The following is a 1153433-nucleotide window of genomic DNA, read 5'->3' as shown; positions in this document are numbered from 1 at the left end:
GAGACCCCTCACATCTAGGCCTTCTTTGTCCGATGTATGGAAGCATGAAACAAACCCCAACAACAGAGCTATTCACAGTAATGTGACTCAGGACACTTTCAGGAAGGCACAATTGGTTTGGGCAGAAAAATGCCAAATTTCTAAAGGTGGCATTTTCAGAATAGCTACTTTATATACAACTTTACAATTAAAGAAGATTTTAAATTGCAATTCATTTGAGACCAAACAGCATACCTCCATCTGCTCCCAATCCAAAGTTTGCACTTATTAATTGTAATAAGGTAGCCCAGCGTTAGCCCATAGGAGAAATAGGCCTTGCAACATTGAAAAACTCCTTAAAGAGTTTTTCATTGTTAGGACATGTAAAACCTAAACACACACATCCTACTTTTTAAATACCATGCACAATGCTGTAGGAGTGGTTAGGGGCTACATTAGGGGTGACATATGTTTTAAAAAGGAAGGTTTAGGCCTTGTAAAAGGTTTATTTTGCCAGGTTGAAATGGCAATTTAAAACTGCACTCCAGGAGGGGCTTGGTCTAGCCACAAGAATGGTGGCTGCCTGAAACTGAGCTCCACGGCCCGGTGTGTCCTTAGGGGTGGCTGCAGAGCCCGCTGGACGTCGGGGGAGCCCATACCCTGCCCTCCCCCCTTTTGACTGACGGAGGTGGGCCCAGTTGACCGGCGAGCCCTACCAGGGGAGCGAGAAGAGACGTCGGAGCCCGCGGCCTGCAGTGTAGGAGGCAGACACAGGCTCAATTAGTTTAGTCCCCGGACAGAGCCACAGTGGTGCGCGGTGGGTGGAGCCGGCACTGGAAGACCGCCACGTGGACAGCAACTATTTTTTCTGGTGGCTTCACTAAGAGCAAAATGGAGCCTTGGCAGCAAGCAGCAGCGACCCAAGAGAGGGGCCCCGTGTGCAGCTGCTACCCCATTCAAGATGAGAGCAGAGCCCGCGGTCCACACCAAGAACGAAAACAGAAGCCAAAGGCCTCAGTGAATCCGTGAATAAATGACTGTATAAATTAAAAATAGAAAGCAAAATAAAAAAAAGAACAACAAAAGAGCATAGAACTGCGGCAGGGGGCAGAGGTGACTTGACAGCGGGGTTCTGTGTGAGGTTGCCACACCCTCCAGAAAGCAGGAGGAACCCAAAGTCTACAATAGGTGCAACTACTGTGGGCCCGCTTAAGGACAGTACAGAGCCTCAAGGGTGCGCAAAGGTGACCTGTGCTGTGGGAACACCATTCAAGCCGAGGGTGGTGCCATGATTGACAACAGGGTGAACAGACATAGGCCAACTTTGGCTTACTTACATCCCGCTTTCACCTCAGACCAAATGGCACCCTGGTGACACTCAACACCGGTGACCCGGTGACGAAGTCTTAAGTCGTACGATCGCAATATCCGAATTTGGGATCAAGGACAGGCCCGCGACTTCCATGGTAAGGAATAACAGTGGAACCATCCTCTTTTACTCATTCCCGCCAGAACCGACAGCATAGACTGTGTGATGTCATGCTGACCTTCTTGGTCAGATATGTTTTCTGCCCCTCTCACACCTTGCCACGACCAGAGCCAGTTGGGACCACCCCCCAGGGCCCTGCAACCCGACGGCAACAGCAAACACGAGGTGAGTCACCCTGGAAAGATCCAGAACGTGGCTTCAAGGGCAATGGGGCTAGCCTCCTTCCCCTCCACCACATCCCTCCTGTATTCCCGGTAACCTATATGGAGGCCTCTGCTGCTCTCCTTGTTCACCATCACCATGATTCTCTAGGCACATCCCCACTGTCTGGGGTGTACTCTTTAATATCCGTCCTCTTTCTCTTATCACCAAGGCCAATTGGCACGCCTATGCATGATTCTGATCCCTCACTTAGCCCCATCCCCCCCTCACAACATGGTTATGATGTGCCCTAGTATCTTCCAGCCAGCTCTCTGCCCTCCTGCCTCCCCTCGGATGTGGCCGGCTGTGGGTTTCGCAGGATTAGACCCATGGTTTAACAGTGCCAAGCTCCCATGAGATATCTCACTAGATCCTGTGACGAACCTGGACCACTTTCTCATCTCTCTCTGATACTTGTATCTCTCTTCCATTTTTTTCTCTCTCCCACTACTTTCCTTTGTCTCCTTCTTCCCTCCTTACCCATCACCCACCTTCCCCCTCTTCATATACTCCTCTCTATCTCTTTGCTTGGTTCTACCCTCTGGAGTGCGATTGTGGTCCCCCATCTCACCTCCCCTTCCGCTCTTTCCATCTTATATTCCACCCCAACATAGATAGGTTGAATATTTACAGCATACTTCAACGACCTGAAAGTACCAGCCCTCCCCCATCGGACCCAAGTGGCACTACAAGGCACTGGGAGTACCCTCCCCCTGACTAAAGTGTAGTGGAACGTTCATGGCCTCATGCATTATATCAAAAGAAAGAAGGACCTATGCTACTTACAAACTAAGCGTACAGATATTGCCCTCCTGCAACAAGCACAACTGTCTCTCTCAGAATCAGAAAAACTATGCCGGGATTGGGTGGGCTGGGTGTTAACAAGCAGTAGCCCACTGTCCACACCGGGAGGCTCTGGCACCACTCGTAAATGTGGAGTTGCGATACTAATCCACCGCTCCTTACAGTTCAAGGTGCTCAAATTATGGTCCGACCCGGAGGGATGCTACATCCTCACCAAACTCAAACTCGGAGGCTATACGCTCTGTGTAGGGTCCGCATATCTTCCCACGGGTTCTAAACATTAATTTTTTCTGCATTTTAATCGTCTGCTAGTGGAGATTGGAGCCACTCATTACCTTTTGGGAGGATAATGGAACCTGGTTCACATCACGGTTCTAGATGGAACAGGCAGATTAGATATTGGCAACAATGCAGACAGAGCCCTATTGGGGGCTGTACTGGAAGATCATGGGCTGGTGGACCACTGGCACCTGTCCCACCACTCGATCGGGAGTACACATTTAAATCGCCAGTCCACAGAACTCAGTCCCGGCTGGACTATTTCCTCATTTCTCATAAACTGGTCCCCATGACTAGGGACTCTCGGATCCTGGAAGCGCCACTATCCGACCATGCCCTGGTGCTCTTAGCACTAGAACTGCACCTTATATCTCCAGGTCGCAAGTCATGGTGTCTGAACACTTCTCAATATCGTACACCACAGGTTAAGGATCAACTTCGAGCCCACGTCACTACTTATATAACTGATAACAGAGGTTTGATTTCTTCCCCTCAGGTTTTCTGGACAGCAGCAAAAGCAACAATCAGAGAACAGTTTATGAAAAATGCTGCCCTCGCTAACACCAGGAGCTGCGCCAGTCGACGAGATATAGAGGAAATGATAATATCTTGCAATCGCGAATACACTGCAACTCCCTCCCCAGCCACACGGTGTCGCCTTGAAAAGGCAAAAATGGAGCATAATGCCCTCTATACCTCCCAGGCGGAGTACGCACTACAAAGGATGAAGGACAGACATTATGAGCAGGGGGAAAAGGCAGGGCGATTGTTAGCAGCACAACTATGCCAGCAAGAGGCAGTGCTGGCCATCCCTGAAATACAAGATAATGATGGTACTCTCCTCACACACCCACATGACACAGCTGGTTTATTCGGGCGCTTCTACCAGAATCGCTACACCCCAGAAACTGCAGAGGACCATGACCGTCTAGCTACATTCTTTGAGGAGGCCTGAATACCCAGCCTCACAGAAGAAGGTAGACAGCTATTAGAAGGTGAGATCAGCAAAGAGGAAACTAAGCAGGCCATCTCTAACTTACCATACCATAAGGCCCCTGGGGAAGAGGGGTTTCCGGCAGAATTCCACAAATGGATGGACCTGAAACAGTGGATTCCCTGTATGAAGCCTTCCAGGGCGAGGAAAGGACAGGTTCTTTGAACCCTCTTTCCAATACAGCATCCATAGCGGTCCTCCCAAAGCCTGGGAAAGACCCATTATTATGCACCAGCTACCAACCCATTTCCCTCCTCAATGGAGATGTCAAGATGTTGGCTGGTGTCCTGGTGTCCCGTCTCAAATTCCATCCCTTATTCATCATACTCAAGCAGGATTTGTACCCGAGACATCATCGAAACATCACCTCCGCACACTAGCACATACACTTTGGTCTACTAGAAGGCCATGGCTATCTCCCTTGATGCCGAAAAAGCCTTTGATAGAATAGAATGGTGGTACCTCTCCGAAACCTTAAAATGTTTCAGCCTCGGGATAGCTGTATCAAAAAAGTCAGCTGGTTGTATGACTCACCCACAGCGCAGGTCTATTGTGGGGGTTTCCTCTCTAAGGCGTTCCCCGTTAACCGGGGATGCAGCAGGGATGTCCACTATTGCCGCTGCTATTTCTCCTAGCTTTTGAACCCTTAGCAGCTTTCATACGCAGAATCCCCTCCATAGCCGGCATCGCCATCCCGGGTGGTCACTCCGTGATTTACTTATATGCGGATGACATATTACTTACATTCACAGATCTCATTCACTCCCTCCCAGCTCTATGAGCTATTCTGATGGAATTTGAAACAATATCGGGATATGAAATCAACTGGACACAAATATCTAGGAATTCTCATCAACAGGGGCTTGGATTAAATGGCACAGGATGACCTAGAGCCCCTGCTCACTCTCACCCAACAAAAGTTTTCTAAATGGTCGCAACTGGGACTCTCCCTTTGGGGGAGGGTGCAGAACATCTGAATGGTAACTCTACCCGCTACACATAATGTACTTGGGATGTTACCACTACAGGTACTGTTACCAATGCTAAGGAAAGTAAACATCTGCATACATAAATTTGTATGGAGCTCCATGTGGCCACGGCTTTCCAAAGCCACTCTCCTTGCGTGATGGGAATGAGGAGGCCTGGGTTTGCCCTTCGTGGAACATTATGCGCTGTCTGCAATAATCCATCTGTCTCAGTTGACCTTCCTGCTCCCAGGCAAGACAGATTCATCCCTTTGGGTACAGGCAGAATGCACACTGTCAGGTAAAGCAAGAGGCCAGGATGTACTTTACGGCATCAAAGCCTCCACGTTCCAACCCGCTCACTCAGTGGTGCAGGCCATGCTAAATTAATGGCACCGATCACACCGTCTTTTAGGAGTGAACCCTCAAATTCACACTCAGTCTCCACTCTGGGGCAATACCGACTTACTGATAGGTGGGGAAATGGTTGACTAGGAAGGTGGTGGACTAAGGGTATTCTAACTATCGACCAACTTCTTGAAAACGGGCTACTAAAAATGTTTCCAGTGCTGCTGGCTGAATTTGGACTCCCTAGTCACTATTCATGGCAATATCAATAGCTATCACATTGTCTTTATATCTGCATGGGTACTTGCCCGTGGACTCTGCACCACTCACCGGTGCTTGATTATCTGCGAACCTGGGTCTCTTTTTGTGGAGTGATGTCGGGCAAGCATAAACGAATGAACCAGCACCTATTCTCTCTCCCCCTTCTAATATCCCTCAAGGCTAAATGGCAAACATATTTACGGGTAGACTACAATATGGAAGAGTGGACTGCTCTGATGGAGATTTCTGAACGAGGAGTCCGAGAAGCACAAATGAAATTTAGGGGGTCATTCCAAGTTTGGCGGGCAGCAGTTGCCGCCCGCCAAACTTCCCCCGTCGAAAGACCGCTCCGCGGTCAAAAGACCGCCGGGGCCATTTCGACTTTCCCGCTGGGCCGGCGGGCGACCGCCAAAAGAGCGCCCACCAGCCCAGCGGGAAAGGCCCTGCAATATTGAAGCCGGCTCCGAATGGAGCCGGCGGTGTTGCAGGGGTGCGACGGGTGCAGCCGCGGTCGGAATAGCAAAGGAAGCACCGCCAGCCTGTTGGCGGTGCTTCCGTGGTCGTCGACAATGACCCCCTTAGTCTCTTTAAAACCCTACACGACTGATACTGGATACCCCAGAAGCTCAGATCAGCCGGGCTCTTGCCCCATTCGCAATGCTGGTGCTGCCACACCCCCGCTGTGACCTAATGCATATACTATGTGATTGTCCAACCATACAACTGTAATGGGAGGCAGCTGGAGCCACGCTGAGATATGTATTGCCGTTACTGCCCTCTCTCCCAGCATCCTTGCTTTTGCTGCACGATACTGGCAGTGCCAGGGATATGTCCCGCATGCAACTTCGCCTCCTATATACGCACTGGCCACGGCTAAACTTTGTACCCTGCGACACTGGCGAACAGCACCCTCCCCCATGATAAATGGCTATCATCAATGTTTCAAACTGCTGCCCATGAATGCATTATTTATGCCATGCGAGGACCGGACAGAGGTGTTCGTACAAACTTGGGCCCCCTTCTTCTGACTTGTGCATCGCTGAACCTCACATCCTCCCACTACACCCCCTTCCCCTTCCCCCCCCATTGCAACCCAGTCACGGTCGCTCTCGTTCTACCTCTCTCTCTCTCGTTCTACCTCCCTTTCTTACTCCCTCCCTTTTCTTTCCCTCCACCCCACTCGCTTATCTCACTCCCACCTTTTTTTCTCCTCCCTCTCTTTTGCTCTCTATCCTCTCTCTCCATGTATTCTGATTTTCATTCTTCAGCTCACTCCCTCTTCCCTTTCCCCCCAACCTTCTCAATATGTGCCCCCTCATTTCCCCTCCTCTCTACATTTATTTTTCTCTTTTTAGAAACCTTTCCATCTTCTACTTTCCTCTCCCTTCCTTTCTTTTTTTTCTTTCTTCTCCAAATCGGATTATAATCCTTACCATTATCCACTCTGCATCTTGTACATGATAGTTTACTCTCCCGCTGCCACAAGATGAGAGCGCTCAACAATAACTGCTGTCCTTTTGACGCCCCTGCTCCCTTCTCCATACTGTTGCAGTTTGCTGTGATCCTTACTCATCAGAGGTCCTAGTATTACCCGGCTCATCCTCTTATAATGTAAAGGTATACCAGATCCGTACCCTCAAGACTATTATAGTAGTGAGCCGTGGCACTGAGCCCCACCTTATATCCCTGTTTATGGCCGGTACTGATGTTAAATGGTGCCCTCCACTTTCTTTTTATAGATGGTAATGTACAGGGAGTGGACTTGTATTGTATTGTATTGTAATCGTATTTATATAGCACTTACTACCCCTGACTAGGCGTCAAAGCGCTTTTCGATGAGTAGCACGCTACTCCGGAACCCAACAAGAATTAGTGATGGATTAGCCAAGAATTAGTGATGGATTAGTATCGTTAAATAATGAGTACAGTTTTAGTATTATGAGTTAATTTGAGCTGCGGATATGAGAGTTTGTTAGTTAGATTGACTGGAGTAATGGAGGAGTGGAGGAGGAAAGAAATCCAGAAGTGTTCATTGGGAGTATATCCTTCATTTACTCAACCCAAAGGCTTGGGAGGAGTAAAGGGGGGCGGAGGGGGAAGAGTATGTGGAAGGGTTAGGGAGAGCATAGTAGCAGGGTGAGATGAATGCAGGAGAATTTAGTAGGGTTGTGTGGGAGGTCACAGAGGTAGAGTGAGGTTTGGTGAGTTAGATGTGGAAGTGGAGGGAAGAGCTTAGGCAGAGATATTTAGGAGATGAAAGTAGTAGAAGGGATTTGGGATGAGTCAGAGTGAGAATGGAGGATAGTTTGATAGAGACATGACATAAGAGTGATGAGTAGAGAAGTGTGATAAGATGAGAGCAGGAATTCATAGATATCTAGTATAACAACCCACCCAGGAGCCATGCAATGATCCACGAACATGCCAAGCACAGAAACAACATATACACATACATACATATGTATATATATATATATATATATATATATATATATATATATATATATATACACACACACACACACACACACATGAATACACACACATATACACATACAATACATAATTAGAATCATGGGTAAAAATACTTTACTTAGTCAGACAGGTTTAAAGAGTGTGTGTGTATTTTATTGTTATGACATAATAGCAATATATATTTTATTTTCCAAAGAAACTATAAATAAATAGAAATATACATATAATCTGAAAAAAAATATTTATCCACATAGGCATATGCAGTTCATAGTTGTTTGGAAAAGGTGGTTATGAAGGAAAGAGCCAACTCTTGAGAAGTTTTCTGAAGACAAGAAAGTTATCTGTGGCTCTTATAGTTGGGGGTAATGAATTCCATAGTTTGGCTGCTTGGACGGAGAAGTATGTACCACCTATAGTCTTTTTCTTGTATGGTGGTGTTCTAAGGCGGGGTGCCAATCTTGAGCGGAGGGTTCTTTGTTGGATGTATTTGGTAATTTTCTTTCTGATAAAAAGCGGTCCTGTTCCATGTATAGCTTTGTGGGTGATACAAAGCAGCTTGAAAGTGCATCTTCTGGCAACGGGTAACCAGTGTAGTGCTCTCAAGGCAGGGGAGATGTGGGCTTGCGGCTTTATATGTAGTAGTAGCCTGGCTGCGGAATTCTGGATACGTTGTAGTTTTTTCATAACAGATAGAGATGATCCATGGTAGAGGCTATTGGCATAATCCAGTTTGGATAGTACAAGCGAGATAGTAGCTTGCACCTTGTGTGGAAATCCGAGGTGGGGGAAGATGCGTCGTAAAGTCTTCAAGGTGATGAAGCTTGTGCGTGCTAATTTGTCTACTTGGGCATTCATGGTGATTCCTAGGTTTTTAACTTCCTTGGATAATTGAGGAGGTGGTCCGAGATCGTCAGGCCAGACGCACAGAGGGTCATAATTTTTCCAGTCACCACATATGAGTATTTCTGTTTTGGAGGTATTTAGTTTGAGATGGCTCCAGGTCATCCACTGATCAATGGCTCTGAGGCAACTGAAGATTTGTGAGTTTTCAATGTTTTTGGGGCCTTCTAATTTAAGTAGTATTTGTGTGTCATCTGCATAGTTGTAGCATGTGAGATGGAAATCATTGATCAGTTCTGGTAAAAATATCATGTAGATGTTGAAAATCAAAGGTGAGATGATTGACCCTTGGGGGACCCCTGCTTTTGTGAGGTAGGGTTCGGACGAGAAGGGGGGCGAGTGGATGATATTCGCTCTTTTTTGAAGATAGGAAGTAATCCTGTCGAGAGCAATCCCTTGTATGCCGGCTTCGTGGAGTCTTTGAGTTAGGGTGTCATGGTCAATCGTATCAAAGGCAGCTGAAAGGTCCAAGAGAAGTAGTGCAGCAACTCAATTTTGGTCAACTGTGTTTTTAAGATCATCCCAGATTGCCATGAGTGTCGATTCAGTGCTTCTTCCTGGGCGGAATCCAGTTTGGAAGTCTGAAAGTATAGAATTGTCTTCAATGAATTGTGACATCTGGGCGAATGCTGCTCTTTCTATCAATTTGCCCAGGAAAGGTCCATTTGTGATTGGTCTGTAGTTGTTGGGGTCTTGCGGGTCCAGGTTTGTTTTCTTTAATAAAGGTCGTATGTATGCCTTTTTCAGGTCTGCAGTAAAAGTTCCTGAAGTTAAAGAGTTATTTATGATTCTTCTTACAGGTGTGGCAGCAGAAGTAGATAGCAGGATGTTCTTGAAGATTTGTGGTGGGCAAGGGTCAGAAGGGCAACCAGAAGGTCTGCTTGCTTTGACCAAATCCATAAATTCATCCTGGGATATTTGTTTGAAGGACTGTAGAGGCTGGGATGGTTTATTCTTAAATTGTATTTTAGGAAAGGGGTTGGTGCTGATGGTTTTCTTCTGTTTTAAATAGGAGTCCAATGTGTCTGCCTTGGTTGTGTAGTGAGTTGCCAATTTGTTTGTGAAATCTTGAGTGGTGGGATGACTTCCTTCCATGCATGTAGGTTTTCGAAATTCATTGAGAATTTTATAAAATTCCTTGGTTATAGATTGAGCATTTTGAATTCTGTCTGAGTAGTATCTTTTTTTAGCTTTTTTGATTGATGATTTGTATATCCTGTTAAGTTTGTGTAGCTGCAGTTTGTCTTGACTGTTGTTTGTTTTGAGCCAGGTCTGCTGCAACTTTCTGATTTGTTGCTATATATTTTTAAGTTCTGTGTTTCTCCAAGGTGTTGGTTTTCTTTTGTTGTGTTTAGTTTTTCTGAGTGGTATTAGGACATCAAAAGCTTCCTGTAGCCACTCATAAAGTTTTGGTACAGAATTAATTGTATCTAGATCTGTGTTTGCTGTTAGTTGTGTTTCTAAGTGATCCAAATTGAGTTTGCTCTATGGTCGATAGGTGTATGTATGTAAGTAGTTGTGGGGTGTGTTGATTTCTGGAGTTGTATGTCGGAAAGTTATCATATGGTGGTCTGACCAGGTGGTTGGTGTGATGCTATGAATAGTAACGAGTTCAGGCTTAGCAAAAATGACATCTAGGATGTGACCAGCGATGTGTGTGGGATTGTGTACAATCTGATGTAGGTTCAATGCGAGTAGGCCAGTGGTGATAGCTTTTATATGCGGCATATTGGGTTTGTCAAACCAAATGTTTAGATCCCCAAGAATGCATAGATTGGAGTATAGTGTAATAAGGTTTGAGACTGTGTCAAGAAAAGCATCTGGGAAAGTGGAGTTGTTAGGTGGAGGTCTGTAAAGGAGGAGAAAGTTACAGGAGGAAGTTGTAGTAGGGTGGCATCTGGTAAGGAGGGCTTCACAACCTTGTATGGAGGGCTTCACAACCTTGTATGGAGATGTTGTCTGTTTTACTGAGGTTAATTGCTTGTTTGAATATAACAGCTAGTCCACCTCCTCTCTTGCCTATACGGTTTTGTGTGATGGTTTGATAGCCTGGAGGAACGGCTTTGTGCAACACTGGTGCCATGTCATCTCCCAACCAGGATTCAGTAATGAATAGTAAGTCAGGTTGTGTGTCTGTGAGCAGGTCGTAGATGTGGTGCTTGTTTTTTGAGAGTGATCGAGCATTTATGAGCTGGCAGTTTAGAAAAGGTGTGTTAGTGGTAGTGTTGTTTTGTTTAGTAGAAGGGTAAGTAGTGTAATGTGAGCTTGAAGCAGGATTGCTGCTAGTTGTGAAAACTGTTTGAGGCTCACAATAGTCTTGCTTTTCAATATAGTGTTCCTCGTCCAGCAGGTTAAGGAGGCATTTTGTTGGGTCTGTGTGTGTGGGTGGTGGACTTGGTGGCTGAGAGAGCCATGAGGAGTGTAGCGTTTTTTGTAGGGTAGTTTTATTAAGTAACAGCCAAGGGGATGCGAGGCTGCTATGAGTGGCATGTTTATTATTTTGTTTGCGTTTGTTTAGTGTGGATGGAGTATGGGTTAGGGGTGGTGGAGCAGCATGTGGATCTTGATGCAAGGCTCTAAATTGTGCAATGGAGGAGAGGCGAGTGAATGAAAGTTGCTGGGTTGGGGTGTTTGTGGTAGGTGTTTGTGAAGAGTGGGGGGTTAGGGGTGAAGATAGGATGGAATTTGTATTCTTTGTGTAGTCCTGGGGGTGGGAGTGGGTATGACGATGAGTGTAATGTAAGTTTGTGTTGCTTTGATGTGCTGATGTTTGTGGTCGGTATTGTTTTTGTGGAATAATGAGAGGGGATATTGGTGTAGTTGTTTTTGGTGAGGGATTTGTATGTGAGTTAGTGCTGCTAAGCGGAATTTGAGTGTTAGATGGGGTGTTGATGTGTTTTGGAGATGAATGTATGAGGTGTGTAAGAGGTGATGGGTGTGTGTCAGGGAAGTAAGTATTAGTTGTGATGACCAGAAGAGGTAATATGTGTGGTGGAGTGAAATGTGGGGATTGTGTGGTTGTGTGTAATTGGTGAAGAGAGGGGAAGCGTGTTTGTAGATGATGTGTTTGAAGGCAGGGTTTGGGCATTGTTATGATGACAGGTGGTCTGTGTGGAGCGAACAGCGGATAGTGTTGTTGGTTAGTATCAGCAGAGAGTGTGTATCTGCGAAACTGAAACTGAGAGAAATGTATGGTGTAGTTTTGTATTGTGTGGGTGGTGGCAGGTTGTGTTAGTGGGAATGGACAGAGTAGTGTTTGCTGTGAGAATGAAGGTGTTTGACTGTAGTAGTTGTGGGGGGTATGTGTATATGTGTTGTATGTAGGGTATTGTATTGGGTGATCGGGCAATGCAAACTGTCTGTGGTCAGTTTGTGATGCATGGTTTGGATGACTTTGTAGAATATGTGTTTGCATGTTGAGGGATGTGTAGGGGCTGACACCATTCATGGTAACATGTGAATTGGGCAGCATTTCTGGCTCTAGTCCCTAGTCCCTACCTGTTCTGAACAGGCCCAAACAGACAACTGCCCTTGTCCTCTCCGCCCTTTGCCTCGACGCCCGGGCGGAGACGCCTGAATCCTACCCTTTTATAGCCCTACTGACCAATAAGAAGCTGGTTCTAACCCTATCCAATCCAATTTCAAACCCTGATTTAGCCAACTAATGCGAGACCCAGCCATAATCACCAGTCATAGCCCTATTCCTGACCACCAATCACAGCCCCAGCCCTAAAACCATCAACCAATCCGAATCCCAGCCCTATCCACCAATCACAGCCCTAGAACCAACAGCCAATCAGAATCTCAGCCCTATCCACCAATCACAGCCCTAGAACCAACAGCCAATCAGAATCTCAGCCCTATCCACCAATCACAGCCCTAGAACCAACAGCCAATCAGAATCTCAGCCCTATCCACCAATCACAGCCCTAGAACCAACAGCCAATCAGAATCTTAGCCCTATCCACCAATCACAGCCCTAGATCCAACAGCCAATCAGAATCTCAGCCCTATCCACCAATCATAACTGCATCTCTGGAGCTAGCAACCAATGAAACACTGTCTCCCAACAACCTATCACAACAGCATATGCAACAACCAAAAGGAACTTATATAAGGAGCAGGTTAACTAAACTCCAGTCCCTGTGGGCAGGGGGAAAGGCAACTGCTGCTCTATTCATAATCTCCTTGGATACAGACAGGCTGAATCCACACTTCCAAGCTAGCAGAGTCAACTTTCCAGGTAAGGGCGAGATTGTTTAAGAGACAAACACTGCAATAGTGCTGGGCGCACACTCTAAAATTGGGCTTTTTTAAAGGCAAAAATACAGGGGGGCAGACAGTTTTTAAGCACAATTTTAATCACACAAACAGATTAAAACAGTCTCCTAAAACCACACTCTGCAAGATGTATGTAGCCTTTTTACTTAGAAGAGGGGGGAAAAAGGAGGGGGGGGTGGGGGGGGGGGGGTAAGGGGGTGCCACAAACTAGCAAGGGAATTCACACAGTCACGGCAAAAACGATTTGTAGAAAAACACCACTTTAAAAGAGGCCAGGCTGCCTGAAACACAGAGTCCACAGTAAAAACAAACACTTTTGAACAAATAATACTATTTACCCAGAAAAATCTTTGGGCTCCTAACCTAGGTCTTCTTGCAATCCTTGAACACTGGGCTGTATCAGGACACCGGGGAGATGCACAGAAGAACACAAAATGGAGGTGCCTGTCTTGGCCTTCACTCCACAAACTTAAGGAGCCAGAGCAGGTGGGGGGGGGCGGGTCTCAGGTGCAGCAGAGACTCAGGGAGCCAATCAGCTAAGTCCAGTCCATGTGGGCAGGGGGAAAGGCAACTGCTGCTCTATTCAGAATCTCCTTGGATACAGACAGGCTGAATCCACACTTCCAAGCTAGCAGATTCTACTTTCCAGGTAAGGGGGAGATTGTTTAAGAGACAAACACTGCAATAGTGCTGGGTGCACACTCTAAAATGTGGCTTTTTTAAAGGCAAAAATACAGGGGGGGCAGGCAGTTTTTAAGCACAATTTTAATCACACAAACAGATTAAAACAGTCTCCTAAAACCACACTCTGCAAGATGTATGTAGCCTTTTTACTTAGAAGAGGGGGGGAAAAAGGGGGGGGGGCGGAAGGGGGGTGCCACAAACTAGCAAGGGAATTCACACAGTCACGGTAAAAACGATTTTTAGAAAAACACCACTTTAAAAGAGGCCAGGCTGCCTGAAACACAGAGAGGCCACAGTAAAAACAAACACTTTTAAACAAACAATACTATTTACCCAGAAAAATCTTTGGGCTCCTTACCTACGTATTTTTGCAATCCTTGAACACTGGGCTGTATCAGGACACAGGGGAGATGTACAGAGGAACACAAAATGGAGGTGCCTGTCTTGGCCTTCCCTCCACAAACTTAAGGAGCCAGAGCAGGTGGGGGGGGCGGGTCTCAGGTGCAGCAGAAACTCAGGGAGCCAATCAGCTAAGTCCAGTCCCTGTGGGCAGGGGGAAAGGCAACTGCTGCTCTATTCAGAATCTCCTTGGATACAGACAGGCTGAATCCACACTTCCAAGCTAGCAGATTCTACTTTCCAGGTAAGGGGGAGATTGTTTAAGAGACGAACACTGCAATAGTGCTGGGCGCACACACTCAAAAATCTGGCATTTTTAAAGGCAAAAATACAGGGGGGCAGACAGTTTTTAAGCACAATTTTAATCACACAAATAGATTAAAACAGTGTCCTAAAACCACACTCTGCAAGATGTATGTAGCCTTTCTACTTAGAAGAGGGGGCAAAAAGAGGGGGGGGGTGGAGGTGGGGAGGGGGGGGGGGTGCCACAAACTTGCAAGGGAATTCACACAGTCACGGCAAAAACGATTTTTTAGAAAAACACCACTTTAAAAGAGGCCAGGCTGCCTGAAACACAGAGAGTCCACAGTAAAAACAAACACTTTTGAACAAATAATACTATTTACCCAGAAAAATCTTTGGGCTCCTTACCTAGGTCTTTTTGCAATCCTTGAACACTGGGCTGTATCAGGACACAGGGGAGATGCACAGAGGAACACAAAATGGAGGTGCCTGTCTTGGCCTTCCCTCCACAAACTTAAGGTGCCAGAGCAGGTGGTGGGGGCGGGTCTCAGGTGCAGCAGAGACTCAGGGAGCCAATCAGCTAAGTCCAGTCCCTGTGGGTAGGGGGAAAGGCAACTGCTGCTCTATTCAGAATCTCCTTGGATACAGACAGGCTGAATCCACACTTCCAAGCTAGCAGATTCTACTTTCCAGGTAAGGGGGAGATTGTTTAAGAGACAAACACTGCAATACTGCTGGGCGCACACTCTAAAATCGGGCTTTTTTAAAGGCCAAAAATACAAGTGGCAGACAGTTTTTAAGCACAATTTTAATCACACAAACAGATTAAAAGAGTCTCCTAAAACCACACTCTGCAAGATGTATGTAGCCTTTTTACTTAGAAGAGGGGGGAAAAAGGGGGGGGTGGAGGGGGGAGGGGGGAGGTGCCGCAAACTAGCAAGGGAATTCACACAGTCACAGCAAAAACGATTTTTAGAAAAACACCACTTTAAAAGAGGCCAGGCTGCCTGAAACAGAGAGTCCACAGTAAAAACAAACACTTTTGAACAAATAATACTAATTACCCAGAAAAATCTTTGGGCTCCTTACCTAGGTCTTTTTGCAATCCTTGAACACTGGGCTGTATCAGGACACAGGGGAGATGCACAGAGGAACACAAAATGGAGGTGCCTGTCTTGGCCTTTCCTCCACAAACTTAAGGAGCCAGAGCAGATGGGGGGGGGGGGGAGTCTCAGGAGCAGCAGAGACTCAGGGAGCCAATCAGCTAAGTCCAGTCCCTGTGGGCAGGGGGAAAGGCAACTGCTGCTCTATTCAGAATCTCCTTGGATACAGACAGGCTGAATGCACACTTCCAAGCTAGCAGATTCTACTTTCAAGGTAAGGGGGACATTGTTTAAGAGACAAACACTTAGATAGTGCTGGGCGCACACTCTAAAATCTTGCTTTTTTTAAAGGCAAAAATACAGGGGGGCCGACAGTTTTTAAGCACAATTTTAATCACACAAACAGATTAAAACAGTCTCCTAAAACCACATTCTGAAAGATGTATGTAGCCTTTTTACTTAGAAGAGGGGGAAAAAACGGGAGGGCGGAGAGGGGGTGCCACAAACTAGCAAGGGAATTCACACAGTCACGGCAAAACTGATTTTTAGAAAAACACCACTTTAAAAGAGGCCAGGCTGCCTGAAACAGAGAGAGTCCACAGTAAAAACAAACACTTTTGAAAAAATAATACTATTTACCCAGAAAAATCTTTGGGCTCCTTACCTAGGTCTTTTTGCAATCCTTGAACACTGGGCTGTATCAGGACACAGGGGAGATGCACAGAGGAACACATAATGGAGGTGCCTGTCTTGGCCATCCCTCCACAAACTTAAGGAGCCAGAGCAGGTGGGGGGGCGGGACCCAGGTGCAGCAGAGACTCAGGGAGCCAATCAGCTAAGTCCAGTCCCTGTGGGCAGGGGGAAAGGCAACTGCTGCTCTATTCAGAATCTCCTTGGATACAGACAGGCTGAATCCACACTTCCAAGCTAGCCGAGTCTACTTTCCAGGTAAGGGGGAGATTGTTTAAGAGACAAACACTGCAATAGTGCTGGGCGCACACTCTAAAATCGGGCTTTTTTAAAGGCAAAAATACAGGGGGGCAGACAGTTTTTAAGCACAATTTTAATCACACAAACAGATTAAAACAGTCTCCTGAAACCACACTCTGCAAGATGTATGTAGCCTTTTTACTTAGAAGAGAGGGAAAAAAGGGGGGGGGCAAAGGGGGGGTGCCACAATCTAGCAAGGGAATTCACACAGTCACAGCAAAAATGATTTTTAGAAAAACACCACTTTAAAAGAGGCCAGGCTGCCTGAAACAGAGAATACACAGTAAAAACAAACTCTTTTGAACAAATAATACTAATTACCCAGAAAAATCTTTGGGCCCCTTACCTAGGTCTTTTTGCAATCCTTGAACACTGGGCTGTATCAGGACACAGGGGAGATGCACAGAGGAACACAAAATGGAGGTGCCTGTCTTGGCCTTCCCTCCACAAACTTAAGGAGCCAAAGCAGGTGGGGGGGGGGCGGGTCTCAGGTGCAGCAGAGACTCAGGGAGGCAATCAGCCAAGTCCAGTCCCGGTGGGCAGGGGGAAAGGCAACTGCTATTCTATTCAGAATCTCCTTGGATACAGACAGGCTGAATCCACACTTCCAAGCTAGCAGAGTCTACTTTCCAGGTAAGGGGGAGATTTTTTAAGAGACAAACACTGCAATAGTGCTGGGTGCACACTCTAAAATCGGGGGGGGGGGGCAGACAGTTTTTAAGCACAATTTTAATCACACAAACAGATTAAAAAATTTCCTAAAATCACACCCTGCAAGATGTATGTAGCCTTTTTACTTAGAATAGGGGGAAAAAAGGGGGTGGGGGGTGCCACAAACTAGCAAGGGAATTCACACAGTCACGGCAAAAACGATTTTTAGAAAAACACCACTTTAAAAGAGGCCAGGCTGCCTGAAACAGAGAGTCCACAGTAAAAACAAACACTTTTGAACAAATAATACTAATTACCCAGAAAAATCTTTGGGCTCCTTACCTAGGTCTTTTTGCAATAATTGAACACTGGGCTGTATCAGGACACAGGGGAGATGCACAGAGGAACAAAAAATGGAGGTGCCTGTCTTGGCCTTCCCTCCACAAACTTAAGGAGCCAGAGCAGGTGGGGGGAGGTGGGTCTCAGGTGCAGCAGAGACTCAGGGAACAAATCAGCTAAGTCCAGTCCCTGTGGGCAGGGGGAAAGGCAACTGCTGCTCTATTCAGAATCTCCTTGGATACAGACAGGCTGAATCCACACTTCCAAGCTAGCAGATTCTACTTTCAAGGTAAGGGGGACATTGTTTAAGAGACAAACACTGAGATAGTGCTGGGCGCACACTCTAAAATCTGGCTTTTTTTAAAGGCAAACATATTCAAGTGGGGCAGACAGTTTTTAAGCACAATTTGAATCACACAAACAGATTAAAACAGTGTCCTAAAACCACATTCTGCAAGATGTATGTAGCCTTTTTACTTAGAAGAGGGGAAAAAAAGGGGGGGGCAGGGGGGGGTGCCACAAACTAGCAAGGGAATTCACACAGTCACGGCAAAAACAATTTTTAGAAAAACACCACTTTAAAAGAGGCCAGGCTGCCTGAAACACAGAGAGTCCACAGTAAAAACAAACACTTTTGAACAAATAATACTATTTACCCAGAAAAATCTTTGGGCTCCTTACCTACGTCTTTTTGCAATCCTTGAACACTGGGCTGTATCAGGACACAGGGGAGATGCACAGAGGAACACAAAATGGAGGTGCCTGTCTTGGCCTTCCCTCCACAAACTTAAGGAGCCAGAGCAGGTGGGGGGGGGCTGGTCTCAGGTGCAGCAGAGACTTAGGAGCCAATCAGCTAAGTCCAGTCCCTGTGGGCAGGGGGAAAGGCAACTGCTGCTCTATTCAGAATCTCCTTGGATACAGACAGGCTGAATCCACACTTCCAAGCTAGCAGATTCTACTTTCCAGGTAAGGGGGAGATTGTTTAAGAGACAAACACCTGCAATAGTGCTGGGCGCACACTCTAAAATCGGGCTTTTTTAAAGGCAAAAATACAGGGGGGCAGACAGTTTTAAGCACAATTGTAATCACACAAACAGATTAAAACAGTCTCCTAAAACCACACTCTGCAAGATGTATGTAGCCTTTTTACTTAGAAGAGGGGGAAAAAAGGGGAGGGCGGAGGGTGGGGGTGCCACAAACTAGCAAGGGAATTCACACAGTCACGGCAAAAACGATTTTTAGAAAAAAACCACTTTAAAAGAGGCCAGGCTGCCTGAAACAGAGAGTCCACAGTAAAAACAAACACTTTAGAACAAATAATACTAATTACCCAGAAAAATCTTTGGGCTCCTTACCTAGGTCTTTTTGCAATCCTTGAACACTGGGCTGTATCAGGACACAGGGGAGATGCACAGAGGAACACAAAATGGAGGTGCCTGTCTTGGCCTTCCCTCCACAAACTTAAGGAGCCAGAGCAGGTGGGGGGGCGGGTCTCAGGTGCAGCAGAGACTCAGGTAGGCAATCAGCCAAGTCCAGTCCCGGTGGGCAGGGGGAAAGGCAACTGCTGTTCTATTCAGAATCTCCTTGGATACAGACAGGCTGAATCCACACTTCCAAGCTAGCAGATTCTACCTTCCAGGTAAGGGGGAGATTGTTTAAGAGACAAACACTGCAATACTGCTGGGCGCACACTCTAAAATCGGGCTTTTTTAAAGGCAAAAATACAGGGGGCAGACAGTTTTTAAGCACAATTTTAATCACACAAACAGATTAAAAGAGTCTCCTAAAACCACACTCTGCAAGATGTATGTAGCCTTTTTACGTAGAAGAGGGGGGAAAAAGGGGGGGTGGAGGGGGGAGGGTGCCGCAAACTAGCAAGGGAATTCACACAGTCACAGCAAAAACGATTTTTAGAAAAAAAACCACTTTAAAAGAGGCCAGGCTGCCTGAAACAGAGAGTCCACAGTAAAAACAAACACTTTTGAACAAATAATACTAATTACCCAGAAAAATCTTTGGGCTCCTTACCTAGGTCTTTTTGCAATCCTTGAACACTGGGCTGTATCAGGACACAGGGGAGATGCACAGAGGAACACAAAATGGAGGTGCCTGTCTTGGCCTTCCCTCCACAAACTTAAGGAGCCAGAGCAGATGGGGGGGGGGGGGTCTCAGGAGCAGCAGTGACTCAGGGAGCCAATCAGCTAAGTCCAGTCCCTGTGGGCAGGGGGAAAGGCAACTGCTGCTCTATTCAAAATCTCCTTGGATACAGACAGGCTGAATCCACACTTCCAAGCTAGCAGAGTCTACTTTCCAGGTAAGGGGGAGATTGTTTAAGAGACAAACACTGCAATAGTGCTGGGCGCACACTCTAAAATCGGGCTTTTTTAAAGGCAAAAATACAGGGGGGCAGACAGTTTTTAAGCACAATTTTAATCACACAAACAGATTAAAACAGTCTCCTAAAACCACTCTCTGCAAGATGTATTTAGCCTTTTTACTTAGAAGAGAGGGAAAAATTGGGGGGGGGGTGAAGGGGGGGTGCCACAATCTAGCAAGGGAATTCACACAGTCACGGCAAAAACGATTTTTAGAAAAACACCACTTTAAAAGAGGCCAGGCTGCCTGAAACACAGAGAGTCCACAGTAAAAACAAACACTTTTGAACAAATAATACTATTTACCCAGAAAAATCCTTGGGCTCCTTACCTAGGTCTTTTTGCAATCCTTGAACACTGGGCTGTATCAGGACACAGGGGAGATGCACAGAGGAACACAAAATGGAGGTGCCTGTCTTGGCCTTCCCTCCACAAACTTAAGGTGCCAGAGCAGGTGGTGGGGGCGGGTCTCAGGTGCAGCAGAGACTCAGGGAGCCAATCAGCTAAGTCCAGTCCCTGTGGGTAGGGGGAAAGGCAACTGCTGCTCTATTCAGAATCTCCTTGGATACAGACAGGCTGAATCCACACTTCCAAGCTAGCAGATTCTACTTTCCAGGTAAGGGGGAGATTGTTTAAGAGACAAACACTGCAATACTGCTGGGCGCACACTCTAAAATCGGGCTTTTTTAAAGGCCAAAAATACAGGGGGCAGACAGTTTTTAAGCACAATTTTAATCACACAAACAGATTAAAAGAGTCTCCTAAAACCACACTCTGCAAGATGTATGTAGCCTTTTTACTTAGAAGAGGGGGGGAAAAGGGGGGGGTGGAGGGAGGAGGGGGTAGGTGCCGCAAACTAGCAAGGGAATTCACACAGTCACAGCAAAAACGATTTTTAGAAAAACACCACTTTAAAAGAGGCCAGGCTGCCTGAAACAGAGAGTCCACAGTAAAAACAAACACTTTTGAACAAATAATACTAATTACCCAGAAAAATCTTTGGGCTCCTTACCTAGGTCTTTTTGCAATCCTTGAACACTGGGCTGTATCAGGACACAGGGGAGATGCACAGAGGAACACAAAATGGAGGTGCCTGTCTTGGCCTTTCCTCCACAAACTTAAGGAGCCAGAGCAGATGGGGGGGGGGGGGGAGTCTCAGGAGCAGCAGAGACTCAGGGAGCCAATCAGCTAAGTCCAGTCCCTGTGGGCAGGGGGAAAGGCAACTGCTGCTCTATTCAGAATCTCCTTGGATACAGACAGGCTGAATGCACACTTCCAAGCTAGCAGAGTCTACTTTCCATGTAAGGGGGAGATTGTTTAAGAGACAAACACTGCAATAGTGCTGGGCGCACACTCTAAAATCAGGTTTTTTTAAAGGCAAAAATACAGGGGGGCCGACAGTTTTTAAGCACAATTTTAATCACACAAACAGATTAAAACAGTCTCCTAAAACCACATTCTGAAAGATGTATGTAGCCTTTTTACTTAGAAGAGGGGGAAAAAACGGGAGGGCGGAGAGGGGGTGCCACAAACTAGCAAGGGAATTCACACAGTCACGGCAAAAATGATTTTTAGAAAAACACCACTTTAAAAGAGGCCAGGCTGCCTGAAACAGAGAGAGTCCACAGTAAAAACAAACACTTTTGAAAAAATAATACTATTTACCCAGAAAAATCTTTGGGCTCCTTACCTAGGTCTTTTTGCAATCCTTGAACACTGGGCTGTATCAGGACACAGGGGAGATGCACAGAGGAACACATAATGGAGGTGCCTGTCTTGGCCATCCCTCCACAAACTTAAGGAGCCAGAGCAGGTGGGGGGGCGGGACCCAGGTGCAGCAGAGACTCAGGGAGCCAATCAGCTAAGTCCAGTCCCTGTGGGCATGGGGAAAGGCAACTGCTGCTCTATTCAGAATCTCCTTGGATACAGACAGGCTGAATCCACACTTCCAAGCTAGCCGAGTCTACTTTCCAGGTAAGGGGGAGATTGTTTAAGAGACAAACACTGCAATAGTGCTGGGCGCACACTCTAAAATCGGGCTTTTTTAAAGGCAAAAATACAGGGGGGCAGACAGTTTTTAAGCACAATTTTAATCACACAAACAGATTAAAACAGTCTCCTGAAACCACACTCTGCAAGATGTATGTAGCCTTTTTACTTAGAAGAGAGGGAAAAAAGGGGGGGGGGGCAAAGGGGGGGTGCCACAATCTAGCAAGGGAATTCACACAGTCACAGCAAAAATGATTTTTAGAAAAACACCACTTAATAAGAGGCCAGGCTGCCTGAAACAGAGTCCACTGTAAAAACAAACACTTTTGATCAAATAATACTAATTACCCAGAAAAATCTTTGGGCTCCTTACCTAGGTCTTTTTGCAATCCTTGAACACTGGGCTGTATCAGGGCACAGGGGAGATGCACAGAGGAACACAAAATGGAGGTGCCTGTCTTGGCCTTCCCTCCACAAACTTAAGGAGCCAGAGCAGGTGGGGGGGGCGGGTCTCAGGTGCAGCAGATACTCAGGCAGCCAATCAGCCACGTCCAGTCCCTGTGGGCAGGGGGAAAGGCAGCTGCTGCTCTATTCAGAATCTCCTTGGATACAGACAGGCTGAATCCACACTTCCAAGCTAGCAGATTCTACTTTCCAGGTAAGGGGGAGATTGTTTAAGAGACAAACACTGCAATAGTGCTGGGCGCACACTCTTAAATCTGGCTTTTTTAAAGGCAAAAATACAGGGGGGCAGACAGTTTTTAAGCATAATTTTAATCACACAAACAGATTAAAACAGTCTCCTAAAACCACACTCTGAAAGATGTATGTAGCTTTTTACTTAGAAGAGGGGGAAAAAAGGGGGGGGGGGGCAGAGGGGGGGTGCCACAAACTAGCAAGGGAATTCACACAGTCACAGCAAAAATGATTTTTAGAAAAACACCACTTTAAAAGAGGCCAGGCTGCCTGAAACAGAGAATACACAGTAAAAACAAACTCTTTTGAACAAATAATACTAATTACCCAGAAAAATCTTTGGGCCCCTTACCTAGGTCTTTTTGCAATCCTTGAACACTGGGCTGTATCAGGAAACAGGGGAGATGCACAGAGGAACACAAAATGGAGGTGCCTGTCTTGGCCTTCCCTCCACAAACTTAAGGAGCCAAAGCAGGTGGGGGGGGGGGCGGGTCTCAGGTGCAGCAGAGACTCAGGGAGGCAATCAGCCAAGTCCAGTCCCGGTGGGCAGGGGGAAAGGCAACTGCTATTCTATTCAGAATCTCCTTGGATACAGACAGGCTGAATCCCCACTTCCAAGCTAGCAGAGTCTACTTTCCAGGTAAGGGGGAGATTTTTTAAGAGACAAACACTGCAATAGTGCTGGGTGCACACTCTAAAATCGGGGGGGGGGGGGCAGACAGTTTTTAAGCACAATTTTAATCACACAAACAGATTAAAACAATTTCCTAAAATCACACCCTGCAAGATGTATGTAGCCTTTTTACTTAGAATAGGGGGAAAAAAGGGGGTGGGGGGTGCTACAAACTAGCAAGGGAATTCACACAGTCACGGCAAAAACGATTTTTAGAAAAACACCACTTTAAAAGAGGCCAGGCTGCCTGAAACAGAGAGTCCACAGTAAAAACAAACACTTTTGAACAAATAATACTAATTACCCAGAAAAATCTTTGGGCTCCTTACCTAGGTCTTTTTGCAATAATTGAACACTGGGCTGTATCAGGACACAGGGGAGATGCACAGAGGAACACAAAATGGAGGTGCCTGTCTTGGCCTTCCCTCCACAAACTTAAGGAGCCAGAGCAGGTGGGGGGAGGTGGGTCTCAGGTGCAGCAGAGACTCAGGGAACAAATCAGCTAAGTCCAGTCCCTGTGGGCAGGGGGAAAGGCAACTGCTGCTCTATTCAGAATCTCCTTGGATACAGACAGGCTGAATCCACACTTCCAAGCTAGCAGATTCTACTTTCAAGGTAAGGGGGACATTGTTTAAGAGACAAACACTGAGATAGTGCTGGGCGCACACTCTAAAATCTGGCTTTTTTTAAAGGCAAAAATATTCAAGTGGGGCAGACAGTTTTTAAGCACAATTTGAATCACACAAACAGATTAAAACAGTGTCCTAAAACCACATTCTGCAAGATGTATGTAGCCTTTTTACTTAGAAGAGGGGAAAAAAAGGGGGGGGCAGGGGGGGGGCACAAACTAGCAAGGGAATTCACACAGTCACGGCAAAAACAATTTTTAGAAAAACACCACTTTAAAAGAGGCCAGGCTGCCTGAAACACAGAGAGTCCACAGTAAAAACAAACACTTTTGAACAAATAATACTATTTACCCAGAAAAATCTTTGGGCTCCTTACCTAGGTCTTTATGCAATCCTTGAACACTGGGCTGTATCAGGACACAGGGGAGATGCACAGAGGAACACAAAATGGAGGTGCCTGTCTTGGCCTTCCCTCCACAAACTTAAGGAGCCAGAGCAGATGGGGGGGGGGGTCTCAGGAGCAGCAGTGACTCAGGGAGCCAATCAGCTAAGTCCAGTCCCTGTGGGCAGGGGGAAAGGCAACTGCTGCTCTATTCAAAATCTCCTTGGATACAGACAGGCTGAATCCACACTTCCAAGCTAGCAGAGTCTACTTTCCAGGTAAGGGGGAGATTGTTTAAGAGACAAACACTGCAATAGTGCTGGGCGCACACTCTAAAATCGGGCTTTTTTAAAGGCAAAAATACAGGGGGCAGACAGTTTTTAAGCACAATTTTAATCACACAAACAGATTAAAACAGTCTCCTAAAACCACACTCTGCAAGATGTATGTAGCCTTTTTACTTAGAAGAAGGGGAAAAAGGAGGGGGGGGTAGAGGGGGGGGAGGGGGGGTGCCACAAGCTAGCAAGGGAATTCACACTTTCACGGCAAAAACAATTTTTAGAAAAACACCACTTTAAAAGAGGCCAGGCTGCCTGAAACACAGAGAGTCCACAGTAAAAACAAACACTTTTGAACAAATAATACTATTTACCCAGAAAAATCTTTGGGCTCCTTACCTAGGTCTTTTTGCAATCCTTGAACACTGGGCTGTATCAGGACACAGGGGAGATGCACAGAGGAACACAAAATGGAGGTGCCTGTCTTGGCCTTCCCTCCACAAACTTAAGGTGCCAGAGCAGGTGGTGGGGGCGGGTCTCAGGTGCAGCAGAGACTCAGGGAGCTAATCAGCTAAGTCCAGTCCATGTGGGCAGGGGGAAAGGCAACTGCTGCTATATTCAGAATCTCCTTGGATACAGACAGGCTGAATCCACACTTCCAAGCTAGCAGATTCTACTTTCCAGGTAAGGGGGAGATTGTTTAAGAGACAAACACTGCAATAGTGCTAGACGCACACTCTAAAATCTGGCTTTTTTAAAGGCAAAAATACAGGGGGGCAGACAGTTTTTAAGCACAATTTTAATCACACAAACAGATTAAAACAGTCTCCTGAAACCACACTCTGCAAGATGTATGTAGCCTTTTTACTTAGAAGAGACGGAAAAAAGGGGGGGGCAAAAGGGGGGGTGCCACAATCTAGCAAGGGAATTCACACAGTCACAGCAAAAATGATTTTTAGAAAAACACCACTTTAAAAGAAGCCAGGCTGCCTGAAACAGAGAGTCCACAGTAAAAACAAACACTTTTGAACAAATAATACTAATTACCCAGAAAAATCTTTGGGCTCCTTACCTAGGTCTTTTTGCAATCCTTGAACACAGGGCTGTATCAGGACACAGGGGAGATGCACAGAGGAACACAAAATGGAGGTGCCTGTCTTGGCCTTCCCTCCACAAACTTAAGGAGCCAGAGCAGGTGGGGGGGCGGGTCTCAGGTGCAGCAGAGACTCAGGTAGGCAATCAGCCAAGTCCAGTCCCGGTGGGCAGGGGGAAAGGCAACTGCTGTTCTATTCAGAATCTCCTTGGATACAGACAGGCTGAATCCACACTTCCAAGCTAGCAGATTCTACTTTCCAGGTAAGGGGGAGATTGTTTAAGAGACAAACACTGCAATACTGCTGGGCGCACACTCTAAAATCGGGCTTTTTTAAAGGCAAAAATACAGGGGGCAGACAGTTTTTAAGCACAATTTTAATCACACAAACAGATTAAAAGAGTCTCCTAAAACCACACTCTGCAAGATGTATGTAGCCTTTTTACGTAGAAGAGGGGGGAAAAAGGGGGGGTGGAGGGGGGAGGTGCCGCAAACTAGCAAGGGAATTCACACAGTCACAGCAAAAACGATTTTTAGAAAAACACCACTTTAAAAGAGGCCAGGCTGCCTGAAACAGAGAGTCCACAGTAAAAACAAACACTTTTGAACAAATAATACTAATTACCCAGAAAAATCTTTGGGCTCCTTACCTAGGTCTTTTTGCAATCCTTGAACACTGGGCTGTATCAGGACACAGGGGAGATGCACAGAGGAACACAAAATGGAGGTGCCTGTCTTGGCCTTCCCTCCACAAACTTAAGGAGCCAGAGCAGATGGGGGGGGGGGGTCTCAGGAGCAGCAGTGACTCAGGGAGCCAATCAGCTAAGTCCAGTCCCTGTGGGCAGGGGGAAAGGCAACTGCTGCTCTATTCAAAATCTCCTTGGATACAGACAGGCTGAATCCACACTTCCAAGCTAGCAGAGTCTACTTTCCAGGTAAGGGGGAGATTGTTTAAGAGACAAACACTGCAATAGTGCTGGGCGCACACTCTAAAATCGGGCTTTTTTAAAGGCAAAAATACAGGGGGGCAGACAGTTTTTAAGCACAATTTTAATCACACAAACAGATTAAAACAGTCTCCTAAAAACACACTCTGCAAGATGTATTTAGCCTTTTTACTTAGAAGAGAGGGAAAAATTGGGGGGGGGTGAAGGGGGGGTGCCACAATCTAGCAAGGGAATTCACACAGTCACAGCAAAAATGATTTTTAGAAAAACACCACTTTAAAAGAGGCCAGGCTGCCTGAAACAGAGAGTCAACTGTAAAAACAAACACTTTTGAACAAATAATACTAATTACCCAGAAAAATCTTTGGGCTCCTTACCTAGGTCTTTTTGCAATCCTTGAACACTGGGCTGTATCAGGACACAGGGGAGATGCACAGAGGAACACAAAATGGAGGTGCCTGTCTTGGCCTTCCCTCCACAAACTTTAGGAGCCAGAGCTCGCGGGTCTCAGGTGCAGCAGAGACTCAGGGAGCCAATCAGCTAAGTCCAGTCCCTGTGGGCAGGGGGAAAAGCAACTGCTGTTCTATTCAGAATCTCCTTGGATACAGACAGGCTCAATCCACACTTCCAAGCTAGCAGAGTCTACTTTCCAGGTAAGGGGGAGATTGTTTAAGAGACAAACACTGCAATAGTGCTGGGCGCACACTCTAAAATCGGGGTTTTTTAAAGGCAAAAATACAGGGGGGCAGACAGTTTTTAAGCACAATTTTAATAACACGAACAGATTAAAAGAGTCTCCTAAAACCACACTCTGCAAGATGTATGTAGCCTTTTTACGTAGAAGAGGGGGGAAAAAGGGGGGGTGGAGGGGGGAGGTGCCGCAAACTAGCAAGGGAATTCACACAGTCACAGCAAAAACGATTTTTAGAAAAACACCACTTTAAAAGAGGCCAGGCTGCCTGAAACAGAGAGTCCACAGTAAAAACAAACACTTTTGAACAAATAATACTAATTACCCAGAAAAATCTTTGGGCTCCTTACCTAGGTCTTTTTGCAATCCTTGAACACTGGGCTGTATCAGGACACAGGGGAGATGCACAGAGGAACACAAAATGGAGGTGCCTGTCTTGGCCTTCCCTCCACAAACTTAAGGAGCCAGAGCAGATGGGGGGGGGGGGTCTCAGGAGCAGCAGTGACTCAGGGAGCCAATCAGCTAAGTCCAGTCCCTGTGGGCAGGGGGAAAGGCAACTGCTGCTCTATTCAAAATCTCCTTGGATACAGACAGGCTGAATCCACACTTCCAAGCTAGCAGAGTCTACTTTCCAGGTAAGGGGGAGATTGTTTAAGAGACAAACACTGCAATAGTGCTGGGCGCACACTCTAAAATCGGGCTTTTTTAAAGGCAAAAATACAGGGGGGCAGACAGTTTTTAAGCACAATTTTAATCACACAAACAGATTAAAACAGTCTCCTAAAACCACACTCTGCAAGATGTATGTAGCCTTTTTACTTAGAAGAGAGGGAAAAATTGGGGGGGGGTGAAGGGGGGGTGCCACAATCTAGCAAGGGAATTCACACAGTCACAGCAAAAATGATTTTTAGAAAAACACCACTTTAAAAGAGGCCAGGCTGCCTGAAACAGAGAGTCAACTGTAAAAACAAACACTTTTGAACAAATAATACTAATTACCCAGAAAAATCTTTGGGCTCCTTACCTAGGTCTTTTTGCAATCCTTGAACACTGGGCTGTATCAGGACACAGGGGAGATGCACAGAGGAACACAAAATGGAGGTGCCTGTCTTGGCCTTCCCTCCACAAACTTTAGGAGCCAGAGCTCGCAGGTCTCAGGTGCAGCAGAGACTCAGGGAGCCAATCAGCTAAGTCCAGTCCCTGTGGGCAGGGGGAAAAGCAACTGCTGTTCTATTCAGAATCTCCTTGGATACAGACAGGCTCAATCCACACTTCCAAGCTAGCAGAGTCTATTTTCCAGGTAAGGGGGAGATTGTTTAAGAGACAAACACTGCAATAGTGCTGGGCGCACACTCTAAAATCGGGCTTTTTTAAAGGCAAAAATACAGGGGGGCAGACAGTTTTTAAGCACAATTTTAATCACACAAACAGATTAAAACAGTGTCCTAAAACCACATTCTGCAAGATGTATGTAGCCTTTTTACTTAGAAGAGGGGAAAAAAAGGGGGGGGCAGGGGGGGGTGCCACAAACTAGCAAGGGAATTCACACAGTCACGGCAAAAACGATTTTTAGAAAAACACCACTTTAAAAGAGGCCAGGCTGCCTGAAACACAGAGAGTCCACAGTAAAAACAAACACTTTTGAACAAATAATACTATTTACCCAGAAAAGTCTTTGGCCTCCTTACATAGGTCTTTTTGCAATCCTTGAACACTGGGCTGTATCAGGACACAGGGGAGATGCACAGAGGAACACAAAATGGAGGTGCCTGTCTTGGCCTTCCCTCCACAAACTTAAGGAGCCAGAGCAGGTGGGGGGGCGGGTCCCAGGTGCAGCAGAGACTCAGGGAGCCAATCAGCTAAGTCCAGTCCCTGTGGGCAGGGGGAAAGGCAACTGCTGCTCTATTCAGAATCTCCTTGGAATCAGACAGACTGAATCCACACTTCCAAGCTAGCAGAGTCTACTTTCCAGGTAAGGGGGAGATTGTTTAAGAGATAAACAATGCAATAGTGCTGGGTGCACACTCTAAAATCGGGCTTTTTTAAATGCAAAAATACAGGGGGGCAGACAGTTTTTAAGCACAATTTTAATCACACAAACAGATTAAAACAGTCTCCTAAAACCACACTCTGCAAGATGTATGTAGCCTTTTTACTTAGAAGAGGGGAAAAAAGGGGAGGGCGGAGGGTGGGGGTGCCACAAACTAGCAAGGGAATTCACACAGTCACGGCAAAAACGATTTTTAGAAAAACACCACTTTAAAATAGGCCAGGCTGCCTTAAACACAGAGAGTCCACAGTAAAAACAAACACTTTTGAACAAATAATACTAATTACCCAGAAAAATCTTTGGGCTCCTTACCTAGGTCTTTTTGCAATCCTTGAACACTGGGCTGTATCAGCACACAGGGGTATTGCACAGAGGAACACAAAATGGAGGTGCCTGTCTTGGCCTTCCCTCCACAAACTTAAGGAGCCAGAGCAGGTGGGGGGGGCGGGTCTCAGGTGCAGCAGAGACTCAGGGAGCCAATCAGCTAAGTCCAGTCCCTGTGGGCAGGGGGAAAGGCAGCTGCTGCTCTATTCAGAATCTCCTTGGATACAGACAGGCTGAATCCACACTTCCAAGCTAGCAGATTCTACTTTCCAGGTAAGGGGGAGATTGTTTAAGAGACAAACACTGCAATAGTGCTGGGCGCACACTCTTAAATCTGGCTTTTTTAAAGGCAAAAATACAGGGGGGCAGACAGTTTTAAAGCATAATTTTAATCACACAAACAGATTAAAACAGTCTCCTAAAACCACACTCTGCAAGATGTATGTAGATTTTTTACTTAGAAGAGGGGGAAAAAAGGGGGGGGCGGAGGGGGGGTGCCACAAACTAGCAAGGGAATTCACACAGTCACGGCAAAAACGATTTTTAGAAAAACACCACTTTAAAAGAGGCCAGGCTGCCTGAAACAGAGCGTACACTGTAAAAACAAACACTTTTGAACAAATAATACTAATTACCCAGAAAAATCTTTGGGCTCCTTACCTAGGTCTTTTTGCAATCCTTGAACACTGTGCTGTATCAGGACACAGGGGAGATGCACAGAGGAACACAAAACGGAGGTGCCTGTCTTGGCCTTCCCTCCACAAACTTAAGGAGCCAGAGCAGGTAGGGGGGGCGGGTCTCAGGTGCAGCAGAAACTCAGGGACCAATCAGCTAAGTCCAGTCCCTGTGGGCAGGGGGAAAGGCAGCTGCTGCTCTATTCAGAATCTCCTTGGATACAGACAGGCTGAATCCACACTTCCAAGCTAGCAGATTCTACTTTCCAGGTAAGGGGGAGATTGTTTAAGAGACAAACACTGCAATACTGCTGGGCGCACACTCTAAAATTGGGCTTTTTTAAAGGCAAAAATACAGGGGGGCAGACAGTTTTTAAGCACAATTTTAATCAGAAACAGATTAAAAGAGTCTCCTAAAACCACACTCTGCAAGATGTATGTAGCCTTTTTACTTAGAAGAGGGGGAAAAAAGGGGAGGGCGGAGGGGGGGGGGGGTGCCACAAACTAGCAAGGGAATTCACACAGTCACGGCAAAAACGATTTTTAGAAAAACACCACTTTAAAAGAGGCCAGGCTGCCTGAAACACAGAGAGTCCACAGTAAAAACAAACACTTTCGAACAAATAATACTAATTACCCAGAAAAATCTTTGGGCTCCTTACCTAGGTCTTTTTGCAATCCTTGAACACTGGGCTGTATCAGAACACAGGGGAGATGCACAGAGGAACACAAAATGGAGGTGCCTGTCTTGGCCTTCCCTCCACAAACTTAAGGAGCCAAAGCAGGTGGGGGGGCGGGTCTCAGGTGCAGCAGAGACTCAGGGAGCCAATCAGCTAAGTCCAGTCCCTGTGGGCAGGGGGAAAGGCAACTGCTGTTCTATTCAGAATCTCCTTGGATACAGACAGGCTGAATCCACACTTCCAAGCTATCAGAGTCTACTTTCTCAGGTAAGGGGGAGATTGTTTAAGAGACAAACACTGCAATAGTGCTGGGCGCACACCCTAAAATCGGGGGGTAGACAGTTTTTAAGCACAATTTTAATCACACAAACAGATTAAAACAATTTCCTAAAATCACAGCCTGCAAGATGTATGTAGCCTTTTTACTTAGAAGAGGGGGGAAAAAGGGGGGGGGGCAGAGGGGGGTGCCACAAACTAGCAAGGGAATTCACACAGTCACGGCAAAAACAATTTTTGGAAAAACACCACTTTAAAAGAGGCCAGGCTGCCTGAAACAGAGAGTTCACAGTAAAAACAAACACTTTTGAACAAATAATACTAATTACCCAGAAAAACCTTTGGGCTCCTTACCTAGGTCTTTTTGCAATGCTTGAACACTGGGCTGTATCAGGACACAGGGAAGATGCACAGAGGAACACAAAATGGAGGTTCCTGTCTTGGCCTTCCCTCCACAAACTTAAGGAGCCAGAGCAGGTGGGGGGGCGGATCCCAGGTGCAGCAGAGACTCAGGGAGCCAATCAGCTAATTCCAGTCCCTGTGGGCAGGGGGAAAGGCAACTGCTGCTCTATTCAGAATCTCCTTGGATACAGACAGGCTGAATCCACACTTCCAAGCTAGCAGATTCTACTTTCCAGGTAAGGGGGATATTGTTTAAGAGACAAACACTGCAATAGTGCTGGGCGCACACTCTAAAATCGGGCTTTTTTAAAGGCAAAAATACAGGGGGGCAGACAGTTTTTAAGCATAATTTTAATCACACAAACAGATTAAAACAGTCTCCTAAAACCACACTCTGCAAGATGTATGTAGCTTTTTTACTTAGAAAAGGGGGAAAAAAGGGGGGGCAGAGGGGGGTGCCACAAACTAGCAAGGGAATTCACACAGTCATGGCAAAAATGATTTTTAGAAAAACACCACTTTAAAAGAGGCCAGGCTGCCTGAAACAGAGAGTACACAGTAAAAACAAACTCTTTTGAACAAATAATACTAATTACCCAGAAAAATCTTTGGGCTCCTTACCTAGGTCTTTTTGCAATCCTTGAACACTGGGCTGTATCAGGACACAGGGGAGATGCACAGAGGAAAACAAAATGGAGGTGCCTGTCTTGGCCCAGGGAATTCACACTTTCACGGCAAAAACAATTTTTAGAAAAACACCACGTTAAAAGAGGCCAGGCTGCCTGAAACACAGAGAGTCCACAGTAAAAACAAACACTTTTGAAAAAATAATACTATTTACCCAGAAAAATCTTTGGGCTCCTTACCTAGGTCTTTTTGCAATCCTTGAACACTGGGCTGTATCAGGACACAGGGGAGATGCACAGAGGAACACAAAATGGAGGTGCCTGTCTTGGCCTTCCCTCCACAAACTTAAGGTGCCAGAGCAGGTGGTGGGGGCGGGTCTCAGGTGCAGCAGAGACTCAGGGAGCCAATCAGCTAAGTCCAGTCCCTGTGGGCAGGGGGAAAGGCAACTGCTGCTCTATTCAGAGTCTCCTTGGATACAGACAGGCTGAATCCACACTTCCAAGCTATCAGATTCTACTTTCCAGGTAAGTGGGAGATTGTTTAAGAGACAAATACTGCAATAGTGCTGGACGCACTCTCTAAAATCTGGCTTTTTTAAAGCAAAAATACAGGGGGGCAGACAGTTTTTAAGCACAATTTTAATCACACAAACAGATTAAAAAAGTCTCCTAAAACCACACTCTGCAAGATGTATGTAGCCTTTTTACTTAGAAGAGGGGGGAAAAAGGGGGGGGGGCAGGGGGAGGGTGCCACAAACTAGCAAGGGAATTCACACAGTCACGGCAAAAACGATTTTTAGAAAAACACCACTTTAAAAGAGGCCAGGCTGCCTGAAACACAGAGAGTCCACAGTAAAAACAAACACTTTTGAACTTGAATCCACATGTCCTAAAGCTCTCATTACTCAAACTTTTGTACACGTATGGCACGGAATTTTGTCACTGTAGTTCAGGCGCTTACGATTGTCGAAATGTCGGGTGTACTGTATTGAATGAGGAAGCTCATGCTGTTCCTCTGTACTGTAACTGCCATGCATGATGTTACTTTCCTGTGTATAATCCTTAATAAAGAATTGTGAAACAAAAAAAAAGTAAACAAAACTGCACTCCAGGCTGCAGTGGCTGGCCTGAGACATGTTTTAAAAGGCTACTTTAGTGGGTGACACAATGAGTGCTACAACGGTAGCATTTAGTTTACAGGTTCTGGGAACATGTAGTACCATATAGTAGGGCATTTTGAGTAAACTAAACATTCCAATCATGTGTAGGCTGATTTTACCATGTTTTAAAGGGAGAACACAAGCACCTTACCACTAGTTTGCAGGGAAAATGGCATAGAGCCATTAAAGCAGACACAAAAACGAATTCGGCAAAGAAAGGCAGAGAAAGGCAAAATCTGGGGTGACCCTGAAGAAAGGCCAAGGTCCAACAACAAGATCTCCCCATCATGCCCACCGCTGCAATATATACTGCAAACCACGTTTTGCACAACTTTGTGTAATTTCTCAGACTGTTACATAAAAAGATGCATGATTTCATACAAAAGGCTCAGAAAGGAATTTTAGGTTGCACTTCCCAGCTTAGCCTTCATATTAAAGAAAAACGTTGCAACAAACAGCTGTCACAAGAGAACTATAAAAAAAGTAGCCTTTGCACCAATACCTTTCCTCATAATATTCTTGCTACCATTGTCCAGTACGCTGCCCAGTTCATCTATTTGTAAAACATTTGATAACAAAGACTGGTGGATGAATGTAAAGTAACCATGTTATCACAGACAAGATTTGAAAAAAAGCTGCATCAAAGCATAACAATCAAACACATCTTATTTGTTGAAAGCCTGCTTCATATGGCCGTGTTACAGAAGTGCCCAGGGAGGCTCAACGGGCTTTTGTGCCTGCTTTGGTATTACAAAAGGGGCCACAAACACTTGTGCAGCCCCTTCTGTGGTGCAGATAGTGGTGGCGCACATGTAGAGCAAGAGCTATCTTTAGAGGGCATTTCCTACTTTGCATGGGGATGTGGCCCTAATAAAAATGAGAGAATCTATTTGCCTCTGCAGCTGCCCATATTTCCAACATGGGCATTGAGGCAAACATGCCCTTAGAGGGTGCACTGAAAGTCTGTCACAAAAATGTGGTGCACTTTCCATGTATCTCCTAAAGTCAACCCTTTGGAGAATTGAAAGGGGGTTTCATGGACCCACCCAGACAACCCCTTGAAGGCAGATCTCTGTTCCCTCTTAAGGGTAGGCAGGTGCACAAGGAAACACAGAGCAGCTTTTATACATCTGCTCAGTATTTCTTTTGAATGTGCTGCCCTGGGGGCAGTGCAAGTTTGGGCTTCTCTCTAGGATAGCCCATTCAAAATATAGGGCACACTTTCCCTGTTTGCACCTGCAGCACTCATTTAAAAGTGTTCTGTGGCACAAACAGGAAAAGTGTGCCCCATCTGCAATAGGGCCCCAGGAGCACCGCGCTGGTTGTGAATTAATTAGCAGCAACTTGCACTTTAGACTGGGTTGAGACATAGTGGGGATCGAACCCTACACAACAGCACTGTGGTGAGGCAGGTGCAGGACAGAGTATCTGGGCAAATGGCACAGCTGGATAGGCAGTTTAAAATTTTATCTCTCCTCCCACCATTACTCTAAAGAGAAACCAATGTGGAGCATCATTACATGCGTTATTTGTTGAAAGGCTGCTATCTGGTGCATTGTGCATGATGTTTATTCATTGGCACGGAAATACACTGTGGACTAAGCAGTGATAGAACATGACTTGCCATACAACAGGTCTTTAGTGAGGCACTTGATGGGCAGATTGTCTGCAATCAACACAACAGTATTGACTATTTTAAATGTACCTCCCCATTCATATATGGAGACACCCACATGGAGTGTCAGTGCCCCAAGCTCAACCCTTTGTCAAGTTATATAGTTTCCGTACTACCACCACATTTGGAAACATATTGAAACAAACAAGGTTGGGAGCTAGGGCATCAGCACTAAAGTTTCCAAAGTTTGAAGGACAAGGGGTCATGATGGAGAGGTTTTTCAAGAGTGGCATCCCTTGTAAGCACCTCAAAGAAAGAGAAAGGGAAGGCACATTTCTGTGCCTTTCTCCCGCATGAACATTTAAAAATCAGAAAAGGTGGGCTTACTAAATTGATATAACTTCCTGATCCAGCTCAAAACTGCTTAGAAGTGGGTCAATCCAAATTGTGGCACATTTCTCAAAGCTGAGTGAAACTATAGTGGGGCTCTCATTTGTGCTGAAGTGGAAATTAAAACAATAACTATAACTCAGGACTTGATCCTCTCCAAATTCTATATCCATTCTATGTTACTGGTATCTATTTTTTGAAACAACAATCTTTCAACAAATAGTGTAGTACTACCCAAGATGATAAGCAATAAAGTATAAGAATATTTTAAGAGGAGCCCACAAGATCATCCATATGTATGTTGTGTAGTGAATCCATTTTGGTATCCCACTGGGCACAGGAGTAAACTTAGACTTTGGCTTGCAGGCCTGTTGCCCCGGTCACATAGTTACCAACTTAGCATTTTCTGTTTTCCATTTATTTTATTATTTCTTTTAGCACTTCACAGCTGCCTACATTTAATAAGAAATGTTTTGCATTTGCTTATCAGTACCATTCATGTCCCTTTCTCACTTACATTTGACAAGAACATAATACACATTGTTAGAGATTGTTTATGTAATTGCTGACACAAGTCTGGCACATTATCAGTTGTTTAGAAACATACCTGTGTCAGGGATCCTACATGATCAGTATAAATACATCACATACAGACAATGTCATTGGAGGGGTTCCTTCCAGATGCCATCCATGCTGCATGTCACCTTGGTGCAGAACTCAGGCTTTGTGTCTTAATGGACTCTGATCTAGAGACCTTATTCCAAGGTAACGATGGATGGGGGCACTTTTCATGGACATAGTACTGGTAGATTAGAGTTAATCACACCTTGCTCTTGGTAAGGTAGAGATTAGGTATTCTTTGTTAGGAATTTCATGTCTTATATTTATCTTCTTCACTATTTTGTTTTTGTTATTGCTCATTATCTCAGTCACTGCATTCATGCAATTCATGCATTTTACCAATGCAGTCTTTTCATAAATATATTGAAAACTCCCCTGCATCTCCTTCATTGCCTATGTGTGTATGAGACTTATTGCTAACAAGTGAAAAGGGTAACTTCCTTTCCACCACAACTCCCCTGACAATCGCATCTAGAGTCCATGCGTAAGGCTGCCAGAAATCACCTTTACTGTCTGAGTTTGGTGAGGCACTGCTTGTGAGCCGGTGGGTTGGGCCTACAGCTGTGACTTGTTGTAGGAGTGACTCAATCGCCAACAAACAGAGGTGGTATCACTCCTAAACCAGCCGTCTTGCTAAGGAGCGAGGGTCCAGCTACATGGCGCCACCAACGATAGTCTTTTGGCACTAATTTGCGGATATCCTGAGTATCTCTGTCTCGCACACAGCAGGTACCCTAAGTACCATTATACAGAGATGTCCATGGTTTTAGGAGTAATCCTCTTCAGCTGAATAGGGAGCAACTATCTGGGCTGTAGGTTGTTCAAGCTTGAACTCTAAAAAGTATATTCCCCATTTGGTGTTCCTTCTCTGTACCCATTATTCAACATGGCTAATGCCATATACATTTTAGATAATGTCAGACACACATTAACACATCATCTAGTAGCCCATGGCTTAAGAGATGATTGTGGGGATGTCACATTTATAGAAGAAGCTCATGAAGCTTACCAAACATAAACCGTCTATTCCAGTGTCACCTTTCCTGAGAAAGACACTACAACATACACATTTCACACATATGAAATAGCGAACCTACTGCAGCAGTACCAGGCTTACCGGTATCTAGAGAAACCACTATCTTATCAAGAACATCAAAACTGGTTCAATGGCGCCGTACCACATGTAATACAACCCTTGAGATTAGGTCCCTTAAGTAATGACAGACCAACGTGGCCCATGTTTGCCATGTGTACACCACATCCTGGCATATAGGCAATGCAAACAGCTGATGTACACATACTTTGTAATGAGCTAGTAGCACTTTATAGGTGGCTATTACAATTCGTTATGTGAACCATAAATACCACCCCAGCACAGGCTGCACCAGCTGGACACCAATTGCCCGTTATTGGGATTAACCCACAAATAGTACATTCTTTCATGGGCAAGGCACCCACGGAATGCAAGAAGATTCTGTTCTGGACAGCACAAAAAACTACCAAGCTGGAAGCAGTGTTTCCTCATACGGGACCCCAAGATAAACATAGAATTCTCACAATGTGCTTGCCATTTGGAACGGTTCCCTCAGTGGACTAATGCACCACATGGGGTACAATCTTCGTTGCAATTTATACTACCATGCATGGTACCCCAAAACTTGTCAAATGAACGGAAGTGTTCAAACAAATTCAAAGTGAATGTGAGGCTGCTCCAGCCCTGAATTTGGGGATAAAACTAATATGCAACTTCAACACAATCTCCTCAATAATACTCAGTAACATTAAAGGAAAACAATAGTGCTGGCTATATGCCAGCAGCTCTGGGAGATTTCATAGTTGGAACAGGAGAGTCAACATCCCTTGCAGATTGTCTGCTGACAACATGTACGACTGCCATATTGTCTACTCTGAAAAGGACTTTCTTGTGTGCCTAGTCTTTTCTCCATAAGGTCACTGTTACAAAATGCTGGGATAAACAAAAACAAAATAAAAACAGAAGTCAGAGAGCAGACTCTGCATCCGGAGATCTCTGAAAGGAGATATAATCTAAGAAGTGGGGAAACTTTAAAGACTCCTGACAGAATTACTGATTCACGTCCCTCACGCACCAGAAAAGTGAAAGTGAGAGAGCAGGTTGAGCAGAGCAACGCACTGACTATGTGAAGCTGAAAAAAGATCACATTCCTCAGACAAGGAAGAGGACAAATCTCCCTAAGAGAAGCCTGAATTTAAAAAGAAAAAAGGTGGCTGCAATAACAGAAAAACATGCCATCAGCGTTGAGGACGCTGTTGAGGAACAAGATGTAAGCAGAGACTCTACTAGGCAGTGCAGCAGAGGTCACGATTTGTCTCCAGTGTCTGGAAGATCATCTGGGAGTGACAGCAACTATCGACTTTTTTGTATTTGAGGCTGTGGACAGGTGCATCTTCCCACCTGAAAGGGTTAATGATTTAAATATCCAAATTGAGGGAGGCATAGAGTGCACTACTATCATGTAATACCTATCAGGTATACAACTCAGCGTCAACTCCAATAACAATTCACACATGAGGCTAAAGCCGCAGTGAGGGAGATCCTCACTAAACTTGAGTACCGGGGAGTAATAGAACCATGTGTCTGCAATGAATGATCCGTTATTCCCAGTTGCAAAACCAGACCATTCATATAAAACAGTTAAATTATAGACATTTAAACAACTACACATGCATATATGCAATACAAAATGTACACAGCACCACACTAATCAACAATATAGTAGGCAAGAAACACAAAATAACCTTGGATATTTCCAACGTTTTTCTCCCCAAAACTTAGCACAGGAAAGTTGAGACATGAATGCATTCTCAATTGGCTCACAGAAACGCTTTTGTCGTTTGCACCAGGGCTATAAGAACAGCCCATGGTTCTTTTCTGCCTGTGTAACATCAATATTGCATGACAATTCATCCACAGGCTGAATTCCTAAAGTTGGGGATCTGGCTGGAATTAATATTACTATTTTAGAAATGCCACTTTTAGAAAGTGGGCATTTCTTTGCAGTTACTGCCATTTGTGCCTTACATCCTGTATCCAATCCACATCTGGTCTGTGCTGGTTGACAGCTCCCCGTGTGCATTCCACCCGACAGCCATCAACATAGGACATTCAGTCACATCTGCATTCATCTGCAAACAGAATGGGTCTCCCTGGGCAGGAAGTGTGGAGGGGCTCTCTCTTACACTTCAAAGGCTAGTGGCCTGCCCCCACATAAAGGACTGATAACCTCGAACAGGGATCCTGGCAGATATGACTGGGCTGAAAGTGGAACTTGTGCACTTCAAAACCACTCTTTGAAGTTTCCCTGTGATGGGCTGGAACCTGTTTGCCCGCACTCGGCTCCCACTTGTGCTTACACTGCCCCTGTTGCTATGCGGGTCCCTGCCCGTGATTGGTGGGAAGACCGGCAGTGGCGGGACGCTGGGAGGTCAAAAGTGCAGCAGACAGAACCTACGGCGTTCAGAGCTTTGGTGGAGCAAGCAGGAGGCAAGGGAACAGCCCTGAACCATTTCTTGGAGGAGGAGAAACCCAGCGAAAGAGAGGTGAACGCGGAAGCCGAGGAGCGGAGCCCGCCCGAGAGTCGGAGACAGCGGTCCCATCCGAGCCCCGGAGGTGAAGGCGGAAGACGAGCGTCGGAAGACCCTGTTCCAGGCAACCGGGAGGACGAGTTGCAGCATCCCGCCACGTTTCAGGAGAAGCGTGGCCATTCATGTGCGTGGGACCACGTCCCTGACCAAGAGTGAGAGTGAGAGAAAGAGAGCGGAGTGGAAAAGGGGGGGTGTGGGGGAAGGAAAACACGGAAAGAAGGGAGGAGAAGGATAAAACAAGGAAACATAACAAGCACAAGCACTGGGGGGGGGGGGTTGGAAAAGAGGAACAGACAAGGACGAAGGAAAAACCCAAGAGGGAGTGATAATATACGTACCACCAGGCACCGTAGAGCACCGTCACCAAAAATAGACCAGCTAAGCCATGCACAGGAACGGTTGAGCACTGAAGGAAATTAAAAAAACAGAAAGGACAGGAGTTAAAGCACTAAGAAACAGACAGAAGAAAGCACATACTCGCCTGAATCAGTCTGAGAAATAACCTTGACAAGAACAGTGAGACAGGGAAAACAAAGAAAGCATAAGGAGACAAAATAGATACAAGTATCAAGTACACTTACCGCTATTATTCTCTTCTCCCCACATGCGCTTCCCGGGGGACGACCTGTGAACCAGGGAGACAGAAAGAGAAGAGTGAAGACCAAACCTCAAGAACATCCCACCACCCTAAAACCCAGCAACAAAAGACTGAAGAATACACACCTGTTTCATACCACATCTTATATCACTAATAAAAGTCATTTTCCCACACTAACGCGGTCTAGAGTGATTCATCCACTCCCACACGGTTACAAGTGGTGTCAGAAGTGGGATTTGAAGAAGAATCCACCACCATGGAAGAGAAGGCAACAATGGCAGATGTAATAGCCCAGTTGGCAGAAGGGCAACGGCATCTCCAGTTGATATGGGAACAACAAATGAAAGAAGCCAAAGAGGAACGGGAGGCATTGCAAACAGCGCTCAAGAGCCAGGCAACGATTATGGCCAATATCCAACTGGTACATGAAACAGCACTGGGGAAGCTTACCGACACCATCGCCCATACAAAATTACACCCCACTGTACCAAGTAGTGTGTTGCAACGTTATCAGGAGCAGGAAGACCTAGACTCTTTTTTCACAAACTTTGAAAGAGTGGCCAGTACTGCTAATTGGCCTGAGGATAAATGGGGTCAGTAGATCGCCCCCCTACTCACCGGCCACCTGCAAACAACATACCAAGCTATTCATCCGAGTGGGAACCTTCCATATAACGACATTAAGAAAACCATTTTAGAAAGAGTGGGTTTGGAAAGTGAGAGTTATCGCACCAGGTTTAGGCAAATGAAATGGCAGCATCAGGAGAATCCCCGTACCTTGTATTATAGAGTCCAACATGCAGCCGGGAGGTGGTTACATCCCACGGAGAAGACAAGAGAAGACATGTTTGACATAATAGTCTTAGAACAGTACTTGGATGCTTTACCACCTACCACCAGGAACTGGGTACAACACATCCCGGACTCACAAATGAGACGGCTGTAGATCTTGCCTGTGCCTATCATAGAGGCTCTGACTTCCGGGCTACCGTTAGTCGGGCTCGCCCACCTCCGGTCAGACCGGCCATACCTAGAATACAACTGCCGCGGCCGGTAGTAAATCACGGGGCGGACCGATCTCAACCAGTGGGTCCGGGTCCCTCTGGATACTCAGGCCCTGGTCCTCAGTGCTATAACTGAACTGTTCAGAGTGGGGCCATATTGCCCGATATTACCCACATAAGAAAGACGCAGAGGAGCCCATGGAGATAAGTCTGACCAAGGGAAGAGTGTTCTGGACCGGAGGAGAGAAACCTAAATATACCCTCCCTATCATCGTCAATGAAGTAGAAAGAATGGCCCTAATCGACTCCGGATGTAGCCAGAGCGTGATCAGGGGAGATTTAGTATTGCCAGGGCAGGAGGATACAGAGACCCAAGTTCTCATCACCTGTGTACATGGTGATCAACGGTATTATCCCATTGCCACTATGAGGTTGAAATAGAGAGAACAAAACGAGAACCTCCGGGTAGGGGTACTCTCTACCCTCGATGAGGACATAATCCTCGGGACTGATTACAAGGATTTTCCCTCCTTATTGGAGAAAGCCGGGCAAGAGCACCTTTTGAGGGATTGGTGGACGGAGGCACCTAGTGCAATGATTACAGAGGAAACCAAACGGGTACGCATTACCCTCAGCAGGAGACAAAAAAGAGAGCAACGACGGTCCTATATACAGAACTGCCTATCCCAAGGCGGTCCTATTGCTAATGGGAAGGTTTGCACAATCACAGGGGATTTCCGGCAGAATCAGAATGAGGACCCAACCTTAAAACACGCATGGCAGCAGGCCGAGTCCAGGGCAGCACCAGGGGTAGGTCCAAGATTCCTGATTCGTAATAATCTATTATACAGAAATCCCACGCCCACAAGAGGAAACAATCTGCAGATAGTAGTGCCTAAAAGTCACCACCAACAAGTGTTACAATTAGCACATGGGAATAACAGGGAAAGGCACTTGGGAAGGGAAAAACCGAAGAAGCAGTCCTTAGACGATTTTATTGGCCAGGGGTTTATGGCGAAATATGTAAGCATTGCTCAGAGTGTCCCAAATGCCAGTTGTGGAACCCCTCTCCACAAAAACCCATTCCCCTTCAACCTCTTCCGATTAGCGATATTCCCTTTACCAGGATTGGAATGGAACTTATCGGTCCCCCCTCCCCTTCCACTCGGGGTAGACAATATGTGTTAGTCTTGGTGGACTATGACACACGATATCCCGAGGCCATTCCCCTTCCCAGTATACACACTAAAGCTATTTCCCAGGCAATGATAGAGTTCTTTTCAAGGGTGGGTTTCCCGAAAGAAATATTGACTGACCAAGGGACTCCTTTTATGTCTAGATTAATGGCTGAAGTATGTCGATTGCTAGGGGTGAAACAAATCCGTACCTCAGTATATAATCCGCAAACAGATGGGCTGGTGGAAAGATACAACAAAACCATTAAATCCTTACTAAGAAAGAGCATATCTGAGGCCGGTAAGGATTGCGAAAAGAAACTACCGTTGGTTCTATATGCTATTCGTACCCATGTACAAGCTTCCTTAGGCCAAAGCCCTTTTGAGATGTTGTTCGGTCGACAACCACGCACACTGTTAGATATGTTAGCTGAACAGTGGGAGGACACTGAGGAGGAAGTAAAATACCTCTTAACATGTACCAGAGATTTAAGAGAGAATATTCATACAGTATGGGAAGAAGCCCATACTGCCTTACAGGAAGCTCAGAATAAGCAGAAGCAAATATATGATACCCGAAGTGCAGTTCGCACCCTAACAGTAGGAGATAAAGCTCTAGTCTCACTCCCTAGCACTGAAAATAAGTGTTTGGCCAAATGGCAGGGACCATTTGAAGAGATAGCCCAGATCAATCCCACCACTAATAAGTTGGCCACTCCCCAAGGAAGTGGCAGGGAACAGATATATCACATCAATCTTCTTAAAAAATGGCTAGAACCCACAGGGGGCTCTTCCATTCATTTTAGCAACTCCGATGTTATGGAAGACATCCCGTACCCCATGTTACCTCCCCATGACCTGTCCAACGAGGTACAACCATGGATCAATCCAGATCTTAAGAGATTGTATCACAATCAACTAACTCGCCTAGTACATCACAATCAAGATGTCTTCTCTAAATATCCGGGCAGAACCACCCTAGTCCAACATCCCATTCGCCTGAAAATTAATACTGTCTCACGACAGCAACCATACCGCATTCCTGAAGCAAAACAAAAGATTATTGAAGATGAAGTCCAAGCCATGTTGGCAGCCGGTATCATAGAACCGTCAGCCAGTCCGTGGTGCTCGCCAGTCGTGTTGGTACCCAAGCCAGTTGGCAGTACCCAGTTTTGTGTAGATTACAGGGGTGTCAACAACTTAACCTATTTTGAGGCATATCCCATGCCTAGAATAGACAAGCTTATTGAGAGATTAGGCCAAGCCAAGTACTTATCCACCCTAGATCTCACGAAGGGATATTGGCAAATACCCTTAAGAAGGGAAGACAAAGAAAAAACAGCCTTTGCCCCCCCTTCGGGATTATATCATTTTACTGTCCTCCCTTTTGGGCTTCATGGGGCCCCCGCCACCTTCCAAAGACTCATGGATGAAATCCTACGACCTTTTAAGCAGTATGCTGTTGCCTATCTCAATGACATTGTTATCTATAGAAAACCTGGGAGGAGCACGTGGCACACCTAGATACCATATTACAAGCTCCACGAAAGGCCCAGTTAACCGCCAATCCTGAGAAATGTAGACTTGGACAGACTAGTATCAAATACCTGGGCTATATTGTCGGGAGCGGTCGGATTAGACTCCAAGTAGAAAAAGTAGAAGCCATCTCAAAAATGACGTTCCCCAAGAAAAAAAAAGACATTAGGGCCTTCCTGGGATTGATTGGCTATTATAGGCAATTTATTCCCCATTTCTCTACGGTGGCAGAACCCCTTACTGATATGCTAAAAAACACCTATCCCAACACCCTTGGTCATCTCTCTGTAACTGCCTTACATAGCTTTGACAAGTTAAAAACCGCTCTCACGTCCGAACCTGTGCTTTGCTGTCCTGATTTTGGTAAACCCTTTGTGTTACTAACTGATGCCTCCGACGTGGTTCTTGGGGCTCTGTTATCCCAACCACAAGATGATGATACCCTCCACCCTATATTGTACATCAGCAGGAAGCTTCTACCTCGGGAATTACATTATCCTGCTATAAAGAAGGAGTGTTTGGCGATTAAATGGGCGATTGAGTCTCTCAGATATTACCTGTCCGGCAGGACCTTTACCCTGATTACTGATCACGCTCCTCTTACCTGGCTCGCCCATCATAAGGACACTAATTACCGTATTCACCGCTGGTTCCTTTCCTTACAGCCTTTCTCCTTTCGGATACAGCATCTTCCGGGTAAACAGATGGTGACCGCGGATTTTCTTTCCCATTATCCGGTCTTGGAGCGTCTCGACAGGCCGCTCTCTAGGGGGAGTGTATGTGACGGGCTGGAACCTGTTCGCCCGCACTCGGCTCCCACTTGTGCTGACACTGCCCCTGTTGCTCCGCGGCTCCCTGCCCGTGATTGGTGGGAAGATCGGCAGTGGCGGTACGCTGGGAGGTCAAAAGTGCTGCGGACAGAACCTACGGCGTTCAGAGCTTTGGAGGAGCAAGCGGGAGGCAAGGGAACAGCCCTGAACCATTTCTTGGAGGAGGAGAAACCCAGTGAAAGAGAGGTGAACGCGGAAGCCGAGGAGCGGAGCCCGCCCGAGAGTCGGAGACAGTGGTCCCATCCGAGCCCCGGAGGTGAAGGCGGAAGACGAGCGTCGGAAGACCCTGTTCCAGGCAACCGGGAGGACGAGTTGCAGCATCCCGCCACGCTTCAGGAGAAGCGTGGCCATTCAGGTGCGTGGGACCACGTCCCTGACCAAGAGTGAGAGTGAGAGTGAGAGTGAGAGAAAGAGAGCGGAGTGGAAAAGTGGGGGTGAGGGAAGGAAAACACGGAAAGAAGGGAGGGGAAGGATAAAACAAGGAAACATAACAAGCACGAGCACTGGGGGAGGGGGGGTTGGAAAAGAGAAACGGACAAAGACGAAGGAAAAACCCAAAGAGGGAGTGATAATATACGTACCACCAGGCACCGTAGAGCACCGTCCCCAAAAATAGACCAGCTAAGCCACGCACAGGAACGGTTGAGCACTGAAGGAAATTAAAAAGAAAGAAAGGACAGGAGTTAAAGCACTAAGAAACAGACGGAAGAAAGCACATACTAACCTGAATCAGTCTGAGAAATAACCTTGACAAGAACAGTGAGACAGGGAAAACAAAGAAAGCCTAAGGAGACAAAATAGATACAAGTATCAAGTACACTTACCGCTATTATTCTCTTCCCTCCACATGCGCTTCCCGGGGGACGACCTGTGAACCAGGGAGACAGAAAGAGAAGAGTGAAGACCAAACCTCAAGAACATCCCACCACCCTAAAACCCAGCAACCAAAGACTGAAGACGACTCACCTGTTTCATACCACATCTTATATCACCAATAAAAGTCCTTTTCCCAGACTAACGTGGTCTAGAGTGATTCAACCACACCCACACGGTTACATTCCCCCACTTCAAAGGGATTTTTGGGTATATAAACTGGGTCTGCGACCCTACCAAATCAGACACTTCTGGACCTACACCTGGACTCTGTCAGAGAGACTGCCTGGCTGCCCAAATGATTCATCTGGACTGCTTTGCTGAGAAGGGGTGCTACCATGCTTTTGCCCTGCTGCCCTGCTGGCCTCTGACTTTGATGAGAACGACTCTGCCTTCCCCAAACGTGCTCTCCAAAGGCTTGGATTGAGCTTGCCTCCTGTTTTCTGAAGTCTCAGGGCCAAAAAGACTTAGGGGGTCATTACAACATTGGCGGTACAAGGCGCTTACCGCCGTGCAGAAGACCGCCAACACACCGCTGCGGCCGCGGAATTCCGTCACAGCTATTATGACACACACCACGGAATCCGCTGAAATTCAGACACCCACACAATCCCGCCACACCAAAGGTCAGCGATAAACATGCGGAAACAAATCCTCCACCTCCACGCCAACAGAAACACGCCCATGCTATTACGACACACGAATCCACGCGGCGGTCTTACAACCGCGGTATTCCATTGGCGGTACACACCGCCGCGCTCAAAATACACACACTCTTACAAAACACAGCCACATTGGACAATTCCAAATACACACACCTGATACACATACACATACCACTCCCACACACCCAACTCAATATAAAACACACACCCACATCACCCACAAACCCCTACGACCTGAAATTAGAGAGAAGGCCAGAGAGAGACAGCAGAGAAAAGAGAACCCCATCACACAGGCACACTACACCATTACCCACACAACATCCACGCACAAAACACCACATACCACTACACTCACCACAACCATCAACACATACACCACCGCACACATCAGACACACCACCCGATGGCACGCCAAAGACACCCCCGCTTTTCCGAAGAGGAGCTCAGGGTCATGGTGGAGGAAATGGTACGGGTACAGCCACAGCTATTTGGCTCACAGGTACAGCACACATCCATAGCCAGGAAGATGGAGCTATGGCAAAGAATAGTCGACAGGGTCAACGCTGTGGGACAGCATCCAAGAAATAGGGAGGACATCAGGAAGAGGTGGAACGACCTACGGGGGAAGGTGCGTTCCACGGAATCCAGGCACCACATCGCGGTTCAGCGGACTGGCAGCGGACCCCCACCTCCTCCCCCACAACTAACAACATGGGAGGAGCAAGTCTTGTCCATCTTGCATCCTGAGGGCCTCGCAGGAGTCATTGGAGGAACGGACACTAGTAAGTCAAATCTTAACTATCATATCCCCCACCTTACCTGCATGCTATCACACACCCCCATCCTCACACCCTCCGCTATCACCCTAACTCCTCACTAATGTACCCATAACACCAACCACCCATCCCAACACCAAGACCTGTATGACACAACTAAGCATGGATACCCATCACTAAAGCATGCCCACTTCACATACCCAGAACACCCCCCAACCATCACCACACAAGCCCCCACACAGGAATGCCTGCACTGGTGTACATGCACACCCAACCATTGCACACCATGAAACACACACATGCAATAATCATGTACTTATATCCCCGCAGGAACCTGAAGGACCGTCACCACACCAGAGGGTCCAGACAACACCACTCCACCCCCAGAAGAGGCCCACAGTGATGACCGCAGCTCTGCCCTACTGGATCTTGATGACCAGCCCGGACCATCGTGGGCCTCAGGACAGTCGGTTCCCCTTGCCCAGCCACAGCCCAACACTGACCTTCCACCCTCTGGTAACACCAGCACAGCACCCACCTAGCGGGCCCATACCTCCCTACCCAGGACAGGTCAATCAGCGGTGTGTCCACAACTACAGGGCACCCAGGCTAACCCACCACCCCAACAACAACAGGGACCTGGGGGCAGTGGTGGTGGGCACACGGTCCAGGGGATGGAGGCACAGAAACACAGGACAACTGGGAGGGCTGCTGTGCGACAGAGGGAGGACAGGCCAAGGGAACCTACTCTCAACGAGGCCCTCTCCTCCATCATGGGAGCATACCACCACTCCCAGGAGACGATGGCAACGGTCCTGGACAAGTTGCAGGAGACCCTGCGTCTGCAGGAGGAGCAGTATTTGGGGTTCAGGGAGTAGCTCAGGACCATCGGCTCCGCCCTGGGCACCATCATAGGGGTGCTGACGGACATTCAAAAGACCTTGAGGGACACCGTGGCCCTCCAAGGGGCCCCTGACACTAGCCACGGCGATGAAATGCCCACCACCTCTGCCGGCGCTTGTGGACAGAACGCCCCGTCATAGGACCAACACACCAGCACCCCACCCCCTGCAGACGGACAACCACCACGAAAGCGGTCCCTGAGATCCAGGAACAGGACAGAGCAAGATGGCAAGACCCCCGCGAGGAAATAAGAGCAACCTGAGTGTCCCCCCCCGTCCCACTTTGTTACCCTGTCTAAATCAGAACTTCCCCAGCTCCACTTCCAATGGCCAGATGTGCAATGTACCTGTGAGACTAATAGACTGGACTCTGCCATGGACATTCTTCCACCATAACTCATCCCCATTTCACAACCCCCCCTTCATGTTTATGCACTTAAATAAACACCCTTGAAACACTGATAAAACTGGAGTCAGTCAATGAATTTGAACTTTGTATAATCAATTACAGTGTCAAAAATGGTTACCCATTGGAAGGCCAACATACCATTGTCACACATCACAAGCCTTTCAAGGGTGCAAGCTGTTGACACGTAGGTTACCACATTTGTGAAACTGAAATGGAAGGGGACAACTCAGTTAACAAATAGTGAGTGAAATGTAGGTACAGGATAGAGGTAGACGTGTGAAAGTTAATGTAATGTTAAACCAGAAAACATTCTCACCTGTGTCTCACTGGAAATATTGCTGTATGACTGACTCCCTGTTGTCGTTTTCTTCTTCATCAGCTTCATCCTCATCACTGTCCACAGGCTCCACAGGCTCCACTGCTGCTACAACACCGTCATCTGGATCATCCTCCTGCAGAAAAGGCACCTGGCGTCGCAATGCCAAGTTATGGAGCAGGCGATGATGATGTCGCACACCTTCTTCGGTGAGTAGAATAGGGACCCACCTGTCATATGAAGGCACCTGAACCTGGCCTTAAGGAGGCCGAAGGTGCGTTCGATAACCCTCCTAGTCCGCCCATGGGCCTCATTGTAGCGTTCCTCTGCCCTGGTCCTGGGATTCCTCACTGGGGTCAATAGCCAGGAAAGGTTGGGGTAACCAGAGTCCCCCAATAGCCATACACGGTGCCTCTGGAGTTGAGCCATCATATCAGGGATGCTGCTATTGCGCAGGATGTAGGCGTCATGCACAGAGCCAGGGAACATAGCATTTACCTGCGAAATGTACTGGTCTGCCAAACAGACCATCTGGACATTCATCAAATGATAACTCTTCCTGTTCCTGTACACCTGTTCACTCCTGCGGGGGGGACCAGAGCTACATGGGTCCCATCAATGGCAACTATGACGTTCCGGATATGTCCAAGGGCATAGAAGTCACCTTTCACTGTAGGCAAATCCTCCACCTCAGGGAAAATGATGTATCTCCTTACGTTTTCCAGCAGGGCAGACAACACTCTGGACAACAAGTTGGAAAACATAGGCTGGGACATCCCTGATGCCATGGCCACTGTTGTCTGAAATGACCCACTCGCAAGGAAATGGAGCACTGACAGCACCTGCACGTCAGGGGGGATTCCTGTTGGATTGCGGATTGGTGACATCAGCTCTGGCTCCAACTGGGTACATAGTTCCTGGATTGTGGCACGGTCGAACCGGTAGGTCACAATCAAATGTCTCTCTTCCATTGTCAATAGGTCCACCAGCGGTCGGTACACCGGCGGATTCCGCCATCTTCCAATATGTCTCAACTGACGGTGCCTAAGAAGGACAACAGCGAAGAAACTGTCACCATTCCTTCAGGTATGTACCCACAGTCACACACAAGACTACAACAGACAATTAACCCATCCGGGAAACGTTTTGAGTGTAAGCCTTGGTATGTGTGACGCAGTAGTAAATGAAGCCATGTGGACCCCTGAAATGGCGGCTGCCTGACCTCTAAACTGGGACAATGGAATTGTGGGTAACTGCGCTGGCGTTGGACACCGTCGCGGTAGGCGGTCGTAGAGCGCGGCGCAATGCTGCATTGGTTAACATTGGACCCCATGGGTCCCAGGAGCCAATGAACAGGTGCGCTGGCGGTGATGATGCGCCCTGCCACGGACGTCACCGCCGCGGACGTCACTACCATTTTCTATCTGTTCACTCACTAGATACCTGACCTTCGACAGGAGAGGACCTACACTGCTAGTGCTGCTGTGACCTCGGTCTGGAAGCGACGATGGCTGCTGCGTCTGGGGAAAGGGCCCCTGCCTTCACTGCACAGGAGTTGGAGAAACTTGTGGATGGGGTCCTCCCCCAGTACACGCTACTCTACGGTCCTCCAGACCAACAGGTTAGTACACAGGGAGCACGTTGGATGGGCTAGGCCTGGGTGGACAGGGCTGGGTGGGAGAGCAAAGGGGGCACAGTTCTTACAACAGAAAAGCATGGGGATGAATGGGCCACATGGACAGAGTTGGGAGGGGCCCACTCACATTGACGGTGCAGTAGGTAATGACTGTTCCTCTTTCCTTGTGCATGTCATGTAGGTCAGCGCCCACCAGAAGAGGGACATTTGGCGTGCCATCGCCAAGGAAGTCCAGACCCTGGGGGCCCACCAGAGACGGGGCACCCACTGCCGTAAGAGATGGGAAGACATTCGCCGCTGCAGCAAGAAGACGGCGGAGGCTCAGCTGGGGATGGCCTCCCAACATGGGAGGGGTGCCCGTCGCACCATGACCCCCCTGATGTTCCAGATCCTGGCGGTGGCCTACCCGGAGTTGGATGGGCGCTTATGGACATCACAGCAGACACAAGGGGGTGAGTACAACCTCATTCTTTGGACTTTGCGTGCAGTGGAGGTGTCTGGGTGGGGGAGGTGGGCTGTGGGTGTCCCTAGGCCAGGGCAAGTTAGGTAGGCAAGGCCCCTTCATATTGTAGGCCATGTGGGACTCTACCCCAGCTCAGAACAGAGGCAAGTTGATGTATACTTGCCCCTTTGCCATCCATGTGCGCAGATTTCTACCATTGCCATGTAGGCCATATCCCAGAAATTGCATGTGCAGAGGTCAGGAGCACGGCGTAATGCATGGGGCTGTTGCGTCTGTCTTGTCCGCCAACGGTAGCGGTATGCCATGCACTAAAACTCTTTCTTCTGTCTCCCCCCCTTTTCCTGCTCTCCCTGTCCTTTTGTACACCAGCATCATCAGGCGGTGGTACAGTGGCACCGAAGCACGAGGGAGCTGCATCCCACATGGCCATGGAGGGCCACACCACAGACTCTGAATGCACCAGTGGGACGGAGGGCGAGGGGAGCTTCACGTCGGCCACATGATCACCAACCAGCGACACGGACTCGTCCGCTGATGTGAGCTCCCCTGTGGTGGCGGCACCATCTGTGCGCCCCACTTCTACAGGTACAGCCGCCACCTCCCTTACCAGCACCGCCCTCCCAGCAGCCCCTCAGCCTTCGCCCCGTGCCCGCTCACCCAGGAGGGTGGGCATCACCTTCGCCCCAGGCACCTCAGGCCCTGCCCCTGTCACCCCTGCTGCCCTCAGTGAGGAGGCCATTGACCTCCTCAGGTCACTCACTGTTCGGCAGTCTACCATTGTGAATGCCATCCAGGGTGTAGAACGAGAGTTGCAACACGGTAATGCATTCCTGGAAGGCATTCATTCTGGTCAGGCTGTCCTTCAGCGAACCCTGCAATCTCTGGCCTCAGCACTGATGGCAGCCATTGTCCCTGTGTCCAGCCTCCCCCCTCCAACTTCCTCCACCCAGACCCAATCCCCTGTACCCCAGCCCATCCCAAGCACACATACAGACCAGCAGGCACACAAGTCAACACCCAAAAGTAGCTCAAGCAAACATAGGCACCACACACACCACAGGCACTCACAAAAGCATCACACCCATACAGACACAGCAACATCCACTGTCTCCACTGTGTCCCCCTCCTCCTCTTCTCCCTCCTCCCTCCCAGTCTCGTCTACACACACACCTGCATGCACCACATCGACAGGCACTAGGACTCGCACCAGGACACCCAGCACCCCAAGCCGCTCACCTGCACTCACCACCTACACTGCCATTTACACGTCCCCTGTGTCCTCTCCCAGTGTCTGTGACGCCCCCTCCCAAAGTACACAAACGCCGGCAATCACTCACCCAACATCCATCCACCTCACGACAGCCTCCAGTACCTGCACCTGCACCCAAAACACCTAAAGTGACACCTCCTACAACCACCTCCTCTACCTCCACTCCCAGACCCCCTCCAGCTACCCATCCCAGTGTCCGTCAGAAACTGTCCCTATGTCAAATTGACCTGTTTGCCCCCACCCCTCCCCCCTCCAGTTCATAAGTCCCGTTGTAGCGCCTCAGCCAAATAGCCTCCAGTGCCAGTGGTGCGTGTTCCAGGTTTTTGGAGTGCACCGTCCACCAGGGCAGGCAGTAGGACCCGGAGCCAAGGCACTGGCAGCCCACCCCCTGTAAAGGCTCCAAAATTGGAGAGTGGACGACGGGACCGTGTCAAGACTCCTGGTGGGACAACAACTGAAATGGGATCGAAGGCGATTGGTGAGTCAGCTTTAACTCCAAAGAAGGTGGGGAAGGTCCCGAGGAAGTCTGCCCAGCCTGTTGTGAGTGTCACGGTGGAGAAGTGCGCCATCATTTCCGGCGGTCGAGACACAACCGGCAGCACCGTCGTTACTGGTCAGGAGACCACCGCCAGAGTCACAGCCCAGGAGGGCCCAAGTATCGTCACTGGTCCAGAGACCACCGCCAGAGTCACAGCCCAGGAGGGCTCAAGTATCGTTACTGGTCAGGAGACCACCGCCAGAGTCACAGCCCAGGAGGGCCCAAGTATCGTCACTGGTCAGGAGACCACCGCCAGAGTCACAGCCCAGGAGGGCCCAAGTATCGTCACTGGTCAGGAGACCACCGCCAGAGTCACAGCCCAGGAGGGCCCAAGTATCGTCACTGGTCCAGAGACCACCGCCAGAGTCACAGCCCAGGAGGGCTCAAGTATCGTTACTGGTCAGGAGACCACCGCCAGAGTCACAGCCCAGGAGGGCCCAAGTATCGTCACTGGTCAGGAGACCACCGCCGGAGTCACAGCCCAGGAGGGCCCAAGTATCGTTACTGGTCAGGAGACCACCGCCGGAGTCACAACCAGGATCCCACAGCCCCGCTGGGCAATGATGGAACTTTAAGCCACACACCAATGTCCAGTGTGGAGATCGTCATGCCACACACCAATGTCAGTATCCGAACCGCCATGTCAGAGCACCGCTGAACAGGGCAAAGACTGCCATGGCCAAGCATCGCTGAACAGGGCAAAGACCGCCATGTCAAAGCACCGCTGAACAGGGCCAAGACCGCCATGGTGAAGACCGCTGAACAGGGCAAAGACTGCCATGGCTAAGCATCGCTGAACAGGGCAAAGACCGCCATGTCAAAGCACCGCTGAACAGGGCCAAGACCGCCATGTCAGAGCACCGCTGAACAGGGCAAAGACTGCCATGGATAAGCATCGCTGAACAGGGCAAAGACCGCCATGTCAAAGCACCGCTGAAAAGGGCCAAGACAGCCATGTCAGAGCACCGCTGAACATGGCAAAGACTGCCATGGCTAAGCATCGCTGAACAGGGCAAAGACCTCCATGTCAAAGCACCGCTGAACAGGGCCAAGACCGCCATGGTGAAGACCGCTGAACAGGGCAAAGACTGCCATGGCTAAGCATCGCTGAACAGGGCAAAGACCGCCATGTCAAAGCACTGCTGAACAGGGCCAAGACCGCCATTGTGAAGACCGCTGAACAGGGCAAAGACTGCCATGGCTAAGCATCGCTGAACAGGGCAAAGACCGCCATGTCAAAGCACCGCTGAACAGGGCCAAGACCGCCATGGTGGAGACCGCTGAACAGGGCAAAGACTGCCATGGCTAAGCATCGCTGAACAGGGCAAAGACCGCCATGTCAAAGCACCGCTGAACAGGGCCAAGACCACCATGTCAGAGCACCGCTGAACAGGGCAAAGACTGCCATGGCTAAGCATCACTGAACAGGGCAAAGACCGCCATGTCAAAGCACCGCTGAACAGGGCCAAGACCGCCATGTCAGAGCACCGCTGAACAGGGCAAAGACTGCCATGGCTAAGCATCGCTGAACAGGGCAAAGACCGCCATGTCAAAGCACCGCTGAACAGGGCCAAGACCACCATGGTGAAGACCGCTGAACAGGGCAAAGACTGCCATGACTAAGCATCGCTGAACAGGGCAAAGACTGCCATGTCAAAGCACCGCTGAACAGGGCCAAGACCGCCATGGTGAAGACCGCTGAACAGGGCAAAGACTGCCATGGCTAAGCATCGCTGAACAGGACAAAGACCGCCATGTCAAAGCACCTCTGAACAGGGCCAAGACCGCCATGGTGAAGACCGCTGAACAGGGCAAATACTGGCATGGTGAAGACCGCTGAACAAGGCAAACACCGTGTGGGTATGAATAGTCCGCCACATCAGGCATCCTTATCCCATGTGCAGCTGGGACAGTGACAGGACATGAACTTTCACGGGGAAACTCATCCTGTCTGGGCACCAGTCCCACCCAGTACCAGTAGAGAACTGCAGATACTTGCGAAAATGTAGCTTTGCTTTCCCCAGGATGGTCTAGTGGGCAACCCACCCACTGTAGAGACTTGTGAGACTGTGGCTTTGCACTCCCCAGGATGTAACAGTGGGCAACCCACCCACTGTAAAGACTTGTGAGACTGTGGCTTTGCACTCCCCAGGATGTAACAGTGGGCAACCCACCCACTGTAAAGACTTGTGAGACTGTGGCTTTGCACTCCCCAGGATACATCAATGGGCATGGAGCCCCGTCGTGGATCTGGCTTCGCATTCATCTGGCTGAGGTGCCCCCCCCTTCCCTTCCCCCTGAGGTGCCTGTAGTGTTTCTATCTGATGCCCCGGCAGTGTTCTCTCGGATTTTGGTCAGGTATCTATTGTGGGCCTCGCCCATGCATTTTTGGACTGTTGGTGCACGGACATTGTTGTGTACATATCTGCACTACTTCTTGTATTGTATATTTAAATATGACAGATTTCGAGATATATATCAGTATTTTTTTGTATGACATGTATATTGGCACATTACAATGTTTGACCGCAATTTGCTTTGTCTTAGCATTCTTCCTGGGGGATTGTGGGTTGTTAATGTGATATTTTTGACTGCATTGGTGAGTATGTTGTGATATGCGAGGGTGGGGGTGGGGGTGTTTGGTGGGTATCCCCCTAACTTTTGCCTCCCCCCCTCCCCCGTGTCGTAGATGCAGTACTCACCGGTATCTTCTGTGCCTACGTCGCTGTTGGTCGTAGAGGAGAAGAAAGACAAAGGCAGGTAGGATTTGGAGTTCCGGCTCCATGGAGTCGTCGTTCCTCGTGGAGTGTGTTAAGGTGAGCGTTTTCCCATAGCAAAAGCTGTTTCCACCGTGTTTTTATCCACGGAGAATCCGCCCCGGAAAAGGTGGCGGATTGGCAGGTCATAATAGTGTGGGCGGTACATTGTCTCCCGTCTGTCTGTTGGCGGTGACCGCCGCGCTGTTTGTCTGTACCGCCGTGGCGGGCGATGTGTTAAAGTGGCTGTCTTTGTTGGCGGTTTCCGCCAGGGTCGTGATTCCCTTTTTTTGTCCGCCGGCCTCTTTGCGGTATTTACGCAGCTTTAACACCGTCCGCCAGGGTTGTAATGACCACCTTAATCTCTTCAGGAAGCTCCTTGTGTGTCAAAAATCGATGCACCGCCTGCATTGCGACCGAGAAATTGCCACACAGCTGACAGGAACGACACAGCCCCGACTTCCCGGCTGGAAATTCGATGCACCACCTACCGGATCGACGCATCACCAGTGCCTTCTTCCAGTGCATCAACCATATTCTCCGCATTGTCCCTGGACATCAAAATATCCCCACACCGCAGTGAGGAATCAAGAATGAGCACCGAAAAATTACGCAAACCCCTTGCAGTGTGAAAAGAAATAACACATTGTTTGTGCTGCATCGGAAATTCGATGCAACACCCTATTTTTCCAAGTATCTACCCCACTGCGGTCTCCGTCCATTGTTATTTTTGATGCATACCAGGTATTGTGTGAAACAAAGAGACAACTTTTTATTTCTAAGCATTAAGACGCTTTTGAACATTTTAAAAGTGATATTCCAATTTGTTCTTATAGGATCTTTAGCATTTTGACCTTATTTTATTCAGATAAACAGTATCTATTTTTTTAAACCTGTGTGATGTATTTTTTGTGGTGTTTTCACTGTGTTACTGTATGATTTTTTGCACAAATACTTTACACATTGCCTTCTAAGTTAAGCCTGACTGCTAAGTACCAAGCTACCAGAGGGTGGGCACAGGGTAATTTGGACTGTGTGTTACTTACCCTGACTAGGATTGTGGTCCCTACTTGGACAAAGGTGTATACCTCTGCCAACTAGAGATCCCTTTTCTAACAATTGTCATTCAACCAATCAGCTGATCGGAGAATGTCCTCAAGACAGGAACCAGCCTAAAAAGCTTTTGAACCCATAGCACTTTTAGTGGAATGGGCACCATAGATGGAAGTACTAATACCCACTTGTGACATGATCCATTTGACCCAGCTGTCAAAAGTAGGGGAATAAACTAGTCTATAAGGTTTTCGGAAATAAATAGGGAGTTGGGAATCTGAGGATGTTCTTTGATCAGCAGCTTTTTGTGAGCATTGTCTAACACAATGTTTGGGGTGGTCAGGAAAGTAAGGGTAAAACACCAAGGTCAAACTGGTTTTCGTACGTCTATGCACTGTGAACAAAACACCTGTAGGAATAAACTGACAAGATGAAATGTCTAAAGCTCTAATATCTGAAAGGTGTTTAATAGAAATTAAGCATAACAACATGGTAAGTTTAGCTGATAACATAATTAGAGAAAGAAGAGCATTATCAGGCCATGACAGAAACAACTTTAAAACAACATTTATATCCCATAAGAAGCTGTATTTTGGAACAAGAGGATTACAAAATGTTACTCCCTTCAATAGTTGACAAATGAGCGTTGACGTAAGAGTAGTTGATGGAGATAACCGATCTGTACAAATTGTGCGATAGGTTTTTCCGCTGCTGGCCTCTGCTGCTAGGAAATTGACAATATATGTTACATTTGCAGAAAAGGGATCTATAGCTTTTCCCACACACCAGCTTATCCATAAAGACCAAGCTGATTTGTAAGCTTTTGTAGTTCCTGGAGCGCATGACTGGTTGATAAGTTTGAAGCCTCTGGTGAATTAAGCGGGGAAGATTGGGAATTCCTGTTATCTTCCAGGCTGACAGGTTAAGGACATTGTCTATGACTAGATTGTATGGAAGACCAAGAGAGTCCAGGAGAAGATTGGGGAAAGAAGGAAGAAGAACAGGGAAATCCATGGTAGATTCCAAAAGAGGATGAACCCACACCTGAGATTGCCAGAATGGTTCTATCAGGACAAAAGCCGCTTGTTAGCATCTTACCTGGGCTAAACCTCTGTTTATCATGTGAAAAAGAGGGAAGGCGTAATGTTTTGAAGCAGACCAGTCCTGCGAAAAAGCATCTGAGGCTAGTACCAAGGAATCTGGGTGCAACTGAAGAATTGAGGTAGTTGGGAGTTGAGACAGGAGGCAAAAAGATCTATCTGAAATGGACCCCATTTGTGCTGAAGGGCATAGAAAACTGAGGGATGAAGCTTCCAATAGCTGGAATCACAAAGGTGTCGGGAATGCCAGACTTCTATGGAGTTTAGATTTCCTGGTAAATATTCTGCATGTACAGAAATTTGGTTTATTAGGCATAAGGCCTTTGGCTAGTTCTGCTAAGGGTTTGGAATTGGTGCTGCCTAGATGGTTGATATAGGGGACTGCTGAAATGTTGTCCATCCAGAGTAGGATCGAACAGCAAACTATGTTCTTTGCAAGACGTTTGCTTGCAAAGGAGCCTGCAAGCATCTCTAAACAATTGATGTGCAATTTGGACTCTTCTAGAGACCATGTACCCCCAGTTGAGACGGGTCCACAACGGGCACCCCATCCTGTTCGACTTGCACCTGATTCTAATACAAGATCTGGGGCTGATGCAAAGATGGTCTTGCCATTCCAGGCATCTAAATGGTCTATACAAGACTCTTGATCTCGAGAAATGTCTGGCTAAGCAAAGCCTTTGTGTATGTGACGAACTTTTAAGCTCTGAACAGCCCGATACTGCAGGGGACCTGGAAACATGGCTTGGATAGAAGAAGAGAGGAGACCTAGTATCCTTGCCAGAGATCTGAGGGAGATTACAGAGCAGCAGAGGGTCTGAAGGATCCAGGATTTTTTAAAGCTGAGTTTATATAGAAACCTACAAATTCTATTTGTTGAGTGGGAAGTAGTCATTTTTCCTTGCTGATTAGAAAGTCTAGATCTGACAGCAGGGAGAAGAAGGTTAGAAGGATCTGGATTTGTAAAGAAGGAAGACTTTGGCTCATGAGGAGGATGTCACCCAGATAAATAATCAGCCTGACTCCCTGTTCTCTGAGAAAAGCTACTACCGGTTTCATGGGTTTGGTGAAGCACCATGGTGCTGATGAAAGATAGAAAAGTAGAGAGGAAAAGTGAAAGGCTTGGCCTAACCTTTGAAATTGTAGATACTTCTTGTAGTATGGATGGATGGGGACAGTGAGGAAGCGTCCTGCAGGACCTGACGAACCATCTAGTCATGCTGGAGCAGTGTATCCCTGAGATGGATAATGGTTTCTATTTTGAAGTGACGATAAACTACAAAATGGTTGAAATGTTTGAGGTTGGTGACAGGCCTGAACTTCTTGTTTTTCTTGTGAACTAGAAAGATAGAACTGAAGAAACCAGAATAGCTGGGATGGTTTTGGAGTATTGCTTGCTTTTATAACAGAGACTGAATCGCTAGAGAAAGAAGGGTGGACATTTCTGTCAAGAATTGAGGAGGGTGAGGGAAAACAGTTTGAAAAGGTTCTGAGTAAAGCTCAATGGCATAACCTTGGATGGTGTTTAATTACCAAAAGTCTGTGGCTATGGAACACCACTTTGGGAGAAACAAATAAAGGCGGATCCCTACAGGAGGATGGCTAGAAGGTAGACTCACCTGTTTGGGAAGCATATCTGGAACTCTTGTTTCCCATGCTTTGAAAACCTCGACCTCTTTGAAGGTAAAATTGGTGTCCATATTCCAGATAAAGAGGAGTTGAAGGAACCTAAGAAACCTTGGTTGTTGTAATCACAGCAGGCAAAGTGGATCCTGCCTCTGCCAGCCCTGGGGAAAACCCACTGTGACAACATGTTTTCCAAGGACTGCTGGGCCTTGTCCAATGAAGCCACGGTAAAACCATATTTGCTAAGTTCCATAAAAGAACAAATCACCACAGAGAAGACCCTCTGCTTTTATGCCTGGATCTACTACCCCCAGGTTAACTAGTTTAGGGTCTAACTTTAACAGAAGACATTTTCTGCGTTCATGAGCGACTGCTGAATTAGCGTTATCAAATATCGGGCCATGACAAGATAAAATCTGAAACCACACTAACGTCCCATAAAATTCTTATTTAGGTAATGGAGGATTAGAAAATTTTACTCCCTTTAAAAGCCGGCAAATAAGTGAGTGTTCCCCTACTGGTTTTCCGTTTAAAAACACATCATTGGAAGAGATGGCTGATCTGTACAAATTAATGGTACGGAAAGCTTTGCCTCAATGGCTAGAAAATTCATGATGGAGGTCACATCTGCTGAAAGGGAATCAAAGTGTTTTCCTAGACACCAGCTGTGCCATAAAGACCAAGCTGACTTGTAAGCTTTTCTGGTCCCAGGGGTCCAGGATTGTCTGATATATTCCAAAGCTTCCGACGAAATGACAGGGAAAGGCTGGGAATTCCCAAGATCTTCCATGCCAAAAGAGAGAGAAGATTGTCCAAAACAAGGTTGCGAGGACGATGTAAAGGATCCAAGAGGAGGTCTGGAAATGAAGGAATGAGGAAAGGAAATTTTATTGAAAGTTCCAAGAGAGTTGGGAACCAAATCTGGGATTGCCAGAATGGAGCTATGAGCACTAAAGTGGCCTGCTGTCATCTCGCTTGGGCTACTACCCTGCTGATCATGAGAAAGGGGGAAAGGCATAATTGAGGGACTTGGACCAATCCTGAAGAAATGCATCTGAAGCCAAAGCCAAAGGATCTGGACACCAGCTGTAAAATTGAGGAAGCTGAGAATTGAGGCGAGACACGAACAAGTCGATTGTCAAAGGGCCCCATTTGTTCTGCACTGATTGAAAGATCAATGGGTGAAGTTTCCAGTTGCTTGAATCACGGAGATGACGAGAATGCCAATAGGCATATAGAGTTGAGAGCTCCTGGAAGATACTCTGCATGAACCGAAATTTGGTTTGAAAGGCAAAATTCCCAAAAACCCTTTGCTAGTTCTGCTAACGGTTTGGATTTTGTGCTTCCGAGATGATTTATGTAACAGACCGCCAAAATATTGTCTATTCTGAGAAGGATAGCACAACGAACTTTGTTCTTTGCAAGGCTTATGATTGCAAAGGAACCAGCAAGCATCTCTGAACAATTGATATGCAATCTGGACTCCTCTGAAGACCATGTACCTTCAGTCGAGATTGGTCCACATCGGGTCCCCCAGACTGTTTGGCTTGCATTTGACTCTAATACAAGATCTGGGGCTGATGTAAAGATAGTTCTTCTATTGGAGATCTGTTCAAGAATCGAGGTCGAGAGGAATAATGTCTGCGTACGAAATACCTTTCTTAAATGTTGAACCTTTAGCCCCTGGAGAGCCCGGTAATGTAAAGGACTTGGAAATATCGCCTGTATGGAAGAGGAAAGAGGACTAACTACGCGGGCAAGAGGTCTTAGAGAAATCGAAGAGTGGCGTAAAATCTGGAGGATCTCTGATTTTATAGATTTTATCTTCGCTGAGGGAAGAAGGAGAATAGCAGAGACTGAATTTATTTGGAAACCTAAGAATTCTATAATTTGGGTAGGAAGAAGACAATATTTTTCTTTGTTGAAGTTTTACACCCTGAGCTTTGAGGAACGCTACCACCGGTTTCATGAGCTTGGTGAAACACCATGGAGCTGATGAGAGACCGGAAGGTAGAGATGTAAAGTGGAAGTATTAGTCGAGCCACTGGAATTGGAGAAACTTCCTGTGTTCTGGATGATTTGGGACAACAAGGTATGCGACCTGTAAATTCAACCGAACCATCCAGTCGTGCCGGAGAAGAGAGTTCCTGAGGTGGAGGATCGCTTCCATTTTGAAATGACGGTAAACTACAAACTGATAGAAGAACTTGAGGTTGATAACCAGTCGCATCCTCTTGTTCTTCTTTTGAACCAAATGGTTCCTGCCTCTGCCGGCCCTGGCAAAAACCCATTGGTTGAGCATTTTCTTTAAAGACTGTTGAGCCTTATCTAATGAAGTAAATGTGGCTACATATTTGCCTAATTCTTTGATAAAGGTGTCGCCGAAAAGTAAACCTTCTGTTTTGATTTGGGGTTGAATCGTTGCTAGATTAATTAGTTTTGGGTCCAGTTTGAGAAGCAGACCTTTACGCTTTTCATGTGAAAGAGTGGCGTTAGCATTTCCAAGGAGACACACAGTCCTTTGAACCCATAACGAAAGTTCTTCTGGGTCAATAAATAAACCATCTATTCTGGCTGTCTCGGCCATATCAAAAATTCGAGTAAGAGGAGCGATGACATCTAAAAGTTTGTCCTGGCAAGAGGACCAAGCTTTGTCAACCCCTTTTCGAAGATCCTTGCCAAATTTCGTGAAAATTTTTATAATTGGTTGGTTGATAGAAGGAGTAATGGTAGCTTTGTGAGAAAGAGAAGGACGTGGACATTCAGATTTTAGCTTGGCTCGTGTTTGTTTATCCAAAGGACAATTTAGTTTGGCAGCCACATAATCACTGACATGAGAGGACGGAAACCACTCAGTTGAATTAGGGTGAAGTATCAAGGACGGATCAAACATTGGTAGACCCTCGCAATCCAATAGTGGCTTGGGATTGGAAGACTCAAATGACGATAATTTAAGTTTTTTTGGGATAGGAGAAGAAGTTAAGTCGTCCTGGTCAGAAGCATAAACATCTGAATCCACATCAGGCATATCATCATCAGTGTCTGGAATTGAAGTAATAATCATAGGAGACATAAAGTGTTTGGTGTTAAATTTACTTTTTTGAGACGATTTTAAATTGTCTTGATTTTCATTCTCCTTAGATGGAGCTTTGTGAGGAACCGCGTCCTCTGCCATAAGTGAGGGAGCCTCACAAACCTTTAGCGCCAATTTCTGAGAATTTTTGGATTGAGACATAGGGGAAAGGTGCTGTCTGCATTCCCCCGCAGACTGGGCCGAAATTGTCTTGTTAAACATCTTTAAAACTGAGGATTCCAAATTTTTTGTCAATTTTTGTAGAGAACTGTTAACAGCCTGCTGAACAGAATTCTGTATGAAGACATGAATGTCTTGTTTTATTGCAGATACTTCCTCAGGATCCATCTGAAATGAAGCAGAGCTGCTAGATTCCATGTTACCACTAATAAAGTATAAGCAAATGCACCAGAGAGGAAAAACTGGCAAACACAGGGTTAACGTTGAAGAAAACCCAAAGCTCTGCCTCTGGGCGGGGTCAAAACCGGAATGTAAACGAAGGCGGAAAGTAGGACAGTAAAATTCCGGCAACCAGAGATTACTCGGTGAGTGAAATGGAAAGTGAAAACGAGCGTGACAGAACAAAAAATCAACATTCCCGAAGCGCGGGCTAAAATGGCACCTGCAGCTTGAGGAACGGTTGAAACCGTTCGGTAAACAGAGCGCGCGCGAGGTAATGCGTGCGAAGAGGACAAAATGAAATGAGCGTGCGGAAACTTGCCGGCTGTCAATTGAGCACAATAACAATATAGCGTTAAGCAAACAGCGTGGTAGCGCGATAGAAATATATTCAAATACAGACAATAAACACAGTGTAAATAAGCATTAACAGTGATACGAAATAAAGATACTTAACTTGGCTGCGAGCAGCAAGAAAAAAAGACTGTTCGCAGTCAAGTTACGTAATAATAGCATACATGTGTCCTGATTGGCTGTTATGTCTGAACTACACTTTGTTTCCCATAGGCTCGTTCCTTCTTCGCTTCTGGGATTTGTAGTTTTTTCTTCACTTGCTGCTGTTAGTAAAGCAAGAAAAGAAACGCATAATAGGAGCCTCTGGTCTTGTCATCAAATTTTGTCACCATAACTAGTCTCTGTTACTGTTAAATAAAAATCAGCTTGCACGCCTACCTAAAAGTCTGAACACATTTCTGAAGTAAAAACAAGCAGTGATATCACAAAGCAAAGTGAGTAGGGTTTGCCCTAGTAGCAGGTAGTGTATAATGCTAAAACCCTTCCCCAAGGAGTTATTGTACACTTTGACTTAGAGGCATGGAATACATGTTACAAGAACTGAAAATCGGATATCATCGCAGGTCTACAACGCTTTCATGACAGAGGCACAAAAGGACTTTGAACAAAGATACAAATAATATAAACGTTCTGAGCTATCGATTTGAGAATAATTCTCGTTTTGTGCTGGCAAGCATGAGAGACAGGCTAAATGTGTCAGAAGTCGTGCAGTCAGTACGAATTCAGTTAACATGGGCAAACAAGATGGCGTTAGCTAAAGCAACATGGTAGGCCACCACGGTAATGGAAGGTAAAGTAGGCAACTCTTCACTACTCAGCGTGTATTTACATTAATCCGATTTGGGTCAGTTGATCTAGCAGCTGACCAAAAGAGCATACCATTGGTTTCAGGCAAGTCTGAAATTATCAGCGCTTTCATGATGATCAAGTCAGTTTAGCTTCTATTTAAACACATAAAACAACTCTGACAGCTGCTCTTGTAGGTTGAATATCACACAGTATTAAAGATGAGAGTTTTCAATAACACAAAATCGTGATTGAAACTGTAGATCAAGAAGGAAAGATTTCACTCCTGTCACTCAGCATGTCAGGTCTAATCTGCACACAGTTCAGTCATTATACGTCAGTAAATGTTGGAAGTAAGTTTTAAATACCGGAGGCACGCGGGACGAAACCGTGTTTTTATAAATGTATTTGCTGATAGAGAGGGTATGAAATGCAAAAATTACATACCATTAAATACATTTGTAGACGATGAAGTAAAAGGAAAATGAACATCGCTTGCTCATCAAATAAGCAGGTTGGATTTTGTTTTTAAATCTGAAATGTGTGATTAACATGGGGAGCTGACGGATAACGCTTTTTCCCTCACGCGAGAGCAGCCTCAGGGGTATTTAAATGGTAATAAGGATTGAAGGCTCTTTTGAGAAACAGCTGCAGGTGCTTTTCACATATCTCCTCCAAGGCACTTTTTTACATTTTGCTAGAAATGGCTAATGTTGCAAATTTCTTGGCGTGAAACAAATTGGGAGTTTAGGGGGATGTTCTATTATGATCTAGCACTGACTGTGCTTTATTTTTTAATCAGGTCCCTTAGGTACCTTGGGGGCGTAGTTTACACTGTAATAACTGAAACACTCGGGACACACATACGTGACACTCTTGCTGGTGTAAAAGGTCATTTATTAGAACAGGATTTAAACACAAACAATACTTCAAAACATTAACTGTATATCTTTTAAAGCAAACTTTAACTTTTACAACTCCCTCGCCTTCATTTTCTCCACAAATGTCTCCCTTCAATTTTCCTGCCGTATATGCTCCCCTATTCCGCCCATGCCTTCCTTGCCTGTAGCCTACCCCTCCCCGCTCTGATGCTTCACCTCCTTGTTTTCCCCCTGGAAGGGTGGACAAACCCGCACCTGGCTCTCCACCCTCCCCCATCTCCTGCTACCTCTTCACAACTCACCTGTCCTAAATGACTGTTGACCCCCCCTACCTGACCTAACTACCCTACCTAACTAAAACCTTTCCTCCCCCTGTCTTCCTAAGCTGGGTGGGTGGGTGGTCACTTAATTAAACCTTCCCCCTACTAAGTCGGCGCGCAAAAAGGGCCGACCCCACCCTCCACCCCCCTTATAAACCTACTCTAATCCCCACCCCCACTTACCAACTATCCAATCAGGCGCCTTGCGTGCCACTTCCCCCGTCCCGAATCCACCCGCGGAGAGACTAGACTGCGTCTCTCTCTCCGCGGGTCCCTTCATTGGCCTGAAGCTGGGTAATCGCGAACAAGGGCCCTGATAATATTCCTACGTGAGCGAATATTGAACTATTATTTTACAAGTAACTAATGCCTTAGCCGAGGTGTACGCTCCACAAAGCAACTTATCAACTGTTTTTCCTCACTTTCGGCTTAATTCCCAGCTTGTCAGTATTTTGGGTGGCAATACCGCTCCAGGAAAGTAAAGATACTTCAGGACACTATTACCCACCAATTCCGATTTCCACAAGTTGGAATGACGCAAATTGCGTTGTTTTGAAGTTTGCACATCTGATTACCGGATGTTTTGCCTTTTTGCGACCGTTGTTTCCTTGGACAAATTTCACACAATTATTCTTAGCAAAATTGTGCAGTGAAAACTGTGTGTGCAGTAACTACGCCAAGGCTTGGAATATTGATGCGGATGCTAACGCCTGATTGCGACCAAATCAGGATTCCCACAGGGCTCAGGTGAGGCCCTTACACTATAAAAAAAAGTAGTGAAAATGTATTTATCCACACTGTTACTTGGTGTGGTACTACCATACCCGGTAAATACTGTCACCGCTAGGCGAGATTGTTACAGGTGAGGTATTACAGCATCATTCAGAGGTCTCTCTCTCACCACACAAACTCTATACAGTTTTACATGGCATAATTGACTAAGGGTGAAGTGTGTTATTACCGCACTGGTTGCAATCCAGCTTTCAATGCAAAGACCTGTCTGCACCTGGTTCTGAATTCTGAATTATCACAGGATACGCAATCAGGCTCAAAGTCGGCACATGCTATCCTTGTGCCAGTACCTGGCCTTAGACCTCAGCCTCTATATCTCAGATCTTTCCTCTACGTGAGTCTCTCTCCCACACGTGACACTTTGTATGTTTTCATTTTTCCAAAGCTCTGACAAAAGACATGGCACTTTAGGTGTCAGAGGGTGGCTGTTTAAGACTAACTACATCAAGACAGTGCGAGGATTTTAAGCACTCTAGGCAAAAAAGTATTTTGCCACTGCAGTACTGTCCGGGCACTGAAAAAAAGGTACTTTGGGCCTTTTTTTGTGAAACCACTAAGTGAGCCCTAGGCTTGCTGCCTTGCCTTGATTTATACAAGTGCCGGTATTCGCTGAGGCTCAGTTCCGTGGTCTGTCGTGGGGCCGACGGGCCTGTCAGTTTCTGGCTGGAGAGTGACCACCACTTCCTGTGTCTGTAATTACTGAAAGATGTAACAATATTAAGGAAGGAGAAAGGGGAGGACTGTGCTGCAACAAGAGAATGTGCCCAGGATCAGGAAATCTTGACCTGGGAAAGATGTTGTGAAACCTGCTTTCAAGCTTTACCACAGACAAAGATTTCCAGACTTAAATTTTTTTTTTTCTGTTTCAGCTCCCTACCATATTTACATTTTGGATTCCCATAATGTCAGTAGTTTTCATCTAAAAAACAGAGTTCCTTTAATTTACTTTAATGGTTTTCAGGTGTGCCCTCTACGTGTGGTGGTAGAATATAGTTGTCAGAATATAGCGTAACAAAAATGCTGTGTCCTAAGTTTTGTTGGAGCAAATGTCCTTTGCAAGCAAAAACACTTTTTTATTGAAAATATGAAAAAGTTTATGTTTAGATAGCACACATAATAAATGCAAATTTTGTAGTAGGTAATCATACTTAAATGTTATAAGCCTGCAAGTGAACTAAGTAAGTGCAGATTTAAGTTAGCTTTACTGTTGATGGCATTTTAACTGAAAGTAATGCATTAACATTGAAAGGTCTGTTTTCCATGTGGAACCGTTACTTTCCACAAGATGTTTTCTCTTTTCTCTTTTGATGCAGAAGTTTTAACTTTCCAGAAGTCTTCTGTTAGTTATGAAATATCCATTTGATTTGTATTAGACAACTGATACTGAGGCTCTCACCAGCAGAAGAGCAGGCAACAGGAAGGATGACCCATGAGAAGAGCTGTCCGGACTGCAAAATGTGGATGATGTATCTTTTCAAGGACTGATGTCTTTTGCACGGACATGAGAAAATTAGGAATTTGCGTATTCCCAGGAGTTTACTGAAATTCTATTGGAAGATAGAGGAGAAAAAAGAAACATGTTGCCTCCTAGATTGTTTTATTATATTTATTCAAAGTATTAATAAAATGTATTTATAAAGTGCTCCATCACCCCCAAGGGATATCCTGGAATATTATCATAGAATATTATCCTAGAATCCTAGAATATTATGTGTTGATATTAGTGTGTGTTCATGGAGCAGGGCAGGACTTTCCTTTGACCTTTCCCTTAGGAGGACATTTTTCCTTTGAGCCTCTCTCACTTACACTGTCTGGGGACTAATCTCTGAGTTTCTTTTATCTCTCTACAGGAGATGTTGTTTAGCCTATTTTTTTACGTCTGCTGATATAAAGCTAAGAATACTTTCCTACTTTCCAGCTTGGCATGCAAAGGATTTACACGTATGCATTGACACTCTCATCAGAACTCTTTTTTGAGTATCTGACCTGATACCTTATTCTATCTTATTTCAACCTAATTTAGATTAAAGAACATCCTTTATGGAACACACTTGCTGTATTATTATTATATTAACTGTAATTGTAACTAATGCTGTATTTTTCCTTCTACTGAAATATCGATTATTGGATTATATCAACTTTTAATGCTAATACTGGTGAGATTAATAATCATTGACTAAATAATACAAAGCTAAAGAATTGGAAATAAAACCCTTTCACTCACACAAAACTTTCTCTTTATTGACTGTACTAAAAGCCATTTTATGATGTATTACAACAAGTTTAATGTAGATGACTGCTTTGTTTACTTTTCCTGCACAAAATGGAATTATATTGTTACACCTTCCGCTTCTTGTGCAGTATGTATCACACTGGTCATTGCCTTCTGAACAAATTGGTGTAATGCTCTAAGTGACCCTCATAGGCCTGAGCCCTCCTCCCCCACAGGCCCAGTTGTAGCCAACGTTAGATTAGTGGGGTAACTGTACATTCATTCCAATCAACCCTCAAAGCCTATATGTCTCTGCTCTTGATCCCTCGCACTGTGCTGACCTTCGGTGAGGCTTGAGGGAGTATGAGGGACCTGTAGGAGGGTTGGAGTGGGAGCAGCAGCTCTGTACTTAAGCCACGCTCATGCTCTTAGTACTCCTTGGATTTGAGTTTCCTGTTTACCTTGACCCTGCCTCCTTGGTTTCGAGAATGTTGTTCCATCTGCTTTGCTTTGTATTCCCATACCGGCAGTGTAGCCCCGCGTTTATCAGCTCTTCGAGATTCCCTCCAGGTGCCTTCATTGCTGGACAAGCGGTATCACATAGGTGGCTTTTCCTGGCTCCAGTTCTGTTTTTCACACTTTTGGCCACACTTCCCTGTTAACAGTCTCCTGGACAATCGGATTGAAATTTCTAGCTGTCTTGTGGTGGATCTCCTATTTTTTACAGACAAAATTTACTGGCCCCTGTGAGGCACATGTCTACTTTGTTTTCCTGGTCTTCACTTCAATTGGGACAAATTCCTTCATTTGAATTGTGGTTTGCAATCAACTAAGGTCAGTGCACTGAGCCTGTTTAAATGGACTATCAGGGCCATATTTATACTTTGTGACGCAAAACTGCGCTAACGCAGTTTTGCGTCAAAAAAATTAGCGCCGGCTAACGCCATTCCGAAGCACCATGCGGGCGCCCTATTTAATCAATGACGTTAGCCGGCGTTAGCCGCCGGCGCTGCCTGGTGTGCGTGGAAAAAAACGACCCCGTCTAAAAAATTGACTCCGAGGCATGTGCGCCGTATTTACACTCCCGGGCAAAAATCACGCCTGGGAGTGGGCGGGTAAAAAAAAATGACGTACGGCCGCTTTTGCGCCGTTTTTTAGCGCCTGGAAAAGGCAGGCATTAAGGGACCTGTGGGCTCTGAAGGAGCCCAGAGGTGCCCTCCCATGCCCCCAGCCTGAGATGTGTCATTTTTACACTGATTCTTGGTTCACTGCCAATGGATTAGCCATTTGGTTTTCCACATGGCTTGTACATAACTGGTTCAATTCCCTTGCAGATGTTAAAGCCAAAATTTCATAGACAGAAGTGTCAACCCAGAATTCTGACTTGGTGGGGATGGCTAAGTGGGTGCGCCAGAAATGTGGACAGCTGGGAGAGAAAGCCACTTACAGGTGGGCAGAGATTAGAGAGATGCACATTCCCCTAGATTTGATAAAAACTGTGATTTTGCAATGTCCTATTTGTCAGCACACACAACAGAGATCTGTCCCACAAACAGTCAAAGACCAGTTGGGAAGAGGAAAGTTACCAGGACAGATATGGCAAATTGATCAGGTTTTGGGGGAAGTGATTGCTGCAGATTACCAAGCAGAAATCAAAGTTATTCTGATAACTAGAAGAGAATATGATTCATTCATACAGATTGGAGGCAGAATTGCCCAACTTGTCATAAGTGCAGTGAATGGAGGTTTGGTAAAAAAAGGAGTCTGCCTCAGCCCTTCTGACAGTGCAAGGAAAGGGAAGCTGTGGTGCAGCAGATAAAAACCTCAGTGCTAAGGTGTGGGTTGAATCCCCAAATGACCCTACAGAACCTGCAGAAATTATAACAAAGGGCCCCAATAACGTCCTGCTGATTATAAAACAAGGAAAGGAAGAAGAAGGGTACATTTCAGATGACAAATGTTATTTGCAAGAAAAGTCATACTTTTTTCTTTTGCAGATCCTACCACGACTCGCCACTGACCATGACTGTGCTGTGTGGTCTCCATTCGGGTGTTTGCCTGTGGGGTTGGGGGAGGGACCGCATCCCCAACCTGAACCTGATTGATTAAAGTACAAACCCCATGGATCCATTTTGCACAACTGGCGCTTTCAGTTCAAGTTCTACATGGGATCAATATAAAGTTTGTCAACTTGTTTGATTACATTCTTCCACTGGAACTCAGCAACATTGCCAGTTAATTGTCTGTTTTTTCATGTGGAACCCTTACTTTCACTTGCGTTCCAGACCTATACATGAGTAGAACTCATACTACATCAACTTGCTGTTTTAGAGACACCATTCAATCACTTATTATCCCAATCAGAGTATATAAGCTTCAGTCTTTTCATTGTAGGTGTATCTGATGTGAAAGGTTATGAGATCAATATGTTAATCCACTTCCATTGCTTTACAGTGATTGCTTTTATTATTCAAATCTGATTTGCTTATAATGTTTTTTTGTGTTTTTTTTGTTTTTGTTTGAAATAAGAGGAATGTAAACAAAAGTCGTTGGTCATAGGGTGGAAATATTATGACGTTAATTGTGTTTGACCAATGACTTTTTGTTTCACCACTGCGCATATTAGTTGTTCAATGTTCATCAGTAGCACATTACATTCTGTATTCAGTTTAGCTGCCTATTGGCTTTAACGTGGCATTAGACATTACATTTGGTATTCAGTTTAGCTGCCTATTTGCTTTATTGTGGAGTTAGACATTGCATTTGAGATATTGCAGATGAGCTGTGGTTTTCCACATGGTTGACCAAGCTGTGTTTTTCGTATTGAATTCACACCAAACCCTAGCTGATAAGAGAGCGTATATTTTGTGTTTACCTCTCTATCCAGCCTGGGAACCAGCGAAGTTTGGAGACTTGGCCACTCTCCAAGCTCTTGTTTGGTTCCCCCACTGACCCAGCATGCTTAGACTAAGGGGCCTGTTAGCAGGCTTTTTACTGTGGCCCTGGGCAGCAGCGAGGGGAAATTTTCCAGGACTTCAGTCAGGAGCGTACGTCAGCTGCCTTACCTCCCGTTTGGGTGGAAAATCTATTTCTCGCAGTTGAACAGGAGTCATCAACTTGCTGGCATGAGATAGGTGACAAGCAGTGATAGGACCTACGGTGATGAATTTTGACTTGAAGTTATGGTATAATATAATCACAGGTATTTGCTGTGTACATTGCAATTGAGAAGTGCTTTGATATATTTTGCTTTCATTGCTGCAACTACTTTTAAACGTGTGCTTCCAACCTACTAATCTCGTCTTTCAGGAACCTCGTGGTGAAGTGATAATAATAAATGTCTTCTTTAAACTAAGAAGTGCATTCCAGAGAAGTTTTGTCATCTCGGTCATAAGATAAGGAAAGCAAAACACATCTCACAGAAAACAAACTGAAGTTCAATCAACCACAAACACCACACATTCTCTGCCCACATTTGGATAGCTCTACAAAAACTGAGGGCCTCATTTATGAGGTTTTGGAGCTGGCCAGTGCCACAAGGATTCCTGCTGTGCTGTCCTGCATTAAAAGAAAAGGGCAGGAATGCACTGTAACTATGAGATGAGGTGCATTCCTGTCCTTCCCCCAGAGCTGGCGCACAATGGGCTGCCATGTGCCAAAGCAGGCACCTTTGCACCATGGTGCAAGGATGTCTGTGTTGTAGGGATGATTGCTTCTGTGTAGGAAACAAAACCTTCCTCCTCAAAAACAATCAATGGAGGCGTTTCCCTCCGTCTATATGTGGTGCAGAATGCAGCACCACAGAAAGAGGAAAAACAGGGAAAAATAAAGTTATTTCTCCTCATTGCACCCCCTTACACCTGCCCTGGGAGACGTAGGCTTTTGATGCATTCTCAGGTTTACAAAATATTGGAAATCTGGGAATGTGTCAAAATCCATGGGTGTTTTGTGTGGGAACACTCACAGCAGCACCCATGGAACGCCTCTTTGACGCAAAGTAAGGCAACACAGCGACTTGCACTATGTTGCCTTCCTCCATATCTACAAGGACTTGAAAAGCCACGCAAAATGGCTTTGTGTGGCCTTGTAGACATGGGCCTGAAACCTCACCACTGGTGTATCACAAAATGTGACCTACCGGTGGCACCAGCCGCATGTAAATAATCCCCTAAATTTGGGTGAGCTCAAGTTACACATGCTCCACAGGCCTCTCACAGTTCATTCAGTTTTTCTTGCTGTCATTTTTTTCCTCTACAAGAATGTGTATAATGCTCCAATGCCTTAAATTACCCACTTTACTTGCTATACTCTTCAGGGCTGACCCCAGATCACAGATTGTTACATTCACTAAAATTAGCTACACTATCTGTTATACTCCACAAGGACAATATTATGTAACAGCACCAAATGCCTAACATTTTATTTTTTCACAAAATTATACAGTCCTGCAATGCAATGCTAATATGTTTCAAAAACCTGGATGAGCCTGGCTTCTACAACCTCTTCCTCTGACCTTTCTGTTTTCTTTGAAAACACAGGAGGACATTTTTAGGTGGAACCTGCAACAGAGTATGTGCTGTATGTGCTCTCACTTACTTGGTGTATATTATTTACAATAAAGGGCTTAGAGCCTGCTCATTGTTTACCATTTAATGGCTTCATTGTCTCTCTTCTTTGCTGACTCTTAAATGGCAAGTGCATGCCAAACGTCATTTCCATTTCTTTCAGTGGAACATGGACCAAGCACAGATGTATTCAACTTAATTAGTGTCCATCTGCAGTTAGCACTGTGATTCAGGTGATATCTTCTCCCTTCCTGCTCCCTTTCCCCATACCATCCTCCTTCCACTTTCCATTATTATTGCTCCCTCTCCTTTATTATGTTGCTTTCCCCTCCTATTGTTGCTGCTCCCACCATCCTCCTCTACACCTCTCTTGTGTTGCTTGCCCTCCTCATGCTTTTTTTAACATATTGCACAGCAGGAAGGCTGATGCTCTGCATGGCTTAAAAAAGCATCATAACATAGTCAACGCTGGCCATATAATTTTTTCTTTACTTTAAACAACATGCAACATGTCTAATACAAACTTTGACAAAGCCATCAGATCTGAAATATGCAAGATCTATTGGCTTTGCCAGTGTTTGTTATTAAACTCATTGTATTGTACAAAATGTACTTATGAGCTAAATGGAGTGGGAAAAGTGGCTCCTCTGCCCATGCTAGCAGTTGACCAACCAAAGGGAAGGGGAAATGAGATTTTAAAAGAGACTAGAAAACTACAATCCCTAATTAATGGTCACTTTTGTTTCATGAAAGATCTGTTTCAATAATGTAAACAGGGAATGAGTAGTTGTGGTTTTCTCTTACACTCACAAAAGTTTTACCTATCCTGTTCCGACTTTCAAGACAAGATTTAAATGCAGATATTTTTGTGGATCCAGTGACTGCAACAGCTCCTGATTATGTGATGAAATGTGCAATAAATGCTCAATCCAAACTCTTTCATGAGAAATCCACTGGATTGTTAAAACCTATTTTGACACAGGTAAATTGCTCCAGAAGAATCTGAAAAGACTTTATTGTAGAATTTTCTGGATCTCACAGATGTCAGACTGTGAGACATTAAGGCCCATATTTATACTTTTTTAGCGCAGCATTTGTGCCGCTTGCTGATGCAAAAGTGGCACAAACTTGCAGACTACAATTGTATTGCTGAGCTAAAAAAATGTATAAATATGGGCCTAAGTTTTTGGTTGACTGGAGTGTGAGCCCTGGTCAAGCAGCAGTCACAATCCTGGTCAGGGTGAGGCAGAAGGCAACCCTAAATTAGCCTGTGCAGTAACACAGTGAAAACCCACCACAAAATAATCCCACACCAGATTAGAAGAATAGAGTAATTTGTTAATAAATAAAACAAGACCAACACAACAAAAATCCAATCAGTAGAACAGGAGATATGCAGGTTTAAGATTTCACTAAAAATACAATCAAAAAGCACAAATCGCTAACTGTGGATATCTGGACGAGCTGGACCGGGTCAAAGTCACAGGTTCAGGCCAACCGTGATGAAATGCGGTCTGGCTGCAGCTGCCCCTTTAGGGTCGCTGCACAAAGTACCATAAATACTGGTTGAAGATGCGTCACACAGCCAAGGAGAAGCATTGGTTCTGAGGTTCTGTGAATGTTTAATGCGGGCCCTGCATTGTTCTCAAGGATCCCAATTACGAGGGCTTGCCTCTATCAAGGATGTGCAAAGTCCTGTATCAAGGATGTGTTGCCCAGTTGGGGCAATGCGCCAGTTCGTAGGAGCATGGAGGCTATGATGTGGAGTCCAGTGTCAGTGTCGAGGCTGTCATCAATGAGGGAAGTGAAGGCCTGCGACAAGGACGTGTCGCATTGCGGTGATTCTGAAGAGGCCACTGGCTGCAAAGGTGATGTGAATCTTTCTGACGGGTCAGACCCACAGAGCAGAGGCAATATGTCAGTTCTGCTCGGGTTTGTGCTATGCAGCAGAAGTGATGGGTCAGTTCTGTTGGGTCCACATAGGCTGGCAGAGTACCTTAGGCCCACTTCTAACAGTTCAGGAATGAGATGGCAACACATCACAGGTTAAACTCACAGATGACAGAGTTTAGGTGCTGGGTTCACGGTTGATAGAGCCTCTAGTCCCTGAGGTTCAAATCAGGACTAGGGCCAACTAGCCCTTGGAGTCACTTTGATGGCCTTAGCTCAAAAGATCCAGGTCTAATCCTTGTCACCCAGGCACCATGGCAGGAGGCAGCAGGTCAGCCCTGCAGGGCAGCAGTCCTTCAGAGCAGCAGTCCAACAGAGTGGCTGTCCCTTCAGTAGCACAGCAGTCCTTCTTCCATATCCACAGGTCCAGAAGTGTACGGAAGAGGTGGTGTCTGAGGTTCAATATTTATACCTGGTGCCCTTCCTCTGGAAGGTTGAAGAAACTTCCAGAAATTTCCTTTGAAGTGCACAGGCTTCCTGTCTTCCCTGTCCTAGCTCCAGAAACTACAGGAGGCATGCAGCCCTTTGTATTGAAGCAGGACACAGCCTAGTTAAATGTAAGTGGGGCTCTGTCTAGCTCGTCCCTCCCATCCTGCATCCAATTGTGTGTAGCTGTCTAAGAGAAACACAGAAAGCCCATCTGTCAACTACATCCAGTCACCTGATCCAGAGGCAGGCTACAGGCATGAACTGGCTAAGGCAGGAAAATGCCAACTTTCTCAAAGTGACATTCTCAAAATTGTAACCTAAAATCTGACTTCACCACAAGTTAAGATTTTTTATTACAGTTCCAAAGACACCAAAAATGAACTGGTTATTTGCTTCCATATGGAAATTAGAGCTTATTAAATGTAATAAGGTAACCACAATGTTATCCTATGGGAGAGGTGGGCCTTGCAGTTGTGAGAAATTAATTTAAGAGTTTTTCACTACGAGGACATGTGAACTGAAAAGTACATGTGCTACTTTCTAAATATATTGCACCCTACATGTTCTGCTGTCCATGAGCTACCCTAGGGGGGACATTTGTATTAAAAAGGAAGGTTTGGACCTGGCAAAAAAAACTTATTTTGCCAGGTTGAAATGGCAGTTTAAAACTGCACACACAGGCTGCAATGGAAAGGATGAGACATGTTTGAAGTGCTACTGAAGTGGGTGGCACAATCCGTGCTGCAGGCCCACTAGTGACATTTAATTTACAGGCCCTGGGCACAGGTACCACCACTTTCCTAGGGACTCACAAGTAAATTAAATATGCCAATTGGGAATAAGCCAATGTTGCCATGTTTTAAGGACTGAGCACATGCAGTTAAGCACTGGTTAGCAGTGGTTAAACATCCACAGTACTAAGGCCAGAAAGGACGAAATCAGAAAAAATAAGGGGAGGAATGCAAAAGGTTCAAGAGAAGACTACTCTAAATCAGACAGGTATAACACAAACATTTTGGTGGTGGTGAACATCTAATCAACCAAGCACATTTTTCACCATTCCAAGTTTACCATCAGCCCCAAAACTAGTACACATCTTCTTAAAGAGGAAATTCAGATTCCATGGACTGCCTGAGGTTATTATGAAAATTAGGATGTCCCAATTTATAGCACTCATCTTGCTATCGCCAAGGGCTGGACTGGGGAACCACAAGCAGCTGAAACAAAATTCTCAAATCAGCCACATTTCTTGCTCTCCTCCCTGTATCTCTCTCTTTCACCCATCATTCTCTATTTTCTATTCCATTCTCTCCCTCTGATTCATTTCTCTCCATCTCCTTCCTCCCTCTCTCGCTTTCTCTCTCTCTATATCTCTTGAACATCCCTTTGCCTGATGCAGTTACCATGTGAAGTTGAAGAAGGTTTCAAAGGCACGAGCATTAGCCATAGGCTTTCAAAACTGGCCTCTGATGGCTCAAGCACACTGGGAAGATGCCAAATGGAATAAAAGGCCCGCCAGGCCCTGGCAATCCCTCATGAAAACCCTATGGAGCCCCCTTTTTAAATCTACTAGCTTTCATCCTGAGATATTAGGAAGACAGAATAGATGAATCAGACCATTGAGCAAGATCTGAGGTGTTTCCTCATCAATCATTCTGAAAACTTTTGTATGTCTCCACTGTTGCAGGCTTAGCCAGCTGTTTACGTTGTCAAAGAAACTGTTCCAGGATCACAATGGTGAAGAGCAGTGAAAGCATGGACAAAGAAAATGGAAGTTAGATTATATGTTCATCAAAGACAACTTTTTAATACTGCAGGTCCCAGAATGCACTGTATTTGTAATCAAATGTGACATAGAATTGCAAAATTCCACGAGAATAACAAATCTTGTCATCTATATTGATGTCTTTGGACTAAATAAAATCCATTCACCCAAATACATTTGTAAGTAATGGAGACATGAACCAGGGAAAATATTCATAGTAGATTTATGTGGCATTCCAGTATCCTGCATTTGTAAAAGCTTCTGCCGCACTTGGGATTCCCTTAGCCTTCAGCCCATAGGAATATGAAAAAGAAGGTTAGCATATACTTGCTTTGTGGTATCAGGCCAGACAAACCAAATGAAATTTCAAAAAACATTTTTCTGGTGCGAGCAAATTTAAAGCAAACTAAAACAGAAATTCAAGAAATCAGTTCATGACTCTGAAACCAATTAAAGGATTACATAAATTCAAGGGTGGCTCCTTCACAATGGCAAAGAAGCTTCCTCCCACTGTCTGAGCCACCATCTGAAAAATAAAACGATATTTTACTTTTGTTTTATTTTTCAGCTACTGGCTCAGCCAGCATGTGCAGGGAGGGGCAGTGCCAGGGCCAGGGGTAGGAGGAGTGGAGTGAGTGCTCTAAGTTTGCCCGTCAGTTGGGCAAGCTGTCTTAGGCCGGCCACGCTGAGATGCACACTTAGGCTTCTCCAACCTGGCTGTGTTGCAGAGCTTAGTTGGAGAAACATCACAGACTCCAGTGCACTGTCTGAGGGGCAGACCAAGGTGCTCAGACTAATCCTGACACTGCTCCCATGCTTGGTATAGCAAAAGAACAGCACCAGGATTGCATGGGGAGCCCGTGCTGCTGTTCCCAGGACTGCTGGGACACCATCGGAAGAGGAGCGAGGCAATCGGCGGTGGCAGGAACAGATACGTTTAAAAAAATATATATTATTTTATTTCCACCCTAACCCCTAAATTCCTCGCTCATCCCCACCCGGCCCTCCTCGTGAGATTTGAAGCGGACACCACTGCATAAATTAAGCGAATTATTTAGATGAATTAATAATTGAATGCAGAATTGTTTAACTAACAATGAACCTTACACACCTTGAAAAGACTTTTCTTAATTGAAAGATGAAGCTTCCCTGTCACGTAATAGGATTTTTATGTTTTTAATTGGACTTCAAACATATTTGACGTCAAATATTTTTGAAGTAAAGATATGTATGGTGAGATCTAATTTTGTAAAACATACTTTTCACTGCAAAAACTCCTGCAGATTAACATGTTTTGTTAATGTTTTCAGCAGATGTGCAGGTTATTACATCCAAGTGAAAGATAGAAAAATATGATTCTTTACATCACCATGAGAAATGTAAAAGCAGCAGGTTAATACGGGTGCTAAATTAGATAGGAAAACAAAGTAACATAGATTGTTTAAAATAGATATTTTTGTATTATGGTTTAAAGGATTAAGGGCCAGATGTAGGTATGTCCTGAATTGTGACTCGCAAATTACAAGTCAGAGCGACTCGCAATATGAGGTCGCAATTCAGGATGCAGGATGGTGTCCCTGGCACCATCTGCGACTCGGAAGGGGGTCGCAAAGGCCCACCTCATAAATATTAATGAGGTGGGTCGCAATTCGCGACCCCCTTGCAACTCCCAGCACTCACAGGTGGCCTGCTGGAGACAGCAGACCACCATGTCTGTGACTGCTTTTAAATAAAGCAGTTTTTTTTTGTGTGTAATGCAGCCCGTTTTCCTTGAAGGAAAAGGAGATGCATTACAAAATGAAAAAATGAAATGTTTCAGTTTCATTTTTTCAGAGCAGGCAGTGGTCCATAGGACCACTGCCTGCTCTGAAAAATGTTTTCCAGGCCATTCACAAAGGGGAAGGGGTCCCATGGGGACCCCTTCCCTTTTGCGAATGGGTTACCACCAGTGTGACACTGGTGGTAACTGCGATTGCTTTACGACCGCGTTCGCGGTCACAAAGCAATCTTACATTGCGCTGCAACTCGCAAATAGGAAGGGGAACACCCCTTCCTATTTGCAAGTCGCAGTCCTGTTTTGCAAGTCGGTACCGACTCGCAAAACGGTAATTGGGCACTGCAATGTGGGTTTTGCACGTCGCAAACAGCTAAATTCGCTGTTTGCGAAGTTCAAAACCTTTGCTACGTCTGGCCTTAAATGTGTTGTTCAATATTTTACTGAATCCTTATTCAACCGAAAGGAGACTGGACTACATGAAGTCAGATACTCTTTGCTGGAGGACTGTTACTTTTCTTTCTCTGTTTTCCCAATTCCTCTGCTTGCTTTATCTGGGTTATACAATCGACCCTTCGTCCAGGTCAAGAGGTTGTAGGGTGAATACAGTCGTGTTTGTAAAATCCTGTTCTTCTCTCCAGCTGAAATCAGGATAAACAGGTTAGTCACAACTGTCTCCTTCAGTTGTCAATAGCCAATTTTCCATAAAATTCCCTACATAGCTCTCTAAGGTTCTCTCTATTTGAATGCAACTATGGCCATCATCTCAGGGTTTGGCTCAACACTGTAACTACAGTTCACACTATTTTGCAATCCTTTCATGGCACTCCTCTCTCTCCAGTACATTTGATCAAAGCCAAAGCAGACTACAATAAGAATGCAGATAGGAAAATTGTTTTCTCAGCAGACTACAAGATGTATGCAGATAGGAAAATGGTCTCCTCACCTAAATACCGGGTCCATCATAAAGTCTGGGCCTAGATGCAGTCCCTCACCATTCCGGATCCCCACTCAAGTTTACATCTTGGCTTATGGGGATTTTTTTATATTTTAAAAAGTGGGTATTTCTGTTAGACACTGAAAGCTTTGCGAGAAATGGACAATAAAATCTTTGGTTGGCATATCTAGGGTTTTGCAAATGAAAGTATATTTTCGACTCACCATGTTTTCCGTGATTGTATATCACGCATTGGCAGCACTAACAAAAAAAGCTTGTGCTATCACACACGCCAATTTGGGTTTCAGGTGTCGCTCAGCAGACAGCTCAAGATATCTGGTTTCCAAAGCAGGAACGGCTTGCAGGAGAGAAAAGGGGCAGGGCGGGGTGGCGCATGGGAACCAAAAAAATAAATAAATAAAACGTACCTTTTTTCCTCACCACCGCACCGCTCCTTCCGCTCCATCTAGCATTGCATGAAGAGGCTCACAGCCTGCCCTGTGGCCAATCATGACACTGCTCAGAGTAGCATTGTGATTGGCTGGGTGCGCCCAGTCTGTCCCTGCTCTCTCCAGCCCTGCAACACATTGCTGGAGAGAGAAAAGTGTGCATTTGTGTTTGTCCAGCCCAAGACAGCCGGTCAAACATACATGTGCATTGAGAGGGAGTCCTGTGCTCTCCCCCTCTGTCCCTGTTACGCCCGTGCCCCACCCCTTTTATAGTAAAATCATAATAAACAGAGTTTATTATGTTTTTACTATAAATTATTTGCAGCAGCTGCTGTTGGTGGTGGGGGGGGACAAAGTTCCTCTGCCACAGCGGAGGAGCCTCCCCTGTGCGAAAGACCTTTTGTGAATTTACCAAGAACTTCGGGTTTCAGCACTCCATCCATCCTGGATTGGTAAATTTAAAAAATGGGGCCAGCGTCCTTTCACAGGTGCTTGCAAGTGCCAATGAAATTATTAATCTGCAGTATTGTGCCCATTTTTTCTTATTTTTCTTTTGGCCAATGCAGCACAGCGTTTTCAAAACATACTTTTTTCCAATGCTGCAAAGCAGTGCCAGAAGGTATTGGCAAAGCCAATAGGTTCCAAAAGTTAAAACATGTTAGCTTTGCCATTACTTGTTGGAATTACCACACTAAATGCCAGAGTAAGCCTCTGGAAGGATTGTGTATGGTTACCAGATCACTAGGGGCCAGATGCAGGAAACACTTTGCGAGTCGCAAACGGCAAAATCTGCCGTTTGCGACTCGCAAATGCGTGTTTCCAATGCAGAAATGCATTTTGCGAGTCGGGACCGACTCGCAAAATGCATTTCAGAATCGCAAATAGGAAGGGGTGTTCCCTTCCTATTTGCGATTCGTAGTGGTATGCAATACCATTTGCGACCGCATATGCGGTCGCAAATGGTGTCGCAGTTACCATCCACTTGAAGTGGATGGTAACCCACTCGCAAATTTGATGGGGACCCCTTCCCCATTGTGAATGGACCCAAAACTATTTTTTCAGGGCAGGTAGTGGTCCAACGGACCACTACCTGCCCTGAAAAAATACCGAAACTAAAGGTTTCTTTTTTTTTTTTAAGTGCAGTTCGTTTTCCTTTAAGGAAAACGGGCTACACTTAAAAAAAAAAAAAGGCTTTATTTAAAAGCAGTCACGAACATGGAGGTCTGCTGACTACAGCAGGCCTCCATGTTTGCGAGTGCCTATAGTCGGTATGGGGCCGCAATTTGCGACCCACCTCATTATTATTAATGAGGTGGGTCTCTGCGACCCCATACCGACTCGCAGACGGTGTCTGAGACACCGTTATGCATTGCAAATTGCGACTTGCAATTTGCGAGACGGGAGGACTCGCAAATTGCAAGTCGCAGTTTGCAATTTTCCTACATCTGTCCCTAGGTCATTTTATTTGCACTTCCTTAAAGTGACTTGTTTCCTAGGTTTAATAATAGACAGTTGCATCAAGCTGGAAGAGTGGTGTTCCTCCATCAGGACTACAGTTCCCGGACTAACTGATCTCAATAGGCAGGTAGTTGGCACAGCTAGATCTGGGAGCATCAGTGACGCCATGGTCTGCAAATGGGAGGCTGGCGTTCACTGGTTGGCTTTTGGGACCGCTATAAAAACTGCAGTTTATTTATATTGAAATGTTTCATGTTCAGCTGTTTCCTGTATACTTTCATTAAAGGATGCTTCACCTCATCAAAGAAGTCTGGCCTGGGATAATAAGCACTCTGATACCTTGTCTATTCCTCCTCTCCCACATCAATGGAGTTAATGGTTGTTGACATGCAGATTTGTAGAGAGCGCGAGCACCTGGAAGGGTATTCTGGTGCTGAGCAGGTGTGAGTCTAGCCGAACCTAGGGCCTAGTGAGACTACTCAAAACGCCAGGTCTTCAGCTGCTTGTGGAATTCAAAAAGTGAAGAGGAGGCTCTTATGTGTAGCTGCATGCTGCTGCATGCCATTGGAGTGATGTAGAAGACTTGGCTGATGTATCTGGTTTTCTGTATATGTGGGATTTGTGCAAGTAGAAGTCTGTATGACCTGAAGTGTCAGGAAGGTTTTTGAAAGAAGATGAGCTTGTTAGGGTGTATGCTGGACCTCTCTTAAGTAGTACCATGACAGTGTGAGAACTTGGAATTGAATTGTTCTAGTTTGTGTATGTGTAAGTGTGGTGTGATGTCAGTGCTGCATTGGAGGCTGAGAGTGATTCTGGCCACCCAATTCTGAATGGTTTGTAGACCTCTGGTGAGTTTTTTGTTGATTCTGGCACAGATGCTCTATGCGTAGTCTAGCTTACTTGTGGTGAGTGTGTGTGTGTGTGACAGTTTCTGACTGCTGATTATAAGTCATTTGAAAATCATCCTCAGCAGCTTCAGGATATGGAAGCATGAGGTGGTGATGGTGTTGATTTGGGCTGTCATGTTGAGTTTGCTGTTGATGACGATCTTGTGGTTCTTGGAATTTGTCAGTTCTATCTCTGTTGGCCCCCAGGTGGAGTCCCATGGTGAAGAGATCTTCCCAAAGATCACAATTTCATTCTTGTTAGTGTTCAGCTCCAGAGATGCATATGGTGAGATACGAAGACAGATCAGCTCTATATCTTGTGACATAAAACCATGAAAAGATACTTTTTATATAACAGGGTTTTCTTAGATGTAGCATTGCTTGCTGTCTGATCGAGTGCCTACCTAGACTAAACCTGTGGGACAACTCAAGCTTAGTGTTTACAATCTGGTCACAATGTGCCTCTGCCATAAACACACAATAAGAAGAGTACCTCTTAAAACCATCTAGGAACAAAGCTAGACCTTTTAACCAGGTCAACTCTTGATCATTATTGAGCTGCATATCCTCTGTATTGGACTATGACAAAGTAGGTTGGACTTTCACAAAATTCGACCTTTTGATTAATTTAATGGCAAGTGTTAGGTTGGTGAGAGAAACCTAGGCAAGACTTTTGTTAACAGTATTTTGATGATAAGGGGAGTAGGGAGGGCTAAGTAGAAACTTAGGCTAACATTTTTTTAAATAGTTTTCCCTGGCTTCTCCTCAAATAGCAGCATTTGGCACTTTAATGAGTCAATCATTCATGCTATCAAAATCACATTTTACAAAATGTGCAAGAACAATCCAGCATATGTGATTCAGAGTTTGTCTCTGGGTGGCGATATATACACAAAACAAAAGTAAGGGGCTTTTCATGTTTTTTTTTAATGGGGCAAAAAATATTTTGCAATATTTCTGGTTAAGTTTATGGACTTTGAGCACCTTTCCATCCTTGTTAAGTAGTTGTAAAGCTGTGAGCTGTGCAAAGTGGAAAAGATTGATGTTTTGTAATTTTCTACAATATTTTTAGGTCTAGCCTAGGCAGCGCGCATGCGCTGTCTGCAAGTCATGGTCTATTCCCTCCATTGGCTTTTAACTACGCCCAGTATTGGCATTCGTTCTTTGTTGTACCATTCAGAAATGCTGGTTCTTTATTGGTGCATTGGTTCTGATTCTCCTACCTTTGGGTGCTTGGTTCATGCCCAGGCGATTTCACTCATTGTTCTTTTTTGTAGTCCATCCCAACATGTCCATTGTTCCTCCTGGCTAGCCATCGCAATACATGGCTACCAGATGGCTCCACGGCTTTGTATATGACTTACTTTCTCCCACAACACTGCTTGCGACTTAGTGATTGATAGCCATATCTTTTCAGTAGGGTACAATGTGCTAACATTTGTCAATTGCTGTAAGTGCTTGCCCAGAAGAGAACTGGTGTGGTTACTTTTTTTTTCATTACAATATGCATTTCAAACGTTTTTGTTTAGTGGCGCAAATCCTTAGCTCTTTGTTTGCCTTTTCCGTCTGCTGAATATTTGTAGTTGTTTTTCTTAGCTTCAATTTGTCTGCTTTAATTATATCACTTTGTACTAGAGTAAGTGTGCGCTTGTTGACGCTGTTTACCACATATGCTTGTTGGCGCTGTTAGCTTTTTCTGATGAAGTCGGGTGTAAATTCTGGTGTACAATTCTGAAATGCCACTGCTGTTTGTGTTCTACGAAGTGTTAGCATAATTAACCGCCTAGTCATGGTGTATTTGCTAAGAGGTGTGTATGATGTTTTTTTTTATTTCTTTATTTTCAGTGGTTTACTTTGAATTTGAAGTAATGTGTTACTATTTTTCATAGCATAATCTCGAAAAATAGCTTGGTTCCCTATTTTTGCACTCCTATTACAAATGAATAACATAAACCAATAATGAAGAGGCTGCTCACTGCAGAAACATGTTTTTTTAGTTTGGCATGTGTGCTTTTTTGAAAATGTCTTTATTGGCAATTGATTATAGACAACAGCACTGCAACATGAAAAAATGGGGGAAGGAAGAATGGGGAGGGGATGGCTCAGCACAAAGTGATTACAAGTACAGTGCTTCAGTTATTTGCAGGGCCACTGGAATTATGTGGCAGAGAGGACCAAATTATACAGCAGGGTTGATTAATTTATGTGGCAAGAAAGTACAGTTATTCATTTACAACGGCAATTACGCTAACTCAAGCAAAAGTGAGACCTATTGCATTGTAAATGTTTATTTTCAAATGTTTGCTAGGTTCCAAGAGGGCAATCTGACCTCTGTTGGCGCTAGGAGCTTGTAAATATGCCCATTTGTTTTCTTCAAAAAGATTAAATTGTCTGACTTAGCCTGACTACGCCTACGAAATAAAAACATTGCAGACCACCTTAAGGTTTGCAAAACACAATTTGTTGAAACGCTGTGAAACAACTAGCTCTGTATACATTTGCACATTTGGTATAACACACAACGGGTGTTCTCCAAAATAAAGGGAGTGGCTAAGCATCAAGTTAATTATTTTTCAGTCTCCATTACAACAAAATAAAGGAAGCGTCTCCTATGTAGACGAAACAAATGAAAACGGTACTCACAACCGACTAGAGCACATTTTTCAGCTGGAGTCGCAGAGGCAACTATTTTTGTGGCCGGGGGAGGGGTGCATCTTAAATACTTTATAGTTTAATGTTTTTGTATTTATGGCTGCTGTGTTTTCATTAAAAAGCCGCACTACCTGCTTGACTTCTGTTTTTTTTTTTATATTAAATTGTTAAGAATTACAAAGATTATGCATTTTTTTATAAGACAGAGAAGAAGCATATAATTAAAGAAGGTAGATTATTTTAACAATATTATGAAAATGGTACAGTGACTCTGCAAATTGTTTTTACTCGCTACGGATGCTCATTAAACCATACATTACACCTTTTCACATTATCTTTTCATTGATCCATGTGGATGACTTGTAAAAACTAAGGGGCATATTTATACTCCGTTTGCGCCGAATTAGCGTTGTTTTTTTCGACGCAAATTCGGCGCAAAACTAACGCCATATTTATACTTTGGCGTTAGACGCGTCTAGCGCCAAAGTATGGGCAAATAGCATCATTTTTTTGCGTGAACGCCTTCCTTGCGTTAATGAGATGCAAGGAAGGCGTTCCCGTCTAAAAAAATGACGGCGACGCAAATGCGTCGTATTTATACTCCCGGGCAAAAATCACGCCCGGGAGTGGTCGGGTCAAAAAAACCCGCATTTGCGCCACTTTTTAACGCCTGGGTCAGGGTAGGCGTTAAGGGGCCTGTGGGCTCAAAATGAGCCCACAGGTGCCCTCCCCTGCCCCCAGGGACCCCCCCTGCCACCCTTGCCCACCCCAGGAGGACACCCAAGGATGGAGGGACCCATCCCAGGGACATTCAGGTAAGTTCAGGTAAGTATAAATTTCTTTTTTTTTTTTTTTTTTGGGTGGCATAGGGGGGGCCTTATTTGTGCCCCCCTACATGCCACTATGCCCAATGACCATGCCCAGGGGACATAAGTCCCCTGGGCATGGCCATTGGGCAAGGGGGCATGACTCCTGTCTTTACTAAGACAGGAGTCATGTAAATGGCGTCTGGGCGTCGTTAAAAATGGCGCAAATCGGGTGGAGGCGATTTTTTGCATCAACCTGACTTGCACCATTTTTAAGACGCCCTAGCGCCACTTTTCCCAACGCCGGCGCTGCCTGGTGTACGTGTTTTTTTCCCACGCACACCAGGCAGCGCCGGTCTGCTTGCGCCGGCTAACGCCATTCAATAAATACGGCGCCCGCATGGCGCTTCAGAATGACGTTAGCCGGCGCAAAATTTTTTGGCCTAAACTCGTCGTCGGACACACACAGGATGACCATAGAAAGCATGTTTTAAAATGGATGGAGCAGTACTTAATGCTCATGCATTCCCGTGTAATTGTTATTGTCGTTTGTATGAAAATACAGGACGAAATCTGGTCAAAATGACGAAAAGGCAACTGACCCTATTGGATGTGTCCCTCCGCGGTTTCTAATAAGAAGAGTGCTTCCCGTCTGCAAAGCGCTAAACGCATCTTCCGGGATAGTAAGCGCTATATAGAAATCATCATACCATATAATGTTTGCACCGTTATCCAGCACTGGATGTTATAGGAGATCCTAAATAGCTACACACTGGAAACATTACCCACACTTTCAATAGTATCCACTTGGTGGCGCTTTGTGACTTTTAATACACATCCCAGTTAAATGCGATTCTGTGAGAAAGCTATTTGGGCGTATTAATGAAAAACGCTGATGATTACAGTCAGTTCTCAATCAAACATTGTCTGTGATGAAACAAAATAACTCATGCTTGGGCTAGCAATTATGTTTTGGAGCATCCGCTCTCTGAATGTTTAGCTTTTCAGTGGAGGCTGTCCAGAAACAAGCACGAGTAAAAAATGACCTGGCAGTTGGAATACAAAAATCGGTAACCAATACGGGGCCCAAATAGATACAGCACTGTACGATCTCGAACATACCGTTCTGTAGAAAGAGCTTTCTAATTATGGACAAAACGTCGTCTGATAATCCAGTGGCCTAATGCACCTCCTGCAGAGATCCGTCTATTTCCCCAGCTTACGTTTAATTAATCTATCAGCCTTCCATGTTGTGAAAGTGAGTTTTATGGAACTGGGTTTAGAAACAACGGTTGATAATACCAACTTCTTTTCGCATGTTAAATCAATTGTTTGTACTACTATAAAACATCGAAGCATTTCATCCAGTTTCATTTATGTCAAAACAAAATAGATCAAATGGGGTCAGCAAGACGATACAGTACAAAAGATACATATTTTGCAAGTTTAAATACCGATGTACACAAAATACAGAAATCAAAGTTATGTTTTGTTGAGTACCCAACAAAAAAGCCTTTCTGCTCTTGGAAGCAGGGTTTTGGCGTTTCAGCGGATTAAAATTGGTCCATGTTTGCACATAAGCTCCTGCTTTATATTTATCCAAGTCTGTGCTAACAGGGTCTCGTACCAGTAAAATCTCTGGGCACTTAAGAAAGAAAAATCTATTAAAGAAGAGCCAAACTAATCCCCCCTCTTTTTGCATGTTTCGTAGATTACTCCGCTGCATTTGATGCTGTTAACAGGGATCTACTATAGATCAAGCTAAAAACGGGGGCATCTCAAATAACCTCCTAAGGGCAGTAACATTGATATATACATCTACCTGGGTGAGGGTCAAGCTGTCACCCTCCACAGTCACCATGGAGATTCCTATCACCAACGGGCTAAAACAAGGCTGCGTTTTGGCACCACTTCTATTCAACCTCTACACTGCGGATATGCCACAGGCATTGAAACAAGCCAACCTAATATCACAGAAAATTGGCAATCAAAAGATCACCTTGCCACAATATGCAGATGATATCGTTCTGTTGGACCATTCCAAAGTAAGCTTGCAAAAAGCCCTAAGAACACTGCACAGTTACAATACAGCAAACAAAATGACAGCAAATGCTACTAAAACTAAAGGAGTAATTTTCAGTGGGTCACTGAAATCCCAGCATTTTGCTGGAAATTGGAGCCACTTATCGTAGGACTACCGACATGTACAACTATCTTGGATTTTGTCTCTCAGCCAAGGGAACGCCCAAAGCCAACCTTCAACATCGGAAGGCAAAGGCTGATTATATAACAACTAGAATATGCCAACTCAACAATTCAATAGAAAGCCCCTCCGCTAACTTAGTCCTTCAAACTCTTAAAGCCACTTTTCTCCCGGCAATGAATTATGGTCACAAACCATTCCCCGGCCAATCCGCCGCACTGATAGAAAAGCTACAGGTTAAAATCTACAAAAGAGTTTTTAAGCTGCCACAATATATAAGGAGTCATCTAACAAGGCTGGAATTTGTTTTGGAGGGCCAGCATTGGGCCATGATGGGGGCCTTCCTGAAATCCTACCACAGGATATTCATGGCCCCACCTAACACTCTGAAGTCAGTCCTCTGCTACATTTTCGACACAAATATGAACCCTTGGTCACAATATCTAGCTGCAGCTTTAAACAGTCTCCAAATTGACCGAGTAGAACTGATCAGGTTGGCCCAGTTCCACATTGCAATCAAACCTGTGATTAAAAAACAGAATAAATCCCTTTCCCAGGCATATGATCTTGGAAGAACGAACAAGACTCCTGTGCAAGAAGCATTAATTGCTTCTTACAAAAACTCCACACAGCTTTTGGCACTACAGCCATATTCTACTCATCCCATCAGGAAAACCTGCATGACACAAATTGCCTTTGCAAGACTGTTCAGCCCGACGACAAAAGAGCTAAACCCGAAATGGAGCTCCGTTACCACCTATGGGGGTTGCAGGCAATGTGACTATAAATCTGAAACCTTTATCCACCTGTTGTGCTGCTGTCCGGCCCTAATGAATGCACGTCGCTCCCTCCTAAGACCTCTCTTTCTCCATCATTATATAAGAACTTGCACAGAGGCAATATCACTGGTGTTCGCTTTAGAGGAACCTACCGACCTGGCAAAATTTGGGAAGTTTATTAAGCTGTCTCAAGCTGAACTGACGGCCCACACAAAGGGCCCTTAGGTTTTAACTCAGTGTCTGTGAAAGGCAATCAGTCTAGGTTTTATTCTTAAAAAAAAATATATGTATATATACATATATATATATATTTATTGTACCTAACGTAACCTATATGTGGTCGACTGACTTTTCCGGGAGCACATTTCTTTTTGTTTCCTGAATAATTTTCTTTGTTTGCAAAGATTTTAAGTAATCAAGCAATAAAAATAATCATGATGATGAGCCAAACTGCTGGCAAAGTTTCTTAAAACAAGGCCAGAATTACAAAGCAAAATGTGACGCTAATGGGCCACTACCATAGCGCCATGTGTACAAGGTGGCGCAAGCTATGTTTGGGTCACCTTCTAATCTCTTTGTGCCACATCATGCATAATATATGATGCATGGTGTATGCAAAGAGTGCGTTCCCTCATTAGAGGGTCGCTAAAAATGGAGCAATGGAATCCACAAGATTCCATTGAGCCATTTCTAGCCTCATTTTTAACGCCCGCTTAAAGCAGGCATTAAAATGAGGTTCCCATTGATTTCAATGGACCTCTGAACACTAAACTGGATTAGCGTAATTTTTTTATGCTAATCCAGTATAGCCTTACAATAGCGTCAAAAAAATGATGCTATTTCCCCTAACATGCGCCATGGTGCACCGTCTTGTAAATATGGTGCTACTATGGCAGCGTTAGGGGACGCAAAGGGGGGAGCAAGAAAAAGGGAGCATCACTTGTGATGCACCACTTTCTTGTAAATATGGCCCATAGTTTCTTTCTCAATAAACAGAAACAAACAAAGGAAACCAGGACAAAATAAAAGAAGAGGGTAAAAGTTCACAGATATTTGGCCTTGCATCAAAAAGATGAGAAACCAAATCACCTGAAAACCTATGCATTCATTGACCAATTCATATTGCTCTGAGCATGACCTACAGTGATCTGGCCAAAACATGGTGACAGTCAGTTTTACAGCATCCATTTTAGGACATCCTTTTCTTCACTCCTCATCCCTACTTCTCATCCCTGATTTTCATCCATCATCTCTACTTCTCATCCATCATACATCACCCCTACTTCTCATTCATCATCCCTGCATCTCTTCCATCATCCCTACTTCTCATCCATCATCCCTACTTCTCATCCATCATGCATCATCCTAACTTCTCATCTATCAACCCTGATTCTCTTCCATCATCTGTACTTCTCATCCATCATCCCTACTTCTCATCCATCATACATCATCCTTACATCTCATCCATCATCCCTACTTCTCATCATTATACATCCTCCCTCCTTCTCATCCATCATCCCTACTTCTCAACCAACATCACTGCTTCTCTTCCATCATCCCTACTTCTCATCTAACATCCCCACTTCTCATCCATCATACATCATCCCTACTTCTCATACCTACATCTCATCCCTACTTTTCATCCATCATCCCTACTTCTCATCCATCATCCCTACTTCTCTTCCATTATCCCTACTTCTCATCCCTACTTCTCATCCATCATCCCTACTTCTCATCCATCATAAATCATCCCTACTTCTCATCCATCATCCTTACTTCTCTTCCATTATTCCTTCTTCTCATCCCTGCTTCTCATCCATACTTCTCTTCCATCATCCCTACTTCTCTTCCATCATCCCTACTTCTCTTTCCTCATCCCTGCTTCTCATCCATACTTCTCATCCATCTTCCATCATTCCTACTTCTCATACCTCATCCATTATTCCTACTCCTCATCCATCATCCCTACTCCTCATTCCTCATCCCTCAGTCACACAAACACATTTTCAGTTTTGTGAGAAACACATCTTCACATTGATTGGTTAGCAACAGCCGATCGGAGTTATGAGAGACTCCTGCATTCTGTTTCACTGAAAAGCAGCCTTTTTATTCAATGTCCTGGGTGAAAACAGAGGAGAGGAAATGCAACTGTGTGTTTGTTTCCAGTGAATTCAAGGATGTACAACATTTCATTTTATTTGACTAAGTTTGGGAAATACAAGGAGCCCACAGCTTGGGCCATAAATCAGCTCTTGGAGAAAGGGTTATACAGTTCATCTACAGTTCAATGAAAACCTTTCTGAAGCAGTAGACACTGACCAATGAGAAGCAAAGAAATGAGAGTGACTTCGAAGCCAACCATTAGTAGTTAAGGGGTGGCTTTAAACCTGTTTTAAGCTTTTTTTTTGTTTACAAAAACTTTTACATCAACAGTGCATACACTGTCTAAGGCAAAACCTAAAAAGAACAGTCACATTAATTCTCTTAATAATGGAATACTGCCACCACCTCTTCATGTTGTACACTCATGTATTGCACAGTGGTCCACTGCCAGTATGCTAGTGCATCCCACCAGGATACAGGACCAGTTCAGGACTTCTCGTTGTCAGGGGCAGGCCCGTCCTCTGTGCACACGGTTAGACTCTGGAGAGTGCATCCAGAAGAAGGAGAGGGGCTTCAAAATGTTTCTGTAGGCATTTTAAAAAAGAGACTGGAGGGGTAAAATCCACACAGTATTTGTTCTCTGTTGCATGGGATTAAGGTTCATACATGGAGGGGGATCAAAATCCCCAAATAGGGGAGGAGTTAATGGAAGAACATTATAAGAAGCACCATCAATAAAAAAGAGTTATAAATGGCTGCTTGCCGTAAAAGGTATTCTAAAAAAGGCAAATACACCCATAAATACTAACACATAAAAAACTCAAAAAAATCAAAAAAGGTTCTTTTTAGAAACAGAACCACAGGCCAAACCAAAGAGCTTGTCTCTAATAAGCCTTGTATGTCTGCCTGTGGTGGGTTGGGTGCAGGTCTTGGCTGCAGGCCAGTCCTGCTGTCATCCCACCCAGCGCAAGGCCAAAGGCCATGAGCAGCAGGGGTTGGTCACCAACCTAGCGTTGTGGCCAGTCCCCTGTGGACATCCCCTCTGGGTACAGCTGATGGTTGTAGGCAGTGCAGTTTAGCTGCCTTTGGAGGGTTGGGCACAGAGTCTGGCTGTGTGTGGTCAACTCACCTTGCACATGGCTGGTCACCTGTGGCACCTTGCGGTCAGACCAGTTGCAAACCAGGTAATGCACAACCAAAGGTTGTGGGTAGTGGGGGTTGTGAATATAGTGAATCATAGGAAAAACCTAGAAAGTCTTTGAAAAAATCATACTTACAAACTGAATTATGGTTGTGGCTCATATGCACAAAACCACTGAAATACACCAGTTAACATTTGCAATACACACCAGGCATGTCATAACACACATCACCCACCATGCACAAAACATCACTTTGGAAATGGCACCGAAAGAAGATACCTAAGCAAGAGTTAAACAAGGTTGGTGATGCTAGTTATGGCATTCCCTGTGTGCATTGCACACAGTAGGAAATTGGGTTATTAGTGTTGTGGCCTGCACATGTAATAGGTCCACAATTCCCCTTATTGGGAACCAAGCACCCCATTGTAGTGTTTGCCTCTTTCAGGGCAGTGCGTCAGAACACTCTAAGGCCTAATCAGGGGTAGTGATGTGGGTTAATAATCACCATTCACTGACCCACAATAATAACACTCAATAAATGATTTTTGTTGGACTTTTTTGCTTATGCAGGGTCATCCCCAATCTTTTTGCCCCCTGCCTCCTATTTTTTCTGCCCTGTTGCTGTTGGCTTTTGAACTCTGAGCACTTTACCACTGCTAACCAGTGCTAAACTGCATATGCTCTCTGTGTAAGATTGGTGCCCTACTTGAAGGAGGGAGTTAACACACACCAGGAGGTTAAGGGGTATGAGGTAGCTACAGTGATGCACAGGGTCCCTGAGGTGGATTGGAGAACTGGCTTGGGGAATCATATTCCTACTGCTGGGAGGGACACTTTACTGACTCTAGGTGAGAGTGACAGGGAGAGGGGTTCCCCCCAGGTAGAAGTCCTGGTTATGGAGTGTGAAGACATCCCAAAAGAGTGTGGGTTGAGTGTCAGGGACATTCAGGTACTGTCTCACCAGTCCCAGGAGGGTGATGTGGGGTGCTTTTTCGAAGCAGAGTCACTGGATGGTTGGGTGAAGGGTAGTTTGGTTAATTCATGTGAGGGGCTGTATGATGTACTTGCTGGAGAGCATATATCTAGTCCTTATTTTCCAGAGCTACGCCAACACCAGGTGGAGTGTGAGTTCTCTGACCACAGGGAGCTTACAATGGAGGCAGACTTCTGGGTGAGTACCAGAAAGTCTGAAGAGGCATTTGGGGGTGCTCCTGAGAGGAGTGGTCTAGGTATTTCCCAACCCGGTGAGGTAGGGAAGGATTGTAGTGTCCCAGGTAGGTCCCAGTGTAGTGGGATTGGTGTGGGACCCCATGTCCAGTCTCAAAGGAGAGGGAATGGGGATGGGTTGAGGCCCAAGGTTCCAGAAATCCGGTCCCAGGTCCTCGAGGGTTCCATGAGGGAACACCAGGAGGGGAGCCTAGCCTGTACCGTAGGGCCATCTGTTGGGGGAGACCCCACAGTGTCAGGAAAACTTGAAAGGGCGACTGTAGTTCTGGTGTCTGGCAGTACCACTCCTAGTGAGGGGGTGCAGAAGTCCAGACAGAGGGTTGAGAGGGGGTTGCGGACCCCAGTGGAGGACCTGGAGGGTCAGTGGTCAGCTCTGAGATCAGAGCCCCCCAGGAATGACCTTGGTGAGACCATTTCTGGGTTGGGGGAATCCAGACTCTGTCAGATGGGCAGAGGTCAGGAGACCTGCGTCAGCCAGACTCTTGTGTGGCCCGTGGGGACGGTGTGTCCCTTGAGGGGGGTAAGTGTGCCCCCCTGGAAATCCTGGTGTGACAGGCAATTGTTCAACTGCAGGGTGGTGACTCTGGGTTGAATGATCAGGTCCAGGGGGGTAAACTCTGACCTGGTGGGGTGTAGGTATGCCCCCAGGAAGCCCTTGGTTGCCAGGCGGTGGTCCAGTCTGTGGGTACAGATCCTTGACTGGAAGAGCAGGTGCAGGGGGTAAACCCTGACCTGAAAGGGGGGGCGGTTTGTCCAATCACCCCCCGGTGTGATTTCAAGGGGTTCTCCTCCTGAGGAGGGGTGCAGAACCCTGAGAGTAGGGGCAGGGGAGAGAGAGACTCACCCCTGACCCCAGTGCAATCTAAGGGTAAAGACCCTAGATTGGAAGGCCAGGTTCAGGGTGTCCCCCCTGACCGGGAAGAAGGGGCTACTGCTAACAGTGCCCCTACAATGTTGTCTTCTGCCATCTAAAGCCGCTGTATTTTCTGTGCTGCACAGCCTTGAAGCGTTTATGTTCCGATTTGAGGGTGCTCAGTCCCACCCGTGCACCCTCATGCTCCCAAATGTTGGGAGTACCTGAGGGAGCCCATCCCTTTCTGTCCTGCCAGCTCCCATGCAGCACACACCTCTGAGTGGGGCTACGGGAACCAGCAGCTTGCTTCTCCCTGCCTGCGTCTGCAGGCAGCATGTAATCTTCATCAGTGGATGCCTCAGTCCCCCCAGCCACAGGCACACTAGCAGTAGTGAGACCACCACCACTGTGGGGGGGCACAACAGCGCTCTCCCATCCTCTTTTGCTTTGGGGGGCTGAGGATGGGGTCTAGACCCTATCTGTAGTGAAAACGGACTTGGTTTTTAGGTGCAAAAGTCTAGGGCCTTACCCCAACTGGTCCTCAGGGGGAGTAAAAGTGCCATCCTCACTAGCCCCTGGGGAGAGACAGTGGTCCTGGGGTCAACTGGCAGAATCCTTACTCTTTTGTGGACGTCATGGGGTTCATCCTACCAGTTCTCCATGGAGGTCCCAGGATCCAGCAGTGAAGTGCAAAATCATCCACCAGGCAAGACAGAGTCTCTCCCTTGTGCAAGAGTTTTTAAAGGTGAGAGGAAGGTTTGAGATGTCAGGCACCACTGGCCAATACTAGGGTGCCACGTCACCTCCCCACCCCTGTCCCCAACCCTCTTGCACAGCATGCTGGGTCAGTTCAAAATGGCATCATCCAAGAGTCATTACTCTTGAGGTCATCTGCTCTTGAGGTCTCAGCTCCACCCCCTCACTGATATCACTGCCAGTGTCTCGCACATCAAATTTTCAAAGAGTCCCCTTCTGGGTTGGCTCCCCTTGGCTGGGTCTCCTCCTTTGTTCATTGGCGTTGGGCAGGTCCATCCCTGATCCAGTGTGACAGCTGAGTAATTGATGCAGATCATTCCACTCCACCTCTTTCCTCTTCAGGAGCTGGGTAAAGTACTGTTCCAGGAGAGAAAAATAATTAACTGAGCACATCAAGCTGACGAAATGCCTGGCCTCAGATCCTGAGCTGAGCCAGAGAACTATGACAATTCTGGATGACCCATAAAGTGTACAGATATAATTTTAGAAATTGCAAAATTGATTTCCCCGCACACATTACTCCCCAGTTTGAGATATTAGTGGTCTCTGTAAGCCAAAGAGAAGCAAAACTGCTCTCTAAGGAAGTTTTCTCCCTGGGTTTATAATAAAGTGTCACTACAGATGAGACAGTAAGTCCCATATTTATACTTTTTTGCATCGCATTTGCATAATTTTTTGACGTAAAAGCGGCACAAACTTAGAAAATACAATTAAATTTTGCAAGTTTGCTCTGCTTTTAAGCAGTTGCTAAAAGGACACCACGCGCTTGGTTACACTTAATAAAGAAGAGTATTGGTGACGGGTTGCAGCCATGTCTAAGATACGAACCTATGAGCTGCATTCTGTCCTTTATGAAGAAACGTCCATCCATATTTGTAAACGCTTGAGAAGAAGCATGAGGAGACCTTTGATTGCGATGTCTTGTCACAGTAGAGGCAGTACAGATTAGAAGCATTTTGCAACTTGGGGCAAGTCAACAAGTGAGGGCCTGTCTGTGATTCTCTGGCCCGGCATGCTATTCAGCAGTTTGCATCCACGCGATCCAGGCCTGTCTTCAACAGTACGACCGGGTATCATTGGTACTCCATTCCCCATTCCCCATTTGCCAGTAATGTCCTTACGAGTGTGGGTGTCCTGGGTTTAAATGGTGCACGATCCTCTGCTTGCCTGTGCTCTTTGTCCACTTTTGGTGCATGACAGCCAGAGAGTCTAGGGGAGTAGTGTGCATCTTCAACTTGCGTGTCTTCAACGGGATCAACTTCAGACAGCTGCCCTTTTGAAATGTGCCATAATCTTCAACAGCAACTGTGATTAATCAGCGTTGAGCAGTGATCCGCTCATCTTTACTATTAAGTGTGGAGAACCTTCGGTGATTCTCACACCTTACATGTAATTCTGCATTTCTTTTTAACTATACCAGTAAATGAAGTGTGAAGAACCTACAGTGATTTGCACATCTTTCAGCTATTTCTACATTTTCTTTAACTTTAGCAGCAATTTAGAGGTTCCAAGAACATTTGGTGTTTCGCACACTTTTAATGTCTTTCTTAACATTTTAAGTTTACCAGTATTGGCAAAAAATGGACAGTGATTCATACACTTATGATTCTAAAATGGTTATAAATTAGTTATGGTAATAGTTTAATAGTTTGAATAAATTGTGAGGAGTGCTAAGAAGTGAGATTGTATAGTAGGGTATGTATACATTTTTGTCACCCCATGTTAGGGTATGTACACATTGGTTTTACCCCATAATAGCATACCTATGTATTTGTATGTTGTTTTACTTTACTTTGTAAGTACAGATAACAGAAGAGATGTGTGGGACCTAGTATTTTCCCCCTACAACATGTCATACCTTACTGCAAAACCTCCAAAAGGTGAACCACCTCCACCATTGTTACAATGGAAGGAGCATTTCTGAAATTACATAGTAACTATAGAATTTGTGAACAAATTGACACTAGAAAGGAACAAAAGTTTATTGTTGCATTTGTTGGGCCCAGAAGGATTAATTATATATAGTCAATAGCAGAGGGAAATGATGGGCAGAGATAGTAATGTGTTTGGGGAAGCCATTCCACAACTGGAAAAGTATTTCTCTCTGAAAGTGTGCATAGGGGTAACTAGATATCATTTCTTTCATAGGACACAACAAAAGGAAGAAATCATTGAGGAATATATGTCACACCTTGAGAAAACTATCATTGAATTGTAGATTTGGTGGTCTGATTGAAGACCTATAAGAGATCAGGTGATATGATTCAACAGTACAGACAAGAGTGTGGACGAATTGAGATGCAGAGTTAAAAGATATTTTGTCCATCGTGTGCAAAGTGGAAATGTCTGAAAAGTGTGCTAAAGTGTTAAAGAAAACAACTGAATGTGAGTCGGAGGTGGTAGCCAATATTTCCTTTGACAAAACCGGGAACAAAACGTATTTAAAACAATGAAGGGGACAAACCTAGGGTAGTTCATGAAAAATTTAAATGTTACCGGTGTGATACTGTGCCCCATTTAGTGAATAGTAAAAACTGTCACACCTAAACACAAAAGTGTATGTAGGAAAATATATCACAATTTACTTATTTGCAAGATGAAAAAGAGAAGCGTGACAAAGTAAAATGGGTTGAAATAGAACATACTAATTCATCGAGTGGAGATGAAAATGAAGATGTGTTGAACATGACAGAAAAAATAGTCCTAAATATCTCTGATGAGAACTGTAAAAACAAACCTATATGTTTCATCAAGCTATGTGCTGTAGGTCTACCTTTAACAGCAGATTCTGGCTCCCCCTACACAGTTGCCAATGAAAAAGTGTGGAAGCATAATGTTGAAATTATATTTGGATTTTTTTTGATAGTTTAGACACTGGGCCAGAAATTTTCACAGGTGGGACAATTTACATGATTGGGTATAGAAGCTTGATTTTCAGATTTAAGAGCAGAAAAGCTTATAGAAAGTTTTATTTCGGAAGGAAAGGTAATCAGTCCTTGGGTGGTTGGACCAAAAGAATTTGCATGTACTATTAGATCCCAACAGTAAAAAACAGGTTTTAATAGTGGATGAAGGAAAAATTATAGGAAAGGTGTTGTTGAAGAAGTTTCCCAGTGTTTTCAATTGGAAAATTGAGAAGGTAAAACATTTTGAGCACAAAATTATTCTCACGGACAAGGCTAAACCAAAAGCCACAAAGCTAGGAATTTACCTATGTCAGTCAGAGATTAAGTTAATGCAGAATTAACACGATTAGTGGAGGCAGGAAATATAGAGCCAATTGAAGCAGCAGAATGATCAGTCCTATTAGTGCTTGCACACAAAACCAATGGCAAAGTAAGACTGTGTACTGATCTAAAAGATCTAAATAACAGAACTGTAGTAGATCAAGTCCCCTTACCTAGGGTTAGTGAAATGTTGACTATAAGAAAAGGGATGGAAGTGTTTTCCTCTCTGCATTCATCTGCTGCCTACCACCAGAAACACCATCATCAAGATAGTAAGAAATACACAGCATTTATCACTTAAGTGAGATATTTTCAGTTTAGAAGGATGCCATTTAGCTTAACGTCAATGGTGGCAGTGTTTCAAGGCCTAATGTTCTACTTACATGTAAAAATGAAATACATTTTATTTTGTCAATATGACACAGTAGCTATGAGGAGAGATAAGGAGGACCATGACAACAAACTGGAGAAAGTATTAGAAGTGTTGGAAACCCAAGGCCTTACAGTTGAATATGCCAAATGTAAAATTGCTAAGGAACATGTGACTTACCTGGGTCATGCGATTAGTGGAAGTTGAATTAAACCAAATAAAGTGTGCCATAAGAGAGGCCCTGTACCTGCAGAGTAAAGAGGAATTAAGGTAATTTTGGGAGTTGCTGGAATTCTTTTTAAAATTTGTAAGACATTTTTCCATGAAAACTTTCCAAGTAAAGAAATTGTTAAAAACAAATGCAAAATTTGTAATGTCCGATGAATGTAAACAAGAATTTGATTACATCAAAGAAGCAATTTGTTCAGCACCGACACTACAAGGGTTTAATTCCCAATGTACTAACATTGTGACTACTGATGCCAGTAGTAAAGTTCTGGGAGCAGTGTTATGTCAAAGAAATAGTGCAGAAGATGAGGTTATAGTTGTGTTTGTTTCACAGGCATTATCAATTTCAGAAGAGAGCAACGCAGACAGAGAGAGAGAGAGCGAGAGAGAGAGAGAGCAGCTCTAGCCTGTATATGGGCATTAGAATATTTATGATCTTTTGTTTGGGGAAAGGAGGTGATTGTTATAAGTGACCATAAACTACTTGGATTTTTTTTTACCACTGTGAGAATGTCAAGACTATAATCTAAGTTAGCCTGCTTATCTATGCATCTATTAAATTTTGTGTATGAAGTTGAATACTTACCTGGAAAGAAAAATGCAGTAGCAGATTTTTATTCAGAATGCCCACAACATAGCTTTAAAATCTAGATGATCTGTTGGAGAATGAAAAAATTGCATAGGTAATAGAAACAGGAGAACACTCGCTAAATCTGAAGGAATGTTAAGAAGAGAGTGAGAAAGATCAAGATTTAAGAAAAGTCATCAGTTTTGTGAAGGAAGAATAGCCCAATAAAAGTGATTTGGGAGAACTCAGAGCATTCTGGCAGGTCCATACTGAACTGGAAATCATTGAATGATTTCTTGTTGGGTGAATTATTCCTCCTTCTGCACTGAGAAAAAAAAAACATGCCTGGGGGCCATGAGAGGCATTTCAGAATAATAAAAACAAAATCTGCAATGAAAAGTTCATATTGTTGGCCAGGTATTGATGATGATGTAGAGAGGGTGGTTAGCGAATGCCATGATTGTATCTCTGCAGATCAATCTTTGAAAACTTTGAGACCTCCAATGAGTAATACTTTCAAGTGTCCGAAAGTTCCTTGGCAGAAAGTTGAGGTTGACGTTATGGAACCAATTGGGAATTCTCAAAAATATATTGTAGTATTGATAGATGTATGTTCCTAGTGGCCTTATATCAACATTGTTAGAAACAAAATACACACAGATATTATACTGGGATTCACTGATGATATTTTCCAAAATGAAGGGATACCAATGACTTTGCTCAGTGATAATGGAGGACAATTTGTCTCAGAGAAAGCCAAAGATTATTTTAAAAAATGCATTATTTGCCATAGAACAACATTTCTTTACAATCCAAGTGGAAATGGAATGTTTGACCATTTTAAAAGGGTTCTAAAAGGGACAGTCAGCAATGAAAAATTATTTGTGTTGGGTGATGCAAGTGTATAAAACTCTTTAGTCATATTGGACAATGGAAGTGACAAGCACAATATTTTCCCCATTTGAGTCGATTGGAGGAAGGAAACCAAGATCTGAATTTAACCCAGAATGGTTGCCCACTCCCATGAACTAATGTGGTCTTTGAGAGAAGTCAGAGAAAAAATTGTAAACAAACAAAAAGAATACAAAACATGTGTAGTCCATTTGCCATGTATTTACCGTGGGTGAGACACATGTAGTGAGACTCACCCACAGTATAAGGTCCAAAAATGGTTGGTCCCAAGAGAAAACAATCCAGGTGTACTGAATGGGCAGAACCCAATTGCAACACATACCACAGCTGGTGGAGTGGAATTGCATTCATGAGCCAGAACCATAAATCAGTTTTAGCATTGTTCTTTCCAGTGAATTTATAGATGCATACGGAGGATACATGAAGGGTAAAACGTATATTTCTTTGGGATTAATTTATATTGATATACTACTACATTCCCACTGAGGCTAATGTTGCAACATACAGGTCAACTGATAAAGGTCAAATGAATTTTTTTTTTTTTAGTATAACACTGTTCAGTTACTTTGGTGGGATGTAAAAGCATAAAACATCAGAATATGTCATTTTTATGTATCTGAGAAGTGAAAAATCTTGGAATACAGAAGACGTCATCTAAATTCCTACACATGCTTTGCTTGTCAGGGCTGGTTCAGGTACTCACCACAACAACAGAGACCTCCCAAGGTCACAATCGCCAGCTCGTCATCAGTGCCATAAAACAACTTAATCTGTTATAAAAGGGTTAGCATTTATGGATTCCTAACCATCAGCCTTGTTCCCTGAGTCATATATCAATTGTCTGTTATATTATGAAACACCAGGCATCCAGATATATGAGAGACAAAGGGCTAGGTGCTTGCATCAACTGCCAGGTTTTTCAGCTGAGAAACCCTTCACATATTTAACCTATCTCATGTTGAATCTCAGCTCCACATTGTCCAGTAAACAAGTGAAATTCTACTGACATTTCTTTTCTAGGTTATCCTATGGTACTTTTCCTTTAGAAATAACTTAGTCACCCATAAGATGTTGGGGCACTGTAAGAGAAAACAAACAAACGCCAGGTACAGACTGACATCAGTTAGTGAAGACTTAAAAAGTGAATGAGTGGTGAGAGAAGGGATCTATCTGCCAGCTTTGTTACCATTGCTAGTTCTCATATATAAGGCCAGTATCATAGCCTATTTCTTGGCCCGTGTTGCTCCATACAGTACACTCTCAGAGAGACTTCCAGTCAATATAAATAACATTTTGCAGAAGAAATATAGCCAAACATACATGTGCAGCTGTACCCTATCTATAGGTTATAAATCAAACAGCTTTTTCATGGCATTCATTGCAAGACTTTGGCAGATGGCATTATCCTAATTTGACTTAGAGGGCAGAAACAAATTGACCATCTCACTGCTATTCTTACAATGAAAAGGGTGGTAGCTGCTTTCTCTTCAGTGACATTTAAATAACCTTGGTGACCAGAGAGTGGTGTGAGATAGAGTGAACAAAATTTTGATTTCAGTAGGATTGGGTTTACAAAACAGATTACATTCAACAGCTTTTTGGAGAGAGAGAGATGAGAGTTAAATTGAGAGAGAGAGAGAGAGAGAGAGAGAGAGAGTCACATGCTGATCATTACTGAGCTAAAATTAAGGAGTGTTTTAGGGTCAATGGAAGATTGTAAGAAAGTGGGTTAGTAGCTGTGATGGAGTAGTTCTTCAGAAGTAATACATCCATAATTGTCTCCTTACTGAGAACCAGGTACTCTGTTGTAACACTTGGCTCTCCCAGGGCTGTGAAACAGAGCAGCCCAAGGCCTACTGGGGAAAGGTGGTGTTGGCTAGTAAACCCCATTGAATGGAACACAACCAACAAACACTCAGCAAATAAGTGTCCAGTCAGTGCTTTTTCCTTGAAAAAAGATAAGTAAATTCGTTACATAACACTACTAAATGCTACATGTTAATTTACTAATATGTACACCAGATAAATGTAAATACTTTAGTTCCCCAATAGCACATTTGACTCAGAGTGGGCCCTGAACCACACAATCACAATATACCCCACCTAGCCCAGATGCAACATGATATTACAAGAGGGTGTCTTCAGGCAAGCCTATTTTCTTTGTCAAGCGGTCATCATATTAATATACAAGGCAAGCCTTTTGGCTTTGTCAAGGGGCATCACATCAAAATAAAAGCAAAGTCTATTAAGAGAAGTCCACTAGCTTGTCAAGGGGCAGATTAATTAAAACAGTAAGCACATGTTCAGATTAATTATTAAAACCAATGTGATGAGTAATGATATTCAAATGCATTCATTACTAACCCCTCCGGTGCTGGGACGAGGTGGTTATGTCCGCTGCCGTCGCACTCAGGCACAAGGGACGAAACCACTTCATCCTGCTATGGGCCCTTGGGGGAGTGCTACCGCATTCCCCCGAGGGCCTGGCACCACCCTCCCCTCCCCTGGAATGGGAATCGCTTCCCCTTTCACCTCTGCTCCCCACCCCTCTGTGGCGTCTAATGACATCAGCGCACGATTGCACGCTGACTTCATCAAAGGCTGCCCCCTCCGTGCTGAAAGCTCAGCTTCCAACGCGGATCGGAAGATAAATGCTTTAGCATTTCTCCTCCGATCACGGGAGGGGGCAAGGGAGGCATGAAAGAAGAGGAAAGTCCTTTCCTTTCATGTCCCGCTCAGCATTTCTGCTGCCTGATCGCGATGCGATTGGGCAGCAGAAATATCCACTAGACACCTGGCCTTTTTTTATTTTTGGGTAAGGGCCGCTCCCCATGGGGGCAATTTATTTTTAGGCCTTTTCTGCCCCCTGGGGGAAGATCAGCCTTTTCTATGAGGCCGATCTGCCCCCGGAGGGCAGAAACCACAAGACAACAGGGAATGTTTATTTTTCTTTCATTTTTTTATATGTGGGGAGCGACCCCTTAGGCAAGGGTCGCTCCCAGGGGGAAAAATTTACTTTAGGCCATTTCTGCCCCCCTTTGGGGCAGATTGGCCTATTTGTATTAGGCCAGTGTGCCCCAAAGGGGGGCAGAAATCACTAGACCCCAGAGATTTTCTTTTTGTCAGTTTCACGCGAGGGGAGTGACCCCTTAGGAAAGGGTCACTCCCCTGGGAGGCAAATTTGTTTGAGGCCATTTCTGCCCCCCACCCCCCCGGGGTCAGATCGGCCTTTTCTAATTAGGCCGATCTGCCCCCAGGGGGGCAGAAACCACTAGGCACCAGGGAATATTTTTTTTCTTTCTTTTTTCTTATATGTGTGGGGCGACCCCTTAGGCAAGGGTCGCTCCCAGGGGGAAAAATGACCTTTAGGCCATTTCTGCCCCCCCTTGGGGCAGATCCGCCTATTTGTATTAGGCCAATATGCCCCTAAGGGGGGCAGAAACCACTAGACACAAGGGATTTTTTTTTTCCAGTTTCACACAAGGGGCCGACCCCTTAGGCAAGGGCCGCTCCCCCAGGGGGCAAATTTGTTTTAGACAATTTCTGCCCCCTTGGAATCAGATCGGAGAAACCTCTATGCACCAGGGATCATTTTGTTGTTGTTTAATTTTTTTAGACATGGGGAGCGACCCCTTAGGCAAAAGTCACTCCCCTGGGGGGGGGGGTGTATTTTTAGGCCATTTCTGCCCCCATTGGGGACAGATCGGCCTATTTTTATTAGGCTAATCTGCCCACAAGGGGGGCAGAAACCACAACACCATGGATTTTCATTTTTTTGTGTCAATTTCACGCAAGTGCAGCGACCCCTTAGGCAAGGGTCACTCCCCTGTGGGGGCAAATTTATTTTAGGCCATTTCTGTCACCCTATTTCTATAAGGCCAATCTGCCCCCAGGGTGGGCAGAAACTACTTAGGCATTGGTGTGTGTGTGAGCGTGTTTTGTTTGAGGGGGCAGCCACTTGCCCAAGGGTCTCTCCCAATGGCGGCACATTACTGTTGGCCATATCTGCCTCTCTTGGGGCAGATCAGCCTATTTTTGGAAGGCCCAAGTGTGGCAGAAGTCCACCAGAAACCAAGGAAGTTTTTTTTTTTCTTCAAAAAAAGAGGATGGGGGTATGGCCACTAGACACCAGGGATTGTTTTTGTTTTGCACCTATTTCACACAAGGGGAGATGTGCAAATAACCACTGCTTCTCAACATCTTATCTTGTGGTCATTTTGGAAATAGAATGTTTTCTTGATACCTATTTTTCACTCTTTATATTTCACCAAAGGATTTGCTGTGTACCCGGTATAGAATGAAAACCCATTGCAAGGTGCAGCTCATTTATTGGCTCTGGGTACATAGGGTTCTTGATGAACCTACAAGCCCTATACATTCCCACAACCAGAAGAGTTCAGCAGATGTAGCAGTATATTTCTTTATAAAATCTGACATATCAGGAAAAAGGTGCAGAGTAAATTTCAATATTTTTTTATTTCAGCTGTTATTTTCCGTAGGAAAACCTTGTAGTATCTACACAAATGACCCTTGGTAAATTCAGAATGTTGTTTACTTTTCAGAAATGTTTAGCTTTCCAGGATCCAGCATTGGTTTCAGACCCATTACTTTCACTAACTGGAAGGAGGCTAAAAGCACAAAAAAATAGTAAAAATGGGGTATGTCCCAGTAAAATGCCAACATTGTGTTGAAAAATGTGGATTTCTGATTCAAATCTGCCTGTTCCTGAAAGCTGGGAAGATGGTGATTTTAGCACCGCAAACGCTTTGTTGATGCCATTCTCAGGGAAAAAAACAGAAGCCTTCTTCTGCAGCCCTTTTTCCCATTAAAAAAAAAAAACAAATTGCCGTATTTTGGCTAATTTCTTGGTCTCCTCCAGGGGTACCACTACTCTGTGTACCTCTAGAATCCCAAAGACGTTGGAAAAAAAAGGACGCAAATTTGGCATGGGTAGTGTATGTGGGCAAAACATTATGAGGGTCTAAGCGTGAACTGCCCCAAATAGCCAAAAAAAGGCCAGGCACCTGAGGGGGAAAAGGCCTGGCAACAAAGGGGTTAATAAGAAAAATCATTGTATTGTTCAAAAATAAAATTGTCAATAAGGCATTTTCAATTTTTAAATCACAGTGTCAAAGTCTTTCTTTTACACCTTTTGCCCACACAATGTAACCATCAAACCAACCCCAATGGGTCCCTGCATTCCTGGGCTAAAGAGCCCTGTACGAAATTGGGTTGGTTGAATGGAATGCAAGCCATGGTCAAGCAGCAACCACAATTCTTGTCAGGGTAAGATACAAGCAACCCAATTTAACCTGTGATGAACCCCTGGTAGCTTGACAGAGAGCAGTCAGGATTATCTTAAAGACAATGTGTAAAGTATTTGTGCAATACTTCAAACAGTAAAACAGTGAAAACACCACACAAAAGTTAGAAAAACAGAGCTGAATTTAATAAATAAAACCAAAATGGCAAAAATCCAATCAGGCGAACCGGGGATGTTTGAATTTAAGGTTTTAGTAAAAATCGCTCCAAAAGGCATAAAGAACCAACTGCGCATATCTGGTCATACCAGACTGGGACAAAGGGCATGATTCAGATCTTGGCCGTAATGGTCCTGCCAATGATTTTCCATTGGGTTTCCTACCTGCCGCCTTGACGTTCCGCCCATTCAATTTAGATTCTGGTGGTCCCATAGATGACCAACCACCGACCAACCACCATCACCGACATGAATCTTCACCCCTGTTGACAGCGCCATAGGCAAAAGCCACTGGCAGCGGGACTCCAGCCACTTTTACCGCTGAGACAATCACGGTAAGGCTTCCTTTTGACGTAACTGTGGCGGCCAAACCTCCACACCTGAGTTGGCAGATTGGGAGGTATATAAGTACAAAACATACCTTTTGTCAAGTTTTCCCATTTCCTGCCGCCATGAACCCGATCATACAAGTTCTGCCACTGCAGCTGCTCATGGAGCAAAACGAAAATCAACCCTGTTGTCGCCAGAACAAAAGGTAAGTCACTGTATTACCTGTCATCCTCAGAATTGTTGGTGTACATTAGCACTGGAATTGTGCATGTTTAAAAAGTATTTTCAAGCAATAGTACAATGATGTGCAATGCATGTGTGTAATGTTGTTGTTTGATACAAATAAAAAGGCACACCTCAATATATATAAACACCAACCAATCTGGTACTAACTGCCTTCATAGCAATGGACACCTACACAAAAAGTCACATCAATCCCAAATCGAAATGTGCCCACACAGGTGTGTGCAAAAATGTACCCACAACTACCAAAACCTTTACATCAACAGGACACCTATTTTGAACTAGATAAACCCAATATAAAGTAACACTTTCACTACAAAATGCTAGAAGTGAGTGTACACAGAATGTACAGCCAATGCGAGCTTTAAACTCCAAATGTGTCAGAGATGTATGAAGGTCGCATGTCACCTCGGAGTGTGTAATTTCTGTCAAACAACAGATGTGATTTAAACTTAAAGTGTCATTTCCCTGTGTAATGCATATGTGCATATGAGTAACACATCATATTAAAATACACAAGCACTCCCCAGGCAAAATAAGAGAAACATTTACAAATTTGGTGTAAGTGCCCAGCAACATGATCAATGCTAGCACCAAAAATACCATATCTATGACAAATGTACAACACAAATGTATGCATCAGAACAAATATCTCAAAAATAAAACCTGTGCTTGTCACTGTCAGAAATGAGGGTACGTTCATGGAACATATATGAGCAGAAATTATATTATCAGCAAACAATTAGTAAAAATTACCAAAATAGTGCCAGGACAAAGGTATTGTGTAGATAATAAACTTTTTATAAAAAATTGAGATACTTCTCTCAAAACATATTTTTAATAAAATAAATTAGCCAGAAGGCCTCATAAATGTAATGAATTCCAATCCTTGGTTGTATGCTCAAAGCTTGCCTCCCTATTTGCACTGCCAAATACATCCTCCTCAGGAAGGGGCATCTGGGCATTTGGGCAGAGAGCAACCACCTCTATGATCTTTCTGGGGGGGCTTCAGGAGGAGTGGTTTTGGTTTTGAGAGGGGTTTGTTTAGATTTGGAAGGGGTGGCTTTAGATTTGGGAGGGGTAGGTTGGAGTATGGGAGGAGTGGGTTTACATTTGGGAGGGGTGGTTTGGGATGTGGAAGGGGTCAGTGCAAGGGCAAATAAAAGGTCTTCCATGTGAAAATGGATAGAGTGTTTGGCAGGGAGTTTGGTCTAGGAGGTAGAGGGAGTGGCAGTAGGTGATGTGCTTGTGTCTTTTGATGATGCAGTTGCCTGTGGGTCTGGTGTATGTGGTGTAAATTTGGTTTGTGTTTCTTTTGGAGTGTCTGTTGTTCAGGTGAGTGTGGGCGTTTGTGTACAGTGTGTGTAATATCTAATGCATGTGTCTGTGTGATGGATGGGTGTGCTATGGAGGTGTGGTGCCCGCAGATGTGCCGAATCATGTGTGTGTGTGTGTTTGTGGTGGTGGTTGTGCATGTTTGTGTGGTGGTGGGTGTGGTGTCTGCGGATGTGGTGGCTGTGAATGTAGGTGCAGTGGTGATGGCTGTAAATGTGGGTGAGGTTATGTGTATGGTGTCTGTGGGCTTGTGGTGATGGTGAAGGGTGTGGTGTCTGTATGTTTGTGTGTGTGTCTGTGTTTTTTAATGTATCTGTGTATATGTGTGGTTGTGCTGCTTGTGTGTATTGGAGTGGGTGCATGCAAAAGTGTGAGTGTGCTTTGCAAAGGGCTGAGAACAGGGATTTGGGATAGGGAACAAATTCAAGTTGGCACATGAGGTTGGAATGGGTAGGAGTCTGTGAAGGCCAGAACTTGGAATGACCTTCGTAGGCCAGACATGGCACTGAGAATGCCATCCAGTTAAGCTTGCATTTGTGTCGTCTGGCCACTAAGACCCTGGACAGCATTCAGTAGTGCAGTATGGCCTACAGAGATAGCCCGCAAGAGGTCAATAGCCCTCTCACTGAATACAGCCTGAGCAACAGTAGCATGGGCTAGGTGCCTGCAGCGAAGGTGATGTCACCTCTTTTAGGGGGTGGGTGCACCAATTGAGGGGGGAAGAAGGAGGGTAGGGATGGGAACGTGGTTGGGGGACTATGATGCAGGTGGTAATGTTACAGTTGGGCCCACCACCACTAGGGACTGGTCTTCTATGGAGGCCTTCAAAGATGATGACATATTGCTGGGGACCTCCATGCCAGTCCTCTCGCCCTCCAAGCCACCGGGCCCATCAGTGTCAGTGGTATCTGCACCAGAATCACAATGGTCAGCTTCTTCCCCGCCAACATGGCCAATGTCACGCTCAGCTTGCCCAGATGATGCTGAACACACAGATACAACAATGTGAGTGTATCTGTGCAAACAGAATAAAACATGAACTTTGCTCACAAAACATTTGCCAAGTCTACATGTTTAACCAGCTTAAAGGCTGCCAAACTTCTTTATCATCAGTATCTCATGCATGTAGGGAAGAATTCCACAAACCATTTGCTCACGTTCTTGAAATTCCCCATGCTAGCTCCCATTTCATGTATGCCCTTGTTTCTTATCCACTTTTATTTCCCTGCATGAACTGTGTCATGCCTCTGATAGTAGGGTTTTTGTTGTTTAGAACACAGAACGTATGTCCCCAAAACTCAGAGTAAACAGAAATACATATGTACAGTGTGTTTACAAGGTCAAATATTCTGCATCATGTACATTCAACAAAGGTTACATAGGTATCAATGTGTGCCCACAAATAATGCAATGTTGTACCAAAATGTCTGTGAACTAAAAACCAGTTTCCTTCATCCGATCATTTTACAAAGGTAACATTTACTTCAAGTAACTAAAGTTTATCTCAATTGTACCACCTATCATGTGGAATTTGTAGTGAACTAACTTAGCAATGTATTATGCACTATGTACATACCCATGCTATTGAAGATATTGACTAAAATATTTCTGTGGTAGATTGACAAATGCCTTCCACAGCATGAGAAAGTATGTAGGTCTTGATGCATTATAACTCACTTCAGTACAGAGTGTATTGAAAAAAAACTAATATTTCCAAGAGAATCATGTTTTGGGCCTGATATTGACTTTTCAAGATGAGATACTCCAACAACTGTGTGATGTAACCTTCCATCTGCAAATGTCTCTTTAAGTATCACATTTCTCACCATCATTGATTTCTCATCTGGATATCATTAAGGACAATAAAATGTTGTTTGGGGTATGTGCAACCAATGTGGACACATGGCTGTCTGTTTCAATCAATAAAGTTTGGCGTAATAATGTTGGTTGACACAGACTCGCTTACATGCACATTTTTTAAGGACTAAGGCTCCATGCCAATCTGCTACTGTCTACATGAACTAACCTGAATCTTGCTGTGAAAACATATTCCTAACATGTTTCAGATAAGGAATGATGCCATTGTACGCATGTTTCCAGCCCTCTTGGCCCAGATGCTCATTATCATTTGGTCATTGTACCAACTTACCAATGTAAAGTCTAAAACATTAACTGTATCATAAGTGCTTAGTATGCCATGTCACCAGTAATGGGGCCTACATTACCTATTTTCATTTGTGATGGAGCATCACACCTGAACCAATCCTCAAATCGAGCATGTCTGGTATAACTGTCCCTCATAACAAAGAAGAATTGCAGGTACCTCTTTTTTCTCATGCAGCCATGTATTTTCTCAAAACAGTACTTGGCTTGTGATGTGGAATCTAGTGATAGCCTTTAACACAAATCAATACACCAAACATAGCATCAGACACCGTCTGAAAAATGAAAACCTCCAGAAATCCTTGTGTGCGCTGGATTTGTTTCATCTGTCATGTTGATGTCATGCAACATTGTTGTAAATAAAGAAGATTAAACAACAAAAATAGCTACAAACAATAACTCACCCCATTGATGCTTATGTTAGGTGCGCAACTGGCCATCACGCTCCAGGTAGGCCACCACAAGGATGTGGGCCAGTAGGGGGATAAGGGTGTGACAGACACACTTGCCTCGTTGCGAGGACTAGCCAAGCTGGACTTCTGCTGACTTCCTGGTCCAGCGTTGAAGGTCCTCCCACCTCTTCCTGCAATGCAGGCTGCGTTGCCTATGGACCCCGAGGGTCTGTACTTTCTTTGCAATGGCCTTCCAGATGTCATGCCTTTGATCGGTTTTGACCTGTATGGGTGAGAACAAGTAACAACAAAAGAGGTATTGAGTGATTCTGTTTGTCTGTAGTAGTGTGACACAATTTTGTTGCATCTCTCACATTTTTCACCAAAATAGTCAACACAAATTATTTTCAAACATTTAGAAGTTCATAGGAAATACCCATTTTCAGTGGTCTTGTGAGTACCCCCAACACTTTCGATCTCCTCATTTTACCAATCAAAGCCACCACCATCGTCTAGGCCAGGGCTATGAAACCTTTCCTGTGAGACCCACCCCTGATGAATCCAAATCATTGTGAGCTAATAAATGCCAAACAACCTGTACATTATTTGCACATAACCCCATCCATATCTACATTGGCTTCATGCCTAATCTTCTAAGCGTCAGATACTATGGTTTGCACCACATATAGTGAATAAGGGCAAAATGGAAGTGCTGCCATGCATTAGTGAGATAATGGTTTTTGGTGATGTATGAACAAGTGTGTGTAGTAATGGGACATACTTGTATGGATGATTGAGAACCTGTATCATTTAGACTTGCAGCACAAAAACACCTTTCCCCAAATGTGGCACAAATAGATGTTTAAAACATACAGATACTCTTATTTGAAAATAAGTGCTATAATTTCACTTGACAGAACAGCATCGGATAACCTTCAATCTTCTTCTTGCACTTTACATGGCACTCATTTCAACATGGGATGTATGTTTTCACTTATACTAGTGCTATATTATCTACTGGCCACTGGCGGTAAGGGTCCTGCAGCTTTCCTAATGAAATCTGGAATTGTGAACAACATGAGCTGAAAATTCAGCTTATTCTTTCAGGTAACTTTTCATTTCAATGTGCAGACATATCTAACATTGTCAAACAGCGTTATGTACCAGGCTAAATCATTCAGTTCAGTACACTCCACTCACAACACTTTACCCATGAACAAAAAGGGACCAATTAGCCTGTGTACTAAGGAGGAACAAGTTACTTTGAAAAACATTTCCCTTTCAAACATGTACCTATTCCTCTGGGATCTCATAGAGCTGAGTGTACAGGGACATAACTTCTCTGCTGAGAAGTTCCAATTCCTCAGGGGAGAAGGCAAGGTCCTGTCACCTGCTTTGCCTGGCATCCTGCCTCCCAAAGGTCAGTAACGGCAGCAAAAGTTGATAAGGTGTTGTTGGCTGCAGTGTTAGGAGGCAAGTGAGTTTTTTTTCAATACACCACGTACAAGTACACGGTGTAAGCGATCCATGATGGAGACGGACACAGCCATTGGCTTTTGTACGTAGCAATCACATACATTACCCTATGAGTGCGTCCATTGTGGAGAGTTACACCTAATATATACATGGTCAACTTCTGCCAACGACTGTCAGAGACCCGATATCCTGATGTCAAGGTCAAGCACCAGCCATTTTAGGATGCAAAGCAGTGTATTTTTAAATTGTCTGTGAGTCACCAGCACTCAAAATGGTGTATAGCATGTCAGATATGAACAATGCTGTTTTTAACAAAATAAGGCATATTAAAAAGTGAACGATGACTGTGTTTAACATCGATAGTGGCACAGTGTATTTTAAACCTCGGTCTTTTGAAAAAAAAATATATATAATAATGTGCAAATAATACATTTCAAATGTATTATTTGCACAGTATTAAAAAATAATCTGATGTCAAAAATTGAGATTTTAAGTTGAAGCATTTTGAAACAATTATGTTTACACATATGACACTGTGAGATTACTAATCTTACCAACACAGAAGATGTGTGTTGATTATGAAAGTATAATGTCATAATTTAAAGTGATAGTTTGTTTTTCATACATGCAGACATATGAACCCAGGGATGAGTAGAAGAAGACGGCCTCAAGTCTTTAGACCATTTCCAGACCCTGCCACCATGGAGGAAAGGTACATCATATAAAAATCAGCTTAAAGAGGTAAACTTAACTGGATTTATGTCAGCAGCTGGAGCCTGCCTCACAATAGGAATACAACAGTAATAACACCAATAGTGAATCTCAGGTCAGTACTTCATTTGTGGCTACTGGATCTTTTCAACACACTGTGGCAGTCTCTGGACACATGTCACAGCCAACCTTCAGTGGTGTGTGACAAGAAGTTCTTGCTTCATTGATGAGACACATCAATAGCTTCATCTAGTTTTTAAGGCACCGAAAGTTGGCCAATGTGAAGGGAAATTGTTATGCTTTGGGTGGCTTATTATATCTGGTTGGAGAAATTCATGGCACACATATTGCCTTGGTGCCTCCACATGCCACGGAACAGGTCTACTACAATCAGAAGAACTTCCATTCCATCAATGTGCAATTTGTCCGCTTAACAGACTTATACATCTCAAGTGTGTGTGTTCACTTTCCAGGGTCGATACATGACTTCTTTTTAACTACGGAATAGTATCATATCCCTGCAAATGTCAAAACATTAACCTGAGAGGACCTGGCTTGTTGGTAAGTACAATATAACATGTGGACATTTGCTATACTAGTTTAGGAATGTACAATGGCTTGATATTATTTTAATCTATCAATTTATTGCTTCCATGTAGGAGACTCAGCATATCCTAGCCAACTATGGTTGTTGGCACCTCTGAGGAATCCAACAATGTCAGGGGAAGTCCGCTTCAGTGAGGCCCATGGAAGACCACGGAGGCCAATGGAACAAGCTTTTGGGCTCCTGAAGGCCAGATTTCAGTGTCTGGACAAGACCGGCAGAGCCCTCTTCTACTGACCTGATAAGGTGTGCCAAATCAAGGTTGCCTGCTGCATGCTGCATAACATTGCTCTGCAATGTAACATCCCAATCATCACAGAGAATGGAGACCATGAAGAGCCACCGGGTGAGGATATTGAAATGCCCAATGAAGATGAAGGTGGTGAAGATGAAGGAATTGGTCTACGTCAAGATGTTATTGAAAACTTCATCAGAGTCTAAATGAACCTTTACATACTGTAACATCCAGTGTCAGAACAATTTGTGACATAATGAACATATCAGTCTGTGAAGGCACTTTAGTAGGAACGGTCAGTTCAGGAAAGTTAAAGGCAAAGATGTAGATCAAAGTTTCCCTAATTGACTACTGTGTTTATTGACATTGATTATCTTTGCTTGTGTGAAGTGTATGTGTCCTTCTCACTTATCAGTGAGTAAATTTTTTATGTCAAATAATTGATTTTCCCTTATTATTCTGTTTTAGGATCTTTCACCATGGTACCTTCATTTGTACATTTAAAGGTTGTGACATTTGCACTGATATGTTGCGATTAGAAAGTGCAAAGGGAGTATGGGGGTCATTACGACCCCGGCGGTCGGTGCAATAGTGGAGGTATTACGCCGAACAGGCTGGAGGTACCTCCCTCCACTATTATGACATTGGTGGTTTGGCCAAAGCCAAACCGTCAAGTCCACACACCGACCGCCACGGCGTCACTAGGCTGCCTATGGTATTTTGACCCCGCCCACCACCATGGTTTCCATGGTTTCTGTACCACCAAGGAAACCATGGCAATAGGCACTATCAGTGCAGGGGTGTCCTCCGCCCTCTCCTCCTCCCCACAGTCCTCCCCCACTCTACCCCCGCCCCTCTCGACCCTTCCCCCACATATTCATACATACACACCCATACACACACGCATACACACATTCACCCACCCATGCATACATTCATACACACGCATGCATGCATTCAAACACAGTCACATACACCCCCACACACACACACACAACACCCCGACCACCTTCTCCAGTTGGAGAACCCAACTTACCTGCTTGCAGGGGTTCCTCTGGCAGGAGAAGGGACGCAGTGATGCTGCCAGCAGCAGCGTCCGCCAGCAAAACACCGCCAGGCCATATCATAAACCATGATACGGTAGACAGTGTGGCGCTGGTGTGGCGCTGCTGTTTGCAGCAGTGCCACCTTACCGGCGTCCGTCGCCATGACCATAGACAGAATTCTGACAGCCTTCTGGTGGAATTATGCCTGCGGTCATAATTAGGTGGAAAGTAGGTAGCCACAGCGACAGTATGTTGGCGGCCGTCGCCGTGGTGGTAAGCGGCATTTGCCGCCAATGTCATAATGAGGCCCTATGAGTTGATTCTGGGACAAGCACCCACTTTGTACAGAGACAACTTGCACTGTGATTGAATAGAAGTTCTTGACATTTTATCAGACATGTTTTCTGTTGAATGTTGCCACCATAGCAATATGTGCTGCTTAACTTACTCTAACTACATGTGTATGCCAAGCCATAAATACTTAGCTCCCTAACACATTGGCTAAATCTTCAACTTGTGTTCAGTGTATGAAGCTGTTGATGTGTCTCCTCATAGTGGAAAAATGTTTTGTGGCACACCATTGAATCGTGGCTCTGACATTGCAGCAGATACTGCCACAGTGTACTGAAATGGTCATGTGGACTCAAAAATTGTTACTGCCATGATGTAGACTATTGGTGCTATTGATGTAGGATTCCTATTGTAAGGGGAGTATTTCTGGCCCCAGCTGAGGTCGTGAATTAATAATAGTTTGCATATTTAATTTAGTTTTTATGAAATATTCCCTTTCTTCCATGGTATCAAGATTGTGGAGTTTCAACATCTAAATGGCACAGATTGTTTGGGTTATGCACGGTTTGTGAAAATCATCTTTAATTTTGTCAAAGACTTGTTAAACACAAAAGTATGACACCATTAGATTGTGATTTCAAATCTTCCCCTTTTTTAATGGAAAAGACATACCAAGTTGGCATCTATTATTTGTTTTTTATTTATATTGGTTGACAGGTTTAAAAAATGATGGTGTACGGAAGACATATAAAAGGAATTACCACACTAAATACTACACCGGTCTTTAACTTTGTTTTATGAGCATTAATGAAAAAGAATATGAATCAAAAACTAAAGTAAATTGGATGAAACTGGTGAGCATAAATTGTATGGAGTCCAATGTACAAAATACAACTTTCCTCAAAAAAGGTAAATGTGTCAAAGAAGCTGTCCACAGAGTGGATGGTAAACACACACTGGAGGAATTTAGGTTTGGCGTCTCTTGGATGTGGTGGTGGAGGTCTTGTCATCCTCTCCTACTGGTCCAGATGAACATCCCCTCCTGGGGGAGGGAGGGTACAGGTGCAAGGACTGGGGTGGGTAGAGCAGTTTCCTGTTGTGACATGGCCTCCCTGTCAGTGGCTGAGGAAGGTGTATTTTGTCCTGATGTTGAAGAACCACAGACAGGGGTAGATCGTAGAGGAAAGCCCTGCACATATGCTGATATATGTCAAACATCACTCCAGTCAAGGAGCAAAAACTGGAGTTTGTATTCTGCATCTAAAGAATGTGTTCCCTTTCCACCTGCTTAATGTCTCAGATCTCTGTTAGGATCTGGCCCACCACATCTTGGGTCTGTTGAAGTGCTCTAAAGACTTAGTCAATGGTGGTCTGGGTGACAATGATGCAATTGACCAAAGGGTAGGTCGCTCCCCCTGCCGCTGCAGCTCCACCAGCCCAGGCTCCTGAACCCTCCAAGCAAGTCCTGCGAAACCACAGTAAGTACTCCCCCCCGCCCAGCCCCTCGCCCTGCCCCGCGCTACTCACCTCTTCTCCTGCTTCCCTCTTCATCTTTGATCTTCCTCTTTGCTCTCCATCTGTATTCTTCATCTGTGTTCTTCTTTCTTCCCTGCACCCCGTCCTGCGTGTTCTTTCTTCTGTCTTCATCTGTGTTCTCCTTCTGTGCTCGTCTTTCTTCCCTGCACCCTGTCCTGCGTGTTCTTTCTTCTGTCTTCATCTGTGTTCTTCTTCTGTGCTCTTCTTTCTTCCCTGCACCCCGTCCTGCGTGTTCTCTCTTCTTCTTTGTCCTTCTTCTGTGATCTTCATCTGTATTCTTTATCTGTGTTCTTCTTCTGTGCTCTCCTTCTGTGTATTTCATCTGTGTTTCTTCCCTCTCTTCTGCACCGCGACCTGCGTGTGCTTTCTTCTGTCTTCATCTGTATTCTTCTTCTTTGTACTTCATCTGTGTTTCTTCCTTCTCTTCTGCACCGCGACCTGCGTGTGCTTTCTTCTTCTTTGTCCTTCTTCTGTGTTCTTCATCTGTATTCTTCTTCTGTGTTTTTCTTTACCTTCTCATTGGCTCTTCTCTCTTCTGCTCCTCGCTCCTCTTCTTCTTTACCTTCTTCTGGGCTCTTCTCTCTTCTGTTCTTCTGCTCCTCGCTCCTCTTCTTCTTTACCTTCTTCCTGGCTCTATTCTCCTCTCTCTTCTGCTCTTCTGCTCCTGACTCCTCTCTCTGACCTTCCTCACTCCCCTCCACCTCTGTAACCCCCCCTCCCCTATCTTCCTATCTTTTCTCCTCTCTACCTGACCCCCCCACCCTCCGCTTTCCCGCCGCCACCACCTGCTCGCCCCGGCCCCCCTGCTCCCATTCGTCGCCCCACTCCCGCCCCCTGCCCCCAGCTGACCCCTCCCCCCCTCCCTCTTATGGCGGCCGCTATGCGGCCGCCCTGCTGGCGCGCCAAAGGCAACCCCGTCTGCGCCCGTCCGCGCCTGGACCGCGCCCAGCGCCACGATCCCTGGCCCCCAGCACTCCAAAACCCCGCAGCATCGCTACGACCCCGTCACCCTCCACGCCCTCAACCCGGGGCACTCCAGCACCTGCTTCCAAGCCAACCCGAAACGCACCCACGGACCCTTCGTATGTCACACCTGTAAACTCACCTTCCACCGCGAAAACCCCACGCCCGCCAGCCCACGCGCCAACAACCACCTCAAATGCATCCTGATCAGCGCACGCTCCGTCCACAAGCACGCCGTTGAACTATGGGACCTCCTGGACTTCACCGCACCGGACGTCGCCTTCATCACTGAGACCTGGATGAACGCCTCCTCGGCCCCCGACATCGCCATAGCTATCCCCGACGGCTACAAGATTTCAAGGAGAGACCGCACCAACCAAGTAGGTGGAGGAATCGCCATCGTCTTCAAGGACTCCATCAACGTCACCACCTCCACCGAAGACACCCGCCTCGCCGCCGAACACCTGCACTTCCAGATCCACACCAACCCCAGGACCACACTCAGAGGAACTCTCATCTACCGACCCCCTGGACCACGCACCCTCTTCAGCGACTCCATCACTGACTTCATCTCCCTGCACGCCCTTGCCTCGCCGGACTACATCCTCCTCGGTGACCTCAACTTCCACCTGGAACAGAACAACAACCCCAACACCACCGCCCTGCTCGACAACCTCGCCAACCTCGGCCTCAAGCAACTGGTGAACACCCCCACCACACACGCTAGACCCCATCTTCTCCGCCAGCAACCACATATCCTTCATCCACTCCTCAGCTATACACTGGACCGACCACAGATGTGTCCACTTCACCTTTCGACGCGAGACTCGCCACCTCCGCACACAACCCATCCCACATCGACAGTGGAACAAAATCCCCGAGGAATAGCTTCTCTCCACTCTCAACGACAACCAACCCACCTTCTCCTCCGACCCCAACGACGCAGCCCTCAGCCTCACGAATTGGATCACCAACTGCGCAGACAACCTCGCTCCCCTCAGACGCCTCCCAAGACAGACCAACACCAAAAAACCTCTCTGGTTCACCGACACCCTTAAGGAATGAAAGAAAACCTGCCGCACCCTCGAGAAAGCCTGGCGCAAGGACCACACTGCCGACAACATGACTGCCCTCAAGAACGCTACCCGCGAACACCACCAACTGATCCGCGCCGCCAAAAGCAATTTCTTCACAGAAAGACTGGACAAAAACAGCCACAACAGCAGAGAACTCTTCAACATTGTCAAAGAGCTCTCCAACCCTAACGCCAACGCCATCACGCCCTCACAAGACCTCGGCAACTCCCTCGCCACCTTCTTCCATCATAAGATCACCGACCTACACGACAGCTTCGGACACCAGACCCAGCCAACCACCACAGAACCTACAACCCCAGCCATCACCCTCAACGCCTGGACTCACATCAACACGGAAGAGACCAAAGCCACCATGAACTCCATCCACTCCGGTGCCCCCTCGGACCCCGGCCCACACTTCATCTTCAACAAAGCCGACGACATCATCGCCCCGCACCTCCAGACCATCATCAACAGCTCGTTTTCGTCTGCTACCTTTCCCGAGAGCTGGAAACACGCTGAAGTCAAAGCCCTACTGAAAAAACCTACGGCGGACCCAAGCGACCTGAAGAACTTCCGCCCCATCTCGCTCCTCCCATTCCCCGCCAAAGTCATAGAGAAGACCGTCAACAAGCAACTTACCAACTTCCTTGAAGACAACAGCCTACTCGACCCCTCTCAGTCCGGATTCCGAGCCAATCGCAGCACAGAAACCGCCCTCATCTCAGTCACAGACGACATCAAAACCCTGATGGACAACGGAGAAACAGTCGCCCTGATCCTCCTCGACCTCTCGGCTGCCTTCGACACCGTCTGCCACCGAACCCTAATATCCCGCCTCCGCTCCACCGGGATCCAAGGACAGGCCCTGGACTGGATCACCTCCTTCCTCTCCAACCGCTCCCAAAGAGTCTACCTCCCACCTTTTCGCTCAGACCCCACCGAGATCATCTGCGGCGTCCAACAAGTTATGCACAAGGCTCCTCGCTCAGCCCGACACTCTTCAATGTCTACATGAGCCCCCTCACCGACATTGTACGCAAACACAGCATCATCATCACCTCCTATGCCGACAACACTCAACTGATACTTTCCCTCACCAAGGACCCCACCAGCGCCAAGACCAACCTGCAAGATGGAATGAAAGACGTCGCAGTTTGGATGAAACTCAGCTGTCTGAAACTGAACTCAGACAAAACAGAAGTCCTCATCCTCGGAAACACCCCGACCGCCTGGGACGACTCCTGGTGGCCCACGGCCCTTGGCACCGCACCGACCCCCTCAGACCACGCACGCAACCTCGGTTTCATCTTGGACCCACTTCTCACCATGACCAAACAAGTCAACACCGTATCATCCTCCTGCTTCCTCACCCTCCGCATGCTCCGAAAGATCTTCCGTTGGATCCCCGCCAACACCAGAAAGACCGTGACCCACGCCCTCGTCACGAGCCGCCTGGACTATGGCAACACACTATAAGCAGGAACCACCGTTAAACTCCAGAAACGTCTGCAACGAATTCAAAACGCCTCCGCCCGCCTCATCCTCAACATACCCCGCAACAGCCACATCTCCGCCCACCTGAGACACCTGCACTGGCTTCCCATCAGCAAAAGGATCACCTTCCGACTCCTCACCCACGCACACAAAGCCCTCCACAACAAGGGACCCGAACTCCTCAACCGCCGCCTCAGCTTCTACACTCCCACCCGTCCTCTTCGCTCCGCCAACCTCGCTCTCGCCACCGTCCCTCGCATCCGCCGCACCACGGCGGATGGGAGGTCCTTCTCCTACCTGGCGGCCAAGACATGGAACTCCCTCCCCACCATCCTCAGGACCACCCAGGACCACTCCGCTTTCCGGAGACTACTCAAGACCTGGCTCTTCGAGCAGCAGTAACCCCTTCCCCCTAGCGCCTTGAGACCCGCACGGGTGAGTAGCGCGCTTTATAAATATTTATGATTTGATTTGATTTGAATTGGCCTCACTTTGCTGACACACATATTCCCTCCTAGACCCCTGCCCCCATTACCCTCTGCCCTTGAGGGAGATTTACCCATCCCACATGGTCCTGGGACAACTAGTGGTGGTGGTGCTGGTTGCTCAACAGTAACCAGGACTAGGGGACACAAGATTGGAGTTGTGCTCCTCTGGACACAGGAAGTGGAGATATCCATAGGCTGAGTTACGGTAGCAGCAGGGATGGGAGGTGTAAGTGTGGGCTGAGTATGACTCACTGGGGCTGTCTGCAGAGCCAGACCAGATGGAGCAGGCAGCTCCTCATCCATCAGCACACCTCCTTAAAAAGACTCCAGACAATACTGAAATCAGCAGAAAGACTTGTACTCAACATCCCTAGAAGGACCCACATCACACCCCATCTCAAAAACTACACTGGCTCCGGATTCAGAAGAGATGCCAGTTCAAGATGCTGACCCATGCCTACAAGACCCCACACAACAAAGAACCAGCATACATCAACAAATGCCTGACCTTCCATTAACCGACCAGACACCTCCAAACAGCTTCCCTCTACCTCACAGGCACCCCATGGATTTGTTAAGCCAACATTAGAGGGTGCTCCTTCTCAGACCTGGCATCCAAGGCTTGGAACAACCTATTTCAACTGTTGATTTTAATGGCACTGGTCATCATATAAACAGTGCAAAACAAATTGTGTAACAATACTTCTTATAATCAGGATGCCACAGAACATGATTGGAAGCCTTTCAATCCACAAATTATGATTTAAGGAAGCGAGTAGATCAATTCAGTTTACTGACAAGAAGGTGACAACATACTGAATCAATACAGCAGATGACATTTTAATACAAGCCATGAAATAGTGAATGACAACTTCATGAATCCTTGACTTTTGTGAATATGTGGAAGGAAAGGGAAGTCGAGTTACATCACATTTCACTATTGTTTTGCAGAGACAAAATCAGGGCATCATGGTATTTGTAGTCATTTGTAAACACTATTGACAATACTTGTGGAAAAGTGAGTAACATACCTCTATAAATTACTACAGTGAAAATTAACACACATGTAAGATATGTACACACACACATATGCGTATAATGTGAATAGGTTAAGATGCCACTTACAAGCACTATACATTCATGTGCATATGGATGGAGTTTCAAGCCAGTTTTTTGAAGTACAACTCCCTACATTGAGATAAAGCAAGGCACTAGGCAAATGCAGGGGGTGATCCATCGAGAACAACATACAATCTGACAATACATATTGTTCATTGTAAAATAGAGAGAAACAAGCATTATGCTACTAATTTGGATAACACAAGATATTTGTGAAACTGAAGTTTGAATATACATGCTTGATAGGTGTCTAGAAACATTCTAAACAGCTACATTAAGGGCAAGGACTTCCCTTGTGTAGGACTTTATGAGTGTGGGTGGGAAGTTCTAGATACCAAGCACCCCTGACCAATCCTAGGATGCCAGATCATCCCTCCAGATCTGTCCCAACCCACTTGCATATAATTCTGGGGCAATCCAATATGGCAGAACCTTTCTTTCCCTGCGCAGAGCTCTTGTGCCCCCACCCCCGGTGGGGCTCTGGAAATTAGCAGCCCTTCCTCTGTGATCACTCTAAATCCGTTCTGAGGCAATTCAGTCTCCCACTAGAATTGGAGCCATGTTGGCTAGAACAACAAAAGAGAGGCCAGGCCCAAGTGCTAGCTACAGCTCCCTGTGACAGGGAAGGCACCTTGAAAGTTGATCAAGGTACTGGGCACAGCCACAGGCCATCCTGTCAAGGAAACACCTCCTGAAATCTAGGCCCTTTGCCAGTGTCCTGAGAGAAGTTCACACCTCACAACAGGGGTACCATCCAGCTGCCAGATGACAGATGAATACTTACAGAACAGCCTCTTGGGGCTTTAGACAGGAAAATGGTAACTTTTTAAAAGTGCCTTTTGCTTAATAATTGGGCAAAATTCCTTGCATTATTTCTCTTGCTGCTACCAATCCTAATGTACTTGTTATTGAAGGTAACAATCTAGCCCAGGGTTTCTCCATAGAAGCAGCCAGCACTGCTACAGTGAAAATAGCTTTTGGAGCTATTACGCTGTAAGGACATGTGGAACATTAAACTTTTACTTTTAAATGCTATGCACCCTGCCTCTATGGGTGATAATACCTGCTTAGGGAAACTTACTAACATTTAAAAGGAAGGTTTAGGCCTGTAAAAAGGGCATGCTACCAGTGCACAACTACCGGACTGCACACAACAGTAGTCTCTCATGTGATATTCACAAATGTGTGCATAAGTGTGTAGACACACATTCACGTGTAACCAGCTCAGTACCCTTTTCCCTTTGCCAGGCTTTAGCAGCCTTATCTCAAAAGCTGGACACTGGTGGCAAACATGTTCAGTCCAATTATCTTGAACTTACTGTGAGTGAGATAAAATGGAGCATTTACTGTGAGTAAGACTCAGGTAGTGAGTGGATAAATTCAGCCAAACTGATTTGCAGAAAATATAACGTGTATATCTTTCATTTTCCTAATCAGATAGGCCAGTCGTGAATGAAAATGCCGAAAGTGGAATACAGGTTAGAGCCTGGAGTACTTTCCTTTCCACCTAAGACTGATATTAAGTCAAGGCATACTTATTTTAAGATATCCCTCCACTGCACTCCATTAGACAAACAAATGATATCAGAAATGATGTCTCTAAGAAAAGCTCTTTCAGACAGTTTATCATCACATTTGTATGCATTCATTTGGGTCTTTCACCTCACTCCAGGCAATTATAGCAAAGACTAAAGGCCTGATTTAGGTCTTGGCAGAGGGAATACTCTGTTACAAACATAACAGATATCTCGTCAGCTGTATTATGATCCCCATAAGAGATAAGGGAGTTGTGATACGGGATATCAGTTACGTTTGTGATAGTGGTATTTCCTTCCACCAAGAACTAAATCAGGCCCTATTTCCACTAAGTACTGTTGTACTCCCAAAAAATACACTAAAAGGTCACAAATTGTTGTAGTGCTCTTTTTCTTATTGCCTTTTTTGGTAACTTTCTCCACTTTAATCCCAGAAGTTTTGCTGCTGTAAGATACCATCCAATCATTAACAAATGAATACTTACCACCCTGTACTTAAAAGGGAATTCATATACCAATGTACAAAATCTTGTTGTTAGCCAAATAACACTGCCTACCTAAGACAGGCTTTTTAAACATATCTGCTGTGTTGCTTTGCTAAACTCTACTCCCTTGAGGCACTTTAGTTTGCAACAGCTTTTACGCTGTTGGACGGAACATTGTCTTTTATGACCTCTATTTTCATATCTTTTTACAAGCATAGGCTCACATGGAGGTGGCTGGCTCCTCTTTTACTTACATGCTCTCCAGTATTAAAGGTCTTTGAAGCAATTTTAATAATTTTATATGATACATTTCTCATGTTTTTGTTATAGTTTCTCTCGTAGACCTTCTCATTGGAAGGAAAGCCTCTCAGTGAGTTGGGAGCTGCTGAGTTTCAGTTTCAGTTTTATCCCACCCCCTTTCATTCTTAAGATGCAAATGTGTCAGGCCTTAGACCACCCCTCCGTACCTGTAGATGGCTTTTTAAACACAACTGGATGTGCCTGTACAGCAGACATGCGCAGCGGGTGCATGTTGGCATGTCGAAGGAAAGCCCGTTTGTGCCCGTTCGCACCCAGACTGCGCCATGCACCTACAATGCTCGAATCCCACCAAAGCTCAACTTCCAGTCTCAACTACTCTTTGGAGCAACTCCACTGCCGCAAGACCTCTCATCAGTCTTCCTCACTCTGTTCTCCTTTAATCTTAAGCCTTAACTGTGCCAAGCACATTGTATACTGTGACTAAGGGCCAGATGTAGGTAGGTAGATTTTTGTGACTTGCAATTTGCGAATCATAGCGACTCGCAAATTGCAACTTGCAAAACGAAATCCAGAAAGGTGTCTCGGACATCTTCAGCGACTCGCTATGGTGTCGCAAAGACCCACCTAATGAATATTAATGAGTTGGGTCGCAGTTTGCGACCCCATAGCGAGTCAATGCACTCACAGGGATGGTGGCCTGCTGGAGACAGCACACCACCATGTCTGTGACTGCTTTGTTAATAAAGCAGTTTTTTTTTTTCTTTTTGCAGCCCGTTTTCCTTAAAGGAAAACGAGCTACAAAAAGAAAAACTTCCGAAACCATTTGGTTTCGGTTTCTTCAGAGTAGGCAGTGGTCCATAGGACCACTGCCTGCTCTGAAAAAATATTTTTGGGGGCATTCACTTCAAGTTGATGGTAACTGCGAGTTGGTTTGCGACCGCATTCGCGGTCACAAAGCAACTCAGCATGGCGATGCGGTCGCAAATAGGAAGGAAACACCCCTTCCTATTTGCGAGTCGCAGCCTCAAATTGCGAGTCGATACCGACTTGCAATTTGAGGTTGTGCATCGCGTTAGGCCTTTTGCGCGTCGCAAACTGCGTTTTTCGCAGTTTGCGACCCGCAAAAGGCTTCCTACATCTGGCCCTTAAACCTTCTTGTTAAGACACCCAACTCTATCCCTAATACGACTGTCTCTCCCTCTTCTGACAATCACTTCTCATCCCTGTTCTCATCCTCATGTGCATATCTTGTTAACCCTAGATCACTAACCAAAGACAAATTTGAAATATTTAACTTGATCACAGATTATAAACCCAGTCTACTCTGTCCCAAAGAAACATGTATTAGAGTCTCTTTGGCTTCCGTGATTGCTGATGCCATTCCCAAGAACTCACCATGACCACCAGGATAAACGTGGTGGTGGTCTGCTAATATTTACCATAACACTTTCACGTGGACCATTCTCAACACCAATTAACCTCATAATGGGGGGGATAATATTTACACTAAAACTATCGCATACCTTCTTCTTAGGGGGTGTTCTCTTCTACAGGTCTCCATCAACTCATTCAACTTTTATAAATACCTTCTCTACGCTTACTGAACCATTCATTCTAAGAGCATCCAATTTTATTATCCTGTGGATTAAAACAATTAATTAATGTAATACAGTATTCACAAGACTGGCCACATCCTTGATCCCATATTTACAAATAACAAATCCATCACAGTGAAAAATCCTCCTTCAGTCATTTGGTCCAACCATGCTGCTCTTCCTTTTGAATTTGTGATTCCTCACCCACTTACAAAAATGACTATATTAAAACCTATCCTTGCATACACCTGTAATAAAATCATCCATGGTATCTTTAATGCTGCCTTAAAAAACACAGCTATGAACATTATGCCAAAATGGACACCTGGGCCATCAACTTTAACAGGTGAGCTACAAACCAATGAATACTAAGAATCTGCATAGGACTAAGCCTTGTGCTCCTTGGTTCTCTGAGACTCTCAGGTCTTTCAAACACAAATGTATGTGGTTTGAGGCAGTTTGGTGGCAAACAGTATGAATCCAAACCAACTTGAATATAAGATGGTGATCGGATGCTACAAAGAATTTATAAAACTTGATAAAGCTGACCACTATGCATAAAAAATTAACAAAGTTCAGAACCCCACATGTGAACTGTTCTCCATCATGTGAGACTCTACACCTCAGAGGTAATCCACACCTTCAAACCTTCCATATAATCACTCAGCGATGAACTTGCCGGATTCATCGCGGGAAAAAACTTGGAAATTAACATACTTTTTCCTAATAGTGTAAGGTTAAAACCATCCTTAACAGACAATCGTATTGTTTCTAACCCCAAATACACGCTGTTATAATGTTCTCCTCTACTGAAGGGCCAGGTCCATTTGCTACTCAATAACGTCAAATCTGTCTAGCATTTGAACCCTTGGCGTCCTAAAACTCTGCAGCTAGAAGCTCACCAGGAATCACTGCCTGATGACTATCAGTACTAAATCGCTTGCCATTGCCATCTTTCACAGTATCTGGAAATAAGTCAAGCGATCCATTTGCTAAAGAAACTTCTTATCCCCTTCCATGCCATCATCAAAATCATTGAAAATGATGTAAACATTCAGCTATCTGAATACATCGAAAACACCAACCTTTTTTCATAGCTTCCAGTTTGGCTTTAGGCCATCAAATGACACTGAAACAGCTCTGCTAACCATGGGCCAGATGTCTGAAATATTTTTGCACTCGCAAACGGTGCGAATTGCAAAATTCTGCGTTTGCGAGTGCAAAAACGTGGTCTGCAATGCATGAAAGGCATTCACAAACCAAAAATAAGAAATCTCAAAAATTTTAATTTTTTGCGTTGCGACCTGGTTTTGCGAGTCGCATTTTGCGATTTAGTATTTCCAGTAGGAAATAGCGAGGCGCAAATTGCGATTCGCAAAATCCAATTCGCAAAGAGATGCATCAAAAAATCGCAAATTGCGATTTTTCGCAGAATGGCATCTTGCACATGCAAAATACCATGAACTGAAACCAGGTGGTAACCAGGTGCAACCTATATAAAGAGGCCCAGAATGCCTCAGCCTCTTTTCCACAATGGCTGCACTCTACGTCATGGCGAGGAGAATGAGGATCTTGGCAGGTCTGGGGAGAGGGAGGAGACAGGTGTGCATTTTCAGAGTGCGCATTACACTTTTTGACCAGACTATTGAGGAAATATTTGAGAGGTATAGGTTGAACTCAGCCATGATACTTGATCTGATAGCTGAACTACAACCCATACTGCAGCGCAGAACACTAAGAAGTCACAGCATACCCACCCATGTGCAGGTATTATGCTCCCTCCACCTACTCACCTCAGGGAGATATCAAGGGGTCATAGCAGCAGCTGGAGGGGTCACACAGAGTACCCTCTCCAGATTTTTCAATGCATTCATCAACGCCACGCTGAGCAAACTACACCAGTACATCAGATTCCCCCACACCCCACAGGAATTACAGCAGATAAAAGTAGAGTTTTACCAGATAGCACAGTTCCCCCACGTCCTAGGTGCCATAGATGGCACACATGTGCCAATCTGTCCACCATCAGCCACAGAGTATGTGTACTGCAACCGGAAATACCAACATTCCATGAATATACAGGTGATTTGCAAAGCCTCCTACATCATTACTGATCTCAAGGCCAGGTACCCAGGGAGCACACATGTTTCTTACATCTTTCGCCATAGCGGCATTCACACAAGACTGCTAGCTGGGGAGTTTGGAGAAGGATATCTACTAGGTAATGTGCCTCTGTACAGTGCTGCATTGATGGCGTACCGATGTCAGATGGCTCAGTTACTCATCACACCCTCTGTCCCTTCCGGGAGACAGTGCTTACGCAGTGCGCACCTACATGATGACGCCCTACCTCAATCCAATAACACCAGCTGAACGGAGATACAATGCAGCACACAGGGCAACCCGCAACGTCGTGGAGCGCACATTTGGACTGCTGAAGAGTCGCTTCCAGTGCCTCCACAAAAGTGGAGGGGCACTACAGTACAGTCCAGAGACAACATGTAGAATAGTGGCAACTTGTGCAATCCTGCACAATATAGCTACCGCCAGGGGGATACCTGTAGAAATCAGTGATACTGAATCAGATGAGGATGACGATCCCATACAACCTCTACAGCCAGCAGACAGGACCAGTGCAGCAGAGGGACGGCAAAGGCGTGCCGACATCACACACAACTATTTCAGACGTGAGTATTAATGACACAAATCCCCTGACAACTGTACCTATAGTGAAAAAATTTATTACCTTAAGTCAGGTGATGTACGTGTGAGTAATAAAAAAAACAGGTAATGTGACAAACGCAAACCAATGAAGAACCAGAGTTATGCACTATTACTTCATAGTGTCAACAGCAGTCCAATTGCAGCAAGAGTCATTTTTTTCACCCACGCACACCACTCGGGTGCCCAGTTACGTCACTGGCACCCCTATTGTCACCCTCAGTGGCAGTGCTGTGCCTGGCACTGCGCCGTCAGGTGTCCGCTGCTGGTACGGCAACACTGCTGAGGCTGGAACTGTCCTCAGTGTCCCCCAGTGCTAGCTCACTCGGAGTGGCTGATCTTGGTCCAATAATGTGTTCGATCACATTTGTGATCTGCACAAGTCCATTGACAACGTACCTGCTGCTGTGTGCTGCCTCCACTTGCGCAGCCACTGCACAACGGGCAATCAGTGCTGTAGAATTTGCCATCCTGTTAGAGGAACGACAGAAGTTGCCAAACATGGTACGGAATCTGTGCTCCTGTCTGCGCTGGCTCACCCTCTCATGGCGCAGCTCCTGGCAGAGTTCACGGACAGCACTTGTAAGGTCCCTGGTGTCCTGTGATGCCTGCACTTGTCCCTCACGCAGCTGTACAATGTTACTATTGAGGGAGTCAAGTTGGCGATGCAGGCCCATCATGTAGCGGTTATGTTTGCGCAGGTTTTTGTCTAATGCAAGGATCTGCTTATTTTGCAGATGCTGCTGCTGTAACATAGCAGCTTCCAGGCCACCAAATAAGGAGGGACCCTCACCTGCCTCATGCTGCTGTGCCCAGGACTCTGTTGCAATCCTGCGTGGTGCTGTGATTGGATGACACCTGTCCTCCTGAATCTGTCTGCGCCTGTCTGGTGCTGATGGGGTACTTGGCACTTCCTGCTGCTCATCGGAGTCGCTGCTGAGCTCTGGCAGTGGCAGTGCCCTGGGCCTGCGTCGTACATTCGCTATGTTGAGGGACCCACTGGTGTTCGAATCTGAGGGCAGGTGGATGTCTGTGTCGCCTACCCTTGCAGATGCTGTGGCTGCTGGGCCTGGCCCACCTGCAACAACAATATGCAGCATGTCAGTTCTGTATGTTACATTTTCGGTCAGACAATGGCAATAAAGGTACAGGTACTGCTGTACGCGGTGTTATGTGTGTTGTGTTCCTCTGGGTGTCACTCTACTTAAATACATTGTTGTGCTACTTTCAGTTCTGGGTTGTGGACTGCCACTTCCATAATGCATTGTAGTGCTGCTTCTAAGATGTGGACTGAACTACTTCTCACACTGTTTCACATTACTTGCTAATTCCTAAGGGGCTTTTGTGCATACACATATAGGGTTACAAATCAATATTGCACTTACCTTGGCTGGTACTTGGTGTGCCGGAGGTGTCGATGTCTGTGACCCCAGTCACAGCTTCAGGGAGGAGTGTGAACTCCACTAGGTCCTCCAATGGTGTTGATGGTGCCTCTATGGGTGGACCACCTCCTGTGCCCCTGGCCTCCGCAAGTCTCATTGCCACCCTCTCCTTTGCACGGGACCGCAGGTCATACCACCTTTTTTTGATCTCTTCAATGGAGCGCTGTGCCACTCCAGTTGTGCAGATTTTGGACTGTATGTCCAACCATAGTCTCCTCTTTTCACTCTCAGGCACCTGGAGTGAGCTTTTTCCAAACAGGCGGTCATGGCTCCTCACCACCTCCTCAGTTAGTATCTCAAGCTCCTGCTCGCTGAATTTCAGCTTGCGCTTCCTTTCACCCTTCTCCTGTGCTTGGCCTGGGGTATCCATCCTTGCTCAGGTGTTCATGATCCTTCTGAGTGCTGCTCTGTGTGGCTGGGCTGCTCTCTCTCAGGATGCTGGTTTGGGTGTGGCACCTGAAACTGCCTGGGATGACTCATTTCCTGCTGGTAATGTCATCAGGCTCCTCCAGGTGTGCATTCTCGAACTTTCTTGCAATTTGCGATTTTTTACCGAATCGCAAAAAAAACGCAATTTGCGATAATGCAAATTGCGATTCAGTAAATGGGCCTCGCAAATCACAAATAGCAATTTTTAAGAAATCGCTATTTCCGAATCGCAATATTGTTACATGGCGAATTGCGACTCAGAAATAGCGATTTCTTAATAATCGCTATTTGCGATTCGCAAGCTCCTGTTTTTATACATATGGCCCTATGTCACCAGGAGTATCCTGGACAGTAGAGGGGCAGCAGCGCTTGCCTCACTGGCCCTGTCCATAAGTTTGACACGATCTCCAATGTGGCACTCTATCCAGACTTGCAGAGTTAGGTGTTGGAAAAACAGCACTCAATAGGTTTCAACCCTTTCTTAGCAAAAGATGGTCAGGCCGTTATCTGCCCTTCCTTCCAGTGTCCTGATTCCTCATATCAATGCAAAATGACTCAAGGCTCATCCCTTAGCCCTAATCTGTTTAATTTATGTGTAACCGCAGTAGCTGACCTTGTCTGATCTCATGGCATTCGCATAATGTCCTTATGACAATATACAAATCATCCTCACTAACATATCACTACTACCCAATTACATTTTTACCACTGTGTGCCTTCTGTCCTCTCAAATTAAAATGTGACAAGATAGAGGTTTTGAGTTTTCATAAGTAGGCTTCATTCTGGTTCCCCACCTGCTGGCCCACAGATCTGGGACCAGCACCTGTGCCAGTGTAAAGCCGGCCATGCTCCATAGGTAAAGGAGTTTAGAATAAGGATTGAAAAAAGGTTTAAATGCACCATACCTTTCTGTGCATTGGACAAGAAAACTTAGGGCCTTATTTACACTCTGGAGGAGGGGCGTGCATAACAGTTTGAAATTATAAAAAGCTCATCTATTCGTAAAAACAACCTTAGTGTGAAGAACCTGTCTAATAAAACATGAAAAACCCCTGTCAAACTCATGGACCTGAACAGAGTCAATTAGAAAGTGTCAGGGATAAGTTCAGATCCTTACCATGATGCTGGTCCAAACACACTCCACTATCACGAGCAAGACCCAAAGCAGGAGCCAAATGCCAGCCAGGAATCCTCAAGCACTTATTTAGGGTTAATCACCTTATGAGTGTAATGCAGTTAAATCAGTCGACTTATATATTAGAAAATATAACAAACTACTGATATTAGAAAAGCCGAGACCATACCTTATTGAAATTATTGTGGCACTTAATCAGTCTCCGAAATGCTCTGACAAGCTGGCATCTAGCCGAACACTGCTCACAAGATTCAAATAGATGACATCCCCATCATAATAATTACTAGGCCACCGCCTTGTGGTGGCCATATTGGGTGAACACCACAGAAAGGCCAACATACTAGCGGCTGGACTGTGGAATCATGAAGGCCATACTCAGCATGTGCAAAAAAGTACAACATGGATCTGTGATAGCAGAAAACATTACCTGGATTACCTGGTATAAACGGTATTTGCGGACATTTGAATTGGCTTTTATCAGTGTGATACAGTCCTGGTGCCTCATCTATGAACAGTGGCTAACTTAACAAGAAGGATAATAAAGTCATATTAGTAAAAAAAAGAAGGAAGTATATTGCAGCATGATGTCACTTTTTACTAAATAAAAAGGAGGTGGAAAAGGTTAGATGCGAACTGAAGTGAAAATGTCAAAACCACCATGAAGAAAGGAGATAGTGGAAAGAGTCAAACAGTATACCTAGTCACTATCCGTGGTTAAAGTATCTAGTTCAAAGAAATAAATGCATATTTTATATATATATATATATATATATATATATATATATATATATAGCGAGAGAGAGAGAGAGATAGAGAGAGAGAGAGAGAGAGAGAGTCAATTTACATTCATGATGGTTGCTAAAAATTACATCAAGACATACACAGCTAGTGTAAACCGAGGGAAACATAATTAAAGCTGATAACTCAGAAGAAACATGATGTGTCTTTATGTGCCTTGCATACAATAAAACTTCCTTGGAGGATCATACAACCGTAAATGTGTTAATGACAAGAGGGTTAATATAATGAGCATACTTCCAAGATACTGTGAAAGTTGAAAAAAACTCATATGATGCAGTCACTGAAATACATTAACAGAACAATAAGCAATCAAGACCACAATATATCTGAGAGAAAATGGGTTGGCATTTTGCTATGATTTGTCATTCAATGGAAATATTTAAACCTTTTTGACACTGTCATCTTTCCAAATCCATCTATTCTCCCAGATTGTCAGAAAGCAAACAACATTGTGATATCCCATTGTGGGTTTAATGACATCAATACAGACCATTTGATGTCCTTGTCTGTGTGCCCATATTGTGTATAATGATCAACTGGGGGGGATGTTTTATTCTACATCTCACTGGTGATTGAAGTTGAAGTATGTGTTTCTGGACAGGCTGTGTTGCTTTACGTATATATCATAGGCCGCATGGGCATTTAATACAATAAATTACATTTGATGTGTTGCAGTTCAAGAAATGTTTAACTGTAAAGTTAAGTTCATTGATGGTGAAATGTTTGGTCTTATTTGTGGTAGTGCAAGGTGTGCAATTAATGCGTTTGAAATTACCAGTAATAGGTGGTAAGTTTAAACAGTGTTGGATGGTGCGTTGAGTCAATTCTATATCAGGACCGGAGGCGAGGATTATGCAGATCTTTCTTCACTTTTTATTAATTAGCAAGTTCAAAGTTAAACACAATATGAACAGAAAAACTACAAGTTCCATGAAGCCGCCGCCATGGTAACCAGCATCCAATGAGGACCCTCCAATCACGTCCATATAAATATTCCCAGGTGCGTCAACCGTCCTCTTTCTTCACTGCTACGAAGTCAGATAAGTGCCGTTTTTTCTGCCTCCGAGTAGAGTTTGGTTTGAAGTTAATGTTTGTTTGCTAGCGCGTTAGCCTATTTGCTTTCAGGGCTTCGCACGTTGTTTTCCTTCGTTTCTATTATTATTTATAAATACACGTCGGGCCCACTAGAGGGCGCCAGAGGTGTATTTTTGCAGCGTTTTTTCGGGATTCGAGTGTTTTAAACTCGACGCTCGAAATTACAAAGGTTTTTCCAATTTTATTCACAGTTGTTTGTAACAAAGTTGTAATTGCTTGGTTTTCCCTGCCCTGTGACATCTCATTGGTAGGATATTACCCCGAAGGGAAGTAATTTTGTTTTTTTCTTGTGAAAATAATTTATAATACGACAGAGGGGGTAGGGAATTACCCTTTCTAAAATCTATAGGGTGTTTTCTCTGTCATTATTTTGTTTTCGTCTGAACCTCAGTATGCACTCCTCTCAGGAACATGAACCTTTCACCAACATGTCCCCAGGGGAGGGTCCCTCGCACAGTGCCCTTCCCCCTGGGATGGACGCTTTGTTTTCACAGGCAATTTCACATGCGTTGGCACCCCTTAGGGACACCGTCGCTAAACTGACGGAACAAGTCTCCAAGGGGACAGGCATGTTTGGTATGACGGGAGTGGAAGGTACTACCTCTACCCTTCCGGCTCCCAAGAAACAGCGCAAGCGCGACGCGGGGCACCTGGAGGATAGTGAATTTCTATCTCACTCCAAGAGTGCGCGCGCGCATAAGCGTTTACCCTCCCGGGAGGGCCGTTTGCCCGGAGCAATGGGTGATTTCAGTCACCACCTATGGAACCCTGATAGCGGGTCACCTAGAGGCATCTTAGAAGGTTCAGACGACGGGTCCTCTGAGGATGATGACTCAGGCCGTCCTTGGCGTCCTGGCGCTTCGCTACCAGATCCTTCGGAGCTGGGGGATTCGGACTCTGATATGTTTGAACCGGAGGGTATCTATCATCCGCGTTCATCAGAGTGGCATCCTGACCACAGGGTGGCCGACTATGTGGCCAGCAAGATTAGGCAACCTTTGGACAAGGAAGTGCGTGCCCGTTTACGGGCAGAATGCCCACGCCCTTTTCTTTCCGATAAGGTTGCTTTTACTCCGGAAATAGACCCGAAAATGTGTACATTTTTTGCCAAGTACACTAAAGATCCCAAGAAGGGAATCGACCGCTCCTGGAGGGCATGCCAGGATAAACTTCTTGATATACTGGGCCCCCTCACTCAGATTATGCAATTGGCGGAACGCGCCAAGCAATCAAACACTACCCTTCAAACAGACATTATCGCAGGGTGGGCCCAGAGAGCAGTCTGTCTTCTGGGCAATGCGAACTGTGCCATTTCGGCAGAAAGACGCAGGTCTTTATTAATCAAGATAGACCCCAAATTAGGGGAACTTTCTCACTCGGAGGCAGGGGCTGTTGCCCAGGGCAATTTATTTGGTGACCCTTTTGTTAAGGAGTTGGGCAAATTCGTGGCTACGTTTTCGGCTCTCGATAAGGCCCAATCATCCATAAAAAAGATTTTTCCGAAGAAGGTTTTTGGCGGGGCCGGGCGAGGCAGGGGTCGCTCTTCCGGCCGTCCTTACCAACAAGACCCCGGTGCCTCCCGAAACAACGGCTGGCGTGACGGCAGACAGGGAACTTTCTTCCCCAACAGGGGAAGAGGGAGAGGCAGATCCTCTAGGATCGCACGTGGAGCAGCCAATGCCCCAGGAGGTCCCTCTGGTAAGGATTATCCCTTTTTCCCCTCGCGATTTCGGAGGGAGATTGCGTTTTTTCAAGAACAATTGGAGGCGCATTACATCAGATGCATGGATTCTACAGACAGTATCAGGGTTCCAGATAGAATTCTGGGGTTCCCCGTGTCAGGATTCTCTGCCAACACCGATAGTGTTCTCAGCAGAAAACTCCAGGCTTATAGACTTGGAAGTTCAAGATCTTCTGCACAAGGGCGCCATATCCTTAGCGTCCCTTCACCCCACAGGTTTCGTAAGCAACATCTTCTTGGTAGAAAAGAAAGACAAGGGGTTTCGGCCTGTTATCAATCTTCGGGCCTTCAACGATTGGGTCATTTACAGACATTTCAAAATAAAGGGTATTCATATGCTCCGAGACCTCCTCCTGCAAGGGGACTGGATGGTGCGTCTAGACCTCAAGGACGCATACCTCACAGTCCCTATATTTCCCCCTCATCGCAGGTTCCTGCAATTTTTCTGGAACGATCAGGTCTTCGAATTCACCACTCTCCCTTTCGGGCTATCCTCAGCACCGTGGTGCTTTACCAAACTCCTCAAACCGGTCGTGGAAACCCTGAGATCACAAGGCATACGTCTCATCATTTACCTGGACGACATCCTTTTAATGGACCAATCCAGGTCTCAACTGTTATTCAATCTGAACACAACTATTGCTCTGTTCCAGGATCTGGGTTTCGTCATCAATCAGCAAAAATCGGAGCTCTCTCCGACCCAGTCATTAATCTTTCTCGGTTTCCGCATAGATTCTCGGTCAGCGTCCCTCAGTCTTCCGACGACCAAGATATCCAAAATAAAAAAGGAAATCAGGAAAGTCCTTCGTCGCGACAGCATCTCGCTACGGCAATTAGCCAGAGTGGTCGGTCTGCTTTCTTCCTCAATTCAGGCCATTTTTCCAGGTCCCCTGCATTACCGGGCCCTACAGCGCCTGAAGGCCTTTCACCTTCATCGAGGGGTAACGTATTCCGAGCTCATCTCCCTGTCTCAGGAGGCAAGCACGGAACTACGTTGGTGGCTGGATCACATGGAGGCATGGAATGGCAGAGCCATTTTCGGGGCCGCCCCAGACCTGGTAATAGAGTCGGACGCCAGTCGCCAGGGATGGGGAGCTCGATGCGGGGACATCTCGTTTGGGGGACGCTGGACCCCGCAAGAACTGACCATGCATATCAATTGTCTGGAGCTCCTTGCGGGATCGTTTGCGATCAGGTCTCTGACGAGGGACAGGGTCTCATGTGTAGTGCTACTACGGATGGACAATATATCGGCGGTACAATACATAAATCGCTTAGGGGGCACACGATCGAGAGCCTTAGCGGAATTGGCAAAGGATTTTTGGCATTTTTGCCTTCAACATCAAGTCTCGGTGACAGCGGAATATCTCCCAGGAGCCCAGAATGTTCGGGCGGACTGGAATTCCCGGTTTCTCACGGACTCCAGCGATTGGCAACTACATCTTTGGATTTTTTCAGGCGATCATGGCCCGTTGGGGTCCTTGCTCAGTAGACCTCTTTGCTTCCAGATGGAATGCTCATCTTCCCCTATACTTCAGCTGGCGCCCGGATCCGGGAGCAGCGGCAGTAGATGCGTTTCTCCAGCACTGGGGGACGCTTCAGGGTTATGCTTTCCCACCTTTTCTTCTTATCCCGCGGGTCGCAGCTCAGGTGCGGCGTCAGGAGGCGACAGTGATTCTAATAACCCCCTGGTGGAGATCTCAGGCGTGGTTCCCAACTCTACTGGAACTCTCTTGCGAGTGCCCTCTTCGTCTCCCAGTTTTTCCATCGATCCTCAGGGATCCGTCGGAACTTTATCACCCCCTGGTCCTTCAGGGTCATCTTTTCCTCATGGCCTGGAAGATTTCAGGCATCGTTGGCAAGACTACCGACTTTCGCAAGCAGCTAAAAACTTCATTGCGCAGGCATGGGCCCCTGGGACATGCAAGCGCTATAGATCTGCATGGAACAGATGGGCCAGTTGGTGTGTGGGCAAACACTGTGATCCCGTGGGGGCCAGTATTACAGACATCATGAATTTCCTAGCAGAATTAGCGGAGTCTGGTCTAGCTTATTGTACGATCAACTCTTTTCGTTCAGCCATCTCTGCGGGCCACCCCCCTCTGAACAATCACCCTATTGGGGAACACCCCTGGATTTGTAAACTTCTCAAGGGTATTAGACTCTCTAGGCCTCCTCAACCCAGATACGCAGAACTATGGGATGTCAACACAGTTCTTAATCTGTTAACCTCTTGGCAGGATAATCACCTTCTGTCGAGAAAGGAATTGTCCGCCAAATTAGCCATACTTTTGTGCCTCATCTCATGTAAGCGGGTATCAGATATCAGAGCTCTGGATGTTTCATCTCGAATCTTTACCCCAGAGGGAGTCACTTTTACTATCTCACGGAGAACGAAGAATCTTACCAGGTCAGTATCCTACCCAGCTTTCCCTGATTCACCAAAATTATGCGTCGTTAGATGTCTTAAAGTGTATGAAGAAGTGACCGTGAATCTTAGGCCTGCAGGAGAAAATCAATTATTGATTTTCTTTAAAGAAACCATTTAAGGCGGTTTCTTCTCCTTCCATTGCCAGATGGGTCAGATGGATCCTGTCTGAGGCAGGTATTAATATTCAGGTGTTTGGCGCCCATTCGACTCGAGGAGCCATGGCTTCAAAGGCTGTACAGGTGGGTGGTAGATTAGAAGACATTATGCATGCGGCTGATTGGTCTTCTGAATCTACTTTTAAACGTCTTTACTTTAAACCAATTCATGATGCAGCCTCTCTGGTGGTGAGTAAGCTTTGAACCTGCATAATCCTCGCCTCCGGTCCTGATATAGAATACGAAATTTCCTAGCTATCGTGAAGGAAAGTTTCAATTCTATTAAGGACACGGAGGCGAGGATTATCCCACCCACATACTACTCACGAGTCTGTTCCCACCCGATCTGGTCTTCGTACTGAGGTGGTATATATCTTTGCAAAACATTTCTCTTATATTTGCTCTTATGTTTACTTTCATTAAAGGGAATTGATAACTATTATGCTTGTACTTTGGCATTACAGTTTCAGAACGTGTATGTTTCCATTCTTTCATAACTAGGCATTGTGACATTATTTATCAGTATAGCCCCTAATATCATCATCTTTTGTAGGTTCCGAGGCTACAACCAATTGATTCTACCAGGATTCTTTCCGCAGTGAAGTCAAGGACGGTTGACGCACCTGGGAATATTTATATGGACGTGATTGGAGGGTCCTCATTGGATGCTGGTTACCATGGCGGCGGCTTCATGGAACTTGTAGTTTTTCTGTTCATATTGTGTTTAACTTTGAACTTGCTAATTAATAAAAAGTGAAGAAAGATCTGCATAATCCTCGCCTCCGTGTCCTTAATAGAATTGAAACTTTCCTTCACGATAGCTAGGAAATTTCGTATTCTGCACAGGTCTTAACAAGCCAATCTCTCAACTTGGAGCTTCTCTTAATGGCAAAGAAGAGTTTCTTCAGGAGTTGCAGAATCTCCTCTCAGGAGATTCCAATGTTTGCAGACAATTTTCTAAATTTTGTTAGAAGGTGAGCCTAAAGTGAAAAAACAGACTATCCCAGACTATCTAGGACATTCTGTAATTTGTGAAAAGGACCCTGTGTTGTTGTACCATTTTGGAAAATGGCCCTCTCTGAAGGGTCACCCCAAACCTTTTGCCTTCCTCCTCCTCTTTTTCTGACCTCATTTCTGTTGGCTTTAGGACTCTGGGCACTTTACCACTGCAAACCAGTGCTAAAATGCATGTGCTATCTCCCCAAAACATGGTAACATTGGCTAATACCCAATTGGTATATTTACTTCTAAGTCCCTAATAAAGTGCACTACATGTTCCCATGGCCGTAAATTAATTGCTTCTAGTGGCCCTGCAGCACTGATTGTGCCACCCACATAAGTAGCCCCTTAACCATGTCTCAGGCCTGCCATTGCAAGGCCTGTGTGCAGTTTCACTGCCACTTCAACTTGCCATTTAAAACTACTTGCCAAGCCTTAAACTCCCCTTTTTCTACATATACGACACTCCTAAAGTAGGCCCCAGGTAACCCATAGGGCCGGGTACTATGTAAGTAAAAGGCAGGACATGTACTTATGTGTTTTACATGTCCTCGTAGCGAAAAGCTCACAAATTAATTTTCCAATATTGTGAGGCCTGCTCCTAATACAGACTAGCATTAGAACTGCCCTCATATACTTTTAAGTTGTAGATTCTGATCTGGAAGGAGTAGCCCTGTCACATTTAGTATGGCCAGAATGGTAATAGAAATCCCTGCTTATTGGTGAAGTTGGATTTAATATTACTATTTTAGACATGCCACTATTAGAAAGTGGACATTTCTCTGCACTGACTGCCATCTGTGCCTTACAGCCTGACTCCAATCCATGTCTGCTGTGCTGGTTGACACCCCCCTTTCTGCATTCTACCCACACACCCAATAAACACAGGATACTCAGTCACACCTGCATTCATCTGCATACTGAATGGGCTTCCCTGGGCAGGAAGGGTGGAGGAGTTCTCTCTTACACTTCAAAGTTCACAGACGCCACACCAGCTTCCCTTGGAACTGGACAGAATCGACCCCTCGCCTCCCCTGCCTTACAGTACAAAACACACGCATCACCTCGCCGGACGCCATAAAGGACTGAAGCTGCACCAGCTCCAGTGACGTATCACCTCCACGACTCCGTGCAATGTCCTTGTTTCTTTCTTTACAAAGGTACTGAACCTGGGGGTCTGTGTGACTCTGTGACCGGTGCCTGTGGTGTCGGACTATTGGGAACGACTCCGTTAACAACACCGTGATAGCCCCAGTTGGAGCTATTGTGCTTCTAAGCACTTTAGTGGGATTTCATCTTATAAAATCATAACTCCGCTTGTGTACATTGGGTCTTTGTCAGTTTTACCTTATTTTATTCAAATAAATATTATCTATTTTTCTAAACCTTTGTGGTGTATGTTTGTGGTGTTTTCACTGTGTTACTGTATGAGTTATTGCACAAATACTTTACACATTGCCTTCCACCAAGGATGTGTGCCTACCTCTTTCCTATTCAACCAATATATAAATGAACTTGATGAAGAATTCAATCGGACGTATCTTATACTGCTAAAAATAATGGGTAATAATATAGTTGTGACTTATTATGGAGATGATACCTTCAATGTTGATAAAAAAACAGCGGAACTTTAACACAACTTGGATATACTTTCAGTTTTGTGTTCGCGAATACATTAACAAGCATTGGCATTGCCAATATGTTTGGCTTTAAAATAATGTTTTATGGTAAAGTGAAGCATTACAAGTGAAATGCACGGGAATGGATACGTTTTTGTGTAGATCAAAAGAACTATATAATATTGGTGTAGATTAAAAGGTCAACTGACTGTTGCACTGTCAAACCAGTTGTAAAAATCTGTTTAGGTTAGCGACTGCCCTTCTTCTGTCTGTGCTACTGCAAGTGAAAAATATCATAGATTATCTGTCTCTCTAGGACACTTTAATAGCATTATAACGTCATCTCTGTGCCCCTGAAATTTCAAGTACAGGCTGCTGGATAAATAAACAAAAGGATCACAGCTGTATTGAAGCCATGCACTTTTTCGTGGAAGCACACAGCTTATGCCCAATCAAAACATGTTCTCCTGGTTCCCAACATGTGGGTGGAGCCAAAGACCCTCTCCTGGTGCTTCTCATGTAATTGTCTGGCGACAGCTGTGCTGTCAAGTCAGACCATATAAGTGAATGACATTCAGAGGCAGGTTAAGACTTTTGGCCAATGAGGGTCTACATCTAATCAGTTTGGGCAGGGTAAGAAACTGGCACTTACAAAGGTATAAAAATATCTGGAAATCATGTTGGACCGTAAAATGACATGGTAGGAGTAAATAAATGGCAAATTAATGGTAATAATGGGCAGTGGGTTATTGGTTTTGTTAAATCTAATGGGGCCCACAAGGTTGTACCATTATTGATGTATAAAGATAAACTGCTTCCTTGCTCTGGTACCATATCTGTATCTGGCTGCTCTCAGTGGGTAACACTATAAATGCCCTCAATGCAATTATGTGGAGAAAGGCCCTCACTGTGTGAAAGGCTACCTCTAGAAAGAGGTTCAATTGGAAGTAAGTATGATGCCACACTGCACTACAACAGTATTAAGATTTTATTGCTTATAATCGCATGGTACTTTGCCTTGTTTATATATAAATCAGGTAGCCTCCACATATGGTGGCTTAGGAACATTGTTAGCCAAACCCAGAGAGGTGAGTGAGGTTTTGAAAATGTAGGCAACATATGAATACAAAATCTGAACTTAAGTTAGATTTTTACCAGCAATTTTATTTCAATGTACTATTTCAATTTTCACGTATTGGTGATTACCTTTCTCTATGCTTGAAAAGTCCCTTTTTGCAGTATATTAATTCGACTGAAGACCCACATATAACAGTAAAGCTCCATGGTGCAGATTTCAGCAGATTAACATTTTGTGATATGGGAAATCCTAGAAGCAAATGGAAATCAGGCAGCACTTAGAAGCTTCAGGCGATTTACAGTTAGAATTTTTTTTGTTAAAATCTGTGGCGTTTATAAACCTATATCAGTTACCTTATGACAGGGGGAAATGCGAAGAGAAAATGTTAAATATATTTGTATATGAATCTTCTGAAAATGTAACTTTTCTCATACAATTAAGGTGGTTACAAAAGTCTGAGTTTATAAGGTTTGTAAAAATTAACATGGACTATTTTTCTGCATAAAAAGGAGAGTAACTTCTCCAGAATGGATCGTCTTCTTCTGAGTGTAAGGTTGAAGTTTCAAATAATCAAAGTCGTGTCTGATGACGTGGTTTGACCACTGGGTGAAGGTGAGAGCCTCAAGTGAGTCATGTGCAACTAGTGCACACTTTAAGCAAGTGGTGTGGTCGGCAGTGGGAGGGGAAGGAATAAATGGAACAGAATCTGAGTGCAACATTCTGAATTCTCTGTAGTTTTTGCGATAGAGTGCGGCCCCAAGTTCTGAACTTTTGGCGTGGTCCAGATATGAGTAGGACCTCTGGGGGAATGAGACACTTGGCCCCATATTTATACTTTTTTAGCACCGCATTTTGACGCAAAAACGTCACAAACTTTCAAAATACAATTGTATTTTGCAAGTTTGAGCAGCTTTTGTGTAAAAAAAATGACGCAAATACAGCGCTAATAAAGTATAAATATGGGCCTTACTTCATTCAACACACACTGATGACATGGTGCCTCCTGGTATGCAATGCACTGGTCGTAAGTTCACATCCCATCATTTCCCAAATGTTTTGTGTAAAAAGAGATAATCCAAAGTGTTATTTCAGATTGGTTACAATAATTTATTTTTTCATTATTTTATTTATTAGTTTTCAGAGAACATGCAAAACTACAACAATGGCAACAAAGGCAGAGCACAAAACTCAGGTATGGTGCAGCACGACCCTAATTACAGTAAGACACCATAGACACTTCCACAGGCTCCACAGCCAGTAATGTTTAACGTAGTAGGACAATCACAGGTTAAAATAGAACTCAACCAGGATCCCTTTGCGGTATAGTAGGAAGAGGAAATATATATAAACCATTTCTGGCAAAAAAATAAATTGGAACTTCCAAGGTCCTCTGATACTGAAAATAGGGAAGTTAAACATCAATGCTGCAAATTTGTATGCAAACAGTATATATGTGAAGAATAATGGCTTCAACATGGCTAAAATTGAAAACTTAGATTATGAGGATGGGCCGATCAATGTGGAGTATTGACCATAACACAAGAAATATTAAAGCACCAAGCTCGAGAAATGTAAGCAAGGGATTGATAATTACTAGGATCTGATTAAACTGGCTTGTTCTGGTGACACTCTAAGAGGCTATAAGAAAACAGAGTGCTCCAAGGCACAGCCCAGAAAGCACTAATCAGTTTACTACTATAAATCGAATCATAATTCAAATAAGCTTGGTAGAGGCTACTGTTGGTTAATAATTCAGAGATACAAGCAAAATAGGTGGTTACATTTGTTCATGTCAACAAGTATATGCTTAAATAAGAACAGATTTCTTCTCAAAAGTTGTATCAAATACAATGTTAGCTTCATCAGATTGTTTAGAAGAGATGTTTGCAATGTTCCCCTTGAATGGTTCAGTGTGGCCTGTGTTGGTGGCCACACGCAGCATAGAAAAAGTCTTTAACTCCTTGAAGCAGGCTTCCCTCTTTAAGACTTCTAGATATGTGTGGATCGGAAATTATTATCCATCGAATGCAGGACTCCACAGATGTTCTCTTATCTTTTAATTTAACATATGGAACATGTATGCCCACGAGCTCCACTATTAATTAAACGATTCAGGTTCTCACTGAAGACCAGAGTCCAACTAGGTCCATGCATCCAGAGCACAGACATCATGGCTAAGCGTAAGTACACATGACATTCTCCAGTTCATTTTCCAGTGAGAAATTTGTGCAAAATCCAATAGAGCCTTCATTACTGCTAGCAAGTGTTTTTTTAGGTCTCCCAAGAATAACAAGGCATCCCGCATACAGGGAAACTATGTGAACCCCGCCTACAAGTTGTATACCTCTTTCTTAAGCCCTAATGAACATTGATGCTGCCAGGGGCTCCATCACCAAAGAAAAAAACACTGAGGACAAGGCACACCCCATCTAGTATCTCTAGACGTTTGGCCCATGTAGACCTGGTATAGAACTGGCATCTCTAATGTGGAGAACATGCTTGTCCCAGGTCTTGGTGGTGATGCGGAAGAAGGCGCAGCCTACCATTTTCATGTGCTGGATTAAGGGGATGTGGCTCAGGAATGATCCAGATGACCTGAGATGCCTGTTAGGGGTGTGGAAGTGGATGCGATTGTTGACGTATACAGTTATGGAATGCATTGCAGGTGAGGGAGAGGAGTTTGAAAGTGGCACGTTCCTCGATGGAAAGCCTGTGGAGGTGTCTGAAGTGTTTGGAATTATGTGCTCATGAAGGGAAGTTGAGTGTGACTCTGGCAGCCAAGATTTGAACCACTTGAAGTCTATTGGTGAGCTTGGAGTCAATGCCTACATAGAGGCTGTTGATGTAGTTAACTCTCCTCATAATGAATGCTTGTCTGGCTGTCCTGTGGGTGTCACATAGGAGCTATTTGAAGATTATAATACTCAGCTTTCTGATGGCTTGGGTTATGATGGGTGAAGATCTTAGGGTGTTGGGCCACTAGCCTTGGATCCTTAGAGCGGTGTTATGCTTGCTGAACAGTAACACTTCAGTTTTGTTACTATTTAGCTTGAAGCAGCTTTTTCAGCCAGTCTGCTATGTCGCACATGCACAATAGTAAATTGGATTGTTTGGTTGGTGCATCTCCTGAGAGAGAGACTGGACAGCAGGGTTGGGCAAAACAGATTTGATCCTGAAGAAGGAACAAAGGGTATCCCCCTGTGAAAGAGAAGTAAAGCTTTCTGAAACAGGACCAGACCAAATTGACATAGAACGATAAAGGTGGGTCTTCAGGTGAATGCAGAAGCTTAAAGCTCTCATAAATCCCCCCTACATTTTCTGCAAAGTAAGAATGAAGTCTCTCGGAGAAGGCCTGTGGTCTGGAACTGAAGATGAATATCAGACCAATAAACAATTTTAAAATAGCGAAAAGTCGCAGTGGAGAAGAGTTGTTGTTTTGCGCCTTCTTTGTAACCAATTCCTCTTTTTATGCTTTAGTCTTCAAAAAACTGTAAATTTCCTACTCCGGACTAACATTGCACGGATTTAGGAATGTTAACCGTTTCCTTGGCCTACTTCTGTTAATACTCTTTCATCTTTTATATCCCAAAAATGAAATTTTCTTCTTTTTAACATGCATTGATAACTGAGCTCCTATTATTGTAACTCTGCAAATGCCGTTAACGTGTGCACATTTAAGAAAATAAATCTACACCGAAGTGATGACAATCTGTGTCGAGCATGGGAATGTAGAATGAGAATGTAGATAGAGCTCTACCCTTAACGTCTGTGCATGGTTTACAAATAAAGTGGCCAATTTAACTGAGTCCCATGCGTTTTCACTGATTTTCTTAGTGTAGATTCACTGGCTATGAAGGGAAGAGAATCGTGATCTCTATAATCTTTCCAGTGTCAATATTCCAGGTTCTAGCACCTCTAATCATGGAGCAGATTATCAGATAATGCAGAACTAGGTAATCAGCCTTTAAAAGTAACTTGACCAGGGTCTTGTCTAACGATTAAGATATGTTTGGTACAGAGAGTGTTTCATTACAAAGCATTTCTGTCAAGAAAGAAAAGATCCGGTTCAAGCCTCTCTTGTACATCATGTATACATGATGCATCTACAAGACTATAAATGCCTTTGCGAGCATCAAATTAGGGCACACGCAATCTGGCAATGCTCGCCTGCACCTCGTTAGTAAAAATAGCTATTTGCCTCAGGGGACATACTCGTTACCAATTTACTTATGGTGAGACACTTAGCATAGAGAAAGACTCAAGAAACTGCGTTTTTTCATTTATTTATAATTCAATTGTAATTGTAAATGGCGAAACGTACTCTGTAACGTAATATATTTACAATGGCAAAGTTCAGCTTTTTGTAAAAATAAAAAATAAAAAAGACCAACACATTAGAGCACAGCATAAATTAAAAACAGCGGCAGCAATCACAGCACATGGCACTTAAAATATTTGACTGCCCCGGGGCACCGCGCTCTGGACCTCCCTGCGAACCAGTCAGCGCAGCTACTGGGACAAGAGATACCGCGACTCACGTTTTCTGGGAGCAAATCCAATGCAGTATGGATATTAATTAAATTTATTAAACAAATAAGATAGCGACTAGGGGAGGCGGGGGGCCATCTGCCAGCTCCGCAGACTGATCTCTGCAGAGACGCGAGCGGAAGGTAGTTACAGCTCAGTTGCGGAGCTCAGCAGATGGGCTCTTGTCTCTAGCGGAGGAAATTTGGTGGCGGTCCAACAGCTTTTTCTCCCCTCCAGGTTTTTTTGTTTCTTCTAACTGTGATTGAAGAAGCTCGCCTATGTCTTTTCTCCGCCTGCCTCCCCCCTTTTGTTTATCTGAGCAGTGTTGTTGTCTGAGTGATTTGTTATAGAGGCAAGTCCCGGCTGATCCCATTCTGTGTATATGCTGTAAAGCTCAAGCAGAAAATAATTAGGAAAATGTAATCCTATTGACTTTACACCCCACTTGTGTACATTGCGACGCCTCCGCCTAGAGCTTGGGGAGACAGCGTTAGAAGAACATAAGTTGTCAAACATCAACAGTTTGTTTGAGTAATATCCTGCTCTGTGGTGTCAGGCACAGAATATCAAGCAGCTGTTCTTGCAAGTTTTCTTCTCTTGCTGTCTCTACATTCTTTCATGCTGCCTCCACTTGGTAACAACAGATATCTACTGATTTATTTCCTTAGATGGTTTCCTCAATAACACAATAGTTGCAAATATATTTTTTTACTGCACCACTTTCTGATTATTAGCCTCATCTTAAAAAAGATGTGAAGACATTTTTGACTCGGACTCTTTTACAGACTAGGAGGTAAATTAAGCCAGTGCTTAGTGCAAAGACCTTTTGCCATCGTAATATGAAAGCGCCAATTTGGAAGTGCATATGACTAATATGTTTGTGCATATTGCTTGTGCAGCACCGAGAGTGAAATTTGAATTAACAAGTGAAGTGTGTTTAGTTAATATAAGTAGTTTTCAAATAACATAATGAACTGTACTTGACATAATAAAAGGTTTTAAAGTTGGCATAACTAGGCCTCAGATGAACTGTCATTTGTAATATATTTTACACATTTAAAGTTGACATTTTCCATTCTCTCGCTCAGCATTGTGTTCTGATGTGTCTTTAAAATGTATTCTTTTTCATGTTTGTGATGTTCCTGGGGGGAAGGAGCATACCTCAACTCAGTCTTTACGAGGCAATTTGCTCTTGCCTAACGGCATTTGCATACAGTTTTAAAAGTGGCTTTGTTTTTCTCTTCTGTACATAATACACGATTATTGGTTAGTAGTAGAGCAAAAATCAATTTCCAAGTGGAGTGTTTTCTGTTTTACCACTGGATATTGTGTTGTAACCCGTGTTTCAAACCAGTTGACGGTATGTTTTCTCTGTTTGAAAAGGTCAATAGCACAGTGTTTCTGGGAAGTGAGCCATACGTTTCTGGGACTTCTAGGGTGCATGTCCCTATGACAGACAGTTCTTTAACCTTGTACTTAGAATTATTTTAGAACATTTTGCTTCTTCTTTTGTAACTGTCCTTACTTTTTATTTCACATTTTATCATTGATTAAGGCTCAATTAAATTGGCAACCACTTGCCTCCTACAGACCCTTTCAGTCCCCCACAGACCGCCAGCAGCCCTGGAGACTACCACCTCCAGCGACCTTTTTGTTGGAGGGGGTTACATGGCCCCCTCGAGGAACCACAGATGGCTCTAGGTACAGAATTGTGGTCTGCTCTGTGCCACTCCCAGCTGCAAAATGAGGCGTTCCAAGTTATTGATGAGGTTACCAGACTGTTCTGTCTAAGTTCTCTTTAGGTTCCAATGCCAGTGCATCATTTCCTGCACCTGGATTAAAGATGTGCAGGATTTTTTACACCTTTTTTCACTTGCGCCAAACTCCCATCTAATGCGTTACTTTTCAGTTTCCTTGTAGATATCCATGCATCGTTTTTCTGGGAAAACGTATGCAGGAATGCCTACCTTGCATACATTAATACTTATTTGACACAGCTGGATCAAGCGCAGGAAACTTTTGACGTAGGTTGACTAAAAGTGGTGTATCAGCCTAGATGCATCATCTTGTAAATATGGAGTACTGACAGTCAATATATCAACATTTCTAATGAATTGCCAGTTCAAGCTCCTCGTAGATAAGCCCCTGAGTCGCTCCATCTGTCTATCATTCTGAGAGTGGTAACGCAGATTTAAAGTGAACAGTTCCTTTCTGTTTCATCAATTTGCTCCAGAAACGGGCCACTAACCACATACTTCAGTCTATAGTGATAAGAGTGACAGTGAGTTCAATGAAGCCTGAAAAACATTTCTAGAAATATCTCAGATAATTCTCAAGTCATAGGTAGCTTCCCAAGAGAGATGCAATGACCTAATTTGGTAAAATAATCTGCCACTTCCAACAAAGCAGTAAATCTGTAGGAATCATTTCTAATATGAAGTCCATTGAAATCATGGTCCAAGGTTTCTGAGGAATGGGTAACAGTTGCAAAAGGCTTATAGGTTTTACGTGGGCACTCTTTGCCTGGGCACAGGTGGTACATTGCAGTATGAAGGTCTTGAAAGTTGCCGTAATGTTAGGTCATCAAAAATATCAGATCATGAGATCCTTCGTCTACCTTTTCCTGGGTACCCTGCTCCAAATGTTTCATGGCACCAGCTAAATGTCTATTATTGTAAATCCTTCCTTGGAACATAAAAAGGATTTCCATGAAGCAACAAAGTGCCAAAGCAGCTTCCCTGAATCAAATTTCAAGCACTTTATGTGATCTTGGTGAGGAATGTATTGAGCTTTTTATCCATTGAATCACAAATGATCTGGATGCTAAGAGGGTTTTCAAGTGTGATATGACCTTCTATGAGACAATGCATCTGCCGTGCCATGGTAGATTCCTGGTCAATCTGTGATATTTTAATGAAAGAAAAACAGCGGTCTTTGCACGTCTGGCATTGTCACACTTCTGTGATGTGAGGTAAAGTATATTGTTGCGCTCTATGCAAACAGTTATTTAATGTACTGCTCCTTCAAGATAATTCTGCCAATGCTTGAATTGCTCCTTAATGGCCAGGAGCTCTAAGGGCCAGATGTAGCAAAGTTTTGCGAGTCGCAAATGGCCCGAATCGCTATTTGTGACTGTGCAAAATCGGAAATGGGATGCAAAAACCCCATTTCCGACTTGCAAAAAGCGATGCGAGCCGTTAGCGACTCGCAAAATGTGCAGCCCCATTTTGCGACCCGCAAATAGCAAGTCGCTATTTGCGAGTCGCAATCCTTATGCAATTGCAACTCGCAAATTGAGACTACTCCCAAAAAGCCCAGTTTGCACTTGCAATTTACCACTAACTCAGAGCAGGTGGTAACCATAACCAAAGTATAAAAGGAGACCCAGAAGGCATCTGGGTTACTCAACATGGCGGAGATATACTTGATAGCAGTGAGGAGGAGAGTCCACGCCGCCCAGCAGAGGAGGAGGAGGGGCCACAGACAGGAGAAGATATATAGAACAAGGCAGACTCTTTTTCAGCAAACTGAGGAAGAGATCTATGACAAATACCGCCTTAGCAGCGCAGCCATACTAGAATTAATTGATTTACTAAAACCACAGCTAGAACACCAGACTCTGCGCGGCTGCGCCATCCCTACGCATGTGCAAGTGCTATGCTCACTGCACCTCTTGGCCTCAGGGAGCTATTAGGGGGTCATTGCTGTGGCAGGTGGGGTATCCCAAAGTGCAGTGTCAAGGTTCCTCAGGGCCTTCCTAGATGCCTTAGTCACACACATGTCTCACTTCATATACCTACCAAGGAATGAGGCAGAAATTAACAGCACCAAGCTGGACTTTTACCGGATTGCCAACTCTCCCCATGTCATAGGATGTGTAGATGGGACACATATTCAAATATGCCCCCCTGCAAACCTGGAACATCTTTTCCGCAACAGAAAGTGTACCCACTCACTGAATATACAGGTTGTTTGTGACGCCCATTATGTCATCACTGACATTGTAGCTAAGTATCCAGGCAGTACCCATGACTCCTACATTTTTAGGCACAGTGGGATACACCAATGCCTGGAACGTGGGGAATTTGGAGACGGATACCTCCTAGGTAGAGCTGCATACACCTTGTAGACATACAGACAGGTCACTGTGCACACCAACCAGGACTTTCTAACAGTGTAATGTTTGTGCCCAACAGGTGACAGTGCATATGCTCTACGGCCATGGATTATGACTCTGTTCTTAACACCCAGCAATGAATGTGAGAGGCGATACAACAATGCACATAAGAGGACCAGGAACCTTATCGAACGCACTTTTGGATTACTGAAAGCAAGATTCAGATGCCTCCACCGCAGTGGAGGTGCCCTCCAGTATTTCCCCATTACAGCATTCAAAATTGTGGTCGCATGCGCCATCCTTCACAATATAGCCACCAGACGTGGGCTACCTCTCACCCCTGCAGACCCAGATCCTGAGGATGAAGAGCAAGAGCAACCACATCGCCATCATGGGGATCGGAGTATAGCTAATCAAGGCAGACTGAGACGGGAACACATCGCAAGCCAATACTTTGGAAGGTACGTGTCAACTCCAACCATACTCACCTATTGACCAAAAAAAACTCCATTTGTTAAGTGGAACCAAAAAACTATTTAATTCGTGCAGAAATACAACTATTTACAAATATTAACTGTTCATGGTCATCTAAATGCAAACCATGCATGGGGCACATTGATGTCATGTGCCACATCAACAGGGACAGGGTAATGTCTATGTCCTTTGGCGGCCCCTGCCAGCCTGGCTGGTCCCTGGTGCTTCTGCAGTGCTCTGCCTGGTACTGGTACTCCGGAGCACCCTGGTGTCAGTGGCAGAGACACTGCTCAGTGTAGAGCACTCCTCGCTGTCCTGGGGTGTTTCCCCTGTGCCCCTGGACAGATGCCGTGCCTCCATTAAGTCTATCACGTGTGTGATACAGCCCAGGCCCCTAGCCACATCTCCAGCAAAATGGCCCATTTCGACCTGGAGGCCAACTGTCCTCCTCGACAGGCCAGTGGTGTTCACAGCCAGTCTGACGATTGATGTGGCCATCCTATCTAGTCTTTGGAGGAGCTGACTGTCCCTGCGCCGCCCACCCTCTGCCTGTGCCAGTAGTCCTGCCGCCAGATCCCTCCTGGACAGGGCTAGGTCCCCAGTGTTTGTGGCAATAATGTCAATTCTGGAATTCAGATGCTGCATGCTGGCCTCGTTATTTCCAACAAAGCGGTGCAGCACACCACTAATCCACCCTAATATGTTATTTTGCAGGCACTGACCACGCAGCAGCTGTGCCTCACTGCTGCTGGTAGGTTGACGGCCGGACGCAGCCTGCAGCCCTGATCTCCTGTACCTGCGTCGCCTGCGCAGCAGTGGCTGCCCTGTGTGCTCAACTGGATCACTCCTGCCTGTTGCTGGCGCAGCCTCCTGGAACACAGTTGCAGCAGGTGTGGACATAACAGGGATGGTGTTGGCCGTGCAGGTATAAGTGCTGGCGGCTCCTGCGCTGTCCTCATGGGGCTGGATGCTGTGGGTTGTGGTGGTGTCTTGTGGGATACCTGTGGGACATGGGGAACAGACTGTCAGTGTCTACTATCTGTTGCACACTTCCTAATAAACATTTGCCTATTTACAGCCTAATTGACTACATTTCCCATAATGCATCATTCTGGTGTTTGCTACCCTGAAATGGAGCTATCTTGGTTGAGCATGCCCCTGTGTACATGGTGGGTGGGGGTATGGCATTGATAGGGGTACAGGCATGTCACATGGTACTCACCGGTTGATGTGGTGGGCTCTGAGGTGTCCAGGTCTCCAAATCCAGACACTGCCTCCTGCTCCAGGGTCTCCTCCACCCTTTCTTCCAGGGGTGTGGGTGGTGGTACTGAAGATGGTCCCCCTCCTGTGCCTCTCATCTCCCAGAGCCTTTCAGCCACCCTCTCCTTGGTCCGGGAGCAGAGGTCATACCACCTTTTTTTTATTTCTTCAACACTCCTGTGGCTCACCCCCAGGGAGTTGATTTTTTCCTGGATCTCCTGCCACAGTTGTCTTTTGGTGGCTTCAGGCACATTGAGGGCTGCCTTTCCAAATAATTCATCATAGTGCTGACAGCATTCATCTGTCAGCACCTCCAGCTCCTTCTCTGAGAATTTAAGTTTTCTTTTTCTAGGAGTTCCTTCCATTGCAGCTGCTGTTTCTCCTGTGTGCAGTGCAGCAGTTAAAAAGGGTGTGGTCCTCCCTCCTCCCAGGTGTATTTGTAAACTTCCTGGCTGTGATGTCATCATCATGTGCCAGGAAGTGTTTCCAGAGTGTTCTGGAGTGGTTTCTGGAGTGTTCTGCAGCACCTGCAACCAATTTACAAGCAACTCGCAATTTGCAACACCCACTCGCAAATTGCGAGTTCGTTTTTTGCACGGTCGCAAAAAGCAACCTCGCAAGCAGCGGACTCGCTCTCTGCGTTGCGACTCCGGGTGCGAGTCGTTATTTGAACACTGACATTGTACCTGCATTTACATTAGCGACTCGCAATTTGCGAGTTGCACCTACTCGCAAATTGCGAGTCGCTAAATTTTTGTTTCCTACATCTGGCCCTTAGTCTCATAATTTTCTTCTGTGTTTGCCTGAGTAGAAGGCAACTAGAAGGAGAAAGCTTAAAGTTCTGGATGTTTTTAGAGCACTGCTCATATTGCATATACGTAATCCCAGTAGAGTAAACTCCACCTGCACACATGGGTGTCTTAAGATAGGCGCTGATGTAAATGTGGCTTTAAGCATCTGAAATACATTTCTTGTTCATTGCCTCACAGAAAAGGTCATCCTTTTTTAGTCAGAAAGTGATAAGAGCCCCTAGGGAAAAAGGTCAATGAAATGCCAGTAGAAATTGGTGAAACCATGTAATCTCTGAATGTCTTTTGTGTTGGAAGGCTTCAGCCAATCCAGTACTGCACTGACTTTGTTGTTGTCTATGATAATACCTTCCCCAGTGATTTGAAAACCCAAGAAAGTGACTTGAGGCACTCAAAAACACATTTCTATCTTTTTGACTGCAAAGAATACTTTCTTATATATTTGTTAATAAATCTCATACATGCTCTTAATGCTGTATTTTCTGAAAAGATCAGAATGGCATCTAGATACTCTATGGCAAACATACTCAGTAGATCTCTAAAATTGTTAGTAATGAAATACTTAAATGCAGTAGGAGCATCACATACGTCCAAAGGACTTACCAGGTATTCATAATACCTATATCCTGAGTTAAATTCTGTGTTCCACTCATCTCCCCTAGGATGTGGACCAGACTGTAGGGTCATTGAAGGTCTTGTTTTGTTAAAACCTTGACTGTTTGATTCTGGTCCAACAAAACCAAAATGAGGAAGAGACATAGGGCCTCATTATGACCCTGGCGGGCGGCAGAGGCCGCCCGCCAGGATGCCGCCCTCCATAATACCGCTCCGCGGTCAGGACACCGCGGAGGGTATTATGAGTTTTTCCCTGGGCTGGCGGGCGGTCTCCAAAAGACCGCCCGCCAGCCCAGGGAAAAACTCCCTTCCCACAAGGATGCCGGCTCGTAATCGAGCCGGCGGAGTGGGAAGGTGCGACGGGTGCTACTGCACCCGTCGCGTATTTCACTGTCTGCTACGCAGACAGTGAAATACTAGCGGGGCCCTCTTACGGGGCCCCTGCAGTGCCCATGCCATTGGCATGGGCACTGCAGGGGCCCCCAGGGGCCCCACGACAATCCTTACCGCCATCCTGTTCCTGGCGGGCGAGCCGCCAGGAACAGGATGGCGGTACGCCAGGAACAGGATGGCGGTAAGGATTGTCAGAATCCCCTCGGCGGCGCAGCGAGCTGCGCCGCCTTGGAGGATTCTTAGGGGCAGTGGAAAACCGGCGGGAGACCGCCGGTTTTCCCGTTCTGACCGCGGCCAAAGCGCCGCGGTCAGAATGCCCAAGGGAGCACCGCCGGCCTGTCGGCGGTGCTCCCGCCCCCGTTGGCCCTGGCGGTTCTCTACCGCCAGGGTCATAATGAGGCCCATAGTGATTTCTAAATTATGATTTTTTTCCACTCCTGATAATCAATACATGGGTGACATTCATTCTTGGCCTTTGATAATAAAAAGTTTGGAGGCCCCTGCAGATGAGGTGGAATGTCGTACTGTCTAAGCACTTTGTCTTCCTGATCTGTCAAACAGCACATTCAACCTTACGGAACAGTGGCAATTTAAATTGGAACTATGGCACGGTCACACTACCGATGAGGAGGCAAAGTATTTGCTTCACTTTTACTAGATACGCCAGTTAGTTCTCTATAGGCTGATGGAAGATCATTTATTTTACTTGTTTTCTCTTCTGTTGGAACTTAATAGGATTTGGTTACAGGATGTGGATTATCCAAACACATTAGGGGCTGACTTCTATAAGATATCTCAGAGCATTAGCCTGACACAAGCATAAAAGAGGGAATTCCCCAATCATTTGTGAGATTTTGCCTCCTTAACCAGGGCATTTTGGGCACAATGAGCAATGTGAGGCTGCAGTGATGTTGAATTGGATCTCTTCTAAATGGTTCATCTCAGTGAGCATTACTAACAACTTGGTTTCCCATTTTAATAAGCCCAAAAATAATGGTGTCTCATCAATCCCTTCAATGATATCTGGTTTGTCTTTAGTTCAAAATAGAAACTGTAGATCTTCCATAAGGCATCTTGATGTCCCAGAGCGATTATATGTTGAATAAAAATGCTATGTCCATGACAACTGTGGAAATCATAGATGGATCCACTCATCTGTGAGTCATGAGCAGGTTACCCTGTTTCCCAGCTTCTCTGGACAGTACTTGTTGCAGTAACCTTTCATGCCACAATAAAGACAAGGACCTCTTTGCCTCATCATTCCTTTTCTAACACAGACTTCCCCCACCTGTTTGTCCTTCAGTGGGTTTGCTTTGGTTCACCATTGAAGGGGAGGAAGAGATGGTATGCAGCACCTTGTCTTTCTAACCATCTTGCTTGTTGAACATCAATCTGCAAGGTAAAATCAATTAATGCATGGGCGATTGTTGGTCAGTTTATGACCAGGGATAAATTGTCCTTCAATTCCTCTCTTAAGCTTAAGATAAAAAGCTGCTGGGAAACTTTATTGATTCACTCTGCCTCTGAACCAATTGTTGAAAATGACTAATATATGCAGGAAGGTCTTGTTGCCCCTATATTAGGTGAGCAATTCCAAATGGCATTCTGGGATTTTTGCCTTTTGCCAAAATAGCTTTAAACTGGGTGATCACTTGAGCATATTGGAAAGCCATGGGCCCTGATTAAATTATAAGAAACATAGCCCAAGTTAATGCATCCTTTGTCAAGTGGGAGAGCACAAATGTTTACTGTTGAGTTCAAGGTAGAAAATGTAACAGATGTTGCATGATAAATGTTTGAAACAGTAAAGTATCTACTGTGTATTTTTCAGGTGGCAGCATTCCTGCACTCACCTGGGATTTACCCATTTTAAACATGCACCACTCTGACCTCTATTCAGATTTCATCAGAGAGTTAATGATTCAACCCAACTCAAAAATAAAGTTAGAGAGCAAAATAAACAAAACCAGAAGGAGTATGGTGTGACCCAATCACACTGGCCTCACCATACTCTTCATCCTTTTTGCCTTGCGGGAATTTGGATTATTTCTGCTCTGTTGTTTGTCTGCTCATCTGCACTCTGCCATCCTCTCTCTGTTCCCTTATCACTTTTCCCTCCTCCTCCTCGTGCCCTTGCTGTCTTTTGTCTTGGTGTCTTGGCCCCTTTCCTGTGTATGCAAGTCCTTCTTCAATTTCCACTTTTCTCTTTCTCCTCCCTCTCTCCTCCTGTCTGACTGATTCATTCCCTTTTTATTTTTCTAGGCTTTCTACCCACTGAGGAACTGCCGCTGTGTGACCTACAATCTGTGGGCCAGGTAAGTGCCCACTACCACCAGTGACCCCTTCACACACCTCTCCCACTGGGTCTTCAGCTCTATTACACTGTCTGTAAATTGTAATGCGTTTACTGACTCTTTAGGCTGTTATCTTGCTCTCATAATTCTTTACCAATATATTTCTGTCTGTGGAACTTTAGTCTTCAGATGTTAAATCTCTAGTTTACTTTTATCCATTATAATGGTGGTAAGTCCTCTTTTGTGAAGACCAGAAAGAAATTCACACTTGATTCTTGTGGTTTTTATTTCAAATCAGAATTCTCATCCTGTCTTTCCATTGTTACACCTTCAGGTGCACAATAAATTGCACAGTTTATTTTACAAAGGAGGTAATGAAACAACAAGCTCACAGCACTGATGTCACATATTATGAGTTGATGATCATTTTCAGTTGTACTAATTATTGCATGCCAATTTACTGACACCAAAGTAGTCATTGCTTGCTGTAAACGCCTGGAATTTGGACTTCTTTTCCCATGAGGGGTATGTGGGGAAACTCTATCTGTCTAACAGTGGAGTGGGTGGCCATTCAACTCACCATCTAAATATGGTCCACTTTGGTCTACTCCAAGGAGTGCACCAAGCATTCAATTCCTCTCCCCCTCTGGCATGATTGTTGTGTCAAGTTAGGCACATAACTCAGTCCTGTAGACACTATGACTATATCAGCGATTTATGGAAAATTATTACAAATTACTGAAGATTTGTGTTTGAAACCATAATTCTGTTTACAATTCTACTTCTTATTCTGTATATTAAGAAGAATTACTGGGGTTGAAGACAGGTTTCCATTGAACAGCCTTTGATTCTGGATATTTTGCACATAGGCCAGTTGAGCTTGGGCTGTTAACTGTCTAACCCCATTCTGTGCATCAGATTGAAGTTCTGTGGCATTTGAAGAACATTTGTGACTCACTTTGTGCTCTATCTGGATTATATCTACAGTCTCGCTTCCAGTGCACAAGCTTTTCACAGATGTTGCAAAGTAAATTCCTTTTCTGCATGCCAATATCAGCATTGCCGGTTTTCGCATTATTGACTGATCATTTAGCTTGCTCCTTGAAACAACATTTCCAGATTGGCTATAATGAAATTCACTACCCTACACACCAACTCCTTACTTGAATTTGTACCTGCAACAAAACCAGGATCTGACATGTGAGAGCCTTTCTTACCACATTTCCAAAATGCTTTGTGCTACCACCAAATTGTCATTAATTTTCCCCTACTTAGCATGAGCACCATCACTACAGTACCTCACATATTTCAATATCTTGTCCAAAGTCTTTGCGTTCTGGATGCAAACACAACTCAGATGCTGAGACAAATTCACAAACACCCTGTGGAGGGAGGGGCAGAAATAAGGCTTGGGAGGCTTGTCCATTTTTGCTAATGATGGATTTATTAGCAAACTAAGATATATGTGAAAGTAAAGTACAGTTATAGTGGCTGTCACCGAAGTGGAAAAAGACTATCTATGGAAGTCTCCTTAGTGTAGGACTTAGGGGAAGGTCCAGTGATATGAATCGGAATTCTTGTAATGACTCCACAGTGTTCTTCTGTTTCCTGGTTCAGCAGTATGATGCCTCCTGTGCCCCAGAAAAGAGAAGAATACCCGGTAAGTATTACACTATTGATATATATATATATATAGTTTGGTACTTCACATACTGTGCCAGTGCTAGACTGGTTACCTAGCCACAAGGCAACCAAACTTAAACCAGCACCGGGGAAAATGACAGGAATGTGCCATATCTCTTAGCTATGGCACATTCCTGCACTTTTCTTCTGATGCAGTGCAGCGCAACAAGAATCTTTGCGGCTCTGCCCTGCTCCAAAACCTCGTAAATCCAGCCCTTCGTCTGTTATGCAGACAGAAAGTAAGATCTTCTTATATGGCCACAGTCATGTATGGCAATAAGGAGACCATTTGCACCAATTTATTGTCACATCAGGGTCGATTTTGGGCTAGTATCCTTTAATATCTCCACTACCTGGGCAGTCAGGTAATTTGGTCTGACCAGTGACAAATTGTTGATTGTAGAACTTCATGCATGTGACCTTGGGCAACTACTAGTAATTCAGATGCATATATAATTCATATATACTGTTATATATGACTACATACTGGCCCTTGCCCTGTGCTATGTGCTAATTTTGTAATGGATCTATTGCTCACAATTCCATTTTGAGAATATGTAGAGTCTATGGGGCCAACACATCCAACATGGTCTACTCCATCTGATCATTAACAGACGTACACCAAGCCGTATGAGGGTAGTAATTTTATTTATAAGTGAACATTGAGCAAGTTGCAAGTGGCAGTCCTTGGTTCAACAACACTAACATTTTATTACAGCCATAGAATGTCCAGGCAGAGTCCATGGAGGATACATTGCATTGTATATATGTGGGAGAAAAGTGTTTAAGTGAGGAAGAAAATTAATACATTGCCAATAGGGAAGTTTGGCCACATTGACAGTCAAAAATGTGTTGAGATCAACAGGTGAGACAGCAAATTGAGGACTGTAGCAGTTGTCAAGTACACTTGAATGGATCTGCACTGGGCAAAGGAAAAACAGACAGTTTGACACAGAGAGATGCTATTGGGCAGCTTTACATTTAAAAGAGGTGAAGTCCACATCTTCCTTCTCTGAAATGTCTGGTGCTTCCCGTGAGGGGGATGTTGTAGGTACTGGATGTGATGGAGGCACACACACATCAGGGGCTGAAGATGTGGATCCCCATTCAGCAACAGCATTTCTCTGTGCCAACAAATAAGACAGCACTGCACTGAGAAGGGCCTCCTAGTTTGCCAGCACAGCACCAAGTTTGCAGTGGTAGGCACCCATTGTGGCAACATATGTGTCCTGCTTTGCTCCAAGGACTCCGGGATGTTGTGTATTTCCCCCAGCTGTATGGCAACCTCGCTGGTGCCACTTTGGCAGGGCAGTTGTTCATGCCTCTGCCTCATGACACCAGCGATATCAGCTAGGGACTGTTGGAGTCCACAGAGCGGAGTGTAGGTGCCTCGTATAGTGGACGAGGTGTCCTCATTTGGACTGAGGCAAACCTGTGTCCACCATGTTCTCCATCCCCACCTGCACCACATCTAGCATCTTCCACTGGACTCCTACTGCACAATGTTGAAAATCTACTTGTGGACCCTCAGGGTCTAGGGATGGGAGTGGTGTGGCAGGTGGTTTTTGTTGTGTGATGAGCAGAACCTCTGGAGACCCCCCACAACGCTGCTGGCCCTTCCCACAGCTGGAGATGGTGTGTCAAAGGAGGCCAGGATTTCCTGGAGGGTGTCCTGATCAAGGGTAGGCAGGCTGTCATCCTCAGACATATCATCATCCGGGACAGGCAGCTGCTTAGGAGTTAGGTACATCCTCTGCAATGTAGGAGACCAATGTTAATTGTGTCCTAGGTGAGATGCTGACATGAGTAATCTGATTGTCATTCAGGCTTGCTAATGTTTGACTTTCTATACAAAATTGATGCATAGGCTGTCTGTTACTCAGATGTATAGAGTCCAATTTGCACTATATTTGCCTTTCAGATGGCAGTATCTCTACATTCTTAATACAACCACTGTATGACTGACAAGACTGACTTGTTGTGTCATGAGACATATAAATATTGCCGCACAGTTACACAGACCAGCAGTACTACCATTCCTGCAGGTATGAGAAGAGATCAGGTCCACATCTGACAATGTTTTTTGTATTCTTTTTCATGATGCATATAGTGATTGTGTCTTAACATGTTGACACCATTACTGTTCAGATTGTACCTAATCCCCAGGGGGTGCCTGCATTCCCTGTGGCCATTATACTGCCCCCTGCTCCTGTGCTGGTGATGTGGCTTTGGTCATAGATTTGTAACTATTCCATCACCTGGGTTACATGCAGTACAGTATACTATGGCACTCTTCCGTGTTGGGCTGTCTTGCATGGCAGTTAATATACATGTGGTTCTTGGCATGTTTCTATGTTTTGACGCTTTACATATCACACACCTGACCCCCTACCCTCAGGTGAGCTCTTTCTCCTTTGACAGGCACATGCCCTTGACTTCCATTACAGTGCATGTTTATGTTTAGGGGCCCATGTAAGGCACAGTGGCTTCATGATGCAAGGTAGCCTGCATTGTCCCCATCAAGTTGTATAAGGTTCAGGTGTCCATGGCATAATGTGTTGTTTGTTGCTGTCCATGGAGCATATGTTCATGCAGCTTCCTCCACCAGCACATCATTTTTCATGACACACCAGTGGGGTAAGCTGCAGACCCATTTTTACAAGTCCACAAAAGTCAATTTTGCGTGTTTTTTTCTGGTCTTGTAGATTTTGAGTGAGGCAAGACTTGGCAAGTGGCTGCATTGCATCAGGATACCATACTATGGCCTTTACATTGTGTTTTAAATAACATTCCCTGATTTGTGTGGTATTACCCTGATTTAAAAGGTTCTGTGAAGCGGGGAATGCAAACATTTCTTACACCTCCCCACGGGAGCCCTAACAAAGAGTGCTGGTGTTTATTCTCCTTGGTATTTTTCATTTTTCTGTGTGCTGCATTCGTTATCATACATAGGAAGTGAACAAAGCCCGACCTGATTGTTTTTGTGCATCATGGTGGCCCTTCCTGCACAGGGCCAATATGGTCTGCCACGCAGGCATCCTTGCAACGTGTTGCAATGGGTCTGGCCATTTGGTACTGTTCTACATAGTGTGCATCAGTGCAGGGGCAAAGGACAGGAATGCATGTCATGTAATTACTAAAGGGCGTTCCTCCTCTTTCCATGTGGCAAGGTGACTTGCATTGCTGCCCTGTACCACTTAGCTTGTGATTGGCAGTCCATGTTTTTGAATGTGTTGTATGACTTATGGTTCTGGTGACTCATGTTGTGTATTGCACTACACATGCCAGTATACACAGGTTGAACTGGACTGGTGCTGCACTTCACACATGTAATTGCTAAACGTGACAGAGCCTGGCTGAGGTCTGCAACAAATTACTAGTTAGTGTGAATGACATTTCCATGGCATTTAATGGGACATTTTCCAACGGGCCGTTTGGAATCGCAAAAATGCATTTTGGTATATATCAAGTCCAATTTGTGATTTGGTAACTTGTTAGGAATCACAAATTGGATTTGCAACTACATACCGATTTGGTTTTAGGAAGGGGCGTGTCAAGGGCATCCCTTCCTAATATCTGAATCGCAGAGGTATGTATGAATGTTTTGTGACCCAAATTTAGTCACAAAACATTTGCATTTTACCACCCATTGAAAGTAGGTGGTAACCCTTTCGCAAAGGGGAAGGGATCTCCAAGGGACCCCCTTCCCTTTTGTGAATGAATGCGAAAACATATTGTAAGAGAAGGCAGTGGTCCCACGGACCTTTTTTAAACGCATCCGGTTCTCCTTTAAAGAAAACGCGATGCAGTTAAAATAAGAAACTATTGCTTTATTTAAAAGCAATCACAGACATGGTGGTCTGCTGAGCTGAGCAGGCCACCATCTCTGTGATTGTAGCCATTTGCAATGGATCGCAAATTGCGACCTACCTCATGAATATTAATGAGGGAGGTCCATTTGTGTGAGCCCTTGTGAATCGCTATATGAAACTCCTGGAGTTTCATACATTCCAACAAGAGATTACTTAATTGCGATTCGCCAAAAATTGCAATTTGGTAATCGCTATTGGTAATAATGATACATGTGGCCCAACATGATTAAAATTAGAGCAGGAATTGAAAATGAAAGTAATAGTCGTCCAAACTTCTTAGAGACACTCAAGCAGGCCAAGCCTAGCATTCCACAAAACAGAGAAAGTAAAAAATGAAACTGAAAAGGTCTACCCCCATTTTAGAAACTGATGTTTTTTTATTGATTTTACTGAGTCTACCTTCGGGCTCACCATTAGACCCTGTCAGATATTTTAAAAAACTCACTTCTTACCTGAGCTCAGCTGTGAAATACCCCCTTCATTAGCTAATAAAATAATAAAGATTTGAATTTCTCAGGGTTTAGGTTTTTTCCTCAGTCCTCTTTATCATTTATATGTGTCCTCTAGTGCAGGAATTAAATATTATGGCTGCTGCGTTTTTCACATATGTAAGTGACACCCATCTCATCTTTGGAGTCACTCCTGACCAAAACTCCCATACAGACTGCATTGTACCTCTAGCTGCTGGAAATTAAACCCAGGTAACACCAAGCTTTTTCTCTTTTCTTCAAACATTAGCATGAGGGACTTCCACTAGTCTAGCTGTATGGGTACATGTCAACTCCCAGAAAGTTCTGTATGGAACTTGGACATCTACATTGCTTAAGGTCAGAGATGCATATGTGAAACACAAAAGCCTACTTCTTCTTACCCTGCAAAATCATTTTTTTTAACACTAATTAGTGAGTGGCGGTAGTCACAGCTACTATACAATCATAAATTGACTAAGGTAACTGTGACAGGGCACGAGGAACAGGGACGGATGTCCCATACTCTGGGGGCACTGATCAGGGTGCCACAGGGGAATTATGGCCCATACCCCAGGATGACGGAACCCCGGAGGAGGAGCCTGAAATACCCAGAAGATGCCGGGAAGAGGGAGAGACGACAAGGAGGAGGATGCACGAAGACGAGGAAGAGGACAAAGGAATCCTGAGCACTGCAGCTGAGGAGGAGACATAGGATGACACACCCAAGGAGAAGAGACCCGAAAACGGACATCGCAGGCAACTGACGAGGAAACCGCCTCAAGACGACCAAGAGGGAAAGCAAGATGTGCAGAAGCCGGCCATGTTCCAGGAGGAGCGTGGCCCAACCAGGTATGTGAACTGCACCGGGTAAGGGGACATAATTAGTAGCGGTGAGGGAAAAGAGGATCACGGAAGCAGGGAGGGTTGTTTTGGCACCACAGAGACGTGCACCTGACAGAGCACTAAAGAATAAAGAAAAATAGAGCACTAGGTGAACAGGAGCCGGGTGTGCACTATTGGAGCAGACATTGTATAACAGAAAGGAGGAAAAATCTAAAGAATTAAGAGAAAAAGAAAAGAAACCACTGAAAGAGAGCCACAGTACTAACAGAAAAGAAAGGAAAGGAAATATATCTAGGAATTAACCGAGGCACTAATCACTAATAGGAAAAGAGGCAAAGAGAAGGACAAAGAAAATCATAAGAGAAAGAAATAGTCTGAAAGAGAAGAAATAGAAAGAAGATTTCCCTTATACTTACCTACTAAAAAAGGGCTTCTTATTTTCTATCCCTCTCCTGGTGTGGATGACGTTCTGGAGCACTGGAATACCTCAACCTGAAACACAAGCGAGAAGATATATGAGGAACTGGGAAGAAGGAAAAGAAGGAAATGTCCTAAAAACATAAAACAAGAGGAGACAAGAATTAAAAGAGAAATTAATTAAGAAAATAAAAAGTCTTAAACAAGTGTTCTGCCTACTAACTTGCGTAACCATTTTCACTTACCTGTCACAGTGGTGTCAGAATTGGGATATAGATCATCCTCCGAGGCAGGAAAAAGAAAATGGAGGAGAAGCCAAGCCTGGCAGACATGATAGCCCAATCGGCGGAAGGACAGAGACACTTACAACTTGTGTGGGAGGAACAGATAAAAGAGGCCAGGGAAGACCGTGATGCTCTAAAGATGGCCCTGAAAAGCCAGGCTACAATCAAAACCAATAATCAACTCATACACGAAACCGCATTAGGGAAACTCACAGAGACAATTGCTACAACTAGAGTACACCCGATTGTTCCTAGCACTGTTTTGCAGAAGTATCAGGAAAGTGATGACCCTGATGCATTTTTCACAACCTTCAAAAGGGTAGCGAGTTTGGCTAACTGGCCACAAGTGCGCTGGGCTCAGTATATTGCCCCTTTGCTTACTGGTCCACTACAGGCTGCCTATCAAGCTGTAAACCCGGGTGGCGTAACCCCCTATATAGACATTAAAAAGGCTATCCTAGAATGAGTAGGGTTAGACCAAGAAATTTAGAGGTAGCGCTTTAAGCGTACTAAGTGGATGAGTCCAGAGAATCCACGTACTCTTTATTGTCGAGTTCAATATGAAGCTTGTAAATGGCTGTGCCCTACAGACACTACAAAAGAAGAAATGTTCCAAGCCATACTTAGAAGCCCTACCTACCACCACTCGGAATTTTATCAGACAGCATCCTGGCTTGGACAACTCCTCTGCTATCAAACTAGCCCGTGCTTATCACAAAGCTCCAGATCAAATTCCCCATTCCTAAACCATCTCCTCAGTCCTTTGCTGTAAAGCCTCCAACTGGACTAAACATGGATAAAAACCCTTCTTATCGAGCCCCACTAAAAGAACCCATGTCTAACCCCCAATGTTATCACTGTGCTAAATGGGGCAACATTGCACGATATTGTCCACAAAAACGGAACCAGGTAGTACCCATGGAAATGGGGATGGCCAAAGGAAGAGTGTTGTGGTTAGGTAATACCACTACTCAGTGTACCACATCTCTACTAGTAAACCAACAAATAAGAAGGACCTTGGTAGACTCGGGCTGTAATCCAATCAAGCATGTATTATCTGTTGCAGGAGATTTCCGACAGTCCCAACGAGACGATCTTACTCAAAAACAGGCCTGGCATAATGCCCTCAGCAATATCAATCCTACGGTAGGTCCTTATTTCAACATCGAAAAGGACTCGCTGTATCGAGTGGTCACACAACAAGGGAAAACAAAAACACAGTTGTTAGTCCCCAAAGATTACCGAGCCCAGGTACTACACTTAGCACATGGGGACACAGGGGAAAGACACCTAGGAAGGGAAAAGACTGAAGAATACATAACAAGGCAATTTTATTGGCCAGGTATATATGGACAAATTCGGAAACATTGCCAACAATGTCCAAAATGTCAATTGATTAATCCCTCCCAGGAACCCAAGGTTCCCTTCCTTCCTTTACCTATTATAGAAACACTGTTCACGCAGGTAGGATTGGACTTGGTGGGCCCTTTGGTCGCTTCATCTAAAGGTCACCAATACATCTTAGTCCTAGTTGACTACTCAACTCTGATATCCTGAGGCCATGCCTTTACCGAGCATGACGACTAAAAGTGTGGCTCACGCCATGATAGAATTTATTCCCGTGTAGGATTTCCTAAGGAACTCCTGACCAACCAGGGAACGCCTTTCATGTCTCGATTAATTATGGAAATATGTCATAATCTTGCCGTCCAGCAAATACGGACGTCAGTTTACTATCCACAAACAGATGGCCTTGTAGAACGTTACAACAAAACTATCAAGAATCTCTTACGGAACACCATAAATGATACCGGTAGGAATTCGGATAAACAACTACCCTTAGTGTTGTATGCTATACGTACACATATACAATCTTCCACTGGACACAGTCCTTTTGAACTTCTCTTCGGAAGACAACCTAGGACTATTTTAGACATGTTGGCTGAACAGTGGTAAGAAACAGAGGAGGAGACAAAATACATTCTCACCTACACTAGGGATTTAAAGGAAACATTACATTCAATGTGGGAGGACGTACACACCCAACTAACAGAGACCCAGAAGAGACAGAAGACCCAATTTGAGATTGGAAGTAAAAAACCGGAACTAACCATAGACCAAAAACTATTAATGCTCCTACCTACGACTGAGAACAAATTGTTAGCCCCATGGCAGGGACCCTATACTGTCCTAGAAAAAGTAACCCTGGTAACATACAGGATTGAAGTACCGAAGGGTCCAATAAAAGTAAAATTTATCACATTAATTTGCTGAATACGTGGAATGAGAATGATGAAAATGACTTGAATCTCTATATTACTACAATCAAGAGGTAGAGATTCCTGTATTCCCTACCCCTCTCGAATCCAATCAAGTAGGTGAGCCTCATTTTAATACTGAACTTACAACCTCCCAACGCCATCAATTAGAGGAACTAATACATAGCCACAATATGGTATTTTCGAAAACACCTGGTAGAACTCAGCTCATAAAGCACCACATATGCACCATAGATGGAAAAGTCTCCTGACAAAGACCATACTGCATAGCTGAAGCTATAAAGCAAGTAGTAGAGAAAGAAGTCATGGAAATGCTAAGAGCAGGCATTATTGAACCTTCCTCCAGCCACTGGTGTTCTCCTGTAGTATTGGTTCCCAAACCAGATGGCTTTATACGTTTCTGTATAGACTTCCGACAACTTAATTCTTTATCACACTTTGACACTTATCACATGCCACACATAGATGATCTAACAGAGCGACTAGGACAAGCCAAAAACCTCGCTACATTGGATTTAATGAAAGGCTATTGGCAGATCCCCCTACAGGAATCAGACAGGGGAAAAACAGTGTTTGCAACCCCCTCAGGGTTATACCAGTTCACGGTTTTGCCCTTTGGGATACATGGGGCACCAGCTACCTTTTAGAGGTTAATCGATATCGTGTTACACCCTCATCAGGAGTATGCAGTGGCATACCTAGATGATATTGTGATATACAGTGCTACCTGGGAGAAACATTTAGAACACTTTTCAGAAATACTTCACACCCTCCAAAAGGCCGGACTAACCGCTAATCTGGAAAAGTGTAATATAGCTCTGAATTCGATTAAGTACGTGGGTTATGTGATAGAAAATGGAAAAATCAAACCACAGGTAGAGAAAGTGGAGGCCATCACACAGCTACCCATCCCAAAGAATAAGAAAGATATAAGGGATTTCCTGGGTATGGTTGGTTACTATAGGTGATTCATTCCACATTTTTCTGACATAGCCGCTCCTCTTACAGCTTTACTGGAGAAAAGACAACCACACCATATATCCCAATTGTCTGAACTAGAATATCAATGGTTTCTCTATCTAAAGTCTCTACTAACCACCAAACCGATCTTACATTGTCCGGACTTTCAGAAACCTTTTCAGTTACAAACCGATGCTTCACATCAGAGATTGGGAGCGGTGTTATCTCAGGGAGGGGAGGATGCACAGTTCCATGCTATTGTATACATCAGTAGGAAGCTACTACCTAGAGAAAAGCATTACCCTACGATCGAAAAGGAATGTCTTGTTCTAAAATGGGCCATTGAATCCCTTCAATATTATCTCTTAGGAAGGTCATTTACACTCCTCATGGACCACGCTCCGCTAACCTGCCTGTCTAAACATATTGACATAAATTCCCGAGTGCTACAGTTGTTCTTATCGTTACAACCTTTTCTGTTTCAGGTGAAACATTCCCCAGGTTCCTTACTTTCCAAAGCTGACTTTCTGTCTTGTTACCCTTCCAATTCGTGGCTCCAACAGCCACTCACATGGGGGAGTGAATGTGACAGGGCACGAGGAATGGGGACAGACATCCCATACCCCGGGGGCACTGATCATGGTGCCGTAGGGGAATTACGGCCCATACTTCCGGATGTCCGACTGCCGGAGTAGGAGCCTGAAGTACCCGGAAGATGCCGGGAAGAGGGAGAGATGACAAGGAAGTGGATGGGCGAAGACGAGGACAAAGGAATCCCTTACGCCGCAGCTGAGGAGGAGACGCGGGACAACACACCCAAGGAGAAGAGACCAGAAAACGGACATCGTAGGCAGCCGACGAGGAAACCGCCTCAAGACGACCGAGAGGGAGAGCGAGATGTGCAGAAGCCGCCACGCTCCAGGAGGAGCATGGCCCAGCCAGGTATGTGAACTGCACCGGGTAAGGGGATATAATTAGTAGCGGGGAGGGAAAATAGGATCACAGAAGCGGGGAGGGTTGTTTTGGCACCACTGAGATGTGCACCTGACAGAACACTAAAGAATTAAGAAAAATAGAGCACTAGGTGAATGGGAGCCGGGTGGTGCACTATTGGAGCAGACATTGTATAATGGAAAGGAGGAAAAATCTAAAGAATTAAAAGAAAAAGAAAATAAACCACTGAAAGAGAGCCACAGTACTAACAGAAAAGAAAGGAAAGGAAATATATCTAGGAATTAACCAAGGCACTAATCACTAACAGGAAAAGGGGCACAGAGAAGGACAAAGAAAATCATAAGAGAAAAAAATTGTCTGAAAGAGAAGAAATAAAAAGTAGATTTCCCCTATACTTACGTACTAAAAAAGGGCTTCTTATTTTCTCTCCCTCACCTGGTGTGGATGACCTTCTGGAACACTAGAATACCTCAACCTGAAACACAAAACAGAAGATATATGAGGAACTGGGAAGAAGGAAAAGAAAGAAACATCTTAAAAACATACAACAAGAGTAGAGAAGAATTAAAAGAGAAATTAATTAAAGAAGAAAATAAAAAGTCTTAAACAAGTGTTCTGCCTATTAACTTGCGTAACCATTTTCACTTACCTGTCACAGTAACCCACTCTTTTTGGGGCTCCTACGACACACCTGGTCCATCTTCATATTAATCCAGAAAGCTGCTGTGTACTGAATACATGGGCTAAAGAAATATGACTTAATAAAAAAGGCTGCAAAACACTTGTAGTTTCCACTACACTTGTGTGTGATGTTTGAGATCATGTGTATTGTTTACAAAATTGTCTACTCTGAAAAGCCTGCCTTTTTGACAAGAACATTTAAATGTGATATCATGCAAAGAAACTTCAGATCTAATCATCAATTCCTCCTCCAGGATTTTCCTCCCTAAAATCAAGATACTGACATACAGCAATAGAGCTTTCTCTGTCACTGTCACTAAAATCTAGAATTCACTACCAAAACAAGTCCATAAGCAGCCTTCCCATGCTATATTCTCTTTGATCAATAACTTAGCCTTTCCATAATCCATATGGTATAGCATCAAGAAACGTTCTATAGGTGAACATCACACTCTATAAGTGCCACTGCTATTGCTATTCTGTGAGCCTCAGTGGCTTGTAAGGTGTTCCAAGTGCAGAGTGGTCAGTGGACAAGCATAAAGAAGATTTCTGACCTTCCTCCCAAGTTGAGCTGATGGTGAGAATCTGGCAGACCCTTCATTTGCCTTCTATCCTAAAGCCCTCCTCCAATCTTCCACCATGGGACTGTACTGAAAAGAAAAAGTGAAAGATCAATAGGGAATAAGAACCAACCTGTCCTGCCCAAATCATAGACAAACGTTATGGTGGAAACTCAGCCAGCTTTATTAAGGTCTGGGTCAGGTATATTAATGGTGATAAAAATAAATATTGTCCTGAAGGAGTCACCTTAGATGTTGAATGCCTAAAAAACCTTAAAAGAAGAACATCTTTTTGCCCAGATGACTAATGATATCCAGTAGGAGACAGATTAGAGAGAGGGTGATCTGTTGGATAGTCTGAGTTTGCTGAGTCTGGCTGGTAGTTGCTGGGGGTGTACCAGTGGTCACACCCAGAAACAGTGCTGCACAGGTCCATAAGTATACAAATGGGGTGCAAGCAAGGGCAGCGCAAGTAGGGGAAGGGAAGGGAATTCGGTGAATGGCAGCACAACAGGCAATAGCATGAATGGGCGAGGCTGACATAATAATACCCTTTTTACTGTTTGTGCCACAGTCTCAGTCAGTACCTCACCATTCCAATAAGTCTGCTTTTAGCGGTCAGGCACAAAGTCTGACTACCACCCATGACAGCCTTAGAATGACTGAATGAAGGGCTAGAGGTCCTAAACTGGAACTCAGACTCAGTAGGCAAACTATGTCCCTTATGAGATTATAACTGTGAGTAATCGATTGTCTTTTATCTTATCCAGCCTCTTTGTTAACCTTACAACATTGTCCAGGTCCTGGAAAAAATGAGGGGAAATTACCAATGATGCTGCTGGTATCCATCCAATCTTCCAAACATTACCAGACAGTTCCCTCAGGTCAGAGAAAACCCCAATAGTTCAGGTAAGAATTACAGACTGTTTTAGACTATTAGAACTAACTGGACTGATGTAAATCAATTGCTAGATGCTTCAGGTATAAAGAAAAGCAAGGGTGGAGATGCCACAATGCTCGCACATCAACAGAAGTTACAAATAAATGTCCATACAATTAATCATGAGAAAAAACAAAATAGAAGTCCAGTGGGTGCCAAAACCAGCCGGGCACCTCCCACCACAGGTGTCCAGAATCACTGACTATGGGGTAGTCAGTGAGGATATGAGATATATAAGCAACAAGCCAGGGCACACCAACAGAATCCAAGTCATAAATCCAAGTGGTCAGTCAATGAAGATAGGAGTCCAGAAAATAGATAACAGCCAGACATTTATTGAAGTATACACCAGTGTGGTCAATATTCAAATCAAAGACCACATGTAAGGCACAAAATCTAACACAAACAGCCGACACGTGTTTCGTCTTCTAGACTTTGTCAAGGCTGCAAAAAAATATATACAATATGTGCTTGTTGGTGACATGTATCTCAACCTACTTTTATAGTGATATATACACTGAATAGAAGGTAAACAAAACTAGATCCAATCATCCCAAGTGCCAAGAAACGAACATCAAAGTAGTGCATAGCATAGGAGATGCGCATCATGCTCCTGTGGTAATTAGTGCTAGAAACAACGTACGTCGGTGTTAAAGTAAAGAAAAAGGAAAAAGAGATAAAGGCATCAAAACAAGTCACTCTTGTGGCCCAAACGTGAATCAGTTAAGCAAAACTTAGACTTAGAGCGGTCGAAGAAGGCATTAATATTGATAAAGACTTATATACATTTTTATAAAATTCAAGCTTACTGCAAATTTCTTTATATGTGCCATGTCATCGCCAACTCATAACTGTGTTCTGCCCTTCTAATACGGGAACATGATACTTTTACTGTTTGTTTCAATTTTGTTATTTGTATTAAGACCCTGTTATGTATTGTACTATTTCTTACATACCATAGGGTATTGACCACACTGGTGTATACTTCAATAAACGTCTGGCTGCTACCTATTTTCTGGACTCCTATCTTCATTGACTGACCACTTGGATTTACGACTTGGATTCTGTTGGTGTGCCCTGGCTTGTTGCTTATATATCTCAATTGCTAGATGCTATTATGGCTTGAGTGATCAAAGACCAATTGGTTTACCAATGCTACCATGCCACCTAGAAACATCTAGAGACAATGCCACTTTAAATGCTACTAGGGATGTTTTACTGAATGTAAATGCTTAAGTCTGTCCATTTGACCATCACTCTGGTATTGTGAATGTATCTTAAACTGCTGAAGAGGCAGTGGAAGATGCTTCTGTTTAGAGACTCTTGTACAATAACCATTTGGTGTGGGTTTGCAAAACAAAGATGTGCCTGAATTAATTTATTTAGCAAGAACGAAAGAAAGATTCTCCTCAATTGAAACTAATTTATGCACAAATGTAGGGGCAAAGGGCGGGGAAGAGGATAATGTGTCCTGCCTGGTAACTGCTAGTGTTTCAATTAAGGCCAGTTGGGACACTGAAAACAAGGTTGTCTGAATGTCTGCCATGTCTCCCATGAACAGTCTGAACAATCAGATTTAACTCCTCATCCTTTTAGTAGGTATTTAGATTTTTTTTTAGGCAGGCAAGGGCCGCTGACCTCTGTAAACGTGTTGATCCCTAAAAACCAGAGAGGGAGGTATATGCGATGTATCATCAACAGAAAGCCCTTCCCCATGTCTCACTGACACTTATGTGTCATGTTCTGAGAATAAGTTAAACATCCCTAACGCATACAGCTACCATTCCCAAGTATCCACCTGTTCCAACTAAAGTACTAAATGCTATTACTTCAAATAAGAGCCCAGGGAAAAGTGAGAAAGGGATACCAGAGACACAGGCTCAGAATGGTGCTAATAGCAGATGGGATGGTCTTAGAATCACTGCTTGGTAATCTTGACAAACACACAGAGAAACAAACTATTAGAATCTGATAAACCAGTTGTGAAGGTCATGAAGGTCACAGCAACAGAATCTGGCTTACTTCTAGGAAGAATACTGTGACTGGCTCCTATTCTACCAGGATAAAGGCCCAGTCCATATAGGCTGACAAGCATAACGACATACACAATCAAAATGGGACCGGTTGCACAGAACCAGCAGTTCCTGGAGATAATAATGCCTTTAAGCAAGGCTAAATCTAGATTTAACAGATGAGGGTGAAGATAGAAGCACAACATATATATGTATATAACAACAGGACATGGACTTGAGGAACCAAAATGGGGAGAAAATAAAAGTGTGTATGGACAAAATATCAGGTGACAAACTGAGTGCAAGAAGAAAGAGCCTGAAACAACTGGGAGCTGTTGCTAGACATCTTGCCATAATCTACTTGTGTTTTATATAGCAGCTCCACCACTCTTGCGCCAGAAGTCTCACTTCTAACCTAGAAGTAAGCATTGTGAGTTTCCATACTAGTTTCGACCTCCCCATCTCCCCATTCTCCATATCTTCTACACGGGCTATCTTCTGATTTTAAAAGAAGAACAACAACTGGAGCAATTTGATGGATGCACCTGAATTTCCTGATCTTCATTCTTAATGCAGCGGTAGTCTATCTTCTCCAGACAAAATATGTCTGATGCTTTAGCACTATCCACTTGAGCATTGTGATCTGCCATAGGGGTGCCAAGACTCAACAGAACTAAATGAAAAGACTTCCCAACATATAACAATACCCTTTACACTCGAGGTAGATGCATAGATCTGCCCAGTGTTTGCGTCTCTGTTAAAGAATAAGGGCCAGATGTAGCACACGTTTGCGACTCGCAAACGGGCCGATTCGCAATTTGCGACAGTGCAAAATCGGAAATGGGATGCAAAAAGCCCATTTCCGACTCGCAAAAAGCGATGGGACCCGTTTGCGAGTCGCATCCGTTGCGACCCCATTTTGCGACCCGCAAATTGCAAGTCGCAATTTGCGAGTCGCAAACCTTATGCAATTGCAACTCGCAAATTGCGACTAGTCGCAAAAAGCCCAGTTTGCATGTCCCATTTACCACTAACTCAGAGCAGGTGGTAACCATTACCAAAGTATAAAAGGAGACCCAGAAGGCATCTGGGTCACTCAAGATGGCGGACATATACCTGATAGCAGTGAGGAGGAGAGTCTACGCAGCCCAGCAGAGGAGGAGGAGGGGCCACAGTCAGGAGAAGATATATAGAACAAGGCAGACCTTTTTCCAGCAAACTGAAGAGGAGATCTATGATAAATACCGCCTTAGCAGCGCTGCCATTCTAGAATTAATAGATTTACTAAAACCACAGCTAGAACACAAGACTCTGCGTGGCTGCGCCATCCCTACGCATGTGCAAGTACTATGCGCACTGCACCTCATGGCCTCAGGGAGCTATCAGGGGGTCATTGCCGTGGCAGGTGGGGTATCCCAAAGTGCAGTGTCAAGGTTCCTCAGGGCATACCTAGATGCCTTAGTAGCGCACATGTCTCAGTTCATATACTTACCAAGGAATGAGGCAGAAATTAACAGCACGAAGCTGGACTTTTACCGCATTGCCCACTTCCCCCATGTCATTGGATGTGTAGATGGGACACACATTCAAATATGCCCCCCGCTAATCTGGAACATATTTTCCGCAACAGAAAGTGTACCCACTCACTCAACATACAGGTTGTTTGTGATGCCCATTACGTCATCACGGACATCGTAGCTAAGTTTCCAGGCAGTACCCATGACTCATACATTTTTAGACATAGTGGGATACATCAACGCCTGGAACGTGGGGAGTTTGGAGACGGATACCTCCTAGGTAGAGCTACATACACCTTGCAGACATACACACAGGTCACTGTGCACGACTATCTGGACTTACTAACAGTGTACTTTTGTGCCCAACAGGTGACAGTGCATATGCTCTAAGGCCATGGATCATGACTCCATTTTTAACACCAAGCAATGATTCAGAGAGGCAATACAACAGTGCGCATAAGAGGACCAGGAACCTCATAGAGCGCACCTTCGGACTCCTGAAGGCAAGATTTCGATGCCTCCACCGCAGCGGAGGCACCCTCCAATACACCCCCATTACCGCTTTCAAAATTGTGGTCGCATGCGCCATCCTCCACAACATAGCCACCCGACGTGGGCTACCTCTCACCCCTGCAGACCCAGATCCTGATGATGAAGAGCAAGAACAACCACATCGCCATCATGGGGATTGGAGTCTAGCTAATCAAGGCAGACTGAGACGGGACCACATTGCAACGCAATATTCTGGACGGTACGTGTCAACTCCCACCATACTCACCTATTAACCATTTGTTAAGTGGAACAAAAAGACTGTTTTATTAATGTCATGAAGAAACTATATACAAGTTGAAATTGTCCATGGGCAGGAAAATGCCAACCAGTCATGTGGCACATTAACGCCATGTGCCACATGAATCTGTCCTGGCTGTTATCTATGATCTCCTGCCCCTCCTGCCAGCCTGGCTGGTCCCTGCTGCGTCCATGGTGCTGTGCCTACCACTCCTCAGCACCCTACTGTGATTGGCAGAGACACTGCTCACTGTTGAGCCCTCCTCCCAGGTGTATTTGTTAACTTCCTGGCTGTGATGTCATCATCATGTGCCAGGAAGTGTTTCCAGGGTGTTCTGGTATGCTTTCTGGAGTGTTCTGCTGCATCTGCAAGCAATTTTGAAGGTATTCGCAATTTGCGACACCCACTCGCTAATTGCGAGTTCGTTTTTGCACACTAGCAAACAGCGACCTCGCAAACTGCGGACTCGCACACAGCGTTGCGAGTCCGGCTGCGAGTCGCAAAATCGGATCGCTTTTTTTTCTGTCATTCCAATTTGCGACTCGCATTTTGCGAGTCGCATCAACTCGCAAAATGCGACTCGCAATTTTTATTTTTGCTACATCTGGCCCTTGATTTCTGGTCCCCCCTGTTAGCATATGTAATTACCCATTTAATTCCATTAAGAAACCAGGCAAAGAAACAATTTGTTTTGTGCAATTTTGCTCCAATCATGCCTTTGTATTGCCTAGTTTTCCTACTGTGCCAAACCCAGTTATAATTATATCATGTATTACCTCAAACTGTCTGTAAGCTACGCTAACCTGTTATTTTTCATCAGGAGTGGACTCTTTTGGGAAATGTTGGTAACGTCAATCAAATAATTTTAGCCTATGCAAATATTCTGAAACTGTGACAAGTTCTTGTGAAAAAGGATACTGCTGAACCTTTGCCCTAATCCATGGAAACAGTTCTGCCCATGCTCTGAGTTTGCCTGAATACACAAACCCTTTCGCTTTGTATTGAAACAAGAGATATGTCATATTTTGTGTTCTGTGCTTGCCTATTTGTCCTGGTCCGGTGCAGAGTTGCATGCCTATGAACGTCAGATGTGCTTGAATCTTTCACTACAGAAAAAGACAATAGTGAGTTCAGAGTGTCCGTGCCACATGGTGTGAGACTTGGCAGCAGCAACTATTAAACTATGTGAAGCAAGCAAATGGAACCAAGAACAACTACATTTCCAGAGCACCACAGGACTCTCTCAAGACTTGCAATAGTGGGAGCTATTTTGGATCCACTGAGCACAATTTCATCATGTTTTACAGCATTTCCATAATGGCCAATCATTTTACTTAGTTGTTCCTGACCGAAACTTCTTGCTAGGAGCTCGGAATTAATTTTGGTTCATCAAGAGTTATTGAGGACTTTGGTTTCAGAGACGTTTTCTGGATAAACATTATACTAAGGATTTAGACTTGGATTTGCACTTAGTATTGGAGTCATTCTGCCAGGTATTATGAATTTTACACCTGGAGTCATCCTTTCAAGATTATGAAATCTTTTGCACCTACTCACAAAAGATCTATTGCTGAGGTCTTCAACCTGGGGCATGTCCCGTGGGGTCCATTACTGTATTCCTACAAGGGCGGAAAAGCCTTAGTAAGCACTTCTAAGTTAAGATGGTAATGAAATGCAACTTTGTTTATTTGGCACTTTTCTCTGCTGTCTAGTTACAGGCAATAATTGAAGTGCATACAAAAGATTTTTGAGAATGCTAGCGCAGGTGTTTTAATAAGAATTATTAATGAGTGTTTATGTATTTTGAATAATGAGTTATGTTGAAAATGTAATAAAGTAGAAAAATCATACACCCATTTGAAAATGTGATCTCAAAGAATGGCCACCAATGTTAACGACGTGTACTAATCAATGATTAATACTTATGAAATATTGAATACGTGTTAGACTAATGTAGTAATATGTTGTATTAAGGGCTATGAATTAAGCCTTATTAATTATAGGCCTTAACGTAGCGAGTGTCTTGGCCTATTTTGCCAGGCCTCATGTAAAAGCTGAATTTCTTAGCGTTTAATAAAATGCTGATCAACTGAATCAAACTGTGAAATGTCTATCTTATTGTTTAAATGTGCTCTTAACGGAAGCTTTTCATGTGAACCGACTGCTAGGAGGTTATGTTCTTGCTAATGCAACATGTTATGTGTAATATGTGTGAGACTGACTTTCCCAGGACAAGAACAATGAAGATATTGACTAGAGTGGAAGCTGCAATAATATTGTTACCTGACAAGCCGGATGATGAGGACATCGCAAGACGAACCAATCAACAATATGAGAATGGAGAAATATTAGAATTCATAGATTTCGAATAGTAGTTTTATTGGACAAAGTGTGGACATATGATTAATTGGCCAATAGGGAATTAGGGGATAGTTTAAGTTACTTTTATATAACAACACTCATTCTGAGAGAAGATAGCCATTGCCCTTATTTTTCCTGACAAAAGGTTATTATCTTCTTGTGCGTCTTTACTAGAGACGTGCTTATCTTTAATGTTTAGATGACTTTGCCCATATTTTCCTGACTGAGAGCCTGATGCCTTGCTAATCGACTGATGTCCTGAGGACGAAGATTGATTCTGCTTTGCTGATCCATACTGAGGATAGGTATATCCTGAAATTTGATTATTATGCATATTTGCATTTCCTTTCTACACACCATCTGCGCTGTTTTGTCTATGTCTCTATCATAGTTAGATGATTTTCCAAATTTGTGTTACTAAATTGTTTTGAATGAAGCCCAACATGCTGATGCTAATCTGATGTTAGTAAGGATCCTGTCTTATGACAATAGGGACTAATGCTTGATGAATTTCTCTGCTCAACTTCATATATTTCATCTCATTGACGCAGCTGACTTTGCTATTGATTTGCACCGTAACTTTAGAATGTGTTGTAGTTCAAGCTTTCATTAGATTGCATTTCATCCGCCGCTTTGGACAACCAGTGTTGTTTCTGTATGTGCTTGATTTGATTTTGAGATTAATCTACATGGCCTCAGCATTGTTGATATAGGGAAATAAACAGTCTAAACTTTTACTAAAGGTGTGGTTATTCATGACTGAAAGGTCATGGTGCGTGACAATTACTGACTCCATTGATTATTGATTTTATTGATTACTAATGATTGTTGATTATAGTGTATGGACTATTTATTATGTACTGGAGCTATGGTAAAAACCTAATTGCGAGTCAAAAGGTTCATCGACCTATTTGCATCCCCTTGTAAGTTTACTTATTAAGGTCAGGCGCGCTAACAAGAACTATGATCCTGCATGCTGTGTCAGTGTCACAGACATGACTAAAAACAACCAAATATTCTGTAACTATTTTGTAGGGCTTCTTATTTTTACCTGCAGGTAACTGAAGATAAAATATCATACCCACCTTAAATGAAAGATATCCGCACGTTAAATTAATCAGTGGGAAATCCACTCTTTTATGTTTTGAAACCGCCATTGGTTACTGCAATCACTGCAAACGTCTGTATTTAAGGCCAGAGAGTTAAGGAATTGAATCCTGGCTGGTATAATGGGAGGAGGAGCTTGTGCATTTATAGTGTTAAGAGGTACCAGGTTGTAATAGAAAGCACTGTGAAAATATAAGTCATTATTTTAAAACCTTTGGGCTGACACAATACGATTTAGTGTTCAAAATAAAACAAATGATTTTAAAGTATATATTTTCATAATAGGTAATCGTGCTGTACCAAGTGCAAGCATTCTCATACGTTTTCATTAAAAGGACACATTCCAGAGCTCAAAACCCTCATGTCATCTTTAAAAGACAGAATAAATCTTTGACATTGTGAAACTTCAAGTGACCCCATCAATTAAAGCCTATACTAGCTCCCAAGCAGCCTTTACATTTGGTGATTATCCAATTGCACAGATTTACATTTCTTTCAGGCAACTGACAAGTTGGTGAGAAGGCTGATTTCTTCTTTAGCTTTCTGTCCTTCTCTGTTCACAGCACATAAGACTCTCCACTGACCTTCTATTTTCAACCAGAGGCTCCTCAAGATCCACATTAACCATTCAGGGATGGTTGTCTTTTAACAAAAAGTATAGATCTGCCTGCTTTTGTAAAATAAAGAAAGAATGGGCACACCACACCGTTCCCTATAGATATCACCCACTTTAACATGCAGATGTGTTTTCAGGCGAATTGAGAGGTGACAGGAGGTCAACAGGGTCACATTCAGAAGCAGAGCCCTGATCATCCGGACTCCTGGGTCCTCAGAGTAATGGCCCAGGAAAAAGAAGAAAGACGTGAGATCCATGGATAGCACCAAGTACATTGCCTATAGGAGGTAGTGCTATCTGGGTGAAATGTTTTCATTTACAATTGAATAGAGACAGCTTTCTCAGAAAAAAAAACAAGGAAAGGTGGGGCTTATTTGTTTTCTTATAAGAAAGGAACATCACTGCCATTAATGCAGCAGGTGCAGTGACATTCGAACCAAAGGTGTGAACATTCCACTGCATCTCAATTACAGCTGTCTTACTAGCAAAACGTGGAGGAGGGCCCATTTTCTGCGCTCATATTAGGGTCCAAATCACCTTCTTTTGCACTGAGAACAAGGCCCAAGCAACAGAGGGGGCAATATGTTGGGCTTTTGCTTTTAATTATTACACAAAGTGGCACACTGACAACTTTGTAACCCCTTGTGCCACATTATACCTGTGCCAGGGATAATGTATGTAAGAGGGGCATTCCCCCTTTAGGGGGACGAAAAAATGGCGCAAAAAAATCGAAAACTTTTCTTTGCACCAGTTTTTGCTGCATTTTTAACGCATGCACAGAGCAGACGTTAAAAGGAGACACACCATTGTATTCAACGGGCCTCAATGTGCTGTGCAGGATTAGCATCAATATTTTTGACGTTAATAATGCAAAGCGCCAAACTAGCATAAAAAATGTGACGCTTGTTCCCTAACTACTGCCATGGTGCTCCTTATTTTAATTACAAAACACAAATGGTGGCATTAGGGGGGCACTAAGGGGTGCAAGAAAAGTGGCGCTGCATTGTATGCAGCGCCACTTTTCTTAAATCAGGCCCCTAGTTCCTTCCAGGATGGTACTAAGGCTTACATCATTCTCTACTCTATAGAAAAGAAGACTGATTACAAACCTCGCTGTCAGGAATAAGGCTGTGCGCGGTCCAGGTCCCGCCCGAAACTCCACTGCGAGTATTTGCGGCGCTTCATGCACACCACTTGTCATACTCTCTTGTTCTAGAAGTGGTTATCAGCATCGCCTGCCTTGTGGTAAAGCTCATGTAGCTGCAGGGTCAGAACATTGGTGGACAAGATGCACTTATCAGTGCTATTCTATGAATTGACTACAATTCCCAGGTTTCTAGAGGCAGCGGCCATCCTGGGGTGTGGCAGGCCTATAAAGTGCAGCCACACCCAAGCACATTGCTCACTATTTTGAAGACTTCAATGAAGTCAGACCTCGTGGGGTTCCTCTGAAGAAGAGCAGATTTCCTGCATGGCAGATTGACAGCAAATCGGAGTATCCTTGTTTCCATGGTGAATTCAGATGAGGTAAGGTCTTGAGGAGCCCAATCTCGAAGGGAGTTGTTACTTCAAAAAGTAAAGCCCCCCTTAGCACAACCAGCAAAGCGCTTCAGGCCACACGTGTAAAGCGCCCTTGGCACAATAATCAAAATGCTTCAGTCCACACGAGTAAAGCGTCCTTGGCAAGATAATCAAAGTGCTTCAGTCCACATGAGTAAAGCGCCCTTGGCAAGACAATCAAAGGCGCTTCAGGCCACACGAGTAAAACACCCTTGGCATGACAATCAAAAGTGTTTTCTAGCCACACAAGTAAAGCGACCTTGGCACGACGGTCAAAGCTCTTCATGCCACATGAGTAAAGCGCCCCCTTAGCACAACGAGCAAAGCGCTTCAGGTCACAAGAGTAAAGCGCCCTTGGCACGACAATCAAAGCGTTTCAGGCCACATGAGTAAAGCGGTCTTTTCACGAGGATCAAAACGCTTCAGGCCACATGAGTAAAGCGCCCCTTAGCACAACGAGCATAGCACTTCAGGCAAAGCAAGTAAAAGCGCTCTCTGGCATAATGAACAAAGCAATTCATGTTTGATGATCAAAGCGCTTCATGAACAATAAACAAGGCACTTCTGCCCAACGAACAAAGCGCTTCAAGTTCAATGAGTAAAACTTTCAGACCTTAGTAGTAAATGTGAAAACGTTTTGGAGATAAGGAAATTATGGTTTCATTGATTTTTTGGAAGCATAGTATGTGAGATACATATTTAAGTCTTTGAGAATTTCTAGGCTGAGATCAAACATTTATGTTATGAATGCATAATTGTTACATGATTGATATTCAGAGTATGATCATAGTCCAAAGCTCCTGCCATCTCTAGGTTCAGGGGTTGCAGTTTGTTCTGTTCCATGATTCAAAGAAGGGGCTACGCCCAAATCACAAAGGGTCTCAATCTGATACCACGGAGATGCCTTTATTCAAGGCTCTATTGGTGAGTTTATACTGTTATGAATGAGTATATGCATATTTGTTCTAACCATTTCTTTTCAGATCTCTCTCCCTGCAGTTCCCTACCCTAAATCCCTTCCCCCCGCCTGGCTTGATCATAACTCTGTGCTCTGATAGCTTTCTGAGTTGGTGACGCCGGGAGGTGGGCCTTTTGTTCAGCAGCGTGCAGATCCCGAGGAAAGGGCACTGTGACAGAATAGTGAGCCGACAAGTTTATACTTTCCTCTTGGTCTGTACCTGAGCTGCGCAAAATGGCCACCTTAGACACCCTTATGCAAGTAGTTACTCAAATGCAAAGAGATTTGACAGACTCAATTTTTTTTACAGCCGATTTAGTTAACAAAGTAACCCAGTTACAGAGTTAAGTGGATGGTTCTGAATCTGAGTCTCGTCCTACGCTTTCCACACCTACTAACATAGCTGTGAACGTGCCGACATAGATTCCTCTAGCTGCGCCAGAAAGGTTTTCTGGGGACCCCAATAAGGTTCAAGAGGTGGAATTACATTTTACGTGTCGTCCCATTGCCTTTCCGGACGCACAATCTAGAATTGCATTCCTTATATCCTATCTGAATGGTGATGCAGCTACTTGGGCAGTGCCTTTAGTCCGATTAGACAGTCCCCTTCTGTATAATTGCTGTTGTTTTGTAGAAGAATTTGAAAAGGTATTTGACAGGCGTGCAATAACTAAGTCTTCAGACAAAGAGTTACTAGAATTATGCCAAGGAAACAAAGACTTGATAGCGTATTTGTCACACTTCAACCGGTTAGTAGTGGAAACCGCTAGGCCAGAGGAAAAAAAGGTCAGCAATATTTTATCAAGGGCTAAAAGATGAACTGAAAGACGTATTGGCCCAAGTTGAACCTCAACCGGAAACTTGTACTGATTTAATTAATCTAACCCTGCGGCTAGATCATAGACTCTCAGAAAGAAAAGGAGTAAGGAAAAAATGGGAAAAACCCAAATTGTGAGTGGAAAGGTCCAGACACCTTCAGTTGTCCTCAGACCCTATTATAAAACCGATGGATATTAGAACTGTTCACCCATCATTGACCAAAGAGGAGAAAGACATGCGGCGAAGAAATGGACAGTGTCTGTATTGTGGAAAAAAGGGTCATTTCGTAAAGGAAGGTCAAAAGAAACCCAAATGTGAAATTGATCCAACATTTGTGACAAAGAAAAAGATAGCGATTGCTTTGGAAAATTCACAGAAAAACTAAAGTGCCCAAGAAAAAACAAAGGGGACCTCTTGGGTAAATTGACAATCCCTTCACTGTGTTCTTGCACAAATCGTTATGTCAATCATTTTCGAATTTTAGCACAACTGACTGTGCAGGCAAAAATACATAATGTACAAGTTCTAATCGATTCAGGGGCAACAGGAAATTTTGTGGACCAACAAACTGCATTAGACTTGCATATACCCAGTGTCAAGAAAAAGGTTCCTGAAGTTGTTTATGCAGTTGATGGTAGTGAATTGGCAGGAGGCCCCTTTACTAAACAAACCTCACAAATGCAAATGATTTGCAAAGATGATGGGGATCTGAACCACTGTGAGATCATTTGCTTCGATATAATCCAAGCACCCCAATATGGTTTTATCTTCGGAATGCCATGGTTAATGTTACACAATCCGTGCATAGACTGGCGCAACCAGGTTTTGCATTTTTATTCTTCCTCTTGTTTAAAAAAATATCTTCAACCAAGACGAGACAAAGAAGGAAATCTTCAACACTCTATTGCTACTGCAGTTGAGAAGGAAATTGATCTGCCACCACAGTATTCAGAATATACTGACGTTTTCTGTGAAAAGAAAGCGAGCTCCTTACCACCTCACAGGCCATACAACTGTCAGATCGACCTTGTACCCGGTGCAAATATACCAAATTGTAGAATCTATGCATTATCAGAGAAAGAAAATCAAGTGCTATGAGAATACCATGATCAATGTTTAGCCAACGAGCTAATTCGGCCATCACGATCTCCAGCGGCTTCTCCGCTGTTTTTCGTACCCAAGCTAATGAATTGAGACCTTGTATTGACTTTAGAGCGATAAACAAGATCACTGTTAAAAATAAATATCCACTACCTCTCATACCAGTTTTGTTAGACCAGGTAAAATCCGCCATTATTTACACCTAACTTGACTTACGAGGTGCTTATCACCTGGTTCGAATTCGAGAGGGAGATGAGTGGAAAACGGCTTTTAACACTCGTTATGGTCTCTTTGAGTATCTAGTGATGCCGTTTGGTCTATGTAATGCCCCAGCAGCTTTCCAATATTTCCTAAACGATGTTCTGAGAGAATACCTAGACATCTTTGTCATCATTTATATCGATGATTTATTGATCTATTCAAACTCTGAAGAAATACATGAAGAACGTGTAAAAAAGGTATTACAAACTCTACGAAACCATAATTTGTTTTGCAAATTAAGTAAATGTGAATTCCATACCAAAGAGGTTGAATTTTTGGGAGTCATTTAAACACCTGATGGCATGCAAATGACTGAAAGAAAAATTCACGCTGTATCAGAATGGTCCACACCAAAATCAGTACGGACATCCAATGTTTTTTGGGTTTTGCGAATTTTTATCAACGCTTCATCCATCACTTCTCCCAAAAGGTAGCACCAATTACCAAATTGCTAAGGAAAAAGGCCGTCTTCAACTGGTCCCAAGAGAGAGAGGAAGCATTTCAAGACTTAAAAAAGGCCTTTACTTCAGCTCCCATTCTAGCTCATCCCAATGTGGAGGAACCATTAATTGTTGAAGCAAATGCATCCGATGTCGCTGTTGGGGCCATCCTGTCCCAACGTCACAGAGAAACTGGACAATTGCACCCCATAGCATATGTGTCAAGAAAACTGAATGATGCAGAACAGAATTATACCATAGCAGAGAAAGAATTACTAGCAATTCGCAATGCTTTCAAAGAATGGAGACATTATCTATTGGGAGCAAAACTCACCATAATTGCATATGCTGACCATAGAAACTTGCAATTTATGAGCTCTGCCAGGCTACTAACTCCTAGGCAACTGAGATGGATGTTATTCTTTGCAGAATTTGTTTTCATAGTGACTTTTAGACCAGGAGTAGATAATCATAACGCCGATGCATTGCCTAGACAAGATTCTTCGATCACACATACTGAACAAAAACCCATGCCTACTATAACGCCTTCAAAAGTGTTGTGTTTAATAGCAGCCGAGAAGTTCTTTGATCTCATTCGTAATCATTTTCACATCACCAAGTGGCAAGAGTGGTTACAACAAGACACCAAAAGGTCCATTCAGCAAGGTCTACCTCTACAGAAATTTTAAGTATTCCTGCCTACTGAGGCGTTAAGAGAGACAGCTTTTCATTGGTTGCATAGTCATCCTCTGGCAGCTCATCTAGGTCCTCCAAAAACACTGGAACTCATGAAAAGGTATTTTTGGTGGCCTACATTTGTTCATGACTTAAAGCAAATGCTACAATCATGTGAAGTATGTGCAAGATGCAAAAGTGAACATAGCAAGCCTAAAGTTCTATTGATACCTCTACCCGTTCCCAATCATCCATGGGAACATATCTCTATGCATTGTATTACTGGTCTACCTCCAGTAAAGCAATTTTCAACCATTTTAGTGGTGGTGGAAAGTCTTACCAAAAATGCTCATTTCATTATATGTAAAGGTCTCCCAACATCCGACACCTTAGCAACTATCATCTTAGAAAACATTGTTCGCCTTCATGGACTCCCAAGAGTCATCCTCTCTGATAGAGAAACACAATTTTCTGCACATTTTTGGCAGCAATGGTCCACGGCTTTACGAATTGATTCGCCTTTATCCACTAGTTATCATCTACAAACGGATGGTCAAACAGAGAGACTGAACCAAACTCTAAAACAATACTTACAATGTTATGCAGCAAAGTTCCCTAAAACCTGGCTGGCAGAACTGGCTTATAACAACTCTCACCACTCTTCAATAAACTCAACTCCTTTCTATGGTTTATATGGTGTCATCTGCACATTTTGCCAGTTACGCTACCTGCTTCTACTCAAACCACTCCAGCAGTCATGGACATGTTAACACACATGAAAAAAGTACATTCACAATTGCAAACAAATCTACACCAAGCAAAGACAAAATATAAAATGCAATATGACAAAAACACCAGCCTGGCCCTCAGTATACAGACAAAGATAGAGTTTGGTTATCCATGAAAAACACTGGGGGTCATTACGACCTCAGCGGTCTTTTTTCAAGACCGCCGAGGGACCGCCGTGCATAAGACCGCCTGTGCAGGCGGTTTGCCGCTCGGCCTATTATGACCGTTGGCAGCTCTCCGTCCCTTTACGGACGGAGAGCTGCCAACAGCCATACTGGGGGGAGGCGGGGAAGTGGAGGTTGCTCCACCTCCACCGCCACGCCAACAGAACATCGCCCAGCGAATCACATCCTGTGATTCGCTGTGGCAGTGTTCTGTTGGCGGTGTGGTGTCGGCAGAGCTGCCCACATGGCTCCCGTCCCCTCCCGGAGGATCGACGGGCCAGGTAAGTTGATCCTCCGTTAGGGGAGGGCGGGGGTGTTGTGTGTTGTGTGCGTGCATGGGGGTGTGCATCTGAGTATGTAGAGGAGGTGTGTGAGTGCTTGTATGCTTGTGGGGGTGATGCATGTTTGGGAATGAGTGCGTGTATGTCTGTGGGTATGTCTGTATGGATGTGTGCGTGTATGTTTGAATGTGGGTGTGCGTGTCTGACTGTGTGTGTGTGGATGTTGGCATGTCTGTCGGGGTGTGTGCGTGTGTGTGTCAGTGGTGCCTGCATGCGTGTCGGGTGTGTGTGAGTTATGTGATGTTGGGGGTCCGGTGGGGAGGGGGGCCCTGCCACCTTTGGGGGGTGACAAGGATGGTGGGGGGTGTAGGGGAGGGAGTCGGGGGTGAGGGGTGGGGGAGACCCTAATCAGTGCCAGGGAAGGAATTCCCTGGCACTGATAGTGCTTACCGCCATGGATTTCATGGCGGTTAAAACCGCTGGAAATCCACAGCGGTAAGCCGGGTCCAAATACCGCCGGCGGTATAGTGACGGCCGCCGGGCTGGAGACCTAGGTCTCCAGCCCGGCGGTCATCTCCGCCCTGGCGGGCGGAACAGAGAACCGGCGAATGACCATGGCAGTTACCGCCATGGTCATAATTCCACAAGGTAAGACCGCCAGCCTGTTGGCGGTCTTACCGCCGGTTCTCCACCTTCCGCCAGGGTCGTAATGACCCCCATTGTATTCAAAACTAAAAATATGTTTCATCCAAGATTCATAGGGCCCTATGAAGTTCTGCGACAAGTGAACCCTGTAACATATAAACTAAAATTGCCATTGTCCTTGAAAATTCATCTGGTGCTTCACACTTCACTTCTTAAACCTGCTTCGACCTCAAGTGTCACACAACCTGCTCCTCTATTAGTCCAAGGTCATTGGGAGTATGAGGTGCGATCTGTCTTTGAATCCAAATATCGTGGGTCGTCCCTTTGGTACTTACTGTCCTTGAAGGGATACAGACCGGAAAATGACTCATGGGAACCTGCAAGACATGTCCCTGCACCACGTTTGGTTTGCCGCTTTCATCTCCTCCATCCTGATAGGCCGGGCCCTGGACCGCGCTTGGGAGAGGGGTGTAATGTCAGGAATAAGGCTGTGCGCGGTCCAGGTCCCGCCCAAAACTCCGCTGCGTGTATTTGCGGCGCTTCATGCGCATCACTTGTCATACCCTCTTGTTCTAGAAGTGGTCATCAGCGTCGCCTGCCCTGTGGTAAAGCTCATGTAGCTGCAGGGTTAGGACATTGGTGGACAAGATGCACTTATCAGTGCTATTCTATGAATGGACTACAATTCCCAGGTTTCTAGAGGAAGAGGCCATCTTGGTGTGTGGCAGGCCTATAAAGCCCAGCCACACCGAAGCACATTGCTTACTATTTTGAAGACTTCGATGCATTCAGACCTCGTGGGGTTCCTCTGAAGAAGAGCAGATTTCCTGCATGGCAGATTGACAGCAAATCAGAGTATCCTTGTTTCCATGGTGAATTCAGATACGAGTAGGTCGTACTTGTAGCAGTAAGGTCTTGATGAGCCTAATCTTGAAGGGAGTTGTTACTTCCAAAAGTAAAGTGCCCCTTAGCACAACAAGCAAAGTGCTTCAGGCCACACGTGTAAAGCGCCCTTGGCAAGATAATCAAAGCGCTTCAGTCCACACGAGTAAACCGCCCTTGGCAAGACAATCAAAGGCGCTTCAGGCCACACGAGTAAACCGCCCTTGGCCCGACAATCAAAAGAGTTTCAGGCCACACGAGTAAAGCGGTCTTGGCACGAGGATCAAAACGCTTCAGGCCACATGAGTAAAGCGCTCCTTAGCACAACGAGGGTAGCGCTTCAGAAAAAGCAAGTAAAAGCGCTCTCTGGCATAATGAACAAAGCGCTTCATGTATGATGACCAAAGCGCTTCATGAACAAAAACAGGGCGCTTCTGACCAACGAACAAAGCGCTTCAAGTTCAATGAGTAAAACTTTCAGACCTTAGTAGTAAATGTGAAAACGTTTTGGAGATAAGCAAATTATAGTTTCATTGTTTTTTGGGAAGCATAATATATGAGATACATGTTTAAGTCTTTGAGAATTTCTAGGCTGAGATCAAACTTTTATGTTATGAATGCATAATTGTTACATGATTGATATTCAGAGTATGACCATAGTCCAAAGCTCTTGCCATCTCCAGGTTCAGAGGTTGAAGTTTGTTCTTGTTCCATGATTAAAGAAGGGGTTACGCCCAATTCACAAAGGGTCTTAATCTGATACCACGGAGACGCCTTTATTCAAGAGTCTATTGTTGAGTTTATACTGTTATGAATGAGTATATGCATATTTGTTCTAACCGTTTCTTTTCAGATCTCTCTTCCTGCAGTTCCCTACCCTAATTCCCTTCCCCCTACCTGTCTTCATCATAACTCTGTGCTCTGATAGCTTTCTGAGTTGGTGACGCCGGGAGGTGGGCCTTTTGTTCAGCAGCATGCAGATCCTGAGAAAGGGCACTGTGACACTCTCATTGCACACAGGAGAAGGGAAAGACACAGATTTTGTTTCAGACCCAGGTCTCCTATTTCAGACATCTCCTTCCAGACCCAGGTCTCCTATTTCAGACACAGATGGTACCCATTCAGCTTATACACCAGTGTCACCAGCCACATCTCCCTCACTTGTCTCTTGCATCAATAATATTACAACCTTTCACGAGACCTTAGCCAGGGGTATGGTTAAGATGAATACTCTTGTAGCGAGACAACAAAAGGTGGTTGTTTCAGTGATTGCCAATGGCAGCTCCAAAATCCTTGCTGCCTTCATTACCTGGCCAAATTGACATAACGGTTTAACAGTGACTTATCCCAGCCACTATAAAAGCTGCTAATACACACCTCTTGAAAAATATATAAGGTTCTGCAGAAGGCTCATGATGTTTTGAAGCTGAACTAATCTAGTTATAGAAACTTCATTGAGATGCAGCTATTCCTCAGCTCTGGAGACTACCAGTTCACAAGAGTGCAAAAGCCAGTGACTGGATGCCAATCGAAGAAATGTATGTGGTTTGGCTGCTTCCCATCCACAAAATGCCTGTGCAAAAGCTCTCTTAGGAAGATATCAGAGGGAAATCTATAAGAGCATGAGAAGTTTTGTTGAATATCTTCCTGATCATTGGCAAAAAGATTTTGCCGAAATGCTGCATGAAAATTCACTGGACTCCAACCGTATCTGTGTAGCAGTAGATTAGGTGGGATTGACAGCTACAGGATATTACAATGGGGTATCCATCTGTAGATCCTCCTGGCTCTGTCTTACCTCCTTAAAGCTGAAGGCACAATTAAAAATAGCATATACCTCCCGTTTTAGGATCCACTTTGTTGGGACAGTAAACAGAGGAAGAAATGCTGAAGATATAAAACAAGGTAGAGGCCTGAAGAAAGTGAATATTTAAATGCAGAAGAAACCTTTCATGCAGCAATAAAAAACAAAGGACCTAATGTATTTCCAAAGCAGTGTTCAATGGCATTTTCAACTCCAACAACAGCAGTATCCTCAAGAACAAGGATAACCTTACCAAAGAAGATTGTAAAAACCTTCAGTTCCAGAGGAAGTCATTCCTTTTGCAATGGACCATGCTAATCTTATTACCCCTGCCTTTCCCAATGCAGCAAGAGTGTACCATCTTTGCATATGACAGACTGGGCTTCAATCACAAGAGACATATTAGTGACAAATGTTGTACGTTATGGATACTTCCCATTTTCCACTGCAATTTCACCACCTGTTCCTCCAAAACTAAAATTGAAGCATTACATTACATTCCCAGGAAAGAAACATATGTACAATTGAGTCCGTTCCATCTCAGCAAATGGATGTGTGCAGTAGTTCTGCAAGATGGGTATTTTCACATCCCAATAGTGAAGCATCACAGAAAATTCCTCAAATTTGATGTAGGGAACAATCACTATCAATATTAAACCATCCTCTTGTTAGTCTTTAGTTGGGTCTGTTTATCTTTGAGGTCTGGGATACCTCACTCCTGAATTGTGACTAGGACGCATGGAAGTTGTGATGACATTGTGCAGAGCTTCTTGTGGGACTAGTGTTATTAATAGTAGACTTGCACTTTGAAATCGAGAGAACTGAACAGAAGATTATGAACAACAGAAGACTCACTTTCTTGAGGGTAGGAATTATTCTTATTGGGTAGTTTACCTAATACCTCATTTTGTTCGTAGGTACACATGAAAATGGCAATTTTGTTAACAAAATTGAGTCAATTGCAATTCATGCATTTACTGGGAAACATGATGCAGTCGGACTATGCTCCCCCTCAAGTCTCTCCTATGCAATCTATCAGCCTTCAGGTAATTCTGCAGCATTCATATTCCCTTAACTTCTATGGAAGGCCTAACATATTCTAAGATAATGTGGTTGGTTCCTGTTAGAATTTCTATAGAAACTACCCAACTCCCCTCTTAGGAGAATGGATAGTTTGTTTATTTTTTGGATGGTATATATGTGTATGATAGTTATCGCAGGAGAAAAAATACCTAACGTGTTGATCACATAATATTTGCTAATTTAGGCTGTTGTTCAAAACATCTAAAAGGTACTCAACTCAGACTGTTAAGCAGCAAATAAACAGATAAGGCTGATGCAGAAGATACTCTCCGCAATTAGACATTGTTGCACATGTGCCTTTTGCAGTTGCTTTGGTACAGTTCTCTGGATAATATTGAAGTTGCTGTAGTTATCTGTTACAAAGGTCTAGACATAATGCTGGTATCTGGTCTTGACATATAACTTCTAGCGGATAGTACACAACCAGAGCATACTAAAATAGAAGGTTGATTGAAAAGCCTGACTAAACGGTAGGGGCAATACTCCAAGATTTTACACTTCATTTTAATACAGAAAATGCAGAAATTGAAATTGGTGACAGTAACATCAAACTCGTTATTGTTAATTCTGAAATATTTTTAAATTGAAATGTTAGCATTCACTCTTAGTCACATAAGCGTCTCAGCCCAGGAGTTGGCGCTAAGGGAAACAAGTATAAGAGCATTTGCCTGTTTGTGTCGGGATGGGCAGAGTGCCAGAAATCCTGCCCATTTTCGTAATCTAAATGCACTCTCCAGGAACAAACCACAAACACAGCCATGAACACAAGCTCACAACAAACACACGCCTCTCTCTGCAAATAAACAAATTAAATCCACCCACAACTGACTCACTAAACACTATCTACTTGAATAACACGCTCCTACATGCCCTTAACGCCTACATAAAACACAACTTTATACTACAACGCAAACAAAAAATAAAAAAAACTCTTTTTAAATCTGTACCAATAACCCAAAAAGCACATACTTCAAACTCACAAACACCCATCCTAATCACATAAAATGAATCCACTATCCCCTGCTTACTCCTTACAGTGCCCTTGCCACCCCTCTCAACCCTTTCTTCAACCCTCTATCATACTCCTTCGCCACACAAGCCTCCTCTTTTGTCACACAAGGCCAATGAAAACACTCTATCAATACTCCCTTCCACTAATAAAGCAAAATACTCTCCTACTCAGCTAACAGTCATCACTCCATGCACCAATTTACCCACTCTTATGTTACACTGAGACTCTCCTCTAACACTCAATCCCATCCCTTCTCCTTCAACATACACAACTCACTAGTCCTTTCACATTCAAATCCTACACCTCAAGTCACTTCCAAAATACCAGATCATTCTACCCACATAAACAAACTAAACACCCATACAAAATGTACCTGAACATAATCTCACACATTCAAAAACACCCAACCATCCTAAATGCTTACATGTATCTACTCTGCTCTGAATACCAACATAAAAAACATATATTTTAACCTATCTCTACCTCACACTTTTCAAGCAAACATATACACCAACCGCTGAATCCACAAACACATGGCAACATTCAATCACACACCTATCATCCATTGCTGAATCAAGAGCCATAAAACATGACCCTAATGCTCCACAACCACCCCCCACCAATACGCCTTCCACCGTCAACATAAGAAACAGAAAGCAACTCCACAACTTTCTTCATAACCTCACATCCCATTGTCTACCTTTCAGATACAACTTCAAATATCAATTCCAACCAGTCTCACTACCACCCACATACCCAGACCATAAACAATACCTTCTAAGTCTTGTGGAGGAGATAAAACCAAAAACAACACTTTCTCTGTCTTGCAACAGTTAACACCACAACCAATAGAACACCACCTACAACTTCAAAGTACAATACACATTCTTCTTCTAAACATTCTTTAGACTGCCTACTAATACATATCAATTCCATTTAAAAAATCAAATACTACATTTGACCTATGGTCAGATACAGGACCTAACTTACTTTTCATAACTGAATTATGGCTGGGGGAAGATATGGTACAAGTATTGCATAAAGCAGTTCCATCAGGCTATTGTGACACAAAATCACGGAGGCAAAATCTTACCAAAGCTGAGGAACTTTTTTTTCAAGATTGTGGAGCCCTCCTTATTAGATGCAGCTCCAAACCCAACCTTTTCACATAACCCTCTCCTTCTTTACAGACCACCACCTAGCAATGGGATATTCCTAGGTGCATTTCTATACACAGTTTCAAACCTTCTTACAATATATTCAAACCTATCCATGCTTGATGATCTGAACTTATGGTTCAACCTACCATGCCACACCCCAGAACCATCCTCAGTGTCCTAGATATACACAGCCTATAAGAGTTGATTCCCAATCCCTCATACATCGCAGGACACACCTTAGATGTCATTTTTGGCAACCCAAATCTGGTCACATTCCAAAGGATTACTTTAGTTACGTGGTAAAACCACTTCCTGGTTGTCTTCCATCATAAGACACCACAACCCACCCCAGATGAACTCATCTTACCAGTAACTACATATCAAGGCGTGGCCCGTCCTTTAGGGCAGAGGGGCCACACCCCCCCACCATTTGCCCCTCATTCAGAGGGCCTGTCAGGCTGAGCAAAGGTCAGCCAGACAGACACTCTTTATCTTCAGTTCAGGCAGCCAGGAGCGAGACATGCGTGATTTGCACAGACTCCTGGCTGCCTGAGCTGAACTTTGCTGAGCTGAAGAGGTCACAGCTCCTATGGGCGTGACCTCCTCGGCTCAGCAAAGGTGCCTTGAGGCCCTCCCCCTCGGTGACGAGGGGAAGCATCACTCATTGACTCAGACCTGGGTGCTTCAGGTTTAAGCCCTGAAGCACCCACGGCGAGTGTCAATCAGTGACACCTCGTCACAAAGTGGGGTGGGGTCAGAAGTCTCACTGACCCCATCCCACTCTGTGACGAAGCTGGGACTGCTGCCTTCCCTCACTGGCTGACAAGGCAGCAGTCCCAACCCTCCTGGGACCTCCGAGCTGAAGGTAAGTGTGTATGTGTGTTTTATTTTAAATTAATGTTTGATGTGTGCGCGTATGTTTGAATGTTGTTGAGTGTTGTGAATGGATGTGCCTGCGTGTGTGAATGAATGAGTGTGTGTGCTTCATGCTCGCCCCCTCCCTCCTAAAATTGACGGTCACCACAAGATCAATATGTACTTCCAACATAGATCTGGCCACAAGACATTCTATAAAAACAATGTATGGATGGCTCCATGATCTCTTAATTCCAATGAAAATATCTACGTATAACAAAAGAAAACACACCGCTTGGATGAATACAGAATGAAAAAAGATCAAAAACAAATTGATAATCTTCAACACAACTGCCTCAAACCAAACAACTTTCAAGCCAAAATGTACCTACACAGACATAACAGAATATATGTCAACAATAAAAAAAGCTAAAAAACTATACTATCCCAACCATAGTCACAATGCAAAAAGTACTAATAATTTGTTTTATAAAATACTCACAGGATTCCAAAGATCAGAATGCAATCCTGCAGCAGCACAAGCAGGAAAACCTGTGTTAGCTCTCACTTGATGGGAGCATTTTCAAAACTCCCGCCAAGCAGGAGCAAACACTAGGTCCACTCCCAGCAGACAGGAGTTTAAAAAATGCTCCTGCTTGCTAGGATCGGACTTTCGATCTGTTTCCAGGGAAACAGATCTACATTGCTTCCATCCGCAGGGAGCAGCATTAGGAGCTGCTCCCTGTGGTAGGAGCAATCCCAACTCCCCCTGGATGCAAGGAGCCTTAGGGTTCCCCTAATTTGCAGGGCGCGGAAAATATTCAATGAAGGAATAGTTGTCAAGCTAGGTCAACATTTTTCTTTGCACAGTACCATTTTACTATCACTTATATTACTGATTAAAAAAACATGCTAATTAAAAATCCAATTCAGTGGTGAAGTCAGATTTTTAACAAATATGTAGGAAAAGTAACTTTAAAAAAAGTCAGATTTTGCCTACTTGAACCTACAGTTGGCTAACCAGCATCAGCTTGCCAGAAGCTGGCCTTATCAGTGCTTCCCCTGAGGTGTGAGTAGGACAAAAGTGAAGTATATACCACATGTAAATAAATTCCTCTTTTTCCATGACCAGCCTTGAGCCCCAGGTGACACTGTGGTGGGTGCCCTGGGTATGTGCTGCATGCCCCCAAACTCTAAAAAGCATGCTGGGCCCCAGGCGATGGCGTCCCTGGGGCTGAAACAGGCCTGGGGAGGGGGCAATGAACCCTCTGATAATAACACTAGGCCCTGGGGATGAGTTCCCTGGGGCTGTAATTGGCCCAGGGAGGAGGGCCAAGTACCTCCCTTCCCCTGATAATCACTCCAGCCCCCAGGGGATAGAGTTCCTGGGGATGAAATTGGCCCAGGAAGGGGGGGGGTGCACCCCCCCTCTCCTGATAATCATGCTGGGGCCTCGGGATGGGGTCCTATGGCCTGAATTTGGTTTTGTGGTACAGATGCCCCCTCCTATTCATTTAAAGAGTGGCCCTTGGGGAATGGGTTTACCCCGGGCCTAACAAGGCTCAAGGAGGGGGGCACGTGGCCCCCTCCCCTTTAATAAAAAGGCCCTGGGTGATGGGGTACCCAGGGCCTAATGAGGCTTAGGGAGGTGGGCTATGTGGCCCCTCCTTCCCTTTGAAAAAAAAGACCCTGGGGGTTGTGGTCCCCAGGGCCAGGCCCTGTGCCTAACCTCCACTGTGCACGGCCGAAGGCCACGGGCAGCATTGGGTTGACCGCATGTGGGGGTTGGGTGCAAGGCCTGTCCATAGGCAAGGCCTTGCAGCCAACCCCCGTCAGGCACAGCCTCTGGTTGTGTGGAGCGGAGGTTTGGATTTATGTATCATAATTGATTATGCTCGCTCACCAGCTCACATCGAAGGGGGGCCACGCACTTCCAGGCCCAGACTCCATTGCGGCAGGACGCCCCTAGCACAGACATTCGTGCACGGAGGTGCAAAAAACTTTGCAGAACATCCTGCAGCGTGGGACACTGACCAGCTCTCATCTAAGGGGGGCCACGCAATTCCAGGCCCAGACTCCATCGCGGCAGCACACCACTAGCACTCACATTCACGCCCGGAGATGCATAAAACTTGCCCACACTTCCCGCAGTGCGGGACGCTCACCTGCTTGCATCGAAGGGGGGACCACTCACTTCCAGGCCCTTTCTCCATCGCGGCAGGACGCCGCTAGCACGGACATTCACACCCGTAGGGACATAAAACTTGGTTGCACTTCCCGCAGTGCGGGACGTGTGCGGAATGCACCCGGGAGCATGCCCGGGTGAAGACTGGGCCAAGACGAGCCCGTCTTAGCCGTCAGAGACTGTCAGAGGCTGGCCTAGGCCCATGCTCATTAGATTTTATTTTTCATGTTTAATTCTGGGTTATTTGTGCTGTAGGTATCTTCAGCTCACCCCCCCTTCTTTTGAGGAAGTTGAGGCATAATGGGGAAAAGGAAGGTGACCATGGGCTCTGCACCGCAATCTCAACCCCGGTCCTTGAATGACAATTTTTTATTACGTGCAGTTGATTTGGTGTCAAATGCGGCTCCTGTCATTCAAACCCCTTGTTTGGATCTAGGTGGAGCCGATATGGGCAACTTAGTGGGGGATGTAGGATGTAGGGGGATGTTGGCGTGAATGCTGCTGATTAACCTGGTGCTCTAGATGCCTTGAGTTGCTCCCTTGACTCTCGCTAAGTTAAAATCTAAACCAGCCTCAAAATTACAGCCCCTGAATCTTGACATCTGTTTTAGCCCTGTGCCTTCACACCCTCTAAATGCTGATTTGGTTTAATGACTTACTGGACTCTAAGCTACAACAAATCCATAGCCAACTAGCTTCGCTATAATCCAGTTTTGGCAATATAATCTCCATGGCAGAGAAGGGCCCAGTGCAAACACGATCCAGTCTACGGCCTATGATTGCACCCCCTAGGGTGACGACCCCGGGACCTAATCGCCCTCTTAGAGTAGTCGCTCAGAGTTCCCCTCCAGGCCTACAGAATAGGGGCAGAGAAAGTGGTGCAGCTAATCAGCCAATTCCAACACACAGGAACTTAATTCCCAACCCACAAATAAAATGTCACATTCTGGCAGCCAGCGTAGACAACAACGGGCTGAGCACTCCCCACCCCAACTCCCGGCCATAGATCTGCCACCAGCTTCATACCCACTTGTGGTTATCTTGGACAATGTGCCCAGGCTTCAAGGCACCTTAATGGAATCTACCTCAGCTCATAAAAACAAAGTAATTTTCTGGCTAAACACAAATGTAAGTTGTAAATGGGACCTTTTTAAGAGATCTTGTTTGTCTTCCTGGTGGGAGGCATAGGCCCATTAAGGAGGCAATCACCTGGTGACCTCATAATAATCAACTTTTGTGATCCCAATGTTGCTAGGGAAGTTCTAGCGCTTGCAGAAGCCAGTATGGTGAGGCTTAAGCAGATCAGAATCTTACCATTGGGCTTTTTTTTACAAACACCTAGCCCCTATGGGAGATGCTGATAACACTCAAACTTCTCACCATGTTCCCCTATGGGGCATAGCGAGTCGTTCCCATTTTACCCATCTTCCACTTAGCAACCACTATTTAGTCTTGAATGAATTGGAAGACTTGGGCTGACAATGACCTGCAATTTCAAATGTGCCCAGTGGAGCCGCTTGGGGGGGAACTAGTGGAGGAGGGATATATTATTGCCACACCGACTGGGTCTAAGACTAGTCCACCTGTAAATGCCTCTGGGGAATTGGCAATTTTGCCATCAGATCCACTTTCACCAACTAGCAAGATACTGCATTGGACATTTCTTAGCTGGAATGTGGCTTGTTTGGCCTCATAGTTAGAGGTTGAGGGTTGGCGTACGTTTATATCAAATTTTGATATTAATTTTTATGCAGGAAACCTGTTTCATAACTGGTTCTTGATGGATATACCAGTTTTAGTAACTTTACCACCCCTTCACCCTCAGGTCATGCTAAAAGGGGTTTGGTGGCGTGGTTTGAGGTTAACATTGGGTACAAGGTCCTACCAATAGTGACAGATGTGGGTGGGATTCAGGCATTTGAAGTGAGTTAGGGTGGCAAGTTAAGAATTTTTATGGTGAACTACTATAATAATGATTTCATATCTACTAACAATTCCACCTTTCAAGATCTGTGTTTAGGTAATCGCTCTTTGGCTGATGTAGCTCAGGTGAAAGGTGGGCCTTTTAATATACTCCTGGCAGAGGATTTTAGTGTCAAACTGGGAGACACATCTTTTCTAGTGGACTCCCCTTTTGATCCTGTTAGTTGCAAAGTAGAACAAATGGGGTTGAACTCGAAGGGGCAGTACTTATATGCCTTCCTCTTGGCACATGACTTCGTTAGACCTATATTTAGCTCAGATACCATAGTGCCACCGACCTTTACTGGGCAGGCTGTAGCTCTTCTATTGACTGCGTATTCATCTCTCTTAACCTTTTAGCCTTGACTTATGGGATAGAAGTGATCCCTTCAGTCTATAGTGATCACAACCCCCTGGCTCTACACCTCAAAGCACCTTCCCAGATAGGGCCGAGAGAGTCTGGTCCCAGACAAAAATTAGGGCTAAAGGATAATGGCAGGAAGGTTGTCTGGCGCTCTACAAATCTGGCGTCTATTATGGATCAGGTGCAAAGTGCCTGTCCATTCCTGCCAATATTTCGTCAAGTAAACAGTGGTGATCCTGCCAATTCTTTGGCAGGTTTTGTTGAGCTTATGTCTTGTATTAGGGACCTCATGAGCAGACTGATAAAAAATGGCTCCATGACTGGCGGCTCGTGGTTTGACAGAACATGTAGGATAGTAAATGCCTCCCTGCATCAGGCGCTTAGTCAAACTCCTAGAGATCAGGCTACAGTCATTGCCTGTAGGAAGGCAAATGCCCAGGCCCTGAAACAGCAGAAGGCAGAAGTCAAGGTAGAGCAGTGGGAAAATATGGTGACAACCTGCCAAAAGAATGACTCCTAGGTGGGTAGTCTGGGCTGGTCTTTCAAATGGCAAATCCCCAGAAGTTGCCACATCCAATTTTTCCCCCGAAATTTGGCTCCACCATTTCTCTGGTATCTATGGGGCTGATGAGGTAAGGGGCGATTCTGTGCAGGTGCCTTTGCCTCTGAACTTCAGTCCCACTTTTTTAGAGATTGACGTTTTTAAGGCCATTCGTGATAGCCTACCCAATAAAGGCCCTGGCCCGGATGGGATGCTGATGGACCTTTTTATAAAATATCCAGAATTCTGGGCCTCTCTTTTAACCAAGATTTTTAATATGGTGTGTAGGGTTGGGCCCCCTACATCCTGGCGAACTTCTGTAGTGGTCCCAATTTTAAAAAAGGGCAATATTGTGGATCCTAGGTGTTATCGACCAATCTCGCTGCTTGACTCCTCTTCAAAATGAATGGGGTGGGCGGTGTTGGAATGCTTGATCTCTTGGGAGCAGGAGAATAAAATTCTATCTCAGGTCCAGTACGGATTTAGGAAAGATCTGGGCACTATTGAACAGTGCCTTAGCCTCTACATCCTCAAGGCCAAGTATAAGTACGTGAAGGGTGGGTCCATTCACTTAGCCTTCATGACTTGTCAAGCATGTTTGACTGCCACAATAGGGAAAAGCTCTGGGCAATTTTATCGTACATGGGTCTTGATGGTGGTCTAGTAGATCTCCTGAGACTCCTCCATCAGGGGCAGAGGACAAAAGTAGGTATGGGCCAAATGGTGAGACAACCTCTCTTTTTGGTGTCAGTCGGGGAGTACGCCAGGGGTGTGTTCTCGCCCCCATCTTATTTCTCCTATATATTAATGATATAGAGAAAACCTTGGTCTCCACAGGAGCTGATGTTCTCCGCATCAATAATAATGCTATCCCAGCCCTATTATACGCAGATGATGCAGTCTTACAGACGAGAACAGCAAATGGGCTCAAAAAGCTAGTTGACAGTTTTGTTGAGTTCATGAAAAACATGTCAAAACAACTGTTCGAAGACCTTTGTAATGGTCTGTGGCCCTAAAAATTCTAATACACACCTTATGCACAGAGAAGGGTGTACCCTGACAAAAGTAAGCTCCTTTCCATGCTTGGGGTTAGAATTTGATGAAGCATGTAGCTGTCACCCCTGCCTGAAAAATAGGGTCTCATGCTTTTTGCACACAGTAGGTATTTCCTACTCCTTAGCCGCTAATATAGGGAGGAAGCCATTTGCCCCCATACTGGAGGTCTTTAAGAGAAAATGTTTGCCGGCTGTGGCCTATGGTACGGGGCTGTGGGGCTATAAAGATATTGGGAGCCTTCAGGTAGAGGAAAATTGATTTTGTCGCCGGCTGCTGGGCACCTCGCCCTCCACAGCGCACTTTTCTGTTCACCAGGAATCAGGGCCTAAATACTTACAAGACAGAATTAGAGCCTTTCACAGGACCTCCAAAGCCGCTGCAGGCAAAAGACCGCCAGTAATAGAGGTCTTTTGCCCACCCTATTAGAGGTTTTCAGCTGGGCCAGCGGGCGAAAACTCACCACAACATTGACGCCAGCTCATAATCGAGCCGGCGGCATTGTTGTGGTGCGTTGGGTGCGACAGCACCCGTCGGGCATTTCACTGCCCATAATTTGGGCAGTGAAATGTGCGATGGGTCTGTCCATGGGGGCCCCTGCACTGCCCATGCCAAGTGCATGGGCAGTGCAGGGGCCCCCATGGGGCTCCTGACACCCCATTTTCGGCAGCCTTTGCATGGTGGTGAGACCACCATGCAAAGGCTGGCAGAAAGAGGACTCATAATCCCCAGGGCAGTGCTGCTTGCAGCTCTGCCCTAGTGGATTGTGACCGCTGAGACCGCCAGGCTGTCGACAGGCGGCGACCTGGCGGTGCCGGGGGTCGGACCGTGGCACATCAGCCACGGTCATAATAGGGCTGCTCGGCTCGGTGGTCCACTTCCTGAAAGGAGCGGTGGCCTGGCATAAGAAGATGCAGGTTTAATTTTTTATGATAATAAGAGGGGCTTTGGTAGTTTTTTATGGATGATGTTTTGTATATTTTATATGTTTTTATATTTTGTATTGTATGTAACTCTTTTATGATCTATTTATATGATTGAATAAAGACTATTCAATATTACTTGACGTTAAAAATCCCTAGAACTTCACTGAATCAAATGTTAAAGTAATGTTATAGTTAGGTGTGATAAAAAGATCTATTTTTAATAAAAAAAGAAACCTTAGAAATTCACCGGAAAAAAACAAAGGTTAGAGTAATGTTATAGTTAGGTGAATTTGTCAGTGACCACATTAACGTTTTGAACTAGAAAAACACGGAAAACTTGTGCCCCCATTATGCGCTTCCTATAATCTCACATGGCATTACTCATGACATTACTTATGACATTATTGATGGCATCCTTGATGACATCACTGATGACATCATACAAGCTTCTTTTGTACTCATTGCTTTTTAAACTGGTATACCATTAGAGCTATGAATGTAAGTGCAGAATAGCTTAGAATAGTATGAATCACCTTTACTGCTATCATACGTACAACTCCCATAGGCAAAGCAAGCATGTGTCATTTGCAATATTGACCCTATACCGTACACTTCATGGGTAGCTGAGTGCATGTTGACCATGAACCAGAAATGAAAGGGCAACCTATCCTATACACGAAATACATAAAAAATGATGTTTCATTCAGCATTTGTCATATCCTTCCTCTTACGAAATGAACTCTCATACATCTTTTTAAAATCCCCAATCCGTTGTAGCCAATTCACACAACAGGGGCACATGTACACTTTTCACTTTTCTCATTGACAACTTACAACTTCCCTTTTCTAACCATTCCCAGTATTCTATCCCTACACACTACTAAGCGCACTGAAACTCTAGACCTCAGACTTAACAAAGTTACCACAACTAATCCACAAGGAAAAATGGACGCACCTATTACTAATCTACTAAATATTTAACTCTAATATATGAGCTACAGTGCAGGGTGCCACTTGCTGCAAAGTGCATAATGCCTCATCCGGGGTAGTGAGCTCTATATAAATTCAATTTGCTTGTCAGACCACACCATTGATTATAGGACGTATTAGTCTCACACTGAGGCCCACTTGACTAATGATGGCCACATATTTAGTAGAGGGACACCGGGCACATCCCATGGAGAGAACGTCAATGCAGTCACTAGTAGGCAAATACACAAGAATACTGGCATACACAAGCAGCCACTGCAGCATATCTGCTGAACATGCAGGCCACTGAAGTACAAGAATGACCAGAGTGACAAAGCAGAGTGAAGCCTTCCCCCTCTGGTGCCACACGTTGCTGCAGGAGTTGTTGAGAAGTCCACATTGCTTACAGAGCAAATGCAACAACTAGGATAACTATTCAGCCAAGCTTTTAGTATTCAACAAACAAGCACTGGCAAAGCCAATATGCCTGCCCTTGGAAAGCTGGTGTAATATTTACATGTTTTTAATAATGTATGGCAAGTATAAGCAGCAAACTAAATAGAATAACAAAAATAAAAAAATCTTTCCACATTGTGTGGTGGCTATATCCTTGCTGTAAAGTGTTAAATTAAAAAAACTGTTGCATATTACTTTAAAAGATATGTAATTTTGCTTCCTATCGAGCACGTGTACTGAGGCCGGATAGAGACATGTTTTTTAGGTTTAATGCATATCATAGAAAAACATGAAGCTTACTGGCGCAAAGAAAATGTACGACTGGTTTTGAATTGCTGTAACCAGAAGAAATAGTTTAAAAAACAAGGATGGCTAAAAAGAAGTAACCTGGTAATGACTGGAAAGAAAACAGTAATGGTAATTTAAATTATTAGTGTAACACTAGCACTGAAGTAAATTTCTTTTAAGTGAAAGTGGCTGACCCATTGTCCCATGCTATTTGCTGTGGTGATCATAGGCAAAATGTTAATGACAGTTGAAGGTGTGGAGGGCTGACCGTAAGCTACTCTATGTATACATTCTTTATGATTTTTTTATTCCACGAGGCTGGGGAAAGTGCTAATGCTGTCTTTATGCCAAAACTAAAAAGAGGGGTGAGCAGGTCCCGATGACTGTGTATCGTCCAATCTATAGTAACTCAAATGTCGACTAAAAGAAAACATCTTCTTAGTGATTGTGAAATAAGGCACATTTTGCTGGGTACCCGAGAGTTAAAGGAGATCTGTTCCCCCCAGCAATTTGCCATGCTCGTGTTAACAGCGACTATAACCCGACCTTGCCCTTGGGCCTCTGTGCCTGTTACAGTTTTGTTTGCTGTTATTGCGTCTTTGGTTTATACTTCTTACTACATTCAAACACCCTCATTCTTCAATTTAAGAACTATTTTTGATGTCACAGCAATTGACCTCTAGCTCTGATGCCACACTGCCAGTGTCTTTTTAAGTTAAACACTACACTATCTAATCATCAAAAACTCCAAAGAAATCAAATGCTAACTCACACTTGACTGGGAGAACGATACACACATTAGCACGTTCTTCACATCCTGAAGCACCTGTGCCCACATGTAGTTGGCCCATCATATCCTGGGCAGCTGACAGAAAATCTTCTAGAGTGACAGTGCAATCTCCTCTGAAGTGGCAGGAGAGGTGTGAGTGATGTCTATTATATGGTGGGCATTTTTTTTCTAGTGTAGTTCGTTTGTAATGCAGTTTGAAGATTTACTGGTTCTTTCAATTTATGTGCCAAAATTAGGAGGATTCGAAAAATAAATCATAAGAAAATAATTTTTTAATTAATTTCATGAAGCGGAGAAAATTTTAACAGAAGAAAATCTAAACTATCAACAAGCAATGAAAATCAAGGAGTCTTCATCACAGCCTTAAAGTGCTTACATATATGCTATACCCACCATCCCATCGAGTGCCTGCAACTCCTGCAGCTGGATGTAGTGCATTTTGTCCATCACAAAGATGGTGGCCTATGGCTGGGCTTAATTGGGGTCAAGCATCTCAGGGACGTGGGGTCGGCCATGTTTGCCTAGGAGGTCTCATGCTCTACCTCGAGCATAAGGCAGTTGATCCCAAGAAACCAGTTAGTGAAGGAAGGTGACCCAAAGCCCTACTCTGTGTTAAAAGTATTCATGACAACAATTCTGGGAGAAAGCTAAAACTGCGTTTCGCCGGACCAAAAAAGGCATGCCTGTAACATTTGTGAAAGCCACAATCTACATGTTCAGTTCTATCCAAGGTTTTAGAGTGGTTGTTTTTTTTAGCCAACAATCAACATTAGAAACGAACATAACTGTGTAGTAATAAGAGGTGCATGCCATCAATAATGTTATATCGTTTGGGGTACAGCTTTTCAATAAATACACGAAGATTATGGCTATTTGATTTAGTATCTTTAAGAGAGTTAAATAAGAGAGTCTCAAAAACAACAATCTGACAGCTGAGTATTATCACTGAAGACCTGACAAATTCTTTCAAATGGGTGCGACATCCATATCTAGAATCTTTCTTCAGATGTTTCGAATTATTTCTTTAGCAATGTAATGGAAAAAACAAAATAGATTAAAAATTATAAGCGAGGAAAAAGTGTTTCTGTTATTCATCAGATTGACACTTGAAGGTACACAGTATGCTTTTAACCACGTGTTCTGTCAAAATGGCCTTCAAAGTGGCATGCTATCCTCCTCCAGGCCCACACCGTTCCTTTCTCTATAATGCGGTGGTTATGCCTGCATGGGCAGACAGCTCTGCACAAAATGGAACCGATGATGAGGACAAATGACATATGTAAATCAGCTCATAGTGGGCATGGTAGATAGGCTAATTGACATAGGCCACATCACGTTTCTTTAAAGCTCAGTAGGAGCACAGATTTGAAGTCTATTTAAAAACAAAAAATGTTATCATATCACAGAATTCAATGTGTTTGATTAAAGAATAGACGGAACATGAAAAATGGACAATGCGGAACTAAAGTGAGAAATGGCCTGCTTATTGAGCTGTGGGCATCATTCAGAATAAATAACTGGAGATGGATTTGCTACACTATCTATTATTGTACGATATCATGCTGCTCCCATTGTTAGATGACTACATTTAGCCTCAGATTCCAATAATGCATGATCCCTCTCTGGCCAAACCACACTAAAACGTATTTTCTATCATATAATCAAATTACTTTTGTAACAAATGGGGGCTTAGTGGTGTTGACATAAACACGAAGTAAACCATATTAAAATAAAATAACAGGTAAAAACTGATAATTATTTTAGGAAAGGCGATTTTAATATAGTTTTGTCAAAAGTATTCTTTTTAAAATGTTTAATTCCTCGCCTGGCAAGAAAGTTTCTGCACCGTAAAAATACAACTTAATTTAGCAAAGAGTTAAGGTTGAACTGTTCAGGATTATAATTCATACTTTATAGCTATTATTGAAATTAGCTATGTTAAACCGTCGCTCTGTTGAGCCACTTTGACCATATTAGAATGCGGGGGCCACACAATGCTTTTGACCATCCTGAGGCAACTTCTTACTAAGACGAAGGCTGGTTACTAGAAGTCTCATCCGTGAGGCCTTCAATAGCTATATGGCTCTTTCTAAAACCACTAAGCACTTGGTGAGTTCAAACACACCCATTCCAATGAGATAAATATAGGTGCCGACTACGCCTTTAAAGAGGAGATCAGCAGTTTCTGACAATAAAGACAATACACCCACTTGCAAAGTAGCTATGACATTTACACTACTTACGGTACCAAAGTGAACCTCCCCCAAGACCTGCTCACCTACTGCAGTCCCTAATGGCCACGTACTTTGAGGAAAAACACTCTAAAATAAAAATCTTGAAATAGATATCCATACATTGTTAATATGAAGCATCTAGAAGGCATCTTTCCAAATGCTCTTGTTAACGCGTCCCTTTATGATAATTTATTACACATCAGGACTTGCTTCAGGCCAGTGAATCTTTTGACCCAGTTGAGAGACACCTTAGGACGAGATAACTAATTAATATGTCAATCTATACGTATATAATGTCATCAATATTATCACAACAATACATTTCACTTTAGTCAAAGTCATTAATCAATTCAAAGCTACTACCATGATCTTGCAGTCATGAATAACCACACCAGTTTAGTAGAATTTTATGAGTTTTATTCCCTATTGGTTACAATTCTAAAAGCAGATGTGTTAATCTCAAAACCAAGAAACATAATAGCATAGTCACAATATGGCAACTTTGATAAGATTTAATTAAGGCGCGAATCACAAACATCAAAACATAACAAGGCGTAAACATAGATCAATTTAGCAGAGTGTTAATAACGCATCAGTTCAACAAACCATAGATTTGGTCGTTTGTCTATTTGCGTCAGTTTAGTGAACACCTGTCCTAACCACTGATTAGTATTAGCATGCAAAACAATTTAGAACACCAATTTGGAAAACATCTAACTATGGTCTCTGTCAAAAATAAGTAGTTGGTACCTAGAAAGGAAAAGCAAACAGACAAATCACAAATGCATTGTCATAATTACCCTCCAAAGTTTTGGTTAGCGCACAGGTTCAGTCTTCGTCTTTAGGACATCAGTTAAATCGCCATCAGTCAGAACTCAAAGCTGGGGCAAAATGGGGGCACTTCCCTCATAAGGAGGTGAAGTGTAAATGGGCAATCTAAGGACGAGGATGGTTCTAAGCAAACCAATAAGTCACCAAACAGAGTGACAAAGTTTCTGGATAAAATCAATAGCATTCCCTAACCCACCTAAATGGCTCCCCGTGTCATGGGTTTTTATCCCTTTTTCGTTGTACATTCCCCCAAAATTCTATTGGACCTTTGCTGTACCCCACTATCTTTACCCTATTGGAAAACAAATTATGTCATTATTCTTTCACCCCATATTATTTTACAGGCTTCTCATTGGTCCTCATATTCAATATGTTCAGAGGTAGCATGACCGGTATGATTTCATCTTTCTGTAATTCTTTGCACATCTTTTGGTCAGTAGCTCCATTGTCTTCACCGGTTTGAACGACCTTGTACATTACATTAATCTACACTGTTGCATTTTGTCTTAATAATTTCTACAAGCAATGTGAATTTCGTGTGAGCGGATCTGCTATGGTTACATTCAGCTTCTAGTTTGAAGAAAACAAGGGGTCATGTCCTTTTGCGAGTCAGCACACTGCAAGATAGGAAAAATAAGTTTAAATGAAAGCCAAGCAGCTAAGCCTCGGCTCATGCTAACTTAAGGCCTACAAGGATTTCAGCACAAATTCAATAACGCAATCATTAAGAATTAGTGTAAAACTTATTCAGTATAACAATGTATAAACATTTTAGTCATCATTATTAGTCCACATATACATTGGCGGCCACTCCCCGTGTTCACATTTCAAGTGCATGTTTAAGCAAAATTCACTACTTCTGTTTCTATGCGGCATTATCACACATTAATTCATAAACATTTCATGTTAATATAGATTATATAAGCTACGCCTCTCACTCTCAAGATCAGAGACACACCCTTTCTGTTGTTAAAAGCGAAAACTGGAGCCTGCTGACCTCATAAACTACTGTCCAAGCATACCCATGCCATTGTTGGGAAGGATGATCGAGAATGTTGCTGTGATCCAGCTCTTGTAGGATCTCAACTGCAGCTTCTTTCTGCAGGGCAAACAGTTGGGCTAAAGACTATGCTGCAGCAAATTGACAGTGACCCTGTAAGTGGTTGACACCACTCTTCAGATTACTAGCAATGATGACCCCTGCCTCCTAATCCAACTTAAGCTTTCAATACCATCCACCATGAAGCTGCTGTCAAGACTCACTGTGGAAGGACAAGGGGCACTAAGGTGGGCTGTGTTATATTTGCGTGACATTGGTCTCTCCACTAATGGAGAGAGGTAAGAGGGAATAAAGTTTGGCAGAATAACATAAAGTTCGGCTGTGTGATTATGGATGTCTGGGAGTGCATGACGAATAGGAGGTGTGCTGGACCCGACCCTCTCTGCAGGGTCAACCCAGACATTTGCCTTCTTCTGCCTTCCTTTGGGGGACTTGTTTTTGTTGGTTTTTAGGACTCTGTGCAATTTGTCCCTGCTAACCAGTGGTAAAGTGTTTGTATGCTTTCCTCAAAATATGGTAAAATTGGTACACCATCATGGTACAGTTCATTACATGGAAGTCTCTAATATATGGTACTATATGTACACAGGGCCTGTAAATTAAATGCTGCTAGTGGGTGCAGCAATCATTGAGCCAACCAGTAAAGTAGCCTTTTAAAACATGTTTCAGGCCTGCCAATGCAGCCTGTAGCACCGTTTTTAAATTGCCATTTCGACCTGGCAAACAACCCTTTTGCTAGGCCTGAATCTTCCTTTTTGAAACTTTTAAGTCATCCCCAAGGTAGGCCCTAACCACTTCTAGGGCAGGATGTGTGATATTTAAAAAGTAAGGGCACGTGTGTTTGAGTTTTACATGCCCTGACAGTGAAAAACTCCTAGAGTCAGTTTTAGATCTAGCCTAGGCAGTGTGCATGCGCTGTGTGCAAGACCTGCTATCTTCAGTAAAAGCACTTTGATCCTGCCTGAATTTTACCATAGGCTCACTGCAGTGTCACACTTCTTTGCTGCCTCCTAACTGTTTGGCTCAGCAGATGATCACTTTCGTTACTGGCTGAGGAGCACCAACCAAGTACAATTTCCTTACACTTTCAGTGCTTATCAGATGTTTGGGAGAGTCTCTTTTTATAATTGTTTCCTGCCTGCCCTCTGGGTCGTGTTCTGATGTCATGCTCCGATGTAAGTGTTGCTTTACTTTCACTTCCTCTACACATCATCAGTGTTCATCTGATGGGAGTTGGTTTGCATGCATTCTGACTTTGTTATTTTGCTTCCATTTCATTTTTTTTCTATTGAGATGCATTTAATTTTTTTGGGTGCAGGAGAATACCATGACTCGAACATGGCTCTCCAGGTCCAAAGTCAGCAGCTCTGGATTTTACACCACATCTCACTCAAAATATTGCTGGTTTAATTTGTTTTGAGGTTATGGGCTCAGCTGGCGGCATTAGGAACATGGGTCCATGCACTTTGAACCGCCTGCTGCTTGTTTTAATTCTTCCTCTTGGTTCTGCTGTGATTGGGATGGGAGAGAGAGGATCTGCTCCTAAAGGCTATAAAATGCAATGGATTCCTTCTGTGAGGGCATCAAATGTACCAATCGATGTTAGCAGCTGCTCATAAATGAAGACGCGCTTTCCAAGATGTGTGACTACTTTCATGTCGTTTTCCCCTACTGCCAGGGGTCTCCATCCAGTGTTGGGCTTTACATTTCCTATACTTTCATGTTGTGTACACTTCTGTTGTTTTAAGTGAGTCACGCTACTCCCTAGCACCGTTACTGATTTCAGGGAGGGGCTTCATTGGTGCCGTAGTCGTCAGTCAGGAAAATGATCACTTGAAAACTAAATAAGTCAATTAATTGGGCAGCCATGGTGTGTGCGCTTCTGTTCAAGGTACGCATGTGCTTTTAATTAGCGATAGCTTTATATTTGTTCCTTAACTTTGTAATGTTCATCAGTAATGATATATTATTAGATATGCATCATATGTTGAGCAGGATAGTAAAAGGAGTTTCTTGCGTGCAGCCGATCGAAAGAACTATGTTTTAGAAAAGATAAGGTTAGTGTACAATAAAGCACCTACATATTATTACGTTTTTTGCTGTTCAGCTTCTTCCTCCTTTAACAAAGCCTATATTTTGCCACAACACCCACGTGGTCAAAAAAACATCAGAAGCATTCTTCTACAGCCGTTATAGTGGGATATATAGATGCTTTATGTATACATTTAGAGTACTTATATAATATGCGCACTTCAAACTTGATTGTCGCAAAGCATTTTATTCAGCAAAATAAGCAGATATGAGATCATGTCCTTCTATACTGGACCAATAGAGGGGGTGTTCTATCCACATCGAAATGTTTTAAAACATATAACCAAATAAATGAGCATAAAGTGCATTTTTTAAACCATATGCTGATTAAAGAGCGCCTGTTTAGAACTGCGAGGAAAATCTAGTGAAATATTCCATAATTCAAAATCTGGGGCTGTACTTACTTACAATTATTTCTCTGCAAAGTCATATCAAGTGTATGCTTATAATAAAACTGCCTGCTGCACTCTCGCTGCTCTCTGCACTGGAGGAACTAAAGGGGACATTTTCAAAACTCATGTAGAGGGCAAACTTGAAAGAATGACCTTTGACCCAAGTGACCTTACAGTCAGAACCATCACAGGAATTGATATTACTGGATAGGTTAGACTGGTCGTGGGGTGCAAGTACGAGGGATGTGAGGGATGAACTCATGCAGATAGTCATACGTATGTGCGGAGCGGGTTCATTTAAACTCACATTGGGGGGAGGAATGGTAGATATATTAGGGTGTACTTATTCCTCGAAATTCGAGGACTAGAGTTGGTGTGTGGGGAAGGATTGAAAGAGGCCTGTCCATCATTTTTTCACTATCTCTTTTTCTCAGACATCGGGTCATCTTTTATTCCTTCCCTCTTTTTTATCCTCATTTTTGTCTCTCATATCTTTCCCTCCCTATTCTTTCCCTATTCTTTCAACTGCAATGTGTCCCTTCCAGAAATATACCCTTCTATGCCTCACCCTCTACCGTCTTTTATTTTCCTTTTTTTTCTGCCGAACAGCCCCCTTTTACCAATCCCTCAATTATCCTTTCTCCCTGTCCTTCTCCAACATCCTTGTCTGCCTTCCTTTCCATTGGAGATTTTAGTTTTTTTTACTGTCGTTTAGCATTCCGTTTGGTCCATGCCAGTTATTCCTTCCATCACTATCCATCCTTTGTCTTGTCTACGTTTCCTCTTCGTTCTTTGAACTCTCTCAATTGTCCTTTTCTTTTCTCCCTTTCAAGGTTTTCCTCCCTTAATTCCTGCCTCTTGCTTCTTTTCCAGTCATCTCACCCTTTTTTCTTAAATTCCGTTTAACCTCACCCCATCATCTTCCCCCAACTTCCTAAGGTCCTTCCCACTTTCCTTCTTCCCTCCACGACTTTAAATTGCACCATTCCAATGGGGCACTATTGTGTTTTTAATTCTCCAATAGTACATTGTACTTTAAATCTCGTACACATATCTAGCATACTCGTACAGTGTGACCTCTTTCCCTTTTTGGTATGCTATTATAGGTTATTCCTCTCTCATTTTCTTCTAAGTTTATGGCATATCCGATATTGTTTTTCCCCTTCTCCGCCCCCCTTACCACTTCGTTGGCCCCAGTAGAATGTGAAGATTTATCTTTTCATCTGTTTGACAGCTGTGCTACTGGCCAGCTTGGTGATGACTCTTACCTGAATAAACTTACGTCAGCACTCATACTTCATTTGAATTTTCATTTTATCATGGGTGATCAGTCTTAGGGGTTTGCACGGGCCAGATATTGTCAACATCACTTGTGTCATGCCATCTGATGTTCTCTGTCTATCATTGGCCGAGGTGTGCCTCTTGGTTCTCTTCCCTCTTATGCCTCTCAGTAGGTTCTCCACAACAAATGGGCATATCATGAGAGCAGTTGACCTGCTTGCTTTGCCATTTCATCATACTCTACCTCAGGTTGTGTCTGGCTGTTTCCCGGGACCTTCAATGGATTGCGTTTGCAGACCCCCTTTATTGCCATGCCCAGAAGCCATCCCGGTATCTGCTGATGTTAACAAAATTTGTTCAGGTTTTGTGGCAGTACCAAAGTATGTAGGGGCTGCTGATCCCCGTGTCTGATAATTTGAGAGATGTAATAGTAAATCTTTGGTGCTGGTTTGAACCCTTTTGCAATAAATATTTTCAGTTTGAGGTTCAAGGTGCTGTAAAGTTTTCGACATGCACCTGAGATTTTTAAGTTTGTTAGTTCATTATCAAAACAAAGGAAACACATCCTTCTTTGAGGCCCGTAACATCTTTTTGCAATGTTGTTCAGTCCTGTTAATCACAATAATAATTCTTTAAATACATTCAGCCAGTCTCTGAAGGAATCTCCAAATATTAATTATGTGGCAGGAAAAGACCAAATTATGAGTCAGGGTAGACCAATTTGTGTGGCAAGAAAAGCCCAGTTATGAATTTACAACACCAATAGCTCTAACTCAAAAAAATGCGAGACCTATGTAATTACAAATGCTTGTTCATTGTTTTAAGGCCTATCTCTTCGATAGGCTATCACTAGGTTACCTTATTTCAATAATTAAGTGCTAACCTCAGATTGGGAGCAGATAGAGAAATTATGTTTGCACTGTAATGAATTGTCATTTACAAACCTCTTTAAAGGTAAATCGGATCTTCGATTACAATTTTGAAAAGGCCACTTTTAGAAAGTTGAGGTTTTCCTCCCCAAAGTTTCTGAGGCCTTTCAAGGAGTTTCCAGCTGCCTGGGCCTATTAATGGTTCCTCCATTGTTGACATAGAAAAGTCCCTCTCAGAGAGACAAACGCGCGCCCTTGTGCAAAGTGCTGCAATGATGTCTGGATCCCAGATATGTATTTTTGTTGTCATAGACTAGCACAGATCATAGGTGTGTGCCATGACATAGGTCCACCTCACTGGTTGCGGTCTTGTTAGACTGGAAGGGGAGTCCAAAGCCCTTCCCTCATAGCGGTGAAAGGATATCGTTCTTGCCAGCTGCTAAGTAACACAAGTATAGTGGTGGCAGCATACCATATAGTGATCTGTAGATGTGAACAGGCCTTTTTACCTGTGTCACTAGAGTGAGGCCTATTGACTCACTCATGTAATGTTCAGCCACTGTGTGTTTAACTCACCCTTGGCCTTCATCTAGTTAGTATGTAGTGCTGTGCAGCACATGTGTTGTATGATTGTGCTGGGTATATGTGTGCTTGTGAATGGTACAATACATGAAAGATTATGGATTCCATTTTTGGAGACCTAGGGCTGACTGGAGGACCATAACAGGGTTGAGGAATATCTCCAGACAGATTTGTGGAGTGCTACATTCCTTTGAGCTGGGTAGGATACACACTGGGCGAAGAAGAGCCAGGCTCTCTAGCACCCTTGAAAGTTTGCTCTTTGATTGAGAGAGAAAGAGAGATTATTGGAAAGGTGCCTGGGCACATCTCATACAGGAGATGGGACTCATAAGTGATTCATATGGAGTAGGGCTTGGGGTACCGGGGTATCCTTTTGATGCACATGTCACTGTGGCTGACATCCAGGTGTGAACCTCTAGTCACTCCCATAGCATGTGTGGTGGGGCTGTCAGATTTTAAGCCACTCCTGCTGTGACAGACTACTTTCTGATGGAAGGCAGGGAAGAAGAGTGGGAGCTAGAAACTGAGGCAGACCCTGACATAAACTTCTGAGACTCAGACCCTAGCTCACATTTGGTGTCTGTGACTATTAGAAAGGAAACTTGCGGTCCCGAAAATTCAAGTGTCAAGCAGCCAGTCGGACTGTGTGAGGAGGAAAAGCACTGCAAGATTTCTGTCTGTGACCAGGGCTGGAGGCTAATGCCTGCCAGTCTTGCAGCTGGGTGCACTCAGAGACAACTAAGACCACCTGCTACTGGAATCTGGAGCACCAATGCCTTCCTGCTTGTTATGACCAGTGTGGCCCGTGAGAAATAGGAGTGCACTAGAGAGAACAAGGTCCAGTGGGAGATCCTGGTGAGTGGATCCCTATAGGAAGGTGCAAAGAGGCAGCCATTGCACAGATGTGCAGGTTCAAATTGGTGACCCCATGTGCCAGAGGGGGCCACTGGGAAGTTAGCTCAGGTCAGAATCACTGCAGGGCTTATTGGGCTGAGGCCCATGTGTGAAGTGAAGTCCGCGATCCTGTATGCCAGGTGAGGCTGTCATGAACATTACTGCTGTGATGATCGGGCAATAGCCCATGTACAGAAGAAAGTCATCAATCCTAAATCCAGGTGGGGCTGCTGGGAAGATTACTGCAGGGCAGATTGAGTCATAGCCCTTGTAAAAAGGAAAGTCAATGACCCCATATAACAGTTGGGGTTGTTGCGAAGATTACTGTTGTGCCGATCAGGTCATAGCCCATGTGCTGTGCAAGGGCCATGACACAGAATGTCAGGTGGAGTCTCCTGAAAGGACAGGGATCTTTGCTGAGCCATCATGGTGATGAAAGGCCACTGTAGTGCCCATGCAGTCCCGAGCCCTGACTGAGGATCAGAACAGGAGCAAACCACCCCTTCACCCATGGGAAGGATCAAAGGAACTTGCCTTCTCACTGGAGGAAGAGCTGTGGACGCTCAGCCGCTGCCCCAGCCAAGCTGTGTGTGCTACTTAGCAACAGCAGTTGCTACTGCTCCTGGCAGAAACTCCAGTTGCACCATCTTCACATTAGTGGGTAACACTGATCACAGGACTGGAAGGCCAGGGGAATATAGAGCTTTGGGTGCTGGAACACTTTTGACTTTTATCAGAGTCGGACTGGGACTCCTGACACTCGGACTACTAGTGTGGCCTAACCTGAATGTCACCTAAAGTGAATGGAGAATAGCCAGTACCACTAGTTAGATGGAAGTGGGATTCGGGGACCTTCATATTGAACACTATGCCGTATTTCTCTTTGAGATCGTGTAAAATCATTTATTCTTGCTATTGACTGTACTTTGAGTTGTAAGCCTGCGTTCATCCGCCCTGTATCTACCTCCATCTGCCTATCGAGAAGCCTTGGACTGCTCAAACCCACACTGCCACTAAAAGTCAAGTGCTGAAGCAGCACTTGGCCAAGGTGCTCAGGATCCATAGTAGGTCAGGCCTGATGTCACAGGAATTGAAAGGCCACAGGTTTGCCTAGTAGCTCCTGCTTGCCTCATGACCCTCTGATAGCAGTTCTGACACCCATCAAGAATGTGTATTGGGCCCAGACAGTAGAAAATAGGACCCGAATGTAGCTTTGAGAGGGTCTTACTGACAGGATAACTGTGGATGAGCTGTACCCTGCTCTGATTACATTTCAAAGGTTTTTAAAGGAGGAGATAAGGGTCATGGTGGAGGAAATCATCCGGGTTGAGCCACAGCTATTCGGATCACAAGTGCAGCAGACATCCATTGCAAGGAAGATGGAGCTATGGCAGAGAGTCGTCGACAGGGTCAATGCCGTGGGACAGCACCCCAAAACAAGGGATGACATCAGGAAGAGGTGGAACGACCTACGGGGGAAGGTGTGTTCCGTGGTTGCAAGACACCAGGTAGCCGTACAGATGATTGGTGGTGGACCCCTTCCTCCTCCCCCACAACTAACAACATGGGAGGAGCAAGTCTTGGCAATAATGCATCCAGAGGGCCTCAAAGGAGTAGCAGGAGGACTGGACTCTGGTAAGTCAAATCTTTACTACTATATCCTCCACCTTCCCTGCATGTCACACAAACTCATACCCCGACCCTCACCCCCATCACTCCACCACCTCACAAATACCCCACTATCACAGCCCACCCATCCCAATACAAAGCCCTGCATGCAACATCTATACATGGACTCCCATCACAGACCTGCATGGACACCCATCACAAAAGCATGCCCATTAGAGAGAATCACCTAGCCCACAAAATCACCACGCAAAGCTGACAGGGCTATCACAACCATACAGGGAAACACACCCATGCACAAGATGGCACACACAGATACAATAACACTGCATTTACATCCCCACAGGACCTCCACTCAATGTCACCGGAGAGGAGGTGCCACCAACATCCAGTCCCCCCACAGAAGAGGCCCACAGTGATGACAGCAGCTCTGCATGTCTGGATCAGGATGACCAACCTGGCCCATCAGGGACCTCTGGACAGTCGATTACCCAGGCACAGTCCCATACCACCACAGACCCTCCTCCCTCAGGAAACACCAGCACAGCACCTACTCAGCGGACCCATACCACTGTCCCTAGGACATGTCAATCAGCAGTGTGTCCAAGACTACAGGGACCCCAGGCAACCCCACAAACCTAAGACAATCAGGGACCTGGGGTCAGTGGGCACATGGTTCAGGGAACAGAGGCACAGGACAACAGGGAAGCTGGGAGGACTGCTGTGCGACAGGGGGAGGAGAGGCCCAGGGAACCCACTCTCCACAAGGCACTTGCAGGGATCCTGGGAGCATACCAACATTCCCTGGAGACCTTGGGCCAGATACTGGCCAAGTTGCAGGCGACCCAGTGGCTGTAGGAGGGACAGTACCTGGGGATCAGGGAGCACCTGAAGGACATCCACACCATCCTGGTCACCATTGCAGGGGTGCTGGATGACATGGCCAACACCATGATGGAGGGAGTGGCACACCAACGGGCCCCTGACACTATCCACACCGAAGAACAGCCCTCCACCTCCGCCGGAGCTAGTGGACAGGAGGCCCGCCACTGGAACAACAGGCCACCAGCACCTCACCCCCTACAGAAGGAGAACCACCCTGCAAACGGCCCCCTGCGATCCAGGCAGAAGCCAGAGAACATTGCCAAGACCCCTGGCAGGTAATAAGACTCTCCTGATTGTCACCCTTGTGTCCCACTCTGTTACCCTGTCCAGCTTGAACTGTCATTGCTCTCCTTCCTATGCCCCATTGGACAATACACCTGTGATACAAAGAGACTGGACTCTAAATGGACATTCCTTCACCATCACCCAAGCCCATTGCACACCCCCCTCAACCTCTTAGCACTTAAATGAAATCCCTTTGAACAAATACAAGTCTGGAGTCTGACAATTGATTGAAATATGTATTAGTTCAACAATCTGTAAACATTGCAATTCATATGTACAGTTATATATACATTGGTATGACCTGTAGTGGGCAGCAGTAAACACACCAGGAGCCAGAGTGGGGCACAGAGATCTGAAAATAGAGATGCCAAAGGGGACAGTAAGTGGCCATAGACATAGGGAAATCATGCAGCCATGTCCAATGTCTCTGGAGTTGAGCCATCACATATGGGATGCTGCTATTCCTCAAGATAAAGGCGTCATGCACAGAGCCAGGATACTTGGCATCCACATGGGAGATGTACTGGTCTGCCAAACACACCATCTGCACATTCAGAGAGTGATAGTTTTTTCTATTTGTAAACACATGTTTGTTTCTCCGGGTTGGGGGACAAATGCTACATGGGTACCATCAATGGCATCAATGATGTTGGGGATATGTCCCAGGGCATAAAAGTCAGACTTCACTGTGGCCAAACCCTCCACCTGGGGGAATACAATGTAGCTGCGCATGTGTATCAGCAGGGCAGGCAACACTCTGGTCAACAAGTTGGAGAACATTGGCTGAGACATCCCGAATGCCATGGCCACTGTTTTTGGAAGGAACCACTTGCCAGGAAATGGAGCACTGACAGGACCTGCACTAGAGGGGGGATACCTGTGGGCTGGCGGATAGCTGAAATCAGGTTTGGCTCCAATTGGGCACACAGTTCTTGGATCGTGGGCCGATCAAGTCTGTAGGATAGGATAATGTGTCTGTCCTCCATTGGTGCCAGGTCCACCAGGGGTCTGTACACTGGAGGATGTCTCCATCTCATATTCATCCTCAGCAGTTGAAGTCTAGGGAGGAAAACGGTGAGCAGATCTATTATAACAATGATGCATATCTTCATTTACAGAACCAGTATGTGAATCCAAGAGTTAGTTGGTGTGCCAATGTCTGCTGTGATGCAGTTAGGTGCCATGGCCTGTGCCCTCCTGAAATGGCGGCTGCCTGACCTGTGAGGAGGGAAAAGTGGAAATGAGGTAATTCCGCTGCCGTTGAGCACCATTGCGGTCGGCGGTCGACGTCCGCTGCACAACTTCGCATTGGTTAACATTAGGCCCAAGGGGTTCCAGGAGCCAATGACAATGCACGCCGGCGGTGACAGTACGCACCGCCACAGACGTGACCGCCATTTTATATCTGTTCACTCAGTTGCTACCTGACCTTCAACAGGAGAGGACCTACACTGCAAGTGCTGCTGTGACCTGTGTCTGGAAGCGACAATGGCTCATGTGTCTGGGGAAAGGGCCCCTGCCTTCACTTCAGAGGAGTTGGAGAGAATGGTGGATGGGATCCTTCCCTAGTACACTTTACTCTATGGTCCTCCAGACAAACAGGTGAGTACACTGTGGGCATGATGAGTGGGCCATGAATGTATGGAGTGCTGTGTGTGTAAGCCACATGTATGGGGGGACTGAGGTGAATGTAGGCTGAATCCACCGACGGTGAAGGCACCAGTGGGACGGAGGACGAGGGGAGCACCACGATGGAGACAGGAGGGGACACTACAGACAGCGACTCCTCCTCAGATGAAAGCTCCCTGGTGGTGGCGGACACCTCTGTGCCCACCCCAACAACAGGTACAGCCGCCACCCCCTGTGCCAGCACCCCCCTCCCAGCAGCCCCTCAGCATGTTTCCCGTGCCCGCTCACCCAGGAGGGTGGACATCTCCTTTGCTCCAGGCACCTCAGGCCCTGCCCCAGTCAGCCCTGCTGCCCTCAGTGAGGAGGCTATTGACCTCCTGAGATCTCTCACTGTTAGGCAGTCAACCATACTGAACACCATCCAGGGTGTTGAGAGACATTTGCAGCAAACAAATGCATACCTGGAGGGCATTCACTCTGGCATGGCGGCCCAACAGACAGCATTTCAGGCTCTGGCCTCAGCACTGATAGCAGCCATTGTCCCTGTATCCAGCCTCCCCCCTCCAACTTCCTGTACCCAGTCCCAATCCCCTCAACCTCGACCCCTCAACCTCTTCCCTACCACTCCACCCCCTGTCCTTCACCTCAAGACAGGGTGGCCAAAACCCAGCCCAGCACCTCAGCCACCAAATCGACATCCACTGTGGTGTCTGCACCTGCCAGAGGCTCAAAGGGGGCACCCGTCAGCCCAGCCAGTGTGCCACCAACCCTGCCAAGGGCAAGAACATTCCACCACCTGGCTAGGTGAAGAAGGGGACAGCATCCAGCAAGGGGAAGGAGCCACAACCACCCAGCAAGGCCACCGCAAAGACTCAAGCTGCCAGACCCAAGGTGACACCACCATCTGGCAAGGGCAGGAAGGGGCACAAAACATCAGCCAAACCATGTCAGCCATCCGAGCCTGCAGCTGAAGGCCTGGTGGCTACCAGCACAACCGCCAGCACCGGCACCTGCACCGCGGGCAGCACCGCCGCAAGCACTGCCGCAAGCACCACTACTGTCAGCAGCAGCGGCCCCAGTGGGCAACCGTCCAAGGCTGCAGCAGAAGGGCTGGAGCCTCTCCCTACCACTGGCAGCACTGGCACCTGAACTGCGGCCAGCACCGGCACCTGCACCGCCGCAAGCACCACCGTAAGCACTGCCACCTGCACCGCTGACAGTAGCACTACTGCCAGCAGCAGCAGCCTCAGTGGGCAGCCGTCCGAGGCTGCAGGAGAAGGGCTTGAGCCTCCCCCCACCACTGGTAGCACTGGCACCTGCACCGCAGCCAGCACCGCCACCTGCACCGCTGACAGTAGCATCACTGCCAGCAGCAGCAGCCCCAGTGGGCAGCCATCTGAGGCTCAGGAGAAGGGCTTGAGCCTCCCCTCACCACTAGCAGCACCAGCATCGGCCCTACCAACACTGTCCAGCTATAGCCACCGGGGGATGGACTGTAGCCCTCCCTCCATGGGCTATCATGCATCCTGGCCACTGCAAATCTCATGGCTCTGACACCCAGGTGAGGGACTGTGACCTGGCACCCCCAATGTGCTGCATCACTGGGCACAAAGCCCCCTCCAGAACCAGTGGAGAAAGGCATCCACTCACCCTATCCTTGGCAGGATGAAGCACACTGGGCACCAAGCCCCCTCCAGAACCAGTGGAAGAAGGCATCAACTTGAGAGACTGTGGCGTTGCACTCCCCAGGACCAAACAGTGGGCAAACTACCCACTTGAGAGACTTGAGAGACTGTGGCTTTGCACTCCCCAGGACCAAGCAGTGGGCAAACCACCCACTTGAGAGACTTGAGAGACTATGGCTTTGTACTCCCCAGGACCAAGCAGTGGGCAAACCACCCACTTGAGAGACTTGAGAGACTGTGGCTTTGCACTCCCCAGGACCAAGCAGTGGGCAAACCACCCACTTGGGAGACTTGAGAGACTGTGGCTTTGCACTCCCCAGGACCAAACAGAGGGTATGGAGCCCCCTCCAGGAGCAGTGGAGTACTACCATCTTCCAGCTGAGGTGCCCCCCTTCCCTTTCCCCCTGAGGTGCCTGTGTGTTTTTGACCTGATGCCCCTGCAGTGTTCTCTCCGTTTTGAGGCAGGAGTCAAGTGTGGTCTTGGCCTATATGTTATAACCCAGTGGGCCACGGACTATTTTCGTGTGGATATTGTGCCTCATTTTGTATATAGTGTATATATTGGAAATACTGTTTATTTATTTATGAATGTTTTTCTCTAAATTTCTAATATTACACTAATTTGACTCCATTCATATTGTCCTTGCGTTATTTCAGAGGGTTACGGGGTATATATGTAATGTTGTTGCATGTATTTGTGTGTATGGTGTTTGGGGTGAGGGTGAGGGTGGGGGTGTTGCGTGTTGCGTGTGTGCGTCACTCTCTTTTTCCTCCCCCCTGCCCTGTGTACTAGGTGCAGTACTCACCGTGGTCGTCGTCGCTGGCGTTGATACTCCTGGTAGATGAGAAGATACACCAGCATGGGTAACACATGTAGTTCGGGCTCCATGGCGTCCTGGTTCTTCCTTGAGTGTCGAGAGGTGAGTGGTTTCCCTTCAAAGTACTGTTTCCGCTGTGCTTTTGATGGCGTTGGTACCGCCCCGGAAAAGGTGGCGGATGGGCGGGTTGTAATGAGGTGGGTGGTACATTGTCTTTCGCCTGGCTGTTGGCGGTTAACGCCGTGGCGGTCGGAGTGTTAAAGTGGCTGTCTGTGTTGGCGGTTTCCGCCATGGTCATAATTCCTTTTTTGTTACCACAAGCCTGTTGGTGGTATTACTGCCGCTTTAACACCGACCACCAGGGTTGTAATGAGGGCCTAAGTGTGGCATGCAATCCTTTCCAAGATGACCTCACTACCATTGTGACTGAATGAGGAATTCAAAACTCAGCTGCAACAGAAACTGATAGTAAGGCTCTCTTCCTGGTGCACTTAGAACCTGCAGTCATTGTCTCGCAACATTGAGGGCCATATTTATGACAACGTTTGCGTCGCTCTTGCACCACACAATGTAGTACAAGAGCGACGCAAACCTTACGTCAGAATTTTAAAACCACTTTGTGTGGCTTTGATTGGCTTCAAAAATCTGGAGTGATGCAACGCAGCACAAATCACTGCTTTGCATTACTCTGCACAGGGGAAGCATTCCATGGGCATTGCGTGGGTGTTCCCAATCAACTACCATGGTTTTAAATGCATTTCCAGATTTACCAAACCTGATGAACCTGGGAATGCTCCAAAAAGATACGCATCCCAAGGAGAGGAGTGGAAAGGAGAAATATTTTTATTTCACCTAATTTTTTCCCCAATCTAGACCTTCATTCTGCAGCACATATAGAAAGAGGAATGAAGTACTCAATCCTGTCTACACTACAGGCACCCTTGCACCATGGCGCAAGGGTGCTTCCATTGGTGCTACGCTGCCAAAATGCTGGCAGCACAAGGTAAAGGACAAGAAGGCACCATATTGGATAAATACAGTGCATTCCTGCCCTTTCCCTGTGATGCAGGGCAGCGCAGAAAGGTGACATAAATATGCTCCTGAATGTTCGTGGGTTTCTCATTTGCCATTGAATCTGTCAACAGTTCTTTCCCTTCATTTGCACCTCAGGTCCCTTTCTCTGGTATTAGACCTGAAATACCTGGAACAGTTTTAGTTGTTTTCCTTTTGGATCCCTTTATTTGAAGAGTATCCCAGAGTCTATGATCTGTGTGTACCTCTTCAATTCTCCTCCAGTTAACCATCCAAAGGCTGGAGGGTAGATAGTCATTATTTGATTTTTATCTAATGTTTGTTGCCAAAATGGTTTAAAAAGAAGTTGGCTGGGTCTCCATAGGTACAGACGTAGAATCTCTCTCCCTCTATCCTTCCCTTTCCCATAACGCTTTCCTTTTGATGGGTCTAGCCAGACCTACCTTTCATTTAGAGATACAGGGTAATTACCCGAACAAACACATCTTTCCTAACATTATGATGTCTTTCTTATGTTGTATGTAGCCAGAGTGGTTTAGTAGCTTACACTTGTGTAAGTGTAGTTAGCCAGAGCTGCCTCCCAGTTCCATTCCTCATACTTTGGCTTGGCACAAACACATTTGCTCAATGTTACTCAGAAATAAAATGCATGTGCATGATAATGTTGCCAATTGTAACCAGTATGGGAGACAAACTGGTCTGTAACACTCATTGTGTCAATGATGGGAGAAAAATGGCTGAAGTTGAGCATGTAAACATTATGGTGTCTGCTTTATCAGCACAATGACCACATTGCCTAGTGAATGAGATGACTTAATGACAGTGATAACTACTGCAACTCTGTTGCTCTCAGCTGGCTATTGCTCAGGGACAATTGCTTGTTATCCACAGTGCACATCAGAAATGCCCCTTCTTTTTTCTGTTACTACTTTCTGCAGGAGGTAATCAGAGGTTGGAGTAGAGCAGTGAAAAGTTCCCCATGACTTTTTTCTGTACAAGTTAATGTATGAAATTGGGTTACAGGTTGAGGGGGGTGAAACCCTACTCAAGTAGAATCCACAATCTCTTTCAGGGTGAAACACAAGCAAACCCCAAATAACTTGTGCTTAACCTTGTGGCAGCCTGGCACAAAAAGCAGTCAGGGTTAACTTAGAGGCAATAGGTAAAGTATTTATGCAGCACTTCAAACATTAATAAAGTAAAAACACAACAGAAAACATTCTCACACTAATTTGAGGAACATACACTAATGTTTAACAAATTATTTGAGGCCAAAATGACAAAAATCCAATCAATAGAACTAGAGATGTGAAATGTCAAAGTTTTATGTAAAAACAGTGCTTAAAACCACAAAGCACCAACTGTACTTATATGGTCATGCTGGACCAGAACAAAGTCACAAGTTCAGGCTGATCACGATGGAGCGTGCGCTAGCTATAGGGACCAAGCTAGGCCCATTGAACAAAAGTACCTTATTTCCTGGTTTGTGGACCGTTGCAAGATCCCATGTCAAGCATGCATCACACAGAGGTGATTCCAAGGAGCTGCAAAGTTGCGATGTGGAGTCCTACTTTGTCCTCGAAGAGGTAATCAACAAGGGCCTTGGGGTGCAGAGGCCTGCGTTGAAGATGTGTCATGCACAGGTGGTTCCAATGAGCTGTGGGATTGCGCTGGGAAGTCCTGGATTGCCATTGAGGAGGCAGTTGACAGGGAGCTTGCACTGGGAAGGCCTGCTTTGAGGATCCGTGGTGCTGTGTGGTTCTGAGATTGCGAGCTGCAATGTGAGGCTGGCGGTTCCAATGCAGCTACAAGGAAATGCATCATGCTGCATCAGTTCTGCTTCATAGGTCCACAGCTGGGCTGTCAGAGCAGTTCAGGCCCACTTTCAAGGGACCAGAACGTGGGGCACCACTTGGGGGCAGGATTAACAGCAGGCAGAGCCCAGGTGCTGGGTTCAAAGTGATTGGAGTCTTTTCTGTCCTTGATTAGGAGGCCCGCCAAATAGCCCTTGGAGTCACTTTGGTGGTCAAGGGTTATAGATTCAGGTCCAGTCCTGCACTCAGATAGCGTGGCAGCAAGGCAGCAGAGTAGCATTCCTTTTTTCAGAGCAGCACAGCAGTTCTTCTGAGTCTTCCACAGGCCCAGAGGCGTACTGAAGAGTTGTGTCTAAGGGCCCATTATTTATGTCTGGTGTCCACTTTGAAGTGGGAGAAGGTTCTGGAGGTTTCACACCCAGAGGTTTTTGGAATTTCCAGGCTCACGGGGTCACATAAGAATAGGGTCACACCCTTTGTGAGTGCACCCATGCAGGGCCTTTGTGATTTGCAAATGTGATAGGTAACAATTTCTCATCAAGTCAGAGATGGCCCATTCTGCCAACACCTATGCTATTTTGTCTCACTGCCTGGGAGCAAAACGCAAAGAACAACTGTCACATACACCTGGTCATGTGACCTAGGATGCAGAATTTAGGCACCTAGGGCCAGATGTAGGTACTTTGGGTTTTGCGACTCGCAAATTACGAGTCAGAGCGACTCGCAATTTGCGACTCGCAAAACCTTACGCACAACAGTGTCCCTGACACTGTTTGCAACTCGCAAGGGTGTCGCAAATGCCCACCCCATAAATATTCATGAGGTGGGTCGCAATTTGCGACCCCCTTGAGAATCGCGGCACTCTCAGGGATGGTGGCCTGCTGGAGACAGCAGACCACCATGTCTGTGACTGCTTTTAAATAAAGCAGTTTTTTTTTTGTAATGCAGCCTGTTTTCCTTAAAGGAAAACGAGATGCATTACAAAACTAAAAAATGAAACGTTTTTGTTTCATTTTTTCAGAGCAGGCAGTGGTCCATAGGACCACTGCCTGCTCTGGAAAAATGTTTTTAATGCCATTCACAAAGGGCCCTTTTGCGAATGGGTAGCACCCATTTGAAAGGGGTGCTAACTGCGATTGGTTTGCGACCGCGTTCGCGGTCACAAAGCAATCCTGCATTGCACTGCGACTCGTTATTGGGAAGGGGACACCCCTTCCTAATTGCGACTCGCACACCTGTTTTGCGATGCAGTACCCAGTTTACCGAATCGCAAAACGGGTTTTGTGCATTGCAAAGTGCAGTTTGCGACGTGCAAACTGCTTCCTACATCTGGCCCCAAACGATTAGAACAAGATAATGTAAACTTCGTAAAACTGGCATTTTCAGAATTGTAACTTAAAATCTGACTTTACCATTAAGGAGGGTTTCAAATAACAATTCCTTAGACAACAATTTCAACCTTCCTATGTGCTCTCATTTGAAAGTTACCACTTAATAAATGTAACAAGGGAACCCAATGTTATCCTGTGGGTGGTGTAGGCTTCACAGTAGTGAAATAAATGTAGGAATTGTTCACTAGCACGGCATGTAAAAGTCAAACGTACATGTCCAACTTTTTAAATACACTGCACCCTGCTCTGTAGGCTGTTTAGGGCCTACCAAGGGGTGATATATATGTGTTAAAAAGAGAGGTTTGGGCCTGGCAAGAGGTTTACCTTGCCACATTAAAATGGCAGTATAAAACTGTGCACCCATGCTGCTAAAGGCAGAACTGAGACGTGTTAAAAGGGCTACATAAGTGGGTGGCACAATGAGTGTTACAGGTCTACTAGCGGCATTTCATTTACAGGTCCTGGGCACATGTGGTACCACTTTACTAGGGACTTACAAGTACATTATATAGGACAATTTGGTGTAAGCTAATGTTACCATGTTTAAAGGAAAGAGTGCAAGCACTTTAACACTGGTTAACAGGTCTATAGTGTGCAGCTTCCTAAAGCCAGCAAAAATTAAGTCATCAAAAACAGGAGGCTGCAGCCAAAACTTTGGGGGAAAACCATGCCACAGATGTCAGGTCCAACACTTTTTATCAAAAGTTTCTCACTAGAATAGTTTGACTGGAAGTTGACAGGGTCTCCAGAGGTACGGACGTAGCCTCAGTCTCTCTCTCTCTCCTTCCCCATAACCCTGTCTTTCCCAAGGATCTAGTCAGACTTACCATTAATGTCAAAGTACATGGTAGCTACCCGAATAACCACATTTTTCCTATCATTATTATGTCTTTGTGATGGTGGATATAGCCAGAGTGATTTAGTAGCCTATATTTGTGTAAGTGTAGTTACCTAGAGCTGCCTCTCAGTTCCACTCCTCATACCTTGGCGTGGCAGAAGATTCCTGTGCATGATATGGTTGTGAATATTGAACAGTATGGAGGAATACAAAGTGGTCTGTAACACTCACAGTGTTGATGATGGGAGTAAAAAAGACACTGGAGTTGGGCATATCAACATAATGGTGTCTGCTTAATCATCAAAATTACCACCTTACCTAGTGAATGAGCTGCCTTAATGGTAGTTACAACTATTGCAACTCTACTGCACTCAACTGACTTTTTCTCAGGAACAATTGCTGTTTAACTATAGAGCAGAACAAAATTACCCCTTCTGTTTTTCTAGGCTTACCTTCTGTGGGAGGTAAGTAGGGGTGGGATTAGACGACTGAAGTGTTTCCCAGTGCTTTTGCATCATACATGTTTGCTTCTCTTTGTACATATTTGTATTGAGAGCTTTGTACGTTTCCAGGGCATTGCACACCATCTGAGGTACAAAAAGGCCAGGGATTCTTTTTTTAAATATCTTTATTACATTTTCTGAAGTGAGTAAAGTAAACAACAATATGGAGGATCCAGAATAACACTGTTAAAGGAGACATATTACATAGTAGTGAGCATGCAGCGTCATAAACATCACTATGAATGAAACAGCACATGAAGGGAGAACCCTGCTCTTGTATGTTACTCGATCGTCCATATATATGTCCATGCCCTTTATCCATTCACCTAAAGTGGGGACCTCCGGCACCCTCCAGTGTTTCGCCGCATCCATCTTCGCTACAATCAAACCCATGCATTATCCCTCGGAGTCATTCCTCGACACCGACGCTGCACCACAGTAAGGAATCGATACATCGCTAGTCCAGTGGGAAAAGAATCCATGCATCACCGGCCGGGCAGGAAAAGCAGCCATGCATAGCCAGCCGGGCTGGAAAAGAATCCATGCATTGCCTGTCCAGCATTAAAAAATAAGCAACGCATCTCTTGCTTTTCTGAGGCATCAACCTCCTTTACGGCCCGCATCGTCTTTGTTTTTTACGCACCCAAGATACTCTGTGTTATAAGTAAACAACCCCTGTTTTCTCAGGATTATGACTCTTTTAAACCTTTAAAAAGTGATAACTTTATTTGTGTTTGTTGAATTTTTGACATTTTGGACTTGTTTGATTTAAATAAATATCGGTTATTTTTCTAAACTGATGTGAGGTCCTTTTGTGGTGTTTTCACTGGGTTACTGTGTGTGTTTGTACAAATACTTTACACATTGCCCCTGAGATAAGCCTGGCTGCTTGTGCCAAGCTAAAGGGGGTGAGCAGTGGTTATCTGAGTTGTATATCTCTCTTACCCTGACTAGAGTGAGGTTTCCTACTTGGAGAGGGAGTAAACTGATTGCCAACTAGAGACCCCATTTCTAATAATACGTGCATTAAATGGCCTTAGTCCCCAACTCCTCCATAGTCAATCTACCCTCAAGCAAGCATATTCGGGTATACCAGCCCCTGACAGCCCTCAGCCAGCCAGGCTTGCTGAAGTTGCACATATTTAAGATATTGGTTCTGATAAAGATGATAATCCCATTGCAGGGAGATGGAGGGTATTAAATCTACATCTTCCAGCACATTCCTTGTATTGGAGATGCCAGACAGATCCCAAGACTCAAACCCTCTCACTCTGCTTCCTTCCCACAGAAGAGTTTCCCTAGTAACCTTGAACACCCAATAAGAATCCTGGAAGCACACCTCAACACTCCCAACCCATTTCACCGGGAGCAACCTGTCTGCACAGGTCTCATCAGAAATATAATGGAAAGGAGAGCATGACTATATTCGGGCCCCCTCCAGCACATAAGCTGGGTGGTCTTTTGATGCAAACAGCCAGTCGTTAGTAGGTATGAGGTGTGCTGCCTAATTGTAGGCCCATACATCCAGAAGGGAGATACCCCATTATAGGAGTTCCTCTGGAGTGAATGTAATGCTGCTCTGGGGTGCTCCCAGTGGCCAGGGATTCTTGATCTATAAGTTGGTATGACAAGATGAGGAAATGCTACCGTTGCACTATTTTTGTGCTATTTTAGTTTAATGGAGGCAATAGACTATATACCTTTTTAGCAGAGCCCTATTCCAATCAAGCTAGTTTAGTGGAAAACAACAGAAGTGCTCTCACACTTTATCCAGGTTGGAACGGAGGCAGTGGCTCAGCTTGGCTGCACCAGAGATAGGATGCTGTACATGCTGAATTGCAACAGAGGAATAAGACACAGTAAAAAGCAAACTCTTGTCATTTTGTAACAAATAGTTATGATAACTCATGATCTGACTGTGAGGAAGAAAGTCCCCACCAACCTGTGCAGCTGTAACATCGCCTTCATTTTTCTTCTATCCCGGACAGTTACCGACATTTTGATTTTGTGAGTGGTTTTTGGGGGTCTCTCATCCAGAGTGATCTGGTACCACCATAAAAGGGAACATTTCAGGACACCAATTTGGGGGACTGGTGGCAGCATTTTTTTGTTTTTGGGGTGGGGTAACTAAACAGAAGAATGCTGCCTATCAAGCGCTGGATGCCTGTGGTGTTCCTGATAACTTGGTTAAGGTTGCCCGAGGTAAACACTTACTTAGCCATTCTGCCAGTCCACAATAATGTTCATGTGTGAAGTGTCTGTTGTCTCCATAAACAGGTAACAAAAGGAGGAAAAAGCCTACTTAACAAAATCCTCCCAGTAAGGATTCAAGATGTTGGATCATGCAGAAAATGGAATTTCTCAAGCCGCCATGTTGATTGGGCTGCGATAAGGAGAAAAATACAAAATAGCCACCACATGAGGGGCTGGAACAGGGTATGACTCCACCTTCCTTTTCAGTAATCAGGAAGGCTTACCAAAATGTGTCCCAATGTAGTCCAGCTCCTCACCTGATGTGGCCCGAGATTTCCATCCATAGACGCAGGAGAGCCTTGTGCTGCAATTCCAGCACTCACCTGCAGGCAGAGAGGACTACGCCATAAGCCAAGGAACGACACACCACTGCACCAGAATATAGCAATTTAGCTGTTGTCTCCTATGAATAAGAGTCCAATTAAGACATGCTAAATGGGCAGCCTGGAATGTGAGCTAAGTCACAGAAATGACATATAACTGCAACCCGCTCTCCACAGGCAGACACAAGCTGCAAGCTTCTCTGACTGCCTGAGCACCAGAGCCTATTAGAGGATGAAGCCTGCAGATCCAACTCTCCTACTGAACAACCTAGATTAAATTTTCCCAGAGGCTTGGGACAGATGGGGACACCTAAGTGTTTATTATTTTTCGTGTATATAGGATGTTTGAAAAAAGTATGAGCACAACACTTGATTGGGATCAGTGAAATGTTGGCACACAATATGTTGTGATTACCCTTAGCTTTTTTTGTACGTAGTTTCAACACTGAAGATAGATGCTGCCCACAGACAACATCCCCACTAACAACCACATCTTACAATTCTTGTTCTTTATTACAGGACACTCTGGAGGAAATACGAATGCATTCCCACATAAGCACCACACTGGACATTACTGGAGTGCATAGAGAGGAGAAGACCTTTCCAGACTCCAATTTGAAGAAGGAACCTTTGTCCCAGCCTGACTAGCTTGATCATTTTAATCTTTGGAAAGTCCTGACTCCAACTCCTTTGGTTGATAACCCAACTAACTAAGCTTGGATGCATAACTTGGAACTTTCCTTTGTTTATTTAACACCTTTAGGGCTGGGAAGTGCAAATGCTTTACTGTAGTTTGTGCTTGCAAAACATGGAGCTAAGTTCTGCCTGTTCCTCCTGGCTACAAAACATTCCTTAAGCACCTCCTGAAGCTCTGCTGTCTCACCTTGTCTTGCTGGTGCAGTACTTTGAATTTCCTCCTATCCCCCCTCCTTCTAGAACCCGAAGCAGAGTTGCCTAAGAAAATTACTGTTACAAGTGCACATAAGCAAAGTGGCACTCTGCCTGTTGAGCAGACTTAATTTGTGGACCAACTTTCATTATATTACTTTCTTCACTGACCAACCAATTGGTGCTGTTGTCTACCATTCTGTTGGCTTGCCAGGTATCCAGGTCAACAGGGTCCTGCATTAATTTGTCTGTGTCATACAGTGGTCTGACATCCATCATTAAATACATTATTCACCCCTTGGTGAGAAACAGCTTTTCCATACTGTAGGAAGACAGATTACCTGGTGAGTCAAATTATCCAACCACCATGCACAACTAGCTCCTATTCAGGCAAACAGTATCCCTTAGTTGTACAGAACTGAGCTGGAAGGTTACTTCAGAGAAATGTGTATTTGGAATCAGCAGTATCTATGTAACACGTTCACAAGATGGGGGCAAGGAGCCTCCTAACTTTGAGTACTATTATGCAGCTGCCCAATTAAAGTGGCCCGTGCATTGGTTGGGGTAGGATTCACCCAGTAGGGCTCTGGGATTCTACACTATGTGCTAGGAGGAAAAACTATTATTGAGTGGCTTATGTTCCCAATGCACTCTTCCCCATGAATGGGTAGATTGGCCATAACAGCCACATTTGCTGGAGAAAATATGTACCCTATGCCCCACAGATGCCGTTTTCCTTGGTCTCGGCCCTTATGGAAGTTGGAGTAAGGTTCAACAAGCATCCCTGGGTCAATGCAGGATTTCTAGAGCTGGGTGAGTGTTGGAAATGGGGTTTCTGGTTGGCTAGGGTGTTAGAAATGGGGTCTCTAGTTGGCAGTGGTTTGCATTCTGTCCAAGTAGGGACTCTCTCTCTTGTCAGGGTAATGGAGCCACACAGCTAAGATAACCCCTGCTCACCCCCTTAGTAGCTTGGTACGAGCAGTTAGGCTTATCTCAGAGGCAATAGATAAAGTATTTGTACACACACACAGTAACACAGTGAAAACACCACAATATCACTCAACTCCAATTTAGAAAATTAGCCAATATTTATCTGAGTTAAACAAGACCAAAACTACACAAATCCAACATACACAATTAAATATATCACTTTTTAATGTTTAAAAGAGTCTTAATCTTGAAGAATCAATTTTTGCATCCTAATAACACACAGTACCTTGGGTGCGTCAAAACAAAGATGATGCGGGCAGCAAAGGAGGTGATGCCTCGGAAAAGCAAGCTTTGCGTCAATTCTTTTGCAGCTGGACGGGTGATGCGTTGATTCTTTTCCCGCTGGGTTGGCGATGAGTTGATTCTTTTCTTTGTAGGAAAGGTGCCGAGTGGAATGCTTACTGTGGTGCTGCATTGAGGAAGAGAAATGATTCCCAAGTGTGATGCGTGGAGAAACCAGATGCACAGCAAAGATGAATCAATGCCAAAGCAGAAGATGCATCACATCCGCAGCCGCAAGACATGTGCTGTGTCAATTATTTGGCTGCGGTACAGGCGCTGTGTCGATTTTTCAGTTACAATGGCCCGGTGCGTGGATTTTTCTTCAGGTCACCAGCTTCCATTTTCAGGGGCCCAGGGACTAGATTTGGCACCACCTGGCAAATCAGGACTCTCAGCAGAAGAGCCCAAGCAGTGGCAGATGAAGCCTTTGATGTCCCTGAGACTTCGTAACAGTGGGCAAGCTCAGTTCAAGTCCTTGGAGAACCTCGGAAAGCAGGTGGTAGAAAGCAGAGTCCAGTCTTTTCAATCCCACGACAGACGCAGCAGGCCAGCACAGCAGAGTAGCAGGCAGAGTGGCAGTTCCTCCTACAGCATCCATCTCTTCTTCCTGGCAGAATGTCCTCAGTCCGCAATTGTTCTAAAGTTGTGGGGTCAGCAGTCCAATACTTATACCCATTTCTTCCTTTTAAGTAGGCAAACTTTAATGGAAAGTCTTTGTAGTGCACAAGACCTTACCTCTCCCTGTCATGGCCCCAGACACATTCTAGGGTGTTGGAGACTGCTTTGTGCGAGGACAGGCACAGCCCTTTTCAAGTGCAGGTGTCAGCTCCTCCCACCGTTCTAGACCAGGAAGACCTATCAGGATATGCAGGACACACCTCAGCTCCCTTTGTATGACCATCTAGAGTGAATTCACAAACAGCCCATCCTGATCCAGGCGTATTTTCAGCAGCCAGGCAGAGGTACAGAATGGTTAAACAAGACAACGCCCACTTTCTAAAACTGGCATTTTCAAACTTACAACTGAAAAACAAACTTCACCAAAAGGTGTGCATCTAACTTACCCTGACTAGGATTGTGGTTCATAATTGGACAGGGTGCACATCTCTACCCACTAGAGACCCAATTTCTAACACAAACCATGATGGTTTATTAATGGAATATCAAAGTTACAAACTCAAATCAACAAATCAGTTATAATTAAGTGGCAAACACATGTATGCCTTAGTCAATATGTTTCAAAGCAGTTCAAAATCAGAAATGGAAAGAGGAACTGTTATAAAGTTGTCATAGATTACACAAAAAGTGGAAGCCAAGTCAGGAAGAAGGTGTCAGCATAGAGAGCTTCCGAAAGACAGTGGCTATAAATCAAGTAAAGCTTCTTACAGCTAGTGGGGAAGGTATCTCTGAACTAATTGTACAATGCAGTTGTTTAAATCATTCTTTTTCTGCATTGTGCAACATCAACCCACGTTTCCCATGAAGGATTAAAGTGCATGTTGGTAAGGCAGTTTAATTAATTTCACAAGCTAGTGCACAATGAAATCTTTTTAAGTGGCCTTCAAACTTTAGTTATCTGCAGCATAAGAACATACATTTGTTCCAAAAAGTTGTCTCGCAGGTGCTCATTACTACATGCTCCGAGGACTGCATAAAGTTAAACATTCATGTGAGAAAAAATAACAAATGATCCATTGTTAGAAGCTGCTGGTGCAGTCAGTTAAACGTGTAAAATGAACAGTAGATACATTTGTGTGCTGCATGTTAATATTCTTGTGTGTGAGAAAGGTAATTAAGAAGATTTGTTTCAGCCTTAAACACTTAACAGCCATAGTCCTAATCGGCTTCTTTTCAGCAAGGTGTGCCTGGCCCTTGCTTAAAGTACAGGAGCCAAGCTCAGTCTCAAGGACCGTAGACAGAGCATTGAGGTTACTAGGCCAGCCCAATCAGTCTAGCGAGGGGGGACCATGGCTTAGCTAGTGCCAGTTGTACATTCTCTCACCTATATCTCACCAATGTAGCCAACATTTCCAGAGCTGTGCGATGGCCTCAGTTCAGGAACAGGTTGTGACTTCACACAAAACAAGAGAATCCATGTGTGGGCTGCAGTGCCATCCTCCAAATAATGATCATCCAATTGTGCAGTTGTTTATTCAGCAACCTGGACCCATCGTGCTTTGCTGACCACGTGGTCTGTCAAGAGAGACTGAGGCCAGGCTTGATGATCAGAAGTCAAAGCCCAGCCTTTTGTCATACTGTAAAAAAACACAACAGAGGAGCACTCACAGACCTCCCCAGCCCGGGTGTGTGAGTACTCTTAGCAGCAACAGCAGTACAGGCACTGCCAGAGCAAGTCCTTTTAAAGAACACTGGCTGCTTCTGTTATGAAGCCTTATTAGCGCCTCAAACACCTGAGTCCAGAAACTATAATGTGTAACTCATGCATTTTAGTGTGGTAATACGGACACCAACACTGGAATAGGTTAGTCTAACCTCTGATGCATGGTAATTGGCAGGGTTAAGTATGTGTGCTGTACAAAACCTTGTGATTTGTAATAGCCTATAATGTTGCTCCATTTACTATATAGGGCCTCATTACAACCCTGGCTGTCAAAGGACCGCCAGGGTTGTTTTGGTGATTGTACCGCCAACAGGATGGCGGTACAATCTGCCTCATTACGACTGTGGCAGAAGTGCCGCGGTTGCACCGCTGGGACCGGTGGTTTACCGCCATGGTTGTCCCGGTGGTTTTAATCCTCCGCTGCCCAGGGGATTACGAGTCCTCTTCCCGCCAACCTGTCCATGGTGGTAGAGACTGCCATGAAATGGCTGGCGGGAAGGGGAGTTGCTGGGCCCCTGGGGGCCCCTTCACTGCCCATGCACTTGGCATGGGCAGTGCAGGGGCCCCCAGGCACAGCCCCACCCTGCTTTTCACTGTCTGCACAGCACAGCAGACAGTGAAAAGCGTGACGGGTGCAGCTGCACCCGTCGCACGGCCACAACACCACCGGCTCCATTAGGAGCTGGCTCCCATGTTACGGCCGACATCCCCGCTGGGCTGGCGGGTGGAAACTCTATTACCGCCCACCGGCCCAGCGGGGATGTCAAAATGGGGCCGACGGGAGTGTGCCGCATTGGCGGCCGCTCGGCGGTTAAACCTTGGCGGGCGGCCTCCACCGCTTACCAAGGTTGTAATGAGGGCCATAGTCTCTAGATCACATATACAGTATACAGTACAGTATACAGTCTTCCCTCATTGATCGCTAATGGCATTGTTGTCAGCGTGGTTGAGAAGGGAAGGAATGTTTGTATGGTCATATTTAGAAAACGTTTAACAAATGCTTCTCAAAGCCAGTGATATAATCTGATGTACTAAGATGAAATATGTTCCTATTTTAAATAACTATACTGTTTGAATTTTGAAGAGACTTTATGTATTCGTACCTGATTTTGTTGCATAATTTACTTGCCATTATTGAAGAAACAATGGTCCCTCATTCAAAGATGAAAAAATATATATCTCCGCATACGGCAGAAAAATCATACCATGTCACAAATTTGCCTGAGTCTTTTCTTATTGAACATGTTTTTGAACTTACATTTCTTTCCGTAACTCAATTGCTAATAAAATATATCTTGTGTTGATTGGACTGTGCATATTGGTATGATTGTTCTCCCAAATGTGTATATATATTTTTTCAGCTTTTAATTAGGGACCATTGTTTCTTTAATAATTATAAGGGAACACCTGGTGCCTTGTTATCCATGGGTTTCCGTTGTTATTTATAAAATAATGTACTTGTCAAACATTTCTCTGGCTTGGCTCGTGCATTGGTTAATGTACCAATGTTAATGTGTCAAGCCACGCTTCTGTATGGTTCCCATATATATATATATATATATATATATAAAAGTGTCAAACTCATTGTAGACGCAAAAAGCTTGCACTTCCAGGTGGAATTCCAAATTAATTTTATTGACAATGCGCTTTGATCTCAAGGAGATCTTCCTCTCGGGCACATACAAATAATGCACACTATCACCCTTAAAAAAATTGCTGCCACAAACAAAGCAAAAATAAGGAACATAAAGAAAATACTTTCTGCAAGTCCTGCTGAACCAGGATGTAAACAGAAGAAAGACTCCATAGGTATGCACATTAATCGAATTTTGATGTCCTACTTGTATCCTCATCATACATACATTCTATTGTTGAATCACAGCGCATTTAAGAAAATTAACAGGAATCATAATTTTGGGCAGACCATTAAGACTTATGTATGCAATCTCAATAGTGGCCAAGTGGCCACTCTGAACATTCATATTACACAAAAGAAGTGGCAGAACATACTGCAGAAGGCAGAAAAAAGCCTATAAACCCAAAAATTTCATTTATGTCAATCCTCAAACACAATTGAAGTGCACAAATTAAATCTCCAGTACAAGAGCATAATGGGACTCCTTAAAGAAGAGATCCCTAGGTTAAAAGGATTTCTTGATCAATATCCAGAGCAGAAGTTTTTTACTCAAATGGAAAAGAGACTCAACAAATATAAAGAGGAAAATCTAGCCAAGAAATGGCGTACATTTTTACGGGACAAGCAAGATTACGTGAATGGTCGTAGTCTGACCTTTGGAAGGAGATGTGATAGCACAGTAAGGGAATATAAACAGTTAGGGGCCGCGAGCTGGTCACGTCAGAGTTGGGCTCAGAAATTTACTCAGATTTGGAGGAACAGCCTGGAACGAACAGCAAAGATGCACCATCCCTGACCACCATGGATGAATATAATTCATTGCAGCAGAGCAGGGGGTCACGCAAGAGACTCCCAGCATGAAAAGAAAAAGGCATAGACAGCAGAGGAGAAAGAGAACACTCAGGAGAGAACAAAAAGGAGCAAAACACTGTGCGGCATGGGAGATCAACATGGCAGACAAGGAAAAAATGATGGGTAAGTTATTTTTAACTGTTACTAATTTATCCTCACATACATTGATTAAAGGGGAGCAGTCCCTTCTTGAATTTGGGTTAACCTTTTGTCCAGTGGCTAACATGCACTATAGTGGGACCTGCATTGACATATTTTTGTTTATTCGCAAACTGAAGCTTATGAAGGTATTTCTGCAGCAGAAGGACAAATGTGGCCATGTCCCTTCTGGCTTAGCCAGTAAGAAGCATACTTTTGATAACCTTTGTCTAAGTGATATTGAGGGGTTGGTGGCGTTAGATGAATTGGAGAGTGGAGACGTTGATTGGGCTACAGAAAGGGATTTGCTGAGTTAATTTGGGCTTGAATTGGATAGAACGTGTGCTAATCGTTTTAAACCTAAATCCAAGTGTAACCCTTCCATGTCCCATGATAACATTGATGCCGTTCATGAAGTGGTTAACAGAGACCTTTTAAAAAATTTGGGAGAATAGTAAGAATCATTATGCAGAGAACCTAATCCCCAGAACAAAGGGAAGCTTTGAATTTCCTGCCACTGGACCCAAACATTGTGATCAAGCGATCTACTAAAGGGGGCAATGTAGTGCTGTGGGATGTTCAAAAATATATGTGAGAGGCAGAGAGACAGCTTCTGAGGACGGGTGATTATGAACTCACCACGCATGAGGCTTATAAACAGGCTATCTTTGGGTATCATTTCCTGTTGGGAGAATGGATAGAGAAAGGCCTTGTAAGTATGGAAAAAATTCAATTTCTCTTTGTCCAAAAACATGTAGTGCCATGTTTTTACATGTCTTTGAAAATATATATTAGAATAAAGTAAATCAAATCAAATCAAATCATTAGCATTTATAAAGCGCGCTACTCACCCGTGCGGGTCTCAAGGCGCTAGGGACAAAGGGGGTGGTTATCGCTGCTCGAACAGCCAGGTCTGTAGGAGTCTCCGGAAAGCGGAGTGGTCCTGGGTGGTCCTGAGGCTGGTGGGGAGGGAGTTCCAGGTCTTGGCCGCCAGGAAGGAGAAAGATCTCCCACCCGCCGTGGAGCGTCGGATGCGAGGGACGGCGGCGAGTGCGAGGCCAGAGGAGCGGAGGGGGCGGGTGGGGACGTAGAAGTTGAGGCGTCTGTTGAGGTATTCCGGTCCCTTGTCGTGGAGGGCTTTGTGTGCGTGGGTGAGAATTCGGAAGGTGATCCTTTTGCTGACTGGGAGCCAATGCAGGTGTCTCAGGTGTGCAGAGATGTGGCTGTTGCGGGGTACATCGAGGATGAGGCGGGCTGAGGCGTTTTGAATGCGTTGCAGGCGATTTTGGAGTTTGGCGGTGGTCCCAGCGTAGAGGGTGTTGCCGTAGTCCAGGCGGCTCGTGACGAGGGCGTGGGTCACGGTTTTTCTGGTGTCGGCGGGGATCCAGCGGAAGATCTTGCGGAGCATGCGGAGGGTGAGGAAGCAGGCGGAGGACACGGCGTTGACTTGCTTGGTCATGGTGAGAAGGGGGTCCAAGATGAAGCCGAGGTTGCGGGCGTGGTCTGCGGGGGTCAGTGCGATGCCGAGGGCCGTGGGCCACCAGGAGTCGTCCCAGGCAGACGGGGTGTTGCCGAGGATGAGGACTTCAGTTTTTTCAGAGTTCAGCTTTAGGCGGCCGAGCCTCATCCAATCTGCGACGTCCTTCATACCCTCTTGTAGGTTGGTCTTGGCGCTGGCGGGGTCCTTGGTGAGGGAGAGTATAAGTTGGGTGTCGTCGGCGTAGGAGGTGATGATGATGTCATGCTTGCGTACGATGTTAGCTAGGGGGCTCATGTAGACATTGAAGAGTGTCGGGCTGAGTGATGAGCCTTGAGGTACGCCGCAGATGATCTCAGTGGGTTCTGAGCGAAACGGAGGGAGGTAGACTCTTTGGGAGCGGTTTACGAGGAAGGGCCTGGTCTTGGATCCCGGTGGAGCGGAGGTGGGTGATTAGGGTGCGGTGACAGACGGTGTCAAAGGCAGCCGAGAGGTCGAGAAGAATGAGGGCGACTGTTTCACCGTTGTCCATCAGGGTTCTGATGTCGTCTGTGACTGAGATGAGGGCGGTTTCAGTGCTGTGGTTGGTTCATAATCCGGTCTGTGAGGGGTCGAGCAGGTTGTTGTCTTCCAGGAAGGTGGTCAGCTGTTTGTTGACGGTCTTCTCTATTACTTTGGCTGGGAAAGGCAGAAGGGAGATGGGGCGGAAGTTTTTCAGGTCGCTCGGGTCAGCCGTAGGTTTCTTTAGTAGGGCGTTGACTTCGGCGTGTTTCCAGCATTCGGGGAAGGTAGCATAAGAAAAAGAAGAGTTGATGACAGTCTGGAGGTGCGGGGCGATGATGTTGTCGGCTTTGTTAAAGATGAAGTGCGGGCAGGGGTCCGAAGGGGCGCCGGAGTGGATAGAGTTCATGATGGATTTGGTTTCTTCCGTGCTGATGTGGGTCCAGTTGTTGAGGGTGATGGTCGGGATGTGGGTTCGGTGGTGTTAGGTTGGGTCTGGTGTCCGAAGCTGTCGTGGAGGTCGCTGATCTTGCGATGGAAGAAAGTGGCGAGGGATTCGCATAGATCCTGTGAGGGCGTGACGGCGTTGGCGTTGGCGCTGGGGTTGGAGAACTCCTTGACGATGCTGAAGAGTTCTCTGCTGTTGTGGCTGTTTTTGTCCAGTCTGTCGGTGAAAAAATTCCTTTTGGCAGTGCGGATCAGGTGGTGGTGTTTGCGGGTAGCGTTCTTGAGGGCGGTCATGTTGTCAGCGGTGCGGTCCTTGCGCCAGGCTTTCTCAAGTGCGCGACAAGTTTTCTTTGATTCTTTGAGTGTGTCAGAGAACCAGAGGGCTTTCTTGGTGTTGTTCTGTCGGTGCGAGCGTTTGAGGGGAGCAAGGTTGTCTGCGCAGTTGGAGATCCAGTTTGTGAGGTTGAGGGCTGCGACGTTGGGGTCGGTGGTGAGGGTGGGTTGGTTGGCGGCGAGTGCGGCGAAGAGTTGCTCTTCAGGGATCTTGTTCCACTGTCGGCGAGGGATGGGTTGAGTGCGGAGGTGGCGGGTCTCGCGTCGGAATGTGAAGTGGACGCAGCTGTGGTCGGTCCAATGAAGGGCGGAGGCGTGGCTGAAGAAGACGTGTTTGCTGGCGGAGAAGATAGGGTCGAGTGTGTGTCCGGCGATGTGGGTGGCAGTGTTCACCAGTTGTTTGAGGCCGAGGTTGGCGAGGTTGTCGAGCAGGGTGGTGGTGTTGGGGTCGTTGTTTTGTTCCAGATGGAAGTTGACCCACCAGGGACATCGATAATATCAGCCAATGGTAGTCTTTTAGAAACCACCTCCATCGATCTTGTTTTTTTCATGTTATGTGCTTAACCTCCCTCATATAATTAGGGACAGTACAAATTTTCTTACCAAGATAGGGGAGATACCTTGGCAACCCACATATTTGTTGGTTACCATTGATACTTGTATAGACCACTCGTTAGAAATTCAGGCCTGCAGGCACTTTTTTCAGAAACAAGCCTATTAATTTATATGATCATTCCATGATGCTGCTAGATATGCTCAGGTTTTGTCTGGAGAATAATTTTTTCTTATTTAATGAGTCCTGGAATAGACAATTACTCGGAATAGCAATGGACAGTTGCTTTGCCCCACGTTTTGCTGGTATTTTTATGGGTTGTTGAGAGGAGCAATTTGTTTGGACAGATTAGAATGACAGATGGACTAAGCACATTATTTGTTGTACAAGATACATTGATGATCTCTTCCTGGTTTGGGGTGGCTGGAGAAATCTCCTACATGAATTTCTGGCATACATCAACAGTAATAACCTTAATCTGGCTTTCACACACAGAATTCATGACAGGGAAAAGGATTTCCTTGAGGTACATGTTGAGATCAAGGAAGGGGTGATACATCCCTACCTGTTTCGAAAGGAGGCAGCTGGTAATTGCATTCTACATGCCTGTAGCTATCATCAGGATAAGTTGAAATGGAGCATCCCCTAAGAGAAATTTCTTATGGCCAAATGGAATTGCAGTGATGCTCAGTCGGATCTAGCTAAACAAGATAGGATGAATAGGCTTCTAAGGGCTATAGGTTATCCCCACCAAGTCCTAGATGGTGCTAAAAATAAAGCTGCTTTCAAGTCCAGGGATACTCTCCTGATGAAGAAAGTCCAATCACAGGGTGATGTATGGCCTGCGGCCAGACCCTGCAGACAACCCCAATAACAACCCAATCCCACATGGACCCCCTCTACCCAGTCTGATTTCAATCCCGGGGACCCCTTCCCCCAGGGCCCAGCCTAAATATATTTATTTTTGTTTTGTGAAAGAGGGACAGCATGAACCCCCCGTCTCTTGGCCGATCTCAGCCCCTGGGAACGCATCTCCTGGAGCCTGTTCTTAATATATAATTTTTGGGGAGCAAGAGGGTCCACGCCCCCACTTCTCCATGCTCATCTTGGCCCCGTGGATCTTATCGGCCAGGAACCGGCCTAAACATTTAGGCCCTCATTATGACATTGGCGGCAAGTCCCGCTGACCGCCATGCCAACTGCCGCCAACACACCGCGACCGCGGCGGTATACCGCTACCCATATTATGACCCACACATTGCAATCCGTTACTATACGGACACAAACACAAGTCCACCAGCCCAAAAGTCAGTAATAAAATGGCAGTAGCAAAACCCACACCGTTACGCCAACAGAACTACGCCCACAGCATTATAACCCACGAATCACGACAGCAGACATTCAATCGTTGTAAACCATTGGCGGTGCATACCGCTGCGCTCAAAATACACGCACACATACAAAACAACACCACATTGGACACACCTGACACTCATACATACACCACACCCACACCACTATAAAACACACACCAACACTACCCACATACCTTTACAACGCAAAGAAATTGACAACTGAGACACCAAGAGCACCCACAGTACCAGAGCCACAGAACACCATCACCCATACACCATCCATGCACCTCAGAGCACACACCTCAACACATCACCCCACACACCCTCACACACACTACACCCTTGGCACCACATAGACACCCCAGGTTCTCTGAGGAGGAGCTAAGGGTCATGGTGGAGAAAATCATCCAGGTAGAGCCACAGCTATTCGGATCACAGGTGCAGCAGACATCCATTACAAGGAAGATGGAGTTATGGCAGAGAATCGCGGCAGGGTCAACACCGTGGAACAGCACCCCAGAACAAGGGATGACATCAGGAAGAGGTGGAACGACCTATGGGGGAAGACATGTTCCGTGGAAGCAAGACACCAGATAGCAGTACGGAGGACTGGTGGTGGACCCCCACCTCCTCCCCCACAACTAACAACATGGGAGGAGCATGTCTTGGCAGTACTGCATCCTGAGGGCCTGGCTGGAATAGCAGGAGGACAGGCCTCTGGTAAGTCAAATCTTTATTACTTTCACACCCCTACCTTTATGCCATCACATACCCCCACCCTCACCTTCACTCCCATCACTCCACCACCTCCCACATACCCCACCATCACAACACCCCATCCCAGTACTAGGCACTGCATGCACCACCAATGCATAAACACCACTCACAGTGGACACCCATCACCACAGCATGCACACTAGAAAGAATCACCTAGCCCACAAAATAACAACTCACACAAGGCAAAGCTAACAGGGCACTCACAACCATAGAGGCCAACACACCCATGCACAAGAGGTCACACGCACAAACAATAACATTGCATTTACATCCCCACCGGTCCCCCACACAACGTCACTGGACAGGAGGTGCCATCAACATCCAGCCCCCCACAGAAGAGGCCCACAGTGATGACAGCAGCTCTGGACACCTGGATCAGGATGACCAACATGGCCCATCAGGGATCTCCGGACAGTTGGTTACACAGGCACAGTCCCATAACACCACAGAGCCTCCCCACTCAGGAAATACCAGCATAGCACCCACCCAGCGGGCCCATACCTCTGTCCCCAGGACACATCAATCAGCAGTGTATCCACCACTAAAGGGACCCCAGGCAACCCCACAAACACAGGATGACAAGGAACCTGGGATCAGTGGCAGTGGGCACACGGTTCAGGGGACAGAGGCACAGGACAATAGGGAAGCTGGGAGGACTGCTGTGCGACAGGGGGAGGACAGGCCCAGGGAACCGACTCTCCACAAAGCACTCACCAACATCCTGGGAGCATACCACCAGTCCCAGGAGACGATGGGCCAGATACTGGACAAGTTGCAGGAGACCCAGCAGCTGCAGGAGGGACAGTACCTGGGGATCAGGGAGGACCTGAGGGACATCCACACCACCCTGCTCACATTGCAGGGGTGCTGGATGACATGGCCAACACCATGAGGGAAGCAGTGGCACACCAACGGGCCCCTGACACTATCCACACCGAAGAACAGCCCTCCACCTCCGCCGGCGCTAGTGGACAGGAGGCCCGCCACTGGAACAACAGGCCACCAGCACCTCACCCTCTGCAGAAGGAGAACCACCATGCAAAAGGTCCCTGCAATCCAGGCAGAAGCCAGAGAACATTGCCAAGACCCCTGGCAGGTAATAAGACTCTCCTGATTGTCACCCTTGTGTCCCACCCTGTCACCCTGTCCACCTTGAACTGCCATTGCTCCACTTCCTATGCCCCCTTGGACAATGCACCTGTGATACAAAGAGACTAGACTCTATCCTGGACTCTCCTCCACCATCACCCAAGCCCACTGCACAGCCCCATGAAATTTTCAGCAGTTAAATAAACTCCCTTTTAACAAATACAAGTATGTAGTATGTCAAATGCTTTAAGTATGTATTCCTTTAACAATCTGTAGACATTGCAAGTCAACTGTACAGTAATGTATACATAGGTGTGACCTGTATTGTGCTGCAGTCAATACACCAGGAGCCAGAGTAGGGCACAAATAACTGTGAATAGACATGTCAAAGGGTACAGTAAGTGCCCATAGTAGTGGGGACATCAGCCTGCCAGTGAAAATTTACAACACAAAACTGCAATGGAAGGTGAAGCTACAGTGTCTTACCTGTGTGTCACTGGAAGTACTGTTGAATGATAGATGTTCTGTTGTCCACATCCTCATCCTCTGCTTCCTCTTCGTCACTGTCCACAGGCGACACAACTGCCACACGCCCATCTCCAGCTTCATCCTCCTGCAGAAAAGGCACATGGCATCTCAAGGCAAGGTTGTGCAACATGCAACATGCCATAATGATCTGGCACTCCTTCTTTGGTGAGTAGCACAGGGATCCACCTGTCAAATGGCAGCACCGAAACCTGGCAACACAAAAGGATGATGGACGGAGTGCTGAACAATGCAAACACTCACCCCAGTCACAGATCTGGGTTTAATCCATCATTCTTTTGCTCACCATGCCACCCTAGTTTGGACCCAGCCAAAGGCAAATCTGGCTTGACCCTGTTCCTCATGGGAAGAGTCCAGCACGAACTGCCAGGACAGGTCCTCCCTGGACCGAAATCAAGCATTCTGGGACCGGTTTCAGGGTATTACCCTTCATCATCCAGGCTAGATTGAATCCATTGGAACAGTAGCAAGGGACCCAGTCTGGGCATACCCTTCCCACTTAGGGCAACTTTGGCAACACAAAAGGATGAGGGACGGAGTGCTGAACAATGCAAACATTCACCCCCAGTCATAGATCTGCGTTTAATCCATCATTCTTTTGCTCACCATGCCACCCCAGTTTGGATCCAGCCATATGAAAATCAGTCTTGACCCTGTTCCTCTTGGGAACAGTCCAGCACAAACTGCCAGGCCAGGTCCTCTCTGGACCGGAAACAAGTATCCAGAGACCGGTTTCAGGGTATCACCCTTCATCAGCCAGGCTAGCTTGAATCCAGTGTCACAGTGAGCAAGGGACCCACGCCTGGGCATACCCTTCCCACTTAGGGCAACTTTTGCAACAGGATGATGGATGGAGTGCTGAACAATGCAAACACTCAACCTTCAGGAGGCCAAAGGTTCGTTCTATAATTCGTCTTGTTCGCCCATGTGCCTCATTGTATTGTTCCTCTGCCCTTGTCCAGGGATTCCTCACAGGGGTCAGTAGCCATGAGAGGTTTTGGTAACCAGAGTCACCTGTAAATATCGAGGGATACCTGTTAGCCAGACACTCACCCTTAGGGCCAACCCTACACCCATATACCAACATACACTGGGTGGGGACCATGGGCTCACCTATTAGCCACACCCTGTGCCTCTGGAGTTGAGCCATCACATATGGGATGCTGCTGTTCCTCTGGATATAGGCATCATGCACAGAACCAGGATACTTTGCATTGTCATGGGAGATGTACTGGTCCACCAGGCACACTATCTTCACATTCATGGAGTGAAAGCTCTTTCAATTTCTGAACACCTGTTCATTTCTCCGGAGGGGGACAAAGGCAATATGTGTACCATCAATTGCCCAAACAATGTTGGGGATATGTCCCATTGCATAGAAGTCAGCTTTCACTGTGGGGAAATCCTCCACCTGGGGTAAAACAATGTAGCTGCGCATTTGTTTCATCAGGGCAGACAACATTTTGGTCAGCACGTTTGAGAACATTGGCTGGGACATTCCTGCTGCCGGGGCCACTGTCAGTTGGAAGGAGCCACTTGCCAAGGAATGGAGCACAGATAGGACTTGCACAAGAGGGGGGATCCCAGTGGGCTGACGGATAGCTGAGATCAGGTCTGGCTCCAATTGGGCACACAGCTCTTGGATTGTGGCCCTATCAAGTCTGTAGGTGAGGATAAAGTGCCTGTCTTCCATTGTTGCCAAGTCCATCAGGGGCCTGTACAGGGAGGGATGTCTTCATCTCCTATTCATCTGCAGCAGTTGTACTCTAGGGGGGCAAAATGGTGAGCATTTGGTCAGTTTTCAACATTTCCTCAATGTACAATGCATTGCATGTTGTGACAGAAACAGTATGTTCATGTTAATTCCCAAAATGTGCTTATGTCGGCTGTAATGCAGTTAGGTGCCATGGCCTGGCTCCCCTGAAATGGCGGACGCCTGTCCTGTGTGGAGGGACAGGTGGAAATGAGGTAATGCCGCTGACGTTGTGCGCTGTTCCGTGAGGCGGTCGAGTACCGCTGTGCAACTCCTTATTGGTTATCATTGGGCCATATGGGTTACAGTAGCCAATGGTGATGTACGACGGCGGTGACGGTAACCACCGCCGCAGACGTGACTGCCATTTTCTATCTGTTCAGACACTTGCTACCTGACCTTCAACAGTAGTGGACTTACACTGCAAGTGCTGCTGTGACCTGTGTCTGGAAGCGACTATGGCTCGAGTCACTGGGGAAAGGGCCCCTGCCTTCACCACTGTGGATTTAGCAAAAATGGTGGATGGGTTGTGTGAAGGCCTCGTGTAAGGAGGGGCGGTAGAGGGGTCCTGGGCAGCATGCAGCATGTCTGGTGGGCATGTGCATAAGGGGATGGAGGGATATGGTGGGCCATTGGTGTAACAGGCCGGACAGTATGTCTGATCCGGTGGAAGGACATGAGACGCTGGGCAAGGAAGACAGCAGAGGCCCAGCTGGGGATGGCCTCCTAACGAGGAAGGGGTACCCGTTGAACCCTGACTCCCCTGATGTTCAGCATCCTGGCGGTGGCCTATCCAGAGCTGGATGGGCGCTTGAGGGCATCACAGCAGCCACAAGTGGGTGAGTGCAGGTTCCAAATCTGCAAATTGCGTGTGGTGGGGTGGTCACTGTGTGGAGGAAGTAGGCCTGTGGGTGTCCCTAGGCCAGGCAGGACATTGCAGGGTAGGTTCCATGTTGGGTCTGGGTTGAGGCACTGCACCCCAAACATGCTAGTGGGCATCTACTACTGGGCAGGGATCTATGGGTCTCAGGTATGCTGCAACTGGTGTTGGGCATTACTGTCGATGGCCTGGTGACTAGGATGTGACTTGTAGTGCATCGCCTAGTGCGTAGGGCTGTCCCCTGTGTGCTGTGTACGCCAACGGTGGTGGTGTTGCTGGTATTGCCCAAGTGTATCCTCTGTCTTTTCACCCCCTTTTTGTTTTGTCACCCTGTCCTTATGTGCATTAGCATCATCTGGCGGAGGAGCAGAGGCACAGGCGAGTGAGGGAGCTGCATCCCACATGGCCCTGGAGGTCGAATACATTGACCGTGAGGGCACCAGTGGGACGTAGGGTGAGGGGAACACCACAGCGGAGACAGGAAGGGACAGTTCTGACAGTGATACCTCCTCCGATGGAAGCTCCCAGGTGGTGGCAGACATCTCTGAGGCTACCCCAACTACAGGTACAGCCGCCACCCCATGTACCAACACCGCCCTCCCAGCAGCCCCTCAGTGAGTTTCCCGTGCCCGCTCACCCAGGAGGGTGGGCATCTCCTTCGCCCTAGGCACCTCAGGCCCTGCCCCAGTGACCCTGCTGCCCTGAGTGAGGAGGCTATTGACCTCATGCGATCCATCTCTGTTGGGCAGTCAACCATTGTGAATGCCATCCAGGGGCTGGCAGGGCATTTGCAACATACAAATGCATTCCTGGAGGGCATTCACTCTGGTGTGGCGGCACAACATAGACCATTCCAGGCTTTGGCCTCCTCCCTGATGGCAGCCATTGTCCCTGTCTCTAGCCTCCCTCCTTCAACTTCCTCTACCCAGTCCAATTCCCCTGAACCCCAACCTATCCCAGGTACACAATCAGACCAGCATGCACCCAAGACAACACACTGGAGTGGCTCAGGCAAACACAAGCACCACACATCATCCCACAGGCACTCACACAAACACCATCCAGATGCAGTCCCACCAACATCCACTGCCTCCACTGTGTTCCCCTCCTCGTCCACCTCCCTCCCAGTAGCGTCTACACTCATACCTGCATGTACTACATCCTCATCCACTACCTCCATCACCAGCACGCCTATCACTACACACCCCTCACTGGCAGTCACCACCCCCCACATCCATGCACACGTCCCCTGTATCCTCTCCCACTGTATCTGTGCCCCCTTCTCCCAAGGTACACAAACGCAAGCACTCAGACACCCAACAGCCATCCACCTCACAACAGCATCCTGCATCTAAACACAGCATACAGACACCTCATACAACCACACCCTCTTCCTCCACTCCCAAACCTTCACCCTCTTCCTGTCCCAGTTTCCCTAAGAAGCTTTTCCTCTCCAACCCTGACCTCTTTCCTGCCCCTCCCCGTCCTTCACTTCGGACCAGGGTGGGCAGGTGGGCAGAACCCAGGCCATCACCTCAGCCACCCAGTCCATGGCCACTGTAGTTTTGGCAGCTACCGCAGGTGTCAAAGGCTCCAAGAAGACACCCATCAGCACTGGCAGGGTGCCTGCACCAGCTGCCAAGGGCAAGGCCAAGGAACAACCACCAGCTGCCAAGGGCAAGAAGTGACCACTAGCTGCCAAGGCCAAGGATGCACCATCCTCTGCCAAGGGCAAGAAGGGACCACCAGCTGCCAAGGCCAAGGATGCACCACCATCTGCCAAGGGCAAGAAGGGACCACCAGCTGCCAAGGGCAAGGAGGCACCACCAGCTGCCAAGGGCAAGGGCAAAGGGCCTGCTCCTGCAGGCAGCAGGGACAGGAGTCCTTGGTCTGTGACAGGATCTGAGCCCCCACCACCAACCATGCAGCTTCAGTCGTCCGAGGCTGCAGGGGACGGGCTGGAGCCTCCCCCCCACCACTGCCATCACCGCCACCAGCACCACTGCCAGCAGCCCCAGTGGGCAGCTGTCCGAGGCTGCAGGGGAAGGGCTGGAGCCTTCCCCCACCTCTGCCAGCACTGCTACTGGTACCGCCACCAGCACCACCCGCAACAGCCCCAGTGGACAGCCTTCCGAGGCTTCAGGGGATGGGCTGGAGCCTCCCCCCACCACTGCCAGAACCACTACCAGCATCTCCACCAGCACCACTGGCAGCAGCCCCAGTGGGCAGCTCTCTGAGGCTGCAGGGGAAGGCTGGAGCCTCCCCCCACCACTGGCAGCACTGACACCAGCACCGGCACTGCCACCACTGTACAGCAGTCGCCGCCCGCGGATGGACTATAGTCCTGCCTCCATGGAGTGTCATGCAACCTACCCACAGCAAATCTCGTGGATCTGACACCCAGGTGAGAGACTGTGACCTTGCACCCCCCATGTGCTGCATCACAGGGCACAAAGCCCCCTCCAGAACCAGTGGATGAAGGCATCCACTTCTCCCCTCCCTGCCAGGATGAAGCACACTGGGCACAAAGCCTCCTACAGAACCAGTGAAAGAAGGCATCCACTCACCCCCTCCTTGCCAGGATGAAGCACACTGGGCACATAACCCCCTCAAGTACCAGTCGAAGAAGGAATCCACTTGAGAGACTGTGGCCTTGCACTCCCCAGGACCAAGCAGTGGGCAGACTACCCACTTGAGAGACTGTGGCTTTGCACTCCCCAGGGCCAAGCAGTGGGCAAACCACCCACTTGAGAGACTGTGGATTTGAAATCCCCAGGACCAAGAATTGGGCAAACCACCCACTTGAGAGACTGTGGCTTTGCACTCCCCAGGAAAAAGCAGTGGGCAAACCACCCACTTGAGAGACTGTGGCTTTGCACTCCCCAGGACCAAGCAGTGGGCAGACCACCCACTTGGGAGACTGCAGCTTTGCACTCCCCAGGACATCGCAGAGGGCATGTAGCCCCCTCCAGGAGCAGTGGCATAGTACCATCTTCCAGCTGAGGTGCCCCCTCTTCCCCTTCCCCCTGAGGTGCCTGTGTGTTTTTGACCTGATGACCCAGCAGTGTTCTCTCCACATTGAGGCAGGAGTCAAGTGGGGCCCTGGCCTATGTGACATGGCCCTGTGGCCCACGGACATTATGGACTGGGCAGTGTCCCTTCATTTGTATATCTGTAAATACTGTTTTGATTTTTGAGGACATCTTTCTAGTTATTTATCTTATTACACTCACTTTCTTCAAATCATTTTGTACTTGCATTATTCCTGAGGGGTAGGGTGTGAATATGTAAAGTTGCATCTATTTGTGTGTATGCTATTGGGGGTGAAGTGGGGGTGGGGGTGTTGGTGTTGCGTGTGTGTCACTCTCTATTTCCTCCCCCCTCCCCTGTGTGCTAGGCAGCAGTACTCACTGTGGTCGTTGTAGCCGGCATTGGTATTCCTGGTGTAGGAGGAGGTAGACCAGAATGGGGAACACCTGCAGTTCGGGCTCCATGGGGTTTTGATCCTTCCTTGAGTCTTCAGAAGTGAGTTGTTTCCCTTCTGTGTACTTCTTCCACCGTGCTTTTGATGGCGTTGGTACTGCCCCGGAAAAGGTGGCAGATAGGCTGGTCATAATGCAGTGGGCAGTACATTGTCTTCCGCCTGGCTGTTGGCGGTTACCGCCGCGGTGCTTGTTGCTACCGCCATGGCAGTCGGTGTGTTAAAGTGGCTGTATGTGTTGGCGTTTTCTGCCGTGGTCATAATTCTATTTTACCGCCGGCCTGTTGGTGGTATTACCGCCGCTTCATCACCCACCGCCAGGATTGTAACAAGGGCCTTAATTTATTTGGGATTGGGGGTCTCATCTTGGCCCCAGGGACCCCAGCCCCTGGGGCGTGGACCAAATATTATTTTTTGGGCGAGGAGAGCCACTGGGCCTCCCTCCCCAGACCCTACGGAGCCCATCACAATGGTCCTGGCCTAATTATTTTGTTTGGGGGAGGGGGCCGCATGCCCCCCTCCCAAGGGCCAATCTTGACTCTGGGGACGCCATCGCTGAGGGCCTGGCCATGTCACCTGGGTGTCCCCGCACGGTCCCTGCTTGCTCCCTTCCTGCTGTGGGAGCCAGCATTGCTGTCACAGAGAGGGAGCTGATGAAAGCCCCAGAGAGGTGGTGGTTCCCGGGGCTGTGGGGGAGGCTGATAGGCCTCCCCTTCAAAAATAAACATTTGCTCTCCTGGGGCCGTAAAAAAGATGAAACTTGGGTCAACCACAACTCACAGCGTAAATTCAAAAAGAAAACACTTTTGAGCCCTGGAGGGTCCCTCTGGGACCCTTCCACCATCAAAGCTAAGTGGTCAAGGTGTCTGTACCCTGGACCCTTTTCTTTTGTTTTACATTGTTGTCTTGGACTCGGCTCAAACCGAGTCCCAACATGGCTGCCAACACTTCCTTGTTGGAATGTTGACATCCAATCAAATCACAGCACGAGATCGGGAGGGATCGCAAATCCTTCGCATCCATTTATATACTAATTTGGCTTTTTTAAATTTCTCAAAAACTATTAAACGGATTCACATCAAATAAGAAAAAGGGTTCCTCCTAGACAAAAAGCTCCCTTTCTGCCAAATTTGGTGTGATTCCCTACAGTGATTTTGGCGCTACCCCTGTCCAATTTTTCCTAAGGGGAATTAACATTGGAAATGGTCTAAATTTCACCCCCCTTCGTCTCAGCCCCCGCTTGACAGATCACCTCGAAACATTCCAGACAGCAACTCATGTGACTTTCACATTTTTGGGGACATTTTTGTGAAGATTCGTCAATCGGCGCCAAAGACATAGGCAAGTAAAAAACAGCTTTTTCTATAGAAACTGGGTCCTAACTATACCTATTTAGTGATGACCGCCACTGTGTGTTTTATATATATAAATATAGATATATATATATAGATATATATATAGATATAGATATAGATATATCTACCCTCACATACTACATCACTTATAACATGTACAATGACCCCATTGATAACATCACTGATGACATCTGAAATTACATCATGTATGACAGCACTGTGCATGGTGGTGCTGCAAGTTATAGTTACTACAGGGCTCGTAATATAGTCTCTTCACTTAACTATAACTGGTGAATTTCAGTGTTTTTTTTTTTTAGTTTAAAATCTAATGTTGCAACTGGAACTGTCACCTAACTACAACATCCCTTCCCACTTGCCCTAAATTCTCCTTTTGTGCATGTCCCTGCCCCCTCTACCTGCCTTCCACCCTCCATGGTCTGTCATGTTGCCACTGCCCATGCCACCCAGCCTGCCCTTCATGGTAAGCTGTCCCTCCTGCCCTCTGCAGTCTATTGTGCTGTGTGCAGCAACTGCCCCTGCCACCTGTTTGCCCTCATTTAAACTTTCTTGAGCACTAACAATAATTTCTGTGACAAAAATAACCCACTCATTATATTCAATTCTAAAGGAAATGCTTTAGGATTTACAGCTTTGATTCCTTCAAGATGGCTTCAGGAGCAGCACTATTTTGTTATAATTCAAATGCTAGCGCTCTGATTGTTTATCAGAGCACTGTGGGAAGCTGCAGCAGCACACTGGGGAGTTAAATGACAGACTGCTGGTGGTGATGAAAGCACATGTTTCAGTCTTCATCTCAGAATATTTTACTGACATAGATGAGAAATACATTTGAGAACTCAAAGATAATATCTTCACTTACCTTGCTAAAGGACAAACCATTTCAACCACACTAGCTATTACAAAACAAACCCCCTTATATTGTTTGTTTTTAAAGGAAATTATTTAAGTTTTACTTCTTTCAGTCCTTCAATATGGCTTCAGGTGTGCCACACTTAATTACAGAATGTTAGTGCTCTAGTTGTTCTTTATAACACTGTTGGAGGCTGCTGTAGAACACCAGTGAATCAACTGATAGGCCATTGCTGCTGATGGAAGTAGATGTTTTGTTTAGAATGCAGGATTTTATTTTCACATGGCTGAGGAAGATAGTGTGAATTTATAGAAAATATATTCTGTGTTTATCTTCTGGAGCACCTTTCCATAATCTCTGTGAGACAATTATGACAGAGAACAATTTTCCATCAAATATTGTTCATCAACACCCAGCACAGGATGAGAACTTTTCACTGGGTGAAATTACCTTAGAAGACACAACAATTCCTAAAATTAGAATGGTTCTACCAACAAATGATTTATATTGTAGCTAAAAGCACCCTTTACCTGTTGTCAAACAGGTGAGATCCCAAAGAAAAAAATAGAAAGCAAGTACTTACCAGAACTCCTTTACTGGTTCTGACACCTGAAATAAAAAGAGAAGAAGGACAGGTTAAAATAGAAAAAGAACAGCAGAAACTGAAAGCAAGGGAAGTAAAAATCAAAAAATGTGCTCTTTTTTATTTCAGTAGCTGAAGATGGCAGAAAACAAGAGGAAGGTCAAACAGCATATAAGAATGAGGTGTTTGAAACAGGGAAACCAGAAGGAATCAAGATGGGGAGACAAGAGGGTTGCGCTGAGCGAGGAAGTGTGTGACATTGACCCAACACATCCGGAGTGCCGATATCCAGAGCAGGAGCATGAGGGAACATTGGAGGAAAGTGCGCTATAGCTAGAACCCAACCAGGAAAGAGACCACCCGTCGGTAAGGTTGTAAGCCGCCAACGGTGCATGCAGCAACAAAAAGAACCCAGAAGAAATTTTCAGCCCAGCAGCGGATTCCTCCACTGCAATGAAAGACGACCCACACCGGAGAGGCTACCCAACCTGCCATGCTCCAGGAGAAGCACAGCTTACTTAGGTGCATGAAAGGTTGCAGGATAGGTGGGCAACAAGTGGGAGGGGTGGGTAAATGCATGCTAAAAGGAAAAGGTAATTCTGAGGTACCAATTTGATAAGGAGACTTTCCTATGGGCAGCTATGTAACATATATTTTTTGTTGTTTTGTTATTTGATTAATTTCTTCTTGCTTTAAAATAAGAATGCTTGGAGGGGCTATTAAAAACACATGCATAACAAAGAAAAGAAGGTGAAAAGAAAGCCAAACCCCCAAGAAAGAATTATTATTGCAATAGAGGGAGTGTCAAGACAGTCAGAAACCCTCCCAGGAAGGAGGGAGATAAACAGAATAGAAAGAGAGATTAAGAATAGAAATAGAGTACCAAGGAGAGAGTACAAACTTGCCTGCGGTTTTCTCTTCTGAGGATTCCAGTCAAGATGAACTAGTAACGCCTTAAGAAAAATGAGAAGAGTCAGAATTAATCAATCAGAGGAACTAGATAAATTCTAACAATGGTTAAAGAAAACTTAGACAGAGAGAAAGAAGGGAATTAACTGTGTACTAACTAATACATAGAGGCAAAAGAAATACAATAAACCAGTAAAGAACACATATTTTTTCATTGTTTTATTGAACTAAAACAGTAAAAAGTGACACGTGATGGAGAATACGGGCAAAGTAACATCTGGCACAAGCATGGAGAATGTGATCCAACAATTGGCAGAGGGTCAAATCAAGCTAGAGTGGGCCCTAGAATGCTATATGTCCATTGCTGAGACAGAACGCAGTGTCTTTTCAGACACTTTGAAGACACGGGCAGAGAAGTCTCTGATAATCAACCTCAATTAGTGACTGGCATGGCACAAAGTAAAGGAATGATACTGGTAAGACCTAGTTTGTCACTACTCGGGAAGACCCTGAGGATTACCTTCTAAACTTCTAGAGAGACGCTTGTGCCAGTGGAAAGATGGCCTCATTATTTGGCGCCTCTATTGGAAGGGAAGGCCTAGGCCACCTATCAGACAGCAAATGCTACAGGGAACACTTCCTATTCAGACATAAAAATAATAATCGATCGATTGGGTGTAGATGAAGATACCTATGTGCTATGCTTTAGAATAAGAAAGTAGGAGATTAACCTATGGAAGATAATTACATATCTCATTCTTTTTATTTCACCCAGGAAATAGGACCCAATATTATGTGGTTTTGAAAATTAATCAGAAGAGGGTGACTGCTTTATTAGTCAGTAATTAAAGGCAATTTAGTATTCCCCCACCAAATCATTCTGAACAAACAAATCTTGAACAGGCACATGCATGGAGATACTAAGACCTAGCCCTTAGTAAAAATATAGGTGAGGGTTCTGGATGGGAATTAAGCCCTTCTTGAAGTGGAAGTGCTGAGGAATCTTCCTGAGGATGTAATCCTTGGTGGTGACAATCCACAATTTATTTCCTTACTACAGGAAACCCTACAAGGAAAAGCTGTAGGTAGACAAGACGTTTTGGAGAGTTTCCAAAATAGGAAGAATAGGTAGGAAAGACAACCCAAGCAAACATCCAAGGCTTCAGAAAATGCATTAGTTACTCAAGAACCCTGGACATTGGATTGCAACTTTAAAAGGGCTCATATAAATGATTCCTCTCTCCAAGCTGCTTGGAACAGGGGCTGACAAGAAGAAGGTAACACCCATCCTCAAAACCCTAATTTAAAAATAAAGAATAGGCTATTATACAGAATTTGAAAATTCAGTGAGTCAACCCAACTGTTAATACACAGTGAGTTCTAGGAGCACACACTGTTGCATACCCACATTCACCTCTTGGCAGGACCTGGCGCGGCTTAGAAAACTATCCAAGCTATCCTGAATCATTTTTATTGGCCACGAATTATAGCACACATAAAAAAATACTGTCAGGAATGTGAGGTGTGCCAGTGAAGAAACCCACACCAATCCCCCAAGGTTCCATTACAACCCATGTCCATTATTGGAACACTCCTGGAAAGAGTCAGGATAGCTATGATAGGACACCTACTTTGCTCCACTAAGGGATATAAATATGTACTGGTCTTAGTTGATTATAAAACTTGACATCCCAAGGCAGTTCTTCTGAGGGAAACCACCATTAAAATGCCTGCTCAAATTTTAATTGACATTCTTTCTTGCATGGTCTTTCCAAAGGAAATCTTAACTGACAAGGGAACTGCTTTTGTATTTTGACTCAAGAAAATTTTTATAGACAGCTCGATATCAACACCTAAAAACACCTGTTTACCACCCGTAGACTGATGGGTTGGTGGAAAGATACATCAGAACTCTCAAATTCACCCTCCAACAAATAATTATCTGGGAAAGGGAAGAACTGGGATCAACTACTCCCCTTATCCCTATTTGTGATTAGATGCCAGGTCCAAACATTTGGGGGTATTCCCCATTTGATCGTCTTTTTGGGGATAAACCCTGTGCCCTGTTAGAAATCACCAAAGAAGCATGGGAAAAAGATGAACCTGGAGAGGCAGGAAATCTACTAGACAATACCTCTCAGTTGAGAGCTCAAGTGGCAAAACCTAGGGAATTAGCTCACACAAATCTAGAAAAGGCCCAAAGATGCCAAAGGCACTGCTATGATAAAGGAAAAAAATGGAGAGAATTACTAATTGGAGACTGGGTCCTGGTGTTGTTACCTACTTCCGATAATAAGATGAAGTCCGAACGGCAGGGACCCTATAAGACCCTTGAGAGGATTAGGGAAGTCACCTATAAACTGTAATTAGCTGGAAATCAGAAGCAGATCTATCATATCAACCTATTAAAGAAGTGGCTAGGACCCCTTCAAACCAGAGTTCATGCTACTAACCCTATGGATTTGATGGAAAGTATGCTGGGAGTCGCCCAATGAATGACTCTCATTCAGTCCCACAAAAGGAAAAACTTCTCCACTGTCTGTTACTTTTTGCTCATATATTTTCATCTCTCCCTGGGAAAACTTGATTAGCCACATATGCTATACATACAAAGGGGAGGTGGTGAAACAACATCCTTACTGCATTCCAGCAGCCCAAACAAATGTTGAAACTAGGGTTAATTGAACCCTTAAATAGTGAGTGGTGCTCCCCTGTTGTACCAGTCCTAAAACCCGACAGAAGTCTTTGATTCTCTATCAATTTCAAGGCTGTAACAATAATTCAAAATGTGATGACTACCCCTTACCAGAAATTGATGAGTTAATTGATCGATTAGGGGAGGCCCACTTTATATCAACCATCAATCTAAGAAAGGGATATTGGCAAATTCCTTTAAGACCTGAAATTAAAGCGAAAACAGCCTTCTCTACCTCTTATGGATTATTTCAGTTTATGGTCCTACCTTTTTATGGAGCTTCGGCTACTTTCAATGTCGAATGAACCTACTTTTAAAGCATCTTCAACACTATTCCTCAAGATACCTTGCTGACATAGCTATATTTACTGTCATCTGGGAGAAACACCTTAAACACCTTAAGCCTTCTCTACCTCTTATGGATTATTTCAGTTTACGGTCCTACCTTTTGGACAACATGGATCTCCAGCTGCTTTCCAACGTCAAATGAACCTCCTTTCAAACATCATCAACAGTATTCCTCAGGATACCTTGCTGACATAGCTATATTTAGTGACATTGGGGAGAAACACCTTAAACAACTTCTGTACTTATAGAATTACAGAATTATAGATCTCCGGACTTCATGTGAATGCAAAGAAATCTAGTTTTGCCTATACCTAAGTCAGGTACCTTGGGGATGTATTGGGAGAGGGATTGATAGAACCACAAGCAGAAAAGTCAAAGCCATTACTGGGAAACCATTTCCCTCGCCACAAATAAAAGAGGGATGAGAGCTTTTATAGGCTTCCTAGGTTAATATTGAAGGTCCGTTCTACAATACTCACATTTATCTTCTCCTATAACAGACCGCCCTAAAAAATGCAAACAACAGAAAATTTAAGACCCCTTTCCAGTCGACTCTTGATGCTTTTAATCAATTAAAAAATGAACTTGCCTCCAAACCAGTTCTACAATCCCCAAATGTCTTTAAACCTTCCATATTACAAACAGATGCCTCCAATATTGGTATTGGGGCTATCCTATCCCACAAGAGGAATTCAGGTGAAAAGAAACCCTTTCTATTTGTTAGCCGTAAGTTGTTCCCAAGAGAATTGTCGTACCCTATAATCGGAAAAGAATGTTAGGCCATAAAATGGGCAATTGAAAAGCTCCATTATTATTTAGAGAGACAACCTGTTGCTTTATATACTTATCATGCCCCTCCTAACCTAGATGAGCAGGAATAAGGGAAATAACCCTAGAGTGCTTTGGTGGTTTCTGCCACACCAGCCCTTTCAATCTGAGGTACATCATTGGAAGGGATGATATCAGGGGAATGTAGATTTTCTCTTTAAAGTCCCCCTTTTCTCCGATTGGGGAAAATCTAAGGGGGGAGGGGTATCACACAGGTGAGATCCTAAACAAAGAACTAGAAAGCAAGGACTTACCAGAAGTCCTCCAGTGGTCCGCAGCGACACCGGCAATAAAAAGAGAAGAAGAACCAGTTGAAATATAAACAGGACAGCAGAAACTGAAAGAAAGGGAAGTAAAAACAAAAGATAACCTCCTTTTTTATTTCAGACAGTCAAAGACGGCAGAAGAAAGGAGGTAGGACTAACAGCATACAAGAAGAAGGGGTTTAAAACAGAGAATCCAGAAGGAATCAAGGTTGTGCAGGGAGATAAGAGTGGCTAAGTGATTAGGTGTGTGACATCGAACCACCACATGAGGAGTGCCAATGCGCAGAGCAGGGATGTGAGGGAACATTAGAAGAAAATGCGTCAAAGCTAGAACCCGACCAGGAAATAGATCACCAGGTGGAAAGGTTGGCTGAGGTTGCGTTCAGCAGATAAAGAACCTGAAAGCAACTGCCAGGCCAGCAGCCGATGCCTTTGTCACAATTATAGATGATTCTCACCACAGAGGCTACCGAACCCACATGCATGGCCTACCCAGGTTCGTGAAAGGTTGCAGGATTTGGGAAAACAAAGAGGAGGGCTGATGAAGATGAAGGCTAAAAGTAAAAGGGATTTCTGAGGTACCAATTTGACAAGTAGACTTTCCTTTGGACGATTATGGAGTATATTTTTTGGTGGTTGTTCTGTTTTCCAATCAATCAATCAAGGATTTGTGAAGCGCAGCTAATCACCCATAGGGTCTCAAGGCGCTGAATATAGGCATGCTGCTGAAGCCAGGTCTTGAAGTCCTTCCTGAACTGCTTCAATGATGCAATCTGCCTGAGCTTGAGGGGAAGTGTGTTCCATGTTTGGGCTACTAGGTAGGAGAAGGATCTTCCTCCTGTTGTACTTTTCCCGATCTTTGGGATGGCTGGAAGGGTGAGCTGGGAGGAATGGAGACGTCTGTAGGGTACGTAGAAAGTGAGGTGGTGGTTGAGGTATACTGTTCCTATGTTGTGCAGCGCCTTGATGTTAGGACACCCTCATCATGCGTTGTCTGTGTCCCTTTGTACAATATGCTCTATCAAAAGGTGTAGGAAAATATAGGACATTGTACAGTTCTTATGGTTAGGACTTGTCCCTTCTAGTACACCCCCTGGAGTATAGGGAATCCTTCTTTGTTATTGTTTTGGTGTGAGTGTGTTGATGATTATACAAAAGCATGCTGCTCAGTGCACAAACCATGCTAAATTCTTCCCCACAAACAAAGTCTTCAAACGTGATACTGGTGACTCATCATCCTTGGCACGTGTTTGCACCTGCTTGGCTCCTGTGTCCAACAACGTGAGTGCAACATGAGTAAAACACAATTTAAGCCAAAGCAATCATCATTTCCTTGCTTGGCTTCGAGAGTTCTGGCTCTTGTGTCAGAATGTTCCTGTGACAATCCTTGCTGTGAGTGAGCAGATTTCCTGCAAGAAAGGATTTTGGTTCATCTATTCTTTCAATCCAGTAAAGACAAAGCCCAGCAGCTTTATTGGTGAGATTCTTATTGTGTCCCCTGTGCCCCTGGGTGCTTCAAGGTCAGTGTTATCAGGTTTCTTTTACAGAGAAAAAGAGAGAAATTAATGTGACTTTTTCAGGGAAAGACTGTTTATAAAGATAAACACTTATTTCAAAGAAACTGCTGTCCTTTATTTTTGAATTGACTATGCAGTAATAGTATTTTTTTTTACTTTCCCCGGTTGTTGGTAACTTATAAAAGATCTTGGAATTCTGTTGAAAGAATAGAGAGAAATGGAAAGACAATAGTGCTTACGTCAATGAAAATAAGTGAACATTAATACAACTTTAATTGTACCTGTCATCACTCAGTGCCAGCATTGTCCACAGCATTGACTACGGTGTGTGTTTTGATTTATGTTACATTGTTTTCCACACACTAAGGGGCTATACATTTTTTTGTTCTTTGTCTCGCATATAGGCATTGCGATATACTATATAATAGGTGGGTTCCTTTGGATTGGATGTCATAGGAGCTTCTGATACCAGTTTATCTCTTCCCTCTCCCATCTTCCCTATCCCTACACCTCCCCCCTGGACTTATTCCCTCAGTAGCTGTTACTCTTGGCTTTGAGGGAATAATTGATAGGGGTGTGGGTTACCTCTTTGCTCCCGTGGATACCTGGATTTCAGGTGAGTGGTCCTGGCATTGTCACTTGAAGGTGTGGATCAGGAGTTTGTATGTGTTGCGCCTATTGACTGGGAGTCAGTGTAGGTCTCTGAGGTGGGAGGAGATTCGGCTGTGTCGGGGGTTGTCTAGGATGATTCTGGCTGCTGCATTATGGACTCGTTGTAGTCTTGATGAGGGTTGTTGGTAATGCCGGCATATAGTGCATTGCCGTAGTCCAGTTTGCTGGTGATGAGTGTGTGGGTGACTTCCTCGTGTCGGGGGAATCCATTTTAAAATCTTCTGCAGGAGATGGAGGGTGTGGAAGCTTGATGAGGAAACGGTGTTAACTTGGCAGGTCATCAATAGAATGAGTCCAGGATGATGCCCAGGTTGGGTGCATGGTCCGTGGGGGCTGGGGCGTAACCCATAGTGGTGGGCCACCAGAAGTCATTCCAGTAAGAAGGGGTGGAGGCGATCATGAAGATCTCTGTCTTGTTTAAGTTGAACTTGAGGCAACTGGCCTCCATCCAGGCGGCGACTGCTCTCATCCTGTTGTGGAAATTCCTCTTGGCTTGCAGAGTCCTCGGACAGGGAGAGGATCAGTTGGGTGTCGTCAGCATAGGAGACTGTGTTTACCTCCTGTTATCTGGTGATCTTAGCTAGTGGGGCTATGTAGAAGCGGAAAAGCGTCAGGCTGAGTGATGATCCTTGTGGCATTCCCCAGCAAGTGTCTTTAGGTTCTGATGTGAATGGTGGTAGTTTGACCCTCTGTGTTCTTCCGGTGAGGAAGGACTTGATCCAGTTCAGGGCTTTGTCTTGGATGCCGGTGTTGTGCAGTCTGTCGCAGATTGTGGAGTGGAAAGCGGTGTCAAAAGCAGCAGATAGGTCAAGGCGGATGAGTGCAGCAGTGCCTCCGTGGTCCAGTATGATGCGTATGTCATAGGTGGCTGCTAAGAGTGTAGTTTCGGTGCTGTGGTTGTTCCTGAAACCGGATTGGGAAGGGTCCAGGATGTGGTGTGTCTCAAGGAACTCAGTGAGTAGCTGGTTGAGGGCCTTCTCCATTACCTTGGCTGGGAAAGTGAGCAGAGATATGGGTCTGTAGTTCTTCAGCTCCCTATGATCGGCAGTGGGTTTCTTGCGTAGCAGGCTGATTTTGGCGTGTTTCCAGTCTGAGGGGAATGTGGCATTCTTGAAGGATCGGTTGATGGTTCAGCAGAGCTCAGGTGCTATGGAGGCACTGGCCAAGTTGAGGATGTGATGAGGGCATGGATGCGAGTGTGCTCCTGAGTGGATGAAGTTTATCAGTCTTTGGGTGTCATCTCTGGTGATGGGGGTCCAGGAGTTCAGTATCTGGTGGGGTGCAAAGTCCATGTGTTGAGTGGTGCTGGTGGGCTTTGGTTCCTGAAGCCTTCGTAGATGTCCTGGATCTTACGGTGAAAGAAGGTGGCGAGGTTGTTTCAGAGATCTTGGGAGGGAGGGATGGATGAGGTGTCTGCCCTGGGGTTTGTGAACTCTTTGATGATGGCCAAGAGCTCTTTGCTGTTGTGAGTGCTGGTGTTGATGCATGCTTGAAAGGTGGCTTTTTGGGAGTTTCTGATGTTCTGGTGGTGTGTGGTGACTGCTATTTTGTAACCTGTGTGGTCTTCGGTGGATTTGCTGAGCCTCCATGTATGTTCCAGTTGTCTGCAAGTGCGCTTGGGTTCCTGTAGGCCTGGTGTAAACCACTTGAGTGTTTTGATCTGTCGATTCCCTGCTGATTTCCTTGGGGGGGGCTACATTGTCAGGGCAGCTTGAGAGCCATCTGTCTGCGGTTTCATTAGCGTCCGTTGTATCCGGTGGGTGGGAGTGGTCAAGAGCGTTGATGAGCTGTACTTCTGTGACTTTGTGCCAGCATCTGCCGGGTGGACAGGGGGTGTGGTGGCGTGTGATGTTCTTTGTGTAGGTAAAGTGGATGCACTTGTGGTCGGTGCAATGATGATCAGAAGTGTGGGAGATGGTGATTTTGTGCCCTGCTGAGAAGGCGGGGTCAAGAATGTGTACGGCTCTGTGGATGGGGACGTTGACAAATTGCTTGAGGCTGAGAGTTGTTCGGTTGTCCATGAGGTTTGAGGTGATGGGTCATGGAGGGTATCAAAGTGGAAATTTAGGTCGCCGAGTAGTATGTAGTCGGAGGAGGTGAGTGACTGGGGGGCGATGAGGTGAGCGGTGTCTGCGCAGAACTGGAGTCTGGGTGGTCTGTAGATGAGGGTGCCATGAAAGGACATGTTTGGGTTGGTCTGGATCTGGAAGTGTAGGTGCTTGTGTGTTGGCTGAAACTGAGACTGGAAGTCAGACGGAGGTTGTTCTTGTAGATCATGGCAATGCCTCCTCCGGGCCGGTTGCTCTGTCCTTGTGGATGATTTTGTAGTTGTCTAGGAGGGCCATGGCAATGTCTGGGGCAGCGGTGAGGGTGATCCAGATCTCCGTGAAGAAGGTGATGTCCAGGGTTGTTGAGTCGAGGAGGTCCCATACGTCTACTGCATGTTTGACGAGGGAGCATGTGCTGAGGAGTATGCATTTGATGTGGCTGTCCGTGCTTGGTGTGGGAACATAGGGTGGTCCTGGGAGGGTGCTGGAGCAGGCGCAGCAAGGTCCATGCGTGTTCCTGGGGTTAGCTTGGTGACAGGCTGATCTTCCTTGGTTGAGGGCACGTAGAGTGCTAGCGTTGAACCGGTGGACAGGGCGAGAGCCAGGGTCCTTGGTGCTGGGTGCGGTCCAGGGGCAGACGGTCGCAGATGGACTTGCCTTTGGTATGCCTTCGGCATGACAGCAATGCGCCCTCCGTGCAGGGCCGTGCTGCGGCCATCATTAGGAGGGGTTGGGTCAGTTGGAAGGTGGGAGGGTGGGAAAAGCACTTAGTGAGGGGGACGGGGCTGCACAGGCAGCAGTGGTCCAGGGAGAGCTTGGGAGGGAGAGGAGGCAAGCAGGTAAGAAGAAAGAGACAGAAAAATAAAAAGGATGTAACAACAGAGGTAGACAGAAGTAAAAAAGAAAGAGTAAAGAGAGACAGAGAGAGACTGAAGATACTTGCAGATGGCCACTTGGCCAACAGGAATGAGGTGGAGGCAGGAGCCTGTGGGTGGAGGAGTGCCTCGAACTGAGAGTCAGACAGGCTCTCAGTTCGTTCCCAAGGCAGAGGCAGCAGCAGCAGCAGGAGGACCTGGAGAGGGCAACAGACGCTGACCAGGAGGTCAGTGGAGTTGCCCTCTCACAGCGCTGTGGCCGCCATTAAGAAGAGGAGGGAGGCAGGGGGGTGGGAAAAGTGTTTCACAGGAGAGGGGGTGGGCCCTCAGGGGCAGCAGCAGGGCAGGGAGAGCGCTGGAGGGAGAGGAGGCAAGAGGGTAACAAGAAATGGACAGAAAAATAAAAACAATGTAAAAACAGAGGTAAAGAGACAGAAATAAAAAAGCAAGAGTAAAGAGAGACAGAGAGAGATTGAAGATACTGGCTTGCAGATGGCCACTGGGCCACCAGGGATGAGGTGCCAGGAGGAGCATGTGGGTGGAGAAGGACCTTGAACTGAGAGTCAGGCAGGCTCTCAGTTCGTTCCCAAGGAAGAGCAGCAGCAGCAGGAGGAGCTGGGGAGGTTACCAGACGCAGACCAGGTGGTCAGTGGAGTCGCCCTATCACATCGTTGTGGCCACCATTAAGAAGAGGAGCGAGGCTGGGGATCCGGTCAGCTGGGTGGCAGAAGGGCAGGAAAAGCCCTTCGCAGGAGGTGGGGGTTGGGCCGCAGGGGCAGCAGAGGTGTGGGGAGAGCGCAGGATGGAGAGGAGGCAAGATGGTAACTAGAAAGAGACAGAAAAATAAAAACGATGCAATAACAGAGGTAAAGATAGAAGTAAAAAAGCAGAAGTAAAGAGAGACAGAGAGAGACAGAAGATACTTACTTGCAGCTGGCCACTAGGCCACCAGGAATGAGGCGCAGGTAGGAGCCTGCGAGTGGAGGAGGGCCTCGAAATGAGAGTCAGGCAGACTCTCAGTTCATTCCCAAGGCAGAGGCAGCAGGATGAGGAGCTGGGGAGGGTAATAGACGCTGGCCAGGATTGAAGCCTGTTTGATTGATTTCTTCTTGTTTTATGACTAGAATGTATAGGGAGAGATTAAAAACACATGCATAACAAACAAAAGAAGGGGGAAAGAAAGCCAAACCCCAAGTAAGAATTAATATTACACCAGAGAGAGTGTCAAGACAGTCTTACACCCTTAAAGGAAGGAGGGCGCTAAGCAGAGTAGAAGAGAAAGATCAAAAGAGAAATAAAGTAACTAAGAGAGAGTAAGAGCTTACCTGTGGTTCTCTCTTCCGCGGGCTCCGGTCAGACACTTTTGTGGTCCCACTATTTTTGGTCTTTGCTAATTTGTGACAAGGTGTTATCTAGCTTAATGGTATTTGTTGTACTATTTTCATGTATGCAACAATAACTGCTAATTGGTATGAATGGGTTTCTATCATTTACACTAGGCAACAAATGAACACTACTAGCTGTTTCAAAACAGCAATGTTTATCGTAAAACAAATGTGGTGCAAAATAGCATGATCATTACAAGCATGTAAATGATGCCAAATAGCATTTGTGGTCTCTAGTATTACATGTTATTTATTTATTTATGATGTATTCAATATGTATTGTATAGTGCCTTCCAGTTGCATTTTTGATGACAGGTAATGAGAAAGTAGCTGATGTATTCCACCAATTTTGTTCTAATCTATTATGCAGAAACATCATGTACATCTTAAAAAACAGAATTGTATTTCTTTGATCTGGATAAGGCTCAGGCATGAACACGCTAATTTGTTGCACATTTCGGTGAAGAGTTGATAGAGGGAATCAAAAATTGTTGTAAAGCAAAGACTGGGACTGAATGGATGTTGATCGGAGATTTACTTGAAAGTCTTAGAGGCTTTTGTCCCTCATCTTTATAAATTACATACCTTTATTTTGAATATTGGGATGTCTCCTGAGTCTTTTAAAATATGTTTGCTACCTGTTTTTGTAAACACCTAAAAATCTATTACATTGCTACTCATATCCCTCATACTCTGAAAGACAAACTAAAGTTTTTTGATTGAGATATTAGCCTCAAGATTGGCATCCGTGGTTGGGGGCAAGGTGAATCAAGTCCAGCTTTATTTCAGGTAGAACCATAACGACTCACGCACACTTTCTTCTTGAAGCAATATCATGTCTGACGGAAAATTACAAATCCGGATCAACAACGTTCTTAGAAGCTGGAAAATGATTGAATCTAGTAAACACTATCTTTGGACAACCTTGGAAAAAATATGCATGTCTACCTAATTTGTTTAATGAATATCTCAATTGCACAAGAGTGCATGGGCATGTTTAACACTCAGTGATAAAGTGGGAGGGTGGAATTAATATTCAAAAATGTACTAGGACTATTGTCCTCTGTCACCCTAATATGCTTTGATTATTGAGCCTTTTGCTATCGAAATAAGGTGTGAAAAATTGTTATAAAGCTGCCTACTTGAAAACAAGAGGATTAAATTGTATGCAGACGACGTGTTCTCTTACATTTGTCACCTGGCAGCAATACATAAACCTCACTTTTCACATATTTGTTAAGGTTTGTACTCATACAATTAATTCAGCCAAAATATGCTTTTGGATACCTTTCCCAATAATTTTTGAATACTAAGCCATGACTAAGCATAATTCTGTTTCCTGTTTGGGGATCCATACTACTGCTGATATTATTCATTAAATATAAGTACATTTCCTTGTTATCTAAAATACACCAGTTCAGTTATTGGGAAAAGCTGCCATAGACTTTAGGACGAACATGGTTAAAATTAGTATTATGCCACAATAATTGTTCTAATTTCAAGACATTTATTGTATTTTCTCACATGTTTTCTTTCATGAAGTAAACATCTCATGTTGTGAATTTATATAAGAAAGCAAAAAGAATAGAATCAGCTGAAAAAAGCCAAACGTTGTTGAACAAGTGAGACTGGGCTCAGCCTGCAATGGCTGATACTAATGCCCACCCCCCAAGGTTGCCAGGCTCCAAAATATGAGCCTGGATGGATAAGTGTTTAATGACCAATATAGTCGAGGCTATTGAGATAACCTGTTTATTCAAATCCGCTCGACCAAATTGTTTTCAAAAGGCAGATTTGGAATTTTCGTTACTTATCTAAAACGTTTAGTTTTATCTCCAAGAAATTGAATATACTAATGCCACACAAACTCATACCTAAGTGTAGTAACCATCATATCCCTAAAGACATAACCAGCAATGGCCAAGGTCGGCAATATGAAAACTTTCAAGACTTTAACTGATCTTATCATGGAAAGTTGAGCAAAATCATTCTCATATATTCAGGCTGAATGTAGAATGGTTTACACAGGTGATAGTTGTCAAATACCAAGATGATTTTACAGACAAATCTTACGAATCACAAAAGATATAGGGTGGACAGACCAATCTCACTAGGGTGTCAGGTAGATGTGATAATTTACTACTTACTATATTGGGGAGAATACAATTGATGAGATACGGGGAGATGTGTTGAGGTGGGAATTGAGCTGACCACAGTATGAAAAGAGCTGCTGTGTTCTGAAACACATTCATTAGTTTTGGCAATACAATCAGACGTGAGTTTTATACTTTAAATGTTTTGGGTTGTACTGGACATCGTCAAAAATTCCTCAGGAGTTACCTATCTCAGATCCACATTGCTTGGGTTGTGAAAATCATATCAGCACCAGGGAACACATTTTCTTTGAGTGACTCAAAGTGTAACATTTATGGTCTCGGATTCAAATCAATTTAAATAAGCTAAAGGGGCAGACTTTAGTTTATTGAGGCCTCATATGCTCTGACATGGACATCAAGGCCAAGATTCACAAAAGTGTCAGGTAGCTCAGCAGCCAAAAATACTGTGCTGCATTGTGTGACAAGGAAAGAGCAGGAGTGCGCCATATCTACAGGGATATGGCTCTCTCCGATCCTCTTCCTAGCGCCGGAGCTGATTTTAGCTGCCGGATGCCATGCATATACCTTTGTGCCATAGTGCAAAGGTATGTGCATGAGTCTAGGATGGGCTTTGCACTGGAAGGATTCCATTCCAGAACAAAATACTATGCTTGGACTTAATCTAACATTTTTCCCACTTTTTATGTGTGCTGTACAGTGCAGCACACATGCAAAGTTAGAAAAAAGGAGAAATGAAATTAAAACATTTCTCCTTTCAATGACTGGTTTCAAAAGGCATTGTGTTTTTGCCACAAAACCCTGCTAATGTTTGTAGATACGGTTTTCCATCAAAAAGCAAGGGTGGTAGCATTGGAATGCCAGTGTACCACCCATGCAACACCGCTTTGACGCTAAGTAACGCAACACAGTGCTTTACACTGGTTTGAATTACCTTTCCTTACAAACCAAAGCAAATACCAATTTGCATTGGTTTGTAAATCCCAATAAAGGTCTTGCATCGGGTTTGCATTACAAAAGTAACACAAACCCAGTGCAAAAGCTTTGTAAATCTTGGCCCAGGTCTCTCACAAGCCATTTGTTCACAGGTAGATCGTGTAATGTTTTTAGGAACAATCACTCTTTGAAGTTAAATCACAAAGAAATTGAAAGAATAACAGCCCCATGTGATATATATATGGAGTACCAAATTGCAAAGCATTCCATGGTGTTATTATATGCGTAGTGGTATCACACAAAAATGCTTACATTCTGGGGGTAATTGCAGGTCAAATGTATATCATTGAAATGGATTTTGTATGTTCTCACTCCACTGGGGACAATGCTGTGTTGTACTGTTTGGACTGGATATTCTATCAATTTGATAGTAGCATATTATTGTGCTCATCTACACTTTTTGACTCAATAAAAAAAAGATGCTGAATGCAGTGCACAACATGTTTTTGCCACCTTAAAACTAATGATTCACATATGGTCATGCATGTTGGACACCTCTGTTTTTTATATACAGCAGTGGTTCTTAACCTGTGTTCTAAGGATCCTTTAGGGTCCACACTGTTTTACGAAAGTACGTATTATTAAAATTGATAAATTAAAATCAATAAAGAAGAAAAACTTTAAATGTTAAAATGTTTTTCCATATTTCATAATGAATTAAACAAAATATATATATTTTAGGGGTGGGTGGAGTGCACGGAGTCAATCTACACAGAACTCCCCGAAGTAGCCATAAAACTGCACTACACGGAGTTCTGCGAGCGGGCAGAGTTCTTTGTAGTATACGTTGCATTTGATGTCAAACGTAATGCAACATACATAATCGCATTGAAAATTGCACGTGAATGGCACCACATGGTTCGCAATAGCACGGCCATCTTGTTTTTCACTCTGCTTATGGTGCTGGGCCTGTTTTCCCATCCCTTCTTTATCCACTTAATCCTTCACTCTCCTAAAGTCTCTACCTCCATTTTTATTTATTGTATTAACCTCTCTTATATTGAATCTGTATTTTTACTTTCTTTAAATCCTGTTTTTTTGTAACTTTTTGTCTTTTTGTTTATTTTTCCTATTTTTTTCATGCTTCATTCTCTTTTTCTTCTCTTATCTCTTCACATCACCCCACCCCACCCAGTACCATGACAGATCATAGAATAGCAGCCCCCACCTTATGGGCGTCAGAGCCGTCAAGGGGTGCAGCCTCTCCCCATCTTCAGAGAGAAGGAGGTGGCAGCACTAATTTTTTTTGTACAGTGCCACCTCCCCTCCATGCTGACAGCAGGTGTAGTTCGGGTTATCCCCTTCAGGAGCGTCAGCTGCTGTGGGGGATGGTGTGCCGGCTGGTTCATCAGCATACTGGGAGCCAGCACACCCAGCAGCAGTTGATGCACCATTGGGCTGACATAATTGACCGCAAACAGGACCTGCTCGACCTGCTGGGAGTCGAGGTGTTGAGGCTTGGTGAGTAATAGTTAATTATTTTTATTGTTGTGTGTTTTTGTTTCGCAACGCAAGTTGCTGCATTGACTCACCCTGCGACTCCTCATGTAATTAACATTTTGCAGGAAGGTGTCCCTTCCTGTACAGAAACAATCATCCCCTCAACGCAGGCACCCTTACAGCATAGTGCAAACATGCCTGCATTGGCTCATGGAAGCCCATTATGCGCCAACGCAGGGGAAATGGAGGACAGGAATGTGCCATATCTGTTGTATATAGAGCACAAATTTCTGACTCTCCTATTGATGTCAGGAAGCGCTGCAAAGAGGCGTGTGGCACCGCCCTGTGTCAAAAGTTTGTAAATAATAATATGGCTTGTAGTTTAGGAAATTTTGAGTAGGGTTTAGGTGTAGGAATTAGGAAAGTAAAAGTAATAGGTCAGCTTGAGTTGAGTCCATTATACTAGTCAATCTGATAGAGAAAAATACAACATTACTGTGTTTGCACCCTGCTTGCCACAATAATAATTTTGGGAAATTAACAGTAGCACTAATCTTTTATTTTTATCTTCTTTATTTCTTACCTCTGCACCCAAGGGGAAGAAGGGGGCAACAGTGTCCACAGGTCCAGAAGGAGAGGATGCCAGTTTTCCAGTGCAGATGCTGGTGGATCAGCCGGCCCCACTAAGTACTCCTGATTTCAAATAAGGTTTTCTTTTACTTTTATTGTAATGTCTACTTTTGTGTGCTTATTTTTGCTCTATGCAAGCTTTGTTAAATTCTTGTTACCCTGCATTTATCTATTTATTTACACATTTCTTCTGTACCTGACAGCTTTTCTACAAGTTTGTGAAGGTTTTCTTTGCCTTGCTCATGCCCATTTCATTTAACAACCAAGACCTCATCATTGGTTTTCCTGGATTGACCAAAGTATTTCACCCCTTTATTGCTCTTCAGTGACTTAGCAGAGCTCTGCTCCTCCATTAGGAAACATTTGCGGTTGACGATTTGTCTACCTTGCTTTTCTAACAACCAACAAAATTCTTATAGTGAATGATATAGGAAGATAGAAGTGTAATGATCCATTGTGGTTGTAATTATTTTGTTGGAACTAAATTGTGCAATGTTTTTTCCAGCTGCACCGATGACCAGTGTCGGGGCCATTGGCATCACCAGTGCGCCAGACATGGAATCAGTCAGAAGGGGGGAGCCAGCAGCAGCAGGGACAGGCACTGGTAAGTCATATTGCTCTTGCTCATTGACAATTACTAATATACTCACTGCAAGGGTGTTGCTTGTAAAGCACCTGGTTGATCAGCTGCAGTAAGGATTGAGTTCTTCATCTTAATGGCCTCTTCTCTCTGCAAATCCGTAGACAAAAACTAATCATAATGATTGAATGGAGGCTAAAATGATGGCTTGATGGAAAAGCAAAGGATGGATGGCTAAAAGAAAAAATGGGTGAAATGGTATATGAGTGAAAGGATGTGTGGGTGAAAAGAAAACAAAGATGCGTAGGTGAATGATAGGAGATGCATGGGTGGGTGAAGATAGATAAAAGGGGTGAAAGGGACAATGCCTCAGTGGGTAAATGAGTGTGCTCAGGTGAGGAATGGATGGATGATAATGAACGATACATGGGTAAATACCAGACAGATAGGTGAAAGCAGGGTGTTCGAAAGGATGGCTACTGGATAGGTGATTCTATGGATGGACGGGTGGATAAATATGGATGGCTGGATTGGAATAGTGAAAGGCTAGATGAGAGGGTGTAAGCTTAAATCAAAAGGTGGATATCACAGGGAGAATTAATTAGATGAATGAAAAGATGATTGTATAATTGCTCGGATCAAGATGAAATAAGGGAACTGTTGTGGAGAGGGGTGTGTCTACTGTTCACCTAATTTGCTTGCTTGTTTTGCATGGTTATCAAGGTTCTGCTTCAAAGTAGGAATATTTTAATTTTCTCCCTTAACTACCAATAGTTGAAGCATGGCAGATATGTCATCCTCCCACCCATCATGGTCATACCTCCCTAACCAGTAGTTATCAATGCTACTATAAGTACATAACAGCACTGTGGCAGTGTAAAATAGTGTTTTATGTGTTATGTGTCCATTTGCAGCATTTACAAAGCTGTCAATGCATTCAAACTTAAAAAGGTGTTTCACTTTCACCCCAGTGTCCCCTCTGTCACCCCCTAGTACTTCAGTCCTTTATTTGTTTCCAAAATTCTGTCCCAGGCAATGCAAAAAAAAAAAAAAAAACCTTTTGGCATGCGCCACATTTATGTATAAGTTAACAATATGTCATGGCTTCCATGCTGGATTCATGGCAGTTAAAATTTTACCCTTTTGACATTCAAACGTCAACTGAACTACAGTGGGCCATGTGTGGATACAAAATGGCCCTGTAGCTCGACGTAAATAGTCAGCAACATCAAATTCCAGTGGCCTTAAGGGACAAGCAATGTAATGCTATGGTGGCACTGTACTTTAAAATAATTTTTTGAACAGAGCATAGTTTATAATTTGTCATTTCCATTTTTCTTTCCTGCTATAGCTACTCCTGGTGGACATCATCATATAACTTGCGAGGAGATTGCAGCACGGCTCTGACAGCAGAGGCTGGAGGGCATCAGTAACGAATATCGAATGCTGGTCGATCTCTAGTAGGAGGAGGAGGCCGGACAGCACTTATGGCCGCTGGCCTTACCTCCTCCAGCCAGCCGCCAGAGTCTCAGCCTCCCAGTGGTGCCGGCAACACCATCACAGCAGGCAGGCAACGTGTCCCAGTTCCACCACTTCTTCACCCATCACGCCAGGCCCAGGACCATGTATTCCAACACAGCATCCTACAATACCTTGCACGACTGGACCGCCGAGTGGCATGCATTGAGGAGGCCCTCAATAATATCCAGGTTCTACTCTAGTCTGAACTTGGACCCGTCCTCTTCTGACCCTTTTTAAATTTTTTGTTCAGGTGGGAGGGACACTTGTGGGTGGACAGGGTGCGGAAGGAGTAGTGACGGGTTTGAAAGTTACTTGGACTTTTTGGCGAAGGGGCTATTTGTTTGGGAAGAGAGGTGGGCCTTTTGTGGGTGGAAATGGTGGGTGTTCTGTTTGTAAAAATAAAAGGGATCATTTATTTTACTTTAGTTATGACTCAGTCAAATGTTTATTTTGGTATTTTAGTTTGCATTGCTGTCTTTTATTGTAGCCTGTTTTTTTTAATCTGCTAAAAAATATGTATGTCATTTACTTATATGGTTACCCGTGCTCTAGTGCCCTCTGTCACTGAACTATAGTGATCACTAGAGGATGATAGCCTTTTGACTGTTTTGCCTAAAAGAACCTAGATACAGATAGATAAGTAAGACAGCATCTTCTTTAATAGGAGTTAAATTACTAACTAAACATGTTAATTACTTCAATCCATAGTTCTTTTCTCACCTGGCTAGATGAAGCCAGGGAATTGTCTTCTTCTTATTGCAGGGTTTTTCTCAAGATGGCATCGTAATTCTTAAGGGGGTGGTAGAAGGAAGTAGTAGCAGGCAAGTACGCTAACAGGGAAGACAGAACTTCATAGAAGTTGCCACTCCAACTACAGGATTAATCAAAAGGTTAAGCATCACTGTCAACTTGATTGAAAGAAAGTAAAACAGATTTAGTGGGTCATCATATCATAACTTTAGTACGACTGAGACCAGACTACCACAAGAATAGTATTTGACACACAGAAGGTATGCTAGCAATATTAATTTCTTCTGAGCAGTGGTGGGGAGCTATAAAAACGAAACATAGGAAATTAAATCATGGAGTCATGAGAAGTGGGCTCAGACTCGAGTGGTTGGACCAGGTTAAGCGTTTACAGAACACAAACACAAGGCAAGCATGATGATAATTTGATTGGGCTGGTGTGGAATATTGCTCAGGTCGAAGTAGGCAGAAGATTATGCAGTGAGTTGGTGTTGCTTTCACTGCACCTGCCTCAGCAAGTGTGTGATTCATTCATAGATTCATTTTAAGTCACACCTCAATAAATCACACAGCCCGGGGGAAGAGGATTAGGGGCTCTATGAATGGATGGGAAAGGGGATTTGGGGAAAGGTGTGACAAAGACAAACGCTACACAAAAGAAACCCCAGTAATATTCATTGGTCACCTGAGCAGCACACCATTATCAATCTGTTGTGTAAGGAAAGTGGAAACAAAGAGATAAGTACGACAGTTCAGTTAACTGCATGCAACAAACTGCCCTCCTGCCCGAGAGATGCCCCAGATAGTATATCCTAAATGTTACGTCTTTTATTTTTGAAAAATAGAAAGTCTGGAAGATTGAAGATAACCCACATAGTTCTAAAATTATTAGTGTTAAAAGGAAAATGATACTGTATTGCCAAACTTTTCAGTAGGTAAATTGGAGTCTTGAGTTTTACCTAAGTTTTGTTCGTGCAGGAGATGACTAGGAGAAGGCCTGCATATTGAGAGAAAACAGTGGCTGTATTGAAGAGTAAAGGTGAAGGACAAAAGAAAGGAAGATAAGCGTCATGAGGAGTCAAGAGTGTACCAAGAGGACTCAGGGGCAGAGCAAGAACATAAGTGGCTGGTCTGTTCTTAGGAACCAGAAAAACACTAAGGAGTCGACCCTCCAGGTAAATTTTCACTAAGTTTTAAAGGCCAATCACTTTCAGGAAAAAATTATCACCCATCAATAAATCAATCAATCAGGAATTTGTAAAGTGCACTCCTCACCTGTGAGGGTCTCAAGGCGCTGAGGTGGGGGGATGTGCTGCTACTGCTCGAACAGCTAGGTCTTGAGAAGTTTCCTGAAGGTAAGGAGGTCTCTGGTCTGACGCAGGTGGTTGGGAAGAGTGTTCCACGTCTTGGCTGTGAGGTGTGAGAATGATCTGCCACCAGTTGTAGTTCTGCGGACGCGTGGGACAGTTGCGAGGGCGAGGTTGGCAGAGCAGAGATGCTGGGACGGGGTGTAGAAGGAGAGCCATCTGTTGAGGTATTCTGGTCCGGTGTTGTGAAGTGCTTTGTGAGCCTGGGTTAGGAGTTTGAATGTGATTCTCTTGTTGACTGGGAGCCAGTGCAGGTCTCTCAGATGGCCTGTGATATGGCAGTGGCGGGGGATGTCCAGGATGAGGCGTGCAGAGGAGTTCTGGATGCGTTGCAGCCTCTTCTTGAGTTTGGCCGTGTTTCCTGCATAGAGTCCATTTCCGTAGTCCAGTTGGCTGCTTACGAGGGCTTGGGTGACTGTTCTGGTTTTGATGGGGATCCATTTATAAATCTTTCCTAGCATGCAGAGGGCGTTGAAGCAGGAGGAGGAGATGTCGTTGACTTGCTGGGTCATGGATAATGAGGATTCGAAGATGAATCCTAGGTTGCATGCGTGGTCGGTGGGAGTTGGAGCAACTCCTAGAGTGGCAGGCCACTAGGAGTCATCCCATGCGGGGTAGTGGAGCCGAAGATGAGGACTTCCGTCTTGTCAGAACTGAGTTTGAGGCAGCTTTTCTTCATCCATTCGGCTATGGCCTTCATTCCTTTGTGAAGGTTGGTCTTGGTGGAGTCCTAGGTGAGGGAGAGGATCAGCTGGGTGTCAGCGGCGTATGAGATGATGTTGAGGTTGTGGGATCGAGCAGTGTTAGCAAGCATGGCCATCTAGACGTTGAAGAGGGTCGGGCTGAGAGACAAACCCTGGGGTATGCCACAGATTTTGGTGGCGTCCGAGCGGAATGGCGGGAGGCAGACTCTCTGGGTTCTGCGGTGAGAAAGGAGGTGACCCAGTCCTGGGCTATGTCATTGATTCCTGCATTGCTGAGGCGTGAGTGTAGGGTGTGGTGGCAGACAGTGTTGAATGCAGCTGAGAGGTCCAGGAGGATGAGGGCCGCGGTGTTGCCGTTGTCTAGTATGGTTCTGATGTCGCCAGTAGCAGTGATGAGGGCAGTTTCAGTACTGTGGTTGCTGAAGAATCCAAATTGGGAAGGGTCCAGGGTGCAGTTCTCCTCAAGGAAGTGGGTTAATTGTCTGTTAACAGCCTTCTTGGTGACTTTTGCCGGGAAGGGGAGCAGGGAGATAGGCCGGAAATTCTTGAGGTCCTTTGGGACCGCCTTGGGTTTTTGAGGAGGGAGTTGATCTCAGCATGTTCCAGCTTTCTGGGAAGGTGGCGGACTCGAAGGAGCTGTTGATGATCTTTCGTAGTTGGGGAGCGATGACAGAGCTTGCTTTGTTGAGGATATGGTGAGGACAGGGGTCAGATGGAGAGCCAGAATGGATGGTGTTCATGATTTTGAGGGTCGTTGTCATTGACAGGGGTCCGGGAGAGCAGGAGGTTGGTCGGAGGTTAATCTGTGTTGTTGGTGGTTGCCGGAGGGTCTGGGTGCTGAAGCTGTCATGGATTTCTGCAATCTTGTGGTGGAAGTAGGAGGCTAGGGAGTCGCAGAGGTCTTGAGATGGCAGGATGTTGTTGGCATTGGAGCTGGGCTTGGAGAGTTCCTCTCATCAGCCTCAAACACACAGCCTCCCATCAGTTCCTCCCATCAGGCCCCATACATTGCAAACCCTCTGAAACAAGTTTACAAATTTCTTGAACTCCCTCAATGTCAGCCACCATATACATCAGTCATCACTCACAAATTCATAAACACTCAATATATCACAACTCATTGGTGCAAAAAGAGTTACTTTAGTACTAGTAGTAGTTACCTCTCCCAATCCAAGCACGGTGGTTGAACAAAATATCTCCTCTTTGATGCAACTCAACACATTGTTGACATTTGCACTGGCAGTCTTTTGTTTTCATCAGCGATCTTCCAGAGTAGCCCTTGATTCTAAAAATGGAGGTTGTTGCTTGACAGAAAGCTCTGGCTCCTGTTCTGCTCCAACTTCTGCAAGATCTGGCTGTGGCTGCTGTCCACTTTGCTCTGTTTCCTGAAACAATTTGGTACTACTTTGCACAAGAGACAAATCCAATTCAACATCACAGCTCATCAGCATCACCATGATTGCAGTGGCTGCCTCATTGAAAGACATGGTCTTGGGTTTGGGGTAGTGCTGTTGCTGTAGAAGTGCTCCCGGTTCCTCCCTGGAGGCCGGTGTGGCAGCAGGCACACGTCTCCCCAAAAAGGTTGCGGTTGTCACGCCACTGGCAGAAAGCTTCTTCTTCTCACTGCCCACTTTCTTGGGAGCAACTTTCTTTAGGGCCATCTTAAAAAGCTCTAGGTTGGCAGTGTCACTAAGATGCACAAGCCAAAGAGTTTGGTGCCTGTGGACAGAAATAACTATAAGGCCTTCTCTTTGGCAGTACTGCGGGTGATGTGGGGTCTCTTCTCTCGTACACCTAAAAACAACCTTGCAAGAAAAACATGTAGTGAATGAAACATGGCTTTGCTGCATCAGGTTAAAATTAGTGCAGATAAATGCAATCTTAGTGTGGTTGGTTACTTATGTAATATACCAAGTATTTAATCAAATGTTGCAAAGGTAAACCATAGCACCACACCATAAAAAATTGCATTTCAAAACAGATAGCATAACAGGCCGATCTAGGGCTTTGCTATAGTTCCATCTGTTTTAGGAGACATCTGAGGTAGTCAGAGAGAGGTGCATAGGTAAATGGAAAAATCTTTTAAATAATATAACATATGGCGGCAAGGTGGTCCAGAGGAAATGGAATAATCACAAACTAAATTAATTATGCTGTTGATTTCCCTGAAATTCTCCACAGCCAGGGTGTCCTGCAGGAAATGGAACTTTACCTAAGAAACTGAATTAAGGCCTCAAGATATAAAATTGATAGTACTGATTCATCCCTATTGCTACAGCGCCACGGAATCCTAGCTATTGTCTGTACTGTGTAGTGGATTCTGCGCTAGAGGTCAATGGATCGAAGCGACATAGGTTTGAGGGGATGTCATCACTGTGAAATGTAAGCATCAACAATAATCGGCATAATCAAAAGATTTGAAACCTCAAACAATAACCACACCAGTTTATTAAGAAGAATTATAAAATTCATTTCTCTAGATTAACAATGCTAATGTCACGAAAATAATTCTCAAACACAAATGGTAAGCATATAGAATTAATAGTGGTTCATTAGAATGTCTCATATATCTAAGTTTAATCAAAACAACTAGACAAATAATTTCCAAAATAATTACACCTATTAGTAATACCAGAACTGGTGCTAATGGCAAAGTATACATTAGTATAACACTCAAAAGATGTCAATGTAAACCATTACTATTTCAAGTTAATAACCTCTCTAACCACAAATTAGCATTAACATGTTGGGATTCATGTAAAAAGAATTCAGAAACACAAATATAGAAAAACTCTTCAACTCGGGTTGTTAATAAAAAATATTGTTAATAGGCAGCAATCAAATTGTAAGTTGCAGCTGGTACCTGGAAAGCAAAGGAGACATATAACATTACAATGACATACATTACCAAATTGACAGTAACAAGCAGTCTACTTCAGCAAGGAGGCACCATCAGATATGTCTTCAGAAGAATCAGGCCTAACAACAGCTAAACCCACACTGCTAATATGACTCAAACCATCAGCAGGAACACTGGAATCTAACGACTTCAATCTCTCCCTCTAAATCTGCATCTGCCTCATAGAATATGAATCTGCATCATCTGCCTCTAGAAACTCCTACCTAGGTTGTTATACTAATCTTTAAAAAACTTATGATTGGTAGGTTCATGGGGTGGTTAAGTTTCAGCCAACAGAAAATTTAATTAATAACCTAAAATACAACAACATTACATTAGCTTAAATATTCTCTCTACAGTAACTTTTCCTCTTCTGTCTTGTCTGTAGGTCCATTGTTCCCTCTCGTCTAAACTTCTCTTCTCAGGAAGAAACTTTTACACTTGCAACATTCTCTTCCATACACGAGGAAGAAACCACGTGTTAGTAACATTCTCAAACAATAGAACATTCAACTTATGCAATGTTCAGTTAAAACATGGCCTTGTAAGACATAATGCAGCAACCCACTAGGGGTAGCTGTGGACACATCTATTAAAGCACTGAATACACTTTTATGTAAGCATTGAATTATGGAAAATAACCACAACAATTAGTTCGAATTTTGCTCAGTTAGGAACAGAAATGAACTGTGGCGATCATTTTCAAAAGTCACTCTTTTTACACGTTAATTCATTATACATTTCGTATACCAAAATCATTATTAAACATGTTCAAAAATTCACACTCTCACAATCCCTTCTCTGATGACTATTTATGTCATCACATCAATCTATAATAAATTAATTTATTATCATACATTTTTCAAAATTTGGTCTCATTTAATTTGGCATTATTTCTCTTTCTTCTTTTATTATCGCTATAGAATTTAGTCATTTGAATTTTGAAATTCCTTCTAATCTTTTCCAACTGTCTTCTTTTTAAACATTTTATCATTTTATATATTCTCCGAATTCCAATTATACAAAATACAATTATTGACACCCATTTTGCCATTGTCAAAATAATACCTCTTCCCACATTTCTAAACCAATTTCCTACAGCTTTAATTCCCTTGCCAGCTTTTTCCCAAACGGTAGTTTCTGTTGGTTCTTTTAAATCTTCTTTGTTAATTGTTACATTTTTAATCAATTCTTTAACTTTTCCTGAATTATCAGATATAAATGAACAACAATGTTTCGAACCAAGTAATTTACAAACTCGGCCATCTTTTGCTAAAAGAATGTCTAACGCAAGGCGGTTCTTCAGTGCCATAGCCTCAGAATATCTTGTCAACATGTTATCCACTATTGTAGATAACTTCTGTATTTTGATTAAATTCAAGACTACTCCCACTGAAGGAATTATAGCCCCAAAAATGTCTCCCACAATGCTAGAAATTGATTCCCGCTTGTGTCTCGTTTGAAATTTCATAGTTTCAGAAATCTTACTCAAGTCTTCCAACTGATAGATTTTCTAAAGACTATTCCCAAGTAACATGTTCAGTACCATCCTCCAGGAAGATGGTAATATGCATTTCTCCCACAAATATAGTAAATTCCAGGTACTGGTGGGTCCTGTCCATTCATCATAAAATCCCACTTACTCCTAAACATAAAAACATGTACACACTCACTCTTTCCTACAAACACTCTATCATTCTTACTCCAAGGTCTGTATATACAAAGTCTTCCCACATGTTCAGCATCTATTGTTAGTTTTCCTTGTTTAGTAATATCAGTATAAGCATAATCAACTCCAGGTTTTCTACTTATTATTCCCTTATCTATATTTGCATTTATTTCTCTTGTTCTATCTTCTGTGTTATCTAAAAATTTATTTTCTACAGGGGTTAGTAAACATGGTAAATTATTTTGGTGAGAAAATGCAGTACCGAAGGTTAGAGTAGGCTCATAGAAATCTCTCATAATAACTATGGTATTATCTTTGGCTATTCTATTCAAATAACTTATGACAGGAACAAATGATAATACCATGTCATAATTTGAATAGAAATACTGGATATATTCTTGCTTATAGAAATGCATTAGCAAAAGACTGCAACTTATAGCGTAAGTAACAGGCAAACTTTGGTAAGTAGTTCCTTCTTCCACTGAAGTCGGAAGCTGTGTAGATGCATAACAATCTTTCACGTCCATCACTTCAACATACTCATGTAACAAGCAATGGAAAACATTAGAAGAAAGCTCCTTCTCTTCATGTAAGGATTTAACATCTATTCAAAATTTATCTCTTGTTAGTGATGTATCAGTTATATCTAAAGAACTATAAATTTTCATAGTCTGGTTGGCTCCATTTATCTCATAAACAGTCACCCCTACAAACAACAATAAACACATTAACACACTCTCTACCGCCAATTCAATATTTAAAACTTTACAACGAATTCTACTGTTTTGGTTATGTAAGTTTTGCATATTTTCCATAGTTTAAAACAATTTTAAAAAAAGAAATCAAAATTCAAAACAAACAATCAAAAAATCCCTTTAAAAAATTCATTCACTCTGGACAGTCTCCTTGTCAATTTCAGTATAGCAGCTTGTCAATTCTAGTTATTAATTTGTCAACTCCAGTAAGTATTAATGTCTCATTTAAGCACGACTTCCATATAATTTTCCAATATCTTTTCCGAAAGTCTTTTTCTCACAATTTTCACATGCCAAAGTACAAATTTTCAATGTCTCTGTCAAAACAATAGCTCAAAAATTCTTCTTGCCAGTCATTTGTAATTAAATACACCCATTCTGGTCCTACATATCTCTTGCTTGCAACTCTTTTTCTTCTTGGTTTTCTGCTACTTTCACCTTCTTCTCCACTAGTATTTTCTCCTTCATGCAATTCCTTTTCCCCTTGAATTGGTGCAACTACATTAATCCTTCCACTCTTTGAGCTTTTCTCTGGCCAATTGTCTTCTTTCAATGTCTTTTTCGTCAACAGTTTTCTCAAGATTGAGTCTTCACTTGCTTTTGAACCTTTTTCTTCTGACGTTCCTACTATTGGTTCAGGAAGAGTATAATCCACTTGGGCGGGACTACCCTCAATTCCTTTCCCAATGGGGTCTGTCCTTTCTTCAGTTTGGTATGTCAAACCACCTGCTTCTGAGGATACCCTCCTCTGAACAGATCTTCTCTCAGTTGATTCTTTCTGATCACTCTCATTCGAGGACATACTCCTCGGGTCTGAATCAGTCTTTTCACTTTCTTCACAGACTGACTCTTCTACTCCTTTTACAGGTCATTCATCTTCTGTATTTTGTTCTTTTTCATCTGTTATAGGAATAGGCACATCTCTGTCATTTTCAATGTTCAGTTCACTTTCTTTCCCTTTGCTCCCAATGTTGTCAACTGTCGGTAATCTCAACAGTTCTTCACCCCTTTCTGTTGGATCATGCACTTTTCTCGTGTGGCTTGCATGCACCCAATTCAGTAAACCAGCACACTTTACAGCTGTCGTTGTAGTGAGTACGTTTTGATAAGGATCCTTCCACCGTGGTTCCAGGCAAGACTTTCTCACATGCTTCCGTATGAGCACCAGTCACCAGCTCTCAAGCTGTGGCCTTGACCGTGCGTTCGTTGTACTGTTGTTGCATCCGCCTGATGAGAAAAAGACCAAACCACATCAGCTAGGCTTTTGAAATAATCTAGTACCATATTATCTGTAATATTCACAAATGCATTTGCAGGTATTGCTGGCAATCTCATTGCTCTCCCCATTAAAATCTTATGTGGAGGCAACCTAGTCTTCTTATCAGTAGTGCTTCTCATTGAAATTAGCACTAGTGGCAAAGCATCTGGCCATTTTAAATTTGTTGATGCACATACTTTTGTCAATCGTGATTTTAATGTTCCATTCATTTGCTCTACGAGTCCTGAAGCTACTGGGCGATAACTACAATGTAGTCTCTGCTGAAAGTTTACTGCTGAAAAAAAGCAATTTTATCACTTCATTATTGAATTGGGTTCCCCTCTCTGATTCTATAGAAACCGGGAAACCAAAACGTGGAATTAGTTCTTGCAAAAGTAACTTAGGTACTGTAAGACTGTCATTTTCCCCTGTTGGATATGCCTCAATCTATTGACTGGAAATGCACACAATCACCAACACGTATTTCAAATCAGCACACCCAGGCATCTCAATAAAATCCATTTGCATACAGCTGAATGGACCTCCTGCCATATCTATATGTCCCATGTTGACAATTTTTCCTTTGCCGACATTCATTTGCTGACAAATTACATACCTATGGCAAACCAGTTCAGCTACTTGCCTGAATTTTGGATTGTATCAAAATTGTTTAAAACTTCTGATCATCACATCTCTCCCTATGTGTGTCTAACCATGGTAGTATCTAGCCATTTGTGTCAACAAACTGTTTGGTAAGACTACTTTCCCTCTACTGTCATCCAAATTTCAGCTTCCCTTTGAATGCATCAGTGTTTTATCCAATCCCTATGCTGTTCTTCTGGAACATTGTTCTGTATGGCTTTTAACTCCTCTAATGTCTCAACAATCTGCATTGTAAAATTTGCATACACTGCATCATTTTCAGACATTAATTCCCAATTTTCTTTGAATGAAATCCCTTTCAGAGTACAAAATTTTGCAACCTGGTTTGCATAAGCATTATCCAATTTTACATATTGTTGTACTCTCTGGTGTGCACTGCATTTAACCACGGCAATTTTCTCTGGTTTCTGTACAGCTTGTAATAAATCATGTATTCTTTCTCCATTTCTCACAGGTGAGCCTGATGAAGTCAGGAACCCTCTTTGTGACCAAATTTGCCCAAAATCGTGTACAATACTAAATCCATACTGACTATCAGTGTAGATTGTTACTTTGATCTGGTCTGACAATAGGCATACTCTAGTAAGAGCCACCAATTCTGCAACTTGCACAGAAATTACTAATTCAAGCCATGAAGCTTGTAGTATTCCAGTAACTGTTCCCATTCGGCTTTTTCAAACGCATTTTGGTGAATTACATGGACTGCTCATCACTTCTTTCAAAACTCCCTGTTCCAAAAACTGTTCTATCAAAGGTCTTATCCCTTCAATTGCCTCATTCGCCATTGGATATTGTGCAGTCTGCGGACACTCTACATTCTCCTTCACTATTACTTTGATTCCTTCGACTTCTTTAATCAAACCAATGTCTTTTCCTGATAAGTCCCAAACTTTTAACTTAACTCTTTCCTGTAAATCGATCGGCAGTCAAAAACTGGACAGAAATTAATTCAATCTACCGAATTGTGATCCTCATGTGCCTGCTCATTTTTTTCTGTCTGATCATCGAGATCTAGCAAAGCATATTCTAGAGACACCATCCATCTTTCGCCATCAACTGACACATTTTCTTCTCCATCACTGTCTCAATTTCAATCCCTTTCGTCACACACAACAAAGCTATGGTAATACCTAAAATTTCCAATTTTCCCAAGAACTGGTTCCGTAAGAGTATTGACCAAATGTTTGTTTGCAACTCCTAGTGCACTGTCTTTTCTGAAATCTGTATGTCTGGAACTTCTACAGTTCTTACTGTTGAGAGTGTTGCTCCTATATCGACCAGAAAATTATCCTCATGGCATGTACTTCACCTTTCACATAAGGACCTCTCTGATCCACTTCTAATGATGCAGCCATCATACACGCCTCCTCATCTGAGCTATCGAACGACCGTTCAGCTTTTATTTCATCCTCACTGTGTAAAGGAAACTGTTCAGCTGTTTTTACACTTTTGTTTTTACTCTGATTCGTGACTACTTGAGTAAGCATTACTGTTAGAAATGGGGTCTTTGGTTGGGAGTCACGTTACCCCCGTCCAAGGAGGGACCCTCCCTATAGTCAGGGTAAAAGAAAATCACCTTCTGCTAACCCCCTCTCACCCCCTTGGTAGCTTGGCATGAGCAGGCAGGCTTAACTTCAGAGTGCTAAGTGTAAAGTAGTTGTAACAACACACACAATAACTCAATGAAAACACTACAAAATGACACAACACAGGTTTAGAAAAATAGAAAATATTTATCTAAACAAAACAAGACCAAAATGACACAAATCCACAATCCACAAGTCAAGTTATCAATTAAAAACCAAAAAGAGTCTTCATGTAGTTTTAAACACAACTCTACCATTGTTAGCGTAAAAATGTACCTGGGTACATCAAAAATAACCCCGCACGGGTGAGTGTGCATCAAAAAGAGCCTGAGATGCATCGATATCCCTCACGAGTGAGACCTTGCATCGTTTCTCCTTCAGTCAAGTCGGCGTGCATTGTTTCTTCTCTCTGCAGGAGAGTGATGCGTCGATTTGAACCGCACTCTATGGGTCCGCAGGCCTTGCATCATTTTTGCACGCCCAGCAATGTTTGCATCAGAAATCCTGCCGCACAATGATCCAAAAACCATGCATGCTGGGCGTCGTTTCTCCAGATCTGGCATCGATTTTCTGGTCGCGTTGCAGGCAAGCGTCGATTTTCAGCCACAAAGCCGACGGTGCATCGATTTATCAGCTGCAGATCGGAGTTGCATTGATCTTTTCCCTACACAGCAGTCAGTGCATGGATGTCTAACTCTTGGGCTGCCAGCTTCTCCTTTCAGGGTCCCAGGCACTGGATGGGCACCACTTGGCAGAGTAGGAGTCTCAGCAGAGGCTCCAGGTGCTGGCAGAGAGAATTCTTAGCTGTCCCTGAGACTTCAGATAACAGGAGGCAAGCTCTAAATAATGCCCTTGGAGAGTTCTTCACAAGAAGGAAGGCAACACAAAGTCCAATCTTTGTCTTCTAGCACAGGCAGAAGCAGCAACTGCAGGATAGCTCCACAAAGCAGGGCAGCTCTTCTTCCTCAGCTCTTCAGCTCTTCTCCAGGCAGAGGTTCCTCTTGGTTTCCAGAAGTGTTCTAAAGTCTGTGGTTTTGGGTGCCCTTCTTATACCCATTTTGCCCTTTGAAGTAGGCTTACTTCAAAGAAAAGTCTCTCTTGTTTGTGAAATCCTGCCTTGCCCAGGCCAGGCCCCAGACACACACCAGGGGGTTGGAGGCTGCATTTTGTAGGGGCAGGCACAGCCCTTTCAGGTGTGAGTGGCCACTCCCCCCCCTAGCACAGATGCCTCATCAGGGTATTCAGACTACACCCCAACTCCCTTTGTGTCACCGTCTAGTGAGCGGTGCAACCAGCCCAACTGTCAAACTGACCCAAACTGGTTTAAGCAAGCTCCCTTTCTAAAAGTTGCATTTTCAAACATACGATCTCAAAATCAACTTTACTAAAGGATGTATTTTTAAATTGTGAGCTCAGAGACCCCACCTCCACATGTCTATCCGCTCCCAAAGGGAACCTACACTTTAATCATATTTAAAGGTAGCCCCCATGTTAACCTTTGAGAGGGACAGGCCTTTCAACAGTGAAAAACAAATTAAGCAGTATTTCACTGTCAGGACATAAAAAACACATTTCTATATGTCCTACCTTGACCATACACTGCACCCTGACCTTGGGGCTACCTAGGGCATATGTTAGGGGTGCCTTACATGTAAGAAAAGGGAAGGTTTAGGCCTGGCAAGAAGGTACACTTGCCAAGTCGAATTTACAGTTTAAAACTGCACATACAGACACTGCAGTGGTAGGTCTGAGCCATGTTTACAGAGCTACTAATGTGTGTGTCACAACCAGTGCTGCAGGCCCACTAGTAGCATTTAATTTACAGGCCCTGAGCACCTCTAGTGCACTGTAATAGGGACTTTCTAGTAACTCAAATATGCCAATCATGGATGAACCAATTACATACACATTTTGTATAGGAGCACTTGCACTTTAGCACTAGTTAGCAGTGGTAAAGTGCCCAGAGTAACAAAACAGCAAAAACAGAGTCCAGCACACATCAGCAACCTGGGAAACAGAGGCAAAAAGTTAAGGGAGACCATGCCATGGATGAAAATTCTAACACTTACCTGTTGCTGATCCACAGGGCTCTATATCATTTGACCCTGTCTCGCCACATGCATGTGCTGTACAGGAACCATCTACACCTGTGGCTGCATTTGTTGCATTTGTGGCATTTGTACCTGGTATACCTGATGTTGTGCATTCTGTACCTGCTGTATTGGCTGTAAAGGCCGAAAACCTTGCATATTATTCACATTGTTCTGGAAATTTGGGTTTTTACCCCCCCCCCATCCTAGGTCCTGTCATGCTCTGATATGAATTGACACCATTTGTCTGTTGTACAATTTCTCCTTGATTTAACATTGGGCACTGTCTCTTCCAATGTCCAATTACTCCGCAAATATGACAAGGTAACACCTTTCACCTTTGCTGCTCATCCTGCATCACCACCGAACTGAAATCCACATATTTATGAACTACCGGAAGCATCATTCCACCTCGACCTTGACTTGGAAACTGACCTTTTCCCTGTGGCAGCTGTTGAAAATTTCCTGGTAATCCTGTCTGTGTAGCCTTGATCTGCATCACCATCACTTTCTCTTTCAGCTTTTTCTGCTTCATCTCAATTTCATTACCACAGTATTTAGCATACTGCAACACCTCATCAATTGGCTTTGCCTGCCAGCAAATTAAATGATTCTTAATCATCTGATTCATTTCTGATTTAAACCCATCAACAAACCTGAACACCAAATGATTTATGCTCTCTTTCTCAATTGTTTCCACACAACTGAATTGTTTGAACGCCTTCAACAACCTTTCATAATATGCATGATTCCTTTCCTTCCTGTGATGTTCTATTCATACGCTGCCAATCAACATTTTTCAGCGAAACTTCAGTTTTCAGAAACTCAATGACCTTACAGTAATATTTCATTACTTCAGGAGATGGCGCACCTGTTTTCAAATCTATTTGCAGTTCGTTCGTTAGCCTTTTGCATTCAATCCACAAATCTGCTGGAACAACAATATCAAAAAGTGTATTCAGGTCTTCCCACAGACACTTTGCAAGTTTCACAAACCTATCTGTTTGCTGATACCACTCCACTGGTTTCTCTCTCAACCTTGGGTAATCATTTGTAAAACTTAAAATATCACTCCTTTTCCAAGGTACATCTATAAAATTCCCTCCTGGTGTTTCTCTCTTTGCCAGGATTTTCACTGACTCTCCTGCCTGTGTTACATCATCTTTCTTTGCTCTTTCTCTTTTTCTTGACCCATCTGCCTTCCCATGTATCTAATGCTCTCTAAACCTGTACTCTCTCAAGTAATTCTCTAAGAAGTGTTGTCATCTCTGCAGATCTCATTTGTATAAAATCTTCCTCCTCAATGTTTAATCTGTAACTTCTTTTCAAAGTTTTCATTTTTTGACAAATCAATGTCATAATCGTCTGCTACTTCTTGTAACTGCTGGTAAACTCACTCTGTTCCTCTAGTAAATATTTTACATAAATATCTCAATTGAGCTTCAGTACAGGACTCAAGTCTGTTCACTCACATGGTCCCTTCCATGTTCAATCTCACTCTGTTTATTGTTTCTACCTCTATATCTTTTCTCTCTTGCATTTTTGAATTACCTTTTAAAGAAACTCCATTAGCTTGTGCACCTAAATCTCGCTCTTGTCCTGAACTCGCACATTGTTGTGGATCCATTACTCTCTGTCCCTGACTATGATAGAATATAGTCCCAGAATTGTCAACAGGAGACAAATCTATGAAAGAATTAGTCTCATTCAATCTTTGTCCTTGTCTAGTAATTGATTTTTCCAAAACTCCATACTGAATATTAATCAATGAACTCACTCCACTAATGTCTACTCATGCATATAATGGAGTTACCGGGCCCATTGTAATAGGTACCGTAATTGCATCTGGATTAGCTAAAGATCCAGCCCTCTGCATCTGTTTTACACCCATACTCTGCATTTGTGGAATCTGTATTTGAACAGGCTCTCTTTTGTTCATTCCTTGCTGCACATGAGACAACACTAAATTAGTAGTCATCCTTACAATCTGAGCCTCTAGCTGTATTTCAGGAATGTTTATTTCAAACTGCTGTCTGTTGTTCAATGAATCATTGAAACTACTCTGCATTTGAACTCTTTCATTGTTCAGGATACCCTTTGATAATTCTGATGTGAATGGTGGAGTGGGGATTGTATTACTAATTCCGCAACCCATTTGTTCCGTTATCACTTCTCTGATTCGCATTTGGTGGAAGATAAGTCTCTAAAATCTGAGAAACTATCTCATCTTCATCCATCTCATCGTCATCATTAAACATGACTCATTTCAAGTCTTTCAATTTTTGTTCTTTAGTTTCGGTCGAACCATTCCCATCTTTTGTTTCATCCTCATACTCCTTTGTTCTTGCAAGAAATAATCTAATCCCTGTAATGTTTCTACTCTCCACCTTTTCTGCTCTTCATCCCATCTAGCTTCCGCTAACGTCTTTTCCACTCTTTTCATTTTCTTTTCAAATTTTAATGCCTGTTGCTGTCTGGCTACCAGTTCCCAAGTCGCTAAAGCTTCGTATTGTGCTGGCCTCGGTGGAGGTTTTTAAGCTGTATTTTTTACCTCAAATTATCCAAAATTCTTAAATTTGAACGTTCCATTTTCTGGAAAAGCCAAACAACCTTCTTTTCTCGTAATTTTGACCCAGTGTTTCAACCAAAGACATGCTCCTGCTCCCTTCTCCTCAAATACAATATATGCCAGAGTATTCTCTGGCGGACAAACCTCTCCTTCAAGTGCCAGAATATACTCATCACCTCTCAGCGCGCTACTCAATGCGTTGAAAAATTTCATTTTCGACTGAAATTTATTTAAACCTGAGGTCCACAACAAAAATTATTTACAAACTTAATTAAACTAAGCAAGTCCAAAAATAAAAGTGAATGGAAAAAGAACAAGAAAAGTTACTACAATCTCATAATTCTCTTCAAACCTCTCACCTTCCAATCACGTTACTCCATTGTTGGACTGATTGACGAATCCGTTCGTGACCCTTCTCACTAATTAACCAATCCCATCACGGCACTACTTACGTCACACTAACACATACACCCCTCCTCAGCTCGCTTGCTGAGACACTGATAAAGCCTATTGTACTGATTCCTTTCACAACCCACACATAAAATCAATGCAATATTAATTTGCAAACTAACTTAATCAAGAAAATAAGAAAATACATTTGTTCATTTACTACAGGTACTGTAATACAATCGCTTCAGAACCTTCCAAAGTAACCTTCAGCTTTCGCCTACTGTTTTTCACAGTTCCCCCAATCGTGAGTAAAATTCGACCTGCAAACTTCACTTCTCAACTGATCCTTGGGCTGTGGTCCTAGTGCACTTAATACTCACCAAGTCTTCAGTATAGTTCCAATCACACCAATTATTTCACAAACTTGACTTGCCAATCACGCCGGATCGGTCTATTAAATGAACGAATTACAACATATACCAAGTGTCTCACTACACCTGTCAATATACTCCAGAGTCTCAGACCTCTCTCCTTAGGTCTGTCATCAACAACCACGTGGATAATTTTTCCTACATTAAGCGCCATACTCAAATGAAGAACGCTGCTTCCCTACTCTCATGCCTTTAGGAGTACGCCCACCCCATCTACAATCTATTTGAGTATCTCCATTCCTCTAAACTCATACTCACCTCAATCATCTGCAAATTAGCTAAAGATGTGCAAGCGCATATCAGTTCACTCAATCCAACCAACACTGCTAGGAACATACCCTTCAACCTGGAGGATCTCCAAGAACCGGGGAAAGTCACTTAAGTCAACTGACAACTCATCTTGTGAAATCCGTACAACATTTTAGAAAAGAGAAAAGCTAACAAATTTTATTTTCACAAGGAGAACCTTACATTGACCACATTATGACATCAAAACACACTGAGAGAGAGAATGTGGGAGTAGGGGGCAAACAGGGAACACACCCGTACTCTACTCCCAAAATACACAAACACAACTGGGAGTACGGGGTTCTTGTAAGGGGGGCGAATCACTATTATGTCAATTATTACACTAGGCCCCTCGTAATCCTCCACTAGAGGCGAGAAATGGCTGGACTGTGGTGTAAGGTCTGGGAGGGGAATTTCCTTTAAGGACTAGGTGGTCTCACACACTCTATGGTGTCATGCTTCATCATATGACCACCTAGCCCCACCCAGGTTGGACAGTGAGACTCCTGAACAGAACACAGGACTGCGGCCAAAATCGACTTTCTGCCCCACAGCAGGGCAAATGCCCCCAGAGGTGTTGGGATTCGAGAAGCCAATATCCCTTAAGATCAACGGGCTCACTGAGACATCCAACAAAGTATTTCACAACATGAGCAAGGAGGAGTTAGAGGCACTTAAGAGCCTGACAGCCGACCCAGGCATTATTATCAAACCAGCGGCCAAAGGTGGGGCCACGGTGATTCTTCCCCCAAAAATGTACAAAGATGAATGTGAGCGACTTTTGGGTAACTCCAAACATTATAAGCGTCTGGCCCGTGACCCGACAACGGACATCCAAGAAGAAATTACCTTCCTAGTGACCAAAGGGACGGAGAATAACTGGCTCACAGAACACGAGGCAGCCTTTCTAATACAAACTAACCCGAAAATCCCGTACTTTTATATCTTGCCAAAAGTACATAAAGAGAAGATTCCACCTCCCGGGAGACCTATAGTATCTGGAATAGGCTCAGTGTTAGAGCCCTTGTCTAAGTTTGTGGATTTCTTCTTACAACCTTTAGTTAAAAAAATCCCGACTTACCTCAAGGACACCACCCATGTCCTACTGTTACTGCAATCTATATCCTTTGACAAGACAAAGGAACTCCTTATCACTCTCGACGTGGAATCACTGTATACAAACATCCCCCAAGAGGCCAATCTGGAAGTAACAAGCAACCTCCTAGAAGAAAATATGGATGAATCCAAAACCCCCCCTGGGTTCATACTGGACCTAGCGCACCTTGCGCTCACAAGAAACTACTTCAAATTTGAAGAGAGTTTCTTCTTACAGACACAAGGGACATCTATGGGCAGCACCTTTGCCCCGAGTCTGCCGTGTCTATACGTCGACAATTTTGAGAGACTTGTGGTCCTGAATGATGATAACCCTTACCGTGACAAGATAAAACTCTGGAAGCGATACATTGATGACGTATTGCTGATATGGACTGGTAATAAGGAAGAGGCCCTCGCGTTTGCTGTCTGTCTCAACGGGGCTAATCCCTTCCTCACTTTCACTATGAACATAGGTGAGAACAAACTACCGTTCCTTGACCTACTCATCTATGAACACGATGGTGGTTTGGCCACAGAAGTGTACTACAAACCGACTGACTGTAACAACTTTCTACAGTATCAGAGCTTCCACCCACGAGCCCTGAGGGATAACCTCCCAGTGGGCCAGTTTCTCCGGCTGAGACGTAATTGTTCGTCCGTGACTGACTATCGTAAACATGCCGAAAAACTGACCACCAAGTTACACACTAAGGACTATCCCCCACATCTGGTCAGTAGAGCTCGCAAGAGAGCACGCAATAATAACAGGGACCAGTTATTGCAACCCCGAGCATCGAAACCAGACATCGAGTAGATTGTGTGTGTCACCACGTTTAATCCCCTATCCAACACAATTCAGAAAATCATAAAAGACAATTGGAAGATTTTTACATCAGGTGGCTTACCCTTTGAACTGCCATTGCATGCGTACAAAAGAGCAACTAATATACGCGACATGGTGGTCCACACAAGACCCAAAGATAAGCCTCGTATCATACAGACTACACTCTGGCAGACCGCACCCCCCACAGGCCACTATCCGTGTGGCAACTGTAGCGTATGCTGCCTCACACGTAGATCCACCACCATCAACCTTGACCTCAAAACCCCATGGGTCCAGAAATCGCTGACGAACTGCAACAGCAAGAACGTAGTCTACTTAATCACCTGCCCGTGCCCACTCAAATATGTGGGTATGACCACTCGAAAGGTCAGCACGAGAATTTGTGAGCATAGAAGCACTATTCGGTGTAAACGTGATGCTACAAAACTTACCAGCCACTTCCTATCAAAAGATCACTCTCCAGATGACATGTCATGGACAGTTCTCGAACAATTTTCTCCTACAACCCCCAACATGTCAAACAGACTATTTCGGGCTGAACAACGCTGGATCTGGAGACTACATACTGACACAGCAGGGTTAAACGATGAGATACCCTGGTTCTCTCTCCATTACTAAACTCCTTATATGACCTACTTACTCCTTGAGTCCTTCGCCCCTCTCCGCCCCTCCCCCTAGTCTATGCTGTCTCAACTCTCCTCTTCTCCTTCTAAATAATTTTTTCCCCCCTACCTTCCCCCTTTCTCAAGCACTGTCACTCATTCTCCTGTCTCTTGATCCCGCACTTCTTGCGCCCCCACACCCCTTCCCCATCCCCTCTCTCCCCATCCCTGCCTCCCCCTTCTTTACAATTCCCCTTGCTCCCCCCCCTCGTTTCTTTCTTCTCTGTCTTCCTTCTTTTTCTCCTCCACCCTCTTCCCCGGTCTCTCAGATTGCCCCACCTTTCCTTTTTCTTCTTTCTCTCCTCCCACCCTCTCTGTCCCACTCTACCTTTTTCCTTTTTCTTTTTTCCTCTTTTCCTGTTTTTTCCCCTGCTCACTCTACTTTCTCCCCTTTTTTCCCCCCTCCTTATATCCTCTTCTTTTCCCTTTTCCCCCCTCTTCCCCCCCTCGTATCATCTCCCCATTCCCCCCTTTTTAAAAAAAATTCTTCCCCTTCCTTTACCTCCTGCCTGCACTGCCGGCGGAGGTTCACGAGGGACATTTCCCTCCTCGCGCCGGGGAAACTACATTTCCCGGCACGCCCCGCGGGAACGGCGCCTGTCTATGACGCTGTCCCCGCACGAGGGCGTTTTCTCCAACCCTTTCGGCCGCCTCGAATAGGAGCTCCACCGGGGCCGGCCCACACATCATACAGGCGCCCGTCCTCACATTATTGAGGCACGGGGCCGCCGGACGCACTTCCGCTAGCCACATCCAATCAGGCCCGGACCTCGGGCCACGACGGTGAGCACCATCAGCTGTATCTCATTTCCAATCATGGCCCTGACCTCGGGCCGCGACGGTGAGCACTACCAGCTGTATCTCATTTCCGCCCATTAAGATTACTATATTTACCGTCTCACTCAGGCCACTTTATTCAAGCGGTCCTGAGAGAGGTCGGTCTAGGCGCAAAGAGAGCACCCGCCTTTGATGCAGTGAGTGAGCCGGACATCATTGGACGCACAGATAAGCACTCTCCCTCATTCCCCTCTCCTTTCTTCACCTCTTTCTTCCTCTCCCTGTCATAATCAATCAATCAATCAATCAAGAAATTTGTAAAGTGCGCTACTCACCCGGAGGGTCTCAAGGCGCTGGGGGAGGGGGAACCGCTACTGCTCGAACAGCCAGGTCTTGAGTTGCTTCCTGAAGGAGAGGTAGTCTTGGGTCAGACGGAGGTGGATGGGGAGGGAGTTCCAAGTCTTGGCTGCCAGGTAGGAGAAGGATCTTCCTCCCATGGTGGCTTTTCTAATGCGTGGCACAGCGGCGAGGGCGTGGCTGGTCGATCGTAGCTGGCGAATGGGAGTGTAGAATGTCAGGCGGTTGTTGAGGTACCTGGGGCCCAGGTCATGGAGGGCCTTGTGTGCGTGGGTGAGGAGACGGAACGTGATTCTCTTGCTGACGGGGAGCCAGTGCAGGTCTCTCAGGTGTCCGGAGATGTGGCTGTGTCGGGGGATGTCAAGGATGAGGCGTGCGGAGGCGTTCTGGATGCGTTGGAGTCTTTTCTGTAGTTTGGCCGTGGTTCCGGTGTAGAGGGTGTTACCGTAGTCCAGTCGGCTGGTGACGGGTGTCATATATATTCACTATTTCTTTTCTCTCTAGCTTTTTCTCTCTAGCTTCTTCTAATTATTGTCTTCTGTTTATGTTGCTCTTACTGCTTCTTGTCAATTTTTTTCCCCTTCTTTTCCTTTCCTCTCCCATGTTTTTCTACTAGCTAACTTTTACTATTACCTTGCTTGTGCTTTCTTGCCTCAACTTTCACTCTAGGTATATGGACCCTACCGGTGTCATATTCTGCTGGGCCCTGCCCTCGTCCCTTCAGGGGTCTCCACCCCTTCTCGCCCCTGCCTTTCTCTTATGTGGCTTTTTCCCTTGTTGTCTTTTTCTCCCTGAACCTTAGAGTCTGACTATAAGGGAACGCTCCCTCTCCTGGACACCGGAGGCCAGTAGCCTCCTATGATAGGGTAAGAAACTCTCCTCTTCCCTAGTGTCCTCTATGCAATGACGCATTTTTTATGTTTTTTTTATGTGATTTATGCCCTATGTACCCAGAACTGCTGCGTCTTGCATGAATTTGCGCACGTGTGTTGTGGATTGCTGTGTATTGCTGTGCCACCTTGTCACTCTCAGTATCGGTCTGATTTGTTTTATTTCCTTTAGGTCCTCCCCAGGTAATTCCTTGGTAAGGTAGGCCCCCCGCCCACTTGGGTATTACTAATTACTATTTCCTATTATTTTATGATTCAGCGCTCATTGAGCATGAATAGGAGGGATCCTTCGCCCTGATGAATGCCCCGAGACCTTCCTAGGCTCACTTTTTGAGGGCAGAAACATGTTGGCGTCGTTCTTTTAGATAGGCGACCCAGTGAGTCATTGCTCTCACATTGGTGTCCCAGTCTTCCTTTTAATCACACCAAACAGAACCTTGCATTAAATAACTCACATGGGTATCTGCTTAGGTGTTTTTATTTCTTAGTCTAGCTGGATCCCTTTTCCAGAACCAGAAATTATTTATGCACTCCCTCCTGTTCTTTTAACAGTGAGGTTGAGTCCGCCCAGGTGGCACTGTCCTACCTGTGTGGGGCTAGGTGGTCATATGATGAAGCATGACACCATAGAGTGTGTGAGACCACGTAGTCCGTAAAGGAAATTCCCCTCCCAGACCTTACACCACAGTCCAGCCATTTCTCGCCTCTAGTGGAGGATTACGAGGGGCCTAGTGTTATAATTGACATACTAGTGATTCGCCCCCCTTACAAGAACCCCGTACTCCCAGTTGTGTTTGCACATTATGACATCATCAAACAATGACGTAACCATCCTCTGCTACCAAAAACTGCTGCAGTGCCACGGAATCCTAGCTATTAACTATACTGCATAGTGGATTCTGCACTAGAGGCCAATGGATCAAAGTGACATAGGTTTGAGAGGATGTCATCAATGTGAAATGTAAGCATCAACAATAATCGGCATAATCAAAGATTTTAAACCTCAACCAAAAACCACACCAGTTTATTAAGAAACATTATAGCATTTATTTCCCTAGATTAACAACGCTAATGTCATGAAAATAACTCTCAAACACAAATGGTAAGCATATAGAATTAATAGTGGTTGATTAGAACATCCTATATATCTAAGTTTCATCAAAACAAATAGTCAAATAATCTCCAAAAGAACTACACTTATTAGTAATACCAGAGCTGGTAATAATGGCAAAGTATACATTAGTACAACACTCAAAAGATGTCAATGTAAACCATTAGCATTTCTAGTTAATACTGTCTTTAACCACAAATTAGCATTAACATGTTGGGGTTCATGTAAAAAGAATTTAGAAACACAAATTTAGGAAAACTCTTCAATTCGGGTTGTTAATAAAAAAATATTATTAATATGCAGCAATCAAATTATAAGTTGCAGCTGGTACCTGGAAAGCAAAAGAGACACATATAACATTACAATGACATACATTACCAAATTGATAGTAACAAGGAGTCTACTTCAGCAAGGGGACACCATCAGATATGTCTTCAGAAGAATCGGGCCTAACAACAGCTAAAGCCACACTGCTAATATGACTCGAACCATCATCATGAACACTGGAATCTAACGACTTCAATCTCTCCCGCTAAATCTGCATCTGCCTCATAGAATATGAATCTGCATCATCTGCCCCTAGAAAATCCTACCTGCGTTGTTATACTAATCTTTAAAAAACTTATGATTGGTTAGTTCATGGGGTGGTTACGATTCAGCCAACAGAAAATGTAATTGATAGCCTAAAATACGAGAACAGCAACATTTCCTCTTCCATCTCGTCTATAGCTCCATTGTTCCATCTCGTCTAAACTTCTCTTCTCAGGAAGAAACTTTTACACTTACAACATTCTCTTCCATCCTTGAGGAAGAAACCACATATTAGTAACATTCTCAAACGTTCAACTTATGCAATGCTCAGTTAAAACATGGCCTTGTAAGACATAATGCAGCAACCCACTAGGGGTAGCTGTGGACACATCTATTAAAACATCAAATACAATTTTATTTAAGACCTGAATTATGGAAAATAATCACAGCATTTAGTTAGAATTTTGCTCAGTTAGGAGCAGAAATGAACTGTGGCGATCATTTCAAAAGTCACTCATTTAACATGTTAATTCATTATACATTTAGTATACCAAAATCACTAATAAACATGTTAGAAAATTCACACTCTCACACTCTCAATAGGGCATAGGCACAGAGAGAATTTAACCATGTCTGAATACGACAGGAAGGCTCTAAGTGGGTTTGGGGCTTAGCAATCAATAGTATAATCCTTTCCTCTGCAGAAACCATTTGTTGTGTGTTTTTCAAAGATTGGCTCAGCTCTTAAAAAATATTGAGAGAAAGGTCTGCTCGTACTTCATGTTATTAAGCTATGCTTCCTGATTTAAGGCCCTGGCTCTGTTATTAAGCTTCATTAGCTTTTTCCTACTCTTAATTGTGATGGAAGGAGGCCGTCATCATCTTTATCTATGGCATTACTTCATGACTGGGTTTAAACATGGCAGCCTCCTCTAATATTTTTTCTTTGACGATACCATCTTGCTTTGCAGCAGCATTTGGTAATTGAGTCCATTTGCATTCCCTTAATTCAGGGACCAATTCCCGAAGCATTGACAAAGGGTGGTGAACTTATCTAAATTTGAAGGACAGATACAAGTGAATTTTTATGTGTCAACTTCTGCTTGCATAATCAAGCATTTTATATTCAGCATTTTAGTTCCAATCTCTAAATTGCAGCTGTCCATATATTGCAATAATGCAACCTATAGTTTGATGAATTTTAATGTTTAACTGACAGGAGCAGTACTTAATTTGTAAAACAATAAGTGCCAGGGCCCTTGTAAGGAGACCACTGCAGCTTGAACCACCCATTGCTCCCACTAGCACAGCCAATGACAGAACCATCCCAACTAACCACCACAATCATACAAGTATGACAATTCAGACTTTAAAAATACTTTAAAAAGAATAATATTTATATAGCCCTGGTTGGAAGGTACTAGTGATTCTAATGTATATTTAATAATTAAACAACTGCTGCTGTGTTTCTCACAAATTAGACAAACAGCATCACCATATTGCAAGCTGTTATAAGAGCCTGTGTCAACAATAAAGTGTCTGTGCCGAGCACTGGAAACCACCGGCTCACATTCAGCACTTGACAGGAGAGAGCTGTGACCAGAGAATTTAGGGGAAGACCTGTAGCACAATCCCTATATCCTTAGAAGTGTTCTCCTGTGGTTGATTGGTACTTAAAAGACTAAAGACCAGTTTACATTTTTGGCAGAAGGAGTTTTCACCGTTGGCCTGGTGGAAGACTTGGGCCCACATTTTGACAATGGCGGTAAAAACTGACTACTGCTGCGGCGACGGCCACCAAAAGACCGATGCTGCGGCTACAAGCTGTCTGCCGTATTATGACCAGAGCTGCATTTCCACCAGAAGAATGGCGGAAATCCAGCTGTGGCCATGCCAGCAGATGACTGTAACGTGGCGCTGCTGATATGACCCATCATACGACCTGGCGGTGTTCTGCTGGCGGGCGCTGCTGGAGGACCCCCTGAACACATGTAAGTTGGGTCTCCGACAGGGGAGAGGGGTGGGGGCTGATGTGTGTGTGAGGGTGTGTGAATGTTTGTGTATGCATGGATGCCGGTGTGTGTTGTGTGTTGAATGCGTGTGTGCATGTATGGATGTGTGAGTACGTGTATGTTGTGTAATGTGAATGCGTGTCTGCGTGTCTGCGTGTCTGTATGAAAGTGTGTGCGGTGTGTATGTGAATGGATGTATGCATGCATGGATGCATGTGGGAATGGGTGTGTTTATGCATGTGTGTGTGTGAAGGGGGTGTGAAAGTAGGGGGGTGGGCGGGGCTTTGGAGAAGTAAGGGGGTGAGGGGGCTAACTGGAGAGGGAGGGGGAGACCCCTATCAGTGACAGGGAAGTAATTCCCTGTCACTGATAGTGCCTACCGCCATGGTTTTCGTGGTGTTAAGAAAGCCACAAAAACCATGGCAGTAGGTGGGGTCATAATCCCGCAGGCGGAACAGTGACGGCCACCGAGCTGGAGATGGATATCTCCAGCCCGGCGGCTGTTACCGCTGGGTGGTCAGAGTGGTACATTGACGGTTTGGCTTCAGCCAACCCGCCAATGTCATAATATGGCAGTGAGTACCGCCAGCCTGTTGGTAGTACTTACCGCCATATTAACGCCGACCACCGGGATCGTAGTGAACCCCTTAATGTCTACCAGGCAAAGGTACTCCGCCCACCAAATTAAGAAATGACCACCAAGCTGGCAATCATTCCTAAAGCACTGGCAGAAATTGCCATCCCAGCAGTTCGTGACAATGTTTTTTTGAGTCTGATGCACAGCTCCCTCAAACGTAACTTTTTTATTTTCAAAAAGAAAATCCCAAAATGGGATATTCTTTTTGAAAAAAATACCCTCTTCACTGTGGGAGTTCTCTTCACTGGAGAGGCAAAAAGTTTTTACTTCCTCATATTGTCAGGATTTTTCTGCAGTGACAGGCAGTGAAAACTGACCTATATGTCCACCCATCTAAATTAGGTGGGCGGACATAGAGTTCAGTCTCCGGCAGCCCTTACTCTGTCAGGACACTAGAGGCGTGTACCTATTCCAGAGATGGAATATTCTCTGCTGGAGGGTCGACCATTTTCTTAGTGTTAAGGATACTCTGTTGCCTCTTCAACCTTAGCACCCTTAGGGCCAAGATATGATGCTTGGCCTAAGTCAGAGGGTAGAATATTTAACCAGGATCCACCTAGTTGGTGTATCTGACCTGCGCTCCATCAATGTCAGCCTAAAATTTCAGGTTCTGCCTATCATGAACATAGACTATCATTGGCACCATTTCTACTTAAAAATGTTTAAACTCACATGTCCTATTTCCCTCAATTGATTTTTGTCATGTTTGTATCATTTTGTTTATTAAATATTGCTCTATTTTCCTAATTTCATTTGGGATTTTTATTGTTTGGCCTTTTGACTTTATTACTGTTTTGGCATTGCATAAATACTTTACACATTGCCATATGTTAAGCCTGTCTGCGTTGAGCCACAGCTATTGGGGAAATTTGGTGACTGAGAGTGTTCACACTGACAAGGTTGTGATTATTACTTGAAGTGGGCAGTTGCCCATCCCAAATTCTTACAGTGTGGTATTGTGGTGGAACCATTTATTAAACCATTGTCAATTTACATTCACCAGACACCACACAGAAACCTGCTGGCAGAGACAAATCCAACACTGCAGAATACCTTAATCCAGTAGAGCTGCTGATCCACCAGTGCAATCTTTCTTCATGCAGAGTAAAGCTCAGTGTTGGAAATGACTGAACCTCTATGTAGACAAGAGTTACAGCATGCATAGAAAGAACTAGGAGCCAGTTGTTGGTATATATGATTTTGCGACTCAGAAATTGCGAGTCGGAGCTACTCGCAATTTGCGATTCGCAAAATCATATGCAGAATGGTGTCCATGACACCATCTGCGAATTGCAAGGGGGTCGCAAAGACCCACCTCATTAATATTAATGAGGTGGGTCACAATTTGCGACCCCCTTGTGATTCCCTGCACTCACAGGGATGGTGGCCTGCTGGAGACAGCAGACCTCCAAGTCTGTGACTGCTTTTTTAATGAAGCAGTTTTTTTTTTGTATTGCAGTCCATTTTCCTTAAAGGAAAACGAGCTGCAACACAAAAGAAAAAATGAGACCATTTGGTTTCATTTCTTCAGAAAAAATATTTTTGGCTACATTCACAAAGGGGAAGGGGTCCCCTGGGGACCCCTTCCCTTTTCCGAATGAGTTACCAACCACTTGACATGGGTGCTAACAGCGAATTGCTTTGCGACCGCGGTCACCCCTTCCTATTTGAGAGTCGCATTCCCATTTTGCGAGTCGATGCACGTTTTGCATGGCACAAACTGAGAATTTCGCAGTGTGTGCCATGCAAAACACTTTGTACATCTGGCCCCAAGAGAACTGTTTATCTTGAAGTGGTGTCAAGCTTGCAATGTTTGAAAATACAGAATATAAAATAGATAATTACACAATTAATGAAAATATTAAGCCAAGTAACAATCAAAACATTTTTGGATTATGTAATAACAAGAAATGTATAGAGTTGATACAATTGTGAATGTAAATTTTTCTGTTATTAACATAGGTAATGATTCTTAATATGGGTAGCTTTGGGACTAGTTATGAGGTACTGATTGACTTATTCCATTGGGGTGCTGGGTTTTATTTTCATTGTGATATTGTTCATAATTTTGTCTTGACTATGACCAATTAAATGTTAAATGATTTTTTCATAAAGGGTTCATCATTGAGGGTTCGTCTTCAATATTTAATTTTCCTTTACTGATCTTTGTAGCTCAAATGCATGGCTATCTTTGTTGCTGACATATGCCTCAGAAGATGAAGGAATGAAAGAGGTCAAGAAGAAAACGGGACAGCAGGGTTCAATGCTGATTAAGAAGGAATATTCCTCTTCAGGTCATTGTTTGGGCAGAAGGTGTGAGTCATTAGTCCTCCACGAAATTTGAGAAAATCTCCCTGAAGTCTGAGATATTGTGAATGTCTCTACAGTATCAGCGCAATGTGTTAAATCCCTTTTACATGGTGGAGCTGCCACCAACAGGTACTGCAATGTTGGCCTCAAGTGCATGGATGGATTGTAGTATTGAAGATGCAGAAATATATCCAGCACAGACTCTTTATTTGACAGCTGTCTTTCACCAAAAACCTGTGTAGACTATTTAAGAGCAAAGTGACGTGGTTTTGCACTGTTTGGCCAAACATGAGCCTGACAGCATGATTATATGCTCTCTACAGCAGAGAGAGATGCTTTTCAGTAACCCTGTGTTGAATGAATTACAGTGATCCAGCCAAGACGTTGGTCGTATCATATAAATAAAGAACAAAAGTAAGGTCTTTATGAAAGAGCAAGCTCACGTCGTGTGCTGTCTGCAGCGGCCTCAGAAGGTTTCTATTGGGTTAGTCCATGTGAATGGGAGGAGTCCAGGGGCCCAGGTTTCCATCAGACAGAGTGCTCGTGATTTTTGACAACAGATCCCTCTTGGAGCTGGAGATGGATCGGGGTATTGTCTTCCTACATATTGTGACAAATATTGTAGGTTATCACCTAGTGGATTGGCTGTTAAAGAGGTTTGACCCCTGTAGGACTCCACAGGTGATGTATGTCATTTCATAGACGAAGCACGGCAATAGGATCTGCTGTGTCCAAAGAAGGGCTGACCTTCCTCTCTTTTGCCAATAGCACCCATTGACTTATAACATTGCATGCTTCAGAGAGGTTTGTTACTTTGTGAGTGCATGTTTGCCCTTTGCCGCAGGCCTAGAGAAGCACTTCAGTTCTGATCAGAACACATTTTCAATCTCTCTGCTTGGGCGAAACCTGACAGACACACAACAGATGGATGACTTTCATTCATGTGAATACTTGGCAGTTGTCTTTATCTCCAACATATTTGCACCACAGTGCAGTTTTGATTGGTCTATAGATAAAAAGAATGTTGAGTCAGCGACAGATTCTTTATTTATCAGTTGGGATCATTACATATTATTGACACGAGTGGGTGTGTCCAGTGGAGAATGAAGCATTGATAAGACTGGCAATAAAGGGAGATTTTAGGAGGAGGAAATATTTCTGATCTCCCCATTGCAGATTTCAAAGAGCAGATTTATTCAAGGCGATTGGTTTTTGGCAGTTCCATGTGTCTTAATCATGCTGAATTTCCAAAGCCTTTCTTATTGTGTCAGCTCAGTGGCTTGGTTCTTGCTGGTTGAATGACTACTACTAAACTGCCCCAGTTGAGTAACATTTATTTACATGGTCAAATAGGTGAAAACGTGGCTCGAACTGTTTGAGCGTAAAATTTCAGTAATGCTTTTAGTAATCCAGACCTCAGCAGAAGGTTTCATATCTATAAGCTTATGGTAGAGAAAAGCTGCACTGACACGTATTTAAAAGTGCTAACGTTTTATTTTGTGGCAGACACCATTGTGCCTACCAGGATTGACAATGTGCTAACAAGATTAAAATAATGTTGAAGTATATTTTATACATTAGAGTAACTGCTCGTTGTGAAGTGTATTTGATTTATGATGATTAATGTAATTTATTAGTATAAAGTCACATTGGTAGAAAAATAATGCACTTCTCTGTCATAGTTAATGTGATGCTTTAACAAAGATTGCAATTATTAATGAAATGTTTTTGCATATTCTGATGATATATTTTTTTTATTATTGTTGGAAGCTGGCTCTGTATATACCATATCAAAATGAGATTTAGCACAAAGATTCCAGGGGTTCCCCAAAGGCTTGACAGAGACTAAAGTAGATAATACTAATGTTCTCTTTTGTGGTAGTGTGGTCGAGCAGTTAGGGTTATCAGAGGGTAGTGCAAAGCATTTGTTGTACACACACAGATAATAAGGGTAACACACACAATGACTAACTCCAGATCAATGGTTTTTATATAGCAAAAATAGATTTTGTTAATTTATTTCTAGAACCACAAAATTCAAGTTCCAGGTAAGTACATGAATAAATAAATATTCAACATATTTATCAATACCACTTTGGTTAGAATTAGCAAGTTATACAGTTTTTGAATAAATGGCAATAATCTGTTTTAAAAGTTGACACACTGCAATTTTCAGAAACAGTTCCCGGGGGGTAAGAAAAGTTAGTATGATTTGAGGGTAAGTACAGTACTTACAGTTCCAGTCTCCAGGGGTTAGGATGTTCACAGATTGGGGTTCAAATTAACCCCAACACCCACCACCAGCAACATGGGGCTGGCCGGGTGCAGAGGTCAAAGATGTGGCAAGTTTAACATGAGCTCCTATGGAGACTGGAGGCACTCAGAATCAGGCCTGCTTGCAGGTAAGTACCCGCATCTTCGGAGGGGATGACCTGGAAGGTTTAGAGAAGCAACGAGGGAGCCACTGGTCAGCAGCAAACACATAACTCAGCAGATCGAGGGCAGCCAGGTGCAAACACAGCGTTGGGCTTCCAATGCTTTCCTATAGAGGGATCCCGGGGGCCACAAAGATGCTGCAGGTGAAATCCATGGGGTTGGTTCCGGGAAAACAAAGGCTGGACAAGGAGGGGGGCCACATGCTGGATGTTGCTGCACTGAAGGTTGGATTCCCCAAGGCCAGGGGGCTGCGGGTGCAGGGGTACCTTTTGGAGACAGGAATCTTCATCCGCTTCTGTCGTGGGCAGGGGGTTCTCCAGATTCAGGCTGCAGGCGTCATTGTGGTGGTCAAACCAGGGTGGGTATTTGCTCAGAATCATCTGGGGACCAGCTCTAGTCAGTTGGGCCACTTGGACTCGGGCCGTGGGCATCAGGTGTAAAGTAGGCAGGATTTGTGGATCTGGGACGGTTCTAGGGTCCTGAGATGGAGCCTCTTCTTGGACAGGGCTGCTGTCAACAGGAGTTCTTGGTCCTCTCTGATGCAGGAAGTCTTCTGGAGGCTTTTCAGAGGTTCATGGACCTGCAGGATGTGTCACTTTCTTTTGCAGGGCTTTTGAAGCTGGAGACAGGCAGGTAGGGCTAGGGCCAAGTCAGTTTTCATCTTTTGTCTTCTCTGCTGGGGTTTCAGCTTAGCAGTCCTTCTTCTTTCTTCTTGTGAAGTCACCAGGAATCTGATGAACTGGGTTCAGGGGAGCCCTTAAATCCTGGATTTAGGGGCTTTACAAGGGTCAGAGGGCAGTAGCCAGTGGCTACTATCCCTAAGGGTGGCTACACCCTTTCTGTGTCTACTCCCTTTGGGGAGGGGGACACAGACCTAACCCTATCGGTCCCTGCCCTCCAAACTAAGAAGGAGGATTTTACAAGGAGGGGGGTCACCTCAGCTCTGGACACCTTGGGGGTTGGTCCCAGCTGAGGTGGTCATTCCTCCCTGCTTTCCATAACTTTCCCACTGGACTTCTGGCCAAAAATTAGGCTTTCTTCCAGGGGTAGGCAACACCACTTGCTGGAGTGCCCTGGGGCACTGTAACAAGAGGCTTGAGCCTTTGAGGCTCCCCACCAGGTGTTACAGTTCCTGTAGGGGGGAGGTGCGAAGGACCTCCACCCAGGACAGGATTTGTTTATGGCCACAGAGAGCACAAAGGCTGTCAGCCCATGTGGTCAGAAACTCATCTGAAAATGGCAGGCTGGCACAGACTGGTCAGTCCTGCACTAGCAGTTTGGCTAACATACAGGTGGCATCTCTAAGATGCCCTCTGGGTGCCAATTGTGGGAACAATGGTACAGTTTTTGGGAAAGAACACTGGGGCTGGGACCTGGTGAGCAGGATCCCAGCACACTCTCAGTCAGGTGAGAACTAGGGCACTTTCCTACAATGATGAATTTATAAATTTGCATATTATGTGTGTTTTACTAACAACAATATTAATGCATTATATTTCTTGTGTTAGCATAACTAGGCCTGAAGACTTTGTATTTGCAGTCATGTAAAAGTCCATTACGTTGTTTCTCATGAATAGTCAAGGGTCCCATTGTTCAATGTACAAGACTTGTTTCCCAATGACCTTGATTATGGAACATTTAGGCGTGTGAAACAAACATGAAATAAAATAGTTTCTTTCAACCAAAATTTACATGGGAACAGTGGAAATCGTCTTACACCCTTGGAAGAACTTCCATTGTATCAAGTGATGTACAAAATTGTTATTGGCTATTAGATTTAATTCCAATTGGATGTTGCCCCTTTTGCATAATGTGGGACCACTGAACTGTCGAATCAGAGACATTCATGAAAATTATGATGGGGAAGGACTTTGTAAGGTTTCAGTCAGTCCCCCTTAGAGTATTCTTCTGGTCTTTGCCCTTTGGATGTTTCCTGATTTTTTTCCTTGTGTAGCCCGTGTCCTGCACATCCCCCAATTGTGTTCCTAACTGACTTTGCTGATGATATACATGCTTTGTTGATGAAATTGAATTGAATGCCAACCCTAGGAGTGGTATATTCTTTTGCAAATTTTATTTTCCCCTGCGTTTCTTTAGTAGAAGTTAGCATGCTGGCACCTGTCTATTTTATTTTCCAGTTGGTCTAATATAGTCCGAGACAGATGATCTTCCAAATTATTTTTGTCTCTCTTTTTGACTTTTGCCTGAATATGTAAGTGCGTTCCCACACATGTTTGTTTTAATGTGGTTACATGTAGGGACAACCTATGTTTAAATCTTTCTAATTTGATGTGACTGATATGTTTACAGTCTGATCTAAAGCATATTTCTGCCTCACAAGTTATTTCCTTATTAGTATTTGTTATTCTTCTTGAATGTTTCATGGTTTTCAGTTACCTTTATGATTTGATTTTACACACTATTTATGTGACTTTGGCTTTGTGGTTATGAGATAAAGCTTTGAAACTTTTATTGATTGGAGAATTCCTCCATAGCCACACAAGTCACAGTGTTTAAATTTGTTGTTGGATTTGAAATGATCGTGTAAGGTTAACCACACACTTCACTGGGTACAAACATCCCTCAACATCAGTGAGGCATTTCTGAATCCTGTGAAGGACGAGAAAAATGAATTAGCAAATCTGGTAGCAGAGTGACGGTTCTGCTCCATGAGGAGGGGAACCATATATTTTGTTTAGTGGTAAGGATGAAAAATGTCATAGTATATTAATGGTTGTGCCCCTTGGGAGAGTTAACCATATTTTGGTTCTGTCTTAGGGTTGACAAGTTCTACAGTGTATATATAAGTCTCGATTTGCACTTGCGGTGCTTTTTGCTACAAATTGCAATGAAGTGTGATGCCATGAGGTGTTTGTGGAGTTGTCATACTCAAAGTGATTGTGGGGCTTTGTGCTCAAAAATATCCGCGGGCGGTGGTGTTGTTTACCTGTCCTTCGAGGTCTAAGCCCCTGGGGTAACACACAAGTGTAGGAAGACTCTTGGTTAATTTAGTGTTTGTTGTGAGGTACTGGTCATGAGGTGCCATTGACAGTACCAGTAGTGTTCCTTGAGTGAATGTGAGTTATTGGTTGGTATTAGGTGAATCCTGAGTGCACATGGAGGATCCATATCAACCAGGGTAAGATTTGCTGGTCAGGTTTTACTCAAATAATTGTGGAAACCACAGTCTCAAGTGTCACCCATACAGCTTCAAAGTGTTTGAATTCATACCTGTAGTGAGTGGAAAGGTTTTTTGGTATTTTTAGTACTTGCAATATCTTGCATTTAGAATATGTGTGAGAAAATGTGAAAGAGACAATTGTGAAGCGACTGCAGCTGCTGAGTGAAGTGAGTGTGACGTCAGTGTTACCACACTGGGATAGGTCGGTTAGTGAGAAAGCTACGCACGTATTGGTGGACAATACTGCATTGCCATTGGGTGGGAGCAGCTTGCAAAAAGAATTGTGGGATTTAGTTTAGTTCCTGGTTTTGTTGAAAGTTGTATTATTGATTGAAAATTAGTGCAAACATTTTTTTTAAAGTTTAATAAGTGCACTGAGAGATGTGTTTATTCCAGTTAGAGAGGGTTAACATACTGCACCCAAAGGAACACCAGCATATGAAGAGGCAGAGGCACGAGGAGTTTCAGCATGCATTTGGGTTAAACAGTGGTCTAAGATCACCAAGAAAGGAGGCTTATTGGCATTTTCATGTTATAAAACCTTTAATTTGAGGATTTCAGAACATTTGAGGAAATTATTGTGCAAATTAAAACCTCCTCCAAGACCCGCACAAGTTGAAGCTCTTGCTATTTGGGAACTTGTTGCTAGGCAAATGAAACGGCCAAATTTTAGAATAGTATGAGGAGAACAGAGTACGCACTAGCAGAAGCTAGATTGGATGAACAACAGAAAAAGTGGAGAACAGAAATATTAGATGAAGTGGGAATGTTTCCAGCACTCACAGAAGAAGGTAATGAGAATATAAAACCTAAAACGAAAAAGAAGCAGACAGAAAGGACCGAGCAGACAGCAGAAGAGGTTAAAAAGACAGTTACACATGAAAGTGACTCAGAAGATGAGTTTATAAGTCAGCTTTTAATGATTTGTCCACCTCATATCATTTATTTGAGAGAGCAGTTCAGAATGTAGCCCCAAGTGTGTCAACAGCTCTAGTTTCACAAAGCCCGATTCAGGTACACCTGTCAGTTCTGTGACACAGGTGCCCACAATTTATCCAGCCAGTTTCTGTTGTTAGTACAAAATGATTCAGATGGAATCCACACTTAATGTGACAGCATCCAAGCAAAATTTTAATCAGAACCAGACTAAGCCCATGTATGCTTCAGTTCAGACAACCACGAATATTACCCCGAATCAATCAGGACAGACTTTCAGTACAGTATTAAAAGGTCAAAGTGTTGGGATGGCAATTCCTCAAAGTCAAACAAATTTGAAAGGATCTGATGCACTGACGTCCCTGTAACCATAGGTCCAGTTGTTCCATTGTATGCTTCAGGTAATTCTGGAAGTAACCTCCAGATTCCTAATCCCGTATTTGCAGGGGTGTCTCCATGTGATATGCAGAGATCAATACATTCAAGTAATTTGGAAATTGAGAAATTGGCTTAATTTGCCCTGACTTTAACCCCTACACCAGTGGGTTTCAAACTTTTTAATGCTGCACTCCACTCCCCCCTTGGGGGAAAAAAAATCATCGCCACCTCTTCAGATTTTTTCACAATTATTTTATTAAATTGGCAATGTTCAAATATGTCTAGACTTATTTAAGCATTGTCGTTAAGTTCTATTACCTTTTGAAATTTTATAAATGCAATAAATGTTTTTCTGCTTAACCCCTTTGCTTACAGGCCTTTTCCCACACAGGTGCCAGGCCTTTTGTTGGCTATTTAGGGCACTTCGTGCTTAGGCCTCATAACTTTTTGGCCACATGCTACCCAAGCCAAATTGTGTCCTTTTTTTCCAGCATCCAAGGGATTCTAGAGGTTAATTTGTGGGTTCACCTGGAGGAGGCCAAGAAATTAGCCAAAATGCAGCAAAAATTTCATATTTTGTTTTTTAAATGGTACAAAAAGGCTGCAGAAGAAAGCTTGTGGTTTTTCCCTGAAAATGGCATCAACAAAGGGTTTTCTGTGCTGAAATCACCATCTTCCCAGCTTTCAGGAACAGGCAGACTTGAATCGGAAAATCATACTTTTCAACACAATTTTGGCATTTTACCGGGACATACCTCATTTTACTAATTTTTGCGCTTTCAGCCTCGTTCCTGTTAGTGACAGAAATGGGTGTAAAAACAATGCTGGATCCCAGACAGCTAAACATTTCCGAAAAGTAGACAAAATTCTGAATTCAGCAAGGGGACAGAAATTAACAGCTAAAATAAAAATATATTGAATTTGAGGTGAGAAAAGAACCATTTTTGCCCATGGTTGTCTTCTATAACTTTTTCCAGCTATGGCAGATTTTTTAAAGCAATATACCGTTACGTCTGCTGGACTCTTCTGGTTGCAGGGATATATGTATATAGGGCTTGTAGGTTCATCAAGAACCCAAGGTACCCAGAACCAATAAAGGAGCTGCACCATGCAATGGGTTTTCATTGTAAACTGGTATACAGCAATTCTTTTGGTGTAATATAAAGAGAGAAAAATAGGTATCAAGGAATCCTTTGTATTTCCAAAATGGGCTCAAGATAAGGTGTTGAGAAGCAGTGGTTATTTGCACATTTCTGAATTCTGTGGTCCCCCTAATAGCATGTGAATTACATGGCATTTCTCAAATAGTCGGCTTTTTTACACACTGTCTTATATTTGGAAGGAAAAAATGTAGAGAAAAACAAGGGGCAATAATACTTGTGCTTCTATTCTGTGTTCCCCCAAGTCACTTGATAGAAATGGCACCTCACTTGCATGGGTAGGCCTAATGCTCGCAACAGGAAACACAACATGGACACAGCACATTTTTACATTGACAACTGACGTGTTTTTTGGAAAGTGGCTAGCTGTGGATTTTGGTCTCTAGCTCAGCCATCACCTAAAAAGACCTACCACACCTGTGCATTTTTTAAAACTAGACACCTATGGGAACCCAGGATGGGGTATCTTGTTGCGCTCTCACCAGGTTATGTTACCCAGAATCCTTTGCAAATCTCTAAATGTGGTAAAAAAAACACGTTTTCCTCACATTTCTGTGATAGAAATTTCTGGAATCTGAAAGGAGCTAAAAATATCCTTACATCCAGCATTCTCCCAAGTCTCTCAATAAAAATGGTACCTCACTTGTGTGGGTAGGCCTAGTGACATAGATACATCACATTTTCCTAAAGGAAACTGACCTGTTTTTTGCAAAGTGCCTAGCTGTGGATTTTGGCCTCTAGCTCATCCGGCACCTAGGAAAACCTAGCAAACCTGGACATTTCTGAAAACTAGACACCTAGGGTTACCCAGAACCCTTAGCAAACCTCTGAATTTGTAAAAAAAAACACTTTTTCCTCACATTTTGGTGCTGCAAAGTTCTGGAATCTGAGGGGAGCCACAAATTTCCTTCCACCTAGCGTTCTCCAGGTCTGCTGATAAAAATTGTACCTCACTTGTGTGGGTAGGCCTAGGGCCCGTGACAGGAAATGCCCTAAAACACTATAAGGACACATCAAAATTATCAAATATAAAACTACCTGTTTTTGTCGGGGGGCACCTGCGTTTTTGATCCTGGGCTTAGTAGACATCTAGAGAAACCTACCAAACACAGACATTTCTGAAAACTATACACCCAAAGGAGTCCAGGGAGGTGTGACTTGCATGGATCTCCCAGTCATTTCTTACCCAGAATTCTCAGCAAACCTTAAATTTAGCTAAAAAAAATAAAAAATTTCACACATTTCTGTGTGGGATCACCACACCGGCATAAACTTCCTACCACCCAACGTTTCCCTCAGTCTCCCGATAAAAATGACACCTCACTTATGTAGGTGGGCTAAGTGCTTGTGATAGAGAAGAGCAAAAAACATGTCAAAATTGAGGGGGAAACAAAGCAGGTCCAAAAGGGCAGTTTGAAGAAGAAAAAAAATTTAGGCTGACAAGTGGGGCAGAAAGCCCAAAAAGTGCAGCCCTCACCTTTCCAAGTGGGACGATTTTTAGAGTTAGCCAAGCTCTCATGGCCCAAATGTGAAACCAAAACCCAAAATATTCAAATGTCCTCTTGCATGATGTTGCGATAGGAACTTTTAGTGTGCGGGGGGAAGAGCTGAAAAACTATTACCCTCTTCAGATGGGGTGGGGGCATAAGCATGCCCATACCGATTGGTAGCCACCAGCCCACTATTTTTTAAAATTCCCTGGCATCTAGTAGGCTTTCTGCCCCCCTAGGGAGTGGATCGGGGGTAATTGCCCCATCTGGCCACTAGTGGGCAGAACAACTTTGTCCCCATTTATGTGGGGTGGGGTTATGGCCATACTCCCACCCTCTTTTTTTGAAAAAAAATCTTCCCTGGTCTCTAGTGAGCTTTCTGTCCCCCTTGGGAGAAGATGGGCCTTATAAAAATAAGCTGATGGCCAACAGTAATGTGCTCCCATGCGGAGCCACCCTTGCCCAAGGGCCTACCCCCCAAACAAAACACACACACACCCCAATCCATAGTGCCTAAGTGGTTTCTGCCCCCCCGGGGGCAGATTGGCCTAATAGAAATAGGCTGATCTGCTCCCAAGGGGGACAGAACTGGACTAAAATAAATGTAACCCCCAGGGGAGCGACCCTTGCCTAAGGGGTCACTCCCCATCAGTAAAAAACTTTTTTTTAGATCCTTGGTGCCTAGTGGTTTTTGGCTAAAGAAAAATAGCCCAATACACCCCCACGGTGGGCATACATGGCCTAAAATAAAATTGCCCCCCCAGGGGAGCGACCCTTGCCTAAGCGGTTGCTCCCCATCTGTAAAAAAAAAAAGAAAAGTTTAAAAAAATCCATGGGGCCCCCGTCTTGGGGTCAGATTGGCCTAATTAAAATAGGCTGATCTACCCCCAAGGGTGGCAGAAATGGCCTAAAATAAATTTGCCCCCAGGGGGGCGACCCTTGCCTAAGGGGTCACTCCTCTCCAGTAAAAACAAAAAAAAGGTAAATAATCCCTGGTGTCTACGGATTTCTGCCTAATTAATGTAGGCCGATCTGCCCCCAAGGGGGACAGAAATCGCCTAAAACATAATTGCCCACCTGGAGAGAGGCCCTTGCCCAAGGGGACGCTCGCCTTATGTCCATTTAAAAAAAAGAAAATGTTGTCTAGTGGGCATTCCTGCTGCCCGATCGCTATGCGATTGGGCAGCTGGAATGCTCAGAGAGACATTTCATGCCTCCCTGACCTTCCCTGCCCCCGTACTGAGGAGAAACTAATCTGTTTCTCCTAGGTCGAACTGGAAACTCAGCTTCCAGTGTGATGTGAGGCGACCTCTGATGAAGTCAGCGTGCGATCGCTCGCTGATGTCATCAGACATCACTGGAGGGGGTTGGGGGGTGGGGGTGGAAGGGGAAGCGATTTCCCTTCCATCCCTGCCCTGGGGGTATGTGGTATGGGTGGGAGGCCCAAAGGGGGAGCGCTAGCACTCCCCCCATGGGTCTGATGCAGGGCGTAACAGTTACGTCCTGGACACCAGAGCGGTGCTGTCCAGGAAGGAACCGTTACATCCCCGGGATTAAAACAAAGTAGTGTTGTCTGTATAATGCTTCTTTTGGCAGAGCCTTGTGCCCTTCCTGGCATCACTTGAAGCCCCCATACGGGGCCCTGACCCCCAGTTTGAAGACCTCTGCCCTACACAAACTCAAAATTCTAACCAGATAATAAATCAAGCAGGACCGATGGTAGATGTGAGATATCCACAGAGAATTCCAATTCCACACATGCCCACACCTGATCAGATTGCCAGTATGCACTGCAATACCCCACAAAATATGACACAGAGGAATATTATTAGTTTGCAATAGTTAGTATTCAGCACAACAGTTAAAGGAGTGTTTAGATAGACTGACTGAGAGAGGAGCAACAGGTACAATAACCAACACTGTCAGAACAGAAGAGACCCCAGAAAGAGACAGGGCAGTGAATGTGTCCAGATTAAAATTAGAATTAAATTAATTAATTGAGGGAACACTTGAGCTGGAAAGATTGGATACATGCAATGAAGAAGAATTGCACTTCATTTGTAAATATGTCACACACCATGCAGGACTGACTTATGAGAAATTAGTAGATTTGGCTGAAAATATGACGTGAGTTTAGAAAAATCAAAGCATTTAAGACTGATTTACAGGTTAGACTTTAGTTCAAAAGACATTGCAAGCATGAGATCACCCGGCATGAGAATGGACAACAAAGACTTAATTATGAACATTCAAACATGGGGAGCATTAGATAAATGTGAAGGCAGATGGGCAAAGAAAAGAGACCAGAGGAAAGCAAAGCAGAATTTGTCTGGAGCAAATCAAGCTGATGAGAGTGTAAAAATGCTGCTGATGAGGAAGATTCCAGGTGGAGGTTATGTACATGTCCCATGGAGCAGAAGTGACATATTGTCATTCACAAATGACTACCAAAGATTGGGGGAGAAACCAGTAGAGTGGCATAAGCAAACAGAGATTTGTGAAACTTTCAAAATGCCTGTGGGAAGATTTGAACACTTTACTTGACAGTGTGCTTCCAGTCGAGTCATGATTTGAGTGAAAGTGAAGTGTTGATTTGCCAACTTGTGAACCGCCAAGAGAGCCACTAACAGGTGCGCCATATGAAGAGGTGATTAAAGGGCATTATAAAGTGATTGAGTTTCTAAAAAATGAAGTTTACCCAAAATATGTTGATTGACGAATGATTGACAGGACAGCACAGGAAACAAAGAAGTTGATTCATGCCTATTATGAAGGATTGCTGCAGGCTTTCAAACCACAAATTTGGTCTGAAACTATTGAGCTGAAAGAGATGGGTCATTTTGTGTTTAGATTTGTGAAAGGATTGAAACCAGAAATTAGCACCATAATTCAACAGCATTTGATTTGTTGGCAAAATAAGCCGATTGATGAAGTACTGCAGTATGCTAGGTGTAGTGATGAAATTGAATTGAAGCAGGAAAATTTGAAGGAGAAATTGATGGTGATGAAAATTAAATCTGCTCAGACAGGAACACAGAGTTCATTTAAGATGGTGAACACTAGTGGAATGCACAGTATGCAACAGCAGGTTAACAGTGTCCCTCTGTTTAGGGGTAGAGGACATGGCACTTGGATAGATCAGTTATGTGGTTGATGTTCAGTCAATGAAGAAACTGAATCCATGTCATGCGTGCAGCAGTTTCTGGCACTGGAAGTGGGAGTGTCTGTACAGTAATGTGAATAATTTGGTGGAGAACTGTGGTGTTGTTCAGACAGTTGACAGTAGTCAAAGACCCAAAGAATCCAAAGACCCCTGAATTCAAAATGTGACTGTTTCTACAGGATTACAGCACATGTAGGTTCCACAGCAGATTCATGTCCCTCAGCAAATGCAGATTCCTCATTCCACAAACCCTAGTGCAACAGAAGCAAGTGATAGTTCCACAGCAAAATATAAAGCAGAGAGCAAACACAAATGTAAATCAGTTGGTAACACCATACCACTTAATTGATTTCAGTGATGGGAAACCTCCAGAAACATATAACAGTGACAGTTCTGATGAGGAGGATTGTGTGTTGGCAGCATCTTTGGAGGTGGATCAACGTGGTCCGCATGTAAATGCTAACATTATTGGACACAATTTGTCATTACTGGTTGACACTGGAGCAACACATCCACTGTCAGAACTGCAGAAGGACCAAATGTGCCCCTATCAGGAAGAAAGGTTCAGTTTGTTAGGTTGTGACCTTTTCGGCAAGCTAAATTGTTCGATTAGATGCACCCACAAAGGAATAGACATTCAGACAATTAGTGCTGATGAAACGCCCAGCAACTTTGATGAAATATACCCTCTCATTTCATTGTTCTCAATGATGACAGTCAATGATTTACCCAAAGAGTTGCAAGGGACACTTTTGGTAAAGGTTTGGGATTTTCAGGGAAAAATATTGGACTCATAAGTTGAGCCAGTTAAAATCACAATGAAGCCAAATGCACTGTTTCCAATAATGGAAGTTGTGTTTATTCATGGTGTTGTACGACTCAAGGGTATACTGAATCACCATTTATTTTTAATCAGATCTTGAAAAATAATTTATAGTCCCTATAGTGTAGTGTATTGATGAATTGATGGTTGCATTAAACTCACATGAAGCCTGTAGAAGAGATACCGTTGCTCTGCTAAATCACCTAAAGAGAACGGCCAGTAAGTGTCCACTGCAAAAGTACAGTATTGTCAAAGAGAGGTGAAATACCTAGGTCACTGTTAGTAATGGGGTCTTTGGTTGACAGTCAGGTTACCACCTGTTCAAGCAAGGACCCTCTCTCTAGTCAGGGTAAAAGAGAATCACCCTCTGCTAACCCCTGCTTACCCCCTTGGTAGCTTGGCAGAGCAGTACGCTTAACTTCAGAGTGCTAGGTGTAAAGTATTTGTACCAACACACACAGTAACTTAATGAAAACACTACAAAATGACACAACACAGGTTTAGAACAAATAGGAAATATTTATCTAAACAAAACAAGACCAAAACGACAAAAATCCACAATACACAAGTAAAGTTATCAAAAAAGTGCAAAAAGAGTCTTCAAGTAGTTTTAAACACACACTGGCACTGTTAGCGTGAAAATGTACCTTGGGTGCATCAAAAATAGCCCCACACGGGTGACTGTGCATCAAAAAGGGCTTGCGATGCGTTGATTCCACTCACGAGCTGGATCTTGCATTGTTTCTTCTTTCATCGGGTCGGGCGCATCATTTTTTCTCTCCACAGGACAGTGATGCATTGATCCGGTCAGCACTCTCGGGTCCGGATAGGCCTTGCATTGTTTTTAAACACCCAGCAGTACTTGCATCGGTAATCCAGCTGCAGGATGATCTGAAAACCATGCAGCGCGGGTTGCGATCTCCCAGCCTTCGCCAGCGATGCTGTACATCGTTTCTCCTGCTCCATGCATCGGTTCTTCCGGTGCGTTTCCGGCGAGTGTCGTTCTTTTCCCCGCACGGCGCTCTGTGTGTGGATTTCCTTTTCTTTGGGATGCCAGCTTCTCCTTTCTGGGTCCCAGGAACTGGATGGGTACCACAGGGCAGAGTCGGAGTCTCTTCAGAGACTCCAGGTGCTGGCCGAGAGAGGTATTTGCTGTCCCTGATACTTCAAACAACAGGAGGCGAGCTCTAAATCAAGCCCTTGGAGATTTCTTCTCAAGATGGAAGGCGCACAAAGTCCAGTCTTTGCCCTCTTACTCTGGCAGAAGCAGCAACTGCAGGATAGCTCCACAAAGCACAGTCATCGGCAGGGCAGCTCTTCTTTCTCAGCTCTTCAGCTCTTCTCCAGACAGAAGTTCCTCTTGTTTCCAGAAGTGTTCCTCAAGTCTGTGGTTTTGGGTGCCCTTCTTATACCCAATTTCTCCTTTGAAGTAGGCCTACTTCAAAGTAAAGTCTCTTTTGAAAGTGAAATCCTGCCTTGCCCAGGACAGGCCCCAGACACTCACCAGGGGTTGGAGACTGCATTGTGTGAGGGCAGGCACAGCCCTTTCAGGTGTAAGTGACCACTCCTCCCCTCCCTCCTAGCACAGATGGCTCATCAGGAAATGCAGACTACACCCCAGTTCCCTGTGTGTCACTGTCTAGTGTGAGGGGCAACCAGCCCAACTGTCAAACTGACCCAGACAGAGAATCCACAAACAGGCAGAGTCACAGAAATGGTATAAGCAAGGAAATGCTCACTTTCTAAAAGTGGAATTTTCAAACACACAATCTTAAACTCAACTTTAGTAAAAAATGTATTTTTAAATTGTGAGCTCAGAGACCCCAAACTCCACATGTCCATCTGCTCCCAAAGGGAATCTACACTTTAATCAGATTTAAAGGTAGCCCCCATGTTAACCTATAAGAGGGACAGGCCTTGCAACAGTGAAAAACGACTGTAGCAATATTTCAATGTTAGGACATATAAAACACATTACTATATGTCCTACCTTAACCATACACTGCACCCTTCCCTTGGGGCTACCTAGGACCTACCTTAGGGGTGTTTGACATGTAAGAAAATGGAAGGTTTAGGCCAGGCAAGTGGATATACTTGCAAGTCGAAGTTACAGTTAAAACTGCACACACAGACACTGCAATGTCAGGTCTGAGACATGAATACAGAGCTACTTATGATGGTGGCACAACCAGTGCTTCAGGCCCACTAGTAGCATTTGATATACAGGCCCTGGCACCTCTAGTGCACTTTACTAGGGCCTTACTAGTAAATCAAATACGCTAATCATGGATAAGCCAATTACATACACAGTTTGTAAAGGAGCACTTGCACTTTAGCACAGGTTAGCAGTGGTAAAGTGCCCAGAGTAACAAAAACAGTAAAATCAGAGCCCAGCACACATCAACAGCCTGGGGAACAGAGGGAAAAAGTTAAGGGAGATCACGCCAAGGATGAAAAGTCTAACAGTCACCAAATAGAAAAAGGTGCAAGGAAGGTGTCCCAAAAGAGAATTTCAGCAATCATGCAAATGAATTCACCTGTAACACAAAGAGATGTCAGAATGTACCTGGGAGTGGTTGGCCACTACCTCCAGTGGATCCTGAATTTTTCATTATCGTCAAAACCTTTATTGAAATTGACACACATGGAGGTGTCTGACCCGTTACTATTTGTTGACACATGCATGAAAGCCTTCTCCGAGCTAAGACAAAGCCTATGCCACGCCCCATCTCTGGGAATGTCTGATTACAACAAATGTTTTTCTTTGTTTTGCTGTGAAAGAGATGTTTGTGCACTTTCTGTTTTGACGCAGTTACATGGAGGGGTCAACAGACCAGTGGCTTATTTTTCTGCCACACTGGACCCTGTAGCTGCTCCTTTGCCTGACAGTTTAAAGTTTGTTTCAGCCATCGGTGTCAGCATAGTACAGTGTGAAAGCATTGTCAAGAGCCTCTCCCTGAATGTTTTTGAGATCCTTTTAGAAATGGGGTCTCTGGTTGGCAATCAGTGTGCACTCTGTCCAAGACGGGACCCTTACTCTAGTCAGGGTAAGGGAGGAACACACCCTTGTTAGCTTGGCACAAGCAGTCAGGAGTTCAAGAATTTTATGATAGCGAAGAACTCTGTAAGTTTTCACTCAGTCCACTTTAGAGACTTCCTCTAGTCTTTGCCTTTTAGAAGTTTCCTGATTGTTTCTCTGTGCAGACAGTGCTCTGCACTTTCCCCTGATGGTGCACCCAATGGACTTTGCTGATGATTTACTGAAAAAGCAAATTGAATGCAGACCCTAGAAGGGATATATCCTATTGCAAATGTTATTTTCCCCTGATCTGAATTTTGTTAGTAAAAGTTAGCATGCTGACACCTGTCTATTTTCTTTTCTTGTTAGTCTAATATAGCCCGAGATAGATGACTTTCCAAATTATTTTTGTCTCTCTTTTTTAATTTTCCCTGCATGTGTTAGCCCGTTCTCACACGTGCTTGTCATAATGTGGTTAGAAGTAGGGACAACCTATGTCCAAATCCTGATTTCTATATCTTTATAATTTGAGTTGACTGATGTGTTTACAATCTGATTTAAAGCATATTTCTGTCTCACAACTTATTTCATTATTAATATGTCATTCTTCTTGAATGATTAATGGTGTTGATGTTGAGTAGATTAAACTTCTTCTGCTGATTTGGTCAACCCAAGGTTTTTATTCACCTTTACAATTTGATTTTGCACACTATTTACATGACTTTGACTTTGTGGTTTTAAAATAAAGCTTTACAACTTTTCTTGATTGGAGTTTTCCTCTGTGGCCACATGTGTCATGGTGTTTACATTTGCTGTTGGGTTTGAAATGATTGAGTATGGTTAACAACACTCTTCAATGGGTCCAAAGATCCCTTGACCTCAGTAAGACGTTTTCAAATCCTGTGAAGGAGCTGCGTAGATCTGGTGGGCGATGCATGGAAATTTCTGCTACACGGCTGGTGCTTGCAATTCCTCTCAGGAAGTCAGGGTTCGTCATTCTGGCTCGGCTTTGGCTCTATTCCATGGGCCATTCGTAGAAGTTCCGGTTGCAACGCTGCCGCTGCATCGATCTCCACACGGGGAGCCGGGCTGCATCGTTTCAGTTCAGGGTGTGGTAATTTTGTCACCGCGATGCAGGCTGTGCATCATTTCTTGCAGGCTGTGCATCAAATTGTTGCCGCACAATGAGTTCTTTTGCAGGATGAAGTCTTTTTGGTCCTGAGACTTCAAGGAACAGGAGACAAGCTCTATCCAAACTCTTGGAGAGCACTTCTCAGCAGAGCCAGAGGGCAGCAAGGCAGCAGGGCAACAGCAGGGCAACAGCAGGGCAGCAGTCCTTTGCAGAAAAGCAGTCAGGTGAGTCCTTTGGGCAGCCAGGCAGTTCCCCTTGGCAGGTTGCAGGTTCTGGTTCAGGGATTCTTCTCCAGTGGTATCTTGTCCAGAAGTGTCTGAGACGGTAGTGCCAGAGGCCCTGTTTAAATACCCAAATGGGCCTTTCAAGTGAGGGAGAGTTCAAAGAGTGGCTTAGAAGTGCACAAGGTGCCCTTTCAGTTCCATCCTGTCTGACAGGGTCCTAGTAGGGGGTGTGGCAGTCCATTGTTTGAGGGCATGCTACTGTCCTTTGACATGTAAGTGTCAGGCCTTCCACTCTCCCAGCCCAGGAAGACCCATTCAGTATGCAGATGTGTGCAGGTGTGACTGAGTATCCTGTGTTTGGGGTTTGTCTGAGTGGAATGCACAAGGGAGCGGTCAACTAACCCAGCCAGACGTGGATTGCAAGGCACAGAAGGATTTAAGTGCAGAGAAATGCTCACTTTCTAAAAGTGACATTTCTAAAATAGTAATATTAACCCCTTCTGTGCCGAGGACGTAGTGGTTACGTACTTCGGCACAGTGCTGCTGTGCCGAGGACGTAACCACTACGTCCTCGGCACACAGCCCAGAGGGAGCGCTCTCATTCCCTCTGTGTGCTTCCCTCCACCCCCTCAAAGTCAGGGATGGAAGGGGAAGCCCTTCCCCTTCCACCCCCGACCCCCCCGTGACATCAGCGCGCGAGCTCGCGCTGATTAGTCACAGGGTCTCCCCCATCGCGCTGGAAGCAGAGCTTCCAGCACGATTGAAAGAGAAATGCTCAGCATTTCTCTTTCAATCACGTGGGGGAGGCCCCGAGAGGCTTCAAGGGGAAGGAAATTTAGGGCCAGATGTAGGAAACTCCCAAATTGCGACTTGCAATTTGCGAGTCCCTGCGACAGTCAAATTGCAAGTCGCAATTTGGGATGCAGAAAGGTGTCTCAGACACCTTCTGCGAGTCGCTATGGGGTCGCAAAGACCCACCTCATTAATATTAATGAGGTGGGTCGCAATTTGCGACCCCATAGCGACTCAGGGCACTCACGGGGATGGAGGCCTGCTGGGAACACTTTTGTTTCGGTATTTTTCAGGGCAGGTAGTGGTCCATGGGACCACTGCCTGCTCTGAAAAGTTATTTTTTGGTCCAGTCACAAAGGGGAAGGTGTCCCATGGGGACCCCTTCCCGTTTGCGAGTGGGTTACCATCCACTTCAAGTGGATGGTAACTGCGAGTCCATTTGCGACCGCTTTCGCGGTCGCAAATGGAATTGCATACCACTGCGACTCGCAAATAGGAACGGAACACCCCTTCCTATTTGCGACTCTGAAATGCATTTTGTGAGTCGGTCCCGACTCGCAAAATGCATTTCTGCATAGCAAACTCAGGTTTGTGACTCGCAAACGGCGATTTTCACCGTTTGCGACTCGCAAACCATTTGCTACATCTGGCCCTTATTTCCTTCCCTTTGAAGTCTCTCCCACTAGACACCAGGGATTTTTTGTTTAGTTTTGGAAATTGACATAAGGGAGCGACCCCTTGGGCAAGGGTCGCTCCCAGGGGGGGGGGCATTTTTGGGGGAAGGCCTATTTTGCAGAAACCACTAGGCACCAGGGATTTTGTGTTTTTTTGTTTTACAGATGGAAAGCGGCCCCTTGGACAAGGGTCGCTCCCCTGATGGGGCAAATTGTATTTAGGCCATTTCTGCCCACTTTGGGGGCAGATCGGCCGATTTTTGGTCAATCTGCCCCAAAGGGGGGCGGAAACCACTAGGCACCAGGGATCTTTTTTTTGCGCCTTCACGCAAGGGGAGCAACCTTGTAGGCAAGGGTCGCTCCCCGGGGGGGCAAATTTATTTCAGGCCATTTCTGCCCCCCCGGGTGCAGATCGGCCTATTGTTATTAGGCCGATCTGCCCCCAGGGGGTGCAGAAACCTCTAGGCACCAGGGCAATTTTTTTTTTTTGTCTCTTTGTTTTTTTAGAGATGGGGAGCGACCCCTTAGGCAAGGGTCGCTCCCCTGGAGGGGCAAATTGTATTTAGGCCATTTCTGCCCACTTTGGGGGCAGATCGGCCGATTGTAGGTCAATCTGCCCCCAAGGGGGGCAGAAACCACTAGGCACCAGAGAACTTTTTTTTTGCGTCGTCACGCAAGGGGAGCGACCTTGTATGCAAGGGTCGCTCCACGGAGGGGGGTGGGGAGGCAAATTTATTTTAGGCCATTTCTGCCCCCCCTGGGGGCAGATCGGCCTATTGGTATTAGGCCGATCTGCCCCCAGGGGGGGCAGAAACCTCTAGGCGCCAGGGCAATTTTTTTTTTGTGTTTTTTTTTTTTTTGTTTGTTTTTTTAGATATTGGGAGCGGCCCATTAGGCAAGAGTCGCTCCCCTGAGGGGCAAATTGTATTTAGACCATTTCTGCCCCCCTTGGGGGCAGATTGGCCGATTGTAGGTCAATCTGCCCCCAAGGGGGGCAGAAACCACTAGGCACCAGGGATCTTTTTTTTTGCGCCGTCACGCAAGGGGAGCGACCTTGTAGGCAAGGGTCGCTCCCCAGGGGGGTGGGGGGGCAAATTTATTTTAGGCCATTTCTGCCCCCCTGGGGGCAGATCGGCCTATTGGTATTAGGTCGATCTGCCCCCAGGGGGGGCAGAAACCTCTAGGCGCCGGGGCAAATTTTTTGTTTGTGTTTTTTTTTTTGTTTGTTTGTTTTTTTAGAGATTGGGAGTGACCCATTAGGCAAGAGTCGCTCCCCTGAGGGGCAAATTGTATTTAGACCATTTCTGCCCCCCTTGGGGGCAGATTGGCCGATTGTAGGTCAATCTGCCCCAAAGGGGGGCAGAAACCACTAGGCACCAGAGATCTTTTTTTTGCGCCGTCACGCAAGGGGAGCGACCTTGTAGGCAAGGGTCGCTCCCCGGGGGGGTGGGGGAGCAAATTTATTTTAGGCCATTTCTGCCCCCCTGGGGGCAGATCGGCCTATTGGTATTAGGCCGAAACCTCTAGGCGCCAGGGCAAATAGTTTTTTTGTGTTTTTTTTTTGTTTGTTTGTTTTTTTAGAGATGGGGAGCGACCCCTTAGGCAAGGGTCGCTCCCCTGGAGGGGGAAATAGTATTTAGGCCATTTCTGCCCGCTTTGGGGGCAGATCGGACGATTTTAGGTCAATCTGCCCCCAAGGGGAGCAAAAACCACTAGGCACCAGGGATCTTTTTTTTTGCGTCGTCACGCAAGGGGAGCGACCTTGTAGGCAAGGGTCGCTCCCCGGGGTGGGGTCGGGGGGAAAATTTATTTTAGGCCATTTCTGCCCCCTCTGGGGGCAGATCGGCCTATTGGTATTAGGCTGATCTGCCCCCAGGGGTTGCAGAAACCTCTAGGTGCCAGGGCAAATAGTTTTTTTGTGTTTTATTTTTTGTTTGTTTGTTTTTTTAGAGATGGGGAGCGACCCATTAGGCAAGGGTTGCTCCCCGGGGGGGTGGGGGAGCAAATTTATTTTAGGCCATTTCTGCCCCCCTGGGGGCAGATCGGCCTATTGGTATTAGGCCGAAACCTCTAGGCGCCAGGGCAAATAGTTTTTTTGTGGTTTTTTTTTTGTTTGTTTGTTTTTTTAGAGATGGGGAGCGACCCCTTAGGCAAGGGTCGCTCCCCTGGAGGGGGAAATAGTATTTAGGCCATTTCTGCCCGCTTTGGGGGCAGATCGGACGATTTTAGGTCAATCTGCCCCCAAGGGGAGCAAAAACCACTAGGCACCAGGGATCTTTTTTTTTGCGTCGTCACGCAGTGGGAGCGACCTTGTAGGCAAGGGTCGCTCCCCGGGGTGGGGTCGGGGGGAAAATTTATTTTAGGCCATTTCTGCCCCCCCTGGGGGCAGATCGGCCTATTGGTATTAGGCTGATCTGCCCCCAGGGGTTGCAGAAACCTCTAGGCGCCAGGGCAAATAGTTTTTTTGTGTTTTATTTTTTGTTTGTTTGTTTTTTTAGAGATGGGGAGCGACCCATTAGGCAAGGGTCGCTCCCCTGGGGGCCAAATTGTATTTAGACCATTTCTGCCCCCTTTGGGGGCAGATTGGCCGATTGTAGGTCAATCTGCCCCCAAGGGGGGCAGAAACCACTAGGCACCAGGGATCTTTTTTTTGCGCCGTCACGCAAGGGGAGTGACCTTGCAGGCAAGGGTCGCTCCCCGGGGTGGGTGGAGGGGGGGGCAAATTTATTTTAGGCCATTTCTGCCCCCAGGGAGGGCAGAAACCCCTAGGCGCCAGGGCACATTTTTTTGTGTGTTTTTTTTGTTTTTTTAGAGATGGGGTGCGACCCGTTAGGCAAGGGTCGCTCCCCTGGGGGGGCAAATTGTATTTAGACCATTTCTGCCCCCCTTGGGGGCAGATTGGCCGATTTTAGGTCAATCTGCCCCCAAGGGGGCAGAAACCACTAGGCACAGGGGATTTTTTTTTTTGCACCAATGTCACGTAGGTGGAGCGACCCCATAGGCAAGGGTCGCTCCCGGGGGGGGTTTGGGGGGGCAAATAAATTTTAGGCCATTTCTGCCCCCCCTGGGGACGGCTGAGCTAGAGGCCAAAATCCACAGGTAGGCACTGCTTTCTATGAAAAAATGTGATGTGTCCACGTTGTGTTTTGGGCCATTTCCTGTAACGGGCGCTAGGCCTACCCACACAAGTGAGGTATCATTTTTATCGGGAGACTTGGGGGAACGCTGGGTGGAAGGAAATTTGTGGCTCCTCTCAGATTCCAGAACCTTCTGTCACCGAAATGTGAGGAAAATGTGTTTTTTTAGCCAAATTTTGAGGTTTGCAAATGATTCTTGGTAACAGAACCTGGTCAGAGCCCCACAAGTCACCCCATCTTGGATTTCCCTGGGTTTCTAGTTTTCAAAAATGCGCTGGTTTGCTAGGTTTCCCCAGGTGCCGGCTGAGCTAGAGGCCAAAATCCACAGGTAGGCACTGTTTTCTATGAAGAAATTTGATGTGTCCACGTTGTGTTTTGGGCCATTTCCTGTTGTGGGTGCTAGGCCTACCCACACAAGTGAGGTATCATTTTTATCGGGAGACTTGGGGGAAGGCTGGGTGGAAGGAAGTTTGTGGCTCCTCTCAGATTCCAGAACTTTCAGTCACCGAAATGTGAGGAAAATGTGTTTTTTTTAGCCAAATTTTGAGGTTTGCAAAGGATTCTGGGTAACAGAACCTGGTCAGAGCCCCACAAGTCACTCCATCTTGGATTCCCCTAGGTCTCTAGTTTTAAAAAATGCACAGGTTTGGTAGGTTTCCCTCTGTGCCGGCTGAGCTAGAGGCCAAAATCTACAGGTAGGCACTTTGCAAAAAACACCTCTGTTTAATTTAAAAAAATGTGATGTGTCCACGTTGTGTTTTGGGGTGTTTCCTGTCACGGGCGCTAGGCTTACCCACACAAGTGAGGTATCGTTTTTATCGGGAGACTTGGGGGAACGCTGGGTGGAAGGAAATTTGTGGCTCCTCTCAGATTCCAGAACTTTCTGTCACCGAAATGTGAGGAAAATGTGTTTTTTTAGCCAAATTGTGAGGTTTGCAAAAGATTCTGGGTAACAGAACCTGGTCAGAGCCCCACAAGTCACCCCATCTTGGATTCCCCTAGGTCTCTAGTTTTCAAAAATGCACAGGTTTGGTAGATTTCCCTAGGTGCCGGCTGAGCTAGAGGCCAAAATCTACAGGTAGGCACTTTGCAAAAAACACCTCTGTTTTCTTTAAAAAAATGTGATGTGTCCACGTTGCGTTTTGGGGCATTTCCTGTCGCGGGTGCTAGGCCTACCCACACAAGTGAGGTATCATTTTTATCGGGAGATTTGGGGGAACGCTAGGTGGAAGGAAATTTGTGGCTCCTCTCTGATTCCAGAACTTTCTGTCACCAAAATTTGAGGAAAATGTGTCTATTTAGCCAAATTTTGAGGTTTGCAAAGGATTATGGGTAACAGAACCTGGTCAGAGCCCCACAAGTCACCCTACTTGGATTCCCCTAGGTCTCCAGTTTTAAAAAATGCACAGGTTTGGTAGGTTTCCCTAGGTGCCGGCTGAGCTAGAGGCCAACATCTACAGGTAGGCACTTTGCAAAAAACACCTCTGTTTTCTTTAAAAAAATGTGATGTGTCCATGTTGCGTTTTGGGGCGTTTCCTGTCGCGGGCGCTAGGCCTACCCACACAAGTGAGGTATCATTTTAATTGGGAGACTTGGGGGAACATAGATTAGCAAAACAAGTGTTATTGCCCCTTGTCTTCCTCTACATTTTTTCCTTCCAAATATAAGAGAGTGTGTAAAAAAGACATCTATTTGAGAAATGCCCTGTAATTCACATGCTAGTATGGTCACCCCGGAATTCAGAGATGTGCAAATAACCACTGCTCCTCAACACCTTATCTTGTGCCCTTTTTGGAAATACAAAGGTTTTCTTGATAGCTATTTTTCACTCTTTATATTTCAGCAAATGAATTGCTGTATACCCGGTATAGAATGAAAACGCACTGCAGGGTGCAGCTCATTTATTGGCTCTGGGTACCTAGGGTTTTTGATGAACCTACAAGCCCTATATATCCCCGCAACCAGAGGAGTCCAGCAGACAAAACAGTATATTGCTTTTGAAAATATGACATTGCAGGAAAAAGTTACAGAGTAAAACGTAGAGAAAAATTGATGTTTTTTTACCTCAATTTCAATATTTTTCTTTTTCAGTTGTTATTTTCTGTAGGAAACCCTTATAGGATCTACACAAATTACCCCTTGCTGAATTCAGAATTTTGTCTACTTTTCAGAAATGTTGCGGTATCTGGGATCCAGCATTGGTTTCATGCCCATTTCTGTCACTGACTGGAAGGAGGCTAAAAGCACATAAAATCGTAAAAATGGGGTATGTTCCCAGTAAAATGCAAAATTGTGTGGAAAAAGTGGGTTTTCTGATTCAAGTCTGCCTGTTCCTGAAAGCTGGGAAGCTGGTGATTTTAGCACCACAACCCCTTTCTTGATGCCATTTTCAGGGAAAAAACCACAAGCCTTTGTCTGCAGCCCCTTTTTCCAATTTTTTTGAAAAAAACTAAATTTTCACTGTATTTTGGCTAATTTCTTGGCCTCCTTCTGGGGAACCCACAAAGTCTGGGTACCTCTATAATCCCTAGGATGTTGGAAAAAAAGGACGCAAATTTGGCTTGGCTAGCTTATGTGGACAAAAAGTTATGAGGGCCTAAGCGCGAACTGCCCCAAATAGCCAAAAAAAGGCTTGGCACAGGAGGGGGAAAAGGCCTGGCAGCGAAGGGGTTAAATCCAACTTCACCAGTCAGCGAGATTTTGTATTACAATTCTGTTCATACTAAATATGTCCTTGTTACTCCTTTCAGATCATAATCTACCACTCAAACAGTATATGAGGGTAGCCCCAATGTTAGCCCATGAAAGAAGCAGGCCTCACAGAAGTGTAAAAATGAATTTAGGAGTTTTACACTACCAGGACATATCCTGCCTTTTATCTACATAGCACCCTGCCCTATGGGTTACCTAGGGCCTACCTTGGGGGTGATTTCTATGTAGAAAAAGGGGAGTTTAAGGATTGACATGTACTTTTAAATGCCAAGTCCAAGTGTCAGTGAAACTGCACACACAGGCCTTTCAATGGCAGGCCTGAGGCATGGTTAAGAGGCTACTTATGTGGGTGGCACAATCAGTGCTGCAGGCCCACTAGTAGCATTTAATCTACAGGCCCAGGGAACATATAGTGCAGTTTACTGGGGTCTAATAAGTAGATTACATAAGCCAATTGGGTATGAACCGATGTCACCATGTTTTAAGAGAGAGAGCATATGCACTTTTGCACTGGTTAGCAGTGGTAAAGTGCGCAGAGTCCTAAAACCAGCAAAAACAATGTCCAAAAAGTGGAGGGAGGCAGGCAAAACGTTAGGCGTGACTACCCTAAGGCTGTCAGGTCTAATATATATATAAATAAATAAATATATATACCAAAACTGCTGAACTCAAAGCAGGTGCTACCACAGTGTGAGGATAGAACGTAGAACTCACGCACAATCAATAAGCAGAACAGGTTGTAGCACTCACGGGATGTCCTTTAATGATGATCCACGCAGACGCGTTTCGGCTCAACCCCTTCTCAATGCATGTTCTTTTTTACAGACACATTTCTCCGTTTAAAAATGACATAATTTACTCCCATTGGAGGATGTAAAACTACGACACTAAAAAAGGTCTCACAACCCTTTGAGTTTATGGCTGATGCTCTGTTTAATACTCGTTGATATTGATACCCAATGTCCCATTTTATCCTGATAGATGCAAAACAAACAAACACTAATTTTATCATTGTTAGAGTCCTTTGATGATTCATCCTGCATAAGTGCGCCATTTCCAATAGCTTCAAAGTGTATCTGTTCATGTAAACATTCCTCTCATGCCGCTAATATGTTGATTTACCACAGGTTCAATGCGAATTACTGTACAGCCTTTAATCTTGAATAGTTTACAACTTGTAGTCAGCGGAGTGACACACATTGTGACGGGTCTGGCAGTTTTAATTAAGTAGTTTCACACAAACTCACCAAAGCTCCCGAACAGAAAGCAGGTGCTACCACAGTATGAGGGTAGGACTCAGGTACAATCAATAAACAGAACAGGCTGGAGCACTCACTGCTCTTTAATGATGAACCACATAGACGCGTTTCAGCCTAATGCGTTTCTTAATGCGTGTTAATTTCAACTGACACAGGCACATTTCTGTTTAAAAATGACATAATTAACTCCCATTTGAGGATGTAAAACTACGACAGAAAATAGCTCACATCCCTTTGAGTTTATGTCTATTCAGAGTTGCAATGCTTACGTAACAATTCCCATTATTCTTAATTGTGCTTGCTCATGCTCTGCCTAATGCTCATTATTGATGATAGTGATATCCAATGTCCCATTTTATCCTGATGGGGCAAAACAAACAAGAAGATTTTATCATTGTTAGAGTCCTTTGATGATTCCTCCTGTGCACGGTTTCCAATAGTTTTAAAAGGTATCTGTCCATGTAAACATCCCTTACATGCAGCTAATATGTAGAATTACTGCAGGTGCAAGTACAATTACTCCACAGCCTTAATCTTGAACATATACAACTTGTAGTCGATGCAGTGACACACATTGAGACTGTTCTGGCAGTCTCAATTAAGTAGCTTCACACAGAAACACCAAAGCTACCGAGCTCAAAGTGGGTCCTAAAAAATCATGACGGTAGGACTCATGTACAATCAATAAACAGAACAGGTTGGAACACTCACTGGGTGTTTTTTAATGATGATCCACACAGACACGTTTCTATTACCTTAGGCCACAAGTTAAATTTAGTTGAAATAACTCTAACTGTTGAATTTTTACTGTTTTGTATGAGTAAATTCATAACGTGACTTTAACGTCCCTGTAACCTTTTATACTTTAAGTGAATTTCTATGTTTTTAAAATTCTATTTCCTGATTATAATGTCCCTGTAACCTAGGATTTCTCCAGTGAATTTCTCTTTTTTTTTAAATGTAGAGTAATTTTCATTTCTATACCTTAATCCAAACTCTGGCACACACAACTTTTGGCTGTGCATGGTGGGCAGGCCCTGTGGCCAGCCCCATACAACCACCCAACCATGCGCCATCCCCTAACCACCCAACCCCACTCTGCTCATGGGTGTGGGAGTTGTCTGCTGGTCACATGGCCACCCTCCCCTGGCTGATTTTGTCCCCGGGGACCCTATACCCCAGTGTCCGGCTTTCAAATTTTAATTTTTTTGGGTGGAGTAGGGCGATGTGGCCACCCTACCCCAGCCGATTTCGGCACTGGGACCCAGGGAAATGAACACAGACACACATACTGTTGAGCCTTCAACCTTCGGTGTGTGGGTCTGAGACCTTAACCACTAGGCCAAAAGTGACTCCTTAGCATGTGGTGTCCAGACTTCGCTATGACATTGAACCCAAAGATTTTGAGTGGAAAAAGACTTCAATGTTACATCACTAGGAATGTTTGACGGATCACCCCAAAACGTTCAACACATCAGCTGAACTGACCAAAGTATATGTTTTAAAAATTTCATGATTTGTCAAGCAGCGTCAATGTTATTGCCAAACTTGCCTATATCTTTGGTGTTGACGAATCTCCACACAAGTTTCCCAAAAAGCATGCTATTGATTCTTTTTATGCATGGAAAGTTTCGTGGTGATCTGTCAACTGGGGCTGAGAAAAAGGGGAGTCAAAAAAAGTGCGTTGTCCATGTTAATTCCCATAGGAGTTTTGAACAAGACTACAACCCGAACTGCTGGACGGAATTACAACATATTTGGCAGAAAGCTAGATTTTATTCCACAAATTGTGCTTTTGTTATTTGGTGTAAATTCATTCAGTAGTTTTTCGAGATATTAAAGGAAAACCAAGTGTGTATTTGGGCTGAGCCTAAGCACAGATCCCATGGTGAGATCTGTGTGGCTGTCAGCACTTCAACCCGAAAGTGATGACAGCCATCTTGTAGTGAATGGCAGGTTTTGAGGGTCACAAAAAGGAGAACATATAAAGGGGATAACCAATTTTAATTACAATATAAATCATCTGTTGATGGTACCATACTAAATTAAGGAATTGTGGTGCATTCTAAAGTGATTTTACCCAGCTGGAATTTCATAAATTATGTTTGTGAGAAACTGTTTTCTGATTATTTTCCCATAGAGGTTGTGGAAGGTGCTCCAGAAGCTAAAATAAGAGCATACTTTCTGTAAATTCATACTGTCTTTCTCAGCCATATGAGAATGAAGTCAGACAGTCTAAATAAAACATGTACTTCCAACAGGAGCAGCCTGAAAGACCATAGGCCAACTGTTGGACCTGGCTTTTTGACAGGGTCATCCCCAAACTTTTTGCCTTCCTCCTTCTCTTTTTCTGACCTCATTTTTGCTGGTTTTTAGACTCTGCGCACTTTACCACTGCTAACCAGTGCTAAAGTGCATATGCTCTCTCCCTTAAAACATGGTAACCTTGAATCATACCTGATTGGACTATTAATTTACTTATAAGTCCCTAGTAAGGTGCACTTTATGTGCATAGGGCTGGTAAATTAAATGCTACTAGTGGGCCTGCAGCACTGGTTGTGCCACCCACTTAAGTAGCCCCTTTTCCTTGTGTCAGGCCTGCCATTGCAAGGCCTGTGTGTCCAGTTTCACTGCCACCTCGACTTGGCATTTAAAAGTACTTGCCAAGCCTAGAACTCCCCTTTTTCTACATATAAGTCACCCTTAATGTGTGCCCTAGGTAACCCCTAGAGCAGGGTGCGGTGTAGATAAAAGGCAGGACATATACCTGTGTAGTTATATGTCCTGGTAGTGTAAAACTCCTAAATTCGTTTTTACACTACTGTGGGGCCTGCTTCCTTCATAGGCTAACATTGGGGCTGCCCTCATACACTGTTGAAGTGGCAGCTGCTGATCTGAAAGGAGCAGGAAGGTCATATTTAGTATGACCAGAATGGTAATACAAAATCCTGCTGACTGGTGAAGTCGGATTTAATATTACTATTCTAGAAATGCCACTTTTAGAAAGTGAGCATTTCTTTGCACTTAAATCTTTCTGTGCCTTACAATCCACGTCTGGCTGGGCTTGGTTGACAGCTCCTTGTGCATTCACTCAGACACACCCCAAACACAGGGTACTCAGCCTCACTTGCATACATCTGCATTTTGAATGGGTCTTCCTGGGCTGGGAGGGTGGAGGGCCTGCTCTCACAAAGGACTGCCACACCCCCTACTGGGACCCTGGCAGACAGGATTGAACTGAAAGGGGACCTGGTGCACTTCTTAGCCACTCTTTGAAGTCTCCCCCACTTCAAAGGCACATTTGGGTATAAAACAGGGCCTCTGCCCTACCTCATCAGACACTTGCTGGAGAAGAAACCTGAACCAGAAACTACATCCTGCCAAGAAGAACTGCCTGGCTGCTCAAAGGACTCACCTGTCTGCTTTCTACAAAGGACTGCTGTCTTGCTGTTGCCCTGCTGCCTTGCTGAACTCTTGTCTGGCTGTGAAAGTGCTCTCCAAGGGCTTGGATAGAGCTTGCCTCCTGTTCCTTGAAGTCTCAGGACCAAAAAGACTTCTTCCTTTCACTTGGACGCTCCGTGCGCCGAAAATTTCGACGCACAGCTTGTTTCGCGGCGAGAAAAACGCCGCACACCGACGCTGATCGACGCAACGCCCTCGGGACGATCGAGACTTCGACGCACAATCTCGCAAGGACAAAGCCGCCCGACTTTCCAGGAGAAATCGACGCGACGCCTACCGTGAGCGCGAAACTTTGACGCACGGCCTCGCAAGGACAACGCCGCCCGACTTCCAAGGAGAAATCGACGCGACGCCTGCCGTGAGACCAAACTTCCGACGCACGGCCTCGCAAGGACAACGCCGCCCGACTTCCAAGGAGAAATCGACGCGACGCCTACCGTGAGATCGAAACTTCGACGCGCAGCCCCGCAGAACGACGCGCAGCCGGAAAACAAGCAGGAGAATCCATGCACAGACCCGGGACATCTGGTAATCCCCGCGATCCACGAAAAGAGACTGTCTGCGCGCCGGAAAACGACGCCCGACTTCCCCGCGTGGAAAAGAACGACGCAAGTCTTTGTGTGCTGAGGAGAAATCGACGCACACACCCTTTTTCCACGCATCTCTCCACCTGTGGCCCTCTGAGGAGATTTTCCACCAGAAACCAGGTACTTTGTGCTTGAAAGACACTTTATTGCATTCTAAAGACTTAAGACACTTTATATCACTTCCCTGTGATATTTCTACAATTTTCCATTGCAACTTTATCCTTTTTGACCTCCAATTATCCTGATAAATATTATATATTTTTCTAAACACTGTGTGGTGTATTTTTGTGGTGCTATATGGTGGTATTGTATGATTTATTGCACAAATACTTTACACATTGCCTTCTAAGTTAAGCCTGACTGCTCGTGCCAAGCTACCAGAGGGTGGGCACAGGATAATCTTGGATAGTGTGTGACTTACCCTGACTAGAGTGAGGGCTTTTTCTTGGACAGAGGGTAACCTGACTGCCAACCAAAAACCCCATTTCTAACACCAACATTATGTATTAAAAAGTTTAATGCTACTCCTGCAGCACCTTTAAAGAACTTTACCACAAACAAAAACACTAGAATCAGAACAAACTGGTACATAAATATCTCCTTAACTGAACAGTCTTCCCCTTTTAATGGCTCATCCTGGAGTGTTAAGTACCTACAATTCTTTCAACTGTTACTGTTTGAGTATGAAAGTTTATAATGTATTGAGTGTTTTTAAAGTTATTGCATGATTATTAAGACAAATTAACTCCTCTTCTAATTTTCGGACGAGAGTTAGATTTTTCTTAGGTGAAATATTTTATAACAGTGACCTTGTCTGTCTTGTTCGATCCTTTATTTAGGCTACTAGTTTCTTTGCTGCTGTTTTGAATACTATGGTTTCACAGTTTCTGGTATGTATATTTCAATAGATATAAATTATAGTTCATACCACATTGACAGCATTAAAAAAACGCAGTGGAAGCACTCAAGACACGTCTCACCTCTAGCTTTGATTGAACACTGCTGGCATTTGCCATTAGTCTGTGATTGAGCCACTCAAGACACTAATCGAGTCTGATTTTTTTTTTAAATCTCCAATCCGTGAGAGATTATGCTGCATGCGGTCAAGCCATGCATCGTAAAGATGTGCCTGAGGTTAATACGGAAACTGTTGCAAGAAGTTCCGCCATTTTGAATTGGGTATTTTTGCATTTAGAATAATTTTATTAACTTATTGTGAGTCCCGTTTTGTTGTTGTTATAATTAACAAACTTTTATAAGTCAGTTTTTCAGTCAGGTATCAGTTACATTTTTCAAGAGATTGGTCAGAGTGCATATTAGGCTATTTTGGATAAAAAATTAAGAGATATTTTGGTACTTTTTGGATGAAATATGGATCGTGCACAAGGTTGTAGTATGGAGATTACGGCCAATAGAATTCATGAGGAGGTTGTTAAGAGTCTAATTCAACATGAAATGAAATGAAATGAAAAGTCAAGTTGAGGAAAGAGTGGAAAATATTTTGAAAGGGAGGAAGAGGAAGGATATTGGGTTTAGAGAAGAGTTTTATTCCCTTTCTGAGGGAGAAGGAAGGAGTGATGAGATTGGTAAGAAAAGAACTAAGGAACAAGACATGTGAAAGGTGTTGTGTTATATAAAAAAGGTAAGGATAGCTTTAATGCCATTTCTAAGAAAGGTGTCCTTGGCAAAACACAGGGCAGCAGGTGTCCTTGGTGGCACGCAAAGAAGAGGTGTCCTTTGCGGCACACAAGAAAAGGAAAATTTCGAAGTGGAAATGGAGAATATGTCTTGATTTTAAAATGAAAGATTCATTGATGAATGTCTTAGACTTAAATCAGGATGATGAGTTTGTTGAGGAATTTGAGTCCTTTTGAAGGAGGATGTTCAACAGATGCAATTCAGGATCCTTTTGGGGGAGAAATGTTTTCTTCTTTGAATATAAAACATCCGCGAAGCACGAAATGGTGGCCAATGGATCACGTAGCCAAGTTTATAAAGGAGTGGATTCGGAAACCTCTAGTTAAGGAGGTGAAAAGAGTGATGAGGGCTGAGCGCTCTAGATCTGTTATTGCAGAAAACGTGTCTAATCTCCTGAATTTGGATCCAGAACTAATCATTTTTTTGTTCCACTTCGGCAGATATCCGTGAAAGGGTCTTTAATGCTCCTTAAAGATCTGCCAGGGTAAGTTACTAGATCTGGGTCCACTGGCCAAAATATTGGATATGGCCAAGGAGACATATGTGAATGAGAATCAGGTGGCTTTGGAACTACTAAGAGGATGGAGCCAGAGGGCTGTGGTTATGTTAGGAAATACAAATGCTGGATTACTGGCAGAGAAAAGAAGGGCAAGTCTTATGAAGAGTAGTCCAAAATTAGGAGACGTGCCTCATAAAGAGATCAACGATAATGCTAAGTGGTTACTGTTTGGTGATGGCCTGGCTAACAATGTTGGAAAGTATGTAAGCACTTTTACAGCCTTGGATGAGGCCCGGGGTAACAGGCATGGAATTTTTGGAAATTGGGTTTTTGGCAGGGCCAGTAGAAGAGGACCCACTACTGGGCATGGATTTCAGAGGTCCCAATACAACAGCCAATATGGCAGTCAATACATAGGAAGAGGATACCAGTCAACAGGGTTTTACCCCAGCAGGGGAAGGTCGGCCAGACACCGTTGAGGAAGATTTACAACTGGACGAAATCAATCACAAGAAGGAGATCAGGGTGAGTGCGGAGATTTGTTCTGTTTTCTTATTACAATAGTTGGAAGACATTTGAAACATTTCATAGGAGAATGGGAACAGATAACACAGAATCTATTAGTGTTGGAGACAATCCAAGGATGTTCAATAGAATTCATAGATTACCCTCCACAAGAAAAGGAACAAAGGGAGTTAAAAGTTTCAGAGGAACCTATTGTAGATTCGGAAATAGATGCATTGGTTCAAAAAGGTGTGACTATTTGTATAGAGAAGATAGCAAAGTGTTTTGTAAGCAATATTTTCCTAGTAAAGAAAAAGGAGAATGGTTGGAGGGCAGTTATAAATGTCCGAGACCTGAACAGGTTTTTGAGGTACAGACATTTAAAAATGTAAGGGATTCACTGTTTTAGGGCCTTGTTGATCGAGAAAGACTGATTAGTGAATTTGGATTTGAAGGATGCTTATTTCTCAGTTTCAATAGGGAAAGAGAGTCAGAAGTATTTATAGTTCAGATGGAAAAATCATCTTCATCAGTTTCAGTGCATTCCTTTTGGCCTCTCCTCTGCACCTTGGTGTTTCATGAAGGTGATGAAGGTGGTTGTATCCTATTTCAGGGGGAGAGGAATTCACATGATTATTTATTTAGACAACATCCTTTTAATGTCTCAGAAAGTAGAGGAACTGAGGAAGGAGTTGGAATCGGTGTTAAGGATGTTGCAAAGCTTGGGGTTTCTGGTGAATGAAGAGAAATCGGTATTGGCACCCTCTTAGACTATGGAGTTTTTAGGGTTCAATGTAAAAAAGGTTGAGAGTGTTTTACAGCTTCCAGAAAAAGATAGGGAAGATAACGAAGGAGCTTGTTCAAATTTTGAAGAAGGAGTTGTTAACTTTGAGGGACTGCAAGCATAGTAAGTTTGTTGTCATATTCTATTTTTCCAGGACCCCTACAGTACAGTGCATTACAGATGTTAAATGGAGATGCATTGAGAAAATGATTTAGGGAATGGAGACAAGATTTCATTGGATGTGGATGTGAAGGAGAAATTACTTTGGTGGGTAAAGCATATGGAGTCATGGAATGTTTGGGAACTTTTTGGATGTGCTCTGAATCTGGTTTTGGAGACAGATGCTAGTTTGAGGGGTTGGGGAGCACAATTGGGAGAGCAACAGACAGGAGGAGTGTGGTCAAAAGAAGATAAATTGAGTCATATAAATTGTTTAGAGTTGACAGCTTGGTTGTATGTGTTGAAAATTTTCAGGAGAAGTTTAGAAGGACAATCAGTGTTAATGAGAACAGACAATGTTTCAGCTGTTGATTATATCAACAAATTAGGAGGGACCAAATCCACAAAATTGGCAGATTTAGCAAATACATTTTGTAGTATTTGACTGGAACACAAGACAATGGTGAAGGCATAGTGTTTGCCAGGATTCTAAATCTCATGGCAGATTGGAACTCGAGATACCAAAGGGATTTCAGCAACTAGAAGTTGTATCACAGTTGTTTTTGCAAGAAAGACAGAATTTGGGTTCCATTAGAGGTGGATCTTTTTGCAAGTTGATTGACATATTAAAGAGATAATTATTGCAGCTGGATGCCAGATCCTATGGTGACAGCAGTGGATGCATTTTAACAGATGTGGAAAGGATTGAAGGCTTATGCGTTTTCACCTTTCGTAATGATACAGAGGGTGTTGTTGAAATGGAGGCAGGCGAAATGTCAGATAATTTTAGTGACTCTGTTTTGGGTTTCACAGGTTTGGTTTCCAACTCTGATGGAGTTGGCTTGCACAGAACCTTTTTTTATTTCCAGTAAAGAAAGGTTTATTGAAAAATGCAGAAGGGGAGGCTCATCCATTAGTGCACAGCAGGGCCCTGAACCTTCTTGTGTGGAAGGTGTCAAGAGAGCTAGCTATTTCAAGGGGTGTTTGAATAGAGCTGCAGATTTTCTTGAGGAGTCCTGGGCTCCAGGGACTAGGAGAAGATACATGGGACTATGGAAAGTTTGGGTTTGTTGGTGCATAGAAAGGAGTTTGGATCCCATGGAGGCTCCTTTAGTGGAAATGGTTAATTTTTTGGTTGAGAAATTTGAAGAAGGTTTGGGCTATCCAACGATGAATAGGTCAGCCATTTCGGCTGGTCATGTGCTTGTTTATGGTTAGCCAATAGGTAGAAATGTTTTCATATGCAAAACTTTTAACATTTTGAGATTGAGAAAACCTAAACCACGGTATAGTGCGTTATGGGATGTTAACTTGATGTTGTCTTTATTTTTTGTTTGACCTTCAAATAAATATCTGGACGTGAAGAGACTTTCAGAGAAGTTAGCAACTTTACTATGTCTAGTATCATGCAGAAGAGTTTCAGATGTGAAAGCATTAGAAGTAAGTAACAAGGTGATTAACCCGGATGGAGTGTGTTTTGAAATCTGGAAGAGAACAAAGACTATGTCAGAGTCTATTTTCTATCTAATTTTTAAAGATTAAAAGAAATTGTGGGCAGTGGATTGCATGATTGAATATGAGAACAGTTTTAGAAAATTGAAAACATGGAGAGAGCCAACTGTTGATTTCTTATGTGAACCCTTATGGTGCAGTAAGTAAAGTGACATTGTCAAGGTGGGTCAAAAATGTCATGAAGGAAGGTGGTATTGATGTGTTAGTGTCCAAGTCACATTCTGTTAGGGGTGCTATGGCGAATAAGATGTATTTGTCTGGTGGCTGGCTGGAGGAGATTCTACAGGCAGCAGATTAGATGAATGCTACTTCTTTTGCAAAGCATTATTTCAGACCAACAAAGCATGTGTCGAATGAAGGGCTTTCAGCATGCATAATGATAGCCTCCGGTCTTGAAATGAAATGGTGATTCTCATAGTGTAATGAATGGAGAATCAAAATGTAATTAAAGACACAGAGGCTTACATTATCCCACCCGCCTCCACCCAATATAGATATAAAAAAAAAAGAAAAAAAGAGAAATTTGGTGTATTATAGGTTTGTGCATGGAGTTGTTACAATATTATTGTTATATCATTTTGTTTGGATTATTATTGCTTAGAAATATTGTAGGATGTTCGTGATGAATAGATGTTTTTTCCGCAGATTAACATGGAAGGAAGCTGTTTTGGATTGAAAGACTTGTTGCAGAGGAGGCAGAGAAGTGAAGAGGTTTTTCTGCACTTAATTAGGAAACATTTTCAGTGAAGGGGATATTTGTGGGTTAGTTGGTTACGATTCTAGTGTTTTAGTTTTTTGTGCAGTTCTTTAAAGTTGCTGCCGGAGTGCCATTAAATGTTTTAATGCATAACGTTAGCCTCTATGTCTTTAGTGAAATTTTCATTTTCTATTCATTACATTATGAGAATCGCCATTCCCCTGTGTTCTGACTGCAGCCTGCCAGAGTGTGCTAAAGAACAACTAGAGTGCTAACAGTCTTACTTATGAAAAAAAGGTGGCACATCAGATGCCATCTCGATTGAATCAAACTGGTAAAACTTAAAACATTTAATTTAGAAAGGGACAAAATGAGGGAGTTCATTATGTCATAGAAATTATGGTTAGTGCTGTAGAAAGAATAATTAGGACACATGTTAAGTTCAGTCTAAAATATCTTCCTTTTATACCTCTAACCGGTGCAGCCACCCAGTGTTCCAAAGAACAAATACAGTGCTAACAGTCGTGCTTATGAAAAAAGTGTGGCAATTGTTCCCTTGTCATGCGCTGCTAATTACCTGAGATATTACATCTTTCATGACATCTTCTTTGACAACATTGATAATATCAATGTAACATTTGCAATAAACTTATTGATGAGAAAACTGTGCATGGTGAGGGCATGAGTTATAGTTACCTTGGACACCAGGTACATTTACTTGAAACTCATACTATAGCAGCTGAATGTCTATGATTTTGTGTGTGCAAATTCTGAACCTAACTATAAAGTCCCTGTAACCTTCAGGTTTTAATTAAACTTATAAGTTTTTTTTTTTAATGTTTTGTTTCCTAACTATAACGTCCTTGTAACCTTTGTTTTTTCAGCGAAAAAAGAAATAAAAATCATATATATAAAACCTACTGGTGGTACTAATTTCCATAGAAAAATAACTTTTTGTTTTGCTAATAACTTAGGCGTTCCTTGACAAGTCTTTACCAAATTTACAAAACTATTGTCCTGTTCCGTTCAGCTGCTCTCTAGAATGTTTTGGGATGATCCTTCAAACAGGGGCCAAGAAAAAGGGAAGGGCACAAAACAAGTTCTTCCCATGCAAATTCCAATAGGGATTTTAGACATGTATACAGACCGAACCACTGAACGGATTTACACCAAATTTTGCAGAAAGCTAGATCTTGGTCCAGAAAGACCTATTTTTGTAATTTTATGAGCATAACTTGCCCTTGCCATACACTGCTAATTACCCCACATATCACATCAGTAATTGCATCTTCTATGACATCATTGATGACATCATTGCAACATTTGCAGTAAAATTGTTGATCTGAAAACTGCATGGTGGGGCATGTCTTATAGTCACCTTAGGGCACAATTTAAAGTTACTTAAAATAACTAACTATAACAGCTAAATTTCTATGGTTTTATGTATGTAAATTATGAACCTAGCTATAACGACCCTGTAACCTTTGTTTTTTAGTGAATATATATATATATATATATATATATATATATATATATATATATATATATATGTGTGTGTGTGTGTGTGTGTGAGTGTGTGTGTTTCAATGTGTCTGAATAGATAGATAGATAGATAGATAGATAGATAGATAGATAGATAGATAGATAGATCACTTGCCTACTTATACTTATTTTGACAATAAGTGGTAGTTGATATTCTGCACTCAGTATTGCTGCAGGGAAATATTTTTCACTCGATATTGTGATACAACCATTGTTTTCAAGCCACACATTGCATCAGGAAAACCCTGCTGAAATGTGCAAGCACAAAGGGAGGTTGGAAAGAGGCAATAGACAACACGTGGTAATTAGGTAGGCAATTTCTGATACAAATTCTGATACCACATGTTATGCCCCATTCGAACCTTCCCACAGTGCTGACTGTAGAATATCAACTAACACAATATGATCAAAGTAAGGCTATGTAGTTAAGTGAAGGTAGCCCCATAACTGATACCACATGTCATGGCCCATTTCAACCTCCTAAACTCATAGCGATGAGATAATACCCCACTGGGGAAACAATGCACCTTGCGGTATCAGTAACTCACTCTGCAGTATACCGCGTAACCTTTATAATTCCGTGTACTACCGGGTATCACACCTCTTAGATAAAAGTACAATGTTTTATGTTATTCTTGGTAAATACCCATTAGAAGGCGAGCGCAGTCATGTGACAATTGTACTGCGGAGACGTCTGATCTCTTGACAAGAAGATTGCTTCTTACTTTAGACACGCTTCCCTTAGGTAGCAAGATCTTATTGTTCCAAGTTGTTCTTCTCTCTAAACGGCTCCCATTTCTCATCACCTTTTAAAATTCATTGAGCGCATTTGAATTCGAATCAAGGCAAAGGAGGGATCGAAAACACGTCTGTGCCATTTCAGAATTTTAAACTTAAATTATTTTCTTTCGAGAGGTAATCAGAAGCCCCATTTCAGGTAGTGCGAAAATGCCCTCCGATAAAATCTCATTATAAATATCTAGTACTTTCTTATTGTGATGTTTCATCCATCTGAGCTTTTGTAATCCACTGGCGTACACAGAACTATACATTCCAGAATGGTGTTAGTATGTCCCATTGCTGATGAGGATGTATTAACTATCTCTCCCTCAGCATTACACAATCTAAAACTCAGTCTGAATTCTGATATTTTATCACAATATTATCTACAATGTTCTTGTACAATCATATTTTATTTCCATTTGTCTGCGACCTGTATCTAAAGTTTCCATTTAATGTCACGTATTGACAAACTCATAGAAAGACTTCCCCCCAAAAGAGTAGAAGCATTTGAGACAGTACATAAATATTATCCTCTAATCGCGTTTTGCAATAAATACCTCCTTTGTGTTTCAGCATGCTTTTGCCATTTTATATTGATTTGCTCTGACTTTGAACATTCAATATAATAACATATGATTGGTGGTGCAACCTTTTCGTTCTAATGAGCTACCCCACAGGGCATGTTAAACAGTAAATGACCAAAGGGTTGTCGGACTTAAGACAACTGTGGCCATGGCAGATTTTTAGAGTAACTGTGGGTTGTGTGAAAGATTCCGATTGAGATTCATGTGGTAATGCTTTATTGTCGTACAAATATTTAGAAAACATAAATAAGCCACGATGAACCATAATGCAATAGGACCTCCAGTTCTAAAAATCATCAGACCACAAATGGCAAAAAAGAAATAAGACCAATCACGCTTTTTAAACAGTTGATCCTACATCATCCTTACAATGAATGTAAGCTCCGTTACCTCCTTTTTGACTAATGCGACGAGGGCTATAAATGAAGAAATTGACTCAGTGAACGAGAGACTGACATATACTTGGAAATCCCTAACAGGGGCTGCTCGTAGGGAGGCGCATGCAGCTATGATCATCACTGACATTGCTTCCAATGAAAGGGCCATAGCCATCTCAGTATTGTTAGGGAGATGATACAAGGGTAAGAGGAGGAGTGCCTGCGTTTCAGATACACATTGTACTGTTGATGCACAGAATGGTATTGCTGGAAACCTTGCATCTGATGTTACCGGTTCGTCCTCAGTTAAGAAAAAGACCCTGTTGGACCCCCAGGCAGAAACATTTAGGCTCTGTCCCTTAATAATTGTCCGGGAGATGATAGTCTGAAGGTTCTGAGCAATTGTTTCGTATTCACTGCTCAGATATATATAGACTGGAGGATTCATTGAACACGTCTTGTGACTTTGTTTTAGGGAGGTTAAACATTTGGGGAATAATAGAGGAGTTATTGCTTAGCTCCTCATAAACGGAATATTAAACAAGATGCGGATATGTTGATATGACACTTAGAGCCTGGCAGTCATACCACCTAGTTGGATACCCCTAGGGACTTCCTGCTGCTGCTGTTCATGATTAGCAAACTGAGAGGGTTTAGGCAATGCCCTTCCCGCTGACCAGCTGATAAAGTAGTCTATGTTGACCACCCTTAATCCTCTGAAAGCAAGCTGCTTTCTCTACATGTACCTCAAGAAGCTGCTCCCTTTTTTGTTGTTCTCACGAGAATGCCCCCTTTACACTACAATGGAAACGAAAATTGTGAGCAATTGATTGAATCGCTGCACTGGACAAATGGACAATTCGGGGTTCCAAGGCTTTGGAAAAAAATAGATTTTAATGGCTTGTGGGTTTCCTTGGATTGGGTTTAGTCCAAAGAAAGATGGCAGTGTTTTAATGATAATTCATCCCATGAAGTCCCTTTATGCAGAAAACCTGGTAAAAGCCAACTGATAACCAGAACCAGCCTTGCTCGGTTAGTACCTTGGGTGGACAAACATGTGGCACTCTTGCTGCTGAATAAAGTAAGGCAGCAGGGGACCCCTTTTGTGTGATAAATACAGCAGTGGCAGGCCTCTGAACACAAACACCTTCTTGCCCCTGCCACCAGCTCACCTGAATCACCCACAGATTAGCTCCATCATGTTAATGCCATGTTGCTTGTTGGAGGAGGTGGGATTAAGATGGGAGATCAATGAAGGGGTTGAGAGTGTCAAAGCAGCGCATGCACAGTGCTTAAAAGGACTTTACACTGGATAACTGGAGCCATTTGAAGGAGCGCTGCTGTTTGCATGACCCTAATGCAGACAACTCTGTGTGCCCCTCTGAAGATGAGATGCCTGGGTCTGGGCCCAGCTTGTCATGCCAGAAACCGGCCCTGCTGGTAACTACTATGGATTCATCAGATGGGCAATGTATATTGTTAACGCTGAGGTATTAGTGCGTTTTATTAATTCATGTATTTTGAGTGTTGGATTTGCGTAGAAAATGTATTAATGTAGAGAAAAAAAATGCACACATTTGAAGGTGCGACTACCAGAGTGGCTGTCATTCTTCTCGAAGCATACTTATTAATGGTTTATTAATAGGAAATGTAGAGCTTATGTTTGATTATTGTAGTAATATGTCATATTAAGGGTTATGCATTATGTAGTAGCTTTATTAATTGTAGGCCTTAACTTAGCGAGGTTTTGGCCTAGTCGCACGGCCTCATGTCAAATTGCATTTCATAGGTGTTTTATAAAATGTCTGCTTAGAGAATTAAATTGAGATTTTCCATTGTACTGACCATGTGCTCGTAGCTGAAGTTCTTTCTCATGAGAAATGCTTTCTAGAATATGCTGTACTTGCTAGTGAAACAATGTTTAATGTAATGTGTGAAAGACTGACCTTACTAAGAGAAGACAATGAATGCACTGACTGGAGTATAAGCTGCAACAATATTGATACCTGAAAAGCCAAATGACGAGAGCGGGAGTGATAGTTTAGATTTGAAGGTTTAGTTTCATTGGACTAAGTGTAAACATGGGATCACCTGACCAATTAGGATATGGGAAGTAGTTTTAGGAAATCTAACTTAGCCAAACTGCACCGAGAGGAGAGGGGCTATTACCTGTTTTCTTCCAAATGGTTGTAAGCGTTTATTCTGTGATATTCTTCTGAATTGTTTTGAGAGTATAGCTATTTTCTTTCAAACTGCTTGGAGAGACTTTGCTTTTTCTGAACTTTGATGCGGAATCCTGATGTCTAGCTGACTGAACTGATGTCCTATTGACGAACACTGTCACAGCTTGTGAACCATATTGAGGGCAGGTATATAATGATGTTACGTAATGTCTATTTGCTTTTGATACTAGGCACCAACCGCTACTTTTGATAGAGTCATAGAAATATGTTTTCCAAATTTGTGTGACTAAATTATTTTGCATGAAGTCCAAACATGCTATTCTAATCTGATGTAATTTAAGGTTCTGACTGATGAAGTTTGCTACATGTAATGACAGTTGATGTCTTTTCTTTGCTGAATCTAAATGTATGTTATATCATTTGTACAGTTATTCTTGGTATTAATGTGTACTGTAACATTAGAATGTGTGTTAGCTCAAGCTTTGATTAGATTGCCATTCTTTCACCGCTTTGGTCAGCCAGTATTGTTCCTGAATGTTCATCATTTGATATTTAGACTAAGTTACGCGACATTAGCATTGTTAATATAGGGAGATAAACATTCGAACTTTTATGTCAAAGGTGTAGTTAATCATGACTGCAAGGTTATGGTGTGTGGAAATTACTGACTCCTATTGATTGTTGATATCATTGATTGTTAACGTTATTGATCTGTATTGATAAGGGATATATGGTGGAAAAAACTCAAAGCGCAGTCAAAAGGTCCATCGGCCTATTCGCGTCTCCCTTGTAATTTTACTTAATAAGGTCTGACACGCTAACAGAGATGGTAGCAGAGATTGATGTTTTGTCTCCTTAAGAGCCCATCATAGAGGCCCGGTACATAGTTTGTCTCCTTAAGAGCCTATTATAGATGCCCGGTAAAAGTTTGTCTCCTTAAGAGTCCATCATACAGTCCAGAGATAGGTAGTAGAGTGCTTGGTCCCAGGGATTGTGGGCGAGAAATAACAAGTGTTCCCAGAGATGGTAGTGGGGTAAGTGATAATATCCTAACAAAGAGCAATTCATTTGCAGATTTAGGGTCAAATTTGGATTTTTCTTGATTTGATGATACAGAGTGGAAAGAAAATGTGCCCCTAAGTATCTACAGTGAATGTCCCAGAATCTTGGAGCTTGCCAATAATTGCTTGAGGATGTTTTCGGCGTTCTAGTGACAGTGTGAATGGAGTAGGTTTTGCACTTGCACAGCTTATGCAAATCATAGGTGAATTGTGATGTTTGTGAGAGTTTAGGGAGTCTGCGTACTCCAAATGAAGTTGTAGAAGGAGTGTGCATTCTCCAAAGTGTGAGAGTAGGGAAGTCGTCAAACACCACATGTGTGTCGTGCTTTGTGCTAAAAAATTGTCCACCTGGTTGTTGATGTATGGATCCTGCATGGTCTAATACTTCGGAGTATATTGAAAAGTGTATAAGACACTTGCTTTTTGTTGTAATTTGTCTGGTTTAATAGGTTGATCGAGCGTGGTCAACAAGTCAGAGTGTGAGTCAAAGTGAGTGTAAGAATTTTCGACTGAGATCTGGCGAGTCCTATGTGCACCAGGACAGACCCACTGATCAGTTTGCGGGTCGAATTTTGCTTGCAAATCAGGGAAACTGAGAAAGAAAGAGTTGCTGCTAGAGCGAAATGCCGTCAGTGGAATATCCGTAAGGTTTCTGAAGCGATTGTGTTACCTTACCTATAGTAAATGGAAAAATTGGGTTTTGATTTTGCTTAGTGCTCGCAATAATTTTGCATTAGTTTAGAGTGAATCTGAGTTTGGAAGGACAAGCCGCAAGACTTTGTCAGCCGCAATATGTGTGAGTGTGACGTCATTGGAGCAGCGCTGGGATAGGTTGGTTAGTGAGAAGGGTCACGCAAGGATTGGCAGCCGTCTGTCAAGAGTGATTGGTTGAGAAGGGGGATGAAGAGAATTCTGGGATTAAAGGTCACTTCCTGATTTGATTTGAACAACATAAAGGTCGCAAAAATGACATTTTTCAAAGCTTTAAAGACTGCTTTAAGGGGAGATTTGTACATTACAATGAGTATAGGGGATATTGCACCGCCAGAAGGTACACCAGCTTACATTGTAATTGAAGAAAAGGGTGTTGCGCCATGTCTTTGGCTGAAGCAATGGCGCAAAGTGACAAAGAAGGATGGGAGATTAGCGTTTCCTGCCCATGGAACATTTCATTTGAGGACCTTAGAGAACCTGAGGAGGGCGCTGTATGATCTGAAACCCCCTCCGAGACCAGCACAGTTCGAGGCATTAGCGATCTGGGAGTTAGTAGCCAGACAGCAACAGAAATTTGAGAGGAGAATGAAAAAGGCAAAAAAAACAATAGCGGAGGCTAGATGGGACAGTGCTCAGAAATTGTAGAGAGCCGAGACTTTGCAGGGGATTAAACTGTTTCCTGCGATTACACAAGACAGTGAGGGAGAAGTAAGGAAAGCTACCAGAAAAACAAACAGGAGCCCTACCAAGAGTAGGGAGCGGAGAGCAAAGGAGTCTAGAGGATCATTGACATTTGAGGAAGAGTCATACGATGATGAGTTTATTTTGCAGTTATTGAGAAATCGTCCCCCACCATATGCAGCACAAGAGAGTTGTCCGAGCACTATTGTAAATCCTTCAGCTCCGACCCAGGCTAACATGACTACGAGTCCTGTGCAGGTTAATCCGAGTATGACACAGAGCCTAGTGCAGAGCAGTCTCAATGGATATATTACCCTGGTAGCACAAACCCAGGTGCCACAGCCAAATGTCCAGGGAATGTACCCTGATGTACCTGTAGTGCAAACTGCCACAAATGTACTAGTGCCTACAGGACAGGATTTCCTGAAATCGATGTTGGTTCAGACAGAACCAACTCCACTTTTACTGCAAGTGCAGTCACAAGCAGTGCCAACATATGCACCAATAATAGGGACACAGTCAGACAGGTCCGTACTGATGAGTCAGAACATGGGAACTATTTACCCACAGAACTTGAATATAAGACCAAGCCCAGATGCTGTATCAGTGCCTTTCACCATTGGTCCAGTTGCACCTTTGTTTGCACAAGAGAAAACCAGTGCAGATGGACAGGGAGTACTGAGTCAGAATTCAATGAGGGAAGGACTTAATGAGAATATCCGAGTAGTCTCTCCTGTGGGACAAGCCTTTGACGGCTCTAGATCATTGCTAGACCTTAGTCCATTCGGAGTTCCTCCGGATACTGTCATAGGGTTGAATGTTAGTCAGAGCCTGAAATTACTGACACCGCAGTCCACAAATACAGTTGTGCAACAAGTGGCACATGCCCAGGCCAATAACATTTTGTTGCAAGGTTTGTCTGCCCAACAATTGACTGAATGGATAGACAAGCTGAATACCCCGCAGAGTGCTCCCAGTTGAGAGGAGTACTTGAACTACATGAGAATAGGAATGGAAGCGGGTGAGCTCATTGAAGGAACTATGGTGTAAACAGATTAGAGTCCTACACAGAAGCAGAGTTGAGGTATCTGTGCCCGAAAATTATGAGGGAAGTGAGTAATGTGCATCAAAGGTTAGCAGACCTGGCAGAGAAGTATGGCATAAAAATAGAAAAGACAAAGCATTTGAAAATGAGTCACAGGTTAGATTGTGACACAAAAGAGTTTGAGCATATGAGATCTGCAGGGATGAAGGCACACCTTAGGGCGTTGCTCCAAAGTGTCCAAACATGGGGAGCCTTAGACAAATGGGAAGGCAGATAGGTAAAGAAAAGAGATACAAGGAAAAGGTATTCTGCAGAGCTGACTGCAAATGTGCAGCAGGGCAAGGATCCAGTAAAAAGTGTACCAATGAGAGGGATTCCAGGAGGGAATTTTGTTAATGTCTCTTGAAGTAGAAGTGACATTCTGTCCTTTACAAATGACTAACCCAGGTTGAGAGAGACGTTGGTGGAATGATACCAGCAGACAGACAGGTTTGTGAAACTTGCAAAGTGCCTGTGGGAAGACTTGAACACTCTATTAGAGATAGCAGTTCCAGCTGATTTATCGATAGAGTGCAAGAGGAGTATAGATTGGTGGACAAAAGAACCAGAGAGAGATCAGATTACGGGTGTGCCATCTCCTGAATTAATGAAAATTATTACAAAGTGGTTGAATTCTTGTAAACAAGATTTCCTTATAAAAATATTGTTATAATATTGTGAATCAAATGCAGAATTTTCAACCCATGCTGCAGGTGCAGATGCCACGTGTACAAATGACACAGTTGCAGCCAATGCAACAGCAGGTTTCAATGGTATCTAGACAGCAAATTCAAATACCTCAAGCCTCAATGGAAAAGCAGCAGGTGATGCTTCCTCAATAGTTCACAGGTCCAACCAAAGTAATAAAACAGTTCACCAATTACCGTTACGCAGTGAGAATGGAATAAACAATGATTGGGTGAGCAAGAGTTTGGATGAAGAGGAACGTGTGCTTGCAGCTTCAATAGAAGTGGATCAGAAAGGCCAATAGGTGAAGTGAAAGGTAATGGGTCACAAAGTTTCATTCTTGGTTGACACAGGAGCTACACGCTTTACAGTGAGAACTGCTGAGGTTCCGAACTTCCCCTTTCAGGAAAGACAGTCTGGATTGTAGGAGTAGCAAATCAGTATTTGACCAAACCAATTACTGAACCAGTTCAAGTTAAAATTGGCAACTTTAAAGGATTGTACAAATTCGTAGTCTGTGATTCAAGTACAGTATCCCTAATGGGTAGAGACTTGCTGTGTAAAACTAGGTGCTCGATTACCTGTTCAAATGATGGAATCGAGATACAGACGAATTGTGATGATGAGGATGACCCAGCTCCAGAGACAGAGTGTGGGACGAAAAATGAATAGTTCACCTTGACTAATTGTTTTCCAGTGCTCACAATGAAGGAACTTCTTCCTGATTTGCAGGGAACAGTTAAAGAGAAAGTGTGGGATTTGACAGGGAAAGAGATAGGTCTGATAAAGGGAGGTGAGCCAGTTAAAGTTCCTGTAAAGCCGAACTCAATTTTTCCTCTGATTTCCCAGTACCACATGCCACATGATATCCTTATGAAGGTTGCTCAAATAATTGCAGAGTTTGTGAAAAAAGGGGTTTTGAAGGAAGTGTTCAGCAGCCCATGTAATTAATCGATAATGGGATTGAAAAAGCCCTGTGGGAAAGTTCAAATTGTCCAGGATTTGAGAAAAGTAAATTACATTGTGATCAAATGTTTCCCAGGGTGCCAAATCCAGCTGTGATTCTGTTTCAGATTCCATGTGATGCTGAATGGTTCACTGTCATAGACTTGTCACAAGCCTTCTTTTCTGTGCCTCTTCATTAGGACAGCCAATTTCTCTTTTGTTTAAAATTTTTAGACCGAGTTTACTGTTTGTGTCAAATTTTTCAAGGGTTTTCAGAGTCACCTTCCGTTTTCAATCAGATCTTGAATTACCTTCCCAATCGACCATGGTACAGTACATTGATGACTTGTTGATTGCATCCAAAATGAGGGACAAGTGCAAGTGTGACACAATTGCCTTTGTGAACCACTTGGGAAAGAATGGTGACTCAACTTAAATTGCAGTACTGTCAGAAAGAGGTGAAGTACTTGGGCCACCAGATTGAGAAAGGAATAAGGAAAATATCCATAAAAAGGGTCACAGTGATATTGCATATGAGTCCCCCGACCACACAGAGAGAGGTCAGGATGTTCCTAGGGATGGTAGGCTATTGTCACCAATGGATTCCCATTTTTTCAGTAATTTCCAAGCCTTTGCAGAAGCTGACCCATAAGGAGGTTACTGATTCCCTAGTGTTAGACCAGGCTTGCATGAAAGTGCTTTCTGAATTGAGAGAGAGTCTGTGCAAAGCCCCAGCTTTGGGTATGCCTGACTACAATAAGGCCCTCATTATGAGTTTGGCAGGAAACAACACCGACCGCTGTGCTGGTTGCCGCCAAAAGACCAGCAGTGTCGGCAGAATGCATTCTGCCGTATTATGAGTACAAAAAGCCAAACGGACCAAAATTTGCCAAACTTCACAAAATGCCAGCGCCAACAACGGCAGAAAGACGGGACTCAGCAACCCGTCACCACCGTGCCATAAAGAAAACCGCCCACCAAATTATGATCCACAAATCAGCCCCATGGTCATTCACCGGCTGCATGCCATTGGCGGTACGGACCGCTGTGGATAGTGATAGCACCCACCAACAACAACCTCATGCATTGGGTCATTCAAAAGCCTATCACCTGAGACACATATACAGACATATACTGACACCACACACGCCCACACACAGCACTATAAAACACACACACATCCCACAATCCTTTGCAATACCAATTGCACCATAGCTATTGCCACGAACACCACACACACACACTCTACAAACCTATTACACAAGTCACACACACACACTAAACAACACAAACTACACAACCACCACACACCCCTAACAAGGACCCACACTTACACACACACGTCACACCACCCCCACCAACACACCCTCACAACACCACACACATCACACACTATGGCACCCCCTAAGCACCCCCGCTACACTGACAGGAAGCTAAGACCATGGTGGAATAAATACTCAGGGTCGAGCCGCAACTGTTTGGGGTACGGGTAGAGCAGACATTTATTGCCAGGAAGATGGAGGTATGGTAGAGGATTGTCAACAAGGTGAACATAGTAGGAAACCATCCATGCACAAGGGATGACATCAGGAAGAGGTGGAATGACCTCTGGAAGAAGGTAGGTTCCATGGCATCACAACATCAAATTGCAGTTCAGAAAACTGGTGGTGGTCCCCCCTCCACCTCCCCAATACACCGACTGGGAGGAGAAGGTCTTGGCTATCCTGCACCCGGAGGGCCTCACTTGACTCACTGGAGGACTGGACTCAGGTAAGTCAGACAATCTCCCCTACCATGTATCCTACTTGTAATGCATGTCTCACCCTACCCCTCTCACAACCACTAAAACACCCTTTCCCATGCACATCCAACATCCCAAATTCAACAGTACCCAGAATCCTTGCATGCCTATAACACCTCATCCAACTCACAACTCTCCAATGTGAGCACAATCACCAACCCCTGCATGTAATATATGATGCACTACATCACCCACAATGCACCACCAATGCCTTAACTAAAAATGCATCACACCTATCCCGAAGTGCCCCTGCTTACAAGTGACTAAGAATGGTAGCATAACAAACAGGTGGCTAGAGCTGCAAGGGAAATGGCAATGAAAGCATAGGGGGCAGAACAGAAATACGACAATGGAAAACACTACTAAACAAACATAGAAAATGACAAAAGTACTCAGGGACACTACTGTCAATGCCAAATCCCCTCCAGCACTGCCACTGCACCAACACCCACTAGCCACAATTTATAACACATTGCAGGAAACTAAATACTCATTGATGTGACACACAGGTACCACAGCCCATGCCACCCTGCTTGAGATGGCAAGAAGTGCAAGTCCCCCACCAGAAGAAGAAGGCACCAGTGAGGAGAGTGCAACTGCATGTCTGGACCAAGAGGAATTCCCTGGCCCATCCCACTGCCCTGGGCAGTCAGCCTCCAGAAGCCCCACCCTGGACACCACTGACACCCACACCACTCAGCCACCACCATCACCAGTGGCCCAAAGTCCCCAAACCAGTTTCTCCAGGCCACAGACTGTCTGCCCACCTGTACAGGGATTGGAGTCACCACCCACCACCAGGCAGGACAAAGACGGCCCCAGTGCATGTGGGACTTGCCACCTGTGGCAGGGACGCAGGCACAGGTGGCTAGTCCCACTAGGAGGGTGTCAGTGGCCCGGGGGTGGGCCAAGGAGGGATGCGCCTGCCCTTGAGGCTACATCAGAGGTCCTGGGGGCATACCACCATTCCCAGGACAAGGCCCAAATCCTGGCCACATTGTAGGACAACCAGGCTCTGAATGTGTCACACCACTAGGAGTCCGTGGAGCAATGGAAACAGTTAAATGCAACCATGGCCTCCATTACAGTGGTGCTGCAGAGGTTGCCTTACATCTTGTCAGAGTCCACTACACACCAGCAGGCCCCTTCTACTAGCCTGGACACAGCCCAGATATCAACATCTGCAGCAGCCAGTAGAATGATGGCCCTGCCAGAGGACTCACAGGACACCAGCACCACTTCCCCTGTAGCCCAAGAAGTACCTTGCAAACGTGGTAGGAGAGCCAGACAACCCAGTTACTCTGTAGCCAAGACCAAGCCCATCGCCAAGAAGTAACTCTGCCCTGAACTGTCTCCCTTGTGTGCCACTGAGCCATCTTGTTGGCTATCAACAGCCAATTGGCCATTTCACATTTGCCCCATCGATTCTGTCCCTGTGCTGCCAACGGCTGTGGAAATGAAACAGAGTATTCCGTTCACCATGTGCCTAATCCCTTCCACATTCCCATCCTTATTTTCCTGCACAAGGTCAATAAACAGTACCTTCTCACACCAAAATATTTGTATTATTTCATACCCATGTTTCAGATTTAAACGTATCCAACATAATCAAACATGAACCTAAGTACACACATCTTTCAGAAACACATTGTACGGAGAGGTGGATGGCAAGTATGTTACACTGTACACTCCAGGAGTGTTAAATACATCCCTTCAATATCCACGATGTAGCCATATGTCGGGGTAGGACACCATAGCAGCATCTGTCAGCAAGGGAAATGTAACACAGTTTTAACTGCACTGTACTAATACAACTGTAGCCACATCTGCTGCCAGACACACACCCCCCATTTCAGCATAGGGAACAAGTTAAAGGTAACAAATTAAACTAATGTGGGCAATGCACTACTCAGACATGTCTAAAAACACATTTTTACATGGATATATATGTCGAGTGGCAGATGAACACTGAACATTACATCACCCAACATAGTGTCAATGCCAACCTGCCAGGACAACTGTCAGCCCTTACCCCACCACAGGTGTCACATCCATGAAAAATATCCAGATGAGCTCCAGAAAACAGCCCTTTTAGAGGTATGTGGAGAAAAAAGCCATCACAGTGTCATGTAAGAAATGATGATGTGTAAAACTACTGTGACCACTCTGTTCAACACTCAGCAGATGGCTAAAAGTGGATCCCCAAACATCCACACATACACATACTCATGCAGCACTGTGGAGGTACAGTCAACATCTGCCACTGAAATCCAACCCAGTCTAGTTAACATCACAGCGCAACATGTGCCTGAGAGTCATTAGTAGAGCTCTATTAGCTGGGTCCTGGAGTCAGCTTCATCCCCCTCATCTTCTCTATCACTCACATCCATCCCCTGAGATCCCACGGGTGGCAGTGCAGCATCCTCCTCTTCTAGTAGTGGAACATGTTTCCTCAGAGCCACATTATGAGCATGCAGCAGGCCACTACAATCTGACACACTTGCCAGGGGAATAGCACAGTGATCCCCCAGACATGTACAGGCAGCAGAATCTGACCTTCAGGAGCCCAATGGTCCACTCAATCATCCTTCTTGTGCGACCCTGGGCATCACTGTACCCGTTTTCTACATCTGTCCTGGGATTTCTCACAGGTGTCAGAAGCCGCTGCATATTTGGATATCCTGAATCACCTGGGAAGAGGGCTAAAGGTTAGTTAAAAACACACTTTGCTGCAATGCAAACAAGCTGACAGTTATGTATGACTGGTAATCTGTTTCATACACACCCACCTATTAGCCAGGCTCTCTCCCCCTGTAGTAGTGTCATCATGTGTGGCACACTTCTGTTCCTCAGTATGTAGGTATCACAGACAGATCCAGGGATTCATGCAGCCACGTGTGAGATATACTGATCTGCAAGACAGACCAACTGCACATTCAGTGAATGGTATTTTTTGCGATTCCTGTACACCTGTTCATAGGCTCAGGGGGGAATTAAGGGTACGTGGGTGCCATTTATGGCACCAATCACATGTGGTATGTTGGCAATGGCATAAAATTTTTATTTCACAGTAGTGAGATCAGGGCTTTAGGGAAAGTTGATGTTGCTCTGCATGTGTCGTAAGAAGCCAGGCAGGAAATTAGTAAGGATGCTGCTGAACATTGGATGTGAAACACCGGATGCCATGCCCACTGTCACCTGAAATGACACAGTTGCAAAGAAATGTAGGACTGATAGTACCTGCAGCGTAGGAGGGATGGCATATGGGTTTCTTATTGGAGGCATGAGTTCATGCTTCAACTGGGCACAAAGCTCCCGGATTGTGTTACGGTTCAGGCGATAAGTTATGATTATGTGGCGCTCTTCCATGGTAGCCAGATCAACCAGGGGTCTGTAGACAGATGGAGCCCTCTCTCTCCACATGAGTCGGAAGCTTTGGGGAAGAAAATGTAGTTAGATTTTCTTTAGGACTAATTACTCTCCATTCACCTCTCATATCCCTTGCAGGTGTATTCCACACACACTACACAGTATCAGTTCCTAAGCAGGACAAACCTTGAATGGGCAATGTGTCGTGATTGATTAAAAGGGACATTCAACAGTGCAGACATACTTGCAACCATGATATAGATATAGGCATTTGTCATGTCACCTCTAGCTCTCTGGCGGTAGACGAAATGGCGACATATACATTGCCCCTGTCCTGTTTTGGTAGATGTTTTGTTCATAAAATGGCAGCCTTCAGTCATACAGGTTGTGGAGAGTAGGAAGTGACATCATACCGCTGGCATATGTCATCATGGCGGTAGGCGGTGTTCACCACTGTGCAACTGCTCATTGGTTAACATTGTTTTCTATGGGAAACAGGGGCCAATCAAGATCATCTATGTCAGTGACAGTGCACACTGCCGCGGTTTACACCACCATTTTGGGTTGCCTATCCCACTTGACTCCTGCACCTCAATACGCCACTACTCCACTGCATGTGCTGCTGTGTCCTGACTCTGGTCCTGGAAATGGCGCGGGTTACAGGGGACCGGACCCCAGCCTTCACATCGTTGGAGTTGGAGAAGGTGGTGGACGGGGTCCTACCCCTGTATGCAAAGCTGTATGGGCAACCAGAGGACCAGGTGAGTGGTATTCATGCATCCTAGGAATGTGTGCCAATGCATCGGAGAGCTGTGCGCACGACTGGAGAATGTGAGCAAGGATAGGTGCAGTGTGCCAGAGCCTATGTGTGTTGGCTAATGGATGACATTAGTTGGGTGCATAAGGGTGGTTGGCAAGTAGTGGCTGGGTGGTACACAGGTGTGTCCATGCAGACGACCCCCTTTCAGTTGGATTGTGATTTCTGCTTAGAAGGGGTGGGTATTTTGCCATGTAACAGGTCCTATGGGTGGACTAGTGGTCTGATGTATGTCCTCTGAGACTGGACACATTGTGGTGGGACAGCATCCCCCTCCGTTGTTCCAACTCAACCTATTTGGAAATGTAGGGAATGAATGGTGATGAGGTTGGCCAGTAAAGTGTAGGTAGGTCAGTGTAGTGTGGGAGCCAGAGCACCAATCACAGGTACCTACCTTGATGTAGTGGGTGATGTTGAGTGTCTGGGATGGGTGGAAGTGCATTTGTGCCAACATGCTATTCAATCGGATATTGACAGCCTACTTCCTTCTTTTTTCTAACCTCCCCTCTCTGTGTTCTTGTGTCCTTGTGTGCATTAGCGTCATCTGGCGAAGGAGCAGAGGCACCGGTGAGTGGGGATGCTGCTGCCCACTGGACCCAGGAGGATGAGACCACCGACGCCGAGGGGACCAGTGGGATGGAGGGCAAGGGGAATACCACAGGGTAAGCAACTACCACTGCAGGTAGTGACTCTGACAGCTCCTCAAATGGCAACTCTCTGGTGTTGGACCCTTCTGGGACCACCGTATCTACAAAATCTCCCGCCACCCCCCCATACCAGCACTGCCCTCCCAGCAGCTACCACCAAAGCTGCCCATGCCCATGCCCACTCACCCAGGAGGGTGTGCATCTCCTTTGCTACGGCACCTCTGCCCCCGCCCCAGTCAGTCCTGCTGCCCTCAATGAAGAGGCTATTGACCTCCTGAGAACCATCTCTGTAGGGCAGACAACCATTGTCAATGCCATCCAGGGGCTGGTATCCCAGATGCAGCAATGTAATGCCTACTTGGAGAGCATTCATGGTGCCATGTCTGGCCTATAGAGATCTTTTCAGGGTCTGGCCTACTCTTTGACGGCAGCCATTGTCCCTGGTTCTTCCGTCCCCCTTCCAGCACCCTACTCCTTTCACCCATCTCAAGCACACATGCAGACAAACATGCAAGACAACACACAAGATACTCAAAGAGGAACACAGGCACCATACGTCCTACCACAAGCAGGCACACATCCAAAATCCAAGTGCACACACCACAACATCCACTTCCCCCACTGTCGCCCACCTCCTCTTCCCTGTCTGTCACATCAAATGCACACCCACATTCTCTGCACCCTCAGTCACTGCTCCAGCCACCATTCTCACAGTCACCACAACTGCTGACATCCACTCATGCACCACAGACACCACACCCACACTCACCACGACATCTTTCACAGACACTTGCTGCACACTCACCAGACCTGCAGACACCCGCACAACAACTATCTACACTAGCTGCCTGTCTACTCCCACTGTTTCTGCCACTCCTCCCAGTACACGCAAACGTACCCACACATCCATGCAACTACCATCCACCAAACATGAGCAGACGAAGCACACACCTGCATCCACTGACAGCATGCCTACTCTACATACTTCCACTCCCTCAACTTCCACTCCCAAGCCTGTCTCCAAAACCCCTTTATCTGCACCTAAGAAGCTTTTCATTTCCTGTGTCAATTTTTTTGACCCACTGGCACACCCCTTCTTGTCCCAAAATGCTCTCTTGGCCTCACCAAATATCAATCAATCAATCATGGGATTTATAAAGCACACTAAGTACCCGTGAGGGTTTCAAGGCGCTGGGGGGGTGCTGTTGTTACTGGTCGAAGAGCCAGGTCTTGAGGAGCCTTCTGAAAGTGAGTAGGTCTTGAGTCTGTCGCAGGTTGGTGGGGAGGGTGGTCCAGGTTTTGGCGGCGAGGTATGAGAAGGATGTGCCGCCGGAGGTCTTTCTTCAAATGCGGGGGACGACGGCGAGGGCGAGGTTAGTGGAGCGGAGCTGACGGGTTTGGGTGTAGAAGCTGAGTCTGTTGTTTAGGTAGGCTGGTCCGGTGTCGTGGAGCGCTTTGTGAGCGTGGGTAAGAAGCTTGAAAGTGATCCTTTTGTCCACGGGGAGCCAGTGAACGTTTCTCAGGTGCTGGGAGATGTGGCTATGGCAGGGTACATCGAGGATCAGCCGGGTGGAGGCGTTTTGGATGCGTTGGAGGCGTAGTAGGTCTTTTGGTGGGATGCCTGTGTAGAGTGCTTTGCCGTAGTCCAGCCTGCTGCTGACGAGGGCCTGTGTCACTGTTCTTCTTGTTTCTGTCAGGATCCACTTGTAGATTCTGCGGAGCAAGCGGAGTGTGTTGTAGCAGGAGGAGGAAACTTCGTTGAACTGTTTAGACAAGGTGAGGGAAGAGTCGAGGATGAAGCCCAGGTTGCGAGCGTGGTCGGACGGTGTCGGTGGGGTTCCTAGTACGGTGGGCCACCAGGAGTCGTCCCAGGCGGAGGGGGTGGGTCCGAGGATGAGGACCTCCGTCTTGTCCGAGTTCAGTTTCAGACGACTGTTTCTCATCCATTCGGCGATGGATTTAATTCCCTCGTGGAGGTTGGTTTTGGCGGTTCGCAGGTCTTTGGTGAGTGAGAGGATGAGCTGGGTGTTGTCCGCGTAGGTGAGAATGTTGAGGTTATGTTGTCGGGCCACTTGTGCGAGGGGGGCCATGTAGATGTTTAACAGCGTCGGACTGAGGGATGAGCCTTGGGAGACGCCGCAGATGATGTCGGTGGCTTCGGAGCAGAAGGGGGGGAGGCGGACTCTCTGGGTTCTGCCGGAGAGGAATGAGGTGATCCAGTCAAGGGCTTTTCCTTGAATTCCGGTTTCGTGGAGGCGTGATTTCAGGGTGCGGTGGCAGACTGTGTCGAAGGCGGCGGATAGGTCCAGGAGGATGACGGCTGATGTTTCGCCGTTGTCCATTTGGCGTCTGATGTCATCTGTGGCGGCGAGAAGGGCGGTTTCGGTGCTGTGGTTTAGTCTGAAGCTGGACTGGGAGGGGTCTAGGATGTCGTTGTCTTCGAGGTGGCTGGTTAGTTGTGTGTTGACGATTTTTTCAATCACCTTTGCTGGGAAAGGGAGCAGGGAGATGGGTCGGAAGTTCTTGAGGTCATTGGGGTCTGCTTTGGGCTTCTTGAGGAGGGCGTGGATTTCGGCGTGTTTCCATTTTTCAGGGAAAGTTGCTGTTTCGAAGGAGATGTTGATGACTTTCCGTAGTTGGGGGGCGATGGTGGAGTCGGCTTTGTTGTATACGTGGTGGGGGCAGGGGTCTGACGGAGATCCTGAGTGGATGGAGTTCATGATCTTGCGTGTCTCTGTGTCATTTACGTTGGTCCAGGAGGTCAGGTGGTTAGCACAGGTGGAGAGTGGGGTCTGGCGTGGGAGTGGCGTCGAAGCTGTTGTGGATGTCGGTGATCTTCCGGTGGAACACTGGACAGTGCGTTGCAGAGTTCTTGGGATGAAGGGATGTCATTGACGTTGGCGCTGGGGTTGGAGAGTTCTTTCACAATGCTGAAGAGCTCTTTGCTGTCATGTGCGTTGTTGTCCAGGCGGTCTTTGAGGTGGGATCGTTTGGCTTGTCTGATGAGTTGGTGGTGCTTGCGGGTGGCGTCCTTGTGGGCTGTGAGGCTGTCAGGTGTGCGTTTGAGGAGCCATTCCTTTTTTAGCTTCCGGCAGTCGCGTTTGGAGTTTAGGAACTCGTCGGTGAACCAGGTGGCTTTTCTTCTGGCTTGGTTGTCGGTAGTTTTTTTGAGTGGCACGAGGGAGTTGGCGCAGTCGTTGATCCATAGGGTGAGGTTGTGGGCGGCGGTGTCTGGGTCGGTGGAGTCGGGGGTGGGTTCTGGGCGAGGGTGTTGGTAAGCTGGTCTTCCGTAACTTTGCTCCAGCATCGGCGGGGTGGTTATTGGCTGCGATGGTGCTCAGTATGTTTTTTGTAGGTGAAGTGGATGCAGTGGTGGTCGGTCCAGTGGAGTACGGTGGTATGGTTGAATGTGACGTGGGCGCTTGAGGAGAAGATGGGATCAAGCTTGTGGCCGGCGATGTGGGTTGGTGTGTTGACGAGTTGTCTGAGGCCATGGTTGGAGAGGGTGTCGATCAGAAAGTACACTCCTTCTTCGGCAGAATCCTCCTGAGTACTCCCTTCACAGTCCCATGCCCCTTCCCCAGGGAGGAAGAGAACACGTAGGAGGCCTAATCCCACTCGCAACCTGTGGGTCCAAGCCCACTCCCACTCCTTCCCAGGGAAAGCCCAAAACCCCATCCACTCCGAAATCTAAGCCAGGGAATCCCCCCCAAGCCTTAATCCCCACCCCGCCACCCTCCGCCCCTGCTCCCTGAGGTGCCTGCACGCCCCATTGATGCTTCTTCCCTGTGGAGGCCATGGTCATGGTAGGAGTCAAGTGGGGGCCTTGTGAGCTCAACCGAACTATTTTAGTGGACTGGCCCATGGCCTTGTCTGTACTTATTTTTCTGCCTCCAGTTTCTGGATCAATATATCTGGCCAACAGACATGTTGGTGCAATGTTCTTCCCTAGTCCTGCATTTTAATGTGGGAGGGTTGTGTACACAGGTTTATGCTTCCTTTTTTCTTTCTGTGCATGTGTCAGGTAAGTGTCTGCCTGTACAGATTGTGTACCTAGTTTGGGGGGTGCATTGGGGTGTTGGTGGTGAGGGTGTGTGTGTGTGTAAGGGTGTCACTGTGCGTGTGTGTGGGCATGGTGATGTGTGTGTGGGATGCGTGTGGTGTGTGGGTGTATAATGTCCCCTTCCCTCTCTTGTGTGCTGGCGGCTGTACTCACCATTGTCATCTTCGTCAGCGGTCACGGTCGAGGAGGAATGTCGCAAAGATCAGCACTGGAAAGATTTCCAGTTCACTCTCAATGTCAGCATCAGCATCATCTGTGTCCTTACGGTGAGTGTTTTCTGATATATGGCTCACTTCCCCCAAGCTTTGCGTGGAGGTAATTCTGCCCTGGAAATCTTGGTGGTGTGTCGTGATATGGGGGGTGGGAAGGGCCTTTACACTGGCCTGAAGATGGCTACTCTGGCCGTAGCACCGGTGAAGTGGCTTGTCTGCTCACATTTTCCCACCTGACACATAATGCATCGGTCCGGACTGCCACGTTGTCGGTGGTCGCACCTCCACCACCAGTGGGGCAGTCCAACACCGCCAAACTCATAATGACCACCTAAGTCTTTCACGTTGTTTTGTCATGAGGGTGATGCACGTTCTTTGTCTGTCTTGACGCAAGTCCATGGAGGCGTAAACCACAGAGTAGCATATTTTTCAGCTACTTTGGACCCAGTTGCAGCAGCTTTACCAGGCTGATTGCATGCAGTTGCAACGGTTGGACAGAGCCTCACATAGGGTGAAGGTATTGTGATGGGACATCCTTTAACAGTAATGGTCCAACATTCAGTTGAAGTTTTGCGTACATGCACCAAGACCCAATACCTGGCAGGTGCACGATTGACCAGATATAAGACAAATATTTTGGGGTCACCAAATGTGTCATTTAAAAGATGTACAGTGATGAACTCACCAACCTTGCTTCCCAATGAAAATGTTGAAATCGAAAAGTCGGAAGACATTGGGCATTATTGGCTTGAAGTAACTGATCTGTGCACAAACCCGAGACCTGATATTAGAGATACTCGATTAGAAGAAAATGACCACATTATCCTGTCTATGAGACAATACAGGAGTGCTGAGAACAGGATATGCTGTGTGCACAATTACTGGTATCCCTGAAGCGTCCTGGCTTCGAGGAGTATATTCTGCCCAAGTAGCGAAATTGGTAGCCCTTAGTAGAGAGTGCCATATTGCTACTCAGCTAAAAGTTACCATCCATACAGCTAGCCAGTATGGATTTGGAATAGCCATGACATTGGCCAGTTGTGGTCACAAAGAGGTTTCATGACATCTTCTAGTTCATCAGTGAGAAATGGTGAGAGAATTAAAGAACTGTTGCATGCTATCCAAATGCCTGAAAGGATTGCTGTGGTGAAATGCAGTGCACATCTGAAATTGCAAGATTGATGGGAAATGGATATAAGGATCAAGTTGCAGGGATTTATGCATTGAACTGTATATGGTTCAAGGATAGTGGGAATTGTTACCTGAAGAAGATGAAACACGTAAAAAAATTGAATTCCATGTAGTAGATACCTTGGAAGAATTGAAAACATTGCAGAATAATGTTGACAATGAGGAAAAACATTCATGGGGCAAAATGAAATGTGTTCAGTGACAGGATGAACTGTGGGTTTCAGAAGAGGGTCAATTAGTTTGGCCCAACAGTCTGTTGTCACAAATGTCTAGGTATTACCATGGTCACAAACATGTTCGGAGGGATGCAATGATTCACCTGTTCAAGCAGAATTGGCTTACCCCAAGGTTTAGACAAGTTGCTGAAGCAGTTTGCCATCGCTGAGTCATTTGTCAGCAAATTAACAAGAGGGACAGTGGCTAATTTGAACCACATTGGAAGAGCAGGAGGTCCAGGCAGCAGAATGCAAATGGATTTTATTGAGATGCCTGAGTGTGGAGGTTTGAGATATGTGTCAGTGATTGTGTGCGTCTTTAGTCATTGGATGGAAGCGTACCATACACGTAGGAATGATAGCCTCACAGTAGCGAAACTGCTGCTTAGGGAACTGATACCGCGCTTCTGATTTCCCATCTCTTTAGAATCAGATAGGGGAACACACTTCAATAATGAGGTGATTAAATTATTATGTGCAGCATTGGACATCGAGCAGAAGTTGCATTGTAGGTACCACCCTGAAACATCAGGACTAGTGGAACAGATGAATGGTACCTTGAAATCAGGAATGACGAAAATGTGTGTGTCCATGAACCTGAAATGGCCTGTCGCACTGCCGTTAGTTCTGATGACAATGAGAAACACACACGACAAGAAGACAGGATTGTCACAGCGCGAAATCCTCATGGGCACAGCAATGAGGTTGCCTGTGGTTCCTGCAAATGTGCTTGTGTACATAACAGATGATATGGTGTTGGACTACTGCAAAGTCTGGCTGATGTGGTTCGCTCTTTCTCTCAGCAGGTGGAAGCCACCACACTGCCACTGATCCAAGATCAAGGACATACCCTAAGGGCAGGCGACTGGGTGGTGGTCCAGAAACATGTGAGGAAGATATGTTTGGAGCCTCGGTGGAAAGGCCCTTTCCAGGTGGTTCTGACCACTACCACAGGTGTGAAGTGTGCTGGAGTTCCAAAATGGATGCACGCAAACCACACAAGAAAAATGGCATGTCCTTTGGATGATGAAGAGGAGTTGTTCAGAGTACCAACAACGACCAGACAAGCCTCAGAACCGGAAGGAAAAGAAAGAGGAACTGAGACCGGATCTGAGCCCATTAAAGACGGTTCAGTTACTCCTGTGAGAGACAAAGGAGAAAACCTCCAGGAGGGTGACAGTGAGCCCATCGCAATTGAGGCAGCAGGAGAGCCCAGTCAGAGGTGGGTTTTCCCAGAAGTAGACAAATTTGAGAGACAAACAGAGCAAACACCAGACCCTTCGGGGGAAGGAGTTGAGACGGATCAAAACTAACGTGATCTGACTCCTCCTGAACCAGTTGCAGGTCCGTCAACAGAAACTCCTGCAGAGCAAGAAGAAGTTTGTAGTTCAAAAGAGCATTGACCAAGGGTCCACTGAAAGGAGTTTAGTGGCTGGAGTCACAAGCAAAGAGAAAGGAAGCAGTTGTTGTGACAACAATCGAGGAAGAAATAGATACGACTAGGAGAGAAGATCTGAGTGGAGGAGAATTGAATGGAGATCGAAAGTTGACAAGGAACAGAATAGCAAGTCGAAGGTACACAGGTCCTGAATGGGCATATGCAATGACAAATGAATAGCAAAGAGAGTTTTTGTCTTTTTGTTTTGATCACGACATTCCAGGTCAATACTTTGGCAAGATAACCTCATATGACAAGCTGCTGAATCGATTTTTGACAAGCTTATCGAGTTTTTGAGAAAAGGATTCTGGAAGTGAGCCTGAAAGCTGTAAATAAGTGCTGAAAGAAGATTTTTGTTTTAGATTTTTGCTGCATAGTTAAAAATGTTCTCTTCTACTTTCTGATTCTTTACGGATCATGGGTAACATTAGCCAGCAGGTTAGGAAGAACAGGTGCTGTAAATACAGTATTGGCTTGGCAATTGTGTGCATGATATAATGTGTGATATTGATTGTGGGTATGACTGTTCTTGACAAGAGTAAAGCCTACTGCATTAACGGCGATAGAAAAGTTTAGGTTAGATGAGAACTATCTGCATGTAGATAATGCACAAGGGGAACCTTTTTCTAATGTGTTCTATCGCTTATTGAGTGAGTATGTTGAGACGATGGATGCGATGAATTGTTTTGTGTATACGCAGATTCCTTCATCAGTGGAAGAAGGAGTTCTCTATCATAGTTTGCCTCTTACTTATGGGATAAGTCTGTTACTAACAAGATTCTATAAACAAGAGTACATTCAGTATTTCTAATCCAATTATGACATGTGTTTTTATTTGTCCCCATAATTAGGTACCTGAGTAGAGTAGCTAAGGGTAATGACAACATATTAGTGAGGGGTGTCTTTGAGCCTACATTAACTTTTGGCATGGCTTACGCTTATAGGAATAACCTGACATGCTTGCTTACACCCTTAGAAAAGTCCTTCTTATATCACACAGTTGACAGGAGAAAGGCATTAAAGGAGAAATTAGGAAAGGGACTTTTAGAAATGATTATGCTTATAGCGCAATCAAATCACAATAGAAATTAGCCTTAGATGCAGAACACATAGGGAAGCTTTGTGTATATAGGCCTAAATCTAGCACTGACACTTTGTGGGAACGAGTAAATGTAGACATGTGATTTTATTTCAGAGAAAATTTATATTTATGTTGAATGGACAGGATATAGCGGTTCCTGGGATATATTACACTTGTGGACTTAATGCTTATTACCTTCTTCAAAGAGGGTTATTTGGGGATAGTTCTTCCAAAGATTTTCCAACTGGATGATTTAAAGAGATTATCGAAATTGACTGAATTACATCACAGTAGAGAAAGGAGAGAGCCTCCTTCCGGTAAAGTAGGAAATATATTTGGAGCAATGATTCCTTCAGTAGGAGTTGCTCTGAATTCGATAAAGATTTGAAAGTTGTCTACTATTGTGTATAACATGCTGACAAATTTTTCAGGAGCCACAATCCCGATAGATACAGAATTGGCCACGGAAAGAGCTATTACTCTTCAGAACAACCTTGCGTTAGACATTCATTTAGGAAAAGATGGTGGAGTTTGCAAAATGCTTAATTTGATGCATTGCTGTTTGTTCATTACTGATAGTAAAGAAATTGGAAAATTACTTACCAATCTGTCTATTGAGAGTGCTGATTTGAAAGACTTGAAAGAACCAGCTGTTTGGGAGAAAGTTGGCAAAGGATTTGCTTCAGTGGGAAATTGGCTCAGCAACATTGGGAAAGGGATATTTTTGAAAGTAATCCATGGGATATTGATTATTGTGATTTGCATAATCGGAACATGGAGAATATGTAAATTGTGTAGAATGATTAAATTGAAGTAAATGAAAAATGATCAGAGGAGGGAAGAAACGAAAAGAGAAAAATTGTTTAGGGGAAATTCAAGAAGGGAACGAAGATTTGAGGGGATTGAAATGATGGAATTTTAACTGATGCAACAATTTGTGTGGGAAGATTTGGGGTGATGACATATTTAGTCATTAGAGGAGGGATTCTTAATGCTGAGTTATTAATGAGTTTTACTAATAAATATTCATGTACTTTGAGTGTTGGATTTGCGTAGAAAATGTATTAACGTAGAAAAAAATAATGCAAGCGTTTGAAGGAGTGATTACCAGAGTGTCCGTTGGTGTTCATGAAGTGTACTTATTAATGGCTTATTAATATGAAATGTTGAGCTTATCTTTGTTTCATGTAGTAATACGCCGTATTAAGGATAAGGCATTATGTATTAGCTTTATTAATTGTAGGCCTTAACTTAGCGAGGTCTTGGCCTAGTCGCACAGCCTCATGTCAAGCTGCATTTCATAAGCTTTTTTTTTAATGTCTGCTTAGAGAATTAAATTGTGATTTTCCACTGTACTGACCATGTGCTCGTAGCTGAAGTTCTTTCTCATGAGAACTGCTTGTTAGAAGATGCTGTACTTGCTAGTGAAACAATAATTAATGTAATGTGTGTAAGATGACCTTCCCAGGAGAAGACAATGGATGCACTGGACTGGAGTGTAAGCTGCAACAATATTGATACCTGACAAGCCAAATGACGAGAGCGGGAGAAGAGGAACCAATCATCGACAAGTGAACCATGTAGTAGTGATAGTTTAGATTTGAAGGTTTAGTTTCATTGGACTAACTGTAAACATGCGATCCGCTGACCAATTAGGATGTGTAAAGCAGTTTTAGGAAATCTCACTAAGCCACACTGCACCGAGAGGAGAGGGGCTATTAGCTGTTTTCTTTCTAACGTCCTGAAATGCCATTCTGCGATATTCTTCTTAACTGTTTTGAGAGTTTAGCTATTTTCTTTCGAACTGCTTAGAGAGACTTTGCTTTTTCTGAACTTTGATTCTGAACCCTGATGGCTAGCTGACCAAACTGATGTCCTGTTGATGAAAACTGTCACAGCTTGCTGAACCATATTGAGGACAGGTATATAATGACGTTATTGATTGTTATGTCTAATTGCTTTAGAGTCTAGGTGCCAACCACTACATTTAATGGAGAAACAGCTAGATGTTTTCCTGATTTGTGTGACTAATTTTTTTGCATGAAGTCCAAACATGCTATTCTAATCCGATGTTAGCTAGGGTTCTCACTGATGAAGTTCGCTACATGTAATGACAGTTGATGTCTTTTCTTTGCTGAATCTAATTGTATGTTATATCATTTGTGCAGCTATTCTTGCTATTAATTTGTACTGTAACATTAGAATGTGTGGTAGCTCAAACTTTCATTAGATTGCGATTCTTTTGACGCCTTGGACAGCCAGTAGTGTTTCAGTATGTTACTCATTTGATTTTGAGACTAAGTTACGTGACATTAGCATTGTTAATATAGTGAAAAAAATATTCTTACTTTTATGTAAAAGGTGTGGTTATTCATGACTGCAAGGTCATGGTGTGTGGAAATTACTGGCTCCTACTGATTATTGATATCATCGATTTTTAATGTTATTCATCTGTATTGGTACGGGATATATGGTGGGAAAAACTCGAAGCGCAGTCAAAAAGACCATTGGCCTATTTGTGTCTCCCATGTAAATTTACGTAATAAGGTCTGACGTGCTAACAATTGATACAAAGGAACATCCAGTTAGGACTGATAATTCTGATTGGGCACATCTAATGTGTAGGTTTGATTTCGTTTATTTGTTTACAGGAAACGCGTGACTTGCACCCTGTTCATATTAATGGCTACACCTCCTGTTTTACTGCAGCTTTTGCATCCAGTTCTGGTAGAGCAGATGCTGACTTACTTCAGTATCATCATTTGGTGGTTACATCTTGATTCTCCACATTTAGAACTACTTTTTTGGGGGGTAAACATCAAATATATATCTGTTGATCAGATATATATCTGTTGATCAGTTTGCATAACAATTTTGTTTCTTTGAACACTGATAGATCTTCATATATTCATTGAGAAATATGGCTGTGATGTCTCATCAATCTGGGCAGGAGACTTTATTAGTCAGTTATGCAGGCTCTCATCATCAACCATTTGTGGTCTGCTTAGTCTGATAGGTGAGGTACTGACACACAACTGCCGTACTTTTTATGGGGGGTGCTTTAAATTTCCGAGTAGTAAAGTACAATCTGTAGTTTGCATCAGGTATGTGTTCAAGCCCAGCTTCTCAGAAGCCGACTTTTGTTAGGAGAGGTTGTCACAGGACTATTGAATGAGACCCCATTGATTATATTTCAGATGACAGTTCAAGAAAATATGTTTAGTGATCATATTTTTTTACTACCTGCTTAAGGTAGGGGGGACTGTGCTACTGGCATTTTTGCCACTTCTGCCCTTTGGTGGAGAGCAGAAAAAAAGGAATTACAATAAAATGGGACCACATTGAGAAAGCTGCAACTTTGCCAAAACTTGTTTAAAATAATAAGTATAATATTTGGTCCTGTTTGGATTGCAATATTGAGACTCAAAGAGTTGTTGTTGCCTTTATCTCTCTATTTGGGGCAATTAAGAATTTTGTGAGTGTCTGTCTGAGTTTTCCTAAGAAAAAAGGAGTGATATAAATTGATTCAAACTGCCCATAAGCAAACCATGGTTTCCCTAGAGACTGGGAGGACATCCAACATTACAGAGCAGCCTATTAGAAGGTTTTTGAGGAAAGGAAAAGAGAAATCAGAAAGAATGATTGGGAGTCCTTGACAGTGGCTAGTATAAAAAGGGACAATCAAGCGTTTTTGCCTGTTATAAATCCTCCTTTTTCAAAAGATATACCTCACTCTGTCCCTGGCACAGGGATTACGCAAGACACATGGGTAGAGCACTTTACCAAGATGTATTAATGTTTCTTTCAAACCTAAAGTTAAACTGCTGACCTGAGAATCTTCTTGTATTAACAGTTATTAGCCTTGATTTCAAACTTTGTGAGGTGGTTCCAGCAGTAAATAGATGTGCAAATGGCAAGGCACTAGGCTACAATGGTTTTTTTAAGGGTAATTTGCCCCTGTGGAGCCCACTTATGGCCAATGTTGTTAAAAATGTAGCAATCAGTGGTCCTCCTAACATTTGATCACATTCTAAAATTGTACTAATTTATAAGGGTGACAAAGGCGAACCAAGATGCTACCGCCTCATCTTGCTCATCAATTCAACGCAACGATTGCAGGCAGAATTCTACTGTGGTGACCGGAGCACTGGGCAGAGGAGAATCATATTTTGTCTGATCTTCCATTCGGCTTGTGAACCATATTGGGAACACTTGAGCAATCCCTTAATCTTTATCTTTGGCAGCATAGTATACCATTGCTAAGCTGGGAAATCTTTATTTGGCTTTCATGGACCTCAGTTGAGCATTTTACCATTTTAACAGATCAAAACTTTGAGACATCATGACAAGGCCTTTTAGGCGACAGGCAAAGGCGAATGTGACAGGGCTGCTTGTCCCATTTTCATTTACTTTAAACATTAACACTCTTGAGAAGTATTTGCTGAAGATGCACTGGTTTCACCCAAGTGGGAATTTGTTGGATGCAAGTTTTGCTGCAGGCCGGTGATGTGGTGGTAGGACCTCTGTCAGCCTACAAAAAGTGCTGGATGTGTTTACTGTGTTATGGCACTGTTGGACCTGACAATTAATGAAGGTAAAACTCACATCATGATCTATGGTCCCACTCATACTAAAAAGAGATCTGATACAGCCAATGGGGGGCCCTGCATTTAGAGGTTATGTACCCGCTCGATTGCATGCTCGTGATTTACAAGCATCCCATCTTGGGGATGCATGCCTGACACAGCTGGCTCACATTGAGAGGGCGCACCTTCCTGGGGGTATTATAACACTAGCAGGTTGACTATCAACATGGACTCGGTCCTGAAACAGCTGAATCTCATCACTTTAATTAGTTACCTCATGGTGTCAATTTGAAATCAATTACAGGCAGCTACTAGAGATAGGCTGTTTGGTGTAACTAATCAAGGACAGGTGTGAGCTCATGAGGGTATAAAAGGTAAACAAACAGTGACTTCCACAGTCATCAGGAGGAAGAGCCAGTATGAAAAGATGGACAGCCAGTAATGCACCTTGGTGTAGTATGAGGGTAATGTTGGGAAGTAATACTTGCAAGAGTGATTTTTGACTATTATGGGTCACAATCCTTTCCTTTCCCATACAGAGTATGACTGTAGGGTTTCCTGAGATCTTTCTTCATGGGGCCCAAATGACCCTCTATTATGGTAAGTGTGTGTGTGAGCTGGCTCTCACAGCACAACACCACACAATATTGTATTGGTGTGATACACAAGTGCAATGTCATGTTTACACCACATGCAGTGATCCTAATAGGAAATTGAAGGACTCTAGGTCCTGCTTTATCAGTCAGTAGATATATTTATAACACACATATGTTATTATTGTTTTCCAGGTAACTAAATGACCTATGCACTGTGTTTGTGGCAACAAGCGTTAGGCCACCATTACATTAGTATAGGCGAAGGGTATATGCTTAAAGTGGATCCAATATCTGTTTTGATGAAAGCCATGGACTCAGTCGAGCCGCTAGGCAGATACATGTTGACATTATAGTGGGGATGGGGTACTGATTCCCCAGTACTCCACACCGAATTTTTAATACCAAGTAGTGCCCTGTATAGTAAAAACTAGACTTGGTTAGCACATTGGTTGTTAATCTATTTCACAGCTCCTGGTCTAGAATCAAGTGCCTCCCTGGTTTCAGGGTGTAGATCCACTCTCAATCAAACTGAAGTTTTTGGAGAGAGTGAGGATATCCTATGATGATACATGACACCTGGTAGGTGTGTGACAAAATCCCATCAAACTTTTTGTGTGTGTTTAGGAATAGGCTGGGAGCACAAATGTTGGGAAACTGTAAAATAATAAAATAGTATAATGTAAAATAACATAATTTCACTCAGGTGGCTTTTTGCATGAGAAAAGACTGTATCAATTTGAGCCTTCCATAAATCAGTGGCAGCTTTTCTCACTCACAGATAATCTTAGGACCTTTCCTGATCAGTTCTTGTACTAGAGAGCAAAAAGGAGACAGCAAATTTGCTGTTGTTCACTAAAATAACATTTTGTTTAAGAGATGTTTATAACCAAGTGCTTGTTTTTGGAAAATCAAATCTGGTACTCAGAAGTTGTAAAATTATCTCATGAGTATATCCTAAAAATCTGGCATGGGTCTGCATGTGGTCAGTATTAAGAAACCCTGTGCTACGTCATTTCAAATTAGAATAGTCCACCATAGAAATGGATAGAAATAAACTAGCAAGCACAGAAAATATAGGTAAGGATATATAAAGGTCATAGGTATTACATCAAACAACTTTCTTGAATCAACATTTGATTTCAAATTGTCTAAGTCTTATTTTTTGAAAATGTGGAATCAATTAGTGTGGCCTTAACCGATAATCACAGCTGTCAGTAAACACAATAGAGAAAACTCCATTCCACATTACCTTTTATAATTCCATTCCATTAAATCATGTCTTTGCAGAATGGTGGTAGAAATGCACAATTTGGCCCATTTTCTAGAGATTGTGTGGATGATAAGCCCACCAAAATTGTCCTTGGTGATGATTTGTCTCAAGCTTGCCAGTTTCCATTTCTCTTGCAGTTCTTGACAAGTGTTTATGACTTACCAACAGAATCTAGGTCATATAGAAACAACATTTGATCTGGTGGTGGGACTGTTTAGTGTGAGTGGACGTAATCCAGCATGCCGTGTCATATAAATCCACAGCCAGAAATGAACTTTAATCCACCCACCGTTGTATACAAAGAATGGACCGTGGTTTACTCCTCCTATAAAGTAGACAACTATTTAAAATACTTTTGTTGGCCTGTTCTGCATCGTTGTGTGTTGGTAAAACTCCCCCATAGCTTATGTTCCTTTGTGATTCAGACTCTCATTCTTCTGCATCACCCATTTTGTTTATCTCAAATCCCCACCCATTGTTCTATTTACCTTCAACTTCTTTACTTCTCCCATCCAAGCACTCTCTCTTATGTCCTTCACAGATTACCCACAGTTCTATTTAAAGCATTCCAGCTCTCCTTAGCAATATATCTCACTTCTCATTAGTGTGTAATGCTCAACCCATACAACAATCCTTTAGATTGTGCTTGTGTTCCTCAAACCTATGTTTCTGCTTTTTAACACCTGTTAGGTTCCCAGGTTCTCTGCATCTGACTTAAGATGTTTCTAATCTTTCCTTGCTTATGTTCCTGACACTCTCCTTTTTTAACATCTATATCTTTTTTAGCCCCTTTCCTCTCGTTTACAGACACTTTCTTTCTACTCATGTGTAGGAAGTTGGCTCTGTATATACTATCTCAAAGTGAGAGATAGTGTGCACATAGTCCAAGGATTCCCCTTAGAGGTTGATAGTGGCAAAATTAGATAATACTAATGCTCTATTTTGTGGCAGTGTGGTCAAGCAGTAGGCTTATCAGAAGACAGTGTTAAGCATTTGTTGTACACACACAGGCAATAAATGAGGAACCCACACTCAAAGACTTAACTCTAGGCCAATAATTTTTATATAGAAAAATATATGTTCCTAATTTATTTTAGAAGCACAAGATTCAAGATTTGAGGTAAGTACATAAAATGCAAGGTACTTCACAAAGGTAAGTATAGAACTTTGATTTAACACAGTAATGCACACAGTTTTGGTTAAAATGGTAATAAGCTATTTTAAAAGTGGACACTGCAAAAATCAACAGTTCCTGAGCGGGGGTAAGTTTGGTTAGGTTTCTCAGGTAAGTAAAGCACTTACACAGTCAGTCTCCTGGGCATAGGCAGCCCACCGTTGGGGGTTCAAGGCAACCCCAAAGGCACAGCACCAGCAACACAGGGCCGGTCAGGTGCAGAGGTCAAAGGAGTGCCCAAAACACATAGGTGCCTATGAAGAATTTAGGTGCTCCGTTCCTAGTCTGCTTACAGGTAAGTACCTGCTTCCTCGGGGAGCAGACCAGGGGGAGTCTGTAGAGCACTTGGGGGGACACACAAAAGCCCACAAAACACACCCTCAGCGGCACAGGGGTGGCCGGGTGCAGTGGACAAAGAAGGCGTCAGATTTGCTGTTGAAAGCAATGGAGGGACCCGGGGGTCACTTAGGGCCAGCCACCAACTGGGCTAGGATGAGGGCTGCCTGCTGTCTCTCCTGCACTGGTAGGTGGTTCCTCTCGGGCCTGGGGGCTGCAGGTGCAGTGCTTGGTCCAGGAGTTGGGTTTCTTTGTTACCAGGAAGTCGTGGTCTGGGGGAGCCTCTGGATCCTCTCTGCAGGTGTCACTGTGGGGGGCAGGGGGATCGACTCAGGGTGTCCACGTCATTGGAGTCACCTGGGAGTCCTCTTTGCGGTGTTTGTTGTCCTGAAGTCGAGCCGGGGGCGTTGGGTGCAGAGTGTGAAGACTCACGCTTCTGTCAGGAAGTGGAGTCTTTTTTAAAGTTGCTTTAAAGTTGCAAAGTTGTTGCAGTTTCTGAACAGTGCTGCTGTTCTCGGGAGGTTCTTGGTCCTTTAGTTGCAGGGCAGTCCTCTGAGTCCTCAGAGGTCGCTGGTCCCATCGGATGTGTCGCTGTGCAGGTTCTTTGAGTCTGGAGACAGGCCGGTAGGGCTGGGGCCAAGTCAGTTGGTGTCACCGTCGTCTCTGCGGGGCTTTCAGGTCAGCAGTCCTTCTTCTTTCTTAAGGTTGCAGGAATCTGATTTCCTGGGTTCAGGGTTGCCTCTAAATACTAAATTTAGGGCTGTGTTTAGATCTGGGGGGCAGTAGCCAATGGCTACTGTCCTTGGGGGTGGCTCCACCCTCTTTGTGCCTCCTCCCTGAGGGGAGGGGGACACATCCCTATTCCTATTGGGGGAATAAAACTCAAGATGGAGGATTTCTAAAGGCAGGGGTCACCTCAGCTCAGGGCACCTTAAGGGCTGTCCTGACTGGTAGGTGACTCCTCCTTGTTTTTGTCCTTATCTCCTCTGGCCTTGCCGCCAAAAGTGGGAGCCATGGCTGGAGGGGTGGGCATCTTCACTAGCTGGGATGCCCTGGGGTGCTGTAACAAAAGGCCTGAGCCTTTGAGGCTCACCGTCAGGTGTTACAGTTCCTGCAGGGGGAGGTGAGAAGCACATCTACCCAGTACAGGCTTTGTTCCTGGCCACAGAGTGACAAAGGCACTCACCTCATGTGGCCAGAAACTCATCTGGCTGTGGCAGCCTGGCAGAAACTGGTCAGCCTAGCACTAGGAGTCAGACTGTTATTCAGGGAGCATCTCTAAGACGCCCTCTGGGTGTATTTAACAATACATCCCACACTGGTATCAGTGTGCATTTATTGTGCTGAGAAGTTTCATGCCAAACTTCCCAGATTTCAGTGTAGCCATTATGGAACTGTAGAGTTCTTAATTGAAAGACTCCCAGACTATATACTCTTTATGGCTTCCCTGCACTTACAATGTCTAAGGTTTTGGTTAGACACTGTAGGGGCATAGTGCTCATGTAACTATGCCCTCACCTGTGGTATAGAGCACCCTGCCTTAGGGCTGTAAGGCTTGCTAGTGGGGTGAATTACCTATGGCACAGGCAATGAGAGATGGGCATGGCATCATGAGGGAAGTGCCATGTCGACTTAGTCATTTTCTCCACACCAGCACACACAAGCTGTGAGGCAGTGTGCATGTGCTGAATGAGTGGTCTCCATGGTGGCATAATACATGCTGCAGCCCTTAGACACCCTCCCTGGCCACAGGGCCCTTGTTACCAGGGGTACCATTTACAAGGGACTTATCTGTGTGCCAGGGCTGTGCCAATTGTGGGATCATGGGTACAGTTTAGGGAAAGAACACTGGTACTGGGCCCTGTTAGCAGGGTCCCATCACACTTTCATTCATAACTGGTATCAAAAAAGGCAAAACATTAGGTGGTAACCATGCCAAGGAAGGCATTTCCTTACATCATGCCTCTCTATTTCTCCACTAAGCAACTCATTTCTGCCCAGTTCATATTTTTCTATGGCCATCAACCTGCCCTGTCCACTCATGTGTGTAGTTATGTTGCTTTGTATTATGTTATTGTAATGTATTCTTTTATTTTGTGGTCAAAAACACTGCTATATTTCCAGACAAAACGGCACATTGCTTTAACCCCTTCCCCGCCAGGGACGTAATGGTTACGTCCATGGCAGCGCCCGTGTGGCGCCATGGACGTAACCATTACGTCCTGAATGCTGCCCTCGGGAGAAGCGCTAGCGCTCCTCCCGAGGGCCGCCCCCCCACCCCCTAGGTCAGGGCTGACAGGGGAATCCCTTCCCCTTCAGCCCCCGACCCCCCCCACCCCCCCTGTGATATCAGCGCGCGAGCGCGCGCTGACAATCACACAACCTCCCAGCGCGATCGAAAGAGAAATGCTCAGCATTTCTCTTTCGATCATGTGGGGGAGGCCCGGAGGGGCTTCAAAGGGAAGGAAATGTATTTCCTTCCCTTTGAAGTCTCTCCGAGGGTTTCAAAAGCCGGATTGCTTGCAATCCGGCTTTTGAAACCCCACTAGACACCAGGGATTTTTTTTTTTTATATGAAATTGACAGAAGGGAGCGACCCCTTGGGCAAGGGTCGCTCCCAGGGGGTAATTTTTTTTTAAGGCCTTTTCTGCCCCCAGTGGGGGCAGAAACCTCTAGACACCAGAGATACTTTTTTTTATTTATTTTTTTATTTGTTTTCTTTTGTTTTTTAGGTGTGGGATGCGACCCCTTAGGCAAGGGTCGCTCCCATAGGGGGAAATTATATTTAGGCCATTTCTGCCCCCTTGGGGGGCAGATTGGCTTATTTTTATGAGGCCAATCTGCCCCCAAGGGGGGCAGAAACCTCTAGGCGCCTGGGCAAATAGTTTTTTTGTGTTTTTTTTTTGTTTGTTTGTTTTTTTAGAGATGGGGAGCGACGCATTAGGCAAGGGTCGCTCCCCTGGGGGGCAAATTGTATTTAGACCATTTCTGCCCCCCTTGGGGGCAGATTGGCCGATTGTAGGTCAATCTGCCCCCAAGGGGGGCAGAAACCACTAGGCACCAGGGATCTTTTTTTTGCGCAGTCACGCAAGGGGAGCGACCTTGCAGGCAAGGGTCGCTCCCCGGGGGGGTTGGGGGGGCAAATTTATTTTAGGCCATTTCTGCCCCCCTGGGCCCGGCTGAGCTAGAGGCCAAAATCCACAGGTAGGCACTGTTTTCTATGAAAAAATGTGATGTGTCCACGTTGTGTTTTGGGCCATTTCCTGTCGCGGGCGCTAGGCCTACCCACACCAGTGAGGTATCATTTTTATCGGGAGACTTGGGGGAACGCTAGGTGGAAGGAAATTTGTGGCTCCTCTCAGATTCCAGAACTTTCTGTCACTGAAATGTGAGGAAAACATGTTTTTTTAGCCAAATTTTGAGGTTTGTAAAGGATTCTGGGTAACAGAACCTGGTCAGAGCCCCACAATTCACCCCATCTTGGATTCCCCTGGGTTTCTAGTTTTCAAAAATGCGCTGGTTTGCTAGGTTTCCCCAGGTGCCGGCTGAGCTAGAGGCCAAAATCCACAGGTAGGCCCTGTTTTCTATGAAAAAATGTGATGTGTCCAGGTTGTGTTTTGGGCCATTTCTTGTCGCGGGCGCTAGGCCTACCAACACAAGTGAGGTATCATTTTTATCGGGAGACTTGGGGGAACGCTGGGTGGAAGGAAATTTGTGGCTCCTCTCAGATTCCAGAACTTTCTGTCACCGAAATGTGAGGAACATGTGTTTTTTTAGCTAAATTTTGAGGTTTGCAAAGGATTCTGGGTAACAGAACCTGGTCCGATCCCCACAAGTCACCCCTCCTTGGATTCCCCTAGGTCTCTAGTTTTCAAAAATGCACAGGTTTGGTAGGTTTCCCTAGGTGTCGGCTGAGCTAGAGGCCAAAATCTACAAGTAGGCACTTTGCAAAAAACAGCTCTGTTTTCTGTGATGTGTCCACGTTGTGTTTTGGGGCATATCCTGTCGCGGGCGCTGGGCCTAACCACACAAATGAGGTACCATTTTTATCGGGAGACTTGGGGGAACGCTGGGTGGAAGGAAATTTGTGGCTCCTCTTAGATTCCAGAACTTTCTGTCACCGAAATGTGAGGAAAATATGTTTTTTAGCCCTTAGACACCCTCCCTGGCCACAGGGCCCTTGTTACCAGGGGTACCATTTACAAGGGACTTATCTGTGTGCCAGGGCTGTGCCAATTGTGGGATCATGGGTACAGTTTAGGGAAAGAACACTGGTACTGGGCCCTGTTAGCAGGGTCCCATCACACTTTCATTCATAACTGGTATCAAAAAAGGCAAAACATTAGGTGGTAACCATGCCAAGGAAGGCATTTCCTTACATCATGCCTCTCTATTTCTCCACTAAGCAACTCATTTCTGCCCAGTTCATATTTTTCTATGGCCATCAACCTGCCCTGTCCACTCATGTGTGTAGTTATGTTGCTTTGTATTATGTTATTGTAATGTATTCTTTTATTTTGTGGTCAAAAACACTGCTATATTTCCAGACAAAACGGCACATTGCTTTAACCCCTTCCCCGCCAGGGACGTAATGGTTACGTCCATGGCAGCGCCCGTGTGGCGCCATGGACGTAACCATTACGTCCTGAATGCTGCCCTCGGGAGAAGCGCTAGCGCTCCTCCCGAGGGCCTCCCCCCCACCCCCTAGGTCAGGGCTGACAGGGGAATCCCTTCCCCTTCAACCCCCGCCCCCCCCCACCCCCCCTGTGATATCAGCGCGCGAGCGCGCGCTGACAATCACACAACCTCCCAGCGCGATCGAAAGAGAAATGCTCAGCATTTCTCTTTCGATCATGTGGGGGAGGCCCGGAGGGGCTTCAAAGGGAAGGAAATGTATTTCCTTCCCTTTGAAGTCTCTCCGAGGGTTTCAAAAGCCGGATTGCTTGCAATCCGGCTTTTGAAACCCCACTAGACACCAGGGATTTTTTTTTTTTATATGAAATTGACAGAAGGGAGCGACCCCTTGGGCAAGGGTCGCTCCCAGGGGGTAATTTTTTTTTAAGGCCTTTTCTGCCCCCAGTGGGGGCAGAAACCTCTAGACACCAGAGATACTTTTTTTAATTTATTTTTTTATTTGTTTTCTTTTGTTTTTTAGGTGTGGGATGCGACCCCTTAGGCAAGGGTCGCTCCCATAGGGGGAAATTATATTTAGGCCATTTCTGCCCCCTTGGGGGGCAGATTGGCTTATTTTTATGAGGCCAATCTGCCCCCAAGGGGGGCAGAAACCTCTAGGCGCCTGGGCAAATAGTTTTTTTGTGTTTTTTTTTTGTTTGTTTGTTTTTTTAGAGATGGGGAGCGACGCATTAGGCAAGGGTCGCTCCCCTGGGGGGCAAATTGTATTTAGACCATTTCTGCCCCCCTTGGGGGCAGATTGGCCGATTGTAGGTCAATCTGCCCCCAAGGGGGGCAGAAACCACTAGGCACCAGGGATCTTTTTTTTGCGCAGTCACGCAAGGGGAGCGACCTTGCAGGCAAGGAACGCTAGGTGGAAGGAAATTTGTGGCTCCTCTCAGATTCCAGAACTTTCTGTCACTGAAATGTGAGGAAAACATGTTTTTTTAGCCAAATTTTGAGGTTTGTAAAGGATTCTGGGTAACAGAACCTGGTCAGAGCCCCACAATTCACCCCATCTTGGATTCCCCTGGGTTTCTAGTTTTCAAAAATGCGCTGGTTTGCTAGGTTTCCCCAGGTGCCGGCTGAGCTAGAGGCCAAAATCCACAGGTAGGCCCTGTTTTCTATGAAAAAATGTGATGTGTCCAGGTTGTGTTTTGGGCCATTTCTTGTCGCGGGCGCTAGGCCTACCAACACAAGTGAGGTATCATTTTTATCGGGAGACTTGGGGGAACGCTGGGTGGAAGGAAATTTGTGGCTCCTCTCAGATTCCAGAACTTTCTGTCACCGAAATGTGAGGAACATGTGTTTTTTTAGCTAAATTTTGAGGTTTGCAAAGGATTCTGGGTAACAGAACCTGGTCCGATCCCCACAAGTCACCCCTCCTTGGATTCCCCTAGGTCTCTAGTTTTCAAAAATGCACAGGTTTGGTAGGTTTCCCTAGGTGTCGGCTGAGCTAGAGGCCAAAATCTACAAGTAGGCACTTTGCAAAAAACAGCTCTGTTTTCTGTGATGTGTCCACGTTGTGTTTTGGGGCATATCCTGTCGCGGGCGCTGGGCCTAACCACACAAATGAGGTACCATTTTTATCGGGAGACTTGGGGGAACGCTGGGTGGAAGGAAATTTGTGGCTCCTCTTAGATTCCAGAACTTTCTGTCACCGAAATGTGAGGAAAATATGTTTTTTAGCCAAATTTTGAGGTTTGCAAAGGATTCTGGGTAACAGAACCTGGTCAGAGCCCCACAAGTCACCCCATCGTGGATTCCCCTAGGTCTCTAGTTTTCAAAAATGCACAGGTTTGGTAGGTTTCCCTAGGTGCCGGCTGAGCTAGAGGCCAAAATCTACAAGTAGGCACTTTGCAAAAAACAGCTCTGTTTTCTGTGATGTGTCCACGTTGTGTTTTGGGGCATATCCTGTCGCGGGCGCTGGGCCTAACCACACAAGTGAGGTACCATTTTTATCGGGAGATTTGGGGGAACGCTGGGTGGAAGGAAATTTGTGGCTCCTCTCAGATTCCAGAACTTTCTGACACAGAAATGTGAGGAACATGTGTTTTTTTTGCCAAATTTTGAGGTTTGCAAAGGATTCTGGGTAACAGAACCTGGTCCGAGCCCCGCAAGTCACCCCTCCTTGGATTCCCCTAGGTCTCTAGTTTTCAGAAATGCACAGGTTTGGTAGGTTTCCCTAGGTGCCGGCTGAGCTAGAGGCCAAAATCTACAGGTAGGCACTTCGCAAAAATCACCTCTGTTGTCTTCCAAAAATTTGGATGTGTCCACGTTGCGCTTTGGGGCGTTTCCTGTCGCGGGCGCTAGGCCTACCCACACAAGTGAGGTATCATTTTTATCGGGAGACTTGGGGGAACGCTGGGTGAAAGGAAATTTTTGGCTCCTCTCAGATTCCAGATCTTTCTGCCACAGAAATGTGAGGAACATGTGTTTTTTTAGCCAAATTTTGAGGTTTGCAAAGGATTCTGGGTAACAGAACCTGGTCCGAGCCCCGCAAGTCACCCCTCCTTAGATTCCCCTAGGTCTCTAGTTTTCAGAAATGTACAGGTTTGGTAGGTTTCCCTAGGTGGCGGCTGAGCTAGAGGCCAAAATCTACAGGTAGGCACTTCGCAAAAAACACCTCTGTTTTCTTCCAAAAATTTGGATGTGTCCACGTTGCGCTTTGGGGCGTTTCCTGTAGCGGGCACTAGGCCTACCCACACAAGTGAGGTATCATTTTCATCGGGAGACTTGGGGGAACGCTGGGTGGAAGGAAATTTGTGGCTCCTCTCAGATTCCAGAACTTTCTGACACAGAAATGTGAGGAACATGTGTTTTTTTATCCAAATTTTGAGGTTTGCAAAGGATTCTGGGTAACAGAACCTGGTCCGAGCCCCGCAAGTCACCCCTCCTTGGATTCCCCTAGGTCTCTAGTTTTCAGAAATGCACAGGTTTGGTAGGTTTCACTAGGTGCCGGCTGAGCTAGAGGCCAAAATCTACAGGTAGGCACTTCGCAAAAATTACCTCTGTTGTCTTCCAAAAATTTGGATGTGTCCACGTTGCGCTTTGGGGCGTTTCCTGTCGCCGGTGCTAGGCCTACCCACACAAGTGAGGTATCATTTTTATCGGGAGACTTGGGGGAACGCTGGGTGAAAGGAAATTTTTGGCTCCTCTCAGATTCCAGATCTTTCTGCCACAGAAATGTGAGGAACATGTGTTTTTTTATCCAAATTTTGAGGTTTGCAAAGGATTCTGGATAACAGAACCTGGTCCGAGCCCCGCAAGTCACCCCTCCTTGGATTCCCCTAGGTCTCTAGTTTTCAGAAATGCACAGGTTTGGTAGGTTTCCCTAGGTGCTGGCTGAGCTAGAGGCCAAAATCTACAGGTAGGCACTTCGCAAAAAACACCTCTGTTGTCTTCCAAAAATTTGGATGTGTCCACGTTGCGCTTTGGGGCGTTTCCTGTCGCGGGCGCTAGGCCTACCCACACAAGTGAGGTATCATTTTTATCGGGAGACTTGGGGGAACGCTGGGTAAAAGGAAATTTTTGGCTCCTCTCAGATTCCAGATCTTTCTGCCACAGAAATGTGAGGAACATGTGTTTTTTTAGCCAAATTTTGAGGTTTGCAAAGGATTCTGGGTAACAGAACCTGGTCCGAGCCCCGCAAGTCACCCCTCCTTGGATTCCCCTAGGTCTCTAGTTTTCAGAAATTCACAGGTTTGGTAGGTTTCCCTAGGTGCCGGCTGAGCTAGAGGCCAAAATCTACAGGTAGGCACTTCGCAAAAAACACCTCTGTTTTCTTCCAAAAATTTGGATGTGTCCACGTTGCGCTTTGGGGCGTTTCCTGTAGCGGGCACTAGGCCTACCCACACAAGTGAGGTATCATTTTCATCGGGAGACTTGGGGGAACGCTGGGTGGAAGGAAATTTGTGGCTCCTCTCAGATTCCAGAACTTTCTGACACAGAAATGTGAGGAACATGTGTTTTTTTAGCCAAATTTTGAGGTTTGCAAAGGATTCTAGGTAACAGAACCTGGTCCGAGCCCCGCAAGTCACCCCTCCTTGGATTCCCCTAGGTCTCTAGTTTTCAGAAATGCACAGGTTTGGTAGGTTTCCCTAGGTGCCGGCTGAGCTAGAGGCCAAAATCTACAGGTAGGCACTTCTCAAAAATCAGCTCTGTTGTCTTCCAAAACTTTGGATGTGTCCACGTTGCGCTTTGGAGCGTTTCCTGTCGCAGGCGCTAGGCCTACCCACACAAGTGAGGTATCATTTTTATCGGGAGACTTGGGGGAACATAGATTAGCAAAACAAGTGGTATTGCCCCTTGTCTTTCTCTACATTTTTTCCAACCAAATATAGGAGAGTGTGTAAAAAAGACATCTATTTGAGAAAAGCCCTGTAATTCACATGCTAGTATGGTCACCCCGGAATTCAGAGATGTGCAAATAACCACTGCTCCTCAACACCTTATCTTGTGCCCTTTTTGGAAATACAAAGGTTTCCTTGATAGCAATTTTTTACTCTTTATATTTCAGCAAATGAATTGCTGTATACCCGGTATAGAATGAAAACGCACTTCAGGGTGCAGCTCATTTATTGGCTCTGGGTTCCTCGGGTTCTTGATGAACCTACAAGCCCTATATATCCCCGCAACCAGAGGAGTCCAGCAGATGTAACGGTATATTGCTTTCGATAATCTGACATTGCAGGGAAAAGTTACAGAGTAAAACGTAGAGAAACATTTATGTTTTTTTCACCTAAATTTCAATATTTTTCTTTTTCAGTTGTTATTTTCTGTAGGAAACCCTTGTAGGATCTACACAAATGACCCCTTGCTGAATTCAGAATTTTGTCTACGTTTCAGAAATGTTTAGGTTTCTGGGATCCAGCATTGGTTTCATGCCCATTTCTGTCACTGACTGGAAGGAGGCTGAAAGCACAAAAAATTGCAAAAATGGGGTATGTCCCAGAAAAATGCAAAAATTGTGTTGAAAAATTGGGTTTTCTGATTCAAGTCTGCCTGTTCCGGAAAGCTGGGAAGCTGCTGAGTTTAGCACCGCAAACCCTTTGTTGATGCCATTTTCAGGGGAAAAACCACAAGCCTTCTTCTGCAGCCACTTTTTCCAATTTTTTTGAAAAAAACAAAATTTTCCCTGTATGTTGGCCAATTTCTTGGCCTCTTTCAGGGGAACCCACAAAGTTTGGGTACCTCCAGAATCCCTAGGATGTTGGAAAAAAAGGACGCAAATTTGGCTTGGTTAGCTTATGTGGACAAAAAGTTATGCGGGCCTAAGCGCGAACTGCCCCAAATAGGCAAAAAAAGGCCTGGCACAGGAGGGGAAAAGGCCTGGCAGCGAAGGGGTTAAATGCCCTGTGACAAACTACTGGTTACCACTGTCTAAGTTGGTTAAAATACCACTCCTCCAGTTCCTCCAACTATTTAGGACACCAGCCAGCTTAAAACTGTTGTAGAGACCTATCTTACATTAACACGTCCAGAGCTCACTTCCTATTATATGACTCAACGACCCGAGCCTGTACGCTGAGAGAGCAGGTACCCTTGAATAGTTGTTGAAGAGTTTGTGCTGCTAGAGCCAATGCTTAAGGCCAATTCTCAGAGTTTGCCCTTTGATATTGTTTTATTCTTGGTTTATACATTCTGAACCAATTTTTCCTTCCACCATTTACTCTGTGTTTCTATAAAATAAAGTGTACTGACTTTCACCATTCATTAGTGTAGCCTTTGTTGAATAATCTCTTCATTTCTGGGATATTCTTAAGGTTGTTGCTAGGATTGTGTTTTTACTTGAGGATAACCCAGCCATTTTCTTTGCTATTTTGAAATAGTATAGCGTGTTACCTTCAATGTCAGCCCCCAGTGTGCAATGTATTTATATAGTAGGACATGTCATTTTTTAAGTTTTACATGTCCTGGTAGTGAAAAAGTCTTACATACATTTTCCACCACTACAAGGACTGCTTCTCCCATATAATAACATTGGGGTTACTTTTTTACATTTAATAAACTGTAACATTCAAATTGAAACAGGTAACAGTTCTTGGTTGGTGTCTTTAGAATTGTAATGGAAAGTCCTTTTTTATGGTGAACTCAGATTTTTTATTACAATTTAAAAAATGTCACTTTTAGAAAGTTGCATTTCATGCCTTAGCCATTTAGTATGCGCAGACTGTCTCTAGGTCACATGAATGAGTGTAGCTGACAGTTGGACTTTGTGTATTCCTTCTAGACATCTACACACAATAGAGAGCTTAGGGTGTGTGAAGGAGCTCCCACCCCAACCCCCTCTTTACCTGGCGTGTCACTAGGTCCAGAGACAGATCGCTTACCCTTCCCTCAATCCATGCAGCTCCTGGAACAAGAAGTGAAGGAAAACAAATGTCAGGAAGGCAGGGACTCGAAAACAACAACATTGACAAAGGACTTTAACTTGCAGGAACGGAGATCCGGAAGTGACTCCCCAACCAACGAATTCCATTGGATGCACCCGAGAGTGGGTGACTTGCCCACTGGTTCTGGAGGTGGCAAATGCCCATTGCTTTGTCCTAGGGAGTGCAAGGCCACAGTCCCTTAAGTGGGTGACTTGCCCACTGGTTCTGGAGGGGTAACATGCCTATTACTTTGTCCTGGGGAGTGCAAGGTCACAGGCTTTCAAGTGGGTGTCTTTCCCACTGGTCCTGGAGGGGGCAACATGCCTATTGCTTTGTCCTGGGGAGTGCAAGGCCACAGTCCACAGTCTCACAGTCTCTGGGTGACTTGCCCACTAGTTCTGGAGGGGTCAGCCCGCACAGCAGCCCCTGGAGGGTGGACTACATGGCGTCTGCCGGCGGTGATGGCTGCATACTGGTGGTGTTTGGGGGAGGCTCCTGGGCAGTTCCTGCACTCTGTGATGGCTGCATGCTGGTGGTGGTTGGAGGAGGCTCCTGGGCAGCCCCTGCACTCTGTGATGGCTGCATGCTGGTGGTGGTTGGGGAGGCTCCTGGGCAGCCCCTGCACTCTGTGATGGCTGCATGCTGGTGGTGGTTGGGGGAGGCTCATGTGAAGCCCCTGCACTATGTGATGGCTGCATGCTGCTGGTGGTGGGGAAAGACTCCTGGGAAGCCCCTGCACTCTGTGATGGCAGCACATCCAAGGTTGGCTGTGGGGGCCCTGTGACAGCTGCTGGTGGTGGTGGTGTTTGCCTGACAGCTTCCGCTGGCATAGAGCGCCTCTTCTCCTCCTGGTCAAGGTTTGGGGATCCCTTACCCTTCCTGGCAGGGGGGAATGAGCTCTTACCCTCTCTGCCCGGTGGTGCAGGCTCCTTCCCCTTCTTCACAGCTGGTGCAGGCTCCTTCCCCTTCCTCACAGCTTGTGCCAGAATCTTCCCTTTCATCCCAGGTTGTGCTGCCTCCTTCCCCTTCAGTGTTGTCATTCTGGTATCCCTACCACCATGAGTAGGTGGTGCTACCACTGTCCCCGTGGACTATTTGGCTGAGGTGCTGCGCTGTGTCCTTGCTACTCTGCCCATAGGTGCAGGAGGTGGGGGCGGGGTAGATAGGAGCTTTTTAGGGAGGTTGGGCGGGAGAGGAAGGAGTTATGGGAGTGGAGGATGATGGACTGGTCGTCGGAGGTGTGTGTCTGCTGGATTTGGGTGCAGGTACATGGGCTGTATGCTGTTGTGAGGTGGATGGCTATTGGGTGTCTGAGTGCTTGCATTTGTGTCCTTTAGGAGGGGGGCAGACACGGTGGGAGAGGACACAGGGGACGCATGCATGGATGTTGTGGAGGTGTCTGCCAGTGAGGTGTGTGTTCTGCTTGGTGTGGTGATAATGCTGGTAGTGGATATTGATGTAGTGCATGCTGCTGTGAGTGTGGACGTAACTGGGTGGGAGGTGGAGGAGGAGGAGGGGAGACAGTGGAGACAGTGGATGTTCTGTCTGCAACTGAATGGTGTTTGTGTGAGTGCCTCTGGGATGAAGTGTGGTGTTTGTATTTGCCTGTGCCACTCTTGGGTGTTGTCTTGTGTGCATGCTCGTCTGGGTGTGTGCTTGAGATGGGTTGGGGTTGAGGAGAATTGGACTGGGAAGTGGAAGTTGGAGTGGGGATAGTAGAAACAGGGACAATGGCTTCCATCCGAGAGGAGGCCAGAGCCTATATCGATCTCTGTTGGGCCACCAATCCACAGTGGATGCCCTCCAGGAATGCATTGCATTGCTGCATCTGGAAAGCCAGCCCCTGGATGGCATTCACAATGGTTGATTGCCCTACAGAGATGGATTTCAGAAGGTCAATAGCCTCCTCACTCAGGGCAGCAGGGCTGACTGAGGCAGGGCCTGAGTTGCCTGGGGTGAAGGAGATGCCCACCCTTCTGGGTGAACAGGCATGGGCAAATCGCTGAGGGGCTACTGGAGGGCGGTGCTGGTACTGGGGTGGCGGCTGTACTTGCAGCTGGGGTGGTCACAGAGGTGTCCGCCACCACCAGGGAGCTCCCATCGGAGGAAGAATCAGAGTCTGTTTTGTCCCCTCCAGTCTCTGCCATGGTGCTCCCCTATCCCTCCGTCCCACTGGTTCCCTCGGCGTCGGTGGACTCTGCCTCCAGGATCCTGTGGGATGCAGCTCCCTCTGTCGCCAGTGCCTCTGCTCCTCTGTCAGGTGATGTTAATGTACATAAGGACAGGATGACAAAACAAGAAAGGGTGGAGAGAGACAAAGGATACACTGGGTTTAGGACTGCACCAACACCACCTTTGGCGCACACAGCACCCTCACACACAGGGAACAGGCCTACACACTATGTATTGCACTATCAGTGAAATGTCTAGTCACCAAGGCATGAGGAGGGGCACACACCGCCAACTGCAGCACACCTGGGACCCACGCAGCCCAGCCCAGAACTGAATACTAACAAGATAGGTAAGCAGTATTTACCATTCAAACCCTTAGCCACCAGAGGACCTACGCTGCTATGTCTGGCCTGGCCTGGGGGCACCCATTGACACACAACCACCACCCGGATACCACTCCACCAGCTGTAAGTTGTAATGATAGCCACTTTATTCGCCCCCTTGTGGCTGCAGTGATGCCCTCGCGTGCCCATCCAGCTCAGGGTAGGCCACCGCCAGTATGGGGGCGTCAGGGTCCGACGGGCAGTCCTTCCTCATTGGGAGGCCATCCCCAGCTGTGCCTCCGTGGTCCTTTGTGTCCAGAGTCTCAGGTCCTCCCACTTTTTGCGACAGTGGGTGCTCTGTCTGCCATAGACTCCCAGGGTCCGCACGTCCTTGGCGATGGCTCACTATGATCCCTTCTTTTTATGGGCGCTAACCTGCAGAGGCAGTAGAGACTGGAGAACAACATTGGACAAACAGTCCAGCCTGTCACACAAATGGCCCACCATATCCGTTTACATCACCATTGGCACATACAAAGCCCAGCACACAACATGAACATCGCCAAGAGGACATCCACCTACCCCCCTTACACAATGCCTTCACATGCAACTCCATGCATTCATGCTACATGCATTGTGCCTACAGTGTATTCAATGTATCCAATGTATTCACCTGTTGGTCTGGAGGCCCGTACACCAGTCCGTACTGGGGAGGACCCCATCCACCAGTAGCTCCAACTCCTCAGAAGTGAAGGCTGGGGCCCTTTCCCCGGTCACATGGGCAATGGTAGCTTCCAGACACAGGTCACAGCAGCACATGCAGTGTAGGTCCTCTCATATGGAAGGTCAGGAAACAAGTGAAGAATGTGAAATGAAATGGCAGTCAAGTCCGTGGGGTGCATACCGTCACCGCTGCTGTAGATCCCCATTGGCAACTGTACCCCACAGGGCCCAATATGAACCAATGAGGAATTGCACAGCGGTTCACGACCGCCTCTGCGCACTACGTCGGCAGCATGACCTCCCTTCCACCTGTCCCTCCACACAGGGCAGGCAGTCACCATTTCAGAAGGGGGGTGAACAGGCCTATCGATAATTGCTGCATCACAGGATAAATAGGCACATACTATTAAATTCCACTGTCCCAAAACATGATTGCACGATGTGGACTGCTGTTGTGGGATAGTTGTTCAAATTGTGACAGCCTACTTACTCTTGTGTCCCTTAGATACCTACCGCTGTAGATGAATAGGTGATGGAGGCATACCCCCGTGTACAGACCCCTGGTGGACTTGGCTACACTGGAGGACAGGCACATAAGCCTCACTTACAGACTGGACAGGGCCACACAGAGCTGTGGGCCATATGTACAAACACTTTTTTCCATAGACACAGAATGGGTAAAAACCTTTGCTACATCTGGCCCTGTGTGCCCAATCGGAACCTGACCTGATCTCAGCTATCTGTCATCCCACTGGGATTCCCCCTCTTGTGCAAGTTCTATCAGTGCTCCATTTCCTGACAACTGGTTCTTTCCAAGTGACAGTGGGCGTGGCAGCCAGAATGTCACAGCCAATGTTCAAAATGGTGCTGGCAAGAGTCTTGTCTGCCCTGATAAAACACATGTGCAGATACATTGCTTTCCCTCAGGTGGAGGATTTGGCCACTGCGAAGGCCGGGTTTTATGCAATGGGACATATCCCTAATATAATTGGGGTGATTGATGGAACACATATTGCATTTGTTCCCCCTCCCCAGCAAAATTAACAGGTATTCAGGAGTCATAAGAGTTTCCACTCCATGAATGTGCAGAATGTGCTGGCGGACCAGTACATCTCCCACGTCAATGCTAAGCATCCTGGGTCGGTGCAAGATGCCTTTGTCCTAAGGAAATGCAGCATCCCAAATGTGATGTCCAAACTATAGAGGCACAGGATGTGGATAATAGGTGAGCCTTGGTTCCCACCCAGTATATGTTGGTGTATACCTATGCTGTTGGCCATATAGGATAGTGTGTGGCTAAATGTTGTCCCTCAATACTTACAGGTGACTCTGGTTACCCAAACCCATCTTGGCTGCTGACCCCTGTGAGGAATGCCAGGAGAAGGGCAGAAGAACGTTCTAATGAGGCACATGGGTGAACCAGAAGGGCCATTGAGAGGAACCTTGGCCTCCTGAAGGCCAGGTTCAGGTGCCTCCATCTGACAGGTGGATCCTTGTGCTACTCACCCAAGAAGGTCTGCCAGATAGTAGTGGCATGCTGCATGTTGCACAACCTGGCCCTCAGACGCCATGTACGTTTTCTGCAGGAGGAGGAGACTGGAGACAGCAGTGGACCCTGAGGACAGAGAGGATGAGGAGGCAGAGGATGAGGATGTGGACAACAGAACATTGGTGATACGCCAATGCTTTCAATGACACACAGGTGAGACAGTGCTACTTCACATTTCTATGACTATTGGTGTATTCTGTGTGGCATTGGCATGCTTGCATTACCCACTTTTTTCCCTACTTACTGTTACCTATGGATATTCATTTTACCGATGTAGGTGATATGACAACATTGTCCTGATGTGATCACAACAGCCAGCAACAGGTCATTAATTCTATGCGCATACTGTTCACAGTTCATTTGCAATGGTTGTAGCTATTTCAATCAATACACATTTACAATACATGAAATACTAGTAGTCGGGTTTGATCAAAGGGTGTTTATTGTTGTGCTAAAATATAGAGGGAAAAGTGCAATGGAATGGGGTGATGTTGGAGGAAAGTCCAGGGTATTGTTCCAGTCTGTTTGTAGCACAGTTGTATTGTCCATGAGGGATGTGGTAGTTACTGTGAGATTATTGAGGGCCACGCAATCAAGGTTGTGGGATTGTAAGTATTTATTCTTCTATAACAGGTAGGTAAACACCATATTGTTGGGGAAATTAGTGTACTTTTCTTCCTTTCTCCTCTTAGGCTGGTCACTCTGTCTGGGGATGGTGTGCAGGTCTTCTGCTCCCAGGTCACGTCATTCCCAGTATACCTCAGAGTCAAGGAGAACCAGATCAGGTAAGTGCACTAGTGGGTAATAGGGTTGGGTTTTCACCAGGGAGGGGGTGAGTGAGGGACGTTTAGGTAGTGGTCACTCGGTGCAGCACGCATAATCAGTTGCATGCAGCAGAAAGAAAAGGTAAGTGGTATTCTCCTGATCCTCCTTCAGGGAGACCAGCCCTCCTTTACTTCCCCCTTGTACCCCTTAGCCCCCCCAATTTGCACAGTTGTCATGCATTTATCTCGGTACCTTGTCTAGCTGTGCTCCTCCAGTAACGTGGCATGGTCCGTTGGTGGTGTCCTCCTTTCTGGATGGCTCCTTTTCCCCTCCAAGATGATACGATGCTCGTGGACCTCCGCTTTCCTCCTCCTCATTACTCCTTCTTGCCTCTGTGTCCCTGTTTGGATTCTCCGTCATCCCGGCTCTTTTCCTGCTACGTTTGCTCCTTCATTCTCCTCATCCGTTTTCTTTGTGTCCTCTCCATGCGATATGGCGTCCACCTGCTCCTCTCCTTCTTGTCGCCCTCCGTTTTCGTCTGCTTGCCTTTTTGCCTTGTCGTCTCCTAGCCCCTCCTTTGTGCCGTCTTTACCTGCCGGGTCATTTCTTTGCAAAGTGCCCCCGGGGCACTTTCCGACGCTGGCATTCAGGGTTGCTATGGTAACCTGCTTGGCGGGCGGCGACTTCGTAATGGGGGCACCGCTACAGGGACATAGGAAGGAGAGCAATGGCAGTTCAAGGTGGACAATATGACTGAGTGGAACACACTGAGGACAATCAGGAGAGTCTCATTTCCTGGAAGTGGTCTTGGCAAGTGTCTCTGCACCCCTGCTATGGAGATCAGGGTGTTGTTAATGACCTGCAAATCCTCCATAATCCCCTGATACTGTCCCTCCTGCAGACGCCTGTTCTACCGCACATTGTCTAGGATCTGGCCCATCGTGTCTTGGGAATGTTGGTAGGCTCCCAGGATCTCAGAGAGTGCCTCCTGATGAGTCGGTTCCCTGCTCCTGTCCTCCCACTGGCGCACAATAGTCCTCCTTGTTTCCCTGTTGGCCTGTGCCTCTGTCCCCTTAATGGAGTGCCCACTGCCACTGACCCCAGGTCCCTGATTGTCTTGTGGGCGAGGTGTGGCCTGGGGTCCCTGTGCAGGTGGGCACACTGCTGATTGATATGTCCTCGGGACAGAGGTGTGGGTACGCTGGTTGGGTGCTGATCGGGGAGGCTCTGTGGTTGTGCTTGGGTGACCAACTGTCCAGTGGTCCCTGATGGGCCAGGTAGTTCGTCCAGATCCTGAAGTCAAGAGTTACTGTCATCACTGGGGGCATCTTCTTTTGGGTGACTGGATAGTGGTGGCAACTCCTCTTCAATGACATTGGCTGGGGTACCTGTGGGGATGTAAGTTATGTATTATGCTTCAAGTGCATGACATTTGTACTTCTGTAGCTTCCCCTCTATGGTTGTTGTTACCCTGCCAGCTTTTGCTTGTGTATGTAGGTGTATTATGGGATTGTTAGTGTCCCTATGCTGTGCATGGTTTAGTGATGAGTGTCCATGCAGGGCCAGAAGGGGTGTCCATGCATTGGTACAGCATGCAGAGCTTGGTATTGGGATTAGTGAGATGTGTTGGTGGAGTGTGTGGGATGTGGTGGAGTGATGGGAGTGAGAGTGAGGGTGTGTGATGGAATGCAGATATGGGGGATGATAATTGTTAAAAGTTGACTTACCAGTGTCCAGTCCTCCGCCAACTCCGGCAAGTCCCTCAGGATGCAGTATTGCCAGTACCTGCTCCTCCCATGCTAAGAGTTGTGGGGGAGGAGGTGGTGGTCCACCGCCAGTCCTCGGTATGGCGAGCTTGTGTCTTGCTGCAATGGAATGTACCTTTCCCCGTAGGTCATTCCAACACTTCCTGATGTCGTCCCTTGTTCTTGGGTGCTGTCCCACCGCATTGACCCTGCCCACAATTCTCTGCCATAGCTCCATCTTCCTTGCTATTGATATTTGCTGCACCTACGCTCCAAAGAACTGTGGCTCTACCCTGACAATTTCCTCCACAATGACCCTTAACTCCTCCTCAGTGAAATAGGGGTGCCTTTGTGGTGCCATGGATGTTGTGTGATGTGTGTTGCTGAGGGTGTGTTGGGTAATGTGGTGGGGTGTGTGATGTGGAGTGCGGGAGGGGTGTGTGGGTGTATGGGTGTAAGTGGTATGTGTGTTTATTTGTCTCTGTGCTCTTCTTCTCAGTCTCCTGGTGGCAATAGTTGTTTGTAAAGGGTTGTGGGTACTGTGGGTGTGTGTTTTAAGGAGCTGTGGGTGTGTGGGTGTGGTGTGTGTATGGTTGTCAGGTGTGTGTTTTTGGTATTGTCCAATGTAGTGTTGTTTTGTATGTGGGTGTCCAGTCTGAGCATGGCAGTATGTACCCTCAATGGTTTACCACCGTTGAATGTCTGCCGTGGTGAATCGTGGGTCATAATGTGATGGGAGTTGTTCTGTTGGCATAACGATGTGGGTTTTGGGAATGCCACTTTATCACTGACCTTTGGTCAGGCGGATTTGTGTATGTGGCTGTATTCTGTCGGATTGGTGTGTGTGTGTGTGTGTGCCATAATATGGTGAATGGATATGCGCCAGCGCTACGGTAAGTTGGCAGCCGTCACCACAGCGGTAAGTGGGATTTACCGCCAATGTCATAATGAGGGCCTATATTTTACTGTAGCTTAGATAACAGGTTCTATACTCCATACGTTATGTCATGAAGGTATAGTGCCTGTAAATGTTTTCTCACATATTGATATATTTCACATATTTAATTATTTAGGAAATGTGTGTACATCTTACAACTTACAATTTTTCAAGTGTTAGAAACGTTAAATTGAAATGACTACAACTGAGCCTACACTACACTACAGCCTAATGTACCCTCCAGCACACTACAGCCTACACTACAAGCCTTCACTGAGGACACCATTTCTGCACGTCCAGACAATGAGGAGCTGCCTGGTCCATCTGGTCTTTCTGGGCAGACAGCTCCAGTGAGTCTCACTTGGCCCACACCTACAACTTCTACCCCAGCTGTTACCACACCGCAGCCTATGGATAGTACAGAGATGCTGAATCTAAACTGTAAGTTGAGCTCCCTGACCTGGGTGCTGTTTGACATTTACCGCCTTATGTGTAGGGCTTTCCCAGCAACACCTACCTCTTTCAGTGGCCCTTAGCATCTGGGCCACTACACCTGCCTCAGCCATAGAAAGGGAGGCCCTGCCACAAAAAGAAACACCTGCAACCACCTCAGTCCCTGCAACCACCTCAGTCCCTGCAACATTGTGGTTTTTTTTCCACCATTAATTTCGAAATGCAAATAACAAATAATAATGTTTTTTTTTTTTTTTTAAAGAATAGGTAATCGTCCTCGCATTTACAAAAACTTTAAAATACAACAAACACAACAAATCTAAAAGTCTTATTTCATACAATTGTAATAAAGATGTGTTTGTCAAACTTTCAAAAATTACTTATAACTCAAGCAGAACCCAAATACTCAGCCCCGTTTTTTTAATATTTACAGTTCCAGACCTTGGCATCATAAAAGAATGGGATATTATGAAATAATAACGGAGAGCAGTGTGTGGTGGTGACTAAATGGGCTGCAGTGCGTCCTGGCCCCTGCGAAACCTGTAGTTGTGACACCCAGGTGAGAGACTGTGACCTTGCACTCCAAAAGATCTGCATCACAGGGTGCAATGCCCCCTCCAGAACCAGTGGAAGAAGCCATCCACTCAACCCCTCCTTGCCAGGATGAAGCACATTGGGCACAAGGCCCCCACCAGTACCGGTGGAAGAAGCCATCCACTCAGCCCCTCCTTGCCAGGATGAAGCACACTGGGCTCTAGGCCCCCTCCAGACCCAGTGGAAGAAGGCATCCACTCAGCCCCTCCTTGCCAGGATCAAGCACACTGGGCACAAAGCCCCCTCCAGAACCAGTGGAAGAAGCCATCCACTAGAGAGACTGCGGCCTTGCACTCCCCAGGACCAGCAGTGGGCAAACCACCCACTTGAGAGACTGTGGCTTTGCACTCCCCAGGACCAAGCAGTGGGCAAACCACCCACTTGAGAGACTGTGGCTTTTGCACTCCCCAGGACCAAACAGTGGGCAAACCAACCACTTGAGAGACTGTGGTCTTGCACTCCCCAGGACCAAGCAGTGGGCAAACCACCCACTTGAGTGACTGTGGCCTTGCACTCCCCAGGACCAAGCAGTGGGCAAACCACCCACTTGAGAGACTGTGGCTTTGCAATCCCCAGGACTAAGCAGTGGGCAAACCACCCACTTGAGAGACTGTGGCTTTGCACTCCCCAGGACCTAACAGTGGGCATGGAGCCCCCTCCAGGAGCAGGGGCATTGTATTATCTTCCGGCTGAGGTGCCCTCCCATTCCCCGTCCCCCTGAGGCGCCTGCGTGTTTTCGACCTGATGCCCCTCCAGTGTTCTCTCCATGTTGAGGCAGGAGTCAAGTGTGGCCTTAGCCTATGTGTTTTAGCCCAGTGGCCCACGGACATTTTTGAGTGGCCATTGTCCCTCCTTTTGTACATATTGTATATATTGTGCATACTGTTTTTTCTTTATGAACGTATTGTACATACTGTTTTTTCTTTATGAACGTATTTCTTAAAATTACTAATATTAGACTCATTTTACTCCATTCCTTTTGGTCTTGCATTATTCCAGAGGGTTACGGGGTGTATATATAATGTTTTTGCATGTGTTTGTGTGTATGGTGTTGGGGGAGAGGGTGGGTTTGTTGCGTTTGTGTGTCACTCTCTTTTTCCTCCCCCCTCCCCTGTGTGCTAGGTGCAGTACTCACCGAGGTCATTGTTGCCTGCGTTCATGTTCCTGGTGTATGAGAAGGTACACCAGCATGGGGAACACCTGCAGTTCAGGCTCCATGGCATCCTGGCTCTTCCTTGAGTGTCGAGAGGTGAGTTGTTTCCCTTCTGTGTTCTGTTTCTGCTGTGCTTTTGATGGTGTAGGTACTGCCCCTGAAAAGCTGGGGGATGGGCGGGTTGTAATGCAGTGGGCTGTATATTGTCTTCCGCCTGGCTTTTGGCGGTTACCGACAGGGTGTTTGTTGCTACAGCCGTGGCGGTCAGAGTGTTAAAGTGGCTGTATGTCTTGGCGGTTTCCGCCTAGGACATGATTCCATTTCACTTTATCACTGACTGCCAGGGTTGTAATGAGGGCCAAATTGTATTCTGTGCTATAGTGCAAGACAAAGGTTGATATCAACCTGTAGAGCCCTAATACTGAATCTCCGTCAGTGCCTATCCTGGAAACTTATCAGGAGTTTGAAGATGCTTTCAGTAAGAATGGGACATACAAGTTTCCACAGCATCAGCTTTGTCTGTCCAATAGACCCTCTTCTGTAAGCCAAAATCCCTCTTGATCAAATCTATCCTCTCTCAATAAAAGAAGATGCAGTCCTTTGTGATTACCTAAAGGAAAATTTATAGAAGGGGTTTACTCGACATTCTATTTGGCAGCTGGGTTTCTATCTTCTTCATCATAAAACCAGGAGGAGAATACTGATCTTATACCAACTACAGAAAACGTAATTCAATCACAGTAGTAAACAGATATCTGTTACCATTTATATTAATTCTCTTGGACCCTTTAAGATCTTTAAAGATATTTTTGAAATTGGGTTTAAGGGATGCCTTTAAATGGTGAGAAAAAGACAGGGATATAAGTGGAAGACTGATTCAATGATTGATGCAGGCAGTTACAATATTTAGTTATGTCATTTGGACTGTATATTGATACTTTAGCATTGCTAGATTTTGCCAATGACATTTTCAGTGATATGTTTGATATGTATAGAGCAATTTGCCACGATGACACTGTAATCTTTTCAGAATCCCTTGATTAACATGCTCAACATGTCAAGGAAGTCTTCAAAAGCTTCTGATAACATTCTTTATTTTTGTAGATAGGAGAAGTGTCTATTTCAAGTTATTGAAGTGTTTTTTCTGAGTTTCGAGACTTCTGACAAAGGATTCTACATAGACAAAGATATGGTGACAGTAGTACAAGAGTGGCCATCTCCTAAGTCAGTGAAAGAGATTCAACTGCTTCTGGAATTCAATTACTCAAACAGACATTTTGTGACTATCAATGACAGGGAACCTTTGGTTATAAAAGGTGTTTTGGCCTATTGGTGACATTATCTGTAGGGTGCTGAACATCAGATTACAATTTGAACAGATCATAAGAATCTACGTTACCTGAAGTCAATGAAATGCATAAACCCAATGCATGCTAGGTGATCTCTCTTCTTCTCCAGATTCAGTTATTAGATCACTTACAAACCTGGTAGCAGACAAGGCAAAACAAATGCTGTGTCTAGATAAGAAAAAGGAAAAATACTAATGATCAGTTCCCCATTGATTCTGGACATAGCAGGAAGAGATAGGGTAGATGTTGAGACCTTGCTGCATACAGAATGGATCATAGAAAAGTCAGGAACACCAAATGATTATAAAAAAGAGCTTTGTGACATAAAGGAAAGATCTGCATATCAGATTTTGAATTACAAGAACTGATCTCAAGAATGGAACATGCATCGCTTATAACAAGACAGCCAGAAATTCACAAGACACACGACTTGATATTTTTTTTTTAGTGTACCCAGGGCCCGTAAATTTAATTCTATTAATGAGCTTACACCATCCATTGTGCTACTCTAGCCTTTTGAAAACATGTCTCAAGACTGCCACTATAGCCTATGTGCAGCTTTAAACTGCTATTTCAGCCTGGCAAAATGAACCCTTTGCCAGGCCTAAATCTATCTTTTTAAATATATGTCTCCCCTAAGTAAGGCCCTAAAGGCTCACAGGGCAGGGTGCCTTGTATTTAAGAGGTAGTATATGGGGACATGTCATAGCAGTGAAAAACTCCTAAAGATTTTTTTTCAGTGTTGTAAGACCTTTCTCTTCTATTGACTAAACTGGGGTGCCTCATTGCATTTAATGTAACATTAGAGTTGAAGCAGATGGGAATATGCTGTTTGCACTCAAATGAATTGTAATTTAAAACCCTATGTAATGATAAAGCTGGATTTAGGTCACAATTTTGAAAATGCTACTTTTTGAAAGTTGCTAGTTTCTTGTCCTGACCATTTGTGCCTTTTGTCAATGTCCTGGGTCACATGACTGTGAATTGGTCTGCTGTTAGGGTTTGTATATTGGCTCCAGACAGCAACGCAAAACTGGCTCAGGTATGGACAGATGGGCCATTGTGATAGGATGACCAGAAGAAGCTGTACCCAAAGAGATTTACTTACTGTGCACAGAAAGGAATCTGACACCGGGCCTGCTCTGCCATTTGTCACCAGACATTTGGAGCTTTGACAGAGGAATACGTTTTTTAAACTAGATGTGGGTGAGTCCCCCCAATACAAAGACTGGCACCAGGTATAAATATTGAATAACCAGAGACACTCTTCAGAACTCTACTGCACCTTTGGACATTACAGAAGAAGCACTGCCCTGTTGCCAGAGGACTGACATGCTGATGAGGACTGCCCTGCTGTCAGAGAAGGAAGATTGCTCTTACTTACCCTCATCCCAGGTTAACCGGAGTTGCTCCAAGGTCAGTTGGCTGACCTCCTTTGTGAACTATGGGGACATAACAAGTTTCATAGGCCTCCCTGCAAATATGCCCAGCTGACTGCTGCAGCAGACCTACCTGGACCTACAACTGGACCTGCCTGAAACTCCTGCTGGCCTCTGCTTTAGTGAATTCCTGATCCCTAAGATGTTTCACCGAGGTCTTAGATCCTTGTCTGGCATCTGTTTGATCTCTTCAAAAGAGGAAAACAAGTGATATCCTAACATTCGGGCTCTCACAACCCTGAATGGGCCCCTTCATGCCAAGGCTCTGCCGCCTGTGATGACCACCAAGGCCAAGTTCCAGTGAGACCTGCTCTTCATGCAACAGCGACTGCCCCGATGACCTGCAACACATGATTTGCAGTCTGCTGTACAGCAGCGACAGTCTGCTGTGACTGCCAATGTGAAGCTCTGGTGACAACCATCCACAAAGCTCTCCCTGCGGCATCCTCCTTTGCCAATAGAATTCTTCAATTCAATCTTTGAGAAGGTAAATTTTACAGTGGAACAAACCTGGTCCCTGTAGCTGACTTACGCTTCCTTGTGGTATGCCTAAACTTGTGACTTTTAGGTGCTATTTTCACTGAAGAAATTGAAATGGCACATCTTCAGTTCTAGTGATTGGTTTGTTGTTGTTCTGGTATCATTTTATGTATTACATTTTGCTCTATTATCCAAAATTGTTGTGGGATTTTTCTTGTGTTGTATTTTTGTTTACTGTTTGTGTGCTGCATAACTATTTTACACATTGGGGGTCATTACAACATTGGTGGTAAAAGCCGCTTACCGCCGTGCAGAAGACCGCCAATACACCGCCGCGGCCGCGGAATTCCACCACAGCTATTATGACCCACATCTCGGAATCCACCGAAATTCAGTCACCCACACAAGTCCGCCACACCAAAGGTCAGTGATAAACTGGCGAAAACAAAACCTCCACCTCCACGCCAACAGAAACACGCCCATGCTATTCCTACCCACGAATCCACGCAGCGGTCTTTCAACCGTGGTATTCCATTGGCGGTACACACCGCCGCACTCAAAATACACACACATCTCCAAAACACCGCCACATTGGACAATTCCAAATACACACACCTGATACACATACAAACAACACTCCCACACACCCAACACAATATAAAACACACACCCACATCACCCACAAACCCCTACGACCAAAAATTAGTCACGAAGGCCAGAGAGACAGCACCGATTAGACAATCCCACCACACAGAGTCACACAACACCATCACCCACACAACATCCACGCACAAAACACCACACACCACTACACATCACTATACTCATCACCACATACACCACCTCACACATCACACACACCACCCCATGGCACGCCAAAGACACCCCTGCTTTTCTGAGGAGGAGCTCAGGGTCATGGTGGAGGAAATCGTACGGGTAGAGCCACAGCTATTTGGTTCACAGGTGCAGCACACATCAATAGCCAGGAAGATGGAGCTATGGCGCAGAATAGTCGACAGGGTCAACGCAGTGGGACAGCACACAAGAAATCGGGAGGACATCAGGAAGAGGTGGAACGACCTACGGGGGAAGGTGCGTTCAGCGGTCTCCAGTCACAACATCGCAGTACAGCGGACTGGCGGCGGACCCCCACCTCCTCCCCCACAACTAACAACATGGGAGGAGCAAGTCTTGACCATCATGCATCCAGAGGGCCTCGGAGGAGTCGGTGGAGGAATGGACACTGGTAAGTCTAATCTTAACTATCATATCCCCCACCCTACCTGCATGCTATCACACACCCCCACCCTCACCCCCTCCCCTTTCACCCCAAATCCTTAATAATGTACTAATAACACAAACCACTCATCCCAACACCAAGCCCTGCATGACACAACTAAGCATGGTCACCCCTCCCCAAAGCATGCTCACTGCACATACCCAGAACAACCCTCTAACCATCATCACCCAAGCCCCCACACAGGAATGCTTGCACTGGGGTACACGAACACCCACCCATTGCACACCATCACACACACACATGCAATAATCATGCTCTTATGCCCCTGCAGGATCACGAAGGACCGTCACCACACCGGAGGGTCCAGACATCTCCACTCCACCCACAGAAGAGGCCCACAGTGACAATAGCAGCTCTACCCTACTGGAGCCTGATCACCAGCCCGGACCATCGTGGGCCTCGGGACAGTCGGTTCCCCTTGCACAGGCACAGCCCAACACTGACCTCCCACCCTCTGGTAACACCAGCACAGCACCCACCCAGCGGGCCCAAACCTCCGTACCCAGGACAGGTCAATCAGCTGTGTGTCCACTACTACAGGGAACCCAGGAGAACCCACCACCCCAACAACAACAGGGACCTGGGGGCAGTGGTAGTGGGCACACGGTCCAGGGGACGGAGGCACAGGAACACAGGAGAACTGGGAGGGCTGCTGTGCGACAGGGGGTGGACAGGCCAAGGGAACCCACTCTCCACAAGGCCCTCTCCTCCATCATGGGAGCATACCACCACTCCCAGGAGACGATGGTGACGGTCCTGGTCAAGTTTCAGGAGACCCAGCGCCTGCAGGAGGACCAGTATTTGGGGTTCAGGGAGGAGCTCAGGACCATCAGCCCCACCTTGGGCACCATCGTAGGGGTGCTGAAGGACATACAGCAGACCTTGAGGGACACCGTGGCACTCCAAGGGGCCCCAGACACTGGGCAGGACGATGAACTGCCCACCACCTCCGCAGGCGCTAGTGGACAGGACGCCCCACCACAGGATCACCACACCAGCACCCCACCCCCTGCAGACGGACAACCACCACGCAAGCGGTCCCTGAGATCCAGGAACAGGACAGAGCAAGATGGCAAGACCCCCACCAGGAAATGAGACCACCCTGATTGTCCCCCCACCGTCCCACTTTGTTACCCTGTCCATACTTAAACTGCCCCATCTCCACTTCCTATGCCCAGATGGGCAGTGCACCTGTGAGACTAATAGACTGGACTCTGCCATGGACATTCCTCCACCATCACCCATCACCATTTTACAACCCCCCTCCATTTTTGAGCACTTAAATAAACACCCTTGAACCACAAAACATTCTGGAGTCAGTCTATGATATTGTAAAATGTATTATCAATGACAGTGTAAAAATGCTTTTTTTATTTTTAAGGCAACATACCAATGTCACACATCACAAGTCCTTGAAGGATGCATGCAGATGACACACGTTGGTAACCACACCTGTGAAACCATAATGGAAAGGAACAACTCAGTTACCAAATAATCCCAGTAAATTACACACAGGATAGAGTAAGACGTGTGACAGTGAATGTAATGTAAAAAATGAAAATGTTCTCACCTGTGTGTCAGTGGAAATATTGCTGTATGACTGACTCCCTGTTGTCGTTGTCTTCTTCCTCAGCCTCCTCCTCATCACTGTCCACAGGCTCCACAGGCTCCACAGCTGCCACAACACCGTCATCTGGACCATCCTCCTGCAGAAAAGGCACCTGGCGTCGCAAAGCAAGATTGTGAAGCATCAAGCAGGCGATGATGATCTGGCACACCTTTTTCGGTGAGTAGAATAGGGAACCACCTGTCATATGGAGGCACCTGAACCTGGCCTTCAGGAGGCCGAAGGTGTGTTCGATCACCCTCCTAGTTCGCCCATGGGCCTCATTGTAGCGTTCCTCTGCCCTGGTCCTGGGATTCCTCACTGGGGTCAATAGCCAGGACAGGTTGGGGTAACCAGAGTCCCCTAATAGCCACACAGGATCGAGTCAACTTTTTTCCAGGTATGTACCCACAGTTACACAGAACACGACACCAAACACAAAACCCTTCCTATATGTGTGTTGAGTGTAGGCCAAGCTATGTGTGACCCAGAAGTAAATGAAGCCATGTGGGCCCCTGAAATGGCGGCTGCCTGACCTCTAAACTGGGACAATGGGATTGTGGGGGAACTGTGTTGCCGCTGCACACCATCGCAGTAGGCGGTCGTAGACCGCGGCGCAATGCTGCATTGGTTAACATTGGACCCTATGGGTCCCACGAGCAATGAGGAAGTGCGCCGGCAGTGATGATACGCACCGCCGTGGACGTCACCGCCGCTGACGTCACCGCCATTTTCTATCTGTTCAATCACTCAATACCTGATCTTCGACAGGAGAGGACCTACACTGCAAGTGCTGCTGTGACCTCGGTCTGGAAGCGACGATGGCTGCTGCGTCTGGGAAAAGGGCCCCTGCCTTCACTGCACAGGAGTTGGAGAAACTGGTAGACGGGGTCCTCCCCCAGTACACGCTACTCTACGGTCCTCCAGACCAACAGGTTAGTACACAGGTAGCACGTTGTATGGGCTAGGCCTGGGTGGAGAGGGCTGGTTGGAAGAGGGAAGGGGGCAGAGTTCAGGGAACATTAATGCATGTGAATGAATGTGCCACATGGCTAGGGTAGGGAGGGGGGCCACGCACATTGACGTGCGGTTGTTAATGACTTCTCTTCTTCCCTTGTGCATGTCATGTAGGTCAGCGCCTACCAGAAGAAGGACATTTGGCATGCCATCGCCAAGGACGTCCGACCCTGGGGGTCCACCAGAAACGGGGCACCCACTGCCGTAAAAGATGGGAGGACATTCGCCGCTGGAGCAAGAAGACCGCGGAGGCTCAGCTGGGGATGGCCTCCCAAATGGGAGGGGTGCCCGTCGCCCCATGACCCCCCTGATGTTCAGGATCCTGGCGGTGGCCTACCCTGAGTTGGATGGGCGCTTGAGGGCATCACAGCAGACACAAGGGGGTGAGTACAACTTCATTCTGCGGACTTTGCGCGCAGTGGAGGGGTCTGGGTGGAGGAGGAGGCCTGTGGGTGTACCTAGGCAAGGCAGAAATAGGTAGACTAGGCCCCTCCGTAATGCAGGCCATGTGGCACCCTACCCCACCGCAGTAGAGTGCCATGTACAGGTATAGATGCGCCTGTGGCATCCATGTGTGCAGATGTCCACCATAGCCATTTAGGCCAGGTCTCAGGAATTGCATCTGTAGAGGCCAGGAGCACGGTGTAGTGCAGGGGGCTGCTGTGTCTGTATTGTCCGCCAACGGTCGCAGTATGCCATGCACTCAACCTGTCTTTCTTCTGTCTCCCCCCCTTTTTGTGGTCTCCCTGTTCTTTTGTGCATCAGCATCATCAGGCGGAGGTACAGTGGCACCGGGGCCCGAGGGAGCTGCATCCCACATGGCCATGGAGGGCCACACCACGGACTCAGAATGCACCAGTGGGACGGAGGGCGAGGGGAGCTTCACGTCGGCCACCGGATCACCAACCAGCGACACGGACTCGTCCGCCGATGGGAGCTCCCTTGTGGCACCATCTGTGCGCCCCACTTCTACAGGTACAGCCGCCACCTCCCCTACCAGCACCGCCCTCCCAGCAGCCCCTCAGCGTTCGCCCTGTGCCCGCTCACCCAGGAGGGTGGGCATCACCTTCGCCCCAGGCACCTCAGGCCCTGCCCCAGTCACCCCTGCTGCCCTCAGTGAGGAGGCCATTGACCTCCTCAGATCACTCACTGTTGGGCAGTCTACCATTGTGAATGCCATCCAGGGTGTAGAAAGGGAGTTGCAACATGGTAATGCATTCCTGGAGGGCATTCATTCTGGTCAGGCTGTCCTTCAGCGAACCCTGCAATCTCTGGCCTAAGCACTGATGGCAGCCATTGTCTCTGTGTCTAGCCTCCCCCCTCCAACTTCCTCCACCCAGACCCAATCCCCTGTACCCCAGCCTATCCCAAGTACACCGTCAGACCAGCATGCACACACCTCAACACACAAAAGTAGCTCAGGCAAACATAGGCACCACACAACCCACAGGCACACACTCAAGCATCACCCACGTGCAGACACAGCAACATCCACTGCCTCCACTGTGTCCCCCTCCTCGTCGTCTCCTTCCTCCCTCCCAGTGTCGTCTACACTCTCACCTGCATGCACTACATCCACAGGCACTAGGACTCGCAGCAGTACACCCAGCACCACACCCCGCTCACCTGCACTCACCACCTCCACTCCCATTTACACGTCCCCTGTGTCCTCTCCCAGTGTGTCTGTGATGCCCCCTCCCAAAGTACACAAACGCGGGCACCCACACACCCAACATCCATCCACCTCACGACAGCCTTCAGTACCTGCACCTGCACCCAAAACACCTAAAGTGACACCTCCTACAACCACCTCCTCTTCCTCTACTCCCAGGCCCCCTCCAACTACCCACCCCAGTGTTCGTCAGAAACTGTCCCTGTGTAAAGTTGACCTTTTTGCCCCCCCCTCCAATTCATCAGTCCCGTCGTAGCGCCTCAGCCAAAAAGCCTCCAAAACCAGTGGTGCCTGTTCAAGGTGTATGGAGTGCACTGGCCACCAGGGCAGGCAGTGCGACCCGGAGCCAAGGCACTAGCAGCCCACCCCCTGTAAAGGCTCTGAAATTGGAAAGTGGGCGACGGGACCCTGTGAAGGCTCCTGGAGGCAAAACAACTCACAGAGGTTCCAGGGGGATTGGAGAGTCAGCTGTGACTCCTCCAAAAGTGGGGAAGGGCCAGAGGAAGTCTGCACAGCCTAGTGTGAGCAGCACGGCGGAGAAGGGCGGCATCCTTCACAGCGGTCGGGACGCAACCGCCAGCACCATCGTCACTGGTCAGGAGACCACCGCCACCGCCGGAGTCATAGCCCAGGAGGGCCCAAGTATCGTCACTGGTCAGGAGACCACCGCCGGAGTCATATCCCAGGAGGGCCCAAGTATCGTCACTGGTCAGGAGACCACCGCCACCGCCGGAGTCAGTGCCCACGAGGGCCCAAGTATCGTCACTGGTCAGGAGACCACCGCCACCGCCGGAGTCAGTGCCCAGGAGTGCCCAAGTATCATCACTGGTCAGGAGACCACCGCCACCACCGGAGTCAGTGCCCAGGAGGGCCCAAGTATCGTCACTGGTCAGGAGACCACCGCCACCGCCGGAGTCATAGCCCAGGAGGGCCCAAGTATCATCACTGGTCAGGAGACCACCGCCGGAGTCATAGCCCAGGAGGGCCCAAGTATCGTCACTGGTCAGGAGACCATCGCCACCGCCGGAGTCAGTGCCCTGGAGGGCCCAAGTATCGTCACTGGTCAGGAGACCACCGCCACCGCCGGAGTCAGTGCCCAGGAGGGCCCAAGTATTGTCACTGGTCAGGAGACCACCGCCGGAGTCAGTGCCCAGGAGGGCCACGGCTGCCACAGCCCCGCTGGGCAATGAGGGACCGTCATGCCACACACCAATGCCCAGTCCAGAGAACGTCATGCCACACACCAATGCCCAGTCCAAAGAACGTCATGTCACACACCAATGCCCAGTCCAGAGAACATCATGCCACACACCAATGCCCAGTCCAGACACCACCATGGTAAAGCACAGCTGAACAGTCCAGAACCGCCATGGCAAAGCACCGCTGAACAGTCCAGACACCTCCATGGCAAAGCACCGCTGAACAGTCCAGACACCGCCATGGCAAAGCACCGCTGAACAGTGCAGAACGGCCATGGCAAAGCACCGCTGAACAGTCCAGACACCGGCATGGCAAAGCACCGCTGAACAGTCCAGAACCGCCATGACAAAGCACCGCTGAACAGTCCAGACACCGCCATGGCAAAGCACCGCTGAACAGGGCATGCACCGGAGAAGAATGAAAAGGCCGCCACTTCAAGCATCGTTATCCCATGTGCAGGTGGGACAGTGACGGGACAGGAACTTCCACGGGGAGACTAATCCAGTCTGGGCACCAGTCCCCTTCCAGAACCAGTGGAGGCTGTTATATACTTGCGAAACTGTGGCTTTGCACTCCCCAGGATGGTACAGTGGGCAAGCCACCCACTGTAGAGACTTGAGAGACTGTGGCTTTGCACTCCCCAGGATGGTACAGTGGGCAAGCCACCCAATGTAGAGACTTGAGAGACTGTGGCTTTGCACTCCCTAGGATGGTACAGTGGGCAAGCCACCCACTGTAGAGACTTGAGAGACTGTGGCTTTGCACTCCCCAGGATACATCAATGGGCATGGAGCCCCATCGTGGATCTGGCTTTGCACTCCTCCCCCTTCCCTTCCCCCTGAGGTGCCTGTAGTATTTCGATCTGATGCCCTGGCAGTGTTCTCTCCGTGTGTGGACAGGTATCTTTTGTGGGCCTCGCCCATGCATTTTTGGACTAGTGGTGCACGGACATTGATATGTGCATATCTGCACAACTTCTCGGAATGTATATACTTTTGTATGATTTTCTAATATATCTGTATATTTTTGAGACATGTATATTGATACATTACAATGTTTAGACTGATTTTGTTTTGTCTTTGCATTCTTCCGGGGGGTTTGTGGGTTGTTACTGTGATTTTTGTGCATGCATTGGTGTGTGTGTTGTAATATGCGTGGGTGGGGTGGGGGTGGGGGGGTTGCATGTGTGTCCCCCTAACTTTGCCTCCCCTATGTCATAGGTGCAGTACTCACCGTTGTTGTTCGCCGGCGGAATACAAAGGGCGGTAGGATTTGGAGTTCCGGCTCCATGGAGTCCTCCTTCCTTGTGGGATGTGTTCAGGTGAGCGTTTTCCCCTTGCAACAGCTGTTTCCGCCGTGTTTTTATCCACGGTGAATCCGCCCCGGAAAAGGTGGCGGATTGGCAGGTTGTGATACTATGGGCGGTACTTTGTCTTCCGCCTGTATGTTGGCGGTGACCGCCGCGCTGCTTGTCTGTACCGCTGTGGCGGGCAGTGTGTTAAAGTGGCTGTCTTTGTTGGCGGTTTCTGCCAGGGTCATAATTCCCTTTTTGTGTCCGCCGGCCTGTTTGCGGTATTACCGCACCTTTAACACCGTCCGCCAGGGTTGTAATGACCCCCATTGTCTTTAAGTTTACCCTGACTGCTTTGTGCCAAGCTACCTGATGGTTAAGCACAGGTTAGTTTAGTGACTTTTATGGTTCATCCTGACAAGGACTGTGGGTGTTGCCTGAGTGGGGCTTCTACCCCCTCAACCAATTTCCGAGTTTCTTAAACCCTTGTTTTGTTTTGGACTGATCTTTGTTTTTTGACTTAGCTATTTTTTCACACAGACTCCTGGATTCCTCTGTGGTTAGGCTTGATGACTTGGCATCTGCATTTGGACCCAACTACAGATTTTCCTTTTCTAACTTTAGTGACTAGATTTTACCTTCCAGTTCTCGGGTTTGCCTGCAGGTTCGGTACAGCGACGTCTCCTTTCACACACAACAAACAGCATTACTCTTTGACATTCTCCTTACCTATTGTAGAAGTGTACTCATTTATCCTAAACTCGCTATTCTCTGGGTTTTTTTCTTCTGGAAAGTGAGCTGTAGAATGCCACAGCCATTTGGTACCATTCTGTACCTCAAGTCTTCTAACAAAAAACACCATGCTCAAAATGAATGTAGGGCTATCTCTCCCTCTCATTCATACCACCCTTCCTGTTTTAAAATCTGGAGCTCCATACTCTCCTGGGCACTTATACTGGGAGTGGGGCCACCTCTGAAAGTAGGATTAGTCTTGGTGGCCTTCTAGCCACACCATAAGGATTGTGACAAACAACACTTAGAAGACAGTCTTGGTGGCCTTCTAGCCACACCATAAGGATTGTGACAGACAACACTTAAAAGCCAGGACTCACTCCAGCAGAAGCCATCAGCAGGGTCCAGTTCAGGTCCAGTTGCTAATGGTCAATTGACACATAAATAAAAATACCTCTTGCAGCTTGCTGTGTAACTGTGGCCACACAAGCGGTCAACCAACTGACCTTGGAGCCTTAGTCTTCAGTACAAGTGGGAGCAGGTCCAACCCTTCAGGTTTTCACATAGAGATTGCTTTGAACAACTGTGGGTGACGTACCATTTTTGAATAATTTAGTTGCCTGTGAGTGGGGATGACTCCTGGCACTCCCTAATCAATGAACAAAAACTTCCCTTGTACAACCTTTCCTACTTTGTTCAACCCATTATGCTTTCATTACAGAAAACTATCCCACAGTGGTGAACTCTAAGGAAAATCTAAGATGCAGAAACCTTTCTGCCCTTTTAGTGTTTAAAGAAATTAGCAGTGCCCTCCTTCTCTGCAACACCAAACTGGTTCTGTTGCCAGCTCCCCCTTTCGGTGGGCTGGTGCCATCCTAGCCCAGGAAACAAAATGTTTCTTTTCCCAATGTCTCCCTTTACGCTTAACTATGAATGGATACACCTCATCCTGGTCATGTTCCATTAAATGAAGTTCCTGCACTTTCCTGAGGTGTCCATTCTGAACAGATTTGTATCACATACCTCACACTGAGGTCTTTCTGTTAAAAGGTCTAAACCATTATTCCTACTCTGGGAACCCCCTTCATGCCTCATTAAAGGGAAGCACTAACAGTCCAGCTGCTGGCAGACTAATTGTCAGGTATGATCTCTGCTTCTTACTTTGAGAGATGGGAGGCCTTGCGAAGACGATAAGGAACAAATTCCTCCTCTTGACCTCACTGACTATGCTATTGCTATATTATCCTACAACCTATCCTATGGTCTTACTAGAAAGCTGAGATCCTTCATGAAAAAGTCAACTCGATCATATTTGATGCCCAGTAAAAACATTCCAAAATAGCTGCTGTGTGTACATGCTAAAAAGACAGAAGAGGGCTGTACAAGGTCAAATGCAAGTTTAAGTTAAAATGTAATAGGAGAGGAAGCTGGGTTGTGGACGTTTAATGCATTGTGATGTAGTGCTCTTTAAAGAGGTGAGTTTTCAGTTCTTTCCAAAACTGGAGCAGGGTTGGGATGGTCCTGATCCTTCATGAAAAAGTAAGCTCTTGATCATATTTGATGCCCAGGTAAGAAACATTCGAAAATAGCTGCAGTGTGTACATGCTAAAAAGACAGCAGAGGGCTGTACAAGGTCAAAGGCAAGTTTAAAGTAAAGAGTAATAGGAGAGAAATGCTGGATTGTGGACATTTAATGAATTGTGGTGTAGTGTTCCATAAAGAGGTGAGCATTAAGTACTTTCCAAACTGGAGCAGTGGTGGGATGGTCCTGATGGGCACAGGGATTTTGTTCAAGATCCTGGGCATGTAGATGGAAAATGCCAATCCATCTTTCAATGTTTTTTGTAAAACCTTATTAGAAAAAAACATTTCATGTTGGCCACTCATGCATGTCTGTGCATGCACCTCCTGGTAAATTTAAGTTGATTTTCTAACAAAGTTTTCCAAAAAACATTAAATAACAAACATTAGCATGCCAAAGGGTCTGCTGACAACACCCAACCTAGTATTTTTGCCAGAGCTTGTTTACATTGGAAAAAGTGTGAGTACTGCTCCAGATGTCAGGGCAGAGCATGGCGGACCAGAAAGAAGGGTTCACTACCTCACTTAGATTTTTTTCACAGTTCAACTTTAGACAGTTTGCGGTCTCCCAGCCACCAATGAGAATCTGTCACTATCCATCTGTTTATTTCTGTCTAGAGGCTGATGGTCTAAGATTAGTAGGATATGTGTGCCATTGGCATAAGAGAGAGCATTATGGCCAAATGTCTGAATCAATTTCCTTGGAATAACAGAGAACATCTGCATTAAGAACCTGTTATAATTTTATCTTTGGGATATATTGATAAAATGTGAGATAAGTGTCAGGAGTGGCCTGAAAATGAGGAGTTGTCATTTGAGGCACTTAGGGGTATATTTACTGATATTTTGTGCCGTGTTTTCTTCACAAAAGTGACGCAAATCGACACAATATCTTTTTAACCAACTTACTTTCTAGGGCAAAACTTGTTTTGTACTGAAAAATAACTTCATAGTAGACATAGCGCTGCTTTACATTAGGTAGTGCCAAGGAGGCATTCCATGTGTGCTGTGTTGGGCATTCCCAGGCCACCATCCAAGGTTTTTGATACAAAAATCCTATTTCCTAAAAAAAAGTAGACAGTGTTTTGCATTAAAAAATTGCACCCATTTCACCTACGTGCTAGACTCACGCAGACAACCTTGCACTATAGTGCAATTTCTGCACCAGCGCTATGGAGATGGGAGAAGAGTGCCACACCTCTGTAAATATGGTGCTCTCCTTCTCATGCAGAGAAGCGCATGGGAGCATTTTTGGCTGCTGCACTGAGCTGCTTGAAACTTTAGTAAATATGGGCCTCAGTGTTTTATTCTTTTTGGTAGTTTATTTATTAATTTATTTATAGGGGTTTGTATTGTGCCAAAAATGCCTCCTCGTGACCACTTCAGAATGATATGTTGTAAAAATCTTCAGCTTCCCCTGTGGTTCAGGGATTCTTAGGAAATATGTTGTATGACTCAGAGATAAATAATCAGTCACTCAAAAACTTTTTCAAATGAACACGGCTGATAAAAGAGCAAATTCCCCCTTGGAAAGAAAAGGTGTCAATGATGTAGGTGCTTTCAGATATGTCTCCTTGTTTGCTGGGGCCTTGTCCTTGCGAGGGGGGCTGTGTCGTAATTCAGGCATTAAATTCGAATTTTGAATAGAGTGTTTCTCACCCCTATTGAACTTATGGTAGTTAGCTTGGGATCATAAAATTGGCTCTGACCTATTCCAATCATGATGCAGTGGTTCCCAGAAAATGGCCTTGAATTGACAAAAACAGATGACAGTTGATAATGAAGCAGGTGTGTCTTACATAATTGAAGATTGGTTCAAACATACACTCGACTGGTAGTATATCCAGCATTACCATTTCAACTAAGTTATGTGTCATCTCATGCCTCAAATGTTATAAGAAAAAACAAAGGAGTTGAGATTTTCCCTTGTGTCTTGGAGCCTGAGTGAGAGTTTGGTGGGTGCGATTATCTGTCACAAACACAAAGGATATTCTATCCTCTGTATTACAAGGCCATTATATCTTATGGCACTTGTAATATGGTGGATGGATTATCTGTCACATTTGTGATGGAGCATTCCATCCGCCAAACTCTAAATCAGGCACTTGGTTAGATGAATTCCGTTATTTTGCCGCATGAAAACATACACGTGGCTTATTCGATGGGAGTAGGGGTGTTTTATAATGCTTTTTTTCTAGTAGCATTTAAGAGAACTCCATAAATTACATTTATTGGAGCCTAATGGCTAGAGCTGCTGTATTTAGAATATGAGAACCAGGGTCGAATCCCAGCTTTAGCTCAACATCCTGTGTGTCTAATTACTTCATCTGTGCCTTAAAAATAATGTAATGTCTGGTTCTCATATAGAGCACCCTAATGCATTTAGGCCAAGGTTGCACTATATAAAACTATAAAAAATATATATTATTTAAAAAGTTACTGATTAAATAGGTTGCTACAGTGGTACTCATTAAGTCAATCACTATACAAACCTTAGGTCTTCACAAAGAATGACAATTTGTGGTATGAATGTAAAAGAAAGCCTTCATTACATTAGTGACACAGAGGGATTATGTGAAAATGCTCTTTTTTTGTGAGGTCACCTTCATTTTTATAATAATTTTATTGCTGGTTTTAGGCTCTGCACTGGGGCACTTCTACTCAGTGGCCAGCGTATGTGTGGCACCTCTTAAATCAGGTAGAAATTGGCTAATTCCTGATTGGATTATTTAACATTTCTGTAAAGCCATATTATACACCTTTTCATGAAAAGTTAAATGTCACCTATGTACTGTAACACTTATTGTACCATCCATTCGTGTGACAAACAAAACATGGCTTCAGGCCTATCATTGTAGCCTGTCTGCTGTAGTGTAAGACCTGCAGTGCAACCAGTTAAAATAACCCTTTTAAACAGGAAAAGTCCTCCCTTTAAAATAGTAGTTAGTCAGCCACATGCTAGCCCTGTAGACTACCAGGTAGGGTGCATGGTATTAAAAAGTGGGGCATGTTGTTGTAAACGGCTATATGGAGGGTAGTAAGTTCTATCCACAACATACTTTCACACAAACCCTAGGGGATTGCACTGCACAACTAGCAGAGTTAAAGGCTCTGGTGATGGCACTGGAACATACGGATCCTGCACAGCCAACACTGATTGTCTGTGATTCATACTATTGTGTCCAGTCCTTCAATGAATAACTGCATTACTGGCGCCAGAATGGGTTCAGAGATTTCAAAGGCAACCCCATCAAACACAGACTTATGTGGGGGAAAGTAGCTGATCTGAAGGAAATGCTACCAAATGTCCATGTTGAACATGCACTTGGATACCAGCGCATTGGAATGCACATTACAGGGAATACACTGGCTGATGAAGCAGCCAAATCAGGAGTAGCTTCAGATTCTGTTGCTGCAGTAAGTTGTTCTAGGATGAAACTAGACAATGACATATGGGCTGCCGTGAAAGCCATGGCTGAAGGCATGCCCCTTACCAAAAGCATTTCCTGCTAAATGTTCCTACCGAATGGGAGGCTTCTTAGATGCAGAAGTAAAAATACCAGGTGTGGGATTTTGAGTAATTCCCAATAAAGACCTAAGACCAGAATTGATTAAAGCAGCGCATGATGGGGTTGCCTCTGCCCATGCAGGTGTGGCAGCTACAATATCATTATTGCAGGCTAGTTTATCGTGGCAAGGGTAATACAAACAGACCAAGCAGTATTTCCTTTGTTGTGATATCTGCCAACAAATTAAGGGGACCACCGTCAAATGCCCACTGCAGACACCCCTCCTAATTTCTAACAAACCATTACAATGTGTGTAATTGGACCATTGTGGTCCCCTAACACTGGACAGTGCATACAAATACATTCTAGTCGCTGTTGACTCCTGCTCTAGATTTCTATGGATGTGGCCACAATGCTCGGCTGACGCTTGGACTGTTATTAAAGATTTGCAAGTCTTTATCGGCACATATGCAGTTGCGGCTTTCCACTTGGACCAGGGCCCTGCTTTCGCCTCAAGGGCATTCAGGGACACCATGGCTTCATTAGGGGTCCAACTCATTACTTGTCGCCATTTCATCCCGAGGGAAATAGTATAACGGAGTGACAAAACCAAGATTTAAAGCAATCCTTAACAGCCATAGTATTACGTACAGGTCGTAGTTGGCTTAATCACCTGTATGGAGTCCAGATAGCAGTTAATAATCTGCCTAGAAGGTCCCAGAGAGCAGTTAATAATCTGCCTAGAAGGTCCCTGGGGGGTCATACTTCATGCAAGTGCCTCTTTGGAACTCAAATGTATATTCCAGATCTTGATGGTCCTGGTGTGGAGGTGGCAGAAACACCCTTTGACATAAATAAACATGTCACTGTCTTGCAGGAATTACAACAGTTCCATGATGACAGCGCTTCTGTTAGTGCTGCGTCCGTAGGAATTAAGGATGTATCAATAACATCTACCAGCTGGATTCCAAAGGTTGGGGATCTAGTACGTTAAAAAGTTGCTGTAAAAAAGGAGTTTGGTCCTTCCTATCATGCACTGGTCCCAATCCTGGGAATACACGGTGCCAGAACTGTCATTCTACCACCGCTGCCTGGTTCTAAAGAAAACCATAATGTCTCCATTAACAATGTCAAGTTACACCATGTGGCCAATCCTGCACAGCAGACCAAAAGGAACAACCAGTAATACCTCCTCTCACTAATGGTCAAGGAGTCCCTCTTCAAGTTTTAAGCAGCAACGCTGACACCTCTCCCAGCTTGGGAAGGGTAGAAAATGATTCCACTAACATCAATTGTAACAAGTAACACAAAAATAGCTGTTCGATTTGACTCGACTTCTACACAAACTGATGGTGTCATTTACAGTTCTCCTCCTTCAAATACGGGTCCAGTTTTTGCATGAATTGCTTCTGGATATTTTGCACTCAAGGCCTATGCGCTTCAGGTTGTGAGGTCATCAGCAGAGATACAGTCCCTTTTAAGTACTAACTTTCCGAGACACTTTGGTGAACTCTTGGGACGGATATTTAATGCGTCCAGTACTACTGGAATTGCAAATTCCTTTAAGCCTGTTGGTTCTGGTTTCGTTCACACCCTCTCCTCTATGTTTGGTTAATACCTTCAGCCATCCACTTAATATTCTCCAGTATTTTCAGGGGCTTTCCAATACCTTTTGGCTATAATAGGTGGCATCTTGCTATTGCTATTTTTTCTGCACAATGGCTGTCCCGCTGCAACAAGGAGGACTAAAAGCGCTTCCACCAGCGCAGCTGTGTCGTGAACGCATGATGCAGCACTTTGGAGCATCACTCCTGACGCAATTGGAGTGTGACTGGTCTCTGTTATTCAGATCGGTTTTGCATTGTGTGCAGCCCTTGTTTCCGTGCCTTTGGTGCTCTTTTGAGTGGGCACTGAAAGTTTGTCTTTCTACGCAGCACTTGCTTTCATTGGATGCTGATCTGTTGATGTTCTCGCTGAGGGATCATTACCAGACATGCGAGTGGGGGGTGCGCTTGCTAAGGGAAGCTGTTTATGAGTTGACCTTTGTGGATCATGCAGCTCTAAACTCACTGTTGGGCACACCAACGAATGCTGCTGCCTTGGCTGGAGCTCAGGCTTTGGATCACAAATGCTCCTTGGTTTTCCTTGGCAGTGAACTTCCTACATTAGCACCTGCCAAAGTGGAGAATTTCCTATCTTCAATTATCTCGGATTCAATTGTAGACTTCCAAAATGACTCTTACCTTTGAAATTCGGCCTTTGATGACACCACAATTAACATTTTAAATTGTACTTTTTTTTTATACATGCTCAAGTGTCTTTTTAACTTGTCACTATTGACATTCCCATATATATGCCTTAGGATGAATTATAGTAGCTTTATACATATCCTTAGGCTTTGAACCGGCAAGGGGAGGGTGTTGTGGAGCCATTTTAGCTATAGTTTTAGACACATTATTTTAGCAAACTAGGCAGGCTGCTGTGCACTTTAACCTAAATATGTTTTATTCCAGCTCTGATATATTATTTTAACAATAGCCACATTTGCGGTCTTGTTTAATTTTTGTCTATCTAGCTGTTCTAAGCCAACATTGCGTTCTTAAACAAGACATTTCTTTCACTCTGTGCTTTCTCAAGGCTGAAGTGAGATACGTTGCAGGGAAAAGTGGTTCGCTTTGTCTCCAATGTTCACAGAAACAGACACACTCTTATGTGGGGATCCTTTCTTGGAACATCAGCTGTTTTAATATAAAAACACTACTTTGACCCATGTACGTTAGAGGGAGATTCCAGCCAGATGACCGCGACTGTACGCTGATTTCTGAGTGCTTTGCTGCAGCTGCTTATGAAGCCTACAGGCTTCTTGCTCAGGTATGAGGGATGATGTCTTCCCAGGGGGAACCTGAAGGGCAAAATTAGAGTTTAACATGCTGTCCTCAAAAAATAGCCTAGGTAGGAGCTATTCTTAACAACCACAGTAACAACATGGTAGTGTTTTTTTGTTTACTCTCCTTGTCATAATCTTAGTCCTATTGTGCTGCATCGTCCTAGTTATTGCAATACATGCTTTATTATCTAAGATGCAGTTACTTCAATAAAAACCTTATTGAACTATACTCTTCCTCTGATTGTCCTTGCATATGTGAGACTAATGTAACTGTGAGGAACTGATGAGATCTGAGAGACCACGATTCCCCTGAGGAGTCATTCATGTCATGCACTCGGTTGCCCAATCATCCCGCACTTGGGTGGAGATGAGGCACTGCTAGTTATCTGGAACAAAACCCGGATTAGGCCGACAGGTGTCAAGTGGTGCGGGATTAGACTCAGATTCCCACAGTACAGGTGACTCTGCTGCCCAAATCCAGTAGTCTCATTACCATAATGAGAACCTATGCAACAGCGTTATTTCCAGCCTCGCTGGCAGCCAAAAGCGGCTACTCGTGAGCGCGAATTCTCTTCTGAAGTAAATTTTCTCCTCCAGAGCCACTAAATCTTATCAAAAGGAGCTTTTTGACTAGATTTTCTGGTCCAATGGACCCTGCAATTTGTTTTTCAGATTGAGAAGCCTTCTTTTTTTTAAACAGGAAGGAAGTGCATCAGAGACTTCCTGTTAATGTCCAGCAGGCTCCTCACAGTGCTTTGTTAATCATTTTTCACTTGGATTTCGAGGTAGGTGGATCACTCTCTTTTTCTCCTGGATATACGTTTGGATTTAAGGACTTTTGTTTTTGTGAAATCATCACACAAGTAAGTTTAAAAACTATATTGAATAAGGGTGTTGTTGTTTGTTAGCTTGGGCATGCACCAGTATGTCTTTGTATTTTAATTCGATTTTAAAAAAATATAGTGGTGGGTAACCTGGAATTTAAGTATGGGTCTAGTTATTATACATTTTTCATTTAATTGATTTTTCACCCTTCATAAAGAAAAATTGTTGCACACCTCAGTAACTTTTCTACATTATTCCATTCGCAATGTTATTTTAGTATGTGGCGAGTTTGCCCAGGCCGGTACTAGTAGTCATCAGTACATGAAATAAATGTTTCAGTTGGTATATGTTTTTTAAATTTCACTTAGGGCAGGGATGGCATTGGATTAGTTTCAATTTAAAATGTTGGCTATTTTTTGCATTTCATGTTTTTGTAAAAAGTGTATAAATTGTGGGTTAAAAAATATTTCATGACATAGGAGGATGTTATTTGACCATGTGGCTGGCTGGCAGCCATTTTGTGCATGCAGCCAGTGTCCCTTTGCCATCGGCTTGGATGTGTTCTTTGTTTGCCATTCCTCCTTGCTCCTTGTTATTGTTGTTTGACTATGTGGCTGGCAGCCATTTTGAGCATGCAGCCAGCGTACCTTACCATAGGCTGGCATGTGTTTTTGTTCTTCATGCTTCCTCCTTCCTCTTTGTTGTTGATGTTTGACCATGTGGCTGGCTGGCAGCCATTTTGTCCATCCAGCCAGTGTCCCTTGCCATGGGCGTGCGTGTGTTCTTTGTTTGCCATGCCTCCTTGCTCCTTGTTGTTGTTGTTTGACAGTGTGGCTGACTGGCAGCCATTTTGTACATGGAGCCAATGTCCCTTGCCAGAGGCTTGCATGTGTCCTTTTTTTTCCATGCTTCCTCCTTGCTCGTTGTTGTAGTTTGACCATGTGGCTGACTGGCAGCTTTTTGTCCATCCAGCCGGTGTCCCTTGCCATAGGCTTGTATGTGTTCTTTGTTCTCCATTCTTACTCCTTGCTCCTTGTTGTTGTTATTTGACCATGTGGCTGGCTGGCAGCCATTTTATGCATGCAACCAGTGCCCCTTGCGTGCATGTGTTCTTTGTTCCCCATGCTTTCTCCTTGCTCCTTGTTGTTGTTGTTTGACCATGTGGCTGGCTGGCAGTCATTTTGCAGCCAGAGTCCCTTGCCATAGGCTTGCATGTGTTCTTTGTTCTCCATGCTTCCTCCTTGTTCCTTATTGCTGTTGTTTGACCTGACTTTGTGGCTGTCTGGCAGCCATTTTGTCTATCCAGCCAGTATCCCTTGCCATAGGCTTGCATGTGTTCCTTGTTTTCTATGCCTCCTTGCTCCTTGTTCTGTTTCTTTTTACCATGTGACTGGCTGGCAGCCATTTTGTTTGTTCACTGTGCAGCCAGTGTGTCTTTGAAATAGGCTTATATAGAAACATCATTCATTATTAATCATTTGTTTTTTAAGTTTCAATTTTAATTTTTTCTATTTTATCTTTTGCATTTTGTTAATTTTAATTTAATTTTCATGCCATTTTTTATTTCATTTTTTAAATATTTTTTTAACTTTTTATGTTTTAAGTTTTATTTTGTATTTTGTTTCACTTTTTTAATTTATTTGTTAAATTTATTTTACAATTTTAATTTTTATATATTTTTTACTTTTTTATTTTTTTACTTGTTTTATTTTGATTTTTAATTTTAATTTTCAATTTTTTTAATTTTTATATTTTATTTTTAATTTTATTTATTATAATTATTATTTCTCATTTAATTTTTATTTAATTCTGCATTTTGCCTTGATCAATCTATCTGATCCATTCCATTCCTCTCTCCATCCATCCACCAAAGACGCACAGCTGCTCTACAGCATACAGTTTCTTAGGTGTAATTCTATTTACTCCAGGATACCCCTGCTGTGAAGCACGGCAGACAAATCAACAGCATAATTCATTTAGTTAGTGATTATTCCATTTCCCCTAGAATACCTAGGCTATTTAAAGGATTATTCCATTTACTCATACACCTCTCTCTGACTATTCCAGGTGTCTCCCAAAAGAAATAAAGCAAAGAGCTAGACCTGCCTGTTTTGCTGTCTGATTTGAAATGTGCTTTTTTATGGTGTGGTGGAGTTGTTTTCTTTTGCAATGGTTGATTAAATACTAGGTATATTACAGAAGCAACCAACCGCACTAAGATTGCACTTCTCTGTACTATTTTCAACCTGCTGCAACAATGTCATGTTTCATTTTTTACATGTTTTTCTTGCTTGGTTGTTTTTAGGTGTACAAGAGAAGGGACCCACATCACCTGCAGTACTGCCAAAGAGTAGGCATTACAGTTGCTTTGGTCCACAGGTACCAAACTCTTTCACTTGTGCATCTTAGTGCCACTGCTAACCTGGAGCTAGTTAAGATGGCTCCAAAGAAAGTTCCCAAGAAAGTGGCCAGTGAGAAAAACAGCTTTCCACCAGTGGTGTGCCAACGACAATCTAACTACTACGAAGGGGTGGCGTTAAGTGGACAAGGCGCTCACCATAAGTGTAATCTTAGTAAGCCATACAGTGCTATTGCAAGGTGCCTCCCCTACAAAACCTTGTACAAAAACAATCCTTAGATTGTTCTCAACATATAAAAAAACCTTTAAAGCACCTGATTTCATTAAGGATACAGAAGATGAATAAGAGTCTGAGGGTATGTTCAAATTCTTCTTCTTTATTATTTCTTCACTTTCGCTCCAGCGAAGCCAACACCTGTTTCATAAGGGTTATATCTCCCCTTAACTTCCTCTGGACTTTTAAGGCTGTCAAGAAGTATATACAAAAATGATAAAAGTATCTATTATATCTCTTCTTATTCTCTATTTCTGTTTCATATATAAGTACAAATCTAAAACTACACAATAATACACACAATCTTATTATATAGTACCTGGTGGAAATCATATCAAATAGTGCTCAACATAAATTGCTTTGAAAACCTTATTATGCTCCCATATACTAAGATAAAAATCCTCAGTGTCGTATCAAAACTCCATGTGTTCCAAAACATGCACACACAGATATTTTTGTATATACTGTCGACAGCCTTAAAAGTCCTGAGGAAGTCAAGGGGAGATATAACCCAGATGAAACAGATGTTGGCTTGGCTGGAGCGAAAGTGAAGAAATAATAAAGAAGAAGAATTTGAACATACCTTGGGACTCTTATTCATCTTCTGTAAATGTAATGAAATATGGGTGCTCTAAAGATTTTTTAATGTGCCAACCACAACCTTTTTTCTGAGATGTGTGCCTGCTACCACACGGGGTTCTAGGGAGGAACCTGGGAGCACTCCAACCTCAACAGCACCATCCCAACCCAGGCCAAATACCATGTATCAGTGAAGCAGCCACTGCAATCATGTCGATGCAAATAAGCAGTTATGTTGAATTGGATTTGTCCTTTTCACAAAGTAGTACCCAATCGTTTCAGGAAACAGAGCAAAGTGGACACCAGTTGCAGCCAGATCTTCCTAAAATTGGAGTGGAACAGATGGTCAAACTTTCTGTCGAGCAAGAACGTTTTCTTTTAAATCAAAGGCTCTCAGATATCCAGCAAGAAAAAGGAAGGGTACTACTCCACCATCTTCTCAAAAGCACCACTTTTGGTGACAATGATAGGGACATGGAGTGGACCCCAGCAGAGTCAGGAGACACCAGGAGAGGCAAGGGAAAAGGAAAGTTCCAGAAAGCCTTAGAGTCATGGAAGGGGATGATAAGGATAATGATGATGACATAGGGGGTCATTTCAACCCTGGCGGTCGGTGATAAAGCGGCGGCCAACCCGCCAACAGGCAGGCGGTCAAAAAAAAGGAATTCTGACCCTGGCGGGAACCGCCAACACAGGCCACCACTTTAACACTCCGACCGCCACGGCGGGACAGACAAACAGCGCGGCGGTCACCGCCAACAGACAGGCGGCAGACAATGTACCGCCCACCCTATCACAACTCACCAATCCGCCACCTTTTCCGGGGTGGAAGCCCCGCCGATAAAAACACGGCGGAAACAGACTACGAACGGGAAAACGCTCACCTCTACACACTCCACGAGGAAGGAGGACAGCATGGAACCCGAATTAAACATCCTACCAGCTATTGTCTACCTGCTCATCTACCAGGAGTACGAACGCCGGCGCAGACGACAACGGTGAGTACTGCACCTACGACACAGGGGAGGGGGGAGGAGGAAAGCTTACGGGCACACACATGCGCCATACACCCACCCCCCCACCCCAAATACCTACACCCCAATGCAGAGCAACAAGTCAGAGTGACACCCCCCAAACCCACCGGAATAATGCAAAGACACAATTAAAATGATCTATAAAATATATGTATAAATAGCTCCATTGAAGGTATGGGAAATATGCTATATGAAAGATACAAAATAAGGAATGAACATAGTCAAAAATATATACATAGGCAATAAGTCCTGCACATTCTGTCAAAGTTCCATAGTCCGTGGGCCAATGTGCACAAACACATGGGCAAAGCCCACACAGGAGACCAGATACCATTGGAGAGAACACTGCTGGGGCATCAGATGATAAAACTACAGGCACCTCAAGGGGAAGGGAAGGGGGGGCACCTCAGCCACATGAGTCCACGACGCCAGATCCACGAGGGGCCTCCATGCCCACTGTCCCATCCTGGGGAGTGCAAAGCCACAGTCTCACAAGTCTCTACAGTGGGTGGCTTGCCCACTGTGCCATCCTGGGGAGTGCAAAGCCACAGTCTCTCAAGTCTCTACAGTGTGTGGCTTGCCCACTGTTCCATCCTGGGAAGTGCCAAGCCACAGTCCATGAGATGGATTACCGACTCCACTGTTAATGGAGGAGGCATGGTGCCCAGAGTGCTTCGTGAAGCCCTGCTCGACACAGAACCGGCACTGTCAATGGGCCAGCGGTGCTTGAGACGGCGTTACCGAGCGGAGCGGTGCTTGAAAGGAAGGGCCCAGCGGAGCGGTGCTTGAGATGAAGGGCCCAGCGGAGCGTTGCTTGACAGGAAGGGCCCAGCGGAGCGGTGCTTGACAGGAAGGGCCCAGCGGAGCGGTGCAGAGACGGCGGGGCCCAGCGGAGCGGTGCTTGAGATGAATGACCCAGCGGAGCGGTGCTTGAGATGAATGGCCCAGCGGAGCGGTGCTTGAGATGAAGGGCCCAGCGGAGTGGTGCTTGAGATGAAGGGCCCCGCGGAGCGGTGCTTGAGATGAAGAGCCCAGCGGAGCGCTGCAGAGACGGCGGGGCCCAGCGGAGCGGTGCTTGACATGAAGGGCCCAGCGGAGCGGTGCAGAGACGGCGGGGCCCAGCGGAGCGGTGCTTGACAGGAAGGGCCCAGCGGAGTGGTGCAGAGACGGCGGGGCCCAGCGGAGCGGTGCTTGACAGGAAGGGCCCAGCGGAGCGGTGCTTGACAGGAAGGGCTCAGCGGAGCGGTGCAGAGACGGCGGGGCCCAGCGGAGCGGTGCTTGACAGGAAGGGCCCAGCGGAGCGGTGCTTGACAGGAAGGGCCCAGCGGAGCGGTGCAGAGACTGCGGGGCCCAGCGGAGCGGTGCTTGACAGGAAGGGCCCAGCGGAGCGGTGCTTGACAGGAAGGGCCCAGCGGAGCGGTGCAGAGACAGCGGGGCCCAGCGGAGCGGTGCTTGACAGGAAGGGCCCAGCGGAGCGGTGCTTGACAGGAAGGGCCCAGCGGAGCGGTGCAGAGACGGCGGGGCCCAGCGGAGCGGTGCTTGACAGGAAGGGCCCAGCGGAGCGGTGCAGAGACGGCGGGGCTTAGCGGAGCGGTGCTTGAGATGAATGACCCAGCGGAGCGGTGCTTGAGATGAATGGCCCAGCGGAGCGGTGCTTGAGATGAAGGGCACAGCGGAGCGGTGCTTGAGATGAAGGGCCCAGCGGAGCGGTGCAGAGACGGCGGGGCCCAGTGGAGCGGTGCTTGAGATGAATGGCCCAGCGGAGCGGTGCTTGAGATGAAGGGCCCAGCAGAGCGGTGCTTGAGATGAAGGGCCCAGCGGAGCGGTGCAGAGACGGCGGGGCCCAGCGGAGCGGTTCTTGACAGGAAGGGCCCAGCGGAGCGGTGCAGAGACAGCGGGGCCCAGCGGAGCGGTGCTTGAGATGAAGGGCCCAGCGGAGCGGTGCTTGAGATGAAGGGCCCAGCGGAGCGGTGCAGAGACGGCGGGGCCCAGCGGAGCGGTGCTTGACAGGAAGGGCCCAGCGGAGCGGTGCTTGAGATGAAGGGCCCAGCGGAGCGGTGCAGAGACGGCAGGGCCCAGCGGAGCGGTGCTTGAGATGAATGGCCCAGCGGAGCGGTGCTTGAGATGAAGGGCCCAGCAGAGCGGTGCTTGAGATGAAGGGCCCAGCGGAGCGGTGCAGAGACGGCGGGGCCCAGCGGAGTGGTGCTTGACAGGAAGGGCCCAGCGGAGCGGTGCAGAGACGGCGGGGCCCAGCGGAGCGGTGCTTGACAGGAAGGGCCCAGCGGAGCGGTGCTTGAGATGAATGGCCCAGCAGAGCGGTGCTTGAGATGAAGGGCCCAGCGGAGCGGTGCTTGAGATGAAGGGCCCAGCGGAGCGGTTCTTGTCACGGCGGGCCCCTGTTCAGCGGTGCTTCTCCCGGCGGGGCCCTGTTCAGCGGTTCTTGTCAAGGCGGGCCCCTGTTCAGCGGTGCTTCTCCCGGCGGGGCCCTGTTCAGCGGTTCTTGTCATGGCGGGCCCCTGTTCAGCGGTTCTTGTCACGGCGGGGCCCTGTTCAGCGGTGCTTTTCCCAGCGGGGCCCTGTTCAGCGGTGCTTATCCCGGTGGGTGCCTGTTCAGCGGTTCTTGTCACGGCGGGCCCCTGTTCAGCGGTTCTTGTCCCGGCGGGGCCCTGTTCAGCGGTGCTTCTCCCGGCGGGCCCCTGTTCAGCGGTTCTTGTCACGGCGGGCCCCTGTTCAGCGGTTCTTGTCCCGGCGGGCCCTGTTCAGCGGTGCTTCTCCCGGAGGGCCCATGTTCAGCGGTGCTTCTCCCGGCGGGGCCCTGTTCAGCGGTTCTTGTCACGGCGGGCCCCTGTTCAGCGGTGCTTCTCCCGGCGGGGCCCTGTTCAGCGGTTCTTGTCACGGCGGGCCCCTGTTCAGCTGTTCTTGTCACGGCGGGGCCCTGTTCAGCAGTGCTTCTCCCGGCGGGCCCCTGTTCAGCGGTTCTTGTCACGGTGGGCCCCTGTTCAGCGGTTCTTGTCCCGGCGGGGCCCTGTTCAGCGGTGCTTCTCCCGGCAGGCCCCTGTTCAGCGGTGCTTCTCCCGGCGGGGCCCTGTTCAGCGGTTCTTGTCACGGCAGGCCCCTGTTCAGCGGTGCTTCTCCCGGCGGGGCCCTGTTCAGCGGTTCTTGTCACGGCGGGCCCCTGTTCAGCGGTTCTTGTCCCGGCGGGGCCCTGTTCAGCAGTGCTTCTCCCGGTGGGCCCCTGTTCAGCGGTTCTTGTCATGGCGGGCCCCTGTTCAGCGGTTCTTGTCCCGGCGGGGCCCTGTTCAGCGGTGCTTCTCCCAGCGGGCCCCTGTTCAGCAGTGCTTCTCCCAGCGGGGCCCTGTTCAGCGGTTCTTGTCACGGCGGGCCCCTGTTCAGTGGTTCTTGTCCCGGCGGGGCCCTGTTCAGCGGTGCTTCTCCCGGCGGGCCCCTGTTCAGCGGTGCTTCTCCCGGCGGGGCCCTGTTCAGCGGTGCTTCTCCCGGCGGGGCCCTGTTCAGCGGTGCTTGTCCTGTGTTTCTAGGGAGCCAGACCTGGCCAAGACTTCCCGCTCAGTCGCCATCCGACCTTGCGGTCGCGGGGCCCTCCTGTGATGGAGTCCTGGGCCCGTGGGTGTCGTCCGTCACAACCGGAAGGGGGCTGGTGGGGCCCTCATGGGCAGCTCGCCTGCTGCCTGACTTCTCCGCCCTGCTGCCCTTGCCCTCCTTCGCTGAAGCTCTGTGGCCCTTGCCTCCCTTTGATGATTTGGCAGGTGACGGGGCAAGGCTACTGTCCTTGGTGGCAGCCGTCTCAGGCTTGTCGCGCCGGCCCTTTTTTTTTTTTTTTGTCCTCTTCCCAGGGGGTGGGCTGGCTGTCCCCTTGCTGCTGGCCGATGTTCCTGCCCTAGGAGCTGGTGGACTCCAATAGCCCTGCACTATGGTCACAGTAGATGCAGGGCTGGTGGTGGCTGAGGTGCATTTTTTACTCTTACCAGATGGAGGGGGTGGGTCAGTGATTGGAACGAGCTCAAGGTTGGAAAGGAAAAGGACTTGGGAAGGACAGGGACGGGTAGGTGTAGTGGGTATGGGAGTGGAGGAAGAGGATGTGGTTGTAGGAGAGTCAAGTGTGCTGTCTTTGGGTGCAGGTGTATGTGACGGAGGCTGTCGTGATGTGGATGGCTGTTGGTTGGGTGGCTGCCTGCGTTTGTGTGGTTTGGAAGAGGGCGTGACAGACACACTGGGAGAGGACACAGGGGACGTGTAAATGGCAGTGGGGGTGGTGACTGCACGTGTGCGGACTGTAATGGAGGGTGTGCTGGTGATGGAAGTACTGGCTGATGGTGGTGTGCATGCAGGTGTGAGTGGAGACGTCACAGGGAGGGAGGAGGGAGATGAGGAGGTGGGGGACACAGAGGTGGTAGTGACTGTTGGCATGTCTGCATCTGGATGTTGCTTGGGTGAATGCTTGTGGGATCTGTGGTGCTTATGTCTGGATGAGCTGCCCTTGGGTGTAGAGGTGTGTGCAGGCTGGTCTGATGGTGTGGATGGGATAGGCAGAGGAACAGGGGAGTGGGACTGGGTGGAGGGAGTCAGAAGAGGGAGGCTGGAGACAGGGACAATGGCTGCCGTCAGTGCTGAGGCCAGAGCGTTGAACGATCGCTGATGGGCAGCCTGACCCGAATGAATGCCCTCCAGGTATGCATTGCTCCGATGCACCTCCCTTTCTACACCCTGGATGGCATTCAAAAGGGTAGACTGCCCAACAATAAGTGTCCTGAGGAGGTCAATGACCTCCTCACTGAGGGCAGCAGGGGTAACTGGGGCAGGGCCTGAGGTGCCTGGGGCGAAGGAGATGCCCGCCTTCCTGGGCGAGCAGGCACGGAGCGAAGGCTGAGGGGCTGCTGGGAGGGCGGGGCTGGTGCGCTGGGTGACGGCTGTACCTGTTGTGGCGGTGGGCACGGATGTTGACGCCATCGCTAGGGAGCTCCCTTCCGAGGACGTGTCGGTGTCGCTGACGTCTCCACGGGTCCCCGTTGTGGAGCTCCACTCGCCCTCCGTCTCACTGGTGTACTCGGAGTCTGTTGTATGGCGCTCCGGGGCCATGTGAGATGCAGCTCCCTCGTGCGCCGATGCCACTTCTCCTCCGCCTGATGATGCTAATGCACACATGAACAGGAAGACAAAGAAAATGGGGGTGGGAGAAATGAAGACAGGTTGAGTGCATGCATTGGCAACACCGTTGTCGGAGAGGACAGACACAGAAGCCCCCTGCACTAGGCCGCGCAATCTGGGTACACTACTCAGTTATTGTGACTAGGCCTACAGGTCTATGGACGACAAATGCACACATGGGTGAGGCCGGACCATGGATAGCTGTACTTAGCACCCTACAGAGGTGGGGGGCGGAGGCACAGGGCCGTGTCTAACGGAGGGGCCTAGCCTACAGAATGCGCCTTGGCCTAGAGATAGCCATAGACCTCCTCCCCCACCCAGACACCTTCACTGCGCGCAAAGATAGCAGAATGTGCTGATACTCACCCCCTTGTGTCTGCTGTGATGTCCTCACGCGCCCATCCAAATTTGGGTAGGCCACCGCCAGGATCCGGGACATCAGGGTGGTCAATTGGCGGCTGGCACCCCTCCTACGTTGGGAGGCCATCCCCAGCAGAGACTCAGCGGTCTTTCTGGTCCTGCGGCGGATGTCCTCCCACCTCTTTCGGCAGTGGGTGCCCCATCTGTTGTGGACCCCCAGGGCCCGGACGTCCTTGGCGATGGCACGCCAAATGTCGATCTTCTGATGGGCGTTGACCTATGTGACATGTACAGGGTGGTAAAGGAAATCGCATCAGTTTTCTGCCTGGTCAATGTGAGTGGCCTCCCCCTCCCCAACCTTGCCATGTTGCACATGCTCTCATCTTTCGTGCGTTGCACTCCTCATTCGCTCCCCTCCCCACCATCTTACATACACCCCACTCAACACAGGCATAGCCCATTCAACGTGCACCCTGTGTACTAACCTGTTGGTCTGGAGGACCGTAGAGTAGCGCATACTGGGGGAGGACCCCATCAACAAGTTTCTCCAATTCTTCGGAAGTGAAGGCAGGGGCCCTTTCCCCAGTCGCAGCAGCCATTGTATCTCCCAGACCGAGGTCACAGCAGCACTTGCAGTATAGGTCCTCTCCTGTGGATGATCAGGTCTCGAGTGATGAAGCAGTTAGAAAATGGCGGTCACGCCCGCGGCGGTGCATACCGCGACCGCCGGCGCACATCGTCATTGGCTCCTGAGACCCATAGGGTTCAATGTTAACCAATGCTGCTTTGCGCCGCGGTCTTCGACCGCCTACCGCCACGGTGTGCCACGCGAGCGCAGTGACCTCACATCCCACTGTCACACTTCACAGGTCAGGCAGCCGCCATTTCAAGGGCCCACATTGCATAATTTCTACTGCGTCACACAGGCCTAGGCCTTGCATTGCCACTCATACAAGCCTTTCACTGCATAGCGATTCGTGTACTGTGCAAGCTGTGTGAACGAACCTGTGGGTTGCTTGACTCTGTGCTCCATGTTGTCCTTCCTAGGCACCGTCCGCTGGGACTTGCGAGGAGAAGGATGACTCCTCCCGTGTACAGACCGCTGGTGGACCTGTCGACAATGGAAGAACGACATATCATACTTACATACAGGCTTGACAGAGCAACTATACATGAACTATGTGCCCAGCTGGAGCCAGACCTGATGTCCCCCATCCGCCAACCCAAAGGGATTCCCCCTCTGGTGCAGGTTCTGTCAGTACTCCATTTTTTGGCAAGTGGGTCTTTTCAGACAACAGTGGCCATATCATCTGGGATGTCTCAGCCTATGTTTTCTAAGGTTTTGTCCAGAGTGTTGTCTGCCCTGATGAAATACATGCGGAGCTACATTATTTTCCCTGAGGTGGGCGAATTGGCTACAGTGAAGGGTGATTTCTATGCCCTTGGACATATCCCCAACATCATTGGTGCCATTGATGGGACCCATGTGGCTTTGGTTCCCCCCAAAGAAAGTGAGCAGGTGTACAGAAACAGAAAAAGTTATCATTCGATGAATGTCCAGGTGGTCTGTTTGGCTGACCAGTACATCTCCCATGTAAATGCCAAGTTCCCTGGGTCAGTGCATGACGCGTATGTCATGCGAAATAGCAGCATCCCTTATGTGATGGAACAGCTACAGAGACACCGTGTGTGGCTAATTGGTGACTCTGGTTACCCCAACCTGTCGTGGCTACTGACCCCAGTGAGGAATCCCCAGACCAGGGCAGAGGAACGGTACAATGAGGCCCATGGGCGAACTAGGAGGATCATAGAAAGGACCTTCAGGGTCCTGAAGGCCAGGTTTAGGTGCCTGCATATGACAGGGGGATCCCTAATGTACTCACCAAAGAAGGTGTGCCATATCATCGTGGCCTGCTGTATGCTTCACAATCTTGCTTTGCGACGCCAGGTGCCTTTTCTGCAGGAGGATGGTCCAGATGGTGGTGTTGTAGCAGCTGTGGAGCCTGTGGAGAGTGAAGAGGAGGAAGACAACGGGGACGACACGGACAACAGGGATACAGTCATACAACAATATTTTCAGTAGCACACAGGTAAGAATCACCCACGCCATTTTACATTTACTTAAGGCCTCATGCGTGTCCACTGTCTGTGTTTCCCCCCAGTTCCTGTTAACTGATTTGTGACTTTCCCTTCCCTTTTCAGAGCTGTATGACCCACTGCCTGACTTCAGCTTTGTTTGCCCATGGACTAAAGCTTATTGAAATTGGTGTGTTGTCATCACAAAGTAACTGGACATTATTGCACCGTTATGTGTAATACATTTGTTAAGAATACAAGCAGACTCCTGTTATTTTAAGTGCAATAAGTGATTTATTTTAAGTGCTACATATAGGTACATGATTGTAAAACGGTGATGGGTGGGGGTGGAGTAATGTCCATGGCAGAGTCCAGTTCTCAGTCGCACAGGTGCATTGTCCATATGCCTGTGGAAGGATGGAGCAGGGGCAGTTAAAGGTTGGACAGGGTGACAATGTGGGACAGTGGGATGACATCAGGGGGTATCTTAGGCTGGCGGGGGTCTTGCAATCCTACTCTGTCTTCTTGTGAGATCTCAGGTTCCACTTGCGGGGTGGTTCTTCTTCTGCAGGAGGTGGGGTTCTGGTGGCCTGTTGTTGTGTGGGGGCCTCCTGTCCACTAGCGCCGGCGGAGGTGGTAGGCTGTTCGTGGCCTGGGCTAGTGACAGGGGCCCTTTGGGGTGCCACATGGTCCCGCAATGTGGTGGCTATCTGGGTAAGGGCCACGACAATGGTCCCCATTGCAGAACCGATGTTCCTCAGTTCCTCTCTGAACCCCATGTACCGTTCCTCCTGCAGTGCCTGGATCTCCTGGAACCGGGCCAGTACCGTCGCCATCGTCTCCTGGGAGTGGTGGTAAGCTCCCATGATGGAGGAGAGGGCCTCTTGGAGAGTCGGTTCCCTGGGCCTGTCCCCCCCTGTCACACAGCAGCCCTCCCAGTTCCCCTGTGTTCCTGGGCCTCTGTCCCCTGGACGGTGTGCCCACTACCACTGCCCCCAGGTCCCTGTTGTTGTTGGGGTGGTGGGTCAACCTGGGTGCCCTGTAGTGGTGGACACACCGCTGATTGACGTGTCCTGGAGACAGAGGCATGGGCCCGCTGGGTGGGAGCTGTGCTGGTGTTCCCAGAGGGGGTTGGGTCTGGTGTAGCCTGTGGCTGTCTGTGGGGAACCGACTGTCCAGAGGTCCCCGATGGGCCGGGCTGGTCATCTGGGTCCAGGGAGACAGAGCTGCTGTCATCGCTGGGGGCCTCTTCTGGGGGTGGGATGGACATCTCTGGACCCTCCGTGGCGGTGTGGTGGCGTTCGGGTCCTGCAGGGGTATAAAGGTATGGTTATTGCTTCTGTGTGTGGCATTTTGTGTGATGGGTGGGTGTCCGTGTACCCAAGTGCAGGCATTCCCTTGTGGGGGCTTTTGTGAGGGTGGCTTGTGGGGGTGATGTGTGTGTGCAGTGGGCATGCTTTGGTGATGGGTGTCCATGCTTTGTGGTCGCATGCAGGGCTTGGTGTTGGGATGGGTGAGTTGTGATGGTGAGCCTTTTGCTAGGAGTTGGTGTGATGGGGGTGGGGGTGAGGTTGGGGGTATGATTTGGCATGCAGGTGGGGTGGGGGTGGGAAGCAGTAGTGAAGATTTGACTTACCAGAGTCCATTCCTCCGCCTACTCCTGCGAGGCCCTCAGGATGCAGGATGTGCAAGACTTCCTCCTCCCATGCTGTAAATTCTGGGGGAGTAGGTGGGAGTCCGCCGCCAGTCTTCTGCACCGCAATGTTGTGCCTTGATACCATGGAACGCACCTTCCCCCGTAGGTCGTTCCAGTGCTTCCTTATGTCATCCCGATTGCGTGGATGCTGTCCCACCGCGTTGACCCTGTCCACTATCCTTTGCCATAGCTCCATCTTCCTGGCAATTGTGGTGTGCTGCACCTGTGCCCCGAAGAGCTGGGGCTCTACACGGACTATTTCCTCCACCATGACCCTGAGTTCGGTGTCAGTGAACCTGGGGTGTCTTTGGGGTGCCATGGGGTGGTGTGGATGAGGTGAGGGGTGGCGTTTGTGGTGATGAGTGTGGTGCGAGTGGTGGTGTGTGGTGTTTGGTGCGTGGATTCTGTGTGGGTGATGGTATTGCGTGCCTCTCTGTTGTGGGATTGTCTATTCTGTGCTCTCTCTCTAGCCTTCGTCAATAATTTCGGGTCATAGGGGTTTGTGAGTGATGTGGGTGTGTGTTTTATATTGTGTTGGGTGTGTGGGAGTGGTGTTAGTATGTGTATCAGGTGTGCATGTTTCAAACTGACCAATGTGGCTGAGTTTTCTATGTGTGTGTGTATTTTGACCGCGGCGGTGTGTACCGCCAATGGAATACCGCGTTTGAAAGACCACCGTGTGGATTTGTGGGTCGGAATGGTATGGGCGTATTTCTGTTGGCGTGACGGTGGAGGTTTGGTCATCGCCATTTTTTCGCTGACCTTTGGTGTGGCGGACTTTTGTGGATGTCGGGTTTTTGGCGGTTTGCAAGTTGCGGGTCAGAATGACCGTGGCGGTTTACCGCGGCGGTGTTATGGCAGTCTTCTGACCGGCGGTAAGTGCCTTTTACCGCTGAGGTCAGAATGACCCCCATAGTCTTTGTGGAAGCTGGCACAGAGAAGTCGGACATTACTATCTAACCTGCTCCAAGGGATGTGGCAGAGGAAGACCAGCCATCTCCCATATTTGTAAGGCCCCAGCAAAGACTTTCAACAACCCCTACCTTAATACAAGTATGCCCTGCAGAGAGGCAATCATCACACCAGCGACCTACATCCAGTTCTTCTTCAGGCATTGGCAGTTGGCAACAAGTACTCCTCCCCAGTTTGGGACTTTTTTACAATTAGCAAACAGGAGGAGAACATTGCCATATGTTCTATTTACCACACAAGTATTCATTGAGATAAGCCTGGTTCATATTATGGTACTGGAGGCCAGATGACCCCCATGAAAAACATCATGCGGTTGGAGCAGCATCTTAAACAAACAGCTTAACGTGGTTGCAGTAGGGGAAGTGAGGAGAGCCAGGAAACATCATCTACACCTGGTCAAATCACGATGGAAGGAAAGGAAAAACAGGGTGACATCATCCTCACGCAATGCATCCCTGCCCCCAGCAGTGCACCAGAATCACCACCCTCAGTGACTGTACATTAGCACAGGAAGACTCAGAGTCAGATGGAGACACTATAGCATACGGTGACTGCACCACGACGCACATTGAAAAGTAACCTGCATCAGTGGCCCCACAAAAGAAGAAAATCCAGGCTGCAATTACAGGCATGTTTAGGTAGGTAGGGTCCTACAACCACAACCACACATTGGCACGTTTGTACAATGACAAGCTGGCAAAAGTGTTAGTGGTGGACCTCCTCCCTTTATCGTTTGCAGGAAGTGTAGGATTCATGAAGTTTGTGGCAGCCCTCTACCCGAAATGTAAGTTTCCAAGTCGGACCTATTTTGCTAGAGTTGCTGTTCCAGCACAGCATCACAATGTGCTGCAATTGGTTGGCCAAGCTTTGCAGCAAAGTGTTGTCCTCACTGTCCACCTGACAACCGACATGTGGACCAGTTGTTAGGCTATTGATAGCATGTGCATCACTGCATGCTGGATCTCTTTTCTGGGGGTAAAGCTAAAGCTATCTACAGGTCTTGGCCCTGAAGTAATTTTTAAGAGCGTTCAGCGGCATGCAAAAGTTGCCATGTTTGCCATGGAGAAGTCATACAGATCTGCAAACATCTTGGAGGAATTCAAGTTGGATTTGTTGCCACGGACAATGGCAGTAACATTGTCAAGGCCATGGCAGACGGTGGTTATATCTGGCTCCTGTGTTTGGTGCACTACATCAACCTGGTTGTGCAAGATTTTCTTAAAAAAGAAGACATAGGGCCTGATAACGACCTTGGCCTGTTGGGATACACAGTCACAAAGGTGATGGCTATCCCGCCCGCTGTTTTACAAGTTCCATAGGATATATTGGAACTTGTAATACGGCGAATGGCTCATCCATCACGTTTATGTGGGTGTATCCCATCCGCTAAGGTCATAATCAGAACCATAGTCAGCAACATACTGACCACCTGCAGACGTATCTTCACTCATTTCAGCCATTCTTTTAAAGCATGGAAACAGTTGTGGATTATTCAGTGTCATAACAGAGAACCAGTTAAAGCTCTGATACAGGAGGTGACGACACGTTGGAATTCAACCTAGTATATGTTGCAACATCTGTTTGAGCAGTACAAACAGATCAATCATCTTCTCATTGAAAGAGGAGGTGATGCATTTGGGAGAGCTATGACCATGAATGTGGACAAAAGGGGCCTAGTCAAATGCCTCACACAGATGCTGCTCCCTTCTGAGGTTTTAACGCAGGAAGTTAGCAAGACAGACAATACAATGGGCCAAGGTATCTTGTTATTGTATCTGCTACAAGAACAGCTAACTAAGGTGTTTGAAAGGTTTGCATTCAGGGTCACAAACGAAAACCCAGAAGTGCATGCCTTGGTTCCTAGCCTAAGCTATGACCTGACTTATAATGCAAGGCTGCAAAATGACATCATCTCATCCAAAGAGTACATCTATACCAGCCTACTTGATCCATGCTACAAAAAAGTTCATTCTGCTATCATTCCTTTTTCTTAAGGTGATGTTTCACAATACAAGAGGTTGATTGTTGAGCAAGCAGGAGAACTGGATGAAGAACAGCTGGAACATAGAGTCCCACTCTGCAGTCCTGGGATACCACCTTCAACTTCCAGAGAACGCAGTCTTGTCTCACATATGCCAACTCCACCAACAAGAAGACCGATGACAACAACAATAGAAGAATCAGACCCAAATTCTGCATTGGCTTGGTTTCAAGTGGTAGGTCTAAAGTCCAGTGTAGCAGTGAAGGAAAAAGCAGTTGAGCAGGTGGCAGCACCAATGACCATTCAAAGGATGTTCCAAGAGTATCTGGATGACCCAAAAGAGGTGTATGTGGATCAAAACCCATTGGTGTTTTGGTATGGGAAGATGCGCCAATGGCCACAACTCAGCAGGCTGGCAAGAAAGTATCTGGCTTGTCCTGTAGACAGCGTGTCTGCCAAACATGCTTTTAGTGCAGCTGGTGAAGTTGTAACAGTCAGAAGGACCAGTTTCTAACCTCAAAACGTGGAGAGATTAACTATGATTAAAATTAACCAGCATTTTATACCACCTGATTACACCATTCCCAAAACACCATACGAGGAGGAAGAGGATGATTGGTCAGAATCAAAGGTGTTAGCTGACCAACCTCTGGGTGAACCTCCAGAGTTTGAGGACAAACTCTACTTCCCAGACTGAGTATGCAAGTGCCACTAGAGAACTTTGTAATTATTTTTCTCATTGAACTTCTTTTTATCTTTCTTTCGTTGCAAAAAGAAAGTGGAACATGTTTGTGTCTGATATATGCTGCCCCACCATTTTATAGTCACATTGTTATAGTCACATATTAGAAGCCCAGATTGGAGTTAGAAACATGTGCAGTTAAGAAGCCTCCACATACCCTTGAGGACATTGGAGACAATAGCTGCCTCCCTCACCTGCCATTGCTTATCCCATTTATTTACATCACCTGGCAGGGCTGCCCTAGAAGATCATAAAAGGAAAAACTGTCAGTGCTTCAAAGAGGAAATATTTTGTTCAACCACCATGCTTGGATTGGAAGAGGTAACTACTATTAGTACTAAAGTAACTATTTTTGCACCAATGAGTAGTGATACATTGAGTGCTTGTGAATTTGTGAGTGATGACTGATGTATGTGGTGACTGACATTGAGGGAGGAAGTTCAAAAATGTTTAAACTTGTTTCCAAGGTTTTGCACTGTTTGGGGTCTAATGGGTGATGATTTCTTTTCCTGAAAGCAATTGGCCTTTTCAAACTTGGTGAAATTTACCTGCAGGGTCCACTCCTTAGTTTTTTCTGGTTCCTCAGAACAGATCAGCCACTTTAGTTATTAAACACAAATCTACACAAAATACTCCAGTTCTGTTTCCCTATTTGTTCTAATCTTCATTTCAACTGCAGTGCACTTTACAGAGTTACCTTGTTGGTTTGAGACTAGGACGGAGTTACTCAGGATCTGGATGAGAAGGATGGAAGGACTCATGGGGGACTACCTCAACAGCAAAAAGTAGAAAGTTATTGACTTCAAAGAGAATGCATAATAATGGCAAAGAGTCTGATGCCTAGGACTCACTCACTCAGCTCTGTGAACTGGAGAAGGGTGCTTTGATTTGGAAATGTTGCTGAATAGTATGTGTTTTGGTGCATTGCTGGCTCAAACATGAAACTCCTTATGTTCTTGCTCTGCCTCTGAGTCTTCTTGTACACTCCTGACTCCTCAGGAAGTTTACTTTGCTTCCTTTTGTCCTTCTCCATTACTCTCTATAATACCCTCTCCAGCATGAACAACATTTGTGGAAATCTCAAGACTCCAGCTTACCTACCGGACAGGTTCAGTCTTCAGACAGGTACTCAGGAGTGAATGACATTCCTGTAAGAATGGAGAGATGCATCGTCCAATCCAGCAATACAGTATAATTTTTAACTGTGTGGGCTACCTTTAATCTTCCATAATTTCTATTTTTGAAAAGGAGGCATAACATTTAGAATATACTATCTGGTACCTCTCTGGGGCAGAAGGGCAAGTTTGTTGCATGCATTTAACTGAACTGTGTCATAATTATACCTTTGTTTCCACTTTCTGTCCACAACAGTTTGATGATGGTGTGCTGCTCAGCGCACCAAAGAATATTGCTGTGGTTTATTTTGTGTAACCTTTGTCTTTGTCGTAACTTTCCCCAAATCCCTTTCCCATCCATTCATCAAGCCCATAACCCTCCTCCCACGGGCTGTCTGATTTATTGAAGTGTGACTTCATTTTACACCATAAATGAATCACACACTTGGCAGAGAGGTGTGGTGAAAGCGACATCAACTCACTGCATGACTGTTGGAAAATGGGTTATTGGTAAGGGCAGGTAGGTACCTACACCTAGCAACAAGCCACTAACCTCCACTTAGGTCCAGTTAGGTCTCAGTAAATTAACCCCAGCTCAACCCTTGGTAGCTTGGCAATGAGCATCAAGGCTTAACTTAGGAGACAGTGTGTAAAGCATTCAAATATCACAAAACAGTAATTAAATAAAACACAGGAAACAGTTTAAAAACCCAAAACCAATTTATAAAAATAGTTTATATTTTTATCTTTAAAATGACACCAAAATGAATAAAATCGGATAAAGGGAACCGGAGATATGAATTTTTAAAGAATTATTATTTTTCTAGCGCTTAGAAACAAAAAGCGCCAATCGGGTCATCTGGTTGCACCTCGACCGGGGCAAAGTCAAAGTTTCAGGCCGACCGCGATGGAGCCCTGCTCGGCTACAGGTCGCGGGAGGCCTCGGTTAAAAAGTTACCTTCTGACTTAGGGGGTCATTCTGACCTCGGCGGTAAAAGGCGCTTACCGCCGGTCAGAAGACCGCCATAACACCGCCGCGGCCGCGGAAAGCCGCCATGGTCATTCTGACCCACAACGGCCAAACCTCCAAAAATCCGACCTCCACTGCAGGCCGCCACATCAGCGGGCAGCGATAAACTGGAGATGACCAAACCTCCACCGTCACGCCAACAGAAAAACGCCCATGCCGTTACGACCCACGAATCAACGCGGCGGGCTTTCCAACGCGGTATTCCATTGGCGGTACACACCGCCGCGGTCCAAATACACACACAGCACCAAAACACAGGCACATTGGACAATTACAAATACACACACCTGATACACATACACAACCCACTCCCACACAATCAATCAACTATAAAACACACCCCCACATCACCCACAAACCCCTACGACCACAATTACTGAGAGAAGGAGAGAGAGACACAGCAGACAATCCATAGCAATACACACTGAGGCACACTACACCATCACACACACCACATAGTAGCACAAAGCACCACACACCAACATACTCATCATCACATACACCGCCCCACACCTCACCCACACCACCCCATGGCACCCCAAAGGCACCCACGCTTTTCGGACCAAGAACTCCGGGTCATGGTGGAGGAAATCCTAAGAGTGGAACCCCAGCTCTTCGGCTCACAGGTGCAGCACACCAGTATAGCTAGGAAGGCGGAGCTATGGCAGCGGATCGTGGACAGGGTCAACGCGGTGGGACAGCATCCCAGGAATAGGGAGGACATCCGCAAACGATGGAACGACCTACGGGGGAAGGTCCGATCGATGGTCTCCAGGCACAACATCGCGGTCCAGAAGACTGGCGGCGGACCCCCACCCACCCCTCCCGAATTTACATCATGGGAGCAAGAGGTCTTCAACATCCTGCATCCTCAGGGCCTCGCAGGAGTAGCCGGAGGAATGGACTCTGGTAAGTCCAATCTCAACTACTAGATCCCCCCCACCCCACCAGCATGCCAACCCACACCCCCACCCTCACCCCCAACCCCCCAGCACACATCCTCCCTGACAATGTCTCACCAGCACAACCCACCCATCCCAACACCAACTCCTGCATGCCAACACAATCCATGGACACCCATCACCCAAGCATGACCACCGCACTTACCCCCCCCCCACTAACTACCCTCACAACACCTCCCTCAAGGGAATGCCTGCACTGGGGGATGAGGGCACCCATAACACGCACGCTATTGCACACACAGAAACAATAACCAAACTCTCTTACCCCATGCAGGACCCGAACGCCAAAACACCAGCCAGGAGGGTCCAGAAATGTCCATCTCACCCCCGGAACAGGCCCACAGTGAGGACAGCAGCTCTGTCGACACTGAACCTGATGACCAGCCCGGACCATCGGGGACCTCTGGGCAGTCGGTTCCCCTCACCCAGACACAGGCCACACCAGACCCGACCCCCTCTGCCAACACCAGCACAGCTCCCATCCAGCGGGCCCATGCCTCTGTCTCTAGGACACGTCAATCAGTGGTGTGTCTGCCACTACAGGGCACCCAGGCTAACCCAACACCCCAACAACAACAGGGACCTGGGGGCAGTGGGAGCGGGCACACCGTCCAGGAGACAGAGGCCGGGGGAAACCGGCCAGCTCGGAGGGCTGCTGTGCGACAGGGGGGGGAGGAGAGGCCCAGGGAACCCACTCTCCAAGAGGCCCTCACCACCATCATGGGGGCCTACCACCACTCCCAAGAGACGATGGCGACGGTACTGGCCAGGTTCACGGAGATCCAGGCACAGCAGGAGGAACGCTACATGGGGTTCAGGGAGGAGCTGAGAATCATCGGGACCGCAATGGGGACCATCGTCCTGGCCCTCAACAGGATAGAAGACGCGTTGCGGGACCATGTGGCACCACACAGGGCCCCTGTCACTAGCCCGGACCAGGAACAGCCTACCACCTCCGCCAGCGCTAGTGGACAGGAGGCCCCAACACCACGGCAGGCCACCAGAACCCCACCTCCTGCTGAAGAACAACCACCCCGTAAGAGGAGCCTGAGATCCAAAAAAAAGACAGAGTAGGATGTCAAGACCCCCGCCAGCAGGACATACCCCCTGAACTCTTCCCACTGTCCCACATTGCCACCCTGTCCAACCATGAACTGCCTCTGCTCCATCCTTCCACAGGCAAAAGGACAATGCACCTGTGAGACTGAGAACTGGACTCTGCCATGGACATTACTCCACCCCCACCCATCACCCTTATAATCACATGTACCAATATCTAGCCCTGTAAATAAATCACATATTGCACACAAATCAGTTTGGAGTCATGCTGTATTATTAGCAAATGTATTACATATTACTGTTCAATATCTGTTCTGTCAATTAGTGATGACAACATACCAATGTCAATACGCTGTAGTTCATGGGCAAACCAAGCAGAAGTCAGGCACTGCGTCATACAGCACTGAGAAGGGAAGGGAAAATCAAAAATTACCCAAAAAGATCTGGTGGGAACTACAGAAAGTACAGATGCAGGAGGCTAGAAGCAATTGTGAAATGGCGTGGGTGATTCTTACCTGGGTGTTACTGGAAATACTGTTGTATCACTCTGTCCCTATTGTCTGTGTCGTCCTCTGAGTCTTCCTCCTCTTCACTCTCCACAGGCTCCACGGCTTCTACAACACCACCATCTGGACCATCCTCCTGCAGGAAAGGCACCTGGCGTCGCAAAGCCAGGTTGTGAAGCATACAGCACGCCACGATGATATGGCACACCTTCTTTGGTGAGTACATTAGGGATCCACCTGTCATCTGCAGGCACCTAAACCTGGCCTTCAGGAGGCCAAAGGTTCGCTCAATCACCCTCCTAGTACGCCCATGGGCCTCATTGTAGCGTTCCTCTGCCCTTGTCCGGGGATTCCTCACTGGGGTCAGTAGCCACGGCAGGTTGGGGTAACCAGAGTCACCTATTAGCCACACACGTTGTCTCTGTAGCTGCTCCATCACATAGGGGATGCTGCTATTTCGCATCACATACACGTCATGCACTGACCCTGGGAACTTGGCATTTACATGGGAGATGTACTGGTCAGCCAAACAGACCACCTGGACATTCATCGAATGATAATTTTTTCTGTTTCGGTACACCTGCTCATCGTCTTTTGGGGGTACCAAAGCCACATGGGTCCCATCAATGGCACCAATGATGTTGGGGATATGTCCAAGGGCATAGAAATCACCCTTCACTGTAGGCAAGTCACCCTCCTCTGGGAAAATGATGTAGCTCCGCATGAGTTTCATCAGGGCAGACAACACTCTGCTCAAAATCTTAGAAAACATAGGCTGAGACATTCCAGATGACATGGCCACTGTGGTCTGGAATGACCCACTGGCCAAAAAATGGAGGACTGACAAAACCTGCACCAGAGGGGGAATCCCTGTGGGTTGGCGGATGGGGGACATCAGGGCTGGCTCCAGCTGGGCACACAGTTCATGGATAGTGGCACGGTCAAGTCTGTATCGAAGTATTATATGGCGTTCTTCCATTGTCGACAGGTCCACCAGCGGTCGGTACACGCGAGGATTCCTCCTTCTCATCGCAAGTCCCAGCGGACGGTGCCTAGGAAGGACAACATGGAGCACAGTCAGCCAAACCACAGGTACGTACAGACAGCTTGCACAGTTAAAGAATGGCAATGGGTTGAAAGGCGTGTATGTGTGGCAATGCAAGGCCTGGGCCTGTGTGTCGCAGTCAAAATTAAGCCATGTAGGCCCTTGAAATGGCGGCTGCCTGACCTGTGAAGTGGGACAATGGGATGTGAGGTCAATGCGCTGGCGGGGCACACCGTGGCGGTAGGCGGTCGAAGACCGCGGCGCAAAGCCGCATTGGTTAACATTGAAGCCTATGGGTTTCAGGAGCCAATGACGAAGTGCGTCGGCGGTCGCGGTACGCACCGCCGCGGTACGCACCGCCGCGGGCGTGACCGCCATTTTCTATCTGCTTAATCACTCGAGACCTGATCATCCACAGGAGAGGACCTATACTGCAAGTGCTGATGTGACCTCGGTCCGGAAGATACAATGGCTGCTGCGACTGGGGAAAGGGCCCCTGCCTTCACGTCTGAAGAGTTGGAGAAGCTCGTGGATGGGGTCCTCCCCCAGTATGCGCTACTCTACGGTCCTCCAGACCAACAAGTGAGTACACCGGGTGCACATGGAATGGGCTATGCCTGTGTGGATTGGGGTGGATGTAAGTTGGTGGGGTGGGGGGCGAATGAGGAGTGCAACGCCCGACAGATGAGAGCATGTGCCATATGGCAAAGTTGGTGGGGGGGGCCAATCACATCTAACATGCAGGTCATTCATGATTTCCTCCTTTCCACCCTGTACATGTCAAATAGGTCAGCGCCCATCAGAAGATCGAGATTTGGCGTGCCATCGCCAAGGAAGTCCGGAACTTGGGGGTCCACAACAGACGGGGCACCCACTGCCGCAAGAGGTGGGAGGACATCCGCCGCGGAACAAGGAAGACCGCAGAAACACTGCTGGGGATGGCCTCCCAACCTAGGAGGGGTGCCAGTCGCACCATGACCCCCCTGATGTCCCGGATCCTGGCGGTGGCTTACCCTGAATTGGATGGGCGCTTTAAGACATCACAGCAGACACAAGGGGGTGAGTATCAGCACATTCTCCTATCTTTCTGCGCAGTGGAGGCGTCTGGGTGGGGGAGGAGGGCTGTGGGTGACATTAGGCCAGGGCGCTTTCTGTAGTGTAGTCCTCTCCCTTAGGCATGGCCCTGTGCCCCCGGCCCCCACCTCGGTAGGGTGACAAGTACAGCCATTGAAGGTCCAGCATCTCCCATGTGCGCGTTTGACGTCTCTTGGCCTGTTGCCTTAGTCAGTAGTACTGAGTAGTGTACCCCGAATGCGCGGCTTAGTGCATTAGGCACCTGTGTCTGTCCTCTCCGCCAACGGTGTTGACATTGCATGCACTCAACCTGGTCTTCTTTTTTCTCCCCCCACCCTTTCTCTTCATCTTCTTGTGCATGTGTGCATTAGCATCATCAGGCGGAGGAGATTTGGCATCGGAGCACGAGGGAGCTGCAGGACACAAGGCCCCGGTGGGCCCAGGAACAGACACCGAGGGCACCAGTGATCCGGAGGGCGAGGGGAGCTCCACGACGGGGACCGCTGGTGAGAGCAGCGAAAGCGACACGTCCTCGGATGGGAGCTCCCTAGGGGTGGCGGCAACATCCGTGCCCCCCGCCTCTACATGTACAGCCGCCACCCAGCGCACCAGCCCCGCCCTCCCAGCAGCCCCTCAGTCTTCGCTCCGTGCCGGTTCGCCCAGGAAGGCGCGTGTCTCCTTCGCCCCAGGCACCTCAGCCCCTGCCGCTGTTGCCCCTGCTGCCCTCAGTGCGGAGCTCATTGACCTGGTAAGGACGCTCATTGTTGGGCAGACGACCCTTTTGAATGCCATCCAGGGTGTGCAAAGGGAGGTGCAACAGAGCAATGCGTACCTGGAGGGCATTCATTCGGGTCAGGCTGCCCATCAACGAGCGTTCACTGCTCTGGCCTCAGCACTGACGGCAGCCATTGTCCCTGTTTCCAGCCTCCCTCTTCTTACTGCCTCCAGCCTTTCTCTGTCTCCTGTTCCTCAGCCTATCCCATCCACACCATCAGACCAGCCTGCACACACCTCAACACCCAAGAGCAGCTCATCCAAACACAAGCACCACAGATCCCACAAACACTCACCCAAGCAACACCCAGATGCAGACATGCCAACAGCCACTGCCACCCCTGTGTCCCCCTCCTCCTCGTCTCCCTCCTCCCTCCCTGTGACGTCTACACTCACACCTGCATGCACCCCAACATCAGCCAGTGCTTCCATCACCACCTCACCCTCCAGTACAGTCCACACTCGTGCAGTCACCACCCCCACTGCCATTTACACGTCCCCTGTGTCCTCTCCCACTGTGTCTGTCACCCCCTCTTCCAAGACACACAAACGCAGGCAGACACCCACCCAACAGCCATCCACCTCACGACAGCCTACAGCACCAGCACCTTCACCCAATGACAGCACACCTGACTCTCCTACAACCACCTCCTCTACCTCCACTTCCATCTCCACTTCTCCTACCCTTTACCTTGGCCCTAAAAAACTTTTCCTGGCTAACCTTAACCTCTTTCCCCCCAATGAGCTCCCCCATCCATCTTCAAAGAGTCCCAAGAGCACCGCAGCCACCACCAGCCCAGCTTCGGGTGTCACTGTTGTGCCTGGGTTCTGGAGCCCACCCTTTGCCAGCAGTGACACATCGATCAGCAGCAAGGACACGTCCAGCCCCCCCCCCCGGCAAGAGGACCCGCAAAAACAAGGGCCACGGTGCGAGGACCGACAGGGCTGCCCCCAAGGGGCAATGTGCGGCCACTTCACCACCCACACCATCTAGGGGAGGCAAGGGCCCGAGAGCCCCATCAAAGGAGCGGAAGGGCAGCAGGAGCGCGGAGAAGGTGGACCCCACATGCCACATCCCAGCTGGGAAGGAGGACACTAAGGAGGCCAGGAGTCCGTCCCGAAGGGTCCAGAAACGTCACGGTCCGAGGGCGACTGAGCAGGGAGTCCAGGCCAGGTCTGGCTCCCTTGACCTGCTGGATGAGCACCGCTGAACAGGGCCCGCGGTGCAGAAGAGCACCGCTGAACAGGGCCCGCCGTGGAGATAGGCACCGCTGAACAGGGCCCGCCGTGGAGATAGGCACCGCTGAACAGGGCCCCGCCGTGGAGAAGAGCACCGCTGAACAGGGCCCCGCCGTGGAGAAGAGCACCGCTGAACAGGGCCCCGCCGTGGAGAAGAGCACCGCTGAACAGGGCCCGCGGTGCAGAAGAGCACCGCTGAACAGTGCCCGCCGTGGAGATAGCCACCGCTGAACAGGGCCCGCGGTGCAGAAGAGCACCGCTGAACAGGGCCCGCCGTGGAGAAGAGCACCGCTGAACAGGGCCCCGCCGTGGAGAAGAGCACCGCTGAACAGGGCCCCGCCATCTCAAGCACCGCTCCGCTGGGCCCTTCCTCTCAAGCACCGCTCCGCTGGGCCCTTCCTCTCAAGCACCGCTACGCTGGGCACCGCCGTCTAAAGCACCGCTCCGCTGGGCACCGCCGTCTCAAGCACCGCTCCGCTGGGCCCTTCCTCTCAAGCACCGCTACGCTGGGCACCGCCGTCTCAAGCACCGCTCCGCTGGGCACCGCCGTCTCAAGCACCGCTCCGCTGGGCACCGCCGTCTCAAGCACCGCTCCGCTGGGCCCTTCCTCTCAAGCACCGCTCCGCTGGGCACCGCCGTCTCAAGCACCGCTCCGCTGGGCCCTTCCTCTCAAGCACCGCTCCGCTGGGCCCTTCCTCTCAAGCACCGCTCCGCTGGGCCCTTCCTCTCAAGCACCGCTCCGCTGGGCACCGCCGTCTCAAGCACCGCTCCGCTGGGACCTTCCTCTCAAGCACCGCTCCGCTGGGCCCTTCCTCTCAAGCACCGCTCCGCTGGGCACCGCCATCTCAAGCACCGCTCCGCTGGGCCCTTCCTCTCAAGCACCGCTCCGCTGGGCCCTTCCTCTCAAGCACCGCTCCGCTGGGCCCTTCATCTCAAGCACCGCTCCGCTGGGCCCTTCCTCTCAAGCACCGCTCCGCTGGGCCCTTCCTCTCAAGCACCGCTCCGCTGGGCACCGCCGTCTCAAGCACCGCTCCGCTGGGCCCTTCCTCTCAAGCACCGCTCTGCTGGGCCCTTCCTCTCAAGCACCGCTCCGCTGGGCACCGTCATCTCAAGCACCGCTCCGCTGGGCACCGCCGTCTCAAGCACCGTTTATGGTTCACTGTGCCCACCATGCCTCCTCCTTGACCAGTGGAGACTGTCATCCACCTGATGGACTGTGGCTTTGCACTCCCCAGGATGGTCCAGTGGGCAGCCCACCCACTGTAGAGACATTGAGAGACTGTGGCTTTGCACTCCCCAGGATGGTCCAGTGGGCAGCCCACCCACTGTAGAGACATTGAGAGACTGTGGCTTTGCACTCTCCAGGATGGTCCAGTGGGCATGGTGGCTCCTCGTGGATCTGGCGTCGTGGACTCATGTGGCTGTGGTGCCCCCCCCTTCCCTTCCCCCTGAGGTGCCTGTAGTTTTTACATCTGATGCCCCTGCAGTGTTCTCTCCAAAGGACTCAGGTCTCCTGTGTGGTCTTTGCCCTTATTTCTCAAGACTTTGGCCCACGGACATGCTGAATTCGTAGGATGTGCAGGACTTGGTACGTCAGTTATACACTGATGTGTATGTCATTAGTTTTGTTGTGAATATCTTTCATGGTTGTACGATAATTTTCTGGAGCTTTTTGGTACATAAATATTTATTCCAAATATGATTATGTCCTAGCATTTTTCAGGGGTGTTTGGGTGGTGTCACTGTGACTTGGTGCTCTGCCTTGGTGAGTACATAGTTGGGGGGGGTCGCATATGTGTGTGCCCTTAACCTTTCGTCCTCCCCCTCCCGTGTGTCGTAGGTGCAGTACTCACCGTTGTCGTCTGCGCCGGACTTCGTACTTGTGGTAGATGAGAAGGTAGACGAGAGCAGGTAGGATGTTTAATTCGGGTTCCATGCTGTCCTCCTTCCTCCTGGAGTGCGTAGTGGTGAGCGTTTTCCCGTCCGTAGTCTGTTTCCGCCGTGTTTTTATCGGCGGTGCTCCCGCCCCGGAAAAGGTGGCGTATTGGTGAGTTGGAATAGTGTGGGCGGTACATTGTCTGCCGCCTGTCTGTTGGCGGTGACCGCCGCGCTGTTTGTTTGTACCACCGTGGCGGTCAGAGTGTTAAGGTGGCTGTCTGTGTTGGCGGTTCCCGCCAGGCTCAGAATCCCATTTTTTTTACCGCCAGCCTGTTGGCGGGTTGGCCGCCGCTTTAACACCGACCGCCAGGGTTAGAATCACCCCCTAAGTCTGAAGGTAAAAAGTTGAACGGGACCTCCCAGCCATCGTATCCGAGAAGGGCTCCATGGACGTCGGATCAAGATCCAGGTTTACCCCTGTCGAAGGATTTTCACCTCGAAAAAACGACTAAGTCCGAAGGTAAAAATCTCCACCGAGGAATCCAGCATCGCGTATCCGGAGAAGGGCTCCAGGAGGTCGGATAGGACTGGCAGGTTCGTCCCGCTGAAGAAAATCTTCAAAATAAAGACTAAGGGGGTGATTCTAACCCTGGCGGTCGGTGTTAAAGCGGCGGCCAACCCGCCAACAGGCTGGCGGTAAAAAAAATGGGATTCTGAGCCTGGCGGGAACCGCCAACACAGACAGCCACCTTAACACTCCGACCGCCACGGCGGTACAAACAAACAGCGGGGCGGTCACCACCAACAGACAGGCGGCAGACAATGTACCGCCCACACTATTCCAACTCACCAATACGCCACCTTTTCCGGGACGGGAGCACCGCTGATAAAAACACGGCGGAAACAGACTACGAACGGGAAAACGCTCACCTCTACACACTCCACGAGGAAGGAGGACAGCATGGAACCCGAATTAAACATCCTACCAGCTATTGTCTACCTGCTCATCTACCAGGAGTACAAACGCCGGCGCAGACGACAAAGGTGAGTACTGCACCTACGACACACGGGAGGGGGAGGACGAAAGGTTACGGGCACACACATATGCGACCCCCCCCCCCCAACTATGTACTCACCAATGCAGAGCACCAAGTCACAGTGACACCACCCAAACACCCCTGAAAAATGCTAGGACATAATCATATTTGGAATAAATATTTATGTACCAAAAAGCTCCAGAAAATTATCGTACAACCATGAAAGATATTCACAACAAAACTAATGACATACACATCAGTGTATAACTGAAGTACCAAGTCCTGCACATCCTACGAATTCAGCATGTCCGTGGGCCAAAGTCTTGAGAAATAAGGGCAAAGCCCACACAGGAGACCTGAGTCCTTTGGAGAGAACACTGCAGGGGCATCAGATGTAAAAACTACAGGCACCTCAGGGGGAAGGGAAGGGGGGGCACCACAGCCACATGAGTCCACGACGCCAGATCCACGAGGAGCCACCATGCCCACTGGACCATCCTGGGGAGTGCAAAGCCACAGTCTCTCAATGTCTCTACAGTGGGTGGGCTGCCCACTGGACCATCCTGGGGAGTGCAAAGCCACAGTCTCTCAATGTCTCTACAGTGGGTGGGCTGTGGGTGGGCTGCAGGTGGATGACAGTCTCCACTGGTCAAGGAGGAGGCATGGTGGGCACAGTGAACCATAAACGGTGCTTGAGACGGCGGTGCCCAGCAGAGCGATGCTTGAGATGGCGGTGCCCAGCGGAGCGGTGCTTGAGAGGAAGGGCCCAGCGGAGCGGTGCTTGAGAGGAAGGGCCCAGCGGAGCGGTGCTTGAGATGAAGGGCCCAGCGGAGCGGTGCTTGAGACGGCGGTGCCCAGCGGAGCGGTGCTTGAGATGGCGGTGCCCAGCGGAGCGGTGCTTGAGAGGAAGGGCCCAGCGGAGCGGTGCTTGAGAGGAAGGGCCCAGCGGAGCGGTGCTTGAGACGGCGGTGCCCAGCGGAGCGGTGCTTGAGAGGAAGGGCCCAGCGGAGCGGTGCTTGAGAGGAAGGGCCCAGCGGAGCGGTGCTTGAGATGAAGGGCCCAGCGGAGCGGTGCTTGAGATGGCGGTGCCCAGCGGAGCGGTGCTTGAGAGGAAGGGCCCAGCAGAGCGGTGCTTGAGAGGAAGGGCCCAGCGGAGCGGTGCTTGAGACGGCGGTGCCCAGCAGAGCGGTGCTTGAGATGGCGGTGCCCAGCGGAGCGGTGCTTGAGAGGAAGGGCCCAGCGGAGCGGTGCTTGAGATGAAGGGCCCAGCGGAGCGGTGCTTGAGACGGCGGTGCCCAGCGGAGCGGTGCTTGAGATGGCGGTGCCCAGCGGAGCGGTGCTTGAGAGGAAGGGCCCAGCGGAGCGGTGCTTGAGAGGAAGGGCCCAGCGGAGCGGTGCTTGAGACGGCGGTGCCCAGCGGAGCGGTGCTTGAGAGGAAGGGCCCAGCGGAGCGGTGCTTGAGAGGAAGGGCCCAGCGGAGCGGTGCTTGAGATGAAGGGCCCAGCGGAGCGGTGCTTGAGACGGCGGTGCCCAGCGGAGCGGTGCTTGAGAGGAAGGGCCCAGCGGAGCGGTGCTTGAGACGGCGGTGCCCAGCGGAGCGGTGCTTGAGACGGCGGTGCCCAGCGGAGCGGTGCTTGAGACGGCGGTGCCCAGCGTAGCGGTGCTTGAGAGGAAGGGCCCAGCGGAGCGGTGCTTGAGACGGCGGTGCCCAGCGGAGCGGTGCTTGAGACGGCGGTGCCCAGCGTAGCGGTGCTTGAGAGGAAGGGCCCAGCGGAGCGGTGCTTGAGAGGAAGGGCCCAGCGGAGCGGTGCTTGAGATGGCGGGCCCTGTTCAGCGGTGCTCTTCTCCTGAGCGGGGCCCTGTTCAGCGGTGCTCTTCTCCACGGCGGGCCCTGTTCAGCGGTGCTCTTCTGCACCGCGGGCCCTGTTCAGCGGTGCCTATCTCCACGGCGGGCCCTGTTCAGCGGTGCTCTTCTGCACCGCGGGCCCTGTTCAGCGGTGCTCTTCTCCACGGCGGGGCCCTATTCAGCAGTGCTCTTCTCCACGGCGGGGCCCTGTTCAGCGGTGCTCTTCTCCACGGCGGGGCCCTGTTCAGCGGTGCCTATCTCCACGGCGGGCCCTGTTCAGCGGTGCCTATCTCCACGGCGGGCCCTGTTCAGCGGTGCTCTTCTGCACCGCGGGCCCTGTTCAGCGGTGCTCATCCAGCAGGTCAAGGGAGCCAGACCTGGCCTTGACTCCCTGCTCAGTCGCCCTCGGACCGTGACGTTTCTGGACCCTTCGGGGACGGACTCCTGGCCTCCTTAGTGTCCTCCTTCCCAGCTGGGATGTGGCATGTGGGGTCCACCTTCTCCGCGCTCCTGCTGCCCTTCCGCTCCTTTGATGGGGCTCTCGGGCCCTTGCCTCCCCTAGATGGTGTGGGTGGTGAAGTGGCCGCACATTGCTCCTTGGGGGCAGCCCTGTCGGTCCTCGCACGGCGGCCCTTGTTTTTGCGGGTCCTCTTGCCGGGGGGGGGGCTGGACGTGTCCTTGCTGCTGATCGATGTGTCACTGCTGGCAAAGGGTGGGCTCCAGAACCCAGGCACAACAGTGACACCCGAAGCTGGGCTGGTGGTGGCTGCGGTGCTCTTGGGACTCTTTGAAGATGGATGGGGGAGCTCATCGGGGGGAAAGAGGTTAAGGTTAGCCAGGAAAAGTTTTTTAGGGCCAAGGTAAAGGGTAGGAGAAGTGGAGATGGAAGTGGAGGTAGAGGAGGTGGTTGTAGGAGAGTCAGGTGTGCTGTCATTGGGTGAAGGTGCTGGTGCTGTAGGCTGTCGTGAGGTGGATGGCTGTTGGGTGGGTGTCTGCCTGCGTTTGTGTGTCTTGGAAGAGGGGGTGACAGACACAGTGGGAGAGGACACAGGGGACGTGTAAATGGCAGTGGGGGTGGTGACTGCACGAGTGTGGACTGTACTGGAGGGTGAGGTGGTGATGGAAGCACTGGCTGATGTTGGGGTGCATGCAGGTGTGAGTGTAGACGTCACAGGGAGGGAGGAGGGAGACGAGGAGGAGGGGGACACAGGGGTGGCAGTGGCTGTTGGCATGTCTGCATCTGGGTGTTGCTTGGGTGAGTGTTTGTGGGATCTGTGGTGCTTGTGTTTGGATGAGCTGCTCTTGGGTGTTGAGGTGTGTGCAGGCTGGTCTGATGGTGTGGATGGGATAGGCTGAGGAACAGGAGACAGAGAAAGGCTGGAGGCAGTAAGAAGAGGGAGGCTGGAAACAGGGACAATGGCTGCCGTCAGTGCTGAGGCCAGAGCAGTGAACGCTCGTTGATGGGCAGCCTGACCCGAATGAATGCCCTCCAGGTACGCATTGCTCTGTTGCACCTCCCTTTGCACACCCTGGATGGCATTCAAAAGGGTCGTCTGCCCAACAATGAGCGTCCTTACCAGGTCAATGAGCTCCGCACTGAGGGCAGCAGGGGCAACAGGGGCAGGGGCTGAGGTGCCTGGGGCCAAGGAGACGCGCACCTTCCTGGGCGAACCGGCACGGAGCGAAGACTGAGGGGCTGCTGGGAGGGCGGGGCTGGTGCGCTGGGTGGCGGCTGTACCTGTAGTGGCGGGGGGCACGGATGTTGCCGCCACCCCTAGGGAGCTCCCATCCGAGGACATGTCGCTTTCGCTGCTCTCACCAGCGGTCCCCGTCGTGGTGCTCCCCTCGCCCTCCGGATCACTGGTGCCCTCGGTGTCTGTTCCTGGGCCCACCGGGGCCTTGTGTCCTGCAGCTCCCTCGTGCTCCGATGCCAAATCTCCTCCGCCTGATGATGCTAATGCACACATGCACAAGAAGATGAAGAGAAAGGGTGGGGGGAGAAAAAAGAAGACCAGGTTGAGTGCATGCAATGTCAACACCGTTGGCGGAGAGGACAGACACAGGTGCCTAATGCACTAAGCCGCGCATTCGGGGTACACTACTCAGTACTACTGACTAAGACAACAGGCCAAGAGACGTCAAACGCGCACATGGGAGATGCTGGACCTTCAATGGCTGTACTTGTCACCCTACCGAGGTGGGGGCTGGGGGCACAGGGCCATGCCTAAGGGAGAGGACTACACTACAGAAAGCGCCCTGGCCTAATGTCACCCACAGCCCTCCTCCCCCACCCAGACGCCTCCACTGCGCAGAAAGATAGGAGAATGTGCTGATACTCACCCCCTTGTGTCTGCTGTGATGTCTTAAAGCGCCCATCCAATTCAGGGTAAGCCACCGCCAGGATCCGGGACATCAGGGGGGTCATGGTGCGACTGGCACCCCTCCTAGGTTGGGAGGCCATCCCCAGCAGTGTTTCTGCGGTCTTCCTTGTTCCGCGGCGGATGTCCTCCCACCTCTTGCGGCAGTGGGTGCCCCGTCTGTTGTGGACCCCCAAGTTCCGGACTTCCTTGGCGATGGCACGCCAAATCTCGATCTTCTGATGGGCGCTGACCTATTTGACATGTACAGGGTGGAAAGGAGGAAATCATGAATGACCTGCATGTTAGATGTGATTGGCCCCCCCCACCAACTTTGCCATATGGCACATGCTCTCATCTGTCGGGCGTTGCACTCCTCATTCGCCCCCCACCCCACCAACTTACATCCACCCCAATCCACACAGGCATAGCCCATTCCATGTGCACCCGGTGTACTCACTTGTTGGTCTGGAGGACCGTAGAGTAGCGCATACTGGGGGAGGACCCCATCCACGAGCTTCTCCAACTCTTCAGACGTGAAGGCAGGGGCCCTTTCCCCAGTCGCAGCAGCCATTGTATCTTCCAGACCGAGGTCACAGCAGCACTTGCAGTATAGGTCCTCTCCTGTGGATGATCAGGTCTCGAGTGATTAAGCAGATAGAAAATGGCGGTCACGCCCGCGGCGGTGCGTACCGCGGCGGTGCGTACAGCGACCGCCGGCGCACTTCGTCATTGGCTCCTGAAACCCATAGGCTTCAATGTTAACCAATGCGGCTTTGCGCCGCGGTCTTCGACCGCCTACCGCCACGGTGTGCCCCGCCAGCGCATTGACCTCACATCCCATTGTCCCACTTCACAGGTCAGGCAGCCGCCATTTCAAGGGCCTACATGGCTTAATTTTGACTGCGACACACAGGCCTAGGCCTTGCATTGCCACACATACACGCCTTTCAACCCATTGCCATTCTTTAACTGTGCAAGCTGTCTGTACGTACCTGTGGTTTGGCTGACTGTGCTCCATGTTGTCCTTCCTAGGCACCGTCCGCTGGGACTTGCGATGAGAAGGAGGAATCCTCGCGTGTATCGACCGCTGGTGGACCTGTCGACAATGGAAGAACGCCATATAATACTTCGATACAGACTTGACCGTGCCAGCTGGGATGTGGCATGTGGGGTCCACCTTCTCCGCGCTCCTGCTGCCCTTCCGCTCCTTTGATGGGGCTCTCGGGCCCTTGCCTCCCCTAGATGGTGTGGGTGGTGAAGTGGCCGCACATTGCTCCTTGGGGGCAGCCCTGTCGGTCCTCGCACGGCGGCCCTTGTTTTTGCGGGTCCTCTTGCCGGGGGGGGGGCTGGACGTGTCCTTGCTGCTGATCGATGTGTCACTGCTGGCAAAGGGTGGGCTCCAGAACCCAGGCACATAAGTGACACCCGAAGCTGGGCTGGTGGTGGCTGCGGTGCTCTTGGGACTCTTTGAAGATGGATGGGGGAGCTCATCGGGGGGAAAGAGGTTAAGGTTAGCCAGGAAAAGTTTTTTAGGGCCAAGGTAAAGGGTAGGAGAAGTGGAGATGGAAGTGGAGGTAGAGGAGGTGGTTGTAGGAGAGTCAGGTGTGCTGTCATTGGGTGAAGGTGCTGGTGCTGTAGGCTGTCGTGAGGTGGATGGCTGTTGGGTGGGTGTCTGCCTGCGTTTGTGTGTCTTGGAAGAGGGGGTGACAGACACAGTGGGAGAGGACACAGGGGACGTGTAAATGGCAGTGGGGGTGGTGACTGCACGAGTGTGGACTGTACTGGAGGGTGAGGTGGTGATGGAAGCACTGGCTGATGTTGGGGTGCATGCAGGTGTGAGTGTAGACGTCACAGGGAGGGAGGAGGGAGACGAGGAGGAGGGGGACACAGGGGTGGCAGTGGCTGTTGGCATGTCTGCATCTGGGTGTTGCTTGGGTGAGTGTTTGTGGGATCTGTGGTGCTTGTGTTTGGATGAGCTGCTCTTGGGTGTTGAGGTGTGTGCAGGCTGGTCTGATGGTGTGGATGGGATAGGCTGAGGAACAGGAGACAGAGAAAGGCTGGAGGCAGTAAGAAGAGGGAGGCTGGAAACAGGGACAATGGCTGCCGTCAGTGCTGAGGCCAGAGCAGTGAACGCTCGTTGATGGGCAGCCTGACCCGAATGAATGCCCTCCAGGTACGCATTGCTCTGTTGCACCTCCCTTTGCACACCCTGGATGGCATTCAAAAGGGTCGTCTGCCCAACAATGAGCGTCCTTACCAGGTCAATGAGCTCCGCACTGAGGGCAGCAGGGGCAACAGGGGCAGGGGCTGAGGTGCCTGGGGCCAAGGAGACGCGCGCCTTCCTGGGCGAACCGGCACGGAGCGAAGACTGAGGGGCTGCTGGGAGGGCGGGGCTGGTGCGCTGGGTGGCGGCTGTACCTGTAGTGGCGGGGGGCACGGATGTTGCCGCCACCCCTAGGGAGCTCCCATCCGAGGACATGTCGCTTTCGCTGCTCTCACCAGCGGTCCCCGTCGTGGTGCTCCCCTCGCCCTCCGGATCACTGGTGCCCTCGGTGTCTGTTCCTGGGCCCACCGGGGCCTTGTGTCCTGCAGCTCCCTCGTGCTCCGATGCCAAATCTCCTCCGCCTGATGATGCTAATGCACACATGCACAAGAAGATGAAGAGAAAGGGTGGGGGGAGAAAAAAGAAGACCAGGTTGAGTGCATGCAATGTCAACACCGTTGGCGGAGAGGACAGACACAGGTGCCTAATGCACTAAGCCGCGCATTCGGGGTACACTACTCAGTACTACTGACTAAGACAACAGGCCAAGAGACGTCAAACGCGCACATGGGAGATGCTGGACCTTCAATGGCTGTACTTGTCACCCTACCGAGGTGGGGGCCGGGGGCACAGGGCCATGCCTAAGGGAGAGGACTACATTACAGAAAGCGCCCTGGCCTAATGTCACCCACAGCCCTCCTCCCCCACCCAGACGCCTCCACTGCGCAGAAAGATAGGAGAATGTGCTGATACTCACCCCCTTGTGTCTGCTGTGATGTCTTAAAGCGCCCATCCAATTCAGGGTAAGCCACCGCCAGGATCCGGGACATCAGGGGGGTCATGGTGCGACTGGCACCCCTCCTAGGTTGGGAGGCCATCCCCAGCAGTGTTTCTGCGGTCTTCCTTGTTCCGCGGCGGATGTCCTCCCACCTCTTGCGGCAGTGGGTGCCCCGTCTGTTGTGGACCCCCAAGTTCCGGACTTCCTTGGCGATGGCACGCCAAATCTCGATCTTCTGATGGGCGCTGACCTATTTGACATGTACAGGGTGGAAAGGAGGAAATCATGAATGACCTGCATGTTAGATGTGATTGGCCCCCCCCACCAACTTTGCCATATGGCACATGCTCTCATCTGTCGGGCGTTGCACTCCTCATTCGCCCCCCACCCCACCAACTTACATCCACCCCAATCCACACAGGCATAGCCCATTCCATGTGCACCCGGTGTACTCACTTGTTGGTCTGGAGGACCGTAGAGTAGCGCATACTGGGGGAGGACCCCATCCACGAGCTTCTCCAACTCTTCAGACGTGAAGGCAGGGGCCCTTTCCCCAGTCGCAGCAGCCATTGTATCTTCCAGACCGAGGTCACAGCAGCACTTGCAGTATAGGTCCTCTCCTGTGGATGATCAGGTCTCGAGTGATTAAGCAGATAGAAAATGGCGGTCACGCCCGCGGCGGTGCGTACTGCGGCGGTGCGTACAGCGACCGCCGGCGCACTTCGTCATTGGCTCCTGAAACCCATAGGCTTCAATGTTAACCAATGCGGCTTTGCGCCGCGGTCTTCGACCGCCTACCGCCACGGTGTGCCCCGCCAGCGCATTGACCTCACATCCCATTGTCCCACTTCACAGGTCAGGCAGCCGCCATTTCAAGGGCCTACATGGCTTAATTTTGACTGCGACACACAGGCCTAGGCCTTGCATTGCCACACATACACGCCTTTCAACCCATTGCCATTCTTTAACTGTGCAAGCTGTCTGTACGTACCTGTGGTTTGGCTGACTGTGCTCCATGTTGTCCTTCCTAGGCACCGTCCGCTGGGACTTGCGATGAGAAGGAGGAATCCTCGCGTGTACCGACCGCTGGTGGACCTGTCGACAATGGAAGAACGCCATATAATACTTCGATACAGACTTGACCGTGCCACTATCCATGAACTGTGTGCCCAGCTGGAGCCAGCCCTGATGTCCCCCATCCGCCAACCCACAGGGATTCCCCCTCTGGTGCAGGTTTTGTCAGTCCTCCATTTTTTGGCCAGTGGGTCATTCCAGACCACAGTGGCCATGTCATCTGGAATGTCTCAGCCTATGTTTTCTAAGATTTTGAGCAGAGTGTTGTCTGCCCTGATGAAACTCATGCGGAGCTACATCATTTTCCCAGAGGAGGGTGACTTGCCTACAGTGAAGGGTGATTTCTATGCCCTTGGACATATCCCCAACATCATTGGTGCCATTGATGGGACCCATGTGGCTTTGGTACCCCCAAAAGACGATGAGCAGGTGTACCGAAACAGAAAAAATTATCATTCGATGAATGTCCAGGTGGTCTGTTTGGCTGACCAGTACATCTCCCATGTAAATGCCAAGTTCCCAGGGTCAGTGCATGACGTGTATGTGATGCGAAATAGCAGCATCCCCTATGTGATGGAGCAGCTACAGAGACAACGTGTGTGGCTAATAGGTGACTCTGGTTACCCCAACCTGCCGTGGCTACTGACCCCAGTGAGGAATCCCCGGACAAGGGCAGAGGAACGCTACAATGAGGCCCATGGGCGTACTAGGAGGGTGATTGAGCGAACCTTTGGCCTCCTGAAGGCCAGGTTTAGGTGCCTGCAGATGACAGGTGGATCCCTAATGTACTCACCAAAGAAGGTGTGCCATATCATCGTGGCGTGCTGTATGCTTCACAACCTGGCTTTGCGACGCCAGGTGCCTTTCCTGCAGGAGGATGGTCCAGATGGTGGTGTTGTAGAAGCCGTGGAGCCTGTGGAGAGTGAAGAGGAGGAAGACTCAGAGGACGACACAGACAATAGGGACAGAGTGATACAACAGTATTTCCAGTAACACCCAGGTAAGAATCACCCACGCCATTTCACAATTGCTTCTAGCCTCCTGCATCTGTACTTTCTGTAGTTCCCACCAGATCTTTTTGGGTAATTTTTGATTTTCCCTTCCCTTCTCAGTGCTGTATGACGCAGTGCCTGACTTCTGCTTGGTTTGCCCATGAACTACAGCGTATTGACATTGGTATGTTGTCATCACTAATTGACAGAACAGATATTGAACAGTAATATGTAATACATTTGCTAATAATACAGCATGCCTCCAAACTGATTTGTGTGCAATATGTGATTTATTTACAGGGCTAGATATTGGTACATGTGATTATAAGGGTGATGGGTGGGGGTGGAGTAATGTCCATGGCAGAGTCCAGTTCTCAGTCTCACAGGTGCATTGTCCTTTTGCCTGTGGAAGGATGGAGCAGAGGCAGTTCATGGTTGGACAGGGTGGCAATGTGGGACAGTGGGAAGAGTTCAGGGGGTATGTCCTGCTGGCAGGGGTCTTGACATCCTACTCTGTCTTTTTTTTGGATCTCAGGCTCCTCTTACGGGGTGGTTGTTCTTCAGCAGGAGGTGGGGTTCTGGTGGCCTGCCGTGGTGTTGGGGCCTCCTGTCCACTAGCGCCGGCGGAGGTGGTAGGCTGTTCCTGGTCCGGGCTAGTGACAGGGGCCCTGTGTGGTGCCACATGGTCCCGCAACGCGTCTTCTATCCTGTTGAGGGCCAGGACGATGGTCCCCATTGCGGTCCCGATGATTCTCAGCTCCTCCCTGAACCCCATGTAGCGTTCCTCCTGCTGTGCCTGGATCTCCGTGAACCTGGCCAGTACCGTCGCCATCGTCTCTTGGGAGTGGTGGTAGGCCCCCATGATGGTGGTGAGGGCCTCTTGGAGAGTGGGTTCCCTGGGCCTCTCCTCCCCCCCCTGTCGCACAGCAGCCCTCCGAGCAGGCCGGTTTCCCCCGGCCTCTGTCTCCTGGACGGTGTGCCCGCTCCCACTGCCCCCAGGTCCCTGTTGTTGTTGGGGTGTTGGGTTAGCCTGGGTGCCCTGTAGTGGCAGACACACCGCTGATTGACGTGTCCTAGAGACAGAGACATGGGCCCGCTGGGTGGGAGCTGTGCTGGTGTTGGCAGAGGGGGTCGGGTCTGGTGTGGCCTTTGTCTGGGTGAGGGGAACCGACTGCCCAGAGGTCCCCGATGGTCCGGGCTGGTCATCAGGTTCAGTGTCGACAGAGCTGCTGTCCTCACTGTGGGCCTGTTCCGGGGGTGGGATGGACATTTCTGGACCCTCCTGGCTGGTGTTTTGGCGTTCGGGTCCTGCATGGGGTAAGAGAGTTTGGTTATTGTTTCTGTGTGTGCAATAGCGTGCGTGTTATGGGTGCCCTCGTCCCCCAGTGCAGGCATTCCCTTGAGGGAGGTGTTGTGAGGGTAGTTAGTGGGGGGGGGGTAAGTGCGGTGGTCATGCTTGGGTGATGGGTGTCCATGGATTGTGTTGGCATGCAGGAGTTGGTGTTGGGATGGGTGGGTTGTGCTGGTGAGACATTGTCAGGGAGGATGTGTTCTGGGGGGTTGGGGGTGAGGGTGGGGGTGTGGGTTGGCATGCTGGTGGGGTGGGGGGGATCTAGTAGTTGAGATTGGACTTACCAGAGTCCATTCCTCCGGCTACTCCTGCGAGGCCCTGAGGATGCAGGATGTTGAAGACCTCTTGCTCCCATGATGTAAATTCGGGAGGGGTGGGTGGGGGTCCGCCGCCAGTCTTCTGGACCGCGATGTTGTGCCTGGAGACCATCGATCGGACCTTCCCCCGTAGGTCGTTCCATCGTTTGCGGATGTCCTCCCTATTCCTGGGATGCTGTCCCACCGCGTTGACCCTGTCCACGATCCGCTGCCATAGCTCCGCCTTCCTAGCTATACTGGTGTGCTGCACCTGTGAGCCGAAGAGCTGGGGTTCCACTCTTAGGATTTCCTCCACCATGACCCGGAGTTCTTGGTCCGAAAAGCGTGGGTGCCTTTGGGGTGCCATGGGGTGGTGTGGGTGAGGTGTGGGGTGGTGTATGTGATGATGAGTATGTTGGTGTGTGGTGCTTTGTGCTACTATGTGGTGTGTGTGATGGTGTAGTGTGCCTCAGTGTGTATTGCTATGGATTGTCTGCTGTGTCTCTCTCTCTCCTTCTCTCAGTAATTGTGGTCGTAGGGGTTTGTGGGTGATGTGGGGGTGTGTTTTATAGTTGATTGATTGTGTGGGAGTGGGTTGTGTATGTGTATCAGGTGTGTGTATTTGTAATTGTCCAATGTGCCTGTGTTTTGGTGCTGTGTGTGTATTTTGACCGCGGCGGTGTGTACCGCCAATGGAATACCGCGTTGGAAAGCCCGCCGCGTTGATTCGTGGGTCGTAATGGCATGGGCGTTTTTCTGTTGGCGTGACGGTGGAGGTTTGGTCATCTCCAGTTTATCGCTGCCCGCTGATGTGGCGGCCTGCAGTGGAGGTCGGATTTTTGGAGGTTTGGCCGTTGTGGGTCAGAATGACCGTGGCGGCTTTCCGCGGCCGCGGCGGTGTTATGGCGGTCTTCTGACCGGCAGTAAGCACCTTTTACCGCCGAGGTCAGAATCACCCCCTTAGTCTCTTTTTCTGAGATTTTTCTTTACCGGGACGAACCACCAAATCAGGCCGGGTCGCGGTTGAGGCAAGCCGGCTAGAATTTCCGCGGCGGGTCGGTCCCTCTATGGAGCTTTTTTACAAAAATTCTCAAATCTTCTCCAAACTTCTGGGGCTTCATCCAGATGTTCTTTTAAGGTTCTTTTGGGGTCCACAGCTCACCCCAAGGGTCCAGAAGTTCTGAGATGGTCCTTGGGGGGTGCGGACTACCACTCCCAGAATGCACCTGGCGCAAACTCCTTTTTGGCCACTGGACAGTGGTCAGCTGGTCACTTTCTTCAGGAGTTGGTGCAGGGGACTCTGGATAGCAATTTTTCACCTGTAGCAAACAGGGAGTCCCTCCTTGAACCAGTTGAAGCCAGGCAAAGTCCTTCTTGTGGTGAAGCCCAAGTGTGCAGCTGGTGCAGTCCTTCTGAGTGCAGGTTCCAGGTGCAGGCCAGGGGTCCAGCAGGGCAGTCCTTCTTCTTCTTTAGTTCTTTTCTTGTTGAAATCTGGTGGGGATCTGAGGTGTGGGTGCAGGTCTGCCAGTTTTATCCTTGCTCCTGGGTGAAAACCAGCGGGGTCCTGGTTCTCCAATCAGGTACAGGGTCGTCCCCCTGTGATGACCACTTCCTGGGAAGTGTGGCAAAAATCCATCCCAGAAGGCAACATTCTCTAAAAATCCAACATGGCTGAATCTGATTTTTGGAGGTTACATCTGGCTGAGCCCACCCACTGGTGTGGCTAAAAATCATAAACACACCCCTCTCCTGCCCTCTCCTAATCTAATCAAGGGGGCACCTAGTTGTCTGGGGTTGCAGGATGTGGGGGTGTTGCTGGTTGCTCTAAATGTCCTTCTCTGCCTTTGAAGACCAGTTTGGCAGCCCTCCCCCTTTCTGCCTCACCATCTGCTGAGGGGAGATTCTCTCCCACAAGCACATTCCTTTGTGTGAAGCCAGGCCACTTCACACCTCACCAAGGCAGCTTGGCTAAGCTGCTGCAGGCTGGCCAATCAGAGCACAGCAGCAAAAACAATGCAGGGCCGAAATTGGCAACTTTTTAGGTAAAGTCTAAAACTTTTGACCTGAACAAGTTATATTAAATCCCACAACTGGAAGTTGTGGGATTTATTACAACAATTAATTTGATACCAAATTCTTGGTATGCATCTTTTAAGGAGACTTTAAAATTTAAAACAAAGTCTCCCCATTCTAGCCTATGAAGGCCATTTACTACAATGAGGGAAAAACTAATTTGGCTGTTTTTACCTCACCAGGGCTTATAAAACTATTTTTATAAAGTCCCTGCTTATAGTTACATGGCACCCAGCCCTAGGGGTACATAGGGCACACCTTAGGGGTGACTTATATGTAAAAATAAGGTAGTTTAAGACTTTGGAACTACTTTTAATTCCAAAGTCGAATTTGCATATAACTTTAATTTAAAAGCAGCCAGCAAGGCAGGCCTGCCTTTAAAATGACACTGGGCACCTCAGCAGTGCACCTATGGGTGCACTACCTATGTTGTGGTCCCTAAACCTACATGCCCTACCATATACTAGGGACTTATAGGTAGGTTAACTTAGCCAATTATAATTAGCCTAATTTGCATATTGATTTTACACAGAGCACATGCCCTGGGACTGGTTAGCAGTACCCAGGGCACCATCAGAGTCAGGAAAACACCAGCATAAAGTGGAAAATGGGGGCAAAAAATTAGGGGGCCTCTGTAATCAGCCCTGTTTTCTCACAATGACCTTCTGCCTTCTTCTTCCTGAGCAATGTTCCACACCAGCCCAATCAAATCATCATTCAGGCCTTGTGTGTGTGTGTGTTCCGTATATGCTTAACTTGGTTGAACTACTCGAGTCTGAGCTCACTTCTCCTGACTCCATTATTTTATTTCCTAAGTTTCGTTTTTATAGCTCCTCACCATTGCTCAGAAGAAATTGATATTGCTAGATTTTATTAGCATATCAGTTCTGACTCTTCTTTGCTGGCTGTCAAATACTGCCATCGTGGTAGTCTAATCTCAGTCTTCCTAAAGTTATGAAAAGATGACCCACTAACTCTGTTTTCTGTTTCTTTCAATCGGGTTCACAGTGATTCATGACCCTCTGTGAAGTTCTGTCTTCCTTGTTAGCATACTAGCCTGCTACTACTACCACCTACCACCACCTTAAGAGTTATAATACCTTAAGTAATTAAAATACTGCAGAAAGAAGTACACAGCTCGCTGACTTCATCTATTCAGGTAAGAAAAGAATTATGGATTGAAGTAGTTAACCTTTTTAGTTAGCAGTTTAACTCCTACTAAAGAAGATGTTGTCTTTTCTGCCTATGTGTATCTAGTTTTTTTTAGGAAAAATAGGCAATTGCAGTCATCCACTAGCGATCAATATAGTTCAGTTGCAGAGGACAATAGAGCAAAGGTAACCGTATACATAAATTACATACACTTTTTTTTTGCAGATTTAAAAAGCAGGCTACACTAAAAGACACAAGTGCAAACTAAAACACCAAAATAATTATTGGACTGAGACATAAATAAAGTAAATAAATTAACCCCTTTTTATTTTTACAAATAGAACAACACCCGCCCTTACCACCCACAACAGGCCTACCCCTCTCTCCAAACAAATAGCCCCATCCCCAAAATGTCCCACAAAAAGTCCAAGTAAACCCCATCCCAACTACCTCCCCACCCTCTCCACACACAGCAAGTGTCCCTTCCACCCAAAAAAAAAATTAAAATGGATCCGAAGAGGGCACATCCAAGTTCACTAGAGAATGGTCCGGATATCATCGAGGGCCGCCTCAATGTGCGCCACCCGAAGTGTTTCAGGGTTATTTTAAACCCATACATGCCCCACTGTGGTTCAGTTGACGTCCGAATATCAAAAGGTTAAAATTTGAATTGGCTTGAATCCATTAGGGAAGCCTGGACATATAAATGTGGCACATGCCAAAAGGGAAGAACTGAAGTACTAGGAGGTGAGAGAGTGGGCACTAGGAGGAAGGGAACCACCTTTTTAAGTTTGAATGCATTGACCTTTGCAAATGCTGCATTAACTGAAGCAGATGCACATATTGCACATGAAACACTATTGTGCACTGCTACACTGCAGGTCCATGCTCATAGTAGCATTGGTGACTAATGGAGTGGGAGGTATGACCATGATCAGTGGGAGGATGCATCTGCTTTGATTCAACTAGAGGGAGTTATGGGGGGAAAACCGAAAATTAAAATACCACCACTTTGAACCATAACTTTGATAACCATGCAAACCAAGCAATCGAATTGGGTGAATGGCAGACATGTTCCTCTCCTCAACAGCTCACTTATTTCTACTTGATCCAAGCAATTAAAGACTCAGCTTCTTCTTCAGCTAATCTATTCACCCTTCGATACCCACCATTTGATTTAAACTTACACACTTTCATCCAGTCTTTTAGTATTCCAATCCAACCATCTACATTTATCCACCCGTCTATCCATTGACTCACCTATCCTGTATCCACCCTTTCAAACACCCTGCTTTCACCTATCCGTCTGGCATTTATCCATGTATCATTCATTACCAATTCATCCACCCATCCCTCATTCGCGCATACTCCCTGCCTTCACCCACTGAGGCATCCTTTCACTCCTTTCATCCCTTTCATCTAGCTTCACCCAACCATGCATCTCCTATCTTTTACCTATGCATCTTTCTTTTTCTTTCACCCACACATCCTTTCACTAGAGAGAAGAGGGAATAAAGATTAAGAACTTAATCCTCACTCCAGCTGCTCAACCATGTCCTCCACAAGCAACACCCTTGCAGTAAGTATATTAGTAATTGTTAGTGAGCAAGAGCAATATGACATTTCAGTGCCGGCCCTGCTGGTGCTGGCTCTCCCCCTCCAACCATTGCTGCATTCAGCACGCTGGTGCTGTTGCTGGCCCCGGCACTGGTGGTTGGTGCGGCTGAAAAAAAGTTACACAATTTAGTTCCAACAAAATAAATACTGCCACAATATATCATTACAGTCTTGTTCTATCGTTCACAATAGGAATTTTGTTGGTTGTTAGAAAAGCAAGGTAGACAAATCATCAGCCGCAAACATTTTGTAATGGTCGGGCAGAACTCAGCTAAGACACTGAAGTGCAATAAAGGCGAAGAATATTTTGGTCAATCAAGGAGAACCTATGGTGAGGTCTTGGTTGGCAAATGCAATGGGCATGAGCAAGGCAAGGAAAAACTTCACAAACGTGTAGGGAAGCTGACTTGGGCATGCATTCTTGTCACTAGGGTACCTGTCCTAACAAATCTGTCATCTTAATACTGGGTACCAGTCCACAAGATATATAAGAGGGAAAGGGAAAACTAAGGTTAGTAAATAGTAACAAAGCAGAAGAAAGCTAAAACAGACTGTAGAAAGGAGGAAGTCAGGTACAGAGGAAACATGTCAATAAATAGATAAATGCAGGGATAACAAGAATGTAACAAAGCTTACATAGAACGAAAATAAGCACAATAAAGTAGATAGGCACAGTAAAAGTATAGGAAAAAATATTTGAAATGAGGAGAGGTGAAAAATAAAAATAAAAGTAGGGAAATAAAAATAATATAACAGGAAGACACCGGGACCAGCTGATCTGCCAGCATCTTCACTGGTGGTGGCACTGGAGGTCCAGGCACCCTCTCCTTCCAGACCCATGGATGCTGTTGCCCTCTTCTTCCCCTTGGGTGCTGAGGTAAGAAATAAAGAAACTAAAAATAAATTGTACAGTTACTGTCCAAAAAAATATTTTTTGACAAACGGGGGCAAATACAGTAACATAACCTTGTAATTTTCTATGTCAGACTAACTAATATGATGGACTTAACTCAAGTTGACCTATTACTTTTACTTTCCAAATTCCTACACCTAAGCCCTGCTCCAAATTTCCTAAACTACAAGCCATATTATTATTTACAAACGTTTGATGCAGGGCAGCACCGCAAACCTTTTTTGCAGAGCTTCCCTGCACCAAAGGGAGAGGATAGGAATGAGCTGTATCTACAGTAGATATGCTGCATTCCTGTCCTCCTTTTCCCCTGTGTTGGAGCACAATGGGCTGCCATGAGCCAATGCAGACACCCCGCACCATGCTGCAAGGGTGCCTGCGTTGAGGGGATGATTGTTTTTGTCCAGGAAGTGACACCTTTCTGCCAAAAAAATGATTGCAAGAGGAGTTTTCCACTGTAACAACCATGGCATGCCTCCCTGTCACAGGTTGAGTCAACGCACGACTTGCATTGTGGATCAACAACACATACAACAATAAATAAAAATAAATAACTATTACTCATCAAGCCCTGACACCTCGACTCCCAGCAGGTCGAGCAGGTCCTGTTCACGGTCAATGATGTTCGCCCAACGGTGCATCAACTGCTGCTGAGTGCGCTGGCTCCCAGTGTGCTGATGAACCAGCCGGTGCACCCTCCCCAACAGCAGCATGGAGGGGAGGTGGTGCTGCACAAAACAAACTAGTACTGCCACCTCCTCCTCACTAAAGATGGGGCAAGGCTTCACCCTTTGGTGGCGCCGCCGCTCGCAAGGTAGACGGCTGCAGCTGCCGTGATCTGCCATGGTGCTGAGTGGGGTAGGTTGAAGAGATAAGAGAATAAAGGAAGGAAGAAATAGGAAAAATAAGCAAAAAGACAAAAAGTCAGAAAAAAACAGGAAAAACATTTTTAAAAAGTAGAAATATATGTTCAATATAAGAGGCTAATAAAATAAACTAAAATGGGGGGGGGGTAGATAGTTTAGGAGGGTTCAGGAAAAAATGGATAAAAAAGAGATGGAAACAGGCCCAGCACCATAAGCAGAGTGAACGAGATGGCCACACCCTTGTGAACCGTGTAGTGCTGTTTGTGCATGATTTTCACTGTGAATACGAACGTCGCATTGCGTTTGACATTAAACACAATGTGAACGGGTGCTACAGAGAACTCGGCCTGCTCCAAGAACTCTGCTTTGCGAGGCAGAGTATTTTTGCAACTTCGCTGAGTTCTGCGTAGCGTGACTCCACGAACTCCGTCCACCCCTACTAATAATTCACTTTATGACAGAGGGATATTACAACATCCATTGTTTGCAGTGGCATAGCAAAAAGTCAATTACTGTTCACTAGGCTTGGGCGGAGTTGACAGAGTTCCACTCCACGGAACTCCGCAGAGTTGATTAAAAACTCCATAGAATTCTGCAGAGGAAGAGTTCCCTGAGTGGCGGAGGGCCATTGCTGCCTGCCCTAGTGGCACCCTGTCCTAAATGTGCCTGATCTCGGAAGCGCTAAGCAGGGTTGAGTCTGGTTCGTTACACCCGAACCTGCTTAGCACTTACGAGATTGGGAGCATTCAGGAGATCACTATAGGAGGTGAAAGCTGCTGTTTCAGGCCAGTGTACAAGAGACCAGGGCAGGCCGGTACACAAGAGACCAGAAACGGCAGCTTTAACTTCCTACGGCCCCAGCCTGAATTTAGGGCCGTAAGCAGCAAAAGCTGCCATTTCAGGCTTCTTGTGCACCAGTGTGCACAAAAGAAAAATAAAACGAGGACTTACCTGGGTCCTCCAGGTGGTCCTCATTCCCAGCAGCCTGCTTGCAATTAAAATGCAGAGAGAATCTTGAATTCATTAAAGACAACAGAGGTTATCATTATACATAAATCCTTTATTGCTGCCCTAACATGAAGCCTCTTTAACAAATAAACATACATCATGAAGTGAAATATTCCATTGTGGAATCTTGTTATAACATATATGACAATAGCAACAACCATCTAACTCTTTTAGGCTTCGAAACAGGAATAAAACTTGAACATCAAACAACATGGAACTTGAGATCGAGTCAACAGGATACATCCAAGCACAACTTCATGGCCTCGTTAGGAAATGTTTCCTACAAAAGACAAATACAGGGATGGAAGAGGAAGACCTTCCCCTTCCACCCCCGACCCCCCCATCCCCCCGGTGACATCAGCACGCAATTGCGTGCTGATTGTCACAGAGGGCCTCCTCAAAGCATTTCTCTTCCGATCACGTGGAGGAGGCAAGAGAGGCTTCAAAGGGAAGGAAAGGAATTTCCTTCCCTTTGAAGTCTCTCTCAGCGTTTCAAAAGCCAGATTGTAAAGCAATCCAGCTTTTGAAACGCCCAATAGACACCAGGGATTTATTTTTGTAAATGAAACTGGCATGAGGGAGCGACCCCTTGGGCAAGGGTCGCTCCCAGGGGGGGATTGCATTTTTTTTTAAGGCCTTTTCTGCCCCCCCTATTATTAGGCCGATCTGCCCCCAGGGGGGGCAGAAACCTCTAGGCACCAGGGATAAAAAAAAAATTGTTGTTTTGTTTTTGATTTTAGAGGTGGGGAGCGACCCCTTAGGCAAGGGTCGTTCCCCTGGGGGGTAAATTTATTTTAGGCCATTTCTGCCCCCTTCGGGGGCAGATCAGCCTATTTTAATTAGGCTTTGGGGGCAGATTGGCCGATTTTAGGTCAATCTGCCCCCAAGGGGGACAGAAACCACTAGGCACCAGGGATCTTTTTTTTTGCGCTGTCACGCAAGGGGAGCGATCCCGTAGGCAAGGGTCGCTCCCCGGGGGTGTGGGAGGGCAAATTTATTTTAGGCCATTTCTGCCCCCCTGGGGGCAGATCGGCCTATTGTTATTAGTCCGATCTGCCCCTAGGGGGGGCAGAAACCTCTAGGCACATTTTTTTTGTGGTTTTTTTTTTTTTTTTTTTTTTTTAGAGATGGGGAGCAACCCATTAGGCAAGGGTCGCTTGCCCTTGGGGGCAGATCGGCAGATTTTAGGTCAATCTGCCCCCAAGGGGGGCAGAAACAATTAGGCACTGGGGATTTTTTTTTTGTGCCAATGTTACGCAAGGGGAGCGACCCCGTAGGCAAGGGTCGCTCCCCGGGGGGGTTGGGGGAACGGGGGGGCAAATTTGTTTTAGGCCATTTCTGCCCCCCCCCGGGGCAGATCGGCCTATTGTTAGTAGGCTGATCTGCTCCCAGGGGGGGGCAGAAACCTCTAGGCGCCAGGACAATGTTTTGTTTTGTGTATTTTTTTTTTTTTTTTTTGTTTCTTTAGAGATGGGGAGCGACCCATTAGGCAAGGGTCGCTCCCCTGGGGGGCAAATTGTATTTAGACCATTTCTGCCCCCCTTGGGGGCAAATCGGCTGATTTTAGGTCAATCTGCCCCCAAGGGGGGCAGAAACAACTAGGCACCGGGGATCTTTTTTTTTGCGCCAATGTCACGCAGGGGGAGCGACCACATAGGCAAGGGTTGCTCCCCGGGGGGGCCAATTTATTTTAGGCCATTTCTGCCCCCCCTGCGGCTGGCTGATCTAGAGGCCAAAATCCACAGGTAGCCACTTTTCAAAAAACACCTCTGTTTTCTGTGAAAAAATTTGATGTGTCCACGTTGTGTTTTGGGCCATTTCCTTTCGTGGGCACTAGGCCTACCCACACAAGCGAGGTACCATTTTTATCGGGAGACTTGGGGGAACGCTGGGTGGAAGGAAATTTGTGGCTCCTCTCAGATTCCAGAACTTTCTGTCACCGAAATGAGAGGAAAAATTGTTTTTTTGGTCACATTTTGAGGTTTGCAAAGAATTCTGGGTAACAGAACCTGGTCAGAGCCCCACAAGTCACCCCATCTTGGAATCCCCTAGGTGTCTAGTTTTCAAAAATGTGCTGGTTTTCTAGGTTTCTCCAGGTGCCGGCTGAGCTAGAGGCCAAAATCCACAGGTAGGCACTTTGTAAAAAACACCTCTGTTTTCTGTGAAAAAATGTGATGTGTCCACGTTGTTGTTTTGGCCATTTCGTTTTGTGGGCACTAGGCCTACCCACACAAGTGAGGTACCATTTTTATCAGGAGACTTGGGGGAACGCTGGGTGGCAGGACAGTTGTGGATCCTCTCAGATTCCAGAACTTTCTGTCACAAAAATGAGAGGGAAAAGTGTTTCTTGTGTCAAGTTTCGAGGTTTGCAAAGGATTCTGGGTAACAGCACCTGGTCAGATCCCCACAAGTCACCCCATCTTGGATTCCCCTAGGTGTCTAGTTTTCAAAAATGTGCTGGTTTGCTAGGTTTCCCCAGTTGCCGACTGAGCTAGAGGCAAAAATCCACAGGTAGGCACTTTGTAAAAAACACCTCTGTTTTCTGTGAAAAAATTTGATGTGTCCACGTTGTGTTTTGGGCCATTTCCTTTCGTGAGCGCTAGGCCTACCCACACAAGTGAGGTACCATTTTTATTGAGAGACTTGGAGGAACGCTGGGTGGAAGGAAATTTGTGGCTCCTCTCAGATTCCAGAACTTTCTGTCACCGAAATGAGAGGAAAAAGTGTTTTTGGGGTCAGATTTTGAGGTTTGCAAAGAATTCTGGGTAACAGAACCTGGTCAGATCCCCACAAGTCACCCCATCTTGGATTCCCCTAGGTGTCTAGTTTTAAAAAATGCGCTGGTTTTCTAGGTTTCCCCAGGTGCTGACTGAGCTAGAGGCCAAAATCCACAGGTAGGCACTTTGCAAAAAACACCTCTGTTTTCTGTGAAAAATGTGATGTGTCCACGTTGTGTTTTGAGCCATTTCCTTTCCTGGGCGCTAGGCCTACCCACACAAGTGAGGTACCATTTTTATCTGGAGACTTGGGGAAACACAGAATCGCAAAGCAAGTGTTATTGCCCCTTGTCTTTCTCTACATTTTGTTCTTCCAAATGTAAGGTAGTGTGTAAAAAAGACGTCTATTTGAGAAATGCCCTGTAATTCACATGCTAGTATGGGCACCCCGGGATTCAGAGATGTGCAAATAACCACTGCTTCTCAACACCTTATCTTGTGTCCATTTTGGAAATACAAAGGTTTTCTTGATACCTATTTTTCACTTTTTTTATTTCAGCAAATGAATTGCTGTATACCCGGGATAGAATAAAAACCCATTGCAAGGTGCAGCTCATTTATTGGCTCTGGGTACCTAGAGTTCTTGATGAACCTACAAGCCCTATATATACCCACAACCAGAAGAGTCCAGCTGACGTAACGGTATATTTCTTTAAAACATCTGACATCGCAGGAAAAAGTTACAGAGTAAAACGTGGAGAAAAATGGCTTTTTATTTCACCTAAATTTCAATATTTTTTTATTTCAGCTGTTATTTTCTGTAGGAAACACATGTAGGATCTACACAATTGGCCCCTTGCTGAATTTCCGAATTTTGTCTACTTTTCAGAAATGTTTGGCTTTCTGGGATCCAGCATTGGTGTGCAGCATCAGGGACTTATGATGACTCAGTCCCCCCCCGACGAGCTGTGACTTGCCTCGAGCACCGAGGTCCTATAAAATGTGATTCCTCGTTATCAGGGAAACCGCCCTGTTCCAGGGATCGCAGGTCCCTAATGTGTGCTCTCTGCTCCACTGCCTGTCTCCCCGCCGTCTGAAAGCTCACCCAGGAGTCAGAGATGCAGGACGAGAGCCGCAATGCATCCTCAAGATGGGATCCTCCCTCCCATCTGGGTCCGCCGAAGACATGGGAACCAGTTGGGAGGAGCAAAGGTCCGCTCTGAGGCATTGAGATTCGCGCCAGAGTCAACCATGTTTCCCAGTAAAGACTGTTAACCCGAAATACCTAAGTAGTTTCAAAACATTAAAAAAAAACAGAAAATTAATTTTAGCACAGTATTTACGATCTATTAAATACTAAGGGCAATAGCTCATTCCATAAATTGGAATCGCACCTGCCAATCTAACACAAATGCGCATATAAACCTTTAAGAGTCTGGGACAATTACTTATCTGTACGGAGCATCTAATAAAAGGATTCCTGCACAAGAATCATATTCATGATGCGTATTTTGGACCAAATCGTAATTTTGGGAGAATTATGAGGAATGATGGCCACTTCTAATGACTCAAATGCATTAACAGCACCTAATATTTTGTTGGTATATGGCATGCACCTAAGGGGTAGCCTGAGGCTCTGTCCGGTGTTTCAATTTGGTATAAATACTTACTGATCAAGATGAACCAAGGAGCCTACAGCTTTCCCTAACCTCATGGCCAATACTTTGGCTAGGATGTCTATTTCTACATCTAAAAGCGTCATTGGTCTATAGGACATGCAGTTACTTCAGGGTTTTCATTCGTTATGTATCAAAACTAGATCTGGAAGTTCGACTATCTGGGTTTTTGTGCATGGATAACAAATGTCATACCACCTTATTCAATAAACTCTTTTATAGTTCATTTGAGAGGCAAGTGAGAACAGACACTTTGCCAGTTTGCATTTGGGCAATAAATAGTACCACATATTTCTTCCTCTTTTGTCCTATTATGAGTATGCCTTTATGTATTTGTATTGACAATGCGTTAAGCCTGTCTGGTGTTGTTACTTGCAAACATGGAGGGAGATATATTGATAGGCACAAGCCGTTCTCCCCAGGCTACATGTGCTACCATCTTATACATCCCTCTTCCTATCATTTTTCACTCTGTTCTCATAAGATTAGTTTCCTAGAGGAAAACCACCATTGGAGCATTTCCTTTTAGCATCTTCATCATCACTATCTTAATCTTGCCTCCTAGAGCACTGACATTCCAAGAGAGAATGCAGAATGTATATGGGTTTGTGATAGGAAAATGTGGATTTTACTAAAGACACAGAGGCTAGCATTCCACATAAACCTTTGATTTCTGCTCCATGGCAACCATTTAAAGAAATAAAAGAAAGTATAAACCATACTTAAAACTCTAATGTCAGAACATGCCAGTCCTTATAACCCCCAGTACAGTAGCCATCTTCCTCTTTACAGCTGTTTCAAGGCTTAATCCGAAACACAATTTAAACATTTCCAAAACATCTCACATTATTCAGTTCCCAGATCTTTTCTTAGAATTATTAAATTAGCAATTATTGAATAACTGGCAAAAACAAATAGAACACAATAAATCCATACAATCAAAAACAAAACAGCATGCTTTTGTGAACAATTCATAACACAACATTAAAGTATACCTTGTAAACACCTCCCTAATGTTGTGAGGGGACTGTTAATGATTGCCTCAGGGTCATTAATGAAATCAAGATTCTCCCATCACTAACATTTGGAGAATCTATGTTTCATGTCAAGACCAGAGGCTAGCATTAAGCATGCTCAAAGCTGGGAATAGGTAAAGAAGATGCATGCACCAAAAGGTTCAATGAAAACATTGCAAAAATGCCATCATTCAACCAATTAGCAGCTCTCAAAACGTCTTCTGATTGACCTCGTCAAAGAAATTGGACCCACAATCCCATCTGGGTTGTAAAATTGATTACTTACCTTCAAAGCCCTAACATCAGAGACTCTTCTGAAAGATATCAAACTGAACAGAGTTGCCAATGCACTTGGTAATTGTCTTAAAGTCAAGTGCCTATTAGAAAGCCAACTTTACAAATATTAAGTTCATATCCCACGGTTAATTATACTTTGGTCTGGGTGGTATCCGCCATTTAATGCCCTTTATAATTCTGCAACCTAGTTGTAGGACTGGCACATGATGCACCCTCCCCACGGAAAAGAATTTCGATAGTCTTGTGAGCTGACGTATTATGAGAGTCATGGCTTCCACAAATAGTTTGAAAGAGGGACCTAATGCTCTGAAATGGCTACGGTTTAAATATTTCTATGACATGATGCATGGCTTTCTCTATCCTCCATTCTTGCCACCAGAAAGGTGGTGTCTTTTTGAGCATATTGTGCCCGTTTCTATGCTCTTCATACGTTTTGTGCAATCCACCATCCTTCGCTCCACATCGCCCATGCTATCTGTTACCTTGCGGGTGTCTGCCCTTGTGAGATTCACATCTATTAACAAGGTAGATAGTCTGTGCTCTGGATTCCCTGACTTCTGTTAGCAGTTTCTTAATGGTGGACTCAAAAGGTTTCTGTACTCCAGATGCAGCAGTCTCTTCTTTTGTTTTTATTTCCATAATCAACAGACCTCAACAAAGTCATACTTTTTCAGTTTGTTTGGTTATGAGGGTCTTGTTTCCTTGGCCCCCCCTCCAATTTCATTACACGACCAGTAAATTAATATCTGGCATTGTTTCCCCTATCAGAAAGAATCATTTAAGTTAATAATATGAATTGTATATTAGTCTCTGTGTCTTTAATGAAATACTGATTCTCATTTCAGTTTATCTGAGAATCACCATTCTCCACTCCAATTATAGGTGAGTGTCTTGCTTTAATCCTTATACATTCATTTTGCAGTGTGATGTTGGGTACTGGAAGAGAAAAAAGGGCAATTACCAACTATCTCTGAGTCTGCCCCATCTGTTATCATAGGAGGACCCCTTGTAGCAAAGCAGTAAGGCGGGAAACAATATCTGCTGAAGCTGGGGGCAGATGGTGTTTGTCCCTCCCTTTGACTGGTGTTATTGCTTAGTTATTCACCAATTTCTTTCATTTGGTCTCTCTTTTATGTAGGTGGGGGTGAGTATGCACAGTACCTCGAGAAATTGGGAGAGTGGAAAGATTACTAAGGCCCCAATTCCTTCATGTGTTGCTTCTGTGGTTTATGGGCTGGCTCACTTCTCAGTCTCATTACTGCCAGCCTGTTGCTGCTGCACACTCACCTGCTGAGTCGTGTGATGCTTTGCACCCTCCTTCTGATGCTTCCAAAGTCTGGTGGCTTTTCAGTTCTCCAGCAAACAGGCTTGTTATTACAGGATCTCTTTCCTTTTTTTTTTTTTAGACCGCTTGGTGCCAACTATGCCATTCATCTTCTTTGTCCTACTTTAGCTGGCCCCCAGAGTTCACCACCTCATTAAGTCTTCATGCTCCACACAGCAGGACTCAGGGGGTAGACATACACAAATCCAGATCAATATTCTCTCACTTAAATCAATCTTCAGTAAAAGTAACCTTGCAAGCAAGTATTTTGTCTGTTCTTTCACTGGGGACCCTCTGTTCCCTTCAGTCTGTCATTTCCAGGCTATTCATTCTCCAGATTTTGGCAGTCTCAGAAGAGCCTGAATTAAGGTGGCCGTCTTGTTGCTAAGCTTACCATGCCCCTAGGATTGAATAAGTTGAGCCAAGTGTTGCACTTTAAGTCAATTGTGGCTGGCAATGGGGCAAAGTGGCAGGGCTGGGGCGGGGGAAACATGAACAAAACAAAATGTATAAATAAAAAAAATAAAAAACTTACTTTGAACCCGCTGGATCACCGCACCACCACTCCTTGGGTCTCTGCTGGACTGCAGGCTCCCAGGCACAGACTCCCAGCCTGCCCTGTGGCCAATCCTAATGCTGCTCTCATGCATGAGAGCAGCATTAGGATTGGCCTAAGTGCCCTGGCTTTGCGCTCCCAGGCAGATTGGGAGCCTGGGCCTGCTGTCTCCAACCCAGTAACACAGTGCTGTGATCGAGAGAGTTCAGTACGCATGTGCGTTTGCCCATTTCGAGATGGCCGGCCAAACACACATGCATACTGAGGGGAGTGCACACCACTCCCCATGGTGCCTGTCATACCTCATGGCCCCGTCCTTTAAAAATAAAACGATAATAAACATTGTCTATTATTGTTTTATTTTTAAAGTTTTGCAGCTGCTGCTGCTGGTGTGGGGGGGCAAAGCTCCTCCGCCATAGTGGAGGACCTGCTGCTGCTATAAATAATGGTGCATAGCAGAAGCTATACAATTAACATTTCACCACCAAAAAGCTGTCAGCTTTCTACTGCACCTCATGCATTTGTCGAATCATACTCCTAGTTTTGAGAGGAGGGCCTATGCTGTGATGCGGTTGCTAGCAAAGATTATGGACACATTGGAAATAGCTGCACCATAGAAAGCAGCCACTTGATGCCCAAGGGGTATTCAGAGCATATTTCACACACACCTGAACTTAATGATCTGCAACCCTAAGATTTCACAAATTTATCCACACACACAGCCCACCTGAATGATTTTAATCAGCTTAGCTTTTCCCTCCTGTGTGATTTTACTACACCTTGTGTGGGTTATAAACTTTTTCCGCCTTCATGAAGCTCCACTGATGACCTCCATGCAAATGGCTACCATTTTGTTTCACAAAAAGAAAAGCTAACTTCCAGGTGCTACATTCACAATATGTTTTTTGTTAGTGCCCTGTTTGTGCAGTGACTCTCTACAACATAGTTTATTTTATGTTACCATTTACTATTTCAGAAGAAGTGAAATAGAAAGCATATATCTTGGTTTAGGTCAAAGATTCTTAACTTGACAAACTCCGAGAGTGCATCAGGTTGATATAGACGGAGTTCAACAAGAAATCGAACATGTCAAATTATGGAGCAACTCAAAGAATAACACATTTGACTGCTCCTTTTATAGACCATAAGTACCTGAGCTAAAACAATATTAATTAGGGACAAATGACATATGTGACTCGTATTAGGACAAACTATAATTATTCTGTGTACAGTGGCTGCATCAAGAATGCTTCGAAACGACTTTTCACTGCTGTTGGTAACAGCAGGAGTGTGGGGTTGTTACGGTGTAAGTGCCAATTGCATTACTCAGAAATGCCCAGCTGTGAACTCAAATTGTGCTCAAGGCTGTCAGAATGTGTGCTAGGTTTTGTCTTTAAGATTATAAATAGGTGCCCCTGCTAATTTATTCTGGTCAATTTGCACTGCAAGTGATGGATGTTTGAAACAGTTTCTAAATGCTCTTGTTTTATCTATGATAACACTGATAAGACCTTGAAATCTTTGCATTTAGAGATTCTTGTAACTATGCTATTCATTATGCCTGTACCACTCTAGTCTTTAAAGTACATTTGCTTGCATGGCCTGTGAAGCTTATGTAAATAATAGAATTTAACTTTAATATTTAGAAGAATCCATAAAATCAGCATCTCTGAAAACAGTTAATATTTATACATATAAAACAACGTCATTGAAGTCACCATGTAGGAAGACCATGTTGAATGAATTTAGGAAACTAAATTACTGGGCTAAAACCCTTAGTGTATGTGAAATTTTGTGAAATTCAGTGCTCCTAATTTTCTTTCTTGCCTTCATTTCCTGCAATAAAAATTGCTCTATCACATAGCATAGTCCTGTCCCTGATAAAGTGAATGAACTCGATTCACAAAGGTAAATATTTATTCAGAATAGTGTTGCTATGTAGAAGTACATTTGCTACTGTTTATACATTTATGAACACGTATTCTGAAAGAAAACCCATAGGCTTATATCAAACAACGTCATTTAGGGTTTGGCAGATGGAGTGCAGTCAGGCAGGGTGGCAGAGGGCATTACTTCCACCCCCAAATTTAGAGATGACTGCCGACACGTTTCGTGGACTGCCACCCTCACTTCTGATGGACGTTCACCAAACTTTCCCTGAAACAACATCCCCAAAAAAGACTACTAACCACCACAGGCTGGGAGGTTATGTAGGGGCTTTGATTTTTTTCCATCCCTTATCTGACACATGTAAGCATGTGTACATATGCATCTCTGTATATATATATATATATATATATATAATATATATATATATATATATATATATATATATATATATATATATATATATATATATATATATATATATTATTTATGCGTGTACAATTTGAACTTAACTATAACATCCCTGTAACCTTTTTTCAGTGAAAAAAATAAATAAATAATATATAAATATAGACATTGATTTTTTTCCATTCCTTACCTTGCGCATATAAGCATGTGTACATATGCATCGCTGTATTTATTTATATATATATATAACACAAATACCAAAATTACCATAGAGGTTATACTCCCTTAGGAGGTAAGTAATACACAAATTATATACACTAGTATGCAGAAATAGGCATAAAAACAGTTAGAAAACAGTGCAATTACTGAAAATCACAATAGAAAGGAATAGGCCTGGGGGAGCACAAACGATATAGAGGAATGCGAAAGTCAGTCCCCTACTTAAGTAAGTGTAGTGTGTAGAGGGGAGCAAGGGGTACTAGAAAAGTCCAAAGGTAAGTGCCACAACCCACCCCAGTGACCAGGAAAGCAGGAGTAAATCACAGCAAGTTTCCTAGAACACACACACAGAAGAAAAGAAAAATTATGCAAAACCCAGAAGAGACTAAAAGACACCAACAGTGGATTCCTGTACTAGAGGACCTGTGGAAGAAGGGGAACAGGTCCAAGAAGCACAGAAGAGTCCAGGAAGGGCAGGTGCCCCTACCCCTCAGACTGAAGGTGAAAGAGGTGAGTCCACATGGGAGAAGGAGAGTCAGTACTGCCCCCCAAGAAGACGACATTGAGTTCCTGGAGGATGCAAGTGATGTCCCAAGTCAGAAGGAGTATTTCAGTTGGGTTTGTGCCTTCGGATTCTGCCCACAAGCCTTGGCACATGCAAAACCCATAGTAACTGGAATACAGAGCTGCCGGGGACCAGGAAGGCCCAAGTGGATTCTGCCCAGGAGGGGGAGTCAGAGGAGGCCCTCAGCAACACAGAGAGCCCACAGAAGCCCAACCAGCACCCACAGGAGTCCCTAAGGACGGAGACACAAAGGTTGAGGAAGAGGCCCATGCAGCACTATGACAAAGGCTCCCACACTGCCAGGGTACCACTCAGGAAGCTGTGCATCACAGGATGGAGTGCTGGGGGCTGAAGCTTCAAGAGGCCTGAAGATCTTGGGAAGAAGTTGCCAAAAAGCCTTGGCAGCTGCAGAGGACTCTGTGCAAGGGGGTACTGTCCTGCATGGGCAGGCAAGGGCTTATCTCCACCCACGTTGGGCAGATGGAAGAGAGGATCGTCAGCACCACTTCAGTCTACCACCCGTGATGCAGGATCCACACAACTCAGCAGGAGAGAGAATCCATGCAGCCAGTCGTCAATACAGTTAGTGCCTGCAGAAGCAGGGGAGTGACTCATTCACCCCAAGGAAGATTCCTTCTTCCTTCTGATGCAGGCTGCGACGGGCTGTTCTCAGAGGATGCACAACCGGGGAAATGTTGAGGTTGCTGGAAGAAGCCTTCAGATACAATGTTGAAGAAGACGTCTTGCTTCTTTGTGGCAGCTTGTGGGGCCTGGAGCATCCAGATGATGCAGTTTCTTCGGTCAGAAGTCAAAGTGGAGAGTGCAGTGGATTCCTGCTGGAGCCTTGCAATCCGAATCTGAGGAACCACCCAAAAAAGAGACCCTAAATAGCCCTGAAAGGGGGATAGGTCACCTAGACAGGTAAGCTCCAAGTTTGCTTTTTCCTTTTGATTTTTGGCCTGTGCCCTAGTCAAAGCAAAACTATGTCTTGGGATGCGACGCATGGCTGCATGGGGCTCCAACTCTACTTCAGCCTTAGCTGAAGTCTCCAAGTCATTCCCTAGGAGACACTCTACAGGTAGGTCTGTAGACACTACAACTTTCTTTGGACCATTAACCCTCCCCCTGAGCTGAAATCAACAACTGCCATGGGGTGGCACACAATATTGTTGTGGGCGTCAGTCACTTGGTACTGATGACCAAGTAGGGGTTGCTCAGGGGACACCAGTTTTTCAGGCACCATAGTGACACTGGCACCTGTGTCCCTGTAGGTCTCTGCCTGAATGCCATTTATCAAGGGCAGCTTCCTGTACTTACCCATGTTAAGGGGACAGGCAGCAAGGGTGACAAGATCAATGCTCCATCTGAGACTAAAACAGCCTCAGTGGTTTCCCTAACTAAACCAGCCCCCACCATACTTCCTAAAGTGAGCTGAGCCACACCCTTGGATTGGCTCTTGTTACCTGACCCACCACTACTGCTGTTACTAGGGGCACTAGTGGTAAAGGTGGGGGTTGTAGTGGCGGGTGGCTTGGTGCCTTTCTTAGGACAGGAGCTGTCTCCTGGCCTATGGCCTTTGTTTTCCGAAACAAATCACCAATGGATTTTGTTATGGAAAGAAGAAGAAGAGGTTTTGGACCCACCCCCAGAGGAATGTTGTGAGCCTGGTGAAGACTCTTTAGATTTGTTTTTGTCCTCACCCTTGTCCTGCGACTTACTTGATTTATTTTTCTTGTCTTTGTCACCCCCTGTGTGAGCTTTTCTGAACATTTGTCTGCTTTCTTTCCCCTGTTCTTGGGGAGAGGTTACATCTGAGTCTACCAAATACTGGTGCAACAAATCAGACACACAATTGTTAAGTATATGCTCTCTCAGAATAAGATTAAGATTGTATGAACCGTGATTATCACTGACTTTGCTACCATGTAACCAGCCTTCCAAAGCCTTCATAGAGCACTCCACAACATTAACCCAATCATGGGAGGACTCTTTCCTGGTCTCCCTGAACTTTATCCTGTATTGTTCAGTGGTAAGACAAAACCAATCCAAAAGAGAAGGCTTTAACACAATGTAGTTATCAGCATCCTCCTCATTGATAGTAAAGAGTCTATCCATACCCTTGTCAGAGAAGGAGAGCCAAAAGAAAGCAACCCACTGTTTCTGGAGGACCCTCTCTACTTTACAGGCCCTCTCCAGAGCAGAGAACCACTTGTGGATGTCATCCCCCACCTTGTAGGGGGGAACAACTTTATTGAGGTTTCTGGAATCAAAAAAGTCCTCCCTGACCCTAGGCTCCCTAAAACCAAAGTTGCTGCTGCCACCATGGGGTGCTAACCCCAACCCCTACCTCTCTCTCTCCACTGCCAAGGCCTCCCTATCTAGGGCTAGCTGTTGCTGTTGCAACCTCAGCTTGGCCCCCTCCAGCCTCAGTTTCCTGAGTTCCCTTCATAAGGAATCTTTTTCTGGAGTTGAGCAGTGTGTCCCCTCAGATACTGAGGTGATATGAGAGTGGGCAGAGGAGGATCTGTCCCTAGCTTTGCTAACACTCTGGACTAGCCCTCTCTGGAAAAAAGAGGAGCCTCCTAATGTGGCTTCCCCTCAAACTGCCTGTAGTGCTCCCAGCTGCAATAGGGGGCTTACTAGCGACTCTGTGATCCTCTGAGGGACCCTCCTGATTTTCTTCGGTGTTCAATATCTCTTTCTAACACTTGGGGGCTAGAGTCTACATCCCCCTCCCCCTCCTCCTGGCTACCAGCATGGTGCTGGTCATCCTGGAGGAGAAGGCATAGAGGCAGACTCTTGTTAGGGTTCCTCCCTGTCTTCTGGCACCTTTCTTTGCACCTCTACCTCAATTATTGAAAAGTGAGGCTTTCATAAGGAGACTCTATAGCCTGAGATGTGCCCTGTCCTGAACACATGTTTTGGGTTAGAGTGGTGTAGGGTGTGCCTAACCTCCCTAACTTCTAGTCTCTCATAGAGAAGTTTCGAGCAAAGGCTATACTTACCCAAACCTTTAGAGACTAGACCCTGACACTATGTACTGTGTGTACGCCTTAGTCAGTAAGTGGTCATTCCTGTGGAAAATGCAAATTGACAAAGTGGTAAGGCAATTAAAAGTGTGTATCCCACTGCTGCAGCACCAATGTAGGAAGCTGGCCTGGTGTGTGGTGGGTACCTATGGTACTTACACCTTATACCAAGTCCAAGGTTCCACTATTAGTAGAGTTTAGTCATTGTCTAGAAGCCAGACTCTCTAGAGGTATCTGTGGATAAGCAGCCAAGGCTTATCTAGGAGACATGCAAAGCCCATGCAATACCACTGCAGTCACCCAGCACTTGCACACATGAAAGAAACCACACAGTGTTACAGAAATAAAGGTACTTTATTTTAGTGACACAATACCAAAATTACTAAAAAGGCAATACTCTCTTAGAAGGTAAGTAAACACCCTAAATATATACACTAGTAATCAGAAATAGGCATAAAAAAGTTAGAAAACAGTGCAAATGTAGATAACCAATAGTGACCCTAGGGGGAGCCCAAACCATATACTAAACAAATGGAATGCAAACACAGGATTCCCAACTAGGTGAGTGGAATGTGTAGAGGGGAGCTGGGAATACTAGAAAACCACAGAGGTAAGTGACACAGTAACCCTCAGCGACCAGGAAAACAGGAGTAAATCTCTGGAATTTCCCCAAACCACCCAAAAGGAAGGAAAAGAAGACACCCAGACAAGACTGCAAGAAATCAGCGGTGGATTCCAGGAGAAGAAGACCAGTGGAGAGAGGGAACCAAGTCCAAAAGTCACAGTGGAATCCAGGAGGAGTGGGAGCTACTACCTGCCCAGCTGTACTTGCAGGAGTTGATCAATGGTGGAGAAGAACAGGTCAGCACTGCAACCCTGGAGCTGGGGAAGAGTTCCTGATGGATGCCTCATGCTAGAGTGAAGATTGCAGATGAGTGACGGTGCAGGAATTCCACCAACAAGCCCTGGCAAAGGCAAATTTGCAGTTAGTGGAAAAGTGCTGCTGCCGGAGACCAGCCAGGCCCAGGAGGGCTCAACCTAAGAGGGAAAGTCACAGGGGACCCTCAGCAATAAAGAGGACCCACAGCAGTAGAGGCAGCACCCACAGGAGTCCCACAAGACGGGGACACAGAAGTTGCAAAAGGAGCCCATGCAGCACTACAGAAAGGGATCCAACGCCGCAGGAGAACCACGCAGAGGGTTGTGCGTTACAGGAAGGAGTGCTGGGGACTGGAGCTACACATTGCCTGAAGATCCCTAGGATGAGATGCAAACAACCCTTGGCAGCTACAAGAGACGCGGTGCACGGGGGTACTATCCTGCATGGGAAGGCAAGGGCTTACCTCCACCAAAGTTGGACAGCTAGCAGAGAGGACCAAGAGAACTACTCCAGACCAGCACTTGTGATTCAGGATCCATGCAGCTCAGATTGAGAGGAAATCCTCACAGGCAGTCAATGTTGCAGCAGGTGCCTGCAGATGCAGGGGAGTGACTCCTTTACTCCAAGGGATATTCCTTCTTCTTCTTGTGCAAGCTGAAGAGTTGCCATCTTCTGGGGATGCACAGCTGGGGGAAATGCTGCAAAGCTGGCAGGAGCCGTGGAAACAAAGTTGCAGAAGAGTCTTCTTAGTGGAGTGCAGCATTATCGGTTCCTGGAGGGTCCAGTCGCAGTTCCAGTGGCCAGAAGTCAAAGTGGAGGTTGCAGAGGAGGCCTGCTGGAATCGTGCAAGCCAAAACTGAGGACCCACCTAAGAGAGTGACCCTAAATAGCCCTGAAAGAGGGAATGGTCACCTAGCCAGATAAGTACCTATCAGGAGGGGCTCTGATGTCACCTGCCTGGCCTGGCCACTCAGATGCTCCTAGAGTTCCCTGCCAACCTTCAAAACACGATGGCAGAACCGAGGGACCCTCTGGAGGATCTCTGAGCACCACCCCTGGGATGGTGATGGACAGGGGAGTGGTCACTCCCTTTTCCATTGTCCAGTTTCATGCCAGAGCAGGAACTGGGGGTCCCTAAACCGGAGTGGATTGGTTTATGCATGGAGGGCATCAAATGTGCCCTTCAAAGCATATCAGTGGCTTGGGGAGGCTACCTTTCCCAAGCCAATCACACCTATTTCCAAAGAGAGATGGTGTTACCTCCCTCTCCCAAAGGAAATCCTTTGTTCTCTCTTCCTGGGCTTGATCAGATCAAGCAGCAAGAGGGCAGAAACCTGTCTGAGGGGTAACAGCAACTTGGGCTGCCTGTAAAACCCTGAAAGACCAGTGGCAACAATGATGGGGTCCTCTAAGGATCCCCCAGAGTGCATGTAGTCATACTTCTAATACTTGCAACAGTATTGGGTATGATTCCAACATGTTTGATGCTAAACATGCCCAGGTTCGGAGTTTCCATTATGTAGCTGGACATAGGTAGTGACCCATGTCCAGTATATGCATAAAATGGCATCCCACACTCACAAAGTCTAGGAAAATGGGCCTGGAGTTTGTGGGGGCAGCTAGGCAAGTGCAGGGGTGCCCTCACACACATGTACCTGCACCCTTCCCTCTGGGCTGAGAGAGCCTACCATAGGGGTGACTTATAGTGACATGGTGCAGTGACCTTTAGTGAAAACGGGTCACATCAATAATTTTATTGCAAATGTTGCAGTGGTATTATCAGTGGTGCCATAGAATATGTCATGACTGTTGTAATATGTGGGGTAATTAGCAGTGGATGGTGAGATCGCGAGTTATAGTAACCTTAATGAAGTTTCTTAAGATAACTATAACTGCTGAATTTCCATGCTTTATGTGTGTAAACTCTGAACCTAACTATAACGTCCCTATAATCTTTGTTTTTTATGTGAATTTCAAGGGGATATTAAAATTCTATTTCCTAACTATAATGTCCCTGTAACCTTTGATTTTCATGAAGATGTAGGGGTTTTTAATGTAAAGTAATATCATATTTAATAACCATATGTTATGGTAATTAGTTCTGTACATGGCAGGGAGATTGGGTGGAGGGCGAACATCTACATATAACCAAACCCACTCTGTCGTTCTCTCAGTGTGTGTGGCCGTACTGGTGTGTGAGTGGGTGTTAGTTGTTGTATATGTTGGGTATGTAAGCAGGTTTGGAAGTGTATGAGTGTGTGTGTGTGTGATTGGCTGTGTGGATCTGTGAGTAGGTGTGTGAGTGTTTTTGTGGGTCTCTGAGTGGGTGTGTGAGTGTGTGTGTTAGGGTTTGTGTGTGTGTGTGTGTAAGTGGGTGTGTGAGTGTTTGTGTGAGTGGCTGTGTGGGTCTGTGAGTGGAAGTGTGTGTGGTTTTGTGGGTCTCTGAGTGGGTGTGTGAGTGGCTGTATGGGTGTTTGAGTTGTGTGATTGTGTGGGTGTGCTAGTGTGTGAGTGGGTGTGTGAGTGCATGTGTGCATGGCTGTGTGGGTCTGTGAGTGGGTGTGCGACTGGTTTTGTGGGTCTATGAGTGGGTCTGTGAGTTGCTGTATGGTAGTGTGAGTGGATGTGTGAGTGGTTGTGTCAGTGTATAAGTGGGTGTGTGAGTGTTTGTGTGGGTGTGTGAGTAGGTGTATTAGTGGCTGTGTGGATCTATCAGTTGGTGTGCAATTGGCTATGTGGGTCTATGTTAGACCTGGCAACACTTTCCCTATGAAAATTAGGTCCTAACTCAAACTACCTACTGGCACCCACTAGTAAGCAATATAGCTGATATATAGTTGATATGTTATGAAAGGAGGGATTGAAGGATATGTTTGAAAGAAAACAGATGGCCAGGGTATGCCCAGTCATGGGTCGCTCGCTGAATTCAAGCTAGCCTGGCTGATAAGGGATGATGAAACCAGTCCCAGGTTGATTGTTTCCAGTCCAGGGAGGACCTGGCCTGGCATTTCAAGCTGGACTGATCCCAGGTGGAGCAGGGTCAGGACTGATTTGCATATGGATGGGTCTAAACTGGGGTGGCATGGTGAGCAAAAGAATGATGGGATTAAACGCAGATCTGTCACTGGGGGTGAGTATTTGAAAAATGTCAGCACTCTGTCCATCATCCTTTTGTTTTGCATAAGTCACATTAAGTGGCCAGGGTACGGCCAGACTGACTGATGCGGGGTGATACCCCTAAACTGATCCCAGGATGTTGTTTCCAGTCCAGGAAAGACCTGGCATGGCAGTTCGGGCTGGACTGTTCCCAGAGGGAGCAAGGTCAAGACCAATCTGCATATGCTGGGTCCAAACTGGGGTGGCATGGTGAACAAAAGAACAATTGATTAAACCCAGATCTGTGACTAGGGGTGAGCGTTTGAAAAGTTTTAGCATTCCTTACACCATCCTTTTGTGTTGCTAAAGTCGTCCTAAGTGGCCAGGGTGTGCCCAGACATGGGTCCCCCGCTCACTGTGCCACTGAATTCAAGCTAGCCTGACTGATGGGGGGGATACCCTGTAACCAGTGTCAGTTTGTTTGTTTCTGGTCCTGGTAAGACCTGGTATGGCAGTTCAGGCTGGACTATTCCCAGGGTCAAGACTGATTTGCATATGGCTGGGTCTAAACTGGGGTGGCCTTGTAAGCAAAAGAACGATGGATTAAACCCATATCTGTGACTGGGTGTGAGTGTTTGAAAAGTTTCAGCACTCCATCGGTCATCCTTTTGCGTTGGATAAAACAGATGGCAACAAGACCTGTTATCATTACTAAATGCATTGAAAATAACCTAAAGTTTGCACTTGAGTGCCACTCTCAAAAGAACGCTATGTACATAGTGTGAAACTATATTAAGCCAGAGAGACCACTCACTATTGCAGGATTTTGAAATGTAAGGACAACAAAATACCCAGTCTTGTTTTCTGAACATAAAGATCTAGTAGTTCTCTAGCGATCCCCCAGAAACAGCCAACACTTAGGGGAATATTTGCAAGAAAGTGGGGCATCTGTACTGATGTGCCACTTTTCTTGCATCTTCCCTGCCCTACCTAACGACACCACGGTTGTGCTGTATTTACAATACAGCTCACCATGGTAGTCATTAGGACAATAGCATCAAAGTTTTTACAGTATTGTGGCGCTGTGCTGCACTAGTGTAAAAAATATTGATGTTAGTGCAACAAAACACAGGGAGGCCCATTGATTAAAATGGGTGTGTCATTTTAACTCCTGCTCTGAGAATGTTGTAAATTTCAGTGCATCATTTTTTGGGTCTCCCTGCTTCGCAACACCTCCCTTGCATACATTATGCATGGCGCAGGCATAATGTGGCACAATGCAAGCATTTAGCCACTTTGTAAACACAACACGGAAGAAAGGCCTCCTTAACGCAACCTTAAAGTAAAAAAAAAGATGATGCTAGGGCAGCACAAGGTAGCTCTATTGGGCTTGTAAAATGCTCCTGAGTATTACTTTACTAAACCAATGATTTTTTTCACCAAATTAGGATTGGCTTCCACTTCATGTTTAAGTAGAGGTGGTACTGAAGTCTTCACTAATAGAGCGGCAGTGGCTAGAGAGGCCACACCGAGGGCCTCAGAAATTTGTATCAGCATATTATGGGGCTTACCTTTCTTGATTAATGTTTTTGATCCGTAAGACTATCTACAGTAGTGGTTGTTAACTTTTTGACTTCTGTGAACCTTCACTTAATCATTACTGGAATCCAAGGACCCCCACTGCAATATTATTGGGATCTGGGAACCCCCCCACTGAGTCATTATTGGAATCTGGGGACCCCAGCCTAAGTAATTTCAAAGATTTGAACCACAAAACAATGTACGAAAATACAGAAACAAGCATTCGTGAAACAAAATGCATATACAATGAAATATTTAGTTTAATCCGCAAACAAATAAGAAAAAAATAATGTAAATTAAATTAATTTTCATAGAACGGATAGAGCTACTCTAAATTCAATTGAGGCCACCTACCATCCATACTATATTCTGTTGAATGCACTTGTGCTGGTCCCAAGAATCAATCTGAGGATACCAATTTCATTTTTAGTTTCCAATTTCAAGTTCCTTCACATTTACACACCATTTTAAAATTATCAATTTTACATTTTGCTTCATTATTTACATACCTTAATAATCTGTTAATATTATCTAATGTTGATAAGAAATCACAGACTGACTCAGTAGGTTTTGCGGCCCACCAGTGGTCCCCAGACTACTTGCTAAGAATCACTCATCTACAGGGTTATCTATCCTTGTCAGGTAACAGTCACCTATATCATATGAAAGAAGGGGTTTGATATACAATAATATAGATGTAACATAGAATAATAACATTCTATCTCCTTTTATTTTTTTTATAACTTATTTGTATTTTGTTTTTTTTGCAGCAGATAAATTCCTAAACAGAATGCATCTCATATCAGCATAAAAATTAAGACGTTCACAGTATATGTTATCTAGCCTATATACATTCATAATCTGATTGAATTATATCACCAACTAAAAATTACAGTGCTATAGAACAAACTTTACACCGTATTCATGAAAGTGCGATCCAAAGTACAGTCTATGGCCCCCATTATGACATTGGCGGTAAGTGCTGCTTACCACCATGCTGACTGGCACCAACATACCGCGACCGCTGCGCTATACCGCTACGCGTATTATGACCCACACATAGAAATCCGCCACTATACAGGCACACGCACAAGTCCGCCAGCCCAAAGATCAGTGATAAAATGGTGGTACCAAAACACACACTGGTATGCCAACAGAAATACGCCCACAGCATCATGACCCACGAATCACTGTGGCGGACATTCAAACGCACTAAACCATTGGCAGTACAAACCGCCGCGCTCAAAATACAAACACTCTAACAAAACAACACCACATTGGCCAATTCAAACTACACACACCTGACACACATACATACACTACACCCACACACCGACACCAATATAAAACACACACACACTACCCACAACCCTTTATGACAAAAAAAATTGACAACTGAGAGAGAGACAAACCAGGAACACCCATTGAATCAGAGCCACAAAACACCATCACCCATACACCATCCACGCACCTCACAGCACACAGGCCAACACATCACCCCACACACCCTCACATACGACTCACACTACACCCATGGCACCACAAAGACACCCCAGGTTCTCAGAGGAGGAGCTAAGGGTCATGGTGGAGGAAATCATTCGGGTAGAGTCACAGCTATTCACATCACAGGTGCAGCAGATGTCCATTGCTAGGAAGATGGAGCTATGGCGGAGAGTTGTGGACAGGGTCAATGCTGTGGGACAGCACCCCAGAACAAGGGATAACATCAGGAAGAGGTGAAACAACCTATGGGGAAAGGTGCATTCCGTGGTAGCAAGACACCAGATAGTTGTACAGCGGACTGACAGTGGACCCCCACCTCCTCCCCCACAACTAACAACATGGGAGGAGCAATTCTTGGCGATCATGCATCCTGAGGGCCTGGCAGGAGTAGCAGGAGGACTGGACTGTAAGTCAAATCTTTACTACTTTATCCCCCCCTACCTGCATGCCATCACAAACTCCTACCCCTACCCTCACCCCATCACTCCACCACCTTAAATACACCCCCCCATCACAAGCTACCATCCCAATACCAAGCCTTGTGTTGGACTTTTTGCCTTACGCAGGGTCATCCCCAGTCTTTTTGCCTCCTTCCTCCTGGTTTTTCTGACCTCTCGCTGTTGGCTCTAGGACACTGAGCACTTTATCACTGCTGACCAGTGCTAAAGTGCAGGTGCTCTCCCATCTAAGGTTGGTATGATTGGCTTATACCTAATTGGCATATTTAATTTACCTATAAGTCCCTTGTACAGTGGTATCTCTATACCCAGGGCCTGTAAATTAAAAACTACTAGTGGACCTGCAGTGCTGCTTGCGTCACCCACTGAAGTAGACTTTCAAAACCTGTCTCAGGCCTTCTAGGGCAGGGCCTGTGTGTGCAGTTTTCTGCCACAGGGACCTGGCATCTAAACTTACTTGCCAGGCCCAGAACTCCCCATTTACTACATGGAAGTCACCCTTAAGGTACACATTAGCTAGCCCTATGGGCAGGGTGCCATGTATGTAGAAAGGCAGGACATGTGCCATATTGCATGGCCTGTCCTAGTAGTGACAAACAGCCTAACTTGGTGTCTCACTGCTGTGTGTGCTGCCTTCTCATAGGATTGCATTAGAAATGCCCTGCCTTATGTGTAAGGGGTATTGTCTGATTTATGAGGGGTAGCGTAGGCATGTTTGGTATGGTTGCGATTGTGATAATAAATGCTGCTTACTGGTGTGGGTGTATTTTTTATTACTATCACAGAAATGCCACTTCTAGAAAGTGTGCATTTATCTGTGCTTATGACTCTGGTGTTTTGCAGCTTGACTCCAATCCACGTCTGGGCAGAGTGACAGTTGGGGCTTTGTGCATACTTTTCAGACAGCCTGTACACAGGGAGGGTGGAGGTGTCACAGAGGTGCATCTGCATACTGAATAGTCTTCCTGGGCTGAGAGAAGTGAGAAGGGGGGCACACCTGCATTTGTAAAGACTGTGCCCTGGCCTCACACAATAGGGTCGTTAACCCCCCACTGATGTTTGGAGCCTGTGCTGAAAGGAGAGAGGGGGCACTCCCAGAACCAGTTGTACCTGGCTGGAACCTCCTCTCCCTACGATTGTAAAACACTGTAAGAACTGACTATAAGTACAGGGGAATTTTCCCCACAATTTGGAGACTCTTGGAATCATCTTGGAACTGGACACCAAAGGCTGAAAGGACTCACCAGGAACCGCCATGGACTGCTGCAGCTGTGCTGACCTGTGACCTGCCTGGTCACTGTTAAGGACTTGCCACTTGTTGCCTTTCCCTTGTGCTGGCCTGTAGCTGGGCCCTCCACATGAGGACCTTGTCCTAAGATTCTGCTCCCCAGGGGCAGGGTGCTGTGGCCCCTGACCCCTGCATCCATTTCTTCAGGAGGGGTGCTTCTCCGTGGTTGCGGCTGCCATAGTGCTGATTGCAGCGCGCTTATGGAGCCTTGGGAGCTCGTAGACTCCTTGCTGCATTGTGCCCCTTTAAATAAGATCACTGCAGCGGCCCGGGAAGCTGGAAGAACACTCGCGCACCGCATCGGGTGCAGCCGAGTGTCTGCTCGGGCCCCAGTAGGGGTCCGATCTTCTTGTGGCTTCACGGCAGGACCAGGGGAAGGCGCGGGGAGTGCTCCGTTCCCCCTGGCCTCTGCTTTAGGAGCAGGACGCTCCTTTTCTGCTACTAGGTAAAACGGGCATTATTGTTGCCCCCCCCCTTGGTGGAAGGGCCAGTGGAGGCCCAGGGGGCCCCCCAGAGTTTACAGGTCCCGGAAGGGGCCTGTCATTAAACCGGAGGGGGTGAGTGGTGCCCCCTCCTGCCCTAAGTTGTTTTTGCTGGCTTTGGCCCCCCTCGTGAGGGCCGGTTGAGGCCCTGGGGGGCCCCCAGTAATCACGGTCCGCGGAGGGGCCTGTCTATAAAAGAGAAGAGGTGCATGTCGCCCTTCTCTGACCCCAGAGTATAAGGGAGGCCCCAGTTTTGCGCATAGGAGCGCCGGGGGCCCCATTGTTCGCCTTCTAGGCACTGGAGGTGCTTTCATCCAACCAGGTACTGTTTAAAGGACCAATATAGTTGCAATCCAAAGTTCTTTCTACAGACTTTTGTTTGATTCATATATTACCTACCTGCGTTTGATGTTTTTACATATGTGTATGCAAATGTTCCTTTTATGGACATGCTTGCTAATATGTTTTTCTAACTTTCCATATGTTTTCTAATGTTCCTACTATGGGCATTTTATGATATTCTTATGACAAGTGCTGTGATGTAATAACGTATTTTCCTGACTACTGCTTATGTTGCAGAATACTGAGTAACCTGTGTGTTATGTGTGACTACTGCTAGGTTGCAGAGTAACTAACGTGTAACGTTCGGACAACTGCTAAGGTAGCAGGATAGTACTGATATGTGATCTTTGTTCTGATAATTGCCTTGTGTACAATACAGTATATTTTCATATAATCTGGTGTTGTGTTTCCTTTGTGGTGGGGATATTGCGTCACGTGTGTTGTGTGTGTTGTGCAAACGCTTTACACATTGCCTCCGGGTTAAGCCTGACTGCTCGTGCCAAGCTACCAAGGGGGTGAGCAGAGGTTATCTTGGACGTGTAACTCCCTTGCCCTGACTAGAGTGGGTAAGTTCTGCCTGGCTGAGGTGCATACCCTAGCCAACCAGAAACCCCATTTCTAACACCCTGCATGCTACACCAATGCATGGACCCCCAACACAGACCTGCATGGACACCCATCACCACAGCATGCACAGTGACAATCACTTAGCCAACCAAATCACAACTTACACAAGCCAAAGCTGCCTTGGTAATAACAACCATAGAGGGGAACATACCCATGCACAAGGTGTTACACGCTGAAACAATAACACTGCATTTACATCCCCACAGGACCCCCACACAACGTCACTGGAGAGGAGGTACCAGCAACATCCAGCCCCCCCACAGAAGAGGCCCACAGTGATGACAGCACCTCTGCACACCTGGATCTCGATGACCAACCTGGCCCATCAGGAACCTCTGGACAGTCGGTGAACCAGCCACATTCTCAAACCACCACAGAGCCTCCCCCCCAGGAAACAGCACCACAGCACCCACCCAACGAGCCCATCCCTCTGTCCTCAGGACACGTCAATCAGCAGTGTGTCCACCACTACAGGGACCCCAGGCAACCAACACAAACACAGGACGATCAGGGACCTGGGGTCAGTGGAAGTGGGCACACGGTTCAGGGGACAGAGGCACAGGACAACAGGGAAGCTGGGAGGACTGCTGTGTGACAGGGGGAGGACAGACCCGGGGAATCGACTCTACACAAGGCACTCACCAACATCCTGGGAGAATACCACCATTCCCAGGAGACCATGGGCCAGATACTGGCCAAGCTGCGGGAGACCCAGCGGCTGCAGGAGGGACAGTACCTGTGGAACAGGGAGGACCTGAGAGACATCCACACCATCCTGGTCACCATTGCAGGGGTGCTGGCAGACAAGGCCAATACCATGAGGGAGGCAGTGGCACACCAACAGGCCCCTGACACTAGCCACGCCGATGAACAGCCCTCCACCTCCGCTGACGTTAGTGGACAGGAGGCCCCGCCACAGGAACAACAGGCCACCAGCACCCCACCCCCTGCAGAAGGAGAACCACCATGCAAAAGGTCCCTGCGATCCAGGCAGAAGCCAGAGAACATTGCCAAGACCCCCACCATGAATTAAGACTCCCCTGAATGTCACTCTTGGTCCCACTCTGTCACCCTGTCCACCTTCAACTGCCAGTGCTTCACTTCCTATGCCCCCTTGGACAATGCAGCTGTAATACAAATAGACTGGAACTTTACCATGGACATCCCTACACCATCAACCCAGCCCATTGCAATTACCCCCTACACTTATTATCACAGAAATAAACACCCTTGGAACTGTCTGTCAATTGATTGAAAAATGTATTAGTTTAACAAGCTGTAAACATTGCAATTCAAATGTACAGTTACATATACATAGGTATGACCTGTAGAGGGCCGCAGTAAACACACCAGGAGCCAGAGTCGGGCCAGATATCTGAAAATAGAGATGCCAAAGGGTACAGTAAGTGGCCATAGAAATCGGAAACTCAGGCTGCCATGTACAATGTCCAACACAAAACTGCAATGGAAGGTGAAGTTACAGTGTCTTACCTGTGTGTCACTGGAAGTACGGTTGAATTATAGTAGTTCTGTTGTCCACATCCTCTTCCTGTGCCTCCTCTCAGGCTCCACTGCTGCCACATGACCATCTCCAGCCTCATCTTCCTGCAGAAAAGGCACCTGGCATCTCAAGGCCAGGCTGTGCAACATGCAACATGCAACGATGATCTGGCACACCTTCTTGGGCGTCCGTCCTGTCCTGTATGGAGGGAAAGGTGGAAATGAGGTAATTCCGCTGATGTTGTGCGCCATTGTGGGAGGCGGTTGAGAAGCGCTGTGCAACTCCTCATTGGTCAACATTGGGCCCTATGGGGTACAGTGGCCAATGGTGATGTATGCCGGCGGTGACAGTACGCAACGCCGTGGACGTTACCGCCATTTTCTATCTGATTCCTCACTTGCTACCTGATCTTCAACAGGAGAGGACCTACACTGCATGTGCTGCTGTGACCTGTGTCTGGAACCGACCATGGCTCGTGTTATTGGGGAAAAGGCCCCTACCTTCACCTCGGTGGAGTTGGATCGACTGGTGGATGGGGTCCTACCCCAGTACCGACTGCAGTATGGGCCTCCAGACCAACAGGTGAGTACACCGCGAGTACGATGAATGGGGAGTGAATGCATGGAGTGCCGTGTGTGAAAGCCTCATGTGGGGGGGGTTGGTGGATGGTCCCTGGGGAGCGTACAGCATGTATTGTGGGCCATGTGTGTGCTAATGGGGATGGGAAGGGGCATGGTGGGCCATGAGTGTAACGGGCAGGACAGTCAATCTGATACCTTTTCCTATGTCCATTTCCTTGCAGGTCAGCCCCCATCAAAAGAAGGCTATGTTGCGTGCCATTGCCAAAGACGTGTAGACCCTGGGGGTGTACGGCAGGCGGAGCACCCACTGCTGCAAACGGTGGGAGGACCTGAGACGCTGGGCATGGAAGATGGCGGTGGCCCTGTTGGGGATGGCCTCCCAACGAGGAAGGGGTGCCCGTCTAACCCTAACCCCCCTGATGGCCAGCATACTGGAGGTGGCCTATCTGGAGCTAGAAGGGCACTTGAGGGCATCACAGGGGGTGAGTACAGTGCCTTAATATATAATTTACGCCTGGTGGGGTGGTATCTGGGTGGGGGGTGGGCCCTGTCGGTGCCCCTAGCCCAGGCCTGCCATTGCAGAATAGGTCCCATTTTGGCAGGGTTCTAGTGTGAAAGTACTCCAACCAAGCTAGTAGGCATCCACTACTGGGCAGGGGTCTGTGGGTCTCAGCTATGCTGCAATTGGCGTTAGGTGTCCCTATCCATGGGCTGATGACTAGCATTGTGACTGGTAGCGCATTGTCTAGTGTGTAGGGCTGTTCCCTGTGTGTGAGTGTGGTGTGTACGCCAATGGTGATGTTGTTGTCGCCATTGACTAAGTTTATCCTTTGTCACTCCCCCCTTTTTTTTTTGTCACCCTGTCCTTATGTGCATTAGCATCATCTGGCGGAGGAGCAGAGGCACCGGCGATGGCGGGAGCTGCATCCCACAGAACCAGGAGGCCGAATCCACCAATGGTGAGGGCACCAGTGGGACGGAGGGAGAGGGGAGCACCACAGAGGGGACAGTTCGGACACAGATACCTCCTCCGATGTGAGCTCCCTGGTGGTGGCAGACACCTCTGTGCCCACTTCCAGCTACAGGTACAACCGCCACCCCCCTAGCAGCACTGCCCTCCCAGCAGCCGCTCAGCGAGTTTCCCGTTCCCACTCACCCAGGAGGGTGGGCATCTCTTTCGCCCCAGGCACCTCAGGCCCTGCCCCAGTTAGCCCTGCTGCCCTGAGTGAGGATGCTACTCATCTTCTGCGATCCATCTCTGTTGGGCAGTCGACCATTGTGAATGCCATCCAGAGGCTGGCAGCACAAATGCAATAGACAAATGCATTCCTAGAGGGCATTCACACTGGCTTGGCGGCCCAACAGAGATCAATCTAGGCTCTGGCTTCCTCTCTGATGGCAGCCATTGTCCCTGTTTCCACCCTCCACCCTCCAACTTCCTCTTCCCAATCCCATTCCCCTCAACCCCAACCTATCCCAAGCACACAGTCAGACGTACAGGCACCCAGGACAACACACAAGAGTGGGCATTGCAAACACAAGCATCCCACAGGCACTCACAAAAACAACATCCACTGCCTCCACTGTGGACCCCTCCTCCTCGTCGTCCACCTCCCTCCCAGATGCGTCTACACTCACACCTGCATGCACTACATCCTCATCCATTACAACTATCACCAGCACACCTATTAGTATATACCCCCACATCCATGCACATGTCTCCTGTGTCCTCTCCCACTGTGTCTGTGCCCCCTCCTCCCAAAGTACACAAACACAAGCACTCAGACACCCAACAGCCATCCACCTCACAACAGCATCCAGCCCATGCACCTCCACCCAAACACAGCAGACTGACACCTCCTACCACCACTCCCTCTTCCTCTACTCCCAAACCATCTCCCTCTTCCCGCCCAATGTCCCTAAGAAGCTTTTCCTCGTCAACATTGACCTCTTCCCTAGCCCTCCCCTCGTCCCTCAAGTCAGGCTAGGGTGGGCAAAGCCCAGCCAAGCACCTCAGCCACCCAGTCCACGGGCACAGTAGTGTCCCCAACTACTCCACGTGGGAAAGGATCCAGCCAGCCAGACAGACAGGGTACCAGCCCCAAGTCCATCAAGGAAGGGCAAGGAGGCAGCCCCAGCTGCAGGAAGGATCCCGACCACAAGCAAGCCAGAGGGACAGGGTGCCATCCCCAAGTGCATCAAGGAAGGGCAAGGAGGCAGCCCCAGCTGCAGGAAGGAGGGACGAGGGGGCTGCAACAGCAGGCAGTAAAGACAAGGGGCCTGGTGCAGGGCCTGTCAGAGCCTCCACCACCAACCATGGTGATGCAGCCGTCCGAGGCTGCAGGGGATGGGCTGGAGCCTCCCCCACCACTGCCAGCACTACCACCAGCAGCAGCAGCCCCAGTGGGCAGCCGTCCGAGGCTGCAGGAGATGGGCTGGAGCCTCCACCCACCACTGCCAGCACCGCCACCAGCATGGCCACCAGCAACAGCCCCAGTGGGCAACCGTCCGAGGCTGCAAGGGATGGGCTGGAGCCTCCCCCCACCACTGCCAGCACCACCAGCAGCAGCAGCAGCCCCAGTGGGTAGCTGTCCAAGGCTGCAGGGGATGAACTGGAGCCTCCCCCACCACTGCCAGCACCACCACCAGCACCACCACCCTCATCAGCAGCCCCAGTGGGCAGCCGTCCAAGGCTGCAGGGGATGGGCTGGAGCCTCCCCCCACCACTGCCAGCTCCACCATTAGCAGCACCACTGCCACCATTGAGCAGCCGTCACCGTCGGTGGACAGTGTGTTGTCCTGCGTACATGGGCTGTTGTGCAGCCTGGCCCCTGCAAATCCTGTGGGTCTGACACCCAGGTGAGAGACTGTGACCTTGCAGTCCCCAAGATCTGATCACTGGGCACAATGCCTCCTCCAGAACCAGTGGAGAAGCCATCCACTCACCTCATACTCCACAGGATGAAGATCACTGGGCCCCATGCCCCCTCCAGTACCAGTGGAGAAGTGTAAAGATCACACTTCCACAGATCTGCTTATTCACTTCTTTATTTCAAGTACAATTGTATGATAACATCTGCAGCTCAGCACAGCTTCCCACTTCGCTCCACTTCTCTCTGTCTCCAACATTCTACTCTTCTCTCCCTGACCTCACCGCTTACCTCACTGCATTCCAGACTCCACACCAGACACCTTACCACAAATTATCTCCACACATCTCCCCCTTACAATACTTACAAACATAACAAGTAATTATAAACTTTTTCTTTCTTTTTCCTACAACATCATAGTCTGGTATCAGGATAAGAATAAATAAAATGAATAAATAACAGATAAACAATAAGCAATCTCTTAAATATATCTCACAAAAGATGAAGCACACATTTAACATAACGTTTTCCTCGACGGTAGGCCATCACCTAGAAACAAATTAACGATTTACTTTACATATGCTCCCCATACTCCACGATGAGCAATTTCCCAAAATTACCACATTACGTTTAATGTCTTTTACCATTTGAGGAGCAGAATATTTGCTATCCCCTTTCAAAACAATTCCACTCTTCCTCGTCACCACCCAATCACCCCTATGTATGTGATATTGATTCGCACTCATTCTTTTGTTATTATATTGGATGTTCTTCCTTTGCGTCTCTTTAACATTTCCTTTTATCAAATCTCTATTCACTGCTACCTTCCCCCTTGCCTTCAACCACATAGGACACTCTTTCACACCCGGCTCTCTTCCTTTCAAAGACACAAATGGTGACACTCCCGTAACAGAATGAGGGGTTGTTCTGTGTGTCCACATCATTGTCCTTAATTCTCTTTCCCATGGAAGGTGATTGGCTAATGATAACTGAATGTTTTCCATCACTATGCGGTTCACCCTTTCCACAAGACCATTGGCCAGTGGACGAAACAGGGCAACTCTTTCATGGACAATCCCCATTTTTTGTAGATAGTTAGTCATCTCCAGTGACATAAATTGTACACCATCGGCTTGACTACAAACCACTTAGAATGATAGTCCACCAATACCATTATGTACCTACTCTTCACACCCAATCTGGAAACAGGACCAATAAAGTCTACAGCCAATTTGTCCCAAGGCCTACTCGGAAACTTTAACGGCGCCAATGGAGCTTGTTTTACTACCTTAGTTTTATCACTATCGGCACATGCAACACAATTCTTCACTGCTTCTTCCACTTGTCTGTCCATGCCTGGCCACCAAAATGATTGTCTTACTTTTCTCTTCATCATTCCCCGGCCCAAGTGTCCTTGATGAGAAATATTAATGATGTGCCTACGCACTCCTTCTGGAGGAACAATCTGATTTCTCCTCAACAGTCTTCCATTTTGTATACTTAATTGATCCTTGACTTTGAAATAACCAACTACATCACTACACTGTTCATCCTCACTTCTCCAACCATTGACCACTCTTTCTTCCACTCTCCTCATAACTAGATCATTCGCCTTTACATTCTCCCACTCATGTATGCTTACAGCCACATCACCCAAAATTGTTTCTACGCCACCATCAAATCTATCTTCAACAATTTCATTCACCTCTACTGGGATTCTTGACAGATAATCTGCTACTGTATTCCTATTTCCTTTTACACACTCTATGTCAAAGTTGTAATCCATCACAGTCAATAACCAACTCGAACTACGTGGTTTAACACTTCCTTCCAACCCATGTCCACCTTTAAAAAAATATATTAATGGCTTATGATCCGTCCTTAATCTGAAAGGTACACCCCACACATAGAATCAAAAATAAAATGATTGATCCCCCAACAACAAGCTAGAGCCTCCCTTTCTATCACAGAATATGAAATCTCCGCACCCTGCAGTCTTCTTGATGCAAATCCAACGACATATTTTTCATCATTTTTTACTTGCATCAAGATCGCTCCAGTGCCTACAATACTAGCATCAGCAGTAATATAAGTTTTTGCAGTCACATCAAACACTCCTAAAGTAGGAGCTTTCAAAATACACCTCTTTATTTCTTCAAAAGCATGTTTACTAACTATATTCCAATCATACACCACCCCTTTCTTCATAAGTTTTCTCAAAGGCTCAGCTATTTCCGTAAAATTTCATATGAACTTAGCACAGTACTCCGCAAGTCCCAGAAAAGACCTCAACTCATTCTTACTACAAGGTTCAGGTGCCTGTTCTATTGCAGCCACTATACTTTTCTTTGGTCTAATACCTTGACTACTTATAACGTGTCCTAAGTATGTCACTTAATACTTCAGAATCTGACACTTTTCCTTTTTAATGGTCAGGCCTTTATTTTTCAATCTATTCATCACCTCATCAAATAAAAGATTTAGGGCCAGATGTAGGAAAATCCGGCATTGCAACTCGCAAATTGTGAGTAGCAATGCCAGATGCAGGATGGTGTCCCTGACACCATCTGTGAGTCGCAAGGGGGTCGCAGAGGCCCACCTCATTAATTTTAATGAGGTGGGTCGCAATTTTTGACCCCCTTGCGAGTCGCAGCACTCACAGGGATGATGGCCTGCTGGAGACAGCAGACCTCCATGTCTGTGACTGCTTTTAAATAAAGCAGTTTTTTTTTTGTAATGCAGCCCGTTTTCCTTAAAGGAAAACGAGATGCATTACAAACGAAAAAATGAAACACGTCAGTTTCATTTTTTCAGAGCAGGCAGTGGTCCTAAACGCTCATCGTGTCTGTGCCTTGTGCGTGAAGAGATTCAAGCGTTTCTCCAGCGTGTTTCAAGTCCTCAGTGCGATTCAAGTAATGCCTGTGTTGAAAGAGATTAAAGCGTTTCTCCAGTGCGTCTCAAGTCCTCAATGTGTTTCAAGTAATGACGCTCAATGTGACGTCATGAATGTGGCAAGCGCAATAAATACATTTGAAAGGCTTAAGCTATTGTTAAATGTCAGCACATATTTTAAAGGTGAAAAGAGTTCACATTTAAAATTTTACCTGCCATATGTTTGCATGGTGACTTCAGATTGACTTGCATATCTAAGAAACGAAAGAAGGACTATGTTGATGTTAATAAAAATGGATGATAGACTATAGAAAGGAAAAATGAAAAATGAAAAAGGAAAAACTTTAAACATTTATATATGAACAACAGCAACTGACTGATCTACTGCAATAACGATCAATATAATACTAGAAAAAAACAACATATACACTTTTTACTTGCTAGTATATCAAGCATCTTAATAAGCACTTAAAAAAACTTAAACTTTTCAGTAAAATGGGAGACCAGAATATATCTTCACCTCCACCTTTTTTAGCCACTCTAGGAGACAAGCAATTCTTCTACACCATCTAGGTATTGAGGGAAGAAGAATCTATGAGGATTTACCTGAACTGTCCTTAGGAATGGGTAATGGTCAACCCACAAATGTTTTTGATATGTCTATGCAAATGCTGAATATTCAATTTACTCCGAAAACTGATCTTGTTCTTGAACATCATACATTTTTTTCAAGATTGCAAAGAGTGGATGAAGACATACCGTCCTATGTAGCAACTCAAAGAGGACTTGCGTTGTCTTGCCATTTTGAACAGCTCACTGATTCTCTAATAAGGGATCAGATCGTGAGGTGTACGTATGACAAAAAGATAAGGGAAAAACTATTGATGAAGGATCCCAATTTGGAGGAGGCAATACAAATAGCTAAGAGGATGGAACACACTGTGATTTGGCTTCAGGAAATGGATGAACCCAATAAGGAAGTGAAACAGGGTATTGTTGGTGAAGTTAAAAATAAGAAGGACTTACAGATCGACGGGAAAAAAACAAAATTCCTAAAAACTTTAAGGAAGTGAGAAGAGAAGGTGGAGAGAAGCAGAAGAAGTTTGGATGGAGAGAAATAAACTGCCATTGTGTGATGCTCCAGGACATATCGCACCTAGTGAAATGTGTGCAGCTAGGAACGCGATATGCCAAAATTGTGGCAAAAGAGGACATTTTGCTAAAGTGTGTCAATTTAAGAGTAATAGTGACAGCAGCGGTAGCAGCAGAACAATTCAGGAGATCCAGGATGTGTGTCAGAAGGTCCAGGAAGTTATGTTAACAGTGGAGGAAGTCCTTGGTAACCCAAACTATGGAAGTCAAAGCTTAATTACAGGACGATCAGGAGAGCAAGTAAAAATGGAAATCACTGATGTATTAGAGAACCCGTATGCTCAAATATTTTTTAACAAAGTGCCAGTCAAGGTACTAGTGGACTCAGGAAGTTTGTTCATCCCCATGTCAAAAGAAGTGTATGACGCTGAGTGGATGAACACACACGATTATAAACTCATGGAACCAGATATAAAGGCTATGGATTATGCAAGAAAAAGTATTTAGATAATTGGTATGCATTGGATGACAGTTGTCTTCAAAGGCAGAGCCGTTCACAGAAAGATATATGTCACACACTATGGATCAAACTTATTGGGCTGGCGCCATCAAAGGGATCTGGTCATTGTACTGGATCCTAATGCGAAAGAGCCAGTAATCCTTACAGAAAGAAACAACATAGAGGAAGTAAATGTAAACCTACAGCATAATTTCATTGTAAATTATCCTGAGGTTTTTTCGGAAAAATTAAGTTTGTTGAAGGGTTTCTTCCACAAGATAGTACTGGAAAAAAATGCAAAGCCTGTGGTTCACAAAGTATGCAATGTTCCGAATTTAATGAGAGAACCTTTGAAGCTGGAGTTGGATAGATCTTACGGAATGATATCATTGAACCCATCGAGTCCTAAGAATGGCTTGCTCCAGTCGTGGTGGCGCTGAAGGAAGAAGGAAAGATTAGTCTAGGCATTGATCTGAGAGACCTTAACAAAAATATATGGGTCGATAGGCAACCTTTACAGAACATTTCAGAAATGTTATCTGTTGAAGGTAAAGGGATTGTATTTAGTGTGCTAGATATGTCATCTGTATATCATCAGGTAAATTTGCATGAGGAGTCCAGACACCTGACATCTTTTGTAAAACCTTTAGGGGCCTTCTGTTACAAAAGTATGCCTTTTGGGCTTGCCTCTGCTTCTGCCGTATTTCAAAGGATAATGGAGAATATATTTGGGGATATGGATCTGGGACTGTTTCCAGGATGACATACTCATTGTTGGGAAGAGTGAAAAAGAACATGGGGCCAGATGTAGCAAGGCTCTTACGCCTCGCAAACAGTGAAAATCGCTGTTTGCGAGGCGCAAAACCCACATTGCTATGCCCATTCCCATTTTGCGAGTCGGCAACCTGGTTACCGACTCGCAAAATGGGACTGCGAGTCGCAAATAGGAAGGGGTATTCCCCTTCCTATTTGCGAGTCGCAGCGCAATGTAAGATTGCTTTGTGACCGCGAACGCGGTCGCAAAGCAATCGCAGTTACCACCAGTGTCACACTGGTAGTAACCCATTCACAAAAGGGAAGGGGTCCCCATGGGACCCATTCCTCTTTGTGAATGGCCTTGAAAAAAAAAATTCAGAGCAGGCAGTGGTCCAAACAGATTCAAACATGAGCGTTCTCGTGCCAGCACATGTTTAATCGACTGTTTAAACGTCTTATGAGAAATACAATGTAAAATATACTTTTTTTTTCTATCAACTTAGAATTACCTTGTAAGTCGTTTTTTGTCTACCAAATATTTTGGAGAGGAGAGGAAAATGACAAATTCAACGAATCGCTGTAAATTTATTCCAGGAGTGAAGATGTTGAGATGAAATCCGTCTCCTGCACGGAAAGCCCCTCGTCGCCAATGGAAGGATCACCCCTCCACAGATCTGCTTATTCTCTTCTTTATTTCAAGTACGGTTGTATGATAACATCGTCAGCACAGCACAGCTTCCCACTTCGCTCTCCACTTCTCTCTGCCTCCAACATCCCACTCTTCTCTCCCTGACCTCATTGCTTACCTCACCTCATTCCAGACTCCACACCAGATACCTTTCCACAAGTTATCTCCCCCCACCACTGCCAGCACCACCACCAGCACTGCCACCAGCAGCAGCAGCCCCAGTGGGCAGCCATCCGAGGCTGCAGGGCAGTGCTTAATTTGTGTTTGTTGTTTCCGGTGCTGAGCACCGGCACTTATTTCAGAGGGCTGGCGCTTATTCTTCTGCCCTAAACATTTGCTGCGAGCAAAAGATACATATGGGAAAGACGGAGGAAGAGAGAAACAAAAAAGCGTCACAATGGGAGAAAGCAGAAATCTGCAGGAATGAGCTGAATGGGCAGGCAGTGGCTCTAAATGCATTGAAGAGGCTCGAGATGGTTTCAGGATTTCCCTGCCTCGGTATTCCGTGTTCGCACATTTAATTGCAGCAGCCTTGTGTTTAAGAGGAGGGCTTTGAGCACCGGCGTGTTTTTATTTACAAATTAAGCACTGCTGCAGGGGATGGGCTGGAGTCTCCCCCACCACTGCCAGCTCCACCATTAGCAGCACCACTGCCACCATTGAGCAGTCGTCACCGCCGGTGGACAGTGTGTAGTCCTGCATACATGGGCTGTTGTGTAGCCTGGCCCTACAAATCCTGTGGGTCTGACACCCAGGTGAGAGACTGTGACCTTGCACTCCCCAAGATCTGCATGACTGGGCACAATGCCCCCTCCAGAACTAGTGGAGAAGTCATCCACTCTCCCCATCCTCCACAGGAAGAAAGAAATCACTGGGCACAATGCCCCCTCAAGTACCAGTGAAGAAGCTATCCACTTGAGAGACTGTGGCCTATCACTCCCCAGGACAAAGCACGGGGCATATCACCCACTTGAGAGACTGTGGCCTATCACTCCCCAGGACCATGCACAGGGCATGCTGCCCCCTCCAGTGCCAGTGGGAAAGTCACCCACTTGAGAGACTGTGGCGTTGCACTCCCCAGGACAGAGTGATGGGCATGCTGCCCCCTCCAGGACCAGTGGTGTTGTACCATCTTCCGGCTGAGTTGCCCCCGTTCCGCGTCCCCCTGAAGTGCCTGGCTATTTTTGACCTGATGCCCCTGCAGTGTTCTCTCTGTGTTGTTGCAGGAGTGAGGTGGGGCCTTGGACTTTGTGATGTGGTCCCATGAACGTTGAGGACTGGGCAGTGTCCCTACATTTGTAAATATGTATGTAGTTGTTGATTTGGATGCACATATTTATACTATTTGATCTTATTACAATCACTTTAATCAGTTCTTTTTGTTTTTGCATTATTCCTGAGGGGCACGTGGTCAATATGTAATGTTACTGCATCTGCTTGTGTGTATGGTGTAGGGGTGGGGGCGATGAGTTTTGCGTGTGTGTGTCACTCTCTTTTTCCTCCTCCCTCCCCTGTGTGCTAGGCTGCAGTACTCACCACTCACCATGGTCATCTTCGCCGGTGTTGGTGTTCGTAGTGGAGCAGAATGTAGAAGAGCATGGGGAACACATGCAACTCAGGCACCATGGCGGCGTGGTTCTTCCTTGAGTCTCCAGAGGTGAGTCTTTTCATTTTTGTGCAGTGTTTCTTACAGGCTTTTGATGTCATTGGTACCGCCCCGGAAAAGGTGGCGGATTGGACTATCATAATACGGTGGGTGGAACATTGTCTTCCGCCTGGCTGTAGGCGGTTACCACCGTGGTGCCTGTTGATTTCGCCTTGGCGGTCGGTGTGTTAAAGTGGCTGCCTGTCTGTTCTGCTGTGGTCATAATTTTATAGTTATTACTGCTGGCCTGTTGGCAGTATTACCGCCACTATATCACCGACCGCCAGGGTTGTAATGAGGGCCAAAGTCTTTCATTCAAAGCAAAGTAAGGGTAGAAAATTGAGGTTGATATTTTGTTCTTCTTTTAATATAAACAAACTTGTTCAGGTTGGTAGGCCTTGTTAGTGACATCTAAGGCTCTTATATCAGAAGTTTGTCTAAATGACACTAGGAAGAGTAAATCTGTTAGTTTCTAAGAAATAAGTTTTGATGATAGGTTAGAGTTCTCGCCTCATCCTGTCAGGACCTGTAAAATATCACTAACATCCCATAACGAAGTGTACTTTGCAGTAGGCGGGTTCAAGACTTAGTTAGTAAATTCTGACTAACAGATGCACAGTCCACCAAAAAATCACCTATTGATATAGCTAATCTATAAACACTAACTTTACTATATGCTAAACAAAAGACAAACAATTCAGATATATAGTTATTCACACAAACTAGATCAGTTGAAACAAGATCGTAATCCCGTCGAGCACACCAACATACCCAATATATTTTTCCAAGCCATTCAATATGTTTTCCTTGTCACAGGTACCCATGACTCTGATATGAATCAAAAAGCACCTGTCTCGTGAAATCCTCCAAGCTATCAGAACCAGCAGACCTTGTTCCACAAGAGGGTGAAATTCCTCTCCTGTTCCTAAAATTACATCACTGGATGTTGGTATTAGGATAGGTCATTTCCAACATGATTGGAAACCAGGCCTGAGACCTCCAGACAGGAGTTACCACCACAATGGTTTCCTTAAATCTGTGAAAATGCAATAGGGTTCTTGGTAGCATGGCAAATGGAGGGAAAACACAGGGTGCCAAGCCCTTCCAATCCTGTAGGAAGGCATCCACCTGAGGATCCAGCCTCTAACTGAAGAATTTTAACAGTTGTGTATTTAATCTCTATGCAAAGAGGTCCATCCCAAAGGAGCCCCATTTCTTCTGAACACTCAGGAATACCTTCCTGTTCAATCTCCAGTTGCTGGAGTCCGTGAAATTTCGGGAAAACCAGTCCGCTTCACCATTGCTTAGTCCAGAAACATGTTCCGCTATAACAGAAATTCTCTTGCCCAAACAGTCCCTCTAGAATGTTTCTGCTAATTCTGCAAGGCCTTTCGACCTAGGACCACCCGTCCTGTTCATGTATCTTACTGCTGATACATTGTCCATATGCAACATCACACAACACTTCATCATGTCTTTGGTAAAGCAACAATTCACAAAAGAATCTGCCAACAATTCCCAGAAGCTGATGTGTAAATTCTTCTCTTGATCTGAGCAATATACCCCGTGGATAAGCTTCAACAACTCGCTCCCCATCCTTCTAAACTGGCATACCCGAAGATAGCCCTGCCATTCCATGCTTCTGCATTCTTAAGCCATCATAAAAGCTCCCTCCTCGATACCTGATCAAGGGACAACGTTTGGGAGTAGGACCAATTGGTTCTTAAACATTTTGTTTTGAGTCTTTGGAGAGCCCAGCAATAGATGGGGCCCAGAAGTATTGTCTAAACTGTAGAAGATAACTGGCCCAGAATCCTTGCTAAAAACCTTAATGGAATTTCCTTTCTCGCTAATACCCTCCTTAATTCTCTGTGTAGTTTTCTTAACTTCTCCCTGGGAAGCATGAGTTCTGCCTGAAAAGTATCTACCACAAACTCTAGAAACTGCACCTCCTGAGATGGTGTCAGGCAAGATTTATTTTGGTTTATTACAAACACCAGGTACTCTAATAGTTTGGTAGTCATTTGTGTATGATATGAGACTATCCCTCTGGACTGATCCATTATTAGAATATCATTCAGGTAGAATATTAACTTCACCCTCCTTGTCCTGAGCCAGGCCACTACTGGACGGAGAACTTTTGTGACGCATCAAGGTGCTGAAGAGAGACAGAAAGATACACTGCAAATTCCCCAAAGGTTGCCCTTCCAAGTGAACTGAATCTCTGATGAGGAGGCCAAATTGGGATAGTTAAATATGCATCTTCGAGATCTAATATTGTTAACCAGTCCCCTTTTCTCAATATGTCCGTCAGTAGGTAAATTCCCTCCATTTTGAAGTGGAGATAGACTACCCACTTGTTTAATCTTTCAAATTTATTACTGATCTCACACATTTTTCTTTCTTCTCGACGAGGAAAATATTGCTGACGAAACCTATGTTTGTGGCCACTCAAATCGCTCCTTTGGCCACTAACTCTTCTACCTCCCTCGTGACCAATTTCGAGTCTTGTTCTGAGAATCTTGTCTTTTGAGGTATCCTCACCTGAACTGGGAGATCTACAAATTCTAGCTTGTAACACTTGACGATTTCCAAAACCCATGGATGCTGTGTCACTAGTTTCCAATTCCCATGAAATTGGGCCAATTTGCCTCGCACCTCTGTAGGGGTATGTAAAGGGTCTCTGGAGACTAATACCTGTGGAAAAACTTCTCTGCTTCTGATCTCCTCTGCCAAGCCTCGTATGGATCCTTTGTTTCTGGGGATAGAAGCCTTGATGGGACCCAAAGCTTGTCTGGGTGAACCTGTTGGCCCAACCCAAGAAGAATCTGGATGAAACTTGAACTTGGCCAAGGACTCAACACCTCATTCTCCCTGCTCTGCCGAAAACCCTACCTTAAAAAACATTGTTAATATCTCTTTAAGACTTTTTAATGGAGCTAACAACTCCTACAGATTTGACAATGTCTTAATTGAGGACATCTCCGAAGAAATAACTCTGGGTAGAAGGGCCTACTTCCTTGCTTGCTAGATCTATTAATTTGGGATCAATCCTGAGGAGGATGTTTTTTCTTCTCTCATTAGAGGGTGCAGTATTGGCATTCCCTAAAAGACATATAGGCCCTCATTCTGACCTTGGCGGGCGGCGGAGGCCGCCCGCCAAAGTCCCGCCGTCAGGTTACCGTTCCGCGGTCGAAAGACCGCGGCGGTAATTCTGACTTTCCCGCTGGGCTGGCGGGCGGTCGCCTTCAGACCGCCAGCCAGCCCAGCGGGAAAGAGGCTTCCACGAGGAAGCCGGCTCGGAATCGAGCCGGCGGAGTGGAAGCTGTGCGACGGGTGCAGTTGCACCCGTCGCGTATTTCACTGTCTGCGCAGCAGACAGTGAAATACTTGTAGGGGCCCTCTTACGGGGGCCCCTGCAATGCCCATGCCAGTGGCATGGGCACTGCAGGGGCCCCCAGGGGCCCCGCGACCCCCCCTACCGCCATCCGGATCTCGGCGGTCCGACCGCCGGGATCTGGATGGCGGTAGGGGGGGTCGGAATCCCCGCGGCGGTGCAGCAAGCTGCGCCGCCGCGGAGGATTCAATGGGGCCGCGGTACACTGGCGGGACCCCGCCAGTGGTGCCGGTCCGACCGCGGCTTTACCGCCGCGGTCGGAATCCCCATTGGAGCACCGCCGGCCTGTCGGCGGTGCTCCCGCGGTCCTCCGCCCTGGCGGTCAAAGACCGCCAGGGTCAGAATGACCCCCATAGCCCTTTGGGCCCACTGGAGCAATTCTTTGTGGTCCGCTGAATTCTCATTGAGATAGGCCTATTCAGCCATCCCCAACATCTTCATCAGGGAGCCAATGAGGTCCAAAAGCCGGTCCTGCCAAGATTTCAGGCCTCCGACTAGACCTTTTCTAGGATCCTTGATGCTTTTGCTAATGAACTCCACCACTTTAGGATCCCATTCTAGGGGCATTGTAACTTTATCAGGGAGTGAAGGACGGGGGCACTCAGATCTTAAATGAGATCTGACTTCCTTGGGGATTTCCCTTCTAGCCAGAAGGTAATAAAATCAACAATATGCTGAGATGGAGCGCATTCAGCGGAAGGAGGATGCTCAACGAGAAGGAGGTCAAACATGTCATATCCCTGGGGGTCGACAAGGCCCATTTTGGATCCCAAGGCCTTAAATGCCTCTTCTGATGTTCTCCTTTGGCTGACCTCAACAACCTCATTGTCAGAATCAAAACTGGAGGAATAAGAAAGATCATTCTCAAGCTTAGAAGTTTCCTCACTTTCAATTGAAATGGGAACATCTGGGCCTTTTTCCTGCCCACCTGTAGTGACAGAGGCACCAGTCCTGTCAGTTCCGATTTTGTGTGCGTCATCTTGGCCTGTAGCTTTTGACTTTTTTGTTTTTACAGCAGGTGTATCAACCAAAGTTATTTTTCTTTGGGTCTTAACCACCCATTCTGAGGGCTCAGACTGCCCAACAGTTTTAATACATGACCTTTTTTAACAAGGGCTTCCAAAGTCTTTTTATAGTGTAGTCAAGGGATCATATTATTCTTTCAACGGTCTTGTTCATCATGCCCTCTAGTCTCTCCTCCATTGTATCCACTCTCTGTGTCTCAGACATTTTCCCAATTAAAATAATGGGAAAGTAATGTTAAGCAAGGGTTAAACGAGGAGGTGGCAATTTGTTACTCTGAATTAGTTGGTTGGAGTTAGAACAGACTACAACTGCCATAATGCTGCAACAGAATAAGAGGGGTCGTTCCAACTAAATAAAATGGCTGCCTTTTTTGTAAAACATAGGAAGCTTCCCAACTTCCTAAAATGGCACCTAAAAAAATGTAAAATTCCTAATGAATTTTCCTCTAAAATACTTGAGGAACTGAAGGGGAGCTAATACAGAAAAAATGAGGAAGGGAGAACCTATTGCTAAGGTAAGAGGCACGTACTTGTGCACTGTAGATGATTATAACGATGCTGGTGCTTTCATTCAAGCAGCACCACATCGTTAAAATGCAGAGAAACAAAAGGGGAAGGACATGTGCAGTCGCTTGCTTCAAGAAAAGAAGGCTGGTGAGACTCGAAAAATCTGCTTTTGTTAAAGCGGCCAGTGAGACGCACCGAAGCTCTTCTCCTTCTGGAGATGCAGCGCATGTGGTCACTCGCTTGCGTGTTTATGGACAGCGAGGCTGTGGCCTAGCATTATTTAAAGCAAAACACTCGCACATTAAAGGATATTATAAAGGATATTAGGAAAAGCATTTGGAAATAATAACAATGAAAATGAACGGGAAATGAAATAACAAGAATGTTGACGAGCAATATTTAAAGCAAAACAATTGCGCATTAAAGAATATTATAAAGGATGGAGAGAAAAAAGGTATAGGAATGTAGAAAAACACATAGGGGCATATTTATGAGCTCCTAGTGCCAGTGGGGCTAAACATTGCGCCGTATTTACAAGGTGGTGTTAAGCCACTTTTTGTGTATAATACGGCCCCTTCACACGCAGCCCATTGCGTGGAAGGGGCTTGGAATGGGTGTTGCTCTGAGCATGTCACAGATTTATGATTTTTCGTACACCTGAGGCAGCACCAAAATGTAACGCCATGCCAGGGGTGGCATTAGCAAGGCACAACGAGGAGGAATACTTGCATTCTGCAGCACGCATAGAAACAGAAAAATGCTAGAAATTATTGTTTATGTGCGGTAAGGTGTCTCTTCCTGCACATAATTTCGAAATGACGCTTTGGCACTTCTGTAGGTGCTTCGCCATTAGTGATTGCTTATGTTCATGAAGGTACACCTTCCCACACATAAACAATCAAATTCTTCAACGCAGACATCCTTGTATGATGGTGCAAGGATGCCTGCATTGGCGTGAGGCAGCTCAATACATCACCAGCGCAGGGGACAGCACAGGGGTGTGTCGTATTCAATTAAATACGGCGCAACCGTGCGTTGTGAAAATGACAGAGTGTGGTGCTGCCAATTTTGGCTCAGCATCACGCTCTGTCATTTTCAGTTAAATACGGGCCATAGTATAAAAAAGTCAGGCACCTAGCAATAGTATTACTGAATCACAACATGTACTATAAGCACACATTGACAAATACTGGTAAGATAAATATCAGATCAAAGGGATAGTATTACCTATCTTGTGAGCAGCAGCAACAAAGAAGGAAGAAGGCATTGTGTAGATAGACTTTATAACTTACTAGCATGTTATTAATGTTCTTAATTCCTTCAATTGTGCTACTCTAATTCCCAAATATCTAACTGGCTTCCACTGGTATGCAGTTTGCAAACATTAGGGTAAGTCATTGGTACCTATATCAAAAAGAAGAATCTCAGTTTTAGATGTATTTACTCGGTAACCCAATCACAAGTTATTAAAAATGTCAAACAGATCACAATGTACCATCATCCTAGGTGACAAAAATATCACCAAGTCATTTGTGTTGAATTTACGTTGTGATGCTCTCAGGGTCTCTGCTTTCACTCTATCATTCTCCATCAGAAAGGAGGCCAAACAGGGCAAAAAGAGATGGAAACGGGGACACCCCTGCCTTGTGCCTGTAGTGAACTGAGATGGGGTCCAGGACCTGGAAAGTTATTAGAGAAGATGACCCTTCATAGATTGAGGCTATTGACATTCTGAGCTGTTTTGGAAATATCATTACATCCACCACTGCAAATAAATAGTTCCAGTTCACAAGGTCAAAGGTTTCTATGAACAAAATTGCTACTGGGATCTTACTTTGGGTAAAATAATCACTTTGACAAGTTAATAGGTATTATAATACAATTGACCTCCTGGAATAAATCAGTCTTACCATTCCCAATGAAATGTGGCATGACCTCTGCTGCCCTTCCTGCTAAGGTTTTCATAAAAATCGTGTAATCTCTATTCAACAGCTTGATAGAGTAGAATGAATTGACATCTTCTGGAAAAAAAAGTGAGCACCCCTTTACAAAAAGGAGGAGGAATGGCACCTCCATCTAGTACACTGTTAAACAAGTCCATCATAACTAATATAAATTCAGGAAGTAGCATCTGGTACCATTCCAATAGAAATTCACCCTCACTCTCCGCCTTGCACCTCAGCAGTACTTTGACCACTGGCTCCATTTCCTGTAATCTTAGGGTGAACAAGAATTTGTGGTTTTTGATTTGTCAGCATAAAGAGCCCAATTCTGGCCCAAAACATTATTATATTGTTCTTTGAATGCTGGTCTGATGTAAAAATGTTCACAAAATGCTATAGAAATGTTGCATCTATTTGAGGGGCTTCATACAACAAGGTGTTCTTGGATGGGACCCTAATTTTTAGAATAGTATTTTTACATTGTTGTGTTCTGGCCCTCCAGACAAGCGGCCACCCACTTATCTCCCCTTATTCATATAGCTGTTGTCCAAATGGTCTACTATTAAGTACCTGCTTCTCCAGAAAATATTGTTGTATCTCTTGTTTGACTATGGGGGTTATTCTAACTTTGGAGGAGTGTTAATCCGTCCCAAAAGTGACGGTAAAGTGACGGATATACCACCAGCCGTATTACGAGTTCCATAGGATATAATGGACTCGTAATACGGCTGGTGGTAAATCCGTCACTTTTCGGTCACTTTTGGGACGGATTAACACCTCCTCCAAAGTTAACCCCCTATATCCCTTACCTTATAATACTATGGTCTATCTATTTGAGTGAGCTTTACCTCTGCCAAGGTAAGGACCTTCGTCAATTCCCTGAGTTTCATATTCCTCAATTTATCTAAATTAGATTGAAAAGCAACAATCTTCCCCTCACATAGTGGATTTTTAAGCTTCCCAGATTGTTTCTATAGAAGAAGAATATTTGTTTTCCTAAAAAAATAGATGTGTACAGACCTTCATCTATTTAGCATAAGATTCTTCCATTAGCAGAGCTCTAATTAAAGGTGAGCTATAAGACAGGGAAAACGTATTAGGATGGGCCACATCTAAACTAATAGTGGTATGATCAGATAGTGGTTTCAGAATAATAGTGAAGAAATAATGTCCAAAATATCTCATATAGTAAGAAAAAGATCTATTCCTGAGGCAGAACAATAGTGGAAAGAAAGTATATTGCCTATACAAAGTGTTTGCAGCCCACCAAGGCTCTATTAAATAATGCTCCTCATTAAGTTTCCACATTACTCTGTCAAACTTAGGTTTGTGTTATGAGACTGACCGCATGATTATTTCTACCACTGTTATGTGGACAAACTTTAAATCCCCGCCAATTATTAATCTCTTGGAGTGATTCACCAACTGTAATGACAATTCATATAGCGGCTGAGGGTCATCCAAAGTGGGCCATAACATGAGACTAATGCATACTTAACCCAGGTCATTTGAACTTTAGTCATGACCCACCTTCCTGATTGGTTAGGTATCACCTTCTCCATTTTGCCCGCAGGCTTTCTGATAGCTAAAATTGCTAATCCTTTAAGTGATGCTGATATGGAGGAGTGGTCCACTAATCGAAAAAGGCTTCAATTTATTGTTTTTATCATAGGCTTTTTAATGTGCATCTACTGAAGTACAGCAAATGATGCTTTCTGCTAGATAAACCAGTTGATAACATGCGCGGTGCTTTCAGGGATTATTCAGTCTATTTACATTCACAACCCAGCAATTCAGACTAAGTGCAGATTTAGACATAGGCCCTCATTACAACATTGGCGGTAAAAGGCGTTTACCGCCGTGCAGAAGACCGCCAAAACACTGCCGCTGCCACGGAATTCCGCCACAGCTATTATGACCCACATCTCGGAAACCGCCAAAACTCCGACACCCACACAAAACCGCCACACCAAAGGTCAGTGATAAACTGGCGAAAACAATTCATCCACCGTCACGCCAACAGAAACACGCCCATGCTATCACAACACACGAATCCATGCGGCGGTCTTTCAACCACGGTATTCCATTGGCGGTACACACCACCGCGCTCAAAATACACACACATCTTCAAAACACCGCCACATTGGACAAATGGAAAGACACACACCTGATACACATACAAACACCACTCCCACACACCCAACACAATATAAAACACACACCCACATCACCCACAAACCCCTATGACAAAAAATTAGAGACGAAGGCCAGATAGACAGAGAGCACAGCAACTGAGAACCCCACCACACAGAGGCACACAACACCATCATCCATACAACATTACATGCACAATATACCACACACCACTACACATCACCACATCCATCAACACTTACATCACCCCACACATCACCCACACCACCTCATGTCACGCCAAAGACACCCCCGGTTTTCCGAGGAGGAGCTCAGGGTCATGGTGGAGGAAATCCTACGGGTAGAGCCACAGCTATTTGGCTCACAGGTGCAGCACACATCCATAGCCAGGAAGATGGAGCTATGGCAAAGAATCGTCGACAGGGTCAACGCTGAGGGACAGCATCCAAGAAATCAGGAGGACATCAGGAAGAGGTGGAACGACCTACGGTGGAAGGTGCGTTCTGTAGTATCCAGGCACAACATCACGGTACAGCGGACTGGCGGCGGACCCCCACCTCCTCCCCCACAACTAACAGCATGGGAGGAGCAAGTCTTGACCATCATGCATCCAGAGGGCCTCGGAGGAGTCGGTGGAGGAATGGACACTGGTAAGTTCAATCTCAACTATTATATCCCCCACCCTACCTGCATGCCATCACACACCCCCACCCTCACCCCCTCCCCTATCACACCAACTCCTCACTAATGTTCTCATAACACAAACCACCCATCCAAACACCAAGCCCCGCATGCAAAAACAAAGCATGGTCAGCCCTCACCAAAGCATGCTCACTGCACATACCCATAACAACCCCCTAACCATCATCACACAAACCCACACACAGGAATGTTTGCACTGGGGTACACAAACACCCACCCATTGCACACCATTACTCACACACATGCACTAATCATGCTCTTATAACCATGCAGGACCACTACGGAACGTCACCACACCGGAGGGTCCAGACATCTCCACTCCACCCACAGAAGAGGCCCACAGTGACGACAGCAGCTCTGCCCTACTGGTTCCTGATGACCAGCCCGGAACATCGGGGGCCTCGGGACAGTCAGTTCCCCTTGCACAGGCACAGCCCAACACTGACCTTCCACCCTCTGGTAACACCAGCACAGAACCCACCCAGCGGGCCCATACCTCCCTACCCAGGACACGTCAATCAGCGGTGTGTCCACCACTACAGGGAACCCAGGAGAACCCACCACCCCAACAACAACAGGGACCTGGGGGCAGTGGTAGTGGGCACACAGTCCAGGGGACGGAGGCACAGGAACACAGGGGAACTGGGAGGGCTGCTGTGCGACAGGGGGCAGACAGGCCAAGGGAACCCACTCTCCACGAGGCCCTCTCCTCCATCATGGGAGCATACCACCACTCCCAGGAGACGATGCCTACGGTACTGGCCAAGTTCCAGGAGACCCAGCGCCTGCAGGACGAACTGTATTTGGGCTTCAGGGAGGAGCTCAGAACCATCAGCTCTGCCCTGGGCACCATCGTAGGGGTGCTGAAGGACATACAAAAGACCATGAGGGACACCGTGGCACTCCAAGGGGCCCCTGACACTAGCATGGACGATGAACTGCCCACCACCTCTGCCGGCGCAAGTGGACAGGACGCCCCGCCACAGGACCACCACACCAGCACCCTACCCCCTGCAGACGGACAACCACCCCGCAAGCGGTCCCTGAGATCCAGGAACAGGACAGAGCAAGATGGCAAGACCCCCGCCAGGAAATGAGACCACCCTGATTGTCCTCCCACTGTCCCACTTTGTTATCCTGTCCCGATTGGAAGTGCCCCATCTCCACTTCCTATGCCCATATGGGCAGTGCACCTGTGTGACTAATGGACTGGACTCTGCCATGGACATTCCTCCACCGTCCCCATCACTATATCACTACCCCCCTCCATTTGTGAGCACTGAAATAAACACCCTTGAACCACAAAACAATCTGGAGTCAGTCTGTAATTTGGTAAATATGTATAATCAATGACAGTGTCAACATGCTTTCCAATTTTATAGCCAACATACCTATGTCACACATCACAAGTCCTTGAAGGATGCAAGCAGATGACACACGTTGCTAACCACACCTGTGAAACCGTAATGGAAAGGTACAACTCAGTGACCAAATACTGCTATGAAATGACAGACAGGATAGAGGTAGAAGTGTGAAAGTGAATTTAATGTAAAAAAGAAAACTGTTCTCACCTGTGTGTCACTGGAAATATTGCCGTATGACTGACTCCCTGTTGTCTATGTCTTCTTCCTCAGCATCCTCCTCATCACTGTCCACAGGCTTCACAGGCTCCACAGCTGCCACAACACCGCCATCTGGACCATCCTCCTGCAGAAAAGGCACCTGGCGTCGCAAAGCAAGATTTTGAAGCATCGAGCAGGCGATGATGATCTGGCACACCTTCCTTGGTTAGAAGAATAGGAAACCACCTGTCATATGGAGGCACCTGAACCTGGCCTTCAGCAGGCCGAAGGTGCATTCGATCACCCTCCTAGTCCGCCCATGGGCCTCATTGTAGCGTTCCTCTGCCCTGGTCCTGGGATTCCTCACTGGGATCAATAGCCAGGACAGGTTGGGGTAACCAGAGTCCCCTAATAGCCACACCCGGTGCCTCTGGAGTTGACCCATCATATAAGGGATGCTTCTATTACGCAGGATGTAAGCGTCATGCACTGATCCAGGGAACATAGCATTTACCTGGGAGATGTACTGGTCTGCCAAACATACCATCTGTACATTCATCAAATGATAACTCTTCCTGTTCCCGTACACTTGTTCACTCCTGTGGGGGGGGGACCAGAGCTACATGGGTGCCATCAATAGCACCTATGATGTTGGGGATATGTCCAAGGGCATAGAAGTCACCTTTCACTGTAGGCAAATCCTCCACCTGAGGGAAAACTATGTAGCTCCTTACGTGTTTCAGCAGGGCAGACAACACTCTGGACAACACGTTGGAAAACATAGGCTGGGACATCCCTGATGCCATGGCCACTGTTGTCTGAAATGACCCACTTGCAAGGAAATGGAGCACTGACAGCACCTGCACTTGAGGGGGGATTCCTGTGGGATGGCGGATTGGTGACATCAGGTCTGGCTCCAACTGGGTACATAGTTCCTGGATAGTGGCACGGTCAAACCTATAGGTGATGAGTAAATGTCGCTCCTCCATTGTCAACAGGTCCACCAGCGGTCGGTACACTGGAGGATTCCGCCATCCTCTCAAATGTCCAAGCTGACGGTGCCTAGGAAGGACAACAGCGACTGCAGAGTCAACAAAATCCCAGGTATGTAGCCACAGATACACAGAACACGACACCAAAGACAAAAATTCTTCTTGTATGTGTGTCGAGTGTGGGCCCAGGTATGTGTGACGAAGTTGCAAATTAAGCCCTGTGGACCCCTGAAATGGCGGCTGCCTGACCTCTAAACTGGGACAGTGGGATGTGAGGTAACTGCGCTGGCGTTGTACACCGTCGCAGTAGGCGGTCGTAGACCGCAGCGCAATGCTGCATTGGTTAACATTGGACCCTATGGGTCCCAGGAGCCAATGATGAAGTGCACCGGCGGTGATAATACACACCGCCGCGGACGTCACCGCCGTGGACGTGACCGCCATTTTCTATCTGCTCAATCACTTGATACCTGATCTTCGACAGGAGAGGACCTACACTGCAAGTGCTGCTGTGACCTCGGTCTGGAAGAGCAATGGCTGCTGCGTCTGGGGAAAGGGCCCCTGCCTTCACTGCTCAGGAGTTGGAGAGCTAGTCGACGGGGTTCTCCCCCAGTACACGCTACTCTACGGTCTTCCAGACCAACAGGTAAGTACACAGGGAGCACTTTGTTTGGGCTATGCCTGGGTGGAGAGGGCTGGTTGTAAGAGGGAAGGGGGCAGAGTGCAGTGAACATGAAGGATTGTGAATGCATGTGCAACATGGCAAGGGCCGGGATGGGGGCCACTCACTCCGACGGTGCTCTTGCTAATGACTTCTCTTCTTCCCCTGTGCATGTCATGTAGGTCAGCGCCCACCAGAAGAAGGACATTTGGCGTGCCATCGCCAAGGACGTCCGGACCCTGGGGGTCCACCAGAGACTGGGCACCCACTGCCGTAAAAGATGGGAGGACATTCGCCGCTGGAGCAAGAAGACGGCGGAGGCTCAGCTGGGGATGGCCTCCCACGTGGGAGGGGTGCCCATCGCCCCATGGCCCCCCTGATGTTCCGGATCCTGGCGGTGGCCTACCCTGAGTTGGATGTGCGCTTGAGGGCATCACCACAGATACAAGGGGGTAAGTACACAATCATTCTGATGACTTTGCGCACAGTTGAGGGGTCTAGGTGTGGGAGAAGGGCTGTGGGTTTCCCTAGGCCAGGGCGACTTCCGTAGGCTAGGCCCCTCCGTAATGCAGGCCATGTGGCACTCCACCCCACCGCAGTTTAGTGCCAAGTACAGGTATACATGCCCCTGTGGCTTCCATGTGTGCAGATGTCCACCAGATCCTAGGAATTGCATCTGTACAGGCCAGGAGCACGGCGTAGAGCAGGGGGCTGCAGTGTCTGTATTGTCCGCCAACGGTAGCGGTATGCCATGCACACAACCTGTCTTTCTTCTGTCGTCCCACCCCCCTTTTTGTGCTCTCCCTGTTCTTTTGTGCATCAGCATCATCAGGCAGAGGTACAGTGGCACCTGAGCACGAGGGAGCTGCATCCCACATGGCCATGGAGGGTCACACCACGGACTCAGAATGCACCAGTGGGACGGAGAGCGAGGGGAGCTTCACGTCGGGCACTGGATCACCAAACAGCAACACAGACTCGTCCGCCGATGGGAGCTCCCTTGTGGTGGTGGCACCATCTGTGCCCCCCACTTCTACAGGTACAGACGCCACCTCCCCTACCAGCACCGCCATCCCAGCAGCCCCTCAGTGTTTGCCCTGTGCCCGCTCACCCAGGAGGGTGGGCATCACCTTCGCCCTAGGCACCTCAGCCCCTGCCCCTGTCACCCCTGCTGCCCTCAGTGAGGAGGCCATTGACCTCCTCAGGTCACTCACTGTTGGGCAGTCTACCATTGTGAATGCCATCCAGGGTGTAGAAAGGGAGTTGCAACACGGTAATGCTTTCCTGGAGGGCATTCATTCTCGTCAGGCTGCCCTTCATCGAACCCTGCAATCTTAGGCCTCAGCACTGATGGCAGCCATTGTCCCTGTGTCTAGCCTCCCCCCTCCAACTTCCTCCACCCAGACCCAGTCCCCTGTACCCCTGCCTATCCCAAGCACACCAACAGACAAGCATGCACACACCTCAACACCCAAAAGTAGCTCAGGCAAACATAGGCACCACACATCCCACAGGCACTCACACAAGCATCAGACACATACAGACACAGCAACATCCACTGCCTCCACTGTGTCCCCCTCCTCATCATCTCCCTCCTCCCTCCCAGTGTCGTCTACACTCTCACCTGCATGCACTACATCTACAGGCACTAGGACTCGCACCAGAATACCCAGCATCACACCCCGCTCACCTGCACTCACCACTCCCATTTACACGTCCCCTGTGTCCTCTCCCAGTGTGTCTGTAACGCCCCCTCCCAAAGTACACAAACGCGGGCACCCACACACCCAACATCCATCCACCTCACAACAGCCTCCAGTACCTGCACCTGCACCCAAAACACCTAAAGTGACACCTCCTACAACCACCTCCTCTTCCTCCACTCCCAGACCCCCTCCAGCGACCCATCCCAGTGTTCGTCATAAACTGTCCCTCAGCAACGTTGACCTCTTTGCCCCCATCCCCACCCCTCCAATTTATAAGTCCCGTAGTAGCGCCTCAGCCAAAAAAACTCCAGTACCAGTGGTGCGTGTTACAGGTGTGTGGAGTGCACCGGCCACCAGGGCAGGCAGTGTGACACGGAGCCAAAGCACTGCCAGTCCACCCCCTGTAAAGCATCTAAAGTTGGAAAGTGGCCGACGGGACAGAGTGAAGACTCTGGGTGGCGAAACTGCTCACAAGGGTCCCAGGGGGATTGCAGAGTCAGCTGTGACTCCTCCAAAGGTGGTCAAGGGCCAGATGAAGTCTGCACAGTCTGGTAAGAGCAGCACGGCGGAGAAGGGCGCCATCCTCCCCGGCGGCCGGGACGCCACCGCCAGCACCGTCGTCACTGGTCAGGAGAACACCGCCAGAGTCAGTGCCCAGGAGGGCCCCGGCTGCCACAGCCCGCTGGAAAATGAGGGACCGTCATCCCACACACCAATGCACAGATCAGAACCCGCCATGGCAAAGCCCCGCTGAACAAGGGAATCACCGCCATGGTGAAGACCGCTGAACATGGCACAGCACCGCTGAACAGGGCAGAGAACCGCTGAACAGATCAGAGACTGCCATGGCAAAGCCCCGCTGAACAAGGGAATCACCGCCATGGTGAAGACCGCTGAACAGGGCACAGCACCGCTGAACAGGGCAGAGAACCGCTGAACAGATCAGAGACCGCCATGGCAATGCACCGCTGAACAAGGACTGTGACGGTACAGGAACCGTCACGGGGAGCTAAATGCAGTGTGGGCACCATTCCCCCTCCAGAACCAGTGGAGACTGTCATCCACTTGAGAGACTGTGGCTTTGCACTCCCCAGGATGGTACAGTGGGCAAACCGCCCACTGTATGGACTTGAGAGACTGTGGATTTGCATTCCCCAGGATACATCAATGGGCATGGAGCCCTGTCGTGGATCTGGCGTGGTGCTGTAATCCGGCTGAGGTGCCCCCCCTTCCCTTCCCCCTGAGGTGCCTGTTGTATTTCTATCTGATGCCCCAGCAGTGTTCTCTCCGTTTGTGGACAGGTATCGTGTGTGGGCCTCGCCCATGCATTTTTGGACCAGTGTTGCACGGACATTGATATGTGCATACCTGCACTGCTTCTCGTAATGTATATACTTTTGATTGTGTATATATTTATATCTGTATATATTTGGTAACTGTATTTTGATACATTAAAATGTTTTGACTGATTTCCTTTGGTCTTTGCATTCTTCTGGGGGGGTTGTGGGTTGTTACTGTGATGTTTTGACATGCATAGCTGTGTGTGTTATAATGTGCGAGGGTGTGGGTGGGGGTGTTTCGTGTGTGTCCCCCTTACTTTTGCCTCCCCCCTCCCCTATGTCGTAGGTGCAGTACTCACCGTTGTCTTCGCCGCCTCCATTGCTGGTGTTCATAAATGAGCAGGAAGACAAGGGCAGGTAGGATTTGTAATTCCGGCTCCATGGTGTCCTCCTTCCTCGTGGAGTGTGTTAAGGTGAGTGTTTTCCCATTGCAAAAGCTGTTTCCACCGTGTTTTTATCCAAGGTGAATCCGCCCCGGAAAAGGTGGCGGATTGGCGGGTTGTGATACTGTGGGCGGTACATTGTCTTCCGCCTGTCTGTTGGCGGTGACCGCCGCGCTGCTTGTCTGTACCGCCGTGGCGGTCGGAGTGTTAAAGTGGCTGTCTATGTTGGCGGTTTCCGCCACGGTCATAATTCCCTTTTTTTTGTCCGCCGGCCTGTTTGCGGTATTACCGCACCTTTAACACCGTCCGCCAGGGTTGTGATGACCCCCATATTCTCTTGCAGGATCTAAATGTTAAGCAAATATCAGAAAATCAAATCTCCATGATCTACACCTTTTACATGGTAGACTGATTTAACCGACCCCTCCAAGAAATAATGTTATTTCCCCATGAATACTTGCCACAACTCATCCTACAAGTTGCTGGCCCTGAAAGCTACCCATTCCCATCTCTTGCCCTCATTTCCCCTACCCTCATCAACTAAAACCAGTCCCACTTGCCACAGTCCCTGACCCAATCGCCGTAACCCTAAGTCATCCGGTCACAACATCTCTCCCCACCACCTTCTGCTGCAATAATTGCACCTTACTGAAGTCTCTAATAATCAAGGCCATCCTCCCCTTTGATTTAACCTACAGGATTCTAAGCTATATACTCAAATACTTCTACGTTATCGAAAGACATATTTTTTAGTTAAGAGTCAAATAATATTTCAGCCATTTTAAACTACTGAAAGTGAACTCATTAAATGTTTCCTTTTTTCAAATCAGTTACAGTCATAATTCCAGTTCCCGGGCCTCTTCAACTCAAGCATGCAGAATTCTAAGTTCGAATTTCACACAGGTAGTTTTGTGCTGTTACAATTTTATTAAAAACCTTCAAAGTTCCCTTAAACAAAACTTTCAATCTGGTGAGTTGCAGAATGCTTGCTTGGCCCCTTGCAACCTGAAATAAATGAGTAATTTGCTGGAACTCTATTCTTAGAGGTCTCATAAGACATATCTGGGTGGACCTGCATGTTAAACCCATCTCTGATTTTAATGCATCTTTGCTTAATGTTACTATTAAGCACTCTCTCATGCATCCTGTAATCCTCAAAATTCACCAATATCTTGCGGGGGTGAGTGTTGTCTGCGTATTCTAGAAAAATCATTGGCTGCATACAAGTTAATGTCAGATCTTCTGTGAAACCTTGCAATACGTGAGTATGAATCAAGTCATTCATAAATTTGTTAGCAGTAGTGGCCTTCCCCTCCTTTCTCTCTTGTATACCCACAAATCTGAGCATGGTCCTTCTAAAATGATTTTCTTGGTCCTCCGATTGCTGTTTCACACAACTAAGCTTCTTTTTAAGAGTAGAGTTAATTTTCAGCAATTAACACAAGATCTTAAATTCTTGTTGACATCACCTCTACTTGCCCCCCCCACAGTCTCAATTTTTGTTTCCATTTCTGCCATCCTGCTACCTAGTTTGAGCTAGTGATTTTTGGCTTGCTTTAATGTCCTGGATCTCTGCCAAAATTGTCAACAAAAAAAGATTACATTTTTGTGTCCACCATGTAGTTCTCATTGTCCCTGCTACTTGGCACAGATACCTCGAAGGGCACTTTCGGGGCAACAGATATTAGGGCCATATGTACGAACACTTTTTCCCATAGACACAGAATGGGTAAAAACCTTTGCTACATCTGGCCCTTAGTGTTTTGTTCTGGTTCAGATGCAGAATTAGGCTGGTGCCCAAAGATCTCATAGCTCAGATGTACTAAATCCAATCCTGGACTACGTGGCTGAGATCCCCTGTCTCACTCTTCCCCTTTCTCTTTCACTTGGTTGGATAGCTGACTTTGCATTTATGACTACTTTATTTGCCATTTTAAGCACTGGGAAGACCTTCTCTGCAGCTCTTGGATTCGGCTGAGGGGAGACTAAGTTGAGGACTTTTAAACAGAAAGGTGCTGCTACATCCTTCCTACACCATTCGCTGGGCACACTCATTCCTGTGCGCAAGAGACTGAGTCCATCTGAGTTGGCCATAGAGTCCTCATGGCCTCCACTGTCAGGCTCCAAGTTCCTGTCTGCTCCTCTCTTACTTCTCTGCACCTCCATGGCAATGTTACTGTTCAAAGTTTGTATTCCCAGTGCCAAACTCCAGCAAGAAATTAGCTTCTAGTTACTTGCAGCTCAAGGCTCGTGCCCCCCTCCTTCCTTGTAGACCCTCAATGTCCACAGTGGGCACTGAAATTATGTCCTCAGTAGGCTGGGTGGTCCCTGTGGTTTCCATGCAAAGCAGGTGTTAGCTCCTTTAGGTTTTCCGGTTTTGTTAGCCCAGCCTTGACCACACAACCACTTTCCCTGTTCATCTTGGGAGTTGAGGGGTGTATCTTTGTATTAACTGAAGCGCAGAGAGCACTTCTTTTTGGTGCTGGCTCCCAAGTTAGCTATTTAGTGTAACAGTCTAAGCTTTTCCTCAGAGAGCCTGCTAAAGTAGAGCTGACTTTCTGTTTTGGCTTGTTAAACTATGTTTAGACCTTGGAAAACTTGTGAAGCTATGCAGGTATCTTATATTGAGATGTATTATGCCACCCAGAAGAAGACTATTGATGCAGGTTCCAGAGACAGAAAATGGGTGGGGGTGGGAGGCAACCTTGCTTTACTCCACCCTCAACTCCCTGCTCCTTGGGAGACAGTCACTGTTTTCCCAGACAGGTGGGTGCTCCAGACGCGTTCTGGATGTGCTCTGCAATCAGGAATCTCTCTGCCAGCTTGCCATCTCCATGCTTCTCCGCCTGATGAAAAGACTATAGCCTGCACAGGCAAGATGGCTTGCAAGCTTCCTCAGCCCCCTATCTCCTCCAGGAACCATTGCGTGCCATAGGGGGCTACTGTAACTCAGCCAGACAGCAACCAACATCCCATAGTGCTAATGAGCTGCCCTCGTACCAACGTGGTCACTGGCATGTTTACAAATCAGGGGCGTAGCCACCGAGATGAACGCATATCAGGCAATGTGTCCACCCATCATCCCTTCTGATGGAACCAACATTCTCATTAAGGCCCTTATAACAACCCTGGCGGTAAATGCCGCTTACCGCCATGCAGAAGACTGCCAACATAACGTGGGGCCGCGGAATTCCGTTACAGGTATTACGACCCACAGCTTGGAATCCGCCATAATACAGACACCCACACAAGTCCGCCACACCAAAGGTCAGTGATAAACTGGCGATAACAAAACCTCCACCGTCACGTCAACAGGAATACGCCCACACTATCATGACCCACAAATCAATACCGTCGTCTTTCAACCGTGGTAATCCATTGGCGGTACACACACATTTACAAAACACAACCACATTGGACAATTTTAAATACACACACCTGATACACATACACACACCACACCCACATACCCAATCCAATATACAGCACACACCCACATCAACCACAAACCGTTACTACTAGAATTTTGAAAGCAGGCAACAGAGAGACACTACCTAAAACAACACCAGCATCCACAGACACACAATACCATCACTTACCCAACATCCACGCACCTCATACAACACACACCAACACATCCCCTCACACATCACAACACACACCACCTCACACATCACCCACACCACATCATGGCACCTCAACAACACCCCAGGTTCTCTGAGGAGGAGCTCAAGGTCATGGTGGAGGAAATCGTCTGGGTAGAGCCACAGCTAATCGCAGACTTCCATTGCAAGGAAGATGGAGCTATGGCGCAGAATTGTCGACAGGGTCAACGCAGTGGGACAGCATCCAAGAACACGGGATGACATCAGGAAGAGGTGGAACGACCTACGGGGGAAGGTGTGTTCCGTGGTCTCAAGACACCAGATTGCTGTACAGAGGACTGGCGGTGGACCTCCACCTCCTCCCCCACAACTAACAACATGGGAGGAGCAAGTCTTGGAAATACTGCATCCTGAGGGCCTCGCAGGAGTAGCAGGAGGACTGGACTCTGGTAAGTCAAATCTTTATTACCATTCCCCCACCCCACTTGCATGCCATCACATACCCACACCCTCCCCCTCACTCCCATCACTCCAACACCTCACATGTGCCCCACTATAACAACCCAGCCATCCCAATACCAAACCCTGCATGCAACACCAAAGCATGGACATCCATCACCAAAGCATGTCCACTACAGATCCCCACACAGACCCCAAACGAACTATCACACAAGGAGCAAGCCAAGAATGCAAGCACTGGAGTACAGGGTCACTCACCCATTGCACACAATGGCACACACAGATGCAATAATCATGCCTTTACACCCCTACAAGACCTCTACCCAACGTCACTGGACAGGAGGTGCCAGACATATCCAGTCCCCCACAGAAGAGACCCACAGTGATGACAGCAGCTCTGCACAACTGGATCAAGATGACTAGCCCGGCCCATCAGGGACCTCGGGACAGTAGGTTGCCCTGACACTGGCACAAGCCACCACAGAGCCTCCCCCCTCAGGAAACACCAGCACAGCACCCACCCGGTGGGCCCATCCCTCTGTCCCCAGAAATCGTCAATCAGCAGTGTGTCCACCACTTCAGGGAACCCAGGCAACCCCACTAACACAGGACGATCAGAGACCTGGGAGCAGTGGGCACACGGTTCAGGGGACAGAGGCACAGTAAAACAGAGAAGCTGGGAGGACTGCTGTGCGACAGGGGGAGGACAGGCCCAGGGAACCCACTCTCCACAGGGCCCTCTCCAACACCATGGGAGCTTACCATCATTCCCAGGAGAAAATGGCAACGGTACTGGCCAAGTTTCAGGAGACCCAGCGGCTGCAGGAGGAACACTACCTTGGGATCAGGAAGGACTTGAAGTCCATTAACAACACCCTGGTCACCATTACAGGGGTGCTACAAGACCTTGTCAACACCAGGAGGGACACAGTGGCACAACAAGGGGCCCCTTAGACTAGCCTGTACGATAAACAGCCCTCCACCTCCGCGGGCTCTAGTGGACAGGAGGCACCGCCACAGGAACACAGCACCAACACCCCACTCACGGCAGATGGAAAACCACCCCGCAAACGGCCCCCGAGATCCAGGAACAAGACCTAGAACATTGCCAAGACCCCTGCCAGCAAATGAGACCCCCCTGAATGTCACCCTTCTGTCCCACTTTGTCACCCTGTCCATCCTTTAACTGCCATTGATCCACTTCCTATGCCCCTTTGGACAATGCACCTGTGAAACAAATAGACTGGACTCTGCCATGGACATTCCTCCCCCATCCCCCCAGCCCTTTTTACAACCCCCTCCACTTATGTGCACAGAAATAAACACACTTCAATCACAAAACAATCTGGAGTCAGTCTGTGCTTTCACAAACGTGTAATTGCAATGACCATGGAACATAGCAATGTCAATTTACTTGTGCACATACCGATGTAACACAGCTGTAGGCCTGCAGGAAATATAGCAGAGGGTACAAAGTGGGACCCACATCTGTGAAATGGAAAGGCAAAGTGACAAGTCAGGGTCCATACACTGAGTGAAAAAGATAGACTTATGCTAGCACCAGAAATTGAATGACCTGTGGGACACAGTGACATTTTCTTACCTGTGTCTCACTGAAAGTATTGCATGATTATGTTGTTTCGGTTGTCGATATCCTCTTCTTCTGCCTCCTCTTCTTCACTGTCTACAGGCTCCACAGCTGCCACAAGACCAGCATCTGGCCCATCCTCCTGCAGAAAAGGCACCTACTGTCGCAAAACCAGGTAGTGCAGCATACAGCAGGCCACGATTATCTGGCACACCTTCTTTGGTGAGTAGTAGAGGGAACAACCTGTCATATGGAGGCACAGGAATCTGGCCTTCAGGAGGCCGAAGGTTTATTCGATCACCCTCCTAGTTCGCCCATGTGCCTCATTGTAGTGTTCCTCTGCCCTTGTCCTGGGATTCCTCACTGGGGTCAGTAACCATGACAGGTTGGGGTAACCAGAGTCACCTGCAAATATCGAGGGACAAGTGTTAGACACACACTAACCCTTAGGGACAACCTCATACCCAGACACCTATTTACACTGTATTGGGTCCTTGGCCTCACCTATTAGCCACACACAGTGCTTCTGGAGTTGCCCCATCACATAAGGGATGCTGCTATTTCTCAAAATGTAAGCGTCAGGCACTGAGCCAGGAAACTTGGCATTCACATGGGAGAAGTACTGGTCTGCCAAACACACCATCTGCACATTCATCGAATGGTAGCTCTTCCGGTTTCTGTACACCTGTTCACTCCTGCAGGGGGTACTAATGCCACGTGTCCCATCAATGGCACCAATGATGTTAGGGATATGTCCCAGGGCATAGAGTCACCTTTCTCAGTGGGCAAATCCTCCACCTGAGGGAACACTCATGTAGCTCTGCATGTGTTTCTGCAGGGCAGACAACACTCTGGACAACACGTTAGAGAACATTGGCTGGGGCATCCTTGATGCAATGGCAACTGTTGTTTGAAAGGAACCACTTGCCAGGAAATGGAGCACTGACAGGACTCACTGTGGGATGGTGGATAGATGACATCAGGTCTGGCTCCAACTGGGCACACAGTTCCTGGATTGTTGCACGATCAAGTCTGTATGTGACTATTATGTGTCTCTCTTCCATTGTTGACAGGTCCACCAGCGGTCTATATACCGGAGGATGCCGCCATCACATCATCTGCCCCAGCAGACGTGCCCTATGGTGGAGAACAGCGAGCAGAGAGTCAACCAACACTGAGGTATCCCAAAATGTCATTTGCACAAATGTATTAATCCCAATGTGCCTGTAACTGTGTGTATTCCAGGCCTACATAGGTGTGACGCAGTTATTATTAATGCCATGTGGCCCCCAGAAATGGCGGTTGCCTGACCTGTAAAGTGGGACAAGGGGATATGAGGTAACTGCGCTGGCGTTGTACACCGTCATGGTGGGCGGTCGAGGACCGCGGTGCAATTCTGCATTGGTTAACATTGGGCCCTATGGGTCAGAGGAGCCAATGACGATGTACGCCGGCAGTGACGGTACGCACCGCCGCGGACGTGACCGCCATTTTCTGTCTGTTCACTCACTTGATATCTGACCTTCAACAGGAGAGGACCTACACTGCAAGTGCTGCTGTGATTTCAGTCTGGAAGCGACGATGTCTCACGTGTCTGGGGAAAGGGCCCCTGCCTTCACTTCGGAGGAGTTGGAGAAACTAGTGGATAGGGTCCTCCCCCAGTACACGCAACTGTACGGTCCTCCAGACAAACAGGTGAGTACACTGTGACCATGCTGCATGGGCAATGCCTGTTTTGAGTGGTGTGCACGGAAGATAATTGGGGGGCTGAGGCCTGCCTGTGCGGATGGGGAGTGTCTGTGCGTCAGGGCAAGGGTGGGAATGGGGGCAATGAGTATGACGGTCCGGAGGGGTAAGTAATTTTTCCTTTCCCCCTGTACCATTCATCTAAGTCAGCACCCACCAGAAGAAGGATATTTTGGCGTGCCATCGCCAAGGACGTCTGGACCCTGGGGGTCCACCACAGACGGAGCACCCACTGCCGGAAAAGATGGGAGGACCTGGAAAGCTGGAGCAAGAAGACGACAGAGGCCCAGCTGGGGATGGCCTCCCAACGTGGGAGGGGTGCCTGTCGCACCATGACCCCCCTGATGTTCTGGATCCTGGTGGTGGCCTATCCGGAGTTGGATGGGAGCTTGAGGGCATCACAGCAGCCACAAGGGGGTGAGTGCACTCTCATTCAGCTGACTTTGCACGCATTACAAGGTGCCTGGCCGGGGGAGGTGGCCAGTGGGTTCCCCCAGGCCAGGGCGATCTTGGTAGGCAAGGTCCCTTGTGAGGCAGCCTATGTGGCACCCCAACCCCACTAGGGGTTAGAGCCATCTACACCTAGTCAAGCTCCTGTAACTTCCAGGTGTGCAGCAATTGGGCTTAGGTCTCGTACCCCATGGGCATCTGATTAATCTAGGAACTATAAGTGCATGGCGTAGTGCAGAGGGCTGCTCTCTGTCTGTTGTGTCCGCTAACTGTAGTGGTGTTTCATGCACTGAACATGTCTTTCTTCTGTCTTCCCCTGTCTTCTTTTGTGGTCTCCCTGTTCTTGTGTGCAATAGCATCATCAGGCGAAGGAGCACTGGCACCGGAGCAGGAGGGAGCTGCATACCACTTGGCCCTGGAGGGTGAAGCTACGGAGTCTGAAGTCACCAGTGGAACGGAGGGCAAGGGGAGCTCCACTGCGGGGACAGGAGCCCCTCAGGTTGTGTCCCGTGCCCGCTCACCCAGGAGGGTGGGCATCTCCTTCGCCCCAGGCACCTCAGGCCCTGCCCCAGTCAGCCCTGCTGCCCTCAGTGAGGAGGCTATTGACCTCCTGAGATCCCTCTCTGTTGGGCAGTCTACCATTCTGAATGCCATCCAGGGTGTTGAGAGGCATTTGCAACAAACAAATGCAGACCTGGAGGGCATTCATTCTGGGCAGGCAGCCCAACAGAGAGCATTTCAGGCTCTGGCCTCAGCACTGATGGCAGCCATTGTCCTGTGTCCAGCCTCCCCCTCCAACCTCCTCCACCCAGACCCAATCTCCTGTACCTCAGCCTATCCCAAGCACACCATCAGACCAGCATGCACACACATCAATACACAAGAGTGTCTCAGGCAGACAGAAGCACCACACATCCCACAGTCACTCACACAAGCACCATACCCATGCACACATACCAACATCCTCTTCCTCCACTGTGTCCCCCTCCTCCACGTCTCCCTCCTCCCTCCCAGTCTCGTCTCCACTCACATCTGCATGCACTACATCCTCAGCCACTACCTCCATCACCAGCACGCCCATCATCACACACCACTCACGTGCACTCACCACCCCGACTACCATTCACACATCCCCAGTGCCCTCTACCAGTGTGTCTGTGAGCCCTCCTCCCAAAGTACACAAACGCAGGCACACACCCACCCAACAGCCATCCACCTCACAACAGCCTCCAGCCCATGCACCTTCACCCAAATTCAGCAGACGTACACCTCCTACAACCACTACCTCTTCCTCCACTCCCAAACCCCCTCCATCTACCCGTCCCAGTGTGTCTAAAAATCTTTTGCCGTCAAACCTTGACCTCTTCCCTTCACCTCCCCCCGTCCTTCTCCTAGGGCCAGGCTTTCCAGGTCCCTTCCCAGCACCTCAGCCACCACATCCCCAGACACAGTGGTGCCAGCAACTGTGGGGTCATGGAGTGCACCAACCATCAGGGCTACCAGTGTGCCACGTAGCGAGGGCAAGGACATTCCTCCACCTGCCAAGGTGAAAAAGGTGCCCACATCCCGGAGGGAGAAGCCAAAAACACCAGCCACCAATGGGTCAGCGAAAACGAAAGGGGATAGTGGCAAGACAGCTGCGCCACCATCAAAGGTGGGGAAGGGCCAAAAACTGAAAAAAAACTGGCATGGTGGCACAGACTGAGGGACCAGTGTCCCACCTTCTGTCCACGTCCATGCCAACCTGTACGGCGGCGAACAGCAAAAGATAGAGTCCCAGGACACAGCCTTGTTTTAAACCTTGGAAGGTATCTATTTTTCTTGACAAGACAGACCCATCCCCTTCCCGTATCCTCACCCAAGTATCGGTATACAGGAACTGGATAGCCTTGAGAAGACCGGATGGAATACTCAATGCTGTAAGTTTCCTTCACAGTAAATTACGATTCACAGAGTTAAAAGCTGATTTAAAATCGACAATGCAAAGGGACATTGGTAACTTCTTAAGGGTTTGTTTGTCCATTAACAATGATAATGCTAATATATTAGTTTCTGTTCCTACCCCTTGTGTAAATCCCGTTTGGTTTAGTGGGCCAATCTTTCTATCTATTGCCCAGTCTCTCAGTTCACTCAGTAATAGGCTACCAAAATACTTTGCTTCTACATCTTGGAGCGTTATCAACCGATAGTTTTCAGGTGCATCCCTATTACCTTTCTTATATATGGGGTTTATTATAGAGCCCGCCACGAATCTGGCACCACCTGCTGTTGTACAACACAGTTATAAACTGTAGCTAGTACTGGAATCCATAAGTCTATATTTGAAGTGTACACGACTTGAGGAAGTCCATTTGGTCCTGGGCCCCCATCCTTCCTGGAATTTAATACTATTTTCCTCATTTGATTCTCTAGGAAGCTATCTGTAACGCAGTCTTTGATTTCTTGGAGCCCTATTGATGATGATTTAAATATTTTGTTAAAAAATTGTAGCCATGTCTGTTCTGTTATGTTGGAATTAACCACTAGACTTTGTGGGCAATTTATTCCATTTACAACTTTCCAGAACTGCCTTGCATTTGTTTGTTTGGCTAAATATAGCATGTTGGCCCAGAAATCATCATTTACTTCCCCTTTTTCTTCCCAGACCAGTTTTTGCAAACTCTTATTTACATCAGCAAAGGTATGTCGTAGATCACTATTTTGTGGGTCTTTCCTAATTTTCCTTGCAGTGTGTTCTGTTTTTTTCGTAGCTTATGAGCCGAATTTGATAGTTTTAATCTATCCCTGTTTCCCTCTACAAGCCTTTCTCAAGGGCACTTACGGGGCCTCTTTGCAGCTCCTTTTTCTATTGTTTTCTTAAGAAAGTTCCCCCACTGTTTGACTTTATTACTGCAACTACTTCCTGCAATTTCTTTTACTAGTCTTTAAGCTAACCCCGTTATTTGGGTATTCAGTTTGCTAGACCAAATTAGCCCTCAATAGTTTATTGTAGTTTCTTCCCCAACCGACAAGGGTACTTGTTGGTGATACTGTACTTGTGTTGAAACCACAATTCTTTTTTGTCCATGATCGCTACTTGATGCTTTATCTATTCTAAAAGATCTAATCCTATTCCAAATCGTTAGCGTTACCATTGTGTAATCTATTATAGAGCATATCATTGCCGAGTAATAAGTCCACTCTGGTGGGGTGTCTGATTGAAACCTCCCATTTAGGATTCTCATGCCTAGAGACTCCAAGTCCTTTATTAAGTAGATTGCCCTTTCATCATATGTTCTTCTCAGGGGGGCCCTATTCCTTTGTGGGGGAATTGACCATACGTAATCTTGCTGGATTACCTGTTCTTCTTGCTCAAAAGTATGTATCAAATCCATATTAAAGTCTCCTGTTATTATTATGCCTGGAAGATTCGGTTTCTGTAACAAGCCCATTATCGCATCACAAGTACTATTGAAGACTTTGACCCTCATTGCAACACTGGCGGTAGGTGTTAACGCGGCGGTAATACCGCCAACAGGCCGGCGGTAAAAAAAATGGGATTTGGACCATGGCGGTTACCGCCATCCAAAACCGCCACTTTAACACACTGACCGCCAGGGTGGTAACGGTTGCTGGGCTGGAGACTTCAGTCTCCAGCCCGGCGGCCACCACAATACCACCCTCGGGATTACTACCGCCATGGTTATCGTGCCAAACTAACTGCCACGAAAACCATGGCGGTAGGCACTATCAGTGCCATGGAATCCCTTTCCTCCCCTCCCTCTCTTGCCCCCGGCACATATGCACACCCACAAGCGCACCCAAATACACACATGCACACACGCATACCCACCACCACCGATGCATGCACGCATACATACCCACACACCGCAACACACACCAACATACCTTGTCACACACATGCATTGACAACACACTACACTCACAATCACTCATTCACCCATGCATCCTACGCGACTCACACCTGCATGCACGCATACTAATACATACACCCCCCCATATACACACAACACCCCCCACCCCCTCTCCAGTCAGAGAACCCGACTTAGCTGCTTGCAGGGGGTCCTCCGGCTGGAGACGGTCCGCGGCTGACAGCAAAACATCGCCAGGCCGTATCATTGCTCATGATACGGTCGGCGGTGTTTTGCTGGCGTGGTGGTGCTGGTGTCAGCATTGCCCCCATACCGCCATCTGCCCCCATGACCATCGGCGGTGTTCTGCCAACATTCTGGCGGAATACCGTCGGCAGTCATGATACCGGTAGACGGCTGGTAGCCACGGCAGAGGTATGTTGGCGGCCGTCGCCGTGGTGGTAGGCGGTCAATATCGCCAATGTTGTAATGAGGGCCTTTATTTTTTCATTTGGGGGAATACACACATTTATTATATACAATGGAGTTTTTGTATCTTCTATCCAATTATTACTAAAAATTTTAGTACCAGAATGTTATTACTTTAATGGGTATCTGGACTGTTTCAATTTTTAGTGCTATTGCAATTAAAATTGCTAAACCTCCTTTTGATCGGCCCTGATTTTTTGTTTTAACTGCCAGTCTGTAATGTCCTGCGCACCCTATTATATCAAAAGTTTCAATCGTCCATGTTTCCTGGAGGCATATTATTTGAATTCCTTTTAGCAACAAAGCTAAATCCTTTTTCTGAAATTTGGTTTGTGCTCCGTTGATGTTCCATGAGCTAATGGATAGAACGTCATACTGTTTATTTGTCGCATTATCCCCATTAGGCCATGTCCTAAATTTCCCATGTAGTGCGTCACTTAGGCAACCCACATTTACTTGTAGAGCCCTTCCCTTTTTCTCTGGGCCTTGATGTTGATGAAGCTCTTCTGGCTTCTTTATCCTTCCTCTGGCGGCTCTAAGAACTGAGTGAGATTTACCCCCCTCATTTATGGGTTTTACTAGCACAAACGGTTCTGGATACAAATCCTGTGGGGGTAAAGATAATTGTATCGTCCTAGCTGCCAAAATAGCTTTTTTTCTCATTACTGATTGTGCCAGTAAGTGATTTTGAAAAGAAGCTATGATGGCTCCCTGAACGTTCCCCTTGGTATGGGCCAGAAACGAAATTGAAACTAGATCATTTGATGTTTATTTTGACAGTGATGGGATTGCATGCAATACATTTAATATATTTACCCTGTTTAAAATATCATGTGAACCTCTGGACTTATATAAAGGTGTAAAAACTATCTTATTTGATGCATTTGTGCTTTCGGTGATAAAGTTCCTGTCTTCCCTTTCTCTCGATTTACTCACTTGTCCGTTCCTCCCAGTTCCTTTTTTCTTACTCCTATTTCCTTTGTCATCTTATCTTTTCCAATTACACTCTGTGCTTGTGATGCATAATCACTTGTATGCGAGAGTTGCAATTTTCTTTCCCTTGTTGTTCACCTCAGTGTTTATTTGCTAAGGTTGATAATTGATTCCTTGAATTCCTATGGTCCCCAAACTCTTAGAAGCTTCAACTTGCTGCAGTCCTTGATCCTATTGACTCTGTTTAGAGACTGTTATCTCCATCATTTGAGGGGATTGTGATAGGAGACTGATCTGCCTTCATTGTGTTTTTTGCCAAACAACTTTTTAGATGTTTGTCGTTTTGGTCTTGTTTTACTCATAAAAATATTATTTATTTTTCTAAACTGTTGTGGAGTCTTTTTGTGGTGTTTTCGCTGTGTTACTGTCATTTAAGTGTTGCATAAATACTTTCCACATTGCCACTTAAGTTAAACCTGACTGATTTGTCCCTAGCTACGGGGGAGTAAGCACTGGTTAATTTAGGCCGTGTATTCAACTTACCCTGACTAGGATTGTGGTCCCTACTTGGACAGGGTGCATACCTCTGCCAGCTAGAGACCCAATGACATCTAGGATGTGTCCAGCAATGTATGTGGGTTTGTGTATGATATGACGTAGGTTCATTGTGACTAGGCCAGTGATAATGGTTTTAGGTTAGAGCATATTGGGTTTGGCAAACCATGTGTTTAGGTCAGCAAGAATGCATAGGTTGGAGTGTAGTGCTATACTGTTTGAAACTGTGTCTAGAAATATGTCTGGGAATATTGCATTGCTAGGTGGAAATCTTTGAAGGAGAAGAAAGTTACAGGAGTAAGTTGTTGGATTCGCATCTGGTGATGAGTGCCTCACAACTTTGTGTGGAAACATCATCAGCTTTGGTGAGATTTATTGTTTTCTGAAATACAACAGCTAGTCCACCTCTTCTTTTGCCTACATGATTTTGTGTGATAGTTTGATAGCCTGGAGGAATGGCTTCAGGCAATATCATGGCCCTGTAATCTCCCAACTATGATTCAGTTATGAAGAGTAAGTCAGGTTATGTGTTAGTGAGTAGGTCGTAGTTGGTGCTTGTTTTTAGAGAGTGACTGAACATTTATTTTTAGGCAGTGTAGAGACTGGGTTTTGGTGGTGGTGACAATTTGTTTTGTAGAAGAGTGAACATTTGTTGAACTTTAGCAGATGTGTCATTAGTGCTGTTATTAGGTCTATAAGGATATCAATAGTTATGTTTTTCTATACTGTATTCCTCATCCAACAGGCTTAGAATGCACTTTGAAGGGTCTGCGTGTGTAGGTGGTGGAGACTGATTTGGTGAACTGTGTTGTTTTTGTAGAGTAGCTTTGTTGTGTAAGAGACATGGGGATGTAAAGTTGTGTAGAGTGGCATGTTTTTTTTTTGTTTGTATCTCGTTAGGGTGGAAGCTGTATGTGTTAGGGGTAGTGGTGGAGCATATAGGTAATGTCTAAAGGTTCTAAATTGTGGAGCGGATGAGAGCCGGGTGAATGAGAGTTGTTGTGTTGGCATATTTGTGTTAAGTGTTGGTGAATGGAGAACATTTAGGACTAAAGATGGTTTAGGATGTGTATTATTCGTGCAGTCAAGGGGGTGGAACTGGGTGTATGTTTGCAATCTGTGACAGAATTTATTACGAAATTATGTGTGTGTTCGATTTTGATGTGCTGGTGTGTGTGTTTTATGTTTTGTTTTTGTGCGGTAGTGAGAGGAGATATTGATGTAGTGTTTTTTTTAGAAGGATTTGTATGTATAGCACTGTTGGTGAGTGGAAGTTGAATGGTAAAGGTGGTGGTGATGTGTTTTGGAGAAGAGTGTCTGTGGCGTGTTAGAGGGGATGGATAGAACTTATGAGTGCTTGTGTTTGACTTGATAGCTGGAAGAGGTAGTATGAGTGGAGACTGGAGTGAAATGATTGTTTGATTTTGTGTTTTTGGCACAAAGAGAAGAAGGGTGTTGGTGAATGATATTATGTAAGGCTGAGTATAGGTTTGGTGGTAACAGAAAGGGGTCTGTTAGACGAAAGTAGAAGGTAGAGCTGGAATTTTGTATGAACAGGAAGTGTGTGTCTTGATGAATTAAAATTATGTATAATGTTGCTTTGTGTTGGTGATGTGTAGATTTCTCAGTGGTACAGGACAGAGTGGTGTTTTGTGTGAGATTGAGGGTGCCATTGTGTGTCAGTTGGGGTAGAAGGGTGTATAGTTGTGGTTTGTGGGGTTTTGCAGTGGTTGTTCAAACAATGAAATGTGGATAGTTTTTGTTTGTAGTAAATGAGGTGGTGCATTTATTGAGAGTGTGTTTTATGTTTGAGAGTCTTGATGCGTTAAGGGAGTAGCTTGTGAAAGGCAAAAAGAACAGCATCTCTGGCCCTAGGCCAGGCCCAGCACAAACAGGCCCAAACAGGAAACTGCCTGTGCCCTCTCTTTCATTAGCTGAGACAGCCGGGTAGAGTACCCTTGAAGCCTAGGCTTAAATAGCCCTATTGACTAATGGGTACCCTAATCCTAACTAATAAGAACCCTAGCCTTAAGCCCTAGACCAATGGGAGGCCTGGCCCTTTCAACCAATCATGGCCCTAGCCCTAGTGACCAATCCAAAGCTAAACCCTACACTCTATGTCCAATACAAACCCTAGCTCTAGAAACCAATCAGAACCTCAGATACATCAGCCAATCAGAACTTTAATCCTAAGCACTAAGTCCAATAGAAACCCTAGGCCTAGGAACCAACCAAAACCTCAAACCTATCAGTCTATCAGAACTCTAACTCTAAGCCCTCGGTCCAATAGAAACCCTTGCCCTAGGAACCATTCAGAGAACAAATGCAACAACCAATAAGAAACTTATTTAAAGAGCATGTGGCCTTAAGCTCAGGATGGTGAGCCGGGGCCAGGGAGCTCATCTTCAGGTCAGAATCTCCTTGGATGCATACATGCCTAATATACACTATGCAGATCCTGGTCAACCTTGCAGGTGAGGCCCAAACTTAAAGCCCTCCAAATACTCTTTTTTGCGCACTTAAGCAAAACACTTTTTCTAGCCAAAACAAAGTGCTACTTACACTTTCCAAACACAGTTTAAACCATAAAGTCAATTAAGCAATCTTATAAACACATTCTGCTTAGCCTCTGAGGTTCAGTTTGTCCTTTAATGTTTTACAAAGACAGGCCTTGGCACAGTACAAGGGAAAACTAGGAGAGAGGTTTAAATAGTCACTGTTAGAAGAATAATACAAATTGCACAGAAACCAAGAGTTCAATTTAAACAGTCACGGGTGGAGAAAAAAGCAGTTTTAAGGTTTTAAGTATTCACAGCAGAGGTCTGTTTTCTTAACACCTTCTCTATCCTTCTGCTGTTTAGGCACAGAGATGCTGAAGCTACAAAACAGAGGTGGCTGTCTTGGGGTTCCCTCGACAAACGTAAAGGGCCTGGGCAGGTGTGAGAGGTCTACTTGGGAGCAAGAGGCCAATCAGGAAAGCAAAGGTTGGTGGGCAGGGGGCTGCTCTTCAGGTCAGAATCTCCTTAGATACAGACAGGATCAATCCACACTTTGTAGGAACTGGTTAACCTTGCAGGTATGGCCCAAATTTAAAGCCGCTACAAATACTGCTTTTACCGTACTTAAGCAAAACACTTTTTCTGGCCAAAAACAAGTACGATCTATACATTCCAAACACAGTTTAAATCATAGCACATTAAGCAGTCTCATAAACACACTCTGCTTAGCCACTGAGATGTAATTTGCTTTTCATCCATTCTAAAACATAAGCCTTGGCACAGCACAAGGGAAAACTAGGAGAGAGATTTTAACAAGCAAATCATTGGTTTGCTACTATTGACACCTGCATTGGGGTTGTAACTGTTTTGAAAATTTCCTGCCTGGATTGCTTCCCCTTTGAGAATCACATTAGGTGGTTTCCCTCAGGAACAGGCTGTATTGCAAAAAACACTGGCTGCTACTCTGATGTTTTTGCAAATGGGCAAAAAAATTTCAAAAGCAGCATTTGTCCCTTTAATAATTTTGGACTGCTTTTAAAAATTCTTCTGGGGAGAGCAAATGCAGGAATGGAGCTGTGTGTCCCTTGCAGATCATCACCCCTGAATTTTCAGCCAGTTGCAGTGGTCACAAATAGCACATTTAATTAATATGTATTAGGTAGGTCTTTTTGTAATCCTCTGTGCATGGTCAAATTGTCATGTGACCTTATTGTACATTGTGCAATTGCAAATTGCACCCTTATTTGCACATCCTGCCTTGTAAACATGGATTAGTACATCTGGCCCTTAGTTCCTTATGGCCTAAATCCTTAACCTTCATGTATCCTCCTCTAAAGTATGCTGTTGGTTGTACAGACATTTCCCTTTAAATACAGAATGGAATAGAAAAGGCAGCAAAAGAAGAAGGGCTTACAGAGTGGCTTATACCAGTATTAAGATGAATAAAAAGTAACAGAAGAAAAAAACATTAAGCTTGGATCATAACATAAGTGATAAGTAGTGGAGTTCCCTGCTTATATAGCAGCTTAATGCACTATTCATACTGCATAATTCTGCTTCAAGTCATTCTTGCAAAGCATGACATTCTCTACTGAAGTCAAGCATACATAAACCTGTTAGTTGTTAGCCCCAGTTAGAGAAGGATTATCATGTGAATTTTGCCTCTAATGATTCTTTTTCGTTTTTGCTTTAACAAAAGCACAGCTTGAACCCATGTATGTGAAAGGAGCTCCTTCATGCTGTCCAGGTAGGAGTAGTGTCTTGAATGCTACCCATGTGAATGTTAGACATCTTGAGCTCACTGTTGAAAATTGCTTGCTGTTCCCCACATCTCCTTCCTGCCCCCGGTATTCTCAAAGCCTCTAGACACTGGACATTAGGTCTACCACCTGATGGACTACTGTTCACCAAATGTAGAGATCACTAGTGGCCCAGCAGTGATCTCTGTACCTTGTTAGGAGCCACCATCATTGCGGTTCCTGTGAAGGTACAGTTTGTTTGATGGCTGTGGTCAGTTTTGATGGCTGTCCACCAAACTCTTAACATTGTTTTGTTTCTCCAAATTGGACAAAAACTAGAACCCCCCATGCCCTGGGAGCTTTCTTTTAGAGTGAGTAATTCAAATTTTTTCTGTCCCTCATTAACAGATTTTTCCTGGTGGTGATGGACAGAACCCCCTACAAAAGGCCTGCGACTTTGGGTGGCCTGATGGATTTACTCTGACAGTCCCTACTGTGTAATGCTGTCAGAGGTAGCTTTCCATCGACAGAGGGAAAAGGTGGGTGGACCGTCAGTTTGGCAAAGGGCCAGTCTGTCATGTTTGTGACAGAGTACCCTCTCTACCAAACTCTAAATGAACCACTCAGTTTTTTATGAAAGATGAAAGTTCTAGTAGGGTAAGGTGCAAGGTTTTGGCTGGTGAGGATCCCTTGAAATCTGTTACATCTTCATAGAGGTCCTGCTGAAACCTTTGGTTTTGGCGCCAAAGTGGTGTGTGGAACAAACCTGAATTTCATTACAAAATGAGTTCAATTCACATGTTGTATTTGCCACCTTGCCCTGGTCCAAATTTCTACCTTTGACTTAGTAACATTTTTGAAAGTTGAAATCTTCTAGTGAGGCAGGGTCGGAAGATGTACCCAAGCAGGGCTCCACAAGGCTGGATTTCTTTGAGGTGTGGAACCACTCAAACTATTTGTTATTCTTATGTGAGTTCTGTTATTCCAGCAGGGACTTCTTCAAAGTCTTCTTAGGCCCAGGAATATTCTGAAAACGTGGTAATGCAGGTGCCAGATTTATCCTGTATGCTAGCAAGTGACTGGAAGAATGCTATGACCCAGTATCAACTATTTTCTTTCACCCCAACAAGTTTTGCAGGACCTACTCTTTCCCATTTTCTAAATTGATCTAGGAACCCGTTTCAACATGGTGAAATCCATGCTGCCATCAGAAGTGACTGTCTCCAGATTTTAAGCCACTACCTTATTTAGATGAACTCTCCTCTCACCTGACAGGGTAAAAATGTTCTTCTGTCCTACTGTGACTGGATCCTGGCTATACAAAGGCTTTCTAGAAATGAGTAGAAGGCTTCTTTTGAATCAAACCAGGGTCAATGGGAGTCACTCTGAGAGACTCCCACTGACCTTGGTTTGATGCTTGCATGTCATGTGCACTAGTGCAAGTTACACAAATGAGGTAGCATTTTTATTGGGACAAGTGGAAGACCACTGGGTGGTAGAAATGTTATGGATTCCTGCTGATTCTGGAAGTTAATGGCACAGAGATGCAATGAAAATGTGCAATTTTAGGCAAAGATTGCAGGGCATCATCATGGGTAAGAAAGCTTTGTGGAATCCATGTGAGGCATGCCATACTGGACTCCCATTGGGTGTCTAGTTTTCCGGATGTCTTGGGTTAGCTAGGTTTCCTTGGGTGGCGGTTGATCCTCAGACAAAAAAAAGCTGCAACCCCATTGCCAAATCAGATAATTTTTCTGACAGGAAATGTTGAGGTCTTCACATTGCACTTTGGGGCCTTTCCTGTTGTGGGAGTGTCTCTCTGTTGTCTAGTTTAAAAAAATGTACAGATTTGGTATGTTTCCCTAGGTGCTGAGCTGAGCTAGAGCCCAAAATCTATTGGGTCAGTTTTCATTTGAAAAATGTAATGTTTCCCTGTTATGCTTTGAGACCTTACCTGTTGTGGGCACTAGCTCTGCCCACACAAGTGAGATTCCATTTTTATCAGGACACTTGGGTGAATACTGGGTGGTAGGAAATTCATGGATCCCCACAGATTCCAGACATTTTCCACACAGAAATGTGTGGAAAATGTGTATTTTTAGTCTTGCTTTGAGATTTGCAGGGGCTTCTGGGTAGAAAAACCTGGTGGGAGCCACAGAAGTCACCATACCCTGGATTTCCCTAGGTGTATAGTTTTCAGAAATGCACAGATTTGCTAGGTTTCCCTAGCTGCTGCTGAGCGAGGGTCTAAAATTCACAGCTAGCCACACCGCGAAAAAAGGGTCAGTTTTCAGTGGAAAAATATGATGTGTCCATGTTGTGTTTTGGGGCTTTTCCTGCTCTGGTGCTGGCACTAGGCCTACCCACACAAGGGAGGTACCTTTTTGTATCTGGACATGTAGGGTAATAAGGGAAACATCACTTACATTGCGGTGAATGCAACGAAATGCATTTACCACGCATGCCTTTACCACGAATATACCTTTACCATCCATGCCTTTACAACGAATTTCATTGTAAGGGCATGAATGGTAAAGGTGTATGCGTGGTAAAGGTTTTAAAGGTACGTATTATGTGGGGTATATTGGGGCATTTTTAGATTTTAGGGTGGGCATGGGTTTTGGAGTGTTAGGGGCAAATTTAGGTTTTAGGGTGGGTATGGGTTTTTGGGGTGGTAAGGTTATTTATAAGTTTTAGGGTGGGTATGGATTTTGGGGTGGTAAGGGTATTTTTAGGTTTTAGGGTGGATAAGGGTTTTGGGGTGGTAAGGGCTTTTTTAGGTTTTAGGGTGGGCATGGGTTTTGGGGTGGTAAGGGTATTTCTAGGTTTTAAGGTGAGTATGGGGTTTGGGGTGGTAAGGGGGGTTTAGGTTTTAGGGTCGGTATGGGTTTTGGGGTGGTAAGGGCACTTTTAGGTTTTAGGGTGGGTATGGTATTTGGAATGGCAAGGGGTGTTTAGTTTTTAGGGTGGGTATGGGGTGGTAAGTGGTGTTTAGGTTTTGGGGTAAGTATGGGTCTTGGGGTGGTAAGGTAATTTTTAGGTTTTAGGGTAGGTAGGGTTTTTGGGTGGAAAGGTGTGTTTGTGTGTGTATGTGTGTGTGTATATATATATATATATATATATATATATATATATATATATATAATGTATGTTACACTTACCTCTAGTTTTTACCATGCATATGCCTTTACCAACTATGCCTTTACTACGAAATTTTCGTGGTAAAGACATTCTTGGTAAAAGTATATGCATTGTAAAAACATTTCGTGGTAAGTGCATGTGTGGTAATGACCATGCAATGTACTTACCGTGTTGTAAAGGCATGCATTGTAAGTGCCTGCGTTGTTCCATCATAGATCTGGGTAATAATAGGTGGTAGGAAATTAGGGGCTCCCTGCAGATTCCAGAACTTCCAGTCACAGAAATGTGATGAAAATTTGTTTTTAGTCAAAGTTTGAGATTTTCAAGGGCTGCTGGGTAAGAAAACATGATGAGAGCCACATGCCACCCCATCTTAGATTCCCCTGGGTGTCTAGTTTTCAAATATTGAAAAAATTGCCAGTTTTCAGTGGACCATGTTGTGTCCATGTTGTATTTAGGGTCCGTTCCTGTCACAGGCACTAGACCTAACCAGACAAGTGAGATACCTTTTTTATTGGGAGACATAGGAATACAGAGGAGTAGAACAGTGTTATAATCGATTCAGTTCATACGGGATCTTTACTCAGGATGCAGAGCAAGGGTGAGATATGGGATAAGAGGTGAATGCACTAGGCCTTTTGGTATGCATAGAGGAGTACGTCAAGGCTGCGTATTAGCCCCATTCCTGTTCTTACTATATATAAATAATGTAGAACGCAAATTAATAAAGAAATGTAAAGATCTACCTCAAATAGGCCAACCCCCTATCCCGGCCCTACTTTACGCAGACGATGCTGTACTCATGGCCCGGACTCCTCTAGCTCTCCAAAAACTCTTAACCACTTGCAAAACTTTTATGACAGACCTGGGCCTCACAGTCAATCGCTCTAAAATGTCCACAATGAATTGTGGAACGAAAATGACTAAGAATTATAACATTAATTCACAAGATGGGAAAATCGAGACAACTCAAATATTCTCATACTTGGGTATAATGTTTGACAAGCAAGGTTCCTGGGCACACTGTGTGAAAACTAAAAAAGCACAGATCATGAAAACAACGGCGGCCCTGAAGATCTTTTCCAAAAAGTTAGGGGTAATTACCCCCATATAATATGGTAAAAGTCTATAGAGCTAAATGTGTTCCAGCTGCCATGTATGGATCAGGGGATATACTAACTGCATTTCGATCCAAACGGTGGAAAATGACTTCCTAAAATATTTGCTAATGGTACCTAATGGCACATCGACATATATCAGCCATGTTGAACTAGGGGTTCCCTTCATTATTGATTTAATAAAGATACAAACTTTACTATTATGGCAGAAAGTTTGGACCTCAGAATATACTGGTTTAAACAAGGCAATTCTACGTGATTGCATGGCATCTGCATACTCCTTGAGAGTTCCATGGCTGAGGTATGTCATGACCTTTTTTAGAAACCTTGGGGCCACCAAGAATATTATACAAACCCAGAATTGCTGAAAGGGCTGTCTAGGAAGGAATTGAGGACCTTGACTTTGAAACATCTAGAAGATTAGCGATGGGAAGCAGAACTAAAAAAGCATAGCGTTATGTCTAATTATTTAATTCTGTCCACAGAGGGTATGCAGCCATATCTGGTAAATGTGGTAAAACCTCAGCACTGTTTTGTTCTTACAAGATTAAGGCTAGATACTTTCCATCGATTAGTAACTTTTCCAACTATGAATGACTGGAGCCCAACTCTAGGGGCATGTCCTTGTGATGCAAAAGCTGCACAAAGCACCATACATGTGGTCTTTTTTTGTAAATTTTATGAAAAACAGATAAAGCGTTTGCTATTGCCTTTTTTAAGATCTATTAAAGTGCGACAGTGTCGCGCTGTGTATACTAATTTACAGATTTTATCTTCCATTGAAACATGTGGAATTTTAGCAAACTTTTTATGCTCTGTGATAACTATAAGAAAGTCTATGGGTACACTGGCACTAAGTTAAACTAGAATATTTTACTTACCTTCGATCGGATATATATTTTTAATATATAAGATGTTTTACTTGTTGCTTTTATAATTTGTTTTAATAAAGTTTTGTTACTTACTTACTTACTATAACCAATTGTATTTCTCTGCATTTGTGCCTTTCAAATGTAAGGAGGTGTGTAAGAAAGAAGACATTTTGATAAAACCTATATATCCCCACAACCAGAAGGGACTAGCGGGTGTAATGGTTTATTGCTTTTGTAAATTGGCCATCGTGACAAGAAGTTACAAATAAAAATACTGTCACAAATGGCCATTTGTTTGTACTTATTTTCAATATTTTTATATTTCTTGTTTGCAAGACTCTGTTGTGTATGGCAAAGGGCTTGGAACCTGCCTGTCACTTACCATTTGTTGGCTTGCGCGGCACTCTTCTTTACAGCCTCATACTTAGCCACTGCAGGCCTGGTATCATTTCTATTCCTATATGTGGAACAGGGATGAAGCACTGATTGATGCAAGTTAATCAGTACCCATCCACTGCTCCCGACGTGATTGAGGTACTATTCCATTTGTTTTTAACTTCTAGTGCCATGCAAACAGAAGGCGTGTGACTAGTGCCCAGCAGAACAAACAAAATTGCAAAGCTTTATTTTTAATAGCTACTTTTCTTTTATTTTGCCATGTTGTCTTTTCTCAGTTTGCACGCATGTTTTGTTTTGGTTTTGCTGGTGGGAGCTGTTCTCAAAAGATGATAATTATCTTGTTTTAAACATTGCAGACCAACATTGTTTCTTTACTATGTGTAAATCCTGAAATGATGCTTTAAGATATAATCATGCAGTACACCCCAACCCACCCCACTCCACTACAATACGTCCCACTACAATCCACTCCAATCCACCCTACTCCAATCCAGTCCAACCCATACCACTACAATCCTCTCAACCCAACCTACCCCAATCTAATCTGCTCAATTCCAGTTTGCCCTACTCCAGTCCAAAGCAATCTACACCATTCTAAAACAATCTGTCCCACTCCAGTGCAAAGCATTCTGCCCCACTCCAATCCAATCAATCCAAAATAATGTTCCCCAATGAAATCCGCAGCACTCCAATCCAAAACAATCTGCCCCACTCCAATCTGCACCACTGCAATCCAAAACAATCTGCCCACTCCAATTCTAAACAATCCGACCATTCCAATCCACCTTATTCCAATCTGTCCTACTTTAATCTTTAATCCAAAGCAATCTGCCCCACTCCAACCCAAAACAATCTGCCCACTCAATCCGCCCCACTTCAATCTCCACTGCTCCAATTCAAACAATCTGCCCCAATCCAATCCGTCCACTCCAGTGTGCCTCTCTCCAATCCAAAACAACACAGCCCACTTCAATCCAATCCAGCTCACCCCAATCCAATCCACCCCATTACATACCAATTCACCCACTTCAATCCATCCAGTCTAATCCAATCCACCCCACTCCTGTCCAGTTCAATTCACCCTACCCCAATCTACTCCACTCCATTGTACCCTAATAAAATCTACCTCACTACAATCTTCCCCACTGCAATCCAAAACAATCTGCCCCAGTCCAAACTGCCTCACTTCAAACTGCTCCACTCCAATCCATTTCAATCTGTGCCACTCTAATATGCCCCATTTTAATCCAAAACAATCTGCCCTACTCCAACCTGTCCCACTCCAGCCTGTCCCACTTCATTCCCAAACAACACAATCCAATCCAAAACAATCTGCCCCACTCCAATTTGCCCCACTAGCATCTAATCCACCGCACTCCAAACTAATACACCCAATTCCAATCCACCACAATGCACCCTACTACAAACCAGTCCACCCCACACTAATCCAATCTACCCCAATCCAGCCAAGTCCAATGTACCCCACTCCAATCAATACACCTCACCCCACTCCAATCCATCCCACCCAAACCCACTCAAATCCACTCTATTTCAACCCACTTCACTCCAGTCCAATCCATGCCATGCAGTCCAATTTACCCCACTCCAATCCAACCCACTCAAATCCATCCCACCCCACTTTAGCCCAACCCACCTTACTCCAATACAACCCACCCCACTCCAATCCACCCACCCCAATCCGCCCAACTCCAATCCTCCTCACTCCAATCCAATCCACCCAGACCACCCCAATCCATTCCACTCTGATACAATCTGCTTTAATCCACACCACACAGTCCAGTCTAGTCCACATTAATCCACCCTACTCTATTCCAATCCACCCGACTCCAAACCATCTGAATCTACCCCACTCCAATCCAGTCCACCCCTCTTCAATTAATGCAACCTACACCAATCCAATCTACCGCACACCAATCCAATCAACTCCACTCAACTCCAATCCACCCACTCCAACCCAATCCAACCCACTCAAATCCAATCCACCCCACTCCAGTCTAATCCATCACAATCCACTCCACTCCAATCCAACCCTCCCCACTTAAATGCACCCCAATACATCCACCCCACTCAATCCAATCCACCCCACCCTATCCTATCCACCTAGATCCAATCCACCACACTCAATCCAATCCATCACACACAAATCAATCTACCCCACCCATCACTAATCTACCCCACTCAATCCAATCCACCCCTCTCAATCCAATCCTCCCCAATCAATCCAATCCACCTCACTCCACTCGACTAAACTCCACTCCACCCCTCCCCAATCCAATCCACCCCAATACAATCAACCCCACTCCAGTCCACTCCACTCTAGTCCAATTCACCCCACGTCACCTCAATCCAACCCACTCCACCCCACCCCACCCCAAATCCAATCCTCTCCCTCCAGCCCACCATACTTCAATCCACCCCACCCCACCCCATTTCAATCCATTCCATGCAACTCCAATCCTCCCCACTCCAAATCACCCCACTCTACTCTAATCCAGCCCACTCTACCCCAATCCAATCCAATCCACCCCACCCCATCCAAGTTCAGTCTACTGCACTCCCATCCATCAAGCCTCTCCACTCTAGTTCACCCCACTCCAGTCCAATTCACCCCACACCAATCCACTCCACTCAAATCCAATCCACCCCACTACAATCCACTGCGCCCCAATTCAATCCACCCTACCCCGTCCCAGTTCAGTCCATCCCACTCCAATCCAATCCATCCACCCCACTCCAATCCATCCCACCTCAATGCAATCCAACCCACCCAGTTTCAATCCACCCCAAGCAATCCAGCCCAATCCAAATCAACACAGCCCACTCCAATGCAATCCACCCCACCAACTGCTATCCAGTCCATTCCACTGCAGCTCACCACACCCCAATCCAATCCACCCCACCCCACCCCACTCTGATCCAATTTATCCCACTCCAATCCAGTCCACCCCTCTCCAGTCCAATCCTCCCCCACTGCAATCCAGTAAATTCAATCCACCCCACTCCAGTCCAATGTAATCCATTTCACTCCACCCAACTCCAGTCCAATCCACACAACCCCAGTCCCATCACTCAAATCTAAACCACCCACCCCACACTAATCCACCCCACTCATTCCACTCTACTCCAATCCAATCCAATCCACCTCACTATCTCAATCCACTCCAACGCACTCCAACCTATTCCACCCCACTCCACTCTATGACACTCTCTGCCACTAAACCACTGAACTCTACTTTCCTCTACTCAACTCTAAGCAACAAATCCCCTTTACGACACTCTACACCCCCACTCCATTCTGTCACTCCATGCCACTTACTTTTAGCCATGCTCAACAGTGGCCACACGGTGTACAACATGGCAAAACACAGTGCCAAAGCCAATAGCTCTTGCATAGGCGAAACCTATTGGTTCTGCTAATGCTTGTTATATATTGGCAACTTGCCCTGTGTGATTTCTTGAAAATATAAATATATACTTTTCCTATTTCCAGAGGCATTCTCATCTACCATGTGTTACTGCAGTCCAACCAGAGCACAGATGTGCTTGTGGAAGACTTATTTGTTTGTCACACATGTGTGCAATTTAAAAGCACACCGTAGCATTCATATGCTATTTAAATTTTCATGCCATAGGTGCACTTAGGCACTACTTAAAATGCAGTTACCCGGAAATTACATATGACAAATCAAAAGTTTGAATGTACGGCATATGTTTTAAAGGGTAAGCATGGAGACTTCACTACAATTTAGGATGTAAAGTCCACAGAGTACTGAAGCCAGCAAAAATAGGGTGCAGAAAAAGGTGACATTTCTGATGTGGTCATGTAGAACAGGAAGTTTTGCCACTATATTTAAGATATACATCAGTAATTGTGGCTTACTATGATTAGACCAAACCACAGGGTCAGTAAAATACAAGGGTCAGCAGACTACCATCAGACTTATTTCAATGAAGATTTTTTTTAAAGCAGCCTGTTTGCCAATAAGACGTGGTTCTGATTTATAAAACAAAAAAGAAAATCTTGTGTTGGATGTTTCACAGTTGTCAGTCAAGCCCTGAACAATTGCCTACTGCCACTGAAACATTTACAAATAATTGCAAAGGGGGAGGGGTTCAAAGAGGACTCTTTCCCTGTGGCAAATCAGTTACCATTCTAACTTGTAAGTCTGTAAATTTTCATTGGTTTGCAACCGGAACTACAGTTGCAAACCCTGGCTACATTGGATACAATCAGTATTTGTAACGGATAACCACAGTAAGACCCTTCCAAATATCAAACCTATACCCAGTTACAATTCCATGTTAGGAGTTGTCAAAACTTTATCTACTCCTAAATGGGGTTGGTAAATGCGAATAACCTTTCTTTGCTGCGTCAAACACCAATTCAAAGTGTTTGAAACCAGATAAAAGCTTTTGTACATCTCCCTAAGTCTCTTCTGCCCCACAAAAACAGAATTCCTGCGATTCACAAAGAATAACAAGCAACAACAAGCCCAAACATAGTTTAAGGATGTAAATCTGATGGATCTAAATGCCTCTTTTTATCTAATGCCAAGTAACTTTCCTTCACCATTAATACCAATGTCACTCTGAAGTAACACATTTCAGAGAAAACTAAAAATGGCTACTACTAGCCAATCTGCTAAAGATTGTGATTTGTTTTCTCTTAGATTGTTCCTTCAGAATTGCTGTTCAATCCCCCATATTTTCTCATCTGAGTGGACAGTGGCCTTCAAGATTCCACACTGCCCCCCACCTCCCTTTGTGGGCTGTGATCCTCATCTACCCCTTATTCAGGGTTTTAAGAAATATGACATCGCTCCCATCCGGGTGGTACTCCATTGACCCTTATTGCTCCCTTATATCTTTTCCAAAATCAGGGGCATCTTCTAGAGTTCCTAAACCCATTGTTTAATTTTTTTTTAAACATAATTAATAATGTCAATGATTATTTATTACTTCAATAATGGTATAATTTATTTTTACTTTTGGCTTATGTATCTTTATTTATGTATATTGACTGAGAAAACCACAGATAAAAATTGAACTATAGTATTGGGTCAAATGTTAAAAACTAATTAAATTCACCAGTTATAGTTACCAACACACAGCATAACTTATGTCACCTACCATGCTTTAAACGCCACTTTGCCAGTGGTGCAGAAAGAAAAGAGCTATCAAGAAAAAAACATGATGGGCTGCACAAGTTATGCAGGCTGATCATGTCCCAGGCCTTGTTCGAACCCCCTGCCAACCACCAACCCCTGTTGGATATGGCATTTGGCTGTGTGAACTGGAGGTTGGGCTCAGGGTCAGGTCATCACCAGATCCACTGCCAGAAGCCTTGTGTTTTCACACTTTAAAGTCCCTACCGCCTGTGTCCTTGAATCAAACTCTTGTTCTAGTGTATTCCCTTGCCTATGGATTTTGTTTCCACATGCAAAAGTTGCAACATAATCTATTATTGAATCATCACAAATTGACAATCAATTCCATCTATAATGGCAGCTTACATGGTTGCAATTGCTTTTTGATTCCAGAACAGTGTTCAGCTTCCTACATTTTTTCTGGTATCAGGCTTGAGTTTTCCATTTTCTGTGCCTCTGTGTACCACAAAATACTCTTCTGGGTCCACACACCCTTAAGGGTAGCCCTCATGGCTGGGAAATTATTTTTTATAGCATAGAAAAATGCAAATCTGAATTTTTAGACCTTCAAGCCTCAGGGTGATCATCCCCCCAAACTTTATGACTTCTCCCTCTTATTTTAGTGAAATAATTTTTGTTGGCTTTAGGACTCTGTGCACTTTACCACTACTGACCAGTGCTGAAATTGCAGTGTTTGCTACCTAAAGCATTGTAAAATATTCCTACACTTGAATGGCATTTTCAAATTACCTATTTGACGCTAGTAAAATGATATACCATATACCCAGGGCATGTAAATAAAATGCTGCTTATGCTTATTGTGCCGATCACTTAGGTAATCCCTTAAAACATGTCCCATGCCTGGTTTTGCAGCCTGAATGCAGTTTTAAATTGCCAATTCAACTTGGCAATATGACACCCTTTCCAAGACTTAAACTCCCTATTTATTGCATAGACGTCACCCTAAAGTAAGCCCTAGGAAACCCATAAGGTGCATTATAATTAAAAGGGTGGGCATGTACATTTAAGTTTTACGTGTCCTGGTACTGAAAAACTCCTAAATACATTTTCCACTACTGTGAGGCCTAACTCTCCCATAGGATAACATTGGGTTGTACTACCAAGTTTAATAAGTGCTAATCTGGGGACTTTGGGGACAGGAAAACATTTCATGTTTGGTGTTTGAGAAATTGTAATTTAAAACCCTCTTTGCTGGTACAGTTGGATTTTAATTTCCGTTATGAAAAAGGTCACTTTTCGAAAGTTGGAGTGTAGTTATCAGCTGAACTTTGTTATTCCTCCCAGACAGTCACACAATTGTGGGATTAGGTGTTCTTGGGTGGGTTATCACTGGGAGAATGGGGGTGGGGGGGTGGAGGCAAAGCTGAGCACAACTCCACTGGCAACTGAATAGGATGTGCTCCGCCTTCACAAAAATAATTTGTCATCCCTGCATTATGCACAGCCAGAAGCCAGGGCAGGCGAAGCAGGAACCTTTGAGCACTTCAAAGGTAATCTACTAGAAATTTTTCCAACTTCAAAGGAAGCACCCGGTATAACAATAGCCTGCTCAGACCCACTCTATAGTTCACTTACTGGAGCTGCAAAAGGACCTTCAGAAGACTGCCTGCTGCTGTGGTCTGCTCTGTATTTCAGGGGACTGCTTTGCTGCACTTGAAAGGACTACCTTGCTACCTAAAGGCTGTTTTGAAACATCAGGGGCCTGCCCAGGTGCTTGAGCTATGTTCCACTTCTTGAACCCAGGGCTACTAGAGTGACTCCAAGGGCTAGTTGGCTAGTCTCTTGATCAGAGCCTCAGAGACAGAAATGGTTGAAACTATCTTGAACCTGCATCTGGACCCAGCTTGACTGAGTTCTAATTTCCCAACAGGTGCCCCTCTAGTCCTGGGCCCTTGGTGGTGGTGATGTTAAAGGTGCACAAATAGCCAAAATCCAAAACTTGGAACTTAGAAAATGTTTGGCCAAAAACTGCTCTGAGAACTGAGAAGAGACAGGGTCCAACCTGCTCGTCTGTCCTCCCAAGGTGCATTGCTGATCAGACTGACTTTGCAGCAGCTTCTGCTATGTTCTCCCCAGCTGCAATCTAGTTCAGTGTTCTTCGCCAAAGGGGTATCTGCCCTTGAGGGACTCTTGTAGGCTAGAGCATCCAAGCTCATCGCACTGGAGATTTTCAACTTCCAAAAAGAGAATATGGCCCTCATTACAACATTGGCGGTAAAAGCCACTTACCGCCATGCAGAAGACCGCCAACACACCGCCGCGGCCACGGAAATCCGCCACAGCTATTATGACCCACAGCACGGAATCTGCCAAAATTCAGACACCCACACAAGTCCGCCACACCAGAGGTCAATGATAAACTGGCGAAAACAAAACCTCCACCGTCACGCCAACAGAAATACGCCCACAATATCACAACACACGAATCCACCTGGCGGTCTTTCAACCGCGGTATTCCATTGGCGGTACACACCACTGCGCTCAAAATACACACACACGTACAAAACACAGCCACATTGGACAAATCGAAATACACACACCTGATACACATACACACACCACTCCCTCACACCCAATACAATATAAAACACACACCCACATCACCCACAAGCCCCTACAACAACAATTGAGAAAGAAGCACAGAGAGAGACACCACCATCAACAATACTAGCATCCACAGGCACACAACACCATCACCCACATAACTTCCACGCACCTCACACAACACCCCACTACATATCAGCACACTTATCTCCACACACACCAGAACCAGTGGAGACTGTCATCCACTTGAGAGACTGTAGCTTTGCACTCCCCAGGATGGCACAGTGGGCAACCCACCCACTGTATAGACTTGAGAGACTGTGGCTTTGCACTTCCCAGGATTGAACAGTGGGCAACCCACCCACTGTAGAGACTTGAAAGACTGTGGCTTTGCACTCCCCAGGATGGAACAGTGAGCAACCCACCCACTGTTTAGACTTGAGAGACTGTGGCTTCGCACTCCCCAGGATGGCACAGTGGGCAACCCACCCACTATATAGACTTGAGAGACTGTGGCTTTGCACTCCCCAGGATTGAACAGTGGGCAACCCACCCACTGTAGAGACTTGAGAGACTGTGGCTTTGCACTCCCCAGGATGGAATAGTGGGCAACCCACCCACTGTATAGACTTGATAGACTGTGGCTTTGCACTCCCCAGGATGGCACAGTTGTCAACCCACCCACTGTATAGACTTGAGAGACTGTGGCTTTGCACTCCCCAGGATTGAACAGTGGGCAACCCACCCACAGGTAGAGACTTGAGAGACTGTGGCTTTGCACTCCCCAGGATGGAACAGTGGTCATGCGGCCCCCTCGTGGATTTGGCATCGTGCACTCCACCGGCTGAGGTGCCCCCCTTCCCCTCTCCCTGAGATGCCTGTTTTCTTGCTCTCTGATGCCCCTGAAGTGTTCTCTCCGTCATGGTCGGGGATCTTGTGTGGATCTTTTGTGGATCTTGTGTGGGCCCAGTGTTCCACAGACTTCATTGGAGCACCACCTGGACTACTAAGCTTGGTGTATATTTGGTTTATGGTGAATATATATATATTTGCTTACTTGATTTTAATATATTACAATGGTTACACTAATTTCCTTTTGTCTTTGCATTCTTCCGGTGGGGTTGGGGGGTGTAACTATAATGTATAATTATGTATTAGTGTGTGTGTTGTAGTGGGTGAGGGTGGGGGTGGGGGTGTTGCGTGTGTGTGTCCCTGTTTTTCCCTCCCCCTCCCTTGTGTCGTAGGTGCATTACTCACCACTGTCTTCGCCGCCGGCGTTCGTGCTCCTGGTAGAGGAGCAAGAAGATGAGGGCTGGCAGGATGTGCAGCTCGGGTTCCATGGCGTCCGGATTCCTCGTGGGGTATGTAGAGGTGAGCGTTTTCCCTTTGAAGTCCTGTTCCCGCCGTGTTTTTGTCCGCGGGGAATCCGCCCCAGAAAAGGTGATGGATTGGTAGGTTGTGATACTGTGGGCGGTACATTGTCTTCCGCCTGTCTGTTGGCGGTGACCGCCCAGCTGTTTGTCTGTACCACTGTGGCGGTCGGTGTGTTAAAGTGTCTGTCTTTGTTGGCGGTTTCCGCCACGGTCGTAATTCAATTTTCTTTACCGCCGGCCTGTTGGTGGTCTTACCGCCACTTTAACACCATCCGCCAGGGTTGTAATGACCACCTATGTCTGCACATAGAAATTTTCACTGCATACTCATCTAGCAGCTCCCTGACGACAATGCCTCCTCCTCAGACACTGCCAGCGGCCGCTTGCCCCACTCAACTCTACCTTCTCAAACAACTTTTTATTCTAATTCTTCTAATTCCAAAGGTAAATTCCAGCCAAGCCCAATCCACTTTTTGTATTTGACTCGTGCTTCATTGCATTTGGCCATATGTTCCAACTTTGACCCAATCTAATGAGTCTAGATGTCTACGGTTGGTGCTTTGATCTTTAAGGTGCTGTTTTTATCTTAAACTTTAAAAATTCATAACTCCGGTTCTATTGATTACATTTTTTCTGTTTTATTTTCAAATGATACATTAAAATGTAGTCTATCTTTCTAAATTGGTGTTGAATTTTCCTTGTATTGTATTTTCACTTTATTACAGTTTGTGCACTGCATACAAATTTGCATGTTGCCTCTAACGTAAGCCTGGTAACTTTTTGCCAAGCTACTAGAGGGTTAAATACAGGTTAATTTAGTGATTTGTGGTGCACCTTTAGAGGAATTGAGGCTGCTGCATGAGCAGGGTTCACACTCCACTTACCCAACAACCCCATTTCTCACAAGAATCCATTTGCAAATTTAAATAAGGCAGGAAAAATGTGTTCAAAGCATGGAAAAAACATTTTCAGAGCATTCTCCAGCCTATATGTCCACAAATTCTAAATGTGATTGACTGGAGTTGTGAATCATGATTTACAATTTTAAATGGCACTGATGTACAAAAGTGTTATGCTTTGAAACCCACTCAGCATGATATCTAAACACTTAAATCTCACAAACTACTAATCAGATGTACACCAAGTCCTCAAAGTCACACTTTCACATTACATTTATACATTTTTTGCCAAGCTTGGTTTAAATCCATTCAGTGGCATGACCTGTATGCGCAAAAGAAATTGCCTGAGGGAGCTAAAATGAGAAAACACATTGATTTTCACCCCCCTTTTTCACATGTCCCTTTTGTAACCTTTTTCCCTGAATGTATCATAATGAAAATTGTCATAAGTGATAATTGTTTAACTGTATGAAATGAGGACTCATACTATTTAAAAAAAAAACATATTTATCCTTTCAATTTTTTAAGAAACAACTATAAAATTCACTGAAAAAGCCAGTTAGAAATTGAGTTTTGATTCTGGTTCTGGTTCAGACTTCTAAAACTACTGAAATTTGTCAATTATGGTGACATTATTGATGACAATGTTTCAGACTCAGACTCATGTTAGCATAGACACACACTAAAAGCCACTCACACAAAGGGACAAATATTTGCAGACAACCACTTACTCAGACAGCCATTCACAAAGACAGGAGGACAGTGCCAGATTTAGCGCCACACTTAGGAAAGCCATTTGCAGAGCAACGCTTTCTCTGACGCAGAATCACACTGGCACAGAGACAATCAGAAGCACATATAGGAACACATATTAGCTAAACCCCATTCATTCTAGCACCCACAACCAAACTTAGAGGTACAGCAATAAAGACAGAGGTGAACTTACGTACCCTATATGCTCAACGCCAGAGACTCAGACAGAGACAAACATTTGCATGGAGACACAGTGTGTGGCATGTTCTGAGGCCCACATTTGTACAGCACTACTCACCTGGATACAGATACAAATAACAAGAGGAAAGACCACAAATTAGCATCAACATAATTAAACTGTAGGGGAAAAATAAAAGTAAGAGACAAGCACTCTAAAACTCATTTAGAAACTATGGGCATTACTGCAACTTTGACTGCGGGAATTACTCCGTCACAAATGTGAGGGATATCCCACCTGCTATTTCACAAGTTTCTTAGAATATAATGGAACTTGTAATATGGCGGGTGGGATAACCATCACATTTGTGATGGAGTAATCCCCTCCGCCAAGGTTGTAATCAGGCCCAAAGTCATAAAGACTTATTGGATATACAATGAATAAATCATACATTATAAATTACACTGATAACCACACACAGGACACATAACAGTTACCACTAGGTAGTTTTAGTTAGGACCTAGTTTATACTAGTTTCCATAGAAATGCATTTTTGTTTTGCTAATAACTTTGGTGCTGCTTGCCAAATCTTTACTAAGCTTTCCAAAAAACTTTCACACTCACATTAGCTGCTGTCTGGAAAGTTTCAGGGTGATCCGTCCAGGGGGATAAGAAAAAGGAGGGGGGTCCCAAAGCGCATTTTCCCCATTCATTTTTCCATAGGGATTGAACGGTGATAGTGCCAAATCTACTGGATGGAATTACATCAAATTTGGCAGAAAGCAAGCTATTGGTCCAGAAAGAGCCATTTTTGTTGTTTGGTGTAAATTCCTTCAGTAGTTTTTGAGAAATCTAAGGACATCCAAATATAGGGATGCAAAGGATTCACCACCCATCCCCATCTCGTGCTGAGATCTGATTGGCTGACAACACTTCAACAAGGAAGTGTTGGCAGCCATGTTGGGACTCAGCTTGAGCCGAGTCTCAGACACAAATGTAAAAAGAAAAGAAGGGGTCAGGGTAGAGTTACCCTGACCACTTACCTCTGGCAATGGGGTCCTAAAGGGTCTCCTCAAGGGCTAAAAAGCATTTTTTTTTTATTATGACAGGAATCGTGGTAGATCTGTGGATCCACAGTAAATTAAATTAAAAAACAAAACACAGGCTCCAGTGCTTGTTCTTTTTCAATCCCCCAGGTGGGCCATGGGGGCATTTTTATGATAAGGCAGGGGTGGTGCCCAGCCCCCTCCCACTCCCCCGGGGACCACCACTTCCCTGGGACTATATTTAAATTATGTGGGTGAGACTTGTCGGCATCCCCCACAGCCCAGGAGACTGCCACCTCCCCACGGCTTCAAACAATATTAATGCAGGGGGGCTATATTTGAATAATACATGGGGGCACCCTGCCCCCCGCAGCCCAGGGACCACCACCTCCCCAGGGTGATGATCTACATTAATGCTGGAGGAGCATGTGTTCCTACAGCAGCCCCGGGACCAATACCTCCCTGGGGCTCTAATAATAAAGTAAAGGGAGTCCGTTTTGGACCACTTAAGCCCCAGGGAGTACCACCTCTTGAGGCTTCTTCTATGTTGGAGAGGGGCTTTGTGGCCCCTCTTGTAGAGCTACTGATGGCCCTGGGGACCTCCGCCCCCTAGGGCCCTCTCCTGCTATGTCCCAGGGTGACCACACCCAGGACATAGCTGTTTGCTGTAGTTTGGCTGCAGCTTTGACAGCTGCAGCCAAGTCACAGTAAACAAACTCCGCTTTTATCTCTCCGCTTTTATCAGGTATGCATGCAGAGAACAGAGATGAAAGCATTGGTCCAGCAACCATGTAGCTGCTGTTAAAACCAGATGCCTGCTTGCTGGAGCAATGGGACAATCAGGTAGGCCTTGAGGCTCCCCTCATGGTCCCAGATAGCCCATAAGGGCATTTGCTAAACTAAATAAATATTATAGTCACGAACCGTGGGAGAGGCCTTGAGTTTCGCCTCGCAGTCCCAGGTAGCCTATTAGGGCATATTACTAAATAAGTAAATAAGTATAGTCAGGGACCACGGAGGAGGCCTTGAAGCGAAAAAAAAAGAAAAAGAAAACCTGAATAGCTCAACTGTGAAGGTCGCATAACCTTCCCATTGAGGGTGAGAGACCAGATGTGTTCCTGATCATTTCCCTCGTTCATTTCTTTTAACTGTGTGTAAGGCTCATACTGAAACATGACCTTACTCTTTTTAATTACAAATACACTTTTCTTTTCAAAATGTGGAGAAATATCTTATTCAATGTATATCATACATCAAAGCCTCTCTTTTTCCCTCTCACTCTCTTTCAATCTCTTTCCCCTACTCACACACCCACTCATACCCTTATGAACCCACTCACATACCTACTCAGACCCTTATGCACTGACTCACATAACCACTCATACACCCACTCACAGATCCACTCAGACCCTTGTGCACTCACTCACAGCCTCAGTCAGACCCTCACACACCCGCTTACAGACAAACACAGGCAGTTGAACACCCACTCAGACCCACTCACACTCTCACACACCGACTCACAGACCCACTCACACCCTCATGCACCCACTCATAGACCTGCACATATACTGGCAACCCCCGCTGTAATATGGGCTGCTTATATGGGATAGGCCGAAGACTGTGTGTGGCAGTGGTTGGATTAACATATAGTAATAAAAAAAAACATACATTAAAAATAACAATAGAAGTTCACTAGAAAAACAAAATGTTACCGAGACGTTATAGTTAGGAAATAAAAGTTAAAAAAAACCATAGAAATTCACTTAAAAAAAACAAAGGTTACAGAGGCATTATAGTAAGGCTCATGTTTTAAACGTACAAAACCATAGAAATTCACCATTTATAGTTAGAGATACATCAAGTACCTATAACTTGTCCCCTGAGGTAACTATAACTCACACCGTGGCCATGCACTGCCTTGCCCTGGGGCCAACCCCCTATAACCACCCAACCTTGCACTGTGCACAGCCAAAGGCCAATCATGGTAAGGCTTTGCTGCAGGACCTGACCCGTGCCAGTCCCTGCGGCTAACCACCCAACCCCACTTTGTGCATGACCTTTGAGCATGTGCACCTGGAGTTGGTCTCAGGTCTGTATGGCCCTCCCCTGGTCGATTTTGGCTGCAGGGACACTATTCCTCCGGCCCGGCCCACTAAATTTTTTTGGCGGGAGGGGACCATGCATGCCCCCTCTCCCAGCTGATTTTGGCCCCAGGAACCCCTTCCCCTGGGGCACAGTGTTCATATATGTATTATTTTGGGAGGGCTGCATGTCCCACCTCCCCTGGCTGATTCTGGCCCCGGGGACCTATTACCTGGGGCCTGGTCTTCTAAAAATTATTTTTGAGGGGGGAGGCTACACGGCCCCCATCCCCTGGCGGATTTAGGTCCTGGGGAACCCATTCTTCAGCGCCTGGTGTTAATTTATTTTGGGCGGGTAGGAGGGCTTAGTGGCCCTCCTCCCCCGGTTGATCCCAGCCCCAGGGACACCATCCCCCAGGCCTGGCATAAACATTTTATTTTTGGGGGGTACCGTGCGTCCCCCCTCCTCAGGCTGATCTTGGCCCCAAGGACCCAATCCCCCAGGAGCCCCGCCATGTCACCGTGGTGCCCCCAGGGCACACAGTCATCACCATTGGGGTCCATGGGGGGCCTGAAGGCTCCCTCAGTCCCAGTCGGCTCCCCACCTACTGAGGGGGCAGGCATTGCTGTCACAGATAGGGAGCTGCTAAACATGCAGCTCGCTGTCTGTGAGAGCAATAGTTTCCTCTGCTTCCCTGCCTGCATCGCTGCTGGAAGCCCCCCCACATTTATTAGATGTTAGTCCCGGGGAGGTGGTGGTCCCTAGGGCTGTCGGGTGTGGGCCCCTGCATTTGATTGTATCTTCGGTCCCAGGGAGGTGGTGTTTTCTGGGGCTGCAGTGGGGGGGCAGGCGCTCCCCCACAATTACTTAGATGTTAGCCCTGGGGAGGGGGTGGTCCCTGGGGCTAAGGGTGGGGCTGGGCAGCCCCAACATTTAATAATGTTTGGCCCAGAGGAGGGGGAGGTCCCCTTGGCTGTGCTGGGGCTGGGCAGCCCCCTGCATCTGATTATATGTTCTGCCCTGGGGAGGTGGTCGTCCCTGGGACTTTGGCGGGGGCTGGAAAGCCCCAACATTTAATACTGTTTGGCCCCGGGGAGGTGGCAGACCCCTGAGCTGTGGTGGGGCTTGGCAATCCCCTGCATATGATTATGGGGGTCATTCTGACCCTGGCGGTCCGAGACCGCCAGGGCAAGAATGACGGAAGCACCGCCAACAGGCTGGCGGTGCTTCCTTCTCCATTCCGACCGCGGCGGTAGAGCCGCGGTCGGAAAACCGGGGCCGGCAGTTTTCCGCCATTTCTGCCCCGGCTAGGATAATCCGCCAGGGCAGCGCTGCCCTGGGGATTATGACCCCCTTACCGCCAGCCTGTTTCTGGCGGTTTTCACCGCCAGGAAGAGGCTGGCGGTAAGGGGTGTCTTGGGGCCCCTGGGGGCCCCTGCACTGCCCATGGCACTGGCATGGGCAGTGCAGGGGCCCCCTAATAGGGCCCCGGCCAGCTTTTCACTGTCTGCCTAGCAGACAGTGAAAAGCGCGACGGGTGCAACTGCACCCGTCGCACGGCCGCAACACCGCCGGCTCCATTCGGAGCCGGCTTCTGTGTTGCGGCCTCATTCTCGCTGGGCCGGCGGGCGCTAACTTGGTTAGCGCACGCCGGCCCAGCGGGAATGTTGGAATGGGGGCCGCGTGAGCCAAGGTCGGAATGACCCCCTATATCTTCTGCCCTGGGGAGGTGGTGGTCCCTGGGGCCTCAGGAGGGCTTAGCAGCCCCCCACATTTAATACTGTTTGGCCCCAGGAAGGTGGCGGTCCCCTTCATTTAAAATTTCAATGCCCCCGGAACCTGGCACACCCGGGGACTGTTTACAAAACAATCACAGGAGCCTGAGCTTGTTTTTTTAAAAACAATTTGCCAGATCCACTGTGACTCCTGCTGAAAATACAAAACACATACCAACACATATATAAATGTATATAAACATACACACACACATGAACTCATATAGGTGCACACATAGTCACACTATAGCAAAATATTAATCATTAGTTACATATTTAACACATACAATAGAATACACTACATTTGACCTTAACATTAAGAACCTCAAAGAGTCACAAACTTAGATTATATATGTCTATTATAGAGAGCGGGAGTTTTATAAAATGTAATAATAGTTGTTCGTCTAGCTACATCAAAGTACAGAAAATGTAAAAAACTGAAGCACTGAAGAAAGGGCATAATACAAATGCTTTCCTCTGTGCCTCTCTCTATACCTCTACTTCTTTTAGTGACTTGCTGTGTCACTGGACTAATACTAGGATGTATAACTGTATGCATCTGTATACAATTTACATTGAGAAGGCACCTAAAAGTATCTTATGCCCTATCTCTCTGTGTGCCTCAATAAAGACAAAAACAAAATTATGAAAAAGCAGCACTACAGATAAAATACACACCAATGTAATTTTCATAGAGTACTATGAGACCATGAAGTGTCTTTTATTAAACTAGACCACAAGCAATACCACAATAAATAAAAAATAAAAAATAAGCAACCGGTTTTGTACTTTGGTTCTCCAGTGTCCATCTAGGTAACACTGAGAAGGTATTCTATTGGAATACCCTAAAGAATCTAGAGGGGAATGCAAGAGAGAAGATGGTTCACAGATGGCTGGCTGGCAGCTCCCTTCTTGTTATCGATAGACTTGACTGAATTAAAGGGTCATCTAATGACCATCTTTTTGAGAGTGGTTCTTTCACTGGAAACAAGGAGAAGGCAAACCACTTCAGGTAGGAGAGCGCCCGTCCAGAGGCTAGCTGTGGCAGCAGAACATTTTGATAGTCAAAGAGGTGATGTGCATGGAAACTGGTGGTATGTGGTGCGTGCTTTGGAAAGGACAGCAGATATCAAGGACTGCCAGCTAGGCCGGTGCCAACTATCGAGAAATTGAGGCCTAACACAGGTACAGGCCATGTTGCCAGTAAGCTGAAGGCAGATCAGCTGCTGTTGGGTTTGCGCATGAGAGCAAACTGTCTGCAAGAGTAATCCGGTGCGTAATAGCAACTCAGCATTGCTGAGCAATGTCCCCACATGCTTCAAGCCAAGTGCGCTGTTATTGTTGTTTAGCTACTCCAGTACCGTATGCATACAGCAAACTCAACCACTTTTCTCCAGAGCTTTTCAATAACTGCGCTGAACAAATAACTTTCAAATGTATTGCACAAGGGACATTCCCTGAAGCAAAATGTATTTGCTAACACTTCAATTAAGTTGACTTTAGATAATTTATTTCTGCCTTAATCCATTATAGCAACCTCCAAGTACACACTCACTCACTGAATACTTTTTTTAAATGTCAAGAGAAAGAAAAGAAACAACATTTTCTTCAAGAAAGAATAACGTATCGAATGGAAAAATCACTATGGGCCTCATTACGAGTCTGGCCGTCCATGGACCACCAGACTCGCGGTGACACTCACACCGCCGCTGACATGCGTGGTCCAACCGCCATATTATGACCCTGGCAGAGCCGCCACAGTCTGACCGCCGGCACAACTAGGTTGCTGCCAGTTGATGTCCTGGTGGTGCTGGCGGTCTCAATCTGCCAGGATTACGACCCGCGTTTCCGTCAGCCTTTTCATGGCGGTCCCACTGCCATCCAAAGGCTGGCAGAAAGGGGCTGCCGGGCGTCCCGTACACTGCCCATTCACTTAGCATGGGCAGTGCAGGGGCCCCTATGGACAGCCAAAGCACGCTTTTCACTACCTGAATTACGGGCAGTGAAAAGCGCGATGGGTGCTGTTTTACCGGACGCACCGCAACATTGCTGTTGGCTCTATTACAAGCCGGTGTCAATGTTGTGGTGTGTTTCCTGCTGGGCTGGCGGGTGGAAAAGTAGGAAACTCGTATTAGGCATTAGGGAGAGAAGGCCACATAGGCAGTCATCCCGACACAGGTCTTTGGGCCCGCCAAAGTCATAACAAGGGCCAATGTGTTACAAATGTGGTTTGAAAGGAGATGTCGCAACTGACGCTAGTTCTAAATCAGAAGATATGCCAGAAGAATTTCTGTTACAAGTGGATGAAGTTGGGAGCTCCGATGATAAAGACCACCCATTTTGCAATATCTCAATTGATGGGGTGTAAGTGTGAGGTATAGCAGACTCTGTAGCTCATTAGACATTGATCGTGGTAAGTTTCCTGGTTAGGAATTGTGTGTTACAGACATAAAGTTAGTGGCTCATGGGAATAAACCAATTGATTTGGTGGGCTAGTATGAATGTACACTGGAATTTCAATGTGTCAAAACCAATTCCAAGGCATATATTGCCAGAGATGGTTCTTGTCTGCTGGGTTAGCCACATCAGAGAGATCTGTTAATAAAAGTAGATCCTAACCACCCAGACCAGGTTTACGGCACACTGGCAGATGTTAAAGCAGCTAACAAAATTTATGAGAGGAGAAATTTCCAGGGGTCTTCAGGCTTACGTAAGGGGTTTGCACACAAAATTGTATTAAAGGATTGAGCGTGCCCTATGGCGCATAAGCCCCACACTGCGCCTTTGGTGTTGAGAGAGTTTGCTGTGGGAACTACAAAGATTATGCAAGGTGGACATTATTGAGGCTACTGAAGCCTCCAAGTGGTTGGCCCCGGCTGTTTTGGCGAGAAAGGGCAATGGGAAGATAAGTTTATGTATTAATGTTTGTGATCTAATTAAGGCCAATTTGGTGGATCGCCACACCCTGCCCAACATTGGTGATATGTTGTCGGCAATTAAAGGGGCTACTTTTTTGCTCCACACTAGATTTGTCATCAGCATATCATCAGATTTCTTTATATCCAGAGTTTAGTCCCCTTACATCATTTAGTACACTGGAAGAGGCCTATTGATTCAAACATTTGCAATTTGGGCTGGTATCAGATATGTTCCAGAGAGCTATGCACCAGACTTCCTAGTCTAGAAAAAAGAAAGAGACATATTTCCAAGATGATATCACAGTGTTTAGTGACAATGAGAGTGAGAATGAGCATAAGAAGGTATTACATTTTGTGCTGGGAACTCTGCAGGAGTATGGCTTAATCATCAGGCTGGACAAATGTAAAATTAGAGTGAGAGGGGTTGAATACTTAGGTCACTGACTGGACGAGCAGGGAGTGATGCCGAAGCTGAAGTAGTTCCAGGCTATGACCCATCACCACAGAATGAGGACCAACTGTGTTCATTCTTAGGTTTAGCAGAATACTCTTCCCGGTTTGTCCACATTTTTGCAGATAGACCTAGATGCATGCAGAAAGGTAAAGAATGGCAAGTTTAAGTGGAGTGAAGAGTGTGAAAGTGAGTTTGTATAGTTGAAGAAGAGTGTAGCAATGGGCCCAGCAAAATCTTTTTCCACATGTGACAAGAGCATAATTTGCACTGATGCTAGCAGTGTGGACTTTGACGTGGTCTTAATACAGTACAGGGATGGCTGGGAGATAACTAGTGCGTACGCTTCATGACCTTTGAGAGGGGACGAGTTGTCATGTTCCACAGTTGAGAAAGAGGGTTTGACATATTGATGGGGTGTGAATCACTTCAGGAAGTTTGTTTGGGGAATGGACTTTATTATTCATTGAGATCATCGGCCTCTGGTGGAGGTTTTCACAAGTAAAGGTTCAGGCTAGGCCTCATCTAGGATCACGCACTGGGTTTTGAAATTGTTTAAATTCATCTTCAGCACAGAATTTGTTCTGGGCAAGAAAAATGTGGTGGCTGATTGCCTGTTAAGACTAGGATTAGATAATCTGGGTGAGGTCGGTGATGGTGAGGAAGAGTGGCTTGTGGCAAATGTATGTGCTCTCATGAAGGGACTTATATCAAATTATGAATTGGTCAAGGCAGTGAAAGAGGATGGCATTTTGTAAGAAGTCAAAACATATGACAAGAGGTCGGCTAGCTAAACGGAAGATGTATGATAGAGTGGACTACTTCCGCACCATGAGTGTGGAATTGTCTGTGGTCGGGGAGATGATATTGAGAGGAGAACTTTTGGTTGTACCCGAAGTATTAAGAAGCCATATATTGAGATTGGCCCTTGAAGGGCACCCAGGCCGAGTGCAACCTAGCGTAGGGTGAGAATGGAATATTGGTGGCCAGGATTAGACAGAGATGTGGAAAGCACGTTTAGAGAATGTGTGCCATTTGTTGGGAGTCGTAAATCACAAAGGTGGAGTATCAGATAGTAGAGACTGAAAAAATGGATACTGCATGGAAAAATGTTGGTTTAGACTTTTCTGGTCCCTATACGGTTTTCGGGAACTGTCCTAAATATGCCTTGGCAGCCACTGAGTGAACTATTTTTCAGGGTGACTAGAAGTTAGATTTACTGATTATGTGACCATACAGGATGTTATCAGAGTTTTGGAAGAGCTGTGAGAAAAAGAGGAGATACCTTAGTGTGTTGTGACTGACAATAGAGCACAGATTATACCCCATGAGATGAAGGGTTTTAAAAAAAACAATGTTGTGGAGCATATAAGATCATCCATGTATTACCCCCAGAGCAATGGTCTCAATGAGAGATGGAATAGAACGCTAAAGGAGGGTTTACAATTGGCGTTGAATCAAGGTAACCAGTGGAGGTGTGGCATTTGGAAATTGATGTGGGCATATCTCACCACACTTAACACTTAACAGCGTCACAGGAAAAAGTACCTTCTGAAGTTCTGCATGGAAGAAAAGCAAGAGATATGATTTGCAAGGTTGAAGAAAAAAGAAAATATGCAGATGACTTGTTAGGAAGGTCGACAGGTACCATGGAGAGATTCACAGAAGCAGAATAGGTGCGTGTACGGAAGAGGCAGAATGAAGACAAAGGTTTAGCAAGGTTTTCAGAGCCATTGCAAGTGAAGAAAGTGTATCCCTACTCTGTCTTATGGAGTGATGGGAATGTGTGGAACTATAAAAAAGTGGTGAATGTTTCTGACTGTGTGTTGAAGGTGATGGTCAATGGAAGGGATGGACCTTAGTCTGAAGGAAGTGAGCTGCATTGGAAGCATGATAGAGTCATGGAAGGATCATGCGGACACCTGCCTGGCATTATGATTATGTGGTGGGTTAAGCCTTAGTGTTTATGTTTTATGCAGCAACTTCTTGTTTTTTACCTGCTATTAGGTTTCTGTGTGTATTATATCTTGATTTCTTTCTTTAATTTAAGATTTTTCACTAAAAAAACAAAGGTTACAGGGTTAGGTTCTGAATTTACTTGCACAAAACCTTAGAAATTCAGCAGTTATCATTTGAGCCATTTCAAGTAACTACAACTCACACCCTAAGGTAACTTTAACTCATGCCCTCTCCATGCACATTTTTCTGATCAATAGTTTTATTGTAAATGTTGCTTTGAGACTATCAAAGATGCCATAGAACGTGTCATCAGGGATTTAAAATGTGGAGTAATTACCTACGCATGGCGAAAGACCTGGTTATAGTTACCTTAGGGCGTGAGTTATAGTTACTTGAAATAAGGGGGCCTATCAAAAACAAACATGGGCTTGTTTTAAAAAAAGAAAATGCCAAGACTTTGCAAGTATCGTGATTTTGTGATAAAAAACAATTTAAAAAAATGCGTTTCTGCTTTGGTGGGGGTTGTCCTTCTGGGATTCCCCCCACCAGAGCTAAGGGGTCAGGGTGGTCCCATTTTAACTTCTATTTTACTTTGTAGTGTGACTCTGCTGAAGCCCAGTCCCAAGATGGCTGTCAACACTTCTTGGTTTGAAGTGTTGGCAGCCAATGAGAGCTGTGCATTTCCCTGCATGATCTCATATTTGGTTGCAAATGCTTCACTCTGGATTTCCCTAAATTGCTCAAAACCTACTTAACCCCTTCGCTGCCAGGCCTTTTCCCCCTCAGGTGCCAGGCCTTTTTTTGGCTACTTGGGGCAGGGTGCGCTTAGGCCCTCATAATTTTTTGTCCACATAAGCTACCCATGCCAAATTTGCGTACTTTTTTTCCAACATCCTAGGAATTCTAGAGGTACCCAGACTTTGTGGGTTCCCCTAAAGGAGACCAAGAAATTAGCCAAAATACAGTGAACATTTTGTTTTTTGAAAATAAATGGGAACAAAAGGGCTGCAGAAGAAGGCATGTGTTTTTCCCCCTGAAATTGGCACCAACAAGGAGTTTGCAGTGCTAAAATCACCAGCTTCCCAGATTTTAGGAACAGGTAGACTTGAATCAGAAAACCCAATTTTTCAACACAATTTTGGCATTTAACTGGGACATACACCATTTTTATGATTTTTTGTGCTTTCAGCCTCCTTCCAGTCAGTGACAGAAATGGGTATGAAACCAATGCTGAATCCCAGAAACCTAAACATTTCTGAAAAGTAGACAAAATTCTGAATTCAGCAATGGGTAATTTGTGTAGATCCTACAAGGTTTTCCTACAGAAAATAACAACTGAAATAAAACAATATTGAAATTGAGGTGAAAAAAAACAGCAATTTTTCTCTACGTTTTACTCTGTAATTTGTTCCTGCAATGTCAGATTTTTTAAAGCAATATACAGATATATCTGCTGGACTCTTCTGGTTGCGGGGATATATAGCGCTTGTAGGTTCATCAAGAACCCTAGGTACCCAGAGCCAGTGAGTTTTCATTCTATACCGGGTATACAGCTATTCATTTGCTGAAATATAAAGAGTGAAAAATAGGTATCAATAAAACCTTTGTATTTTCAAAATGGGCACAAGATAAGGTCTTGCAGAGCAGTGGTCATTTGCACATCTCTGAATTCTGGGGTGCTGTTATGCCTTTAATTGTTTTTGACCAATGACTTTGTGTTTCACCACTGCGCATATTAGTTGTTCAATGTTCACCAGTAGCACATTACATGTTGTACAGTTTAGCTGTCTATTGGCTTTAACATGGCATTAGACATTACATTCTGTATTCAGTTTAGCTGCCTATTGGCTTTAACAGCAATGGGTAATTTGTGTAGATCCTACAAGGGTTTCCTACAGAAAATAACAACCAAAATAATATTGAAATTGAGGTGAAAAAATCCAGCCATTTTTCTCTACGTTTTACTCTGCAATTTGTTCCTGCAATGTCAGATTTTTAAAAGCAATATACCGATATATCTGCTGGACTCTTCTGGTTGCGAGGATATATAGCGCTTGTAGGTTCATCAAGAACCCTAGGTACCCAGAGCCAGTGCGTTTTCATTCTATAACGGGTATACAGCTATTCATTTGCTGAAATATAAAGAGTGAAAAATAGGTATCAATAAAACCTTTGTATTTCCAAAATGGGCACAAGATAAGGTCTTGCAGAGCAGTGGTCATTTGCACATCTCTGAATTCTGGGGTGCTGTTATGCCTTTAATTGTGTTTGACCAATGACTTTGTGTTTCACCACTGCGCATATTAGTTGCTCAATGTTCACCAGTAGCACATTACATGTTGTACAGTTTAGCTGTCTATTGGCTTTAACATGGCATTAGACATTACATTCTGTATTCAGTTTAGCTGCCTATTGGCTTTAACATCGAATTAGACATTACATTTGGTATTTAGGTTAGCTGCCTATTGGCTTTAACATGGCATTAGACATTACATTTTGTATTCAGTTTAGCTGCCTATTGGCTTTAACATGGCATTAGACATTACATTCTGTATTCAGTTTAGCTGCCTATTGGCTTTAACGTTGCATTAGACATTACATTTTGTATTCAGTTTAGCTGCCTATTGGCTTTAACATGGAGTTCGACATTGTAGATGAGACATTGCAGATGAGCTGTGTTTTTCCACATGATAGACCAAGCTGTGTTTTTCGTATTTTGAATTCTCACCGATCTCTAGCGTGATAAGAGAGTGTGTTTACCTCTCTATCCAGCCTGGGAATGAGCGAGCTTGGAGACTTGGCCACTCTCCAGCTTGTTCTTTTCCGGCTGTGATTGGAGGAAAGGGCCTGTTAGCAGGCTTTTTACGGTGTCCCTCAGCAGCAGCAAGGGGGAATTTTCCAGGACTTCAGTCAGGAGCGGACGTCAGCTGCCTGACCTCATGTTTGGGTGGAAAATCTCTTTCTCGCAGTTGAACAGGAGTCATCAACTTGCAGGCATAAGAAAGATGAAGCGGAGTGATAGGCCCTACGGTGATGAAATTTTTACTTTTATTCTTTGCTTTGAAGTTATGCTATAATATAATCACATGTATTTGCTGTGTACATTGCAATTGAGAAGTACTTTGGTATATTTTGCTTTCATTGCTGTGACTACTTTTAAACGTGTGCTTCCAACCTACTAATCTCATCTCTCAGGAACCTCGTGGTGAAGTAATAATAATAAATGCCTTCTTTAAACTAAGAAGTGCATTCCAGAGAAGTTTTGTCAGCTCGGTCAGAAGATAAGGAAAGGAAAACAGGTGCCCATATTAGCATGTGAATTACAGGGCATTTCTCAAATAGACGTTTTTTTTACACACTGTCTTATATTTGGAAGGAAAAAATGTAGAGAAAGACAAGGGGCAATAACACTTGTTTTGTTATTCTATGTTCCCCCAAGTCTCCCGATAAAAATGGTACCTCACTTGTGTGGGTAGGTGTAAGGAAATGCCTCCTTGGCATGGTTACCCCCTGACTTTTTGCCTTTGCTGATGCTATGTTTTGAATTGAAAGTGTGCTGAGGCCTGCTAACCAGGCCCCAGCACCAGTGTTCTTTCCCTAACCTGTACTTTTGATTCCACAATTGGCACACCCTGGCATCCAGGTAAGTCCCTTGTAACTGGTACCCCTGGTACCAAGGGCTCTGATGCCAGGGAAGGTCTCTAAGGGCTGCAGCATATCTTATGCCACCCTGGGGACCCCTCACTCAGCACTGACACACTGCTTGCCAGCTTGTGTGTGCTGGTGAGAACAAAACGAGTAAGTCGACATGGCACTCCCCTCAGGGTGCCATGCCAACCTCACACTGCCTATGCAGTATAGATAAGTCACCCCTCTAGTAGGCCTTACAGCCCTAAGGCAGGGTGCACTATACCATAGGTGAGGGCACCAGTGCATGAGCACTGTGCCCCTACAGTGTCTAAGCCAAACCTTAGACATTGTAAGTGCAGGGTAGCCATAAGAGTATATGGTCTGGGAGTCTGTCAAACACGGACTCCACAGCACCATAATGGCTACACTGAAAACAGGGAAGTTTGGTATCAAACTTCTCAGCACATTAAATGCACACTGATGCCAGTGTACATTTTATTGTAAAATACACCCCAGAGGGCACCTTAGAGGTGCCCCCTGAAACCTAATCCAACTACCCGTGTAGGCTGACTGGTTCTAGCAGCCTGCCACACTCGAGACATGTTGCTGGCCACATGGGAAGAGTGCCTTTGTCACTCTGTGGCCTGTAACAAAGCCTGCACTGGGTGGGGATGCAATCACCTCCCCCAGGCAGGAGCTGTAACACCTGGCGGTGAGCCTCAAAGGCTTACCCCCTTTGTTCCAGCACCGCAGGGCACTCCAGCTAGTGGAGTTGCCCGCCCCCTCCGGCCACGGCCCCACTTTTGGCGGCAAGGCCGGAGGAGATAATGAGAATAACAAGGAGGAGTCACTGGCCAGTCAGGACAGCCCCTAAGTTGTCCTGAGCTGAAGTGACTCTAACTTTTAGAAATCCTCCATCTTGCAGATGGAGGATTCCCCCAATAGGGATAGGAATGTGCCCCCCTCCCCTTGGGAGGAGGCACAAAGAGGGTGTACCCACCCTCAGGGCTAGTAGCCATTGGCTACTAACCCCCCAGACCTAAACACGCCCTTAAATTTAGTATTTAAGGGCTTCCCTGAACCTAAGAATTTAGATTCCTGCAACTTCCCGAAGAAGAAGACTGCTGAGCTGAAAACCCCTGCAGAAGAAGAAAGAAGACACCAACTGCTTTGGCCCCAGTCCTACCGGCCTGTCTCCTGCCTTCTAAAGAAACCTGCTCCAGCGACGCTTTCTCCAGGACCAGCGACCTCTGAATCCTCAGAGGACTGCCCTGCTTCCAAGAGACCAAGAAACTCCAGAGAACAGCGGCCCTGTTCGACAAAGACTGCAACTTTGTATCCAGAGGAGCAGATTTAAAGACCCCTGCAATCCCCGCAAGAAGCGTGAGACTTGCAACACTGCACCCGGGGACCCCGACTCGACTGGTGGAGAAACAACACCTCAGGGAGGACCCTCCAGCGACTCCGAGACTGTGAGTAACCAAAGTTGTCCCCCCTGAGCCCCCACAGCGACGCCTGCAGAGGGAATCCCGAGGCTCCCCCTGACCGCGACTGCCTGACTCTAAAATCCCGACGGCTGGAAAAGACCCTGCACCCGCAGCCCCCAGCACCTGAAGGATCGGAACTTCAGTGCAGGAGTGACCCCCAGGAGGCCCTCTCCCTTGCCCAGGTGGTGGCTACCCCGAGGACCCCCCCCTTGCCTGCCTGCACCGCTGAAGAGACCTCTTGGTCTCACATTGATTTACATTGCGAACCCGACGCTTGTTTACACACTGCACCCGGCCGCCCCCGCGCTGCTGAGGGTGTACTTTTTGTGTGGACTTGTGTCCCCCCCGGTGCCCTACAAAACCCCCCTGGTCTGCCCTCCGAAGACGCGGGTACTTACCTGCTGGCAGACTGGAACCGTGGCACCCCCTTCTCTCCATTGAAGCCTATGTGTTTTGGGCACCACTTTGAACTCTGCACATGACCGGCCCTGAGCTGCTGGTGTGGTGACTTTGGGGTTGCTCTGAACCCCCAACGGTGGGCTACTTTGGACCCCAATCTGAACCCCGTAGGTGGTTTACTTACCTGCAAGAACTAACATTACTTTACCTACCCCAGGAACTGTGAAAATTGCACTGTGTCCACTTTTAAAACAGCTAAATGTGTTTTATGTAAAAAGTATATATGCTATTGTGATTATTCAAAGTTCCTAGAGTACTTACCTGCAATACCTTTCAAATGAGATATTACATGTAGAATTTGAACCTGTGGTTCTTAAAATAAACTAAGAAAAGATATTTTTCTATAACAAAAACCTATTGGCTGGATTTGTCTCTGAGTGTGTGGTCCTCATTTATTTCCTGTGTGTATGTACAACAAATGCTTAACACTACTCCTTTGATAAGCCTACTGCTCGACCACACTACCACAAAATAGAGCATTAGTATTATTATTATATCTTTTTGCCACTATCTTACCTCTAAGGGGAACCCTTGGACTCTGTGCATACTATTCCTTACTTTGAAATAGTGCATACAGAGCCAACTTCCTACATTGGTGGATCAGCGGTGGGGTACAAGACTTTGCATTTGCTGGAATACTCAGCCAATACCTGATCACACAACAAATTCCAAAAATTGTCATTAGAAATTGATTTTTGCAATTTGAACTGTTTTTCTAAATTCTTAAAAGACCTGCTAGGGCCTTGTGTTAGTTCCTGTTTAGCATTTATTTTAGAGTTTAAAAGTTTGTGAAAGTTTGAATTAGAACCTAGAACTAGTTTTAGATTCTTAAAAAGTATTCCAACTTTTAGAAGCATAATGTCTAGTACAGATGTGAATGTGATGGAACTCGACATCACCCCTTACCTCCATCTTAAGATGAGGGAGCTAAGGTCACTCTGTAAAATAAAGAAAATAACAATGGGCCCCAGACCTTCCAAAATACAGCTCCAGGAGCTTTTGGCAGAGTTTGAAAGAGCCAACCCCTATGAGGATGGCAACACAGAGGATGGAGATAGTGACATGGAGGAGAATTCCCCCCCTCCAGTCCTACTTAGGGAGAACAGGGCTGCTCAGGCCCTGACTCCAAACATAATAGTCAGAGATGCTATGTCCCTCACAGGAGAGACCAACATCTCTGAAATCACTAAGGATAACTCCAGTGAAGAGGACATCCAGTTAGCCAGGATGGCCAAGAGATTGGCTCTGGAAAGACAGATCCTAACCATAGAAAGGGAAAGAAAAGAGATGGGCCTAGGACCCATCAATGGTGGCAGCAACATAACTAGGGTCAGAGATTCTCCTGACATGTTGAAAATCCCTAAAGGGATTGTAACTAAATATGAAGATGGTGATGACATCACCAAATGGTTCATAGCTTTTGAGAGGGCTTGTGTAACCAGAAAAGTGAACAAATCTCAATGGGGTGCTCTCCTTTGGGAAATGTTCACTGGAAAGTGTAGGGATAGACTCCTCACACTCTCTGGAAAAGATGCAGAATCTTATGACCTCATGAAGGGAACCCTGATTGAGGGCTTTGGATTCTCCACTGAGGAGTATAGGATTAGATTCAGGGGGGCTCAAAAATCCTTGAGCCAGACCTGGGTTGATTTTGTAGACTACTCAGTGAAAACACTGGATGGTTGGATTCAAGGCAGTGGTGTAAATAATTATGATGGGCTGTACAATTTATTTATGAAAGAACACCTGTTAAGTAATTGTTTCAATGACAAACTGCATCAGCATCTGGTAGACCTAGGACCAATTTCTCCCCAAGAATTGGGAAAGAAGGCGGACCATTGGGTCAAGACTAGGGTGACCAAGACTTCCACAGGGGGTGACCAAAAGAAAGGGGTCACAAAGCCTCCCCAGGGGAAGAGTGTTGAGACATCCAAAAACAAAAATAGTAAAGAGTCTTCTACAGGCCCCAGAAAAACCTGCACAGGAGGGTGGGCCCAGAGCCTCTTCACAAACCAATTTTGGGTACAAGGGTAAAAACTTTGATCCCAAAAAGGCCTGGTGTCGTAACTGTAATCAGCCTGGACACCAAACTGGAGACAAGGCCTGTCCCAAGAAAAGTACCACTTCTAACTCCACTCCAGCTAAAACTGGAATGGCCAGTCTCCAAGTGGGATCAACAGTGTGCCCAGAGTAAATCAGGTGTCACACTGAAGCTACATTAGTCTCTGAGGGTGGGGTGGATTTAGCCACACTGGCTGCCTGGCCTCCTAACATGCAAAAATACAGGCAGCAGCTCTTAATTAATGGGACAAGTGTAGAAGGCCTGAGGGATACAGGTGCCAGTGTCACTATGGTGACAGAGAAACTGGTTTCCCCTGGTCAATACCTGGCTGGACAAACTTATCCAGTCACCAACGCTGACAATCAGACTAAAGTACATCCCATGGCTATAGTAACTTTAGAGTGGGGAGGGGTCAATGGCCTGAAACAGGTGGTGGTCTCCTCAAATATCCCAGTAGACTGTTTGCTTGGAAATGACCTGGAGTCCTCAGCATGGACTGAGGTAGAACTGAAAACCCATGCAGCCATGCTGGGTATCCCTGAACTGGTGTGTGTCAAGACAAGGGCACAGTGCAAGGCTCAGGGTGAAAAAGTAGAGCTGGGGTCTGGAAAAAGGGCCCAGCCTACCAAGAGAAAAGGAAAGTCAGCTGGAAAACCAGCTGCAACACAACAACAAAAAGAGAACCTCTCTTCTCAGGAAGAAGTTCTGCCCTCTGAGGGAACTGAGCCTATGGAGTTAGAACCTTATCAGGTTGAGCTCTTAGGCCCAGGGGGGCCCTCAAGGGTGCAGTTGTGTAAGGGGCAAGAAACCTGTCCCTCTCTTGAAGGTCTTAGGCAGCAAGCTGCTGAAGAGTCCAACTGCAAGAAAACTGGAACACATAGGGTCTATTGGGAAGATGGGCTCCTGTACACTGAGGCAAGAGATCCCAAACCTGGTGCCACTAGGAGAGTGGTAGTGCCTCAGGAGTTCAGAGAGTTCATTCTGACCTTAGCCCATGATATTCCCCTTGCTGGGCATTTGGGACAAACCAAGACGTGGGAGAGACTAGTCAACCACTTCTACTGGCCCAACATGTCCCAGAAAGTTAAGGAGTTTTGTGTCTCCTGTACCACCTGTCAAGCCAGTGGCAAGACAGGTGGACATCCAAAGTCCCCCCTCATTCCACTTCCAGTGGTGGGGGTCCCCTTTGAAAGAGTGGGTGTGGACATAGTGGGTCCACTTGAACCTCCCACAGCCTCAGGAAATATGTACATCCTAGTAGTAGTGGATCATGCTACTAGGTATCCTGAAGCTATTCCCCTTAGGTCGACTACTGCCCCTGAAGTAGCCAAGGCCCTCATTGGTATCTTTACCAGAGTGGGCTTCCCTAAGGAGGTGGTGTCTGACAGAGGTACCAACTTCATGTCAGCATACCTGAAACACATGTGGAATGAGTGTGGAGTGACTTATAAATTCACTACACCCTATCATCCACAAACTAATGGCCTTGTTGAGAGATTCAACAAGACATTAAAGGGCATGATCATGGGGCTCCCAGAAAAACTCAAAAGGAGATGGGATGTCCTCTTGCCATGTCTGCTCTTCGCTTACAGAGAGGTGCCTCAGAAGGGAGTAGGATTCTCACCCTTTGAACTTCTGTTTGGCCACCCTGTAAGGGGACCACTAGCTCTTGTGAAAGAAGGCTGGGAGAGACCTCTTCATGAGCCTAAACAAGATATAGTGGACTATGTACTTCGCCTTCGCTCAAGGATGGCAGAGTACATGGAAAAGGCAAGTAAAAACCTTGAGGCCAGCCAACAGCTCCAGACGTTTTGGTATGACCAAAAGGCTGCACTGGTTGAATTTCAACCAGGGCAGAAAGTCTGGGTTTTGGAGCCTGTGGCTCCCAGGTCACTTCAGGACAAATGGAGTGGCCCTTACCCAGTGCTAGAGAGGAAGAGTCAGGTCACCTACCTGATGGACCTGGGCACAAGCAGGAGCCCCAAGAGGGTGATCCATGTGAACCGCCTTAAGCTCTTCCATGACAGGGCTGATGTGAATCTGTTGATGGTAACAGATGAGGATCAGGAAGCTGAGAGTGAGCCTCTCCCTGATCTTCTTTCATCAAACCCTAATGATGGCTCAGTAGATGGAGTGATCTATTCAGACACCCTCTCTGACCAACAGCAATCTGACTGCAGGAAGGTCCTGCAACAGTTTGCTGAGCTCTTTTCCCTAACCCCTGGTCAGACACACCTGTGTACCCATGATGTGGACACAGGAGACAGCATGCCTGTCAAAAACAAAATATTCAGACAGTCTGACCAAGTTAAGGAAAGCATCAAGGTGGAGGTCCACAAGATGCTGGAATTGGTAGTAATTGAGCACTCTGTCAGCCCCTGGGCTAGCCCAGTGGTCTTTGTCCCCAAACCTCACACCAAAGATGGAAAGAGAGGGATGAGGTTTTGTGTGGACTACAGAGGACTTAATTCTGTCACCAAGACAGATGCCCATCCCATTCCTAGAGCTGATGAACTGATAGACAAATTAGGTGCTGCCAAATTCTTAAGTAGCTTTGACTTAACAGCAGGGTACTGGCAAATCAAAATGGCACCTGGAGCAAAAGAAAAGACAGCATTCTCCACACCTGATGGGCATTATCAGTTCACTGTTATGCCCTTTGGTTTAAAGAATGCTCCTGCCACCTTCCAAAGGTTGGTGAATCAAGTCCTTGCTGGCTTGGAGTCCTTTAGTGCAGCTTATCTTGATGATATTGCTGTCTTTAGCTCCAACTGGCAGGATCACCTGGTCCACCTGAAGAAGGTTTTAAAGGCTCTGTAATCTGCAGGCCTCTCTATCAAGGCATCCAAATGCCAGATAGGGCAGGGAACTGTGGTTTACTTGGGACACCTGGTAGTTGGAGGCCAAGTTCAGCCACTCCAACCTAAGATCCAGACTATTCTGGACTGGGCAGCTCCAAAAACCCAGACTCAAGTCAGGGCATTCCTTGGCTTGACTGGGTACTATAGGAGGTTTGTGAAGGGATATGGATCCATTGTGACAGCCCTCACAGAACTCACCTCCAAGAAAATGCCCAAGAAGGTAAACTGGACTGTAGAATGCCAAGAGGCCTTTGACACCCTGAAACAAGCAATGTGCACAGCACCAGTTCTAAAAGCTCCAGATTACTCCAAGCAGTTCATTGTGCAGACAGCTGCCTCTGAACATGGGAAAGGGGCAGTTTTGTCCCAAACAAATGATGATGGCCTTTACCAACCTGTTGCTTTCATTAGCAGGAGGTTACTCCCCAGGGAGTAGCGTTGGAGTGCCATTGAGAGGGAGGCCTTTGCTGTGGTTTGGTCCCTGAAGAAGCTGAGACCATACCTCTTTGGTACTCACTTCCTAGTTCAAACTGACCACAGACCTCTCAGATGGCTGATGCAAATGAAAGGTGAAAATCCAAAACTGTTGAGGTGGTCCATCTCCCTACAGGGAATGGACTTTATAGTGGAACACAGACCTGGGACTGCCCATGCCAATGCAGATGGCCTTTCCAGGTTCTTCCACTTAGAAAATGAAGACTCTCTTGGGGAAGGTTAGTCTCATCCTCTTTCGTTTGGGGGGGGATTGTGTAAGGATATGCCTCCTTGGCATGGTTACCCCCTGACTTTTTGCCTTTGCTGATGCTATGTTTTGAATTGAAAGTGTGCTGAGGCCTGCTAACCAGGCCCCAGCACCAGTGTTCTTTCCCTAACCTGTACTTTTGATTCCACAATTGGCACACCCTGGCATCCAGGTAAGTCCCTTGTAACTGGTACCCCTGGTACCAAGGGCTCTGATGCCAGGGAAGGTCTCTAAGGGCTGCAGCATATCTTATGCCACCCTGGGGACCCCTCACTCAGCACAGACACACTGCTTGCCAGCTTGTGTGTGCTGGTGAGAACAAAACGAGTAAGTCGACATGGCACTCCCCTCAGGGTGCCATGCCAACCTCACACTGCCTATGCAGTATAGATAAGTCACCCCTCTAGTAGGCCTTACAGCCCTAAGGCAGGGTGCACTATACCATAGGTGAGGGCACCAGTGCATGAGCACTGTGCCCCTACAGTTTCTAAGCCAAACCTTAGACATTGTAAGTGCAGGGTAGCCATAAGAGTATATGGTCTGGGAGTCTGTCAAATACGGACTCCACAGCACCATAATGGCTACACTGAAAACTGGGAAGTTTGGTATCAAACTTCTCAGCACAATAAATGCACACTGATGCCAGTGTACATTTTATTGTAAAATACACCCCAGAGGGCACCTTAGAGGTGCCCCCTGAAACCTAATCCAACTACCCGTGTAGGCTGACTGGTTCTAGCAGCCTGCCACACTCGAGACATGTTGCTGGCCACATGGGAAGAGTGCCTTTGTCACTCTGTGGCCTGTAACAAAGCCTGCACTGGGTGGGGATGCTATCACCTCCCCCAGGCAGGAGCTGTAACACCTGGCGGTGAGCCTCAAAGGCTTACCCCCTTTGTTCCAGCACTGCAGGGCACTCCAGCTAGTGGAGTTGCCCGCCCCCTCCGGCCACGTCCCCACTTTTGGCGGCAAGGCCGGAGGAGATATTGAGAATAACAAGGAGGAGTCACTGGCCAGTCAGGACAGCCCCTAAGGTGTCCTGAGCTGAAGTGACTCTAACTTTTAGAAATCCTCCATCTTGCAGATAGAGGATTCCCCCAATAGGGATAGGAATGTGCCCCCCTCTCCTTGGGAGGAGGCACAAAGAGGGTGTACCCACCCTCAGGGCTAGTAGCCATTGGCTACTAACCCCCCAGACCTAAACATGCCCTTAAATTTAGTATTTAAGGGCTTCCCTGAACCTAAGAATTTAGATTCCTGCAACTTACCGAAGAAGAAGACTGCTGAGCTGAAAACCCCTGCAGAAGAAGAAAGAAGACACCAACTGCTCTGGCCCCAGTCCTACCGGCCTGTCTCCTGCCTTCTAAAGAAACCTGCTCCAGCGACGCTTTCTCCAGGACCAGCGACCTCTGAATCCTCAGAGGACTGCCCTGCTTCCAAGAGACCAAGAAACTCCTGAGAACAGCGGCCCTGTTCAACAAAGACTGCAACTTTGTATCCAGAGGAGCAGATTTAAAGACCCCTGCAATCCCCGCAAGAAGCGTGAGACTTGCAACACTGCACCCGGCGACCCCGACTCGACTGGTGGAGAAACAACACCTCAGGGAGGACCCTCCGGCGACTCCGAGACTGTGAGTAACCAAAGTTGTCCCCCCTGAGCCCCCACAGCGAAGCCTGCAGAGGGAATCCCGAGGCTCCCCCTGACCGCGACTGCCTGACTCTAAAAGACCACGGCGGCGGCTGGAAAAGACCCTGCACCCGCAGCCCCCAGCACCTGAAGGATCGGAACTTCAGTGCAGGAGTGACCCCCAGGAGGCCATCTCCCTTGCCCAGGTGGTGGCTACCCCGAAGAGCCCCCCCCTTGCCTGCCTGCACCGCTGAAGAGACCCCTTGGTCTCCCATTGATTCACATTGCGAACCCGACGCCTGTTTACACACTGCACCCGGCCGCCCCCGCGCTGCTGAGGGTGTACTTTTTGTGTGGACTCGTGTCCCCCCGGTGCCCTACAAAACCCCCCTGGTCTGCCCTCCGAAGACGCGGGTACTTACCTGCTGGCAGACTGGAACCAGGGCACCCCCTTCTCTCCATTGAAGCCTAGGTGTTTTGGGCACCACTTTGAACTCTGCACCAGACCGGCCCTGAGCTGCTGGTGTGGTGACTTTGGGGTTGCTCTGAACCCCCAACGGTGGGCTACTTTGGACACCAATCTGAACCCCGTAGGTGGTTTACTTACCTGCAAGAACTAACATTACTTTACCTCCCCCAGGAACTGTGAAAATTGCACTGTGTCCACTTTTAAAACAGCTAAATGTGTTTTATGTAAAAAGTATATAGGCTATTGTGATTATTCAAAGTTCTTAGAGTACTTACCTGCAATACCTTTCAAATGAGATATTACATGTAGAATTTGAACCTGTGGTTCTTAAAATAAACTAAGAAAAGTTATTTTTCTATAACAAAACCTATTGGCTGGATTTGTCTCTGAGTGTGTGGTCCTCATTTATTGCCTGTGTGTATGTACAACAAATGCTTAACACTACTCCTTTGATAAGCCTACTGCTCGACCACACTACCACAAAATAGAGCATTAGTCTTATTATTATATCTTTTTGCCAGTATCTTACCTCTAAGGGGAACCCTTGGACTCTGTGCATACTATTCCTTACTTTGAAATAGTGCATACAGAGCCAACTTACTACAGTAGGCCTAGCGCCCGTGACAAGAAATGCCCCAAAACACAACATGGACACATTACATTTTCCCAAAGAAAACAGAGGTATTTTTTGCAAAGTGCCTACCTGTGGATTTTGGCATCTAGCTCAGCCGGCACCTAGGGAAACCTACCAAACCTGTGCATTTTTTTAAACTAGAGACCTCGGGGAATCCAAGATGGGGTGACTTGTGGGGCTCTCACCAGGTTCTGTTACACAGAATCCTTTGCAAACCTCAAAATTTGGCAAAAAAACACTTTTTCTTCACATTTCGGTGATGGAAAGTTCTGGAATCTGAGAGGAGACACAAATGTCCTACCACCCAACGTTCCCCTCAGTCTCCCGGTAAAAATGGTACCTCACTTGTGTAGGTGGGCCAAGTGTTTGTGACAGGGAAGAGCCAAAAACACATTGAAATTGAGGGGGAACCAAAGTTGGTCCAAAAGGGCAGTTTGAAAAAAACATTTTTAGGCTGGCAAATGCAGCAGAAATGTTATCGGTATATATGAGACAATGCTGGGTGGTAGGAATTTTGTGGATTCCTGCAGATGCCCGAAGTTTCCATCACAAAAATGTGGGAAAAATGTGTGCTTTCCAGCAAAGTTGGAGGTTTGCAGGGCATTGTGGGTAAGGAAATGGTGCGGGTGCATGTGAAGCACACCACCGTGGAATCAACTAGATGTTTAGTTTTCAGATGTGTCTAGGTCTTGTGGATTTTTCTACATAGCAGCAGCCCAAAGTAAAAAAAAGTGCCCTGCAGGTCATTTTAAAAGCTGATCATCTTCACAGAATCCCCTGGCTACGATACATCAAGGGGTCATTCTACTCACTCGGGCTCGGTGAACTCTGGAATTCACCAACCACCTCCGTCTTTCCCTCGAAAAGCGAATTAAAGAAACTATATTGGCAAATAGCAGATCACGAAGATATAGGGGCTGCACTTCACACTACATTATCCTGTGACTTTGTTAACTTAAAAGAGACATCCAAGTATGAGGCTTTTTGGGACATAATCACGGTCCCAAGGGAAAGGAAACCGTACTTTCAGCTCCGCATTGGAACATTACCATTAAGACTTTTCACCAGCCGCTGGTCACACAATGAATCAACCGCCTGTCCAGCCTGCAAAGCCCCCGTCGAGAATCTCCCTCACGTCCTTTTTGTCTGCCCCACGTACACTGTCTCACGTAGGAAATGGCTGGCCCCGGCATGTAGACTGCTGGGCGTCAGCAGCTCTGAAATAGCCCTGCGAATCCTCAAATCAGACACTAGGCCAACGCTAGTGATCGCCATTGCCAAGTTCCTCGGAGCTAGCTGGTTTGTCAGAGGGAAATTCTTATCTGTTTAATGATTCCAACTAGACTGTCCCATCGCACTGTGTGAGTGTATTTTATCTTTATTCCATTTTTATCATTTTATGTATTGTTATATTTATTACCTTGTGTATTTATTTGTATTTATTGCTGCTATGCGTTTTTATGGCTCTTGTAGCCGAAATAAAGTTTCTTTGACTTGACTTGACAAAGAAAAGTGCAGCCCTCACTATTCCAAGTGGGACGATTTTGAGAGTTACCAAGCTCTCATGGCCCAAATGTAAAACAAGAAACAAAAATAATCAAATTTCCTCTTGCTTGCCATGGGATAAGATTTTTTAGTGTGCGGGGGAGAGCTGAAGGACTGTTTGCCTCTTCAGTTGGGGTGGGGGCATAACCAGGCCCATACTTGTTAGTAACCACCACCCCACTATTTTCTTTTATTTTTTTTATTTCCTGGCATCTAGTAGACTTTCTGTCAACCCCGGGCAGTGGATCGGGGGTAATTGCCCAATCTGCCCCTGGTGGGCGGAACAACTTTGGCCCCATTTATTTGGGGTGGGGGTATGGCCATACTCTTATTTTGAGAAAAAATCTTCCCTGGCCTTTGGTGGGCTTTCTGCCCCCCTTGGGGGCAGATGGGCCTTCCAAAAATAGGCCAATCTGCCCCCAAGGGGGGCAGTTATGGCCAACAGTAATGTGCTCCCATGGGGAGAGACCCTTGCCCAAGGGGCTACCCCCCAAACAAAACACAAACATACACACACACCAATCCATGGTGTCTAGAGGTTTCTGCCCCGGGGGCATATTGACCTACCTAAAATAGGCCGGTCTGCCCCCAAGGGGGGCAGAAATGGCCTAAATATAATCCCCCCCCCCAGGGCAGCGACCCTTGCCTAAGGGGTCGCTCCCCATACATAAAAACAGAAAGTAAATAAAACAAATATATATATTCCTGGTGTCTAGAGGTTTCTGCCCCCCCCGGGGCAGATCCGCCTAATTATATTAGGCTGATCTGCCTTCTGGGGGGGGGCAGGAAAGGCCTAAAAATATTTTGCCCCCCCCCCCCCGGGGAGTGAGTTAGTGTAAAAAAAAATAACAATTCCCTGGTGTCTTGTGGTTTCTGCCCCCCCTGGTGGCACATCGGCCTAATTATATTAGGCCGATCTGCCCCCGGGGGACGGAAATGGCCTAAAAATAATTTGGCCTCCCGGGAGAGACCCTTGCCTAAAGGATCGCTCCCCAAACATAAAAAAATAAAAATTAACAACAAAAAATTAGCCCTGGTGTCTAGTGGTTTTCTGCAAACCCCCCCTCCCCCCCCCCCCCGGGGACAGATCAGCCTAATATTAGGCTGTTCTTCCCCCGGGGGACAGAAATGGCCTAAAAATCATTTGCCCCCACTGGGGAGCGGCCCTTGCCCAAGGGGCTGCTCCCCTTATGCGCAAGTATGAAGATTTTTTTTTATCCCTGGTGTCTAGTGGTTTCTGCAGAAATAGCCTAATAATAATTTAACCCTGCGGGAGCGACCCTTGCCTAAGGGGTCGCTCCCCAAACATAATTTTTTTTAAATAAACAAAAAAAAAGTATCCCTGGTGTCTAGTGGTTTTCTGCACACCCGGGGGCAGACCGGCCTAATAGAAATGGCCTAGAAATAATTTGATCCCCGGGGAGCGGCCCTTGCCCAAGGGGCCACTCCCCTTATTTGAAATAAAAAATAAAAAAATCCCTGGTGTCTAGTGGCCATTTGTGCTGCCTGATCGCAATGCGATCGGGCAGCAGAAATGCTCCGAAAGACATGAAAGGAGAGAAAAGTCCTTTCCTCTTCTTTCATGCCTCTCTGCCCCCTCCACGTGATCGGAGGAGAAATGCTTTTGCATTTCTCTTTCGATCGGGGGAGGCCTCTGATGAGTTCAGTGCGCGAAAGCGCACTGATTTCATCAGACGCCACAGAGGGGTCAGGGGCGGGTGTGGAAGGGGAAGCGATTTCCCTTCCATCTCTGCCCAAGAAAGGGGGGTGCTTGGCCATCTGGGGATGCGCTAGCACTCCCCCCGGGGGCCCATTGCAGGACGAGCTGGTCTCATCCTCGGCACCGGGCAACCGGTGCCGAGAGCGAGACCAGCTCGTCCTGGGCACGCTAGGGGTTAAATGATTTACACCAAATAAGCAAAAAGTCAATACTTGTACAGAAAGCTAGCTTTCTGCCGAATTTGGTGCAATTCTGTCCAGTGGTTCGGGCTGTAGACGTATCTAAATGTACTAAGGGAATTAGCATGGGAAACATGACTTTTTTGATCCCCACTTTTTCTCGGGCCCTGCTTAACGGATCACCCGAAACTTTCCATACACAACATGAATCATTGCAAGACTTTCTTTGGAAAATTTCATGAAGATTTTTCAAACCACGCCAGATATAGGCAAGTCAAAAAACACTTTTTCTATGGAAACATGGTCCTAACTATACAGTACTGACCTAGACCTAGTGGTGACTGCCACTAGATGATGTATGTTATGTACTCCGGGGCATAGCTCCAGGGGGTGTTGTGGGTTGTTACACCCCCCTCAAAAATATATTCTGCGGTAAATAGTTGGGTACAAGTGCTTTCAGTAGGGTAGTGTGAAATGTCTGTCGGATTTCACTTGGGATATCTACATGCTCACACTGCCAAACACACACACATACCGACACTCTTGTCTATGTTTGGAATTCCTTAAAACCGTTTAAAAATTATTGCGTTTTAAGTACCTCTAACAATTTCATTCCTCTCTTTCCACTGCCCCTTAAGCCTCCTCTGCTTCTTATATGATATGGGACATACTTATAAGCCCCTAGCGCCACCTTGCGCCACATTAGCATAATTTTTTTTACTCTAATGTAGCCCATGAGGCGTAAATCCTTGTGCCAAATTTACAAAGTGGTGCAATGCATGCATTGCAACACTTTGTAAACATGTGCTACATTATGTCTGCAGTAAGCATAAAGTATGCAAAGGGGGTGTTCCCCCATTAGGGGGGCTAATAAAATGGCGCAAGGAAATCTACCAGATTCATTTTGTACGGCACTTTTAATGCCTGCTCAGAGCAAGCGTTAAAAGGGGGCTTCCATTCTTTATAATGGGCCCCTATGTAATCTGCAGGAGTAACACCAATATTTTGGCGCTTCTCCTGTAGAGTACATCAATAATTTTATGAAAAATCATACTATTGCCCCCTACCTTGCGCCATGGAGCACCGTATTTTTTATACGGCGCACACATGGTGGCGGTAGTGGAGCGGTAAAGGGTGCATGAAAAGTGGCACTGCACACAGTGCAGCTCCACGTTTCTTAAATATGCCCCTTTGTTTTAACAGCATGTCCCAGCGAGATTGATCATACTGACCAAGCTACGCCCCTGCATGTACTGTGGTTCTCCAGTGTGCATTTAGGTGAAGTGGGGGGGCATTGTATTAGAATCAGTGATGTCACTTATTAGGTTATCAATGAAGTAATTTGTGTTGTCACTAAATGAGTGTTTCAGTCATTTTGTGCTCCTTGAATCATAACTAGTTTTAGCCATTTGAGCCAGAAGCAAATCTCAGTTTTGAACAATGTTTTTCAGTGGTATATGAACGCCAGTGATAAATAGGACATTAAAAAAAAACAAAGTTAAAGGTTAGCTATGGTTGAGTGCAAACAAAACTGAAATCCCCCTGAAATACACGAGTTATTGTATGCAATGCATAACCCGCATCATACTTCATGGCTTCTGCTAAGGCCTACTGTGGCTCTACTCTAAATATAGTAATTCACTGTCAAAAGTCACCGTTGTATAGATTTCTTTGTATCTTGAAAGTCATGCTGTTAAGTTCCAGCGAGCTAATGCAGAAAAAATGTGAGTACTGTTTTACTCAGTACTGCTAGCACCTGAAATCAGCGAAATACTATTCACTTTGTCACTTTTATAATAAAATTGCTGTCCATCTTTCGATTGCATTTTGTTGATAACTTCACTTTACCAAGCAATTTTTATTTGAATACCTGTGTAATGTCATAGAGGATGTTGCATTTTCTGATCTTGTACAGACATTTCCTAATGGCAATAGAAACCACAATTCTATTAAAAAGGAGCGTAGGGCTCTTATACATCATCATACGTTCTGTGCCTTCAACTTTAGTATCATCAAGCATTGAACAATATTATCGTTAACAGGCAGACAATTCCTACTTCTTGCCCATGCAGACGAGATGGTAGGAGAGCGACCAGTATGGGCACATAAACAATGCCATCACTACAAGCTTTATTAACCGTTACTTAGTAAGGTATGTAAGAAGGCGAAGGCACAAAATCATGTTGTAGCTTGTTAATGTATAAATTTCGAACTGTTGAACAATATTAGAGAAGTATTTAGGGTGGAAATCTTCAGAAATGCAAGACCATGTGTTTAGTGATAATATGTGAGTTGTATATATATGACCTCAATCCCTTAGTTTTTATTCTGGTCTCAGGAACACCTATACTGGTAGTAGCTGATCATTTGCAAAATATGGGTTGATTCATTGTAGCCAATGCTATTCTGTCTGTCCATTCCATCCAAGTGCAAAATGCCATTTTAGGAAAACTTGCAATTTCCAGGTCGCAACGCAAGAAATCGATATTTTAGCGATTTCTTAGTTGTGGTCTGCGAATGCATTTCATGCATCGCAGACCACGGTTTTGCACTCGCAAACGGCCGATTTTACCGTTTGCGAGTGCAAAATAATTTCATACATCTGGCCCTAAGTCACTGTTTATGCCATTTATCGTTTTCCATTAATGTGCATATTCTGGTATATGGAATTCATCAGTTCATCTAGATAAATATTTATGTAGTTTTCAACAAGGTTCATCTCCTGTTATAAGTTTCAACAGTTCTTCAAATCATAAATTCATCATATGAGTTGCTCCTAGAATTAACTGAATAGTTGCAAGTCCATCAAACTTAAAGGAAATAGTAAGAATACGTATTTTTTGTCCTTATATATTTTAGAAATAAACAAAGACGGTTGACTTCGCCAATTTCATCAGAAAAGAAAAACAATCAGATAAATCTCTGTAAATACTTATTCACAGATTGGAATTATGTTACACAATTTGAAGAGATTGCCACTTTAATAATGTTCCTTGTGTTTTTATGTTTTGCAGATTGGCGAGAGGTTAGGAGCGAGGATTCCAGAAAGCAGGAACCCTGATGAATCTGAGGCCGGAAGACAAACCTGCCGAATTCAGAAGAATCAGAGGATGTAGAGGACCAGACGTGGAGAAAGCAGAGGGCGGAAGGAATGATGAGGGACAATTGAGACGCCAAAGCCAACAGGTAAGAACAAGTAAGTGAGGGAAAATGATGCACTACAAAGAGCAAGTGTTCCAGTGCAGCGCGCAGCCTTAAAGGATATGCTCTCCACCCTTAAAGGACTGCACAGCCGGGCGTGCTGCACAGGCTGTGCGGCACGCCCAACAATTACATGACCTGCTTAAACAGGTATTGCTCACCCCCTTAGTGAAGAAAACCTCAGCAGACACAAGGATCCCTGACAATTACACACACCCAATAACATTCTACAACTTATATCTTACCAGATCATAGAACGGGTGGTGGCTGTTCAAATACATGAATACACAGAGAATATCAACATATTCTGAGACTGATTGTTTGCAATTATAGGTGTGTGAAAACCCATCTTATTGCATGATTATCCATATTTCTTTCTAGATTGGTAATGCTGTTTTTTTTAAGTCTGTGCATTGTGACACTGCTGTCCCACTGTATGTGCTATTACCCCTTACACATAGTAAATTAAGCTAATCCTAAATTGGCATATTTACCTTCTAGTAATGCCATAATATATGGTTCAGGAAAATAAACCAATGATATACAAAGTCAAATGTCATTTAAAAACTGCAGCAGCAATTATCTATTCCACCACTCTGACAAGGAAAACTTGACATCAGGCCTACAAGTAAATTTGAATGCTGCAGTTTTTAAACCTGTAGCAGTCAAGCTACATATGTAGGCCTGTCAAAATAACCCTTCTTGACAGGAAAGAATCATACATTTAAATATTAAATTAAATGTCACCCCTAAGTAAACCTAGAGCCCACAAGTTAGGGTGCTGTGTATTTAAAAGTGGTATATGCACACATCTACTGTTGGTATGTTCCTGCAGTTACTAGCTCTCAACAGCCATTTTACTGTAAACGACTGTTGCTGCTGTTATGATATAAGCTAAAGTTCAGATAAACTACTATGTCTACTAACTCTCATTTGGAATAAGCACATAATGATTCAAACACTATTTTTAATGTTTCATTAAAATCCACTTCAGTGATGAAGTCGGCTTTTTAATACATATTCAGGAAAATAGACTGTGTTTGCCTGAACCTCCAGTAGGCTGATTACCATGAGCTTTAATGCAGCGGGTCACGGGCACTGCTCCCCCTTAATGAAGCATCAAGCCTGCTCACAGAACAGAAACAATGGCTTGGGGCTTATGGCAGGAAGACCTGGTTGTGATTTATGTGTCTTCTCTCAGCTCAGGAAGTGCAGTAGGGAGCGTTCAGGAAATTAATTAACGTGAAAGGCACCAGCTTGAGGTCTCTCCATTCATAGTTAAGCGTAAAGGGTGGCCAGGTAAAAAGAATTGTTTGTTCCATGAGGCAACTGAACGTAGCTTGGCACCAACCCAGTGGGAGATGGAGCTGGTCCAAGAACCACTTTAGTGTGATTGACAAGGGCTGGAGAGAGCTCATTTTCCTAGACAGAGCCCATGCTGGTACACTAGCCAACTGCAAGGGCAGAAGGATTCCACCATGTTGGATTTGACTCCAAACAATGCATTGTCGGATAATTTTCAGCAGGACAAACAGGTTGTGCTGAAAAAGAGGGTTTGCCGTGGGAAAGATTTCCTATTCCCTAGGTTAGGGAGTCTCCAGGGGTCACCCCCACTTGTTAGTGAATCCAATGAAACTGGTACTTCACCCTCAGCTCATGAGAACATATCTGGACTTGAAAAAAACAGAAGAGGAATGGGCCTGTCATCTGTGACTTGTGTGGAGACCTGAGGGGCTGGACCTTTCCTACTGGTATCCATGCCTGAGAAGTAGACTCAAAAAGTCAGTTGTCTTATCTCCTTTGTGGCTATGGGCACAGAACAAGTTGCAGACCTGGTCTGCTGGTGTTAGTCTTGGCACCTAAGTGCTGTCCCTGAGATCCTAGGTGCCTTAGACCAAGAAGAAATGCTTCAGAGAGTCTGAAAATTTGGATCTTAGAAAATCTAGGAGGTTCCAAGACTTCTCAAGCATCAACAGGACATCACAGTAAGGGTGTCTGACTTTTAGAGGACTACCAGGCTTGCACTTTTGGAAAATCTTGAACACCAACAAATAGACTACGTTTAAAGGTAGAAACCAGGTAAAGAAGTAAAAAGTACCCAACCAACAAGATGACCTCAGCAGGCATGAAATTTGTATCTTCCGTGTCAGAACTTTTACCACCAATAGCTGGGCAGGACCTCGTCCCTCAGTTGTCCAACTTTAATAAGACTTCTCCGGATACAGCCCCTGAACTTGCCCGCTGGATGCTTTTAACTTCCATTTCAAAGAAAAGTCAGAAGGTAAAAATTTTAACCGTTTAGTGGATGCGACCTCTGCTCCATTGTGAATGCCCTGATATCACACTTAGGTCTCACTCAGCCACTAACAGTGACTTTTAAATGGAACTTTACTTTTTCTTGGTGTTTTTGCCTTAAACTCTAACAATTCATATCTCCATTTCAATGTGTTGGGTTTTATTATTCTTCTCACATTTTCCTCTACTTTTAGGACTTGGGCGCAGGATTTTTATTGGGTTGTGTTTTAACTTTTTAATTGCTTTGATGCTTCTAAATATTTTTTAAAGTTTTCCTTAAAATAAGCCTGACTGTTCTTTCTGTAGCTAGCAGGGATTGTGGTCAGGTTTATTTATTGAACTCTTATGTTTAACTTGAGGGATGTGTTGTGAAAAAAGCTTGGACTTATGACTGTGGAAGGAATCATATGCTCCCTATCTAATAACTCATTTTCTTACAACAGGTTTGCAATTTGCATTGCCGGACTTTGAGATAACTACTTATAACCCTGAATATTAATCATGGTGCACACTTTAGCCATCTTCTGGATCTTTGTATTCCCAAGGAGATAGAGAGCATTCAGATTCTGATAAATTGTGTGGACATAGCACAAATGATTAGAATGATGGATCAGATACTCCGCTGAATCAAGTTATTTTTGATGTAATCACAGCCAAGTAATTGATATTAGCTGAATCCCTCTTCTGTCTGCTAATTTACATAGTTTCTGATGGGGTAATGTGGTTCTGTGCATCCCCTTTCCTTCAGCTGATACATGCAACCTCATGCCTAGACCATAAAAGGACAACAATTTTCAAATTCAAATGTGTGTAGAAGATCTGCAGATCAATGACTGGCTATAAAAGCCTGTACATTGACCTGCTCAAGGCACACATTCAAATGGTATACTGTTTAAAGTAAGAAAACTGAGCTAAGCATTGATCTTATACTGGAATACCTCTCCTGGCTTATTTTGGTGCAGAGCATGATTGTAGACTCCACTATCACTGCCTAGCTGTAGACATTTATTTAGCAAGGAACTTTTAAAAGCTTACAATATTAATGCAAAGACAGTAAAATTGTTTGGAGTAGGAATATATTTTTCAATCCTTTTTATTAGGCTGAATTACCAGTTGGAAGGAATTCTGAAGGCAAATATAAAATTATTTTAATATTCAGGGCCTCATTTGGAGTTTCGTGAAGGGGTTACTCCATCTCAACAGTGACAAATATCTTGTCTGTTGAAATATAAATCCAATAGGATATCATGGGCTTTATATTTTAGTGGACGGGATATCCATCACTACTGTGACGGAGAACCCTAAATCATGCCCTCAGTGATTTTTATGTTACATTTTGGAATCAAACCCAGGGGCTTGGCTTCAAATGGGGTGTTTGTGTGTGACACCCCTCAAATAAACACATTTGTGGCTTGATACTTGAGTCTGGGAATTCAGAGTCAGGTCTGCTACTGCTGTGTCAATTGTTCTTGTAGGCGAAGAATGAAAGACAAAACAGTGACCTCTGTTTTACTCAAGAGAGCACAAGACAGGGACGGAGATAATAATTTGGTGACTGAATTGCAAAATGTGAAGCCAGATAACCTGCAATCAATACCGACTTTCCAGCTTGTCCAAATTATGTGATCCTAGGCAAGTATTTTATGTCACAGAGCCTCTTTTTTTGATTTAGTAGACTGTAATGTTGCGCCGTCTATAATAAGAATCTAGGCCATGTTTAGAATTAACACAATTACTGACTTGGCTCTTAGTTCACTATGGTGTTGTTTGGGACTGAGCCATGAATGCTTCTAAAAACTATCACTTTTATTACATTTCTGTCAAAGTAGTAATATGGGACCCAATGTATGACACCTTTTTGCGGTTGCAAAAGGCAAAAATCGCCATTCGCGACCACAAAATGGCCAGGTATGATGCACCATCCATATTTTGTGAGTCAGTATGCAGTTACTGACTCACAAAATAGACATTGCCACTCGCAATTAGGAGGGGGCATCCCAAGGGTATCCCTTCTTAATTGGTAACCGCAGTGGTATGTATGATTGTTTTGTACCACGGACCACTGCCTGCTCTGAAAAAAAGAAAAGACAACTTTTGTTTTTCTTTCAGAAATGCATCCCGTTTTCCTTCCTTTAAGGAAAAGCAATCACAGATATGGTGGTCTGCTGAGCCCAGGAGGCCACGATCCCTCTGAGGCTGGCCATTCCCAATGGGGTCAAAAATTGCGACCTATCTCATGAAAATTAATGAGGGAGGTAATTTCCAACCCAATTGGTAATCGCTAATTGTGTCTGAGACACATTTGTACATTTCATTTTAGGAGTCTCTAATTGTGATTCGCGATGAATTGCAATTAGAAGCTCACAAAATGACATGGCCGTACATGAGGCCTATAATCACTATGGTGAAGTGCTTCCATACTTTAAAGAAATACACTTTTTTGATTTTTGCAGAGATTGTGCCATATTTGTACATTATGGTGGTCATTACGATTTTGGTAGTAGTTACCACCAACCGCAGTGCATTCAGCCATGACAAAAACAGTGTGGATGCGGAAAGCTTACCACCGTAATAGCAACCCCAAAGGCAAAATCCACCAGAAAAGAGTGAGGCATCTGACGCTGCCAGGCCGAACGGCTGCAGGAAACAGGCTGCACAGAACCCGCCATGGCAAAAACAAAACCGCCCTCTCAAATATGATTCTGAAATCAGCACAGCAGTCGTGCAACGACAGTACGGACTGCTGGGGTCATGAAATTGACTCATCAACAACAACACCCCACATTGAACAATTTCAAAAACCCCACACCTGAGACATATACATACACTTCACACACCCACACACTCCACTACAAAACACACACCCACAATACCCACAATCCCGAACTATTCCTATCTGCTGCCATACAACTACCGGCCAACTGGAAAGGGACATTACAAAATCAAGTCACGTCTTTGCACACCCCATGCCACATATAACTCACAAACACACAGCCACGCATCCCACAACTGCACCTTCAGTTTTCACCACACCTGCCACCAACTCGCATACTGCACAACCCCAGACAACACCACCACATCACAGCACACATCTCGACACAACCCACTATGGCACCCCCTAAGAATCCCCGTTTTACTGACAGGGAGTTGCAGACAATGGTGGACGAAATAATCCTAGTGGAGCCACAGCTGTTCGGTGCACATGTCCAGCAGACAACCCTAGCCATGAAGATGGAGTTATGGCAGAGGGTCATCAACAGGGTGAATGCAGTGGGAAACCTGGATCTGGATGAGCAGCCTGGACCATCGAGAACCTCTGGTCAGTCACCCTCCAGAAGCCCCACCCAGCCCACCAGAAAGACCCCCACTACATAGCCAACAGCAACAGCTGTGGCCCAATGCCCCCAAATCAGTGTCCCTGGCTCAGCCACTGTGTGCCCACCTCTACAGAAACCGGAGTCACCACCTGTCACCAGCCAAGATGATCAAGGTCCTGGTGCAAGTGGGAGTGGGGTGACTGTAATAAGGTCACAGGCACAGTGGGGCCTGGCCCAGTGGGAGGCCATCTGTGGCACAAAGCGGGAGCCAAACAAGGGTATTGACTGGCCAGGAGGCCATTTCCCAAATACTGTCAGCATAACAGGACAGGATGAGCCAGATTCTGCACACTTTGCCCACTTTGCACGAGTTTCAGAGGCTGCAGAGTCGCCTCCATCAATGGAGTGCTGCAGGACATGATTAGAGTACTGTGTGAGATCTGTACCTGCATGCAGGCCCTGTCCACAAGACACGATATACCCCAGCCCTCCACATCTCATGCTGGTAGTGGACTGGTAGACTTGCCAGGGAACTCACAGGACACCAGCACCCCTTCCTCTGCTGCCCAAGAACCCCCTCATAAACGTGGCCGTCCATCCTGACATACCTTAGAAACTGTAGCCATGACCAAACCCACCACCAGGAAGTGATCCCTTCTCATACTGTCTCCCTTGTGTGCCATTGACACACCTTGTTGACCATCTACTGTCCGACCTCCATATCCCATTGGCCCCATGTACTCTGGACCTGTGCTACCAACAGCTGTGAACACCAAACAGACTATTCCATCCACCATCTGCCCACTCCCTTGTATTTCACCATCCCTTACGTAGCTGCACTTAATTAAAAGTTGTACATTCACACCCAATGTATCTGTGCTTTATTTCTAATGCATGCATGTAATGTATTACTTCCTCTATGTCAAATGTTAAACAGTACCAGAAATTGGCCAGGGTGTATGTCTGCAGGCATGTAACATTCCAAATCTGAGAAATGGCTTCCTCACACTTGCCACAGGAATGTCCTAATCCTCCTTGTACATGGCATGGAAAAGGGTATCCCAGCATAGTAGGTCCAGCGAGGAACAGATATGTAGCATACATTTAGGTACAGTTTGTTCAATGACACATGTACCTGCAAGTTGAACATCATTGCCAGAGTACTGTCACTTATTCACTGACCAGTATTACCATTTGTCAGTTGTACTACACACCAGTTATGCAGTTATGCAGTTATGCACCACATACATATGCAGCTTACAAAATTAGTACAACTGTAGGTCAAACAGTCCATACATGTGACGGCAGGAAAACAAAACTTCTGTGTGTGAACTACCTTTGGGAGTCATCAAACACATGAAGCAGTAAGGAGGATGTGATGGTACACACATTTCACCACACACAAACTGCTGTGTCTCCAGCACTGGCTGTACAATATTACAATTGTACACAAGTCTATGTAGGAAATGTTGTAGGAAACATTAGGCTAAATGTACCTGCAACTCATTGGAAGTATAGCTGAATGAGCTGGGTTCTGAAGCCTACATCATCCTCCCCTTCTTCACTGCTGTCCTCTGTCCCCTCAGATGCCACCAGTGGATCATGTCATTCCTCATCTTCCAGTAGGGGTACATATCTCCTTAGTGCCAAATTGTGCAGCATACAGCAGGCCACAATGAACTTGAAAACCTTGTTTGGGGAGTAGAACAGGGATCTGCCTGAGAAATGCAAGCACTGGAATCTTGCCTTCAGGAGGCCGCAGGTTCTTTTGATAACTCTTCTTGTCCTACCATGTGCCTCATTGTAGCAAATTTCACGCCCTGACCTGGGATACCTTACTGGTGTCAACAGCCAGGACAAATTTGGATAGCCGGAATCACCTGAGAAGAGTGGGAATACATAGCACATGTCAGCATTGTGTAGAGGGCAATGTGTCAGAAAGGCAGATTGTCCGCTACTGCACTCTCACATCTCATTCACCCACAAGCCTCTCTCCTTGTAGTTGTGCCATCAGTTTTGGGACACTGCTGTTCCTCAAAATGTAAGAGTCATGCACAGATCCAGGGAATTTGGCAATTATTTGGGAGATGTACTGGTCTACAAGACACACCACCTGTACATTAATGGAGTGATCTATTTTCCTATTCGTGTACACTTGTTCATTGAACCTGGGAGGAATCAAGGGAAAATGGGTGCCATCTGTGGCCCCAATCACAAGTGGAATCCGTGCAATGGCATGGAGATCTGATTTCACAGTGGGTAAATCAGCAGCTTGGGGAAATCTGACGTAGGTGTGGAGGTGTTTCAGCAAGGCAATCAGGACATCCCTTAAGATGTTACTGATCATTGGCTGTGACATACCTGCTGCCAAGGCGACTATCACCTGAAATGACCCACTGGCCAAGAAATGTAGCATAGATAGTACCTGCACAGTAGATGGAATAGCATAGGGATGATGGAGACCTGGTAGTAGATCTGGCTTTAGTTGGGCACACAGTTCATGAATGGTCATCCTGTTCAGACGGTAGGTCAGTATAATGTGTCATTCCTCCATGGTTGCCAGGTCCACTAGGGGCCAATACACCAGTGCATTCCTCAGTCTCTTCAGGGGTCGGTACCTAGGGAGGGACAATGCACATATTTCACCACACCAACATATTACGGATGATGTCAAAGCACACACAACAGCACAATGGTAGCCTTCACGCCATGCAACCTACGAATGCAGATAACTGATGCCACACATCACTTATGGCATGTATTGCTGTGTATGACTAATGTGCATGACATGTTCAGGAAGATATGACAGCATGGAGGGCACGTAGAGATTGCACTCTATTACATTTTACACTTCAAATCGTGGTTGCCTGTCCTACATGCTGAGGACAGATGGAAGTGACATGACTCCGCTGGAGTAAATCATCATATTGTTAGGCGGTCTGCACTGCGGTGCAGTTCCCAATTGGTTAACATTGGTGTCTATGGGGAACAGAGGCCAATCACGATTGCTGCAGGCTGAGATGGTGTGTACCGCCGCAATCTTCACTACCATCTTGTTTTCCCTTAGCCACTTGACACCTGCGCTCACCATGAACACTACTCCACTGCGTGTGCTGCTGTGTCCTGCATCTAGTTACGAATATGGCACGTGCTACAGGGGAGAGATCCCCAGCATTCACCCAGGAAAAGCTGACGAGGCTTGTGGATGGGGTCCTACCCCTGTATGCAAAGTTGTATTGTTGAAGTAAGCCTCAGCAAGGCCTACTAGTGCAAGGGGTTCGCCCTTCTCTGCACAAAGTCCTCAGACCATATAGGAAGAAGTTGGCACAGAAACTGAAATAAAAGACAAAGTTTATTAAACCTCTTGAGGTGGTACTACAGTTCAAACAGCACACTTTGGTAATGTTTGAAGTAGCACACTGAACTAAGAGAGCATGGTCCTTTTATACCCGCGCAGGGGCTAAAGGAAGGTGGTACAATTATAGAAGCAAGACTTACATACATGTAAGGTCATATGGAAATGCACAGTCGACAGGTAGGAGGGGCTAACAGTTTCAAGAACTAGTTGACACATTACTGTCTGTTACTGATTACTAACAGCTGCAGATCTTACTGGACATGTGCAAAAGTGGGAGATGCTAAATATAACTTGTCACTAGACAGATTTTCAAGAGTAGTTAACAGAAAGGTAGGACAGAGCACATGGCGAGCACATGGCAGAGAAAATGGCTGCCATGAATACAAAATGGATTCCGCCAAATGTTCACAATAGTTGCTAAATACAAGATGTCTTCTGCTAATGCTTAATCTAATCGCTATTAAAGTACAACAGACGACTCTTTCAGCATTAGCTGAAGACATTCGTCTTTCTGAGATAATCTAAATATTAATCTAGTATATTTATGCTCATCGTTTCAGCTATTTCCTTATCTAACATGTGTTGTGCTTTCATTTCTGCAATATTTCTTTTGGTAGGCATACAAGCAGTAATACACATGGAGCAGAACATTGGACCACACTGAATACAGATACAGCATGTGAAAAATATTGCAATCATTACACACAGGATAGTCAGTAGTTTCCAGCCCCAAGCGGAAACAAGAGCCCAAAACCATCCAGAAAAAGTCCAAGTACCAGTCTCTGTGTGGATTTCTGCAGCAATTTTATGCAATCTAGATATTGCATCATATACTGAAGGTGAGTGATCTGGAATAAAAACACAGCAACTAGTACCGATGATGCGACATGCACCACCTCGATCAGCTAATATCACATCTAGTACCATACGATTTTGGAGCGCTACAATCCTCGCAATTTGGAGCTCCTCGCTAATATTCCCAAGTGCCAGAGCTGCCTGTTTGGTAACAGCTTCCACAACCGTAGTCAATCGTCTCACTTTCCTACTGTTTAACGCAGCACCCACAAAGGAGAACAACCCTAAATTAAAATCAACATATTGTTGCAGGCTAGTGTCCGTTTGGTCTACCTCATTTGTACTTATTATCCTTTTATATCTATTTTTAATGATGTCATTGAACAGTTTAAAATCTCAGTGAGATGATGCAGGGGCCAAAAACACAGGGGGTGATAGAAAAGATACATAACATTTCACCTGACCACCCAACAAGTAGATGGTAATATCCATAGTTACCACAAAAAAATATGTATTATGTGAAGCTGTAAAACTACTATTATTTACACTGTCAATAGTTAAAATCAAGGTACAATCGCTTATCCCTACTGGAATTCGCCCAATGCTATGTATACATAAATCTGCTTTAGTTTTTGTAACAGAAATCACAAATTGTTCTTTCTTGTTAGAGGGGGTCATTACAACCCTGGCGGACGGTGTTAAAGGTGCGGTAATACCGCAAACAGGCCGGCGGACAAAAAAAGGGAATCATGACCGTGGCGGAAACCGCCAACATAGACAGCCACTTTAACACTCCGACCGCCACGGCGGTACAGACAAGCAGCGTGGCGGTCACCGCCAACAGACAGGCGGAAGACAATGTACCGCCCACAGTATCACAACCCCCCAGTCCGCCACCTTTTCCGGGGCGGATTCACCGTGGATAAAAACACGGCAGAAACAGCTTGTGCAATGGGAAAACGCTCACCTTCTACACACCCCACGAGGAAGGAGGACACCATGGAGCCAGAATTACAAATCCTACCTGCTCCTGTCTTCCTGCTCATTTACGAACACCAGTAACGGCGGCGGCGAAGACAACGGTGAGTACTGCACCTACGACATAGGGGAGGGGGAGGCAAAAGTCAGGGGGACACACACGAAACACCCCCACCCCACCCCCACCCTCGCACATTATAACACACACAACTATGCATGTCAAAACATCACAGTAACAACCCACAACCCCCCCCGGAAGAATGCAAAGACCAAAGGAAATCAGTCGAAAAATTGTAATGTATCAAAATACAGTTACCAAATATATACAGATATATATATACACATTCAAAAGTATATACATTACGAGAAGCAGTGCAGGTATGCACATATCAATGTCCGTGCACCACTGGTCCAAAAATGCGTGGGCGAGGCCCACAATAGATACCTGTCCACAAACGGAGAGAACACTGCTGGGGCATCAGATCGAAATACAACAAGCACCTCATGGGGACGGGAAGGGGTTGCACCTCAGCCGGATTACAGCACCATGCCAGATCCACGACGGGGCTCCATGCCCATTGATGTATCCTGGGGAGTGCAAAGCCACAGTCTCTCAAGTTTCTACAGTGGGTGGGTTGCCCACTGAACAATCCTGGGGAGTGCAAAGCCACAGTCTCTCAAGTCTCTACAGTGGGTGGGTTGCCCACTGAACAATCCTGGGGAGTGCAAAGCCACAGTCTCTCAAGTCTCTACAGTGGTTGGTTTGCCCACTGAACAATCCTGGGGAGTGCAAAGCCACAGTCTCTCAAGTCTCAACAGTGGTTGGTTTGCCCACTGAACAATCCTGGGGAGTGCAAAGCCACAGTCTCTCAAGTGGATAGCAGTCTCCACTGGTTCTGGAGGGGGAATGGTGCCCACACTGCATTTAGCTCCCCATGACGGTTCCTGTTCTGTCACAGTCCCAGCTGTACATGGGATAATGATGCTTGATGTGGCGGTGTTTCCTTGTTCAGCGGTGCTTTGCCATGGCGGTCTCTGATCTGTTCAGCGGTTCTCTGCCCTGATCAGCGGTGCTGTGCCCTGTTCAGCGGTCTTCACCATGGCGGTGATTCCCTTGTTCAGCGGTGCTTTGCCATGGCGGTCTCTGATCTGTTCAGCGGTTCTCTGCCCTGTTCAGCGGTGCTGTGCCCTGTTCACCGGTCTTCACCATGGCGGTGATTCCCTTGTTCAGCGGTGCTATGCCATGGTGGTCTCTGATCTGTTCAGCAGTTCTCTGCCCTGTTCAGCGGTGCTGTGCCCTGTTCAGCGGTCTTCACAATGGTGGTGATTCCCTTGTTCAGCGGTGCTTTGCCATGGCGGTCTCTGACCAATGCATTGGTGTGTGGCATGACGGTCCCTCATTTTCCAGCGGGGCTGTGGCAGCCGGGGCCCTCCAGGGCACTGACTCCGGAAGTGGTCTCCTGACCAGTGACGATACTCGTGCCCTCCTGGGCAATGACTCCGGCAGTGGTCTCAAGGGCACTGACTCTGGCGGCGGTCTCCTGACCAGTGACGATACTCATGCCCTCCTGGGCACTGACTCTGGCGGTGGTCTCCTGACCAGTGACGATACTCGTGCCTTCCTGGGCACTGATTCCGGCGGTGGTCTCCAGACCAGTGACGATACTGCTGCCCTCCAGGGCACTGACTCTGGCGGTGGTCTCCAGACCAGTGACGATACTGCTGCCCTCCAGGGCACTGACGACAGTGCTGGCGGTGGCATCCCGGCCGCCGGAGAGGATGGCGCCCTTCTCCGCCGTGCTGCTCTCACCAGACTGTGCAGACTTCCTCTGGCCCTTCACCACCTTTGGAGGAGTCACAGCTGACTCTGCAATCCCCCTGGGACCCTTGTGAGCAGTTTTGCCGCAAGGAGTCTTCACCCTGTCCCGTCGGCCACTTTCCAACTTTAGATGCTTTACAGGGGGTAGACTGGCAGTGCTTTGGCTCCGTGTCACACTGCCTGCCCTGGTGGCCGGTGCACTCCACACACCTGTAACACGCACCACTGGTACTGGAGTCTTTTTGGCTGAGGCGCTACTACGGGACTTATGAACTGGAGGGGTGGGGGTGGGGGCAAAGAGGTCTACGTTGCTGAGGGAGAGTTTATGACGAACACTGGGATGGGTAGCTGGAGGGGGTCTGGGAGTGGAGGAAGAGGAGGTGGTTGTAGGAGGTGTCACTTTAGGTGTTTTGGGTGCAGGTGCAGGAACTGGAGGCTGTCGTGAGGTGGATGGATGTTGGGTGTGTGGGTGCCCGGGTTGGTGTACTTTGGGAGGGGGCGTCACAGACACACTGGGAGAGTACACAGGGGACGTGTAAATGGGAGTGGGGGTGTTGAGTGCAGATGAGCGGGGTGTGGTGCTGGGTGTTATGGTGCGAGTCCTAGTGCCTGCAGATGTAGTGCATGCAGGTGAGAGTGTAGACGACACTGGGAGGGAGGAGGGAGACGATGAGGAGGGGGACACAGTGGAGGCAGTGGATGTTGCTGTGTCTGTATGTGTCTGATGCTTGTGTGAGTGCCTGTGGGATGTGTGGTGCCTATGTTTGCCTGAGCTACTTTTGTGTGTTGAGGTGTGTGCATGCTTGTCTGTTGGTGTGCTTGGGATAGGCTGGGGTACAGGGGCTTGGGTCTGGGTGGAGGAAGTTGGGGGGGAGGCTAGACACAGGGACAATGGCTGCCATCAGTGCTGAGGCCAAAGATTGCAGGGTTTGATGAAGGGCAGCCTGACCAGAATGAATGCCCTCCAGGAATGCATTACCATGTTGCAACTCCCTTTCTACACCCTGGATGGCATTCACAATGGTAGACTGCCCAACAGTGAGTGACCTGAGGAGGTCAATGGCCTCCTCACTGAGGGCCGCAGGGGTGGCAGGGGCTGAGGTGCCTGGGCGAAGGTGATGCCCACCCTCCTGGGTGAGCGGGCACGGGGCGAACGCTGAGGGGCTGCTGGGACGGCGGTGCTGGTAGGGGAGGTGGCGGCTGTACCTGTAGAAGTGGGGGGCACAGATGGTGCCGCCACCACAAGGGAGCTCCCATCGGCGGACGAGTCCGTGTCGCTGGTTGGTGATCCAGTGCCCGACGTGAAGCTCCCCTCACCCTCCGTCCCACTGGTGTATTCTGAGTCCGTGGTGTGGCCCTCCATGGCCATGTGGGATGCAGCTCCCATGTGCTCCGGTGCCACTGTACCTCCGCCTGATGATGCTGATGCACAAAAGAACAGGGAGAGCAGAAAAAGGGGGAGGGGGGACAACAGAAGAAAGACAGGTTGAGTGCATGGCATACTGCTACAGTTGGCGGACAATACAGACACAGCAGCCCCCTGCACTACGCCGTGCTCCTGGCCTCTACAGATGCAATTCCTGGGATATGGCCTACATCGCTATGGTGGACATCTGCACACATGGATACCACAGGGGCATGTATACCTGTACTTGGCACTCTACTGCGGTGGGGTGGAGTGCCACATGGCCTAGCCTATGGAAGTCGCCCTGGCCTAGGGAAACCCACAGCCCTCCTCCCACACCTAGACCCCTCAACTGCGCGCAAAGTCCCCAGAATGAGAGTGTACTCACCCCCTTGTGTCTGCTGTGATGGCCTCAAGCGCCCATCCAACTCAGGGTAGGCCACCGCCAGGATCTGGAACATCAGGGGGGTCATGGGGCGACGGGCACCCCTCCCACGTTGGGAGGCCATCCCCAGCTTAGCCTCCGCCGTCTTCTTGCTCCAGCGGCGAATGTCCTCCCATCTTTTACGGCAGTGGGTGCCCCGTCTCTGGAGGACCCCCACGGTCCGGACGTCCTTGGCGATGGCCCGCCAAATGTCATTCTTCTGGTGGGCGCTGACCTACATGACATGCACAGGGGAAGAAGAGAAGTCATTAGCAAGAGCACCGTCGAAGTGAGTGGCCCCCATCCCTGCCCTTGCCATGTGGCACATGCATTCACAGTCCTTCATGTTCACTGCACTCTGCCCCCTTCCCTCTAACAACCAGCCCTCTCCACCCAGGCATAGCCCATACAAAGTGCTCCCTGTGTACTTACCTGTTGGTCTGGAGGACCGTAGAGTAGCGTGTACTGGGGGAGGACCCCGTCCACGAGCTTCTCCAACTCCTGAGCAGTGAAGGCAGGGGCCCTTTCCCCAGACGCAGCAGCCATTGTCTCTTCCAGACCGAGGTCACAGCAGCACTTGCAGTATAGGTCCTCTCCTGTCGAAGATCAGGTATCAAGTGATTGAACAGATAGAAAATGGCGGTGACGTCCGCGGCGGTGACGTCCGCGGCGGTGTGTCTCATCACCGCCGGCGCACTTCATCATTGGCTCCTGGGACCCATAGGGTCCAATGTTAACCAATGCAGCTTTGCGCCGCGGTCTTTGACCGCCTACCGCAACTGTGTACAACGCCAGCGCAGTTACCTCACATCCCATTGTCCCAGTTTAGAGGTCAGGCAGCCGCCATTTCAGGGGCCCACATGGCTTAATATGCAACTGCGTCACACATACCTGGGCCTACACTCGACACACATACAGGAAGATTTTTGTCTTTGGTGTCGTGTTCTGTGTATCTGTGGGTACATACCTGGGATTTTGTTGACTCTGTGGTCGATGTTGTCCTTCCTAGGCACCGTCAGCTTGGACATTTGAGAAGATGGTGGAATCCTCTGGTGTACCGACCGCTGGTGGACCTGGTGACAATGGAGGAGCGACTTTTACTCATCACCTACAGGTTTGACCGTGCCACTATCCAGGAACTATGTAGCCAGTTGGAGCCAGACCTGATGTCACCAATCCGCATTCCCACAGGAATCCCCCTTCAAGTGCAGGTGCTGTCAGTGCTCCATTTCCTTGCAAGTGGATCGTTTCAGACAACAGTGGCCATGGCATCAGGGATGTCCCAGCCTATGTTTTCCAACGTGTTGTCCAGAGTGTTGTCTGCCCTCCTGAAACACGTAAGGAGCTACATCGTTTTCCCTCAGCGGGAGGATTTGCCAATAGTGAAAGGTGACTTCTATGCCCTTGGACATATCCCCAACATCATAGGTGCTATTGATGGGACCCATGTTGCTCTGGCCCCCCCCCACAGGAGTGAACAGGTGTACAGGAACAGGAAGAGTTATCATTCCATGAATGTACAGATGGTATGTTTGGCAGACCAGTACATATCGCAGGTAAATGCTATGTTCCCTGACTCAGTGCACGACGCCTACATCCTGCGCAATAGCAGCATCCCTTTTATGATGGGTCAACTCCAGAGGCACCGGGTGTGGCTATTAGGGGGCTCTGGTTACCCCAACCTGTCCTGGCTATTGACCCCAGTGAGGAATCCCAAGACCAGGGCAGAGGAACGCTACAATGAGGCCCATGGGCGGACTAGGAGGGTGATCGAACGCACCTTGGGCCTCCTGAAGGCCAGGTTCAGGTGCCTGCATATGACAGGTGGTTCCCTATTCTACTCACCAAGGAAGGTGTGCCAGATCATCATCGCCTGCTCGATGCTTCACAATCTTGCTTTGCGACGCCAGGTGCCTTTTCTGCAGGAGGATGGTCCAGATGGCGGTGTTGTGGCAGCTGTGGAGCCTGTGGAGCCTGTGGACAGTGATGAGGAGGACGCTGAGGAAGAAGACATAGACAACAGGGAGTCAGTCATACGGCAATATTTCCAGTGACACACAGGTGAGAACAGTTTTCTTTTTACCGTTACATTCACTTTCACACTTCTACCTCTATCCTGTCTGTCAGTTCATAGCAGTATTTGGTCACTGAGTTGTACCTTTCTATTACGGTTTCACAGGTGTGGTTAGCAACGTGTGTCATCTGCTTGCATCCTTCAAGGACTTGTGATGTGTGACATAGGTATGTTGGCTTTAAAATTGGAAACGCATGTTGACACTGTCATTGATTATGCATATTTACCAAATCACAGACTGACTCCAGATTGTTTTGTGGTTCAAGGGTGTTTATTTCAGTGCTCGAAAATGGAGGGGGGTAGTGATATGGTGATGGGGGACGGTGGAGGAATGTCCATGGCAGAGTCCAGTCCATTAGTCACACAGGTGCACTGCCCATATGGGCATAGGAAGTGGAGATGGGGCAGTTCCAATCGGGACAGGGTAACAAAGTGAGACAGTGGGAGGACAATCAGGGTGGTCTCATTTCCTAGCGGGGTCTTGCCATCTTGCTCTGTCCTGTTCCTGGATCTCAGGGACCGCTTGCGGGGTGGTTGTTTGTCTGCAGGGGGTGGGGTGCTGGTGTGGTGGTCCTGTGGCGGGGCGTCCTGTCCACTAGCGCCGGCGGAGGTGGTGGTCAGTTCATCGTCCTTGCTAGTGTCAGGGGCCCCTTGGAGTGCCACGGTGTCCCTCATGGTCTTTTGTATGTCCTTCAGCACCCCTACGATGGTGACTAGGGCGGAGCTGATGGTTCTGAGCTCTTCCCTGAACCCCAAATACAGTTCGTCCTGCAGGCGCTGGGTCTCCTGGAACTTGGCCAGTACCGTAGGCATCGTCTCCTGGGAGTGGTGGTATGCTCCCATGATGGAGGAGAGGGCCTCGTGGAGAGTGGGTTCCCTTGGCCTGTCTGCCCCCTGTCGCACAGTAGCCCTCCCAGTTCCCCTGTGTTCCTGTGCCTCCGTCCCCTGGACCGTGTGCCCACTACCACTGCCCCCAGGTCCCTGTTGTTGTTGGGGTGGTGGGTTATCCTGGGTTCCCTGTAGTGGTGGACACACTGCTGATTGACATGTCCTGGGTATGGAGGTATGGGCCCGCTGGGTGGGTGCTGTGCTGGTGTTACCAGAGAGTGGAAGGTCAGTGTTGGGCTATGCCTTTTGCAAGGGGAACCAACTGTCCGAGGCCCACAATGGTCCGGGTTGGTCATCAGGATCCAGTAGGGCAGAGCTGCTGTCGTCACTGTGGGCCTCTTCTGTGGGTGGAGTGGAGTTGTCTGGACCCTCCGGTGTGGTGACGTTCCGTAGTGGTCATACAGGGATATAAGAGCATGATTAGTGCATGTGTGTGAGTAATGGTGTGCAATGGGTGGGTGTTTGTGTACCCCAGTGCAAGCATTCCTGTGTGTGGGTTTGTGTGATGATGGTTAGGGGGTTGGTATGGGTATGTGCAGTGAGCATGCTTTGGTGATGGCTGACCATGCTTTGTTTTTCCATGCGGGGCTTGGTGTTGGGATGGGTGGTTTGTATTATGAGTACATTAGTGAGGAGTTGGAATGATAGGAGAGGGGGTGAGGGTGGGGGTTTGTGATGGCATGCAGGTAGGGTGGGGGATATGATAGTTGAGATTTAACTTACCAATGTCCATTCCTCCACCGACTCCTCCGAGGCCCTCTGGATGCATGATGGTCAAAACTTGCTCCTCCCATGTTGTTAGTTGTGGGGGAGGAGGTGGGGGTCCGTCGCCAGTCCGCTGTACCGCGATGTTGTGCCTGGATACCACAGAACGCACCTTCCCCCGTAGGTCGTTCCACCTCTTCCTGATGTCCTCCCGATTTCTTGGATGCTGCCTCACTGCGTTGACCCTGTCCACGATTCTTTGCCATAGCTCCATCTTCCTGGCTATGGATGTTTGCTGCACCTGTGAGCCAAATAGCTGTGGCTCTACCCATAGGATTTCCTCCACCATGACCCTGAGCTCCTCCTTGGAAAACCGGGGGTGTCTTTGGCGTGAAAGAGGTGGTGTGGGTGATGTGTGGGGTGGTGTAGGTGTTGATGTGTGTGGTGATGTGTAGTGGTGTGCGGTGTATTGTGCATGTAATGTTGTATGGGTGATGGTGTTGTGTGCCTCTGTGTGGTGGGGTTCTCAGTTGCTGTGCTCTCTGTCTATCTAGCCTTCGTCTCTGATTTTTGGTCGTAGGGGTTTGTGGGTGATGTGGGTGTGTGTTTTATATTGTTTTGGGTGTGTGGGAGTGGTGTTTGTATGTGTATCAGGTGTGTGTATTTCGAATTGTCCAATGTGGCGGTGTTTTGGAGATGTGTGTGTATTCTGAGCGTGGATTCGTGTGTCGTGATAGCATGGGCGTGTTTCTGTTGGCGTGACGGTGGAGGTTTTGTTTTTGCCAGTTTATAACTGACCTTTGGTGTAGCGGTCTTGTGTGGGTGTCTGAATTTCGGCGGATTCCGAGATGTGTGTCATAATAGCTGTGGCGGAATTCCACGGCGGCGGCGGTGTTTTGGCGGTCTTCTGCACGGCGGTAAGCGCCTTTTACCACCAATGTTGTAATGAGGGCCAGAGTCTCTTATAATTGTGAAGACATATGGTATTGAAACATTGTCCGGTTGATACTCTTCCCATTCCCATTCCCATTTAGTTCCTTTGGCTTGGGGATACCCATCTTTGTCTTGTAGCATACTTTATTAAGGCGAAAAAGAAGTCCGCCCTCTGTACGTTTTCCAGATGCAAACAAAAGCGTATACCAAGCTTGACAAGAACCATTGTGTGTAAAAGGAAGAGGAATGAAAGGTGTTCCTCCTTTCTTTTGATGCGCAGGTATCATTCCACATACCCAACAGTTAGTAGTATTTGTAGCATTACGAGTATGATGCAACATCTGAATAAAAGTATTATTGAAGTACGATTGACGGTGCTTCTGCTCCTGATAGGGAAGCGTAAAATAATAGTGATCCTCTGGTACTTGAATAGTGGCAACAAAAAAACTCAAGAGCAGGAGCCTTCTTTTCAACAAACCAGGTGATTATTGCTATAACCACCAAAACAACAACAAACCCCATAGTACCAATGATCAGTTTGTTATTCATTTTAGCAACAGTGATAATCAACCCTTTCAGAAATTAATTAATCGTTGGAGCTCTTATCCCTGAGCAGCCACTGATTTCTTCACCACGGGCCAAGACGGGTGTCACTACTCTAATGCCACATTGGCTCTCCGTTTCACTAACCCAGGGCAGTAGCTCAACCAGTTTTCTCCAGCGCTACGGGGTCTTTCCTCGGTCTCAAATTATATTGCGACACTCCAGAAATCGTATGGTCCGGGAAGAACTCCGCAGATTCGTCAGGTGATATAGCATGGCCTTTCTCCGCAGTCAAAATCTCTAGATGATCGGTCAGCACAGCGGTTCCACCAAGGTAGGTAGCACTCTCTTGCAGTGAGTACTATGGACCCAATTCTTTCGGTTCGTCAATCGAACTGCTGTCCTTGTCGCAAGGAGCACCTGTTCTGGGCCGCGCCACCTTGGTTCCAAGCTGCTTGATCTTTCAAAGGACTTAATCATCACCTGGTCACCAGGTCGGAGTTCATGGCCTTCATCTGTAGATCTGTCAGGAAGTGCTTCTCGAACCTGTTGATGAATAGAAACCAAATTGTCGGTTAACTGTGCCAAATAATCATTCATCAGGACACAAGGTACATCATATACAGAATTTGGCTTAGGAACTCCCCAAATGTTCATTGGCCTTCCAAACACTATTTCGTAAGGAGTAAGGCCGATTCGAGAGTGTGGCACTGACCTAATAGACAATAATACCAACGGTAATGCATCCGGCCAAGTTAAGGATGTGGAAGCCTGTATCTTCGCTAACTTCAGCTTCAAAGTAGCATTATACCTTTCCACCAACCCTGCTGATTGTGGGTGGAAAACCGCATGGAACTTCTGTTTGATCCCTAATCCTTTTAGGACATACTTAATAACTTCCCCAACAAAATGAGGTCCGTTATCATTCCATAAAAGTCTGCAAACACCAAACCTAGGCAAAAATTATTTCAAAAGCACCTTCGCTGTGGTAATGGCAGTATTATCCTTTGTGGGGTGCGCCGCTATCCATTTACTGAAGGCACATACCACCACCAAGACATACTTTAAATAGTTGCAGCGTTCAAGCTGAATATAATCCATTTGAAGAACTTCAAAAGGTGCAGTTGGTGTAGCAAACCCTCCCACAGGAGTACGTGTCCCTTTTCCAGGATTGTGTTGTAAACAGAACAAACAAGACTATACTACTCTCTTAGCTGTACTGGAAATTTCTGGATGCTCCCAAACTTGCGTAAGCAACTTTGTTATTGTTGTAGCTCCAACATATGCCAACCCATGTGCCATCTGAACCATAGGTTGTACAAAAGCTATAGGTAATTTCCATTTATCAATCTGCTTATTCCGCCAACAGCCCTCATCATCCAATTCTCCTTCTTCAGACCATTGCTTAAGTTCTTTCACAGAAGCAGATTTCTGTATATCTAATACGTCTTGTCTAGCATTATGCCATTGTTCAGCTTGTGACTTCACTACATACATAGAAGTAGTACTTCGCTGCATCGCAGTCTCACGTGCTACGCGGTCAGCAAGGGCATTACCTTGCTCTATCTTATCGGTCACTTTCTTGTATGCACTGCATTTCACAATAGCTAGTTTCTTTGGATATGTCAATGCAGTCAAGAGGTTATGCACTAATTCTCCGTGCATTATCTGCATCCTGTGGGATGTGAGAAAGCCTCTCTCCTTCCAAAGCAAACCAAAATCATGAGCCACTCCAAAAGCATAGCGGCTGTCTGTATAAATGTTCACACATAAGTCACTACTAAGCTCACATGCTCATGTCAAAGCTATTAGTTCAGCTGCTTGAGCTGACTTCTGTGGTATACGAGCTGTCTCCACTACCGTGTGTATTGTGGTGATTGCATATGCAGCTGAGGTCGTACCGTCTGGCAACTTCAAACAAGACCCATCAACCCACAATTCCCTGTCTACATCTGGAAGGGGCGTATCTTGTAAATCAATACGACCCTTTGTCTGTTCTTCTGTAAGGAATATACAATCATGTGTTTCTTTTGACTGAGTCACCGGATATGGCAACAAAGTGGCTGGATTTAGTGTTGCACATCTCTTCAGTGAAATGTGAGGAGCCAACATTGTTAATTCATATCCTGTCAGGCGAGCGCTAGTTAAATGCTATGTCTTTGTTTGATTTAAAAGAGCATCAATCACATGGGGTACTAACACCAACAGCTTATGTGACAAAACTATCCCTTCACTCTGACGTACTGACACAGCTGTTGCCGCAACTGAACGAAAACACCCAGGCAATGCTCGAGCGACAGGATCAAGTACTGCTGAAAAATATGCACAGGGACGCTGCTTATCGCCATGTGTCTGTACTAAAACTGACAATGCACATCCATCTTTCTCATGTACGTAAAGTGCAAAAGGCTTCATGTAATCTGGAATGCACAAACATCTTTCTGAGTAGAGGGTACTGGTGAGTCTAAAATTGCTTGAATACGATCTGATGTAAGTGCACGGCCCTCCTTAGACAAAAGGTGACCTAAATAGGTTACCTTTGGTCTACAATATTGCAATTTCTTTCGTGACACTTTATGATGGTGTGAAGCAAGAAAAGAAAGTAAGGACAAAGTGCACTTTTCACATTGCTCAGGGGTATCAGCTGCCAACAAAATATCATCGACATATTGTGTGAGAGCCACACCTTCAGGCAAAACAAAAGAATCAAGTTGTCATTTTAACGCTTGACTATAAATACTAGGACTCTCAGTATAGCCTTGAGGAACTCTGCAAAATCTATATGATCGTTTATTCAAAGTAAAACCAAACAAATATCGGCTATCAGGATGAATAGGGATCGAAAAGAAAGCATTCTTCAAGTCTATCACAGAGAACGTAGTTGCTGTCGGGGGAACCAAAGTAAGAAGTGTAGTGATGTCAGACACTACAGGATATTGTGGTATCACAATCTTATTGACTTCTCGTAAATCAATAATGAATCGGTAAATCCTAGTATCAGTATCCTTTTTCAGAAGAGGAAGAATCAGACTGTTACAAACATTATACGGAACTTCCTCAACAACTCCAACTGCAATAAGATCATGCACAATTCGTGTGAGTGCTTCTTCGCCCTCCTGTGAAATTTTGTATTGAGGCAAACGTGGCAATACAGCTCCCTCCTTGACACTAATATGTACTGATGGAATAATCATTTGTCCCACATCAGTATCTGAAGTAGCCCACAAAGTACTAGGGAGTGAAGCTAATGCAATATCCTTTTTAACAAGACAAACTCTTCTCCATCACAGGATGATTATCATTTAAAATAACACGCACCCCTTCAGGAGAGCATCGTATTGTAGCCCTGAAATACTTGAGCATATCAAGACCCACAATATTGTCTGGTGTATTTGGAGAAAGCAAAAATGGACATGGAGCGGTAAATTTATCAACATGGAATGCAAGTTTTTGTGACAATGGGCTAGGGGAAGGTGTTCCATTGAAACCTATTGATGTAGTGGTTAAGCCAGACAGGGGAGCCCTTGGAATCAATTGTTTAGACAAGGCGCTACGAGTATCTCCTGTATCAACCAGAAACTGATCAGTAGAACCCAAAACATGTGCTGCAACATAGGGACCCCTCTGATCTACTGGAACATCAACTGATTCCTTACCCCATCCTAAGCAATCCTATGCATAAGCAGAATCTTGGAAATCAGGCTGCACATAGTTAGACATCTGGTATTGGTTGCGTCTATCAAAAGTGTTAAACCCATCCTGCCCTCGTACATTAGCATCAATCCTAGCATGATCAATCGTGCTTCTTCTAGGCCCTGAATATCCTGAGCGATTTCTCATTTGTCCTCGACCACATGAACACTGCTGAACACGTAGTGATGGACAATCGGCAGCCCAATGCCCAAATTTCTTACAATACGCACACTGATCAATAGACAAATTCGAACGAGTGTAAGAAGAACCATAAAATCCACGTCCACCTCTATCACTACCTCTAAAAGGCGGACCATAAGCTTGAGCCAACATAACCTTCGTGTTTAATTATTTAATCTTTTTATCCTCGCTACCTTTTGCTTATAATTCCTGACGTTCATAATACTGAGCCATAGTCAAAAGGGAAACCGGAGTAGAGGTAGTCCTTGAACTTTCACTAGCTTTTAGATGACTAGCTATTCCTGGTAACAGATTTGTGACATATTTATAGACAAACAAATGTCTGCCCATATCATCTGACAATAACTGGCCGCTAAAATCATGAAATGCTTCTTCAAAGCGTGTAAAGAAATCAGAGACCGATTCATCTGCCTTTTGCTTACAAGACGCTAAAACAGTCCAATCTATCTTTTTAGGGGGAATAATCATTTTTAACTTAACTAATATGGAAGATCTAGAATCAACTGATATGGCTTTTTCGCAGGTTCCCTATCCCCGTCCATCTGTTCTAATTCTTTCCATGATGCCCCAAATACAACACGATCATCAATTTTATAAACAGTTCTCCACATATCTGGCGGTAATATCAATCCGAAAAATAAATCAATGTCAGCCAAAGTCATAGTACAAGAACTAATTGCTCCCTCAACTTCCTCATAAAAGGCGGCTGGATTTTTCCGCGGGTCAGGTAATGCTGTTTTAAGTGCCATTACATCTGCCCTATTCCAAGGAGTATACACCCAATTATAAATAAAATAACCCTTTGCATCAACAGAAGTTTTATCATCACTTGTACCCAATCCTTTAGGAGGAACATACTAAGGCCCGGCCTCCCGCATTGGTTTCGCATGAACTATCATAGTCTTATCTGTTCCGAAGATGGAAGCTTGCACCCCGCCGGTCTGAGATGTCCGTGCAACTACCTCCACAGTCCTTTTCTCCTCTTGCAAACGGACTGCCACAACACATAATTTCACCAAACGCCTGATTGCATCAGCCACCTGGGAGAAAACAAAAAGACCATCACGCATTTGCTTATGATCAGCTGCTACATCATCGGGCTCTAACTCATCAGAATATTTCCGATATAGTTCAATAACTTCTGTGCCAAATGCCTCAGTAAAATATAGCTGCTCCTTTTCCTTCCACCCTTTCATGTTGTCTAGAAGTTCAGAAGCAGAGACAACGCTACGAATTGTTTTACGAGCAATAGATCTAAGCTCAGACGCACGGTCAGCAGGCAACATAGAGCGACTGTCTCGTATCTTCTGTTGCTCCGAACCGGAGACCTTAGCTAACTCATGAGGGGCAGAAGGAACGACATACGGAGGTGGAGGGCGATCTAGTAACAAAAAATCATTGTGCGGTTTATTAAGGATAGGATAGAGAGGTTGCCTAACGGTGTATTGGCCAGTTACCTGTAATTTACGTTCTTTCTCTTCTAGCTCCTTTAAGTCATTTATTTCTTTCTTTTTCATTTCCAATGCTTTCACATATACATTCTTCTGCTGCTCTTTCTCAAGCAAGGCTTGCTCACGCTTCACTCGTCCACGCACTTTTTTCTCCCACATTCGTACACAGTCAAACATATCTTGCCTAGACCTTCGCTTACACATACATTGTTCCACGTACTCAATCTTTCGCAAATCAAATGACCCATGCATGGGCCAATGTAACTCAGGATCCGCACAAGTGTATTTATTCCATAATGTGCTGTACATTATAGAAGAAAGACCATGTTTAAAATACATATCTCTATTGCGCGTCCCCTCTGGGGGTGCCGCTTGCGATTTTTCCAGTGTCAAATTGGTACCATTACAAAAGCAACACATCCTACGAAGTGCGCTAAAAACAGGCATGCCAAAAATAGTGCAGGATATGTAATATTATAATCAAAGTAGCACTTAAGGTGCCATTCAAATCAAAATTAAATTGGAGAAATTTCTCCTCATTACCTGCCTATATAAATTGCAATTTATATATCAATTCAAAGGACACAAATTGACTAGTCACCCAAAACACGAGAGCCACAGTAAGTAGTGCTAAACTTCATTACCAAACAAAGGCATCAAAACCCACAGCAAGTGCCGTAAAACGGCTCTTACCAATCACAGGGTGTCCAGGTTCCAACTGCCAAGTTCCAAAATTGACCAAATGGTCACTGCATGATGAATGAACAAAAAGGATCTCAGTCGAGGACCGGCGCCACCTGGATGGTCAAATCAGAAAGAAGGGAAAAACGCCGTGGTTGCCAAGACTCGGGTCTCCTCAGGCATTGATCGTCCACAGCGAGATCCCAATCCTACATCACGACCAATCCGTTGGGCGTCCGAGTCGCTGATGAGTCCCTGTTCGTGCGCCAATTTGTTGAAGTAAGCCTCAGCAAGGCCTACTAGTGCAAGGGGTTTGCCCTTCTCTGCACAAAGTCCTCAGACCATATAGGAAGAAGTTGGCACAGAAACTGAAATAAAAGACAAAGTTTATTAAACCTCATGAGTTGGTACTACAGTTCAAACAGCACCCTTCGGTAATGTTTGAAGTAGCACACTGAACTAAGAGAGCATGGTCCTTTTATACCCACGCAGGGGCTAAAAGAAGGTGGTACAATTATAGAAGCAAGACTTACATACATGTAAGGTCATATGGAAATGCACAGTCGACAGGTAGGAGGGGCTAACAGTTTCAAGGACTAGTTTACACATCTTTCTGTTACTGATTTCTAACAGCTGCAGATCTTACTGGGCATGTGCGAAAGTGGGAGATGCTAAATATAACTTGTCACTAGACAGATTTTCAAGAGTAGTTAACAGAAAGGTAGGTCAGAGCATATGGTGAGCACATGGCAGAGAAAAAGGCTGCCATGAATACAAAATGGATTCCGCCAAATGTTCACAATAGTTGCTAAATACAAGATGTCTTCTTCTAATGCTTAATCTAATCGCTACTAAATTAGAACAGTACTGACGACCAGAGGAGCAGGTGAATGGATGAACAGTGTACTTTAAATGAGTGTGATTGCTTGGGTGCAGGTGTGTGTGAATGTAGGATTACCAAGCATATAGGAGTAGTGGAGTAGGCCATCAATGTGTACCTGTAGGAAGATGATGGAATGTATTATTGTCAACTGTCAGTGCAATTGTATCCTATGTCAGCATACTTGTGGTCATTCTAAATTAATGTGTATTTGAAATTTCTCCCTTGCAGGTCAGCGAACATCAGAAGAAGGGGTTATGGCGAGCCGGACTCTGACTGCTCTAAAGGCCTGCATGCTGACGGTGGTCTACTCAGCCTTGGATGGGAGCTTGAAGGCATCACAGCAGCCACAAGGGGGTGAGGTTTCACACAGTCCTGCATGCCAGCTGTAATGTGGGGAAAGGCTGCTGTTACAGTAACTCATATATGTCAGGGTATGAAAGTGTTCAGCATCTTGGCCCGGTTACGTTACCTTGTTGTGTAGGGGGCATGTGCACCCAGGTAAGGTGAAAATTGTATAGTACCGTCAGTCAGGTACTGTTCCAGTTGTCTTGCTAAGTGATGTAGTGGTACTTATGACATATGAGCATTAAATGAATACCTCAGTTGGAGTTGCAGGACATGTGCATTGATTCTGTAGAGCATCACTGTCAGTGTAGTGTACTCCAAAGAGGCAGGTATATTCCTTATCAGTGGTACATTACTGTTGTACATAGGCATGGTAATCTAAGATCTCGGACTGAGGTGTACTGCATGTGTGCCTACCTGCTTCATAGTTGAGTTGCTCACAGCCTGCATCCCTTTCTTTGTCTCCACCCTCTCTGTTTTCTTGTGTCCTTGTGTGCATCAGCATCATCAGGTGAAGGAGCTGAGGCACCGGTGAGTGGTGATGCTGCTGCCCATGGGACCCAGGAAGCGCCGTCAACCGTCACTGAGGGAACCAGTGGGATGGAGGGTGAGGAAAGCACCACAAGGGAGCAGCCTACTACCACTGCAACATCAGGCTTGTATTCCTCCCCTGATGGCAATGCCCTGGTGGTGGTGGGCCATTCTGGGATCACTCCAACAACATCTTCATCCACCACCCCCTGTACCAGCACCACCCTCCCAGTAGCTCCCCACTGATTGCCTGTTCCCGCTCACCCAGGAGGGTGGGAGTCTCCTTCGCTGCAGGCACCTCAGCCCCTGCCCTATTCAGCCCTGCTGCCCTCAATGAATAGGCTATTTGCCTCCAAAGGACCATGTCTATCTAGCTTATTAATATATTCACTGCTGATATATTGCACATTTTTGCTGTGATTGTTTCAATGTTGTGATTATTTCTGTTTCTACACATGTTTTACTTCTCTTGAGTTAAATGCTTATTTTCATATATTTGTGTGTTTTTACTTGACATCTGGAAAGTGCCTTAATAAATTCCTTACTCAGGCTGAGTGCTACATTCTTTGGCACCGTTTCCTCTTAGTTTAAACAAAAGCAACACACCTGGGTATGTGAGTGTATGCATAAGTGTTTGTGTGGGTGTCTCAGTGTATCCATTAGTGTGTATCTGGTTGTGTCAGTGTCTCGATTAGTATAAACCTGAATTATCAGTGGATAGATTAGTGACCCTTGCGTGTCTAACGGTATATATCAGTGTGCACCTGGGTGTGTCAGTGCATGTGTCAGTGTGTGCCTTGGTGTGTCAGTGTATGCATCATTGTGTACCTGGGTGTGTCAGTGCACGCATAAGTGTGTGTCTGGGTGTATCAGTGTTTGCATGAAAGGGTGCCTGCATGTTAGTATATACATCAGTGGGTGCTTGTGTGTCTCAGTGTATGCATAGGTGTGTGCTTGGGTGTGCTAATATATGCATAAATGTGTCCCATAGTGTGTCAGAGTATATATTAGTGTGTGCCTGGGTGTGTCAGTGTATGTATCAGTATGCACCTCGGTGTATTACTGCATGCATCAGTGTTTGCCTGGTTATGTTAGTGCATGGATATGTGTGTGCCTGAGTGTGTCAGTGTGTGTATATCAGTGTTTCCCTGGGTGTGTAAGTGTATGTATTAGTGTTTGTCTGGGTGTGTAAGTGTATGCATTACTCTTTGCTTGTGTATGTCAGTGTATGCATCAGTGTCTGTCTGGGTGTGTCAGTGTGTGGATTAGGATGTGCCTGTATGTGTCAATGTATACATCAGTGAGTCCCTGGTTATGTCAGGTTATATACCAATGTGTGCCTGGGTGGGAAAGTGTATGCATTAGTATGTGCCTGGGCGTGTTAATCTGTATGTCGGTGTGTGATTGGGTGCATGTGTGTACGTAATGAGTGTGGTTCTGACTGTCACAATGTAGGCATCAGTGTATGCCCAGTGTATAAGTGTATGCATCATTGTGTGCCTAGGTTTGTAAATGTATGCATCAGTGTGCCTGGTTGTGTCAGTCCATGCATTAATGTGTGCCTAGGTGAGTTTGTATGAGTGTGTGCTTGGGTGTGTCAGCGTATTCATCAGTGTCTGCCTGGGCTTGTCATTGTATGTATCAGTGTGTGCCTGGGTGTCTTAGTATATTCATCAGTGTGTGCCTGGGTTTCTCAGTGTATGCACGAGTGCTTGCTTGGATGTGTTAGTGTATGCATAAGTGTGTGCCTGTGTCTGTCAGCGTGTCCATGAGTGTGTGCCTGGGTGTTTCAGTGTATCCATCAGTGTGTTCCTCGGTGTATCAGTGTATGCATTAGTGTGTGACTGGGTGTATCAAAGTATGCATCAGAGTGTGCATGGGTGTGTAACTGTATGCATCAGTGTGTTCATGATTGTGTTAGTGTATGCATCAGTGTCTGCCTACGTGTGTCACTGCATGCGTCATTGTGTGCCTGGGTGTCTCTGTGTATGCATCAGTGTATCATTGGGTGTGTTACACTACACATCAGTGTTTCCCTGGGTGTGTCAGTGTATGAATAAGTGTGCATGGATGTATCAGTTTATGTATAAGTATGTGCCTGGGTGTGTCAGTGTATTCATTAGTGTGTGCCTGGGTATGTCGGTGTATGTAACAGTGTGTGCCTTAGTGTCTCATTCTATGCATCAGTGTCTTCCTAGGTATGAGCATAGGCATCAGAGTGTGCCTGGGTGTGTCAGTGTATGTATCAGTGAGTGCATGGGTGTTTCAGTGTATACATCAGTGTCTGCTTGGGTGTGTTAGTGTATGCATCAGTGTGTGCCTGGGTGCGTTAGTGTATGCATCAGTGTGTCTGTAGATATGTCAGTGTATACATCAGTTTGTGCCTGGGTATGTCAGTGTATACATCAGTGTGTGCATGGGGGTGTAACTGTGTGCATCACTGTGTGTCTGGGTGTATCAGTGGATGCATCAGTGTGTGACTGGGTGTGTCAGTGTGTGCATCAGTGAGTGCCTAGATGTGTATGTCTATCCATCAGTGAGTGCCTGGGTCTCTAAGTGTATACAACAGTGTGTGCTTCGGTGTGTCAGTGAATACATCTGTGTGTGCCTGGGTGTGTCAGTGTATACATCAGTGTATGTCTTGGTGTGTCTGTGTGTGTATTATTTTTTGCCTGGGTGTGTTAGTGTATATGTCTATGTGTCTGGGTGTGTTAGTGTGCACATCACTCTTTACCTGGGGATGTTATTGTGTGCATCAGTGCCTGTCTGGGTATGTCAGCATACATGTCAGAGTGTGTCTGGGTGTGTGAGTGTATGGATAAGTGTGTGCCTGGGTGTCTTAGTGTATGCATCACTTTTTGCCTGGGTATGTCAGTGTATGTGTCAGTGTTTGTATGGGTGTGTCCGCGTATATTTTAGTGTTTGCATGAGCATGCCAGTGTATGCATCAGTGTGTGACTGGGTTTTGTTTACTATATGCATCAGTGTTTGCTTGGGTGTGACAGTGTATACATATATGTATGTTAGGATTTGTTTTCATTGGTCTGTACTTCTGTTGTAGTAGTATTAACTATTTGTACCAAGTATATATATGGATGATGTATGAATGAAGCAAGATTAAATTAGTTACCTGTATTAATGCAAAAACAAAGATGCCCTTTAATCTATGTTGAAAGAGAGAAAAGATAAATAAGAGTTAACATTTCATATTATTATTTTATATATCAAAGCTTCACAATCTGTAATAAAGAAGCTGTTGTTAATAACAAAACACAAGAAATGTGTTTCATTGTATACCAGTTATATATATATATATATATATATATATATATATATATATATTATTTAAGCATTTCATGTTCCCTTTCTACTGTTTTTGGCTTCTATACTTTTGCACTATAAATAAAAGGTGTCTAGATACTCATCAGTAAACAGTGGGGGGAAAAACAGTCATTTGGACTGTTAAAAAAACCATAAGTATGTAGCGCATTATTTAAAATTATCATTAATATGTATCACACTCAAAACAAACATTTACCAAACTCCCTTATCTCTACTTGTTAAGTATTATATTTTACATTATTATTTTTTAATATAATGTGTATGGATCACAGTGGTAGGTGGAAACACATATAAACACATCACCCTTGGTAGGCCGCATAATGTAATAAAATATGGCAATCCATTCAAGAGGAAAAAACTACATCAGTGATGTTATTATTTTTATAGTTTTCCACGTGTTCTTGAAATAGAAGTTTAGCAATATTCCATTTTCTCTTCAGTAGACCTTTTGTCCTAGTTTGTAGTTTGTAATCTGTATTTTCAGTTTAGTGAAATGTCTGTTGTTTCCTTCCAGGAGTAACTAGGTTTCAAGATTTGAAATGCCTGGTATGCTGTATGATGTCTTAACTTGTTGTATTAGAAGTCACAGAACTGTAGTACTCAATTTTAAAGCAGTAGTCCTTGTTAGAACTTTGGTTCAAGAAACAGAAGGTAAGAATTTGGCAATTTATAGGGTAATATCTGCTTCAATGTAAGGTTGTTATCACATTGTCCATCCAGTTTATTTTTTAAGTATATGCTGCAGTGTTCAGATATCACATATAGACCTTCATGAAAAATAATAAACAAGTATATATTTTTCCACAAATAGAGATTTGTCCAGCTTTAAAATCAGTAATTTGAGTTTTTAAATTAGATCCATCTTCATTGCAATGCTGTAGCATGAAGATGATATATGTGCCAGTTTTTCTTATGTTTAAAATTGATAGCAGATCTGACTTGCATTGTGTGCAGATATTTTTCTGTGGTGCATCTTTAAACAATTTGTCAAAACTGATGGATTTAGAGCTTGAAGAGTCATGTAGATAAATCGTTCTGAATCTATTTCTGTTGTTGAAGAAAAGGGACAAATTTCCCAATCATTCTTCCATGAGTAACTTAGTCTAAATAGGTCATCAGTAGGTGCCATGTCTTCTTCTAAGATACCAAGTAGGACCATCATAATTCCTGTACATCTTCTTCAATGTTTTGAGTGAAGTGTGCAGATCTGTGAGATCTCTAATAAAAGATGAAGAATATGTTTTTGTTCTATCACTGAAAAAGTGTTCTAATAAGCTAAAGAGTGCAGAGCACAAACGTTTACTCTTTGTTTAATTTCATGAACCAGGTGAAGTGAAGAGAATAGTGCACTGAGAACTACATTGGCGTAGTAGTTGACTCCAGAGCTGTGTGAGAACAGGTAACTTACAATTTCACCATAATGTTTAGTATTGTTTTCTCCAATACTTCTTTCTTCTCTTTTTGCTTCCTTCTATCAGGATTGTCAGTTTGATTATTTGAAATCTTTCATTTTGGTCAGATTGTAGGCTTTTTGTAAACCGAGTCCTGCCCTAGATGAGGAACAAATCAGCTTCTCAAACGGTTGTATTCCACTACACAACTGGAATCAGCATTTACTTTACTGTTATCAAACTCTATGAGATACAAACCGAACAAAGGTCTAACACATGACAATGCAACATGACATACCTTCCTTAAGTACAGTGCTACCAATATTAATAAATGCTGTATCTACACTTAGACCTCGACACTTATGTATTATTACAGCATATGCTAGAGCTATTGGAAACTGCTTTCTGCGAACATACAAGTCTTTTACAAGCAAGAAACCCGCACCAGACCTTGCTATCTGTTTTACACCTTCAAAATCATCAAATTGAATTGTAGATTTTGAACCTCATTTCTGTTTGGATACAAAATGAAACCAATTATGTTACCCATTGCTACATTAACTAATCTTTTTTCAACATTTTAATTATGCCACAAAATCACCTTACAGGTCTTACAAACATATAAACACTTTTCTAATTCTGTAGTTTTCTAAACAGACTTTTCCAAAGAATTCAGCTTTGATTGTAGTTTTTTACTCAACAGTATTGTCACTCCTTGGTATTCTGTTTTATCAACTGATATTAATTCTAATATTTTTTCTTTCTCCAGTTGTAGTAATTCTTCATTAAAAGAAGTACATTCTTGAATGGATTTTTGTTACTGAATAAACTCAAACATTAGCTGTGCTGTGGATGATTTGGAAGGAATATGGGCCAGATGTAGTAAACGTTTAGCGAGTCGCAAACGGCAAAATTTGCCGTTTGCGACTCGCTAAACACGTATCCCAATGCAGAAATGCATTTTGCGAGTCGTTACCGACTCGCAAAATGCATTTCAGACTCGCAAATAGGAAGGGGTGTTCCCTTCCTATTTGCGAGTCGCATTGGGATGCAATACCATTTGCGACCGCATATGCGGTCGCAAATGGCATCGCAGTTACCATCCACTTCAAGTGGATGGTAACCCAATCGCAAATTGGAAGGGGTCCCTATGGGACCCCTTCCAGTTTGTGACTGGACCCCAAAATATTTTTTCAGGGCAGGGAGTGGTCCAAGGGACCACTCCCTGCCCTGAAAAAAAACCGAAACTAAAGGTTTCGTTTTTTTTGAAGTGCAGCTCGTTTTCCTGTTAGGAAAACGGGCTACAATAAAAAAAAAAAAAAACTGCTTTATTGAAAAGCAGGTCGCAAAAATGGAGGTCTGCTGACGACAGCAGGCCTCCATGTTTGCGAGTGCCTATACTCGCAATGGGGCCGCAATTTGCGACCCACCTCATGAATATTCATGAGGTGGGTCATTGCGACCCCATTGCGAGTCGCAGTCGGTGTCTGAGACACCGTACTGCATAGCAATTTGCGACTTGCAAGTTGCGAGTCGCAGGGACAAGCAATGTTTTCCTTCTTTTAACAGTATTCCTACACTAATATACTTCAGAATATTTCTACATTGCATATCAGATGCTTAACACGTTTCTAAATAGTTCTTTGTATTAGGCATTTAACCACATGTTTACATTTCCAGTGCTTCATAAAGAATTATGAGATTCCTCATGTAAGACTGCCTTCAACACAGGCTGTCTTTTCATGGGGGTAAGGTATAATAAATCACCAAAAACAATTAGATACTTTCTTCCGAGAAGGACCTCATACTCTGTCTTCAGTATATGTTGTATTCTTAAATTTACAAAGGCGAGCACTACGTTTGAGACCACGCTTATCTCATCAATGATTAAAAGCTTTAATTTCTTCAACACTCTTGAAACTTTGCATCAAGCTTCTCCAGATAACCTATGGTACTGCAGTTTGCTATTATGCTGAACAGGGAGCATAAGTAGACGGTGTAATATAATTCCTTTGATGTTGTGTGCAGTCAATCCAGTAAGTGTTGTTACTATACATGATAAAAATGAGTCTGTGGTCTTCTACAGATAAGTGGTTAGAACTTGCATTAAAAACCTTTTTCTAGTGCCAGCTTCTCCACTGACATACACAAGAATTGGCTTAAAACTTGAACATTCACATTGATTGTTTTCATGGAGGAATCCATGTTCTATTTTCTCTTTAACTTCCATATATATTTTATTCAGCTCAACTTTGAGTTGTTCTATTAACTGTTATAAGTCAACATTTTCTTCTCTTGGTTGTTGCATTGCTGTTTGCACCTCACTCATCGTCATAGCAACTTCATTTTCGATTATTGGTTGTCCAAGGGGATCTTGACTGAGAGGTCCGGAACTCTGACTGCTTTGTGAACTATTCTGTGCTGTCTCAGCAGCAATTGTTTCTTCTTGTTCAATTTCTTTATTTAGAATTTTTAGGTAGTTAGGAAATATTGGAAATTCAATGCTGTCTTTTATAGTATTGAAAGAGTCTTCATAGCAGTCATACTGTTCAAGTATTCTCTTTCTGAACGCTGAGGTTTAAATAGTTGTTGATGTGTGAAGTAGAAACATACATTTTTCTCAGCAGTTTGAGAAGTAAGTTTTTATGGTTTATTAAATTACCTTTTGCATGCAAAAAACCAACCAACTGTTGCAACCAACTGCACCATATTTGCCTTCATTAATATTTTCCGGAACATTATTTTTGTACCTGTAGTGCTGCAGAATTTTGTAAAGACACATATTTTCAAGGTGTGGAATTTTTCTTGGATAGTAGGTATCCAACATATTTGTTTTCCAATATCTGTACTCTCTGGACCAAACTCTGCTAAGTATTGAATTTCTGGGAAAGGTCTCTTGTGTTGGCAAGGCCTAGACTAACCCAAACAATTCCTCTAGACTTTGAGTGCAAGCTAGCTCAACCCAACTCAACCTATCACAGCAGTCAAATGAGCTTATATCTCTAGGTGAGAGCATTTTCAAGGTGAAACCGTTTTATTTCTTTAATAGAGAATTTTCAGCAGAAATCTTCTTCCACACTTCCTTCATCTCCGTTTTCTCTGATTTTGTGATATATGAAGTGTCATAGTAAGCAACAGTAATGGATTTGCTTCAACAAACTGCAAGCCCATATTTGCATTCCATAACTTCAGAATGAAAGGATTATAATTGATAATATATTTGGAGGCGTTTGGTCTTTTCAGATTATATGTATTCTTTGGTGATCTTCTTATTAGTGTATACCTTACTGCAGATAAGAAGCTATTCACGATTCCCTTAGAAATGATAGGCCTTGGAAATCCAAAATGACATTTTGTTTCAAACTTTCTTTTACATCTGTATCCTCAACGGCAATACTTGCCACATCTATGTGTTTGGAAGCATAGAACTTGCTGTTGTAGGGTTTTGTTATTACTCTCTTCTGGGATAGTGCATGTAACATATTGTTCAATGAAAGACAGTGCACACTCATCAGTATCACTTCTAAATGTTGCTCCATCCTTTATCTATAGGACCATGTGTATATGAGGAGAACCTCTTGCCTGGCATTCTTTTCTCCAAAAAAATCTATAACTTCTCCAAGAGGAGGATTTGTTTTACTGTACATAAAACTAAGCATCACTTGAAATTTGTGATTGAAATACCTACATACATTAGCAGGATCCAAAGAGCAAAGCTCTCCTGCCATCTTCAAATGGATACCCTTAATGTTAGAGTATGCTTGTCTTAGAAATTCTAGTAAATCATCCCATGCATGCTCCATGCAACTAAGCGTTACACACCAAGTAAGTGGATCTACGTTTTGGATCATACATTTAAGTTCTCCATGACGACGGTACCAGTATTCATTAGTCCCACATTGACATGCCATCAAATGAATTAAGTTGTTTTCTAGATTTTCAGCCTTACCTTGTATTTTATCAACAAACTCCCTGGCAGAACGTTATTCAGATTGACTCTGGTCTTAAGAATATGGTTCACAGCATAAGAGAGTCTTGACAAGTCACTCTCAAATAACATATGGAATATGTAGGGAATACATTGCTGAAACCTAGGGTCCTCTGAATATAGTCTTGTTGACCTCTATTCAGCTGCTAATATTTGTACACATCAATCATCATAGCGGCCACCTACTCCTGTGGCAAATAGCTATGGAAAAAAGTGAGCCCCTAAACATTTTTCGCGCACACTCATTGGAGCTCCTATAGCTTGTTTCATTTGAAACAGATCCATAGCATCCCCAACAACTTGTTTTGCTTTAAATGGATGAATACTATAGTGTTCATATATTTCTTCTGACGTCTGTGTATCCACTTTTTCTATTTATCCACTTGATTGTAGTACTTCATCATTGATACAACTTACGTTTTCAATAATGTCAACATTTTTGTAAAAAAACATTATTTTCCTCCAAGTACAATGTGGCTTTTTTAATTTATTCACATCAACTAACTCTTGCCAGATTTTTTACTTTTCGCAGGCTAATAAGTGGTTGATCTACATCTTTCTTAACACCCACAGTGTTGTACCTTTATAACAGTTAATGGTAAATTACAACTCTTTTTTGAAGTCCTTTCTGTAGATCTGTTGGTGGCAGCTTCCCTGTCTTTGACTCCATTGGAATGACTGCTTGAAATGGATGAACAGTTTGTACTAGAATTGATTCAGATACATTTAATTGGTCAAGTTTTTGTAGCATTAGTACCAATTATAATCTATTATGAATTGCTCTAGTTGGCATTTTAGTTTCTTCTAATTTGTCATGACAATACATACACATTATTTCCTTTGTGTCTAGATGAAAACGTTATTCTACAAATAGATATACACCAAATTTCTGCCATTCATCATTATTATCTTGTTCCGTTTTGGAAAAGACAAGTACATTACGAGTTTGGTTAGTGAGTGCGGCAACAACAAATACAAACATACTCAAGTTTCTCAGAATAGAATATATTGAACTTTCATATATGCTGTGTACATTTTTCAGCATTAATCTCTGTATCCACTTTCTCTACAGCTGTTGTAACTACTGTGTAATTTTCTCTAATATCTTCTTCAGGCCCAAAGAAATGGAACTGAATATCTTCAGAAATGTTCTCAACTTTTGCCACACTTCCATATAATAGAGCTCTTTTCAAGTCTCCTAAACATAAACCTGATGTTTTTACAAAATAAAGTCTCCTAACTAAACTGTGCATTGTTGAATGATGCACAGCTAACATTCTAAAGTAATGAAAAGTGTTTCTACACACTATCTTTGAAAGACAAGCCAATGAATGACCTTGTATGTTAGTGTATTTTCTAACTTTGCATGGATCTAATTCTTGAAGCGTTTTTATTTTTCTGTTTGAGACTGCTCCATGAAAATTCTCTTAGGAAAGTTTTGAATTTATCAATTGATTCCTGGCAGATAATACAAATAATGCTGCACTTCCACCTGTACACAGGAGCTTGTTTAGGTGTTCCTTGTAGCTATCACTTTTTCTACATTCCTATGAACTATCTCTTCTTTTTCTATGGGATTAGGATCCTTCGATTCATAGCAACTGCCTCTTGTGTCAATTGCATGCACTAATGTGTTCTCTTGAAAGTAGCTCTATTTGTTAAAAATGGTTCTGTGCTACATGTGTGCATCCTTTCACCTTTAAAAACTTTACAAAAATTACTTTTGTTAATAGGATTTTTCCTTAATGTTCTTATCTCATGCATAGTTCTGTTCTTTCTAGTGTCTTCATTCCCTTGGATATTAAGATAAAATATTTCCTTTTCAGACCAAATGCTTTGTCCACTATACTCTCAATAAGTTGCTTTTGTTTAACTATAGTAGTTCTCCTTTTATACTTCATCATGTCCGGCACATTTTGGATTACTCTTGTTCAAAACATTTTAACTCTTATCTCCTTTTCTACCTTGTTCATTACATTTATTACATTTTCTACTTTTAGCAGTATGTAGTCCTTCCTGTTTATCATTTGATTTTCAACATACTTTTTTAGACAGTCATTAGTGCTCTTACCAGCTGTTCTTTATTTCTTGTCCACATTTTGTATGTTGTCTGTCTTTTTACTGTCAAATTTGAATTAGGTACTATTGTTTCCTCAGTTTTTTTCATCTTTGTGTTTAATCAGGCCTTCTTATATTTATTTTTTCAGTTTGATCACAAGTGGATCTCTGCAGATGAAATAAAAAATGTATTTAGCTCTACAGAAATAATTAAGCGTGTTATGTGTGTCTGCATGTCCACTGCCAACTGCATGTGTGTCACTCATTGTCTAGGTGAGGGGTGACAATTTGCAGTAAAGGTAGAGTTTAAGGCTTAACTGCACACTCAGGCTCTATAGTGGTAGGCCAGAACTGTGTTTAAAGGACTACTTGTCTGGGTGGGTTTATAGATTGCATCAGTACTTGGCTACTTATCTGATAAAGTGTATCACTACCTACACGAGTGCCCCACCAGAAGTTTAAGTAAATATGGTAAAAACAGGGGTATGTAACAGTGTACACAACTGTCTCGAATAGTGATGGAAACAGAACTACTGTGTGTGCTTGAATGTATAAAGAGCCCTTTCACTATCTGACTGGATTTGTCATTAGCTCTATCCTTTTGTTAATGGGTATATCTGTTGCAGTATGGGTGAGACATTGCATATAGATGTGAGCATAAGAGTCCGCAAGTGCATGTCTAACTCGCCAAAACTTAGAAGCACATGTTTCATCTTTTAACCACAAAGCACTATTCTCTATGGCCAATCTGAGTAAATTCTGTAGTAAAATCACAGGTTCAGAATTGACAAGCAGCCTTTCTTGTGGCAAGTTGAGCTCACAGTAAAGTTGCACACTTAGATTCTGCAGTAGTAGGCCTGACCCATGTATTAAGGAACAGTTATTTGTATGTGTGAGTAGTTTATGACAGTGCCTGGCTACGTATGGATGTGCTACCAGATGTTGAAGTACATATGGTGCCCACAGGCGTATATAACTGTGTCTGGCTCCAATACTAGTGGGAACATAAGTACTGTCTGGGTGGGTGCATGTATTTATAAGCATCTTTCTCAGTGTCTGACTGGATGTGTTAGTGACTCTATCCTTTTGTTACTAGCTATATTAGTTGCAGTATGACTTAGACATTGCATATATAAGTGAGCATAACAGTCTGTTACTGTACATGTAACTCAGAGAAGCTTAGAAGGACATGTTTCATAGTTTAAATATGAAGCGCCCTGCTCTACGCTCTACCTACAGCCTACCTGAAAACTGAACTTTCACCACTAAAATGTCAGTTTAAAGACCGATAAGCAGCCTTTCTAATGGCAAATTCACTGATAGCACAACTGCCTATTCAGGGTCTACAGTAGTAGGCCTGAGCTATGTTTAAAATAGTACTTGTGTGGATAGCTGAGCATGTTGTGTTTGTATTTGATACACATCTGACTGAGTGCATTAGTACCTCTATGACTATCCCACCAGATATTTAAGTGTATATGGTGAGTAAAGGGGTATGTAGCTGTGTATGCAACTGGCGCCAATACATAACTGCTATCTCGGTGTATAAATGAATGCATAAGTAGCTGTCTCTCTGTCTGCCTGTATGTCTCTAATTGTCTAAGTGAAAGGTGTACTATTTGAACTAAAAGTACACTTTAAGGCTTGACAAATTGATTTTTAATGGCAACTCAGGGTGCTACTAAAACTGCACACTCAGCCTCAGTAGTACTAGGCTCAAGACATGTTTAAAAGAAGACTTGTCTGCATGGGTGACTAGTTTTTGTCAGTATCTCGCTACATAGCTGAGTAATTGTATGAGTCCATCTATGACTGTGCCAGCAGATGTTTAAGTAAATATGACAGTATATCACTGGCTCTCTTACTAACTCTATGGGTCTGTAAATGTGTCCGTAAATGTCTCTATGGATAGCTAATGGGCTTTGTTGGTGAGTATAATAGTGTGTAACATTATGTGCAACTGGCTCTAATACTGCTGGATAAATAACTATTGTCTGAGAATGTACATGACTTTATAATGGGCATGTCACGCTGAGATTGGCTGTCTATTGTTTTGTTATTAGGTATATGAGTTGCAGTCTCAGCTGGACACTGCATACATAAGGGAGCATAGGAGCATGCAAGTGCATATCTAATTCAGTGAAAGTTAAAAGGACATGTATTATCTTTTAACTACAAAAACCCCTACTGTATAGGCTACCTACACTCTACCTGAGTACTGAACTTTCAACAATAAAACAACAGTTTGAGGATTAACCAGCAGCCTTTGTAATGACAAGTCCTCCTGACAGTACAACTGCACACTCTAAAGTAGGAGGTCTGAGCCATGTTTAAAGTAGTACTTGTATGGATTGGTGAGAAGGTTGTGTCAGTATTTGGTACATATCTGAGTGTATCAATACTTCTATGAATGTCCCACCAACTGTCTAAATAAATATGGTGAATACACAGGTATGTAACTGTGTGTGAAACTGACTCAAATAGCATTGGAAATATAACTGCTTCCTGTTTGTATGTATGAATCTGTAAGCAGCCTTCCCACAGTCTGCATAGCTGTGTCAATGGCTCTATCCTTTTCTTAATAGATAAATAGGTTGAAGTATGGGTGAGATACTGTTTATACAAGTGAGAATAGGAATCTGCAAGTGCATCTTCAATTCTGAGGAATCTTAGAAGGACATGTTTAATGTTTTAACCATAAAGCACTGTGCTCAATCGCCTACCTACAGAATAGCTGAGTGCTCAATTTTCTGTAGTAAAATCACAGTCTGAGAATTCTCAAGCAGCCTTTGTAATGGGTACTCAAGCTGACATCAAAAGTCGGCCTCAACTATCTTTAAAGTAGTAATTGTGTGGATAGGTGAGTAGGATGTGTCAGTATTTGCTATATCTGACTAAGTGCATCAGTAGCTCTATGAGTGTCCCATCTGATATTTAAGTAAATATGGTGAGTGCAGGAATATGTATCTATGTATGAAAGTGGCTTCAATACTGATGGATCATAGTTAACCCTTTTCAGCGCTCCTCCAAATATACCCCAATTCCATATCAGTTTTTATCAGTTCCACGGATCCACTGTGGCACTCAGCGTGGCCCCCTGTTTACTCTCCATTGATGGATCCGCAGATCCACACAGGAGGACAAAATCTGCTTTTAGTATATATTCACAAATAATGCTGTATACACTCTTCTTTGAATACAAAAAATGTATTATCACCTAAACATACTTGTAAACGCTTTTTTTCCAGGGCAACTGTAACTAGTAAGTCATAGTCTAGTTTTTTTTATAGCCTTCCCCCATGCTACCATGGTAACGTACTTTGTAACATTCTCTTGCAGCAGTAGGTCACAAGTTCATAACAGTTTCTGCTAGCACCGAGCTTACTTTTAAATGAAACATAGAATCTGTTATTGACTTTTTCAAATAATATATATATCGGAAACATCAATACTATTTCTGGTTTCTGAAAAGCCAATCACACATCTATTTTCTTTTCTCACAATATCACTACCTACCTTTATGCAATGACATATTTAGAACAACCAATACAAAACTGTTGTCTCAAAGTTTAACTAGTACCTTCCATTTGAAACTACATGCATGCATTTCATTTCAACACTGCCTCAGTCAGCTGTAGTCCTGTCCTGAAGTGGTACTCCAGTTTCCATCCAGAATTCTCAGAGTGTGGATTGTGGGACACAGCCTTGTGTTGTGGGCCAGCGAGAGTGCAAGGAAGAGTGGCATTGACTGGAACCTGGACTTATCTAATATGGATATTACTTGGATTGTCCAAAGAAGGTTAAAGTGGCATCAATTGCTCCCTTTGGTTTAAACTATCAAAGATTGCCAAAATCCACACCTTATGATTGTGCAATGGGGTGGCAATGACCTGGGCACAGTTACTGGAGTAGAATTTGAAATTCTAATGAAGGATACCTTCAGAAAATTGAAGGCACTTTTCCCACACACTGCCTTAGTTTTTTCTAACATTTGTTAAAGGCAGTAAAGGAGGTGGTCAAATGAACTCTGTCCACAAATAGACAAATCCAGGAAACATATTAATAAAACTGCTTCTGCATTCCTCAGAGATCATAACATGTGCTCTATATACCATAATAATTTACAGATTGATATGGATGGTATATACAGAAATGATGGAGTTCACCTAACAGACAAAGGCAACAGGGTGTCCCTGCAGAACCTGAAAGACTGCATCCTGTTTCATGTGTAGTAAGCACCTACACATCATAAACACAAAGGCTTTTTCAGAGCCAATCTTATTACCATACACTCTTGCATTTATGTTTAAATACTTAGGGGGTCATTATGACCCTGGTGGTCACTAGACCTCCAGGGTCATGGTTGCAGTCAAACTGCCACGCGCTGCGGCATTATGACCGTGGTGGAGTCACCACAGTCAAACCACCAACACCGGCAGGCAGCCGCCAGCCTGCAGACTGGCGGTCCCGGCAGTTGTAAACCGCCGCCCGCCAATGTCATAATGAGAGCCTTAATTTTTTTTTATAATCTCATCCGGATCTGCGGGTCCATCTGTGGATCATGAAAACAAAACAAAAATTACTTTTGACATTCTCTTCCCATTTATTCCTAATGAGTGACATTTATCTCAACCCCACTGGTCAGGAAACTCCTACTCTGAACCCTTCATATGTTTGACTGCCCACATTTTTGGCCCGTGACCCTTTCCCATTACAACAAAATTACACCCACAACTCTGCATCTCAGGTCACAGCCATCCTACTCTGTATGAGTATCTCTGTGAGTGTGAGAGTGTGTGACTGGATATGAGAGGGTGTCCCTGAGTCTGAACCTGAGTGTCAGAGTGTCTGTGTGCTTGTAAGAGTGTGTGTGAGAGAGTGTTTTTGAGTATGATAGTGAGTGTGGGAGTATCTGGGTGTGACAGTGAGTATTAGAGTGTCTGTGAGTGTGAGAGGGTATCTCTGGGTGTGAGAGCGGATGTGAGAGTGTATGTCTGGGTGTGGAAGTGGATATGAGAGACTGTATCTGAGTGTAGTAAGAGTGGGTGTGCAAGGTTGTGCCTGAGTGTGAGAGTCTGTGTGAGAGTGTCTCTCTGGGTCTTACAGTGGGTATGATTCTTTCTGTATGGGTAGAAAAGTGGGTGTGAGAGCATCTGCCTGGGTATCTATTTGGGTGTGAGAGTGTCTGTCTGGGTGCGAGACTGGGTGTGAGACAGTCTGTATGAATCTCAGTCTGGATGTAACAGTGTCGGTCTGGGTTTAAGTCTGTGTGAAAGCATCTGTCTGGGTGTGAGAATGGGTGTGAGAGTGTGTTGGAGTGAGAGTGGGTGTGAGATTGTCGTTCTTGATTGTGACAGTGGGTCTTGATGTAAAAGTGGGTGTCAGTGTATCTGGGTGTGACAGTGGGTGTGAGAGCATCTGTCTTGGTTTGAGAGTGAGTGTGAGAATGTCTGTCTGGGTGTGAGAGAGGGTGTGAGAGGGTCTGTATGCTTTTGAGAGTGGGTGTAAGTGCATCTGTCTGGGTGTGAAACTGGTGTGAGAATGTCTGTCTGGCTGTGAGAGTGTGTTTGAGAGTGTCTGTCTAGGTGTGCAAATAGGTGTGACATTGTCTGGGTGTAACAATGGGTGTGAGAATGTCTGTATGGATCCCACTCTGGGTGTAAGAGCATCTGTCTGTGTGTGAGAGTAGGTGTGAGAGGGGCTGTCTCAATCTGAGAGTGGGTATTAGAGTGTCTGTCTGGATGTGAGAGTGGGTGTGAAAGTGTGTGTCTGGATGTGGGAGTGGGTGTGAGAGTGTCTGTCTGGGTGTAAGTCTGGGTGTGAGAGTGTCTGTATGGATATCCGTCTGGGTGTAACAGTGTCTGTCTTGGTGTGAGACTGGATGTGAGAGCATCTGCCTAGGTGTGAGAGTGTGTGTTAGTGTGAGAGTGGGTCTGAGAGTGTCTGTCTTGACTGTGAGAATTAGTATGAGAGTGTCTGTCTTGGTGTGAGAGTGGGTGTGAGAGTGTCTGGTTGTAAGAGAGTCTCTGTTGATGTGACAGTGGGTGTGAGAGTGTCTGTCTGGGTTTGGGAGCGTCTATGTGGTTTTGAGAGTGGGTGTGAGAGTTTCTGTGTTATTATGAGAGTGGGTGTGCCAGAGTGTCTGACAGGGTGTATTAGAATGTCCGACTGAGTGTGAAAGGGTGTGACTAGGTGTGAGACTGGGTGTGAAGGTTTGTGTCTGGCTGTGAGGCTGGATATGAGAGTATGTGTCTGGCTGTTACAATGAGTATGACAGTGTTTGTGAATGATTATGAGAGTGTCTCTATGCATGCCATAGTGTGTGCGCTGGTATTTATATGTTTTTTTAACGTATTGTGAGATCCACGGATCCACCCATGGATTTACGCTAGGGGCCACGCTGAGCCCCGCGGATGGACCTGCAGATCTCGGAAAATGTTAAAAAAAATACATTTTACACATTTTTACTGAATTTATTACAATTTCACCACATTTCTATCAACTCCCTGAGGTCAGGGAACCCCTACCCTGACCCTGACCCTGTCCATTGCATCCCCATTCCATCCCTAGGAACTGCTGCAGCCACGATTTTGTTTCATTGGGGCATCAGTCCGGGGGACTGAAATGTGGTGGGTAATGTACATAATGGGGTCAGGTTAGAGGTTCCCTGATGGCAAGGAGTTCATATAAATGTGTCCTAGGTATAAATAACTTGTACAAAATGAGTAACAAGTATTTTTTTAATGTTTTCCGAGATCCACTGATCCATTCCCTAGGACGGCCCCCAGTGTGAATTTGCAGATGGATCCGTGGATTTCGCAAAACATCATGAAAATACTTCTTACTCAGTTTTTACAAATTATTTATACCTGAGGCACATTTACATGATCCCCTTGGGGTCAGGAAACAGCTACCCTGACCCCATCATATACATTGCCCACTCCCTGATAAAACAGAATAGTGGCCGTAACTTCCCTGTCAGGTTGAAGCCAGCCAATCAGATTCCTTGGAAATGGCATGCAGATCCAAGAATCAACCTGCAATGGATGTGAATCCCTATATTTATTTTTTTGGTCCTTAAATATCTCTAAAACCACTGAACGTATTTACAGCACATCATAAAAAGTAAGCTTTCTGCCAAATGTGGTGTAATTCCGTCCAGCGGTTCATGCTGTAGTCGTATTAAAATAATTGACAACTCCCATTGACATAGATTGAGGAAAAAGTGTTTTGGGAACCCTCTTTTTCCCAGCCCCCACTTGACAGATCACCCTGAAACTTTCAAGACAGCAGCTGAACTGACCATTACATTTTGAAACTTTTTTGAAGATTCATCATACGGCGACAAAGTTATTGATAAAACCAAAAATGCTTAGTCTATGGAAAAAATAGTAATATATATAAAGAAAGAGAGAGAGAGTAAGTACCAGTTTTCCCAAAAAGTAATAAATCATCACAATAAAAGTACTCCTTGAACGTGTGAAAATGTACTACTTTTTGGAATGTACAAACATTGGTAGTGGTCAACCTGAAAAACTGAGCAAGTCTGAAATTTCCAGGATTATCACTGTCAAACAAATACCTAAAAGGTGATGGGATAAATGCTTGCAAATAGTCTACCCAGTGCTGATCACTCACAGTAGCAATTCAACCCATAATATTTTGCCCACTGTGCCACTTTAGGGAGCAGCCCTCTTAATGCAAAACAATCTAACGTGAATCTCTCAGCATGCTGCTTTTTTTAGTTGGAAAATTTGAGACTCCTAGGACCTCCTGGTCAGTGTCTGCTCGCTCCCCTCTGCACACCTCCACCTGTTGCTGTTGCTGCTGCCTCTGCTGCTAAGCGACCTGAGAGCCTGCCTGACTCTCAGTTTGAGGCCCTCTTCCACCGACAGGCACCCGCCTTTGCCTCATTCTTGCTAGACTAGTGGCTATCTGTCTGTGTGTCTCTTGTCTTTCTGACATGTATATTTTCGTCCTGCCTTTTTCTTTTTCTGTCTTATTTTTATCTTTTTTCACTTCTCCGGCTTTTTCCATCTCCTCACATCCCATCCCTGCCACTGCTGCCCCTGTGGCCCTGTCCCCCATTACAAAGCACTTTCCTGCCCTTCCGCCTCCCAGCTGACTGGAGCCTTCTATCTCTCTCCCCTTCTTAATGGCGGCCACTCGCAATGAAAAGGTGACTCCTCTAACTTTCTGGTCAGTGTCTGCTCGCTCTCCTCTGAGCAGCTCCACCTGTTGCTGCTACTGCTGCCTCTGCTGTGAAGCAAAGTGGCAATCTGCCTGACTCTCAGTTCAAGGCCCACCTTCACCCTTCACCCACAGGCACCCGCCTGAGCCTCATCCCTGGTGACCTAGTGGCTATGTGTTTGTGTGTGTCCCTTGCTTTTCTGTCATCTATATTTTCTTCCTGTGCCATTTTCTTTTTCTGTCTTTTTTTACTTTTATGTCTTTTCCCCTCTCCCCACGCTCTGTCCCTGACACTGCTGCCCCTGCGGCCCCACCCCCCTCCTTGCAAAGTGCTTTCCTGCCCTCCCGTCTTCCAGCTGACTGGACCCTCCTGCTTCCCTCCCATTCTTAATCGCGACGTCCACATCACTGGCATGCTGAAAGTGTGCCAAAGGCAAGTCCGTCTGTGCCGTCCATGCCCAGACCACGCCCAGCACCACAATCTCTGGTCCTCCGACCATCCATTGGTACAACACAGAGATCCTCCACGTGCTGAACACAGGTCACTCCACCGCCTGCCATCTTTCATCACCCAAAGACATCCATGGGCCTTTCTCCTACTTCTACTGCCACCACACCCTCCCCCTACACCAAAAACCAGACCCTCCCTCCATTGGACCATCAAACACCCACCCTGAATGCCTCTATTACATCCTTCTCAATGTAGGTTCCCTCCACGAACACACCACAGAACTCTTGGGCCTTGCTAGACTCCACCCACCGGGACATTGCCTTTCTCACGAAACACGGTTGAACCCAGCATCAGCATCGGACATCGCCATCGTCAGTGACTACAAATAACTCTGCAAAGGTCAGCCCTCCCTGTCAGGCCTGACAACCAACGCAGAAGAACACTCCCCCCTCATAGAGCATCTCCATTTCCAGATCCACATCACCCCTAAGCCACCTTTCACAACCCCCCTCATCTACAGGCTACCCATCACCCACCCAGCCTTCAGCGACTCTATTGTTGACATCATATCTCCCCATGCTCTTGCCCCCATTAAATACATTCTCCTCAGTGACCTCAACTACCACATCGGCAACTGCAATGAACACAACACCGCTTCCCTGATCGAGAACCTCATCACTATATGCCTCAAGAGACTGGTTACGTCACCAACCCACATCGCTGGACAAACAGTTGACCCCATATTCTCCGCCAGCAGCAACATTACTGTCAACAACACCTCCATATTGCACTGCACCAACCGCCATTGCATTGATTTCTCCATCACCACACCCATCTTCCACCTCCGCACTGTTTGCTCCCCACGTAGGAAATGGAATCAGATCACCAAGGAACAGCTCACCAACACCCTCAGCAAGTCACCTCCTCCCCTCACCACTGATACAAACGTTTCAACACGGAACTTCCACCAATAGATCTCCGAATGCGCAAATACCCTAGCACCACTCCGAACGACCTGAGCTAAACACAACCCCAAGAAAGACGACTTATTCTGCCCTGTACTTCAGGACTCCAGACGCACCTGCAGACGGCTAGAAAAAAAGAAGAAGAAACAGCAACTCCCCGGAAGACCTTGCAGCCTTCAAATCCCCCACAAAAGCTCACCACTACCTCATCAGATCCACATAGGAAAGCCACGCTGCAGGACTGTATCAATACCACAGCACACCAAAGAGCTATTCGATATGGTTAAAGAGTTTGCCAACCCCAATCAGAAACGGGAAACATTCCTCCATCTCAGAACCTCTGCGACAGACTAGCCACCTTCTTCCATTGAAAAATCAAGGACATCTACAATAGCTTTGAACTCCAAGACCCTTCGAGCCAACTAACAACCTTCCAGCTCGGATCCTCCGAACCTTCTCCGATCCTGCACTGCTAGACCACCTTCACCACGGAGAAGACCCATTCCATCATGAGCAGCATCCACTCCAGAGCCCCTACTCATCCCTGTCCTCACCACATCTTCAACAAAGCCAACATCTCCATCGCACCCGAGCTCCACCACACTCTCAGCTGCTCTATGGAGATGGCTACCTTCCCCGGGAACTGGAAGCATGCCAAGATCCACCCGCTCTTAAAGAAACCCAGGGCCGACCCCCTGGACCTCAAGAGCAACTACAGCACAGAGACCGCCCTCCTCACCACTAAAGACCATGGCCAAACAGCAGCCCAAATCCTACTGGCCCTATCGGCCACATCAACACAGTCTTCCATCACACCCTTTGCTCCAGACTCCTGCTGGAATACGCGGAAAGGACCTACAGTGGATACGCTCCTTCCTGACTGGCAGAACACAGAGAGTCAGACTCCTACCATGCCTATCAGAACCTATGGAGATCAGCTGCAGAGTACCCCAGGGCTCCTCCCTGAGCCCCACACTCTCAACATTTACATGGCCCGCTCATGTCCATCATCAGGTAACCACAGACTGGTTAGTGTCTCCTGTGCCAATGACACCCAGCTGATCCTTTCACTGACCGAAAACCCAATAGCCAAGAAGAACTTCCACAACTGGATGGAAGCCATCGCCGCCTGGATGAAGGGGTGCTCCCTCAAGCTCAACTCTGACAAAACCAAGACAATCATCCTGGGATCCTCCACATCAGCCTGGGATGACTCCTGGTGGCCTGCTACTCTTGGCACCCCTCCACACCTACTAAAAAAGCATGCAACCTCTGATTTATCCTGGATTCATCGCTCACCATGACCCGCCAAATCTACTCTGTTGCATCCTCCTGTTTGCACACACTCCAACTTCTCTGGAAGATCTTCAAATGGATCCCAAACAACTGCCGTAAGATGGTAACCCACACCTTGGTCACCAGAAAACTCGACTATGGAAACGCCCTCTATGCCTGAACCACCCAGAAGAACCTGAAGAAACAACATCACATCCAAAACACCTCTGCCAGACTCATCCTGGACATCCCCTGCTATGAACACATCACCAGACACCTAGGAGACCTCCACTGGCTCCCCGTCTAGAAAAGGTTCAACTTCAAACTCCTCGTCCACACATACAAGACTCCCCTCAACCTAGGACCCACCTACCTCAACCACCACATAACCTTCCACTCCCCCACCAGACCTCTCTGCTCAACAGGCACTAGTCACTGTACCCCACATATGGAAGACCTCGGCTGGAGGAAGATCCTCCACCTACCTTGCAGCAAACAGCTGGAACACCTTCCCTCGCCACCTCAGGCATTCACCATCATTACCTCAATTCAGGAAGGACCTTAATACCTGGCTCTGCGACTGAAGAGGAGAGGACCAACCCCCACCCCACAGCGCCTTGAGACCCCTTCCGTGATTAGTGCACTCCACAAATTCTGACTGATTGACTGATTGATTGAGATTCACCCCCCCCCTGAATCTCACTGACTAAGTTACACCCCTAATTACACCTGTTCAGGTCTACCTAGGTATTAGCATAGAAATACAAACATTGACTTTTTCATAATTATACAATTTTTTTGCCTTAAGCATAGCTAGGGCACTTCCCTTAAGATAAGATTGGTATCTTCAGTCAGAGACTTGTCTTTGATATGCTGCCTGTTGTAAGGTTTCTTTTGTCAGCTACTTTTGTGTTGCCTCAGTTTATCCATCTGGCATTTAAGAATGTGGATTACGCTTTTGAGCAATGCATTTTGCACATATAGTTTATCACACCTCGCATATTTTGTAACATAGCTTTAATCAGCTCCAAAAGTGGACCTAACCATTAATGTGGATTATTTTCTCCTCCTTCAAGGAGTTATACTGGTGATCACAACTCTTCCTCCCCCATTCATTTTCTATATTTATGAATTCTCAGAGGTATGAGGGGGGAATGTATGAGGAACCTAAAAGCTATTTGTAGGCACAACTTAATTGCTGTATTTTGAAACAATGTTTTTTAGTCTGACATATTGTGTGAAAAGATGCTACAGTGTTTTAATTGTGTTCTTAATGTTTTAGTGTTTTGCTTATTTATGCAAAATAATTGTTATACATATCACCTTGCAATGTAATGCAATTTGTATTACATTATTAAATGATTTCACATTTTGAGCTGTTATAAAAAATCCATAATACTTGCAAAGGTTAAAAATATCATACTGCAGACACATAAAAAGTCTTATCTTTCATTACAAACATGTAAAATATGGATTACTAATATCTAATGTGGCTACAATGGCTTTATGAATTAGGATAGGTGACCCATCCAGACACATTTTAAATATCCGGGAAATATATATTATTAGAGCAGTACTTCAAGATGGAGATAAATATAAGTGTGGTATTCTAGGTTTCTTGATGGAATGTGGAATGTGATCTGAGGAGGATTGTAGCAGTGTTTGTGTATGAGTATGACATGTTAGTGTGACAGTTGGAGTTAAGGAGCTTCAGGGGAAAAAAACTATGCTGTGTATAGAGCCTGTATAGAGAAATAAACCTATTTGTCTACCCTACTCTGGCTTCCTTCCTGGATTACTGGTTTATCACCACATTTTGGTGATGAGGGAACACAACTTGGATTTCTCAGGCTCTAACAGAGAAAAAAGTGTGTACTTCGTAATTTATCATTAGATGTTATTTAAAAAAAAATACATATGTGGAATACTCTGATGGTGATTCACACACCTACGTTTATCATCAGATTACTTGAAAAATACATATGCAGATTACCTTCACTGTGACTCACACACCTGATTTTGTTATTGGATTGTTTGAAAATATATATGTGGGTGGATATTTGGTTATTATCGGCTAATGTATACTTTCTTCTTCAATGGACAGAGGCGTTTAGGATGACATCCCTGGGTGATTTCATTTAGGCTATTTTGCCTTTGTTTCGCATCATATATCTTCATTTTGTACCTCACGGCTTTGCAGTGCTTTCATACTGTTAGTGGGAAAAGATATTTTACTGTCATGGGATTGTATATCAATTTCTTTTACCGTTCTTTTTATTCTTGTCTTATTGTAATTAAGGGAAAATGCTAAATGTATCACCACTTCCAGTTTTTTGTCATCTCCAGGAGAGCCTCTGACAAGATGGGAAAAGTGGAAAAGTGGAAAAGTATATTTTTGAAGTATGGAAGCGCATGTGGTGGTTTAATGCTCAAAGAAAAGCATTACTGCTGCTACACTATTTGGGGACAGAAGGTCAGGAAGTTTATGCTCATTTGCCAGATTTATCTGTTGGGGAGTGTGAAGGTTTGAATGAGTTTGAGATTTGTATTAAAAAATTGCATTCCCAATACTTACCCAAAGTGTCCTCCATTCTTGAACGTTTCCATTTTGGTAAACACATGCAAGTAAAAGGAGAAACGGTAGAAGAATATATGACTGCGCTAAGAAAATTAGTGTCCACTTGCAAATTTTGACTTACCCTAGAGATAAACGCTTGTGAGATCATATTATGTTAGGCTTCAATAATGACCAAAGGCCCCATTTCGATCTTGGTGATCGGACTGCCAGACTGCCATAGTGGCAGCTGCCAGAAGACCACCATGTTGGCAATCACACATACTGCTATACAACAAGTTACACAGCTAGGACAGCCAAAACTAAGCCAAAAAAACGACCCGTCAGGACTCTGGCGGGCAGGAAATAGGCTGTCTGACCACCAGCACCACCAGCCCATCAACCAACCACTGATTGTCTTACAAGTCAAAAATCTAAATGGCGGTCCTGCCATTGTAGTCTTCCAATGGCGCTCTGAACTGCGGCAGTTTGCAGTCACCACAGTAACACACCACACTGGATGCATCTGAAAACAAAAGAGCTGACACACATACACACATCCAACACACCTGCAAACCTCACTATAAAACACACCCCTTCACACACCACAATCCTTTGCATTTCCCACAGCAAGACCCAGCAAAACAGCACAAAAAAGAGATAATCCAAACCATAGATTAGGTACCCCTCAACTATCACAACCATATATATCACATCCTGACATCCAGTTGCATCTCCCCACTCTAATTATTCCCGTAACCTGTTTAGCACCCAGCACCCACCTGTTTCTTTTACTATCACCACCATGTCATCCTGAAAAAATCCCCATTGCACAGATGACAAGTTAAGAGTCATGGTGGATGAAATCATTAGAATAGAACCACAATATTCGGGAGCCCAAGTCCAGCAAACTACTATTGCTAAGAAAATGGAAATGTGGCAAAGGATAGTTGACAGAGTGAATTCTGTAGGCACCTCCCCGTACACAAAGGATGACATCAGGAAGTGGTGGAAAGACCTCAGGGCAAGGTCCATTCCATGGCGGTCCTGAAGACTGGCAGTGGTCCCCCACCTCCTCCCATACAGCTCACATCATGGGAGGAGAAGGCCTTGGCCATCGTGCATCCTGAGGGCTTGACAGGAATACCTGGGGGAGTGGAGTCGGGTAAGTCACAACAATAAAAATGGCATACAAATGTATTGTCATGCATGCTCACTGCTCACCTTTGCCCACCTTCACTGTCAACCCACTCACCAGTCCAGAGACCACTGTCTGCAATAGGAACTAGACTCACCTGGGGCAACAACATCTCTGTGTACTGTGTGCAGCGCAGGGAAATTACAGCATTGTGATTCTCAGCAAACACTGTTCTACCGTTACAAAAACCAGAACATTGTACCACACTCAAAATGACCTTGTCCTGTAATTCCCTCATGAATGGTACTCAGCTGCAAAGAGGACAACTGTACAGTGTGTGGGAGTAGAACAGGCACTGACAAGAATGCCAAGGCCAGGGTGCAAAACTAGTATCACCCCTCCCCAGTCAACACAATGTACCCTGATACAGAACATCCTTCTCTCACTACTCACCCTTTGAACTATACTCACCTGATAGCTGATAGGAGGAAAACTCTACAGTGTCTGGGAGTAGGTCAGGCACTGACAGGAATGCCAAGGCCAGCGGCAATACTAGTGTCACCCCACAACCAACACAGTGTCTCCTGATACAAAACACCCTTCTCCCTCTCCTCACCCATTGAACTGCACTCGCCTGAGAGGAAGAGAACAGTACAATGTGTATGATACAGGGAGATAAATGGCTAGAATTCCTAGGAGAATCCCTTACTTTCACTCCAAGCAACAATCCACTGTACACCTGCCAAAATACCTTTTCCTGGGAATACACACATTAGGTGCACAAACCTGGGTGAGTCACACTGACTGACTGCATGTAGTACAGGGAGTCACATGACTGCTAAGGCTATTGAAGCTCTGTCTACCCAATCCAATGACCAAGCCCACTCTGTATATGTTCAAATATCCTTGTTGGTATACTTGCTATGGAAGTCTACTTATCTCGGAAGACAGACAATATGAATTGTGAGTTGTGATGTGAGTAGCGTCAATATAAATCCCAAGAGGGTTAGGCCATGCACCTCAAACACCAAGGCAGTGTCCATATGACATTTTGCCACTCTCCATAAACCCACTAATGAACTTGACACATCTGGGAGGGACAAGGATACAAGTCATAGTACACCCTTTGATGTGGCCACACACCCAGATCTATCGTGAGATGCTATGCCGCGATTAAAATTGTGTAGACAGGAAGAGCAGCTCAAAATGTCTGGAAAGAACATCTAAGACAGATCAAAGGCTGCAAGATGTGTCATCTGTATGGCACCGGCACTAGTCACGTCTACAAATCACTGACTACAGGATGACAATTATCACTTTTTATCCAAGGTTCTGCCAATGCCTGCATGACAGACAACTAGGTTTCAAGATGACTCAAACAACATCCTGCCCAGCCACTGTTCTGCCTGTCCTGCTGGCAAGATATGAGTCCATTTCTATCCCTCTATCAGCTAATATTTCCAGACAGTTTGAGGCTAGGTCACTGAACTGGAATTGGTATGTGACTCCAATGTGAGGTTATTACAAATGATAAGATACGCAGTTGTCACATAAGGGAAATCAGCAAATCCAATGTGAACATGGCCCTAGCCGAATGTCATTGTCAACTATTGGAGGTAGATGTCACAGTACAACCACTAACATTGACTCGCTCACATCAGCAGGTCGAGCTGCCACTGCAACTACCAACACCACTTAGGAGACTGCCACTACTCCCATGGGTGAAGCCCTCAGTGAGGACACCACTCCTCTACCACTGGATGTTGAGGCCGGTTTTGGCACATCTGGGCAACCTAGTCAGATGACACTGGTCAGCCTCAGCATGACCACATCAATTACTCCCAGCCCCAAGTCCACTACATCGCAGGCAGCCAGTCACCCCCAAACCTGTGTCCAGAGGACAGTCAACAACATCTTGTGCACCCAGGTCAAGGTTCCTGAGTCACGGCCAGCCGACTCTGAGAATGAAGGACCTGGAAGCAGTGGAACGGGGGAGCCTCCACCAAAGGTGCAGGCATGTGGGGGTAGGGTGCATGGGAGGGATGGTGTGGCTCAGCAGCAAGAGGGTGCTGGTGATGCGCCTGGCCAGGATAACACCAGCCAGGTCTTGGGAGCCTACCAACATTCCCAAGGCACGATGAGCCATGTACTAACTGAATTCAGGGGAATCAAGGAGCTACAGAGAGATTTCCATTGGGGAATGGGTGACGAATGGGAGGCCCTCAATACCAACATGGCCTCCCTAACAGGGATACTGAGGGACATCAACACCACCCTAAGCAGGGATCAACAACAACATCCCACCCCTTCCTTTGACGCATCTACACCAAGCCCTTCACCGGCGCCAGTCACTGGAAGGGAGGTCTTGCCATGGGAAGCCCCCACCTCAGGCAACCCTGCCTCTGTAGTTACTGAACCCCCTGCAAGCAGAAACGTCCAGCCAAGCATGCAGGAGGTGCAGATGGCAAGACACCAACCACTGCCAGGAAGTGACCACTTTGTGATGTCACTCCTTTGTGTGCCACAGATTCACTCTCTTGACTGTTCCTTAACCACCTTCCATTTTCCATGCTAGTAGGATACTGGACTTTGGACTTCAAATGTTGTGGCCTCTAATCTATTGATTGCATCCACCATGATTGACACCTTCACATTACTTCTTTTTTTTCATTCCAGTATCACTATTGATTTCTGTAGTAATGTAAATAAACATACCCATCACTAAAACAGTGCCTACTACCTCTCTTTTTTAACTCTCTGAAATGTTAAATGCTAATTACATGTGAAGTGCCTAAGTAAGACATAAGAAGGAAATTGATGGAGGGAGATGTCTCAGGTAGTGTCATGCTGAGGATGTCCAGCAAAACAAAGTCACAAGTGTATGGTCACACCAATCATTTTATTGTACTGTATTGCACATAGGCTGGTAAAAATTTCAGGACAGTCATAGCCAAGAACGTCTTAGCCATTTTGAGTCAGTCCAGATACCCCAAATTTACCATCCCCTAGACCACACAAAAAAGGGCTTTGTCAGCCCTTGTCCCATAGAGTAGGCTAATAGAGTATGGGATTTTGTTACCAGTGTGGGGTTTTGTCACCAGTTTGACCCTTATCACATACCAAAACCAGGTCTTTCAACTTAACATATGCCATGACACAGACAGAGGGCAGTACAACATACCCTGAGCCCAGGTCCTTCCCATTTCAATGAGCAAGCATCTGGTGGAATGTCACAAACCTGTGTCAGTGGTGTGGCACAGGCATACTAGACTGCAATGAGGAAACTCATTGTCAGCCACTAACAGATCATATAGGATCAATGTCAACACAATGTGAAGGTAGAAGATATGGACTGCACAGGATGACATGATACAGGGCCACATGATCAGACACATGAGACCATTGGACCAACACACCACAGCTAACAAGTCTATTGTGCTGAGATTCCTGCTCACCCACTGTCCAGGCATCTTGGGCATAGGACTCATACACCCAGAATCTGTGACCAACATTACCTGAATCAATCCATGTTCACTTCACGTCAGACCAGCAACTGCTACCTGCAAATGACACAACTCTGACATGCCCACATGAGGATGGCACGGTGAAGGCTGCTGGAAGAAAGAATGATATACAAGGAGTTTAGGCAGGTAAAGGCATATATAAGACCCAAACCTCATTTAAAACTTCAGCTGATCCACTGACAGTGCAATGTAAGTGACCCAAACAAAGAAGATCAGCAAGAGTCTGTGGGAAAACAGGGCTGATTGCAGAGGCCCCCTAACTTTTTGCCCCCATTTTCCACTTTTTGCTGGTGTTTTCCTGACTCTGATAGTGCCCTGGGTACTGCTAACCAGTCCCAGGGCCTGTGCTCTGTGTAAAATGGATATGCAAATTAGGCTAATTATAATTGGCTAAGTTAACCTACCTATAAGTCCCTAGTATATGGTAGGGCATGTAGGTTTAGGGACCACAGCATAGGTGGTGCACCCATAGGTGCACTGCTGAGGTGCCCAGTGTCATTTTAAAGGCAGGCCTGCCTTGCTGGCTGCTTTTAAATTAAAGTTATATGCAAATTCGACTTTGTAATTAAAAGTAGTTCCAAAGTCTTAAACTACCTTATTTTTACATATAAGTCACCCCTAAGGTGTGCCCTATGTGCCCCTAGGGCTGGGTGTCATGTAACTATAAGCAGGGACTTTATAAAAATAGTTTTATAAGCCCTGGTGAGGTAAAAACAGCCAAATTAGTTTTTCCCTCATTGTAGTAAATGGCCTTCATAGGCTAGAATGGGGAGACTTTATTTTAATTTTTAAAGTCTCCTTAAATGATGCATACCAAGAGTTTGGTATCAAATTAATTGTTGTAATAAATCCCACAACTTCCAGTTGTTGGATTTAATATAACTTGTTCAGGTAAAGAGTTTTAAACTTTACCTGGAAAAGTTGCCAATTTCAGCCCTGCATTGTTTTTACTGCTGTGCTCTGATTGGCCAGCATCTAGCCAGCTTGGCCATGCTGCCTTGATGAGGTGTGAAGTGGCCTGGCTTCACACAAAGGAATGTGCCTGTGGGAGGGAATCTCCCCTCAGCAGATGGTGAGGCAGGAAGGGGGAGGGCTGCCAAACTGGTCTTCAAAGGCAGAGAAGGACATTTGGAGCAACCAGCAACACCCCCACATCCTGCAACCCCAGACAACTAGGTGCCCCCTTGATTAGATTAGGAGAGGGCAGGAGAGGGGTGTGTTTATGATTTTTAGCCACACCAGTGGGTGTGTTCAGCCAGATGTAAACTCCCAAAATCAGATTCAGCCATGATGGATTTTTAGAGAATGTTGCCTCCTGGGATTGATTTTTGCCACACTTCCCAGGAAGTGGTCATCACAGGGGGAAGGACCCTGCACCTGATTGGAGAACCAGGACCCCCCTGCTTTTCACCCAGGAGCAAGGATAAAACTGGCAGACCTGCACCCACACCTCAGATCCCCATCAGGTTCCAACAAGGAAGAACCAAAGGAGAAGAAGGACTGCCCTGCTGGACCCCTGGCCTGCACCTGGAACCTGCACTCAGAAGGACTGCACCAGCTGCACACTTGGGCTTCACCAAAAGAAGGACTTTGCCTGGCTTCAACTGGTTCAAGGAGGGACCCCCTGTTTGCTACAGGTGAAAAATTGCTATCCAGAGTCCCCTGCACCAACTCCTGAAGAAAGCGACCAGCTGACCACTGTCCAGTGGCCAAAAAGGAGTTTGCGCCAGGTGCATTCTGGGAGTTGTAGTCCGCACCCCCCAAGGACCATCTCAGAACTTCTGGACCCTTGGGGTGAGCTGTGGACCCCAAAAGAACCTTAGAAGGACATCTGGGAGAAGCCCCAGAAGTTTGGAGAAGTTTGGACAACTTTTGTAAAAAAGCTCCATAGAGGGACCGACCTGCCGCGGCAACTCTAGCCGGCTTGCCTCAACCGCGACCAGGCCTGATTTGCTGGTTCGTCCCGGTGAAGAAAATCTCTGAAAAAGAGACTAAGGGGGTTATTCTAACTTTGGAGGAGGTGTTAATCCGTCCCAAAAGTGACGGAAAAGTGACGGATTTACCACCAGCCGTATTACGAGTCCATTATATCCTATGGAACTCGTAATACGGCTGGTGGTATATCCGTCACTTTACCGTCACTTTTGGGACGGATTAACACTCCTCCAAAGTTAGAATAACCCCCTAAGTCCGAAGGTAAAAAGTTGACCGGGACCTTCCAGCCAGCGTATCCGAGGAGGGCTCCATGGACGTCGGATCAAGATCCAGATTTACCCCGGTCGAAGGATTTTCACCTCGAAAAAATGACTAAGTCCGAAGGTAAAAATCTCCACCGAGGATTCCAGCATCGCGTATCCGGAGAAGGGCTCCAGGAGGTCAGATTGGACTGGCAGGTTCGTCCCGCTGAAGAAAATCTTCGAAAAAAAGACTAAGGCGGTCATTCCAACCTCGGCGGTAAAAGGTGCTTACCGCCGTGCAGAAGACCGCCATAACACCGCCGCGGTAAACCGCCACGGTAATTCTGACCCACAACAGGCAATCCGCCAAAATACAGACATCCACAAAAGTCCGCCACACCAAAGGCCAGCGAGAAACTGGCGATGACCAAACCTCCACCGTCACGCCAACAGAAATACGCCCATGCCATTACGACCCACGAATCCACGCGGCGGTCTTTCAAACGCGGTATTCCATTGGCGGTACACACCGCCGCGCTCAATATACACACACAGCTCCAAAACACAGCCACATTGGATAATTCAAAATACACACACCTGATACACATACAAACAACACTCCCACACACCCAATACAATATAAAACACACACCCACATCACCCACAAACCCCCACTCCTAGAGATTCGTGAACATGCACACAGAAAAGAGATCCGAGCACCCAGACGCGCAATTCACTGTCACCCAGCAATATTACCACGCACTTCACACAACACACCAATACACATCACCACACATAGCACCACACAATCCACCCCACACACCACCCACACCACCCCATGGCACCGCAAAGACACCCCAGGTTTTCTGAGGCTGAACTCAGGGTCATGGTGGAGGAAATTGTACGGGTAGAGCCACAGCTCTTCGGGACACAGGTGCAGCACACCACCATTGCCAGGAAGATGGAGCTATGGAGCAGAATAGTGGACAGGGTCAACGCTGTGGGACAGCACCCAAGCAATAGGGACGACATCAGGAAGCGGTGGAACGACCTACAGGGGAAGGTGCGTTCCATGGTATCCAGGCACAACATCGCGGTGCAGCGGACTGCCGGCGGACCCCCACCTCCTCCCCCAGAATTTACAACATGGGAAGAGCAGGTCTTGGCGATCCTGCATCCTGAGGGCCTCGCAGGAGTAGGAAGAGGAATGGACTCTGGTAAGTCAAATCTTAACTACTTCTTCCCCCCCACCCCACCAGCATGCCAACTCATACCCCCACCCTCACCCCCACCCCCATCACACCTACTCCTTGCAAATGTCTCACCATCACAACCCACCCATCCCAACACCAAGCCCTGCATGCGACCACAAAGCATGGACACCCATCACCTAAGCATGCCCACTGCACATACCCATCACCCCCCCAAACCACCGTCACAACAGCCCCCACAAGGGAATGCCAGCACTGGGGTACACGGGCACCCACCCATTGCACGCTATGGCACACACAGAAGCAATAACCATACTTTTATACCCCTGCAGGACCCGAACGCCACGTCACCGTGCAGGAGGGTCCACAAATGTCCACTCCACCCCCAGAAGAGGCCCACAGTGATGACAGCAGCTCTGTCTCCCTGGATCTAGATGACCAGCCCGGCCCATCGGGGACCTCGGGACAGTCGGTTCCCCTCAGACAGCCACAGGCCACAGCAGACCTTCCCCCCTCTGGGAACACCAGCACAGCACACACCCAGCGGGCCCATACCTCTGTCCCCAGGACACGTCAAGCAGCGGTGTGTCCACCACTACAGGGCACCCAGGTTAACCCACCACCCCAACAACAACAGGGACCTGGGGGCAGTGGTAGTGGGCACACGGTCCAGGGGACAGAGGCCCAGGGAAACAGGGGAACTGGGAGGGCTGCTGTGCGACAGGGGGGGGACAGGCCCAGGGAACCCACTCTCCACGGGGCCCTCTCCTCCATCATGGGAGCCCACCACCACTCCCAGGAGACAATGGCGACGGTCCTGGCCAGGTTTCAGGAGATCCAGATTCTGCAGGAGGAACAGTATATGGGGTTCAGGGAGGAACTAAGAAACATTAATTCCGCCATGGGCACCATCGTAGTGGCTCTGAATCAGGTAGTCACCACATTGCGGGACACTGTGGCACCACAAAGGGCCCCTGTCACTAGCATGGACCAAGAACTGCCTACCACCTCTGCCGGCGCTAGTGGACAGGAGGCCCCGACACAAGACCAACAGGCCACCAGAACCCCACCCCCTGTAGAGGGAGAACCACCCCGCAAGCGGGCCCTGAGATCCAGGAAGAAGACAGAGTAAGATGCCAAGACCCCCGCCAGGAAAGGATACCTCCCTGATTGTCATCCCACTGTCCCACATTGTCACCCTGTCCAACCTTAAACTGCCCCTGCTCCACTTTCCACAGGCATTTGGACAATGCACCTGTGATACTGATAGTCTGGACTCTGCCATGGACATTCCTCCACCATCACCCCTCACCAAATTGCAACCACCCACCAATTTAGAGCACTGTAATAAACACACTTATTGCACAAAACACTCTGGAGTCTTGCTGTAATTTTGAACAAATGTATTAGACATAACCGTGCCAAAATGCTCATTTACATTGTGATTTCAACATACCACTGTCACACAGCTGTAGTCCATGGGGAAACAAAGCAGATGTCACGCAGTGGGGCCCACATCTCTGAAATCGGAAGGGAACGTCACAACTCAGTTACCATACACTGGGGGAAAAGGTCAGACAGTAGAGAGGTAGCAGTCTTTAAGTAAATGTAATATGCTGGTGTGGATTCTTACCTGTGTGTCATTGAAAATACTGCTGTATTACTGTGTTCCTGTTGTCTATGTCGTCCTCTTCGCCTTCCTCCTCTTCACTCTCCACAGGCTCCACAGCTGCTACAACACCACCATCTGGACCATCTTCCTGCAGAAAAGGCACCTAGCATCGCAAAGCCAGGTTGTGAAGCATACAGCAGGCCACGATGATCTGGCACACCTTCTTTGGTGAGTACATTAGGGATCCACCTGTCATATGGAGGCACCTAAACCTGGCCTTCAGGAGGCCAAAGGTCCGCTCGATCACCCTCCTAGTCCGCCCATGGGCCTCATTGTACCGTTCCTCTGCCCTTGTCCTGGGATTCCTCACTGGGGTCACTAGCCAGGACAGGTTGGGGTAACCAGAGTCACCAATTAGCCACACACGGTGCCTCTGGAGTTGACCCATCACATAAGGGATGCTGCTATTCCGCATGATGTATGCGTCATGCACTGACCCAGGGAACTTGGCATTAACATGGGAGATGTACTGGTCAGCCAAACAGACCATCTGGACATTCATGGAATGATAACTCTTCTGGTTCCTGTACACCTGTTCACTCCTGCTGGGGGGGACCAAAGCAACATGTGTCCCATCAATAGCACCTATGATGTTGGGAATATGTCCAAGGGCATATAAATCACCCTTCACTGTAGGCAAATCCCCCACCTCAGGGAACACGATGTAGCTCCGCATGTGTTTCAGCAGGGCAGACAACACTCTGGATAACACCTTGGAAAACATAGGCTGGGACATCCCTGATGATATGGCCACTGTTGTTTGAAATGACCCACTTGCAAAGAAATGGAGTACTGACAGCACCTGCACTAGAGGGGGGATCCCTGTGGGTTGGCGGATTGGTGACATCAGGTCTGGCTCCAGCTGGGCACTCAGTTCCTGTATAGTGGCTCGGTCAAGCCTGTATGTCAGTATGACATGTCTTTCATCAATTGTCGCCAGTTCCACCAGCGGTCTGTACACAGGAAGATTCCTCCATCTGCTCGCATGTCCCAGCGGACGGTGCCTATGAAGGACAACAGCGAGCACAGAGTCAATCAACCCACAGGTACGTTCCCACAGCTTGCACATAACACGATTCCCAATGCATTGAACGGCTTGTATGAGTGTCGATGCAAGGCCTAGGTATGTGTGACGCAGTAGAAAGTAAGCCATGTGGGCCCTTGAAATGGCGGCTGCCTGACCTGTGAAGTGCGACAATGGGATGTGAGGTCAATGCGCTGGCGTGGCACACCGCGGCGGTAGGCGGTCGAAAACCACGGCGCAAAGCAGCATTGGTTAACATAGAACCCTATGGGTCTCAGGAGCCAATGACGATGTGCGCCGGCGGTCGCGGTACGCACCGCCGCGGGCGTGACCGCCATTTTCTATCTGCCTAATCACTCGATACCTGATCTTCCACAGGAGAGGACCTACACTGCAAGTGCTGCTGTGACCTCGGTCTGTAAGAGACAATGGCTCATGCGACTGGGGAAAGGGCCCCTGCCTTCACTGCTCAGGAATTGGAGACACTTGTGGATGGGGTCCTCCCCCAGTATGCGCAACTCTACGGTCCTCCAGACCAACAGGTAAGTACACTGGGACCATGCTGTGTGGGCAATGGCTGTGTTGAGTGGGGTGGATGAAAGATGGTGGGGAGGGGAGCGATTGAGGCATCCATCAAACAACAGATGAGAGCATGTGCCACATGGCAAGGGTGGGGATGGGGGGCCACTCACATCGAGCATGCAAAAGGTGATGATTATTTTTCTCCCCCTGTACATGTCACATAGGTCAGCGCCCATCAGAAAATCGATATTTTGCGTGCCATCGCCAAGGACGGCCGGACCCTGGGGGTCCACCACAGACGGGGCACCCACTGCCGGAAGAGATGGGAGGACATCCGCCGCTGGAGCAGGAAGACGGCAGAGGCTCAGCTGAGGATGGCCTCCCAACGTGGGAGGGGTGCCAGTCGGGCTTTGACCCCCCTGATGTCCCGGATCCTGGCGGTGGCCTACCCCGATTTGGATTGGCGCGTGAGGACATCACAGCAGACACAAGGGGTGAGTACACTCAAATCCTGGTGACTTTGCGTGCAGTGGAGGTGTCTGGGTGGGGGAGGAGGGCTCTGGGTATCCCTAGGCCAGGGCGATATCTGTAGGCTAGGCCCCTCCGTAAGGCATGGCCCTGTGCCCCTGCCCCCCACCTCTGTAGGGTGCCAAGTACAGCTATTCATTGGCCTGTGTCATCTATGTGTGCAGATGTCGCCCATGGGCTTGTAGGCCATGTCCCACGGATTGCATAGTCGACCCCAAGTGTGCGGCGTAGTGCAGGGGGCTTCTCTGTCTGTCCTGTCCGCCAACGGTGTCGCCAATGCATGCACTCAACATTTCTTTATTTCCCCCCCCTTTTTTGTTGTCTTCCTGTTCATGTGTGCATTAGCATCATCAGGCAGAGGAGAAGTGGCATCGGAGCACGAGGGAGCTGCATCTCACATGGCCATGGCGGGCCATGCAACGGATTCGGAATTCACCAGTGAGATGGAGGGCGAGGGGAGCTCCACAGCGGGGACTCGTGCGAATGTCAGTGACAGCGACTCGTCCTCTGAAGGGAGCTCCCTTGTGGTGGCGGCAACATCTGTGCCCCCCGCAACAACAGGTACAGCCGCCACCCAGCGCACCAGCACCGCCCTCCCACCAGCCCCTCAGCGTCTGCCCCGTGCCCGCTCACCCAGGAAGGTGGGCATCTCCTTCGCCCCAGGCACCTCAGGCCCTGCCCCTGTCACCCCTGCTGCCCTCAGTGAGGAGGTCATTGACCTCCTGAGGAAGCTCACTGTTGGGCAGTCTACCATTTTGAATGCCATCCAGGGTGTAGAAAGGGAGGTGCACCAGAGTAATGCATACCTGGAGGGCATTCATTCTGGTCAGGCTGCCCTTCAGCGATCGTTCAACACTCTGGCCTCAGCACTGATGGCAGCCATTGTCCCTGTCTCTAGCCTCCCCCCTCCAACTTCCTCCACCCATACCCAATCCCCTGTACCTCTGCCTATCCCAGACACACCATCAGACCAGCCTGCACACACCTCAACACCCAAGGGAAGCTCAGCCAGACATAAGCACCACACATCACACAGGCATTCACACAAGCAACATCCACATGCAGATATACCAACACACACTGCCTCCACTGTGTCCCCCTCCTCCTCGTCTCCCTCCTCCCTCCCTGTGACGTCTCCACTCACACCTGCATGCACAACATCTTCAGCCACTACGTCCATTACCAGCACACCCACCAGAACCCCCCGCACACGTGCAGTCACCACCCCCACTACCATCCACACGTCCCCTGTGTCCTCTCCCAGTGTGTCTGTCACCCCCTCTTCCAAGCTACACAAACGCAGGCAGCCACCCACCCAACAGCCATCCACCTCACGACAGCCTCCAGCCCAAGCACCTGCACCCAAAGACACCAGACTGAAAACTCCTACAACCACAACCTCTTCCTCCACTCCCATTCCTACTACACCTACCCGTCCCTCTCTTCCTCAAATGCTTTTCCTTTCAAAACTTGACCTCTTTCCAACAACTCCCCCACCCCGTCCATCTCATAGGACTCCAGTCAGCACCTCAGCCACCACAAAAGCGGGCCCTGTGATGACAGTCTGCCATAGCCTGTGGAGTCCCCCACCCTCAAGGGCAGCCAGTTCAGTAGGGAGCCAAGGCACAGCCAGCCCACCCCCGCAAAAACATCCGAAGATTGGCAGTGGCCGGCGCGAGAGGCCTAAAACACCAGGGACCAAAATCCCTACCTTGGCTCCGGCAGGAAGTGTGGTGCCAGCTGGCACACCGCCAAAGGTGGGGAAGGGCCACAGGTGAACTGGGAAGGCTGGGAAGGGCAGCACGCCCGACAGGACCGCCAGCAGCCCAGCTGGGCAGGAGTGCCCCGCAAGCCCCATCCCAGGTGGGCAGGAGGACAGCAACAGGCCCGGGACTGAAGCCCAGGAGGGCCCAGCCAGCCCCATCCCAGGTGGGCAGGAAGGTGCAGCCAGCCACAGGTCAGGTGGCGAATGACCTCCACGCCATGGGCGGATCCGATGAACTGGGCACTCATCCGAAGCACCGCTGAACTGGGCACCGCCGTCTCAAGCACCGCTGAACTGGGCCCTTCATCTCAAGCACCGCTGCACTGGGCCCTTCATCTCAAGCACCGCTGAACTGGGCACCGCCGTCTCAAGGACCGCTGAACTGGGCCCTTCATCTCAAGCACTGCTGTACTGGGCCCTTCATCTCAAGCACCGCTGAACTGGGCACCGCCGTCTCAAGCACCGCTGAACTGGGCCCTTCATCTCAAGCACCGCTGAACTGGGCCCTTCATCTCAAGCACTGCTGAATTGGGCTCCGCCGTCTCAAGGACCGCTGAACTGGGCCCTTCATCTCAAGCACCGCTGCACTGGGCCCTTCATCTCAAGCACCGCTGAACTGGGCACCGCTGTTGTAATTTAGCAGTGATTAGATTAAGCATTAGCAGAAGACATCTTGTATTTAGTAACTATTGTGAACATTTTGCGGAATCCATTTTGTATTCATGGCAGCCATTTTCTCTGCTACATGCTGCCATGTGCTCACCATGTGCTCTGTCCTACCTTTCTGTTAACTGCTCTTGAAATCTGCCTAGTGACAAGTTATATTTAGCATCTCTTACTTTCGCACATGCTCAGTAAGGTCTGCAGCTGTTAGTCCTTGGAAACTGTTAGCTCCTCCTACCTGTCGACTGTGCATTTTCCACATGACCTTACATGTGTACAAATCTTGTTTCCATAATTGTACCATCTCCTTTTAGCCCCTGTGTGGGTATAAAAGGACCATGCTCTCTCAGTTCAGTGTGCTACTTCAGACATTACCCTAGGGTGTTGTTTGAACTGTAGTACCACCTCATGAGGTTAATAAACTTTTGTCTTTTATTCCAGTTTCTGTGCCAACTTCTTCCTACATGGTCTGAGGACTTTGTGCAGAGAAAGGTGAACCCCTTGCACTAGTAGGCCTTGCTGAGGTTTACTTCAACACCGCCGGCTCAAGCACCGCTGAACTGGGCCCTTCATATCAAGCACCGCTGAACTGGGCCCTTCATCTCAAGCACCGCTGAACTGGGCACCGCCGTCTCAAGGACCGCTGAACTGGGCCCTTCATCTCAAGCACCGCTGCACTGGGCCCTTCATCTCAAGCACAGCTGAACTGGGCACCGCCGTCTCAAGGACCGCTGAACTGGGCCTTTCATCTCAAGCACCGCTGCACTGGGCCCTTCATCTCAAGCACCGCTGAACTGGGCACCGCCGTCTCAAGCACCGCTGAACTGGGCCCCTCATCTCAAGCACCGCTGAACTGGGCCCTTCATCTCAAGCACCGCTGAACTGGGCACCGCCGTCTCAAGGACCGCTGAACTGGGCCCTTCATCTCAAGCACCGCTGCACTGGGCCCTTCATCTCAAGCACCGCTGAACTGGGCACCGCCGTCTCAAGCACCGCTGCACTGGGCCCTTCATCTCAAGCACCGCTACACTGGGCACCGCCGTCTCAAGCACCGCTGAACTGGGCCCTTCATCTCAAGCACCGCTGAACTGGGCACCGCCGTCTCAAGGACCGCTGAACTGGGCCCTTCATCTCAAGCACTGCTGCACTGGGCCCTTAATCTCAAGCACCGCTGAAATGGGCACCGCCGTCTCAAGCACCGCTGAACTGGGCCCTTCATCTCAAGCACCGCTGAACTGGGCACCGCCGTCTCAAGGACCGCTGAACTGGGCCCTTCATCTCAAGCACCGCTGCACTGGGCCCTTCATCTCAAGTACCGCTGAACTGGGCTCCACCGTCTCAAGCACCGCTGCACTGGGCCCTTCATCTCAAGCACTGCTACACTGGGCACTGCCGTCTCAAGGACCGCTGAACTGGGCCCTTCATCTCAAGCACCGCTGCACTGGGCCCTTCATCTCAAGCACCGCTGAACTGGGCACCGCCGTCTCAAGGACCGCTGAACTGGGCCCTTCATCTCAAGCACCGCTGCACTGGGCCCTTCATCTCAAGCACCGCTGAACTGGGCACCGCCGTCTCAAGCACCGCTGAACTGGGCCCTTCATCTCAAGCACCGCTGCACTGGGCCCTTCATCTCAATCACCGCTGAACTGGGCACCGCCGTCTCAAGGACCGCTGAACTAGGCCCTTCATCTCAAGTACCGCTGCACTGGGCCCTTCATCTCAAGCACCGCTGAACTGGACACCGCCGTCTCAAGCACCGCTGCACTGGGCCCTTCATCTCAAGCACCGCTACACTGGGCACCGCCGTTTCAAGCACCGCTGAACTGGGCACCGCCGTCTCAAGCACCGCTGCACTGGGCCCTTCATCTCAAGCACCGCTGAACTGGGCACCGCCGTCTCAAGCACCGCTGAACTGGGCACTGCCGTCTCAAGCACCGCTGGCCCATTGGCGGAAGGGGCAGGCCCGCATCTGTGTCGGGCAGGGCTGCACGAAGCACTCTGGGCACCAGTCCCCCTCCAGTACCAATGGAGACTGTTATCCACTTGTGAGATTGTGGCTTTGCACTCCCCAGTATGGAACAGTGGGCAAGCCACCCACTGTAGAGATTTGAGAGACTGTGGCTTTGCACTCACCAGGATGGAACAGTGGGCAAGCCACCCACTGTAGAGACTTGAGAGACTGTGGCTTTGCACTCCCCAGGATGGAACAGTGGGCAAGCCACCCACTGTAGAGACTTGAGAGACTGTGGCTTTACACTCCCCAGGATGTAACAGTGGGCAAGCCACCCACTGTAGAGACTTCAGAGACTGTGGCTTTGCACTCCCCAGGATGGAACAGTGGCCATGGAGGCCCCTCGTGGATCTGGCGTTGTGGACTCATCTGGCTAAGGTGCCCCCCCTTCCCTTCCCCCTGAGGTGCCTGTAGTTTTGCTATCTGATGCCCCTGCAGTGTTCTCTCCGGTGGAGTCAGGAATACTGTGTGGGCTTTGCCCATGTGATTTGGGCCCAGTGGTCCACGAACAATGCATGCTACAAATATCGGACTGGACAATTTATGTATATAAAAGTTTTAGATGTGTGATATATTTTTAAGCCAGTAATACAATATATTCCAATGTTTAGAATCATTTCCTTTTGTCTTTGCATTCTTCCGGGGGGTTGGGGGGGTAACTGTGATGTATTGCTATGCATTGATGTGTGTGTTGTAGTGGGTGAGGGTGGGGGTGGGGGTGTCGCGTATGTGTGTCCCCGTAATTTTTTGCCTTCCCCCTCCCCTGTGTCGTAGGTGCAGTACTCACCGTTGTCTTCTGCGCCGGCGTTCGTGCTCCTGGTAGAGGAGCAGGAAGGCAATCGCTGGGAGGATGTGTAGTTCGGGTTCCATGCTGTCCAGATTCCTCGTGGGGTGTATGGAGGTGAGCGTTTTCCGTTCGAAATGACTGTTTCCGCCGTGTTTTTATCGGCGGGGCTACCGCCCCGGAAAAGGTGGCGGATTGGTGGGTTGTGATAGAGTGGGCGCTACATTGACTCCCGCCTGTCTGTTGGCGGTGACCGCCACGCTGTTTGTTTGTCCCGCCGTGGCAGGCGGTGTGTTGAAGTGGCGGTCTCTGTTGGCGGTTTCCACCAGGGTCGGAATTCCATTTTTTTTACCGCCAGACTGTTGGCGGTTTTGCCGCTGCTTTAACACCGACCGCCAGGGTTGGAATGACCCCCTAAGTGTGAAGGTAAACTTTTCACCGAGGCCTCCCGCGGCCTGTAGCCGAGCAGGGCTCCATCGCGGTTGGCCTTAAACTTTGACTTTGCCCCGGTCGTGGTGCAACCAGATGACCCGATTAGCGCTTTTTGTTTCTAGGCGCTAAAAAATAATAATTCTTTAAAAAATCATATCTCCGGTTCCCCTTATCCGATTTTATTCATTTTGGTGTCATTTTAAAGATAAAAATATAATCTATTTTTATAAATTGGTTTTGGATTTTTAAACAGTTTCCTGTGTTTTATTTAAATACTGTTTTGTGATATTTGAATGCTTTACACTCTGTCTCCTAAGTTAAGCCTTGACGCTCGTTGCCAAGCTACCAAGGGTTGAGCTGGGGTTAATTTACTGAGACCTAACTGGACCTTAGTGGAGGTTAGTGGCCTATTGCTAAGTGTAGGTACCTACCTGCCCTTACCAATAACCCATTTTCCAACAGAGTCACATTTTCAAGTCTGACTTAGCCAGCAAACCTTAACTGCATGATGCATAGCATGAGAAGCCCTGTCTCTTGAGAACAGAGATACCCTTCTCAACACATCCTGACCCCTACAGTTCCCCATACAGTCACAGTAATCACTGCACATCACATACTTACACTCAAGTGAAGTAGTTATTGATGAGATCTGCCCACATGTCTCCACCTCCAGCCTATTTCCAGAGGCTCACCCAGTGGCACTGCTAGCTACCCCTCAACAGGAATATATGGGATGTTTCTCCTCAGAGCAATGTTGTGGAGCATGCAGCAGGCCACACTGATATTACACACTTTTCTGGGTGAGTAGAGGAGGGCTCTACCCGTCTTGTCAATGCTACTAAATCTGGCTTTCAGGAGCCCAGAAGCCCACTTCACTACATGCTGTGTCCTTCCACAAGCCTCGTTGAAGGAGACTTCCCATAGTGCAGTTGGGTTCCTCACCAGTGTCAACAACCATGGATTGTTTGGGTATGCAGAGACCCCTGTAAGGGAATGCGACATATGTGCAACCATGAGCCCCAAGCATAGTCTCACTAGCAGCAGACATAGCATACAAAAACGCATGCCATATGTGACTTACCAATCAACCAGGCCCACTCTGGGTATAGGCGTGTCATCAGCTGTGGAATAGCGCTGTGCTGCATGATGATGGCATCATGGACTGAACCCGGATAAGGGACACAGTCCTGGGAAATGTAGAGATCCGTCAAACAAACAACTTGGACATTGATTGAATGGAAGTTCTTCCTGTTCCGATAAAACCATAGAAGTCAGCATTCACATGTATAAAATCCTCATGGTGAGGAAACCGGATGTAGCTGTCAAGGTGTTTCAGTATTGCGGAGAGTACCTCCTTCAAGACCAGACTGAACATGTGCTAGAACATACCAGCAGATAGGGTCACTGTATTTTGCCAGGACCCTTTGGCTAGAAAGTGCAACACTGCCATTACTTGAGTGATGAGTGGAATCCAATTTGGATGACTGACGGCTGGCATCAGATCTGGCTCCAACTGACAACAAAAATCCACGATTGTCTGCCTGTCCAGACAATAGAACTGGATGATATTTCTGTCCTCCCTGGCCTAAAGATTTGCCAGTGGATGGTACACAAGAAGTTGTCTGATCCTTCTCCTCCCAGGGTAACTATGTGGGACAAAAGGAGAGTATAGCTCCCATTCAATGTATCCCTTGCAAGATACATAATACGTCATTTACGAACAGTGACATGGCATGTGAGTAGCAAAGTACATGATATACAGCACACATCACCACACACAATTACACATAATTGACACGTTTGCCCTTTGCTTTTCCACATATGTGTAAACATCATCCATCTGGAAAGCAACAATATGTGCATGTAACTTTCCTCTCTGGATGCCCCAAATCCAAAATTGCCCATGTGGGAGGGGGTGGGGGCTGTGCCCCTAATTATGTTGTCATATCAGCTTGACATTGTACCAATACGATAACAAAATCAATTGATCTACATGACAGGACAACGGCAGCGCTCACGAATCGCCTGAACAACATACTTGGAATTGTGACGCATCAAAAATAGCAATTAATAGCATTATATGCCTCAAAAAATGGCGGGTGCCTGACCTACCCCATTGGACATTGGACTGCGACCGCCGGCGGAAGTCATCATGGGGGTAGGCGGGTGCTACCGCAGCAGAAACAGCCGTAGGTCAACATTACTGCCTGTGGCAGTCTTAGGCCAATGGATGTGTCCTCCGGCGGTGACGATCACGTACATGGCGGATGTAACCACCATCTTCTGCTGAATCCCTCACTTGACTCCTGACACCGCTGCCAACAAGACCTCCACTACCTGAGTTGCTCAGCCTCTGGGAGCAACTATATCATGTCCAATAGGTGATAGGTCCCCTGCTTTCTCACCGGAGGCGCTGGAGAAGCTTGTTGAGGCAATCCTACCCCTGTATGAACAGCTCTATGGTGCACCAGAGAGCAGGTAAATGCCCCATGTGCACACTTTTCTCAGTACTTTGACATAACACACCTTTAGATATCCTAGAGTTTGGTCCAGTTTGTCATTTTGTGGAGTCAAATCCCTGTAGGTACTGTCAGTGTGCATCAATGGGTGAGTCAATGGGCATGTTTCTGTGTCAAGTGACAGGTATTGAGTCCTGAGACAATGTGGTGAGTGTATATTGAGAGTTCCCTGACCCAACATGTGTTGGATTTACATGACTAGGTAAGGTGTCATAAGAGTCATCCCCAGGCATCTCTTGCCCGAAGATGTTACCAATGAGTGGTCACATGTGATTGCCTGACAGCAGGAGGGGTGAATGCATGTTGTATGTGTAGGTTGCTTGTAAGCTGAGCTCTCTCTATGTTGGCACAGTAATCTCAGGCCACATCAGGCCTTGTTGGACTTTTGTTCGGAAGCCAGGTAATAACTCACTATGCCCCTCAGCTCTGCACATACACACCACATGGCAATAGGCTGTAGGCCACATGTTGTACTGTTATGCATGTAAATGTTGGATATGGTGCTTAATGTAGGTCTGTCTGCTCAGCCTGCAGAGACTAGGGCCTGTCTATTGTTTCTCACAGAAGCAGCAAAAAGCTGGGCTGATATGAACAAGTTAAAAAAAAATCATTGACGCTGTGCCCACACCCAGTATCCCTGCACAGCATATTATGATGCCAAATCATGCCTCAGTGCCAATATGCAGCTTCTTGAGCCTCTGTCCACTGATTAGAATGGAAAGGGTATAAGGGACAGGTTGGTGATCTGTGACTAATGTGCTCTTCTCAACTTTGACAGTGTGTGTTACATAGCATTGACAGTTCTCTTGATCCCACAGCCCTGTTGTCTCTTTCATCTCGCTCAAATGTGTCCTGTGCAGGGCCCTTGCATTTTGGTCATTGCATTAGTGCAAAGAGTGTGTTGTTCACTGATGAGCCATGATATATGACTCTGTTGTTTGGGCATATAGCAGGATATGTACAATGCATACCCATGTTTTTCAGAAGGTACTCTAGGTTTAGGGGACACGTGTGGAAGTGTGTGTTGTGATTTTGTTGAGACACACAGACCCCCACCCCCTGACGTGACATGTGTCTGCATCTGTCTCTGCACATGTCCATACACGGACAGGCTTGACTCTTTGTGTCCCCAACATGTCACTCCCTTCATTGTGAGCCAAGTGCGATGGTGCAGTTTCTAGGCTGGCCGTGGCCTGTAGGGTCTGTATGCAGCGGGTGATATTCAGAGGTAGTGGAGGTTTGTTTGCATTCTTGGCTAAGGGATTTACCTGTCAGTTGCCACTTTGTGTGATGTGTTCCATAGTGTTTCTGATCAATGTCAGGTTGCTAACTCATCTCTCACAAAAATCACAGTTGGTCTACATAGTCACTACAGGACCAGCTGGGTGGTGTGTATGGCAGCCTACTGGGGAGTGTATGTAGTCATGTCCTTGTGTCTAATGACTGCTATGTGCCACAGGTGGGCAAGATGGTCAAGACAGGATCTTCTTTGCTTAGCACACTGACATGTATGTGACAGCCATTTTGTACAGGACATATGGACAGAATTTTCTGTTTTGTCTTTTGCATCGATGCAGGTCAAAACCCTTCAGAAGAAGACGATATGGGAAGCCATTCCCAAGGTGACCACAGCTGGTGGAGTGCCCACTGTCGGAAGAGTTGGGAGTACCTGAGATGCTGGGCCCAGAAGATTGCAGAGGCCCAGCTGGGACTGTCCTCCCAATGTGGCCGGGATGCCCGTCAGGGTGGTGGCCAACCCAGAGTTTGATGGGCATTTCAAGGTAGCACAGCAGCCATAAGGGGGTGAGTACAAGGCAAATTTCTGCTTGATGATTTGCCAGTTGACTGAGTGAGGGACTGACTGCTCCACCTGACAATGAGGGATATGTCATGTGTCACAGATAATTTGTGAGCTAATGTGTGTAGACGGGCCATGTGTTTCCAACTGGTGTGCTCTGTCTTTTGGATCTGGGACCTAGTACAAAACTGTGGAGAATCCTCAGTCCATTTGCTCAGTAGGGAGCACATGTGACTGTTTAATGTACAAATATTCTACATTACCTCCTCTGGTGGGTGTTATTTTTCACCAACTGTCACTGTACTCAGCCATGTGTTTGGGGATATGTGTAGGTTGACATCTGCCACCCAGGACCAAGGTTTCTCATTTGTATGATGGGTGCTAGTACCTCACTGCAGTCTGTGATGCATAGGTGTCCATCATATATGTGATATGACTTACATGGCTAATTGTTGGCAGCTGTAGCAAACTGCTTTCCCTTGGTAAGTGGGGAATAAGTGATGTGTTATCACTGTAGCCATCATCCCTTGTGCCTGCACATCTGTATGTGCTCCATTCTCTTTAGGATACATATCTATGCCCTTGGTTTAGGCACGTGCTAGCCATGTGGATCGGATGATGTCTGAAGTCTCTCACAGATATGTGCATGGAGTACTGTTGTTGGAATCGTATACCTACAATGGTTGTCCATTTCTTGTGGTGCCACAGACAGGATATGTGTCACCATCCTATGTCATCTAACAGATACATTAATGCCTCATAATATGTCATTAGTCATGTAGAACTGCAGTAGTTATGAGGGAGATGACAGGTAGGGCCAGAGTGTGGATCCACTTCATGTTTATATGTACCATTGTGGAATGATGTTTGGAGGTGCACTGCACCAATGTAATGATCAGACATTGTGCCCTGACTGTTGGGATGCATCCTGGATTGACATGCAGTGATCTTTGCATCACATGTGTTTGGTGTCAGGGATGTATCTACAGACAGATGCCATGCTTGTCATGTCTGAGATGAGGGTTGTGATGTTGCTTTTCATTGGACAACAAGTTGGGGTCCTTCTGTTAGTGACTGCAAGGTCTGTGTCTCTCCTTCTTGCACTGTACAGTGGTCTACTATGAACACACTCAGCTGATATCATTCTGATCAATGTCATACATTGGTGGTGGAAATCTTGGGTTTTACAGATTCATTGTTGTGTGTATTTTGGGGAAATCTCTCCATGAGGTTTAGGACCTGACTTCATTGTGGTTCCTTGCAATGCCCCATGTGGGGCATGACTGAGTAACCTTGCTACTACCTCCTTGACTCAATTTGGGCAGGTGTAACTTGTGGAGCTGCACATTGTTGTGATGTGTCCATAGTGACCTGTATATATCCATGTCAGCTACTCCAAGTATCCCACATTTGCACCAGCGTTGTCTGCATTTCCTTAGCAACGTCTGTTATTGTTGGTACATTGCATCTGTGCAAATTAGATACGTGCAAAGGCTTGTGTCTGTGTAATTGGTAGGGTACCTTACAATGATATTGAATTGTTGGCTACTGTTTCACTGGGGTCTGCTTCATCTGGCACAGGGTGGAGTGGTCACCTAGTTGTGGTATGTTTAGTGTGGTTGCTAGACTGAATTTCTCATGTGTTACTTTTGCAATTCAAGATGGCATTCATGATTTTGTATTCGCACATGATTGAGCCACTTGGCTGGCACTTTTTGCAGGGTGGTACTTGACATGATGGTATGATTTGTCTCTCAGAGTTGTGATTGAAGTACTTTTGTGTCTCTGTTATGACCCTATTCCTCTTTATTTGACACATAGGGACCCAGTGGCCTGGAGGGTGAGGGGAGTCCCACAGGTGAGACTGGATCTGCATCGACATCCTCAGATTTCTCCTCCAATGATCACTCCCTAGTGGTGGCGGACCCATCAGGTACACCCCCAGCACCATCTTTGTCCGCCATCCCTGTTCTATCACTGCCCTCCCTGCTGCTCCCCACCCAGTTGGTTGTGCCCGCTCACCCAAGAGGGAAAGGACCTCTGCCCTAGCCCCTGTTAGCCATGTTGTCCTCAGTGAGGAGGCCATTGACCTCCTAAGGTCGATCTTTGTGGGTCAGTCTGACATCATGAATGCCATCCAGGGACTGGCAACCCAAGTCCAGCAGACTAACACGTTCCCAGAGGGCATTCGCAGGGCAATGGCTATTCTACATAGGTCTTTTCAGGCTCTGGCCTCCACACTGACAGCAGCTAGTCACCCCTTGTCTTCTGTCCCCCCTCCACCTTCCTCTTCCCAGTCCAAAACCCCCTTCTAGACCTAGCCAAAGCACACAGACAGACTCTCATGCATTCACCTCAACAGATGAAGGTAGTACATACAAACACAAGCACTACAAAACATACCAGCAAACACACAAACACCCACCCGCAGACACAGCAACAGTCACGACTTGCCCTGACACCTCCCCACCCATAGCATCCCACACATGACATCTGGCATAACTCCAGTCACCACATCAACAGTCACTGATACAGCCACCACAAGCATCCTACCTGCAGACACCTCCCCAGCAGACCCTCAGACATCCACCAAGTCACCCAACCTGCATACACCACAACTACAGACACACCTACATACACCACATCCACCATACCTGCAGTCACCACCCCAACAGACACCCATCCACCCACCCGCCATGGCATCCCCCAGCACCTCCATACTTCAGCCTAAGACACATAAATGCCCTCAGTCACCCACCCAACAGACACCCACCACACACAAGAATACCTCCCACAAGCACAAACCCAAGACATCCACTACTACATGTCAGACAACCACTCCCTCAACCTCCAAATCCCAACCCCCCTTCTGATTCCCGCCCCGCTTGTTAAAGAAACATTTCCTGTGTGACCTTGACCTTACCCCTGTTTGCTCCCCGTACCACACCCAAAAGGACCACAACCCTCGCCAAGGACATCCCTTCTACCTCTAAGGCCTCCCCTACCCCCCTACAAGCACCCATTCCCCTCCCCCAGCCAAGAAGAAGCCCACCCCTCCCAAGAAGGATCCCCTTCCCCTTCCCAAACCCAACCGCCCCTTGATAATTCCTAAGGTGCCTGCCTTCCCTCTTGATGCCCCTTCCTGTGGAGATTACATGGCAGTCAGGAGTCAAGTAAGGGCTTAACACTGTGCTATTTGGGCACTCGGCCTGGACTGGCCTATAGCCTTGGATTTATGTATTGTTCATTTTATAAACCTAACCAGTTGTTGGTTTGTTGGATACACCTTTGTCCTGCTGTTCCTTTCCTAGCTTTCTGTTGTTTCTGAGTGACTTTGGTTGTATGCCTGTAGTTGTGTGTGTTTGTGCCTGCTTGCTGCTCCATGTGGAGTTGTTTGCAGTATGTCAGTTTGTGTGCAGTGCTGTTGTCGCCCAAGAGAAGGACTTCTGTTGTGTGATGGGTACATGTGTGTAGAAGCAATGTTTGTGTCATGGCATTGTGTAGTGTTTGTCATGATAAGTACGTCTTTTTCTGTTGTGCGATGTGGACATGTATGGTGTTGGTCCTGTCCCCCTGAAATGGCTATTGTGTACATGTGATGTGTGCCTTCTTGAGTTTGGCAATGCAGACATGGAGTGTGTTTAGTTGTGCTAGTTTGCTTTGCATTTGAGTGTGCATTTGTCCATTTAGTGGTGTATCTTTTGCAGCTGGTTTATGTAGGGATATGACCCATGGAGTGGAATTTGTGTGTTCTTTGTTGAGTTGCCCTTCCCCATTGTGCATCTGTGCATGACAATTAATTTTGGTATTGCTTGTCCCTGAGATCCATGTAGGGCTATTTCCTGTGTGCATGTGGTTTGAGGGCCCTGTTCAAAGTGATATGTGTCCCAGTGCAGCCTCCTTCCATGTATGGTCCTGATGTGCGACAAAGCCCTGGACTGGATCACCTCCCTCCTCTCCGTCAGAACCCAGAGAGTCCGCCTCCCTCCATTCCGATCTGAAGCCACCAGGACCATCTGCGGCGTACCACAGGGCTCCTCCCTTAGCCTGACACTCTTCAATGTCTACATGGTACCGCTCATCAACATCATCCGATCTCACAACCTCAACATCATCTCATACGCCGACGACACCCAGCTCACCACGGACCCCGCCACTGCCATAAACAACCTCCATGAAGGTATGAAGGCCGTCGCCAACTGGATGAACAACAGTCTCCTAAAGCTGAGCTCAGATAAGACAGAGGACCTCATCCGTGGCCCCATCCCTCCGCCAGGGATGCCTCCTGGTGGCCGTCCACTGTGGGAGCCGCACCAACATCCACCAACCATGCACGCAACCTGGGTTTCATCCTTGACTCATCGCTCTCCATGACCCAACAAGTCAACACCATCTCATCCTCCTGCTTCAACACCCTCCGCATGCTCCGCAAAATCTACAGGTGGATCCCTACTGAAACCAGAAGGACGGTCACCCAGGCCCTTTTCAGCAGCAGACTAGACTCTGGCAACGCTCTCTACACGGGAACCGCAGCCGTTCTCCAGAAAAGACTACTACGGATACAGAACACCTCCGCATGCCTCATCCTCAATATCCCCCGCCACAGCCACATCATAGCCCACCTGAGAGACCTACACTGGCTCCATGTCAACAAAAGGATCACATTCAAACTCCTCACCTAGGCCTACAAAGCACTCTACAATGCCGGACCAGCATAACTCAATGATCGACTCACCTTCTACACCCCGAACCGTCAGCTCCATTCTGCTGACCTCGCCACCATTCCACACATCCACAGGACAACAACCGGTGGCTGATCCTTTTCATACCTAGCTGCCAAGACCTGGAGCACCCTCCCCATCCACCTACGTCAGGTCAAGGACCTACTGACCTTCAGGAGACTCCTTAAGACCTGGCTGTTCGAGCAGTAGCAGCTCCCCCCCTCAAGCGCCTTGAGACCCTCACGGGTGAGTAGCGCACTCTACAAATGCAGTGATTGATTGATTGATTGATTGATGTTCCCATCCCAGCTGTGCAGGATTTGTTGTCATGGTGCTATTTGTCTATTTATCTCTCTGTGTATGGGGCATGCCATTGTATTTCCATTGTGGTGTGATGTGTGTGTCCATTGCAGGGTTGTTTCATGGTGGTGTTGTATGTGTTTCATGGCACATCGATGGACATGTGTGTTATATGTGTGGACAGTCCCTGGCCAGTGTTGGGTGTGAGTGTGTGTATGTTATTTGTGTATGTGCAGTAGTTGTGTTGTTGTTGATGTGTGTGAGAATGTTGTGTGGCCGTCAGTGTCCCTGTGCCTGAGCTGTGTGGCCATGTGTAATTGTGTAGTATTACCATGCGGTGTGTGAATTATGCATGTTTTATGTGTATATGATCGTTTCGATGTATGTAAGTGAGTGTGTGTTGTACGAAATGTGTTTCCCATGGTGTATCCCCCTATGATGCACTTGCTGGTGCAGCGTGCTGTTTTTAAAGAGTTAATGTTAAAGGTAGGTGTGTGTACTTTTGGTTGCTATTGTCCACGGTGGCGTTGATTTTGTTGTCTCTCACTGAGCAGGAGCAGCAGTACATTTTCAAAGGGCTCCATGGCAGCTCCAGACATGTGTAGCTGTCTGCAGGGGAGTGTCTCCTTTTCCTGTGTTCATTCCAGCTGGCTTCTACATGGTGGTTGAAACGCACGGCCACATTGGCTGTGTGCAACCTCGTAATGGGGCTGGTGGCAACAAGGGCTCCGCTGGCCTGTTTGTGCTTCCGGGTGACCGTGGCGGTCTGTGCTGTCTGGCGGTGGCGGCGGACCACTGGAGGTCTTCTATTTCTACGAGTGCCAAACTCATGTGATAGCAGTGAGCTTCACCAGGCCGTTGGCAGTCTGACCGCCAAACTCGTAATCGGGCCCAAAGTCAGGGAGAATTGGTGGATGGGGAATGATCCTTCTATCATTGAAATTATTAATTTAGCTATGACATTGGAACATAGGTTGGTGTGTGTAGAAGAGGTTAAAAAACATGTTTCTCATAACGGAACTGAAACAGTTTCAGTCACTAATAAAAAGGAGAAGATTGAAAGAGGGATGATGATATTAGATCGAGGCAAAGACAAACAATTCAAAGGAAAATGTTTTACATGTGGTGTTGTAGGACACATGGCAAATGATAAAAAGATGTCCGGCATAGAAAGTGTCATGAATTTTGTTTTTAAAAAGGGACACATGTGCAAGTGCTGTAGAAGTAAGAGTGGTCATGGGAAAGTAAATGAAATATTAGGTGAGTGTGAAGAGAGTGAAGAGTGTGAGGAAAGTGAAGAAGTGATTTTGCAGATTAGCAATAAAGGTGGAGAAGGACCCCATGATGTTCTGTATGTGTAGGGACAGAAGGTCAGAATGTTGTTTGATTCTGGAGCAAAGCTTACAATAATTTCAAAGCATGTATTTCTGAATAGAATATGTCGCAAGGCATGAATGTTTAAACCTGACATAAAGCCTACAGTGTATTGTGGTGAGCCTATAAAATTGGTAGTGTATTTTCAAGGCATGTTAGAGTATTCAGAGAATAGCAGTGGGAAATATATGTATGGCAATGAGAGGAGATGCAGTGATAAGTTGGTTTAATCAACAGGATTTAGGAGTGATATTTGATCCCAATGCTGATCATCCCATTCAGTTAAGGGTAGATCTGGATGTAAAGATGGTGAAGAGGGTAAACAATGAAAGTAGTGGAATCACTGGGAAGGACGGAGAAGGAATTGAAGAAAGACTTGAAGGGACTGTGATGAAGGAGAAAGTACAGAATTGAATACATTATGTAAAGATATTCCAGAAGTGTTTGAAAGATCTTTAGGATGTCTGAAGGGATATGTGCATAAGATTAAACTGAAGGAAGGATCCAGGCCAGTATTATGTAAGGTAAGGAAGGTTCCTTAAGAGGTTAGAATGGAGTTATTGGGAAAGTAGAGTGGACAGAGTGGTTATCTCTAGTGGTAATGGCGAGAAAACAAAATGGTGATATTCGTTTATGTGTGGATCTCAGAATGTTGAATAAGGCAGTGATAGTAGACAGGTTTCTGATTTCAAGTGTGCACGGTTTGGTGAGAATGTTAGGGAATGCCAAGTGGCTTTCCATCTTAGATCTTGTTTCAGTGTATCATCAGATGAAATTGCATAAAGAATCCATGGATCTCACTGTATTCGTGACATTTAATGGTACTTATTATTTTAAGAGAATGCCCTTTGGCCTTGTAGCAACAGTGTCCGTTTTTCAAAGGGCCATGGAACGTTTACTGGCAGGACTCACTGGAGTCAAAGACATATCGATTTTTGGAGATAACCGTGAGGAACATGATGTTAGAGTACGTGCCATGTTGAGGAAATTGAATGAAATGTGCTTGAGGCTGAATGCAGAAAAATGTAAATTTCACAAGAATAAGTCATACCTTCTTGGTCATACGGTGACTACAAATGGGTTGAAACCTAAGAAAGAATTGGGGCAAAGTATAATGAAGATGTCACCACCACAGAACAAGAATGAATTGGCATCTTCTGTGTGTTTTGGTGGAGTTCTATAGTGAATTTGTTGAGAATTTTGCTGAAAAAAATTAAAAGCTGTCTGGGTTGATAAAAAAATGTGGTGTTTGAGTAGAGCAAAGATTGTGAAGAGGAATTTTATTGGTTAAAGAAGGAGTTGGAGAATGTATAGAATATGAAAAGTTAAGTTCATTTCAGAGAATATAATTTGTACTGATTCTAGTATCAAAGGATTGGGGGCAACATTCATTCAGAGACATAAAAGTATTGAAAAAACAATTGCTTTTGTATCCCATTCATGGAGATTGGCAGAAAGTAGATATTCAGTGATAGCGTGTGAAGCTATTTCTATTTACTGGGCTGTGAGGAAGCTGAAATATTTTTTTATGGGGAAAATAAAAGGTCTCTACTGTATATGAAGGTGTAGTGAGTAAGGAGAAATGGAATAAAGAAATGGAGCAGGACAGAGTGTTACAAGAAGTGTTGTGCAAATTGGAGAAAGGTTGGGGGAAAGAAACTTTTAGATACAGGAATCAAACTATATTGGAATGGTAAAGAACAGTTGTCATGTAGTAATGGGATTGTGTACAAGGTTACGAGAATGATTTCCCCTGAAAATGTAAGGAAAAGTTGCTGTGTGTAGCACATGAGGGACATCAAAGGATTTCGAGATCCAAAGAGCGTTTGTGAGCAGACTACTTGTGGCCAGCCATGGACAGAGAAGCAGAAAGAGTTGTGAGAGAATGTATTGAATGTAACATCAGTGATAAAGTGTGCAAGACAAGAGAACAGCCCATGGTGATGAGAGGGTTACCCAAGGTATGAAGTGTTGTTGGACTTTGTGGGACAGCTGTAAGGAAATGGTCTTAAAAAAATATATTATTGTACGGGTAGACTTATACGCCAGGTAGGTTGAAGTAAAAGTCGTAAATGAGGTGACAAGTAAAAAAAATCATTGAATTTTTAATGCAGTTATTTTTCAGAGAGGGATTACCTGAGTCAATTCAAATTTAACTGATAAAAATAGGGGCATTGTTCATAAGAAATCAGCTCTATACCACCCGGAGACTAATGGAACTGTAGAAAGAATGGCGTGAATGATAAAGGAGGCAACACAAGTGGCAAAAAATCCTGGTAAAGATTGGGCGAAGGAGCTACATAAATGGGTGGAGGTGTATAGGGTAACTCCACGTGCCACAACTGATAAAAATCCTCTTGAATTGTTCAGGGGGAGAAGTGACAACTCTATTTTGTCACCTGCATGTTTTAAGCGATGTGATAAACCTAAAGTCAAGATAGCTGAGGATTGGAAAGAGAGAGTAAAATGCAAAGTTATGGAAAGGAAAACATATGTGGACGAGAGAAAAGCTGCAAAACATGTGAAGGTGATGGTGGGTGACATTGTGAAGGTTAAAGTTCCGGTCACACACAATCTAAATTCAAAATTTTGTAAACCTATGAGAGTAGTGAAGGTGTTCACTAATTCTGTAAAGACAGGGGATGGACGCATCAGTTACCTTAAGAAAGTAGTCAAAACATTGATGAGAAGAGAGATTGGAGAGATTGGAGAAGGTGACATAAGGGTAAAAGTCATTGACAGATGCAGGAGCAACAAAAAGAAGAAGAAAATAAAATGGCATTAAGTAAATCAAAAGACAAGTGCTGATGTGGACAGTGGGGTGGCAAAGGAAAGAACAAATTTGGGTATAACTAAGAGAATTCACAAATCCCCTATGGAAATTGATGATTATACAATGTTATTAGTTTAAATGCTTGTGTTTGCAATTTTTTATATAAAAGTCCCTCTATGTTCTTAGGTCATTGTTCGCTTGTGTAAGGTGGGAGATATGTGGTATTCTAGGTTTCTTGATGAAATGTCAAATTTGATACGAGGACCATTCTAGTAGTGTTTGTGTATGAGTTAAGAATGTTAGTGTGACAGTTAGAGTTAAGGAGCTTCAGGGGAAAGAAGTGTTGCTGTGAATAGAGCCTGTATAGAGAAATAGACGTATTCTTCTACCCTACTCAGGCTTCCTTAGTGGACTACTGGGATATCATCACAATAAGCTGGTACATTGTTAAAGTATGTCTGTCTCTTGTGAGTCATAAAAGGCGGTGCTCCCTCCTTTCCAATATTCTGCACTCAATATCTGAGTATAGGAAGGTTTTCCTTTGCAGACTTTACATTGTCTATACATGTGTGGATATGTTGTGGTAAGGCATACATTTTAAGAGTAAAACAATACTCACAATACTCATAGGACGTAATAACAACATTGTGCCCTGTCAGAGCATATTGATGTCTTGAAAGTTGCAGACTTTTTTGCATTCATGTTGTATGTGCTGAACTGTTCCTTTTTCTTGTGTGGTAGAAAAGCTCTATCTGTGAGACATAGCAGGTTCCACTGGGCAGCATAGGCCAGTTGATGGGTATCAAGCATCTAGTGAGACACTAGGGCCAAGATTAATATGGGCCTAGCGCCATTCCAACACCACATTAGCGTCATTTTTTAAAAAACGTTAATGTGGCGTTGGAAGGCCAAAACCACTGCACCATATTTACAAAGTGGCTCAATGCTGGCACTGCACCACAGTTAACCCCTTGCCCCACATTATGCCTGTGCCAGGCATAATGTATGCAAGGGGGAATTCCGGCACTGGGGGGGCAAAAAAATAGTGCAAAGAAATCTAGGAGATTTCTTTGCGTGATTTTTATTGGCATTTTTAATGCCTGCTAGAGCAGGCATTAAAAAGAAGCTCCCATTGTTTTCAATGAGCCTCAGGATGCTTTGCAGGATTAGTGTCAACATTTTTGGCACTAATCCTGCAAAGCGCCGGACTAGTGTAAAAAATTATGATGCTAGTCCCCCTGACTACCGCTAAGGTGCACCGTATTTTAAATACAGTGCACACATGGTGGTGTTAGGGGGGCGCAAAGGGGCACAAGAAAAGTGGCACTGCACTAAGTGCAGCACCACTTTTCATACCTCTGCCCGTAAATATACTATGTACCTGAGCCACCACAGACTACTCAAATTTGAGAATGTTTGAAGCTAGCCTATCAGGCTTCACCAGCTACCACTGATTTCTTATCTGTAGGATCAGTAAAGTATTAAAAATTATCTAATGTGAGTTGATCATCCTTTACCGATTCCAGGCATCCGACCCCAGCAATTACAGCTGCCACAAACTCAGACCTCCTATGAGTATGCCGAACAGGTGACCTTGACACACTTTAGGCCCATGTACTCTTTCTTAAATTACAAAAGTAAAAACTATTGTATTCTGTGTTCTACTGGCTAGGGAGGTTTGGCCCTCATTATGATTTCGGCGGTCTTGCAAAAAGACCGCCGAAGCTGTGGGCGCCACAATACCACCAGTGCTGGCGGTATTGGTGGCTTCCTATTTTGACATTTCCGCTGGCCCAGCGGAAAAGTCACATCAACATTGCAGCCGGCTCATAATAGAACCGGCGGCAATGTTGATGTGCAGTGGGTGCAGCAGCATTCGGGCAGTGAAATGCGTGATGGGGCTGTGCCTGGGGGTCCCTTCACTCCCCATGCCAAGTGCATGGGCAGTGCAGGGGCCCCCAGGGGCACCCCAAGTTCCCTTATCGCCAGCATTTCCATGGCAGTGTTTACTGCCATGGACAGGCTGGCGGTTGGGGATTATGACCGCCTGGCGGTATAGTGGAGGGGCCAGCAGTATGTCCGTGGCTAATGCACCACGGTCATAATACACTGGCAGAACACTACCAGCCTGTGTGTTACCGCCAGTGTTCCGCCAGCTACCAGGGTCGTAATGACCACCTTGGTCTATTTCACCTGTATATTGATAAAAGAAAATAAGGTGGCATGTTTGTACGGTCCAGGCCCTGGGGGAATGTTGTTCTGCAGTTGGATTGACTTTGGTTATTTTCTACCTGAAATACTCTAACACTCTGATTCTAGGTTTGGCTCTAATTTTGATGATGGCAGAAATGGGAACTTCCACCCAAAATGGAATTACAGGACCTGTCTGTAAACCTCACTCCTGTTCCTTTTTCCCCCGTACACACTTTGGTAAGTAAAACAGGCTGAAATGCTAATAGGAAAACAGTCAGAATGAATGAAAAAAATGGGAATTGGTGCACAAACAGTCATGCATTCTGTTATTATCCACTGCAAGCCACAAAACGTATATTATCCCTCATGGAATGCTTAGCCGTTTTTCCAGCTTGTATAGGCATACATTCAATAGATCTTACATATACTAGAAATTGTTTGCACTAGACAATTTTTCATCTAATTTGTTACTTTTGTAAATGAAAATCTGTTCTGCCTCCCCATTTTCAGAGTTGACCTGCTCTACCATTTATTTGTGTAGGACAAAACACTCCTTAGCCATTATTTCTTTGACTAAGACTCTGAAAATGTAACATTTCTGCACTGTTATCATAAAATACACCAACGCATCATAAATCTCATCGAACTGGGTTAGGACAGTGCACACTTCTATTAGGTAGGCAGGACTACTGAACTAATGCCAAGAAATCAAGCCACACCACCTGCTTATTGGGGGCATCTGATACTGCACATCTTTCATCTGTTTAAGTGAGAAGATGATAATAAACTTGAATCCAGTTTTTTTTCTGTCCACATCGGAAATTCTCTTTTACATCAGATGGATTCTTGAGTTTCATTAAAAATAAATTTGCACCTCAGAAACTTTAAATCCATTGGATTATCCTCGAGCGGTCTCCAGATATTCCTTCAGTTATTCTTAAGAGTGAAATTAAACCTCCCAGTGGTCCCAAGTGGGTTACATTTCTGAAAACTATCACTTTTAAAACATTTCTGCCCATGCAGTGATATAATCACTAAGGTGAACTGCTTCCCCATATTAAGGAATGCTAAGGCATATTTTGCTTAGGGTTATGCTTTACAAAGAGGCCAATATATATTTTCACCCAGCCTAAGAATGTGGAGACATGAGGCAGAAAAGATTTCACAACAAATCAGTTCAAAATGATAATATGACCCATGTAACCACACAAGGAAAACTCCAGTCTGAAACAGAGTTAAAGGGTTTTATTACAAGCTGAGACTCAGTCATGTAGACAATTCCCAAAACAAAGTTATAAAGATACAGAAGCACTATTGGTAGACCAAGATGACGTAAAAGATTTGAAAAAACTATCATCAAGAGGACTAAACATTCAACAAAAGCAATGCAAAACATAAGAAGAATGTGATGTGCAGAAAACAAGGGCTATTCTGTTCTTTTAAGCATTAAGGAAAATCAAAAGTCATCCACTCTTAGCTAACTAGGATGATGGAAAACCCTACAGATTATCAAGTTAAAGTTAATATGTGCTGTGCTGAACACATGTGGACAAAAAGGTAAATAGGAAAAGTACAAAAAGAATTTGGGAGAATTACATTTGGGAGAGAAGGAAGTAATTAAAGTAGGAAAAAGGGAAGTAAGAAGGGAAAGTGCCAGCATGTCAGAAGCTTGATCAAGAGCCTTCTTCTCTGGGTAAGGGAAAAAAATCTAAGTCTCAGCAAGGCATTTCAAGGGAAAGGATAAAAGTAGAGAGGGCTGTACTTCTCAGAGTCCAAGGGGATCCAGCCAGAAGATAAAAGTGAGGAAGACTGACCAAAATCCAACTGGGGAATGATATATTAAAGTTCGTATTGCAAAATGATGTGTTCATCCATCACTCCACATGACCCAGAACGTGTAATTGTACAATAAAAGTCAGTCATGCAACATGGAACTGCAACATCAGTGAAGATTCCCATTACCAACATTTACAAGCCATCCATTCTTAGGTAATCGTGTGTTGAGCTTGAAACAAATGTATACATAGTCTGATACCACAGTTCCTGAATGTACTGGGCTCAAGTTTCATTTCTCAGGCTCACTATGTGTAAAACAATAGACCATAATTTACCAAGCTAGCATTTAATGGGAACGAAGTCTGAAAGAAAAGTTCACGTTAGCAAGAATGACTAAACATTTTCTACACAATCAGGAAACAGGGCCTTGCATGCCTCATTTCAGCTAAGCAAAGTGAATTAAAATGGCACATTCATTTATGCAAAATAAGGCACATATAACATTCAAAAATATGAATTCAACATTACTAAGCATTGTCAGTGTTCATGTTAGAGCAGATTTAAAATGAAATACCACTGTTAACATTACTCTCTTGAAATATTTTATCGTTTTAGTGCAAGCTATTGATTAACAGCACATAAAATAACATAGAATTGAATTAATTGAAGAATTGAATTAATTGATTAAACATAAAGTCTAAAGACTATACCACCACACTTTGTCCAGTAACCTGAGTGAATGCACATTAATATAGGCCTTGAGTGCACCACTATACAACACATCTATTCGTACTTCAATTAACAAAATGCATAGATTGTCATGTATGGATGATCACTGTGACATCAGGGGAGCAATACCATTGTGCTATATCAATCCTCCCTCTAGTGGCGAATCAAGCTTTCTCATTAATTTACAATCTCTCATTTTCAATGAGGCAGGTCAAAATCTTTGAGGTAATTCAAGGAAAGATCTTCTGGACTCCTCTAACTGCTTAATGTCACTATGGGATATGCTCTTTCTAGTCTCCCTCTCAGTCTCTTCCTTTCTGTTTCCTCTCATCTCTTTCAGCTTCTTGCCTACTTCTAAAGACCAACTGCAAGCAAGGCACACACAGATATTAGTAGTATAGGGCTTAGGGTAGTACCAACAAATCCTTTCCCAAACCTTCCAAACCACTTTCCACCTGCTGAAAAAACACTACCAATTGCTTCCCAGGCACCTGCTGCTTCCAACTCCTTCAGGGTTGTCATATTCGCAATGTACTTTCTCAGCTTCCTGTATGTATGTTTTGCAAACTCCACCCTCTCTCCCAAGAAGTATGATTAATGCAAGACGATTTTGTAAAGCCATTGATCTTAAAGCAACCATTTCTGTGTCTACTAACAAGAAGGCACCTGCTGTGTCTGTAGATACATTATCTACACTTGTTGATAATGCCCTTCTCTTTTAATTATGCAGGATCACACCCACAGATACAATTATGGCACCAGAAATAATGCCTACTTTCTCTGAAGCACTGGCACCTCTTTCACCTCTGGTGTTTGACTTCTCATCCCAAACAGGATTAGTGAAATGCTCCACATGATAAATCTTTGGAAAGACTACTCTGTGATAACATGTTCCATACCAACTTTTATGTAGCTTCTAAAAAGCATTTTTCCCACAGGTGAAATAGGCACCTGCTATGGCGGGGTCTTGCCCAGCCAACATGAATGTCCAAATACTCTTAAACAGAAACACACATCTACATTCACTGGTCCCTACAATGTTTGTCAGTTTGTGATTTAGGTCTATATATACACAGCTTATGTACATGTTACCAACCTAAAATGAGGGATCCTTGACTCCCTGCTAATGAATGAGTTTATTTTTTCCTACCCCAGCTGTGTAAAACTGCTCCTTTTTCTACCTTAGCTTTTATTACTCTTTTTCTGCCTTCAACTTGTCTAATAAACTCCTTTTCCACTGGGGTAAGAATACAGGTCAGATTGTACCAAATGTCAATGTAGGTTCAAAGAAACCTCCCAATGTGTCAATGTTTTTAGATTTTGCCATGCTGCTCAAATGTTTCATGATTGATCAATTGAGAAAACAATGATAGAATAATAATACTGGAAATAATCTTGCTAATACATATAGAATAGACTAATAATACTTGAAATAATCTTGCCAATAGAAAGAGTCAACAACAAGCAACAGGAAATTCATATGTCAAGGGGAACCTATGATAATGAATTCCTTCCCTCACTAACTGATGAAGGCAATTGGGTGCAAACATAACATAACATTTGAAACCCCACTAGACACCAGGGATTTTTTTTTTTTGACTGAAACTGACAAAAGGGAGCGACCCCTTGGGCAAGGGTCGCTCCCAGGGGGGGCATTTTTTTGGGAAGGCCTTTTCTGCCCCCCCTGGGGGCAGATCGTCCTATTATTAGGCCGATCTGCCCCCAGGGGGGGCAGAAACCTCTAGGCACCAGGGATCATTTTTTTTTTTTCTTTTTGTTATGTTTTCTTTTTCTTTTAGGTGGGGAGCGACCCCTTAGGCAAGGGTCGCTCCCCTAGGGAGCAAATTATATTTTGCCATTTCTGCCCCCCTTGGGGGCAGATTGGCCTATTTTGATGAGGCCAATCTGCCCCCAAGGGGGGCAGAAACCATTAGACACCAGGGAGTTTTTTTTTTTGTTGCGTGAATTTCACGCAAGGGGAGCGACCCCTTGGGCAAGGGTCGCTCCCAGGGGGGGCATTTTTTTGGGAAGGCCTTTTCTGCCCCCCCCTGGGGGCAGAAACCACTAGGCACCAGGGATCTTTTTTTTGCGCAGTCACGCAAGGGGAGCGACCTTGTGGGCAAGGGTCGCTCCCCGGGGAGGGGTGGGGGGGCAAATTTATTTTAGGCCATTTCTGACCCCACTGGGGGCAGATCGGCCTATTGGTATTAGGCCGATCTGCCCCCAGGGGGGGCAGAAACCTCTAGGCGCCAGGGCAAATAGTTTTTTTGTGTTTTTTTTTTGTTTTTTTAGAGATGGGGAGTGACCCATTAGGCAAGGGTCGCTCCCCTGGGGGGCAAATTGTATTTAGACCATTTCTGCCTCCCTTGGGGGCAGATTGGCCGATTGTAGGTCAATCTGCCCCCAAGGGGGGCAGAAACCACTAGGCACCAGGGATCTTTTTTTTCCGCCGTCACGCAAGGGTAGCGACCTTGTAGGCAAGGGTCACTCCCTGGTGGGGTGGGGGGGTTGGGGAGTTGGGGGGTGGGGGACCAATTTATTTTAGGCCATTTCGGCCCCCCCTGGGGCCAGCTGAGCTAGAGGCCAAAATCCACAGGTAGGCACTGTTTTTCTATGAAAAAATGTGATGTGTCCACGTTGTGTTTTGGGCCATTTCCTGTCGCGGGCGCTAGGCCTACCCACACAAGTGAGGTATCATTTTTATTGGGAGACTTGGGGGAACGCTAGGTGGAAGGAAATTTGTGGCTCCTCTCAGATTCCAGAACTTTCTGTCACCAAAATGTGAGGAAAACGTGTTTTTTTGCCAAATTTTGAGGTTTGCAAAGGATTCTGGGTGTCAGAACCTGGTCAGAGCCCCACAATTCACCCCATCTTGGATTCCCCTGGGTTTCTAGTTTTCTCAAATGCACTGGTTTGCTAGGTTTCCCCCGGTGCCGGCTGAGCTAGAGGCCAAAATCCACAGGTAGGCACTGTTTTCTATGAAAAAATGTGATGTGTCCACGTTGTGTTTTGGGCCATTTCCTGTCGCGGGCGCTAGGACTACCCACACAAGTGAGGTATAATTTTTATCGGGAGACTTGGGGGAACACTAGGTGGAAGGAAATTTGTGGCTCCTCTCATATTCCAGAACTTTCTGTCACCGAAATGTGAGGAAAATGTGTTTTTTAAGCCAAAATTTGAGGTTTGCAAAGGATTCTGGGTAACAGAACCTGGTCAGAGTCTCACAAGTCACCCCATCTTGGATTCCCCTAGGTCTCTAGTTTTCAAAAATGCACAGGTTTGGTAGGTTTCCCTAGGTGCCGGCTGAGCTAGAGGCCAAAATCTACAGGTAGGCACTTTGCAAAAAACAGCTCTGTTTTCTTTCAAAAAATGGGATGTGTCCACGTTGTGTTTTGGGGCGTACCTTGTCGCGGCCGCTAGACCTACCCACACAAGTGAGGTATCATTTTTATCGGGAGACTTTGGGGAACGCTGGGTGGAAGGAAATCTGTGGCTCCTCTCAGATTCCAGAACTTTCTGTCACCGAAATGTGAGGAAAATTTGTTTTTTTAGCCAAATTTTGAGGTTTGCAAAGGATTCTGGGTAACAGAACCTGGTCAGAGCCCCACAAGTCACCCCATCTTGGATTCCCCTAGGTCTCTAGTTTTCAAGAATGCACAGGTTTGGTAGATTTCCCTAGGTGCCGGCTGAGCTAGAGGCCAAAATCTACAGGTAGGCACTTTGCAAAAAACAGCTCTGTTTTCTGTCAAAAAATGGGATGTGCCCACTTTGTGTTTTGGGACATTTCCTGTCACGGGCGCTAGGACTACCCACACAAGTGAGGTATAATTTTTATCGGGAGACTTGGGGGAACGCTGGGTGGAAGGAAATTTGTGGCTCCTCTCAGATTCCAGAACTTTCTGTCACCGAAATGTGAGGAAAATGTGTTTTTTTTAGCCAAATTTTGAGGTTTGCAAAGGATTCTGGGTAACAGAACCTGGTCAGAGCCCCACAAGTCACCCCATCTTGGATTCCCCTAGGTCTCTAGTTTAAAAAAATGCACAGGTTTGGTAGGTTTCCCTAGGTGCCGGCTGAGCTAGAGGCCAAAATCTGCAGGTAGGCACTTTGCAAAAAACAGCTCTGTTTTCTGTGATGTGTCCACGTTGTGTTTTGGGGCATATCCTGTCGCGGGCGCTAGGTCTACCCACACAAGTGAGGTATCATTTGTATCGGGAGACTTGGGGGAACATAGAATAGCAAAACAAGTGTTATTGCCTCTTGTCTTTCTCTACATTTTTCCCTTCCAAATGTAAGACAGTGTGTAAAAAAGACGCCTATTTGAGAAATGCCCTGTAATTCACATGCTAGTATGGGCACCCCGGAATTCAGAGATGTGCAAATAACCACTGCTTCTCAACACCTTATCTTGTGCCCATTTTAGAAATACAAAGGTTTTCTTGATAGCTATTTTTTACTCTTTATATTTCAGCAAATGAATTGCTGTATACCCGGTATAGAATGAAAACCCACTGCAGGTTGCAGGTCATTTATTGGCTCTGGGTACCTAGAGTTCTTGATGAACCTACAAGCCCTGTATATCCCGCAATCAGAAGAGTACAGCAGACATAACAGTATATTGCTTTAGAAAATCTGACATTGCAGGAAAAAGTTACAGAGTAAAACGTAGAGAAAAATTTATGTTTTTTTCACCTCAATTTCAATATTTTTCTTTTTCAGTTGTTATTTTCTGTAGGAAACCCTTGTAGGATCTACACAAATTACCCCTTGCTGAATTCAGAATTTTGTCTACTTTTCAGAACTGTTGTAGTTTCTGGGATCCAGCATTGGTTTTATGCCCATTTCTGTCACTGACTGGAAAGAGGCTGAAAGCACAAAAAAATGTAAAAATGGGGTATGTCCCAGTAAAATGCCAAACTTGTGTTGAAAAATTGGGTTTTCTGATTCAAGTCTGCCTGTTCCTGAAAGCTGGGAAGTGGGTGAATTTAGCACCGCAAACCGTTTGTAGATGCCCTTTTCAGAGAAAAAACCACAAGCCTTCTTCTGCAGCCCCTTTTTCCAATAGTTTTGAAAAAAATGATATTTTCACTGTATTTTGGCTAATTTCTTGGCCTCCTTCTGAGGAACCCACAAAGTCTGGGTACCTCTAGAATCCCTAGGATGTTGGAAAAAAAGGACGCAAATTTGGCTTGGCTAGCATATGTGGACAACAAGTTATGAGGGCCTAAGCGCAAGCTGCCCCAAATAGCGAAAAAAAGGCTCTGCACAGGAGGGGAAAAGGCCTGGCAGCGAAGGGGTTAAATGCATAGTAAACATAACATGGAGTTTCGGAGCCCTAGCAATTGGGGTACTTTATCTTCATGGGCCACTAATCTATTTGATTTAATATGATGTGTACCACAGGATATTCAAAAGCAGGCCTTCACTTTATATTATAGTCTTACCTGAATAACTTCTAGGTGCTTGGGGGAACTTGCCCCCCTCCCCCCTTTTGATAAGTAATCAACGAGGAAGATGTGGACTTAGGAACAAAATAGTTAGATCGATATATTAACATTTCTGTACTATATTCTTTATTGACTTTAATCAGAAACCTCGGTTGGTGGCAAGTATTGGAGTTTGCCCCTTTGAATAATACATTTACTGCAAAGAAGCAGTAGGCGAGCCTTTCCATTTCTGTTTTCTTCTTCTATTTCTTTCTATCCTTTCCCCTTTTTACTTTTTTTCTTTTTCAGATCTCTCCCTCCTTCCTTTCTTTTTCTCTTTCCCTTTTTGGATCCCTTCTTGGTCTAATTAACTTTGACTTTTGGACATAAAGGGGGTCATTCTGACCCTGGCGGTAATTACCGCCATGGCGGAGGTCGGCGGTAGCACCGCCAACAGGCTGGCGGTGCACCGCTGGGCATTCTGACTGCGGCGGTTCAGCCGCGGCCAGAAACGGAAAGTCGGCGGTGTACCGCCGACTTCCCGCTGCCCTTGAGAATCCTCCATGGCGGCGGAGCGCGCTCCGCCGCCATAGGGATTCTGACACCCCCTACCGCCATCCGGTTCCTGGCGGGTCTCCCGCCAGGAACAGGATGGCGGTAGGGGGTGCCGCGGGGCCCCTGGGGGCCCCTGCAGTGCCCATGCCAATGGCATGGGCACTGCAGGGGCCCCCGTAAGAGGGCCCCACGAAGAATTTCAGTGTCTGCTTTGCAGACACTGAAATTCGCGACGGGTGCAACTGCACCCGTTGCACCTTCCCACTTCGCCGGCATCATTCTGAGCCGGCATCCTCGTGGGAAGGGTGTTTCCCGCTGGGCTGGCGGGCGGACTTTCGGCGGACTTTCGGCGGTCGCCCGCCAGCCCAGTGCGAAAGCCAGAATGACCGCCGCGGTCTTTCGGCGGGAACTGCTTGGTGGGCGGCGACCACCGTCCGCCGCGGTCAGAATCACCCCCAAAGTCTTTTTGGTTGGGAGAGCACTATATAAGTATGTTTTTATCACACAGTGTTCCTATTTCACTGACTACTGCTTATGATCGGGATCCACGAGTATGTTTTAGGTGAAATGTAGCACAGATATGAATGGGCCCACTTTACTAACCAACATGTTGGAAGAAACAGTCATCTAAGTTTTTGATTGAGCACATAGTCATCTTGACTGTATATCATTTGATATTTTCTAGATATGTTAAAAGATAGGACCATACTCATTTGTGTAATTTTAATCAGCAAGTATAGATACTGTGCCCTGAAGAAGGTGTGTGACCTGTTGGTCACTTTACACTGAAACATGCATCCAGATGATTCTTTGGCCTGATATGACTTCTTGATGCTTCTCTCCTTGAATCCTTCAACATAAATCTGATAGAGACAGATGTTTTGAGGACGTTTCATCGAATGATGGGATCAACATAACATGATTTGACTTATAACAATACAATGAGACTTGTGATGAATATACAATGTTTTGAGTCTAATTTGGAAAATTATCTATGTTAATGATTGATGCTACTGTTTTTGTTATCAGTGGAGGGGCATGGGAGTAATATCTATTAGACCATTTGAATTTTACAGCCTTCTTTTAACTGGTGAGAATGAGGAAAGTATGTGGGTATGTGTGATTTTGAGTGGAGGTATTATTGTAGGTCCTTCTACTTGTGATATTGATATACAATGACATTGAATAATAATTTGTATGAATAAAAATAAAAATAATCGTGTTCAATATATTTTTTTGTAAGTATATGTTTATGCTCTACATTTAGAGAATCACTATAAGGATTCCAGTATTGGAACCAATTAGGAGGTGGGTTGTTTTTCTTTTTCTGCTTGTCTCTTCAAACGCGTTATAAGCAGGACTTCCTCACATGCTTCTTGCCCATTACTCAGTCGCCTGGGAACAAGTCATTGCAGAGCTCCTGCTGCGGCTGAACTGTAGCTTCTCCAACCTGATGAGACACAGAATGAACCACGTCAGTTTGTCCTTTGCAATAATCCAGTGCTAAGTCATCCGTGATGTTCACAAGTGCATTTGCAGGTGGCAATCTCGTAGCACTCCCCATGTTAACACGATGTGGGGACAGGCCAGTCTTTTTGTCTGGAGTACTGCACAAACTCATCAAAACAAGAGGCAATGTATCTTGCTATTTCAATGAGGAACACGCACATACTTTCACAAGACTGGACTTCAAAGTTCCATTAACTTGCTCCACCAATCCAGAAGCCCCAGGCCTGTAATTGCAGTGTGGTCTTTGCTCAAATTGTAATTGCTGCACATAAAAATGTAAGGACTTCACTGTTTGAGCGTGTGCCTCCGTCTGATTCTAGAGGGGTCTGGAAGCCATGCCTAGGTATCAGCTCCATAAGTAGCAGCTTTGCTTCCCTGAGACTGTCATTCTCCTGGTGGAGTAAGCCTCAACCCAACGAGAGAAAACACACACAATGACCAACATGTATCTCAGTCCATTGCAGGTGGGAAGCTCAATACAATCGAGCTGCATTAGGTTGAAAGGTCATCCTGATCTGCCTATATGACTCAGTGTTACTGCTTGTTGCCTACATTCATCTGCTGACATGTGTCACATCAGTGACAAAGGGCCTCTGCCATCAATGTGAATCTAGAGTTGAACCAATTCTGTGTGAGTGTCCTAATCATAGCATATCAACCATTGGTCCATTTGAATGCCTATCCATGGGTGGTAGCAAGCTTTTTGGCATCACAACTCTTCCATCACTTCGAAATCCAAACATCATCATCTCTTTTGACACAACCTGCTGTCACCCAACTTTGCTGTTCTTACTTTCACACTTCTTCCTGCAACCTTTTAACATCCTCCCAGGTATTTGTAGCAGTTAAAAGAGGATTGTAACTGATCTTACTGTTTGAGTCATTGGAGTTTTCTTCATTAAAGGCAGTACAATTCAAGGTACAATATCTTGCCACCTGATCAGCATGGTTGTTGCCAAGAGTTACATAATCAGTGGCTTTACAGTGTGCAGAGCACTTTACAACCGCAACTTGGGCAGGCAACTGTAATGCATTCAAAAGGTTTTAAACTGTATCCCCATTGTGAATTGGTGAGCCAGAAGAGGGTAGAAAGCCTCTCTGTGACTACAACTTTTTGAAGTCTTGAATGACACCCAAGCCATTCTGACTATTGGTAAAAATTGTCACCTTCAGCTGTTCAGAAGCACAGCATGCTCTTGTAAGATCAACTAATTCAGCTACTTGGGCAGAAAAGACTCCTTGAAGCCAGGAGGCTTCAACTACACCTGAAACTGTGCAAACTGCATAACCAGCCCTCAGGGTACCATCATTAACTCTTAAACAGGAACCAACAACAAACATTACATAATCACTTTTAGGTAGGCATAATTTAGGAACATCAAGGCAGTCATGCTCAGTTTCATCAACACAATCCTTATTTCAATTTTTATCATTCACAGGAGCTGGCAAGAGAGTATCAGGATTCAATGTGTTGCAACGTTAAAAATTTACATTCTGGGCAGCAGGAATAACCTGCTCATAGTGGGGCAGACGCACCCTTGTAAGATGCTGAGTTTTGGTGTGGGTTAACAACATTTCCATCAAATGAAGGACAAAAACATTCAAAGAACGACTCATAACAATGCCTTCACACTGTTCTATACTGACACAGACTGCAGCAATGGCTTTAAGGCAACCAGGTAAAGCCAAACCACAACATCAAGTTTGCCAAAAAAATATGCCACAGGTCTGTTGGCATCTCCATGCATTTGAGTCAAAACCGAGAGAGTACATCCTTCCCTCTCACAGTGGTACAAAGTAAAACATTTATTCTAATCAGGCGTTCTCAGAGCAGCAACACAACAGATATTTTCTCTCAGCTTTGTAAGGGCACGTTTGCAGTTGTCATACAATGGTACTGGATCAAACACATCATTGTGTATCAGCCTCTGCAAAGGTTTGGCCAAAAGGGAAAAGTTTTAAATCCACTGGTGACAGTAGTCAACCATTCCCAAAACATTTGGACTTCTTTCTGCATCTTTGAGGAATTCATTTTCAAGACTGCTAAGATCCTTTCTTGCAAACCCTTCCTTGCACCTTTTTCAATGTGGTGACTTAAACAAGACTTCTTTCTTACAGTATTGCAATTTAGTCGGAAAAACAGTATGTCCATTCTCAGCTAAGTGGTTTAGCAGGGAAATAGTATCTCTCCTACAGGTGTCTTGAGTGTTTGATGCACTAGAAGGTCATCAATGTACTGGACCAAGGCTGGATGTTAGGGTATTTTAAGGAATTCCAGAATCTTTTTCAAGAACTGGTTGAAAATTGATGAACCCTCAGCATACCCCTGTGGGACTAAGCACCATGCCAAAACATGGCTGCCAACCCGAAATGAGAAGAGAAACTGGCCCTTCTCATGCAACAGTATGGAAAAGAATGCTTAGCACAAATCAATTACGGTGAACCACTCTTCTTCACATGGGATTTGGAATAAAATCACTGCTGGATTCAGTACCACAGGGCAACACAGAACAACTATCTCATTCACTTTTATAAGGTCCTGCGCTATGCGGTATTTTCCACTGGGCTTCTACAGTTCCATAATGGGAGAGTTACATGAACTTCCCATTATCTCTCTCAAAGCCCTAGACTGGCTCACCTTCTTCCTTGCCAAAAGAATCCAGAAAGTCTGCCTCCCACCCTTCCAGTCCCCAGCAAACAAGATCATCTGCGGGGTCCCCAAAGGGACCTCCCTCAGCCCTACCCTCTTCAAAATTGACATGGCCCCGCTCGCCAACATCCTCCGCCCCCACGGAATCACCATCGTCTCGTACGCAGATGACACCCAGCTCGTCATCGCCCTCACCAGCAACCCTTCCACCGCCAAGACAAATCTCCACGCCGGACTCCTTGACACCGCCAAATGGATGACAGCAAGCCACCTCAAACTCAACTCCAACAAAACAGAGATCTTCAACTTCGGCCCCAACAAGACGGTATGGGATGACTCCTGGTGGCCCACTGCTCTCGGATCACCCCCAATACCCTCCACCCACGCACGCAACCTCTGCATCATCCTAGACTCATCTCTCTCCATGGCCCAGCAAATTAACACAATATCATCCATCTGTTTCAACACCCTTCGTATGCTACGGAAGACCTTCAAATGGATTCCCATAGAAACCAGAAAAACCGTCATCCAGGCACTCATCAGCAGCAGATTAGACTATGGAAACGCCCTCTACGCTGGTACCACAGTCAAGCTTCAGCAGAAACTCCAGCATACCCAGAATGCAGCCGCACATCTCATCCTCACCCTCCCACACCACAAACACATCTCCGCTCACCTCAGATCCCTTCACTGGCTGCCCATCAGAAAAAGGATCATCTTCAAAGTCCTCATCTACGCTCACAAATCCCTCCAAAACACTGGACCAGCCTACCTCAACGAACAAGTGAACTTCCACACACCCACTCGTCTCCTCCACTCTGCTAACCTCGCCCTCACCATAGTCTCACACATCAAACGTACCACCTCCGGAGGCAGATCCTTCTCCTACCTCGCCTCCAAGACCTGGAACTCCCTCCCCACCAACCTATGCAAAACCCAGGACCTCCTGACTTTCAGAAAGCTCCTAAAAACATGGCTTTTTGATCAGTAATACGTCATCCCCCCCACCCACCCCCCTACAGCGCCTTGAGACCCTTCCGGTGACTAGCGCGCTTAATACATTTTTTGATTGATTGATTGAAGATTCCCAGTTCTATCAGTGAATCACAAATAGGGGTGATTCTTACAATTTTTTCAGGTGTAATGCTATAAGGTGGAGTTCTCAGATACACAGCATTCGGTTTCACTGCAATCTTGATGCACTCAGTTCCTTTAATAATTCCTAGCTCTTTCCCTGAAATGTCCCAAACCTCAGGGGACACAGTGGGCCTCATTATGACTTCTGCAGTTCTTTCAAAGCAGAAAACCATTGGTGGTGTGAACCGCCACGCTCAGAATCCACCACATTCAGAACACACCATCACATTGGATAGTTTGAATATCCCACACCTGATGCACCTGCTCACATAATTATATAACACGCCACACACAACCCAAAATCCTTTGCTACAAATTCAACTTACATATACACAGAGAGCAGGCAAATACACACATATAACACCGTTACACCATAGGCACAGATAAACATTCCACCCAGCACATACAACACAACTGCACTACCAACACCAAACACACATAACGACCACACACACACCACAAGCGTCCATCACCCACTACACACCACCCATACCCCATCAATCACCAAACACTGTACCCTTACACACACAACACCCGCTCCCACGCGCAACACAGCTACCACCGTGTCCTCAAAAAATCACCTATGGTTCACAGATGACGAGTTGAGGGTTATGGTGGATGAAATTGTCAGGGTAGAGCCACAACTGTTTGGAGCACAGGTCCAGCAAACCTCGATTGCCAGGAAAATGGAGTTGTGGCAGAGAATAGTCAACATGGTCAACTCAGTAGGCAACCATCCACGCACAAGGGAGGACATCAGGAAGAGTTGGAACGACCTTAGAGGGAAGGTGCGTTCTATGGCATCATGACACCACATCGCTGTGCACAAGACTGGCGGTGGGCCCCCACCTCCTCTTCCTCCACAGTTCACATCTTGGGAGGAGAAAGTCTTGAACTTCCTGCATACGAAGGGCCTGACTGGAATACCTGGCGGACTGGGCTCTGGTAAGTGCACACAACCGCCATGTCACGCAGCTGTCTTGAACTGCATGCTTCCTCACCACCCAAATACTCCCCATTGTACTGCATGTCTCACTACATATCCCACCTATCCACCTAATGCCCCTCTCCTGCATGCCACACCTCCACCCAGCCCAAATGCCCACACAGCCCTCGGTAAAGGCACGCCTAACATGGACTGAAGCTAACACTACGACTCCCACAATGCACAAGCCCATCTACCTGAATACCTGGAATGTGCACATTACATCCCTTGCATGAATGCCTATTGGAATAGCCATACCAACTAGATGCTATGACAGAGGACCACAACATGGAAATGACAGAAATGCAATGGAACAACACAATGCCAAACGAGGCTAAACACAGCTGCAGCACTGTGAATAATCCAATTGGCCACTAATCAGGATCTACAACCCAGAAGGTCAGCCACCATGTTATGGTATGGCAGATGGCAGACTCCATGCACATGCACAGCATGCATAGACAGCTGATTTAACCTTGCATACACCCATATTTTCAACCCACTGGGAAACCATGCAGTTATGTCCAGCCTTCTACCACTCACAACTACCAGGGCTGAATAATCACGAGCTAACAGTGCAGAACATTCATGTGAACTATAAATCTGTACCAGTACCCGTCCACATAGGCAGAGGTACTAAACCAGAATGACACCTACCAAATGGAATATGGAACATATGTCACACGCCACTACCTAACACCAGTGGTATGCTGTGCAGCATCTGTCATTGCCATTGCTGGGAATCATGTCAAGCCACTGTATGCATATGATAAAAAGTGAACTAAACACATCTTCAATATGTAACTCTCTCTCTCACTCCATCCACAGGTACCCCTGCCAGGGTCACCATGGAAAGGATACAAGAGACTACCAGCCTACCACAGGATGAAGGCCTCAGTGAGGACAACATGCCTGGATGTCTGAACACTGATGACCTACCTGGCCCATCTTGGACACCTGGTCAGTCTACCACTCCGTGCCTCACCCTGCCCAGAACAATTCCCCCAAAACCTGTGGCCTCAACACCACAGCCTACCCTTGTCCCCAAACCTGTGTCCCAATGACAGATCAAACTATTGTGTGCCCCATATTAGAGGGGACTGAGTCGACCCCTTAAACCCCAGACAATGAAGGTCCTGCAAACACTGGGAGTGGGCACACTGTGTCAGGGGCACAGGCACATAGGGTTGGGGCGTGGGAGGGACACTGTGGGCCCCCAAGTGATTTCTACTGACCAGGCTACCATCTCTCACGTATTGGGAGCATACCAACAATCCCAGGATAGGATGGCCCAGATCATAACCATGTTTGGGGAAAACCAAAGGCCGCAGAGGGAATACCACCAGGAGGTCATGCAGCAGTGGCAGGCCCACAATGCCACCATGGCCTCCATTGCAGGGGTGCTGAGGAATATCAACACAACCCTGCATGCTTCCTCCACCCACCACCAGGCCCCTCCTGTGGCTACCAATATAACATCATATCCATCCACATCAGCGTTAGCCAGCGGAATGAAGGCACTGCCAGGGAAAACCCAGACCTCAGACACCCCTTCCTCTGTATCTGGTGAACCCCCCTACAAATGTGAATGTCCTGCTGGAGCAGATGGCAAGACTACACTCACTGCCAGGAAGTGACCCTCACCTGATTTGTCTCCGTTGTGTGCCACTGAGACACCCTGTTGACTGTTCAATGACATAACTCTATCCCCCCATAGGCAATTAGACACTGGACCTGTGCAACCAACAGCTGTACCACCTTCTCTGATGATTCTATCTACCAAGAACCAACTCATTGCATCTTGGACAATGTTTGTACCATATACGTTTGTTACCAATTCAATATATGCACAATGAACACCAATGAACACAACTACTGTATATGTGTCTTCATTGCAACATCAACAACATTTATAATTGCCACATGTGAGATCACTATGCACACCTACATCTAACAGGCAGAGTAATTGGCAGGAGAAGGAGGCATCCTCAGCAGGAGACACATCTGTCATTTACAACTCTCAATTCTCTAATCATCCAGCAATTGCTAGTGACCATAAAAGCCCAAGCCATAGGTTGCAGAGACACATGTATCCTTATCACAGTCAGTTGATGGAATGACATGACTACAGGAGAATGCAGCACACATGGCTCATTACTGATCTGTACATTGTAGATTAAATTCAAGGAAACTTCAGTGGGTACACTTGCTACATGTGAGAAACTGTGCACATGACATACAAAAAGTCTGCTCCCCCAACACACACATAGGGATAGGACCACATCATACCACCACTGATGAGTCAACTCTGTCAGACTATTGTCAGCATATATTTTGGACATACAACACTTGCCAAACCAAAATCACCATACCTGTATGTCATTTGAAGTACTGATTGATGAGCTCGTTCCTAGAGTCAGCTGCACCGTCCTCCTCTGCCTCCTCATCACTTGCCATGACCGCATTGCCCACCCCTGTTCCAGCTGTCTCACCCTTATCAGCTAGCAATGGTTTCTGGTGTCTCAGGGCTAGATTGTGAAGCATGCCGCAGGCTGCTACCATCTGGCATACGTTTTGGGGTGAGTAGAGGAGGGCACCTCCAGATAGGTCCAGATATCTGGATCTTGATTTTAGGAGGCCACATGTCCCTTTGATTACTTCCTCATCCTCTCGTGGGCCTCATTCAAATGGACTTCCCCATCCATGGCGGGGTACCTCACTGGTGAAAGCAGCCAGCGAAGGTTAGGATAGAAAGAGTCATCTGTGTGAAAAAATGTAGGACCAGTGACATGAGAAGTTCAGCAACAGGGAAGAATATGATGACAGATGCAACTATAGTCAACCACATTCAAATGGATACATACCAAGGAGCCAGGCCCTCTCTGTGTCTAGTCCTGCTATCATGCGTAGGACATTGTTATTCCTCAAAATGAAGGAGTCATGTACAGATCTAGGAAACTTGGCTGTGACCTGTGAGATGCACTGGTCAGGCAGACACACCAGCTGAACATTAAGGGACTGGTAGTTCCTCCTTTTCCTATACACCTGTTCATTGGCACTCGGACGAACCAGAGCTACATGGATGCCATTAATGGCCCCTATTACATGGGGGATGTGTCTCATATCATAAAAGTCTCCCTTTACATAGGCCAAATCCACACGTTGGAGGAACATGATGTAGTTGCCCAGATGTTTCAACAATGCACACAGTATATCCTTCAACACTAGACTGAGCATTGGCTGTGACATCCCTGCTGCCAAACCCACTGTATTCTGAAAGGAGCCTGTGGCAAGAAAGTGTAGCTCTGACAGGACTTATACTGACGGAGAGATGGAATAGGGATTCCGTATAGCTTGTAACAGATCAGGCACCAACTGTGTACATAGATCCATGATGGTCTGACGATTCAGACAATAGGTTTGTATGCTATGTCTGTCCTCCAGGGTTACAAGGTCACCTAGTGGACGGTACACTGGTGGTTGTCTCAATCTCCTCATGGCATCAACTCAAGGTAGAGAGGAAAGAATATGCATTGAGAAATTGACTTTACACATATAAGCCTAACATTTCACAATTAGCACACACCTAACACTGTCGGACATGCGTAGCACTGCAGACGTATACAAAAATGTGCATGCAAATGCGCTTTGAACAGCTGCCTTGCAGCACAATGCTGAATGTGTAAGTCATTTAGGACACATGCCACATATGTCAGCACTACCATGAAGGCACAACATGGGGTTACTCCCCAATTTGTCCTAATACTTATATGGCGCACATAAATTGGCACATCAATGCATGAGATGTGCCCAAAATGTCAGACGTCTGTTCTGCAGCACTGGATAGATGGAAGCGACCTAAGTCTGCCAGAGTATGTCGTCATGGCAATAGGCGGTCGCTACAGCCGTGCAATTTGTCATTGCTTATCATTGCTGCCTATGGAGGATTGGGGTCAATGGCGATGACTGCCGACAGTGACAGTCCTGTATGTGGTGGCCGTGGCGGCCATTTTCTGCAACCTTGCTCGCTTAACTCCTGACACTACTGCCAGCAAGACCTCCACGACCTGTGTGATAGGGGTGTGTGACAGTGAATGGGGTAAGTGTACAGTTGAGGGCGCATAGATACCTGCAGAGGGCATCAAGTGAAGGCGTGTGGGCAGTGAGGATGGGTATGTGTAGGCACTTGGTGAGTCTAAAGTGAATGTGACCCTCCTGTTATTATGGTACCACTGTACATGACTTTCTCCTTTTCTTTGTGTCATCCATGCATGTGAATTCCCATCAGGAGAAAGGGATCTGGCGTGCCATCACCAAAGGAAGTGAGTACCTTGGGGGTCCATAGCCGGCAGAGCACCCATTGTCACAAACGGTGGGAGGACCTGAGATGCTGGGCCCGAAAGACAGCAGAGGCCCAGCTGGAGGTGTTCTCCCAATGAGGGAGGGGTGCCTGTTGGACCCTAAACACCCCAATGGCCCCCATATTGGTGGTGACCTACCCTGAGGGGAATGGGTGCTTGAGGGCAGCCATAAGGGGGTAAGTACTAACTGTTCATCAGTTGTGACACTGCACTCAGTGAATGGGTATATATGTGCTACATGAACAATATGGGCCACTGTAGGTGCACATAGATGTATAATTAGTTATGATAGATATGTCATTGGTGTCTGGAGATATTCCTATGTGATTGGTTTAGAACAATCGCATGCCTATACCTATTACTTGTAATGTACACATCACATGTCACTTGTATGGCTGTTCAACTTGTAGTGGCTTGATCAGTCATTAGTGAGAAATTACCATTATTGTACAGAGTGTTATGTCAGCCATGTAATGTGACAGGGAGATGCTGTGTAGTGCGTGAGTGTAGTACTATTCACTGTCATGGATATCTGACAAAGGAAATGGACTGATCAGCTGGTGTAACTGTAAAGGCCTGATGTGTTAGGTTCAATCAGTTGCACTTCCAATAGGTGATAAGAGTATGGAGAGGTCTTATGTGAATTCAGGTAATTTGTACTTTACCCAGGGCATGATGTGCATGTAGACATGGCTATGGTGGTGCAGACTTACTTGGATGTTGATGTGGGTTGGCATACAGGGGTGGGTATTCGTGACATGTTGTGACATGATGTAGGACATGTGTATTGGCACCTGAGATTGCCTAGGCAGGATATGTATAGTCACAGATGTGCATGTTTACAAGTATGTTTGTGAGGTATGTGTTAACCCTCACTCTCCCTATCTTTCTCCCTTCCTCCTTCTCTCTCTCTATTTGTGTGCATCAGCATCGGCAGGCAAAGGGGAAGGGGCACAGGCGAGTGGGTATGCTGCAGGCCACGGGACCCGGAGTGCTGCTACCAGTGACAGCGAGGGACCCAGGGGCACGGAGGCGAGGGGAGTGCCACAGGGGAGACTGGATCATCAACATCATCTTCAGAATCCTCCTCCAGTGGACACTTCCTGGTGGTGACAGACCCATCTGGGACCAATCCCAGCACCATTATTGTCCTCCACAGCCCTTACTCTTACTACCACTGTCCTCTCTGTTGTCGCCCCACCCAGTTACTCGTGCATGCTCACCGAGGTGGGTGGGTACCTCCTTTGCCGCAGGCACCTCTGCCCCTGCCCTAGTCAGCCCCACTGCCCTCAGTGAGAAGGCTATTGACCTCCTGAGTTCGATCTCTGTGGGTCAGTCGACCATCATGAATGCTATCCAGGGACTGGCAGCTCAAGTCCAGCAGAGCAAAGCGTTCCTGGAGGGCATTCACAGTGCACTGGCTGGCATACAGAGATCCTTTCAGGCTCTGGCCTCCACACTGATGGCAGCCAGTCACCCTTTGTCTACCATACCCCCTCCACCTACATCTACCAAAACCCAAACCCTTCTTCCCAATCCCAGCCAAAGCACACAGACACACAAGCATGCATCCATTTCAACAGTCAAAAGTACCACTGATAAACACAAGCACCACAAGACCTACCACCAGCATGCACACACCCACCTGCAGTTACACCAACATCCACTACCTGCACTGATTCCCCCCCGACCCCCTCCTTCACAGATACTACACCAGACACACCTGCCTGCCACCACACCAACATTGACAGACCCAGCAACACCTCCTATCTTAACCACAGTCAGCACAATCGCAGACCCACAGACATCCACCCCAGTCACCTCATCTGCACCTACCACAACCACAGACACACCCACATGCAGCACATCTACCATACATGCAGACACCACCTCAACAGTCAGTCACCCATCCTGCATGGCATCTTCCAGCACATACTCCCCTCCTCCTCCCAAAACACATAAACACCCATCCTCACCCACCCAGCACCCACAAGCATTATTTGCATGCCCTTGCACCCAAGGCAGTCACATCAACACCTCCTACTACCACTCCCTCTACCTCCACTCCCAAACCTTTCTGACATGACTGCCACATGTGTCTAAGAAGCATTTCCTCTCAGAGTTTTCCCCGTTCCCTACTCCTCTCCAACCCTGTGATACCCCCAAATGGTCTATGTCCCTCCCCAAGTTCAGTACTTCTACCTCCAAGTCCTCCCCTGCATCCCCTGCTAGTACCCATGTTCCACCCCCTGCCAAAAAGTCGACCCCTTCCAAGCCCAAACCCAAGCCCAATGACCCCACTCCCAAGCCCAAACCCAAAGAACCCCCTCCCAAACTCAAACCCAAAGTCCCTCCTCTTACCTCCAACCCCTGAGGTGCCTGCCTACCCACTTGATGCCCCTACCCTGTGAAGGTCAGTTGGCAGTCAGGAGTCAAGTAGGGGAACACAGAGGTGCCATTTGTGCCTTTGGAAGTGTGGGCATTGGACTGCCCAATGGGCTGATATTTGTACATAGTTATTTATTTTCTTCCCAAACAAATGATCTTAATACATCTGGCCCAACCTGTTGTTGGCTTTGATGGTAACATACTTGTCTTGTCTTTCTTTCCTCATGGCTATATTGTATTTGTCACCTTTGGTTTGTTTGTGTGTGTCTGTGTGTGTGTGGATTGTGCTAGCTGTAGTATTTGAACTGCATGCGTGTGTGTGGCCCTGGCTTTTGTCCCACTGTGATGGCTGTGTATTATGTGTAGGATATGTTTGTGTTTCGTACATGCATGTATGTAGATGAATTGTGTATTGTTTGTGTTGAGATGTGTAATGGTGGTGTTGTGTGTTCTTGTGTGCTTGTTGTGTGTGTGGGCATATGTGTGGTGATGGATATGTCAGATGCGTTGTATATTCTGTTTGTATGGTATGATGTATCTTTCATTGTATGGCTGTGTGATTGTGTATATTGTATGTTAGGTGTTGTAGTCTGTTTGTAGTGCCAATGTGGAGGTGTGTACTGAAATCACTTGATGAAGCATTTGTGTAGTTACGGTTGTGGTGTCATTGTGCTGTTGTATATTGTCGACTGTGCAGGTGCTGTGTATCTGCGAGTTGCTGTGTGTCTTGCACATATGTGTAGTATGGGTGTGCGTATGTTGAGTGGGTGTGTGTATGTAGGTGTGTGTATCGGCGTATGAGTGTGTGGTTATGTGTGTGGATTGCTGTCGCCATCGCCTGCCACACCGGATGTGTATGTTGTGTGTGCATGTATACTTTGGGTTTTCCCTACAGTGTCAGCTAGGTATGTATACTCATGGTTGTTGTCTTTGTCTCTGTCGCTGGTTCCGGAGTCGTTGTGCAAGCAGGAGCCGTGGGAGGACTTCCAGTTCACGTAGCATGGCGGCTCCAGACTGGTATATGTTCCTGAAGGTGAGTGTCTCCTTTTATGCAGTTGGTTTGCGTCAGCGTTTTTGAGGTAGTTCAACTGCAACGGAAACGCTGTGTGCAGCCTCATAATGTGTCCAGTGGGATCATGGTCCCCCCTGGCCTAAAGGTGTCTACCGCCGTCCGTGGCGGCATGACCGCACTGGCGGTACTAGTGGTAGTTTGGCTGTTTTCTGTTGTGAAGTCTGCCAGGGTCATAATTTGGCAGTCTTCTCTGCCAGCCTCGCAATGACCCCCAATAACTTTTAAATCTTCAGGTAAATCATTACATGTTAACAATGGGTACAATGTAACATTTAGGGTTTGATTCACAATTTCTGAATCTTCATCATTCCTGTAGATCACAAACCCAAGTGGTGTACCTCTGATGGAACAATTCAACTTGCATAGCAAGTGGCGACCAAGCAGACTTACAGGATTTGAGTCAGATACACAAACTGATTCTCATCTTCAAATTAACTTATTTTCATGGGGACCGATTCTGTTACTGGGTTGGACAATTTTTTATTTGAGACTCCTACAACTTGAATTCTCTTTCCTGAAAAGGGAAAGTTTGGTACTTCTGCTGTTCTGACAGTAGAACGTGTGGCACTTGTGTCTACTAGAAATTACATATGTGACCCATTAGATAACCATCCACATATAGACAATGTTGATCAACTTCCAAGAAAGCACCTAGCATGCATTCCTTTTCTTCTTATTTGGGGCAACTTAACTGAAAAATCTCTGAAAAATCATCATCACTCAGATCCATTAAAGGAATATTAATTATTTGCATTCAAACCTGATTATTGCCTTGCACTTGTAAAACTCCATTATTCTGTACCTCATTATTTGCACCATTAAGGGGACACTCCCTCCTCCAATGACCCAACTGGCCACATCTGTGACACTGATTGGCCTGGACATCAACAATTCCAACTCTGATCTACGGGAACACCCTGTCCTCTACCTTGCTGCTGGAAATGATTAACTCCTTGCTGTTGTGCTCCTTGCATAACACAAATATTTCCTGTAAACTGCTGAATCTGACTAGCCTTTTGTGCAGCTTTCGATTGCATGACTATCACTTTCTCATTCAATTTTTTCTGCTTTAATTCCAATTCATCACTGCATATTTTTGCATACCTCAGGGTCTCCTCAATAGGTTTGTTCTGCCAAACAATCAACTGCTAATCTACCATGTTATATATGTCAATCCCTGCACAAATCTGAACACAAAATGACCCATATCTTAAGCTTTTATGGCTTCAGTACCATTGAAATGTTTTGAAGCCTGCAACAATCTCTCATAAGGTCCTTAGATTCTTGCTTCGTTCTATCAGTTCTTAGTCAATCAATGTCTTTAGGGGACATTGTTTTTCAAAAAGCCAGTTATCTTTTGATACTTTTTTATTACCTCTTCAGATGGCGCATTTGTCAATGAATCTCTTGGAGTTTCACTTTCAAAACAATCGACAACAAACTTACACTCAGTCCATAAATCACTCAGAACCACAATGTCAAACAATGTAATAGAATCTTCCCACAGGCATTTTGAAAGTTTCACAATATTTTCTGTCTGCTTACATCACTCCACCGGTTTTTCTCTCAATTTTGGATAATCATTTATGAAGGATAAAATATCACTCTTATTCCAAGGTACATGAACATATCCAGCACCAGGAATTTCTCACATGGAAAGCATCTTGACATTTTCCTCATCTTAATTTGCTCCTGCTGGAGGCAAATCTGTTTTCATTTTCTTCTGATCTGTTTTCTTTACCCATCTTCCTTCCCACTTGTCTAAAGCTCCCCATTTCTGAATGTAAGTAATCAATCATCTAATCCGGAATCTTATTCCAGGAGGTATCATATTTAATATATCATTGTCATTACAGTTCACTCAGTAAGTTCCCTTCAATGGTTTTGATTTCTCCAAATCAACATCATAGCTCTGGGCCTCTGGGCTAACTCAGCTAGTCTGTCATACGCTTGACCTGCATGTTTTGTGATATCTATGCACACGAACCTTAACTCATCTTCGGTTTTCCAAGTGAACTGGGTCTACATTTCCCAGTATCATCTTCTTTAATTATAATTTCAATCTGGGTTTAATTAATGGTCTATCCCTCTCTGGGGTGTATTCTGCTCTTGGATTTTAACTCATGCTTTCTGTTGCACCTTCAGGACTCAAATGATTCGGCCACTCATTCAGTAGGGGTCAATGGTCTCAGAAGACAATTTATTCTCTCCATCTCCTACCACCTGGGGCTTACAAATCCTTGTGCACTGTTTGATGTAACTGTGGTATTCTGGACATTCTGAACATTTTGAACATTTGGGGCGTTTAGCGTACGTGGATTATTCCCAGTCATACCTGGAACATACAAAGGATCAACTTGACCTATTGTCACTGGTACTGTCAATGCATCTGGGTACATGTAATTCATTGGATTCTGTGGAAGTGCCATCCCTACACTCTGTCCTGTCAAAACAGTATTTAAGCCTTGTCCTGGTTGATTCGAAGTAAAATTCTGTACAGACTGATTTGAACTTAAATTTCACACAGACTGGTTGGAATTAAGATTCTGTGCTGGCTGATTCATGTTAGAACTCTGCACTCACTGATTTGTGATAAAGCTCTGATCTGGATGATTTACAATAGAAATCTGTCCTGTAGTGCTCACAATTGAAACTGGCACTGTCTGATTTGGGGTCTCTAAAACTGGTGCAGAAGGCACATCAAATGTCACAATTCTTGGTGTCTCGCTTGTTTCGCCTATCGGCTCATAATTGTATGAAGGCAGATGATAGAACAATAACTGATTTCTAAATTCATCATCCAAATTAGTCTTTGGTCTGGTACTTTCTCATTTGTCAAAAGTAACTGCTGGATACAGCCTGGCTCCTTCAATGATATCTGTTTACCAAGCTTTTTGCTGACTATCCCCTCTTGCTTCTGCAACTGTTCTTATTGCCTTCTCATTCAACTATTTATCTAGCTGTTTCTGATGAGTCATATGTTCCCATGTATTAAACGCTTAAAATTGTATGTCTCTTGGAGGCGTTTTCATCTCATAAAGTACTCGCCTCAAGTTCTCAATATTCTTAAATTAAATGTTCCGTACCAAGGAAATGCTAATGCATCTTCTTTCTCAGTAATGTTATGCCATTGTTCAAACACGCATAAAGACCTTTTTTGGACAAAACATGAAGACCTGGAGTACCTCCAGGTGGAGTCTCTAGTCCTTCTCTAACCTGAATAAATACATCTCCTTTTAGTACACTCTTTAATGCTTTTAAGAACTTCATTTTCAATCAAATTCAATAGGTCAAAATGTTCTTTTCGTACGAATCAGGAAGTAATTCTGTTCCCACAATTCTCTTTTCTCGATGTTCTCATCTAATAGCCGTGTGACAATCTGTGACGTAGTCTGCAAATACCAATGCAGCTTCAAACCAATGGACCTATGCCTGTGCGACACACAATGATGTCAATCTCACTCCTTGCAGGAGCTCACCCTCCTTTGCAAATGTCTCTCACACAATCGCTTTTCACACAAACCTAATGCAAAATATTGTGAACCCAAAGCCAACAACCTGTCTGCTCACTACAGGAAAGGGTAACCAGACACTTCAAAGTGGTACGGAGCTTCACTTTCCAACTATGCTTCCACAATTACACAACAAATGGGACTTGACAAGCAAATCTCACTGTGGTTAATATTAATCCTCCATGTGCACTCAGGAGTCACTTAATACCAACCAACCCATATTCACACAATGAAAACTACTAGCACTGTCAATGATGCTTCACGGCAAGAATGTTACTGCAGACAATAAACTAACCAGGTGTCTTCTACACTTGTGTGTTATCCTGGGATCTTAGGTCATGGCAGACCCATTCAACAACAAAACAAAACACTTCCCAATATCACACTTTACTGCAATCTCAGGCCACAGCAAAGAAAGCACAAAGCCTATTAATAACTCACGCATCCACTGTGCAGAGGAATCTTCTGAATGAACAATAGGACAAAAACCTTTGAAGTGGACAATTCGCATGACAAATGTTTAGGTATCTCTAGCACTATGCCTAACTATGTCTCTCCCCTCATGAGAGAAACCACTACTCTGTTACAAGGTTTGCTAAAGCATATTTTGCTTAGGGTTATGCTTTACAAAGAGGTCAATAAATCTTTTCACCCAGCATAAGGGTGTGGAGACATAAGACAGCAAATATTTCACAACAAATCAATTCAATATTACAGTATGATCCATTTGGCCATACAAGGGAAACTTCAATCTGAAATTAAGTTAATGGGTTTTATTACAAGGTCAGACTCAAAGTCATATAGACAATTCTCTAAACAAAGTTATATAGATACAGAATCATCACTGTTTGACCAAGGCAACAGAAAAGATTCAAATAAACTAACATCAAAGGGACTAAACATTCAACAAAAGCAAAACAAAACAACAGAAGAATAATGTGATGTACAAAAAACAAGGCTGCTCTGTTCTTTTAAGCATTAAGGCAATTCAAAAGTCATCTACGCTTAGTTAATTAGGAGGAGGGAAACCCTATAGATTAGCAACTCAAAGTTAACATGTGCTGGGCTAGACACATGTGGACAAAAAGGTGAAAAGAGAAAGTCTCAGCAAAGCATTTCAAGGGAAGGGATAAGGGTAGAGAGGACTGCTCCTCTCAGAGTCCAAGGGGATCCAGCCAGAAGAGCAAAATAGGGAAGACTAACCAAAGTTCAACTGGGGATCAATACATTAATGTTCATAGTGCCAGATGATTCATTCATCCAATACTCCACATTTCACAGAAGGTGTAATTGTCCAATGAAAGTCAGCCATGAGACATGGAACTGTAACGTCAGTGAAGATTCCAATTACCAACATGTAGAAGGTATCTATTCTTAGCTCATCCATGCAGGTTGAAACAAATGTATACATAGTCTGCTCCCACAGTTACGTAATGTACTGGGCTCAATGTTAATTTCTCAGAATGAAGTGTGAAAGAAAAGTTCACATCAGCATGAATTACAAATTTTCTGCACAGTCAGGAAATGGGGCCTTGTAGGCTTCAAATAAGCTAAGCAGGTGAATTAAAATGGCACATTCCTTTATGGAAACTAAGGCACATCTAACTTTCAAAATTATGAATTCAACATTAATACATTTTGTCAGTGTTCATGTTACAGCACATTTAAAATAATACATTGCATTAAATGTAAAGGCTATTCCAGCACACTTTGTTCAGTAAATATCTTTCTTTGTTTTTTACAACTGTAGCATTTTCTCTATGGAAAGCACTTTTATGAATTATTCTGCTAGTTGCTCAGCCACATTTTACTCTTACCTCTATCTGACGCAAGATACCTTTATCCTACTATTAAGACCAGATAATTGCATAATAATCACAAGTAAATATGTATTGTTATGATTCTGATTATGGTTATTATTGTTGTCATTAATTTTATCATTATAATTATTATTGATAAAAATTATAATCATCATCACCATCATATCTACATTGTTCGGTGCTTATCACAACTAAGATAACTAATATTTCAAGGAAAATAATTATTAAAATGTGAATGTACATAAGGAACCTTTTTTGTTTGAAAATGCTGTATTCAAGAAAAACAAAGCAACAAAGAATCTTACTACAAGAAATATCAGTAATAGTTACAAAAGAGTTTGAATAGGGTTTCTAAATAATTATCAATATAGGGCAATATAATTCAACTGAACCATAGTATACAAAGGTGTCGTATACTAAGAAGCATTAATAACATACATAGTATTTTATATGTTTTGGAGAAATAACAGTAAGAATATGAAAAAGTGGAGTTAGAAAGGAAAATGGAGGAGCAGAAATGCTTTTCTGATAGGAGTAGGACATCCCACTATTGAGATTTGCTGTCTTCAATAAATTAATAAATGCTATACCAAGAATCATGGAGGATAGAACAACTGTGTCTTCAATGAAGAGCTTACCCTGGTGCCTAGATAAAAAGGAGAACAGTGGCAACACAGCAAATCTTTCTCAATAAGCTGTTAAGTGAATGTTGCTTTTGCTCTGTCAAGTCTATGATTATGACATAACATATTATACCATCTGAATAAGTTAATATTTGCAGTATCTTCCAGCTAGATGTAATAATGTGTAACACAAAAGCATTAAACAAATCAACAAACTTCCCAACCACAAGATCTGCATGCCAAATATGTGAAGAATCACCTAGAAAACTCTGCGCTTTACAAAATGGTAATGTAATTGAACAAATATTAGTAATCATATCTCAAACAAGTAACCAGAATAGATTGACATCTGTATATTCAAAAGCACATATGCAATTTATCTGTATTTTCATTTCTGTATGACCAGCATTTGTTATCTGTTGAGATTTTGAACTTATGAAGGAAGGCAGGAGTTAAATACAAACTCATATGAAAAACAGTGTTGTGTATTGGTGGCTGAACGAGATTCTGAGTGCATTTTAGACCAAATTTGATTCCATGTTTAAAGGGGAAAGATGCATTTAAGATCAGTTCCCCACTATGATCTCTCTCCAGTTTTGCATCTGTTACAAAACTTTATATATAAGGAAAGCTCTTATTTCCATGGAAAAATGTGTACATATTAGGGATTTTAACTCCATTGAAAGCACAATTTCCATAAAGATGAAGCAGAAAGTGAGTATCTTTTTGCATAAACTAAAAAAAAAAAAATCTGTTGGTGTTAACTTTCCAAAGATTATGAAATATCATTCAACTTTGGTCTTTATCTTATGATTGTTGTGAATTGTTTCTACTTGAAAGACATTAGAACATTCCATCACACTACCATTTATATATATAGAGATGTGATCTATGTCTCACAACCTCCCAAGTCTGTTTCCTCCTCCATTATTAATCACTCTGGGGGTCATTACAACCCTGGCGGTCTGTGTTAAAGCGGCGGTAAAACCGCCAACAGGCTTGCGGTAAAAAAAATGGAATCACGACCATGGCGGAAACCGCAAACATAGACAGCCACGTTAACACTCCGACCTCCACGGTGGTACAAACAAACAACACGGCAGTAACTGCCAACAGACAGGCGGAGGACAAGGTTCCGCCCACTGTATTACAATAAGCCAATCCGCCACCTTTTCCGGGGCGTATTCACCGTGAACAAAAACACAGCGGAAACAGGACTTGGAAGGGAAAACGCTCACCTCTACACACCCCACGAGGAACCAGGACACCATGGAACCCAAGCTCCAGATACTCCCAGCCTTTATCTTCCTGCTCCTCTACCAGGAACAAACAAGACGGTGGCGAAGACCATGGTGAGTACTGCACCTACGACAAAGGGGAGGGGGGAGGGAAAAAAGAGTGACACACACACGCAACACACAACACTCCCACCCCCACTCTCACCCACTACAACACACACACAAGTACATGTAGATACATTACATTTACAACCCCCAACTCCCCCTGGAAGAATGCAAGGACAAAAGGAAATGAGTTGAACATTTGTAATCTATTCAAATACAGTAATAAAAAATAAAAAATAAAAATATATATATATATATATATATATAAATATTTACACTATAAACAAATATATACACCAAGAATACAAGTCCAAGGTATTCCACCATCATAGTCCGTGCACAACTGGGCCCAAAATGCATGGGTGAGGCCCACACTCAATATGCAATCAAAATGGAGAGAACACAACAGGCACCTCAGGGGGAAGGAAAGGGGGGGCTCCTCAGCCTTATGAGTCCACGACGCCAGATCCATGAGGGGCTCCATGCCCACTGCTGTATCCTGGGGAGTGCAAAGCCACAGTCTCACAAGTCTTTACAGTCGGTGGGTCACCCTGTACCCCAGTGCTTCCATTCTTGTGTGGGACCTTCGGTGATAATGGTTTAGGGGGGTGCATGGGTATGTGCAGTGGACATGCTTTGGTGATGGGTGTCCATGCTTTGGTGTTGCATGCAGGGCTTGGGTTTGGGATGTGTGGTTTGTGATAGTGGGACATGTGTGAGGAGTTGGAGTGATGCAGTGAGGGCGAGGGTGGGGGTATGTGATAGCATGTAGGTAGGGTGGGGGATATGGTAGTTAAAGGTTTGACTTACCAGAGTCCATTCCTCCAGCTACTCCTGCGAGGCCCTCAGGATGCAGTATAGCCAAGACCTGCTCCTCCCATGTTGTCAGATCTGGGGAGGAGGTGGGGGTCTGCCGCCAGTCCTCTAAAACGCAATCTGGTGTCTTGAGACCACGGAACGCACCTTCCCACCTCTTCCTGATGTCATCCCGTGTTCTTGGGTGCTGTCCCACTGCGTTGGCCCTGTCCACGATTCTGTGCCATAGCTCCATCTTCCTAGCTATGGTGGTGTGCTGCACCTGTGATCCGAATAGCTGTGGCTCTACACGGATGATTTCCTCCACCATGACGCTGTGCTCCTCCTCAGAGAACCTGGGGTGTCTTTGCGGTGCCATGGGGTGGTGTGGGTGATGTGTGAGGTGGTGTCTGTTGTGGTGTGTGGGGTTATGTTTTGGGGTGTGTGGTATTTTGTGCATGGATGTGTGTGAGTGATGGTGTTGTGTGCCTCTGTATGCTGGTGTGGTCTTTGCTTTTCTGTCTCTCTACTTCTTCCAAATTTTTCGTTGTAAGGGTTTGTGGGTAATGTTGGGTGTGAGGGAGTGGTGTGTGTATGTGTATCAGGTGTGTGTATTTCGATTTGTCCAATGTGATAGTGTTTTGTAAGAGTGTATGTATTTTGAGCGCGGCGGTGTGTACCGCCAATCGAATACTGCAGTTGAAAGACCGCCACGTGGATTCGTGGGTCGTGATAGTGTGGGCGTATTCCTGTTGGTGTCGGTTTTGTCATCGCCAGTTTATCACTGACCTTTGGTGTGGCAGACTTGTGTGGGTGTCTAGATTTTGGTGGATTCCGAGCTGTGGGTCATAATAGCTGTGGCGGAATTCCGCAGCCGCGGCGGTGTGTTGGCGGTCTTCTGCACGGCGGTAAGCAGCTTTTAGCGCCAATGTTGTAATGACTCCCTTTGTTTTTTTTGGGAAGGCCTATTGTTACTTGTTTGTTTTCAAACCTAAATATTTTTTTATTATATCCTATCATGTAAATAATATCAATATTAACATAAATATTAGGGCCTTTTTTTAAAGATTGGATACAAAAGTGTATTTCCATTGTGAGACAGTTACTTTCAGGCACAGTTTTTCTTCTTTTTCAAGAAGTTTAAAGTCTGTGTAATATACCTTCCATTCATGATCATAATTTTGAATTGGTAAAAGTTACTATTTTACAATCCTTGTCCTTTCTCCAGATTTCAGATGTTGATAGTCAGGTACCACATAGGCTATATTGTGAAAATGTGATTTGCATTCTGTAAATCTATGCATTGTAGACTTAAGCGTACAATTTGTTCAGAAAATTTACAAACATGTAGGGGAAGGACCATGTATATGTAAGATTGTAAGTTATAACTCCTACGTCCTTGAGATTTTTTCTTAAAATTGTCAGCAGTAAGGACAATACACATGTTTTATTAAAGTGTGGATGTTCAACTGTCCATTTATCTTGATTCTTATGTCTCACCTGAGAGTGCACACACACTGTCACATTTGAGACATTTTCTTAGCTTGAGGGGGCTTGGCGCCTGCTCATTGCTTACCATGGCTTCATTGTCATTCTTTTTTTGCTGGCGCTTGTTTGGTCAGTGCCCTCCGGAATCACTTTCTGTGTGTGTGTTCTCCTTATCCCTGGTGCATGGACAAGTACTGCTTCCTTTTCTTGGAAGTGTCCTTCCTTTGCTGCAGCTTTCTTTCTCTGCCTATTTCTGATTCTACTTGCAGCACTTCCTGAGAGTGCATGTGTGTTTAGGTTGTCTTGCTCCTGGTTTTGTTCCACACCACTGCTTTCACATGCTAATTTTCTCTCTTTGTATTTGTTCCCTCGTATTCTTCAGCCCTTCCTCTTCTACTCCTTGGTGCAGCATAACAACCCTAGCAGGCCACAGGTTGTTAATGTTGCTTTTAACATTTCAATGTACATTAATGGCTTTGTGCTATCGCTGTTAAGTAATCACTCATTTATTTTACATGTAAGTTTCATACATATTTCATAATTTCTATGATGTCTTGGGCATGATTAAGCTGTTTTATGCAAAACGCAGAGTGTGTTTTAAATTGGTTTATGTTGCACAATTACAGGTTGGAAAGAACGTTTTAGTGATAAAATAGCATTATATAGTGAACCCCTTTTCTGCTTGCTTGACTGCTCCTATTATGCTTCCTCCTGTAGATTAAGGTGTACATTGCAGCAAAGATTACCATGCCACAGTATACATTGATAGGCCATACCATACCATACCATGAATGCCATGCTATGCCATGCCACACCACATCATACCATACCACACCACACCCTACCATACCACACCATTCTAGGAGTTTTTTTCTGGATTTTAAAAGCTTGTGTGTAATGAAATGGTTGTAATACATGGCAAAGGTTGGGGCCTTGTTGCGCAGTACATTCACATTTGTCTCCTCAGGCCCAGTCAGAGTTATTTGCATAACCCTCAGCTCATCCCTTTGGTAGCTATGGCACAGAGTAGCAAGGCCTCGCAAAGGAACAACGTGTAAAGCATTTAACAACAGCAAAAAAGGAAATAAAAAAATCACCAAACAAAAAAGAGACACACCAACAATTCATAAAAATAGAGCACATTTTTATAAATGTTTAAAGACTTTTATGACTAAAATCCACAAGAGGGTTACAGAGAAATCAATTTTCAAAGCATTTAAAAACTTTACAATCAAGCGCAAACTTTTGCAAGTCAAAACTTTGCAAACTTTTGATAACTTTAAACATGTTTGATACACTGAGTTTAGTGACTCCGACCCCGGTTATGCAACCAAATCCTACAGGATAGAGGTCTAAGAAAGGAAACTTTGGGCAGTGACTTTAGCCACCAAAGCATCTTTAAAGCGAATTCTAAACTTTACAGGACAACCGCCATTGACTAATATGGAGTGGTCCTAATGCTGAGATGCATAGTTAGATACCACATGTGAGAGTGTAACTGAATGGCAGTACAAATAATGGATCATTGATAATGTGAACAATGAACTGTTATTAGTGGGACTGTTTTGATATATGTTGGAAGTCTTCTATTAATTCATTTATGTACGATAAATGGAGGGAATTTGAAGTGCACTTATAATACTGAAGCGCAAAACCTTTATTAGGAGTTACACTTGTGTTCATGATGATTATAGTTAATACTTGTATACTTATTTTCTGTGTATTTTCATTAATGAACTCTGAGATGGTGACCATTTTGGATGCAAATAAATGTGGGCCTTCGAACATGAGATGTTGTAGATAACTGAATTTGGTGCATCTATTTAATTTCATGTTAATTTAAGGACAATATTATTTAGATTATGATAAACTGGAAATTATAAGGGTTCACTTTGAGGACATCAGAGACATTTTAAGTTTGTGGCTCTTGTGTAATGAGTGTGTTGAGGTTTACTCAGGACATACAGGTGGCACACCAAATGTGGGCTAGAGCTTTACAAAGTGTCAAAGTGATGGGTTTGGAAATACTTGAACGACCAATGAGCACAATAGGTGTTCTAAAAATTGGTCACATTTGTGCACTGGATGTATAGTATGACAGGTCTTGAAGAACTCCACAACAGTGCCCATGTTTGTATCCAATTAGATGTGGGCCTTGGAGTTTGAGGTGGCATTGATAATTGATTTTGATGTCATTTTCTATTCTTATGTCAAAGTAAGGACTACACAATTATGACAAATTGGAAATGATTCAGGTTCACTTTGAGGACATCAGAGATGTTTTAACTTTGTAGATTTGTGAAAGTAAGGGCCTTATTTAGAATTCAGCAGACAGGGTTACTCCTTCACAATATCCTATTTGCTGTGTGACGATTCCACTATATCTTCTTGACATCGTAATATGGTGAATGGGATATCCGTCGTGTTTGTGATGGAATAACCCATCTGCCAAACTCTAAATCAAGCCCTAAGTTTACTCGCAAGTTCCATGATGGCATCCCTTCTCTGATGGGAAGGGATGACTCTGAGTGTTGACATACAGGTGGCAACACACGGATTGTGGGATATAGTTTTAAGATGAGATGAAGGTGCGGGTTTGGTCAAACATGAATGACCAACAAGCATAATAATTGTTCTAAAAATTGGTTATACTTGTGCACTGGATGTATATGATGACATTACAAGATGGTGTCTATGTTGTGAAAATAAGTAGCGCTTATGGGTTTTGATAGACTAGGGTGTGGATGATTACTGGAAACTTATAAATGGTAATATGACTGTGATGCAGCGTTTCACGTTTCAGTGGACGCTGCACGAAAACACTGCAAGTGAGGGATATGGACTCACAGGTAAGGCTGGGGTTCCTTTACTCTGTATTTGGATCTCTGACAAGGTTTTTGGAGCTGGATCATTGTATGTTTTATATCGGATCGGGTCAATGTGAGTGTTTCCACTCGGTATCATGACTTTTGAAGCGAGTGGTTGATGGAGCTTTGTACATTTCCCTTTCCCGAAGTGACTGCTTCATCTGACACAATCACTCTCAATTGAATAGGAGAATGGAACTTTATACTTCTGGACCCAAGTTGGCTTCCTAGATAATAGGTACAAGACTCTGAACCTGGAACTATTGAAATTCTGTGTTGTTTGTGTGTGTACTTATGGAATTGGGGTGCATGCCATACAGTATATGTCTACTAGGGTGATAGGACTCTGAATTTTTTGACCCGTGGCGGCTTCCACAAGACTCAGGACCAGAAACTTTTAACCGCTTCTATGCCTTGGACGAGATTATCTTGTCCAAGGCTACAGTTCCCCTGTGCCTTGGACGAGATCATCTCGTCCTAGGCACAGGGGAACTTGGGGGAGCGCTAGCGCGCCCCCCGTGCACCCCCTCCCCCCCCAGGCGGGGATGGAAGGGGAAGACCTTCCCCTTCCACCCCCGCCCCCCCACGGCAATCCGATGACGTCAGCGCGCGCACAGTGCGCTGACGTCATCTAGTGTTGCTGGGCGCGCTGGAAGCCATTTGCTTCTAGCGCGTCTTCGGGAAAGGACCTACAAAGTGAGTCCTTTCCATTTTTGGGGGGGCGGGGGATGGTGAAAACAGACACGGGGGGAAAGGAAAGGGTTTTTCCTTTCCCCCTGTGCCTGTTTTCACAAGATTCCTGCTCCACGATCGCGGGCAGGGCCCGCGATCGTGGAGCAGGAATCTCCACTAGGACACCAGGGATTTGTTTCTTTGTTTATTTTGGGGGTGTAAGGAAATGCCTCCTTGGCATGGTTACCCCCTGACTTTTTGCCTTTGCTGATGCTATGTTTTGAATTGAAAGTGTGCTGAGGCCTGCTAACCAGGCCCAAGCACCAGTGTTCTTTCTCTAACCTGTACTTTTGATTCCACAATTGGCACTCCCTGGCATCCAGGTAAGTCCCTTGTAACTGGTACCCATGGTACCAAGGGCCCTGATGCCAGGGAAGGTCTCTAAGGGCTGCAGCATATCTTATGCCACCCTGGGGACCCCTCACTCAGCACAGACACACTGCTTGCCAGCTTGTGTGTGCTGGTGAGACCAAAACGAGTAAGTCGACATGGCACTCCCCTCAGGGTGCCATGCCAACCTCACACTGCCTATGCAGTATAGATAAGTCACCCCTCTAGTAGGCCTTACAGCCCTAAGGCAGGGTGCACTATACCATAGGTGAGGGCACCAGTGCATGAGCACTGTGCCCCTACAGTGTCTAAGCCAAACCTTAGACATTGTAAGTGCAGGGTAGCCATAAGAGTATATGGTCTGGGAGTCTGTCAAACACGGACTCCACAGCACCATAATGGCTACACTGAAAACTGGGAAGTTTGGTATCAAACTTCTCAGCACAATAAATGCACACTGATGCCAGTGTACATTTTATTGTAAAATACACCCCAGAGGGCACCTTAGAGGTGCCCCCTGAAACCTAATCCAACTACCCGTGTAGGCTGACTGGTTCTAGCAGCCTGCCACACTCGAGACATGTTGCTGGCCACATGGGAAGAGTGCCTTTGTCACTCTGTGGCCTGTAACAAAGCCTGCACTGGATGGGGATGCTATCACCTCCCCCAGGTAGGAGCTGTAACACCTGGTGGTGAGCCTCAAAGGCTTACCCCCTTTGTTTCAGCACCGCAGGGCACTCCAGCTAGTGGAGTTGCCCGCCCCCTCCGGCCACGGCCCCACTTTTGGCGGCAAGGCCGGAGGAGATAATGAGAATAACAAGGAGGAGTCACTGGCCAGTCAGGACAGCCCCTAAGTTGTCCTGAGCTGAAGTGACTCTAACTTTTAGAAATCCTCCATCTTGCAGATGGAGGATTCCCCCAATAGGGATAGGAATGTGCCCCCCTCCCCTTGGGAGGAGGCACAAAGAGGGTGTACCCACCCTCAGGGCTAGTAGCCATTGGCTACTAACCCCCCAGACCTAAACACGCCCTTAAATTTAGTATTTAAGGGCTTCCCTGAACCTAAGAATTTAGATTCCTGCAACTTCCCGAAGAAGAAGACTGCTGAGCTGAAAACCCCTGCAGAAGAAGAAAGAAGACACCAACTGCTTTGGCCGCAGTCCTACCGGCCTGTCTCCTGCCTTCTAAAGAAACCTGCTCCAGCGACGCTTTCTCCAGGACCAGCGACCTCTGAATCCTCAGAGGACTGCCCTGCTTCCAAGAGACTAAGAAACTCCAGAGAACAGCGGCCCTGTTCGACAAAGACTGCAACTTTGTATCCAGAGGAGCAGATTTAAAGACCCCTGCAATCCCCGCAAGAAGCGTGAGACTTGCAACACTGCACCCGGGGACCCCGACTCGACTGGTGGAGAAACAACACCTCAGGGAGGACCCTCCGGCGACTCCGAGACTGTGAGTAACCAAAGTTGTCCCCCCTGAGCCCCCACAGCGACGCCTGCAGAGGGAATCCCGAGGCTCCCCCTGACCGCGACTGCCTGACTCTAAAATCCCGACGGCTGGAAAAGACCCTGCACCCGCAGCCCCCAGCACCTGAAGGATCGGAACTTCAGTGCAGGAGTGACCCCCAGGAGGCCCTCTCCCTTGCCCAGGTGGTGGCTACCCCGAGGAGCCCCCCCCTTGCCTGCCTGCGACGCTGAAGAGATCCCTTGATCTCTCATTGAACAACATTGAAAACCCGACGCGTGTTTGCACACTGCACCCGGCCGCCCCCGCGCTGCTGAGTGTGTACTTTTTGTGTGGACTTGTGTCCCCCCCGGTGCCCTACAAAACCCCCCTGGTCTGCCCTCCGAAGACGCGGGTACTTACCTGCTGGCAGACTGGAACCGTGGCACCCCCTTCTCTCCATTGAAGCCTATGTGTTTTGGCACCACTTTGAACTCTGCACATGACCGGCCCTGAGCTGCTGGTGTGGTGACTTTGGGGTTGCTCTGAACCCCCAACGGTGGGCTACTTTGGACCCCAATCTGAACCCCGTAGGTGGTTTACTTACCTGCAAGAACTAATATTACTTTACCTACCCCAGGAACTGTGAAAATTGCACTGTGTCCACTTTTAAAACAGCTAAATGTGTTTTATGTAAAAAGTATATATGCTATTGTGATTATTCAAAGTTCCTAGAGTACTTACCTGCAATACCTTTCAAATGAGATATTACATGTAGAATTTGAACCTGTGGTTCTTAAAATAAACTAAGAAAAGATATTTTTCTATAACAAAACCTATTGGCTGGATTTGTCTCTGAGTGTGTGGTCCTCATTTATTTCCTGTGTGTATGTACAACAAATGCTTAACACTACTCCTTTGATAAGCCTACTGCTCGACCACACTACCACAAAATAGAGCATTAGTATTATTATTATATCTTTTTGCCACTATCTTACCTCTAAGGGGAACCCTTGGACTCTGTGCATACTATTCCTTACTTTGAAATAGTGCATACAGAGCCAACTTCCTACATTGGTGGATCAGCGGTGGGGTACAAGACTTTGCATTTGCTGGAATACTCAGCCAATACCTGATCACACAACAAATTCCAAAAATTGTCATTAGAAATTGATTTTTGCAATTTGAACTGTTTTTCTAAATTCTTAAAAGACCTGCTAGGGCCTTGTGTTAGTTCCTGTTTAGCATTTATTTTAGAGTTTAAAAGTTTGTGAAAGTTTGAATTAGAACCTAGAACTAGTTTTAGATTCTTAAAAAGTATTCCAACTTTTAGAAGCATAATGTCTAGTACAGATGTGAATGTGATGGAACTCGACATCACCCCTTACCTCCATCTTAAGATGAGGGAGCTAAGGTCACTCTGTAAAATAAAGAAAATAACAATGGGCCCCAGACCTTCCAAAATACAGCTCCAGGAGCTTTTGGCAGAGTTTGAAAGAGCCAACCCCTATGAGGATGGCAACACAGAGGATGAAGATAGTGACATGGAGGAGAATTCCCCCCCTCCAGTCCTACTTAGGGAGAACAGGGCTGCTCAAGCCCTGACTCCAAACATAATAGTCAGAGATGCTATGTCCCTCACAGGAGAGACCAACATCTCTGAAATCACTAAGGATAACTCCAGTGAAGAGGACATCCAGTTAGCCAGGATGGCCAAGAGATTGGCTCTGGAAAGACAGATCCTAACCATAGAAAGGGAAAGAAAAGAGATGGGCCTAGGACCCATCAATGGTGGCAGCAACATAACTAGGGTCAGAGATTCTCCTGACATGTTGAAAATCCCTAAAGGGATTGTAACTAAATATGAAGATGGTGATGACATCACCAAATGGTTCATAGCTTTTGAGAGGGCTTGTGTAACCAGAAAAGTGAACAAATCTCAATGGGGTGCTCTCCTTTGGGAAATGTTCACTGGAAAGTGTAGGGATAGACTCCTCACACTCTCTGGAAAAGATGCAGAATCTTATGACCTCATGAAGGGAACCCTGATTGAGGGCTTTGGATTCTCCACTGAGGAGTATAGGATTAGATTCAGGGGGGCTCAAAAATCCTTGAGCCAGACCTGGGTTGATTTTGTAGACTACTCAGTGAAAACACTGGATGGTTGGATTCAAGGCAGTGGTGTAAATAATTATGATGGGCTGTACAATTTATTTATGAAAGAACACCTGTTAAGTAATTGTTTCAATGACAAACTGCATCAGCATCTGGTAGACCTAGGACCAATTTCTCCCCAAGAATTGGGAAAGAAGGCGGACCATTGGGTCAAGACTAGGGTGACCAAGACTTCCACAGGGGGTGACCAAAAGAAAGGGGTCACAAAGCCTCCCCAGGGGAAGAGTATTGAGACATCCAAAAACAAAAATAGTAAAGAGTCTTCTACAGGCCCCCAAAAACCTGCACAGGAGGGTGGGCCCAGAGCCTCTTCACAAACCAATTTTGGGTACAAGGGTAAAAACTTTGATCCCAAAAAGGCCTGGTGTCGTAACTGTAATCAGCCTGGACACCAAACTGGAGACAAGGCCTGTCCCAAGAAAAGTACCACTTCTAACTCCACTCCAGCTAAAACTGGAATGGCCAGTCTCCAAGTGGGATCAACAGTGTGCCCAGAGTAAATCAGGTGTCACACTGAAGCTACATTAGTCTCTGAGGGTGGGGTGGATTTAGCCACACTGGCTGCCTGGCCTCCTAACATGCAAAAATACAGGCAGCAGCTCTTAATTAATGGGACAAGTGTAGAAGGCCTGAGGGATACAGGTGCCAGTGTCACTATGGTGACAGAGAAACTGGTTTCCCCTGGTCAATACCTGGCTGGACAAACTTATCCAGTCACCAACGCTGACAATCAGACTAAAGTACATCCCATGGCTATAGTAACTTTAGAGTGGGGAGGGGTCAATGGCCTGAAACAGGTGGTGGTCTCCTCAAATATCCCAGTAGACTGTTTGCTTGGAAATGACCTGGAGTCTTCAGCATGGACTGAGGTAGAACTGAAAACCCATGCAGCCATGCTGGGTATCCCTGAACTGGTGTGTGTCAAGACAAGGGCACAGTGCAAGGCTCAGGGTGAAAAAGTAGAGCTGGGGTCTGGAAAAAGGGCCCAGCCTACCAAGAGAAAAGGAAAGTCAGCTGGAAAACCAGCTGCAACACAACAACAAAAAGAGAACCTCTCTTCTCAGGAAGAAGTTCTGCCCTCTGAGGGAACTGAGCCTATGGAGTTAGAACCTTATCAGGTTGAGCTCTTAGGCCCAGGGGGGCCCTCAAGGGAGCAGTTGTGTAAGGGGCAAGAAACCTGTCCCTCTCTTGAAGGTCTTAGGCAGCAAGCTGCTGAAGAGTCCAATGGCAAGAAAACTGGAACACATAGGGTCTATTGGGAAGATGGGCTCCTATACACTGAGGCAAGAGGTCCCAAACCTGGTGCCACTAGGAGAGTGGTAGTGCCTCAGGAGTTCAGAGAGTTCATTCTGACCTTAGCCCATGATATTCCCCTTGCTGGGCATTTGGGACAAACCAAGACGTGGGAGAGACTAGTCAACCACTTCTACTGGCCCAACATGTCCCAGAAAGTTAAGGAGTTTTGTGTCTCCTGTACCACCTGTCAAGCCAGTGGCAAGACAGGTGGACATCCAAAGGCCCCCCTCATTCCACTTCCAGTGGTGGGGGTCCCCTTTGAAAGAGTGGGTGTGGACATAGTGGGTCCACTTGAACCTCCCACAGCCTCAGGAAATATGTACATCCTAGTAGTAGTGGATCATGCTACTAGGTATCCTGAAGCTATTCCCCTTAGGTCGACTACTGCCCCTGCAGTAGCCAAGGCCCTCATTGGTGTCTTTACCAGAGTGGGTTTCCCTTAGGAGGTGGGTGACTGACAGGGGTACCAACCTCATGTCAGCATACCTAAAACACATGTGGAATGAGTGTGGAGTGACTTATAAGTTCACTACACCATATCATCCACAAACTAATGGCCTTGTTGAGAGATTCAACAAGACATTAAAGGGCATGATCATGGGGCTCCCAGAAAAACTCAAAAGGAGATGGGATGTCCTCCTGCCATGTCTGCTTTTCGCTTACAGAGAGGTGCCTCAGAAGGGAGTAGGGTTCTCACCCTTTGAACTTCTGTTTGGCCACCCTGTAAGGGGACCACTTGCTCTTGTTAAAGAAGGCTGGGAGAGACCTCTTCATGAGCCTAAACAAGACATAGTGGACTATGTACTTGGCCTTCGCTCAAGAATGGCAGAGTACATGGAAAAGGCAAGTAAAAACCTTGAGGCCAGCCAACAGCTCCAGAAGTTTTGGTATGACCAAAAGGCTGCAATGGTTGAATTTCAACCAGGGCAGAAAGTCTGGGTTTTGGAGCCTGTGGCTCCCAGGGCACTTCAGGACAGATGGAGTGGCCCTTACCCAATCCTGGAAAAGAAGAGTCAGGTCACCTACCTGGTGGACCTAGGCACAAGCAGGAGCCCCAAGAGGGTGATCCATGTAAACCGCCTAAAACTCTTCCATGACAGGGCTGATGTAAATCTGTTGATGGTAACAGATGAGGACCAGGAAGCTGAGAGTGAGCCTCTCCCTGATCTCCTCTCATCAGACCCTAAAGATGGCTCAGTGGATGGAGTGATCTATTCAGACACCCTCTCTGGCCAACAGCAAGCTGACTGTAGGAAGGTCCTACAACAGTTTGCTGAGCTCTTTTCCCTAACCCCTGGTCAGACACACCTGTGTACCCATGATGTGGACACAGGAGACAGCATGCCTGTCAAAAACAAAATCTTCAGACAGTCTGATCAAGTTAAGGAAAGCATCAAGGTGGAAGTCCACAAGATGCTGGAATTGGGAGTAATTGAGCACTCTGACAGCCCCTGGGCTAGCCCAGTGGTCTTAGTCCCCAAACCTCACACCAAAGAAGGAAAGAGAGAGATGAGGTTTTGTGTGGACTACAGAGGACTTAACTCTGTCACCAAGACAGATGCCCATCCCATTCCTAGAGCTGACGAGCTGATCGACAAATTAGGTGCTGCCAAATTCTTAAGTACCTTTGACTTAACAGCAGGGTACTGGCAAATCAAAATGGCACCTGGAGCAAAAGAGAAAACAGCATTCTCCACACCTGATGGGCATTATCAGTTTACTGTTATGCCCTTTGGTTTAAAGGATGCCCCTGCCACCTTCCAAAGGTTGGTGAATCAAGTCCTTGCTGGGTTGGAATCCTTTAGTGCAGCTTATCTTGATGATATTGCTGTCTTCAGCTCCACCTGGCAGGATCACCTGGTCCACCTGAAGAAGGTTTTGAAGGCTCTGCAATCAGCAGGCCTCTCTATCAAGGCATCCAAATGCCAGATAGGGCAGGGAACTGTGGTTTACTTGGGACACCTTGTAGGTGGAGGCCAAGTTCAGCCACTCCAGCCTAAGATCCAGACTATTCTGGACTGGGCAGCTCCAAAAACCCAGACTCAAGTCAGGGCATTCCTTGGCTTGACTGGGTACTATAGGAGGTTTGTGAAGGGATATGGATCCATTGTGACAGCCCTCACAGAACTCACCTCCAAGAAAATGCCCAAGAAGGTAAACTGGACTGTAGAATGCCAACAGGCCTTTGACACCCTGAAACAAGCTATGTGCACAGCACCAGTTCTAAAAGCTCCAGATTACTCCAAGCAGTTCATTGTGCAGACAGATGCCTCTGAACATGGGATAGGGGCAGTTTTGTCCCAAACAAATGATGATGGCCTTGACCAGCCTGTTGCTTTCATTAGCAGGAGGTTACTCCCCAGGGAGCAGCGTTGGAGTGCCATTGAGAGGGAGGCCTTTGCTGTGGTTTGGTCCCTGAAGAAGCTGAGACCATACCTCTTTGGTACTCACTTCCTAGTTCAGACTGACCACAGACCTCTCAGATGGCTGATGCAAATGAAAGGTGAAAATCCAAAACTGTTGAGGTGGTCCATCTCCCTACAGGGAATGGACTTTATAGTGGAACACAGACCTGGGACTGCCCATGCCAATGCAGATGGCCTTTCCAGGTTCTTCCACTTAGAAAATGAAGACTCTCTTGGGAAAGGTTAGTCTCATCCTCTTTCGTTTGGGGGGGGGTTGTGTAAGGAAATGCCTCCTTGGCATGGTTACCCCCTGACTTTTTGCCTTTGCTGATGCTATGTTTTGAATTGAAAGTGTGCTGAGGCCTGCTAACCAGGCCCCAGCACCAGTGTTCTTTACCTAACCTGTACTTTTGATTCCACAATTGGCACACCCTGGCATCCAGGTAAGTCCCTTGTAACTGGTACCCCTGGTACCAAGGGCCCTGATGCCAGGGAAGGTCTCTAAGGGCTGCAGCATATCTTATGCCACCCTGGGGACCCCTCACTCAGCACAGACACACTGCTTGCCAGCTTGTGTGTGCTGGTGAGAACAAAACGAGTAAGTCGACATGGCACTCCCCTCAGGGTGCCATGCCAACCTCACACTGCCTATGCAGTATAGATAAGTCACCCCTCTAGTAGGCCTTACAGCCCTAAGGCAGGGTGCACTATACCATAGGTGAGGGCACCAGTACATGAGTACTGTGCCCCTACAGTATCTAAGCCAAACCTTAGACATTGTAAGTGCAGGGTAGCCATAAGAGTATATGGTCTGGGAGTCTGTCAAACACGGACTCCACAGAACCATAATGGCTACACTGAAAACTGGGAAGTTTGGTATCAAACTTCTCAGCACAATAAATGCACACTGATGCCAGTGTACATTTTATTGTAAAATACACCCCAGAGGGCACCTTAGAGGTGCCCCCTGAAACCTTAACCGACTATCTGTGTAGGCTGACTAGTTCCAGCAGCCTGCCACAACCGAGACATGTTGCTGGCCCCATGGGGAGAGTGCCTTTGTCACTCTGAGGCCAGTAACAAAGCCTGCACTGGGTGGAGATGCTAACACCTCCCCCAGGCAGGAGCTGTCACACCTGGCGGTGAGCCTCAAAGGCTCCCCCCTTTGTGCCAACACCGCAGGACACTCCATATAGTGGAGTTGCCCGCCCCCTCCGGCCACGGCCCCCACTTTTGGCGGCAAGGCCGGAGAAAATAATGAGAATAACAAGGAGGAGTCACTGGCCAGTCAGGACAGCCCCTAAGGTGTCCTGAGCTGAAGTGACTCTAACTTTTAGAAATCCTCCATCTTGCAGATGGAGGATTCCCCAATAGGATTAGGGATGTGACTCCCTCCCCTTGGGAGGAGGCACAAAGAGGGTGTACCCACCCTCAGGGCTAGTAGCCATTGGCTACTAACCCCCCAGACCTAAACACGCCCTTAAATTTAGTATTTAAGGGCTCCCCTGAACCTAAGAATTTAGATTCCTGAAACCTACAAGAAGAAGACTGCTGAGCTGAAAAACCCCTGCAGAGGAAGAACAGAAGACACCAACTGCTTTGGCCCCAGACTTACCGGCCTGTCTCCTGCCTTCCAAAGAACCCTGCTCCAGCGACGCTTTCCAAAGGACCAGCGACCTCTGAATCCTCAGAGGACTGCCCTGCTTCAAGCAAAACAAGGAACTCCCGAGGACAGCGGCCCTGCTCCAAAAGAACTGCAACTTTGTTTCAAGGAGCAGACTTAAAGACCCCTGCAACTTCCCGCAAGAAGCGTGAGACTTGCAACACTGCACCCGGCGACCCCGACTCGACTGGTGGAGAACCAACACCTCAGGGAGGACCCTCCGGCGACTCCGAGACCGTGAGTAACCAAAGCTGTCCCCCCTGAGCCCCCACAGCGACGCCTGCAGAGGGAACCCCGAGGATCCCCCTGACCGCGACTGCCTGAACTCCATTTCCCGACGGCTGGAAAAGACCCTGCACCCGCAGCCCCCAGCACCTAAAGGAACGGAACTCCTGTGCAGGAGTGACCCCCAGGAGGCCCTCTCCCTTGCCCAGGTGGTGGCTACCCCGAGGAGCCCCCCCCTTGCCTGCCTGCGACGCTGAAGAGATCCCTTGATCTCTCATTGAACAACATTGAAAACCCGACGCGTGTTTGCACACTGCACCCGGCCGCCCCCGCGCTGCTGAGTGTGTACTTTTTGTGCTGACTTGTGTCCCCCCCGGTGCCCTACAAAACCCCCCTGGTCTGCCCTCCGAAGACGCGGGTACTTACCTGCTGGCAGACCGGGGCACCCCCCTTCTCTCCATTGCAGCCTATGCGTTTTGGGCACCTCTTTGACCTCTGCACCTGACCGGCCCTGAGCTGCTGGTGTGGTAACTTTGGGGTTGCTCTGAACCCCCAACGGTGGGCTACCTTGGACCCAAACCTGAGACTTGTAAGTGATTTACTTACCTGACAAAACTAACAAAAACTTACCTCCCCCAGGAACTGTGAAAATTGCACTGTGTCCACTTTTAAAACAGCTTATTGTGTTTTATGTAAAAAGTATACATGCTAATGTAATGATTCAAAGTTCCTAAAGTACTTACCTGCAATACCTTTCAAATGAGATATTACATGTAGAATTTGAACCTGTGGTTCTTAAAATAAACTAAGAAAAGATATTTTTCTATAACAAAACCTATTGGCTGGATTTGTCTCTGAGTGTGTGTTCCTCATTTATTGCCTGTGTGTATGTACAACAAATGCTCAACACTACTCCTTTGATAAGCCTACTGCTCGACCACACTACCACAAAATAGAGCATTAGTATTATCTCTTTTTGCCACTATCTTACCTCTAAGGGGAACCCTTGGACTCTGTGCATGCTATTCCTTACTTTGAAATAGCACATACAGAGCCAACTTCCTACAGGGGGCGACCCCTTTTAGTATTTCGCCGAAACCACTAGACACCAGGGATGATGTTTTTTATGTGTATTTTGGGGGCGACCCCTTGGGCAAGGGTCGCCCCCCTGGGGGCAATTGTTTTTTGTATTTCGCCCCCCCCTGGGGGCAGATCCGACAATTTTTCGGCGGATCTGCCCCCAGGGGGGGCGAAAACCACTAGACACCAGGGATGTTATTTTTTATGTGTATTTTGGGGGCGACCCCTTGGGCAAGGGTCGCCCCCCCCGGGGGCAATTTTATTTTGTATTTGGCCCCCCCCCTGGGGGTAGATCCACTGATTTTTCGGCGGATCTGACCCCAGGGGGGGGGGCGAAAACCACTAGACCCCAGGGATTTTATTTTTGGTGTGTATTTTGGGGGCGACCCCTTGGGCAAGGGTCGCCCCCCCCGGGCAATTTTTTTTTGTATTTCGCTCCCCCCCCTGGGGGCAGATCCGCCGATTTTTTCAGCGGATCTGCCCCCAGGGGGGGGCGAAAACCACTAGACACCAGGGATTTATTTTTATTGTAAAGTTTTTTTGGGGGGCGACCCTTTGGGCAAGGGGCGCCCCACTGGGGGGCTATTTTTTTAGTATTTCGCCCCCCCCCGGGGGCATATTGCCAATTTTTGGGCTGATCTGCCGCCGGGGGGGGGGGGGGGGGCGAAATCCACTAGACACCAGGGATTTTGTTTTTATTGTTTATTTTGGGGGCAACCCCTTGGGCAAGGGTCGCTCCCCTGGGGAGCTATTTATTTTTTCTGTTTCGGCCCCCCCGATGGCAGACCAGCCATTTTTTTAACAATATGGCCCCCGGGGGGGTGGAAGCACACTAGGCGCCAGGGATTGTGTGGTGTGTGTGTGTGGTGTGTGTTTGGGGGCACCCCTTGGGCTACGGTCGCCCCCCTAAGGTGGGGAAAATTCGTATTGGCCATCTCTGCCCCTAATTTTGTAGGCCCATCTGCCCCCAAGAAGGGCAGAAACCACCAATACGGCAGGTTTTTTTTTGTTTTGTTTTGTTTTGTGCTGGGGGTGCCCCCTTTGGGAAGGGTCGCCCCCTAAAAGGGGGCACAGAGGTGTTGCCCATTTCTGCCCCCCTTGGGGGCAGATTGGCCAATTTGTTTACGCCCATCTACCCCCGAAGGGGGCAGGATCCACTTAGGTACCAGGGACAACTTCTAAGTTCTTGGTGGTGTCTTGGTGGTGGGGTGTTTGTCAACTGGCAAAGTATTTGTATTTGTGATTATAACAATGTATTTCTTCTTTTTCTTCTAGTTCAACGCTTTTGCTTCCTTTGCTGTGGATCTTTGCGGTTTTGGCAGTAGTTGTCCTGTGGTTTGCATAGTTGCATGTTTTAGGGAAGTGAAAGCAATTTACTCCAAAGGAGTATTGTTGACATGCATGAATGACATGTTTGTAGGTGGTGTACTAAATGCAGTATTGTGTGTTTGACATTGTCCTTAGATTTGAGCACAGGGATGTTTGTGTTGTCATATGTCTAATTTGCTTTTTTCTTTTTTCTTTTTAGTGGCATATCATTGGTGATTGCTGTGTCTGTGCAGAGTAGTTGCTTGGTGAGTAGCTATTTCAGGCAACTGAGTGGTATAGTTTTTTGTAGTACATAACTCTTTGTGATAAAGCTACACTTTGTTTATTACTTATTTTAGTGCTAGTTGTTGTTGGCAATCCATTTGTTGTTAGGATCATGGCTAGCAGCAAAGTGACCGCTCAGCAGGTTGTTCGCATGCTCTTTGAGTCGTCTTCAGACCATGATTACGACACTGACTCTGCATCTGAGGCAGAGGAGGAAGCAGGAGATTCTGGAAGTGAGTTTTCTGTCCGAGAGTATTCTTCTGATGAGGAAGCTACTCTTAGTGCAGATGAAGGGCCTGTGTTAGAGGAGGACATTTATGTGCCAAGAGTGCAGCAGCCTGGGGCTGAAGGGTTTCCCATTGGAAGACCTGACACCTGGATTGCCCCAAACATGGAGCAGCCACAGTTACCTGCATTTACTGGTCTCCCAGGGTGTAGAGTTAATACGGAAAACTTTCTGCCTGTCCATTTCTTTCACTTGTTTATGGACGATGTATTTGTGGAAGAGATTGTGGAGCAGACAAATGTGTATGCAGAGCAATATTTGCGGGACAACGCTGCCAGACTTAAGCCTCAGTCTAGAGCTACTCATTGGGTTCCCACATATCTGGAAGAGATGAAAAGGTTTTTAGGTCTGTCTTTTTTGATGGGGTTGATCAGGAAGCCGTCACTGGCTTCTTATTGGTCTACTAGTCCCTTGATGGCAACTGCTATATTTCCTGCAACTATGACACGTAATCGGTATTTGCTTCTTCTTCGTATGCTGCATTTTGTAGACAATGCTTTAGCCTTGCCACGAGATCACCCTGATTGTGACCGCCTTTTTAAGATTAGGCCTGTCCTTGATCATTTTGTGGATCGGTTTTCAGAGGTCTATGTTCCAGGCAAAGAGTTAAGTGTGGACGAGTCTTTGGTCCTTTTCAAGGGGCATTTAGTTTTTAAGCAGTACATTCCTAGTAAGAGGGCACGGTATGGGATTAAATTGTATCTGCTGTCAGAAAGCAGTACAGGATATGTGTATAATTTCCGGGTCTACACTGGTAGGGATTCCAGTATTGACCCTCCTGGTTGTCCGGCCACTTTTGGAGTTAGCGAAAAAATTGTGTGGGAACTTGCTAGACGGCTGTTTAACAAAGGTCACCATTTGTACGTAGATAATTTCTACACTGGAGTGCAGTTGTTCAAGGAGTTGTTTAGGGTGGACACTGTTGCTTGTGGCACAATCCGTTCTAACCGGAAAGGCTATCCAAGGGAGCTTGTCTGTAAAAAACTTGAGAGGGGACAGTGCAGTGCCTTGCGGAATAATGAGCTGCTAGCTCTGAAATTTTCAGACAGGAGGGATGTGTACATGCTATCGACCATCCATGATGAGAGTACTTTCCCTGTGGCTGTTTGGGGTCAGGTTGCGGAAGTGCGCAAACCTGCGTGCATTTTGGACTACAATAGGCACATGGGTGGTGTTGATAGAGTAGATCAGAGGTTGGAACCTTACACTGCTCTTTGTAAGTCTTATGTGTGGTATAAAAAGTTGGCCCTACATTTATTTCATTTGGCAACTTTTAATGCCTTTATTGTATACAAGGACTGTTCACCTGAGTCAAGGATGACATTTGTTAAATTTCAGGAGTCGGTGATAGAAAGCCTTATTGTGGTGGAACCGGCAAGAGTTCCTAGAGTAGAAGTGGTGGAGGATGTGGCTAGATTGAAAGATCGGCACTTTCCAGATCACATTCCTCCCACTCCCAAAAAAGACATGCCCACAAAGAAATGTAGAGTATGTGCCCGGAGATCAATCCGGAGGAAGAGCCGGATGTACTGCCCCGAATGCCCTTCAAAGCCTGGGCTGTGTGTGCCCAGCTGTTTTAGAAGTTACCACACAAGGAAAAACTTTTGGGAAATACCGTGAGCGTAAGCTGTCTGTTTTATATTTTCATATGTTTCACGGTTGGCATCTCTGTCGTGTATTTAGTTAGAGCTTTTGTGTTTGTAGTTTTGTGCTTATTTTATAATTAGTAGTTTCTTTGTTGTTTATAAATTAAAAAAAGTGATTGCGGTGTGCGTGGGGTTTCGCTTGGCTGGCGGTGTGCGTGGGGTGCCGCTTGGCTGGCTGTGTGCTTGGGGTGGCGCTTGGCTGGCGATGTGCGTGGGGTGGCGCTTGGCTGGCTGTGTGCTTGGGGTGGCGCTTGGCTGACGGTGTGCTTGGGGTGGCGCTTGGCTGGCGGTGTGCGTGGGGTGACGCTTGGCTGGCGGTGTGCGTGGGGTGGTGCTTGGCTGGCGGTGTGCTTGGGGTGGCGCTTGGCTGGCGGTGTACGTGGGGTGGCGCTTGGCTGGCGGTGTGCTTGGGGTGGCGCTTGGCTGGCGGTGTGCGTGGGGTGGCGCTTGGCTGGCGGTGTGCTTGGGGTGGCGCTTGGCTGGCGGTGTGCTTGGGGTGGCGCTTGGCTGGCGGTGTGCGTGGGGTGACGCTTGGCTGGCGGTGTGCGTGGGGTGGTGCTTGGCTGGCGGTGCCAGCCAAACGGCAGTCCACACTCCCATCAGCTGGTGTGATTCTTGTATCAGGCATGTGGGCGTATGTAAGTGATGGGCCCTTGAGTGGCGCGGTCTGTTGATGTGAGTGTTGTAATGTGCTGGGCCCGTGGCTGGCGGTGTGAATGGTGTTGTGCGTGTCATGTATGAAAGGTGTGTGAATGGACTGTAAAGCGGTTGGTGCCTTGTCGCGGCTTTACAGCTCATGAGCTGTGAGTCATTGGTTCACTTTTTTGCCTTTCAGTTATTAGCAGTGCATTTCATTTTTGTGAAATCTCTTGTTAATAAAATTTGATCCACTGAACCATCACTCACCCTCGTGCCAAATCCAACCAGTATGTGTGCTAAAAAATGACAAAACCTGCTCCGCTGTAATCAGGCGTTGCAGCACACCTGTGACACGCTAGGTGCCTCGGGTGGGACCCCGATGATGAAGCATGCCACCAACTTGGTTGGTGGGTGAGGGGTCTTCTTCACATAACCTAAGTGTGTTTCTTTTCACAATTTTAGTGTTTGGCACATCACGGACGTATGTGCACACATCAAAATGATATATTACAAAAATACCTGTGTTTGGGGGGGAGGGCCCACCTATGTTTTTGGTCCTGGGTGCGGCCTTCATCTAGGGAAACCTACAAAACCCAGAAACTTTTTAAAACTAGACACCCCAAGGAGTCCAGGGAGGTGTGGCTTGCGTGGCTCCCCCAACATTTTCTTACCCAGACTCCTCTGTAAACCTCAAAACTTGCATAAAAAAGCATATTTTCCTGACTTTTCTTAGTAGGATCACCGCTCCAGCACAAAATTCCTACTCCCCAGTTTTCCCCTCAGTCTCCCAAGTAAAATGACACCTCACTTATGTGGGTCCCCAAAGCAGAGTCCGTCTAAAGATGTATAAAAGAATATGCCCTTATAAACTCGCTGTGCTATCCGTTCTATCTCTTCAAGTTTTGGGCCTTATTCTGCTGCAGGCACCTGGCCCACCCACACAAGTGAGGTATCATTTTTATCGGGAGACTTGGGGGAATGCTGGGTGGAAGGAAATTTGTAGCTCCTCTCAGATTCCAGAACTTTCTGTCACCGAAATGAGAGGAAAGGGTGTTTTTTACCCAACTTTTGAGGTTTGCAAAGGATTCTGGGTAACAGAACCTGGTCCCAGCCCCACAAGTCACCCCATCTTGGATTCCCCAAGGTCTTTAGTTTTCAAAAATGCACAGGGTTGGTAGGTTTCCCTAGGTGCCGGCTTAGCTACAGGCCAAAATCCACAGGTAGGCACTGGTTTCTTTCAAAAAATGGGATGTGTCCACTAGCGCTTTGGGGCGTTTCCTGTCGCGGGCGCTAGGCCTACCCACACAAGTGAGGTATCATTTTTATCGGGAGACTTGGGGGAACGCTGGGTGGAAGGAAATTTGTGGCTGCTCTCAGATTCCAGAACTTTCTGTCACCGAAATGAGAGGAAAGGGTGTTTTTTTACCCAACTTTTGAGGTTTGCAAAGGATTCTGGGTAACAGAACCTGGTCCCAGACCCACAAGTCACCCCATCTTGGATTCCCCAAGGTCTATAGTTTTTAAAAATGCACAGGTTTGGTAGGTTTCCCTAGGTGCCGGCTGAGCTAGAGGCCAAAATCTACAGGTAGGCACTTTGCAAAAAATACCTCTGTTTTCTTTAAAAAAAATGGGATGTGTCCACGTTGCGTTTTGGGGCGTTTCCTGTCGCGGGCGCTATGCCTACCCACACAAGTGAGGTATCATTTTTATCGGGAGACTTGGGGGAACATAGATTAGCAAAACAAGTGCTATTGCCCCTTGTCTTTCTCTACATTTTTTCCTTCCAAATATAGGAGAGTGTGTAAAAAAGACATCTATTTGAGAAATGCCCTGTAATTCACATGCTAGTATGGTCACCCCGGAATTCAGAGATGTGCAAATAACCACTGCTCCTCAACACCTTATCTTGTGCCCATTTTGGAAATACAAAGGTTTTCTTGATAGCAATTTTTTACTCTTTATATTTCAGCAAATGAATTGCTGTATACCCGGTATAGAATGAAAACGCACTGCAGGGTGCAGCTCATTTATTGGCTCTGGGTTCCTCGGGTTCTTGATAAACCTACAAGCCCTATATATCCCCGCAACCAGAGGAGTCCAGCAGACGTAACAGTATATTGTTTTCGATAATCTGACATTGCAGGGAAAAGTTACAGAGTAAAACGTAGAGAAAAATTGATGTTTTTTTCACCTCAATTTCAATATTGTTCTTTTTCAGCTGTTATTTGCTGTAGGAAACCCTTGTGGGATCTACACAAATGACCCCTTGCTGAATTCAGAATTTTGTCTACTTTTCAGAAATGTTTAGGTTTCTGGGATCCAGCATTGGTTTCATGCCCATTTCTGTCACTGACTGGAAGGAGGCTGAAAGCACAAAAAATTGCAAAAATGGGGTATGCCCAGTAAAATGCCAAAATTGTGTTGAAAAATTGGGTTTACTGATTCAAGTCTGCCTGTTCCTGAAAGCTGGGAAGCTGCTGAGTTTAGCACCGCAAACCCTTTGTTGATGCCATTTTCAGGGGAAAAACCACAAGCCTTCTTCTGCAGCCACTTTTTCCAATTTATTTGAAAAAAATGAAATTTTCACTGTATTTTGGTCAATTTCTTGGCCTCCTTCAGGGGAACCCACAAAGTCTGGGTACCTCTAGAATCCCTAGGATGTTGGAGAAAAAGGACGCAAATTTGGCTTGGTTAGCTTATGTGGACAAAAAGTTATGAGGGCCTAAGCGCGAACTGCCCCAAATAGGCAAAAAAAGGCCTGGCACAGGAGGGGGAAAAGGTCTGGCAGCGAAGGGGATAAAGTTCTGTGTTGTTTATTTTGTATGTGTGCTTATGAAATAGGTTGTATGCCCCAGGTGTCTACTTTTAATGGTTGCAAGTGTTTTTGATTGCTTTCACCGGATGTGAATATTCCTAAACATGAGTGGTCCATGGAGCCTTGCACTTGTTACCTGTATTATGGGAACCTTTGGACCGAGATTTTTTTCCACATTCATTCAATGTTGCATATTTTGTGTTTATGCTTTTGAAGCCAGTGTGGATGCCCCAGGTGTTTACTATAAATGAGGTGCTTGCAGGTGCTTGAACGCTATCACCCAATATGTTTATTTTTAAACATGAGTGGTTCATGGTACCCTGCATTGCTAATTCGAAATATGAAAGGGTTTATGTTGACTCTGAAGTGATGTGATTGACACCTCGTGGTTCAATAAAACTGGTGGGGCAGAATGTTAATATCATATTGGGATAAGATTTAAATATTAATTACATCGTACATCTTAGAATAAGCATGATTTAAGTAGCATCACGGGCGAGGATGCAGGCATACTTATACTTGGGGTGCTAAATTGGAAACTTTGTTTTGGACGGTTGATTGCAATTTATGTGATGGTGTTTGGGATTGTCTGCTGTTCACAATATTTAATTGAAAATATTACAGGTGTGACCAGTAAAGGATTGCATCCAACAAAGGATGACAAAAATATAGACTCGACCTGCAGGGTGTTTTGAGACACAATAGATCGGTCAGCGCCATGCACTACAAATTCTGGATGAGGGAAATGACCTTGTACTGAAATTCAAATACCAAGAATTAAATATTCAGGTACACATATCTATTTTACTTTTTTTTTTAGATCAGCACTAATTATTTGTTTAACTTGGCATTTGAGAATCCTTCATAGTTTTGATTTTGGAAATATTTATCTTTTGCATGAAATATAATATCGATGGATACATATTTGGTTCCAAATCTGAGGATCCCTTGTAATATTGGTTTGGAACAGCACAACAAGAAAACATGCACAAGTATGTTGTAACATGAGTTTGTTTTGAATCCCTAATTTATGATGTTCTGTATATTGAGAGGTACAATATATTACTTTAAAGGAATGCTGCACGATTATTAAGGTATAACCCATTGGATATGTGATCAGCTTTCTGCAGTGTTCCTTATATGCACGGTTTCTTTTAAGAAGCATTTCATACATATTTATTTTTATATAAGGGGATATTAACATTTTGTAAATAACATGTTTTGTACCCCTTAAGAAGTCCCGGGGAAAACAATGAAATGCTTTGGCTACAGCGAGAGAAATATTTGAAGAAGAATACAAATAAAGAAAACATTTTTAAATCAACCAGATGAGTCTTCATACCATTTGGCTTTACTTGAATTGTTCTTGACTTTATGGAGTGAACCTCATATAGGTGGCTTTCTTGACTTTGTAACCATTTGGAGAACTGGGCCATTCATTTTATTTATGTCTTTATGGCCTTTTGTCCTTCAGGGAAGGTTTCGAGAACTGACCTTCCATACCTACAGAAATGACCTACCATACCTACTATGATGATAGCTGTGATACATATTGTCTCAGTCTCTTTCTAAAATGTTTTAGCAGAAATTAATGCTTTTCTATGCAAGACAATTGTATGTGAACCCACAAATATGGGGGTGAACCAATAGGCTTTAAAATGTTGTCTAATTCAAATGCTGATTGCTGCTCATTATGGCTTATAATAATTTTAGTTTTGCCTATTTTCTGGTATTTCCCTATTACTTTATGACAATAACTTTATTTATTAGCCTTTGAATGTTTTTGTATTGTATCTTTTACATTTTGTAATAAATCTTCCTAAATTTTCTAATTCTGCCCTAGAACTCGACATCAGTGGAATTTTCAATTCCGCTGGCAGAATCAGAGGAACTTAGTAATTCCGTGTGACTCTTGTAACTTTTGTAACGCAGAGCTACCAATAAATTCCACTGCTCAGTTGCCGGAATTAACCATTCGGCACGGGAAATCCAAGTTGATGTATGCTGAATGGTTCCAATCTAACCCGGTCAAATCGTTGTGTGGGGCTGGTCTTGTTTCAGGGCCTTTTGGTAGGTCTTGTGCCTGTTTTGGACTTCTTTTCCAAAAGAATTATGTTAAGTTTAGGGTTAAAAAAACACCAGAGATCACCAGAGATCACCAGCGGCAGGAGGAGTGGCAACATCCATGACTGGCATTCAGACCAGCATTCAGACCAGCATCTAGACTGGCCAAGTAGCTGATGCCATGCACGGGAGCTGTTAGAGAGAGTGACGCTGGTCAGGAATGACTGCCGTGCGGAGGAGCATGCCAGTGTGTACCCTTTGATGCCAGCTGTGAGGTGAACAGCCGAAGGGACAGGGACAGTGCATGTGGAGAGTGCGGGGGACTTAACTGTGTGCTAAAATCAGCACACCATAAAGAGATGTGCTTGCAATGAAAACTAGAGAAAGAATGATGAGGTCGAATACACTACAATCAACAATAATAATGGCACTGTGTCACCGGTTACCAATGCCTTTGCTAAGATACCACTCAGTGTGATTGGCACAATTTTACATGAAACCAGTAACATCTTATAAAACTGTCATCAGAGCGTGGAGGCAGCTCCCTTGACAACTCCATGGCAATCTGAAGTATGCCCAATTGACCTTGGCATTAACTGAACTCCGCAGAATCTCATGGAGTTTTTACATAACTCAGAGGAATTCCATGGAATTGTGAGTTTCACCCATCCTTACATGGAACTCAATTTTTGATATGCTGTATGGTGCCTTATCTCAGGGCCACATTGCATTCATAAAATTGAGATTTAATATCACCTCTGATTTATCCACCTGTGGGTGTGTTGCCGAAGTATCATTTTTGGGTTATACAATTCAGGGGTTCCCATGTCCATGCCATGCCATTTGGTATGGGCATGCGGTATGGGGTATGGGCTATGGTATGGTTTGATTTGATTTGGCATGGCCTGCCACCGTATGGTATGTTATGGTATTGCCTGTCATTGTATACTATGGTATGGTATTGAATGGCCTGTCATTGTATACTATGAGATGGCATGTCATTGTATTAGATGTTAAGATGACACGATATGCTATGGCCTGACATTGTGGAATATATATATATATTTATATATATATATTGTTAGAAATGGGGTTTCTGGTTGGCTAGGGTATGCACTTCAGCCAGGCAGAACTTACCCACTCTAGTCAGGGTTAGGGAGTTACACGTCCAAGATAACCCCTGCTCACCCCCTTGGTAGCTTGGCACGAGCAGTCAGGCTTAACCTGGAGGCAATGTGTAAAGCGTTTGCACAACACACACAACACACGTGACGCAAAATGTACACCACAAAGTAAACACAACACTGAGATATGTAAAAATAATCTGTATTGCACAAAACATAATTAGACCAACATTACACGTGAATAATACCCTGCTACCTTGGCAGTTGTCAGAATGTTACACAAGTTACTAATACTCTGCAGGAAGATGCAGTTGTCACATTAGAACACCTAAGTACTCAGGATTCTGCAACATAAGCAGTAGTCAGGAATTATAGTAAAAGATATATGCACTTGTCATAAACAATCCCTAAATAACAGGAACATTAGAGAATATACCACAAGTCATACAATTATATATCAGCTAGACTTGCCCATAAAAGGAACATTAGCACATATATGTATAAACAGTAAACATGTAGGAAACCTAAAACATCTATAAGTCTGTACTAGGCTTCTAGAGCCTAAATTCCCTGAAAAGTACCTGTTTTCTGGTTGAAGAGGCACTTCCAGTGCCTAGAAGTTGAGCATGGGGGCCCCCGGTGCTCCTATGCGCAAAAACGGGGGCCATGCGGTGCTCTTTGGGGGGAGGGGCAATCAGCACCCTCTCTCTCAGGTTTAGAACGGGCCCCTCCGGGGACCCATGATCTTTGGGGGCCTCTAATGGCCCTCTCCGAGGGGGGGGCCCAAAAGTCAAAGGTTTAGTGTAGTCGGGCCGATCGCGCCCCTAGCGCAGTGACCGGGGGAAAGGGAACTCCCCCGAGTCCTGCTTGTTAGAGAGGCAGCCGCCCTTGTCCGCGGTGTGGCTGCCTTATGAAGTAACGGGGGAAGCAGGGGCCTCTGATGGGGCTCTGCACCTGCTTCCACACGCGGCAGCACCCGATCCAGTGCGCAAGCCGCGTGTCTGCCTTCCCTCTCCGATGGGACGCAACGTGAAGATTTGAGGCCGGATTGTGCCCTGGGGGCGCTCTGAAAAGTGCACGTCACACGGGGACACGGTAGGAGCGTACAAGCTCCTTTCTTTACCTTTCTGAAGTGCCCCGGGGGCACTGGAGTCAGCGTGATCCTCGCGCTGCAGTCCAAATGTGGTGCCCTGGCTGCAGCGGTGATTAGCACAAGGCAGAGGCACCATGGGGAGCGCGAGGGGCTCATTGATGAACCCGGGCAGCAGTGGTGACTTTTTGGGCAAAAGTAAAGCGCTTTTCCAAGCGCTGGGGCAGTTAAAAGCCTGGGCTGCGGCGGTGATTTTCCCTCAGCCACAACAAGCACGCCCTTGGGAAGGCGCTGTGGGCAAAGGTTGTAGAAAGGTTTGCAGGGGTGAGGGGCCACAGCACCCTGCCCCTGGGAGCAACCAAACAAGAAGGAGCACAGGGCTGGTGGGCCCAGCTACAGGCCAGCACAAGGGGTGCAGATGGTGGCAGTTCCTCCTAGTGACCAGGCAGGTCACAGGTCAGCACAACAGCAGCAGTCCAAGGTGGTTTCCTGGTGAGTCCATTCATCAGCGTTCTGTGTCCAGTTTCAAGTTCCAAGAATGTTCAAAATGTGGGGAAAATTCCCCTGTACTTATAGTCAGTTCTTACAGTGTTTTACAATGGTAGGGAGAGGAGGTTCTAGCCAGTTACAACTGCTTCTGGGAGTGCCCCCTCTCTCCTTTCAGCACAGGCTCCAAACATCAGTGGGGGGTTAACAACCCTATTGTGTGAGGCCAGGGCACAGTCTTTACAAATGCAGGTGTGCCCCGCCTCTCCCTTCTCTCAGCCCAGGAAGGCTTTACAATATGTAGATGCACCTCTGTGTCACCTCCACCCTCCCTGTGTTCAGGCTGTCTGAGAAGTATGCACAAAGCCCTAACTGTCAGTCTGCCCAGACGTTGATTGGAGACAAGCTGCAAAACACCAAAGTTATAAGCACAGAAAAATGTGCACTTTCTAGAAGTGGCATATCAGTAAGCAGCATTTATTACCACTGTCACAACCATACCGAACATGCCTACGCTACCCCTCATAAATCAGACAATAGCCCTTACACATAAGGCAGGGAATTCCCAATGCAATCCTATGAGGAGGCAGCACTCACAGCAGTGAGACACCAAGTTAGGCTGTTTGTCACTACCAGGACAGGCCACGCAACATGGCACATGTCCTGCCTTCTACATACATGGCACCCTGCCCAAAGGGCTAGCTAGGGCGTACCTTAGGGGTGACTTACATGTAGTAAAAGAGGAGTTCTGGCCTGGCAAGTAAATTTAGATGCCAGGTCCCTGTGGCAGGAAACTGCGCACACAGGCTCTGTGCTAGCAGGCCTTAGACAGGTTTGACAGGCTACTGCAGTGGGTGGCGCAAGCAGCGCTGCAGGCCCACTAGTAGTATTTAACTTACAGGCCTTGGGTACAGGGATACCACTTTACAAGGGACTTATAGGTAAATTAAATATGGCAATCAGGTATAATCCAATCATACCAAATTTGTAAGAGAGAGCACATGCACTTTAGCACTGGTTAGCAGTGAAAAAGTGCTCAGAGTCAAAACGTCAGCCAACAAAGGTCAGAAAAATAAGGAGGCAAAAAGCAAAAAGTCTGGGGAATAACCCTGTAAAAGGGCCAGGTCCAACATATATATATATATATATATATATATATATATATATTTATATTTATATATATCCTTCGAAACGTTCCCTCATACGGGTAAACAAAGCAGCATTTACTGTACACCAGAGGGCTGCAACAATCATTGTTTATTCAGGCATTACGCATCAACATGTTTCAGTCCCATGGGGACCTAGTTCACGATGCTGACTTTTACATAAAGAGTATATATATATATATATATATGTGTGTGTGTGTGTGTGTATATATATATATATATACTATAATGTTTCTGTGTTCTGTGTGTGGTTATCAGTGTAATTTATAATGTTTACAATACATACCATACTATACAATTACTGGTGATGCCATAGAATACATACCATACTATTTTATATACACACAGACACCCACACTCACATATTTATAAATATATATTTGCGCTGCAATTAGGACCGTGTTGTTGGAATATATGTATATATATATGTATATGTATATGTATGTAACCTACTGGTGGTCACCAGTAGGAAGTGATAGTTAGGACTATGGGGGTCATTACAACATTGGCGGTAAAAGCCGCTTACCGCCATGCAGAAGACCGCCAACACACTGCCGCGGCCGTGAAATACCGCCACTGCCATTATGACCCACAGCTCGGAATCTGCCAAAATCTAGACACCCACACAAGTCCGCCACACCAAAGGTCTGTGATAAACTGGCGATAACAAAACCGACACTGTCACGCCAACAGGAATACACCCACACTATCACGACCCACAAATCCACGCGGCGGTCTTTCAACCGCGGTATTCCATTGGCGGTACACACCGCCACGCTCAAAATACAAACACATCTACAAAACACAACCACATTGGACAATTCAAAATACACACACCTGATACACATACACACACCACACCCACACACCCAATACACTATAAAACACACACCCACATCATCCACAAACCCTTACGACAACAATTGCGACAGAAGGCCACAGAGAGACACCACCAGAAAGAACATTAGCATCCACAGGCACTCAACACCATCACTCACACAACATCCACGCACCTCACACAACACACCTCTAAATATCACCCCACACATCACAACACACACCACCCCACACATCACCCACACCACCCCATGGCACCGGAAAGACACCACAGGTTTTCTGAGGAGGAGCTCAGGGTCATGGTGGAGGAAATCATCCGGGTAGAGCCACAGCTATTCGGATCACAGGTGCAGCACACCACCATAGCTAGGAAGATGGAGCTGTGGCGAATAATAGAGGATAGGGTCAATGCAGTGGGACAGCACCCAAGAACTAGGAATGACATCAGGAAGAGGTGGGACGACCTACGGGGGAATGTGCGTTCCGTGGTCTCAAGACACTAGATTGCAGTTCAGAGGACTGGCGGCGGACCACCTCCTCCTCCCCCAGAACTCACTACATGGGAGGAGCAGGTCTTGGCTATACTGCATCCTGAGGACCTCGCAGGAGTAGCTGGAGGAATGGACTCTGGTAAGTCAAAACTTTAACTACTTCATCCCCCACCCACCTGCATGCTATCACATACCCCTACCCTCACCCTCACCCCCATCACTCCAACTCCTCACATATGTCCCAATATCACAAACCACACATCCCAATCCCAAGCCCTGCATGTAACACCAAAGCATGGACACCCATCACCAAAGCATGTCCACTGCACATACCCATACACCCCCTAAACCATTATCACATAAGGCCCCACACAAGAATGGAAGCACTGGGGTACAGGGTCACCCACCTATTGCACACCATGGCACACACAGATGCAATAATCATGATTTTACACCCCTGCAGGACCCCTACCCAACGTCACCGGACAGGAGGGTCCAGACATGTCCACTCCACCCACAGAAGAGGACCACAGTGATGACAGCAGCTCTGTCTAACTGGATGTAGATGACCAGCCCAGCCCATCTGGGACCTCGGGACAGTCGGTTCCCCTCACACTGGCACAGGCCACTACTGAGCTTCCCCCCTCTGGAAACAGCAGCACAGTGCCCACCCAGCGGGCCCATACCTCTGTCTCCAGGACACGTCAAGCAGCAGTGTATCCACCACTACAGGGAACCCAGGCTAACTCACCACCCCAACAACACCAGGGACCTGGGGGCAGTGGTAGTGGCACACGGTTCAGGGGACAGAGGCCCAGGGAAACAGGGGAACTGGGAGGGCTGATGTGCGACAGGGGGAGGACAGGCACAGGGAACCCACTCTCCACGAGGCCCTCTCCAACATCATGGGAGCGTACCACCATTCCCAGGAGACGATGGCAACGGTACTGGCCAAGTTTCAGGAGACCCAGCGGCTGCAGGAGGAACAGTATTTGGGGTTCAGGGAGGAACTCAAATCCATCAATTCCACCCTGGGCACCATTGTAGGGGTGCTGAAGGAACTCGTGAACACCAGGAGGGACACTGTGGCAAAACAAGGGGCCCCTGACACTAGCCTGGACGATGAACTGCCCACCACCTCCGCCGGCGCTAGTGGACAGGAAGCACCGCCACAGGACCACGACACCAGCACCCGACCCCCTGCAAATGGAGAACCACCCCGCAAGCGGTCATGAGATCCAGGACAAAGACAGAGAACAATGCCAAGACCCCCGCCAAGAAATGAGACCATCCTGATTGTCATCCTTCTGTCCCACTTTGTCACCCTGTCCATCCATCAACTGTCCCAGCTCCACTTCCTATGGCCCTTTGGACAATGCACCTGTGAGATTAATAGACTGGACTCTGCCATGGACATTCCTCCACCATCCCCCCTGACCATTTTACAACCCCCTCCACTATTTAGCACTTAAATAAACACCCTTAAATCACAAAACAATCTGGAGTCAGTCTGTGCTTTCGAAAATGTGTATTAGCAATAACAGTGGCAAAATGCTATATCCAATGTAATGTCAACATACCTATGTCACACAGCTCTAGTCCATGCGGAAACAAAGCAGAGGTCACACAGTGGGACCCACATCAGTGAAATCGAAAGAGAAAGTGGCAACTCAGTGTCCATACACTGGGTGAAAATTACAGACAGATGAGAGGTAGGAGAATTAAATCAGATGTAGCAGGCAGTGTTGTCTTCTTACCTGTGTCTCACTGGAAGTATTGCTGGATCACCGTGTTCCTGTTGTCTATGTCCTCTTCTTCTGCTTCCTCGTCTTCACTGTCCACAGGCTCCACAGCTGCCACAACACCTCCATCTGGACCATCCTCCTGCAGAAAAGGCACCTGTCATCGCAAAGCCAAGTTGTGAAGCATACAGCAGACCACGATGATCTGGCACACCTTCTTTGGTGAGTAGAATAGGGAACCACCTGTCATATGGAGGCACCTGAACCTGGCCTTCAGGAGGCCGAAAGTCCTCTCTATAATCCTCCTAGTCCGGCCATGGGCCTCATTGTAGCGTTCCTCTGCTCTTGTCCTGGGATTCCTCACTGGGGTCAGTAGCCATGACAGGTTGGGGTAACCAGAGTCCCCTGCAAATGGCAAGAGACAACTGTTAGACACACACTAACTCTTAGGGACATCCCCAGACACCTAGTCACACTGTATTGGGTCCATGTCCTCACCTAATAGCAAAACACAGTGCCTCTGGAGTTGCCCCATCACATAAGGGATGCTGTTATTCTGCAGAATGTAAGCGTCATGCACTGAGCAAGGAAATTTGGCATTCACACAGGAGATGTACTGGTCGGCCAAACACACCATCTACACATTCATAGAATAGTAACTCTTCCGGTTTCAGTACACCTGTTCATTCCTGCGGGGGGTACCAAGGCCACATGTGTCCCATCAATGGCACCTATGATGTTGGGGATATGTCCCAGGGCATAGAAGTCACCTTTCACTGTAGTCAAATCCTCCCCCTGAGGGAAAACGATGCAGCTGCGCATGTGTTTCAGAAGGGCAGACAACACTCTGGACAATACGTTGGAGAACATAGGCTGGGACATCACTGATGCTATGGCCACTGTAGTTTGAAAAGACAAACTTGCCAGGAAATGGAGTACTGACAGCACCTGCACTAGAGGGGGGATTCCTGTGGGATGGCGGATAGCTGACATCAGGTCTGGCTCCAACTGGGCACACAGTTCCAGGATTGTGGTACGATCAAGTCTGTAGAAGATAATTACATGTCGCTCCTCCATTGTCGACAGGTCCACCAGTGGTCTGTACACCGGAGGATGCCGCCATCTCCTCACCTACCCCAGTGGATGTGCTCTATGGAGGAGAACAGCGAGCAGAGAGTCAACCAACACTGAGGTACGTAAACACAACTTAATCGGAAAATGTTTTAAAATCGACATATGGCTGTATTAGTGTTTAAGCAAGGCCTAGATATGTGTGACGCAGTCATAAATAATGCCATGTGGCCCCCTGAAATGGCGACTGCCTGACCTGTAATGTGGGACAAGGGGATATGAGGTAACTGCGCTGGTGTTGTACACCGTCACGGTATGCGGTCGAAGACCGTGGCGCAATCCTGCATTGGTTAACATTGGACCCTATGGGTCCCAGGAGCCCATGACGATGTACGCCAGCGGTGACGGTACGTACCGCCGCAGACCTCACCGCCATTTTCTCTCTGTTCAATCACTTGATACCTGATCTTTGACAGGAGAGGACTTACACTGCAGGTGCTGCTGTGACCTCAGTCTGGAAGAGACAATGGCTTGTGTGTCTGGGGAAAGGGCCCCTGCCTTCAGCACAGAGGAGTTGGAGAAACTAGTGGATGGGGACCTCCCCCAGCACACGCTACTCTACGGTCCTCCAGGCAAAAAGGTGAGGACACTGTGAGCATGCTGTAGGGGCAATGCCTGTTTGCAGTGGTGTGGATGAATGATAGGGGGGAGAATGAGGTGTGCATGAAACAACGGTGAGTGCATGTGCGTCATGGCAAGGGTAGAGATGCGGGCCAATGACTGTGACGGTGCGGACGGTTATATCTTCTCCTTTTCCCCTGTACTATTCCTGTAGGTCAGCGCCCACCAGAAGAAGGATATTTGGCGTGCCATCGCCAAGGAAGTCCAGACCCTGGGGGTCCACCACAGACGGAGCACCCACTGCCGGAAAAGATGAGAGGACATTCGCCGCTGGAGCAAGAAAACGGCGGAGGCTCAGCTGGGGATGGCCTCCCAACGTGGGAGGAGTGCCCGTCACACCATGACCCCCCTGATGTTCCGGATCCTGTTGGTGGCGTACCCGGAGTTGAAATGGCGCTAGAGGGCATCACATCAGCCACAAGGGGGTGAGTACACTCTCATTCAGCTGATTCAGCGCGCATTGTAGGTGTCTGGGTGGGGGAGGTGGGCTGTGGGTTCCCCTAGGCCAGGGCAAGTTTAGTAGGCAAGGTCCCTTCTTAAGGCAGGCCCTGTGGCACCCCACCCCACCTGTGTACAGAGCCAACTACACCTCGTCAGGCTCCTGTGACTTCCATGTGTGCAGCAATCGGGCATAGCCTTGTAACCCATGTCCCTGTGATTGATTAGGGAACTCCAAGTGCACGGCGTAGTTCAGGGGGCTTCTGTGTCTGTAGTGTCCGCCAACAATAGCGGTATCAGATGCACTCAACATGTCTTTCTTGTGTCTCCCCCCCCCTTTTTGTGGTCTCCCTGTGCTTGTGTGCATTAGCATCATCAGGTGGAGGAGCAGTGGCACCGGAGCAGGAGGGAGCTGCATCCTACTTGGCCCTGGAGGGTGACACAACAGAGTCAGAAGCCACCAGTGGGACAGAGGGCGAGGGGAGTTCCACAGCGGGGACAGGAGCTGAGACCAGCGACACAGACTCCTCCTCTGATGGGAGCTCCCTTGCGGTGGCGGGCCCCATTGTGCCCCCGCATCTATAGGTAGAGCCGCCACCCCCCCTACCAGCACCGCCCTCCCAGCAGCCCCTCAGCGTTTACCCCATGGCCGCTCACCCAGGAGGGTAGGCATCTCCTTCACCCCAGGCACCTCAGACCCTGCCCCTGTCAGCTCTGCTGCCCTCAGTGAGGAGGCTATTGACCTCCTCAGGTCCCTCAGTGTTGGGCAGTCTACCATTTTGAATGCCATCCAGGGTGTAGAGAGGTAGTTGCAACAGACCAATGCATACCTGGAGGGCGTTCATTCTGGTCAGGCAGCCCATCAGCGAGCTTTTCAGACTCTGGCCTCAGCACTGATGGCAGCCATTGTCCCTGTCTCTAGCCTCCCCCTCCACCTTTCTCCACCCAGATCCAAACCCCTATAACTCAGCCTATCCCAAGCACACCATCAGACCAGCATGCACACACGTCAACACACAAGGGAAGCTAGGCAAACATAAGCACCACACATCCCACAGGCACTCACGCAAACATGATAAACATGCAGACATACCAACAGCTACTGCCTCCACTGTGTCCCCCTCCTCCTCGTCCACCTCCTCCCTCCCAGTCTCCTCTCCACTCATACCTGCATGCACTACATCTTCAGCCACTACCTCCATCACCAGCACACCCACCACCACACCCCGCTCATGTGCAGCCACCACCCCCACTACCATTCACACATCCACTGTGTCCTCTCCCAGTGTGTCTGTAAGACAACCTCCCAAGGTACACAATCGCAGCCACACACCCACCCAACAGCCATCCACCTCACAACAGCCTCCAGCCCATGCACCTTCACCCAAAGTCACCAAACGTACACCTCCTACAACCACTACCTCTTCCTCCACTCCCAAACCGCCTCCATCTACCCATCCCAGTGTGCCCAAAAAACTTTTCCTGCCCAACCTTGACCTCTTCCCCTCACCTCCCCCACCCCTTCAGTCTCCTAGGGCCCGCCTCTCCATGTGCCAACCCAGCGCCTCATCCACAACATCTGCGGGAACAGTAGTGCCAGTAGTAACTGGCTTCTGGAGTGCGCCAGGCAGCAGGGCAGCCAGTGTGCCAAGGAGCCAGAGCACGGACAGTCCCCCACCTCAAAAGCACAAAAAGTTGGTCAGTGCCCGGCAGGAGAGAGGAAAAAAATCTTCCACCAATGCCTCTTCCACGGGTACAGTTGGGAGTGTGGAGACAGCTGCGCCACCATCCAAGGTGGGGAAGGGTCACAGTAAAATAGGCAAGTCTGGGAAAACCTGCAGAGCGGACAAGACCGCCACAAGCACCGCAGCCAAGGACACCGCCGCCACAAGCACCGCTGCCAAGGACACCGCCGCCACCAGCACCACTGAACAGGACACCGCCGCCACCAGCACCTCTGAACAGGACACCGCCGCCACCAGCACCGCTGAACAGGACACCGCCGCAACAAGCACCGCTGAACAGGACACCGCCGCGTCCAGCACCGCTGAACAGGACACCGCCGCAACAAGCACCGCTGAACAGGACACCGCTGCAACAAGCACCGCTGAACAGGACACCGCCGCCACCAGCACCGCTGAACAGGACACGGCCGCAACAAGCATCGCAGGCCAGTGAGCGCAAAGATTCCAACGCTACTGAGGCCGCCACGAGCAGGATAAAGCACTCTGGGCACAAAGCCCCCTCCAGAATCAGTGGGGAAAGACATCCACTACCTCAGTCCTTGGCAGAATGAAGCACTCTGGGCACTAAGCACCCTCCAGAACCAGTGGAGATTCACATCCACTACCTCAGTCCTTGGCAGGATGAAGCACTCTGGGCACTAAGTCCCCTCCAGAACCAGTGGAGAAAGGCATCCACTACCTCTGTCCTTGGCAGGATGAAGCACTCTGGGCACAAAGCCCCCTCCAGAACCAGTGGAGAAAGGCATCCACTACCTCTGTCCTTGGCAGGATGAAGCACTCCGGGCACAAAGCCCCCTCCAGAATCAGTGGGGAAAGACATCCGCTACCTCTGTCCTTGGCAGGATGAAGCACTCTGGGCACAAAGACCCCTCCAGAACCAGTGGAGATTCACATCCACTACCTCAGTCCTTGGCAGGATGAAGCACTCTGGGCACTCAGCCCCCTCCAGAACCAGTGGAGAAAGGCATCCACTACCTCTGTCTGTGGCAGGATGAAGCACTCTGGGCACAAAGCCCCCTCCAGAACCAGTGGAGATTCACTTCCACTACCTCAGTCTTTGGCAGGATGAAGCACTCTGGGCACAAAGCCCCTCCAGAACCAGTGGAGAAAGGCATCCAGTACCTCTGTCCTTGGCAGGATGAAGCACTCTGGGCACAAAGCCCCCTCCAGAACCAGTGGAGATTCACTTCCACTACCTCAGTCCGTGGCAGGATAAAGCACTCTGGGCACAAAGCCCCCTCCAGAACCAGTGGAGAAAGGGATCCAATACCCCTGTCCTTGGCAGGATGAAGCACTCTGGACACAAAGCCCTCTCCAGAACCAGTGGAGATTCACATCCACTACCTAAGTCCTTGGCAGGATGAAGCACTCTGGTACAAAGCCCCCTCCAGAACCAGTGGAGAAAGGCATCCACTACCTCTGTCCGTGGCAGGATGAAGCACTCTGGGCACAAAGCCCCCGCCAGAACCAGTGGAGAAAGACATCCACTTGACAGACTGTGGCATTGCACTCCCCAGGATGCAGCAGTGGGCAAACCACCCACTGGAGAGACTTGTGAGACTGTGGCTTTGCACTCCCCAAGATGCAGCAGTGGGCAACCCACCCACTGGAGAGACTTGAGAGACTGTGGCTTTGCAATCCCCAATATGCAGCAGTGGGCAAACTACCCACTGGAGAGACTTGAGAGACTGTGGCTTTGCACTCCCCAGGATAAAGCAGTGGGCAACCCACCCACTGGAGAGACTTGAGAGACTGTGGCTTTGCACTCCCCAGGATGCAGCAGTGGGCAAACCACCCACTTGAGAGACTTGAGAGACTGTGACTTTGCACTCCCCAGGATGCAGCAGTGGGCAAACCACCCACTGGAGAGACTTGAGAGACTGTGGCTTTGCACTACCCAGGATACATCAATGGGCATGGAGCCCCCTCGTGAATCTGGCGTCGTGCACTCATCCAGCTGAGGTGCCCCCTTTTCCCTTCCCCCTGAGGTGCCTGTTGTATTTCTATCTGATGCCCCTACAATGTTCTCTCCGTTTTGATCAGACACTGAGTGTGGGCCTCACCTATGCATTTTGGGCCCAGTGGTCCACAGACTATGATGGTGGAATACCTTGGACTTGTATTCTTGGTGTATATATTTGTTTCTAGTGTAAATATATGTATATGAATGTATATATTTTTGATTACTGTTTTTGAATAGATTACAAACGTTCAACTCATTTCCTTTTGTGCTAGCATTCTTCCAGGGGGACTTGGGGGTTGTTAATGTAATGTATCAACATGTACTTGTGTGTGTGTTGTAGTGGGTGAGGGTGGGAGTGTTGCGTGTTGCGTATGTGTGTCACTCTTTTTTCTCTCCCCCCTCCCCGTGTCGTAGGTGCAGTACTCACCGTGGTCTTCGCCGCCGTCTTTGTTGTTCCTGGTGGAGAAGCAGGACGATAAAAGCTGGCAGTATCTGGAGCTCGGGTTCCATGGCATCCTGATTCCTCGTGGGGTGTGTAGAGGTGAGCGTTTTCCCTTCCAAGTCCTGTTTCCGCCGTGTTTTTGTTCACGGTGAATCCACCCCGGAAAAGGTGGCGGATTGGACTGTTGTAATACAGTGGGCGGAACCTTGTCTTCCGCTTGTCTGTTGGCGGTGACCGCCGCGGTGTTTGTTTGTACTGCTGTGGCAGTCGGAGTGTTAAAGTGGCTGTCTATGTTGGCGGTTTCCGCCACGGTCGTGATTTCATATTTTTTTACCGCCGGCCTGTTGGCGGTTTTACCGCCGCTTTAACACCGACCGCCAGGGTTGTAACGACCACCTATGTTTCCATAGAAAAGCATTGTTTGACTTGCCTATATTTGTGGCACTGTTTGACGGATCTTCACAGCATTTTCCAAAACAGGTACCTCGTTGGTACTTGTTGCGCATGGAAAGTTTCAGGATTATCCATCAGTCAGGGGCCAAGAAAAAGGGGGCATCAAAAAGGTTGTGTTTCCCATTTTAATTCCCATAGGACCTTTACCCATGACTACAGCCCGAACCGCTGAACGGATTTACAACAAAGTTGGCAAAAAGCTAGCTGTCAGTACACAGATTACGCTTTTGGTTATGTGGTGAAAATCCATTCAGCATTCTATGAGAAATTAAGAAAAATCTATTTTTTTTCATCTCTGGACACAAATAGATTGAGAATATTTGCACATTTTTGCGAATGCACACATAAATCGAAGCAATGTGACTGGCTGGCCACAACCTGACTAGAAAGTTGCAGTTATTCCTTTTATGTTATGGCAGCGGGTCCCATAAGCTGAAAATAGAAATGCTAAGTGGTATAAGGGATAAGGGTGAAGGTGCGAAGGCCGTGTACAGCGCAGGGTTGATGAGTTATAGGGTTAGCTGCCTGTTGACAACCCCTGCTGCACATAGCCAAAGGCCGTGGGCAGCACAAGGTTGGGTGGTGATACGGTTTGGCCACAGGGCCTGGCCACAGGCCCTGCACCCATCTCCCACTGCACAGGGCTGTATGCTGTGCACGGCAGTGGTTGGATTAACGTATAGTAATTAAAATTACTTTATGCTAAAAAAAAACATCGAAATTCACTGGGAAAAAAACAAGGTTACAAGAGGATTATAGTTAGGAAATATATTTTTTTTTTTTAATTCAAACTTACTGAAAAAATACAAAGGTTACCGGAACTTTATAGTTAGGCTCACATTTTACACGTACAAAACCATAGAAATTCAGCAGTTATAGTTACCTGAGCTAACTATGAATTGCGCGTCTTGCCAATTCGAATGTCACCACGTAAATGCCAGGAAATGGTAACACACAATGAATATCATGAATTAAGCACAACAAATGAATCTCGCGCCTTGCCGATTCGAATGCCACCATGACAATGCCATGAAATGGTTGCACTCAATGAATAACATGAATTAAGTACAAGAAATGAATTGTGTGTCTTGCCGATTCGAAGGCCACCATGTGAATGCCAGGAAATGGTAGCGCACAACGAATAACATGAATTAAGCACAAGAAATTAATTGTGCGTATTGCCGATTCGAAAGCCACCATGGGAATGCCATGAAATGGTAGCGCACAATGAATAACATGAATTAATCACAGGAAATGAATCATGCGTCTTGCCGATTCGAATGCCACCATGTGAATGCCTGGAAATGGTAGCGTCAATGAATAATATGAATTAAGCACAAGAAATGAATTGCGCGTCTTGCCGATTCGAAGGCCACCATGTGAATGCAAGGAAATGGTAGCGCACAATGAATAACATGAATTAAGCGCATGAAATGAATCGCGCGTCTTGCTGATTGAAATGCCACCATAAGAATGTCATAAAATGGTAGCGCACAATGAATAACATGAATTAAGCACAAGAAATAAATTGAGCGTCTTGACAAATTGAATGCTACCCTGTAAATGCCATAAAATGGTAGTGCACAATGAGTATCAAGAGTTGTACACGAGCAATGAATCGCACGTCTTGCCGATTCGAATGTTCAGCATGTAAATGCCATTTAAACACAAAGCGCACATTCACACGCACGAGAACCAAAATGTTTCATCATGCAAATTAAGCCCAAGAACTTGAAAGCCTTCGAGAACGGGATTGGGGGACAAGCCCGACCTCCGTCTTACCGCCCTGATCAAGAATCACCAACAAAGTGAAAGGGCAAGGCCTGGAAGATCAAAGTAGGCCTCCGGAACAGGAGCTCAGGAAGTTTCTGCTGCTCTGCACTGGGACCTCTGAATAGTGAGCACGTGGAGCTGGGCCGGCTCCCTATATAGAGTCTTGGCCCAGCCCACAAACTACACCCAGGCATGCTGCTGGGAAAGCTTCTAGAAGTCCCTGGAAAGGGACCATACCCTGACACACTCTGAAAGCCTGCAGCAATACATTGCAAATGAACAGTATTTATAAGCACCTTGAAAATAAGTCTTCAGGATTAAACTCTGCCATGCAAAAGGTTAAACAACAGCATATCAGCACAATGCATAAATTACGTTATCTTGAAAGTGCTGGGTTTTCGCATTCTAGTAGCCCGTAGAGCGCGTACTGCCCTGATGTTGACAGTACTCCCCTCTCCCAGATGTGCTCTAGGGCCTGGTTTGTCTCGATGGAGATGATGGAAGCGCCTCACAAGTACTGGAACATGAACATCAGATGCGGAAACCCATGTGTTACTCTCTGGGCCATAACCTTTCCATAAGATCAAGTCCCATAGGTTACGCCCTTTCAGTTTGGAATCTAACACCTTCTTGACTTTGTATTCTAGTTCCCCCTGTACTAGAACTGGAGCTGGATGAGGGTGGACCTTCTGGACTGCCTTTTTCAAAAGGGAAGTGTGGAACACTGGATGAATCCATAATGTTCTTGGCAATTGCAGTTTATAGGTCACAGGATTGATTTGCTGAAGGACAGTGTAGGGACCTATGAATTTGGGATTAAACATGTGCTTCTTCTTGAAGTCTATATGTCTTGTAGAAAGCCACACTTTATCACCTTGTTTATACTGCAGTCCCTCACAATGTTTCTTGTCATAATGCTTCTTGTATTTTTGTTTGGCCTCTTCTAAGTGTTGTTGAATCAATTTCTGGGTTTGATGAAGATGTTGGATGGTTTCTGACACAGCGGGTGTAAGAGAACTTTCTTGAGGGATCGTGATGGACAAGGTGTCAGGATGATAGCCAAACAAGCCAAAAAATGCTGTAACGCCAGTGGAAGTGTGGAATGAGTTATTGTAGGCTAACTCTGCTAACCAGAGCATTGATGTCCAAGAATGAAGTGCTTTTTCAGCGTAAGCACGCAGGTATTGCTTCAAAGTCTGATTTAGTCTCTCAGTTTGACCATCTGTTTGAGGATGATGGCTAGTAGATAGTGTGGATGTGACTTGAAGTGTTTTGCACCATGTCTTCCAGAAATTGGAGACAAATTGTGACCCTCCATCGGAGAGGATCATTTTAGGCAGACCCTGGTAACGCACCACTTTATTCAGTAAAATAGTTGCCAGTTCACTGGAGGTGGGCAATTTCTTACAGGCAATGAAATGTCCATATTTCGTGAGACTATCTACTACCACAAGGATTACTGAATGTTGTTGAACCACTGGTAGTCCTGTAATAAAGTCTAAAGAAATGTGCTGTCAAGGACGACTTGGAGTTGGGAGTGGATGCAACAACCCTTTCGGTTTCGAATTACTTGTTTTTATGCGAGCACAGACTTCGCAGTTGTTTACCATTGCTTTTACGTCTTTTGTCAAGGTAGGCCACCAAAATTAGCGTTGGATTATTTCAAGAGTTTTTGGAGTACCTGGATGACCTGCTGTAGGTATAACATGCAACCAATGAAATACTATCTTGCGAAGTTTGGTAGTGGGCACGAACAAACGAGCATCATGGAAAGGTAGTCATTGCTTTATTGACCTTTTGGGATCTGCTTGGGCCCATGTCTGCCATTTCTCAATGGTGAATTAATTATGGATGTCTTCAAAGAAATCTTTAGTTTTTATGATGCATAAGACTTTGTCTGGAGCAATGATAGCTCTGGAGGCTTGAACTGCAGGCAACGTGGTAGACTCTTGGCGGGACAAGGTGTCAGCTTTGCGATTGTCTTTACCAGGATGGAAAGTTACCACAAAATCAAATTCGGCAAAAAACAGCATCCAGCCTAATTGCAGGGGAGTCAAAGGTCTGGCGGAACTCATGAATTGGAGATTGTGATGATCAGTATACACTGTGACAGTATATTTGGCACCCAACAAATGATGTCTCCATTCTTTAAAGGCATCACAAATCGCGAGAAGCTCTTTTTCAGCAATGACATAGGTCTGTTCGGCTTCGTTCAGTTTCTGAGACATGTAAGCTACAGGATGAAGTTGTCCAGTGTCTTTACTTCGTTGTGACAAGACTGCACCTACTGCCACATCAGAAGCATCAGCTTCCATTATGAAGGGGCGATCGGCATCAGGGTGAGTCAAGACTGGGGCTGTGGAAAAAGCTTCCTTCAAAGTTGAAAAGGCTTGCTCAGCTTCTGGGGACCATACACATTTTTCTTTCTTTTTTAATAGTTTAGTGATTGGGGCCAATGTCTGGGAAAAATGATTTATGAACCTCGGGTAAACATTTGCAAACCCCAGGAAACATTGTACATCACGAACAGTTTTTGGGGTGGGTCAATCAGATATGGCTTGTACTTTCTTCTCTGCCATCACCATACTTTGAGGGGTAAGGATAACCCCTAAAAACTCAACTGTGGTAACATGAAACTCACACTTGGTTAGTTTGCAATATAAATGGTGCTTGCGAAGGGCTGCAAGAATTTTCTTGACATGTTGCACATGTTCATTTTCATTGTCAGAGTAGATCAATATGTCATTGATGTATACCATGGCAAATATGTCGAGGTACTCTCTAAGAACGTCATTCAAGAAACATTGAAATGCTGCTGCAGCATTACACAGACCAAAAGGCATGACGGTGTATTCGAAGAGGCCATATCTTGTTTTGAACGCTGTATTCCATTTGTCACCCTCTCTCATTCTGACCAAATGATAAGCGCCTCGTAGATCGAGCTTCGTGTAGATTTTAGCTTTCTTTACTTGTTCCAGTAAGACCAGAATCAGGGGCAAGGGATATTTATTCTTGATGGTGACCTTGTTCAAACCCCTATAGTCGATACAAGTTTGAAGATCTCCATTCGTTTTTTGGAACAAAAAACAAAGGAGAGGCTGCAGGAGACTTGGAAGGGCGGATGAAACCATTCTCCAAGAATTGATCTAGATACTTTCGTAAATGTTTATTTTCATGTACTGACAAGGCGAATACACGACAGCTGGGGAGTATCACACCTGGTATTAGATCAATTTGACAGTCATAAGGTCTATGAGGAGGCAAGGTTTCTGCTTCTTTTTCATCTAATACATCTTCATAGGATGAATATTGTCCTGGCAACTTTACTTTTTTCTCCGCTGCAGTGGATATGTAAGAGTTGCAATCTTTGGTTACTTGAGACGTCTGGAAGCATTTTTCTTTACATAGAGCTGAAGAGCACATGACCTTTCGTTCTGCCCAATTAATCTCAGGATTATGATGAGTTAACCAGGGTAAGCCAAGGATAATTCCATACTGAGGAGTATGGATCAAGTCAAGGATGTGTTTCTCTTTATGTTTGATTCTTTGGTTCTCCCCCTCACAGATCACCAACAAGGGAACAGTCTGAAGAGTTACTGAACCTACAGTCAAGAGTTTTCAATCTACTGCCTGGATTATTTCTGGAGTCTTCTTTTCAATACATGGGATCCCCCATGCACAAACCAATTGGGTGTCAACAAAGTTTCTGTAGCCCCAGAATCTACAGGGAGTGCAGAATTATTAGGCAAATGAGTATTTTGACCACATCATCCTCTTTATGCATGTTGTCTTACTCCAAGCTGTATAGGCTCGAAAGCCTACTACCAATTAAGAAATTAGGTGATGTGCATCTCTGTAATGAGAAGGGGTGTGGTCTAATGACATCAACACCCTATATCAGGTGTGCATAATTATTAGGCAACTTCCTTTCCTTTGGCAAAATGGGTCAAAAGAAGGACTTGACAGGCTCAGAAAAGTCAAAAATAGTGAGATATCTTGCAGAGGGATGCAGCACTCTTAAAATTGCAAAGCTTCTGAAGCGTGATCATCGAACAATCAAGCGTTTCATTCAAAATAGTCAACAGGGTCGCAAGAAGCGTGTGGAAAAACCAAGGCGCAAAATAACTGCCCATGAACTGAGAAAAGTCAAGCGTGCAGCTGCCACAATGCCACTTGCCACCAGTTTGGCCCTATTTCAGAGCTGCAACATCACTGGAGTGCCCAAAAGCACAAGGTGTGCAATACTCAGAGACATGGCCAAGGTAAGAAAGGCTGAAAGACGACCACCACTGAACAAGACACACAAGCTGAAACGTCAAGACTGGGCCAAGAAATATCTCAAGACTGATTTTTCTAAGGTTTTATGGACTGATGAAATGAGAGTGAGTCTTGATGGGCCAGATGGATGGGCCCGTGGCTGGATTGGTAAAGGGCAGAGAGCTCCAGTCCGACTCAGACGCCAGCAAGGTGGAGGTGGAGTACCTGTTTGGGCTGGTATCATCAAAGATGAGCTTGTGGGGCCTTTTCAGGTTGAGGATGGAGTCAAGCTCAACTCCCAGTCCTACTGCCAGTTCCTGGAAGACACCTTCTTCAAGCAGTGGTACAGGAAGAAGTCTGCATCCTTCAAGAAAAACATGATTTTCATGCAGGACAATGCTCCATCACACGCGTCCAAGTACTCCACAGCGTGGCTGGCAAGAAAGGGTATAAAAGAAGGAAATCTAATGATATGGCCTCCTTGTTCACCTGATCTGAACCCCATTGAGAACCTGTGGTCCATCATCAAATGTGAGATTTACAAGGAGGGAAAACAGTACACCTCTCTGAACAGTGTCTGGGAGGCTGTGGTTGCTGCTGCACGCAATGTTGATGGTGAACAGATCAAAACACTGACAGAATCCATGGATGGCAGGCTTTTGAGTGTCCTTGCAAAGAAAGGTGGCTATATTGGTCACTGATTTGTTTTTGTTTTGTTTTTGAATGTCAGAAATGTATATTTGTGAATGTTGAGATGTTATATTGGTTTCTCTGGTAATGATAAATAATTGAAATGGGTATATATATTTTTTTGTTAAGTTGCCTAATAATTATGCACAGTGATAGTCACCTGCACACACAGATATCCCCCTAACATAGCTAAAACTAAAAACAAACTAAAAACTACTTCCAAAAATATTCAGTTTTGATATTAATGAGTTTTTTGGGTTCATTGAGAACATGGTTGTTGTTCAATAATAAAATTAATCCTCAAAAATACAACTTGCCTAATAATTCTGCACTCCCTGTACTAGGGCCTTCTTGAAATAGGAATTTTTCTTTACTTGAACTTTAATGCCCAGCTTGAGATGTCTAGATTGTGAAGGGTCCACGGTAACACCCAAGAGCAACCCTTCTTTACATCTTGGGTGTTTTAGTTTTCCGACTCGGCTTGAGCATTGGCTGCAATTTTCTGGACAGGACCTCGTTTGTTCTTCAGTTTGATTGGACATTCTTTGGCAAAATGATCCTTGCGCCCACAATAAAGACATTGTCCATTCTTTCTACATAGGTCCTTTTCCTCTTTGGTCAAAGGTCTCCTGATTGTTCCAATTTCCGTAGGTTCTGGCGTTCTTTCTTTCTGAGTTCTTGATTCTCTATTTTCATGAACATGCCAGGAATATTTTTCAGTCTTTTTGCGTGTTCCCTATCGTCCAGCTAAACGATGCTCCAATCTCAACACGAGGTTTATCAGGTGTTGACAGTCTGTAGGCTGTGGGTCTAGTTGAGCTAGAATATCTTTTAACTCCTCTCTGAGTCCCTTGTAGAACAAGGCTGCTTGCTTTTCTTCAGGCCAGGATGTCTCTGCTATCATTCGATTAAAGTTGGCTAAATATGACACTAAGGGGGTCATTCTGACCTCGGCGGTAAAAGTCGCTTACCGCCGGCCAGAAGGCCGCCATAACACCGCCGCGGTAAACCGCCACGGTCATTCTGACCCGCAACTGGCAAACCGCCAAAAACCCGACATCCACAATAATCCGCCACACCAAAGGTCAGCGGGAAACTGGCGATGAACAAACCTCCACCGTCACGCCAACAGAAATACGCCTATGCCATTCCGACCCACAAATCCCCGCAGCGGTCTTTCAACCGCGGTATTCCATTGGCGGTACACACCGCCGCGGTCAAAATACACACACCTTTACAAAACACATCCACATTGGATAATTCAAAATACACACACCTGAGACACATACACACACCACTCCCACACACCCAATCCAGTATAAAACACACACCCAAATCACCCACAAACCCCTACGACCACAATTGCGAGTGAAGGACAGAGAGAGAGAGCACAGCATAGAGTACACCATCACACAGAGGCAAATCACAACATCACCCACACACTTTCCACGCACAAAACACCATACACCACCACACTCACCACACTCTACAACACATACACCACCCCTCACCTCATCCACACCACCCCATGGCACCCCAAAGACACCCCAGGTTCTCTGACGCAGAACTCAGGGTCATGGTGGAGGAAATAGTTTGTGTAGAGCCCCAGCTCTTCGGGGCACAGGTGCAGCACACCACCATTGCCAGGAAGATGGAGCTATGGAGCAGAATAGTGGACAGGGTCAACGCTGTGGGACAGCATCCACGCAATCGGGACGACATCAGGAAGCGGTGGAACGACCTACGGGGGAAGGTGCATTCCATGGTATCAAGGCACAACATTGCGGTGCAGAAGACTGGCGGCGGACACCCACCTACTCCCCCAGAATTCACAGCATGGGAGGAGGAAGTCTTGCACATCCTGCATCCTGAGGGCCTCGCAGGAGTAGGCGGAGGAATGGACTCTGGTAAGGCAAATCTTCACTACTTCATTCCCCCCACCCCACCTGCATGCCAAATCATACCCCCACCCTCACCCCCACCCCCATCACACCAACTCCTTGCTAATGGCTCACCATCACAACCCACCCATCCCAAAATCTAGCCCTGCATGCCTCCCCAAAGCATGGACACCCATCCCCAAAGCATGCCCACTGCACACACCCATCACCCCCACAAGCCACCGTCACAAAAGACCCCACAAGGCAATGCCAGCACTGGGGGACACGGCCACCCACCCATTACACGAAATGCCACACACAGAAGCAATAACCATACTCTTATACCCCTGCAGGACCCGAACGCCACCACACCGCCACGGAGGGTCCAGAGATGTCCATCCCACCCCCAGAAGAGGCCCCCGGTGATGACAGCAGCTCTGTCTCCCTGGACCCTGATGACCAGCCCGGCCCATCGGGGACCTCGGGACAGTCGGTTCCCCACAGACAGCCACAGGCTACACCAGACCCAACCCCCTCTGGGAACACCAGCACAGCTCCCACCCAGCGGGCCCATGCCTCTGTCTCCAGGACACGTCAATCAACGGTGTGTCCACCACTACAGGGCACCCAGGTTGACCCACCACCCCAACAACAACAGGGACCTGGGGGCAGTGGTAGTGGGCACACCGTTCAGGGGACAGAGGCCCAGGAAACCACCACACTCACCACACTCTACAACACATACACCACCCCTCACCTCATCCACACCACCCCATGGCACCCCAAAGACACCCCAGGTTCTCTGACGCAGAACTCAGGGTCATGGTGGAGGAAATAGTTTGTGTAGAGCCCCAGCTCTTCGGGGCACAGGTGCAGCACACCACCATTGCCAGGAAGATGGAGCTATGGAGCAGAATAGTGGACAGGGTCAACGCTGTGGGACAGCATCCACGCAATCGGGACGACATCAGGAAGCGGTGGAACGACCTACGGGGGAAGGTGCATTCCATGGTATCAAGGCACAACATTGCGGTGCAGAAGACTGGCGGCGGACACCCACCTACTCCCCCAGAATTCACAGCATGGGAGGAGGAAGTCTTGCACATCCTGCATCCTGAGGGCCTCGCAGGAGTAGGCGGAGGAATGGACTCTGGTAAGGCAAATCTTCACTACTTCATTCCCCCCACCCCACCTGCATGCCAAATCATACCCCCACCCTCACCCCCACCCCCATCACACCAACTCCTTGCTAATGGCTCACCATCACAACCCACCCATCCCAAAATCTAGCCCTGCATGCCTCCCCAAAGCATGGACACCCATCCCCAAAGCATGCCCACTGCACACACCCATCACCCCCACAAGCCACCATCACAAAAGACCCCACAAGGCAATGCCAGCACTGGGGGACACGGCCACCCACCCATTACACGAAATGCCACACACAGAAGCAATAACCATACTCTTATACCCCTGCAGGACCCGAACGCCACCACACCGCCACGGAGGGTCCAGAGATGTCCATCCCACCCCCAGAAGAGGCCCCCGGTGATGACAGCAGCTCTGTCTCCCTGGACCCTGATGACCAGCCCGGCCCATCGGGGACCTCGGGACAGTCGGTTCCCCACAGACAGCCACAGGCTACACCAGACCCAACCCCCTCTGGGAACACCAGCACAGCTCCCACCCAGCGGGCCCATGCCTCTGTCTCCAGGACACGTCAATCAATGGTGTGTCCACCACTACAGGGCACCCAGGTTGACCCACCACCCCAACAACAACAGGGACCTGGGGGCAGTGGTAGTGGGCACACCGTTCAGGGGACAGAGGCCCAGGGAAACAGGGGAACTGAGAGGGCTGCTGTGCGACAGGTGGGGGACAGGCTCAGGGAACCGACTCTCCAAGAGGCCCTCTCCTCCATCATGGGAGCATACCACCGCTCCCTGGAGACGATGGCTACGGTACTGGCCAGGTTTCAGGAGATCCAGGTCATGCAGGAGCAACAGTACATGGGGTTCAGAGAGGAACTGAGGAACATTAGTTCCGCAATGGGGACCATCGTCGTGGCCCTAACCCAGATAGGTACCACATTGCGGCACCATGTGGCACCACAAAGGGCCCCTGTCACTAGCCTGGACCAGGAACAGCCTACCACCTCCGCTGGCGCTAGTGGACAGGAGGCCCCCACACAACGACGGGCCACCAGAACCCCACCTCCTGCAGAAGAAGAACCACCCCGCAAGCGGAACCTGAGATCTCACAAGAAGACAGAGTAGGATTGCAAGACCCCCGCCAGCAAACGATACCCCCTGATGTCATCCCACTGTCCCACATTGTCACCCTGTCCAACCTTGAACTGCCCCTGCTCCATCCTTCCACAGGCATATGGACAATGCACCTGTGCGACTGAGAAATGGACTCTGCCATGGACATTACTCCACCATCACCCATCCCCGTTTTACAATCATGTTCCATAAATTTAGCACTTGAATTAAATCACTTTTTGCACTAAAAAAATCTGGAGTCTGCTTGTAATTTGAACAAATGTATTAGACATAACGGTGCCAAAATGTTCAGTTACATTGTGATGACAACATACCACTGTCACACAGCTGTAGTACATGGGCAAACAAAGCAGAGGTCACGCAGTGGGGCCCACAGCTCTGAAAACGGAAGGGAAAGTCACAACTCAGTTAACAGGAACTGGGGGGGAACTCAGACAGTAGAGAGGCAGGAGACTTTAAGCAAATGTAAAATGGCGTGGTTGATTCGTACCTGTGTGCTACTGAAAATACTGTTGTATCACTGTGTCCCTGTTGTCTGTGTCGTCCCCGTCGTCCTCCTCCTCTTCACTCTCCACAGGCTCCACAGCTGCTACAACACCACCATCTGGACCATAATCCTGCAGGAAAGGCACCTGGCGTCGCAAAGCCAGGTTGTGAAGCATACAGCAGGCCACGATGATATGGCACACCTTCTTTGGTGAGTACATTAGGGATCCCCCTGTCATATGCAGGCACCTAAACCTGGCCTTCAGGAGGCCGAAGGTTCTTTCTATAATCCTCCTAGTTCGCCCATGGGCCTCATTGTAGCGTTCCTCTGCCCTTGTCCTGGGATTCCTCACTGGGGTAAGTAGCCACGACAGGGTGGGGTAACCAGAGTCACCTATTAGCCACACACGGTGCCTCTGTAGCTGTTCCATCACATAAGGGATGCTGCTATTTCGCATGATGTACACGTCATGCACTGACCCAGGGAACTTGGCATTTACATGGGAGATGTACTGGTCAGCCAAACAGACCACCTGGACATTCATAGAATGATAACTTTTTCTGTTCCTGTACACCTGCTCACTGCCACTGGGGGGAACCAAGGCCACATGTGTCCCATCAATGGCCCCAATGATGTTGGGGATATGTCCAAGGGCATAGAAATCACCCTTCACTTTAGCCAAATCGGCCACCTCAGGGAAAACAATGTAGCTTCGCATGTGTTTCATCAGGGCAGACAACACTCTGGACAAAACATAGGCTGAGACATCCCTGATGATATGGCCACTGTTGTTTGGAATGATCCACTTGCCAAAAAATGGAGTACTGACAGAACCTGCACCAGAGGGGGAATCCCTGTGGGTTGGCGAATGGGGGACATCAGGTCTGGCTCCAGCTGGGCACACAGTTCCTGTATAGTGGCTCGGTCAAGTCTGTATGTAAGTATGACATGTCTTTCTCCCATTGTCGACAGGTCCACCAGCGGTCTGTACACGGGAACATTCCTCCATCTCCTCGCAAGTCCCAGCGGACGGTGCCTAGGAAGGACAACATGGAGCACAGAGTCAAGCAACCCACAGGTACGTAACCACAGCTTGCACAGTACACGATTCGCTATGCATTGAATGGCTTGTATGAGTGGCAATGCAAGGCCTAGGCCTGTGTGAGGCCGTAGAAATTCAGCCACGTGGGCCCTTGAAATGGCGGCTGCCGGACCTGTGAAGTGTGACAATGGGATGTGAGGTCAATGCGCTGGCGTGGCACACCGTGGCGGTAGGCGGTCGAAGACCGCGGCGCAAAGCAGCATTGGTTAACATAGAACCCTATGGGTCTCAGGAGCCAATGACGATGTGCGCCGGCGGTCGCGGTACGCACCGCCGCGGTACGCACCGCCGCGGGCGTGACCGCCATTTTCTAACTGCTTAATAACTCGAGACCTGATCATCCACAGGAGAGGACCTATACTGCAAGTGCTGCTGTGAACTCGGTCTGGAAGAGACAATGGCTGCTGCGACTGGGGAAAGGGCCCCTGCCTTCATATCTGAGGAATTGGATAAACTCGTTGATGGGGTCCTCCCCCAGTATGCGCTACTCTACGGTACTCCAGACCAACAGGTAAGTACACTGGGAGCACGTAGTATGGGCTATGCCTGTGTTGAGTGGGGTAGGTGTAAGATGGTGGGGAGGGGAGCGTATGAGGATAGCAACGCACGACAGATGACAGCATGTGCCACATGGCAAGGTTGGGGAGGGGGGGCCACTCACATCGACCATGCAGAAAAGTGATGATATTTCTTTTTCCACCCTGTCGATGTCACATAGGTCAGCGCCCATCAGAAGATCGACATTTGGCGTGCCATCGCCAAGGACGTCCGGGCCCTGGGGGTCCACAACAGACGGGGCACCCACTGCCGCAAGAGGTGGGAGGACATCCGCTGCGGGAGCAGAAAGACCGCCGAGGCTCTGCTGGGGATGGCCTCCCAACGTAGGAGGGGTGCCAGTCGTCAATTGACCCCCCTGATGTCCCGGATCCTGGCAGTGGCCTATCCCGATTTGGATGGGCGCGTGAGGACATCACTGCAGACACAAGGGGGTGAGTATCAGCACATTCCGCTATATTAGCGCACAGTGGAGGCGTCTGGGTGGGGGAGGAGGGCTGTGGCTATCTCTAGGCCAGGGCGGTTTCTGTAGGCTAGGCCCCTCCGTTAGACATGGCCCTGTGCCCCCACCCCCCACCTCTGTAGGGTGCTAAGTACAGCTATCCATGGCCCAGGCTCACCTATGTGTGCATTTGTCGTCCATAGACTTGTAGGCCAAGTCACAATAATTGAGTAGTGTACCCCGAGTGCGCGGTGTAGTGCAGGGGGCTTCTGTGTCTGTCCTCTCCGCCAACGGTGCCGCCAATGCATGCACTCAACATGTCTTTCTTTCTTCTCTCCCCCCCCCCCTTATTTTTTGGTTTTCCTGCTCATGTGTGCATTAGCATCATCAGGCGGAGGAGAAGTGGCATCGGCGCACGAGGGAGCTGCATCTCACATGGGCCCGGAGGGCCCTGCAACCGACTCGGACTTAACCAGTGAGACGGAGGGCGAGGGAGGCTCCACAACGGGGACCCGTGGAGACGTCAGCGACACCGACACGTCCTCGGAAGGGAGCTCCCTTGTGGTGGCGGCACCATCCGTGCCCACCGCAAAAACAGGTACAGCCGCCACCCAGCGCACCAGCTCCGCCCTCCCAGCAGCCCCTCAGCTTTCGCCCCATGCCCGCTCGGCCAGGAAGCCGGCCATCTCCTTCGCCCCTGGCACCTCAGGTCCTGCCCCAGTTACCCCTTCTGCCCTCAGTGAGGAGGTCATTGGCCTCCTCTGGACGCTCATTTTGTGCAGTCTACCCTTTTGAATGCCATCCAGGGGGTGGAAAGGGAGGTGCATCGGAGCAATGCATACCTGGAGGGCATTCATTCGGGTCAGGCTGCCCATCAGCGATCGTTCAACGCTCTGGTCTCAGCACTGACGGCAGCAATTGTCCCTGTGTCTAGCCTCCCCCCTCCAACTTCCTCAACCCAGTCCCACTCCCCTGTTCCTCTGCCTATCCCAGACACACCTACAGACCAGCCTGCACACACATCAACACCCAAGGGCAGCTCATCCAGACATAAGCACCACAGATCACACAAGTATTCACCCAAGCAACATCCACATGCAGACACAGCAACACCCACTGCCTCCACTGTGTCCCCCTCCTCCTCGTCTCCCTCCTCTCTCCCTGTGACGTCTCCACTCACACCTGCATGCACACCACCATCAGCCAGTACGTCCATCACCACCACACCCACCAGAACAGTCCGCACACGTGCAGTCACCACCCCACTACCATTTTCACGTCCCCTGTGTCCTCTCCCAGTGTATCTGTCACCCCCTCTTCCAAACCACACAAACGTAGGCAGCCACCCACCCAACAGCCATCCACCTCACGACAGCCTCCGTCACAAGCACCTGCACCCAAAGACAGCACACTTGACTCTCCTACAACCACATCCTCTTCCTACACTCCCATACCCACTACAACTACCCGTCCCTGTCTTTCGAAATTGATTTTCCTTTCCAACCTTGACCTCTTTCCAACAACTGACCCACCCCCTCCATCTCGTAAGAGTCCAACCAGCACCTCAGCCACCACAAGCTCTGCACCTACTAGGACCATCGTTCAGGGCTATTGGAGTCCACCAGCTCCTAGGGCAGGAACATCGGCCAGCAGCAAGGGGACAGCCAGCCCACCCCCTGGGAAAAGAAGCAAAAAAGTGAAGGGCCGGCGCCACAGGCCTGAGACGGCTGCCCCCAAGGACACCAGCCTTGCACCGTCACCTGGCCCATCCACCAAGGGAGGCAAGGGCCCCAGAGATTCTTCCAAGAAGGGCAAGGGCCCCAGAGATACTTCCAAGGGAGGCAAGGGCCCCAGAGATTCGTCCAAGGAGGGCAAGGGCCCCAGAGATACTTCCAAGGGAGGCAAGGGCCCCAGAGATACTTCCAAGGGAGGCAAGGGCCCCAGAGATTCGTCCAAGGAGGGCAAGGGCCCCAGAGATTCGTCCAAGGAGGGCAAGGGCAGCAGGGCGAAGAAGTCCGGCAGCAGGCGAGCTGCCCAGGAGGGCCCCACCAGCCCCATTTGGGGTGTGACGGAGGACACCCACGGGCCCAGGAGTCCAACACAGGAGGGCCCCGCAAGCAATAGGTCGGATGGCGACTGAGCGGGAATGATTGCCCAGATCTGGTTCCCTAGGAACACAAGACAAGCACCGCTGAACAGGGCCCCACCGTGAGAAGCCCCGCTCCGCTGGGCCCCGCCATGAGAAGAACCGCTCCGCTGGGCCCCGCCGTGAGAAGAACCGCTGAACAGGGCCCCGCCTTGAGAAGAACCGCTGAACAGGGCCCCGCCGTGAGAAGAACCGCTCCGCTGGGCCCCGCCGTGAGAAGAACTGCTGAACAGGGCCCTGCCGTGAGAAGCACTGCTCCGCTGGGCCCCGCCGTGAGAAGAACCGCTGAACAGGGCCCGCCGTGAGAAGAACCGCTGAACAGGGCCCCGCTGTGAGAAGAACCGCTGAACAGGGCCCCACCATGAGAAGAACCGCTGAACAGGGCCCCGCCGTGAGAAGAACCGCTGAACAGGGCCCCGCCGTGAGAAGCACCGCTCCGCTGGGCCCCGCCGTGAGAAGAACCGCTGAACAGGGCCCCGCCGTGAGAAGAACCGCTGAACAGGGCCCCGCCGTGAGAAGAACCGCTGAACAGGGCCCCGCCGTGAGAAGAACCGCTCCGCTGGGCCCCGCCGTGAGAAGAACCGCTGAACAGGGCCCCGCCATGAGAAGCACCGCTCCGCTGGGCCCCGCCGTGAGAAGAACCGCTGAACAGGGCCCCACCGTGAGAAGAACCTCTGAACAGGGCCCCACCGTGAGAAGAACCGCTGAACAGGGCCCCCCCATGAGAAGAACCGCTGAACAGGGCCCCGCCGTGAGAAGAACCGCTGAACAGGGCCCCGCCGTGAGAAGCACCGCTCCGCTGGGCCCTGCCGTGAGAAGAACCGCTGAACAGGGCCCCGCTGTGAGAAGAACCGCTGAACAGGCCCCCGCCGTGAGAAGAACCGCTGAACAGGGCCCCGCCGTGAGAAGAACCGCTGAACAGGGCCCCGCCGTGAGAAGCACCGCTCCGCTGGGCCCTTCCTCTCAAGCACCGCTCCGCTGGGCCCTTTCTGTCAAGCACCGCTCCGCTGGGCCCTTCTTGTCAAGCACCGCTCCGCTGGGCCCTTCATCTCAAGCACCGCTCCGCTGGGCCCTTCATCTCAAGCACCGCACCGCTGGGCCCTTCATCTCAAGCACCGCTCCGCTGGGCCCCGCCGTCTCCTGTCGGGCACCGCTCCGCTGGGCCCTTCCTGTCAAGCACTGCTCCGCTGGGCCCCGCCGTCTCCTGTCAGGCACCGCTCCGCTGGGCCCTTCCTGTCAAGCACCGCTCCGCTGGGCCCTTCCTGTCAAGCACCGCTCCGCTGGGCCCTTCCTCTCAAGCACCGTTCCGCTGGGCCCTTCCTCTCAAGCACCGCTCCGCTGGGCCCTTCCTGTCAAGCACCGCTCCGCTGGGGCCTTCCTCTCAAGCACTGCTCCGCTGGGCCCCGCCGTCTCTGCACCGCTCCGCTGGGCCCTTCCTGTCAAGCACCGCTCCGCTGGGCCCTTCCTCTCAAGCACCGCTCTGCTGGGCCCTTCCTCTCAAGCACCGCTCCGCTGGGCCCTTCCTGTCAAGCACCGCTCCGCTGGGCCCTTCCTCTCAAGCACCGCTCCGCTGGGCCCTTCCTGTCAAGCACCGCTCCGCTGGGGCCTTCCTCTCAAGCACCGCTCCGCTGGGCCCCGCCGTCTCTGCACCGCTCCGCTGGGCCCTTCATGTCAAGCACCGCTCCACTGGGCCCTTCCTCTCAAGCACCGCTCCGCTGGGCCCTTCCTGTCAAGCACCGCTCCGCTGGGGCCTTCCTCTCAAGCACCGCTCTGCTGGGCCCCGCCGTCTCTGCACCGCTCTGCTGGGCCCTTCCTGTCAAGCACCGCTCCGCTGGGCCCTTCCTGTCAAACACCGCTCTGCTGGGCCCTTCCTGTCAAGCACCGCTCCGCTGGGCCCTTCAACTCAAGCACCGCTCCGCTGGGCCCTTCATCTCAAGCACCGCTCCGCTGGGCCCTTCATCTCAAGCACCGCTCCGCTGGGCCCCGCCGTCTCCTGTCAGGCACCGCTCCGCTGGGCCCTTCCTGTCAAGCACCGCTCCGCTGGGCCCCGCCGTCTCCTGTCAGGCACCGCTCCGCTGGGCCCTTCCTGTCAAGCACCGCTCCGCTGGGCCCTTCCTCTCAAGCACCGCTCCGCAGGGGCCTTCATCTCAAGCACCGCTGGCCCATTGGCAGGGCCGGATCAGTGTCGGGCAGGGCTTCACGAAGCACTCTGGGCACCATGCCTCCTCCATAACCAGTGGAGTCTGTAATCCACCAGATGGACTATGGCTTTGCACTCCCCAGGATGGTACAGTGGGCAATCCACCCACTGAAAAGACTTGTGAGACTGTGGCTTTGCACTACCCAGGATGGTACAGTGGGCAATCCACCCACTGTAGAGACTTGTGAGACTGTGGCTTTGCACTCCCCAGGATGGTACAGTGGGCAATCCACCCACTGAAAAGACTTGTGAGACTGTGGCTTTGCACTCCCCAGGATGGTACAGTGGGCAATCCACCAACTGTAGAGATTTGTGAGACTGTGGCTTTGCACTCCCCAGGATGGTACAGTGGGCAATCCACCCACTGTAGAGACTTGTGAGACTGTGGCTTTGCACTCCCCAGGATAGTACAGTGGGCATGGAGGCCCCTCATGGATCTGGCGTTGTGGACTCATGTGGCTGAGGTGCCCCCCCTTCCTTCCCCCTGAGGTGCCTGTGGTTTTATTATCTGATGCCCCAGCAGTGTTCTCTCCAATGGAATCGGGTTTCGTGTGTGGGCTTTGCCCATCTGTTTATGCACATTGGCCCACGGACAATGGCATGTAGCCAATATGTGCCGGACTTTTGGACTATGTTCATATTCTTCATGTTGTGATTTATTTGTTTTAATAATCTAATATTTCACTTAAGTTCAAATATGCTTTAATATACTTCTATTTTAATGATCATTTTATTTTGTCTTTGAATTATTCCAGGGGGTTTGGGGGGTGTAAATCTGACTTGTTGCTCTGCATTGGTGTGTGGGGATTTTGGGGGGGGGGGTCGCGTATGTGTGTGCCCGTAATCTTTTCTCCTCCCCCCTCCCCTGTGTCGTAGGTGCAGTACTCACTGTTGTCTCCTGCGGCGGCATTCGTGCTCCTGGTAGAGGAGCAGGTAGACAATTGCTGGTAGGATGTTTAATTCGGGTTCCATGCTGTCCAGATTCCTCGTGGAGTGTATAGAGGTGAGCGTTTTCCCGTTCGTGATCTGTTTCCGCCGTGTTTTTATCGGCGGGGCTCCCGCCCCGGAAAAGGTGGCGGATTGGTGGGACGTGATAGGGTGGGCGGTACATTGTCTGCCGCCTGTCTGTTGGCGGTGACCGCCGCGCTGTTTGTTTGCCCCGCAGTGGCGGTCGAAGTGTTAAAGTGGCGGGCTGTGTTGGCGGTTCCCGCCAGGGTCAGAATTCCATTTTTTTGACCGCCTGCCTGTTGGCGGGTTGGCCGCCGCTTTAACACCGACCGCCAGGGTCGGAATGACCCCCTAAGTCTTGGTTACCTTGTCGTAAGTCTAATCATTCACGATCTGCCAACAATGTTACAGTTCTACGATCAAATACACGTTCAAACTCACGAACAAAATTTCTCCATTTGTAAAGCAGGGGACTGTCTTTACACACAATAGGGATAGCCCAGGTAGCTGTATCCCCAGTCAGGTATGATAACAAGAAAGCCACTTTAGACTGGGCATCAGGGAAAGTTTGTGGTCGGCAGGTGAAGTGTAATTCCACTTGACCTAGGAATTATTGCGCTTTCAAGGGGTCACCTAAGAAACGTTCTGGTGGAGCTAAAGGAATGGCTGAATGAACATTGAGGGAAATGTTTGTTGGGTTTCCTCCAGAAGTCTGAGAAGAAGGACCTGGCCAAGACACACCTGTGGGATTTTGGTACTTCTTCGCTACCTTATCCTGTAACTGACTCACTTGCTAGGCTAGTTGCCAAATCTTTTGATGACACCACCTCCGCTTGGAGCTGCGTAATAGCCTTGACTAGCCCGACCAATGTGGCCATGCTGAGAACATACGCAAACCAGGAGGATATTTAATTTGTGGGCTCACTTTTCTGTCAGAGTCACCAGATCCTCTGGGTCTGCGCACGTTCCCAACATGTCCACCACAAGACAGCTCCAATACTCTGATTAGAATGTCACAGAGTCTAAGAGAGTCCAAGTGGGGAAAAGGGGATTAGGTAGGGAACAGACGGAAGGAGACCTGTAGGAAGCAAAAAGGTTAAAACACAGAATATCAAGATTATATCACATGAACCATTACTAGACTATGATTCTAAGCATTGTTGTACTAGAAACATGGATAACTTTGGCATGGACTAAAATAGCTAGGCCTCAAGATGTCTGGTTACCTGAGAAGGAATCAAGAAGGATTAATACAACTGTTCAATGAACCTCTCAAATTAAATGTTACACATAGATTTAAAAAAACATCAGAACCTTCTAGAATTACGTTTTCAAATTCAAGCATAGAGTTTTGCATGAGGACAAGAAAATAATCTGAATGGATTCTATAACACCATAGGAAATGTATTTAAGGGACTTATTATGCACACACAATATAACAGCTAGAATTCTAGCACTTTAGTTTCTTAGGATGCAGGAACATGAATTACGCACACTGCGGATTTTCACAAGAGTTTGTAAATGCCATGAAATGGCTATATACAATAAATAACATGAATTAAGCACAAGAAATGAATCGCGTGTCTTGCCGATTCGAATGTCACCACGTAAATGCCAGGAAATGGTAGCACACAATGAATAACATGAATTAAGCACAAGAAATTAATTGTGCGTCTTGCCGATTCGAATGCCACCATGGGAATGCCATGAAATGGTAGGGCACAATGAATAACATGAATTAATCACAGGAAATGAATCGCCCGTCTTGTCGATTCGAATGCCACCATGTAAATGCCAGGATATGGTAGCACACAATGAATAACATGAATTAAGCACATAAAATGAATCGCACGTCCTGCCAATTTGAAGGCCACCATAAGAATGTCATAAAATGGTAGCGCACAAAGAATAACATAAATTAAGCACAAGAAATGAATCGCGCGTCTTGCCGATTAGAATGCTACCCTGTAAATGCCATAAAATGGTAGCGCACAATGAATATCATGAGTTGTACACGAGCAATGAATCGCGCGTCTTGCCGATTCAAACGTTCAGCATGTAAATGCCATTTAAACACCAAGCGCACATTCACATGCACGAGAACTAAAATGTTTCATCATGCAAATTAGGCCCAAGAATTCGAAAGCCTTCGAGAAAAGGATCGGGGCCCAGCCCGACCTCCGTCTTACCACCCTGATCAAGAATCATCAACAAAGTGAAAGGGGCAAGGCCTGGAAGATCAAAGTAGGCCTCTGGAACAGGAGCTCAGGAAGCTGCTGCTGCTCTGCACCGGGACCTCTGAATAGTGAGCATGTGGAGCTGGGCTGGCTCCCTTATATAGAGTCTTGGCCCAACCCATAAACCACACCCAGGCATGCTGCAGGGAAAGCTTCTAGAAGGCCCTAGAAAGGGACCACACCCTAGCACACTCTGAAAGCCTGCAGCAATATATTGCAAATAAACAGTATTTATAAACACCTTGAAAATAAGTCTTCAGGATTAAACTCTGCAATGCAAAAGGTTAAACAACAGCATATCAGCACAATGCATAAATTACGTTATCTTGAAAGTTCTGGGTTTTTGCCCTGATGTTGACACTCATGTAGAGAAGACAACAAGACTACAAAGAGTTGAATTTCCACCAAAAAAGGGTACTTCCTCTTAATTATATACAGTAAGTGCTTCTTTGCTTGACGGAGATGTGCTCATATTCCTCTCCATCAGGAACGCATCTCCAAAATCAGTGGGAAACGCGCTTCGGGGGCTTCTTAATAAGCCATCCATCATCCTGGAAAAAGGCAGGATGAAGTTGCATTCCACTAAGGTATATGTGGCGGGGCCTAACAGGCGGGGCTTCTAGATAATTTTAAACACTTTTAGAGGTTAAAAGTGGGACCACGATCTCTGGTCTCAACAGCAAATTAAGAAAGAAACCAGTCGTTACAGTCACTACATGAGATATTGTGCTTGAAAGAGCAACGATGCAGACTTCCATCACTGAATTCAATGGGGACCACATATATATATATATATATATATCTTCAAACAAAGAATGGTCTAAAAGTTACTGGGTGGTACACTCTGCTGCCGGTGCTCGTGACGGAGAGGACCAGTCTCGAAAAATATAATTCACCAAAAATGATCACTGCACTCCATGAGATCCAAATAGTGCCTATTTTTTTACGCCAAATTAACAACCACAGTGCAGTGATCATTTTTGGTGAATTATATATATATATATATATATATATATATATATATATATATATACCTAGTGATAGTCACCACTAGCTAGTTAAAGTTAGGGCCTAGGTTCTATAGAAAAAGCTATTTTTGTTTTGCTAATAACTTTACCAGAGTCTGATGAATTTCCCAGAAATTTTCCAGGAAAATACAATGCTCACTTCAGTGTCTGTCTGGAAAGTTTTGAGTGATTTGTCAAGTGGGGTCCGAGAAAAAGCAGGGGTCCTAAAATGCTTTTTCCCTAGGCATTTTTTCATAGGGATTTTGAACAGCAATAGCACCCCAACCACTAGACAGAATTACATTAAACTTGGCAGAAAGGTAGCTCTTGGTTCAGAAAGCACTCTTTTTTATGGGCGAGCGCAAAGCGCTCAGTCCATTCACTAATCTTTCTTTGGGCTTCAAACCACCCCCATGTCCCGTCAGTCACTTACATTGGTTTGTGGGCTTGCCTTTTATAAGCCGCTTGCTTTCATTTGTGCATACGTCATGCCTTTTCCGGTGTTTTGTCCACCTACACAGCACTGGTAAACTACTAGAAACATATGAGGCTTTATGTTTTGAGCCTGGGGTCTGAACTACTTTATCTGTTTATTTTCCACGCAGCGCCATCGCGCTGCATTTTTTTTTCTTTACACCGCTAATAGCTCTAACTCAAGAAAATGCGAGACTCATTGCATTGAAAATGCTTGTTGTTATTTGGTGTAAATCTATTCAGTACTTTTGGAGAAATTAAAGAAAATCCAAATTTGTATATATAAGAACACAAAGGCTTTAATATGTCCTTTGTTTATAGTGCCTGCAAATCTTTGCGCCTCAGCAATATATTGTAATAATTATAATTTAATTATAATTAAAGGTATTTACCTGAAAGAAAATCTCTGCCTTTCCACAGGTTTCTCTGCTTAACCTAAAAAAAAACAACATTAAAGGCAAAATAAATGTTTTTTAATGTTTTACAAGAGGCAACCTCTTGCTTCAGATGGAGAACCAACCCTAAACCAATGCAGCTGGAGGCTCGATGGGATGTGTTACACTTTTAGACAGTTCTGCGTTTTAGCTGGCAAACCTTTGCATTTTGGGATTTGTAGTTTCTTTTTCTCATTCTTGGGAAGAGATTAAAAAAATTCCAGCATGCAAAGTGTGTATTGTAAAAAACAGGAACAGATTGAACATGTCACATAACATGGTGCCACTCAGGAACTACCTAGGCCTTACTCACATATTTTGCGGGAGTCCACACACATCATGCTTATAACAAATATCAACAAAAATGTTTTTTATGTTGAATATTGAATCCTATCAGTGTATTGATTCCAGTGTAGGCTCTATGCATTCATCTAGGCTGGCAGTAAATCCTTCTGTCTCTGGCATCTGTTTAGATATGGGATACGATTCATTCTGGCAAAGTATGTATTCTCCACACTAGATGCTCTTCTGATGCATGAATTGTGCATGTATTATGCAGGAATCTAGACTTAAATCAGTTCATTCATGATTTTAAAAAACTGCAGTACTAGTACTGATTCCTTAGTGTGCTATTTATTGATAAACATTTGTTATAGAACTGTAAACTTAGGTCATTTGCATGAGCCAAATCACTTAAGTATCTCTGTACCAATAAGACACACCTGTGGCAGTCGCTGAAAATGGTTTGAAATACAAATACGCACATCATACAAAATGCAACCCCAGACTTGCTGTTGTACCTGTTAAAATTTTTGAGAGCCTCCACTCTCTGGCACTGCATGTTGAAAAGGATGTGTGAGAGCTAGAAAGAAAAGTAATAAGTGTGTGCGTTTGCAAGCATGGGTATGACTGTGGGAATGAAAAGTGGTACTTCTGTTGTGTGTTTGTGGGAAACTAAATGTGATTCAGAGAGTATGAAATGAATGTTTCAGTGTGTGAAGGAGTGAGTGTGTGTGAAATGGCAAATTTATTTAGAATTTTTTCAGCATGTAGGGAATGTCTGTTAACAGTCCGTCTCCATTTTTTTATAGAGAAAATTGTATGAGTTTTGAGATGTTGTGTGATGATTTTGTGAGACTTTGCGAATTTCTTTAAGAGAATGCTAGCTTTGTGAACAAACGAGGCAGCAAGGTTAGATTCAGAATAAAAATGTGAGGTGGGCGAGCCAACTAAGAGACCTTTCATGAGCCAAACTCTGGGAATATTTGCAACGTGAATCATCCAATAAAAATCAAATAAAATAGGATAAAGTCTCTTCAAAGTTAAAAAAAACGTTCCTTCAACATGTGGTAGCTTTGACATTTTTAGGTCACATTATAGGTTGATTGAGAGCTAATGAAGAAAAAGGAAGATTTGTAAAACAAAATCTTTACCTAAGGTCACAAAGTTTGGTTAAGTTGGGAAGCCAAGATTAATCACAGGTTTTCTTGCTTCAATGTGTACATATAAGCCACTAAATAGATAAGCTATTTGCCTCTCCTTTATACATCAAATGTTAATGCTTCGCTTTTAACTTTGTGCTTAAGGATACAGCAAGCATTGTAAGCAGCATCCACATAAAAGCTTGGCTCATTTTGGGCTCACGGTTCCAAGAGAACCTTGCCCTGAGCCCTAGCCCGGCAACTGGCTCGAGACAGACTCAACTTTTAAGTGACTCACCCACCTCTAGACAAATGTAGTTTAAAATTTGCTGCTAAAGAAGCCAACATGAGTTTTATTAATCAGGCTACAGGTGAGGTTTGGCAGCAGAGAGTGGGTGCAGTCGTAAAGAGCAAAGTCTGAGCTTATTTATCTTTTACAACTATGTACCAGAGAATTTGACAACAACTTTATTCTGTTTTGTTTAATTGATCACAACATGCTGCATTTCTAAATATTACCTAATACAGAGATCTCTGTGTATCCAGTACGTTCCCTAACTCTGGTGATTAATGCTCTTGCTGGAAATGTCTATGTGCATTCTAATCAAAAGTTTGACTCAACACAAAATTACATAGAGGATCAATGTGCCTGCTGTAGAGCACAGCATGAAACATGCATATCACAGATTTGTTTTTTTATGTAGAGATCTCAAGGCCTAATTTAGATATTGGCAGATGGGTTATCCCGTCACAACAGTGACGGATATCCCAGCCGCCGAAATCTAAATCCCATTGGACATATTGGGATTTAGATTTTAGCAGTCGGATATCCGTCACCGTTGTGACAGAGTAACTCACCTGCACATATCTAAATTTGGCCCTCAGTTGGATACTGTTTTTGCTGCATAGATCATTTTGTTACCTGCAGGACACTAGTTAAAATCTTTATCATGTTGCTTAGTGACTTATGATTCAGCATCTCGGATATGCATGTTAACTACAAGGCAGATGCTTGAAAACCTCCTTTTTTTTCCTCAATATTTTATTATTCTAAGGTTGCTAAAAAGGTTATTTTGGTTATTATTAAACAGTTAATTGTAAGTACTATGTAAATGGTTATTAGTGTAATAACCCAATGACAAATACATTAGACGTACTAACAGTGCTTGAATATTGTTTGCATACAAAGCTTAGAGTGGTAAAAAACACAGACCTGCCCCTTGCCCCACCCTTTTTGTAAGTGGCAAATTTTTAATCTTTGGAGAGCTCGATAATATAGGGTGCCCAGGAAGATGGCCTGAATGGAGGAAGGAAGAATTCCTACCATTCCCGCTAGAGTTCTGAGGTAAATTACAGAACAGTGGAGGGTCGGCACAATCTCAGATTGTATTGTTTTTACCTTCCCGAAGGAAGAGTGGCTATGGACGAATTTATAAGGAACCCAAGAACTCTATTTGGTTTGTAGGTATTAGCAGAGATTTCTCAGAATTAATGAGAAAACCTAGTTCTGACAGAAGGGAACATATTATATTAACTTGATTCTGTAATGAGAGAAGGCTTTGACTTATTAGAAGAATGTTATCTAAATAGATGATCAGTCTGACACCTATGCCCCTGCGAAAGGCTACAACTGGTTTTATAAGTTTGGTAAAGGACAATGGTGCTAAAGAGAGATCTAGAGGTATGGATGAAACATGGTAGGTTTGTCTCAACCATTGGAACCGGAGATACTTCCTATAATTTGGATGGATGGGGACCATGAGGTAAGCATCCTGTAAATCCAAATGAACCATCTAGTTGTGCTGGAGGAAGGAGTCTCTGAGATGAATGACTGTTCACATTTTGAATTGGCGGTATACGACAAACTGATTGAACAGTTTGAGGTTGTTGGCTGGTCTCATTTTCTTGCTTTTCTTTTGTACAAGAAAGAGGGAACTGGAGAAACCTGATGGGTTGGGAGGAGAAAACTGTATTGCTTGTTTTTGTAACAAGGACTGAATCTCTAGAGATATGAGGTTGGACATTTCGTAAGAAAAATTTGGATGGCAAAGAAACACAGTTTGGAAATGGTCGGAGTAAAGCTCTATAACGTAACCTTGCACGGTGTTTAAAACTCATGGGTGTGACATTATGGAATGCCATTTTGGTACAGAAAAAGGGCCAGACAAGAGACTCACCTGTTTGGGAGTTGTATCTGCAACCTTTCTTTCCTTGACCATGGTAGTTTCAACCCCTCTGGGGATAGAATTGGGGCTTGTAGTGCTGATAGGATGAATTGAAGGAACCGATGAAGGCTTGTTTATGGGAGTTGTAGCCAGTAAAGTGTCTCCTGCCTCTACCAGCCCTTGCAAAAACATGTTGTGAAAAAATGTTTCATAAGGACTGTTGTGTTTTGTCTAGAGATGCAAAAGAAGACACATATTTACTCAATTCTGTCATAAAAGAATCTCTGAACAGAAGCCTCTCCACTTTGATACTATGATCCATGGATGCAAGGTTCTCCAGCTTAGGGTCTAGCTTTAATAAAAGTCCCTTTCTGCTCTTGTTAAACCCACAGGGAGAGGTCTTCGGGGTCAATGGGAGAGATGTCAAATCTTGCAGACTCTGCCAAATCAAAAATATGAGCCAATGGACCAACAATATCTAACAATTTATACTGGCAAGTGGACCAGGCTTTGTCCACCCCTTTGTGGGGATCTTTCCCAAATTTCAAGAAGAAATTGAACAGAAAAGGACCTATGGTAGGGGTAGCAGTAATTTTGAAAGGAATGGAAGGACAAGGACATATGGACCTGAGTTTGACTCTCATTTGTTTTTCCAGGTGTAGGTCTAGTCTAGAGGCCGCATACTTTCCAACATGATCAGAAGGAAACCACTCGATTGAGTTAGGGTGATGGATGGGACTGGGTCAAAGATGGGAACACACTTCGATTCCATAATCATTTTGACCATGAAAGGGTCATTGGAAGAATAGGCCATCTTGGGTTTTTAAGGAGGAGCGGAGAAAGAATCCACGCCCCCAACTCCATTAATACCATGATCAGAATCCACATCACCAGAATCAAAATCAGTATCAGGGATGTGAGAAATCACAATAGTAGAAAAGCGCTTTGATTTTGATTGATAATGGGCATAAGATTATTTTTTAGTAGTTTTATTTTTATGTTGGTTATTCCTCTCCTGAATAGGAGACCTGGGAGGAACCACGTCCTCTGTCATATGTAAGGGAACCTCACCAGTCAAAAGCGCATCAGTATTTTTTTATTTGTTTTTAATATAAGCTATTGCAGGAAACCCCATTGTTTTGCACTTTCTGCTTTCCCCCAAAGAATGGACCGGAATCGACTCTGACATTAAATTCAGGACAGAATTTTCTATATGTTTTGTAACCTTGGCCACGGAGGCTGCTACAGTCTGCTGTACTTAAATCCTTATGGATCCATTTAAATTATCTTTAAGGGAATCCTCCTCATCGGTATTATTAGCCAGCATAGTAGAACTATCAGTCCCCATTGTGTTAAAAAGTATAGGCACTGAGAAACATGAATATGATGCAAAGGGTTAAAATAATCAAACGAAGAGGAGAAAACTCAGGCTCTTTTATATGGGCATGTACCGTAAACTGGTAACAACGTTGTGTGGTAGGCAGGAGGCGGGAACCTAGGCTGTGCCACTTGAATGCCGAATAGCTTGAGGCGAAAATAGAAGCCGAGCCACAAGGAAAGCAGATGGACTTCCCCGACAAAGTCCGGAGAAAGAAAGAGGTCCCAAATACAACCTGAAGCAGAGGCGATGATAACCAGGAGAAGAACAAGTGGCACAGACTGTGATAAAATGGACAACTGCAGTCCGAGATGCGTCGGAGCGCAAGGAAGACAGCGCTGGTGGGCAGTGGGGCAATGTGCCATCTCGTACAAAAGAGCAACATGGAGTAAGGGAAAACCCATTATTCACCTTAATATTTTCAATATTAGCAAATATAATACTAATAACCTATGAATACACAAATAGTGATCTAAAACTTAATATGATAATACTTATGTTGGCTGCTAGCAGCAAGAAAAGATGACTGTTTGCAGTCAAGCTAGGCATTATAGATGTTGCTAGTTTACTACTGGCTGTTTACATGTACTACGTTTTTTATCCCATTGGCTGTGTTTTCTAATCCTATAGGACCTGTAGGTTTTTTCTTTATATCTTGAATGTTGCTGTTAAAAATAAAGCAAGACTAGAAAGCATAATAGGAGCCTCCAGTCTTGTAATGAAATGGGGCGCAGCATTTAATCATTCTCTGTTGATGATATTTTCACTAGCACTGGGTGGAAGCTGCTATTTCCAGACAAATGGGAGAATGTTTCTGTACTTGAAGGATTTATTAGGGGAAGAGCTTGAAAATATTTTAAACATAGATACTGGAGGAGGGAAAAAGCAGAGCCAAGGCAAAGAGAGAGGAAAAGGTAAAGCAGAAATGGGGAGGGTAAGGGAGAACAGCAGGGACAGACTTCAGCAGTCTCCTTAAATTACCTCTCTGAAGAGGAATTAATTTACAGTCCATCTCTTACATGATAAACTAATAGCCAGGCTAACAAAAGAACTGAATCAAACCCTTCCAACAACCAATCCTAAAAGCCAACCCTAAAATGCTAATAGCAGATACCTCATACAGTACCAACAGCGAGATTAACAAAACAGATCTTATATTTCACTCTTCTTACTCGCAAGAAGTGGCTACTGACTTGTATGGTAGTAGAAACTAACTCTTTCTCATCTCTCTGCTCACACTTTCAAAATAATACAATAAGGATGGGAACCTCAGAATTAGAATGTACAAATCTAGTGAACCCAGTCTCTTTATTACTGGCCCAGAACAAATGAACATTAAATTACACAAGGCTTAATCCACAACTCCCTCTTAAATCGTCTCAGAATTAATGCTTTTTCTCTCAGTAACAACAGACAGCACCCAAATATAACAACTTTTAAGCACTACATAATAAAATTGCAACACTGGACTAATCACTTCTGAAAGTTATAAAATTAAAATACTACAGTATGGATGTAAGGAACAGTATCCCGGTCAGAAGCACCCTCTGCACACATAACAGAGGACAGCCATATCCAAAAACCTGCCAAAGTAAACTTGTTCCTCCAAACAGGAGAAAGCACCCATTTCATTATAAATTCTAGACACTGCACAATGCAAAGACATTTAAATAAGCACATTAATTTTAACAATATTAATTACACTACTATGTCACCACCAGTGAATGAATCCCTACCATCTCCTGCCCTACCCACAGAAAACACAACCAAGGACTCTGTTTCAGTGAATGCTGCATAACTGCAAGTTGGCAGCAGCTCTCTGTACATTGAACTAATAGAGATCCCCCGAACCAAAAACACTACAAAGGCTAAAGCTTGCTTTATTAAAAAAAAAAAACTGAACAAAGCAAATAATACATCAAAATAACAATGTGACATGGCTAATAAAATCTTCAAACCTCCCTAACCTATCATCCGGGAGATCTCCAAACACAAATGGGAGCAGCTCGCCATCTTCTTCTGTTAAGATACAAAAGTTCCGAAATTACATCCTTTTTTTCGGGACATTCTCCCAAAATTGGGCCCTCAAGTACAGCTTAAGCCTAAATGGAAATCGTTTCAATTAGTTGCAGCTGGCATCCTAAAAAAATGCAAAAATTCTATTACCACCACCACATGATAGCAACCTCTTCTCGGCCACTGCAATCAAAACGAAAACAAACAACATCTCATCTTACTGGACTAAACTCATAAAGTGCACTCTATAAGATGACGTGGAAGGCTGTTCATCAGTATGGCTAGTGTCAGGGGCCCATTGGTGTGCCACTCATGGTGTTGGCCATGTCTGTCAGCAGCCCTGCAATGGTGACCAGGGTGGTGTGGGTGTCCCTCAGGTCCTCCCTGATCCCCAGGTATTGTCCCTCCTGCAGCTGCTGGGTCTCCTGCAACTTGACCAGTATCTGGCCCATGGTCTCCTGGGAATGGTGGTATGCTCCCAGGATGTTGGTAAGTGCCTCGTGGAGAGTCGGTTCCCTGGGCCTGTCCTCCCTCTGTCGCACAGCAGTCCTCCCAGCTTCCCTGTTGTCCTGTGCCTCTGTCCCCTGAACTGTGTGCCCACTGCCACAGACCCCAGGTCCCTGATCGTCCTGTGTTTGTGGGGTTGCCTGGGGTCCCTGTAGTGGTGGACACACTGCTGATTGACGTGTCCTGGGGACAGTGGTATGGGCCCACTGGGTGGGTGCGGTGGTGTTGTTTCCTGAGGGGGAGGCTCTGTGGTGGGATGGGACTGTGCTTGGGTAATCGACTGTCCAGAGGTCCCTGATGGGCCAGGTTTGTCATCCTGATCCAGGCGTGCAGAGCTGCTGTCATCACTGTGGGCATCTTCTGTGGGGGGACTGGATGTTGCTGGCACCTCCTCTCTGGTGACGTTGTGTGGGGGTCCTGTGGGGATGTAAATGCAGTGTTATAGTTTCTGCGTGTGACATCTTGTGCATGGGTACGTTTCCCTCTATGGTTGTTATTACCATGGCAACTTTGCCTTGTGTGAGTTGTTATTTGGTTGGCTAAGTGATTGTCTTTAGTGTGCATGCAGTGGTGATGGTTGTCCATGCAGGTCTGTGATGGGTGTCCATGCATTGCTGTTGCATGCAGGGCTTGGCATTGGGATGAGTGGGTTGTGATGGTCGGGTATATGGGAGGGGGTGGAGTGATGGGAGTGAGGGTGAGGGTGGAGGTATGTGATAGCATGCAGGTAGGGGGGTGAAAGTAGTAAAGATTTGACTTACTAGAGTCCAGTCCTCCTGCTACTCCTTCCAGGCCCTCAGGATGCATGATTGCCAAGACTTGCTCCTCCCATGTTGTTAGTTGTGGGGGAGGAAGTGGGGGTCCACTGCCAGTCCTCTGTACAGCTACCTGGTGTCTTGCTACCATGGAACACACCTTCCCCCGTAGGTCGTTCCACCTCTTCCTGATGTCATCCCTTGTTTTGGGGTGCTGTACCACAGCGTTGACCCTGTCCACGATTCTCTGCCATAGCTCCATCTTCCTTGCAATGGATGTCCGCTGCACCTGTGATCCGATTAGCTGTGGCTCTACCCGTATGATTTCCTCCACCATGACCCTTAGCTCCTCCTCTGAGAACCTGGGGTGTCTTTGTGGTGCCATGGGTGTAGTGTGTGTGTTGTGTGTGTGAGTGTGTGTGGGGTGATGTATTCGGGTGTGTGCTGTGAGGTGCGTGGATGGTGGATGTGTGATGGTGTTCTGTGGCTCTGGTTCTGTGGGTGCTCCTGGTGTGGCTCTCTCTCTGTTGTACATTTTTTGTAGTTGTAAAGGGTTGTGGGTAATGTGTGTGTGTGTATGTGTGTTTTGTAGTGGTGTGTGGTGTGTGTATGTGTGTCAGGTGTGTGTAGTTTGAATTGTCCAATGTGGTGTTGCTTTGTTAGTCTGTGTGTATTTTGAGCATGGCCTTATGTACCGCCAATGGTTTACCATGGATGAATATCCGCTGCGGTGATTCATGGGTCATAAGCTGTGGACGTTGTTCTGTTGGCGTAATGGTGTGGGTTTTGCTACCACTATTTTATCACTGACCTTTGGGCTGGCAGACTTGTGTGTGTGTGTGTCTGTATAGTGGTGGATTTCTATGTGTGGGTCATAATACGGGTAGCGGTATACCGCTGCAGTCTTGGTATGTTGGCGGCAGTCACCATGGCGGTAAGCGGCATTTACCGCCAATGTCATAATGAGGGCCAATATGTCTCTACATTACATGTACAACATATTAGTTAATTTGCTCAATTTTATTTCTACATTCACAACATTAACACTTAAATTCCCTACATAGCAACTGGTCCAACAACCTCCAGGTTCAGATGTACAAACAAGCCTGCCTCACCCTACACCACATCCACCCAACTCTGCAGAAGTTGTTGGACAGAGCATTACACCATGCTCACTGGGAGTAGATGCTTGTGTATGGTCTAACATTGCACGTGTCTCTCCATGAGTGGCTAGGCCTGACGGGACCGGGCACCAGCACTAAGCGTTCAAAGCAGTTACTAAATTGTTAACCATATCAATGCACCTACTTCCCTCACATCAATACTTTAACACGAACCTTACCGATATATTGTAGAATACACCAAATAAATATTTATAGAATCATATCCCAAATAGCCCTAAATATTCCAAAAAATAGGTAACCTAAAAGTTATTCAAAACATGCGCGCAAATAACAATAAAACAATACACATTCACACAAATTATAAGAAAGTATCAAGGTACTCAAAAATATTAGGAAGACATTACAACAGGACTCACACAGCTATAGATCATGAGACTCACGAATTTAATAGCAGAACAAATCCACTATCCTCAGTGCCCAAACAGCTTCCACACAAGCCCAAAAGGAAAGTTAAGCACTGCTAAAACGAATACGCTCTTGAAGGCAGCCACGTCTTTTCCATAATTTCCAGTGTAAAATTTGCCAATTTGCGTAGTATCCAATCCAAAATACCTAGTCTTTGAACATGTCTATTAATGCTAAGGCAATCTTTGGTGTCTCCAGACTGGACAGTGATACAACTTTACTCACCAGATTACCAAAACCTACCCTGAAAACCATGAAACTGATCATGGTTGCAAGACTTGCCATCAAGGCAACTAAAACAATACGCATTTCACCTGTCCTGTGATTAACGTTAATCATTCTTAGCACAGAAATTGCATATCACAGGGATGAACAGAAGCGCTAGAAGGAAAGAAGGATTTATGGTTGAAATCCCACATTTCACTAGCAGAAAAAAAACTGAGGCAGCGTAATCCTGAAGCCATCTCGGGCCTCTTCAAACCATTTACAGCCACTCCCTACCCCTTCAGCTCACTCCTGCATCTTTCTACTTTCTCCTTTTGTGACGCTTTTTCGTTTTTCACTTCCTCTGTCTTTCCCATATGTGTATTTTGCTCACAGCAAATGCTTGAGGCAGAAGAATAAGCCCCGGCCCTCAAAAATAAGTGCCGGTGCTCAGCACCGGAAACAACAAGCACAAATTAAGCACTGGGCAGGGCCAGGAGGGCGTTGAAACAAGTGGGACCGAAGTGGGCAAGGGAGAGAAGTAGAGATGTTTTGGTGTAATCATGTGGAATTGCATAGGTCAAACCTAGCTAAAAGGCAGTGGAGGGCAGCACAGGGTCAAAATCAGATAGAGTCAACCAGTGGGCTGAGCAGAAGCTTGTTCAAAGAGTGGTGATGAACAATTACTCCATTGCGACTCACTATTCTTAAAAGAGGTGTGCCATCAACTCCTTCCAAAAACCCAACATTGAAATATTTAAGGTGAAATTTGATTAAATGTTCAGGGAACAGAGGTACTGGTCATGATTCCTGCTGCTGTTAAATGCTAGTTCACACTTAGGCCCTTATTCCAATCGTCAAGTTGCTATTAATTACCGCATATCCCGCATATTTTGCTCAGGATATTTCGGAATGTCGAAGTCGCCGAAATACACAAGGGAAAAATGTATGGTAAATACAAGTACACGCAGATTTTGGTTCGAATGCACTGAAAACTGCGTTTAATGTCCCATTTTAGAGGTGGAAACTTGTAATTGGCGTTAGTTCCCACGACCGTTAAATTCTGAAACCTGGGGATTTCGATTTTATCAGATTGAGAAATATCAATCCCCGTTCCATGGCTCTTGTAATACGGCCTCGGAGTTATTGCTTAAAGTGGGCATGTTCATGGACAAGGCAGACAGTAAATGAGCACAAACTTCCCCCAACTCTCAAAGCACTGTTTGCATAAAACTCCCAGAGCCTCACACCAGACAGCAGACTGATCCCCACAGCGTGTGAAGTTGCAATTGTTTGGCAATGAACAAGGGGTTAAATCATTCTTGAACAGTTTATCGCTCATCAATTGTAATTAAATATGTTTATATTAAATTATGTGCCGTAATTAATGTAAAATCTTTTAGCCTGTGCTGTTATTAGAACCAGATGCTGAAGTATCAACAATATTTCAACATGACTGTGCTGCCTTGCCAGCTGTCTAACTGTAATTACTTTAATCTCAGCTTGTTATCTAATTATCACCTTTGTAAAGGGAAAAGTACTCTCTAATGCGCACTGATTGTTTCAGAGGAAGATGAAGAGCGTGAAACAGCTGTCAGCCATCTTAGGCCCGCTTATCTACATGAGGAAACGTATTGTGCGCCCGAGTTTGGGCCTTGCCCGCTTTGTATAGGGCAAGAGCCCGCGCTGGGTGCATATTTTACTCTGTAGGAGCCTGGGATCGAAACCCCGTAACCAGTACCCGTGTGAACAAACACGTTTCCCACAAAAGACATGTAAGCAAGCTCACAATTAGTGTCTTGAATCGGCAAGGCAGAATTACTTTTATTTTTTTCGATATAAAGTGTCTATATTCTTCCTTTTGTGTTTTTAATTGCTAGATCGGTTCTGTTTTGTGTTGTGCGTTAAACCCATCTATTCAGTACCCGCGCTTTAGATGTATCAGCTAAGGATGAGCTAACCGTCTCCTGCCCACTTCTGTTCCAAATTCTCACACTTCGTTCCCAATTCAAAGAAATTATCTGTGATCTACGAACCGGATAATTTCTGAGCGCACTTCTTTTCATGTAGTGTCAGAAGTTTTGATCTTCGTCAAATATGAGACTGAATTTACGACTTTGTTCCAGTTGCCATTTGCAAATAAAACGTTCACACGGACCTAATTTAAAAAGGCGGAATGCAAATTTGTCTTTGTAATGAGTACACCTGCAAGGCTAAACCACAAAAGCAAAGTGGAAAGTTGACTAATGGGTTTTGTTTGTGTTGCCTTGTTCTTTGTGCGCTCAGTTACATTTGCTGTTCACGGGACTAATTCCGTGTGACGAAGGATGGTTTCCATTTCAGTTTAGTGTCCCTAGACTTTTCTGTCAAGGATTAATGTCCGATTTACTCATTAAATGTTCCATAATCACCAGAACAGAAGCGCACTAAAATGGTTTACCCACCTAGACTTACATGGATGTCCATTGACCAAATGTCGTGGATAGCAAAAGTGAGATCAGGCACACACAGTTAAAACCCTGATGGCTTCACAAATTAATCTTTTGTTACATTGTAGTGTAGCTGCCCGGTGGCTCACTACATCCCTTTCCACCGTTAATAAAAACACACAAAAAACAAACTTAAAAAAACAAGGAAGCGGACACCAGGGTGTAGTATATATATATATATATATATATATATATATATATATATATATATGTAGTATATGTATATGTACAAGTTTTATAATGTTGTGTTTATCACTTGGGTGGTTTTATTTCTACTATGTTTATTACTCTGTGTTTATCTTTGTTATTTCCAAGTCCTTTCACCGTTAAGCAAATGGAACTTTGTTTGAGTTCTAGAGCTTTAGGTACCCTGGCCGGCATTCGTACTGGAGGTCTCCGTCCTGTGCGTACGTGCCTGTGCCTGTCGTGTACCCTTGAATAAATCTACGTGTTCCTTCCAACCTTGTGCCTCAACTTATTTAAGAAGAAATTGCCTACGATCGGATACTCTACATTTGGTACCAGGAGTGGGGTAAAGTCGTAATTACTTAAAGATATCTACGGGTCCACCGACCAGCACTTGTTCCGTTTTGCCTACAAGAATTTATTCTCGTCGTGTTGTGGAGATTCCTGTTCTTCCTGGTGTTGACGGGACGCTGGAGATTACGTGAGGACTCTATTTGTCTTTTTATGGATATTGAACCCAAGATTTTATCTTACCGTTGGCCGTTGCTTCGGACCGCGAGCGCTGGCTCGAGGGCAGTACAACTGTAGACGCGTGCAGCACAGCGGTATTCTTGTGCCACGTCACGGCGCACACCCCTAGTTGTGACGCTTGTGATGCTCACAGCGTCTCGGTTGCTCGGATACCGCGTTGAACGTGCGTGGACGCGGAGTGTGTCTCGCTGTCCGTGTCTCATCCACATTAGTACGGCATACTCGTGTACTGTTGACTGCACGCGCATGTGCGTATCCTGTTAAGCGTGTTTTTTTTAGCAGCTGCTAAATTTGTTACACATGCTTATCGGAAGTTTCTACGGAGTTTACTGCAGAGCTTGTTTTATTTTCCAGCGAATTATCTGAAACAGCAGTAACAATTTATAGAACAGTACATGTACAACGTTTAACTATTCATTGAGGCTGAATTGTTTACATAACGTGTACAGTTTTATTTTATTTCTTGGGCAGTATATGTAACAACATGGCTTCAAATCAGTTAGTTGTTCAGCCACCACCATTTCTACCTAAAGGAGGGAAACCGGATATCAAATGGACTGGATGGTTAAGAATTTTTTAAAACTATTTGACTGCAATTGATGCCAATGACTTTTCACCTGCAAGGAAATTTGCTCTTCTCTTCAATCATCTTGGTGTGGCTGGACAACGTGTGTTTGATAATCTGCCTCCTGTTTCTTCTCCTAGCGGGAGTGGTGATAATGTGGTGTGGAATGTATATGTTGAAGGAAAAGAAAGAATTAAGAAACAGTTTTCTGATGAATCAAATGTGTTACTCGAAAGGTTTAACTTTGCAATGTGCAAGCAAACTGTAGATGAATCAGTAGATGAGTATGTAGCCAATTTGCGTGTGCTTGCAGCAAAATGTGATTTTGGCATCGATGTGGACGTACATATCAGAGATCAGTTTGTGTTCCATTGTCATTCAAGAAAAATTCAGGAACGCTTATTGGCATGTCGCAATCCTTCTTTGGATGAAACTATTGATATAGCTAAGGCTGTTGAAGATCCAAAGTTGTATGCGGGCAAAATGAACAAACTAGTATTAACCAAGTGCTTGATGATGCAGATGTTTGTTATGTTAAAGAAAGAGTAGCAAGACAGAGTAGAAATTCTTTGTCATGTTTCCGGTGTGGCTCGCGTAGTCACATTAGTAATAGCCAGTCTTGTCCTGCTTCAGGTAAGAGATGCTTAAAATGCCAAAAAATTGTTCATTTTCAAGCTGTTTGCAGGCAATTTAATCGTAATCCCAAGCATTTCAGTAGTGGTACGAGAGTGAAAGTTAATAATATCTATTCCCAGGATGAAAATGCAGTTCAAGAATGTACGAAGAAATTATCCAACGTTGTTTTGACTGTTGATGTTCCTCTTCGCAGAGGAAGAGAGGTTATGAGCATCAAAGGACCAATTTGCCAGGCAACTATTGACACCAAAGACATTTCTGTCATGGCAGATTCAGGTGCACCTATTACTATATTAGCTGATGTGACTTATCGTAAATTTTGACCAGCAACAAAAATGTTACAACAAGCAAACATTAGTCCCAAGGCCTTTGGTGATCATGATATTGATCTTCTAGGATGTTTTTCTGCTACTTTGTCCATATTAGGAAGGTGCATTGTGACTACAATCTATGTGGCATTGAATGGCAGAGACATTGTTGGATGGAAAGATCTAGCTAAATTGGGTATTATTCTTCGCCCTGGATGTGATGACCCAATAACTTTAGGTGATATGCCTGTGGGTGTGACTGAATTTAGTGTGTATAATATTTCCACTGATTTTGATGCTGCACCATTTATAGCAAAGTTTCCCAAAGTATTTGCAGACAAAGTGGGCACAGTTAAGGGTTTTGAACATTGCATTAGAGTTAAAGATGGTGCCATACCTATTTCACATAATTTCAGACCCGTTCCTATCTCTGTGAGGGGACAATTGAAGGATCTGCTGGACAAATTAGTTGAAGATTGCATCATAGCCCCCACAGATTCGTCAGAGTGGGTTTCGCCTGTTGTGCTCACAAAGAAAAGGAACAGTGATTTGAGACTATGTGTGGACCTCAGGTCTCTGAACAAGAATATTATTGTAGACTGTCACCCCCTTCCACGTATACAAGAATTAATTTCTAGTTTGGGCACCTCGAAAAAAAATTCAACTATAGATTTACGTTCTACGTATCATCAAATTGCTCTTAGCGAGTGTTCTCAAGAACTCACCACATTTGTAACCCCTTTTGGCGCTTTCAAGTATCTCAGGATGCCCTTTGGTTTGGCGTCTGCAACAAGTGTATTTAAAAAAACAATGGATTCTCTATTTGGTCATCTTAAAAATGTGTGTGCGTTTCAAGATGACATCTTAATACACACTGAGAGTATTGAGGAACATAAAATTCTACTTGACAACATTTTTTCCATTCTTGAAAATCACGGTATGACCATTAAAGGTGAGAAATGTAAATTTATGGTGAAAAGTGTAGAATATCTAGGTCATACAATTTCTGCGGAAGGCATTAGACCTAAACAGGGGAATTTGGAGGCTATTAAGGACGCTCCTTCTCCCACTAACAAGGACGAACTCCGTTCATTTCTCGGTTTATGTGAGTATTACTCGCGATTTGTTGATGGATATGCCATGATAGTACAACCTCTCAGGTCCTTGTTGAAAAAGGGTAGTACATTTATCAGGGATGATCAAGCCAGTGGTGTGTTTGCAGCTATCAAACAAATTGTTTTGTCTGCTCCAGCTTTAAAATCTTTTATACCTTCAGCAAACTCTTTCATTACGGTGGATGCCAGTTTGAAAGGTTTAGGAGCGGTGTTTGATCAATGGGTTAATGGACTGGAACATACAGTTGCTTTTGCGTCCAGAGCTCTTTCTGAGGCAGAGAGTAATTATAGCAACATTGAAAGAGAGGCTCTAGCTTGTACTTGGGCGGTGCTTAAATTCAAAACATACATTTGGGGTACTCGTTGTGCTCTATATACCGATCACAAACCTCTTGTCTTTCTTTTGGATGACAATGGTCTTGGAAAAGCTTCTCCCAGACTGGTAAGGTTACTTTCAAAACTACAAGAATACAATTTAGATGTTAAGTATCTATCTGGTGGAAAGAATGTTAGAGCTGATTGTCTTTCACGTTTACCTCTGCCGCTTTCTCGAGTGACTCCCATTAATGAGGACACTGAATGTGTAGTTGGTACACTTGACATTGTCTCAGCATCAGATGGTTTATTTAATGAGCAAGAATGGAATTCAGCTATGTCTAATGATACGCTCTTGTCAGAAGTAATGCACCATATCAAGCATGGTTGGCCTAATCAACGAAAGTATGGTAGTGAACTGAATACATATTGTCAGGTGGCTGCTGAACTGTCTTGTGAAAATGGTATATGCATGAGAGGTTCTGTTTGTGTTCCTCCGAGTGACTTGAGATCCAGATTGATAAAAGCAGCACATGAGGGTCATCTTGGCATTTCAGCTACTTGCAGGAGACTTAAAGAGAAATATTGGTGGCCTGGTCTTGATAAGCATGTGACTGATTTTATTAATAAATATACCTACTGTGTGGTGTCTGATAAACACTGGAAGTGCCATACTAAACCCCTGCATAACATTCCTCTCCCCAATAATGCTTGGGAAAGTTTAGCTATGGATTTTTCAGGTCCTTTCCACTTGTTACCCAAGGACATGAGGTACTTAATTGTTGCCATAGACTATTATTCTAAATGGATATACTATGAGTTTGTTGAACATGCTGACACAGACTCAGTAATTGCGTTCTTGTCTCCTGTTTTCAGTCTGGAGGGTGCTCCCTCCATAATTGTCACTGATAATGGTGTACATTTTACATCTGCCAAGATGGAGAACTTTATGAAAAAGTTTAACATTAGACATTCACGAGTGGCTTTGTATAGCCCATCCTCTGATGGTTTAGTTGAAAGGGCTAACCGCTTCCTGAAAGAAGGCATTCAAACTGCTATTGCAACCAATTCTGATGTGAGAGAATTTTTGAATGAGAAAGTATGGGCATATTTGAATACACCTCACTGTACTACTGGTTTTTCTCCTTTTATTCTTCTTAGAGGTAGAGAATCCAGATCTCAGTTAGTACCGTCCTGGATGATTTCGTTATGTAACAAGGATGTGAATGTAGATATTGAAGAGTTAAGACAAAGAGTAGGTTAGAAACAAAGCGTGCAGAAATATTATTATGATGTCAAAAGAAATGTGAAGGATGTTATACTTAAAGTAGATGATTGGGTTCTGATTAAGAAACCCCATAAAACATGTAAGGGAGAATCAAGATTTTCTTTCCCGGTTAAAGTAATTAAAGTTACTAAAACTTCTGTCTTGCTGGAGGGTAAGGGATGGTGGAACAGGAACTGTGTGGTACCTATATCTTTATCACAAAGAAAGATTTTCTGAAATGTATATGAAGGGAGGGAAGATGCCAGTTTGGATAGTACCTTCATCGAAAGCATGAGGATGAAAGAGACAGAGAACAGTGGAACAAGTCACGAAGAACGTAGTCGTGGATATTGTGCTGTTTCTAGTCATATGGAGAACTCTTGTGATGATGCCTCTGCAACATCTTTAGCTGCGGAACCTGTGCACACGCGTAGTCACAGACTTGTCAAAATTCCATCCAAGTTTAATTATTTCATATTCAGTTGAAATTTAGTTTTATTTGTTTGTTTCCATTATAAGGAGGGAAGATGATGTAGTGTATATATATATGTATAGTATATGTATATGTACAAGTTTTATAATGTTGTGTTTATCACTTGGGTGGTTTTATTTCTACTATGTTTATTACTCTGTGTTTATCTTTGTTATTTCCAAGTTCTTTCACCGTTAAGCAAATGGAACTTTGTTTGAGTTCTAGAGCTTTAGGTACCCTGGCCGGCATTCGTACTGGAGGTCTCCGTCCTGTGCGTACGTGCCTGTGCCTGGCGTGGACCCTTGAATAAATCTACGTGTTCCTTCCAACCTTGTGCCTCAACTTATTTAAGAAGAAATTGCCTACGATCGGATACTCTACACAGGGCTGCTGTGCAATTTCTTTTTCCTTCTGACTAGGATGGACGTTGCTGCATAGCTGTTATGGTTGACCTTTCCCTGCATCCTCTTTAAAGGATGCAGTCTGAGCCTGACCCATCTGCTGACCTTCTGTTGAGGATGTTGTCACCTGTTGTCCCCTTTCCAGACTAGTGCCATTGTCTCTTCTCTGACACAAGGGGGTTACTCTACTCCCCTCAGGCCATTCAAGTTGCATGCTGTTTCTGACTCCATATCTGGGGTTGGTTCTTCACTGACCTTTTTGAACCAGGATATGTTCCTTGATCCCTCCATGCTTCCCCTACTGACAATGATCATGGCGCTTTGGATCCTCACAACCTCCCATGTTTCCTTTTCATAGGGTGTGCAAAATATCCAGCCTGGGTGGTGGTCCTTGATGACTGCATGGTCACCCACCCTGATCATTGGTTCAAATACCCCTCTCTCTGCTTGCTCTCTCATTGTTCGTTCTTCTCTTTTCCTGTGCCACTGATGTGTCCAAGACAGCACATGCCCACTGGGGTCTTGCTGGTACCACATCTCGCACCACTCTTTTCATCAATAGGTCACCTGGAGCACAACCAGTAGTGCTGTGAGGAGTTTGGTGATATGCCCTCAGAAATTGGCGCAAACAGTAATCCAAGTTTTCTCCTTTCTCTGCTCCAATTCTCAGTGCTCGGTTGAGGGTTCCTATTAACCTTTCCAAATCTCCATTAGTCTGCGGCCATTGCAGAGTGATCTTGCGGTGGCGCATTTTCAGTTGACAGAAATACACCTGGAACTCATGATCTTGAAAAGGCGGGCCACTGTCTGTTTTGATTTCTTCTGACAATCCTAGCACTGCAAAGATTTTCTCCAACCCTGGTTTCACACATTCAAATGCGATGGACCAGACAAGCTGTACTGCTGAGAATTTGGAATGGTTGTCCATAAATACAAGGGTGAAATTGTTGTCAGGAAAACTCCTGAAGTCCATGCTTAGGGAAGGCAAAGACTTTCATCACTGCTCCCTCAGTGATGACTGGCACCACTGGAGGTTCCACGCTCTTGAGCACACAAAATTGACAGTTCTTTGCCAGGTCCTCTACAATTAGATCAATCTCTGGGAATCACACCTTGCTACGGAGATGCACTTTTGTTTTGGCAATGCCCTGGTGTCCCTGATGAGCTAGTTCCACGTAAGGTTCAACAAACAGTGAGATATGGTTATTTGGTGGCCTCCCAGGGCCAACACTTCTTCCCTTTGGCTGAGCTTGTCCCTGCACTGCCACAGCTGTGTCCGTGCCTCTCACTCTATGTCCGTCAGATCCCTCAATCCATCTAGGACATTTTCCACTCTCGTCCCACTAAGGCACTCTTGACTTGTGCCAAGCATGTATCAGCATTTGTAGCTTCTACAATCTCTTCCACCAACAGAGCCCTGGGACAAACCATTTCAGTCACCATTTTCATGAAACCTTCCACTTCAGCTTCATATTCTCCCTCATTCCTGGGGTCCATTGCATTGGTTGACATGATAAGTAATCTGCTAGGTTATTCACACCTGGTCAATACACCATATCAAAGGAGTACTGTTGCAACTGGACGGCCCACCTTTCAATCTTTGGGGGACCCTGCTGTACTTTGCCAATGAACAGCGGTACCAATGATTTATGGTCTGTTATCACTCGAAATTTCTGCCCACAAAGGCGAAGGTGAAAATGCTTGCCCACTCACTATATTGCCACGGCTTCTCTTTCAATTTGAGTGTAGCAAGTTTCCACTGCCATGAGTGCTCTGCTCGCATATGCAATGGGAACCCATTCTCCCTGACCTTTTATTTGCAGTAGCACCGCACCCAACCAGACTGGGCTGGCATCGATGATCATCTTAGTTTGGTGTTTTGGATCAAAATACACCATGGTTGCGTCGTGCAGCAATGTTTTTTTCACTTGGTTGAATGCTTTTGCGGCAGTAGCCATCCATTCCCATGATGTGTCTTTCCTGGTTAAGTTGCGAAGGGAGTTGGAGATGATGACACGATTCAGTATGAACCGGCTACAGTAGTTGTCCATTCCCCAGAAGCTGCCAACCTCAGATTGGTTTTGAAGCACGGAAACCATTCTGATAGCTTTCACTTTCTGGGGGTCCACTTGCAGTCCGTCTCTGGATAATCGGTAACCAAAGAATTCTACTTTGTTTAAATAATACACTTTTGGCAGTAGAGAGTTAGCCCTCAGTCTACTAGTTGATGTAAAGTGGCTGTCAATCATACGTGGTGATTTTCCAGGGTGTCAGAATAAATGAGGATGTCATCACTCACGTTGATGACACCGACCAGTCCTGACAAGGCCTCCCTAATGGCCATCTGAAATACTTCCACCACCGACAAGACACCAAAGCTGAGGCACTTGAACCTCTGGAGTCCCATATGTGTGGAGAAAGTTGTTATGTAGGAGCTATCTTCCTTGGATGTCTCCAACTGGTGATATCCAGAGTTCAAATTGATCTTGGAGAAACATTTAGCTCCGTTGATGTCCGCTACCATCTTGTTGATCATAGGGGTGGTGCCATTCCACACGGATGGTCTGATTGGGTAACCTTATGTCCACACATAACCTGATGGCCCAGTTGCTTAGATTTAAGGGCTATTACTAAAGGTGACACCCATGGTGTGGAGCCGTTGACTTTATCAATTACCCTGGCTCATTCCAACTGCTGCAATTCCTTCTCCACCAGGGGGCCAAGGTGGAACAGTACCCTCCAATGGCATGGGGCACTGGTTTCACTGACTCATTAATGTGGAGTTTGACTTGTACACCCTTCAGACATCCCAGTTCTTGGAACATATCTGGGAAGCCGGTCAAGATCTCATCGGCATGGGATTGGCGATTCTGTTTGGCAAAGAATACCAAGCTCAGGTTTTCAGCTATATTGCAGCCCAACAGTGTCCCAGTGATGCCCTTGGTTACGTGAAACTTTGTTTTGGTTTTCGTGTCCCCATGGGCTGCCTCCCCTTCAATGACCCCCCTCAGTGGAAGGGGCTCTGTTCCTCCACAGGTGTATTTTTCGCTCTAGTTGGACGTAATTCTAGTCAGGGTTCAGGTCTGAGGAATTGTTCAGCAATCATGGTGTCCACTGAGACCCTGTGTCTATTAGGGCTGTGATCACCACTCCTTTGATGTTTATTTGGCACCTAGGGGAGGTCTTCTCCACCGTTTTTTTCCCAGTGAACAATATCATGAATATTTCCTCTTCACATTTTTCTTCCTTCTATAGTCTGTTTTCTGAGCTTGGTCATCCTTCTGATCCTCCAATGACAACTGCTTGATGTTTGCAATTCACCTCCCCTTCATAGCTGACATTCCCGCTTCATTGGAGCTGTGGCAATCTTTTGCAAAGTGATTAAATCTTCCACATATCAGACACGGTTTGCTTTGCGCTGGGCATCCCCTTGATGAAAGGTGCTTCATTCTGCAATTTCTGCACCCCTTCTCACCAGATTTTGTGTTAGGGGCCTCTCAGGTCCTTGCAGGACATTGTTGGACAGCTTCTACTCATTCTTCTTTCATCTTCACAACTGGGGACTTGCCTGAGCATTCAAGCTGTGGGGAAGTGTGGACTCCTTTGCCCTGCCCAACTGTCCACCGGTTCGTGGGATCACGCCAGGATTAAGATGTCATCAAGGGATATTCCAGGTTGTTGCAGTATCAACTTCCAAAGATTGGATGCCCTGCATCCTTGGATTAACTGTGCTCTAATTTCATCCTGCTTGTCAACCCCTGTGAAAGTGCTTGCCAATTTCCTTTGCCATGAGAAGAACATGTCTACAGATCCACTTTCCGCTAGCCATGCTTGGCAAAGTTTGAACCTCTCATAATCAGGATTTAATTGGGGGTCAAAATGTCCATTGAGCACTGCCAGAGCAGCATCAAAGTCATGGTCAGCCCCAGTGTTCGACAGATCCTCAAATAAGTCTTACAATTCATCTCCTCCCATGTGCAGCATCCATGACTTCATGACGGCGATGTTGGTTTCCCTCATGGCGCAGAAATTGTGTTGGAGCCTCCCAATCCACTTGCGCCACTGTAGAGCGGCTGTTGCAGGGCTATCAAGCTGGCTAAAGGGCGGCAGTGCAGTCACGGTGGTGCTCACGCCATGTTGAGTGGGTGTGCCGCTGCCTGGTTCATTGGCAACTTGGTGGGTCTACATTTGCCTCACTCCTGTTTTGTCTCTCTGCACCTATGTTTTTAAGCAGGTGGTAACTTTAGGGTCCCTTTGAGCCATTCCTGTGCAGGTTGTGCTTGAACAAATGCTTGGGAGTAGCTAATCACTTCCCCTTTCCACTGCTTCTCCTGCACTTCCAGTCAGGCCCTGAAGATTCCCTATGCTTCACTCTCTTGGTTGTTTTTTTTTCTTTGATATCTTACTATTATATATATTTTTATCCTTCCACATAGAAGAGGAAAACCAGGGGCACCATCAGTCACTCCTCTCAATGTTCCCCACAGTTCCTGGGCCTGTGCACTTCCTTCATGCATGCCACGTGCTCCTCTGGATGCTCTTCGCATTGTCTTGCACAGCTGCTCCCCGCCTCAGGAGTACAACCTTGCCTGCAGTGCGAGCGCGCACCTCGCTTACCGGTCACTGCCACCTGCACCATCTCTGGTGCGCTGCTCTGCCACCGGTGGCCTCACCACAGCCTCCAGTGCGTCGACATGCTGGGGAAGGGTCTGGGGAGCAGGCGCTCACTTCTCTCCTCGCCCACCCCAACTTAACAGGTGGAGCTGCTCAATCTTTGCCTTATTCTTTACCGCTGCCCATTCTTGCTTCAAGAGTTGCTCAGTTGCCTGCTGCCTGTATGGGTGTACAAGCCCCACGATACTGTCTCCCCATCACGGGGTGTGTGCAGGGGCACGCAGTGGAACAGCACCCGCTTCATCGTCAATGTTGGATGGCCACCCTCATGGGCCCTAGGCCTCTGGTAGGCCTTTCGTAGACACCCGTCAAGACAGAACAAGATGCACTTTCAGTATTAGGTACACTGGCCCTCGAGCAGAACAGGCACGTGTATTTATTCCCTTGAGGCTTGCCCGGTCCTTGGGATGAATGTGTGTTACATTGTAATGTAGTGGCCGGGTGGCTCACTATACCCTCTACAGCCTGCTATTTGCTGTTGAGATGCTAGGGGGCCGTCAAGGAGAGGCTTCTACTGTAAGTAAACTAGGCTACAGGAATCCTGTTTAATTTCTGCTCCTGCCACTACCAAAAGGAAGGAGGACAATGCAATGGGTAGTAAAGGGCATGCCAGGTGTAGCAGCCATCATTAATTGGCATAAATGGGTAGTGCTTAATATGTGAAAAAAAAAACATTCTAGCTGGCTGCTTTCCACATTTACCTCTGGCACCACCCAATTCCACACTGGTGCTGTCCACTTCTAACAGTGGTGTCACCCACTGTTGGCATGGAAACCACCTAAAGTCTCTGACCCTCACACTCCTGCAAGATATTGTTTGGTTGGGGTGAAGGTTGTAGAAGGTGTATATGAAGGGATTCTTTTTATTTTTATTTTTTATCCTGGAGTCTTGAATGTTGTGCTGATAGTCCGTACAACAATGACATCTTTGCATATCTTTAAGAATGAACCAAAGGCTAAAAATACACGGATCTAGTAATCTATGCACAATTTAGCATACACTATCAGAGGGAGTTAATGATCTTTGAAAGGGGTGGGCTAAATAACCTACCGGCAAGGGCAAGCTAAGTAAGGGAACTCACCTTCTTCAAGGGGGAAGTTCTCCCATATGACTAAATTAACTTGTGTTTAACCCTCTTGTAGCTTACAACAAAAAGCAGTCAGGCTTAACTTAGAGGAAATGTGCAAAGTATTTATACAGCATACATATAGTAATGAAGTCAAAACAAAACACAAGAAAAATCCAACACTTATTTGGAAACAAAGAATACATTTAAATAAATTATTTGACACCAAAACATCAAAAATACAGTGAATAGAACAGAGATATGCAATTCCAAAGATTTCAGGTAAGTATACCGCCTAAAAGCACAAAGCACCACTCTTAGTTAACTGGTTGTGCGAGATCAAGCGAAGTCACAACTTCAAGCCAACCATGATGGAGTGCAGGCCGGACACAGGGACCAGGTTAGTCCCACTAAAAAAGTTACCTTCTAAAGTCCAGCGCAAAAGTCCTGTTCATGGTGAAGGGGGCCGCGAGGAGCAGGGAGATCGCCTCAGATAGTATTTGCTGTAGTGCAAAGAGGAGGCCAGGCATTGTGGACTGTCACTGCTGCAGCGTAAAGATTCTGTTGGATGTCGCAGACGAGTTTGCAGCAGCTTCCCATTTGCGGTCACTGTGGGCTGTCTGCAGTAGCACAAAGTGCAGATCTTGGTTTCTGGTAGTCAATATAGAGCAAAGAGTCAAGTTCACTGGAGCTTCATATTAGGGTCAGCGAGGGCAGCAAGATCTTGGAGCAAATAGGCCCATTCATCGTCACAAAGAGCTCAAAACGTCAGAATCTCTCCTTTTCATTTAGGAGGAGTTGAACTAATGACACACACCAAGGGTCGAGGACCTGAGAGGCATCTCTTGGGGATTAGAGGCTCGCTCCAGCAGAGTTTAGCAGGGCTTAGACAGGCCCAGTTGCACGCCGAGTACAGCAGTCAGCGTGGGCAGTTGCAGAGAGGCCTCTGGAATGTGAGTCCCTGTAGCTCAGAACAGAAGTTTGGCTAGCTGACCCTTGGAGTCACTTCATCCTGGGATGAAGGGTTTAGGTCCAATCTTCCTTCTCAGACAGCAGAGCAGGTGCCAAAACGCAAGCTATTCTTCCTGAAGCTGGGCAGTCCTTCTTTTGTAGTATCGACAGGTCCAAGAATGTACTGTAGAGTGAATTTTAGTGTCCCCTTTTGATACCTAGTGCCCACTTTGAGACTACAGTTAGTTATGTGACCTAGGAACAGGTTGCAGGCACCAACTGGTAAGGGCAAGAAACTGTCAACTTTCTGAAAGTGGAATGTTGAGGACTGAGACTTCAAATCTGACTTTACTATTAAAAAGGGATTTCAATTACAATTCTTCAGACACCAAAAATGACATTCCAACCGTCTCCCAAACAAAAGTTATCACTTATGAGGTATAGGACGGTAACTCAAAGTTATCCTATGGGAGAGATAGGCCTTTCAATATTGAAAAATTAATTAGAGAGTTTTCCACTAAGAGGGCATGTAAAACTTAAAAGTACATGGACAGCTTTTTAAATACAATACACTCTGCCCTATGGGCTGTTTAGGGCCTACTTAGGAGTGACTAATATGTACTAAAAAAGTACAAGAAATTGGGTTAGTGGCCGAAGAGGGTAAAACCCTACTAAAACAGCAACTACAATCCTTGTCAGAGTGAAGTCACCAGCAAATACCAAATTAACTTGTGTTCATCCTGGAAGCTTGGCACAGAGGAGTCATGCTTAACTTAGAGGCAATCTGTAAAGTATTAATGCAACACTTCAAACAGTAATAAAATGAAAACACTCAAAAATGAATTCCAAGATTAGACAAACAGAGTAATCTTTAAAACGTAAAAAAAGAGCAAAACATCAAAAATCCAATCAGTAGAGGCAGCGATATGCAGGTTTAAATATTTGGGTTGAGATAGCACCAAAAAGCACAAAGGGCCAACTGTAGATATCTAGTTACTCTAGACTGGGACAAAGTCATAAGTTCAGGCTGACTGTGATGGAGCGCATGCCGGCTACAGGGACTAAGTTCGGCCAGCTGAACAAGAATACCTTAAATGCTGTTTGTGAAGCTTTGCAAGATCCCTCGCTGAGGATGTGTTGCACAGCTGAGCTGATTTGTCAGTTCTGAGGAGCTGTGAAGCTGCAATGAGAGGTTCTGTGTCAGTGTTGCAGATCCTAATCACAAGGGCTTGTGATGCGAAGCCCGGTGTCGAGGATGCGTTGTGCAACTGATGGGATACATGGGTTCCGAGGAGCTTCAAGGCTGTAATGTGAGAACCTGCATCGTTGTCAAAGCTGCCATCGACGAGTGAGGGCCTGCATCAGGAGAGGTGTCGCACAGAGGCAGTTCTGATGGGAGCTTTAAAGTAGATGTGGAGTCCTGGTGCTGAGAGAATCCTCAAAGCAGAGGCAATGCATCAGTTCTGCTTGACGTTGCGCCATGCAGCAGACAAGATGAGTCGGTTCTGCTAGATCCACAGATGGGCTGGCATAGCACTTTGAGGCACAACTTCAAGGGTCCAAGACTGGGTGGCACCACTTGGAAGGGAAAGACGCACAGATGGCAGGTGCTGGGTTCAAGGTTGTTGGAGCCGTCTGTCCCTGAGGCTATAGTCAGGTTGCCAGCCAACTAGCCCTTGAAGTCATTCTGGGGTCCTGGGCTCAACAGATGCAGGTCCAGGCCTTCTCACCCAGGCAAGAGGGCAGCAGACAGTAGGTCAGCACAGCAGGGCAGCAGTCCAGCAGAGTGACAGTCTTTTCAGCAGCAGAGAAGGTTTCCTTCCTGGGTGAGTCCACAGGTTGGTGTCTGAGGTCCAATATTTATTGGCCTCCTTTGAAGCTTCCAAATGGTTTCAATTGAAGTGTACAGGTTTCCTGCTTCCCCTGGAGTGGCTCCGGACTAACTACAGGGGGTATGCAGTACTTTGTGTGTAGGCAGGACATGGTCTATTCAAATGTAAGAGGGGTATACCCACCTTCACCCTCCCATCCTGCCAGTGATGGTCCATCCAAGCACACCTAAGGTCTCTATTATTTATGGCTATCTAGGAGGAGTACACACGGCCCAATGGTCAGCTACACCCAGTCATGTGACCCAGGGTCAGACTGCAGCCACTAAACGGCTAAGGCAGGAAAATACCAAATTCCTAAAAGTAGAATTTTCAAGATTGCATTTTAAAACCCAACTTTACCATATGGGATGATTTTTCATTACAATTCCAAAGATACAAACATGAACTGGTTAATTGTTCCCATGTGGAATTTACAGCTCATTAAACAAGGTAACTGCATTGTTATCATTTGGGAGAGTCAGACCTTGCAGTATTAATACATGAATTTAATAGTTTTACCCTACTAGGACATGTAAAAACTAAAAGAACTTGTCTGACTTTTTAAATACACTGCACTCTACTCTGTGCCTCTTCAGGGCCTAACTTGGGGGTGACATATATGTATTAAAAATAAAGGTTTGGGCCTGGAAAAAGGTTAATTTACCAGTTTGAAATTGCAGTTAAAACTTTGCACACAGGCTGCAATGGCAGGCCTGAGACATGTTTTTAAGGGGCTACTGGAGCAGGTGGTGCTATGAATGCTGCAGGCCCAGTAGTAGCATTTAATTTACAGGCCCTGAGTAAACGTAGTACCAATTTAGTAGGCAATTACAAGTAAATTAAATATGGCAATTTGGTATTGGCCACTTTCACCATGTTAAAAGAGAATCTTAAAAAAAAAAATGCGGGAACTCCATAGCAGGAACTAGAACTTATCTGTATCGAAGTCCAAGACACCAAAGACTGACAAGAGCCTGGTGATATCCCTATTGGTGGCATGGAAGGCCATCCGCAAAACTGTTGTTGAACGCCATTCTTCATGTGTTTGCAACACGCTTCAACTTGGAGAATTCAAAGATGGTGGACATCCCAAGAAGGTCAACAGTCTAGTGTTCCAGCGCAAGCTGGATATCTGCTTCTGATGCAGGCGCTCACCATGAAAGGTGGCTCACTTCAGCTGTACCTTTTGAGGCACTGGTAGCGTCTCTTCAGCGTGCGTGTTTTTCCTCACAGAAAAGACTTCCGTCATCGGGACAACTTATGGACATGTTCTTGTCAAGAGGCTCATGTGTACCGGAGTAGTGTCTCAGTTCATCGTACCGCAAGCATTGTCTGTACCTTGCAGCACTCACAGTTCATAGGGAGTTCGAGTCTCAGTTCAGCATATAATAACTTTAGAGGGTCAGGAAGAAAACATCTATTTGCAAGAAGTATTCAGTTTGAGGATAAGTTTTTTCAGCATTACAACAAATTATTCACAGAAAACTTTACAGTCTATTTGTCCTGGCAAAACATTCATTTTTTTGAAGACTATAATATTTTCACGATTTGACATCATTTCCACATCTGAAGGAAAAATACTTTAACAGCTATTGAAATCCTCACTTTCAGGCTGTATGACTCATTTAAATACTACAACAACTACTTTGTTATACTACCGCAATGTTAAATCTTCTATTACGTTAGTAGAGATGCAAAATTGAATTCAATAGGGACAGAATAAATTAAGAGAAAGAGAGGAGCACAAGTCTTGCTCTATGGAGGTATGAAATATTGATGTATATTGAATAGAAATAGCGTTTCAAGAAATTAACTTCTAGTTGAATGCAAATGGTATGTTTATGTTTGTCTTCCCTTACAGGTAGCTGTTACATTTATCACCAAAGAAGCATAGCAGCAAAGAATTCCCCGCGAGGCAGTATGTAAGAAATAAAGAATGCCCTAGTGTTGATTGACTGCAGGGCCACTGGTAATTTTTGTGATCAGAAGCATGGCAAGAAAATGAGCGTAAGTTTTGTAAAAAAAAAAAAAGATTCCAGAAACAGTCCAAGGTGTAGATGGGACTAATTTCACTTCTGGTCCGATAACTGAAGAAACTGAAACTATAGAACTATTGAGTACTAGTAGGCAGAGAATTTTTGAGATTCAAGTTAATTGATGTACCTCAATTCCAGTCTATTCTGGGTTTGCCATGGTTGACTGAACATAATCCAAAGACTGATTGGGAGAAACGCACAGTGGAATTGAATTCAGAGTTTTGTAAAAACTATGCTTTCAGAAGAGGTTTGAGAAGACTCTCTACTCTCCAGCCACAGAGTTAGCTTCGAGGCCCTACACAAGTTGTGTCATGGAGCTCAGAGAGATACCTGTAGAATTATCGGGATCTGGCAAGTGTATTTGACAAAAAGAATGCAGAAAAGTTGCATCTTCATCAAGACTATGATTGCAAGATAGAATTGGAGCCAGGAGCAATCTTACCTTGTAGTCGTATCCACGCCTTAACAGAGGCGGAAAATCAATATTTCAAGATATATATTGAGGAATATTTGGAGAATGGGTTCATTTGTCCTTCTCAATCTCCAGTCTCATCTCCTTTTTTTTTTTATTCCAAAGAAGGATGGAAACCTTCGCGCCTGTATAGATTATAGAGTATTGAACCAAGTAACAGTTAAGAATAGATATCCTTTACCATTGATCTCAGAGTTATTAGATCAAGTGAAAGGTGCAAAAATATTCACTAAATTAGATTGGAGAGAAGCACACCATTTGGTGAGAGTAGCCAAAGGAGATGAACGAATGGAGATGTCCCTCCTCACAAGTCAAGCAGCTGCCATTTCAGGGGGCACATGCCATGGCACCTAACTGCGTCACAGCACATTTTGGCACATATACGGACTAACTACATCACACACAGATTTACTAACATTACTGCAGACAAACCTGTGCAACCTATGTGGTACATGACCCTCTGCTCACCGTTCTCCTCCATAGGCCACAACCGCTGGGGCAGATGATGAGATGGCGGCATCCTCCGGTGTACAGACCCCTGGTGGACCTGTCGACAATGGAAGACAGACACACCAGAATCACCTACAGACTTGATCGTGCCACAATCCAAGACCTGTGTTCCCAATTGGAGCCAGACCTGATGTCATCTATCCGCCATCCCACAGCAATCCCCCCTCTAGTGCAGGTCCTGTCAGTGCTCCATTTCCTGGCAAGTGGCTCCTTTCAAACAACAGTGGCCATGGCATCAGGGATGTCTCAGCCAATATTTTCTAACGTGTTGACCAGATTGTTGTCTGCCCTACTGAAACACATGCGCAGCTACATCGTGTTTCCCCAGGTGGAGGATTTGCCCACAGTGAAGGCTGACTTTTATGCCCTGGGACATATCCCCAACATCATTGGTGCCCTTGATGGTACACATGTGGCATTTGTCCCCCCCTGCAGAAATGAACAAGTGTACAGAAATAGAAAAAGCTACCATTTGATGAATGTGCAGATGGTGTGTTTGGCGGACCAGTACATCTCTCATGTGAATGCCAAGTATCCTGGCTCTGTGCATGACGCCTACATTTTGAGGAATAGCAGTATCCCTTATGTTATGGGCCAACTCCAGAGGCACAGGGTGTGGCTAATAGGTGAGGCCAAGGTCCCCACACAGTATGAGTAGGTGTCTGGGTATGGGTTTGTCCCTAAGGGTTAGTGTGTGTCTAAGAGGTATCCCTCGACATTTGCAGGTGAGTCTGGTTACCCCAACCTCTCATGGCTACTGACCCCAGTGAGGAATGCCAGAACAAGGGCAGAGGACCGCTACAATGAGGCACATGGAAGAACTAAGCGTATTATTTAGAGGATGCTCGGTCTCCTGAAGGCCAGATTCCGGTGCCTCCATCTAACAGGTGGCTCCCTATACTACTCACGAAGAAGGTGTGCCAGATAATCGTGGCATGCTGCATGTTGTACAACCTGGCATTGCGACGCCAGGTGCCTTTTCTGCAGGAGGATGAGCATGGTGATGGTCTTGTGGCAGCGGTGGAGCCTGTGGATAGTGAGGAAGAGGAGGAAGAGGAAGAAGACATTGACAACCGAACGAACATCATCATGCAGTACTTCCAGTGACACACAGGTAAGAGTCTGTAACTCCTCCTCACATTTCAGAATACTGTAGGACATTGTATAAGTCAACCTCTTAACCTCTGTCTATGGACAATGACAGTTCACTTTGGATTACCATTTTTCAGATCTGGGTACCCCATTCTGCCTTCTGCTATATGTACAGCTGCCCAACAACTGTCATACATTGGTATGAGCAAATGAACATTTACATTGCTATTTGTTACTAAAGTTGTCATTATACATTTGTGAAAGATCAGACTGACTCCAGATTGGTTTTTGCTTAAAGGGTGTTTATTTAGGGGCTAATGAGCATTGGGGTATGTGCAAGGGGCTGGGTGATGGTGGAGAAATGTCCAGGGTAGAGTCCAGTCTCTTGGTATCACAGGTGCATTGTCCAATGGGGCATAGGAAGGGGAGTAATGGCAGTTCAGTTTGGACAGGATGACATAGTGGGACAGAAGGGTGACAATCAGGAGAGTCTTATTTCCTGGCAGAGGTCTTGGCAATGTTCTCTGTCTTCTGCCTGGATCGCAGGGACTGTTTGTGTGGTGGTTCTTCTTCTGCAGGGGGTGGGGTGCTGGTGGCCTGTTGGTCCTGTGGTGGGGCCTCCTGTCCACTAGCGCCAGCAGAGGTGGAGGGCTGTTCCTCGATTTGGCTAGTGTCAGGTGCCCTTTGTTGTGCCACTGCCTCCCTCATGGTCTTGCCTATGTCAGCCAGCACCCCTGCTATGGTGGCCAGGATGATGTATATGTTGGTGAGGTCCTCCCTGATTCCCATGTATTGTCCCTCCTGCAGCCGCTGGGTCTCCTGAAACTTGGCCAGTACCATGCCCATGGTCTCCTGGGAATAGTGGTATGCTCCCATGATGTTGGAGAGTGCCTCGTGGAGGGTCGGTTCCCTGGGCCTGTCCTTCCCCTGTCGCACAGCAGTCCTCCCAGCTTCCCTGTTATCCTGTGCCACTGTCCCCTGAACTGTGTGCCCACTGCGACTGACCCAGGTCCCTAATTGTCCTGGGTTAGTGGGGTTGCCTGGTGTCCCTCTAGTGGTGGACACACTGCTGATTGACATGTCCTGGGGACAGTGGTATGGGCCCGCTGGGTGGGTTCTGTGGTGGTGTTACCTGAGGGGGGAGGTTCTGTGGTGGTTTGGGACTGTGGCAGGGTCACCGACTGTCCAGAGGTCCCTGATGGGCCAGGCTAGTCATCTTGATCCAGGCATGCAGAGATGCTGTCATCTCTGTGGGCCTCTTCTGTGGGGGGACTGGATATGGCTGGCACCTCCTGTCCGGTGACATTGGGTAGGAGTCCTGTTGGAATGTAAATGCATTGTTGTTGTATCTGTGTGTGCCATCTTGTGCAATGGGTGTTTTTCTCTTTATTAATGTGCTTGCACTATCGCCTTGGCCCTTGTGTGAGTGGTGAGTAGCCAAAGGCTAAAAATACACTATCTAGTAATCTATGCACAATTTAGCATACACTATCAGAAGGAGTTAATGATCTTTGAAAGGGGTGGGCTAAATAACCTACCGGCAAGGGCAAGCAAAGTAAGGGAACTCACCTTCTTCAAGGGGGAAGTTCTCCCATGTGACTAAATTAACTTGTGTTTAACCCTCTTGTAGCTTACAACAAAAAGCAGTCAGGCTTAACTTAGAGGAAATGTGCAAAGTATTTATACAGCAAACATATAGTAATGAAGTCAAAACAAAACACAAGAAAAATCCAACACTTATTTGGAAACAAAGAGTACATTTAAATAAATTATTTGACACCAAAACATCAAAAATACAGTGAATAGAACAGAGATATGCAATTCCAAAGATTTCAGGTAAGTATACCGCCTAAAAGCACAAAGCACCACTCTTAGTTAACTGGTTGTGCGAGATCAAGCGAAGTCACAACTTCAAGCCAACCATGATGGAGTGCAGGCCGGACACAGGGACCAGGTTAGTCCCACTAAAAAAGTTTCCTTCCAAAGTCCAGCGCAAAAGTCCTGTTCATGGTGAAGGAGGCCGCGAGGAGCAGGGAGATCGCCTCAGATAGTATTTGCTGTAGTGCAAAGAGGAGGCCAGGCATTGTGGACTGTCACTGCTGCAGCGTAAAGATTCTGTTGGATGTCGCAGACGAGTTTGCAGGAGCTTCCCATTCGCGGTCACTGTGGGCTGTCTGCAGTAGCACAAAGTGCAGATCTTGGTTTCTGGTAGTCAATATAGAGCAAAGAGTCAAGTTCAATGGAGCTTCATATTAGGGTCAGCGAGGGCAGCAAGATCTTGAAGCAAATTGGCCCATTCATCGTCACAAAGAGCTCAAAACGTCAGAATCTCTCCTTTTCATTTAGGAGGAGCTGAACTAATGACACACACCAAGGGTCGAGGACCTGAGAGGCATCTCTTGGGGATTAGGAGCTCGCTCCAGCAGAGTTTAGCAGGGCTTAGACAGGCCCGGTTGCACGCTGAGTACAGCAGTCAGCGTGGGCAGTTGCAGAGAGGCCTCTGGAATGTGAGTCCCTGTAGCTCAGAACAGGAGCTTGGCTAGCTGACCCTTGGAGTCACTTCATCCTGGGATGAAGGGTTTAGGTCAAATCTTCCTTCTCAGACAGCAGAGCAGGTGCCAAAACGCAAGCTATTCTTCTGGCAGCTGGGCAGTCCTTCTTTTGTAGTATCCACAGGTCCAAGAATGTACTGTAGAGTGAATTTGAGTGTCCCCTTTTGATACCTGGTGCCCACTTTGAGACTACAGTTAGTTATGTGACCTAGGAACAGGTTGCAGGCACCAACTGGTAAGGGAAAGAAACTGTCAACTTTCTGAAAGTGGAATGTTGAGGACTGAGACTTCAAATCTGACTTTACTATTAAAAAGGGATTTCAATTACAATTCTTCAGACACCAAAAATGACATTCCAACCGTCTCCCAAACAAAAGTTATCACTTATGAGGTATAGGACGGTAACTCAAAGTTATCCTATGGGAGAGATAGGCCTTTCAATATTGAAAAATTAATTAGAGAGTTTTCCACTAAGAGGGCATGTAAAACTTAAAAGTACATGGCCAGCTTTTTAAATACAACACACTCTTCCCTATGGGCTGTTTAGGGCCTACTTGGGAGTGACTAATATGTACTAAAAAAGTACAAGAAATTGGGTTAGTGGCCGAAGAGGGTAAAACCCTACTAAAACAGCAACTACAATCCTTGTCAGAGTGAAGTCACCAGCAAATACCAAATTAACCTGTGTTCATCCTGGAAGCTTGGCACAGAGGAGTCATGCTTAACTTAGAGGCAATCTGTAAAGTATTAATGCAACACTTCAAACAGTAATAAAATGAAAACACTCAAAAATGAATTCCAAGATTAGACAAACAGAGTAATCTTTAAAACGTAAAAAAAGAGCAAAACATCAAAAATCCAATCAGTAGAGGCAGCGATATGCAGGTTTAAATATTTAGGTTGAGATAGCACCAAAAAGCACAAAGGGCCAACTGTAGATATCTAATTACTCTAGACTGGGACAAAGTCATAAGTTCAGGCTGACTGTGATGGAGCGCATGCCGGCTACAGGGACTAAGTTCGGCCAGCTGAACAAGAATACCTTAAATCCTGTTTGTGAAGCCTTGCAAGATCCCTAGCTGAGGATGTGTTGCACAGCCGAGCTGATTTGTCAGTTCTGAGGAGCTGTGAAGCTGCAATGAGAGGTTCTGTGTCGGTGTTGCAGATCCTAATCACAAGGGCTTGTGATGCGAAGCCCGGTGTCGAGGATGCGTTGTGCAACTGAGGGGATGCATGGGTTCTGAGGAGCTTCAAGGCTGTAATGTGAGAACCTGCATCGTTGTCAAAGCTGCCATCGACGAGTGAGGGCCTGCATCAGGAGAGGTGTCGCACAGAGGCAGTTCTGATGGGAGCTTTAAAGTCGATGTGGAGTCCTTGTGCTGAGAGAATCCTCAAAGCAAAGGCAATGCATCAGTTCTGCTTGACGTTGCGCCATGCAGCAGACAAGATGAGTCGGTTCTGCTAGATCCACAGATGGGCTGGCATAGCACTTTGAGGCACAACTTCAAGGGTCCAAGACTGGGTGGCACCACTTGGAAGGGAAAGACGCACAGATGGCAGGTGCTGGGTTCAAGGTTGTTGGAGCCTTCTGTCCCTGAGGCTATAGTCAGGTTGCCAGCCAACTAGCCCTTGAAGTCATTCTGGGGTCCTGGGCTCAACAGATGCAGGTCCAGGCCTTCTCACCCAGGCAAGAGGGCAGCAGACAGTAGGTCAGCACAGCAGGGCAGCAGTCCAGCAGAGTGACAGTCTTTTCAGCAGCAGAGAAGGTTTCCTTCCTGGGTGAGTCCACAGGTTGGTGTCTGAGGTCCAATATTTATTGGCCTCCTTTGAAGCTTCCAAATGGTTTCAATTGAAGTGTACAGGTTTCCTGCTTCCCCTGGAGTGGCTCCGGACTAACTACAGGGGGTATGCAGCCCTTTGTGTGTAGGCAGGACATGGTCTATTCAAATGTAAGAGGGGTATACCCACCTTCACCCTCCCATCCTGCCAGTGATGGTCCATCCAAGCACACCTAAGGTCTCTATTATTTATGGCTATCTAGGAGGAGTACACACGGCCCAATGGTCAGCTACACCCAGTCATGTGACCCAGGGTCAGACTGCAGCCACTAAATGGCTAAGGCAGGAAAATACCAAATTCCTAAAAGTAGAATTTTCAAGATTGCATTTTAAAACCCAACTTTACCATATGGGATGATTTTTCATTACAATTCCAAAGATACAAACATGAACTGGTTAATTGTTCCCATGTGGAATTTACAGCTCATTAAACATAATAAGGTAACTGCAATGTTATCATTTGGGAGAGTCAGGCCTTGCAGTATTAATACATGAATTTAATAGTTTTACCCTACTAGGACATGTAAAAACTAAAAGAACTTGTCTGACTTTTTAAATACACTGCACTCTACTCTGTGTCTCTTCAGGGCCTAACTTGGGGGTGACATATATGTATTAAAAATAAAGGTTTGGGCCTGGAAAAAGGTTAATTTACCAGTTTGAAATTGCAGTTAAAACTTTGCACACAGGCTGCAATGGCAGGCCTGAGACATGTTTTTAAGGGGCTACTGGAGCAGGTGGTGCTATGAATGCTGCAGGCCCAGTAGTAGCATTTAATTTACAGGCCCTGAGTAAACGTAGTACCAATTTAGTAGGCAATTACAAGTAAATTAAATATGGCAATTTGGTATTGGCCACTTTCACCATGTTAAAAGAGAATCTTAAAAAAATAATTGCGGGAGCTCCATAGCAGGAACTAGAACTTATCTGTATCGAAGTCCAAGACACCAAAGACTGACAAGAGCCTGGTGATATCCCTATTGGTGGCATGGAAGGCCATCCGCAAAACTGTTGTTGAACGCCATTCTTCATGTGTTTGCAACACGCTTCAACTTGCAGAATTCAAAGATGGTGGACATCCCAAGAAGGTCAACAGTCTAGTGTTCCAGCGCGAGCTGGATATCCTGCTTCTGATGCAGGCGCTCACCATGAAAGGTGGCTCACTTCAGCTGTACCTTTTGAGGCACTGGTAGCGTCTCTTCAGCGTGCGTGTTTTTCCTCACAGAAAAGACTTCCGTCATCGGGACAACTTATGGACATGTTCTTGTCAAGAGGCTCATGTGTACCGGAGTAGTGTCTCAGTTCATATTACCGCAAGCATTGTCTGTACCTTGCAGCACTCACAGTTCATAGGGAGTTCGAGTCTCAGTTCAGCATATAATAACTTTAGAGGGTCAGGAAGAAAACATCTATTTGCAAGAAGTATTCAGTTTGAAGATAAGTTTTTTCAGCATTACAACAAATTATTCACAGAAAACTTTACAGTCTATTTGTCCTGGCAAAACATTCATTTTTTTGAAGACTATAATATTTTCACGATTTGACATCATTTCCACATCTGAAGGAAAAATACCTTAACAGCTATTGAAATCCTCACTTTCAGGCTGTATGACTCACTCAAATACTACAACAACTACTTTGTTATACTACCGCAATGTTAAATCTTCTATTACGTTAGTAGAGATGCAAAATTGAATTCAATAGGGACAGAATTAATTAAGAGAAAGAGAGGAGCACAAGTCTTGCTCTATGGAGGTATGAAACATTGATGTATATTGAATAGAAATAGCGTTTCAAGAAATTAACTTCTAGTTGAATGCAAATGGTATGTTTATGTTTGTCTTCCCTTACAGGTAGCTGTTACATTTAGCACCAAAGAAGCATAGCAGCAAAGAATTACCTGCGAGGCAGTATGTAAGAAATAAAGAATGCCCTAGTGTTGATTGACTGCAGGGCACCGGTAATTTTTGTGATCAGAAGCATGGCAAGAAAATGAGCGTAAGTTTTGTAAAAAAAAAAAAGATTCCAGAAACAGTCCAAGGTGTAGATGGGACTAATTTCACTTCTGGTCCGATAACTGAAGAAACTGAAACTATAGAACTATTGAGTACTAGTAGGCATAGAGAATTTCAAGTTAATCGATGTACCTCAATTCCAGTCTATTCTGGGTTTGCCATGGTTGACTGAACATAATCCAAAGACTGATTGGGAGAAACGCACAGTGGAATTGAATTCAGAGTTTTGTAAAAACTATGCTTTCAGAAGAGGTTTGAGAAGACTCTCTACTCTCCAGCCACAGAGTTAGCTTCGAGGCCCTACACAAGTTGTGTCATGGAGCTCAGAGAGGTACCTGTAGAATTATCGGGATCTGGCAAGTGTATTTGACAAAAAGAATGCAGAAAAGTTGCATCTTCATCAAGACTATGAATGCAAGATAGAATTGGAGCCAGGAGCAATCTTACCTTGTAGTCGTATCCACGCCTTCACAGAGGCGGAAAATCAATATTTCAAGATATATATTGAGGAATATTTGGAGAATGGGTTCATTTGTCCTTCTCAATCTCCAGTCTCATCTCCTTTTTTTTTTTATTCCAAAGAAGGATGGAAACCTTCGCGTCTGTATAGATTATAGAGTATTGAACCAAGTAACAGTTAAGAATAGATATCCTTTACCATTGATCTCAGAGTTATTAGATCAAGTGATAGATGCAAAAATATTCACTAAATTAGATTGGAGAGAAGCACACCATTTGGTGAGAGTAGCCAAAGGAGATGAATGAATGGAGATGTCCCTCCTCACAAGTCAAGCAGCTGCCATTTCAGGGGGCACATGCCATGGCACCTAACTGCGTCACAGCACATTTTGGCACATATACGGACTAACTACATCACACACAGATTTACTAACATTACTGCAGACACACTTGTGCAACCTATGTGGTACATGACCCTCTGCTCACCGTTCTCCTCCATAGGCCACAACCGCTGGGGCAGATGATGAGATGGCGGCATCCTCCGGTGTACAGACCCCTGGTGGACCTGTCGACAATGGAAGACAGACACACCATAATCACCTACGGACTTGATCGTGCCACAATCCAAGACATGTGTTCCCAATTGGAGCCAGACCTGATGTCATCTATCCGCCATCCCACAGGAATCCCCCCTCTAGTGCAGGTCCTGTCAGTGCTCCATTTCCTGGCAAGTGGCTCCTTTCAAACAACAGTGGCCATGGCATCAGGGATGTCTCAGCCAATATTTTCTAACGTGTTGACCAGATTGTTGTCTGCCCTACTGAAACACATGCGCAGCTACATCGTGTTTCCCAAGGTGGAGGATTTGCCCACAGTGAAGGCTGACTTTTATGCCCTGGGACATATCCCCAACATCATTGGTGCCATTGATGGTACAAATGTGGCATTTGTCCCCCCCTGCAGAAATGAACAAGTGTACTGAAATAGAAAAAGCTACCATTTGATGAATGTGCAGATGGTGTGCTTGGCGGACCAGTACATCTCTCATGTGAATGCCAAGTATCCTGGCTCTGTGCATGACGCCTACATTTTGAGGAATAGCAGTATCCCTTATGTTATGGGCCAACTCCAGAGGCACAGGGTGTGGCTAATAGGTGTGGCCAAGGTCCCCACACAGTATGAGTAGGTGTCTGGTTCTGGGTTTGTCCCTAAGGGTTAGTGTGTGTCTAAGAGGTATCCCTCGACATTTGCAGGTGAGTCTGGTTACCCCAACCTCTCATGGCTACTGACCCCAGTGAGGAATGCCAGAACAAGGGCAGAGGACCGCTACAATGAGGCACATGGAAGAACTAAGAGTATTATTTAGAGGATGCTCGGTCTCCTGAAGGCCAGATTCCGGTGCCTCCATCTAACAGGTGGCTCCCTATACTACTCACGAAGAAGGTGTGCCAGATAATCATGGCATGCTGCATGTTGCACAACCTGGCATTGCGACGCCAGGTGCCTTTTCTGCAGGAGGATGAGCATGGTGATGGTCTTGTGGCAGCGGTGGAGCCTGTGGATAGTGAGGAAGAGGAGGATGAGGAAGAAGATATTGACAACCGAACGAACATCATCATGCAGTACTTCCAGTGACACACAGCTAAGAGTCTGTAACTCCTCCTCACATTTCAGAATACTGTAGGACATTGTATAAGTCAACCTCTTAACCTCTGTCTATGGACAATGACAGTTCACTTTGGATTACCATTTTTCAGATCTGGGTACCCCATTCTGCCTTCTGCTATATGTACAGCTGCCCAACAACTGTCATACATTGGTATGAGCAAATGAACATTTACATTGCTATTTGTTACTAAAGTTGTCATTATACATTTGTGAAAGATCAGACTGACTCCAGATTGGTTTTTGCTTAAAGGGTGTTTATTTAGGGGCTAATGAGCATTGGGGTATGTGCAAGGGGCTGGGTGATGGTGGAGAAATGTCCAGGGTAGAGTCCAGTCTCTTGGTATCACAGGTGCATTGTCCAATGGGGCATAGGAAGGGGAGTAATGGCAGTTCAGTTTGGACAGGATGACATAGTGGGACAGAAGGGTGACAATCAGGAGAGTCTTATTTCCTGGCAGAGGTCTTGGCAATGTTCTCTGTCTTCTGCCTGGATCGCAGGGACTGTTTGTGTGGTGGTTCTCCTTCTGCAGGGGGTGGGGTGCTGGTGGCCTGTTGGTCCTGTGGTGGGGCCTCCTGTCCACTAGCGCCAGCAGAGGTGGAGGGCTGTTCCTCGATTTGGCTAGTGTCAGGTGCCCTTTGTTGTGCCACTGCCTCCCTCATGGTCTTGCCTATGTCAGCCAGCACCCCTGCTATGGTGGCCAGGATGGTGTATATGTTGGTGAGGTCCTCCCTGATTCCCATGTATTGTCCCTCCTGCAGCCGCTGGGTCTCCTGAAACTTGGCCAGTACCATGCCCATGGTCTCCTGGGAATAGTGGTATGCTCCCATGATGTTGGAGAGTGCCTCGTGGAGGGTCGGTTCCCTGGGCCTGTCCTCCCCCAGTCGCACAGCAGCCCTCCCAGCTTCCCTGTTGTCCTGTGCCACTGTCCCCTGAACTGTGTGCCCACTGCCACTGACCCAGGTCCCTAATTGTCCTGGGTTAGTGGGGTTGCCTGGGGTCCCTCTAGTGGTGGACACATTGCTGATTGACATGTCCTGGGGACAGTGGTATGGGCCCGCTGGGTGGGTTCTGTGGTGGTGTTACCTGAGGGGGGAGGTTCTGTGGTGGTTTGGGACTGTGGCGGGGTCACCGACTGTCCAGAGGTCCCTGATGGGCCAGGCTAGTCATCTTGATCCAGGCATGCAGAGATGCTGTCATCTCTGTGGGCCTCTTCTGTGGGGGGACTGGATATGGCTGGCACCTCCTGTCCGGTGACATTGGGTAGGAGTCCTGTTGGGGTGTAAATGCATTGTTGTTGTATCTGTGTGTGCCATCTTCTGCAATGGGGTTTTTTCCCTTTATTAATGTCCTTGCACTATCGCCTTGGCCCTTTTATTGAGTGGTGATTTTGTGGCCTGGGTGAGTCTCTCTATTGGACATGCTTTGGTGATGGGTGTCCATGCGTGTCTGTGATGGGTATTCATGCATTGTTGTTGAATGCAGGGCTTGGTTGTGGGAGTGATGGGTTGTGAAGGTGGGGTGTGTTGGAGGTGGTGGAGTCATGGGAGTGAGGGTGAGGGTGGGAGTATGTGATGGCATGCAGGCAGGGTGGGGGGGATATAGTAGTAAAGATTTGCCTTACCAGAGTCCAGACCTCCTGCTGCTCCTGCGAGGCCCTCGGGAGGCATGATCACCAAGACTTGCTCCTCCCATGTTGTTAGTTGGGGGGGAGGAGGTAGGGGTCCACCGCCAGTCCTCTGTCCTCTGGTGTCTTGATACCACCGAACATACCTTCCCCCGTAGGTCATTCCACCTCTTCCTGATGTCATCCCTTGTTCCTGGATGCTGTCCCACTGCGTTGACCCTATCCACAATTCTGTGGTCCGAATAGCTGTGGCTCTACCCAAATTATTTCCTCCACCATGAGCCTGAGCTCCTCCTCAGAAAACCTGGGGTGTCTTTGAGGTGCCATGATCTGGTGTGAGTGATGTGTTAGGTGATGGGTGATGTGATGTGTGGGGTGATGTGTGGGGTGATGTGTTGGGGTGTGTGGTGTGAGGTGCGTGGATGGTGTATGTGTGATGGTGTTCTGTGCCTCTGCATGATGGTGTGGTCTTTGCTTTTCTCTCTCTCTGCTTCTTCAAAATTGTTGCATGTAAGGGGTTGTGGGTAATGTGGGTGGGTGTTTTATAGTGGTGTGAGTGTGTGGGTGTGGTGTGTGTATGTGTGTCAGATGTGTGTATTTTGAATTGTCCAATGTGGTTGAGTTTTGTAAGTATGTGTGTATTTTGAGCAAAGCGGTGTGTACCGCCAAAGGTTTACCGCGGTTGAAAGACCGACACGTTTAGTGGGTCGTGATACTGTGGGTGTATTCCTGTTGACGTAACGGTGTGGGTTTTGCTATCGCCAGTTTATCACTGACCTTTGGTGTGGCGGACTTGTGTGGGTGTCTGTATAGTGGCGGATTTCTCAGTGTGGGTCATAATACCCGTAGCAGATTTCCACTGCGGTCATGGTATGTTGGCGGCCGTTGGCACAGCAGTAAGCGGGATTTACCCGCCAGGGTTGTAATGAGGGCCTTAGTTTGGAGATAACACATTTTTCCAGCATTACAACAAATTATTCACAAACTTTACAGACTATTTGTCCTAGCAAAACATTAGTTTTATAAAAGACTATAATATTTTCTTGATTTGACATCATTTCCATGTCTGAAGGAAAAATACCTTAACAGCAATTGAAATCCTCACTTTCAGAGTGTACCTCTCACTCAAATACTACAACAACTAATTTGTTATACTACCGCAATTTGAAATCCACTATTACATTAGTAGAGATGCAAAACTGAATTCATTAGAGACAGACTTAATTAAGAGAAAGAGAGGAGCACAAGTTTTGCTCTATGGGGGTATGAAACATTGATGTATATTGAATAGAAATAGTGTTTTGTGAAATTAGCATCTAGTTAATGCAAATGTTATGTTTATGTTTGTCTTCCCTTACAGGTAGCTGCTACATTTAGCACCAGAGAAGCATGGCAGTGAAGAATTCCACCATGAGGCAGTCTCTCTTATTTTTGTCCACTTCCCTTTTCCCCCTCATTGATACCTCACAGTGACTGTTATAAAGACAATATAGGGTCGGGTTGATATTGGTGAAGTGGCAATGGGTCTAGCTTCTGCTCCTGAGGAACCCAACTGTTCCCTACTGATATTCCTGACAGACACTCCTTTTCCAATTAAGCACCTAAAAAGTGTAATTTACTGCCTCCCTTTTAATGGCAGCTCTCTGATTACTCTCTCTTCAAAAAAGGTGGGTGACCAGACTATTTTAGCAGCCATGAATTGGCTCTCTATCTGCTCCTCTGACTCGCACTGACTCAAGTGCTGGGATGCACTGGTTTCAGTAACAGTTGCACAATAAAAAATAAAACAACATAATATAGTCATGCTGAAGAGCTCCTTACACTTTTAGATTTTGATGCCCTGACAGTGCAGATTAAGTTCTTCTGTGGAACCGGGCATTGTTATGTTTCTCTCTCTTGTTTCATTGCCCTTTCCCCAGTTCTACTATAAACCTATGTGACAATAGCGGGGCTGTGGGTCAAGTGTTCACCTTTTGGAGAGGTTAGTGCATCTTGATATTTTTGCTGCCATTGACAACTCATATTCAGGCATCCTTTGACTCTGAAGCATTGTAATCTTACAGTTTCTTCACTTTGATATAAAGCTGCAGCACTACAATTTTGCTTCCTCCTTATAAGCTTTTCATAGGGGATGCTCCACGTGAGCTTTGTGGGATGATTCAGAAGATTGTTTCCATTAGTTTCTTTATGTAACAAGAAGGTAACAAGTTTATTTTCAACAACATCCGATTTTTGGTTCAGACATACACTGGAGCAGTAGTTCATACCTGATGTAAATTGGGGTTTAACATAAAAATGCAACACATTTTTTGCCCTTACAATAGAGTGCCTTTATATTGTGAACATATCATAATTTTTTGTATACTCATTCTTTTATGGCCAAACTTATTTATATTCCCACCGTTGGTATTGCTAGGTGTGAAGCACATTGCTCTGGGTGTGTCTTGCACATATCTATATAGTTGATCCTCAAAGAAAACTCTATTACACAGCCATTTTAAAATCTCCACAATCATGCTATTGCATTGATAATGGCATACCAGTCTTGATTGTAGGAAAAACGTGCATGTATCAGTGTCATCTTGATAATCTATACTTGCCATCACCTGACTTTTTCTAGTTTGTACACCACATTCAGTATCTCTAGGTTTGCTATTTGTTGATCTTTTATCACTTTCTTTGCATCCTTTATGGAAAAATATACCTTCAACTTTATTTTCGACACATATCCATACAACTCTATATGTGTATTTAGATTTTTTTATATTTAAATCTACTTTTATTCAAATGTTTCAAAGTAGTGTTAAATGTTCTTCTGTCTTATTTTGCCTTAAGTCTCATTTCAGTCTTCAGCATTGTGCCAACTCCTTATGTGTGTTACAGAGCAATTCTTGTCAAGCTTAGGGTCTTGCAGAATGTGCAATGTTCTTGGGGCAATGCAGTACCTGGTAACTCCTCCAAAAGTATTGTAGCAGTGATTCCTATTATTTCTTGAAGTCCTTTTCCTTACCCTGGGCAGGTGTAGCCATGTTTTCCATTACCAGGATCCACCATAATTTATCTATTCACCCATTTTATTTTGGAATTATTGTTAGACCACAAAATGCCAGTATAGATTGTTTTGCTGCTTAAAGCGTGTTTGCAATAACCTTTGTCCTCCTCCTGTGCAATGGGTACATTTGTTTTGATGGCCTACCAAGAATTATAACTTCTGTGTATTCTGCCAGTTAGGACCCCATTATCTCCTTGTTGGTTTGTGACACTCCTGACCAAAATGTTTCACATGAGGGCAGGAGCAAAGAATACATGTCAAGGAATCAGTTCCCCCATATTCCTCCAGCACAAGGTCCCCTCAGATGTCCCATGGTCTGCAGACTTGCAGCTGTGTAATGCCATCTGTAGAATGTTTTTAGCATTGTTTACCACCCTCCCATATATGTTGCAAAGTTCTTCATTCTCATAAGGAAGGCATTTCATTGATTTCCATTCAGTGTTATCTTTAATTCCTTCTCCCATGCTTTGTGGAAGGGTAACCTATCTTTTGTTTTGTTAAGTAAATTATAAATGCATGATATAGATGTTTCACTCTATCATATGTAAGAAGAGAGTTCATGGATACGTTCTCTTGTTGCTCCCTGCTTGATTCTAGGTTGTTTTAGCTAATGCTTTATTTATAAATATTGGAAGTGCTCTGTCTCCTGCAATTCAGTCTCTCCCTTTAACTGTTTGAAAGATTTCACTTGTCCTATCTGGACCATATATCACAAAGTTTTACAAATCCCCTCCCAACAATGCTGACACATCTACATGTGTAGTCCCTGCTTTAACTTGCTGTTCCTGCGCAGGGGCCTAAATGGGGAGGAGAAGAAAATAAGCCCATCTAGACAGCCGAGCTATCCCATAGTTTCAATGTGGCTCTCATTATCGGAGATAGGTAGAGTTTCATGTCTCTTTGGGCTTCTGGTTTCCACAGAACCTCCCATAGTGGACCTCCATACAAGGTGTGGTTTATCATGCAACAGCCTGTATTGGGTTCCCTTCTAGTCCAACTAATGAGAAATTGCAGGTGTGCCACATTGTAAAAATGAAGGAAGGTGGGAATGCCCATTCCACCTTTGTTTGTTTTCAGCATACACTGCGGTCTACTAATCCTCTCATTCTTTCCTTGTCATATAAAGGCAGTACAATGAGCCTGGAGTTCTATTATGTAGTTTTTATATATCAATAATGTCATTATTTGTAATATGTATAAGGATCTAGGTAGGATCACCATTTTAATGGCAGCAATCCACCCTTCATTCACAGTCCCTTGTGTTTCCAGCTTTCCAAGTCTCACTTCACTGATCTTTTCAACTTTTTAAGGTTGAAGTGTCCAATCAGTGGAAAGGGATCATAACTTTTCATCTCCAAAGTGAGTCTGAATTCTTGTGTCCCCAACTTTATCTTTTTTATTAATTTATTATATTGGATTCTTTTCACCAGTTGCTCCCCAGTTAGTGCAACGGGGAGGGGCAAGAGTGGGCATCACCGCCTTGTGCCTCTCTGACTAGACACCCACTGAGAAAGATAGTTGTTCACCCTAGTTCTTGCCCTGGGAGACTGATATTCAGAAAGAACTCAGCCTCACCAGCCTCACCAGCCTCACCAGTGCCCCTTGTTTACAGGGTGTCTGTCAGAAAGTCCCAGTCTATCCTGTTGAATTCCTTTTTGGTATCCAGGGAGAGCAAGTCTGCTCTTTTGTTTTCCTTCCTCTTTTTGTACAGCGCAAGGAGGGCTTTCTCATTGTTCTCACTGGCTTACCTGTCTTGAAAGAATCCGGACTGATCACGATGGGCAAGATCTCCATTTACTATATGGAAGCACAGTGTCACTGTTTTGGTAAATATCTTTACATCAGTGTGAGATCAGTTTATATAAAGTGCAATCATCAGGTTTGCTGCCAGGGCTAAGGATAAGTGATAAAGTTGACTCTGACATTGTAGGTATCACTGTGTTCTCTTGTATAATTTCCTGGTGTACCTTGTGGAGGATGGGTGGTAAGGATGTGCTAAAAACTTTATGAAATGTGGCTGTGTGCCCAACCAGGCTCGGTGCCTTTGAGAGTTGTAGGCTGGAGATGGCCCTCTGGATTTCTTTCTTTTTGATTTGCGATTCCTGTTTATCACTTTCAGTTGTTGACAACTTGGGCTTGTATGCTCCCACTAAATATGTTGTCCCCGCCATGGTGTTTAGAGCTACTCCTGTAAGGTTTATGAGTAGCATTTCACAGGCTATGACTAGTCATTTTATCGACCACTGATTCCACTGCCCTTGAAACGTGACTGAAAATGGGTGGCCCACTGTATTTAATATCTTTGTTGCAGGCTTGTAGACTTAACTGTTCAGCAGTGTAACAGGTGAGAGATCTTACTATATTTTTGTGTCTGCTCTTTTTAGAGGGCTGGTCCTCCTTTTTGTTCCACCCCATAACTGTCTCTTTACTTTGAAGTACTTCGGACATGCAAGGATGTCAGGTGGTCTTTTCATTTCTGGAACATTCACTATTGTCTTATGTATCCTGTATGTTCAGATGTGTGTTTCTCCTCTTCAATGTAGGATTGCATCCAGGAGGTCCTGTATGTGATTTTTGATATCTTTTATCTCCATTCCTGGTGGGACCTTCCTTAGCTGAAAAATGAAGAATATGTGCTACTAAATTGGAAGCATTAAAAAAAAGAGGTTTAGTAAGGAGTATAGAGTGTTTAGGGTGGAAAACACCCATTGCTATTCACAATCCGCACTACAGCTAAGAAGGGCCAAAAACAGTTCCAATGTACTTCACCTCAGTAATCAGAGTATGTTGAGCACCACACATGTACTTCAACACACTCCCTGTAAGAAATCAGGTTGTTGGTTGAGAAAGGTGGAAGCCCCACTTAGGCAACAACCACCATCCTTGTCAGGGCGAACCACCAAAGTCAGTAAATTCACCTGTGCTGCCTGTGCTAGCCCTCTGGTAGCTTGGCACAAAGCAGTCTAACTTACCTTAGAGGCAAAGTGTAAAGTATTTACACAGCACAGAAGCAGTATTAAAGGGAAAACTCAATGCAAGAAAAATCCCAAACCAACTTAGAAAAATAGGGTACATTTTAATAAATAAAATGATACCAGGACAGCAAAAATCTAATCAGTAGACCCTGAGATATTCAAGTTTAAAGTTGTTTGGTAAAATAGCACCTAAAAGCACAAAGAGACAACTGCGGCTATCTGGTCACACCAAACTAGGACAGAGTTACAAGTGCTGGCGGACCCTGATGGAGTGTGGGCCAGATACAGGGACCAGGTTAGTAGCACTGTCAGCCGTACCTAATGTCCTTGATGCGAGGCACTGTGTCGCTTGACGTCAGTTCTGATCAGGAGCATTGCAGTGCTGCGAAGTGAAATCATGCATCATGTTGCATTGCACTGTGCCACTTTGTGTCTGTTCTGATCAGGAGGTGCGAGGGCTACAATGTGAGGTTCAGTGATGAGTTGTGTCGAATTACATCAATTCCTATGACACTGCTGATTAAGAGCAACGAGGGCTGGGTTGTGAGGTCCTGCGCATCATGCTTCATTGGTTCCAATGAGACTGCTGATCAGGAGCTGCAAAGCCTGCAGTGTGAGGCCCTGCATTGAGTTGCATTGCTCTGCGTCAGTTTGGATGGAATCAACAGTTAGACAGGGAGGAGTACACTCAGATGCCAGCCAGAGGAGTACACTTTGATGCCATCCGAGTGTCCAGGACCTGGGAAGTGCACATTTAGAGATCAGGAACTCACTCCAGCAGCAGCAGGGCTCAGGTAGATGCAGTTGCAAGTCCATTCAAGTCCTGCTTAAATGATCTAGTGCAGCAGCGACTTAGTGCAGCAGGTCCCTTGAGCAGTTGGAGGAAAGCCTCTGAAGCTTGTATCCCTATAGCTCACACAGTAAGGTCAGCCAACTGACCCTTTGAGTCACTCATGTTAGACTGGGAAGAAGGTAAGTAGATCCAGCCTTCCTTCTCAGACAGCAAGGCAGTCCTCAAGCAGCAGGACAGCAGAGCAGTCCTTCTGCGGTAATGTACACAGATCCATGAGTGCCCTGAAGAGTGGTTCTGAGGTCCAATGTTGATCCTGCCCTCATATCTGGTCCTGGAAAGGTCTTCCCGTCCCCTGTCAAGGCTCCAAACTGTATGGGTTGACATAAGGCTGGTGTCAGGTCCCTTTGTATGTGCTGGAGGCAAGCCCTTCGAAGGGTAAGTGGGGCAGGGTACAAGTCAGCACCCTGCGATTCTTGCAGGATGGCCTATTCTGTCCATACACTAGTCTTCTTTGTGTCACTGTCTAGGAGGAATAGACACACCCCAAGAGCAAAGTCATTCACAATCATGTGACCCAGGATTCTGGCAGAAGGCACAAATAGTTAAAACAAGAAAATGTCAACTTTCTAAAAGTGGCATTTTCGGAATTGTGACTTAAAATCTAACTTTACCATTAAGGTTGATTTTTAAATTACAATTCATTTGAGTCTAAGTAGCAGCTTTCTATCTGCTCCCAATCCAGAGTTAGCACCTAATAAATGTAATAAGGTAACCCAGCATTAGTCAATGGGAGGAACAGGCATTATCACAGTGAATATACGGCTATTGGAGTTTTTCATTGCCAGGACATATACAACATAAGTACACATGTCCTACCTTTTAGATACCATGGACCCTATTTTAGGAGTTTTTAGGGCCTAACTTAGGGGTGGCTTCTAAGTATTCAAAATAAAGGATTAGGCCTGACAAAATAAGTATTTTGCCAGGTCAAACTCACAGTCTAAAACTGTACTACAGCCTGCAGTGCAGGCCTGAGAAATGTTTTAAAATGCTACTTCAGTGGGCAGCACAGTGAGTGCTGCAGCCCAGTAGTAGCAGTTAATTTACAAGCCCTGGGTACATGTATTGCCGTTTGCTAGGAATTTACAAGTAAATTAAATGTGACAGTCAGGTAGATGCCAAATGTACCATATTTTAGGGAGAGAGCACACACACTTTAGCACTGCTTAGAAGGGAAAAAGTGCATTGAGTCCTAATGCCAACAAAAAGAACCTTAGAAACCTTAGAAATTCACTGAAAAAACAAAGGTTAAAGTAATGTTATAATTACTTGAATTTCCCACTCACCACATTAATGTTTTGAATGAAAAAAAAATCACACAAATTTCACAGTTATAGTTAGCAATGCTAACTATAACTTGTGCCCCTGCCATGCACTGCTTATGACTTCACATATGTCATCACTCATGACATGTTCTATGACATCATTTATTACACCCCTGATGACATCTCATAAGACATCATTGATGACATCACTGATTACAACATCCAATGAGTGTTCTAGATTGTTTTACAGTTTTTATAATGGCAAGCACCTACCATATTAATTGTACGTAGGTTTTGAACAGCTTGGGTGTAGCCTTTACAAAATGCGTGTGATCCTAATGCACCATAGCTGTGTAGTGTTATTGAACATGTTATAAATGTTTGCATTCATGACTAACTCTATGTGTGAGTGAAGAGTTGACTTGTATTATGCTCCACACAACATTTTGGTTCTGCAGAAAAGGTTTCCCAGGTCAAAGGGACCCAAGACACCATGTGCACAAGAAATAAGAGCGATCTCACTGTGTGAATCAGATTTAGTCCCAATAATGTTTGTTAGAACCATACTACCATGGTATATATTGTGAACACCTAGTCATTCCTGTGTTGTATTAAATCATAGTTATAAGAAAACCCCAATGTGGATGTCATGATTAAAATTGAAATTGGTATCTCCTAGTAATTATCCCACTATATGTGTAATCTAGGCGCTATCACGTCAACAAAATAATTTCCTATAAACAAATTAAAGGGCCAATTACATCATAATATCAAAAACAAAAACCAAAAAAACGGTACCGTAAGGAATCATTCTCCACCCTTATGAGGCTCAATTGTGATGCATGCCACGAGTAGTGCTTTAAAGGTCCGTATTTCAATAGCTGTAAATCGAAGCAGTCACAATAAATATGTAAATTCAATCCATAACGTGTGTTATCATAATAGTCCTTGGACATTAATCCTATATTTATTGTGTGAAGCTAGGTATATCGTAGGTCAGACACTAATCATGGCCTGAAATCTCACAACACTCGTAGCAGAATGTAAGTTTGCTACTACTTTCATTCACGATGCTAATCCTGTCAAGTAGATCTCGTACTCCGGGAGTGAAAATATGGGCCCAAAACATCATTAACCTTTTCACCCTGGACTTCTACATGGTCATTATCTGTCAATAGGGACCAACCACCCCTGTTTAACCGCTGACATTAAACGGCATAACTGTGTCAAGCATGGGAAATGTCTGAGAAACAGAGGTACCGAATTGCGTTCCTCATGTGTAGAAACTCTTACTTAAGACGCGCCACTAAAATACGTGCGTGTTTTCAGTTATCTACAGATCTTAATGTTACTCGCAAAATCTGCAAGCATAGTGCCCAATGTATTAACCACCCCTAACGGTAAAATTGTGTCAAGCAAAGGACATATCTAAAAAATAAAGCTGCTGTATAGTCTTTCTCACATGTAGAAACTTGCACTTGAGGCATGGCACTGTAATAAGTGTGAGTCTCAGTTATCTACAAATCTTAATGATGCTGCAAATTCTGCGAGAGTAATTCCCCGTGTACTAGCAACCCCGAAGGTTAAAATAAAGATCACTGTGCAAAACTAATAATACCGCACCATGTCGATGTAATAGAAGGTTAATAGCTCAAATTACTTGGTATGCCCAGTGAACCCAATCTTAATGCATTGTAAATAAGTAATCAACAAACCAGGGGAGATTACTCTCAATTCCTCAGGTATCTCGTGGGGTTGAATGGGTTCTACTTGGGTGCCATCTTGAAGTGTCCTATTTATACCATGTTTACCTCCTGCGGAATAACAAAAATGGAAGGGGCACTAGATATTCCCGAGTCCCATGTAGGCCATGTTATCTGAAGTGTAAAACAACAAATTCAGTGAAACCAAAAAAGGACTCACAAATCTTGGTCCCACAATAAAGAAAAATTCACAATCAAAGTCTATCGTGGGCACTATGTTGTAATAGCATCTGCCACCTAGTCACTGTTTGTATCTACACTCAAGAAACCTGTGTTAATAATCAATTCCAATCCGAGTTCAAGCACTCCATCATTATTCTAGTCTACTAATTCATAATCACTTACAATGCAAGTACAAGGACTCCATCGTTAGTATAATCTATCAATTAGACGAAATGTACCCTGTTTTCCGGAACTCTAATACAAAAGATATAGGCCCTCATTCTGACCTTGGCGGGCGGCGGAGGCCGCCCGCCAAAGTCCCGCCGTCAGGTTACCGTTCCGCGGTCGAAAGACCGCGGCGGTAATTCTGACTTTCCCGCTGGGCTGGCGGGCGGTCTCCTTCAGACCGCCAGCCAGCCCAGCGGGAAAGAGGCTTCCACGATGAAGCCGGCTCGGAATCGAGCCGGCGGAGTGGAAGCTGTGCGACGGGTGCAGTTGCACCCGTCGCGTATTTCACTGTCTGCGCAGCAGACAGTGAAATACATTTAGGGGCCCTCTTACGGGGGCCCCTGCAATGCCCATGCCAGTGGCATGGGCACTGCAGGGGCCCCCAGGGGCCCCGCGACCCCCCCTACCGCCATCCGGATCTCGGCGGTCCGACCGCCGGGATCTGGATGGCGGTAGGGGGGGTCAGAATCCCCGCGGCGGTGCAGCAAGCTGCGCCGCCGCGGAGGATTCAATGGGGCCGCGGTACACTGGCGGGACCCCGCCAGTGGTGCCGGTCCGACCGCGGCTTTACCGCCGCGGTCGGAATCCCCATTGAAGCACCGCCGGCTTGTCGGCGGTGCTCCCGCGGTCCTCCGCCCTGGCGGTCAAAGACCGCCAGGGTCAGAATGAGGGCCATAGTAAGAAAATAAAATCCCCATTCTGATGTGCATGTTGAATAAGTAAGAGAGAGAAAAGTGCCGAAAGCCCAAGTTTATAGTAAAAATACATCAAGTAATGTTGCACACTTCCCCTTGATAATAACAAGAAGTCACGTGCGTGAAGAACAGAATTTCTCATATTACATTCTTCTTGTACAGCATATTATAAGTAACTACATCATGTTTAGAGCTGTTGGTGCTATTCACCATACCAGACCCCACACCTAATCGGTGTGTCACTTGTAATGGGTAAGATTATTTCTTCTAAAAAAAATAATATACATATCTCTATAATTTCGTGATTGACATTCTAGTCCTTATCATATACATAGAAATAACAGCAATACAAATATTCTTGAATACATTATTATATAATACATACGTCCACATATGTGTATACCAAATGAGGATATAAGGGAACAAATATACCTTAGCTTCAATTCAAGCAAATACAGACCCACATCATTAATTGGCACTCCAAATTACTAACGTCGAGAGGGAGAGCAACTAAATGCATAACATTACCATATAAAATACATACATCCACACATGCGTATAGCAAATGATGATGTAACAGAACAAATGTACCTTGGCTTCAATTAGAGCATGTTCATAATCATTTGACACTCCAAATTACTACTGTCAAGAGAGAGAAAGCATACTGAATACATGGTACTCAGCACATTGTTACTTTTCTTACATATGGCAACCATGCTTCATCATACATAATATCCAAGCACGTATCAATGCCCCCAAAAATAGTGCAATTTATGATCAATGTTGAGACCTACTTCCACCGCTTTTAGGGGCTCATTCTGAGCCCGGCGGGCGGCGGGAGCCGCCCACCTGGAGGGAGCCGCCAAATGACCGCACCACGGTCAAAAGACCGCGGCGGCCATTCAGACATTTCCTCTGGGCCGGCGGGCGCTCTCCAAAAGAGCGCCCGCCGGCCCAGAGGAAATGCCCCTGCAACGAGGACGCCGGCTCAGAATTGAGCCGGCGTAGTTGCAGGGGTGCGACGGGTGCAGTTTGCACCCGTCGCGTATTTCAGTGTCTGCATTGCAGACACTGAAATACACAGTGGGGCCCTCTTACGGGGGCCCCTGCAGTGCCCATGCCATTGGCATGGGCACTGCAGGGGCCCCCAGGGGCCCCGCAGCACCCCCTACCGCCATCCTGTTCCTGGCGGGAGACCCACCAGGATCAGGATGGCGGTAAGGGGTGTCAGAATCCCCATGGCTGCGGAGCGCGCTCCGCAGCCATGGAGGATTCCCCCGAGCAGCGGGAAGTCGGCGGGAGACCGCCGACTTTCCGCTTCTGACCGCGGCTGAACCGCCGCGGTCAGAATGCTCGTGGGAGCACCGCCAGCCTGTTGGCGGTGCTCCCGTGGTCGGTGGCCCTGGCAGCCACCGGCCGCCAGGGTCAGAATGACCCCCTTAGTCTCCTTATCCACAGAACTTCCTGCCGCCTTAAACAGAGCTCTTTATTACCTCCCCTCCTATCTTGCTCTACCATGAAATTGTAAGCTCCTGTGGTGATCCTGTTGTTCATATATTAATGTGTATAAAGCAAATGAAAATATGGGGTCACCATATTTTAACAACCTAACATGTTCTCTTATCATTTCTTTCACTGGTCTAATTGTACTGCTAACATATATCTTGCCACATTTGCATATTAAAACATAGATCATATCCCTTGACAAGAAATTAGTGTTGTCCCTAATGTAATAGATAGAGGACAGTGATCCATCACCTCCTTACCTTTGGCCTGGAACACTGAGGAACAGTGATCTGTTGCATAGAAATTACACCCACCACAACAACAGACAGTACATGATTGATCAATATACACAGCAACATGTTGGCCCTGCAGAGCATGTGGTTTGTAGATTTCACCCAGTTGTGTCCTAGGTCCCTGGTGCAAGAGGCAAGGCACATCAGTATACAACACATGACATGTCAACACAAACAATCTCTCATCTACTGAGTGACACACAGCTCATCCCTAATTGTCAGGGGGAGCTGTCAGAACCTCAATCACTTGGCAATGGGACAGGCCCTGTACTCACCCCTTGTGGCTGTTGTGCTGCCCTCAAATGCCCATCAAGCTCTGGATAGGCCACCACCAGGATTTGGGCCATTAGGGTGGGGTCAAGGTCTAACGGGCACCCCGCCCACGTTGGGAAGACAGCCCCAGCTGGGCCTCTGCAATCTTCTGGGCCCATCATCTCAGGTCCTCCCACCTTTTTTTTGCAGTGGGCGCTCTGCCAGCTGTGGACCGCACAGGGTCTGCACCTTCCAGGCAATGGCTATCCATATCCCCTTCTTTTGCTGGGTGCTGACTTGCATGGATGTAAAAGACAAATCAAGAGATTATAATCACAAACGGTTGAGTCACACACATCAGTAACATCAAGTTAAAACTTTCCTATATGTCAATACTCCCCAAGTGTGACACATACAAGCCAATACGTACAGGGCCATGACTCACAGACATACATTCATCAATTTGCAGGACAACCCACCACCCTGCTCAGGCCCTACATAACTAAGTAAGCATACTGACATCATGTGGGACATGATCTAGCAACCTATCTGAGATGTGAGCCCCTATGAGACACATCACACCTCTGTGATTTCAGAGGAGAGAAACTCCTTAGGCATAAATGGGACAACACATTCACACTCTGTGAGAATGCCTCTCTGCACACAGTCCATACAGGCTACTGCCAGAGTAGAAACACAAACATCACACATGGGTAACAATGAAGGGACTGGAATGGTGGCCAGAGTTCAAACCCGAACATCACATGTGGATAACAGTGAAGGGACTGGAATGGTGGGTACAGAAAGTATCTTCCCTGTTCATGTGTGGACATGTGGACTAACACATGCAGACTCTTGCCACTTCAGGGGGTGGGGGTCTTTGGTATGTACCTGTACCACAGGACACTCCTTTGGACATATGTGTCCATCCTACAGAAATGACATTCAATAAACAAAGTCATGCGCTGTACAGTTACTGCTATGTGACCAGACTACTGAGTCACATATCATGGCCTCCCAGGAATCAACACCCTGTCTGCATTGTGGGTCTGTCATTTATGCAATAAAACTGTACAGGACAAACATTACCTGTGGGAAGGTGACAACAGGGCTGTGGGAGTAAGCGACCTGGCATGAGTCAAAGACACACAATAACAATGATGCTAAGTGCACATATGGACTAGCATAATGACTTACCCATGTACCCATTCCTAATCTAATCAAATGAATGAGGTATTCTGGGCAGGATTTTACACCAGAGCCTCATATTGCCCACATGGCAGGATCTGCTGGGGTATGCGGAGTGGGCACAGTGCCATAGTTGCATAGTGATACCAGTCCAGCCTAGACAAATAAAACCATACTGGGAGATACATTTGTCAGGCCCTGGTCTCTGCAGGATAAGCAAACGGAGTCTGTATGACACTACAGTTTTATATCACTTCCATGCATGACAGTACATCATGTAGCCAACAGCAATTTGCCATGTGGTGTGTGTGGTGACCTGAACAACAAAGTGAGTCGTGATATGCCTTCCAAACAGCCGTTTAGCATGGGCAGATGTGTAAAAAAATCTCTTTTGCGCCATACATATTGCTCACCTTACTCAACTGACTCATACAACAAGTGACTCATACAACATGCATTCTCATCCCATGCTGTCATGCACATATATGTTGTCTCACATACACAACAATCATGAGGAAAGAGATGTAAGTTGATGGCTGTAATATCACCTCACCTGGTTATGTGCATCCAACACAAGGTGGATCTAGGAACACAAAAAACATACACACCACTTTGTGAATGAACTCAACATATGGCACTAGCCACCAATACCTGCACATATTACATCCCATTGGTGCCACATAGACTGCACCTACAGGCACATGAGTAGTCAATCTGGCACAGACGGGCACAATCTAGCCTGTGAGGAGGGAAAGGATGGTGAAGTACAAAGAAAAATGTGCACATGAGGCACTCACCTGTTCCTCTGGTGCACTAGAAATCTGTCCACACAAGGGTAAGACCTCAGTCATTAGCCTCTCGAGCACCTCTGAAGAGAAGGCAGAGACCCTATCACCTGCTGGACATGGCATGATTGCTCTCAGAGGCAGAACACAGCAACTCGGTAGTGGAGGTCTTGCTTGCAGCAGTGTCAGGAGTCAAGTGAGGGAATCTGCAGAACATAGCAGTCACGTCTGCCACGTATGCGGTCGTCACTGCCGGCGGACACAACCATTGGCCCGCGACCACCACTGGCAACAATGTTAACCTACAGCTGTGTCCACTGCGGCTGTAACCGTCTACTGCCATGGCGTCTTCCCCTGGTGGTCGCGGGTGATTCCTAATGTATAGTGGAGTAGGTCAGGTAGCCGGCATTTTAAAGCCCTGAAATGTGATGTTGGGCTTCACAAACTGTTTCACACCTCCGAAAATGTTGTTTTGACCTCACAACCATGGTTATCCTGTCTTGTCATGTATTTCCTACTACTCAAACACCATTGTGGTATGTCGCAGGGCACAGATGGCATTTTACGGTGGGGCACAGCCTACCCTTATCAAAGGTCATTTTTGTGGTTGGGATATGCAGTCACATTTCAAGGGGCATTTGTGATGCACATCTTTGAGTTAGGTCCAGATACATGATGTGTACATGTGTGGCAAACCATGGGAGTCACATGTGAACCTTGTGTCATTAGCAGCTGTGATGTGTACTGTTTGCCATGTCCATCCCTTCTAAAATACCTTGTCACATGTTGTCATTGACATGCATCATGTATGTAGCTGGGGACACAATGACTAATGTCAGAACTCAGTTCTTGTCACATATAGGTACAGAGGGAGAGGGAGGATGCATCAAAAACCTGTCTACCGTCCACTGCCAGACCTATAGACCATGGAAGAACACCAAATCATACTCCTATATCATCTGAATTGGCAAACAATAGTGGACTTATGTTGTCAGTTGGAGCCAGATCTGATGCCAGCTATTAGTTATCCAACCTGCATACCACCCATTGTACAAGTCATATCATTATTGCACTTCCTACCCACAGGGTCCTTCCGACATACAATGGCTCTGTCTGGTGGTATGTCCTTAACCTTTTCAATGCGGGCGGCGGCCACGGGCCGACGCCCGCACTACCTCCCTGCTGCGGGTCATGACCAGTGGCCGACACCAGGGAGGGGGTTAATAAATCCTCGGGTGCATCGCACCCGGGGTATTTTAATATTGTTTTTTTGTGTCCTAGGGAGACACGGAAGCTTCCGTGTCTCCCCCCGCTCCCCACCCGCCCCTTTGTGACGGCAGCGCGCCACGTGGCGCGCTGACGTCACAAAGTTGATTTCCCCATCGGAGCAGGAAGCAGCTTTGCGGCCGATTCCTGCTCCGATGGGGAAAACGGCCTTCCCCACTTTCGGGAAGGCCTCGTAAGAAAAGGGAGAATCTCTCCTTTCTTACGAGGCCTTCCTGAAAGTGTTTCCTGGCCCCCGATCGCAGCACAGCTGCGATCGGGGGCCAGGAAACACCACTAGACGCCAGGGATTTCACTTGGGGGGGGGGTCGGCTCCCTCGGAAAACGGGTTGGCCCCCCCCGGGGCCATATTTTTTTTAAAAAAAAGGTAGGTGCGGGGCCAAATTATTATTTATTTTTTTTAAATAATAAATGGACAGGGGGCCGCCAGTGGGCAGGGCGACCCCCTGTGGGGGCAATTTTTTGTTTTGTTGTTGTAGGGTTTCCCATTTTGGCCCCCAAGGAAACCATACAACAACAACAAAAAAAGTAAAAAAAAAATATATATATATGTATATATATATATAGATTTATATATGTAGATATATCTATGTACATGGATATATCTATAGATAGATCTATATATATATATATAGATCTATCTATAGATATATCTATGTAGATATATATATATATATATATATATATATATCACTTTTGTCAATATGTGTGTGGTTTCCCAGGGGGCTGCGACCGGCCCCCAGGAAAATCAGACCCACATATAAAAGTGATATATATATATTTATAAATAGATTTGCCACCAGTTGTCTTGCAGTTGCAGCTTGCGTCTTCAAAGCAATGCACATACTTCAACTGACGCATTTTACCTGTAGCTTTTAGGCAGCAATAAAAAAGTCAAGTAAGTATTGTGAATATGTTTCTGCTACAAAAGGATCAGACGTTTGTCTAGTGGCAGTTTTAGTGCCATAAAGAAACGCAGAAGATTATATGCCTACTGAAAAGAGCAAATCTGTATTTTATGTCAATAGCTGAGTACATTAGTAAAGTCAGCCATTACCTGCGCTATAATACAAATGAAATGTATGTGCGGGCGGCTATGGAGAGATGAAGGGCACTTTTGCTGGGTGGTAATGAGGGAATCCGAGGAGGAGGGAGTGGGAGCACCAATAATGATTGTTGGACTGGGCGCAGGAGGTGCTAAAGACTGTGACGAATGGTATGTGACAAGGTTTTTTTTGAGTGACTTGAAAGAACGTGCTGATTGAGGGAAGAAGCGCATGTAAGGTGGCCTCTACTGTTGCACGTATCTCACACACACCATCGATTTTGTGACTGTCTACGTAGGCTAGTGTTTTAGAGCAACAGTTTAGACAATAGCATAGATGGCATCTTGATGGATGACTGCTGCTGTCACTCGGGTTATAGAGGACAGCTCTGACATAGGATCAGAGACTGAGACATCAGATACTGAGACAGCATCTGAGGGATAGGACAATGGCGCAGACTCTGGGAGTGATTTTTCAGTCGGAGGAGTCCCATTCGATAACTCCTCTTCCAGTAAATTATGAGGAAGGTGATGAGGACAGTCCTGCTGTCCCTTCGCAAGCAGTCTGTGCAAGTGGGTAACAGTGGGTTAGCCCAACCCAGGGAGCAGGTGAATGCGGCGGCAAGCAGAGAGAGAGAGAGTGTGCTCTCTTGGGAGCCCCCCAATTTAGTTCAGCCCCAAATTCCACCGCCCAAATCGTATTGTGGAGACATCAAAATTGTCTATCGCAAAACAAACTGGTTTTTTAAGGCAGGCACCTGTGTTTTTGGTCCTGGGTTCGGCGGCCATATAGAGAAACACACTAAACCCAAACATTTCGGGAAACTAGACATTCGGGGGAGTCCACAGAGGTGTGACTTGTGTGGATTCCCCAAAGTTTTCTTACCCAGAATAAGCTGAAATGTTGATTAAAAACTCTATTTTTCTCGCATTTTTGTCACACAAACTACAGGAATATGCTGGGATCCACAAAATTCGTACCACCCAGTGATTCCTCACATGTCCTGATAAAAACACTACCCCACTTGAGTGCCTTTATCTAGTGCCTGCGTCAGGAATGGATCACCCCAGGGTCAACAGCTGCGTCATGTAAGGACCAACATTGACTGTTGTGTGATCTATTCCTGTCGCGGACACCAGGCCTACCCACACAAGTGAGGTACCATTTTTATCGGGAGACTTAGGGGAACGCTGGGTGGAAGGAAATTTGTGGCTCCTCTCAGATTCCAGAACTTTCTGTCACCGAAATGTGAGGAAAATGTGTTATTTTAGCCACATTTTGAGGTTTGCAAAGGATTCTGGGTAACAGAACCTGGTCAGAGCCCCACAAGTCACCCCATCTTGGATTCCCCTAGGTCTCTAGTTTTCAAAAATGCACAGATTTGGTAGGTTTCCCTAGGTGCCGGCTGAGTTAGAGGCCAAACTCTACAGGTAGGCACTGTGCAAAAAACAGCTATGTTTTCTGTCAAAAAATGGGATGTGTCCATGTTGTGTTTTGGGGCATTTCCTATCGCGGGCGCTAGGCCTACCCACACAAGTGAGGTATCATTTTTATCGGGAGACTTGGGAGAACGCTGGGTGGAAGGAAATTTGTGGCTCCTCTCCGATTCCAGAACTTTCTGTCACCGAAATGTGAGGAAAACGTGTTTTTTAGCCAAATTTTGAGGTTTGCAAAGGATTCTGGGTAACAGAACCTGGTGAGAGCCCCACAAGTCACCCCATCTTGGATTCCCCTAGGTCTCTAGTTTACAAAAATGCACAGGTTTGGTAGGTTTCCCCTAGGTCCCGGCTGAGCTAGAGGCCAAAATCTACAGGTAGGCACTTTGCAAAAAACACCTCTGTTTTCTGTAGAAAAATGTGATGTGTGTCCATGTTGTGTTTTGGGGCATTTCCTGTCGCAGGTGCGAGGCCTACCCATACAAGCAAGGTACCATTTTTATTGGGAGACTTGGGAGAACATAGAATAGCAAAACAAGTGTTTTTGCCCCTTGTCTTTCTCTACATTTTTTCCTTCCAAATATAAGAGAGTGTGTAAAAAAGACATCTATTTGAGAAATGCCCTGTAATTCACATGCTGGTATGCGCACCCCGGCATTCAGAGATTTGCAAATAACCACTGCTCCTCAACACCTTATCTTGTGGCCATTTTGGAAATACAACGGTTTTCTTGATAGCTATTTTTCACTCTTTATATTTCAGCAAATGAATTGCTGTATACGCGGTATAGAATGAAAACCCACTGCAGGGTGCAGCTCATTTATTGGCTCTGGGTACCTAGGGTTCTTGATGAACCTACAAGTCCTATATATCCTGCAACCAGAAGAGTCCAGCAGATGTAATGGTATATTGCTTCAAAAAATCTGACATTGCAGGAAAAGTTACAGAGTAAAACGTAGAGAAGAATTGCTGTTTTTTTCACCTCAATTTCAATATTATTTTTTTTCAGTTGTTATTTATCTTGTAGGATCTACACAACTTACCCTTTGCTTAATTCAGAATTTTGTCTACTTTTCATAAATGTTTAGGTTTCTGGGATACAGCATTGGTTTCATGCCCATTTCTGTCACTGACTGGAAGGAGGCTGAAAGCACAAAAAATCGTAAAAATGAGGTATGTCCCAGTAAAATGCCAAAATTGTGTTGAAAAATTGGGTTTTCTGATTCAAGTCTGCCTGTTCCTGAAAGCTGGGAAGCTGGTGATTTTAGCACCACAAACCCTTTGTTGATGCCATTTTCAGGGAAAAAACCACAAGCCTTCTTCTGCAGCCCCTTTTTCCCATTTAAAAAAAAAAAAAACACGAAATTTTCACTGTATTTTGGCTAATTTCTTAACTTGAGAATCCCTAGGATGTTGGAAAAAAAGGATGCAAATTTGGCGTGAGTAGCTTATGTGGACAAAAAGTTATGAGGGCCTAAGCAAGAACTATTCCAAATAGGCAAAAAAAGGCCTGGCACAGGAGGGGGAAAAGGCCTGGCAGTGAAGGGGTTAAATGAAATTAAAGATGAAAACATATTTTTTATAAAAATAAAACATTTTTGTTGTTAGGACTATGGTTAAACTCACCTCTAGTCCAAAATACAGAATGAATTTGTAGAGCCCGATGATGATGCATGAGGGCTATTGCTTCTGAATGAGTGTGTGCCTATAAGAGGGGTTTGAATACCCTCCACCTTCTGGAACAGTGCACTCATTATTTTTTATTTTGCATTGTTGAAAAGAACAGTAAAAGGTTTTCATGGTGGATGAAATCATTGGAGTAGATGCCACATAGCTATCAGTTCAAAGTCCATTGCACTCCTCCGACAGTCAACAGAGTGAATATGTAGCATACTAAGGAGTTCCTTTAGGAAGAGGTCACTTGCTGGCAGTGATGAGTATCTTGCCATTCAAACCTCGTGGAGTCTTTGCTGGACGTTCCCGCATGTGTGGGGTGTGATCTGCTGCTACTGAGGCAGGGGTGTCTGTGGCAGGTTCTTCCCCTGACAAGGCCTCCCTTCCAGTGGCTGGCACTTTTGAAGGGCCAGGTGTTGCAGAGCCAAAGGAAAGGGTAGGTTGTTGTTGATGATCCCTGATCAGGGTACTGATAATGTTCCTCAGCACCCCTGTTAGGGAGGCCATGTTGGTATTATGAGTCTCCCACTGTTGAAGCATATCCCTATGTATGTCCCTCTACCGCTCCTTGATCTGCTGACATTCTTCAAGTACCAGGCTCATTACACCTTGGGACTCCTGATAGACCCCCCAAGACATGGCTGATGTTGTCCTGGCCAGGCATCCCCAGTGACCTTACCTCGCTGGCCCAGAACATCCCTCCCACGCACCCTACCCCCACAGGCCTAAGTCCTTGCCACAGGTTGCCTCCTACCACTGGCTCCAGGACCATCATTGTCCAATGTGTGGCGCTGCGACTCAGGGTCCTGGACTGGGGGCACCAGACTGTTGCCACTGTCCTAGGGACACAGGTCAGAGGGGTGAATGGCTACCTGGCTGGGAGGTGTTCATGTGGCCACAGTGAGACTCACAGTTGGGGTCTGAACAGGTTGTCCATATGGGCCTGAACTATTCTCCAAATCCAGACATCAAGGAGTATCTTCTTCACTGAGGGTTTTAGCTATAGGTGTAGTGGCAGTCTCTTCTGTGGGCTCTGTGTGCCCAGTGGGAACTTGACCTGTTGATGTGAAAGATACAATGTCACTGGTTGTATTGTGACATCTACCTCCAAAGGTTTACAGGTACATTTTGAAAGCTGGTGTACATAGTTGATTTGCAGGTTATCCTATTGTGACAGGGACCCATGCTATTGGTTGTACTGATCTGACATTTTTGAAGCATGACAATTCCATTTAAGTCAAGTAGCTGCCGAACTGAATTTTGCACGTCATTAGCACGTGCCACCAGTACAGGCAAAGCAGTGGATGAGCAGGATGTGGCTTTGACCATTTTGAGGCCAAGGTGATTGGTATGCAGGCAGACTCAGGACTTTGTTGTATATATGATTGGAGTGATCATGCGGTCAGTGCATTGTGAATGTGTCTACTGCCATTACCATTCCGGGGATGCATCTTGAGTCCTTTCGGATCATTTTTGTTACACACTGGGTGAGCTGTCCTTCCTGTCTTCCATAGGTTCATATTGGCTTAGCAGTTCAAGATGGAGCTAGGTGGCCAGACAGATCTCTGAGTTGAGCATGAGCTGTATCTTGGTCCCTCCCAGGTGAGTAAACTTCAATTGAGAGTTAGCAGGCAAGGGTTTGTGGACAAGAGACTACTGTTCTGCTATATGGAGTCACTTGAACAGTGCCTACTGGGAGTTGCATTCAGATCACCCCCTCTACTTCCCAACACTGGAATATTAGGCTTTGCAGTCATGGCACTCCCTCCACTTCCCAACAGTTGACAAATGGTGTACTCCCAGGTGAGTAAACTTAATTTGAGAGTTCATTAACAGATGCATTGGAGCACACGTACACTGGGCTGGTGATTTAAGGTAGCACAACAGGGCCCATTGGGCTTTGCAGTCATGTCACTCCCTCTCCTTCCCAGCAGTTGACAAATACTATACTCCCAGGTGAGTAAACGTCATTTGAGAGTTCACTAACAGATGCATTGGGGCAAGTGGACACAGAGCTGGTGATTGGAGTTACAGGGACAGGCCCTCCTGTGAGTTGCAGTCGTGTAACTCCCTGTACTACACACACTGTATAAATGGTTTCCTCCCAAGTGAGTAGACTTCAATTGAGATTTAAGAGACAGGGGTCCATGGAGGAGAAATCACTGGTCTGGTGTTTGGAGTTAGAGGAACAGTGCCTTGTGGGAGTTGAAGTCAGGTCACTCTGAATACTTGACAAATGTTATCCTCCCAGGTAAGTAAACTTAATTTTGGAACTGACAGCAACAGTGTCTGTTGGGAGTTGTAGTCATGTCAGTCCCTGTACTACACACACTATACAAATGTTATCCTCCCAGCTGGGAACACTTCAATTGGGAGTTCACAATCAATGGTAATTGGAGAAGAGGGCACAGGGCTGGTTGAGAGAGTTAACAGTAACTGTGCCTCCTGACCTTACCAGTCATGTCAGTCCCTGTACTTCACACGCTATTCATATGTTATCCTCCCAGGTGAGTACTCTTCAATTGGGAGTTAACAAACAAGGGAATTTGGAGAAGAGGACACTGGGCTGGCTGGGTGGAGTAACAGTAACAGTGCCTCCTGGCCTTACCATTCATGTCAGTCCCGTACTACACACACTATTCATATGTTATCTTTCCAGGTGAATATACTACACATGGGAGTAAACATATAAGAGTATTTGAAGAAGGAAGCACTGTGATGGTGGTGTGGTTAACAGTAACAGTGCCTGCTGGGAGTTGTAGTCATATCAGTCCCTGTAATACACACACTATAAAAAGGTATTGTTCCCCCAGGTGAGTCTACTTCAATTGTGAGATGTCAGACAGGGGTCTATAGACAGGTGGACACTGGGCTGGGGAGTGGAGTGACAGTGAAGGTGGCAAAAGATGACCAGTGAGCTTGTATGACATGGCATTTTGGTGACACATTTTTGTGTGGTAACTTATCAGGCTCTACTCCCCCAGGTATTCCAGTCAAGCCCCCAGGATGCAGGATGGCCAAGACCTTTTCCTCCCAGGGATAGAGTTGTAAGGGAGGAGTGGGAGTTGGAGTGCCACCATCAGTCTTCTTGGCCTGCAGCTGGTGCCTGGAGACCAGGGTACAGAATGTGCCCCTGAGGTCATTTCACCTCTCCTAATGTCCTCCCTTGTGTGCAGGGTGGCACCTACAACATTCACTCTGCTGACTATCCTATCCCACATTTCCATTTTCCAACTGAAAGGTGTGTGTTGGACTTGACCTCAAAACAATTGTGGCTCTACTCTTTTAATTTCATCCACCATTACTCTTAACTTAATCTATGAAACATGGATTTTTTTAAACGTGTCACGGAGGAAAAAAAAAAAAAGGGTGACAGTGAATTACTAACGGGGGTAGTGCAAAAGGGTGTGACTGGACAAAAGTGTGTACTGGGTATAAAAAGAGATGGTGAGAAAAACACGGTGCCTAGTATCTGTGCTGTGTGGTAAAGAACTCACTCTGGCTTCAATGTTTGGCTTTGTAAATGCAGAGGATTGTGGTGTGTGAAGGGGTGTGTTTTATAGTGCCGGTTGCAGGTGTGTCCAGTGTGGCAATGTATGTCAGCTGTGTTGTTTTCAAAACCATCCGATGTGCAGTTGTGTATTACTTTCGTGATGCAAACCGCAGTGGTACGTACTGCCATTGGCTGACTACCATGGGTGCCTGCCACTGCGACTTTGGGCATGTAATACAGTCAGTGGTTGGTCACTGTGTTGTCGGTGCTGGAGGTTAGACTGCCTGTTTCCGGGCCTCAGCGCTGCTGCCGGTCTGCCTTTTTTGTTTGGTGGTTGGCACTCGTGCCTGTGTAGCTCCCAATATGGTGGTCTGTGAGACCGCCAACATGGTGGTTTGGTGGTCCGACTGCCAAACTCCTAATGAGGCCCTTAGTCTTACAGTACCAGTCCACAAGGTATATACGTTAGGGGAGAGGAAAAGCTTAATAACCAAGCAGAAGAAAGCTACAGATCAGTACAGACAGGAAGATGCCAGCTACAGAAAGAAGAAATATGGAAAAAGGATAAAGGAGGGAGGGCTAGCAAGAATTAACAAATATTAAATAGAACAAAGAAGATTTGAAAAACAAAGTCACAGTATAAGAGAAAGAAAGAAAATGTATTCTAATTCTTATGGAAGACCTATTCCAAATTTCCTAAACTACATTTAGACATACTAATGCATTGTAACAAATAATCTTTGCTTCACAGCTCCCTTTGATGAAGCAACTCAGTCAGTTTCGATTTTCAGTGCAAAGACGCTCACTGCGCATCACTGGGAGATTGCTTGCTACTGTACAAGCTACATAAGAAGAAAGATACAGAGAACGCTACCTCTCTGATATTACTACTACTACAAGAGTACCACTATCTTAGTAACAGGAAGACAGAGGTGTCTGTATGACTTCTTAAATAATCAGCCCAGACTAGGTTTATTCGTAATGTTACATTGAACTTAACTTACCTCTGAGTGTGAGCAGCATGATATTTGAATAAAAAAATAGTTTTGTAGGACACAACAAAATTAGTAATTACTAGTACAACTCACCAAGCCTGTAATTTGGACTCCCAGCCGTTCAAGCAGGTCCTGCTCCCAGCCAAGGATTTTGGCCTAGCAGTGCGTCAGCTGCTCCTGTGGGCGCCGAACCCCAGTAAGCCAGCGAACACAGCGGTGAACCCTCTACCACAGTAGCCAATGCTCCTGCAGACTGAACCCATTCACAGGCCAGTTGCCTGCTACCAGCATGGAGGGAGATGGCAGTGCACCAAAAAACCCAGGGCGACCACCTCATCCTCTCAGTGAACGGTGCAGGCTGCACCCACTTGCAGCTCCAGCGACGCCAAAGTGTGCGGTTAACTGCAGTACTTGCACTGGCACTGCTCTCTCATGCTCTGCAATGGCACTGGGTGGGAATGCAAAAAAGACAGGAAAGATCAAGAATAGACAGGAAGAAATTAGGCAGTTAAAGGAAGAAGAAAAGGGACAAAAAGTTATAGAAAATAAAAAAGAGGCAAAACGTAAAATACACACACACATACACACTGAAATAAAAGTAAAACAGGGGAGGATAAGTGAATAAAGTAAGGATTACTAAGATAGAGATTTGATTAAAAAGTAGGCCCAGCACCATTTAGAGAATAGGAAAAACATTATGGGGGTCATTACAACATTGGCGGTAAAAGCCGCTTACCGCCGTGCAGAAGACTGCCAATACACCGCTGCGGCCGCGGAATTCCGCCACAGCTATATATGACACACATCTCGGAATCCGCCGAAATTCAGACACCCACAAAAGTCCGCCACACCAAAGGTCAGTGTTAAACTGGCAAAACAATTCCTCCACCGTCACGCCAACAGAAACACGCCCATGATATCATGACCCACGAATCCACACACATCTCCAAAACACCGCCACAATGGACAATTCCAAATACACACACCTGATACACATACAAACACCACTCCCACACACCCAACACAATATAAAACACACACCCACATCACCCACAAACCCCTACGACCAAAAACTGAAGACGAAGGCCAGAGAGACTGCACAGCATAGACAACCTCACCACACAGAGGCAGACAACACCATCACCCATACAACATTCCACGCACAAAACACCACACACCACTACACATCACCACACACATCAACACATACACCACCCGACACATCACCCACACCACCCCATGTCACGGCAAAGACACCCCAGGTTTTCCGAGGAGGAGCTCAGGGTCATGGTGGAGGAAATCCTATGGGTAGAGCCACAGCTATTTGGCTCACAGGTGCAGCACACCTCCATAGCCAGGAAGATGGAGCTATGGCGCAGAATCGTGGACAGGGTCAACGCTGTGGGACAGCATCCAAGAAATCGGGAGCACATCAGGAAGAGGTGGAATGACCTACGGGGGAAGGTGCGTTCAGTGGTCTCCAGGCACAACATCGCGGTACAGCGGGCTGGTGGCGTACCCCCACCTCCTCCCCCGCAACTAACAACATGGGAGGAGCAAGTCTTGACCATCATGCATCCAGAGGGCCTCAGAGGAGTCGGTGGAGGAATGGACACTGGTAAGTCAAATCTTAACTATCATATCCCCCACCCTACCTGCATGCTATCACACCCCCCCCCACCCTCACCCCCTCCCCTATCACTACAACTCCTCACTAATGTACTAATAACACAAACCACACATCCCAACACCAAGCCCTGCATGACAGAAGTAAGCATGTTCACCTCTCACTAAAGCATGCTCACTGCACATACCCATAACAACCCCCTAAACCATCATCACACAAACCCCCACACAGGAATGCTTGCACTGGGGTACACGCACACTCACCCATTGCACACCATGACACACACACATGCAATAATCATGCTCTTATACCCCTGCAGGACCACTACGGAACATCACCACACAGGAGGGTCCAGACATCTCCACTCCACCCACAGAAGAGATCCACAGTGACGACAGCAGCTCTGGCCAACTGGATCCAGATGACCAGCCCGGACCATCGTGGGCCTCGGGACAGTCGGTTCCCCTTGCACAGGCACAGCCCAACACTGACCTTCCACACTCTGGTAACACCAGCACAGCACCCACCCAGCGGGCCCATACCTCCGTACCCAGAACACGTCAATCAGCGGTGTGTCCACCACTACAGGGAACCCAGGATAACCCACCAACCCAACAACAACAGGGACCTGGGGGCAGTGGTAGTGGGCACACGGTCCAGGGGACAGAGGCACAGGAACACAGAGGAACTGGGAGGGCTGCTGTGCGACAGGGGGCAGACAGGCCAAGGGAACCCACTCTCCACGAGGCCCTCTCCTCCATCATGGGAGCATACCACCACTCCCAGGAGACGATGGCGACGGTCCTGGCCAAGTTTCAGGAGACCCAGCGCCTGCAGGAGGAGCAGTATTTGGGGTTCAGGGAGGAGCTCAGAACCATCAGCTCCGCCCTGGGCACCATCGTAGGGGTGCTGAAGGACATACAAAAGACCATGAGGGACACCGCGGCACTCCAAGGGGCCCCTGACACTAGCCAGGACGATGAACTGCCCACCACTTCTGCCGGCGCTAGTGGACAGGACGCCCCGCCACAGGACCACCACACCAGCACCCCACCCCCTGCAGATGGACAACCACCCCGCAAGCGGTCCCTGAGATCCAGGAACAGGACAGAGCAAGATGGTAAGACCCCCGCTAGGAAATGAGACCACCCTGATTGTCCTCCCACTGTCCCACTTTGTAACCCTGTCCATATTGGAAATGCCCCAGCTCCACTTCCTATGCCCATATGGGCAAAGCACCTGTGAGATGAATAGACTGGACTCTGCCATGGACATTCCTCCACCATCACCATTTTACAACCCCCATCCATTTTTGAGCACTTAAATAAACACCCTTGAAGCACAAAACAATGTGGAGTCAGTCTGTGATTTGGTAAATTTGTATTATCAATGACAGTGTCAAAATGCATTTCAATTGTAATGTCAACATACCTATGTCACACATCACAAGTCCATGAAGGATGCAAGCAGATGACACACGTTGGTAACCACACCTGTGAAACCGTAATGGAAAGGTACAACTCAGTTACCATATACTGCTACTAAATGACAGACAGGATAGAGGTAGAAGTGTGAAAGTGAATGTAATAGTAAAACAAAATATTCTCACCTGTGTGTCACTGGAAATATTGCTGTGTGACTGACTCCCTGTTGTCTATGTCTTCTTCCTCAGCTTCCTCCTCTTCACTGTCCACAGGCTCCACAGCTGCCACAACTCCGCCATCTGGACCATCCTCCTGCAGAAAAGGCACCTGGCTTCGCAAAGCAAGATTGTGAAGCATCGAGCAGGCGATGATGATCTGGCACACCTTCTTTGGTGAGTAGAATAGGGAACCACCTGTCATATGGAGGCACCTGAATCTGGCCTTCAGGAGGCCGAAGGTGCATTCGATCACCCTCCTAGTCCGCCCATGGGCCTCATTGTAGCGTTCCTCTGCCATGGTCCTGGGATTCCTCACTGGGGTCAATAGCCAGGACAGGTTGGGGTAACCAGAGTCCCCTAATAGCCACACATGGTGCCTCTGGAGTTGACCCGTCACATACGGGATGCTGCTATTCCGCAGGATGTTGGCGTCATGCACTGAGCCAGGGAACATAGCATTAACCTGGGAGATGTACTGGTCTGCCAAAAGTACCATCTGTACATTCATGAAATGATAACTCTTCCGGTTCTTGTACACCTGTTCACTCCTGCGGGGGGAACCAGAGCTACATGGGTCCCATCAATAGCACCTATGATGTTGGGGATATGTCCAAGGGCATAGAAGTCACCTTTCACTGTAGCCAAATCCTCCACCTGAGGGAAAACGATGTAGCTCCTTACGTGTTTCAGCAGGGCAGACAACACTCTGGACAACACGTTGGAAAACATAGGCTGGGACATCCCTGATGCCATGGCCACTGTTGTTTGAAATGACCCACTTGCAAAGAAATGGAGCACTGATATCACCTGCACTTGAGGGGGGATTCCTGTGGGATGGCGGATTGGTGACATCAGGTCTGGCTCCAACTGGGTACACAGTTCCTGGATTGTGGCACGGTCAAACCTGTAGATGATGATTAAATGTCGCTCCTCCATTGTCAACAGGTCCACCAGCGCGCGGTACACCGGAGGATTCCACCATCTCCTCACATGTCCCAGCTAACGGTGCCTAGGAAGGACAACAGCGACCACAGAGTCAACAAATGACCAGGTATGTACCCACAGCTACACAGAACACGACACCAAATACAAAACTCTTCCTGTATGTGTGTTGAGTGTAGGCCTAGGTATGTGTGACGCAGTACTAAATGAAGCCATTTGGGCCCCTGAAATGGCGGCTGCCTGACCTCTAAAGTGGGACAATGGGATGTGAGGTATCTGCGCTGGCCTTGTACACCGTCACGGTAGGCGGTCGGAGACCGCGGCGCAATGCTGCATTGGTTAACATTGGACCCTATGGGTCCCAGGAGCCAATGATGAAGTGCACCGGCGGTGATGATATGCACCACCGCGGACGTCACCGCCGCAGACGTGACCGCCATTTTCTATCTGTTGAATCAATCGATACCTGATCTTCGACAGGAGAGGACCTACACTGCAAGTGCTGCTGTGACCTCGGTCTGGAAGAGACAATGGCTGCTGCTTCTGGGGAAAGAGCCCCTGCCTTCATTGCTCAGGAGTTGGAGAAGCTCGTGGACGGGGTCCTCCCCCAGTACATTCTACTCTACGGTCCTCCAGACCAACAGGTAAGTACACAGGGAGCACGTTGTATGGGCTATGCCTGGGTGGAGAGGGCTGGATGTCAGTAGGAAGGGGGCAGAGTTCAGGGAACATGAAGGACTGTGAATGCATGTGCCACATGGCAAGGGTAGGGATGGGGGCCACCCACTTCGACGGTGCTGTTGTTAATGACTACTTTTCTTCCCCTGTACATGTCATGTAGGTCAGCGCCTACCAGAAGAAGGACATTTGGCGTGCCATCGCCAAGGACGTCCGGACACTGGGGGTCCACCAGAGACGGGGCACCCACTGCCGTAAAAGATGGGAGGACATTCGCCGCTGGAGCAAGAAGACGGCGGAGGCTCAGCTGGGGATGGCCTCCCAACATGGGAGGGGTGCCCGTCGCACCATGACCCCCCTGATGTTCAGGATCCTGGCGGTGGCCTACCCTGAGTTGGATGGGTGCTTGAGGGCATCACAGCAGACACAAGGGGGTGAGTACACTCTCATTCTGCGGACGTTGCGCGCAGTGGAGAGGCCTGGGTGGGGGAGGAGGGCTGAGGGTTTCCCTAGGCCAGGGCGACTTCCGTAGGCTAGGCCCCTCCGTAATGCAGGCCATGTGCCGCTCCACCCCACCTCTGTAGAGTGCCAAGTACAGGTAAACATGCCCCTGTGTCATCTATGTGTGCAGATGACCACCATAGCCATGTAGGCCACATCCCAGGAATTGCATCTGTAGAGGCCAAGAGCACGGCGTAGTGCAGGGGGCTGCTGTGTCTGTATTGTCTGCAAACGGTAGCTGTAAGCCATGCACTCAACCTGTCTTTCTTCTGTCGCCCCCCCCCCCTTTTTGTGCTCTCCCTGTTCTTGTGTGCATCAGCATCATCAGGTGGAGGTACAGTGGCACCGGAGCACGAGGGAGCTGCATCCCACATGGCCATGGAGGGCCACACCACAGACTCCGAATACACCAGTGGGACGGAGGGCAAGGGGAGCTTCACGTCGGTCACCGGATCACCAAACAGCGACACAGACTCGTCCGCCGATGGGAGCTCCCTTGTGGTGGCGGCACCATCTGTGCCCCCCACTTCTACAGGTACCGCAGCCACCTCCCCTACCAGCACCGCCCTCCCAGCAGCCCCTCAGCCTTCACCCCATGCCCGCTCACCCAGGAGGGTGGGCATCACCTTCGCCCCAGGCACCTCAGCCCCTGCCCCTGTCACCCCTGCTGCCCTCAGTGAGGAGGCCATTGACCTCCTCAGGTCACTCACTGTTGGGCAGTCTACCGTTGTGAATGCCATCCAGGGTGTAGAAAGGGAGTTGCAACACGGTAATGCATTGCTGGAGGGCATTCTTTCTGGTCAGGCTGCCCTTCATCGAACCCTGCAATCTCTGGCCTCAGCACTGATTGCAGCCATTGTCCCTGTGTCTAGCCTCCCCCCTCCAATTTCCTCCACCCAGACCCAGTCCCCTGCACCCCAGCCTACCCCAAGCACACCATCAGACAAGCATGCATACACCTCAACACACAAAAGTAGCTCAGGCAAACATAAGCACCACACAACCCACAGGCACTCAAACAAGCATCACCCACACACAGACACAACAACATCCACTGCCTCCACTGTGTCCCCCTACTTGTCGTCTCCCTCCTCCCTCCCAGTGTCGTCTACACTCTCACCTGCATGCACCACATCTACAGGCACTAGGACTCGCACCAGAACACCCAGCACCACACCCGCTCACCTGCACTCACCACCCCCACTACCATTTACACGTCCCCTGTGCCCACTCCCAGTGTGTCTCTGACACCCCCTCCCAAAGTACACAAACGCGGGCACCCACACACCCAACATCCATCCACCTCATTACAGCCTCCAGTACCTGCACCCAAATCACCTAAAGTTACACCTCCTACAACCACCTCCTCTTCCTCCACTCCCAGACCCCCTCCAGCTACCCATCCCAGTCTTCATCAGCAACTCTTCTTCAGCAACGTTGACCTCTTTGCCACCACCCCCATCCCTCTAATTCATAGGTCCTGTAGTAGCACCTCAGCCAAAAAAAGTCCGGTACCAGTGGTGTGTGTTAAAGGTGTGTGGAGTGCACCGGCCACCAGGGCAGCCAGTGTGACATGGAGCCAAAGCACTGCCAGTCCCGTCCCCCCCTGTAAAGCACCTTAAGTTGGAAAGTGGCCGACGGGACAGGGTGAAGACTCCTGGTGGCAAAACTGCTCACAAGGGTCCCAGGGGGAGTGCCGAGTCAGCTGTGACTCCTCCAAAGGTGGTCAAGGGCCAGAAGAAGTCTGCACAGTCTGGGAAGAGCAGCACGGCGGAGAAGGGCGCCATCCTCCCCGGCGGCCGGGACGCCACCGCTAGCCCTATCGTCACTGGTCAGGAGACCACCGCCAGAGTCATTGCCCAGGAGGGCAGCACAATCGTCACTGGTCAGGAGACCACCGCCGGAGTCAGTGCACAGGAGGGCAGCACAATCGTCACTGGTCAGGAGACCACCGCCGGAGTCATTGCCCAGGAGGGCAGCACAATTGTCACTGGTCAGGAGACCACCGCCGGAGTCATTGCCCAGGAGGGCAGCAAAATCGTCACTGGTCAGGAGAGCACCGCCAGCATCAGTGCCCTGGAGGGCAGCACTGTATTCACTGGTCTGGAGAGCACCGCCAGCCTCAGTGCCCTGGAGGGCCCCGGCAGCCACAGCCCCGCTGGGCAATGAGGGACCGTCATGCCACACACCAATGCACAGGTCAGGCAGCAAAGTCAAGCACCGCTGAACAGGGCACAGACCGCTATGGCAAAGCACCGCTGAACAGGGAAAAGACCGCCATGGAGAAGACCGCTGAACAGGGCAAAGCACCACTGAACAGGTCAGAAACTGCAAAGTCAAGCACCGCTGAACAGGGCACAGACCGCCATGGCAAAGCACTGCTGAACAGGGAAAAGACCGCCATGGTGAAGACCGCTGAACAGGGCAAAGCACCGCTGAACAGGTCAGAAACTGCAAAGTCAAGCACCGCTGAACAGGGCACAGACCGCCATGGCAAAGCACCGCTGAACAGGGAAAATACCGCCATGGTGAAGACCGCTGAACAGGGCAAAGCACCGCTGAACAGGTCAGAAACTGCTAAGTCAAGCACCGCTGAACAGGGCACAGACCGCCATGGCAAAGCACCGCTGAACAGGGAAAAGACCGCCATGGTGAAGACCGCTGAACAGGGCAATGCACCGCTGAACAGGTCAGAAACTGCAAAGTCAAGCACCGCTGAACAGGGCACAGACTGCCATGGCAAAGCACCGCTGAACAGGGAAAATACCGCCAAATCAAGCATCGTTAGCCCATGTGCAGCTGGGACAGTGACAGAACAGGAACTGTCACGGGGAGCCTGATGCAGTCTGGGCACCAGTCCCCCTCCAGAACCAGTGGAGACTGATATCCACTTGAGAGACTGTGGCTTTGCACTCCCCAGGATGGTCCAGTGGGCAACCCACCCACTGTAGAGACTTGAGAGACTGTGGCTTTGCACTCCCCAGGATGGTCCGGTGGGCATCCCACCCACTGTAGAGACTTGAGAGACTGTGGCTTTGCACTCCCCAGGATGGTACGGTGGGCAACCCGCCCACTGTAGAGACTTGAGAGACTGTGGCTTTACACTCCCCAGGATACATCAATGGGCATGGAGCCCCGTCGTGGATCTGGCGTGGTGCTGTAATCCGGCTGAGGTGCCCCCCCCTTCCCTTCCCCCTGAGGTGCCTGTTGTATTTCTATCTGATGCCCTTGCAGTGTTCTCTCCGTTTGTGGACAGGTATCTAGTGTGGGCCTCGCCCATGCATTTTGGGCCCAGTGGTGCACGGACATTGATATGGGCATACCTGCACTACTAATCATCATGTAACAATTCTGGAATGTGTAAATATATCTGTATATATTAACTTACTGTATTTTGATACATTACAATGTTTGACCTGATTTCCTTTTGTCTTTGCATTCTTCTGGGGGGTTTGTTACTGTGCTGTTTGGAAATGCATTGGTGTATGTGTTGTAGTGGGTGAGGGTCGGGTTGGGGGTGGTGGTGTTGCGTGTGTGTCCCCTTGACTTTTGTCTCCCCCTCCCCTATGTCATAGGTGCAGTACTCACTGTTGTGTTCGGCGCCTACATAGATGGTGATCGTAGAGGAGCAGAAAGACAAGCGCAGGGAGTATTTGTAGTTCGGGCTCCATGGTGGCCTCCTTCCTCGTGGGGTGTGTTAAGGTGAGCGTTTTCCCATTGCAAAAGCTGTTTCCGCCATGTTTTTTCCACGGTGAATCCGCCCCGGAAAAGGTGGCGGATTGGTGGGTTGTGATACTGTGGGTGTACTTTGTCTTCCGCTTGTCTGTTGGCAGTGACCGCCGCGCTGCTTGTCTGTACCGCTGTGGCGGTCGGAGTGTTAAAGTGGCTGTCTATGTTGGCGGTTTCCGCCACGGTCATAATTCCCATTTTTGTTCCGCCTGCCTGTTTGCGGTATTACTGCAGCTTTAACACCGTCCGCCAGCGTTGTAATGACCACCTATGTCTGCATATGCATGTGGCTGCGTGGTGCTGTTTGCGCTCGCTTCACAACGTGGAGTGTACTAATCACACCAATCAGCGTGAATGGGTGGCTGAGCAAAACTCTGCCTGTTCATTACACAGTATTAGTGGAGTTTTTAGGCATTCTGCAGAATTCTGTGAAACAGAACTCCGTGAGTTCCACCCAGCTATGATCAAGATGCAATGTATGCCACTGTTGTCACTAATCCCGCTGTTTATTTTGGAGTGTGCAAATCTCTGTGGTCCCAGTTTAATCTTGTGTACATTTCTCCTTTGTTGATGTGCTCATGTTTGACAGGGCTTATTACCTGTGAGTGCCACACAATCAGAATGCTTTAAATTGGCTCCGTAGTTTTTCAACTGGATGTTTCCCCTGTCAATTTTCTTTTTTGTTGTGTAGTTAGGCAGTTTTCTATAAGATTGCTTCTTCTGGTGCTATAATTTAAAAAAAGAAAAGGATAGAAGGGATTGTGTCATAGACTTAGAACTTTTGTATTTTTCCTTAATGCATATGAAAGAAATTATATATTCTTCAGAACAGCATTTTACACTCTTAGAGGAGGTCAGGACATTCATTCTCAAAGAAATTTGTTTCCAATCCTTACTAACACATGAGAGGAGGCAGTGGCATGGAAAAGGCTAACAACATATAGGTAAATGGCGAGTCAATAAACTTTAAAATGTTTTTGCCTGTAAAAATTGAGTGGCAGACATACCCTTTTTACCCATCAATGGTAAGTCATAACATCAGATTGTTGGGTTTTGCAGGCAGTTGAATGTTACAGGACAGGGTATGTTATTCCTCTCCTGTCCGGTTAGTTCCTCCTCACCTCATGTGTTTTTTCCCAGTTTGCAAACACCATGATAATAGAGTAGGTCTAAGAGTTATTAAACAAGGGTGCCATAATGTGGGTCACGAACAAGGATTTCTTACTACATTTTCTTGGTGAGGAATGGGGAAGGAAACATTTGCCTAGTAATACGTTTGAGATTACTAAATGAATTCTTTATGCCAGACACTTCAAGATAGAGGGTGGTCTTGAGGGATTCTTTATGACAATGGGTGATGAAGCTTGATCTGATTAGTTCCTCTATCCACGCCACACACATACTTTCTTCAAGTTTGTTGGAAGAACAGAACTTATGAGTTCATGGGGCTCCCTTTCAGTCTGTCATTGGCTCAGTTGTGTTTGAGAAAACTCCTGAAGATGTGGCTAGCTTTGATCAGGGTCTCAGGGAAATTTGAATGGTGGTTGATCTGGACAACATGATGGTTTTATCCCAAAACAAAATGAGGCTACAGTGACAGATAAGGATTTAGTTTAGTTATTACAGAATCTAGGGTTTGTGATAAACAAGAAGAAACCGTTGTTGGTTCCTTCTTTATCTTTCTAGGTTTTCTAATACATTTTCTAAAGGATTAGTTTTTCCTTCCCAGATCAGAAATTATAACAACAAAGAGATTTGGGTATCCTGAAATTAGGCAGGGTCTCCCTTTGGAAATTAGCTAGCACTGTTGGATTGCTTTATTGCAGAGCCCTTCAGAAGCTGAAAGCTCTTCATTTGAGAATGGGCCTCCCCTCCTCAGTGTTGATCTTGAAAGACACTGAGTCGGACTAGTTTCTGTCCCACATGAAAGAATTGAATGGTGCACATAACAATAACCTGTGAAGCTGAAATAGGTCTTGGACTGTTGTTGCACCATGCAAGAATGAGGTTGCTCTTCTCAGCCTAGACTTCTCATTCTAGGGTGTGATCGGACAGATTTACATAAGATAGCTTTTTTTCTGATTTGGCTCTAAAGATTTATCAAATAATGGACATGCTACCAGCACGAATGTCAATTCAACGAAATCCAGGTCTAGTGGAAATGACAACGCATGCCCTTTGACCTTCAATTTCACTGGCCCACATGCTTAAATATACACATTCACACTTACACACACTCTCTCTCATCTAAACACACATCCACAAGCATGCACATAACATACATTTAAGAGCATTTTTGTGCTTATCTCAACTGCCAGGGAAGGACATATTTCAGCTATTTTCAGTCCATGTTTTATCACACTAATAGCGAATAATAAACCATTATTCACTATTAGTGTAATGAAAAATTAGAGAGAAAGTAAAGAGTGGAGCCTAAACCGACGTCCATAAGGAAGAGCTGCCACTGTGTTCCTGGCACTGAATTTACTACCCCTAAGGCCAGGGCTCACAAAGGCAGTGCCAGGGAGGTCATAAAGAGAAAGCCAGTGGTCGAAGCTGAGAACCCTACTAACCCCTAAATGATGCTCATGACTACCAGAGGTTTTGGCAGTGGTTTATGTGTGTTAGTTCAAACATTTTGATCACAAATCTTATTCTCTATTGAGTCTCCTTAAATGTAGTCAATGTCGATAGGGTCTGTAATGAGGCTCACTGTACCTAGAAACCCAAAGTTATACCTCACTACAGTTATGGACCTGAAGTAAACATCCCAGACAGGCCGGCCTGCTCATGTTCTTAATGGATGTGCTGATGTGCATGCTTATTGATTTCTATGTTTTTATTTTTATTGGGTGTTGGTAATAGGGCTGTGTGAAGTGGTAAATCCTGACCATTTAGAATTTCATACATTTTCTTGAAATCTTCACCAGAATTGAGATTTGCTAATTGATAATGTTTTATCTAACACATTACTGCATGACACAAGGAAATTTTCCATTACTGCACAGCAATGGGAGCAGTAGGTACCTGTGTTGTGTCTGCGATGCTCTACTCGCTTCCTGAGATTTTCATGATTGGGGCCAGGAGATGTATTGATTGTGCAGCTGAAACAGTATTCCCCCAATGTGTGTGACAGTGGGGAAACACAATAAGAGATGCTTGGTCACATAATTATGTTTTCCCTATCCTGGAAGTGCTGTCTTGGAACATATGGGAAACCTCATCCCAACCCTCCACTGACTGGAGGGATTAGGGGAGTTTTAACTATAACACCTCTGGAAAATTGAGGGAGCATTTCTGAAATGTGAAAATTCCCAAATTCGTGTGACTTTCTGAGTGAAATTAAAACTTCACCCAAACACAATTGCTGCATGTCATTATTACCACTAAGGCCCAAATGACAAGTGTCCTTAGCTGTGTTATTATCAGATGTTGGTGTTTCTGCATACAAAACTTGCATGACTTCATCAAAGCACCCTCTTTCTCTTCAGCTTGTTAAGTTACAGATGCGGATGGGCCATTCTGCAACTCCCTACTTTTCTTTGGCATGAGGCAGACCATTTGAAGCCTCTCCTAGTTACTATTTCTCTCTACCTTCTTATACTTTACACAAACAAGAGGCCTAGTTTAAGAAGAGAAGGTAGGCGCATGCGGAGTGGACATGGCGAGTCCCTGCATTGTGAGCAATTGAGTGGAGGACATGCAAAAGCAGAGCGACTCAACCAATTCTCTGGCCTCTCCAGGAGACTTGGTTGGGCCTCAGTGGCTGGGGTGGGACTTCGTCCCCCAGCCTGCATCACTCCCATGGCAGGCCCAGAGGTATAGATAAGCACGGTCGCTTCCCCTAGGGGCAGGACGAGCAAAAGCAGAGTGACTCACCTGATCCTCAGACCCTGGCAGGAGACTTGGGTGGGCCTAAGTGGCTGAGGTGGGACTTTGTCACCCAGACTGCATCACTCCTATGGTGGGTCTAGGCATGCTAGTTAGGCGCGATTGCTTCCCCGCGGTGTGGGTACTCTACAGAGTCCTTCTAGTGACAAATGTATTAAGAGAAGCAGTGAAGGCAGGCCCGGTCACGTCTTGTGAAGAAGCAATAAGAGTCCCTGTCCATGAAAAAGGCAATCTGAACTCACCAGCCTGTTACCGCTCAATATCATTGATCAACTCAACAATGAATATCCTAGGTAAAGTCATCCTTGGGAAATTAGAATCTTGGACTGAGGAGAATTCATTCTTTAGCCCTGAGCAATATACTTTTGGACTAGGAGTAGGGACCTCAGAACAAGTCTTGAACCTTACTCTCATCTTGATTAAATATGTGAAGGCCAGGAGAGGTGTATTACACATGGCTTCTATGGACCTCTCTTTTGCCTTCAACATGGTAGATAGGGAACTTATGTGGGAAATGATGAAGCATGCATGCATTGAGGTCCCATTAATAGATCTTATTAGGCAACCCCACCAGGACTTCACTATTTGAGTCCATTACTCATTGAATGGGGATTGTATGGTCCTCATTAGGGTGGTTACAGGAGGTAGGCAGGGCTGTATATTTGCCCCTTTTATTTTTTTTATTTTATATAAACTCCTTAGATGCAGCATTAAGTAAATGTACTGAAGATGCCCCTAAAATTGGACATCAACTAGTGCCAGTATTGCTGTACGCAGATGACATGGTCCTCTCGGCGCATACTGCAAATGGCCTTCAAAAACTTCTAGATGGTTTTAATGACTTTATATATGGTCCTAAACTAAAGGTAAATCATGAAAAGTCCTTTAAAATGTCATGTGGTCCAAACAATCTTAAAACCAAAACATTTTGTACGGGGGGAGAGAGTGCTAGAGAAAAAAAACACTTTTACCTACTTGGGGATTTTATATGATGCAAATGGGCAATACTAGTGATTAATAACCAAGAGGGAACAAAAAATGGGGTGGTGGGCGGTGCCATATTTAATACCCCTGGGGGTCCACAGAAGTCAAAAGGTTGGGAACCACTGGTCTAGGGCAAAAGCTGGTAAAGGCTTTGTTTCAGCTCTACAAAAGTAAATGGTTGGCAATTGACACTTACGGTGCTGCAGTTTATGGTGATTCTGCACCCAGAAAACTCTAGACCACTGAAAATATTTTTGGGGTGTAGACTTATAGCTATCCCCAGAGCTACTGCAAGTTTTATCGTACAGACGGAATAAGGAGTGGGTTATATAGAAGATTATATTAAGCTGGCTCCTTCACTTCTATGGTTAAAGATATGGAACACCCCTCAAGACCATTTTTGTAGGAATGTGCTGACTGAATGCTTAAGGCAGGAAAGCATGGATTTTAGCCCATGGTTGGCAAATTCAAGAACTACTTTTCATTGTCTTGGTTGTGGATATTTTGTTTGATAACCCTGGAAGTATTGTTGCCAACTCTAAAACGAAACTAAAGGAGCTCCAAAAATTTGTTAGAGAGGAAAATAAACATGTGGGCATTTTAAATAGGCCTTCACTTACGAGGTATATGCAAATTATTACCACTTCCAACTTGGAGCCATATCTGCTATGGATAAATAAACCAGAATACAGATTTTATCTCACTAGACTAAGGTCGAACATACTCCACCACCTAGTGGCTTTCTCAGTAGGTGGCTCCTGGCATGTTTCTCTACCACCTTGCACTTGTGATGGGCTCACCGAACAATCCACACAGCTCTTTTTGTTTTTATGCACACTCTATGACTTCCCCAGATTGTGATTTTTGCAGACTTTGTTACTGAATAACTGCTTTGCATCTTACAAGGAGAGTCTGATTTATCTGCAGAGTTGTCCTCTGTGGACATTTCCTCTTCTGTCCTGAGTTATGTTTATTGCTGTGATTACTATATTGAGAAAACATGCACTTTAATTGACCTTTGTAATTGTTGCCTTGTTGGGGACTGGGGTTTCTTTCCAATGTCAAATCTTGCTGCCATGTAAATATGCTATGATGAATTATGTTTCTATTGTGTACTGAGGATGAACTGATAAGAAGCTTTAGAAGTTTTAAAATTGTTTTAAGTAAATATATATATATATATATTTTAAGATTTTTATTGTGAACACTACAAAGTGATACATAAATCAAAAGGGACTCAGGTCCCTGCATTTTCAAAAATAGTAATACCCTATGAATCGAAGAATAATAGTGAGAACATTAAAGGGCCTTGGGATGTTGCCACTTGTATCTTGGAAAACTTGTCCCATCGGCCAGAAGAAAAGGGAGAGAGAAAAAGATGAAAGTGAGAATAGGAGGGGAGATGTAAACGGGACGTAATGTTACTGGGCCATTGGGGAGAGAGTGGGAGAGGGGAGGTAGGGGAGATAAGGGAAATAAACAAACAAATAAAGCCACAGGAACATAGGTACAGGGCCCTCTGGTCCCCCGGGAGTAAGAGGTTCGCTCCTCACAGTGTCGAGGTCCGAGTTGGAAGCAAGCCTTGGCGCGTCTACACAGGAGGACGCTAATTGTAGACCGGATGCTTTTACTTTGAAGGTCGTAACAACGGGATAGTGATAGTGAGATAAGCCAGGATAGTGTATTAGCAGAGTGGCAGATCTATCGGGACATTGAAGCCTGGGTCTTCTGTCGCCATTCGGCGTAAATCAGGCTCAATGTCCTTTCTGTGTCTCAGAAAAAAGGTTCTATGGGGAGGGATGAACTAGGAAGAATAGGAAAAATCAGAGCCAGGGCCCCGGTCCCGGTGAGGCTCTGAGAAAAAAGAAAGAGAAAAGGGAAAGAAATAAGTAAGAGAGGGGACTAATAAGTGAAGAAAGGGAGGGGGTGTGGGAGGGGAAGAAGGGAAAAAAGAAAGGGGGGAGAGACAAAAAGGGGGGGAATGGGATCAGAAAAAAGGAGGGGGGGAAGGATGGCAGGTGGTGTCCTACGGTCTTCCCATGGTGAGGAAGGGAGCCCACACTTGGTTGAATATTTGGGCTTGATCTTGTATGTTATATATGATTCTTTCATGCATGGCGATACAGGTCATGGCTACGATCCATTCTTCCGGGGTAGGTGGGGTTGTCGACCCCCAGTGGCGGAAGATGCATGTTTTTGCCGTAGCTAATGCTGTGTGTAGCAACCTTTTGCGTGGTCTAGAGAGATCCGGGAGGGGGGTTGTATCTTGTAAAAGTATGAGAGAGGGAGGGAGTGGTGACGGGAGTAGCATGGAGTCGGCCATTGTAGAGCCCACCACATCCCATAGTGGTTGAATCGTTGGGCAGTCAATTAAGATATGTTTTAGGTCACAGCATGTCTCTGGGCATCGCCAGCATTTCACATGTGGGAGTAGTCCTGTTTTATGCAGTTTCGCTGGGGACCAATACCAATCGTGCAGGACCTTAAATAGGCAGCACGCCTTCCGGGTACCTCTGTCCAGGGCCTCCAGGATGTCCTCCCAGTCATCTGGGTCAAATGTCTGTTGCAATCGGGTTTGCCACTGAAAGCGTAGCTTGTCTAGGAGAGGTTGGGAGTAAAGTTGCAGAGTGAGTAGGTCATAGAGACCCGCTATGACACCCCTATGTTGCCCCCATTGTTGAAGGTAGGGCACTACGGGTGAAGTCTGGGACCCTCGTCGGGCAATGTCGGCCCCCTGGTTAATGCAGTGTTTGAGTTGCAGGTATCGTCACTCTTGGCTCGGCTGAAGATCAAATTCTTCCTGGAGTCTAAGGAAAGATTTGAGTGTATCACTTTCCAGGATCTGGGAGAGGGTGTGGATACCGGCCCTCTTCCATTGTGGCCAATTGAGCACTTCGCCGCTTATCAGGAGCCCGCTGATGCGCCACAGAGGTGCTTGAGCGTGGAGGAGAGGGTGTACCCCAAGCAGGCAATGAGCCCTTTGCCAGGCCGCCCGGGATGCCTTTAAAATAGGGTCCACTGAGTTGGCGGATGATAGGTTGTCGCGGTAGGGCCCTCCAAGTCCCTCATTCGCGGATAGCAACAACCGTTCCACAGCTACCCACTGGGGCGGGTCCGACACGTTGGACAGGACATGGGACAGTTGAGACAGGTGTAGTGCTAGTGAATAGTGCGTGGTCACATTGAGCCCCATACAAATGCTCTGATGAGTGCATCAATATTTCGTAACATATGAATGGGCACCTCTAGGGGGAGGAGACCCAGAATATAAGTGAAGCGGGGAATCGTGACCATCCTAACCGCCTGTAGTTGGCCCCACATAGAGAGGCCCAGTCGGCTCCACTTTGCAAAATCGAGCTTCATTCGTACGATGAGGGGATCCATGTTGTCCGCCACCATGTGCGCTAGATTCGGATTGACTAGCACCCCTAGGTATTTAAGGTGTTTTGGTGTCCAGTGAAATGGGAAGCCTAGGAGGGCTGCTCTCATAGTCATTCTTGAGAGGGGGAGTGCCTCACTCTTATCCCAATTGATCCGGGGATACGAGCCCCAGTTGAATAGCTATGCTGATTGGGGACTGGTCCGAGAGGCCACCTGCTAGTATACAATCGTCCTGAGTGTGGGCCACTAGGTTATGGGATAAGAGGAAGTAGTCGAGGCGGCATTGGGTACTGTGCACCGATGATAGAAATGTAAATTCTCTGTCTGTCAGGTGGATAAGTCGCCAATAGTCTACAAGGCTGTTGTCCGATAGTATGTCTGTTTGTAGGGCTCTGTCTGCATTATTACTTACGTCCAAGAGCCCCGTTCTGTCCAGAACTGCATCTCTGACTAGGTTCCAGTCACCCCCTATTACATAGCTGGATGCCCCTATCTCAGTCAGGAGCCAATTGAGTTGTAGGAAAAAGAGGCGTTTTGGGCCAGTTGGTGCATAGACAGAGCCTACACATAGTGAGGTACAGCCTATCTTTAGTTTAGCGAATACATAGCGGCCCTCAGGGTCCGTCCATGATTTGATAACAGTGTGGGGCAGGGTTTTCCGGATCAGTAGCATCACTCCGCATTTCCTTGGGGTGGTTTCCATATTGGGTAAGGTTGGGTTGCAGCTAAACAGGGCAGTGCCCACCCAATCCCAACGTAGTTTATCGGATTCTGATTTGTCTAAGTGCGTCTCTTACAATAGGGCGATGTCGGTGCATTTAGAGTTGAGATAGGATAGGATTTTTTTCCGTTTTATGAAGTGGGTAAGGCCGTTCACATTCCATGATATGCTCCGTAGAGGCACTGTTAGTGCTGCGTTCGGATTAGACATCCCTGTGCCTTATGGACACCTGCCTAGGTGTAGGAGTGCCTTGGATGGGGTTAGAGGACAAGGAAAAGGGGGGGAGGGAGGGGAGAAATGAGGACAAGAGGGAGGGAGGACTGAGCCCGACCTCTAAGAAAGGGAAGGGAGGGTGGAGAAAAAAGGGGGGGGAAATGGGGATAGGCGAGTGGAAGAGGAGGAGAGTGAAGAGAGAGGGGGGTAGGTATGCGGGGGAGAAGCGAGTGGGCAAGACTGAAAGAGAGAAGAAAGGAAAGAGGAAAAAAAAGAAGTAATAATAAGAAAATCGGGACAAAGGTCCCAGTGTTCACGAACTGTAACCTGCAGGTCTAAAACCCAGGCCAGTTGAGCTCCTGGTGCCCGGCCAGCGGGCCCCAGGCCGAGGGAGGCGACATGCACGCTGCGCCCCGGCCCCCAGTGATCGGAGTCTCCCATTTGCGTGCAAGTCTGGGTGACTTAAGAGGTATGTGGGAGGGTATGGGGGGGTCGGGACTGTTTTCAGATTATACTTGGCTCTTGTGGTGGCCCATGTCCAAAGGTCTGGGGATCTGAAACCGGATGGCGCTGCACTGCTCGAAAAGCGGGGGGGGAACGAAGGACAGGGGAAAGACAGGGGGGGCGGATGGACCTGCAAGGATATTGATCAATTGGGTCAGTGCTTAGGTCGTGCCTAGGGGAGCATGGTAATAGTTTCAACGTATTGTATTTTTTCTATTTTTCCTAAGTCCCGAAAGGGGAGGGGTGGGGGGGGAAGGTAAGGGGGGGAAAGGCAGGAAGGGTGAGGAGGGGTGAATGAAACACAACAGGGGGGGGGAAAGGTGGGTGTTGCATCGCTGCCATGGATTAGCCAGCTATATCTATACATTACCGCCGATAGTGGGTACGTAACGACAATCATGAAAACGATCAGAGATAAATTGAATTAGTAACAGGTGGGAGCGATGCACCAAGTCTGAAGACTAAAGAGATGGCGGGTGTTTTTTTTTTTTTTTTTTAACATGTAGGCGAATAACTGGAGCGGGGACAAAACTGCTAAAGGCAGACTTAGTGTTCAGGTACGAGGAAGAGAAATATAAGAATGAGAAAAAAAAAGTATGAGCATGTGTATTAATAACAGACAGGGACAAGCAAAAACAATCAAATGCAGTCAGGAGCGGTAGCTCCCCATAACGGTATGTCTGTTAGATCACAAAATCGGGTACTCATCACTCCGGTTCGACCTCTTCGCCGCAAAGTCCCTTTGGTGTATCCGGGCGGTCCATGGTCAACAGCTGTGAGTGCCCCTAGGAGCCCAGCGTTTTCTTTCCCACAAGTGGGGGCCACCGTGGGCTTCAAGGGGGAACGGGATTTGTCTCTGTCCGATGTCTGTGTATGCATCGCCACAGCCTAGATCACTTGGCCCCTATCGTCGTAGGTTTTAGTGAGTCTGTCCAGGTCTCTTCCCCTAACATGGGGATCAGCGGTGAATCTTTCTTCAGGTTCGGGTGCTGTTACCAGATGGCCGACTCCTGAGGGTAGGTCCCGTATGTCCAGGGCATTCTGAGCTGCCATTTCGATTTTTTGGGACTGGTCATTCAGGCCGTCTAGGAACGCTCTTAGATCCTCCGGGTCATAGAAGTTCCGTGATTCTCCGTTCTTGGTGATCCACATCCTGGCTGGCTCAACCAGGGCGAATTTCACGTCTAGGTGACGGAGACGGGTACGAAGGGATAGGAAGGCTTTCCTTCGTTCGGCAGTCTCTTTGGAGAAATCAGCTGAGAATTGGATTTCCAGGGTGTCCAATCTGAATGGACCTTGCATTCTGTCCGCCTGTAACAATTGGCGAGCCTGCATGTGGTGCAGCAAACAGACTATGATTGGACGAGGGCGGTCGTTTCCGTTTTGTCTCTTGGGACCTAGTCTGTGCGCCCTTTGGAATTCCAGAGGGGGATCAAACGTTGTCAAGAGAGTTTAGGTAGCGTTTCTCGCAAGTAGGAGAACATGTCTGCGCCCTCAATGTCTTCCGGAAACCCAAGGAGGCAGACGTTATTCCTGGGGCTCCTGTCCTCCAGGTCGATCAGCTTACTACAGCGATGCAGGAGTTCTTGGTCTCTGTCTGTCCAGGAGGCCACCTGTGTTTCCATGGTTGCTACTCGTTGATCGAGCGCGGAGATTTGCGACTGGAAGCCTGCTATGTCCAGGCGCATAGATCTTGTCTCTGCCGTCAGTGCCACCGTGGCTCTGTCCATGCCATCCAGTTTGCGACTCACCGCCGATATCTTCTGCAGTATGCGGTCCATCGTCGTGCCGTGTGCGTCATCTGCCATGCTGCTACGGGGGAAAGATGGAGGGTCCTCCTTGGAGGGGTGTTTTTGTTGGCACAGGGCTTCGGAGAAAAGAAGTTGACGGGCTGGCTTACCCGGTGTTTTGCCCAACGTCTTGCCCCTGGGCATTGCGTGTTCCCCCGTGCAGGTAGGGGTCCCAGAGGTATTTGTCTTTGGCGCAGCAGAAGCAGGGTCTCGCAGCGAAATCCCAGAGAGCAGGTCTCCAATCTCCCGGGTCGCACGTGGGTGTGGGCACAGATGTTGCCTCAGGCAATCTTCCGCTCCTCCAAGGAGGGGAGGAGGTCAGCACGGTTAGCTTGAGATGAGGAGGAGCTAGAGGATCCCAGCGTGGACGTCAGCGGTGGTCCTCTCTCACCTAGAAGTCATGGCATAGATAGGATCCTCAGCAAGGAGCCATCCAGTTTTCGCCGTTGTGTCCTCCAGGGCAGGAGCCCACCAGAATCCAAGGTTCAAGCGAGGGAGGGGGGGGAGAGAGGCAAGGGTGAGTAAAGCGACTCTCCAGTCCCCGCCGCCCCCAGAGTCTACCCAGAGGTCTAACTAGAGAGAATAAGGGTGGCACGCCTCCTGGATGGGGTTGTCCATATCAGGCCTCCCTGCGGGGAGAAGGCAGAGGTCGATGTATGGCAAGGTGGGGCCAGCGTGGGCTCCAGTGATGGGTCATCCCACCTGGGGGCAGCAACTCACTTGTGGTCTCCAGGGGGGAGAGGCTCAGAGGTCCTGATGTCCCCGGTTCTTCCACTGCTCCTCGCGGGCCGCCCGACCCCCACCGGCACTCCCCAAGCTCTGAGCGAGGGGAGGGGCAGCAAGGGCGGGCGAGAAGGCTCCAAGGGGATCGTCGTCCCCGGCGATCACTCTGAAGGGAGGCACGCCTCTGAATCAGCACGTCTCCGAATCCCCAGCAACTTTAGGCCGCGGCTTCAAAGCTTGCCACGGGCCTCTGTGGCGTAGTTCGCACTCCTCCTGCGGTCCGGGGAAAGGGTGCGTCCCCCGTCCTTCCCTCACCCTCCGTGCGGCGCCAGCCCCCGGCGCTCACTTTGGTGATGGTTAGGGGGGCTCACTGCATGCCCCCAGCGCCGTCACCTCAGTGCCGCCTAGCGGAGCCCAGCACCTAGGCGGCCATCATTGTGCATGGCCAGACCACGCCCCCCAAGTAATAATAGTTTTAACTTTTGATGTGTTTTGTTTTATCTTGTACTTTTATGGTCATATGTATTAACCAAATAAAGTTTTTCTGACTGACTGATTGATACATTTTAAGGAAATAATGAGTATTATGTTGCAACACAGTAAATATGTTACCACACCTTGCTTTATTTCCTTGTTTGCATTAAGCTGTCCCATTCCAAGTTAATATGATCAGAAAAGGGAAAAATGTGCAGATGTTGGTTTACAGTGTTAAAATCCACTCTTTTCCCTTTTCCCTTTTTACCAACCTTTTTTCCAACCTCTTTTCCCTGCACAAATTCCTCCAGGTTACATTTGTGAAACTTTGTGTTGAGAGAACCCCCAAAAAGCTGTAAAGTAGCACAGACCAAACATGTCACTAAATGGATCTTTGGGAACATTATGTTAGATAAGGAGATCCATTCCATTAACCATGTTTTGTGTCAGATGATTGTGGATGGGAACATAACCTTGGACCGGCTGAAAACAGAATGATAATTTCAGTGACAGCTGGTGACATCTGAAAGTGGTGGGGCTTAAAAGTCTGGGTACGACTTTTATGCAGCGAGTGAAGTGAGCAAGCTCAACGGACAAGCATGGGGTTTAGGGTGGGTCCTCCTCCCAAGACAAAATTGAAAAAAGATTGACAAATGGTGCATATAAAAGGAAATACATTTAGTGAGAAAGCAAGGTTTATAATGGAGCGAGAATGTATAGTCTTGAAATATTAAACACATTAAAAACTGCCCCATATCATTCTGCATTAATATGTTCACCCTTTACTTTAATGTGCAAATTGTACACTGCAACCACTTCAGGCCCTTTAAAGTGTGTGTTTACCTAGTGTCTTGCACTGCATGGGGCATCAGCTTTGGAAGAAAATGCTCTAACCAGGCCTCAGGAAGCACCCACAGCTGCAATAAATCATACAGAAATATGTGCAGGCAGGTTTTTTAGTGTGATGAAAAGGTGGGGGCTCTCTAAAATGGAGCAGGCAAAATACATTTCTGTGATTCCCATAGTGTGGCACCTGGCCTGTATTTTGGTTTCTCTCTGAGATTTTATTGTACCCAGAAATATAACATAACAACTGACATACACCTAAAATAAGTTAGTACTATTGGCTTTGTTAATGGTTGTTTGATATTTAAGATAAATGAGTAACAACAATGATTAGTTATAAATAATTAACATTGGAAATGTTTCAATTCTGAAATTGTAAGACTGTGTATTAAATATTATTGAGACATGTGGAAGGAGTAGGGTCTGCAGATATGTGTGCTTTATGTTAGATATACTTGCACTTTTTCTCTTTACATCAGCACATTTTCAACCTCCCCTCTCCAGCATCCTCTTTTCACTCTCCCCTGAATGCACTTCCTAGCATCTCCCTCATTTTACCACCCCAAACATACACTGCACTCATTCACCTTTAAGCACTTTATTTCCTTTTGCGTTTGCCTTCTAAATATTTTGACCTCTGTGCACCCTCTTCACACACATTTACATTGAATTTCAATTGTAACTGGAATATGTGACCATTGTTCTGTGTGCTTTGTAGAGATGCCAACCCACTGACAGGCACTTTGCTTTACCTTCAGCCGCAGTACCAGCAATTTCAATCAAAGCCCCTCATAAACACCTGGCACCAGTCAAAGCGTGCACTATGCAAGAGTAATAAAATGTACGAAAAGAAATACAGCATGATGAAACAGCTCTCTTGGCAAATGCTAAAACATGTAAAATAAGAGAAGACCTAAATTGCATTTTAACATTCATTGCATATCAATCTATGTTTTGGGCATTAATGCCAAGGGCCTGATGATGGGGCCAGTTTTAAAGCCACACAGCAGATAATGGCCTTTACTGCAAGCACATATTTATCCCTTTGCACTTGGCTCCGATATTTGGATCAATTTCGCAAGGGAACAAGATCTGTGTTTGTCGTTTGGATCAACTACATGAGGGAATGAATACAGCAGCTCCACTTCTAAAGGAGCCAGCGCTTTGCAAACAAGGCCTGGGGTGTCACAGGAGACTAGTGTGACAAGACGTCTCAGTACAAAAAAAATAACACAAGATTAGCATTTTAACACTTATCGTTACCGAAGACAAGGCACCAAGTTACACATGCTTGCATCCACTCCTACTGCGTGATGAATGGGGAAAGGGTGGGATCTATGCCTGTGAATGACAGACGGCTGCCGTCACACAGGGATGAAGACTCTGATACCCAAACCCATGATGCTAAAAGTGTCACTGGCCTATGGAGTATAATGCCATAGACCACACTGGAAATGGAGGCCTTTAGAACAGTCAGCCACACGTCACAGTTTAGAAAGATGATTTACTGCCTGGCTTCCTGGCTTCCTGGCTTCTGACCTCAAAACGAGGTGGAGCGGGCAGCCTGGGACAGACATCCCAGACTTAAGTGCATCGATTTGTTTAGAGTTACGTTTGTTATGATCGCATCACTAAACAAATCAATCTATTTATTATTCTTTGCTATAAATTTGTAGGAATTTAAGAAGGGCACTACCCCTCAGCCCTAAAGGAGAAAGACTAACCTTAAGTAAATCTTGCATAAATGATCTTGGCATGTTAAAGATTTTACCCGAGCTTATTATGGAAAATTATGAGTATTAGGGCCCAAACGTTTTGCTCACAAGCTGCTGCAGAAGGTTGTGGTGCCGAATACCAATGCTTTGTAGTCCTGATTCCTCCTCATGCATCTTTTATCCATCACCAGACACTCCATGCCCCTCAAATGCATTCCTGCATGTTCTTTTTTGTTCCTGCTTTCTCACTTTGTCTCTCTTTTTCCGTCCTTCCTCCTTTTTCCCCCTTTAATGTTGTTCTGGTGCTCAAAAATAAGTGCCGGTGGGCCCCACCTGCACCCACAGGCTCAAGTACTGGATTTTCCCTTCCATTATACGATGTCTTCCCTTCTCCTACACTGCACAACATAAGAGAACATTGGGTTTCTTTGACTCCTTGTTGTGTTCAGAGAAAATAAACTCCCAAAGTGGCAAGTTGTTTTCTTTAAACAGAAAAACAAATGGGCCTCACATATAGGGAGTTTTCATCCTCTGCATGGGGGCCATTAAACATTTTGCCATGGCAGAGAATGGCAGGGAAAATGAGTGACAGTTGAGCTACACTCAAAAGGGGAGATTACTACCACTGTGGCCCAGTAGTTCTGGTGCAGATGGATGGAGTTACTGTTAACAGAGCTGGCAGAGGCTCCACTGGCAGTAAGCAAGGGTTTCCCTGACTACAGAGTGTAGGAGCTGGTGGTTTCGTGGGGTAGGAGGACTGCTGGTTTACGACATTCTTTCTGCTCTGTCAAATCGGAAATGAGGCTCATAGTCTGCTTGAGAAGTTGATATATTCTTCTGTGAGGCATTGTTAGAAATGAGGTCTCCAGTTGGCGGTCGGTTTGCACCCTTTACAAGTAGGGACCCTCATTCTAGTCAGGATAAGAGTGATACCTGCTCAAATAACCCTTGTTCACCCCGTGGTAGCTTTGCATGAGCAGTCAGGCTTATCTCAGAAGCAATGTGTAAAGTGTTTGCATATAACACACAGTAATACAGTGAAAACACTACAAAAGAACACGACACCAGTACTAGAAAAATAGCCAATATTGATCTATATAAAACAAGACCAAAACGAGAAAGATTCAACATACATTAATAAAAAAAATTGCAAAAATTAACTTATAAATACAGTTCCTTGAAGTCGATAGCTCCACCTGGAGCTATCACGGTGTCGTGATCAGCAAAACCAACAGTTCAGGCCGGCCACGGTATCATGGGCCAGCTACGGTGTCGGGAAGACCTGCAAACAGTACAGTGGAATTGCAGGGCGTCATGATCCTTTTGATGAGATCCAGAGAGAGGCGTCGCTTGCGTCGATGTGTCGTTTCTGGTGTCGGTGCGGGGTCATCAGGCCATGGAAGTCACATGCATTGCGGATCGAACTCCGGGCTGATGAAGTCAGGTGTGCTGCCGTGGATGGCTTCGGGGCTGCAGTGCGCAGCGGGACGATGCGACATGCGGTGCCCATAGATCAGGGTGAAGGCAGAGGCTTGGTGACAGTGTCCAACTTTGTCGGTGAGACCAGGGCTATGATGTGAAGCGGGGCGGTGTGACGTGCGCTGTCACCAAGCCACTGTGCAGGAAGCGGCATCGTCGTTGCTGAAACGCTGTCATCGGTAGGCCCAAGTCGGAGGTACGGCGCAGGACGGGCTCTGAGCGGCATCCACGGGTCGTGGTGCAACAAGGACTTCCATTGACGACACTGGAGTCGATGGTGCTGGTGTCAGTGGACTGGTGCTGCAGTGCGGGACTGTGCTTCGTGTTCCTCACAAGTGGTGTCCACAGGCCACGGTACAGGCAGCGGTGCCAGTGTCAGCAGGAGCGTCGTCGTCAGGGATCCCCCGGTTGCGATGTGAGCAAGGCGATGCCAGAGTGCGGGCCCCACAGGTCACTGTGCAAGCAGCGGCTTGTGGTGGCATCAAATGGCAGCGTCGGTGAGACCAGGGTTGCGGTGCGAAGCGGGGCAGTGTGAGTCCGTGCGGCATCGGCAGATCATGATGCAGGCTAGCGGCATCATTGACGGCGTCATAGTGGTTTTTCTTCTTGAGCACAAAACACACAGTTCCCAATGCTGTAGCAGATGAAACTGAAGTCTTTGATATCCCTGAGACTTCCAACAGTAGGTAAGCTCTATTCCAAGCCCTTGGAGAACTTTCTCAAGAAGGATACACAGCAAAGTTCACCCTTTGCTCTCTTTTAAGGCAGAAGCAGCAACTACGGGTCAAGCCAGAAAAGCAACACAGCAAAGGGGCAAGACTCCTCCTCCAGCTCTTCAGCTCTTCTCCTTGACAGAGGTTCCTCTTGATTCCAGAAATTCCTCTTGATTCCAGAATTCTAAAAGTCTGGGGTTTTGGGTCCAATACTTATAACCCATTCTGCCAAGTTGGCAAACTTCAGAGAAAAGTCTCAGTTGTTTGAAAGATCCTTCCTTGTCTAGGCCAGGCCCCAGACACACAGCAGGGGGTTGAGGACTGCATTGTGTGAGGGCAGGCACAGCCCTTTCAGGTGTGAGTGACCACTCCTCCCTCCACTCTAGCTCAGATATCTCATCAGGATATGCAGGCTACACCCCAGCTCCCTTTGTGTCACTGTCTAGAGGGAATTCGCAACAGCCCAACTGTCAAACTGACCCAGACGTGGAATCCACAAACAGGCAGAGTCAAAGAGTGATTTAAGTAAGAAAATGCCTACTTTCTAAAAGTGGCATTTTCAAACTAACAATCTAAAAACCAATAGAGTCCAGACACCCTAAACTCCGGATTTCTATCTGCTCTCAAAGGGAAGCTGCAATTTAAGAATATTTAAAGGCAGCCCCCATGTTAACCTATGAGAGAGATAGGCCTTACATCAATGAAAACCACATTTGGCAGTATTTCACTGTTAGGATATGTAAAACACATAAGTACATGTCCCACCTTTAACATACACTGCACCCTGCCGTTGGGGCAACCTATGGCCTACCTTAGAGATGCCTTACATGTAGTAAAAAGGAAGTTTTGGACCTGGCACTTTCCAGGTCGAATTGGCAGTTTTAAACTGCACACACAGACACTGAGGTGGCAGGTCTGAAACGTGTTCACAGGGATAGTAATGTGGGTGGCACAACCAATGCTACAGGCCCACTAGTAGCATTTGATTTACAGACTCTGGGCACCTCTAGTGCCCTTTACTAGGGACTTACTAGTAAATCTAAATCAACTATGCCAATCATGAATAAACCAATCACCAATACAATTTACATAGTGAGCACTTGCACTTTGTCACTGATCAGCAGTGGTAAAGTGCGCAGAGACAATAAACCTGCAAAATCAGAGTCTAGTACACCATAAAAACAGGAGGTCAGAAGGCAAAAAGACAGAGATGCGACAAAAAGCTGCCAGGTCTAACAGGCATCATCTTTGATAAAAATCTAGAATCAGTTGCAGTTTCAAATCCATCTGCACTTAGACAGCCTATACTGGCACAAGACTTTTCAACTAACTACACAGTAAGCTGTACTTTCCTGCTGTCAGACATTTGGATGAGATGAGTTTCTGTGAGGTCTAAACCCACAGCAACAACGTGCATAGGTCTGCATAAGTACTAAAGCATAAGAGATTGTGTGCAGTGGGTCTTACTAGCAATACTATCAGTTTCATATATTATGGGGAAATTGGGACCAAAGGTCAGCACTCTCTCTCTCGGTACACAAATCTCCCTCTGAGAATCTCATTTCATTCAGCCTATCAGTTAGATTAGAAATGCCCTAATTATCCCACTGAAATTAAATTACTCTATGTAAGAGTGATATAATGAGCAGCCATAAAGAGGATATACAGCCAATCAGCCTATTAGTCACAGGGAAACTAGACTCTGCACTAAATAGCTCTTGCTGATGCTGGCTGGCCAGCCTCTAATAAAATTATTTAAAAAGGGAGAACAGCTAAGGGTGGCTCAGTTTTTCTGAACACGCATGTTTAATGAAAACAAGTATACCGTTGAGGGGGATATTGCTTGAAAGATGCAGTAGGCATTATGCGATAGGAGCTTTTTGATTTTGGTGCTGGCTACGGAGGACATCCTTTCAAAGGAAAATATATTGTTATTGCTTTTGAAGATGTTAAAGATGATGTAACAAATGGCATTTGCGATGTAAGTGCCACTGAGTTGTCTTAAATATGGAAGTGATAAAAGGGCTGCTGTATACTGGAGGAGCGGGAAAATTGCGAGCTGCATATAGACCATTGCAACGTCTAATTTCCTTGTTTAATAGTCTATCTTTAAATGGAAGTGGCGCCCTTGTAAATTGGTTTGTATGATGTATGTCAAAGATAGCCAAATTCAGTAATTAGATTTACCAAACAATTTTATTCAGCAACGTGATGCCCTAAGCTGAAGGATGGAATGCAGGGAAATGTGAAAACACTGGTCTCTTGATAAAAAAAAAACGCCCTTTCGAATTTCAGTGCCTAATTTCCTGCTTGCTCAGCAGTTATTCGTGGTGTGTTGACTTACAGCTTCCAGGAACAAGGCACTCGTAGTAATTATAGCAAGATTGTGTGCACGGATATTTATTTTCAGATTGCTTATTTCGTTATCTGTCACTTAAGTGGAGTTATTTATTTTTACCTGGAAGCCAAAATTACTTCAAATGTCAAGTAAAAATAAAATGCGAAAGAAACACTGGAATGTTTATAGCATCGTATAGAATGTTTGCCTCTTTCACTCCGATATCTGCATTGTTTGTTGTATGTTTCATCTCTCGCCAATGCTTGAATAAACAACAATGAAAATATTACGAAAAGCAATAACGTGCATCAGTTAGATACAATAAGAACAGCGCAGTAGCAACACTTAGCATTAAGAGGAACACGTACATCATCTCACCGTGGGGACAAATCATGCACCGAACGGAGGGTTCACCAAGATTAGAAATGCTACAAGAGTCAAACTAGTGCAGATTTCCTCTTGCCAGTGCAATGTAATAGAAACCAGGGAACTTGGGAAAGACCTCTTTTCTATTAATTTTCGAGCACATAGTAGTTTTCTTGATTGGATTTAGCTAAGTGACAATAATCTAAAAAGTCCAGAGCGGGGCCACAAATTCAAAGTGTTTGGGTCGTTAGTTGGGAGAACATGGGGCCTGATTTAGAGTCTGACGGAGGAGGTTACCCCCTCACAAACGTGATGGATATCCCATCTCTTGTATTGCTATTACATTAAAGCCTATGTAACTGATAATACAGCAGAAGGGATATCCGTCTCATTTTTTTAAAAGTAACCCCCCTCCCGCCAAACTCTGAATCAGGTCCTTGGTTGGGAAAAATCATCAGACTAGGGGCCTGATTTAGAGTTTGGCAGGTGGGTTACTCCATCACAAACATGACAGATATCCCATCTACTGTATTACGATGTCCATTGGATAAAATGGAATTGTAATTCGGCAGAATGCCTGGTGATGCTTCTGCAGCCATATCCATGCCAAACCCAATAACTGGTTGCAATTACGTCTCTCAACATTCATAGCCAAGTCATACCCAATGCAGCCCCTGCCCAATATGGGACCTACCCTGCAATGTCCGGCATGGCCTATGGGCACCCACAGGCCCACACCCCCCACCCATAGACCACCCCACCACGCGCAAGTAGTAGATTTGGAAACTGTACTCACCCCCTTGTGGCTGCTGTGATGCCCTCAAGTGCCCATCCAGCTCCGGATAGTCCTACACCAGTATGCGGAACATCAGGGGGTCAGGGTTCGACAGGCACCCCTTCCTCATTGGGAGGCCATCCCCAGCTGGGCCTCTGATGTCTTCTGTGCCCAGCGTCTCAGGTCCTCCCACCATTTGCGACAGTGGGTGCTCCGTCTGTCGTAGACCCCCAGGGTCTGCACGTCCTTGGCAATGGCATGCCACATCCCGTTTTCTGATGGCCGCTGACCTACAAAAAAATACACATAGCTAAAGGTATCAACCATACCCTCTGGCCTGTTACACTCATGTCCCACCATAGCCCTCCCATCCACTAATGTACAGACATTGCCCACCATACATACAGCACGCTCCCCAGGACCCTTCCACCAACACCCCCCTTACACAAGGCCCTCACACACAGCACTACATTCATTCATGCCACATGCATCGTGCTCACAGTGTACTCACCTGTTGCTCTAGAGGCCCATACAGCATTCGGTACTGGGGTAGCACCCCATCCACCAGTCTCTCCAACTCCACAGCGGTGAAGGCAGCGGCCCTTTCCTCATTGACTCGAGCCATGGTTGGTTCCAGACACAGGTCACAGCAGCACTTGCAGTGTAGGTCCTCTCCTGTTGAATGTCAGGTAGCAAGTGTGAGAGCAGATAGAAAATGGCGGTCACGTCTGCAGCGGTGCGTACAGTCACCGCCGGCATACTTCACCATTGGCCACTGTAACCCATATGGCCCAATGACAACCAATGAGGAGTTGCACGGCAGTACTCGACCGCCTCCCGTAATGGCGCACAACGTCAGCGGCATTACCTCATTTCCACATGTCCATCCACACAAGACAGGCAGGTGCCATTTTAAGGGGGAGGAAGCCACGGCACCTAACTGCATCACAGTACACATAGGCACCATTTGGGCCTATTCAAAAACATACTATTACTGTCACAATATGCAATGCAGTGTCATGTTTGGAAATGTGGAATACTGACCAGCTGCTCACTCTTTTGCCCCCTAGAGTACAACCACTGCAGATGAATAGGAGATGGAGACATCCATGTACAGACCCCTTGTGGACTTGGCTACACTGGAGGACAGGCACATTATATTGACTTATAGTCTGGACAGGGCCACAATCACAGAGCTGTGTGCTCAATTGGAGCATGACCTGATATCAGCTATCCGTTATCCCACTGGGATCCCCTTTCTTGTGCAAGTACTATCAGTGCTCCATTTCCTGGCAACTGGTTCTTTCCAAGTGACAGTAGGCTTGGCAGCTGGAACGTCACAGCCAATGTTTTCAATCGTGTTGGCAATGGTTTTGTCTGCCTTGGTGAAACACATGTGCAGCTACATTGCTTTCCCCCAGGAGGAAGATTTGGCTACTGTGAAGGCAGGATTCTATGCAATGGGGCACATCCCCAATATTATTGGGGCTATTGACGGTACACATATTGCATTTGTTGTCCCCCCCCCACCAGAATGAGCAGGTGTTCAGGAATTGTAAGAGTTTCCACTCACTAAATGTTCAAATGGTGTGCCTGGCGGACCATTACATCTCCCATGTCACTGCCACGTAACCTGGGTCGGTACATGACGCCTTCGTCCTGAGGAATAGCAGCATCCCATATGTGATGGCTCAACTCCAGAGGCAAAGGGTGTGGCTAATAGGTGAGCCCATGGTTCCACCCCAGTATATGTTGGTGTATGGGTATTGTGTTGGCCCTAAGTGTTAGTGTTTGGCTAACAGATTTCCATTGATATTTGCAGGTGACTCTTTTTACCCCAACCTCTCATGGCTACTGACCCTAGTGAGGAATCCCAGGACAAGGGCAGAGGAACGTTACAATGAGGCACATGGGCGAACAGGAAGAATAATTGAGAGGACATTCGGCCGCCAGAAGGCCAGGTTTCGTTGCCTTCATCTAACAGGTGTTTCCCTGTGCTACTCACCCAAGAAGGTGTGCCAGATCATCATGGCATGCTGTATGTTGCATAACCTTGCCTTGAGACGCCAGGTGCCTTTTCTGCAGGAGGGTGAGGCTGGAGATGGACAGTGATGAAGAGGAGGCAGAGGATGAGGATGAGGACAAAAGAACATCAATCATACAACAGCACTTATAGTGACACACAGGTAAGACACTGTAACTTCACCTTCCATTGACAGTTTTGTGTTGGACATTGTACATGGCAGTCTGATTTTACCACTACTATGGCCACTTACTGTACCCTTTGGCATTTCTATTTTCAGATAGCTGTTCCCCACTCTGGCTCCTGGTGTGTTGACTGCTGTCAACTACAGGTCATACCTATGTATACATTACAGTACTGTTGAATTGCAATGCTTACAGCTTGTTAAACAAATATATATTTCAATCAATTGACAGATTCCATACTTGTAATAATTCCAATGGTGTTTATTTCAGTGCTGAACAGTAAATGGGGATGTGCAATGGGCTGGGTTGATGATGGTGGAAAGTCCAGGTTAGAGTTCAGTCTAGTTGTATCACAGGTACATTATCCAAGGGGGCATAGGAAGATGAGCAATGGCAGTTCAAGGTGGACAGGGTGACAGAGTGGGACAGAAGGGTGACAATCAGGAGAGTCTTATTTCCGGCAGGGGTCTTGGCAATGTTCTGTGGCTTCTACCTCGATCTCAGGGACCGTGTGCGGGGTGGTTCTCCTTCTGCAGATTGTGGGGTGCTGGTGGCCTGTTGTTCCTGTGACGGGGACTCCTGTCCACTAGCATCGGCGGAGGGCTGTTCTTCGGTGTGGATAGTGTCAGGGGCCCGTTGGTGTGCCACTGCTTCCCTCATGGTGTTGGCCATGTCTGCCAGTACCCCTGCAATGGTGTCCAGAGTGGTGTGGATGTCCCTCAGGTCCTCCCTGATCCCCAGGTACTGTCCTTCCTGCAGCCGCTGGGTCTCCTGCAGCTTGGCCAGTTTCTGGCCCATGGTCTCCTGGGAATGGTGGTATGTTCCCAGAATGTTGGGGAATGCCTTGTGGAGAGTTGGTTCCCTGGGCCTGTGCTCCCTTTGTCACACAGCTACCCTCCCAGCTTCACTGTTGTCCTTTGCCTCTGTCCCCTGAACCGTGTGCTCACTGCCACTGACCCCAGGTCCCTGATCATCCTGTGTTTGTGGGATTGCCTGGGTTCCCTGTAGTGGTGGACACACTGCTGATTGACGTGTCCTGGGGACAGAAGGATGGGCCCGCTGGGTGGGTGCTGTGGTGGTGTTTCCTGAGGGGGGAGGCTATGTGGTGGTATGGGACTGTGCCTGGGTTACCGACTGTCCAGAGGTCCCTGATGGGCCAGTTTGATCATCCAGATCCAGGCGTCCAGAGCTGCTGTCATCACTGTGGTCCTCTTCTTGGGGGGGAACTGGATGTTGCTGGCACCTCCTCTCCAGTGACATTGGATAGGGGACCTGTGGGGATGTAAATGCAGTGTTATTGTTTTTGTGTGTGCCATCTTGTGCATGGGTGTGTTGCCCGCTATGGTTGTTATTCCCCTGGCAGCTTAGCCTTGTGTGAGTAGTGATTTGTCGGGCTAGGTGATTGTCTCCAGTGTGCATGCTTTAGTGATTTTTCTCCATGCAGGTCTGTGATGGGAGTGCGTGCATTGGTGTTACATGCAGGGCTTGGCATTGGGATGAGTGGGTTGTGATGGTGGTGTGTATGTGAGTTGGTGGGGAGATGGGGTTCAGGGCAGGGGTGGGGGTATGTGTTGGCATGCAGGTACGGGGTGATAGTAATAGAGAGTTGACTTACCAGAGTCCAGTCCTCCTGCTACTCCTGCCATGCCCTCAGGATGCATGATTTCCAAGACTTGCTCCTCCCATGTAGTTAGTTGTGGGGGAGGAGACAGGGGTCCACCCACAGTCCTCTGTACTGCTATTTGTTGTCTTGCTGTCACGGAACGCACCTTCCCCCGTAGGTCGTTCCACCCCTTCCTGATGTCATCCCTTGATCTTGGGTGCTGTCCCACAGCGTTGACCCTGTCCACGATCCTCCGCCATAGCTCATCTTCCTTGCAATGGATGTCTGCTGCACCTGTGATCTGAATAGCTGTGGCTCTACCCAGATGATTTCCTCCACCATGACCCTTAGCTCCTCCTCTGAGAACCTGGGGTGTCTTTGTGGTGCCATGGGTGTAGTGTGTGTGGTGTGTGTGAGGGTGTGTGGGGTGATGTGTTGGGGTGTGTGCTGTAAGGTGCGTGGATGGTGTTTGGGTGATGGTGTTTTGTGGCTCTGGTTCTGTGGGTGCTCTTGGTCTGTCTCTCTCAGATGGCAATATTTTTTCATCGTAAGGGGTTGTGGGTATTGTGTGTGTGTGGTTTATAGTGTTGTGGGTGTGTGGGTGTGGTGTGTTTTTGTGTGTCAGGTGTGTGTAGTTTGAATTGTCCAATGTGGTGTTGTTTTGTCAGGTTGTGTGTATTTTGAGTGCAGCAGTATGTACCGCCAATGATTTACTGTGGTTGAATGTCCGTCGTGGTGATTCATGGGTCATAATGCTGTGGGCGCAGTTCTGTTGGCGTTACGTTGTGGGTTTTGGTACTGCCAATTTATCACTGACCTTTAGGCTGGCGGACTTGTATGTGTGTCTGTCTAGTGACGGATTGGTATGTGTGTGTCATAATATGGGTAATGGTAATCCGCCGCGGCGCCAGTATGTTGGCGGCGGTCGGCATGGCTGTCAGCGGGTCTTACCTCCAATGTCATAATGAGGGCCTATGTAATGAAATGCCGTAAGTGCTTCCTTATAGAAACTCACAAGCCTACAACCTTCAATTGAACAAACTCTCTTCTACCCTTGGCCACAAGTACATAAACCCTCAGAAGGCAAGCAAGCTTCTCAACGTATATGTCTTCTTCTGTCTCATTCCACCTTTGATGCCTACAAGAATTAGAAAACAACCCTCTCTGCCCCTGTTCAAAGTGAGATTGCCTGAGTACTCTAAGCAGTTCTAGAGCACTTGCATGCTACCTCAGCAGTAACTGCTTTTCTTTAGTGTCTCCTGATGCATTATGTATTTTAACACTGTTGATAAATTGGGGTATATCCCCAGATAGCACCTATATGCTTGGTGATCTCTTTTTACAGGGATAGTCTCTCAGAGCCGCTGCTATGTTTGCTGTGGAGATTCAATCAAAAAATGAGGGACAGAGAGATTAATGGTCCAGTGTACGGCCTCCCAAATCAACTTATTGTACATATAAGTACACTGTTCCCAGAAAAAAGGAAAGAGCTCAGGGTAACCCTTATGTTAGAAGCAAATGCCCTCACACACCCAGTTGGGTGTCATGCTTCATCATCGGGCAAGCTCCTCATCAGACATGCGCTGCAATGTCTGACGGGCACCACTGCAAGGGGGCTCTGTGCCGGAGATCTTTTCTCTGTGCCGTGGTGAAAGAGATACTAAAAAGTCAATGCCCACCTACAGGCACTACAGAAAGTAGGAGAGCGGAGGGAAGTTAAAATTGTCTCAAAACCCAGACAGGACACCTTAAGTTTAATGATCAAAAAAGGGGTAGTGGCCAAAGCAATAAAAACACAAAGGGGAGAGAGGGGAATGAGATAATGCTAAGACACTCTCTTATAGGTAAAGTCAGGGGGTAGGAAACTATCTCAAACCCCTGTGGACAGGGTCAACATGTTTCGTGTCTCAAAAGGTCCATATGGATCCAGCGACACTTCATCAGGACCAAAACACTAAATTGAACACTTCTCCTATTAATTCAATTACAAGACTTCAATATGTCTACAACTGATAATCTAACTAAACTCCAGTCACTTATTAAAAATAAACTGCACGTCAGGCTAGTCTATCTCAAGGGTCAACCTGTGAAGGGAAAGAAAGGCACACAACTGAACTCTGCTGTATGTCATAACAATAGGTGCTCACACGTAATGAAAGTGGCACACAGTGAACAAGCGGTGTTATCATGCTCAGTGGTAGTGTCTGGAACAGAAGTATAATAGCTTACCGTCCCACAACTAGGATACAGCTCCATTGGTAAACACAAGCCAGAGGGAAAGTGCAGTCACTACAATAATTTAGCACATAGTTAAAAGAATATAATAATGCTGGCAAGGGTACAGGAAATCAAGCATTAAGATATCCTCTATGCAGGACACTCAGCGTGTACTGGAGGCTCAAAACTTAGGAGTCAAATGTCGGGACACACAAAACACGTGCAAGTAATCGCCAATTCGAGAGAGAGCACACTCATATAAAATAAAGGGAGTGGAACTGTTATGCTCACAAACGATCAACTAATAGGAAAAATCTTCATGTAAGGCACTACGTGCTTAATAAAGGCTTAGAATGGTTTACACGCCCCGCCAAAAATAAACACAACTCAATAACACAGTGCCCTTCAAGTTCAACAATAATTCAGATCCAAATATCGTCAAACTGCTCGCTCACTCTAGCGAGAATCTAGTTACTCACATCTGCCGTGGAGATTTAACATGATCTCCTGTGTACATGTTGCGACTCTCATATGTACATTTCACACATTTATTAATGAGGCTCTGAACAAGTCTTCTCAAGTCATTCTGTGCATATCAGATATCTGAAGTGTTTGGCTGGGATGATTTTCTCTGGTGCGCATGCACATTAGCTGTGACTGAACATCTCCATATTATTTTACTTTGGATGAAGAATGGTCATTGTGGTTTCCTCTAAATAGCCTAATTAGGGCGAATCCACCAATGGTGAGGGCACCAGTGGGACGGAGGGCGAGGGGAGCACCACGGCGGAGACAGGAGGGGACAGTTCTGACAGTGATACCTCCTCCGATGGAAGCTCCCTGCTGGTGGTAGACACCTCTGTGGCCACCCCAACAACAGGTACAGCCACCACCCCCCATACCAGCACTGCCATCCTAGCAGCCCCTCAGCGAGTTTCCCGTGCCCGCTCACCCAGGAGGGTGGGCATCTCCTTCGCACCAGGCACCTCAGGCCCTGCCCCAGTCAGCCATGCTACCCTCAGTGAGGAGGCTATTGACCTCCTGTGATCCATCTCTGTTGGGCAGTCAACCATAGTGAATGCCATCCAGGGACTGGCAGGCCATTTGCAACAAACAAATGAATTCCTGGAGGGCATTCACTCTAGCATGGCGGCCCAACAGAGATCAATCAAGGCTCTGGCCTTCTCCCTGATGACAGCCATTGTCCCTGTCTCTAGCCTCCCCCCTTCAACTTCCTCTACCCAGTCCCATTCCCCAACCCCAACCCCAACCTATCCCAAGCACACATTCAGACCAGCATGCACCCAAGACAACACACAGGAGTGGCTCAGGCAAACACAAGCACCATACATCATCACACAGGCACTCACACAAACACCATCCAGATGCAGACACGCCAATATCCACTGCCTTTACTGTGACCCCCTCCTCCTCCGCGTCCACCTCCCTCCCTGTAGCATCTACACTCATACCTGCATGCACTACATCCTTATCCACTACCCCATCACGCCTATCACTACTCACCCCTCACTTTCAGTCACCACCCCAACATCCATGCACACACACGTCCCCTGTGTCCTCTCCCACTGTGTCTATGCCCCCTCCTCCCAAAGTACACAAACGCGAGCACTCAGACACCCAACAGCCATCCGTCTCACAACAGCATCCAGCCCATGCACCTGCATCCAAACACAGCAGACAGACCCCTCCTACAACCACTCCATCTTCCTGCACTCCCAAACCTTAACCCTCTTCCCACCCCAGTGTCCCTGAGAAGCTTTTCCTCTCTGCTGTTGATCTCTTCCCTACCCCTCCCACCCTCGTCCTTCACGTCAGGCCAGTCTGATCAGAACCCAGCCAAGCACCTCAGCCATCCAGTCCACGGCCACAGTAGTGTCGGCAGCTACTGCAGGTGTAAGAAGCTCCAGGAAACCAGCCATCAGCACTGACAGTGTGCCTGCACGAGCTGCCAAGGGGAAAGGCAAGGAGGCACAACCAGCTTCTAAGGGGAAAGGGAAGGAAGCACCACCAGCTGCCAAGGGCGAGGAGGCACCACCAGCTGCCAAGGGGAAAGGCAAGGAGGCACCACCAGCTGCCAAGGGCAAGGGCAAGGAGGCACCACCAGCTGCCAAGGTCAAGGCGGCACCACCAGCTGCCAAGAGCAAGAGGCCTGCCCCGGCAGACAGGAAGGACAGGAAGCCTGGTGCTGGGACTGATTCTGAGCCCCCAACACCAACCATGGCAGTTCAGCCATCCTGGAGCCTCCCCCCCACCACTGGCATTCCCGCCACCAGCACCACCACCAGCATCGCCACCAGCACCACTGCCAGCACCACTGCCAGCAGCAGCAGCCCAAGAGGGCAGCCGTCTGAGGCTGCAGGGGATGGGCTGGAGCCTCCCCCCACCACTGGCGTTCCCGCCACCAGCGCCACTGCCAGCAACAGCAGCCACAGTGGTCAGCCGTCCGAGGCTGCAGGGGATTGGCTGGAGCCTTCCACCACCACTGCCAGCACCACCACCAGCACCACTGCCAGCAGCAGCAGCCCCAGTGGGCACCCGTCCGAGGCTGCAGGAGAAGGGCTGGAGCCTCCCCCCACCACTGCCAGCTCAGACACCAGCACCGCCACTGCCGCCACTGAGCAGCCGTCACTGCCTTCGGGCAGTGTGTAGTCCTGCCTCCATGGACTGTAGTGTGTCCTGGACCCTGCAAATCCTGTTGGTGTGACTCCCAGGTGAGAGACTGTGACCTTGCACTCCCCAAGTGCTACTTTACAGGGCACCAGGTCCCTCCAGAACCAGTGGAAGAAGCCATCCACTCACCCCATCCTTGCCAGGATGAGGCACACTGGTCACCAGGCTCCCTCCAGAACCGGTGGAAGAAGCCATCCACTTGAGGGACTGTGGCCTTGTACACCCCAGGACCAAGCAGTGGGCAAACCACCTACTTGAGAGACTGTGGCCTTGCACTCCCCGGGACCAAGCAGTGGGCAAACCACCCACTTGAGAGACTGTGGATTTGCACTCCCCGGGACCAAGCAGTGGGCAAACCATCCACTTGAGAGACTGTGGCTTTGCACTCCCCAGGACCAAGCAGTGGGCAAACCACCCACTTGAGAGACTGTGGCCTTGCACTCCCCAGGACCAAGCAGTGGGAAACCACCCAATTTAGAGACTGTTGCCTTGCACCCCAGGACATCAGACAGGGCAAGTAGCCCCCTCCAGGACCAGTGGTTTTGTACCATCTTCTGGCTGAGGTGACCCCCTTTCGCCGTCCCCCTGAGGTGCCTGTGTATTTTCGACCTGATACCCCTGCGGTGTTCTCTCCGTGTTGTTGCACCAGGAGTCAAGTAGGGCTTTGGCCTATGTGATGTGGCCCTGTGGCCCATGGACATTGTGGACCGGGCAGTGTCCCTCCATTTGTATATATTTATATACTGTTTTTATTTTGAAGCACGATTTTCTACACTTTTATCTTATTACACTCACTTTAATCAATTCCTTTTGTCCTTCCATTATTCCTGAGGGGCACGGGGTGAATATGTAATGTTACTGCATCTGGTTATGTGTATGGTGTTGGGGGTGGGGGTGTTGCGTGTTGAGTGTGTGTGATACTCTCTTTTTCCTCCCGCCTCCCCTGTGTGCTATGCAGCAGTACTCACCGTGGTCGTCTTCACCGGCGTTGGTGTTCATAGTGAAGAAGGAGATAAACAAGCATGGGTAACACCTGCAACTCAGGCTCCATGGCGGCGTGGTTCTTCCTTGTGTCTCCAGGGGTGAGTCCTTTGCCTTCTGTGTGCTGTTTCCGCCGTGATTTTGATGTCATTGGTACCGGCCAAGAACTCAGGCTCCATGGCGGCGTGGTTCTTCCTTGTGTCTCCAGGGGTGAGTCCTTTGCCTTCTGTGTACTGTTTCCGCTGTGCTTTTGATGTTGTTGGTACTGCCCCAGAAAAGGTGGTGGATAGGCCTGTTGTAATACAGTGGGCGGTACATTGTCTTCCGCCTGGCTGTTGGCGGTTACTGCCATGGTGCTTGTTGCTACCGCCGTGGCGGTCGCAGTGTTAAAGTGTCTGTCTGTCTGAGGGGTTTCTGCCGTGGTCATAATTCCATTTTTGTTACAGCCGGCCTGTTGGCGATATTACTGCCACTTTATCACCGACCGCCAGGTTTGTAATGAAGGCCATAGTGTTCTAATTCTGCTTACACTATTATTTCCAACTAATTTGAATTCCTGAGTATGTTAATTTAGGGTATATTTTCCACAAGTCATCACATGTTGGCCATTACATTTTTGGTCCTCCTAAAACAAATCGGTATCCATTGTTTTTCATTTGAATTTTGTCCTGTGCTTAATTTGTAAAAGTATGAGGGCTGGTGTGCTCAAAGCTCTGCTCAGAGGCCCATGACTGGTGCTATTAAATTTTGGAGGTGCTGAATACCAAGGCTCCATAGTCTTGAATCTACCTACTGCCTATTTACTGCACTCCCAGACACTCACTTCCTATTATATCTTTCTTTGAGGTCACATTTTATTTTCCCCTTTGTGACAGTTTTTCCGTCTTTCATTTCCTCCTTTTTTCCCCATCTGTTAGTTTTCCTCTCTCCTGCTCTCCATGACTTACAAAAGAAAATATGTGCTGATCCCCAAATGTGAGTGTCAGTGGGCACTACCGGCAACCACTGGCTCAAATTAAGCGCTGCTGCTGTTACATTGTCATGTCCTTTCGACAAAACCTACCAAGTTCCTTGTGATCCTAGTAATCAACATCTTATATATTCTTTGAGATCTGTTTTATTGTGTATTGTTCCATATTTGGTCAGTAAATCCACAACATGATGGTAATCATACAACCCTCAAAACAGGAGTACATTTCCACAGTTCAAATTGCCTTCTCTTCCAGGGTTCTAGGCCTGTCTCTCCAGTAGACATGGAGGCCCATATTTATACTTTTTGACGCTAAACTGCGCTAACGCAGTTTAGCGTCAAAAAAGTTTGCGCCATCTAACGCCATTCTGAAGCGCCATGCGGGCGCCGTATTTATGGAATGGCGTTAGCCGGCGCAAGCAGACCGGCGCTGCCTGGTGTGCGTGGAAAAAAACCACGTAGACCAGGCAGCGCCGGCGTTAGGCAAAAATGACGTTAGGGCGTCTTAAAATGGGGCAAGTCAGGTTGAGGCAAAAAAATCGTCTTAACCCGACTTGCGCCATTTTTTAACGACGCCCATCCCCCATCAACATGACTCCTATCATTGTAAAGATAGGAGTCATGCCCCCTTGCCCAATGGCCATGCCCAGGGGACTTCTGTCCCCTGGGCATGGTCATTGGGCATAGTGGCATGTAGGGGGGCACAAATCAGGCCCCCCTATGCCAAAAAAAATTATTAAAAAAAAAAAAAATAATACTTACCTGAACTTACCTGAATGTCCCTGGGGTGGGTCCCTCCAGCCTTGGGTGTCCTCCTGGGGTGGGCAAGGGTGGCAGGGGGGGTCCCTGGGGGCAGGGGAGGGCACTCTGGGCTCATTTTGAGCCCACTTGTCCCTTAACGCCATGCCTGACCCAGGCGTTAAAAAGCGGCGCAAATGCGCCGTTTTTAGCCACGCCCACTCCCGGGCGTCTCTTTTGCCCGGGAGTATAAATACCACGTAAAGGCCTGGGAGTCATTTTTTAAGACGGGAACGCCTCCCTTGCATATCATTAACGCAAGGAAGGGGTTCACGCTAAAAAATGACGCACATTCCGGGAACTTTGGCGCTAGACGCCTCTAACGCCATAGTATAAATATGGCGTTAGTTGGCGTTAGTTTAGCGTCGAATTTGCGTAGAAAAAAACGACGCAAATTCGGCGCAAACGGAGTATAAATACGGGCCGGAGTGTCTTTTGGCCCTCATTGTCTCTTACACTTGCTTCACCAACCCTATTTATTGATCAGGTTTCAGGCCCAGATCCCAACCCTCTAGGTCATCTCAGCCATTAGATTTCTCCATGGACCCCATACTTTGGTAAATTTTGGGGGGCATGGCCATGCTGTATATACTTGCTCCTCAACTCTCATGAACCAGTTCATGTTGCTCCCCCAGATGCCCTCTGCTGGTGTCTCTGCATTTCCTCACCTTTAGATAATATCACTTCTAGCCACCATTAGTGCCACATTGCAAAATATAAATTAATACGTATCTAGTGTTAGATCTCCCCACAGTCCCAGCATTATCAGCTGTGGGGTCAGCTCTAGCAGCTGTTCTGAATAATCCCAGCCTCCTGATACACCTCTGTAAAAAACTGTCGTCCAGAAATGTTCACTTTTAATTTGTGTTTTTAGAGCATTGGAGAAGTAATTTAGCTTGGATAGACATTGCTGAATCAGGTCGAATTTTTCTGGAGGACATTTTAAAAATGGCAGGTGTGTTGCAGTGATGATGTAATATTTCAGAAACCATGAGACCTATCATTTTGGTGTCAAAACATGAGTGTTGGAGGTCAAGTAGTCTTACAGAGATGGAAAATAACTCATCAAAGCAACCCTTCTGCCATTTTCCAAAATGGTGACCACAATAGAGGCATTAGAGACAGATATGGAAATGAAACAAATAATAATGGTTTTTAATCCTCTTATGTATACACCATACAATATTTATGATCTGAATATGAAAAACAGAATGTTTATCACTCCCGTTTTAGACCCATTTTCATAGTTCACTTTATTTATTTGTTTCAGAAATCACTCGTGGTACATTTGCAAAATGTTGAACATTTGAGAAGATCATATTGACAGGGACATCTTTTTGTAGCATAGGTTTTACAAGTACATGTACGTGTAAGTTCTGTGGGTAGAGGCTTTAGAAATGTCATAGGTTTTAGTACCCCATCAATATCTTCCCAACCAAGTTCATGTGGATCTTTATCTGCATATGCATTATCCAAAACATTTACACATCCTGTGATCTTTTAAAGTGTCCACACAGAGAATATGACATCTGTAGAAGGCCTGATCTCATGAACTCACTGCACTGAAGATTGCCAAATGGGTGACAATGAGAACTCATTTTCCACACATGCACAAGGTATTTTTCTACGTCCTTAAAGTCACATTATTCTTCTGTCTCAGTAGATCCTTTTAAAAGCTTCACAGGTTCAGCAGTTAAAGCTCCAAGCTTTGTTCCAATTTTACTTATAGTGTCATTACCAATAATAATATGTGCCCTGACAAAACCACTGGGCATCTCTGGGTCAGGTTTCTTGTACAGAATATGAAGCGGGAATAAGTGTCTTTTCTTTCCTGTTCCATAACAAATCCATAAATTTGACAATCCTTGACTTATGAACAGTGCCACAAATCTAAATATCACAATAATAACATCTGTGTCATTTGACAGTACAATGACTCGATGGGAACCATTTTGAACAGCCCACTCAACATATGGCACAACAAATAGGTCAGCTTACTCCAATTTGCTATTAAGTTCTTGAAAAACATAGCCCTTACCTTTTGAATAAATCTCTACAGGCACCAACTCCTCACTGACAATTATCCCACTTACAATAATTGGAAATTCAATGTTCACTGAAGCAACAGCAATGTTTTGGCGAGTTAAGACCTCCAAGTTCATCTCGTTCAATGTTGATGACCAGAATTTATCAAGTTGCACAGGTTTAGGTGTCGAATTTTTGATGAAGACAAGGTCAATTGTTCCACTTGTAGACATTCGTCTGATTCTCTCGCATTCTTTGTCACATAGTTCAAGATAACTGTCAAAGACAATGTGCAGTTTTTGCAAGGTTCACACTGACTTTGATATCTGTAGAACAGTATGAACAACCTCTCCGAAGTTTTACATGGATGAAATCTTGACCATTCTCAAATGTAACATGTAGTCCACAACAACAGCCATTTCCAATGAGTATACCTTTTCGAATTAAAATTCTTCTGGTGAATGTTTTTTTTTTAGCTCTTTTACGAGTTTGAGCTTCACTTGTTTTTGTTTGGTTGCAGCATCTCAGTCAAATAATGTGTTTGTAGGAAGAAGATCATGCAACAGAATGTCCTAGATAAATTCACCCCTTTCTTCTGCTACATACATCTCTCTATGTGCTCGCAAAAGTTGTTTTTTTGTAACATGTTTTGTAGTGGCTGGTTGGAAAAAAACTCTTGCTATGGCAATTAAAGCACGGAAGTTTAGCATCAGTGATTATGTCAAACAGCTTTTCTCTTTCAATACAAATATCTCCTGCTTCAGTCCTGCGTATAGTTTCGATTAATGTTCCGACATCTAGTAGATGTGTCTTTAAATCGTTATCCACATATTGTTTGGTCACAGACCTGTGTAGTCACACAGGCTCAGTCATTTCAAAGGGGTTTCCCTGCTGTTGCATGAAATGAAGAATGCTACCAACATGTTTCCTAAAACGTTCCCCTCTCTTTCCCACAAGTTTGTGGTGAGGAACAGTTTCCTTTTGAATTTGTCATCTCTTTGAAAACATTGCAAATAGAAGGGAGATCATGGTAAACTAGCTGCAATTGAGCAACATATTCAATTTTTTGTGTCCTAACAACAATTACCTTGAAGCTTTTCTGTGATCTCAGGATCGTCTGTTCCAGTTTTATATCTGGAGCCACAGCATTGAACCTTGGTGCTCTGTCTTTCATCACAAAATGTTTTTGAATTAATTTTCTGTAGAGGTATGTTTTTTTCCACCTCTAGCTTCTTCACTCTTTCTAAATACCAGGGCTATACCTCATGTAGTTTATGCAATCAAATTCGTGAAACACAGTAACCAGTGACTCCACAGTCTTCACATGCAGCTCCTAATCATGGTTGTCAGGTTTTCTGATTTTGAACTCAGTGTAGTTGAACATTGCTTTGCTTTCCATTATGCCTTTTGAATGAGATGCACCCTGTGCCTTGTTCACTTCTGAGGTAAGATATGCAAAACCTAATTTGTAACTTTTGTTCCAGAAAGCATTCCAACGCAATGTTTCTATAGCCTCAGATATGATAAGTATACCTTGAAACAAACAAACATAATGAGTTCAACTCAATATTGACTGGACAGTTTCGCTTCCAAAGATTTAAGCCTCAATAGGTGCATTATCTATGCCACACTCACTGCACACCTCAATGCAACTTTTATCATATGGTAAACACCCATCATTGGACGAAGATCATCACATTTTACAGGATTACTCATGAAAATGTCAGTTACAGTATGGAAAACACCTTCAATGCAGAACATTGGCAGAATAGGCTGGTCTTCAAGCTAAGCATGCACATTTTGGAATTTTATCTTTTTAGAGTTGTGTATACTGTTGCGTAGTTTGTGACTGGAGATGGTATCACTGGTAAAAACTCAAACTTCTTCAGTGGGATGGTGTTCTGGTCGATAAGAGCATGAATTTATTTTCTTCATCCTTCAGTACGCACCCAATAAGCAATGTGATAAATCCAATTAAATAGATTTTGCAGACCCCAGCATCAGGTAGAAGAAGATCCATGTCCTCTGCCACTTTGAAACTTTCTCATAGACTGGGACGTGTTGAGGGCTTGTAGTGATTTTGCATACCTTTGCAAGGCAGTTGGATTATAAGATTGCAGCTATGCAGCTTTGCTTATGCCTACAGCTCCCTACCCCGCCCTCGCTGCTGCTGTGAGTTCGAGGCCCTCCACCACCCGCAGGCCCTCCACCACCCACAGACACCCACCTGCGCCTCATCCCTGGTGTCTAGTGGTTGCCGTAAGTATTGTGTGTCTATCTTGTAACTGTCTTCTCTTTTGTGCCTTTGTTTACTACTTTGCCTCCATTTTTTCTTCCTCTTTTTCCTTTTCTGCTTGCCTTTTTGCCTTTTTTATCCTCTTTCTGCCCATTTTTCGGCTTCTCTGAAGCCATTTCCTTGCTCGCCCTTTCCTGCCGCTGCGTCTCCTGCGGCCCCGCCCCCCTTGCGCCCCTATTCGCCCACCGCTTCCGCCTCCCAGCTGCTCCGCCCTCCCACCTCCCCTTGTTAATGGTGGTCGCTGCGCGGCCGTGCCGCTGGTGTGCCAGAGGCAAGCCCGTCTGCGCCTGGACCTCGCACAGCACCAGACCCCCTGTCTCCTGCGCTCCCCACGCCGCCCGACGCTGCTACAATGCCAATGACCTCCACGCCCTCAACACAGGCTACTCTACCACCTGCGTCCGGGCCACCCCAAAGATCACACACAGACCCTTCTCCTGCTGGAACTGCAGCTTCACCTGCCCCCAACCCACCAAACACCACACCAGAACCAAACACAACCACCTCAGCTGCATCCTCCTCAACACCCGCTCCGTCCACAAGCACGCCGTCGAACTCTGGGACCTACTCACCTCATCTTTCCCGGATGTCGCCTTCCTCACCGAAACTTGGATGAACCCCTTCTCGGAACCCCACATCGCCATAGCCTTCCCCGAAGGCTAGAAGATCAAATGCAGAGACCACACCAACAGACCGGGAGGAGGGATCGCCATAGACCACAAGAACACTGTCAGAATCTCGACAAACACCGACTACACCCTTGACGCCGCGGAACTCTTACACTTCCAGACTCACATCAACGCCAACACCACCCTCAGAGGAACCCTCATCTACAGGCCCCCCGCCACAGTTCAATGGCTCGATCGCCGACTTAAGCAGCACCCATGCCCTTGCCTCTACAGACTACATCCTCCTCGGCGACCTGAATTTTCACCTCCAGAATGCCAACGACAGCAACTCCACAGCCTTGATCTACAACCTCGCCAAATTCGGTCTCATAAAACTTGTCACAACGCCCACCCACTCTGCCTGGCACACGCTCGACCCCGTCTTTTCCGCCAGCAGCCACGTCACCTTCAGCCATACCACCGAACTCCACTGGACCGACCACTGCTGCGTCCACTTCACCTTCCAGAAACCCGCCACACACCACCACACACAACAGATCCCCCACCGCAGCTGGAATAAGATCACTGAAGTCCAGCTGATCTCCACCCTCGCCCGTGCCCCGCCACCCATCACCACCGACCCCAACACAGCTGCTCTTAACCTCAGACAATGGATAGACGACTGCGCCAACACTCTTGCTCCAATCAGGAAACCCTCCAACAACCGCACCAGCACAAAGGCCATCTGGTTCACCGCCGATCTTCAGGCCTCTAAGCGGGAGTGCCGAAAAATCAAGAAGAAGTGGCGCCACGAACAAACAGAGAGCAACCACACTGCCCTCAAGACAGCCATCCGCAAGCACCACCAGCTAATCTGGACTACCAAGAGATCCTTCTACAAGGATCCCATCGACAACAACGCGCACGACTGCAAAGAACTTTTCAACATCGTCAAGGAACTCACCAACCCCAAGTCCTGCTCCATGGACTCCCCTCCCTCACAAGACCTCTGTAAATCTCTCTCCACCTTCTTCCACTGCAAGAGCACGGATATCCATGACAGTTCAACACCTCGACTCCAACGACCACCACGGCCACCACAAACCCCAACGCACCCAGCCACACCAACCTCCTGCTCTCCTGAACCCACATCAATGACGAAGACACCATCAAAACCATGAACACTATCCACTCTGGATCTCCCTCCAGCTCCTGCCCCCACCTTGTCTTCAACAAAGCAAGCCCCATCATCACCCCTCAACTCCGTTCCTTCAAGACCACCACCTTTCCGGAAAGCTGGAAGCCCGCCGAAGTCAACGCCCTGCTAAAGAATTCCAAAGCGAACCCTGGAGACCTCAAGAACTACCGGCCCATCTCCCTCCTCCCCGTCCCGGCAAAGGTCATTGAGAAGACCTTCAACAGCCAACTGACCCACTTCCTGGAAGACAACGACACGCTGGACACCTCTCAATCCGGATTCCATAAGAACCACAGCACCGAGACCGCCCTCATCGGCGCAACCGACGACATCAGGACCTGGCTCGACAAAGGCAAAACTTTGGCCCTCATGCTCCTAGACCTCTCAGCTGCCTCGACACCATCTGTCACCACACCCCCCGCACACGCCTCCACAACGCAGGGATCTGCCACAAAGCCCTCGACTGGATCACATCCTTCCTCTCCGGCAGAACCCAGAGACTCCACCACCCTCCCTTCGTCTCTAAAGCCACCAAGACCATCTGTGGCGTTCCCCTAAGGAGCCTCTCTCAGCTGAACCCTTTTAACATCTACATGGCACCGCTTGCCAACATCATTCGATCCCACAACCTCAACAACATCTCCTACGCCGACGACACCCAGCTGATCCTCTCACTCACCAAGGACCCCGTCACCGCCAAAACCAGCCTCCACGACGGAATAAAAGCCGTCACCAACTGGATGGAGAAGAGCCGCCTAAAAGTGAACTCAGACAAGATGGAGATCCTCATTCCCGGCTCCAACCACTCTGCATGGGACGACTCCTGGTGGCCAGCCATGCTAGGAACCGCCCCAACACCCACCAACCACGCATGCAACTTAGGTTTCATCCTAGACTCAGCGCTCACCATGACCCAGCAAGTCAACGCCGTCTCATCTTCCTGCTTCAACACCCTCTGCATGCTCCGCAAGATCTTCAGATGGATCCCCACCGAAATCAGAAGGACGGTCACCCACGCCCTCGTCAGCAGCAGACTGGACTATGGCAACGCTGTCTACGCGGGTACCACGGCCAAGCTCCAGAAAAAACTGCAACGTATACAGAACGCCTCTGCATGCCTCATCCTCGATATCCCACGCCGCAACCATATCTCAGCCCACCTAAGAGACCTACATTGGCTCCCCGTCAACAAGAGGATCACCTTTCAACTTCTCATCCACGCTCACAAAGCACTCCACAACACTGGCCCTGTCTACCTCAACAAGTGGCTCACCTTCCACACTCCCAACCGTCAACTCCGCTCCGCCAACCACGCTCTCGCCACTGTCCCTCGAATCCACCGAACTACAGCCGGTGGTGGATCTTTCTCCTACCTCACCACCAAGACCTGGAATTCCCTCCCTGTCCACCTATGACAGACCCAAGACCAGCTGATCTTCAGGAAATGCCTCAAGACCTGGCTGTTCGAGCAGTAGCACTTCCCCCCCCACCCTCCTTTTAGCACCTTGAGACCCTAGCTGGTGAGTAGCACGTTCTACAAATGATTGATTGATTGTTTGATTGATTACAGCTGACACAGCTTATTTTCCAGCAACTACTTCATTAGTAGGGTCTTGAAAAAGCAGAATGACAGTATCATGTGTGCTTGATGTTCCAGACAAAGAAGAGCTGTCTTCAAAATCAAAATTGTCAAGAGCAGCAATTGTAAATCCTGCTAAAGTGATTTAGAAGTGGTGTTCTGTGTTCTGTCGGATTTGCAATATTTTACAGCATGAGCTGCTAACAAGTTCTGCTCCATAAGATGTCATTATAACTTGATGATACACCAATTCTATTCATTGAAGTGATTAGCTCTCTACTTTTGCTCTTGTCATAGATTGCATGGGCAGTCATCAGGTGTAGTGTAGTTTTCTTTTTGCCGTGATGTAATTAGTAAAACATGATTTGGAAAAGACAGTACATTTGCACAGCATAAGCCTGTCAGTTCATTGGATTTCTTCCACTTCTTCACTTATATCTTCAAAGCCATCATCAATGTTGTTTAGTTTGTAACAGTTTTGCTTTGCTGATAATACTATGTAAAAAATGTTCAGACAACATCAGGCATTCTTGTTGACTCCCATGATTTGGCGAGCTCTGGTATATCACAAAATTTGTCATTAAGTCCAAAATCTAAATCTTTCAGGACATTTCTTTAAAAGGTTCCTGCTGATTTTACTGCATCCTGTGATCTTATTCTGGCTGCAACAACTTCAGGCATCAAATCAGGTGAGAACACCATAAGTGGCTCATTCTTTTTGTTAGACTTACAAAAACGAATTCTGCAGTTGTACATTCTCATCAGAAAAATCTTAATTTAATTATTATGAATCAATACAGTTTCATTAATGTTGATAATTATTTCTCTGATATCACTAAGTGTGAGCCCATAGCCAGCACTCAAGAGTTATTTTAAAACTTCATTTTCTTTTTCAAAGAAGGCAAACTTTACTGAAGGCTGGCAGTTATGTTCCTGCTGGGATCTCATTGTATATTCATATTTTTGGATGAATGCAACCATGCAATTGGAATGGGCATATAAATCTGCTGCAAATACATTGACTTCACTTTTTAGATCAGGTACTCGGCTGAAAACGTAATCCTGGAACAAACTAGCTGCATATATAAAAATGTTTGCCCAGTGAAACTCACATACTCTGTACTTCGCTCTTTCATCAGTCCCTTTGGCCCTTGTTCTAGCTAAACCACAGATAACACATTGAAGAGCCTCTGCTTTTTGATCAGTTGTTGGAGGTGGACGAGGGGTAGCAATCGATCTTCTAAGTGAATGGGCATTGAATGGGGTTTGGTTGTCATCACTTTCTCGGATTCTTGTTGTGATTCACTGGTTTCTGCTATTTTTTTACAAATATTTTTTTGCTTTTTACATTGATTATGACTTGTAGCACTTTTTGTTACTATGATAAAATATTTGATCCTCTTCACCCAGCAGTTTCAATCTTTTGTGAACTTCGTCAGCATCTCAGACTCTCTTCTGTCCTGGCGTAATTGATGATAGCTTTTCTTTTGGATTAGTTTGGCATCTGCCACATTTTTCTTTGTTGAAGGAGTTCTCAAATTTTGTAGTTAGCAGTACTCTGCTCTGGTACAGTGAGCTCTATGAAGAAGCTTTAACTGAGTCAGTCGAAACCCTGTCCAGATTGCTACCTATCTAGGGTATTGGCAGACAGCTCCTCAGTCTTCATCGTCCAGTGAACCCAGGTCCGCATCCCATTTCTACCTAAGTGTATTCAACGGTTGGAGGCTGTTTACCAATAGCGAATTATATATTGTGAATATGAAGTGTTTATGAAGAGACCGCACCTAAGATTATATTCCATGGGGTTCTCAATAGGGAGCTCAGTCAATGTGTAAATGCAGTAATTTAAAATGTACCTAATCTGCACCACTTGTAGGTTTCTGACTTCCTGTTAACTTATACTGTGCCTGTACCTTTGTGAATGTTGCCATCCAAGTGTTGTAATATATGTTTGCAAACTTTGAGATGCCTACCATGTCCAATTTTCTATAACATTCAACCTTCCACAAGGGGGTCAAGGTCTCCGTGTCATAAAGTAGCATCTATGTCAATCCACTTTGCCATCCTGTCCTCTGATTTGGCTTCCAGCAGGCAATGACTGCTAGTGTTGTTGGCATCTACATGGTTGATAGTTTGGCCTCTCAAATAAACAGAGCCACTTGAATCACGCGATCGTGCGGCTGCAGCATTTTTTCCATGATTATGGAATTGCATCATTTGCCAAATAATCCATTACCTGCTGCATAATCTGCGGATATTAAACAAAAGAATTCTAGCTCAAATGGTTCAAAGGTTATTAAAAATGCAGTGACAAATGTTGCTGCTGTTGACGGTCACCTTATGTTGCTTATTGATATATTTGGTAGTTAAACTGGTACTTATGAGGTGCAAGTATTTCGAGGCAGAGTTAAGAAGTGTAAAAATGAGAACATAATGAAGTAATACTATCACAAAATGTACAGCGTTATTCTGCATAACTTGTCTTTTTCTTGCCACATAATTTAGTCAACCCGCCACATAATTTGGCTCTCTCCTGCTGCATATTTCAAGTGGCCCTTCATATAAGTGTCTAACAAACCCCTTTGGTTCCATCACTCATTAGCCATCCATAAATGAAGGTTCTAACGGCTCCACAAAGGACCCATCATTAACTGCCACCAATTAGGTTGTCCAGTAGTAGAGGCTCAAGTCTGGCTGGGCTATACCTTGGTCTAAGTGGTATCTCGTTAACATGGATAATGCTATTCTCACTCCCTCCCATTCTGCAGCAATAGCCTCTTCATAGGTTCATAAAATGATTTCTGATCCAGATTTATCTATATCCCAAGTATGTCAAGTCCTCTTTCTCCCTTATCATAGGGCAGTGCTATCTTCCAATGTGCAGCAATACCACCAAAGGGTACAAACAGAACTTGCAATTAATGTGAATCCCAAAGCACCCCCTCCAAATATTTCAAGGAATTCAAAACTTCTTTCAGTGGAGTTCTCTGACTTTACCAAAAACAAAAGGATAATATCTGCATATAGCGAGATGACTTCTTCCCAGTTATGATCCTATAAGAGCCCCCTTACTAGCCCATCTCTACGGGGATACAGGTTTTGTCGCTACTTCAAACAGGAGTGAGGAAAGGGGACAAGAATACACCCCTGCCTGGTCCCCCTCCCCAATCCAAACTATCCTGAAAGTGTATTGTTTAGAAGATTATGCCTAATTGACCTATGGGGCAGAAAGCCAGATTGTTCTGGAGTTATTATGTCATGTAAAACCTGCATCAAGTGACTGGCTAGCACCTTCACTCGGATGTTTGTTTCCACATTGAGGAGTGTTGGAAATGGCCCTTTCTGCAGGGCCATCCCCAGACCTTTTTTTGAAAGGTCTATCTCTCCCATAGGTTAACATTGGGGTTACCTTGAAGCAGCTTTTATTTAAGTGTAACCTCCAATTGAAAAAAGATAAAATTTGGAGTTTGGTGTCTCTGAACTCACAATTTAAAATCACCACTTATGGTGAAGTCATATTTAAAATTGTAAGTTTAAAAATGCCACTTTTAGAAAGCTACTGTAATGGAAAAGGGGTATGGCCTCTAAAACAGCGAGGCGAGGCCAATCAAAGTACACAAAAAACAAGAGCCAACACTGTAATTTACTTGGCAAGATGTACTATTCACAATGAGAAGGGAAAACCAATTATCTCTCACTGGCATCAATTCCTAGCCTTTATTAAAAAAACAGTTTTAATTGAAAAACATAATTTCAGGTAAAAAATTGGCACTACGCAAACATTTAGGTCAAAAACATTTGACAATAATACCAATTCAAAAACAAACAATAACACGTCACATTGAAAAATAAAATTCAGGTTCTGCATCAATTTGAAAAAGAGAAAACATATTCTCATTCGAAAAATATTTGGCTCCTCCTTAAAGAGCAAAATAGCACGCAGGTGCTAATTGTAAGTCTTTGTGATAGCTCAATCAGGAACTATGTGCATTACAAGACAATACTTTAGATCATTCCTGAAGGCCTAACCTTCCTTAATGGTGCTCACCGCTGCTCCCTATTTTTAATGCATTTCAAACCCACTGGATTCAAGATTTCTCTTCAGGACACAGAACGCCTAAACACAACGGATCAGTAGAAACTGCCATCTTATGACTAGCTTACCACCATAGCAGGGGTCTCTTGATTCAAATAGAAGAGATACTCCTCAACACTCCTCAACTTGCTGCACTGAAGTACAAATCACTTTAATTGCTTGTCCTTCTGCTTGCTCACTATACATTCATACCAATGTTAATCCTTTTAGAAAGCTGGCATTTTCTTACCTTAACCATTTTGTGTCTCTGTCTGTCTCTGAATACATGTCTGGGTTTGGTGACAGCTGAGCTTTTTGCATTCCCTCTAGATAGTCACACATAATGGGGGCTGAGGTGTGAGTTAATGGGTATTAATGGGCCATTAAGTGGCTTGATGGGGGTTAGAGCTTATCATTGCCACACTTACACTTGAATGGGGCTGTGCCTCTCTCCACACAAACGCTGGCTAAGCCCCTGTAGAGTGTCTGGAGCCAGGGAAGGAAGGACAGGGACCGTGTGATCTTCAAAGGCCTCTTTGACGTCTCCCCTGCTTCAAAGAGTATAATTACTGGACCCGAAACTCCACCAAATCAGAACTCTACTGGAACCAAGGACATTCCGCCTAGAAGAAGGTCTACTGTGCTGCCAGGAGGGACTGCCGCTTTGCAACTGCATTGCTGTGTTGGCCTTCTGCTTGCTGCGTGTTGTGCTGTATGAGGGACTGCCACTTTAAAATGTACTTTCCTGTGTTGGCCATCTGCCTTCTGTTTTTTTGCCCAGAGTGAGATGGGCTGAACCTCTTATCTACATCCTTGAACCCAATTCTCCAAGTGTTTATTGGCTTGCCCCCAGTTCTCCATAGTCTCAAGGAAATCAAAGACTGCCTGCAACTCTCCTGTTGCAGTCATGGGCCTTGGAAGTGGGTTCTGCAGCTTATTTCTGCAAAAAATGACACATTGTGCCCTTAATGTCAATGCTTTGCTCCATCAAAGGTACTGTTTCAGTGGAATGTGTGTGGGTTCTGTAGCTGGCCTACCCTGCATTGCGGTTGGCCTACACTTTGGATTTTGACCGCTATTGACTTCCAAGCACTGTTTTCACAGTTAGGCCCTCATTTTGTCATTGGCGGTAAAAACCGCCTACTACCGTGGTGACGCATCACTGTGGCTCAAATCTGTCCCCCATATTATGATCACTGCCGGACTTCTGCCACAAGAAGGGTGGAAATCCGGCAGTGATCATACTGGCAGACGGTGGCAAGCTTGCGCTGCTACCACCAGCACTGCCACGCCAGTTGAATGCTGACAGCCGTATCATGACCTGTGATACAGCTTGGCGGTGTTCTGCTGGTGGGCACTACTCTGGTTAGCAGCGCCCCTTCCCATTCCCTGCTGGAAGACCTCCTAGAACAAGGTAAGTCGGATTTCTGACAGGGGGGGGTGGGGGTGTTGTGTGTGTCTGGTTGTGTGCATGAATGTGTGAGTGTGTGTGTGAATGCGTCTATGTGTGTTGTGTTGTGTTGTTTGCGTGGGTGTGTGCATGTGAGTGAATGAGTGTAAGAATGGTGAAGTGAGTGCATGCCAGCATGTCAGTGTGATTGTGTGTAGGAGTGTGTGCGAGCATTTCTGGAAGTATGCATGTATGAATGCGTGTATGCCAGTGTGAGTGATTGGGTGTATGTGTTGTGTGTGTCTGCGGGTGTATGCGTGTATGGAGGTTTCGCTGGAGTGAGAGGTTCGGAGGGGTGGGGGTGGGAGTTTAGATGGAGGAGGGTGGGGGTGTCCGGGGTGTGGGGGAGTCGCCTAGCAGTGAGAGGGAAGGAATTTGCTGTCACCGGTAGGGCCTACTGCCATGGTTTGCAGGGCATTGCTAACACCACAAAAACCATGGTGGTAGGCAGGCGCAAAATGCCGCCGACTGTACTATGCCAGCTGCACGGCTGGAGATTGACATCTCCGGCCCACCGGCTGATACCACCATGGTGGTATGAGTGGAGAAGTGGCGGGTTGGCTGCAGCCAACCAACCATTCTCATAATGTGGCGGTATGTACCGCCAGCCTGTTAGCTGTACTACCGCCACATTTACACTCACCGCCGGAGTCATAATGACCCACTTAATCTTTAAATATTCATATTTCAACTTCTACTTATTGAATCTTTGTCATTTTGGTCTTGTTTCACTCAGAGAAATATTCTCTAGTTTACTGAGCTGATGTGGAGTCTTTTGTGGTGTCTTTCACTGTGTTACTGTAATTAAGTGTAGCACAAGTACTTTACACATTGCCTTGTGGGTTAAGCCTGACTACTCTGTGCCAAGCTACCAGACGGTGAGCAAGGGTTAATTTAAATTGTGTGTCTGACTTACCCTGCCTAGGATTGTGGTGCTACTTAGACAGGGTACATATCTCTGCCAACTAGAGACCCAATTTCTAAAAAGGAAGGATACTGGTTTATGTGAGGAGGTCTGTAGGGAGTTCCCCTCCCTATCTAGACTCACAAAGAATTATTGTAAATGACCTCACCAAACTGCTCTATACTCATTTAAAGAACTACGAGGGCTGCCCATTTGGGTCTGGGGTCTTTCCACTCTTTAATTGCATCAAAGACTCTGCAATGTAACTCTTCTGGATTTCTCCATCCAAGAGCTTTCTTGCCTCTCTTCCCAGCTTGTGGACTGGGAGGTCATTAAGAAAGGCATCCAGGCCCTCCCTCCTTTCACTTTCGATTCTTGGGGCATGCAGATCCCTCAGAATGTGTGTAAATGGTTGTGCGATCTCCCCGGTCATTTCAACCAAGTAGCAGTCCCTTGCAAATACCTTCTTCACCCATCGGTAATCTTGTTCTCACCTCGCCAGCCATGCTGCCTTATTCTCTACCTTGTACTGCCTATGCTGTTTAACCCTATAGAGTAATTTTGTCTCCTGATTCCTTAGTCACCTGTACTCATCTTCTGCGTGGCAAGGTTTCTATCAGGTGATTTAACATATTGTATCTCCCAGTGCACTGGTTTCTCTTCTAGCTCTCTCCCTGTCCTATCCCTCTCTTGCTTACGTTCTACCATACGGGAAATCAATTGGTTCCTTGCCACTGTCTTGTAGACCTCCAACAGGGTTATCTCTGACTCTGCTGTTCCCTTGTTCTCCCTGAAATAACTGTCCATCACCTCCTGGGTGAATCACTATGTCTCCTAGTCCATCAATACCAAGGGATCAAGTTTCCACATAGTGGTAGGACATGGCGTTGGCTGTTACAGCTTCATGCTTAGTGGTCAGTGATCCAATAGACATTTTGGCAGGTATCTCCACTCTCTAAATCTGTGTGTGTAGCATGTTGGCACCAGGCAGTAATCTAAACATGATGGGGATTGCATCAAGTTTTCTGCACAGTAGTATTGCCGTACGTCAGGATGTCAGACTCACCAGCGTTTCACCAGTCCCAGCACCTCTATAAATAACTGTAGTTCTCCCTAGGTCACCCCCATGTCACAATCATTTTGTCCATGTCACCCTGCAATGTCATCTTTGGATCTCCTCCCACTATCAGGAGGGCCTGTGGCACTTTTGATATCCATGCGCCCATCACCGCCAACACCCCGGGATGGTAAACCTGGAGGCAAGTTCCAGCAATTTCTTATACTGAGCAACAATTATACCCATCAGGTATTATTCTGTCTCAAATGGATTGTTAGGCTCTGTTTATATTCACTAAACTGACTTGACTATAGGAAATCACTATCTGCATTGTGTACAAGGGCTGGTACTCTAACTTCTCACATCTCAGTAAAGCCAATGCCCTGTTTGCCAGTGTCCGAGAGTTCTATCTTCCCCTTCTTTAAAGAGAAATTTTCATGTTTTGGCCCATCTGATCACAGGTCTCTAAAGAAGTTCAATGAGGTAGTCATGATCCACTGACCTCAACTGGTTCCCTTCCAACAAATGGTCATCCATAAATCCTGTTGTCTTATCTCTTAGGTGGTTAGTTCAAGTACCCCCACCATACCTTGCATTCAACAACAAAAGCACTAACATTACTAGGCTGGAAACCAGAAGATGTGGGAAGGAAATAGCTAGACGGCATATCTTCTCCTAGTACGCACTAGAATTCTGGGACTCAACCCTATCCATACATGGTATACCTATCCCTTCTTCTCTTCCGAAAGAAAACAAGACCCATTTCCTCAAGCAATGTATTGTCTTTGGGTGTCTTTGTTGTCAATTGGATGTTTACTGCCTCACTTGGCATTCACTCCTCTCATTGCTGCTCCCTCTGTACTGTCTGATGAAACCCCACCAAAGAACTCAAAGTCGTGCCTTGCAAGCCACATCTTATATCAGATGCAAACCATTGCGCATCCTCCTGAAACTGTGCTAATTTGTTTAATGACATTTTGTCGGTATAACTCCCCGTTATCACAAACTGTTATATGTTCACATTTCTTTACTTAAATATTGTTTTATTACACCATTTTCCAGCACAATGATGGGACCCCTACCACCAACTGATTCCTTTACCTGCTTTGTTCCGTCAGATCTTGTTTTTAACATGCAGTCAAAATAATTTTTCTGCAAGGTCTGTTCTTGTAGGGATTTACCTTTGAAAGAAAAAACATACAACTCTTCAAAACATGTATAATAGAATCAAATGTAGGTGCAAACATTCATGTTCCACCATGGGCGCCCAGGAGGATCTCAGTTGGGTTTATCAATGGGTGCCATAGTTTTATGAAAACGCCTGTTTTTTTATTAACACATGCATCCAGTGCACCATAGAACTACAATAGCAATACTTGCCAGAATGAACAAGCTCATTGAGTCACACTGCCATACATCGCCTCATTTTCGATATATCACTCCCACTCCAGGAGGCACGTTAGTTAGAACACTTGTTAACAGAAAGTGTCTGCAATCATCTTGTAAGGAAATGCCTCCTTGGCATGGTTACCCCTGACTTTTTGCCTTTTGCTGATGCCAAGTTATGATGGGACCATGCTAACCAGGCCCCAGCACCAGTGTTCTTTCCCTAAACTGTACCTTTGCTTCCACAATTGGCACAGTCCTGGCACTCAGCTAAGTCCCTTGTAAATGGTACCCCTGGTACCAAGGGCCCTGATGCCAGGGAAGGTCTCTAAGGGCTGCAGCTTTCCTTATGCCACCCTGGGGACCCCTCACTCAGCTTGTGTGTGCTGGTGGGGAGAAAATGAGTAAGTCAACATGGCACTCCCCTCAGAGTGCCATGCCAACCTCACACTGCCTGTGGCATAGTTAAGTCACCCCTCTAGCAGACCTTACAGCCCTAAGGCAGGGTGCACTATACCGCAGGTTAGGGCATATGTGCAAGAGCAAAACCTTAGACATTGTAAGTGCAGGGTAGCCATAAAGAGTATATGGTCTGGGAGTTGGTCAAACACGAACTCCACAGTCCCATAATGGCTACACTGAAATCTAGGAAGTTTGGTATTAAACTTCTCAGTACAATAAATGCACACTGATGCCAGTGTGTGATTTATTGTAAAATGCACCCAGAGGGCATCTTAGAGATGCCCTCTGAATACCAGTCCAACTCCTAGTGCTAGGCTGACCAGTTCCTGCCAGCCTGCCACAACCAGACAAGTTTCTGGTCACATGGGGAGAGTGCCTTTGTCACTCTGTGGCCAGGAACAAAGCCTGTACTGGGTGGAGGTGCTTCTCACCTCCCCCTGCAGGAACTGTAACACCTGGCGGTTATCCTCAAAGGTTCACCCCATTTGTTACAGCGCCACAGGGCATCGCAGCTAGTGGAGATGCCCGCCCCTCCGGCCACTGCCCCCACTTTTGGCGGCAAGAGGAGATAATTAGAAAAACAAGGAGGAGTCACCCACCATTCAGGACAGCCCCTAAGGTGCCCTGAGCTGAGGTGACCCCTGCCTTTAGAAATCCTCCATCTTAGTTTTGGACTATTTCCCCAATAGGATTAGGGATGTGCCGCCCTCCCCTCAGGGAGGAGGCACAAAGAGGGTGTAGCCACCCTCCAGCACAGTAGCCATTGGCTACTACCCCCAGACCTAAACACACCCCTAAATTTAGTATTTAGGGGCACCCCAGAACCCAGGAAATCAGATTCCTGCAACCTGAAACAAGAAGAAGGACTGCTGACCTGAAAGCCATACAGAGACGACGGAGACGACAACTGCTTTGGCCCCAGCCCTACCGCCCTGTCTCCTGACTCGAAGAAAACTGCAACAGCGGCCCATCCGACAGGGACCAGCGACCTCTGAAGCCTCAGACGACTGCCCTGAACCAAAGGACCAAGAAACTCCCGTGAGCAGCAGCTCTGCTCAACAACAGAAACACCTATTGCAACTTTCTTGCAACTTCTAAAGACTTCACTCTTCCCGCCGGAAGCGTGAGACTTCACCCTCTGCATCCGACACCCCCAGCCCGAGATCCAGAGAACCAACACCACAGGGAGGACTCCCAGGCGACTGTGACCCAGTGAGTAGCCTGAGACGACCCCCCTGGACCCTCACAGCGACGCATGCAGAGAGAATCCAGAGGCTCCCCCTGACCGCAACTGCCTGCAACAAGGAACCCGACAACTGGACCAAGTACTGCACCCGCAGTCCCCAGGACCAGGAGGAACCGAACCTCAGTGCAGTAGTGACCCCCAGGTGACCCTCTGCCTAGCCCAGTCTGTGGCTGGCCTGAGAAGCCCCCTTGTGCCCTGCCTGCACCGCTAGAGTGACCCCGGGTCCCTCCATTGAATCCTATACAAAACCCAATGCCTGTTTTACACACTGCACCCGACCACCCCTGTGCCACTGAGGGTGTGTTTTGTGTGCCTACTTGTGCCCCCCCCCTAGTGCTCTACAAAACCCCCCTGGTCGGCCCTCCAAGGACGCAGGTACTTACCTGCTGGCAGACTGGAACCAGAGCACCTCTGTTCTTCATAGGCGCCTATGTGTTTTGGGCACCTCTTTGACCTCTGCACCTGACCGGCCCGGAGCTGCTGGTGTGGCAACTTTGAAGTTGCCTTGAACCCCCAGCGGTGGGCTGCCTATGCCCAGGAATGTAGACTTGTAAGTGCTTTACTTACCTAACAAACTAACCATTAATAGCTCCCCCATGAACTGTTGATTATTACACATTGTCCACTTTTAAAGTAGCTTATTGCCATTTTAACAAAAACTGTTTATATTGTTGCTCTAATTCAAAGTTCTTAACTTACCTGTGTGGAGTACCTTGCATTTTATGTATTTACTTCAAATCTTGAACTTGTGGTTCTAAAAATAAATTAAGAAAATACAGTTTTCTATATAAAAACTATTGGCCTGGAGTTAAGTCTTTGAGTGTGTGTTCCTCATTTATTGCCTGTGTGTGTACTAAAAATGCCTAACACTATCCTCTGATAAGCCTACTGCTCGACCACACTACCACAAAATAGAGCATTAGAATTTTCTAATTTTGCCACTATCTTACCTCTAAGGGAAACCCTTGGACTCTGTGCACACTATCCCTTACTTTGAGATAGTATATACAGAGCAAACTTCCTACATCGGTGGATCAGCGGTGGGGTCTAAGACTTTGCATTTGCTGGACTCCTCAGTCAATACCTGATCACATGACTAAATTCCAAAAATTGTCATTAGAAACTGATTTTTGAAATTTGAGCTATTTTTCTAAATATTAAAAGTCCTGCTAGGGCCTTGTGTAAGTCCCTGTTGCATTTCTTTTAGAGTTTAAAAGTTTGTAAAGTCTGGATTTAAGTTCTAGAAGTAGTTTTTAGATTCTTAAAAAGTAATCCCAACTTTTAGGGAAATAATGTCTAGCACAGATGAGATGGTGATGGAACTCAACCTCACCCCTTACCTGTATCTCGGGATGTCAGAGTTAAGGACTCTCTGTAAGCTAACAAATACAAAGACTGGGTTCAACCCTACCAAAGTAAAGCTCCAGGAGATTTTGGCAGAGTTTGCAAAGGACCACCCATCTGAGGATAATCCTACAGATGGGGCAATTAGCGACCAGGAGGATGACTCCCTCCATCCTGTCCTAATTAGGGAGACCAGGGTCCTTTGAACCCTGTCTCCACAAGTAATAGTCAGAGAAACTGGTTCTTCCACAGGGGAGACCATTAACTCTGGAAGCATTGAGGACTGCCTCAATGAAGCTGACCTCCTGTTAGCCAGGATGGCCAAATGATTGGCTTTGGAGAGACAGCAACAGCTGGCAGCAACATAATTAGGGCCAGAGAAGATACTGATATCCTAAAAATCCCCAAAGGGATTGTAACAAAATATGAAGATGGTGATGATATCACCAAGTAGTTCACAGCTTTTGAGAAGGCTTGTGCAACCAGAAAAGTAAACAAATCTCACTGGGGTGCTCTCCTTTGGGAAATGTTCACTGATAGACTCCTCACACTCTCTGGTAAAGATGCAGAATCCTATGACCTCATGAAGGCTACCCTGATTGAGGGCTTTGGATTCTCAACTGAGGATTACATGGATTAGGTTCAGGGGGGCTAAAAAATCCTCGAGCCAGACCGGATTGATTTTGTTGACTTCTCAGTCAAAACACTAGATGGTTGGATGGCTGTGGTGTAAATGATTATGATGGGCTGTAGAACTTGTTTATGAAAGAACATCTGTTAAGTAATTGTTTCAATGACAAACTGTATCAGCATCTGGTAGACCTAGGTCCAATTTCTCCCCAAGAATTGGGAAAGAAGGCAGACCATTGGGTCAAGGCTAGGGTGACCAAGACTTCCACAGGAAGTGACCAAAAGAAAGGGGTCACAAAGCCTCCCCAGAGGAAGAGTGCTGAGACATCCAAGGAAAAAAGTAAGAGTCTTCTACAGGGCCCCAAAAACCTGCTCAGGAGGGTGGGCCCAGAGCCTCTTCACAGTCCTCAAATGGGTATAAGGGTAAAAACTTTGATCCCAAGAAGGCCTGGTGTCGCATCTGTACTCAGAATGGACACCAAACACCAAACTGGAGACAAGGCCTGTCCCAAGAAAAGTCCCACAACTACTACTCCAGTTAGCACTGGAATAGCCAGTCTCCAAGTGGGATCAACAGTGTGCCCGGAGCAAATCAGGGTTCACACTGAAGCTACCTTAGTCTCTGAGGGTGGGGTGGACCTAGCCACACTTGTTGCCTGGCTGCCTAACATGCAAAAATACAGGCATCAGCTCTTAATTAGTGGGAATAGAGTAGAAGCCCTGAGGGATACATGTGCCAGTGTCACAATGGTGACAGACAAACTGGTTTCCCCAGGACAGTGCCTGACTGGACAGACATATCCAGTCACCAATGCTGACACTTAGACTAAAGTCCATCCCATGGCAATGGTGACTTTAGAATGGGGTGGAGTCACTGGCCTGAAACAGGTGGTAGTCTCTTCTGCAATACCAGTAGAATGTCTGCTTGGAAATGATCTGGAGTCCTCAGCATGGGCTGAGGTAGAACTCAGAACCCATGCAACCATGCTGGGGATACCTGAACTGGTGTGTGTCAAGACAAGGGCACAGTGCAGGGCTCAGGGTGAAAAAGAAATGTTGGAGTCTGGAATAATGGCCCAACCTTCCAAGAGAAAAGGAAAGAAGACTGGTGAACCAGGTTCAACACAGCAAAAGAAACAGAACCTCTCTTCCAAAGGAAGATGTTCCATCCCCTCAGGGAACTGAGTCCATGGAGCTGGAGCCTTACCAGGTTGAGCTCTTGGGCCCAGGGGGACCCTCGAGGGAACAGCTGTGTAAGGGGCATGCAACTTGTCCCTCTTTTGAAGGCCTAAGACAGCAAGCACCTGAGCAAGAAAAAGGAAATGTCAGTGGAACTCACAGGGGCTATTGGGAAGGTGGACTCCTCTACACTGAGGCAAGAGATCCCAAACCTGGTGCCACTAGGAGAGTCGTAGTGCCTTAGGAGTTGAGGGAGTTCATTCTGACCTTAGCCCATGACATTCCCCTTGCTGGGCATTTGGGACAAACCAAGACATGGGAGAGGTTAGTCAACCATTTCGATTGTCCCAATATGTCCCAGAGGGTACAGTAGTTTTGCACCTCCTGTGTCACCTGTCAAGCCAGTGGTAAGGCAGGGGGCCATCCAAAGGACCCAACATTACACTTCCAGTGGTGGGAGTCCCCTTTGAACGAGTGGGAGTAGATATAGTGGGTCCACTTGAACCTCCCACAGCATCAGGGAACCAGTATATCCTAGTAGTAGTAGATCATGCTACTAGGTACCCTGAAGCAATTCCCCTTAGGTCCACTACTGCCCCTGCAGTAGCCAAAGCACTCATAGGTATTTTTACCAGAGTGGGATTTCCTAAGGAGGTGGTTTCTGACAGAGGTACCAACTTCATGTCAGCTTACCTGAAACACATGTGGAATGAGTGTGGGGTGACTTACAGATTCACCACATCATACCATCCACAAACCAATGGTCGTGTTGAGAGAATTAACAAGACATTGAAGGGCATGATCATGGGGCTCCCTGAAAAACTCAAAAGGAGATGGGATGTCCTCTTGCCATGACTGCTTTTCGCCTACAGAGAGGTGCCTCAGAAGGGGGTAGGGTTTCCCCCCCTTTGAACTTCTGTTTGGCCATCCTGTTATGGGACCACTAGCACTTGTAAACGAAGGCTGGGAGAGACCTTTTCATGAGCCTAAACAAGATGTGGTGGACTATGTACTAGGCCTACGTTCAAGGATGGCAGAGTACATGGAAAAGGAAAGAAAAAACCTTGAGGCCAGCCAGCAGCTCCAGAAAATGTGGTATGACCAAAAGGCTGCTATGGTTGAGTTTCTGGGTTTCAGCCAGGGCAGAAAGTCTGGGTTCTGGAGCCTGTGGCTCCAAGGGAACTTCAGGACAGATGGAGTGGCCCTTACCCAGTTCTTGAGAAAAAGAGTCAGGTAACCTACCTGGTTGACCTGGGCACTAGCAGGACCCCCAAGAGGTTGAACCATGTGAACCGCCTCAAACTCTTTCATGATAGGGCAGATGAAAACATGTTAATGGTTACAGATGAGGACCAGGAAGCTGAGAGTGAACCTCTCCCTGATCTCCTCTCCACTGACCCTAAAGATGGCTCAGTAAATGGAGTGATCTATTCAGACACCCTCTCTGGCCACCAGCAGGCTGACTGCAGGCAAGTCCTCCAGCAGTTTGCTGAGTTCTTTTCTTTAACCCCTGGTCAGACACACCTGTATACCCATGATGTGGACACGGGAGACAGCATGCCTGTCAAAAACAAAATATTTAGACAGTCTGACCAAATTAAGGAAAGCATCAAAGTGGAAGTCCACAAGATGCTGGAATTGGGAGTGATTGAGCACTCTGACAGTCCCTGAGCTAGCCCAGTGGTCTTGGTCCCCAAACCTCGCACAAAAGATGGCAAGAGAGAGATGAGGTTTTGTGTGGACTACAGAGGGCTTAACTCTGTCACCAAGACAGATGCTCACCCCATTCCAAGGGCAGATGAGCTCATAGATAAATTAGATGCTTCCAAATACTTAAGTACCTTTGACTTCACAGCAGGGTACTGGCAAATATGAATGGCAACTGGAGCAAAAGAGAAAACAGCATTCTCTACACCTGATGGGCACTACCAGTTTACTGTGATGCCCTTTGGCTTAAAGAATGCCCCTGCCACCTTCCAAAGGTTGGTGAATCAAGTCCTTGCTGGCTTGGAGTCCTTCAGTGCAGCTTATCTTGATGATATTGTTGTCTTTAGCTCCAGCTGACAGGATCACCTGGTCCACCTGAAGAAGGTTTTGCAGGCCCTGCAAGCAGCAGGCCTCTCTATCAAGGCATCTAAATGTCAGATAGGGCAGGGTACTGTGGTTTACCTGGGTCACCTTGTTGGTGGAGGCCAAGTTCAGCCACTCCAACCCAAGATCCAGACTATTGTGGACCGGGTAGCTCCAAAAACCCAGACTCAAGTCAGGGCATTCCTTGGTTTGACTGGGTACTATAGGAGGTTTGTGAAGGGTTATGGATCAGTAGTGACACCCCTCACAGAACTAACCTCCAAGAAAATGCCAAAGAAAGTGAACTGGACCGTGGACTGTCAAAAGGCCTTTGACACCCTGAAGCAAGCTATGTGTACAGCACCAGTTTTGAAAGCTCCATATTTCTCTAAGCAGTTCATTGTGCAGACAGATGCCTCTGAACATGGGATAGGAGCAGTCCTGTCCCAAACAAATGATGATGACCTTGACCAGCCTGTTGCTTTTATTAGCAGGAGGTTAGTCCCCAGGGAGCAGCGTTGGAGTGCTATTGAGAGGAAGGCCTTTGCTGTGGTCTGGTCCCTGAACAAGTTGAGACCATACCTTTTTGGTACTCACTTCATAGCTCAAACTGACCACAGACCTCTCAGATAGCTAATGCAAATGAAAGGAGAAAGCTGTAAACTGTTGAGGTGGTCCATATCCCTACAGGGAATGGACTTTGTAGTGGAACACAGACCTGGGACTGCCCATGCCAATGCTGATGGCCTTCCCAGGTTCTTCCACTTAGAAAATGAAGACTCTCTTGGGAAAGGTTAGTCTCATCCACTTTTGTTTGGGGGGAGGGCGGGTGTAAGGAAATGCCTCCTTGGCATGGTTACCCCCTGACTTTTTGCCTTTTGCTGATGTCAAGTTATGATTGAAAGTGTGCTGGGACCCTGCTGACCAGGCCCCAGCACCAGTGTTCTTTCCCTAAACTGTACCTTTTCTTCTACAATTGGCACAGCCCGGGCACTCAGATAAGTCCCTTGTTAATGGTATCCCTGGTACCAAGGGCCCTGATGCCAGGGAAGGTGTCTAAGGGCTGCAGCATGTCTTATGCCACCCTGGGGACCCCTCACTCAGCACATGCACACTGCCTCACAGCTTGTGTATGCTGGTGGGGAGAAAATGACCACGTCGACATGAAACTCCCCTCAGAGTGCCATGCCAATCTCACACTGCCTGCGGCATAGGTAAGCCAATACTCTAGCAGGCCTTACAGCCCTAAGGCAGGGAGCACTATACCACAGGTGAGGGCATATGTCCAAGAGAACAATGCCCCTACAGTGTCTAAGCAAAACCTTACACATTGTAAGTGCAGGGTAGCCATAAAGAGTATATGGTCTGGGAGTTGGTCAAACACGAGCTCCACATTTCTATAATGTCCACACTGAAATCTGGGAAGTTTGGTATCAAACTTCTCAGTACAATAAATGCACACTGATGCCAGTGTGTGATTTATTATAAAATGCACCCAGAGGGCATCTTAGAGATGCTCCCTGAATACCAGTCCAACTCCTAGTGCTAGGCTGACTAGTTTCTGCCAGCCTGCCGCAACCAGACGAGTTTCTAGCCACATGGGGAGAGTGCCTTTGTCACTCTGTGGCCAGGAACAAAGCCTGTACTGGGTGGAGGTGCTTCTCACCTCCCCCTGCAGGAACTGTAACACCTGGCGGTGAGCCTCAAAAGCTCACCCCTTTTGTTACAGTGCCACAGGGCATCCCAGCTAGTGGAGATGCCTGCCCCTCCGGCCACTGCCCCCACTTTTGGCGGCAAGGCTGGAGGAAATAATTAGAAAAACAAGGAGGAGTCACCCACCCGTCAGAACAGCCCCTAAGGTGCCCTGAGGTGAGGTGACCCCTGTCTTTAGAAATCCTCCATCTTAGTTTTGGAGGATTCCCCCAATAGGATTAGGGATGTGCCCCCCTCCCCTCAGGGAGGAGGCACAAAGAGGGTGTAGCCACCCTCCAGGACAGTAGCCATTGGCTACTGCCCCCAGAACTAAACACACCCCTAAATGTACTATTTAGGGGCACCCCAGAACCCAGGAAATCAGATTCCTGCAACCTGAAACAAGAAGAAGGACTGCTGACCTGAAAGCCCTGCAGAGACGACAGAGATGACAACTGCTTTGGCCCCAGCCCTACCGGCCTGTCTCCTGACTCGAAGAAAACTGCAACAGCGACGCATCCGACAGGGACCAGTGACCTCTGAAGCCTCAGAGGACTGCCCTGAACCAAAGGACCAAGAAAGTCCCGTGAGCAGCGGCTCTGCTCAACAACAGAAACAACTATTGCAATTTTCTTGCAACTTCTAAAGACTTCACTCTTCCTGCCGGAAGCGTGAGACTTCACCCTCTGCACCCGACGCCCCAGCTCGAGATCCAGAGAACCAACACCACAGGGAGGACTACCAGGTGAGTGCGACCCCGTGAGTAACCCGAGACGACCCCCCTTGTCCCCCACAGCGATGCATGCAGAGAGAATCCAGAGGCTCCCTCTGACTGCGACTGCCTGTAACAGGGAACCCGACGCCTGGACCAAGCACTGCACCCGCAGTCCCCAGGACCAGAAGGAACCGAACCTCAGTGCAGGAGTGATGCCCAGATGACCCTCTTTCTAGCCCAGTTGGTGGCTGGCCCGAGAAGCCCCCCTGTGCCCTCCCTGCACCACTAGAGTGACCCCGGGTCCCTCCATTGAATCCTATACAAAGCCCGACGCCTGTTTTGCACACTGCACCCGGCGGCCCCTGTGCTGCTGAGGGTGTGTTTTGTGTGCCAACTTGTCCCCCCCCCAGTGCTCTACAAAACCTCCCTGGTCTGCCCTCCAAGGACGCAGGTACTTACCTGCTGGCAGACTGGAACCAGAGCACCCCTGTTCTTCATATGCACCTATGTGTTTTGGGCACCTCTTTGACCTCTGCACCTGACCGGCCCTGAGCTGCTGGTGTGGCAAATTTGGGGTTGCCTTGAATCCCCAACGGTGGGCTGCCTATGCCCAGGAGAATAGACTTGTAAGTGCTTTACTTACCTGACAAACTAACCATCACTTACCTCCCCAGGAACTGTTGATTATTGCAGTGTGTCCACTTTTAAAGTAGCTTATTGCCATTTTAACAAAAACTATATATAATATTGCTCTAATTCAAAGTTCCTAACTTACCTGTGTGGAGTATCTTGCATTATATGTATTTACTTCAAATCTTGAACTTGTGGTTCTAAAAATAAATTAAGAAAATATATTTTTCTCTATAAAAACTATTAGCCTGGAGTTAAGTCTTTGAGTGTGTGTTCCTCATTTATTGCCTGTGTGTGTTCAAGAAAGGCCTAACACTACCCTCTGATAAGCCTACTGCTCGACCCCACTACCACAAAATAGAGCATTAGAATTATCTAATTTAGTCACTATCTTACCTCTAAGGGGAACCCTTGGACTCTGTGCCCACTTTCCATTACTTTGAGATAGTACATACAGAGCCAACTTCCTACACTTCTTTTCTACGTTTTCCTTTTCGATTGGTTCATCAGTAACACAAGCCAAACTATGTTCACATGCACCTATTTACTAGCTTTAAAAGCTCATTAGGTGAATCTGCACAGTTTTATTTCAGCACCTTTCTCTAGGCTGCATTTAGAGCACCAGAGCAGCAAACTTAGATTAATAAAAACAAAAGTAAACACTGTAACAGTGAAACAGCTGCATTAAACAAGAATTTGCAATGCAATAGGTCTCACATTAGTAGTTGTAAATGATAATGACAACCTTGCATTTAGGACCTTGTAAATATTTAGCCATGCAGCACATTAAACCTTTAAGAGAAATAAATTGTGTTTGTGCATTCCTGCATACACTTGGTATTAAACTGTAATGGTCTGAACAGCCCCTATAGAGCACCCCAGTAAAAATAGCATTTGAAAGAAACATAGGCCCTCATTATGACATTGGTGGTTAGTCCCACTTACCGCCATGCCAATTGCCGCCAACCGAGTTGCGCTAGCAGAACTATGCCCACAGCATTATGACCCACGAATCACTGCGGCGGACAATCAACTGCGGTGAACCATTGGCGGTACATACCGCCGCCCTCAAAATACACACACACATACAAAACAACACCACATTGGACAATTTAAACTACACACACCTGACACACATACGCACACCACACCCACACACCCACACCACTATAAAACACACACACTACCCACAACCCTTTATGACACAAAGAAATTGAGAACTGAGAGAGAGACACACCAAGAGCACCCACAGAACTAGAGCCACAGAACTCCATCACCCATACACCATCCACGCACCTCAAAGCACACACCCTAACACATCACCCCACACACCCTCACACACACCACAAACATTACACCCATGGCACCACAAAGGAGAAGCTAAGGGTCATGGTGGAGGAAATCATCTGGGTAGAGCCACAGCTATTCAGATCACAGGTGCAGCAGACATCCATTGCAAGGAAGATGGAGCTATGAAGAATCGTGGACAGGGTCAACACCGTGAGACATCGCCCCAGAGCAAAGGATGACATGAGGAAGAGGTGGAATGACCTATGGGGGAAGGTGCGTTCCGTGGTTGCAAGACACCAGATAGCTGTACAGAGGACTGTCGGTGGACCCCCACCTCCTCCCCCACAACTAACAACATGGGATAAGCAAGTCTTGGCAATACTGCATCCTGATGGCCTTGCGGGAGTAGCAGGAGGACTGGAATCCGGTAAGTCAAATCTTTATTACTTTCACCCCGTTCCTGTATGCCATCACATACCCCACCCTTACCCTCACCCCATCACCCGACCACCTCACATACACCCCACCATCACAACCCACCCATCCAAGTACCCAGCACTGCATGCACCACCAATACATGGACATCACTCACAGCCCTGCATGGACACGATCACCACAGCATGCACACTAGAGAGAGTCACCTAGCCCACAAAATAACTACTCACACAAGGCAAAGCTGACAGGGCACTCACAACCATACAGGGTAACACACTCATGCAGAAGATGTCACATGCAGAAACATTAACACTGCATTTACATCCCCACAGGTCCCACACCCAACGTCACCGGAGAGGAGGTGCCAGCAACAACTAGTCCTCCCCCGAACAGGTCCACAGTGATGACAGCAGCTCTGCTCGCCTGGATCTGGATGACCAACCTGGCCCATCAGGGACCTTCGGACAGTCAGTTACCCAGCCATAGGCCCATACCACCACAAAACCACCCCCTCAGGAAACACCACCACAGCACCCACCCAGTGGGACCAAACCTCTGTCCCCAGGACACGTCAATCAGCAATGTGTTCACCAATACAGGGGCCCCAGGCAACCCCACAAACACAGGACGATCAGGGACCTGGGGTCAGTGGCAGTGGGCACACAGTTAAGGGGACAGAGACCCAGGACAACAGGGAAGTTGGGAGGACTGCTGTGCAACAGGGGAAGGACAGGCCCAGGGAACCGACTCTTCATGAGGCACTCACCAACATCCTGGGAGCATACCACCTTTCCCAGGAGATGATGGGCCAGATACTGGCCAAGTTGCAGGAGACCCAGCCGCTGTAGGAGGGACAGTACCTGGGGATCAGGGAGGACCTGAGGGACATCCACACCACCCTGGTCACCATTGCAGGGGTGCTGGAAGACATGGCCAATACCATGAGGGAGGCAGTGGCACACCAACAGGCCCTTGACACTAGCCACACCGATCAAGAGCCCTCTACCTCCGCTGACGCTAGTGAACAGGAGGCCCCGCCAAAGGACCAGCAGGCCACCAGCACCCCTCCCCCTGCAGAAGGAGAACCACCCTGCAAACGGTCCCTGCGATCCCGGCAGAAACCAGAGAACCAAGACCCTGCCAGGAAATAAGACTCTCCTGATTGTCACCCTTGTATCCCACTCTGTCACCCTGTCCACCTTGAACTGCTATTGCTCCACATACTATGCCCCCTTGGGCAATGCACCTGTGATACAAGAGAGAATGGATTATATTCTTGTGAGAAAGTAGCCTCTTTCTAGCCTTGTTACCCCCACTTTAGGCCTGTTTGTGAGTGTATGTCAGGGTGTTTTCACTGTCTCACTGGGATCCTGCCAGCCAGGGCCCAGTGCTCATAGTGAAAACCCTATGTTTTCAGTATGTTTGTTATGTGTCACTGGGACCCTGCTAGTCAGGACCCCAGTGCTCATAAGGTTGTGGCCTATATGTATGTGTTCCCTGTGTGGTGCCTAACTGTCTCACTGAGGCTCTGCTAACCAGAACCTCAGGGGTTATGCTCTCTCATTTCTTTCAAATTGTCACTAACAGGCTAGTGACCAATTTTACCAATTTACATTGGCTTACTGGAACACCCTTATAATTCCCTAGTATATGGTACTGAGGTACCCAGGGTATTGGGGTTCCAGGAGATACCTATGGGCTGCAGCATTTCTTTTGCCACCCATAGGGAGCTCTGACAATTCTTACACAGGCCTGCCACTGCAGCCTGAGTGAAATAACATCCACGTTATTTCACAGCCATTTTACACTGCACTTAAGTAACTTATAAGTCACCTATATGTCTAACCTTTACCTGGTAAAGGTTAGGTGCAAAATTACTTAGTGTGAGGGCACCCTGGCACTAGCCAAGGTGCCCCCACATTGTTCAGGGCCAATTCCCCGGACTTTGTGAGTGCGGGGACACCATTACACGCGTGCACTACATATAGGTCACTACCTATATGTAGCTTCACAATGGTAACTCAGAATATGGCCATGTAACATGTCTATGATCATGGAATTGCCCCCTCTATGCCATCCTGGCATAGTTGGCACAATCCCATGATCCCAGTGGTCTGTAGCACAGACCCTGGTACTGCCAAACTGCCTTTCCTGGGGTTTCACTGCAGCTGCTGCCAACCCCTCAGACAGGCATCTGCCCTCCTGGGGTCCAGCCAGGCCTGGCCCAGGATGGCCGAACAAAGGACTTCCTCTGAGAGAGGGTGTTACACCCTCTCCCTTTGGAAAATGGTGTGAAGGCAGGGGAGGAGTAGCCTCCCCCAGCCTCTGGAAATGCTTTCTTGGGCACAGATGTGCCCAATTCTGCATAAGCCAGTCTACACCGGTTCAGGGGACCCCTTAGCCCTGCTCTGGCGCGAAACTGGACAAAGGAAAGGGGAGTGACCACTCCCCTGACCTGCACCTCCCCTGGGAGGTGTCCAGAGCTCCTCCAGTGTGCTCCAGACCTCTGCCCTCTTGGAAACAGAGGTGCTGCTGGCACACTGGACTGCTCTGAGTGGCCAGTGCCACCAGGTGACGCCAGAGACTCCTTGTGATAGGCTCCTTCAGGTGTTGCTAGCCTATCCTCTCTCCTAAGTAGCCAAACCCTCTTTTCTGGCTATTTGGGGTCTCTGTCTCTGGGGAAACTTTAGATAACGAATGCAAGAGCTCATCAGAGTTCCTCTGCATCTCTCTCTTCACCTTCTGCCAAGGAATCGACTGCTGACCGCGCTGGAAGCCTGCAAAACTGCAACAAAGTAGCTAAGACGACTACTGCAACTCTGTAACGCTGATCCTGCCACCTTCTCGACTGTTTTCCTGGTGATGCATGCTGTGGGGGTAGTCTGCCTCCTCTCTGCACTAGAAGCTCCGAAGAAATCTCCCGTGGGTCGACGGATTCTTCCCCCTGCAACCGCAGGCACCAAAAAGCTGCATTACCGGTCCCTTGGGTCTCCTCTCAGCATGACGAGCGAGGTCCTTCGAATCCAGCAACTCTGTCCAAGTGGCCCCCACAGTCCAGTGACTCTTCAGTCCAAGTTTGGTGGAGGTAAGTCCTTGCCTCACCTCGCTAGACTGCATTGCTGGGAACCACGACTTTTGCAGCTACTCCGGCCTCCGTGCACTTCCGGCAGAAATCCTGTGTGCACAGTCCAGTCTGGGTCCACGGCACTCTAACCTGCATTGCACGACCTCCTAAGTTGTTCTCCGGCGACGTGGGACTTCTTTGTGCGACTTCGGGTGAGCACCGTTTCACGCATCCTCATAGTGCCTGTTTCTGGCACTTCTCTGGGTGCTACCTGCTGCTAAGAGGGCTTCTTGTCTTGCTTGACGTCCCCTCTACCTCCTGGTCCAATTTGCGACCTCCTGGTACCTCCTGGGCCACAGCAGCGTCCAAAAACGCTAACCGCATGATTTGCAGCTAGCAAGGCTTGTTGGCGATCTTTTGGCGGGAAAATACTTCTGCACGATTCTCCACGGCGAGAGGGATCCGTCCACCAAAGGGAAAGTCTCTAGCCCTTTTCGTTCCTGCAGAAACCTCTGCTTCTTCTGTCCAGTAGAAGCTTCTTTGCACCCGCAGCTGGCATTTCCTGGGCATCTGCCCATCTCCGACTTGCTTGTGACTTTTGGACTTGGTCCCCTTGTTCCACAGGTACTCCAGATTGGAAATACAGCGTTGTTGCATTGTTGGTTTGTGTCTTTCCTGCACTATTCCTCAAACACGACTTCTTTGTCCTTAGGGGAACTTTAGTGCACTTTGCACTCACTTTTCAGGGTCTTGGGGAGGGTTATTTTTCTAACTCTCACTATTTTCTAATAGTCCCAGCGACCCTCTACAAGGTCACATAGGTTTGGGGTCCATTCGTGGTTCGCATTCCACTTTTGGAGTATATGGTTTGTGTTGCCCCTATCCCTATGTTTCCCCATTGCATCCTATTGTAACTATACATTGTTTGCACTGTTTTCTAAGACTATACTGCATATTTTTGCTATTGTGTATATATATCTTGTGGATATTTCCTATCCTCTCACTGAGGGTACACTCTAAGATACTTTGGCATATTGTCATAAAAATAAAGTACCTTTATTTTTAGTATAACTGTGTATTGTGTTTTCTTATGATATTGTGCATATGGCACTAGGTGGTACTGTAGTAGCTTCACACGTCTCCTAGTTCAGCCTAAGCTGCTCTGCTAAGCTACCATTATCTATCAGCCTAAGCTGCTAGACACCCTATACACTAATAAGGGATAACTGGGCCTGGTGCAAGGTGCAAGTACCCCTTGGTACTCACTACAAGCCAGTCCAGCCTCCTACAATTCTGGACTCTCCTCCACCATCACCCAAGCCCACTGCACATCCCCATTAAATTTTCAGCAATTAAATAAACACCCTTTGAAAAAATACAAGTATGTAGTATGTCAAATGATTTAAGTATGTATTCCTTTAACAATTTGTAGACATTGCAAGTAGACTGTACAGTTATGTATACATAGGTATGACCTGTATTGTGCTGCAGTCAATACACCAGGAGCCAGAGTAGGACACCAATATCTGTGAATAGACATGTCAAAGGGTACAGTAAGTGGTCATAGTAGTGGGAACAGCAGCCTGCCAGTGAAAATTACAACACAAAACTGCAATGGAAGGTGAAGTTACAGTGTTTTACATGTGTGTCACTGGAAGTACTGTCGAATGATAGATGTTCTGTTGTCCACACCCTCATCCTCTGCCTCCTCTTCGTCACTGTCCACAGGCTCCAACGCTGCCACACACCTATCTCCAGCCTTATCCTCCTGCAGAAAACGCACCTGGCGCTCAAGGCAAGGTTGTGTAACATGCAACATGCCACGATGATCTGGCACACCTTCTTGGGTGAGTAGCACAGGGAACCACCTGTTAGATGGAGGCACCGAAACCTGGCCTTCAGGAGGCCAAAGATTCACTCTATAATTAGTCTTGTTTGCCCATGTGCCTCATTTTAACGTTCCTCTGCCCCTGTCCTGGGATTCCTCACTGGGGTCAGTAGCCATGAGAGGTTGGGGTAACCAGAGTCACCTGCAAGTATCGAGGGATACCTGTTAGCCAGACACTCACCCTTATGGCCAACCCCACACCCATATACCAACATACACTGTATGGGGACCATGGGCTCACCTATTAGCCACACCCTGCGCCTCTGGAGTTGAGCCATCACATATGGGATGCTGCTATTCCTCAGGATATAGGCATCATGCACAGACCAAGGATACTTTGCATTCACATGGGAGATGTACTGGTCCGCCAGGAACTCTATCTGAACATTCATAGAGTGAAAGCTCTTTCGATTTCTGAAAACCATCAATTGCCCCAACAATGTTGGGGATATGTCCCATTGCATAGAAGTCAGCTTTCACTGTGGCCAAATCCTCCACCTGGGGGAATACGATGTAGCTGCGCATGTGTTTCATTAGGGCAGAGGACACTCTGGTTAGCACTATAGAGAACATTGGCTGGGACATTCCTGCTTCCATGGCCACTGTCACTAGGAAGGAGCCACTTGTCAAGAAATGGAGCACAGATAGGACTTGCACAAGAGGGGGGAATCCCAGTGGGCTGATGGATAGCTGAGATCTGGTCTGGCTCCAGTTGGGCACACAGCTCTTGGATTGTGGCCCTATCAAGTCTGCAGGTGAGGATAATGTGCCTGTCCTCCATTGTCGCCGGGTCCACCAGGGGCCTGTACATGGAGGATGTCTCATCCTCAGCGGTTGTAATCTAGGGGGCAAAACGATGAGCATCTGGTCAGTTTTCAACATTTCCTCAATGTACAATCCATTGCATGTTGTGACAGAAACAGTATGTTGATGTTTAGTTCCAAAATGTGCTTATGTCTGCTGTGACACAGTTAGGTGCCATAACCTGCACACCCCTGAAATGGCGGACGCCTGTCCTGTGTGGAGGGACAGGTGGAAATGAGGTAATGCCGCTGACGTTGTGCGCCATTGCGGGAGGCAGTCGAGGACCGCTGTGCAACTCCTTATTAGTTATCATTGGTGATGTACGCCGGCGGTGACGGTATGCACTGCCGGGGACGTGACCACCATTTTCTATCTGTTCACTCACTTGCTACCTGACCTTCAACAGGAGAGGACCTACACTGCAAGTGCTGCTGTGACCTGTGCCTGGAACCAACCATGCCTCGAGTCACTGGGAAAGGGCCCCTGCCTTAACGCCACAGAGTTGGAGAGACTGGTGGATGGGGTCCTACCCCAGTACTGATTGCTTTATGGGCATCCAGACCAACAGGTGAGTACACTGTGTGCACGATGCTTGGGGCATATATGCATGGAGTGCTGTGTGTGAAGGCTTCATGTAAGATGGGGGTGGTTGAGGGGTTCTGGGCAGCGTGCTGCATGTATGGTGGACAATGTATATGCGTAAGGGGATGGGAGGGATATGGTGGGCCATGGGTGTAACAGGCCGGATGGTATGACTGATCCCTTTTTCTATTTTCTTTTTTCTGCAGGTCAGCGCCCATCAAAAGAAGGGTATATGGCATGCCATCGCCAAGGACGTGCGGTCCCTGGGGTTCTACGGCAGGTATGGCACCCACTGTTGCATATGGTGGGAGGACCTGAGAAGCTGGGAAAGGAAGAGGGCGGAGGCCCAGCTGGGGATGGCCTCTCAACGAGGAAGGGGTGCCCGTCGAACCCTGACCCTCCTGATGTTCTGCGTTCTGGTGGTGGCCTATCCGGAGCTGGATGGGCGCTTGAGGCCATCGCAGTAGCCACAAGGGGGTGAGTACAGTTTCTAAATCTGCAAATTGCACGTGGTGGGGTGGTCTCTGGGTGGGGGATGTGCACTTGTGGGTGCCCCTAGGCCAGGCCGGACATTGCAGGGTAGGTTCCATGTTAGGCAGGGGCTGATGCACTCCACCCCCAAACATGCTAGTGGGCATCTACTACTGGGCAGGGATCTGTGGGTCTCAGGTATGCTGCAACTGGCGTTAGGTATTACTGTCCATGGCCTGGTGACTAGCATTGTGACTGGTAGTGCATCGCCGAGTGCGTAAGGCTGTCCCCTGTGTGTTGTGTACGCCAACGGTGGTATTGTTGCTGGCATTGACCAAGTCTATCCTCTGTCTCTTCCCACCCCTTTTTGTTTTGTCACCCTGTCCTTCTATGCATTAGCATCAATTGGTGGAGGAGCAGAGGCACCGGCGACGGAGGGAGCTGCATCCCACATGGACCTGGAGGCCGAATCCACCGACCGTGAGGGCACCAGTAGGACGGAGGGCGAGGGGAGCACCAATGCGGAGTCTGGAGTGGACAGTTCTGAAAGTGATACCTCCTCTGATGGAAGCTCCCTGATGGTGGTGGACACCTCTGTGGCTACCCCAGCTACAGGTACAGCCGCCACCCCCATACCAGCACCACCGTCCCAGCAGCTCCTCAGCGTGTTTCCCGTGCCCGCTCACCCAGGAGGGTGGGCATCTCCTTCGCGCCAGGCATCTAAGGCCCTGCCCCAGTTAGCCCTGTTGCCCTGAGTGAGGAGGCTATTGACCTCCTGAGATCCATCTCTGTTGGGCACTCAACCATTGTGAATGCCATCCAGGGGCTGGCAGGGCATTTGCAACATACAAATGCATTCCTGGGGGGCATTCACTCTGGCGTGGAGGTCCAACAGAGATCATTCCAGGCTCTGGCCTCCTCCCTGATGGCAGCCTTTGTCCCTGTCTCTAGCCTCCCCCCTCCAACTTCCTCTACCCAGTCTCATTCCCCTGAACACCAGCCTACCCCATGCACACATTCAGACCAGCATGCACCCAAGACAACACACAGGAGTGGCTCAGGCAAACACAAGCACCACACATCATCCCACAGGCACTCACAGAAACACCATCCAGAAGCAGACATACCAACATCCACTGCCTCCACTGTGTCCCCCTTCTCGTCGTCGTCCACCTTCCTCCCAGTAGCGTCTACACTCACACCTGCATGCACTACATCCTTATCCACTTCCACCATCACGCCTATCAATACACACCCCTCACTAGCAGTCACCACCCCCACATCCATGCACACGTCCCGTGTCCTCTCCCACTGTGTCTGTGCTCCCTCCTCCCAAAGTACACAAACACCAGCACTCAGACACCCAACAGCCATCCACCTCACAATACCATCCAGCCCATGCACCTGCACCCAAACATAGCAGACACCTCCTACAACCACTCCCTATTCCTCCACTCTCAAACCTTCACCCTCTTCCCGCCCCAGTGTCCCTAAGAAGCTTTTCCTCTCCACCCTTGACCTCATCCCTCCCCCTCCCTCTCCCCCACCCTTCACTTCGGGCCAGGGTGGGCAGAACCCAGGCCAGCACCTCAGCCGCCCAGTCCACGGCCACTGTAGTTTCGGTAGCTACTGCAGGTGTGAGAGGCTCTAAGAAGACACCCATCAGCACTGGCAGTGTGGCTGCACCAGCTGCCAAGGGCAAGGGCAAGGAACAAACACCAGCTGCCAAGGGCAAGAAGGCACCACCAACTGCCAAGGGCAAGGAGGCAACACCAGCTGCCAAGGGCAAGAAGGCACCACCAGCTGCCAAGGGCAAGGGCAAAGGGCCTGCCCCTGCAGGCAGGAGAGACAGGAGACCTGGTGCTGTGACAGGATCTGAGCCCCCACCTCCGACTATGGTGCTTCAGCTGTCTGGGGCTGCAAGGGAAGGGCTGGAGCCTTCCCCCACCACTGCCAGCACCGCCACCAGCACCACTGGCAGCAGTAGCAGCCCGAGTGGGCAGCCGTCCGAGGCTGCAGGGCAAGGGCTGGAGCCTCCCCCCACCTCTACCAGCACCACCACCAGTACCGGCACTGCCACCACTGTGCAGCCGTCCCCGGAGGCGGATGGACTGTAGTCCTGCCTCCATGGAGTGTCATGCATCCTGCCTACTGTAAATCTCGTGCACCCAGGTGACACCCAGGTGAGAGACTGTGACCTTGCACTCCCCATGTGCTGCATCACAGGGCACAAGGCCCTCTCCAGAGCCAGTGGAAGAAGCCATCCACTCACCCCCTCCTTGCCAGGATGAAGCACACTGGGCACAAGGGCCCCTCCAAAACCAGTGGAAGAAGGCATCCACTCACCCCCTCCTTGCCAGGCTGAAGCACACTGGGCACAAGGCCCACTCCAGAACCAGTGGAGAAGCCACCCACTAGAGAGACTGTAACTTTGCACTCCCCAGGACCAAGCAGTGGGCAAACCACCCACTTGAGAGACTGTGGCCTTGCAATCCCCAGGACCAAGCAGTGGGAAGACCACCCACTTGAGAAACTGTGGCCTTGCAGTCCCCAGGACCAAGCAGTGGGCATTCCACCCACTTGAGAGACTGTGGCCTTGCAGTCCCCAGGACCAAGCAGTGGGCATTCCACCCACTTGAGAGACTGTGGCCTTGCAGTCCCCAGGACCAAGCAGTGGGCATTCCACCCACTTGAGAGACTGTGGCCTTGCATCCCCAGGACCAAGCAGTGGGCAAACCACCTACTTGAGAGACTGTGGCTTTGCACTTCCCAGGACCAAGCAGTGGGCAGACCAACCACTTGAGAGACTATGGCTTTTCACTCCCCAGGAATAAGCAGTGGGCAGACCACCCACTAGAGAAACTATGGCTTTGCACTCCCCAGGACATCTCAGAGGGCATGTAGCCCCCTCCAGAAGCAGTGGTGTTGTACCATCTTCCAGATGAGGTACCCGCCCTTCCCCCTATTCCTGAGGTGCCTGTGTATTTTCGAGCCTGATGCCCCAGCAGTAGTCTCTCGGTGTTGAGGCAGGAGTCAAGTGGAGCCTTGGCCTATGTGACATGGCCCTGTGGCCCACGGATATTATGTACTTGGCAGTGTCCCTACATTTGTATATCTGTAAATACTGTTTTGATTTTTAAGGACGTATTTCTAGTATTTTATCTTATTACACTCAGTTTCTTCAAATCATTTTGTCCTTGCATTATTCCTGAGGGGTACAGGGTGAATATGTAATGTTACTGCATCTGTTTGTGTGTATGGTGTAGGGGTTGGGGCTGTTGCGTGTGTGTGTCACTCCCTTTTTCCTCCCCCCTCTCCTGTGTGCTAGGCGGCAGTACTCACTGTGGTCGTCGTCGCCGGCGTTGGTATTCCTGGTGTAGGAGGAGGTAGGCCAGCATGGTGAACACCTGCAGTTCGGGCTCCATGGGGTTGTGGTTCTTCCCTGAGTCTCCATAGGTATGTCCTTTGCCTTCTGTGTACTGTTTCCGCCGTACTTTTGATGTCATTGGTACCGCCCCAGAAAATGTGGCGGATAGGCCAGTTGTAATATTGTGGGCGGTACATTGTCTTCCTCCTGGCTGTTGGTGGTTACAGCCATGGTGCTTGTTGCTACCGCTGTGGCGGCCGGTGTGTTAAAGTGGCTTTCTGTGTGAGCAGTTTCCCCCGTGGTCATAATTTTTTTTTTTTTTACCACCTGCCTTTTGGCGGTATTACCGCTGCTTTATCACCGACCACCAGGGTTGTAATGAGGGCCATAGTCTTGTAACCATATATTCAGCCCCTAGAGGGCATAATCACATAAAAGAACGATAACAAATGTTACAGTGCAACCATATAATCAACCCCTTTAGGGCGTAGTGTAGTACACATTTTCAGGCCTAGCAGGGCTTTTAAATATCATTTAACTGTGGAGTCAGTGGCACAAGGGTGCAGTGCTACAGGTCGTTGCTGGATTTCCCTGTAGAGTCAACAGCAGAAGGTGCAGTGCCACTGGTCGTGGCTTGATGTCCCTGGAGAGTCAATAGCAGAAGGTGAAGTACAACTGGTTATGGCTAGATGTCCCTGTAGAGTCAACAGCAGAAGGTGCAGAAGGTGCAGAACAATGGCCATATGCCCTTGTGGAGCCAAAAGCACTTCTTCTGGCATTTGAAGCTCAGAATGTCCCCCAAACCCAGAAACGGCTGGAGAAGTACCAGGCCCTCAGTGAAATGGCTGAAATATTTAGCCATGCCACACATCAGACCTTTATCAGAAATAAACTGTGTTTGTGAATTCCCTCATACACCTGGCATTAGACTGTAATGGTCCGAACAACCCCTACAGAGCACCAAATTAAAAATAGCTTTCAGAAAAAAACATGGTCATGTAACCATATAGTCAGCTCCTAGAGGGCATAATCACATGAAAAAGAATGACAAAGAACATTGAAGTGTAACCACATAATCAGCCCCTTGAGTCCATACTGTATTACACATGTTCAGGCCTAGTAGGCTTTTTAAATATTTAATTGTGGAGTCAGCAGCATAAGGGTGCAGTGCTACAGGTCGTTACTAGAAGTCCCTGTAGAGTCAACAGCAGAAGGTGCAGTACCACTGATGATGGTTAGATGTCCTTGTACAGTCAACAGCAGAAGGTGCAGTACCAGTGGTTGTAGATAGACTTCCCTCTGGAGCCAAAAGCACTCAGAGTACAGTGCTATAGAACACTGCCAGAACTTCTTCTGAGGTCAGAAGCTCAGAATGTCCCCCAAACATCAGAAACGGCTGGAGAAGTACCAGGTCTTCAGTGAAATGCCTGAAAAATTTAGCCATGCTGTACATCAAACCCTTTTCAGAAATAAACTGTGTTTGTACAAACATTAAACCTTTCCTAGAAATAAACTGTTTGTGCATTACCAGAAGGTGCAATACCACTGGTGGTGGATAGATGTCCCTGTGGAGCCTACTGAGTTAGTAGTGCCTTGGGGTAATTATCATCCTTCAACCTTTGGAGAGCATAGAGCATTACACAGTTGCAGGCCAAGCAAGGCTGTCAGAATATTATTACAAACAAGGCCCCTACAACATAAACTCCTTTCAGCTGAAAAACAAAAGTTCCAACTATAAGAGTGTTTAAATATGTAATGAATGGAGAAAGAGGTTTTGATTTTTAATCTAGTGTGACCCACGAGATGCCCTGGACAGAAAGAGCACATTGTTCTGAATGTTTTTGTGGTGGTCCCATTGCCCTAGGACCACCACAGGCTGAGTTATGGGCAAAAATGTGTTCTAAAAGGAATGCCTACAAAGCATTATGGGGTGAGTTTCCCATAGTACAGTGAATATTGTAGTATCGGCTCTCCCGCTGTGTTGGGAGAGCCGCTGTTGGGGATTTATTCCTGGGCCGAATATACAAATCACACGCACAACACAACTACTTGTAATTACTGATTATGTAAAGTAAGGACCAAGTGAAGGGCAAATGCATAAAATGAACCGCGCACATGACAAACAGGAGAGACAGGAAACAAAGAAAAATTGTCCATCCAAACAACAGAAAAACATTCTAGGTGTAATTAAACTGTACTTGGCTGGGGCTCCTCAGCCAAGTACAGGAAGTGATGTCTCGGCTGCTGAACTAGTTAGGAGGCGGCAAAACAAGACCTATGCCTTCAACCTATGGTAAGCGGCAGGCGGGAGCAAAGTCCTATATTCCATCCAACAGGTTTTTCAGACAGCACATGTGCACTGTCTCGGCTCAACCTAAAAACGTGGTGCATTCAATGCTAGTTGCCACTGTCTGACTAGATTGAGGGTTTGTTAGAAATGTACTTTAAAATGGATTTGGATTTTTTTTTTGTAAGTGGCAATGCATAGGAAGGAATATATAGGTTTGTGTTAGTTAATATAATACCCATTTCGCACCAAATGAAACATTTTAATTGATAAAACAACATATCCAGTCAGCCATGAAAGAAATTTGCCTAATTTTCATGCCTTCCAAAAAAAGTGTAGAGCTGCCTAAAAGTAGCACTGTCATTTAGGGAGAGCCAAGGGTCCAGCTTCAACCCCTGGCTTGCCCCTTGTGACTCCAGGCATTGCCTTTACGAACCCTGGCCTCAGAGGTGGCACAATCAGGGCCAGGAACACAGGGCCAGCTCTGCATTCCTCATTGTCATAACAATATTTTTTTTTATACTAATAATGAATGATATTCCATTATTCACTATTAGTGTATTAAAAGGAGCTCAGTTAGCTGGGATGGGATTTTTTTTTGTGGCAGCAGTTGTAACCACAAATGTTTTGAATGTATGTTGTATGCATGCTTAAGGGTGACAGTGTGTTTATATGAGAGAGTACGTATTTATTTGTGAGAATGGCTATGTATGCATGTGTGTGTGTGTGTGTGTGTGTGAAAGTCAGTTACAAGTAGTGAGTGAGATTGTGCCAGTCTGAGGCCTATATTTACTATTCTTTGATGCAAGGCAACGCTGAACCAAACACGCTGCGCTCCCTTGTATCAAAGGGAAAGAGAATAAATGCTCTTTGTATGCTATGATATGGTGCATTGCTTTTCTTTTTGTCAGACATAGACCAACACACATACTCTTGCGCCCTAGTGCAAGGGTGCCTGTGTTCTCTGAAGCATAGGTTTTGTGTTGGAAGTGGTCCCTTTTACAAAATCTATGCTTTACGGCTTTTCCCACTTTGTGTGTAATGTGCAATGTAGTACATGTTCAAAGTCAGAAAACAAGGAGAAATGAAAACATGTCAAAGAGTCATAAGAGTTTGCCACAAATTTATTTTTGTCAATGTTTGTAGACAAGTATTTGTGCCAAAATCTATGGGTGTTTGCATGGGAGGATTCATTCACTACCCATGGAATGCACATGTGACACAAAATAACGAAAAGCAGTGTATAGCGTATTTTTGTGTTACTTGGGATTCTATCCTACGCAAATCAGGATTTGTGTTAGGTAGTAAATCCCACCTGAACACAAAAAGTTCATCAAATACAATACAAAGTATTAGTAAACCTGGGCCTGAGCATAACAAAATTGTGAGAGAGTATGAGTGAGATTAAGAGTGAATGTGAGTAAGTGAGAATGAATAAGAATGAGCTTAAAGGGTTGTCATGGAGTGTAAGTGTGATGTTAAGGGTCATGTGGCATACCTTCCTGAAAGAAAATCATGGTTGTCACACCATACTGCTGCAAAACCGATATCCAGAATTGCCTTGTGTAACCAAGGGTAGCTTTTCAGGTGTTATAAATAGATGGTTAATTTTGTAGTGCCCCTTGTCTGAGGTTCAGTTGCAATATTTTGATGTCCTATTTGATGGAAGAGACTCAGTTTATTCGCTATTCTTCCGAGCCTGTATATTTCCCACACTTAAGGCCCTATTCACAAACATCACTTTGTACTACATTTATCAGTACTGCAATAGAACTACTCATGTACTAAAAAGTGTTTTTCAACAAACTGCTTAGGGAACTCCCTGCTGCTCTTTTCATTTCCATGTGGAGAGCACTGCCCACTTAGCACATGTTTTTCCAGTAAATGTGGAAGGGACGGGGAAGTCTCTGGAAAATGGGGAGGAGTAATGAGGGGTTTCACTAGGTTACACTAAGAACAACAACTCCCCATGAAAGAGTAAATCAATTGCTATTCGCAAACTGCACTTCTAAAGTTACTATAGCCAAAAAGAACCAAAAATTGTCATAAATGTTCTTAATCTCATACCTGGAGCAAATCCAGTGTCGTACATGGCCAACCAATGGAACTGCAACAGCCTTCCTTAGAAAAAATGGAAGCAGGGTCTAAAAATATAACCCAATATGTAAAAATTTTAAAATACAACATTTAACTTTAAAAAAAAATATATATGCACACTTTAAAAAAAATGATATTATAATTTGTAATAAACATTTTAAAATTTAAAAAATTAATATAACTGTCAGTTTTAAAAAAATCAACATGATTCTACTGTATCCATAACCTTTGGTAATTTTTATACATTTCAATAAAAATTATTATTAATGAAATATATTTAAATTAATTATTTTTTTCATGAATATTCATTTGCATTTGCAAATTCATGCGCATCTTCTCTTTTGATTGGCCTGATCGCTCGATTGCCTGCCACGCCCTGCCACACTGATTCTGTCACCGTGGGGCAGACGGTAGAGCTGGGGAAGCTGAGGCTGTGCATTTGCAGAGTCATCGCGGAAGGTCTCCAGATCCCCGACTGCCTCTGCGCCGCTGAGAGCCGCAGACCCGTGAGATAAAGCACCTGGAAGCCTCTCCTCTGCACCGGGAGGAATTGTGACTTGCGGCCATTGAGCGAGCCCCTCCTCGAGTGCTAAGGCGGCCGCCGCACTACAAAAACCTGCCGGTGCCTCTCCTCCTGGTCTCCTCACCTGCTTCAGAGGACTACCAGGGGCTTGCAGACACCACTGAGTTCCGCACCGCCTGTCCTCTTCCACCGACGCCCGCAGCTAGCATTTCTTCTCTCCGAAGCCACTCTTTGTCCATAAAATACTTGCTCCTGGCTGCTGAAGGATGGAGAGCACGACCGAGAAAGTACCGTATTACCTGGAGGTGAAAAGCCTCCAAATTTTTTTTTCATCTCCCTGTAACTGTTACCTAATGTTTTACATTCCTCTGATATGTCTGATGTTTTTACAGTGTATGTAGGTGGGGGTCACAGAACTTTGTTGGGGACTCTCTGTCCCAGGAGACAACGAGCACGAGGGGGGTGGAACCAGGACATCAGCGCTTATAGCACACCTCACCGCCCCGCAACACGGGCCATAGAACTTTGTTGGGGACGGCCAGTCCCAGGAGGCAACTAGCACGAGGGGGCGAAACTGGACACCAGCGCTCATAGCTCATAGCGCCCCTCGTTGCCCTGCAACGTGGTCAGAGACCGGAAGAGGCCGGGCTGGGCCACACCTTCTGATCTTAAGGTAGAAGTCTTTTGACACAATATTTTATATATTTTTGTTATATCTACTGGATCCCTTGACACCTATCACAGAATGGGGAAGCATAAGGCCCAATGAAGTCCTGTGGCGCTAGCTACATCATCTAAAATCCCCAAATCTCACAAAACCCTGAAACGCTTTTCTAACTGTTCTACCAATGAAATTGATACTTTGATTGAAGAGGTTAAGCCTATGCTAAAAGGGAAAGAGAGCTGAGCCACAAAAGGGTCAACCAGTGCTTCTCTTTCATCCTTCTTTAGGCCCAGAACACCAAAAAGGGCCAACCCAGCTAGTTGCATGGATCCTATTTCAAAATTGTTAACTCCAGCAGGGCCCGATGTTATAGTTGATTCAGAGGCCAAAAGACACAGGGGGTCATTCTGACCCTGGGGGTCACCGACCGCCAGGGCCAACGACCGCGGAAGCACCGCCAACAGACTGGCGGTGCTTCCTGGGCCATTCTGACCGCGGCGGTAAAGCCGCGGTCAGAAAAGGGGAACCAGCGGTTTCCCGCCGGTTTTCCCCTGGCCCAGGGAATCCTCCATGGCGGCGCTGCTTGCAGCGCCGCCATGGGGATTCCAACCCCCTTCCCGCCACCCTGTTCCTGGTGGTTGTTACCGCCAGGAACAGGATGGCGGGAACGGGTGTCGTGGGGCCCCTGGGGGCCCCTGCACTGCCCATGCCACTGGCATGGGCAGTGCAGGGGCCCCCTAACAGGGCCCCATAATGATTTTCAGTGTCTGCTTTGCAGACACTGAAAATCGCGACGGGTGCCACTGCACCCGTCGTACACCAGCAACTCCGCCGGCTCCATTCGGAGCCGGCTTCATCGTTGCTGGGTCTTTCCCGCTGGGCCGGCGGGCGGCCTTTTGGCGGTCGCCCGCCGGCCCAGCGGGAAAGCCAGAATGGCCGCTGCGGTCTTTTGACCGCGGTGCGGTCATTCGGCGGTTCCCGCCAGGCGGGCCGCGGTTGGAATGACCGCCACAGTCCTATCCATATGGCAAATAGGGGTGGTGTTGATAGCATCGCTATAGCCATGATATACTTTGCTCTAATCACTTTTCCGCACTAGGAGACCTTGCCCAAAATTAACCGAAAGGTCGCTTGGACCCTAATCAAGGAATACCTATTAGGCAGGCTAAGGGTGGAAATTTTCAGACAGAAGTGGTTAACATAATTACGGACTTAAAACAAGAGGTAAAGGACTTAAAATGAATGATGTCAGAGGCCCTCACCTTACTTTGTTCTGAGGTTAAGAAGAGACTTGGGGAGACTCCCCATGTAGAAAGTCCTAAATCCACCCTGCCTACTACTAGAGAGTGGAGGAAGGAACCTGGCGTGGGGCCTGACAAGCTATTGTCCAAAACAGGATCATCATTGGGAAGTACAAAAGCTTCCAAAGGAACTAACCGTAGCATTTGTCATCCGCAGTCTAGCTCTTGTATGGGGGAGCCATGGTATACCCCCGCTGGGCAACCCACAAATATTTGTTATAAAAGGGACCATTCAATCTATATGTGCAACGTCCCGAAACTAGCAACCAACTCGCACGAAGATAGTCTGTCGCTAAAAAACAAGGCTACCCATTGGATAAGGCATGTCAGGAAATGTGGCTCTATCATTCACTCAGACATTATGTTTGCCAAGCGCCACAAATGAAAGCCAGGATATTTGGATACTGTCGAGCTAGTCCTAGCTACCCCTGGTCTGATATCCCTGGAGGCCCGGAATCCATTATGCAATGGCTCGAATATCGTTCTGCAAACACTTTGTCCCGTTGGCGACACCTTAGTTAAGGAGCCATCTGCCACCCTGGAAGTGGGGTTGTCATCCCGGGATCTTTTGAGCCACCTTTTTCCAACTTAACGGTCCCTCCTGTGGACACTGTTTGGAGGGTGCGTGAGGCCCGGGGAAAGTGGTTGAAACTCCCAAACAAAATACATAGTCCTGATTTATCAGATATCGACTGACTTAAAGAAGTAACAGCCCCCTCGAACATCATATTGCATGAAGGTGGTAACTCATGTAGGGACTTGGATGGTAATTCCCAGGAGTGCAATATGGGGGGGTGATATCCTGGATGAGACTTCAAGGATAGTAGAAGATCCAAGAATTTTTCCTCCAGTGCTTCGTCACAAGACCACCAACAAAACTCATCCAAGACGTAGAACCTTCCTTCCTTGTTTAATTTCCTGGAATATAGCGGGCCTACGGAACAAGATTGGTGATCCTGATTGGGGTTTCTTTATTGACTCATGTAGTATTTGTCTTTTTCAGGAAACATGGGCGACTACAAACGTGCATAGACAGGGGTATAACTCATTCTGCAAGAAGGCCATTCCTTCATCAGCGGGGAGGGTAGGAGGGGGTATTATTATGTGGGTAAAGGTCTCTTTAATAGGGGAAGTAAAGGAAGTCCATGGGAATTCTCCTGATATCTTGGTGGTTTCAATTAAACCAAAATTGGGTTCCCTGCTTTTGTGTGTCAACCCTTTAGCAAAACCTCAGAAACCATTTCCTTGTTAAATACACTTGTGGCAGAATTGATTTCCTCACACTTTGTCATCATAGGTGGTGACTTTAATACCTTTCTAGAGCCCAATCTCCATTTTGCATAGCTTACCCAGCAAGAGGATGCAATATGGGGAATTCCATCCTTTTCCATGCTGAAGAACCAGCCCAAAAATAGCTTAAGGGTGTTGCAGGTTATTGAGCTAATGCTGTTATATGGCCTGCGGCCAGGAAATGGGCCATAGCCATAGACCAACACACATACTCTTGCGCCCTCGTGCAAGGGTGCCTGTGTTCTCTGAAGCATAGGTTTTGTATTGGAAGTGGTCCCTTTTACAAAATCTATGCTTTACTGCTTTCCCCACTTTGGTGGTCATTACAACCCTGGCGGACGGTGGTAAATCTGCGGAAATACCGCAAACAGGCCGGCGGACAAAAAAAGGGAATTATGACCCTGGTGGAAACCGCCAACAAAGACAGCCACTTTAACACACCGCCCGCCACGGCGGTACAGACAAGCAGCGTGGCGGTCACCCCCAACAGACAGGTGGCAGACAATGTACCGCCCATAGTATTACAACCCGCCAATCCGCCACCTTTTCCGGGGCGGATTCACCGTGGATAAAAACACGGCGGAAACTGCTTTTGCTATGGGAAAACGCTCACCTGAACATATCCCACAAGGATTCCATGGAGCCGGAACTCCAAATACTCCCTTCCCTTGTCTTTCTGCTCCTCTATGACCAACAGCTACGTAGGAGCCAAAGACAACGGTGAGTACTGCACCTACGACACGGGGAGGCAAAATTTAGGGGGACACCCACCAAACACCCCCACCCTCGCATATTACAACATACACACCAATGCATTCACATAAAATCACAGTAACAACCCACAATCCCCCCGGAAGAATGATAACACTAAACGAAAATCGGTCAAACAATGTAATGTGCCAATATACATGTCATTCAAAAATATACAGATATATATTTGAAAATCAGTCATAATTATATACAATACGAGAAGTAGTGCAGATATGTACATAACAATGTCCGTGCACCATCAGTCCAAAAATGCATGGGCGAGGCCCACGAACGATACCTGTCCACAATCGGAGAGAACACTGCCGGGGCATCAGATAGAAATACTACAGGCACCTCAGGGGGAAGGGCAGGGGTGGCACCTCAGCCGGATGACTGCAAAGCCAGATCCACAACGGGGCTCCATGCCCATTTATGCCATCCTGGGGAGTGCAAAGCCACAGTCTCTCAAGTCTCTACAGTGGGTGGGTTGCCCACTGTGCCATCCTGGGGAGTGCAAAGCCACAGTCTCTCAAGTCTCTACAGTGGGTGGGTTGCCCACTGTACCATCCTGGGGAATGCAAAGCCACAGTCTCTCAAGTCTCTACAGTGGGTGGTTTGCCCACTGTGCCATCCTGGGGAGTGCAAAGCCACACTCTCTCAAGTCTCTACAGTGGGTGGTTTGCCCACTGTGCCATCCTGGGGAGTGCAAAACCACAGTCTCTCAAGTCTATACAGTGGTTGGTTTGCCCACTGTGCCATCCTGGGGAGTGCAAAGCCACAGTCTCTCAAGTTGATGCAGGTCTCTACTGGTACTGGGGGGGTCTGGTGCCCAGACTGGATGAGTCTCCCCGTGAAAGGTCGTGTCCTGTCACTGTCCCAGCTGCACATGGGATAAGGATGCCTGATGTGGCGGTCCATTCATTCCTACCCGGTGCTTGCCCTGTTCAGCGGTGCTTTGCCATGGCGGTCTGTGCCCTGTTCAGTGGTGCTTTGCCATGGCGGTTCAGGACTGTTCAGCGGTGCTTTGCCATGGCAGTCTTTGCCCTGTTCAGCGGTGCTTTGCCATGGCGGTCTTTGCCCTGTTCAGCGGTGCTTTGCCATGGCGGTCTATGCCCTGTTCAGCGCTGCTTTGCCATGGCGGTTCAGGACTGTTCAGCGGTGCTTTGCCATGGTGGTCTTTGCCCTGTTCAGCGGTGCTTTGACATGACGGTTCAGGACTGTTCAGCGGTGCTTTGCCATGGCGGTCTTTGCCCTGTTCAGCGGTGCTTTGCCATAGCGGTCTTTGCCCTGTTCAGCGGTGCTTTGCCATGGCGGTCTATGCCCTGTTCAGCGGTGCTTTGCCATGGCGGTCCTTGCCCTGTTCAGCAGTGCTTTGCCATGGCGGTCTATGCCCTGTTCAGCGGTGCTTTGCCATGGCGGTTCAGGACTGTTCAGCGGTGCTTTGCCATGGCGGTCTTTGCCCTGTTCAGCGGTGCTTTGACATGGCGGTTCTGATAAGGACATTGGTATGTGGCATGACGTTCTCTACACTGGACATTGTTGTGTGGCATGATGTTCTCTACACTGGACATTGGTGTGTGGCATGACGTTTCATCATTGCCCAGCGGGGCTGTGGCAGCCGGGGCCCTCCAGGGCACTGACTCCGGCGGTGGCAGTGTTCTCCGGACCAGTGACGATACTTGGGCCCTCCTGGGCACTGACTCCGGCGGTGGTCTCCTGACCAGTGACGACGGTGCTGGCGGTTGTGTCTCGACCGTCGAAAATGATGGCGCACTTCTCCGCCGTGACACTCACAACAGGCTGGGCAGACTTCCTCTGGCCCTTCCCCACCTTTGGTGGAGTCACAGCTGACTCTCCAATCCCCTTGGAACCCATGTCAGTTGTTTTCACTCCAGGAGTCTTAACACGGTCCCGTCATCCACTCTCCAATTTTAGAGCCTTTACAGGGGGTGGGCTGCCAGTGCCTTGGCTCCGGGTCCTACTGCCTGCCCTGGTGGCCGGTGCACTCCACAAACCTTGAACAGCCACCACTGGTATTGGAGGCTTTTTGGCTGAGGCGCTACGATGGAACTGATGAATTGGAGGGGGGGTGGGGGCAAAAAGGTCAACTTTACAGAGGGACAGTTTCTGACGAACACTGGGATGGGTAGCTGGAGGGGGTCTGGGAGTGGAGGAAGAGGAGGTGGTTGTCGGAGGTGTCACTTTAGCTGTTTTGGGTGCAGGTGCAGGTACTGGAGGCTGTTGTGAGGTGGATGGTTGTTGGGTGAGTGATTGCCGGCGTTTGTGTACTTTGGGAGGGGGCGTCACGGACACACTGGGAGAGGACACAGGGGACGTGTAAATGGCAGTGGAGGTGGTGAGTGCAGGTGAGCGGCTTGTGCTGGATGTCCTTGTGCGATTCATGGTGCCTGTGGATGTGGTGCATGCAGGTGTGTGTGTAGACGAGACTGGGAGGGAGGAGGGAGAAGAGGAGGAGGGGGACACAGTGGAGGCAGCGGATGTTGCTGTGTCTGTATGTGGGTGAGGCTTGCGTGAGTGCCTGTGGGTTGTGTGGTGCCTATGTTTGCTTGAGCTACTTGTGTGTATTGACTTGTGTGCATGCTGGTCTGTAGGTGTGCTTGGGATGGGCTGGGGTACAGGAGATTGGGTCTGGGTGGAGGAAGTTGGTGGGGGAGGCTAGACATAGGGACAATGGCTGCCATCAGTGCTGAGGCCAGAGATTGCAGGGTTCGCTGAAGGACAGCCTGACCAGAATGAATGCCCTCCAGGAATGCATTACCGTGTTGCAGCTCTCGTTCTACACCCTGGATGGCATTCACAATGGTAGACTGCCCAACAGTGAGTGACCTGAGGAGGTCAATGGCCTCCTCACTGAGGGCAGCAGGGGTGACTGGGGCAGGGCCTGAGGTGCCTGGGGCAAAGGTGATGCCCACCCTCCTGGGTGAGCGGGCACGGGGCGAACGCTGAGGGGCTGCTGGGAGGGCGGGGCTGGTAGGGGAGGTGGCGGCTGTACCTGTAGAGGTGGAAGGCACAGATGGTGCCACCACCACAAGGGAGCCCCCATCGTCGAACGAGTCGGTGTCGCTGCTAAGTGATCCGGTGGCCGACCTGAAGCTCCCCTCGCCCTCCGTCCCACTGGTGCATTCAGAGTCCGTGGTGTGGCCCTCCATGGCTATGTGGGATGCAGCTCCCTCGTGCTCCGGTGCCACTGTACCTCCGCCTGATGATGCTGATGTACAAAAGGACAGGGAGAGCAGAAAAAGAGGGGGAGACAGAAGAAAGAGAGTTTTAGTGCATGGCATACCGCTACCGTTGGCGGACAAGACAAACGCAGCAGCCCCCTGCATTACGCCGTGCTCCTGCCCTCTGCACATGCAATTTCTGGGATATGGCCTATATGGCAATGGTGGACATCTGCGCACATGGATGCCACAGGGGCAACTATACCTCGACTTAGCACTCTGCTGAGGTGGGATAGAGTGCCACATGGCCTACATTACGGAGGGGCCTTTCCTACCTAACTCGCCCTGGCCTAGGGACACCCACAGCCCACCTCCCCCACCCAGACACCTCCACTGCACGCAAAGTCCCCAGAATGAGGTTGTACTCACCCCCTTGTGTCTGCTGTGATGCCCTCAAGCGCCCATCCAATCCGGGTAGGCCACCGCCAGGATCCAGAACATCAGGGGGGTCATGGTGCGACGGGCACCCCTCCCACGTTGGGAGGCCATCCCCAGCTGAGCCTCCGCCGTCTTCTTGCTGCAGCGGCAAATGTCCTCCCATCTCTTACGGCAGTGGGTGCCCCGTCTCTGGTGGGCCCCCAGGGTCCGGACCTCCTTGGCGATGGCACGCCAGATGTCCCTCTTCTGGTGGGCGCTGACCTACATGACATGCACAAGGGAAGAGGAACAGTCATTACCAACAGCACCGTCGTTGTGAGTGGCCCCCTCCCTACTCTGGCCATTTGGCCCATTCATTCCCATGCATTAATGTTCTATGAACTCTGCCCCCTTCCCTCTTCCAACCAGCCCTCTCCACCCAGGCCTAGCCCATACAACGTGCTCCCTGTGTACTAACCTGTTGGTCTGGAGGACCGTAGAGTAGCATGTACTGGGGGAGGACCCTGTCTACCAGTTTCTCCAACTCCTGTGCAGTGAAGGCAGGGGCCCTTTCCCCAGACGCAGCAGCCATCGTCGCTTCCAGACCAAGGTCACAGCAGCACTTGCAGTGTAGGTCCTCTCATGTCGAAGGTCAGGTATCTAATGATTGAACAGATAGAAAAGGGCGGTGACGTCTGCGGCGGTGACGTCTGCGGCGATGCGCATCATCACCGCCGGCGCACCTGTTCATTGGCTCCTGGGACCCATAGGGTCCAATGTCAAGCAATGCAGCATTGCGGCGCGATCTACGACCGCCTAACGCGATGGTGTGCAATGCCAGCGCAGTTACCCCACAATCCCATTGTCCCACTTTAGAGGTCAGGCAGCCGCCATTTCAGGGGCCCACATGGCTTCATTTACTACTGCGTCACACATAGCTAGGCCTACACTCAACACACATACAGGAAGGGTTTTGTGAGTAGTGTAGTCTTGTGTGTAACTGTGGGTACATACCTGGAGGAATAATGACTGGTTCTTCGCTGTTGTCCTTCGTAGGCACCATCAGCTGGGACATATGAGAAGATGGCGGAATCCTCCGGTGTACCGACCGCTGGTGGACCTGTTGACAATGGAAGAGAGACATGTCATCGTAACCTACCGGTTTGACCGTGCCACAATCCAGGAACTATGTACCCAGTTGGAGCCAGACCTGATGTCACTAATCCGCCATCCGACTGGAATCCCCCCTGACGTGCAGGTGCTGTCAGTGCTCCATTTCCTTGCAAGTGGCTCTTTTCAGACAACAGTGGCCATGGCATCAGGGATGTCCCAGCCTATGTTTTCCAACGTGTTGTCCAGAGTGTTGTCTGCCCTGCTGAAACACGTAAGAAGATACATCATTTTCCCTCAGGTGGAGGATTTGGCTACAGTGAAAGGTGACTTCTATTCCCTTGGACATATCCCCAAACGTCATAGGTGCCATTGATGGGACCCATGTAGCTCTGGTCCCCCCCCACAGGAGTGAACAGGTGTACAGGAACAGGAAGAGTTATCATTTGATGAATGTACAGATGGTCTGTTTGGCAGACCAGTACATCTCGCAGGTAAATGCTATGTTCCCTGGCTCAGTGCATGACGCCTACATCCTGCGGAATAGCAGCATCCCTGATATGATGGCTCAACTCCAGAGGCACCGTGTATGGCTATTGGGGGACTCTGGTTACCCCAACCTGTCATGGCTATTGACCCCAGTGAGGAATCCCAGGACCAGGGCAGAGGAACGGTACAATGAGGCCCATGGGCGGGCTAGGAGGGTGATCGAACGCACCTTCGGCCTCCTGAAGGCCACGTTCAGGTGCCTCCATATGACAGGTGGATCCCTATTCTACTCACCGAAGAAGGTGTGCGACATCATCATCGCCTGCTCCATGCTCCATAATTTGGCTTTGCGACGCCAGGTGCCTTTTCTGCAGGAGGACGGTGTTGTAGCAGCTGTGGAGTCTGTGGAGCCTGTGGACAGTGATGAGGATGAAGCTGAGGAAGAAGACAACGACAACAGAGAGTCAGTCATACAGCAATATTTCCAGTGAGAACATTTTCATTTTTAGCATTACATTAACTTTCACACGTCTACCTCTATCCTGTTTCTCGATTTGAATCACTATTTGGTTACTGAGTTGTACCCTTCCATTATGGTTTCACAGGTGTGGTTACCTACGTGTCAACTGCTTGCATCCTTCAAGGGCTTGTGATGTGTGACATAGGTATGTTAGCTTTACAATGTTAAACCCATTATGACACTGTGATTGACAATACATTTTTACTAAATCACAGACTGACTCCAGATTGTTTTGTGTTTCAAGGGTGTTTATTGAAGTGCTCAGAAATGGGAGGGGGTTGTAAAATGAGGATGGGTGATGGCGGAGGAATGTCCATGGCAGAGTCCAGTCTATTAGTCTCACAGGTGCACTGTCCATCTGGGCATAGGAAGTGGAGCTGGGGCAGTTTAAGTATGGACAGGGTAACAAAGTGGGACAGTGGGAGGACAATCAGGGTGGTCTCATTTCCTGGCGGGGTCTTGCCATCTTGCTCTGTCCTGTTCCTGGATCTCAGGGACCGCTTGCATGGCGGTTGTCCGTCTGCAGGGGGTGGGGTGCTGGTGTGGTGGTCCTGTGGCGGGGCGTCCTGTCCACTAGCGCCGGCGGAGGTGGTGGGCAGTTCATCGTCCTGGCTAGTGTCAGGGGCCCCTTGGAGTGTCACGGTGTCCCTCAAGGTCTGCTGTATGTCCTTCAGCACACCTACGATGTTGTCCAGGGCGGAGCTGATGGTCCTGAGCTCCTCCCTGAAGCCCAAATACAGTTTGTCCTGCAGGCACAGGGTCTCCTGCAACTTGTCCAGGACCGTCGCCATCGTCTCCTGGGAGTGGTAGTATGCTCCCATGATGGAGGAATAGGGCCTCGTGGAGAGTGGGTTCCCTTGGCCTGTCCGCCCCCTGTCACACAGCAGCCCTCCCAGTTCCCCTGTGTTCCTGTGCCTCCATCCCCTGGACCGTGTGCCCACTACCACTGCCCCCAGGTCCCTGTTGTTGTTGGGGTGGTGAGTTACCCTGGGTGCCCTGTAGTGGTGGACACACCGCTGATTGACCTGTCCTGGGTAGGGAGGTTTGGGTCCGCTGGGTGGGTGCTGTGCTGGTGTTACCAGAGGGTGGAAGGTCGGTGTTGGGCTGTGCCTGTGCAAGGGGAACCGACTGTCCCGAGGCCCACGATGGTCCGGGCTGGTCATCAGGATCCAGTAGGGCAGAGCTGCTCTCGTCACTGTGGGCCTCTTCTGGGGGTGGAGTGGTGTTGTCTGGACCCTCTGGTGTGGTGACGCTCCTTCGGGTTCCTGCAGTGGCATAAGAGCATGATTATTGCATGTGTGTGTGTAATGGTGTGCAATGGGTGGGTGTTTGTGTACCCCAGTGCAAGCATTCCTGTGTGTGGGGTTGTGTGTTGATGGTTGGGGGGTGTACTAGGTATGTGCAGTGGGCATGCTTTAGTGAGGGGTGTCCATGCTTAGTTGTGTCATGCAGGGCTTGGGGTTGGGATGTGTGGTTTGTGTGATGGGTACATTAGTGAGGAGTTGTAGTGATAGGGGAGGGGGTGAGGGGGTGTGGTATATGATAGTTAAGAATTGACTTACCAGTGTCCCATCCTCCACCGACTCCTGCGAGGCCCTCAGGATGCAAGATGGTCAAGACTTGCTCCTCCCATGTTGTTAGTTGTGGGGGATGAGGTGGGGGTCCGCCGCCAGTCCGCTGTACCGAGATGTTGTGCCTGGAGACCGTTGAACGCACCTTCCCCCATAGGTCGTTCCACCTCTTCCTGATGTCCTCCCTATTTCTTGGGTGCTGTCCCACTGCGTTGACCCTGTCGACTATTCTGCGCCATAACTCCATCTTCCTGGCTATTGATGTGTGCTGTACCTGTGAGCCAAATAGCTGTGGCTCTACCCGGACGATTTCCTCCACCATGACCCTGAGCTCCTCCTCGGAGAAGCGGGGGTGTCTTTGGCGTGCCATGGGGTGGTGTGTGGGATGTGTGGGGTGGTGTATGTGATGATGGTTGTGGTGAGTGTAGTGGTGTGTGGTGTTTTGTGCGTGGATGTTGTGTGGGTGATGGTGTTGTGTGCCTCTGTGTAGTGGGGTTGTCTATTCTGTGCTCTCTCTCTGTCGCCTTTGTCTCTAATTTTTGGTCGTAGGGGTTTGTGGGTGATTTGGGTGTGTGTTTTATATTGTATTGGGTGTGTGGGTTTGTTGTTTGTATGTGTGTCAGGTGTGTGTATTTGTAATTGTCCAATGTGGCAGTGTTTTGTATATGTGTGTGTATTTTGAGCGCGGCGGTGTGTACCGCCAATGGAATACCGCGGTTGAAAGACCGCCGCGTGGATTCGTGGGTCGTAATAGCATGGGCGTGTTTCTGTTGGTGTGGAGGTGGAGGATTTGTTTCCGCCAGTTTATCACTGACCTTTGGTGTGGCGGTCTTGTGTGGGTGTCTGAATTTCGGCAGATTCCAAGATGTGTGTCATAATAGCTGTGGCGGAATGCCGCCGCGGCGGCGGTGTATTGGCGGTCTTCTGCACTGCGCCTTTTACCGCCAATGTTGTAATGACCCCCTTTGTGTGTAATGTGCAATGTAGTAAATGTTCAAAGTCAGAAAATAAGGAGAAATTAAAACATGTCAAAGAGCCATAAGAGTTTGCCACAAATTTATTTTTGCCAATGTTTGTAGACAAGTATTTGTGCCAAAATCTATGGGTGTTTGCATGGAGGATCCATTCACTACCCATGGAATGCACATGTGACACAAAATAACGCAAAGCAGTGTATAGCGTAATTTTGTGTTACTTGGGATTCTATCCAACGCAAATCAGGATCTATGTTGGATAGTAAATCCCACCTGAACACAAAATGTAATCAAATACAATGCAAAGTGTTAGTAAACTTGGGCCTGAGCGTAACAAAATTGTGAGAGAGTATGAGTGAGATTAAGTGTGAATGTGAGTTAGTGACAATAAATAAGAATGAGCATAAAGGGTTGTCTTGGAGTGTAAGTGTAAGGGTCATGTGGTATACCTTCCTGAAAGAAAATCAGGGTCAGGGGTCATATGTTGTCACTTCAGATGATGCCATTAAGGTCAAAGGGTATGTGATGTCACTTCAGCTACCCAAGGCATTCTTGTGAATCGATGCCCATGAGCACTGTCCGGCACATACACAAACAATGCCACAGACTCCATCTTATTACGAATACTAAAAACTTTATCTTACAGAGTATTAGCCAGCTGTGAGTATATAACTTAGCACAATCAAATAATAGGTGTCTGGTTGTCACAACATGCTGCTGCAAAACCGATATCCAGAATTGCCTTGTGTAACCAAGGGTAGCTTTTCAGGTGTTATAAATAGATGGTTAATTTTGTAGGGCCCCTTGTCTGAGGTTCAGTTGCAATAATTTGATATCCTATTTGATGAAGAGACTCAGTTTATTTGCTATTCTTCCAAGCCTGTATATTTCCCACACTTAAGGCCCTATTCACAAACATCACTTTGTACTACATTTATCAGTACTGCAATAGAACTACTCATGTACTAAAAAGTGTTTTTCAACAAACTGCTTAGGGATCTCCTTGCCGCTCATGTTTTTCCAGTAAATGTGGAAGGAACAGGGGACATCTCTGGAAAATGGGGAGGAGTAATGAGGGGTTTCACTAGGTTACACTAAGAACAACAACTCCCCATGAAAGAGTAAATCAATTGCTATTCGCAAACTGCACTTCTTACGTTACAATAGCCAAAAAGAACCAAAAATGGTCATAACTGTTCTTAATCTCATACCTGGAGCAAATCTAGTGTCGTACATGGCCAACCAATGGAACTGCAACAGCCTTCCATAGAAAAAATGGAAGCAGGGTCTTAAAATATAACCCATTATGTAATAATGTTAAAATACAACATTTAACTTAAAAAATATATATATAATGTTATTTATTAATAAAAAAGTATATATATATATGTACACTTTAAAATAAAATGATATTATAATTTGTAATAAACATTTTAAAAATTTAAAAATTCATATAACTGTCAGTTAAAAAAAAATTCAACATGATTCTATCCATAACCATTAGTAATTTTTATATATTTAAAAAAAAAAAATTATACATTAAATAGTTAAATTAATAATTTTTTCCATGAATCTTCATTAGCATTTGCGAATTCACGCGCATCTTCTCTTTTGATTGGCCTGATCGCTCGATCGCCTGTCAGCCCCTGCCGCACTGTTTCGGTCACCGTGGGGCAGATGCTAGAGCTGGGGGAGCTGAGGCTGCACATTCGCAGAGTCATCGCAGAAGGTCTCCAGATCCCCCAATGCCTCTGTGCCGCTGAGAGCCACGTAACTGTGCTACCAATGAAATTGATACTTTGATTGAAGAGGTTAAGTCTATGCTAAAAGGGAAAGAGAGCTGAGCCACAAAAGGGTCAACCAGTGCGTCTCTTTCATCCTTCTTTAGGCCCAGAACACCAAAAAGGGCCAACCCAGCTAGTTGCATGGATCCTATTTCAAAATTGTTAACTCCAGCAGGGCCCGATGTTGTAGTTGATTCAGAGGTCAAAAGACACAGGTGGTCATTCCGACCCTGGCGGTTTCAAACTGCCAGGACCGGGGACCACGGAAGCACCGCCAACAGGCTGGCGGTGCTTCCAGGGCCATTCTGACCGCAGCGGTAAAGCCGCGGTCAGAAAAGGGGAACCGGCGGTTTCCCGCCGGTTTTCCCCTGGCCCAGGGAATCCACCATGGCGGCGCTGCTTGCAGCGCCGCCATGGGGATTCCGACCCCCTTCCCGCCAGCCTGTTCCTGGCGGTTTTTACTGCCAGGAACAGGATGGCGGGAACGGGTGTCGTGGGGCCCCTGGGGGCCCCTGCACTGCCCATGCCACTGGCATGGGCAGTGCAGGGGCCCCCTAACAGGGCCCCACAAAGATTTTCACTGTCTGCTTAGCAGACAGTGAAAATCGCGACGGGTGCCACTGCACCCGTCGCACCCCTGCAACTCTGCCGGCTCCATTCGGAGCCGGCTTCATTGTTGCAGGGGCTTTCCCGCTGGGCCAGCGGGCGATCTTTTGGAGGGCTCCCGCCGGCCCAGCGGGAAAGTTGGAATGGCCGCCGCGGTCTTTTGACCGCGGGGCGGTCATTCGGTGGCCAGATATTGGCGGTCGGCGACCGCTGCACGCCAATATCAGAATGATGGCCACAGTCCTATCCAAATGGCAGATAAGGGGGTTGTTGATAGCATCGCATTAGCCATGATATACCTTGCTCTAATCACTTTTCCGCACTAGGAGACCTTGCCCAAAATTAACCGAAAGGTCGCTTGGACCCCAAACAGGGAACACCTATTAGGCAGGCTAAGGGTGGAAATTTTCAGACAGAAGTGGTTAACTTAATTATGGACTTAAAACAAGAGGTAAAGGACTTAAAATGAATCATGTCAGAGGCCCTCACCTTACTTTGTTTGGAGGTTAAGAAGAGAGTTGGGGAGACTCCCCATGTAGAAAGTCCTAAATCCACCCTGCCTACTACTAGAGAGTGGAGGAAGGAACCCGGCGTGGGGCCTGACAAGCTATTGTCCAAAACAGGATCATCATTGGGAAGTACAAAAGCTTCTAGAGGAACTAACCGTAGCATTTGTCATCCGCAGTCTAGCTCTTGTATGGGGGAGCCATCGTATACCCCCGCTAGGCAACCCACAAAAATTAGTTATAAAAGGGACCATTCAATCTATATGTGCAACGTCCCGAAACAAGCAACCAACCCGCACGAAGATAGTCTGTCGCTAAAAAACAAGGCTACCCATTGGATAAGGCATGTCAGAAAATGTGGCTCTATCATTCACTCAGACATTATGTTTGCCAAGCGCCACACAGGCAAGCCAGGATATTTGAATACTGTCGAGCTAGTCCTAGCTACCCCTGATCTGGTTAAAGGCCTGATATCCCTGGAGGCCCTGAATCCATAATGCACTGGCTCGAATGTCGTTCTGCAAACACTTTGTCCCGTTGGGGACACCTTAGTTAAGGAGCCATCTGCCACCCTGGAAGTGGGGTTATCATCCCGGGTTCTGTTGAGCCACCTTTTTCCAACTTAACGGTCCCTCCTGTGGACACTGTTTGGAAGGTGCGTGAGGCCCGGGGAAAGTGGTTGAAACTCCTAAACAAAAGTCCTGATTTATCACATATAGACTGACTAAAAGAAGTAACAGCCCCCTCTAACATCATATTGCATGAAGGTGGTAACTCATGTAGGGGCTTGGATGGAAATTCCCAGGAGTGCAATATGGGGGGTGATATCCTAAATGAGACTTAAAGGATAGTAGAAAATCCAGGAATTTTGCCTCCAGTGCTTCGTCACAAGACCACCAACAAAACTCATCCAAGACGTAGAACCTTCCTTCCTTCTTTAATATCCTGGAATATAGTGGGCCTACGGAACAAGATTGGTGATCCTGATTGGGGTTTCTTTATTGACTCATGTAGTATTTGTCTTTTTCAGGAAACATGGGCTACTACAAACATGCAAAGACAGGGGTATATCTCATTCTGCAAGAAGGCCATTCCTTCATCAGCAGGGAGGTCAGGAGGGGGTATTATTACGTGGGTAAAGATCTCTTTAATAGGGGAAGTAAAGGAAGTCCATGTGAATTGTCCTGATATCTTGGTGGTTTCAATTAAACCAAAATCGGGTTCCCTGCTTTTGTGTGTCAATCTTTACACAAGACCAGGCCCCTTTAGCAAAACCTCAGAAACCTTCTCCTTGTTAAAAAATACACTTGTGGCAGAATTGTTTTCCTCACACTTTGTCATCGTAGGTGGTGACTTTAATACCTTTCTAGAGCCCAATCTCCTCTTTGCATAGCTTACCCAGGAAGAGGATGCAATATGGGGAATTCCATCCTTTTCCATGCTGAAGAACCAGCCCAAAATAGCTTAAGGGTGTTGCAGGTTATTGAGCTAATGCTGTTATATGGCCTGCAACCAGGAAATGGGCGCTTTCCCTCGGGTACTCCAGCACGCTCTACTTTTCTTAGAGGGTCCTACAGTAGCCTGATTGATTATCTGCTTATTGGCGTTAGGATTAGGTATGAAATCAAGGATGTTAAAGTGGGAGACCAATGTTCCAGTGACCACTTTCCCCTTATGTTGGAATGGGTTAGGTGGTTCCCTGCTTTTTGGTCAAATAATCAAGACCAGGGAGTTACGCTCCCTTTGGTGGTGTCTAGCGACAAGCATGTATTAGGATGGGAGGTTTTTACTAACAAAGGCACTCTAGTAGCTTGAATGTCTGACTTGGTCTCTGGTTATATAGCTGCCCTTGCATCTAATCTTTCTTCTCCTGTTCAGATCATGGATAAACATGCTGGGCTCTTTGCTTTCCTGAAGGCCCTCTTTATTAGGGATAATAGGGGTAGCTGGAGGCGCACTGTCCACAAACAAAACCCTTGTTTCAATGACGCCTGCAGGAGGGCCAAAAATGGCCTTGTGGATGCAGTCAGACAAGAGGATAGATTAGCTATAACGTTGGCAAGGCAAGACTATGCTGCTGCAATCAAGTATAGTAAGGAACAGTGGGTGGAGGAGATATGGCAGGACTTGTTGACAGCAGCAAAGGACTCAAACGCTAAGCACTTCTGGTTCTTGGTTTGCCAAGAAGGATGAAAATTGAATTCCAGGCCTGATTGCAATATTTCACCAAAAACCTGGACTTCATATTTTACCAAACTTTACAGCCAGGACCTTGCTATTGCAGCAGACATAGAGGGTGCATATATGGATAAGGTCGATGGGACAGGTGCTATTACACTGTTCACTAGGAAAGAAACAGAGATAGCTATTTTGGCCCAGAAAACAGGGAAGGCTCCTGGATTAGATGGGGACCCATCTGACCTTTATAAGCCTGATTTGAAATTATGGGGCCCTTATATTAATCAAGTTGGATTCTGGAGAGTAACATCTTGCCCCATTCCTGGAACGGTGCAATAATTGTCCCTATTTATAAAAAATGGGACAAATCGGCTACAGAGAATTATAGGCCGATTAGCCTTTTGGATAACCTCCAAAAGATCTTTTCTTTCCAGGTTTTGGGTAGCCTTAGAGCCTGGATAGAATCTAACGGAGCCTTAAGTCATTTAAAGGCGGGTTTTAGGCGGAAGACGGCCACGGTGGACCAGGTCTTCCACTTCCTCACAATCAAATGGAAGGTGGTAGACCTGGACACCGGTAGGCTGCTTGTTGCCTTTGTTGATCTCAGATCCGCCTTTGATTTGGTCCCTCGTGCCAAGCTTTGGGAGACCCTGGCTAAAATCGGAGTACCGGGCCCCTTGTTAAATTTGATTAGGGAATTGTACTCAGGGAGTTTTGCTAGAGTAAGGTGGGGAAAGGATGGTGAGTTATCTGATGAGTTTCCCATACGGAGAAGTGTTAGGCAGGGCTGTGTTTTGGCTCCTACCCTCTTTTTACTTTTCATAAAGTATTTACTTGATAATTCAAATGATGCTCCGAAATTGGGGGGGGGGGGGGATTAAGACTCCATGTTTGTTGTATGCTGATGATACACTGCTTTTATCTCAGACTGTCTCTGGATTATCTAGGCTTTTGGAGAAATTTTCGGGTTTCTGCAGGGACTACAGCCTACAAATCAACAGCTCCAAAACCAAATGCATGGTATTCAGTGACCCAAAATTTTGAGCAAAGAAAATCATAATGCTGGATGGCAAGGCCCTAGAACGTGTCAGTACTTTTGATTATTTGGGAATTAGATTAGAAAACTCCCATAAATGGCCTTCACACCTGACAAAGTGTACTAAGTCCCTTAAACAAAAATCAGGGGGCATTCTGAGATTTGCCGCTAGAACACCTACCTTCCCCATCACAGCCACAGTGGATATTTATAAAATGCAGGCTAGAGCGGGTTGTTTGTATGGTGCTGAGTTTTGGGGTTATGGCAACTTGATGATATGGAAAGAGCAAAGTCCCTTTTTATCAAAACCCTGTTAAAGGTTCCCTTGAGCACTCCTACTCTGCCTATTCGGATGGACTTAAATTTGTATTGTATTATAGACATTGCTGCTCTGAGACCGCTACAATATTGGATTCGGATTTGGTCCACAGCAGCTTTAGACCCTTATAGGACATGGTTAGGTGTGCTCTTGGGAGACCACCAGGTTGAGAAAATCTCATGGTGCCAGTATGTAAAAATAAGTCTCCTCAGGCTTCGATTGGGCTCTTATTGGGCGGATCCTTTGCATCTTCCAAAATATGTCTTGCAGATTTTGAAGGATGCTTATTGGGAGAGTGTACAAACATCAACTCTAGCAGCTGTTCCGTTGGGTAGCATGACGGACAGCTTTTTATCATTCAAGTGGCATTTTGAGTTTGAGCACTTTCTTGATATTATTTCACATCCTGTGGCACGTACACTTTTTGTAAGATTTAGATTAGGATTGTAACCAGTGTGTGATCTTACCTCTAGATGGAAGCTATCTGTTAGTTAACAGATCTCTGCTTAACACTAGGGAATCAATCAGTCATCTTTTATTCCACTGCCCAGCATATAAAAAGCAAAGGGCCCACTGGATAAGACCTCTCTGCAACTCCATGGTCATTAGGGACCACCACTCGGTCCTTAGGATTTGTAGTACTAGCACCCATGAGACGGTGGTGTGCGCTGTGGCAAAGTTTTTAGCGGCAATATGGTGTGTCAGAGCAAGTCTTATGTACTCATACAATATCTACTTAAGGATGGAGACTGTTTTTTAAATTGATTTAGTATTGTTATTTTAGATTTGTGATTATATTCTGTACATAAATAGACCTCCTTGCAATATGGGAAGGAGAATATCAAGATTCCAGGAATTCAAATCTACTTGTCCAAGTTTTATGTGTTATTTGTTTGATTTAGAACATAACTATGGCCAATTATCTACGCTATAGGCTTATGAAACTTAAGTAAATCTAGCCATATGTTTTTTGATAGAATAACTCAGAGTTTGACTTTTGTGCCCTGGTCCTTGGCAATGTAAAAGCTTTTTAAGTATTTTATCTAAATTTTATATGTTGTATTGTGAATTGTGTGTACTTGCACTGCTTTTATGGTATGTGCTGCCGAAATAAAGCTTAAATGATGATGATGAAATCAATTAATGTGTTAAAATACTTTCAAGTCAATAGTTCTGCATTTTCTGTTTGTTTTTGGTTAAAAAACATTTAAAAAAATGTACATTTCTATTTCACATTCGAAGATTTTTGCAAAATTATTTTGAAGTTTAATAAACTTTTTTTTAACTATTCCCTATACTTATATGGCAATTTCCAGCAGTGGTGGAGACCTCTACCTATGTTTGAAAAGCTAGCAGTAGTAACTTAACACTCATGATTTTAGCTCCACGCCCTGGTTTCAGGGAGTGGGGACAAGCAGGTTTATACTTGGAATTGGTAAATTGCCAAAAATAGTAAGTTACTATAAAAGTTTAAGAATATATTGAACCATGAGTACATCGACAAGTGTAAACTTACTTTGTGAATAGTGCCCTCAGTTTTTAACTTGTGGTTTACTGCCCACAGGGCTATTACATCAATTAGTCTGTTAAGCTCTCCCACGAAGATTTGTGTATGAGGGATGTCACCACCCATTGTCTCCACATATTGTGTTTTTATCAACATTTTCACACTGTGTTGTAGCTTTTCCAGCAAAGGTGAACCCATTTAAATTAGTAGTACTTTCATGTGGTACCTCTGATTAACCTTAGCCTTTTCCTTCAAGGCATCTTTATTTTTCTGACTGTTTATATCTCAAGTTGCACCAGTTAGCACTGGGTTAGTTTTCATTTTAAATCCCTACAACATAGGTGCAGGTGAAACCCCGCCTTACTGTTTGTAAAAAGCTCGAAGGATGCTACGTTTTAACTCTTTCCATAATCATGTAATCAATAATCTATCTGAAAATATACATATTTAGCCACTACTTCTTATTTACACCCATCAGCATAACAGCGAAATGTATTTACTTGCTGACGCATTATCTTCAAACAGGTGTAATTTATATGCGCAATATTAGAACAGCATATACAACAGTTTCTGAAGGCCTGCTTTATTACAGTCCAAAAATGCAGTATCTTCTATCTTTTGTATTTGCAAGGGTCTAGCCTCCCAATTTAGGAGGAATATGTTAAGTATTTTATAATAAAAAGATTAGTATTTAAATAGGAGGACTTCTTTCTGTTATACATCTTGTTAGTCTAATGACCAGACTAACAAAGGGCTTAGCCTTGCATCTGAATATAAATCCATCAACCTCTACAATGAATCATATGGTATGCTCAGCTTAGGCATACGTCCCTTCCAACAAGCCATATCTTCTTCATCAAGGGCAATGCAAAATCTATAAATGCACTGACTTCTTTGCAGAAATTTCAAGAGCCAACACTCTTACTAAAGGGGCATATGTGCAGCATTCTTTGTTTTAGGTTATCTTTATTGATGGTATCGTCTATTTCCGCTGTATAGTGAGAACGTGGAACCTCATGCTCATGATGGAATGTTAACCACTGGCCGACGCCCACACTACCTCCCCACCAGGGAGGGGGTTAATACAGAGGATTTATTATATATTTTTTTAATCCCCGGGAGACACGAAAGCTTTTCCGTGTCTCCCCCTAACCCCCCCACACCCATTTGTGACGTCAGCGCGCCGTGAGGCGCGCTGACCTCACCTTGTTGATTTCATCATTGCGGCCGCTTCCTGCTCCGATGGGGAAAACGGCCACAAACGGCCTTCCCCACGTTCGGGAAGGCCTCGTAAGAAAGGGGAGACTCTCCCCTTTCTTACGAGGCCTTCCTGAAAGTGTTTCCTGGCGGGGGCCAGGAAACACCACTAGACACCAGGGATTTTACTTGGGGGGGTCGGCCCCCTCGGAAACCGGGCCGCCTAGGGGCATATTTAAAAAAAAAAAGTAGGTGTCCCCTGGGGGGGGGGGGGATGCGATCGCTCGCGATTGCGCCCCCTCAGGGTTTAAATTTTATTTAAAGAATAAAAAGAAATGGATAGGGGGACATTTTGGCCCCCAAGGAAACCATACAACTACTAAAAAAAATATATATATATATATATATATATATACAGGGAGTGCAGAATTATTAGGCAAGTTGTATTTTTGAGGATTAATTTTATTATTGAACAACAACCATGTTCTCAATGAACCCAAAAAACTCATTAATATCAAAGCTGAATATTTTTGGAAGTAGTTTTTAGTTTGTTTTTAGTTTTAGCTATGTTAGGGGGATATCTGTGTGTGCAGGTGACTATTACTGTGCATAATTATTAGGCAACTTAACAAAAAAAAATATATACCCATTTCAATTATTTATTATTACCAGTGAAACCAATATAACATCTCAACATTCACAAATATACATTTCTGACATTCAAAAACAAAACAAAAACAAATCAGTGACCAATATAGCCACCTTTCTTTGCAAGGACACTCAAAAGCCTGCCATCCATGGATTCTGTCAGTGTTTTGATCTGTTCACCATCAACATTGCGTGCAGCAGCAACCACAGCCTCCCAGACACTGTTCAGAGAGGTGTACTGTTTTCCCTCCTTGTAAATCTCACATTTGATGATGGACCACAGGTTCTCAATGGGGTTCAGATCAGGTGAACAAGGAGGCCATGTCATTAGATTTCCTTCTTTTATACCCTTTCTTGCCAGCCACGCTGTGGAGTACTTGGACGCGTGTGATGGAGCATTGTCCTGCATGTAAATCATGTTTTTCTTGAAGGATGCAGACTTCTTCCTGTACCACTGCTTGAAGAAGGTGTCTTCCAGGAACTGGCAATAGGACTGGGAGTTGAGCTTGACTCCATCCTCAACCCGAAAAGGCCCCACAAGCTCATCTTTGATGATACCAGCCCAAACCAGTACTCCACCTCCACCTTGCTGGCGTCTGAGTCGGACTGGAGCTCTCTGCCCTTTACCAATCCAGCCACGGGCCCATCCATCTGGCCCATCAAGACTCACTCTCATTTCATCAGTCCATTAAACCTTAGAAAAATCAGTCTTGAGATATTTCTTGGCCCAGTCTTGACGTTTCAGCTTGTGTGTCTTGTTCAGTGGTGGTCGTCTTTCAGCCTTTCTTACCTTGGCCATGTCTCTGAGTATTGCACACCTTGTGCTTTTGGGCACTCCAGTGATGTTGCAGCTCTGAAATATGGCCAAACTGGTGGCAAGTGGCATTGTGGCAGCTGCACGCTTGACTTTTCTCAGTTCATGGGCAGTTATTTTGCGCCTTGGTTTTTCCACACGCTTCTTGCGATCCTGTTGACTATTTTGAATGAAACGCTTGATTGTTCGATGATCACGCTTCAGAAGCTTTGCAATTTTAAGAGTGCTGCATCCCTCTGCAAGATATCTCACTATTTTTTACTTTTCTGAGCCTGTCAAGTCCTTCTTTTGACCCATTTTGCCAAAGGAAAGGAAGTTGCCTAATAATTATGCACACCTGATATAGGGTGTTGATGTCATTAGACCACACCCCTTCTCATTACAGAGATGCACATCACCTAATATGCTTAATTGGTAGTAGGCTTTCGAGCCTATACAGCTTGGAGTAAGACAACATGCATAAAGAGGATGATGTGGTCAAAATACTCATTTGCCTAATAATTCTGCACTCCCTGTATATATATATATATATATATCTATGTATATAGATATATCTATCTGTAGATAGATATAAATAGAGATAGATATATATGTATGTATGTATATATATATATATATATAGATCACTTTTGGCAATACATGTGTGGTTTCCCTGGGGGCTGCGATCGGCCCCCAGGAAAACCAGACCCACATATAAAAGTGATATATATATATATATATATATATATATATATATATATATATTCCACCAGTTGTCTTGCAGTTGCAGCCTGCGTCTTCAAAGCAATGCACATACTTCAACTGCCGCATTTCAACTGTAGCTTTTAGGCAGCAATAAAAAAGTCAAGTAAGTATTGTGATTATGTTTCTGCTACAAAATGATCAGACTTTTGTCTAGTGCCAGTTTTAGTGCCATAAAGAAGCGCAGAAGGTTTATATGCCTACTGCAAAGAGCAAAACTGTATTTGATGTAAATAGCTGAGTACATTAGTAAAGTCAGCCATTACCTGCGCTATAATACAAATGAAATGTATGTGCGGGGCGGCTATGGAGAGATGAAGGGCACTTTTGCTGGGTGGTAATGAGGGAATCAGAGGAGGAGGGAGTGGGAGCACCGATAATGATTGTTGGACTGGGCACAGGAGGTGCTAAAGACTGTGACGAATGGTATGTGACAAGGTGTTTTTTGAGTGTCTTGAAAGAATGTGCTTATTGAGGGAAGAAGCGCAGGTAAGGTGGCCTCTACTGTTTCACGTATCTCACACACACCATTGATTTTGTGACTGTCTACGTAGGCTAGTGTTTTAGAGCAACAGTTTAGCCAATAGCAGAGATGGAATCTTGATGGATGACTGCTGCCGTCACTCGGGTTATAGAGGACAGCTCTGACATAGGATCAGAGACTGAGACATCAGATACTGAGACAGCATCTGAGGGATAGGACAATGGCGCAGACTCTGGGAGTGATTTTTCAGTCGGAGGAGTCCCATTCGATATCTCCTCTTCCAGTAAATTATGAGGGAGGTGATGAGGACAGTCCTGCTGTCCCTTCGCAAGCACAGTCAGGGGTAATAGTGGGTTAGCAGGTGAATGCGGCGGCAAGCAGAGAGAGAGAGAGAGTGCTCTCTTGGGAGCTCCCCAATTTAGTTCAGCTCCAAATTCCACCGCCCAAATCGTATTGTGGAGACATCAAAATTATCTATTACAAAACAAACTGGTTTTGTAAGGCAGGCACCTGTGTTTTTCGTCCTGGGTTCGGCGGCCATATAGAGAAACATACTAAACCCAAACATTTCTGGAAACTAGACATTTGGGGGAGTCCACAGAGGTGTGACTTCTGTGGATTCCCCAAAGTTTTCATACCCAGAATACCCTGCAAAGCTGAAATGTTGAATAAAAACTCTATTTTTCTCGCTTTTCTGTCACACAAACTACAGGAATATGCTGGGATCCACAAAATTCCTACCACCCAGTGATTCCTCACCTGTCCTGATAAAAACACTACCCCACTTGAGTGCCTATACCTAGTGCCTGAGTCAGGAATGGATCACCCCAGGGTCAACAGCTGCCTCATGTAAGGACCAACATTGACTGTTGTGTGATCTATTCCTGTCGCGGACACCAGGCCTACCCACACAAGTGAGGTACCATTTTTATCAAGAGACTTGGGGGAACGCTGGGTGGAAGGAAATTTGTGGCTCCTCTCAGATTCCAGAACTTTCTGTCACCGAAATGTGAGGAAAAAGTGTTTTTTTAGCCACATTTTGAGGTTTGCAAAGGATTGTGGGTAACAGAACCTGGTCAGAGCCCCACAAGTCACCCCATCTTGGATTTCCCTAGGTCTCTAGTTTTCAAAACTGCACAGGTTTGGTAGGTTTTCCTAGGTGCCGGCTGAGCTAGAGGCCAAAATCTACAGGTAGGCACTTTGCAAAAAACTGCTCTGTTTTCTGTCAAAAAATGGGATGTGTCCACGTTGTGTTTTGGGGCATTTCCTGTCGCGGGCGCTAGGCCTACTCACACAAGTGAGGTATCAATTTTATCGGGAGACTTGGGGGAACGCTGGGTGGAAGGAAATTTGTGGCTCCTCTCAGATTCCAGAACTTTCTGTCACCGAAATATGAGGGAAATGTGTTTTTTAGCCAAATTTTGAGGTTTGCAAAGGATTCTGGGTAACAGAACCTGGTCAGAGCCCCACAAGTCACCCCATCTTAGATTCCCCTAGGTGTCTAGTTTTAAAAAATGCCAAGGTTTGGTAGGTTTCCCTAGGTGCCGGCTGAGCTAGAGGCCAAAATCTACAGCTAGGCACTTTGCAAAAAACACGTCAGATTTCAATGTAAAAATGTGATGTGTCCATGCTGCGTTTCCTGTCGTAAGCATTAGGCCTACCCACGCAAGTGAGGAACTATTTGTATCGGGAGACTTGGGGGAACACAGAATAGCAAAACAAGTGTTATTGCCCCTTGTCTTTCTCTACATTTTTTCCTTCCAAATGTAAGACAGTGTGTAAAAAAGACATCTATTTGAGAAATGGCCTGTAATTCATATGCTAGTATGGGCACCCCGGAATTCAGAGATGTGCAAATAACCACTGCTTCTCAACACCTTATCTTATGCCCATTTTGGAAATACAAAGGTTTTCTTGATACCTATTTTTCACTCTTTATATTTCAGCAAATGAATTGCTGTATACCCGGTGTAGAATGAAAACCCATTGCAAGGTGCACCTCATTTATTGCCTCTGGGTACCTAGGGATCTTGATGAACCTACAAGCCCTATATATCCTCACAACCGGAAGGGTCCAGCGCATGTAACTGACATTGCAGGAAAAAGTTACAGAGTAAAACGTGGAGAAAAACTGCTTTTTTTTCAGCTGACTTTCAATATTTTTTTATTTCAGCTGTTATTTTCTGTAGGAAAACCTTGTAGGATCTACACAAACGACCCCTTGCTGAATTCAGAATTTTGTCTACTTTTCAGAAATGTTTAGCTTTCCAGGACCCAGCATTTTTTTCACACCCATTCCTGTCACTAACTGGAAGGAGGCTGAAAGCACCAAAAATTGTAAAAATGGGGTATGTCCCAGTAAAATGCCAAGATTTTGTTGAAAAATGTGGTTTTCTGATTCAAGTCTGCCCGTTCCTGAAAAGTGGGAAGATGGTGATTTTAGCCACAGAAACTCTTTGCTGATGCCATTTTCAGGGAAAAAAACACAAGCCTTCTTCGGAAGCCCTTTTTTCCCATTTAAAAAAACAAAAAAGTGTATTTTGGCTAATTTCTTGGTCTCCTCCAGGGGAAACCAAAAACTCTGGGTACCATTAGAATCCCTAGGATGTTGGAAAAAAAGGACACAAATTTGGCGTGGATAGCTTATGTGGACAAAACGTTATGAAGGCCTAAGCACAAACTACCCCAAATAGCCAAAAAAGGCCTCAGCACTGGGGGGAAAAGGCCCAGCAGCTAAGAGGTTAAAGAGGGGAATTGGACAGTTGTAAAAAGTGTTGATGATGGCAATATCCTGCTTTAATGAGTAAAAAGATGTAAACTGGTAAGGTTGCGTATACATTTCTACTTGTGCATTGCTTCCGTGTAGACCTCTGAGTGGATCCGTACTACCAGTTGTGCACTGAAGGTCTGTGAGGAAACAGAAGCATTTGGTCTACCCAGCATGCGTATGAACACCTTTGCTTCAGTTTTCCCTGCCTCTGGCTGTCATCAATGCGTGTGGGCTGTCCTACTGTATTCTGCAGTCATCGCGTGGGGTGTGCCTTGTTCCTGTCAGTGGCCTATAACTCTGCCCTGCAGCTGATGTTAATGACTCTGTCCAGTGTGTTAGATATGCACTGTGGTTTTCGTTCTGTCAGCAGATTTGCTATTCATATCTGCTAATTCATCACTAGTATAATACGAAGGGAGTTAAAGGAAAATAAATTAATTAACAAAGGTGCTGATTTACCACCAATATTTAACAAAATATATTAAATTAAAGAGTAAAGACATTGGCCCTCATTACAACTTCGGTGGTCTTTTACAAAGACCGCCGAAGCTGCGGGCGCCAGTATACCACCAGTGCTGACGGTATATCTGGCTCCCCATTATGACTTTTCTGCTGGGCCAGCGGATGGTAATAGTGTTTCCGTCCGCTGGCCCAGTGGAAAAGTCACATCAACATTGCCGCCGGTTCGTAATAGGGCCGGCGGCAATGTTGATGTGCAGCGAGTGCAGTAGCACCCGTCGCGCATTTCACTGCCCGAAATTCGGGTAGTGAAATGCGCGATGGGGCTGTCCCTTGGGGCCCCTCCACTGCCCATGCCAAGTGCAGGGGCCCAGGGGCACCCCAAGTCCCCCTTACCGCCAGCTTTTCCATTCTCTGGGGATTATGACTGCCAGGCGGAAGCCTGGTGGTATGTTGGAGGGGCCGTGGTATGGCCGTGGCTATTGCCCCACGGTCATAATAGCTGGCGAAACACCGCCAGCCTGTTGGCGGTGTTACCGCCAGCTTACCGCCGGCCACCAGGGTCGTAATGAGGCCCATTGTCTTCTCATCAATTACTTGGGATTTTGCTTCCAATTAGTGATACCTTCATGCAGATTTTGATAACACTAGAAGACAAATTGGGTGTACACCCAGAAATAAAAATAAAAAAACTGAGGTAGGTGTGATGAATTCCATTTCAATGCAGGCAAATTTATTGGATGTGCCTTGAGTGCCCAGAGAACAATGGGGACCTTGGATTGGAAGTTTTGAAATTCATTTGGTGGCTATTGATGGACTAGAAATCAGTGCAGAGCGCAAAACTGCATTGCTATTCAACAGCCTATGAAAGGAAGGAGGCGTACTTTTGATAATGTAAGACCAGCTGTGAAACCAGAATGTGAAGAAGACTGGAACACATACATAAAAGCAAAGTAGAGAATGTGTGACTACTGTGATACAACTATAAGTATCATAATGGAAAGCATAATTTCTATTATCTATGTCAAGCACCGGGTGAATCAGTGGTCTTTTGCAGCCACATAAGACATGCTTGCTTCACCCTGTGCTTTTCCAAATGATTTGGGATCAATTAGTGATGCACATAAGAATAGCCCTGCCCATGGCAAAGAATGTAGAAAATGTGGTGCACAAAATCATTTTGCTAAGGTGTTTCATGCAGAGTCCTGTTTCAAGAAAGTGCTGGCTATACAAGAAGAGGATGGGGAAGTTAATTATTCGGAGCAACATCTCCAAGACTTGATATTGATGGTGAATCTAATTAATGAGAGATTACCAGGATTAACCATGGTGCATGTTTCAAGTAGATGGTCTACTGTTAGAAATGTTGGTGCACACTGGGTCAAGTATAACAATTATATCGAGAAAGGAATATGACCACATAAGGAATAAGCGACCTTTACAGCCTAGTAGAGTTGTGCTTGGGGTGTATGGAGGGCATCAAATTCAACTTGAAGGAGCCTTTGAAGTGAACATTAACTTCCAAGGCAGAATCAACAAAACAAACATATATGTGGAGAATCAAGGTATGAACATTCTTAGTTGGCATGAACAAAAACAGTTGTGTATGATGATAAATCCTTGTAAGGCACCTAGGGGGTCATTCTGACTCCGGCCGGCGGCGGTAGCCGCCAACCTGGCTGGGACCGCCAGAAGACCGTACCGCGGTCAAAAGACCGCGGCTGTCATTCTGGGTTTCCCACTGGGCTGGCGGGCGACCGCCAAAAGGCTGCCCGCCAGCCCAGTGGGAAACACCCTTCCACGATGAAGCCGGCTCCGAATGGAGCCGGCGGAGTGGAAGGTGTGCGACGGGTGCAGTAGCACCCGTCGCGAATTTCAGTGTCTGCTGAGCAGACACTGAAATTCAAAGTGGGGCCCTCTTACGGGGGCCCCTGCAGGGGCCCCCAGGGGCCCCACGACACCCCTCACTGCCATCCTGTTCCTGGCGGTCGAAACCGCCAGGAACAGGATGGCGGTGAGGGGGTCGGAATCCCCATGGTGGCGCAGCAAGCTGCGCCGCCATGGAGGATTCCCATGGGCAGCGGAAAGTCGGCGGTACACCGCCGACTTTCCGTTTCTGGCCGCGGCTGTACCGCTGCTGTCAGAATGCCCAAAGGAGCACCGCCAGCCTGTTGGCGGTGCTCCCGCGGACCCCGGCCCTGGCGGTTTTTACCGCCAGGGTCGGAATGACCCCCCTAATGTGTTTGCTTTAACCGAGGTACACCCCGAAAAACCATTACAGGAATTGAGTCAGTTTTCAATGAGGAATTGGATATTTGAAGGTTTTCCAGCACACGATTAAACATAAGGATAATGCTTTTGCTGTAAAGCAAAAAGTATGTAACTTACCACTGTCGTTTAGAAGAAAAGTGAAAATCATTCCAGATTAGTGGCAGAAGAAAGGAATAATTGAGCCAGTGGATTTATCATCTTAGTTGTCTCCAATTGTCGTTAAAAAGAAGAAGTCTGGTGGCATTAGACTGCATTGATTTAAATCAACTGAATCAGCAAGTGGTAGTGGAAATGCAACCTTTACCAAACATTAATGAATTCATGGCAACCCTTGGCGGTGCTACTGTGTTCTCTACATTAGACTTTACAATGGCATACTATCAGGTGTTGTTACATCCAGACTCTCATAATTTCACTTCATTCATAACTCCAATGAGATAATTTAGATTTAGCTGAATGTCTTTTAGATTAAGTGCTGCATCTGCAGCATCCCAGAAGATCATGAATATGTTGGTTGATAGTATGTCAGGAGTAAAGGGATTCCGAGATGACATTTTGAACGTCTCAAAGGATGATGTGAGTCACATGAAAATTCTAAAGGATGTGCTCAAACTCATACAAAAGTGTGGTTTAACCCTTCGTAAAGACAAGTGTACATTTTGGAAGAATTAGGTGACTTATTCAGGCTACAGCATAAGTGCTGAAGGTGTCAAACCAAAACATAGCCTGGTTGCGTCAACTGTCAATGCTCCAAGGCCTACAAATAAGGCCTACAAATAAGAATGAGTTAAGATCGTTCTTAGGTCTATGCAAATTTTATGAGACGTTTATTCAGACCTACTTTGACAAAATTTAGCCAATGTGTCAGTTAATTAAAATATATGTTGATTTCAAATGGAGTAATGAATGGGACAAATGCATGGACAAATTGAAGGAAGAAATTCAGACGTCACCCTCATTAAAGTCATTCAATGAAACCCTTAGCTCAGTAGTCTTGGTAGATGTGAAACAAGTTGGTCTTGGAGCTGTTTTGAGTCAACAAAAACAACAGGGAAGTCAATTGATTGCCTTTACATCACGTAAAATGAAAGAACCTGAGACAAGATACTCAATAATTGAAAGAGAGTTACTGGCTTGTGTGTGGGCGATGGCAAAATTAAAAAGATTTTTTTGAGGTCAAGTGTTTTTTGATTCATACTGATCATAAACCATTAGTAAGCACACTAAGCAAGTGTAGTACTGATAAGGTGTCTCCATGTATTACCAGGTTAGCATGTCAATTGCATGAGTATGTATTCAATGTTGAGTATTTACCAGGGAAATCCAATGTTACTGCTGACTACTTATCCTGTTTGCCTTGTAATGATGGTGAGGAAGATGACATAAATGTCATGAATGAGATGAGTGATGATTGGGCTGTTGCATACTTGTCTTACGACTTGGATGGTATATGTGCAGTCAGTAAACAGCAGTGGCTTGATCAGTAATGATGTTGAATATCATCTTGTATCTGAATATATTGTTAAAGGATGGCCCAAGGAAAAGATGTTGATGGATTCCGTGAGACCTTATTGGAAGGCTAATGATGAACTGTCACTCAGTGTAGCCATAAATATGAGAAACAATAAATTGGTACCTCCTTCCAGTGTCAAGGACTAACTTCTTAGATTAGCACATGAGGATCATATAGGTATGAGTGGAACAAAAAAAGATTAAGATCTGAGTACTTGTGGCTCTATACGGACCGTAATGTTGAGAGATTGATACAGAATTGTTATGCTTGTTAAGATGCTGATAAAACATTTTGCACAAGGTCATGTTCATTAACCCCTGTACCATTACCTGATGGAGCATGGAACGAACTTGGAATTGATGTTATTGGTCCAATTTACAAATTGCCTAAAGAAATGAAATTTGCCATTGTATGCATAGACTACTACAGTGAATGGATTGCTTTGGAACATATGGCCAATCCTACTGTGAACAATGCCATTACATTTCTTTAAACTGTTTTTGCCAGTGAGGGTATACCTCCCTGTACAATGAGTTACAATGAGTCACAAATTTGTCCATAGAAAAGGATACATTTTTGGAAGCTTAAGGAGTTGTTCATTGCAAGTCATCCATATATCATCCATAACGAAATGGCCATGTAGAGCAAGCTAACTGTATCATTAAAAAAACTGCTCAGCTGGCTTTGAGAAATAATATACCAGTGGGAGAAGCTTTGCAAGATCTCTTATGGGCTTATCATACCACTTCTCATAATGTAACAGGAATCACTCCATTCAAAATGTTGATGGGTACAGTATCTACAACTAAGTTGAGTGCAAATAATATGGTCAAGTCAATAAGTACTTGCATGAAAAGTGTTCAGAGTAAGAAAAGTAAGGTACATGAAGTGTTAACTTTCAAAAACATCAAGATGAAGAGATATTACAATATGAGAAAGGTTGTGACTCAGTCTAAAATCAATTCTGGTGACTATGTATGAATCTGACACCCTAGAAATCATTTGGAGAGCCCCATAGAGTCATCAGAACATCATGGTTGGCCATTAGGTTGGAAAATGGAGGGTGGTGGAACATGTCACGTGCCACATGTATATTTTCCAATGTTGCAGAAAATTTAAGGGAAGCATGGATAGTGGATGAGCTAGTATGATCAAGATGTAAAGTCAAGTTTGTCTGACATGCATCAGGATATGATGATGGAACCACACCCTCACCAGTCATCCATAGCACTTATGCAGATAGTTCTAGAGAATTGGTGAGTACCCAAAATGGACTAAATTGCATACCTAAATAAAATGTTGGAATGCCATCCAAGTTCAAGGATTTTGTGATGTTGTACATTTTTTGAAGAAAGGGAGATTATGTAGTGTCTAGTATATGTATTATATGTTATCTACATTAATGTAATAGGTCATGTTTACTGATTGTCTCTTGTCTAGTTCCACTGTGTTGTGAATGTGTGAGACCCCGTGCTCACCATGGAACATTGAAGGGGGGGATTTGACAGTTGTAAAATGACAGTTATATTATTGCTGGTGGCGACTGATGAGAGAATAAACCTGTGAACTCTATTGTTGTGTCCTAGGATTACTACAATTTTTTTAAATATTTTCTGTGAGTAATAGCTAGGTGGTGGCAACCCTAACATACTCTCCTTCTCCTCCCATCCTTGCCCACTCTTGGACTTACTATTTTTCCTCATTACTTTGAACAGAAGCAACAGTTTTGATGCAGAGATGATTTTAGGTGCACTCAATCCCATCAACAGACATGGAAGGAGAAGGTTATGGGTAGATCAGAGATTCTTAATATGCCAATCAGTCTGTTTGAGTTTTTGGGCCACACCAATAACAATCAAGAATTTTTTTTAGCAAATATTTACTTGATGTTTCTTGTAAATTCTGTTGGTTCTCAAACAGGAGCAGTACCTGACCTCTTCATTGACACTATCAATTTCTTTAAGAGGATTTAATACATTGCTTAAACACAATTCAGGATTTACATAATACCGAGTACAGAAACGAAATCTTGTGCATTGTTGATTATGTTCTACACACAATGTTCAAGGATAATGCGCATATGATGCATCTTGTTGACGGACTAGACTAGTTAGTGACGTTTTATACACTATGCCACAGAGTCACCCTAAGGACCCACATGCAACTCATCTTTACATTGACCAATGCCAAGAACTCCAATTCCAATTCTCCTGATTGGTAACAGAGTACTTAGTGATCAATCAAGAAACTCATCACAGTACACCACTCGGCTGACATCATGCACAAATATGAGCAATTCAGGCCATCATTCGGCATATAAAATGAATACTAGACATCATAAGATTACTCTTCTTCTGAAACTTTCTATCTTATTTAAGCTACCCACCTTAATTGGCTAAACACACAGGCTGAAAAATACATCAACCCCTTGTAAGACTCTAAAGAAAAGTCAGTTGGCCTCATCATGAACATGGGAGATATATACTACTAAGTGATAATAATTTTTACTGCCTGGTAGTAGCTTTTATTGAGTACTGAGAGCAGTATTGTGCCAGTAGTAAAGGAACACAGGAAGCCCACACAGCCTAGTAGGGCCATAAGCTATGAAGAAAATAATTGTCTTCTAGGAACTCATTTAAAATATCCATTTAAAGGTGCTGGTAACCTGAATGCCAGTACTGGAGTCAATGCTACCCAATACCAAATGGTTTCAGTTTACAAATATTTTTTCTGAGGAAAAGAATAAAAATGGCAACTTATATGCTCCGTGCCCATGGTCATCACAAAGTGAATATTTACAACTAAAAGGTGAAGTGTGTGTGTGTGTGTCTGCATGAACACACACATGTGTGTGGGTGTGTACCAATCTAGCCAGAACAAATGGTTTGGGTACCATAGATGTCCAATGAGCTGTGCTCACAAATTATATTATGTGATAATTTGAGAGAATGAGTCTACATTTTAACTGCAATAACCTTTCAAACTAACTCATTATTAATTTGAGAAGGACTTCATCAGGACAAGGTAATTTAAGAACACTCAAATCTGGGTAATATAGCCAAGGATATACTAAATAATATAGTGGCATTAATTGGATTATAGACAGTGTAAGCTTTGATTTACTGCGCAGGCAGCAGTGGGGATCTAGGAAAGAGAGTCGTCAGGTTAGATTTCTTGGAACTCCACTCTCCCAGAATACTGCCAACAACACAAACTCTAAAACTCAGAGAACTAGAGTATTGCTGTGCCAAATGAGGAGAAGGGTTATATGGGTGGTGCAGGAGGGTGCAGGAAGGGAGATCTGGAATTAAACATAGATCCATGATTAGATTACACTTTCCTAACATTAAACTTGCTAAATCTCTTTCTTTCTACTACAAGATCACACTAATTTCTTTTTACTGTTAAATGGAAAGAACGAATCTCTTAACTGAATGGTAATAATGATCAATAGCTGTCTTACAACCTATCTCTCTGCTCTTTGTTCTATAAAAATCCGCTCAATGTATAAACATGGTGAATGGATCAGAACACATATATTTTTCTAGGATGACCTCCCAATTGTTTCTGTGGATGGCTTTCGTACTAGATAGCCACTTGACGACTTTGAGGTTAACTTCTCAGCTTCTATGAATAAATAACAAGATTTAGTGCTCCATAAGCTCCTCAAACATGTGATTACTAGTATAGTGTGCCCCTTCCCTGATTACCTAATGTACCTTTCTCCTTAATGAAATGATAGAGTCTATCAGACTGTTATGTGCTATATCTACAAAACAGAATGTAGGAATGTTAGCTCATTAATGACACATGTTTGTACAGTGTACTGTATAGCACTAATAGCCCTAGTCTTTCTATCACCTACCAAGGCGGTTACTAATCTCATGTTCATTGAATCCTCTATTGTAGCGCAAACAACAATTCCTGTTAAAACACATTAAAAAAGTACTATGATTAATTTAGTTCAGTTCCAAGTAATGTCCATATAATGTAATCAGTAATAAACTCTTATCTCGCTTGTGTATAGGTTCCACCTTACCCTGTTGAAGTAATGGTACGTGTTATTCATTTTCAGGTTAGCCCACGAGGACAAGTGTAATAAACTTCATGCATCACTTCACAGATTTCTATCAGATTTTGCTCTCTTTTTGTGTAAGTGCCTTTAATTGCAACACCAAATTCAAATAGATTGCCGCTTATGTGTAGTTCATCTAGCAGGTAGCCGAGGAGTCCAAGGTACGGAACGTGAAGGAACGCCGGGGTCACGGAGGACTGGAGAACGTCACCACAGCAGACACCAACAGGGAATAGACGAAGAGGATGCCAATACGGACACAGACAGGTAAGTAAATTGGGAGATGCCAACACGGACGCCTGCAGGTAAGTAAATGTGGATGCTAGCAGGAAACAGGAGCAACAGAGCAGGTGAATGTGTTAACCACTGTCTCAGAACAACAAATAGGTCATGTGCTCTGCCTTAAAGGCCACTGCTCTGCCTTAAAGACCATAAACTCTGCCTTCTTAAATGGATAGTGCAATCGGGACACTGCGCATGCAATGCGCCGGACAAGTATGTTGAGGACCCCCAGGTCCACCCTCTCCCTAAGGCAGGTAAAACATGTGTGTGAGTGGGTCTGGGAGTGAGTGTGTGAATGGGTACAGGATTTGCTGAGTGGGTCTGTGAGGGAGTGAATGAGTCTCTGAGTGGGTCTATAGGTGGGTGCGTGAGTGTCTGAGTGGGTTTGTGTTTGAGTACATGAGGCTCTAAGTGGGTCTGCGAGTTAGTGCATGAGTGCCTGTGTGGGTGTGTCAGTAGCTGCCTGAGTGACTCAGCCACAAAGGAACCGCACCTGCCTGTTTATCCAAGAGTCTGCAGTTTTGCACAAAATGTCTACCCAACTGAAGTACTTTCTACTGGTTAGTTAGTAAATGCTACCTTGTTGGGTAAATGTCCAGTGTGTATTCTACACTACAGCTGCGTAATGGACCACAGCAAAATTTCTCAGGTGACCTTGTGTCCAATTGCCAATGTGATTCGTCCTTGTGCGTCTTTCTCTAGAATTCTGTGATAACATGATTCCTCCTATAGAGAAACTAACAAGACTACAAAGACGTAAATCTCCACCAAACCAAAGTCCTTCCTCTTAGCTTTATGACGTAAGTGCTTCTTTGTTTGGTGGGGATATCCTCATATTCCTCGGCATCAAGAAGGTGCCACCAAAATCAGCCTCAAATGCACTGGGGGGCCTTTGGTAAGATGTCCATCATCCTGGCAAAAAGTCCTTTTTATACTACTTAGGTGGGTGGCCAAGCAGGCGGAGCTTTCAGGTGATTTGCACAAATGCATACACGTAGCAATTTAAAGGGAGAACCATAGACTCTGCTCTCACCAGGAGAGGACAAGAAAGAACCCACTTGTTACAGTTACATACAGATTGCGCTCCAATAGATGAAAGATGCGTTCACCTCCACAAAGGATTTCAGATCATTTTTCAATATGGAATTGTCAAGTAAACACACTTGCTTTCCCTTTGCCAAGCCCAGGAGTAAGGATCATTTGTCCTTTCCAGAGGTAGAGCCTTAACTGGGTGCCCTCAAGGTTTATATTTGTAAGTGCTTTCTGTTGAGGGTTAAGTTCTGTGAAATGAGCATCATGGCAAGAACGGAAGCTCACCTACCCATTTATCCAACAAGAGGCCACAGTTTTGCACCAAATCTCTACCCAACTGCAGTGCTTTCTACTGGTTAGTTAGTAAGTGGTACTTCGTTGGGTAAAAGTCCAGTGTCAATGAGAGGGGCCACGTGATTTTGGCCCCAGGGACCCCATCCTGGGGCCCACTACAATTCAATGGGGGAAAGGGGCCATCCGGTCCCCCTGCTCAAGCTGCTTTCAGCCCCAGGAACTCCATCCCCTGTGGCCCACTACTACTCTTCAATGGGGGTGGGAAGGCCTTGAGACCCCCCTCCCAGGGCCGATTTCGGCCCCAGGGATGCCATCCCTGGTTCCCAATAGAATTCAATGGTGGAGGGGAGCCATGCGGCCCCCCTACCTGGGTTGATTTAGGACCTGGGGACCCCATCCACCTGGGCCAGGCTATGTCACCTGGGTGCCCTGGGTACCCAGTGTGCATGATGGCCCCCCGCGGTCCCATCCAGCTCCCCACCTCCTGCTGGAGGTGGCATTTCTCTTGCACACAGGGAGCTGCTAAACATGCAGCTCTCTGTGTGCAAGAACAATCTTTTCATCTCTTTCCCTGCCTGCATGCCTATGGGCAGGGAAAGAGATGAAACCTCTGCTTCCAGAGGGTGGGAACATTTTGGCAGCTCTTGCCCACTGGAATCAGAGTGCTTGCTCTGACTTTGCAGGAGCGGTCAAAACTCCCATTAAGTCAAAGCAAACAGCTGTGTCCAGGGGGTCGGCACCCCGGAACATAGCAGGAGCCAGCCCTGAGATGTGGAGGTCCCCATGGCCATTATTGACTCCACGAAGGAGGCTGTGCAGCCCCCCTCCAACATTTTAAATTGGCCCTGGGGAGGTGGCTGGCCCTGGGGCTGCTGGAGGGCTGTGCGGCCCCCTTCATTGGATCAAATTGCCCCAGGGACGTGGCAGTCACCGAGGCTACAGGGGGGCCATGCGGAACCCCTTCATTGGATCAAATTGCCGTGGGGATGTGGTGGTCCCTGGGGCTACAGGGGGGTCATGCGAGCCCCCCTGCATAAATTCTATATTTAGCCCCGAGGAGGTGGTTGCCCTGGGGCTGCGGGGGAGGTCGTATGGGCCTCCCCCATTACAAATAAATATTTTGCCTCAGAGGGAATGGTCCATGGGGCACAGGGGGGCTGCATGCCACCCCCTGCATACTATTGGCTTTAAGCCCCGGGAGGTGATAGTCCCTGCGGAATGGGGGGCCGTAGTACCACCCCATTACAATGAATGTTTTCTGTGCTGGGGAGGTGGTGGTCCGCAGGGGCGGGGCCACACGGCCCACATAATATTTACATTAAGCCCCAGGGAGGTGGCGGTCCCTGGCCCATAAATAAGCCATTAGGGGGTCTGTGTGCCCCCCTACATTTTTTTAAAAAGGACAGCATGCCAGGGGCTTAAATAAAAGCAAGCAAGGGAGAAAATGAAAGAAAAATGCTTTTTATTTTGCCCTGCTGGGGTCCCCTTAGGGATGAAGGCTTGGGGGTCAGAGTATTGCTCCCTTTTCTTTGTTATATGTTTTTTTGTGGATCTCGGCTGAAGCCAAGTCCCAAGATGGCTGTCAACACTTCCTAACTGAAGTGCTGGCAGACAATCAGAGCTCTGCGTCTCCCTGCATGACCTTGTTATTCTTTATGAAGTTGTCAGGGAGGATCTGCAGCCCTAGCCATACAAATTTGGATTTCCCAAAATTTCTCAACAGCTACTGAACTGATTTACACCAAATAACAAAAAGCACAATCTGCCAGAAAAATGTCTAGGTTTCTGCCAAATTTGGTATAATTCTGTCCAGCGGTTTGGGCTGTAGTAGTTTTCAAATCTTGCATGAGAATTAACATGGAAAAGCACTTTTTTACCCCCCTTTTTTTCTCGCCCCCCACTTCATGGACCACCCCCGAACTTTTTACGTGCAACAGCAATCATTAGCAAGCTTTTTTTTTTGGAAAGTTCATGAAGACCCATCAAACTGCGCCAAAGCTATAGGCAAGTTAAGAAAAGATTTTCCATAGATGGTTCTAACTATAGCTACATACCTCCGATGAATTCACAGCAAAAAAAAAAAAAAAGAAGTGCTGTGTCCTGCACTTGGATACTAAAGAACCTGGGTTGGCCAGGTCCTGTGGGCATGTAAAAGTAAAGGAGGGGGGTCACATGAGGCCTTCCCTCCTGGGATTATTTATGGCTCAGGAACCGCCATCTCCCCAGGATGCATATTTAAATATATGCTGGGAGCACCTCCCCGGGGCATATAAAAAAATAAAAACGGGGGAGAGCTTGTGCATCTCCCCTGAAGCCCTTGGGACACCCACCTTCCTGGGACACATGGATAAATAAATGTGGGAGGGACCACAAGGCCCCCCAGCAGCCCCAATGACCACCACCTCCCCAGGGCATATGATTAAATAATGAAGGGGGTCTGTGTGACCCCTCCTCAGCCCCTGGGAATGCTACCTCCCCAGGGCAAATGATTAAATAAACACAGGGCCTGCACAGCCCCCCCTGCAGCCCCAGAAACCACCACCTCCCCAGGGCACTTGAAAAAATAAACATGAGAATGCCTGTGTGGGCAGCCACACCACCTGGGACTGCAATCTTCCCAGGGTGCATGAGGAAATAAACACCGGGGCTCACGAGGCCCCCCTGCCGCCCCATGCAGCCCCAGGGAACCCACCTTCCCGGGGCAAATGATTAAAGAAACGTGTGAGGCCCGCATGGCCCCCCACAGCCCAGGGACATTAAGGGGGGGCATTCAGCTCCCCCGCAGCCCCCGGGCCTGCCACCTCCCTGGGGCTGAAAAAAATAATGTTGCGGACTCCCGTGGATCCCCCTTAAAATTGAAGTGGGTCCACGCTGCCCCCCTTGTAGAGCTAATTATATCCCTGGGGATCACCACCCCAGGGCCTGTCCTGCTATGTCCTGAGGTGCCCACCCCGGGGACATAGCTGTTTCATCCGACTTAATGGGAGCTTTGACAGCTCTCACCAAGTCAGAGTAAACTCTCCGGTCCCAGCAAGCGAGAGCTGCTGGGAGCAGAGGTTTCCACGGTTTCCATGCCAGCTGAGATGCAGGCAGGGAAACAGAGAAAACAATTGCTCTCCCAGACAGGGAGCTGCATCTTTAGGAGCTCCCTGTCTGCGACAGCAATGCCGGCTCCCGCAGGAGGTGGGGAGCTGGCTGGGACCACGGGGGCCTTCAAGATCCCCGTGGTCCCATTGCACACAGATGGCGAGATCAAGATCACTGAAAAAAACAAAAGTTAAAGGGACATTGTAGTTAGAAAATAGAATTAGAAAAACCTTAGGAATTCAATTTAAAAAACAAAGGTTACAGGGATGTTATAGTTACAAACCCAGAGAAATTCAGCAGTTATAGTTAGTTATTTCAAGTAACTATAATTTGTGGCCATTGCCATGCACTGCTAATTTCCCCAGATATTACAGCACCCGTGGCACCTTTTATATTGTCAATAAAAATATTAATGAAACATTAGAAGTCAAATTATTGAAGAAAAAACTGTGCATGGCGGGGGTGTGAGGGATAGTTACCTTACGCCACGACTTATAGGGCCATATGTACGAACACTTTTTCCCATAGACACAGAATGGGTAAAAACCTTTGCTACATCTGGCCCATAGTTACTTGAAATAACTAACTATAACTGCTGAATTTCTCTGGTTTTGTGTGAGTAAATTCAGAACCTAATTATAAAACCTCTGGTTTTTAAAATGAATATATATATATATATGATTATATATATATATATATAAACAAAACTACAAGGTAAATAATAAAGCACTGCCTATTCTCCATTGGAGATGTCTCGTATGGTGTGAAGGGCATTTTGCAGCTTTCACTGACCTTTACCACCTGGCTTTTCCTTTTGGTGATGCATTGAAACTGACCTGTATGTCAACCCATCTAAATTAGGTAGGTTGATATACAGATTAACCTCCAACAACCCTTATTACATCAGGCTGCTGAAGAGGTGCACCCACGGCGGAGATGAAATTCCATTTCCGTCAACATATAAATTGAGCCCTTAAACTCAGAGTATGAGTATGGCATTGGTAAATCTAAACTTCAATCCATATGAGCAAATATTGTAACATGGTGTAACAGTTCATATCATTGCTTCTAATTCCTAATAATCTGAGTTCCATTCCTCAAATGTGTTCAGACCCTCTTTGAGAGGCCTGGAATGCTGTATTCATTTGTGTCCTTATCCCCAATGCATCTCTTGGAAATCAGCCCCTCTTAGGCAGTTTAGTAATCAAATCAATGACCTCCCATCCTATTTTATCTTCTAAGGTAGTATTTGGGATTTTACAATGAATTATGCTCCTTTGTTGGTTGTTGGACCTAGCTCTTTTTTGCAGAGTCTCTCCTAGATTTGTGCCTTCTGATGCTGAACCTGTTTTTATTGCCAATAGGACTTTGAACTTTTTTCCCTGCTATCGAATGTAAACTGCTTGAAATCTCTCCCTAAAATAAGGTACAATAGGCAATTACCTGAACATTTAATTTACTTGTAAGTTCTTAGTAAATTATACTACATGTACCCAGGGCCTATAAATTAAATGCTACTAGTATATCTGCAGCACTGTTTGTGCCACCCACTAAAGCAGCCTTTTAAAATATGTCTCAGGCCTTCCACTGCAGCCAGAAGTGTAGTTTTAAACTACTATTTTGACCTGGGAAAATAAACCTTTTGTCAGGCCTCAACATTCCTTTTTATTACTTATACGTCACCCCTAAGGTAGGTCCTGAAGGCTCATAGGGCAGAGTGCATTGTATTTGAAAAGTAGGACATGTGTACATGCGTTTTACATGTCCTGACACTAAAAGGCTCCTAAAATCATTTTTCACTATTGTACAGCCTATCTCTCCCATTGACTAACAGTGGGTTACCTTATTACATTTAATAAGGGATAACTTTGGATTGGGAATAAATAGAAATATGCTGTTTTGACTCAAAGGAATTGTAATTTAAAATCATCTTCAATGGTAAAGTAGGATTTTAAATCACAATTTTGAAAATACCACTTTTAGAAAGTTGGGATCTTCATGTCCTAACCCTCTGTGCCTTCTACCAGTATCCTGGATCACATGACTGTGACTGACTCTTTTGTTGGGGTATGTGTATTCGTTCCTCACACTGACGCAAAGGGGATTAGGTGTGGACAGGATGGGCAGTCCTAGCAGGATGTTAGGGAGCAGAGCTGTAACCTCGGCCCCTTTATTTTTCAAAGAGCTTTGCCTATTTTACACACAAAAGAACCTGACACCAGCCTTTTGTCACCCCCAATGTCTTGGAGCCTTGACAGTGGAAGCACAGAGCTTCCTAGAACCACATGTAGGGTAGTATAAGGAGTTCACCCCACTTCAAATCAAATGATGGCTCCTCCAGAGCCACTCATCACTACACACTTGGATCTGTGGATATTAAAGGACTGCCTTGTTCCCCAAAGGACTGCTCCGTTGCTTGAGGCCTACCTTGCTCCCTAGAACACTGCTCTGCTGCTACCAAATGACTTCCCTGTTCCTTGAAGACTGCCTTGGCCCCCATAGAGCTGCTCTGCTGTTTGAGGACTTCCCTGCTGTCTGAATAGGAAGACTGGACCTCCTCCCTTCACCCCAGACTACCCGAGTGACTCTAAGGGTCAGTTGCCTGGCCTCTTTTTCTGACCTGCAGGGACACAACTGAACTTGTCTGAACTCTGGTGGCCTGTTCTGGAGTGAGTCCCAGATCTCCAAAAGGAGTGACCCCAGGTCCCTTGGCTGGCATTAGAATGTATTCCTCCCTGCCTAAGTGAGGATTCTATTAAATCCAACTTGAAGCAATCCAAATCTCTGCAAAGCCTCACAGCACAGCTGAAAGTTTCATGAGAACCAAATCCGAGCTATACAAATCCCCAAAAAGCATCACCACACAGCTTAAAGCTTCATCAGAACAGACACCAAGTATGTATTCTGTCAATAAATTTAAACTACAAATAAGCAAAATCCCATTCAATGTTAAACTAAAAGCAGCATTTACCATTCTAGACAAACAGTATGACTTAGAAAAATATTAGAAAGTCCCTACTTTCCATTTGTTCCCATTATTTATACATTAGAGTCTGATTTACAGTTTAGCAGTGGGTTACTCTGTCACAATCTATCTAGTCTGTCTTATTATGGTGGCACTTGTAATAAGGTAGATGGGATATCCACCACGTTGTGATGGAGCAACCCATCAGCCAAACTCTAAATCAGGCCTAAGTCCTGTGATCTATGGCAAATTGCGCTCCCTCTTAATGTTTCAAATAATTGCATGATTGGAAAATTTATGGACATTGGATTTCCAATATTTATGTGGAATATTGGATCAAGTTTCGGGAAAGACTAGTTATGATTATCAGCTTTGGTACACCTCTATGTACAGATACCATTATACAAGGAAATATAAAAAAAAATTCACTTGGGTAGTTCCTTAGTGATTATTCCTGCTTTCATTCAAATAGCCACCAGTACTTTCCCACCTTTATGGTACCAAACCACTTGCACTTTCCTGGTACTCTAAGCCTCAGCTTGGTGTGGTGTGAGACTAATACCATCCTGTGTAGCATGGGGCTGAAATACTTACCCCCGAGCTACTCCTTGGGGAGACCCGTGACACAGCAAGCTGGATCCTGATAAGTTAAAGAGTCCCTCATTGTCATAGTGTGTATCCTTGTGCTTGTGGGCTCACATACTGATTGCCTCTGTGTCAGAAAGCCCCCATCCCTGCCAAGATCTGCCTTCCTGGTTTAACCACACTGAGAATGCCAGAGGTTACAGGCATGCCAGTGGTGTGCTGCTGGGGGGGGGCATATGGGATATGGCTGAATGCTGTGCTCAGCACATACTCAGATGCTCCCGCTGCACATACTCCACTAGAGCATCTCTGCTCATGTTCACTCAAATCAGTGTTCTGTGAGTTATTTGGAGCATCAAGTAGTAAGGGTGTCAGAGGAGCGTGCAGATTAGAACGCGGAATGAAGAACATCAATCTTGGGCTTCTTCTTATGCCTGACATCACGTGCTTCAGGAAGGAGGTGTGGATAAGTTATCTGGATTTCTTATGGATTCTTTTTCCATGGCTCTTTCTCCTTCCTAATGCCAGGCTGAACTTTATGCCTTAATAGTCATCTCTGCACTAATCTTCATCTATAATTAAGGGCTGCAAGATTGCTAGGGTATCTTTTACTCTTTTTAGCTTTTTGCTTCTTATTTTGGACTTCTTAATGACTCACTCGACACCTTTCACGTGTACTATAAATTGTAGAGTGGCACTGCAGCTACTGAGACGAGTCACCCATTCCACAGTAAAGTAGGTGATTCAGCAGATCATCTCAATGTACGTTCCTTAACACTCCCCATGATTGTGAAGCCATTTATTCTAAGGGACTAGAAGCACCATGTTCCTAGAAATGCAATTTTTTAAGGAATCAGCAGCTGCTACAAGCACTTTGTTTGTCCGGACACCAGCTGTTTTCTCCACAGGGCAGGACGTGCAACAAAAACTTTATTTGCTCCAACTTCATAGTTGCTGTTGGGGTGACTACACTGAAAGGCCCAGAATTTCACTGACCCTCCAGAAGTGGCCAATACTCCATAGTGCAGCTGTTTTCTCCAAAGCGTGGGGTGCGCTACAAGGACTTTATTTACTCTGACATCATAGATGCTTCTGGGGGCTCTGCACTACAAGTCCCAGAATTCTATTGACCCTGCAGGCGGGGCGAACTGCTATATAGTGCAGCTGTTTTTCCAGCAGCACATGCCACATAAAGAGACATGTCTAGGCACAGCCCAGACAAAGACTGGGCCAAGAGTGGACAGTCTGCATCAGTCAGAGTCTGGAAGAAGCTGGTCTGGGCAACATCCTTTTCATTTCTTAATTAAGATGGGTAAGCCGAAGAATGTCAACAGTGCTGGAATTGCACCTAAAGGTACTACAATTGAAGCATTTCTTGAGCTTCCAGTGGCAGTACCGGCGTTTCCCTTACTGCACCCTTTACCTTGCCATCTATTCTGCCTCATGGCCATACCGCAGGCACACTACCTGCCCAGAATGACTCCATTCCTTCTTCTGTTCTACCTTCTTAGACTTTTTGGGTCTATGCATTCTGTTCTGCATTGGAGGCCATATGGCAATTCTTCAAGCACTGTGGCCCCTGTGATCCATCGCAAGTAGCTTGCTCATGGGGGAATAACCATAATCCACATTCCTCTCAGGACCTGCAGAAATGACCATTTGTCGATCACCACCAGCTCCCAATTACGATTCTACCCCTGGATGCTTGTCCTTATGGCTCATACTAGCTATTGCACCTGGTCCAGCTGCAAGCGAGACAACACCTCAGCTTAAAAGTAAAGTAGCTCACTGGCTGTGTAAACATTTGGGCCCGTATTTATACTTTTTGACGCTAAACTGCGCTAACGCAGTTTAGCGTCAAAAAATGTTGCGCCGGCTAACGCCATTCTGAAGCGCCATGCGGGCGCCGTATTTATTGAATGGCGTTAGCCGGCGCAAACAGACCGGCGCTGCCTGGTGTGCGTGGAAAAAAACCACGTACACCAGGCAGCGCCGGCGTTGGGAAAAATGGCGTTAGGGCGTCTTAAAATGGCGCAAGTCAGGTTGACGCTAAAAAATCGTCTTAACCCGATTTGCGCCATTTTTAACGACGCCCAGACACCATTTACATGACTCCTGTCTTAGTAAAGACAGGAGTCATGCCCCCTTGCCCAATGGCCATGCCCAGGGGACTTCTGTCCCCTGGGCATGGTCATTGGGCATTGTGGCATGTAGGGGGGCACAAATCAGGCCCCCCTATGCCAAAAAAAAAATATAAAAAAAATAAAATTTATACTTACCTGAACTTACCTGAATGTCCCTGGGGTGGGTCCCTCCAGCCTTGGGTGTCCTCCTGGGGTGGGCAAGGGTGGCAGGGGGGGTCCCTGGGGGCATGGGAGGGCACCTGTGGGCTCATTTTGAGCCCACAGGCCCCTTAACGCCTACCCTGACCCAGGCGTTAAAAAGTGGCGCAAATGCGGGGTTTTTTGACCCGACCACTCCCGGGCGTGATTTTTGCCCGGGAGTATAAATACGACGCATTTGCGTCGCCGTCATTTTTTTAGACGGGAACGCCTTCCTTGCATCTCATTAACGCAAGGAAGGCGTTCACGCAAAAAAATGACGCTATTTGCCCATACTTTGGCGCTAGACGCGTCTAACGCCAAAGTATAAATATGGCGTTAGTTTTGCGCCGAATTTGCGTCGAAAAAAACGACGCTAATTCGGCGCAAACGGAGTATAAATATGCCCCTTGGCTTTCAACATCAGTAATTATGGCCAGATATTGATGGTCAGAAGGGATGCATGGATTGGACCTTCAAAGAAATATATTTCTATGGCAACTGTATTATTGTGAATATTAAAATTCCCTTGCTTGTTAGCAATTTACTACTGAGGGTCTATAATTTGCAGCAGTCGAGCAGCTCAACCAAGGTCTTACAACTCCAATTTTTTTATTGGCCCTCTGTCCTTCAGAATATAACTCTTGCATCGTCAGCGACTCCCCAGCCAACCCTTTAAATGCACCTTCGGATTCAAACACAAAATCAATTCCATCCCCTTGAGGGCTCAGAGCAACTTGATTGACTGCCCATTCTTTTACCTGAGCACCTGGGGCCATGATGCTTGTAACATCCAGGTCTTTTCCACTAGCTCTACCTCTGTATTACCCACAGGTACTTTGAAACTAACTAGCTGTAACATCGGCAGAATCAGCTCAAAGATCAATTTAGCTTACTGGTCCACTGGGGTTTGTTTGGTCAACTCTTATAACAATAATATTCCTTGCTACAAAAGTCACATCTTTGTGTTTTTAGTCAATATGGTGGACACCATTTGTGCTAATCTCACTACATGCCCAATTTGATTCCTTGTGATGATTTTAATGCAAAGCTTTTGGGGAGTAAAACTGCAAGTACCAACCCCAAAGCTGGGCTGATTAGGACCTTATGAATTACTAGTCTGATGCTCATGTTGCCCAATTGTAGGAGTATATTGTTGAATGTGATCTTTTAAATGAGCTAAAATCTGATATGCCTACACTTAAATTGCACACCAACCTTCTTGACATATGGCTGTTGCTCAGTTATTGATTACATATTTATTACCTGGAGCCTGTTACTCCACTGGGGTGAAGTTATTGACAGACATTATGGCAACCATAACCCTTTATGTTTAACATGTACGATACCGGCTATCACTGTAGGTCACCTTCCCAAGGTTATTCTACATTCATCAACTACAAATAACAGCCTTTGCATGGACTGGAGACTCCCAGCTATGACTTTAACTGGTGTTGTGAGCGACAACCTGGGCTTGTTCAGTAGTTGCCTGGATTATTTTAGTAGTTGCCTCTCTAATCAGATTAGTGGTGAGGTGGTTGTTAATAAATGTATTTTGTTGAAATGCTCATTTAAGAGCTTTCTGACTAAAGCCAGGCATAACCTTGCAGTGAGTAGCACAAGGTGGTTTGACTCTTCCTGCTGATAGAGCATGATTTGGCTGCACCATTATGCTTTGTCAGAAGAAGAGCGATGAAGGATTTAACCTCATAAAAATTCATGTAAACTATATCCATTGAAAATGAGGTGCATTAAAAGATCACAACAACATAGTGCCTTAATGGGTAAAGGTACAGGAAGTGATATGTGAACTGTATTTATACAATGTTAACCAAAAGCATTTATATTTTAGTTTTTTAAAGAATTATGATTTACAAACACTCCTTATCTATTGTTTTTAAGAGAAACTGCGTTTGTAAGTGTACAACTAAATTGTGCACTTCTTCGTTGTTCAGGCTGGAATTAAGGCCTACACGATTCCTGTGTTTAATTTTGACATGAAGCTTGTTTTCGTTGTGCATTATTTTTCTTTCCTCTGTAGGTGATAGATAAGGTTGCCCAGGATGAGAATCAGCAGCAAGGAACCATAACAGCAGACTTCACTTCCAAATTTCTGAGCATGGATGTAATCCAAGGTCAAGCAGATATGTTCAGAAGAGGATAAAAGTTGATTGGATATAATTCACAATGATGCCTTGTTAGTGGAAATTTCCTTGAGTATGATGTCACCTACTGGAAGATTCTGAGGTTGATTAAAGTGGTATTTAGTTACTCAGTGCTTCAGATTACCTTTGCCCCTTGACTAGAGCGGACCCTTGAGGGAGAGACAGATCTCCTTTCTTTTGCTAGACTAAGTTGCTTTATGCTACTCACATCTCTCAACAGGACTTCAACCAAAGTTTTTTGTGATGCCGATGCTTTCCTCTATATTCATCTTCAGTTTATTAGAACCATTAGGAACTTAGGGCCAGATGTAGAAAAGGTTTAGCGACTCGCAAACGTCGAAAATCGCTGTTTGCGAGTCGCTAAAGCCACTTTGCTATGTAGAAATGCATTTTGCGAGTCGGAAATGACTCGCAAAATGCATTTCAGACTCGCAAATAGGAAGGGGTGTTCCCTTCCTATTTGCGACTCGCAATGCGATGTAATTCCATTTGCGACCGCGAATGCGGTCGCAAATGGACTCGCAGTTACCATCCACTTGAAGTGGATGGTAACCCAGTCGCAAACGGGAAGGGGTCCCCATGGGACCCCTTCCCCTTTGTGTCTGGCATTAAAAATAATTTTTCAGAGCAGGCAGTGGTCCAATGGACCACTACCTGCCCTGAAAAATACCGAAACTAAAGGTTTTGGTTTTTTTCAAAGTGCTGCTCGTTTTCCTTTAAGGAAAACGGATTGCACTTTGAAAAAAAAAAACTGCTTTATTTAAAAACAGTCACGGACATGGTGGTCTGCTGTTCCCAAACATTCTAGGTGTGTGAACTTGGAGAGAGGAGTATTTATTTTGTATATTACTACCCTCTGCTGTGGGCAGACTGTACCACTAATAGCCTCAAGGGCATTTCCCACAGTTCTATATGCTGACAATGCTGTTATTTTGTTAAGAACTCAGAAAAGTCTCTGCATTTTGATAAACACTTTTGCCGGTTTCATGAATCTCAGCACAGACCTGTCAAACTTTTACATTATGGCCTGTGGTTTGAAAACTTCCAGGTTGTTGGTAATTTCTATCAATAATATAGATCTCAGCAGAATTGGTGGTAGTTTGTGAAAGCAGCTCTATATGGTTACCCTGTGCCTCAGCAAGGCACAGAAAGTTTGTCAATCGATAGGGGCCTTATTCAACATTGCTTCCAACATTGTTAAAAAAAGCCAATTCTACCACTTACGTAAATTTCTAACACCCAGTGATTATGTATCACTACATTTGGAGTCAGGCCAGGGTGTAGGGCTACATCAATAGTTCCACTTTGTAACTGAAAGAGAACAGACTCTGTTGTTGTGTGCTCTCCTTACTCTTGAGATGCCCTGACTATTCCTGATATGAGGAGCTAGGCTTAACTTACTTGGAAGACTCGATTAATCAGGCTCCCCTTTTAGTCCCCCTCTTCATATAGTCTATTCCTAATGCCAGACTAAATCAATGGGTAATCTTGGACTGTCCATCACTTGATAAAGGTATGAAAATTCCTTGACTGTCTTACAAACATTCAATAACGAATGTCCTGGGTAGACCATTTTCAGTTAACAATCCAGCCTCAAATGTAAAGCTGGACAAAGCCTGGGCAGAGAACTTTTTATGGAGCATGCATGCCTAGAGAGACAATTATCCAAATTAGCTAAACCAATGTTGAGGCAGTACGGCATATTACAAACCTGCCCTGGCATTGAGCCACATCTTTTGTCTACTAGTAATCCATGGGAAAGATCACTTTTGGCTGGATTCAGGAAAAGAACTGTTCACCAACTTCTGTGGTCTCCCCCAGGCCAGTATAGCATTGAAAACATAAGATTGTTTCCCTGTGACAAGAAATCTTTTCAATCTCTTTTACATTTCATGTTTTTTTGTGAATTTTAACACTATTCTGTTAAAACGTTTTCAATACCAGTACTTAGGAAATACAGTTTTACCAAATTCAGACCTCTACTATGTTTTCTGCAAATGATGTCTTGGCATTGTTGTTTGTCTTGCAGTTGAATCCGTTTTAAAATTGGTGGTGCGCATTCACAAATACATGATCTTTTGCAATTTTATTACAGTATTTATTGTATTTGTGATCTTTATGATTAGAATTTGTTATAGTTGAATAAAGTTTATCTACCTATGTATCAGCACACACTAATCCTTAATTAGTGTGTAAGTTTATGTTACTGACTCTTAACTCTTGACTAAAATAATTTACTCCATTTGTTTGAGTCTTTCTTTCCTTCAATACAGGTTATATTCTGTGAGGATGTAAAATGGCTGTTGTTTGCCTTTCTTTAGCAACTATGACTTGGGGCCTATTCACAAACTGTATTTTGTAGCACATTTAATAGTACTACATCAGTACTACTCATGTACCACAAAATGCTATTCACAAACCTACATGCTGAGGTCAGTGCCATCTCCTCTCTTATCGTTTACGTGCCAAGAACTCTACCCCGACTGCAGATATCTCTGTACATGTATGCTTATGTTTTAGTAGTAATTGTGGGAGGGGCAGGGAGAGTGGCTGGAAAATTAGGGAATACTACTAAATGGGCTGGTTTAGCAAGGAGGGGTTAAGGCAAGGCTCAGCATTGGCTTGGAAAAGGACATGCACCCACACACTATAGAGTCAGGCCATTGTTATTCACAAACTATACTTCTACAACTACTACAGCTAAAAAGGTCCCAAAACAGTAGAGAATGTACTCCAGCTCAGACCTGGAATAAGTCCAGTACCACACATGGCCAACCACTGGTACTGCAACACCTTTCCATTGGAAACAATAGAAACAGAGACCTGAAATAACATCCCCATATGAAATAAATGAAATTAGTTTTACTCATTAGAAATATATACAAATATAACGTAATATCTAAAATGATTATAATTTATTTTTATATCAAATATTTTAATAACCCCTTTGTAATTTAAAAATAAATCTAACATTATTTTTTAGCTAAATAAATTAATGTTACAATATATACATCACCTTTAGTAATTTGCATTCCACAATAAATCTAACAATTTTGTGTGGATTTTTAAATGTCTTCAAAACCACATTTTAATGTAATTTATTATATTTAAATTAATTAACTATGTTTTAAAATTACTTTAATAATACTGTAGGATTTTATTTATTTTGTTCTGCATATATATAAAATGAATTTATATTATTATTTAACATACAAATATTTTTACTACATTTCCTGTGAAGTTCAATAAACTTTTTTAGATGATATAACAATTTTGACTAGACATTATGGGCATTATAACAAGTCTGGAGCTCCAAGGAACACCAGATTCCCTGTGGCAGTCGGACCACTGCACTCCATTAGGAGCCAAGGCTAATGCTGCTGCTTGGTTTCCACTGGGCTAACTGGCGGAAACCTCATTTTTCTGAGGTTTCCACCAGTCAGCCCAGTGGAAACCTTATAATTGGACTGGGGGGGGAGACTGCCAACTCTGCAGCGGTCTCCTCTCCAGGGGGCTGGTGGGCAGTCAGGCAGCCAACCTCATAATGAGGCACTATGGCCCTCATTCTGACCCTGGCGGTCAAAGACCGCCAGGGCGGAGGACCGCGGGAGCACCGCCGACAGGCCGGCGGTGCTCCAATGGGGATTCCGACCGCCGCGGTCGGACCGGCAACACTGGCGGTCTCCCGCCAGTGTACCGCCGCCCCATTGAATCCTCCAAGGCGGCGCAGCTTGCTGCGCCGCCGAGGGGATTCCGACCCCCCCTACCGCCATCCAGATCCCGGCGGTCCGACCGCCGGGAACCGGATGGCGGTAGGGGGGTCGCGGGGCCCCTGGGGGCCCCTGCAGTGCCCATGCCACTGGCATGGGCATTGCAGGGGCCCCCGTAAGTGGGCCCCTACAAGTATTTCACTGTCTGCTTGGCAGACAGTGAAATACGCGACGGGTGCAACTGCACCCGTCGCACAGCTTCCACTCCGCCGGCTCGATTCCGAGCCGGCTTCATCGTGGAAGCCTCTTTCCCGCTGGGCTGGCGGGCGGCCTGAAGGCGGCCGCCCGCCAGCCCAGCGGGAATGTCAGAATTACCGCCGCGGTCTTTCGACCGCGGAACGGTAACCTGACGGAGGGACTTTGGCGGGCGGCCTCCGCCGCCCGCCAAGGTCAGAATGAGGGCCTATGTCTTTATAGAATTGTGACAACTGCATTGTACTCAACCTTGACATAACCTTCACATCATCAACCAGAGTTCGATCTTGACCTCTCTGCCAAAGTATCTGAATAAACAAGAATGCTTGGTATGCCAACTTACCCTCATAGACCAAGTACCCAGCATCCTGTTAGGAAGAAAACACCTGCAATCTCTCCCTTGATATTGGTAAGTTGTGATTGCAAGGTATCAGTAAAAAATCCTACCGTCCTCCTTAAAGGTCTGAGTACTGTCTAAGAGATGCAGTAGCAAAATAGCACTCACTTTCATTTACCTTTCCATTTGGTTTCATACAGTGTAAATTATATCCTTTGTGGCAATGATACCCCCAATTAGGTCAATGTAAAATCGCCCTTCCTGATCTATTTAATTTTCTCATAAATTCATATCTGTAAAATTCACTGAATTAAGTTTAATATCAAGACTGTTTGTGCTACAAAATCATAACCAAGGAAATATGCTCACTACATGTTCTTTGTGCATATTTCTAGAGCATATGTTTGATCAGTAGGTGAACTGCTTTATAAAGTTAATTTGAACTTAAAACAAAGTGGCAGTGGTCTTTATCAAGAGTTTCTTCACAAGTCAAGACAATAACATGCAACATGTGTTTACAAAATTATATGCAAAATCAACCCAGGTTCCAAACTTCTCTCAAAGTGAAGGGGAATGTAAACAAACAAACCCTAAATGAATGCTGCACCCAAAGTGTCAAATGCATGTTCCCAGACTCCAATATTACAGATTCAAAAGCATAATCTCATTCAACATGTTTTGTGAAGTCTTTTTATAAGGCACAAATCACAAAACAATCAACAACCATTCCATACGGGCATCACAATAAAAACTGGCCTAACTCTTCCATTTTCCATGGGATATTGTGACACATGATAAGAAGATTTAATCGTGAAGGGAATTAATATTTGTGAAGCTTATTTGCTTTACTGCAGGAACTTTCTCTTCGGATGAAACTGTTGTCAGTCAATGAAGATGGCAGTCACGAGAAAGAAGACTTTTTGGTTTTGAGAAGATCAATCAAATCATAATTCTTCTAATTCTAACTACTATAAATTGTATTCTCCAGGAACCTTTATTCAAACACACACATACACACACACCCCACATATGCACACACACACACATACCCTGGTTACATAGAGAACTAGTCATTCATTTTAAAGCTGCCTCATAGCACTTGTCAGTCTTTGATTGGAAATGGCGCATCTTGATACCTTTAGATAAGGAATGGCACCAAGGTAGCCATCTGAGAAGGTGAAACCTCCATTATGTGAGTGGCTAGTTACATGACACCTAGAGTGTCATAGTAGGTGCAGACAGATAGGCCCTCATTGCAACCTTGGCAGTCGGTGATAAAGCGGTGGTAACACCGCCAGCATGCCGGCGTTAAAAAAATTGGATTCATGACCACGGCGGAAACTGCCAACACATACAGCCACTTTAACCTACTGACCGCCACGGAGGATGCAACAAACACTGTGGCGGTAACCGCCAACAGCCAGGTGGAAGACAATGTACCACCCACAGAATTACAACAAGCCTATCCACCAGGGAGCCCGAGCTGCACTTTTTTCCAATGCTGGTGTACCTTCTCATACACCAGGAACATGAACGCCGGTGAAGATGACCACGGTGAGTACTGCACCTAGCACACAAGGGAGGGGAGAGGAAAAAGAGAGTGACACACACGCAACATGCTAAACCCCCACCCCCAACACCATACACACAAACAGATGGAACAACATTACATGTACACTCCGTAACCCTCAGGAATAACACAAGGACAAAAGGAATGGAGTAAAATGAGTGTAATAGTACAGTTTAAGATAAATAAGTCCTTAAAGAATAAACAGTATGTACAATATATACAAAAGGAGGGACAATGTCCACTCCAAAATGTCCGTAGCTCACTAGGCCATAACACATAGGCCAAGGCCACAATTGACTCCTGCCTCAATACGGAGAGAACACTGCAGGGGCATCAGGTTGAAAAAACACAGGCACCTCAGGGGGACGGGGAATGGGGGGGGCACCTCAGTCGGAAGATGGTACAACGCCACTGGCCTGGAGGGGGCTCCATGCCCACTGCTTGGTCCTAGGGAGTGCAAAGCCACAGTCTCTCAAGTGGGTGGTTTGCCCACTGCTTGGTCCTGGGGAGTGCAAAGCCACAGTCTCTCAAGTGGATGCCTTCTCCCACTGGTTCTGGAGAGGGCCTTGTGCCCAGTGTGCTTAATCCTGGCAAGGAGGGGCTGAGTGGATGCCTTCTTTCACTGGAGCTGGAGGGGGCCTTGTGCTCAGTGTGCTTCATCCTGGATGGGGCAAGGTCACACTCTCTCACCTGGGTGTCACACTGACAGGTGTTGCAGGGGCCAGGACACACTGCAGCCCATGAAGTCACCACTACACACTGCTCGCCGGTGGTGATGGCTGCTCAGTGGATGCCAGTTGCACTGCAGGTGGCGGTGCTGTCAGTGGTGGTGGTAACCTCAAGGCCTTCACCTGCAGCCTCAGACGGCTGCCTACTGGGGCTGCTGCTTCTAGCAGTGGTGCTGCTGGTGGCGGGGCAGGTGGCGGTGCTGGCCGCGGTACAGGTGGCGGTGCTGGCCGCGGTGGTGGTAGCCTCCAGGCCTTCACCTGCAGCCTTGGACGGCTGCCCACTGGGGCTGCTGCTACTGGCAGTGGTGCTGCTGGTGGTGGGGCAGGTGGCAGTGCTGGCCGTGGTGGTGGTAGCCCTCAGGCCTTCACCTGCAGCCTCAGACGGCTGGAGTGCCATGGCTTGTGTTGTGTGCCCCTTCCTGCCCTTGGCAGATGGTGGTGCCTCCTTGCTTCTGCCAGCAGGGGTCTTTTTCTTGCCCTTGCTGGCTGGTGGGGCCTCCTTCCCCTAGCTGGCTGGTGGTGGCTCCTTCCTCTTGCTGGCTGGTGTCCCCTTCTTGCCCTTGCTAGGTGGTGGACCCTTCTTGGCCTTGGCAGGTGGTGCTGGCACACTGGCTGGGCTGATGGGTGCCTCCTTGGAGCCTCTCACACCTGCAGTAGCTGCAGAAACCACAGTGGCCGTGGACTGGGTGGCTGAGTTGCTGGGCTGGGTTCTGGCCACCCTGGCCCGAAGTGAAGGACAGGCGGAGGGGTAGGGAATAGGTCAATGTTGGGGAGGAAAAGCTTCTTAGGGACACTGGGGCGGGAAGAGGGTGAAGGTTTGGGTGTGGAGGAAAAGGGAGTGGTTGTAGGAGGTGTCAGTCTGCTGTGTTTGGGTGCAGGTGCATGGGCTGGATGCTGTTGTGAGGTGGAGGGCTGTTGGGTGTCTGCGTGCTTGCATTTGTGTACTGTGGGAGGTGGGGTCACAGACACAGTGAGAGAGGACACGGGGACGTGTGCATGGATGTGGGGGTGGTGACTGCCAGTGAGGGGCGTAAGGTGATAGGCGTGCTGATGATGGAGGTAGTGGATAAGGATGTAGTGCATGCAGGTGTAAGTGGAGACGCTACTGGGAGGGAGGTGGACGAGGAGGAGGAGGGGGACACAGTGGAGGCAGTGGATGTTGGTGTGTCTGCATGTGGATGGTGCTTGTGTGAGTGCCAGTGAGATGAAGCGTGGTGCTTATGTTTGCCTGAGCCACTTCTGTGTGTTGATTTGGGTGATTGCTGGTCTGAAGGTGTGCTTGGGATAGGATGGGGTTGAGGGGATTGGGACTGGGTAGAGGAAGTTGGAGGGGAAGGCTGGAGACAGGGACAATGGCTGCCATCAGTGAGTTGGCCAGAGCCTGGAATGCTCTCTGTTGGGCCACCACGTCAGAGTGAATGCCCTCCAGGTATGCATTTGTCTGTTGAAAATGCCCTGCTAGACCCTGGATGGCATTCAGTATGGTTGACTGCCCAATAGAGAGGAATCTCAGGAGGTCAATAGCCTCCCCACTGAGGGCAGCAGGGCTGACTGGGGCAGGGCCTGAGGTGCCTGGCGCGAAGGAGATGCACACCCTCCTGGGTGAGCGGGCATGGGAAAGACGCTGAGGGGCTGGTCGGAGGGCGGTGCTGGTACGGGGTGGCGGCTGTACCTGTAGTTGGGGTGGGAACAGAGGTGTCCGCCACCACCAGGGAGCTTCCATTGGAGGAGTAGTCGCTGTCTGTACTGTCCCCTCCTGTCTCCATGGTGGTGCTCCCCTCTCCCTCTGTCCCACTGGTGCCCTCACCATTGGTGGATTCGGCCTCCAGGCCCATGTGGGATGCAGCTCCTCTGCCAGATGATGCTAATGCACACAAGGACAGGGTGACAAAACAAAAAGTAGGGGGAGAGACAGAGAATACACTTGGTCAATGCCAGCAACAACACTATTGTTGGCGTACACAACTCACAGGGAACAGCCCTATGCACTAGGCCATTCACTACCAATTACAATGCTAGTCACCAGCCCATGGGGTACAATGCCTAACGTCATTAGCTACACACCTAAATCCGACAGGACCCTGCCCAGTAGTAGATGCCCACTAACATTATTGGGGCTGGACTGCATAAGAGCTTGCCCATCATTGAATATACCTTGCCATGTTCACCCTGGCCTAGGGGCACCCACAGCCCACATCCCCCACCCAGGTAATACCTTAGCATGCACAAAGTCATGATTCTGAATCTGTACTCACCCCCTTGTGGCTGCTGTGATGCCTTCAAGCGCCCATCTAACTCCGGATAGGCCACCGCCAGGATGCGGAACATTAGGGGGGTCAGGGTACAACGGACACCCCTTCCTCGTTGAGAGGCCAGCCCCAGCTGGGCCTCCGCCATCTTCCTTGCCCAGCGGCGCAGGTTCCCCCACCGTTTGCGGCAGTGGGTGCTCCACCTGTCAAAAACCCCCAGGGTCTGCACCACCTTGGCGACCGCAACGGCGCACAATGCCAGCGGAATTACCTCACTTCCGCTTGTCCCTCCTCACAGGTCAGGCAGCCGCCATTTCAGGGGGGCACAGGCCATGGCACCTAACTGCCTCACAGCAGACATTGGCACATCAACTGACTTACGAGTTCACATACTGTTTCTGTAAAGCAAAAATTGCATATTAATGTGAAAATATGTTTGAATATGACCTTCTGCTCACCGTTTTTCACCCTAGAGTTCAACCACTGAGGATGAATAGGAGATGGAGACATCCCCCTTGTGTACAGACCCCTGGTGGACCTGGCGACAATGGAGGACAGGCAGATTATCCTAACCTACAGACTTGATAGGGCCACAATCCAAGAGCTGTGTGCCCAATTGGAGCCAGACCGGATATCAGCTATCCGACACCCCACAGGAACCCCCCCTCTAGTGCAGGTCCTGTCAGTGCTCCATTTCCTGGCAAGTGGTTCCTTCCAAGCGACAGTGGCCATGTCATTAGGGATGTCACAGCTTATGTTCTCAAACATGCTAACCAGAGTATTGTCTGCCCTGATGAAACACATGCACAGCTAAATCGTTTTACCCCAGGTGGAGGATTTGGCCACAATGAAGGCTGACTTCTATGCACTGGGACTTATCCCCAACATCATTGGTGCCATTGATGGTACACATATTGCATTTGTCCCCCCACCCCTCCTGGAGAAATGAACAAGTGTTCAGAAATAGAAAAAGCTTTCACTCTCTGAATGTGCAGATGGTGTGTTTGGCGGACCAGTACATCTCCCATGTCAATGCAAAGTATCCTGGCTCTGTGCATGATGCCTTCATCTTGAGGAATAGCAGCATTCCATATGTGATGTCTCAACTCCAGAGGCACAGGGTGTGGCTTATAGGTGAGCCCATGGTCCCCACCCAGTTGATGTAGGTATATGGGTGTGGGTTTGGCCCTAAGGGTGAGTGTGTGGCTAACAGGTATCCCTCGATATTTGTAGGTGACTCTGGTTACCCCAACCTCTCATGGCTACTGACCCCAGTGCGGAATGTCAGGACAAGGGCAGAGGAACGTTACAATGAGGCACATGGGCGAACAAGAAGGATCATTGAGCGAACCTTTGGCCTCCTGAAGGCCAGATTCCGGGTGCCTCCATCTGACAGGTGGATCCCTGTACTACTCACCCAAGAAGGTGTGCCAGGTCATTGTTGCATGTTGCACAACCTATCCTTGAGACGCCAGGTGCCTTTTCTGCAGGAGGATTAGCCTAGGGATGGTTGTGTGGCAGCTGTGGAGCCTGTGGACAGTGACGAGGAGTAGGCAGAGGAAGAGGATTTGGACAACTGAGCTACACTAATTCAACAGTACTTCCAGTGACACACAGGTAAGACACAGTAACTTCACCTTCCATTGCAGTTTTGTGTTGGACATTGAACATGGCAGGCTGATTTCCCTATTTCTATGGACACTTACTGTACCCTCTGGCATCTCTATTTTCAGATCTCTGTGCCCCACTCTGGCTTCTGGTGTGTTTACTGCTGCCCACTACAGGTCATACCTTTGTAAATAATGCAGTACGTTTGTATTGCAATGTTTACAGTTTGTTAAACTAATACATATGTCATACAATTGACAGACGCCATACTTGTAATAGTTCCAAGGGTGTTTATTTCAGTGCTGAACAGTAAATGGGGATGTGCAATGGGCTGGGTTGATGATGGAGGAAAGTCCAGGATAAAGTTCAGTTTATTTGTATCACAGGTGCATTGTCCAAGGGGGCATAGGAAGTGGAGCAATGGCAGTTCAAGGTGGACAGAGTGACAGAGTGGGACAGAAGGGTGACAATCAGAAGAGTCTTATTTCCTGGCGGGGGTCTGGGCAATGTTTTCTGGCTTCTGCCTGGATCGCAGGGACCGTTTGCGGGGTGGTTCTCGTCCTGCAGGGGGTGGGGTGCTTGTGGCCTGTTGTTCCTGTGACAGGGCCTCCTGTCCACTAGTGTCGGCGGAGATGGAGGGCTGTTCTTCGTTGTGGCTAGTGTCAGGGGTCCGTTGGTGTGCCACTGCTTCCCTCATGGTGTTGGCCATGTCTGCCAGCACCCCTGCAATGGTGACCAGGGTGGTGTGGATGTCCCTTAGGTCCTCCCTGATCCCCACGTACTGTCCCTCCTGCAGCCGCTGAGTCTCCTGCAGCTTGGCCAGTATCTGGCCCATGGTCTCCTGGGAATGGTGGTATGCTCCTAGGATGTTGGTGAGTGCCTTGTGGAGAGTCGGTTCCCTGAGCCTGTCCTCCCCCTGTGGCACAGCAGTCCTCCCAGCTTCCCTGTTTTCCTGTGCCTCTGTCCCCTGAACTGTGTGCACACTGCCACTGACCCCGGGTCCCTGATCATCCTGTGTTTGTGGGATTGCCTGGGTTCCCTGTAGTGGTGGACACACTGCTGATTGACATGTCCTGGGGACAGAAGGATGGGCCCGCTGGGTGGGTGCTGTGGTGGTGTTTCCTGAGGGGGAGGCTCTGTGGTGGGTTGGGACCGTGCCTGGGTAACTGACTGTCCAGAGGTCCCTGATGGGCCAGGTTGATCATCGTGATCCAGGCGCGCAGATCTGCTGTCACCACTGTGGGCCTCTTCTGGGGGACTGGATGTGGCTGGCACCTCCTCTCCAGTGACATTGAGTGGGGGGTCCTGTGGGGATGTAAATGCAGTGTTATTGTTTCTGCGTGTGCCATCTTGTGCATGGGTATGTTTCCCTCTATGGTTGTTATTTGCAAGGCAGCTTTGGCTTGTGTGAGTTGTGATTTGTTTGGGTAAGTGATTGTCACTAGTGTGCATGCTGTTGTGATGGGTGTCCATGCAGGTCTGTGATGGGGGTCCATGCATTGGTGTTGCATGCAGGACTTGATAATCATTAAATGTAAGAGGGTGAATTTATGAGTGAATTGGCGCTCCTATTTTCCCAGCTATTAGCATGTGCTCTTCAACACGGTGCACAGAACCAAGGTTTCACCCCCCAACACCTAACTTGATAAAAAATAGTTATCTAAACATATACATTGGGTAATGGCACACGTGTAAATCAATCACCTCAAATTGTAAACAGGTGTTACAACTACAATATCAATAATATATTCATACAGCTTCTCCTTCACGTTATTCAGTAGCTGTTATAATGATGCAAATCCGCAGTCAAATCAATATATTCGATCCAAATAATATGGGTTCCCTTTGTTTCAATATCAGTCTTTAGTTAACAAACAGATCTCCTAGTTAAGTCACGGGTTCAATATCAGTTTTTAATCCAAAAGTGATCTTCCAAATAAATCACAAGTCAATGTAATAATCCAATCGAGTCATAGGTCAAGTAATCTTCCAAACAAATCACAGGTCAGCGTAATCATCCAATTAGGTCACAGGTCAACACATGTTTCATCCGGGGTGTACCCCATGATTTCCTCAGGACCTCCTAGAATAATATCATTCATCATTAACAATCAAATAAATCAATAATAATATCAGTATTATATACAAACATGCGTGGATAAAGGTGTCGCATCCCCTTATCCAACATTGGGAACCATGCAAGTGGCCAATCTCAGAGCAGTCCACGATATCCCCATAATTTAGTACAAACATTATGTTGGAACCCGAACCATGATGAAAATTCACACAGTGCGCTGCTAGTGGATACTAGTGTCCATTATGTGATGCATGCTCACACCTTAAATACTAAACCCTAGGGGTGCCACAAATTTTGAAAGCTATTTTCTATAATTCATACTAATCCCAAAGTGTTGTGATCCCAACGATATATGTGAACACAGTAGATATAGAGATATTAGGTATCTTCAGATCGTATCAAATAAAAGTTGATCGTTACCTCATAACCTTCGTTATTTCAAATGTCAAATTCCTTATATATATGCTGGGGCCATATAAATAAAAATATTAATTAGTACCCTGCATTCTATAATCTCCCAAAGCTATCCGCACTCCTCTCCCCGTCTAAACTTACCAATCTTCCCAATAGGTCCGTACAGGCCGTTGAAATTATCAGCCCAAATCCGCGTATGACTTCGTATCCTATAATATTATAAAAAGTTTACTTGAGCCAAAGTTCGCTCCCCATAAATTGAATCAAATGATTTCTTACAGTTTAAAACAATCCCTTACTCTTCCTTATCCAATGTACGAGCTGCGAGTACGCCGCCGTTCCGTATGTGAAAACCATGTAACATCCAGCTGAATCAATAAAAAGCCAGCGGTTCCCTAGCTGCAATAGAAGACGGACTCGTGCAGAATCCTTGTGTGGGTTAAAGACACAAAGGACAGACTATTTGTGCATAATGCTATATCCCGAAAAAACAGACTGCGGGATGAATCCGCTATATATGGTAACAAATCGAAACAATCCAATCTTCTAGTCTTCCATTACAATTATTATCCATAGGTATATTAACTCCCAAATCGCCATATATCTCAAACGATGTTATAAATTATCGTACTAGTATTAGTACTCATAAGTATACCACCTAAATGGAAAGTATAAATACAACTGTTGTATTATATGTCCTATTATATCAAAAGTCCCCCATTACATATATTCTAATGGAAAACCGACCCTAGTGCATGATCTTCAAATTAACTATTTCTAAAGGGTATACCCTGTTATGGTGTATAATACCATCTAGCCAAAAAAAAATGTTTTTGTTTTTTTTATAACTCAAAATTAATGTAAAAGATTAAAACCGCTAAACCATCTCCACTATTACTTTCCATCACTAATCATACATTATAATGCTCTCTCCAAATTTTTCGACCTTTATTCACTAATCTCCTAGGAAATATTCCAACTCATGATCTGTATTTAATCCTCGTTCAACTGCTCCTAGCCTCATAATCCATATAGACTCTCTTCTCCGCAGGGCCAATACCCTATTACCTCCCCTGGGATTCTTGTCACAATAGTCAAATCCAAAACATTTAAAGTCTTTGTGTGTTCCTTGTGCTACACATATATTCATATGTGAAGCTATGGGGTACCGCTCATCTTTTTGCCTTATCGCTCTCCAATGCTCAGCAATTCTTACCTGGAGAGGGCGTATCGTACTCCCCACATACATTTTCTCACATTTGCACACGAGCATGTACACTACATAGTTAGTGTTACAATCTATATGTGATTTTATATCCACTTTACGGCCACTTCTATCTAAAAAATCTTTCTTGGCTTGCCAGGCCCATTTAAACATTGCGCATGAACCACATCTATAGAAACCCAAATTATGCACATGAAGCCAATCCGGCTTCCTAGTATCAGGCAAATAACTCGGACTCAAAATGTTATTGAGGGTACTACCTCTCCTAAATACAACATCTGGTTTGTTACCAATGAACTTCCTTAGTGTCTCGTCATGAACAAGTATAGGCCAGTGTTTCTTCATAATCTTCAGTAATCTTTTAGAGATCTCTGTGTAGTCTAATATGATCCTTACCTTCTGAGTACCATTTCCATCTCTCTCTATGCTTTTCTTAGTTTTCGGCAGCAGTGTCTGTGAACGAGGAATCTTTAAAACCTTCTCTTGAGATTTTCGTATATTAGATGCTGAGTAACCTCTGACTGCAAACCTTTTCCCCATATCCTCTATGGCCTTACTAAAATCAGAATCTCTACTACAATTTCTTCTGGCTCTGACCATTTCCCCTAAAGGTATAGCCTCTATCTGACATTTCGGATGAGCACTTGCTGCATGTAACAGAGTATTGCAAGATGTTGGCTTACGATATAGTCAACTCTCTATTTTCTTATTTTCTACAAATAATTCTACATCTAAAAACTCTATACTAATTTCACTGAATTTATATGTAAATCTAATGTTCACATTATTCCCATTGAGATAATCACAAAATTTCTCCAAAGCATCCACATCACCTGTCCATAATAAAAAACAATCATCAATGTATCGCCCCCAGTGTAAAATGTATGAGTGCCAAGCGGCTGGCCCAGGGCCCCATATCCAATTTACTTCGAACCACCCCATAAACAAATTAGCATATGAGGGTGAAAACTTCGATCCCATTGCCACACCTTGTTTTTGTTTAAACCAATCTTTTTTTAACAAAAAGTCATTATTATTAAGTATAAGATCAATCATATCCAGAATCATGTGCGTATGTTCCAATAGACTTGCTGATCTTCTGTTTAGCATATGTTCTATTGCTTTCAATCCACATTCATGTCTTATACTAGTGTATAGCGCTATCACATCTAAGGTCACCAGAATCATACCTGGTTCCCAATGGATGTCCGACAACAGGCTCAATATGTGTTTAGTATCTCTAATATGTGAAGTTAAATTATAGACAAATGGTTGAAGAAATACATCTACAAATTCAGAAAGTCTTTCTGTAGGGCCTCCTATGCCCAAAACTATGGGCCTCCCAGGTGGAAATCTTGATTGTTTGTGTATTTTTGGTAGTGTGTAGAGACATGGAAATTTGGGGCGGTATACCTGCAAGTACAAATATTCCTCCTCATCTAATAGATTCCTATCTCGCCAGCATTTCAGCATCCCATTTATTTTACCTGTTAGTGCTGTCATTGGATTATCTGAAAGCATTTCATAACAGTCTCTATCACTCAATTGCGAATGAATTTCTTGTTCATAATCAATACGGTTCATAACGACTATATTTCCTCCTTTATCCGCTCTCTTTAGAATTAATTCATCGTCTAATCTTAAAGTCTTCAATGCAATGTTTTCTTGTTGTCTCAGATTAGATTTCTTAGGTTGTCTCTTTTTCAATTCTTCTTTGTCTAAATCACACCATACTAGTTTAAAGAAAGTTTCTATGTTGTTGTCCAATGTCGATTTAGGCACCCACGTAGATCTTTGTCTTAAGCCACTAGTGACATGTGTATCCGAAGACATATTCAAATCACGCAAAACACTAGATGTGGTTGTGGGATATTCTTCATAATCTGTAATTGTCATCAATGCAACAGTGTCATGTATATCCTGAATAGACAACTTACTATATTTAGATCCCACTTGTGGGACTATTTCTCTCTCTCCTATTCGTGAGTCAAAATATTTTTTACGTTTTAACTTTCTAATAAATTTATATAAGTCTATCTTAGAGTTACATACATTTCCCACCGATGATGGGCAAAATCCTAAACCTTTATTCAAAAGTGACAACATATCATTTGCAAAAAAAAGAAGAAAATTGGGGCTAGATGGTATTATACACCATAACAGGGTATACCCTTTAGAAATAGTTAATTTGAGGATCATGCACTAGGGTCGGTTTTCCATTAGAATATATGTAATGGGGGACTTTTGATATAATAGGACATATAATACAACAGTTGTATTTATACTTTCCATTTAGGTGGTATACTTATGAGTACTAATACTAGTACGATAATTTATAGCATCGTTTGAGATATATGGCGATTTGGGAGTTAATATACCTATGGATAATCATTGTAATGGAAGACTAGAAGATTGGGTTGTTTCGATTTGTTACCATATATAGCGGCTTCATCCCGCAGTGTGTTTTTTCGGGATATAGCATTATGCACGAATAGTCTGTCCTTTGTGTCTTTAACCCGCACAAGGATTCTGCACGAGTCCTTCTTCTATTGCGGCTAGGGAACCGCGGGCTTTTTATTGATTCAGCTGGATGTTACAAGGTTTTCACATACGGAACGGCGGCGTACTCGCGGCTCGTACATTGGATAAGGAAGAGTAAGGGATTGTTTTAAACTGTAAGAAATCATTTGATTCAATATACGGGGAGCGAACTTTGGCTCAAGTAAACTTTTTATAATATTATAGGATACGAAGTCATACGCGGATTTGGGCTGATAATTTCAACGGCCCGTACGGACCTATTGGGAAGATTGGTAAATTTAGACGGGGAGAGGAGTGCGGATAGCTTTGGGAGATTATAGAATGCAGGGTACTAATTAATATTTTTATTTATATGGCCCCAGCATATATATAAGGAATTTGACATTTGAAATAACAAAGGTTATGAGGTAACGATCAACTTTTATTTGATACGATCTGAAGATACCTAATATCTCTATATCTACTGTGTTCACATATATCGTTAGGATCACAACACTTTGGGATTAGTATGAATTATAGAAAATAGCCTGCAAAATTTGTGGCACCCCTAGGGTTTAGTATTTAAGGTGTGAGCATGCATCACATAATGGACACTAGTATCCACTAGCAGCGCACTGTGTGAATTTTCATCATGGTTCGGGTTCCAACATAATGTTTGCACTAAATTATGGGGATATCGTGGACTGCTCTGAGATTAACCACTTGCATGGTTCCCAATGTTGGATAAGGGGATGCGACACCTTTATCCACGCATGTTTGTATATAATACTGATATTATTATTGATTTATTTGATTGTTAATGATGAATGATATTATTCTAGGAGGTCCTGAGGAAATCATGGGGTACACCCCGAATGAAACACGTGTTGACCTGTGACCTAATTGGATGATTACGTTGACCTGTGATTTGTTTGGAAGATTACTTGACCTATGACTCGATTGGATTATTACATTGACTTATGATTTATTTGGAAGATCACTTTTGGATTAAAAACTGATATTGAACCCGCAACTTAACTAGGAGATCTGTTTGTTAACTAAAGACTGATATTGAAACAAAAGGAACCCATATTATTTGGATCGAATATATTGATTTGACTGCAGATTTGCATCATTATAACAGCTACTAAATAATGTGAAGGAGAAGCTGTATGAATATATTATTGATATTGTAGTTGTAACACCTGTTTACAATTTGAGGTGATTGATTTACACGTGTGCCATTACCCAATGTACATGCAGGACTTGGTATTGGGATGGGTGGGTTGTGATGGTAGGGTCTATGTGAGGTGCTGGGGTGATGAGGGTGAGGGTAGGGGTTGTTGTTTTTGATGGAATGCAGATAGGGTGGGGGATAAAGTAGTAAAGATTTGACTTACCAGAGTCCAGTCCTCCTGCTACTCCTGCCAGGCCCTCAGGATGCATGATCGCCAAGACTTGCTCCTTCCATGTTGTTAGTTGTGGGGGAGGAGGTGGGGGTCCACCGCCAGTCCTCTGTACAGCTATCTGGTGTCTTGCAACCACGTAACGTACCTTCCCCCGTAGGTCATTCCACCTCTTCCTGATGTCATCCCTTGTTCTTGGGTTCTGTACCACAGCGTTGACCCTGTCCACAACTCTCCGTCATAGCTCCATCTTCCTCGCAATAGATGTCTGCTGCACCTGTGATCCGAATAGCTGTGGCTCTACCCTGATGATTTCCTCCACCATGACCCTTAGCGCCTCCTCTTAGAACCTGGAGTGTCTTTGTGGTGCCATGGGTGTAGTGTGAGTGGTGTGTGTGAGGGTGTGTGGGGTGATGTGTTGGGGTGTGTGCTGTGAGGTGCGTGGATGGTGTAATGGTGATGGTGTTTTGTGGCTCAGATTCAATGGGTGCTCCTGGCTTGTCTCTCTCTCACTTGCCAAAATTTTTGGGTCGTAAAGGGCTGTGGATAGTGTGCTTGTGTGTTTTATATTGGTGTGGGTGTGTGGTGTGTGTATGTGTGTCAGGTGTGTGTAGTTTGAATTGTCCTATGTGCTGTGGTTTTGTATGTGTGTGTGTATTTTGAGCGCGGCGGTCTATACCGCCAATGGTTTACCACGGTTGAATGACCGCTACAGTGATTTGTGGGTCATGATGCTGAGGGCGTACTTCTGTTGGCGTAATGGTGTGGGTTTTGGTACCGCCAGTTTATCACTGACCTTTGGGCTGGTGGACTTGTGTGTGTGTCTGTATAGTGGTGGATTTCTATGTGTGGGTCATAATATGGGTAGCAGTATACCGCCAGGGTCGCTGTATGTTGGCGGCAGTCAGCAAAGTGGTAAGCAGCACTTACCGCCAATGTTGTCATGAGGGCCATAGTTCCATCAGAGAGATAATACCCGGATGTGACTTGATGGCCAGATAGTGTATTTTTTAAAATACATGTCTTTATAGAGATTTTGATCATGTCAAACTTGGTTGGTTCTTCAGGCCTGGGCTGAATGCATTCCAGAGTTGTCTGCTCAATATTTCATCTCAATGAAAATATGTTATGTGTGGGACATAGTAGTTTGAATTTAATTCTTTTTTCACCTGAGAGATAACTCAGCTCATTCAAAGCCAGGATAATAAGGTCTGACTCCTTTACATGCAAAATGCCTCTTGCTACTTGATTTCGATACCTTTGGATCTTCTCACTTTCTTTTCTAGGTGCCCAGTCATAGACAAAGCTACAGTAATACGAGTCTAGGCAGGGTCAGGAGAGCTCTTCGCCAAATCAGACTCCAAGGTTTGTTTCTGGTTTTCTCTGAGACAAAAGGTTAGAGTGAATTTCCGTGGCCCTTGAAAAGGGAGCATATTTTGATTGAGATCACCAATTACAGAAATCTCTGTGTTAGTGCCTTTCAGGCACAAATTGCTTTCCAGCATTATTTAAGCCACTTGCATAGCCTCGATGACTGCTTTTGTAGTTATAATTCTGAGTTTCTGGCTCTTTTTCAGCACGTAGGCTCTCGGCAGCTAGTACTGGGGTGTTTTCTTTGCTAATCACTGTGTAAGACTGAGAAAGTGTTTTACTTTGCTATTTTCCGTGTATGACTTAGCTGGTGTTGCATTTTACTTCCTAGTTTAGTAGTGTTGGCACGATGGTCCGTAATAAGTAAACATACAAGGGGACGCGTATAGGTCAATGAGCCTTTTGATTCGTATAGGGTGTTCTTACCATAGTTTCGATCCAGAATCAGAAATCAATGCAATATAGTCAATAACCATTAGTCAATTCAACAATCAATGGAGTCAGTATATTTCACACACCATGACTTTTCAGTCACCTTGATTATAAGTTTAGTAAGTTTATTCCCTATTCGTTAACAATACTAAGTCATGAATTTTAATCATCAACTTTAATCAAACAATTTCTAACACTTGTTAATCAGCAAGCCACAGAAGACGTGATCTAATCAAAGCTTGAATCAAAAGACATTCTAAGGCATCAACACAAGCCATTATGAAAGCCCAATTCACTAAACTTATATCATCCATCATGTTCAGCAAGATAGTCCGTCAACCCTTTGTCCCTGTAATTTGTCAGTCATCATGTAAGTAATCTCAACTAACTCCAATTAGCATCAGCATGTGGGGCTTCATGCAAAACAATTTAGAACACAATTTTGGAAAACATCTACCTAAAGAAAAGTAGCACGTCAGCGCAGTTGGTACCTAGAAAGGAAAGGCATAAAGACGCAATTCAGTCATTGTCATATCTGCCTATCCATGGCATGGGTCAGCAAGCAGAATCAGTCTTCGTCCTCAGCTCATCAGTCGCTCAGCAAAACATCAGGTTCTCAGTCAGAGAGTATGAGACCAATGACAGAATCTTGAATCTCTTCTTATCAATATTGCAGTTCATAACGGGGTAAGATCTGAAGTCCTTTCCCTCTGTCACATTGTTATATCAAAGTTCCCCAAACCATCCCTCAATTTCCAATTGGTCAATTAATTGTACGTTATTACTCTACCCAATAATTTCCCTTTATCAAGTCTATGAATTCTAATATTTCACAGTTCACATGTCATTGATTGGTTCGCTTTACGATGTTCTCATCATTCGGCTCGTCAGGTATCAAAACTGTTGCTTCTTCGTCTCCTGTCAGTGTCTTCATTGTTCACCTCCTAGAAAAGTACATCTCATGCACATTACACACGATTAGATACATTGCTAGAGACATCATCCCTTGTCCGTCGGTTCCCATAGAAAGCCTCTGCTAAGCATTTTATTAAAACAATGAGCATTTCACAGTTAGTTCACTCTGTCAGCATTTTTCATTAAATGCTAAGAAAGACTGGCAAAACTAGGCCAAGTCACTCGCTAAGTTAAGGCCTAAAATCAATGAGCAATAACATAATTCGTATCCTTTAGTATGACATATTTCTACATTAATCTAATACATTTTCAATATTTCAGGTGGATTTATTATATTTTAGTACATTTCGTGAACAATGGTGGCCAATCTCCGAGGTCACAATTTCAAACGTGCACATTATTTTTCCACGATATTCATTTTTCTACCTAAGTCATTATTCAAAATACATAAACATTCATTAATAATTTCTAAGTAAGACATCTGCATTAGCAATCCCTCCTCTGATTACTAAATATGTCATCACACCAAATTTACCACCCACAATTTTACAATTCTATCTCTTCAACATTTTTTCTCCTTGAATTTTCCCTATAGATTCTTTCCCTATTTCTTTCTCCCCTATTCTGATTTTTTTTAGACCTTTTTAACCCAATTCTTTTGCATAATTTACATAATCCCCATATTCCTAATAAGCAAACTATAACAGTTAATATTCCCTGTATGATTTTCAATAGTACCCTATTCCAAATACTACTAAGCCAATTTCCTACTGAAGCAAACCCCTTACCAACCTTTTCCCAAACACCTGGTTCTTTCAACTCCTTAAAATCACTACTTGCATTAGTCAGATAAGTAAGTAAGTCTCTTTTCTCTTTACTATTGTTAGGAATATAAGAGCAACAATGCCTAGAGTTAATGATTTTACAGAGCCAGCCATTTTTCGTATGTCTAAAGCAAGATGATTTTGAAAAGTCATTGCTCTATCCGCAGCCAATTCAGGATCTATCAGGAGTATAGCCCCTGAAAAATTTATCAGCATGTTATCCACAATAGTAGATAACTTTCCAATCTTAATTGAATTCAGGATGACTCCCACTGAAGGAATCACCGCACCAACTATATCTCCCACTATTGCAGAAGAGGTTTCCCTCCTCTGTCTCTTACGATGTGATTCTGTCAATTTCGGAAACTTTTTCAAATCCTCCATCTGTAAATCATTGGGAATACTATCCCAAAATAACATGTCCCATACCATCCTCTTGGAAGACGGTAATAAGCATTAATTACACATAGACAGTAGATCCCCAGAATTGCAGGGTCCTGCCCATTCAACATAAATGTCCATTTACTTTGAAACAAAAACACATGCCTACATTCACTCGTACCCACAAATAAAGTGTCAGTGTGTGATTTAGGCCTATATATTCAAAGCTTCCCTACGTGTAGTACATGTAAAGCTAATTTTTTATGCATTTTAATTGCAGTATAACCATAATCATTTTGATAAATCCTCTTCTCTAAGCCTTTTTCTAATCCCTCCTTGAGTGTCTTTCTCCTATCATCAGTGTGATCTAAGAAGCTCTTCTCTAAAGGTGTAAGCAAGCATGTGAGGTTATTCTTATGAGCATAAGCGGTCCCAAACGTCAATGTAGGTTCAAAGAATCCTCTAACTAATTCTATGTTATTATCATTAGCTACTCTACTCAAATACCTAATAATAGGGACAAATGAAAACACAAGGTCATGATTGGAATAAAAATATTGGATGTACTCTTGATTACAGAATTGTTAGTAACAGACTACAACTTATCCCATAGGTTAGTGGAAGACTGTGGTAGGTGACTCCTTTCTCGACTGATGACGGAATCTGCATACACACAAGGCAATCCTTTGCATCCATCGTCTCAACATACTCACTCAATAAGCGATAACATTAAAAGAAAGCTCTCCTTCAACATTAGTAAAGTCATGCAAATACTTATCATCTAACTTAAATCTTTGTAAAGCTGTTAATGTAGTAGTCTCAAAAGCAGAAGTATGGTTGGCTCCTTTTGTGTCAAGAACAGAGATACCCACAATCAACACTATAAACAATATCCCACACGAAATTGCCAAACCAATGCTCATATATTTACAGCACCTAACAGCCCTAATTTGCTTATCTACATCAGCCATGATCTGTAAAGAATCAGAAAGCAGAAGTAACTTTAGAAAAGTGCAGCAAAAATCAAAAATAGACAATTTGTTCACTAATTCAGTTTCACTTCCAGGAACCCTTCTTGTCAAAATCGATTAGCAGCTTTGTCAAAATTAGTTTCAAATGTCCAATCAGGTTTCAATGTCTTTTCCGGTTATTTCATCAATCTCTTTCTCAAAAGTTTGTCTCAGGTTGTTTCAACAGTTCATTTCATCACTTTTCTCTTCAGGCCACTTCAAAATCCTGACTCAGAACTTCCCTATCAAAACAAAAAGACATAAACTTGTGTTGCCATTCGCTTGTAGTTGCATATGCCCATTCAGGACCTGCGTATCTTCGACTTACTATTCTCTTTCTTTTCAACTTTCGATCACCAATCAACTCTCCTTCACTCAGTTTTTCTTTTCTCGTAGTATTTACTTCTTCCTCTATTGTTTGATTGACAATTACCTCTTCCCTTTTCTCCACTTGTGAATGTGTACCTTCTGTTAGTATTCTCTTCAGGATTAGACTCAAACTGTTTTCTTTTTCTGTGGTGTTTTCTCTTAATGGACCTGCAACAGGTTCAGGAGGAGTCAGATCACCTTGACTTTGATCCTGCTCAACTCCCTCCCCTTCTTGGTCTGGCACTTGCTCTGTTTGTCTCTCAGAATTGTCTTCTTCTGGGAAAGCTCTGTCAGTACTTGGTTCTCCTGCTGGTTCAGTTGTGATAGGTTCCTCTGAACTCTCCTGGAGGTCTTCACTTTCGTCTCTCATAGGGGTGATAGAACCGTCCTCAACGAGCTCCGGTCCAGCTTCAGTTCTTCCTTGCTCCTTACCCGGTTCAGGTGCTGTAATTTGTCTCACACTTGTTGGTACTCTCAACACTGATTTTTCATGATCCAGTGAACATGTCACTTTCTTTGTGTGACTCGCGTGAATCCAGTTCAGAATTCTTGCACACTTCACAGTTGTCGTAGTCATTAAGATCACCTGGTAAGGTCCCCACCAACGAGGCTCCAAACACGTCTTGCGTACATGCTTGTGGACAACAACCCAGTCACTGGCCCTCAGGTTGTGCCCCGGATTGTGGATTGGCGGCAGTGTGATGGCCTCCACCTGCTGAGAGAAAGAGCGAACCACATCAGCTAGACCTTTGCAGTAATCCAACACCATATCATCTGTTAAGATGACAAGTGCATTGGCTGGAACTGCCTGCAACCTCATTGCACTGCCCATAAGATTCTCATGGGGTGACAATCCTGTCTTCCTGTCAGGTGTGTTTCTCATTGACATCAATACCAAAGGCAACACATCTGGCCATTTCAGATTTGTGGCTGCACACATTTTTGCAATTCTTGATTTCAAGGTACCATTCATCTGCTCCACTAGTCCTGATGCTTCAGGGCGGTAACTACAATGCAACTTCTGCTCAATGTTCAGTGCTGCACACAACAGTTTAATCACTTTATTATTGAAGTGCGTCCCCCTATCTGATTCTAAAGCGGTATCAGTTCCCTAAGCAATAATTTTGCTACTGTGAGGCTATCATTTCTCCTTGTAGGGTACGCATCAATCCAGTGACTAAAAATGCACACAATCACCAATACATATTTCAGACCTCCACATGCAGGCATCTCAGTGAAATCCAATTGCATTCTGCTGAATGGACCTCCTGCTCTTCCAATGTGGCTCAAATTCACCACTGTCCCTTTCCCCACATTTAATTGCTGACAAATGACACAGCGATGGCAAACTGCTTCAGCTGCCTGTCTAAACTTGGGATTAAAAAAGTCAATTTTGAACAAACCAACCATGGCGTCCCTCCCAATGTGTGCCTGACCATGATAATTCCTCGCCATCTGGGACAACAAGCTATTTGGCAAAACCATCTGACCCTCTTCAGATACCCACAGCTCATCCTGTCTTTGAACACATTTCATTTTGATCCATGACCTTTTCTCTTCTTTCTCAACATTACTCTGCAAAGTCATTACAACCTTGGCGGACGGTGTTAAAGGTGCGCTAATACTGCAAACAGGCCGGCGGGAAACAAAAAAGGGAATTATGACCGAGGCGGAAACCGCCAACATAGACAGACACTTTAACACTCCGCCCGCCACGGCGGTACAGACAAGCAGCGCAGCAGTCACCGCCAACAGACAGGCGGAAGACAAAGTACCGCCCACAGTATCACAACCCGCCAATCCGCCACCTTTTCCGGGGCGGATTCACCGTGGATAAAAACAAGGCGGAAACAGCTTTTGCAATGGGAAAACGCTCACCTCTACACACTCCACGAGGAAGGAAGACACCATGGACCCGGAATCACAAATACTCCCTGCCCTTGTCTTCCTGCTCATCTACGAACACCAGCAACGGCGGCGGCGAAGACCACGGTGAGTACTGCATCTACGACATAGGGGAGGGGGGAGGCAAAAGTCAGGGGGGGACACATGCAACACCCCCACCCTCGCACATTACAACACACACACCAATGCATTTCCAAACATCACAGTAACAACCCACAACCCCCCGGAAGAATGCAAAGACAAAAGGAAATCAGTTCAAACATTGTAATGTATCAAAATACAGTTACCAAATATATACAGATATATATACACATTAAAAATTATATACATTACGAGAAGTAGTGCAGGTATGCACAAATCAATGTCCGTGCACCACTGGGCCAAAAATGCATGGGCGAGGCCCACAATAGATACCTGTCCACAAACGGAGAGAACACTGCAGGGGCATCAGATAGAAATACAACAGGCACCTCGGGGGAAGGGAAGGGGGGGCACCTCAGCCGGATTACAGCACCACGCCACATCCACGACGGGGATCCATGCCCATTGATGTATCCTGGGGATTGCAAAGCCACAGTCTCTCAAGTCTCTACAGTGGGTGGCTTGCCCACTGTTACATCCTGGGGAGTGCAAAGCCGCAGTCTCTCAAGTCTCTACAGTGGGTGGCTTGCCCACTGTTACATCCTGGGGAGTGCAAAGCCACAGTCTCTCAAGTCTCTACAGTGGGTGGCTTGCCCACTGTTACATCCTGGGGAGTGCAAAGCCACAGTCTCTCAAGTCTCTACAGTGGGTGGGTTGCCCACTGTTACATCCTGGGGAGTGCAAAGCCACAGTCTCTCAAGTGGATAACAGTCTCCACTGGTTCTGGAGGGGGACTGGTGCCCAGAGTGCTTCATCCTGTTAAGGACAGACGGAGTGGATGCATGTCTCCACTGGTTCTGGAGGGAGAATGGTGCCCAGACTGCATTAGGCTCCCCGTGACGGTTCCTGTTCTGTCACTGTCCCAGCAGCACATGGGATAACGATGCTTGATGTGGCGGTGTTTTCGTTGTTCAGCGGTGCTTTGCCCTGTTCAGCGGTGCCCTGCCCTGTTCAGCGGTGCTCTGCCCTGTTCAGCGGTGCTTTGCCCTGTTCAGCGGTCTTCACCATGGCGGTGATTTCCTTGTTCAGCTGTGCTTTGCCATGGCGGTCTCTGACCTGTTCAGCGGTGCTTTGCCCTGTTCAACGGTGCTCTGCCCTGTTCACCGGTGCTTTGCCATGTTCAGCGGTCTTCACCATGGTGGTGATTTCCTTGTTCAGCGGTGCTTTCCCTGTTCAGCGGTCTTCACCATGGTGGTGATTTCCTTGTTCAGCGGTGCTTTGTCGTGGCGGTCTTTGACCTGTTCAGCGGTGCTGTGCCCTGTTCAGTGGTGCTCTGCCCTGTTCAGCGGTGCTTTGCCCTGTTCAGCGGTCTTCACCATGGCGGTGATTTCCTTGTTCAGCGGTGCTTTGCCATGGCGGTCTCTGACCTGTTCAGCGGTGCTCTACCCTGTTCAGCGGTGCTTTGCCCTGTTCAGCGTTCTTCACCATGGCGGTGATTTCCTTGTTCAGCGGTGCTTTGCCATGGCGGTCTCTGACCTGTGCATTGGTGTGTGGCATGACGGTCCCTCATTGCCGAGCGGGGCTGTGGCAGCCGAGGCCCTCCTGGGCACTGACTCCGGCGGTGGTCTCCTGACCAGTGACGATACTGCTGCCCTCCTGGGCACTGACTCCGGCGGTGGTCCCCTGACCAGTGACGATACTGCTGCCCTCCTGGGCACTGACTCCGGCGGTGGTCTCCTGACCAGTGACAATGGTGCTGGCGGTGGCGTCCCGGCCGCCGGGGAGGATAGCGCCCTTCTCCGCCGTGCTGCTCTTACCAGACTGTGCAGACTTCTTCTGGCCCTTCACCACCTTTGGAGGAGTCACAGCTGACTCTGCAATCCCCCTGGGACCCTTGTGAGCAGTTTTGCCGCCAGGAGTCTTCACCCTGTCCCGTCGGCCACTTTCCAACTTGAGATGCTTTACAGGGGGTGGACTGGCAGTGCTTTGGCTCCGTGTCACACTGGCTGCCCTGGTGGCCGGTGCACTCCACACGCCTTTAACATGCACCACTGGTACTGGAGTTGTTTTGGCTGAGGTGCTACTACGGGACTTATGAATTGGAGGGGTGGGGGTGGGGGCAAAGAGGTCAACATTGCTGAGGGAGTGTGTCTGACGAGCATTGGGATGGGTGGCTGGAGGAGGTCTGGGAGTGGAGGAAGAGGAGGTGGTTGTAGGAGGTGATTTGGGTGCAGGTACTGGAGGCTGTCGTGAGGTGGATGGATGTTGGGTGTGTGGGTGCCCGCGTTTGTGTACTTTGGGAGGGGGCATCACAGACACACTGGTAGTGGACACAGGGGACGTGTAAATGGTAGTGGGGATGGTGAGTGCAGGTAAGCGGGGTGTGGTTCTGGGTGTTCTGGTGCGAGTCCTAGTGCCTGTAGATGTGGTGCATTCAGGTGAGAGTGTAGACGACACTGGGATGGAGGAGGGAGACGACGAGGAGGGGGACACAGTGGAGGCAGTGGATGTTGCTGTGTCTGTATGTGGGTGATGCTTGTGTGAGTGCCTGTGGGTTTTGTGGTGCCTATGTTTGCCTGAGCTACTTTTGTGTGTTGAGGTGTGTGCATGCTTGTCTGATGGTGTGCTTGGGATAGGCTGGGGTACAGGGGATTGGGTCTGGGTGGAGGAAGTTGGAGGGGAGAGGCTAGACACAGGGACAATGGCTGCCATCAGTGCTGAGGCCAGAGATTGCAGGGTTCGATGATAGGCAGCCTGACCAGAATGAATGCCCTCCAGGAATGCATTAGTGTGTTGCAACTCCCTTTCTACACCCTGGATGGCATTCACAATGGTAGACTGCCCAACAGTGAGCGACCTGAGGAGGTCAATGGCCTCCTCAATGAGGGCAGCAGGGGTGACAGGGGCAGAGGCTGAGGTGCCTGGGGCGAAGGTGATGCCCACCCTCCTGGGTGAGCGGGCACGGGGCGAACGCTGAGGGGCTGCTGGGAGGGCGGTGCTGGTAGGGGAGGTGGCGGCTGTACCTGTAGAAGTGGGGGGCACAGATGGTGCCGCCACCACAAGGGAGCTCCCATCGGTGGACGAATCCGTGTCGCTGGTTGGTGATCCGGTGACCGACGTGTAGCTCCCCTCGCCCTCCATCCCACTGGTGCATTCTGAGTCCGTGGTGTGGCCCTCCATGGCCATGTGGGAATCAGCTCCCTCATGCTCCAGTGCCACTGTACCTCCGCCTGATGATGCTGATGCACAAAAGAACAGGGAGAGCACAAAAAGGGGGGGGAACGACAGAAGAAAGACAGGTTGAGTGCATGGCTTACCGCTACCGTTGGCGGACAATACAGACACAGCAGCCCCCTGCACTACGCCGTGCTCTTGGCCTCAACAGATGCAATTCCTGGGATCTGGCCTACATGGCTATGGTGGACATCTGCACACATGGATGCCACAGGGGCATGTATACCTGTACTTGGCCCTCTACTGAGGTGGGGTGGAGTGGCTCATGGCCTGCATTACGGAGGGGCCTAGCCTACGTAAGTCGCCCTCGCCTAGGGAAACCCACAGTCCTCCTCCCCCACCCAGACCCCTCCACTGCGCGCAAAGTCCCCAGAATGAGAGTGTACTCACCCCCTTGTGTCTGCTGTGATGCCCTCGAGCACCCATCCAACTCCGGGTAGGCCACCGCCAGGATCCGGAACATCAGGGGGGTCATGGTGCGACGGGCACCCCTCCCACGTTGGGAGGCCATCCCCAGCTGAGTCTCCGCCGTCTTCTTGCTCCAGCGGCGAATGTCCTCCCATCTTTTCCGGCAGTGGGTGCCCCATCTCTGGTGGACCCCCAGGGTCCGGACGTCCTTGGCGATGGCACGCCAAATGTCCTTCTTCTGGTGGGCGCTGACCTACATGACATGCGCAGGGGAAGAAGAAAAGTCATTTCCAACTGCACCGTCGATGTGAGTGGCCCCCATCCCTACCCTTGCCATGTGGCACATGCATTCACAGTCCTTCATGTTCCATGAACTCTGCCCCCTTCCCTCTTACAACCAGCCCTCTCCACCCAGGCATAGCCCATACAACGTGCTCCCTGTGTACTTACCTGTTGGTCTGGAGGACCGTAGAGTAGCGTGTACTGGGGGAGGACCCCGTCCACGAGCTTCTCCAACTCCTGAGCAGTGAAGGCAGGGGCCCTTTCCCCAGACACAACAGCCATTGTCTCTTCCAGACCGAGGTCACAGCAGCACTTGCAGTGTAGGTCCTCTCCTGTCGAAGATCAGGTATCGAGTGATTGAACAGATAGAAAATGGCGGTCACGTCCACGGCGGTGACGTCCGCGGCGGTGCATATCATCACCGCCGGCGCACTTCATCATTGGCTCCTGGGACCCATAGGGTCCAATGTTAACCAATGCAGCATTGCGCCGCTGTCTACGACCGCCTACCGCGACGGTGTACAACGCCAGCGCATATACCTCACATCCCATTCTCCCAGTTTAGAGGTCAGGCAGCCGCCATTTCAGGGGCCCACATGGCTTCATTTACTACTGCGTCACACATACCTAGGCCTACACTCAAAACACATACAGGAAGAGTTTTGTGTTTGGTGTCGTGTTCTGTGTATCTGTGGGTACATACCTGGGATTTTGTTGACTCTGTGGTCGCTGTTGTCCTTCCTAGGCACCGTCAGCTGGGACATTTGAGAAGATGGCGGAATCCTCCGGTGTACTGACCGCTGGTGGACCTGTTGACAATGGAGGAGCGACATTTAATCATCACCTACAGGTTTGACCGTGCCACTATCCAGGAACTATGTACCCAGTTGGAGCCAGACCTGATGTCACCAATCCGCCATCCCACTGGAATCCCCCCTGACGTACAGGTGCTGTCAGTGCTCCATTTCCTTGCAAGTGGGTCTTTTCAGACAACAGTGGCCATGGCATCAGGGATGTCCCAGCCTATGTTTTCCAACGTGTTGTCCAGAGTGTTGTCTGCCCTGCTGAAACACGTAAGGAGCTACATCGTTTTCCCTCAGGTGGAGGATTTGGCTACAGTGAAAGGTGACTTCTATGCCCTTGGACATATCCCCAACATCATAGGTGCTATTGATGGCACCCATGTAGCTCTGGTCTCCCCCCACAGGAGTGAACAGGTGTACAGGGACCGGAAGAGTTATCATTCTATGAATGTACAGATGGTATGTTTGGCAGACCAGTACATCTCCCAGGTAAATGCTATGTTCCCTGGCTCAGTGCATGATGCCTACATCCTGCGGAATAGCAGTATCCTGTATGTGATGGGTCAACTCCAGAGGCACCTTGTGTGGCTATTAGGGGACTCTGGTTACCCCAACCTGTCCTGGCTATTGACCCCAGTGAGGAATCCCAGGACCAGGGCAGCGGAACGCTACAATGAGGCCCATGGGCAGACTAGGAGGGTGATCGAACACACCTTCGGCCTCCTGAAGGCCAGGTTCAGGTGCCTCCCTATGACAGGTGGTTCCCTATTCTACTCACCGAAGAAGGTGTGCCAGATCATCATCGCCTGTTTGATGCTTCACAATCTTGCTTTGCGACGCCAGGTGCCTTTTCTGCAGGAGGATGGTCCAGATGGCGGTGTTGTGGCAGCTGTGGACCCTGTACAGCAATATTTCCAGTGACACACAGGTGAGAACATTTTTATTTACCATTACATTCACTTTCACACTTCTACCTCTATCCAGTCTGTCATTTAATACCAGTATTTGGTCACTGAGTTGTACCTTTCCATTACGGTTTCACAGGTGTGGTTACCAATGTGTGTCATCTGCTTGCATCCTTCAAGGACTTGTGATGTGTGACATAGGTATGTTGGCTTTACAATTGAGAAAGCATTTTGACACTGTCATTGATAATACAAATTTACCAAATCACAGACTGACTCCAGATTGTTTTGTGGTTCAAGGGTGTTTTTTTAAGTGCTCAAAAATGGAGGGGGGTTGTCATATGGTGATGGGGGATGGTGGAGGAATGTCCATGGCAGAGTCCAGTCAATTGGTCACACAGGTGCACTGCCCATATGGGCATAGGAAGTGGAGCTGGGGCAGTTTAAGTATGGACAGGGTAACAAAGTGGGACAGTGGGAGGACAATCAGGGTGGTCTCATTTCCTGGCGGGGGTCTTGCCATCTTGCTCTGTCCTGTTCCTGGATCTCAGGGACCGCTTGCGTGGTGGTTGTCCGTCTGCAGGGGGTGGGGTGCTGGTGTGGTGGTCCTGTGGCGGGGCGTCCTGTCCACTAGCGCCGGTGGAGGTGGTGGGCAGTTCATCGTCCAGGCTAGTGTCAGGGGCCCCTTGGAGTGCCACGGTGTCCCTCATGGTCTGCTGTATGTCCTTCAGCACCCCTACGATGGTGTCCAGGGCGGAGCTGATGGTTCTGAGCTCCTCCCTGTACCCCAAATACTGCTCCTCCTGCAGGCGCTGGGTCTCCTGAAACTTGGCCAGGACCGTCGCCATCGTCTCCTGGGAGTGGTGGTATGCTCCCATGATGGAGGATAGGGCCTTGTGGAGAGTGGGTTCCCTTGGCCTGTCCGCCCCCTGTCGCACAGCAGCCCTCCCAGTTCCCCTGTGTTCCTGGGCCTCCGTCCCCTGGACCGTGTGCCCACTACCACTGCCCCCAGGTCCCTGTTGTTGTTGGGGTGGTGGGTTATCCTGAGTTCCCTGTAGTGGTGGACACACCGCTGATTGACGTGTCCTGGGTACGGAGGTATGGGCCCGCTGGGTGGGTGCTGTGCTGGTGTTACCAGAGGGTGGAAGGTCAGTGTTGGGCTGTGCCTGTGCAAGGGGAACTGACTGTCCTGAGGCCCACGATGGTCCGGGCTGGTCATCAGAGCTGCTGTCGTCACTGTGGGCCTCTTCTGTGGGTGGAGTGGTGATGTCTGGACCCTCCGGTGTGGTGACGTTCCTTAGTGGTCCTGCAGGGATATAAGAGCATGATTATTGCATGTGTGTGTGTAATGGTGTGCAATGGGTGGGTGTTTGTGTACCCCAATGCAAGCATTCCTGTGTGTGGGTTTGTGTGATGATGGTTAGGGGGTTGTTATGGGTATGTGCAGTGAGCATGCTTTAGTGATGGTTGTCCATGCTTTGTTGTGTCATGCAGGGCTTGGTGTTGGGATGTGTGGTTTGTGTTATTAGTACATTGTTGAGGATTTGGAGTGATAGGGGAGGGTGTGAGGGTGAGGGTGTGTGATAGCATGCAGGTAGGGTGGGGGATCTGTCCATTCCTCCACCGACTCCTCCGAGGCCCTCTGGATGCATGATGGTCAAGACTTGCTCCTCCCATGTTGTTAGTTGTGGGGGAGGAGGTGGGGGTCCGCCGCCAGTCCGCTGTACTGTGATGTTGTGCCTGGAGACCACTGAACGCACCTTCCCCCGTAGGTCGTTCCACCTCTTCCTGATGTTCTTCCGATTTCTTGGATGCTGTCCCACAGCGTTAACCCTGTCCACGATTCTGCACCATAGCTCCATCTTCCTGGCTATGAAGGTGTGCTGCACCTGTGAGCCAAATAGCTGTGGCTCTACCTGTAGGATGTCCTCCACCATGACCCGGAGCTCCTCCTCGGAAAACCGGGGGTGTCTTTGGCGTGAAATGGGGTGGTGTGGGTGATGTGTGGGGTGGTGTAAGTGTTGATGTGTGTGGTGATGTGTAGTGGTGTGTGGTGTTTTGTGCGTGGAATATTGTATGGGTGATGGTGTTGTGTGCCTCTGTGTGGTGGGGTTCTCAATTGCTGTGCTCTCTGGCCTTCGTTCTTGAATTGTGGTCGTAGGGGTTTGTGGGTGATGTGGGTGTGTGTTTTATAGTGAATTGGGTGTGTGGGAGTGGTGTTTGTATGTGTATCAGGTGTGTGTATTTCGAATTGTCCAATGTGGCGGAGTTTTGGAGATGTGTGTGTATTTTGAGCGCGGCGGTGTGTACCGCCAATGGAATACCACGGTTGAAAGACCGCCATGTGGATTCGTGGGTCGTGATAGCATGGGCGTGTTTCTGTTGGCGTGACGGTGGAGGAATTGTTTTCACCAGTTTAACACTGACCTTTGGTGTGGCGGACTTCTGTGGGTGTCTGAATTTCGGCAGATTCCGAGATGTGGGTCATAATAGCTGTGGAGGAATTCCTCGGCCGCGGCGGTGTTTTGGCGGTCTTCTGCACGGCGGTAAGCAGCTTTTACCGCCAATGTTGTAATGACCCCCATAGTCCTGTGACTTTAGATGTGCACTGCATTTCACCATGGCAATTTCTTCAGGCAGTTGAATTGCATATAACAACTCCTTTCTTCTCTCACCATTTCTCACTGGTGATCCAGTAGAGGTCAAGAAACCTCTCTGTGACTAAAATTGACCAAAATCATGAACTATTCCGAATCCGTATTGGTTATCTGTATAGATAGTAACTCTCAATTGAGCGGAAACATGACACGCCCTAGTAAGACCAACCAATTCAGCTACCTGAGCAGAATACACTCCTCGAAGCCAGGAAGCCTCTAAGGGACCTGTAATTGTGCACACTGGATATCCTGCTCTCAGTGTCCCTGTACTGTCTCTTAGACAAGAACCATCAACAAAAACAATTTGGTCATTTTCTTCCAATCGGGTATCTCTAATGTCAGGTCTCAGTTTTGTGCACAACTCAGTTGCTTCGAGACAATCATGTTCAACTTCTTCCTCTTTCTCAATTTCAATAGTATCATTTGGAAGTAAAATCTCAATCGAATGAGGGACCATTACGGTCAAGGTATATCCCATCAGTACTCCTTCACACTGTGAAAGACTCTGACCAACTGTGGCAACAGCTCACAAACAACCTGGTAAGGCTGCTGCAACTGGGTCCAAGGTAGCTGAAAAATATGCTACTGGGTGATGAGCACCTCCATGGACCTGCGTCAAGACAGACAATGAACATGCATCACGCTCATGACAAAACAATGTGAATGGCTTTGTGTAGCCAGGCATACCCAATGCTGGAGCTCTGCACAAACTCTCTCTCAATTCAGTGAACACCTTCATCTGTTCCTGATCTAGTACTATAGGATCAGTAACATCCTTATGAGACAGCTTCTGCAAAGGTTTTGAAATTCCTGCTAAATTCGGTATCCATTGGCGACAATAACCCACCATTCCCAAGAACATCCTAACATCTCTCTGTGAATTGGGGGGGTTCATCTGTAGTATGATTGTGATCCTTTCTCTGGATATTTTCCTCGATCCTTTCTCAATCTGGTGACCCAAGTACTTCACTACCTTCTGGCAATAGTGCAACTTCAATGGTGACACCTTATGGCCAAACATTCCCAAAAGATTCAATAGGCCAATCAAGTCGTACTTACACTCGTCCCTTGTTCTTGATGCGATCAACAAATCATCAATATACTGCACCAGAGTCGATTGGAAAGGAGATTATAATGACTGCAAATTCTTTTTCAAGATCTGACTAAACAAGGATGGTGATTCTGTGTTCCCTTGAGGAAGTCTACACCAACAGTAGACACAATCTAAGAATTTGAAACTGAAGAGAAATTGGCTATACTCGAAGATGCACAGAAAAGAATGCTTGTGACAAATCAACCACTGTGAACCACTCTGCATTGCATGGAATCTGGAACATTATTACAGCTGGGTTGGGCTCTACGGGACAACATTTGACCACAATGTAATTTATTTTTCTCAAATCCTGAGCAATTCGAACTTTCCCACATGGCTTCTTCAACCCCATTATCGGTGAATTACATGGGCTGCTCAACACCTCTTTCAAAACTCCTTGCCTCACAAAATCTGTAATTATCTGAGACACCTTCATCAGTACATCTTGTGTCATAATATACTGGGGAAGATGCAGAATCTCTGCATTTGGCTTTAAGGTGACCTTAATCGGCTCCACTCCTTTCATTAAACCCACTTCTTTCCCTGTCAAATCCCAAACATTTTCTTGAACCGTTCCCTGCAAATCAGAATGCAGCTCTTTTACTGTGAACATCAGGAAAAATTTTATCAGGGGATACTCTTCATTTGTAGTCTCACACTCGGATTCTGGGGGTGGATCTTCCTCATCATCACTATTTGTCTGGATCTCAAATCCATTGGTTGAACAAGTAATCAAACACTTTGTCTTACACAGTAAATCCCTTTCCAGTAAGGATACCGGGCTTAAACCACAGACTACGAATATATGCAGTCCCTGGAAATTGCCAATCTCAACTTGCACTGGATCTGTAATTGGGTTGGTCAAATACTGATTCGCTACCCCTACCACCTGAACTGCCTGACCTGAAAGGGGCGAATTTGGAACTTCTGCACTTCTCACTGTAGAGCGTGTAGCTCCTGGGTCTACTAAAAATTAGACTTTGTGACCCATAACCTTGCCACTCAGATAGGGTCCTCTCTGATCCACTTCTAAGGAAGCTACAAGCACACATGGCTCCTCATCTGAACTATCATTCACCCAGTCACCAATTAATTAATTCTCACTGTGTAATGGGAATTGGTGTACTGCATTACTACTTCCGTCTTGTCTCTGACCTGTGACCTGTTGAGAAAGCATCATCTGTTGCTGCTCCATCTGGGCTTGAGGTATCTGCATTTGCTGTCTAGGTACCATGGTAATCTGCTGCTGCACTGACTGCAACTGTGACACTTGTGCATGGGGCATTTGCACCTGTTGCATAGGCTGAAAATTCTGCATTTGATTCACATTATTCTGGAAATTTGGATTAGGACCCCTTAATCTCGGTCCTCTCATAGTCTCAAATGAATTGATGTAATTATTTTGCTGTACAACATCTTCCTGAACTATTGTCGGACACTCCCGCTTCCAGTGTCCCATGGCCCTGCAGATGTGACACGGCAATACCTTCTTCATTCCCTGCACATCACTCTGAACCACTACAGTGTTCAAATCCAGACCACGAATCACAATACCTCTGCGACCTCTACCTCTCATTTGAGGCTGGAACATGAAATATCCCTGCTGGTGTGACATCTGTTGCACAAAAGTCCCCTGTACTCCTGTTTGAGCTGCCTTAATCTGCATCACCATTGCCTTTTTCTTCAACTTTTTCTGCTTCAACTCAATCTCTACAGCATTTCGCATACTGCAGCACCTCATCAATTGGCTTTGCTTGTCAGCAGATCAAATGACTCTTAATCATCTGACCTATCTCAGTCCCTCCACAAACCTAAACACGAAAGGCAGCATGTCTTTTGGCTCAATTGCTTCCTTGCCACTGTACTCCTTGAACGCTTTCAACAATCTTTCATAGTACGCATGTATCGACTCCTTCACCTCCTGCACTGTTCTGCCGATTCTCTGCCAATCAATATTTTTGGGTGAAATCCTCATCTTCAACAATTCAATCACCTTATGTTAATGTTTCATTACTTCAGGTGATGGTTGCACCTGTATTCTTATCCCTCTCTGGCTCATTTGTTGACCAGTCCACGGCTCTCTTACACTCAACCCACAAGTCTGCAGGAACCACTATCTCCAGTAAGGTATTCAAATCTTCCCACAAACATTTCGAAAGCTTCACAAATCTATCCGTCTGCTGATACCATTCTACCGGCTTTTCCCTCAGCTTTTGATAATCATTTGTGAATAACAGAATATCACTCCTATGCCAAGAAACACGACCAAACTGTCCCCCGGGAATCTCTCTCATTGGTAAAATCTTTACTGGATCCTTGCCCTTTTGTACATTCTCAGTCACCTCTATAGAGTCTTGTTTCCTTTTCTCCTTCTTCTTGGCCCATCTGCCTTCCCACTTTTCTAGTGCTCCCCAAACCTGAGCACTCTGTAGTAATTCTTTAAGGTTTGCCTTCATTCCGGCTGACCTCATGTGTTCAAAATCCTTTGCCTCAATATCTAACCTATTGCTTCTCTTCAGATGCTTAGTTTTCACAATTTCTATGTCATGCTTCTCTGCCAAGTCTGATAATCTCTGATGTACCTTGCTCACTTCTCTTGTAATTTTTGGCCAGAAGTATCTCAGCTCTGCCTCTTTGTATGACTCTAATCTATTCACCCCCATAGTTCCCTCAATCAGTTCATTCGCCTCCATGCTTAGTCTGACACAGTTGATCTGCTCCTCACTTTTGGAAGCATTCTGTGGGGTATTCAGCTTGTCCCACCACTGGGTCAGCTGCTAAGCTGTCAGTCCTTGCAATGAAATGTTACTTGCGTTCATCGGTGGTACATGCTGTACCACTGCACTCAATGCCTGCGGTGTCAATAACTTCAGTCTCTGACCTGCACTAGGTCCATTTACTGTATCTGGAAGTGCAACAAGTGGATTGAGATCTAACAATGATCTTGACCCATCAAAATTCTGGCCCATAGAGGAGACTACCTGCACTTGTTCAATTGATCCCCTCCTCACTAGACTCTGGGACATCTCCCCTTGCTCACTCATGTCCGGTTTCTTCTGCACAAATAATGGTACTGCTGGACCAACAGTATTCGGCAGCGAAATTGCATCTGGGGCTGCTCTAGCCCCCGAAAATTGTGGGAGAGTAACTCCCATGCTCTGATTCATAAGTGGAGTCAAGTCTGACTGTGTCCCTGTCATAGGCGTAAACCTCGGCATTCCCTGTGGCTGTACCTGAGGCAACAAAATCAGAGTAGGCTCAGTCTGAACCAACAGTGGTCTTGGAACCACTTGCTCCGTTGGTACCACTAATTTTGAAGTTGTCTCTAAGAAGAGCACATCAGGGTAAATTCTCTGTATGGGTGGTGGATGCATCTGTGCCTGAACTACTGGAGTAGTCAACACATTAGGTCCCTGCACCACACCCTGTGTCTGGCTAGTATTAACCTGTATCGGATTCACTGTCCCCATTGCCTGTGCAGGGGCTGTTGGATCAGCACTAGTACTCGGACCATCGGCATGCACCGCATACGGTGGTGGTCTGTCTCTCAGTATCTGTGTAACAAGATCCTCAGTATCAGAGTACTCCTCCAGTATGGAAGACTTTCTTGCTTCCTTACTTTCAGATGAACCCTTTCTAGACTTTTTTGCTTTATTCTTTCCTTCCGTCTCATCTTCCTACGTAATTGCTGGAAACAACTTAACATCCTGCAAAGTCACCGCTCTCCATTTCTTCTACTCCCAAACCCATCTTGCTTCTGCTAGTGACTTCTCTACCTTTCTCACGCTTCGCTCAAATTTCATTTGCTGTTGGTGTCTAACTACCATTTCCCAAACTGCTAATGCCTCAAACTCTGCTGGTCTTCGAAGGGGCTTGGATTCACATAGCGCCATCCGCAATTGCTCCAAAATTCTCAAATTGAACGTCCCATTCTCAGGAAACGCTAAGCTTCCATTTTTCGCTGTCAACTTGCACCACTGCTTCAACCAAAGACATGGTGCGACACCTCGCTCCTCTATTACAATGTAAGCTGGAGTATTCTCTGGCCGTGTAGGCTCTCCTACGCTCACTTTAATGTAAGTATCTCCCTTTAGGGCACTCTTTAACGCCTTGAAAAACATCATTTTTTCTTCTTTTGTGTATTCAAAATCAAATTAGGAAATGACTTTTACTCCCAAGATACCTTTCACCCACGTTCTCAACCAACTGCCTCTCACGGACGGCTGCCAATCCATGCCTGACCCTTTGCACTAACCAACCTATCTCAGTGCGGCTCCAGTGACGTCACACTCACACACACTGCGGCTGACAAAATCTTGCGGCTTGTCCTCCTAAACTCCAATTCACACAAAACTAATGCAAAATATTGCGAACACTAACCAAAACCCAATAACCAAAACAAATCTGCTGGTTTACTACAGGAAGGTAACACAATCGCTTCAGAAACCTTACAGATTTTCACTGATGACCCTTTCGCTCATGCAGCTATTCCTCTTTCTCGGTCTCCCAGATTCGCAAGCAAAATTCGACCCGCAAATTCTACTCTCAACTGATCAATGGGTCTGTCCTGGTGCACATAGGACTCGCCTCACTTAACGTACACACTGACTTGTTGACCACGCCCGATCAACCTACTAAACCAGACAGATTACAACATATAACCAAGTGTCTCATACACTTTTCAATATACTCCGGAGTCTTAGACCACGCAGGGTCCGTACATCAACAGCCACGTGGCCAATTTTTTAGCACAAAGCGCCACACACATATGAAGTTCAACGACTGTCCTACTCTCATACTGCAGAGTATGCACACTCCTCCTAAAACCTCTTCTGGAGTATGCAAACTCCCTAAATCTTCCAATACGTCACAGTTCACCTGCGATTTGCATAAGCTGTGCAAGTGCAACCTATCTCTCTCAGTCTATCACTGGACTGCTGGGAACATACCCAACAATACTAGCAGGATCCAGGATCTGGGAAAGTCATTTCTGGGCTTAAGGGAACATCATTCTCTCTACAAATGCCATTTTGAAAAACAAAATCCAAAATTCAATAATACTGAATTCTTGAACTGTTCAATCTTCAAATTATTACCATAACTAGGAACACCCGTCCATCAGTCTCCTAGCACAACTGTCAATACCTGCCACTCTGTATCGAACACCTATGGCAAGCCCCTATAGAACTAATCATCAGTCTGCTATAATAACTGTTGGTGCGTTGAGCCTTAGCTAGCAAACTTACAAGGGGACGACTATAGGTCGATGAACCGTTTGATTTGTATAGGGTGTTCTTACCATAGTTTAGACACAGAATCAGAAATCAATGCCAAAAGTCAGTAACCATTAGTCAAGTCAACAATCAATGGAGTCAGTAACTTTCACACACCATGACTTTTCAGTCATGAATAACCACACCTTGATTATAAGTTTAGTGGGTGTATTCCCTCTTCATTAACAATACTAAGGGGGTCATTTTGACCATAGCGGTACGGGACCGCCAGGGCTAAAACGACAGAAGCACAGCCAACAGGCTGGCGGCGCTTCCAGGTGTATTTCGACTGCGGCGCCACCGCCGGGGCCGGCGGTTTTCCGCCACTTTTGCCCCTGCGGTGATAATCCGCCTGGGCAGCGCTGCTTGCAGCGCTGGCCAGGGGATTACGAGTCCCCGACCGCCAGCCTTTTTCTGGCGGTTTGCACCGCCAGGAAAAGGCTGGCGGTACGAGGAGTCGTGGGGCCCCCTGACAGGGCCCCATGCAGCATTTCACTGTCTGCTATGCAGACAGTGAAAAGCACGACGGGTGCAACTGCACCCGTCGCACGGCCGCAACACCGCCGGCTCCATTTGAAGCCGGCTCCTATGTTGCGCCCGTGATCCCCGCTGGCCTGGCGGGCGGAAACCAGGTTTCCGCCCGCCGGGCCAGCGGGGATCTCCAAATGGCCGCGGCGGGGGTGCGGCCACATTGGCGGCCGCATGGCGGTCAGATCTTGGCGGGCGGCAAGGTCGTAATGACCCCCTTAATCATGAATTTTAATCATCAATTTTAATCAAACAATTTCTAAAGCTTGTTAATCAGCAAGTCGCAGAAGACGTGATCTAATCAAAGCTTGAATCAAAAGACATTCTAAGACATCAACACAAGACATTAAGGAAGCCCAATTCAGTAAAATGATATCATTCATCAAGTTCAGTAAGACAGTCTGTCAATCCTTTGTCCCTGTAATTTGTCAGTCATCATGTAAGTAACCTCAACTAACTCAAATTAGCATCAGTATGTGGGGCTTCATGCAAAACAATTTAGAACACAATTTTGGAAAACATCTACCTAAAGAAAAAGTAGTAAGTCAGCGCAGTTGGTACCTAGAAAGGAAAGGCATAAAAATGCAATTCAGTCATTGTCATATCTACCTACCCACGGTATGGGTCAGCAAGCAGAATCAGTCTTCATCCTCAGGTCATCAGTCGATCAGCAAAATATAAGTCTCCTCCCTCCGCCAACAGCAGCAGCTGCAAAACTTTTATAATGAAAAGATAATGAACTATGTTCATTGAACTATGCCCTAAGGGGCAGGGCCATGGGGCTGTGACGTGCACGAAGGTGCCGTCTCGGACCCGCCAAACACAAATGCGCACTGGGCTCTCTCCAACCCAACAACGCAGGCACTACGTTATTGGGTTGGAGACAGCTGGCAGAGACTTTCCCACTGCCTCGAAGCACCCCGGCTGGGCGCTCCATCCACTCCTAGTGCTGTTTCATGCTGCCTGCAGCATGAAAGCAGCATTCGGATTGGATGCAGGGCAGGCTGGGAGTCTGTTCCTGCAGTCGAGGATGGATGAGCAGATTGGTGTGGTAATTACGGTACATTTTTTAATGTTTTAATTATATTTTCTTTTTTCTCTCAAAGTAATAAGGTTAATTTCTTTCCCTAGAACTTATTTTCATTTAGTAATGATCTAAATGAAAACAGAGATTTATTTCAGGTAGCAAAAAAGTGAATGACAAGACCGCCAAACAAGTGACAACATCAATTTTCAGACTTAGTATAATAAATATTGCTGCATTCTTTTTGAATCGGAAAGCTGTAGTCACTCATGTTTTCTGTTTTTGAAGAACATTCCGGAAGGGTTTGTAAGCAGTTGTTACCAAGCTTCCTTGTAAAGGGTCTCTCTGTGCCTTATATGAAATACTGAGCTGCAAGCTTTTCCTATATTTTCAGAAATGGGTTTTGTTTGGGAGTCTTGTCCATTCATCAGTTCTTGTCCAAACTTACGTTTCCCTCCCAGGTCGGCGTGGTCCCTTCCCTGCCCACCTGGTGCCAGATGTTCAACAGCCTCAGAAGTGGGTCCCCTGTCCTCTGATAGACAGAATGCAGATGCAGATTCTCAGGTGACATTCACCTGGTGGTGTTTGGGCCCCCAACAGCTGCCACTCTTGATTACCTTGCCCGCCTCAACGCCCCGTGCCGCTATATTATCAATTGCTTGTCAATTCCGCTTAGCACTCACTTTGACTGACTGGAACGATGGAAGCGGAAGTGGGGTGTAGGGGAATGGTTAAAATTAATTGCTACATAAGAAAAAATTGAAAGATAATTATTCCTGCTTCCCTGTCAGTGCTCTGGGGTAGATGACCTCATTAACTTGCAGCTTGTACACAATTCAATTACTAGGAGATGGAAAATACATTTTTAATTACCTCAGTGGCTTGTGCTCCATTCATCTCCATTTGCATAGCGGTTTTACGATTATGTTGTGAAGTAGTAATAGTTAAATATGGTTACCACAAAATCCGTGCTTTGCTCTAAATATCCATTTTTGAGGCGTGATATAAATTTGTACTTGTAGTTAATGAGCAATGGATTGTGCTCCCACCACAGGCAGTACACAAATATCACACAGGGAGGCATTTCAATTGAGGCGTTCATAATTAAGAGATCACACCATTTGAGTGTCCTGTCATGAAGGATTGTCTGTCTCTTACATTGAAACGCTGAGGAAGTATTGACACTTACAAAGTAGTATAAGGAAACGATTTCCATCCCAATTCGTTTCTGTTTAGATTTGATTCTTATTGTACAATTTATACAAACTTTACAGTTATGTGTCTTCGTCTAAGCAGTTAGTAAGATCAGCAAGGACTCCTTTGTTAGGGCGTGTGGACTCTGACCATCCCATCTGCAGGCCCTTTGAAATATTTTATTTTCAACTTTTTCATACGCATTACACATACTTTAATGTCTGGCTGCCTGATCGGCCTTCTGATTGAAGGAGCAGACAGACAGTAACTACTAGGCATTTGCAGTTCGTGCATGTACGAACTGAATATCTTTTAAGGGGTGATGTCATTATGCAGGGCTTTCTTTTTCCTTTTTCAGCCCCTTCTTCACTTAAGGCAAGTTGTCGTTGCCGCAGTGGTAAATGGTGGTAAGCGGAGCCGAGCACATTAAGGCCCATATTTATATATTTTTTGCCCTGCATTTGCGTCATTTTTTTAAACAAAAGCGGCACAAACGTACAAAATATAGAGCCGTAATTAGAGGCCCCTAGCGCCACAGGAGTGTCACTTTTTGTGGCGCTCCTTTGCCACTAAGCACTGTTCCGTATTTACAAGGTGGCGTTAAGCCACCTTTTTGTGGCTTAACGCTACCTTGTAAATGCAGCACTGTGCGCTGAAGGGGCGTGCAATGGGTGTTGCTGTGGGCGTGCCACAGCAACACCCATTGCATTTTGATGCTGCCTCAGATTTATGAAATTTCGTAACCCTGCAGCAGCACCAAAATCCAACGCCACCACCAGGGGCGCAACGAGGAGGGGGCGCAACGAGGAGGAATACATTTATTCTGGCTCGTTTTTTGCTTTTTCTATGCATGCTGCATTCTGCAACACACATAGAAAGAGCAAAATGCCAGAAATGATTGTTTATGTGTGGAGAGGTGTCCCTTCCTACACATAAACAATCATTTTAAAATGAAGCTTTGTCACTTCTGTGTGTGCTGCATCGTGCAGCATACACAGAAGTGCCAAAGCACCATTAGTGATTGCTTATGAGGGGTGCACCGTATTCACTTAAATACAGCGCATCCCTGTGATTCTAACGTGACGTAGTGCGGCGCTGCCAATTTTGGCACAGCAACGCGCTGCACCACTTTTCCTTAAATCTGGCCCATAATTGTATTTTGTAAGTTTGCTCTGATTTAGCGTAAAAAAATGACGCAAATGTGGCGCAAAAAAAGTATAAATATGGCCCTAAGTCTTGCTGGGTCCTTTATGTTGAAGCCCAGCGTGTTCTTTTCCATGTCAGGAAAGGGCAAGTACTTCTCCCTCTCCGTGCTTGCAACAAAAAATAGCAATTTCACGCTGTGCATCAGTGTGTATAATACCCGAGCTACTGCTATGACTGTCTATGCCGAGTTACTACTGATTGGTGTGAATGTCTTTCATCAAAGGCATGTTTGCAGTCAGAAGAGAAGGGGGCTTTGCGGGGCAGTTGATCACTGGGAGGTCACCCCCTGGGAGGATTGGGGAAGTGGAGCAGTCCACAACTGCTTTGGGCTATTTGAGCTGCATTGGGTTATAAGATAGTCCCTGGGGTATATAGACAGCCATTTTAAGGGATCAGCGACCATTCTGTCTAGGTGACATGGTGAGTGGAGCTAGTTGTACTGCTTTTCATTTGCTGGTCTGTTTTCTTTGGTGGTCAGTATTTTTATTATAAAAGGGACAGCTGTATAGTATTGCTTAAGCGTGCCCACTCAGCGATTTCATGACTGTGTCATGCTGGAGGCAGATAAAATTGAACAGGCAGGGAGGCTGTTTGGGGAAGAAGGCTTCCTCGATATCTTGGCAACTGGAGTGCTAATAGGAGTGTGGCCTGCACATTGGGCATCAGAGGGTGTGGCTACAGCTGTATTTGCCTGCTCACCACCAAGTCGAGCTGGGGCAGCATGCATGCAGGTAAGCTGACAGGATCGCTCCTGAGTTCAGAGAGCCATGCCAGGGGTGCGGGCCAAGGCGTAGGGAGAGTGTGGTCTGCTCCACAGTTCCACACAGAGAAACTTACCAATGGCAAAGTGCACAGCCTAGATAAGGCAGGCGGGGGTGCCATCCGGTTTGTGGTGACTATGCTGCAAGTGCTGTTACCAGACAAGGGAGCCTCACAACTACACTGAGTGGGCAGGGCCACAGCAAAAGCTTGGGTGATGGCAGGGAAGGGGCAGGGAGGAGCTGGGCCGCTGGAAGCCAAGCGATGCAAGATGACTTTACAAGAAGGATCAGTAAGGAAAGGGAGGAAGGCAGGTTGCTGCACTCAGCTGGGGCCAGCTAGGAGCAAGTGTAGGATAATGAGGGCTATGCCCCATTATGGAGAGGAGGCAATTGTGACACAGGGTGCCGCAGGAGGCAAATAATTTCATTGGAGGCAACAGGATGGCTGGACAGAGCCACAGCTGGTGCAAGAGGGATACTACAGGGTACATCAGGAAGCATGGGACAAGGGTACCGGCATAAGGGCATTATGAAAGGAGAGGGGAGGGACCAAAGGGCAAAGAAGGCACAGGGGCCCACTTCAGCGCTGGTGTTTGCCCTTCTGGAATTGAGCGACATGGAGGAGGAGCAGGATTTGAGGGAGAGGAAGGAGAGTGTGGAGGACGAGGTGGACGGCCAATTCTTCTCAGTGAATCTGCCTGGTAAAGAATATGGGAAGCCAACCCAGGCTGAGCACGTGCATGTGACAGGTGCAGGGGACATGCACGTGCCGGAGGCAGGTATAGTCAGGTTTGTGGTAGTGGGCAGGTCAATGGGAGGGGAGGACAGGTGGGCAGGCAGCTACTATGAAGGATAACAACACTCTCCAAGGCAATTGTGAACATGAATAAAGTTCTTATCCACAGTTTCACAAGTAACAAATCCTTTTGTATTTATTGCATCATTTCTTCAATTACATCCGACTCAGCCAACACGTGTTTCGTCATGCGACCAATCCTCGCTTTGACTTCATCACGGCTGTAATTAGCAAAAATTGATTCCCATATAATGTCCAAAAATATTAACCTAAATGTATACATCATGCATATGTACCCCCCAATGAGCGAGTTATCTAGCTTTTAAAGTAATTTCATACATTAATATATTACCACGCTAATCCATTTCTGTGCTTCACCCATTGATTTTAGAATTGCAGTGAAAATACATCAATTAAAAGAATGGTGGGTAGTGCATAGTTCAAACACTAGCATGCAATCCACTCTAAAGTAATCGCATCGTAAAATGAAGATTATTCTCGCCAACCCCACGTGCTATGTCCATAGAGGTACGGCACCCACTTCGCTGTCCCAATGTGCTCCCATAATGATCATGCATTTGATTAGCACCATTTGTGTTCTATGAGTATAACTTGCCTCCACTAAAAATGTAAAGGGATCTTTAGTTCCACAGGTTATAAAGCTATTTGTACTTCATACTTGCAAAATTCTTCCAAAGATGTAGTGTTCCAACACTCTAATGCTCGGTGTAGCTCCTTTCTTCTCTATCTGTCTGATGCATGTCAAAAATTTAGGTGCCACAGCAACTAAAAGTAACTTATATATTATGTTACTAATTTGTCCTACATCCAGTAGTAGAGAACAAAATACCATAATCTAATTGTCAATTCAATGTACTTGTATTTATGAACACCCACGTTATTCAGGTAAATTTGTATCCATATTTAGGCGGTCATTCCTACCCTACCGCGGATGCACCGCCAACAGGCTGGCGGTGCATCCAGGGCAATTCTGACCGCGGCGGTACAGCCGTGGTCAGAAACGGAAAACCGGCGGTGTACCGCCGTTTTTCCGCTGCCCAGGGGAATCCTCCATGGCGGCGCAGCTTGCTGCGCCGCCATGGGGATTCCGACCCCCATACTGCCATCCTGTTCCTGGCGGTTTTGGCCGCCAGGAACAGAATGGCGGTATGGGGTGTCGTGGGGCCCCACCATGATTTTCAGTGTCTGCTATGCAGACACTGAAAATCGCGACGGGTGCTACTGCACCTGTCGCACGCCTTCAACTCCGCCGGCTCCAGTCGGAGCCGGCTTCCTCGTTGAAGGCGCTTTCCCGCTGGGCTGGCGGGCAGCCTTCTGGCGGTCGCCCGCCAGCCCAGCGGGAAAGCCAGAATCACTGCGGCGGTCTTCTGACCGCGCAGCGGTGTTCTGGCGGGGGTACTTTGGCGGGCGGCCTTCGCCGCCCGCCAAAGTAGGAATGACCCCCTTAGTCTTGACTAGCCACCAGCCCTCTAATTAACTGACAGAGACAAGCGCTCTGGTGAAAAATGAGTAATCTATACTGCACCCCCCTAACAGCGTGTGTAACAGACCACCTCTAATACACCCACGTGCTTACCTCAGTACCGAATATTAGTTACTTTTAACAAGGAAATGAAGTGGCATGTAAGCGTACTTTCAAACAGCCCGCAAATATGCTCCCATGCCCTTTAATATGGCTGCTCAGTATACCTAGAGAGCGGACTGTATCCTTCATCCGTGTCCACCATTATAGTAGTAAATCTGAACCATCGCGCTAACCTCAATTCCAACGTGAGTGGCGAGATATTCACTAGTTATATAATGAAAAAGGGTATTGGTTACATGTCATTGCAAAATAACCGCCGACATTCTCCCATGCCCTTTAATACCGCCACTCCGTCTGTCTTAGAGCGGACTGTAGTTCCTCCATGTCCGCCATTGTAGTAGAAAATGTAAATACTCGCGCTTACCTCAATACCGATGTAGTTCTGAGTATATCAAAAATCTCAAAGTGGCGTGTACGCGTTGTATCAAAAAACCCTCCGGCAACCTAAAGTCGTTTTATATGGCTAGTGCAGCGACCTAGAAAGCGGACTATCAAGAACTCTCGCGTCTGCCATTTTGGTAGTCAATCGCCCCTCTCTCTATAGAAACAAATCACGCTCTTCATCCCGACCCTTACATAATTAGAGACAACGGACTGCAAAAACTCAGCCCATCCGCCATCTTAGTAGTATATTAAGTGTCATCACTGATAGTCCTGAGTTGGGCTGTTCTATGACATGCCAAAAGTACATGCAGTGCCATAAATTGTTCAGCTATAAATCCTATGTCCGCAATCATCAGTTCAATGGATAGGTCACCCCCCTGTATGGAAACAGCACGTGTGAGGCCCCTATTCAACTAAATGCTTCATCTAACAAGTATATTTACATTTTCGAGTCCATGCAACATGTTATGATAACAGAAATCATTGTTCCAAAGACTTAAATCCCGTTCCCCAAAATAGTATGACACTCCAATTATTATCCCAAAACAAATTCCATCTCATGATTGGTGCTCAAACCTTCCTCAACCGTTCTAAGTCTCAATATCCAAATACATTCTCTTCTTCTAAGGTGTAGTTCCCTTTTACCCCACCCCCGGGGGTCTTGTAGTACTTGCCCGAAGCAATAAAACTGGAAATTCTTACTCAGTCCTTGAGCTGCGCATTGCCTCATGTGTAAAACAATAGGATACCTAGTATCATCCTGTCTTACAGCCCTGTAATGTTCACTGATCCTTAATTTCAAAGCTCTGATTATGCTCCCCATATACAAACGATTGCATTTACATACAATGGCATAAACCACATAATTTGCTATTACATGTAATATTTGACTGAATTTGAAATTTCTTCTCCCGAAGAATGTGAGGGCCTAAAAACTATGCAGCAATGGGATGAAATCAGGATAAAGGAGGCAGATAAAGGGGGTAATATTGTAATAATGACCACGCTGGCTTATGAGAGAGAAATGTATGCACAACTAGCGGATCAAGTGTGTTATGAAAGAATAACCCGCAATCCTATTTTTGAACTCACTAGCACTATTAACAAATCTCTTAAAGATTGGTTTGAGTCAAGTGACAGGAATGACCACAAAATGTCAAGTAGCAGGGGGTGTTTCCAAGGAGACGGCAGCGATGCTTAAGGCTGAGCCATTGAAGAGTAAAGAGTTGAAGATTAAGAAGCTTCCCTACTATATTTATAGTGAGAAATACCTAGAAAGGTCAGTCGTACTTTTCAAGCATACGGATGTTATTAGGAAAGCGCAGAATAGTTACGGTGGGTACCAATGAGTCCAATACGATGAGGAATTTTGGGTACGTATGGCGCTGGACCCAGAGATACAGTGGGGAGAAATTCTTACAGAAACACAATGGGACCTACCAAATGTGGGAAGACAGTCTTCACAGTCAGTGGGCTATCAATAGTGTATCGTCCCTTTCAGGGGCATTCCACCCGGGGTGCGGTCTGCAGCCAAAGGACAGACTACTGCCCAGGGGAATGGGAACAGCCACTCGGGCCTGTTGGGACTTCAACAAGGGCCCCTGCATAAGGGAGTATTCAAAGTTCTGACATGAATGCTCCAAGTGCTCAAGCAGGCATGCATTGGTCAATTGTTACAGGGCAGGAAGCACTTCAGGGGGTGCAGATGGACAGAGGCAGCAAGGCGGTGCAGGAGATAAGCAAGGTAACTGGCAGCCAAACTTCCAGCAAGGCAGGGGTACACAGGGCACTGGGGGAAAAGCTCCTATTCCAGTTAATCTGAAGAGGTTGCACTTCTGACTGGCACAATATGACCATAGAGAGGAGGCAGAACTCTTGTTGGATGGATTCCCATGGGGCTTTCAGCTGGGTTATGTTGGGGCATGGAGGCAACGGTGGGCAGAAAATCTAGAATAAGTGAGTGCTCACAAACAGGTGGTACAGAGCAAATTATGCAAGGAGGTGCAAGAAGGTCACATGGCAGGCCCTTTTATGGATTGGCTAATGCAAAACTTAATAGTCTCACCCAATGGGGTGATGCCAAAGAAGAAGAAGGGTCAATTTTGTTTAATTCAGCACCTCTATTGGCCGGAGGGCAGATCGGCGAATGATTTCTTCCCTAAGGAGAGGGTGTTGGTCTCATATGCCTCAGTGGATGTGGCCCCTGCATTGGTGGAGGAAGTTGGACAGGGAGCACTAATGGCAAAAAGCGACAATAAGTCTGCTTTTCGTTTACTGTTGGTACACACTGACAATTGCGAGCTCTGAGGGATACAATTAGAATGGTGTTGGCATGTGGACAAGGCGCTCCCTATGGGCTGTTCCATAACATGTGCACTTTTCAAATATTCCTGCAATGGGTATTTATGAAGCAAATGGGACACAGACATATAACACATTACCTTGATGTTTTTTTCTTGGTGGGCAGGGCAGACTCAGAGTAATGCAAGAGTATGCTGGACAGATTCCAGGCCATTATGGAAGACTTAGGGGTCCAATTGGCACCAGATAAGACAGTGGGTCCTAACACCGTCCTAGATGTTCTGGGACTGGAGATTGATTCAGAGGCGATTATGGTTTGCCTTCCAGAGGATAAGAAGGTGACAATGACATTGTTGGCGGATGACATGTTGCACAAACACAACTCACAGTCAAGAAAATACAAGAACTGTTAGGGCACCTGAATTTCACGTGCAGGGTTGTGAGGGCAAGAAGGACATTTGGTAGGCAACTAGGCTTTTCATTGGCGGGGAGAAGGTTACCCCTACCACCACATGCATTTAGAGGCAAGCATGAAAGAAGACTTGTGCATGTGGTGCTTCTTTTTGGGATCCTTCAGTTTGGATTCCTTTGCGTTCTGGGGAAGAACTGGAATGGGACGCTGAAATCGTCTCTCATGCATTGGGTGGCAACGGCTTTGGTGTTTATTGGCAAGGCAGATGGTGTGCATAGGAGTGGCCCCAAAGTGGAAGCGGGGTGGGTGCAGTATCGCCTTTCTGAGTTCCTTCCCCTAGTGGCAGTAGTGACTGTTTGGGATTCAGATCTGGCACATAAAAGGGTGGTCTTCAGGATAGACAACTTGGTGGTAGTGTATGTGGTCAACAGGCAGTCTGATTGGGACCCCCAGGTATTGCGACTGCTGTGGATTTTATTTTAGGTTGCTTATATTATGACATCGCGTTCAGGGCAAGAATCATGTTGGGTGTGGACAATGACATCGAGGATGCTTTGTCTCATTTACAGTGAGAGTGATTCAATCAGATGGCACAGACACGGACCCCGACAAGACCTGGATGCCTCCAGACTTATGGACAATAGGAGACAGAGGATGCTCCAGCTGGCCTGGTACGTATGCCTGGCAAGAATCTTTGTGCCATGGGGCTTGCAAGTGACAGGAGGGATGGGAGAGAATAGAAGACGTGGTACAGTACATTTTGATGTTGATAGGCGGGGACAATCAAAGGTTACTATTTTAGGGAACTTAGCTGGCATTGCATTCATGGGTAGGTTGATTTGGGGGTATGCACAGTTGGGGGAGAGCTGGGCAGGAGAATGTTAGAGGGTTGGGCCAGGAAATCAGGTTGGGCAGGGTCAGCGAGGAAACCAGTGATGTTGGATCTTTTGGGGCCGGTGATTAATTCCCTCCCCCCAATATGAAGCAGTGTAGAGGAGACCATTCTTTTTAGCACCCTGATGTCTTGGATGTTTTTTGGGGCATCCAGAGTATCAGAGCTGTTAGAGTGGAGAGGGAGGAGAGATCTATGGTGGAAGGAAACCCATATGAGCCAGGAAGGTATACAGACATGGCCACAAAGGTCAAAGACTGACCAGAAAGGGAAAAAGGAAAACAGTATGGTTAGGAGCATATCCTTCAGTGGCAGTCTGCCCAGGGGATTGTCATTACATGCCCAGAGCATGGTGGGAACAGACCTGGGTTTCCTACATAACAACAAGAAGCCAGCCACTGCCTTTCAACTGCTAGCCATTTTGCGTAGAGGGTCAAGAGTCCTGGAGTTCAAGGCGTCGGCATATGGTACCCACTTAGAATAGGCATGGCTACTGAAGCAGGGAGGAGGGGTTGGAGCAGTGACAATATCATGCGGGTAGGGAGATGGGGCTCAAACTGTTTTCACAATACATGAGACAAGAGGATGAGAATTGATGCGGGTGTGCTTGACATTGTTGTGTTTGTACTTTGCAGGTTTGGTACCTGTCCCGGACTTTACTGGCTTGTCAATGTGGTTGTTGGGTCACTCGTTTATAAAAATGGGTGCAGAGGAAAGTGAGAGAAAGCAGCCAATGTGTGAACTTGGGCCTTGATCCAGATTTGTACCGATTATGCTGGGAGGGAAAAAGGTGGATGCGTTGGTGAGAATTGTTGTCATGCCTGAGAAAAATTATGGTGAGAGGGAAGTGCCCCAATTTATTGTCATTACATTTCAGGGAGAATAATATGGTGAGTGAGAAAGGCGTGGAGATCATGAAAGCCATGAAAAGGGATCTTAAGGAAATTCAGCAGCAGTGGTCTGGTTGCCACATGGTGTGGTCAGCTTTTGTTCCGTGGAAGCTTTGCAGGGCAAAGAGACTGGCAGTGAATGAGAGGGCCCGGCACAAGATTAACAAATGAAATGCACCTTTTCTGTGGATGTAGGGGTATTATTGTCTTAGAGCATACAGGGAGATGCTGCTGCTACTTTAATGTTTTGTGACCCCCCTGAATGGCTCAACAAACTCTCCTTGCCTCCTCTTCATTCATTCCAACCTTATGACATCTGTGACCCAGGGGCAAGGGAGAAACATTACTTTTACTGGCAGTGCCTGTGATGCATTTTTAAGCACACTGTGGGGGTCATTCCGACCCTGGCGGTCCATGACCGCCATGGCGGAGGGCGTCGGAAGCACCGCCAACAGGCTGGCGGTGCTTCCTGGGCTATTCTGACCACGGCGGTAAAGCCGCGGTCAGAAAAGGGGAACCAGCGGTTTCCCGCCGGTTTTTCCCTGGCCCAGGGAATCCTCCATGGCGGCGCTGCTTGCAGCACCGCCATGGGGATTCCGATCCCCTTCCCGCCAGCCTGTTTCTGGCGGTGTCCACCGCCAGAACCAGGATGGCGGGAACGGGTGTCGTGGGGCCCCTGGGGGCCCCTGCACTGCCCATGCCACTGGCATGGGCAGTGCAGGGGCCCCCTAACAGGGCCCCACAAAGATTTTCACTGTCTGCTTTGCAGACAGTGAAAATCACGACGGGTGCCACTGTACCCGTCGCACCCCTGCAACTCCGCCGGCTCCATTCGGAGCCGGCTTCCTCGTTGCAGGGGCTTTCCCGCTGGGCCGGCGGACGGCCTTTTGGCGGTCGCCCGCGGGCCCAGCGGGAAAGTTGGAATGACCGCCGCGGTCTTTTCACCGCGGTGCGGTCATTCGGCGGTAACCGCATGGTGGGCGGCGACCGTCGCCCGCCGCGGTCAGAATGACCGCCTGTATGTTTAGCTGCTTTCTAGGTGCTTGGTGACCTGTGCTGTTTGCATTGTGTTAGAAATGGGGTCTTTGGTTGGCAGTCAGGTTACCCTCTGTCCAAGCAAGGACCCTCACTCTATTCAGGGTAAGTCACACACAATCCAAATTATCCTGTGCCCACCCTCTGGTAGCTTGGCACTGAGCAGTAAGGCTTAACTTAGAAGGCAATGTGTAAATAATTTGTGCAATAAATCATGCAATAACACAGTAGAACTCCACAAAAATTCACCACACAGTGTTTAGAAGAATCTATAATATTTATCTGGATAAATGAAGGTCAAAACGATTAAGGTGCAATAAGTATATTTTGAAATATCACTATAAAAATGATATAAAGTGTCTTTAGTCTCTTAAAAGCAACAAATGCCTCTTGCAAGCACAAAGTACCTGGTTTGCGTACAAAATCTCCTCAAGGAACCGCAGAGGAGGAGATGCCTGGAAAACAGGGAGGTGTGCTTCGATTTCTCGGGCTGCGCACGGCGATGCGTTGTTTATTTTTCACACAGGGAAGGCTTTGTGTCAATTTCCGGTGCTCGGTCTTGGATCCTCTTCGGGTTGCGGATTTTTCTGACGCCCCGGGGACGATGCGTTGAAATACTCTGCTGGCAGGGCGAAGTCACAGGGGCTGCGTTGATCCGGTGGGCGTTGCGTGGAAATTTCTACTGTACGGGAGGCGCTGCATCGATTCCTCCCAGGAAGTTGGGCTTTGTTGTTCCGGCTCGGCTTTACGTCGATCCAGTGGGCCGTGCATCGAATTTGCGGTCACTACGCTGCCGCTGCGTCGATCTTCTCCTTGCGAAGTCGGGCTGTGTCATTCCGGTTCGGTGTGCGGTGAGTCTCTCACCACGATCCAGGCTGTGCATTGTTTCTGGCAGGCTATGCGTCGATTTTCGCCACACAGGGAGTTCTTTTTGCAGGAATGAAGTCTTTTTGGTCCTGAGACTTCAGGGAACAGGAGGCAAGCTCTCTCCGAGCCCTTGGAGAGCACTTGTCAGCACAGCCAGAAAGCTGCAAGGCAGCAGGGCAACAGCAAGGCAGCAGTCCTTCTCAGAAAGCAGTCAGGTGAGTCATTTGGGCTGCCACGCAGTTCTTCTTGACAGGTTGCATGTTCTGGTCCAGGTTCTTCTCCAGGAAGTGTCTGAGTTGGTAGGGGTAGAGGCCCTGTTTAAATACCCAAATGTGCCTTTGAAGTGGGGGAGACTTCAAAGAGTGGCTTAGAAGTGCACAAGGTCCCTTTTCAGTTCTATCCTGTCTGCCAGGGTCCCAGTAGGGGGTGTGGCAGTCCTTTGAGTGAGGGCATGCTATTGTCCTTTGACATATACGTGTCAGGCCCTCTACCCTCCCAGCCAAGGAATACCCATTCAATATGCAGATGTATGCAAGTGAGGCTGAGCACCCTGTGCTTGGGGTTTGTCTGAGTGAATGCACCAGGGAGCTGTCAACTAACCCAGCCAGACATGGAATGCAAGGCACAGAAGGATTTAAGTGCAGAAAAATGCTCACTTTCTAAAAGTAGCATTTTTAAAAGAGCAATATTAAATCGAACTTCACCAGTCAGCAGGATTTCGTATTATCATTCTGACCATACTAAATATGACCTTGTTCCTCCTTTCAGATCCGGAGCCTCCACTCAAATAATATATGATGGTAGCCCTAATGTTAGCCCATGTAAGGAGCAGGCCTCGCAGCAGTGCAACACGAATTTAGGAGTTTTACACTACCAGGACATGTAAACCACACAGGTACATGTCCTACCTTTTGTTTACACAGCACCCTGCCATACGGGTTTACCTAGGGCCTACCTTAGGGGTGACCTCTACGTAGAAAAAGGAGAGTTTTAGGCTTGGCAAGTACTTTTAAATGCCAAGTCAAATTGGCAGTGAAACTGCACACACAGGCCTTGCAATGGCAGGCCTGAGACATGGTTAAGGGGCTACTTGAGTGGGTGGCACAATCAGTTCTGCAGGCCCACTAGTAGCATTTACTCTACAGGCCCTGGGCACATATAACGCACTTTACTAATACGTAAATTAAATAATCCAATTGGGAATGATCCAATGTCATCATGTTTAAATGGAGAGAGCATATGCACTTTAGCACTGGTTAGCAGTGGTAAAGTGTGCAGAGTCCTAAAACTAGCAAAAACAGTGTCCAAAAAGTAGAGGGAGGCAGGCAAAAAGTTACGGGTGACCACCCTCAGGCTGTCAGGTCTAACACATTGCAATTGATCTGACCACACTAACATTTCAACCACTGTGCCTTTACAGCGTTTCATGATCTGTGAGCATCGCAGGACAAGTCAAGAGTTTACCCACATGTGCATATCTTCGGGTTCGAGATTTTCTTACCTTTACATCGACCTGTTTTAACATATTCAAAAAAGCCCTAAGATTATGGGCTCTTTCTGCATTACTGATTCACTAGTGCAGAGCTGTATAATACATATTATATGAGTGATAATTTAGCATATGACAATTCGAGAGATTGCAGTCAAAGAAAATGAAAGCATGAAGTAATTATGTAAATCTTTAGGCTGAGATACACTAAAATAGCTCAATACATTAGTGCTTTTGTAGAAGAAAAATATGAGCGGGGCACGGGTTCAAATGTCAATATTTTTATCTTTCTAAGACCGCAATCTACCATTGAACGCAGCAATAACAGGGTCTGTACTAGGTCCCAAGTTATTTAATTTGTAATTTTATTTAATTAGTTTATATTATTCTAGAAAGTACTAATTGAGGATGAAAATTTGCAGGTGGATGTATTTGTGAGACTGTGCATTTTTATATATATGTTTGATCAGCAGTGACTTAGGGCCAGATGTAGCAAAGGGTTTTCCCATTCTGTGTGAATAGGAAAATGTGTTTGAAAGTATGGCCCTTAGTAACTTGGATCACCCTGGGGTATATGACATATTACAGCTATTGTTGGGTGCATACTCTCTAGTGCTAACACTAATGCGCCATTTATGACATATTCTGTGAACGCTTTGGGTCATGTTTCGAAGCTTGAGAAAAATAGCTGATTAGTGCCATATTCAGAGGGCATTAGTGGCTAACCCTAAAATAACAATCACTCTTTAATATTGTCTTGCAGCTACAGCACAGGGGACATCAAGGGCACAGAACACCAGCAGGCAGAAGATGGCTGTGGGCAAGAAGTGAAAGAGGTCACTTGTGTATGTCGGATGTTTGTCATTTTGGTCTTGTTTTGTTTAGATAAATATTTCCTATTTTTCTAAACCGGTGTTCTGTCATTTTGTAGTGTTTTCATTAATTTACTGTGTGTGTTGGTACAAATACTTTACACCTAGTGCTCTGAAGTTAAGCCTACTGCTCTGCCAAGCTACCAAGGTGGTAAGGAGGGGTTAGCTGAGGGTGATTCTCTTTTACCCTGACTAGAGAGAGGGTCCTTGCTTAAACAGGGGGTAACCTGACTGTCAACCAAATACCCCATTTCTAAAACTGATGTATTTTCCTCATACCAGCCCTGTTTGGTCTGCTGTAAGTCAAAGCTGAAGTAGACATTTTTGGTAAATGCTGAGACAAAAAGATTGGTGATTAATACAAATGAAGTTGCAGTTACCTGTTATAACTCAATTTCTTTGTCTTCAGGGTTGCAACTTTATTTGTCTGCCAACTAGAATCAGCAGCACCACTTTGTTCTTGCCAGGTTCTGTTTTAAATACTTGCCTCTTATGTTGGGAGTACACTCAAAGGGGTCATTCCCTGAAGGAGTTAGGCCGTTGCCCATGTGACGGAACATCTGCTCAAACTACCCTGCACATCATCTTCTTTTGTTTGTTTTACAATGCTCCTAGGATGGTACCACTGCTTAAAATGTATGATTTCAGATAATGCCGACTTGTGCTGCACTTTTTGCTACAACTTGACGCCCCCTTGGTCTGGCACTATGGATCTCTTTTAATGCACAGGGTTTCAGGATTGGTTAGCACTTTATTCTGTAAACTTTGTTTTTGGTTGCAGAGTTTTTATGGGTGCATTACTTCAGTGTAACTGTTTTTAAAACCCATGAATTGCCTTACATGCTGTACAAAGTATTGCTTCCTGTATCTAAGTTATGGTGCACTTTCTTGGTTTTATTGTACTCTTGACACATGTCATTAGTAAGTAAACTGTATGCCAAGGTTTCCCAGAGTGTTCTGCATGTTTTCCCGTAATTTCGTTTTTCCAGAATTTTCATGGCCCTAACATGTCAGTGCAATTGCTTCCCAAAACCCAATTAAATTCTTGCAAGAGGCAATAAGTACGTCTCTCTGTGCCTAAGGCTGAGTGCAATGTCATGGTGCTATTGCACTTCAGAAGCACTTTTGGAAAGACATCTGTATGCCATGGTATTTGTGCAGCCTCTAAGAGGCAATTTTTCCAGTGCCAGAAAAACAGACAGAAGACGGAGATCTACCTATCAGCCAATCCGCCCAAGTTGCATCACATGTGTGTCTGACTTCGCTGTAGCTTCTGCTACATTCTTCTCCTCAGCAGCAAATCCAGTTAAATGGGGCTTTGGAGCAATAGTATCTGGTCTCAAGGAGCCCTTTTCGCCACAGCTTGCAACTTTGTCTCACTGGAGGTTTTCAATTTCCAAAAGATTGTCTAAGTCCAGAGGTAAAAATCTTCATTGGGTTTGATGGTGACGGCTCCCCATCAATGATGATGACTCTCTCAGCCTTGGAAATCTGACTTCTCATGCTCTGAGCTCTTTCCTGCCATCACAGCCAGTTTGACCAAGACCTTGTCCAGCTCTACCCCTTGGGATGACAACTTCTAGGGCACAGCCTTCTCCCTTGTCTCACAGTACTCTACCTTCAGCTGGATTTTTCTTCAAACTGTCTTCTAAGTCCAAAGATAAGCTAAGACTGGTCCCCCTGTAACTCAAGCATCCACCCCATGTTCCACTGCAGTTGAACTTATGAATTTGCCCTGGTCACGCGTGACCAGATACCTTCAGTTGGCACTTTGATCACTGAGGTAAAGCTTTAAAAGTTCAAATCTCCTGCTCTACCGATTGAATTTATTTTGTTTTGGTGTCATTTTATTCAGTACATTGTTTCTGTATTATTCTAAATTGGTTTGGGATTTTTTATGGGTTGTTTTTTCACTTTATGTTTGTGTGCTCCATAAATACTTTATACATTGCCTCCGGGTTAAACCTGACTGCTTTTGTGCCAAGGGACTAGAGGGTTAAGCAGACGTTAAATTATTGACTTTTGTGGTTCACCCTGACAAGAATTGCACTTGTTCATGAGTAGGGTTTTTACCCCCAAACAATAATCCAATTTCTTACACTTAGTTATTTATTTTCTCAGTTCTCATTCATTGTTATCCATTACCCCATCTTCTTTCTTCCTCTTCGTCTTGCTGTCTCCCTTGCTCCCTCTTCCCTTCCTTTCCTCTGTCCTTAGTGTCCTTTTTACCTCACTTGCTACACTAGCCTGCTTCTTCTTGACAATAGGACACATCGATAGGACTAATAGGACTGGGGCCATCATAGAGGTAAATTTACCTTCAATTTATAAAGCCAGTATTTATAAAAATTGGCAAGAGGTTGTACTAAGCAGTATGTGAGCTTTTACATTATATATGTGCAATTTTATTTGCTTACATATTCTTTCATCATAATCCCGTCCAGTTGTATCAGAGCTTATCTCACTTGGTGACTCACTCACTTATAGCCTACCTTCTAAAAGTCCTGACAGCCCTTGCTGCATGAGTCTGTGTTAGAATCCAACACAGTCAGACATGCATTACCTTCTTTCTCCAGGAAAGAGTACCAAGCAAGCACTTTTCTGGCTTTTACACATTGTTTCTTGTCTTGCATTTCTCCAGTTCAGCTGTGTGCTGGAGTGCCCTCTTTACTCCCAGATTGCGCATTGTACCTTTCTTGTACATTAATATTTGCCCTCTTTTACAAAATATGCAATGTTCTTTTGCTTTGAGAAGTGGAAGTTATGGAAATGCTATTCCCCACATGGTTGGTGCATGCAGGCAAACAGATATGAGTGTACCACTGAACTTGAAATGAGGTGCAAGCAATCCCTGCCTCGTCTTCAACTTTTAAAAAGGTAAAGACATTAGACCAATCCATCAATCTGAGAATGTCCTCAAAACCAGCTCCTGCCCAAAACATTTTTGAAGCCATAGCTCCCTGTGTAGAGTGAGCACTGAAAGCAGTGGTATTGATGCCTGCCAAGTTTATGATCCACCTACCCCAATGAGCTTAGTTGGGGGAAGGGAGCGGCCTATAAGGTATTCTTATTGAAGTATTGAGCTGAACTGACAAGGACATTCTAAAATCCTGTCTTAAGACGATACTCTTTCAGGCAGTTTCCCATATTAAGTTTAGGTTGAAGAGGAAAATAGCATTGCTGAAAATGTACTCCTTTAAAAAGTTGACAAATTTGTGGATGTTCTCCCAGAGGTCGACCATCCACTCTTGCATTTTCTTCTTTAGCTTCTAGATACAATGATATGGGTCATTCATCTACTTACTATAACGGAGATGACCATAATCCAGATGATATTATTTTCTAGTCCTGTACACCTTCTCTTGGGAAACTAAGGAGGCTAACATAATTATTATCACAATCACAGCTGCTGAAAAGGGATCTGAATCCCTGCTCAAGCACCAGCTATTCCAGACCATCCTGGTGGATCTGGGCAGCAAGACTGACAGATGAAGTGAGCAGCCTTCACCGAAAATCCTGGGGTTTTCAAGGCTGCCCAGAAACTTACCATGCTGCTAATACTAGGGACTGATTGAGAATTGTTTCATGATATTGACATTGAGGTTTGAGAAATAGACTGGGGAATGATGCATTTAGGATCAGGCAGTCTGTTGAAAATTCCAGAATAGTATGGAACTGAGAGAGTTCAAGTTTTAATAATAAATTAGTGGCGTAGAAGTAGCATATGGCAACTAATAAATCTGTAATTTCAAAAGCTTAACAGAGAAAAATAAAATAGAAATAAAAATGTACACGTTTAAAATTGTGGTGGACATTTGTCCCTACCAATCGTATTTTTGACATCACGTTTAACATGAAGACATGCATTTGCAATTCGAGTGAATTATTAATAAATATTAACCTGAAAGTATTACTTTAATTGAAACCAGTAGAAATAAAATGTATTATGAATATTAACTGAATATGAATTAAACACACTTACATCAAAATAAATGGATTTAATTATGAATTATGTGCGCAGAAAAATTAAGTATACGTTTAAAATTGCTTCGACATTACATGAATTATGTTTGAAATAAATAAGTTGCTTTGCATTTTTGATTTGATTATTAAGGTGCGCAACAGGTTTATTAATGTATTAATTGTATGAGTGTGCATTAGGCTTTATTAACATGACTAGGCCTGGAAGGTTCATTTTGCAAGCAGTAATGGAAAAATGATTTGTTTATTCTGTTCCCTCTGACCTGAATTCTTTCCCTAGGGTGCAAATGTGCTGTTGAATGTTCTATGGTATTGCAGGAGAAGTGTATGTTTAAAAGTTAGTTAATGTAACAATATTTGTTCTAGCTGTCGAATGGAGCAGGAAAGTACAGGCTTATGTGAAAGAATATTAGTTTAGTTTATTGCGTGTCACGAGAAAGGAACTGTAAGTTGCAAATCACTAGAAAATGTAATATTTTGGCAGAACTGTATTAAGTCATGCAGTATGAACAATGGACTTTTGCTGAGACGATTCCTAAAAGTTGCAAACATTGTGGTGCCATCTGCAATGATTGGATGCTGAAATTAACACCCAGTATGTGCCCAAATGAAGGACCAATCAAATTAATCTTGGTATTTTAATTAGTGAAGAACTTTGAAATTGAAGTAATTTCCCTTCTGAATCAGTCTTCATCAGTTTTCTCGTCTGCCTGGTACTGTTTAGAACTCTGTTGGCATTTTTTTTTACTCTAGTTTAAGTCTTCTCTCACATTCCTATTCTCTAAGTTTCCTGATGACTTTCCTCATCATAGTCTTAACTGCCCCATTTTGCGCACCATTTATGTGACATTGAATTTGGGATTGTAATAAAGCTTTTAATCTTTTTTCGGTTTGGATTCTGATTTGGAGTTAAATTGTTTAAGGTGCCCAGAATTGTTTATGGTATAATGTCATTGATTTGTGATTGAATGAGTTTGACTGTTGACTCCATCACCACATCCAAAGATTTAGTTCATCATTAATGGTGAGTTTTGGGATGGTGTCTCTCCTGTGCGCTGGTGGTAGTTGAACCCGGAACAGGAGAGTAAAAACTCCTTTCTGCAGCCCCAGCCGCACTCTATCAGAACCAAGCTCACATTGCCACAGTGCAGTTACCAACATCAGAAATGCATTTTGATGACTTACATGAGCTAGAAGCTGTGCATTCATGGAAAACATCATTTATCTCTAGGGACCAGTCCTATAGAAATGCATCTATTTCTAGAGCTTGAGGATTCGGTCCCCAACTGTAAAAAGAGGAAAAATGTGTGTATAAGCAAGAGGCAAAGAATTACATTGTAAGAAAAAGGTTTACTGTATGATGTGAAGATGCCAGTAGCTTGAATTGTGAAGGTGTTTTCAGCTCCAATTTGCAATTGTGTTTAGACTGTGTGTTAGGTAGCTTCCCTGTACTAAAGTTTTCTTTTGAAGACAAAACTCTCAGATGATTTTGTCCCTTCTGCCAAAGATTTTGACTTTGTCTCTTCCAAATTATCAGTATACGTTACAGCCAAAAGATTCTCCATCAGCTGAAGTATGAAACAGCTTATTAGGGTCAATTGAAGGGGGCATGTCATTGGATAAGGCTGGATATTGCTACTATGACCGGAGCCTATTCACAGTCACCTTGCCAAAAGTTTGTGTTAGTCTAAGAGTGAAGTTGTGCCTTGTGATTAGAAGAGATCCATTCTGTAGAGTTAGGGTCATGAATCAAAGTGGGACCAAACATTGGTTTACTTGAGAAACACTGTATTCTTAGTGGTCTGGGAAGACTCTCCCATGTCATCAAGAGAAACTTTACACTCCTACTCTGGAGGCCCAGGTCACATAATATCATCTGGATTATGGTCATCTCCGTTATAGTAAGTAGATGAATGACCCATATCATTGTATCTAGAAGCTAAAGCACCTGAATGGGAAGCTTTACCATACCAGGCAAATTTGAAACCTCTCAGTGGAAGGACCAACTTCAAGTGAGTCAACAGTCTTAAGGTCACATCACGAGGTTGGCAGTGTGACGGTCGGGCAGCCAGTCCTGTGGAGAGGAGACTGCCGTGGAGATAGTGGTCTCCTCCTGGCCCTATTACAAGGTTTCTGCCTGTCAGCCCAGTAACAAACATGTGGCAGCATTGGCCTCAGCTCTTCATGGAGCTGAGGCCAATGTTGCAGCAGAGAGGGTGCCCCCAACAACCCTCAGAATACACAGTGCTTACCGTAGCAGACAGTGTATATTCTGAGGGTGGTGGGCAGGGCGACTCCTCTACTGCCCAGAACATGATTGTGGGCAGTGCAGGGACCCCCTGTGTCACCCCCCAGCTCTGGGTTTCTCCCAGCCTTTTCATGGCGGGGTCCCTGCCATGAAGAGGCTGACGGAAACTGGACGTGTGATCAACTCAGCAGCTCTGAACTCAGTGCTGCAATGGCTGACCTCGACTCCAACCACTGCCACCTCATCGGGAACCTTGTTCCTGTCAGTGGTGGTGGTCCCTTGGTAGTCCAACTGCCACGGTTATAATTCGGCAGTCGGACCGCCTGGAGTGCGGGGGTCAGATCACCACCATGAGTCTGGCAGCCAGAAGAACGCCAGACTCGTAATGAGGCCCTAAGATTTTACTTCAGACAAAATGATCTGAGCATTCCGACTGGAAGAATGTTTATTGGAGAATGTTTCTTTACCTTTTTTGGACACTTCGTGTCCATAGAAGATACTGTATTTCCTGCACAGATACCCCAAGAATCTTTGCAACATTAGACATGGGGTTTGTGACAGCCTGATGGCAGAATCCTTAATAAACACATTTAAACTGTCGCTAAAGATTTGAGCTTCTTCATCCTACCTAAGGAAGGCATCTTCTTTATTTATTGTAATTTTTGAAAAATGATATCCAGTAATAGCATCTATAGCAGGAATAAATAATTAAATAGATCTTCAATGGATCCCAAATGACTGCCTCATGATGGTAACCCATGCCCTGGTCACCAGCAGACTCGACTATGGCAATGCCCTCTACACCGGCACCAACCAGAAGAACCTGAAGAAACTACAGCATATCCAAAATCTCTCCGTCAGACTCATCCTGGATGTCCCCCGCTGTGAACACATCACCAGACACCTAAGAGACGTTCACTGGCTCCCGGTCGAGAAAAGGATACATTTCAAACTCCTCTTTTATGCATACAAGGCACTCCACAATGTAGGACCCACCTACCTCAACCACCGCACCAACTTCTACTCCCCCCCCAGACCTCTCCACTCCGCTCAACAGGTATTAGCCACTGTAACCTGCATACAGAAGACCTCGGCTGGAAGAAGATCCTCTGCCTATCTCGCGGCAAAGAGCTGGAAGACCATGCCTCTTCACCTCAGGCAGGCACCATTGTTACTCCAATTCAGGAAGAACCTTAACACCTGGCTCTTCGACTGAAGCAGAGAGGACCGATCCCCCCACCCCCACAGGGCCTTGAGACCCTTACTGGTGCATAGTGTGCTCCTCAAATTCTGATTGATTGATTGATAACACGCTATTAGTATATTAGGTAGCAGGCTTGGGTCACAATATTGTGATACATTTAAAAATGTAACACAATAATTTATTTTATGTGGAAATGGTTAGCAGCACCTTGAATACACACTACAGACACACTGTGAGGCCCACAGGTACAGGGAGGAATGGCGCTGGTCATTTACTGGTCAGAGTCTACCATCACATAAAATGAATGGCAAAGGAGTTTTCCTTCAAAAGACCATCTCTGAAAGGGGGTGGGCCAAGAGGAAACTGCATTCCTTGAATATTTCAAGGACAGGCCACAGCAGTTGAATTCCCTCCTCAGGAGAAGGATGCGATGGATACCAAGCATGACACAGTGGACAAAAACAAATCTTGCTTAGTATAGGCGCCCGCTGTAGAATGTCAGAATAACCGGCTGAAGCAGGGGTGTATGCTGAAAGAGGTGGCCACTTATAGACAACTAGAACAATTTTTTTTATGAAAACAGCACAATTGTGCAGAAGAGAACATATTACTTATCTTGTAGATGATCAGTAAGAACAGAGGGCTTGTTGCTCCCAGTCAAGATGGTCTATAGGCATACTGCTGATTGGTGAGGTCAGTGCCATCGTCAATGTCCTACTTTAGCAGCTACAGCATGAGTGAGTTTCCTAATGGGTCTCTTCTGTCTGCAGCTAGGCAGACGAAGGCTTATAATTAACATGGAAGAGTGAGTGAGTGAGTGAGTGAGTGAATGAGTGAGTGAAAGGATGAATGGATAGATGGATGGATGTGTGAAAGGATGCATGCATGGATGAATGAATGAAAACATGGATGTAAGAATGGATGTGTGAAATGGAGGGAGGATAGATGGATGGATGAGTGAAAGCATGAATGGATGGATGAGGAAGAGGGTGAATGGATGATGAATGGGTGAAAGGGTGAATGGATGGATGAATGATGAGAGAATCAATGGATGGATTGTTGAGTGAAAGTGTAGATGAATGGATGATGGATGGAGTGAAAGTCTGGATGGATGGCTGAAAGGGAGGGTTGATGGATGGATGAATGAGTGAAAGGATGTATGAATAAGTGAAAAGCAGGGTTGATGGATGGCTGGATAAAAAGGTGGATTGATGAATGAGTTTAAGGGTGAATGGATAAACAGATGAATGAAAGAGTGGAAGGATGAGTGAGTGAAAGGGTGAACGGATGAGTAAAAGGGTAAATGGATGAGTGGATTGATGAGTGGATGGATGAGTGAAAAGATGGATGGCTGGGTGAAGGGTGGATGGATGTGTGAAAAGGAGGATGGAGGGATGGAGTGAAAAGGTGGATGGAATGAGTGAAAGGTTGGATGGATAAGCAAAAAGATGGGTGGATGAATGATTGACATTCTGGATGGATGGATTGAAGGAATTGATAGGTTTCAAGATGGATGGTTAGGTTTGGACATGGATAGGCGGACGAATGGACAGACGGATGGATGAAATGGTGACAAATTACATGATGGATGAAAAATTGATAGATGAGAGAATGTAAAGGTGAAATGGTGGGTATCCGGGGTGAATAAAAGGATGAAAAGATGAATGAATAGATATTTGGATGGAAGAGACAAGTAAGCTCCTTTGGGGAGGGTTGCAATGACTTGCTTTCTGTACTTGGTGTCGTAAGAAATTTGGCTCAAAATGGAGGGTATTTTAATTTTCTGGCTACCCCCTTGGGTGGGGTTACATTATGGCATCATTATTTAGTTGTTTTCTTAATGTTTTATTGGAACATTAGTGTGTTATATTTTGGCTGCAATTATATTAAAGGCAAGAAAAGAATACTAAACATGGGTCCTTGTTATTTTAATAAAAAAAGTGGCATGGCTATTCTCCCAATCGTTGTGTACTATATTGTGACATTTTGTGAAAGGGCCTGGACTCATACATTTTACTAGCCTTCGCTTATATATTGCTCAGTGATAGCCCTTATTTTTGCATCTACCATTTGGACTTAGTAAGACCCACTTTCTTGATTCATACATATTTGCAGGTTCCCGCTCTCATTCAGATCTGCGAGATACCAAGACTCCATTCTGCATTCTTTGTTGGTTACAATTGTCATTCAACCCCGCATCTCAGTATTCTATTTTTCCTAGAGAATGATAATCTCATGATATTGCAAAGATGTATTGTGTTTACACCATCCATCTCTGAGCCAGACCCGCTCTGATATTATCCTTGCTTTTTCCAAAGTGGTGATAAATTGCTAATTGGTGATGGCTTCATTCACATCAATACCTTCTAAATTGGTCCTCATGACTATAAGGATGGCTTCGTTCACAAAACTCCATCACAAAGACTCCATGTAACAAAGTCCAACTCGGCAGTGGTGCAGTAAAAAACGTATTTATTGACAACCAGCTCATATGTCTTTCATCTTCCTCGGTCCCCAACGTCTGACCCCTTCACTAGAATTCCCCCACATTCTGCAGCCCCAATATTCCATGTCAACATTCCAGTAACTACTAACATGCAAAGTTATAACACATTTCCCTTCCTAAAAATAAAACATAAAAAACAAAACAGGAATACATTATGAGGGAAAAGCATAAAATACCATTGTACAAAGAAGAAACTATACAATGACAACAAAACAAACAGACAACAAGAAACAAAGACGTACAAAACAATATTGTATACCACATTAAAGAGAACTTTTCCATTAAACAAAATCTCTGAGTTTGAAAGGTAGACAACGGTTCCTCGCATTGAGTTTCATCCTTGAAGCAACAGAATCCCTGTTTATGAAATTGTCAGCATCATTCCTTTGATTCCCTGCCAACCCTACCTGTTCAGAGGCTTCCGCCTGAACTGACTGTCTATAAACCATTTCGCTACCACCACACTCCACAGAATGTGCATTTCCATTACTACTCGCTAACAGGTGATCAACGTATTCTCCTTCAACAGAATCACCCCGGTTACCATAGCACTTTGCCACTCTTCTCACATTCCACACCTTGCCATCCTGTGTAACCACACTGTTCCTTAACACCTTGACCACCTTAAGACCCCTTCCAAATTTACTTTCAGACTTTCTTACAATCCCAGGCTTACATATCTTGACCCAGTCTCCAACTGCTAAATCGGATCCCTTCACATACCATTTTTTGTCATGGATTTCCTTCATCTTTGTCTGTTTGCACTTGATCCTTTCCCTGACATCATCCATAGACACATTTTCAGATTCTTTGCCTTGCTTCCTTTTGAACCACCATGGGCACATTTTAGACACGGGATGCCTTCCCCTCAACAACCTGAAAGGACTTACACCCGTCGTGGACTGTGGTGTAATACGATAATGCCATTATTTTTCCCTTAACTTTTCCTTCCACAATCCCCCAAAACTATGTGCCCAAATAATGTTATCTTTAAGAACTCAATTAAATCTTTCCACCTGTCCGTTCCCTTGTGGTTCGTACAACGGGGTTGTAACATGTTTAATGTTGCTATACCTAAAAAAACTCTGTGTTTCATTTGCCATCAATTGGACTCCATTATCTGAAATTAAAGCTTCCGGATAACCTTCTCTAGCAAGTTTTTCCTTAAAAAACTCTATGATTACCCCCGCTGATACACAAGGAACCATTTTTACTTCTGGCCATTTAGAAAAATAATCAATCAGTACTAAAGCATACCGTGCATCTCCAGGAAGAGAATGAAAAGGGCCAGTAATATAAAATCCCAATTTCTGCTAAGGGGAGTCCGGCCATGAAACAGGCACAAGAGGTGCAGACACAGTCCTTAACATCTTTTCTGGGTTCACACAAACATCACACTCCCGGACCACTCTGTCTACCATTTTATCCAATCCTGGCCACCAGAAACACATGCGTACCAGACGTTTCATAGATGACATACCTGGGTGCCCCTCATGGGCTATTCTCAGAATAGACTCCATCAAACCTCTAGGAGGAATGCACTTCCCTTTTTTGAAACTCTTTCTCTGACAGGCCAACCATCTCTCACATACCATTTTACTACTTGTAAAACACAATAATTTTTTTCACAATCCATCCACTCTTCTTCTTTTATTCCCTCGAACTCTGTAGTCATGTATTCTGACACTGTGGAAACTACTTCACACTCCGACATCCCACGCCATGCATCGTCTTCTTTTTTTTCATTCTGTGGAAGTCTCGACAGCCCGCCACCGCATTTTTCCTCCCCGGCACATATTCCACCTTCAAACAATATTCTTGCAATCTTGACACTAGTCTGGCAATGCAAGCCGTGACATTCCAACCACCGCCAGGAGAAAGAATTCCCACCAAGGGCTTATGATCAGTTTGAAGGATAAAACTTGCACCCCAAATCTAGTCCCTAAAATGTTCAACTGCCCATGTGCATGCCAACAACTCCTTCTATATCACGGCGTACTTTCTCTCCGTGTCATTAAGTGTGCGTGAGGCAAACAAGACATTCCATCTGTCCTTACCACATCTCTGAGAAAGTACACTACCAATACCATAAATGCTTGCATCCACTGTCACTATACACTGTGCCCCCATACAGAAAGGTCTGAGAGTAGGAGCCCCTACAATCTCTTTTTTAATTCTCTCAAAGGCTTCACACTGTCTTTCCGTCCACTTGTACTGAACTCCTTTCCTCGTGAATTCCCTCAATGGCTCCATTTTTGTAGCAAAGTTCTCAATGAACTTACTATAGTACTCACATAGTCCTGTAAATGATAGTAGTTTCTCCCTATTATCTGGAGCAGGAGCATTTACAATTGCATCCACCAACGACTGTTTTGGGATTACTCCCTCACCAGATATGGTATGACCCAAATATTCTACAGATTAGGCAAAAAATTTACACTTTTTCTCCTTTAGAGTCAAACCATTCTCTCTCAGTACCTTGCAGACCTTTACAACATGTTCCTTGCGCTCTTTTTCATCCTTAGAAAAGATTAAAATGTCATCCTGAAAGCATTTTACATATCCATCCATGTTTTTGAATAAGTGAAACATTGCTCGTTGGAAGACTGATGCCGCAAAAGCTAAGCCAAAAGGCATCCTCTTGAATTGGAACAAACCCTGTGGAGTAATAAAAGCGGTAAGATGCCTTGAGTCCTAAGTCAACTCTATTTGATGATACGCGGATCTTAAGTCTAAAGTGGTGAAAATGTTCGCCCCTCCAGCAAGCTAATTACCTCGTTAATCTTTGGTAGAGGATGAAAATTAACAATAATGTTCACATTCACCGCCCTCAAATCCACACATAGATTGATCGGGCTTATGAGCCAACACAATTGGAGATACCCATTCCGAAGATTCGATTTCCTCTATAACATTGTCCACCATCATTTCCGTCAAGATGTGTTTTAACTCTTCTCCGACACTTATAGGCACATTCCGAAGTTTTTCTATAACAGGCTTAGCTTTTGCCATGACCTTAATTTTATGACTGTAATTCTCCAATTTACCTAACTTACTGGTAAAGACTTGTGGAAATCTGGAAATAATCCACTCCTTGTTATCGCAACACTCTACTGCCAACACAGGTTCCTTACTCCTGGGGTTTAAAATTATGCCCAATTTGCCTTGATCTATCCACCCTAGAACATTCACATCTTTTGCTGCCACATACAACTTAATACGCGCTCTCCTTCCCTTAAACAAAATCTCCGTCTCAACAAACCCCATTACCTCAATAGTTGTCCCTTCAAAACTCTCAGCAGTAATGCCAGGTTCATTTAGGTCTTTAATATCCCAAATTCCCTCAAACATTCTTTCAAAATAATCCTGCACAACAATGGTCCATGGCGATCCCGAGTCTGCCATAAGATCTAGTTTTTTCCCCACAATAGTCACCTCACACATAGGACGTTTCAACCCACTCACACTGTCGTCATGACCACTCTTAAGCGACAACACCGTGCCACTTTGTTCATCACATCTCACATCTCTTTCCCATCCATCCTCCTCACACTTCCTTATGCCTACATGCGCCACTTTCCCTCTTGATATGTTGTTACTTTTTAAAAAATCTTTGCATACCCTAGCAAAATGCCCCACTCTACCACATTTTTTACATTCTCTACCAACAGCAGGACACTGAGATGACGACGCTAAGTGATTTAGACTTCCACACCGAAAACATGCACATTTATCCAACCTGTCACACCTTTCCTTTCTCCCTACAACACTGTTACTGGCACCTGAATTACTGTTGGGATTAGCTCTCACGGCACCCACAACATCCATTTCCACATTACAAGTTTTATCAGACTCTTGAATCGTTTTCATCCATTTGTCCGACTGCTCTAAAGCTTTGGCGGTTGCAATAACATCTTGTAGCTTAGGATCCCCCATGACCCATAAATGTTCCTGGATCTTCCTACTTTTCACATGCACAATTATTTGGTCTCTGATCATTTCATCAGTAATTTCTCCAAAATTACAATGTACAGATAAGCCACGTAGTGCTGTTAAAAAATCATCAATGCTCTCTTCTGGATGCTGAACTCTAGTGTAAAACTTGAATCTGTTTAACGCTATGCTTGGCATAGGCTTTAATCTAGTTTCCAGTCTCATAAGTGCTTCCTTAAACACATCTAATTCTCCATCACCCTGCCCTTGAATAACAACAGGTGGTAAAGTTCTGAAAACCATTTGTCCCTCAGAGCCTAAACAATGTAGCAGAATGTTTTTTTTTCTTTCGTTGGACATGTTTTCATCATCCATTGCCTTCATATATGTCAAGAATTCTTCTTTCCATCTGGACCAGGGCATAGGTGGATCACCCTTTGTTTGTAAGAATTTAGCAGGTGGTTCAAATTGCATGTTGGCAATTTAAAAGTGTAATTTAGAGGATAAAGTTTATTTATTATGTATTTCTTTGTCCTTGACTTTGTTTACACCTTCTTATTCCTGATGAACACAATTCAAATTGCCTGCTGTTTGAGTCTGTCTTCGATTTCATTAGTTCCCCAGTCCTCTTTCTATGCAGATTGTATATAGCCTCCAGACACCTGTGCAGCATACAGACTGGAAAGAGACTTCGCCGAGTAATTTTGAAGCGCAAGCACCGCTTCAAAACTTCAAAGATTCCATATAACACATGCAGCGCGAGGAGTCTTTCAAAGTCTTTTGCTCTGCACGCGTGGGTTCGAATCCCATCCTCGTCGCCACTGTAACAAAGTCCAACTCGGCAGTGGTGCGGTACGAAACGTTTTTATTGACAACCAGCGTGTATGTCTTTCATCTTCCTCGGTCCCCAACGTCTGACCCCTTCACTAGAATTCCCCCCGATTCTGCAGCCCCAATATTCCATTTCAACATTCCACATTTCCACATTTAAACATTCTACTAACATGCCAATAGTACGACTGAGTTATAACACTCAATCTCCCCTGACAAGCCCTCTTTCGTAGGCCTCCATTAAGTCCTTAATATTTGCCTGCCACATGTGTCAGAGGATATTGTTTTGGATTCAGTACGGTGATTTCACTCGGGCTAGCTTGTGAAATTATGTCAAGGTTGTGCCTGGTGCAGTATTAATGCGGTCTCTCAGCTTCTATCGTTGTCACTGTAGCTCATCTTTGTATTCTAGTGGATCATTGTTTTTTGACATTGAAGTGCCTGCGATTGTGCAGTGGGTCTTCCAAGTGGTGCTTTGCCATCATGAACCCTTTTCTGGTGTACTCTTGCGATGCCGGATATAGGTGTCTATATGCCAGTTTTAATAATCTGTGGAGATCCCATCAGATTTGTGAGTGGTTTAAATTCATGTATATAATCAAAATATTTGTTGTCCTTGTGCTTACTATTAGCACCTCCTCGTTGTCCTCATCTTGCATTTTTAAGGATTTGTAGGGCATTTTAAAGGAGGGTAACATTAACCTTTTTTACATTACCCACGCCTTGACCTTGTTGCAAAGCCCCTCTCAAAGGTCCAGAATATTGGCCTCAGAATGTTGATGATTTGAAAGTTTCTATTATGCCTGTGGGCTCTTCTCACACTGGGGTTCAGAAGGAGGTTTCTAACTGGGTAGATAGAACATTCTGCGTCACTAACGACGAATCTTTGTTCATAAGTGCCATGTTCTTACTGTACCTGAACCGTTGTTGGTCCTCACACCTCTAACACCCCTCTGTGCAGACTTGTAATCTGAGCCCTCCTATCTGGGTTTCTCCTGATTTGGTATTTCCTTCCTCTGCAATCGTTGCTCCAAACCTGACTGAATAGTATTTCCAGAGGGAGCATTTTTTAAGGAAGGAGTGGTGCGAGGTTATGAGGAAGGGTGGGTGATCTCCCTGTCTTCAATCACATCTAATGTGACTTGTTTTCCTTATAACGACAGTAGCCTTGATAAGATCTTGGCCTTTTTTTAAACCTATGGGGCTACAATTGGGGATTTTCCATTAGACTTTCATGCAAGTATCCACTGTTGGAAGGGTAGGAGTGGAAAGCAAGAGCAGCAGTGATTCTACAGCCATATTATAGGGAAAAGAAGAATCAAAGTGAGGACAACTAACTTTTTTATGGTTGAAGAACACACTAACGTTGTTTTCACTCAAAGTAAATAGTGAAAGCAGAGAATAAAAGTGATATTTCAAAGAGGCAGAAGGAATCCATGTTAAGGTAAGGGATAAACAACATAGCTGGAAAAATATCTTTTATCAAAGACCAGACAACTTAAGGAAATCGAAGCACTCATTTTGGAAAGAAAAACAGCCATATTGAATGATTATAAGAATAGGTCAAGAAGGAATAATAAATGTCTACCATGTCTAGTAGAGTAAGACGTTCCATAAGTCTTTTTGGAGGGATCTTCGGTTGCCCTACAGTGGCAACATTTGAATTTCTGTGCAATGTGTGTCTGAGACTAACATTTTATAGGTCAAACAAAACGGCAGACAGCAGAAGTCCATTTGCATTACTATTAGCTTCTAAGATACGAACTGAGATCAAAGCAAGAAATTATTTTCTTACAAAGTCATGCATGCAACCTGGTAACTTTATGATTAGCGCTGTAACAATGTTGATAGATGTGGGTGGGTTAGATAAAGCTGCGGTGAAATATTGTGGGGGCTGGTTGCTATTATCCCAGTAATGACTAGGCAATTTTAAATTGTATTATAATATCAAAATTATAAACTGGATACTTTGAAGTGTGAGCAGTAAAACTATCTGCTAAAGTAAATGACAGACAGCTATACAGATATGCTAGATATAAAAAGAAATCAGTGGCGACAAATGGTAAAAGGTGCTGGGAAAGAGAGGGGATGCGTATGCTGCTCGGACGCTAAGCAGACATCATGATGTAAGTGGTTGAATGTGCTTGAATTCAAGCATTACTTACTGTTAGCTGAAAATTTTCAAGCACTTCATCAATCACTGTGTTGTTTTTCTCGGTGTGGAGCCCTAAGTGTGGCTGGCATGCCCAGAGATGGGCCTACTGCATTCCCTTATATACGTCTCATGCTGCGCCTCCCTGTTGAGGATCAACATGGCTGAATCCAGTCAGGAGTAGTTGGTATTCCTCTTCAAAGAGCACATAGGTAGTCATTTTGACCCCGGCGGTCTTTTTCCCAGACCGCCGAGGGACCGTCATTCGGAAGACCGCCAGTGGTGGCGGTTTGCCGCTCTGCCTATTATGACCGTTGGCAGTTCTCCGTCCTTTTACGGACGGAGAGACGCCAACAGCCATACTGGCGGGAGGCGGGGAAGTGGAGGTTGCTCCACCTCCACCGCCACGCCAACAGAACACCGCCCAGCGAATCACGTCCTGTGATTCAGCGTGGCGGTGTTCTGTTGACGGTGTGGTGTCGGCAGAGCAGCCCCCATGGCTCCCGTCCCCTCCTGGAGGATCGTCGGACCAGGTAAGTTGATCGTCCGTGAGGGGAGGGGGTGCGGGGTGTTGTGTGTTGTGTGCATGCATGGGGGTGTGCGTGTGTGTATATAGTGGGGTTGTCTGAGTGCCTGTATGCTTGCGTGGGTGTCGTGAGTATGGGAATGAGTGCGTGTATGTCTGTAGATATGTCTGCATGGTTGTGTGCGTGTATGTTTGAATGTGTGTGTGCGTGTCTGACTGTGTGTGTGGATGTTGGCATGTATGTCGGTGTGTGTGCGTGTATGTGTGTTGGTGGTGCCTGCGTGCATGTTATGTGTGTATGAGTGCTGTGATGTTGGGGGTCTGGGTGGGGAGGGAGGTCCTGCCACCTTTGGGGGGTGGCAGGGGTGGCCGGGGTGTAGGGGAGGGAGTCGGGGTGGGGGTGGGAGGTGGGGGAGACCCCTATCAGTGCCAGAGAAGGAATTCCCTGGCACTGATAGTGCTTACCGCCATGGATTTCATGGCGGTTCCAACTGCAGGAAATCCACGGCGTTAAGCCGGGTCCAAATACCGCCGGCGGTATAGTGATGACCGCCGGGCTGGAGACCCTGGTCTCCAGCCCAGCGGGCGGAACGGAGAATCGGCGGATGACCATGGCGGTAACCGCCATGGTCATAATTAAAAAAAAAAGACCGCCAGCCTGTTGGCGGTCTTACCGCCACTTCTCCGCCGTCCGCCAGGGTCGTAATGACCCGCATAGTCTGGCGGTTCAGGCTGGACTGTTCCAATCGGATCAGGACCAAGGCTTATTTGCATATTTTGCTCCATGTCTGGAGCGGCACAGTGGACAAACAAATTACAGATTGGAATGTGGTCACTTGCAAATACCTGTGTCAGTGGCTGAGACTAATTCAAGCATTCCATTTATCACTTTATTGTTTTTCCCATCAGATTCATTGCACCCTCTCAACAATAGATGTACCACTGGATGCTAATGTAGCACCCGTTCAGATGTATAGTAAGTGAGGGAATCATTTTACAGTAAACAAAGTTTAAAATATTTATTTGAGTTATGAAAATTAGTATATGGATGGTTTAGGTGTATAGTAGTAAGACCTGTGTAAGTGTAAAGATATTATAAACTGAAATGCAAGTTGCATTGCTTGGTTGTTAATGTGTGGAGTAATACACTGCTAGAACAGTTAATATGCAGTGGGTAAATCTACAACTATGTCTATGGCTAAAATCCCCCTATTTTTGTATGCTGGCAAATGTGTACGTTTATACTTCAGGCATAAATAATGCAGGATGTTTCCAGAATTTGACCTGTTTATTATTGAATCTCATAGCTTATATGACTGCCTCAATTTCCCTACCTAGCGTGCTTTAGCCTGGTTTAGCCAGTCGTGCTACCATAACAATTACTCTCCTCTGATGATGACTAGGTCCCAAAGACCAAAACAACATTTAGTAAGAAATGCCCTTCCATTACACCTTCAAACAGATATATTAGATCACACCTGCCCTATCAAGAGTGATTCCAAATTGTAAATCATCAACGCCCCTATACTCTGCCATGGCAAAATCTCCAAAAAATAATCTTCTCTACCTCTAGCCCATGGATCATCCCTTAGGACACAGCTCAAATTGACCTGATAAAAAACTGATCACAGCTCGAATCTGAATATCTACAATGTAGGCACCATCATGGCTTAAGGATATTAACTCAACCAAAGACCATTTGATTTACAATTACCTAATGTACATGTCCACAGGTACACATCTGCCACATGTCTGAATTCCTGGTGCACAGTCCCAGAAGCTCTCCTAACACAATATTACTCAAGATACTTCCCCATTTTCAATAAACTGACATAAAGCATGGCACCTAAAAATCTTCCATAACCATGAAAACCATACCCCAGTCCTGACTACCAAAGCATGCTATTCCCCTCCAGAATTCTCTGGAAAATGATGGGCACCAAGCATACCCATAACATTCATGATCTGTTTCAAAATGTATCCCCACACCATGTCATCCTTATTGAAATCTCGACATCTGATTCTTCTTCAACATACCTTCTAAGTTCTTCTTGCAATAGGCTTCATTACCTTCTTGCAGAGCAGTGGCATAGGTCAGAGAGGGCTTATCATTCTGATTTTGTCCTGTGCAATATTTCCACAGGGCCAAAGTACAATGCCCTTGAATTTTCTGCTGAATTACCAATGACACGGATGGTCATTTTTTTGCTCTCACCTAAGGCACTCACAAATTTTCTCAGCTGCCCTCACTATCCCAGGCCACACTCAGCTTATTCTGCTGAGGAGCTGAAAGATTTTGTAAGTCTAGTCTTGTGTGATGATGAACAATCTGGTCTTGTGTGACGGTGAACAATCTGTTTGCTGATTGAGTGCTTGCAAGAAGACAGTTATAGTTAACTAAGCAAAGCAATTGTAGAAACACCACAAGGCTTGATTTTTACCTTTTGAAAAGACTTGGTTTTCACAATGAATTGTTGAGCAAAATGTTAGTTAATGAATCAACCTGTTATTTAGAAGGTTAGATATGAAAGCTCATGCATAGGATTGCAGTCTAGAGTAGGAGGATGAATCATGAGAACTTAAAGGAAATAATTACACAATAAGACATAGTTGCGGTCTTGGAAGTTGCTGTCTGAATCATATTGTATTCCTGTGAGAAGACGTGAGTGAACAAATTACCATGGGCTCATTGAAAGCTGATTTTGGCCGAGTGAAGAAAAGAAGAAACAACATGAATTGCCTCATTGATTTTTTGTGTTTATACTTGTGTGTGTTTCTAGAGTAGGTTTTCTTATTCCTCTTGTGATTCTGTCCATGGTCATGTTAGCAAGAGTCTACAGAGTTTCTTGAACTTCTCTTAATGAAAAGTTGTGCTTTGATTGATTAGTGAACTATTGAGCTGACCTTTGATGCTGAAGCTTTATACTGTATCATTCCTCTCAAATATTCAGAGGTCTTCATGGGTTTCTGGACAGGCACTCTTTCCTTATCATTCCTAGAATAGGGATTCTTTCCTTTATGAAGAATGCCTAATGCATTTTATTCTAATTTATTGATGAGTTATTTTGATTATTGATTTCTGACAAATTTAACGACTAAGATTAATGAATTATAATTTGTAACTTTAATAAATATGAAACACTAACATTATTTGAACAAATATAACCCTTTAACAGAAACCAACCTCTCTTTATCGACTGAAATAAAAATTGAAGTTGATATGATATTCTAATGAGATGTACAGCTCCTGATTAATCTCTATCAATGACAACGATCCATTGACCTGAGAGAAAATAAGGCAGCTGATGAAGGTAAACCAAGACTTTAACTGAACAATTCCCTTGCCAGCAGAAAAGTTGGTAGCAGAGAGACGTGTCCGTTATGAGAAAGAAGAGATATAATTAATTACCCTGGTTTAGAAAGTGCCCATGTCCCGCAGTCCAAGGCCAGAAAAAAAGACTGACGATGTGAGTCCTTTAAAGGAGGTTGCAGTAGTGGAGTTTTGGTTATCAAAAGGGTTATGTGCTGCAATTGTCTTTGTTGTTGTTGATTTTGTTTGTGTGTTGGAGTACGTGTGTCAAATTAATTGATGATGCTTAATTGTCTACTGTAAAGAAGCTGAAGAGGTTATCAGACTCAAAAGTTGTCTAAGATCCTAGGTTAGGTAGATAGATAAATAAGAACTGATGTTATGGTTATCTTGTCTGCTAAAGGTTTGTGATGCAGATCGTGAGGTACTGTAGACTCCACAAACTGAGATAGGGACTCTAATAAGTTGTTGTGAATGTACTAATGCTGATTGGTGTTAAAACCCATTGGGCAAAGGTAAAGCTACATCATTTCAGGCAATTTTCCACTGGTTAAGATTTCATTTGTGTGTGTGAAGAATCTTTTTATGTGAAAAATTCAATGTGTCAAAACCCTAATATTCCGTTTGTTGAAGTGACCTGGTTTTCTTAGGAGGAGCAGAAAAATTATTTGCTGTTACCTTGTGTTTGTTTTGAGTTGAAAAATTGTTGTTTATAAAAAAATTGTAAAGGAGGGTGATTCATTGTAAGGAGTAGGAATTTGGATCAGCACGAGTCATACTGGAATTGGACAGCTGGTGTGAAATAGTACATTGTGGTTGGGTGACGGACTAGAAAAATAATTGACGTAGACAGAATTGCAAATTGAATCAAAACATTGAAGACTAGAATTGTTTTTGATTGTTTATTGTTGATTAATTCAAAAACATGAAATGCTTTAAAGCTTTTAAGCGTTTTGTGAAAGGTGATGTGACAATTCATGTTTCTGAAGGTGAAGAGGCACTGTGCGAGGTACACTAGCATACCACATGGCAACATATGTGGGGTTACATACATTTATGGCTGTGTGAATGATGCAAGATTACTGAGGATGAAAATTATACGAGATGAAGCCACCACTTATACCTACACAATATGAAGCGTTAAATGCTTTGGAGAAAAGAGCACATGCTAAGGAGAAAGAGAAATACCAGAAGGAAGCTAAAAAAGCTGTGCAAAATTTTGCAGGTGCTCAAATAGATGAAGGACATCAAAGACGGAGAAAATGTATAGTTGAGGGAGCTAGAATGTACCCAGCTCTAACTACAACTACAGAGAAAACTCAAACGAATGACAGAGAGAAACGATGATGGGGCAGCTGCGAAGAAATCTTATACTGATAGTGAGTCAGGGGATGATATTTTGGAAGCATTATTGGCTGCATGTCCACCACCATATGAGGCCCCTGTTACAAATATTGATGGTGCTTCGACTTCTGGTGCTACAGTGGCTAGAGCCCCTGTTTATCTAAATGTGATTCAGATTGAGAGGCCATTGCAGCTGACACAATCTGTTGCACAACCTGTTGTATCTAATCTTGTGTCTACACGAGTTGAGACTGTTCCTACAGTAGTCCCTCCAGGTGTTACTGCTTCTATTGTGACTGTATCAGCACCAGTTACTAGAATAATAGCTGTTCGGCCTTTAAGGATTTGAACAGCATAGCACCAATAAACATTGTCCCCCATAATGTGATTCAAGGAGCTGGTGGAGGACAAGGTACAATCCTGCAATGCTGAATTCATAAATTGTTACCTGGAAACCACCACACACAATTTAATCATTGGGAGAAGGGAGGAGGATTGTCTTTATGACATCAAAAACACAGGAAGAGACAAAAATATTTGAAGATGGAATTTTCCCACCATGGTTTGAAGAAACCACAGAGAATAAAAAGACATGGAGTGTAGAACATCAAGCCACAGCCCGGAAACTGAAAGTAAGAGACTGCTAAATGTTCCAAAGTTAAAGGTTGAATTAGAAAAAATAATTAGGGGATGATGTGATATTGTACATGTGAATCAGTATCAAGAGAATTAACTGAATTGTCTGAGTAAAAAAAATCACATGGCGTGCAGCAGCTACACATGACAGACTAATTGAATTGGCAAGGAAATATGAGGTTGGTCTTTCAAAGAGTGTCCTATTGGAAAGAAGTTCCAGGGCACGCTTAGACAATAAAGTAATTGAGATAATGGGCTCTTCAGGAATGTAATTATTTAGGGCCTGATTACAACTTTGGAGGAGGTGCTAATCCGTCCCAAAAGTGACGGTAAAGTGACAGATATACCACCAGCCGTATTACGAGTCCATTATATCCTATGGAACTCGTAATACGGCTGGTGGTATATCCGTCACATTTGGGACGGATTAACACCTCCTCCACAGTTGTAATCAGGCCCTTAGTCTTGAATTGGTAACATGCATCTGCAAATGGAGCAAATTAGAGAAACTGGAGAGGAATTGGGCAAAGAAACAGAAAAAGAGACAATCATATGTGGCTGAAGCACAGAGTAAGCCACTGCCAGGCTGCCCCTGATGAAGAAGAAGCATGAACTTTCTCAATGAAAGAAATACCAGGTGGAAGGTGTGTTCATGTATCATGGGGTATAGGAGATCTTGTAATATTTATGAACAATTTTCCAAAGTTGAGGGAAAATCCTGCACAGTGGTACACAAGTTGCCAGATTTGTGAAAATTTTGAAAGCGCGGTGGACTGATTTCAATACATTCTTTGGCATTGTGATAGCAAATGATTTGTGGGCTGAATGTAAAATAGCTGTACAATAGCCAAGTTCAGAACCTCTGAGAGATGTGCGTACTCATGCACCATCACCTATAGTAATGATGAAATATCATGAGGTGATTTATTTTCTGAAAAGCAAGGTTCCAGCTAAAGTTACTTATTTGGTTGAAGATTAATCCACCTACACAAGGGGCAAAAGAGATGGTGCATGCTTATTAAGAGTGATTGCTACAGATGTTTAAACAATAGAGTGGACAAGATAATCCTGAAAAAAGTGATATGAAAGTCTTTTTTTCACAGTTTGTTCATGGGTTGAGACCAGATATTAGTATGCCCATTAAACAGAATGGCCCATGTTTATACTTTTTTAGTGCCGTATTTGCTTCATTGTTTTGATGCATAAGTGGTGCAAACTTGAAAAATATAATCGTGCTTTGTAAGTTTGCACCATTTTTGCATCAAAGAGTGGCGCAAATGAGGCACTGAAAAAGTATAAATATGGGCCAATGTGATTTTAGATGAGATTCTGAGGTATGCAAAATATTGTAGAAGTGAACAAGAGATGAAGCAGGAAAAGACTAAAGGAGAAATTCATGCTTGCCTAAAAGAAGTTGGCTCAAAAGCATTTTCAGAATCCGCTGTTTGCAGGAAACCCGAAGGGAATGCAAGGTGTTGGTTGACAAGTTGGCATTCAAGGTGCTCAAGGTGGAGTTGTTGTTTCACAGGGGAGAGGTAAAGGTGTTTCAACTGATAAAAATTGAGATGCTGAAAAATCAACACCTTGTCACCTTTGTAACAAGATTCCGCATTGGAAGAGGGAGTGTAGGCTGTATCCAAATAGATTGAGTGGAGATGGCCAAATGCGAGGAGGAAACCATGTGAAGATGCAGAATGTACCTGTTCAGCAAGTGCAAGTACCATTGAGTCACAGGTTTCAATGATGCAGGTTTCACAAGCCCTGATGGTCCCACGGAATATGGGGAACCCTATATTTTATGTGAATCAAATACTGAGAGCAAATCCAACTACATTTCAGAATCAGAACCCAAACCCATTCCATCAGTACCACACATTGAACAGTTATAGTTTCAGTTCTGAAAACTCCCAATGATGGTGCCTGAGGTGGGAGGAATATTGCATTCTTGAACCAGTCTTACAGGTAGACCAGAGTGGACCTTTTGTTTAAGGAGAAGTTAATGGCCACCAAGCATCATTTCTTAACGACACCAGAGCTACTGGATTCACTGTTGGACCAACAGAAGTCCAAGACATGCTCCTCTCAGAAACGAAGAACAAGTTGCAGGATTCACAAATAAACAGATTACAAACCCAGTTTCAGAAAATGTGCCTGTAAAAAATATGTGCATTTGAGGAAAATCATCAATTTGTTTTTTATGATTCAAGCCTGTAAATTTGCTAGGCGGGGACCCATTGTGCAAGTTTAATTGCTCAATTCACTATAAACCAGATGATGTTGAATTTCAAATGCATGATGAAGGTGTTGAATTTAAAATAGGAGCAGCAGTAGCACTGTATCCAGTGGGAAGAGTAGAGGATGTACCTCCTGATTTAAAAGGGACTGTGACCCCAGGCATATGGGATTTTACAGGAAAAGAAGTCAGATCAATCAAAGGTGTAGGACCAGTCTGAATCAGAGTGAAAACCAATGCTATGTATCCCATATAGCTTGACCCCAGAGACAGTGAGAGGAACAACACCAGTAATTGAAGACATGCTGAGGAATGGGATTTTAAAAGAAATATTTGGAAGCCCTTGTAACTTTCTGATCATGGTCTTACAGAAGACAAATGGTAAATATCAAACTGTGCAAGATCTTCGAAAATTAACAACATTGTGGTTCCATGTTATCCAATGATGCCAAAACCATTTACAATACCTTTTCAAATTCCATGCACTGCAGAATGGTTTACCATAATTGAGCTCTGTCTTTTCCATTCCATTGCATGTGGCCAGCCAGCTTGTGTTCCCATTCGTGTTCAGAGATAGCTTTGGTGTTGTGCCGGGTTCCACAAGGTTATACACAGAGTCCATCGATTTTTAATCAGATCTTGAAAAATAATCTTGAGTCTTTTCAGATGCCTTACCGATCAGTTCTGATCAATATATTGATGACCTGCTTGTGGCATCAGATACACGAGAAGCTTGCAGACAGGATACGATTGCATTGTTGAATCACCTAGCTAAGAATTTGCATAAGGTGTCTCCAAGCAAACTGCAAAGAAGTCTAGTACTTGAGACATGAGAATAGAACAAGAAAGGTATCCTAAGAAAGGGTGCAAACTATCCTCAATATGAATCCACCAACAACAGAGACAGAATTAGGATGTTTTTGTGAATGGTTGGCTACTATAGACAGTGGATACCAAACTTTTCCCTAGTAGCCAAGCCTTTACTGAGGCTGGCACACAAAAATGTGTCTGATCTGCTTACATGGGGAACTATTGCTTGAACGCTTTCCTAGAGCTGAGAGGAAGTTTTTGTTGTGTCCCAGCACTAGGACTGCCTGATCACAGTAAGATGTCCAGATTGTTTTGTAGTGAGGTAGGGCTGTGCTCTCTCAGTGCTTACCTAGGTGTATGCAGATTCACAAAAACCTGTGATGTATTTTTGACTTCCTTTGACTCTGTAGCCACAGGATTGCCTGGTTGCCTTAAAGTGTTTGCAGTAGTTGGTGTCAGTTACAAGGGATGTGAAAACATAGTGAGGTGACATCCTTCACCTATTATGGTTCCTCACTCTGTTGCGATACTGCTCACCTGAACAAAAACCAAGTACATGACAAACAGCAGAATTACAAAATTTGAAAAGAAGATTATTGGTGCTGAGTATGCGATTCTTAAACGTTGCCAAATTTTGAATCCATCTACATTGCTGCCTGCAACTGAAAATGCAAATGATGATGAAGTTGAATATGATTGTCAAGATGTCAAGAATGTAAGCACCAAGCCAAGGCCAGGCATAAAAGTTCAACCTTTTGAAAATCCTGATTATGTAATTTTTTGTGGATGGCTGCTTGTGCTGCCTGTATGACTGTAGAATTTGTGGAAGCTTCACGGCTTTGAGGTGTAACCTCAGCTCAAGTGACAGAACTGTTCACACTGAGAAGAGCATGTAGCCTATCAGCTTCATTGAGAATGAGTAGACAGTCAGTATGGCTTTGGTGTGGTCTATGACTTTGGACAGTTATAGTCACAGAGAAGTTACATCTGGCTCGCCTATGAGAAATGGCAAACATGTAAAAAGAGAGCTTGAAGCCTTGCAAATGCCTGCAGAGATTGCTGTGGTCAAATGTGTTACTCATAGACGTGATAATGATTATGTGCAGTTGGAAACATTTGGGGATGAAGTTGCACAATATTGTGCACTTGTGACCTGCACATCTAATGGAACATATACAAATAAATCTGAGGAGGACACTGCTTTTTCAATGTTGTCAGTGGCTGATACTTGGGAAGAACTAAAAATATTGCATGAAGAAGTTTCAGAAGCCGAACAGCAGGGCTGGGTTACAGCAGGATGTGGTAAAATGCAGATGATATTTGGATTCAGCAGATGGAAGACCAGTGTTGCCAGACAGTTTCCTGTTTCCCATGACACAACACTTTCATAGTCCTATACATCGTGTGAGAGATGCAATAGTGAAATTAGTCAGGCAACATTGGTTTAATCCCAGGTTTAGGATGCTTGCAGAAGGACTGTGTCATCGATGTGTGACATTCTACCAGATGAATGTAGGAAAAAGAACATCAGTAACATTGAGTCTCATAGGAAGATCAGATGGTCCTTCCAACAAAATGCAAATGGACTTCATTGAGATTCCTGTTTGTAATCTGCTGAGATACATCCTGGTTATAGTATACATTTTCTCCTGATCAGTGGACGCCTACCCAACATGGAGAGATGACAGTCTCACTGTAACTAATTTACTGTTGCAAGAATTGATGGTCAGGTTGGGGTTACCGGTTTCTTTGGAGTCAAATCGTGGGACTCATTTAAAAAATGAAGTCTTTAGAATGCTGTGTGCATCTCTACAGGTAGAACAGAGGTTACATTGCAGGTATTGCCTGGAAGTCTCTGGAATTGTCAAACAGCTGAATAGAACCATGGTGAGAGTTTGTGCCTCAAAATCACTTATGTGGGCTGGTAGTTCACCTTTGGTAATGATGATCCTACAAAGTACTCCTGACAGGAGAACAGGGATACCGCCAATGAGATCCTAATGGGACATGCAAGGAGTCAGCCTGCTGTACCTGCAAATCCACATTTGAACATCACAGATGACAGATACTCGATTACAGATAGCAGATACTCAATTACTACAAAGGATTGGCTTATGTGTTGCATTCTCTCTTTCACCAGTTGGAAGCTGCTACCTCAAATCTGCATCAGGACAATGTCACGACCTCAGCCTCAGAGACTGGATATTGATAAAAAAGTACATGCAAAAGTATTATCTGGATCCAAGCTGGAAAAGTCATTCCAGGTCATCTTAATAACTAACACTTCTGTTAAGTGCGCTGGAGTACCGGATTGGGTGCACACATCACATAAACAGAAGGTCATGAGTCCCTGTGAAGAAATGATATTCTACGAGGCAGAACAAAGCACACCTTTGAGTGCACTATCCCAAGCAAACCTACTGCAAGAAGGAGGAGGAGAAAAAAGAGGTGAGACTCTCAGACTGTTGCACCAGTTCAAATTCCTGTAATGTCACAAAGTGGAGTGAAAGTTCCTGAAGAAGAAGAAGAAATGAGAGCTCAAGATGAAACTGTAGTTGAGACAGCACTGGAACAAGTAGATGAATCAGGTAAAGAAACAAGTACCTGATCAAAAAGGCTCACACATGATGCTGAATGGTCATGAAACTATGGTTGGAAGAAATTGTGATCAACAGTGTCAGTTGAATGCATACCTCCAACTATTGCTGAAGAGACGACTGAGTCAAGCAGTATAAGTGACACAGAAGATCAACAAACACCAAGTAGAGTGGGAGTACCTTGTTAAAGATATTTTGTACCTGAATGGACCTACTACACAAATCAAGTGCTAAATGCATCAGTGCAGGATTTGATCTATCAGAGATCAGAACTATTTGAGCCTCCATGACATCATACTAAAAATAGTATTGAGGGAAAATGCTTCTGAAAAAGATTTCTGAAAGAAAAAAAGTTTAAGAGACACTATTGAATGAAAAGGTGCACAAGACTGAAATTAAAACTAACATTAACATTTAGGAAGTTGTTAAAATAAAAAGAATGCAGGAGATTTCTCTAGACCCAAGGCTGCAGTAGAATAGTAGGGATGCCACATTTAAAAGAAGACAGAGTATAGTTAGGGATGACTGTATAAGGATTACTGTAAATACATCTAAAAGAACTAACTGAAAAAGACAAAACAAAAAGCTGCTTTGTGTAAAAGTCTGAAAGCAAACTATTGATGTAATTTGCTGCTATATTTTATTTAGAAATTTGACTACAGACAAGCAATGTTTCCTAACCAAGGCTAAATGAAGATCATTTTGGGCATTACATTTTTAATAGAAGTGTTAGTAATTATAACAATGTTAGCTGGGATTTGTCTTACGCCAGAGATAGAGAAACCTATGTCTACATGTGCTCCTATGACTTTTACACACACAATACATGAGGAAAAAGTGAAGGCCTCATGTGTAACTTACATGAAGGAAGATTACACAACTATTCTAGGTTAATTCAAGAATGCACACAATGTGAAGGACTGCTAAGTCTGTGCACACCTACCTTCATCAGCTGCAAAGGAAGTGGCGTACCATCACATACTTTTGTCATACACAATCAAATGTAGTATTTTACTTAGTTTTGTACATAGGCAAGAGTACTTTGTATATTATTATTTTCATTACGACATGATTCTTTCAAAAGTTCCTTTACAGAAGAGTATGAACCATCATCCACCAGCAAAAGAAATGGACACAGCCTTGTATTATGCTAGACCATTCATACATATAGACTGTTAGGGCATATGAAAATAATTTAACTTGCTTAATGTTGGAGCGCGTCCTCTCACCTGAAAACCAGGCTGTCTTCAGAGGCAATGACTGTTCTCCTGAGGCACCTCTCAGTGCTGCTGATTGCAACAGGATCCCCCGCAGGTGCCCCAAAAGGGAAGGGGATTTGTAAAAAGAGAGATAGAAACACTGCACGCGTTTTCACAAGGTCCAGCTGGGTACAGTTCTTTGGGTTATGGAGGACTGTCATTGGAGCCCCTGGAAGCTGCCTTTCCGTGATGAATTACGGTATTGGTGAAGCTATGTGCTATTAAGAGACTGTTTCACAACATTCAATAAAGCAGGCACAGGTCTCATTAAACAGCATTAAAAAAGGCATGCACTGATCTCATTAAATTTGTCTAATTTGGTTATCATAGCACATTCACCTGGTAATATCAGCAACTTGGCCCTCTCTCTCTTCTCGCGGGTTAAGATATACAAACGGTGATGAACTCTGAATGTCTCTAAAAAAATTAGGAAGTTCTGCAAGTTTCTTTAATAGATCTGCACTTTCACATTAGGTTTTCTATGGTAAAACTACAAAATAAAACGTGTTGCATTACCAAAATCAAGAAAACTCATATATAGAGTATTCCTAGCACTGAAGTGCATAATCACTATTAACATGAAATGAATTGCAACACCAAAAGCAAGTCAATTCACACATAAAGTAATCCTAGCACTGAATTGCGTAATCACTATTAGTCCAAAACAAGTGGAGGATAGAGCAGTTCTGTCACAGTTCTCAGTTACAAAACAAAAGTTGTAAAGGCCCCCACACTAATTCTGTTATTCAACCCTCATCAAGGCCCCACTCATAAATCATGTCTTTGTCCTTAGAAGAGGCCTTTCAAAGTCTCAAGAAGGCTAGAGTGCAATCAGTCTCAGTTTTCAGCTTTCACGAAAAAACAAAGCAACCATAATGAAATTCAACACAAACAGATTCCAAACAGCATGCACCACTTAGCTGACAGAAGTGTGTCCTATCCAGAAGATACCTGCTGAGGCTCTTTGCTGCCAGCCGAGTCAAGAGGGTGGGGTGGGGCCTGGAGGGAATTACAGAGTGCAGAGGGCTTTCCTTGACAGACAGGAAGAATGCCAAGCAGAGTCATGTGCATAGCAAGAGTGTTTATAGCTAGCAGAATTCATGTCTTTGAAAACATGAGGCAGCTGCTCCCTGGAGACCTTGGTGACGTGGTGGTTGCCTGGCAACCAATAAACAAGTGCACCTGACACACTTAGAAGCAAGAGAACTTGACACAGTTGCATGTGTTCATCAAGCATTGGTGAAACAACTATATAGTGGAACAAGCATTGGTAAAATCAAGTACATATCAAACATTGGCAGTATCTATCCTGAAATGCAGGCAGTACAATGACATTACAAGCAACCCAGTAGTGCTACACACACATGATTAAAACAACACCCCTGAGGGTGTTGATAAGTTAGGCTGAGTTGTTAGGTCCTGAGAGTCCCTCCCACCAAAGCTTTCAAAATGGGGGCGAGGTTTGGTCTGATAACGGAGATGGTACAAGTGAACCAGGCATGGAGCATTGATGGCAGAAGCAGGTTCTCATGAATTGTCCTCAGGCTTATAACCTTTCCAGGCAAGTACATAATGTAAAACTGCCCAAATGCGTTTAGAATCTAGGACTTTTGTAACTTCAAACTCCCAGTGGCCATGAACCTTGACAAGGGGCGGGAATGGTAGTAGGTGTGTGGTAGAGGCATAGGGGCGGAGAAGGGAAATGTGGAAAACTGGATGTACTTTCAAGTCATCAAGTAGTGTAAGTTGCACAGCTACAGGGCGTATTATCTTGGAAATGTTAAAAGGACCAAGGAAGCATGGATTGAGCTTTTTAGATCCTGCTAAATGGAGTGTCTTAGTGGATAACCAGACCTGATCCCCTAGTTGATAAGTAGGAGTTGGTGTTCTATGTTTATCTGCTTGCTTTTTTACTTGTTCCTGGTACGTTTCTAGATGATGTTGTGCATGGAGATGGATGTTGTAAATCTTGGTATGATGTTCCTGTATTGAGGGGACTTTTACTGTTACTCGCATGTCCGTTATTGGAAACCAAATAGGCATTAGAAGGGTGATATGCTGGTGGCAGCATGAATGCTATTATCATATACAAATTCCACGAGGGGCTAGGCCTCAGGATCTGTTCTAGTGACTGGTTGGTACGCTCAGACTAACCGTCTGTCTGTGGGTGATGAGAAAAGGACAAATAGATGTCTATCCCTATCGAGGAGCAGAAACTGCGCCAGAAACGAAAAACAAATTGGGGATCACGGTTGGATACTATTGAGGAAGGTAGACCATGTAATCGAATGATATCTTGCATAAACAGATCTGCGAGTTCTCTGGCTGAAGGAAGAGTTTTCAGGGGTATGAAATGGCCCATTTTGGTCAGGTAGCCTCCTATCAGGTTTTCTACTACTACCCAAATTACTCAATGTCCATTTGAAAATAAGAGATCCGTAATGAAATCCATGCTAATAGCATGCCATGGGGCTGGTGGGATTGGCATTGGCTGCAAAAGAGCTGTTGGGGGAGGGGGTATGTGAAGTTTTAGATTGAATGCAGGTAGGGCAATTCTGGACGTAATCTTTGACATCTTGTGGCAAGGTAGGCCACCAAAAATGTCATTGGCACAAGTCTAAAGTCTTTTTCTCCCAGAGATGGCCAGCTAGAACAGAATCATGTCCCCAATGTAATACAGTAAGTATCCTGTAGTTCTTGTATGGGAGTAAAAAGTTGATCTATGTGGTAAGGTAATCCTTCAGATTTAGTGACTCTGGGAGGGTAAGACCCAGTGTCTTTTGCAGCACGTATTTGTATAAGAAACTCATGGGAAGAACATAGCGCAACAATTTTGTCGGAGAAATGATAGGTTTAGCATGTTCACTGTTTTGGTCAGTTGAAGAGAACCCCCATCTCGAAAGGGTGTCTGCTTTTTGTTGGGCACTCCCTGGTCTATATGTGATAACAAAATCAAATTTGTTAAAAAACAGTAACCGCTGGCGCTGTCGTGGAGTTAAGGCCTTTGTGGCTTGAAAAAATTGGAGGTGCGGTGATCGATGTAAATGATAACAGTGTGTCTGGCTCCTATGATGTGATGGCGCCATTCTTGAAAAGATAGCTTGATTGCTAAGAGCTCCCGCTCTGCCACAGTGTAATTTTGTTCAGCTGGTAGCAGCTTCTTAGAGAAGTAAGCCACTGGATGAAAAGCCCAGACTCAGCATCTCATTGGGAGAGAACACCACCCATCAATACCTGGACGCATCAGCATCTACAAAAAATGGCTGGGATGGATCAGGGTGCTGGAGAATGGGGGCTTCAGTAAAGGCCTTTTGTAGTGACTGAAAGACTTTCTCAGCTTGAGAATCCCAAAGAAAAGGAACACCTTTCTTCAGCAAGTGTGTGACTGGTGACACTACCTTGGAAAATTGTGGGATAAAGCGCCTGTAAAATTTGGCAAAGCCAAGTAAGCGCTGAATTTCCTTACTTGATTGTGGAGCTTCCTAGTTCAGAATGGCCTGTATCTTTTTTTTGTCCACAGAAATCCTAATCAGAAGATATGACATATCCCAAAAACGCTATTGTTCTGGCATGAAACACACACTTCTCTCATTTGCAATTAAGTGGTGTTCGCATAATTTCTGAAGAACTGCCCGTACATGTCCTGTATGCTCCTCTGGGGTATATGAATAAATCAGAATGTCGCCTATGTAAACTATTACACAGACGTCCAGTAACTCTTGTAACACCTAATTCATAAAAAATTGGAAGGCAGCAGGGACATTACACAGGCCAAAGTGCATCACTGTATATTAAAAGAGCCTAAAATTGGTTCTGAATGCTGTCTTCCATTCATCACCCTTTGAAACACAAATCAAATGATAGGTCTCCCTCAAGTCAAGTTTAGTGTAGAAGGTGGAGTTACGCACTTGATCTAAAAGAACCTGTCTAGAGGAAGGGGGTAGTGTTTTTTGATTGTCACCTTGCTAACTGCACGGTAATCTACACAGGAGCACAAATCGCCATCCTTCTTAGGTACGAAAAACAAAGGTGAAGATACTGGTGATGTAGAGTGCTGTATAAAACCTTTGTCCAATAATTTGTCAAGGTAAGTGCAAAGGTATTGAGTTTCTGGCTCAGACAGAGCGTATACTCTGCTGCACTGTATCATAGCACCAGGGATCAAGTCAATACGCCAATTGTAAGATCGGTGTGGTGGTAATTGGGAGGCCTGTTGTTCACTAGAGACGTCATGAAAGTCCCGGTAAGGCCTGTGAGTCAGGGACAGAAGCAGCAAGAGTGGATGTGCAGTGCAAGGGTGTCACCAGTTGAGGTGGTTCCTGACAACAGGAATGCCAGAAGTACTTCGAGTCCAAAGTGACGGTCCTAGCTACCCAATGTATTTTTGGGTTGTGTACCTGGAGCCATGGGATACCTAAAATTGTACCAAAAACTGAAGTGTCAGTGAGATCAAATTGGATCTCCTCAAAATGTTTATTGGCACAGATCATGGTTAAAGGACTAGTCTGATGGTCAACAAGTCCAGAGGATAGTTCCGAACCATCAACATCTCTTACTGGCTCTGAAGTGTCTTTCTTAATCTTAGTGATCTCCAAGGTCTAAGCAAGACATGTGTCCAAGAAATTCCTGTTGGCTCCTGAGTCAAGTAATATCGGAAAGACCTTTCATACTTGGGCAGACAAAATCAAGGTGGCTATTAGGGTAAGGTGATGAGGTACCTGAGTCATGGTATTAGCTAGGAAATATGAGACGTCACTCATAGGGTTGCTCAATAAGACGGTGCCAGGTTTTACCGAGCCTGGTAGTTTTCCGCCTGCTCGGAAGTTCCTGAATTTGACATAGTTACTGCGTCCACTGCTTTCTTAGAAGTAGTGGATTTATTTGTACATTCTCAAGCAAAATGCCCAGTTTTGCCGCAATACAGACAAAGATTCAACTTCCTTCTATGCTCCCTCTCTTCTTTGGACAAGAGTCCTCTCACTCATCCAATTTGCATGGGTTCTGAGGACTCATGATTAGAAGTGGTTGGTTCTTACCTTTCTCGCTTAACCACCACTATTCGAGTTTCACCTTGTGATTTCTCACACCTTCTTTCTGGCAAACGCTTATCTACATGAACCATCAGGTCAATAAACTGTGTACACTCACTTGGCGGGTCGGCTATCTGGGCTAGAACATCCTTGAGTTCGTCATGAAGGCCTTGATAGAAGTTAGAGGAGTGTTTTTCTTCAGGCCACTCTATCGCAGCAATCAGGTGATTAAAAGAGGTGATTTAAGTTAACAAAACTTTATTTCCCTGATGTAGACTCAGCAACTCATTGTCACTGGCTTGAATAAACAATTGTTTTGCAAAAAGTCTACACATGGATTCCTTAAAGCGAGCAAAGTCATAGAGCAATGTGTCGTTGCAGACCAGGTTGCAGCATTTCCTCCTAGATAAGAGATTATAAATGCCACCTTGGCGGCATCATTTGAGAAAGGCAATTGGACGGCTGCGAAATTGTAAGTGACATTGGTTCATAAAGGTTTGGTATTTGCCACTGTGACCAAAAAACCGCTCAAGGGAGCAAAGGGAACTAGGATAGGTGGTGTGACGGTGACCTGCATGGGTTGTGTAGGGGAAGATAAACTTGGGTTAGTACTATGGCCGAAGGCGGTATATTGAAAACGAGGTGGATGTATGTTAGAAATGGGGTCTTTGGTTGACAGTCAGGTTACCCCCTGTTCAAGCAAGGACCCTCACTCTAGTTAGGATAAAAGAGAATCACCCTCAGCTAACCCCTGCTTACCCCCTTGGTAGCTTGGCAGAGCAGTAGGCTTAACCTCAGAGTGCTGGGCGTAAAGTATTTGTACCAACACACACAGTAACTTAATGAAAACACTACAAAATGACACAACACCAGTTTAGAAAAATAGGAAATATTTATCTAGACAAAACAAGACCAAAACGACAAAAATCCAACATACACAAGTCAAGTTATGATTTTTAAAAGGTTTAAAATAAAAAGAGTCTTTAGGTAGTTGTAACAACACACTAGCGCTGCTAGCGTGAAAATGTACCTGGTTTGCGGCAAAAATAACCCCGCACGGGCGGTGTGCGTCGAAAATAACCCTGCACGGGTATATGCGTCGAAAACAGCTCGGCACGGCGAGGCGCGTCGAAAAAGCCAGCCACGCGACGGTCCGAAAGTCCCGCGGCGCTGGTTGCGATCTCTCAGCCTTCGTCAGCGATGCTGCGCGTCGTTTCTCCTGCTCCGGGCGTCGATTCTCCGGTCGCGTTTCCTGCGGCGTCGTTTCTCAGCTGCGGAGCCGGCGTCGCGTCGTTTTCTCAGCCGCGATCGGATTTGCGTCGATCTTTTCTCCGCACGGTGCTCGGTGCGTGTATTTTTGTCCTTAGGCTGCCAGCCTCTCCTTTCAGGGTCCCAGGAACTGGAAGGGCACCACAGAGCAGAGTAGGGGTCTCTCCAGAGACTCCAGGTGCTGGCAGGAAGAAGTCTTTGCTATCCCTGAGACTTCAATAACAGGAGGCAAGCTCTACATCAAGCCCTTGGAGATTTCTTCTTCAAGATGGAAGGCACACAAAGTCCAGTCTTTGCCCTCTTACTCTGGCAGAAGCAGCACTGCAGGAAAGCTCCACAAAGCACAGTCACAGGCAGGGCAGCACTTGTTCCTCAGCGATCAGCTCTTCTCCAGGCAGAGGTTCCCCTTGATTCCAGAAGTGTTTCTAAAGTTTGTAAGTTTGGGTGCCCTTCTTATACCCATTTTAGTCTTTGAAGTCACCTTTCTTCAAAGGGGACTCACACCTTCTTGTGAAATCCTGCCTTGCCCAGGCAAGGCCTCAGACACACACCAGGGGGCTGGAGACAGCATTGTCAGAGGCAGGCACAGTCCTTTCAGATGAGAGTGACCACTCCACCCCTCCCTCCTAGCAGAGATGGCTAATCAGGAAATGCAGATCCCACCCCAGCTCCCTTTGTGTCACTGTCTGGTGTGAGGTGAAAAACAACCCAACTGTCAAACTGACCCAGACAGGGAATCCACAAACCAGGCAGAGTCACAGAATGGTTTAAGCAAGAAAATGCTCACTTTCTAAAAGTGGCATTTCCAAACGCACAATCTCAAAATCAACTTTACTAAAAGATGTATTTTTAAATTGTGAGTTCAGGGATCCCAAACTCCACATGTCCATCTACTCTCTAGGGGAATCTACACTTTAATCATATTTAAAGGTAGCCCCCATATTATCCTATGAGAGAGAGACAGACCTTGCAACAGTGAAAACGAAATTGGCAGTATTTCACTGTCAGGACATATAAACCACATTACTATATGTCCTACCTTATCCATACACTGCACCCTGCCCTTGGGGCTACCTAGGGCATACCTTAGGGGTGCCTTACATGTAAGGAAAGGGAAGGTTTAGGCCTGGCAAGTGGGTACACTTGCCAAGTCGAATTTACAGTGTAAAAATACACATACAGACACTGCAGGGGCAGGTCTGAGACATGATTACAGAGCTACTTATGTGGGTGGCACAACCAGTGCTGCAGGCCCACTAGTAGCATTTGATTTACAGGCCCTGGCACCTCTAGTGCACATTACTAGGGACTTACTAGTAATTCAAATATGCTAATCATGGATGAACCACTTACATACAATTTAAACAGGAGAGCATATGCACTTTAGCACTGGTTAGCAGTGGTAAAGTGCTCAGAGTTGAAAAGCCAACAGCAACATGTCAGAAAAAATTAGGAGGCAGGAGGCAAAAAAGACTGGGGATGACCCTGCATAAGCAAAAGTCCAACAATGTACAATTGGGGTTCTTGGCTTGTATCTACTGTCTTCCCATGAAAAATCCTGGGGATTTTGTTCATGTGTAACTTGTAACACAATTCAGTATTTTCAAGTCGAAGGGCTGACACCTCCTGCTGTAAGTCCTGGAGGGTCCTTCTGATATCTGCCAAAGAAGAACCGTCCTCATCAGGTGGCAACACATGCTTAAAGGCTTCAGAAGACTCATCCAGGGATTCCATCACCCAGGCAGCCCTGAATGTTGTTTCTTGGCTTTTATGTTGGGGCACGGCCACTCACCTGAAAACCAGGCTGCCTGCAGGGCCAATGACTTTTCTCCCAAACTCCTGAGACACCTCTCGGTTGGAGATATTGAAAATATCTATCCTGAAAGGCAGACAGTACATTGATGATACAAGCAACCCAGTGGTGCTACACGCACATGATTAAAACAATGCCCCTGAGGGCGTTGACAAATTAGACAGAGTTGTTGGGTCCAGACACTTAATGAGACCATCAAAGAAGACATTTATCTTGACATTAGAAGAAAGGTGGGCACATATTTCACATAGTGGGGAAAGGGGAAAACATTTTGAAAAATGTTTGAAAGATGGAAGAATATGAATACAGAAATATATGGGGAAAGTGGAAAACACTTTGGAAAATGTTTGAAAGAAGGAAGAAGATGAATACAGAAATATATGAAAATGTTCTATCATAAACTGAAATGAGAAGACAAAAGGGGAAAATATGTGTTTACAGAAGGAGAAATCAATTTGTAAAAAAAGACCCAGAGGGATTAGTAGTTGTGAATTAACCTTCATAATTATGGGAGGTTAATGGCAAATTTTACAAGTAGAAGAGACAATCATTCTAGGGTTTTATTTATTTTAAAGATAGGCTCCTTATGTTCAATGATCAGCTGATTTGGAGGGCATTTGTTACCTAGCTTTGCTGTTTTGTAAAATGTATTATGTAAATAGTATAGATGCTTTGACAATGACATAATCACACCTACATATATGTGTAATATAAGTGATGCAACACAATTAGCTGGAGACATTTTTGAAACAATCATGCCACCCCTGAGAGTTGTTTTAAACAACTACAAAATTAGAAAGCTTTAGCAGTAGTGGATGCATTAGGAACCGTTACGTTTGGAGCTTTATTAGTTGTTAACACATAATTAGTGGTGTTAGATCAATGGTTCTACGAAATCACTTAGCTTAGGACATTTTGCTCGCAAAAAAAGGGTGGAGTCTGCAAGGCGCTAAAACTTCAGCATTACTGCTCATACATACCTGATGAAGAAACATTTAGAATGCACAAATAAAATTTCTAACCTAAAGCCTGAGTTAGAATAATTAGAGAATTTAGGTAAGGGTGTTTCTGCATTTGGCATCAGGTTTGCTGCCACTGGAGGAGGTCTTTTTTAAGTTATGTTTGTGCCAGTACTTATAGTTGGATTTTACTAAGATTTTAAGGTTGTTTTTTTTTAATATAAAAGTTGTAGATATTATTTTAATAAGAGAAAAAACAGAGAAAGAAACAGATTAGGGAAGAATGAGAATTAAAAAATGCTATGAATAATGCCTAAAAGAGTTTGAAAGGATCTGAGACTTTGAAAGGACTGAACTGAGGATTAGAGTGAACCCTAAAGATTAATTTGAAAATGTGTTAGTTTATTAACCATCAGAGTGGGAATTTGAAGACACATTTTTAAAATGTGGAGAAGTAATGCTGAAATAACATGAAAAACTAATTATGTTTAAAAAGTATGCTAAAAGCTGAAATGTAGTAGGCAATCATACTTCAACGTGCTAGGCCTAAAACACCGATACACTGCCATGCTATAGGTAATTAAGCAAAGAAATTGTAGAAACAGCACAAGGCTTGATTTTGACATTTCGAAAAGACTTGTTTTTCACAAAGAATTTTTGCTTGCACAACACTTTTTTTCCTTGTTTACACAGATGTATCTACTGCTAAAATGATCAGTGTGTTAATGAATCAACTTGGCATTTAACATGTTATGCATGAAAGTTTACACACAGGAATGCAGTCTTGAATGGGAGGATGAATCATGAGAACGTAGACCCTCATTACGAGTCTGGCGGTCTTAAGACTGAGAGACTTGCGGTGGCAGTCAGACCACTGCGATCGTGGTGGTCCGACTGCCATATCACTATGGCGGAGCTGCCACGGTTCGACCGCTGACCCCGCCAGGTTGCTGCCAGTCGACAGCCTGTCGGTCTCATCGGTTGTAATCCACCAGGGTAGCGGTGCATGCAATGACTCCCCAATCCACCAGCCTTTTCATGGTGGTTGGCCCGCCATGGAAAGGCTGTCAGAAAGGGGGAATCAGGGGCTCCCAGGGACAGCCCCATCACGCTTTCCACTACCCAAATTACGAACAGTGGAAAGGATGGCGGATGCTGCTGCACCCACCACACCACCACATTGCCGCTGGCTAGATTACGAGCGGGTGTCAATGTTAAGGCCTTATAATAGGGCGGGCGGTGTTCTGGCCACACTGGCAGTCAGATGGCAGTACGAGTTTGGGCATACCTAAAAATGACTATGACAGCCTACCTATAAGTACCTAGTAAACAACAGGGCATGAAGGATTAGCGGCCCAGTGGATTTAATGCACGCTAGTGTGCACTGCTATAGTGCCTGCTGTTATTTTAAAGGCAGCCCTGCAATGTAAATTTGACTTTGGAATTAAAGGTCTCAAACTACCTTATTTTTAGGTTGAGCTGGTATATACTTGAGTATACTTATACTGTGGGATTAAAGCAATTTCATTTGTTGGTTGCAGTGCCTTTAAAAATACTTGCTTGCTAGTGGTCAATTCTGCCCTTTTCTCCCTCCTTTTTCTGTTTCAGAGTAGTGACCAACTACTGTATTATTCCATTTTGGTTTATTTATCTGTTGTTATGACTTACTTTTTTTGTTATTTATTTGGTGCTCCCCTGTCGCTGTGGGTGTTTTAGGCTGGTAGCTGCCTGCGTTTTACTGCAGCATTCCATTGTTCCTCTCATCTCCTTCCACATCACTGACATTTGTTTTGGCTTTATTCCAGTGCAGTCCTCGTTTACCTCTGGTTCCTAAAATAAGCTTATTTTACAAAAGAAACACCCAATAGTTTAGCTCAGCGCTCACGAAAGCCACCACATACACGCAGTCTCCCCCCTCCCTGCCAGCACTCAGAACATCGTACACAAGGCATTGCTTATTTCCTTTATTGGGGCCATAAATCTTCCCAGGCTGCTCTGCTCCTTGAAATGGAGGCAAGAATGCTTTCAAGACTTTTCATTATCTTAAAATAAAAATAAAATAGTTTTCCAGCCTTATTTTCCAATTTCTGGTCAGACCTTTACACAAAGTGAGGTAGTGCAGTCATCCCGTCTCTCCACAAGGGCTTGTGATTTCTCACATCAGTAGCCGCCAGTAACCACCAAAGCATGGCAGGAAAAGACAAAATTTTGAGACAGGGTTGACTAATTTATGTGACAAGAAAAGTCCAGTTCTGAATTTACAATAGCAATAGCTGTAACTCAAGAAACTGCAAGACCTATTGCATTGCAAATGCTTTTTGTATTTTATTGTTGCAGACTTTTGCCTCAGTTTAGAAAGCAATACATTATTTTTGGCTCCAGAAAGTGTTTGTTTTGCGTGCTACGGCTGCCGTCTGCCGGTTCCACCCAGCCCATTAGTTATCCGACTTTAATGCAATCCTTTAAGGTGATCGTATGTGCTGAACAATTGGGAGGTTTTTCAGAACACCAGATACCAAACTGAATTATTTGATAACGGAGCTGCGGGTCCCACAAGACTGCCTTTAAGATCGTAGTCAGACACAATGGGGGGCTGTAAGGGAAAGATGCGCTGCTCTTTGACACCACTGGGAAACACAAAGAGAACCTCCCTTCCCCCAGAAGCCTGAGCCCGAGGACAAACACCTAAACCCTTGGAGTCCAGCTGCACTCTTGATTATGCTCTGGGCAGCTGTTTCAGAGGGGGTGTTTAAGACTGCTTCTGCACCTCCGATTTGTGAGAACTCCTCATGGCAGCCCAGTCGCTTCCAGTATTGCAGAATCAGGCTGCAAAGGAATAGCAACCGAGCACTAGTCAACTAATAGTAGTATTTATTTAAGGAGAGCCCATAAGTTGCATAAATAAATTTACTGTCCCTGCTCCTCTTCCAGCTCTTCTTTCTCTGTTAGTCCACTCCCATCCCGGTTGCTGTCTGTCTCTTATGCCTCCATTTCACTGCCATTTTCTCTTTCCAGCCAGAACCGTGTTTTCACAAACTGTTCTTGCTAAATTACTGACTTGGTTTTTCTCCATGCAGCCCAGCTTGGCATATTAATGATTAGTATTTTACCAGCAATTAAGATTTGCACAACTATCTGAATACCTAAGCACAAAAAATGATAGTTCAAGACAAAAAAAACAAAACATTGTGATAAAATACACAAATCAATTTGAGTTGTCTAACATTTTTGAAATATAATTGAAGTGTATACACGCTTGCTGGACTCCATAAGATACATCAGATACCAAGCATAACCAGTAATTGATTGCACGTTGGAGCTTCCAAACTGGGAAGACATTGCAAGAAAATGTTTATAAATTTTGCGGTTCTCAAGAGGAGAGCAGATTAATGAAGATCTCTAAAGCCTCCGGAAAATTGCACTTTAAATGCTAAGTAGGAAGGGCACAGAAGATGGCACTGCCCTGTCGGCAGGCAGAAAGTTTTAAACTGTAGCTAGTGGAGAAAGCTGAGGGCAGGGTATGCGGTTTTGTGTCCTAAACTATGACTAATATAAGACTCCTCCAGGTAATAGCGTTTTCTGAGGCAATATGCTTCTTTGTTCCTATCTCCACCTGGAATACAGTATGTCTTCTATCTATATACATAGTTGTGCGGATCTTGTTCTGCTTTATATTTTAGATATTTGCTGAAGCTATCTAGGTTTGGATATAAATGTTGCTTCTATCAATAAAAGACTTTGGCATTACCTTATTTGGTATCGTGCCATACATAAATTACAAGGAGATCACAACTCTACCACAGTAATTTTATTATAAGTACTAATAAACATCTATTGAAAGTACCTCTTTTTTTGTTGTTGAAGATCCTCAGCATGCCTTTGAGCACCACCTTCAATCGGGTGTCCTTGACCTTTTATTTGAGACTGGGTCAGAAGATTGCATCCCCTTTATTTTGTTTCTCTGCAAGGTACCAACAGACATGAAGGGACCCATTGCATAATACGTTTTTTTTACCTTCACTGTCCTACCACTTCTAACACCTAGTTTTCTTCTAGGCCACTAGCGAGATAGGAGCGTATACTGCTGTAACTTATTATCCGTTTTGGTGCCTTATGCAAAAAATTGCTCTCCCACACTACCACAAAAGAGAGCAGTTGGGGTGTCATTTGTGCCTCTGTAATTTGTAACTCCTTTGGGGTTTGCTTGGACTCTTTACACAGCATACCTCTTTTTGGTCCACTATATAAAGAGCTTCCTTCCTACAGCTGCATATGTGCCAAAGGCCTACTGGCACCAATCCTCACACCAGCCCACCACAGCAGACATACCTATGCCCAGTAGTGCAGCCTGTGTGTTATGGACCTTAGGGCAAGAAACGATGTGGACTTGCTATCTGCTTTTTTAACTGTACAGTACAACAATTAACAGGGTTGAAAGTCTCCTCAGGCTCCTGCACTGCATCATGTCTAATATGCCTGCAGAACCAAAAAACACTGTGGGCCTGATTACAACTTTGGAGGAGGTGTTAATCCATCCCAAAAGTGACGGTAAAGTGACGGATATACCACCAGCTGTATTACAAGTCCATTATATCCTATGGAACTCGTAATACGGCTGGTGGTATATCTGTCACATTTGGGACGGATTAACACCTCCTCCAAAGTTGTAATCAGGCCCTGTATGATTTATCACCAACTATGGTAGATCAGTCGCTTACTTTACATTGTATCTTTATTTTGTTACACCTCTTTTTAGGTGGAGCACGCAAGTGCTCTGCCCTGTTGTAATCTCTCTGTGGGTTTTTAATATCACCCATCGCATGCCCATCACTATCACTCATTCATGGGCTTCCCTTTCAAAAATCCCTTGTCATCATTGTTAAATGATTTATGTTTGTCCATCCTCGGGCCAATTTTGTTACCGCCTTGGGCATCGACCCAGTTACATAGATAATTACACGTTTGCCAATACGGTTGACTGTGAGCAAACTTCTTTTTTACTTTGTGTCTCTACTTTGCGCTTATGCTCATGGTGGCCATGGCGCTCTGAACTGGTTTGCTTATGTCAACTGTTTTACTTTTCATTTTCAATTTATGCGGCAAGAAAAATACAGTTAGGAATTTACAACGCTAATAGCTCTAACTGAAATAAACGCGAGACCCATTGCATTGGAAATGCTTGTTACATATATGCCACCACTAAGTTCTCCTCTATGTGACCCAGGGGTAGGGCGCCTTGTACCTATAAACAGGGACATTATAAGAGATGTTTTATATGCCCTGGTGACTGTCGATTTAATTTTCCCCCATTTTAGTACAGTAGCTCCATAGGTTACCATTGGGAAACTTTATTAAAGTATAACTTTGGTAGAAATGGGCTACAATTTCCATTCTTGGGCTCAAAATGATAGAATACATCCAACAATGTTCCACTGTTAGATTTGTTATAACTTTCTGTTAAGTCAAAATGCAGCTCTCCAGCTGCTCCTCTCTGATTGGCCAGCCTCTGTCAGGCTGAGCCACGCTGCATTAATGGGGTTTGAAGTGGCTTGCATTGAGACAATGGGACATCTGGTGAGGGGAGATCCGCAAGCTGCAGAGCGAAAGGCAGGAAGGAGGCTGGGTAGCCAAACTGGTCTTCAAAGGGAAAATGACACTTAGGGAAGGACACAGGCTTACCTCCTATTCCTGCCACCCCAGCCAGATAGGAACACCATTGATTAGATTAGGAAAGGGGCTGGAGGAGGCATGTTCAGAGAAATAACCACACTAGTGGGATGACATAGCCAGATCTTAACCCCAAGGAGAGATTTCCTCCATCTTGGTCTTTGAAAGAATAGTGCTTGCTGGGATTGATTTTTGCCACACTTTGCAGGAAGTGGTCATCCCAGAGGGTGGCACCCTGCACCCCATTGGTCAGAGGTGTCCCCCTACTTGTCAGTCGAGGACCACTAGGTAAATATGAGAGATTTGCCCATCAACTCAGATAACTGCCTTAACCACAAGGAGAAGGACTGCCCTTCTGAAACCCTGGCCTGCACCCCAAAGGACTGTACTCTGCATGAATGCACCTGCTGCCCACTCGCGAACTACAGCTCTAAGGACTTTGCCTGGCTTCAAGACAGTGAAGGAGTGGACTCTCCGAGAGCAACAGGTTAAAAGAGCTTCACCTGCAACATCTCCATCAAGAATGACCCAGCTGACCACCTTCAACTTGACTTTTGAGGATTTGCTAGGTGCATTTTGGTCCCAACATCTCAAGGACCATTTCAGAGTTTCTAGACCCTTTGATTAGGGTTCTGGCCCACTGGAGATCCAAAGGAGGAGGTCTGCAGGGTGATAGAGAAGTTTGGAGAAGATTGGAGAACTTTTGGAAAAAAACTCCATAAGATGACAGACCCATCAACGAGAGTCAAGCTGCCAATTTCAATCTGCGACCTGGCCTGAAATTCAGCTTTGTCCCACTGAAGCTGTGGAGATTTCTCGTATTAATGAGTCTTCCAGGAGGTGACCGGGAGCCCGCGCTGAGCCAAGCAGATGCCGTTGCTTTGAATCCTGGCCTGACAAGGAGCCTCGCTTGATGACAAGAGAAAAAGCTCCAGAAAACAACTAAGTCCAAAGGTAAACCTTTCACAGAGGTCCCCGGCTATCCAAGCAGTGCTCCATCGCAGTCAGCCTCAAATTGTGATTTAGTCCTGTTCACACGCGACTAGATGTCCCTATGCACTATGGCATTACTGGTTTTTAAGCTTTAGAAAGCACATTTTTCGATTTATTCTTTAAAAAGTCATCACTGCTGTTCCCTACATTGGATTTTATTCATTTTGGTATCTTTTACAAATAAAAAGGTTTCCTTTTTTTATAAATTGGTTTGGATTTTTATTTGTGTTGTGTCTTACTTGTGTACTTTATTGGTGTTTTTAAATGCTTTACATACCTGTCTCCTTTGTTATGCCTGCCTGTTCGTTGGTCACTCCCAGGTGTTGACCAAGGTGTTGACCAAGGGATTAATTTATTGAGATCCTGACTGAACCTTTTATTGTCGCTGTGGCCTTATTGCGAGTGGTAGGTCTGTACTTATCACCACTTTCCATCAATTACTTAATTTGATTATTGATTTCTGACAACATTCGTGACTGAGACTAATTAATTTTAACTTGTGACTTTAATAAAGATGAATTAATAAAAAGATTTGAACAAATAAAACCCTGTATCTAATACCAAACATTCTTTATTGTCTGAAATAAACTGTAAACTGATATGATAATCTAATATGATGTACAGCTCCTGGCTAATCTCCATCAATGACAAAGATCCATCAACCTGAGGAGAAAGAAGACAGCAGCGTTTTTTTACCTGATGACGGTAAACTGAGACATTAATTAAACAATCCCCATGCCAGCACCCTCAGAACTCCACTTTCAACATATCAGATTTGGCTCAGTGTCACCTGAGTGAAGGCCACTGAAGAGTCTGAGTAAGATTTGAGATTTTATTTAAAAAGAAAAAAAAACTCTGAACCTAAAAACAATTTGGAAATATACTCTGTATATGGATGTAGTTACATTAATATCCTCTTGGAAGGGGAAAGATGGGTACACTTAGAATAAATATGTCCATCACTTGTTTACCTGCACCAGTGGAAAATGAAACTGAAATAAGCGAAAACTCAACTTGCACATTCACTCCTTGCATACATGGTGTTTTACTTTCACACTTTTACTTCACCACCTGGGGACTGTCTTCCATTTGGGGTACTTTTCCATCTCCCTCAGCATTCCAATGATGTTGAACTAAGAACCCTCACAGCATTTGCACAATCTCAGCAATTGTAACAGTATGACCTTTTTCTGACAGCAGATGGATTTGTTGTGAGAATCACATCTCCCACCATGAGTTTGACAGGCTTGGCACCCTTTCTTAGATCACACATTTTTTTTGTTTACCATATGCCAGAAAATGAGAGGTATAGCGTCCATTGGAGCAGGAAGTGCAGTGGGACTGGGGCCCGAGGGCCTGAGGGGCTATCTGAACTCTGATTATTTCTGAATTTACATTTCAAACAGCAGCCGGGGCTATTATTCCTTTCTTGCTTTAGGGCCCATGACAGACTGGCTATGGCACTGCAGATAATAATGTCCAACTGAGTGAAGCACCCCTATATACCAATTTAGACATCCATACTGTGAACAGCTTGGAGAAAGGACTTCTCAAGCTCAACAATACAAACTGAATGAGGAGTGATATGAAACCAAGGCATAGATCTTATGGCTTCTTTAGTCATGCAATCATTCACCTTCATCCCCTGAATTAATTCTAAAGAACTCTCTTCAGACTCTCTACTAACCAATGGTTTGTGGTTGGTGGAGCAAGCTTCTCAGATCCTTGTCTCCTGCAGCCTCCAAAAAAGATACCATGGCAGGCCCAACAAATTGGATGCCACTGTACAACACAACAAACTCAGGCTCTGTAGAAAAAATGTCTTTCAAGAATTATACACCTTTCTTAGAACTCGGCTCTAATACAAATCTAACTACTGGTAGCATACTATATTAACTACAATAGTAAATTGATTTTGAGTGGGAAATGCACTGAATTACACTACCATTACACTTCCATGCCAGTCTCTACCTATATTTAAGGATTTAATAAGAACTATATAGGTTGTTAAGGGGGTGTACTAATCATTCATATTTTTCCTCACAAAAGGTACATACCACATATTTCCTGACTATATTCTCATCATCCTTGTTCACTACTGTTCATCAGAAAACAGAACATACTCTTCTCTTTGTCAAAGTGCACGAGAGGTGACTCTTATGCATACTATTAATCAAATCAGATTTCATTAAATAGTGGCAGCAACTTGGCACGCATTAAAAGGACTGTATCCTGCACTGAAAGTTTGTCAACAACCTTCATGAAAGGCTGGATGCTCACATGTACATTGTTTTCTCTGGGCCAGCCTTCACAAACATAAACTTCAAACTTTTAACTTTGTGCATTGCCACCTTCCATTCAAGATTTGTGCATGCATATGCTTCTTTAAAATCAACCAAAGTCACAATATAATCCTCAATGTCCTCCTCGCTGGCCACATCCATTCTCCTCATGCACTGGGAATCTTGACAAAAATAGTCTCTCTCATTTCTATCCCCGGCATGTGGAGAATATACAATTATACTGCAATAGTTTGGGGGCCAACCTGGCAATCGTTTGAGTTATATTATTCACATTTTTGCCACTAAAATGTAGTTTATGGTCTTGCTGTCATCAACTTTGATAGTACAAAACATGCTCAGATCAAAATATTTGAGGACCTTAAAGTTTGTCATTTGTGCTTTAATTCACTCAGCATATTTTTCACATTCTTATATCCAACTGAACAGAATACTCTTCTTCATCATATTGGATACACTTTTTATTCTGGGGGCATAGTAAAAGATCAAATTCACCAGTTCCCAGGAAGAAATTGTGCCCATCTTTGACGTGAGGTGTTGATGACTGGTTTTGACCAGTTGTGCGTAGTTCCACAATCACATCACCCAAAATTTCCATGTTAATTTTTAGAAATTCACATAAATCTCGTTTAATCACTAACCCAGTATAAATGAAAATAGACAGGACCTTGTCTGAGATGGAACCATACCCTTGATTATCCTGGTGTAAATAAAAATGTTGTCTTGAAGTAGAGCCACACCTTTGATCTCCTTTAACAAATGGAACAGGAACCACTGAAAAACAGAGGTTCTTGAAGTCAAGCTGAACAGAATATGACAATATTGAAATGTGCCAAGAGGAGGAACACATGCAATAAAGTGCTTACACTCTTGCTCTAGTTCTACTGTGTTGTATGCAGCAGCTAAGTTAATTTTGGTGAACCATCTATCACCACTCAGCATTCCCAACCTTCCACTGATTGTGGCAAAGGTTGAAAATCTACCCAGAACTCCTTGTTAAGGCTGTGCAGATGAATGCAGACTTTTATTTCACCATTGTATTTACTAATGGTGAAAAACATAAAGTTGACTCCACTGGTTCTATGATGCAATTTTCAAACAATCTATTTAATTCCTTCTCTAGATCATGCCTCAGGATGAGTGTACTACTCTCAACTTGTTTTTTACAGGTTTGGCATTATCTTTCAGTGTTATCCTGTGCTTAAACCATCATCAGGAAACACCTTGTGGAACTTATACTTGCACTTTAGACTCTAGTCTCAAAACCATTTCAAACAAACTTTGCTCGAACGAACACAGAAATGTTACTCCTCTTCCTGCCACAGAAACCTTGCCCTGAATTCTCATATTTTTTAAATTTAGTACGTTACTGAAAAAACCCAAAAGATCAGTTTGCACCCCTCATAGGAAGCAAGGGTCAGATCATAAGATTTCAGCTCCGTCGCACTCCATGTTTTTTCAAAGAGTTCTTGTGTAATCATTGTTATCCTTGCTTTGAGTCTACCAACCATAAGATACAACCATTTCTTTCCTCTCTGCAGATCTATGTATAGGACTGCACACACCTATGGATCACCCATTATGACCCCATCAACAGAAACCATCATCATCATCTCTTAAATCTGTTTACTCAGGTTTCATCAACCTATCAGTGTTGCGCCGCGAGCCGCTGCGGCGCAACCCAGCCAAACCGCACGGGAAACCGCGGTGGCCCGCGAGCGGGCCACGGGGGAAGCCGCAGTCCGGGTCAAGGGTCGCAGCACCTCCGGCGGCCCTTTTCTCCGGCCGCGCACTATATTTAGAGCGCGGCAGGGCCGGAGACCCAGAATTGGGTCGCGGTCCTCGCTGCGCTCAGCGCGAGAGGTTAATTCTGTCTTAGGGTACCTGGGTCCCCCTCCATAGCACCACTCACCTGCCACATGCTTGAGACCTTCCTGAGTATACAAGCCTAGTTTTTAAAGCATGCTTTCTCCTTTCCAGCATGCTGTGCACTTCCCTTCTTCCCTGCATGCATTTGTTCCTCTTACACAGGGGCATGTTTTCTATCTTTAGTTATGGCTTCTTCCCAAACCAATATGGTGGTGTTACTTCTTCCTGTTTATCACTTCCTGTCTAGGGGTATATGAGGGGAACCTTTTCTTCTTGTCATTGCGCTGCAACACTTCAGCGGTGGTGGTCACGCTCCGGCTGGTTTTCTTTTGAGACGCCAGTCGTTCTTGTTCTGTCTTCAGTCTTCCAGATTTCCAGGATCTTGAATTCTAATCCTTGTGTCATCCATCTGTTTCAGGGAGTTCCTGTTGGAGGTTTTTTCCCCCTTGGGGTTTTTCCTCTGGGACTCCTTCTGGAGGGCACGGACTGTAGTGGCTTACTATTGTCAAGCAGCACCATGGCTACCTGAAGGAGTCGCCCCTACCTCGGCCAGAGCAGGACTTGCAGGAACCGGGGCCACTCACCATCCCTCTCCAGTATCGACGGTAAGCCCAGGGTGAATCGTGACAATCAGATTTATTCAGTTGAAACATACAGGAAAATATCCAAGCTGTCCAGTGTGCATGGCCACAGGTCATTTGGAACCGCACTACATAGGGCAGTCACATTCCATAAGAAAGGGAAAATACCACACACCTCCCCCTCATATTATTATCAATAGCCATAATAAAAGTTGAGAAAAACCTTACTAATACAAAAATGAACAACAAAATGTACATATAACTTTGCTTCTAAAATGTACCCTTGGGATACAAAGATGAGTTCAGATGATACAATTGGAAACTCCACACTTGATCACTGTCAATCAATTAACAGTCATGCAAATCAGAAGGACTCTTCACTTTTCTACTACACCTCCCAGAGAATAAGATTTTTCCCTTACTTTCACCATATTTACATTTGTCAAGAATATTACGTTTACCTTTTCCTTGTGCACCACTCTGAGTGTGATTCTCGTCACCCTCTAAATTCATCCCGCTGTAGACCACCACTCTGTTTAGATTCCACAATCAATGATCATCAGTTTTGATAGCAGTGGTGAAAACCTTTGTTATTTACATTGGTTTAGATAATTTTCCACATCATTCTTCCATCCTGGTTTCTTTATCATTACCCAATCACCTACAGCAACTCCTGTTTCTTTTCTCAAAACATATTTTGCTATCTCTTATTTTCTTGTTATCTCTCAATCGCCACTCATCAGAAGCTGGACACCACCTTCCATCACTCAAACATGTATTCACTCAAGAAGCTTCAAAAACTGTTTTAGGGTGTCTCCCAAGAAATAAAACAAAAGGTGTTTCACCTATGATGCTGTGAGGAGTGAATCTATATACTCCAACTCATTTAGACACTTGCCATTTCCAATTCAGCTGATCATTTTTAGACAGTGTAATGGTTTCTTTCAACACACAGTTGAACCTCTCTACCATCCCATTGGTTTCAGGATGATAGAGAGCACACTTCATGTGTCTGATACCACACCCACTGATAAAATACACCATCTGCATCCCGTTGTCCATAACCAATGTTGTGGGAATTACTTCACCTGCTATTAGTTCCTTTAAAAATGTTATGACCTGTTTATTTTCAATACCTCTGGTAAAATATAAATCCGTCCAACTAGAGCATAAATCCATCTCTACAATTACATATTTTTCTTGTCTATCACCATGAATGGGCCCTAGGATATCCATGGCAATATCTTTACACAGTCCCTCTGGGTGATTTCTGACCACCATAGATTGTGTTCTAGGTTTCATGGCTTTCTTAGCTACAGCACAGTGCACACATTCTCTTACTAATCTCTCCACTTGAAGGTCCATCCCTGGCCACCAACAGGAAGATTGTAGTCTTTCTTTATTTTTGTAGCTCCCCAAATGACAACTTTGTTATTGATCTTACAACTCCTTGCTCAACTTGCTGGGAGTAACTACTCTGGTTTCTCTAAACAATAGACCATTGTTAGCAGCCAACTGGTCCTTTACCCACCAGAAATCTTTTAATTCTACACCATCTTGTTCTTTGTTACTCCAACCGATTTGCAACACATCCATCACCTTTTGCAATACATCATCCATTCTCATCTCTTCTTGCCACCTTGTTTCAGGAATGATCTCATAATCAACTTCACAAACAAATTCATTGTGGTCATCCTTTTCTATTTCACCTCCTGATCCATGTCTACTGCAGGTGCTACTCTAGACAAAGTATCCACTATCACTTTCTCTGCCCCAGGGATATGTTTTACATCAAAATTATATTTTTGAAAACTCACCACCCACTTTGTGATCCTCCCAGATACAGAGTCAATTCCTTTTGGCTTGAAAACTTCACACAAAGGCTTGTGATCCATTCATACAACAGATATCCTACCCTACCCCATAAAAACTTCTTTAGTTTTTTTTAATCACCCAATGTAATATTATATCCTCTCTCTATCACAGAGTATTCTGTCTCTGCTCATTTTAGACTCCTTGAGGTAAACATAATCATATCATCTGCTCCTATTCCACCCTGTTGAAGCACAGCACCCAACCCCTTGAGACGGGCATCTGTGGTGATTATAGAACATTTACTGGGATCAAAATGTTTTAGCTTGGGTACTTGAGCTAGTCTTTCCTTTAATTCAACAAACTCTTGTTCAAACTCTGAGCTCCACACAAACTCAACACCCTTTGTCAATAAATTTCTCATTTTAGAGCTGATTTCTGTAATGTTTTTAGCAAATGTATTGTAGTATGCTGCCATTCCTAGAAATCGCATGAGTTCTTCCTTGGTGGTTGGAGAAACCATGTTTAGAATGGTGTTGGCAAGTTCTGCCTTTGTGTCTACCCCATCTTCTGTTATGTGTGGCCCAGATAATCAATGTACTTCATACCAAACTTATATTTTTCCAGCTTAATAGTCAGATTATAGTCACATAGTTTGCCTAGCACTTGCCTTACGCTAACATTGTTTTCCTTCTCATCTTTCCAATATAAAGTACATGATCCGGATATATACACACACCTTCAATCCCACGCAGACATTTCTCCATTGCTCGTTGAAACACTAAAGCTGATGAGATTTATACAAATAGAGGTCTGGGCATACCGGAAGGTCCCAAAAGGTGTTATGTATGCTGTAACATCCTTAGATGACTCATATAATTGGCTCTGACAATAAGCTAAAGTAAGGTCTATAGTACTAAAGATCTTTGCTCCCCCTAACATCGTCAATACTTCTGAGATGTTGGGAAGGGGATGCCTGTCAACTATCACACCCTTGTTTAATTGTCTAAGATAGACACACAATCTCAGACTTCCATTGGATTTTCTAGCTACAACTACCAGTGCTAGTCATGCAGTTCCTTCTAAAGTTATTCCCTGAGACTTTAATTTTTCCCGCTCGGAGTGCATCTCCTCTTTAACAACTATGGGGATACCACAAAGCTTACTAAAGCAAGGTTGTGCCCCGGGGATCTGTTGGAGTTAGTGACAGTAGCCTTTCTTACAAACTAGCCCTTCACTAAATACTTTGGGAAATTCCGTCTTTAACGTATCTTGGAAGTTTGCATCAGCTAACTCCCAATCACTGACTTCACTTATGATATGATAATTTTTTTCTTAACAATGATGGAAGGATTGCTGTTGGGATCTAACATCACACCTAAATCTCTTTGATGTATCAAACTTATTATGCTATCTCCCTTTCTTGATACGTACACTTTGTTGGAGGTATAGCGTTGTTCATTTTCAATCAACCCTACAAGAAATCCAAATAACTACATTGGCTGTCCATCATATGAACAAGGTCTAATATCAGGCTTTAGTAATCTTACTTTATCCTTAAGATTGTCCTTGTAGAGCAATAGTGATCATTACCCCAGAGTCAAAGAGAACTTTAGTTCTCTTCCCTTCAACTTTGACATAGTCATGTGGACTGGCTTCTTTTCTTTCAGCAACCTGTACAACTATTTGGCCACACTCAAAGTCAGGATTCTCACTGTCTTCACAGTCATTCGCATCAACCTCACTTATTTTTTCTTAATTTTTTTTTCATATTACAAACTAATGCAAAATGTCCCCTTTTCTTCCAACATGAACAGATTGCCTTAAGGGCAGGACACGCCTTGTCATTTGCAAAATGGCCATCCTTATCACACCTAAAACATTTACTTCCATTGTTGTCTGTCTAAATGATTGCCTAAATTATTTTTTCTTTTCCTTTACCCTAGCAACATTTACATCCCTGGTAGAGTCTCACTTCATTAGTTCAATACATTTTAGCGGATGCTCAGTTTTCCTGGCTACTTGTAATACCTGATCAAGAGTGGGTTCATCTCTTAACCAGAGTTCATCATGGACTTTTTCAATATTGCATCCCAACCTGAATTCATCTCTGATTCTTTCATCCACCAGAGATCCAAACTTACATGAGGTTGCTGAGCATCTAAGTTCAGTTACATAATTCTCTATGGACTCCCCTTTTTTTGCACCCTTTTTTCCAAAATACTAGCGCATTGTACTTACTTTTTAGCAAACAATGTAAATATAATTTTCTTATGCAGGTTTCATATTCATTAAGATCTGCAGCTTCACTATCTGGTACGTCTGGTAGGTGATCAAAAACTTCTTGATCTTCAGAACCAAGACAGTGAAGCAGTAGTGTTGTTCTCCTCTCTGCACTCAGGGAAGTGCCACAAACCCTAGCATAATGTTCAAAAACCCGTTTCCATTTTTCCACTTAATGGGTGGATCTCCAGGACTCAATAGAATAAATGGAGATTCAGTGACATTTTGCACAATATCCCAAGTTTCAAAGAAGCAAAATAAGAAAAAATTATATGCAATCACAAACGTGCACAAAATAAAACATTTGCAACAAAAATATTACACTAAATCTAACACATGCAACATGTGCACAATTTGTCAATGCTAAGAAATACATCTAATCAACATATCAGTAAATTGAACATCACAATTTCTACCATGCACATGTATCTAGTTGAAATCAATGGTTGATGATACAGAAGTAATTTGTGTGTGTATTACAGAGTTGTCTCATAACATAAGCCTGAAGAATTCTTGTGATGCGCAAGTATACAGTGTGCGTATCCTAGAATTGTCAATGAGGATGATCTTTGGGACACAAAAGTGAGTGTATCACTGATACACCTCCTGGTGTTTCACAAGAAAATGTTCACGTACCTGCTGCTCTGTCTTATAGTAGTGAAAGTCATGCCTGCCGCATGACTTTAATAAACAGGCAATAAAAAACATGGTTGTCCTTGTGACTCCATTGTAAGGCATGCCTATAGCTGTACTGTTGATCAAACAGGCACGAAGTTACTGCTGAGGTGTCAAGAAACCAATTGATGCTGTTTAACCAAAGTCGCGCTTACAGCACTTCAAAGTGCAGTTCCCAGCTTCTTGCACAGTTAGCTGGTTGCCAGGCAATGTAAGATTCATGCATGTGGCTTGCCACTCTCTGTAATGTGTGCCGACGTGAGTTTCTTTGTTGACACATGCTGGAACAGCCACACATTAGTACATGCAAACATATTCCACATGTGCTGCACCTGCATGCGTACTCCATGCAGTTTGTCCCCGCCAAGACAAAGGTAAACACCACGTGCAGAAACAGTCAAGTGGAAGGAACTGCATGCGTCCTCCACTTCCTCCACCTGTGCTGAGATGGTTCATCCTCGACTGATCTATTGTAAATAGCACATGCAGTGCCCAATGCACCCTTACCAGTAAGTTACTTACAGGAAGTGAAGGGGTGATTCATGCAAGGTTTACCAGCATTGGCTTCCTTATATTTTGTACGCTGGTTGATCAAGATGTTGCCACAAATCTTTATAAAACAGCCTTATAATGATTGGATGTTGAACTGTTTTAGTCCTCTTCTTTTCTGCTCTCCTCATCGCCAGTATTACAACATGGTCTTATCCATGAAATAATGGGCATAGGCAATGTAGAGATGTAGCAGATTTTTAGTTGAAACATCCAGGAGAAATATCACAGCCATCCAAGTATACATGGCCACAGGTCACCTTTCCCTAAGATAACTGCCACCATTAGAACCGCACTACATGGAGAGTCCAAAGGCACATGAAGAAGTCACATTCCATAAGACTTAAAGAGCAAGGCAAATTACCACAGATGGATTCACAAGTTTCATGTTGACAGAATAGATTAAATCAGACACAAGTAAAAAAAAAAACTTTGTAAATTCACTCCCTTAAAATAGTGCTGTTACTATTGATAAGTCACCTCATCAAAACTGTGATGACCCTTGGCTGTTTTAATACTGCTGTGCAACACCAAAAAACAATCTTAAACAATTTTAAATATGTCCTGTAAGAACATCATACATTAGCATTAATTGTCAACCTCTATACTGAGAAAGTATGTGTATCACTGGATGTAATGTATGCCCTATTTGATACATTGTACAGTGGTGAATGTGCCACCAATTATGTACAGTACCTGCAAGAGGTTTGTAGTCTTCAACCATTGTTTGCTCTGTTCATTGTTATGTTATATGTTATGCTATCAGTTATTTAATAGCACGCTATTCACCTATGAGGGTATCCAGGTGCTGGGTAGCCAGTGTGTGAACCCAGCTCTGGAGGATTTATTGGAAGAGCCATGTCTTTAGCTTCTTGTGAAATTTAAAAAGAGAGGTGGCTCTGATGTGTTGGGGGTGTCATTCTAAGCTTCATGAGCCAGGTATGAGAAGGATGGACTTCCTGCTCTGATTTTGTGCGGGCTGTGTGCTAGTGAGAGACTGGCAAAGTGGATATGTCTAAAATGTTTGGTGGAAATGAATGCCACTATTCAATTAAGCAGGGTCTGTATTATAGAGTACTTTGTAGGTATGGGTGAGGAGTATGAAGTGTGCTCCCTTTTGCATCGAGATCCAGTAAAGTTCCCCAAGGTGACCTCATCCTTCTGGTCCTGGTCTTTTTCCTCCCCGTCATCATGGTCATGAAGTGCCTGGTCTTGGTTCTCCTCCCAATTGTGATCCCCTTTATGTGTCTTCTAGTGCTGCTCTAAAGTGAACAGACACCAGGGAGGGTAAAAGTGGTTGATTAGTACAACCTTTCTTTACCTTTCATGTAAAGAAATCACCCCAGACTGCTCCAGACTCCTGTCCACTGTTTTCCCCAACAGTCAGTGTTATGCCATTAATTGTGTTTGACCAATGACTTTGTGTTTCACCACTGCGCATATTAGTTGTTCAATGTTCATCAGGAGCACATTACATTCTGTTTTCAGTTTAGCTGCCTATTGGCTTTAACATGGCATTAGACATTACATTTGGTATTTAGGTTAACTGCCTATTGGCTTTAACATGGCACTAGACATTATATTCTGTATTCAGTTTAGCTGCCTATTGGCTTTAACATGGCATTAGACATTACATTCTGTATTCAGTTTAGCTGCCTATTGGCTTTAACATGGCATTAGACATTACATTTAGGTTAGCTGCCTATTGGCTTTAACGTGGAGTTAGACATTGCAGTTGAGACATTACAGATGAGCTGTGTTTTTCCACAGGGGCGACCAAGCTGTGCTTTTGAAACTGAATTCACACGAACCCTAACGTTACAAGAGAGCATATATTTGGTGTTTTCCTTTCTGCTCAGCCTTGGGAAGAGGAGAGGCTTAGGAGATCTGGCCAATCTCCAATGGATTGTTTAAATTCCCAGGTCTGAGAGGAAGGGGCCAGGCTTTTTACAGTGGCCCTGGGCAGCAGCAAGGGGAGATTCTCCAGGACTTCAGTCAGGAGTGGACGTCAGCTGCCTGGCCTCCCGTTTGGGTGGAAAATCTCCTTCTCGCAGTTGAACAGGAGTCATCAACTTGTAGGCATGAGAAGGATGACAAGCAGTGATAGGCTCTACAGTGATGAAATTTTGACTTTTATTCTTTGCGTTGAAGTTATGCTATAATATAATCACATGTATTTGCTGTGTACATTGCAATTGAGAAGTACTTTGATATATTTTGCTTTCATTGCTGTGACTACTTTTAAACGTGTGCTTCCAACCTACTAATCTCTTCTCTCAGGAACCTTGTGGTGAAGTAATAATAATAAATGTCTTCTTTAAACTAAGAAGTGCATTTTAGAGAAGTTTTGTAAGCTCGGTCATAAGATAAGGAAAGCAAAACAGTCAGTGAACCAACATTCTCATGAACGCTCAGGCTGATTGTTAGACCTGACAGCCTTAGGGTGGTCACCCCTAACTTTTTGCCTGCCTCCCTCCACTTTTTGGACACTATTTTTGCTGGCTTTTAGAATCTGCGCACTTTATTTTATTTTAGAAATGCCACTTTTAGAAAGTTAGCATTTCTTTGCACTTACATCTTTCTGTGCCTTACAATCCACGTCTGGCTGGGCTTGGTTGACAGCTCCTTGTGCATCCACTCAGACACACCCCAAACACAGGGTACTCAACCTCACTTGCATACATCTGCATTTTGAATGGGTCTTCCTGGGCTGGCAGGGTGGAGGGCCTGCTCTCACAGAAAGGACTGCCACACCCCCTACTGGGACCCTGGCAGACAGGATTGAACTGAAAGGGGACCTGGTGCACTTCTTAGCCACTCTTTGAAGTCTCCCCCACTTTAAAGGCACATTTGGGTATAAAACAGGGCCTCTGCCCTACCTCATCAGACGCTTGCTGGAGAAGAAACCTGAACCAGAACCTGCATCCTGCCAAGAAGAACTGCCTGGCTGCCTAAAGGACTCACCTGACTGCTTTCTACAAAGGACTGCTGCCTTGCTGTTGCCCTGCTGCCTTGCTGAACTCTTGTCTGGCTGTAAAAGTGCTCTCCAAGGGCTTGGATAGAGCTTGCCTCCTGTTCCCTGAAGTCTCAAGACCAAAAAGACTTCTCTTTTTCATTTGGACTATTTGGGTGCCGAAAATTTCTACGCACAGCTTGCTCCGCGGCGAGAAAATCGCCGCACACCGACGCTGATCGGCGTGACACCTTCGGGGCGACCGGAACTTCGACGCACTTCTTCGCAAGGACAACGCCGCCCGACTTCCAGAGGGGAAATCAACTCGACGCCTGCCGTGAGAACAAGAATTCCACGCACAGCCTCCCGGAACGACGCGCAGCCAGAAAAAAAGCTGAAGAATCCATGCACAGACGCCAGTTCATCTGGTAATCCCGCGACCCACAGAAAGAGACTGTCCGCGCGACGGAAAACGACGCACGACTTCCCCGAATGAAAAATAATGACGCAAGTCCGTGTGTGCAGGGGAGAAATCCACGCACACACCATTTTTCCACGTATCTCTTCTTCTGCGGCCCTTTGCGGAGATTTTCCACTTTAAACCAGGTACTTTGTGCTTGAAAGAGACTTTGTTTGCTTTTTAAAGACTTAAGACACTGTGGGGGTGATTCTGACATTGACGGGCGGCGGAGGCCGCCCGCCAATGTTCCCCCGTCAAAATACCGCTCCGCGGTCACAAGACCGCTGAGGGTATTTTGAGATTTGCCCTGGGCTGGCGGGCGGCCGCCAAAAGGCCGCCCGCCAGCCCAGGGCAAATCTACCTTCCCACGAGGACGCCGGCTCCGAATGGAGCCGGCGTAGTGGGAAGGTGCGACGGGTGCTGTTGCACCCGTCACGTATTTCAGTGTCTGCAAAGCAGACACTGAAATACCTTGCGGGCCCTCTTACGGGGGCCCCTGCAGTGCCCATGCCATTGGCATGGACACTGCAGGGGCCCCCAGGGGCCCCGCGGCACCCCCTACCGCCATCCTGTTCCTGGCGGGAGACCCGCCAGGAACAGGATGGCGGTAGGGGGTGTCAGAATCCCCATGGAGGATTCCCCCGAGCAGCAGAAAGTCAGCGGGGGACCGCCGATTTTCCGCTTCTGACCGCGGCTGAACCGCCGTGGTCAGAATGCTCGTGGGAGCACCGCCAGCCTGTTGGTGCTCCCGTGGTCGGTGGCCCTGGCGGCCACCGGCCGCCAGGGTCAGAATGACCCCCTTTATATCACTTTACAGTTATATCTCTACAATTTCACATTGCATCTTTATTCGTTTTGACCTACAGTTATCCTGATAAATATTATATATTTTTTCTAAACACTGTGTGGTGTATTTTTGTGGTGCTATATTGGGTTCTTGTATGATTTATTGCACAAATACTTTACACATTGCCTTCTAAGTTAAGCCTGACGAGCAGTGCCAAGCTACCAGAGGGTGGGCACAGGATAATTTTGGATTGTGTCTGACTTACCCTGGCTAGACTGAGGGTTCTTGCTTGGACAGAGGGTAACCTGACTGCCAACCAAAAACCCAATTTCTAACACTGATGCACTCCATAATTGAAAAAATAAAGGAAAAGACACAGTAAAGAAAGTACACTGTATAAGTCAATTGACTAAACGTAATGTCATAACACTTTTTTTGTTTGTTTTGAGCATTTTTAACATTAGATTGAATTATGATATCACCATCTTGGTTAAATGGCTGTTCTTTCAATAATTTGAACAGTCAAGCAGGCCTCAATTGCATAGCAGGTTTTTTGTGTATAAGGGCTTCAAAAGGAGACACCCCCATGCTTGAATGGGGCATGGTTCTGCAGAACCATAGCATGGTCTGGACTGCAGAATTGGCAATACACTTATTGGCTAAGGCCCACTGAATGTATTTTCCGAATACACGATTAAAGCATTCTACTAAACCATTGTTTGTTGTTGGTATAGTCAGCTCTTCAAATGTTTTATTGAACTTTTTTCTCCTTCATGTGATACAAAATGTACCCCGTAATCAGAGATCAATTCTTCTGGAAAACCTTCACTCAAGAATGTATTTTAGAAACATCACCGTGGATTTAGAGTTAGGTTCACTTATAAACTTTACATGAGACAATTTTGAATAGTAATCGATAAGAACATATGCATAACATGACTGTTCAAAGGAGGAGTAAATGTTTTAAGTGACTTGTCACAAGTGGCACAAACTGGGCAATTTTTGACCAATAGATCAACTTCTTTGTCCATTTGTTCACCACCAACAAAATTCTCACAACCTCCTTTTGGCTAGTGTGGCACCAAAATTCCATTTTTAGAAAAGTATTTTTAATGTTATTTGGAGTTATCAGTTTATCAGCTCTCATGAGTAAACCATCCCCAATTGTCAATTTTTTTGAAATCTTAAAAAAAATGTGTACATTTAAATCTAATGTCTTTTCATGAGGCAAACCTTCTTGTACATGTTTGGCAGCTGTACACAACACTGTATCATTCACTGAGGCATTATTCCATTCAAGTTTGGAGATAGAACTGGTATATTCTGTTTTGATAGCTAAAATCAAAGAACATTCATCCTTGTCAGAAGGACTCTTGTATAACAATGAGACTGCTGGATTTGGGCCGGCAGCATCTCTTTGTTGTAGGCAACTGAGTCCCTCCCACACCAGTTGACAGCTGTTGGCCCAACCCTCCCAGCTCACTATCAGCAGCTCACCAAAACCCAACTGTTAAAGGTGATTTGTGGCAGTCCTGCATGGACTCTAAAAATCCCTCAGAGAAAATGCAGTGGAAACAAATCTTACCCATTTCTCTCCACATGCAAGTCTCTTACACACACACAGGCAAGAAAAGAGATGCAGAAGAGTTTTCAATACATTTATTGAATAGACTGCAATCTGATAGAATGCATGAGCTGCAATGATTAGGATAATGATGAATAACAAAATACATCTTGTGAAAATTAGAGATGTGAATATTAACAACCCCAATATATTGTCATGGCATGAATAAACAATTATTACCCAAAACCCTGTTCTTCAGCCCATAAGCGAGAGCATAGCGATGTAAGCCAAATCAGTCTGTACAATGTTCACAAGAAGCACCACCCCGTTACCTTGGTACAAGGTCATGCCGCCAATCTCCAGATCAGGATCTGTGGGAACACAACGGCTGAGGTTGGCCAAGGTTAAGCTAAGCTAACTCTGTGCCCAAGCGACTAAGTAAAATGGACCCATGACATCATCAATACTGTCACCATCTAACTTGCTTTCTTGAACAAGATATGTGAACCACCTCAAAATCAAATTGAAGTAGTCTAGGTGCGAGTCTAGCAATTTTTGCAGTACTACTCCTAACGTTAGTGCCATTGAGGATAGAGACCAGTGGTTTATGGTCCATTTGTAAAATAAAACGCCTGCGTGAAAGATAGCTCTGGAACCTCTCATTGGCCCACCAACATGCCAAAAGTTTTCTATTACAGAATAGTGTACTTCAATCTCTCTGAGAACTCTTGAAGCAAACCCTACGGTGTGCTCTAGATCACCACTTCTCTGTGTCAATACAGCAAATTTGGTAGCATCTAAAGTCAATCAAAAGGTTTCAATACGTGCACCCTGGCTAGTTGTTGTTTGATTTCAACAAATGCAGCCACACAATTAGAATTCCATTGAAATTTTGTTTTGGTTTTCAACAATATTTGCTATCTCTTATTTTCTTGTTGTAGAAAGGTTGAAAATGATACAATGACCAAGATATTTAGCTTAGGCTTCCAACAATTTTCATTTTTCACTTTTGAGTACTACCCCAGCTGTGTAAAAGACCATGAGCACCTGTTGTAGAACACGATCTTGCACATGAATTAACACGTCATCTTGAAAGACAGATACATTTTGAATGCCTTTGAGTAACATAGTCATGATTCCTTGAAACACTGAAGCTGAGGACACAAGTCTGAACAGCATATGACAGTATTGACACCTCCCCCAAGGAGACACAAATGCAGTCAGATGTCGGGACTCAGATGCTAACTCTACTTGGTGACAAGCTGAAGCTAAATCCAGTTTTGTGAAAACCTTTGCTCTGAATATACTTGATAACAATTCACTAATCAATTGGAGGGGGTTCAAGCCCACCCAAATCTCCCTAAGAAGAGTCAGGGGTGAAAGCCACAATGAAGATTCAATTGTCCCTTTAATGCATGAACGTTTTTCTTTTTCCAACTCATCCCTGACACTGAAAAGCAATCCTCTCAATTAGTTTTTGATTGGCAAAGCATTCTCCTTTGTTTTGATTTTGTGTTTGTACCCATTTATTTTTCCCAATTCCCCTGAGAATACTTTTGGAAATTAATTTAACAACTCTTTAATGTTAGTGTAGTCCCTTATCACTGTGACTAGTTCACTTGTACCTGGACGTAAAACCATACCAAACAATCCCTTATTGAACCATCCCAATATGTTCAGCCCTTTGACTGCCACATATACTACTCCATAAATACGTTTTCCTTTAAACACTAATGTGTCTTCAAAAAAATCTTGGAGGTTGATCCTCCTCCCCTCATAGGAGACAGGGGACCTGTCTGGTGGAAACAATTTACATTCACCCCAATTCTGTTTATACATTTCCTGAAGTATCATGGTGATTCTAGCTCCTGAATCAACTAATAGCCGTATTTGCTTGTCAACAATTTGTATGAATACATATGGATCAATACATTGTTTTGGGTTACTACTTTTAACAACATTGTCCTCTATGACAATAACCATGTCTTGAACCTCAAACATCAGTTCTTCAACACTATAACCATGCTCTTCACACACTGCTGTCGGATTGGTGTTTGTAGGTTTACCACTTTGGCACACCTTGGCAAAATGACCAACTTTAGCACAGAAGCTGCAGTGAACATATTTAGCAGGACAACCTTTTCCCCATTTTTGATGCAATGGATTCCCACACCTGAATCGCTTGTTAGTTTGTTTAAAAATATCATTTTGATGAGACAGTTTGTTTGTTCTAAGGTTCTGAGTCACAGGTTTGTTCATTTTTTCCTTCTCTTCCTTGGAGCGAACCAGATTTACTTTGTCAACAGGTTTGTCTTCCAGTTCTTTTGCTAATTTAATTGCTGTTTCTATACACTTGGCAATCCTGATTGTGTCAACAAAAGATGGATTGCTCATACCTAATATTTTCCCACAGATGCGCAGTGACTTATAAACTGTTGTTTATCAACTGGTCCCCAAATGTTTCAATGTGACATTCTGCTGCTGCTTTCTGTAAAACAGATATGTTGGTATTCACTTCCTCACCAGTTTTCAGTTCCCTCTTTAAAAACATATGTCTTGCCACAACTAGGCTTGGCTCAGCATCAAATCTGCTAACTAGTTTTTTAATGCTTCTTTGTAGTCATCAAGTTCTTCCCCTTCATCGATCTGAATATCCCGAAGATGTTTAAATGGGAATCTACCTTTGTATCACAATGAATGTAAAAATAAATATTTATCTTGCTCTGGTCTAAACCTTGATGGTCCAATTGTTCACAAGTACATCTCAAATACATCATAACACTCCACTACACTCCACTACTTCCAAGGTGTCACATGGGGCATGTAAAAATGGTGGTGGCAGATTTACTGTTTGCATGCCGTGCATCACGAATTCAGCCAAGAATGACAAGTACTAATTGACGTCAAATTTGATATAATGTTATTACATAGAATGTATTTTATAACTTTAGAATAGCTGCTAAAGAATAAAGTGTGGTACAGAACACTTCTAGAAAAGATAAGCAAACACCAGAGTCACTTCTATGTATGTTCATAAATGATGAGTTTGAACTGTGTATGAATATACCTTTGTTTTATTTTTTATAAAAAAACATCCTCCTCCAGTGTAATGTCTGGCAAGATACACACTTTTTTTTAAATAACTGTTCAATTTGATGCCTGGAGAGCTTACAAATAAATATAGTAGTTGAACTTCCTATATTGTTCAATGATAAACAAGCCAACTTGTTAAAATGGCAGATCGTTTTTTTTTTTTTTCCTTTGTTTTACAGGTGAGTGGGCATGAATTCATATAATCCAAAAGCATTAAGGTGGCAGCCAGTTTTTTTGTTGGTTTCTAGTGGAAACAGTGCATAGAGTTAGAACTGCTAATTTCCCTAATATTTGAAGATGACGTCTGGTCTGTGTTAAATTTTCTGCTATCAGTTGGCTGTGACGCTGAGAATCCAAGAGAGCCTTGTTTTATTTATATAGTAATTCCAAGTCTTTGAGTAAAAGGCAAAAGCACCGGTGTCCACAGCTCCTACACAATTCTTCCAGGTTCTTCCCGAGTGTTGCAGTACTGGAATCTTCGTAGACCACAGGTAGGTCTTGACTGTCAAAGTTCTTCTGTGCAGCTATGCATTTTTAAGCCTTCCAATCTGAGGTTCTTTTCTGGGGTGACTGGTCATTCATCTCCTTATCGCCACATAAAGTGAGCAGAAATGGACAACATGGAGGGTGAAAGTAGTTTTATTAGTACAACCTTTCATGTAGAGAAATCACCCCAGACTGCTCCAGGCTCCCATCCATTGTTATCCTCAATGGTCAGTGAACCAACATTCTCATGAAAGCTCAAGCTGATGCATTCCAAAATTGAACACAAAGGAAAAGACATAGTAAAGAAACTACATTGGTGAAAGTCAAACAACTAAATATAACCTGTAACCCTGAATACTGCATATTCTTTTTCTTCTTGATCCTTTTTCACCTGGAACTGGTTCCCCTGGACTTGGTTCTCATGGTCCTTGTCTTGGTCTTTCTGCTCCGAATGGACCCCCTGGTCCTGGCTCTGACAGCCCTGGTTTTCTTGGTGCTAGGCCTACGGGCACTGGTCCATCTGGTCCTGGATCTCATGGTCTTCCTGGGCCATCTAGCCTTAGTCTTCCGAGGCATGGTCCTTTTGCTTCTCCTCAGACACCTACAGGAAAGTAGATGGGTAGGGAGATTAGAGTTGGTCTCCAAAGTATTCAATATAAATCTAGAAACAATGCACATTTATATTTTAACTCAGTGAGTATGTGAGTAGTTTTTAAAATCTAGTGTCAATAATGTTATGCCACTAATTGTCAACATCAGGACAGTGCGCGCTCTACGGGCGACAAAAATGCAATACCCCAGCCTTTATGCAAGAGCATAATTCATGCATTGTGTTTATATGCAGTATGTTAACCTTTTACATTGCAGAGTTTAACCTTGAAAAACACTATTAATGATGTTTGCAATAACTGTTCATTTGCAAGGTATTGCTGCAGGCTTACTCAGTGTGTAAGGGTGTGGTCCCTTTCTAAGAACTTCTAGAAGCTTTCCCTGCAGCATGACTGGGTGTGGTTTGTGGGCTGGGCCAGACTCTATATAAGGAAGCCAGCCCAGCTCCACGTGCTCACTATTCAGAGGTCCCAGTGCAGAGCAGCAGCAATTTCCTGAGCTCCTGTTCCGGAGGCCTACCTTGATGTTCCAGGCCTGCCCCGCATTATTCTGGTGATCCTTGAGCAGGGTGGTAAGGCGGAGGTCGGACTGGGCCTCTGAACCCGTTCTCAGAGATTCTAGAGTTTTGGGCCTACTCGTGGAACTTTCAGAGTACGTGAGTCATTGCTCTCATGTAAACCTTGATGTTCAGATCAGCGAAGGCACGCGCGATCATTTCATGGCATTTGCATATTCTTGTTTGAATCGGCAGTGTGCGTGATTCATTTACCACATGTAAACCTTGATGTTCAGATCGGCGGCGGCACGCGCAATCATTTCATGGCATTTGCATATTCTTGTTTGAATCGGCAGTGTGAGCGATTCATTTCCTGCAAGTAAAACTTTGTGTTCAGATCGCCAAAGGCTTGGGCGATCATTTCATGGCATTTACATATTCTTGTTAGAATCGGCAGTGTGCACGATTCATTTCCCGCAAGTAAAACTTGGTGTTCAGATCGGCAAAGGCTTGCACGGTCATTTCATGGCATTTACATTTTCTTGTTAGAATTGGCAGTGTGCACGATTCATTTCCTGCATGTAAAACTTGGTGTTCAGATTGGCAACAGTGTGCACTATCATTTCATGGCAAGTAAAACCCTTGATGTGCAATGCTTGTTGTAGTACATGCATTTATCCTGAGCCTATGGATTTTCTGTGAAGATGATAAATCCAAAATGTGACGTTCTTTGTGCATATTAAGTCCCTAGTACAATTCCAATTGTTTTTCCAGGGAATGTTTCACATTGTTTTGTCTTCATGTTAAAAATGCAGTGTTTGTTCTGAAACAATATTCTAGAAGGTTCTTGTATTTCTAGACATTATGTGACATTTTATGAAAATCTCATATGAAACATTGCATTAATAATTCTTGATTTGTTCCAGGTACCCAGAGTTCTTGAGGTCCAGTTAAAGTCACTTCTTAGATTACCCATGGTAACAGTAAGACTATGCTTAGAACCATAGTCTAGTGAAAGTCAATGTGATTATTATTCTGATATTGTGTTGTTTAACCTTTTGCTTCCTACAGGTCTCCTTCCCAGCTGTTCCCTACCTAATCCCATTTTCCCCACTTGGACTCTCTTAGACTCTGTGATATTTCTATTGGAGTTTTGGAGCTGTATTGTGGAGGACATGTTGGGAACGTGCGCAGACCCTGAGGATCTGGCCTCCTTGACAGAATTGTGAGCCCACAAATTTAGTATCCTCCTGGTTTGCATGGCCACATTGGACGAGCTAGTCAAGGTTATCACGCAGCTCCAAGCAGAGGTAGTGTCATCAAAGGATTTATCAGCCAACTTAGCTGAGAGAGTGAGTCAGTTGCAGGAAAGGGTAGAAAAGAAGGAACAAAGTCTTTTGGGTGTGTCTTGGCCTGGTCCTTCTTCTCAAGCTTCTTGAGGTAATCCTCCTACGAACATTTTCCTCAACGTTCCTTCAGCCACTCCCCTTGCTCCTCCAGAACATTTTTCAGGCGACCCCCTCAAAGCGCAATCTTTCTTGGTTCAAGTGGAGTTACATTTTACCTGCCGACCAAACACTTTCCCTCATGTCCAATCCAGGGTGGTTTTCTTGTTATCTTACCTGACTGGGGACGCAGCCACCTGGGCAATCCCTCTTGTGCGTAAAGAGAGTCCCCTGCTTTACAATTGGAGAAATTTTGTTAGTGAGTTTGAACGAGTGTTTGATCGAAGAACTGTGATATTGTCGGCAGATCGTGAACTACTACACTTGCGACAAGGTAACCAGGATCTAGTGTCGTATTTAGCTAACTTTAATCAGCTGGTAGCCGAGACATCCTGGCCTGAAGAGAAGCAAGTGGCTTTGTTTTACAAAGGACTCAAGGATGAGTTAAAGGACATTCTTGCTCAGATAGACCCACAGCCTACAGATTGTCGAGATCTAATAAACCTTGTTTTGAGACTGGATCATCATCTAGCAGAACAAAGGGGAACACGCAAAAAGACTGAGAAATATTCCTGCCGTGTTCACGATCATAGAGAATCAAGAACCCAGAAAGAGAGAACTCCAGAACCTATGGAAATCGGAACAATCAGGAAACCTTCGACCAAAGACGAAAAGGACCTACGTAGAAAGAATGGACAATGTCTTTATTGCGGGCGCAAGGGTCATTTCACCAAAGATTGTCCAATCAAATCAAAGAGCAAACGAGGTCCTGTCCAGAAACTTGCAGCCAATGCACAAGTGGAGCCGGAAAACTAAATCACCCAAGATGGAAAGAAGGGTTGCTCTTGGGTGTCACTGTGGACCCTTCACATTCTAGACATCTCAAGCTGGGCATAAAAGTTCAAGTAAAGAAAAAGAACTATTTCAAGAAGGCCCTCGTAGATTCTGGGGTTACCGGGAACTTTGTTGATGCCCAATTGGTTCACGCATGGAGGATCCCATGCACCGAGAAGAAGACTCCAGAGATAATACAAGCAGTAGATGGAAAACTGTTGACTGAAGGCCCAGTAACTTTTCAGACCATCCCCTTGTTGGTTATCTGTGATGGGGGAAATCAAAGACCCAAACATGAAGAGAAGCTCATCTTTGACGTGATCCACGCTCCTCAGCATGGAATTATCCTTGGCTTACCATGGTTAACTCATCACAATCCTGAGATTAACTGGGCAGAACGGAAAGTTGTGTTCTCTTCCGCCTTATGTAATAAAAAATGCCTCCAGACGTCTCAAGTCGCCAAAAATTGCAACTCTTACATAGACACTGCAGCGGATAAAGAAGTAAAGTTGCCCAGGCAGTATTCATCCTAGGAAGATGTATTCAATGAAAAAGAAGCAGAAACCTTGCCTCCTCATAGATCTTATGACTGTAAAATTGATCTAACTCCAGGTGTGATACTCCCTAGCTGTCTTGTATATGCCTTGTCAGAACATGAAAATCAACACTTACGGAAATACCTAGATCAATTCTTAGAGAATGGCTTCATCCACCCTTCCAAGTCTCCTGCAGCCTCTCCTTTGTTTTTTGTCCCTAAGGCAAATGGGGACCTTCGAAGCTGTATTGACTATAGGGGTTTGAACAAGGTCACAATCAATAACAAATACCCCTAGCCCCTGATTCCTGCCTTGTTGAATCAAGTAAAAAAAGCAAAAATTTACACTAAGCTCGATCTACGAGGTGCTTACCATGTAGTCAGAATGAGAGAAGGCAACGAATGGAAAACTGCGTTCAAGACAAGATATGGTCTCTTTTAATACACCGTCATGCCTTTTGGACTGTGTAATGCTCCAGCTGCATTTCACTTTTTCTTGAATGACATTCTTGGAGAGTATCTCGACATATTTTCAATAGTCTATATCGATGACATTTTGATCTACTCTGACAATGAAACCAAACTTGTACAACATGTCAAGAAGATTCTCACAGCTCTCCGGAAGCATCATTTATATTGCAAACTAACCAAGTGTGAGTTTCATGTTACAACCGTTGAGTTTTTAGAGGTTATCCTTACCCCTCAAGGTATGGTCATGGCAGAAAAGAAAGTACAAGCTGTATCTGAATGGCCCACTCCAAAGACTGTTCGAGATTTACAATGTTTCCTGGGGTTTGCAAACTTTTATCACAGGTTTATAAACCATTTCTTTCAAACAGTGGCGCCAATCACCAAGTTATTGAGAAAGAAAGAAAAATTTGTATGATCTCCAGAAGCGGACCAAGCCTTTTCAACTTTGAAAGAAGCTTTTTCCACTGCCCCAGTCTTGACTCACCCTGATGTGGATTGTCCATTCACAGCTGAAGCCGATGCCGCAGATGTGGCAAGACACTGGCCAACTTCATCCTGTAGCCTACATGTCTCGAAAGCTGAACGAAGCCGAACAGAACTATGTCATTGCTGAAAAAGAGCTCCTGGTGATCCCTGATGCCTTTAAAGAGTGGAGACACCATTTGTTGAGTGCCAAGTACACTATCACAGTGTATACTGATCATCGCAATCTCCAGTTCATGAGTTCAGATAGACTTTTGACTCCTTGGCAATTACACTGGATGCTGTTTTTTATCGAATTCAATTTTGTGGTAACTTTTCATCCTGGTAAAAACAATCCCAAAGCAGACGCCTTGTCCCACCAAGAGTCTACCCATATTCGACATGACTATGTTTAGGTAGATAAATAATGTGTTTAATAGCAGATAACTTTATGTGACATGGTGGTAGCCTTGTGGGGATTTAGCAAATTACTGCCTGCCTTCCACCATCCAGTCACCCAGTGCTCCTTACAGTTGTTTTTGCTTTAGTATGTTTTCCATTGATATTTCTCCTATTTTTAAGATCTCTGGTTATTTGATAGAAATTGACTCTGTGCCTCTTAGAATGTCAGACTGATGCAAGGTCAGAACTAGAGGGGTCATTTAGATCCTGTTGGACTACCCTTCAGAACAGCAGTGGTTCACATTTCCCTGGTGGAAGAGTGTACATTAAATAGAGAGATCACTCCTAAGGTGATGGATAGCTCTGTGCCTTCAGTGGAGCTGCCAGTGTGGCAGCTACACTGAGTGCATTGAACTCCGCCAGGTTTGTGCCATGTGTGTTGTGCACTCTTAGCAAAGTTTTTTTGCAAGAAACAAACTCCTGACTCTGACGTGTGGCTTTGAAGTGTAACAACATTTCTTCACAGTTTTTCCTTTTTGTAACTATCTAAGTACAACTGTCACTTTAACCTTTGCTGTTTTCATTGAACTTCAAGGTTTTTTTTCAAATGTAAGCCATTACCACTGAAGAAAATGGAGGCCTGTTGGTTTAAGGGGTGACTGATTCTGAATACAAAACAAGGGCATTGACTTTGACTCCTAACCACATTTTTAATGTTGGGGCTGGCAAGTACCATTTCCTAAACTGCTCTCAGTTTGGTTTTAGGTCCAATCACTGTACCAAATCAGCCCTAGTGGCTGCTACAGAAGAAATCAGGTTCATAGTCGACAAGGGTGGTAACTTGGTTCTGAATCTTCTAGACTTAATGGCCGCATTCAGTACTGTCAAGAACTTCCTGTTAATTGACTGGCTGGAATCAATAGGCTTCAGAGACGCTCCCCTTTCCCTTTTACACTCATTCCTGGCCAATAGAAAGCAAGTGGTAACTATGGGCAATTTTACATCTGAGCCTTTCTCTATTCCTTGTGGGGTCCCTCAGGGTTTATCATTAAGCCCCACTCTCTTCAAAGTTTAGGTTACTCGATTTGGCAAAAGTTATTTGATCAGTTTTTTCCGTGATTCCTTCTGCTGACAAAACACAGATTGAAGTTTCAGTCTTGTATGACGTCAAAGAGGTGGCCAAACAGTTCATCAACTGTATGGTGCAAATTGGCATTTGGATGACGTATAATTGCCACAAATTAAACTCAGATAAGACTGAGGTATGACAATTTGGCAAGGACACATCTCTCTGGGCTGCTTGTTGGTGGCCACAAAACCATTACCTGCTCCCCTCTCCAGTAATTAAAGCTAAAAACCTTTGAGGGAAGACCATCTTTTTCAGGTCCAATAAATCAAGCTACTGTTTTTTTGTGTTAAGAACTTTGAAGGAGATTTTCCCTTTCATTCTTCCAGACCTCCAAAAATGGTTATTATTGCCTTGGTCATCTTTATGATTGACTATTGTAATGCTCTGTATATGGGTATCCAAAAACATTAGTTGAGTAAACTCCAAACCCACCAGAACACCACAGCCCATCTACGCATGAAAATTCTGAAATTTAGCTCGGTCTTTCAAGCCATCATTATTCTTCATTACCTTCCAATTCATAAATGGAACAATTTCAAAGCTCTGTATAGGCTCACAAAGCCCTTCACAATGCTGTCCCTGAATACTTCAGAAAGGCCATCCAATGCTATACTCCCAAGCGCACACTTAGCTCTACTGCTGCCAATATGGTGACCATCCACCAGATATATAACAAGGCCCATTGGGGTGGCAAAAGTTTCTCCTTCACCACTTGTCAACTGCAGAATTCTTTCCCCTCTAAACTCACTCAGTACCCTCTTGTACTGATCTCCTACAATTTAGGAAACAGCTAAAAACTCTGCTCTTCACGCGATCTCTTTAGAATTAGGTTTTCCTTCTTGGCTTGTTGTCTGATGCTAGAGCCAAGATGCCCATGGGCATTAGCGCTGTCTATTAGCATTTTACTTACTTACTTACTGTGCTCCCTCCCCAAGAGATATAGGGTCTGATTACAACTTTGGCGGAGGGTGTTAATCCGTCCCAAATGTGACTGATATCCCACCCGCCATATTACGAGTTCATTATATCCTATGGAGCCCGTAATACCGTGGGCGGGATAACCTTCACATTTGGGACGGATTAACCACCTCCACCAAAGTTGTAATGAGGCCCAATAATTCTATTGCCTGTCTGCTCTCTTCCGGGCAGGGAACAAGTCAGTGTCCTGGGCTCTGGGACACTGTATCTCTTTAGACCCATGAGGTTGGGGTCCCTGAGGTAGTCTTATGACTTGGAGTGGGGGGGGGGGTTGCACTTCCTCCTCCCTTTAGTAATTATATTGGCCTCAGGGGGTGGAGTCCAGAGGGCCTTCTCATGGCTCTGGGATGGAAGATTGCCCAGCCCTCTCCCAAAAAATTAAATGGGCTATGGGCAAAGGGTCTGAATGCCCATCTCCCCATAAAAATCAAATCAAACCAGGGGGATGGGGTCCCCAGGTAGTAAAAAGGCTCAGGAGGAGGGCAGCACATCTCCCTCCCACTAAAACAAAATCAGCTTCAGGGGATGGGGTTCCCAGGGCCATCCAGTGGCTTGGGGTGGGGGCCGCATAATCTCCTTCACAAAAATATGATTGGGCCAGTTCCCGAGGCCCTGCCCCACCCAGGGGGCTTTCATTTGAAAAGAGCAGGAGCATGCCTTAGTTTTAAATGTTATCACAGATCTTCAGTACCATTACAAATATGTTTTTTCTCCCAGGGGATTCGCTCTGGGAACCTCCATCAGGCGTAGGGGGGCTGAGTATTCCTAGCCTGTGCCCCTACATGTTTTTTTGTTTTAAATTTCAGGACACAGGGACTGAGCCTCAGAGTCCTAAAATAGGTGTGGCACATCTTTGCTGTTATTTTACCTGTTGGGTCTGTGGATCTTCCGTGGCATGAAATATATATACATTTTAAACCTTTCGACTTTTGAAGAGATTTATGCCAAATACGAAAAAGCACCGTTTCTGGTTAAAGTTCTGATTTTCTGCCAAATTTAGTGTAATTCTGTTTAGCCATTTTTTCTGTATCATTGTTCAATTTCCCTATGGAAACTGCATGGGGAGTTTTAAGACCCCCACCTCTTTTATTGACAACATTTCCATAAAGGAGGTGAGGTGGATAAGATTTTTGTGAAGATTTGTCAAATGGCACCACAATTATAGGCAAACCAATAAATAATATCCCTATGGAAACATGGTCTTAACTATATCTACCCAGTTTTATATATATATATATATATATATATACACCACTGAAAAGATCAAAGGTTACAGGGACTTTATAGTAGGTTCTGAATTTACTCACACAAAACCATAGAAAATCAACAGTTATAGTTATGGTTATCTCAAGTAACTATAATTTGCCTCATAGAGTAACAATAACTCTCACCCCCACCATGCACATTTTTCTGGTCAATAATTTTATTGCAAATGTTATAGTTAACTAAGAGCATGAGTTACAGTTACTTGAGCTAACTATAACTATAACTGCTGAATTTCTTTGGTTTTGTGCGAGTAAATTCAGAACCTAATTATAACATCCCTGTAAACTTTATTTCACTGAAAAAATATAAAAAATAAATATATATATATACATATATATATATATATATATATATATATATCAATATGCATATGTTGAATGTTAGCTTCAGTGAGGTCCCTGGTGCTGCGGGGTCCATGTGCCCCCCCTTACTTTCAATGAATTGTTCCGGGGAGGTGCCAGTCCCTTGGGCAAAAATAAGCCCAGGAGGGGGGCCCAATTCGCCCCTCCTTTATTTTGTACATGCCCCCGGGACCTGACCTACCAGGGGGATTTATGACAAGAAGCACAGGAGAGCACACTTGTTTTTTTTTTTTTTTTTACTTTTGCTGTAAATTCGCTATGTCATTGCAAATTCGCTGCAAACATGTTTTGTTTTTTTCAAGTATTTTTTTCGCCCTGGCGGGGTCCCTCCGGGGCAGCAGCACCAGAGCTAAGGGTCAGGTTTTCCCTACCTTTATCCCTTTTCTTTTTTTCATTTTCTTTTTACTTCTGAAAGGATTTACACCAAATAACAAAAAGTGTGATCTATGTGTCGAAAGCTCCTTTTCTGCCAAATTTGTTATAATTCCATCCAGTGGTTCAGGCAGTGTTCAAAACTCCTATGGGAATTTTCATGGGAAACACAATGTTTTTGGCTCCTCCGTTTCTCAATCCTGGCTTGACAGATCACCCCGAAACATCCCATCCACACCAAAAATCACCTGCATACTTTTTTTTCCTAAAGATTTTTCAAAAGGTGCCAAAGACATAGGCATGTCAAAAACACGCTTTTTCAGTAGAACCATGGACCTAACAATAACTAACACCTGGAGACCGCCAGTAGGTAATATATATACATATAAAGCTTTCAATTGCACTTGCAATGTCACAGAACAATGTGTTGTATTCCCAACTGAAGAAACTATCTCTGTTTTATTGTAACAGAGTCAGCAGTTTAAAATACACCCCAAGCGTTTCAGTCCCCCTGGACCTTGATCACAGGGTACCACACTTTTTTTTTCCGTGTGAATATTGTTTTTCTTTCTATGGCCACCATGAACTTTTTTACAAAAAGAAAAAGTGCAGAATTCCGAACAATGCATAATAAAATGTAACAAATTGTCCAAGTGTAAGTGCTAGAACATGCAAAATGCCTTATAGAGAGCGCACTTTATTGCATGTATGTTTCCATTGAGTCCAATGTTCGACCTCAATAGATGTGATTCTATTACTGTTACTGTGTTCCATCAATTTTTGGTTACATTGTTGCCAAGCCACTTAACAACAACTAGGAAAAGCCAGTTCATTTTCACTCCTAGTGCGCTCACCAAATGTGCTGAATGTTTGAGTATAATGCTGTTGTTAGGGTTGAAAACAAGAGGTCTCAATCTTTGCTGGCCAGAAGCATGCTGGATGTTATAGTACACAATGTTGTTTATCTGGCAGGTTACGTTTATTAACCCATTGTGTTTTGGTTACATTTTTGTCAAGCCACTTAACACACATCCGATGTATTGCACATTGGAGTTTGATGCTGTTCTTAGTGTTGAAAACCAGATTGCTCATTCTTTGCCAGCCAGATGCGTGCTGGTTATTATAGTCCACAATGTTGTTAATGGGGCAAGTTATAACTATTAAGCCATTGTCTTTTGAGAGAATTCTGGCAGCTACCATACTGGTACTAAGTTGTTGAATTTGAGTACTCCCCCTTTACTACTTCCATGGTATGTTATTGAAAATTGGTGCTTGCTCCAATTTTTCGATTATTCCATTTTGCAGAATCAGACACTAGTTGCCCCCGATAGTGGGCTATGTATCGATTAAGTTCTTCTGGAGTGTTTACCGTACATACGCTCAAGTTGTAACTTATGTAATCCTCTAGAGGGTTGTGCTTCTCAATTCTCAAACCAATGTATTTACAGCTACTATTCTGCTTACTTTATATGTTATTTAATGTGGAACTGAACTCCAATTTTATTTTGTCTTCCATGCTGCAGACTCATATCTTTGTGGCCCCCTGGTGAGCTATATCTCGATTGCTTTGTTCTGCATTTTATTATGTATTGGAGATTCAAAAACATGTCAGACAGTTATATGGAGTCAAGGGAAGAAAAGCGCAGCTCAATTGCAATATTTGAACTAAAAAGTGCACTCCAAAGAGGGAAAGGACAAAGGTGCCGCAAAATGGTAACAAAAAAGGGCATGAAAGATAAACAAAAGAACTGAGAAAAGTAATCCCGGAAAAGAATGAATAAATGCTGCAAAGCACTCAATCTAAAAATCATACATGGAAGTACCACGTGGCCTTTGTATTTCTCTCATACCCAACCATCAAGACTTCAATGCCAAACTCCTTCAAGAATGGAGAGAACATATTTTGAACTCTTCGCTGCTGTCTGATAGTTATTTTAATTCAACACTCAGAAATGGCATTGAAAATGGCACCGGAACAATTTAAATTTTGCGGGGAGAACTATCAGACGATTTGAAGAAGTTGAAAAAGGAAATAAGTGAGAAAATAGAAAAACATGAGGAAAACGTAAAACAAAGAAATCAAATCAAATTTCAAAGAGACAAAAAAGACTACCAAGAAGGCAGAATCTTTACGTCAGAAGATTTAATACTCTAAGACAAAAAGAGCAACTTGATACATTGACAACAGACAGGTTGAGCAGCGAATCAACATATACAGATACAGACCAAAGTGAAAGAGAAGGCCGCTCCAATATGATGACAAGAGGTAAAAAAAAATACCCTTTTAAACGAGATGTGCCTCGAACCCCAGCAACGGCAATGGGGAGAAAAATGGAACACCCTGAGAGGAAGAGGAAGGAGACAAGGGTGGGCTACAAGAGTAAGAAAGTAAGAAGGGTAAAAGGTAAAGGGCACAGAGAAACTGGGAGTCCAGACAAGAGTGAAAACGAAACTGGGACTGTTTTTTTAACTAATTCTATTAATTTCCATGCATAGGTATACATATCGATCATCCTGCGTTTCGCAGTGTTTACAAACATTCATCAGCTTGCATGAGAGATGTCATTTCACTTACGTATTATAGGTGACACGGGAGTCGCTGGTTCATGAGGAACAACATTAAGAACTAAACTCAATTGGCAAACGAGAAGGAAGCATCATACTCAGCATTAAAAAAAAAAGAAATAGATAGCACCGTGGCACTGCTTTGACAAGAGATGTGCAACATCGGTCTGCAATATTGATAATGAATTACAATACGCAAGACATATTTATGGCAATAATACACTGAGAAACTGGGAGTATTATATAGGATAATTGTCATGAACTTAACATAATTAACTTATCGAACAGAACAATGCAGGATTCAGATTTTTTTTTTATTTAAAAAAGGATTAAACTTTTGCCCAACGGCACATATAGATATTACTCAAACAAGGATTGACCTGTACGAAAACTGAAATCGTTGCAGAGGCGAAAAACGAAAAGAAAAAGGAAAACATAATTGAGCAACCAAGCATAGATCTTGCCATGAAGCATAGAGAAACAGTACTCAGACACCCCAATATATTGCGGAATTGATTTAAAAATTTTGCGCTGCAAACATTGAAATTTCGTGGCACACAGTTGCATTTATTGCAGCATTTTTTGTGTGCAAGTACAGAGATTAAGAGTGTAACTGTTTTTCATCTATTTGTTCTTTTTGGGAGAGCTCAGAGAGCTACTACTCCCAAAAGACAATTTCAGGAAAGTTGCTGACCACAAGCCATCCCTAAAGACCCATATAATTGGCACAGAGCCTCCTCTCCCACCGCCCAAAAGACTGTCAATTTGAGAAATTAAGGCGCTTGAGTAAAAATCTATTACACTGTTTAGAAAAGCTGTGCACTCATTCTGTGTCCATTTTTTTTTAGCAAGCCCCATTGTTTTCCTCTAGTGAACTTAACAATCATGTACATCTTCTGGAACATCAGCATCATTTTTTATGCCGTTTACAATTATTGCAGTGCTTGAGCAGCCAGAGACGGCCTATTTATACTCCTCCATCCAGCTGCATCTCAACCTAGAATATGTTGTAGCTGGAAGTGGTGGCCGTGGCTTCACAGTCGGGGTCAGAGGCCTTTATTTCTATACCTGTCGGTGGAGGATGCACACTGGCATTCCCTACTTAAAGATCCATCATATCCCCATGAATTGGTTTGCTTGCGTTCATCATGTGTGGCATGTGTGGAAGCTGTATGTTGATTTGTATGTGGTTACACAAGAAAGAGTACAGGGTGGTTCCATTTTGGCCCTGAGTACTTAAGATGGTGACTCTCCTTTGGGAAGGGTGGGTATTGCCAGACTGACATTACTCCCTCACAGGCCAGTCTCTACAAAACCTGCTCTAGCTGCAGCATTGTGATAGGTCACCAGCCTACTGCTTTGCTCTAAGTACTTTGTCATAATATTTTTACCGAAAATATCATCATAAAGAAATATTGTGCATTAAATACCCTTTACAAACACATTGTGCCATTTGGTGAACCTTTTCTATTATTTACTCTAACAGGATGATATTTTTCTAAAGTATACTTAAGATTCAACATTTCTGTCTGACAATATTTGGTTACAATATTCTAGTACTATACTGCCTGAGTGAAACCCAACCATCCCCATCTTCCCGTACTGTTGCTGGTCTTGAAGGAAATGACAGCAAATTGAGAAATGTGCTTGATCTGCAATCCACAAACTACCAAGACCAGTTTATACTGGTTTGACTTGTGACGCTTAGTTTTGTAGGGATGAAAACTGTATAGTGACCGCAAGATGCATTTTGGCAATCAGAGAAGAAGAGACACTGGTCCATTGTTTGGTACATTGTCTGTAATGAGAGGAGGCCTCTACATCAGAACAGGAAAGTGGCATGAAGTATTATTGGCCCTTCTCTCTGTTGGACTTGACCTCTCTGCATGGTCACCTCCAAACCTTTGCCTTCACCCCTCCTGCTTTCTGAACACATTTTCGTTGGCTTTTAGAGATCTGTGCACTTTAGCACTGCTAACCAGTGCTAAAGTGCTTGTACAAGCTACTTTTAAAATGTGGTAAATGTGGATTACCTCGAATTAGCACATTTCATTTACTAGTCCCTAGGAAACTGGAACTTTATGTACCCAGGGCCTGCAAATTAAAGGCTACTAGCCACACCGCAGCACTTATCATGTCACTCACTTAACTAGACATTTAAAGCATATCTCAGGCCTGCCACTGCAGCCTGTGTGCAGTTGTAAACTTTTTAAACTGACATTTCAACCTGGCAAAATAAACCTTTAGTCAGGCCTAAACCTTCCTTTTTAATACACATGTCACCTCTAGTGAGGCTCTATACAGCCCATTGGGCAGGGAGCAGTAAATTTAAAAGATTGGGTATGTACTTTAAACCTCTGCATGTCCTGGTAGTGAAACACTCTTACATTTGTCTTTCAGTACTTCAAGGCATACCTCTCCAGTAGGATAACATTGGGTTACCCTATTTCATTTAATAAGTGATAACTTTTGTTTGGAAACAGTTCCTGATCCCCATTGTGTGCCTCCACATGTCCTGGACAACTTGGCTGGCATGAGAGAAACCATCTCATTGTCAAACTGAAGCTTCCATAAAATCTGACGTGAAGTAACCCCTGAAAATCATCGCCACACATCTGCAAGCTTCATCAAAACCGATGCTGAGCAATGCAAAGCCTCACTGCACACCTGAAAGCTTCATTTGATCCAATGATGAGCAAAGTAAAACCACACAAGGTCTCACAGCACAGCTGCAAGCTTCATCAGAAACTATACCTAGTGACGCAAAGTCCTGCAAGGCCTTGCCACACAGCTGCAAGCTTGATGAGAATGGTCGCCAAGTGTTGCAAAACCTCATTGCACAGCCTCATTGGAATCAGCGCTGGACAACATGAAGTCTTGCAGAGCAGCACTGCACAGTCTGCGCACTAATGACACAAGGTACAATGCTCAGTGGGCCAGACTCGGTCCTGTGCCCCATCTGCTCTCCATCATGGTCAGCCTAAACTTGTGACTTTGTCCCAGTCCTGCATGACCTGACGCCATCAGTTGACGCTCTGCCCCTTTTGTGCTACTTTTATCAGAATCTTTAAAATTCAGTATCTTCAGTTCTAATTATTGGATTTGTGTTGTTTTGGTCTTAAATTGTTTATTAAATCATATTTTATTTTTCTAAATTGGTGTGTGATTTTTCTTTTGTTGTATCTTCCCTTAATTACTTGTTGTATGCTGCATAAATACTTTACACATTGTCTCTAAGTTAAACCTGACTGCTTATGTGCAAAGCTACCAAAGGGTGAAGCACAGGTTAATATAGTGAGTTTTTGCGGTCCACGCTGACAAGGATTTTGGTTGTTGCTTGCAAAGGGTTAACACCCTCCTCAAACAATAACCCAATTTCTCACATTTTCATAGCAGGATAGCCTTTCAGCACAAACCATTGCTGTTTGGGATATATCTGGTTATAGATATATCATATAAAGGTGATGGGGTAATCAAAGCAATACCCTCAGTTATCCTCCATAATGCACACACTGTGGCACAAAGGCATGAATAGTGAAGGTAAAGGACTGAAACATGGTCTCTGTGATTTTGCACACTGAGGATCCCGCACCTGGTGTATGAATCAAGTTTCCACTGGAATATTCCCCTACCATGACTAGTCACAAACTGGAGGAGACAGTGTATTTAAACAGATAACATACAATTCTAATTGCTGCATACACCATTGGAGGTGTACACAATGCAGAATGAATCAACAGTTCTTTCTGCTGAAAGACTGTAAGCTCCTACAAGAGAAAGACAGTACCCTTGTTTCCTCAATTTAAAAAAAGACAAAGGTGAGATGGCAATCAAGGATGCAGTGGGCTACAGTTCTCAACATTTTGCATCAGTTTGCATCACTTTTGGCCAGCACAAAGTATTGATTTTGGAATTGACTTCTGAGCACAAAATGTTTTGCCTTGGAAAGAAACTTTAAAGTAACACAAAGTAGGGGTTTGCACTAGTTTGTGCCAATGGGGGATATAGTGGGTGGTACATGGGCACTCCAATGCAACCACTCATGGGTTTTTGATAAAAGTCCCTTTCTGCTAACATTAACAAGAGATTCCCAACAAAAATATACACTTCCTAGAGGCACGCATAAAGTTGTCAAAACCTTTTTAAATTTGCTTGTATGCTGTACTGTACAACACACATATGAAGTTAGAAAAGTGTTAAAATATGTAAAAGCACAATATTTCGCACTGGACGGGTCTCATTCCAATGCAAAATCTATGCTCAAAATCACTCACAATTTTGCACTATAGATCAAGGTTGTGTGAATTAGCACAGGGAGAAACATATTGCTATATCTTAAAAGGTTTGGCACTGTTCTGCTCTCTCCCTTTCACATAATGCAACACAGCAATTTTTATTGCAATTCTTTGTGAATTTGGCACAGAAAGTATAGAAATTACACAGCAAGCATGAGAAGGTTGTAACAGATGTATCATTATTTCAAATTACGATTATATAATTCCGATTCTTTGTGAATCACAATTAGGTAATCGCTATTCACTGAGTTTTATTTAGCATTTGCTAATGGGTCGCAAGTCGACCTACCTCATTAATATTAATGAGGCAGGTCACAATTTGCGACCCATCAGGAAACACAAAAATCACAGTGATGGTGGTCAGATCTACTCATCGGACCACCATGTCTGTGATTGCTTTTAAGTAAAGCAAACTTTTTTTTTAATGCAGCCCATTGTGCTTAGAAGAAAACGGGACACATTTAAAAAAGAAAAATGAAAAGTTTTCTTTTCATTTTTTAAGAGCAGGCAGAGTTCTGCAGGACCACTGCCTGCTCCTAAAAAATGTTTTTGCTTCCATTCACAAAGGGTAAAGGGTCCCTTAGGAACCCCTTCCTGTTTGCAAATGGTTACCAACTACTTGAACTAGGTGGTAAAATGAGAATGTTTTGCGACCACATTTCGGTGACAATACATTTCTACATATCGCTGCGTTTCAGTATTAGGAAGGAACACCCTTGACACGCCCCTTCCTAATACCTAATCGGTATGTAAGCACACCCAAATGCATTTTTGCTGTCACAAACGGCCCTACTGGGAAGTTTGCAACCGCAAAAATGCATGATACATATGGCCCATGGTTTTATATTAAGCAGTGATAATAAAAGCCTAAACAGTTTTCATTGCATTACATATTTTAACTGACGTGTGTTTAAGGTTCTGTAATAAAACAAATTGTCACTATAGTGGGCTTTGAAAAAGATATTGTTTTTTCAACATGTTATGTTTATTGTATCCATGATAGAGCATATACATTACAATCTTTACACACCGGAAGATACTAGTAATGGATAAAAAATAAAAAAGCATTGCAGTTGTCAACCTACCTAATTAAATAAAAAGTGAAGTTTCATGATTTCTTCTTTTTTTAACAAGAATTATTAGATTAGACAAAGCAATGTGCTGGCAGTTTTAGAGCACATTTCCTTGACCTTTGCCACTGTTTTCAACAGACTGCAAGGTTTCTCTCTATTTATGGTGGAGGTCCAGCTTTAAAGGTGATTTTGTGTTTATTTTGCAAATCACAAAATCATAAAAGCTGGTGGGTCTGCCTAGTCAATCAGGAAGATGGAAAAGAGATTGGCAATCTGAATGAAGAAATCGCCCCACTGGATGATAATAGTTGTCTATTGTGGGCAATCACAGATAACATTCCAGAACAACAGAATGAGACATACGCCACCACTGGGCTACAAGGATATGAGTCTGCAGCATGAAAGGTAAAACAAAATTAGAGTAACACCCACATTGAATAACACATAAAGTAAGCAGAACGCCAGATGTGAATACATCAAGTTGAGTACTGAGAAGCACAATCCACTACAGCAGGGTTCTGCAAAGTCAGCAAAGTCAGTCCTGGAGAGCCAGGTCCATGCAGATTTTTAGCATATCCACATTTAGAAAAAAAGATGTTTCAGAAATCCACATTTTTCTAAATGTGTATATGCTAAAAATCTGGCATGGACCTGGCTCTCCAGGACCGACTTTGCGGAACCCTGCACTAGAGGATTACAAAAATTACAACTTGAGTATATGTACAGTACACATTCTAGAAGAACTTAATGGAAACACAGCCCAGTAGGGGGCTACTATAGTCTGATTACGCAAAATGAAATAATCATCAAATTGGAGAAAACACCCATTTCCAATTTTTAACAACATGCAATGAAAGTAGTAAAGTGGGAGTACTGAAATTCAACAACTTAATAACGTATGGTAGCTATCAGAACTCTCTCAAAACTCAATGGCTTAATAGATATAACTTGCCCAATGAACAACATTGTGGACCATAACAACCAGCATGCATCTGGACAGCAAAGAATGAGCGCTCTGGTTTTCAATCCTAACAATGGCATCAAACTCCAACTTTCAACACATTAGATGTGTGCATTCATAATAAAAATGAACTGGCTTATCCTACTTGGAGTTAAATGAACACAGTAACAGAACCATATCCATTGAGGTCAAACATTCAAGCTAATACAAAAACGTGTAATAAAGTACCCCGCTCTATGAAGACTTTTCAAATACTCAAGCTCTTACACTTGGGACAATTTATCACATTTTCTTATGTACTGTTCACAGTTCTGCACTTTTCCTTTAGATTTTTGTTAAAAGGTTCACAGTGGGCCATGGAAACAGAAGACATATTCACATGGCAATAAAAAATGTGGTAGGAGGTGCGGGCATTAAAACATGATAAAAGTCCAGGGGGACCAAACATGTTGTTTCTTTAATTGGGAGTGAGACTCATTTTTCTGTGACATCGCAAGTGGAACTGGAAGATATTCAGAGTCTTGGTCCTGCCGTGTGAGTACTACAAGCCTGCTGTATGAGTACGGCACCACCGAAATCGAAAGGGTCAAAATGCGCCACTTCGTGCCGTACCACGAGGATCTATTCACATCACTGTGTGTGTGTATATATATGTATATATATGGCAGGGTGCAAATTATAGATAGTTCACTAAACTGTAACTGGCGTATTCTCGTGTTTTTGAGGTGCTTTTTAAAGTTAGCACATGTCTCATTACAAAAGCTAACTATTATATCACCTTAAATGTTGTTGTTTTTTTTTTTTATTGAATTTCTATTTTGTAACCATAAGCTATGGCCTTAGCACTAAACTATAACATTTGTCTTATCAGTCGATATAAATATGTATTTTTGACTAAAATGTTACTATTTTCAATTTGGGAGGTGTAAAGCAACTGAAAAAATAGGTTGGTTGGGTAAATAGATATGGAAAGGGGATGCTGTACTTTTGCAGATGTCTCTCTCTGTATTTTTAGCCCCTTTTAAAAATACATTATGCCTTAAATTACTAAAAATCCATACTTTGACACACATTTTTAACCTGCTGCTTTCATGGCTGCATTAACATCTCATTGCTTATTTGCTTCAGCCTGCTCCTCTGGAAAGGCTTTGAAGTCAACAGATCCTATTCCAACAAAATGACATTTGGAAGTGTCACATTTTTGTCTTGAATTCAAACTGTAAGTTCTCAGGTTGTTCTTTAGAACTGTGTGGAAATATTGCAGTTGATTATTCTGGAGCTAACTAACACAGATTGCAGCTGATGTTGGAAGTACATGTTTCGTTCTACATGTCACACTGTTGAAATGGATGATGCATTATTTGTGAACTCATAGAAATTGCACCTCATTTTAGCTTTCTAGGGCACTAATCATATTTCTATGACAAAATGATGGTATTCATTTTGTTCATTTACTGCAAAATTCTCTTTAGGAACTTCCTTTCAGCTTTGAGTCCATTAATATTTTTTCATGTGAGAAACTCTCTTTCCATAAATTCAGAATGTTAGAGTTCTAGTTGTTCTTTTGAACTCTGTAGTGAACCTGCAGTTGATTACTAGGGAGTTAAATGACAGACATCTGCTTGTATTGAAGTGCATGTTAGTCACAGCATTTTAGAATGATTTGCTGAAATGGATGAGTAAGATATTTGAGAGCTCCTAGAAAATGTTTCATAATTTGAGCTTTCTAGAGCACTATCCATAGTTGCTATAATAAAATGAGCCCCCTCATTACGTTCCTTTACTGTACTGCAGTCACCTCTATAAGAAATGCAGCCAGCTTTACAGCTTTGATTCCATCGAGATAGTGTTCAAATGTGACACACATTCGTCAAACATACAGAATGTTAGAGCTCTAGTTGCTCACTAGAATTCTGGGGTGAAGCTGCAGATGATCAGTAGGGAGTTAAGTGACAAACTTACAGTGGTGTTGGAAGTACATGTTTCAGTCTGGATGTCAGGATGTTTTATAGACATTAATGAGAAAGATATTTGAGAACTCAGAGGAAATGTTTCCTTGGTTTAGCCTTCTGAGGTACTAACCATAGTTTCTATGACAAAATGAACCTCCTCATTTAATTAATGTCTGAAGGAAATGCTATTGATTTTACATCTTTAATACCATCAAGTTGGCATTTAATTGTGCCTTCTTTTGCCATAAATATGTACTGTTAGCGTGCTAGTTGTTTATTAAAACACTGTGGAAAGCTGCAGCAGAACACTGGGTAAGTAACTGACAGGCTACTGACGCTGTTGGAAAAACATATTTTATTCAGAATATCAGACTTTATTCTCACTTGGGTGAGAAAAATAGTCTGAACTTATAGAAAATATTTTTGCATTTTAGCTTCTGGAGTGCCTTCCATAACCTCTATAACCAGTTCATGATCATGAGAGAAAACAGTTTTCTTTCAACACAGTTCTTCAAATTCCAGGAGAGGGTGAGTATTTTGTACAGGGTAAATCACCTGAAAACTCACCAGAATTCCTAAAATAAGCACAACACTACCAACAAATGATTTATTGTGAGTAAAACCTTCATATGTGTTTCTTTTTTTTAACCTCAAAAACAAAATTTCACTGTAATGCATTTCAATTGCAACCATGACCTCGAGTCCTGTAACGGCTGCCACAACATGTGTCCATGCTGAAGCCAGCCAGTCAAGGGGGTCCCATTGTGACCCCCTGCCCTTTGTGTGCACTTGGGGGTCAGGATGTGCTCCCCCTGTTCCCTTATATTTTCTATTAATTTATTTTCAGGATGCAGAGTCCCTGTCCCTCAATCCTGTAATGGCTGCACAGCATATTGTTCATATTGCGGTCACCCAACCAGGATTGAGCAGTCCTCTTTAAATTGGTCACTCAGAGCATATCTTGATATGTGCTATCCAATTATACCTACCTTTTTAACCTCTTTAAATCCAGCATGCTCCTCTACTTTAAATGTTAATTTATTAAAAATTACTTTATTTACACCAAATCACAAAAAGCACACTTTCGAAATAAAGTTCTAACTGCCAAATGTGGTGTAATTCCCTTCAGCCATTATTTCTGTATCAGAGAGCAAAGTTTCATATAGGAATTAACATGGAAAATTGCACTTTTGGGGCCTCCCCTTTTTTTGTCCTAGCTAGAAGGAACAGTGTGAAGCTTTCCATCAAGAAACCAAGATGGATGAACTGCTTTGGAAAGTTTCATCCAGATTTAGTCAAACAGCGCTAAATTTATTAGTGAAATAAAAAACGCTCTTCTATGGAACTATACCTGCAACTATTTTGCCACCCCCATTTATTAATGTATATAAAACATGTTTGAATGCTTTTATTCTACAAGGTTCAGTGGTATAAAACCCATATATCACAGGTAACTGTGAAATATGACAAATATTCCATGGTTCCCTATGAATATCATCATAATGAGAGCCCAAAACCAGTCTAAAGAAGTTATCACTCATAAATGTCACCCTGATAACCCAGTAATTAGAAAGGGAATTCTTGGAAGTAGAACTACCAATAATAGCATCATCACAGAACTTGTTTGTCATCTTGTGAGACAACTTCCACAAGCTCCCCCTGGATAGACAAGTCACACAGAGTGCATATTATATGGATAGCATATAAATTAGTAAGAGTAAATATACAACCAAGGGATTTACTGCAAAGACGCTGTCCTCCAAGAAACGTGTTGACACTAATGGACGGCATGATAAATACATTCACAAAAAAAACAGTCCCTTATAAAATTTCAGACTACTTCTTCTCCATTCATATAGGCGACTCAATAACTATTGTGGCTAGAGCTGTCTGCTTACAGCTTCTCCTCTCCCCTGTGCTAGTAAAATCATTATAAGAACTTGGCACAACCTACTGTGTGAGGTTCACTAACAATACCCTTTATGCACTATGGTGTGCATTGTGGATATTGAACAAATTATGTAAGTGATGTTAATTATAAGGGCAGAGATGGCTCACTTTGACGGTCCATGCTATCCCTCTGCTGGCACAAATGCTAACAGTTTATTGAGAAGGTAGATAGTTAAAATTTCTCTCACTCTGCCTATTTCTATCCCATTTTCTCTCTTCACAACATAGATCTAGCACTACAAAGCCAAAGAAATGTGAAAGAGCCTGTATCCTGGTTTTAGCAATATTGGTTTACATGACTCCATTGAGTTAAATTGGCTGAAATTTGGTTGAAAGAATATCATTCCTTCTTTTTAATTTAGTGCCGCAGTAGTACGAATCTATAAAATAGATTTAATCATCTACACAAAAATTACCAACTGTAATCATTGACTGATTTAATGCTTAAATTTTTAGCAGCATTTACGCTGTAAAGAAAGCCCCTTTCATCTTGACTCGGTCAGTGGTGGGATGTGAACAACATCTATGATGAAAGACGTAAGAGATAAAATAAGCATGATTGACCAATTCACCCACCTTTATGTGATGCATTTGGTATATGCAAAGAATCGTACTCTGCTGAAACCCATCTACCACTTACCTTAATCTTGATTACTGTTATTATGTTTTCTTCAGCTAAGCATTAACCAGTTATCTTAATGCACCACTTTTCATGTCTGTCATAACACCACAGCTTCCATGTTTCCAGAACGCACCAAAGTTCTTTCCTGGTAAGTATCTAGAAAGTACCTCTTACAGGAACTTGAGTCTGCCTCTTACTCCCAATTACGTTTCACTGTTTTTTGCTTACAATGACATTTTATCAATCCATTTTCTACCACGTCTGGGCCACAACATCAAGGTCTTCAGCTATTTATTTATTCACTTATTCAATTATTTTATTATTTCATCAAGCATGATTGCTTATTGAATATACATTCCCTGCAGTCTCATTATGCTAAGAATTCTGAAAACAGAAAGGATATTGATAATGTTCTTTAGTTCTGAGTTGCTTCTGATATATTATATTATAAGGATTGAATCAACCTCCTAAGTTTTGCACACTGAACAAGTCCTGAGCTGAATACTCAGCATAATCCTGCGCCAGTGGGCCCTCTGCCACAGCAAAAAACAACAGTAGATGTTGCCCTGCTGCCTCCCCCCCATGACATGAAGTCGGCCTCTCCCACCTTCCCCCATCAGAGGATGAAGTCCTCAGGTCAACGGAGATCATGCAGGCTCGGGGGAAAACAGAGGTGAGAGATGGAAATGGCAGGGAGAGGAGGTTGGAGTCCAAACCTGACCCGGCAGAGCACTGTGATGCCCACCCTCTGTGAGAAACAGCATTAGAGAGCCGGCTACGAGAACAGGATGGAGAGATGGGGCGGCTTGAAGACCTTGAGATGTCGAGCAAGCATATTGGTGGGCTGTGTGCCTCCTAGGGCCTGAACAGAGGTGGGGCCTTGGTGGCCCTTAGCGGCCTGCTCACAGATGGCAAAGATGGCATAGTGGCAGAAGTTGGTGCTGGGTGAACATAGAAGTCCCTGCAGCCCTCTCCCAGATCCTGATGCTACACAAAAGAAGGTACAAGACAGGGCCGAACTGTAAAGTACTTAGAGGGTGTTAGGAAGGTGAATAACGGAACGTGGGGCCATACTTACATTCCGGGGACGGAGAAAGAGTAAGTGAGGATTGCTGCAGGGGGCTAAATGCATGAAATTTCAGCACAATTAGGACAGTGATTAAGAAAGTGAAGGGGGGATAGGGCACAGCCCCCCTACTGAAGGAATTTACTTTCTGGCTGGCAAATGTGGAAGCTCCTATTCGCTGCACTGAGACGCTGAATCTCTGACAGGGGAGACACCGGAGACAACCAAAGCCCCCTCGTAATGCTCCATAATCGGGCTTTGGGTTCCCTACGCTCCTGTGATGTGCTCGAAGACGGGGAGCCCTGGTGTGGTGCCTGGGCAATGACCTGAGTCCACTTAGATGCTAATAGAGTGCAAAACAAAACAAACGTAATAATAATAAACACGTCTCTGATACGGCACAGTGATACTCTCGCTGAAGATCACGCCCGTGGCGTGATACGGTGCTCCCAACTTAGGCAAAGACAGAACAACCAAAAGAGATCAATCTAACAAGATCATGTAGTATACTATCCCTGAATGTGGAGCGGGCACCATGGAGGGGCAGGACCCCCCATGCCGGGACCCTCGCAAGACACTGCTGAAATACTGGAGGCAATCAAGAGGACAGGAGAGGCTCTTGAAAATAAAATGGGCACTATGGCAATGGACATAAATCACTTACGACTTGACCTCGGTAAAGTGATGGAGAGGGTTACGAACGCAGAGGAAGAGGTACCTATGCGATAAGCCATGGTTCAAGACTTGCGAACAACGGTGTCTTAACCAAACAAAGTGGCCAGCCAGGCCACGGAGAGACTGGAAGACGCGGAGGGCCAGTCTTGCCACAATAACCTCCAACTGATGAGGTTTCTGGGGTGAGCGGAGGGACCATCAATGGAACTCTTCCTTGAAGACTGGCTTACTACTGCCCTGTAGTTTACACACCTCCCTAAATTTTTCATGGTGGAGAGAAGGCATAGATCTCTGGGCCCGGTCCCGAGATCTGGCGCACCACTGCATGCAATCATAGCGCGCTTATTCAACTACAGGGATTGGGATCTAATCCTCCAACATGTGAGGTCCCGAGGCCCCCCTAATTATAAGGGTTCACCTATACTTATGTTTCTGGATTACACAAGGAATGTAGAGGAACTTCTGAGAGATTTCCAGGGGGTCAAAAAGCGGCTGAGAGAAAATAATATCAAATAGTGTCTCCTTTTCCCAGGTAAACTGAGGATACAACATGGAAAGACAATGCATTTCTTTGAGACCCCACATGAGGCACTTGACTGGATAGAGGCACAAGGCCTCTCGCAAGGGGGGCATTCTTCTGATTGGAGGGAACCTAGGAGAGGAAAGACACAACAGCCTTTCCATTCTTCTCAAAATTCTAGAGGCAGGGATCGAGCACCACCACTGGCTAGAGTTAACAAAGTACTGGTGACTGGAGCCCGGACACTCTGTACGGAGAATGATATTGACTTGACCCCGAACCTCTTCCCCACTTTAAGTCATCTTTTAGAAACCCAAAACACGGATCGTGTAGCCGACTGACTGTCTGGAGGGTGACAAAGATTTACAATTACCTGACTCCTTCTGCATTGTGGGCTCTTTCATATCTACCTAGTTTAGAGATCCTGTGACCATCTTAGGGATGGCAGGGATTAACATTTACCTGACCCCTTCTGCTTTGTTGGCTTTTTCATATCTACCTAGTTTAGAAATTCTGTGCATGGCATATTCACAAGGGTGGCAGGGGGACAACTTACAAAATGTTCGGGCTGGGTCGGGACGGTTCAGGACCGGAGTGCCCCAGATTTTCTGAGCTCAGGTTGGGCTCATAATGAAGAGACACTAGTGGTCCTAGATAGATTTCTTAATACCACACATTTTAATACTGCATGGTTAGGTTTCAAGTTTTTGGGAGGGCTACATGAGGTGGGGTCTCCAACCCTCTTGGTAACTGGCATATCGGGAGGGTTTTGCTGCCACTGCCTGTGGGTTGGGGGGCTGTGGGAATGGAAAGGAGTTGTCATCCCCAGGGCTGTTCAGGGGTTATGATGTATTTTCTCAACTGTTGCAAGTTGTTTTTTGTTATTACTATCAGACCGGACACAACATAGCTTCAAATCCACCGGGGGAGACTACCCACGGGGGAAACTTGCATCCCCTCATCCTCCCTGTGTACCCCACATAAAGGAGAAGGCTATACTGCTGGCGAACTACACATGGTGGGCTTGGGAACTAGCTGTAAAATTTGGAAATGGAATGTGCGGGCCTTAATAACCCTACTAAGTGAAACAGGGTCTACACTTTTCTGAGGTGCTGTGGGGTGGCTATAGCTCTCTTACAAGAGATACACCTCTGGGAAGACTGTATTAAATACTTGCAGAGACGATGGCGCTGCCAGATTTTGCCACATCTTATTAAGGGTGTTTGAGGGGAGTGCTCATCTGGGTGGCCCAGGAATTCCCTTTACAGTTCACAGTTCATTGACGGATGAGAAAGGGCGTATGTCATACTTAAGGGATCGTTAGATGCTCATCATATTTGCATTGTTAATGTCTATGGTCCAAATACCTGTGATGGAGACTTTTTGGGTTCATTGTTGAGGACAGCCCAGGTTCCAGCCTCCACTGAAATAATCATGGTGGGACATTTTACTCTGTAATATGGACAGATCGCCCCCTAAAACTAATACTTATCCTCGTTTGACTCAACCAGATTGTGCTTACAATTGGGTTGGTGGACGTATGGTGTCAACATCACCCACACACGAGAGCCAACTCATGCAACAACGACCTATAGTGGCTTGGCTTAAATTTTTATCACAGTGACTTCCGTATACTCCATAACACATGTGCATTATCTGGCGAGTTATCACTCCCCACGTCTTGCTACTTACACACTAAAGGGACAGCCCCCTAGGGTGTCCCTATGGCATCTACAGCCAGAAGCTCTAATTGACCACGCCTTCCGAGCAACAGTCCAAGAGACGTTAACACAATATTTTATTGATAATAGGCATACTGCTGGGAGTCGAGCAACTCATTGGGATGCTATGAAGGTCGTCCTCCGGGGGGGTCTGCATGGCTACCTCGATGGGTGTATGTCAAATGCTTGAGAGGGAATTATCAGATCAAGTAAGTGAGCTGTAGAAATTGGCACTTACGATGGAATGGTAGCAATTGAAACATACACTGTGGGAACTTTGGCTCCAATTAGAGATAACCTTAACAAAACAGCTTCTCATAGATGGTGGTAACTGGAGGAGGATAAGGCAGGGAGGATGCTTGCTCACCTAATCAAAGCAGAAAAAATACTCAGGCCAGTACTGTCCATACAAGACCGAGGGGGGGGGCTGAGGTCTATACCCAACAGGCCATCAACTGTATCTTTCGGGAACACCTACAGAGGGTATATAACCAACCAAACACCAATTCTGATGAGGCATTTAGGCAAATGTATTTGCATTTCCTACTCCTAAAAACAATTTCAGAGGCGGACTGGAAAACCCTAGGGGCCTTAGTTAGTAAACCAAAAATCTTAGAGGCTATCAGAGCGCTAAGTTGGTCAAGGTCCAGGTCCCTGGGAGTGATGGCTTGCCATCTGAGTTTCATAAAGCGTTTGGGGGAGTCTTGGCAGAGAGAATGGTGACGGTGTATGAGGGAGCATATGAAACTGGACTTCTGTCTCCCCCAGTCTATGACAGAGGTACTCATTACAGTAATACCTAAGCCTGGCAAAGATCGGTTGAACACAGGCTCCTACCGACCCATATAAATTCTTACTATCAATGTAAAGATTCTAAGCAGCATCTTGGCAATGCGACTGCTTCCACACCTCCCAACCCTTATACACTAGGACCAGTCGGGGGTTTTATTCCACATGGAAACACCCTCTGTAATTTACGCCGTCTGGCGCATGTGCTCCTTGAACCGCAGCTCTGACATGACAAATAGGCCATAGGGGGTCATTACAACCCTGGCGGTCTTTGACTGCCAGGGCTGTTTTGGAGGAAGCACCGCCAACATGCTGGCAGTGCTTCCAGGGGAATTTCGACTGCAGCGGAATCGCCGCGGTCACACCGCCGGAACCAACGGTTTCCCGCCACATTGGTCCTTGCAGCGCTGCCTAGGGGATTACGAGTCCCCCTCCTGCCAGCCTTTTCATGGGGGTAAGAACCACCATGAAAAGGCTGGCGGAAAGGGGAGTCGTGGGGCCTCACTGGGGGTTGAGCATGCGTGGCAGCAGTACAGTGTAGAACAGATTTGTCCCCAAGATTGGACTAAAATACATGAGGAGGTCAGTAGGATGGGCACATTTGCTAGATTTATATAAATTCAGTAAAACTTTATCCATATGACATAATCTTTACCCGAGACACCTCTACCGAATTTACCCCTCTAGATCTGGATCCTGTCCTCGGTGCAGGGTCACCGGGGAGAACTTTGTCCATATGGTTTGGTACTGCACAAAAAATATCTGAGTTCTGGACCCAGATCTTGGCACACCTGAAGTTGGTGACAGGGTGGGACATTCCCCTAACTATTAAACATTGGATACTGGGCCCACTGCCGAACAACCCCAAAAGAAAACTCACTAGACATTATAGGATCCTGGGTCTATAGTGGCTAAAAGATGCATTGCCATACACTGGCTCAGCCCTCACCCCCGACAGACATGGCCTGGAGAAACGATCTTTTGGAGTGGGCGGGTGCAGAGGAGGCACACCTGAAGAAAACTAGGACTGATGCGGAGGAAGAGGAGGCACTGAAGGCCTGCGCAGCCATGCCCCAAACATTACTACATATCGATCCACAAGGACAGGAGGCCACACTACAATTAGCCTCAGTTCGTTACTTATGAGACACAGCTAGACTTCCATGTATCAAAGCTTTTGCATAGATAAACATTGAAGCAAATGGTGGGAAAGATGTGGGGTACATATCCAATTACACAAAATAGTAGAGAAGACGCGGTCAGTGAGGATACTGCATCCTATAACATGTAAGGGATGCCACGGCCTGGGGTTATCTAGTTTAATATTTGTTCAACAGTCATAAAAGAATGTTGTCGATACTGTAATGTGATCTTTCATCTATGTAATTGTTCCAGAAATATTGTATGCAATAACTTTCTAAATGGCAATAAAGAAATTCTAAAAAGAAAAGTATTGAATCGACTCTATCACTTTAAGGTGTGTTTGCTCTAGATTTTGGAAGGAGCTATTCGAAAGGCTTTTCTTTTGACTGTTACCTTGTTTCTGTTGAAGGCAGACAGTATCATATGTAAAGCTAATGATAAAGGTTTCCACATTTGATACCATTCCAGGGTTTTTTGTATTAACTGCTTTTGCACTAGGCACATATATTTAAATATAGATCTGAGTGTTACCTTTAATCATTAGAGTGAGCCTGGGAAGGCAAGATGTGGCCATATTGTCAAAATACAATAAACAGTCTGGCGAAGGCATTCTGATCAAGTCAATGTAGGAGATGTGTGGGTGCGCCATGATGTATACTATTAGGAGCATATCTTTTTCATTGTGCTTTGATGACATTTTGAGAAATTACTCTAAGTGCCTGATTTAGAGTTTGGCAGACTGGCTCCTCTGTTTCAAATGTGATGGATATCCTATCTGCATAATTATAAGTGCAATATGTTATATGGCACTTGTTTGTTACAAGTGACATAGGGTATAATGTACTTGTAATAATGTGGATGGGATATCATTCACATTTGTGATGGCTTGACAGTGTGCCAAAGTCTAAATCTGGCCTTAGGTACTTTGTAGTAAGTTGAGTTAAAATTAAAAGCATGGGCATACCTCATGGACAAAATGAAAAAAGGAAAGGAGAAAATAAATAAATGAATAAATAAACATAACTAAATAAAGTGCTTCCTGCAAAAGCCTTTTTGTTTAAACTACAATTTCCTCCAATTTTTTAGATGGTTTGAAATCTAGCAAACTGGTCACTACCTGCACATAAATGATAGCATGTTCCCAATAGCACCTCTTCCCAAAGAAAATGATCCCATGCCTTTCAAACACAGTTCAGTGCTTTTGAGCATAGGAAAATATCAGTTTCACACCACAGTTCACTGATAATAGATGCCACCTACAACCAAACACTGTTTTCTCTGACCTTGTGTGCCACATGGATAAAACGTCTTCCTATGTTCACAACATCCTGATTATGTACTTATGAAAGTGGATCTGGATCAATCATAGTTCTTTTAGTGCCATCACAATAGAAACATTCAACAGTGCTAACTTCACCACTCACTTCTGAGTCCCTACCCATTCTGTAGGCACTATTTTAGACTTAATATTAACACATAAACTTGATATATTGCATCTGTTCTTCTGAAATATTGACTACCCATTTTCACCCCTCCAAGGGTCAGAAAGGCTTCAATTTACAGGTTTAGAACAACAACATGAGAATGTGAATAACTCTGCTAAAAAAAATAGCTATCATAATTTCATCCACCTCCATGGGATACAAATCCCTTTCTGTGCAACAACGCACCATTACAATCCATGCACTCTTATATATTTTCCTTGTTCCTGTGGCCCATGATTCATATAATAACTCTGAAGCTTCTCCAGATAGTTCTCTAAAATGCCGGTTTCCACTGAAATCTTCCAAACTAGAAGGTTGAGCAAACCGGACTCCACTAAAGTTTGTTCTTGATTATTTACGTATTTCAAGAGTCCCTTGCATGCTTCTGTCAATAGTGGACCCTCTATTATCAGCTCCATCACCAATGGATACCAAGCTTGAGTGGTCCAAACGGAGTTAACAACATTAACTGACATTTCTGTTTCCTCACCTGCATTATTACTCTCTGAATCATACAGAATCGAGGAAAGCATTACCTAGAAAATTCCTCCAATCCTGATTGAATGCGCCCACCGCTTTCGCTCCTGGATCCAAATGCCAACTCACATAATTCTCCAACTGGTTTGTCAAACAGGAAGCAAAAAGATAAAAAAGATCTACCTCTAGTGGACCTGAAATCCTGTCTATCTCCTGGAAAACTCGGGCCTGATCTTCCAATCACTGTAATCCCACATATAACGGGAATTCCAATCTGCTCTTGGATTCACTTTCCCTGACAAATATTGTGCCTTTACCTGTATATTTTGTTCAATGCAAAACCCTCAAAATTCCTTCGCTATCTCTGAAAGTCTCTTTGACCTGCTGCCTCCCAACTTGTTTATGTAAGTGACAGATGTAATATTGTCCATTCTCAAAAGGATTGAACACCTTTTCAGTTGATCTCTGAAACTGCGAACTACAAACTCCCCAACTTTCCATTCCAAACAATTTATGTGATCTTCCCTCTCACATGCTCCATTACACTTCTGTCAATTGGTTTTCCATTACTGCACCCCAACCTAATGTATTTGCATCTGTTTCGAGAAAACAATCTGGCATTGTACCAAATATTGCTTTCCCATTCCATGCCTGCAGAGTCTCCAACCATAATTCCAACTCTTGCACTATATCCTCTGAAACCTTTATCATGCCCCCATACCATAAACCTTCCGCTAAAGCTAAATGCTTGACTTGTTGGAGTGCTCTAAAATGCTATGGTCCTTGGAAAGTAGCCTGAATTGTAGATGAAAGCAAACCAATTATCCTTGCCAACTCCCTCAATGTGATTTTTTGTTTCCTCAAGACACTCCTTATCCCTCTTTTTACAAGAGAAATGTTCCTTTCTGGCAGCTGTGCTTTCACTGTGTGTACCAGGAACCTTAAATATTCAGTCCTCTGAGATGGTAAAAGAACTGACTTCTCCTGATTGATTACAAATCCCAGATCCTGTAGAATATCTAAACGCACCTTCACATGCTCTAACAGCGAAGACATGCCTTGATTCATGATCAAAATATCGCCCAAATAGATAATCAATCTTACTCCTCTTTCCCTGAGATAACCTGCTATGGGTCTCATTACCTTCATAAAACACAAAGGTGCCAAAGACAGACCTAAGGGTAGGCAGGTGAATTGGAATAGTTGTCCTACCCACCTGAACTGTAAAAATTGCTGACTCTATTTTGCCATAGGAATCATGAAATAAGCATCTTTCAGATGTATTTTCGCCAACCAATCCTGTCCCTGAACAATATCTCTCAGAAGATGTATTCCCTCCATTTTGAAACACCAATACACCACTTCTCAAATTGATCACTGGTCTCCAACCTTTCTCCTTTTTTTCACTACAAATAACATACTCACAAACACTCTCTCTTCTTCTCAATCTCTCACAATTTCTCCTTTTTCATACAATAAATTTCTTTCCTCACAATTTCTTTTATTTCTTTTTGAAAACAAATTGCTTTTGGCTCTGTAGCTTGATGTGGAATCGCTTGGAATTCTATTATATAATCCTTCACTTTCTCCAAAATCCAACTATCTGTCGTTATCATCTTCCAATTGTCTAAAACGTTTTTCAACCTTCCTGAAACTTTTCCCTGGGAAAAACGAATTCCAGTCTTCATACTTACCCTGTCCTGTCTGTGATCCTGTGCTTGTACTATGCGATCTTTGTCCACCTGATCTGCATCTGCCTCCTCTTCCTTTTCGTGGGTAGAAATTATTAGAGGTAAAGCTCCCTCGATAGGATTCACAACCGTGACCACCTGGGCCTCTGTATAATGTGTGCCCGAAAGACTGGCCCCACATATATTTCCGTCACCAAAAACCTTTCTCATTGACGATTGAGCCTTATCTAAGGCCGTTGTCAAGAACCCTCAAAGTTGTTATGCCCTGACCCCTGTGGGGTATGATAGAAAAGCGAAAGGCCTAGAGATCAAGAAATATCCACAGTGGAAAAGACAATGTCCTTGTTGGCAGATTATTCTTTGAGTTGTTTTGCAGACATTACAAAGAAAGAACTGTGAGAGAAACCAAGATGGTCACCAGGCAATCCAACCACTAGTTTGCAGGTCTAGTGTTTTCATTCTTTGAGATCGAGTTAATAAGAGGAACATATAGAAGGTGTCTCTGAGAGTCCCATCCGCTCCCTTCTTGGAGGAAGTTGGCATTCCCCTTCAGCTTTCTAGGACGAGTTGGACAGGCACGAATCAGATGACCAGAATTGCACAGTAAAGGCACAGCCCTTTCTATCATATGTGTTCAGGCTGGGTCTCAGTTAACGATCCACACGCCACGACTATTTGCATGGGCTTGTCTCTAGAAGAAGTTTGGGCCTCAGATTGATTCTCTTCTAGGCGATAAACAACTGTACGTGCGGTTCCCATATGTGACTGGACACAACCCTTTTGTTTCTCCAACCTACATTCATGAAGGCAATATTTTATGGTTAATGCTATGCCCATCAGTCCTTTCATATCTTCTGCGAAAAAGGGTGACAAGGGTGCATTCTACCCAAGTTGTTTCTGCTGCCAGTTGCTTGAAACATGTTACGTATTGTAGGACATCCTGGTTCCTTGCTGGATGTCACATAAGCCTTCTTTTGCAAACGTTTGATTTAAGGCATCAACAAAGACTGTATAAGTAGACAACCGAGGATCATCTGTGGCTACCAAAGAATTCACCCAAGCCAGAGCTGGACCAGACAAGGCGCTGATCAAATATCACACTTTGGTCTTGTTCTGAAGGAATTGAGAAGGTTGACGTGCAAAATAAAGCATCAAAGAGTCAAGGAATTCTCTTAACTTATTAGGACCCCCGGAGAAACGTGGTGTAGTAGCAGAGACGGTTGGAAAGTCTGTGGTTCTAGAGGCCAAGGCTTGTCGTAAAGCTGCATTTTCAGCATGTAGCTGTTGCATTTCCTGGGCCTGTTGTTGTACCGTATGGACTAGCGACTGGGCCATCTCCACTACATCCTCCGCTGGATCTTCCATAGTCTTTGAACAAAAACAGAGTTTTGGACGTTGCAATCTGTCACGATCCACCTTTCTCTTACTTCCCTGGTCGGATGAAACTAGAGTGCGACCTCAGATCTTGTACATTCTGGTCTGGCCGAGGTAGGGACGACCCTTTACAGTAGCCACAGTGCTGCTGACAAGAAAATGCCCTAGGCAGTCCATGCCCTCCAAAAGGAGTTCCAGAGGAAAAACCCAAATGAGAGCTGCAAATCATTTGAAGTGAGCAGATACTATTTGATTGACAACAACAAAATCAAACAAACATTGTCAACAGATTGTACAATTATACCACTCCTTTCCTTCTATGAAGACAATTTTATTGCAGTTTGATAACAATGAAATTAAGTGCTATAATGTAAATGTCCATTTACGTTCATTTTTACTATGAAAACGCACTAACCTAGAAATCTAACAAGAGAGTTGTGTATTCTCTATCACAAAAAAGTGGAAAAAGGCAGCTGAGGGGCCCTGCCACTGGAAAGGGAAAGGAAAACATTTCCTTGTTAAAAGGGGGGAGGAGGGGTCTAGGCAGTACACTTTCCCTTACACATCAATTCCACACAGTACGAAGTACTCCCAGCCAAGAAATATAAGACTCCTTCTTCAGGCAGAAAACTGGGTATGATTTCTAAAGAAAACAATTATTTTCTTTATGTGTGACCCTCAGCCACTCTAGTAGTGGCTTGCTTCATCATCTGGTCCACCCTAGCCCCTAAAAGCGAGGGTGGGCTCAACCATATGCAAAGTAGCACTTTGAAACATCCTACCGGGGAACTCTGAAGATTAACATACCTTGCGTTGACCAAAGGTGTCCCTTTATTAGTGGACAGCACAGTATGAATTGAAATCATCTTGAGGGGACTGCTAGAATGTTATGGTCTTAAGACCCTCACTTAAGCCACAACATGTTTGAGCCCCTATCTATGGCCTCAAAAGGTCCTGGGATTTCATCAGGATGTCTATGTTTAAAGTTGCCCCGGCATCAACATACAGTCAGTCAAATTGAACATATGAAAGATGTAGTGCTTAAAACTTACATGCAAATAGTATATTAACTCACCTTCTCCAATCAAGGCTAGGTCGTAGTACCTGGAGGAGAAAACATCAAGAACAAACATAACATACCGTCTATGTGTTGCCTCTTGTTTTTAAGAAATCGCTTAGTGAAAGGAGTCTAAAGAGAGAGGAAGGATCTAAGTGTTGTTCCTCCTCTGTGGGCCATGAGTATAGGCTCGCTTGTGCGCAAAAACACTGCTTGTACCACCAAGAAAACCCGACAGATTCAGGCTCACTTTGATCATTCTGCATGCAGATATCAGCCTGAAACAAGTGAGGTGTTGCAACACACTAGAAGTGGAATATTTTCAAGAATCCAACCTAATATTGTGATAAATGTGTCTGAATATCACAGCAAGTGTAGTAGGAGTAGACACACGTGAGGTGAAAAACTTAAAAAGGACAGCTGCACTTACCCACTTTGAGTTATCACTCAAACCTCTTGGGTGCAGGGGGACCGTGCCCTGGTAGTCACACACTGTTGTAGTGTTTATATGTCCCAGTCACAGGAGAAAAACAAGGAGACAGTATTCCACCTAATATCGATAATTAGTCAAAGCACTTGTCAAAAATGTATGTACTTAATATTATTCTTTTGTTTCACAAACACTAAATGTAGAAACCTTCCTTCAGCAGAGCTCTGTTAGAGAACTCTAACCTTGTTCAGATCCACGCGAAGTGATGTATGTTTCCATACCTCCCTGAATCCACTGTTAACATACACATATTAATGTATTAGTTAGACATAGACCTGGGGAAAGATGAATGGGATAGGAAGGAAACAGAGACTCTAGATATTGCCACTTTGATTTGCCATTCAACAGGGATTTGCCTTCAACTAGAGGTGCCTTAATAACTAAAGATAAAAAGAAGCATTAAATGTTGTCAATCTTGCTACACTGTCTAGTTTGTCTAAGACTTCCTAGTGCTGAAACACAATTACCATCTATTAAATCAATGTGAAAAGCTACTTACAATGACCTTCTGTATTACAAAAAACATTATTGTATTTCAAATATGTTCAAAGTGATAGAGTTATAGTAAGCACAGATTAGAAGTATAAAGTCCACCTATGAACAAACAATCACTATCCCAACTTATTTCAATACCTTAATAAAAATCAAGTGCCAAAAAGAAATGTTATCAAAGTCTAAGGAAAGAATGATAATATTGTCTTTGTGCAAAATAATAAGGTGTGCAAAATACAAGTTCATAATCCTTGAAATATAGCTCCTGATACAGCACATTTAAATGTAGTCAATATCTTTCAACACAAATGGTTTCCATGATTGCATTTCTGTATCCAGTGTAATCTTTCTTCTAACCTGGAAGAAACACAAACATCCTCCAAGGCTTCTCAGAGCCCAGTAGCTTCATGGGACATCCTTGACTGAACTTGCGTGGGTTCACTGAAGGTGAGAAACCTCCCTTCGAGAGGTGCCAACCCTCTGAGCACACTGCTAGCCTCTCCTGCTTCTGAATGCTGTAAGACAGTTTGAAGTATTGTGCTCTCCCTGTAGACAAACTCAAAGAAGTAAGTGCAGGCCACAGATCATGATACATTCTTCCACGCTGGATAGGACTTACCTTCAGACTAGCTGATAAAATGGGACCCAAACTCCGGATTTTATACCCACATCACAAGTATGTGTTAACAAGAAACACCATATTTGGAGTTGTGATGTTGGCTGCTGTGCTGAATATAGATACCTGTAGAGATTTTACTGGCCACATACCCATACTAAAATGAAATGCAGACTGGCACAGTTATCCTGAAGTACATAATATTAAATGCTGTAGCTTAATCTCAACTTAATCTACAGATCTGTCTTAACTCATGTGACATGGTGAATATTTTATTTTCACTTTATCTTTATCAAACTGTCAAGTGCATGAGGATACTTCATTTGGCCTTATCCCATCAAGGCTGAACCCAAAAAAGAATATATCACACCAAATTACTGACAACAACTCTGAATCAACAGAACTTCAATCAGTAACCGAGAGACATGCAGTTCTGGTAGGAATGCGAGAGAGTGAATAAGGCTTGGAAGGAACTAATAGCACCTGTCATACACTGATAATATTAGCAGAGCCACATATCTGAAAAAACTAAGGAAAGAACATTGTTCAGTTTCTAAGACCCCAGTAATGCCTCAGAGTAATATATGTATACCTATTCCAGAGACAAGAGCGCCAGTAAGGAAGCTTGTCAAATAATCATGGCTATAATATTTTATAAAATTCAAGTAGTCCAAGTACCAAAAAGGAAAAGTATCAACCTCCAAATGGCAAAAGAAATGCACCTTGAGTTCCTTAGTAAGCCCTAGTCCAACCTCAGTCTCAAACATTCCATAAGGTTTTCAAATCAAACACAGTCTTGAACTCCCTAGAATGGTCAGCCAAAAATCCCTGCCCCAAACACTGTCTGAAACAGTCCCAGGTATAAGTAGTTACAACCGTACATTAAATACTCAGGAAACATCCATGTCTAGACTTGTATATGAGAGTAAAGCTCACACATGGCTAGTCCCTTCCAAAATGAAGGCTAAACACACAACAAGAAAATAGGAGTGGTAACTACCTCATGACTCCCAAACAGCAGCTATTTCAAGAAAATGAAACACCAGAATTCAAGAAGAAAAAACAGAAACACAGTTGTGGAGCATTGTACTCATATTGCTGACTGTTTTTATATCGCCACAACAGCCCAATGTGACTAGTGCTCCGCTTGTGATGGCACAGCAACTGATATGTGATATCACCACCTGTGGCCGATATTGCTGTTCCTGAACTGCCCCCCCTCCAAAAGTCATAACCCTCTCATGCTCCTGTTGGCTAATAGAATCCACAAATCCCTTGATGCTGCTGCCTCTACCTGCTAGTAACTAAATGCAGACAAATAGCTCTGTAAGAATTTCTATGATAGCAGCCTGATGTATCTGTAAGGCCTGATCCAAAAAAGTAGAGCATTCTTCAAAATATCAATGAAAAATGTTCTTGATCAGGATATCTGATAATGAGTAAACAACAGTAATGGCTAAATAACACTTAGGCCCTCATTACGAGTGTGGCGGTCTTATGACGTTGGGTTGGCCGAAACCAAACCACCACAACGCCGCTGATACCTCCAGGGCGGTAAGACCAATGGCAGTATTAAGATTTGGCACACCGCCAGGCTTTTCGTGGCGGTTGCACCGCCATGAAGACCCTGGCAGTAATGCACCCGGCAACAGGAATATCCAATCCTGTTGCTGGCACATGCACCCCCACTCACCCACACACCTTCATGCACACACCCCCACTCACCAACACACTCATGCATGTACCCCCACATACCCGCACACCTTTATGCATGCACCCCAACTCACCAACACACTCCCTGACGTACACTCCCACTCACTCACACGCACCCACACAAACATCCCTACTCACACACGTCCTAATACACACACCTACTCACTTGCACTCTGACACACACCCCTCCCCTCCACTTCCATTCAGACACACACATCCTCCATGCATACATACTTACACACACCCACCCAGCTACACATACACATACATGCACACACCATGCCCCCCTTCACCCACCTTTCGGACGGTCCACCTACCCTCCTGGACGAGGTGGTCATCAAGGAGGGGATGGGAGTCAGCGTTCCCACTGCCAGCGCCGCCGTGCAGGAACCGCTGTGCCATACTACATCTCATAATATGGCAGGTGGAGTCCTCTTGGCATAGGGGCCTGGCGGTGGAATGGCCTCTCACCAGCCGTCGGTCAGGCCGACGGTGTCAGATTTCCACCCTTAAATGGGCAGAAATCCGATGGGGAGTTGTAATACGGCGGTCTTCTTGGGCCTGCAACGACTACGGTCTTGTAAAAAGACCACCAAAGTCATAATAGGGGCCTTAGTATCCCCAGTGTTACCCCAATCATTTTATCAGTGTGTGTAAGGAAGTCAACAGGACCCTTGATCACTAAAGCAAATATTAATTAAGGAAGTGGATCTCCTTGTTGAATGTGCCTATACAATACAAACAATGGGGTTCCTTGGGTATGAGTTAATGCCTGTGAATAACTGCCTAAGTATAGGGTAGTCATAACATATTTATGCATTTCTCTTCTAAATTATAGGTTTATTTGCCTGGGATCATGCTAATCAAACTCTCCTTAGTTAATATAGTAGATAAACTCAAGTGGTTTGATTTATTCTTTATCCAAAATGTTAACAGTTTACTGTTAATATGGTTTAAAATTTGTATGTGATTGCTATGATACATTTCAGCTCCTATGTGGTCTTTTTCCAAAGATGAATGATGGTGACTTGTCATTAGTTCTTTACATTGTGTGGGCTCCAAATGAGCTGTTTGTCTACCTCTTTTTGCTCTTAGTGTTCATGACACCATTTTAAATGTTCACCTTGAATTGAATGATATCTTGAAGAACAAAGAATTTATAAAAGTAATTTATTTCTCTAAGTCTTGTATTGTTTGTGTTTCTTAGAATCCCCACCAGTATTTTTCAACTTGTATCTGCTTCATTAATCACATTTACCGAATAAGGGCTATGCAACAGCCAATCCAATTTGGTCCTTCAGACTCTCTCTATTTTTTCATCATTAAGAATGCACCTATTCATTAAAACAAATTATGAAATCTGTATGTTTAGCTGAGTTGTCAAATTGAAGAAAAACTTACAAAGTTTGTCAATTTTCATGGAATTGTATTCTTTCCTCCACAAATGTTTTCCTTTATAAACTAGACTTTGCAGATCTCTCCTCCATCAGAATCCATTCTGCAGGGGGTTGTTACCTATCAGGATTACTCATTTACCCTAAATCTTTGCTAGCTTTAAAAAGTTGCAAAATTAAAAATAAAACAAATATGAACCTGGCATAAAACCTCTGTTCCAGCTTTACACACCTATCAGATTACTCCTTAAGAAAATAAGACCAAATAAGCTATATGGACATATAGATTGCATTGCAAAACCAATCAAATTCACTATCAATTAATGGTGGCTCCTCAGCTACACAAATACCTCAGTCTGCAAAACCTTTCATTCATACATCTAAGATGTCTTGCAAATTTAAACGTGTAAGATGTCTTGGGCCTCATACAACATAGCTCATGTTGTACTTGTGCCCTATAACTTGACTCATCCTCATTAGTTCATTCACCAGGTATGAAACACATAACACATGTCAATCCCAGAATCCACTCCACAGGATATCTTCCATTTCAATGAGCTTTCTTCATTTGTATGTCAGACTTCATAACATAGGTGTTGCCAGACCTTATGCATTCAACAGAAAAATAGCTATATATAGCACTACTGAGAATGGGGCTTTCGTTCCTTCCACATGTTGTTCTCCTCCCACCCCCACGTGATTTAATTGGTCAGAAAGTGTATGATTTCACTGAAAAAGAGTGCCTATATTACAAAGAACATGCTGAAAATGGCAGGAACAGGTTGGTTATGGTGACAAGCCTGTAATCAACGCTGTAGGCCTGATTGGTTAAATTAGGAAAAGTTTTGGCAGATGCCGTAGCCCTCATCAGTTCATTATGAAAAGTTATAACAGTAACAGTGGGCCTGAATTAGTTATTGTGAAAAACATATGTCAATTATTTTATGTGGAATACATATGTCAAATCCAATATGCGCTTATGGAACTGCTTGCCAAAAACATATGAAGGGGTTTAACTTTTTGAAAGATACAATAGGGATTTGTTTTTGATTGTGAACTCCTTTGCCAATCACCATAGACAGGGCCCTTACATTGTAGGCCCACTGACAAATGCAGTAGGAAGATGTTTTATATTGTGATCTCTGACAATTGCAAAAGGAAGAGGGTTTATTTTATGACCATTCTGACAAATACAACAGGGAAGGGTTTTGCATTGTGAACTCCATGACAAACACCAGAAGAAGAGACTTTACATTTTGAAATATTAGACCAATACAATAAGAATTGGTTATATACTATGAGAATGTTCTTGCAGAAGCAAATGTAAGTGGTTTAGTATTTGTATCCTATTAGGCCCAGCCATAGAAAAAACTAGGTGTTTCAGAAAAGAGTTAATGTTTGTCTCAATGCATACTTTGGGTCTGCCTAATTTGTTTGATGGGTCCTTCTAGGCCGAGACCACTTGGCGATGCCTATGTTCATGTTACATGACAAAGGCAGTAGGTCCCTCATGTTGGATTCTGAATGGCTTGACAAAGCCCAAATACATAAACTGTTTGATTGTGAAAAGTTGCATGTTTTCCAGTAGGCTGATATAGGACCATTGCTGTTTTTTATGAATAGAACCCGCTTGTTCACAAATTTTCACGAGGTACCTCACAGATAATAGGAGCAGATTACATTTACATGGTTAGTTGCCCCTGCAATATTTCTTTAGGGTATGTATTTGCACCATGCTTAATCTGTAAAGTCCCAATAGAAGGGGCTATAATTTATAATTCTCCTGAAAACTTATTGTGATGGTTCGCTCCGATCTGACCCACACAATTCTCTTGCTTGTGCTGCCCCTGCCACAACTAACCTGGAGGCTAATGGAGAGACCGACGCTCTCATTGGTTGGCTGCAGCAACCGCGGGAACTGACGCGGGTTAAAAGGGATTTCTCTTTTGCCGAGGAACAAGTTCGTGAGCTGGAGCCAGAACATCCCGGCTCTTCGGAACCCGGAAGATCGGACGGATCGAGAGGATGCGGAACAAGGTGCCACGGAGACCGCCGGCAGGCCAAGCGTGACGACGGGGCAGTGTGGAGTGGAGGAGCCCGGAGAAGAACCGGAGACTGTTGACCCCGGGGAGTCTACGCTTGAGCCGCCACGCTTCAGGAGAAGCGTGGCCACCCAGGTACGGAGACGCGAACGGGGAAAGGAGCGGGGAGGCGGGAGGGGGTAGAAGAGTGAGAAAAGGAAAACTGGCACTTTTGGGAGAGGTAAAAAAACACTGATTTGGAGGGGTAAGGTAACAGGGACACGGAGTAAGATTATATACAGGTATATAGAGAAGGAAAGAAACAAAAACAGGAAAACAAGGCACCAAGAAAACAGAATAGACGCAAGATAGAGGAAAGGAAGGAAGACAGCAGAGAAGGCTACCTACTTAAAATATTGTAGAAAGAGAGAGAGACGGAAAAACGCATACAAGAGTAAATAAGACCTAAGCAGGACAAAGAGGGAAGGACAGGAAAGAAGCCATCCAGGAGAGCAGCAGAAGAAAAAGCGCAAGGGAAAGAAATAAAGGAGTAAAGAGGACAAAAGAGATAGGGACAAGGAAGGAACAAAGAAGAGAGGGAAAAAAATGAGAAAAAACAACTGATCCTAAAACCTCTTCCCCACTTACCGTATCTATTCTTTTCTTTTGTTTTTTCACGATCCCCGCGAGGTCCTGGAAGAAAGAAGAGAAGAAGACGAGCTAAGGTGTCAAGCAAAGAGGATGCCACCACAGCCAAACTATTGTCAACAACTATTCTCTCTAATACTTACCGTATACTGTTTCAAGAACAATAAAAGACAGTTCTCTGAAACCAAAACTGCTACCGTCTAGCATCATAACTCAGCCATCCTTGTACAAAGTGGTGTCAGAAGTGGGATTTTGTACCGGTACACATAGAAGAAGATGGAGGAAAAACCCACCATGGCAGATGTAATTGCGCAACTCGCAGAGGGACAACGACATCTCCAGTTAATGTGGGAGCAACAAATGAAGGACGCTAAAGAGGAGAGAGAGGCGTTACAAACAGCCCTTAAAAGCCAGGCCACCATTATGGCCAACAATCAACTGGTCCATGAAACTGCCCTGAGCAAATTAACAGAAACCATCGCACATACCAAAGTACATCCGAATGTACCCAGCAGTGTGCTACAAAAATATCAAGACCAGGAGGATCCCGACTCTTTTTTCCTTAATTTCGAGAGGGTGGCCAGCTTAGCTAACTGGCCCGAGGAGAAATGGGGCCAGTATGTAGCCCCATTATTGACGGGACAGCTCCAAGCCACATATCAAGCCATTAATCCCATGGGTACACTGCCATACAAAGAGATCAAGAAACCATCCTAGAAAGAATAGGACTAGACGGCGAAAGTTAGCGGAGCAAATTCAGACACATGAAATGGGGGTTACAAGAAAATCTGCGTGCCCTCTATTACCGGGTTCAACACGCTGCGGGACGGTGGTTACGGCCCACAGAAAAGACTCGGGAGGAGATGTTCGATGTTATAGTGCTAGAACAATTCCTTGATGCACTGCCTCCATCCACAAGGAACTGGGTTCGGCAACACCCAGGGTTAAGCAACGAAACGGCCATTGACCTCGCCTGTGCCTTTCACAGAAGCCCAGATTTTAGAGCCACCCCTAACCGAAATCTGGGCCCATCTTCTGTACGCCCCAATATAGGGAAAGTAGTGCCTTCCCGACCTTCGAGTTCACATGAACAAGAGCGAACACGTAGTCCACATCCTACTTCAACCTCCTTTCCTTCTAATGGGCCTCAGTGTTATAACTGTTCAGAATGGGGTCACATCGCACGGTTTTGTCCACAAAAAAAAGATATAGAAGAACCAATGGAAATTGGTGTTACCAAAGGCAGGGTTTTCTGGGCTGGAGAGACTAAGCCTACATATACGCTACCCATTCGTCTAAGTGGACACGAAAAGGTAGCCTTAGTGGACTCTGGCTGTAGTCAGAGCGTTATAAGACAAGACCTAGTAGAATCCAGGCAAACCGTGCCCCAGACCCATGTACTGATAGCGTGTGTCCATGGCGATCAGTCCTATTATCCAGTAGCTACGATTAGGTTCCAGTGGAAAGGTGAGGAGGAAACCCTCAAGGGTTGGGGTGTTGCCACATCTCGAGGAAGATATCATTATCGGGACAGACTATGTCGCCTTTCCACGGTTGTTAAATAAAGCCGGAGAAGAGCATATGATGAAGAAGTGGTGGGAAGAAGTACCCTATGATACTGAGATATCTGAGACTCGACCTCTTAAACAAACAACAGAAAACAGCTCAGAGACAACAACATTGGGAGGAGAACCGGGGAAACACTGACCCGACAGGAATCACGGGAAAGGTATATACAGTGACGGGAGATTTTAGACAAAAACAGAGAAGGGATCCCTCCTTAAAGAATGCATGGGACAAGGCTCTTAGTCATGAGGAAGTAGGGGTAGGACCTACATTTCTCATTCATAATGACCTTTTATATCGGACCCCCCAGTCAGGAGATATGGACCGAAGACAATTGTTAGTCCCCGCCGGCTACAGAGAGCAGGTTTTACAGTTAGCCCATGGTGACACCGGGGAAGGGCATCTCGGAAGAGACAAGACCGAAGCAACGGTCCTACAGCGGTTTTATTGGCCAGGGGTATATGGGGATATACGCAGATATTGCCAAACATGCCAGAAGTGCCAACTCTATAATCCGGTAATGCAACCCCCTGCCCCTTTACAGTCCCTCCCAGTTACAGAGACCCCTTTTTCGCAAGTAGGAATGGACCTTATTGGTCCCCTCACCCCGTCCGCTAGAGGGAGACAATATATACTGGTATTGGTAGACTATGCCACGAGGTATCCCGAGGCCATTCCTCTTCCCAGTATGCATACCAAGGTAGTAGCACAAGCCATGATCGAGTTCTTTTCAAGGGTCGGTTTCCCTAAAGAAATACTGACTGATCAGGGTACACCTTTCATGTCTCGACTCATGGGGGAGGTCAGTAAAACCTTGGGAATAAAACAAATCCGGACCTCAGTATCCCATCCCAAAACTGACGGCCTAGTGGAACGATATAATAAGACCATTAAAGCATTACTTAGGAAAAGCACAGGACGGAAGGGATTGGGAAAAGAATTTACAACTCGTACTATATGCCATACGTACTCATACCCAATCATCCCTTGGACATAGTCCGTTTGAGATGTTATTCGGCAGAATACCTAGAACCCTACTAGATATGTTAGTGGAACAATGGGAAGAACGAGACAAGGAAACCAAAGATCTCCTGACGTATACTAAAGAGTTAAGAGAGAATCTACAGTCTGTCTGGGATAGGGCCCATAAGAACCTAAGAGAAGCCCAAGACAAACAAAAGAAGAATTACGACACTAGAAGTGTGCTTCGTACTCTTAATGTTGGGGGCAAGGCTTTGATCCTTCTCCCCAGTAGTGAGAATAAATTGTTAGCCCGATGGCAAGGACCATATGAAGTGTTATAACGAATCAACCCAACAACCTACCGACTGGCTCTTCCCCATCGACCCCAAAAAGAAGAAATCTATCACATAAACTTGTTAAAGAAATGGCAAGAGACCGATAATATACATAGGATTCAACATATCATGACAGATCAGAAAGAAGACATACCATATCCCTCATTTTCCTCTTCCTATACTTTAGAGGATAATCACCCCCGGATCAATGCCTCCCTTGATGAAACATGTCAGACTTCTCTCTCTCAAACAATTAAATCCTATACAGATGTATTCTCTCGACAACCAGGCCACACTACTTTAACCGAACACAGTATTCGAACTAAGAGTGAGGCAATCGCAAGACAAAAACCCTATAGGATTCCCGAGGCCAAGAACATTTTTATTGAACAAGAAGTTACAAAAATTTTGCAAACAGGTATTATTGAACCATCCAGTAGTCCCTGGTGTTCTCCTATAGTGTTGGTACCCAGACGGGACCACCCGATTCTGTGTAGATTACAGGAAGGTTAATGAGCTCACTTACTTTGACGCTTACCCTATGCCTCGCATTGACGAACTATTGGAGAGAATAGGGCACGCCCAGTTCATGTCTACTCTAGACCTCACGAAAGGATACTGGCAGATCCCATTAAAAGAGACCGACCGAGAAAAAAACGCCTATGCGGCACGCTCTGGGTTATATCACTTTACCGTCCTCCCTTTTGGGCTGCATTGGGCCCCTGCCACCTTTCAAAGGTTGATGGATATGGTCTTACGTTCCCATCGCTTATATGCGGCTGCATACTTAGACGACATTGTGATATTTAGTGACTCATGGACTGACCACCTCAGACACTTGTCAACAGTATTACAGACGTTGAGGGAAGCCCACTTAACCGCCAATCCTGAAAAGTGTATGTTAGGTTGTACCTCAATAAGATATTTAGGTTATGTCTTGGGACAACGGCAGGTCCGCCCTCAAATAGAAAAAATTTAAGCCATACGACAAATCCCGATACCAACATCAAAAAAAGAAGTGCGTTCTTTTCTTGGTCTCGTCGGCTATTACAGGCGGTTTATTCCCGGGTTTTCCACCATAGCTGAGCACCTTACGAACTTACTTAAGAATGGGTCCACTAAAACCTTTTCCTCGTCATCTGAGGCTAATATGAGCAGTTTTCTGAGGCTCCGGGATGCACTGGCTACTGACCCTGTGCTGTGTTGCCCTAACTTCGGTAGCCCGTTTTATTTACAAACCGACGCCTCTGATGTCGGCCTGGGAGCTGTGTTGTCTCAACCCCAGTCTGATGATTCTGTCCACCCCGTTTTATATATAAGTAGGAAGCTTCTCCCGCGGGAACGACACTACCCCACTATTGAGAAAGAATGTCTGGCCATTAAATGGGCCATTGACTCGCTTCGTTATTACCTCAGTGGCCGTCCTTTCACCCTCCTGACTGATCATGCCCCTCTCACATGGCTCTCTCGTCATAAAGATACCAATCCTAGAATCCTGAGATGGTTTCTTTCTTTGCAGCCCTTTTCGTTTCAGGTGCTCCATTCTCCGGGCCGTCTCATGGCGAATGTTGACTTTCTCTCCCGGTGCCCTCCGGCTGAGCGTCGTCTACAGACGCTCTCTAGGGGGAGTATTTGTGATGGGTCGCTCCGATCTGACCCACACAATTCTCTTGCTTGTGCTGCCCCTGCCACAACTAACCTGGAGGCTAATGGAGAGACCAACGCTCTCATTGGTTGGCTACAGCAACCGCGGGAACTGACGCGGGTTAAAAGGGATTTCTCTTTTGCCGAGGAACAAGTTCGTGAGCTGGAGCCGGAACATCCCGGCTCTTCTGAACCTGGAAGATCGGACGGATCGAGAGGACGCGGAACAAGGTGCCACGGAGACCGCCGGCAGGCCGAGAGTGACGACGGGGCAGTGTGGAGTGGAGGAGCCCGGAGAAGAACCGGAGACTGTTGACCCCGGGGAGTCTACGCTTGAGCCGCCACGCTTCAGGAGAAGCGTGGCCACCCAGGTACGGAGACGCGAACGGGGAAAGGAGCGGGGAAGCGGGAGGCGGGAGGGGGTAGAAGAGTGAGAAAAGGAAAACTGGCACTTTTGGGAGTGGGAAAAAAACACTGATTTGGAGGGGTAAGGTAACAGGGACACTGAGTAAGATTATATACAGGTATATAGAGAAAGAAAGAAACAAAAACAGGAAAACAAGGCACCAAGAAAACAGAATAGACGCAAGATAGAGGAAAGGAAGGAAGACAGCAGAGAAGGCTATCTACTTAAAATATTGTAGAAAGAGAGAGAGACGGAAAAACGCATACAAGAGTAAAGAAGACCTAAGCAGGACAAAGAGGGAAGGACAGGAAAGAAGCCATCCAGGAGAGCAGCAGAAGAAAAAGCGCAAGGGAAAGAAATAAAGGAGTAAAGAGGACAAAAGAGATAGGGACAAGGAAGGAACAAAGAAGAGAGGGAAAAAAATGAGAAAAAACAACTGATCCTAAAACCTCTTCCCCACTTACCGTATCTGTTCTTTTCTTTTGTTTTTTCAAGCTCCCCGCGAGGTCCTGGAAGAAAGAAGAGAAGAAGACGAGCTAAGGTGTCAAGCAAAGAGGATACCACCACAGCCAAACTATTCTCAACAACTATTCTCTCTAATACTTACCGTATACTGTTTCAAGAACAATAAAAGACAGTTCTCTGAAACCAAAACTACTACCGTCTAGCGTCATAACTCAGCCATCCTTGTACACTTATCAATATTTTTCATTTTTGTTATAGTATTTATTTTTTAAGAGAGGTCATGCCGTTCACACCTTGATGGTGGTTTGATTTGCCAGGGAAATTTAAGGCACACTGAACCAAAAAATGGTTGAATTTATCTAAACATGCTGTTAAAGTTCAAAAGGAATGAGTCTGGACTAAATAGAATTCTAGCTTATTGGACCAAGGAGCAAGTAGAATTAAGGTAGATTATGGTATTCTTTGAAGCACCTGATGTTGAACTTGAGAAGACACCCACAAGATAGTGAAATCAACAGTGTGAGGTTAGTGAGGAGACCGTTAGCAATGATGTCAATTGTACATGTTTGGATGCCATAGTATTTTTGATAATATCTACCATTTTTGTTTTTCTTTTTATTTAAATATTGCCTTTATTTTGTTGTTCATTTAGAGATGAGAATACGTGGTATTGGCCTATCCTGAAGTAAATCATTGCGATGACCTTGTGCCAAGACTTTTGTTTGGAAGTGTTTTGCTCATCACTTTCTGCACTGAAGGCTTGTCATTAATCAAATCATGGTCACGTTGAATAGCTTGTAACAGTGTTTTTTCATCAATGTTTTATCCCTCTTATCTTTCTTTTGTGGAATTTTAATAATTTTAAAGAAGTTAAATTGCAAAGAAAGATGGTGTTGTTTGTGGCTTGATTTCCCAGAGAACGTCAAACCACAGTTTAAGCATTATCTGGTTTCAGGCTTCATCCTCCCCACCGTGGAATGGGAGGGAACTTTATACCCAGTTGGTGGTGGAATTTTCCCGATCATTATTTACTTTCCCGGACTTGGGAAAAGGCTGAGAAGACTGTATGCCCATCTCCAACTGTGCTAAAGAGTACAGGGGGGATTTTGGCCTTCACAAAACATAGCTCCTTTCCCCGCAAAACAATGAGGGTGATGGGGTCCCTGCCCCAGTGTCCTGTTCTCAGTTGTGATCATTGCACCGGTGCAGGTGTCAGCTGTCCTTGGCCTCTTTCATCCTCATTATATCAGTGAGGATAGCGAAGACAGCACATTTCTGAGTGTCCTGTTCACAACTGCAAACTTGATACTAGAAAAACTGTCAGCTTTCCTAGTCCACCACCATCCTAAAGAACAAATAATGTAACAGAGGAATGGGTAAGGTGATGTCTGCTTTGGTGCTCCACAAGCATGGCACCAAGGCAGTTGCTTGTTTCTAGGGGTAGGTGGAATTCGTGGATTTCACTCCACAGAATTCTGCAGAGCTATATGAAAACTCATCAAGATTCTGCTGACTTCTCTGAATGGACAGCAATACACATGTTGTGTTGAATCTTAGCGCCGGGAGCTCATTCTGTGCTGAAAAAACACAGCAAATGGCGCCATGCAGTGCATCAGAAGGAGCTACTTCTTGAGTTGATTTTCTGTAGCTCACGTATTTTCTACTGAAGTGGCAGCTTTCTGACCGTGAATGGTTGTTTCCAATCGTGACCACCGGATTTGCAGAAATCTCACTGAGTGCCCTCCTAACAACCAAAAATCATGCTAGGGGACAACAAATGTCACTCACACTCTCCAACTTAACATTGGTGAGCCACATGTGATAAAAAAATGTAACACAGAGTGGCCGAAATTCCACCAAGTCCGCTGGTGGAGTGGAATTTATCGACCATCCCTACTTTTTTTCCCATTAATTAAAAAAACACTGAACAACGAAGGGATGGCAACAGAAGACTTCTTGGCCATAGGGCAGAGGTGGGAGGAGGTGGTCAATGCCATCAAAAAGGATTTGACACATCTGTGGGAATTTAAAAAGGACACACACCATGTATCCATTGATCTTTGGGGCTTCGTCTTCCCACAGACCATTAAAATGGTTAACAAGTTCATCTCGTAGGTGTCATGAACACAGGAGAGATTAAAGAAAAAACATGTACCTCTATTTTCTTTATAATTTGCCAACCATTAATGTCCTATAGAGAAAGAAATCCCCACACAGCAACTGATGATTAGTACCAGCTGGAGGCATCTGTGCTCATTAAGCCCAAACGTGCCAACTTATACATTTATTTCACCAGGAGTAGGGGAGGAGGGGTCGCAGCCTCATGCCGAGAGCTACCGAAGAGGCCCTCTGCCTCTCACCAAGCCCCCTCAACCCCTCCAAAAACAAAAAAACACAGAGTTGCTGCTGAGGCTGTCGCCAATGTCTTGGGCTGTTTTCACACCACTTAAAGGGCTTCGGCTGCTCAGAGCTTCATAAGCCAAGCTGGAAAGACACTTTCTTCAGAGGTTTTCAGCTCATTTTCTCCGCGACTGTATGAGTTTGGCTCTCACTGAGCAACCGTGTGAAGGGAGTCAAAATCCTGTGACACATGCTGCCACTGTGTGAGTCAGCAGGTCTGCAAGCCAGTGGGCATTGATGTTCAGTACTAAGTCGGACTATTAATGCTCTTTACAGCCTGGGCCATCCATGCCTCTTAAATTCTGACTACATTTAATACTCTTCACTTCCAAGGATGGTATTGGTGTTTGGGAACATACATGCTCACTAATGCTAGGGTCACTGATGCTCAAGGATACTTCCATCATTGAGCCTTGTTACTGCGTGTGCCCACAATGTTCATTTCTTCATTACTGCATGGTGCCATTAATACGTATTAATGCCTGTGAGCATTGATTCTTATACCGCTTGAGTCTATTATGCTCAGTTAGGAGCAATTACTGTTTATTAATGCCAGGAGCCAATATTGTTGCTTCTCACCAGCAGGGTATATCAATTGTCATTATTGGCCAGAAGAAGTAAAGGCCATTATTGTCTGAATACACTGATGCTTCTTAGTGACTCTAGTTCACATTAATCCCTGTGGACATTCTCAAAGACATCTGATGTTTATTACCACAAGGAGGTCATTACCAGTTGTTATAGTCTGGGGATTTTCATGCTCTTTAATGCCTTGGGTCGTTAAAGCTATATACAGGCAGAGGCTCAGGGGCTACTCATATTCTTTTGTTATTGAGGCCAAAGAGGAAGGGGGTGTTAGAAAGCAAACATTATTAATAAAAATGTGTAACAAAATGAAATGCTTAACCCCTTCCCTGCCACGGACGTAATGGTTACGTCTGGTGGCGCAGCGCTGAGGCGCCACGGACATAACCATTACGTCTTGGACTTGCCCTCGGGGGAACCGCTAGCGCTCCCCCTGCCCCCAACACCCCAGGGCAGGGCTGGAACGTGAATTGCTTCCTCTTCCACCCCTGCCCTCCCACCCCCCTCAATGACACCTGATGACATCAGCGTGCGATCACATGCTGACCTCATCAGAGGTCAACTCCTGTTGCGCTGGAAGCCAAACTTCCAGCGCGACCGAGGAGAAACAAAGTTGTTTCTCATCGGTATGGGGGCAGGGGAGGCAGAGAAGCATGAAAAGGGAAGGAAAGGCTTTTCCTTCCCTTTTCATGTCTCTCTGAGCATTAGACACCAGAGATGTTTGCTTACCACAGGCAAGGGTCGCTCTGCAATGGGGGGCAATTTATTATAAGGCCACTTCGGCCCCCACTGCAGGCAGATTGGCCTTTATTAATTAGGCCAATCTGCCCCCGGGGGGGCAGAAGCCATTAGGCACCAGGGATTTTTTTTTTATTTATTTATATTGATAAGGGGAGCGACCCCTCAGACAAGAGTCGCTCCCCGGGGGGGGGGTCATTTTTGTATTAGGCCTTTTCCGCCCCCCCCCCCCCGGGGGCAGATCAGCCTAAATTAATTAGACCAATCTTCCCCCGGGGGCGCAGAAGCTACTAGGCACCAGGGATGATTTTTATTTATTTATATTGATAAGGGGAGAGACCCCTTAGGCAAGGGTCACTCCGGTGGGGTGGGGGGGGGATTTCTTTATTAGGCCAGGGGCAGAAGCCATTAGGCACTAGGGATTTTGTATTTTTTACATTGATAAGGGGAGCGATCCGTTAGGGCAGATCAGCCTATAGTAATTAGGCCAATCTGCCCCCAGGGGGGCAGAATCCACTAGACACCAGGGATTTTTTGGTTTTGTTTACATTGGTAAGCAGAGCGACCCCTTAGGAAAGGGTCGCTTCCATGGAGGGGCAAATTGTTTTTAGGCCATTTCTGCCCACTTTGGGGGCAGATTGGCCTATTTTAATTAGGCCAAACTGCCCAAAGGGGAGCAGAAACCACTAGACACCAGGGACTTTTATTTGTTCTGACAATTTCACGCAAGGGGAGCGACCCCTTTGGCAAGGGTCCCTCCACTCGGGGGCCACTTTATTTTAGGCCATTTCTATTCCACTTGGGGGCAGATCAGCTCATTTTTGTACGGCTCATCTGCCTACCAGGGTGGCAGAAAGCCCACCAACGACCAGGGAAGATTTATTTTTCAAAAAAAGAGGGTGGGGGTATGGCCATACCGCCGCCCCAAATAAATGGGGCCAAAGTTGTTCTGCACACCGGTGGGCAGATGGGGCAATTACCCCTGATCTGCTCCCCGGGGGGGGAGTGAGAAAGCCTAACTAGATGCCGGGGAATTTAAAAAAAATAGCAAATAGTGGGGTGGTGGCTGCCAACCAGTATGGGCATGGTTTTGCCCCCACCCCAACTGAAGGAGGTAACAGTCTTTCAGTTCTCCTCCGCACACTAAAACATCTTATCTCACAGCAAGCAAGAGGACATTTGATTATTTTGGGTTTTTGGTTTCACATTTGGGCCATGTGAGCTTGTCTAACTCTCAAAATCGTCCCACTTGGAATGGTGAGTGCTGCACTTTTTGGACTTTGGAACGCTGTCATGTAGAAAAATCCATAAGACCTAGACACATCTGAAAACTAAACATCTGTGTGTGTCCTAGGTGGTGTGCTTCACATGCACCCTGCACCATTTTCTTACCCACAATGCCCTGCAAACCTCCAACTTTGCTGGAAATCACACATTTTTCCCACATTTTTGTGATGAAACTTTCCGGAATCTGCAGGAATGCACAAAATTCCTACCACCCAGCATTTTCTCACCTATACAGATAATAATTCTGAACCTCTTGTCAGCCTAAAAATGTCTTTTTTCAAACTGCCCTTTTAGACCCACTTTGGTTCCCCCTCAATTTCGACATGTTTTTTGCTTTTCCCTGTCACAGGCACTTGGCCCACCTACACAAGTGAGGTATCATTTTTACCAGGAGACTGAGGGGAACGTTGGGTGGTGGGAAATTTGTCCCGGTACAGTGATCCCACACAGAAATGTGGGAAAACTTGATTTTTTAGCTAAATTTGAGGTTTGCTGAGGATTCTGGGTAAGAAAACACTGGGGGATCCACGCAAGTCACACCTCCGTGGACTCCCTCGGGTGCCTAGTTTTCAGAAATTTTTGGGTTTGGTAGGTTTCCTTATGTGGCTGCTGAGCCCAGGACCAAAAACGCAGGTTCCTCACCGCAAAAACAGGTAGTTTTGTATTTGATAATTTTGATGTGTCCACATAGTAATTTCAGACATTTCCTTTCCTGGGCACCAGGCCTACCCACACAACTGAGGTACCATTTGTATCAGGAGACTCGGGGGATCGCTGGGTTGAAGGAAATTTGTGGCTCCTCTCAGATTCCAGAATGTTCTGTCACCGAAATGTGAGGAAAAAGTTGTTTTTTTTGCCAAATGTTGAGGTTTGCTAAGGATTCTAGGTAACAGAACCTGGTGAGAGCCCCACAAGTCACCCCATTCTGAATTCCCCTAGGTGTCTAGTTTTCTGAAATGTCCAGGTTTGGTAGGTTTCCCTAGGTGCCGGCTGAGCTAGAGGCCAAAATCCACAGCTAGGCTCTTTGCAAAAAACAGCTCTGTTTTCTTTGGGAAAATGTGGTGTGTCCACATTGTGTTTTGGGGCATTTCCTGTCGCGAGCACTAGGCCTACCCACACAAGTGAGGTACCATTTGTATCAGGAGACTTGGGGGAACGCTAGGTAGAAGGAAATTTGTGGCTCCTCTCAGATTCCAGAACTTTCGGTCACCAAAATGTGAGGAAAATATGTTTTTTGATCAATTTTGAAGTTTGCAAAGGATTCTGTGTAACAGAACCTGGTGAGAGCCCCACAAGTCACCCCATCCTGGGTTTCCCTAGGTGTCTAGTTTTCAAAAATGCACAGTTTTGGTAGGTTTCCATAGGTGCCGGCTGAGCTAGAGGCCAAAATCCACAGCTAGGCACTTTGCGAAAAAAGCTCTGTTTTCTTTGGGAAAATGTGATGTGTCCATGTTGTGTTTTGGGACATTTCCTGTCCCAGGCACTAGGCCTACCCAAGACAGTGTGTAAAAAAGACGACTATTTGAGAAATGCTATTCTTAACAATATAATTGACCGCTCTGAGTAAGATTTCATACAAAGAAAGAACCGTAAGTTCAGACGGGATCTTAATGACTACCAACAGGGGAGAGTCTACACATTCGGTAAACAATATGACAACATTAAAGATTCGGATCTTTCTCTGGATACACATAGCTGCTCAGATACCCTACCATCGTCTGAAGTAGAACCCCTAGATGACTCTGAAACACGTCCACAAACTAGACCCCTGGTAAATTTTTCCGAGGAAGCAAGGCAACATCGCCATGGAACTTTGAAAAGATACTCACATAAAACCACCAGATACTTCAATGGAAGCACTAAATACATCCGGTATACAAACTAGAGCACGCAGCAAAACTCTGAGACCTTGATACCCAATGAACAATTGATCGTCAACCTTTCTGACTATGACCTTTCTCCTACTGACAAAGATATTCTAAATAGAGGTCTTTCCTTCTGTCCTACCAACTTCTGGAATATTGTACAAACTAAAATAGATCTCTGTATATTCACACGTCATCTGAAACTTAAATCTTTCTTTTCTACCTTTTCCCCTCCATCTTCTCTACCACCTTCAGCACACAACATCAGTGATCTCACTGTCCAAGATTCGGAAGGAATATGTCTGCTACGAAATCTGTCCAATGTAAATGAACCTGACCTTACTGTTACCTCCATAGTACAAGAATTAGATATAGAAATCAACCAGTATCATCCCTTTGATTTACGGTCCAAATCTACCTTCACCCCAAATCTTCCAGCTGGTAACTCAATTGACCTCTTTCTAACAGCCATGTGTAGGGATCTTAATAAGGAATCTAGGCGCTACTGCAAAAAACGGAAATATTTACCCACTAATATTAACAGACATCAAGTGACCGCCCTCTCACAATTGAGAAATAACAACCGAATTATCATTAAAGAAGCGGATAAGGGTGGTAATATTGTTAAACCTAATACAAATGACTATTTACAAGAAGCATACAGACAACTCAATGACACCAGATGTTATAAAAAAACGTACCTCTAACCCAACAGTTGAATCCGACGCAGACTGTTTGACATGTTAGAGCATTGGTATTCTCGCCAAATCATTTCGAGCAAAGAAAAAACTGCTCTTTACTTACCATTCCCTACTATTCTGACTTTATACTTACTTCCTAAAATACACAAAAAAGGTCACCCACCAAAGGGTAGACCCATTATTTTGGGTATTAACTCAGTCTGTTTTAAGTTGGGCATTCTGATTGACCTAGAACAACAACCCTTCATGAGTAACTTACCTTCTTTTGTTAGAGACACCAAAGACATACTACAGAAACTACGGAATATCGACTGGCAACCAGACTACCTCTTAGTCACTATTGATGTGGACAGCCTGTATACATCCATCAAGCACAGCGATGGCTTAGAAGCTGTTAAAAAATGCCTCTCCACCAAATCAGTGAAGTATACAGAACGTAACCCTAATGATTTTGGAAATGTTAAGATTCTGTTTAGAAAGTAATTACTTCTTGTTTGATGGTGAATTTTATTTACAACTCCAAGGGACAGCGATGGGGGGTAAATTTGCACCGCCGTATGCCTGTATTTTGATGGGTGCAATTGAAAATCACTGGCTTTGGAACGAGAAAAATTAACATCTTTCCCAACACATAATCTTCTGGGGACGTTACATTGGTGGTATTCTGCTCATCTGGCAAGGCCAGAAAAATCTGCTTAACCAATTTTTACAGTCACTAGTGCCCAACCTCTGGGGTATTGATATCACGTATCAAATATCCAATTCAGCAGTGGAACACTTTGACCTTCTGATCTTTATTGAAAATGATAAACTACAAACTAGATTATTTAGGAAAACGACAGCAGCGAACTCAATTCTCCATGCCTCAAGTTGTCACCCACCGAGTGCCATTCGTAATATCCCACAAGGAGAATTTAGGAGAGCCAGACTAAACTGTACTAGCATTTCTGACTATGAAACTACCTCTAAACAAATGATTGAGAGACTCACAGCCAGAGGTTACAAGCAGAAGCTACTGAACACAACGAAGGTCAAATTAAGTGAAATGGATCGCAATAAAATGCTCAATAAACCTCAACTTTCTAAAAAGAACACAGCTATTCGTTTCCTAACAGAGTTTCATAATGGTCATCATTTAATTCGGAAACTCCTCAGAAAACACTGGTATCTATTACAGAACAACTCATCTATTAACCAATACATAACAAATTATCCCCAAATAGGTTTTAGAAGAGCTCCGAACCTTAGGAATAAACTATGTCCATTGTTTTTTCAGGTCAAACCTTCTCATACAGCATTGCTTCCGAGACCCAACGGTTTCTTTACCTGCAGTAAATGTTCCATCTGTAAATTAGGTCTTTCAAAATCCAAATTGATTTTAATTAACGATCACCATAACAAAATTAGCGACTTCATTAACTGTGAAAGCACTAATGTGTTCTACCTAATTAAGTGCCCATGCCATCAAGTCTATCCAGGAAGTACCACTCGACCACTAACAACAAGGATTCAAGAACATTATCGAAATATACTAAAACCTGATCTCAGAGCGCCACTTGTAGAACACTTTAATTAATTTCACCCTGAAGATTGTACATTCACCTTCTGTTGCCTTCGACGAATTAAATCGCTTCCCAGAGGGGGCAAATTACAACTTTGATTGCGTCAGGAAGAAAGTCGTCTGATTATCCTTTATGATACAGTTGGCCATGGACTCAACAAAGATTCAGAATGGCATTATTGGCTGATGTAATGCTCTGAGAGTGTTTTCATTTTATTTTATTTTCATTCTATTTTGTTTTTCTTACTCTTGTGCAGAACGCTTATCTACATAGTCATTTTGTGTAATTGTAGAATGTTCTTTGACAATGTTTGATGACAAGAACAGGCCCTACTTTTGACCTAACCTGCATATAGATAATTTGTGCAATCCCCTCAATCTGATAGACGTTTTTTGGAAATTCTGATATTTTCGTCTGGTGTTAAGAATTCCATACTTTTAACATTTTATATAGAGTCTGTTCCTTGATAATCTGTAGCCTTCATAAAGATGTGCATTGTTTTGCTGTTTCTTCCGTTTTGATGCTGAGTAATTAGTCAATATTATTGCCAACTGTTTCCTTCATTAGCATTTCTTTTCGTCCATGTGTACCATTACTTTGTTGCCGATCTCTATAATGGCGGAGCCCATTCCTTCTTTCCTTCCTCTCTCCCCTCTACTAACGATAGCGTGCACTTTCTAGATTATTCACTCTGTTAACACACTTATCAAATAGAGGACGGGCGCGACCTCCAATATGGCGGCGCCCGTTCTTTGTCTTTTTTAATGTCTTCTACTCTTGAAAACAGGGTTTTCAAATAAAGGACGGGCGCGACCTCCAAGATGCTCTTTGTTTTTCTCATATCCTGTTTTTAATCAATATCAAAAAAGTACTTACGCTATGCTGATTCTAAATAAAAGAACACTTGTTTAGTCAGCGCGTCCCTTATAATGGCGACGGACACGTCTGACCGAATCTCCCTGCATTAGTAGCTCCAACTATCCAACGGATAAGCACTGCCTTCGCAGCTTAATATTTTGAATTGGCCTCCTCTTTTCTTTATTTTTCTTTATTATTCTTCTTCATCTTTCTGGACATTCATATACTCTAAATTTGTACATGCTCCATGTCACTGATAAGCTTTAATGGGAAAGCATACAGTTTTGGACTCTATTATGAACACGTACTCGCTTACAATGATTGCAAAAATGTAGTTTCATGCAAATTTAATGTTTTTCATTTTGTTCCATGATAAAAAGAAATTGTTTAAAAGTGTCGCTTGTTTAGATCTGACAGCTCTTGGTATTTGCCCACAATAAGCTACATGCTCCTTTTCCATGTTCTTATTTCCAGAATATTTGCTGTGTCAATAATTTTTCAGGTCATTACTAGAGGCACAAATGTATCTTAATTATGGTATTTTATTTACTTGAGTGATTTATCTCATTGTTTGACTTTCTATACCACCTTAACCCTTGGTGATTGATTATTAATTAACGCCAATATTTTGTCTCTCTATTGATCACGGTGCTGGCACCATTACCTAGTTATAGATCTGAACTATTTAACATACTTATTCTCTCTATTTAGACCATAACTTGTGATCTTTCTTATTAATTTTCATCTTGGATACCACTATTTGATCTCCTTTTCCCCTTTATTACTTTCCCAGCTTCCAATCTGGAATTGCTCTACAGTATGGCACTACCACTGCATGGGTCTTTAATTTCAACTTTAAATTTACTTTGCTCATGGACAAATTCTTATAGATATGGACAGCATTCCTTGACGAACCTTGGGTTTTCACGTCTTGGTGCCTTTCGGCTTTTAGACTATAATGTCCTTTTTCTTAATACAATCTCCAACCTTTAATTCATTTCATTCTCTACAGCCTTGAGAAAGCCCTGGTGAATGCACCCCATAGGTCGAAACACGTGTTGGCTGAATTTTCACTCTGTTCTACGATCTAATCAATTATGTACAATATGGAGTTATTTACCTCTACTCAATAAATCCCAAACTGGATCACTCATTCTGAAGTACCTTCTAATTCTTTAAGGAACTCTATTGAATAATTGGCAATTGGATGCCTCAAATTATTGCTACTAAAGTGGTAACCTACCATATATCAGTAAGTTTACTTCAAGTATGGGGGATTAGGGTCCATTTCCTCCGGTTTAAGTTCCCACATTTGTCGAACGAACAGGCATTTTCTACGGGAAGTATTCCAACTGGACCCTTGCGACTATTTGAGAAATGCACTGTAATTCACATGCTAGTATGGGGACCCCGGAATTCAGAGATGTGCAAATAACCACTGCTTCTCAATACCTTATCTTGTGCCCATTCTGAAAATACAAAAGTTTCCTTGATACCTATATTTCACTCTTCATATTTCAGCAAATGAATTGCTGTGTGCCCGGTATAGAATGAAAACCCATTGCAAGGTGCAGCTCATTTATTGGCTCTGGATACCTAGGGTTCTTGATGAACCTAGAAGCCCCATATATCCCCGCAACCAGAAGAGTCCAGCAGACGTAACAGTATATTGCTTTAAAAAATCTGACGTCGGAGGAAAAAGTTACAGTGTAAAACGTGGAGAAAAATTGCTGTTTTTTTCACCTCAATTTCAATATGCTTTACTTCAGTTGTTATTTTCTGTAGGAAAACCTTGTAGGATCTACACAAATGACCCCTTGCTGAATTCAGAATCTTGTCTACTTTTCGGAAATGTTTAGCTGTCGAGGATCTATCATTGGATTCACACCTATTTCTGTCACTATCTGGAAGGAGGCTAAAAGCACATAATATAGTGAAAATGGGGTATGTCCCAGTAAAATGCCAAGCTTGTGTTGAAAAATATGGTTTTCTGATTCAAGTCTGCCTGTTCCTGAACGCTGAGAAGATGGTGATTTTAGCACCACAAACCCTTTCTTGATGCCATTTCCAGGGGAAAAAACACAAGCCTTCTTCTCCAGCCCATTTTCCCATTTTTTTTATGAAAAGCTAACTTTTTGCTGTATTTTGTCTGATTTCTTGGTCTCCTCCAGGGGAACCCACAAACTCTGGGTACCTCTAGAATCCCTAGGATGATTGAAAATAAACGACACAGATCTGGCATGGGTAGCTTATGTGGACAAAAAGTTATGAGGGCCTAAGCGCAAACTGCCCCAAATAGCCAAAAAAGGTATGGCACCTGAGGGGGAAAAGGCCCAGCAGCGAAGGGGTTAATGTACATCAAAAGGCCTGACTGAAAACTTGAGTTAGAAAAATAAACATGCAACTTTAAAAGTGATTGCCATGGTGTCAGTCATCATCGAGTTAAAAATGAAATTAATAAATGTTTGTGAAAATGTATTTTGATTAATTATAACTACATGTACTGACAACACACATTAATAATATTATTGTATTACAAAACTAATGGTTTGAAATTATTAGAAATGTTTTATTCTTCATGTATTAGCATTAATGAAAAAGCCTATGTTTTGGTATTTTTCTTGAAGCAGGATGTTGAAATATGCTGATTTTACTGAAACGCTTTGCAAACATTGTTTATTAGATATCCTGTTAAGAGTGCACATTGGAAAGCTACTGTTTTCCCTGTCATGCTCGTACTGTATTTCGTTGTGATAAATGTTGCAATTTTTAACAATGAACCTTAGTTTTTGAAAGGAAGCAATGTTAGCTAAATGTTGTTTTTGGTGCTGCTGTTTAACTAAATTATTGTTACATGGAAATGTGTGAACATGACCCTATCTTGGAAAAGTAATGAAAAGAGATACAACTGAAGCCCAGATAAAAGTTTATTGGCTGCAGACTAACCCATCTCATAGTCTTGTCCAACAGAAGCTTAGCTGGTAACTTTTGACACTTTAATATAACAAAGCTTTAGGGGATACAAGTCAGTTTTAGAGTTTCCTTTCCGATCCATTCAGAGTTTAGTTTTTCTTTCAGCTCCATGTAGTTCAGTTTTCCATTCAGCTTTTTGCATGTTGCTCTTGTTTAACGATTCAGTTACCTTAGGCCCAACATTATTGAACTGTTGCCCATCCCTTATTCCTGATGCTGATCTCTGAAGACCTGCAGTTCCTGTGCTCCACTGATGAAGGCTCTGCTGACTGCTGTCTCATTTAGGAGAGGTATAACCAAAGAGCATTTATTTTCTTTTGCAGGTTTTCCCTTTAGAAAATCCAACAGCATGTTTTTGGTTAGCGCCATGGTTAGATGTTTTACAAATTAATTTTTGTCTTATTTTTATTTTTGCATGATGCCCACACATGCTTTTGAAATTACAGTTTGGTAGTTAGGATGTCTGATCCAACAATTAATTTGAATATTATTAATTTATTTCGATTGATGAAATTGGACAACTTATTGAAGTCTGCTGTTATTTTCCAAAACATTCTGTTGCTATTCTGCATAATTTTCTTGGAGTGTTTAATGGTAATTTCTCTTATTAGGCTGAGATTCTTCAGGCGCTTTGGACAGCCTGTGTTGTGTCTATATTGTTATCATTTGGTTTTGGTATCATTTACATTACTTTAGTATTGTCAATTTAAGGGTAATAAATGTTTAAACTTTACTAAATTGGTGTGGTGATTCATGACACATAGATCATGTTGTGTATAAATTACTGACTCTATATTGCATATTTTGATTATTGATGGCTAATGGTTCTCATTGTTTGATTGGATGATCTCATACTCCTGTCTGAGTCAAAAGATTTGAGTTGAACTCTGAGGGTACAAAAATTCATTTTTTTTTAAAAAAAATGGGAAAAAAGGGCTACAGAAGAAGGCTTGTGGTATTTTACCTGAAAATGTCATCAACAAAGGGTTTGCAGTGCTAAAATTACCAGTTTCCCAGCTTTCAGGAACAGGCAGACTTGAATTAGAAAAACACATTTTTCAACACAATTTTGGCATTTTACTGGGACATACCCCATTTTTATGATTTTTTTGTGCTTTCAGCCTCCTTCCAGTCAGTGACAGAAATGGGTGTGAAACCAATGCTGGATCCCAGAAATCCAAACAATTCTGAAAAGTAGACACAATTCTGAATTCAGCAATGGGTAATTTGTGTAGATCATACAAGGGTTTGCTACAGAAAATAACAACTGAAATAAAGAAATATTGAAACTGAGGTAAAAAAACAGGCATTTTTCTCTACGTTTTACTCTGTAACTTTTTCCTGCAATGTCAGATTTTTTAAAGCAATATACCGTTATGTCTGCTGGACTCTTCTGGTTGCGGGGATATGTAGGGCTTGTAGGTTCATCAAGAACCCTAGGTACCCAGAGCCAATAAATGAGCTGCACCTTGAAGTGGGTTTTCATTCTATACTGGGTATACAGCAATTCATTTGCTGAAATATAAAGAGTCAAAAATAGGTATCAAGAAAACCTTTGTATTTCCAAAATGGGCACAAGATAAGGTGTTGAGGAGCAGTGGGTATTTGCACATCTCTGAATTCTGCGGTGCCCATACTAGCATGTGAATTACAGGGCATTTCTCAAATAGACGTCTTTTTTACACACTGTCTTATATTTGGAAGGAAAAAATGTAGAGAAAGACAAGAGGCAATAACACTTGTTTTGCTATTCTATGTTCCCCTAAGTCTGCCAATAAAAATGATACCTCACTTGTGTGGGTAGGCCTAGCGCCCGCAACAGGAAATGCCCCAAAACACAACATGGACACATTTTTACATTGAAAAGTGACATGTTTTTTGCAAAGTGCCTAGCTGTAAATTTTGGCCTCCAGCTAAGCCGGCACCTAGGGAAACCTACCAAACCTGCACATGTTTTAAAACTAGACACCTACGGGAATCCAAGATGGGGTGCCCTGTGGGGCTCTCACCAGGTTCTGTTACCCAGAATCCTTTGCAAACATCCAAATTTGGCCAAAAAACACTTTTCCTCACAATTCGGTGACAGAAAGTTCTGGAATCTGAGAGGAGCCACAAATTTCCTTCCACCCAGTGTTCCCCCAAGTCTGCCAATAAAAATGGTACCTCACTTGTGTGGGTAGGCCAGTGCCCACGAAAGGAAATGCCCCAAAGCACTATCTGGACACATCAAAATTATCAGATACAAAATTATCTGTTTTTGCGGTGGGGGGCACCTGCATTTTTGGTCCTGGGCTCAGCAGCCATACAGGGAAACCTACCAAACCCAAACATTTCTGAAAACTAGACACCCGAGAGAGTCCAGGGAGGTTTGACATGCGTGGATATCCCAGTGTTTTCATACCCAGAATCCTCAGCAAACCTCAAATTTAGCTACAAAATCACATTTTTCTTTGTGGGATCACTGCACCGGGATAAATTTCCTACCACCTAACGTTCCCCTCAGTCTCCCGGTAAAAATGATACCTCACTTCTGTAGGTGGGCCAAGTGCCTGTGACAGGGAAGAGCTAAAAACATGTCAAAATTGAGGGGGAACCAAAGCGGGTCCAAAAGAGCAGTTTGGAAAAAAACATTTTTAGGCTGACAAGTGGGGCAGAATTTCTATCAGTATAGATGAGACAATGCTGGGTGGTAGGAATTTTGTGGATTCCTGTAGGTTCTATCACAAAAATGTGGGAAAAATGTTTGATTTCAAGCAAAGTTGGAGGTTTGCAGGGCATTGTGGGTAAGAAAATGGTGCGGGTGCATGTGAAGTACACCACCCTGGACTCACCCAGATGTTTAGTTTTCAAATGTAACACAAAAGGATGATGGACGGAGTGCTGAACAATGCAAACACTCACCCCCAGTCACAGATCTGGGTTTAATCCATCGTTCTTTTGCTCACCATGCCACCCCAGTTTAGACCTAGCCATATACAAATCAGTCTTGACCCTGTTCCTCATGGGAACAGTCCAGCCGGAACTGCCAAGCCAGGTCATCACTGGACCGGAAACAAGCATCCTGGGACCGGTTTCATGGTTTCACCCTTCATCAGCCGGGCTAGCTTGAATCCAGTGGCCCAGATCTCTGCACTGGGGGTGAATGTTTGACATTGTTCAGCATTCCATCCATCACTTGTTCTTTTTGTAGTTGTAGATGTGTCTAGGTGTTGTGGATTTTTCTACATGGCAGCGTCCCAAAGTCCAAAAAGTGCAGCCCTCACCATTCCAAGTGGGACGATTTTGAAAGTTAGCCAAGCTCTCATGGCCCAAATGTAAAACCAAAACCCCAAATAATCAATTGTCCACTTGCTTGCCATGGGATAAGATGTTTTAGTGTGCTGGGGAGAGCTGAAAGTCTGTTACCCCCTTCAGTTGGGGTGGGGGCATAACCATGCCCATACTTGTTGGTAGCCACCACCACACTTTTTTTTTTTTTAATTCCCTGGCATTTAGTAGACTTCCTACGGATCGTGGGTAATTGTCCCATCTGCCCACTGGTTGGCCGAACAACTCTGGCCTCATTTATTTGCGGTGGGAGTATGGCCATACCCCCACCCTCTTTTTTTTTTCCCTGGTCTCTGGTGGGCCTGGCCTTCCAAAATTAAGCCAAATATTGCCAATAGTAATGTGCCCCCATGGAGATCAGCCCTTGCCCCAGGGGCTGCCCCCCCAAACAAAACACACACACCAATCCCTGGTGCCTAAGTGGTTTCTGCCCCCAAGCGGAGCAGAAATGACCTAAAATAAATTTGCCTCCCAAGGGGAGCAACTCTTGCCTAAGGGGTCGCTCGCCTTACGTGAAATTGGCGCAAAAAATAAAATCCCTGGTGCCTAGTGGATTCTGCCCCCCTTGGAGGCAGATCGGCCTACTAAAAATAGGCAGCTCTGCCCCCAAGGGGGGCAGAAATGGCCTAAAATGGATTTGCACCCCCAGGGGAATGACCCTTGCCTAAGGGGATTCTCCCCTTGCGTGAAATGTTCACAAAAAAATAAAAATCCCTGGTGTCTAGAGGTTAGGCACAAATGTCATAAAACAAATTTGCCCCCCCCCCCCCCCCCAGAAGAGCGACCCTTGCCTAAGGGGTCGCTCCCCACATATAAAAAAATAATACAAAAAAAAATCCCTGGTGCCTAGAGGTTAGGCACAAATGTCCTTAAACAAATTTGCCCCCCCCCACCCCCTAGAAGATCGACCCTTGCCTAAGGGGTCGGTCCCCTGAAGTGAAACTAACAAAAAAAATTCCCTGGTGTCTAGTGGTTTCTGCCCCCCCTGGGGGCAGATTAGCCTAATAGAAATAGGCCGATCTGCCCCCAAGGGCCTAGAATTAATTTTGCCCCAGGGGAGAAACCCTTGCCTAAGGGGTCGCTCCCCACATGTAAAAAAAAAAAAATACCTGGTGTCTAGGGGGTTTCTGCCCCCCCGGGGGCAGAGCTGCCTAATTATATTAGGCCAATCTGCCCACAGGGGGGGGGCAGAAACAGCCGTAAAATGATATGCCCCCCTGGGGAGCACCCTTGCCCAAGGGCACGCTCCCCTTATGTGTCCCCTGGTGTCTAGTGGTTTCTGCCCCCTTGAGGGCAGATTGGTCTAATAAAAATAGGCTGATCTGCCCCCAGCGGGGGCAGAAATGGCTTAGAAAAATATTTGCCCCCAGGGGAGCGACCCTTGCTTAAGGGGTCGATTGCCCACAAATAAAAGACACAAAAAACAAAAAAACTAAAAATCCCTGGTGTCTAGGGGGGTTTCTGTCCCCCCCTGGGGTCAGAAACAGCCAAAAAACAAATTGCCCCCCTGGAGAGCGGCCCTTGCCCAAGGGGCTACTCTCCTTATCAAGTAAAAAAAAAAAAATCCCTGGTGTCTAGTGGCATTTCTGCTGCCCGATCGCATCGCGATCGGGCAGCAGAAATGCTCAGAGAAGCCTGTAAGGAGAGGAAAAGCCTTTCCTCTCCTTTCAGGCTTCTCTGCCCCCTCCACGTGATCGGAGGAGAAATACTTTTGCATTTCTCCTTTGATCAGCGCTGGAAGCTGAGCTTCCAGTGCCGGGGGGAAGGCCTCTGATGAGGTCAGCGCGCGAATGCGCGCTGATGTCATCAGACGCCACAGGGGAGGTCACAGGGGGGCGGGGGTAGAAGGGGAAGAGATTCCCCTTCCAGCCCTCCCACCGGGGGCCCATAGCAGGACAAGGTGGTCTCGTCCTTGGCACCGGGGAACCGGCACGAGGACGAGTTCACCTCGTCCGGGGCACCCAAGGAGCCAAAAGGTAAAAATGAAATTTTTCAAAGTGTTAAAAAATGAGATAAGAGGAGATGCTTTCATTCCAGTTAGAATAGGAGAAATTGCCCCACCAGAAGGTATGTCCTCATACATAGTAATTGACGAGAAAGGTCCATATCAAGCATTTAGTTAAAATATTGGAGCAAATTAACAGAGAAGGAAGGGAGCTTGTTTTTTCCTGCTCATAGAAGTTTTAAAATGAGAAGTTTTAGAGAACTTGAGAAGAGTACTTTATGAATTAAATCCCCCTGCGAGACCAGCACAATTTGAAGCCTTAGCTATTTAGGAGCTTGTAGCCAGACAACAAGCAAAATAAAAATTTGAGAGACGAATGCGAAAAGCTGAGAAAACATTGTTAGACGTAAAATGGGATGATGAGCAGAAATTCTGGAGGACAGAAACCTTACAAGGTATTGGAATGTTTCCTGTAATCTCACAAGAGAAAGGGCACAGTTTCATACCAAAGACAAAGAAAAATACTTCTGAAACAATTGAGCCGAGGTCAGATGAAGCTAAAAGATCACTGAATTATGAGAGTTATTCAGATGATGATGAATTTATAACACAGTTATTGAGAAATCGTCCTCCTCCATATGCAGCAAAAGAGGCAAATCAAGGTACTAGTGTTAGTCCAAGTGCACCTCCAATTGCAGTAACTCAAAGTCAAGTACACGTCGCAACTAATGTTCATACTATTACAGTTACTCAGACTCCTGTTATTCAAACTGTAGCTCAGCCTGTCGTATATTCTACAGCAGGAACTGTATTAGTTCTGCATCAAGTATTACTGTACTAGTGGCACCGCAGATTTTCCAGAAACCAATGATGGTTCAGGTGACGTATACACCTTGTTCAATGACTACTGTGCAAGTTGTTAGTCAAGCTCAGATAATGCCACGGTATACTCCAGTAACCATATTGCAATTGAGTTCCTCAGTATTCAAAGGTCAGCGTTCTGGAATGATTCACTCAAGAAATCACCAAGTCCAGAAGCATTAACAGTTCCTGTCACAATTGGTGCACTTGTTCCATTATATGCTCAGGGAAATACTGAGATCAATATGCAGAATCTTTGTTATCTCAAATGCAGTAATGGAGAAAGTCAATGCTACTGCTGTAGTTATGTCTCCAATAAATCAGACTTTTGACAACACTGGTCTGCCTATATATTTAACTTATTCTAGGATTTCACAGAAATTGGAGAGACCAAATTCAAATCCAAATCCAGCTCTAGTGTCACCTGAAAGAGTATTAGGTCTGCCATGTACTACTAGATAATGTGTGCCCAATGTGAATAATAATGTTTCTTTACAAGGTTTGACAGCTCAGCAATTAACAGAATGGTTGTAAAGGGTAAGTGGAGCATCACCAATGAAAACAGTTGCTGAAGGTGAAAGAACACTAAATATAGCAAGATTAAAATTAGAACTGAATGAAATGATTGTGGGAACACTTGAATTAAATAGAATTGACTCATATAGTGAAAATTAGTTATGTTTCATGCATAAAGATGTCACAAACAGAGCAGGATTTGCTCATCAGAAACTGTCAGAACTTGCAGAAAAATATGAAGTCGATATTGAGAAATCCAAAACATTAAAGAGGAGTTACAGATTAGAATTTGATTCAAAAGACATTGCAAACATGAGATCACCTGGAATGAAAATTCATATTAGAGAATTAATCCAAAGTATTCAAACATGAGGAGCATTATATTAATGGGAAGGTAATGGGTAAAGAAAAGAGAGCAGAAAACAAGAAAGTCTGTGACTTCGAACTCTACTGACACTCAGCTGACTGACAGTCCAGAAAAAATATTTCCAATGAGAGAAATTCCTGGAGAGAACTATGTTCATGTCCCTTGGAGCAGGAGTGATATTTTTTCAGATTGAAAGACAAACCAGTAGAATGGTATCAGCAGACATATTTGTGAAAGTTGCGAAATGACTGAGGGAAGATTTAGATTTAGATTTAGAAACAGAAGTCCCAGCTGATTTATGGATTGAATTGAAAAGGAGTGTTGACTGCTCGACAAGAAAGCCTCCATGAGATCCAGTTACAGGTGGACCATCTCCTGAAGTTATGAAAAGCCATTACAAAGCCATTGAATTTTTTAAAATAAGAATTTTCGCTAAAGATATTGATTGGCAGAGAATTGATAGGACAGCTCAGGAAGCAAAGGAATCAATCCATGCATATTATGAAAGGTTGTTGCAGGCATTCAAACATTACAGTGGTACAGAGACAATTGAACCCAAAGATATGGTTCATTTCATGTTCAGGTTTGTGCAGGGGTTGAGACCTGAAATTAAGAGTCATTTGATTTGCTGGCAAGCAAAACCCGTTGATGAAGTATTGCAGTTTGCTAAATATTGCAGTGAAGAAATTGATGCAGAAAAGATTGAAAGAAAGGCAATGGTGATGCAGATTAGAGCAGCACAATCAGGGATGCAGGGAATTCCACAATGACAGGGAAACATGCAAATGATTCAGAGTCAGGGAAAGGCGGGAGGAAGAGGACGTGGTGCTGGTGAAAATGGAAATCATGTTGGTGTTGATTTGAATACTAATGTTAATTTAGGTGATATGCAGACAATGAAGAAGATGTTACCTTGTCATGCTTGTGGTGGTCTAAGACACTGGAAGGGAGAGAATCCTATGATGGTGCAGGAAGGTGTTGTGCAGATTGAATGAACACAATCATTTTTTAGAGGACCGAGAAATCGGAATCCTAATGTAAATGCCCAGAATATGAATATTCAAATGCAGATTCCACAAATGCAAATTCCCCAACAGCAGGTACCACGTTTTAAGGTATCACAACAGCAAATGCAACAGCAGATGCAAATGATGCCATAGCAGCAAATGCGAATACCATAAGCTCCAATAAGCTCCAATGGCACAGCAGCAGGTAGTGGTTCCTCAGCAGAACATGGGTCAAAGTGTAAATCAACATAAACAGTTGATAACACAGTACACCTTACACAATGAGGATGAATTGAGTGATGAAATTGTGAGTGAGTGTTCGGATGAAGAAGAATGTGTGCTAGCAGCTTCATCAGAGGTGGATCTGAGTGATCCATATGTAAATGGAACAGTAATGGGTCATGAAGTCTCATTTTTGGTTGACACAGGAGCTACATGCTCTACTGTCAGAACTGCAGAAGTTCCAAATGTGCCACTTTCTAGGAGAACAGCACTGGCTGTAGGAGTAGTGAATCAACACCTGACAAATTTGATTACTGAACTAATTCCTGTTAAAATTGGTACTTTTAAAGGCATGCATAAATTTGTAGTCTGTTACTCAAGTCTTGTATGCCTACTCCAAAGAGATCTGTTGTACAAATCAAGATGTTCAATTACTTGCACAAATTATGGAAGTGCCATCCAAACAAATAGTGGTGATGAGGAATCATCCATACCAATTGACTGTAATCTGATTAATGAAGAATTCCCAGTGATTAGTCTTTATCCTAGATTTACAGTGCAGGACCTGCCAATTGATTTACAAGATACAGTTATTTTGAAAGTTTGGGATCTTCCTGGAAAGGATATTGGTCTAATTAAAGGAGTGGAACCAGTTGAAGTCACAATTAAACCTAATGCAGGTTATCTAAAAACTCTGCAATATCACATGGCACCAGATGTAATTGAAGGAGTTACTTCTGTAATTGTAGATTTTGTTGAGCAATGTGCTTTGAAAGAAGTGTTGAGCAGCCCATGTAATTCACCTATTATGGGTTTGCAAAAACCTAGTGGGACGTTTTACATAGTTCAGGATTTGGGAAAGAATAATTACATTGTGGTCAAATGTTGTCCAGTGGTACCCTATCCGGCAGTGATTCTGTTTCAAATTCCATGTGAGGAAAAATGGTTCACAGTAGTGGACTTATCACAAGCAATTTTTCTCAGTGCCTCAACATGAGGATAGCCTGTTTCCCTTCTGTTTTAAATTCTGCAATCATGTGTATTGTTGGTGTAGAAGTCCACAAGGCTTTTCAGAATCCCTATCAATATTTAATCAAATGTTGAAAAAGAATTTGGAAGCATTGGAAATGCCTTTCCAATCAACATTGGTTCAGTACATTTATGACTTACTGGTTGCTTCAAAAACACGAGAAGTATGCAGGCAAAATACTATTGCCTTATTGAATCGTCTGGGTGAAAATACACATAAAGGGTTAGATTTAACTGAAAATGATTGTGTGTGTTGCTGTGGCGAATCTGGCAGCGTCACACATTGTAATTTTCAAAATGCAGGGATGCGCATTATTTAAAAGAATAGGGCGCACCTCTGTGTTTCCCCTTGCACCGGCACTAAGTTTGCTGCTGTGTGCCAACGCAGCAACCCTTGCACTATAGTGCAAGGATGGCTGCATTGAGGGGGAGATGGCTTTTGTGCAGGAGGGAACACCTCCCTGCACAAAAACAATCTTAAATAGTGATGTACTCTTTCTATGTGTGCTGCAGCATTTCTCCTCGTTGCGCCATACTAATGCCACCTCTGAGGTGGCATTAGATTTTGGCGCTGCCTCAGGTTTACAAAAACTCATAAATATGAGGTAGCGTCAAAATGCAATGGGTGTTGCTGTGGCATGCCCACAGCAAGACCCATTGCATGCCCCTTCCACGTAAACTGTATTCAAGGGCTGTATTTACAAGGTACCGTTGGGCCACAAAAAGTGGCTTAATGCCACCATGTAAATATGGTGCAAGGCATTGTGCCACCATAGCGTGACGAAAAGTGGCGTCCCAATGGCACTACGGGCTCTTAAATATGCCCCAAAGTGTCTCCAGGAAAGTTACAGTATTGTCAGAAAAAAGTGAAGTACTTGGACCATAAGATAGAGAAAGTTCCAAGGAAGGTGTCCAGAGAAAGGGTTACATCTATATTGCAAATTAACCCTCCTGTTACTCAAAGAGATGTCATAATGTTTTTGGGAATAGTGAGTTACTGCCACCAATGGATTCCCAATTTTTCAGTTATTTCCAAGCCTTTCCAAAGATTGACCCACAAAGATGTTACTGACCCACTCCCTATGGATGAAGCTTGTATGAAAGCTTTTAATGAGTTGAGAGAGAGAGAGAGTTTGTGCAGAGCACCAGCTCTTGGAATGCCTGACTACATAAAAAAACATTTTGACTGTTTAGTCATTAATGTAATTGTTGTTATCTTTCTGTCCTAACACAGGTACCTGGTGGTGTAAATCACCTTGTAGTATAATTTTCTGCTACTTGGGATCCAGTTGCTACAGCTTTGCCTGGCTGTTTTAAACAATGTAGCTGTGGTTGGAGTCAGCTTTGCTCAGAGTGAAAGTATTGTGGTGGGACATCCTTTAACTGTTCTGGTCCTCACTCCATTAAGGTCTTGCTTGCCAAATGCCCTTTAACAAAGTATGAGCTTCTTATTTTGAGCTCCTCCCATATTACCCTGAATAGGTGTACTGTACTTAACCCTGCTTCTTTGTTACCTATAGACACTGCTGAATCTGAAAATGTAAATGAAGTGGAACATGACTGCCTGGATGTTGCTGAACTGTGCACCAAACCCAGACCTGATATTCAGGACACACCATTAGAGAAAAATGATCAAATAATTTTTGTTGATGGATGTGCTGTGTGCACCATTTCTGATGTACTCAAAGATTCATGGCTTCAGGAAATATTTTCTGCACAAGTTGGATAAAATTGGGTTGTACTCAAAGAGAAAGTGATGAAATTTGGGTTTCAAATGAAGGGCAGGTAGTCTTGCCAAACTGTCTACTGACACAAGTGGCTAAATCTTATCATGGTCAAACTCACATTGGTAGAGATGCAATGATTCCAACATTTAAGCAATCTTGGTTCAATCCAAAATGTAGACAGGTTGCAGAAGCCTTTTGCCACAGATGCATTACATGCCAGCAAATGAATGTGGGAGAGAGAACTGTTGTGAATTTGAGTCACATTGGAAGATTAGGTGATCGAGTTAATTGAATGCAGATAGATTTCACTGAGATGCCTGTGTGTGGTGGTTTGAGATGCATGTTGGTGATTGCTTATATATTTAGTCATTGGAATGAAGCCTACCTTACAAGCAGAAATGATATACTCATAGTAGCAAAACTGTTACTTAGGGTGTTGATCCTAAGATTTGGTTTTCCAGCTTCTTTAGAATGAGATAGAGGAAGTCACTTTAATAACAAGGTGATAAAAATGCTATGTTCAGCCTTAAACATTGAGCAGAAGCTGGACTGTAGTTACAGACTTGAAGCTACTGGGTTTGTAGAGCAAATTAATGGCACTTTGAAAGGTTGGTTGGCAAAAATGTGTGCATCTACAAATCTGAAAAAGCCTGATGCTTCACCTTTGGTTCTGATGAGCATGTAAGTATACCTGACAGAAAGACTGGTGTCTCGCCCCATGAGATACTGATGGGCAGAGCCCTGAGATTGAAAGCTGTTCCTGAAAATGTGCTTGTAAGATAACAGATGACTTGGTGATGGATTACTGCAAGATTGCGGATGTGGTTTGATCTTTGTCTCACGAGGTGGAAGCTACAGCTCTGCCACCATCTCCAGACCAGTGATTGAGTGGTGATCAAGAAGCACATGCGGAAGACTTGCTTGGAGCCTAGATGGAAGGCGCCATACCAAGTTATTCTGGCAACGACGACTGCTGTGAAGTGTGCTGAAGTTCCGAACTGGGTTCATACAAGCTATACTCGTAAAGTGCCATATCCTTTGGATGATGAATATCTAGTGTTCCTGAGAGCACCAGCAGAAACTATACAGTCTCAAGAAGAACAAGTGACAAAGATGGAACAAGAGGCAGCAGAAGTAAGGACAGTGCAAACTGGTGAAGATGCAGATTCAGGTACTCCTCTGAGAGATGAAACTGACAACAGTCCTTATACTCTTCTATCACAGCAGAAACAGAAGTGGGTGTAGCAGGAGAGTCAAGTCTGAGGAGGACTCTCCCAGAAGCAGACGATTTAGAAAAAGAGATAAAGCAGATCTTGTTTGCTGAAGTAGCCAAAAGTGGAGTTGAGATCAATCAAAATCATGCATATTTGGCTCCTCCTGAAGTGAGTAAAGGTGCAGGTGAAGCAAGTCAAAGTCTAGGAAAAGCTTGTCAAATTCCTGCTAAACCAAGAAGAATCGTAAGTCAAGTTGTGCCTTCAGTATCTAGAAAAACTGTGAAAAGAGATAAATGGCCTTCTTTGCATGTAACTGAAAAAGGTTCCCATGTGTTATCAAGCATAAAGGAGGAAGCAGAAAAAACAGAAGGAACAGATCTGAGTGAAGAAGAAATAAGTGCAAGTCGAAAATCAAAAAGAAAGCGACTTGTAAGTTGAAGATACTCAGGTCCTGAATGGGCATGCCTTGCAGCTGATGAGTGGGAACACAAGTTTATGTCCTTTTCTTTTGATCGTGAGAATCCAGTTCTACATTGTGGAACTTGAAGTTGCATTTGAGCTGAGTCTTGAATTTGCATTGCCAAATGACCAAGAGAGACATTAAACACTGTAAGTAATAGTTAGTGATCAGAAGTTTGTGATCTACTAAGAGACATTTGAAACAGATTTTGACAAAGCTGCTAAACCGATTTTTGACAAGTTCTGGAGAGCCTAAAAGCTGCTATAAATAATCGGAAAGGAAAGTGAAGATTATTTTTGATTTTGTTTTGGCTGTATTGTTAAGTTTATATTTTTCTTCCTTCCACTTTTGATTCATTACAGGCCACGAAGAAATAAGTACAAGTCCAAAATCAAAGAGAAAGAAAGTTTTAAGTTGAAGATACTCCGGTCGTGAATGGGCATAACCTGCAGCTGATGAGTGGGAACACTGGTTTATGTCCTTTTCTTTTGACTGTGAGAATACAGTTCTACACTTTGGAACTTGAGGTCATAATTAAGCTGTGTTGTGTAATTACATTGCCAAATGATCAAGAGAGACACTATACACTGGAAGTGATAATCAGTGATCAACTGATTGTGATCTACTAAAGAGACATTTGAAACTGATTTTGGCAAAGCTGCTAAACCAAGTTTTTACCAATTCTGGAGAGCCTGAAAGCTACTGTGAATAATTGCAAAGAAGACTGAAGATTTTTTATTTTTGTTTGGCTTCATAGGTCCATCTATTTTTTTCTTTTACTTTTTGATTTACAAGCCATGGATACTAATTGCAATAGAAATAATGGGGTGCTCCATGTGTATGAATGTTGAAATGGTAGTTGTATGTGTGTTGATAAGTTTTTTGTTGATTGTAAGCATGAGTGTTTCTGATAAAGCTGAGAATACTTATGCACCTTTTCCAATACCAGAGACTACTACACTTTCTGAGTTAGACAAATTCTATAAAGGCGAGTTACTTACACTTAGATAGTTCACAAGGGGATCTTTCTTTTAATGTTTATTATCGTTTGTTGTATGAGTATGTTGAGACAATGGATGTGAGAGGATGTTATGTGTGCACACAAATTCAGTCTTCGTTGCAAAAGGGAATTACTTATCATAGCTTACCACTAACCTATGGCATTAGTTGTAGTCTTTTACTGACAAGGCTTTATAATCAGGAATACATACATTATTTGTATTCTAACTGTTGGAAATGAGGTCTCTGGTTGGCAGTTAGTTTGTATTCTATCCAAGCAGGGACCCTCACTCTAGTCAGGGTAAGGGAGTTACACTCCTAAGACAACCTCTGCTTACCCTCTTGGTAGCTTGGCACAAGCAGTCAGGCTTATCTCAAAGGCAATGTGTAAAGTATTTGTACCAACATGCAAAAAGTAATACAGTGAAAACACAAAAAGGACACCACACCATTTTAGACAAATAGTAATATTTATCTAAATCAACGAGAACAAAACAACAGAAATCCAACATACACAAGTCACGATATGAATTTAAAAAAGAAAAAGAGTCTTACTCCATGGAAAACAATGGAATCATTGATTTAACACAAAGTACCTGGTTTGCATAAAAAATAGAGCTGCACGAGCGAGCGTGCGTCAAAAAAGTCAGCGATGCGTTGATTCCTTATTCGCAAGTGATGCCATGCATCATTAGTTTTCCCGTTGGGTCAGCAATGCGTCATTTTTCTCCCCGCAAGACAGCGATGCCATTTTAGCCACAAATCAGATGGCACGTCATTTTTCAGCTACGTTGCAGGTGGTGTGTCAAACTTTCTTTTCCACATGGTGTTCTGTGCATGGATTTCAGTCCTTGTTCTGCCAACTTCACCTCTCAAGGGCCCAGGGACTGGATAGGGTACCACTTGGCAGGGCAGGAGTCTCAGCAGAGAGTCCAGGTGCTGGCAGAGGAAGTCTTCTATGGCCCTGAGACAGCAAAGCACAGTCACAGGCAAAGGGGCAGTACTCCTACTCCAGCCCTTCAGCTCTCTAATTGGCAGAGGTTCCTCTTGATTCCAGAAGTGATCTAAAAAAACTGGGTTTTGGGTCCACTACTTATACCCCTTTCTGCCTTTGCAGTAGGCAAAATTCAAAGGAAAGTCTCAGTTGTTCACAAAATCCTGCCTTGCCCAGGCCTGGCACCAGACTCACTTGGAGACTGCATTGTGTGAGGGCAGGCATAGCCCATTCAGGTGTAAGTGACCATTCTTCCCTCCACTCTAGCTCAAATGGCCCACACAGGCAGACTGAGTCACAGAATTGTTTAAGCAAGAAAATTCCTACTTTCCAAAAGTGGCATTTTCAAACTGACAATTTTAAAACCAACTTTACCAAAAGATGTACTTTTAAATTGTTAGTTCAGAGACACCAAACTCCGCATTTCTATCTGCTCCCAAAGGAAAACTACACTTAAAAGACATTTAAAGGCAGCCCCCATGTTAACCTATGAGGGAGATGGGCCTTGCATCAGTGAAAAACAGATTTGTCAGTATTTCACTGTTATGACATGTAAAACACATTAGTACAAGTCCCACCTTTAACATACACTGCACCCTGCCCATGGGGCTACCTAGGACCTACCTTAGGGGTGCATTACACGTATGAAGAGGGAAGGTTTAGGCGTGGCAAGAAGGTACACTTGTCAGGTTGAAATGGCAGTGCAAGACTGCACACACAGACACTGCAGTGGCAGTTCTGAGACATGTTTACAGGGCTACTCATGTGGGTGGCACAACCAGTGCTGCAGGCCCACTAGTAGCATTTGATTTACAGGCCCTGGGCACCTCTAGTGCACTTTAATAGGGACTTACTAGTAAATAAAATGTGCCAATCATGGAAAAGTCAATTGCACACACATTTTACACAGGGAGCACTTGCACTTTAGCACTGGTCGGCAGTGGTAAAATGTCCAGAGTACCAAAAACAGCAAAAATAGAGTCCAGCACACAGTCAAAACATGGGAAGCAGAGGCAAAAAAGACAGGGGAGACCACGCCAAGGATGCCAGGTCTAACACTAACTATAATTTAGTTTTTCCTTTTATTCCAGTTAACCAACACTTGAGTAGTGTTGCTAAAGCCAGGAACATAGACATCGTTGGAGGTTTCTTTGAGCCTACACAGATATTTGGTAGCGTATATACACAAAGGAACAATCTCACATGCATACTCACACAGGTAGAGAAACCTTTCCTGGGTCATATTGATGATAGAAGAAAAGCAATCAAAGAGAAAATAGAGAAGGGCTTAGTGAAACACACTTACAAGAATGATTGTGCATATAGTGTGACTAACATACATGGGAAGCTTGCTTTAGAATATCAACATATAGGGAAGCTTTGTATATACAGGCCTCAATCCAGAACTGATACTAAGTTTGTGGGAATGAGTGAATGCAGATATGTATTTCTATTTTGGAATACATGGGACTTTATGCTAAACGGACAAGCTCCAGCAATTCGAGGTGTATATTACAAATGTGGAAGAAATGCCTTCTTTCGTCTCCCTAGGGGAAGGTATTGGACTTGTTACCTGGGAGTCGTTTTTCCTAAAATGTATTAGATTGACAACATAAATGATACTCATAAGAACTTGAGATCAAGATCAAAATGAGCAAGTTATTCAGAAATAATTGGGGACATATTTTGAGCAATTATTTCTTCTGTAGGAGTTGTTATGAATTACATGAAAATAAAGAAGCTGTCAACCATGGTGGACAAAATGTTTACAGATTTTTCTGGGGCAATAATCTTGATGGATACTGAAATGGTTACGTTCAGAATCGTCTTGCGTTAGACATTCTTTTAGTAAAAGTGGGTGGAGTCTGTCAGATGCTTAAGGTGCAACATTATTGCACTTTTATATCTGATAAAAGTAAAGAAATCAGGAGTTACATTAGAAATGTGACAAATTAGAATTCTGAATTAAGTGCGTGGGAAAATCTAGGCAAACGTTTTACTGAAATGGGATATTGGTTGGAAAATCTTGGTCAGGGTGTTCTGGGAAGGATACTGAAACCATTATTAATAGTGGCTATGTGTCTCATTTGCATAATCGGATTTTGAAAACTGTACAATTGCAAAACATTGCAAAAGGTGAAAAATAAACAGAGGAGGGAAGAAATTGAAAGGGAAAAGATAATAAGCAGAAATGTTCATGATTTGGAAATTTTGAAAATTTGAGAAAGCCTAACTGTAGATATACTGAACAAACAAAATTTTGAGTTGTCTCATAAGTGAATTAAAGTACTATTTTTTTGTGACAGCAAATATAGCCATCAGAGGAGAGATTGTTAGAGAACGAACATTATTAATAAAAATGTGTAACTAAAATGAAATGTTTAATGTGTATTAAAAAAAGGCCTAACTGAAAACATGTGTGTAGGAAAGTCCACCTTTTTTCCCTGGCTCCCTCCAAACTTTGGGACAAATACTAGTGGTTACTGACTCTTGAATGTGCCCTGGGTACTGCTTACCAGTCCAGGGGCCAGTGCTCTGTGTAAAGTGGATATGCAAATTAGGATAATTATAATTGACAATATCAACCTATCTACAGTATAAGTCCCTAGTATAGGGTAGGGCACATAGGTTTAGGAAGCCCAGCATAGTTAGTGCACCCATAGGTGCACTGCTGAGGTGCCCAGCGTCATTTTTAAGACAGGCCTGCCTTGCTGCCCGCTTTTAAACTAAAGTTATATGCAAATTCGACTTTGGAATTAAAAGTACTTCCAAAGTCTTAAACTACTTTTTTGTACCTATAAGTCACCCCTAAGGTGTGCCCTATGTGCCCCTAGGGTTGGGTGCCATGTAACTATAAGCAGAGACTTTATAAAAAAATGTTATAAGCCCTGGTGAGGTAAAATAGACACATTTGTTTTTCCATCGCTGTAGTGCATAGCCTCCATAGGCTAAAATTAGGAGACTTTATTTTAATTAACAAAGTCCCCATAAGTGCCAGATACCTTGAGTGTGGTATCAAATTAATTGTTATAATAACTCCCACAACTTGCAATTGTCAGATTTAATATTACTAGTTCAGGTAAAGAGTTTTAAAACTCTACCTGAAAGTTGCCAACTTCAGCTCTGTGGTGCCCTTCTCTGATTGGCCAGCCTCTGGCAGCCTGGCCAGGCTGCATTGATGAGGTGTGAAGTGGCCTGGGCTGAACACAAAGGATGTGCCTGGGGAGGAGATCTGCCTCAGTAGATGGTGAAACAGGATGGGGGAGAGCAGCCAAACTGGTCCTCAAAGGCAGGGAAGGACATTTGGAGCAGCTCAGGACCTCCCCCTCTTCCTCCAAACTAGGCAATTAGGTGCCCTCTTGATTACATTAGGAGAGGGGTGTGTTTAGGATTTTTAGCCACAGCAGTGGATGGGCTTGGCCAGATCTAACCTCCAAAAATCACTTTCAGCTATGTTGGATTTTTGAAGAATGTTGCTCCCTAGGATTGATTTTTGCCACACTTCCCAGGAAGTGGTCACGAAAGGGGGAAGGAACCTGTCTGTGACTAGACAACCAGGACCCCCTTGCTTTCCACCCAGAAGCAAGGATAAATATGGCAGAGCTGCGCCCACACCTCAGATAACTACAAGGATCAAGACAAAGAAGAAAAGACTGCCCTGCTGTACCCCTGACCTGCACTCTGAAGGACACCAGCTGCACACTTGGGCTTCACCAATAAAAGGACTTTGTCTGTCTTCTACTGCTTTAAGAAGGGACTCCCTGTTTGCTACAGGTACAAAGGAGCTTCCCAGAGTCCCCTACATCAAGTCCTGCGAGCAGAGCCTAGCTGACCAGCGTCCAGTGGCCATTGAGGATTCTGACCAGGTGCTTTCTGGGAATTGTAGTCCCAACTCCCAAGGAGCAACTCAGAGCTTCAGGAACCTCTATCAAGTTGTGGACACTTCAAGAACCCAAAAAGGAACTCTGGAAGAAGATCCAGAAGTTTGGAGATGTTTGGAGCAACTCCATAAGTTGAAGAGGTGCATTGTGGGAGTTGTAGTCCCATACCCCAAGAAGCAAACCAGAGCCTCTGATCCCTTGGCTAGTGCTGTGGCCCACTTTCCTGACTCAAGAAACACTTCTGAAAGTAAGTGTAACAGTGTTACCTCATGGGTGACCTGAACTCTGGACTTTGTCCCTGTCCAGTGTGACCTTTTTTAGCCCTCTGAGCGCTAGTTGTTCCTATGCACTAGAAAACATGAATTCTTTAAAAATTCATATCTCCGGTTCCCCTTATCTGATTTTAATCATTTTGGTGTGATTTTAAAGATAGAAATATAATCTATTTTTATAAAGTTGCGGTCTGCTCTTGTTTAACAGTGTAGCTACTTTAGGCCCAACATTACTGAAGTGTTGCCCTTCCCATTTTCCTGATGCTTATCTCCGAAGACCTGCAGTTCCTCTGCTCCACTGATGAAGGCTCTTCTGACTGCTGTCTCATTTAGGAGAGGTATTATAACCAATGTGCATTTATTAATTTTTTTGCAGGTTTTCCCTTTAGGAAGTCTCACCTCATATTTTTGGTTAGCCCCATTTTTAGATGTTTTCCAAATTAATTTTTGTCTTATTTTTATTTTTGCATGAAGCCCACACGTGCTTTTCACATTAGAGTTTGGTAGTTAGGATGTCTGATCCAACAATTCATTTGAATGTTTAATAATTGATTCTGATTGATTCAATTGCACAACTAAATGAAGTCTGTTATTATTTTCCAAATAATTCTGTTGTTTTTCTGCATAATTTTCTTGGAGTGTTTAGTGGTAATTTCTCATTATTAGGCTGAGATTCTTCAGATGCTTTGGACAGTCTGTTGTGTTCCTGACTCAAGTAACACTTCTGAAAGTAAGTGTAACAGTGTTACCTCATGGGTGACCTGAACTCTGGACTTTGTCCCTGTCCAGTGTGACCTTTTTTAGTCCTCTGAGCGCTAGTTGCTCCTATGCGCTAGAAAACATTAATTCTTTAAAAATTCATATCTCCGGTTCCCCTTATCTGACTTTAATCATTTTGGTGTCATTTTAAAGATAAAACTATAATCTATTTTTATAAATGGGTATTGGATTTTTTTTGTGTTTTACTTATTTACTGTTTTGTGATTTTTAAATTTTTTAATGCTTTACACACCTGTAGCCTAGGTTAAGCCTTGTCGCTTTTTGCCAAGCTACCAAGAGTTGAGCTGGGTTTAATTTATTGAGACCTAACTGGACCTGAGTGGAGGTTACTGGCCTGTTGCTAAGTGTAGGTACTTACCTGCCCTCACCAATTATCCACTTCCCAGCAGTGTGTTAGAAAAAAAAACATGCAACTTTAAAAGTGATTGCCATGGTGACAGCCACCTCAAGTTAAATGTGAAATTAATAAATGTTTGTGAAAACGTATTTTGATTACTAATAACTACATGTACTGACGAATCATGAATAATACTATAGTACTACAAACTAATGGTTTGAAATTATTAAAAATGTTTTATTCTTGATGTATTATCATTAATGAAAAAGCCTACACTTTAGTATTTTTCCAGAAGCACGATGTTGAAATATTATGATGATTTTACTGAAACGCTTTGCAAACATTGTTTATTACATATCCTGATAAAAGTGCACAGTGGAAAGCTACTGCTTTCCCTGTCATGCTAGTATTGAGTTTCCTTGTAAGAAATGCTGCAATTTTTAACAATGAACCTTAGTGTTTGAAAGGAAGCAATGTTAGCTAAACGTTGTGTTTGGTGCTGCTGTTTAAATTATTGTTAAATGGAAATTGCCGCCCAGAGAGAAGCGTGAACGTGAGCCTATCTTGGAAAAGTAACAAAAAGAGATACAATTGAAGCTCAGAGGAAGGTTTATTGGCTGTGCACTAACCCATAAGTAGAAGCTTAGCTAGTAACTTTTGGGACTTTAATATAGCAAAGCTTTAGGTGATGCAAGTCAGTTTTATAGTTTCCTTTCAGCTCCATTCAGAGATTAATTTTCCTTTCAGCTCCATGCAGTTCAGTTTTCCATTCAGCATTTTTGCGGTCTGCTCTTGTTTAACAGTTCAGTTACTTTAGGCCCAACATTACTGAAGTGTTGCCCTTCCCATTTTCCTGATGCTTATCTCCGAAGACCTGCAGTTCCTCTGCTCTGCTGATGAAGGCTCTTCTGACTGCTGTCTCATTTAGGAGAGGTATTATAACCAATGTGCATTTATTTATTTTTTTGCAGGTTTTCCCTTTAGAAAGTCCCACCTCATATTTTTGGTTAGCCCCATTGTTAGATGTTTTCCAAATTAATTTTTGTCTTATTTTTATTTTTACATGAAGCCCACACGTGCTTTTCACATTAGAGTTTGGTAGTTAGGATGTCTGATCCTACAATTAATTTGAATGTTTAATAATTGATTTTGATTGATTCAATTGCACAACTAAATGAAGTCTGTTATTATTTTCCACATAATTCTGTTGTTTTTCTGCATAATTTTCTTGGAGTGTTTAGTGGTAATTTCTCATTAATAGGCTGAGATTCTTCAGATGCTTTGGACAGTCTGTTGTGTTTCTGTATTGCTATCATTTGGTTTTGTGCATCATTTACATGA

This window comes from Pleurodeles waltl, chromosome 3_1 (assembly GCF_031143425.1).
Source record: "Pleurodeles waltl isolate 20211129_DDA chromosome 3_1, aPleWal1.hap1.20221129, whole genome shotgun sequence".
Lineage (NCBI taxonomy): Eukaryota > Metazoa > Chordata > Amphibia > Caudata > Salamandridae > Pleurodeles > Pleurodeles waltl.
Note: the sequence above shows the minus strand (reverse complement) of the source record.